At 43.7% G+C, this 1,153,433-nt stretch overlaps 1 protein-coding gene across 1 annotated transcript; it reads right to left on the bottom strand.

Moving 5' to 3' along the window:
• Nucleotides 1-212,916: 212,916 nt before the first annotated feature.
• On the bottom strand, nt 212,917-1,057,261 carry TRPC6 (transient receptor potential cation channel subfamily C member 6). Its single transcript, XM_086935285.1, has 12 exons — nt 1,057,043-1,057,261; nt 681,802-682,576; nt 563,450-563,638; nt 541,006-541,170; nt 485,039-485,255; nt 403,452-403,679; nt 382,468-382,732; nt 379,239-379,434; nt 369,310-369,513; nt 281,257-281,340; nt 222,087-222,162; nt 212,917-218,048 (listed from the first exon to the last, which is right to left on the bottom strand). The coding sequence occupies exons 1-12, from the start codon at nt 1,057,171-1,057,173 to the stop codon at nt 217,897-217,899; spliced, it is 2,682 nt and encodes an 893-aa protein (XP_086791411.1). The 5' UTR covers nt 1,057,174-1,057,261; the 3' UTR covers nt 212,917-217,896.
• Between the last annotated feature and the right edge of the window lie 96,172 nt (nt 1,057,262-1,153,433).

Here is a 1,153,433-nt window from a genome sequence, read left to right as displayed (position 1 = left end):
CGCATCGATTCAGGGAGCCGACCAAGCCTCTTCGCCTCTCTATACACTATCAATAACCTTGGTGCCAGGAGATCAGCGTAAGCTACATAAAATTCAACAGGAAGGCCGTCCAGGCCCGGAGTCTTATTCCTCGCCATCTTCTTAATGGCGCTGCGGATCTCCCCCAGTTCTATGTCGGACCCCAGGGCTTTCGCCACGTCAGGCTCCACTGTCGGGAGCTCCAGGGGTCGTAGATAATCATCGAGCAGGTCAGGGTCTCTGGCAGACCGACTGCGGTACAGACGTTCATAGTAGTGCAGATAACAGCTCAGAATCTCAGGCTGAGTGTATACTTCAGTCCCATCCGCCATGCGCATGGACGTCGTCAGTGAGGCCTGGCGCGTTGGGTTAGCTAGCCATGCCAGCAATGCGCTCGACCTATCCCCCTCTGCGAGGGACCGAACCGTATAGGCCTTGTAGTCAAAACAGCGAGCCGTTCGACCTCCGCCGCTACCGCCTCCTTCGCCTCTACCGTGCATTCCTGGAGTTCAGGGCGCCCGGGGCGGCGGAGTTCCATCTCACGGAGTTTCCGATCAGCTGTATCTAAGTCGTCAAGGATAACTCGCCTCATGCCCACCTTCTTGGAAATGCAGTAACCCCTCACCACCACCTTAAAAGCGTCCCATTCCAGCGCTCTCGAGCTCGCGGTGCCCCTGTTGGACGCAAAGTATTCTGAGATCTTATCTCCTAGGTCCGCTTTGAATACACCGTCCTCAAGGATCTCGGGACGTAACTTCCAGGTAGGCACCGCAGGCACCCCAGGAAACCAGCGAAGGTCCAGTAGGAGGGGATTATGATCTGAGATGGTCCTGGTCAAATATTCAGATCGGACCGCCGCGGAAACCAGTTCAGTCGAGCGAAGAAATCCGTCCAGTCTAACGTGCAACTCGTGTAGGCCCGAGAAGTAGGAATAGTCTCTAGTGTCGGGGTGTTGCGCCCTCCAAATATCCGTCAAGCCCCAGTGCGTCTGCCAGTCCCTACGGCCTTTAGCTACACGACGGACCGGAGAGTCAGGGAGAGGCGGGTGCGAGCGGTCAGTCTCCACATCCACTACCGAATTGAAATCCCCACCGAGCAGAAGGTGCCCGGAGAAAAAGTGGGCCAACGAGCCCGATAACCTGGAAAAGAAGGCAATCTGGTTCACATTGGGTGCGTAAACCAAGCAAACGTTTAGGTCCCTCCCCCCAAGAGTGCCCGAAACGGCCACATACCGCCCCTCCGGATCCACCACTGACTTCGTGACCTGGAAGGGAACCCCAGCTCTAATCCAAATTAGCGCCCCCCTGGCATACGCGGAGTACGAAGTGCAAAAGACCTGCCCTCTCCACCTACGCTGTAGCGCCGCCCCTTCCGCCTTGTTCAGATGGGTCTCTTGCAGCAGCGCCATTTGTACCCCTCTGCGCACTAAATAAGCGTGGACTTTGTGGCGCCTAGACATGGTGTGAAGCCCCCGCACGTTCCAAGTAATACATTTCACATTAGCAACATCAGCCATTGTCCCATATTGTTCGTACAATGTCTCCCCATCTGGGTCCCAACAAAGAAAGAGCAACAATCAACCCAGCACTGATGGCGGCCATTTTCCCCAACCAAAACTCAACAACCCCTATTCGAACCAATCCCCTGCCCACCCTCCCCAGAACAGGACCCAAATAGCACCATCTAGTTCCCATCCAAACCATACCCTCAAAAAAAACCCTGTCCCCGAATAATCCTGCGGTCGCCACCGTAGGAAGGCCTTAAGGGCCAGGTGCGGGCTGGGCGTTGGCAGTGGGCCCTCGATGCTCTGGCTACCAGGACTAAAGCAAGCCCAAAGCAGTACAGTAAACCCTCAGGGCTCGAGCGTGGCACCCCCCTCCCCACTTCCCCGGGAGTCATGATCAATCGTCGGCTCCCGCCACCCCCGCTTCGGGCCCCCACCCAAATTGATGCAGCTCACCCCGTCAACCCTGTCCATCCAGAAGGTCCTCAACCGATTTCGGTGTGATCACCGGCGTGTGGACGCTATCAGTCACCGATTCCTCCGAGTCCGTTGGCACCCCCTCGTCACCAGGGTCCGCTTCCTCGTCGATGGTACCGTCCCGTGAGCCAGACAGCGCATATAACACCTCCAGCACTCCCCTCCGCTCCGTCGATGTCTCCGCAGTTGAGGGTCCACCTGATCGGCCACGGCGACTCCGAATCCTGTTGGGCCGCCGTCGCAGTCCCGGCTCCACCTCTAGCTGAGATGAGGAGCTAAAGCCATTTTTTCCGGCTCTATAAAGTTCAAGCCAAGTACAGACATCCTCCGGGGTATCAAAGAATTGAGTCTTGTCATCGACAATTATGCGGAGCCTTGCAGGGAATAGGAGCGAGTAGTGGATGCCCTCGCTCCGGAGCTCGCGCTTGACCGCCAAGAATGAGAACCGCCTGCGTTGGGTCTCATAGGTGTAATCCGGGAAGATGTTCACCTGGCTGTTCGCCACCTTGAATGGGCCATTTTTCCTGGCGCATTGAGGATAAGGTCTCTGTCCCGAAAGTGCAATAACCGTGCTACCACCGGTCGCGGGGCACGGCCCTGTTGTGGAGGCCTCGCTGGGACTCTATGCGCTCGCTCCAGGGTGTAGAAGGAGGATAGACCCTCTGGGGCCACCGTGTCTCGGAGCCAGGCTTCCAAGTAGGCCACCATGTCGCCATCCTCAATCTTCTCCGGCAGGCCCACCACTCGAATGTTGTTGCGCCTGATACGGCCTTCCGCATCTTCCGCCCGCTGCTTCAGGGCAGTAATCCGGGAGAGGGCATCCTTCATTGTCGCGGCCAGGGTTCGCTGCACCGGCTCCAAGGTTTTCACCGAGCCCTCCATTTCCTTGACCCTGTCCGAAAGTTTGCCGTGATCCGCTCTAAGGAGGCCCAGGCTCGTCGCCACTTGGGCAATGTCCTGCTGGAGGGCCGAGCGTGTGGTCGCAATCGCCTCTAAGACCCGGTCAAATTGTTGTTGCAATGGCGCACCACCAGAACTCTCCTGGTCTCCTCGTTCCTCCTTGTCCGGGGCCTCCGAGTCTGAGGCGGCTGGGGTAGTCCCCTTGGCTCCCCTTGGTTTCCCCATGTCGCCGGAATCACACAGTGAGGACCCAGGCCGAGGCGCCACCGATTGCGGGCGTCGGCTATGTCTCTCTCGGTTGTTGGTCTTCGGGTCGAGGGCCGGCGATCCTCGCCTCCAGGGCCCGCTGGATCTCCACATCTTTGGTCCGCGCCACCACCACGTCGTCGGAGGGCACTGAGGCGGAGGCGGAGACAATCGGCGCCAGGTCGGGCAGGCCCGTTTGGCTGATGAGGACCCGGAGCGAGGGTCACCAACACCACCGGAGACTTTGTGGCGCCAAGGGGCTGTGCCTCCCATGGGAGTGGGTCGATCGGGGAGATGCAGCCAAGTGCGACCTAGGGGGTCGGCGGCACGTCCCGGGCCTCCAAGCGTCCGTGTGCCGAGATCCACTATAGTGAGGGCATCCGACCATCTAGGCGCGATCCCCGTTGCCAGAGTCCAATCGGATCGATACCCAGACCCTCATAACGAAGGGAGATGAAAAGGTGGAGGGTATGCTATAGCTAGCGCTGCACCGCCAGTCTAATGGTCCCGTCCAAGGGGACAATGAGGTCCGGGCGCCATGTTGGGTCACACTCCGCGGATCCACAAACTTCGATTTTCCGTCGGATCACCTCCTGTTCGGGTTGCGCCAGGTGCCCAGGCAGGTCCCAGCCGGTCCGATCAACAGTTTGCGGGGGTGAGGGTGCCCCACGGCCTCCGATTTACAGGATAATCCCGGGCGCAGTCCCGGAGCCGAGCTCTCAGGCGACCATCGCCATCGGCGCCCAAGCCACGCCCCTAGCTAATAAGGGTCATGTTTACATGTGCCATTTATTTGACAATATTTCTCTAAGTATACAGATACCAATTTTTCAAAATAGTATCTACAAAAGTTATCTGTAGTTGATTGCAGAGGAAGTTCTGTCAAAAATGCAAATTACAAGTACATAAGAGTACTACAAAAAGACTTTATTCCGGTAAAAACACTAGACAATTTTTAAAAAAAGTATTACGAACATTTAATGAAATACCTAAGCATGGGCGGAAAATCCGCTCCGCTCGCGGATTTTGCGGATTTTTAGTAAATTCGCAATCCACGAACTCTCGCGAATTTACCGAAAATCCGCAAATTCGCACGCAGCGGATTTTTTTGCTTGGTGATACAATATTGCGGCGTTCACTTACCGTCATTCCGCGTTTGCCGAGTTGTTTTTCTCGATATTTTGCGAGTGCTGCGCCATTTTGGATCTTGCTGCGGGATCCCGCAGGATTTTGGCGACGCATCGCGAGAGTTCGCAATTGCGAACATGTAGATGCGGCGGGCAGCAACAATCTCGCACTCGCGAAATTACAAAATTTGCAATTTTGCACAAGAAATCCACCAGCAAGCAGCATATACATTCTAAAAATGATGATTTTTATCAGAATAACTCCTCAGGTTGACATTTGCCTGCACTTTTTTGGATTTGAGGCCTTTTTTACTTTCTTTGGATCACTTTTGGATTAGAAATCAACTTTCACAAGTAAGTTTGTTTGGGGCATTACAGTTGCTGTTCTGCAGAAAAACAAGTTTTGCAAAACTGAAAGCACTCAGCAGATGCAAAAGTTCAAACTCATTATTAGTAACCATTCCCTGTAGTGCTTCCTGAGGGGCCCCTCCAGAGTTCAGTTGCCTACTTGCAACTATTCTATGACCCTGCTCTGACCCTCACAGCAGGCTCATAGAATAGCTACAAGTAGGCCACAAAGGTCCTGGGAAAAAATTGCACTACAACAGAAAGCAAATTACAGATAAGGAACCAGGTGCCAGACAGGAAGTTTAAATTCAGTGACACATTAATCAACCCCAAATTAATTCATGTCATTTGAAGCAGGGCAGGTGTGCTTGCTTTTCCCCCCATAATCTACAGTGATGAATCGGAGGGTGGCAGTGATGTACCAGAAGGTGGCATGGGTGAATCAGAGGGTGGCAGTGGTGAAACAGAGGGTGCTGTGAACCTGTGATGATGAACCAGACGTAGAAACAACAAAGTCGCGACCGTTGCGAGCCGACAAGTAAGTTCACAATTGCGAACTGGTACAAAACCCTCGCGAACTGGCAGAAACCCTTGCGAACACACAAAAAAAATTCACGAGAGTTCGCGGATTTTGCGGATTGCGAGTTCGCAAATACGCAAATTTGCGAACACCAGATTCGCAAAATTCGCCCATTCTTAAAAATAACATCACACAAACGAAAAATAATTTTTCAAGTAAGGAGAAGCAGACTTCGACTTCAAATTGCAAGAAAAAAATCATGATAAGTAAGAGTATTTGTTACCCATATACAAAAACTATTTCAAGAAATTCATCAAAGAATATTTTTGAAATATAGTGATTTAATAAAAAGATGCCAGAAATATAAAAAGAAACTGCTGCAATTGAAACAGAAACAGCATATTGAAAGCATAGTGGATACTGCTTTTAAGTTAAAACAAAAAATATTTATTTTGATTTTGAAGAGGATGAAAATGTTGGATAAAACAATGAAGATTCTAAAAAACAAAAGACTTGTGAACAGAAGCAACTTTTGTAAAATCTTCAGTGGAAAATGGAAACACACGTCTAATAGTGAACCTTTTTTTAATGAAGAGAGTTACTTTCAAGAAAATAGTTTACCATTTGCAGTTGATATTGGAGGTTGTTGCTACGAAGTTAAGAATGGTTGTCCTGTTCCATAAGAAGAAATGCCTAGTATTAGTGTAGAATAGTTAAGAGCTGAGAAAGTGCAAGGGAAATGCACAAAAGCTCCTGTGTATAAGTGGGATGGTAGCAGTATTTGTAGTATTCAACAGGAATCTATTGATATAATGCAAAATTTGTTACGAGAATATGCACAGAAAAGTGTTAAACAGAAGATTAGGTTGTTACAAGAACTAGATCCATGTAATGTAAGAAAATATACTGAGAAACATGGGCATTCTCTGGCTTGTCTTTCAAGAAAAGTGTATAAAAGGGTTTTTCATCACTTGAGGATGTTAGCAGTACACTGTGGAAGTTTTTAAGGAAAGTGTACTATGTAAAAAGTCCTGCATTATGTTTAAGTGAACTTTATACAGCTTTCACACAGTTCTTTATTAGATGTACAAAAAAAGTGTGATGATATTGAGTTGCGATATTTTGGTTCAGAAGAGCAGTGCATAGAAAGTGAAAATTTGAGAATTACAGATGAAAAAGATGGGAAAGTGAATAGAATAGATCAGTTTGAGGAAGACATTGGAAAGTTTAACAGTGTGCTCTGCAATTCCAAACTAGGGGGCTTATTAGGATTGCGGATTTTCCGCATCCTCTGGGCCGGCGGAAGCCACCGCCGGCCCGGAGGATGCGGAAAATCCGCAGCGGACCCACCAAAGACCCACCGCCACATTAGGATGGCTGGTGGGTCCTAGTTTCCGTCCGCAGCTTTTCCGCCGCGGCTGGCTTACAACCGCGGCGGAAAAGCACTAATATGGTGACGGTGTCTTTCAGACACCGTCAGCCAGATAAGGATGGCCTCAGATACATGCTTTTCTGCGGCGGCTTTTCCGCCGTGGAAAAGCATGTGTAACTTCACTGCGGGGCCCGTTGCGGGCCCCCTAGGTGAAGTGGGGGTGGGGGGTGCACAAGGGGGGTACCTATGGTACCCCCTTGCATTTGTATGCAGAAAGCGGCAGGCACCGCGCGGTGCCTGCCACTTTCCACATACAAATGCAATGCGTGCATTTTTAACATTGCTGCGGGTGCAGCTTGAAGCCGCACCCGCCGCATTGTTAAAAATAGAGGATGTGACCGCCAGGGTGGCGGTCACATCCTAATTGCCATGCAGAGTTTCCCTCCTACTCTGGGGTCGCGGACGGACGCAAGCCCGTCCGCGATCCTAATGGGCTCCTAGGTCTTGATTTGTATTTGAAATCTGAAAAGGAGAATAATGATAAATGGAAGGAATTTGCAACTTACATGTTAGTGGAGGGTCAATTTGAGTTAGGCAGTGATCAACATGTTTGTAAATATTGTTAGAACAAATTAGAAGAGAACAAAATGCCCGCTAGAGCAGTACATAATAAGTTAGAATTGGTAGTTATTCTCGAGGAACTGGCATATTTGAATACATATGAGTCCGGTCTAATTCAACTGTTCATCCATTTCAAACTATAATTAGCATGGAGTCTAAAACAGGTAAACTGCCACCAAAAGACTTACAAAGAGGGCTGAAATAAAGAGTGGTGTACTTACCTTTAGATTTCAACAAAAATATTTAAATTGTTGGTGGAGACAAAGAGGAAAATGAAGCAGTAGTCATTCTAGTAAATGGAGTACCAATCAAGAGTCGGAAAATATGACAAGAATTTGTGGATGTTAAAGAAGTTCAAAAGGCTAAGTTATATCTTGTCGAGAATAATATTTATTATAAAAGTGTAAATGTGGAAGAACAGGTAATAACTTTGGAAGATGAATATGAAATTTCAAGTGGTCAAATTGAGAAAGTGGACAAGTCAAGGTGTGAAGAGATTAATGATCATTACACAGTATGTCCTCTACATTCAAAAGAAGTAATAGGAAACAGCATTGAGTTGTTTCAAATGAAAAAATCAAAGGGAACTCAAATGAGTGCATGGGAGAAAAGCTTAGAAGCTTGTTGTTTTCCACAGCTGTTTCCAACTGGAGAAGGTGGACGATATGATTCCAGCTTCAGAATATCACTCAACTAGATTATATTCTGAAGATCCTAGATTTCAAGTGTATTCCATATATATTTCACCTTTTGTTTGAAAGTGATCTGTCTTCTCTGTCCCATGCAGTGAACCACATACTGAAAACTGGAGTTCATCAATCAGTTCTTTCAGCAAAAGAATTTGTGGAGAAAGTTCAACAAGCAGATGAAAATTTAGAGGACAGTTAATTAATTTGATGGCATGTCAAAGAGGAACAAATGAATATTGGTATTGTCGTCATGGAGAACTGAAGTGTATGTTACGGAACTTAGGTACAACAACAGGGTTTGTGACACTTAGCTGTCAGAGTATGCATGGGAAGATTTGCTTGAATTTCTACGAGAAGCAAATTCAAATCCAATATAAAAAATGTTGAAATAAAGATACCTGGAGTACTGTGTTCTTTGGATCCTGTAAATGTGTGCAGATATTTTAATCATAGGTTTCAAGCTATGATGTCTTTTATCTGCAATAAAAAGAATCCACCTCTTGGAGAAGTTAGATTTCTTTTGGAGAAAGCAGTACCAAGCGAGAGGTGCCAGGTTAAGTCAAGAGGTTTTTTTAATGTTAGTGTATGCCACTCCCATAAATGAATGTACTTTTGCATCAGAGAGCAAGAACACTCTTCTTTGGGGACCTCTTCAAGTCTGTCTCAGCTCTGGCAGTTGCCACTCAACTCCAAAAGCTGAAGCAGGGGAGGACTCAGGGGGTGTCACTGTTGGCCTTTTGTCTGGCATTACTGCGTGTGATGACTTTTGTGCACCTAACAGTAAGCAAACAAAAAAACAATTCAGTGACAAGTGGCATTTTCAGTTTGAATCCACAGACAATTTAATTTAGCGAGGTCATCACAAATAATTTACAATAGTGTATCTATTCCAAACCATGCATACATATAATCTTTCAATAACATACAGATTGAAAAGGGGTACTTTATGTGCCTTTAAGGCCTATAAGACCCCTATTGCAGGCAGGAGGTGCAGGGAAACATTTAATAATATCTTTAAGAAATGATAGCTGGTATTCACCTGTGAGACACCTATAACAGGCAGATGGTGCAGGGGAAAATTGAATACTCCTTAAAATAATGAATGCTGGTGTGTGCCCATAGCCTATGAGACAAGATACCTATTACAAGAGAAAACTGAATAATTCTTACAAAATTATTGCTGGAGTGTGCCTATGAGATTAGACCCCTATTGCAGGCAGGGTGTGCAGGGGAAAATGGAATAATCCTCAAAAAACTATTGCTGGGGTGCCCCTATGAGATGTCTATGACAGGCAGGGGAAAACGGAATAAAATTATTGCTGGTGTGCTCCTAAGGCCTATAAGACTAGACATCTATGGCAGTCAAGTAATGCAGGAAAAATGTAATCATCCTTAAAAACCTATTGCTGGTGTGCACCTATGGCCAATGAGACAACCTATGGCAGGCAGGGGGGTGCAGAGAACAATCATATAATTAAAAAATATATATTCCTGCTGTCTCTCTAGGGACTATGAGAACTTCTATGGGAGGCAAGGAGGTGCAGGGGAAAATGGAAATAAAAATACACAAAAAGCACTGTACTAAACTCATCCTAAACTCATATCAGGGAAAAAAGAAAAATGATACAAAAACAAAAAAGCATAGGCTCCTTCTATCACTGTCCCTAGAAAACAGCTTTAAAACGTGGGAGCAAGGATTTGCAATACACAATGGCTGAACAAAAATGTCTGCCAGCCACATGTTCAGAACAACAAGAAAGGCCTAGACAACAAAGAACACATGTAGCACTAAGGGAAAAGCAAAGCATACTGGCTACGTACACATTGTTAACTGCTCCTCCCTCAAATAAAAAGAATTGTATAGGACTCATTGCATGTGCCCAACTATGAAGGTCAATGACAATCACGTCTGGCGATCAACCTTCCTAAAGACATGCAGATGTGTAGATCTGTGTGCATTTTACACAGCAACCCAAAGTGAGTGAGAATGTCAGCAATCTCTCTCCACCAGACCCTTGCGTCAAACTTATCAGTGGGATTTTCAATGTGCAATTCCCAATAGGGAAAACATTATAATTATACGCTTCTTGTGAATACTTGGTCAGGGTGAATTTCTAGTGCAGCAACGGTTTACCAAGAGGTCCCCAGGATATGCATTAGCGTTTGGTGACCTCCATCTTTAGGTTAATCGAAGACGCTATAAGTTTAGAATCCTGCCATCCATTACCCTCCTTGCAGAATATGTTGCTTTTAGAGGGGAAAGCCTTCTTTTCAATTGAACTCTCTTAGGATGTAATTTATATCACAAAGAAAAACCATATATTATTTCAGGCTTTACTAAGTATTGCCTGGTAGGAATGTTTTAATAAGTAGAAATATACAAGCCAGGTCAGTCAGCTTCTTGGTTTGCTCCTACAAGCTTGTCATTAAATCGTGCAGCAGGCATGTTGTAGAAAATGATGCTTCATCTCTTCCCGCTGCTATTTAAATGAGTAACTAACAGCTGAGCTTTGTAGCAGTATTTTTGTGTGATTTATCTGTCCCTTCCAAGTTTTAGTTGACCCTGTTAGAAAGTGTTACACTGCATTCTGGATTTGCAGCTTCACTCTTCAGTTATGCAGTGAGCGTTTTTGGCAAAAATTCCAAGAATGAGGCCATGTGTGAACAATGGGCCAGATTCACAGAATGAACTTGAGACTCAAACCTAAACTTACAACTATTTTGGTATTCACAGAATGCACTTACCACTTTTGGCATTCACAGAATGAACTTACTACTTTTGGTATTCACAGAAGTTAGACAAGTAAGACAAACTTAAGACAGACTTAAGACAGACTTAATTTAGGATTTTGTCTTAAGTCTGCCTTAAGTTTGTCTAAAGGCAAACTTAAGACAAAATCCTAACTTCTGTGAATACCAACAGTAGTAAGTTCATTCTGTGAATGCCAAAAGTAGTAAGTGCATTCTGTGAATACCAAAATAGTAGTCGTTTAGGATTGAGTCTTAAGTTCATTCTGTGAATCAGGCCCAATATATATATATTTTTTAATACAACTCAACTTTTAAAGAGGTGCACATTATTTTACATCTATCTATCATTGCACAATCATTTCCCCATGCACCCACACCCAAACATTCACCGATCAAACTACAATTGCATCCATTCAGCTATGCACTCCCGTCCATCCATTAATCCATCTCCCCCATCCACATTACATACACTCATGTACTCATCTATACAGCCATCAATCCATCCTCCAGTAATCCAACATCTACATGTGACATAAGTGTGTTGTTTAGATGCATGTATGTCCGTATTTGTGGTTGTGTTGTGTGTGTACATGTAGCTCTTGCGGCTGTAATAAGTCATACCTATTTTCTTTGCCAGTGCTCTTTCTTTTCACCGTAACGCTTCAGCCAGTACTCTTGAAAACAAATATGCGATGCATTGCCCATCCCATCCTGAAAGGGGAATAGATCTTTGACCATTTCCACAGTGCTTAGGTGTCAGAAAGGAGTTTGGTAATGCTTTAAAATGCATATTCCCCACCCACTGGGTGGTATTTGCTGCTGCTGATTTCTCTGCATTTGTGGCAGAGAAATCTGCAGTAATAAATGCATTTATGTTCCCCAGGAATCACTTTGTGAATTCCTGGCAGGTGAAAATAAAGTATTGTCAGCAATAAATGTACGTTTACGGTTGAAAATACCTTTGTGAATTGGTCCTTCCATATGGAAATGCTCTAAATAATGTGTTCTGTTATTTTTAAAGAAAAATGCTATTTGTGTGGAAAAAAAATGCTACATAAAAATGTTGGTACCTTTTTCCTTTTCATGTATCCATTGACACACATGGGTTAGGGTAGGAGTGTGCATGTGAATAGCTGTCCCTCATTTGATGCAGGTTTCAGTAGTTCCTGCAAAGTAACTTAAAGGGGCCCTTGATTGAGAGACATATCTTGGTTGTTAGACCTGGCATCTTTGGCGTGATTACCCCCATCTTTTTGCCTCTACCTCCTGTATTTTTGATGCTGTGCTGGATTAAGTTTTTGCTGGTTTCGATGCTTTGGACACTCTGCCACTGCTGATCAGTGCCAGAGTGTAAGTGCTCCCTATGTAAAGTGTTATCATGATTGGATATACATGTTTGGCATATTTGTATCACCATAAAGTCCCTAGTAAAGTGCACTGGGTGTGCCAGGGCTGGTGATGACAAATGCTACTAGTGGGCCTGCAGCACTGATTGTGCCACCCACAGGAGTAGCTCTAAAATGGTGTCTCAGGCCTGCCACTGCAGTGCCTATGGGCAGTTTAGAAACTGCCATGTCCTCCTGGTCAGTGTCCCCACTGACCAGGCCTAACCCTTCCCTTTTTGTGCACATCAGTCACCCCTATGGAAGGCCCAAGGTACCCCCCTGGGCAGGGTGTAGTGTATGTGAAAGGTAGAGCATGTACTAGTGCAGGTGACATGCTCTGGTAGTGAATTACAGCCATTTTCGTTTTTCACTATTGTAAGGCTATCTTTCTCCATAGGTTAACATGGGGGATGCTGGCTACACTGGTTAACAGCATTTCTTCCCATAGGAACAAGATAGGACATAAGTATCTAGTATCCCTGAACTCAGAATTTAATAACACATCTTTTAGGAAAGGTGGTTTTTAAATCCCGTGTTTGAGAACAGAACTTTTAGAAAGTTACTGTTCTTTTGTCTGACCCTTCTGTGTGCCTGGGCTTGTTTGTGTATTGACTGTCTGGTTTGTGAGTGACAGGGGCTGGGGATTCCCCAGGAGGCTGGATGAGTCAGCACTAGGCTGAATGAATGCAATTGCAACCTGAGTGGTGGGAGTTAGCACCTGGGCCTGAATAGGGCTGTGCCTGCCTGCCACAATGCTGGCTCCACCTCCTGCTGGGCGGCTGAGGACCCTGCTCCTCACTCTGAAAGGAAAGATGCAGCCAGCAAAACAAAGTGCTCAGGATCCACCCAGAACTGGCTCAGACCGGGCTCAGGGCCCACATGCACAGAGAGAACAAAGACTTTAGGGGTATAAGTACAGGACCCCTGACAACAGAAAATTAGATCATCCTGGAATCAAGAAGGAACCTCTGCCAAGGAGAAAGCTGAAACTGAAGAAGGAAGACTGTCCTGCTGTTGCTCTGCTGGACTGACCTGCTGTTGCTTTGCTGCCAAGGAGAGGGGAAGGACATTGCTGTGTGCTGTGTCCCCTGTCTTGAAGGAATCTCCAAGGGCCTGAGAAGAGCTGGCTCCCTGTTCTGAAGTCCCAGGAACAAAAGGACTTCACCCCAACTTCCCTGAACTCTGCTGAGAGAGTTCTATCCTTCCTAGAGTGCTTGATCCAGTTGTGGGGCCTCTGGAAGTTGTACCTGTGCTGGGAAGCTTGAAACTAAGCTTGAGAGACTTTTGCAATTGAAAAGTGTTGCATCGCTCTCTTGCGGAGCACATCCCCGACAGTGCGAGAAGTTTCCCGCCGCTACGAAGGTCGAGATCGTCGCATGGCCTGACGCCGCTGCCAGAGCCGTCGCATCCTTCGTTTCCGGGACGCACTAGACCGGTGCGGGAAAGCCGAACATCGCTGCGAGTGTAGTCGCAGAGCCTGTCGTCGCTGGGTGAGATTGCTGCACCGCCTGCTTGCGGACCGCATCACGTCGCTGCGAGCATCGTCGCAGAACCATCGCATCGAGGAGCTGCGAGAGAGAGGATCACCGCTGGACCGCGCATCATCGCCCCGGAGATCGTCCCAGCACCTACGAGATTGTGCTATCGTGCCTTTGCGAGAACAAACTTCCTATGGAACCTACGCAACGGAATCCATACAAGTGGCCTTCCTCCCCATACAGACCGGATTAGTCGCAACACGCCCGCTGCTGCAGCGGGGCTGTCGCATCGCCTCCCCAGGGTCTCAGGAGCAACGCATCGCTTGTTTTCCACCGCACCAGCTTCTGCTTTTGGAACTTTGTTGCAACTAAAAGGTACTGTGAGTAAACGTGATGCAACTGTGAACTTTTCACGCATCTGTGGAATATTATATCGCAACTTAAAGAACTTTGATCACAACCTTAAGAACTCTTTTGAAACCATATCCTTGAACTGTGTATTTTGGATTTTTGTCGTTTTGGTCTTGTGTAGTTTAGAATAAATATCTTTATTTTCCTAAACTGTTGTGGAATCAGTTTGTGGTGTTTTCACTGTGTTACTGTGAGTGTTGGTACAAATACTTTACGCAATGCCTCTGGTTAGCCTAGACTGCTCAGGCCAAGCTACCTAGAGGGTGAGCAGGGGTTATCTCAGAGATTCATCTCCTTGCCCTGACTAGAAGCAAGGGTCCCTATTTGGACAGTGGTACCTACCTCTGCCAACTAGAGACCCCCAGTTCTAACATTGGTTATATGTTCATGGTTGTACATATCTTAATTCATTGAGTTTGGAAGACTCTACCTCTGCTGCTGTCCTTTTTCCTCCTACAGATGTTTTATTTTTCTGGTGCCTTGTATTGTAATCACCTATTTGGTGATGCTGTTTTGTTTTGGGTAAGTGGGTGAGGGCCTTACTACATAGGCCTGATATGGCAGCTTGCATTTAGGCAGCATGTTGTCGGTACGTCTATCAATTAAGTACCCTCTGGATTGGTAGGTTGGAACCCAGGTTGACAGATGGGCCATGGTCCACTTATGGCTCTTTAGGGGGTTCTTTATTTATACTCATAATATTAACACTGTGACGACAATGGATAATTAAGTGGTAATGCTCTAGTTACTTACTGGTACTCTTCAATAATACTATCAAAATATGACTGTACATGTGTATATCATTAGACCACATACCACCTCTGGACATTGGAGGAGGCTAGCATCTGATAACTGGCCATGACTCTAAATAAAATCGCAATGAACCAATGGCCCTCTTGAAGGCCAGAAGAGACCCCACGGTTGGAAACCGAGCGCAACAATTTTTTCTTCACGTTCACATTTGATACTGAAAGAAATGATCACAAACACTTTCCACACATTTACCAAATAATACAAAACTACTCTCATATGAGCAGGAATAGCTAATGTGTGCCAAATGTCTAAGAAAAAAATATTTTAATCACATTAAAAAAAGATGTATTTCACAACATAAATTACTTTGCATAAATATTAAAGAAAAAGAACATTTTTCTGAGATAAAACAATCTCTCTTTAGATAAATTTACCTCCCCTCTATATATCACTGAGTAGTCATGAAATGCATTACTCAGTGAGAATACAATCCTGGTACTCCTTGTATTGGGAAGAGAGATCATTCTTACTCAAAGGATTACTAAAGAGGGCTTGTTTTGGAGAAGAGGCTTTCTTGAAAGTTAGACCTGCATACAGCGTATAGCTATAGATATATTGTAAATGACTCAACAAACTCCAATCAACCACAGAGTTGTACCAGATGCGATTTTATCAATTTTGTAACCCCCAAAGAGGTATACAAGGCTGAAATCATGTCCGAATTTTGGCAAGCACCATTTGAAATTTCCATTTGACTAAGAATAGATGTTTCGTTTAAAAACAATTTTAACTAGTGAGAGAGAATACATTGTTTTTGTCCAGAGGAAGGCGGAAATGACGTCTTCGTCTCACCAAAATGCATGTCAATTTATTGTGTGACAGTCTCCCCACATTGGATATTGATGAATTTCATAAATGCACAATAATATATAGAGTGGAGGTACAATTGTCTAAAGAGAGCTTAATTAATAACGGCTGGAAGATTGGTACCACATGGCAATTCCCCATTCCTTGTTGCGGGATAGGAGAAGGAGTGACAGCCTCAATAGAGAGGGTAGATGCTGGGAACCTGAAGCAGTGTGAAGAGTAACCCAGAGAAACAGGAGTAACATAAGACGAACAATCTGTATGAAGGAATGCATAGCAGACAACATCGATTGCATAGTGACAAATGAAAACAGATGGAAACATGGTGAGCTTCTTCTGGGAGCCAGCACAGATTAGCAAGGTTGGGAGTGATTGGTGTTCAACAGTCAAAGCCAAGAATAAGCTGGGTGGCTGTATTTTGGACAACTAATGATCTGGAGATCAAGTAGCTGGGCAAGACTAAGGAAAAGGCATTGCCATAGTCCATGTGAGAGGAAAAAAATTAGATGCCCCTTTATCTTCCGCTCCATTCCTTTCCAACTTCATTAACTTGATGCTTTAGTGACAGCAAGTCATCAGTTCCGACAGTAAGGTTGAAAATTTTGGGTGCAAGCTCCAAGTGGATGATCATTCTGGGGGAGGGCTGCCCAAGACCAGTCCTATTGATGTTCAGCTTCAGAGTGTTACTGCACATCCCTATGGTCATTCAGTTACAAATGGAGCCTTGATGTCATTCAGGCTAGCACATTCTATGTTTCATTGAATATGAGTAAATTGAGTAACAGTAACAATGAATACCTGTGGGGCAAAGGTGCTACAGACATATTGCAAAGCTTGGGGCTTGTAGTGTAGTTCCTATATTCCCAATAGGCTCTGCCCATTGGAATAACATAAACAGCAGTGTAGACGTAGGACTGAGGTCTTCGAGGTCTCTACTGACTATGTTAGACTTAATTAGTTTTTGCCAGCTAGCTCAGAGGTCACTAGAAACGTTCTCAAATGAATAGGGAGGGGTTCACTTCCCTGATTTAGACAAGAAGGGATTAGCTTCTGACAACCATATAACATGACAACTTTGCTCCCCCAGAATAAGGAGTGTATCTCCAGAGTCGTGTGAAAACAATAGACAGCTATTTCACTCAGTCAATCGTGCATGCTTAGTTCCACCATAGTGCAGAGAATAAATAAAAGGTGTTATTTTATTGAGCAGTCTTCTTTCTCATGCAAGAGAAATGAATTGCCACAATTGCAATACTTATCATGAAGTAAAGTGCGTACAGTAAAAGGAGTATTATAAAATAATACTGTAAAAGCATTGATATGGTTTCTTAGCCATATGATACTTTAAAACAGATAAAAAATTTATATACATAAAAACATTGACTAACAAACTCAACTGGTGCTTCTAAGATACGCCTACCCCGGTGTACCTGACCTAAGCCTAATACGTGGGAAGGAGTAAGTAAGTTGCAGTTTTAAGTTAGGTTGGGTTTTTTGCCAAGAATCTGAATCAAGAATTCTCTCTAAGGTTTGAGTCAGCTCCGTACCTTGGTTATAGAATGAAGGAGGTCTTGTATCTCGTTTCTCAGCACTCGATCTCCCAGTAATCCGCAAGGATGACTGGAAACACCGGAGCTGGATTTCTCGGCGTGAGAAAAGGCAGCTTATCCAGTGTGTCAAAGGGGAGGGGCGGCTTCCTTCGGCTCTCGCATCAGCTGAGCTCCGGATAAGTAGATAGCTGCTCTGCTCCACACCACTGTGTGTTTGCTTAAGGCAAGTGTTGGTATATTTATACCGGGAAGGTGCCGTGTTTGACATAAGATTGGACATAAGACGTCATTAAAAGATGTCACTAAGAACTGACTGTTCCTTTAGTGCTCGCAGGAGTTAAATGACAAATCAAAACAAAGGCATGGGGAATTCCCAGGTTACTGAAGGTTTGGTGTGTCGAAAGAACTCGTTGTGCTCTCTAGGAATCTAAGGAAGTAGCCTTGCCGTATTTGGGCTGCTTGGGCTATGGCTGAATATGGGTAAGATTCATATGCCTTCATTAGGACATGATTTATCATAACCGCATAAGGGCATGAATCAGGAATATTTAATTAGGGTCCTAGATACATTCACAACACCCACTCCACGTATAATGTCCATCATTACTAAATACTAAGTGATATATAAACATATAGGTTTGCATGTGTTTTCCGACCTACCCCAAAATACAATGAAATGCATTTGAAATGGTATAGATACACGAAATGAGTATTATACTGTACGCGTTCAAGAAAGTTATCAGTCACGAAATGTAAAAATGAATATTGGCTGAATGAATTGAAAAAATTACATTTATGAAATGGCTCTGAATACAGAAAAAAAAGTAGAGACCATTTCATCACAAAGTTATATAAATTGTACATATGCTAGAGGCTGATTCAAAATATTGTCTATAGAGTCTCTAAAAATAGAACTTCTGTTCTCTAAGAATAGTTCTACTTTAAGCAGAGTACCATGTGCCCAAAAAAACTGTAAATATTTTGGAAATTTTAGGGGAAAATAATTTCGTTCTCGGGAAGGGAGAAAAAACAAAGTGTCACTGTCTTTTTAGAGTTCTGTTTATCAAAACTGAAGGCCGAATTCAGAGTTCAGGGAATGCTGTGAGCTCGCTCTTTCAAATATTATTCTCGTTGTTAGGGGAGAACATTACTTCTGATAGGCCGGTAAAAAATTTGTCTACCACAGTAGGAGAAAGTTGGGCCAACTCCGAAAAGGTGGAAATAGTGCAAATGTGCGATGCATTGCCATCATCAATATCAGGATCAGCAATGTTCCCAGAAGGTTGTACCTGTGTGGTGCCACTTTCATCTCGTACCTCACCGCCACTTAGTCGTAATGGTGAATTCTCAACGAATGCCAGCATCAGAATAGGTAGCCGCTGGGGACAACACGTTGCATGAGTCGTAACAGGACAAAGCAAAGCGTCGATATCCATTGGTACTGCTGATGGTAGTGTAAGACAGGCGTCCAACACGCATTCTTCTCCGCATAGCAGACATCAAAGCACAGGTAAGATGCAATTTTGCCAAATTGGTCTGAATGAAAGAAACCAGGTAGTATTCAGATCTCTTAGCCGGGCCAATCCGAGGACCTTAGTGATACGGTCTCGATATCGTATTGCTAGGATCGATTCTTCCATCGTTGCCAGAGGTTTGTCTGTGACTTGGCTTGCCATATCGGAGCAGGAGGAAAAAAAATAAAATTCCTGCTACAAGTCCCAAAATAAGAGGCAGGCCGCCGAAGAGCGAATGCACAAAATTCGGGAAGATGCCAAGAACTGCTTCGAAGGGTGTTAGCAGTCCCAAAAAAATTGTCTTAAATACATGTGCGATGCCACTGGTATCTGACATGTTTAAGATTTGGCTTAACATTTCTACGAAATGCACCGGACAATTTGTCGATAATAGGGTATGTATCTCTGCCGTTGTCCTTGAAACTTGCAGATCATATGTCTCTTTGGACGAGGTTAAATGCACGGTAGACTTCATTCTGCTTAAAGTATCAATTTGCATAGAAGAGATATGCACATAAGGCCATATTGCCGCCTCCATGTCTGGATTGCTGTTTGGATACAATACTTGCATACAGCAAATGACCCTGGCCGTCACAGTTACGAGATAGGCTTTCCATGGCACCATGCCACAGCAGCTGTGATCGCTTATTAAAACGTAGCTACCTTTGGAGAGCTGTCTGAAAAATGGCTCTATCTGTGTAGTAGGGGTGCCCTGAAGATGACATAAAAGGTTGTTTGAAGAACCTTCACAGGCCCGATGCAAGTTAATACCTTGACACAGGAGTGTACTGTTCAGTGATTTTTTACAATCATTACCACTAAGAAATACCTCTTTTTTCCCTTCACTGTAACATTTGTGTGTATAAGGTAAATTCCAGGTCGATTTGATGTATCCTTTACCCAACCTTTCATACAGGCCTGCTGGTATATATTTTTGGCAGTATTGAAACTGAAAAGTTGTGATCGGGATTGTAATGGTGCCATGTATTATCCATTCAATGACAGGTCTTTTCTGATATTGTCAATGGTAATCTCTCAAGTTTTTCAATGCTCAGTATCGTATAGTCTGCTCCTTTCTGTGCCAAAATGATTTGTTTATCAGTAAGATTAAAGATAGAAAACAATGACGTTGTGTTGATTAAACGCCATGGCACATGGTCTGAACGCAGGTTTTGTAACCTCCAACCTAGCTGTACAATAGAACGTAATTGGGACTGGCCATGTTGTAACATTGATTTACAAAAGGGGGTGGTGATGAACAGAGTGTCTGAATTGAGCAGACCACTCTTACCCAGTCCAAAGATCAGGGCTTGATCCATCACCGTTATTTATCTCACTGCCCCATCCCAGCTCAGAACCTGGCTATATGCAAATCAGTCTGTCCCTGGCCCAGTGCATCATGGGAACAGGGCAGACTAAACTACCAAGCCAATTCTTTACCAGAAAGGAGACAAGCTACCGGGGACCGGTTTCTGGCATTTCAGCCTCTTCGGCCCGGCTTGCTTGAATCCTGATGGAGCAGTGAGAAAGGGACTCATGTCTGAGTATACCCTGCCACACCTATAGTGGCCAAAATCGATTTACAAAAGGGGGTGGTGATGAACAGAGTGTCTGAATTGAGCAGACCACTCTTACCCAGTCCAAAGATCAGGGCTTGATCCATCACCGTTATTTATCTCACTGCCCCATCCCAGCTCAGAACCTGGCTATATGCAAATCAGTCTGTCCCTGGCCCAGTGCATCATGGGAACAGGGCAGACTAAACTACCAAGCCAATTCTTTACCAGAAAGGAGACAAGCTACCGGGGACCGGTTTCTGGCATTTCAGCCTCTTCGGCCCGGCTTGCTTGAATCCTGATGGAGCAGTGAGAAAGGGACTCATGTCTGAGTATACCCTGCCACACCTATAGTGGCCAAAATCGATTTACAAAAGGGGGTGGTGATGAACAGAGTGTCTGAATTGAGCAGACCACTCTTACCCAGTCCAAAGATCAGGGCTTGATCCATCACCGTTATTTATCTCACTGCCCCATCCCAGCTCAGAACCTGGCTATATGCAAATCAGTCTGTCCCTGGCCCAGTGCATCATGGGAACAGGGCAGACTAAACTACCAAGCCAATTCTTTACCAGAAAGGAGACAAGCTACCGGGGACCGGTTTCTGGCATTTCAGCCTCTTCGGCCCGGCTTGCTTGAATCCTGTCCTGCTCTATTATATCAATAGTAGATGATACGATGCTGTCCAGTGAATAGATTCTGGAGGACAGAGTTGTTAACCCATTGTCCACTACAGAAAGTGATTTCTCCAAATTGATACGGTCAATTTCCCGTATTTTTTCTGCAGTTTCAATTTGTTTCAATTTCCAAGCTTCGTTGTAAGCTGCGTATATACCAGCGTATATGAAAAGTTTTTGACGCTGTTTACGAGGTCCCATTATGAAATCTTGCAAGTCAGCACATTCTTTAAGTAAAGTTAAGCGTTGCTTTATTTCGGGAAGTGTGGATTTCTGTAGCCAGTCAAGGCATAGTTTTCCTACACTATATGTTGTTACTATCCCTGGATGTTGTCTCTGGGAGTATCTAGGGCCTGGCCTGTTCTGTTTGAACCCCTGTATTTTGTTCAGGAATCTATTTTGACAGTTATTTGTGTCTATGGGCCAGATCAACCATTTTTTCCAATCAGGATTTGTTCTGTTTTGTTTTAAAATATAGGACGCGTCTAACCCCTCATCTGTAGTGGTGTTTCTATCAGGCATAGGTTTTGGTATAGACGGGTTATTTAAATCTTTTATCTTAGCTAAGCCAAGACAGGTTGTTTGCTGAACTGTGTCATTCAGGAACAAAATTTGTTCTGGGATCATGCAGGCTCTGAATAATGCTTCTTGACCTTGTACCTGCCATTCTTTTGTTCCCCAGATTGTTTTTGTTTCAATGTTGTTTTTCCAAAACTCAAAACCAAATGCTGACATTTTGTCATAAAAATTTTCAGAATAAATCAATTTAGTATTTGTCAGCATGTTTTTCATTCCTGTCTTATTTAACATCTTGAAATAAAACATTTCTGGATCAGTGTGATTAAACCCTGAAAAGTATGGGAATTTTTCATAAAATGTTTTTGAACTGCCTATTGGCGGTGTTGGACAATGTTCCCACTGATTGTAAGTAAAAACATTACTAGGATTTGCAGATTTATGCAGATAATGATGACCATAGTGGTTATAACAGTACATCTCTTCATAATTCGATGAGCCCTGTAAATAATCATGTTCTGTAAATTTTGCTGACATTTTTAAATCTGACATCATATTATTAATGTTTTCAAAGTCCCAATCGTCAGAGAAAGAACTTGGTGTCACAAAGTCACTTAATGAAATCTTGAATTGATGTGGATACTTCAAGAGCTCTACCGGGCCATAGATTTCATAGTCAGTTCTGTCCCACGCTATACCACCAGGTGTAGGCTTTGCTGTGATGTTCACTGATGATAATTCTCTTTTCTCTATGTGAGAGGATCTGTGTGGTTTCAGGACCAAGTTGATGTTCTGACTTGCTGTGTCCATTGTACTGTAATGAATTTACCCAAAATTAAAACTAGGATTAGCCAAAGTAGAAGGATAAGTACACCTAAAACAATCCATAGTTCAATCCAAGGGGAAAGCAGATATGTTTCTTTGAGTTGATGAAAAAGTTCTTTAATTTTCATTTTGAAAGTTTTTGTTGTTGGCTTGTCTCCATGTTCAATCGGATCATCGGAAAAGTCATCAAATTTGATAAAATAGCCAGATACAGTTCTGTCAATTGGTGGGATTGCTTCCGGATTTCCATTGATCTTTGCATTCTCTTTTGTTACATTTGTATAGTCCGAGGCTACATCGTTGTAGACTGGTGTTTCTTGAACTGTTGCAATTTGGGTTTCAAGAGGCACAAGTTCCATGGCTTTGTTGCATAGTCCTTTTTTATTCACTGATGGTTTATCGAAAGTGATTAGTCTTTCAGTTTGAACCTCTTGTATTGTAGCAAGATTTGGTCTTCTGCTATTTCTTGGGAGTCCACTGGGCCTACTACTTATTATCGGCCACATGATTGTGGTTTCACCAGGTCGATGGAAACAACTCTGTTTTCCTTTTTACCAGCAAGTGGCGGTAGTACTACTGATCTTGTTCCGCTGACAGCTAAGAAAGGTACTGCTTTTCTGTAAGAAGGCCCAAATTCCTTCTTCACCGCGATCTTTTCTCTGGCCAGATCCCCAATCTTTGGAATCCAGACAGGTCTTGCTGGGACAGGTGGGTCTTCAGTGGTTGTTGGCTTAGACTTTATGTTACTTAGACTTTTTCTTGTTTCATTCAAGTCCTGTAAAACAGCCAAACGATCTTTGATATCAAAGGTTTTTTCTTCTACCACTGAAGCATGACTATCTAAGTCCTGGATTCTCATTCTAGTGCCGAACAATAGTTCGTACGGAGTGAAACCCTTTAGAGAATTTAGTGGCAGATTGTTAAGACTACGTTGGACACTTGTTAGATGTTTGACTCACCCATCACCCGAACCTAATACCCTCACCGTTATACATTGGTTTATGTCACAGTTTTTTCTTTCCACAACCGCATTTCCCTCAGGATGGAAGGGAGAAGAGTACCGCAATGTAATGCCCATGTTGCTCATTGCCTCTTTGTAAGCTCGAGAGCTAAAGGCAGGACCCTGATCAGAATGTAGCATGCCAATTGCGTATGTGCCAATAAAGCCTCGCAAATCTTTTATAACAGTTCTGGCGTCAGCCGAGCACTGGGGCCACATCTTTAGTGAATTTAGTCTTAATAATTATGGGACCGCATTTGTCCAATTGGACGTCTGCGCATAGATAGCCTGATACTGTCTAATAGTGGTGTCTGGGCTGGTGCCTGGTCCGGTTCACAACTGCGATCTCTGTTGCAGTCCTCACAATTCATTGCAAAATTGTAAATTTCTAACCTCATTCCCGTCCACCAGTATTATGATTGTAATTCTCTCAGAGATTTTGGTATCTCTTGGTGCCTCAGACCCAATCCCATGGGTGCTTCTTGTATCAAGAAGAGTCTCCGGTTCGTGTTTGGAATTACTCTATCCCCCACTCCAGGGATTCGAGCAAACAGAACGGAGTTAGCATCAATTATGTATGTATTATTGAGTGGATAGTTGAGAGGTAATGCCGCATAGTCGCCTTTTAATGAGGCTTTTACTGCCAGCATGGTTTCTCCATCTATTTGTTTTTCCGAACGCTTTTTAGTGGCTACGAAAGCCGGTTAACCAGCTACCGCTGTGGCTCTATCAGCCAATGAATTCCCTGCAAAGTGAACGCCATCACGTTGATGACTCAGTGTATGTATCACGTGAGTCTTTTGTAGTTCTTTCTGTAAAAGAACTACTTGTTCCCAAAGCTTTTTATGCTTTATTGTGGCACCTGTGTCATCTTTGTAATCGTTTTGAATCCAAGTCTGCAGGTTCTTATTGTAAGATTGGACGCAGTAATGAGAATCGCACACTATTAGTGTGGGGAATTCACGATCTGCATTTTCAAGCGCCATCTTTAGGGATCTTAATTCAGCTCGCTGAGCTGTACAGTTTCTGAATGATTCTGTTTTAGTGACCAGTGGTCGGAATTTATCTAAGCGCCAACGACCTTTAACAATCGCGCACGCGTTGTTGTAAATTTGCTTTTCTACAACAAAATGTTGTGCAAATCTGTCTGTGTAGATTACACAGGTGTATTGTTCTAGAAGCAGGATTTCGGTCGGCAGAGGACATTCATATTCGTATTCCATATTTTCTAATTTTTTCATTTTCGGATCAAAATAGTGTTTCACGTCTTCTGCAGCAAGAGAATTTTCCCATTGTATCCATTTCGGATCTAATGCCACAGTTTTTAGATTGCGTGGACTTTTCAATGCCTCAATGGCTGTTTCTGCTGTAAAAACAGCTATTCTCTTGCCTTGGGCTAGGGCTCTTTCTCTTGCTACAGCAGTTTGAACCGCTGTCAGATTTTTTTCTGTAGAACTGAATTTCATTTCAGCTTGTGTGTACAAATGTGATTTGTAAGCTATTGGTACTCTTTCTCCCTAATTAGAGGTCAGGTATGTGAATCCGCATCTTCCTGGGATGACTCGGATTACCAGATTGCGTTCGTTTGCGCATGTTTGCAGTTTTGTTTTAGTAAACATGTCTGTCTATAATGATCTCAAAATTTCTGTGTGTTCTTGACTTCAATTATTTGATTTGAAATCAGGTTTTATTAATTCGTAAAGAGGTTTAACCCTCTCTGCATAATTTAGAATGTATGTTCTTCCGAAATTCAGGAAACCTAGTATTGATAGTAAATTCTTCAGCGTTTTAGGTGCTTGGAGTACTGCACATTTCTCTAAGAAATTGTCTGCTAGGCTTTTGTCTTCACTTGATAATTCATATCCTAAAAAGAGGACAGTTAGATGGGCTATTCTTGACTTTTTAAAGATGAATTTGTAACCCTCGGATGCGAACCCAAGAATTATGGCGTTCACTCTTTTCAAGTGAGTCTCCAGGTCATCGTCTGTAAGATAGATGTCATCGACATAGGATAATGCCTCATCATCATACATTTGTAGTAATTCTGTTAGCCTTGCTGAGAATAATCCTAGGCTATTCTTAAATCCCTTTGGGAGTCGGCAAAATAGTTTTTGCGACCCCATTATTGAGAAAGCGGTCAAATACCTGCTTTCAGGTGCAATGTTTTGACAGAAGAATCCATTAGAGATATCTAATGTCGTTTTATATTTTTTGCGCACAATGGTATTCATTAGTGCTGCACTGTGTGAGTTTTGGACTGCAAATGTTTTACCACAGGAGTTAAGGTGTCTGTGGTCCAAAACTAGACGATATGAATCGTCTGGCTTGGAGACAGGAAACAAAGGATTGTTCATTTGTGAGGTGCATGTTTCAATCACCCCTTGATATTCAAGTTGATCTAAGATCTCCCTGACTTGCTTTTTACCTTCTTGTTTAACTGGGTACTGCCTTTGGGCAGTAGGTTGATTTTTTAATTGGATTTTGTGGTGAGGAGAATCCTCATCCCATCCTACATGATTTTTATATAAGGCAGGGGCTTGGGCCACCGCCCATTTTCTTGAAAATGTGTATTTTTTATGAATTGGGATATGATTTGAGAAGGCAGGCATAATCATTTCTTCGCCATGAGGGCACTCCCTGACAAACTCTGGTGGCCAGTCTTTTTCCAGCTAACAGGATATCATAGCCTTTAGAAAGATTCTCCCAAAAGAAAACTTTTATTTTCCTAGTTTTATCTCCCTCTATACGTAATGTTATTTCATATAGTTTATGGGGCATGCTAACTCGCGTGTCTGCAGTTTCCACCTGAATGTATTCATTCGTGTCCACTGTCTTCAGAAGATTCATCAGGATCTTGTGAGCTATGGTCACTTCTGCCCTGCTGTCTAGCATTGTCTGGGCCCACTCTCCATTTTTCAGTTGTGTCCTCAGGATTCTCGCATGTTTAATTTTAATACTTGCTACCTTCTTTCTGGGAAATTGAGATTTCTTACTTTGATGAGCAGGTTCTTTGTCTTTGGACTTGACGTGCTCTTCCTTGTGTTCTGACCGTCCTCTTCTTTCCGATTTCTGTGAGGAAGTCTGAAAAGATTGAGAGGGACGTGTATCAATATCTTGATATCTGTCAGGTTTTCTTAATTTATCCCTATCTCTAAGGTTATATCTTTTTTCAGAGGGCTCCCTTTGGGGAGACTTGTCCCCTCCACATGGAGACTTATTTCTCCGTTGGGGAGACCTTCCTCTGGACTGAAATTGTTTTTTTCTGGAAGTAGTTTGTTTATTACCCTCCCATTTCTTCTTTTGAGAATTGAAATTGTTTTTAATAAAGGTTTTTTCAGGCTTTTCAATTAGTTGGGGTTTTACTGGTTTACCACCCAAACTATCTCTGCCTAATTCTTCATAGCATTTTTCAATTATTTTAGCAAGCTCAAAAGGTTGGTTTGCTATATCTGTTTCCTTCAATTTTTGGCGGATTGCCACACATGCTGCTTCTCCTTTTATGTTGGCTAATAATATAGCCGAGACCTGCTTGAAGTCTTTCAGTAATTTCATACCCAGAGTTAAATCAGGTTCTGGACCGTATTCATTTTGAATCTGTCTTAGTACATCTGGTATAACCGCCATTGACGGAACACCATGTGTTTTTGTGTAGATAGAAGCAAAGACCGTGCCCCAAGTGTCACAGTCCTCCACATGTGGAGCGATCCCCATTGAGAGACAGATAGTCAGAATTCTGTGTTTTTCGTGAGGGGTAGTATCAGGAAATACTGCCTCTATCTGGGTGGTTTTTTGAGCTAACCAAAAGGGGATTTGTTCCCGTTTTGCTGGTGTTTTTCCAAGACATAATTGTATATTCTGTGGTGTAATTTTATTTGTATTCCCCTGATGAGGGGTGTTTTGAGGAATTTTAATTGCAGGTTGGTCTGTTGAAGTCCGCATGACATATTGGACCAATTGTCTATGAATTTTAATTAATTGTTTTAGTTGAACCAAAAGTTCTTCGTCTGACATTCTTTCAATGTCCGGGTGTGGTGTGTAGCTGGCTAGAACCGGCCACGTGGCTCCTGGTCTACCTAGTGGACCGAGCCTGGTTATGTGATTTTGATGTTTTAGGGCACCATTAAATAAGAGCAGGTGCTGTTGGTATGTTAGTGGAATTTCAATTTCCTCGAAAGGAGAGTATTCATCTGGAGATTCCGCTACTTTATAGTAGTGGAACTCACGTGTCACAGTATATGCTGCTGGAAAGGTTATCCAGGAATATAATACCTCTGTCTGCCGATACTCATGTGCCCCTACCACAAATACAACTGTACCACCTCTTGGTGTTACCCCATTTTCTATAAGTTTTATAGTTATGGTTTTTCTTATATTGGCCGGGATGATTACGGCATTATGGTCATCTTCATTAGACCCTGTAAGGTCTGCCCCCGGTTGATTCGCATTTACAACGGCTTCATCGGTTTCATTATTGTCGCCGTGGTTTGACATTGTTTAATGAGACTTTCTTGCAGAACAAGTTTTTGAGGAAACAAAGATTAGATGCACAATATCTTGGAACACTGTATCCTTCAACGTTGACTATACCGTAAACTCATACATAGGATTCTCATCCTACTAAGTTTCGGCGGATATTAACCTTTCACCCACTCCAGACGTCTATTGGAGTTTTTACGAGAGAAAGGGATCTGTGTGAAAAGCACGACTGAGTTACTCTAGTATCTTGCGTTAGATTATCGCCTTACCAAACGTTGGGCGCCATGTAGTGTAGTTCCTATATTCCCAATATACTCTGCGCATTGGAATAACATAAAAAGCAGTGTAGACGTAGGACTGAGGTCTTCTAGGTCTCTACTGACTATGTTAGACTTAATTAGTTTTTGCCAGCTAGCTCAGAGGTCACTAGAAACTTTCTCGAATGAATAGGGAGGGTTAACTTCCCTGATTTAGACAAGAAGGGATTAGCTTCTGACAACCATATACCATGACATCTTTGCTCCCCCAGAATAAGGAGTGTATCTCCAGAGTCGTGTGAAAACAATAGACAGCTATTTCACTCAGTCAATCGTGCATGCTTAGTTCCACCAGAGTGCAGAGAAATAGAAAGACGGGCGTTTTCAATAAAAGGTGTTATTTTATTGAGCAGTCTTCTTTCTCATGCAGGAGAAATGAATTGCCACAATTGCAATACTTATCATGAAGTAAAGTGCAAACAGAGATGGGTGGTAGTGTTCCCAAAAGGGAAACGTCCGCACACACTTTACAAAGCAAATATGTTATTCCTAAATTTAGTACACATCAAAAAGTAATCTTAATTCTTCCAAGAAAGTAATGGTCAATAGGGTGCTATAGAAACTCAGGGCACCTACCACCTAGAGGTGCCGTTAGAACACACAGAATTGTGTTACATAAATTTGAACAAAATTGAGAGACTTTTGACAGAACTCCTGTGAGTTAGTAATTATAACAAAGAGGGCGTAAGTTATGCACCCTCAGTAAATCAGACTCTACTAATTATAGAGTGAAAGAGAAACACATGACAAGGTAGTATGTCAATAAGAATTGTCCAAAAAAAGGTTCACGATATAGTCCACTTATTTTTAGTTTTCTTCAATCTTTATTCTTTTCATTCCAAAAAACAGATATTCCCAGCAGATATTAGCAATCACCAACACGTGTTTCGTCCTACACAAGGACTTTTTCAAGGCTGGAAAAGATTTCAAACAATACAATATAATTGCAAATCTAGAAAATATATATATACAATTACATAACAAATTTAAAAACATATATACAATATGCAATGCAAGAGGTATACACCACATTAACAATATAAAACAAAAGAATTCCCAGTACCAAAAAAAAGGGATATCTTTTGCAATGAAAGGAATCCCTGTGGGTCTGAGCACACAATCTATGATCCATACACACATTTAAAATATATATAGATGCACCCACCATAAACAGAATGAACTGAGATGTATGTTGGGCATCATATATAAGCGGAAATGGGCCGGAATTGTAGCAAAGAAGTTTAGTATCTGAGGAGATAAAGCACAACGGGAAATCCAAGTTAGGAAACTCAACTCTCTGTTGCATGTGTCCAAAGAACAACAAGAATCCTGAGTAGTCTACATTGCAATGAGGCAGCAGTCAAAAGTATACATTCAGGGTAGCATGATAACTAGATACGGGCTGTGTCTACAACATCAAAGTCAAAGAAACACACATCGTCAAGATGAGATGAGTAAGTCTGTGCTGAATCAGACTAACATAAGTCCTGAGTAGCCTGAATATCAGCGAGGCTGTAACCAAAAAAGTGAGTATAGCATGATAACTAGATAAAAACTACATCTGAACGGCCAGGAATAGGTGGAGAATATACCATAACATCGTGCCTGGGTAGCTATGTTTGGCCTATATGCGGCTGGCATAAGGACCGTGAAGGGGGGTAAGTGGAAACACCATCGCGTGTATTGCTAACACTGGGCATATCTGACAGATATGCTGCACCCAAATATCGAATGATAAAGTTGTCAAGTAACTCACCCAATGTAATGATAACACGGTGAGAAGTCAAAGTAAAGTTGTACAAATAAGAAAATCTTCTGGTCCAGGGTAACAATCTCAACGGTCAAATACGACCCCGCTCGTGCGCTAATAACGGAAGGGAGAGTGAAAAAATGGAAATGTCATACAATATACTGAAGTCATGACGTGCGCCTGTATACTGGTGCATCGTATAAGCGGGTAGTAAAGCTGGTTTACTAAAAAACATAGTTTAGTAGAGAATATGCCTAAGTTACTAAAAGGCATATTGGTAAGTCCCTCTAAAAGACAAAGCGAGAGTATTTAATATTTAAGCATAATATAATTGCAAAAAGTAAACGGTCAATGAGAATGAATAGAGAATTCGTTATTCAAAGACTGTCTAGATTGATAACGTGGATAAAGACATATAAGTCCTGATATGTTAACACACAAAAATTTGCGGTATCGACCTATGTATAATGGAAATAACCATAATTTACATTTAGAGAAGGACTCACCTAGCTACACAGTTATGTCTTTAGTAGAAGCGAATAGGTAAATGTCATGTTCTAATCAGCGAACACTCGAGAACAGACCGGTGTCTTGGCAAAAGTATCGTTGACAACCATGATAAGTTGATGAACTAAAAAAACAACAGCCTATACCTGTATTACAGCTAACCCCACATCCGAAGTTAATTCTTGTTTGGAGAAAATGTTAAAATATTGGCACAGCCAAGGGGTTCTGTCAGATGCAGAACTTAAATATCTCTATAACCCTAACCCCATGGCAGCATATATCTATATTCTTCCCAAAGTACATAAAAGCACGACTAAACCACCGGGAAGACCTATAATATCAGGAATTGGCTGTGCCACAGAACACATCTCTGAATATATAGGCATTACACTCCAACCCATTGTACGCAATTTACCTTCCTACATAGAGGATACTAAGGACCTCCTCAATAAACTAGAAAATCTGACATGGATGGATGATGCTTTACTGGTGACACTAGACGTCTGTGCTTTATATACCAGTATCCCAGTAGATAAAGGTATGGAAGCCCTTACATATTTTCTAGCCAAACGTGATGCCACCCTATACTACCATACTGAAATGATCTTGGAATTCACCCGTTTTGCCTTAAATAACAACTACTTCATCCACAACAAAAATTGGTTTCACCAACACTCAGGTGTAGCTATGGGGGCAACATTTTCGCCCTCATTTGCCAACATATATATGGGATTTTTTTTTTTTTGTGGAAAACCTTTATTTATAGTAAAAAGTACACCGCTATTCAGCCATACATCCCGGAGGCCAGGCAGCATCGATGCAGTCATCAAAATCGTGCACAAAACCGTACACAGGACCAATCAGGTTTAATTTTCAAAAGAAGCTTGAACAATAAATAAACCAAGTTCCAGAAAAAGTTCAAGGAGAGAAAAAAGAAGAAGAGAAAACGAGAGAAATGGAGAAAGAACCTAGGCTGAGGACAGGTAAAGTACCCTGGGCTGACATCACGGGGAGAGATCCGGGGTAGCACACCCTGTTGTACTAGCAATGCAATAAATAGCAGCGATACAAATGGGGGATTGCAGTACAGGATAGGAAGCATGGAACTATGGGAAGGGGGACACTATGGGGACAGACGTGCGTCCGGCGTCACTGCCTCTGGGGGTACACAAATATCACCTCGGTACGCATTCCACGCTCCCCACACAGACCTCCACATTCTAGGCTTGCCTCTGGCCATATACACAGTTTTTTCGCGGAGCATGCACCAGTCCATGTTAGTTTCCCACAAACCAATCGTGGGGGGTGCAGGCGCGCCCCACCTCTGCGCTATGTCCCTCTTAGCGATCATGTTGCCCAGAGTGACCCAGCGGGTCTGAGCGACATTGTAATCATTCGGGCCCCAAATATTGAGAAGGCAGCGCCGGGCTTCCGCAGGCAAGGCAACCCCAGTCACATCTCTCATCACCTCGTGCACCCGGTTCCAGAATCGAGCCACCTCAGGACATTCCCAAAGGATGTGCATGAAGGTAGCAAGCACTCCACACCCTCTCCGACACGTACCATCCTGCGAAAACCCCATGTGTACAAGCATAGAGCCCGTGACATAAACCCTGTGCAGAATCTTCAGCTGAACAAGACGAAGCCGTGCCGAGATGGCCACCTCTCTGGGGGAGGAGACCGCTGACTGCCACTCCTCGTCATCCACTTCAATTCCATCATTCACCCAAAGTTCTCTCAGTTTCACCAGCAAGTCAGACCTCACATTAACAAGCTTCTTATAATTCAGGGAGATGGCACTATCCGGCATGTGACCGTCCAAAACTCTATCTTCCAGCGGGGACGATTCAGGCACTACCTCCCCCACCGGTATACAGGACGAGAGAGCGTGACGAAGCTGCGCGTATCGGAAGTATTCCGTCGCGCCAAGTTGAAACTCGGCCTGTAATACAGCAAAGGATTTGATCGCCCCACCAGCCATCACGTCTCCCACCTTGGATATCCCAATGACATCCCATCTGTCGAACCCTTTAGTATTCCACAATTTCCCCAACAGGTCGGAGTCGTACAGTGGAGTGGCCATGGAGATCCTGCCCTGCCATCCCAAAGTCTTGGTAACCGCCCTCCACAACCGTACCACCGTCTTAGTGGGACCCGTCAGCTTCCGATCCAGAGACCTCGAATACAACGCCCTATAGTAGTTTCCATCATTCATAAGCCATCGGTCCATTGCATAGCCGGGACTAACTGCTGGGCCGTAGAGGCCGTGGTTAACGGCAGCCAGTTGGGACGCCCAGTAATATCGACGCATATCCGGTAGGGCATTGCCGCCATCATAGCAGGGTATAGTCAATTTCACCAAGGATATCCTTGGCCTACCGTCCCACAGCAAGGCGCGCTGCAAATTCTCAATCTCCCCAAAATACTTGGCGGGCACCGGGTCCTGAGTGTTCTGCAACACATAAAGGAACCGCGGCAAGGACATCATTTTAAACAATGCCGCCCTGCCCATTAAGGAAATCGGCAACTTTTTACAACCCTCCACATCTCGACGCAGCCTCGCCAAAGGAGGAAGCAAGTTGTGTGTGTATCGTGCCCGGGGATCCTTTGACACATAGATGCCCAGAAATTTAAAGCCCTGTTGGGCGATCTGTATTGCACAACCGCGGGGAAGGCGCGGAGTGTCACCACACAACGTGTAGAGAGAGGACTTGGACCAGTTAATGATCAGGCCCGAGTAGCCGCCGAAGGTGCCAAGCAATTCAAACACTACTATGAGGGAGTGGCAAGGGGAGGTGAGGTACAAGAGGATGTCGTCAGCGTAGAGCGATACTCGGTCCTCAAAGCCCGGAGACCACGTTATCCCCGCGACATCGGGATGAACCCGGATCCACGCCGCCAATGGTTCAAGCGCCAATGCGAACAGGAGAGGCGATAACGGGCATCCCTGTCTGGTGCCCCTGCGTAACGCAAAAGAGGCAGACACTCGGCCGTTAACAGTAACATTAGCCAATGGGGCAGAATACAGGAGCCGGACCCAGCCAATGTAAGCGGGTCCAAAACCCAGTTTGGCAAGCACGGCCCACAAGTAGTTCCACTCCAACGAATCAAATGCCATGGTGGCGTCGAGCGAAGCGAGAACCGTGGGTTCAGTAAGGAGGTGAGCCCGCGCCATGACCTCGTGGAGCCTACGAAGGTTGAGGGCCGTGTTGCGATGCGGTATAAATCCAGATTGATCTGGATGAACCAGGTCCGAAATCACCCCTACCAAGCGATTAGCCAGCAGCTTGGCCAGGATCTTGGGCTCGGCATTTAACAAGGAGATGGGCCTATAAGAGCGACACAGGTCACGTGGCTTCCCCTCCTTGTGTATTACCACTATAGTGGCAAGTCTTTGGTCACGCGGGAGCTCACCAGCCTCGCGGGCCTCAAGGAACATATCCCGGAGAGGCGCAGCCACTGTGTCGGCCTTGAGCTTGTACAGTTCAACGGGAATGCCATTGGGCCCCGGCGCTTTGCCGGAGCGCAGCGACCGGATCGCCAACGCCACCTCGTCGACCGCCAAATCACGGTCCATGTCCTCCCGCTCAATGTCCGAGAGGCATGGGAGCTCGATGTCCTCCAGAAAGGAGGCCGAGGCCGATTCCGGCAGGGAAGCCGCGGAGGTATAGACCGCCTCAAAGTATTCTGCGAACGACCCAACAATGGCGGCCGGGTCCGTCAAGACCAGACCATCCTCTCCCAGTAATTCTGGGACAACACGAGATGCAAGGTCCCTCCTATCCAGCCACGCCAAAAGCTTGCCGGCCTTGTCCCCAGAATCATAAATCCTGCCCTGCTGTTCGCTGCTCAGCGCCTTCGCAGCGTCGGTGGCGGTGTTCCTAAGTTCCGTTTGCTTCAGGGATAGGGCATGTAGCAGGTCCGGAGTCGGCCCCAAGGCCAGCTGGGAATTCAATTCAGAGATCTCAGACTCCAGCCTTGCCATGTCCTCATCCCGCCGCCTACGCACCTCCGCAATCAAGGAGAATGCCTCACCGCGGAGCACAGTTTTAAAGGCCTCCCATAGGGAGATGGCCGAGTCAACAGAACCGGAGTTTTCGGAAAAGTACCTCACTATAGATTTAGCCAGGAGGTCACGAGTCTTTGGATTTCGAAAATACCAAGGATTAATGGGGGCCACCCTCGACGTCGCGACAACTTGGAAGTCAAAGGACACCCAAACTGGGGAGTGGTCCGAGATGCCCCTGGCCATCAGGCGGGCGGTGGAAAGGAGTAAGAACATAGTCAATACGGGACAAACTACCATGTGCACCCGACAGGAACGTATACTGTCGCAAGGCGGGATGCAGCAGGCGCCAGCAGTCCACCAACCCCATAGAACCCAGGAAGTCCGGAAGCCAGGACTGTGACGCGCGTAGGTCTCTGGATGGAAAGCGATCCAGGTCTCCTGATACCACCAAATTAAGGTCCCCCCCCAGAATCAACAGGCCCTCAGGAAGATTCAAAATGGCGCTACCCAGATCTTGAAAGGTAGTCGCTTGCAGTCCCGGGGGGACGTAGACCGAAACCAAAACCAGGGTACGTCCCTCCCATTTACCCACCACCGCCACATACCGGCCCCTCTCGTCAACAAGTGTGGACTCCACCTCCAGTGGAAGAGACATGCGCACCATGATGCCCACGCCCCTGGAGCCTGTAGAGAACCCCGGGTGGGCCACCATCTTGAAACCCCTCCTGTTCAATGCCCTGCACATATTTCCCACAAGATGGGTTTCTTGTAGGAGCACAACATCTGGCGAGCAGCGTTTAAGCAGCTGCAGTACAACACTCCGTTTTATCCGATCCCCCAACCCATTCACGTTCCAACTCAACAAATTCAGAGATTTACCCCCCATCGTCTAGGACGCTGCACCCCATCAACCCCACCCGCAATAGTGCCCGCAGAACAAATATAACAGACCAATGAGACCCCAGCCTAAACAAAGAAAGAAGCAAAAAGGAACACAGAAAAAACACACCCCAACAACCCCCCACCCTGCACCCCTGCATTTGACTAATAGCCACCCCAACTAGCAGTGTGCCTGTCGCCCCTTAACTAAGCTACAAAAAGCCCCCTCAGAGGAGAAAGGAGGCATCCTATCCCCCCCGTCACCCTCCATATGAATATCAGAGATAATCAAAACTGAAGCAACAATGTCTGCAGTCGATGACACCCGCAGCTACCCCCCCCAGAAAGTCAAATATCTCGTTGTTCATTCCTGGGAACCTGCTCCTCCGGTGGTCTGCTCCGCCTGGTCCTCCGGGTCAGTCCGTTGTTGGGATAAAGTGTCCAGCCAGTCCCCTGCCGCATCCGGGAAGTCGAAAAACAAAGTTCGATGGTTGTGTTCAATGCGAAGCTTGGCAGGATAGAGCATGGAATAGCGCAGCCCTAACTCCCTAAGTCTCCTCTTCACCCCAGCAAAGCTCTGGCGACGTTTCTGTACTGCTTGGGTAAAATCGGGGAAGAAGTTAACATCTGAGTTCTGGAAACGCAATGGGCCGGCAGTTCTCGATGCCTGCAGAATGGCGTCTCGGTCCCTGTAGTTAAACAGCCTCGCAATGATGGGGCGAGGGGAAGCGCCCGACTTCGGTGGGCCGCCCGGTATCCTGTGCGCCCTTTCCACGGAGAAAAACTTGCTCAGACCCCCGGGGGCCAGATTCTTGACCACAAGTTCCTCAACGAAAAGTTCAGCTGAGTCCTCCTCGGCTTTTTCCGGTACTCCAGTGATGCGAACGTTCTGGCGTCGCGCCCGGCCTTTGAACTCATCCAGCCGGCGAGCCATCAGTCCGTTAGCCATCTTCAAGTTGCGGACCTCAGTCTGCATAGCAGACATGTCGTTGACCAGGCTCGATGTTTTAAGGTCCAGCGATTTCACCCGATCATTAGTTTTCCCAAGATCGGCCCTGATGAGATTGAGGTCGATCTTAAGGGTGTCCACCTTGCCGGACAGCGCCTCATGAAGGGTGTGCATCTCCGTCTTCACCCCAGCAATCGCGCCCATCACGTCCCTGAGTGTGATTTCAGAGTCTTCCGGGGACTCGTCCCGTATGGGATCTTTAGTTCAACCCGCCAGTCCCGGTGACCCCTTAGATTGCGAGAACCGCTCCGGAATGGTAGACTGGGACTGGTTTGGTTTTCTGCTGACTCTCGGAGGCTTGCCTCTGTCCGGGTCCCCTTTACCCGCCATGTTGGCACACCAGGGTAGGATAGTCCCAAGGGGATGAAGAAGACGTGATGATCGCCCACAGTCGGCCCGACAGGGTCTCGATGTCCACAAAGGGGAGTACTCAGCGCAGAGCTTAGAATCCTGGCACCCCAGCCGGGTCAAGGAGGCTGAAACAAAGTGTTCCGTGAAGGGTCGCCGCTCGCACCCCACGACGTCCGCCAGCGACGCAGGCGGGGCCACCAAAGTATCGACGAGCCAACTAAGTCCAGGAAAGTCGGATTTTCATTCTGAAAACGGGCGCCGCTTCAGCACCGAGTCAGCAATAGTTTCCCACTATCGTGGGACAGGATAGGTGGCAGGATATTTGCGGAGGATCGGGAGGTCTTCGGAGCTCCGAGCTTACGCGGCCATCTTGGTTGCCCGCGAAGCTCCTCCTCTCCTATATGGGATTTTTTGAAGAATTCCATATCTGGAAGAATGGTCCCCCTCAATTGTCGAATCACATCATTTTTTGGTGTCGATTTATTGACGATATCTTTCTAATATGGGGAGGGGATGAAATATCGCTCAATCAGTTTGTCATGTATATCAATGACAACATATACAACTTAAGCTTCACTTCTAACCACAGCAAGAGCAGTGTAGATTTCTTGGATATCACTCTATTTGTGAATAATGACAAATTGGAAAGTTAACTATATCGGAAAAGCACTGCTTGCAATGCAGTGTTGCATGCCAGTAGTGCTCATCCACTGTCCCAAATCATGGCAATTCCATTTGGTGAAATGACCAGATTGCGGCACAACTGTAGCCGTGAAACTGATTTTCAACATGAGATAAGTAACCTAAAAGAACGTTTTGTAGTGAGAGGATATGACAGGGCAATACTAAACAAAGCTCATGAACGTATCAACAAAGTGACTAGATCTGAAACCCTGAAACGGAAACCAAAGAAAAGGAAAAAGAATCTAACTCCAGAAAAAGTAGCCTTCATTACTCAGTTCAACTCTCACAGCAACCAGGTGTACAAGAAGATTAACAAACATTGGAGTATTCTCAGAATGGATCCAGATTTGGAATCCTATCTCACTAACAAACCTAGAATTGTGTATAGACGAGGACAAACTCTTAGGAACCAAATCAGTCCCTCCATAATCAAGGAAATAACACCCACAGGGAATACTAATATATGGTTTCCCAATAAACCTAAAGGTTTCTACAAATGCACCCAATGCTGTGTGTGTCAATTTGCTGAGGATAAAAAGAAAAGCTTCAAGTACAATTCCCCACTAAATTATCAGATTAATCAATTTATAAATTGCAACACCAAATTCACTGTATATTGTATAGTATGTCAGTGTGGCTTAATCTATGTTGGGAGTTCCACAAGACCCCTCAAAGAGAGAATTCAAGAACACATACGAGCCATTCGTAATTATAACAGAAGTTATCCTTTGGCAGTACACTACAATACGGCTCATGCTGGATCTGAAATAATTGCGATTAAATTTCATGGCATTATGGAGGTAAAAGCCAATCCGAGAGGAGGGGACAGAACCAGTGCCTTGAGAAAATGTGAATCTCAATGGCTCATTAAATTACGAGCGGTCGATATGGAACTCAACACTGACCGTGAGCTTCACGTATTTCTCAAAGATTAGATCACTTAATACTGTCGACTATCCTATACTACATACAGATGTTAACAAATCCTTGTTACGACCTAATAACGGTGCAATTCTCTGTGTATACTCTTATCTCATTGTGTTGCGTTATACATCTGAATAACTTTGAATTGTATTAATAATAACAGCCTGCTATTTCCTTTTCTTGATGTTGTACACCTACTAAGTTTTATTCTGCCTCTCCCTTGGGAGCGAACTGTATTTGCCTATTAGGATTTAAATTTCTCCCTATACTACTTTGCCCAACGTCTTAAAACATACAAATCCATTGGAGGCTTAGCATAGCTGATGCATGTGTCCAATAACTCTACTTATTGCCGAACTTCTACTTTTCCTGGCGAGGTTTACGTGTATTACTTCCCTGTTTTGACATTCAAACATGGATGCCATTTCCATTTAGGTAGTCTGCCTGGCTAAAGTTAGTCCTTTTTTGACTCCCACCTCCCACCGGTCCACGTGTGTGGCGGCGGTTTCACTTTAGCGGCGAGTGCATAAAATGCCGCTTGTAGAGCTACATCGTTTCGCGTTACTGGAATCGTACGGGTGAGGACATGTAATTGCTGGATTTATGGGAAGTGCATACTAGTGGCTAGCACATCACTGGCAGGTCAATACCGAATAGTTTGGTTATCTAACTGCTGCCCCATTTGTTCTGTTGTTTTTTTAGTTCATCAACTTATCATGGTTGTCAACGATACTTTTGCCAAGACACCGGTCTGTTCTCGAGTGTTCGCTGATTAGAACATGACATTTACCTATTCGCTTCTACTAAAGACATAACTGTGTAGCTAGGTGAGTCCTTCTCTAAATGTAAATTATGGTTATTTCCATTATACATAGGTCGATACCGCGAATTTTTGTGTGTTAACATATCAGGACTTATATGTCTTTATCCACGTTATCAATCTAGACAGTCTTTGAATAACGAATTCTCTATTCATTCTCATTGACCGTTTACTTTTTGCAATTATATTATGCTTAAATATTAAATACTCTCGCTTTGTCTTTTAGAGGGACTTACCAATATGCCTTTTAGTAACTTAGGCATATTCTCTACTAAACTATGTTTTTTAGTAAACCAGCTTTACTACCCGCTTATACGATGCACCAGTATACAGGCGCACGTCATGACTTCAGTATATTGTATGACATTTCCATTTTTTCACTCTCCCTTCCGTTATTAGCGCACGAGCGGGGTCGTATTTGACCGTTGAGATTGTTACCCTGGACCGGAAGATTTTCTTATTTGTACAACTTTACTTTGACTTCTCACGTGTTATCATTACATTGGGTGAGTTACTTGACAACTTTATCATTCGATATTTGGGTGCAGCATATCTGTCAGATATGCCCAGTGTTAGCAATACACGCGATGGTGTTTCCACTTAGCCCCCTTCACGGTCCTTATGCCAGCCGCATATAGGCCAAACATAGCTACCCAGGCACGATGTTATGGTATATTCTCCACCTATTCCTGGCCGTTCAGATGTAGTTTTTATCTAGTTATCATGCTATACTCACTTTTTTGGTTACAGACTCGCTGATATTCAGGCTACTCAGGACTTATGTTAGTCTGATTCAGCACAGACTTACTCATCTCATCTTGACGATGTATGTTTCTTTGACTTTGATGTTGTAGACACAGCCCGTATCTAGTTATCATGCTACCCTGAATGTATACTTTTGACTGCTGCCTCATTGCAATGTAGACTACTCAGGATTCTTGTTGTTCTTTGGACACATGCAACAGTGAGTTGAGTTTCCTAACTTGGATTTCCCGTTGTGCTTTATCTCCTCAGATACTAAACTTCTTTGCTACAATTCCGGCCCATTTCTGCTTATATATGATGCCCAACATACATCTCAGTTCGTTCTGTTTATGGTGGGTGCATCTATATATATTTTAAATGTGTGTATGGATCATAGATTGTGTGCTCAGACCCACAGGGATTCCTTTCATTGCAAAAGATATCCCTTTTTTTTGGTACTGGGAATTCTTTTGTTTTATATTGTTAATGTGGTGTATACCTCTTGCATTGCATATTGTATATATGTTTTTAAATTTGTTATGTAATTGTATATATATATTTTCTAGATTTGCAATTATATTGTATTGTTTGAAATCTTTTCCAGCCTTGAAAAAGTCCTTGTGTAGGACGAAACACGTGTTGGTGATTGCTAATATCTGCTGGGAATATCTGTTTTTTGGAATGAAAAGAATAAAGATTGAAGAAAACTAAAAATAAGTGGACTATATCGTGAACCTTCGTGAGTCTGATTTACTGAGGGTGCATAACTTACGCCCTCTTTGTTATAATTACTAACTCACAGGAGTGCTGTCAAAAGTCTCTCAATTTTATTCAAATGAAGTAAAGTGCGTACAGTAAAAGGAGTATTATAAAATAATACTGTAAAAGCATTGATATGGTTTCTTAGCCATATGATACTTTAAAACGAATAAAATATTTACATACATAAAAATATTTACTAACGAACTCAAGTGGTGCTTCTAAGATACGTCTACCCCGGTGTACCTGACCTAAGCCTAATATGTGGGAAGGAGTAAGTAAGTTGCAGTTTTAAGTTAAGTTGGGTTTTTTGCCAAGAATCTGAATCAAGAATTCTCTCTATGGTTTGAGTCAGCCTCTTACCTTGGTTATAGAACGAAGGAGGTCTTGTATCTCGTTTCTCAGGACTCGATCTCCCAGTAATCCGCAAGGATGACTGGAAACACCAGAGCTGGATTTCACGGCGTGAGAAAAGGCAGCTTCTCCAGTGTGTCAAAGGGGAGGGGCGGCTTCCTTCGGCTCTCGCATCAGCTGGGCTCCGGATAAGTAGATAGCCGCTCTGCTCCACACCACCGTGGGTTTGCTTAAGGCAAGTGTTGGTATATTTATACGGGAAGGTGCCGTGTTTGAAGTAAGGTTGGACATAAGACGTCAATAAAAGATGTCACTAAGAACTGACTGTTCCTTTAGTGCTCGGAGGAGTTCAATGACAAATCAAAACAAAGACATGGGGAATTCCCAGGTTACTGAAGGTTTGGTGTGTCGAAAGAACTTGTTGTGCTCTCTAGGAATCTAAGGAAGTAGCCTTGCCGTATTTGGGCTGCGTGGGCTATGGCTGAATATGGGTAAGATTCGTATGCCTTCATTAGGACATGATTTATCATAACCGCATAAGGGCATGAATCAGGAATATTTAATTAGGGTCCTAGATACATTCACAACAGGCTCATGGAGGAGCCCAGTGATTATCTCCAGTGAAGAGGATATGAAGACTAACGAAAAGGGTAAACATCCCGGGGAAATGTCTGTAATACTCAGTTTTGGCCTGTAAATAATCACCACATTTCAAAGCTGCCAACAACATAGGTGACAGTACATTACAGGTAGTGAAAACAAATGGCATTTGCCTCCCACCAAAGGTGTGGTATTGAATAAAAGACCAGCATAATACATATGATTCTTTATTAACCATGGTCTAATCAAGTATTCACTTAGATGGTCACACCATCACTCTTATTACAAACTGCTTAAATCCTTGGTATATTGTGTTGCTCTTTCACATGATAGGATGCTTGTAGACATGAAGAATATAAGTAGACTCTGTAGGACAAAATTAAGCACACCAAATATTACTTTTACAAAGATGCTAGCATCAGATGAATACAAGTCAGATTTATTAAATAATACTGTAGCTCAGAATTTGTGGAAACATGCAGATGAATTCTGTCTTTCCTATAATTAACTAAAGCATGGGGAAAACAAATATGTTGCCATCAATATCTATTTTTTCTAGACAAAGAGAGCAGAAGAAGTTAAGGCCAGATTTCATTTTCACAGTTTAAACTGCAGCTGTAGTTATGCTCTGTGCCCTCCTTTTCACCTTGGCTGCAGGCTCTGGCAGCAGGCATTATGAGGTAAAAAAACTCAACTTTAATAGGTTACTACAATTAAGAAGCTACACAATTTCTTTATTACGGATGACTAGAGATGTCACAATATGCCTATTGTATGGAAATTAGAGAAAGGCTTTATTATAGGAATTACAGGCTGCCATATTTTATTATTGAATATTAAGCTGAAGGGTGAGTTATACACATAAACCTTTATTTTTATTTAGTACCTATAACAGAAAAGTAAACGTTACAGGCAAAAAAAAAAATCATATGTATTGTCTCCTAGTACTTCCTGCATAAATTCTCCATTGATATAAATTCATGCACTGGGATCACTGACAGAACATCGACAGACAAAATATCGAGATGCCAAAATATCGAGGATAAAATATCGACTGACAGAATATCGACTTCCTATCTTCAAACAAGTAAGTACAAAAATATTGACTCCAAAATATCGAGTGTAAAAAATATAGAATGTCAAAATATCGAATTTTTAAAGTATGTTAAAAGTAACTTACAATTAATATAACAGTAAATTAAATTATTATATACATATTTAAAATACTTAACTAAACAAAAAATTAAGAAATAATTAATGTAACTTAAAAAAAATAATTATTAATACTTATATATATATCTACATATTATTAACAAAACATATACAATATTTTTACCGTAGGATAGCGAGAGGGTTGAATGTACTCTAACGACTCCTGCGAGTGCAACAGTAGGGAAAGTGTTGGATAGCGTAAGGGTAAAAATTACTATTCCAACTCTAATGAGTGTAACAGTAGGGTAAGCGTTGGATAGCGTAGGGGTAAAATTTACTATTCCAACTCCAGAGAGTGTAACAGTAGGGTAAGCGTTGGATAGCGTAGGGGTAAAATTTACTATTGCAACTCCAGAGAGTGTAACAGTAGGGAAAGCGTTGGATAGCGTAGGAGTTTAAATTACTATTCCTACTCCAGAAAGAGTGTAACAGTAGGGAAAGCGTTGGATAGCGTAGGGGTTAAAATTACTATTCCAACTCCAGTGAGTGCAACAGTAGGGAAAGTGTTGGATAGCGTACAGGTTAAAATTACTATTCCAACTCCAGAGAGTGTAACAGTAGGGAAAGCGTTGGATAGCGTAGGGGTTAAAATTACTATTCCAACTCCAGTGAGTGCAACAGTAGGGAAAGCGTTGGATAACGTAGGGGTTTAAATTACTATTCCAACTCCAGTGAGTGTAACAGTAGAGTAAGCGTTGGATAGCGTAGGGGTAAAATTTACTATTCGAACTCCAGAGAGTGTAACAATAGGGTAAGCGTTGGATAGCGTAGGGGTAAAAATTACTATTCCAACTCCAGAGAGTGTAACAATAGGGAAAGCGTTGGATAGCGAAGGGGGTTAAGTTTACTATTCCGACTCCAGTGAGTGCAACAGTAGGGAAAGTAAATATTTCTTATTTAAATATAAATAACATAAATAGTAAAATCTATTACAAAATATTTTAAATATTTTAGAATTGTGTACATTATAATATTTAATCTATTAAATTGTAAAATACAAATTATTTAATAATATAAATTACCTACTAATACTAATAATTTACCTATTAACAATCAATTAATTTAAATTTTAAAATTATTTTACAAAATGAACTCAATATATTTTTTAAAACAATGTAATTACTTACAATTAAATTAATTCCAAAACTATTCCTCTATAAACACACAACCCACTACAAAATTAAATTAATCAAATTAACATATTTATCAATTAATCATTTAAAAGTATTTACCTATTATATTGTAATTAATGACCAATTATTAATTATTGAACAATTATTTCTAAATAAATAACTTTTAATTAATTTACATATTTATTTAATTATATTTAAATTACTTCCCACCCTATTCCCCTATAAACGCACAACCCACTAAATTATCAATTAATCAATAAAAATTATTTACCAATTATATTTTAATTACTTACCAATTAATAATTAATTAACAAATAATTCTAAATAAATAACAATTATTTAAATAGCATATTTTATTAATTATAATTAAATTACTTCCCACCCTATTCCAATATAACACCAAAACCCGCAACAGAAAATAAATTACAAAAAATATAATATATATCACTTAATCAATTAAAATGAATTACCAATTATATTTTAATTAATTACCATTTAATAATTAATTAACAATTAATTCTAAATAAATACCCATTAATTAAGTAACATATTTAATTAATTATATTTAAATTACTTCCCACCCTATTCTCCTATAAACTCACAACCCGCTACAGAAAATAAATTACTAAAAATAATATATTTATCAAATAATCAATTAAAATGAATCATCAATTATATTTTAATTAATTACCAATAAATAAATAGTTAACAATTAATTTGAAATAAAAAACAATGATTTAATTAACATATTTAAAAAATATAATTAAATTACTTCCCACCCTATTCCCCTACAAACCCACAACCCGCTACAGAATTATATTACACAAAAATTAAAAATTAATATTAACTTACCTTAAATTCGAAGTTTTTTGTTGTCTATATTCTGTCTAGTCGATATTATGTCCATTCTATATTTTTGATTCGATGTTATTGCTATTCTACTCGATATTACATTTTTCTAGTCAATATTTTTGTAGTCTAAATTATGTCTTGTCGATATTATGTCTAGTCGAAATTAAAAACTCGATATAATGTCTAGTCAAAATAAAAAACTCGATATTATGTCTACTTACCCATGAACTCTCAGCTCAAAAATAAATCTTGGATATTCTTTCCAATCTGTTCATGGGGTGCATTCTGTTTGGGATCTTTCAGACGATCTCCAGTGTATTGCCTGAACCAGTCCGGCAAAGCTCAATAATAAATGTGGATTTGCCCAGAAAAAGAAAAGTGGCCCAGCCAATGCTCTTCTCCCTCTTCTCGTCAGTGTCGTTATCAGGACAAGTTTAGCCCACCTACATCCTAGTGCAACATGACATTTAATGCAAGCATCAGGTTGTCCTCCGTGGCTCTCTGAAAATGTAGTAAGCAGTGCTTCTGCTCTTTCAAAATCCCAAAATAGATGCCTCTTAAGCTTCTAGGTCACCCACTATCTGACGTAGAATATAATTCTATCCAGCTTGGTTGGGTATGATACTTCTAAATGGTTGATGAAAATTCTAAGACTCAGTGATTGCAATGACTATATTGAGCAATGATACAGACTGAAACAGCCTCGTGGTCATGGGAACCATAAAGAGAAGTGGAAGTCACCCTACTGGGAAAGACCTCGGACAATGATAATTCTTGAAGGACGCACAAAACACGGGGAGATGATCCATTTTTACCGAACTTGGCTCCTGTAGAATGAAAATGGGCAAGTAAAATATCATTAAGGAGAGTTTTATGCCCAAGGAATACAAGTAGGGGCTTTGACAGCCATCTGAGATGCAGATGAAGCTAGAACTGGCTTCTCCAATGAGTAGCTCAAAAGCTACTGGTATCTCTCCAGCTGCGCATGAGTAGCTCTCCTGTGTGCGTTTCAGCCTATGAAATTAGAAGCTTTTGCTTGGTTGAATTAATATGCATATACCAAAACTGAAAAGTGAGTATTCAAGATTAAAATGTGTGTATTTTCAAGCCCACAATTTTCAAAAAATACTTAAAACTGATAAATGATAACCATGCTGCATTGGGAGATTTATTACTAATATCATTACCTTGGTGTTATTACAGGAGCATTGTAGCTGTGGCTGTTATGTGTTACCCTTGTAGAGGCATTCCAAATTGACCAAGCTCTTTTCACATTATTGCTGGTGTCCTGCCCTGAGGCAATCACGGCTGGTAATCTTGCATAGGGTGACCACTAATATAATCTAATATTATAAGTAGTTCGGAATGATTTTTCTTGAATATATTGAGCTCTTACTACTGAAAAGGTTGGGGACCCCGGCGCTGGAACTAAGGCCAGAGGCGATGAACAAGAGCAACACCATTGAATGTTGCTTTCTTATCTCTAGACTGGCATCATTACCTTGATGGCTACAATGAAGAACATACAGCAGGCAGCACGCGATGCATGCACATTTATTTATAAATTGAAATTATTGCTTGGTTTTGATTATTAATGTAAGAGGTGAGCTGAATGCATGGTATGCACATCTGAAACTGGATTAATTATTTGCTTATCATAGGGAGTGGAGTAGTGTGGCTCACTGGTTAGAGGCGGCAGACCCAGAAGCAGATGTCGGCCCGGGACCAGGGTTCAATTCCCGTCGCGGCAGGGTGTTGGGCCAATGTCAGCGGGCTCGATACATCTCACCTCGGTGTCACTCTAACCCTGGGTTCCACTCAGCAACTCTGGGCAATAGCTTGCTTAATTCTCCACAAACGGCCCCAACAACGCCGGGGATGCCTGGCTTCACCTTGGGGCTGCCCAATAGGGACCATCTCACAGGGAAAGCCAGGACGGGTTCCCCAGCGTTATACAGCGCCAGGAAACCTACGGGTAGCAGTGCGCTTTACAAGCTCAAATACATTTACAAATACATAGGTCAGTTATACAGTAAGGAAGCATTAACTCCAGTTCCTGGATGGCAGGAATGTGGGCAGACCATCTAGAATTGACAGCACATATCTCATGCTAGCTGGCATTATGAGCTGAGTTTACTCTCAGGAATTAGGTAACTTGTAGATACCTTACTATCTGTCTGCATATCTTTTACCTGTTGTGGAAAAATACAAGCCGTCCATGTATTTAATGATTGATTCTAGTCACTAAGCACATCATTATGTAAATAGGCCACCGATGCTATTGTATCCCCCTTCATACGTGCGAACATTTGGAAAAACTAAAGGAAGAGATTTTGAGAAAAAATGTAGTGAACTGAATTTCCCCTTTAAATTGAATTGGAATACAAGACGTTTTAAGACCGAAAAATGTAAGATTACAGTTTTTAGCTTCAAAAACCGCTGAGTTTACTGCCTAAACCTTTTTATGTCGGCATGCATGCTCCCTTGATTTTCAATTTGGTTGGCACATAACTTAAAACATGGAACCTTCTATTTTGCTGTATTTGAATGTATGCACCACTTTGACCTAACATGGACTTTTGAAAATGTTTCTGAAAAGCAATGCGATCTTTTGGCGAATGCCCATGATTGATGTCTTAGAAGAGAATTCCCAGGCCTTCCCGGCAAGAAGTCAAATAGCCAAGTAGTACCCATTAATCTGAAAAACTGGCATGCTGCAATCACTATTGTTAGATATTTCAGAGGAACAGCAGGTCACAGACATAATTCGTAAAGATTAACACAGTTTCTGCAAATGCTTGCAAATATTTGTCCATTGTATCTCAGGTCGAAGTATCGAACCCTCAGACTACCCTCACATTGTCCATTCGAAATTCACTTTTTCACATTCACATTTCTAATAGCGCACACCCGACCCTGGGTCTTTAGAGCCTTTTACATAAGAACCAGATTACTAACACAGACTTTCTTAGGAACAGGGAGATTGAGGTGCAGATTATGACTTTGGTGGTGTGGGGCTGCACCCTCCCCCCCCCCCCCACTTCGCAATGCCAAAGTCGACCGCTGCCTGCCCATCAGATTAGGAGTTTTCCCCTGGTTTGGTGTGTGGTCCTTTGGCGTCCCACAGCGGTGCCTTTGAAAAAGGCACCACAATGAGAACGCCAAAGGAAGTTCCTGCTCAGCATGTTTAGTCCATACTGTGCAGAAACTGGGCGTGCATGCACAAGGGGGGCACACCATGTGCCCACCTGCATGCATCCCAGTGTTCAGGGGTAAGAGGGGGCCCTGTAGGGCCCCTTTGTTTCCCCACGGCCAGCCTTTTCATTATCACCAGTCTTTTCAGGATGGGCTCACTGCCATGAAAAGGCTGGTGGTGGGGAAACTAGAAATATGCTTGCCTGTGCCACAGCAGCACCTGCTGCCCCAGACCGCCGCACCACCTCCAGGGAACACGGTTCCCTGGCATTTGCGTTGGTGCCAAAATGGTCTGACCACCATATGGTGGTTGGGTTCGGACAGCGGGTGTGGCATTCCCCGACCGCCACTGTACCTCCACCACAGATTCGGCAGTCCATGCTTTGCCCAGGGTAACAGGATGTTGAGTCGAGGCTGGGACTGGAACCTGGTTCCCCAGTTCTAAAGTTGGCAGCTCCAGCCTTTAGATCACAACACTTTCACAGGTCAATTCCGGTTTACTACTGATCTCAATCTCAGCTACCACCTATTGCAGACTTTGGGGCTGAATGGAAAAGATTATGTGGTTGAGGGATCAATAGTAGCCCTGGATTGGAGGAATGACCGTTATGTACTGGAAAGAACGCCTGCCACCCAAGTGGGAGTAGGAGGGAGGTTATTCTTTCTTTCTGGACTCTGAGAGGTTTTAAAAATGAATACATGTCTAATGCCAGGGGCAGCACCTCCGCAATGGCAGAGGAGCGTCACCCCACTGGCACAGTGCCAGCAGGTGGAAACAAAAAGTGATTACCTATAATCGTTTTTTTTTATTTCCGAGTCTGAACCAGCTTGTGCAGGGCGAGGTGGGCCCAGGCATGGGAGGGGGAAGGAGGAGTGCTATGCGCACTACTAAGTGCACACGTGTGTTTGGCACATGTCTCAGGCCAGCCAAACACACATGCGCTCTGAGGTTTCTCCAGCCCGGCTGCATTGAACAGCCAGGCGGCAGAAACAACACGGACTCCCTGGTCTGAGCGGATCATCTTTTTAGCCCCCTCATGGCATGAGAGCAGCCCAGGCATTGCATGGGGAGTCTAATGCTGGCCCGGTGCCGGCTGGGAACAGGAAGGACAGGGCACGACGCAGGAGGCGGCTGTCAGCCCAAGGTAAGTGTTTTTTTTTATCATTATTAACCCCCATGCGCTCCTCCATCACTCGCCCACCACCTCGTCATTGTGTTGGCTGCCATTGTCTAATGTCGAAGCTCAAACAAATGGGGTCGTCAGTATTACTTCCCTAATAAATGGGTTAAAGAATGGCAACCAATCTGCATGACCATTTAAGCTATCACCACCTCATTTATGGACTCAGAGTTTATTAAGAATTGATTACATATTTGCAGTTCTCCCTTTTACTACTACTCAAATGTAAGTTTTTTGTGTACTATTTTACTTCATGCATGCTGTTGTATAACTTTTGAAGGTGACTAAAATGCACATTTGTTCTCTTTTTTGTACTTCAAAACAACCAATAATTGCAAGCATGATTTAGGTATTTGTTATGTAGCCAGCTCCAGTGTTTAAGTCTGGATGCATATGCTAGGCTGTGAGATAGTTCTCATGTCATCAACACAAAAAATAATAAGCAGAGAGGTGCTTTGGGTCAGCTCCCTTCAGTCTCTGGATAGTTGGGGCCACCCCATTTAACCTTTTCTTGAGCCAAGGGGCTTTCACATTTTGGATCAGGAAACATAGAATTTCTTTTTCACCATCATACCATAGGTTTTTAGTTGAATTAGTCGCCCACCAACGGGGACAGGTTAAAGAAGACCAACTAGCATGTCTAAGGCAGTCTACTCTTGGCCCACAAACCATTACATTTAATACGATCACTTGATCTATGACAATTCTGCACTTTCAGCTATTCACAGCACACCAAACTTTCCCACAAAAATGAACACATTCAGGAAACCCAAAGAACCAGCTACCCCATTTCCAGCTGATCAGACCTGCCAACTTTTCACACCACCACAATCATGTTCAAGATGATGTACCTGCATGCCCATGGGCTAAGTCTCAGGCCACGTACTAGAGCTTTCATGGTGTTCACCAGCGGTAGGTCCTCTACTATGATGGAGGGAAGCCCCCCCCCCCTCCCCCCGAAAAATGGCAGGAAAGGAGACATAAAGCAACTGTGTCACTACTAGGCAGGGACTGGTAGTGACAGGCGGGGCCCGATTCACAGAACTAACTTAAGACAAAATCCTAAACTTACTACCATATTGGTATTTACGGAAAGCACTTACTCATTTTGGTATTCACAGAGTGCACTTACTCATTTTGGTATTCACAGAAGGCACTTACTCATCAATAAGTAAGTGTCTTCTGTGAATACCAAAATGGTAGTAAGTTTAGGATTTTCTCTTAAGTTAGTTCTGTGAATCGGTGTGGGGAACGGTAGTGCACTCCCGTCACTGCACAAGATGGTTTGGCCAGCCATCTCAGGCTGGCCAAACTATAGTGCACAGTGAAAGCTCTCTATAACCCAGCAATGCAGCTGGGCTGGACAGAGCAGGCGCAGACTCACAATTTGTCTTGGAGCGCAAATCAAGGGCACTCAGGCCAATCCTGATGCTGCTCTCATGCATGAGATTAGCTTCAGGATTGACTGCAGGGCGTTCTTGGAACCGTGCCTTCCTGAAGAGGTGAAGATGAGAGGAACGCACTACACGGCCGGCTGAAGGTACGTTTTTTTTTATTCCCCCTTGTGACCCCTAGTACCTCTTTACCCTCACTCCCTGATGCCCGCCCCCCGCTCCTCCAGCATACCAGATGATGCTGGTTTTCACTTGTCTTGCCTCTACTCCATAACCTCAGTTATTCACACTCTACCAAGCTTTCCATTCTCCTGGAAAGGATTCAAGAACGACAACCAGAATTCAGCATTGCAATGCCTAAATCTTGCCCCCTAAACAAGTGGACTCATGGCGGTCAAGTGATACACTGGTGCTCCACTGCCCTAGTCAATCAGACCTGCCCAGCTGAATCAATACAAGGATGGTGTACGAGAAGGCCAACCTGCATGCTAAAGACATCTTTTCCTCCAAAAGACTTGTGACCTACTGCTACTTTTCAGTCCCTGCCAATCATGACCCGTCATCAGGAATAGGCTAATCAACATACACAAGGACTCAGCCCTGTCCTGCAATTCAGCAGCATGCTCACATTTACCCACTTGGCCATCAACAGAACCTCATACACTAATAGCTGCACCTATTGCTGTTGCCTGTGGTTAATTCAGCATCTCTGCCCACATATTCAGAAAAATGGGCAAAGTGTAGGGCATCCTCCTGCACTACATAGTTATGATTCTAAAGATGCAATTCCATGGTGATGCATATTCCTTTAATCTGCAATGAGATTTACTCAGTAAGTTCAGATCAGATATATACATACTCGCAATCTATTCTGATTGATTACTTTTTTGTCTATTGTTTAAATATGTTAATCATGAATAAAGAGGCAACCACAACTACCTGCATGAGGTGTGATGCTGATTGTTTTATTTATCAAACCACATATCTATGGCTGATTTGTTGGGAAATGTATTGTTACTTTTCATCCTTCCCCTTAGCTACTTGTTCCCTGCTGCTCAGCCAGCATGAACATGGTGTTTGTGGAATGTTGGAATGCTTGATGATGTAGTGGAATTCTGAAGTGCCTGGTGTGGTGGACAGAGAGACAGTTGGAGTGTATGGCCTGAGCAGCATGGATGCGGCTCCTGGTGGGACTATCTGTTACTATCTTAATAACAAATAAATAAGCTTAATAAACCTTCTACTTATAACCTACCCTATAGCTACCTTTGGACTTTCTTTTGGATTGCAACAATGGTGACGATTTGGAGAAAAAAACTATGTATTGTGGAAGATGACCTGTATTTGAACTTGCTGAAGATACCCGAAGTGAAGAAACCTGAAGTTTGAAGAAAAGAGACGCCCTGGTTAGCCTCACCGGTGTCCTTTACCATCTGGACAACCTCTAGTATGGGACGCATTTAACCTTCTTTGAAATGAGAACCAAAGACGACAAGAAAAAGGCTCAAGAGAACTGCTGTGAAATTCAGAAGAAGTTTACAAGGTATTGGAGCCTGCAGAGATCTACATTGCCCTTGTGTGGACGATTGTTTTCCTTATGTGGAAGATGCTAGCAGCATGCCGTTAATGGCAGAAGAGACTTGCAGAGGCATTAACTTTATTACTAATATCATTAACTGGCGGGGGGATGAGCAATGTATTGATCTATGATTCCACCGTCCCAGATTGGTGAGATGGCGTGGGGGAAACTGTCTGGTCTTAGGTGCGTGGCCATTTGTCATTATGAGATGCGGCATCTGAATGGACCAATAGACTGGGTTATCAGCGTTACAGGAACTCCTTACCATGTCCACTGGGTTGCGTGAAGCCCCAGCGTGGATATCGGGGGCATCTCAGCTGGTATCCTAGAACGTAAGCCGTGTGAGATCGTTTTGCAGAATGTATGTGCCTGGAGCCACCCGGAGCCGGTTTCACGTGCTGCCATTTTTGTTTGTCGCGGGAGAACACTAAGAAGCTTGGTGTGTCCCCATATTACAAAGGGTATTGTGTGTACATGCTTGGGAGAAAATGCATATGCACACGTGAAACGGAGGCACAGGTGGACGGGAACCAAACAACGGCGGAACCACAGCATTTTGCATCTGCTGTTGCATGACTCAATGAGTCAGACACCCTTTCAATTGACTGTGTTAAGGGTGAGATTTTTAATATTTGTTGCTTGACACTTGGAAGCGCTTCCTCTTCTTTACACCAGAAACACTTGAAATAAGTTGCAAGTTTTAATTTTACTGGAGTCAATGGGCATATCCATGTGGAGTGTTTTTTGTGGAGACTGCTAGTGTGATGCGCCGTAACTAGTGGTGGTTGTTTCTTTAGATTGCCTCAGTGTGTGCACGCAACGTCGCCAATGGAACACCTTAAGCTAGCAACATCGTAGCTATATAGCTGCCTGGAAAGTTGTATCAAGCAGATCAGATACTGAGGAGTTATTGAATTTTTGCTCAACACGTTACCGCTAGTATACTTCACTAACAGATATTTAACTATCTGTGGATGCTGGTAATACCACTTTGGTTATTCAGACTTCAACGGTTCGAGTTTTGCAGTTTTGTGGACTAGTGAGGTTACATTGAACTTCCTGTGAGAGTTCGCTCAGACATGATTTTGTTTTTAAGTTGTTATGTTTACTGCTATCTTGTGTAATCCCAACATTTCAGGTGTGTATGTGTCATGCTCTGCAGTGCGTTAGTGCACAATGTTTTCAATGTGGGGGGAATGAAATGTGGGTGAAGCCCGCCCATTCTTTGCTGTTTACACTAGATGCCCTTGTGTTACGGATGATGTGGGGAGCAGTTGTTGTGTGCAAGGAGAGATAGGGTGTGCAGAGTTACTTTTTTCATTTTGAGTATGTCGGCAAGTTTTTGTCGTGGGTCGTGTACCCTTGTGTTGCATTATAGGGTTGTGAACCCTAGTGCTGTATGGTAGGGCCTCAGCCCGCGGACCCTGTGCTGTTTTACCTGAGCCCTCCGTTCACCATCAGGTGTGACAGTTGTGTCTGTTGTTGGGTTGTGTACCCTGTGCTGATTAACCTGATACTTACAATCCTGTTAGGTGTGCTAGTTGTGTGTATTCCTGAACCTTACATTGTTTTACCTAAGACCTCCGTTCCCATCAGGTATGCTATATGTGGTGTGCGTTATGGGGTTGTGCAACCTAGGGTTGGATGTAGGATCTTTAGCCCTAAGTTGTGCACATTTTCCTGTTGTGGGCAGTGGGGGTGAGTGAGGGAAGTACACCTCAGCGTGATCCTCAATTCTCCCAGTCCTGCATAATATTACAATGGTGTAATTTCAATGTATTTATAGTCTTAGGACTGTATTGCTATTCTTCTATCCTGAGTCCTCTCAATGCGCAATTAGTTTGTTTTGAATTGAATATGTTTCTTTTGTGCTTATTATATCAAATGGTGCATATTTCCATTGTATTTTGTTGTAATATTATTATTATTAAATGTTATCCTTAAGGAAAGGAGATGTGTTGTGACTTTTATTGTTACTTTGCATCCTTTCCCTTAGCTACCTGTTCCCTGCTGCTCAGTCAGTATGATGTGATGTGTGAGGAATGTTGGAATGCTGGATGATGTTGTGGAATGCTGGAGTGCCTGGTGTGGTGGACAGAGAGACAGCTGGAGTGTGTGGGCTGAGTAGCAAGGATGCTGCTCCTGGTGGCGTTATCTGTTACTATTTGAATCACCTGTAAATAAGCTTAATAAAGCTTCTACTTATACCTTACCTTATGGCTACCTTAGGATTTTCTTTTGAATTGCAACAATAATGAAGAGAAATAACTAGGTCATACATGCCTTGACTTTTGCTAATTTTAACTTTACCGGAGTCAACAATGCTCCACTGCATGCAATCGCACAATTTCACTTCTGCAGTCAATGAAATTGAATTGAAACCTGCATTTTGAGGGTGAAAATTCTGCATATCTAGCATTTACCAGGAGACAATTGAAACAACAGGTTAAAAAGTCAATTTACATATATGTAAGAAATCCCTCTTTTTATATTGTCATCCCCTCTTTTGCTGCCCTGGGCTGCTGGTTTATCGACTCTGCACACTGAGACACTGCTAACCAGGCCCCAGTGCATGTGTCCTTACCTCAAAAACAAATTGAAAATGGCTATGCTCCTGATAGGCATATGTTTCTTTCTCATAAGTCCCTAGTATGTGGTACAAAAGTGTACCCAAGGGCCTGTACAATAAATGTCACTAGTGGACTGCAGCACATATTGTGCCACTACTAAAATGACAGAGCAGAGCATGTCTTGAAGTCTTCCCCTGCAACCTGTGTGGGCAGTTTTAAAACTTAGAATTTGACTTGGCCTAACTTCCTTCTTGCTCCTTGCAAGTCACCTCTAAAGTAGGCCCCATATGCCCAAAGGGCAGGGTGCATTGTATACAAACAATTGGATGTATATTTTACGTGTTCTGGCAGTGAAAAAACTCAAAAGTTGTTTTTCACTGTGGCAAGGCTTTCTCTCCTATGTAGGAACACTCTGGGTTTCATAATAACACCTTACAATGCTTAACTTGAGTTTGAGAGTAGCTAGAAAAATGAATCATGGACTTATTTTATTAGAAAGTAAAAGTACAATTTTATTGCCATGTTAGATTTGATATTACTGCTTTGAAATTTACAGATTAAAATGTTGTAATGTTTCTGCCTGAGTCAAATGTGCCTTTCTGCCTGTGTTCACTGTCACCCATCAGCTAAATGTCTCCTTGTTTAAGTGTCACCCACTTAAGGAGGCGTCTAAACCTTGCAAACCATGTGTGTGTAGTTTGAACTGCCATTTCAACCTGGCAAAATAAACTTTTTGCCAAGACCAAACCTTGGTTTTATATACATGAAAGTCACACTTAGGTTAGGCCCAGAGGGCAGGGTGCAATGTTTTTTTAAAAGCAGGACTTGTACTTTTAAGTTTGACATGTCCTTGTAGTGAATAACTCTTAAATTCGTCTTTCACTACTGCAAGGTCTTTATCTCCCATAGGATAACATTGGGATTACGTATTACATTTTAATAGTGTATTTACCAAATGGAAAGATATAACTGATTCAAGTTTTGGTTTACAGTTCTGAAAATACCACTTTTAGTAAGTTCTCTACCCAGGGGGGGGGGGCATCCTTTACAACGAAACCCTTACAACGCTGTACCATTACAACGCAGATTTAACAACGAAAGTCGTTACAACGACTTTTGCTCGGGGGGGGGGCGCTCTAGGATAGGGAATAGCTTAATTTACTATCCAACACCTTCCCTACTATCCACGGGGACTGGAGTTGGAATAGTAAATTAAACTATTCACTATCCAGCGCCCCCAACGCAAGTCGTTGTAACGACTTGCGTTCTAAAACCTGTGTTGTAACGGAACGCGGAACGGATGTATGCGTTGTACCGTCATACATCCACCCCTGGGATGGGCCCAAATAACTTCAGCAAGGCTGGGCTGCCTTAAATATATTCCCAATACAATTTGCAAGGACCAAAAAAGATTCTTCAACCACACTTATTATGCTGAGCACCCTATTTAATATGAGTGTTCAACGATTGATCATTTTTTTCTTTTTTAAGGTATCAGTTGAAAAATAATCCCATACAGAGACATAGTGAGGACAAACATGAATTTACAATGTATACAACATCCACTAACTCTAATACATAATCAACATCCATACACATCCGTTAATTACAAACCAACATATGAATACACTTTTTTTACATTACACTTTTTAATACAAAATAACAATTAGCACAGTTCTGCCTTTTCATGCCCAAAAAGGAAAATAATATGTCCTTTTCCTTCAATAGATTATGCAATTTCCTTCATGAATGAGCCGCACAGCCATGTAAAGCTATTAATCCTAGTCAACGTGTGACTTATTTCCTCAGTCTTTTTTTATTTTAACCCCACCGAACACTTCCTATTTTCATGCTTGCATGGTTGCGTTGTGACAACTACAGGTTAGGGATGATGTGCAGTTTTATTGTCCTTTGCATGACCTAATACTGTGGCTTGTCTGTTTTCATTGTCACTGCCTGAATCTCCATCCTGTGGTTTGGGGCTTTTGGTCATTTTTTTTAGGCTGAGCGTAGGCAGTGCGTATGTGCTGTCTGCAAGACCTGCTGTAATCAGTAGACAGAGTGTTGTTTGGCTTTGGTTTACTCACGCGTTGCTCTTCTTTCCTGGCTCCTTATTGCTTGATGCTCTCAATACTTCACTTCCTTTTTATGGCACAGAGCAGCGGCCAATTACAGGTTACTTATTCTATTGGTGTTTATATGCTAACACACAAATGCAGCTGTTGTTTAGGAACATGTACATTTGTCATATAGGTATTGCAAGGATAGGTAACAACACAATTTTAGAGGGATCTTTCCAGGGAAGAGATTGTAACAGCCCCTGAGATCTTCTGATATATAATCACTTAGCTTCTGTAGAAACGGAGGGGGGGTTACGATGCCCTGTCTTATATAACTACAGCTTCTTTTATGAATTATGGACTACTTACTATGCTGACCCTATTTGTGTTAGGAATTTCCTTAATAATTGTGGCACGTACACTGCATACTAGAGCACAATAGTTAAAATAAACATGTGAAACTGTTCTTGTGTCCCTGTCAGATCTTATTGTGGACCAGTATGGGGGAGAGCGGTGTGTCCAGTAACTGTTATTCCTGAGAGGGTCGGGATTGTTGTGTTCTAGGGTGTCTAATCGGATGTATGATGATACAACGCATGTTATTACAACGCATGCTTTTACAACGCATTTTTTACAACGCAAAATATATTACAACGCAATATTTTACAATGAATACTATTACAACGCAATATAGAGTTACTAATGAAAAAGTCCCAAAACAACGAAATCTATTAAAACGCATACCATTACAACGCATTTAAATTATATATATTTTTTTTGTAAAATTAAATCTGGCACGGGATGCAGGGAAATTAGGGGTTTTGGGTGGGGAAGTGTTTTAAAATATGGTGAAAAACTACACGGAAAAGCACTAATTTTCAAAAAAATAATTACATTTTTAACAGTTAATTTATTTATTTAATAAATTGAAGAAATAAATAATTATTAAAAAATAGCAAAATAAATACTGGGACGGGAAGCAGGGAAATTAGGGGTTTTGGGTGGGGAAGTGTATTAAAATGTGGTGAAAAACTACACGGAAAAGCACTGATTTTCTAAAAAAAAATTAATTAATAACAGTTAATTTATTTATTTAATAAATTAAATAAATAAATATTTTTTTTAAAATAGTGAAATAAATACTGGGATGGGATGCAGGAAAATTAGGGGTTTTGGGTGGGGAAGTGTATTAAAATGTAGTAAGAAACTGCACGGAAATACCGCAAAATCATAGAGATATTCAAATTAATACTCGAGTAATATAATAAATACTCGAGTAACAAAAAAAATACTCATATTTATGAAACTTGACATATTTCACCGAGATAACGATGAACTTTAAAAAAAACGTGAAAACGATTAATAAATAAATGAAAAATAAACTTTGAAGAGAAACAGAAAGATTTTACTTACAGAGAACCGCCATTTTAAACACAGTAGAATGAAATGAAGTCCATCTACCATTTCCATGACATAAAATATCAACAAGACTTTCAAAATGGATGCCAAAACGGAAAGAAACTGTCAAAACTTTACTTCAAAAGAAAACATTTTAAATTATACGTTTCCACATCAAATGACTGAAAATAAAATTATAAACGTAACGGTGTAATTTAGACCAATTACGATTGTAATTACGAAAAGGTATAAATACATGCAAGCCACCATTTTGAAGTCAGTTGATTATCAACTAGCAGAGTGACCAGACGTGAAAACCTGACCCTCTGACCTCTTGAACTTAATATCAACCAAAGCGAACTTTGAAGCATTTCTCAATCACATTGAAGTAAGTTAATAAAACGACGTTATGAAATGTTTAATTATAGAACTTCAGCAGCAATATGTTAAACAAATATATTTTTTAAGTAGAATAAATAATGGAATATTGACCATTAACTAAGGAAATATTTGAAAATATTAATAAACAACTGTAACGATTCTGAAAAATAAATAAACGTTAATAATATAAAAACGATGTAATTTTATTAAAAGAAAATATTCTATTCTGAGATATATTATATTTTTAATAAAACAACCCAAAATATTTATTTCATTTATAAACAGTTCTCCAACCAAGTGAGACGAAAAAAACAGATTTTCAAAATAAAGTTTATATTTTAAACAACGAAATTACTCAGCACAATAGAAAAAAAGGTAATTTTTTTACTAATGTTAAAAAAAAAACAGAAGTAAAGACCTTACATTCCAACCGATTAAATAATTCATTCCTTAAAATTATTTTTTTCTCACAGAAAAACGAAGTTGGTTTAAAAAAACGACATTCTTTTCTAAATACAATCGTCAAGATTTAAAGAAGGTAATTTTTACGAAATTTAATGAAAGTATAAATAAAACATGAAATAATGACATAACAAACAGATGTTTAAATTCTAGATAGTAATTGAAAATACAACAGTACAGAAAGTGTGAAATAATGTAGATTTTTAATTAATTTAAAACTTGTGAATTATTACTAGATCACAATCAATCGAAAACAGATTTCTTTTAAATGTTTAATATATTTTTTAGATAATCAAAAACATCTTCTGAAGCACTGCCAAGTAGAAAAAAAAACTGAGAATACCAATCGACAAAGCACGTCAAAGAAAAACATATCCAAAAAACTTGGACTATCAGTAAGGTAAGTGCTGGATAGTGTAAAAGTGCCTGTAACAATTCTTATTCAAGAAATGTGCATTAGTAGAGTAAGTGAATAAACATAAGCGAAAAACATGCCAGTTTAGCAAGCCTCCCCTCCCCCCCCACACCCTGAAAAAACAACCAATAAATATATAACTAAAGAAAGCAAGACAGAATGGTCACACAGTGGCCAGATTGGTTGTATCTAGACAGAAAACATTAGCGCTACCTTGCAGAGTTTATCAGTAAAACGTTTCATTTATTTTCATGTCCTTTGCTTCTGAAGCAAAACCACTCATTGATTTTATTTAAATGTTTAAAATATATTTTAGATACTCAAATTTATCTTCTGAAGCACTGCCAAGTACAAAAAAAACTGAGAATGCCAGTCGACAAAGCACGCTAAAGAAAAACATATCAAAAAACTAGGACTATCAGTAAGGTAAGTGCTGGATAGTGTAAAAGTGCCAGTAACAATTCGTATTCCAGTAAAGTGCATTAGTAGAGTAAGTGAAATAAGCATATGCGAAAAAACATGCCAGTTTAGTAAACCTCTCCCCCCCACACCCTGAAAAAACAACCAATGAATACATAACTAAATGAAGCAAGACAGAGTGGTTACACAGTGGCCTGAATGGTTTTATCTAGACTTAAAACATTAGCGCAACCTTACACAGTTTGCCAGTGAAACGTTTCATTACTTTTCATGTCCTTTGCTTTTAAAGAAAAACCACTCATTAAATGTTTAAAATATATTTTAGATACTCAAATTTATCTTCTGAAGCACTGCCAAGTAGAAAAAAAAATTGAGAATACCAGTCGACAAAGCACAACAAAGAAAAACATATCAGAAAACTAGGACTATCAGCAAGGTAAGTGTTGGATACTGTAAAAGTGCCACTAACAAATCTTCATTCAGAAAAGTGCATGAGTAGAATAAATGCTGGATAGTGAAGGGGTGCCACTTACTATTTTAACTCAATGAAAGTGCATGAGTAGGGTAAGTGCTGGATAGTGTAGATGTGCCATTTACTATTCTTACTCCAGAAAAGTGCATGAATAGAGTAAGTGCTGGATAGTGTAGAGGTGACACTTACAATTCTAACTCCAGGAAAGTGCATGAATAGGGTAAGTGTTGGATAGTAAAGAAGTGCCACTTACTATTGTAACTCCAGGAAAATGCATGAGTATGATAAGTGCTGGAAAGTGTAGGGGAACCACTTAATATTAAAACTCCTTTAAAGAACATGAGTAGGATAAGTGCTAAATAGTGTGGGATGCCATTTACTATTCTTAACCCAGGAAAGTGCATGAGTAGGGTAAGTGCTGTATAGTGAAAAACTGTCACTTACTATTCTAACTCTAGTAAAGTGCATGAGTAGGGTAAGTGCTGGATAGCATAGGAGTGCCATTTACTATTCTTACTCCAGGAAAGTACATGAGTAGGGTGAGTGCTGGATAGTGTAGGGGTGCTACTTACTATTCTAAATGCAGAAAAGTGCATGAGTAGGGTAAGTGCTGAATAAAGTTGGGGTGCTACTTACTATTCTAACTCCAGGAAATTACATGAGTATGGTAAGTGCTGGATAGTGTAGAAGTGCCACTTACTATTCTAACTCCAGGAAAGTGCATGAGTATGGTAAGTGCTGGATAATGTAGGGGTGCCACTTACTATTCTAACTCCAGAAAAGTTCATGTGTACGGAAAGTAATGAATAGTGTAAGGATGCCACTAAGTTTTGAAATTCCAGAAAGATGAATCAATTTAAAAAAAAATTAAACTGTGATTAAACAGTGTGTAAAATTAAATAAAAACACAATAATGTTGTGAATATGCACACCATGAAAAACTTCAAAAAAGAAAAACAAATGAAACATTTTAAAAACATATAACACATTCTCCAATCGTTTTTTTAGAGCCAAACGAGAAAAAGAAAAAACGAAAAAGGACCCGAAAAACAGCCCATACAAAAACAAGTTACAAGAGTAGGAAGAAAACAATTAAGCAAACTCCAAAACCCAAAGGTAATTTTTAAATATAAACACATCTCATCTGCAAAATAAATTGCAAATAATACTTTAAGAAAAAAGCTGAATAGTGTATAGATGCCACTTACTATTCTAATTCTTAAAAAGTGCATGAGTACGGTAAGTGCTGGATAGTGTATAAGTGCCACTTACTATTGTAACTCGCAAAGTGCATGTGTAGGGTAAGTGCTGTATAGTGTAGGGTGTCACTTACTATTCTAACTCCAGGAAAGTACATGTGTACAGAAAGTGCTGGATAGTGTAAGATTAACACTTAATATTAAAACTCCTTTAAAGTGAATGGGTAGGGAAAGTGCTGGATAGTGTACAGGTGACACTTACTATTCTAACTCCAGAAAAGTGCATGAGAAGGGAAAGTGCTGGATAGTGTAGAGGTGACACTTACTATTCTAAGTACAGGACAGTGCATGAGTAGGGTAAGTGCTGGATAGTGTAGGGGTGTCACTTACTATTCTAACTCCAGGAAAGTGCGTGAGTAGGGTAAGTGCTGGATAGTGTAGAGTAGCCACTTACTATTCTTACTCCAGGAAAGTGCATGAGTACGGTAAGTGCTGGATAGTGTAGGGGTGACACTTACTATTCTAAGTCCAGGAAAGTGCATGAGTAGGGAAAGTACTGGATAGTGTAGGGGTGCCATTTACTGTTCTAAGTCCAGAAAAGTGCATGAGTAGGGTAAGTGCTGGATAGTGTAGGGGTTGCCACTTACTATTCTAACTCCAGGAAAGTGCATGAGTAGGGAAAGTACTGGATAGTGTAAGGGTAACACTTACTATTCTAACTCCAGAAAAGTGCATGAGTAGAGAAAGTACTGGATAGTGTAGGGGTGCCACTTACTATTCGAACTGCAGGAAAGTGCATGAGTAGGATAAGTGCTGGATAGTGTAGGGGAGTAAATTACTATTGTAACTCCAGGAAAGTACATGAGTAGGGAAAGTGCTGGATACTGTACGGGTGCCACTTACTATTCTAACTCCAGGAAAGTGCATAAGTAGGGAAAGTGCTGGATAGTGTAGGGGTGCCACTTACTATTCTAACTCCAGGAAAGTGCATGAGTAGGGTAAGTGCTGGATAGTGTAGGGGTGCCACTTACTATTCTAACTCCAGGAAAGTGCATGAGTAGGGTAAGTGCTGGATAGTGTAGGGGTGACACTTACTATTCTAAGTACAGGAAAGTACATGAGTAGGGTAAGTGCTGGATAGTGTAGGGGTGACACTTACTATTCTAAGTCCAGGAAAGTGCATGAGTAGGGTAAGTGCAGGATAGTCTAGGGGTGCCACTTACTATTCTAACTCCAGGAAAGTGCATGAGTAGGGTAAGTGCTGGAAAGTGTAGAGTAGCCACTTACTATTCTAACTCCAGGAAAGTGCATGAGTAGGGTAAGTGCTGGATAGTTTAGGGGTGACACTTACTATTCTAAGTCCAGGAAAGTGCATGAGTAGGGAAATTACTGGATAGTGTAGGGGTGCCATTTACTATTCTTACTCCAGGAAAGTGCATGTTTAGGGTAAATGCTGGATAGTGAAGAAGTACCACTTACTATTCTAACTCCAGGAAAGTGCATGAGTAGGGAAAGTACTGGATAGTGTAGGGGTGACACTTACTATTCTAAGTACAGAAAAGTGCATGAGTAAGCTAAGTGCTGGATAGTGTAGGGGTACCACTTACTATTCAAACTCCAGGAAAGTGCATGAGTAGGGTAAGTGCTGGATAGTGTAGAGTTACCACTTACTATTCTAACTCCAGGAAAGTGCATGTGTACGGTAAGTGCTGAATAGTGTAGGAGTGCCACTTACTATTCTAAGTCCAGGAAAGTGCATGAATAAGGTAAATGCTAAATAGTATAGGGGTGCCACTTACTATTCTAACTCCAGGAAAGTGCATGAGTAGAGTAAGTGCTGGATAGTGTAAAGTTGCCACTTACTGTTCTAACTCCAGAAAAGTGCATGAGTAGGGTAAGTGCTGGATAGTGTAGAGTAGCCACTTACTATTTTACCTCCGGGAAAGTGCATGAGTAGGGTAAGTGCTGGATAGTGAAGAAGTGCCACTTACTAATCTAATTTCAGGAAAGTGCATGACTAAGCAAAGTGCTGGATAGTGTAGGGGTGACACATACTATTTTAAGTACATGAAAGTGCATGAGTAAGCAAAGTGCTGGATAGTGTAGGGGTGCCACTTACTATTCTAACACCAGAAAAGTGCATGAGTAGGGTAAGTGCTGGATAGTGTGGAGTTGCCACTTACTATTCTAACTCCAGGAAAGTGCAAGACTAAGGAAAGTGCTGGATACTGTATGGGTGCCACTTACTATTCTAACTCCAGACAAATGCATGAGTAGGGTAAGGGCTGGATAGTGTAGGGGTGCCACATACTATTCTAATTCCAGGAAAGTCCATGAGTAGGGTAAGTGCAGGATAGTGTAAGGGTGACATTTACTATTCTTACTCCAGGAAAGTGCATGAGTAGGGTAAGTGCTGGATAGTGTAGGGGTGACACTTACTATTCTAAGTCCAGGAAAGTGCATGAGTAGGGTAAGTGCAGGATAGTGTAGGGGTGCCACTTACTATTCTAACTCCAGGAAAGTGCATGAGTAGGGTAAGTGCTGGAAAGTGTAGAGTAGCCACTTACTATTCTAACTCCAGGAAAGTGCATGAGTAGGGTAAGTGCTGGATAGTGTAGGGGTGACACTTACTATTCTAAGTCCAGGAAAGTGCATGAGTAGAGAAATTACTGGATAGTGTAGGGGTGCCACTTACTATTCTAACTCCAAAAATTGAGAGAAAAAAAATAAACAGTTCAAACTTTTTTAACGAAAACATAGAAAAACATAGTAGTTTTTATTATCTCTTTTCATTTTTTCAACAGATAATGTCAAGCCAGGCCACAGCATCTTACACCAAATCAAGGAAAGGAAACAGACTTCTTAAACATTGTGGGTATATATATTGTAATGAAAGGATAAGTGAACCAAGGAGACATTGGAGGTGTGTGCAATATTATTCTTCCCGTTGCAGCGGCAGAGCGGTTACTGTTGGTGACAACGTAATCAAAACAACTGAACATAACCACTCTGCCTCTGCAATGGAGATAGAAATACGCGAAACAATAAACAAAATGAAAGATATTGCATCCACCACCAATGAAACTCCTGGTCAAATTTTAAGAGAGGTTGCACAACATGTCCCTGGACATGTTGCTTGCAATATGCCTACTATACCCAATTTGCGTGGAATTATTCAACATAAAAAGCAGGCAAGTAACACACACACAGTTACTCCTCAAACTTTTGCTGACATTATTATTCCTCATGATTTAACTCTTTCTTTCTCTAATGAACCTTTCTTACTCTATGACAACCAAAACCCTCTTAAACGAATTCTAATATTTAGCACTCCCCGTAACCTTTTTAAGTTAGAGAATACTGAAATTTGGATGATGGATGGGACGTTTAAATATACACCCCATCCTTTCACCCAAATGTACAGCATTCATGCACAGATTAACACAAATGTAGTTCCCTTAGTCTATAGTTTGCTACCAGATAAGCAATCTGCAACCTACACTGAATTTTTGTCAGTGATTAAAGAGAAAACATCCGGAAAAAGTCCTAGGAAAATCATTATAGATTTTGAATTGACTATGATCAATGTGATCAACAAATTGTACGTGGGTACCCAAATTCAGGGATGTTTTTTTCATTTTTCCCAGGCATATTGGCGTAAACTTCAAAAAACATCCCTGGTCTCAGATTACTGCTCAGATAGCAAACTACAGGTTGAATTAAAGAAATTAACAGCACTTTGTTTTGTACCTCCTGAAAGTGTAGATGAGTACTACACTGCAATTTCTGAATCCGAATATTTTGTCGAAAATGAAGAAAAATTGGCACCCTTGTTAAATTACTTCGAGGACACATGGATTGGGCGTCTAAGCAGATCGGGTCGCAGGAGGAAGCCACGTTTCTATGTGGAGTGGTGGAACTGCTACTTAACCTGCTTTGAAGGAGGAGCCAAAACAAACAATGCCATAGAGGGATGGCACAACTCCTTCAGTCATACAATTGGCAAAAATCATCCAAATTTCTACTCTTTTTTGAAAACTTTGAAGAAGGAGGAAAGTTTTCAAGAAATGAGACTTGCACAGGCATTAACAGGTAGCCTAAATCCACGACCTTCAAGACAAACAAAGGAGATGTCCGAAAGACTATTGGCTGTACTTTAACAATTTTCGTTGAGTGTGGCATTACACTACCTTGAAAATGTTGCTAACATATTACATTTCTAATCATTAATCACAAACTTACCTTCCTGCTTTGTCCTAAATTTGTTTTTTACACATTTAATTCAATTGCCATTTTTAAAAAACATTTTTAAAATTAATATTCGTCGGGTTCCCTTACCTTAAGAAGTCTTCTTTTTTTCTGCTGCACCATTTACAAATGGAGACAAATCCATTATGATTTTCTTTCCCAAAAAAATCCCTTACAATCAATTCAAAAGTCACTCTTCTCCTTCTTTTTTTTTATAAATAATTTTTATTCCATTAAATTTAAAATGGACTATATATACTTTTTGAAAACATTTTGAACGTTCCATTTAAAGTAACAACATTTTCCTCACCACTTAATTTTTCAAAAGTGATGCTGGCTTGAAATTAATTTGTTAAAAAAAACTCATTTTTTTAAAAAGTGTGGAATTATATATTTGACATATTTTCCCGAAAAGTTAAAAAAAGAACAATGCTCTAATCTGTTAAATTTTTACCTCCAAAAATGTCAAAAACTTATTTTTAAACAATTCTTTTTCATTTTGAAATTACAAAATCGTTACTTTAAAGCATTTTAAAAGTAAAGCATTCTTCTTTGCTTTTCAATACATTTTTTTTCCTTTTTTCTGTACTTTTTCAAACAGAAAAATTTCTATCTTTTAAACAAATCCATCTTCCTTTGCGAAATCCTTAGGCATTCTTCTTTTTTCTGAAAATCCTTTACTGCTAAATGTGACGTTCACAACCTGTAAATTAATTTTTCAAGGTTGAGTAACATCACAACCTAACTGGATTTTTTCTCGCTAACTACATTTTATTTTATCATATTCCAACAAAACCGTCTACGAAACACAAATACATTGGCATTCATCTTTTTTTGAAAAAATCCCTTAAAAAAAAAAATAGATGTTGACAACCTGTAAAATAATTTTCAAGGTTATGTAATATCACATCCTAACTTTTTTTTTTTCTCGCTGACTAAATCATTTTATATTTCAATCAATTAATTTCTTGAAAGCAACACGCCAAATAATTCCTTTAAATTCCTGGCCTATGAAATATGAAACCAAAGCAACCAATCAAACCACATTTACCAAAATATCAAAATTTTAATCTAAATGTATCTCTCTTCGATTTTCACACTAGCAATTCCAAAAACCAGTTTTCATTTTAACAAACCAAGCCAAAAGCAATCATTTTTAAAAAATCACATAACTATCCTATTACTCTTCTACAAACTTTCAATAGCAATACATGTCTATCTCTACACAAAACATTTAACGTTCAAAATGTTTTCAAATAATTTAACAATAACTTATTTTTCTATCTTTACCAATAACTTTAATCGTAACATAACCCGACGAAGGCATATACAAGTAAAATGTTCGGCAACATGTTGAATTTAAACACAATACAACTATTTTATAAAACTGCAACCTCTCCTTATCCTTTCATTACAATATATATACATTTTTATCTATGTTTTACTTTAAATAAAGTTATTTAAGTTTCCTACCTTGAGCGCAGATCAGCTTCCTGCTGCTTCCAGCAATCGATGCAATCCAAGATGGCCGCTTACGTCGACGTTAACGTAACGACGTGATAAAAATCTTGCAAGATAAAAAAAGGACTATTTATTTAACTTTTATTGTACTTATCTTTAAATGTATTAAAAATATTATTTGGAAAGTTAAAATGTAAAAAAAATATTGAAAATGTAAATATAAATATATATTTTTTTTATACATTTTTTTACAAAATAAAACAAAATAATTAAAAAAACTCATGGTCTTTCTACTTTTATTTTTATAAAATGTATCGTTTTAAATTATTGTATAAGTACTAAAAATTATGTTTATTATCACTTACCAATATGCTAGTCTTGTATCCATCTTCTCCATCCTGCTTCTGTTGATTTTCGACCTTACAATTCAGTTCCGCGGGTTACTATAGAGTAGTCATAGAAATAAATGAAGGACTAAACCCTTCATTGAAATCAATGTAAAACCGTGGGAAAATTTCTAAAAATACATCTTAAAATATTCCTTTCGATTTTTAAAAATGCAAAATATTATAAAACTTATATAAATAATAAAAATATTTTTTAATAACATTTTTTTCATTCTAAATAAATATTATTAAAATTTTTATTTTTTTAATTAAAAAAATGTCCAGAGTATTATTTAAAAAAATTAAAAATAAAAACTAATATATAAAGCTAATTATATTTTATTATAAATTATATTTCTTATATTAAACATTACATATAAAAAAAATTAAAATGTAATTTTAAAAAATAACTAGAAAAAAAAGATAGAATAAATAAATAAATTTTCTAAATAAATACCTGAGTATTAATACTTCTTTTAATATCAATTTTTCCAACGAATATAATATTATTATTTTTTTCAAACTTTAATATTTCCAAAAAAGATAACTGAATATATAAAAATCAAATGATATACATTTTACCAAAATTAATTCAAAATATTAAAATAAATATAATAAATATAAATACTTATTTTTTTTAACCATAATTTCCATCTGAAAATTAATAATAATTAGTTTTTTTTATCACTATTTCCAATATTAGAAATTACCAGAGTATTATTTAAAAAAATAATATATATTTTTTAAATAAAAATAAAATATTAATTATAATAAAAATAGTAAAACAAAATAATAATACAAAGTATTAATTCTAATAAATAAAACAATTTTACTTACATTTAAAAATCTCCCCAAAAAAATGTATTAATAAAAAAATTACGATATAAAAACATGCGTTGTAATAGCACTTGCGTTGTAACAGCATGCGTTGTAAAAACATGCGTTGTAATAGAACTTGCGTTGTAATACTTGCGTTGTAATAGCACTGCGTTGTAATACTTGCGTTGTAATGGTTGTTTCCCGTCTAATCACTTGTTTCTCTCTGAGTGAGTAGGAGGTCTAGTGAGACACTATTGCTAGTCGGTCCCGTGCACATGGGAACTAAGGTGGTAGATGATTCTTTCCCTGTCTACTAAGGTTCTATGGACCCAAACATAGGGGTCGATTAGGATCGCGGACGGACTTGAGTCCGTCCGCGACCCCAGAGTATGAGGGAACGTCCGCAGGGGCTGCGGCGTTCCCTCATGTGCGATTAGGATGTGACCGCCACCCTGGCGGTCACATCCTGGATATTTAACATTGCGGCGGGTGCTGCTTCAAGCAGCACCCGCCGCAATGTTAAAAGTGCATGTTTTACATTTACATGCACAAAGCGGCAGGCACCGCGCGGTGCCTGCCGCATTGTGCATGTAAATGCTGGGGGGTACCATAGGTACCCCCCATGTGCACCCCCCACCCGCCAACACCCTGGGGGCCCGCAACGGGCCCCCAAAATCAAAAGTGCACATGCTTTTCCACGGCGGAAAAACCGCCGCGGAAAAGCATGTTTACTAATGCTTCCTAATTTGGCTGGCGGTGTCTGATAGACACTGCCAGCCAAATGAGAGCTTTTCCGCCGCGGTTGTAATCCGACCGCGGCGGAAAAGCAGCGGACAGAAACCAAGACCCACCAGCCATCGTAATGCGGCGGTGGGTCTTTGGTGAGTCCGCAGAGGATTTTCCGCCTCCTCCGGGCCAGAGGTGGCTTCCGCCGGGCCGGAGGAGGCGGAAAATCCTCCATCCTGATCGGCCCCATAGTTCTGTGCCTAGCAGAATTGTGTAGCACAGTGCCTGCTTTCATAAATTTTTTTTAACATTGGCCGCCATGCGCAAAACTTTTATATGCACCAGTGCCGCGCTTTGTTTCAGCATGGTGCCCACTTTCATATTTACAGCACGGGCGCTGCGCTTTATGTTTATGCATTGGAACAGAAAATTTGTTTGGGTGTGCGTTTTAGATTAATGCATAAAAAAAACACTTTGACAACTAGAGTGATTTGGTGTCTTTATTACACCTTTTCTTTGTTCATTTACGTTTAGAACCTAAGCGGTCAACACTTAACTCATGTCATAGAGAAAAACAATCAGTATAAAAGTTCAACAAAACATCAATAATAACAATGCACACCCAAACACATTTTCCGTTCCAAATATTGTGGTGTCCTAGATTGGGTGTAAATACAGGCCCAACCCCATTGTTTATTATGTTTAAGCAAGGCACCCTCTATTATTTTTTTTAAACAAATAGCTCTAAATCTCGAGACCTATTGCATTGCAAATGCTTTTTGTTTTTCGCAAGGGATTCTGGAATTGTCAACAATTTCAGCGGTTTGCTTTAGGATGTCTCGCCGCAAGCAAGCTAAACCAAGATCACTACAAGTTAAGACAAATGACGGAGGGTTTCAGAGCGTTTCTTAAAATTGTTCAAGTAAGTAGAGAAACTCCAATCACCACCCCAGAGGTTAAAATAATGGTTGATAGGTGTCCAAGCACCCATCCGTGAGCTTCATGTCTGTGTGATGTGTGTTTGTCGCATGGCAACTACCTTCTTCCCTCAATGTGGGTTTACTTGCATTAGGAGCTGCCACTCGAATACACAGTTTCTCAAGTCTGCAAGCCAACCTCCCCTGCCACATCAAAACCCCCCAATTGGGCATCCATCAAAGGAGAGAAAAAAAGAACTTTCAGATCAGCTCATTTCGAGTTCTGCAAATCTCCCCAATGCTTTTCAGTTTTAATTAAGGTTGCGCAACTCAGATGCTAGTGTGCGCCCTCTGGTTTAAGGCAGTGAGCAGTGATAAAAGGACGTTTGCTCGTAGCCCACATAAGGTGCAGTTTGTAAAATACACTTACCTGGTCGCTTTGCGTGTCAGTAAGAAAGAACAGAAATACTGCAAACGGTGATGTTGAGGGTCAATTCATCTAATAACCTGTTAGTAGTGGGTCTCGACTCGGGGGAAGGAGAAACCTTCTGTTTGATTCAGGCTTTGCATTTTGTTGCAGTAGCTGAAAGAATTGCTTATGTTTAGACAAATAGAGACAAGCTGCCATTACATGTCATGACCAGGACACTGCAAAAGCAACTAATTATTGTCAGGGAATGCTTACAGCAATTACTTAGACTTGCTGCTTGAACATCCCTTACATTCCCAGAGCAAAGGCTCACAAACTCACAAGTTTGTTTCAGGTGGCGATTGGTGACATCTTTCTCTACTTGCAATGTACATAGCTTTTATACACTATTGGTAGTGACAGGCCATTTTGCTCACAGCATCAGTGAATTGATTTGAAGCGTGTCTGCAGATGTGTTAAGAATATACTATTGTCTCAGAATATGGACCCTATTTTATTTCCACATAGACACCGAACAGGTAAAACCCTTTGATGCATCTTGGCCATGTTGTGGCAATTGGTCTGTTTTAGAAGCTGATTTGTACTATACTAATGATGTTGATTCACAGAGCTTACGCCTAACTCTGCTTATATCCCTCATCTAACCCTAGTTTTCTCCCTTGACCTAGACCTAACACTTAACTTTCAGCTTAATCCTGCTCCTATTTCACTCCATAACTATAGCTTTCATCCTTAACCAAGACATTATGACTAAGCTTTCTTCTATAACCAATCAATCAATCAATCAATCAATCAAAGCATGTGTATAGCGCGCTACTCACCCAGAGGGTCTCAAGGCGCTTGGGGAGGGGGGTCCGCTACTGCTCGAACAGCCAGGTCTTGAGCTGCTTCCTGAAGGCGAGGTGGTCCTGGGTCAGGCGGAGGTGGGTCGGGAGGGAGTTCCAGGTCTTGGCGGCGAGGTAGGAGAAGGACCTTTCCCCTGTGGTAGCTCTTCGGATGCGGGGGATGTCGGCGAGGGCGTGGCCAGTCGATCGGAGTTGGCTTTTGGGAGCGTAGAAGTTGAGGCGGTTGTTGAGGTATCCTGGTCCTTGGTTGTGCAGGGCTTTGTGTGCGTGGGTGAGGAGACGGAAGGTGATTCTCTTGTTGACCGGGAGCCAGCGCAGGTCTCGCAGGTGTCCGGAGATGTGGTTGCGGCGGGGGATGTCCAGGATGAGTCTTGCTGAGGCGTTCTGGATCCGCTGGAGTCTCTTCTGGAGTTTGGCGGTGATTCCGGCGTAGAGGGAGTTGCCGTAGTCCAGTCGGCTGGTGACGAGGGCCTGGGTTACCGTCTTCCTGGTCTCGGTGGGGATCCACCGGAAGATCTTGCGTATCATGCGTAGGATGTTGAAGCACGATGAGGAGACGGCGTTGACTTGTCTGGTCATGGAGAGGGAGGAGTCCAGGATGAATCCCAGGTTGCGTGCGTGGTCTGTTGGTTTGGGTGCGCTGCCTAGGGCGGGGGCCACCAGGAGTCGTCCCAGGCAGAGGGTGAGGATCCCAGGATGAGGACTTCAGTCTTATCCAAGTTCAGTTTCAGGCGGCTGTTCTTCATCCATTCGGCTACTTCCTTCATCCCTTCGTGTAGGTTGGCTCTGGCGGTGGCGGGGTCGTTGGTGAGGGAGAGGATCAGCTGGGTGTCGTTGGCGTAGGAGATGATGTTGAGGTTGTGCTGTTGTGCGATGGCTACGAGGGGACTCATGTAGACGTTGAAGAGGGTCGGGCTGAGCGAGGAGCCTTGAGGAACGCCGCAGATGACTTCGGTGGCTTCTGATCTGAACGGGGGAGGCGGACTCTCTGTGTCCTTCCGGCAAAGAAGGAGATGGTCCACTCCAGTGCCTTCTCCTGGATTCCGACGTTGCTGAGGCGCTGTACTAGGGTACGTGGCAGACGGTGTCGAAGGCCGCAGAGAGGTCTAGGAGGATGAGGGCCGCTGTTTCTCCGTTGTCGAGCAGAGCTCGGATGTCATCGGTGGCTGCGATCAGGGCGGTCTCAGTACTGTGGTTGGCCCTGAAGCCAGACTGCGAGAGGTCGAGGGATCCGTTCGTCTCGAGGAAGGCGGCCAGCTGCTTGTTGACGGTCTTCTCGATGACTTTTGCAGGGAACGGGAGCAGCGAGATGGGTCGGTAGTTCTTGAGGTCGGAGGGGTCGGCTGATGGCTTCTTTAGTAGGGCGCTGAGTTCGGCGTGCTTCCAGTTCTCCGGGAAGGTGGCGGTGTTGAAGGAGGTGTTGATGATGTCCCGCAGGTGGGGTGCGATGACAGCGTCGGCCTTGTTGAAGACGTGGTGAGGGCAGGGGTCGGTCGAAGATCCGGAGTGGATGGAGTTTATTGTGCGGATGGTGTCTTCGGTGCTGATCGGGGTCCAGGCGTGGAGGGTAGTGGTGGGGGGCGGTGGTTCGGTCGTGGCGTGCGTCGGTTGGGTGCTGAAGCTGTTGTGTATGTCTGCGATCTTGTTGTGGAAGTACGAGGTGAGGGAGTTGCAGAGGTCTTGCGAAGGGGTGATGTCGTTGTTTCCGGCGTTGGGGTTGGAGAGCTCTTTAAAGATGTTGAAGAGTTCCTTGCTGTTGTGTGCGTTGTTGTCCAGTCATTCCTTGAACGCAGTTTTCTTGGTGGTGTGGATCAGTTGGTGGTGTATTTGGGTGGCGAGCTTGAGGGCAGTCATGTTGTCCGGTGTTGGGTCTCTGCGCCAGGCTTTCTCAAGGGCTCTGCAGTTCTTCTTCGAGTTCTTGAGTTTGTCGGTGAACCATGGGGCTTTCTTGCTGCCGGGTCTGCTAGGCAGGGTCCTCAGAGGGGCGAGGTCGTCTGCGCAGTCGCTGATCCACTTCGTGAGGTTGGTGGCCGCTTGGCTGGGGTTCGTTGCGCTGGTGGGTGGGTTCTCGCACAGGGAAGTTGCGAGCTGGTTGGCTGTGATCTTGTTCCAGCTTCTGCGTGCAACCTGTTGCTGGTGGTGGTGGATCGTGGTCCTTTTGAAGCTGAAGTGGACGCAGCTGTGGTCCGTCCAGTGGAGTCCGGTGGCGTAGCTGAAGGTGATGTCCTTGCTGGAGGAGAAGACGGGGTCAAGAGTGTGTCCGGCGTAGTGGGTAGGGGTGGTCACCAGTTGCTTGAGTCCGAGGTTGGCGAGGTTGTCCAGCAGGGTGGTGGTGTTGCGGTAGTTGTTGTTCTCCAGGTGGAAGTTGAGGTCCCCGAGGAGGATGTAGTCAGGGGAGGGGAGGGCATGCGGGCTGACGAAGTCGGCGATGTCCTCGTTGAATTGTGTGCGTGGTCCCGGGGGTCTTTAGATGAGGGTGCCTCTGAGGGTGGTCCTGGGGTTGATGTGGATCTGGAAGTGCAGGTGCTCGGCGGGTGCGAGGGTGTCGTCGGTGTTGGTCGTGATGCGGATGGAGTTCCTGTGGATGATGGCGATGCCTCCTCCTGTCTGATTGATGCGGTCCCTCCGGATGATCTTGTAGCCGTCCAGGATCGCTGAGGAGGCGTTCATCCAGGTTTCCGTGAGGAAGGCGCCGTCCGGTGATGTTGTGTCGAGCAGGTTCCAGAGCTCGACGGCGTGTCTGTGGACTGAGCGGGTGTTGAGCAGAATGCACTTCAGGTGGCTGCTGCTGATGCTCATTGAGGTCTTGGGCACTGCTGGAGTGGTGCAGGTCCCGATGCAGGTGAACTTGCAGGCGTTGCAGCAGAAGGGTCCGTGGGTGCGTCTCGGGGTGGCTCGGTAGCAGCCCGGGAGTCTGCCGGCGTTGAGTGCGTAGAGGTCGGTGGCGGCGTAGGTCCGGCGGGAGGGCTGGTGACTGCGGGAGCCAGGGGTCCTGGCACTGGGCGCGGTCCAGGCGTGGACGGGCGCGGACGGGCTTACCTTTGGTGCACCTTCGGCGCTCATTCGGTGCTCCCGCTGCGCGTGTCCGCTGCGCGGTCGCTCTGGGGGCGTCATAAGAAGGGAGCCGGTAGGGAGGGTCTGCGGGGAGGTGGGAGCGAGTTAGCCAATCGGCTGGTGGGGGGGGCGGGGCCGCGCGCTCGCAGCGGCGGGAAAATTGAGTGCGGGCTTGGCGGGCGGCCCTGCGGCGGCTGGGGCACTGGAGGAGGGAGGAGGGAGCAGGCGGCGTCGGCGGCTGCGGCGGCAGGCACAGGCAGCAGGTAGGCACAGGAGCAGGAGACAGGAGAGCGTGGGGGCGATCAGGCCAGTAGAGGCGCAGTGGTCACCCAGCTTTCATTCTCAAATCAAACGTATCACACACCCTAGCCCTAAATTTCACCCTCAAAAATGACCTGCACCAATGACTCACCTAATCCTAGTTTTCACCTTTAACCCAAACCTTACACCCACCCCAAATCCTGCCACTAACTCTATCCCACAACTCTAACACTACACAATTCCACCCCACACAAGCCCACGGCTAACACTTCCAATGCAACCCATATAATTTCACTCCACACCACATACATTCAGTACACTCGAAACAAAACACATAGGTAAAATACATTATAATTTACAATACCAATACCTCTAACTCTCCCAAATGTGAGACCTATTGCATTGTAAATGCTTGTCTTGTTTTTGAAACATAGCAGGTATTCTTAAAATGGTAGAAATAGCCTAGGAAAAACAAGCATAAAAGTATATCGAAAAAGGAGTTAACTTCCCTCGTTCACTTTATTATTACAGTTATTATTAACTACTACATGAAGGTTAAAGGCAGTTTATCTCTTAAGGAGTAGAAGGTCAAGTGAGCAAACATCACTGAAAAGATATGTAGAAATAGTGTGGAGCACACCAGGAAAAAAAGACATATTACAAGTTCTGGGATCTGTGGCAGTGGAGATGCTTAATCTCTATGAACAAAAACCCAAGATGAAAGTGGGTGCAATTTATGTGTGTCTAGTTATTTGGCATTTATTTAACGCTTGTCTCCCGTTGTTATGTTCTTGTTTTTGCTGTGGGTTGTTTACACAGGAATGTAGATTATCTACATAGCTGTACAAATCTGCTTCTTTCAATCTCAGTGACTGCTCTTGGCTCATTCATTGCACAGTGTTTGAATGTCTCAGTTTTTCCCAGTCCCATGTCAGTTTATTCCCGTCCTTATGTTGCTCTTTCCTGTTGAGATCTCAAATGGGGAAATTTGATTATTGCACACGTTATGGGATGTATTTTTGAAACAACTACTATTTGGAAGACAAATTGTAGAAAAAAATGGAATGCTAGATTGAGGATTAGATGGGCCATCCATTCCCATTCCATTCCAGTCCATTTCTTTTAAATAGCGTATAAACTAAGATGGTATGAAAGCACTTATAGGTTCCTTGCTCAAGTTACTGCTGTGTTAAATAGTTAAAATGTTCAGCCTTTTTTACTAGTATAAGGCGTATTTATGTTTTATTTCTATAGCAATGTTATTCTAGACTTGTGCCACTGCAACAGCTTGTGCCTTATGGTGGGAGCTACAATGTACATAGGGAATGTATGGGGGGGGTTAATAAGTGCCATTTCTTAAGCATCATAAAAATGGTTAATTTGAAGTTGTAGTAAAATCTTTTACGAGACTGCAGTGTCCTCTGGCGGGGTAGCGATGGAGTCTACCCGCGCACGGAGGCCTCATGCTAGCGCTGGGGCATGTCGTCATGCGCTGGCTATAAAATAAAGAGGCATGCCCTGCTCAGGCAGTCGGGCCACGGGGTTAACTGAACAAGCTGTGTCTCTTGTTTATTACGGCTGCAGCACTAATTACATGCATGCGCGTGGCGCATATCACACTGGTGACGAGGTGGTAACGAGCCCAATTACCGCAATTAGCGTGCTTTGATCTCTGTTCTTTGATCTAGCCCGTGCAACCATGTGGGAGCCAACTGCTCTGCGCAGGCCTACTCTGTGCCCCTGGAGTGTCTGCTACCTCCAGCGAGAGCCCTGCAGCCCCTGAGAGTGCCTGGAAAGAAGAGGGGCTATCTCGGCACCCTTGTCAGAGCCCACGCACGTGGGTGCCCCCAGCACCCTGGAAGAGGAGGACATCACAGTGAGGCCTAGCACCCACAGGCCACAGAGGAGGAACCTGACTGCGCCTCCGTCACCCTCGGCCAGGCGGCTACTACCTCGCCCAGGAGGTAGGCAGTGCACATGCTGCGAGGTGTGACTGCGTCTGCGACAAGATGGCGTCAATCCAAGCCATTGAGCCCTTTGTGGTGGATGGCGCCCCCTCATCCCTTGCCCCACGATAAAGGGACTGGACGGACATCTCTAAATTTACTTTGAAGGGGCAGGCATAGCCCTCGACAGGCACAGAGCTCTACTCCTCCATCTAGGAGGCAAAGATATCCACCGCATTTACAAAACCCTAGTGGAGGCCACATCCAAAACGTATGTGATGCTGCTCAACTCCCTGAATGAGAACTTCGAGCTGATGGCGAACAGGGACTATGAAAGATTCATCTTTCGCCATGCCAAGCAAGAAGCGGAGCAGTCGTTAGACTCATTTTACTGGCGTTTGAACGAACTGGCCAGCAAGTGCGGATTTCAAGATGAACAGAAAGAAATCCGAGGTCAGATAATACAAGGGTGCTACTCGTCCAAGCTCAGAGTGAACATCCTTCAGGAGTCAGGCAAGTTGCTAGCAGATATCCTCACCCTGGGCCGGTGAAAAGAACTGTTGCAAGCCAGAGCTTCCCACATGGAGGCTGCCCTCCACCAACCCATCAAGACAGAACAAGTCAACGCGGTGGAAAAGGCGAACATGGGGAGGCCCAAAGCGCGCCTAAACTCAGGGAAAAGACTGCAAGCCATGAAAAAGGAATGTGGCTACAGTGGAGGCACGCCCCATCACATGCAGGACTGACCAGCGAGAGGGAAGAAGTGCACTGCTTGCAGGTGGAATTACCATTTCGCGGCAGTATGCCGGTCTTCCAAATCACGGAAAGAAGCAGCACAGACAGTGGCTGAAGCGCACGACAGTGAAGACATGGACGATGACACAGGAGACTACCCTGTCCACTATGTAGATCAACCACGACGGAAGAGACGACGACTTCCAAGGTGTAGAATCAAGATCCACCACCAGGATGTGAGAGCCACCATAGACACTTGGGCATTGACCGAACTAATGTCTGTCCATGCCCGCCGTTACGTGAAGCCAGGATCAGGGTATTTGCATATGGACAGGAGACACCCATCCCGCTCCTGGGATGTTTAAGACGGACCTTAGGCACCAGGACCTCAAAATCCCCACCACAGTGGATGTGACCAAGGAAGGAAGTGGAATGCTAATAAGTGGACAATCCGTGGAAGAATTGAGGCGGATCTCAATCGCCATGGTGGTACAAGAGGAGGAACGGGAGGCCATCATGGAGGAGTTCAGAGACGTCTTCAAAGGCATTGGATGCCTGAAAGGGAAAGAAGTCTCTCTCCACATTGACCTGTCAGTCCATCCAGTGGCGCTGAGGCACAGGCGCATTGCGTTCCACGTGCAAAAGAAGGTTGAAGAAGTGGTAGAAGCACTGGAGAAGCAAGGGATTATAGAGAAGGTCAGTGGACCCACCCCATGGGTGTCCCCGATCGTAGTGGCACAGAAACCGAAACAGCCAGGGCAGGTCCGCATCTGCATCGACATGCACCTCCCAAATGCTGCAGTGAAAAGGGAACATCACCTAACCCCCACCATCGCTGACATCTTGGGAGAACTGAACGGCGCAAAGTGGTTTTTGAAGATGGACCTACGGTCCGGCTATCACCAACTACCATTACACCCGGACTCTCGATACATCACCACATTCTCTACACACGTCGGTCTCAGGAGCTACCGACGCCTCAATTTCGGGATCTCGAGCGCCGCGGAGGTGTTCCAAAACACCATCCGTGAAGTCCTCAGCGGGCTCCCGGGGGCCTTGAACATAAGTGACGACCTGCTAATATACGCATCGTCGATGGAAGATCACCACCATAGAATTTGCTGGGTTCTCCAGAGGATCAAAGAGTCCGGACTGACCCTACACAAAGAAAAGTGCCAGTTCTTAAAGAACAGGATCAGCTTCTTTGGCTACACGTTCTCTGACAAAGGAGTAGCCCCAGACCCCGACAAGGTGCGAAACGTCCAGGAAGCGCCAGCACCCTCCAACACCTTGAAAATAAGGAGATTCCTAGGGATGGTGAACTTCTGTGGGTGATTCGTCCCAGACTTACCCAACCTCACAAAGCCCCTCAGGGAACTGACGAAGTCCACCACCACAGTGGGGCCCGACCAGGAACAAGCCTTCAAGGACACCAAAGCAGCCCTGTCGGCAGACACTACCCTGTCATAGTTCGATCCGGTCCGATCCACCAACGTCGCTGTTGATGACAGCCCACATGGGCTAGGAGCCATGCTCACGCAGTTACAGGGCAATGGATAGTGGGCCAGATCACATACGCGAGCCACTCCATAGCAGATAGGCAGATAGAATGAGAAGTGATCGCTATCCACTGGGCCTGTCGGCACTTCCATATCTACGTGTACGGCCATCCATTCACAATATCCACCAATTATAAACATCTCATCCCTCTGTTTCAAGGGTCAGCATCCAAGCCTCCTTCGAGGATAGAAAAATGGATCCTTCAGCTGCAGGGGTATGACTATCAAGTAGAATAGAAGCCAGGCTCATCCGACCCGGCGGACTACCTTTCGAGACATCCTAGGGCCGCCACGAAAGCGGAAGAAGAGGATGCCGAAAACACTGAAGAGTATGTCTGGCTCGTATCGGACAGATCCCAACCACTCCTCATAAGTTTTGAAACCAATGTAGAAGCCACCCGGACCGATGAATATCTGCAACTGGCCATAACAGTGCTTCAAGCGAATGACTGGCGCCCCATTCAGTCCACGATGACCAGACGATGCCGCAAGCAAAGATCGTACTGGAGTCGATGGTGCGGGTCAAGTATGAACTTTCGGTCGACAGCAGGGGCTGCCTACTCAGAGGCCTGCGACTGGTGATCCCATCAAGCCTTGCTCAACAAGCGGTGGATCTCGCACACAGGAGACATCATGGCATGGTAAAAACAAAGAGTCGGCTGAGGGCCAATGTGTGATTCCCGGAGATTGACCCAATGGTTGAACAGACGGTCAGAGCGTGCACATGGTGCCAGGTATCAGGCCAATCAGATCGCCCTCACCCCATCATTACTGAAGAGAACCCCCAACGCGCATGGGAGTGTGTGAGTGTTGACTTTGGCCACCTCCCGGATGGATGCTATGCCCTGGTGATCATCGATGACTACACGTAGTACCCCGAAATCAAGATTGTAGGGAGTCATACAGCCACGGAAGTAATCACTAAGCTAGAGAAAAACCATTGCTACTCATGGAATATTCGAGGTGGTGAAAACAGACAACTGCCCACCTTTCCAGGGACAAAAATTTGCAGACTATCTCAAGGCCTAGGGCATTCAACACCGGAAAGTGACCCCGCGCTGGCCCCAAGCAAATGGGGAAGTAGAGAGGTTCATGCGCACTCTCAACAAGGTAATACGCATTGCGCACGCTGACGAAGCACCCATCGAGAGAGCCATATACAGCTTCCTGAGAGAATACCGGTTGTCGCCCCATCTAATGACTGAGGCGGCTCCGGGGCCAGAAAGCTTGGGCCGTGTAGCACGAGACACTATCCTGCATCACCCAAGTCGGACTCCATCTCCGATCGATGCCAAAAAAGTCCTAGACAACAGGACCAGTACCAATGACCATGCCAGCACCGACTGACGAGCCAGACTGTCAGCCATTTATGTAAGGGACAGAGTCAACGTCAAGGACAGGTACCCTGGGAGCACGTTCCAACTTCCATTTGAACATCAGCCATGGACAATCATCCGCCGAACCAGCACAATGATAACAGCCAGGAGAGGAACTGAGGAAATCACACGCAACATATCCTTCTTTAAAAAGGTACACGCCGAAACTTCGGACCAGCCGCTAACTGTCACCCTGGAGGCCAGCCAGGGGATGAAGGAACGGATGGTGACCAAGGGACAATCCCCGCAGAAGATCTGGACAGATCTGACCAAGGCACCCCTTTGCTGTTTGGAATGCCAGACAGAGCACTGCCAAGTTCCTCAGCGAGATCTCCCGAGGGTGTGGTCTCGCAGGAAATGACTCCATCATTGCCATCCTCCCAGAGAGAACACTCCAGAAATGGCCTGAGAAGCAATCCGGCTCCATCCTCCCACCTAGCAGGGTTCATGGTGTGATGAACCAAGGACTGGAATCTCACAGTGACTGGTAACAGATCTACCTATTCAATGTGTTGTTTGTTGTTGAATAAAGGTGGGAAGGAAAGTAGTGTCCTCTGGCGTGGTAGCAGTGCAGTCTACCCGTGCTCAAAGGCCTTACGCTAGCGCTAGCGCGTGTCATCATGCGCTGGCTATAAAATAAAGAGGCGTGGCCCGGCTCAGGCAGTTGGGACCACGCGGTTAACTAAACAAGCTGTGTCCCTTGTTCATTGCGGCCGCAGCGCTATTTACATGCACGCCCGCGGCGCATATCACAGGGACTACAATTCAAACAATATCACTCCAGCCCGAGTGGAAACTAGCAATGGCTCCTATGGGAGTGTCACACTCTTCTTTCCTCTATAAAAAAAGGGCATAACGTAGGAAGTTTTTTTTAAGTAGCAGATCACATCTTTTGCTTATTGCTTTGTTTGTCCATCCAAACTAAATTGATGGTGAAACGGAGCACCCCAATAGTCATTCAGAAATCCACAGTCGGTCTCCTAGCCTTCAGGAGTCGAGAAGCCTTGATTCCCCCGACTCGGCAGAGACCCTGCGCCCATATTAACAGTTCCTCTCCATGTTGGCAGAAGTATTTTCAGTAAAAATTTACCACCAACATAGGGGATCCCTTTTGACAAAAATGCATGTCAGACATGTTCCAGAAACACAAAAAATGTAAGGGCCTGATGCACAGGTGCTCTTTGATTGTCATGGCATTGATCTGCTGTGACTAGCATAGCAGACCCGAGCAGGAATATCTGCATTGAAAGGCCCGCCACGGACAGGATCTGCCTTCGAATGCTACCATGCTGGTGGTGGTTGCATTGTGAAAGGATGACTGCAGCTTAATGGTTTCCCATGTACATCCAGATGAAGCTCTTCCACCAGGCGCTAGGCAGTTCCCCCACCTGTAAATGTAGTTTAACCACTTGGCTGCTAAGGTACAATTACTCCTCTGCATTAATTTCCATTGAAATCAATGGAAAGTCCATGACGAGTTACCCTTGTCATTAGCGGCGAAGAGGTTATAAAGCCTTGAATCTCATGTCGAACCCATAATGAGCTCTGTGCGGTGTCATTTCAACTCCCACTAGTGGTCCGTATGCCATGTGAGGCAGCAATGGGTCTATCTTTTCAAGCAATAAAGTGAAATCCCACCCCATATTTGTCACCAGTAGTGCTCTGGCTGAAATGGTCAGAGCAGTTTCGGGAAACGTATGCTGCAGTGGCCTTAGGTTTGTTTCTGCAAAACAGAAAAGCTGTGGCCTTGGTGTGCGGAGAGTTGACATATTTTGACTTATTGAGCGTAGGTGCTAATAGATGGTGATTTTCCCTGCATGTGCCTCCCAGTCTTCCAATGACAGCAGCGCTGTGTTGGATAGGCTGCAGGCGAAAGGTTCAAATGAAAGAACGATGAGAGGCTTAGCCAGTGAAACCAGGCCCTGCTTCTACATGAAAGGTCTACATCTGGTGTTCCAATATCACCAACACGTAAATTAGCACCTCAGTGTTTAAAGTTTTCAAAATGCACGATTCCATGCAATGTGGATGAACAATGCCAAAAGTTAGGCCTGAATTTGTCGACAGTGTACTCATATCCTACTGGTAGCTCCTCAGTTTTCTCTGCTTTATGGTTAGCCACTTATATAACATCCAACTTTGTGCAACACCGATGTCACTCAAATTCTGCAAACCTTGCTCAATGTTATGATTAAGGCACATACCCACCTGGGTATCATCAGTATATGTATAAAATTTGCTACCACTTGATAAATTTCACCTAGATGCTAAAACAGAGCAGGAACAGCAATATCCAAGGGACCTACAAGACCACCAGCATAAGTGGGGCCAACATTTTGTGGCATTTTACTTGGAATATTCTACCCTTCAAAAAAAAGATGCAAACCAGTTCAAAAGTTTGAAGCTGGGCACCCTCTACATTAGTTATCCTATCAGGCAATGTTTTGTCATCTACGTTATTGAAGGTGGTGGGCAAACCAAATTGCACAAGTAAGGCTTCTTTTCCGTGGTCAGCCACCTTGAATAAACAGGTTCCTATATCCGGAAACGCTGTCAGCCCCCTGAGCGGAACAGAACCCACGTTGTACATTGTTTAGCAGATTGTGTGATTTCAAATGGTTTAAAGGTTTTGGGCCTGATTCACAAAGGTAAAGGAAGAATTTTGGTCTAAGTTTAGACCAAAAGTCTAACTTAACTAATGTTAGGTTTTCACAAAGTTACGTGTAGTATCTTTAAGTCTGCACTCTGGGTGGAATCTCTGCACTCCGGGCAGAACCTCCACACTCGGTGGCAGAAACTCCACCCTGAGTGCGGACCGAAAGATACTACTTTTAACTTACCTTTGTGAATACCGTAAATTGTAAACTTAGACTTTTGGTATTTGGGCCTTTGACTTTAACAGGACTCATACAATTGGTCAGACTGTAAGATAGTTTTCTCAAAAGGAAGAGACACATGATTGTTTGAGCCAATCAACACAGACGTTGGAAGAGGTGGTGATGGAGGGGATAGGAAGTTGATTGAGTAGTCTATTGGGGGAAAAGGGAAACAAAAATCTTGAGTAATCATAGTGCCAATCAGATTTCACTCTAGAAAAAAAATGCTACATACATTTCTGTAAGAGCACAGAATGTCAAGGGATTGCTTCACAATTAAAAGAAACGCGTAGGAAGGATATAATTACAATTGTAACTGTCATGACCAGAAAACTGGCAATCCTTACAATTTTAATGATGGAAATGTAAATTGGCATATTAAGTGCACCAGAAATTTCTGGAGGAGACTGGAATGTAGCCTTAGCAGCAATTGATAGGTCCACTGAATGAACTCAAAATTCCCATCCAAAATTGAAGGATACTGTTAATGTTTTAGTGTAATTTTTTGATTTGTATGATTTGTATAGAAAGTTAGCTCCTGAAACATCAGGATATACCTTTTATTTGGCATAATTTCCTTCTTTTCTTGGATTGATTACTTTATCAGATCTGCAGAACTTTCTAATAAGGTGACCATAACATAACTCATATCACAACATATTGATCCATAACATATCATTTAGCTCATCATGCTGGGTCACATGATGCATAAAAATGCCCCACTGCTGCTAAATTGACACCCTGAACATTCAATAGACCATTAATGAGTGATGCAGAAATGTTGTCTTTGTTATGAGACAACACATTGGAATATTTTAAATGGAATTTAGACACATCCGAATGCTCTTCTTATCACCTATCCCTCTTTTTAGCATTGAACCTAAAATCAAAAGGCTAGACTGCCAAATATCATTAAGGCAGACCACCAGGACTTTATTTAGTAAAACACAAGAGCACTACTACTTTGACTGGGTTCTGCCAATGCTACAACTAAACCAATGCTAGCTGTTTTACAGATGCAGAAAAAGTCATGCAAATACCCGTGGGTGGGTCTGGCATTATTTAAATTTCATTTTACATTTTTAGGAGCAATCCAGGCATTATGCCAGAGTACAAGAGAGTAGTATATTAAATATACGCCAAAATATCTTGTTTTATATTCTGGGATTTTAGACTTAGATGTGCACTATCCGCACTAATCTCCATTTTACATGAAACTTATGGCTGCTTCTTCATGGGGAAATCATTTGATATATGAATATCAGGCCTGGACGTAATTCGCAGAGTTTTGCTACGCGGAATTTTGCGAAGTTACAAAAAAACTCTGCGAAGTTCCGCAGTTGTCGGAGTGCAGTGCGAACTGCAGTTTGTACTGGTATTCCTGCTGCTCGGGTAGAAATTCTACCCGAGCGGCAGCTCGCGCTCGTGAACTTACCGTTCCCAATTGCGAACTTACCGTTCGCGAGCGGGGAAAAAACTCTGATGCCCATAACAAAGCGGAGTTTTCTGCACTCCGTGACCTTCGCGGAGTGCAGAAAACTTTGCAAACTCCGCCAACGGAGCGAAGTTCACCACCCAGGCCTAATGAATATATATTGGAGATGTCACAGTCGAAAGAAAAAAAATATGTTGATAACTTGTTAGTTGTAATATATATGATCCAGTGATTATAAGTTATGGAAACTCTTGCGGTGGTCAGAAGAATCTCTGGGTATAAAATCAATATAGAAAATTATGAAGCCTTGTTACAGACCCTTCCAGTTAAAGTATGTAATACAGTATTGTTAGAAATTGGGTTACTGGTTGGCAGAGGTATGCACCCTGTCTAAGCAGGAACCACAATCCTAGTCAGCGTAAGTCATTAACACACTTTAAATTAATCTGTGTTCACTCTTTGGCAGCTTGGCACAGCGCAGTCAGGCTTAACTTAAGAGGCAATGTGTAAAGTATTTGTACAACCCATCATACAGTAACACAGTGAAAACACCACAAGAAGACTCCACTAAAAGTATAGAGAATAATATTATAAATAAAACCAAAATAACAAAAATCAAATCAGAGACATGAATTTTAAAATATTACATCCAAAACCAGGACTTAGAAGCAGTAAGCGCTTAAAGAGTTAATTGGTCGCACTGGACTGGGACAAAGTCAAGAGTTCAGGCTGACCACAATGGATTGTGGGCTGGATACAGGACCCATGCAGGACCTGCTGAGCAAGAGTCCCTAAATCTTGGTCAGAAGCAACAAGATGCATCGGCCATCCCCACGCAGTTGGATGGATGTGCCGGATTTCTCCATACACCGGCAGTGATTGGTAGGGCCCATGAGCGATGCACTGGTTGTGAGGTGCACTGGGCTTCTTTACAATGTAGCGGTGATTCGTTGATCTTCTCCATGCAGTGGCGGCAATGCTTTAGTTCCTTTACGGCAGTTCCGGAGGCGATGAAGTGGTCCCAGGGACAATGCGTTGATCTGGTTACCACGACGTCGAGGATGCATCAGTTCCGATCGGTGCAAAGAAGTTGATGCATGGGTTCTGGCAGATAGAGCACTTTGAGCTCGCTTTGGAGGGCCCAGGACTGGATTTTCACCACATAACAGAGCACGACTCACAGCAGACCGAGTCCAGGTGCTGTTTGCGGGTTTTAGAGAAGTCTTTGATATCCCTAAGTCTTCAGAAACAGGAGACAAGCCAACAAACTATTGGAGGTTCTGGGATGTAGAGATGCAGGTCCAGTCCTTCTCACTTCCAGGTAAGAGGCAGCAGGCAGCAGGCCAGCACAACAAAGCAGTTCAGCAAAGTGCAGTCCCTCCTGCAGCATAGCAGTCTATCTTCCTGTTAGAATGTCCTCAGTTCCATAAATGCTCTGAGTTCATGGTTTCAGAGGTCCAGTACTCAAACCCAGTTTGACCTTTGAAGTGGGGGAGACTTCAAAGAGGCAACACGCTATTGGAGGTTCTGGGATGTAGAAATTCAGGTCCAGTCCTTCTCACTCTCAGGCAAGAAGCAGCAGGCATCAGATAAACACAACAAAGCAGTTCAGCGTAGTGGCAGTTTCTCTAGCAGCGTAGCAATCCGTCTTCCTGTTAGATTGTCCTCAGTTCCAGAAGTGTTCTGAGTTCATGGCGTCAGAGGTCCAGTACTCAAGCCCAGTTGGGCCTTTGAAGTGAGGGAGACTTCAAAGAGGTGCTTTGAAGTGCACAGAGTCCTTTTGTTCCCTGCCCTTGCTCCAGACTCCCTGCAGAGGGGTATGCAACCCTTTGTGTGGAGACAGGACACAGCCCTTTCAGGTGTAAGTGTCCTGCTCGAGTTGACCCATCAGCATACAGATGACCACTCAGTCAGACCTAGCTTCCTGTGTGTTTAGCTATCTAGAGGGAATGCTGGAAGCCAACTGTCACCCACCCCAGACGTGTATTCCAGAGACAGGCAGAAAGCAGCAAATGGTGTTACAGTAAGAGAATGCCAATTTTCTAAAACTGCAAAAAGTACAATTGAAGGACAGAATGCAGAACAATGTCATACATTCACCCAAGTACAGAGATCTGGCTCTAAATCCATCGTTTTTCTGCTCCCATGCCATTCCAGTTTGAATCCAGCAATATGCAAATCAGTCTTGACCCTGTGCCCGATGAGAACAGTCCAGCCCGATCTTCCAGGCCAGGTCCTCCCTGATGAGGGGTGTTACCCTGAAACCGGTCCCTGGATGCTTGTTTCCAGTCAAAGGAAGACCTGGTTTGGCAGTTCAGGCTGGACTGTTCCCATGAGGCACAGGGTCAAGACTGATTTGCATATATCTGGGTCTGAACTGCGGTGGTGAAGTAAGCTAAAGAGCGAAGATAGATTCAACCCAGATCTGTGACTGGGGGGTGTATGTCTGAAAAATGTCAGTGCTCCGTCCATCATCTCCTTGTGTTTGCTTTGCTTGGCCTAAGTTGGCAGGGTATGCCCAAATGTGGGTCTCTTGCTCACTTTGCCACTGTATTCAAGCTAGCCTGGCTGTTGAGGGGTGTTACCCCAAACACCGGTCCCAGGATGCTTGTTTCCGGTCCAGGGAAGAAATGGCTTGGCAGTTCGGGCTGGAGTGTTATAAGCCACAGGTTCAAGACTGATCTGCATATAGCTGGGTCTGAACTGGGGTGATGAAGTAAACTAAAGAACGATGATGGATTCAATGCAGATATGTGACTGGGGGTTAGTGTCTCGAAAGTTTGAGTGCTCCGTCCATCATCTCCTCGTGTTAGCTTTGTTCACTTTAAGTTGGCAGGGTATGCCCAGATGTGGGTCCCTTGTTTACTTTGCCTCTGGATTCAAGCTAGCCTGGCTGATGAGGGGTGTTACCACGAAACCGGACCCAGGATGCATGTTTCCGGTCCAGGGAAGACGTGGCTTGGCAGTTCGGGCAGGACTGTTCCTATGAGGTACAGTGTCAAGACTGATTTGCATATAGCTGGGTCTTGATCTGGGGTGGTGAAATGCGCTAAAGAAAGATGATTGATTTAACCCAGATCTGTGAATGAGGGTGAGTATCTGAAAAGTGTCAGTGCTCCGTCCATCATCTCCTTGTGTTAACTTTCTAAAAGTGACATTTTTAGAATTGCAATTTAAAAATCAACATGAGTTGTGTATTTAAATTGTGATTCCAGAGTTGCCAAATGTAGGGGTCATGTCTCTTCCAAATTAGAAATTACACTTATAAAATGTAATAAGGCAATCCCAATGTTATCCTATGGAAGAGATAGGCCTTGCAGGCGTGAAACACAAATGTAAGAGTATTTCACTACCAGGACTAGCAAAACATAGAAGTACTGGTCCAATCAAGGTCTGTCCAGGGCCTACCTTAGAGGCAGTGGCGGTGCATCCATTATGGCGCTGGGGCATTGACCAACTTGTAATTTACGGCCCCTATTATTACTACCTTCTTTCAGTCAGTAGTTCTTTTAACTGGCTTCAGTGGCTTTTTAATATTCCCGGGCCGCGCCCGACTTCAGCTCAACAGCTCTGTCTGAAGGGGGTGGGGCGGGGTAGGCAGGAGGTTGACTCCGGCGTCATCATGCTGACTGACAGGTCATTGTCAGCAGGGGGTGGTACGTCGATCCAAGCGCACAGCAGAACCAGTGCGCATGTTGTGTTTGGGTAAAGAGAATTTCTCCGACCCAAACCGAACATGCGCACCTGTAGTCTTTGCTCTGGCTGCCGGCTGCGCATTAGGAGAGCGAAGGTTGATCAATGCTGCAGCCTCGGTCTCCTAAAGAGCGGCGAGTATCCCTGCTAAACCAATCCTGCTGCTGGAGCATTGTCTGTATTGGCTGAGAGGGGTTGCCATACTGCGCCAGCAGCCTCTTATAGTCCGGAGCGTGTATGAGGTGTGGGGGGGGGGCGTAAGAGGCTCTAACGGAGTATGGCCAATCATTGTCATGATTTATTGTGAAGGCATGCAGTGATTGGCCATTTCTACTGTCGCTGCCTGGCCTGTTCAGCCAGCCCTGCTCTCTGTCCCTTCCCTCAGGGTGTGACGGTCCAGGGCAGAGACACCTGGGCTGGCCTCGTGCACGTGCTGTACAGTAGTCAAGTGACTGGCAGAGTTGCTGTCTGCAGTGCAGTGGTGAGTGACTGGAGAAACTAAGTAGGTAGGTGTGAACACTGTCACTCTGATCCTGGCTTCCATACACGGAAGCTTGTAGAGTGAAAGCGAATCTTAATTTTGTAACATCTGCCTGTCCGTCTTCATCCCACATCAGTTACAGATATTTTGAAGAAAGACGCAGATTCCCAGACAAAATATTAGAGAAGGAAATATGCTTTATTTCCAATCCTCTCAGCAATATCTTTATCATTTTAAACTTGCCAAGCTATGCAGTTTCAGCTTGCCATTTTTTGTCTGTTTTTTTCCTTTCCATACATTCTTCACTGGCTCCACCGCGCGACTGCAGGAGCTAGCATGGTGGCAGCAAAGGTAATAAAACATACGTCACCAAGCGAGCACTGTGAAAAAAACAAGTTATGTCATGGTGTTTAGTAAATCTAAGTTTTCCCCCTGATTGTAGACAGAACCTGTCCTCTGAGCATCTGCTGGAAAATATGACAATGTCTGCAGTTTTGAATGGGGTCCGCGCTCCGTGAATCTTCGCTTGATTCTCCCTGTTTACGCCTGTGTTGGATTGTTGTTAGGTAACTGACAAGAACGTGAGCGCTTAACACCTTAGCTGCGTGTAAACATTTCTCCCCAGTGCTGCGCTGTCCATTAGAACTAGTGCTGAATGGACGTTCAATGGTCGTGCGCAGCACTGGGGAGGTAGCGCTGCTGACGACCATTGGCCGTCAGCAGCACTTAAGGGGTTAAAATTCCTATTGAAAGCTGAATCCCCCTTCCAAATCCCTGGGACTACTGTACTAATTTATTTTTATTGGCGTCACCTCGCTGGTGGGGCTGGAGAGGCTTCCAAGCACCACACATATTAATCAACAGTAGCACGCAAGATATGCTGCAGTTTCAGCGTACCCCAATGTATCCGGGTCATTCTCCAGAGAGGAAGTTTGCATTGGCAATGCGTGGTGATTGTGAAGTTTTCCAATTAAGCATATATTCACCGTTAGCAAAGTAACTGTGCAAGGCCCACTTCGAGTCCAGAATTCATGTAGAGGGAAATGTAGGTTTTCATCAGCCTCGATGGACAGAAAATCTGTATTTTATTAAAGACATGGAGGCTAATTGTATGCAATCTTCTTTATTGCGCCACCCACAGCAGCATCCTCAAAGAACATAGAACAACAAAAGTTCTTTAGAACATTAACAAAGAGCCAGAATCTCCATGACTCGTCCTTCTTTTTGTGCTGCAGTAAAATAGTTAAAGTCTTTAAGAGTCCATATTAAAACCAGTAAACAAATAATCCGAAATAGAATAAACTCCTTCTTCCTTTTTCATTGCTGTCCACGAGCTGAAAAAGAACAAACAACTGTTGCCAACACGGGTAGGGAGAGGAGGGATAATATTAGCATCCGTGTCTTTAATACAATCCATATTTTCTGTCTATGAAGACTGATGAAAATCTACATTTTATGGCAAGACCGGAGGCTAATACTATGCAAGTTCAAAGCCCCTCTACCAACAGCGAACGTGCATTTATCACAGGCTTAAAATAGAACTTCCTGAAAACAGAATCATTTGACCAATCTGCACACCTCAAAATATCATGCAAAGCACCTCCAAGCATAAAAGCCTTCGATGCCGAAGCACCCCTCACAGAATGTGCACAAAACCTAGGGGGCATATTATCAAGACAGGCGATAAAATTATCGCAGTTTTAGCGGCAGAAAACTGCTGCTAAAACGGCGATAATGGGCTTGATAATATGCTCTATGGAATTCCAATTGAAGCCCATGTTAAATGTGAAAGACATCTAACATGGGCTTCAATTGTTAAATGTGAAGGTCATCTAACATGGGCTTCAATTGGAATTCCATAGAGCATATTATCAAGCCCATTACTGCCATTTTAGTGGCAGTTTCCTGCCGCTAAAACTGCGATAATTTTATCGCCTGTCTTGATAATATGCCCCCTACTCACATCCACACCAGCATTCTTCATCACTTCTTTCACCCATTTTGCTAAAGTAACAGGTTTGTGAGGTTTCCTATAAGAAATTAACAACTGATTCTCATTTGTAGGACGAATACCTACAGTTCTCATCTCATATTCCTTTTAACAACGTACAAGACACAATCGCTCATGTCCATCAAAATAAGGATAAAAGATGCTATCTGAGTTTGTCTTTGTTGTTCTACACTGATAAAAACAAACACCTTCTGGATTAAATATCCTAGCCCCCACATCCAAAGCTCTTACATCAGACACCCTTCCAAAAGTCAATAAACACAGTAATATAGTCAATTTTCCACTTAAAACTCTCATATCTAAAACACTGTTACTCCCCAAATTTTCTAAGTACTCAAGAGCTCTTGAAACATCCCAAACAGAAGAATACCTGCCCACAGGGGTTTGGAAACTCTTACACTTTACATCAACCTCCTTACCAAATGACTTTGCCCAACCAATACTCCATTAACCATCTCATGACCAGCAGCAAAAGCTGATGCATGCAAATTAAGGGTCCTATATGCTAAACCTGAAGCAAACAAAGATGCCAAATAATTTACCACATAGACTACATCCACTGAAACTGGATCGTACTCCCTCTCCACACACCAGCGTAACCATTTCTGCCATGCCAATCCATACATTTTCTTTGTTACTGGAGCCCACGATTCTCTAATAAGTTGAGAAGCCTCATTCGAAAGTCCTGGCACTTCCCAGACTCTCATGAAATTCTCCATGCCATCAGACTCAACTGACCTGAAGTTACCAACTCGTGAAACTCTCCTAAAGCTCCTCTCAGAATGCCTGGAAAAGTTGGAAGTAGGATTGGACAATCTCCTGCCATTTTTAAAAGGATGGGATACCAAACTTGAGATTTCCAAAGGGGAGTTATTAATACTACTGTCTCCTTCCACCTGCGTACTAGCAACGTCACCCTGGTTATCAACACAAAAGGAGGAAACGCATATGCTTGAAGACCCCTCCAATCCTATCTGAAAGCATCTATCCCAGCCGATTCTGGATCTGGACGCCAACTGAAAAACTTCTCCAACTGAGTGTTCCATCTGTTTGCAAACAGATCCACATGGCAAGGACCCCACAACTCCATTATCCTCCAAAACACTGACCTGTCTAGCATCCAATCGCTGGAATCTGTTTGATTCCTTGAATACCAATCCGCTTGAACATTTTTCTGACCTAGTATATACTCTGCCTTAACCAAGATGTTCTGGTCCAGACAATAATCCCAAAAAGCCCTCGCCAGATCCACTTAATCTCTTGATCTCGGACCCCCAACTTGTTCACATATCTCACCGCTGAAACATTGTCCATCCTCAGCAAAACATTTGGCCTTGTTTTTCCTATAATTCTTTATAGCAAAAGAACTTGCCAACAGCTCCAAACAATTTATGTGAATTTCACTTTCCTCTACAGTCCACATTCCTCCTGTCGTAATTGCACCACATCGTGCCCCCAACCAGTTAAATGTGCATCCGACTCTATTATCAATTCTGGATTTACTCCGAAAATTGCTTTCCCATTCCATGCCTCCATATTCTTTAGCCACCAGTTTAGTTCTAATCTTGCCTCTCCAGAAAGAGTAATCTCCTGAGAGTATTTCATATCATTCCTTAAATGACTGCCCTTCAATCGCTGAAGAACACGATAATTCAAAGGTCCTGGAAAAAGAGTTTGTTTTGTTGAAGATAAAAGACCTACAATTCGCACCAAAATACTCAAAAATATAACATTCATATCCTTCAAATTTCCTTCCTTATTTTCTTTATCTTGTCTAACGGTAACCTCAACTGACCTAGAATAGTGTCTCTCATGAAGCCTAAAAACTGTGTTACGTGACTCGGGGTTAAACATGACTTTTCTCTGTTCACAGTAAAACCTAGACTTTCCTATTGGAAGGCAACAGCTGCAGATAACAGCAGAGCCCTGGCATGAACCTGGGAATCGCCCACCCTGTTTAGAGTTGAGGATTCCTTGAGACAATTTCTGAAACAAATAGTACAAAGATTCCTTTTATTCAAGCAAAAAGGGCCTGCACCAGCAGTTTAGAGTGGCAGAAGTGGCGGTTTCCCTAGGAGAGTGGCAGGTGCCAGATCCAATACAGAATTAGACACATACCTGTGTTTTCCCAGGATGCCCTGGAACAGCGGGAGAGTCGAGAAGAAGCGCCTCGCAAGTGGGAGCTCGGTTTTGTATTAGAACACGAAGAGGTCCCATTTCTGGCTAGATCCAACCAACTCTTGGAACAACCCAGGTCTGTCGATTTAAGCTTTTGTTAACTCACCCTTGCAGCCTCCGACCCACCTGCCTTTCCAAGGGCCAGTCCAATATTTAGACTTTCTTGCCTGTATTACTTGATGTGCTACGCAAACAATGATGGACTGATTAAATCCATTGTTATTTTGCTCATCATGCCACCCCAGTTTGGACCCAGCCATATGCAAATCAGTGTTGACCCTGTGCCTCTTGTGAACAGTCCAGACCGAACTGCCAAGCCAGGTCCTCCTTGGACCAAAACAAGCATCCTGGGACCGGTTTCTGCGTTGCTCACAAGGAACAGGGTCAATACTGATTTGCATATGGCTGGGTCCAAACTGGGGTGGTGTGGTGAGCAAAAGAATGATGGATTTAACCCAGATGTTTGTGACTTGGGGTGAATGTTTGCATTGTCCAGCATTCCGCCCATCAACTGTTTCTTTTGCATAGGTATTACTTGCTGCTCCTTTTTGTAGTGCGTCTTTAGTGGAGTATGTAAACTGATTATATATGTATATATATATATATATATATTCAGGCCCCTGCCCTGAAGGGTTGGGGGCTCCTATGTTCGGAGGACATACGATGGATATATATTTAGTGGAGTATGTAAACTGATTATATGTATGTGTGCGTATATATATATATATATATATATATAAAATCACAAAGAGGTCTACATGTAGTATGACAACTGATGTATAAAACACACTGCAAATAGGATGTTATATACACAGAGTAATACGAATTGTATATAAACAAATAGGAACAGGGCTTATTAACTGTGGTACACACAAGCCAGTTTGTTGACTAACATACTTTAACAGTAAATTGCTACAAGTGCTCACCTCAAGGCGAATGTTTAAACCAGTAGTGAGAAGAAACGTTCAGACCATCCAAATGGAAAGGTTCAACGGGCTTATAACTGTCTCCTATCTTTCCAGAGGGCCTCCTGTTTGCAGTGCTTCATTCTGAAATTTTGAATGACTAACTCTTTAAACAGCTGTCATGAGCGAGATACAATCAGCCACAGCGCTGAACTGAGTGACAGCAATTGGGACTTAAAGGCTGAACACGAAACCCGCAGCAGACATGATAATCTGCTATTTTTGCCAGAATAACCAGGGCCTAAAGTGTAACATTCACATGTTTCTCCCTTGCCTGTCTCCTTAATCACTGTGTTGGCAACACGACTTTGTACAAGTCTTTGGAAAACCGCACACAAGTAGTCAGTTTCGGCAACATCTGTTCAACTGAGACCTAGTTATTGAACTTTGTGTCTGATGTTGATATGGTGTAAAATACACAAATTGTCTGAAAAAAAGCATCAAACAGCTGAAAGCAGCACTCTCTCACAGGCAGAGTGCCAGTACGTTGAAGTTGAAAATGATATAAATCAATATAAATCTTTGAGTTCAAATAGTTAGCAGCAGTTTGTAAAAAGAAGTCTGATTCTTCACAATCTGTCGATGAAAGCACTGAGAATGCTACCGGAAGAAACATACTTCAAAGGCCTTCCATTGCTTATTGTCTGACTGACCTTTAAGGTCATTCGGGGCGCTGCGTCATCTTCATCACCCCTAGTTCTAGCGCTCCTAATGCTTTGTATATGTCTGGTCTCGGTATGGAAGGTTAAAGTGGGCGAAAATCGATTAACTGGAATGCACCTGAATAATTAATTCAAGACTCCTCCCAGAGAGAGTCTTTTCTAACAACTGCGCAGGTACAATCATATGTGTATGTGCACATACAAGTTTCATAAAGCAAACTTTGTCGTGATATAACGCAGTAGCAGTGATGACAAGCCTTGGGATGTGACAGTCAGATTGGTACAACAGAGTTTTAATAATCAAATCAAAGTACTAAGTTAGGTCTCATTTCATAACCCACACCCTCCTTTATTTTCTTTTTACAGTTTAGAAATAGTTAACATATCTATGTTAAGTGTTCGCACATCTGCTAGTTAGGTGGTATATTTTGTGACAACTTTGTAGATTGCTCTGCAGATAGTGAAAGAGGTTAATACAGAGTGACGTCTCCTTAGCCTGGAAGTGCAGAAATAGAGGAGTCACCAGGCGGGCAACTAGAGCCAAATTTCGGGGGGGGGGCGGGGGGGTGCGGAAAATATTTCGGAGGGGGGCTAATTCTTCCAACCACGACAAAGTGGCTGTGGGAAGGGGTGACCACGAAATAAAAGCCTTATTTACAACTAAATGGTCTTTTACAGACCTGTTAAGTACTCGGGTGCGGCTGCAATTACATTGCCAGCCCGCGAAGACGTGTCAGCCCGGGCTGACAGGCACGCCTGGGAGTCACTAGTATTACCCTTACCTCCCCACCTCACCACCACCCGGGTACTTACTTATCGACCTCTGAAGGCTGACACTCTGATTTCCACCTTCCTTCCGAGGGACGGAGACGGTGAATCATAAGCTCTACACGGCCGCATTACCACACTGCGAGTGACTAAACGTGCAGCCTGTTCCAGGACTTTGTATGACTCAGTGCCCCCAGTATGGCATGATCAGAGGAGTGTGTAACCCAGAACCTGCGCGAGCTCCGAGGCGGGAAAAGGGGGGTGGGGGTATCGGTATGTGCTCGTCACCCACTCCATTGCACAGTAACCTCTCCGATCCTTCCACTGACTCCAACTTCTCCCTGAAAATGATACCATTATTACCCAATGTCTTTTCCCTCGAGAGGCAGCGCAAAGCTCGTTGCCCGCTTGTGCATTCTTCCAGAGTTCACGTAAACAGGCGCAGCAACAGTCAGCAGGGGCTGATCAATGGCGGAGAGCTCGGGGGTGTACGGACTTCCCGTTGCGAGGCGTGCGTGCTCAGGAAGTGAGTCACATGCTAGGGCGTTCAGATAGGCTGGCAGGTGGAGAGCCGCATGAGTGTAAATTTACCAAAAGTGCCAGGATGTTGGAAGGGGCATCAGCAGGGCACAGGTCCTATAACAAGCTGAGGATCGCCGGTGCGAAACAGCGTGGTGCGGGCGCACGAGACGCAGTGCCGTGAGCGTGCACATCAGCTGTAGCGACGCATGCTGAAAATCGCCGGAGAAGACACGCCGACCTCCGAGTCTGCCTGCTGCCGAGACTGACCTGTCACGGAGGGAGAGGGACACGTGGAAATAGCCCGTTAAGTGGGAAGGGGGGGCAGAGAGGGAGGGGATGTGTGCGTGTGTGCCTGTGTTGGTGTGTGCGTCTGTGTGTGAACAGCATGCCATCTCTTGTCTCACTGTAAGCAGTGAAACTGAATGCTTGTTTGCCTGTGGGACGGGAGATGTGCGCGTGTGCGCGTCCACGGTCCTGAATCGCGCTCGTCCCCCGGTCTGAGTCACTTGAGAGCCCATCTCGACAACAATAGGTCGATAGAGAGCTCGACCTAAAAAATTAGCAAAATGAATTTCGTTCAGCACACGCAGGTCCCCATCAACAAAATCAGCCCCCAGCTCAGCAGCATTCCAAAATGCCGGGTAGCCAGTGTGGCCCTGTCCCTTTTACAGCTTTATGAACAGGTGTAACAGGAGTACTGGGTCGTTTTTGTCTCGGGGTACCTTTGGGCAGATTAGTGTGTCTCCACCATGTCACACAGCTACACTGTTTGGGGTGACAGAAAAATCAAAGACGAGTTCCATACAATACACTCAAGCAAATTCACTTCAGGTTACCCATGCTTTATCTATAGGACGGGTAGACCTTAAAACCCCCCCTCGCTCAAGGCGCCTTTTCTCCAAATGACTGGGCGCCCTGCCGAATCTCCTAATGAATACATTTACTTCCACTGATTCCCGGTTACTCACCGGTAATATTCATCACTCAGAGTCCTGGTCTTCCCCTCCCATTCCTTAACAGTTGAGGAAATATAAATTTTATGGTCAAGTTGTGTTCCCTAGCGTGTACCCCACCGTCTCCATGTACCAGTTAAAGTGCATGTAACTTCCCTCCTGTACCAGCTATGAAGACGCAAATACATTTGCGTCCAACGTCAACATGTCCTCTTTCAGATCCACCCTGAATGGATTAAATAGTCCGTTCCTAAGTATGCCATGCCAACGTCTTTTTGTGGTGTACTTCTCCGTTTTTCAGCTCTAGCTGAGTAGGCCCTGAATTTCTGCCACCGAGCCTCTTTTCTGGCTTCTGACTCCAAGGGCCTCTGCCCAGGCTGCCTCTGTACCCGTGAACTCTGACTTACTTTCAGCGCGGCCCCTCGCGCTCAGCTCAGCCTGCTGCCTGCCAAGATTGACTATAACCTTCGAGTTATCTGTTCCGCTCCTCGAAAATACATTCCTGCCTGCTAGCTTCAGTAAACATCCTCCTCAGCTACAGGGCCAAAGGGCCGACCTGTCTCCATGCAAGTAATTCATAGCTTCTGTTACCATGTTTCCATGGAAGGCCCCGTGCCCCACGCTTCTCATGCAGACACTTAGGCGCTTATACACGCATTCGCAGTCAGTATAGAATAGCCTCTGCCCTAGAGACCTTTCTGCCCAGATAGCTCAGTTCCTAAACACCAGATATCAGATATGATAGAAGCACAAGTTGATCTGACATGCCAGACTTCTGTCTCTTTCCGTCAGTGCAAATGTCAAGCCCCCTGCACCCTCCAGTTTCACGTCCATCACACGTCATGCAGCTGCGCGCGCATCCAAGCTTCCGATTTCTGCTGACATTGCAACATTTCTGTTAGTGCCACCCCTTTTGTGACACCTACCTGTGACGTTTCTAGCACACACCTCCAGTTCACGCCTAGTCCACGCCTTCTGATTACGTACTAGTAACACGTGTATACTGTTATCTTGTCTTCTCTCATCTGTTACGCCTACTATAACTGTTTCCTATGACATGAATTAAGTATATAAGCTATGTAATGTAATAAAATGTAGCGCTCTATCCCTTCTGACACCCCTGTGGTGGTCAGAACATGATATCCTGGTCTTGACCATTCCTTTTCGAGGAATAAAACCCCTAAGAACTCTAACACCACGGACTCTGTTTCTTTCTTTCCGATTGAGTTATTATTGATTAAGTACTTACCTGCATAGAAATTAAGAGAGTAAATTAATTATTTACGTCATTTTGGCGCCCGAACAGGGACCCCTCCCCCACCTCACGCGCCGGTTGGTGCGTTGCAAGCTGTGTCCCTTGCCATCCGTTAGATGGAAACTACGCGTACCGGCAGGATTTCCTGCATCTCCCTCTGACCCACGGAGGTGACGAAGACTGCGATCAGTACCCAGACGAGGCGGTGAGGAGTGCGGAGGATCCCGACCAGAGCCTAGCCAAAAGAAGCAAGGTCCGAGGTGTCAAGAGGCCCACCAGGTTTCCGAAATTTTCCGAAGTTTTCCGAAGTTTTCCGAAGTGTCGAATCGAGTCCAGTCGAGTTTTCCGAGGCCTTCTGTTTCCATGCTTCCCGGTGAGTACCATTGCTGGGACGTATCTAGACGGGTTTGGGTACACAAGTCCGGTCTGCACTGTTTTTAGGCAGTGTATCTGTACTGTTTAGCAGTATATCTAGTATTCTGAATTTCTGAATTTCTGCACTGTTACACCAGTGTATCTGTACTGTTCAGCAGTACATCCAGTAAAGGGGGTAGTCATCTATGTCTCAAATGTCTTTTCATGTGAGTAATGTCGTGGTATGACTGTGACCGTTTTAATGTGCATTATTGTGTTTCTTGTATAATTAGCTGTACTCAGTATTAAGTAAAACTAAGGATTGAGCATTCAGTAATAAGTAAGCAAAATGCCGTTTTTCAACAAGTTGAAGCAGATAGGAACTAGGAAAGGGATACTAGAGGAAGAAATTCCTATCCCCCTTAGGGACACTCCAGGTAACTTTATGTACCATAAGCATGGCATAGACGCCATATTGTATCTAGACTTATGGGCCGACTATACTAAACACCTAGACGAAAGACACAGATGGCCCGTTACCGGAACATGGGATGCCGAATGCATCATGAAGGTAGAGGAAGCATTATGGAAAAAGAAAGCTAGACAATCTCAGAAAGACGCCATAGAATTTTGGCGTAAGGAAGCACATAAGCGTGCTGAGAGAGCATTACGTAGAGAAGATAGACTTAAAGAATCAGAGAAAGCCCAAGAAAACGAACTAGTTACCGAGGGGATCCGAGTAAAAACAGAACAAATAGACCGTGCAGGAAACAATCTCGTAAACGGTATGTATCTCGCGGCCGAGGGTATACCTGAGGCCCTATCAGAAATACCGAAAAACTTACCGCCACTATTAGTTCCAACTAAAGTAATGCATAAGACTACTAAAGACATATTCCTAAATTCTTATCTAGAGGATGTAGCACCGGCTTACACCAATCTGCCTGTTCGTGCCTTGCCTACTGACATGGACGGGGGTGGCACCCCGCCCCCAGATCATGTTCCGCCGGTACCGCGACAGACCTCCCCCGTTCCGCCAGCCCCGCCACTTCCCGCACCCAAAATTGACCTACCGAAACCACGTCTACCTGATCCTACTAAACGACAAATTCAAGTTCAGATACAGACTCCACAGGGAGATAATGCACAAGCCTCCGCTTCAGGAGGTGCGACCGCGGGTCTTCGGACCCCGCCATTAACACACAGATTCAATCTCAGGGATATGCAGAGTCCTCTCACGTTCAGGTCACCCCGCCTTGACGCATTAAAAGAAAACATTTCAGTTTGCAGATATGACCCAGTACCCGGAAAAGACGATCTAATGATATTGGCATCACTACGGTTAAGATCTGCTACTGATATCTTGCTATGCTATGTAGGAATGAAGGACCGTCTAGATAGAATATATGAGTTTGTTCAGACAGGGAAAGACCCTGACAGTGTTAAGGAGGCCATGGAGAAACAGAAAGTTGACATTCAAGCACAGATACTACGTTTTTTTATAAATTGCCTAATAAGAGAACGAGACAGGCCTGGAACAGATCAGAGTGAATTAGATGCACTGAACAAGTGGGGTCAAAATATAGCTGAAGGAAAACATGACAAGGGGACTTGCATAGCCAGTATGTGTAGAAAAATAAGAAAAGCAGTGATAGCAGTACACCAAAAAGAGAAAGAAAAGGCTTCCTCTGAGGGGGAAGAAGAATGTGAAGAACCAGAAGAAACTCTAGGCACTATAGCATATGTAGGTAAAGGAAATTACCTTAGGAAGGGTATCCGTCCGGAAAACAAGAGAGTTTTTCTCTCTGCTTTAACAAATCCGAATTCTTCTGAACATCAGTTTCAGGAGACTGATAAAAGGCTTCGAGATCGAGTAGGGTATCATGTACTCAACTCTATGGATGAACAAGAACTAGCCCGATCAGCCATATTATGGGCCGAAAATCCAGACATATATAATGATGATACCTTAGCACAGACGTTTCTGAACCTCTCCCCAGACGAGCAGAAATTAGCAGGTGTATACATGATTCAGCACCTCCTCACGAAATACAGAAACCAGCATTCTGATCCAGGTCCCTTACACGAAACATTAGAAGCACTACTTATGGATAGATGGAGAGGTTTCAGTACCAAGTTAATACAAATAATTCTAGAACAACGACATAAATATAACACTTTCGTAAGCTCTGAATATGTTCCCGCCCCGCCTCCAGAAAGGAAAATGTACCACATGCAATGCGGGAGTGGCATTGAAAGCCAGAATCCTTTACGAGAAGTACACCCAGTTATGGGTGAGGATCACCGTTTGAAACGCGTGTATGTTCACACTCCTCTGACTAAGTTAGAGCTGTTAGAAATGAAGAAACTAGTCCCATGTCATGATAAAGACCCTGCAGGTTTTCACAGAGAGCTTAAAGACATGTTACTAATGGGGGATTACACGTATGAGGATATCATGAAAATGTTGAAGGTACTGTTGCCCACGGGCATCTACGAGAAATTAAAAGAAAAAGACTGGGAGGTGGGAGACACAAAGATTGCATGGGCAGAAATAGAAGACGAAGAAAATAAACGTGTCCCAGGGGTAGGCCTTGGGGACAAAACTAAAGCATTACCCGGTTTGATAGTACAGGTTCTGCCCAGATTATTGACAACTAGAAAGGAAGATTGGGACGCGATCTCGTCCTGTAAACAGAAACATGATGAAGATACTAGTGACTTCTATTCAAGATTCGAGAAATGTTTCATTATTAATAGTGGCCTCAAACCAAGTAGCGAGTCATATCCGCATCTTTTTGTATCAAAACTAGTCGAGAATTCCCTACCATTAGTTAAAAACCGAGTGTACAAAGTTGAAAGTACTTGGCAGGCAAATACGCCATCCCAGATGTTACAGATGCTCCAATATCATCAGAACAGAATTAGAGAAGAACAAGATCAGGAACAAAAACGCATGAAAGACACGAAGATGAAAATGCTAGTAGCTCAGACGGACCCAGCCGACGGTCAGAGAAAGGGTGGGACCCAGACAAGTCACACTACAGCTCCCGTTAAAGGGACATGCAATTACTGTAAGCAGCCAGGTCATTACGTACATGAATGCCCAGTTCTGAAACATAACATAGCCACAGGTAAAACTAAAGAAAGACCGCATCCGCCTAGACAAGACCATAACCAGCATCAGTCTTCACAGAATACACAGAATACACAGCCTATGCATGCTTCTTCACCTCCAGCACAGACAGTAGCGGTATCACAGCCACAGCCCATTGCCGCGTCCCAGCAAGTTTCACAACAGATGTACCAGTATGCCCAGTCCGCTTACCCTGATTATCAACGATATACATGAAACAGCCTAGAGAGGGAATTTGGCTTGCCTCTTATTGAAATTCCTGTAGATCAAGAGGGTCCTTATGTACACAGTCAAGTATTGGGAAAAGACAGAAAGTTTTTAATTGACACAGGGGCAAGCCGCACCACAATAAGTCATAATGAAGTCCCAGGGGCACCCCTCTCAGGCTCACAGAATGTTTCCCTTGGCTTTTCAGGACAGCCCATTGTAAATGAAGTATCAGAACCAGTCCCCCTGGCTGTGGGTCCATTATCACGTGTTACAGACTTGTTACTTACAAAATCATGTCCAGAAAATCTGTTAGGAATTAAAACATTAAAGGCTCTAGGAGCTATAATCTGCTGTTCCCCGGAGGGAGTTAGACTCTTTCTACGGGATTTCAAGGGTCATTATGTTTTGCGAGAATTCGATGTCAGATTGAAAAATGTACCAGATCACTTGTGGGCAAAAGGCCCAACTGATGTAGGTTGTATGCATATCACACCATACCGTGTTACACTCAAAACAGGAGTTGTACTACCCCGAATCAGACAATACAAGTTACCACCCGATGCTGTAGTGGCTTTACTGGAAATCATTGAAGAGCTTATAGCACAAGGAGTGGTCGTAGAGACCGACTCCAATATCTGTAATTCACCCATTATTCCGATTCTTAAACGTACTGATCCCAATGCACCGCCAGTATATCGGCTGGTGATTGATCTTCGAGAACTGAATAAATGCATTGTTCCACAGTACCCTGTGGTTCCCGATATCTCATCCCTATTGACTGCTATTGATTCAGAAGCAACGTTCTTTACTGTAATTGACCTCAAGAACGCCTTCTTCGGCGTGCCTATTGATCCAGAGAGCCAATATCTCTTCGGATTCAGTTTAAATGGACGCAGTTTCAAATTTTCACGCGCACCTCAAGGATTCACAGAAAGCCCCAGCATCTACAGTCAAGCACTGAAAAGACAACTCGATTGTATCACAATGCCAGTTAACACCGCATTACTGCAATACGTCGATGATCTGTTGATCACCGCACGAAGTGAGCCCGAATGTGAACAAGCATCACTAACAGTTTTACATTTTCTGGCCGACAAGGGACACAAGGTGTCCCCTTCGAAGCTACAATTCTGTGTTCAGCAAGTTGTGTACTTGGGTCACTTGCTGTCCAAAGTGGGGAGACAGCTCACTCCCGATCGCATTCAGTTAATTGCAAATATGCCACAACCCCAGACACAAAAAGAAGTGCGGGCCTTCATAGGCCTCACCTCGTACTGCAGACAATGGATTCCTCAATATGCATTTCTAGCTAAACCACTCATTCAGTTAACAACGCAGGAGGCAGCAACCTCGACTGTCCTTCCTTGGACTCAGGAACATACACAAGCCTTTGAGGAATTAAAGAAAGCATTATGCCAAGCACCAGTTTTAGCGACACCATGTTACAGCAAACCGTTTACACTTTTTGTTACAGAACGTGATGGTACAGCGTTGTCTGTCCTCACCCAAGATCAAGCAGGTTCACATAAGCCTTGCGCTTATTTTTCAAGTACACTGGATTCAGTAGCCCAGGCACTCCCTGCATGCTTAAAGTCAGTAGCAGCAACAGCACTAGCAATCAGACAGAGCGATTCAATTGTTTTAGGACATCAGTTAACAGTACAAGTTCCACATTCTGTGGAAGTTCTTTTAAACAGAACCCAGACTCAACACTTGACTATAGCACGACTGACAGGTTACGAGTTAACGTTATTCCAGCCACACATAGAAATCAGGCGCTGCAGCATTCTGAACCCCGCAACACTGTTACCTACAATTATGACAGACTCTGCCCCGCATGATTGTATAGAAATCATTAATGCAGTAACAAAGCCACGACGAGACTTAACAGATGTCCCACTGACAAATCCAGACCTGACACTTTATGTGGACGGTTCATGCATGAAAACAAGTACAGGAGAATTAGTGGCCGCGTATGCAGTGACCACTGAAACTGAAGTCAAAGAAACACATCGTATTGACACACTGTCTGCTCAAGCAGCAGAGCTCATCGCTCTGACCCGAGCTTGTATACTAGCCAAGAACAGAAATGTTAACATATACACTGATTCCCGTTATGCGTTCGGAGTCGTACACGACTTCGGCATGTTATGGCAAGAACGAGGTTTCCTGACCTCTCATGGTGCCAAGATACAACACGGTCCCCTCATTCAAGCACTGTTAGAAGCAATACATCTGCCCTCAGGCATATCAGTCATGAAGTGTAAAGCACATACTAAAGTCACAGATTCTGTGTCCCAGGGTAATGACCTGGCAGATCAGACAGCGAAACATACAGCATTGACTCACACTCAGACAGCTGACATGACAAAGACAATAATACCAACAAAGTGTATGGCAGTCAAGGATCCCGCACTAGATGTTATCGATATTCAGACACATGCTACCCCAGAAGAAATAAAGAGATGGATTGAACTAGGAGGGATCCAGACAGATCAAGGTTGGATGACGAAGGGAAAATCTACATGGTTTCTCCCTGACTCTATGGTTCAAGTCATAATCAATACAGCACATAGCCCAGCACATCTAGGAGAGAAAGCAATGTTAGACAGTTTACAGAATCTCTGGAGCAATAAACACTTACGAGCAGCAGCAAAACAGAAAGTGCGCACTTGCATGATCTGTTGTCAGTTCAATCCAGGTAAAAGCGTCCCTGTAGAGCAAGGTGGATTTCATCCTCCCGATCACCCTTTTGAAGTCCTCCAGATGGATTATATCCAGATGAACAGTTGTCGAGGATTCAAGTATGTCCTTGTAGTTGTTTGTGCTCTGTCCCGCTGGACCGAAGCATACCCAGTCTCAGACTATACTGCTCCGACCACTGCCAAGCAGTTGGTTCGTGAATTCTTCCCACGATACGGTTTGCCTCGTGTCGTGTACTCAGATAACGGACAACCCTTCTCGTCCGAGCTAATGAAACAAGTTTCTTTACTGCTAGGATATCAGTGGAAATTTCACTGTGTCCGACATCCTGAAGCCGCAGGCCTTGTAGAAAGGCATAACCAGACACTAAAGATACGCCTTGCAAAAATATGTCAGGAGAAAGGGGTCGACTGGATAGTCGCCCTGCCAGTGGCACTGTTCTACATGAGGATGGTCGCCCACTCGAGATCAGGGCTATCCCCGTACGAAGTGGTTTTTGGCAGACCACCGAATATGTGGGGGACGCCCATTCCTAAAAAGATCACTGATGTTGATTGTAATATGTTGACAGATTACCTTGCCTCCTTGATGTCTGCACTCCAATCATGTCGTTCACAGGTTGCCGCAGCCTTCCCTGACAACACTGATGTAAAGCCGCACGATGTACGTCCTGGGGACCTAGTCTTGGTCTGAAATTTTGATAGGAAGAGTCCACTGGAGCCCCGCTGGAAATCCCCGAAGACCGTCCTTCTCACCACGAGGACCGCCGTGAAGATCGAAGGGAGAAAGGGGTGGGTCCATACGAGTCATGTGAAAAAATTCCATGAACTGAAACCAGACCGAGACTCGTCCACCCCCACCAAAGACTGTGTTGAGCCAAAAGACTTTACAGTTACCGAACGAGAAAAAACTCCCCAAGAGGAGTACCGGTCGAAACTCCGATCTAGCAAGTCAGACAGTTTAATTGTTTAAGTCCTCCCCTAGGTGAATCGGTTAAATAGTTTCTGACATGTATCCCCTAGATCGAGATAGAGAGAGAGAGAGACGATTCAAAAAACGTGCATATTGTAAATCACTTCGTAGTCACTGTATAGTGACACTATTAATCATGTTTATTCTGAGTATCTTAGTTATTGTTGCTAGCATTCTGCTACCTATCTACTGGCCTATTTTCAAGCGTGAACAATCTGTCTACAATGTTTCTGCTGAACACTCTTTTAGCAAGTTACCTCCACACGAACTCTCTTACAGACTTGCGCTGCGCAACAACACATTCATTAGTATGTTACATCATTCCCATCAGACTAACAATGCTACAGACTGCTGGATATGTGGCCGACTCCCTCCCTACCAGAATTACAAGGGAGCCCTTCCCCTCTTTCCGTACCCGTTCACTCACAATGGCTCCTGTGGGGCATGGTTTAAAATAATTAATTCCTTAGATCCTGATATTGCTGTTTTCGATGGGGGCTGGGTTTGGGGAAACTTGAACTTGGTCCTGCTCGACGTCTGTTACCCTGATAAGGAGGGACTCCCCACTCGAATAGGAACTGATCTAGAAAATGAAGTATATGGATTAGGTAATTACACAATTAGCCTTATGATCCTTACTGTTGAATCCGAGGCTGCACCAGTCCTGCCCCATATGCTAGTATTACCAGTCACTGGTGAATTATGTGTCCGAAAGAAAGGTTCAGTCCACTTAGGTCATAGTAAATGCACTACTGTGGTCGAATTCAGTGATCATGGTAAATCGTCCTTCAAAGCTATCAGTCACTCTTATTTTGTTTGCGGTCATACCGCATACATACGCTTGCCTCCAGATTGGGATGGTACCTGTTACATTGCATTCCTTCTGCCACCTGTTTTCCTAGCTCCTCCTGATTACCACAGAAATACAAATCTAGTAAAGAATAGACCCAGAAGAGATATCCCGCTTGTCGACTATACAGAAACGGCATGGGAACAGTACACTGATTTTAATAAAGGATTCTTTTTCTTTTTAGGACCTGTCCAAAACAGTAAATTAATACGTAGATTAACTAGAACACTTGAAGCTGTAGTACATGAAACTGCCTCCGCCTTAGGTAACTTAACAGAGGAGCAATCTGCTATGCGGGTTGTTGTCCTTCAAAATCGTCTTGTTATTGACGTCATCTTGGCAGATAGAGGTGGAGCTTGTAAGGTCATCGGGTCAAGTTGCTGTGTTTTCATCCCACAAAACGCGCCATCTGTATATCAAGCTATTACCCGTCTGCATAAAATTGCAAATCAGATACATCAGAATCCAGGCACCTGGACTTGGTCCGGTTGGTTCTGGACAACGTTAACTGCTTGGGGATGGAAGATCCTATCCTTCCTAGGTTTTGGCCTTGTCATAGTATTCAGCTGCTGCCTGTGCCTACAGTGTGGGCTGGCGATATGTGGACTGTGTGCCACATCGTGCATTGAACATTCCAGTTTTCTCTCAAATAGACAACGGAAGAGAGACGAACAAATTATGTTACAAGAACAAACTGACCAATTTATGATGATTGATATATCATGAAGGGTCCGTAGGGAACAAGGAGGGAATGAGGAAATATAAATTTTATGGTCAAGTTGTGTTCCCTAGCGTGTACCCCACCGTCTCCATGTACGAGTTAAAGTGCATGTAACTTCCCTCCTGTACCAGCTATGAAGACGGAAATACATTTGCGTCCAACGTCAACATGTCCTCTTTCAGATCCACCCTGAATGGATTAAATAGTCCGTTCCTAAGTATGCCATGCCAACGTCTTTTTGTGGTGTACTTCTCCGTTTTTCAGCTCTAGCTGAGTAGGCCCTGAATTTCTGCCACCGAGCCTCTTTTCTGGCTTCTGACTCCAAGGGCCTCTGCCCAGGCTGCCTCTGTACCCGTGAACTCTGACTTACTTTCAGCGCGGCCCCTCGCGCTCAGCTCAGCCTGCTGCCTGCCAAGATTGACTATAACCTTCGAGTTATCTGTTCCGCTCCTCGAAAATACATTCCTGCCTGCTAGCTTCAGTAAACATCCTCCTCAGCTACAGGGCCAAAGGGCCGACCTGTCTCCATGCAAGTAATTCATAGCTTCTGTTACCATGTTTCCATGGAAGGCCCCGTGCCCCACGCTTCTCATGCAGACACTTAGGCGCTTATACACGCATTCGCAGTCAGTATAGAATAGCCTCTGCCCTAGAGACCTTTCTGCCCAGATAGCTCAGTTCCTAAACACCAGATATCAGATATGATAGAAGCACAAGTTGATCTGACATGCCAGACTTCTGTCTCTTTCCGTCAGTGCAAATGTCAAGCCCCCTGCACCCTCCAGTTTCACGTCCATCACACGTCATGCAGCTGCGCGCGCATCCAAGCTTCCGATTTCTGCTGACATTGCAACATTTCTGTTAGTGCCACCCCTTTTGTGACACCTACCTGTGACGTTTCTAGCACACACCTCCAGTTCACGCCTAGTCCACGCCTTCTGATTACGTACTAGTAACACGTGTATACTGTTATCTTGTCTTCTCTCATCTGTTACGCCTACTATAACTGTTTCCTATGACATGAATTAAGTATATAAGCTATGTAATGTAATAAAATGTAGCGCTCTATCCCTTCTGACACCCCTGTGGTGGTCAGAACATGATATCCTGGTCTTGACCATTCCTTTTCGAGGAATAAAACCCCTAAGAACTCTAACACCACGGACTCTGTTTCTTTCTTTCCGATTGAGTTATTATTGATTAAGTACTTACCTGCATAGAAATTAAGAGAGTAAATTAATTATTTACGTCACAGTGATCAGCTAGTCTGCTCCCCAGAAACCTAAAACCTAGCAGAGGTTTTAGCACATCCCCCAATATGGCACCACCAATCCGGTAAGGATAAATGGGGAATTGCGCAACATCACATCCTGAGAATACCAAAGAAACCCAGAAACTAAACAACAATCACCACAAATAAACCCCAAGGAGGGTGGGAAGGGCTCAGGAATGGGACAGGAAGAAAAGGACTCGGAGTAATAAATATTACCGGTGAGTAACCGGGCATTACCTCCTTGTCCTGTCTTTCCGTCCCATTCCTTAACAGTGCGCCCATACCCAAGCACACAGAGATTGAAAAAAAAAAGAGAAAATGCTTCAAACTGGTCAATGCAACAAAAGAAAGCAGTACAAAACAGAAATCATGTACAGCAGACAAAACAAGAGCGCCAAAGGCACCCAAGACCGCCAACCCCAACAGAAGTTGACAATGGGAAACAAAGGAATGGGGAGAAGCCCACGTGGCAGCAGCACAAATGCCACACAAGGAGACACCCACGAACATGGCCCAGGAGCAGGAGACACCCCGGGAGGAACCACCCTGGACCGAAGAAGGGAGGGGACAATGTGTGGACCCGGAGGCCGAAACAACAGCACCCAGGACCCAACGAGGCAAGGTAGACAAGGAAGGACGAAGACCTACCCCAGAGAGGCCGTAGGAGATAAACAAGGAAACAACCTCCCGAAAACCACAGGACTGGTCCAAACAGATGCAGAGAGCCCACAGCACATCCAAAGAATGGAGAACCATCTCCCCTGGGGAGAATGGGACGAGAAAAAAGAACGAACACAAGGTCCACCGAGAGCAGACTTGCAAAAGGGGGCTCTGGCAAGGCCAGGAGAACCAGCGGAAGATCCCAGTCCTGCACATAAGAGTGAGAGACATGTTGCCGAATAAAAAAACTCTGCAAGAGGCGAGCCACTAAAAAGGGAGACAGAAAACACTGAGGAACCCCGAAAAGCCAGAATGGCAGCCCATCGTGCCTGAAGCGTTGCAAATTAAAAGAAAAGCGGCTGCTACAGCAGGCCGCCAACGAAAAGCACAAAATGCTGAGAAACAGTACTCACCCAACCAACAGCTCCGCTAGGCAAAAGAAAACTGACATGAGTCCGAAAATAAAAACAGGATGTGATGGTAGCGCCATATTGGGGGAAGTGCTGAAAGCTCTGCTAGGTTTTAGGTTTCTGGGGCGCAGACCACATTTCCGCACATGAGTGTTCAGCAGGGCCAAACAGACTCCTACCTCCAGTGCTAAGATGCGTGATGCGCATGAACAGAATATGCAAAATTTCAACTTGCATTCATTAAAATATTCAGTTTTATGTAGAACTAAAAATACAACTCAAAGCCAAATTTAGACTACTACACAGAGAACTGGAGAGGCCTTTTCATGCTTGCAGCCTCTATTCAAATCTCACAAGAGCAAACAATGCCTGTGGTCCAACTGTTTGCACATTTATATTGGTTTACCACCTAATGGAAAATAACAGGTGGGACCCACCGGCACTAACTTATGGGGACTGCCACTCAAAGTTGCTTTATGTGGAAAAAAGTTGCTTGGTCTTTAAAAGGTGCATGACCTATGTAATAATTAAAAAGGGGGTTGCCATGTGCACACCATGTTTCCTTCAATTCATCATTATTTTATCATGCTTTGTTTGAACATGTTTCATCCTTGAAGCGTGCAGCCTCAGTAACTTGGCCTGCCCAAGTGCCTCGTGTATGTAAACACATGAATAAAACTAGAGCAACATTCCACTCTGTCCGGACTCACAGCTTACTCCGTAATATATTCACCAAAGTACTCCGAAATTAATCCATGTTTACATTTTATTCCATATATTCCAATCGGTCAGTTATCTTCACCAAATTTTGTTCATGTCAAATATGGGGCAGTGTATGTATAAAAACGTTTCTTCTGCTAAAGATAGGCCTATCCAGGCCTTTTTCTAGAGCATGGTATATACATGAAACATTCTTGATAGTGGATCTTTTTAACCCAATGCATTTCGGGCTGTCAGTAGCCCTTCTTCAGGGGTTCACTGAAAACGTTAAAACATTGACATTTTTTTGTGTGTTCAGACCACTTTGTATAAATCAAACAATAGAGCAAACAACCCATAGCATGCTTAGCTGCCTGGCTGACGTTTTCCCTCTAAATGCGCAACTATATGCTAAACACAATGGGCCCAATTCACAGAACTATCTTAAGATAAAATCCTAAACTTACTACTTTTGGTATTCACAGAAGGCATTTAGTAGTAAAGTTACGATTTTGTCTAAAGTCTATCTTAAGTCAGTCTTAAGTCTGCCTTAAGTCTGTCCTAAGTTTGTCTTAAATCTGTCTAAAGACTGTCTTAAGTCTGTTTTAAGTCAAACTTAAGACAAAATCTTAACTTTACTACTACTGAATGCCTTCTGTGAATACCAAAAGTGGTAAGACAGACTTAAGACAGACTTAAGACAAACATAGGAGAGACTTAAGACAGACTTAAGACAAACTTAAGACAAACTTAAGACAGACTTAAGACAGACTTGAGACAAACTTGAGACAAACTTAGGACAGACTTAAGACAAAATCCTAACTTTACTACTACTAAATGCCTTCTGTGTATACCAAAAGTAGTAAGTTTAGGATTTTGTCTTAAATAAGTTTTGTGAATCCAGCCCATTGTGTCCAGTGAAGCCTTATTGGCCCTTCCTTGTTAAGGCTTTCCAGGTGTTACCAGTGCCCGTTATTTCATGATGACTCATCCTCATAAATCTACCCTATTAAAAAGTCAATCATACCTTCATAAAACAACTTCATGTTCTCCCTCCAAAACACGTCTGCTTCTCATGCACGCCAGTATGAAATATCTGGCGTGTGTGTAATATTTAACCATACATTTCTGTGGTTCCTATAGAGTGCCACCCAACAAACAGTATTTCGGTTTCTCTGAACGTTGTTATTGCATCCAAATATATAACACAACAACAGAAATACACCTAAAACAAGTGCCTTAATGCTCACATTGGTGGTGACAAGTGAAAGGGGCCCTTACGATTAGAAGCAGCATCAATAAATGCATTGTCCCCATTGTTGGGGTTGCAAAGCGTTCAGTGGCTAGTGCCTTCAAAGGGTAAGAAGAAGCTGTGTTTCCAGCATGTTGTACAATATTGTGTCCTTCTGGGCTTCATGGTGATGTAACTGTTATTTATTATTGATATTTCTTCTTCTTTGGACTCTCTGAGATGTAATTATGAGTGTGGCTTAAAACTGTTAAGCTACAAATATATACTGAGCAGAGTGTGTTGCCCCATTGGCATTGTGCTTCTTCTGTCATTGCCTCCAGATATATAATACGAGTGACATTAACCCTAAAACCAGCCAGGACTCTAGGCTTTGTCAATGGTTATAAGTTGCATAAGATGAAGAAGAACAAACTGCAGCACTTTCATTATTATATGCAATGAAAACATAGGTGGTTCAGAGATGTGTTACAGGTGGGAAACACTTAGAGAGCCTATTTTCGTTGGTTGTATGTGCTTGGCTTGGGGGTCATTTTGCAAACAGGCAAGTTTGAGAATTGGGCACATTTTTTATTTGATTTGAATGTTTTCTTCACAATTGTGCTTCAAAATGCTATATTTGGATATCTCTTTTTTCAACAATTTGCAGTAAATATGTGGCGTAAAACCCATTTCAATACATCTTCATCAAAATGTTTGTGGGGGGAGAACCCCCCACGCACCGTGCTTTAGCAGTTTTGGCTCGCTCACTTCGCTCGCTCGCTTATTACATTAGGGTGCAACATTTATTGCCCCACCACTTTCAAAATCCACCAGCCGTCACTGCTTAGGAGTGACCTATAGGTACTAAAAAGGAAGGTTTGGGCCTGGCAAAGTAGGTAACTTGCCAGGGCGACATGCCATTTTAAAACTGCACACAGGCTCTGCAGTGGTAGGCCTGAGACATGTTTAAAGGGTTACTTAAGTGGATGGCACAATCAGTACAGCAGGCCCTCTTAGCTTTTGATTTACAGACCCGGGGAACATGTAGTGCACTTTACTAGGGACTTATAAGCAAATTAAATATACCAATTGTGGATGAACCAATGTTACTATGTTTTAGGTAAAGAGCACATGCATGTTAGCAGTGGTTAGCAGTGGTAAAGTGCCCAGATTGCTAAACCCAGCAAAAACTAAGTTAGCAGAAACAAGGAAACCATGCCAAGAATGCCTGATCTAACAATTATCAACCATGAATCTCATTATGGAAAAAAGAAAGAATGCGAACATTCATTAGTTAACCCCTTCGATGCTACTGACGGAACTGTTCTGTCATGAGCGTCGGTTGGCCTGTGCTCATGACGGAACCATTCCGTCATGAGCCCGTTGGCTCATTAGAACGTTCAGCACAGCGCAGGAATCTCCGCCACGCTGAAGGTGTTAATTATAGAAAATCGATCAGTTGAGGTAAAGCAGATACTAAAACATAAACAAAATCTATTTCAATAATTGGGTGATATATGTCAATATGTTAATTGTGCAATGTTTATTGTCTTATTCTGACCAATATATAATACTGAGTCTTTTGTGAAGAAATTAGAATCATGCATCAATAGTTTTATTTGAGAGAATAAACTAACTAGAACTTTAGAATCTTTTGGAAAATATATATTGTGATATGGAAGAGACAGGTATGAGTCATCCAGAGTTCGGAAAATACTATTGGGCTGTCTGTATCCACAACATCCTATTCCTACTAGCACCTCATTTATATATTTTATTTATTTATAAAGTTTTATATAGCGCTAACATGATCCCGAAGGATATCAGAGCACTTTACAATTGCAGGGTAGGAAGTTAAAACTTGTAGTACAGGCATCACATAGGAATACCAACTAAAACACATATCAAATAGGCAAACCAAACAAAAAGGTTACAATTGAAAGGGGTCAATAAAGAATAAGAATAAGATAGTAACTGGTACATAGCGACTGGGAGGGGAGCAAATGATTGGTAAAGAAAAATCACACCCAGCGCAGGGCTTGAGGTGTAAGTCCAATGCAGTAGAGCAGGTGATCCAAAACCCTTTTAAGGTAAAAACGTGTTCATGAGGAATCTTTTTACTTCCAATTTGGAGGCAACCTTGGAGGAGATTCTGAGTATTTCCGGTGTGAGAGAGTTCCAGATCTTCAAAGCAGAGCCGGAGAAAGCTCAGTGACACATTCTTTTTTTGCACAAGATCTGTAGTTTCCGGAGGAGAGAGTTAGCACCCCTAGGACGTCTACCCCCTCCGGATAATTCTAGCTTTTGTGCTAGATAACTGGGGGTTTTGAAATGGAGGGTTTTGTGAGACAGGCAGGCAATATTTAGCTGTATTCTTGCTCCGTAGGGCAACCAATTTAGGGATTTTAGGACTGGGGAAATGTTCGCATTTCTTTTGGTATCCGTAACCAATCTGTCCGCAGCAGTCAATGAAGTCCTTAGTGGGGTCAAGGTATAGTTGGGGAGGCCACAGATCATAGCACTGCCATATTCTCATGGATGTGAGCATGTCATCCTTTTAATCAAACTCACCAAATAAATATATAACAACAATTAATAAACAAAACAAAAAAAATAAAGCTGAAAATAATTCAGGATTTAGCTCATCTCTAGTGTGACTTACTTACTATATAGCACACTGGGGTAACTGTGAATTCTCCTTTTTTGAGCTGCTGCTACGATTGAATATAAGATTTACTTTCTGTTGTGGATGAATTCCGAAGACTAAAATAGCTTGAGTAGTTGAGGGCAGAAACAAATAATGAAAATTATTTGATAATATGGTACAGTTAAAGGAAAATCTCTGCCTTAGGGACTGTCCCACAATGGGAGACCTGTACCTGGATGGTACATTGCTTACTTTTGGTCATGCAAGATAGATATTTCAGCTAGCGCAGGGGCAGTTTCTCCACTTTGTAAAACTCTCCAGAATAGGGGATATGGACTGACTTTCCTGCAGAGCCACTGGAGTTACTTACATTGGAATTGATACTTAGGCGGGGGTACAGCAGAATTATAATTCTGCATCTCTGTGTAGCTTTAAAAAAGAACAAAAATACACAAGCCATTTAAGGCATGCAACCTGTGAGACACCGATCTTTCGGAACGGCTAATGGAGTGTGAATGGACCACAGCATCTGCATGACCAGAAATGCCAGATTTAAACGGACTAATTTTTATTATCTACAAAGCACCTACCTCAAGCCTCGGTGAATGTATAGGATATTTCCCACCAATAGGGTTGCAGCTTGTATGAGATATGGTGTGGGTGAGGCAACTTTGAATCATATAAATTGTACATGAAGTAGGCTGCAGGGATACTGGACAGCAGTGGTGAAATGACTTAGGGAAATGACGGCCATAAAGATGTAGGTGAAGATTAAACACCGCCTTCTGAGCTTAGTACCAAGGCCAAAAAAAAGGATGCAATATCAGGAAAAGATTTGCACACCTGGGGTTACTGTTAGCTAACTGGCTCTCGCCGGTCCCCTAATCTTCACCTCTGTAGTGCTGGTATGCATGAATGGGAAATGGCAGAAGAGCACTGTTTAAGTCTAGTGTGAATGGCCAAAAATGCGGAACAAGATATCGGGCTTTGAGATCGGACGTTTGTCCGACTTATCGAGACTCTGAGCCTTATTACAAGTTTGACAGTCCGACCGGTGTATGACCATGTCCACCAGCAGCCCACAGAAATGGCGATCCAAAGACCGCTGTATTACAAGTCGCCCATAGGGCCGGTGGTGTGGAGGTGGGGATCTAGCCACAGTGGTGAGTACTATTGTCAAATATATTGATGCCTTTGTGTGCATTTCGACTGCATATGTGTTGGATGCACACATATAATGATATAAGTGGGACAATGCTATATTCCCATTACCAGGGTTTGGCCCATATGTGGGCAGTTCTGGCAATGGGCATATGATACGAAAAGGACTCATCTGTAGATTACCGCACACAGGTTCTTAATCCTCAAGGTGAAGATCCTGCTGTGAAGGAGGGACCTGCAGAAAGGATCCAGGTTGGAATCGGCCTGGGAGAAGAAGACAGGGGGGAAATGAACACCAAATCCTTCATCACCACCACCTTCAGCAGGCGGTCAGGCCACAGTGGTCCACTTGTGGAACAGGTAACTTGTAATACGCACAGAGGTGCAGCTCCCCTGTACTGCTCTATGGTGGCTGTCTTGCCCCGATTGCAAACTTGGCAGTCAGCAGTCTGCTGTGGATCCCGATACCCCCAAAACGTAATACAGTACTCAAACCACCAATCTCACTGCGTTCGGACCACCACCGCCGATATGTGGTCCACAGTATCTCCAAACTCGTAATAAGACCCTCTGTCTGTACTCCCGATGAAATAGTGGACATCTAGATTGACAGTTCCTCAAAAGGTGGCATGCCCAGACTTGCCTTTCTGCCACTCTAGTGTTTCCCGGGTGGGCTGAAGGATAGAGGGCTCTTACAGAGCAGTATGGGCTGCTATGACCCAACCATACCCCTATTGCCCATTCCAGTGGCCTTGGCAGTGTGATGCTGGTTTGAACAATTTAAGAGGGCTTATATTGGTTTCAAATCTGACCTTAGAGAGTGGGAGATCAAATTGAGAGGTTTGGAAGTGGACAAAGATGAAAACTCGAAGGGGGCTCCATGGAGGAGAGGAAGGATATGAATTGACTGTCGGCTGCGAAGGGCCCTGAAAAGTGTACAAATTCGAATTATATTGCCAACTGCCCTTGACCTTTACCTTAAAGGCCTATGTGGGATTCAAATCTTAAGTTTACAACTCTGCGTTAGAAAGGGATAGTAAAATGCCTCAACGTTATTTCGTGCTTAGGTAAAAAAACTGGCCTAATGGTGAAATCAAGTATTTTATATAGTTGAATCAGAAAAGAGAGTTTGTGAAAATGAACCTTAGGCTTCCTGAGACAGAAAATTATTAATGCCAATTCTGCCACCATAGGTATACAGTTGGTGGTCAGCAATAGGCAAAATGGTGCTCCAAGGTCTATCACAAATACAAATCAGTTATGGCAGGTAATCTGTTACTGCGCATAAGGTAGGGAAAACCTAAGCATGGGCGAAATTTGTGAATTTGCCTTCCGCGAATTCGTGGATTTCCCCACGAAATCGCAAAAAAAATCTGTGAATTTTCCCGCGAAATCACAGATTTTTTTGCAATTTGCCCTTGCGTACTTTCTACTGGCTAATCCAGTAAGTGCTCTCTCATTGGGTAAATGTACAGTGCTTTTACTACACTGTAGCTGCGTAAAGGGCCAGAAGATGTGTCTCCAGTGACCATGTGTGCCTGTAACACAGGCACTGGCACATATGGTCACTGGAGACATCTTCTGGCCCTTTACGCAGCTACAGTGTAGTAAAATCACTATGGGGCAGATTTTGCGCCTCTTTTATGCCGCAGTTGCGTCACTTTTGTGACGCAGCGGCAGCACAAAGGATGCGCCATGATGCTGGGTATTAACAATGTCACGCATCTGAGAGATGCTTCACGTTGTAAAGCCCTGCGTCATCAGGAGGCGTTCCGGCGCAGCGGAGGGCGTTCCTGCGCAGGAACGCCTCCTAAAAGTGGCTGAGTGAAATCTACAAGATTTCACTCTGTCACTTTTAGGCCAACGCAACGCAAGCAGACGCAAGGCTTGACGCAGCATTGGGTAGTTAGGGCCCCCCAGTGCATTGCTGGAGCTGCGTCGCGCTTGCGACGCAGCTCCAGCAATGCGCTGCTTTTACAGCACAGATGTGTGACGCATCTGTGCCATTTTTGCCACATGGTGCGCCACATTGTAAATGCGGCGCACCATGGGTGGCGGAGCTGCGGCGCACAATAACTGGTGCATCCCTGGGGATGCGCCAGTTATTGTAAATCCTCCCCTATACATTTAGCCAACGAGGGAGCACTTACTCATTAGACAGTAGAAAGTACTCCAGTTGAGTAGAGGTATTGTACAAAAAGGTGGCATCTCCGTGGACAAACACGCAGGGCGGGATTCATTCTGCCCCCTGTTAGACCCTTTTTTTGTGCCCTTCTGCCCTCTGTTAGACTCGTTTTTCCCTTGTTTTTCTGCCCTTCTGCCCTCTGTTAGACTAATTTTTCACTTGTTTTTGTGCCCTTCTGCCCTCTGTTAGACTCGTTTTTTGTGCCCTTCCGCCCTCTGTTATTCCCTTGTTTTTGTGCCCTTCTGCCCTCTGTTAGACTCGTTTTTTGTGCCCTTCTGCTCTCTGTTAGATTTGTTTTTGTGCCTTTCTGCCCCCTGTTACACTCGTTTTATGTGCCCTTCTGCCCTCTGTTAGACTCATTTTTCCCTTGTTTTTCTGCCCTTCTGTCCTCTGTTAGACTGTTTTTTGTGCCCTTCTGCCCTCTATTAGACTAGTTTTTCCCTTGTTTTTCTGCCCTTCTGCCCTTTGCTAGACTGCCTTTTGTGCCTTTCTGCCCTCTGCATCACCACATCATCACTCAGCGCTACTCCAGCATCACTCAGCACCACCACATTATCACTCAGCACCACCACATTATCACTCAGCACCACCACAGCACCAGCACAGCATCACTCAGCACCACAACAGCACCACTCAGCACCACCACAGCACCACTCATCACTACCACATCATCACTCAGCACCACCACAGCATCACTCTGCACCACCACAGCACCACTCAGCACCACCACAGCGCCACTCAGCGCCACCACAGCATCACTCAGCGCCACCACAGTATCACTCAGCGCCACCACATTATCACTCAGCACCACCACAGCACCACAACAGCATCACTCAGCACCACCACAGCATCACTCAGCACCTCCACAGCACCAATCAGCACCACCACAGCACCACTCAGCGCCACCACAGCATCACTCAGCACCACCACAGCACCACTCAGCACCACCACAGCATCACTCAGCACCACCACAGCACCACTCAGCACTACCCCAGCATCTCTCAGCACCATCCCAGTATCACTCAGCACCATAACAGCACCACTCAGCATCACCACAGCACCACTCAGCACCACCACAGCACCACCTAGTGCCACCCCAGCATTAATATGCGCAACCATTCAACAACAACTGGTACAAATATGTTCTCTCAATGTTTCAAGCTTTATTACAAATGTCACCAAAAGATGTTAATAGTTCACTTCTGTTCTTGGATTTTCGTCACAATAAAATACACTGAACATAATCTTCACAAAAGTTATTTACAAAAGTTTAAGCTATTGCCATTATAAATTAAAATCACTTTTATTTCAGTATTAAATATTTAAAAAAATTAAAAGCCATTGTAATTTGTAATATCAATACATCTAAGTCACGTAAATACAAAACATGTTGCATTACAAATGCTATAGGTGTCACATTTGCGAAAGTTATAACTATTGGCATTGTAAATGACAAAGCTATTAATTTGGCTATTTTCAAAATCAACACATAAATAAAAAAAATTGTGATTTACAATACCAATAGCTCAAACTTTCCTAATGCGAGACCTATTGCAGTGCAAATGCTTGTTTTTATATCTGTCAGTGCTTCCTGTTGAGATTTAATTTTCGTGACAGGCGCCTCATTGCCTACTTGTAACTATACTCTGACCCTGCTTCAAGGGTCAGAGCAGGGTCAGAGAATAGTGCAAGTAGGCAATGAGGCGCCAGGAAGCACTTACAGGCTTACAGCAGCAGGTGCCCAAGTTGAAGTTAATTTCTTTGTAACCCTTTTGTAAAAGGTTACAAAAAATTTGCTTCAACTTTTTGCACCTGCTGCTGTAACCCTGTAAGTGCTTGGCTGAAAATTCGTCCGCTCTGATTTGCGGATTTGACAGCGATTTCGCAAGATTCGCAGATCGCGAAATCGCCGAAAATCCGCAAATTCCGCAAGCGGAACGAATTTTCAGCCCATGCTTAGGAAAAACCATCAAATCCTCACGTGTGTGGCCAGCAGACCACTCTACTATATATACAAATACTCTGCACACGTTTAAAAGTAAATACATAAAGTTTCATAAAATATCACAATGATGCTTGCCTTTGTATTTTCAGATGTCTTTAATTCAAGATCTTAAGCCTTCTTAGCCAACACATGTTTTGTCGCTGTTACAGGGAATTACCTCACGACTTCTTCAAGACTGAGGTCAGTTTCAAGTAGTCTCTTAGTTCTGGCAATAATTCCAACCCGGAAGGGGTTCCTATAATTTCTGTGCCTGGAGGGGTAGACTATTTAGTCTTGTGTCCGAATATCTTACCGTGCTTCCAAGTTTAATGGAGTTTCTTTTAGAAGAACTGCCCCATCCAGCAGTGTTAGGGAGAACCCTTTGGATCTCCAAGTTGTGGCGTGTTCAGCGTGCAAATCAGCAGTCTGCAGAGGATTTGTGTAAACTGGAATATACACCATTGGCTTGGATATTTAACAGTGCTGGCTTAGATTCCTTGGGACCAGGAAAGGCCTATAGGTATTAAGTGGTGAGCATGTTACAGGCATTAGCCATCTGGGAGTGAACAGAAACAGTTGGCATAACAAACAGTTCCTTCGCACTGCCTCTTCTGATTTAGAGATGCCAGGGAAAGCTTCTCCTATTATTTCCAAGGACTCTCCTAAGGCCAATGGGTGTTAACTGCTGACCACCAAGCTGGGATTAGATATCTGAGAGTGGACAGGAACAATTGATAGAACAAAGGGCAGAGCTCTAACACTACCTTTTTGGCTGGGAGATGCCAATGTGGGCTTCTCCTTGAAGAACCGGGTTTTAGAACCCAGCAGCTCCAGGGAAAACACTCGAAGTCTTTGGATTCCCCTGCTGGACACTTCTCGATGACGTCAAAGACCAAATTTTATTGGCTGCAACCAGGAACAGAGATCTACGAAGCACAACACTGGTGGTTCGCTAGAGACTGCACAATTTCAATGAGCGGAACATGGTCTTTTAAGCCAAAAATCACATTCCAAAGTAGCATTGGTTACACACAAACTGACCAATGACAATGTGACATTTCAAAAGTAGCGCATTACGACAATCCCATTTTCCGTTGTCCAGCCCACCAGAAATGACCAAGCAAATTCCAACTTTCCTGTTCGATCAGGCCGGACAAACCCATCATAAAACCTTAAACAAAATCAGTGATTATGTGGTAAAGGAAGGAGCAGAAACAGATTGGAAGCAAGATAGAAGGGTGGGTGCATTGTACTGTAAATTCGGCAATGTCCTGCTCTTTGATCCTTATCTGACCAGCTTGCCTAACAAGGAAGTTGCTCAGCGAGGTCAGCCTCGGGCAAGGGAGTCAGTTCGGCCAGGTCATTCAGGAGTCAGCTAAGGTGTACGTGTCCCAAGGACTCGCTCGGCCGCAGTCATCAGCCTATGTGAGGGCAACCACACAAAATGGCTGCCGTCCACAAAATGGAACCCAAGCGTTCAAACGAAATCCCTGAATACGTAATGTTCTCATTGAGCGATTAATGCGAAAACACTCGTACACACCGCACTCGTGATTTGCTGACACCAAAATCGTCTATTTCCTACGACCTTTATTGAACGGGTTCGGAACCACCGAACCTCAGACCCTCAAACTACGGAACTACAGACCCTCCTTTTGCCCTTACATAGGCAATAAACCCAAACCCATGTCAATCTGAATCTGGATCTATATTCATCATATCATCGATATGTTGCTGTAGCATCATCCTAGTACTTAGTACCTCCCTCTGGACAGATGTCCTTGCACACGAAGTAGCACAAAGGCTACAAATAGCAGGAGCACACTGAACACAGAGACAGAACAGGAAAAAGATAGCTAAAACCATCCCAATGACCATCAGAATTTTCCATTCCCAAGTGGATATCAATCCCCAAAACCATCCCATCAACAACCAATCTCCTTTGTCTAAATGTACAGAATCGGAGATTTTATGTAGCTTGGAAATGGCCTGGAAGACTGACGGAGCGTTGTCTGGAATGAAAACGCAACAGCTTGATTGAATCAGCTTACATACTCCACCTCGGTCTGCAAGTATGACGTCAAGAGCAACTCTATTCTGAAGTGTCATAAGTCTATCTGACTGTGGCTCAGCAGTCAAGTTACTAAGGGCACCGACAGTTTCGACTATGGTGGACTCAACCACTCTCGTCAACTGGCGAATGTTCCTGCTGTTAGCCATCGGTCCCCAGAACGGCAGAAAACCCTTAAAGAAATCTCCCAACTCTTGCCCTGCGGTATCTTCCTGACTGAAGACACCTCTAGCAACTCTCATCTTATGGTAATCTGCCACAGCTGTAAAAGTGGGGGGCAACAGGAAAGAAACAAAACATGTGCCCGAAAAATCAGGGGGCAACCATGCATATGCTTTGTCATAACAAACAAAATAAGTACCCTTAGCGGCTAGAAATGCTGGGGAAGTCTGAGACGTAAATACATAGGTGTCAGTGCAGACACTCTTTCCTAGCTGAGCTCTCGGATTCTTGCCATTACCCTGCAGACAATAGCGGCCCTGATGGGGCACTATCCAAATCGGTGGAGAACTTTTCGCTCGCTGCTTAACACTCAGGCTAACTCCATATCCAGGAACGTCCCAACCACTATATGGTTGTTTCTCATCTTTCGGAATAGTCTCAACTGCACTATTCCCTTTAACCATGTCGACTATGCCTCTAGCTAAAGCACTATTCTTCGGATTGTCTTTCTATGAACGTAGGGGATAGACACTATGGGCATAGATGAACATCGTTCTATAAGCCCAAATAGAACCATTAAGGCTGAAAGGCAAAACTAAGTAAGGAATACCTTTACCGGTCGTGTGGGGCATTAGGCCAAAAATCCAACAATTCGTTGTGTTCATAACTAACTGGTGTTGATGCAAAAGTTGAATAAAGGAACTATTGGCAAAATCCAGTCTTCTAACTACTTCATGTTCAGGCAGAGGGTGAAAAGAATGAGAAGAAATAGTAGGTGGAGGTGTAGGTCGCACAGTGGGAATAAACGTTACTTTAAAAGAGAATGTCACATAACCAATTAAAAATATCATTAAATTCAGTAGCATAAATAAGCACAATATTAAAAATCTTTTTCGTGTTATCAGTTTGCGTATCTTATTCTTAAAACTCATTGTCTCTACAGGTCTCTCCAACTCGAAGAAATCCATCCTCACTAAATATGCTGCTCGCGGTGGTAGGGTGTTCTATGCTAAGGAATGCCTCTGTCAACCCAGGGCAACTCCCTTAGGCCAAACAGAACCGTCGACCTAGTGTCTCAGGCTTGCACTCCAAAGACTTGTCTACCGCGACCCTACAGCTGAACCCGGATGGCGGTTCAAAAAATAAAAATAAGTAGTTCCTCGGAGGAGAGTTAACCTGTAAACAGAAAAATCATAAAAACTTCATTTATTCTTTATTAGTCCCACGACTCTTGGTCGCAAATTATAACGATCTTTCCCAGGCAATGTCTTTTCCTTAAACAAGAGTTCAGGCTCAGTAGTGTTCAATCTATTCAAAGGAGGCACAGCTTCTTGCAAAAGATCGTCACTTTCTTTCTCAGTATTTGTTCCAATCAAACGGGCATCGCTGAATGGCAAAAAACGTGGCACAGTTTCAGTTTCAGAGTTTGGAAGTCCTTTCTGGATCCACCGGTCGTACGGCAAGGGCAACGGAGCCCATTTGCAGTGTATGCCCTGGATCCAGTTTTTCTTGCCTTGCACTCGAACTGCAGAACGTGTAGACAGAAGGACCAGGTGCAGTCCTGTCCAGCAGGGCTGCTCGTTCTTGCTCCGCTGAAAGTTCTTCACGAAAGTCCAATCACCGGGTTCAATGGTGTGACCTGGATCTTCAGAAGCCTGTGGCAGACTATTGTGAACCTGTTGGTGTAAGACACGCAGTTTAGCCGTCAGTTCGTACAAGTAATCAAGTAACACAGGGTATTTGAGCTCACTGAACTTTGTTGGTCTTGGAACGCCCCAAATATTCGCCGGGCGACCAAACACAACCTCATACAGACTCAAACCCATTCGTGAATGCACAGTCATTCTTGTGGACAAAAGTGCTAAAGGCAAAGCATCTGGCCATTGTAAACCAGAGCTCGCTTGAATTTTGGCCAATTTTAATTTTAAAGTGCCATTATAGCACTCGACTAAACGAGCTGATTGGGGGTGATTTGCAGCGTGGAACTTCTGCCGGATACCTAATCCCTCACATACTCTCTTCATCACTTGACCCACAAATTCACTCCCATTGTCACTCCAGATAATTCTCGGCAATCCGAATCTCTGGAAAAACTCTTTGATAAGAGCTTTCGCTGTGGACAAGGCAGTATTGTCCTTCAAAGGGTAAGCTTCCACCCATCTAGAAAAGGAGCAAACAACCACCAAAACATATTTCAGGTTGTTGCACCTCTCCATGTGTATGAAATCTAGCTGCAAAGCCTCGAACCGATACGTAGGAGGAGCAAAATGACCAGCTGGTGTTGGAGTACCCTACCAGGATTGTACATCAAACACACCATACAGTTCTTAACCAAATTCTCTGCACATTTGGGGATTCCCACATTCTGCCAAACCGGAGCCAACAACTTGCAAATCCCTTTTACGCTAATATGTGCCATCCCATGAGCCATCGTAAAAACTGGAAGCACATACGCGTCGGGCAACAACCATCTTTGATGCTCAGACAAATCAGTCCAACAACCATTCGAATCCAATCTACCCTTACTTTCTCTCCATTCATTCAACTCTTTCTCTGTAGCTTCAGCTTGGATGGATTTCACACTCTCAATCGTATCTTCACACATACTTTTCTCTGGAACCCATCTCGCCGGACCTGCAACATACATTCGGCTCATCACATTTCTCGCAGTTTCTTTCGCAACTTCGTCCGCAAGCGCATTTCCGCGACCAACATCATCCGTAACTTTCTTATGGGCACTGCATTTCACAATCGCTACTTGCAATGGCAAGGTAAGTAATTCAAGAAGTTCATTCACCAACTGTCCATGCTGTATTTTAGTTCCGTGCGAAGTCAGGAACCCACGCTCTCGCCACAAACGTCCAAAACTATGAGCAACACCAAACGCATACTGGCTGTCAGTGTACACATTCACTCGCTTTCCTTTCGCCAACACACATGCTCTCGTTAATGCAATCAACTCTGCTGCTTGCGCTGAATTGTGTGGGATAAGTGCAGCTTCAACAATCGTATGCAAAGTCGTAACAGCATATGCCGCAGTCGTTTCACCATTCGGCAGCTTAAAGCACGAACCATCAACCCACAAAGTACCATCACACTCTGGAAGAGGAGTATCCCTAAGGTCTATTCTCCCTTTCTTTCGTTTCTTCCTCAGTTCTAAGGAAACAATCATGCTGTTCTTCAACATTATCTGTCTCAGTTGAAATCGGCAACAACGTAGATGGATTCAACGTGTTGCATCTCTTAATGTGTACGTGACTCGCTAACAAGGTCAATTCGTAACCCAACAACCGAGCACTAGTTAAGTGCTGTGTCTTGGTACGATTTAACAAGGTATCCACTGCATGTGGAACCATCACAATCAGTGTATTGTCCATAACCAAACCAGCAGACTGTTGAATCAAAACAGCCGCTGCTGCTGTTGCTCTCAGACAACTCGGCTACGCTCTAGCTACCGGATCTAAAGTCGACGAAAAATACGCACATGGACGTTGCTTATCACCGAACTGTTGAGTCAACACTGACAATGCACATCCCTCTCTCTCATGGACATACAATGTGAAAGGTTTACTGTAGTCGGGGGTACCCAACACAGGAGCCAAACACAACTCATTGCGTAATTCTGAAAAGCTCTTTTGACATTCGTCAGTCCAAGGAATAGGATTTGGAGTACCCTTAACAGTAAGAGCTATCAAAGGCTTCGCGAGTAACGAAAAATTAGGGATCCACTGTCTACAGTACGACGTAATAGCCAAAAACGCACGTACTTCTCTCTGTGTAGTAGGAACATTCATTTTCGCAATAGCTTGAATTCTTTCTGGGGTCAGTTTCCTTCCCTCCTTCGATAAGAGGTGACCTAAGTAGGTTACTTCTTGTCGACAATATTGCAATTTGGAGAGAGAAACATTGTGATGAAAATCAGACAAGTGGCATAACAATGACAAGGTAGCTTCTCTACAAATCTCTTCATTGTCAGCAGCAACTAACAAGTCGTCAACATATTGAATAAGGGCAGCACCATCTGGTAAAACCAACAAATCAAGTTGCGTTTTCAAAGCTTGGATATAGATCGATGGACTCTCGCAATAGCCTTGAGGAGCGCACTTAAAGCGGAAACTTCGTCCTCCTAAAGAGAATCCAAAGATATCTCTAGTCTCCACTTCAATTGGGATGCTGAAGAAAGCATTCTTCAAGTCAATCACCGAAAACCACGTGGCTGTAGCCGGAATCAAAATCAAATAAGAGGTGATATCAGGTACAACAGGAAATTGCGGAACAACGATCTTGTTCACCTCGCGAAGATCGATCACAAACCTGTATACAGGAGGCTGTGAAGAATCAGTTCTCTTCAGAACAGGCAAAACGGGACTATTGCACACATTACCTCTCGTTTCCTCAATCACACCCTTTTTGATCAGATCCTAAATGATCTCCAAAAGTGCTCGCTCACCATCACTCGAGATACGGTACTGTGGAATACGCGTTAACTTAGCATTCACCTTCAGTGTCACAACATAAGGCGGAATCTCCAAGAGGCCTACATCATTCGGACCAGTAGCCCACAATGAATAGGGTAAAGAAGACAATTCCGGTGGAAGTCCATCTTTAGATATATACATCGGAGAGATCACTCTCTCACCCAACGTAAGATGTACTCCTGACGGAGAACAATACAGCGTCGCATACAATCTCTTCAACAAATCCAATCCCAACAAGTTCTCACCACAACCTGTAGTCAAAATGAGGGGTGCTTCAAATCTACGAGGTCCAACAGAAAGAGGCAACGGAGTAGAAATCGGATTCGTAACTGGGTCGCCAGAAAAACCTACAGAAACATTCGCAAAGCCAGACAAAGGTGCGCCAGGGAGTTCAGAGTGCATAATAGAACTCTTTGCAGCACCAGTATCCAACAGAAAAGGCTCTGACACACCTGATGCAATCACTTCAACATAGGGTCCACTCTGATCTACTGGAACTGAAACAACTCCCTCTCTTTGTCTATGGCTGTCCTAGCAATCATTACCATCCACTTCCTCACCTTCGACCTAGTAATCGTCCGTATAGTACTGAGCTGTCCTACCAGATGAACCATTCTGCTGATCAAAACTATTCATTGAGTTCTGTGAAGGCAAAGAACGCACATTCTGTCCACGACCTCTACCTCTAGGCACTTGTTGAGCACCTCGACCTCTCACACCAGAAGCACCATTCGTGCGCTGTAACAAAACCAGACAACTATTCTTAAAATGGCCCTCTTCTTTGCAATACGCACACTTATTAGGCCCATACGGAAAGCGTTGTTGAGAAGACTCGTTCCTTTGCGAGTTTCTCGAATATTGCTTATTCTGCTGATAATCGCGTTGAATATTAGTACGGGGTGGATAAGCTTGTTGTAGAAGAACTTTAGTCTTCAATTTCTTAGTGTTCTTATCAGCTTTCTCTACCTCATCTTTGTGCCTATTTTCATAGTACTGAGCTGTAGCCAAAATCTGCACTGACGTGGAAACAGCCCAAGCACTTTCAGAATCTTTCAACTTATTACACAATTTGGGGAGCAAATTATGTATGAATTTGCCAACGAAAAATCTCTGGCCACCCTCAGTAGCCATGTCCTGACCACTGTGGTCTACAAAGGTCGCTTCAAACCGCGAGAAAAAGTCAGACACCGTTTCTTCTTTTTTGTGCTTGCACGCAGACAACTTGTCCCAATTAACACGCACTTCAGGCATCAAAGTCTTCATATAAGTAATAATCTTACCAGGGAGTTCAGTAATCAAATCCTCAGGCTTAGCGCCACCTCCTTGTCTATTATCGGCATCCCTAAGATTAACCCAAGTATCACCTACTTCTTCTGCGTGATCCGTACGACGAATCTTACTCCAAATAGGCTGTGGAACAACATTCCCAAACAACATGTCTATGTCTGCCAGATTCATGATACATGAACCCACAGTCTGAGTGAGCTCTTTATAGTATCCTGCTGGATTTTTGCGCGGATCAGGCAAAGACTTCTTAATAGCTAAAACTTCAACACGCTTCTAAGGAACATGTACCCAAAAACGCTGAAAGTATGGTAGAATGGCTGGATTAGCAGCTGCATCGCCAGGTCTCCAGACTGGAGGAACCTCACGCATCGGATACTGACGCGCTGCTCTCCTAGCTGACGAATCAGACTCAAACAGTTGCTCAGAAGGAGTGTCACTACGAAATGACAATAAGGTCGTAACTGCTTTCTCAACCTCATGAGGACCCACAACGGTCCCTTTCGCAAATTCGGAACGTATACGGTACAACTCAGAAGGAGCTTTACCTACTTCGTCAACCCATTGTTCATGGAGAAACACAATTTACAAAAGGGGGTGGTGATGAACAGAGTGTCTGAATTGAGCAGACCACTCTTACCCAGTCCAAAGATCAGGGCTTGATCCATCACCGTTATTTATCTCACTGCCCCATCCCAGCTCAGAACCTGGCTATATGCAAATCAGTCTGTCCCTGGCCCAGTGCATCATGGGAACAGGGCAGACTAAACTACCAAGCCAATTCTTTACCAGAAAGGAGACAAGCTACCGGGGACCGGTTTCTGGCATTTCAGCCTCTTCGGCCCGGCTTGCTTGAATCCTGATGGAGCAGTGAGAAAGGGACTCATGTCTGAGTATACCCTGCCACACCTATAGTGGCCAAAATCGATTTACAAAAGGGGGTGGTGATGAACAGAGTGTCTGAATTGAGCAGACCACTCTTACCCAGTCCAAAGATCAGGGCTTGATCCATCACCGTTATTTATCTCACTGCCCCATCCCAGCTCAGAACCTGGCTATATGCAAATCAGTCTGTCCCTGGCCCAGTGCATCATGGGAACAGGGCAGACTAAACTACCAAGCCAATTCTTTACCAGAAAGGAGACAAGCTACCGGGGACCGGTTTCTGGCATTTCAGCCTCTTCGGCCCGGCTTGCTTGAATCCTGATGGAGCAGTGAGAAAGGGACTCATGTCTGAGTATACCCTGCCACACCTATAGTGGCCAAAATCGATTTACAAAAGGGGGTGGTGATGAACAGAGTGTCTGAATTGAGCAGACCACTCTTACCCAGTCCAAAGATCAGGGCTTGATCCATCACCGTTATTTATCTCACTGCCCCATCCCAGCTCAGAACCTGGCTATATGCAAATCAGTCTGTCCCTGGCCCAGTGCATCATGGGAACAGGGCAGACTAAACTACCAAGCCAATTCTTTACCAGAAAGGAGACAAGCTACCGGGGACCACCCCTTGTTGTAAATATTTTTGTCCACCCTTAGCGTGGAAGGGTATTCTCAGATGTGAGACCCTTGCTCATTGCACCATCAGGATTCAAGCAAACCGGGCCGAAGACGGCTGTAATGCCAGAAACCGGTCCCCGGGAGCTTGTTTCCTTCCCAGTGTAAGAATTGGCTTTTGTAGTTTGGTTTGCCCTGTTCCCATCATGCACTGGGACAGGAACATACTAATTTGCATACAGCCAGGTTCTGAAACTGGGATGGTGCAGTGAGCTAAAAAACGGTGTTGGATCTAGCCCTGATCTCTTGACTGGGTGAGAGCTTTCTGCTTAATTCAGAGACTCTGTCCCTCACCACCCCTTGTTGTAAATATTTTTGTCCACCCTTAGCGTGGAAGGGTATTCTCAGATGTGAGACCCTTGCTCATTGCACCATCAGGATTCAAGCAAACCGGGCCGAAGACGGCTGTAATGCCAGAAACCGGTCCCCGGGAGCTTGTTTCCTTCCCAGTGTAAGAATTGGCTTTTGTAGTTTGGTTTGCCCTGTTCCCATCATGCACTGGGACAGGAACATACTAATTTGCATACAGCCAGGTTCTGAAACTGGGATGGTGCAGTGAGCTAAAAAACGGTGTTGGATCTAGCCCTGATCTCTTGACTGGGTGAGAGCTTTCTGCTTAATTCAGAGACTCTGTCCCTCACCACCCCTTGTTGTAAATATTTTTGTCCACCCTTAGCGTGGAAGGGTATTCTCAGATGTGAGACCCTTGCTCATTGCACCATCAGGATTCAAGCAAACCGGGCCGAAGACGGCTGTAATGCCAGAAACCGGTCCCCGGGAGCTTGTTTCCTTCCCAGTGTAAGAATTGGCTTTTGTAGTTTGGTTTGCCCTGTTCCCATCATGCACTGGGACAGGAACATACTAATTTGCATACAGCCAGGTTCTGAAACTGGGATGGTGCAGTGAGCTAAAAAACGGTGTTGGATCTAGCCCTGATCTCTTGACTGGGTGAGAGCTTTCTGCTTAATTCAGAGACTCTGTCCCTCACCACCCCTTGTTGTAAATATTTTTGTCCACCCTTAGCGTGGAAGGGTATTCTCAGATGTGAGACCCTTGCTCATTGCACCATCAGGATTCAAGCAAACCGGGCCGAAGACGGCTGTAATGCCAGAAACCGGTCCCCGGGAGCTTGTTTCCTTCCCAGTGTAAGAATTGGCTTTTGTAGTTTGGTTTGCCCTGTTCCCATCATGCACTGGGACAGGAACATACTAATTTGCATACAGCCAGGTTCTGAAACTGGGATGGTGCAGTGAGCTAAAAAACGGTGTTGGATCTAGCCCTGATCTCTTGACTGGGTGAGAGCTTTCTGCTTAATTCAGAGACTCTGTCCCTCACCACCCCTTGTTGTAAATATTTTTGTCCACCCTTAGCGTGGAAGGGTATTCTCAGATGTGAGACCCTTGCTCATTGCACCATCAGGATTCAAGCAAACCGGGCCGAAGACGGCTGTAATGCCAGAAACCGGTCCCCGGGAGCTTGTTTCCTTCCCAGTGTAAGAATTGGCTTTTGTAGTCTGGTTTGCCCTGTTCCCATCATGCACTGGGACAGGAACATACTAATTTGCATACAGCCAGGTTCTGAAACTGGGATGGTGCAGTGAGCTAAAAAACGGTGTTGGATCTAGCCCTGATCTCTTGACTGGGTGAGAGCTTTCTGCTTAATTCAGAGACTCTGTCCCTCACCACCCCTTGTTGTAAATATTTTTGTCCACCCTTAGCGTGGAAGGGTATTCTCAGATGTGAGACCCTTGCTCATTGCACCATCAGGATTCAAGCAAACCGGGCCGAAGACGGCTGTAATGCCAGAAACCGGTCCCCGGGAGCTTGTTTCCTTCCCAGTGTAAGAATTGGCTTTTGTAGTCTGGTTTGCCCTGTTCCCATCATGCACTGGGACAGGAACATACTAATTTGCATACAGCCAGGTTCTGAAACTGGGATGGTGCAGTGAGCTAAAAAACGGTGTTGGATCTAGCCCTGATCTCTTGACTGGGTGAGAGCTTTCTGCTTAATTCAGAGACTCTGTCCCTCACCACCCCTTGTTGTAAATATTTTTGTCCACCCTTAGCGTGGAAGGGTATTCTCAGATGTGAGACCCTTGCTCATTGCACCATCAGGATTCAAGCAAACCGGGCCGAAGACGGCTGTAATGCCAGAAACCGGTCCCCGGGAGCTTGTTTCCTTCCCAGTGTAAGAATTGGCTTTTGTAGTTTGGTTTGCCCTGTTCCCATCATGCACTGGGACAGGAACATACTAATTTGCATACAGCCAGGTTCTGAAACTGGGATGGTGCAGTGAGCTAAAAAACGGTGTTGGATCTAGCCCTGATCTCTTGACTGGGTGAGAGCTTTCTGCTTAATTCAGAGACTCTGTCCCTCACCACCCCTTGTTGTAAATATTTTTGTCCACCCTTAGCGTGGAAGGGTATTCTCAGATGTGAGACCCTTGCTCATTGCACCATCAGGATTCAAGCAAACCGGGCCGAAGACGGCTGTAATGCCAGAAACCGGTCCCCGGGAGCTTGTTTCCTTCCCAGTGTAAGAATTGGCTTTTGTAGTTTGGTTTGCCCTGTTCCCATCATGCACTGGGACAGGAACATACTAATTTGCATACAGCCAGGTTCTGAAACTGGGATGGTGCAGTGAGCTAAAAAACGGTGTTGGATCTAGCCCTGATCTCTTGACTGGGTGAGAGCTTTCTGCTTAATTCAGAGACTCTGTCCCTCACCACCCCTTGTTGTAAATATTCATGGAGAAACACACACATCATCTCAAAGACGTACCGTTGCTTTGGTGCTTCCCATTGAAGGAAAACATCCACAATACCCTCAAGATCATACTGTGTAGCATACATAACCCATTTACGCGCCATGTGATCCAAAACTGTACGCTCATTAGCATCAGGCATTTGACTACGTGATTGTCTACGCTCGACAACAGGAGACATACCCAATGGTCCCAACAAAGGAGAAAAGAAGCTAGAAACTGCAGCAGTCATTCTCTGTCTAGTAGAAGGAGAAGGTGTCAGAATAAGAGAAGACGGAACAATGGTAGAAGAATCCATAGTCGGAATAGAAGGAGCATTATAGATAGGCGTAGGAGTAGCAGATGAAGGGGAGGCAAAGTTGGCGGCCCAACTATGGGCGCCAACTGAAGAACCGGGTTTTAGAACCCAGCAGCGCCAGGGAAAATGTTCGAAGTCTTCGGATTCCCCTGCCTCGGCAAACAGAGACACGGGAAACTTCTCGATGACTTCAAAGACCAAATTTTATTGGCTGCAGGAACGAAGCACAACACGGGTGGTGCGCTAGAGACTGCACAATTTCAATGAGCGGAGCATGGTCTTTTATGCCAAAAATCACATTCAAAAGTAGCATCGGTTACACACAAACTGAGCAATGACAATGTGACATTTCAAAAGTAGTAGGAATTAAACAAGGACCCCCTGGGTAGTAAGATACGCAGACTCCTAGGGCAGGGTAAGAACCAACATGAGAAAGAAACCTAGGCCGTCAGCAAGAAATAGTGTGCAGTTTGTCCAAACTATACAGAGAGAGGAACAATGACATGTGATTCTAGGTTAAAAATATATTTAATTTGTGTAGATAAAAATCATATAGTAACTACAACACGTTGAAACTATATGATGCAATAAAAATGACATAACACATAATAATCACCATAAATACACAACATATTTAAATCATAAACAATACAATCAAAGATAATTCATATACGGAATATAAAAGGTGACAATAGAACTCGACGCGCGTTTCGGCTGAAAAAAAAGCCTTCCTCAGGAGTCACTGGATGAAAACTCTGAAAATACATTTTTATAAGAAAGACATACATCAGTATTCTGGCGACCAAATAATGAGTTTACAAAAAACATACATTTTTTTGTACAAAATATTAAAAACAGCAGTTCTAAAAAATATAACAGTTTTATACTTCTTATTACTAAAGTCAAAGTTCTTATCAAGCTGACAGTTTTGGACTCATAAATCTGAACACTAAAGTCATATGATAGACAGATATTTTCTAGTCATTATTTTCTATGTGCTCAGGAAGATAACATTAAATATTTCTTGATGTAAAAAACATATACATGCTTTCTTCTTAATGATCATGTAATGTCTACCACAATAAAGATAACAGATTCATCAAAGCAAAGGTGGCTAATATAGATAAATCAAAAACCAACTTACAGCTAAAGAATTTTGTTCTTGCTTAGCATTTCAAAAAATGAAAGACCTCTTTTCGCAATTTCACAATCACAGAGGAGCCACTTGATAAAGGCTAATTCCTGCATAGTTAAAAAGACATCCAAATATATAAAGAATGAAGGTAGTAGATGGATCACTTTAAGCACACATGGTTGTATGGCGTACAGAACATCTAATTTAATAGGTTAATAATAAGTGTAGGATAGGGATTCCTTTTTCTAGGGTGGCGTAACTCCAGAATATGTTGACACAAAAAGAAAATGTGACAATGATTTTGTATATATTAAGGGGTACCTCATGGGCAAAACCTATCTTTGATACTAGTGGCGAGGTAAACGCAAGATAACTATTTCTTATAGAGTAAGCCGTTTGAGAGATGTTAAGAAGATTGGAGATCTCTATCTTAGAATTATAGTGGCATGTAGCTGTATATTGTATGCTCTATAAGTATCAGAGAATCAGACTATAACCAATTACCAAATATCCTGATCATACTCAGTTGCTATAGGCTACTTAGGTATGAGGAGGAAAAATAATACTGAATAACGATGGCATAGAGTAGGTATACAAATTACCTGATTTATAAATATGGTGATCCTACTAATAATCTTCTATACATAATTGTATGTGGAGGTTGTTGGATTACTCTATTATGTTCACATAGAGGATGTCCAGCTACACGTCTATCGTTTTTTAACAATTCGTCTCGAGTAATCCAACAACCTCCACATACAATTATGTATAGAAGATTATTAGTAGGATCACCATATTTATAAATCAGGTAATTTGTATACCTACTCTATGCCATCGTTATTCAGTATTATTTTTCCTCCTCATACCTAAGTAGCCTATAGCAACTGAGTATGATCAGGATATTTGGTAATTGGTTATAGTCTGATTCTCTGATACTTATAGAGCATACAATATACAGCTACAAGCCACTATAATTCTAAGATAGAGATCTCCAATCTTCTTAACATCTCTCAAACGGCTTACTCTATAAGAAATAGTTATCTTGCGTTTACCTCGCCACTAGTATCAAAGATAGGTTTTGCCCATGAGGTACCCCTTAATATATACAAAATCATTGTCACATTTTCTTTTTGTGTCAACATATTCTGGAGTTACGCCACCCTAGAAAAAGGAATCCCTATCCTACACTTATTATTAACCTATTAAATTAGATGTTCTGTACGCCATACAACCATGTGTGCTTAAAGTGATCTATCTACTACCTTCATTCTTTATATATTTGGATGTCTTTTTAACTATGCAGGAATTAGCCTTTATCAAGTGGCTCCTCTGTGATTGTGAAATTGCGAGAAGAGGTCTTTCATTTTTTGAAATGCTAAGCAAGAACAAAATTCTTTAGCTGTAAGTTGGTTTTTGATTTATCTATATTAGCCACCTTTGCTTTGATGAATCTGTTATCTTTATTGTGGTAGACATTACATGATCATTAAGAAGAAAGCATGTATATGTTTTTTACATCAAGAAATATTTAATGTTATCTTCCTGAGCACATAGAAAATAATGACTAGAAAATATCTGTCTATCATATGACTTTAGTGTTCAGATTTATGAGTCCAAAACTGTCAGCTTGATAAGAACTTTGACTTTAGTAATAAGAAGTATAAAACTGTTATATTTTTTAGAACTGCTGTTTTTAATATTTTGTACAAAAGAATTTATGTTTTTTGTAAACTCATTATTTGGTCGCCAGAATACTGATGTATGTCTTTCTTATAAAAATGTATTTTCAGAGTTTTCATCCAGTGACTCCTGAGGAAGGCGTTGTTTTCAGCCGAAACGCGCGTCGAGTTCTATTGTCACCTTTTATATTCCGTATATGAATTATCTTTGATTGTATTGTTTATGATTTAAATATGTTGTGTATTTATGGTGATTATTATGTGTTATGTCATTTTTATTGCATCATATAGTTTCAACGTGTTGTAGTTACTATATAATTTTTATCAACACAAATTAAATATATTTTTAACCTAGAATCACATGTCATTGTTCCTCTCTCTGTATAGTTTGGACAAACTGCACACTATTTCTTGCTGACGGCCTAGGTTTCTTTCTCATGTTACATTTCAAAAGTAGCGCATGGCGACAATCCCATTTTCCGTTGTCCAGCCCACCAGAAATGACCAAGCAAATTCCAACTTTCCTGTTCGATCAGGCCGGACAAACCCTTCATAAAACCTTAACCCAAATCAGTGATTATGTCATAAAGGAAGGAGCAGAAACTGATTGGAAGCAAGATAGAAGGGTGGGTGCAGTGTCGACTGCAATATAGTTGGATATATGTTTGGCAGCTGCAGTAGGCAGACTGATCACAGCAAAGCAATGGGCAAGCCTGTTATGTACATTGTCAGTGGCACGCTCATTTCTATGCTTATTTATGCCTGGCTTTCCTGTTCTGGAATGGATTTGGTGGAGAGACTAAATGGTGGCTGCTGCTGTTGCAATTGAGTTTCTGAGCTGAGTGGTCTGTCCAGGTTGTGCAATCCTTGAAGATAATAAATTACCTCTGCATTACCCTTTACTCTCCGGTGTTCCTCTCTCACATATTAGTGATGTGCGGAGGCCCACGCTTTTGTCCACCGACTTTACGACTCTGTGTTTCACTCCTTCAGCGATATTCCGGCTGCTGTTTCCTGCTGTTAGTGCATGCTGCTTTTTATTCGCTTTTGGCTGCTGGGACCATAGCTTCTGGTCTCTGATGTTGCCCCCTTTTGGCTTTGTGGATGTATGCATTTGCTCCGAGCTCGCCTGTGAGGCACGTGCCTGCTCGCTCTCCTCTCTTGTTAGATGTTGTGTGTCTCTTCAGCCTGTGTTTGTGAGCCTCACGTTCTTTTGTTATCATGTAAAGGCCATACTAGATTGGGCTCTATTGCACAGGCATCATCATCATGTCGGTGGCAATACAGGATTGAGATTTAAGGCAACTCTGCTGTTCAATTGCACATTGTTTTGTCATCACGTTGGTGGCCATTTTACTCTGTACTCATTTAGGAAATTACCTAGTTTCCGATATAAGTAATGGAAATTCTTGCTCCTAATTTTTGTTTTCCTATTTCAATTTCACTTCAAGTTGATGAAATGATTTCCTTTAGTGTGAGCATATGACTGTCTGTGTTGGTAGCACCAATGATTTCTCGAGCTGTAGGGGTGCTAGACTTTACAATGAAACTGATATACTCATCATCCACTTAAGACAGTGTACTGTGATGCTGTACCAGCACTTGTAAGAAGTGCTGGGCTTTGATCCTTCTCCAGCTTTTGCACAATAGTGTAATCATAGACTTGCTTTCGCAACTCCCACCTCTTGATGTGAAGGGGCATCTTGGCTTTCGGATTTCTGAAAATGGTGAGCAATGCCTTCTAGTCACTGAAAAGGCTGAAATGCTTTCCGTACAGAAACACACATGTTCACAAGCCTATACTACAGCCAAACTCTCTTTTTTTTCTGGCTGAGAATATGCATGTTCAGTCTGAGATAGACTTCTGCTGGCATAGGCCACAATGTGTTCTCTGAGCATTTCAATTTCCATTGTGTTGAGCAAGGATCATTCCCAACCCCACCGGGCCTTCGTCTTCTATGATCTCAGTACACACCTTTGGATCAAAATAAGTAATTTCAGTTGCATTTTCAATTGCGTGTTTGATTTTCATGAAACTTCGGTCATGTTCAGAGGACCACTGGAAGGGAGCATTCTTCTCTGTCAATTCTCTGAATGGGGCACTGTTGGAAAATGGCCTGCTCTGAAGGATCACCCCAAACGTTTTGCCTTCCTCCTCTTTAACTGACCTTCTTTTTGTTTTTGTTAGCTTTAGGACTCTGAACACTTTACCTCTTATAAACAGTGCTAAAGTGTATGCGCTTCTCTTCTAAACACTGTAACATTGGTTTATTTATACACAATTGACATATTTAGTTTACTGACAACTTCTTTGTAAAGTGGTATACCATACCTGCAGGGCCCATAATCTAAATGCTACTAGTGAGCCTGCAGCACTAGGTGTGCCAGCCACACAAGTAGCCTCTTGAACCAGTCTCTGCCTGCCATTGCAATGCCTGTGGGTGCAGTTTACTGCCACTTCGACTTGCCATTTAAAACTACTTGCCAAACCTTAAACTTCTATTACACCTAAGTCACACGTACAGGAAGGGTACTGTGTAAGTACAAGGTAGGACATGTACTTTTAAGTTTGGCATGTCCTGGAAATGACAAAAGCTAAATTTGTTTTTCCCTACTGTGAGGCCTACTCCTCTCATAGGCTAACATTTGGAATGCTTTAAGACACAACCTGTAATTTCTTATTAGAAAGGAGTAGCTGCATCATGTTTCATATCTTTGGAATGGTAATGATAAATCCTCTTTAACAGTAAAGCTTGATTTAACATTACTGTTTTAGAAATGCCACTTTTAGAAAGTGGACACTTCTCTGCTCTTACTATTCTGTGTAGCTTGTAGCCTGTCTTCAATACACGTCAAAGGTGGGTGACAGCTACACTTTGTGTATTCCCTTGAGACAGCCACAAACACAGGAGGGGTGGGTGTGACTGAAAACTCATCTGCATTCATCTACATTCTGATAGCTCTTGCTAGGCAGGAAGGGGGAAAGGGAGCTGACACATCTGAATAGGCAGTGTCCTGTGTAGCACAGAAAGGGCTGATTACCCCCCCACAGATAGCCTGGCAGACAAGGCTGAGATGAAAGGAGACCTGTGCACTTCACGGGCTTGCTTTGAAGTCACCCCATTTCAAAGGCATTTTTGGGTATAAGAACTAGGCCTCTGACCCTACCAAGACAGTGCAGTACTGGACCTGTGAAGAACTCTGCCAGGAGCAAAAACTGCTGTGTTACAAGGATTGTCGATGTGCTTGACTGAATGTTCTGAAGGAACTTCTTCTCTGCTTTGCTTAGCTGCCCTGCTCCCTGCTGATATCTGCCCTGCTGAGGACAAGGGCTGAATCCATTTCACTTGAACCAAGATTGATTCCAAGGGCCATCAAAGACATCCTACAATCCTGCTGCTAGACTCTGCCATCTGTGAGTGCTCCTTTGTCTGAGATGCCAATCCAGTCCTGGTCCTCAGAAGTGGGTCATGCAGCTGTTTTTGCTTCCAAATTGATGCAGTGATGATTTTGAGCCTATCAGAACTGATGCATTGACCTTCGAAGCAGATGCAGGAAAAGATCAACGACTTCACCTCGAAGGACTGCACGGCTCAACAACAACAGACAGTGCAGCTCAACAACAACACTGTCAGGGGAATCGATGCTGAAACCTTCATCAACAGCGTGTTCAGGCACTGAGGCTTTGCCTACTCAACTACTCGCATCGAGTTTTCAATGTCAATGCTTGCTCCAACCAAGGTACTTTTCAGCGGGACTGGTCTGAGTCCTATAGCTGGCCTGCTTTCTATTGCAGTGGTGCTGAACTTTGTATTTACTCTGGAGTAGCGCAACCTCAAGTAAACCCTGAGTGCTATTAACTTCTAAGAACTATTTTTGGTTTATTCTTTAAAAAGTCATGACTCCGGCACTTTATCACTTCTAACTTTCTGAATTTTACTCGATCTCGGTGTTTAAAGACTATGGTCTAAATAAACAGAGTTTCTCTCTTTCTCACTTGTGACTTGGGCTGTAGTGCATGCCACTCTCCTGTAAACATGATGACATTGGTGTATACCTGATTGGCATATTTTCTGTACTCGTACGTGCCTTGTAAAGTGGTATACCATATACCCAGGACCTGTACTTCAAATGCTACTAGTGGGCTGCAGCACTGATTGTGCTACACACAGAAGTAGCCCTTCAAACCTGTCACAGTGCATGTGTGTGCAGTTTATTGCCACTTTAAAACTGCCATTTAAAACTACTTGCCAAACTATGAACTCCCCTTTTATCACATATCCGTCACCACTAATGTAGTCCCTAAGTAACCTTAAGAGCAGGGTGCTATGTGAGTAAAAGGTAAGACATGTATCTTTATGGTCTGCATGTCCTGGTAGTGACAAATGGCTGATTTTGTTTGTTACTGCTGTGAGCCCTACCCCTATCATGGCCAGTATTGGGAATTCCTTAATATACTTTTAAGCTGTAATTCCTGATCAGAGAGGAGTAGTGTTAGAAATGAGGGTCTCTAGTTGGCAGTGGTGTACACCGTGTCCAAGTAGGGACCCTTCCTTCTAGTCAGGATAAGGGAGTTAAATACCCAAGATAACCCCTGCTCAGAGACAATGTGTGTATATAACAGACACAGTAACACAGTGGAAACTCCACAAATGGACATACCAGTTTAGAAAAATAAGCAATCTTTAGCTAAACAAAACAAATCGAAAACAACAAAAATCCAACATACATAACTCAAAATATCACTTTTTAAAAGGTTTAAGCAATTCTGTTCATAGAACTCTATGGATGCTGTGGTTTTACACAAAGTGCCTTGGATGCGTCAAAATCCAAAAAGAAAAACAGCCGCAGAGAAGGGAAGCATTGGAAAACTTAGTGTCCGTTCCTGAATTCCTGGGGAAGCGATGCGTCGAAATGTGAAGATGTTTGTGGTCTGCGGGTTTGCAGTAAAGAACTTGGCACACAGGTGCAATGTGTGGAAATTCAGACACACTGCATTGTGGGGTTGCAGGGCCAATACTTATACCCCTTTTGGCCTTTGAAGTGGGCATACTTTAAAGGAAAGTTTTTGTTTTCCACAAGATCCTGCCTTGCCCTGCCTTTGCTTCAGACATGTTATAAGGGGGTGGAGACAATCATCCAATCAATCAATCATTGCATTTATATAGCGCACTACTTACCCAGAGCTGGGGGGCGGGGGGATCTGCTACTGCTCGAAAACCCAGGTCTTGAGTTGCTTCCTGAAGGCGAGGTGGTCCTGGGTCAGGCGGAGGTGGGTGGGGAGGGAGTTCCATGTCTTGGCGGCGAGGTAGGAGAAGGACCGTCCCCCTGTGGTGGCTCTACGGATGCTGGGGATGGCGGCGAGGGCGTGGCTGGTCGATCGAAGCTGGAGTTTGGGAGCGTAGAAGTTGAGGCGGCTGTTGAAGTATCCTGGGCCTTGGCTGTGTAGGGCTTTGTGTGCATGGGTGAGGAGACGGAAGGTGATTCTCTTGTTGACCGGGAGCCAATGCAGATCTCTCAGGTGTCCGGAGATGTGGCTGCGACGGGGGATGTCCAGGATGAGTCGTGCTGAGGCGTTCTGGATCTGCTGGAGTCTCTTCTAGAGTTTGGCGGTGGTTCCGGCGTAGAGGGTGTTGCCGTAGTCCAGACGGCTGGTGACGAGGGCCTGGGTGACCGTCTTCCTGGTCTCGGTGGGGATCCACCGGAAGATCTTACGTAGCATGCCCAGGATGTTGAAGCACGACGAGGAGACGGCGTTGACTTGTCGGGTCATGGAGAGGGAGGAGTCCAGGATGAAGCCCAGGTTGCGTGCGTGGTCTGTTGGTTTGGGTGCGCTGCCTAGGGCGGGGGGCCACCAGGAGTCGTCCCAAGCGGCGGGTGAGGATCCCAGGATGAGGACTTCCATCTTATCTGAGTTCAGTTTCAGGCGGCTGTTCTTCATCCATTCGGCTACCTCTTTCATCCCTTCGTGAAGGTTGGCTCTGGCGGTGGCGGGGTCGTTGGTAAGGGAGAGGATCAGCTGGGTGTCGTCGGCGTAGGAGATGATGTTGAGGTTGTGCTGGCGTGCGATGTCTGCAAGGGGGATCATGTAGATGTTGAAGAGGGTTGGACTGAGCGAGGAGCCTTGAGGGATGCCGCAGATGACTTCGGTGGCTTCAGATCTGAACGGAGGGAGGCGGACTCTCTGTGTCCTTCCGGCGAGGAAGGAGATGATCCACTCCAGTGCCTTCTCCTGGACTCCGACGTTGCTGAAGCGTTGTACTAGGGTACGATGGCAGACAGTGTCGAAGGCCGCGGAGAGGTTGAGGAGGATGAGTGCCGCTGTTTCTCCGTTGTCGAGCAGCTCTCGGATGTCATCGGTGACTGCGATCAGGGCGGTCTCGGTGCTGTGGTTGGCCCGGAAGCCAGACTGTGAGGGGTCGAGGGATCCGTTTGTCTCGAGAAAGGCGGCCAGCTGCTTGTTGACGGTCTTCTCGATGACTTTTGCAGGAAACGGGAGCAGCGAGATGGGGCGGTAGTTTTTGACAGCATTGTGAGAGCCCAGAGGAGCCCTATTCAGATGTCAAAGACAACTTCTCCCACCACTCTAGCTCAACTCAGGAAGTCCCATCAGCCTGATGATGGCCCATCAGGATATGCATGGCACATCCTGGCTCCCTTTAAGAGACTGTCTATATTGAATGCAAAAACAACCCAGCTGTCAGTCTAAACCAGACATTGATGCCACAGGCAGGAAGAGGAACAGGATGGTAGATGCAATAAAATGCACACTTTCTAAAGTGACATTTTCAAACACACAACTTTAAAACCAAATTCACTAAAAGATGTATTTTTAAATTCTGAGCTCAGGAAGCCCAAACTCCAAATCTCTAGCTCTTCCCAATTGAAAGTTATTCTTGTAAAATGTAACAAGGCACCTCCAATGATAATCTAAAGGAAAGCTGGTTCTTGCAATGGTAAAACACGAAAATGGCAATATTTCACTATCAGGACCTGTAAAACACGCATGTACTAGTCCTACCATTCACATACAAATCAAATCAAATCAAATCAAACAAGCTTTATTCGGTATATAATATCTATACTACTATAATAAAGGAAGAACTTTCAGCCGTTGAGGCGGGTAAACTCGGGAACCACAGCGCCAATCCACACACCCGATACACCGTTGGAATTGTCAGGGTGTGTAGATGGTTATAGGCTATATAAATTTAAAAAAAAAGTTATTTAAAAAATTGACAGTAAAAAAAAAGTAGTCCCTCCGAAGTAGCGCTGGCCGTGACGTGCGTGCTCACGTCAGGAGCGCGACAAGGAGCGGCGGACATTGCGCGGGGAGGAGCGGTGACGTGAGGAGCAGCGGACAGTCCAGCGGCGGTGCGAGCAGCTGACAGGCGGGAGGAGCGGCGGCTCAGGTAAGGGGACCCATGTCGGGGCAGGCGGGGGTCGGGGCAGGCGAGGACGGGACGGGCGGGGGCCCGGGCTGCTGCACAATGTCGGGGCGGGCGGGGGTCGGGGAAGCTTGTTGTACCCGGACAAGGTTGGGACAGGCTGCTAGTATAACCATAAAAGCATTCTAAAAATTTCTAAGTTGTTAATCACAATAATTATGTAAACAAGATAAAACAATACAGTGCACAGTAATACTCATTCTAAGATATTTCTCAACTATTCATTACAGTAGTTATGTAAGCAAGACTCAATAATACAGTACAAAGTGCATAGTAAAACTTCATTCTAAAAGGTTATTCAATTATTAGTTGCAATAATTATGTAAACAAGGCTCAGAGATGTTGGGCTCAAAAGTACAGAGCAATAACTATATTCAGGCATTGTAGAGGTTTATAACATATGATTCAAATACAATTTTAAAATAGAAAAATCGAAATATTTTGTGGGTTAACGAATGTTTGAGTATCTAATTATTTTCATTTGTTAAGGCTTCCAAATGAGAATTGTCCTTTCTCTAATTGCCATTTGAATAAAAACAATAACTACATTGCAAACTTTTTCATTTTCCAGGCTACAGATATAATTTTTTTTTTTTTTTTTTTTGGGAGTTCAACACTGCTTTATTGCACAAGATAAAACACAGTACACAGCTTTGTGCGCTTACAACCCGGAGGCCGGCAGCGTATTGAGTTGATCATAACACAGCCTCGTGGCCGGCATCCCTGAGGCCCGGCGGCACAGCACATTTGTGAGCAAGGATAGTCATACAGCCGATGGTGTGGCGCATTGAAGGATGAGCAGCAGCAGAACAGTGTTTTTAAATTATTGTCCAATAGCATAACAGGTAAAAAGAACATCCCAACAGTGAAGAAACTAAGAGGCAATTCGTTCTCGCTCGGAAAGGAGAAGGTATCAAACTGGTACGGCAACCCAGACAGGCAGAGACTTGCATGTCGCAGTAGCTGCGATCCATTACTCCCAACAGCTCACCAGCAGTGCCATAAAAAGCAACGCGTGTGGTGTCATGGAATGTTATGTAGTAGGAAAAAAACGGGCATGTGTCGGGTGTGATGAAGGGGATCCCTTACTAGCCCAGGGGGGGAATTAGGCGACACCAGGAGGGAGGTCTCCGACGTTGGGCACCGTGTAATGCGTGTCAGACAGGCTGAAGGCTACATATATAATTAAAAGCATATTTACAAAAATTCAATTTATTTTCAATAAATAAGGGTCGTAGAACATGCTTCCTAATGTCTCGATATAAGTTGCAAAAAAGTATAAAGTGCAGTGTGGTCTGTAATGACTTTCCATCACAAGGGCTATTTGGAATTTTTTGGTCTACCACTTGCCCATTGTGGGAAATGTGATCTGGTAATATAGGGTACCCATCCTTAACCTTGTTAAATAAAATCTGTGTTTCAAATTTCTTCTCCAGATAAGGTATGGTTGAGCGAACGTTTGTAGATTTTTCTAACTGTCAATTCTAAACTTATTCCTGCATCTCTTGCAGATTCCCTTGAATTTGCTAACCTCGTTTTTGGATCCTCTTTGCTATAGTACTGAATAAGCTTTGGATCATAAAAATCAACATCCACCTTACAGTCTAATAAAAGTTTATAAATATACTACAGCAAACTAATGCTGTTTTTGCAGTAATCAAGTGCAAGGCAATCCATTACTATTTCCTTAGTAAATGTAGTCTCTCATCCTTAGTCAAAACACCATGCCAGAACATAAGGGCTGCTGTGTTGATGTAATCACTGATAGAGGTACAGACAGCTCTTAATGTCCTATATATGAGTGAGCTGAGTTAGGCACTGCTAAGAGCCTTCTTAAAAGCTTCTTTTCCCGTGTTTGCAGTAAGATAGTATTTGGCCACCACCATAGCGCCACTCCATAACATCTACCTGGGATGAACTTACTCCTATATAGTGACTGGATTGCCCGCACTGGCTAATTCCCAATTTTTTTCCAAAACTGTAAAAAAAACTCACTTGATTGTACAGATTTTAACTTACATAAATCAATGTGTGCACCCCAAGAACCATTCCCATTAAAAAGAAGTTATAAATATGAAAAAAATCTTATTCTTTCAATGTGTACGCCTATCACATGGTGGTCCCTGCTCTTTGTTTTACTTTTTCCACAGGTCTGATGAAGGTATTAGGTCTTTTTCAAACATAAATTGTGTGAAGTTTTCGATTAAACATTGGAGCCCGTTAGCAGTCCTTGATAACAGGACTGCATTGTCTGCATATAAAAGTACTGGCATTACACACACACAATCCGACTCTAGGGGCATCAGCCTTTAGGCTCTGCAAGGATATGTCAATTTTGCTAATATAAATAGAAAATAAAAGGGGTGCAATGACACAGCCTTGTCTAATGTCGCGGGTAACTTTAAAATGAGATGTGCATCACTATTGGGTCCGAATCAGAATCTTGAAGTTAGTAGAGCATAGATTTGTGATAGGTAAGTTATAATATCATGTGGGGCACCCATCCTTTGCAATGTTTGCCATAATTTTATGTGGTCAACTAGATTAAATGCACTTGTGAGATCTACAAAACAAAGATGTAGTTGACCTACTTTAGGAAGGGTATATTTCCCTATCAATAATTCAAGATTGACGCACTGCTCTACTGTTCCTATACCCCTTCTGAATCCATACTGGGTGTCAGTTAGGATATTATTCTCGGCAACATTCCAATCTTTCTAATAGGATCCTACCCATCAAGTTCGATGTTGAATCAAGTAGAGTTATATGGCGGTAGCATTTTGCATCACCTTGTCACCTTTTTTAAAGATAGGGACTATAATGCTTTCCGCCCAAGTTGCAGGTAAAACCCCTCCAATTGTTGCATTAAATACTCTTAATATGATTGGGGACCAAAAATCAATACTAGACTAAAAAATATCGAGGGGAAACCATCTGGTCCTGCAGCCTTACCATTTGCGCTTTAGTTTAAGGCGGATTTAATTTCATTTAGGGTGATAGGTGCCATCTTAACCATGTCTTATAAACTGAACCCTACCCATGAGGGTACCTTGGGCCTATCTTAGGGGTGCCTTATATGTAATAAAAGGGAAGGGTTGGGCCTGTCAAGTGGGTTCACTTGCCAGCACGACATGGCAGTTAAGAACTGCTCTCACAGACACTACAATGTCAGGACTAAGACAGGTTTACAGGGCTACTCATGTGAGAGGCACAACCTGTGCTGCAGTCCCACTAGTAGCATTTGATTTACAGGCCCTGGACGCACACAGTGCACATAACTAGGGACTTACCAGTAAATCCAATATGCCAATAATGGATATCCAAAAATTGCGCATTAGCACTGATCAGCAGTGATAAAGTGCCCAGAGTACACAACCCAATAAACAAAGTCCGTGATACGGTCAAAAAAAGCAAATGAAGCATTGCCAAGAATGTCAGGTCTAACAAGTAGCATTTTCATTTGTGATATGTTTAGAATGGTAAGGATAAATCCTCCTTACTGGTGAAATTGGATTTAACAAGAAAAGTGTTACCATCAAAATAATGATAACATCCCTGATCTTGGGCACACCTTTGTGTTCTTGAAAATCAAGACTCTTTGTTTATTTCATTAATGTAAGGTTTATTTTAAAGTTCATTGTAGATTTATCATCAATCCATAGAGTTATTTCCACTCATATCAAACTTATAGCTGCTCCATTGTGCTCCAATGCATTTCGGGCTTGAGAGCCCTTCATCTGGGAGCTCTAAAATGTAAAATATAACTGTAAACCTCATGGCTTTGCCATCATGATATACAATACGTGTGTCAGCTATTTAGTGAAACATTGCCTTAATACAGAAAACTTGTCTTAGTAAAGAAAAATGTTAAGACCATACGGTGAACCAAAAGTACATAGAACACCACTTAATGCGTGTTCTGAAAGAAAAAACGGAAAGCTGTCAATGCCCGCCATTGGTGTGGGCTCTAGAGAATATTGCGTAACAGTTCGAGCGGCAGAAACGATTAGTGACTTACCGAAAAAAGTGTGGCCAGCGGCATAATAGTTAGACGATCATGTTCCACGGTGTAAGTGAGCGGGTATTGTCGGCATTTAATAAAAGGCGCGTTCAACTCAGTAAACATAATGGACTAGTCCTTCCCATCGTAGTCGGCCATCTTAGACTGGTGTGTGACTAGTGTGTGAGCAACATTAAAGAAATTCCTTAGAAAAAAGTAATGTGACCTTGGAAATATCGGGTGCATAAGGGCGTGTGATAAAGATATTGAAAAAAATGAGTATCAGCATGCTGGGGCCAGTTTACTACGTGTGTTCGTATTGGCGCGGTATGCAACATATATGCCGTGATTGTTTTTTTTTTTTTTTGGGAGTTCAACACTGCTTTATTGCACAAGATAAAACACAGTACACAGCTTTGTGCGCTTACAACCCGGAGGCCGGCAGCGTATTGAGTTGATCATAACACAGCCTCGTGGCCGGCATCCCTGAGGCCCGGCGGCACATCACATTTGTGAGCAAGGATAGTCATACAGCCGATGGTGTGGCGCATTGAAGGATGAGCAGCAGCAGAACAGTGTTTTTAAATTATTGTCCAATAGCATAACAGGTAAAAAGAACATCCCAACAGTGAAGAAACTAAGAGGCAATTCGTTCTCGCTCGGAAAGGAGAAGGTATCAAACTGGTACGGCAACCCAGACAGGCAGAGACTTGCATGTCGCAGTAGCTGCGATCCATTACTCCCAACAGCTCACCAGCAGTGCCATAAATAGCAACGCGTGTGGTGTCATGGAATGTTATGTAGTAGGAAAAAAACGGGCATGTGTCGGGTGTGATGAAGGGGATCCCTTACTAGCCCAGGGGGGGGAATTAGGCGACACCAGGAGGGAGGTCTCCGACGTTGGGCACCGTGTAATGCGTGTCAGACAGGCTGAAGGCTACATATATAATTAAAAGCATATTTACAAAAATTCAATTTATTTTCAATAAATAAGGGTCGTAGAACATGCTTCCTAATGTCTCGATATAAGTTGCAAAAAAGTATAAAGTGCAGTGTGGTCTGTAATGACTTTCCATCACAAGGGCTATTTGGAATTTTTTGGTCTACCACTTGCCCATTGTGGGAAATGTGATCTGGTAATATAGGGTACCCATCCTTAACCTTGTTAAATAAAATCAGTGTTTCAAATTTCTTCTCCAGATAAGGTATGGTTGAGCGAACGTTTGTAGATTTTTCTAACTGTCAATTCTAAACTTATTCCTGCATCTCTTGCAGATTCCCTTGAATTTGCTAACCTCGTTTTTGGATCCTCTTTGCTATAGTACTGAATAAGCTTTGGATCATAAAAATCAACATCCACCTTACAGTCTAATAAAAGTTTATAAATATACTACAGCAAACTAATGCTGTTTTTGCAGTAATCAAGTGCAAGGCAATCCATTACTATTTCCTTAGTAAATGTAGTCTCTCATCCTTAGTCAAAACACCATGCCAGAACATAAGGGCTGCTGTGTTGATGTAATCACTGATAGAGGTACAGACAGCTCTTAATGTCCTATATATGAGTGAGCTGAGTTAGGCACTGCTAAGAGCCTTCTTAAAAGCTTCTTTTCCCGTGTTTGCAGTAAGATAGTATTTGGCCACCACCATAGCGCCACTCCATAACATCTACCTGGGATGAACTTACTCCTATATAGTGACTGGATTGCCCGCACTGGCTAATTCCCAATTTTTTTCCAAAACTGTAAAAAAAACTCACTTGATTGTACAGATTTTAACTTACATAAATCAATGTGTGCACCCCAAGAACCATTCCCATTAAAAAGAAGTTATAAATATGAAAAAAATCTTATTCTTTCAATGTGTACGCCTATCACATGGTGGTCCCTGCTCTTTGTTTTACTTTTTCCACAGGTCTGATGAAGGTATTAGGTCTTTTTCAAACATAAATTGTGTGAAGTTTTCGATTAAACATTGGAGCCCGTTAACAGTCCTTGATAACAGGACTGCATTGTCTGCATATAAAAGTACTGGCATTACACACACACAATCCGACTCTAGGGGCATCAGCCTTTAGGCTCTGCAAGGATATGTCAATGTTGCTAATATAAATAGAAAATAAAAGGGGTGCAATGACACAGCCTTGTCTAATGTCGCGGGTAACTTTAAAATGAGATGTGCATCACCATTGGGTCCGAATCAGAATCTTGAAGTTAGTAGAGCATAGATTTGTGATAGGTAAGTTATAATATCATGTGGGGCACCCATCCTTTGCAATGTTTGCCATAATTTTATGTGGTCAACTAGATTAAATGCACTTGTGAGATCTACAAAACAAAGATGTAGTTGACCTACTTTAGGAAGGGTATATTTCCCTATCAATAATTCAAGATTGACGCACTGCTCTACTGTTCCTATACCCCTTCTGAATCCATACTGGGAGTCAGTTAGGATATTATTCTCGGCAACATTCCAATCTTTCTAATAGGATCCTACCCATCAAGTTTGATGTTGAATCAAGTAGAGTTATATGGCGGTAGCATTTTGCATCACCTTGTCACCTTTTTTAAAGATAGGGACTATAATGCTTTCCGCCCAAGTTGCAGGTAAAACCCCTCCAATTGTTGCATTAAATACTCTTAATATGATTGGGGACCAAAAATCAATACTAGACTAAAAAATATCGAGGGGAAACCATCTGGTCCTGCAGCCTTACCATTTGCGCTTTAGTTTAAGGCGGATTTAATTTCATTTAGGGTGATGGGTGCCATCTTAACCATGTCTTATAAACTGAACCCTACCCATGAGGGTACCTTGGGCCTATCTTAGGGGTGCCTTATATGTAATAAAAGGGAAGGGTTGGGCCTGTCAAGTGGGTTCACTTGCCAGCACGACATGGCAGTTATGAACTGCTCTCACAGACACTACAATGTCAGGACTAAGACAGGTTTACAGGGCTACTCATGTGAGAGGCACAACCTGTGCTGCAGTCCCACTAGTAGCATTTGATTTACAGGCCCTGGACGCACACAGTGCACATAACTAGGGACTTACCAGTAAATCCAATATGCCAATAATGGATATCCAAAAATTGCGCATTAGCACTGATCAGCAGTGATAAAGTGCCCAGAGTACACAACCCAATAAACAAAGTCCGTGATACGGTCAAAAAAAGCAAATGAAGCATTGCCAAGAATGTCAGGTCTAACAAGTAGCATTTTCATTTGTGATATGTTTAGAATGGTAAGGATAACTCCTCCTTACTGGTGAAATTGGATTTAACAAGAAAAGTGTTACCATCAAAATAATGATAACATCCCTGATCTTGGGCACACCTTTGTGTTCTTGAAAATCAAGACTCTTTGTTTATTTCATCAATGTAAGGTTTATTTTAAAGTTCATTGTAGATTTATCATCAATCCATAGAGTTATTTCCACTCATATCAAACTTATAGCTGCTCCATTGTGCTCCAATGCATTTCGGGCTTGAGAGCCCTTCATCTGGGAGCTCTAAAATGTAAAATATAACTGTAAACCTCATGGCTTTGCCATCATGATATACAATACGTGTGTCAGCTATTTAGTGAAACATTGCCTTAATACAGAAAACTTGTCTTAGTAAAGAAAAATGTTTAGACCATACGGTGAACCAAAAGTACATAGAACACCACTTAATGCGTGTTCTGAAAGAAAAAACGGAAAGCTGTCAATGCCCGCCATTGGTGTGGGCTCTAGAGAATATTGTGTAACAGTTCGAGCGGCAGAAACGATTAGTGACTTACCGAAAAAAGTGTGGGCCAGCGGCATAATAGTTAGACGATCATGTTCCACGGTGTAAGTGAGCGGGTATTGTCGGCATTTAATAAAAGGCGCGTTCAACTCAGTAAACATAATGGACTAGTCCTTCCCATCGTAGTCGGCCATCTTAGACTGGTGTGTGACTAGTGTGTGAGCAACATTAAAGAAATTCCTTAGAAAAAAGTAATGTGACCTTGGAAATATCGGGTGCATAAGGGCGTGTGATAAAGATATTGAAAAAAATGAGTATCAGCATGCTGGGGCCAGTTTACTACGTGTGTTCGTATTGGCGCGGTATGCAACATATATGCCGTGATTGTTAAAAAGTGCTCAGCATGCGGAGTAGTGAAACGGGATTTTATTCGTCACCCAATAGGTTACTTAATCAGGGAAGGATCAGTATATCATAAATAAGGGGTATAAAGCTTACGATAAGTCGATCTTGTTTAAGCGTGTTCTGAAAGAAAACACGGAAAGCTGTCAATGCCCGCCATTGGTGTGGGCTTTAGAGAATATTGCGTAACAGTTCGAGCGGCAGAAACGATTAGTGACTTACCGAAAAAAGTGTGGGCCAGCGGCATGATAGTTAGACGATCATGTTCCACGGTGTAAGTGAGCGGGTATTGTCGGCATTTAATAAAAAGCGCGTTCAACTCAGTAAACATAGTGGGCGGACTAGTTCTTCCCATTGTAGTCGGCCATCCTAGACTGGTGTGTGACTAGTGTGTGAGCAACATTAAAGAAGGACAAGTATAACCCGATGTGTGACAGCCATATGTAAAGGGGGAAACTAAAACACTGAAAATCCTATATATGTGTGACTTGGTTGTACAGTAACATAAATAACATATAACATGTGCAGGTATTCAAAATCAAAACAGCTCTATAACAAGTTGTATATATCAGGCTGGATATGTATCAAATGCAAAACCATTGCAATGAAGGGACTTCGTATCAGACACCGTGTACCCCATAAGAGGTATCTTCAGATGAAGCATGCAAATTCAAGACGGTCATTTAATCCAAACGGCTTCATAGTTTGTAATTTGAAAATCCATGCCATTTCTCGCTGTAGTAGGTACTTATTGTTGCCCATGTTTTCTCGCTTTTTGACGGTTTCCAAAATCATGAATTTCAATTGTGAAATGTTATGACGTGCCTCATTGAAATGGTTCGCAATGTTGGATTTTGCGTTTTTGCTACGTATATTGGATTTATGTTCATTAATGCGAGTCTTAATCTTTCGCTCAGTCTTGCCGATGTAAGGCTTACCACATGGGCATTTTATGAGATACACCACATTTGAAGTATCACATGTGGCGTTTACTTGCAACTTGATGTTATAACCCTTTATTGGGTGAGTAACTGTATTACTACTGATGATGTTATGGCAATTATTACAGTTCAAGCAAGGTTTTGTGCCCTTTGTTTGTTCTGATTTTGGGGTCTTCTTGTTGAGTATTTCTTTGATATTAGCATTCCTAGTCTGTGCAAATATCGGTGGATTTTCGAACATAGTGCAAAATCAGGTTCTGTACTTAAAATCGGCCAGTATTTTAAAATGATTTTCTTGTACGTTGCACTCATGGTGGAGAATTTCGATACCAGGACCATCCTTTGTTCTTTAGATTTATGTGTTCTAGCAAGGAGTTGTTCTCTCTGGATCAAAGATGTTCGTGCTTTAGCTTGTTCAATTAGACAGCTTGGGTATCTTCTGTCTATGAATCTTTTACCCATTTCCTCTAGTCGATCCTGAGTTAGTGTGTCATTCGATACTATTCTTTTAACTCGCATCATTTGGGAAAATGGTAGGTGGTTTTTCAGTGATGATTGGTGGAAACTGGTGTAGTGCAGGGTATTATTCCTGTCTGTCTTTTTCCGGTATAGGTCAGTCTCAAAACCAGATGTGGTGAGAGTAATTTTAACATCAAGAAAAGTAATGGTGTTTTCATCAATTTCCCAGGTGAATTGTATGCGATCGTTAATCTCATTCAATGATTGGAGCGATTCTTGTCGTTTTTCTTTAGTGTTTGTCCAAATGATGAATACGTCATCAATATAACGTTCATATAGTTTCAAGTTGTTAATCCAATTCGGGTTGTCATAGATATTCATTTCCTCATATTGTCCCATAAATATATTAGCATACATAGGTGCGGCACAGTTCCCCATTGAAGTACCGGATAGTTGTAGGTAACTCGCATTGTCATATTCAAAATAACTTTGGTAAAGTGTGAAGATCATGAGTTCCATCAGGAATTTTTGCATTGCAGGTTCTATGTCACTCTCAATGATAGCCTTTTCCATTGCCTCAATCCCACCGTCATGGGGGATTGATGTATACAAGGATTTGACATCCGCAGTACATAATATCAGGTGTTCATCCTCCTCTATGGTGATTTGTGTAAGTTTAGATAAAAAGTCAGTAGTGTCTTTCACGCAGCTTTTCAAATTTTTGACTATTGGTTGCATGTATCTGTCTAGAAACTTGCCAATTGGTTCATGTATGGATCCTCTCGTCGACACAATCGGTCTAAACGGGGGGTCCTCCAAGCTCTTGTGGATCTTTGGTGTCATTTGAATAGTGGGGCTTTTTGGATGGTCTTTTAACAAGTATTTCCTAGTTCTCTCATCAATTGTTCCATCTTCATGGGCTTTTTTCACTATTGGATTTAACTCATCTGGGTTGGGGGACAGTTACACTTTGTGCATTCCCTCCAGACTGCCACAAACACAAGAAGATGAGGCTCGTCTCCATTCTGAGCATTCATCTGCATTCATTTACCTTCTTTTTTTTCATGAAACGTAAGGCTTAAACACTAGCTCCGCTTAGTTCAGGATTTGACTGATTGAGCCAATGAGAAAGAGGCTCCCAAATAACTAACCCTTTTTTTTTGCCAGGTTACCCTTTTTGGAGTATATTGCCTTTTCAAGAAATAAATAAATAGAACCGGGCTAACCAGTGCGTGAACAATGGGGGATTAGGGTCTATCCAGGCGGTCGCTATGCATACCCTGTAGATTGCCATGGCATCAAATATTTGGGTTCCCCAGTTCTTTCTGTCTATCGAGTCCAGAATTCTAAGCAAGATGGTGGTGGGAGTTAAAAGTACGTTTTTGAATAAAACCTGACCTAGGAAAGCTTGTATTTTATTTAGCAGTGGCCCCAACTTCACACAGGTAGCAAACGTGGATTGAATCAGCGGTGAATTCAGCAGAGCGTGGGCATTGTGAACCTTTACCAGTACCTAAGCATGGGCGGAAAATCCGTTTCGCTCGCGGATTTTGCGGATTTTCGGTAAATTCACAATCTGCGAGATTCGCGAATCTCCCGCAAAATCCGCAAATCCGCGAGCAGCGGATTTTATGGCTTGCTCGCACTGTTCGCGTGAGTTCGCGGCTTCCCAGTACGACTTCGCGCCCCGCGAATAAGCGCTTAATTGCAGAAATACGATCTTAGCAAAACTGAAACTACTTACCAGGTTCAAAAGTTCAGGCTCATCATTAGTAGCCATTTCCTGTAGTGCTTCCTGAGGGGCCCCTCCAGAGTTCAGTTGCCAGTTGCAACTATTATGTGACCCTGCTCTGAACCTCAGAATAGTTACACATATGCCACAAAGGTCCTGAATTACAGCTAAGGGAGACAAGCAGGAGCCAGGCTGGAAGTTCAAATCCATTAATCAGCCCCTAATTCATTATTGTCAGTTGGGGCAGGGCAGGTGTTGTAACTAATTTTGCAACAATGAAAGCACTTAGCAAGTGCAAAAGATCACTAATCAGGAAGCACTAAGGAAGCAGGTGCCAGCTAAAAAAATGTTCTGTGACACATTAATCAGCCCCAAATTAATTCAGGTCACTTGAGGCAGGGAAGGTGTGCTTTGCTTTGCCACAATAATGTACACTGACTGGACAACCAGAGGGTGCTGTGATGAAACAGAGGGTGGCATGGGTGGGCCAGAGGGTGGCATGAGTAGTCAGAGAGTGGCAGTGGTGACAGAGAGTGGCAAACACACAAAAAAAAAAATCCGCAAATTCGCGAGAATTCGCAGATTTTGCGGATTGCGAGTTCGCAAATCCGCAAAATTTGCGAACGCGAGATTCGCAAAATTCGCCCATGCTTACCAGTACCCCATTTTGCTATCCTAGAAGGTGTGAGATATAAAAAGAAGCAGGTTTTGTAGAACTATGCCTGAAGACTGGCAGATAACACATCCTTTTGGGCAGTTCTGATAGAGAGGCAGAAAACACAGTTATTTATAGTCAGTTTTTGTCGCCACTTAATTGAGATGTTAGTCAGATCATCAGAAATTAAACTATTAAAGAATGCATAGATTACAGCAATGCATGGGGGGGTAGTTGCGCAAAGTTTCCCAATAAGTTTACATTTAGCGAAGCCAGCAGGTCCCCCTGTCTTACGTAAGAAGAAGGACTTGATTACATGGTATTTAAAAGTGTCTCTATTGTTTAGGCTAAAAAGGGATTAGAGTTCCACAAAAGACAAAACTCCTTCAGATGAACAAATGTCCCCTAATTTCTTTACCCCCTTATCTGACCAGTTTTGAAAATAAGAGGGTTCAAAGACATCCAGGAGATTTGGATTCTTAATAGGAGTATCAAAATTCAATCTGCCAATTCCTAGATTTCTACGTACGGCAGAGAAAACCTTGTAAGCTCCTTAAAGGGACTTATATTTGACTCTTCTATAATATCCGAATTCCAGCTGAGGCCACAAACCGCCCCAGGCGTTGAAAGTTCGAAAGGTGAGGGCAGCCCTGAAGCAGGAGCTGGGGGTGAATCTTGCATCAGTATGGGACATGAATGCAGAATGGTGGCCCAATAATATATTTTTAGAGTCGGTAAAGCCCAACACCCTCTTTCCCGAGGTAAGGACATAAATTTGTATGCCCTCCTGGGTTGAGAGAATGCCCACACGAACTGAGAAAACAACCTGTCAATTCTTGAAAGCGTTGCCTTGTTAAACTCGAGAGGAATGCCTTTCAAAAAGTACAAAATTCTGGGGTAAAAATCATTTTAAACATGTTGCAACAGCCAACGATAGAACGGTGTAAATTATTAAGACGGCTCAAGGCTTTCTTTGTCTCTGACACAAGAGCATCCATATTCTGACCATTAATCTGGTCAGTATCAGCCGAGATGTCTACCCCAAGATATTTAGCTTTTGCCACAACTCTTTTCTCATTGTAGGTAACATTTTTTTAATTTCTATTTGAGTTTTTCATTTGTTCAGTTTATAGCCTGATATGACACCAAATAAATGACCCTCTGCCTCAATTGCAGGGATGGCTTTCTCAGGATCCGGTGTAACCAAAGCTAAGCCATCGGCATAGGCCATGATTTTAGTTACTAGACCAAACCTACTAATTGCCGGTATTGCCTGATTTCCTTCAAGTTTTTTGATGGACGGGTCATGGCAAAGAGTAGTAGAGAGTGGGTTCCCCGAGAAACCTTTATTTGCTCTGTCAATGACCTGTTGATAGACACCTAGTAATAGGAGTGAGGTATAATGCCTTAATGGCCTGGATGGCTTTAGGCCCGAAGTTCATTCTCTGGATGACGCTCCAAAGAAAATTCCAGGAGACCCGATCGAATGCTTTTTCGGCACCAAGTAGTATTACAGCCATTGGGTCCCCTGAAACCTGTGCAGCGTCAAGCAGAGTAATGACCCTCCAAATATGCTCGGTGGTACCCTTGGTGGGTATAAAACCGTGCTGCCACCTGGAGACAAGACTTTCAATTTTAGCCTAGAGTCGTGTGGCAAATATTTCTTTTGGCGATTTGTCTTTTTTAGGTGAAGACAATAATCTTAGCTATGGGCCATGATTGAGGGGGGTTGCACCAGTGAAGATTTGCGTCACTACAGCATTAAAAATATCATTGATTTGGCAGAGAAAAACCTTATAAAATTAAACTGAAATACAGTTGGACACAGCCGTTTTCCCGTCAGGTAGAGTATTCAAAGCCTTAGCAATTTCATCCCATGTGGGGGGATCCTCAAGTTGTTCCCACTCCTCTCTGCTGAGGAGTGACAACATAATATGTGTCCAAATAGTTATTAAGGGAAGATTGCCCATCTACTTGAGATGCAGCTTCTTCCTCAGAATGTAAGAACTGGAAGAATTCGCAGAAGTCTGTGCGAATGTCTTCCGGGTTGCTGGTTATGACCCTAGAGGAGGCTCTAATTTTGTGAATTCATTAATGGTGGTCTGTTGCCTGGTTCTAATTGCCAGCTGGTGGCCAATCTTTTCACTGCATTCATATGCTTTTTCACGAGCGGTAGCCCACTTGGAAGCAGCTTTCTCTGTCAAACTTGAACAAATCTTGGCCCTAGAGGCAGCCACTGCCAGTTGTGCTGGATCTATCTCCCCCTTGTACTCGACTACAGTGATAAGGTTTTCCTCAGCTTTTCCTATTTTTGTGTGTAGCTCCACTAGCTGAGCCTTCTACTGCCTATTTTTCTTCAACGAAAATTGTAAAGTTTCACCTCGAACATAGGCTTTTAAGGTGTCCCAGATTACCATCACGGGAGCTGAGCCAGGATTGATATCCAGAAAGGTCTGAATCCACTGTTTCATATTATTCTGATAGCCCTCGACCAACAGAAGTGCTCTCTCAAAGCTTCAGGATGAGATTTCCTTGCGAGTAATCAGACCCCAGATATTAAGGCTTAAGGGATTATGATCTGATAAGATGCAGGAAGCATATAAATTTAACTATTATGGATTAGAGAGGAAGAGACCAGAGAGAAGTCCAGGCATGCGAAATATTAATGGGGTGAAGAAAAAAATGTGTAGCCTGGCTGGATTTAAGTAAGACCAGGCATCCACAAGCCCATGTATATACACAAGATTGTTAATGGCTTGAAGCACCTTGGGTTTACGGGTTGCCAACCCTAATTGTGAATTTGACTCCCAGTTGCAGGGTAGATTGATGTTAAGGTCCCCGTATATAATGACGGGAAGGGGCCAATGTGCTAGTTTCGCAGAGACCCAGTCTATCATGCTCGGATCATCCAGGACACTCCCATATATAGAGCATAAGGTTAAAGAATAGGTGGAAGTTAGACAACACTCTGCAAGCACCCATCTTCCTTGGGGGGCAGATTTAACTTGGGTGGGTTGAAGAAGGTAATTATGACGTGCTAAGATGGCAACACCCCTCGTTCGCGTCCCTTGTGAAGTCCCCCCAATAACGTTATATCCCAGAGTATTTAAAAGATGTAATTTAGAGCCTTCTATGTGTGTCTCTTGAAGGCAGACAATGTTAGCCCCCATCAACTGTAAACTCTGAGCTACCTTCTGTCTTTTTCGATTATCATTGAGCCCGCAAATGTTCAGAGAAACAATTTTAAGATTTGTTGTACTCATCAAAGTTTTACAAGAAAAGAAACCCAACAATAAAACACTGTAGTTGATTGTGTGCAACATACATATAAAGTCCCTGATGTGTTCTCAAACCATTTAGGCAACAAAAAAGCAGCCATCCGTTATGGGCCAGAAACCCTGATCGCCTGAGTTAAGAATAAGATGCACTGAAAACTTCCCAGCATGATCAGTTGAATAGCCCAAATCAGACTGTGATGCATTCTAGATTAACTTTTAGCAGAGGTTCGCTCATTAAGATTAAACATTTGGCACATAAAGAAAACAAAAGCAATTATTTAAACTCAGCAGCCCCCCCACCTCCCTCCCCGTCCCCCACTAACCCCTGCCCTTGCCTCCAGAAACCCCCACCATCCTTCCCCACAAGTGAGCAATCAGGGAAACCCTGAATGATGGTGTAGTGTAGTTCCTATTTTCCCAATAGGCCCTGCGCATTGGAATAACATAAACAGTAGTATGGACGTAGAAGTGCGGATCTTCCAGGTCTCCACTGACTATGCTAAACTTAATTGGGTTTGTTACCAACTAGCTCAGAGGTCACTGGAAACTTACTTCTCTGAATAGGAAGTGATCAGCTTCCCTGGTACAGACAAGAAGGGATTCAGTTTTCCAACAACCGCATAAACATGACAACTTTGCTCCTTAGAATAAGAGTCAATCTCTAGAGTCGTGTGAAACAATAGACAGTTATTTTACTCAGTCAGTTTTGTGCAGATTACTTTCACCAATATGCAGAGAATAGAGAGACGGGCGTTTTCAATAAAAAGGTATTATTTATTGAACAGTCTTTCTTCTCGTACAAGAGAAATGAATTGCCACAATTGCAAGACTAGTTATTATAAAAAGTGCGTACCGTAAAATGAGGATTGCGAAATAATACTGTAAAAGCATTGATATGGTTTCTTAGCCATACAATGGTTTAAAATGAATAAAACATATATACATTCATATATACATTAGGCTAACTTACTCAACTGGTGCTTCTAACTACGCCTACCCCAGTGTACCTGACCTAAGCCTAATACTTGGGAGGGAGTAAGTAAGTAGCAGTTTTAGTTAAGTTGGTTTTGCCAAGGTTTGCTTCAAGAATTCTCTCTAAGGGTTTAGTCAACACCATACCTCTGAAATAGAATGTTTGAGGTCTTGTATCTCCTTCCAGGACTCGATATCCCAGTCTCTCGCAAGAGTAGGCTGGAAACGCCAGAGCTGTATTTTCTCGGCAAGAGAAAAGACAGCGTCTCTCTCAGCGCGTCGAGGAAGAGGAGGGGCAGCGTCCGTGGGCAGCTTGTATCTGCTGGGCTCTGCAGGGGACAGCTGTTCTGCTCCTATGTTCACCACACCATCGTTCGCTGATGTCGTTGAGGCAGCGACAGCATCAGTATCAGCGTGGCAGCAGCAGCGTTTGCTTAAGGCAACGTTGGTAATATTTATACCTGAAAGGTGCCTTGTTTGACGTACGTTTTTGGACATAAGACGTCAATAAAGATGCCACTAGGAAGTGATCGTCTCTCAGTGCTCATTAGAGTTCTATTACTAATCAAAACATAGCAAGCGAGGCTTTCCCAGGTTGCTGAGTTTTTATCTTGTTGAAGAACTCGGAGTGTAATCTAGGAATCTTAGATAGTAGCTTCTGCTGTGTCATTTGCTCTAATGAGCTGCAGAGGAAGCTGCAGAGGAAGTGATTCTGAAATGTGGCTCTCAACGTGTGAGGCCAGAGACGAGTTTCTGAATATTGCTCTTGATCGTTTATGCCAATCATAGGGGAATAAATGGATTATAGCCGTATATGGGCATAAGGTCACAGTATTGATCAGGATCCTAGATTAGAACGCGACAATGGTTGCCTATAATAACATCCCGCCACCCGTCCCCACCAAGTAGATTAAACCCATGTTCAAAATACGGCAGGCAGTAGCACATCGGACAATTAGGAACCCTTAATGAAGCAGGCCCATAGGAGGCCACTTAAGACCTGTAACCTAAAACCCCAAGAAAAAACATGTAGAGCCAGACAAAGAGGAAGAAAAAAATAAGAAAAAGAGCAAACAAGATAAAAAACAAAAAGAGGAGAAAATAAAATGGAGTGAAAGAAAGGTTCAGCACAGTCCCTATCCCGAATCTCTCGATCACATTACTATTGTATAATTCAGAAGTGACAGATGTCTATCCCCCAAAAATATTTTTCATTTTTTCCCCTCCTCTTTCCCCTTTCCCCCTCTTCCCCTTCCACTAACCCCCTCCCTCTTATGCCACCATCTTAAACTACCAAAAAATGAAGAAAAAGACTAAAATGAAACAACAAATGTGGTTACCATCAAACAACATATGGCGCTAATTTGGCTCTTTTCTGGCCCTAAATCCAGTGAGAAACTCTTGAGCCTTAATGTCTGAGGTGAAATTTCATGGTGAGCCGTTCATAATGACCTTTAACTTAGCAGGGTTCATAAGAAAGACTTGAGCTCCTAGTTGTTGAAATGGGGTAATTAATTGATGAATGTGCCATCCTTGCTCCACAGTGATATGACAAAAGTCTGGATTGATCGGAGAAGGACACCCCCTCAAAGCACTTCTGAGAATGTTGTCGCGCTTGTTCGAAGATCAACTGTCTTAATAAAAAGTTCCCAAAGAACAGCAGGAAGGCCCGGGGCTTCGCGGCTTTGTTAGTGTGGCCAGATTGGTTCTTTAATGTAAAGGGAAAACTGTGGGCTCTTTGGACTTCGTGTTCCCAATTCCACTCAGTTTGCTCTGGGAAGGCCCCTCTTAGGAGTTTTATGATGTAGCGCCAAGGATCTTCCCCCTCCACTCCTTCGGGAATCCCAAGGATGCAGAGGTTTTTTCGGCATTGCCTATTCTTCTGCTCTTCCAATTTCTACACGACGTCTGTCATGCGATCACCAAGGAAAGTACACTGGTTTTTGAGCAGGGAAACATCTGTTTCAAGGCTTTCAGTACGACCTTCCACCATAGTCATTCTTTCACAGATATCTGAGCATGGTTTGTTGACTTTTCTGAGACCCCCTTGCAATTTTTGGCAGCACCTTTAGCATGTTGGCTATCCACGTGGACTTTTTCCTGAAATTGTTTGATTGAGGCAATATGTCGGCCAGAGAGGGTTCTTCAGGCTGATCTTATAAAGTACTGGCAGTCTTGGCGGGTTCGCCACTGGGGGAAAAGGAGAGGTGAGACCCTGAATAATCCCATTTAAGCTGGTTTTTCTTTTCTGACCGCTTCCCCCTGCTTTTTGCCGCAATGGTCTTCTGTCTTTAAACTTTGCTCTTCCCTTTAGAGGCATTACTAAAATTGGATTCAGAGAATTCGCCTTCACTTGATAAAGAAGAGCTTTCCTCAGCTAGGGAATTCGATACGCCTGAGACTGAAAAAAAGTGCTCCCCCACTGGATCTGGAGATACTGGGTTTTGTGACCATTGTGTATTAGTACATCTCACGTCAATAGCAGAAGGGCCCCAGATTTCATTCTCCCGGAGGATGCTTACAACTGGGGTAAGGCTGGATCCATCACAAGTCAGTCTGTCTATCTCCTTAGGGGGAGCTAAGAATTCCATATTATTATTAGAGCCAGCTTTATCAGTTGTTAGGGACCCTTGTCCTCCAGCTTCCAAACCGGTCTCTAAACCAAGGATTCCAGGTAAAAATAGAGGAGGCGTAAATCTGTCTTCTCAACATTGAGCTGAACTGGGCTGGCTAAGGTTGCGCTTAGTGCGCCGTTTTCTCTATCATTGTCAGGACCACTTGCAGCTCGAGAGCTGCTACTAAGTCCAGAGCTTGACACCGTCCAAGCTAAGGCTGGGAACTGCCTCAATCCTTGGGGAATCTCCCTCTGGCAGATTTGTTTATTGTTTTTTTAAGGACCCCAGGCTCTTGCCTATTTTTAGGAATTACTTCAACATCGAGGGGGGTGCCGCATTAGGGGGACCAGAGCCAGCATTATGTGGTATTTTACCTTTGCGCCCCGGACCCCACGGGAAGCCATGCTCCGTTCACCCATGAAGGAAACAGCCAGCAGCCTTGTCGAATCCAGTAGGTTCCTCAAAGGAAGAAGCCGAACCACCAGAAGGAGCAGCCAAACAGAGAAAAGCCCAAAAGGGCTAACAGGCTTGCTCCAGCGTCCAGCGGGGAAAAGCAATATCGACGGGCTCTGATTGTCAAAGGAAAACTCTGTGCTTTGTGGTGTCTGGTTCACTTGCCGTCTCTCTGAGCCGTTAGTGTTCTCAGAGCTCTTAACAGAGGACAAGAGTGTCTACACCTGCATCTGTAGCAGCAAACCGGCACAGACTGATCCCAGCACAGCAGCGTCTCCAGGTCAGGCCACATAGCTGATGGCCGAGTGGACTTGTGGCACGGATGGCGGTGAGACAGGGAATCACACAGGTACCATCTTGCTCGCATTCATTTGCATTCTGTTAGGTCTTCGTGGGCAGGGAAGGAATGGGTGGGTCTGAAACTTAAACTTCAATAGGTAATGCCCTACCCAGACACATAACACTAATTACCCCCCCCCCCCCGCCCCCCAATGTTTAGCCTGGCAGACAGGACTGGGTTGCAAGGGATCCTTGTGCACTTCAGAGAGTTCCTTTGGCACTTCTGAGTATCAGTACTGAATTTCTGACACCCTGAAATCAGACACATCTGGATCTTGAACTGAACCTTTGTCAGAAGGACTCAACTGTACTGCTTTTCTGGAAGGACTGCTTTTCTGTGTGTTGCCCTGCTGCTTGCTGCTCCCTGACTCTGCTGGAAGGACTCAGCCTTCCCTATGAGTATTTTCCATGGGCTTTCTGGATTACCTTCTTTTTGTGAAGTCTGAGGGACACATAAAAGTCTACCTACAATTCTACTGGTGCTGTTGGACTCTGCCTTCTGTGATTCCTACCCTTGCCTGAGGACTTCTGGGCTTCAGAAGTGGGTTCTACAGCTGTTTTCATCAAAAAGCGATGCATTGCATGGACTACATGAGAAATTCTTCTGAATTACCCTTTAACGCTGATGCAGAGGCCTGCATATCTCAACACCGATGCTCTGTGCAGCTTGACAACAGTTCATTGAGTTCACTTCAACGGAGCTCGACAATGGTGCTGGACCTCCTTTGCACAGCGCAACACTGACGCAGTAGGCTCGCTACATCAAATCTGGCTCCAACCAAGGTATTTCTTCAGCATAGCCTGTCTGGGTGCTGTAGCTGGCCTCAACTTCCAATATGTACCTGTCCCTCGCGACATCAAGTAACCTTTTGACTGCTAGTGACTATTTTTGATTTAATATTAAAAAACGAATATCCTGACTTCTACTAATTGTAATGCATGTAGTTTCTTAACCCCTTGGTCAAAAAAGAATAATTCAGTAAATGACTGGTTTAAATTGGAACTCATATCACATCCATGAGACAGGCGCCACGGTTACACTAAAAATAAATGTATTTTCCCCATACAGATCAAGAGGTTAAACACGCTAATTTCTTTGTTCCCTCCTGATACTGGAGATCTGTTTATGCGATATCAGTCATTTACTGAATTATTCTTTGTTGACCAAGGGGTCAAGAAACTACATAGGAATTAAATTTGTCCTGAGGATGGTCTCAATGATTTGTTACCACGAAGACCGAAATGTTCATGGCTAATCCATTCTTCTCCTTAGCTACTGTTAAAACTAATCTATCTATGAGTGTTGGATCCTATGCATAGGACATACTCATTGTTTCACTGAAAGGAGATGGATATATGCATTGATAATTAAGATACCTTTTTGTATTCAACCTATATGTTTTATGTTGTCAATGCTAGCTGAGTTTTTTCATTGTATTCTTTGTACTCCTATATACATGTTTTATTAATTAACAGTAAGACAAAGTAAGACAAAGGGCAATAGGTGTTGGCAGGATGGGCTATTTCTGACTTGATGAGGGTGAGGAGCTGTCACCTAACACACTTGCACATCACAAAGGTTCCAACTGAGCACCGTTACAAAGTGTTTTACACTTGTCTTTTATGATCCCAGACATGCTAGGGCCAGGGTAGGGAGGCAGCCAATTCTAAGCACCACTTTATTCCGAAATCTCCAGAACCTTTTCCTATCTCAAAGCTGGCAACAGGTAAAAATAAGACAACTCTTCAGTACACCTCTGGACCTGTGAAAGACTCAGTAGGATGGCTGTGCTGCTCTGCAAGAAGGACTGCGTTGTGACTTGAATGAATTCTATCAAACATTTCCATAATGTTAGGAGATATGTTGTGACTTGATTGTTGCTATACACCCTTTCCTTAGTTACACCATCCTTACTGCTCAGCCATGATGAATGCTGGGGTGCTTCGAGATGTAGTGGAATGATGAATGCTTAGAGGTCCCATGGAATGCAGGCTGAGCAGTAGAGAGGCTGCTCCTGGTGGGGCTGAACTTCCGATCTTCTATATACTTACTTACCTGAAACTCACCATCTTTATAACTTGTCACTGAATCTTAATAAACCATCATCTACAATGTACTCTATGGCTACCAGTGACTACTTTTACATTATCACAGACTGATAATCTGTTGCCCTGCTACCCTGCCACCTCGCCCAATCCTACCTGAGTAAAAGGACTGGGTCTGTATCTTGAACCCAGAACCACCAGAGTGACTCCAAGGGCTAGTTGACAGGACTCCTGGTCAGAGACTCCGGGACAGAACAGGCTCCATATAGCCTGAGTCCAGCACTGAGTGAGTCACTGTAGTGAGTCCTACCTCTCAAGTGGTGTCACCCCAGTCCTGGACCTTCGGAAGTGGGCATTAATGTGCTTTGCCAACCCAGCAAACACGGCCGACATGAATCGCGGCTGGGGGGATGGAGAGCACATGGGGGGTTAATTACATTTTTTTTTTTAACAAAAAAACGTACCTCCGCCTCCGGTCCTGGTCTCCTGCGTCGCGTATCCTGCTCTCACTGCTAACAGGAAGCAGAAGAAGGCAGCCTCCCTCTCTTCCCCTAAGATAATAACAACGCTGCAATGGCAATGTATGTGATTTAGCCATGTTGACTACTATGTCCAATGATTTCATATGGGCCCCAAAGGAATCCAAAAGCCTCTGGAGCCCTACCACTGTACGGGCCATTAAACTGCGTCATCGGCGCATAGGAGCACTGGCATAGCCCTGTCCCCTACTCGCAGTATATCTAAACTGCCCGAGTATAAAGAAAATTCTAAATCATTTATATAAAGGGTAAAAAGCAATGGAGCTAAAATGCAGCTCTGAAGGATGCCTCTACCAGATTTAAAGTGCTTTGTGCATTTTCCTTCTTGGTTGACCCTCACTCTTGCGGAGAGATCCCGATGTAATTAAGCCGAGAAGTGAACTAAACCTGGGTCTATTCCCATGTCTAGCAGGATAAGCCAAAGCTTAGATATATTTACCAGGTCAAAAGCCGAGGAGAGGTCCATAAAGGCCAGATGTAATTACCCTCTTTTGGCTAGTGTGTATTTTCCTGCAATTAGATGTAAATTTAGACACTGGTCCAGAGTACCCCTTCCACGTCTAAAGCCATATTGGAAGCTGGTTAAAGCCTCATTTTCGTTCAGGTTTTCCATTAGCTTGGTTAAAATCACTCTCCCTAAGACCTTTACTGCAGAATCAATTAGGGATATCAGCCTATAACAGCGTGGGTCCCTTCTCAGGCCTTTTTCAAAAACTGGAATGATAATGGAGGACAATCATGATAACGGGAATACCTGATAGCTTGTCACACTGTAGACATTTGGAGAAGTGGAGAAGTGTGGCTCACTGGTTAGAGCAGCACACTCTGAAGCAGAGATCAGGCCCGGGACCAGGGTTCCAGTCCCGACGCAGCAGGGTCTTGGGCTCAATGTCCGCGGACTCGATAATTCTCGCCTCTGCGCCTACTCTAATCATGGGTCCCAGGCTGCAACTCTGGGCAATAGCTTGCTTAATCTCCACAACGGCCCCAACAATACTGGGGAACCTGGCTTCACCTTGGGGGTGCCCAGGAAGGGCATCTCACAGGGAGAGCCAGGAAGGGTTCCACAGCGTTATACAGCGCCGGGACGCCCCGTTGCTGGGGCAGCTGTGCGCTTTACAAGTATACTACATTACATTTGTCAGAATTTTGGCCAAGAAATTGGATTTTGTATATATAGATTGGCTGTGATGCCATCTGGGCCAGGGGCCTTATTGCTGGACATTTGCTTTATTGCCAGTTCCACCTCACCATTGTTAAAAACTATTTTGGGGGATTCCCTTCTGTTTTCTAGACTAACCGGTGCAGAGACCTCATATACGACTTCAAAATGAGAGCCATTGACCTTTTGTGATGTTACATTCTAGAGGGAAATTCTCTATTCCGGAAAAGAAAGGTTTATTTAGAATAACCCAGAATCTATAGCTGTCCTTTAGGACCTCCACTGCTAATAATTTGTTCCATACGTCCTCCTTAATTTCATTTTTACTGGGGGTTGGGGCAGACTTATACAGGTTTCTTAACGTGGCTATTTAATCCTTATCGCATGGGACCTCTCTCACTACTATGCTGGACTGTCAAAATTGACGACGATACAGTCGCCTTGAACCTGTTTGGGTCTATAACCAACCCATCCCACTTGTCTAACCATTATAATGTGCGAAGAGACATTAGCCCTGCTCCTAGAGTTTTGATCACACCAGTGTTGAGTTTTACATAGCAACTCTGTAGTGGATTTCAAACAATGCTCTCCAAATGGAGAAACCCCTATAGGAATTGCAACTAAGGGTCTGGCTTCTGCGGGCAAGTTGAGTCTGCAGCTATTTTTCACTTTATTGCCCGCCTGGTTATCATAAAACCTGCTCTGAACCGGGAGTTTGTGATGGGGCACAAAACTTGGAACTGTCTCAGTGTGGTTGCCCACTGTACCTCGACAAGATGATGCGGTTAGATTGATTGTGGGAATAGACCTGGACCTATTCTTTGTTAGGGTTTGATTGATATGAGTCCCTCTTCCCTTTTGTTAGCTATATGCTGCCATTGTACCTGGGTGTTGACTCAATTATTGGAAATATCACAGGCATTTTTTGTGGCCCCCTACCTGGGTTTCAAGTTAATGTTCAATGAGTCAATAATATAGCAATATTCAATAACAACTCCAGCCGTGAGTTAAAAATATTCTCCATAGCTTTCCGCACAGCTGATTGGACACACAAGTCCTAGTCTCCCGCATAATTAAAGGTCATGTCAGCAGTTAAATGTCCTGGTTTAATTAGTCTTTTATCCCCCTGGATAAATCAGGTGGGCCATCTGCAGGGATGCATCCGCTCTGGAAGTCTCTTCCTTGGTCTCTCCCTCTGCATTCCTTGATAGACTGTCGATATGTGGGGGAAACTCTCTCAATATTCCCTGGGTAATTATTGAGACTCTTGGCTCGATAGGGACAGGATTTTTAGAAGAGGTGACTGGTAAAATGGTACTCCCAGAATGATCAGAGCTCAGGACCAGTTCAACCTCCGCATTTTGAGTTTCCTTATTCAGCGCCCCCACTGCGGAGGTTAAGTAAGATGTAATGGAAGCTGAGTTCCTGGGCACCATCACTCTAAGACTTCCCTGATCCTGGCTACAGGGTTGTTTGTGCTTAACCATGGTTGTCGATGTTAAGGGGGAGGCCCAGCCCAGTCTCCTCCGAGCTCTGAGGGGAGCAGATGGGCCCGCCCTTGGCCAGACACGCCCGCGCGTTCCGCGCTGCAGGAGCCCTGGCCGGCTTAAAGTGCATCCTGGCGTGAAACAGGTTAGTCGGCTGCGTCCTTACCGCAAGGCTACCTGGGAGATGTAGTTCTTGCTCCCAGGCAATGCGTGAAAGCTGGCGGTTCCTGGTCCCTGGACAATGTGGAGTCGAAGGCGGGTTTAAGAGCACTATTGCTCCCCACAGTCTAGTGGCAACAGTGGCTGTAAGCAGGTATGGGCTCCCACACGAGCCCTGGCCGGCTTTGAAGCGCCTCCTTGCACGAAGCGGGTTCATCGGCGGCATACTTGCCGCAAGGGTACCTGGGAGCTGTAGTTCATGCTCCCAGATAATGCATGAAACTGGCAGTTCCTGGCCTCCGGCAACGTAGCGTCGTTGGCGAGTTTAAAAACGCTCTTGCTCCCCGCAGGCTAATAGCAACAATGGCTGTAATCTTCTATTGTCTCCCCCGAGTCAAGAAACACGGTCACCCACGCACTCGTCGCAAGCAGGCTGGACTACGGTAACACCCTCTATGCCGACATAAACAAGTCCCTTCTCCAAAAGCTCCAGACTATACAGAACACCGCCGCCAGACTCATCCTCGGCATCCCTCGTCACAAGCGCATAGCCAACACCTACCAAAGCTCCACTGGCTCACCATTGAGAAGAGTCACTTTCACCCATGCCTACAAATGCCTACACAACATCGGACCTAAATACCTCAACAACAGAATCACCTCCACATACCCAAAGGAAACTCCGATCCGCCAACCTCGTCCTCGCCAAAACCCCACGCATCCACAGAGCTAATGCTCCCATCGACATCAGATGCGCCCCCTCCATGACCAAGTTCAAGAAGACTCTCAAGACCTGGCTCTTCCGCTAAACAGAACTTCTGACCCCTCCACCCCAGCGCCTTGAGACCCTCACGGGTGATTTGTGCACTTACAATTCCTTTATTGATTGATTAATAGATGCAACACTCCGCAAACCAGGATTTAAGGTACTTTTTCAACTGACCTAACTTAGTCCCTATGTCCAGACCGCGCTACATAATTTTGGTCCTCAACTTTTGACTTTGCCCTGGTCCAGCGCAACCAGATAACCACAGTTGGCACTTTGTGCTTTTGACACTATTTTTACTTAAAAATGTAAAATTGCATATCTCCGGTTTTACTGATAGGATTTTTGTCGTTTTGGTGTCAAATCATTTATTAAAGTAATCTATTTTTCTATTGTGCTGTGTGATTTTTCCTGTGTTCTTCTTTTACTTCATTACTGTTTGATTTGCTGCATACATTATTTACAGATTGCCTCTAAGTTAAGCCTGACATCTTTCTGCCAAGCTACCAGAGTGTTAAACACAGGTTGATTGGGGTTTGCTTGTGTTTCATCCCGACAGAGATTGTAGTTGATGCCTGAGTAAAGTTTCACCTCCTTAACGAGTAACTCAATTGCCAACACCACGTTTCTGATAGTATCTCCTCATGCCAAACTCTAAAACAAGCCACCTGCATCTAAGATGAACAATCCTAATTTTAATATGGGTACTTGTTAATGTGTGCTTTGTTAATGAGGGAACCATTTTACTGAACCTCATTGGTACTTGCTTAATAAAGAGCACAGTTTACAGAATAATAGAGTTAGGGTGGCGCCTGGGGGTTCCAGATGGGATTGTGGATCTGAAGACTGGTGATATTTTTATTGGTTGAAGAAAGAGGACCAAATATGAATGGGCCATGCAAGTAAAGGGACCATATAATTAATTTGCCATGTGATTGCTCACTGGTTTAAAGTCCTCAATATGGATGGAAAACGTTACTAGGCCCAATTGAAAGCCACAGGCAGAAATGACAGAAAGAAATACATTCTCTAGTGTGGCCCAATATATTAGAAACACTTGTTTATAAAAATGCCTGAAAACAATTATCTCAGGTTTTGGCTGCTCTTGAACACTATTATGATGTTAGTGGAACTGCCCTATACCCCTTTTTATTATGGCATTATGAATATCATTTTCTGCTGTCGTCTCATATTCCTCTGACTTACTACAAGATACTAGTCATTTCATTACCAAGAGGCATGTTTATAGTGTGAACTTTGCTTGTAATCAATCATTCAATTCACTGGCATGATCTAGGCTTGCCTTGCTTCCTCCTGGACTTTGGCTAGGTTTCTTTGTCTTTTGCCATGCTGGAGATACACTTAATGGCTGTTGGCGATATATACCTGGTAAAACAGGGATTTCTGCAACTCTTTTGTAGTGTTCTTTGTTGGTGTTGTAGTACCGTTCTGGTTGATACTTCCTCAATTCGCAGATGGGATCAAATTATATGGGAAGCAGTATTATCATAACTCTCGAAGTTACATTCCGGAGATTGCTTGTTTGGCTGATGGTCAACCTAGGAGCCTACTACTCTTGGAGCGCCATATACACTTGTTTTTTTAAGTTGAGGTCCATTTGTTTCAATAAGTCTTCTTCCCATATTTTTACTGTGCTGTAACTTCTCAGCGGAAGGCTAAATCATATCATTAATTTGATAACTTTATTTCGGTCGTTGACCATAAAAGTGCAGATAAAATACATACAAGCACAGTAATAAAATCCATAAATACAAGCAGTTAAAAAGTTATTAAACAACAAGTTATCAAAAGTTATCAAAAGGGGGAGTAAAAGGAAAAAAGAATAATAAAGGGGGATTGCTCCAATTAGGTCCTTATCAGAAAGGTGGTCCTTCTACGCCACATACCATGTAGGAAGCGGGAAACAGCAAACACAATAGGAGGGGAGATATCATATGTTAAAATTCTCAAGCATGTGCACATTGTCTAAGTCCCAAGTTTCTGCACAGTGGAGCCAACCAGCATTTCCGTATTTTGCTATACGCCGGGCAGAAGAACAGGACATGCACAATATCTTCTGTGCTATTATTACAGGCTGGGGAGGTTCCCTCATTTGAGATAGTCCATTTAGAGGTCAGCACCCTAATGGGCAAGCAGCTATGCCTCAGTTGGATATATAGTTTTCTCGCAAGAGGAGGCTGCACTAGGTCTAGAAATTCCTCCCTCTTGGGTGCAATTTGCACCTGCAGGAATTCAGTTGTTAGCCTGCCCAGATTTGTCGAGCTGTGTAGTGTGTTAAGGCTATGGTTTCTCAAAATAGCCAACAGTTCTGACCTCTGGAACCTAGGACAGCTCTCCCCCGGGGACTCCCACAATTCATATCATCTGATGGTGTCCAGTGTACACACCCTCCCACCAGGACTAATTCTCAGAATACTAGGTACACTTCTCCATTTCGTCAGCTCTTGTAGAGAGGGCACTTCATTGAATCTCCGTATTATGCTGTTCTTTGTTGTTTCCTTTGAGAACCATGCAGTAAGGATGTAAAGGGATTCTCAAAGGCCCCACTACTCTCTTGCGGTGCATGGTTCTTGAATGTTAGATAGTCTTGCACATGGCAGATGCTGGAGCCAAGATATACCAAGATTCATATAATTTGTTGGGGTACGTTGTGCAAATGGTTAAAAATGGGCAGTGTTGTATTCACTTTGCTTCACGTACCAATTATGTTATTGCTCATGTTTGCAGGAAAATCGTTTAATTTGTGCAATGATAAACATGATTCTGCGTTGTGCTATAGTGCAAAGACTACAGAGTGGAGAGTTACATGACATTTGGACTTTAGGAATTCCCTCCAATACAAATCTTTATGCATAGGCAATCAACCAAGTGTACATTTTGTAAATCATGTGTTTTTCCTTTTGGCAATTGTAACTTTACCTTTTCATTTGGTGCAAGGATTCCACACACAGCCAAGATGTTCTACTCTGCACGACTTTTGTTGACCAAGCTTTGAGTGGAAGGGTGGAGAAGTGTGGCTCACTGGTTAGAGGATGCAGACCTGAAAGCAGAGGTCAGCCCGGGACCAGGGTTCAATTCCCGGCTCGGCGGGGTCTTGAGTCCTAAAATGTCCATGGACTCGACAAATCTCGCTCCGGTGCCTACTCGATTCATGGGTTCACACTCTGCGACTCTGGGCAATAGCTTGCTTAATCTCCACAACGGCCCCTTGCAGCTGGATGCCTGTCTTTCACCTTGTGGATATCCTGCCGGGGTTATCTCACAGGGGAATACCAGGACGGGTTCCCTAAGCAAGCGCTTAGAGACCGGTTGGTGATTTGCGCTATATAAATTCCTGTACATTTACATTTACATTTACAAGGGTAGTGGTGTTTGCCCTTGTGATGCCTCATTACGCATCCTGTGTATAACTTCTGAGGAGATCCATGCAATGAGATGCAATGGCAGTTGGCACTGCACTCCTCATCTATTGGTGCAAAATCCCATTTTATGTGTAAAAATCAGTTGGAGCTGGTTAGATCTGACATCCTTGATGTGGTTTTCCCCAAAACCTTTTGCCCTCATCCCTTCTGTTTTGCTGAGTTCGTTTTTTGTTTTTGGCTGTAGGACTGTGCACTTTAACACTGCTAACCAGTGCTAAAGTGCTTGAGCTTTCTCCCCAAAACATGGTAAAATTGGCATACACCTAATTGATATATTTAATTTACTTATAAATCACAAGTATACGTTCTTCATAGACCCAGGGCCTGTAAATGATACTTGTGGTCCTGCAGCACTCTTTGGGGGGGTTTAGCCTTAATTGCTTGCAAGCCTTTTAGCTGTACCCTTAACCCAGTGGTTTAGAGCATAGGTGTCTCCGTGGAGGCAGCATCTTTTGGGATTTGCGGTCTCTTGGTATATTGCCCTCCAAGCTCAAAAGCCAACTTTGCGGAGGTTTGGTGCCAGACCCTAGAACCAAACTTGACTGCCGCCCAAAGCACGATTTTAGGAGATTTCAATTTTCATTTCAATGATCCTCAAACCAAGGACTCTGCCCTCCTCCTGCAACTTATGACTCACTTTGACAGTAAATGGTCACAACTGCATTAAGAAGTACTTAATACTTGTATATACTGTCATGATGGTCTTTTTTCCCCTTTCCCAGAGTTATAGGTACAACTGACCCATAACACTTCAGCGTACTTCTTGACGCCCTAAGAAGAAAGGATAAGTGCAATTACTTACCTTCGCAGGACACACAATAGTGACCTGCCAATCCGGTCCTGAAGAAAGCCCTTCAAGACGACTGGGCAACCATAGAGCTGAAACATGTCGACCGCTCGACCACCTATTTTCTAACATAGGTGCTATAGATCAGTAGCCCTTCTATTTACGCACCGCAATTCTTTTTAATCTTGCCCTACCCCTTACTAAATAAATTTAAACCAGGGGCCAGGAGGTCATTTAAGCTCACTCCACTCTCACCCTCACTACTCCTGATCACCATCCCTGATCACTACTGCGAATAACCAGTTGGTCTCCCTCCTGGTGGAGGAAAGCACATATAAGACCCAATGCTGATGCTTTTCACGTAACAAACAAAAGCGGACAACCAAGATATACTGCTACTACGAGTAACACATGAATGAGGATTTTTTAGACCGTAAGAACCTGGTAAAAACAGGACAAGTGATCCATTCTCCCCTGATTACTTGACAACTTTGGCTTTGACCAGCTGGTGCGATCACTCACGCATACTGCAGGCCATATCTTAGATGGGATGTTCACAAACCATAATAACTTGGACATTGAGGAAGTCCAGTCCCTTAGTTGGATTGATCACTCACTGATCCTGTTTAACCTACTGCTTCCTTATTTCTCTACTGGTACTAGCCCGAACCTCTCTAGACATCTACGCCGTTGGAACTTTAGCACTAACCCTGGGCAAAGTACTACGCTACGCTCGCGTAGTTTGCGCTACTTCGCACTACGCAAATTGCACATAGCATAGTGCAAACACGCGTAGCGTAGCGGTAATTTTTTGCTTGCTCGCCGTCCTTAACGCCAAGTTGGCGACCGCGAGCCAGTAAAATGACATCCTGGCAAGACTTTTTCCTTGTTTGCAATTAGCGACTTCAAGTTGCCGATCACGAGCGTGGAAAATAAACCTCCCGGCTAGATTCTCAACACGGGGAGGTAAGGTTTCTCATTGCGAGTGGTCGCGTATGCCCGCGACCGCTCACGATGAGAAACTACCTGTCCGCGTTGGGAAAGCTGCTGCTCAAGTAGAAATCTACTTGAGCGGCAGAGAACGACCGCTTGCACTGTGCAAGATGCGGTTTACACTGATTGCACAGTGCAGACAAGCATCCAGCACTGTGCAATCAGTGTGAACAGCATTTTGCACAGTGCACTACACAGTTTGTGTTGCTCGCGTAGTGTGAAGTGTACTTTGCGTAGCTATGTGTAGCGCTACTACGCGAACTACGCCCAGGGTTATTTAGCACGATCACAGCAGAAGGATGGGAAGCAGCCCTGGAATTTTCATTAGGTCACCATCTGCGGAAGGCTTGCATGACTGGTTTAATGCTGTCCTGGACATTGCTGCTCCCTATAAAACCAGGGTTGCCAAAAGAAGTAAACCCTCTGCCCCTTGATATTCAACTGAACTCATGCTCCTTAGGCAGGAATGCCAAAGACTAGAGAGGAAGTGGAGATTTTTTTTTATTATGAAAGTTTTATTGCAAATAAAAAACAGCTCGATGATACAGAGATACGTATTTAATAACAGTCATAGATACAGTTGCTGTATGTGACTTGCATGCCGTTGTAAGTCCGAATAGACATGCTCCGAACTACATTGCCCATCTTAACAATAAAAAGCATATACAGTGCATACAAAGAACAATGTTAGGAGTCTGGAATACCTTCAGGGATCCCGGATTGCAGTGGGGCTAGGCGGGGACGTAGAAGATCGTCACTGCACAGGTCTTTTTATGGATGCCAATATAGGTTAAGTGCAGCTGATGTCTATATCTCACTGCTATGTGGGTATAGTAAATAGAAGCATCTCAGCACCCATCCAGCGGGGGGAACCTCCGGGCCTCGACCCCGTCCTGCACCCCTAGTATAGCAGTCAAATCATCAGCCGTTAAGAGGAGATAGGATGTGAGAGAAGCTCATATTTCCTGTGGCCTGGAAGGGGGCGGTAGCAGTTCAGCATAGGTAAGTGAGTGTTCCTGCCATGTTGTAAGATCGTGTATCCATTCTTTGAATTCATGGGCCCATACCCCATCTGCATGCCAACCTACGTTTAGCTAACAGGAGGCCTATGGCTAAGAACTTCTAAAACACAGTGTCAACATTCTGCGTGTAGCCTAGTAGAGTAATGTCCAGTGATGCTTGTAAAGGCATATCTATAATTTTTGGGATACCCGCAAACACTTGTATCCAGTACTGTTGGATGGCCGGGCATAGCCAGGGTAGGTGAAGAAAGTCCACTCCCTCACCCCTACACCTGGCACATCTATCATTCTCCCTGAGCTTGTATTTGTGGAGCTTAGCTGGGGTCTAGTATAGCCTATGTAGGAATTTATAATCAATAAGTCTCAACCGGTTATTGTCCGTTATTGGGAAGTGAAGAGTTAATGTGTGTTCCAGTGAAACGGAGAAACAGAAAGAACTTCTTCGGATTTATAAACAAGCCATAGTACAGGCCAAAGCACACTTTTTACAGAGAAGGTTAGATCCGCCAATAACTCCTCCAATATGGTGTTCAAAGTAATAGAGGAGTTATCAGAACCTCTGAGGCAACGGGTGCTTAACTCTTCCCAAGAGTTTTGAGACAAAGTTCCAGTTTATTTACAAGAAAAGGTTCTCATCATCATTCGCAAATTTGACCCGCCTGTGTTAGAGGATATCTCCTCTGATAAGCCTGTTTACTGTCCTACTGAAACTTTTCTTGATGCGTTCCCTCAGATTTCTATAGAGCAAACCAAGGATTTACTGCTGAATTTAAAACCTGAAGCCCCCTCATGACCCTTTACACCTTAGTACTCCCCTCTTGGCCGCCTCATTTCTTTGCTCAGCGAAAGTGCCTAAAACACCCATGGGTATTAGTGCTCTCTACATGTTTTATCCTATCCTATCCTGGGCAAACAGTGATCATGCATGTGCACCATGACATAGGCCTGTCCGGTCTTGTTGGAGAGGAAGGAGTGTTCTAAGCTCTACCTTCATTGTAGTGGAAGGCTACTGCCTTCACCAGAAGTTAAGGAGCACAAGTGTGGTGGTTGCAGCAAGCCTTGTAGTGGTCAGCCAGAGTGAACAAGTCCTTTCCAACATGTGCCACTGGAGTGAGGCCTGAAGGCTCACCCATTACTAAAGTTATGCTTCTGTGTGCTTAACTCACTTTTTGCCTATATTGGGTTGTTGCAAAGTGGTGCGCAGGGCAGAGGTTGTGTTTCTGAACTGAGTATATGTGTGACTAGGAAGTGTTAAATATGGGGATTATGCAGTACTGAGCAGTGTGCCCATGGTGTAAGCATGTGCTGGATTAATATTTGTCTATGAGTGGTACAATACCTGAAGGATGTAGTGCTGTGCAGTGAGTGCATGATAAATGCATGTGCTGAGTGTGTGTATACCTGTGAGTGGTAAACTACATGAAAGGTGTAGCGCATGCATAATAAATGCTAGGTATATGTGTATGTCTACCTGTGAGTGGTATAATACCTGAAGGGTGCAGTGCGTGCATCATAAATGTGTGTGCTGAGTGTATGTGCACCTATGAGTGGTACTACATGAAGAATACAGTGCTGGGAAGCACGTGCATGTTAAATTATTAAATGCAAGTGCTCGATATATATGTGCCTCTAAGTGGTACAGTACATGGGGGATACAGTACTTTGCAGTTTGAGCATGATGTATACATGCACTGGGTGTATGTGTGCCTGTTAATAGTTCAATACCTGGAAGACCATGGGTTCCATTTTGAGAGACCTAGGCATGCATAGTGCAACATGAGGAGGACGTAGAGAGATCCCCAGACAGATTTGTGTATTGCTGCATTCCTGTAAGCTGGGTGATACAAACACTGGGGAGTGCGAGGATTCCCCTGTACAATTCAAAGATTGCGCTTTATTCAGTGAAAGATCACCAAGAAGGTGTCTGGGCACACCTCAGGAAGAAAATGGCAGGGAAAGTTCCTCTGCGAAGGCAGAGGAGCGTCGCCCCACTGCTCTCAGAGCAGTGGAAAATGGAAAACATTTCGTAGCTAAATGGTGGGGTGGGGCTGGGGTCACACATGGGGGAGTGGTTCATGCACTTAAGTACGCATGCTGTTTTGGCCGCCATTCTTGTGCCATGCACACTTTGCATGTTCTCTACAGGCTTTAATACATAGCCTAGTTGGAGAACATGCACAGGATGCATGTCCCCTTCTGAGTGCCAAACCACTGTGCTCAGACCAATCACAACACTGCATTGCAGCATTGTGCTTGTCTTGGTGGAGACTGGGTGCTTCCTGGTTATGGGACTTAACCAGAAGAGAAGTAACGGCGGGGGCGGCAGCCGTGAAAAGTTAAATGGCGTTTTTTCACTGCCCCGCCAACCGCCTCCCCTGCCAGTTCCCAATGGAAAATGGGCCTAATAAGAGAATAACAATGAGTAGAGCTGAGTACCTTGGACTAACCTTTTGATGCACATATCACTGTGGCTGACATCCATAGGTGAACTGTTGTCACCCCCATTGCCTGTGTTGTGGGACTATAAGCTTTGGAGACACTCCTGCAGTGACCAACTGCTTTTCAAGCAGAAGAGGGAGCAGGGAGTGGGCACTTCAAAAGAAGCAGAACCCCAACATAAAACCTCAAAGACTCAGATCCTAAATCAAATTCTGTGTTTGGAAATGGACTATATATGGAAGGGGAGTTTGAGACCCCCCATATTGTCATCAGTCAAGCAGCTAGACAGGCTGCCTGAGGAGGGAAAGCTCTGCAAGACTTCTGCCTGTGACCAGGATTGAGGGCCTGCCTGCTGGGTGATGGGACATCACCAAGGGACTCCAACACAACCTGCCCTGGAGCCTGGAGAGCCATCCCCTGCGAACTTGCCAAAACCAGTGTGCCTATAAATAAGAGGAGAGCATTGGAGGGACAATGTTCAGTGGGGAGCCCTGTGGAGTGGGGTTCCTGTGCGAGGTGTGAGGAAACTGCTGCTGCAACAATTGGGTTGTTACCTTTGGCAGGACAAAGTCAGTGACCCTGTATGCCAGAAGAGGGGTCACTGTGAGCTGAACCATGTGTTACAATGCGTTGATCAGGCAGAGACTGTGTGTAGTGCTAGATCCGCAACCCTGTGTGCCAGGAGGGGCCCACCATTGAAAGACTGGAGAAAACAGCAGGTCTGGGAGCACACCGCTGACCTATCAAGCAAGGGTCGCCCCTGGCATTCTGGGTAATGCAGTCTCTGGTAGTTTGCCTCGCAGTAGTGTTATCGAGTGTTCCGCCAAGGTTGGCGCAAATGTGCTGATCTCTAGACACCGGTGTTTCAGGTTCATTAACCTTCGTCAGTAGAGATTACAGACTAGTTTTAGGGGTTTGCTGGATAGGTTGCCGAAATCATCTCAGGTCTGGTACCGCTCACTGGCGCGCAGGGCATCAACCACGAGCTCGTCAGCTCCATGACTCACGGGAGTCCATTTGAAGAAAACAGCAGGTCTGGGAGCACACCGCTGACCTATCAAGCAAGGGTCGCCCCTGGCGACCCTTGCTTGTCTGTAAGTCAACTGACGAAGGTTAATGAACCTGAAACACCGGTGTCTAGAGATCAGCACATTTGCGCCAACCTTGGCGGAACACTCGATAACACTACTACGAGGCAAACTACCAGAGACTGCATTACCCAGAATGCCAGGGGCGACCCTTGCTTGATAGGTCAGCGGTGTGCTCCCAGACCTGCTGTTTTCTTCAAATGGACTCCCGTGAGTCATGGAGCTGACGAGCTCGTGGTTGATGCCCTGCGCGCCAGTGAGCGGTACCAGACCTGCGATGATTTCGGCAACCTATCCAGCAAACCCCTAAAACTAGTCTGTAATCTCTACTGACGAAGGTTAATGAACCTGAAACACCGGTGTCTAGAGATCAGCACATTTGCGCCAACCTTGGCGGAACACTCGATAACACTACTACGAGGCAAACTACCAGAGACTGCATTACCCAGAATGCCAGGGGCGACCCTTGCTTGATAGGTCAGCGGTGTGCTCCCAGACCTGCTGTTTTCTTCAAATGGACTCCCGTGAGTCATGGAGCTGACGAGCTCGTGGTTGATGCCCTGCGCGCCAGTGAGCGGTACCAGACCTGAGATGATTTCGGCAACCTATCCAGCAAACCCCTAAAACTAGTCTGTAATCTCTCCTGACGAAGGTTAATGAACCTGAAACACCGGTGTCTAGAGATCAGCACATTTGCGCCAACCTTGGCGGAACACTCGATAACACTACTACGAGGCAAACTACCAGAGACTGCATTACCCAGAATGCCAGGGGCGACCCTTGCTTGATAGGTCAGCGGTGTGCTCCCAGACCTGCTGTTTTCTTCAAATGGACTCCCGTGAGTCATGGAGCTGACGAGCTCGTGGTTGATGCCCTGCGCGCCAGTGAGCGGTACCAGACCTGAGATGATTTCGGCAACCTATCCAGCAAACCCCTAAAACTAGTCTGTAATCTCTAATGACGAAGGTTAATGAACCTGAAACACCGGTGTCTAGAGATCAGCACATTTGCGCCAACCTTGGCGGAACACTCGATAACACTACTACGAGGCAAACTACCAGAGACTGCATTACCCAGAATGCCAGGGGCGACCCTTGCTTGATAGGTCAGCGGTGTGCTCCCAGACCTGCTGTTTTCTTCAAATGGACTCCCGTGAGTCATGGAGCTGACGAGCTCGTGGTTGATGCCCTGCGCGCCAGTGAGCGGTACCAGACCTGAGATGATTTCGGCAACCTATCCAGCAAACCCCTAAAACTAGTCTGTAATCTCTACTGACGAAGGTTAATGAACCTGAAACACCGGTGTCTAGAGATCAGCACATTTGCGCCAACCTTGGCGGAACACTCGATAACACTACTACGAGGCAAACTACCAGAGACTGCATTACCCAGAATGCCAGGGGCGACCCTTGCTTGATAGGTCAGCGGTGTGCTCCCAGACCTGCTGTTTTCTTCAAATGGACTCCCGTGAGTCATGGAGCTGACGAGCTCGTGGTTGATGCCCTGCGCGCCAGTGAGCGGTACCAGACCTGAGATGATTTCGGCAACCTATCCAGCAAACCCCTAAAACTAGTCTGTAATCTCTACTGACGAAGGTTAATGAACCTGAAACACCGGTGTCTAGAGATCAGCACATTTGCGCCAACCTTGGCGGAACACTCGATAACACTACTACGAGGCAAACTACCAGAGACTGCATTACCCAGAATGCCAGGGGCGACCCTTGCTTGATAGGTCAGCGGTGTGCTCCCAGACCTGCTGTTTTCTTCAAATGGACTCCCGTGAGTCATGGAGCTGACGAGCTCGTGGTTGATGCCCTGCGCGCCAGTGAGCGGTACCAGACCTGAGATGATTTCGGCAACCTATCCAGCAAACCCCTAAAACTAGTCTGTAATCTCTACTGACGAAGGTTAATGAACCTGAAACACCGGTGTCTAGAGATCAGCACATTTGCGCCAACCTTGGCGGAACACTCGATAACACTACTACGAGGCAAACTACCAGAGACTGCATTACCCAGAATGCCAGGGGCGACCCTTGCTTGATAGGTCAGCAGTGTGCTCCCAGACCTGCTGTTTTCTTCAAATGGACTCCCGTGAGTCATGGAGCTGACGAGCTCGTGGTTGATGCCCTGCGCGCCAGTGAGCGGTACCAGACCTGAGATGATTTCGGCAACCTATCCAGCAAACCCCTAAAACTAGTCTGTAATCTCTACTGACGAAGGTTAATGAACCTAAATCACCGGTGTCTAGAGATCAGCACATTTGCGCCAACCTTGGCGGAACACTCGATAACACTACTACGAGGCAAACTACCAGAGACTGCATTACCCAGAATGCCAGGGGCGACCCTTGCTTGATAGGTCAGCGGTGTGCTCCCAGACCTGCTGTTTTCTTCAAATGGACTCCCGTGAGTCATGGAGCTGACGAGCTCGTGGTTGATGCCCTGCGCGCCAGTGAGCGGTACCAGACCTGAGATGATTTCGGCAACCTATCCAGCAAACCCCTAAAACTAGTCTGTAATCTCTACTGACGAAGGTTAATGAACCTGAAACACCGGTGTCTAGAGATCAGCACATTTGCGCCAACCTTGGCGGAACACTCGATAACACTACTATGAGGCAAACTACCAGAGACTGCATTACCCAGAATGCCAGGGGCGACCCTTGCTTGATAGGTCAGCGGTGTGCTCCCAGACCTGCTGTTTTCCACCATTGAAAGACTGCCATGCGGAAAAGGCTTGTTTCTTGTGCGTTAATGAATAGATACCCTGTATGCCTGGAAGGGCGCCTGCAGAAAAGACTGCCTTGTGCTAAAGGCTTTAGCCTTTTGTGGTTGCCGTCAATGACCCCGTACACCTGGAGGGCCTGTTTGAAGAATTTCACTGTGCTGATCGGGCATGAGCTGGTGGACTGTGAGTTACAGTGACCCAGTATGTCGGTGGGGTCACTGGGAGCACAAATGACCCCTATTCTGTCCCCCAGGAGAAGTGAGTACACCATGGGAGCACCTACACATCATCACCCAAGTGAGGGACACCAGCCAGACAGGACATTGCAGCCACCCACCACTATTAGACAAACTGATCATTTACCCCACAGGATGAGCCAGAGAGAGCCTCCAGTCCCTTCAGTAGCCAGACCGCGAGTGAGATACTCAGCTCCTGCTGAGTACAGTCTACTGGGCCAGGTGTAGCCAACTCACCTGAAGTAAGCTGCACCCACTGCTTGTGCCCACGGACGAGGCACACTCAGGAACTCAGAAGGCTTTACACCTGCTGGTCCAGGCAAGACTGGATTTAGGCCTGTCAGCCCAGAGGGACTTGCTTCTAAATTAGCACGGTGGGCCTGGAACACAATTGACTTTATGTTGGAGTCATAGTGATGTCTTGCGACTCAGATTACTTGTCAGGCATACCCTGGATGTTACTAATAGTGAATTGGGAATAACCACGATTGCTAAATGAGAGGAGTGAGTGGGACAGGGAACTGTCAAAGGAAATCTGGAGCCCCGAACTCACAGTGGCACTGTTTAATTGTTTGTGAATGTTAGATTTTTTCTTCACGTTGCGAGCTGTAGAATTAAAACACTCCTCTTTTTTCATAAGAGTGAAGATTTGGCTGGATAATGATTTATTGCTGCTGCGGCGCACATTTTGAATTGTGAGCCTATGTTCACTTTCCTGTCTCTATCTTCTCCCAGAGGAAATCATGGACTGCTTGGACACAAGTCCTGACAGTCACTTGGGGAAGGACTACCATTACCATTACTTGGCTAAGTTGTTCATGAGCCATACTAGGTTGGGCCCCTGGACATCTGGAGTTAAAGGCCTCAACTCCCAGAGTTGGCCCAGTAGCCCCTGCATGCCATGTGGCCTTTTGAAAGGGGTTTGACAGTAACACTTTAAAACATGCCTCTGAGCTGCCATTGATGCAACTAGTGCAGTTTTGAAATAAACCTTTTGCCAGGCCTTCCTTTTTAATGCTTATAAGTCACCTCCACACCAAGTCCTAAAGGCTCATAGGCCTGGTACATGGTATTTAAAAAGTAGCCAAGGTGGCCAAGCCTTCCAATAAAAATCCCCTTCCCTCTGTCTGGCGTCGGCAATGGCATAAAGTCACCGCAGAGGAACTGCAAAAGGTATGGAAGCAGCCTACTTTCTCAGAGACAGACAGTACAGATACAGTTTTAACCAAACTTAACACGTCCCTCAAAGAAGCATTTGATCTAATAGCTCCTCAAAAATTACACAAACAATACCCTGCCACCAAACAGGAAATATGGTACACCGAGGAGCTTAGAACAGAAAAACAAAATTGTAGGAGGTTGGAAAAGAACTGGAGAAAAACTCGTTCCGAAGAAAATAAGAAAATACATCATGAGTCGCAAGCCAGATACTACAAAAATATCAGACTTGCTCAGAGGAATAGTCTTTCTCAACGTCTCGCAGAAGCGGGAAATCACTCTAAGGAATTATTTAAAATCCTTCAGGACTTTGTTAAACGAACAGCATGTAAAAGCCCTGATGATTTCTCCCAACAACTATGCAACGAAATCTCCCTGTTCTTTGATAATAAAATCAATTTGATTTACGATAACATTTTATCGGCCTCCAACCTAAATAGCAATAATTCACTCTCCCCTTCCACTCTGCCCACATGGAGTAAAACAACACTTACGGCATTCCCAGCAGTCAATGAATCCGATCTTACCTCCCTAATGAATCATATAAAATCTGGATCCCCAGATGATCTCTTATCAGCTAAAACCACTGTCTCTCTGCAGAATTTGCGTAAAACCCCATTATCTAACATTGATCAACCATTCTCTCAGGGATGGATCTGTGCCTAAAGAATGGAAAAAGCAGTGGTGAATCCAATCCGAAAGAACGCAGCAACTCCATGGACTGACCTCTCCAACCTTTGACCCATTTCCCTCCTACTCCTTCTCAGCAAGATGACCGAGAGACACGTCAAAGCTCATTTATCCAAATACATCGAGGCAGCGGAGGGCCTAGACCTCTTGCAATGTGGATTTAGGCCCAACCACAGCACAGAATCTGCCCTCCTTTCAGTGACCGATAACATCAAGATGTCATTGGATGGAGGAGACTTAGTGATTCTAGTGCTGTTGGACTTATCCGCTGCCTTCGACACTGTATCCCATGAGATACTTCTCGGTCGTCTGAAGGAGAGGGGAGTAGAAGGGGTGGCTCTCTCTTGGCTGGATAGTTTTCTTTCGGATCGCCAACAAGAAGTGAGATTGGGCTCCCACCATTCTATCTCAAGGGAGCTCACCAAGGGAGTACCACAGGGCTCCTGCTTAAGCCCCACACTTTTCATCGTGTATGTGGCTCCCTTGGCGGATATTGTAAGATCTTACGGGTTCACCCCTGTTTCGTACGCTGACGACACCCAGCTTTTGTTCCCCTTTAAAACCTTAACGCCCGCAATAAAAAAATCTTTTGCGGATGGAATGAGGGCAATATCTCACTGGATGGCCAGTAATCGCCTCCAGTGTAACGTAGGCAAGACTGAGGTAATGCTGTTTGGGGAGACCACAATTCTGTGGTCCCCGGATTGGTGGCCTCTGGACCTAGGACCAACTCCAAGCCCCAAAAAGACTGTCAAAAATCTTGGCATACGCTTAGACAGAGCACTGCTCTTCAAAGAACATACAAATCAAGTAGTAGGCTCCTGCTTTCAGGTCATAGGTCTGTTACGACGTGTCTTCCCATTCTTATCTGACTCTTACAGGAAGACTCTCTTCCAGGCCCTAGTTATAAGCAGGATGGACTACTGCAATGGCCTGTTGATCTCTGCAAATGAGGAACAACTGCAGAGATTGCAGGTGATTCAGAACATTGCCGCAAGATTAGTCCTCAACGCCCAACCAAGGTCTGCCCCACTCCCTTTGCTGTCAAAACTCCACTGGCTGCCAATTAGACAGCGTGTAAAATTTAAAATCTGCTGCACAATTCATAGATGCCTGTTTGGCAATGGACCTAAATATCTAAAAGAAATATTCAAACCCTACACTCCCAGTCGTACTCTGCGATCCAGTGGCCAGCAATTACTCCAGGTCTCTAGGATAAAAAAAGCCAGGCAGGGAGGACGTGCCCTATCTTATAAAGGCCCCATCCTTTGGAATTCTTTGCCTTGTGCTCTCAAAAGCACAGCCAATTTTCAATCTTTCAAGAAGTCACTGAAATTTTTTTTATTTGTCGCCTGCTAGTTATGTTTCCCCACATTTCTCAGTTTAACTACTAGTTTCTGGCTCCTTTGGTAATACTCAAGCGCGGAGATATACTTTTGAGGATTGACTTCCAGCGCTATATAAGAATACAAATAAATAGGACATGTGGGATTGTGTTTTACATGTCCTGCAACTGTAAGGGCTATTTCGCCAAATGGCTAAAACTGGAGTACCTTATTACACCTAATAAGTGCACACTTTGGATTGGGATCAGATAGAAGAATGCTGTTTAGTCTCAAATAAACTATATTTAAAATCCTCTGTAATAGTAAAGTCAGGTTTTTAACCTTTTAAGAACGGGTGTCACCAAGGAGATGCACTTATTAATCAGGCGAAGCCCTTGGACAGGTGGAATGCTATGTTAGATGCAAAACTGCTTTGAGAGGACTGGGGGTACTGCTGTGCACTTGCAAGCTGACTTACAGCTAATTGAATGGGGAACATCCTTTATGACGCAACTATTACCCGCACTACCATTACAACGTGGGGATTACAACGAAAGTTGTTACAACAACTTTCGCTGGAGGACGCTGTTGGATAGGGAATAGTTTAATTTTCTATCCAACACCTTCCGTACTATCCACGGGAACTGGAGTTGGAATAGAAAATGAAACTATTCCACTATCAAGCGCCCCCCAACGCAAGTCGTTTTAACGACTTGCGTTGTAATGGCATGCGGGGTAAAAGCATGCGTTGTACTGACATACAACCATTGTAATCTATGAATAATACATTTTAAGTACCTGCAACAGATATACTCCAATTGTATGAATTGGGTTTGCGTACTCACGCCCAATGTGTGTGATGTGGCACTTCTGATGCAGGTTTCATGCTCCTGACTTGGTCGTGTTAAAGAATATATTGATTTTGATACAAGTGATTCAGGCCTTATCTGACTTGGTAATGGAAAAAGTAGACTATCACCCAAACTGCATACTGTAAAGAACAACTAGATGCAGAGGAGTTAACGGTGGCATTCAGACCCAAAAATATATGGGCACCGTTTACAGCATATCTTTTGTCGGCATTCACCGAGGACTAAACTATAACTATATGAATGTTCTATGTTAGTACATCATGGTGATGTGTTTTATATTGTGGACAGCTGTAATATATGAGGACATATGTGACAGATTTACAATGCACTAGTGATACTGTGATTGCAATGTTTTATAACTCGTATGTAATTAAAATTAAATCAGCAATACCTGACACCCACACTACCTCCCCAGTGTGTGTGTTGATCGACACTTGGGAGGTCCTTTTTTTTCTTATATATGATTGCCCCGAAAGAGCTTCCGGTGCAGCCTATATTTGCAGGGCGAACTGACGTCACTGCAGTAAGTGAAAGTAAAATGAGCGAGGGGCATGTTTTGTTTTCTATGAATCAGTGCTCGAAGCATATCTCAGACCCCCGAACACTGATTCTCACTGGTAATCCCCATGCAGGGACCTACCCACTAGCCACCAGGGATAAGGGGAGCATCCCTTTGGACAAGGGCTTGTGCTCTCTTTTGCCAATTTTTGTATTGCAGTCTTTCTGCCCCCGGGCAAAAAGCCCACTAGATACCAGTGTTTTTAATTATATGGGAAATAGCATAAACAGTCTTTCTGCACGCCCATGGGCCCCTGAAGACTTAGGGGAATGCTGAATGGAAGGAGGTTTGCGGCTCTCCAAAGATTTCAGAACTTTCCATCACAGAAAAGCGAGGAAAATTTGTTTTTTTTGTCAAAGTTTGAGGTTTGCAAGTGAGTTTGGGTAAAACAACCAGGTGAGAGCCACACAGGCCATCCCACCCTGGAGTTCCCAGGTGTCTAGTTCTGAAAAATGTGGAAGTTTACTAGGTTTCCCCAGGTGCCCCCTGAGCTAGGGCTCAAAATCCACAGCTACCCACTTTGCAGAAAATGGGTCCGTATTTAGTGGAAAATGCGATGCATCCTTATTGTATTTTGGGCCGTTTTTCTAATTCGGGCACCAGTCCTACCCACACAAGTGAGGTACCATTTTTATCAGAAGACCTGTAGGAACATAGAATGACAGGATATTTGTTATTGCCAATTGGATTTCACTGCATTGATGCCTTACAAATCCTTACAAATCCTCTAACTCATATGCTCGTATGGGTCCCCAAAAATTCAGAGATGTACAAATAACCACTGCACCTAAAATTCATATCTTGTGCCCATTTCAGAAATACATAGGGTACCTTGATACCTATCACTCTACATATTTCACCACATGAATTTGTCTACTCAGTACACAATGAAAAGCCATTGTACAGTGAAGCTCGGTTGTTGGCTCTGGGTACCTTTGGTTCTTGGAGAACCTACAAACACTATATATCCCCACAACCAATTCCAGAAAATGTAAAGGTACATTGCTTTTGTAAACCAGCCATTGTGACAAATAGTTACAGATGAATACATTGCCACAAATGGCTGTTTTTTACTACTAATTTTCAATATTTCTTGATTTCATCAGTTCATTTCTTTGGAAAAACATTTACTGGTTTACACATATAACCCCTGGCTGATTTCAGAATGTTATCTACTTCTCAGAAATATATAGCTTACTTGGATTACACATGGGTTTCTAACTGGTCAACATCGCAGACTGGACGTAGGTTGAAAGCAGAAAAAGTAGGAAAAATAGGCTACCTCTGAAAAATTTCAAAACTGTGGTAGAACTGTGGTAAACAGTTAGGTTTTTCGATTCAGCTCTGCACATTCCTGGAAACTGCAAAGATGGTGACTTTAGCAAAGCAAACTGTTCGTTGATGCAATTTTTATTTTAAAAAAGCAGTCACTTTTATCCAGTGCACTTTGTCCAATTTTTCCCAAAAACTCAAAATCCACACACGCTGGGTACCATTAGAATCCTTATAAATACCTTATGTGGACAACACCTTATGGAGGCATAATCACAAACTACCCCAAATAGCCAAAAAAAGGGTGGGGGAGAGCGAGGGAGGCTTAGCAGTTAAGGGGTTGAGCTACAATTTTGAAAGTGCTTTTTTAAAAACAAGTTGATATTTTCTTGTCCTAAGCATTTGTGCCTTCTGCCAGTGTCCTGCCAGGGTCTTGCGTCAGATGACTATGAGTGGCTCTGTTGTAGGTGCTTGTATATTTCTTCAAGACATTGCCATAAAGGGGACAAGGTGTAGGCAGGAGCGTGTCATCATGCCAGGACGATTGGGCACATAGCTGTGCCCTTCCCCACTTACACTTCAAAAGGCTGGCCTCCAGAACACACAAATGAACTTGACAATAGTCTTTTGTCCACCCCAGACAGTTTGGAGCCTTAACAGTGGAACGTCCTTTGTTCCGCCAGACAGTTTGGAGCCATGACAAGAAAGGTAAGAAGTTTCTAGAACCTGAAGTGGGGGTAGGGCAGGCTATGCCCCACAGAAAAGGTTGGTAACATCTATAAATATTTGATCCCCAAAACCAATCTTCAATGCACTCCTGGACGTTTGAAAAACTCCATCTCCATCATACTCACTCCCACTAACAATTACTCACCAACAAACATACTCATACTGAGTGGTTAGACTCTCACTTACAAACAAACATATCCTTTCACACTCAAGGCCACACCTAGGAAGTCAAGTCTAACAAGCATCTAATGTTATCACTGCACACCATTTCCCCTACTTTTATTGTAACTTTAATTGCATTTATATAACCCTTGCTACCCTTGATGAGTTGTTGAAGCGCCTTTCGGGGACTAGCACGCTCATCCAAAACCCAAAAAGGATTCATGTTGAATTAGTATAGGGAAATATGAGATTATTTTGAGCATTGGACATGTTAGTCTGCTATTTGGATTGAAAAGGATAGTGTAGGGATAGAGGAGGAAAGGGTTTGCATTTATATAGTGCATACCCCTGATGAGGTGTTGAAGTGCTTTTCGGCAAGTAGCACACTACTCCAGAACCTAAACAACATTAGTGGGTAACTAGTATAGGGTAATATGAAGTTTGATTGCGTGGTGGACATGTTAGTCTGTTATTGAAAAGTAATAGTGGAGGGATAGAAGAAGGAAGGGTCTTGGAGTTCATAGCAGTAGGAGGAGGTTTGGGATGAGTAAAGGGGAGATGCAGGGGGGAAAAGTTTAGAAAGGCTTGTTTGGGAGATCTGAATAGTAAAAGAGGTATGAGATGATGCAAGGAGGAGTAGAGGAGGTAAGACTCTAGAAAGGGTTATTTTGGGGATCATATTAGTGGAATGGGGGTTGGGATGAGTGAGCGAGTAGAGGTAGAGCATATATTTAGAGAGGTATAAGCTGAGAAATAGGGTAGTGCATTGGAAAGAGTCGTAGAATGAGGTTTGAGATGAGTCAGAGAGTTGAGGTAGAGGATATATTGGGAGAGCAATGCAGGGTTGGAGTGCAGTATTATAAGGTTTGAAACTGTGTCTAGTTGTGTGTCTGGGAGGTAGAGGTCTGTAAAGAACATGAAGTTACAGGAGGAAGATGGTGTAGGGTTGTATCTGGTGAAGAGGACCTCACAACCTTGCATTGGAGAGAGTAGTAAAATGATGATCGAGATGAGTCAGAAGGGAGGTAGAGGATATATTGCGAGAGGTATGGGATTAGGTATAGGGTAGTGCATTGGAGATGCATAAGGACATGGAAGGTATGTATGTATAAGGAAAGTAATATATTTAGATGTAAGCTGTATTAAATAAACTCAGACTTCAAAGTGTTGCTGTACTTTAAGTTAATTTGTTTGTTTGTAGTTTATTTTTTACTTTTTCTTGTAATTCAATATTGAAGCAATTGTAGATAAATAGTTATGATAAAATATCTACTTATTTATGCAGTCACCTATATACATTTTAAACATAGAATAATATATTTATAAGTAATATATACCTTTGTTGATCAGAACTAATGAATATCTTTATATTTGATAAACATAATTATTATACACGCTTCTACAAAGCAATACACATATACAGATAAACATATATAGTCCAAATAAATGCTTATATACATTGGGATTACTGTAAATATATGTTTGAGTATGGTGGTTATGTGGGGAAGAGCCAACTCTAGAGTAGTCTTCTGAAGATAAGGTAGTTATCCGTGGATCTTATGTTTCGAGGCAAAGAGTTTCATAGTTTGGCTGAACAGAGAAGGATGTGCCACCTACGGTATTTTTCTTGTATGCTGGGATTTTGAGACAAGGTGCCAATCTAGAGTAGATATTCTTTTGTTGAATGTATTATGTGATTTTATTCCTGATGAAGAGCAGTCCTGTTCCATGTATCACTTGGTAGGTGGTACGAAGCAGTTTGAATGTGCTTCTTCTGGCAACGGTAACCAATGTAGGGCTTTCAAGGGAAGAGAGATGTGGTCTTTTGGCTTTATGTGTAAGAGTAATCAGACAGCAGAGTTCTGAATTTGTTGTAGTCTTTTCATAGTTGTTAAAGGTGAGCAATGGTAGAGGCTATTAGCATAACTGGGATTAGAAGAAACAAGAGAGATAGTAGCCTGGACCTTGTATGGAAATCCCAGGTGGGGAAAGATGCGTCACAGAGTTTTTATAGTACCGCAGCTTGATCTTGCTGGTTTGTCCACTTGGGCATTCATTGATAGCTTTGAGTCTATGGTAATTCTGAGATTTCTTACTTTCTTTGATACTTTAGGCGGTGTTCCTAGATCATCAGGCCAGGCAGTGAGTGGGTCATAATTTTTCCAATTGCCACATGTGAGTATTTCCGTGTTGGAAGCATTCAATTTGAGATGGCTCCATGTCATCCGTTGATCCATGACTCTGAGACATCTGAAAATTGGTGACTTTCCAATATCTTTGGGGCTTTACAGTTTAAGAAGCACTTGTGTGTCATCTGCATAGTTATAGCATGTGAGATCAAATTGATTGATCAGTGCCGGTAATTACTTCATGTAAATGTTTAAAAGCATGGGTGGGATGATAGAACGTTGAAGGACTCCTGCTTTGTTAAGTACGGTTTGGAAGAGAAAGGGAGTGTATGGATCATATAAGTTCTGTTGTGAAGGTAGTATATGATCCAGTCTAGAGCAGTCCTCTATGCCAACTTCGTAGAGTCTTTGTATTAGTGGTCAACTGTGTCAAAGACAGCTGAGAGGTCCAAGATAATGAGTGCAGCAAACCTGTTACAGTCAACTGTGTTCTTAAGGTCTTCCCAGATGGCAACAAGGGCACATTCTGTGCCTCTTCCTAAACAGAATCATGTTTGGAGGTCTGAAAATATGGAATTAATCCATTGTGACATCTGGGTTAATGCTGCTTTTTCTACCAGTTTGCCAAGGAAAGGTCGATTTATAATCGGTCTGTAGCTGAGTTAAGTGGGTCCAGGTTTGTTTTCTTTAGTAATGGGAGTATGACTTTTTTAGTTCTTCTGAAAATATTCCAGTAGTTAAGGAATTGTTGATGATTCTTCTTACTAGTGTGGCAGCAGAGGAAGTTTCTTGAAGATTTGAGGTGAAAATGGGTCAATAGGCTTGCCGGCAGGTCTGCTTACTTTGACCAGGTCCATAAATTTATTGTGTGAAATTTGTTGGATGGAATGAAGAGGCTGAGTTAGCATACTCTTGGATTGTTGCTTTGGAAAATGGTCAGTGCTGGTACGTGTTCTTTGTTTTACATAGGAGTCCAACATGTATGCTTTGGTCATGTAATGATTTGCCAGTCTGTCTGTGAAATCTTGAGTAATGGCATGAGCTCCTTCTATGCAATTTGGTTTACAAAATTCACTGAGAATGTGTAGACTTCTTTATTTGCACATTTAGCATTTGAAATTCTGCCTGAATAGTTTCTTTTTGTTTTTTAGCTTTTTAGCTTTTTTGATAGCTGACTTGTATAATATGTTAAGTTTCTGAAGGGTAGGTTTGTTTTGATTGGTGTTTGTTATGAGCCAGGTATGTTTCAGCTTTCAAATTTTCTGTTTTATTTCTTTTAGATCAGTATTTATCCAAGGTGGCTGTTTTCTTTTGTTTTGTTGTGTCGTTCTTAGTGGTGTTAGGATATCAAAAGCTTCCTATAGCCACTCATATAATTTCTGAACATGATCTATTGTGTCTAGACCTGTACTAGATGTTCGCTGTGTTTTTAAGTGTTACAAATTCAGTTTGTTCCACGGTCGATATGTAGATGCATGTAAGGGGGTTTTAGGTGTGTTGCTTTGTGTTGTTTTATGTTGGAAAGCAAGCAAATGGTCTCAAAATGACATATAGGATGTGTCCAGCGATGTGTGTGGGTTTGTGGATGATCTTATGTAGGTTCAGTGCATCTTGGTCAGTGATTATTGTTTTTGGATGGGGCATATTGGGTTTGTCAAACGAAATGTTTAGGTCACCCAGAATGCAATGTTGGAGTGTAGTGCTATAAGGTTTGAAACTGTGCCTAGATGTGTGTCTAGGAATTTTGCTAAGCTAGGTAGATGTCTGTAAGGAACAGGAAATTACAGGAGGAAGATGGTGTAGGGTTGCATCTGGTGAACAGGGCCTCACAACCTTGTATGGAGACATTTTCAGCTTTAGTGATATTTAATGTTTGCTTGCACACAACAGCTAGGCCACCTCCTATTTTGCCTATACAATTTTGTGTGATAGTTTGATATCCTAGAGGAATGGCTTTGTACAAGACTGTAGCCATATCATCTCCCAACCATGATTCAATTATGAAGAGTAAGTCTGGTTGTGCGTCAGTGAGAAGGTTGTAAATGTGATGCTTTTTTTAGAGTGATTGAGCATTTAATAGTAGGCAGTTTAGAGAATGTGCTTTGATGATAGTGTGACTTTGTTTTTTCGAAGAGTGAGCAGTATTTTGTGGGCTTGTAGCAGGTGTGTCCTTAGTGCTGGTATTAGCTGTGTGAGGATAGCAATTGTGTAGGTGTTCTGTATCATATTTCTCAACAAGCAGGGTAAGAAGGCCTTTTGATGGGACTGCATGTGTCGGTGGTGGAGATTGTGGTTGATGGTGATTTGGTGAGCTGTGTTGTTTTTGTAGAGTAGCCTTGTTGTGTAGTAGACATGGAGATGCAAATTTGTGTAGAGTCGCATGTTGCTTATTTTGTTTGCATTTGTTTAGGGTAGAAGGTGTATGAGTTCGGGGTGGTGGTGCAGCATGATCGTCATGTTGCAAGATTCTAAATTGTCCAATGGATTAAGCGGTTAAAAGTGAGTTGCTGTGTTGCTGTATTTTTAGTAGGTGTTGGGGAAGAGAGAAACCTTGGCATTGGTGTTTGTTTATGGTGTGTATTATTTGTATAGTCAGGAAGGTGGGAGTGGTTGTATGTTTCTAGTTTGTGACAGAAGTATTGTGAGGTGTGTGTTAGAGATTTTGTTTTGCTGGTGTGTGTGGTATGTTTTGTTTTTGAAGAGTAGTGAAAGGAGGTAATGATGTAGTTGTTTTCTGAGAAGGATTTGTATGTAAAGTATTGTAGGTGAGTGGAAGCTGCAAGGTAAAGGGGTGGGTATGTGCTTTGAAAAATAGTGTATGTGGTATGTGAGAGGGGATGAAGAAGAGTTATGTGTGTTTGTGTTAGATTTAAATGCTAAAAGAGGTCATATGTGTGGAGCATTGGAGTGTAAGTGATTTGTGGTTGTGCTATTGTGGTAAAAGGATGAGGAGGGTGTTAGTGGATGATAAGATAAAAGTCAGAGTATAGGTTTGTTGGTGACAAAAAGGGGTCTGTTAGGAGTAATTAGAGCAGGAAAGTGTGTGCCCGGATGGGATATAGTTACCTGTGGTGTGGATTTGGGTTCTGTTTGCGATGAGTGGATTGGTGGTGTAGGATAGAGTTGCGTTTTGTGTGTCAGTAAAGGTGTAAATGTGTGGTAGTCAGGGTAGAAGTGTGTAAAGGTGTGGTTTGTAGGGTTTTGTAGTGGGTGCTGACACACTGACATTTGTGTAGGATTAGTTTGTAGTAAATGAGTAGATTACATTTTTTGTGAGTGTTTTAATCTGGTAGTGGATTGGATGGGTTAGGGTTGGTGTTAGCAGCTATATAAGGTGTTTGTAACCTCAAGCAGGGCCGGACTGGGAACAAAAACCGGCCCTGGTAAAGTGCTAGGCCGCCCCCCCCTCCCCACTCAGGGGGTTAGAGGTGCAGCCGAGCGCTTTGCTAGGGCCAGTTTTCGGCCGTTTTGTTGCAGGGCCAATTATGCAGCTATGCTGCAAAAAGGGCCCTGTAACAAAATCGCCCCCCAGGGTCGCAAAACCGGCCCCCACCCTTGCGGCGCACCAGGGGATTGCATAGACTACAGGGAAGGGGGCTAGGAGCTAGTCCTCAATTCTGAATCTCCTTGGAGATAGACAGGATCAATCAACACTCTGGAGTTCGGCAGGTTCTGGAGTTTTGAACATAGGCCGTTGAAGCAGCATACACGTCGCATAAACTAAAACTTTAGATAACCGTACCAACAGGTACTTGTTTGAAAAGAAGAAAAAATGTACCTTAAGAAAATATTTAGCAATGGAGATCTCAGATGATGTAGTAGCGCAGTTACACATCCTTGCTTTGGAGTGCTAGCCATGGAAACGAGGGTCGACACATCAGAGGCAAGAGCAGACAAGCACATTAGTATAATCTGGTCATAGAAAATCACTGTATAGCACTCAACATGGCAATTTGCACATGTGTTATTAGCAAGCAAAGTGAGTTCACAAGTGTTTGCTCAAGAATGCATCCTTTTCCCGTAAGAGAGATAGGTGACTTCTATAGATGGAATTACTATTGGGTGAAACTCATTCAGCCCCATAGCTTATCATGCACACCATTCCAACTTGGGGACTGTTATGAAATAAACCAGTTTTGACATATAAACATATCGTCATTCTGTAAATCCCAAAGACATCATTATTACCATAAATTAAAATACTGTTGCAAGCCCTTAAATGTAGGTGATAACAGCGTTTTTTTTCTATACTGCAAAACTCCTGTTGAATCAGGTTTAGGACAAAATCTAACTCATCTCATATGTGGTGAAATGCTATATAACTGTACGCTACCAATATGCTAAGGCATCACTTTTAAAAGATAAGTTTAATTCTGTAAATCTGTGTTAGAAACCCATAGCCTTCACATTTTACATCCGGATACGATGCCTCTGTTAATTTCTCCGGCTCCTGGAGATCAAATGCAGCAGGCACAGGGAGCATAAAGAGGGAAGGAGGAGGAAGGAAAATAGGGATAAGACAGGAGAGTAGGAGAGAGAATGGACATCAGTGATATACAGCCAGGAAGCCATGAGGGGAAGAGTGTGGGTTAATTTGAACATTTTTGCCAGGACTGCTTTTGGTTCCCCAGTTGGGTCTAGGCACCCATCCAAGACATCACCAAGTACATCAGCTCTGGCTGGCACTAGAACATTCTCTGAATAGAAACACTCATAGTCTGAACTCTTATACAGAAACCAAACAGAATCATGATTTAAATACACTCCCAATTAATATATAGCAAATTACTGTACTGCAAACATACTTAGATTACTGATTTAAGATACATTTTCCTTTGCCATGATGAAGATATCTGCTGAGTGCCTTGCTCTTGTTCCTGAGTTCACAGCCACCTGTTTCATTTCATAATGCGAGACCCAAGCCTAGGAGTGAACGGCCTCTCTTCACGCTCCTTCTTCTTCCAATGTGGCTGCAAAATTAGGCTCTCACAGACCTGATTGTATCTCTGTGCTCCTCTGATTTCTTTAACATGTGATCCTGTCCAAGCAATGCCTTCACCTGCTTACACTGCCTGACCTTGATGCTCTCTTCACTTATTCTCTGCTTATCACTTTTCTGCATTGCAGCAACTTCATGCAAAGTTGTACCTTGGCCGATGTTTTGCTGTCATCTGTAGAACAAGCCTACATTGTGCCATTGCTGTATTTTATTTTAAGTAACTCCAATTAAAGCAGAATCTAGTTTGTTTGTGTTGCTAGATTTGGAAAAGCTCTGCAGAGAGCAAAATCGACACCAGGGAGTTTTTGCGTATTTGTCTGACCGTTGTGCCCCTGTATTTTTCAGACTTTTGTACTTCTTGGCCGCCTGCTCCTGCTGTTGTTCCGCCGTTCCCCGCTCTTTGCAGCTGCTTCCCCGTGGCCCCGCCCCCCTTTTTTCCTTTTGTACCCTCTCCCCCTTCTATTCGCCACCCCGCTCCCGCCTCCCAGCTGCTCCTCCCTCCCGCTGACAATTTAGGCGGTGAACACGCGACGGGGAGCTGTGACCTGACCTGACCTTGTTAGATCCGGTCGCTCCACCCGCCGCGTGGCTCCTCCTGAGTGCGCCGGTTCCCCCTGCTGCTGCCGCCTGTTCGCCGCTGCCCCCAGGGCGTAGGTGCCTCTTGGTTGTGTTTTTTCCTGCTTCTGTGCCTAATTTTTTGCTTATTTGTCTGTCCGTTGTGCCACTGTATTTTTCCGACTTTTGTGTTTCTCTGCCGCTGTTCCCGCTGTTGTTCCCCTGCTCCCCGCTCCCTGCCGCTGCGCCCCCGCGGCCCAGCCCCCCTTTTTTTTCTGTACCCTCTCCCCCTCCTATTCGCCACCCTGCTCCCGCCTCCCAGCTGCTCCTCCCTCCCACTATGCCACTTATGGCGGAGTCCACGCGTACGCGCAGCGGTCACGTGCAGCAGGCGCACCGATTGCGTGCCGAAGGCAAGCCCGTCTACGCCCATCCATGCCTGGACCGCGCGCCGAAGGGGCACCAAAGGCAATCTCGTCTACGCCCGTCCACGCCTGGACCGCGCCCTGCGCCAGGAACCCTGGTTCCCGACAATGCCAACGTACCCGACGAACCTACGACGCCGCCACCCTCCGCGCACTCAACACCAGCCGGAGTCCCACCTGCCACCTGGCCACCCCGAACCGCACCCACGGACCCTTCACCTGCCAAGATTGCAAATTCACCTGCATCCATCCCGGGCCAACACCCACCAAGCCTACCACCAGCAAGAATCACCTCAAGTGCATCCTGCTCAACACCCGCTCCGTTCACTGACAAGCAGTCGAACTCTGGAACTTCCTAGACACAACAGCACCGGACATCGATTTCCTCACGGAAACCTGGATGAACGCCTCCTCATCCCCCGGCATCGCCATAGCCATCCCGGACAGCTACAACATCACCCGGAAGGACCGCACCAACCAAACTGGAGGAGGCATCTCCATCATCCACAAAAAACACCATCTGCATCACGACCAACTCAGAAGACAACCTCACAGCTGCCGAACACCTGCACTTCCAGATACACACCGACCCCAGGACCACCCTCAGAGGCACCCTTATCTACAGACCCCCGGGACCACGCACTCAATTCAGCGAAACCATTGCAGACTTCGTAAGCCTGCACGCCCTCGCCTCCCCAGACTACATCCTCCTAGGAGATCTCAACTTCCAGCTGGAGAACAACAATGACAGCAACACCACCACCCTGCTGGACAACCTCACCAACCTCTGACTCAAGCAACTGGTGAACACCCCCTTACAACTGGTGAACACCCCCTTACAGCGCAGTCTCGTCTTTCATTGTCCGGTGCGATCTCTGCGGTCGAAATCTTTGTTTTTGGCCGTGGTACCGGGGGTCGCTCCTTTGGTTTAAGGGCCCCTCAGTTGTGGAACACCTTGCCTCCGGCCTTGCGGCGCACACCTAATCTGCTCCTGTTTAGGAAGAGCCTAAAGACCTGGCTTTTTAACCTTTAGGATGTCTTTCTTTTCCTTGTCTGTCTCTGTTTTATGGTGTTATGTTTTTTACACTGAGCTGCCTAATAAAGCTCCGGGACACTCTTTCTGAGTAGCCGTGCGCTATAGAAATACAATATAACATAACATAACATAACATAACTATGCCGGCCACACGCTTGACACCGTCTTCTCCTCCAGCAAACACATTTCCTTCAGCCACTCCACCGGACTCCACTGGACTGACCACAGCTGCGTCCACTTCTCCTTCAAGAAAACCACGACCCACCACCAGCCGCAACAGGCCCCCCGCAGAAGCTGGAGCTAGATCACCGCCGACCAGCTCACCACCTCCCTCAGCCAGAACCCTCCCACCACCACGACGGACCCCAACGAAGCAGCCCGCAACCTCGCACAATGGCTTGCCGACTGCGCAGACAAACTTGCACCACTGAAGAAACCACCCAGCGGACCCCACAACAAGAAAGCCCCTTGGTTCACGGATGACCTCATAAACTCAAAGAAACAGAGAACATGAACGCCACCCGCAAGCACCACCAACTGATCTGTACCACCAAGAGAACCACCTACAAACATAGCCTGGACAACAACACCCACAACAGCAAGGAACTCTTTAGCATCGTTAAAGAGCTCTCCAACCCCAGCGCCTGCGACAACGACATCACAAACTCGCAAGACCTCTGCGACTCACTCGTCTCATTCTTTCACCGCAAGATCGCCGTCATACACGACAGCTTCAGCGCACAGACCAACTACCCAACCAGCGAACCAGCGCACCCAACCGCCACCCTCCTCACCTGGAACCCAGTCAGCACCGATGACACCGCCCGCACAATGAACACCATCCACTCCGGCTCCCCCACCGACCCATGCCCACACCACATCTTCAACAAAGCCGACTCCATCATCGCACCCCAACTCCGCGACTTCATCAACAGCTCCTTCGCATCAGCCACCTTCCCGGAAAGCTGGAAGCATGCCGAACTCAGCGCCCTCCTGAAAAAACCCACCGCGGACCCCATGGACCTCAAGAACTTCCGACCCATCTCGCTCCGCCCGTTTCCCGCCAAAGTCATTGAGAAGACCGTGAACCAACAACTCTCCGCCTTCTTCGAGACTAACGGATCCCTCGACCCGTCACAGTCCAGTTTCCGAGCAAACCACAGCACCGAGACCGCCCTCATCACAGCTACCGACGACATCAGGTCGATGCTCGACAACGGGGAAACCACCACACTCATCCTCCTGGATCTCTCAGCAGCCTTCGACACGGTATGCCAGCACACCCTGATACGACGCCTCAGCAACACCGGTATCCAAGGCGCGGCCTTGGAATGGATCATCTCATTCCTCGTCGGCAGAACCCAGAGAGTCCGCCTCCCCCCGTTCCGGTCCACGGCTACCGAAGTCATCTGTGGCGTCCCAAAAGGATCCTCGCTCAGCCCCACCCTCTTCAACGTCTACATGAGCCCCCTTGCGGCCATTGCACGCAAACACAACCTTAACATCATCTCCTACGCCGACGACACACAGCTGATCCTCTCCCTCACCAACGACCCAGACACCCTCAGAGCCAGCCTCCAGGAAGGAATGAAGGACGTCGCGGAATGGATGAAGATCAGCTGTTTGAAACTGAACTCAGACAAGACGGAAGTCCTCATCCTGGGACCGTCCCCCTCGGCCTGGAACGACTCCTGGTGGCCACCTGCCCTGGGCACCGCCCCCAAACCCACAGACCACGCTCCCAACCTGGGATTCATCCTGGACTCCTCCCTCATGATGACCAAGCAAGTCAACGCCGTCTCTTCGTCCTGCTTCAACACCCTGCGCATGCTCCAAAAAATCTTCCGATGGCTCCCCACCGCAACCAGGAAGACGGTCACCCAGGCCCTCATCACCAGCCGCCTAGATTATGGAAACACCCTCTACGCCAGAACCACAGTCAAGCTCCAGAAACGACTACAGCGCATACAGAACGCCTCGACAAGACTCATCCTGGACATCCACCGCCACAGCCACATCTGCGCCCATCTGAAGAATCTGCACTGGCTCCCCGTCAGCAAGAGAATCACATTCCGACTCCTCACCCACAAGGCTCTCCACGACACGGGTCCCATGTACCTCAACAACCGCCTCGCCTTCCACACACCAACCCGCCAGCTCCGCTCTGCCAGCCTTGCCCTTGCCACTGTCCCACGCATCCGCAAAGCCACCGCCGGAGGAAGATCCTTCTCCTACCTGGCAGCCAAGACCTGGAACTCCCTCCCCACCCACCTCCGGCTGACACAGGACCATCTCGCCTTCAGGATACAACTCACGACCTGGCTGTTCGAGCAGTAGCAACCACCCCCAGCGCCTTGAGACCCTAACGGGTGAGTAGCGCTCTCTACAAATTCCTTGATTGATTTGTCGTAATTTGACAATGGCCGGGTTAGCGCTTAACTGTGCTACATGTGTTCTCGCTTAACTTGGCCGTACTTGGGAACGCCATCTTGTATGTTACGGCGGCCATCTTAGATCATGAGCGGCCTCGTGGCCAGTGTGCCCTTTTGTCCGTTGTCTGTGCCACTGACCACTCGAGTTTGCCCAGTAACAGGCTATTTTTAGTAACGGTCAAGCCTGTACATGCGCAGTCCCAACTGACCAGTCACCCCTCAGGAATGTGCCGCCAAACTGACCAGCGGGGTTGAAACCCCTCCAATGAGCTGGCAGTGTTCCAAAAATGACCATATATGTACATAACGCTCTGTAACTTTGTACTGCCTATCGTTTTATTACCTGAAAATTGTATAAAAGAGCGAGTCACACCGATGTTCGGTGTGATACTTCTTGCATTACCGAAGGGTGCTGTAGGAATGTACCACCACCCCATGGGGTCTTAATAAACTTGTTCTTTGAATTTTTCAGTTTCCGTGCCAACAGTTCTTTCAATGTAAGTGGGTTATCTTCGGAGCATGTAGGCCTTGGGAACCCGATACTACAAATTGGCGACCACGAAGGGACTCATCGGCGACTCGGATGCCCGAAGGAGAGGTCGTGATGAAGGTTTGGACACTCGCCATGGACGCGCGCTGCCACTGAGTGACCCGAGTCTTGGCACCCACGGTGTTTCTTCCCTTCCTTCCGATCTGACCTTCCAGGTGGCGCCGGTCTCCGACTGAGTTCTTGATCGTCTGCGTTGCTGGATAAATGCTGTTTGGCTGATTCGATTAAAGACCTTGGCAGTTGGAATCTGGACCTTTGAGATTTGGGTAAGAGTTGTGATCGGTAAGGTAGTCTGCGGACGCTTGCCGAAGTCCTATGAATTGTGTCTATGATTTGAGTTAGCTAACATTTGTGACTTTGTGACCTTTGTGATCTTTGAAACATATGTGTAGTGCACTTCACATAGGCAGGCATGTAGAAGAGATGTTTCTCTAATTTTGGTTTTTTTTCCTTTGAGCGGCACATTTGTGTGAAGTACTGTAAGTGCCAGTTTATGCGGTATCACGTTTTCGTGATACTTTTTGAACATGCCTGTTTTAAGCACACTCCGAGGGATGTGCTGTCTCGGAAATGGTACCACAATTAGGTTAGCGGAATCACAGCCGGCTCCCCCAGAAGGAACTCCGAATCGTGAAATGTATATCAAATTTGGCCTTCCCCCTATCATGTATAGCAAATTATGGCATAAATATACAAAAGCGGATCCTGAATTGCAATGGCCACTACATGGGTCGTTCGATTTACGAAAAGTTCAATTTGTGGAGCAGTGTTTGTTTCAACGTAGCTCTAGGCAGAATATGTTTGATTGTGTACGAATGTGGGAGAAAGCGGTGCGTGAACGTATGAAACGTGAAATTGCCTTGGCGGACAAGGGGCAGCGCAAGGCTGCTCGAGATAAGGCTTTACAGCTTGAGGAAAAGGAGGCGCAGGAGAAGAAAGAGAGGGAGGAACGGGAACGTAATTTGCAAATGGCTGGTCAATTCCCTATTCGTCGTCCGCTTTATCCTGTCCTTAATAATGAAATTGATGATTTTTCGTTACTAGATCGTTCTCCGCCTCCGTATGTTCATCCCACGGCTCCGTCTGAGGATTCTGGTGACGAAGGTCGGGAGAAGTCGGATGGAAAGGACAGATCGAGTGTCAGGTTATCTGCGGACAGAGCCGCGGAGTTGCGTGGTCTTGCTAGGAAATTAAATTTAAGCCATATCACTGTAGCAACGGTTTTAGCTGAAAAGAATTTGTGGTCCGAACGAGAATTAATGTGTTTTATAACTACTTTAGCGGAAGAGGTTGTTGCTCGTTTTCGCAAATATTCAGACACTTTAGAACCCAAAGATGTGTCAGTTTATTGTGAGAATTTGGATAAAGGTTTATTTGCTCTTGCAGATACTGATGACCTTTTCAAGCGACTACTTCATCTGCGGGATGACGCGACCAGACTGCGGGATGAAAAGAAAGATGCTACGGGGTCCGCGTCGGGGTCTACGGAGGAATCCAAAGAGTGTCCTCTTCGGGGTTCAGATAAGATTACCAAACTGCATGTTATGCCTATGCGTGAAGCTGCGCCTCTGTATGTTCCCCCGAAGGGAGAGGGTACAGATGACGATAAAATGTCGAAGGATGCGAAGGGGTACTTTATATATAATTGGGTATATACGCCTTGGAATAGATCGGATGTTATGGCATTAAAGAACTCCCTGCCCGATCTTCGTAAAAATCCAGCTGCGTTCTATGAAGGGGTTGAGGGGGCCATCTCTTCTTGTGTAATGACGCTTGTGGATATAGATCTCTTCTTTGGGTTAATTCTCCCCCCTGACATGTGGAGGTTGATTCGTAAAACTAATGATCAAACGACTTTTGGGGCTAATTGGAAGGACTTAGAACAGGCTGACTTGCAAAGGGAACCTGCATGTAAACCGTGTGCCTTGATTATAGATTTGCCGACGGCTATTTTGACTAAATTAAAAACTCTGATACCCCCTAAAAAGATCGATTGGACCATGTTGGCTTCATGCAAACAAAAGCCGGATGAATCGGTATCTGATTTCTTTACACGCGTCCAAGAAGCTTTTCATGATTACAGTGGTCAATCATTAACAGACGATACGGGTAGGCATCTGTTTGTCGATAAGTATGTGGCTAATCTCCTACCGGAGATTGCGAAACGATTGAAAATGAGTGAAAGTTCCTGGACCACGGCGACCCCTGCGTCTTTGTTAACTATGGCACAGTATTATGAGCGGCAGGAATTGGAGGCTAAAGAAAGTGTTGATAAAAAGGCGAAGGAATTGAAAACTAAGGTGATGTTGGCACAGGTTCGTGGAACACAGTCGAGAGGGAATGATAGAGGTAGACGAGGAGGGGGAAATGCGTCGTACGGGCGTACGGATATAGCGGAGGATCAATGTGCCTATTGTAAGGAGTTTGGGCATTGGGCTGATGATTGTCCGGTACTTTGTGAGCAGCGTAGTCAGCGTGGTCGAGGAGGTGGAAGGTCAAGGAACAGTTATTTGGGGGCGAGAGGCGGTGGAGGTGATCGTGGTAGGTTTGAAGAGAGGGGCCGTGGCCAGGATGAGCGTAATACATTTGATAGACGGAACCAGTATCAGATATCGGAGGGTGAGAATGCGGAGCATCAAGATTATGTGCATGCATAGGACTGCGTAGGATGGGGTACGGAATCAGTTGAAGTGCCAGTAGATCAGAGTGGTCCATATGTATCAGCGGGTATCTTGGGTTCTACTGATCAGTTTCTAGTTGACACAGGGGCTACTCGTAGCGCTTTGTCTAAAAACTTGGTTCCGAGGGCTCCCCTGTCTGGCGATATGATTACATGTATTGGGTTTGATGGCACACCCACTCCCAGCCCATTATCAAAGCCCCTTGCACTTTGTCTCGACAAATTTTTTAGTTTTGGTCAATTTTTGTTGTCACCTTATACCCCAGATAATATTCTGGGCATTGATTTGCTTAAATATTTTCGAGCAACAATACGTTGCTCTCCGGAGGGAGTGCAAGTTATTTTGAATGATAACTATCCAGATTCAGACAGATTTTTTACTATACAAGAATGTGAAGCATTAGCCTCTCTCCCTCATACGTTGTGGGCGACCTCGGATACGGATGTGGGACAGATGCTTATTCCACCCATTCGCATTACTGTAAAGGAGGGAGTACTTTTGCCACGTGTACCACAGTACAAGATCTCTAGGGAAGGAGAAATTGCCCTGACACACATTGTTCAAGATTTGATCATTGCAGGGGTAGTGGAGGAAGTCCCCTATAATGTTTGCAATAGTCCTATTCTTCCGATTCTTAAGAAAGATACTGACGACAAAGTCTATCGATTTATTATTGATTTGAGAGAAATTAACAAAATTGTCATTCCCCAATATCCGGTGGTGTCTGATATTACGACATTGCTCACATTGGTCCCCCCAACGGCGACGACCTTTAGTGTCATTGACCTGAAAAATGCGTTCTTTTCCATTCCTATCCATCCTGACAGCAGATACTTATTTGGCTTTACGTTAAATAATAAATCGTATAGATTTTGTCGTGTTCCTCAAGGTTACACTGAGAGTCCGAGTATCTACAGCCAGGCTTTAAAAAGACAGCTTGACTCTTTTCAATTGCAATCTGGAGTTGCCCTTATTCAGTATGTCGACGATCTTTTGTTGGCTGCTGATACTTATGCTCAATGTGAGGAGAGTACGATTGCTTTGCTCTCCTTTTTGGCTCAAAATAATCATAAAGTCTCGAAGAAAAAGCTACAATACTGTAGACCCAAGGTGACCTACCTCGGTCATCTTTTGTCTAAGGAGGGGCGTGTATTAACATCAGATCGAATCCAGGCAATTTTAGATACACCAGTCCCCCGCACACAGAGAGATGTACGTGCCTTCATGGGATTGACGTCCTTTTGTAGACAGTGGATCATGGGGTTTTCACACATTATCAAACCGTTGTTGGCGTTGCTGTCCAAAACTACACCTATGCCTCTTGAATGGACAGATGAATGTCAAAATGCCTTTGAACAATTGAGACAAGCCCTTTGTTCTGCACCCGTGTTAGGTACACCAGATTATACAAAGATTTTCACATTGTACGTACATGAGAAAGATGGGTGCGCGTTATCAGTGTTAGTGCAAGCACACGGGGACAAACAAAGGCCATGTGCATACTTCTCGGCGGTCCTTGATCCTGTAGCACGTGGGTTACCTGGGTGTTTTACGACAGAGTGAGGGAATAGTTTTATCGCACAAATTGTTGGTGTTAGTTCCTCATGTAGTCGATGCCCTGTTGAATCAGACGAATACCCAGTATCTCACGAGTGCACGGTTGACAGGATATGAGCTTACACTTCTGGCGCCACATATCACGCTGAAAAGATGTGCCACTCTGAACCCTGCCACTTTATTGCCCTATCCGGTTGAGGAGGGTCAGGAAGAAATACATCATGACTGTGTTTTCCTGACTGAGGAACAGACAAAGGGTCGTGTCGACTTGCAGGATATGCCACTTCCAGATGTGGATGGGGAACTGTGGGTTGATGGATCGTGTTTGAGGCTGCCAGATGGTACGACTTCCGCAGCATATGCGATCACGACTCTTAAGACAGTGGTAGAAACAGCACGAATACCACAAAAATCGGCTCAGGCAGCAGAGCTGATAGCTTTGACGAGAGCCTGCGAATTGAGTGCTGGCCTATGTGTGAACATCTACACAGACAGCCGGTACGCCTTCGGAGTAGCGCACGATTTCGGGCTACTCTGGAGAGAACGTGGGTTTTTGACTTCTCATGGAGTACACATTATGCACGGAGAACTGGTGCGTGATCTCCTAAATGCGTTGCTTTGCCCAAAGAAAGTAGCGATTATTAAATGCAGTGCACATAAAAAGATCACTGATAAAGTGGGTCAAGGAAATGCCTTTGCCGACAGCATAGCAAGGCAAACAGTTATGTCTCGAACTGACTCCCCTATGTATGTAACAAAATCACAAGCTGAGCGATGGTACGACGCTAGAGCGGAGATACTAGATATCCAAAAGTCAGCGACTGAAGCAGAACTTGCGGCATGGGCAGTAGATGGGGCGCTAGATGATGAGGGCTGTTGGAGAAGCAAAGACATGGAGAGATGGAAATTGCCTGCAGCTTACTTGCAAGCGATGGTTCAGATGACACACGGATTAGCACATGTGGGAGCTCTTGCGATCACTCGATTGTTATCACGAGTTTGGGAGCATCCCGAGATTGCCAATACAGCCAAGAGAGTAGTGCAGACCTGTCTGATATGTTTGCAGCACAATCCTGCAAAGGGGACCCATACTCCGAAAGGAGGGTTCGTTCCACCCTCTGCACCATTCGAGGTACTCCAAATGGATTACATCCAGCTTGAGCGTTGCAATAACCTTAAGTATGTCTTAGTGGTGGTGTGTGCTTTTAGCAAATGGGTTGAGGCCTTCCCCACGAAAGATAATACAGCTTTGACAACAGCTAAGGTTTTGCTCAAGGAGTACTTCCCTCGATTTGGAGTTTGCAAATTTTTGTGGAGCGATAATGGGCCTCATTTTGTCGGGAAAATTGTGGAGTATGTGCTGAAAGGCTTGGGGATTCAGCAGAAGTTTCATGCTGTGTTCCACCCTCAGTCGGCAGGTCTTGTTGAGCGGTATAATGCCACGTTGAAATTAAAACTGGCTAAGATTGTGGCGTCTACGACATTGAAGTGGCCGGATGCCTTACCGCTAGCATTGCTCTCTCTCAGATCAGTGCCCCACTCTCGAACAGGCCTAACACCATATGAAGTGGTGTTCGGAAGGCCTATGAATATTTGGGGAGTGCCTAAGCCGCGATTGATACATGATGTGCCTTGTATAATGATGAACGATTATTTGGCACGATTAACAAATGATATGCCTTCTATTCATCAACAGGTTCGAGAAGCGCTCCCTGACAACTCTACTGGAGAGGGCCACGATCTCCACCCTGGCGACTATGTGATGATTAAGTCGTTTGAGAGGGCGAGCAGCTTGGAACCGAGGTGGCGAGGCCCCGAGCAGGTCCTCCTGGCAACTCGGACAGCTGTATGAGTGACCAACAGGAAGCAGTGGATACACTCAAACACTGCCGTCGTGTTTCTCCTGATCTGGTGAATCCTGCTGTGTTGACTGACTACAAGGAGATCCTGGAGAAAGAAAAGAGCCCAGCTGTGACATCGGCCGAAGTTGAGGGAGCCTTCCCGGACCACACTGTTTCTGGACGAGGGCGCTATAATCTGCGGCCACGATAAGAAGATTTTTTTGGGGGTTTTCGAGACTGGTTGGTTACCGCTCTGGGGTTTGGGGAATCTCAAGGGGGGGGGATCAGTTCTGCCAAGAGTAGCGACACCCGTCTTGACCCCGGAGAAGAAAACAACGGCTACCTCGGAGCTCAGCACCGTATTTTTTCCTTTTTAGGTGTAATACACACACATGTACATTTGAGACTTTGTGAACTTTTCGAACTCCTTAAGACTTTGAGAACTCATTGAACTATGGCGTCTTCTGCATCACGAGACAAAAGAATACTTGGTGCCATCCTTTTTGTCTTGACAATTGTGGTAATAGCAGTGATAGCTTGGGTAGTTGAACTTGTGGTGCCTGCACGTGAACATTTGCTGCCGACTACCCCGGCTCCATCTGAACATTTTCACTTTACCTTGCCTCACCATGAAGAACGGCACCGACAGACTTATTTGAACAATAGCTTTATTCAGATCCTGCATCATACTCATAACATGACAAATACGTCTAATTGTTGGGTGTGTGGGATGCAGTTCTTTCAATGTAAGTGGGTTATCTTCGGAGCATGTAGGCCTTGGGAACCCGATACTACAGATTGATTGGAGTCATTTAGGGTTTGATTGACCAGGAGTACCCACGAAAATTGGCAGAGCTATCCCTACCACACCCAGGGGTCTCCCACCTAAAGTAGAGGCAAGAGAGCTGTCATTGATTTAAAGGCTGGAGCCTCAGCTAGCGCATCTGTCGGAACTCTTGACTAAGTGAACCATTCCAACAGGACCCAAGAGTCATGGTGGAGTTACAGCAAAACCGGGCATGTTCAGGTCTGTTGCTTCTGAAATGCTCTGCAACTCGACAAGGGACTTAGGAGGGTGTTTAGGTTTGGCCGAGTGGGAGACCTGCTGCATTCATCAGGGCTCTCACCCTGCCAAATTTGTGGCTCCCCCACCTCATTCAGAGGCAGGGGTGGTTCCTCCGTAATGGCAGAGGAGCGCCGCCCCACTGGTCAGAGTCCGTCACAGAAAAATAAAATGATATTAAAACAATGATGGCATTTAATTTTCTGTGTGCTGCTCTGGCTGGCATGCAGGGCCAGGCCATGATGAAGGAGTGGTGGCACTTAGAAGTGCAAATGTCTGTTTGGCCGGCCATCAAACATGCACACTTCAAACTCTCAAAGCCAGCTGTGTTCACATCCAGGTTGGAGGAAAGCAGCAGGCTCCCAGGCAGTGTCTGAGCAGCATACCAGTCTGCTCAGACCAATGATGGAGCTGCACTCATAACATAAGAGCAGCATCTGGTTTGGCTGGAGAGCCTGTGCCTTCCCGGAGACTGTCGGGAGTAAAGCATGGAGGCGGCCGTTGGCGTTGGGGCAGTGGGAGGTACGTTTTACAAACATATTACTTGTACCCTCAAATCCCCTCGTCCTTCCCCCTCCCACCCTCCCTGCCGCCCTACCCTCCCCCTTTGGATGTGCAGCAGCCGCCACTGTTCAGAGTTAGGGGTAGGGGAACTACCTCATTTTCAATGTTAGAGCCTCAACTAGTTCTGTCATCAGAACCCTTAACGCAGTGACCCACACAGACCGAACCTCAGGTCATAGCAGTGAATGCCTCACCAGGCGGGCGGGGACCTGCACATAGGGTGGACAGTTCTATAAAATGGTTGAAGCGAAGACTTCTGCTCACTGGAGGACATCTTTGACTCTCACCAGTGTTTAAATTAATGAATGCCTTTTGTTAATCTAGCCCTATGATGCATACAAAGTGAATCTAAACTTATTCTCTTAACAATATTACATTCGTAATTTCAAAAACGATTAGATCGTCTGTTTGATGCACTTAGCCCAGAACATAATCACTTACCAGAAAAACACATGATTGGTAAAATATTGGTTTTAATGAAAAGAAAACTATAATTCATATATTTACATACCCATTTTCATTAAATATAGACACTTTGGCTTAAAACTCAGAAGGAATATAGTCTATGGTGCACTGTATATATAAATCTTCTAGAACCAGTAAATCATGTATAACAGTTTGCTGGCAACTTAAAATTTAAATAAAATGGTAAAACAGTGTGTTTTTTTAAATTGAAGCCATAGTCTCTCCTAGTTGTTTACACAGCCACAATACTACTAAGAGATATAAAATGATCGATTGCATAAATTACCTCGTGTTATTCCGAAACTCGGATTTTCTTAACCTTCAGTTTTAATATGGTATATTATATTATGGCATTACTTACTGAGAAAAGACTTCCACTTAACAGAGATGTATGTATGAGGAATGTGACTCGACGGCCATTTTTCCCTAACTTTAACTTGTTCTGGCACAGATGCTTGTATTATATTTCTTCTCTATTGTTGCTCCAAAAATGATCCATCAAGAAGAAAAAACATAAAACGAGCAACAGAGAGAGATGGCAGGATATTACTGAAAAAAACCTAGCATATTCTTTTAGAATTGAAATCCTCAAAATGTTAAATGTTAGCCTAAACATAAATAGATATGTATATATTTTAACAGAAAGATGTATTTATTCGGAGACGCATTTTAGCTTTCTTTGTAGTATTGCTGCTTCAATCAAATATTTTTATGAAAAAATGACAGAATATAATCAGCGAATTATCTAAAATTGTTAAATATTTTTTGTTTTCACGAATGGCAATTTGTATACATTAATAAGACTTTATCTGTTATGAACATGTAATAGATTAACATTTCCTTTCAAAGGGTAGGGAATCAGAATGAAAATGTAGAGAACATTTTGTTCTAATCCGATCTAACAAGTTCTTCCTCAAGAGCAATTGGTATTTTTGGAAAGGGCATCCTTTGTAAACAACCGTTTGAAACATGTAGCATCAAGGTCACTAAACAGATGGTTGGAGAAAGAAGAGTGCTATCTTGCTACTCGGAAATCAATAATTGCTATCTCAGGTAATTACTATAATCTAATAATGTACAACTGACCATCTTTCATGTCAAAAACTAATAACAATATATAAACATGTCCAATATAAAATCATTTAATACTGCAGATTGCAAGGAAAGCATTTTGTTTGGTAAAAATTCAAATGCGTGTGAAAGTTCAAAATTCAACAGGTTAGTCAAATGATTACATTTTGTATTTTTACTATGTTTGCTTGTTTTTGGGAAAATACTTTTCATCTTACATTGGCAAATCAACACATTCTTTGATACAACTATAGAAGGGCACCTTTGTTAAAGTTCAGAAATATAAAGCATTTCTCAGACGCAAAGCAATCCCTATTTACTTCAAAATGAGTGAACAAAATAAATAACATATGATGCTTCTTTGTACGCTTACATGGTACATTAATGACTTTGTAAAGATGCAGAGACTATTTTGATGTATAAAGGGCACGATTTCTAATGACCACAATTACAACAACTATTTTTAGTGCATAATTTAAAACTTTGGATAACAGAAATGACAGTGGGGGCATATGTTAGTTAAAGATTTCGGTATGGCATAGAAAAGAATACCACCCTGACACGCTCTTCCTTGTGAAGTACCAGGTGTAGTGAAAAACTTGGAATACAGAAGGATTCGGCCAGGATTTATAAACACTAATCTGTTCTGTAGATATGAAAGAAAAGTGTTTAATGTAGAGAAGGTCATGTTGTTGCTAGCGGTCGTCCTTAATTTCAGTCCTGGGCATCACGGCAAAACGATAATGGAAAGTTGTAAAAATATTTGTATTCAGGTAAAACACATGGTAAAGTATTGAAAGATTAGGCAGATTTTTATGAATTTGACTCCTGGACTTGCCAAGTTCCCTCTTCCCCGGAAACATGCCATTTGGTTTTCTTTTCCCCCATTAGAAGGGTTTTAAATTGTGCATATTTTATTTATCTGAAATATTGATATTTTACTCATCTGACAAAGAGTGTGCTATTATCAATGCGCCAGTAAAGAGCCAAGGTGATGTTGGCCTCTCCTTATAAAATCATTAAACAAATGTGAAGTGGCCAAAAGATTTACATTCACGGTTTGTAAAAATAAGTCACAGTGTATTGGGTGCTGCAATAACAAAAACTTAATAACACCTTAATCAAATAAAATACCTCTCAATCAAAGATATGCCAACACACACTATAATGAACACCTCAAATGGCCTTGGAATTTTTAAAACCAAAAGGGTCGGACTCGCCTGTAAGACAACCAGGTATGAGGATGGTCTGACAGGTCAGTGTGTGGACTGGTTTCTGACTGTTTTTGGGTCTGTTTTATGGTCTGCTATTTTTACTGTTAATTTTCCTGATATTAAAGCAAACTTTGACTTCATAAACCTCAAATCAATGCAGTCTTTCATATCTTACAAAACACTTATGCAGAATGACTTTACAAGTTCAAAATAGCCCCAATTTGCAAACGTGGGCTACTTCTTCAGCAATCCAACTCAATAATGGGGGCCACTTATATTTTAGTGCCACAGTTTGACCCTGCACACCATCCCGGAAGTGAATATACTCTAGTTATTCTCCACTAGGTGGTTGCAACATATTTCTTTTATTCGTTATTAATGGACATCATCTTGTATATTCTAATAGGCAAGCATAAAGCTGCATAACATGGTCATACATAGCTTTATACAAATACTTTTGTGAAATGCACTTACACATGGAACTTGGAGGAAAGCCCACAAAAAGAGGCATTCCAAGGCATCTCCAATACAAGGTAATCATTGTATCTGAGGCCTTTCTTGAGTAGCCAGACATTGCGATGGTTACATTTAATCCATATTAAATGCTTGAGGACAATGCTATATTTTTTTAGTTTGCTCAGTATGAATAGGTCCCTATAATATTCAACTTCTTTGTGCATTGAACATGAGCACTGGGGGCTACTGCGAGGTTGCAGTGCTACTATGCACTGTCGGGGTGGATTACATAAGGATAATTCACGTGTGTGATATTATTAGGTTGTGGATGGCAGCAGAGAGCCAGGATCAAAGGATCATGTGTGTGGCTTCCTGACCTGGGCCCTCGTTATGAGTTTTGGCCATTGACCTCAAGTGATAATCTCACTTCTTGCAATTGTCGGAGAAGTCCGGACCTGATTATTCTGGCCCCGGAGACACCAGGGCAGTCTTTACTTCTATAAGGGAAGCATCATTATCACAGACTTGTCCCTGCCTGCACTTCACAACTATCCCAAGAAATCAGTCCCTGGCCCACCACTGGCCCTTTAGCTTACATCTGTGCTGCTCAAAGGAAAATCAGAAAACTGCTCAGAATAAGACCTAGTATAACCAGGTCCAAACAGTTATCCTCCATCCCAGGAAAAAAGTTGTAATCACCAGAATTTGATGTGCGGATCCCACCCAGAATAATAGTAGTATCTGTGCAGCTAATTCCTCGATAACTATAATGATAACCCATAACTACAAATACTTTAAATGAATAATAATACTTGAAGTTAAGAACTTGTTATGGCTCCGGTCTATATCTCTGTGTGGTAGAGATCTAAGGAAGTAGTTTAAAGTGACAGATGTGTCTGGAAATTCTGCGAGAAGTATTAATGATCTGGCAGCTTCAGACAAGGTGACAGTTTGTGTAAGAGACCTGTGTGAATTTCCCCTCTAGCGAGGGGCTCTGTCTGCATTCTTGTTAAAATCTATATTGTTTATCCTTCAAAAGAAAACATATTTATTTCTCCCACCCTTGGTTGTATTGTTTGTCCAAAAGTAGCAGACACTGAAGGTAAGCATGCCCACCTCAAGAACCACTTGCAACACAGTAAATGACAAATGAGGCCATTATTCAGTTTTAGAGGATTTTAGATCCACCTATTTTTAGTTCAAGTCTGGGCAGCGCATGCGCTACTCTGTGAGTCAGACTGACTTGAAGCACCTCCCATTTTTTTCATTCGTTCCTGTTCATGCCTTTCAAAAATGCTTGATTTTGTTTGGTCAGCATGCTTAAATAGTCCGGACTTTTGGTGTTTAGGACCCTCCCAGAATACTGTCCCTGCTACATATGGTCTTACACTGTTTTTAATTTATATTCCTTCGCACACATTATTTTTTCTATGGGTTCTGCCTCAGGCTTGTTCCAGCTCGTTAGCCATATAAAACCCACCTTCTTGGTTGCCGGCGTCTCTTCTTAATTCACTCAGAAACACCATCTTGGTACTTCTGGTCAGTCTATTCCCGACCTTGATTGCTTTTTTTATTTATGAGCAGGACTCGGTTCATTTTTCCTACAAGACCTGAATAGAGCTTATGCTTTTGGCAATCCGCTACCATCCTCTGACCTTCCATTTTTTGCCCATCTGTCCTTCCGCTCCGTGCTCCCACTTTATTTTGCCAGTGGTCACACCACAGGACTGCAGACTATGTCATTATTACTCAGACTCACGCAGCCCATTGGTTACTTTAGATGTTTACTGCTCTCTTCCCCTGCCCCTTCTGCTATGCTTAATTTTTTGTGTTCTGCCTACCAATTGGGATTAGTCACGGCCTCGAAGGCTCTTTATGTCTTTAACCCCACGCACACTCAGTGATTTTTCTTTACACAACCCACAGACCCAACATTGCACGGTTGTCTTACATGCCCTGCTTATGTGGGCTTATGATGTTTTTACCTCCTTACACAATTAATGCCTCTTTTTCACAGAATTCCATCTTTGGGTGGTCGTGTTTCACACCATGTTTACACAGGATTTCTCTAAATGACCCTATTCACCAGGGTTTCCCTGGTGTTTGTTTCACCTTTAGGGCATCTGAACTTCAGAGGGCAGGGTTTTGTTAGCATTTCCCAACCCAGTTACCGAAATCCCCCCATTGATTTAGGGCTTCCACTCATCCAGGTCATTTCTTCTTCCCACTCACATGGGCCTGTGCGTCTGCTCGATCCTCTCGATCCACCCCACGCTTCCACCCCACCCTCATAGGGGGCAGAGCCTTTTCCACCGTGATACCACAGCTCTGGAACAACTTACCCGAATCCCTGCGCAGGGAACCAGCCCTCCTTCCTTTTAGGAAAAAACTCAAGACCATCTTGTTTTTGGAGGCACTGACCATGAAATAACTCGCTTACATCAGCTCATATGCACTGTTTGTTGTAAAACTCCCCCCTAGAAGCTCGAAGAGACCTGATGGTGAACCAGCGCTATATAAAAATTACTTAACATAACATAACACAACATTTTCTTCTCCCATCTGCTGTTGCTGTTTAGGAAGGGACGACTTCTCTCCCTTACTGTTTTCGCCTGGCTGTTCATCATCACTGAAGCAAAGCACCCTTCCCTCTGTCTCCAAAGATGCTGAACAAGATTCAGGTGCTGTTTTTAAACTTTTACTGGCTGGGCAAACATTGATGCTGTTTGAGCACTATATTTTTTTCTCTTTTTTCTTGTGTAAACTAGACCCGGTGAAACGCAGTTGAGTATGCTGATGTGCCTCATTAGTGATATTCCCGCTAGCCGCTTAGATATATTGGCGAGTTAATAATCCTGCTGCTAATACGTGTAACTTGCATGTCAGGGCTTCTTACGCCATCAGAGTCACCTCAGCCTTTCTCTCTCTATTGACTATATAACTAAAGATATTGTTAGGCACACATTTAATTTAAAGCAGCTCGGATTAATTCTACAACTCCGGTACATATACATCTAAATCCGGTATTTGTGAAGCGCAAACTACTCACCCTTGCGGGTCTCAAGGTGCTGGCGGCCATTGTGGAAATTAAGTGAGCAATTGCTCAGAGTCACACGGCGCTGAGATGATCTGCCACCGAGCCGGGGAACAAATCGTGAACCCAGTGCTCCGAAGTCAGCTGCCCTGGCCGCTGCACCACACCCCTCCACCTAAAGGCATTCAGATATATTTTACTGCCACGCAGCAGCATCATTTCACTGCATATCCTAAAGGATGGCTAAACATTTGTAGGGGCCAAAGGACAATACCTATTGGCTATGCCAATGCTTGTTTATCCACGTCAGTGGCCACAAGACGCGAGCCAGCATGGCCATAGGGACCTCTACCCTTTGTTGTTTGTCCATGTGAGTGTCACTGTAATATATAGTAAAATAAATTTGATCGGTATATAAATTCCCACCTGCAGCCCATTATTTCACTGATTTATCTTGCTGGCTCTCCGTTTATCACAAGGTGGAGACAGATGCTGTTTTCCATGTTGAATTCCCGTACACGTGAGTTATCTCTGATAGCATCCTCACACTTCTACGACCACATCATGTGCCACACTCGAGGATCTCAGAGGTTTTCTCCTCGTCCAGGATGAAATCTAAAGTTCCCAGCCAGTGCATGCAAATTATATGCAGGGGGGTGTGGGTGGTGGGGCATCAAGGCGCAGTTTGGTATTACAATATGGCTTTATTTGGAATCACTGCATTTCTCAGTTCAAAGGTGCTCTTAAACACCTTTGTATTGGTATACAATGGCTCGCCGATGTATTGTTCCTGGATTAAATAACAATTCAATAATCACGGTTTTTGCTTGGTCCACAAGTTTTTTCCAGATCTATGAATGTGGTTCCTGTTATATTCCTCCCATGATTGCTGTACATTAGCTGTGTTTGCGACAGGTTAATTCTGCTGTGGGTGGCAGTGAAAAAAGGACCTGCGCTGTTCTCCTGACACATCAATTCTTACGGTAAATACAGGTAAACAGTCCACAATTTCTAGCCATGACTGACTCTGGAAAGAGTGTGCATTTTCCCTGTTCATCCTGTAGGAGCAAGCAGCATTGTGCATTTTCCCTGTTCTTCCTGTTGGTGCGAGCAGCATGCTATTGATGTTCTACTTATGTGTGCTCTGAGTACCAATCCTCTTGCTCCCACTGTTTCTACTCCTTCACCAGACTTGTATGTTTTACCTCCAGAGATTTCAACAGGACAGATAAATGTTGCCTTTTAAAAATTAAGAATGTTATGTCTGATTTCTTGCCCATCACAGAACGCTCCCACACCCTGTGACAGCAGATGGCCGTCTGTGTGTGACTACAGTGGCGCCCCCATTGAGGTGCTAACACCATTCTTGAAAAAGAGACAATATGCAATGACCATACATGAGGATGCACTAAGCATATGGAAATGTAACAAAGTATCAACAATAGGATAAACAATGTGGGGCCCTTCAAGGCCTCTGATATGTGATGGCTTCAGGCTCATCCTTTGGAAAGAAGCAAGGCATGGAACAGTGTGGCATCACAGAACAAGAAATGACACATGAAGATACGCCCATGAGGTGAGAAAAAATCAAACCACCTCCCCAAAAGTAGTCAAGTAAATCCTAGCTGACGTACAAAACCTCAAAGATACCAACACAAAGAACTGCTCAGCTACCAGAACACAACGCCACAAAATGTAAACTACAACCTCCATTACTTATTTCATTTCTCTTCCAACTGCACACCTCCATTCCCCGAAAACAATTCACTTTTATTGGATCCATCAGAAACCTAAGTGCACCTAACTGCTAATTTTGGGCAATTCTGACATATTAACTCAACAGTGAATTTATCAAGGATGAACAAATACATCCGTGACACTACAGACATATTCATGATATAGGTGAAAGTGTGTTGGTTCACAGTCATTGGTACAGCCCCAACAATATTGTTAATACTGTCTGCATATCCTGAAATATTACCTGGGGTCTGATTTCGAGTTCAGCGGACGAGTACTCCATCACAAACGTGAGGAATATCGTGTCCGTTGTGTAACAAGTGCATTATATCCAATGGTATCCGTCACGTTTGTGATGGGTAAATGTAAATGTAAACGTAAACGTAAATGTGTGTGTCTTGTAAAGCGCACTGCTACCCGGAGGCTTCCTGGCGCTATAGACCACTGGGGAACCCGTCCTGGCTTTCCCTGTGAGATGGTCCCTCCTGGGTAACTCCAAGGTGAAACCAGGCATCCCCGGCGTTTGTGGGGGGCCGTTGTGGAGATGAGGCAAGCTAATGCCCAGAGTTGCCGAGTGCGATCGTTGGTTAGAGTAGGCACCGAGGCGAGAATTATCGAGTCCGCTGACCCTTGTTCACGACCCTGCCGCGTCGGGGATTGAACCCTGGTCCTGGGCCGTCCTCTGCTTCCGGGTCTGCCGCCTCTAACCAGTGCGCCACACCACTCCACTAACCTGTCTGCTGAACTCTAATTCAGGCCCTTAAGAACTTATTAACACTTTACCCTGAATTATGCACGGAAAATAAAACCTTAAATGTGCACATATTTATATTTTCTATAAAAATTCTCTTCAGCAATACATTGTTCCTATGTGCTCCCCTTTTCAAATATCAATTAGATTTCATATGCTTATATAACACAACGAAGGAAATAATACATTGTTTAGCCCTCAATTAACTGTACTTCAATTGATTGTCAAATGACACAGTTGTTAAAAGTAGAAAAATGATTGCCATTTTGTTTTGCTTGCAAGATTGTCACATCCTGAAGTGATTCATTTTGATTAAGATTATTCAGTGCCTAATTTGAGCCGGTGGTTTTGATGAGGGGCCACAGCACCTATTTTTCTGCATCAGGCATTTGTAAGCAAAAGACACATGTGGGAAAGACGGAGGAAGAGAAATATGGAAAAGCGTCACAAGGGCAGAAAGCTGCAAGAGTGAGCTGCAAAGGCAAGGAGTGGCTGTAAATGGAATAAAGAAGTCTGAGACGAGTTTAGAATGATGCTGCCCCGGTATTCTGTGCTGGCATACTTAATTGCAGCACCCCCGTGTTTCAGAGGGGAGCTTTGGGCACCCGCACTTCTTTATTTACAAATTAAGCACTGACATACCATGGGTAACAGTTCCATATTGTGCAACGGGGTGGAAGGGGTGAGTGGGTTTCTTGTGCTGGTGTATAAAATATACATCTGGTGTTTTATATCAAATAGAATATCGTTTCAGACCACACTTAAATACAGAAGTACGCAGGTTTTAATGGTAAAACATTCATCATTAAAGGTCATGATGCATTGCAATGAAATGCACAAGCCAACTACTCCGGGTAATTAATATTGTCTAACTTTTACCATCTGCTTGGGAATTTATTTCAAACCCAAAGCCATATTGTAATTTAGCCATGATGAATCATAGAATGAGGGTCCATGAGACTAAGTCATTTTTATTTTCTGGTTGGCGTTTTAATTTTTTTTCAGAATTCCGTTATAATAGAACTATTGGCATCGGGTCTGAAACTGTTTCGTGGTCACAAACTTACAATCTCTCAGGCCTTGCAATATATTTAACACCCATTGTGATGTGGAAAAGTATTTTTCGACTCACAAGGTGTCTTTTGCGAGCAAGACAGACTCACAAAAGAAAGAGGGAATGTAATGTGCTTCGCCTATCTTTTGTGAGTCGGCATGCATTGTATCAACGACTCTAGACTGCAATTGTGGTTGCAAACAATTCAATTACAGAGACCCAAGAGGTGGTAGTAACAGATTCGAAAACATGTGAGTAGACATTCCAGACACTATCCACCAACAGTCACCAAGGCCAATCAAATTGAGGAAAACGCCCATGAGTGACTAAGTAAAGGTATCTTGCATAGTTTGGGGACTCGAACTTTCCAATGCATGCATTTCCATGTCAGCCTCTAATGACAATATGTGAGCAACCCCTCTATATCCATTGGTGCAAATGCCATGCAAAGACATATGCCTTCACAATACTGCCATCCTCTAAACCTTGTGCTTCGGTGTCAGCCTGGATGACAGTGAACCTTGAAGGGCAATCTTGATCGTTGCAGATCGGCGCCAACATGGTGGGTCAAATAAGGTGCATGGCTGACATGTCAACAGTTATGTTTTGATCTCATCTCACACCATCCTTGAGCAATAGTAAGTGAAATGTTGGGATTGAGGCATCATGGTAGACCGTTCATTGTGTGTGTGACTCAAGTAGCTTTATATATGTTACCCCCCCCCCCCATATAGCCCACTCAAAAATATACCCATATATTTCATAATTGTCAGGCTCAGGGAAATTATATGGTTATGCCAGATAATATAGACTGAACATTTGCAAATCTTTATAACAACTAGAGACAACTTTGATTTGGATGGTCGAACAAACACATGGATCTTCTGATGGTAAATGGAATGCAATATTAAGACTAAATACAGTACTTTTGCCTTGTACAGAAAAAAAATATATTAGTTTAGTTTTGAGTTGTACAGCAAGTAATGTATTTACATGCCACTGTGCGATAGATTGTATAATTGGAAAATGTCTGAAGTGGGATGAATATAAAATCTGCATCTGATATGTACAATATGCCTTCTATTGTAGGAGAGATTATGGCTTTAGATCATTAGATTTGGTTCAATATAATTAAATCTGGGTTATCTGTTGCTGTCTAGGTGTTCAGTTGTCATTTCAAGTTTCTCTCCCAGTTTTCTTATAAGTTCTGCAAGGTCTTCAGTATTGTGTGATTTTTCTTCCAGAAGTTCATAACGAAGACTCGATATATCTTGTTTGATTTCTTTCAGTTCACCTGAAAGGTATTAAGAAAATAGTCACAAAAACTTAAGAGGACAATTTCCCATCGACAGAAGAGGGATCAACATATGCTGCATTGAATGTAGACAACGCCAGTACCATTAAGATTTGAAATAAAAATAGCACCTCTTTTTACCAATGCACTATAAAGTTACTGCTAGGAAGTTAGAGGAGAGAAAAACTACCAAAGTTCCATGTGATATGGAAGCGCCACGCAGTGTTGCAATGTCTCAAGGTGTCCCAATGTACATCAAAAAGAAAAACCAACACAGTAGCCACTCCTTACCGGAGCACTCTGTAAACACAAAGCTAAGTAAAACATAGAGGACATTGTAATTGCAAATTCCTAATTCAGATGTTAGCTCTGGTTCACAAAATCTTGAGTTTGAAAATATGCCCGCGAAACTTCTTATCTGTTATATGTCACAACGTATTGTGTAATGTATTAATACCAATAAAAATAAAAAGTTAAAAAAAGAAATTTGACCCTGTGGAAATACTAGTTTACAGCATATTTCTGATTTTATTGTGGTTCACAAAGCGTAACAGGAATATTAAAAGGTGTGCGCATGTTTCCTATATGTCACTGGGTATGCAAAAAAGTAAATACATGCATACAGCTTTTATATGAAATGGAAACTTTTTTAAGAGTAATCTCTAGAGATTTACATCGGAGAATTATTCTTTAATATAGGGCCTACAGTATAAACAAGTGTAAGCATTTTAACGCTCAGTGCCTAGAAATGTAATTTGAAATAGTATCTGTTTAGTAGAAATAAAGTAGTATTTGAACAGCAATATAAATATTTGTGTAAACTATGAAACTCAAATATATTTTTTTCCCCTACAATTTACTGTAGTCCTTCTGTGATGCCAGAAGTACAGGTCCATTTCATAAAATGGGGAAATGCATGACAGTTTTCATAAGAAGCAACTGTGCAACATACAACAGAGATCGGTATTTCACTTTACATTGTATTAAGGGTAAATAACATATTGCAAATCTCCGAAATCTAACGAGCTAGCCTGTTTACTTGGAATATGGAATTTTCTTCAACAGTGAATGCTAAAAAAATCATTCTGTGTATCGGCACAACATTAGCCACCGTATTACAATGACGGCGTTTGGAGTTTAAACGGGCAGGAAATCCGACTCGGTTCCGATGGGCTCAAGGAGCCGATCGGCGAGTCGAAAAAACCTCATAATCCCTTAAAATCTGCGTTTCCGCCGCCGGGATTATGATGGCACAAGCTCCCATTGAAAAATGGAAGTTTGCGACCGCACCATGTGCACCCTATTTGTGATGTCGGAACTACTGACCTGAGGTCGGTCGTATCCCCATCCGCAGCTATGCTGGTCGGAGGAAACTCCGACCGACGTCGTAATCAGGGTCTTAAATTGTAGACATTTAATTTGCATAGTATACAATGCCATTTGTATGGCTACATCCAAACGTTTTGGTGTTGGAAATTCTACCTCTTATACTACTACAGACTACCTTCCATCTGGAAACAGACAGAAGTGGGCCCGTATTTTGGTCCATGGTTTGTGGCCCTACAGGTCACACTCACTCTCACTTAGTTTTGGAAATTCCTGCAGGCCCTGCACCGATCGCTTGCCTCTCAGCAGCCTTTCCCTCCCTGGCGGATTACGTGACTCAGGCAGCCTCGCCAGATAGAGCTGTAATATTCACCTGCCTTCCATGTGGGGGCCAAGGGGACACACAATTGCACTGTGGAAGGCAATTTCAGCACCTGGAGAGCAGCACAGCTCCTCTCAGACCCTCGGAGAGTCACGCAGATTGACCCCTCCCTTCTCGGGCCAGTCCCTTTGAAAATGATACGAAGTTTCGGGTCCAGGACGACGGATTTACAGCAGTGCTGCAGTGCTCAAAGAGAGTGTCTTCTTGGCTGTCTACTCCCAAACACCGTTAAACCACCAGCATAAGGGACACACTGGAACTGACACTTGTAAGTATGTATAGCAGCAGTACCTCAATTGCTGTTAATTTCTTTTGGCATTTGGCCTCGTGCAAAATGTACATGTAAGCAGAGCAGTTTTGATGTACTGATGCTTTGCGTTCCATGGCAGTATGTTATAGTAGCAGTGGGCTGCATCAATATCTGGTGTATTGTAATTTGGGATTACCGTTTCCACATTTCGGGCGGGAGCCAGCCAAAATAAAGCACTTTTTGGCTTTAAAAATCAGGAGTCTCCCTTCTTAATCGGGAGACGGAGACAGGGGGAGGGAGAGCTAGAGAGAGGGAAAGAGAGGGAGAGGGAAAGTGAGGGAGGGAAAGGGAGCGAGGGAGGGATGGTGAGGGAGGGAGGGAAAGGGAGGCAGACGGAGACAGAGGGAGGCAGGGAGACAGAGAGAGGGAGGGAGAGAGAGGGAGGGAGACAGAGAGAGGGAGGGAAAGAGAGGGAGAGGGAAAGTGAGGGAGGGAGAGCGAGGGAGAGCGAGAGGGAGGGGAAGGGATGGGGAGGGAGGGAGGGAGAGTGAGGGAGAGCGAGGGATGGAAAGCGAGGGAGGGAGGGAAAGGGAGGCAGACGGAGGGAGGGAGACAGAGGGAGGGAGGGAGACAGAGGGAGGGAGAGAGACAGTGGGAGGGAGGGAGACAGAGAGGGGGAGGGAGACAGAGAGAGGGAGACAGAGGGAGTGAGGGAGACAGAGGGAGTGAGGGAGACAGAGAGAGGAAGGGAGACAGAGAGGGAGGGAGAAAGTGAGAGAGTCAGAGTGAGTGAGATAGAGGGAGAGATGGAGAGAGATGGAAAGAGAGAGAGTCAGAGGGAGACAGAGTCAGAGGGAGACAGAGAGAGGGAGAGAGAAAGGGGGAGGGAGAGGGAGAGGGGGGAGAGTGAGAGGGAGAGAGAGGGAGGGAGACAGAGAGAGTGAGTAAGACTGAGTGAGAGAGTCAGAGTGAGTGAGACAGAGGGAGAGATGGAGAGAGAGAGAGATGGAGAGAGAGAGAGAGTCAGAGGGAGACAGAGAGTCAGAGAGAGGGAGAGGGCGAGGGAGAGGGAGGGAGAGAGGGTCAGAGAGGGAGAGAGAGGGTGAGAGAGGGAGAGAGAGGGGGAGAGAGGGAGAGGGAGAGAGATGTGTGTCTATGCCGGGCTTGGTGGCTCAGTGGACGAAGGAGCCCGCTGCAGGGACCTGTGATCAACATTATGGTCACAGTTTTTTTGTTGCTCTAGCCCCGCCCCTTTCCCACTGACCCCGCCCCCACCGGTGCGGCCCTCGGACACAAACCACACTGTAAATTTGGCCCCCGAGAGAAAGTTTGTGAGTACCCATGTCTTATAGCATGAAACAGGAAGCCACAACATGAGCTAACAAAAGAGGAGAGATAAAAGCAAATAACTTAATGCACTTTGCACTCTGGAAACTCAATACGGAATTCTTTCCTATTTCTATCAGAACTAATACCTTCTGAAGCCTCGCTCCAGTAACTTTCCCCTTCCCACAGTAATCCCCTGCTGCACACCTTTTTCCTCCCTCCCTTCCTCTTGTGCACCGCACTTTGTTACTCAGATGCTGGGTTTATTTTACATATGTAACATACATTTATTATCTGTTTTTTCTTTTGAAAGTGTTTTTAAAATATTAGGTACACCTAGGTTATTTCAACTTTCAAAATAACAAGTTGTCCAATCAACTGCTCAAACCTCAGCAATTTGAAGGGCAAAAATACCCTAACTATGTTATTTTGCATAGAAAAGGATTGATGCTTGTACATTTTTGGAGTAAACATAACTAATTTAAATCATGTACAAAACAGACAAAATGATTTCCTTATTTTATATTAAATGTAGACTTTGAGATAAAATTCGATTGGGATTTATATATTTGCATTATTGTGATAACTAAGAATATGTAGGATGGTTTGGATGGCAATCAGAAGTATAGCTTTCATCGATAATGATTAGTATATATCACATAGCTGCCGTACTTAAAGTACCAATATCAAAGCACTCCAGCTATACTAAAGCACTCCTACTATTCTGTCATTAGAACCAATATTCAAAACTTACCTTCGTTGACCTCATCACTTTCCTTATCAATTTGAGCTTTTAGCACATATCGTTTTATGAGTCTTTTCATGATTTTCTAAAGATAGAGAAAAAAGAAATAACATTTACTTTTCAGGTTGGTCTCAGTGACCCTGCTTCATAAAGATTCTGCTGTAGTTTACCAACAAATTGTGAAAAACATTAGTAGGCCAGGAGACTACAACAATAAGTCACATTTCTCATATACTAATCTTTGTTAGTCAGGTCAAATTCTTTTGCCTCATTTTCTGCACTCATTTCCAGTTCCACAATACTATATACATAGCCTAGCTGCTGCTTTTGAACAGGACATAAAGGAAAAAAAAACGCTCCAAAGCAGACATACCAGGGAGCAATTGGTACTTTTTCTTTAAGTAGCTCTATTATGACCAAAAAGAACAAAGTATAACAACACACATCGGACTGCTTACTAAAACTACCTTTATATAGGCGCAATTACACGAGACAATCTGAGTATGTTTGGAGAAATATATTTATTTTTTAATAATTTGCATCCAACACATACAACCCACCATCGGCGAGCAACCTCCTTTTTTATGGCCTATCTCACCAGACAAACATGTGATCATGACTAGAGAGGGACTTTGGCTTCACCCACGTGTTGGGAGCCGGGAGTTCATGTTTTGATTTGGGCATGAGGATGTATGAATCCACAAAAAAAGTGCTTGCACTCTTGCAATTGTGGCCATTTGCTTATTTATCCAGCTTCCTAAGCATGCTCTTTCAGGGGCACACATAACATTGGAATGCTATTAAAGGGTCTTACATATTTATATAATTGATGATGTTTTTCTCTGACAGCAGCACAGAAGGGAGAAGGACACTAATTAATCTAAGAAAACTTGACCACAGACAGTCATCCTGTTCACAGTGCTGACTACGAACCTGACGTTAGGCGGGTTTTCGGAGGAGAGGCACGGCGAGGCAGAGCGATGCTCTATTTTCCGCTCCCTGCTCCTCACAAGCTGCTCGCTGGTCACCCTCCGAAAATCTTCTTTGGCCCAGAGCTGGCGCCACCCCCCCCTTGCAGGATTGAGTGCAGTTCCACAGCACCTCACTGTGCGTGGCCTGAGGGGCCAATGCCTCACTGCAACACCCCACGGCAAGTGGCAAGTGCTGCCGCCATTAGTGGGTGGCCCCAGTAAGAGTGATGCGGCCCAACTAGGCTGGGTGCAGCCTGCGATCATGGCCTGTGTGCCCCGCTTGACCCCAACACCTGGTGCTCTTCCACCAGCTTCCACTCCTCTCTACCAGCTTCCACCCATCTGCAAAGCTATAACGGTTATTGGCAAGAGGGCGTTAGAGAGGAGCCAGAGGAGACAGCAGAGGCAGGGTATATACAAAAGACATGAGTTAGTGGTTCTCTGTATCCACCTGCCTGCCCCCGCTCCAGTGGGAGGTGGGAACTGAACGTACGGTGACCAAGATGCAGTGAGACTGTCTCCGGAGGACTGGCTTTTGGCTGCGCAGTAAGATGAAGGAGGTGAGCACGCCTTGCCCCAAGCTTAGAGCTGCGGCTTATCCCATCTTGGGTAGGTGGCTGGTGTCAGGCCTCTGTGCGCGCAACCCCCCACACTGTTTTTCATACTGCTTCCTTGCTCCTGCTGCCGACACCCACTAGTGGTGTCTTCTTCGCCCTGATTCCGGTGGCACTCAAACTTTGGCTGCTCCTCCTGGGGCTCTTCCGCCTGCCCTGGACTTGGTGGGTGCATGTCCGAAGGGGTGTGGAATGGGGCACAGAAGGCAGGGGTGAGGACCGTGGAACGGGGGCCTGAGGGCAGGGGAGCTGCCTCAGTTGTAATTGTCCATCTGCCCCAGGCCCGCCCCATTAAGCCTCTGCTGCATGAACCTCAGGACTAACATTTGGAAACCAGGCACTTCTCTAACCCTTCCTCTTTCCTTGAGTCCAATCATAGGTGCTTGGGTTCTTGGGAAAGGGCACCCTAACTTCAATGACTAAGAAAAGCATTCATCTGCCAAGGCCAAAGCAGAAATCAAAATTGCAGCAGGAGATACGCCTTTCAGCTGGGCAGCATTGGGGAGAACATCCATCCAGATAAATGCTGGCAAAACATATGACCTGGGTAGCTGGGCACTGCCCCAGAACCCCTCCTTTTTTAGAGAGCAGCCCTGATGGCACCTGCCAGGATGCCAAAAACCTCAAGAGTTCTGAAGCCTTCCCAGTTACAACTACAACTACAACTATGAACGAACTAAAGCTGCCATTGGGATAGGCAGCGAGGATGAGATAGGTCAAGTTTCCTCAATTATGGGGTCGGAGTCACCCTACCTATCCACCTCAACTACACTGCCCAGCTGCCCCATGGCCACAAGCCAGGCCTGGAGGAGGAAAAGGTCCCTATCTTGCCTCAACTTGGGAACCTTTCCAGTTCCAAACATCGAGCGCACATTAAATCAGGCAACAAACCTTCGAGAAGCCTCTCTTGCTGCTAATGTCTGGGATTCACTGGCTGACATCTCAAGGCTGCACAAAATTCCTAAAACTATTGCTGACAACCTGCTCACACCAAGAACAGACACAGACTCAAAGGTAGGGCCTCCAAGAGAGACATATATTCACAAAGGCAAGGAAGGATCATGTATCACCATAGACTCCTCCTCCGGGCCTGAGCTAAGCAATTCCCTTCACAGATCACCATTACTTCTGCCCCTTGAACTTTCATGCGCTCAGTATAACCTGCTAAGGTCAGTCAGCACTTCCATCTCAATAGTCATAAATGCTCTAACATGGCAATCAGAGAAGCTCTTAATACAAATGGAGACCCTCTAAGTCACGGCAACAACAATGGCCGAAATGGCCAAGAAAGTCGACAGGATGGCGGTAATTAGTAGCACTCCAGCTCTTCCAATTCCTCCCCTTGAATGTCAGTGCCCAGAGATAGTCGACAAACTGGCATTCCTCCCAACGGTTCTCTCCTCGCTGGTGGAGGAGCTAAAACCTAGTATCAAAACCTGCTCAGACCCCGTGAGCCTGGTGAAGGGGGTAAAGGATTTCACAGTGGTCAGCAAGGGCGTAGACCTCAAATTCATTCAACGTCTCCAGCTGAAAACAAGTAAAGCAATTTGGCCGCTACACCCCCCACTACCCGGAGACAACGATGGGAGACAGAACCTCAACAACCCGAAGGCCTCCTTATTTCGATACCAGTTTTAGGTTAAACATTCCTTCTCCAGGGGGAGGTCAGTCAGCAAAGATGAGCATGACACCGCTGTACGTTTCGAAAGGCAATATCGATACTCTCAACAGAACAAACATCCTGAAACTTCTCTAACACACCCAGTCGCTGTATCATATCACCAGCAGGGACATTGTCAGGGTACAATTGGTCTCTTCACCCTTGCAACCATGGAAGGAACAAACTATTATACCAAGGGGAAACTCCAGCACAGCAGTAAGTATGCACAATGAAAAATTAGCAGAATGGGGAATTGACATTCGGATGCTTGAAAATGAGAATAACCCATTCATCTTACAGGCACCCACAAGGAACTTGCCTGTGGCTTGTGTACTGAGAGGGACCAACCAAGGGGAATGCTCCATGGATGAAGCAAACATGAATATTCAGTGCCGAGTTGATGGCTTGCATGGGGGCAGACAGGTAATCTTTACCGCCAAAACCTTCGCCCCCCCGCCCCCATTGCCCACCCTCCCCTAACTCAACTCATTGGTGTTTGGTCGCCTCCAACCTGGCCGATTAAATTCTGGGGCCCACCTAGTAAGGGGCCTTGCCATCATAGCAGCACAGTAGGAAGCACCCAAACATAAAACATCATAGCATGGAACGTTGCTGGGATGCACAAAGTCTTGCAAAGCCCTTCGGCGACCACACTCCTCGAAGGGACTGATCTCATTTGTGTCCTAGAAAAGTGGACAACCGCAGAAGATTTTAAACCAGCAATCAAAATTAATATATATTTGGGAGACCCTCTGAGAGTATCTCCGTATATATCAAACATGCCCTAAAACTTAACTTTACAGAGATGAAGAACTCCTCTGACACAATCCTAACCGGTACTTTGAAAGGCCTCAAGTCTGCGGACGGTCCACTACCCTACTCCTAATCAATGTATAGTATAATCCCAATGGTTAGGGTCCCAAGGACAAGCTTACTCGGCTGATCGAACAGATTGAAACTCTGCTAACACAATTTGCATCCATGGAAATGATCAAGCTCTGGGATTTTAACACGCATAATATAGGGGAACAGGAGTCCAACGCCAATCCCTCAGGGAGCACAGGGAGATTCAATGCCCTCCTACGGACGTACAACTTGACAACAGCTCACTTCTCATCTAAAGTGTTCAAGCCAGGAATAATCCACACACCTACTTACAACAATCTTACAACTATAGACTACATCTTACTGAGTGAGTGGCTACAAAAATACATGTGAAGTTACGCAGTGCTTCTACGGAGAGAAAGCGATATCATGCTGCCTTGCTGTTTCACTTAACAACCACAGCGGAATTCCATTGTATTCTCTGCCCCATCAGAGAGATTAAGGGTGAAGAACAATACAGGCTCCTCAAGAGAATCAAATGGGGGCAGACGACCATCAATACATTTGATTTATGGAAATCCACATGGTGTGGCTGACAGATCGGGCTAAATAAGCGGGCAACCATAGGTGACTAGGAAAAACTTGCATACAAACTGGGCCTGTTTCTACAAGGAAACACCACTCACAGTACAAAAAGGAAATCAACACATACCTTGAGACCCTCACAGGTAAGTAGTGCACTTTACAAATGTTCTGATTGATTGATTGATTGATACCTTAGGCCAAGTTCCAGCGATCAAGCAATGCACAAATCAATTAAAAATAAACCAAGGGCATACAAAAAATTGGGATTGGAAGCCGCAAAAAAGCTGCTGAAATCAGCAACGAAGACCCACACTCTACTCGTCTGGAAATTGAAACGGGAAACCACAGAGGTGAAATTGCTAAAGATCTTTGAGCTGCTGGCACCATGCAAGTCCCAGGAATTCTGGCAATATTTAACCAACTTAATTCATGGGCCCCCAAGCAAAGAGAACTCGGTTGCAGCGGACACCTGGGTAGCTCACATGAAGTTTCTGTACACCGTCGACCAGAAAGCCATTTCCCTAAGTGGAACTACTCCCCCAAGGAAGGTGGACAACATCAGAGCCAATTCCCCGGGCTACCGGCGGATACAACTCTTCTAAGTGAGGCAATAGTTTGTACCATCATAGATGGAGGACATAGATTTCTGGATCATGGAGGACATAGATTTCTGGTCCTCAAATCTTTCATTGTTATATGCAAAATGCAGGCTTTTGGAGGACGCCCCAGACTCCTGGAGGAGCTCACTGTTGCAACCAATCTTCAAATAAAGGTCAAATACGGACCCCAAGAATTACCAGATGATTGGCTTGTTGGACACTGATGGTAAGGCATATGCGAGCACACTCTTGCAGGTATTAGCTGATTTGGTTCACATCAAAGGTCTGCTGCCATTCTACCAGACGGGGTTCAGACCAGGGGACTCAACTGTAGACAACATCACAGCCTTGTTATACTTAGCCAAACAAGCAGTAGCCCATCGCTCCCCTATGCTCTTCGCTTCCCTCATTGACTACTCTGCAGCCCTAAATGGGGTACTCTGCAGCATCTTCTGGCAGAAACTGGCACTGTGGAACATCTGCCTGAAATTACTATGAGCTATTAGATCTCTGTACCCTAGAACCTGGGTAAGGGTTAAACTCTCCAGGGAGTTCACCACAGAGAAAATTGCCACATCTCTGGGGATAAAACAGGTATGTGTCCTGGCACTGATGCTTTTTGATTTGTATACCACCGTTCTGGGCCTATCCTGCATGGAGCATCTCTAGGTACTCTTAGAATGACCTCGTTCTTTTGGTTCAATCAAAAATAGGCCTTCAAAAAGCTCTCACCACTTTCTATGAATGAAACGCCAAGAACGAGCTGATAGCAAATGGACGTAAGTCTCAAATTGTGATTCTTGGCTGCTACCTGAAGAAAAAACGTACTAAGGTGCGGCTGGTCCCCTGATTCTGGACTGTGAACAAAGTTGCAACTATCTTGGGGCCTGGCACAGCGAGACCGGCCGAAAGGGAGAAGGGTCACACACGCTCTCTGCAAATTATATGCCCAACAACTACGGCAATTCAAAGGGTATTGAGGGCCACATTACCAACGTCACTCAATTACGTGTAACAGGCATTTCCGGGAATGTTCGCACAGGACTTGGAGAAAATACACTGCACAGCATACAAAAAGATATTTCACTTACCAGCCTGTACAAGAAACACGTTGATCCACCTTGAATCCGATCTTAACCAAGGAAAATTAGAAGAGCTGGCCGCTTTGACAAAATACATTTAATTGACAACTGTGGCGTTTGAGAATTCTATGAAGCCCCTCATAAATTCCATCTTTTTAACACCAAGCAACCCCTGGTCTGCTAGTCTTACCATAGCCAAAGGTCCTCTTCAATTAGCAATTGAGAACTGGGATCCCAATTTAATCAACTACGCAAATATTAGACAAAAATAAAAAGGCAATGACGCTCTCACATTTTGGACATGGAATCCTTGGCAGCGAGAGACTTTCATGAAACTCTATGTCTCCCTCAAATTTTGCACACTCATAAGCCGCACCTTACACTGGCCGTGGGGGAGACAAGCATTACATCGGATTTTAGAAGCAAGATCACATCCACTCACTTTAAAAGAATCATATCCATCTTGGAAAGCACGAACAAAGTGTTGTCTCTGTAACTATAAAAGGGAGTCCCTGGCACACATTTTCTTATGGTGCTCAGCCTTGAGGGAAGTCTTCAGAAATCACCTCAGACCTATACTTCTTCAACTGGGCACACACACATCAAAGGAGGCTGTCCGTCAGCTCTATAGCTTGGACATTGCTAAACACATGGCCAACTTTGGCAAATTTGTACACCATATTTCTCACACTTTTGAAAGACAAGTCGGCACAAGCAGGTTCTGACAAACAGCCCAGGTGCTTCAAAATATCACATTACAAAAGGGGGTGGTGATGAACAGAGTGTCTGAATTGAGCAGACCACTCTTACCCAGTCCAAAGATCAGGGCTTGATCCATCACCGTTATTTATCTCACTGCCCCATCCCAGCTCAGAACCTGGCTATATGCAAATCAGTCTGTCCCTGGCCCAGTGCATCATGGGAACAGGGCAGACTAAACTACCAAGCCAATTCTTTACCAGAAAGGAGACAAGCTACCGGGGACCGGTTTCTGGCATTTCAGCCTCTTCGGCCCGGCTTGCTTGAATCCTGATGGAGCAGTGAGAAAGGGACTCATGTCTGAGTATACCCTGCCACACCTATAGTGGCCAAAATCGATTTACAAAAGGGGGTGGTGATGAACAGAGTGTCTGAATTGAGCAGACCACTCTTACCCAGTCCAAAGATCAGGGCTTGATCCATCACCGTTATTTATCTCACTGCCCCATCCCAGCTCAGAACCTGGCTATATGCAAATCAGTCTGTCCCTGGCCCAGTGCATCATGGGAACAGGGCAGACTAAACTACCAAGCCAATTCTTTACCAGAAAGGAGACAAGCTACCGGGGACCGGTTTCTGGCATTTCATATTTTTGTCCACCCTAAGCGTGGAAGGGTATTCTCAGATGTGAGACCCTTGCTCATTGCACCATCAGGATTCAAGCAAACCGGGCCGAAGACGGCTGTAATGCCAGAAACCGGTCCCCGGGAGCTTGTTTCCTTCCCAGTGTAAGAATTGGCTTCTGTAGTTTGGTTTGTCCTGTTCCCATCATGCACTGGGACAGGAACAGACTAATTTGCATACAGCCAGGTTCTGAAACTGGGATGGTGCAGTGAGCTAAAAAACGGTGTTGGATCTAGCCCTGATCTTTTGACGGGGTGAGAGCTTTCTGCTTAATTCAGAGACTCTGTCCCTCACCACCCCTTTTTGTAATTATTTTTGTCCACCCTAAGCGTGGAAGGGTATTCTCAGATGTGAGACCCTTGCTCATTGCACCATCAGGATTCAAGCAAACCGGGCCGAAGACGGCTGTAATGCCAGAAACCGGTCCCCGGGAGCTTGTTTCCTTCCCAGTGTAAGAATTGGCTTCTGTAGTTTGGTTTGTCCTGTTCCCATCATGCACTGGGACAGGAACAGACTAATTTGCATACAGCCAGGTTCTGAAACTGGGATGGTGCAGTGAGCTAAAAAACGGTGTTGGATCTAGCCCTGATCTTTTGACGGGGTGAGAGCTTTCTGCTTAATTCAGAGACTCTGTCCCTCACCACCCCTTTTTGTAAATATTTTTGTCCACCCTAAGCGTGGAAGGGTATTCTCAGATGTGAGACCCTTGCTCATTGCACCATCAGGATTCAAGCAAACCGGGCCGAAGACGGCTGTAATGCCAGAAACCGGTCCCCGGGAGCTTGTTTCCTTCCCAGTGTAAGAATTGGCTTCTGTAGTTTGGTTTGTCCTGTTCCCATCATGCACTGGGACAGGAACAGACTAATTTGCATACAGCCAGGTTCTGAAACTGGGATGGTGCAGTGAGCTAAAAAACGGTGTTGGATCTAGCCCTGATCTTTTGACGGGGTGAGAGCTTTCTGCTTAATTCAGAGACTCTGTCCCTCACCACCCCTTTTTGTAAATATCAAAATATCACAGCCACCCTCCCGGAGGTCAGCTCCACCCCTGAACAGTTGATTTCATCATGGGGGCCTTCAAGCTCTAACACTATACAGATGTTCTGTTTTTTAAGTCTATACTTAAATATCACATATCACTCTGGCAACTGGTATTAAATATTATGATCTTCTTTTTCACATAGATTTTTCATAATGACATACACTTTCCTTTAACTTTAACTTTCCTTTAAGTTTTTAACGTTGTATACTGTAATGGTGTTATGTAACCACACAATAAATTCATTCAGTCATTAACCTACATGGGCTTTTAGGTCTGGCTTGACAGTGCAACTGGCGCATAACTTTTTAACTGACACCAATATTATTCTATAGTTCTTTGTTTCTACACAAATACATTTCAATTCCCATATTATTTACTTGTAATGCTTCATGTCACCATACAACATTCCTTTTAAATCCAGACATATTAGAATTGCCCATGCTTGTTTATTTTTTGTGTTTGTACAAAGAGCCTTTTTCATGGTTTTTCACGTTAAACCTTTTTTAAACAATTCAGAATAAAAAAGAAAATTATCAACCATGAGATGACATTTTTCTTCATCTCCCCTAAACAAATGATCGTCCTGCAATGATTGCAGTATGTGGGGAACCTTTTCAATTTGGAGTCTTCTTCTACTGCTTTGAGGATTTCTGGCAGCAGGATTTCTTCCTCCCATTACTGCCTCTGCATCTCCGCTTTGGAATGTTCACTTGTGTACAATGGTTTGTGGTGTCTCATAATGTCATAGGTGTGGAACGACTGCATCACTAATGACACCTGAAGCTTCTTTCTCAAGTAAGAAAGAAAAACTGATGACTAGAAAAGGAACTCTGTAGTAAAGTGGGTTATTAGTTGTGAAGGATCTGAAATCTTCACAAGTAATAATTCATCAACCTTTCCTCTACTGGGAACCAAGTACCCGATTGAACTGGCTCACTGACACAATAGTGGTAAATAATATTGTTGACAAAAATATAGTTTACCACAATCCTATACTTATAATAGTAAGTATAAAAATATCAGAAAAAATATTGTTGATACTAATATCAGCCAAAAATAAACAAACATATTGACTTTTTAACTATAAATAGTGTTTACAATCCTAAAAGTTAAATATTGTAATTTATAAATGTATTATAATGTAAAATAAATACATTCCACTAATATTTAATACTATATGTAAATATATTCTAACAAAAACACACAAACACATTTATATGTGTGTTTGTGTTTTTATATAAATATATATATATAATATATAAAGTATATCAATAATTTAAATGTGTTACTAGCATAACACACACAAACACATGTATGTAAAATACATAGACAATAAAACCATAAAAATATAAACAATTCAATAACAAAAAATGTATTAATTAATTAGGCAATACATAAAATATGAAAGCTATAAAATCCCATAGAAACACACTAACTAAAAATACTATACACATAAAGAAATATAAGCAAATAGTATAAAGTATATTAAAAAACTATTAATGCTATAACATCTATTTAACCAACATTATGAAAACTATTGGCGCCAAAGAATATGCAACATTAGGGAAAGTATTACCTGTCAGAGGGATTAAAGTTACAATTCCTTCTCCAGTCACCGCAATAGGAGGAAAAGTGCTGCACTTCAGAGGGGTGAAATTATTCCAACTCCAGTCTAAATAACAGTTGGGAAAGAATTGGACTTCTGGGGGAATAAATGCAATATTCCCAGTCCAAACGACACAATAGAGGGAACGCATTGGATTTAGGTGAGGAAGAATGTACTATTTTAACTCTAGTCTGTACTACACACTCCAAAAAGCACAACAGTAGGGAAAGTGTTGGCCTTCGGATGAGTAAAACTTACTATTCTGACTCTATAGTTTGTACAACAGTTGGGAAAGCATTGGACTTCGGATGGGTTACATTTATCAATCCCACTCTAAACAATACAACAGTAGTGAAAGTGCTGGACTTTGCAGGGGTAAAATGTACTATTCCCTCTCCAGTCTGTTCAACAGTAGGTAAAGCTTTGGCCTTCAGATGGGTTAAATTTACAATTCCCACTCCAAACAACACAACAATAGGGAAAGTACTGGAATTCAGAGATGTTAAATTTACCATTCTTACTTGAAACAGGACAATAGTAGGAAAAGCATTGGATTTTGAGGGGTAAAATGTACTATTCCCTCTCCAATCTGTCAAACAGGGGGGAAAGCTTTGGATTTGAGAGGGGTGAAATATTTACTATTTCCACACTAAAAGCACAACAGTAGGGAAAGTGTTGAACTGCAAAGAGGTTAAATTTACTATTCCTATAGCAGTCTAAACAAGAGTAGAAAATGTACTTCACTTCAAAAGTATTACATATATCTGTAACACTATGAAAGTAGAAACATTTTTAAACTCTTTAAAAATAAATAATTAACATGAAAAATATACATGTATTAAAAGAACCAAAAACAATCAATTTACATAAATAGTATTCAATAAAATAATGCTTTATCAGTTCCTCTGCAACTCAAGCAGTTCACACCCAAAATATTAATAAAAAGTATTCCACAATTTACATATTTAAAATCAATCAATTAAAAAATGATTAGCAATTCATAATTAATTGTTCATTAATTACTGCATATTTAACTTTCCAGATTGGACCTCTAAAAACCTAGCAGCATGCAACTAAAATATAATTAAAATAAATAAGTATGCCATAATCTACATATTTAAAATTCAATTAAATAATTAATTTGCACACAGTAATTAATAGTTAATTATGAATGTATTTACTTCTCATCCTATATGGCTACAAACCTAGCATTCAACAACTTAAATATAAGTAAAATTAATCAGTATAACATATTTAACATAATTAAGACATCCATTAAATAATGAACAATTAATAATAATGTGCTAATGTATTATTACTCAATTGGGTGCCTTCCCTAGACCCCTACAAACTTAGAAGCCTGCAGCTACATTATAAGTCGAATTAAAAAGTATTCCGTAAATTACATAAGTTAAAATCAATGAATTAATGAATTAAAAATTACAAATTATTTGCTAATTATTATGTAACTAAACTCCTACCCTGTACCCCTACAAGCCTAACAGCCCTCAAATAACATATACAAAAATAATTCAGTATGACATAATTTACATAAAATATATCAATCATATAACTAAAAAGAACGTATTAAATAATTAACAAATAATTATTACATAATGAACTTCCCACCCTATTCCCATACAGGTCCAAGAACCCACTACAACACTATAAATTACTATCACAAATTAAATTGAAAACTCAAATCACTTAAAATTAGAAGCTCAAGTTTGAAAAAATTTGTAGCATTTATATCAACAACAGTAGCCCATAACATATATGAACTGAAACACGTGGAAATAATTAAAACATTACATTTTTGACAACTATATTATTGAAAATGAAATAAAAACAATATTATTTAAAACAATATTAATGACCTCAGAAAATGATATTCTTGTCAATGATATTTGTGCGTCATGATATTTGTGAGCCACAATAGTTTATTTCCGATATTTCTGTCTCCTGATATTTTTAACTCAATTTTTTGTTCAAACACAATTGTAGCACTTGTCCCTCTCAGGATTACGAAGCAGAACTGTCCACAGCCTACTCACAGAAGGTGGTTCACTAGTACGCAGCAAACAAAGCATAATAAATCTTTGTCCAGTCGGTCCTTTTTTTTACTTAAAGGAAAACTACTTTACTAAGCACACCGTACTAAATACTACTCATTAATGTACAACTATGTCAAATAGGTAAATGGAAATTCCTTTGGCACCATACCTAGAACAGTTCACAACCTCAACAAGTTCTGAACCCTATACCAAATATACGGTTCCCACTAGAAAAGATAGGGCTGCGTATTAGGACAACAGAAATTCAGAATGCTGGGATCATTAACACCATCAGAGACTGTCTGCCAAATGTCTAGCTATCCCACAGTGCCTCACCCAAATGCCTAACCTTCATAGGGTGGCAGGGAGTTTCGGCGACCTCGAACATGACGCTTTGAAGGGGATCGTGAAAACAGATCTTTCCCCTTTCGTTGTTTATGTATGCATGCTTGTGGTAAACGCAGGAAAGATACGAATAACATTTTCAATGCATTTATTGAAACAGCCGTACTCTTGAGTAGAAAGAATGAGCTGTGAGTATTAGGCAGAAAAAACAATGCAATGTAACCAGCATGATGAACACGGTGAAAAGAATAAACAGTCTAACCATGGCAGTCTGATTTCTACATATTTCTACCTATCTCTACTCTGAGAGCATAGTGGGTATACCCTCTGCCCGTTCTCTCAGGTTAGCCTGAGCCCCCATACCTGGATAGCTGGGCCAGGTAATCGGCCTGGAATACTATTGGCAATCCCTCTCTGCAGGATGGAAGATCAGCATCAGCAGAGCTACATGTCGAACAAAGGATTCATTCCAGGACAGTTGAGACCAGAGTGCTAGTCTCTGACCTCTGATGGGCATTATACCATTTATATAGTAAAAGCCACTGTGTTAGAGGTACAGCTCTGTTGCAGTGATATGTCTAGATGTTAGAAGTTATCTCCGAAGGGGCAACGGAAGCACTAAGATTTCTTGTTGTGTGATCCTAACCTTGAACAAAATGGTACAGATTACATGATGAGAAAGGCTTTCTAAAAACAAGCAACATGAACATAGTCTTCTCAGAATAATATTGTGCAAGCAAAACATGTAAAAATAACATTTCTAAAAAGATGTCTGCTAAAATGTATAAAATATAAAACTAAAGGGTAGAACTAAAGTTGGCCCAAGGAGACCTCACAGCATTTCCTATAACCTATAATCACAATCCTCCACCAACACTACCACCAATACTAGACAGAACATAAGGTATTGTTATTATCAAAAAAGAAGGTCTACTGGTATTGTCAGGGTGTCAGCACATTTAGAAAAAGGAAGAATGTATCGAATATTCTGATGCAGCACCATTGAAATCACTATGTCACCATCTTTCAATAATCATCATTACAACATATATATCATTGTAAATAAAAAGTATTATACAATTCAGTGAATGCTAGAGTTTTTCATTTACTCTGAACAAACTGCCCTTGCAGCTACAGGACCAACCAACAGGAGTCCAAAGTCTATGTGCAAAAACATAAGGGCCTGGAACACTTATAGCATGGTTACAGTTCTCACTGGGGCATTAATTTAACCCCCTAGGTAAATTAAGGCAACATTCTGGGCATAATCTCTGGGGGTGGGCCTCATTCCTCTTTGGCCCACAGATTAAAACTATGTAAATATTTGATTGCCCTCAATGCTTTCTGGGTGCTCATTTAGTCTGCTGTGTAAAAGATCAATGAGCTGCTTTGACACTGTGCTAGATATTTCTTTTAGTTTTTGGCAGGGTGCGCAAGACCACTGGTCAGGGAAACTGCTCTGCCCTCGCGCATCTCTGTCGTTGCATCTCTGTCCTCAGCACCTTCTGGTCTTCAGGTAAGTGGTTCGTGGCCCTCACCAGCTGCAGGCTCCTGCATGCTCCATATCCCTGTTGGTCCACTGGGAGAGCCTTGCTCTTCTGCTGGTCCACTATGCCACCCGTTCTGTTTGCTTTTGTCTGTCTGTGTCTTGTTGTCTGGCTGTGCCTTGTTGACTGTTTGTGCAGTTTGTGCCTTTCTGTCTATTTGTGCCTTTTGTCTCTTTGTGCCTTTTTGTCTGTTTTCACTGTTTGCCTTGTTTTCATTTTTCGCTTCCTTTCCTGCCGCTGCTGCCTCTGCAGCCCCTCTCCTGTGTGTTCTTGCTCCCACCTCCCTGCTGCTCTCCCTCCCTTGACTCCTACTTAATGGCGGCTGCTGCACGACAGTGTGAGCAAGACCTCTGCGTCTCTGCTCCCTGCACCTTCTGGTCTTAAGGTAAGGTGTTACAGGCCCTCCTCCACCCACAGGCTTCTGCCTGCACCTCATCCCTGATGGTCCAGTGGGAGAGCCTTGCTCTTCTGCTGGTTCGCTCTGCCACCCTTTCTGTTTGTTTTCCAGCTTTTGTCTGTCTGTGCCTTGTTGACTGTTTGTGCAGTTTGTGCCTTTCTGTCTCTTTGTGCCTTTTTGTCTATTTTCACTTTTTGCCTTGTTTTCAATTTTCGCTTCCTTTCCTGCCGCTGCTGCCTCTGCGGCCCCTCTCCTGTGTGTTCTTGCTCCCACCTCCCTGCTGCTCCCCCTCCCTTGACTCCTACTTAATGGCGGCTGATGCAAGACAGTGTGAGCAAGACCTCTGCGTCTCTGCTCCCTGCACCTTCTGGTCTTAAGGTAAGGTGTTACAGGCCCTCCTCCACCCACAGGCTTCTGCCTGCACCTCATCCCTGATGGTCCAGTGGGAGAGCCTTGCTCTTCTGGTGGTCCGCTCTGCCACCCTTTCTGTTTGTTTTCCAGCTTTTGTCTGTCTGTGCCTTGTTGACTGTTTGTGCAGTTTGTGCTTTTCTGTCTCTTTGTGTCTATTTGCCTCTTTGTGCCTTTTTGTCTGTTTTCACTGTTTTGCCTCCCTTTTCTGCCACTGCTGCCTCTTCAGCACCTCCCCTACTGCTTGTTCCCACTATCACCTCCAAGCTGCTCACCCTCACCCTGACCCCTACTTAATGGTGGACGCCTGGTGGCTGCGCACAGTATGAGCACGGCTGGCGCGTTGAAGGCAAGCCTGTCTTTGCCCGCCTGCGACCCGATCGCGACCTGCGCCAGGAACCCTGGTCCTCCGACCCCCCACCACAATGACAGAGCAACCATCCACGCATTCAACCTTGGAGGCAACAACAAAAGACAGCTTTCAGCGCCGAGCATCACGCAAGGACCATTCTCCTGCTGCTGCTGCTGCTGCCGCCACACCATCACCCAGCCCCAGAATGCAACAGCTACCGCCACTCCATCGGACTCCAGCACACCCAAACCCCTGAGCTGCATCCTCCTCAACGTACACTCGCTGCACAGACACTCAGTAGAAATCTGGGACCTCCTCAACACTCTCTTGCCCAACGTCACCTTCCTCATAGAGACCTTGATAAACATCAGCCACGCACCCAACATCTCAACTGCCATCCCTGACAGGTACAACATCCAGAGGAATGACCACCCCAACCACCCTGGAGGAGGCCTTGCTACCATCCACAAAAGAGCCCTCTGACTGACAACCTTTACCTCATAAGACTCCTCACACCCTATGGAACACATCCACTGCCAGATCCAGGTCAACCCCAGAACAACTCTATGCAGAACCCTCGCCTACAGACCTCCCATACCCCATAAACTGTTCACTAACACCATCACAGACTACATCCCGCCACACACCTTCTCCTCCAAAGACTACATACTTCTAAGAGAACTGAACTTCCAACTTGACAACCTTCAAAACCCCAACTCCATCGCCCTCCTAGATAACCTCGCCAATATCTGATTGCAGTAACTCGTCCCCACCCCCACCCACAAGGTGGGTCACACCCTCTATCCCATCTTCGCCGTAGGAATAAACATTTGCTTAAGCCACACCATGCAACCCCTCTGGATGGACCACCACTGCGTCCACTTCTCCTCCTAAAAACCCACTGCACACAAGCCAACACCACGCCCCAGCGCAGAAACTAGAGCAAGATCACAAAAGAGCACCTCGCCTCTGCCGCTCCCCTCCCCCCACCACGACTGATGCCAACTCTCCAGCCAACAAACTCAACAAATGGATCGCCAACTGCACCAACACGCTTGCACCCCTTCAGAACTCCGACAGACAACACACCACGGAAGCCACCTGGTTCACCACCGACCCCCGAGAATCCAAGGGCTCTTGCCAAAGACTTGAGAAAGCGTGGAGGAACATCAAAACCCCAGAGGCACGCACCGCCTGCAGGTCCACCAATGCAGCGCACCATCTTCTCATAAGATCTACGAAAAGGAACTTCATTCAGCACATAAACCTCTCCAAAGCCCGTGATGGAGCGAGGGTGAAAACCAACATTTTTGTATACCCCTCATGAAGTCATCTTCCCATAACCGTAATAGGTATTCATTTTGTGGTTTTAAAATGAACCAATGTAGAATAGAAAGCACATACACGAATACACGTGGGATACTAATTTGCTTGTCTTGCAAACCATAATACATTAATTGTGTGACACTGTTTTACTAATATAGTGCGCAAATGCTATAATCTAATGAAAGGCTATGCATGTATGCTTCTTAAAAGTATAATTATGGCAGAAATGACGGAGAATGGGAAGAAAACAATGCATATACGTAGGTTCTAAACTAGTTACTAACTAACAGGGTGAACCTAGAATGGGGGAGGTAAACAGAAGGGCTTTACTTCGAAATCTAAAGTTTAATTGTTTTTCCTTCTATAATAGTTCCTGTTATGGCCCATGCTGCCTATTAAAACATGGAGGGTATGTGAGACTCCAAGAGAATGTCTTTCTACGCATGCGCGACTGTGCTCGAGAGATGTGCAAGCAGTCTGTGCTTGTGCGGCTGGTGTCAAGGTCAGCGTGGCCTGAAGAGCAGAATGGTGCCAAGTTAAGATGTCCGTGTTGTGTACCTGGGAAAGTTCAGCAAAGTGACAAGTTAACGTACACGGGTGAAAGAAAGCAATAACAAACAAATCGGAACTTTATTGTGCTTAGAACTATGACTAGGCGGAAACATGGACAATGAGGAGAGAGGTTATCCTCATTCACCCCTTGAATGGACCAATGAGAATTAAGGGCCTCATTAGGATGGCGGACGGACCTGAGTCTGTCCGCCACCCCGAGGTGGAGGGACCATCCGCAGGGGCAGCGGCGGTACCTCTGTGCGAATTAGGATATGACCGCCACCCTGGCGGTCACATCCTGTATATTTAACATTGCGGCGGGTGCTGCTTGAAGCAGCACCTGCCGCTAGGTTAAATATGCATTTCTTCCATTTGCATGCACAAAACGGCAGGCACCGCGTGGTGCCTTCCGCCTTGTACATGCACATGCGGGGCGGTACCATAGGTACCCCCCATGTGCACCCCCGACACCCTGGGGGCCTGCAAGGGCCCCACAGAAGCTATTTCCCACATGCTTTTCCACGGCGGTGAATCCGCCGCGGAAAAGCATGTTTTCAAACACATTGTAATTTGGCTGGCGGTGCCTTGCAGACACCGCCACCAAATTGCGGCAAACACCCCGCGGATCAGCAGCGGACGGACCTGCCTTCCGCCACTGATCCCACCGCCATCCTAACCTGGCGGTGGGTGTTTTGAAGGCCTGCAGCGGTGACTCTGCATCCTCCAGGCCGGCGGTGGCTTCCGCCGACCCCTAAGGATGCGGAATCACCGCAAACCTAATCGGCCCCTAAGTGCGGACCCTAAAAGTTTCAAATGTTAGCTAGATAGTTAGGGAAAAAGGGTATAAAAGAGGTTGTTTGGAAGAGAGTAGAGAGCTTGCTTTTGAATTACTTTTCGCACCGCGACATGCTGCCGGACTGATTGATTTTCCTTGGTGGAAGGACTTTGACATTTTTCTTGACTTTAACTTTTGATGGGTCGGAGTCCTGATGGGTGGTGAACATCGAGAAAGAATAGATAGGCTGTTTTTATGAATTTTGCTGTTCTAATCCTGATTACCATTGCCGAGAAGATTGGTAATATGTCTTTGATTTATTTTTCGGAACTATTATGCTAATAAATTTGAACTGTTTGCAATTATTTTTCTCTTTCTTTAGATGATAAATAAAAGGTTTAATTTAATTAAAGCCAAAAAGTTTAATGAAGTAAGGTCATGCTAGGAGATCCAAAATTTTAAATAAAAATACAATAAATGGAGAATTAAGCTGGTCTTGTTGTCCATTAGTTAACTTTTACTAGCTGATCCGTTGATTAAAAAGTGGGATGTCTTAAATGTTTTTCTTGAGAATTAAAACCATGGTAAGATCTAATAAAATGCATATTTATATAATGTATAGAATTTAGATTAAATAGATGAAGTAGGACACTCCGCTATTTCCAGCAGTTAATCCTCTGGTTTTCACTGATCTTGGGAGCAGGGTGATTTGTGTGAATGAGTGACTCGGGTTATTATGGGCTCCACCGACGAGTAAAGTGTGATAGCTCCGGGGAGATATAGTGATGGTCTGGAGGTTTGTTTTAGAGCAGCGCTGGATCAGTTTTTCTTGGTAGCAGGAGTCTGGTTGCTATAGGTTAACTTGGACAGGCAATGTATAGATTTACTAAGGTAATGTATATAGAGTTTTGATGTGCAGAAATTATGACTAACATTATAAGTTGAGTCTGTATTACGTTATGTGTAGTCTGAATTATAAGGCTTCTGGGATGTAGGAAGCTGGTTACTTTGCCTCGGAAAAGGAAGGTGTGGCAAGTAAGTCGCACGTTACATAGTCTGCTTCAAATTAGTAACATCGTCATGTATTACAAGTTAGGGACATTTTACATGTAAAAGTGGTGAATGAATAGCGAAGGTAACCTATAAAATCTTGGGCTTATGCACAGGAATCAATTGCGTATTCTGATTAAAACTTATCCCTGAGAGAGTAATAGAGTTTTCACCTAAGCTTCAGAGAAGGGTAAGGTAGAGGGAAGTGCTACTTTATCAGCGAAACTAAAATTCTGTGGTAGAGAAGAGGTAAGCGCTGTCTACTGGAAATGCAGAATTGTTGTGAGTTTGAGGAAACTATCAATTTGGTCTTAGCGAAACAGATGAATGGAAATGTTTTATGTGGTTTTTGAAAGAGTAACTGAGATATGATTCTAATGCCCCATCAATGGAAACCGGACTTACTGGTGTTCCGAGACGAATTTTAGAGAATAAAAATAATGTTGAGAGAGAAGAATTAAGGTATTAATCAAATGTTCCGTCAATGGAACCTAAGTTACTGGTACTCCAAAACAATATTGTGAAAACTAGAGGCAGTATGGATAGAGCAGAAAGAAGATTTGAAGGAAACCCAAGTACGTCCGAATATGTGCAATCTACTAATGAATTGACTGAAAAGATACAGGAACTCACTAAAAATATAGAAGCTGTGACTGTCCCGGTAACAATTGGTCCTGTGATTCCAGTTTTTGAAAATCAGAAAATAAAAGAACCATTGTTAACTATTCTTTTGAATTCGAGTTTACAAAAAGTAAGAGAAAAGGTTCATCCACATTTATCTGAAGTTAGGCATACTAGTCATATAACACCGCCTGATTTGAACTTTAATCAGAGTCTCCCATATAAGTTCCCGATGGGTGCGGAATCAGATTCTGCAACTCCTGAAAGGAGTTTAGAGAAAATTGATTTAACGCAAACTCCTATAGGACTGACAGAAAGGGAATTAAGTGATTGGCACAAAACATTAAAATTAAAGGATCAAGAACCTAGGGCTAGATGTAGGTAATTTAAATTTACAGATTCGAAAATACAGAATTTTACTGATTCGGTATTTTCAAATTGGTAAATGCTATGTAGCTAAAAAATCGGCAAAAATTACCGAATCGTTAAGATTCGGTATTTACCGAATCGGTATTTACTGATTCGGTAATTGCCATTCATTCCTATAGGCCTGGAGGCCCATAGGAATGAATGAAAATTACCGAATCGGTAAATACCGATTCGGTAAAAGGAGGAAAACATTGAAGGGTGGTAGGGTGTCACTTTGACACCCTGTTGCACCCCTCAATTGTGTATGGGTGCACATGTTGCAGACGTATGTCTGCAACATGGCACTGAAGCAATTTGCTTAAAATGATTTCCCTAGGTTACGAGAAAAACCAGTGGAATAGTACCGACAAGTGGATCGATTTGTAAAGGTCTCAAAAGTGTTATGGGAAGATTTAGAAGGGTTATTTGGTATAGTAGTACCCGCATATTTAGGGTCTGAATGCAAGATTACTGTGGATTGGCCAAAAACAGAGTACAAAAGAGATTCAAAAACAGGTGCTCCGGGACCTGAAGTAATGTGGAAATATGAACTGATAATAACATTCTTGAAGAATAAAATTCCTCCAAAGGTAAAAATTGACAGAACATTGCAAGAACCCAAAGAATCAGTACATTCATATAATGAAAGATTGTTGTTAGTGTTTAAGCAGTATAGTGGATATGAGGAATTGAGCGAAAAGGACATGAGTCATTTCGTGTATCGATTTGTCTTTGGATTAAGACCAGAGATAGGGGATATGATCAAGCATAACTTGATGGCATGGCAGTCATGCTCTGTCGATGAAGTGTTGAGTCATGCAAAATATTGTAGTGATGAGATTGAAGTTAAGCAAAGAAAGCTTAAAGAGAAAGCCATTATGGCACAAGTGGAAGTGGCTGAATATCAAGTAGCTCAAGTCATGATTGAGGTCAAGCGATAATAAAAGGGAACCTAAACAAAGGAAAAGGAATGGGTAACTTAGAAGAGGTGAAGAAAAAGTTTCCATGTTACAATTGCGGCAGGTTAGGGCATTGGAAGAACAAGTGTAAGTTGCCACCAAGAGTTAATCCCGAAAATACATAATTGAATCCGCAGGTGTTGAATGAGGTAAATCAGCAGTCATTGCCACAGCAACATGTAGTTACCCAGCAGAGTCAGATGCCACAACCACCACTTCCACACAGTGTAAATCTACAGAAATACAGTGCAGAGACAGGAGCAGGTAACAAAATCACCTCAAGTGAATTTGAGTCCACAGTATTGGATGAAGGAAGATGGGAGTGAGTCAGATGAGAGTTATTGACGGTGCCTAGGAGAGGGAGAAGAGTGCGTACTTGGCGCAACCCTAGAGGTGGATCAATCTGGTCCTTTTGTGAATGGAAAGGTGAATGGTGTAAATTTAACTTTCCTAGTGGACATGGGTGCTACCCATTTTACTGTTAGGTCAGTAGAAGTTCAAAATATTCCTCTCTCAGGTGACTTTATCCAAGTAGTGGGTTTAGCGAATAGGCAGATTAAAACATCCCTTACTGAACCAGTTTAGGATGAAATTGGCAATTTCAAAGATTTGCATCGATTTGTAGAATGTGATAGTAGTCCTGTTAAACTTCTTGGTAGAGACATACTATTCAAGATGAACTGTGCCATTTATTGTTCACCAGATGGCATTGAACTCCAAACTCCAGATGAAGACAGATTGTATAGAATGACCATGTCAATGATAGATTCAGAGCAAAATAGTATGTTTCCTGTATTTGATAAAGAAAAGATATCTGGCGCATTAAAAAAGACAGTCAAGGAAGAGGTGTGGGATTTCACAGGAGAAGATATTGGATTAATGAAAGGTGTGGATCATGTAAAAGTAACTGTAAATGAAGGAGTGATCTACCCAAATATTCTTCAGTATAGATTGACAACAGAAATAATTGAAGGAATAACTCCTCTGATAAACGAAATGATTGAATAAGGAATTTTGAGAGAAATAATAAGCAGTCTATGTAATTCACCTATAATGGGATTGAAAAAGCCTAACGGAACATTTAGGATAGTACAGGATTCACGAAAAGTTAATAAAATTGTTGTCCCGTGCTGTCCTGTTGTGCCAAATCCAGCAGTGATCCTGTACCAAATTGCACATGATGCAGAATGGTATACAGTCATTGACCTACGCGTTCTTCACAGTTCCATTACACCCTGATAGTCAGCCAATATTTGCATTCCGGTTTGGAGACCGTATTTTGGCATGGTGCCGAATTCCTCAGGGGTATACTGAGAGTCCCCCATTTTTAATCAGCAATTTAAATAGTCAATGGAAAGTTTGAACATTCCTGGAAATTCAGTATTGGTTCCATATATTGATGACATATTGGTTGCATCAAGAACTAAAGATTCATGGGTTTCAGATACCATTGCATTACTGAACCATTTGGCAGAAGTAGGACATAAGGTGTCGCCATCCGAATTACAATTCTGTCAGAAAGAAGTTCAGTATCTAGGTCACAAGATTGCCCAAGGAATCAGACAAGTTACCATAGAAAGAACCAGAATTATACAGGTAATGAAACCTCCTAAAACTCAGAAACAGGTGAGAATGTTCCTTGGAATGGTAGGTTATTGTCGACAATGGATCAGTGGATTTTCCCTGATAGCAAAGCAATTGCAGAGACTGACAAGAGCAGATGTTAAAGACCCCATAGTGCTAAACAAGACAGAAATGGAGGCCTTTGAACAACTGAAAACCAATCTGTGTGAAGCACCAGCATTGGGTATGCCTGATTATGAGAAAGAGTTTGAACTGTATTGCAGTGAACGAGAGGGATGTGCATTATCAGTTTCTAATTCAGAGACATGGGAAATTGAGAAAGCCAATTGCATACTTCTCAGCTGTATTGGATCCAGTTGCCAAGGCATTGCCAGGATGTCTGAAAGAAGTAGCTGCTACAAGTGTGAGTTTGGAACAGAGCGAAGGCATAGTGATGGGATACCCGGTGAAGGTATACGTTCCTCATTCAGTGGAAATTCTCCTCGCTAGGACTACAGGAGGACAAAGTATGAAAAGGTAATTCTGGGTGCAGATAATTGTGACAATAGCACGATGTGTAAATGTGAATCCTTCTACATTGCTATCTGATGTCATGGATGTGGAGGTGAAAAAAGAAGTTGATCATAAATGTTTGGATGTACTTGAATATTGTACCAAACCAAGACCTGACATTAAGGATGAGCTATTACCTTAATCAGATTATGTAATGTTTGCAGATTGTTTATGCTTGAGAACAGATGAGGGTGCTCTGAGTGCTGCATATGCTGAATGTATAGTGGCAGATGTCCTGAAAGCATCTTGTCTGAAAGGAATTCGTTCTGCTCAAGTAACGGAGCTGATTGCTTTGATTCGAGCATGTGAACTGAGAGAAGAGATCTAAGTTACCATAGTGACTGACAGTCAGTATGGCTTTGGGGTTGTCCGTGACTATGGTCAACTGTGGTCCCAAAGAGGTTATTTAACTTCTGCAGGATCCCCATTCAGAAATGCTGAGTTTGTGAAAATGTTGATTAATGCAATCCAGTTACCTGAGAAAATTGCTGTTGTGAAATGTGCAGCTCACAAGAAAGGAGATGATTATGTCACCAGAGGCAAACACTTTGGTGACTCTATTGCTAAATACTGTGCTAAAAATCTTGCATCTATAAATCAGGACAGAAAAGAGGAACATGTTTCAAGTCCTTTAATGCTAACAACAGTGGTTGAGACTCGGCAGGAGGTAAGACAAATCAAAGAAAAAGCAAGTGAGGAAGAAAAAGACATTTGGCTAAAAGCAGGATGTAGACAAAGAGAGGAGGATGAAATTTGGGTTTACAAAGATGATAGACCAGTAATGCCTGTTAGCATGATCTCTAACATGGCCAGAATGCACCATGGTCAAGCTCATGTTGGGAGGGATGCGATGATAAGACTGTTTAGGCAAACCTGGTAAAATCCCAAATTCAGGATGATCGCTGAGAGCCTTTGTCAGCGATGTATTGTATGTCAGCAGAAAAACCCAGGAAGAAAAAAAGTTGTGAGTTTGGGAACCATAGGACGGGAGGGAGGTCCATTTACAAGAATGCAGGTGGACTTCATTGAATTACCACCCTGTAATAGGCTTTGATATGCGCTTGTGATCATTTGCCTGTTTTCTCGGTGGGAGGGGGCCTTCCCTACCAAACAAAATGATTCAGTGACTTTTGCAAAACTATTGTTAAGAGAGATCATTCCACGTTTTGGTTTCCCAATAACGATTGAGAGTGACCGAGGAACTCATTTTCAGAATGAGTTAATACAGATGATTTGTGAGGCACTGGACATACATCAAAAATTACATTGTGCTTACAGACCAGAGGCTTCTGGGGTAGTTGAACAGGTACATTGAACAATAAAGGACAGAATTGCAAAAATGTGTCTGGCCACTGGACTGAAATGGCCTGATGCTTTGCCACTTGTTCTGATGACCCCAAGGAGTATACCTGATTGAAAGACAGGATTGAGTCCTCATGAGATTTTTACGAGAAGAGGGATGAGACAAGCATTTGTGTCAGTTGATAAACTATTGTTTATTAATGGTGATATCATATTGGATTACTGCAAGAACCTGTCTGACGTGGTAAATTCTGTGTTCCATCAGGTGGGAACTGAGGCAAACTCAAAAAAGAAACACCCAGCTTATGATCTAGTCCCTGGAGATTGGGTTCGAATAAAAGTAAATAGGAGAAGAAACTGTCTAGTTCCTCATTGGCAGAAACCAAGACAAGTCATTCTGGTTAGCACCACTGCAGTTAAGTGTGCTGGAGTAAAGAGATGGGTACATGCAAGCCACACAATCCGTGTACCTGAGCCTGAGAATCCACAAGTAGAAGCAGAAAGCACAACTGACTTGGATTCTTAAGCTGAACCAGAGAGAAATCCGGATACTGACACTCAAAGTGTTCGTCGACATCTGGAAATATCAAGTCCTGCATCTGAAGGAGAAAGTGAAGTCATTGAAGTACCAGATTTTGAAGATCGACCTGAAGTCTAGATCTGGCAAGGTCTGATACCAGTGTGAACACTGATCAAAATAAAGATAAACCTGGTAGTCAGACAAGTGCTAAAGGACAGTTTGAAAGCTCTGAAAGAAGGAACGTAAATCTTGAAAGTGGTGAAAAGGAAACAATTCACGATAAGGATGAGTTTCTAAGTACCTGCTATGGAGAGGTTCCTAACAGAGTGAAAGAACTGACAAAAGAAAAAAACAGATTCAGTGAATGAAACAGACATTATAAAGTTCACCATAAAGGAAACTGATGAGAAATCTGAATCTGAGTTTGATGACAGTGAGGATGAAAGTCAGTTAAGGAGGAGCTCAAAAAAGAGACCTTGGAGAGTGGAACGTGGTACTGTCAAACCTGAAAATAAAAGACCACGTAAAGGAGATAATTGGCCTAAGGGAAATGTTGGACTGAAATTCAAACTGGTTAACAAAGCTAAGGTTCTAGAAGATCAAGTAAACGAAATAAGCCTTTCAATACACAAGGTTTTGCACTAGACTACCCTGAATTTACATACTATCCCCCTTGACTATTTAATATTCTCAATGTTAGCCAATCTCATTAATCTTTAGTCCCTCTTCCCTTCTAAATCTTCATGATCTATCTTTTTATTTAAGTTTTTCATACTTTATTCTTCCATGACCTTGATAATTCTGTGAAGGTAATCTACTCGTCATTTGTTATCATAAGATGTATGTTATTAAAGACAATGAACATGACAATGTATATGTTTATTGTATAGACTGATTACACATGTACTGGAATTTTGAAAAAAATTATGTTTTTTATACATTTTAGGAATACTGTGGCCTACATAAACACTTTCCTGACGAAGGCGTCTTCACGTGCCGAAACGCGCGTCAGCCACAATCTTTTTATTGGATCGACTATTTTCATATATGTTTTTCTGATGATTATTTTAATGCACTATATGATTTACACATTACTGTGATTCATGATCGATTTTTATATGTATTTTTTTATAAGATATTTATGTCAATAATTAGAATAAAAATATATTTTCCTGTACATGTTTTCGTTAGTTTGCAATTTTTCTATTATGCTATTGTTGATTGTAATGTATACTGTCTAGGATGATACCTACATACTGAACAAAATCAAACCTGAGAAAGTTTTTGGAGAATATTTTTGGGAAACACAAGAACTGACCTATGATTATGCGTTCAAACATAATTTGACTTGTAAAATGAGAAATGAAACAGGCATGTTCCCCAACGACTGGAAACGTGCAGAAGTCAAACCCCCCCCTCAAGAAGCCCTCCGCAGACCAAAGGGACCTCAAGAACTAGAGACCCATCTCCCTCCTCCTCTTCGCCGCCAAAGTCACAGTGAAGATCATCAACATCCAGCTAATGAACTTCATATAATCCAAAGAAAGTCTTGACACATCTCAATCCGGTTTCAGCAGCAACCTACACTGAGAGCACCCTCCTAGCCCACACGGATGAAATTCGCTCACTCCATGAAAAAGGCCTTACTGCAAACCTCATTCTACTAGACCTCTCAGCAGCCTTCGACACCGTCCCCCACCGCACACTTACTGCCAGACTCCACTACTCTGGCATACAGGGAAATGACCTAGACTGGATTCGCTCCTCCCTCACCAGCAGAACTCAAAGAATTAGACTCCCTCCCTTCCTCTCCAATCCCACAGGGATCAGATGCAGAGTTCCCCAAGGATCCTCCCTCAGCCCTTCGCTCTTCAACATCTACATGGCTCCCCTTGCAACTATCATCAGAAAACACGGACTCAGCATAGTATCCTATGCCAACAACACCCAGCTCATCCTCTCTCTCAATAAGGAATGCTGATATCGCTAGGCACAACTTCCAGGAAGGAATGTAGGACCTCAACCTGGATGAACAGCAGCTGCCTGAAGCTCAACTCTGATAAAACGGAAGCCCTTGTCCTCAGGTCCACCCCCTCCAGGAGGGACACCTGGTGGCCCCCTGCCTCGGCATCCCTCTCACTTCCACAGACCACGCCCACAAACTTGGCATCATACTCGACTCCTCCCTCACCACGAACCAAGAGATCAAAACCGTATCCTCCACTTGCTTCAACACCCTCTGCACACTCAGCAAGACCTTCAAGTGGATCCCCCCTGTAATCCAGAAAGACCATCACCCATGCACTTATCAGCAGCAGACTGGTCTATGGGAACGCCCCTATGGTGGAATCAATAAATCTGTACTCCACAAAATCCAGATTGCCCAGAACGCCACAGCAAGACTCATTCTCAGCATCTCAAGACAGGACCAAATCACCCAGCCCCCAGGTCCAGTGAGCTATCAACAGTCTCTTCCTTGCGCAGGGTTTTTTATGTGGGGGTGGAAAATTCTAGCAGGTAGGCACTATTGATGGAGCAAGTTTTCATATGTAACGAAATTTGCTCGAATTCAACCCTTTCGAATTAACATGTAACAAATAAACCAACATGTCTTGTAAGTACTAATAAGTGCACCACACACCATTTCAGTATCTAGAGGAAGCTTTCTTATGTGCTCTACTAACAAGTAAGCCGAGTGTATTAAAATAGCTACCGAAAACGCGGGATCTATTCAGCGCATGCATCTACTGCATCTACAAAGTATGACGTACTTTGCTTTTGGTGGGAAATCTTTGCAGCTGCGCAGTAGTGCCAGAAATGGCGTCTTTGAATCTCACATGCTAATGCATATGCTTCTGCTTAACCTAAACTATGTGTGTTTTGTTTAACTACTAAAGCAATAGATAAAATAAATAAATGGAAATAGAGTAGAAATAAGTGGTATACAGTGCATTCATTTATTTTCGTCTCTCTGACTTTATTGATTGCTCGTATTTGGACCTGACGAATAACTATATTCTCCAGCTTGGATCAGCAGTGCATGCGTACTGAAACTTTACAAGCCTTGAAATCACTGACATTGGACCCCCCGCCAAGTCCTGTCTTAGGAGAGATGCGCCTGGGAATCTAACCTTCTGTCCCGGAATATTGAAGAGAATAAAATATATTATTTTACATTGAATATGAAATAAAATGAAATAATGTGGGGTGGAATAAAAAGCTTGGGAAATAATATTATGCGTGGGAACTTAAAACTATTAAGTAATGCAAATGAGATCATACTGGTATGGTATGATGACCTCTCCCCGTCTTTCTGACCAATCAAATAAAGGAAATACACAAATTTGCAACATTCGGGGGTGGTACACACCCTGGAAATTGGTATAACTAAGGTAGGCTCAGATAGTTTTTTTGTCCGACTTGTCACAGACTTGTCAATGACCCAATGTATGCTGAAGGGGAATCGAGAGCAGAGTGCTGGTCGAGCACTTTGGCAGAAGAATCAGGAGTTTACTGCGGTAGAAGGATCGATCTACCCAGTCGGGGTTCGAGAGTAGCTGTAGAGAGAGGTGTAACGCTGGTGTTGTACTTAGCGGAGGTTACCTGTCCTGTCCTGTACCTGTCCTGATCGGTTGGCTCCTGATTAGTTGGGAGCCCTTTGCATTTCCAGCCTTTGGCCAGGGGTTGGTCCTCGCACCATTCTAGGTGAAAAGAAATTCTGTGTGGTATGTCCTTGTACTGTTTCCCTTTTCCACCCTTCCCAGGTACCAATGTCTAAAATTCTAATTAGGTCTCCAAAGATTTTCGCATTGATTCTTATTATTGAGAAACTGTGGAATTATCCATACTGGTACTTGACTCACAAAATATTGCATAGATAAAGTGTTTAAATCTGCCTGAGTCTGTGGTTATTTTATGATAAAGTAAATTGTCATACTACCTATTTATTATTCTAACTGCCATATTCATGTTCCTCAGTAAATTAAAATGAGTGACAAGGGATTTGTAAGTTATGGTGTTCAGGTATACTTTTAAAAAACTTCTGATGGGCAGAGAGAAAAGGAGATTACCTGTTTAGAGTGAGTGTGTTTACTGGGCCCAGGTGAATAAGCTGTTTAGAAATATCCTGAGCTGGTAATCTCACACCATCACTACTCCCTAATCATACGGTGACGCATCATCACTCCACCCAAACACCAACCCTCCTGCAGAGCATTAATTGGGTGACATTAAACCATGGTGGCTTGGAGTGGTCTATGGAATGACCTTACTTGGGAGCTTCAGCCCTATTCTCAACTGACACAGCTGCCATTCCTACCAAAAATTCTAAAGGAAGCCCATCCCGTGTTTCAGTCCAGGGGTATGGCCTTTCCCCATTCTTTCTGTGGGTTTGGGCTTGCTCAGTCTGATGTAGTGTGAAGAGTTACTAGAAAATGCAGATTTTCTCCCTACCCCTTCCTTTCCTGGCAATAGGGTTGATCACTGCTAAATGAATGCATTTTGTGGGGAGGCCTTTGATCTTCCTAATGGCCCGCTAAGTAATTAATGTGGCTCAGTAGGGGTGACTTATGTTTGGAATACAAGCTAAGTCAGGGTAATAGGACAATTCTTGTAGTTCCATAAGGAGTACAATCATCGGAAGAGTGAAGTAGGAGCTGCACTTTGAGTACATTTTTACCCTAGGATTGATACCTGACAGGTGTCGCAAGGGGTAAGTAGGGTGCAACTCTGCTGTGGTGCAAATTTCACCCATAATATGTAAATCAGTAAAGCAAACAGACTTTTCAGTAATCATTAGGGATGTAGGGTCCGATTCACAGAACTAACTTAAGACAAAAACAAAAACGTACTACCATTTTCGTATTCACAGAAGACACTTACTCATTTTGGTATTCACAGAAGACACTTACTCATTTCGGTATTCACAGAAGTTAGGAGTCCTAACTTTAGGACTCCTAAATTCCTTCTGTGAGACAGACTAATTTGCATACAGTCAGGTTCTGAAACTGGGATGGTGCAGTGAGCTAAAAAACGGTGTTGGATCTAGCCCTGATCTCTTGACTGGGTGAGAGCTTTCTGCTTAATTCAGAGACTCTGTCCCTCACCACCCCTTGTTGTAAATATTTTTGTCCACCCTAAGCGTGGAAGGGTATTCTCAGATGTGAGACCCTTGCTCATTGCACCATCAGGATTCAAGCAAACCGGGCCGAAGACGGCTGTAATGCCAGAAACCGGTCCCCGGGAGCTTGTTTCCTTCCCAGTGTAAGAATTGGCTTGTGTAGTTTGGTTTGCCCTGTTCCCATCATGCACTGGGACAGGAACAGACTAATTTGCATACAGTCAGGTTCTGAAACTGGGATGGTGCAGTGAGCTAAAAAACGGTGTTGGATCTAGCCCTGATCTCTTGACTGGGTGAGAGCTTTCTGCTTAATTCAGAGACTCTGTCCCTCACCACCCCTTGTTGTAAATATTTTTGCCCACCCTAAGCGTGGAAGGGTATTCTCAGATGTGAGACCCTTGCTCATTGCACCATCAGGATTCAAGCAAATCGGGCCGAAGACGGCTGTAATGCCAGAAACCGGTCCCCGGGAGCTTGTTTCCTTCCCAGTGTAAGAATTGGCTTTTGTAGTTTGGTTTGCCCTGTTCCCATCATGCACTGGGACAGGAACAGACTAATTTGCATACAGTCAGGTTCTGAAACTGGGATGGTGCAGTGAGCTAAAAAACGGTGTTGGATCTAGCCCTGATCTCTTGACTGGGTGAGAGCTTTCTGCTTAATTCAGAGACTCTGTCCCTCACCACCCCTTGTTGTAAATATTTTTGTCCACCCTAAGCGTGGAAGGGTATTCTCAGATGTGAGACCCTTGCTCATTGCACCATCAGGATTCAAGCAAACCGGGCCGAAGACGGCTGTAATGCCAGAAACCGGTCCCCGGGAGCTTGTTTCCTTCCCAGTGTAAGAATTGGCTTTTGTAGTTTGGTTTGCCCTGTTCCCATCATGCACTGGGACAGGAACAGACTAATTTGCATACAGTCAGGTTCTGAAACTGGGATGGTGCAGTGAGCTAAAAAACGGTGTTGGATCTAGCCCTGATCTCTTGACTGGGTGAGAGCTTTCTGCTTAATTCAGAGACTCTGTCCCTCACCACCCCTTGTTGTAAATACTTTGTAAACCTCTGCGCCATATTATACCTGCGCCAGGTATAATGTATGCAAGGGGGGCGTATTGACGCAAGGAAGGGTCGTAAAAGTGATGCAGTGAAATCTATGAGATTTGACTGCGTCACTTTTAGGACACTGTTGCGTCAAAATCTTGCGCCTGCCTCACACCAGGCGTAAGACTGACGCAGGCCCTTTCACATGGGGCTTGCCCCATGTGAAAGGACGCAATGCTGGAGTTGCGTCACTTTTGTGACACACTCCAGCAATGCGTCACTTTTGCGCTTACAGTTGTCAGAAATACTGACGTATCTGTAACTCCTTGCGATAAGATGCGTCATACATTAAATATGATGCATCAGGAATGTGGCAAGGAGTGCACACTGAGAAGTGACGCATCGCTGCTTTCACGCAGCGATGCGTTATTTCTCATAAATGAGGCCCACTGTTTGCTATAGTTGAGCGCTGCACAGGGGAGACCAGCTAAATGTTTTGCCATGTTTTGCTTTTTTGATAATGAAAACCTTTTGTACTTCAGCAATGATTTCTGGACCAGAAATGGGGAGTCCAGAGGAACATGCTCAGGAGAGCAATGAAGAAGAAGAAAATCTCCACATGGATGGTTGCAGAACATCACCTGAGTACTTTGTGTGGAAGTTCTTCACAGTCTCTCCATGCAAAATAGACCGTAATCCAAATATGTGACATGCACATTGTGCCAGAAAAAAGCTGAGCCAGATAAGTCATGGCAAGTTTAGCTTTGGGACATGTTTGATGCACAAGCATATTAATGCTTGCAATGAACACCAGATTAATATGGTGAAGTGGAAGAGAGACACAGAAGAGACATCTACATCTGCCTTTAGCATTACAGCGTACCATCCCTCCTGGCAAGCGATTGCCACAAGGAGTACTTCAGCAGAAGCAAGCCAGGTGTGTTGTGTGCTTTGCTATTGTTGATTTGCAGTGCTAGGTGTGCAGGATGCTCATTTCTTGTGGACAGCAGAGGGAGCAAGAACTAACAATCGGGTGCTTCTCCATCAGCAGTCCTGTAAGAAATGCCTTTTTTTATCAGAGTTACTATTCCACTTTTAAAATTGTATTTTTTAAACATGAAAACACAAGAAAAGGTTTTTATAAAAAAATATTGCAATTCAAAACCAACATTTTTTTGGTTTGTGTGTGAGTGCGTATCAGTGAAAGTCAGTGGAGTGACATAAGAGGGAAGAGTAAAAGTGTGCATGAGAGAGTCAGGGACAGATTTGGTGCAAGTAAGGAAGTGAATTAAAGAGACTGTACTGCAGAAGTTGATTGGAGGGACTAGCCTCTGCCCATGTCCTGCATCCTGATGTTCACGGGGTAACAACCCTCAGTGATTACGCTCTTTGGATGTTTACAGCAGGCGTTGTTCACTGGCACAGGAGTTTTCCTCAACCCAGGATCCACATTTCACCCACTGCCGGCTGACAACACCCGCTGTGCACAGCCTTTGAACATGTCCAAGGGTGGCTTGTCACAGGAAGAGGCCTGCGCCGGCTCCATCATGGCTTGATATGTTATGTCACTGTTCATCAATTAAAATTGCACATACAGATCAAGATTCCTGATCAAAAGCTGCACACCGGAGCAAAGCTTCAGTAGGCAATGTGTTCTTGAAGCTTGTCTTGGTTTGAATAATCAAAGTGGACTAGCCCACTGTATATGTGGAATATATTCTAATATTCTAGATCACTTGTATCTGAGGCCATAAGGCTGGACTGAGAATCCTTGCCTAGTAATTTATTCTTGGCGGCCCAGAGTGTAGGTTTAAAAACTAAGTGGTGCAACTACAAGTAGAAAAATTATGACTACGAGTTGACTATGTGTTGGTGTTTTTTTTTTTTACCACTCTGGGCCGCCAAGAATAAATTACTAGGCAAGGATTTGCAGAATTGTATTTTAATTTTTCACCTTCATTCACATCACACTATCGCACAACACCCGCTCCGCTGTAGTCAGGCGTAGAAGCACAACCAGGCGGCACTCAGCTGCCTGGTTGGACCCCAATGATGAAGCATGACACCAACCAGGTTGGTGTGTGAGGGGTTTATAAACAAGACCGAATGGGTCCAGCCTTATGGCCTCAGCTACAAGTGATCTAGAATATTAGAATATATTCCACATATACAGTGGGCTAGTCCACTTTGATTATTCATTACACATTTGGGGACAGAGCTCGCCCCTCTAAAAACCCTTGCTCTCCTATTTGTTTAGTTTGTCTTGGTTTACCAGTACCTGACCACATGCTTGGGCTATGGATCCACACACCCGAACTGGCAGGCGGACCGGCAGTACCATTGTTCTTCCCGACGTTACAGGTGCCATTTTATAAGAGGATAATGGTTCCAGAAACTAGAGCCAAAGATCTGCAACTCATTTATTTTCTTATAAATGTTTTTTCCTAAAGTGGCCCCCAGACTCCCTAAAGCCAATCACGATGCTGCTGCCATCAGCATGATAGCAGCGTTGTGAGTGGTCTCAGTAGCCTGTCTGGCTGCTCAGGCAGTGCCTGGGAGCCTGGGACAGTTCTCCACCCAGCAGTGTAACACAGCCAGGTGGAGAAATGCTGAGAGCGCGTGGCGGTTTGGCTGGGCCAAGACAGCCGGCCAAACTGTCATACTCACTTAGAGAGTGCCCATCACTCCTCCTCCTCCTCCCTGTGACAAGAGCCCAGACCCGCCTGCCATAACCTAACTCCATACAAAAAAAGTAATAATAAAATAACAGTCAGTTATTATCACTTTATTTTTTCTTTGCACTGCTCAGAGAGCAGTGTGGCGACTCTCCTCCTCTTTTTTTGTGCAGGATGATTGAAGCTTGCCCTACATCATGTAAAAGGCTGCTGCACTAAAATCTTTATCTTACAGCATGAAAGCATGAACCTTTGGAAGCATAGTTCTGAAATTTCTGAAATGGACAACAGAGGAAAAGGTTTCCTCATCCAATGGGTTTTCTTTATTTGTTTAGTTTCTAGAATTGTGGACTTCGCTCTGTCCTGTGTCACAAGCATGGGCCAGGTGCTTGCCAAGACTGCAGTACGAGAATACATGGCAAGTAAAAATGAGCATGGTAAACTCTATTGTCCAGCAGGCCACACTTAGGAAGAATGATTTCTTCACTATCTACACGATCTCCTAGATACTCTAGAAACTGTCCAAATCCAGGCTAGGAATAATTGCCTTATGTCTTAAATGTGAAGCCACTGATACTGATGATGGCAGGCATATGTTTGCAATTTCCCCTTCCTTGATGAACAATGGTGTGATGTGAGTAGACTTATTTTTTTTTAACCTTGGTCAAGATGTCAAGGTAAGCCCCACTTTAATTAATTTTGGCCTCTACAGAATAGTTATTGAATAGTGTAAGATAAGCAATTTCTACTGTCTATTGTATACTATTAGCAAGAATAAAAATGAAATATTTCACCTACAGGATTTGATTAGCTGAGAGCTGTCAAAACTTATATATAATGTATATGAATAGCCGATTAAGTATCAAAAGTTTAGAGTATGTTTGAGAAGTGGTTGGAAGAAGAGCATGCAATATGAAAATTGCATAGTACAACGAGTTATGCAGTTTTTTTTAGCAGACACTGCCGTAATGTTTTCTCTCAGTGCTGTGCAACATTGGGGTCCTCTAGAAAATCTAAGCCTTATTTCTGTTACAGGGGTTATGTGCTCTGATGTGTGCATCTGAAGTTTATATGATACCTTTCACGGATGCTGTTTCAGATGTTGGGGTTTTATTGCAAATTTTGTGAACATAGAAGAATGCCAGATTTGGTCCCATTGTTATGTCGAGCCTAAACAGCACATGCACATGCAATGTCTCTCGAGACATGCTGTATCTGCTCTGGGGGCTTTCAGCACACCCATTGCTTCTAATTGGTTCCTTCCTTTGCCTTTCAAAATTCCTTGTTTTTCAGTAGTGAATGCTTGCCATTTGTCCCTCCTTTTGCTCAGTTGTTTCCTCCCATGGCTACAGCCCCTCGTGGATGTATGACGTTACAACGCATACTTTTACCACGCATGCCTTTACAACGCGGTTTTTACAATGAAAACCTTTACAACGCATAGTGCTTTGGGGTACCGGATAGTGAATATTTTAATTTACTATTCCAACTCCAGTCCCCGTGGACACTAGGGAAGGTGTTGGATAGTAAATTAAACGTATTCCCTATCCTAGAGCGCCCCCAGCGCAATGCATTGTAATGGTTGTCATTGTAAATACCGCGTTGTCAAGGCACTGCGTTGTAAAAGTTGCGTCGTAAAGGATGTTTCCCACCAGGGTATGTACTTTCACGTGCTCTGTTCCTGTTTTCAATTGGCATTTAAATTGGTTTAAGCATTGTTTAAATTGGTTAGAATTTTTATTCAAGATGGTTACAATATTTTTTTTAGGCATCATGCATTTTTTTTTTTTTATTCCGCATCTGGTGCTTTGTTTAGGATTGGTATGTATCTGCCATAACACGGTTGTTCAAAATTTCATTACAATTATTATGCTATAGTTCTAGAGCGCAGCAAGCAGTGATTGATCACTAATTTTATTTTAAATCGTATTCGTATAATCCATTAATGGGGTGTGGGCACCTGCTTTTACCCGAGCAACTACTCAACATCAATGAACTACAAGACTGCAGTGGCGACCGCTTTTTAAACAACTCAGATATGGATCATACGAAGTCCTACCTCTATCTCCATGGCCTCCAACAAACCGGCGACTATTTGAACATACAGACGGAGATACACTGTGGGCGCGAGGTAAAATGGCTATGTACGGTGATTTTTGCACACATGTGTCAACACTTGAGGGTACTCGTGGAAAGTTGTATAAATGGGGTTAACATTGGATTGCGAAATGATGATTATTAACCAAAATCATTGCAGAACTCAAATCCCAGTGTGCTTTACAGGTGGGGTGGACACTTTTTAACTTGTTTCTAAACTCCAGGACTACTACTGGGGCAAATGTCTCAGCATGAATGTTACTGCTGTTGTGTCAAGTAAGTGACCTCGGTGAGAGTGCATGTGTGCAGGTAATATGTATCTGCTCTACTTTTTAAATTGAGTTCAAGTTCATGTGAGTGTTTGTTGTTCCACTTACTTACCCCTCCCACTCGCTCGCCATTCGATGTGCCTCTTTTCCCCTTCTACCCACCCCATCCATGTTGTTACATCTCACCAGCCATACTCAGTTTCTTCTTTAGTTCCCATGCCCTCCCCACCACCCCCTACTGAAATGCTGATAGCGATGAGCCCGTTTCAGCTGAGCCATCTTAAGTGCTGAATGCATTGTGTAGACAAGAACGTGATTGTCTGAAAGAATTACTTCTTCCAAATCCTTATACATAAACTTGTTCCCAGTGTTCACTCTTCCACTGATGAAGCCTAGCTGCTGCAGTGGCAGATGTTGAGAGATCTATAGCTTAATCTCTAGGACAACACCTGTAATGTTTTGAAATAGCAGAGAGAGGTGCTGACCGCCAGTGCACTGAATGCGATCTGCAGCTCCAGCAGGAGCCGATGTGGCTCAGATTCCAAGCCCTGAATTTATCCACCTCACTAGCATTACTGAGAGACAGCCATTTGCACACTTCAGGCTTCCTGGGAAAGAGGCGCAGGAGCACAGTAGATGCCATGCAGAAATAAGCTCTTAAATTGTATTTATTCTTTAGTTGTGCTATAGAGGAATTTGTCTACTAAGGCAATCCTTTGTTTCAGAGGGAATTAAAAGAAGCCCACTGATCTCTTACAATGATGCAGTGTAGGATTAGCCTTGGTGGCTTTAAACAGCTAGCAAAGAAGGCGCTGACATTCCACTCCAAACTGGCCACGTGCACTGATGGGGTATTCATCACAACCACTGCAGGCTCCACATCCTCTATTACAGGCCCAAAATATCACAAAGGACCCTCCATCAGTCAGTGGAGACTAAACAGCAATAACTGGAGCCCACATACACAGTACTGTTAGTCCAACACTGCAGTCCCCTATCATACAAACCATACACCTAAAACTGCAGGTACAACTGTAATCCTTGGAGCCACTACATTCGCAGATGCAAGCCAGCACCTCATGCTCCATATCCACCACTGTAAATTAACAATGCCAATGGGTCTTGGATTGCCTACTTCTTCCTGAAACACTTTGTGATCGATCCTACAATGATCTTCAATAAAAGGTATTATTGTATTATTATATAATTAGGTTATTATTCTAGTTGTCTTATACTGTTAATTGAACTTTGCACATATTTTCAGTGTATTAGACCTGGCCTTTTTTGCAGGTTTATTACCAAATATTTAGCCTTTTGCCTCCTATTTTTCTTACCCTGTTTTTGTTGGCTAAATGACTCTGGGTACTTGTAAATGCTCTCTGTGTAAATTGTGATTATGAATGGTTATCCATGACTGGCATATTTGGTTTACTGTTATGTCCCTAGTAAAGTGCATTGAGTGTGCCAGGCCCTGTAAATCAAATAATAATAGTCGGCTTGCAGCACCGGTTGTTTCATTGGAGGAGTAGCCCTGTAAATGTGTCTCAGACCCACCCCTGCAGTGTCTGCATGCGCAGTTGTAAACTGCAATGTCAACCTGCCAAGTGCACTGTAATAATGGAATTAGCACCCACGTAGGTGATAATGTCGAGTAGTTAAATTCTCAAAAGTCAGGAGAATCCAACCATCCCCAACCAGGCAAAGCCCATGATCACCAACTGCCCAATGGACCCTAGCCACACCAGAACCCAGGGCGACATCACAGAATGTTGTGAGGTCACTAAGGTCCTAGCCTAGTCAGGGCAAGATAAACCCAATATGACATGCACCCACTTGCCGGGCCCAAACGTTCTTTGTACATGTACGGCACCCCTCTGGTATTTCCAAGGTACGCCCATGGGCAGGGTGCAGTGTATGTGAAAGGTAGAACATGTACTGGTGCGTGTGACCTTCCTGATAGTGAAATACTGTGCATTTAGTTTTTCACTGTTGAAAGGCTGTCTGCACCATAAGTTGCCATCAGAGCTGCCTTGTAACTTTCGATGGGGACAAAATAGAGAACTGGAGTTTAGGCTCTCTGAACTCAGAATTTAATAACACATTTTGAAGGTGGTTTTAAATTGTGTGTTTGAAAATACCACTTTGAGAATGTGAGTGACCAAAGGACAAGGGAACGCTGTTATTCAGAAGGGACCAAGGGTAGCAGTGTGTTATTAGAGACAGTGGTCCCTATCAAGAAAAATATGCAGTCATAATCACGAAACTACAATCACAGTTTTGTATGTCAAAATCCACATGGAATTTTATTTATTTATTTACACATTCAATAAACACAAAAACGCATATAGTATAATGTAGTGAGCTGAAAGTGACGGGGTAACGGAAATCAACAGATTTCCAGACCCCAGGCATATATTTGCAGAGTGACTTTCTAGTGATACCTAATTTGCAGTTGTCACAAATAGAAAAACATCTTATGCTCCACATTAATCATAAAGATACAAAAGGGGGTGATGGGCGGAGCGCTTGAGCCAATCAAACACTCACCCCCAGTAAACCGATCTGGGTTTAATCCATCACCATTCTTTAGCTCACTCAGCCACCCCAGTTCAGACATGGCCATATGCAAATCAGTCTGACCCTGTGCCTCATAGGAACAGTCCAGCCCGAACTGCCAAGCCATGTCTTCCCTGGACCGGAAACAAGCATCCTGGGACCAGTTTCGGATTCATAATCCTCATCAGCCAGGCTATCTTGAATCCAGTGGCCAAGTGAGCAAGGGACTCATGTCTGAGCATACCCTGCCAACTTAGGGCGAACAAAGCAATACAAAAGAGGGTGATGGACGGAGCACTTGAGCCAATCAAACACTCACCCCCAGTCAACTGATCTGGATTTAATCCATCACCATTCTTTAGCTCACTCAGCCACCCGAGTTCAGACAAGGCCATATGCAAATCAGTCTGACCCTGTGCCTCATGGGAACAGTCCAGCCCGAACTGCCAAGCCATGTCTTCCCTGGACCGGAAACAAGCATCCCGGGACCGGTTTCGGATTCATAATCCTCATCAGCCAGGCTATCTTGAATCTAGTGGCCAAGTGAACAAGGGACTCACGTCATAGCATACCCTGCCAACTTAGGGCGAACAAAGCAATACAAAAGGTGGTGATGGACGAAGCACTTGAACCAATCAAACACTCACCCCCAGTCAACTGATCTGGGTTTAATCCATCACCATTCTTTAGCTCACTCAGCCACCCCAGGTCAGACATGGCCATATGCAAATCAGTCTGACCCTGTGCCTCATGGGAACAGTCCAGCCCGAACTGCCAAGCCATGTCTTCCCTGGACCGGAAACAAGCATCCTGGGACCGGTTTCGGATTCATAATCCCCATCAGCCAGGCTATCTTGAATCCAGTGGCCAAGTGAGCAAGGGACTCACGTCTGAGCATACCCTGCCAACTTCGGGCGAACAAAGCGATACAAAAGCGGGTGATGGACGGAGCGCTTGAGCCAATCAAACACTCACCCCCAGTCAACTGATCTGGGTTTAATCCATCACCATTCTTTAGCTCACTCAGCCACCCCAGTTCAGACATGGCCATATGCAAATCAGTCTGACTCTGTGCCTCATGGGAACAGTCCAGCTCGAACTGCCAAGCCGTGTCTTCCCTGGACTGGAAACAAGCATCCTGGGACCAGTTTCGGATTCATCAACCAGGCTATCTTGAATCCATTGGCCAAGTGAGCAAGGGACTCACGTCTGAGCATACCCTGCCAACTTAGGGCGAACAAAGCGATACAAAAGGGGGTGATAGACGGGGCGCTTGAGGTCCAGGGAAGGCATGGCTTGGCAGTTCGGGCTGGACTGTTCCCATGAGGCACAGGGTCAGACTGATTTGCATGTCTGAACTGGGGTGGCAGAGTGGGCTAAAGAACGGTGATGGATTAAACCCAGATCCGTTGACTGGGTGTGAGTGTTTGATTGGTTTAGATGCTCTGTCCATCACCACCCCCTTTTGTACCACTTTGTTCGCCATAAGTTGGCAGGGTATGCTCAGACGTGAGTCCCTTGCTCACTTTGCCACTGGATTCAAGCAAGCCGGGCTGAAGACGGCTGAAATACCAGAAACCGGTCCTCGGAAGCTTGTTTCCGGTCCAGGGAAGGCATGGCTTGGCAGTTCGGGCTGGACTGTTCCCATTAAGCACAGGGTCAGACTGATTTGCATATGGCCATGTCTGAACTGGGGTGGCAAAGTGGGCTAAAGAATGGTGATGGATTAATCCCAGATCTGTTGACTTTGTGCGAGTGTTTGATTGGTTCAGATGCTCTGTCCATCACCACCCCCTTTTGTACCACTTTGTTCGCCATAAGTTGGCAGGGTATGCTCAGACGTGAGTCCCTTGCTCACTTTGCCACTGGATGCAAGCAAGCCGGACTGAAGACGGCTGGAATGCCAGAAACCGGTCCTCAGAAGCTTGTTTCCGGTCCAGGGAAGGCATGGCTTGGCAGTTCGGGCTGGACTGTTCCCATGAGGCACAGGGTCAGACTGATTTGCATATGGCCATGTCTGAACTGGGGTGGCAGAGTGGGCTAAAGAACGGTGATGGATTAAACCCACATCTGTTGACTGGGTGTGATTGTTTTATGGGTTCAGATGCTCTGTCCATCACCACCCACTTTTGTACCACTTTGGTCAATATAAGTTGGCAGGGTATGCTCAGACGTGAGTCCCTTGCTCACTTTGCCACTGGACTCAAGCAAGCCGGGCTGAAGACGGCTGAAATGCCAGAAACCGGTCCTCGGAAGCTTCTTTCTGGTCCAGGGAAGGCTTTGCTTGGCAGTTCGGGCGGGACTGTTCCCATGAGGCACAGGGTCAGACTGATTTGCATATGGCAATGTCTGAACTGTAGTGGCAGAATGGGCTAAAGAACGGTGATGGATTAAACCCAGATCTGTTGACTGGGTGTGAGTGATTGATTGGTTCAGATGCTCTGTCCATCACCAACCCCTTTTGTATCTCTTTGTTCGCCATAAGTTGGCAGGGTATGCTCAGACGTGAGTCCCTTGCTTACTTTGCCACTGAATTCAAGCAAGCCGGGCTGAAGACGGCTGAAATGCCTGAAACCGGTCCTCGGAAGCTTTTTTTCTGGTCCAGGGAAGGCATGGCTTGGCAGTTCCGGCTGGACTGTTCCTATGAGGCACAGGGTCAGACTGATTTGCATATGGCCATGTCTGAACTGGGGTGGCAGAGTGGGCTAAAGAACGGTGATGGATTAAACACAGATCTGTTGACTGGGTGTGATTGTTTTATGGGTTCAGATGCTCTGTCCATCACCACCCCCTTTTGTACCACTTTGTTCGCCATAAGTTGGCAGGGTATGCTCAGACGTGAGTCCCTTGCTCACTTTGCCACTGGACTCAAGCAAGCCGGGCTGAAGACGGCTGAAATGCCAGAAACCGGTCCTCGGAAGCTTCTTTCTGGTCCAGGGAAGGCTTTGCTTGGCAGTTCGGGCGGGACTGTTCCCATGATGCACAGGGTCAGACTGATTTGCATATGGCAATGTCTGAACTGTAGTGGCAGAATGGGCTAAAGAACGGTGATGGATTAAACCCAGATCTGTTGACTGGGTGTGAGTGATTGATTGGTTCAGATGCTCTGTCCATCACCACCCCCTTTTGTATCTCTTTGTTCGCCATAAGTTGGCAGGGTATGCTCAGACGTGAGTCCCTTGCTTACTTTGCCACTGGATTCAAGCAAGCCGGGCTGAAGACGGCTGAAATGCCTGAAACCGGTCCTCGGAAGCTTTTTTTCCGGTCCAGGGAAGGCATGGCTTGGCAGTTCCCGCTGGACTGTTCCTATGAGGCACAGGGTCAGACTGATTTGCTTATGGCCATGTCTGAACTGGGGTGGCAGAGTGGGCTAAAGAACGGTGATGGATTAAACCCAGATCTGTTGACTGGGTGTGAGTGTTTGATTGGTTCAGATGCTCTGTCCATCACCACCCCCTTTTGTACCGCTTTGTTTGCCATAAGTTGGCAGGGTATGCTCCGACGTGAGTCCCTTGCTCACTTTGCCACTGGATTCAAGCAAGCCGGGCTGAAGACGGCTGAAATGTTAGAAACCGGTCCTCAGAAGTTTGTATCCGCTCCAGGGAAGGCATGGCTTGGCAGTTCGGGCTGGACTGTTCCCATGATGCACAGGGTCAGACTGATTTGCATATGGCCATGTCTGAACTGGGGTGGCAGAGTGGGCTAAAGAACGGTGATGGATTAAACCCAGATCTGTTGACTGGGTGCGAGTGTTTGATTGGTTCAGATGCTCTGTCCATCACCACCCCCTTTTGTAGCACTTTATTCGCCATAAGTTGGTAGGGTAAGCTCAGACGTGAGTCCCTTGCTCACTTTGCCACTGGATTCAAGCAAGCCGGGCTGAAGATGGCTGAAATGCCAGAAACCGGTCCTCAGAAGCTTGTTTCCGGTCCAGGGAAGGCATGGCTTGGCAGTTCGGACTGGACTGTTCCCATGAGGCACAGGGAAAGACTGATTTGCTTATGGCCATGTCTGAACTGGGGTGGCAGAGTGGGCTAAAGAATGGTGATGGATTAATGCCAGATCTGTTGACTGGGTGTGAGTGTTTGATTGGTTCAGATGCTCTGTCCATCACCACCCCCTTTTGTACCACCACATTAATCATAAGCAAATGGTTGGAGTCAAGATGTGGTTGTCGATGACGTTTCGATCCCCAACTGCAGTCATGGGATCTTCATCGGGACGGAAAGATCAGAATGCCTGAGAGGTTGCCGCTGGTCCAAGCTGAGGGCCCGAGGTAGGAGGTGTGTGAAGGAACAATGTCCTGCATGCAGAGTCACAGGAACATAGTCCGCGATGGGGACATTTAGTTGCCAAAGATGTCCAGGGTGAAGCAGGGTCGGAGGCTTGGGAGAACAATGTCTCACCCGTAGCGTCCTGCTGGCGTTGCTCAGAATCGAGCGGAAGGTTGGGGAATCCTTAGAGCTCTTGAGGTTTGTGATGATAGAATCAATGCTGTGGATCCGGGAATGAAGGGAAGTGGGCATTTTCTTGCTTTACACTTTTGTGTACCTCTTCCGGTTTGTGTATTAACCATCTGGTTTTGGAGTGACAGGAGCTGGGGATGTGCATTCACTATAGACAGTCACAAGGGCGGTTGAGGTGTGTCCTGACTTGCCTGGGTGAATTATCGCTGGGTTAAATAGACATGGTTTGCATTTAGAGTGGTGAGAGGAGTTTCACTAGCACCTGAATAGGCCGAGCCTCCTTTGCACAATGCTGCCTCTACCCCTTGTGGTTAACCTTGGGAGAACAGAACTGGTTTGTACTGAGCTCAGAGAATCTGAAACGAAAAGAACACTAAGAAAATGAGTTCAAGTATAAGACCTTAAACCCCAGGACTTTAGAATACGTCTGGAAACAAGAGGACCCTGCCAAAAAGAAGAGCTGAAGAGCTGTATGAGGAACACAGCCCTTTATTTGTGAGGTGTGGGTTGACCTACAGTCGCTGCTTCTATCTGTGGCAGAGGAAAAGGAAATACTCTTTTTGCTCTGCTGTGGTATCCTGCTTGTGAAGAATATCCAAGGGCTTGTGTGTGCTTGTCTCCTGTTTGTGCAAGATTCAGGGACATCAAAGTCTTCCTTGTGCTTCATTTACTGAAAACTTTCTTGACCAAATAGCAGGGCCAATTACCCCCAATTGCTGAGTGCAAAGTCTGAGGCACAGCCATGCAGTACCGTCTCGTGAGGCCTGTAGGTTTGGGAGAGATCTTTAAAAACCAAGGCGCTGCTGTTTGTGTGCTGAGCAAGTATGAAGCGGTCATCAAAGTTGCCGACAACAATGAATGTGACCTGAAGTCTCTCGCACTGCTTCGGCAACACCAAGAGAAGCCACTGAGGCCCCCGCAGCACCCGGAATGGAAACATTGCCAGCCACGGCCCTGCCCAGTACAAGCCCCAGCACCTCCATACAGAAGCAGCGCCTTGTTAGACGCTCGCGTGCCTGAGCCAGCAGTACACCAACGTCTAAGAAGGCTCCTCGTACCTCTCGGAGAAAGAGGAGGGCACCCCGTGTGGCATTTGTTGTTCCTGCTGGAGAACAAGAAATCTCTCTTTCTGCTCCTCTGTCTGGAGTTCATTCACCATTTTATGCACAAACTGCTTTTCCCACTCTCTTCCTTTCTATCTATTATGGGCAGCTCTCCCCCCTATCTATTCATCATGCCACATAATTCCATAACACAAATCTACTCCGCATTACACAATTCCACCCCACAAACTTCCACAACTAATAATTCCTTTCTTTTAATTTACACATCTTGTTTTGCATAGTTTGTCATTTAATCCCCCCACCCTCATACTCAGAAAGATGAAAACCATAACATCAATGATCATACATAGCTTAGGATCACATCCTATAAGCCACATATTTGAACTTTTTATGGCAGGACTGTATACAAAACCATTCCATTTTATCCCTACTAAATAAAAGAAAAAATGAGAAACAGTAGAAATAAAGACCATTCATACTACCAGAATGCAGATTTCATAGTATATATAAGGGGAGCCCAAATTAATTTCCCTTTTGCCCTGGCTTTCCTCCCCTTACAAGAGTATAACGATATTTCTAGATTCTAAATTGCCATGAGTCACGCAAACCATTGCTGGAAAGAGGGTTAGGATTGACAGAGCCAGGCAGATGCAATGCATAAAAGGTACACCGCCATACCATAGAAACAAACAAACTACTGGGCTGAGCTGGGGACCTCTTCCCTAAGAATACCCAAAACATTGGCATCTTGGATGCCTAGAACCTGTCTAACCCCCTAACCCCATTTATATATCCTCCTGGGGGTATAGTATAGCTCAAAATGGTTTTATAATGTTGAGCAGCTAAGTTGGCTGACAATATTGTTGAATGACCTAGTTCCAGTGATTCCGGAAACAAGCTTTCGGCAGCCCCCAGCTTTCCCTGCCATTTCAGAGATTGTTTCTCCACATCATCCTACGAGAGAGAATTAAAAACCTCGCCTGCCTAACCAGTAATATTGTCCCTCTCTTCACAGACACATGAATTCTCTTCTAGTGAACCCTTGGGGTCTCCCCTTTCTTGATTAAGAGATCTAAAACTTGCAGATATTTAAAGAAGTTCCTTTGACTCTGCTCAAACTTTGATCTTATTTCCCTGAAGGTGATAAAGCCCAAATCATTATAGAAGTCTCCTAGCCTGCATATACTTTTTCTACTCCATCCCAATATTTAAGAATTGAAGAAGATAGCCAGGAGACAGGGATTGTCATATACCAGAGTGTAAAGATTTTATTGGCCTAAACCAAGTTTCCTTCGCAATGCTGCCCAAATTCTACAGTCTCCCTGTACGATCTTGAACCTTGTTTTGTTAAAATAACTAGGTTCTATCTGCCGTAGTAGACATCCTCTCTCCTCTGCACCAAGAAGCAGTTCAAACACAGAGGGAATATCTTCCATTCCATAACCCATCCCCTCCCTATCTTAGATTAAGGTAACTAGAGATTGCAACGCCAAAGCCTAGAAATACATTTTGTAAATTAGGATGCCCCACCCCCCTCTTTCTTTGAGTAGAGTCAAAAACTTTAGGGCTCTCCTGGTTTTAGAGTAGGACCAGATAAATCTAGCTACCATTTCTTCAATCAATTTAAACTAGTGATTCTCAAATTCAAATGGTATAGGCCGGAAAAGAAATAACACTTTGGGATTGAAACTAAGCATGGGCGGAAAATCCGTTCCGCTCGCGGATTTTGCGGATTTTCCGCAAATCAGTTCCACAATCATTAACTTGGGGTGATTAATGATAGTATAACTTAATTTGACCTTCAACTCGAGCACCTGCTTTACTTTATCTTTTAGTGCTTCCTGTTGAAGCTGACTTTGTAGCTATTTTAGAATGGCGCTGGCAGCTTGCCGGCGCCATTCCAAGTGGGGCTGAGGGCAGAAGGGCACAAAGTGGGACAGACGGCAGAAGGGGACAAAAAAGACGTGGGGCAGAGGGCAGAAGGGCACAGAAACGAGTGGGGACGAGGGCAGAACAGGACAAATACGAGTGGGGCAGAGGGCAGAAGAGCACAAAAACGAGTGGGACAGAGGGCAGAAACGAGTGGGGCAGAGGGCAGTAGACCACAAAAACGAGTTGGGCAGAGGGCAGAAGAGCACAAAAACGAGTGGGGCAGAGGGCAGAAGACCACAAAACAAGTTGGGCAGAGGGCAGAAGAGCACAAAAACGAGTGGGGCAGAGGGCAGAAGAGCGCTAAAATGAGTGGGACAGAGGTCAGAAACGAGTGGGGCAGAGGGCAGCAGACCACAAAAACAAGTGGGGCAGAGGGCAGAAGACCACAAAAACGAGTTGGGAAGAGGGCATAAGAGCACAAAAACGAGTGGGGCAGAGGGAAAAAGGGCACAAACACAAGTGGGGCAGAGAAAATAAAAAAATCCGCAAATTCGCACAAATTCACGAATTTCGCGGATCGCGAATTCGCAAATCCGCAAATTCGCAAAATTCGCCCATGCTTAATTGAAACATCATCATGACAACATTACTCCTGCTGATTATAATCAAGTGCAGATTATCCATCTATGAGAAGTCTTTACTCATATTTTCACTCATAGCAGACAAGTTATTCTCCACTATTTGGTCAATTCAGCAGAGATACTAACCCGCAGGTACATTGCCTTTCCAACCACTTGTGTGTCACTGAACTGTACATTGCTGTTGATAACCAGCTGGGTTTTATCCCACTTAAACGAGCACCCTGAAAACTTCCCAAAGTTGCTAGCCTCTACCCATAGCTGTATCTGGAGTCACTATGGATATATCATCAGCATAAGTCAACGCTTTTGTGTCCCGCACCTGATACCACATTGGCCTGATACCAATATTATTCTCCAGTTTGCATATCATAGCATCTATACATAAGGCAAATAATAATGGAGAACATGGACACTCTTGCCTAGTACCGCGTTGAATCACTGTTTCAGAGTACCCTCCCATTAATGCTATCTTGGTTGTGGGATTGCAATATAACACTTTAAGGGCCAGATGTAGGTAGGCATTTACCGGTCGGTAACGGCCGAATTCGGCCGTTACCGACCGGTAAATGCAATTTGAGATGTAGGGCCCTGTATTTTACAGAATCGGTAAATTTACCGATCAGTAAATTTACCGATTCTGTAAAATACCGAATCGGTATTTTTTCCGATTCGGTAAAATTGATATGTAGGTGGGACTCTTCTGAGTCCCACAAGCATTACAGAATCAGTATTTTACCATCAAATACTATTTGATGGTAAAATACCGATTCTGATGTGCATGCACATGTGTGCATGCACACCTGTGCCATATGACAGGCAGACCTGCCCTTAGGGCAGGTATGCCTGCCACATGGCCCCCGAACCTTTTTTGGGGGTGCTAGAGGGTGTCAAAGTGACACCCCCTGCACCCTTGTCAGAATCGGTATTTACCGATTCGGTAAATACCGACCGGTAATGCCCCATTCATTCCTATGGGCTTCAAAGCCCATAGGAATGAATGGGGCATTACCGGTCGGTATTTACCGATTCGGTAAATACAGATATTTACCGATTCGGTAACAGGAACATCTGGATGTTCCTACATATCCACCCCTCAGATTTACCGATTTTTAATTACCGAATCGGTAAAATTCGGTAATTAAAAATCAGTAAATCTCATTTACCTACATCTGGCCCTTACTGCTTTAATGTACCTAGGCCCTATACCAAACCTGTTCATTACAACCCTCAATATTTCCAAGAGACAATGGGGCCGATTCTGATCTGGGCCGGAAAGCACTCTGACCGAGCCGGATCCGGGGGGTTTTCCGACCGATCCGGACTCCTGCAGTCTGACCGAGCGAGTACGATGCGGCCGTATGCTGTCGGACTCGGTTTGGTCGGACTACCGTAGAAGTCAATGGGAGCCAGTCATACGAAGCGTACATGGGCTCCCATTGACTGAATGGGTACGTCGCGGACAAGTGCACCCCTACAGTGGGTACGCATCAGTACCATCCGCACCGTACATGCCTTTGTTGGGGAGACCCAGGGGTGTCCCCCTGTGCCCTAGTCTTATGGCTTTGGTCGCCTGCCTATTCGGATGGCGTTATCTGCATTCTCAACTCCACAGCATTTTGCAATTGGGAAAATAGCAAAAAAGGCTGGCGACCAAAGCTGGAATAAACACTAGAAGTAAATCAATTGCTTTTGTCATAAGACATTCGCTAAGCCTTGATCTCCTGTGCTGAACTCTTATATATCAACGGTTGAACCTGAAAGCAAGACGAAATGAAAAAAAACAAATAACAATTGCTCGAGAATTTTCACAAACAAAGTGAGCTGATGAGTTTATTTATTCAGAACAACTTCTGATGGTGCTCTACAATCGATTCACTACAGAGATAATTCGACACAAATAGAAGCAGTAAAACAAGTCCAATGCTTAATTGTTATACTCAGCAGATGAAAAGGAAGCTCCCTAAAATTTCAGATTACACTGTTCAAGCATCGTACAATGACCAAATGCATTGTTACGTAGTCTGCTTAAATAAACAGCAGCGTATGAAACTGTTGGCAGGTTACCTTTGTTCATATAAACTTTTTTAGTTCAGAGCCAGCATCATCCAAGATTTCATACCGTGCAGCCATTGTTGTTTTTCTTTCCTTGGCCATTTCAGACAAAATCCTATTGTTTCCACAGGCACAATTGCTTTAAAGGCATCCCGGATTACACCAGGAGGGGCACTACCCACTGTCTTGAGGGGTTTTCAAAGATAAGGTGGTTATTGTGAATCTTATGTTGGAGATGAAGAGTGCCATAGTTTGGCTGCTTAAACACAGAAAGATGTGCCACACATGGTTTTTTTCTTGTATCCTGGGATTTTGAGACAAGGTGCCACTCCAGAGTGGAGGTTCCTTTGTTGAATGTGTTTGGTGAGTGTATTCCTGACGAAGAGCAGTCCTGTTCCATGTACCACTTTGTGGGTGATACAAAGCAGCATGAACGTGGGCTTTCAAGGCAGGGGAGATGTGGTCTTGTGGTTCTATACTTAAGAGTAGTCTGGTAGCCGAGTTCTGAATCCGTTGTAGTCTTTTCATGGTTGTTAAAGGTGATCCGTGGTAAAGGCCATTGGCGTAATCAAGTTTGGACAGAACAAGGGAGATGGTAGCCTGGGCCTTGTGTGGAAATCCCAAATTGGGGAAGATTAGTCACAGTGTTTTTATAGTAACAAAGCTTGATCTTGTAAGTTTATCCACTTGGGTATTCATCGATAGCTTAGAGTCCATGGTCATTTCAAGATTTCTTACTTCCTTCATTACTTTAGGCGGTGTTCCCAGATCATCAGGCCACGCGTGGCTATGTGAATCCTACCCATAACAAACTATCTGTAAAATGGACCAACAAAAAACCGAGCACTTCCCAGCCTTATTGATCTTCAATTTTTCTATTCTATGTTTCCATAGTTTTAACAACCTCGCCACAGTTATACCTCTCTCTCTGTGTTGTAGCTCACCCTCCACCAACACCTCTCCCTCTTTTCCAGGTCCCTCCCCAACCCCTCCCCCACCACCACCATGATGCAGGCAGACCACATATGGCCTGCATGATGGTTCATGAGGTTGACCTGCCGCTTCCCTCCCAGTTGGCCTACCGAGATATAAGGAGAATACATTTATAATTCTTAGATTTTTCCTTTCTTAACGAGTGCAATCACGTCATATACATCCTCATAATTACAGTGACAAAGAGAATCCTACAAGTCATTCCATGCTTTTCGTCATACTTTGAATCTTGGCATTTGATCCACTTATTCTCCCACCATAGAACCAGCACAGTGTCTTCCACAAAAAACTACTTTTTAAACATGTCCCTTCAAACAGCTTCCTTATGACACAGCGGATTCTGCCAAAGGCCCCGAAGACAGCTGGTGGCGTTACCGCTTGGCTTTTATTTCTGATGTAAATGTCTTTTCTCTGTCTATAATTTTAACCGGGCCGGATTCATCAAATGTACTTCGGAGCCAAGTAGTTGAAATGGTTTGATTAACTGTCTCAATCGCCATCTTCTTTTTACCATAGTTTTGCAAAAGTCTGTGTGAAAAAAAAATTACAACCATCAAGAGACCTTTTAGCATTTGGGCGAGCCTTTTCTCAATATCAAAATAGCTTTGGGTCTGTCAGACTCATGGTTTTTTAAGCATAAGTGGAAATGTACGGAAAAGCACCCTTTATCAAATTCAAAATTAAAGATCTTATATCACTCCTTTCTGTCACCCCCCTGGGGAGTCTCAGGTTCTTCCTCTGCTGCCTGTTTTCAAAGTCTTCCATTTTCCTCATTGTGACTCATGGGCTTCTCCCTGACCTTTCGCGGCTACAACCTCCCCCTCTAGTGCATTGACTCATTCTTTCACCGTAGCAATTCTATCCCCAATATCAGAGCATTTCTTACTCATCTTTCTTATTGTTCCCTGCAACTTCTTGTTGGTTAAACATGCATTACAGCTGTCCCTCCGAGTGTCCTCTTGTAGTTGTTTATAGATTGATAGATTCGACATAGCGAGGGTTCCTATCTCTCTTCTTTTCCCTCACCTTAAGACTGCAATTCTCTCTTGTGTTGTTTCCCATGATCATCACCCTCCTTAACAAAAACTTGCCGAGTGATCCCACTTTAAGGTATGTACTCCCTCCGAGGCTTCCTCCAAACCCCAATGCTTTTTGTAGCTTTTCTTTGCGATTCTTTTGCAGCCACGCTTTTTCTTGCACTTTGAAATATCTCATCCGGGGAGCTATAGGAACATTCTCCTGACCTCCAGGAACGGTGATCACTTTTAGAGTCCCTACCATTTGTATCTGAGGTGTTTGACTCATTAGTGAGAGAGAAGAATCTTTCTGCATAATCCATGGCTCCCACCACCATCTCTTTCCGCCCACTTTTTGTGTGTTTTGAGCCCACTTCTGGGTTAGTAGCCGTGTGCTTCAGAGTTACTCCTGAGGCCAGATACACAATATCCACAGTGCTGTCATTCCCAGTACCAATTTGTGTTGTTTTTGTGGGCCAACTCCCTCCAACCCCGAAACATTGGAGTCCGTGAAGGCTCTACAAATACATTCTCTTTTGTTTGTGCAGACCCCAGACTAACCTGCACCATTAAGGTTGCTTGTGCATCAACCATTGCTGGATGTATTTAGGGAAACTCCGATATCACGGTCTCCTGAGTCGTTTCAGTGCTGTCTGGTGAAAGCAGGGGAGAGGGCCTGTGAATGCCATAGAGCCATAACCTCCACTGTAACCATCATTTGGGAGCTCGGCCAGCTCCCTATGTTCACCGGCACAGTCCTTATTTCCTTCTACACTGAGTCAACTAGGTGCTTGTTTTGGGAAGGCAAAGAAATCCAATATTGAGGGTTGTGGCAGTTTTACTGACACACGCAGTCTCCCCCACGCATCACCACTATGGATTCCATCACTTGCTTCAGCATTTGACTCCAGAGCAGCCCCATCCTTTCCCAGCTCACTGCCTTGTCTTTTCCCGCCGCCAGTGAGCTTGGTGCGGCCATGCCCAGTAGATTGTGGGGTGAATCAGGTTAGAGATGTCCACTCATTCCCGCTGCTGTCTTGTTCCTTTTGGAGGCATGCTTTCCATCCTCCGCGTCCTTCACTAAATTACACCACTGATAGCTTCCACCGTCCAGCATAGAACCTGGGAGGAGACTGCTACTGCTGCAACAGATACCTGTATTTTAGGCGTTTGCGTGCTTATACATGTATACCAGCTTCTCTGACAGAAAATACTCCTCATGCCTTAAGTTACTCTGTTTACCCTGTTATTGTGGCCTGAAACATTGTATCTCTAACAGAAACGCTCAGCTGGGAGGGAGGGAGCCTGATGTTCTACTCAGTCGCCATCTTGTTATGTTATGTTATGTTATGTTATGTTATGTTATGTTAAAAATACTTATTCAGTGCACGGACACCAGACGGTTTCATGGCGCTAGAGACAACAGGGAGAAGAAGGGTGCGGAATTACACAAAGGCCTGCCGGAAGAGATGAGTTTTAAGTGAACATCTAAAAAGAGCGTAACTGGGAGAGGATCTAAGTTCGCTCAGAAGTGAATTCATAGTCAATGAGCCAAAAACGCAAATCGGAGGCCACCATGCTTTTTGCGTTTAACTGCTGGAATGGTGAGGAGGTTGTGATGGGAGGAGCGCAAATCACGGGAAGGAATGTACCGGCAGATTCTACAAGCAGCAAAAGCAGGACCTTGAGCATGTAGCTCCTTGAATATGGTGCAGCAGAGTTTAAAGATACACCGCTTGGCAACCAGCAGCCAGTGGACTTTCTTTAGTAGCGGGGAGATGTGTAGATGTTTTGGCTGACAGAGGATTAACCTGGCTGCCTGATTTGTGCGAGTTGCAAGCGGCGCAACTGGTAGGCCGGAATGCCAGCGTAAAGAGTGTTGGCGTAGTCAATGCGAGATGTAATCAAGGCTATGATGACCATTGTGAGAGCCTTCTAGACAGAAACCTACAGAATGTACAGATCCTGCGAAGATGGAAAAAGCAGGCTGAGGTGACAGTGCTAATCTGCAGTTTCATTGAGAGGTCTTTGCAAATGATAATGCCAAGACTCTTCTCAGAGTCAGCCGTGCCCAGAGAGGATGGCCAGAAACTGGCATTCCAGGGGTTAGTGAGTCCCCTGGTTAATACAAGTTCCGTTTTATCGGGATTTAACTTCAGCTGGCTCTGATACATCCACTCGCTAATGGAGAGCATGGTAGATTGAAAATTAGCGCGGGATGTGGAGGTGGATTCAAGATTAAAAACCAGCTGGAGGTCATCCGCTTAATTAGTGATGGTAACTGGGCTATTGCAGAGAGAGGCAATAAGGGGCTGCATATAGAGATTGAACAAGAGAGGCGATAAGGCAGAACCCTGGGGGACTCCGCAGGTCAGACTGGATCGAGGTGCTACAAAGGTAGACAGATGGACCGCCTGAGTGCGCCGATGTAAAAATGATCGGATCCAGTCAAGGGCCCGACCCTGTACACCGGCGTTGTTGACACAGTCGATCAACAGATCGTGATCGACCGTGTCAAAGGCCGCAGATAGATCCAATAGCACAAGTGCCTGGGAGATGTTAATATCATCACCCTTTCCATCACCGTCAGAATGACCGATTCGGTGCATTGGGCTGGCCTAAAGCCCGCCTTCTGAGGGTCAAGGAACTTAGAGTTCTCAATAAAAGAACTAAGACAGTTGGTGACGTGAGTCTCTAGGATCTTATCTAGGTAGTGAAGCAGGGAGATGGGGCGAAAATTGGCCAGGACCAGAGGATCAGCGTTAGGCTTTTTCAGGATAGGGACCACAGCTGCGTGTTTAAAGGAGTCAGGGACGATACCTGTAGCTAAGGATTCGTTAAGAAGTGTAAGTGGAGGGTCAGGGCAGGCAAAAAAGGCTGCTTTGAGAATCTGCGGAGGGCAGCAGTAATTTGGCGAGCCCGAGCTCACTTTGTTTAGTAGAGCCACAAAGTCACTTTTAGTGATAGGGGGAAAGGCAGCCAGTGAAAATGAGTTCTGAGAGGGAGGGGTCGGGGCAGAGGGAAAGGAAGGGCTAGGGATGTTATTTTTTATGGTGATAATTTTGTCAATAAAATATGAATTAAGGGAGTCACACAGTGATTGTGAGGGGACAGCTTGAAGAGTCACCCTATCGGGTTGTGTGAGCTCGTTCACAATGGAGAAAATATCTTTTACTTTGGATGCAGAGTTTAGGATTTTTTGGGAAAAGTATAACTTTTTTGCCTGAAGAATGGAGTTTTTATATAGTTTTAACAGCGCAAAGTATTCAGATTTTACTTCGGGTGAGTAGGTACGGCGCCAGCGGCGCTCAACTTGGCGGAGTGTCAGTTTATCCTTTTTTAGTTGGTCAGTGAACCAACGTTGGGCGTCGTGGGGACGTTTGGACTTAATCTTTTTCAGGGGGGCCACCTTGTCGCTGGCTGCTTTGAGCCAGGAGTCGAGGCGAGAGGGCTGGGCGGTTATAGAGGCCTGGTTGCAGGGGACGGAGGCAGCCAATAGCGAGTGAAAATCTTCTAGGTTAGCCTGTTTCAAATTACAGGCTATGATGTTAGTTGCGGGGGTTCGAGGAACAAAGGGAATGTAAGCCAATGCAAAAGAAATTAAAAAATGATCGGACCAGGAACAGGGGTAAATGGAAGGATGGGGGATATCGATATTGGAAGTCCAGACTTGGTCAAGAGTATGACCCTTTATATGTGTAGGAACATGAATATGCTGGGAGAAGTTCAGACCCAGCAAAAAATCGGAGAATTCTACAGAGAGATTACTCTCCCGGGTGTATGAGGGCCAATAGTTGAAATCCCCCATAATGACAACCCTGGCGTGATTAATTACCAGCTGAGAGATTAAGTCCCCGAATAACTGAGGAAAAAGGGGCATAGGTTCAGGTGGGTGATAAAACAGTGCACAGACAAGGGAGGATCTAGCAGAGGAGAGTTTCAGGAGGAGGCTGTCGACCCTGGGGAGAGAAACCTTTTCCAGGATCGTGAACTTGAGTCGATGGCGAATGAGGGCTGCAACACCTCCACCCGCTCTGCCTTGAGGCCGGTTTGTGTGCAATATGTACTAACCAGAGGGAATGGCGGCGAGAATATCAGGGCTGGACTCTTCAGACAACCAAGTTTCTGGTAAAAGGAGAATATCAATAGTATTTGTATTCAGGAGCTGATAGATCTCGAGTTGGTGCTTGACCAATGACCTAGTATTCAGGTAGGTCACCACAAGAGTGTCCGGATTTGAAGATGAAATTTCCGAGGTCAACTGAGGGAGCACTGTAGATTGCTTACACACAGCGTCAGGGCCAAGGGAGGCGTCACGGGGGAGTTAAATACGACAGGCAATAGCTGCCTTCTCAGCTTTAGGGCTCAAAGACCCACCGATTTGAAAGTTAAACAGGTCGGTGAAGGAATATGTGAGCAAACGGGCAATATCACTGGCCCCGGGTCCCGGCTGGGCGCGGACGGGGGCAGCCGGGCTTGCCTTAGGCCCGCCCGCTGCGCCTGCGCTTGGTCACCATATTAAATAGTGCAGGTGAAAGAAGAACAACTAGCACGCTAACCTGCGTGAAGAGTGTGGCAGGCAGGAAGTAGTGTGGGGCATGTTGCTCACAAGAAGACCCTCCGCTCGATCAGTACACAGCCGCGGCGGAACGGGGTGAGGAACAAGAGGAGCAGCAGGTAAGTTTAGGCAAGTTTTAAAAAGACATCAAATGAACACAGTGTCGTAAAATCACACAGAAAACAAATGATAAGAGTAGCACAGATGAGGCTTAGCGCTGTGCACACTTCAGGCAGCCTAATCGCCACAGTGCTTCCACAAACAACAATTCCAATACAACCCTCCAATTTCACTCTACATCACATACATCCACTACACTTCAAGCCAAAAAACATAGGTAAAATACATTGTCATTTACAATGCCAATAGCTCTAACTCTCCCAAATGTGAGACCTATTGCATTGCAAATGCTTGTTTAAATATTGTTCTTGGGTGAAGAGCATTTGCTTTCTCAGTCCCTAAATGGTGGATAGATACTTGACCATGTGGTCACGTCCCATTAACCATTCACATAATACTTGTCCCTCACACCACTGTAGGTCAAAGAAATGAGAACGAAATTCTAACAGGGAAACCAAGGGAATGTGTCAACGAGAGAGAATGAGGACAGCAATCGTGAAAGTAGAGTTACACTCATTCCACGCCCACTACTGATCTTTGTGTTGCCTCAGAGCGTCCTTGTAGTTTACATTTGATGCCACACTTCTTTGCTGGTGTCCTACTTACCATATGGACTGAGTGGGTGTGATATCACACAGTTATATATCTAATTCGAACAGGGCAATGCCCCTTTTGTGTGGAAGCCATTTAAGTGGTGTTGTGGGTAAAACTGTTGTTAGGTGTACTTTGGAGGCTTCCTACGTGAAAATTGAAGAATCACCTTTCTTGTGTGGGTGTAATTCGAACATCACAAAAATGATATTTTATTTTAGTTTACATCAGGCCTGTATCTAAGTAGGCCCAGCTTTTATTTATAGGATCTTTCTAAATGTATGTTTAGAATCTGTGATTTTTAATATGATAACACAATGAGGTAATACAATGCAACCTATTGAATTGAAACTCATCCTAATTTTATTGGAAGCAGTTTTGTATTTTTACATATCATCTGCTGTTTGATTTACTTGAGGGGTCAGCCAGTGTTTTTCCACCATGGCACAAGCCAGACTTCTGGACTTCTGGCTCGACTGGACTGTCCCTATAAATGTGGTGCTTCCCCAACTTTAGAGTACATGGGAAAACCGCGTTAAGAGCTTCCAACTACGTTCCAGGGGCCTCATTTATGAAAAGTGACGCATCGCTGCGTGAAAACAGCGATGCGTCACTTTTCATTGCGCCCTCCTTGCGACACCAATGATGCTTCATATTTACAGTATGACGCAGCATTGCGCAAGGAGTTACAGATACGTCAGTATTTCTGACGAATCTGTAAGCGCAAAAGTGACGCATTGCTGGAGTGTGTCACAAAAGTAACGCAACTCCAGCAATGCGTCCTTTCACATGGGGCAAGCCCCATGTGAAAGGGCCTGCGTCAGTCTTACGCCTGCTGTGAGGCAGGCGCAAGATTTTGACGCAACGACGTCCTAGAAGTGACGCAGTGAAATCTCATAGATTTTACTGCGTCACTTCTACGACCCTTTCTTGCGCCAATACGCCCCCCTTGCATACATTATACCTGGCGCAGGTATAATGTGGCGCAGGGGTTTACAAAGTGACGCATCTACTTAGATGCGTCACTTTGTAAATATGGCGCAACAAGGCGCATTTTTTACGCCACTGTTGCGTCACAAAAAGTGACGCACCGGCGGCGTAAAAGTGTCGCAAGGCCTCATAAATGAGGCCCCAGGTGTGACACCTTCAACCAGGCAGGACAGGCTGAACGTCTCACAGATAGGTCTTAAAGCCAGTGCCATCCTTTATAATGAGCTTTTTCAACCTATAACTATAAAATAATTAAAACTACTATTTCCAGAATACAAAGTGCTGCTAGCCATACATTCAGAACCGGTTGTTCAAAGTCATTGGCAATAGTACAAAAGTTGATGGTTTATTTTGAAAGTCTATATCAATTACAAATATTCAATATTTCATACTCGTCTACCTAGTGTTATCAAAGAAGTTGATATACAAACTTGGTGTCGTCAGAACGGCATAATCTTGTAACTTTCGTTTTGAAAAAACAAACAAAAACTACAGTAGTTTCTCAGAGGAACCACAAATGTTGTCTGCGCTCTGAGAAAAGTTAGGACGAGACAAACCACTCAGTGCCCAAGGACATGTGTGTGTAACAGGGTACACTCAAGCCTAGGACAAATTAAAATGCACAACCTGTTCCATAAACAAATGGAAAGTTTTATCTCAGACAATATATACGTAGAGAAGGATTAGCGTGAAAGCTGTTGTTGAATTGTGTCTGCTTTAGATATTTTCGTATATTGAGTCTAAAGTATTTCATAGATGAGATAGAATGGGGTGGAGGTTCTGTATTATGATGAAATTGCTGCAGCTCTCCAGGTTATTAAACACAGGGAAATGATTTTCTGTAAAACCTCAAGCCAGGGCCTTTCGAATGATGGTTCTTATGCACAAAAGCCTTTTGTAATATTTAAAACCTGTGCTGCAGATGAACCGGAAGGAAAAGCTAGCAATACAGGGCTGTTAACGAACACCTGAGTGGGAGGTGAATGCTCAAGACTATAAATAACCACTGCTAGCATTCAGGACACCAGAGAAGAAGTGCCTATTACATTAGCAATACATTTGATCTCTCTGTTCATATGGGATACATTTTTGTATAGTGCATTATATTTCGTTTGTATTCCTAAATTTATAAACATTGCGTGCTGAAATGTCTGTAGATTTTCCTGGAATCTGTCGTCAGTGCTTCTGGGTGGACAGCATGGGGTAGATTTACAATAAGTGGTGCATCCCTGCATATTAGCAGGGATGCGCCAGTTATTTTGCGTGACTCAAAAAAACCCATGCGCCACCATAGATGCGCCCCATTTACAATGAGGCGCACCGTGGCGCAAGGACACACATATGCGTGACGCACCTGTCGGCGTAAGGGTGATGCCGTGCTGGATTCGTGTCGCAAGCGCTCAGGGGTGCCCTATACATGCTTGAAGCAGGCGTAAGGATTTGGTGCAGCGGAGACGTAAAAGTGACTCAGTGAAATCTTGTAGATTTCACTGCGTCACTTTTGCGGGGCTTCCTTGCGACGGACGCCCACCCTGCATACATTATACCTGACGCAGGTATAATGTAGTGCAGGGCTTTACAACGTGACGCATCTTACTAGATGCGTCACGTTGTAACTATGTCACATAGTGGCGCATTGTTTGCGCCGCTGCTGCGTCACAAAAGTGATGCAACGGCGGCGTAAAAGTTTCACAAGGGGCTTGTAAATCTGCCCCCATGTACTCTTCAGCAGGGCGTCACCGATACAGAACCACGAGTCAGGAACTCACAAACCTCAGCCAACTCTTCCAACGTGGCTAACACTGCAAAGAGACACTTCTCGGACCAGACACACAGGAGTGCTCTGGGAAGTTAAAGGGCGGCGATGCCACACTCCTAGCAGCCGCATGCTACTAAATGCCACGATGCCACACACCTGCACAAATACATCCTGAAGTGTATTTTACCTGATATTTTGTTGGACTGTTGTTTATGCTGTTTAAATTTCCATCTTCGGAACTTCGAATACTTGAATGTTTACTGTGGCCGAGCTGAAAAAGTAAAGCATATATATCAACATAGAACATTAATGAGGAACATGTTTTATTAAGCATCTAAAAAAGTAGTTTTTAATTCATTGTATGTTGTAGGTTTATGATGCAACATTTCTTAGATGATCCGGTCGTTGAAAACGTCTTAAGCCATCGCATACTTCTGTAGTTTCAACAGTAGTTGTGATGCCATTTATTAAAAATAAGGATTTTAGGGATGTTCACCACCCACAGCATCAAATTAAAGGAACCTCGGAAAAAACACATAACGTAATGAAATACATTACATTACATACGGAAAGGCACAGATTTGGCATACCATTGGCACACTTTTTAGAACCTTGACAATGCAACATAAAACTAATCCAACGTCCTGGAAATAAACCAGGCGTGTTCGAAACGGGAACACCTACAAAGTTTAGAATCATAGATGGGTAACTGTCAATAATGGGTTGTTTTACCCTAAGAGGATCACGCAACATCAAACAGATGAGAGCTGTTATGTTCCTGGAGGTCCGCCCCCGGCGCCCCGGGCGTGGGGCGCGCTAGTCATGTGACTACTGATAATAAAAAGAGGTCTCGCACGCACGCAGGCGTTCAGAGGCGCGCAGACCAAGCAACAAAGTTATTCCCAGTGTCCGACTGAGTTTATTCTAGGGCCACGTGTTAGGCCTAGTCAGGATTAGATGCCCCGGAGTGTAGGCCCCAGATTGATACCCCTAGGGCGATCACTTCCCATCTACAGGACACAACAATTGGCGACGAGGGTGGTTGCCGACCCCTCGCTTCGGGCGTGTGTGTGCCCATTCTGGGGTGAGGCGGCTGCGAGCGCTCCCATTCGCTCGTGGTGCTCGTGCCTTGCTGCCACACACTCCCCCACTCAGCGCGCCTGGAGGGACGACGACTTCTACCCCTGGCTCTTTGGAGGTGAGAGGCGCTGCCCGACGCTATCCTGCTGCGCATCGAGGCACAACTGGTCGCGCGAGGCCATTCCCCCGCAAGATCTTCCTGCCCGGTGCCGCACCGTGCTCGGTGGCACGTGCGTGAATCGCACCTCGGCACGCCTGGCGAGGCGATCTGGACGGCGTCCGGTCCTGCCTAGCTGCTCGAGGGGACGTGGTGTCTGCCCGTCCCTAGGCGCTGCATTGCCGTCCGAATCCGGAGCGCCGGTCGCACGCGCTCCGCTGTGGTCGCTGAGGGACACACAGCGGTCATCGTCCGCACTGCCGGTGGGCATTGACACGTCCGTGCTGAACCCCAATCGTCGACGGCCTCATAGAAGTGCCTCTTCGGACCTCACCTCGGCCGGCCACGGGCCTGATCAAGCACGTCCTGGGCGATGGCTACCATTCCGCCCATTGAACCGTTTGTGGTGGAGGGTGCGCCCTCCACTCTCGCTCCGAAATGGAAGGAGTGGGTGGACAGGCTCCTAATATTCTTCGAGGCTACCAAGGTCCACAAGGAACAGAAGCGTGCCATGGTTCTCCACCTTGGTGGCAAAGACATTCATTCCATCGCTCGGACCCTCACAGAGGCGACCCCCAAGACTCACCATACCCTGATTAATGCTCTCAATGCACACTTTGAGCCAATGGCGAACCAGGACTACGAACGGTTCATCTTCCGACAAGCACGGCAACTGCCGGAAGAGTCGCTGGATGCATATCACACCAGGCTTAAGAAACTGGCACTAACGTGTGGGTTCCAGGACGTAACGGAGGAAATCAGGGGACAGATAATTCAAGGGTGCACTTCTGCAAAGTTGTGAGAGAGAATCCTGGAAGAATCGGGGAAGCCTCTACCCGACATCCTCACCCTTGGCCGCACAAAGGAGCTGTCCAAGGCCAGGGCGGCCCACATGGAGGCTGCATTACAAGCCAATGTGAAAGTGGAACCGATCAATAAGATACAGGTCCAGACGCCGTCCAAATGGCCCAAAAGAGCGACACCCCCTCAAGGTGGGGCATCAGGACAGTCATGCGGCTACTGCGGAGGCCCGAGACACCCAGCACCAGAGTGTCCAGCACGGGGCAAGAGATGCTCAGGATGTGGCAGGATGAACCACTTCGAAAAAGTATGCCGGTCGAAGAGGTTCCGCAAGCCACGCCAGACGGTACACACGGTCGCAGAAGGCGAGCCCAGCAACAGCGACATGGATGACGATGACGAGGAGGAGCGGTCCGTACACAAGGTGCACATGATCGGCACCGCCACTAGACGCACCAGGACACTGCCCCAATGCCCCATCCAGGTGGCTGATCAGGATATCATGGCGGTAGTAGACACCGGCGCATCTATAAACCTTATGAGTGCGTCTCTCTACAGCAACATGTCTACCCCTCCGAGACTCAGCCCCACCCCCATCACGGTGTATGCCTATGGTCAAGACATTCCGCTCCGGATCCGTGGGAAGTTCAAAGCGGCCGTCCGCCATGGGGACAAAGTCACGAGAGCCAACATCTTCGTGTCGGAAGAGGGTCAAGGCATGCTCTTGAGCTGTAGAACAGCCGAAGACCTGGGGGTGGTCACGTTTGCCTTTGGAGTACACGAAGAGTCGGTGCAACAGCTAATCATGGATTTTCCAGATCTATTCGAAGGAATTGGGTGTTTCAAGGGTCGTGAAATACATCTGCACGTGGACCCCACCGTGCAACCTGTGGCCCTGCGACACCGTCGCATTGCATTCCACCTTCGGCCACTAGTGGAAGAAGAACTGCAGAAGCTGGAAGCAGCCGGAATAATCGAGAAGGTATCAGGCCCCACCCCCTGGGTTTTGCCCATCGTGGTCACGCGGAAACCGAAACAGCCGGGAGCAGTCCGGATCTGCGTGGATATGCGCCTCCCAAATGCTGCCATCAAGAGGGAGCGCCATATCACCCCCACGATAGATGACTTAATTGGGGAACTGGCTGGAGCCTGCTGGTTTTCCAAACTTGATCTTCGTGCGGGGTATCACCAACTGGTGCTAGACAAAGAGTCACGAAATATCACAACCTTCTCCACCCACATTGGACTTCGCAGATACACCAGACTAAGTTTTGGGATCTCCAGTGCGGCTGAAGTTTTCCAAAATGTCATTCAGGAGCTGATTGCCGGCATACCTGGAGTGATAAATGTCAGCGATGACATCATGGTGCATGCCCGAACAATTCCAGAACACAATCACCGTTTGGCGCAAGTGTTCTGCAGGCTCCGCAGTGCGGGACTCACGCTACACCGAGACAAATGTGAATTCTTATGGACCAAACTGGGGTTCTTTGGGTATGTCTTCTCAGCTGATGGCGTCAACCCCGATCCTGACAAAGTCAAGGACATTAAGGATGCGCCACCACCCACGACAGTCACGGAAGTCAGGAGTTTTCTTGGCATGGTAAACTACTGTGGTCGTTTCATCAGGGACCTGGCCAACCTGACCCTCCCACTGCGTGAGCTCACCAAAGACTCCACTCCGTGGAGCTGGGGACCGGAACAGGAGAAGGCGTTCCAGGACATCAATAGCTCCCTCTCCAGCAACACCACGCTGGCGTTCTTTGACCCACGACACTCCACACTCATCGCGGTAGATGCTGGACCGGCGGGGTTGGGGGCCGTACTGATGCAAAGGCCAAGAGAGGAAATAGACTGGACACCAATTGCTTTCGCCAGCAGGTCCCTCACGGACACTGAACAAAGGTACTCACAGATTGAGAAAGAGGCCATTGCAATTCATTGGGGATGTCGCCACTTCCACCTGTACGTCTACGGTAAGCCATTCATGGTGGTGACCGACCAAAAGCCGCTGTTGGCTCTGTTCTCAGGGACTTCATCGAAACCACCCCCAAGAATAGAAAAATGGCTATTGCAACTGCAGGAATACAACTGCAATATTGAGTATCAACCAGGAGCGAAGAACCCGGCAGATTACTTATCGCGACATCCCAGGCCCGCGACCCCAGAAGAGATGGATGAGGCGGAAGAAACAGAGGCGTATGTGAAGTGGGTAGTGGCCAGGTCATGCCCGTGTCCCATATCACTGGAGGACGTTGTGAGCGCCACGGCTCAAGACGCCTGCATACAGCGGGCCAAGGACCTTCTCCGGACTGCCAACTGACAGAAAGCCAAGGAGAGCTGGAAGGCGCTCACCCCGGAGGCTCAGAAAATTATGGAAAGTTTGTACCATGTCAGGGCTGAACTCAATGAAGATACGGCAGGATGCTTACTGCGAGGACATCGCCTAGTAATACCAACGGCTCTCACAGGACAAGTGATACAACTGGCCCACATAGGTCACCAGGGGATGGTCAAGACCAAGGCCCGGCTGCGAACCAAGGTATGGTTCCCTCTCATGGACGACATGGTGGAGAGCGTGGTGAGGTCGTGCACGGCCTGCCAAGTCACGGGAGAAACCTCCCGGGAAGCCCCCATCAATGTGGAGCCCCGACCGCAAGGACCCTGGGAGCCGGTCAGTATGGATTTTGGCAGTCTCCCGGATGGAAGACACACTCTGGTGATGATAGATGACCATTCAAAGTACCCCGAAGTGGAAATCGTAGCAAGTACCAGTGCAGACTGTGTCATACCCAAGATGGAAAAGATTGTTGCCACTCATGGTGCCATGAAGGAACTTCGAACGGACAATGGACCGCCATTTCAAGGACAGGATTTGGCTACCTACTTGTCATCTCTTGGGACACGCCACAGGCGCATAACACCTCGGTGGCCTCAAGCCAATGGGGAAGCCGAGAGGTTTATGAGGACACTGAACAAAGTCATCCGTATTGCTCACGATAAGGGACAGTCCGTGGAAATGGCCATCTTTACGTTTCTTCAAAGCTATCGCCAGACCCCTCACTCCACAACGGGGTTGCCCCAGCCCATCTTCTCCTAGGAAGAGTGATAACGGACTCCATCCCTCATCATCCACAGTGGTTACCTGAAGTGGTAAATGAAGAGGTGGTTGCGAGGAGAAGAAACACCATGTTTGCCAAAATCAGCCAAAGACGACGGGCAGTGCCACCCCAGTTCAGACGAGGAGATGTGGTGCTGATTCGCAATCGCGCCACTAGTGGCAAGTTTAGACTCAATTATGAGAAAAGGCCGTGGAGAGTGATTGGGGTGAAAAGCACCCGTCTCACAGCAATCCGAGGACGAGAGAGGGTGACTCGCAATGTGTCTCACTTCAAACTGTTTCATTCCGCAGCCCCGGAGTCAGAACATCGGCAGGGTGGTGAACAAACCGAAACTGCAACTAATTCACCAAATGTTGAATCAACACCCAGTCACGAGGTCAGACAAAGTAACGATCCACAGGCCTCCAGTGAAGAAGCGGGAGGTGACGCGGAGGCCCTTGAGGAGGCCCCAGATCCGGAGGGGGCCGACAGAGAGGCGCCAAGTCACGAGTTGGAGGCTGGAGCGGAAACGCTGAGTCACAGGGGGTCGCAACGTCGATTAAGAGACAATCCCACCCCCTCCGGCTGGTTAAGAGACTACTTCACGTAAGACTGTTCCTATTTAAATATGCATGTAGCTGAGCACACCAGCCAGTACAGTGGTGCTGTGTTTGAAGGACGCTGAAGGTATCGGTCCTAATGTTTCCTGAGACAGGAGTTAAAATCTTTAAGTGTGGTTATGTTTTGTGTTTTGGTTTTTCCTTGTTTTAGGAGGAATGTTATGTTCCTGGAGGTCCGCCCCCGGCGCCCAGGGCGTGGGGCGCGCTAGTCATGTGACTCCTGATAATAAAAAGAGGTCTCGCACGCACGCAGGCATTCAGAGGCTCGCAGACCAAGCAACAAAGTTATTCCCAGTGTCCGACTGAGTTTATTCTAGGGCCACGTGTTAGGCCTAGTCAGGATTAGATGCCCCGGAGTGTAGGCCCCAGATTGATACCCCTAGGGCGAGCACTTCCCATCTACAGGACACAACAAGTGCGAAGCTCAGATTGTCTATGAAGTCTCTTGGAAATTGATGTGAAAAACTCTACAACTTTATGTTGTGTATTGACCCCATCAACACCCTTCTGTAGGATGAGCCAATGAAACAGCTGTACAGGGGAGTAGGGTCATGTGGGAGTCACACAAAAATACCCTTCCTCACCCCACTGCCCCCCTCCCCCAAGCTCCCTTCTCCTCAGCCTAGTCTGTTACACTCAACAAAGTTTCCTAGTGCAAAAAAAAACAGGAATACTGCCATGCTCCTGTACCTTCTCTAGCAACGTCCTCACCTTCCTGTCATAAATGTCAAAACAAAATTGTCATCCTGTCACCGCCTGCCATAACCCTTTGTACACGCTCACCCTGTCCAAGTATGTCAAAAAGCCCATTTAACAGCGTCCAGTTATCTACTGCCATAACTATCTTAAGGTTCCCTTCACTTCTCCTCTTGAAGGCAATGGCTCTCCCTCACGTAAAGCTGGTACTTTGCTGACAGCTCCTCTGACATGTTTCATCAGACATGAAAGGAAATCCGAAACTGCTTACACATAAAGCAAACAGACATAGTCTTGTTCCAAGAAACACACTTCACTACAACAGAAGCAGCCAAACTAAAAAGAAACTTGGTAGGCACAGTAACCAATAAAAGCTATACAGAGGAGGCATCAGTAAGCTCAGACAGTATGGGCCATGGCACTAGGAGATGTGGAGCGACAATCCTAAATAGATCCAGAAGGCCTCGTTTATGAAAAGTGACGCATCTCTGCGTGAAAACAGCGGTGCGTCACTTTTCATTGCGCCCTTCTCGCGACATGCTGGATGCGTCATATTTACAGTATGACACATCATGTCGCAAGGAGTTACTGACATGTCATTATTTTGACATATCTGTAGGCGCAAAAATGGCGCATTGCTGGAGTGTGTCACAAAAGTGACGCAACTCCATCAGTGAGTCATTTCACATGGGCAAGTCCCATTTCAAATGTGCCTGAGTTAGTCTTACGCCTGCTGTGATTCAGGCATAAGATATTGATGCATTTGCATCCTAGAAGATTTTACTGCGTGACTTCTACGAGGCTTACTTGCATCAGAACGCCCACCCTGCATACATTATTCCTGGCGAAGGTATAATGTGGAGCAGGGGTTTACAAATTGATGCATCTACCTAGATGCATCACTTTGTAAATATGACGCAACATGGTGCATTTTTTACACGGCTGGTGCGTCACAAAAAGTGACGCACCGGCTCATAAATAAGCTCCAGAGTATATTGTATCAGTGGATTGCTTCTGGAAGGCAGGTATTCCTTTGTAAATTTGAAAACCCTCAACACTATTCTAATCCTTGGCACAGTATATCCTCCCAACGCATGCAAGCAAGTCTTTTCCTCCAGTCTCCCAAGGCTCCTTACAGAGTTTTGTTGCACCCGAGATCTTGTTGATGGGGAACCTGAAATTTTACTTCCTTCTGTATAAGATGGGCCCGCCTGACAGACATTGTGATGTTGACAGGGCTGATGGACCACATTGTCCTTGACGTCTGGGACTGCTTCACCTGGCTGATCGTAACTACACATTCACCGCTGCTGTTCAGGGTACATCCTCTTGCTTGGCCTATTTTCTGGCTTGATCGTCACTCCGACCAGTCCTTCATGCAAGATCAATGCATGAGGCATTACCGACCACACCCTGGATAGTTGAAACTGGACCTGCACAACAGTTCGCCCCCTCCTCACTGTGGCATATGCCGATTAATAGATGTAAATGAACGGCAGACAAAAATACCTTAAAATGTAAATTGATACTGGTATAGCGCACTACTCACCCGCAAGGGTCTCAAGGCGCTTGTACGAATACCGCTGTGGAACCCATCCTGGGTTTCCCTGTGAGGTGTCCACTCCTGGGCACCCCCAAGGTGGAGGCCAGGCATCCATAGCGTTGTGGGGGCCGTTGTGGAGATTAAGCAAGCTATTGCCCAGAGATGCAGAGTGGGACTCCATGATTGGAATAGGCACCGAGGTGAGAATTATCAGGTCTGTGGAATTTTTGAGCCCAAGACCCGCCGAGGCAGGGAATTGAACCCTGGTCCCGGGCTAGACCTCTGCCTCAGGGTCTGCCGCTCTAACCATTGAGCCACACTTCTCCACTTAAGAGCCCATTCTGGTACAATAATCTGTTTCAATCTTTTCAGCTCAACTATAGTAGGCTGCCAGAAAAGCAACATGGTGAGGATCAATAAATTGTGATTTAGCAGTTGTTGACCATCGCGCCACGCATGAACAAATGAACATGGGATCATCCATTCAAGATTTCACAACTCAAAATAGCACATGCCAATAGCCAGAGCTACTTTGCACGATTGGGAAAGAAAAATACTGTCTGTAAATCATTTCAATGCATTAAATGGGACTAATGATTCCGGACATTTGAAAGGGCGGGACTGGAAAGTTCTTAATTTTCAAAGTTCACTGACTATACACAGACACAACAGCTCCTGTCAAACGCGGAGGTTTTTCCTTGAAACCATTTCCCATCCACTGCAGGCCAAGGCAAGGATGGAACCCCTATCAGCTGCACTATAAATACCAATGAGATCAAGGGAATTTCAACATCATGTGATCAGTTAAGTTCCTTTCATTATGCTGATGATATTTTATTAACAATTATCGATCCAGAATCCTTATTTTGCACTATGATATCAATCATCTAATCTTTCTCTGGGATAGCTGATTAAAAATATAACTGGGGAACCTGTAAGGCACTCTCCATGTCAATAGTCAGCACTGGGACCAGTTTGGCACACCTTAGTATAGGTTGGATCGCTGAAGACACTAAAATACCTCTGGATCAGAATAAACAGGGGACTAGTGAGGATTGGAAAAAAAGCCTAAACCCCTGATATCAAAGCCCCAAAATGATATATAATGTTGCCTCCAGCTTGTCTTATCAATTTTGGGCAGGGTAGAAGATTAACATTGCAACCTGAATAACTGCATCTTTGATATGCCACCCCTACTGATATGACATTTGATCCTGCATCAACAGTGACATACAATCATTAATTTGGAATAGCGCACATTGCAGACAAAAGCCATGCACATTTCATGCACAGACCTTGACTGGAGGACTATGCTTTCTGCACATACATACATATTATATGGTTCAGTTGTGTCGTAATTGATATACTTGCTACCCCGTACAGAACTGTTGCCAATGTGGGTACAACTGGAGCACGTCACATTCAATGGCAGGCAGTCATTTATGCTTATATATGCCCACTCCTGTGGCAGCCATCTCCCTATGGTAAAGTATAGGGAAAAGTAAAATTGTTTACTAAACTTAAATAAAATTGGTAAAAATATTTGGATGCTAAATATTAATGTAATTTAATTTTATATATTCATTTTAAATGTTGAAATGCAAACAGGGCTATCAACCTAATTTAAATTTTAAAGTACTTATTTTGATTATTTAAAAATTGTATTAAAATATTATTCTGAAATTTAAATCACAATAACAAACCGATCTAAGTAAAACTTTTTTTATTATGTACTATAAATTAGTAATACAAAATATTGTTACATCAATTTTTAAATTAAAATAAATGGTTATTAAAATATTCCAAAAGAAAATAATAAATATGTTTATCTGTAGATGTATTTATATTATAAGTTGTTTATTATATATAATATTATTATAAGCCCTTCCTTCCATTGGTGCTGGACTTGCGCCTTCTTCGAACTCGAGTACATTTTCTACTGTTTTGAAGATCTTTTTGGCTGTGCAGCTTGTGAATAGTAATGGACTTTATCTTCTGCAGTTGGTCTATACCTCTCACTAAACCCCTCCGTCACCCTGTCTAAACCCCTCCCTTTTTTCCCCTAACCATCTTCCGTTCAGTAGTATGTCCCTTTTTCCAGCCACTCCCCCTGGTCCCACCCACAATTACTATAAGTAGCAAACTTCCATGTGGGACGATTTCTCCATGGAAAAGATAGGAGTAGTGGAGGTGGAGATTACATTTGTATGTTTGTGAAAAGCATTTTGCAGTAAATACTTACTACTCCTGTAGTTAGTACAAAACACAGTTTGTAAATCCAATACATAGTTTGTATGCCTGCAATAAGATACCAAGACCTCATCTGGCCTTTGATTCTTGTCTCGTCCACCCTACGTCTACCATTGCACGCATGCATCTATGTTGGTGGATGAAAAAATGTTTTGTTACAAATTGAACTTGTAGTTGATATGTAAATAGGAACTAGGGAAATTCCTCATCGTGGTTCGAGTGAGAGTTGTGATGTTCTTGTTCCCTGACCTTTCCCTTCCCCCACAATGTCATTTTTCACAGTCTGTCTCAAGGAGTGTGTCCTCTGCTCCACTTGGCTACTTTTCCCCATTTGTTTACATCCTGTAAGGTTTTGCTGCATTGCTTACCTGAACAAGAATACAGATAGAATCTTACTCCATGGATGGAGAAGTCCAGTTTTCAGATCAGCAAAACTGATGGGAAAGTCTATATGCATTCCTGTGTTTCATTCTGGGTTTGTTCTACTCATTGAAATCTAGGCCTTGAGAAAGAACATCCAAAACATGTAGGTGTCTAGTCATTCATTCCATTAACCAACGGAGAGGTTTGTAATCTGTCTGGAGCACAAACCTGGTGCCAATCAAGTAAGGCTGGAACCTTCTCAAGGCATACTCTGTCACAAACAATATTTTTCAATATCAGCCCAGTTCTGCTCCATAGGAAGCAGTCTGCAAGTGATGAATGCCACTGGATGCTCTCTATCCCTGTCATCAAGTTCAGCATCCTTACCTGAGGAGTCAGTCTATGCAAATAAGGAATGACCATAGTCAGATACCTTCAACACAGGATCATTGTAATGCCATCAGGTCCTCAGAGGCCTTCTGAAACTTTGTAGTTAAAATCACTTTGCCAGGCTGCTTCTTGGATGTCAGGGCCACACTCCCATAGATGGCCACAAAGTTCCTGTAAAATTCAGCAAATTCTAAAAAGTTAGCCTACAGTTGGCAGCCATACCTGGTGTTTGGTTGCCTTGTAACACAGTTCTATACCCTTTATCTTGACGAATGCCTGTTCTGGGTGCCTCATGTGGTTCTCCCACAAATGTCTAAAGATTACAATGTCGTCAAGGCAGACCACACCTAGACTATTCCAGAGTTGGGAGAACATACACTCAAAATGGACAGGAGCATTATTGAGCTCAAAAGGCATGGCTCTAAACTCTAAAGAAAGCAGTCCTCTCTCTGACACAGAGAATGCAGTCTCCTCCATGGCACTTGGTGCTAGTGTGAACTACCAATAGTCATTGGTTAGACCAAAGGTACTCAAGAAGCAAGCAGCACCTTGCTGGTCCACAGGCTCATAAGCTCAGGGAATAAGGTGTGCATCCGTCTTGGTCTACTCATTGAGGGCCCGGTAGTCCAGTCAAAAACATAAGTCATTAGATCCTCGTATGGTCACCAACACTACTGGACTGGACCAAGGACTAATGGATTGCTCAATCACTCTTAAGCCTAACCTGTGTTTTAATGCACTGCTGTTAAATGTGCTCTTCACTGGGAAGCTTATCCCCTGTATCTATGTCATGCACATAAATAGGTGTCAACACTGTGGTCAGCAATAAGAGGTACAAAAATTGTAGCAATACCTCTCTACGCTCTATTTTGCTCTTAAGGAGCCATTTCTAGGTCATGTGAATCATCTAAAATACAATCCTTTTAGTCACTGTGTGTTAGACTTGGTATCTTTTGGCGTGTTTCCCCTGAGTTTTTGCTTTCTGATCTCCCGGTATTCTCACTGCTGTTTCCATGACTGGCCTATTCTGACTAATGTGTCAGTCCCTAGTAAAGTGCACTGCACGTGCCAGGGCCCATAAATCAAATTCTGTTGGTGGGCTGCAGCACTGGATTTTGCCACCCACGCAAACAGTCCGTAAAGTCTAACTTTGGCCTGCCATTGCAGAGCCTTTGTGCAGTCTAGGACTGTCATGTCAACTTGGAAAGTGCACCCACTTGCCAGTCCCTAAACCTTCCCTTTTCTACATGTTAGTCACTCCTAAGGTAGGCCCAAGGTACCTCTGTGGGCAGGGTGCATTGTATGTGAAAGGTAGGACATGCCCTGGTGTGTGTGGCATGTCCTGATAGTGAATTACAGCCAATTTTGTTTTTCACTATTGCAAGGCTACCTGTTCCCATAGACCAGAGTGGGCAATTTCATTATAACATCCTATAATCCTAACTGACCCAGGGAACATTGTAGAAAAATGAATTTAGTATGCCTGAACTCAGAATGATAAAATACATATTTTAGGGAAGTTGGTTTTAATATTCTCTGTTTGAAAATACCACTTTAAGAAAGAATATATTTTCTTGCCGAACCATCCAGCCTGCCTCGGCTAGGTTGTGTATTGCATGTCTGGTTTGTGAGTGACAGGGGCCGGGGTAGTTCGAGGAGGCAGGGTGAGTAAGCACTAGACTGAATAGACCTATTTGCATTGGGAGTGGCGGAAGGAGTAGCACCTGGACCTGGATAGGACTGTGCCTGCCTTCCACAATGCTGGCTCCACCTCCTGTGGTGCTTCTGATGACCCTGGCCCACACTGACAAAGGAAGAAGTTGTGACTGGCAGAATGCACACAGAACTGGTTTGGACTAGTTACAGACACTCTCTCCCTTCAGAGAACAAATGATTTGGTGGTATAAATATTGGGGCCCCAACCCCAGAACTTTAGAACTCTTTTGGATCAAGAAGACTGTCAAGAAGAATAGCTGGAGAAGCTATGAGGGGGAACTACCACTTTGCTGTGTTCTTTACTCGGTTGGCCACTGCTTGCACTGTGACCTGCCAGCACCGTGACGAGCATCGCCTTCATCTCGCACCGGTACCGTGGTCTCTCAGACGATGCCATCTGATGCTGCCTCCGAGCCGCTGCTCGCACCGCGACCTGAGGGCACTGCATGCCGAACCGTTGTACTTCGCACCACAACACCCAACACCTGCTGACGCCAGTGCTCCTGACTTCAGCATAGTTCGACCTGCAACCTGTGTGACTTCGAGAGCTCGATGACTCCTGCACCAACCTCCGGAACCAACGCCTGTGGACGCCGTGCTTTCAGAAGCTCAATGAGAGGTCGCAGATGCCTGGCATTTCTAAAAGGTACTGTTTGCGGGGCTTCCTGACACTATAGCTGGCCTGGGTCGCTGCGGTCAGCCAGAGCTGTTTGGATTTGTTTGCTCACGACGCTGTGATAGCCCCGGACAAAGCTATCAATATCAAGGAACTTTTTTTCAAGGTTATTTTGATAACTGAAGATGTTTTAGTACTGTATTGTGGATTTTTATTGTTTTTGGTCTTGTCTTAAGTATATAAAAATATTGGATATTTTTTTAAACTGGTGTGGTGTCCTTTTGTAGTGCTTCCACTGTATTACTGTTAGTTATGTGCAAATGCTTTAAACACTGACTCTAAGATAAGCCTGACTGCTCATGACAAGCTACCAAGGGGATGAGCAGTGGTTATTTCAGGAGTGTAACTCCCTTATCCTGACTAGGAAGAAGGGTCTCTATTTGGATGAAGATGCAAGCCCGTGCCAACCAGAGACTCCCATTTCTAACACTGTGCAATAGGTTAGGAAGTGTTTCATTATCCTCCAGAACCTCCTCTATTATTAACAGGATGTTCCCTTCAAAATATCTCCAGAGGTATGGCTTCTGCTAGTTCACATGGAACATGGCACATATGCTCATCAAGTAGCTCAGCTCAGAAATATTCTTCTCTATATTATATGGCCTGTACTTTTTTCCTCGATAGCTCTAAGACATGTTGGCTTCAGCACCAACTTCTGCTGCCCTCCTGCTTCCCTGTTAGCATCACTTTCTGGTCATACTATTTGTTTATCACCTCTTGGCTTGCCTGAAAACTTTTCTTTTGCTCACTCTTGTATTGTACCATCAACTTCTTGAGGCCAATCACATAGTCCATTACATTCTTCCAATGAAACTCTGATGGTCTTTCACAATCCCAATCTTCTCTGAGCAAGGTCAGAAGGCCCTCTACTTGGTGGCCAGACAGAAGGGACCGAACCCCACCCCTTTGTGTGGAATTAGTTTGGTGGCTAATAAGAGGCATGATCACACTTTCTCCTGAGGTACGCCAACAAAACTCCTGTCAACCTTGTAAAGGTATTGTTAAACCTTTCTACCTATCAATTGGTCTGTTGGTGGTATGGCATGCAGAAGTAATAGGTCACACTCAACCTTATGGGTGTTCCTTTGAAAAAACGCTGGTCATTCCTCCAGAGGTTATTCCTTCGAGTAGGACATACTAAGAGAACCTAAGTCCAATTTGTAACCCACCAGTGGCTATGGGTGGGAAGGGAGAAATACCATTTTCTTTATATAGCCCTCACTCACTCTGTAGTGACATGCTTCGTCATCAGGCTCACTCCTGCTCCTAAAGTCGGGAGGGCTCAACCATCTTTCAAGGAGCACTTATGAAAAGGTGTATGGGGCGTAACTTTAAAGATAAAATTCCTCACCCACTCCTAAAGTATCCTTTGTTTACGGAGTGGGAGGGAAGAATAAAAGCACTATAATTGGGTATCAGAATGTAATGGTCCTATGACCCTTGATAGGCACCAACATGTTTCAGCCCTCCATAATGGCTTAAATCAGGGTGGTATGTAAAGAGGTTACTTCCCCCAAAGACGTTAGTCCATTAATGTTATGCAATTTCCATAAGGCACATTTAGGTGATAAGTTGGAACAAGTCTGATACGTGCCTCTGGATTCAAATGAGGAATTACCTATAGAAAAACAGAGACAAGAAAACATAATACAACATTGTCGTTATGTACAGTTCAATGGCACTTTTGTCACCTATAGACCATCAGCACGTAGTCCCCACTGAAGACATTGCCTTGATGGTGTCAAGGGTTGTGTATGACCCCCCCCCAAAAAATTAGAGCATGCTTTAGCGGTGTGGTCACTCTTGGGTCTTGCTGCTCATGTCAACAACATACGCATTTCTTTGTCTTTCACAAGTGCTATGGGTTGTGCATACATGCATTACTTCTTTCACAATAAACATACATATTGTGTATCATTTCACCACATCATACATACTAGTTATTAGGTAACTTATAGAACCAATGGCACTCACCCCACGTAATCAGGGCTTCAATTCCCGAGGGAGCCTAGGAGGGAGGCCTTATAATCACGCATACAGATAATTGAATATTGGCCATATCGCATATGATGTTTGGTAGAAAATGCAGAAAAATTCAATTTAAATGTGCCGCGGCCTACCGCAGGCCCAACAATTGGCGCTTCGGTTAGATGGAACAAAGATCACTTACTTCTTCAAAGCTCCAATCCTGCCATAACCTACTAGCTGCTCTGCTCCCCGTCTTGTCCAAAGACGGCACGGTTAAATACCAATGTTCGCGGGCTATGCCGGTCAGTTCCAGAAAGTGGCTTGTCATGCCCTATTGTTACAGTTCACGCTAGGATTGGATTGCGGCTGGGACTTGGCTCACGTCGCAGTGGTTACATAGTGACAGGCTAGATGTCAGCCGATCTGCTTCTATCTCGCGGCTTGACAGGATGTGGGCAGCCGCACGTAGGCAAGGCACATGTAAACAGACTCCGGCCTCAAATTTTTAACATGGAGCTTTGTCTGGATCCTCATATATTTTAGTGTCTGTGCATCTGAGACTCTGCCCAAGTTAATTCACCACGTAAAAATAAACATAGACTGTTTTGTTTTCTCACAGTGCATTTAAAGAACCGGTCAGTATTGGTTTGACAACATTTAAAGGAAAATAGTAAGGAAAATTCCACCGAGTACACCAGCCTACTTTGCCTTATCTACTCAGGTTGTTGAGCTGGTTCAAGGGTATGTCATCATTAAGGCCTAGTATATGTGTCTTAAGAAGGTGTACTCATCTTTTTTAGGTCTCGCATAGGGCTGAGCATGCGCTGCCTCTACGAGGCATCAAGTAGTCAGTATTAGTGGTGAAACTCCATTGTGTTTATATTTATGTTTTAGCTTGCCATTGGTTAAATCTGGCATTGCTCTTTTTATGTAGCTCATTGACTGGCTGGTGGTCCGAAACGTCACTTCCGTTCTGCTTCCGTTTTGCAGGAAGCAGCACCAACTGACTACAGTTTAGTTCGGCAGCTGATTATTATCTATTCATTTAGGGACTATTTACTTTTTAATCCGCTTTCACTTTCAAATCAGGGACAATGGGGGCCGTTGTCATCACTATGCACTCGCGCTCTCGCCTACGGTGACTCCCCTTCTTCCTTCTGAAACTGCTTTGCTTCATGAGTAGCTTCTCCCCTTCACGCACCCAGCATGCAATGCCTGCTTTCACTTTCAAAGCGACAATGGTGGCCGTTGTCATCACTGTGCACCAGCCCTCAAACTCTCTCCTACGGTAACTCCCCTTCTTCTTTCTGAAACTGCTTCCTGCCCCATGCCGTACCTTTCATTTCCATTTCTTAACTGCACCACAGTAGCTTTAAAGGTTGCTTTTCGTCGTTGCTGCTTCCGCTCTCCTCCTACCCTGCCAGCTCAAACACAGCATTTGCCTTACTAAGACGGTAAATGAGCATGGCCGGAGGTAGCCTTGTTTTATGGTTGAGTCCTTTGTTGCAACTTATTAAAAGAAAATTCCTCCTTTTGCAGGTTCGTGCGCGCAGTTACTTTCCGTCGTTACTGCTTCCGCTCTCCCAGGTCAAAGGCAGCGTTTCCCTTGTGCATGTTTGTACGCTCCCTGAACACAGAACTTCTGTCATCACAAAACGTATTACAATAGCACTCTTAATATAAATGGTAAATAGCTGCTGTTAATGTACAGGTTGCGGAATCTCTTGTTACAACTTTTGAACAAAATGACTCCCTCATGCAGGTTTGTGCACGCAATGAACACTGAACTTGTGTCAAGTGAAAGCAGTTTTGGCATTAATCACTTGACATGCTATTGTCGGTTTAGTTTTGTTTTAACAAATTATCCTCTTTTTTCATTGACCCTGAAGCTAAATTTATTTCCGTTCAGACGTTCCGGTACATTTTAATGAAATCATGGCACACGCACTCCCCAGTATGACACACAAAATACACTGATTTTAACAGAGTGCCAACTGCCACGCAAGGAACCTGGGCGTCATCCTGGACTCCTCACTCTCTATGAACAGACAAGTCAACGCCGTTTCATCATCTTGCTTCAACATTCATCGCATGCTCAAAAAAACATTTCGCTGGATCCCCACCGAAACTAGAAAAACGGTCACCCACGCACTGGTCACGAGCCCCCTGGACTACGGAAACACCCTATACGCCGGTACCACCGCAAAACTCCAGAAAAAACTCCAACGCATCCAGAACGCTTCAGCCAGACTCATACTAGACATTTTGCTCAATCAGTCGGGGAACTTCTTTCCCAGCTTCTTATAAATCACTCCAGAATTCTTTTCCTAGGTGATTTCAATTACTGGCCTACCGATCCCCAAGAATGCCGACTTTCTAAGCTGTTTTCAGACACTCTTACTAGCTTGAACTGTCACCAATTGATCTCTGCTCCTACCCACTGTAAGGGTCATATACTTGACCAGGTCTGGACGGCTAACCTCGATCCTTCGCCTCCCGTGATCACCCCTTGTACCTGGTCAGACCACTATTTTGTCTCTCTTTCCATTGACCTTCCTAGCTTTCCTCGCCCCCCGCGCCCCCCTAGCATCATAGCTCGCAATTGGAAGAATGTCGATATGTCAACATTTCATTCCCTTCTAGCAGCCTCAGTTCCATCAGCCTCAGAATCTGTCTCTCTCCAAGCCTCCACTCTCGAGCACTGGCTGAAGGCAGCTGCCGACACTGTAGCCCCTCTAAAGCCCATTAAAGTTTCACACCCCCATGACGCTCAGCGTTGGTATACTGACCAGCTGAAACGAGACAAACTAGCTCTTCGCCAGGCCGAACGGCGCTGGCGTCATAAGTATGGCCCAGCACTTAAGACTGAATTTACAAACTTACTCAGCAAATATAAATCTTCCATCCTAGAGGCTAAGACCTCTTATTTTTCTTGTAAAATCCTGGAGTCGGCCTCAAAAGCCAAAGACATCTTCTCGATTGTCAATGAGCTTTCCCTTCCCGATCGTGTCACTCTCCCACCCGTTCCCACTCAGGCCCTGTGCGATGAGCTCAATGCCTTCTTTCAGGACAAGATCTCCATAATCAAAAACAACATCTCTCCACCTTCCCCTTCCAAATCATTTCCCCTCCCCCTTGAAAATCCTCAGAAATTCCTAACTTTCCCTCCCATCTCCATCACCGAATTCCACAGTCTTCTCCACAAAGTAAGCTCCGGGTCCCCGAAGGACTGCTGCCCCCCACATATTTTTTAAGAAATTTTCACGCACTGCCCTGACCCTGCTCTAGCCCTTCTCAACTCCTCTTTAACATCAGGTGTTGTCCCAGATGCCTTCAAGCAGGCGGTTGTGTTACCCATCTTGAAAAAGCCCAGCGCAGACCCCCTAGTGCTGAGCAATTATAGACCTATCTCTCTCCTCCCTTTTCTGGGAAAGATCTTAGAGACCTACGTCACTAAGTGCTTGAGCACTTTCATTGAGACTTCTCTTTTCCTTGATCCCCAGCAGGCGGGCTTTCGCCCCCTGCACTCTACAGAGATGGTGATTGCTGCTGTGATGGACACACTTAGAACTGGGGCCGATAACAACATCCCCCAAGCCCTCGTACTGCTAGACCTGTCGGCGGCTTTTGACACGGTCGATCATACTATCTTGATCGACCGTGTCAGCAACGCCAGCATTCGGGGCACTGCCCTTGACTGGGTTCGATCCTTCTTGCAAGGCCGCTTCCAGGCAGTCCACCTCTCCTCCTTCTCTGCTTCTGTTCTTCCCCTCACTTGCGGTGTCCCCCAGGGTTCTGCCCTCTCCCCCCTCCTTTTCAATCTATACATGCAACCACTCATGGCTTCCCTTCATCATTCCTCCGCCACAATATACAACTACGCCGATGATTTACAACTGATTTTCCCATTGGATACCACACTTTCCTCCCGCCTCAACTTCCAAACTACTATGTTACTCATCTCTGATTGGATGGCGCACAGCCAGCTCAAGTTGAACCCGTCTAAAACGGAACTTGTACTGGTGGGCGGTCCTACCAATCCTTGGGATGGTAACTACTGGCCCCCCTCTTTGGGTCTCCCCCCTAGCCCGGTCAGCTCTGTGAAAAGCCTAGGAGTGATCATCTCTGAGGATCTCTCTATGAAACCTCAGATCTCAGCAGTAACATCGTCCTGCTTTTTCCAGCTACGCAGAATCCGCAAGATCTGCAGATTTCTAACCAGAGAAGCACTCACACTAGTTATACTGGCTTTGGTCATCTCCAGGGTTGACTTTGCCAACATCTTGTATGTGGGGATCCCTGTCTATCAGCTCCATAAACTTCAACTGATCCAGAACCAGGCTGCCCGCCTGGTGTACCATCAACCCAAACACCAGCACGTTTCCCCGCTCCTGAAGAGCCTGCACTGGCTCCCAGTGGCTAAACGGTGCTCCTTCAAACTCGGCTGCACCCTATTCAAATCCTTGCACAACCAGGCTCCTGAGTTCATTTCCTCCAAGCTTAAGCGTTACCTTCCTACCCGTAATTTACGTTCCTCTGCTGACAATCTTCTTTGCACTCCATCATTTCGCCGTAAAAAACACGGTGGTTTATGCTTCTCTTTTCTAGGTCCCTCCTTTTGGAACTCCCTCCCTTCTTCCTTTCGCTTTTGTTCCTCATATGAGTTGTTCCGCAAAACTCTGAAAACTCACCTTTTCAAGGCGGCCTTTGAGTAACTCCTCTGCCCTGGATAGCTATGTTTGTTATGAGCGCCAAGAAACCGTCCCGGTGTACGTGCGCGGTATAAATTATTTAACATAACATAACATAACATCCCGCGTAAAGACCACATCTCTGGTCACCTGAAAAACCTCCACTGGCTCCCCATCAATAAGAGGATTACTTTCCGCCTCCTAACCCACGCACACAAAGCACTTTACGAACTTGGACCCGAATGCCTCAACACACGACTTTCCTTCTACACCCCCTCCCGCCAGCTACGATCCTCCAACCAAGCCCTTGCTACTGTACCTCGCATCAACAAAACCACCATGGGAGGCAGATCCTTCTCCTACCTGGCAGCTAAAACCTGGAACTCACTTCCCACTCACCTTCGCCTCACTCAGAACCACCTAGCATTCAGAAAGCAACTTAAAACTTGGATATTCGACAAGTAATTCCCCACCCTTCTTCAAGCACCTTGAGACCCTCTGGGTATGTAGCGCGCTATATAAATCATTTGACTTGACTTGACTTGACAATACGCTGCATCAGTTTGGATTCTGGAGTTTGCTTACAGTACATAACCCTCCCCCGGTCTTTGTCCTTGTTTAACGTAACTGGAACTCATGTAAAGGACTTCAAAACCTTCAGGTCGTGTTCGCGCTATATAAAACCGAAAAAAATACCAATATCACCCACCTATTCCCAGCGAATATCAACAGACACCACATAGCTCTGCCCCTTCCACGCATGCTTTTACAGTACTTAATATAATATCTTTCTTGATGTCAGTCTTATCTCCTCCCTAATCGTTTCCAAACTTAGCAATGCTGTGTGTGTAAGTAGACTGTTGCCCTGTGTTGACAAATGTCAGAGGGGAAGACAGTACTTTGCTTCTGTCACTGGAGTATATGGCACTTTCACGGAGTGGGTAGCTGGCTACTATACTGATAAGCTTTTAATCACAATAACCACAACTGTGAACTATGTAATACTGACCCCCTTCCCTCCTCATGGCGTGCCTTTTATTTGCATTTATTAACCGGGCTGCAGTGATTTTAGGCTTGAGGGCATCTGTGTCTGTGCTGCTTTAGTCCTGCCCTTCCATTTCCCATTTTGGCCAAACCCTCCCTTAGTCCGTCCCTGCCTCTGCAGCACACATGGCGCTGTATCTCCTCTGGTTGCACGCTCCCTTCCACCACAACCATCTCCGGCCTCAGCTCAGTTTGGTTGCGCCGACAGGGCAGAGATAAATGGCACCCCCCCTGTTGGTTTCTTGTCCATTTTTTGGGGGTGTTTGCTGAATATACTGACCTCAGTCACAATACCTTTTTAGCAGTGCTGCTGGTGTGTGGCAGTCACGGGGTGACCATGGCTCCGCTGTGAGGGGTGGTGGGTTGGGTTTGTATTAGATGGCCCTGCAGGCCAGGAGTCAGTGTGGAGTGCACAGTATACCGAACACTACCTAACTGCTGGGCGGGGAACTACTTCCTGAACCCTGCTCCCGGGCCTCCGATTCTGCTGCCTGGCTCAGGGTTCGGTGGCACAGCTGTGGAGCTGCAGTCCCTGCTGGCAGCAGCTGGTATATTATGTTTTTTTCTCGAAATTCTCAAAGAAGATGAGGCGCTCAAGTGGGGGGCGAGAAAAAAGGGGGGTCCCAAAACGTATTTTCCCCATGCAATTTTCCATAGGGACCTTTAGACATGGCTACAGCCCGAACTGCTGAACGGAAAAATATCAAATTTGGCAAAAAGGTAGAGTTTGGTTTGCAGATTACGCTTTTTGTTAAATGGTGTAAATCCGTTCAGTAGTTCCTGAGAAAATCAAAAGTAAATTCAAAGATATATCTATAGACGAAGTATGGTACGCGTACAGTACGCGTACCTTCCCGAGCATTAGCTTTATGCTAATTGGCTGTCAGCACTCCAAAACAGGAAGTGTTGGCAGCCATCTTGTGCCTTGGTAGAACCGAGGCACAAGAAAACAGAAAAAGAAACGCGAAAAACACGAAAAAGGAGCAGGAGTAGAAGCACCCTGACCCCTAGGCCTGCTTAGGGGGTCCCAAAGAAATAAAAAAAATTTAAAAAATCACGGGATGCCCGTATGGTACTCGTACCCCGCCGATAAAAAAAATTAAAAACATTTTTTTAGCCCCCTAATCCCTGGGGGCAATGGCATCTTTGTAAAGGGGGGCCCAGAGGGGCACCCCAGCCCAAGGGACCGCCACCCCCGGGGCTTTACTAAATTATGGGCGGGGGTCTCTGAGGTCCCTCAGCCCCAGGGACCGCCACCCCCCGGGGCTTATTTTAATAGGGTGGGGGGCTCTGAGGCCTCCCCAGCCCAGGGGACCAGCACCCCAGGGGCTTACAGAAAATGTATGCGGGGGCTCATGGCCCCCCCACAACCACGCAGCCCCCTGGCGCATACTGGAGGTACCAGGTGGGCTAGTTGGCCCACAAGGGACCTCAGGATTGAAGAGGAATTAATTCCTCAACTTAAAACACGCCACAGGGCGTGTTTGCACACATGTCACCTCAGGCCCGCCCCCCTTCCTTTACTATTGAGCAAAACATTCCTCTAAAATCAGCCGAACTACAATTTCCGATTTACTCACCTGTTATCACAAGAGACGTCAGTGCTCCATCTTTGACCCCAGTACGAACCCTGAAAAGTAAATCTAAGTGTACGTACCAGTAACTTGTATTTCCTTCCATAGGAATCTTTTGTGTGGCTTTCACCAGAAAAGTTTCTAAGTGTCTATTTTTGAAATGTACAAATATTCCTCTAAAATCAGCCGAACTACGAATTCCGATTTACTCACCTGATATATCAGGAGAGACCTCAGCGCTGCATCTTTCAGCCGACTACTGATACTGAAAATTAATTCTAACCATACTTACACTAACTTGAATGTTCTTCCATAGGCTAAGATTGACTGGTTTCACTTGACATTCTTCTAAGTGTGGAGTTTTGGAACTTTAAAAAATTCCTCTAAAATCAGCTGAACTACGAATTCCGATTTACTCACCTGTTATCAGGAGAGAACTCAGTGCTGCATCTTTCAGCCCAGTACTGATCCTGAAAAGTAATTTTAACTGTACTTACCAGTAACTTGAATTTCCTTCCATAGGATATCATTGCCTGCTATAAAAAATATATATAAATAAAAAAAAATAAAAAATATATATATATTACAATTTCAATATTTTTTTTCAATTTATATAAAAATATGTAATGTAATTTAAAAAATAAAATATCTAAAAATAACAAATAATACATTAAACAATTATCATTTACAAAACCTTTGAAATTCACTGAAAAAACCATAGGTTTCAGCCACGTTATAGTTAGGAATTAGCATTTAAAAAACCTTAGAAATTCACTGAAAAAACCATAGGTTTCACACATGTGATAGTTAGCTGGACATTTCACTCATACAAAACCATTGAAATTCCCCTGTTATAGTTAGTTCAGTTAACTATAACTCATGCGCCCGCAATGCACTGCTGATGACGTCACATATTACATCACTCATGACATGGTCAGTGACATCACTCATGTCATCACTGATGAGATCTCAAATGACATCACTGATGACATCATCCTTGTGAAAGAGTGGCAGACCTCCTCTCACCCTAATATAACCTTTAATACACCCATTCGAAAAGTAGAAACTACATTTTTCAAAAAATGGAGATACCAATACCAGTTACAACAACCTATTAGGTAATTCCAACATCTACATACACATCCACTCATTCACCAACAGTTCTATATAGTCACTCATACATGTACTCACTCATCATATGAACTCATACACCTATACATCCTGTTACACACTGATACTCATCCATAGAGTTACTCACAACATACTCACACATGCAAATAAACTATCAAACATCCATTTACTTGCATATACAGCTATACACACACCACTACACTAACTTCTACAGAAACGTACACATACTTACTCTCTTAAACAATCACTTATAGAAACACATACTTATTTATATAGGAAATCTTCAAATCTCTTACTCTCACATATACTCACTTATATACATCAATACTCACATATACTAGTTTAAAACATATGTAGTTACTCATAAAAATACTATTGAGACAGTCATTCACTCACTAACACACCCATACACACACCCATCCACCCATACAGTCCTGCACACATACAAACAGTGAGTCAGTCATTCATGCATCTGTATGCTAAGTAATACCCCTCACCAAACCATACAGACAGATTCTGATACTCAAAAACCCAACTAACAACCCATATAGACACTCATATAACTACTCACCAACCCATGCAGCCACTAATACACAAAGTGAGACACGGATAAGGATATTTATATATTTAAACATTACTCGCTAATACATGTATTCACTAAGATACACTTAATAAGTTAGTTATACAATCAATTTTACAAAAAAACATCAATTTAGGCACTTATTTACCCAATTATTTTTCCATCGACCTTTAGATATACATATACAAAAAAATATTTTTTCAGAAAGACACACATTCACTGGATGATGTCATCAGTGATGTCATGAATGATGTCATTTGAGATGTCATCAGTGATGTCATGAGTGATGTTACTGACCATGTCATGAGTGATGTAATATGTGACGTCATCAGCAGTGCATTGCGGGTGCGTGAGTTATAGTTAGCTGAACTAACTATAACGGGGCAATTTCAATGGTTTTGTATGAGTGAAATGTCCAGCTAACTATAACGCGTGAAACCTATGGTTTTTTCAGTGAACTTCTAATGTTTTTTAAATGCTAATTCCTAACTATAACGTGGCTGAAACCTATGGTTTTTTCAGTGAATATATATATTCTGGGGACAGAAGATCAATAAACCACCTTTAATTTGAAAATAAGCGCAGTTTTGTGGTCTGTACCTACGTCTGTGGAGTCGGTGTCCATTGCCGATGAGTAGGAGTTGGAACGGATATATATATATATATATATATATATATATATATATATATATATATACACACACATATTTATTTATGTCTTCAATATTAGTGCACAATAATTTTTTTTCAATATTTATATTTTAAGTATAGAAAAACAATATTTTTGTGCTCAATATTTTTGACACAATATTTATAATCCACAATTTATTTTAATTTAATTTAATTTTGGGAGTTTTTTATGGCACGAACAAGACCCAAAATAGGGTATCAGAGCGCTTCACAGTAATGAGTAAACAAATTCAAGAGTGTTTAGTAGGGTCCTAATAGATAGAGATCAGGCATATATGAAAAATAGATAAGCACAATTATAGGTATTTCAGTTTGGTGCATTAGGACAAGTTTAAGTACAGATAAATCATATTTGGCAGGTCAGTCCTCACAAGGTATCATAGAGATGAGTTTGGAATAGGGGAATAGGTAAGATGTAAGCAGGGATGTAATCGAAGGTAGAACTTCCTCAGGAAACAGATTTAGTGATCGAAGAAGTGAGAGATATTGAGAGGGGCAAATCGAAAGGATAACTGTTGAAGAATAATGAGCCAAGGTGGGTGAGGAATGCTGAGGATTTTAACAGAGAAATGTGCTCATCAGAAAGGTTTTAGCTTCCATTTTGAAAATTGTCGTTGGAGAGAGTCTTCTGAGTCTTGGGGGGAGAGAGTTCAGATTCTCGGTGCAGCTCTGGAGAATGATCTATCATAAGTTTTTTTCTTGGTAAAGCATGAAGGTTTTAGGAGCAGGTTGTCGGAGCTCCTTGTGAGTCTGTTTGCTCCTGATATCCTAAGTTCCTGTGCATGGTATTGGGATTTTTTGTAGTGTAGGGCTTCATGTGTGATGCAGGCCATCTTTAGATGAAATCTCGCTTCGTAGGGCAGCCAGTTGAGTGCCTTCAGGTGTGATGAGATGTGGTCACATTTTCTAGAACCTGTTAAGAGTCTTGCAGCTGTGTGTAGGCAAGGTTTTAAAGGAGCTGTTGAGTTCTTGGGAAGACCCGATAATGTTGTAAATCTGTATTCCAGCCTCAAGATGACTGATGCCTGACCTGCAGTTTTGAGGTTGGATTCTCAATGAATGGTTTCATTTTTCTGAGATAACTGTAGTAAAAGTGGGCATTTTTAGCTAGCATGTATATGTGTTTACATAGTTAGGTTCTTGTCCAGTGTGATTCCAAGTGATTTGGTGGAATCTACTAGGATCGAGGTACAGTTTAGAGCAATGATCATTTGATCCAATCCTTTATCACAGAACAGTTTTTTGGGGGGAAATTAGAAACAATTTTGGGTCATATAGCAAGGGCAATATCACCGCTTTAGCTGCACTTTCTCTAAAGTAGAGATATTTGTATCGCTCTATCAGCAAGCTGTCGCTGTCGCCCTATCATCAGCAAGCGGCCCCCATTTTGGGGGCCGCTTTCCATGTCAGCGATATTTATCGCTGATGACATGCAAAGTAGGTGTACCCGACTAAAGACCACGGAAACAGCTAACCGGGGTTATCGTAGGTATTTTTACACCTGCTAAAATCCTGACTTAGCCATTATTCTCAATGGGATGTGGATTCTAAGGCTGAATCCTCCCTTGCCTATTAGCAAGGTTTACGTTATCGACAAAAGTTTTATCGCTGTTTTACTTGTGTTTTGTGTGGATTTCACCACTATCGCTGTATCTTTTATCGCATTGGAGAAAAACGTTGGTAATAACGCGCAATCTCCGCGATAAGATCCAGCGATAGACAGCAAAAAAATATTATGCGCTAAGCGCGATTTGCGATATTTATCGCACGTCCTTGCTAATATGCCCCTCAGTATTTTGCGAGTTTAGATTAAGGTAGTTGGTGGTTAGCCAGTGGATGGTCTTTTCAATAGCTTGATTCATCAACTTGATCTCTTCAAGGGAGGTGACCTTGATGTACAACTGTGTATCATCTGCATACATATAGAAGGAGATATTCGCCTGCTGTAATAAATCAGTTAGGGGTTTTACATAGAGGTTGAATAGCGCAGGGGATAAAGTAGCGCCTTGTGGTACTCCTAATACATTAGGAGAAGGAGGAGATAGAGTTTTGTTCACTATAAACCTTTGCGTCCTGTTTTCCTAGAAGCATTTGAACCATTGAAGGACTGTGTCCGATAGCCCCATCTTGTTTTCTAGCCTCTCCAGTATTTTGCCGTGGATAACAGTATCAAAGGTGGACGAGAGGTTGAGCAGCACTAGCAGACAAGTTTCATTCTGGTCAAGAGAGAGTAGGGTATTGTCTACAATATGATATGTAGAATTTCCGTTTTGGGGCTGTGCCCAGGACTGAATCCTGATTGGCCGTCGTCCAGTAGGTTGAAATTTGTGATGTGTTGGTTTAATTGTTGTTGAACACATTTTTTTAAAACCTTGGTTTGCATGGGAATGTTGGTCATTGTTCAGAAGTTATTGGGGTCGGATGGGTGTTCAGAAGGTTTGTTTAAGATTGGGGTGACTTGACCAGTTTTTAGGAAATCCGGGATGGAGAGAGGTGAAGATGTGGTAGATAGGAGATAGGCATTTAGAGGAGGGAGGGTCATTGAAGTGGTTATGGGTTTGATGGTAGATAAGGTTTCGATAAGGGTTGGTAATATCATTAAAATCGTGAAGTTTGAAGGATGACCATAGGATGTTATTTTTGGGTGATGGCAGAGTAGGTTAGATTAGATCATCAGCTTCGGAATTCGTTGGTGTAGCTGAGTTATCTGTGTCCGTCAGAAGCTCATTCTGTAGTGAGTTGGCTTTGGCTGTGAAAAAGGAATAAAGTCTTCACTGTTTAGCTGCTATTTTAAAGGCAGGAATGCAGTTTTGGCCAGTTTGCGAGATTGTTGTTTTAACATTTCGAATAGTTCTTCGGTTGGTTTTCAGCATTGCCAAGTTCCGATCAAAAAAAGTCTATTTTTGGTTTTAGAATACATTTTCTATAGGAGTTTCTAGATTTTCTCAGCAGTTTGAGATAAAGGGAATAGGGATGTTGTCTCCCTATCTGTTCAGTTAGTCTCAGTTTGCGTCTTTCTTCGTTAAGGGCTTCATTGAACCACAGGTTTTTTTCTTTGTCCTGAATTCTTTTCAGTTTTGGTGGGGCTAGGTGGTTAATTAGTTTGGTCATCGTGGAGCTGTAATGATCTGTGAGTTCATTGACATCGGACAAGTTATTGGGAGGAAGGAGTTGTTTCTCACAGTAGGTAGCTAGATTTTCCCATTTCAGATTTTCAGTGTCTCTATCCCACTGTCATGTCTTAAGTTGCTGTGAGGAAGGTTTCGTTATTGTGGCGGATATTTGGAAGGTACTAATATGATGGTCTGACCAATCGCATTGGATGATCGAGATAGATTCAACCACTTTTTCTTTAGAAATTGTCCAGTCAAGAGTAGCAACTTTGGAATGAGTTGGTAATGAGCAGGCTTGGATCAGAGAATAGTCTGCTTGCAAGATTTTGATGGGATTGACCTGCTTATCAGAGGGGTCATCCCAGTGAAGATTGAAGTGCCCTAGGAATATGTAATTGGAGTGAGGAGTACTTTGTTTGTAATGATTTCTATTAGTTGGGCTATGAATAAGGCGTTTTTACCAGGGGGATGGTAAAATATATGTAGTTTGTAGGGATGGCTCTCTGAAGATTTTAAGAAGAGCCCAAGGTATTCACAAGATTCAAGGGGTTCGGAGTGAAACTTTTAGATAGGGATGTTGGATGGATGTATAACAGCGATAACTTCACCCATTTTATGTGGTCTGTTTTATAATGTTGTAGGTAGGGGGGACAAGGATGTCTAGGCTAGGAGAGGATGATTCCATAAGCCATGATTCCATTACGTTGGTTACATCCACTTTAAGGTTCGGGACGAGGTCTGCGATGTTAGAGGGGTATTTCATAGCTGAGCGGCAGTTGAGTAAGAGGCAGGAGATCCGATTCACTTTGTTTACCAGAGTAAGGTCATGAATATCATGGGTTAAGGTTATTCTTTGCAGGTTATTTGGGTTTATATTCAGCTGTTATATTCAGCTGTGAAGTTCTATTAGGATTGATGGGGACTGGGAGAACAGAGAATTCATCCTTATTAGTGAAGGGAGATGGAGTTGACTCGTAGGAGAGTAGTAAGGTTTGGATTTCAGAGTCAGTTGAGTAGGTATGGTGTTTGTGTATACAGTATTCCCGCTTTGACAGAGGCAGCGGGATGGCGTATGGTTTGCTGTTGGCTGAGGATAATGATTGTTGAAGACGGTCAATTTTCTGAGAGTAGTAGTATATTTTTAATTTCTAAGATAACATTTTGTGTCAAGTTCAAAATGGTTTGAGGGGAAGGAAGGAGTGGCATGCAAAGAAGGCTGGAGTTAGGAATGCTGGGAGGTTTGATGACTGTGTATGCAGTAAGGTGGAGGTCCTAGATGAGTAGGGAAGACAGAGGTGAGGGGGTTTATTATGATTCGCTACCAAGGCCTCATTGTTGAGTGCAATATTGGAGGTCAAAGAAAGGATGAGTGGGGAGCCGGTGCTAGCGATGGGGCTAGGAGCAAGGCAAAGGATTGATGAGGGTTGTGAGATCTGATGGAGGTGAGTTGCTGTAGCTTCTTTAGGGTGTTCTGGACAGGGGTGTGGGTTGCTGTGATTGTAGAGAGATAAAGGGATTTGACTGATCCAAAAGGACTATGGGTGGTGTGTTGGTGAGAGATGTATCCCCAATATGGAGTGAGTTATGAGGCTGTTGAAGATGCAAGCTTTTAGTGTGGAAATGTATTTGTCTAATTGTTCTCAGTCTTTATTGGCTGCTTGGATAATAACAGTGCCGTTTTTGTAGGAGGTTATGTTTAGATTGGCTATAAGGTTTTGTGAGGGTGCAGTTGTCATCTTGGTTCCATATAGAATATTTTTCTGATCCTGGATACATAGTAGCGTAGAAAAGGTAGTTCACCATTTCGCCATTTTTCGAGTGAAAAATATAAGGTCATTCATTATAATGCCTTTATTCAGGTTGAAGGAGGGGTCAAGGAACATCAGGAGTTTTTCTTAGAAAGTTGCGTTTGAAGGTTTTGGTAGCATTTGGGAGGGGAATAGTATAGAGTAGGACTTATTTCCTATACGTTTCATAGTTTCATAGATACGGTGAGGAGGTGAGTCTGTGAGCAGCTCTGACCTAAGGTACTTCAGGAGGCAAACTTTGGGAGGCAAGGCAAGGCACAATATTTCTGCTTTAGATGTGTTGTCAATAAACCTGGCCTAGCAGTATTCGCATCCCTCCTGTATGTGTGCACGTATTTAAGGAAGGACATATATGCTATTTTTATAGTGTACACCTAGCTAAAAGCCTGCAGAACAGTCAAAAAATGATTGGAGCACAAGTTGAGTTCTGAGAGTGGAGGTGGACTGTTACTTCATCATGATGCATCATTGTTCTTTATAGAGATGTTTCTTTATCTCTTTCCTAAATTGAAGCAGGTTTAAGGCTGTCCTCCTATTTCAATTCTTTATTGGCATAATTTTCCAGAAACCCTAAAATTAGTACAGAATATGATTCAGGCAGTAAATGTACTACAATACAATGCTTTTCAACAACAGATAGAAGAGCAAAGGGGCAAGGAGGGTAGAAAACATCCAATATATAAATGAAAGTAGAAACAATATGAAAGTCCTTAGATATTATTTCAGATCCCCAATTCCAAATCGTCTTTCCCATGCATCTAATTTGTTGTGCTAACTTGCAATAAGAGTTCAAAACTTTCTTGAAAATCATCCCAAACTGCACATCCCATTTGAGTAAAACTAATCAAAGAGGGGAATTGAGGTGTACGAGGGATCCATCTGTATTGGTTAAAGTCAGATACCTCAGGAAGAGTTGTCTATTCAAAGAATAAGCACCACACCTCTTAAAACTGTTGCATTTGATTCTTCAATTTGTAAATTACTTTTTCATAAGAGGCCATTGTATTATTACATATAAGCCATCCACTACAAAACGGTATTACCGCAAATTTTAGTGACAGCCCATCTTTGCCAATGCAGTCGGATATTGTTCCAAAGTCTTTTAGGAAAAATGCAGAAGGGCCGTTGAATTATTTTGTTTTTGCCTTTCTTTGTGTTCAGTCTGATGGATTCCTGGATGTGGGCATGCTGAGAACCACAGGAGGTGTTCAGTGTGTTCCCCTGATAGGCAGGGTTGATGGTTACAATGGTTTTGTAGCAGACACAGGCCCTTTTGAAGATGGTGTGAGCTCGCATGTGGAGTCAGTAGAGAGTACACACACACAACACATGCACACTCCCACACAGACACACACACACACGCACGGATGCACACGCACACACGTGTGTTTTCACCAATGGACTGTATATGAAAAGTATTAGCAATGTGTATTAAGTGCATAGTAAAACAAATGTTAGATTTCGAAAAGCAGTCAGTAAAATGTGAAACAGAATAATAAGAGAGATCATTTATTAATATTTGTGATCAGCACTTGGGCCTCCCGGTATTTTAGGCAACAATATAGCCCAGCGATCCTTTACATGTGGTCGAGAAACCCTGTGGCTCTGCGACACATACTCAGGTGGGCTGCGACTGCGTATAAAATAAAATAATATGAACAGATTAATAAACTGAATATAAATAAAGATGCTAAATATTCTAAATATCAAATTATATTTTTTTAAATGTTCTGTAAATGTGAAAAAATCAAAGTTAAAGGCAAAAAGTTGTTGACCGGATTCACAAAGGTAAACGTAGACTTTTGTGTATGTTTACTATTTTTTCGTTTTCACAAACTAACAGTCATTTGACACCTGTGGAGAGTCTGCAGTGGGGGCAGAATACTTCGAACAATAAAAAGATAGGCAATACCTATCTTTTTATATGCGGAGTCTCTGCAGTCGTAAAATTAGTATTTGTAAAATATAACTTGTAGTTTGCGCACACAAACAATAGCAAACTTACACAAAAGGGTAAATTTACCTTTGTGAATCAAGCCCTAAATTGGAAATCTCATATTGATTTGTGGGAGCAGTGAAATTGCATCAAACTAAATATAGTATACACAATGGGTGGCATCAATTGATTTTAGAAAAGCTCAAAACTTCAGATTATTATAAAAATGTGGACTTGTTTTATATTTTCTTGTGAATTATATAAAATATTTAATAATTTGTGTATTTAATTAATGCTTGTTTCCTTAAATTTGTAAATTGTTTTGTGGATCAAATCATCGAAACTGTTTAGACTCTGTTCCCCAGATTCATATAGTAACTCAGTGGCGTCCCTTGGATTCCAATAATGATTCGATGGCGGTCTCTGGATTATAGTAATAATTATGCGGGGTCCATAGAAGTCAAAATGTTAAAAACCATTGGTATAGTTATTTAAAAAAAAATAATGCTCTTCATGTTCCTTTTAATGCATAACCATCTAAAACCAGAGGATGGCAGCAAAAGCTTATTTTCTGCCCATAAAAAAAGTATTCACGAAATATACCAGCATTATTATTTTTCACTGCTCTTGCTATTGATTACTGAACATGGTTGGACTGTGATTCATGAAGGTGTGCAGTGGCTCTTCGAGAAATTACGTGCATAAATGATATATGAATGTATACACAAACTATCATTTTACATTTGAAAGATTTACGTGAGAGAAGACAGAAAAATGTGAACGGGAAACATGATGTAAATTAGTTGCAAGTGGATTCTGTTTTCTCTTGAGAGGGGATAAAGAAACATGAACTGTGGTATCTCATAAAGTAAGGATTACAATTGCTAATTTAAGACTGCTTTTGGCAAAGTCATCCTTTTTGCCCATATCACCCTAATTTTTTGATTGATACTGGTGGTAACTGTCTCTGATTGTGCCCTGGGCTATGCTAACCAGACCCAAGGCCAGAGCTCTGTGTAAAAGGTATATGGTAATTAGGTGTAATTACAATTGGAGTGACAACCTACATGTAAGCCGCTAGTACATGGTAGGGCATGCAGGTTTAGAGGCCCAGCATATTTAATGCACAGAAGTGTGCACTCCTGTGTTGCCCGCTGTCATTTCAAAGGCAGCCTGCAGTGCAGGCTGCTTTTAAAAGTAAATTATATGCTAATTCGACTTTGGAATTCAAGGTACTTCCAGACTCTTAAGCTATCTTTAGTTTTACAAATAAGTCACTCCTAATGTTTCCCCTAAATGCCCCAGGGGTAGGGTGCCTTGTACCTATGAGCAGGGCCATTATAAAATATGTTTTATATGCCCTGGTGAGGGGAAAACTGCCAACTTTGTTTTCCTCATTATAGCTCATTGGCGCCATAGGCTACCATGGGAATATTTTAATAAAGTATAACTATTGGTAGAAGCGAGCTAAAAATATACAATAAAGTATGACAATGACAGTTTGAATAAATCAAACAACTTTGCCAAGATTAAATTTATTATAACTATCACAGAAAATAAGTTAAAGAACTTTCTATTCTGAGGAACTAAAATCCAGCCTTTCAGCAGCGTCTCCTGATTGACCAGCCTTAAAGGATTGTAATTGGGACACTGAAATTATAAGGGCTCTTAGATTCCCTTTTATGCAGAAACGAAATTCAGGGGGTGGGGTGGAGAAACCCAGAGCAATCCTTATATGCCTGCATAAGTATTTACTCCGTGAAATTCCCTAAGACTTGGCCAGGCCGGTGCGCCCGAGGAAAGGCAATGGCTTTGATTTTTTTGTTCGCCCGGACTTTTTTCATGTGATGGTACAACAAAGAGGGCAAAGTGGAGAAGTGTGGCTCAATGGTTAAAGCGGGCAGACTTCGATGCAGAGCTCTGGTCAAGGACCAGAGTTCGATTCCTGCCCCGGCGGGTCTCGGGCTCATTAATTCCCCCTGACCGGATATTCTCGCCTCAGTGCCTATTCTGATCATGGGTCCCACGCTACAACTCTGGGCAATAGCTTGCTTAGTCTCCACAATGGCCCCCACAACGCGAGGGATGCCTGGTCTGCATCATGGGGGTGCCCAGGAGTGGACACTTCACAGGGAAAGCGCTGGTAAACCCACAGCGGGTAGCTGTGCGCTATACAAGTACAACAAAAAAAAATGGCGCTGAAGGCAAATGATATCACCTATTCAAACCAAAGGGGGGCAGGCTTTTTTATTAAACCCTGCCAAATTGAAAGTGATTTATAAGGGGAAAACGACATATTTTTTTTCAGAAATTAGGGCACAGGGGTTTGTAGAGATGATGTAATGCGAATTTTGTCATTAATTAAGTTTAGTCCTCTTGTGTTTAGTAGAAACTGTCATCAGTTTTACTCTTTAGGGCATGGCGGCACGGTAACGGAAAGAGATGTATATGAAGAGAGGTAGTTGTAACTTGGGTTGATGGGTTGTAGATTGAATATGGGAGACAGGACACGGGACACGGCGGGACTCATTCACCACGCGATCACTTACCATCACTGAGGACTTGGCCCTTAAGCCTCTATTGGGTGGGGTTACAGAGGGTGGCAGGTGGGGGGGAGGGAAAGCCGAAGAGGGAGGGGTAGGGGGAGGGGGTTGGTGTGCGGGGCAAGGAAAAACAGTAAAAGAATCCTGTGTGCAAACCAAAATCGAGATTGTGCCAATTTGTATTATTTGTCTATTGTAGTATCATGGCGGCTAGCAGTTCCTGTTATGTTTTTTATGCTACTTTCAGATTTGAAGATGGGTAGATTTATAACATGTTCATGGAATATTTGTGGGCCTTAATGACAAAAGGAAAAGGGGTATAATGGCTTATGTATTGAAAACTTTGAATATGGATGTATTGTGTATTCAAGAAACCCACATACCCTGGAAGAACCGAAACTGGCCTAAAGATTTGAACTAGTAGGCTGCACTCGACAGGGGACTACCACAAGAGGAGTTGCTATATTAAAAAGGTATGGGGTAGGGTTGAGTAAACGGGTTAAAGAAGATCCGCTAGGGCGATGGGTAATTATTGAACAACGGTTAGAGGCCACACTTTTGACTATATGCTCCATCTATGGCCCCAATTCCAATGATCCGGATATGTTGAATCAACTGAGTATTTTATTAGCACTGTGGCCATCACCTTTACTTTTATGCAGTGATTTTAACCTACATTTGGATGGGAAAGATGACATATCGAGTAATTACATTCATGGTGGTAGGAAGAAAAATGTGTTTAAGGCCACTAAAGGGATCATTGATGAATTCAGGCTGGTAGATGTAGGATTTCTAATGGGAGGAGGTACTCCTGGGAGCACTTTTTTATTCTGCTCCGAACCAGAAACATTTTCGTTTAGATTACTTTTTTGTTTCGGCTGGATTCATCAATACTGCCAAAAATCTCAGGTTTGAAATCGTGCCTAAATTAATCACCGACCACAACCCTATTATTCTCGATTTACATATTAACCTTAGACAACCCCCAAAGCCTTGGTCTTTTGAACGGAAGTTACTTTTTGATCCTCTTTATATTGAACATATGGGGAAGTGAATTCCCGAGTTTTTTAAATTTAATCAAGGCTCAGCGTCAATTGAGATTTTATGGGATGCTTTTAAATCAGAGTTTCGGGGAGAAACGTTAAGATGAACAGCGTAAAATTAGGAAGGCAGATGATATGGAAATGGCCAAATTGCGAGATATTGAAATTCAGCTGATGATGGCATGTAACAGAGAGACAAGTACTGAGCACATTTTAAAACAATTTACTGTACAGAAGGCCAGGATCAATCAGAGTTTTGCCACAAAATTGGCTCAACAAATTGCCACTTTTAGATCAGAGGTGTATGAGGTGGGGGAAAACTCAGGTAGGCTCTTAGCAAAAAGACTTCGACAGAAGGTGGTATCTGCAAATATTGATAAAATCATGGATAACTCAGGGCAGCTATATGATAATCCAGCGGATATATTGGGGGGTTTTCCCGAATTTTATTTCCACTTGTATACAGAACAGAATACTGGAGATATTGAAGAAAGAGTGGCAGATTTAATGGATTCCTTACCCAATATTACTTTATCATTAGAAGAGTCTGAACAATTGGATACCCCTATTACTTGGGAAGAAATAGAACTATTCCTAATGTCATTAGCTTCGGGTAAGGCTGTTGGCCCCGATGCTATACCCCTTGAGTTCTTCAGGATTTTCAGAAATATTCTTAAAAAAGAAATGACCATACTTTTTATAGAGGCCAAAGAGGTAAGGCTCCATCTTCCTGTCAAGGCTCAGTAATCACTGTCTTCCTCAAAAAAGACAAATCCCTATTACTCCCGTCTTCATTTCGCCCCATCTCATTGATCAATGCGGATAGCAAAGTTTACTCCAAGATCCTAGCCTCACGCATCTCTAGAATTATTACACACTTGTCTCAAAACTCCAACATGGGTTTATTCCCGCACGTGACACAGCCGATCACATTCGCCACGTGATTATATTCTTGGATTGGGCTCAGGCAACTGGTTCTTCTTTCGGTCTTACCCTGTTGGATCCTGAGAAAGCATTCAACAGGGTTGCCAGGGCCTATATGTGGGATATCTTAACTAAAAAGGGATTTGGTCCTGGTATTTTAACAGCTCTAAAAACTATGTATCACTGCCCGTTTGCCTCTATTTGCCTGAATGGTCAAATATCCACTCCCTTTTACAATTATTCGTGGCACGTGGCAAGGGTGTCCGTGCTCACCTTTACTCTTCTCTATTTACATCGATCCTTTTGTAAATGCTTAAATCTCGCTGAGATTATAAAACTAATTAATTTAGCCCATATAGATTATCGAGCCTTAGCCTACGCAGATGATATTGTGGTAGTCAAAACTGATATTGAAACTGTGCTTCCAGCTATTAACGATTTAGCATCACAGTTCCGGTCCTTTTCAGGATACAAGCTGAATCTATCCATCTATCTAAGCTAAATATAAATCCGACATTGGCAAAAGTCAATGCGGCACTAGAAAGATTAGATCATCTTCATTTGTCGTTATACGGCAGAGCGAACATATTAAAGATGCTGACCTTACCCAAATTTTTATATATGTTCTGTACAATACCCATTGAATTCCCGCTTGCTTGTTTTAAAAAATTAGAGAGGGTAACCTCCAGATTTTTGTGGGGCTAAAAACGGCAACGAAGAGCCTATAAAAATATGATTCTCCCTAAAGAGTATGGTGGGTGGAACATTCCGTATTTTCTATTCTACTATATTGCTGCATCTTTACAACCCATTAGCCCACTTATAATTGGTGATAAAGCCAGAATCCCGCTTTGCAATACTCCATCAATCTATGAGCTAGTTTTGGGAGAAGAGATGAAAGGATGTCTTGTGAAGGTAATTGAACCTAGCTATTTTAAGAAGACTAAATTTAAGATCTTAAAGTTGCCTTCGTAGTCTGGAAAGTAGTTAGGTGACATATGGGCATATCCAAATTAAATGTATATACACCTTTACTGCACCTGATTTATTACCCTATAAATTTGTTGTTTAGGGGATTTGTTTAAAGAGGGTCACTTAGTTGCGTTTAATGATTTACAAATTAACTTTGCTTTGTCAAAAAATGATTTCTTTAAATATCTGCAAATTCACAGTTTTTTACAGAGTGTTCTCCCATCCATAGAACATCAAATGAACAAAATTCCCCTTATTGAACTTATGGCGAAAAAGACACCTATTGGCCTATTCTACTCTTGTTTGATTCAGGAATTCCCGGATGATTTGGGAAATTGTCAATTAAAGTGGGTAAATAATCTTGGGATACCTGAAATCAATATTCGTGAATCTATCATGTTAGCCAACCGAGTGCTTATAATTGGGATGATGAAGTCACAATATTTTATGTCCATACATGATCTATATTATACCCCTAGGAAGGTATCCAAATGGAGTATTACAATAGGGACAAAATGTAATAGGTGTGGCCAATTTGCCGCCAATGCAGTTCATATGTTTTTTCAATGCCCTAAACTTTCTGAATTCTTTCTGCATATTGAACATTTTTTGGCCCTAAATTTAGGACGTACGATTTCTTTAACCGCTGAGATGGTATTGATTGGCTGTAGCTCGGGAACGGCGGATCAACCAAGACCAAAAGCTACAACATGTTTTCTTTTTATTTGTATGGCCATGGTACGAGCTTGTATCACAAGAGATTGGATTAATCCTGAGCCTCCTTCTTTTTTCAGCTGGCGCGAAAGAGTATTGTTAATATACATTTTTGAAACGGCCATTTATAACACTAAAGGGATAAAGAGCAGGGTTATGGGAGTAAAGATATGGGCACGGAATGGATTTAGGAGATTGCAATGTGTTCAACATGTATCTTTTACTATTGATTGTTGTTGATTAATTTATTTGATTATTTTGCACTATTTTGTACTACTTTGAAATATTTGATTTGTATTTGCTGTTTTTTTCCTTGCATAAATAAAAAAAGAGATGTGGGGATAAGGGGAGTATGTGCCTAAACGAGTGAAAGACTGCTAAAGAAAGTAGTATGAAAGGGAACAGAAGTGCTTGAGACTCTCTTAAGTCCATCTCTTGTGCCACAGATCCTTGCAATGTTCAATATCATCTCAAAGTTTCAGAACAGAAACATTTACAATTCTTAATATTCACAATAAATAACTTTGTTGTTAATCATTTATTTTATACTGCTAACAAACATTGGCAAAGCCAATAGGTCTATCTTGTTTTTTTTTAGGTATAGGTCTGTTGTGTTATATGTTTGGTTGCAATAACATATAACTCACAGAGAAGCAAATACTGACTGGACAGCATGCTTCGTAAAGCAGAGGGTTTTAGTTTTCATGTTTTAAGCCACACATCCTTAATTATGAAGGACCTACCTCTTTGAAAGTTTTCCTGGTTATATTTATTTGCCAATGCCTCATTTCGAGACTCCCCACATTTTTCATCCCACTTAAAGCCATGGTTTTCTGTGATGATGTCAACAGTGATTCGATCAACACATAGCATTGGAGCTCCACAACCTTCTTTAGGCTGATGTGTGATGTATGCACACTTGGGACAAAGTACTCGTATTTGTTCCATGCTGCAGTATTGGTTTCCTCTATCTGAATCCATCCCTGTATGTGAGAAGTATCACACAGAGGTATGGTTTGCTGTGTTTCATTGCGTGAAAGGTTGGTAAATCAGGCCCATAGCATCGGCATGCCCTGTTGGGTACTAACAAAATCCAGCTTTGTGTCGGTGTCAGCAGGTTCAAGCGGGGTCTTCCAAGCTCCCAGCGATGCACCACCCCCTTGCATTAGGCTCAGCCTGGACTGTCACTCATCTGTCTCAGCAGTGTGGCAGTGGACCATTGGGGCAATGTTTGTGGTGATCCCATATCTACTCTGAGAATAGCAAACAGACACACATTACTGACAATTCCCTAGCATCCCAATGATAAGTTCTTATAATGCTTCATGTTCTGTCATTTTGAAGCACTGTAAATAATAAAAGCTCAGTTCACAACTTATGACGGAAGGGCACACTCTAAGGGGCAAACCCCAATACAATACACAGGAAAATCTCACTTAATAGAGCACGATTCACAGGAACAGACCACCTACATAAGGCGCCTCAGACGCATACATTGAAAAATAAAACACCTCACGTGTAGTAGTTGTCAAAGAGAAGAACATTTCACTAAATTGATCCAGAGGACAGCAGGAGAGCGATGCAGCTGTCAGTAAGCAGTAAATAGGAGCACTGAAAGCATACTTACATTTCTTTTTTTTAAAACTGCTTAGCTTTAGCAATTCTCAGACCACAGGGAGCATTGTAAATATCAGCTTGATGTGGCGGCACACCCACATGTTCACTATAAAACAGGCCTTGATAGAGCATCGTTCGCCCAAAAGTGACATATATATGACCACAGGGACGCCTCTCTATGGATTGTTACAGGCTAAAGCAAACAGGTTGTTCATCAAGAAGCAGGTGGCAGTGTCAAAAGGATGAGGAAAATAAAAAGTGATGGATGTAATGCGTGAATTAATTTTCCGCCGGTAACTACTCTGGGCCACATTCCAATGCATTACATTTTGTTCATTGAGCATCTAGAGACAGGGCGCAGACATGTGAAAGACCGTCTTGGCCCGGTCCCAGCAGGACCAGTCCAAGCCGAGCTGCTGGATCCGGTTTTCACCTGGCGTATGGTCTGGTTCACCGCTGAAATGCGCGAGCAGTTGTACTGAGAATTTCAGGATGGAAGCATGGCTATTTCGCATGGTTCGTCTTTGTGATGGTACAGTGAGCAAAGGGAATGATTGAATGGAATGCTACCTGGAGCATTGACAGTTTCCATGACTAATTCAAAAATGCCTTCCATCACATTGTGTGAACTATGAGAGGCTCTTACTAAATGACAGCGAAGGTATTTCACGAAAAATCCCCCGGAGAAGGATCTAGGTACTTGCTGTTACATAGGGACTGAAGAATATGTCTCAGGACCAATACATCTACAATCATCCCTTGTAGAGAGAACATGGTGTAACAGTTCTAGGTGTATTACCCCTATGGAGAAGGATATAAGACTGATTAGTATATGGTTGGTGCCTCTCTATAATGACACATGCAGAAACTAGAATGATGGCATGGAATGTTACTTACTAGCAATACAAGTGTCTATGAATTCATTCAGGTCTATCACATGTGTTGCTGTTCTCAGTGACAAAAAGACCGCACAGATTATACGCAGAGCATATATCTTCAGCAGGAACATCGCTGGCAACATGTAGTACATTAGACCAAAGATCTTTAGTGACCACATAATCAGGCCATAACAGTATAACTTAAAGTTTAACGTATAGACTAGTATAGACTGAGTGCCAGATACTCAGCGGTAAACTGCAAGATGGCCCCCCGAGAAAGGAAGAAAGAGTTAAGGCACCATTAGAAGTCAATACATGGATGATGGCTCATGTTGGTTTAAGAGATATGACTGAGGTCACCCAGGCTGGCACACACCAAAGTACAACTTTGACATATGAGAAACACATAAATAGACTAATAGGCCTCATGGCCAGGGGCAAATTTCAGATATTGGTATTTGGGGTGCAGGAAGGACATTTCCTGCTAGCAGATACATTTCACCCGTCTAAAAATGGTGGTGGGGCAGGAAAGGCGAGTTAAGGATTTAGGGAATGCAGATATTTGAGTGAGTTTTAGGACTAGTAGTGGGAGGTGTGAGAAAGTGCTTTATAAGTCGGGGTGGATTGGTGTCCTCAAAAAGTAAAAAAGTCAGTATCCTGTTAGGTTCCGTCAGTGATTTTAGCACTTTAAACCTGATTTCAATCCTTGTTAGCTAGGGCACAGAGGTGACCGGCTTAACTTAGAGAAAATGTGTAAAGCATTTATAAACCCCACAAAAGATAAAAGGTCAAAAACACACAATAAAATTCCCACTCCATTTTATAAAAGTAGAGTACAAATTTCTGAGTACAATTAAATCAAAATAACAGGAACCAGAGACATGAATTTTTAAAACGTTTTAAGTGAAAATAGTGCGAAAAAGCGCAAAGAGCAGATTGGTGGTTCATGGACATGGTAGACCAGAATCTAAGCAGGATTTGACCCCAAACGTGATGGAGCATGGATCGAATACACAAAATAGATTGGCCCCACCAGTGCCTGAAAGTTTCAATCTGAAAAGAGACTTTGTTGTTTTTCTGAAGAAAACTTCACAGCGTGGGCTAAATCTGAAATTCAATCCAATGCCACAGAACTGCGAATCAACCCATTTTTGCAGTCAGTTCCAAACTTCTTTTGGTGCCCAAACAACCACATGAGTAGACTTCCAGGGCCCCTGGAACCTCTTGGGGGTGGGGGGCACTTAGAGACTTTCAGGATGTCAGACAGAGGACAACAGCAAAGTCTATTCTAGGTCCATTTGCCGCCGGTCAGCTGGAATTCTTCACAGGATTGTCCTCTTCAGCTTTTTCATCTTCCTGGAGCCACAGAGGAGATCAGACTTATGATCCTTGAAGATCTTAATGTCCTTGCATTACATTTTGAATGGGCTCCACCTCCTTAGGTCCTTCTCCACAGTCACAGATGCCAGGTGTAGCAGGTTCTGTGTACGGATGGGTGAGAGTATAGCTTTGTAAAGTTTGCCTGCCTTTGGGTTGTGGTCACCCTAAGACACTCCTAGTTCATCATGTCCTTTACCATTTGATTATGTCCTAGAGAACTTGCAGATCTACTCTTTCCTTCATGCCTAAATTTGTCTAATGCTGTGAATATATACAAAAGGTAAAGTATACCGTTAAAAGTACATAACCTAACAACTGAATGATATTCATGTGTAATCCTAACATAAAATAACCCAGAGGGTCAAAAACACTTACATGATGACCAAGTACCCACAACAAGTCAATCAGTTATCTAATAGAGCATAATATGATTCCAGACAGTGTTTTTTTTTTAAAAGAATTGTTACATTTAAAAAGGAGATTTTTCAAAAGGGCTAAGGTGGGTAGGTCTTGGAACAATCAAATGATGTTAATTCACTGTTTGGTTTTGGACTACAAAACAAATTCTAAGCTTATTTCTGAATCATCGAGGTCTTAGCAATACAGGCTTGTGCCACATGTAACTAATATCACTGTAGGTCATTAAAGAATAGTCTTTCCTGGATGAAAGATTACATAGGCAATCAAATTATTTCTGGAAAATACATCATCACTTAAGACAGATTTAAGACAAAATCCTAACTTAAGTCTGTCTTAAATCTGTCTTAAGTTTGTCTTAAGACAAACTTAAGACAAAATCCTAACTTCTGTGAATACCAAAAGTAGTAAGGTCATTCTGTGAATACCAAAATAGTAGTACGTTTAAGATTGAGTCTTAAGTTCATTCTGTGAATCGGGCCCTATATATTTAAAGAAGCCTTTGCAGTAAATCTTATGCTGGTATTTCAGCACTGTCTATCATTCTTTGTCAACCTCCTTTTTGGTTCCCATCTCTAATCAGCTGGTGAGTCACCCCAGTGTGTTGTTTGATGGACGTATATAGCCACATGATCAGTTTTCTTCCATGTTCCATGGTGAGAAGCCCAAAATTATACTCCAAACCAACGGATGAAAACAGCCTTCTGCATTTTAAAAGTGCACACCCTCAAGGCCTTGAGTGAGAAACTCCTAGTAGGTCAGTTCCTTTGATTTAGGAGAAACTGCTCGGAATTCAATCACTTCAAGAAGGAAGCAGAAAACCTCTCAGTAAAACTACTGGAACATGACTATCCTAAGAGGGCTAAGAAAGAAGCACAGGACAATCAGCGAGAGGCCCTATTGGAAGATAGCAATAAAAACACTTTCATCTTCGTCAGGACATTATAGAACAATTCCGCCAACCAAGTGAAGAAAATCATAAACAAACACTGGCGCATCCTGATATCCAACCAACTTTCTTTCGAAAAAAACTCTATTTTTTCATTCAAGAGCAATAGGAGCGTTAGAGACATCTTGGTCCATACCAGACCTTAAAGATGGAACTTGCCTAGACAAAACACTCTCTGGAATCTCCCTCTCATCACAAACCAATATACCTGTGGCCAATGTACAGCCTGTCCTCTTACTAATCACTCAAAGTCTTTTGGTCAATTAACACCCTGGGACAACGTACACAAACTAACTGTAACTCAAAAATGTTTGTATATCTGATTGAGTGTCCCTGTAAATTACAGAACATCTGAATGGCCATGAGAAAAGTTAAAATCAGAATCATGGAACACCACAGCACCATCAGATGCAAAAAGACATCAACTAGATTGATAGCAAATTAAATTGAAAAAGAACATAAAGACTGGGAAATGCATTGGACCATAATGGCAAAGGTGACACACAGTGATAACATGACTTGGACACTGTTAGAGAAAGAACAGCAATGGTCCTGTAGGTTTAAAACCCATAAAGAAGACAGAAAACAATGGTAACGGCTTAAAAGAGCGCACAGCACAGAGTCCAGGTATACGTAATTAAACAATATGTCAAAGTGGTGCTCAGGAAGAGGTGGGGGACTGGTTACCACAGTCTCCAAGACAAACCAATGGTCCAAACAATTACTGTGATCCTCCGAGCACTCGATCAAATATCAGAAAGTCTTTATATAGTTTTCACTATTTCTTTTAATGTCCAATCTTCCTTCAAATCCAAATCCAGTTTACATCAAACGATTACTCGCAGCCAACGCGTTTCGTCAAGTCCGTATAGGACAAAATTGACTTCTTCAGGGCTGCAACCCAAATACTTATAATCAGTCTTGATTTACACCAATTAAAAATTACAAAACAAAACAATTTATACATTACTCAACATAAAGATCACTTCAAAGTTACTTTTTCAACCTTAACTAAGGTCTAATATATGGTTACAAGTATTTACACACCGATTTCATAAAGAAGGAACATATGTGCCAAGAACGTGATCTCCACATTACTTAATGTAAACCATTTACATTTCAAAACATCACGAGCTCCAATTTCATACGAGTCATATGTAAAGAGTATAGGGTATAAGGTTTTGGTCCCCGATAACACCCATAGCCAACAGATTCTCCAAATTGTAATAACAAATCAATTGTCAGTAACTCACCTATTTTCAGATAAGTTACCACACTCTAATCGTCCATGTGTAGTATATTTAATAAATATCAGATATCGTCCTATATTTTGTGGTATCTTGTATGTGCCAACACCTATAAGTAAAATTAACAAATGGTGCTGTCAGTACTCTATACGCAATTCTAATTAGGTCAAGTAATAATCTGTACGGGTTAAGTCTAACCAGTTTAATTATTGATGGACCGATAGTTACACTCACCAACTCGTAAAGGAATTATTGTGTTTAAATTCAAATGTATATTAGTCCTCCTATAGTCTTCAGTTCCAAGTTAAATATCTTCCAAATATCAGAGGATCGATCGAGTAAATTCCTAAAGTAAATTAACATCGGTGTCAGTGCTCTTCGTTAGGCATGTGACGGTTTAAGCAGAGTATCAACAACCAGTTGCATATGTCAACTATGTATGTCTCACCTTTCACTTCAGTATCTGCGCGTACCCATAATGTTAAATCTTCTAATAACTTTTATATTCTTGAGTGTCCTCTACACGAGTCCGTGTCTAGTAAAGAAAAGAGGGTACACTTATGAGTTCCAAATCTACCCTAATAAGTAATCCTAAAGCTATAGTCAGTTCAACGTGCTCACCGTTTGTTAGTCCGAAGCTTTCGACTTTGGCGTTCAGCACGGGTGCCATCTTAGAGTGTCAATTTATAGTAATTCGTACGGGCGCCATCTTGTAATGTCTTAGTCCTAATACAACCCCGGCGAATATACTATAAAGTCATGGTCCCGTTATCTTTGAATGGGTACAATTGAGAGCTGTGAATATTAAATCAAGTTATTGTTATCCGTTGATACTATGTTGCCGTCAACTCCTGGTCAAATATCAACATCATGTGAATTAGTTATTTGCACATACTGATACATGATTAATTCGTACGGGCGCCATCTTATAGTGTCTTAGTACTAATACAAACCCGGCGGATATATTATAAAGTCACAGTCCCGCCATATTTGAATGGGTACAATTGAGAACTGTAAATATTAAATCAAGTTATTGTTATCTGTATGCTACTATGTCGCCGTCAACTCCTGGTCAGATATCGACATCATGTGCATTAAGTTTCTGCACATACTGATGTATAATTAATTTATCGGTCCTGTTGTTGTGTTTACCATTATTGTAATTAACTCCTAAAATATTAAGCATAATTACAATACATTGTTTGAGGTTGTACAAATACTTATATATTTATCGTAATCTATCTCACATGTGTAAGTGTATACTATGGAGTATCTCAATATTATATAAATAATTCCGGTGTCTATTTCTTGTTAGCTCTCTCTTGAACCTGCAAACCACAGGGGTCTTCAGGTATACCACAACCTTACCCTGTTATCAGCATTAACTATTATCCATCAAATTTACGTGTTCATAGCATAAAACAATACAGAGAGGTGGTAAGTTCAAAAAAGTTATATAGTCCAGTTGGTTTCCGACATCAGTAAAACAATACACAAGTATATACTCGCTTTGTAAGTCACTGTCCCTTCCTGTTCTATAGAGTTTTCAGTGTTGGGAGACGTTAGTATAAACTAAATGTAGAACAAAACAAATGGTACCAGCATTGTTTTCTATAGGTTTCACTCTACTGTTTTCCATATTCTCTCAGTTTCCTAGGTAGAACTCAAACTCATGGTCAACATTAAGGCCACATTCAACCGCTTTCAATCTGATCAGCCAAAGTACCTCCCTCTTTCTCAATGCTAGCAATCTGTTACCCCCTCGCGGGTCTGGTCTTATGTGGTCAATCCCATGGTAGGAAAAGACATGTTGGTCCTTATTTTCAAAGTTCTGAACTATATGTGACGCAATTGGGTAGCGTGTGTCTCCATTTTTTAATGCCCTAAAGTGTTCAGCGATTCTATCTCTGAGCCTTCTCTTGGTACTCCCTACATAGATTTTGCCACATGTACATGAGATCACATATACTGCATATGTTGTGTCACAATTTATGAACATGCCAATGGTATATTTACCAGAGTTATTGTATTCAAAACACAGGACCTTCTTCATTGCCCATCTACATGATATACATCTTCCACATTTGTAGAAGCCCTTAAAGCTATTCAACCAGTCAGTTTTATTCTGTTTGATCGGGTAACTAGGACTCAACATGTTCTTCAGAGTTGTGCCTCTTCTAAATGTCACACTAGGCCTATCATAAATGTACGGTTTCAGGTCGTTATCTATACAAAGTAGGTGCCAATGTTTGTCCAGGATAGTAAATAGTTTCGAGCTGTCCATCCCATAATTAGTTATTAGTCTGACCTTCTGATCAGTTGTTCTACCATCCTTACTCTCTCTTATCAATGTAGTTTCTCTTCTCACTTTCTTTACTCTTGTTACAGCTTTAGCAACCACATTTTGTTTGTATCCTCGATTAAGAAATCTAGATGACATGTCTGCTATATTATGCTCAAATTCTCTGTCTGATGAGCAATTGCGTCGAGCTCTAATTAGTTCTCCATAAGGTATGGCTCTTTTCTGATAACTGGGGTGACAGCTCCCGGCATGCAAGATTGAATTGCAACTTGTGGGTTTTCGATACATCCGACTGTGAATCTTTACTCCCTCCACATACAACTCCACATCCAAGAAAGTGATCCTCTGCCTATCATAAGAGGTTGTAAATTTCAAATTGTATGTATTTTCATTCAAATAGTCAAAAAAAAACTTTAAGTTTCTCTACTGTGCCTGTCCATATCATCAGGCAATCGTCAATGAATCGGCCCCAGTAGTGTATATATGGGGTCCATTCAGTTCCCTCAGGGCCCCAGATTCGCTCCGCCTCGAACCAGCCCATGAACAGGTTGGCAAAAGACGGAGCAAATCTAGAACCCATCGCCGTCCCAAGGCGTTGTCTGTACCACTGGCCATCAAATAAAAACACATTATTTTCCAGTACCAATTGAGTCATCCGTAATAGCATTTGAGTGTGGTCAAACATTTCAGCTGGTCTCGCGCTGAGAAAATGGTCCAAAGCACGTATACCCATATTGTGATCAATGATAGTATATAGGGATACCACGTCCAATGTAACTAGTAACATACCATCCTCCCATACAATGTCTTCAAGTAAATTCAGTATGTGCTTAGTGTCTTCAATAAAAGACGGTAAATTATACACATATTGTCTCAAAAAGCAATCAATAAACTCAGATAATTGCTCCGTTGGGCCACCAATGCCGGAGACAATAGGCCGTCCTGCCGGTTTGTCCCGGCATTTGTGGATTTTTGGAAGAGTGTATAAACACGGTGATCTTGGTGTGCTTAACATAAGGTAGAGGTATTCGTCATGATCTAGCAGTGTTTGTTCGTACTATTGCTTAATTTCACCATTAATTTTGACAATTAAGTCTGGAATAGGATTAGTAGTCAACTTCTCATAATACAAAGTTTCATTGAGTTGGGAGTAAATCTCATTATTGTAATCAATAGTATTTAACACAACTATATTCCCACCCTTGTCTGCACTATGTATCGTTATTGCTTTGTTGTTAATAAGCTCATGTAAGGCCTCTCTCTCTCCAAATGTAAGATTGTCACGAAGTACTTTAGTGCCTCTTAGTCTGGACATGTCAATTGCCTTGTCTATATCTGTGCAGACCATCTTAAAAAATGTATCTATGGTGTTCCCTGGTATAAGTTGTGGGGTCCATTTTGACTTCACTTTCAATCCACTCCCTTCCCTCTGAAATCTAGATATTTCGAGATCTTCAATAAGTGTCTGCATAGTTACTGGATCATCCTCCCTCTCAGTAAGTGATAGAAGCAGCTGAGTATCTTTCAATTCTTGTATCGTGATCTCACTCAGAACTTTATTGGACGATTGTTTGTCTTTCACTGGTACATTAGCAAAATGTTTCTTAATTTTGAGGTTTCTTACAAATTTAAAAAGATCTATTTAATCATACACCAATCCAAATTCGTTGCTGGACAAAAACCTAAACCTTTTTTTAGTACAGTTACCATATTGTCAGACAATTCACAAGAAGATAGATTGATCACTTCTATGTCACATGCAATGGATTCATCATTTGTCATCATTGTTTCCATGATCTCAGGCTCCTTATTCTTGCGCCTGGATCTCCTGCCCCCCCTACTGCCTCTCCTTGTCTTTTTGCTTGTGTATCTCGATTTCTCATCTCTAAGTCCCGATTCCCCTTCCTTAATTTCTGAACCTCTCCAAAAAAAGTAGTATTCTCAGTAGTCGGGACTAACTCTGGTGCATCTCCATTCTCACTACTGGATATCACTGAAGATGCATCAGTATCGCTCATTACAGGGGTGCTGCCACTTGTTGCGTTTAAAGGATCTTTTTTAACCTTTAGGAATTTACTCGATCGATCCTCAGATATTTGGAAGATATTTAACTTGGAACTGAAGACTATAGGAGGACTAATATACGTTTGAATTTAAACACAATAATTCCTTTACGAGTTGGTGAGTGTAACTATCGGTCCATCAATAATTAAACTGGTTAGACTTAACCCGTACAGATTATTACTTGACCTAATTAGAATTGCGTATAGAGTACTGACAGCACCATTTGTTAATTTTACTTATAGGTGTTGGCACATACAAGATACCACAAAATATAGGACGATATCTGATATTTATTAAATATACTACACATGGACGATTAGAGTGTGGTAACTTATCTGAAAATAGGTGAGTTACTGACAATTGATTTTTTATTACAATTTGGAGAATCTGTTGGCTATGGGTGTTATCGGGGACCACAACCTTATACCCTATACTCTTTACATATGACTCGTATGAAATTGGAGCTAGTTATGTTTTGAAATGTAAATGGTTTACATTAAGTAATGTGGAGATCACGTTCTTGGCACATATGTTCCTTCTTTATGAAATCGGTGTGTAAATACTTGTAACCATATATTAGACCTTAGTTAAGGTTGAAAAAGTAACTTTGAAGTGATCTTTATGTTGAGTAATGTATAAATTGTTTTGTTTTGTAATTTTTAATTGGTGTAAATCAAGACTGATTATAAGTATTTGGGTTGCAGCCCTGAAGAAGTCAATTTTGTCCTATACGGACTTGATGAAACGCGTTGGCTGCGAGTAATCGTTTGATGTAAACTGGATTTGGATTTGAAGGAAGATTGGACATTAAAAGAAATAGTGAAAACTATATAAAGACTTTCTGATATTTGATCGAGTGCTCGGAGGATCACAGTACCCATAAAGAAGACCTTAATGATGAGATTCTGTGAAATCAACTGAATTCCTTATATTAAACATCTGAGTGCTACTAGACACCAGAACCCAGTCAGAAGATATTTGTCCATTGTTAGCGAGACAAACAAGTAGTCCTGTATTTATACCTTATTATCCGACGTGGGCACCAGTGGTGCATTCATGTTATTTTGAGAGACATTGTTTCCTATATTTAATAGAAGAGCAACATAACTTTATAATATTAAACACATGCATACGTTATTCTGTCTAATACCAGAATCATGGGTGTCTAAAATAACCATGTTCGGACAGTATCATAAATTACAACGTTGCGCTTTGTTTGAGGCATCTTCTACATATCAATCAGTTTTCTTTACATAATTTTACGTGTGACCTGTCATAAGGGTTCTTTCAACCTATGCATTGTTTTATAAATCAGGACTTCGCCCCTTATGAGCCTTCTGGAGTACCTCAACTTGTGTTTTACATGGAATGGCTTGACACCTCACTAGGAATGGGCACAAGATATCATTTCCCATAATTGCTATCACACTCCGAACGTCATAACTTCATCACTTATGCTCCATGGCACGCCTAGAGATGCAGCCAGGTAGCCATTTATACTGGGTTTCTGTCACACATTTACCATAACCTGGTGGAGTTCGAGCTTTCAGAGTAGGTAAAAAACAGCATGCTACTCCTGGCGAAGTTAATGCAGCACCACTACATTTCGTGGATGGCTTTCTCTTGTTCTAAATTAATCCACGTCCTAATAACTGTTCTATTTTCTTTGTACTCTTCGTTACATGGGGCTTCCATGACGTCCTCCTACCGATGATGCAAAACCTTTATAGTGTTTGACTTCAGGGACATGCCCCCCGTCTTCTTATGTAGCTTTGTGAGACTGCAGAGTAGGGAAAGTCCCATTGAATGAGTGAAATCACACCGCAGTGCAACACTTGTAACACTGAGCAGATATGCTGTATGTTTTTAAGGCGTGAAACTAGTATAGCACACAGAGTGTGACTATATGTAGTTTTCACAGTCTGATATTTGCATGGATATTGCATTTTTGCATGACTGCATGAATAGAATGTGTAACAGAGAAATGAGACAGAGTGAGATTGCATGTTTGACCACCACCGAGGGTTGTTAGTCACAAACAAATAGGATTCTCTGCTTTCCTCCAAGATACCCTGTTGCTGACAATATAGCAGTTTTTTTACTATAGGAATCAAGATCTTGTACGGCGACTTCAAGGCGAGTAAAAAATCACCTTGTATGCAAGAGAGTAATGTATGCCTTTGTTCCGAGTAAATTGATTCTGTATCCGGGGCACTGTCTGTGATGTCCTGAAGAAAGCCCTGGACCCAAGTGGCCTTACTGTAGGGGCTGAAACCTGTCCACAATTTATTAGGGTAGAGGACCATAACATTCTTACCCCCACCCTTTGAGATTTCTTTAGCCATACCCAAATAACTATTAATAAAGGAAAAGCGGGGCTGATTTGAGGTACCTCGGCAATGAAAATATTCGAAGTGCTGCCTGAAATATGGTCAAGCCATCCTGGTTTTTAGGCACCAGGATGAGACCCGATAATGAAGCATGCCACTACTAGAGTGGGTGAGGGTCTAACAAAAAAAAAGGAATCTTATACTTTTCTCTGATACCAACAGGATACAGATTACAAGAATAGCCTTATATTCAGGCAAGTGATATCCATTTGTATTATTTTCTGGTTTAAGTAGCGAGAGTGTATTATTTGACCTGTTGTTTTGCTGCAGGGATTCTGCTCCGGAACAGAACTATGCTTGAAATCATAGAACATCAGAATGTAGGGACTGAGTCACCATACCACCGCTGTGTCAATGAGTCTGAGTCAGACTAGCTATAGTGCCTCACTTGCCCTCCTAACCACACCAGAGCTACAAGTAAATTGGCACCCCCAGAACACAACACTCTCAACTCAAGTCCTTTGAAATGCACTATGCTTGCTACACTCAAAATACTGTTAGCATGTTTAACAAATTGTATACCATGAAAAGCCCTGCTACTTTAGCTACATTTTTATATATGAAAGATCTCTGGGATTACTGGCATCCTCAGTACCTTAGCATACACAGATGGGCATTCTACATCTCAGCAGGCGCAGTCCTCTTATCCCTGAATTCTCATTCCTTGAGTGTGCTTTGGGCTGATGTGCTCATCTATATGACATGAATGCATATAAACAACAGCTACATTCTTGTGTTATGTCTAGGTGCTATTGCCTGGCTAGAAGGAATAATGGGACATTTTTGTTTGACCTTGTCTGTGGTGTTCAGAGTAAATCCCAGCAAAAGAACAAAGTGGAAAAACAAATGCAGGTTCCGTGTGAAAGTATATATGTGGCACAAAAGCAAGCATGTTTATATAGTAAATTGTGCAAAGGAAAAATAAGGCCTAAAACATGCACAGTTAGGCTAACATAGGAAAAACCACAATGGGCCATGCAGGAAACAGACAACAGTTTCAAGGTCTCTCTTCCCTTCCTGAGAATAATGCCCCGGCGGGGACCTTGGTTCAGGTCTGTTGGTACAGATGTATTCACCCATTCAGCCAGTTTCAATGATATGGTTGCTAGGAAGCAGGGCTGATCTATGGTAGGTGCATACCCATCTAGGTGTAGGTGACCCCTAACCAGCACTTACCCTTCATCTAGGTTGGGGAGTATCTCCTCTTCCCCAAGTGACAATCACAGTCACAGCCATATTGCTGCTCCTTTGGTGTATGCCGAGTATGTTTTTCAGAATAACTCCTTCTATGTTTCACTTTGCATCCCTCCCAGTTAGTCAAATGCGTTTTCTGGAGGCACACAATATGGGCTCCTCGTCTTTTAACTGGACTTGTGTCTTGTATAAGTTGACCCCAAATATTCCCTGTTATAAATATGTATCTACCCTGTGTCCCTGTGGTGTGTTTCAGTGTGCCTGCATTATATATGTGTTGGTTGTGTTACTTATTTTTGTGGAGGTTTGTCACCATTCATCCAGATATCTCAGCCAGACCTATCCTAGGTGGCATTACTCCTCCCTTATAATTGCTAGTAGGAAATTGAACTATCATCCAATTAGATAACTGCAACCAGGTTAACTTGGCATTGCAATTACATAACATATGCTATAGCTGGGGGAAGTAACAAGCCAGTTCCTAACCTCGTTTCGGTTGTGGGATAAGAACCCGGCTCATTTAGTAACTTATAAGATCTGATACATTGGTGGGGAAGCTTAATAGACTAACCATTTGGTGCTACCCATTAGTTTCATGGCAACTTCATTTAAAAGAAATGTGCTGCATTATGCCCAGTTCTTCTTACCAGTCATAGAATGTGATCTCTCTGCTTGTAGCAGAATCCCACCCTGGCCACATATGAAAGCCTAAACAGCCTTGTTTTTACCTGGCCCTATGTTTCACCTGTATTAGTGGAGCATTGTTGTGAAAATATGGAGTAACACTGCTCACACAGATCAAAGAAAGAGAAAGAGTTATTTGTGGGCCTTACACTATCTTTGCAATTTTAAAGATGGTCATTGGCTGTTTAACATGTCATTGAAAGCCAATTTGAACTGTTGCTTGAGCATGACCATGTAGTTTCTTCTTCAGTATCTCCATAGGATGGGTACCTGTTGACATCTTACATGGTGACTGCCATTTAAATGACTGCCTCACGGTACCTCTTGGGCCTATGATCAGGAGGAAGCATGGCATACAGTCTTGTATTTATCCTTTCTTGTTTAATGCTTGGGGTTTATTAATGCACTGCTCCATCACCAAACCAGATTCAGGCCCATGTTGAGCTCCGCTGACAACCTAGTAACAATCAGGATGATAGTGACAAAATAGATATGGAATAAACAAATCTTCTGTAGCTATTTTGTAGCTTACAGCAAGGCCTACGATCATGTTCAACGGTAACTCCTCTGGGCGAAACTCAAAAACTGGGATATCTCCGAACCGCTGCTCCGAGGCATCTAACTACTCTATTCTAAAACAAGGGCCAGAGTCAAACTCGACAATAACTTAACAGTCTCCAACAAGATCAGGATAGAGCAAGGAGTCAAACACAGGTGTGTTTTGGCCCCAGCCCTCTTTAACCTACTGATGAGCGTCTTGGTACCTGCCCTGGATGTGATCATCAGTGACGCTCCAAAACTGGGACATCGTCACATCACCTCCCTTCTTTACGCTGACGACGTTGTGCTACTGAGCCAAACGGCTAGGGGGTTGCACAGGCTGCTCGAAGTCTTATTTACATACAGCACCACAAATGGTATGACAGGGATTTTCGATAAGACAAATGTTGTGATATTCGGATGGAAAAAGAACAAACTTGTAACATGCTACTTCAACAAACACTGTCTGTCTAGAGCCTACAGATAGAAGTAACTTGGATGCGGGCTAAGCAATAGAGGGGGGCACTTAACCAGTGGGAATTCCCTTAAACGGAAGGCTGCATTGCTGCAATTTGCATTTCAAAACATCTTCAAACACACCAAGCAACCTATTTTAGAACCTCTGCTGAAGACAGTAAATGCCAAACTAATCCACATGTTGGCATAGGGCTCGGAAGCCTTCCCCGGGAAACTGGGCCATTTTCTGAACAAATCTCAGATCCTGGTGTTTAGATCATTATGTAAACTCCCAAACCATTCTGCAACCACTCAGATTGATTGGAATTCATGTTATGCTATCAATTTCTGGCACAAAAGGCCTGCAATCTTAAATATCCACACGCTACGCGTGCTGCCAAAATAGGAATGCTGAAAAATCTAATTTGGCAGGATGCAGCCATAATGAACAATCCAGTCCCTCAAAACCCTTGCACTGTTGCCTTTCATGATGCACTGAAACTCAAAATAGCCACTGCTCTCTGGAACCAAAACTACCCACACCAAACTTTTAAAAAGGAGTTAAACTGAGCAATTAAAAAATAATCATTTGAACAAGATCGCCGGACCTTCAGGGCCCGAAAGTGCACATGTTCTATGGAGAAGCTACAATAGAGAGATCCAAAAATATCTTACAGAAACTTGTTCTGTGCATTACAAAATCAAGTATTGCCCAATTAGGATGGGAAACTTCTCATCACTGGATCTTTATCCCACCCTATTCTCCTATATACAATTTTGAATATAGGATGTCAATATTTTTGACATCAATATTTTTGCATCGATATTTGCGTATGGGGAAATTTTGGTAATTGATATTCTATCAGTAAACCAAGCCGCCACACGCTGCACTACAGAAGAGGTTTTGCCGCTACTTTTGTGGTAAGTGTATGCACATCTCTGAAAATAGGATTAACCATATGTTTGGGGCCAATATCATTAGCGGAAGTAAAATACTATCAATCTATTTAAGAGATAAAAGTTTCAGTCTTCCAAAAATTCAGAAATGGTAATCCATATACCAAGGTATTTGTGAGGCAGAATGGGAATTTTGTTTACTAGTAGTGACACAGGGTAGGCGAGGTCCCTGCAGAGGGCTCTCGTGGAAATAAACAGGGTGTGTGCATCACTTGAGTGCATCTGAGAAAAGACTAGGCTCATTTTTAAACAAATTTTTATTGAGTTATAAAAACATAGGCACAGTAAATAACCCATATAGGGCTGCAAATGGACAAACTGCATTCCAAAATAGAAATTAGCAGGATACCAAATTTCCACATTAAGTCATCAGCATCTGGGAAAAGTCCCTCCTGACGGGGAATAAGGTGACCTGAAATGGGGCTAACCCCTCGTACGGCACCCTCCGTCCGGCAGTATGAATCAGTGAGATCTACTAGTTGGTACCTCTCTGGACACCATTCCTAACATGTAACTCTAACAAACCCCCCCAGCCTTAACTAACCCCTCCTCCCTCCCCTACCCCTAGGCATGCCGCTGGGTCAATACTGCTTCGCTGTTTGATCTGTGGGCAGGACAGTGATGCTCTGTGTCCTGTATTTCCTAGACCTCAAGTTTCGGTGTCAGAATAAAGAAGTTCCCCCAAGGTCATCCCGCTCTAGCCACGCTCTGCTCTCTAGTCTATCAGTGCCTCTCGAAGTCAGTCGTCCGCTGCAGGATCCCTCTGCTCTGGAGTGTCAACAGTGTTGACCGTTGGGTGTTTTACCAGCTCCACCAGTGCCGCCCATGGGCGTGCCATCTCCAGTGATTTGTCGTTCCCAGTTCGTCGGGCCATCCGCAATCTGCAATTCCCCTCCACCTCCACCCATTTCACTAACTCCCTGGACCATCGTGCTTAGTTGGGACCAATCATCGCCTGCCAATGGCTGGTAATCTCCCCCTGGGCCAAGAACAGCCCCAGTTCTATAAACTTTCTAGTAACTTTGGTCTTGGCAGTATGTGGAAACCAATGTAATAAACAATAGCCTGATGTTAGTGCTACCCCTCTATTATTTGCTGCTGCCAGCTCAGACGTCACCCCCTCCAGTACTCTCCCAGATGTGGACAGTTCCAAAGCATGTGGAGGAACCCCACCCCCTATAGATTACACCGTGGACACGCGGCCGAGACCCCGAAGTATTCAATCACCTTACCCGGGGTATGCAACACGTAAAAGTGGATTAGCTGAAACGTGCATTCCTAGAACACTTCCAGGCCATTTCTACCAACGCCCCCAAGGCTCAGTTACAGTGGTTCACCAAATGGGTGGCAAGACAAACCAGGCACCAGGAGTAACCTGATGGGCCAGACCCTTCATTGGCGCTGCTATCCTGGGTGCTGCAGGGATTGCCAATGGGGAATAGGATAGTCCCGCCTGACCTACAGGTCTGGCCCATCAGGTTACTCCCAGTGCCGGGTTTGTCTTGCTACCCATTTGGTAAACCACTGTAACTGCGCTGCGTGATAATAGCCCTCTAAGTCCGGTAAGGCAAAATCCCCCTCCGCTCTGGGCCGTTTTGAGCTAAGCGAATACCTTGGTTGGGATCCAGTTCGGGAGCATCCCAAATAAATACAGGAGTGTAAGTAGGTGGGCTTATCTTCACCAAGGCAACCTTGCCCACTAACGACAACAGGAGTATTTCCCAAAACTCAAAGCAGCTCTTGATCTTGCTCAGAGCTCGCCCTACATTGACCTCCAGCATGTCACCAGGGTGGTGGTATATCTGGGTTCCGAGGTAAGGCAAGCCTCCTAGTTTCCCAAGGTCCCCCTTCTGCCGGCTGCGACCCATCCCTGTTTGGATATGTCGGGGAGAGACAATATTTGGACCAGTTCATGCGAAGTCCCGCAACCTCTCCCAAAGAATTCAGCAGTCCATTAGCTCCCCGAAGGCCTCCCCCGAGTCAGCCAGAAACAAAAGGAGATCATCGGCATACAGCACTATGTGTTGTAAGTGTCCCTCCACCATCAGCCCCTGGTAGTGACGGCCCAATTTAGCATGAACAGCCATGGGTTCCATTGCCAGCGTGACGAATAGTGGCGACAGCGGGGAGCCCTGCCTTGTGCCCCTACCCACTTTGCAAGCAGCAGAAATCAACCCCCCCATTCTGACCCTGGCAATTGAGTTGTTGTACAAGATCATCGTCCATTCCACGAAGCGGTCTCCCAGGTCAAACGCCATCAGGACCACAAAAAGATATGATCACTCTAGGCTATCAAAGGCCTTTTTGTTGTCAACCGTAAAAATACAAGCCTCCTCCCTGCAATAGGTGCCCATCCTCAAGATCCGCAGTAGCCTCTGTACTTTCATCACTGTGTTCCTAGCCTGGTCCACGTGAACTAACGTCAGCATGTGAGCCAATAGCCGACTGGTACACAGACAAAATATCGATTTTTAAATATCGATATACAAAAATATCGAAGTTTAAATATCGATGGGGCAAAATATCGAAGGTAAGTAATATCGACAGTCTTAATATCGATATTGGTATGATATCAGTAATATCGAAGTTGTAAATATCGATGTCAATAATATCGAAATTAATAACTTCGATGTTACTAATATCAATTTTTAAATCAATTTAGTGTATATTATATTGTATTTATTATGTTTTATTATTTATTTTTAATGTAATTTAATTAAATATTGTCTTTTACTACTGTAGCGGGTTGTGGGTTTATAGGAGAATAGGGTGGGAAGTAATTTAATTATGTTAAATTAATTTTTAATTAGTAGGAATTATTAATTAATTAATTGAGAAATAATTTTTTATTCTTTTTAATTAATTGATTAATTGATAAATATGTTCTGTAGCGGGTTATGGGTTTATAGGGGAATAGGGTGGGAAGTAATTTAATAATAATTAATTAATTGATATATGTTTGTACATATTTTAATTAATAATTAATTGGTAATTAATTTCTATTAATTAGTTAAGTAATTAATATAATTTTGTACATATTTATAATTAATAATTAGTTGGTAAATAATTAATATCAATTATTTATTACATTAATTATAGTAATTTTTTATATATAATTTTTTGTTATTATTAATTAATTAATTGGGAAAAATAATATTAATTATTAAATTAAATTAATTACAGCAAATCTGCTAATATATTTACTTTATTGTTATTGTTAATTAATAATTAATTGGTAATTAAATAATATTAATTAATTTTGGGTAAAGGAGTATTTTTAGGGTTCAGGGTCAGTTTTCAGTTTTTGGGTAAAGGGGTATTTTTAGGGTTCTGGGTCAGTTTTCAGTTTTTGGGTAAAGTGGTATTTTTAGAGTTCAGGGTCAGTTTTCAGTTCATGGGTAAAGGAGTATTTTTAGGGTTCAGGGTCAGTTTTCAGTTTTTGGGTAAAGGGGTATTTTTAGGGTTCAGGGTCGGTTTTCAGTTTTTGGGTAAAGGGGTATTTTTAGGGTTCAGGGTCAGTTTTCAGTTTTTGGGTAAAGGGGTATTTTTAGGGATAAGGGTCAGTTTTCAGTTTATGGGTAAAGGGGTATTTTTAGGTTTCAGGGTCAGTTTTGGGTTTTTGGGGTACAGGGATATTTTTAGGGTTCAGGGTCAGTTCTGGGTTTTTGGGGTACAGGCGTACAGGGTAAAAACAAACAAATATTACATTAAATCAAATAAATTACATGATAAAAATTAAAATTACATTAAATTATTAAGTGTTTTATTTATTTTAAATGTATATGTATTAGTTTTAATTTTGTTTTAATATTTTTATTTAATATTTGTAAAATTATATGTATTTTAAAATTATTTTTACATTATTATTAATACATTTAAAAAAACGATATTTTTGATTCCGATATTTTTGTACTACGATATTATTTTTTCGATATTTTTGTACTTACCTTAATGAAGATAGGATTCCGACATTTTTGCTGTCGATATTTTTGCTCCGATATTTTTGCATTTCGATATTCTGTCTGTCGATATTATGTCAGACATTCTAGCCGACTAGCCAGGATCCGACTTAATATCTTATTGTCCAAATTGAGCAGGGCAAGTGGTCTGTGTGCAGCTTGGTTCGAGGCCCGCTTACCCAGTTTGAGGAGAGGTACGACGATTGCCCCCCTCTTGGAAACAGGAAGACAACCCTCCTGTCGCACCTTGGTATATAATACCACTAGCTGCGGGCCAGGATATCTACAAATTCAATTCAGAATAAAACTCTACCAGAAGGCCGTCCATACCCTCTGTCTTGTTCCTAGCCATATGCTTGATGGCGCTACACACTTCTCCCACCTCAACATCTTTACTAAGATCCTCTGCTGCCTCGTTATCAATCTGGGGGAGTTCTACCCCATCTAAAAAACCCATTTCATTGGCAGCCCCAGGGTCAAGTCCACTCTGATAAAGAGTGGTATAGTTGTTCAGGAATTGCGTGTTAATGTCTTGTTGAGTATGATACACCACCTCCCCTGACCTCGGAGTTCCGGGATTGGCATCCCTCTGCACGCCGGTTTCACCAGCCACGCCACCAGCGCCCCCAACTTGTCCCGTTCTGCTTGGGCCCGAGTATAGTAGGCCTTAAAATCAAAGCAGCACAGCCTTTCTACCTGTGTTGCCAACTCCTCACGCACTGCGAGTAGGTCCTCCTGCCTTTCCGGTCGTTCTGGTCTCTACCTTTCCAGTTCCTGGAGCCTATTCTCTGCCCCAGCATATCTTGTGTTAACACCTTACAGACTCCCACCACTTCCCCAATGCAACTCCCTCTGATTACAGTTTTGAATGCGTCCCATTCGATAAGTAGGCTCGATGCAGTCCCAGTATCATCTAGGAAGTAGTCGACAATCACAGATCCAATTGTGTTCTTGAACCCCGGATCTTCTAACGCCGCCGGCCTCAAATGCCAAGTAGGGATGGCGGGCCTAACCGGTATCCAATCCAGCGATACTAGCAGCAGGTTATGATCAGAAATCGTGTGTGTCAAATATTCACTATGGGTAACCCCTCTTTGGACATCTGGAGAACAAAGGATCGAGTCCAAACGAACATGCAACTTGTGCAACCCAGAGAAGTATGAGAAGTCCCTATCTCCCGGGTGGTGAGCCCTCAAAGATCTATCAGGCCCCACCAGCGCTGCCACGCCTGTCGAGTCACTGCAAGTATGTGTATGGGAGCATCTGGGAGAGGTGAATGAGAGCGATCCAGTTCAACGTTAGCAATGCAATTAAAGTCGCCCCCCCCATCAGCGCCTGTCAACAGGGGTGCTAACTTCCCGGAGAGGTGCGCAAAGAAACCAGCCTGGTCTACCTTGGGGGTATAGAGGCTCCCTAGTAATATATCCCTGCCGTCCAATCGCCCCACTATCACCACATATCTACCATCCGGGTCAATCAATTGCCTAGTGCCCTGAAGCAGAACCTCCACCCGTATCCAGACCAATGTGCCCCAGGCAAAGGCTGAGTATGAAGTCCAGAACAACTGCTCCCTCCATCTACGCTGCAGCGCCGCCCCTCATTCTGCGTTAAATGCGTTTCCTGCAGCAGAGCGATCTGTACTCCCTCCACCAAAAACGCATGTATTTTGTGTCAGCGTGTCATAGTATGCATTCCCTTGACATTCCATGATACACATTTAAGTCTTACGGTGGGTCTCGTATCTTAGACCACAATGATCCTCCTTCCTGCCCCTCCTAAGTGACATGCCTGACCCCATTAAAAACCCTCCAACCCCACAAAACTCTCCAACTCCCACTCCCCACGACAGGTACAAACCAACTAGCTCCCATCCAAACTAGTAAAGAGAACATCGATGCACAAACTGCGGTGAGTCGTTGACTGGTCCTGCAGGACCCAGAGCCACCCCGGCCATCCCCCAGTCCCATGTCTCTCAGGAAGACCCCCGCATCTCCTCGCTCAGGTGCCATCAGCTTGCCACCCCTTAATAGCACCCCCCTCAGCTAACGGCTCTCAGGATTATGAGAGTCTGTTCACAGGACAAACTGACATGCATGCCATGATACCATCTGCAGACTCGTCCAGAGAAGAAAATAGGCTGTATTGCATATAATTAATGAATGATGTTCAATAAAAAAGAACGATATAAAAAATTAACCTGATTATGTGCAGGTGTGAGGCAGAGTTAGTATGGTAACTCTGCCTCTGACTTGATGACTTTGATGCTGAGGAACCATGTTCGAGTCTGGCGGTAGGCTCAAACATCCTGTGATTCAGGGCAAATCAGTTAATCTCCCAGTGCCTAAAAAAAGGAAAAAGAAATTGAGGGGCGTATGTGCAAGCCTTGCTGCCACGGGAACGTATTTTTTTCCGAAGTTCCTGTGGTGTTAAGGGCTTTGCATTATTTACAAGGTAGCGTTAAGCTACTTAACGTGGCTTAGCGCTGCCTTGTAAAGAAGACCCCCTTTCAAGCTATGCTTAGCATGAAATGGGTGGGCAGTGGGTGTTGCGGTGGGTGTTCCTCCGCAACACCCATTGATTTTGATGCTGCCCCCTATTTACGAGGGTGGCATAAATAGAAGACAGCGCCAAAATTAACAACAGGAAAAACCTGGTCTTTACTTGTCGAAATGAAGAGTAATGCTTTCTTTCCCCTCGGTTTTCCTCTTTCCACGTGTGTTGCCTTGTGCAGCACACATGGAAAAAGCAAAACGCTTCAGATTGTTTATGTTTAGGAAGGTGACCCTTCCTGCACATAAACAATCTTTAAAAATAAAAGACATTTTGTAGCTTCCATGTGAGCTGCATTAAGCAGCACACATAGAAGTGACAAAATGGCATTTAAAGATTGTTTATATGCAGGAAGGGACATATTACTGCACATAAACAATCTTTCCCTGGACCCAGACATTGTTGCTAGGTTGTAAAGTATAGCACAGCACAGGGGGAAACGCAGGGCTGCACCATATTCTTGTAAATATGGTGCAGCCTTGTGTTTCTGAAGTGGCAGAGTGAGGTGTTAAGCCATGACGGCTAGCGCCTCACTCGGCCACTTCTTTGTACATATGCCCCCGAATGTGTTCCTCTGTAATGCAACTAGTGCTCATGTAAAGCGCTCTGATACCTTCGGTTGAGTTTGTGCTACATAAAACTGCAAAAAAACTAACAAGAAGGAGCTAGCACAGCCCCTATCTTTAAACAACTGAGCCATTATCAACAATGGAAAGTCATGCACAGAGAGCCTTTGGTAATGGCTGCTCCGGGCTCGTGGTCACTTGTAAGTACAGAGTATGCAATTTCCATAAACTACGGATGTCTCATGCCACAGAGACACTGTAAACTAAACATCAAAAGCCAGGGATGCTGAGAGAATTTATGCGTGGAATACAATCAGTAAACTAAAGGTACCTTCTACAGTCTTCTGGACTTAAAGATAAATTGACTTTGCCTTTTGATTTCGGAAAACAATGAAACAGGTACTCGCAGGTCACCCTAGGCAAGACCCTGTCTCTCTGCATTAGGGAAGAGCCTCTGACCTTGAAGATTAAGTAACAGCGGCTTGCCGAAAGGAGAAACGAAATCAATAGTGAAATAATGGTATTTCTCTCCGAGTGATACTGCCGAGAGAATCTCGGACTGAAATGAAGCTCCATTGGCGCCCCTCATGAATGCCACGTGGCACCGCGGAGCACAGGCGGAGATGAGCTCTCACAGAAGCGAGCGAGCGTGATGTGGGTAACATTCGGAAAGGATGCTGGGGAAAGATGCTGAGGTCAATAGCAGCGGCTTAAAGTCAAATGAAGGGGCCTTCTGCAGAACGAGAAGAGGGGCCCTTGGGTCTCCGATCGATATCCTACAGATATTCATTAGTCTTGGTCTGAATGGACCCCCCTGAAGGATTGGGGGTCCCCTGAAGGCTTGTTCCCCTTTCCTCCACCCCTTTAGCACCGCAGGCGCTGAAGGGACCTATGCTACTCCCCTGGCTAGGGCAGGTCTGTTCCTTGCATGCATAAATGATACATGAGCCCACGAACAAACACTCCATCATCATTGCTGACTCCCGAAACTGCTCATGCAGACGCTTCTGGACGTTTTTCTCTATTTTCTCCATATCGAGCCCCTTTTCCTTTATATGAAAATATTTGCGTTTATAAGTTCGAACTATTTAGCACGGAAAGTCTTCACCATCTTCTACAGTGAATTACAAAAACGTTGTTATGACCAATATTTTAGGCCCGCTCTCTATAAACAGAACCCTTGAAAGGTCAACAGGCTGTACACGTCCCACTATGTTACTTTCACTCTATGGGCGTTGGTGCATCAGGGTTTGTGACTGTCTTGGTTTGCACTGTCTAAATATGTAAGGCTCACCACCACAGCAGTGCTCGGACAGGGTCTGAAATCCAATTTCAAGACAACCACTGATGTCCATCAAAGCGCTTGACATAATGGACTTAAGGGAAACATGACCCTTGTTACTGAAGTTCCCATGTACAAATGATTGTTTTAGGTAATCGTTGTTTGCGATAAAATACTTCTTTGACTCCTAATTGCGTTAGCTGTAACATGTACTTAAATTGTTGGCAATAAAATCCTATTCAACTTTGCCCATTTCTTTTGTTGTTTAAGTACTGTTAATTATAATCATTAAAGATTGAATAATTTATTAATTAACCCAGGTTTAGGTCTGGGTTCAGATTTAGGCAAGGCTTATTCTTTCCAATGCGCAACATAAGATATACATAGGGCCTCATTTATGAAAAGTGTTGCATCGCTAAGTAAAAACAGTGACGCAACACTTTTCAGTGCGTCCTCCTTGCGACACCATGGATGCGCCGTATTTACTGTACGTTGCTCCATGTTGCAAGGATTGATTGATTCGTCTGCACAAATACAACGCATTGCTGCGGTTGTGTCGCAAGCATGATGCTACTCCAGCAATGCATGGGGGAGGCCTATAACTATTGCACTGCGTCACCCTTAAGCCTATTGTGAGACAGGTGTAAGGTTTTGACGCAGTGGCGTCCTAGAAATGGAGCTTGCACTTACCTGCTGGTGTTCTCCCACGAGGGGCAACTCTGTTTTTTGGATTTTAGTGGCTGGTCCGGCCACGGGAGCATGCCACTGCACATCCCAGCAGGTCTGCCGCAGCGCTTTGAACCTGCGAGAGCGGAGCAGGGAGAGCTCCATTCACTGGGAGCGCTACTGTAACGGACTGATATTTGCCACAAAAAACTGTTTTAATGGAAGTACCGATGGCAACCCACTCGGATGACATTTAGTACTACTAGTCCCAGAATGCCTTGGTCCTTTATTGACATGGGACCTATGGATGAAATGAAAGGGAAAATACCAGTGTGCCTTTGCCTGCAGTTCATTCCTGATTGTCAGTCCATGATTACGGGCGTTGGCCCTAAACGCGTTGGGCTGCTGACTGTGCAAGGAGGGATGCATGTCTGCGAGCAGCGCTCTTTAAGGAAGCTTGCACTTACTTGCTAGTGTGCTCCCACGAGGGGCAACTCTGTGTTTTGGATTTTAGTGGCTGGTCCGGCCACGGGAGCATGCCACTGCACATTCCAGCGGGTCTGCCCTGGCACATTGAACCGGAGTCAGAGTAAATTATGTGAAATATAGATGTAAGAAAAAATCATTTAGGTAATTCAATACCTGTAAAAATTGCTGTAACAGACCAAGTGGCATCTTCACTCAGACTGGCTCAACCTTTGCAAATTAGGCTTGTAATGTAGGTTTTGATGGGATCTAGCCGAGTCTAAAGATGTTTAGATTCGACAGTAGAGAAAAGATCATGTTTCATATTATTTGGCTATAAGCATGACATATTCATTCACCTTGTAATCTTGGGACTCTTTAAAATATATGTTCGCGATTATGAGAACAAACTCCATGTCAGTCTCCCAAACCTTGAGATGCATTGCAGTCGGTTGCTCTAAATGCAGAAGTGCATGTGGCATTTCCAAATATTACTGTATTTGACATTTTAGGTTGACCTTTCACTGTCTACGTCCCAACAAAGATTATTTTCTAAGTCCTCTGATACTTAAAAGCCTTAATGATCTTGTTGCAGCTAAAATGATTGTGTGATAAATATTCTCAGAGCCCCATGGTCATCAATTGCTGATTTAGCTTTCATCATGTTGCATTTCGTATGGGGAAAAGTGTATCTTGGCTCACGGCCCACTATTGTAGAATCAACGTCATCATGCCATTCAAATCTGTTTATCTGCTGTAAAGAACGATTGAAACATTTGGACATCCACTTCCCATTTTGAGGTCCTTCTTTATCATCGCTTCAGCAGCTGCCTCTTACGCTGCCAGATGTGGAAAATTGTGTTGGCTGTTCTATCGCTGCATAACTGATAAACGATGAGAAGGAAATCATTTGTGTTTATTAGTAATCGTGTTTCTTCCTCTTCCTGGCAATGTGGTTGCCAGCATACAGCCCCCCACCTGCGTCCGTTCACAGTGCCCATGCTACATTTAATGGAGAAATAAACCCATACAAGGGACCAATTGAAAACTAGCATTAGCAAAGCCGATAGGTCTGACTTTAATGTGACAATGCATACAAACCCAGAGATGCACAGACATATTTCCATGCAATAGCTCACAAAAGCCTGGACACTTTGACTTTGCTGGTAGTTGTGAAAATTGTGATATTGGTAGTGTGGTTAAGGTGGTATTGGTGGCGTGGTATGGGTTCTGTTGGTAGCATTATGGTGGTGTTATTGGTAACAGTGATGGTGTGGTAATAGTGGCAGGCCCGGCCCGTGCAGGGCGTTATACCGGGGCGGTGACGTCAGGCGGGGGAGGGGCAGGGTGGGAGGGTTTAAAATGCGGAATATGGACCATTACCAGTAAGTAACGGAAAAAAAAAAAAAACGAATTTCGTTGCCTACGCTGCATCGCCAAATGTGATGCAGCGTAGGCAACGAAATTCGTTTTTGTTTTTTTCGTTACTTACCTGTAATGGTCCATATTCCGCATTTTAAACCTCCCACCGGACCCCTCCCCCGCCTGACGTCACCGCCCCGGTATAACGCCCTGCACGGGCCGGGTCTGAATAGTGGTGGTTGTGGTATTCAAGGTGGTATCATTGTTGTTGGTGGTATTAGTGGTTATCAGGATTTAGGAAACTGATAGTGAAGTAGGTGAGAATCCAGATCTTTCTCTGGCATCTATTCTGGTAGGACAGAAGACTGCTACCAAAGACAGCCATAACACGCACACACACACACACACACGCATGCATGCACGCACTCACGCACACACGCACACACACTTTTGCAGGCTTTATTCAGGTTAACATAGCAGCATCTTTAGGCAAAGCAAGACTAAACCTGAGACAGATGCTGGTTGTTACACACTAGGAGAGTATGACAGATCACTACTGAGGGGGTCATTAGGATATCAGGCGGATCGCCACCGCCAGCCAGTTGTGGTGATCCGCCCACCAAATGTCCCTGGTTCACCCCCGCCATATTAGTATGGCGGGGGGCACCGCGGCGGACGGACAGGCCGTCTGCCGCTTTTCCGGCAGTCGGATTGCCGGCCGGGCGGGCAAAGGACACAATATGGTGGCGGTGCCTTGCAGGCACTGCCAACCATAATACTATGCCTGCGGTGGGATGACTTTCCATGGCGGAGACTCTGCCATGGAAAGGCATGTGGTGAAAACTTTGAGGGCCAGTTGCGGGCCTCCAGGGGGTAAGGGGGTGGGTGGCTGTACTTGGGGGGTACATATGGTACCCCCCTACATTGGCATGCAGAAGGTGGCAGGCACCACGCAGTGCTTGTCACATTGTGCATGGCAATGCACAACATGCATATTTGACATTGTGACGTACCATCCTAATGGGCACAGCTGGACTGCTGCACCTATCGTGGTTGGTCCTGTTTACCGTTACGGTGGCGGGCGGACTTTGTCCGACCGCCAATGTAATGGACCCCTAAATCTTAGACATTGTCAAAAACAGGTTACAGAAATCAAGCTTACTACTCTCCAAAGCAAGTACCACTCTGGTGAATAGCAGAACTAGCAGGAGCCTACCTGATTCCTCAGAATCTGCATGATGAGCAGCTGATCCAGAGAAGGAAAATCAAGTTTAGAAGCACTACCAAATAAAATAGGATGTAAACAGTGTCCAAGCCCTATACCAAAGGCCTGGCAAAAGGAAAAACAACAAATCTCTGGGGAACGAAAGATCAGGTACAAACTCAAATCTTCATCAAAAAAAGCCAAAGCTGCCATGTGATCCTAAGTATCAAATTGACAATTGACAATCTTTTGTGCTGAAGCTACTTGCGATTCACCCAAAAGTAGTTATGTGTAACCTTGAACGTCTTACTATTACTCCCGAGCAGCCACATCCGTTTCTGTTGGATTTCACCCAACTCGACCCACACCACGGAAGCGAGGATGGCCCCAATCCTCTGCCCCTATTCGGAACGCAACACGCCCATTATATATCACAGCGTGACAGCGGACTGAACAAAGGGAGAAGGTAGGAAAAAACAAAAAGAAAGAGAAACGCCAAGACTCTTTCTATGTTTCAGCTAGGCAGACCCTGTTCTTGTGGATATATATGTAGGTCTTCTAACCTGCAGCAGAATAAGAAAAGAAACAAAGAAAAAACAGAATGTCAATACAGTTCCCAGTGTCCTCTCACCTGAGTTCTCCTCAGTACCCACTTATCACTGCCCAACACAACCCAATTCCCCTCCTTACTTGTGTAACACAGAAGAATTCTCAGGAAAGAGACTTGTGGAGGAAAGTCCATTAGGTGAAAGTAGACAAGCTCTCTTTTTCCCAGCGTTTTATTTACAGGGGGGAAAAAAGTCATAAATCTGACAAAAAACCCCTTTGACAGCTATTAACAGCAAAACCGCTGTACTTGCATAGCGTTTAACCTACTTGTGGCCACAAACTAAAGCGCGTTCCTCGCAAAACGCCAGAAGCAACTTGCTTCGTGAAATCGTCCAAAGTTTCACATAACGATGTGAAACGGGTTACACAAAACCCGGAAATCGGCACCGCCGTATGTAGCACAGTCCCCACACGATCTAAACAAAAAGACGTCCACTGTCCCAAAAAAGAAAAAGAAATATCCAATCCTTTTTGGTGCACTTGCGGTCAAAAGCGCAACATCCAACTCTGAAGGAGAACAGCTGACTGGAAGGCGTCCGACGCGTCCCGACTCCAGGAAGCAGAACGAAGCCTCGTACTGCTCAGCGAAGCTTCCCAGCGTTTACTAGAATCCGAATGCGGTGGAACACACCCAGAGGGAGAAACGCTAACTCCCCAAAACACAACCTGGAACTTAAAAAAAAACAACCAGGCTAGAAACCAAGCCCCGAGTACTGGCGCTGGCTCCTAGATAAGGAAGGAGGAGGAAAAAGGGGCGGAGGCTACCGGAAAGGAGGAAACAGAGAGAGGACACCGAGGATACCATGCAGAAAGAGGCACAGAGAAAGGAAAGTCGGTAAACATCAGCTAATTCCCAACAGTACCTCCCCTCAAAGGCCTCCCAACAGGACGGGGTTTAGTCGGATGACGGAGGTGAAACAGTCTAATCAAACGAGGAGCATGCACCCCTGTAGCTGGTTCCCACGTGCGTTCCTCAGGAGGATACCCTTTCCAATTGATTAAGTACATCAACCTCCCCCGTCTCCTCCGCGAATCAAGGATAGCATTCACCTCAAATTCTTCCTCTCCATCAACCAACAATGAAGGAGGAGGGGGCAAGGTCTGATCGGTGTCTTTATAGGGCTTCAATAAAGAGGTGTGAAACACCGGATGAATGCGATTTTCATCAGGCAACTCCAGCCTCATGGCCACAGGATTTATCACTCGTGCTATAGGAAAAGGGCCCACGAAACGTGGTTGCAGTTTCCTAGAGCCTTCCATTCTCAAGTTCTTTGTTGACAACCAAACACGATCACCTACAACATAAGAGGGGGCTGGTACCCTGTGTCTGTCAGCCTGCCTTTTCATGTCTTCTTTCGCCTTGACCAAATGATCCTGAGCTATACCCCATATCCTGCCCAATGCTATTCCCAATGAGTCAACCGCTGGCACATGACCCTAGGGTTGAATAGGGATGGCCTTCGGATGAAACCCCATAGAACAGAAAAAGGGGGACATACCAACAGCGGAATGAATGCTGTTATTATATGCAAATTCCGCAAGAGGGAGGGCTAACACCCAATTACAAGTCAAGGAAGTCAATAAACACCGTAGATACTGTTCCATCGTTTGGTTGATCCTCTCAGTCTGACCATCGGACTGAGGATGATAGGCAGAAGACAGGCAGATTTTCATTTGTAACGCCTCACATAACTCAGTCCAGAAATGGGACACCAACTGAGCTCCCCTATCGGATACAATGGCAGATGGTAAACCGTGCAGTCGCACGATAGATGACACAAAGATTAAAGCCATTTCTTTAGCAGTTGACAGTTTAGATAAGGGGATAAAGTGGGCTATTTTTGTGAAGGAATCAACCACAACAAGGATCACCGTGCAACCAGACTCTAACGGTAAATCCGTAAGAAAGTCCATACTAATCGTGTGCCATGGCGCAGGAGGTACAGGTAAGGGTTATAACAGGCCAAACGGACTGGAATGAGATGGCTTACTCACAGCACATACTGGGCAAGACGCCACAAACTGTTGTACATCATGTGACAACGACTCCCACCAAAACCAATGCAAACAAAATTCTCTGATTTTATTTATTCCAGGATGACCGACTAATGCTGATGAATGACACCATTTCAACACGGTTTCCCTCAAAGCAGGAGGTATGAACAATTGAGTTTCATGATACAACAATACGTCTCTCACAGAAAAGAAAGGCTGGGATTCCCAAGGTGTCAGATCTATGCCTCTCAACTTGCCCTTCACTAAAGTCAAAAAGCCATCCATAGAAACACTGCCTACAATCTTCTCTGGTGAGATGAAAGACCCCATATCCTTGTCGGTCCCCCACTCGTTCTGTTTCACATGTATTCGGGACAAGGCATCTGATTTCAATTGCTGTGCAGCAGGCCTATAGGTAATTATGAAATCGTATTCATTGAAGAATGAAACCCACCTCATCTGTCTGGGGGTCAAGGCACGAGCGGACCTAAAGAATTCAAGATTCTTATGGTCCGTAAAGATGGTAATGGAATGGCGAGCCCCCCACAAATGATGTCTCCACTCCTCAAAAGATAGCTTGATTGCCAACAATTCACGTTCTGCTACCGTATAGTTTCTTTCAGCAGGTAACAGTGTTTTTGAAAAGAAAGCTATAGGATGCATAAACCCAGTTTCTACATCTCTCTGAGACAAGACTCCCCCCCACTACACCCAAAGAAGCATCCGCTTCAACAAAAAAGGGTAACGCAGGGTCAGGATGGACAAGAACAGGGGCCGAGGTGAACCGTTCAATCAATTGATCTAACGACATTTGCGCCAAATAGGACCACACAAAAGGAACTCCCTTTCTCAACAAAACAGTCATGGGGGCAACAATCTCCGAGAAATGGGAGATAAACCGCCGATAGAAATTAGCGAATCCAAGCAACACCTGCACCTCCTTTACACATTTGGGCGAGGGCCAAGAGGTTATAGCCTCGATCTTACGTGGATTCATTCTAATGCCCTCAGCAGAAACAAGGAAACCCAAAAACTCTACTCTGTCAGTATGGAAACTGCATTTCTCCAGCCTCACAAATAACTGATGGTCTTTCAAGGTCTGTAAGACTTGGCGAACGTGTGTTTCATGTTCAGCCACAGTGTTGGAGAATATTAAAATATCGTCTATATAGACGATCACGCTCAAATCCAAATATTCCCTTAGTACCTCGTTGATGAAGAACTGAAAAGCAGCCAGAGCATTACATAATCCGAAGGGCATAACACAATACTCATACAGACCGAACTTAGTCCGGAAGGCAGTTTTCCACTCATCGCCTTCACGGACTCGTATGAGATGGTATGCCCCTCGGAGATCCAATTTAGTAAAAACTGTTGCATGCCTCAGTTGATCGAGCAACACAGGTATCAAGGGAAGAGGATACTTGTTCTTAATAGTACCCTTATTGAGCGCCCTATAGTCTACACAGGCGCGGAGGCCGCCTTCCCGTTTGGGAATGAAAAAGATAGCAGAGGAAGCAGAAGAGGAGGAGGGACGAATAAACCCCTTAGCCAACATCTTGTCTATGTACTCCTTCAAATGCTGTTCTTCAGGTCCGGATAAGGCATAGATGCGACAACAGGGCAGTGTAGCCCCGGGGGCCAAATCAATTCTACAATCGAACGAACGATGTGGAGGCAAGTCCCTCGCTCTTCCTTTGTCGAACACCTCGGCAAACTCTACATATGATTCAGGTATCTTCTGCACTTCACTCCTTAACCCATCACCTACTGCACAAGTTAAAGGGGTAACCCAATCCGTGGCGACCTTATAACAACTTTGCAGACAATAGACTGAATCAAGAGTCACAGTTCGTCTAATCCAATCAATCCTGGGATTGTGTGATTGCAACCAAGGTACCCCCAACACAATACCTTTTTTTTTTTAAATCTTTTTATTCACAGAATTTTTTTGAATTATTTCCCCCCTCTGGAGCACAGAGGGGGCATGGAGCAAACAGTACAGAAAAAACCAATTGTGTATTCATATAGGGTTTACAACATATGTTTCAACAAAAGAGAAGATATATTTTCTTAATGTCGCCCCTACATATTGGGGTAAACTCCATCTAATTATCCATATACATTAACTTCAATTAAATACTATACACATTATTCATTGTAGCACCCTACCCTTTTTTTTTTTATATATACATTCACATTTTCCTATACAAACAAATACAGCTTCTATACAAATTATAAACATATACATTTCCTATACAGATCATTCTTCTTCCTTCCATTTCGTTATTATCCCCCATATTTCCAAACCTATTTTCCTCAACCTTTTCCCTCTTCTGGAGTAGATCGCTTTTTCTAAATTATATATCATCAACAGCCTGGCTAACCATTGTTGAAATGATGGAGCCATTTGATCTAACCATGCACTAGCAACACACAGTCTAAATACGGCCATTGCCACAAAGATGAAATATTCCCCTGTCTCCACACCATTATTCCCATCTACACCTAGTAAAATAATCACCGGTGTTAAGTTAACAGGTAATTTTAATGCCCTATATAGAAACAATTCTATATCTTTAAGGACTATAGCTAGACTTGGACATGTTGCAAACATATGGATTAAGTCTGCAGCTGTGCTTGTGCATCTAGGGCAATTTATGCCAGTTGTTGCTCCCCACTGTGCCAATTTAGCCGGGGTATAATAAAGCCAATACATAGTCTTGTAGTGTTGTGCTTGTAATGACGCAGAACATAAAATATTGACCCCTAACTCTAATGACGTATTAAAGCACTCTTGTTCTACACCCAACTTCATTGCCCAGGTTTCCCCCCATTTAGCCAGGTCGTCTGACCTTTTTTCATTTAACTCATGATAGAACCTTTTGATTGTACAATCTACTCCAGACCCTATTAACTCTAAAATGTTGTTTTTTTCAAATCCACATGCACCCCCTCTTTTACTTTGTAGACAACTTCTTACTTGCAAATATTTAAAAAAATGTTGTGTTGACAAATTATATTTTTTCTGTATTGTTGCAAATTGTTTCACCCCTTGTGTCCCCATTACATCCCCTATTTTTCTTATCCCTTTCCCATACCATTCTATAAAAACTGTGTCAGAGAATATCTCTCCAGAAAGTAACTTGTTCTTGTATAACCTTGTATATCTATTAAACTTACCTAAACCAAACTTTTTCATGAAAGCCTTCCATATTTTATGTGCACCCAGTAAAGTTTTAAAGCGTGTTCTTTTAAAGTATAATGTGTCAAAATTTTTCAAAAAGATATCTTTTATTTCTTCACCCATCAGTATACCATATACCGCTATTGACCCTAAATGATCTTCCCCTTCCGCTTCGGCTCCGCCTATTAACCCTGCCATATACTGCAGGGCCGCTGCCCAGTAATACAGCTTAATGTCCGGCAGCGCCCATCCTCCTCTTTCCCGCGGAAGTACCAAAAACCTTGCTGCTCTTCTAGTTTTGCCCTTGGACCATATAAATTTATTGATCAGATTTTCAATCCTTTTGAACCATAAATTATCAAACCATAAGGGGATTGTTCGGAAGAGGTATAAAAACTTCGGCATAATTAACATTTTTATAATATTCACTCTTCCAACCAGGGTAAGATGGAGATTGTTCAATCTGTCTAGATCCCCCCCAACCTTCCGTACAATAGGATCGATGTTTAATTCAACTAACTTATCTAATTCTGAAGTTATGTTTACTCCCAGATAGATTCCCGTCCGTACCACCCGATGGTCCTGACATAGAGCTTTACTATTTTTTATGATTTGCGTTTTTCCAGTATTCAAGGAATACCCGGAGATCTTCCCAAAATGCTTAGCCTCCTGCTCCACATGTCTTATAGCCTCTGTGGGTGATGGTGTTATAACCGCCACGTCATCGGCATAGGCCAGTATTTTACACTCCCCTCTAGGTGTAACAATTGGGGGGATATTCCGGTTTAACTCCAATCTTCTAATTAAAGGGTCTAGATATATTGCGAATAACAACGGGGAACATGGGCAACCCTGCCTTGTGCCCCTGTTAATTTTTACTTTGTTCGTTAGCCCTGCATTAATTCTAATAGCAGCCACGGGTTCTCTATACAATGTTTTTATCGCTTTTATAAAGCCAATCCCAAATCCAAATCTTTCCAAAACTTTCCACATATAGACCCATGACACCCGGTCAAAAGCTTTTTCAGCGTCTAGTAGTAAGACAGCAAATGGATCCCCGTCAGCCTCTGCTTTATCCATAAGTGTAATTAGTTTCCTTACATGTTGTGTTGTCCCCCGCCCCGGTATAAAACCATGCTGATTATTACTGACTAAAGGTGTTATTACACTTGCAAATCTTGTTGACAGCGTTTTTGAGTAGATCTTAGTGTCCGTGTTCATAAGAGTAATCGGTCTGTATGACCCTGGGTTAGTTGGCGTTTTCCCCTTCTTAAGGATAACCACAATTTCAGCCTCAGACCAAGTACCTGGTACTGAGATTCCCTCCTGTGCTTGTTTAAGGGTGTAGAGCATATCTCCACATACCTCCTCCCAGAACAGCTTGTAGAACTCTAACGGAATTTTATCCGGGCCAGCCGCCTTGCCTGATGGTAAGCTCCTCATGGCTGTTCTTACCTCCTCTAATTCTAGCACATTGTCCATCCTCTTCTTTTCTACTTCCTCCAGCTGTTTCCCCTCATGATAATTCAAGTACTCCGTTATATCTTCAGGGTCTCTTAAATCACTTTCAGCATATAAAGCCGTATAAAAATGCCTAAATACTTCCCTTATTTGTTGTACATCAGTTACAATCACCCCTGAGCTATCTTTGATTGCTTTTATCTCCCCAAAGGATACCTTCTGCCTAGTTCTAGCTGCTAACATTTTGCCCACCCTTTCGCTCATCTCGTAACAATTCTCCCTATTTACTGTATATTGTTTGGCTGCCCTTTCTGCTATCTGTTCTTCCTCCTCCATTCGTAGTTTTACAAGTGTAAGATATGCGGAGTCCGTTGGAGCTTCAGTTTGATCCATCCTATTATTCAATTCCTCCTCTGCCCGCATCAGTTCCCTCCTTACCCTCTCATTTCTTTCTCTCTCCTGTTTCCTTTTCCTTGCCCCATAGCTAATGGTCTCTCCCCTCACTCCGGCTTTAAAACAATCCCACACTATTCCTGCAGGTGCTGAATGTCTATTTAAATCCAAGAACTCGGTTATCCATCTCCTCATATGTTGGATATATTCATCCTCCACTAAAAAAGCCTTTTCAAAGGACCACTCCGAAACCTTCCTAACCGTTGTCATGTCTTTTAGAGTAATAATAAGGGGGTTATGGTCCGATAACAGCCTTGGCATTCTTTCAATATCTATCCTGTCAGTACCTTGGTTTTTGACTAAGAAATAATCTAGTCTGACACTTATCCTATGGGGTGCTGAATAATATGTAAAGCCATCTTGACCCGGATTAAGAGTATCCCAAACATCGATCAAGCCATTGTTTCTAGCTAGGTTAGAGACTGCTTTGTAAACTCTTTTCTTTCTTCCCTTATAGTTTATAGGGGGCCCCAACCCCAACCCCAAACCCCCTGCTCCGTTAATATTAAAATCCCCTCCTATTACTATAAATGGAGCCCATGTTGCCAGCTCTATATCGATGTCTTCAAAGATCTCAGGATCATCTCCTGTAGACCCATAAAGAGACCCCAGGGTAACCCATGTTTCTCCAATCAGGCACTCTATCAAGGCCCATCTACCCCAAATATCCTCACATTTTTTCCTGGTAATGACCCCTCTTTGTCTTGCCATAACCGCGACCCCCCTATTCCTACTTCCCTGTCTAGAGTATGCTAAAACAGTGAGACCCAACTGATCTAGCAAGCTAACTTCAGACAATTGTATATGGGTCTCTTGAAGTAGTAGGAAATCTATTTTTAAGCTTTTAATCAAGACAGCAGCCTTTTGCCTTTTAATCTTGTCATTAAGACCACACACGTTCCAAGTCATTATTCGTATACTCATCCTGGGTTTTTAACAAATACATTCACATAATTGACCACATAATGAAAGAAAAACAAATTATACATTGTAACCACAGTTTTACATAACACATCAAACATAAAGATTTCTTCTGTTTCATTATTCCCCTTATTCCATGATATTTCCTGTGTTATGCATTCCCTATATACTTTATGCTCCCTGCCCCCCCCATGTCCCTCACCCTTTCCCCCCACCCCGACTATCCCACCCCCCCTACGGGCAAATAGGTCCTTCGGACCTATATGTGACAGCTGTGTCTGTGTTGGGTCCCGCGCCTCCCCCCCCCCCCGCTCTTAATACTCTTCTTGTGCCACGAAACTCTCTATGGGAGAGAAAAAAGATGCTCATCTATTATTTTCTTCCCATTAATGTAATAATTCCCGTACTTCTATACAAAATTTCATCAGTCTTAACTTTTATTCCCGATTGCCTTTAGCTGGTAAGCCTACCACTAAATCCTGCGATTGTGCACTGCCCTGCGAGGTCCTTTCCTTTAGCCAGGTCAAAAATTCAGCTGCTCTGACCTCAGAGTGAAAGATCTTGAACTGGCCATCCTTAACCACTTTTAGCCTGCTAGGGAACATTAGGTATGCCTCACACCCGATCCTCTGAAACGGAGCTATTAGCTCCCTAAGCCTCCATCTACGTTCTACCGTTATGTGGCAGAAGTCAGGTCTAGCGAAGAACTCTATCTCCTGATACCTACATTTTGCTTGGGGTCTTGCCTTGGCCATTATCTCTTCTCTTAATAGAAAATTGCCTACATATATTAAAAATGCTCTCGGCTTTTTTAATCCATCCCCCTTTCTCTGTATAAAAGGAAATCTATGGGCACGCTGAATCTCAGCTTCCCAGTTCCAGCCTTTTATATCTGGTAAAGCACCCTTCAGGAATTCAATTATGTAGGCTCTTGCGTCCTGCCCCTCCCTCCCCTCCGGAATACCTAGGAGCCTGACATTATTCTTCCGTTGCCTATTCTCGAAATCTTCGAGCTTCCATAGTACATCATTATTCATTTTCTCTTGATCTTGTCTGAATTCCTTCCATCCCTTCATTTCATCCTCCAAGCCCCCTGTTCTTTCTTCCATCTCTGTAACTCTCCCTGCCAGCTCTGTACATGCTTTATCTACCTTTCGAAGAGCATTTTGTATTTTTTTACTTTCCTGTCTAGCTCTCTGACTCTCCACCCTTGCCTCCGTCTGTATTTGCTTGAGCATTGAAAACATCATTTCAAACCCCAAGGGTGATTTCTGAGAGTGAGACTGAGACTGCTCCTGGATTTGTATCTGTGACTCGGGTAAACCTTGCCTATTCCTCTCCTCACTCATCCGTAAAGATCCCAGGGAAACATCTACACACCCAGCCCCCTCTTTATACATCTGAGATGTAGCTGCATAATCCCAATCAAGTCTCTTTGCTACATTTATAGCTGCTGGACTTATAGTTCCTTTTGCTCTTCTCCTTTTCTTTGTCAAAACCTTAGATTTACGCTTTGTAGCTGTATCCTTTTCAGAAGGTTCTTCAGAGCTAGAGTTGGTTGTGGATACCGTCTCGGTTACAACCCCCGACAGTGTCTGATCACTACCCAAGTCGGCTAAAGAAGAATCCTCTGGCTCCCCCCCCCCAACTGCCCCCACCTCTTCACCTTCCTCCTCACCTTCATTAACAGAAAAAAAACATTCATCAGAAGGGGAACCAGTAAGAGAGATCACGGCCTTAAGATCACTGCCAATTGTTTTACTCAGATAATCTCTTCCATTACCATCACTAAGCCCCCCAGCAGCTATTCCCTTCTCCAGATGATTATTTATATTAACATCCTTGCTGCATCCCTCTATAATAACAGACGTACTAGAGGCATTAATATTGCTCTGCTCTTCCCTTACTACCTCTGTCAGTGCCTCCGTCAAATTCAACAAATTCGTGATATTATCTTCTCCTGAATTTGAAGGTGGAATACTCTCTTCAACACAATGTGGGACAGTAATATCTTCTAAAAGGCCGTGATAGATTGGGGCACTAGTTCCAGCATTCCCAGCACTCCCATTCTCAGTAACCACCCCCATGTTAGGAAAGGGTTGTTGTTTATTCTGTCCAACAAAAGTCTCTGTAACCTCCACAACCTCCGCGTTTTCCTCATTCTCCTCATTCTCCTGTGCTGAAGCAACTCTTAGCAGCTCGTCTTTCATGTGCACACTCTTGGCCAAATGAGCAGGATGTGTTAAAGAGCTAGCTAGAGGACTGGCTGGCGGCGGAAAATTATTGTCTAACTCCTTTACATTGGAGCCACTATCCTGTCCATTATCCATTCCATTATCCGGCTCTGAAGTTTCAACAAAAGCTATTTGAGGGGTAACTGAGCCCACTGCTGCCTGAGGGTTACCTGAGGTTAATGGAAAAAAAGCTTCTGAGACCAGTGGTTGCCTCAAATTTCCCTGCTCAGTTACTTTCCCCCTATTTCCTTTTGTTGCCGGTGCAGCCTTGGTTTTATCTTTCTCCTTTTTTTTCAGCCTCTCCCCCACGCTGCTGCCAACCTCCTTGCTCTGCTTCAAACTCCTTACTTGTTCGGGAGCTTGAGAGTCCGCGTTCTTCTCCTGTGTCCTCGTCAATTTCTTCGTGCGGAGGTTAGCTGCCGGAGCGTCCGACTCGCTCCAGGCAGCTTTCTCCTCCCTTATCATCTTTGAAATCTTTGGCGCCATGAAACGCCAAGCCGTGAATGAGGCTCCCGCTGTGTTCTGTGAATAATGCCGCTTTCGCTGCTGCTGCTGCCGGTACTGCTTTCTCCAGCCGCTCGCCTTCACCATCAGCTGACGAGCAGTATCCAATGCTCGAGTCAGCTGCAGTGCCTCCGCGAACGCCTTCACCGTAATCCACATCAATCACTCGCTCGCTCTGCAATCTCAAGCCTCGTAACTCCACTTAGCAAAAAAAAAAGAACCGCTGAACGGAGCCCCTCAAAGACAGTAAGACGCTTTCAATTTTCGCTTTTCGCTTCCCTTCCTCTCCTTTCTTTTGGCATTACTCCTTCCACTAGAGTCTTGAGCGGGGGAGCAGGTAGAGAGCGCGTCCTCACCCCGACAGACTGTCAGCGGCCATCTTGCCCTCCCCCCAACACAATACCAAAAGAAGGAGCATCAATCAAATCAAACCCAAGGTATTCGGAGTGTCCATTATCACATATCATACACAAGGGTTCTGTTTGTTTAGTGATAGTACCAGAAGACAACTCGGTTCCATCTATGGCTCTCACAGGTTCAGGTTGATCTTTCATGATCCATGGCACCTTTAATCATTCTGCCAACTTGATGTCCATAAAATTACCCGTGGCACCAGAATCCAATAATGCAGACACAGGAGCCCTATGGCTGTTAGATATAACCAAACACACGGTGATCATGAAATGTTTAAGGACTCTCTTGACTATACCAGAAATCTGATATGATGGATTATGTTTATCTTCCACTACCAAATCCTCGGGTGGCTGCACACATGCTACCACTTTTTAGAAGGAATCGAAGATGGTTTTACAGAACAATCTCTGGCATAATGACCTCCTTGCCCACAATAAAGACACAAATTCTGAGAACGTCTTCTACTCTTCTCTTCGGCAGACAGGGGACCCCTTACTCCACCTATCTCCATAGGTTCCGGAGTTGTTCGACCCTCTCCTGTACTCTTAGCTTCACTTCTAGCAGGAACCACTCGGGATACCTGAAAGCGATTTTTCTCACACCTCCTTTCCAGTAATCTGTGATTCAACTTCACTACTAGATCAATGAATTCTACACAGTCCTCAGGTGGGTTCACCACCTGTGAAACGACATCTTTCAAGTCTTCAGACAACCCTTGATAGAACAAGGAGGTTCTCTTATCAGCGGGCCAATGGGTTTCGGACACTAAACGACTAAACGTAGACACATAGGTCAGTAAATCCTGTTTCCCTTGTCTCAATTTTAATAACTCGGCATCACTGGCTTGCATAAAGGCATGTTTTGCGAAAAGACAACGCATCTGTTCTATAAATGCCCCATAGTTATACAAAACAGGGTCATCATTGTCCACCAACGGTACCGCCCAAGAAGCAGCGGTTCGAGCCAAATAGGAGATAACAAACGCCACTTTGGAGGAGTCGTTAGGAAACGAAGTGGGACGACATATAAAGTGAAGATGACACTGATTCATAAACACACTGTATTTACTGGAATCTCCTGTAAACCTTTCTGGGACTGCCAACGGTACAGGGGTCGGGGTAGTAACATTCACCGTTAAAGGGGGATTACTTGCACTTGTACTCCTGTCAAAATGGAAAGTAGCAGGCTGGACCAAAAGCGGTTTGCCCATCCCCCATACTGGATCCTTAGCCTTTCCTGCACTCATTTCCTGCCTTAGCCCTTGATTCTCTTGTTGTAACTCCTGTACTTTTATCTGTAGAGCATTAACCGCCCCCATCAGGTCCTGCATCGTAGGGGCCCTGTCCTCCAAAACATTCCCATCCTCATCCATTCTCGCTCGGGTGGTGTAAATTTTGTGGGCTTGGTTTTCTGTTGGATTTCACCCAACTCGACCCACACCACGGAAGCGAGGATGGCCCCAATCCTCTGCCCCTATTTGGAACGCAACACGCCCATTATATATCACAGCGTGACAGCGGACCGAACAAAGGGAGAAGGTAGGAAAAAACAAAAAGAAAGAGAAACGCCAAGACTCTTTCTATGTTTCAGCTAGGCAGACCCTGTTCTTGTGGATATATATGTAGGTCTTCTAACCTGCAGCAGAATAAGAAAAGAAACAAAGAAAAAACAGAATGTCAATACAGTTCCCAGTGTCCTCTCACCTGAGTTCTCCTCAGTACCCACTTATCACTGCCCAACACAACCCAATTCCCCTCCTTACTTGTGTAACACAGAAGAATTCTCAGGAAAGAGACTTGTGGAGGAAAGTCCATTAGGTGAAAGTAGACAAGCTCTCTTTTTCCCAGCGTTTCATTTACAGGGGGGAAAAAAGTCATAAATCTGACAAAAAACCCCTTTGACAGCTATTAACAGCAAAACCGCTGTACTTGCATAGCGTTTAACCTACTTGTGGCCACAAACTAAAGCGCGTTCCTCGCAAAACGCCAGAAGCAACTTGCTTCGTGAAATCGTCCAAAGTTTCACATAACGATGTGAAACCGGTTACACAAAACCCGGAAATCGGCACCGCCGTATGTAGCACAGTCCCCACACGATCTAAACAAAAAGACGTCCACTGTCCCAAAAAAGAAAAAGAAATATCCAATCCTTTTTGGTGCACTTGCGGTCAGAAGCACAACATCCAACTCCGAAGGAGAACAGCTGACTGGAAGGCGTCCGACGCGTCCCGACTCCAGGAAGCAGAACGAAGCCTCTTACTGCTCAGCGAAGCTTCCCAGCGTTTACTAGAATCCGAATGCGGTGGAACACACCCAGAGGGAGAAACGCTAACTCCCCAAAACACAACCTGGAACTTAAAAAAAAACCAACCAGGCTAGAAACCAAGCCCCGAGTACTGGCGCTGGCTCCTAGATGAGGAAGGAGGAGGAAAAAGGGGCGGAGGCTAGCGGAAAGGAGGAAACAGAGAGAGGACACCGAGGATACCATGCAGAAAGAGGCACAGAGAAAGGAAAGTCGGTAAACATCAGCTAATTCCCAACAGTTTCTAAAGCATTCAGCCAAGCCCTCTCTTTCCCGGACACCAATATCTCATCTGTTACCTCAGATGGATAAGCCAGATAGAAGTTATCCTTTTATGGGGAATCCTGGCTCATTCCGCACAGTGATATTGGGATTGGTGGTGGGGGTATTTGTATTATATTGGAGACATTTGCTCATGATATTAATATTGGTGGTGTGGTATTGCTGGCTCTGGCTTTTATGGCTGTGTGCTATTGGTGAATGAATGAATGAAGAACATTTAATATAGCGCAACAGCTACTCAAAAAGAGTGTACCATGTGGTACAGTGTTGGTAGTGGTGTATTATTGGTGGCTGTGAATATTTGGGTGTAAGATATTGCTGACATGGTAATGTGCAGCTTAAGATGGAAATGGTACTGTATCTGGTATGGATTTCGTAATGGTAGTGGTGATGCCAGTGGTGGCATGGATGATTTAATTGGCAGTATTGATAATGGTGGTATTGTGGCTTTGCTATTGATGGTGATAGTACTGATGGTTTGGGATATTTTTGTAATGGTGGTGGCATTTATGGTAGTGGTATAGATGTTGTTGTGAAATTGGTGGTATCTGAATTGGTGATATTAACATTGGTATTGCGTGGGATTTGTGGCTTCAATTTTGGTGATAGTGTGGTATTGGTGGTATGTTTTTGCGATGGCAGTATTGGTGGATGTGTAAAATTGGTGGTGTGTATGCTACTTGGTGTATTGATGTGGTATTTATGGTGGTGGTGATAATAGTTGGTACTAATGGTAGTAATATTTTTGGCGGTGATATTGTTGTTAATGGCATTTGTGGTGGTATTGGTGGTAGAAATGCTGGCGATGGTGTTGATTTTGATAATGTTGGTAATACTGATGGCATTGATATTGTCATGATGGTGGTATTGACGGTGGTGGGTTTAGTCGTGGTATTGTTGGTTCATGGATTGGTGATGATAGTGATACAGGTGGAGGCACAGATGGTTGTAGTATTTTTTATAAGTGTAATTTGTGATGGTAATATTTGTGGTGATATTGGTGGTGGTATTGCTGATGGTGGTATTGAAGGAGGTGGTATTGATAATATTCATGGAATCATTGGTTAGGGTGGTATTGGTGATGGTATTGGTGATATTTGAATTTGTGGTGGTTGAATTGGTGGTTCCAGTGGTGTTCATAGTAGTATTTTATGTACAAGATAACAAACTGAACATGAAAAAGTGTGATTGTAGTTTATTGTTTAATGGTGGTGGTATTGGTCATGGTGCTATTTATGATATTTCCATTTGGGGTGGTGTATTGGTGGTGGAACTAGAATGGGTGGTATATTGTGCTATATATAAGTGTGTACTATTGGTGGTTGTGTAGAATGGTGTTATGTTGCATTGGTGGTATTGCTGATGGTGCTGTATTGCAGGTAGTGGTATTGGTAAATAACATACCACAATCAATACTAGTCCACTACCAGTAGGTAGTAGACTAGTATTGAACTAGTATTGATTGTGGTATGTTATTGATGTTGGTATTTTTATTATTGGTGACTGTGGTTTTGATGGTGGTAGATGTATTATTGTCAGTGGTATTGGTGGCAGTGAGGTGGTGGTGTTAATGGTATTGGTATTTTGATATTGGTGTTCTTGGTGGTGGGACTGATAGTGTTGGTGGTAGTATTGTGATGTATTGATGATGTACTGATGATGGTGGTGGTATTGGTGCAGTCAATTTGGGTGATGGAATTGGTGATATATTTATTGGTAGTGTTATTGATGGTTTTGGTATCGGACTTGTTGTTATTTCTGGTGCCGTTGATGTTGATTTGTTGGCATTAGTGCTAATTTTGTTTTGCTGGCAGAATTGTTGGTAGGGGTATTAGTAGTGGTTGTGCTGTTAGTATTGCTGGTGGTGGTGTTGATATTGGGGATGAGGCATTGGTGTGTTGATAGGTTTGGTCATTGTATTGTTGGTGCTAGGATTAGGGATGGTGCTGATATGGGTAGTGGAACTGGTGGTGGTTTCTATTGATGTTGTTTTTATAGGTGTTATTTGTAGTGGTTATATTGGCAATAGATGTATTCATGATATTTGATTGTTTATTTTCAAGATAAATATTTTTTCCAAAAATATTCTCTATAATTTACTATAGGGAGACTGGAGATTCCTTATGTTATATTCGAGTTAAATACATTTTTTAAACTCTACTTATACTTCAAATTTTTTTAACTTCTTTAATTTTAATTCTCCCTACACTTTATGTTTTTTAATGTTACCTAAAATTGAATTTACCATAGCGAGACTTTATGGTAAAGCATAGGGAACATTAAGAAATGTATCTAACTTAAAAATAATTATTAAAAGCTTTTTTAATGTTAAATTTTAAAGTAAAGAAATGTTATATATTTAAAATTGTGCCAGCACTATTAAATTAATGTTGAATTAAAACATTATTTAGTGGAAATATATTAAATGAAATGTATTTTTCTTAAGTTTAAATTAAAAAATAAATTCCCACCTAAAGAAAAAAATATATATATTTTGATGTGCTTTAGAATTATTAAAAGGTCCACGACCAGGAAGCCCATGGGACTAGCAGTTTGGGGTGTCGGCCTTCGTGGTGACACAGCTACAGGAACAGCTCAAACCAAGGTCAATAGGAGCTCCTGCCAGGGGACTTCTATTGACCTTGATTTGACCCATTCCTGTCACGGGCACTAGGCAATGCCACACCAGCGGGTGGTATTTTTATCAGCATAAGTGGGTTAATGTTAGGTAACAGGAATTTTGTAGACTCTAGCGGATTCCGGAAGCTTCCATCACAGAAATGTAAGGAAAATGCTTTGTTTCCAAAAACATCTGAGGTTTGCAGAGCATTGTGGGTAAGAAAACCTACCCTGGACTCCCCTACTTGTTTAGTGTTAAAAAATGTCCGTCGTTCATAGATTTGCATTGATGGCACCACAACACGGCCCCAAATACAGCAGTTTCCCCTTTTCTTTATCTCTCAATGTAGAGCTTTAGGGCCTTTTGTGTTATGGTCATTCTTTTCCTACTCATTTTCAATATTTCCTTATTTCAACAGTCAGTGTTTTTGAGAAAACTTTAAGAGATCTACACAAATAACCCCTTGCAGAATTTAGAATTGTATGTGCTTTTCAGAAATGTATAGCTTTCCGTAATCACCCATAGGTTTCACACTAGTTTTCGTCACAAACTGGGAGTAGGTTGAGAGCGCAAACAATTGGACAAATGGGCTATCTCTTTGAAAAATGCCAAAACTGTGGTAAAAATCTGTTTTTCTTATTCAACTGTGCATGTTTCTGAAAGCTGGGAAGATGGTGACTTGAGTGCAGCAAATCATTCATTGATGCCATTTTTGGGAAAAAGACAGGCACTTTTATCCAGATCACTTTTTTCCCCAAAACTCAAACTTGTGGAATATTTGTCCTATTTTCATAGTACCCTCCACTGCATTCCAAATACCTATGTGTAAAAAAAGTTATGAAGCCCTAAGCATGAAGTACCTAAAGTAGCCAAAAAGGGCTCAGCACTGGGTTAAGGTCTGGTGGGATAGGCACAGCAGTGAAAGCGTTATTACCCGGCTACTGTTGAAGGATCCGGTATGTCATCAGGCTAAACACCTCTTTGAAAGCCCACAAGTGACCAAGCTCAAAGTTAATGAAGAGCAGAAGAGGAGTAAAGCAAACTCTTACTGATTTCCTATCACATAATTAGAAGGATGACCCAGTGGAGGGAGCTGGACAGCAGAAAGACTGTTGCCTGCTGCTGGGCTAGTTTTGCCAGTCTTTTCTCAATTAAACCAGGCATCAATAATTGATGCACCCACGACATAGACACAATATACAGCATGCTTAATAAAAGTATGACTTACAGCTGTCAGACAAGGTGAGTGCCAGCATCAAGGGAGATGGAAATATGATTTAATAAACTTCCCACCCTATTCCTCTAGAAACCTAACAAACTGCTAGTACTTTATGAATAAAAACTACATTTAAAATAAATTCCAAAAACACTTAAAATTGCAAAGTACAAATTTAAATAATTTATAACAATCACTCTAACAATATTATTACCTGCAATTTATATTTTAACTAAAACATAATACATTAATTAAAATACAATAAATGTTACACATATATTGAAGTAAACCCATCTAAAAGCAACAATATTCTTGAAAAAGACATGACCATCAAGTAACTGAAAACGGAAAATGATTCAGCAATTGATTTGTTACTGTAAAAACACCACACGGTGACGTATGAAATAGGGCAGCTGGTCATTTGCTAAATTTTGCACAGCACACCAAATAAATAAAAAATCCCCCAAGTGAAAATTTGCAAATAACCTTTCGCATATATCCATTTTTAAATGCATGTGCAACTCATCAGAAAAAAACATTTGGAAATTAGGATGAAGTGAAAGTAGATGGTAAACAGGAGTAGCAAAAGAGACATACAATGCAACAACAATATTCGTAACGGCAGTCCTCTATGCCATGGTGAGATGAATGCAAATGTTGGAGCCTATGAGAGAGGATGTGGGGGAAGGGAGAAACGAGGACGAAGTATGTGGCAGGTTCGGTATTGGCAGGCCACTCATATTATACCTCATTGAAGAACAACAGCCGACTCTGGGCAGACAAACACTACACAGCCATGAAATCCCGCACTTGGTCAGGTCACGTGTTCACTATATCAGCTAGCTTCTGGAATCGGTTAACCATGGTGCAACCTCCAACACAGATGGGTTACTCATGCTTGAGACCTCGTCACTTTCCACCACTGGCATAGCAACCTGGATTGCAGCAACGGGTACCTAGAGTGCTTCAAGTGCAGATGTAACCTGCACAGGGTCCCTCAAAACATTTCCACTGTAGTCCATGATTTTAGCCTGCATTTGTAAAGTGTATCCGCACAAGTTGAAGATAGTAGTGCCTAATATGTTGCCAATCGAACTCTGTAGGAAGCTGTCCGTATGGCATTGGTGATGCATCTTTGCCCTGCAGTCAGCCTGCACAGTGACACACAGTGCAAAGCAGTTTGACATATGGGTGTCATACTGCATGTGAGGATCTCAAAAGTATTGTTGATGTTGGTGTTCAGATCACCTATCTTCCTACCCAACACATGAAGTGCTTCCAGCAGTGTATCACCATTATCTTCAGGTGCCAATGACAGATATCTCCTCATCCACTTGCATAATATATGTGCTGCAATAATAAAATAAATAAAATGTAAATGTTGACCCTGAGTTCACTGGTTGATGACTGCTCCAAATGCCTTTGCATCGTGGTTTGTTCGGTGGCCTGACGGGGTGTAGGATACACAGCTCGTTGCTGGTAAGGATTGTGGGAGGGCATGTTCTTAGTCTAGTCTTGAGACTTTTACTGAGGATGATTGCATTGAATCCTACATTCCTGCAGTCACACTTGTCCTTGCTGTTTGGTGGTTCTCCTCTTCAGTATATAGTACACCAACATCTTCTTGGGCTTGTACACTGGTTGGATCTATAAGGAAGGAGACCAGGGGCATATCAGAGGGTGGGGTACTGTGCCATGCATGTTTACACTCTGAATATGTTCTGATGATACAGAGCTGCCCTACAGGACCTCATTTGTTGCTAAACAATGAATGTTTGTATGTGAAGTTACGGAACTATTACATGTGTGCACACAGAGGTCACACTGTGTGAAAATGGATGGGTTCATTGACACATAACTACTTTAAGCGAGGCCCTGTAACGTACTGTACAATGTGTGTGACTGATATGTATATATGAATGGGTTCACTGGTATCTGGTCAATGTAAGTGCCCTGTGTGGCATAACATTCAGTTGGGCATTTATCCTTGAAGTATAGTGTATGGTACTTATCTTTCCACATATATTTATTTGTTCTGTAAAAGGTTGCTTCACCTAGCACAGTGTGTTAAGAAGCAGATGTTTGGTTGATGATTGATCTTGTGTTGGAATGTGTTCTTTGTGAGTTCCTCCTTTGGGGGGAGGGGTGTGGCGGGTGAGTGCTTGCTCTTGGCTCGTGTCAGCTCATGCCTAGCCTCGCTCTTGTGCAGGACTGTTCATTGTACCACCTTACGTAAATCTCATTCACTGTATGGTTTGTCACTCCTTTAGCATTGATCCCCTTCTGCATTGATGACGATATTTGGCATGTTGTTGTTTCTGGGATTGGGAGCCATTACCACTCCGTTCTTTTTTTCCGGTCTGACATTCTTCCTCTAGTATCACTAGTTCAGGGTGGCTGAACATTCTTCTACTGCTTCTGTCTGCCTCGTCCTTGTCATGGTGCATTGGTTATTTTTTCATACCCAGACCTCCTCTCCTGTCCACTCCTGGATCGCTGATTGTGACTGCTGACACGCTTTGAAGTTCTGTGGTATCTTCAGCAACTGCTGATGCGATAGTTACTCTTTGAGGATTGTTCCAGGTTGTTGCTTCTGATTTCAATCAGCTCGTTCTGAACCTCTAAAGATTGCAGGCACATGCAGTTTTGCAATCCCTAACTAGCCAGATGTTTGAATTAAAAAAAATGTGAGTCAATTTTTCCTGCTTATACATACATTTCTCAATTCCATTTTGCTGAGTTTTACACTAACCTTTGCATCCAGTACAACCAATACAAAGTACAACGTACCTTGTTCATCTCTGAATCTTCCCGATATGCCTTTTTATGACAGGAGAGCAATCTGGAAAGGCCTTCTCGTATTCTCAGTAAAATACAAATTAATGATTTAGGGCTTGGTACAAGATTAAAGGGCACTGGAAGAGTCCTCCCTTCTTCAAAATAAGAAAACCACAATTTAGCTCTTGCAAATTTCCATTCCACATCAGAATCATCCTGCAAACACAAACAAAATCGTTGAAAATTGCAGATCATCATGAATCATTCAACATAGCAGTAACCAGCATATAGGTTCCAAATCTAAACATCTTTAAAGTTAAGTGAATGCCATATACACAAACACAGTAATATTCACCTTAACCTACAAAATATTATGTTTAAATGCAAATATATGAGGTGTATCATAGTTGTGCAGTGAATATATAGTTGTATACAGTGCTTCATTTCCAAATAAATTGGCCCAAAATTGTTCCTCAGAAGTCAGTGACCAGCGGTCTAGAAGGTTAGGGTGACAAATACCAAGACTGATAAGTCCGTCTTCCACCTCATGTCTCTTTAATGTACCTCCCACACCCCTGCCCCTTTACATCACTCTGCAGGTTCTCTCTGTCACAATTTTTCCGTCTTTCTCTTTCTCCTTCTTTCCCTCTTTTCTGTGCTTTCTCTCTCTTGCTCTGGATCGAACAATGTTGAGTAAAAATAAATGGCAGTCCCCAGAAAAGGAGTGCTGGGGGCGCCACCTGCAAAAACTGTCTCAAATTAAGCACTGGTCGCATAGTGTACATAAGTGGCTACAGAATCGAGGAACACCATACTTCCTCGTTTAGGGAACGATTTGCAGATACGGGAATGTAGTTCTCTTAATCCTCGCAAGACGATTTCCCCTTGAGTTTCAGTGTAATAAAACAAGTGCATATCCACTGGAGACTCATACTCCTAGGTCACTCATAGGAACATGGCACTCACAGGCTCTAAGAAATGGGAATGTGCTATACTATACAGGTTCTAGTCTGCTAAAATACATAATTATGTCATCTTTATTTTGGGATTTTATAACTCATCCTGTGTGAAAGACATAGAATGCAATAAAAGTGTAATACATTGCCATTGGTTGTCCTTTCAACGCTAACAATTTACTTGATAGTTTTGTATTGATAAGTATTCTTACATGAATAGTATTTGAACAATGCTATCAGGAAAAGTACACAGACAGACAATATTTAGGGCCCGAGTTATGTCAGAAACATAATGGATAGCCTGTCCGGCTTATCACAGGTGCATTATATTCTATGCTCCTTGTAATAAGGGGGACGGGATATCGTTCACTTTCGAAATGTGGTGACCTATCCATCAAATTCTAAATCAGACACTTAGGGGCTGAATATGAGTTTTGGCGGTGTAGGAGTTGGCGGCAGTCACCATCTCACTCCTACACCACCAAAGATCACTGACGCCTGCCAGGTTATGAGAAATAGAAGTCTGGTGGGGGGGCGGTGTGGTGGTCCTGCAGCGGTGCAGTTTTTGCTTTAATGTGAGCCTTAAACTGCACTGAAGCGGGGGCGCCAGTGCAAGTTCCTGCATGGCATGGACTGTGCAATCCAAGCAGTGTAGGAATGGAGTGCATGCAAAAATGGGGTAGAACATGTGCCCCCCTGCAAACACCCCAGTGTACAGGAGTAACAAGCGGCCCTGTAGGGCCCCTTTACTTTCTTCACTGCCAGCAGTTTCATGGAGTAAGAACCTCCACGAGACAGCTGACAGTGAGGAATGTCATAATCTGCTTAGCGGTGGCACAAAGCGGTACAAAAGGGTGGTGATGAATGGAGCATCTGAACCAATCAAACACTCACACCCATTCAACAGATCTGGGTTTAATCCTTCACCATTCTTTAGCCCACTCTGCCACCCCAGTTCAGACATGGCCATACGCAAATCAGTCTGACCCTGTGCCTCACGGGAACAATCCAGCCCGAACTGCCAAGCCATGCCTGCCCTGGACCGGAAACATGCTTCCTAGGACCGGTTTCTACATTTCAGCCATCTTTAGCCAGGCTTGCTTGAATCCAGTGGCAAAGTGAGCAAGGGACTCACGCCTGAGCATACCCTGCCAACTTATGGTGAACAAAGCGGTACAGCGGTACAGAAACTGGTCCTAGGAAGCTTCTTCCAGGAGGGTGTTCCAGGTTTGCTGGTTTTACACGAGACTGTGCTGGCAAAGAAAGGGGTGTAGAAACTCAACAATGGGCAAACAAAGAGGCAGGTTAAAGATGCTGTAGCGTTCCCTCGAGGCACAGCGTTGAAGGAATGTAGTAGTAGTTACTGGAGTCTGGGGGAACACAGTAGCTGTGGGAAACTTGCTGGAGGTCAGACTATGTTTTCCGCAATGTACTGGACCATTTAATTTTGTGGGATCTCTTGGCAGGCCTGTGATTCTTTGGTTTCGGGAACGTGTTTTACTTGCGGGCTGAAGGGGACTAGTGCCTCTACTCTAAGGGAGTTCTAGTGTTTCTTTTGGGTTTCAGACTGGTTCCTGTTTCCTTTGGAACTGATCTTTGGTCAGTGACTTGTTGCGTTTGTGCAGTTGTAGGGTGATTGCCACAAGTACAGGGTATCGCACCTTTGCTTAGTGCAAGTCAGGAAGTAGCAGACTCAGTCATCTTCTTTGTCCATCTTTGCAAGTTGATCAGATCTGAGGTTCTGGTGCCATGGGAGCCACTTAAATCCTAGAATTAGAGGTATTAGGGGTGTGGGTGCTGGTAGCTAATACGCTACTAGCTCCAGCAGCTAATCTGCCCCTGAGGTGACCACTTCTTGTATAGGGTGACATCTTTTCTCCCCATAAGCCTCCATTCTGAAATAGCAGAACCCTTCTCCAGCTGTACAGACTAGGTGACCCACCTTAGCAGTGAGACTAGCCTTCTGGGGGTGTACGCCTCCTGACTACCTCATTTTCCCACCTGCACAGGTTGCATATGTGCCTTGGGCATGGGATTGGCTTTTTTCACCTCTAAAAGGAAGCCTGGTTGAATATCAGAGGCAGAGAGAGCATTGAAGCTTGCTGGCTTAATGTGCCACTTCACTAGCCATCCTGCCAGGGAAGGAGGTGACACCTCCCACCCAGGTCGGCTATTGTTTATGCCTCCTGAGAGAGTTCACACCTCTTGGCAGGGGGTAAGACTCCTGTCTTGGTGGCAGAAGCTGCAGGCTGTCAGCCAGGGCACAGGAAATACTGAGGCAACCTGGTGGGCAACCTCTAAGGTAGCCACTTGGGCGCAAGTCACATTAAATCTGACTTTAGAAAGTGGTTGGGTTTGATGAGACAAGCTGTTTGATACCAAACACAAAACCTTTCAGATGGACCATAGTGGAGCTGCCAACTTGGGGGTGCCTGAGTTTGCGCCCATATTAACCTATGCCTGCCTGAAATCTTATAGTTGCCCTTAATGAAAGGAGGATATTATTGGGACATATAAACTTGCAATTATATGTGCACACCTATATTATAATGCACCTTGCCTCTTGGGCTCAGGAGGCCTACCTTAGGGGTGACTGGCATATCTTAAAAATAGTGCTGTGACCTTGCCACTCATGGTGATGGCAAAGTCAGCTCTGAGCAGTTTGCACTGCTCCTGCGGTCTGTAATGGCAGACCTGCTGTCATTTCTTTGTTTGGGTCACTCATGGTGGCACAATCAGTGCTGCAGGCCCTGGTGACCCCTTAAACCCTCATGCCCTGGGTACCACTGCTACCAATTACCTGGGACTTTATAGAGGGGTTAATGGCCTTGCCAAATGGGGTTACCAATTCACATTTATCACAGTTTAGGGAAAGTGCACTGGCAGTGGGGCATGGTTAGCAGGCTCCAGTGCACTTTCGGAGTCAAAAAACATAATCGGGAGGATCAAATGGGACCAAAAGTGGGGAGAGGAGTCTGTAAAATGCCTGTTTCCTTACAATAAATGTCAGCCCAGGGTAGGCGCTAAACATTGCATAGTTTAGGTGGATTTTATTTACATGTACCTTTAGGTTTTACATGTCCTAGTAGTAAAAAACTCTTACATTGGCTTTTCACTACTGCAAGGCCCACCTCGCTCATAGGATAACATTGTGTTACATTTTTACATTTAATAAATGATAACCATTGCTTGGGAACAGGAAGAAAAATTATGGTTGGTCTCTAAAGAATTGTAATTTTGAATCCACTTTATTGGTAAAGTCAGATTTTAAGTCACAATCCTGAAAATGTCACTTCTAGAAAGCTGGCATTTTCTTGCCCTAACCATTTGGAACCTGGTGCTTTATCCTGGGTCACATGACTAGGTGTAGTCGGCCTACGTGTATTCCTATCAGACATTAACACTAAAGGGTACTAAGTGGTGCCAGGATGGGCCATCCTGGCAGGATTGGGGGGGATTGTGGAGCGTGCACAGTGCAGCCCAACTTTCAATTCAAAGACTTTGCCTGTTATCACCCCAGACCCTGTGGAACCTGGGCAGGGAGGCAGGGCATTCCATAACCACCAAAGAGGGAAAACTTCCACTTCAAAGCTGGCACCTGTAAAAATAGAACCCTTAGACTGACTCTCCAGTACACTCCTGGACCTGTGGATACTACGGAAGAAGCACTGCCCTGCTGCCAGTGCCCTTTCTTGCAATCCTATTCCAGTACTTCAAAGGCAATGCATAGTGCTAAATGCCCATCAAGATAGTACTTACAGTGTTGATGAGTGAGCCTTGATGTGCAGGCTGCTCGGTAAAGACTTTCACACAAGTGTTTCATTCTTGTGAACTCATCAAAAAGGAAGGAGATTTTAGTTGGAGATTGAACATGACCTGCTGCTCAGTTCATGCGAAAAAGTGCCCTGTGCTAACTCCTAGACCAGGCAGCCAAGCACCACCTGTCCCAAGGGCATAGAGTAGGCATCTATGAGCTGATGGGCAGTGATCTTTACAGACAGAGCAGCAGAATATGTCCCCCCAACAAAAAATGTCTGCCTTTCTGGTGAGGTCACGAAAATAAGACACTGATGACAACAAACACTGTATGTAAGGACTACCTTGTACTGCTTAAGGACTAACTTGTACTGATTGTACAATAAGGCATTAACTGGGGAGGACTGGAACAGTTGTATGAATAGCATGCAACTCCACCTGCTGATATTATTTAGACAGAGAGAGAAAGGGAGAGGACTGGAACAGGTTTGTGAATAGAGTGTAACTCACCCTGCTGAGATTATTTAGACAAGGAGAGGAAGAGAGGAGGGGTTCTGAATTAAATGATGTCAGATTGTTATAGCAGATTATTACAGTTTATAAACTGAGACAAACAGTGAAAACTGCAGTTATGATTTATTTTGCAGTACAGTTAACATATCTGACCCCTTAAGCAGTAAAAAAGACTGCTTTGTCATAATTATAGTGCATTTCAAGAAGTATGTAATTCATATGATGACAGGTCGCTAGTGTCCATCTAGTGCTCTAACAATCAGGGCACATCTGCAGTAGCAAGGGCTATACATTAAAACATGTCAAGATTTGTATGGCAAGGCAGGTGTCAGTGCACAATAGAAGTCACAAATCAAGAATTCTTATGGAAAAATCAGTGAAAAATGCAAAATGTAGATGGAAATTCCTACACGTGGGCTGAGGTAAGAATATCCATCATCATAGTTTTGAGCAGGGGTCATAAAAAAAAGGTGATGGAGATAACAGTATAAACTCTAGGGACTTTAGAAAATGAAAGATTGGCAGTCCCCATTATTGCAATCTATTTATGGAGGACTAAATTACTCGATAAAATAGGCAACTGAATGACCACTACCTTCATTGTAATCTTCACAGCCGTGCATGGATAAAGAAACATTTTTTTCTAACAAATATAGTACGTTTCTATGTTTTCATGGAATATTGCCGGTGTCAAAAGCTATTCTATTGTTGCAAAATCCTGACCCTATTTGGTATTTCTAATTAGAACGACTCCCACAGGTATAAGAATGATTCAGATTATGTGAATGGACTAAAAAGGAACGCTTCTGACGTTTCATTTTTTTCACATAATTTAAGAAGTGTCAATCGCTCTAGAAACAAGAAAAACATCAATCTCTTTATTGGGAGATGGACAATTGCTGGTTTATGTAAGACTTGTTCACAAATTGAAACAATTAACCAGGAAGGAAGGAAACAAACAGAAAACAGACAACCAGTTTGAGGAGCAATACATTGAACAAAAGGTCTAAAAACAGATAGAGGCATTCTCAACGGAAGTAAAGTCGATAAATCGCAGAAGACAAGAACAAAGTCAACTCCATGAGAGCTCAAGGGAAGCCATGAACTACGGCTGCTGAGACACAGCTGAGACTGATCTGAGCCTCCATTTATTAGGTTGTGACTCTTATAATTAAAGTATGAGGCCGCATTCACCCAAACATTTGCCAGTGTAACTGGAGGAAAGAAGAGAACTCTTATAAAATAACACGTGTGTAAGAAATTGGAGTATTATTGAGAAAGGTGAGAGCCCATGTTAATTAATAATCACAGCCCTTGTCAAGGTGAACCACTAAAGTCACTGAAATAACCTTCCCCTGGCCCTCTGGTAGCTTGGCACAAAGCTTCAGGCTGACCTTGTAAAGTAGTAATGCAGTACTCAAACAGTGATAAGGAGAAAACAAAACATTAGACCAATCCTAAACCAATTCAGAAAAATGGAGGATGTTTTAATAAATAAAATGACATCACAGCTACAGAAATTTAATAAGTAGAACCTGAAATATTATTTTTTTAAAGATTTAATTGAAAATAGCAAAGAAACACCACAAAGTACCAACTGTATCTGGTTGAACTAGAACAGGTCAAAGTCGAGAGTTAAGCCTGACTGCGATGGAGTGTGGATCAGATACAGAAACCGGGTTCATCCTGGTGGAAAGTGTATTTACACACGTAGAAATGTTTTTGAAGAAAAAATGATCGCCAAAGAGTCGTCAGCGGGGCAGGCTGCAAGCTGGAACTGTCATGTAGTTCAATGACAGTGAGATCCCTGGACTGTCATCAATAAAAGTGTCAAAGCTCTGAGGGGGGTGAAGCTCGGAGTCTGTACACAGGAACGCTTTGACATCGACAGGTTGCTGTTCAGTATTGATCCCAATGAAGCCCTCTACATTCAGACTTAGAAACTTTTCTGGAAGTCATACCTACTTCAGCAGAGGACAACACCATGCTGAGTCTGACTGGCAATTTGACTTCAAAAGCTTTGGCTTTCATAGTGAACACAGTCTCTGCTCGGTTTCCAGACGGAAAGGTGGCAAAAGCCCAAGCTTTTGCAGTGCGGACAGGTGGAGTACACTCTAACACAAGCCAAGGATATCCAAGACCTGGAGGGTACCATTTGAGGCTTAGGACTCACTCCAACAGAGGCCAGCAGGAGAGTACAAGACAGGTACAGTTGGAATTGTCAGCTGATCAGATGCAGGGAGATAGTCCTCAAAAAGCTTGATTTGTACCTGTAGCTCAAACAGGAGGTCAGCCAAATGACCCTTGGAGTAACTTCAGGGTCTTGGGTTCAAGGCAAGCAGGTCCAACCTTCCTTCAAGTTCTTCAGACAGCAGGGCAGTCCTTCTGATTCTCCATAGGTCCAGGGGTTTTATGAGGAGAGGTTTGAGGGTCCACTTCTATGACCAGTGCCAGCCTGTTGGTGGAGGGCAGGCCTTTGTAAATCCCTGAAACTAGTTCTGGTCAATTCCTCTACACTCACTGGGTTCTGTACTGGACTGACTAGAGAGGCAAAAGGGAGGCAGGCATAGGTGGGAGTTGCATCAGCTAGTGGATAAAGCATCCTTTGTAGCTAAGGAAGGGACTGAGAACAGCTCTCCAGACCATCCTGTCAAGGGAAGAGTCCACCTCCCCACTCCCAGAGCCTTTGTCCACTGTTTGGGAGCCATATACATCGCACTACAGGGGAACCATCAGGGGTCAGGTGAAAACTGGACACTGGCAGGAAAGCCTTTTGGTATAGGCAAGGAAACAAGAACTTTCCAAAAGTGTCATTTCCAAAAATAGTTATATAAACTGACTTGACCATTACGTTGGGTTTTAAATTACTAATCAAACAAACCCTTTTACCATTTTCTACCTACTTTCAAATAGATCTTAGCACTTAATAAAGGTAGTAATATAAACCAGTGTTAACCTATGGAAGAGTCTAAATCAAAGACTGAAACACAACTTTCTCAGGTTTTCACTTCCAGGACATGTAAAACATAAATGATACATGTCCTACATTTTACCCATCAAGCACTCCGCCCTAATTCTGAGTGCATTATGGGCAATATATTTAACATTTTGCTAGTTGCATTAGGGTAAGCACATTGCCTGGTATCTTGCCAGTGTATTTCCAAGAAAATTCATCAGTAGGAAAGTCTGTGTGCTACTCCTTCCTGCAGAGTCCTCCTGGCACTATAGCAGGGAAACACAACCTTCCCTTCAGGAAAAATTGTTTTGAAGAGCACTGGCAGGAGCCTGCAAATGTAATTGACATAACGTAATTGGATTTAAGGTACTTACATTGGCATACCCCTGACAGTACATGACGGCACAAGAATGCAGTGTTCTGTATATTATTAATTTCGCAGAATAAGAAATTCTTGTTCTGTTGGAAATTTTGGCTGTATTCCACCTTTTTTTCAAGTCAGGGTAGGTGGAGGTGAAAACAGCAGAAAGAGGAGAATTATAGGCAGTTTTGTGTCCACTTCCTGCAGATTGAAAAAAAAGTATTTTGCCAACCACTAATGGTAGTTATGTACGGCATATAATGAAATTAAAATGTCTTTGTTGGCTAATGTGTCACCTGTCCCCCCAGCACACAACATAATAGCATATTTGTTTATAGTTTGCAGTCAGTAATACATACATGTCTTTGACGGTTCAGTGGACTAAAGCAGTTGTTCATAAACTCTTGAATTTAGTGTATCCCCACTTAATCATTACTAGAATCCGAGGGCACTGCACTGAATCAATATTGTAATTCAGTAAACCCCTCTGAGTCATTTTTGGAATCTGAGGACCCCTAAGCAATTTCAATGATTTGAACTGCAAAACAATACACAAAAATATAGAAACAAGCCTTCATCAAAAACGCAAATGATGAAATATTTTTTTAATTCACATATAATTATAAACAAAAAAGGCCACCCAATGCTCATTTTATATTCCGTTTGCTGCACTTGCCCTGCTCACAAGAATCCATCGGAGGATACACACTATGGGCCCGAATCACAAAGGTAAAATGAGACGAATGTTTAACTTTTACGATTTTCGGCATTCACAAAGGTATTTACGAGTAGTAAGTGTCCTTTGTGAATACCAAAAGTCGTAAAGTTAGACTTTTGTCTAACTACCTTTGTGAATGGGGCCCTACATTATTAGCCTCCAATTTTAAAATCTTCACAGTTACAGAACGTTTTACAATGTTACATTTTGCATTTGCTTCTTTATTTATATACACTTTATTAATCTGTCAATATTATTTAATTGTCTATTTAGTTGTGGACCCATGATTCAGTATTGCAGACCCCCAGGGGTCCCCGGACCACAGGGTAATTAATAGCAACTGAACTAAAGCATCTCACCGCCAGGGATCTGTATTTAATTCCATGGGTACAGGCTTCAATTAAAGCTGATACAGTCTGGCTTTCATCCTCAGGAGTTGAATAAATGACTAACATTGAGTTGGGCATATTAAAAATGAACATCTGTCCTATAGCACCAAGAAAGCCTTTGGGTTGAAAGTATACTTTACAAATTAGACTTATCTTATTCCTATAAATGGATGTATGAATGGGCAAAGTGGGTATTGAAAAGTGCATCTGTCGTGCTAACCTTATAAAATCTTCAAGCTATTGGCTAAAACACAAGTTATTAGTCTCAAGTTTATTTAAAAAGTATTTTTACCTCAATTTCCTGGAACGAGCTGTTGATCATTGCAATTAGCATGTTGAGAAGAACAATCACCATGGTCACGTTGTACACCCCATACAATACGTATCCGATGTTTTCAATAAACTTGTGCCCATAATTAATAATCACCGACTTCACTTCAGAAAGCCCGAATATTGCCCAAAAGAGGGTTTTAAAACTTTCTTCAACTCTAGAAGGAAACGCACGGCATTAAAAACAAACAGTGCTTTTCAATCATTACTATCATTGTACCTTCAAAAAAAGCACTATAAATAAAAGACACGGCAGGGCAATTAAGCTTTTTGTCAATAGAAGGCATTTTCACACACGTTTATATTCGCAATGCATAATAATGTATTTTTGTTTACTGTTAATTTCACAAGATACGGCCGTGTAATTTGAATATGACAAACCTTCATCCACCAGTCATGGTAATTGTAGACATTACTTTAGTTGAACCTATTAATTGTTGATACTCAAAGCTTGGTTGAAGGACACTTAGTGCCCTGAGCCTTGAAATAACACTTTTAAGTAGTGGATATAAGTGGTGGTGTGGGCACCATTAGTCATGCACATTTTCCTCAACCTGATCAAAATTGCAAATCCATTTTATCAATAAAGCCACAGGTTGCTTTTATTGCCTACCCTAACTGATGTATTGTCATAGCCGGTTTATTAATGGAATTGATGGAGCATTTATATACCATTTTGATACGGCAGAAGCACCATTAGGATAAGCCTGTATTTAAAATTGGCAGTGGGTATTCTAATTCCATTCATTACACTTCCAAATTACACATTGATGACTGCAAATTATGTTCTGAAAAATTAATATTATCTTAATAGCGACATTTTCTGTTTATGCTCATTCAGCTGTGACTAATTATAAGCCTGTATATTTAATGGAATATTAGATTTCACTGCTGCGCCTGGTCTTTTGATCATTTTAGAGGGGATGTGAAAAGTCGCTTTCAATATAACAAGTAATATTCCTGCAAGAGGCTCATGGTTTCAGGGGCCTTTGCAAATAGAAGGATTTGTCATTTTGTAGTGGTTAAATTGTTCACGGTTTGCAAATCCAATTCGGTTTTGCTGTAGAATGTACAGAGATATGCATTGCTCTGTATAACTACTGAGTAGTATAAGGATATCCTCGGTGTGTTATACACGTCAAAAATCCAGTTTCAAATCGAAACTTGAAAAGTAAAAAAACGTTGTCAGTCCTTCAGGCGATGTCAAAAATTGTGTACTTGAACAGACTAACACTATGAGGTAAATACTCAAGCTGAAAATATAATCGATGGTGAATCACTTAAATTAACCTTTCGCATGTTACAAACACACATTACATTAATCACCCAGGCACTGTTTTTGTTATTTGAGCAATCATGGAATCTTTGGTCTGATCCAGTTACAACATTTGGGGATAAAACAAAGCAGGGGATGAATAACGTGAACTGTGCCTGAAATGGGGCATGACCTGACCTAAATGTGCACCATTTTTTTAATTTCCCAAATAGGAAACTGGCACCATAGTCCAGGCTAAGACCAAAATACAGCCTAAGACTTCACCTTTACTTACACATGCTCTCTCTTTGTCTTTGGGATGGAGAAAACATGTGAAGGGATTTCTGTATTCTGTGGGAATATCGTAGAAATGTTGCTTTCTGATATACTGGAATGTAATCCCTATCAGCCTCAGGCTCTATATGGTGTTTTTTAAAATGGTTACAGTTCTCTCCAGCACACCCCAGTGGTACATGAGGGTAGGCTGATGGCAGGGGAGAAGTATTGCTAAAGCCCATTCAACAATTCCTGTAAGGGTAACTCTGCTTCGATGCTGTGTTGAATGAGTCCAAGTCTTGAATCAGCCCACGTGATTTTGCAGATGTTTCATTATTCCATTAGAGTTTTTATTGAGGGGGTTGGTGATGAGTGCTTGGTCGTGAGTCAGAAAACAGTTCCTCAGTGTGATTGCAACTGTTGATCGAGGACCTGATTTGCACATACAAGGTGTTTGACACACAGGGACATATTTATCTTTATGTCACGCAGAGCAGCGCAGCGCAGCGCAGCAAGTCACCTTACTGTGCTGTGCTACATGACAGGGAAAGGGCAGGAATACACTGTATTTAACACAATTTGCACTTGTCTACCTTTTCCCAGTGCTGGCGAACAATGTGCAGCTTAGCACCAATGCAGGCATTCTTGCACCATGGTGCAAGGATGCCTGCATTGTAAGCAGGATTGTTTTTGTGCAGGAAGGGACACTTTCCTGCACAAAAACAATCCTCTGAGGCATCTTCCTCTTTCTATGTGTGCCACAGAAAGCAGGACACCTAGAAAGAGTAAAAGAGGAGAAATACACATATTCATCCTCGTTATGCCTCACCTGGAGAGGTGTAGCAGTTTTGTCGCCTTTCCAGGTCGACCACTTATGGTAAATCTGGAAATTCATCACATTTCATGGATTTGGTGTGGGAACACTCACACATCACCCATGGAACGCCTCCGATGCGCAGAGTAATGCAACACAGCGGGTTGTGCTGTGTTGAGTTACTCTGGATTAATCAAGCCACTCAGGACCACGCGAGGTGGCCTTGGATGGCTTGATAAATTGCATCTAACTTTTGCATTGCGCATGTACCCTGTTTCTGGTGCAAAAGTGATGCAACCCTTTCATAAATATGGCCCACAGATACTTAGCATTGCATAAAGACATACAGATAACCATTAGGCATTGCACAGGTATACTCTTACTGACTCAGCAAGGCATTGGAAAAAAACAGCAGCAGTTATCATTGTACGGACTATACCCTCATGTAACTCGTTGGCCACGTGTGAACCTAATGATGCAATAATTTTCACGTGATAGTCCAACTCACATAGGAATTGGCATACTTGTTATATTTTTCATAGTGTTTGTTACTCAGAAATGCGTGATGGTTATCAGAAAAAAAAAGGAAACTTCCAACAACCACCACAGTCAATATTGAGTTAGAGAGACATTGATAAAGACTCAAAATGACAGTGGCTATAAACAATCATGAGGATTTTGCAAATTTCAAACATAAGATGATTTCGTCAACCGATTTAACAGACAAATGTGAAAAAATGTTAGTAGAATAAAGAAAAATATTAAATATTACTTGCATGTGTACTTGTCACTACTACATCGACAACGTGTATAGTACTATATATGGCTGTTAAAAACAATACTCACGTTGTAAAGGCGTCATTTTGTTTTGCTCCAAGGTAATGGGAGTAGAGATTGAACATTCCTATCATGAAAGCCACGAACACCATGATAAATATTACCATGAACTTGAAAATATCCTTCACAGTTCTGCCCAGTGATATTTGCAGTGGTCCAAAGCTTTCATTAGCCGGCAGGATGTAGGCAATTCGGGAGAAACTTAAAACCACAGCAATTGCATAGAGACCTTCCGAAATGATTTGAGGATCAGACGGCAACCATTTTATTCTGGCTAGAAAAAAACAGTTCAAGTTACTGAAAGCTAAATGCAAACTACTGTTTGTGTGCAAAATATAATGTATTTCAGCTTTTAAACTGTTTGCATTTTGTGATACAGCCTGACTCCCTATTTAAAATGTTACATTACATTAAACCAGTGCACATAAATAAGTTCACAATGCCACGTGCATACTTAAGCATGAAAAATGTCACCTACTGCCAGAAAAGGCGGTTCGCCTAATTTTCAGTCTATTTCAATTTAGAGAATAATAGTCTATAGATGGTTATGCTAATTGCTTTAATTCAATTAGAGTTCTCATCATGCTTTAAATAGCGGTCTCATTTTATTAGGTTAGAACTGGCAGTGTTAATTTACACAAAACACACAAAGGACTGTATTGTGGCATAAACAATATTAGAAGCATGAAATCATCTCTAGTATGTAAATCAAGCAGTACAATTTTAAGTATTAAAAGGCTTAATTTTTAACACAAAATATAAATAAATTAAATATGGTCGAGACGTTTTTCTGAGGCATATTACCCCCTAACTTCACCAGTTGCAGAACAAAAGCCCATTCATGACCACAGAAGAGACACTTTTAGTCAGTCTGCCATTAGTCAATGTGGTCTCTAGAACTTTGCAAACTGTGATCTCCTGAACATTTGACCCTAAAGAAGCAGGACACTCTTCTCTCTACAAACATGTTAATGGAATTACATTTACCCCAGTGGTTACCTCACTTGTTTGCTCTGGAAGAAAGATTGTTACCGCTTCTCTTCTCCCCAGGGAGTATATATCCATTTAAAATGTTTTCTTTCATTCTCTGTGCAGGTCCTGTTAAATTCCGACTTGCCTAACACTGTCAAGTCATTGGTTTGACAATGGAAGATGTCATCTATTACAATTTAGTACCATGTACACTGTTTCTGGAAAACTGGCTTAAGTTGTTATAGTGTATTACAAGTGAAATATGTCTCAAGTTGTCTTTGCCCATCACAGAGAAAGACAAATGTGCTAAAAAGTAGGGATAAAAAAGACAAATGGAAGAAGAGCGATCGAAAATGGAACGATATTATCACTGAAATTAGTGGAAAAATGTGTGCATTAAACCCAATAGACAATATAAATATGACTGGAAAACAACCTAATGTCTTTTGAGGCAGTAACCAAGATCTAGGCAACAGGAGAGACCAAGGTGCATGTGTGCAGGCTTGAGGTGAAGCAGGGGGTTGTCATTGTCACACCTTTTATGTTCACTCTTAAAGCAAATTATGGAATAAAAACACGCCCTGCTAAACACAGGTGAATGTCGTATTTTAAGAGGACTGCTTGGACTCACTTGTTCAAACTAAGGACCCTCATTGATTTCTGGATACCTGACAAATAAACGCAGAGCAGGATTTCAGATTTCAGATGGCTGACACCCAATTCTAAGAATGTCAGATGCAGGACCTGACATGATATTGAGACCACAAATATCGATTTACAGAATTATCGAAACCTAAATATCATTAACAAAAATGTTGAGACCCCATACTTAATCAAAATAGTGATATTTGTCAGAAACAAAATATTGACATCAAAAATATCTAATTTAACATATATATTAAAAACGAAATATCAGAAACAAAAATAGTGTGGATTATACCTACCAATCGACTGTAAGAAAATATTGAGATCAACAATATTGACTACAAAAAATCTCATTAAAACAAGTAATTAATTGCTGTAGAAAATAAAAAAAGAATTTCAGTAAACAAACAACAACAAATAAATCCCACAATAACTACACTTTTTGAATAAAATAATTATTTTACTTAACCAGAATAATACATTTAAAATATATCAACATAAAATACTCTAAATAAGAAATTACACATTTTACATCCCACTTACATATAACACATATTCATATTAGCAAACAATATACATCTTTAGTTAAAATAAATACATATAATATGAAATAAAATAAGTTATCTAGAATATTAGCATAAAAAACCCATTAATTGACATTTTACAAATATAGCCATAAGAGAAAATATAATTAAAAGGAAGCTAAAACAACCAATACTACAAAACTATTCAAAACAATAACGAATAAAATAGCTTAACCAATTAAACAAACAATATAAAAGACATAGTAGTTTAACTAAAATATAGCTCAAAAACACCGAAACACTTGAAGAGGAGGAAACTGCTGGATTTTCCTTGAAAAACAGAAGCCTTCAACATATACGACTGTGCATTCACTTCTCCAAGTAAATAACAATTATACTTAAAATAGGAAGTTAAATAACTTTTGCTCTAAAAACAATTCTTAATAAACAATTACTAACAGACTTTTTATCGTTTATCCTTTCCTACAGATTATTCAAGGTTCAAGCAAACTTCTTTGACAAGTACACAGACCACAAAAAAAGTAAGTATACCTAAAAAACGAGTTTAAGCATACTAAAACAGCAACAGTAAAAGATTAAATAACCTAAATGTCCTTAAACATCAAAAACATAAGTGCAAAAAATAAAACTACCTTTTCTCTTCCTACTGAAAAAAGCACCTGCTTCAAGAAGAAGTTTACCAAAGAAAAAGTTTCCAACTAGAGAAAACGTATCTATTTAACTGTATATTATTAAAAAACATTCACTAATAACTATTTTTCTATATTCATGTTACATCAAATAAAGACATAATGATCAAAGGTGCAAAATTTATAACAACACGGAAGGGGACATTTTTACTGTGTTACATGGGATACACGAACAGTCAGGAAAATGCTTCTGCTCAACATAATAATTGGGAATCCACTAAATATTATTCTAATGAATGTTATGGGAGAGCAACTACTAGAGAAATTGTAGCAATTAATGTAAAAGAGCATATCCACCCTCTCAATGTAACAGAAATAGACGTGAGAGAAGTATTAGAAAATATAAGAGAAGCAAGCATTAGTTCTAAAGAACCTAAAGCAAAAATACCTAAAGATCTACTACCCCACATACCAGAACATATAACGGGCCAGTTACCATCAATACCCACTCTAAAATGCATTGGAACTCAAACTAAAAGGGTCACCAGTGAAACTACATCTGCTCCTAAAACATTCAGAGATATAGACATCCCACCACAGATTGCAATGACCCACATGGAGAAGTAATTCCTATTGTATGACAATAAAATCCATGGCAAAAGTATACTTATATTTGCTACCTCTACAAACTTATTAAAACTAGAACAATGTCAAACATGGATGATGGATGGAACATTTTAAAATGTGTCCCAAACCATTCCATTAACTATAAACCATCCATGGTGAAGTTCAAAAATGGAACATAACTTTTGTCTATGCATTACTGCCAAACAAACAAAATAGTATCTACGTGGAACTGTTAAACCAGATCCAGCAACAGACAAACTACTATCCCCCCAAACATTTTTTTTACTTTGAGCAAGCTATGACACAATCTATACTAAAGGTATACCTCCACACAGCCATTCAGGAATGTTGCTATCATTTTAATAAAAGTAAATGGCGTCACCTACAGAAATCTGCATTTGGTGGAGTACGCCACCAGCAACCAAAAAATTATTACACTAGCCTACTTCCCTGCGAATGAAGTAGCTAATCAATACAACATCCTAATAAAAAGTCCCTACTACCAATATAATGAAGGCAAACTAGCTCCCCTAATGGACTACTTTGAGGAGCCATGGCTAGGCAGACTACTTAGGTCAGCACACAAACGCAGTAAGAATTCCACATACCATGGTGGAATATCTACGACAGCTTGGCACAGGAGGCAAAAACAAACACCTCAGTGGAAGAATGACATAATGCCTTCCAATCCAAAAGGACAGGACTACTGAGAAGTAATAGCCAAATCCATCCTTTAAACCACATATAAACTGTACAGGAATCTAAGAAATAATGCACCAAAATAATAGAAATATATTTTGTAAAACTAGTAATATATTATTATTATACCAGTGAAAAAAATTGTTTGATTTTGCATTACTCACTTAGAAAATAAAAATATTATTACTATTATTAAAAAGTATTTTTTATAATTTAATACAAAATACAAAGTAATAAACTACCTACACATAATTGTAAAAAAACATCACATAGTTTCAACAGAGCAACATACTAACTATATCAGCATAACATGACATTTCCATCCACAGTAAATTCATAAAATTAACTTATGATTTTATTGTTGTAGATCTCTGTCCAAATGTGCATAGTCCCAAAAAGTAACCCAACAAAAAGTTGTTTAAACGATAGTAAAGGCCAAAAACAAATGTAAAAATGTAGTTTAAAATAAACCAATGACTTGAAGCAAGTTTGTAGTTTCCATAAAAACAAGACAAATAGTAAAAAAATAACTTATTTAGGAAACATGTAACAAACAAGAAAATCTGTATTAAAAAAAATAGTTTATAATAAACGAATTCAGATTTCCTTAAAAACAACAAAAACGGGATGTCGGACTTCCCTTAGAACAGGCCAGGATAAATTAAACCTGCAAAAAATGTACAAAACACTCTCCCACACAAAACACTACATTAGCAAAAATATACACACATAATACCATACACACAACTAATCAGCAATACATACACTACACATAACTTACATTAAAAAACACTTTTGCCTCCTGTGCCAAGGAGCTGTCATATATATTCCACCATGGTATACCTACGCAATGGCAAATAGCATCCAAAAAACCCTATAAAACACACAATAAACTCACACATAACACTAGAAATATAATATACATAATTATATCACCTCCCCCACCTGAGAAATACCTTAACAATAGGTAAAAGTAAACCTATCTTTACTGACAAAGAGCAGCACCCAACGTGACTTCTTCTCTCCACGAACAACCCAACAATGACACCAATAGACTACCAAATCAAGTCAGCAGTAGAAAAAAAATGGCTGCTTAGTAAAAGTGTGAGAAAAAATAATATCTCCCCCATAGGAGTCAATTGGAAAAGTAGCACACATTTTATAACATGTATATTAAAATGTTTACAAATATTGAAAATATAAAACACATGTACAACAATCTTTTTAAAAATGAATACAAATATGTTAAAATATGTATTAAATAATATTATAACATATATACAAATATGTAATATAGATACACATATTTATGTAATATAATAGTATAAAAATGTATGTAAGATATGTTTGTGAAAAATATTAAAAACTGAACTATATTTTACAAAATACAAAAATGTATATTAGTCAAAAGATATTCAAATAACTTTTTTCTGTATTTGTTCAACATCTAATACATAATGTGTTATATATTAAATAATATTATACCAAATATAACTTTATTTAATATATATTACAAATATTTGTTACTTAACAGTAGAAAAATGTATATAAAATATATTTCAGAAAAATAATTTAAAAAGTAAAACGTTTAAAAGAATCAAAAAATATACACATATCTCAAAATATAAAAAAGTGCAATAACTGTTTTTTCTTCAAAATAAAAAAATACATGTGTAGTGTTTTCTTCTAATAATTATTCATGTTAAAATAATAATGAATTGCAAACATTATGCTTTTCTACCATACCAATGCAGACATTACACATACTACTCTGTCTTCACTACAAACAAACTAAACACTTATCTATAGCACCAAATACTTAAAATTATCTGTTAACACTGCAATACAACTTACTTCAAAGAAGCTTTCGGACACTAATAGCCAGCCACAGCCCGTGCAGGGCGTGCCACCGGGCGGTGACATGGAGCGGGGGAGGGAAAGGGTAGGGGGTTGTAAAATGCGGAAAACGGACGATTTCAGGTAAGTACCGGGAGAAAAAATGAATCTCATTGCGCGCGCTGCATCGCCAAATGTGATGCAGCGCGCAGCAATTATTATTATGATTTTTTTTTGGTACTTACCTGAAATCGACCCGTATTTACAACTTCCCACCCTGCCCCTCCCCCGCCCCATGTTTCCACCCAGTGGCACGCCCTACACGGGCCGTGGCTGCTAATAGGGGTAAATATATATCCCACTGAAACACTAAATAGGTCAGGGAAGGTGTCGGCTACTAAAGGGGCAACAATTCCAATTACCACTCAAATATAAATTAACACAGGGAAGGTGCTGGAGACTAAAGAGGCAAAAACAACAGGTGATGGACCGAATGTGGATCAATGTCAAACATGAACTAATCCTACTCAATAAAACTTATCCCAGGGAAGGTTTTGTACACTAAAAGGGGCAATATTTACTATTACCACTGCAATCTAACTTAACTCAGGGAAAGGTCTGGACACTAAAGGGGCAACATTTAGGGCCTAATTAGGATGTTGGTCGGAAAAGTCGGAGCTTTCCGACCGACATCCTTGATTTGACTACCAACCGCCGAATTACGATTACGGTGGATGGAAGTGATACCAGCCGGTCATTCCGGTTGACTTCCTATGGGCTCAAGGAGCAAGTCGGCCAGTCAGAAACTGCAACATAATCCCTTACGGACGGCGTTTTGCCATCGGGATTAAGATGTCAGTTTCAGACAGGCTTTCCATGTTAGGCTTTCCATTAGGGAAAGTCTGTCGGAATGTGACATATGGGGCAATGCAGGGATTCACAGAAACTCCCATTTCTCTAGGGAAGCTTGTGCTGCAGACGGTTTCCGACTGCAGCACAAGCTCCTATAGAGAAACTAAAGTCTGATAATGCACCATGTGTGGCCGCATTGTAATAGGAGGTGTGGAACCGCCTACCTATGGTCAGTCGGTTCTCACACCGAGATGTCTGCCTGACATCTTAATAGGCCCCTTACTATTCCCACTCCAATTTCGTTTAAGTCAGGGAAGTTGCTGGATACTAACAAGGCAACATTAACCTTTCGCACTGCAAGAAAACTTGCCTTAAAGAAGGTTTCGTACAATAAAATGGTTTAATATTCTACTCCCACTCCATAATAAAATAAGTCAACGAAGGACTTGGACACTATAGGGGCAACAATTACTATTCCCATCCAACTCCAATGTAATGCAACACAGGGAGTGCGCTGGGCATTTAAAAGGCAACATGAACCATTCCCACTGCAATAAAATGTATCTCAGGAAAGGTTTAAGACCTTTAAAGGGGCAACATTTACTACTACCCCTGCAATATAACTAAGCTCAGGGAATGGTCTGGACACTAAAGGGGCAACATGTCCTATTCCCACTTCAATATCACTTAACTCAGGTGCTGGACACAAAAAGCAACATTAACCATTCCCACTGCAATAAAACATCTCAAGGAAGGTTATGGACACTAAAAGGGTTAAATATACTATGCCTACTCCAAGATAAAATAAGTCACAGAAGGTGTTGGGCACTAGAGGGACAACAATTACTATTCCCATTCCAATGTATCTTAACACAGGTAAGGTGCTGGGCACTAAAGAGGCAACATGAACCATTCCCACAGCAATAAAACTTATCTCAGGGAAGATTTTGGACACTAAAAGGGGCACCATTTACTATTTTCACTGCAATCTAACTTCACTCAGGGAAGGGTCTGGACACTAAAGGGACAATGTTTACTATTCCAACTTCAATCTCACGTGACTCTTTGAAGGTGCTGAACACTAAAGAGACAACATTAACCATTTTCTGTGCAATAAAAGTTATCTCAAGGAAGGTTATGGACATAAAAAGGGTTAAATATATTATTCCCACTCCAAGATAAAATAAGTCAGGGAAGGTGTTGGACACTAAAGGGGCAACAATTATTTTTCCCACTCCAATGGAATGTAGCACAGGAACAGTGCTAGACACTAAAAAGGCAACTTGAGCGATTCCCACTGCAATGCAGCTTATCTCAGGGTAGGTTTGGACACTAAAAGGGGCTACAATAATTATTCCCCATGCAATATAACTTAACTCAGCAAAGGGTCTGGACACTAAAGAGGCAACATTTATTCCCACTCCAATTTCACTTAAGTCGGGGAAGGTGTTGTACACTAAAAACACAAAATTAAACATTCCTACTGCAATACAACTTATCTCAAAGAAGGTTTTGGACACTACAAAGGTTAAAAATACTATTCCTACTCCAAGAGAAAAAGGGTCAGGTCAGGTCAGGGTCATGACTGATTTGCATATGGCTGGGTTTAAACTCAGGTGGCAAGCTGGGCAAAAGAACAATGGGTTGGGATGCTACTCCAAGCGATCTCAGTGGCATGCTGAGCAAAAGAATAATGGGTTGGGATGCTAACACAAGTGATCGCCAGTAGTTAGACAAATTGTAAGCATTCCTCCAATCACCTTTTGTGTGTTTGTATGTAGCACCCTAAGTGGCATGGGTATGCCCAGACGTGGGTCCCTTGCTTGCAGTGCCACTGGATTCAAGCTAGCCTTGCTGATGAGGGGTCATAACCTGAAACTGGTCCCAGGAGACTTGTTTCCAGTCAAGGGAGGACCTGGCTTAGCAGTTCAGGCTGGACTGTTCCCATGAGTAGCAGGGTCAAGGCTGATTTGCATATGGCTGGGTCCAAACTGAGGTGACATGGTGAGCAAAATATTGAATGATTTTACCCAGATGACTCGAGGTGAGTGTTTGAAAAGTTTCAACACTATGTCCATCATTTTATTTTGTGATGTTGCTATGTGCACGCTAAGTTGCTAAGGGTATGCCCTGACACGGGTCCCGGGCTCGCTGTGTCACTGGATTCATGCTAACTTGGCTGATGAGGATTGATACCCCCAAACGGTACCAGGATCCTTGTTTCTGGTCCATGGGAGAATCTGGGTTGGCAATTCAGGCTGGGCTGTTCCCTTGAGGGGCAGGGTCAAGACTGATTTGCATATGGCTGGGTACAAACTGGATGATGTGGCGAGCAAAATAACAATGGATTAAACCCAGATCTGTGACTGGGGGTGAATGTTTTAAAAGTTTCAACACTCCTTCCATCAATTTATTTTTGTGATGTTTTTAAATAAACTATTCTCACTCCAAGAAAAAATAAGCCAGGGAAAGTTTTGGAAAAAGGAAGCAATTACTATTCACACTCCAATGTAACTTAACAAAGGGAAGGTGCTGGACACTAAAAAGGCAAAATGAACCATTCCCACTGCAATATAACTTTTCTCGGAAAAGGTTTTGGGCCCTAAACAGGGCAGAATTTACTATTCCTATGCCAATCTAACTTAACTTAGGGAAGGGGCTGGACACTAAAGGGGCAGTATTTACTATTTCCATGGCAATACGACTTAATTCAGGTAAGCTGCTTGACACTAAAGAGACAACATTAACAACTCCCACTGAAGTAAAACTTATCTCAAGGAAGTTTTGGACACTAAAGGGGAAACATTTACTATTCCCACTACAGTAAATCTTAACTCAGGGAAGGTTCTGGACAATACAGAGACAACATAAACCATTCCCACTGCAATAAAACTTGTCTCAAGGAAGGTTTTGACACTAAAAGGGTTACATTTACTATACCCACTACAATATAAATGAAGTCATGGAAGATCTTGGACACCAAAGGGGCAAAATTTACTATTCCCACTACAATTTCACTTGTGTTTTTCAATATTTGTTTCCGTTTTTACCAAAATTAAAAAATTGTATTACAATTTTATTAAATGTTCCTAACTTTTTGTAAATATTTGTTTTACAAAGGAATATTAATAATTTATTATCAGATATCACATGAAAATGTATCTGAAAATATATTGTTTCAATTGTATTTAGTAACCAAATAATCTATAAAAGATTTGATTTTTTTTAATAAAAGTGTAATTTTTTAAATAATCAATATAATTCCTTTACAAAATAAAATATTACTTGCCCTGGGGTAACTATAATTCTTGCCCCTCCCATGTACAGTTTTTTCATCAATAATTTCACTGCATATTGCAGTGATATTCAAATTGAAGTCTTAGAAGATGTCCTGATATAATATGTGGGGTAATTAGCAGTGCATGGCGAATACGTGAATTATAGTTACCTTAGGACACAAGTTATATTTACTTGAGATAACTATATCTACAACTGCTGAATTTCTATGGTTTTGTGTGTGTCAAATCTGAACCTAACTATAACGTATGTGTAACCTTCGTTTTTTCAGTGAATTTCTATGGCTTGAAAAAAAAATCCTACCTATAACGTCCATGTAACCTTTCTTTTTTTTAGTGAATGTCTATGGTTTTTTAATGCTATTTCCTACCTATAACGTCCCTTTAAACTGGGTATGTAAAAGGGCGTGTGAGTGCGTATGTGACTGGCTAGGTGGGTCTGTGAGTGGGTGTAGGAGTGACTATGTGGGTGTGTGAGTAGGTGTGTGAGTGGCTGTGTAGGTGTGTAAGTGGTTTTGCGGATGTGTGAAAGGTTGTGTGGGTGTGTAAGTGGGTGTGTGAGTGGTTGTGCGGATCTGGGGTCTGGATACCCGGATCCAACCGAAGAATCATGGTGCTGGAAATAAAAAGGTTTTTGGACAATTTCTTTCCCATGAGGGATCCCTCACACACCCCTCCATTAGTCCCATGGGGTCAGGGTACCTCTACCCTGACTCCTTTTATCACTTTTAATTTCAAATTTGTTTTATTGAGTTTAAGAACTACAGTAGACACTACAGTACAAAAGAAATGCATCAGGCATAGAATGCGGACGATACAGATAAGTATGTCTTCTCTACTGATCAAATAGCAGGCTAGGTTTAGTTGACTTAACAGAGGTGCAGTGCCAAGGCTGCAAATGGCATGTGTAGTGAGGTAACAAAATTGTAGGAATACAAACCAGAACTCCAGCCCCGATCCCTGCCTCCCCCACCCCTCCCTTCCCACCCAGTGTGCCGCACTAGTGGAACAATCATGGATGCATTTGTGGTGTAAGTATCGCAGTTATCCATGGGATCACGGAGGATCATGTGTGGTCTCCGTAAGTCGCAGTAAGCGAAGATACCTGGGGCAGGTGATCTTGTTAAATTCTTTGGATAAGAGGGAAAGTACCGGGAGCCAGACTTTCCGATAAGCAGTCGTGGAATGCGTGCAAGTGGCATGGATACGTTCCATCCCCAAGGTGAACCAGATTTTATGCAGCCATCCCGTGTGAGTGGGCCTGGTGGTCGAGTCCCAGAGTGACAGAAATTGTTGTTTTGCAGCTTGCATGGCAATCCCCATTTGGCGACCTCTGGGGGATATAAGGGGAAAGGTGAGTGCATTAGGTAGACCTAAAATGGTGTAAGCAGGGAGTCTAGGGATTTCAGTATCAAAGGTAGAGTCAATGTCATCCAGGACCACCTTCCAGTAGTCCTGGATTTCACAGCACTCCCAGAGGAGGTGAGTCAAGGTGCCCCTTTCTCCGCAGCCTCTCCAGCACAGCACGCTACGTGTCGGATTGCCCTTGTTGAGCCGGACCGGGGTGAGATGCCAGTACATGGCCAACTTCGTCGCTGTTTCCCTACCTGCGGTGTTGCGGGTGGTATGAGAGGCTCTATAATATACATAACTCCATTCCTTAGGTGACAGGGCCCTCCCCAATTCTGCCTCCCAGAATTTCTGGCCAGCCGACTTGTCCGAAGCGGCAGGGGGTGTAAGCATTTTGTAAAGGTGTGATATGAGATGCCTATCCGAGTCCTTCGTCACCAGCCACTTCTCAAAATCTGTCATAGGTCTACCAACCAAGGGGGCAATGTCTGGTTGTGTGAGCCAGTGTCGGAGTTGGAAGTATTGAAATAGGTGGGGTGAGATCACATCATAGCCCTGAATGATGTCTGCAAGAGGGAGAAAGTCCCGTAGGTCGAAAAGATGACAGGCAGAGAAGCAGCTAATATCACGCCACTGCGGAAATACATGAGGAGCAGTGCCTGGTGTAAACTCGGGGTTATCCAAGATAGGGGTAAGTGGGGAGGGGAAGGTAGTCAACCCTTTCTTTACAGCGACCGCGTTCCAGACTTGCATGACGGTGCGAGTGATGGGGGATCGCAAGAGATAGCGTGGCTGGTGTTGCCGGGGGAGGAATGGAACTTTCCAGAGGGATGTCTGGGCCATTGTCCTGTCCTGGAATAACCAACACTTCTCGGATTCCGGTCGGAACCACTCCACCAGATATTGGAGTTGTGAGGCCTGGAAGTACTGCAACAGATTGGGGATCCCAAGGCCCCCTTGATCCGTAGTTCTGTATGCTAGTTGTTTATGTAAGCGTGCACGCTTACCTTCCCAGATAAAATGATGGAGGGCATCTTGTAGGCGCGCGATTGTGCCAGCCGGAGGAAACACCGGAAGGGTCTGGAAAATGTATCGAATTTTGGGCAAGGCCGACTTTTCACTGCGGCTACCCGTCCTAGCAGGGAGAGGGGTTGCTTGGACCAAAGCGCCAGATCGGTTCGGATTTGGGTGGTGAGGGCTGCATAGTTAAGAACTATTGTTGACTCCGTAGACGAGGTGAGAGTGACACCCAAGTATGGGAGTTACACGGTCACCAATAGTCTTCCCCCATACGCAAGTATGCTTGCCCGCGGTTGGGCTTTTTTGCCCAGCGGCAGTAGGAGGGAATTCCCCCTGTTGATTTTGAAGCCGGAGACAGCTCTAAATGATTCCAATTCTGCAAGGAAGGCGGGAACGGAGCGGTCCGGTCGATCCAGAGCAGCTATGATATCATCGGAGTAAAGGCCGATTACATGAGGTTCCCGGCCGAAGGTAATGCCGTGAATAGCAGGGTTGTCGCAAATCCTTTGCACGAGGGGCTCTACATACAGGGCAAACAGGAGAGGCGAGAGGGGGCACCCCTGTCTCGCGCTGCGCTGGATCTCAAAAGGGCTCGAGTGTAGGGCGCCTAGGCAGACCCTAGCCTGAGGTCGGTGGTAGAAGCTCGCAATCCAGGCCTGGAAGCGGTCCGCCAACCGAAAGCGCCACAGCACCCGTTGAAGGTAGGTCCAGTCGACCCGGTTGAACGCCTTCTCAGCGTCCACAGCCAGCAGTGCAGAATCCGAGTTTTGGAAGTGGGCCTTGTCAATCAAATGGAGTATCCTCTTAGTGTTATCGCTGCATTGGTGATTCGGCACGAAGCCCGATTGGTCGGGCTCCAGGATTCCGGGCAAACATGGACTAAGATGTGCTGCAAGGACCCCCGTAAAGAGTTTTAGGTCCAGATTAGGTAAAGAGATAGGCCGGAACGCGGAGCAATGTGTGGGTTTCTTACCTGGTTTAGGCAGCACTACAATTTCGGCTGCAAGCATATCTGGGGGATGGAGCTTGGGCCTTCGAAGGAGTTGAACAGCTTGGTGAGGATAGGAGCTCGAAGTTGGCTGAAGGTCTTATAGAACCTGGCCGAAAAGCCGTCGGGCCCCGGAGATTTGAGAGGGCGAAGGCGCGAGATAGCAGCGAGTACCTCCTCCAGGTGGATAGGGGCATCTAGGGTAATCTGTGTTAGCTTGAGATAGCTCTGTGATCTTCGCCGATTCCAAATAGGCATCAACATCCTCCGGTGAGACAGAGTCGGCGCTATATAAAGTGGCGTAGAAGGTCCGGAACGCCTCCGCGACCTGGGTCTCCCCAGTGATATCCAAACCAGAGCCGTCCGTAAGACTAGTGATTTTGGAGCGTTGGGTTTTCGCCCTCAGAGCACTGGCAAGCAAGCAGCAGTTTTGTTCCCCCAACGTAATAAGTATGGCAGAGGCGAAGAGTGGCAAATTCAGCCCTGTCTGTATCTAGGCTGGCTAACTGGGATCTGGCGGACTTCAATTGTCTCCGGACATGCGGAGCACCGGTGCGGCTGTGAATCCTCTCCAGTTCGGAGACCCGAGCAGTGAGTTCAACCCGTTTCACCTTGCGGACCTTGGCCTCGGCCGCTGCGATTGCAATAAGTTTGCCGCGGGCCACCGACTTCAAAGCCCCCCATAGGGCCGACACCGATATCTCGGGGGTATCATTGATGGCCAGATAGTCAGTGAGGCACATATGAAGCTGCTTGGCGATGTCCGGCCATTGTAAGAGGGTTTCGCGCAGTTGCCACGACCCGGGGGGACGGGTGGATGCGGAGACCCGGAGTGTTAACTCAACCGCGTCATGATCCGATAATGCCGCTGGTAAAATGTCTACGTCTCTGAGGGTGGTGAGCAGTTCAGAGGAACCCAAGTAGTGATCTAACCTGGCATATGTGCGATGTACGTTGGAGTAAAATGTGAAATGTAGCATGTTGGGATGTATAGCCCTCCATAGATTCATCAGATCTCTCTCATGTAGCCAGTCCTTACCGGCGGTCGTAATGGCCCCAGTGTCCCCATAGCGGTGTCCCAACCTGTCCATATGTGTATCCATCACTAGGTTGAGGTCCGCCCCGATAAGCAAGAGGGAGGTAGGGGATTGAAGTGATTCGGAAATGGCGCCTTTTAAAAAGGCTTCTTGTCCCAAGTTTGGGGCATAAAGGGAAACTATTGTGAAGCTCTGGCCCCCCACTAAAAAGGTGTACGCTAATAACCTGCCTTTGATCTCCCCCATCTTGTCTCCCACACTGCCCCGGAAGCGCGCGGACACCAAGATAGCCACCCCTGCCTTTTTCGCTGGGAGAGATGAAAAGAACTGCTGGGGAAAGGCTCGTGAGCGCATCCTGTGCCAGTCTTTAGGTTGGAGATGGGTTTCCTGCAATAAACAGATGTCGGCCCCGGAGTTCTCCAGGTACGAGATCACATCCCTCCGCTTAATAGGGTTATTCAAGCCCTTCACATTAAGGGTTAATATCTTCAAACTGGAGTCCATCATGGGGGGTCAGACGGGCTTTGTGCTATGTAAGTGCGATCCCCTTGTCGGATCCGATGAAGATGCAATGAACATCCCAGCCCCACAGAACCCCCTGGCACACTGGGTCCCTCCCACAGTCCCACTCCCTACCCACCGCCCCAACATCGCCCCAACTGTCCCTCCCCACCTACCACCCTCCCCCCGAAACCCCAACTCCCAAGCCAACTTCGGCCCAACTGGCCGTCCCTTCCTCCCGTCTCCCTCCCGGAAGCCCCAATTCCACCCACGCTCCCATTCTCAACCCCCAAACTGTGTCAAGATAAAGTCCCAGTCCTGTCAGTCCAACACAGGGCTGTGGTGAAAAGTATCTAGTAGGGTGAAGTCCAGTAATGACCTGCACGGCCCCCCGACCCCCTCCCCACCCGGCTGCAGAACATGCTGAGACAGTCCCCCCTGGCAAGAAGAATCAATCAGAGGACGAAGTGTCCTTGGCCACCTCCAGAATGGCAGCAGCTTTTTCTTGAGAAATGATGTGGGCTTCGGGCTTGAAGCGCAGTTTAGGAGAGCGTCGACGACCTGCTGTCTGCCAGCCCCCTCTGGATTGGCTCTGGGAGGGCCCCAAGGGCGATGTGTCGTCCGGCAGGTCAATGTTCAACAAGGCACAAGTGTCTTTGAGGGATCGCATCTGATGTAGGGCGCCATTCCATCTGAATATCAGGCGAAACGGGTGACCCCAGGAATAAGGAACCTCCTGTTTCCGCAGAAAGTCCGTAGCCACCTTGAATGTTTTCTGCTTCTGGAGAGTGATAGCCGATAGATCCTGATATAAAGCAATGGGGTGTCCGCGGAAGCGGAGGGGTTGATTAGTCCGGGCCTCTCGAAGGATCCTTTCTTTGAACGTAAAGTCGGAGAGGATCGCCAGAATGTCCGGTGGCGGGGCGGACGAGCGTCTGGGAAGCTCTACTCTATGTGCTCTATCTATCCTAATGTCAAAATCGGAGGGTTCTCCCAGAATGTCCCGAAAGAGATCTTGCAGGTGGGCCGTAATGTCCGACTCCTCCGAGTTCTGAGGGGCCCCCCGACCCGTATGTTATTGTGACTGGACCGGTTTTCAAGGTCTTCAGCATGGGCCTGAAGATCTAGCTGTTGGTCTTGGAGCCGGAGGACTTCCTGCTAGAGTTGCTCGACTTCTTCACTCCTAGCGGTGTCTGCGGTCTCCACAGCACCCACACGTTCTCCGAGGCCCTCCACATCCCTCCTAAGTTCTCTCACTTCTCCGGCAATGTCCTGTTTCAGGGATTTGAAGTCCTCGTGGAGAGAGTTTAACAGCGATTCCAGGAAGGATTTAGTGATAGGTACTTGATCGTCAGATGATGTCGGCTGGGACTTGGCCGTTTCGGGGGAGAACGGCCCTTTTTCGGCCCGTGTCTGAGTTTTCGCCATAATTACCGGGAGTGTGCGTTCCCCCTTGTTCCTGAGACCCACCATTCAGGCACCCACGCCCAGCCCAGGTCTGGGTGCGAAACCTGGGGACGTTGAGAGGTATGGCGCGGAGGCGCAGACCCAAGCGTGGTCGTGACGACGTTGCTGTAGGCCACAGTGTCTCACTATCGGGCGGGTTCGGTGTTGTTAGCCCCTGGGGTAGGAGGCGGATTGCTCCGGCGGCGTGAAAGCTGGGTCACAGTCCGGCAGGCCGACAAGAGACAGGTGGGCCATGTGGTAATGTGGATATGGCCCCGCAGGCGCCAGAGCCAGACCCGTCGACAAGGGGCCGGCCAGCACCACGGGAGCAACCCCAGTCATGACACAATCAGTAGCCCCATAAAGGAGCTCTCTGGCTTCGCAACGTGGCTCCCTGTACGGCGAGTCGGCGTGCATATGCCAGGGCCCCCTCGCTCTTAATTCTCCGTAGCCCCTTCGGTCACTGTCTCTGCAGGCGGGATGCAACCCCGGGACTCTGCCGCTAGTGCCTCAAATGGTGCATAGGCCCGTCCGGGCCAAACGCCGGGAGCCCGATCATGCCCCCGAGCTTCTTGCTCCCCCTGACACCCAGGCAGGCTCCTCACTTTGCAGGGGGCCTCCGCGATCGCCGCGAGGGCCAAACTCGGCGACGCGCTGCGATGGGGGGAGTCTTCCGCTGCGTCCGACTAGGCCCAAGCCGGGACCTCGAGTAGTGTGTCCCCCGTCGCGGACCGGTACTCGCCCTCCGGAGCTTCAGATGATGAGCACCTCCACTCAACAGTGCCCGCTCCCTTCTGTGGCCAGAGAGCAGAGGGCGGGGGAAGCGTCCGCCGGCCCGCTGCAGGTTCAGGAGGCCGGCGTGCAGAGAGCAGAGCGGCGCGGCTAGAGGGTTGGTGCAGCTGCCATTACGGGCCGGCGCCGGACCGCTCGTGCCCCGCTACTCAAGTGGATCCAGGGGCGCTTCAGGTGGATCTCAGGCGAGTCGGAGCAAAGCAGGGAACTCCTGTCAGCCTCAGGGGTGCTAGGATGCCAGGGGGGGACTTAAGGGCGATGAAAATGGAGTTTAGCAGGGATAGAGAAGGGGAGCCACCAAAATCTCTGTCTGCTCAGGCCGCCATCTTGGCCATGCCCCCCCTTTTATCACTTTTGAACTTTATTTTGCCTTCTAGGAACCGAGTTGCGATGAACAAAATGGCGGCTATACCCACTACAACATGAATTAAGCTGATTGGCTCTCGGGTGTCTGTAAACATTCCAAACAGTCCGGTGCGGCCGCCATCTTGTGTCTCTGTAGGATCGAGACACAAGAGGTGGAAAAAACAAAGGGGGAAATCACCAAAAGGGGGCAGGGTTGACCCCCCCTGACCCCCTAGGTTTGATGTGGGGGCTATAAAAGGGCCCCGCAGGGCAAAAAATATATATATTTTTTCGATTTGCGCGGGGGAGCGCCCGGTACTCGCACCACGGAGCGTATCGGGGAGCGTACCCCGGAGAAAAAAGAATAACAGAGTTTTTTTTAAATGTAGGTTTTTTTTTATAAATTGGAGGTAGTTCTAAAAAGTACTGTTTTTTAATTCTTTTTGTTGTTTTATTTTTTATTTATTGTTTTTTTAACATTTTTTACTTTTCTGAACAGTTTTATATTTTTTTTGTATTTTTTATGGGGAGAAACAAAAAACAGGGAATTATAAATGGCTCAACTGGAGCAAAAAAAACAGGAAAAAAATTAGGGTTTCTTCGGGCACTTGTGGTTATAACCAGCAATGTTGATGAGGGTAATACTCTTCTCACCATAAGTAATTGTTTTGCCGCAATATATGCAAACGATTTTTATCACCAAACTTAGTCTGTAAATTTGGAACCATCTGACTTGCCTCTGCACCCGATGGAGTGGGTTCTTTGGTTGTTGAGGTGCTGGCAGACGATTGTGGAAGGTTTCTGGACAGTTCTCTCACCTCTGCTGCAGAATAGTTATTGGGGTGCAATCGTTGCATGTGCCGAATCATTGTGGGATTCCCAAATTAATATTTTTTGCAGGGTTCCCCCTGGATAGTACAGCGCCACAGATGAGACAAGTCACCTTTGCAGCGTTTACCTTCTTTGCACCCCTTGGGATTTCAAAAAACTCCCATATAAAGTGCTCCTTATGTTTACGTGGGGCATTGTCTTCAGGCAGGAAATGCCTTATCTGCCTTCTCTCCTCCTCCTCCTCCTCCTCTTCTTATTGACCACCAATGTGATGTTGTGGTGGTCCTTGTGGTGGTGGTGCAGATGCTCCAGCTGCTGCTGCTACTGTAGCCATTTCTCTAACAATAGAAGCAGGTCTTCCTCACTCAAACAACAAAGTGAGAATGAGGAAAAAATTGTGGGGGCTTTCACCATTTGGAAAACAAAACTGTTCTGAACCAATGAAAAGTGTTATTTTCAGGTTACATGACCTGGGCTTTCATCATTTGGAAACCAAAAGTGTTCTGAACCAATGAAAAGTGTTATTTTCAGGTCACATGACCTGACGCGCTTACGCTACGCGCCCGGGGGCGCGTAGCGTAAGGGCACGCCCTGGGGTGCTTACGTAGCGCGATCGTATGTGCTCCGGCGCTTCCGGGTGCGCTTACGCCGTGCGTCATAGCACGCATCACGCGGCTACGGGATACGTCACAATGATGTTTTCGTTGGCGGCAATAGTGCAAACGGGGCGCTCACCGGTACGCGAACCGGGGCGCGGCAAAACTTCGACATGTCATGAGTGATGTCACTGACCATGTCATGAGTGATGTAATAATTGATGTCATCAGCAGTGCATTGCACGCGCAAGTTATAGTGAGTCCGACTAACTATAACGTGGGAATTTCAATGGTATTCTGTCAGTAAAATTTCCAGCTAACTATAACTGGTGTGAAACCTATGGTTTTTTCAGTGAATTTAATAGGTTTTTTAAATGCTAATTCCTAACTATAACTGGTGTGAAACCTATGGTTTTTTCAGTGAATATATATATATATATATATGTATATATATATATATATATATTTATACACACAGTGGCACATTTCAACAGCAAGTCTTGCTCAATCTTAGCAATCTGAAGAGGGAAAGGGTACGTGTGATATATGAGATTCAGATTCACACAAATGCAACATGGACATCAAAATGAGACAGGTCGATCTCCTATAAATAATGGCATGTGTACTGAGCATGGTAACAGAGACTCTTCTGATTTTGCAAATGTAATAGACTTTCTCACTTATTTTATGATTGTAAAACGCACTGAGTGGAATATGTAAGGAATTGGCAAACACAACAATGATGAGAAAGTTGCGGCTAATGTAATAATATGATGTCATAATGAAATTTAAGCAGTGAGAGTAACTGTGAAAACAAAGAGTGAAAATGGTAGCTCAACTATGATGCAGAAGATTGCTTTCATGTGCATTTTTAATTTAATATTTCATTTTTTCAATGTAATCATAATGTTTTTTTGATAAGTGTCACAAACTACAGCTCCCACAATGCTACAGAGTGGCCAATGAGGGCTCCTATATAAAAGTTGTGATCGAAAAACAACTCACCTACTGTGAGCAAGACGTGTTGTGGAAATGCGTCGGTGTGTGGCCATGGACAAGACTGTTTGGCGAAATAAATTGCTGTGAAATATGTTATTACCTGGAGTGCAACGTTCTTCTTTATTTGGATACAGATCTCGGAGACGGGTCAATCTCCGATGTGTGCACCGGCCTGAGTGAAGGCGCTGCATTGGACCGCCTTTGCAGAAGTGTGTATCATATTAACAGAGGCACAAAGCATAATGAATGGATTGACTGAATTATTCTCATCCTCTGGTAATGATTCGGGGCAGGATTAGTCCAACATTTTTGATTGCCTACGCCATCATATGCAGGGACTAACAATATTTAGACCTGTCTTGGCCCTACCTGAAAATGGGTGACCAGCCCAAAATGCTAAACCTCCCTAGACATTAACACCAGCAATCACAATCTGATATTAGTCCCACCAGTAAGCTGCAGTTTCACACCTAACAGCACATATATATGTGGTATATGCATGATTTCCAGACCACATGCCATAACAGATGAGAAACTCCAGAGGTTAAAAAACCCGCGGGAAATATTTTGGTAGACTGAATTCCTCACACACAGGAAGATTACAGATTGTTAAACAGGGCTAGACTGCAGTAACACATGGCAGGCATGTGATGTTAGTCGCTCATTATAATTATTCCCGTTTTTAGGTAGAATGAGACCGGAAAATATAATATGTGACAAAGGAACAATGCTGAATGATTACAGATATATCTATAGCTGTGTTTTACATAACATTTGTTCATAATGAGTTCTATGAAACAAACTTTTTGAAAGAGGGTGCAAGGTTCACATCATTTTCATTTCATGAAAAATAAAAGAGGTGGTCTGCTGAAGTGAAGAGCAACTATTAACTATGATAAGAGCTATTTGTTTGAAAATCAATTAAAATCTACTTATATGAAAACAAAGTGAGCTGCTGCCAGATGCTTTCTCTGTGTACTAACTCACCAAAAGTGTAGTATTCTATTTCAGGAGGCAGGGTTGCATTGGCCAAGTCCTTGATGGTCGCATCAACATAGTTCTGAGCTCTGGAGGCATGCCAAAATGCCATGAACCTTGCAATGAACGATGCTGCAAAAATTGCTAACATTCCGAAATCAAGAATATTCCATAACTCAAACATATATTCCCGTGGGCCTTGAGACCAAATTTCCTTGCACTCTGACCAGATCATACCTGAGAAAAGACAGAAAAGGCAAAAATGAAAAATGTAAATATGATATTTTAACTTGAATGGTAAACTGTATTACAGGTATCTTTATTACTTTGAAATTGACTCCGTGATGTTGGACAAAAATAATCTCCAATGCCTAAACTCTCTCCACAAGCAGACAAAACGCAATCTTCTTTGAAGAGAGTTTATGAAAATATGGGAGTGTGCACAACATTGTATTTGGGCTACTTCACCTAATTGCCACTATGCTTTTATGTATAAAAACCCTGACAAAGATGTTTAATCCAGTGAAGAACTTTTGCTACCCCACACTTTTAAAGCTAAACTGGAAGCACTATCTACAGAAAAGACTGAAGTGTGTTTCAGACAAGGTCAGTCTGCTGTTACATCTTAAACCATATTCTGCTTACCAAATATTAGTTCCCTAATAATTTACCCCCACCCCTTGTAATCTCTATGAGTTTCTATGTCTTTAGTAGGTAATTCAATGCCGGTCTTTGTAGTGTGCTAGGCTGTACACTATTCAAACTGCTCAGCAAGTGTCTTGAAAGGATTGTACAAACCGTTGGTTAGGCGGTCATTGACAAAAGAACAATGTGGCCACAAAGACACTTGGGAGAAACAATCTTATATTCCACAGTCTGTCATTTCACAGCTTTGGTAACACAATTATATGGGCTATGCAGTCCCATTTATAACTGTTCGCCTAAGTCATGAGCACGTACGACCGAATGGTGAGTGGCCATATTTTATGCAACGTTGGTGCTTTGGGGACGGCATCGTGAATGCAGTAAGTGACACACTTTTATTTTAGAAACTTGCAGTATCCAATTTCATTACAACATTGAGTTCTTATCAAATATTTTGCATTAGAAGTAAAAGATTTACTCAGATCTGTGCTTTGCTTAAAAATAATCATGAATCTTATTCTCCAACATTGCACTATGTTAAGAATCAGCTCCCTGTTTCTTTAATTTCTTTGCAATCTGGAACAGGCACAAGGATAGAGGAAATGGATGCCACGTTACCACCACCACCTTTTCTTAAAGTCCCTACTGAACCACCAAGACCAACACAGAGTGGCACCATTCATTCAGTGTGTACTTGGGGCTCTAGATGGCCATCATTTTAGAGTCAGTAGAAAAAGATTCATTTTGGAGCACTGTTTGGGAATTGAAGGACAAAGAGTGTTCTGGGTGAGTATGAGGAGGTAGTGAAGTCACTTGATAAACAAATTGTAACCCAAAAAAGCCTTGGCTATAGGAGGTTTACAATTTTTTCCAGTGAATAATTTGCTGGAAAATATGTGGACTCATTCATAGCAAAATTGAGAGGAGTAGCAACAGAATGCGAGTTTAGGGAGCTAGAGGAACTTGTCCTCAGTGTGCAAATTGTTGAAAAATGTTGCTACAAGGTAATCCATGAAAGGCCATTTACAAACATGGACCTGTTACTTTAGGAAGCCATTGACATTGACAGTAGCATACAATATTGCCAAGTAGAAGCTAAGGAAATCAATCGCTGTGTCAACATGTCAGTGATGGCAATCACATCTTCACAATGAACAGAATTTAGGACTTGACACGACATGGAGGTTGTTAAACCATCTCTCTACAATACCAACACTTCCTTTAGATTGGATATGCAAAGCACATTACCAAGAGTAAACTATGTCATGCTATTTATAAGACATATGTCAAATGTGAAGAAATTGGACATTTTTCCAGAGCGCGTACAAATATGGGGGAGAAAGAGGATGTGTGCACAGTCGACGTGATTGTGAAACTTGAGAGTGTGAATTGGCTAGTTCTATCCTTGACTGTATTTCAAATCAAGAAGCCAAGTGTATTTTGGTCTGTGAAGGATATCATAGCAGATGTGGTGATTGATGGCATGCCTCTAAATCTAGTGGATGATTTGGGGGCTAAAATAATTATTATGTAAGAAGAAACAGGGAATGGAGCATAGGGTTACATCCCATGTAATTGCCACAGCATACACAAATCAACAGTTTGATCTGGATGCATACTTTTGGGCAGTCATTGAGTTTATGGACAAAGGAATCAGATGTAATGTGTTTGTGACGAACAACGGCCATGACAGTTTGGGCTTGATGCACTAGCGTATGTTAGATATGGTGCTGGGACAAAGTGAAGCGGTGTAAATCACAGTGGAGGTCCTTGAGGTAAATTGGAAAACTAAGGTCAGATCCATTGAGCGTCAGGCAGAGCTTGCCTCAATATTCAAAGAAAATGTATAAATGTGTATAGGGAAAGTTATAGAACCAGTTGAGGCATTACTGTGGAGTGCATCTTTCGTGATATGTCCTCATGAATTACACCAGAATGAGACTTTCAGTTCCACAGGGTGGGAGAGGGAGAGAAGCCCTGTGGATTCTGTGATAATTGCTTAGAATTAAGGGGAGAGGCGTGCTTCTTTGCAGTAGGGCAAGTGGAATATTTTAGTCATATATTGACATCAGATGGCATCAGACCAAATGGGAGTTTGTTAAGAGGGATAGCTTGTGTGCAGAAAGAAACCGGTAAGAAAGAAGTGATGTCATTTCTAGGTCTATGCAAGCTCTATGTGAAATGTGTAAGTCTGTAACCTTGCCATTAAGATTGAACCTTTAACAAGGCTGTTGAAAAAGACTGAAGTATCTCGATATGACAAGGAATCACAGTAGAAAGGAAACCTGCTGTGCAAAGGCTTATTTTTCCCGCAGCGAAACCATTTTTCCACGTGATGAAAGGCCTTCTCCCAAAACCCCACCAAATGTGGGCGTGATCCATTCACTTCCCATCCTGGAAACGTGTAACTCCAGCCTATGGCTGATGTCACTTCCTGAGGGTGTGAAGAGGTCAGATTGAAGTTTATGAAAGCCCACAAACATACCTGTTTGCGGGTGTTAATAACCTTTAGAATCTAAACCGTGTCTCACCTCTTTTCTAAGGTTTACTCCTGCTGAATTCTCTGCACTAAAGGCAGAGGAATCGTAAAAATAAATCTATTTACACCTGCCAGAATGCACTTTTTTTATTTCAATCATGTGTAAATAAGGTATATTTGTTCAAAATACCTTTGCGAATAGGGCCCAGAATGTTTTGAACCAGACAAAGGTTTTGCCTGAAGACTTGTGCAAGCTATTTCTAGGTTGGACTAGATTACCATTCTTTTTTCAAAAATGTATTCTGAAGGTAAAATCCTAGGACCTGGTGATAATAGTCCATGATAGTGCTACAGACTATGTAACTTACATTTGTGCCCTCCTTGCTACTAACAACTTGGTCTAAATGACTCTGATAGTGTTTCAAATCAAATTCTGCTAGGTGTTTCCTTGGCAACATTAGTGTCCCCACTGCGAGTGCCATAATATTATTATGAGTGTGACATTCATAGCATTTTGCATGTAAGTAGGCCACACCTCCTCCTGAAACTTGCACACAATGCGGGGATGGTTGGTATCATGCCCACCATTTTTATTATGAAATTGTAAGCCCAGTCATTTCAAAGATAAAGCATGTGCATTTGTTCAGAAGGTGTCCTCAGGGAACAAAAAGGGTTGCCCACCTAACACCTTTGGACTGGGTGACAATTTGGAACACAATTATGCTATTCAATAAATCAGATAAAGTATGTAACCTTTAAAGTCCTTACAAAGTTCCCCCAATTAGCACAAAGCACTTCCTCTGTAATGTTTCAGTAGATTCTAAGCCGGAACCTTTCACTCACCAAGGGTCAGATGCTAACTTGCCCACAAAATTAACATCAGTGCGCAAGGACCTATTTGAACAGGGATTACAGTTGTGAATGGTGCAATGTTTATCACATCCGATATTTCAGGGGTAAGGTAAAGTTTTCACCATCTGTGACATTTTGAGGGCCATTCCATGGTTTCCCTCATATGAGTATGGGCAGACCCCAGTTTGGAAAAACTGCATGTAGCATGCTTCCCGTGTACAGAACCACATGGATCAGGATGTCTGGACACAGTGCAGGAGGGGTATGTGATGTATGTCTTGGAGGGACAGATTGGAGCCTTTTTATCAATATAGACAGGTAAGACACATTTATGTACTGTACATATAGAAAAAGTTAACCTAAAGATTTGGCATGCATACCTCCCTCCAGGATGCCCTGTAATAAAACATGTTAATTTTAAACAACTGCTTTTAACAGTATTGAGGTCTATTGGAATGCTCTGCAATGGGAAGGCTTTCTATAAAAAATTTCTATCAAATACTCAGCCCAACTTTTTTTTGTATGCTCAATTTCCAGAGTGATGTTTCTCCTGAAAGAATATGGCTCTACACAAATTCAAATATTGTTTTAATTTATTTACCGCCTCGATCCACCTCCATTTGAGTTTTTTAGTACCTTTTTAATGTCGGGCTTGACAGTACAGCTGTCACAGGACAGGTAGAGAATTACTGGGAGAGTTGTTTTCATTCCGCCCATATGTTGGGAGATAGGAGTACATGTTTTTATTCAGAAGTTCTGTGCTTCAACAAAAGGTGATTCCCCCCATGCAGCTATGAACAATTTGTTTATTTTTTCAGCTACCTTAGATTGAACTCTCAGGGGCACATGAGTGACATTGCAATGCTGTTAAAGTGTCTTAGATATCTAGATATTGTATGTTCATTTTCTATGGCAGCCGCACCGATGTCTGGCTTGACAGTGCATCTATCACCTGACCTTTTAACTACCAGCAATATCATTTTACAGTTTGTTGCTTTCTCATACATACATATTAATGTCCATGCTATTTTAATATTTCCCATTACTATACTTGTTTGTATTGTATTACATTTCTTTATTTGTATAGTTAATAAAAACCATTACAAAAGATAAAATGCCATAATATTAAGAACAAGGAATAATAAAACTAAACTGGAGATACATACAAACTTAGAAGTTAAAATCAAGAATAAAAGGTAACATTTGAAGTTCAGGAGACAGAGGAAATAGTTACACAGGAATTGTAAGTTCAGGGTATGGATTGGATCTTTGCCAAAGTTCCTCTCTTTTCCTCAAGGATGGTGATGAATTTAATTGCTCTCCAGATCAACTGAGGGTCGCGGAGCACATGACTTGTATGATCGCGGAACGACAAGTGCGAATACCATATTGTATGAACTTCACTTTTAGCCTGTTCCTGCGTTCCTGGTCCGGTGCAGGACAAATGCAGATCAAGTGAATGAAATCTTGTTTTGCTGCACCACATGGGTTGCACTCCTTGATGACTGGGGTCCTCCATTTGGGTTGATCAGCATTGGTCGGGAGGTTCCCCAACCTTAGACAAAGGTATTTGTGTTTAATATCTGATGAGAATGCAAGTTCCAGGTAGGCTGCCGGCATGGACTTTTTATAAGATTGTATGGTCATCCAGGCATGTGAGCGATGGCTCAGGGATAATTTGTTATTGAGCAATGAGTGCCTTTTGCCTGCCTTCTTTACTTCCTGTTTGAACATTGGTACTGGAAGCTTGGTGTCCCAGAGCGCTACTAGTTCAGTGGTTTCGAGGGATTGTCGTAGGTATTTGGCATACTGGGAATTCGGGCTACTATGAATTGCTTCCCACATTGCACGGTAGACCTCATTGTCTTGGTTCATCCAGATTGAAGGACTGGGTTATTTAAGACCCAGCGGTGCCAGGGCACAACACCTGAAACCTTCGTGGGTAACCTGCTCCGGCGTACGAATCACAGAGACACGGGACACTTCCTTCGACGTCAAAGATTCAAGGTTTATTTACTGCAGGGAACACAGAAGTCACGACAAGTAACACACGTGCAACTTGGGGAGACTGCTTCAAATTGGTTCTGTGAGTCGCTCCTTTTATACACAATTTCCCCATTGAACACAAAAGTTTATGACCCGGTTCCCACAATCATCCCCCAGAGGGGTCGCTTTGGTCACTTTGAAACACACAAGGCCCGGAACATAAGTGCGGAAACATTTGGCGGTTCCCTACTGTAAAAACCCATCTTCCCAACATTAGTGCATTCCAATCGGTAATAAACAGATCGAAGTAGGAACAAGAACAGGTGTAGAGGAAGACGGAGACAGTGGGGAAATCGGAAAGGGTGTAGAAAGGGAGGCATCGAGAAACACGAGATACAGGCATCAAAGAGACGTGCCTAATGAGATGCACGGCTAAGACAATAAGCCCGTGCGGCAAGATGAGCCTCGAGCGGCACCATCTGCTTTACAGTAGCATCCCCCTCATCATAAAGACACTTACAAGGGACATGTGTCTTCCGCAAATATCTTGGGAGTCCCAGGGTCGCAAAGCGGACAACGTCCGTTCGCTGGCTACTTGAGGGCAAGAGACAAAATGGATGCCGTATCTAAGATGGAACCCATGGGTACAGATAGAAATACCCACGTAACAAGCGAACGGTTTAGGTTAGCACAACGAAACTGTGTACACCCACTAAACTCGTCATTTGCGGTTCATAGATACCAGACTCGACTATATTCGTGCGAGTCGAAAGCACCACTTACAATTGTCACGGAACCTCAGACGCTCCTTTTGCCCTCATGTAGGCAAGCACTAGTCGGAATCATACTCGATATTCATCAGACCATCTAGATGCTGTTGTAGCATAGCTCTGTCCAACCGAGTCCCATTGGTGACAGGCGGCTGTCTCATACACGTTGTAGCACAGAGGCCACATAAGGCAGGACCGCACTGCACACAAAGGCAACACGTGAACAGGAACGCCACGACAACTCCGAAGATCATCAGAATCTTCCAACCCCAAGTCAACATCAGGCCCCAAAACCACCCAAGTAGCGTCCAATCCCCTACATCCACGTGTATGGATTCAGAGATTTTATGCAACCTAGAGATGGCTTGATAGACGGTCGGAGCATTATCTGGAATGAAAATGCAGCAGCTCGAATGGATCACCTTACATACCCCACCTCGGTCTGCTAAGATGACATCTAAAACCATACGGTTTTGTAATGTCATAAGTCTATCCGCCTGAAGTTCTGTGGTGATATTACCAAGGGCACTGGCAGTAATATTAGCTGTCGATTCTACCACTCGAGTCAACTGTCTCAGGTTCCTACTATTAACCATAGGTCCCCAAAACGGGAGGAAACCCTTGAAAAAGTCTCCTACTTCTTGACCGGCAGTATCCTCTTTGCTAATTACGCCTCGCACAACTCTAGTCTTATGATAATCGGCATCTACAGTGAACGTCGGAGGCAACAGATTTGCAATGAAACATGAGCCCATGAAGTCAGCGGGCAACCATGCATATGCACGATCATGGCAGATAAAGTATGTACCCTTGGCAGCCAGAAACACAGGGGACGAGACCATCGGCAGCATATAATTTTCAGTGCAAGCACTCTCTCCAAGTCGGGCTTTCGATCTTCGGCCACGACCCATTAGACAAAAATTACCAATGTGGGGTATGACCCATATCGGAGGTGAGCTTTTAAGCTGCTTTTCACTCGTGAACACACTATACTCGCCTCTACTCAGGACCCTATAAGCTTGTACCTCTTCTTCGGGAATAAGCGAGGGATCATAGATATCGCTGTCTAAGTCCTCTATTGCTATCGACAAAGGTTTTTGATACGAGGTAGGACCAGAGTAGGGGGAACGTGGTTCTCGAATGGGGTGGAAACCCAGTGCGCTTCGAAACATTGTTTGAAATGCTCGAGCAGACCCTTGGGAGCTATATGGTAACACCAGATATGGAATTCCCTTATCCGTAGTATGTGGCATCAACCCACATACCCAACAATTAGTAGTGTTAACCACTAACTGATGCTGGTGAAGGAGCTGAATAAAGGAATTATTGCGGAATTCTGCACGTCTAGCCTGCTCGTGTTCGGGTAAGACATGAAAGGAATGGGGAGAAGCAACAGTAGTAAGTTTAGGATCAGGTGTAGGAGTAGGTAAAACAGGAGATAGAAAACCAGAGGTCATATAATACACCCCACCCGCCAAGAATGCAGAAACAGTCAAGAATAACATAAACACTTGAAATATGAAACATTTCGTACGACTAAGTTGTTGCAGCTTGAATCTTTGTATCTGAGCTTCTTCCAAGTCCATCAGCTTCGAAAATGCCATTCCCTACGACCGTCCGCAACGTTTCTTGATGCACTTCGTTCTGTGTAGCAGTAGTCAATCCCTAGGAGTTCCCAGGAACCGACGGTCTTTAACCTAGCGTCAAGACCTACTATCCAGAAGGAAGTACGCGTGCGGCCCTACGGCCTTTAATGCACAATATATATATATATGCAAAAACAATGTCTCTCGGCTGTGGAAGCAAAAAAGTATAAGGAATGAAGCTCAATGTATATACACAGGAATAATTACAATAATATGAACGTTCAAAACTGATCACGGAAAACGGGGTAATGCAGTTGTCAATACAGCAAAGCAGGATCTTTTATTAGTCTTTAGTGCTAGATCGCAAAAAGTATCGGGTTTTCCCAGGACGTGTCTGCTCGTCAAACAAAGGATCTGTTGAAGAGGCAGCGTCCTGCTGATCAGTTGAGTGTTCTGGTCCTGAGTCTTTTGATGACAATTGTTCAACAGAGTCTTTCTGCTGCGCTGAGGATTCTCCAACAAGCCGTGCGTCGCTGAAAGGTACAAACGCCGGCAATCCTTCTGTTTCAGTTGATGCAATGCCTCTCCTCACCCACGGGTCTGCCGGCAAAGGGATAGGGACCTTCTTGGTATGGGTGGCATGCACCCAATTCTTACGTCCCTCGAGACGAACAGCAGTCCTCGTGGCAAGGAGAACCTGGTAGGGTCCGGTAAACCTCGGGTCCAAGTTGTTTTTGCGCGAAAAATTCCGCGTCACCACCCAATCTCCGGGCTGGAGCTGGTGGCCTGGACCCTCCGTCTGCGTCGGCAATGCATCGTGAACCTGTTGGTGAATTAACCTCAGTTTAGCAGTCAAGTCATGAAGATAATCGATCAACATTGGATACTCAAGATCACAGAACATTCCTGGCCTAGGAACCCCCCAGACATTCGCAGGACGGCCGAACACTATTTCATAGGGACTAAGCCCTACTCGGGAGTGTACAGTCGCCCTAGTTGACAGTAATGCTAAAGGTAAAGCGTCAGGCCACGAAAGACCAGTCGTAGCCTGAATCTTTGCTAGTTTCAGTTTAAGGGTACCGTTATACCCCTCAACCAATCCAGCTGACTGGGGATGATTGGCGCTGTGGAATTTCTGAGTAATTCCAAGGCCCTTACACACACTCTTCATCACACTTCCCACAAACTCACTTCCGTTATCTGACCACACGACTCTAGGCATTCCATACCGAGGAAAATATTCCTTCAGTAGGATTTTCGCAGTAGACAAAGCAGTATTGTCTCTGAGGGGATAGGCCTCGATCCATCGGGAGAATGCGCAAACCACTACTAAAACGTATTTCAGGTTATTGCATCGCTCCATATGGATGAAGTCCAATTGAATCACCTCAAAGGGACATGAAGGGGGAGCAAAACTGCCAGGAGGAGTTGGGGTTCCTTTGCCAGGATTGTACATCATGCACACCATACAATTCTTCACCAGACGTTCAGCACATTTCGTAATACCATCATTCTTCCACACAGGGGACAGCAACTTACAAATACCTTTCGCACTAATATGTGCTAAACCATGCGCCATTGTCACAACGGCCAGCACATACGCATCGGGCAACAACCATCTTTTCTGATCCGACAAATCAATCCAACAACCATTCACATCCAACTTTCCCGTGCTTTCTTTCCACTTCGCCTTTTCAGTCTCGGTGGCCTCATTCTGAATTTCTTTCACACTTTCAATAGTGTCTTCACACATGCTCGACTCTGTAGGCCACCTAACCAAACTCGTCACATACATTCGAGTGCTAAGGTTCCGGGCAGTCTCCTTAGCAATCTCGTCCGCAAACGCATTACCACGACCCACATCGTCCGTCACCTTACGATGCGCACTACACTTAACAATCGCTACTTGTTTAGGCAACGTAAGTGCATCCAAAAGATCATTCACAAGCTGGCCATGCTGAATCTTCGTACCATGCGACGTCAAGAAACCTCTCTCTCTCCACAATCGTCCAAAACTATGTGCGACGCCAAATGCATATTGGCTGTCGGTAAACACATTCACACGTTTCCCTTTCGCTAACACGCACGCTCTAGTGAGAGCGATCAACTCTGCAGCCTGGGCAGAATTCTGATTCAACCTTGCAGTCTCAACAACAGTATTCAACGTTACAACAGCATACGCAGTAGTCACATCGCCATTCGGCAACTTAAAACATGACCCATCCACATACAGTGTACCATCTGGGTCTTCCAATGGAGTGTTTTTAAGGTCCACCCGACCTTTTGTTTCTTCTTCTGTCCTCAAGTAACAATCATGTTCTGCTACTTCATCTGACTCTGCGCTAATTGGTAACAAAGTTGCCGGGTTCAGAACATTGCAACGTTTTATCTGAATATGACTTGCCAGCAACGTCAGCTCGTACCCAGACAACCTCGCACTCGTCAAGTGCTGAGTTTTCGTACGATTCAAAAGAGTATCGACTGCATGCGGAACCATCACCGTAAGCATATTATCCATGACCAGTCCTGCTGATTGTCGGATGGAGACCGCAGCTGCCGCTGTTGCTCTCAAGCAACTCGGCAATGCTCTAGCTACTGGGTCCAAGGTCGAGGAAAAATATGCACATGGACGCTGTTTACCACCAAAAGGTTGCGTTAAGACACTCAAAGCACAACCTTCCCTCTCGTGAACATATAATGTAAACGGCTTGCTATAGTCGGGAGTACCCAACACAGGAGCCGAACACAATGAATCACGCAGTTCAGAAAAACTTTTCTGACATTCATCCGTCCATGGTAAAGGAGTTGAAACATCCTTGCACGTAAGAGCCACCAATGGTTTCGCTAGCAATGAAAAATTAGGAATCCATTGCCTGCAGTACGACGTGATACCTAGAAAGGCACGCACATCTCTTTGGGTTTTTGGCACAGCCATTCGCGCAATCGCTGCAATCCTCTCTGGGGTCAACCTCCTTCCCTCCTTTGACAATAAGTGACCTAGATAGGTTACTTCTTGACAACAATATTGGAGTTTAGAAGGGGACACCTTATGATTCAACTCACAGAGATGTTGCAGCAACGACACCGTAGCAATTTTGCAAATGTCCTGAGTATCAGCAGCCACCAATAAGTCATCGACGTATTGGATTAAGGCCGCACCGACCGGCAACCTAAACGCATCCAGTTGACCCTTCAAGGCTTGACTGTAAATCGACGGACTTTCACAGTAGCCCTGAGGAGCGCGCTTAAACCGGAAGCTGCGTCCACCGAGAGAGAAACCGAAAAGGTCTCTACTCTCCTCGGCAATCGGGATGCTGAAAAACGCATTTTTCAAGTCAATCACCGAAAACCACGATGCAGAAGCTGGAATCAGAGTCAGTAGCGCCGTGATGTCAGGCACAACAGGGAATTGAGGAACCACAATTTTATTCACCTCCCGTAAATCAATAACAAAACGATAAACAGGTGGTTTCGAAGGATCAGTACGTTTAAGAACGGGCAGTACAGGGCTGTTGCACACGTTTCCCCGAGTCTCTTCAATAACGTCTTTCTCGATCAAATCATAAATGATTGCTAACAATGCTCGCTCACCATCAAGAGAGATACGATACTGGGGAATACGTGGCAATCGCACATTAGATTTCAACTGAACAACATAAGGGGAGATATCAAGCAGGCCCACATCATTGGGACCTGTTGCCCACAAAGACGCAGGAAGAGAATTCAATTCCGGTGGAAGCTTATCGAGAGACAAATACATAGGAGAGACAACCCTCTCTCCTAACGTAAGCTTTACACCCGCAGGAGAACAATACAAAGTTGCATACAAACGTTTAAGCAAATCCAGGCCCAAAAGATTTTCACCACACCCAGTAGTCAAAATCAACGGAGCTTCTAGCTCACAATGCCCAATTTTAAGGGGCAAAGGGCGCGAAACTGGATTGCTAACGGGGGCGCCAGAGAATCCAACGGAAACATTTGTTAAGCCAGACAAAGGTGCGCCAGGGAGTTTCGAATGCTTAATGGAACTTTTCGCTGCACCAGTGTCCAACAGAAAAGGCTCAACGACGCCCGATGTAGCAACTGCGACGTAAGGCCCTCTCTGATCAACCGGAACTGATACCACTCCCTCTCCTTGTCTTTGGCTGTCCTAGTAATTACTGTCGTCAGTTCCCTGATCGACGTAATAATCGTCTACATTGTACTGCGCAGATCGTCCTTGCGAAGATCCACGTTGATCGAAACAATTATTAGAATTAGAGGAGTTATCTGAACGATCATTCTGAGCACCACGACCCCTACCGCGTGATACCTGATGCGAACCACCACGACCTCCTTTAGATGAATTACCACTATTGCGATCATTCAGAACAGGGCAATTGAATTTAATGTGTCCCTCCTGTCTACAATAAGCACATTGATTGTACCCTAACGATGATCTTTGGGAGGAGGAATCATTACGCGGCTGCGATCGATGCGATTGCGACTGCGATCTATTCTGTTGGGATGCATTCTGATTTGAACGCGGAGGATACGCTTGTTGAAGCAACACTTTAGTTTTAAGCTCTTTCGTCTTTTTATCAGCGCGGTCGTTCTCTTCTTTCTCTCTGTTCTCATAATATTGTGCCGTAGCCAATATCTGAGCTGAAGTAGAAACGGCCCACGCACTCTCTGAATTCTTTAATTTATTGCTCAAATCGGGCAATAAGTTAGAGACAAATTTGTCCATGAACAACCTTTGACCACCCTCAGTGCTCATATCCTGACCACTGTGATCAATAAAAGCCTCCTCAAACCTCGTAAAGAAGTCGGAGACACTCTCGTCCTTCTTCTGTTTACAAGCTGACAATTTGTCCCAATTTACCCTCATAGCTGGCATAAGAGTCAAAGTCAAAGTCAAAGTCAAAAGTTTATTATGATTTGGCTCTCAATGAGGGCCACATAAAATAACATACATGTAAACATACTTAAAAACACAAACTTAATACAACGACTAAACGACCACTTGTTATATGCAAAATTACACTCATTAACATCTCACCAGAATCACATTAATAGATATCTAAAAATTCTTTAAAATATTTAAAAATTCTAAAACAGAACATTTCATTAGGGGGGCAGAGGAGAGCATTAAAAAACATTTTTACATTCGTAATTCCCATTTGTATACAGATTGGTTTTATCCATTTTTTCCTCAATAAGTACAGGCCTGGGCAAATAAGCAGAACATGTTTAAAATCTTGAACGGCATTATTACAAAAATTACACACGGGGGACACTCCATACCATTTTGCAAGTAATGTATTTAGTGGAAGCAAATTGTGGCGAAGGAGGTACCATACCCTACGGACACCATGCGGAATGTTCCAAATTAGATATTGTTGGGCTTGTTTAGGTGTATAGGTTAAAACCAGGAGTTCCCTATCTTTATCTTTCTCTTTCTGTTGGGCAAGTATATCCAGTTTGTAGCAGTATTCCCAGGACATACTTTTTAACTTTAGCTTTAGTTCTAATGGAGAAAGTAAAAACAACGTACTTTCATCCAATTCCAGTATTGAAACAGCCAGTCGAAAGTTTTTTACTAGCTGCGAGAACTCATTAAAGTTGCCCAAGAGCTCCTTTTTTAAGCTTTCGCGTAAGGTTCCTGGTTTGCCTCGGGCCAAGCATGTTATCCATTTTACTAGAGCAGCTAACCCTTGAGCCCTACAACTTCGCAGTCCGAATTCCAGCCTGCAAGATGAAGTGGAGCAGGCAGAATTTAAAGAAGAAATTTTCCTTAATACCTTCCCCTCCATTTTTTGCATAAACTCCCATTGATATGGATCCACCAATTCCATTCCATACAAAAGGGTAGCAGGAATCTTTGCACGGAATACATCCAGGCAACATGAGAAGTGTCTCCTCCCAGTCGCTTTGTACAAGGAACATAATCCCCTCCCGTGGGCCATTGCTTTTCTAGAGTTATTTTCAATGTGGGGTTTCTCACTAAGGTTAGAACATATTATTTTGCCCAAAAACGTATAGGAGTTAACTACCTCTAGTTTTTCACCACTTAATGTCCAATTAAAACTCTTGGACCTGCATTTCTTTTTTCCAAAGATGCACATAACTTTACTTTTTTAACTATTAATTTTCATAAAGTGTGCATCGGCGAATTCATTCAATGTATGGAGACGATTAGAAAGGCCTTTCGGGGTCAGATCTAGAACAAGAATATCGTCTGCGTACATTAGAATGGGTATGGCAGTTCCTCCAATTTTTGGGGCTAATCCCTCACAGTCAGCAACAGCAGTTGGCAAATCAGCCATGTATAGGGAGAACAAAGTGGGTGCCAGTATGCATCCTTGCTTTAGGCCATTACGGGATGGGATGGCTTGGGAGAGACCCCTATCACCTCCTTGTAGCACCCGACACCATGTGTTCCAATGCAAGGACTTAACTAAGTCCAATAAATGCCCCGGCATACCCAATGCCGACAGCTTTCTCCACAGCGTTGGTCTGTCCACCCTATCGAACGCTGCAGAGAAATCTATAAATGCTGCATATACGCCTCCACCGCGCACACGAACATATTTATCTACAATTACCTGTAGCATGGTTAAATTGTCCAGAGTTCCGTGCTCTTTTCGGAAACCTGTCTGTTCCCTGGGTATAATTTTATTTTTATCTGCCCATTCGGTTATAGATATTAATAAAAGTTTAGCGAAAATTTTCCCTATAGCATCCAATAATGCAATTAGGCGGTAATTAGCGGGATTAGCCCGGTCTCCTTTTTTAAAAATTGGGATCAGAATGCTTCCCCGCCAGGAGTCCGGGACTGCTCTTGTTTTAAAACACACCTGAAACACTGGAAGAAGGATCCTACTCCAAGTAGTTACATCTTGCTTAATTGTGGACATAGGCACTTCATCTGGACCCATAGCCCCAGAAGAGCCCATACTCCTGATTGCACTGGCTATGGTGTGCTCAGTGGGGAGTTCCATTATAACGTCAGAATTGAAATCTGGAACCCAAACATCGGTCCCTACATGGTTGGACGCATATAGAGTAGTCACAAATTGGGTCCAGACATTTTCAGTGATTGCAATCGGAGTGGACGTTGTTACAGATCCACATCCTTGCCTTATTATGGACCAAAAATCTCTGACGTTTTTACACTTAGATGCCTCTTTTAGCTTAATCCATAAGATATCTTCTTTATCTCTTTTTAATTTGGCTCTCAATCTCACCCTCCTTCTTTTTAATAAAGCTAGTTTTAACCCAAGCTCTCCAGATCTATTTAGGTATTGCATCCTAACAACTTTATTAATTTCTTTATTCAACCTTAATAGAGGACTAGGAGAGAAACCTTTCTTTTTAAAATTTCCTGAAGTCCTAACTATTTCAGTAATTTTTTGGATAAGGGTTTCGAGGAACATAAATTCCCTTCCCTGCCAATAGTCAAGCTCAGTTAGAAATTGGGTAAGGATGTTTTGTACATCTTTGTTATAACTAGATCTCCAAAAACATCTATCTGAGTGACTATTAATGGTGAAACCTCTGTTCTTTAATGACCAGAGGTCAGCTTCAGGAGATGTTAAAGAAACAGTTAATTTAATGATTTTATGATCGCTCAAGGGGGTATAAGAGATTACCAAATCTTTGCAGAAAGAGAACATTTCAAAGTCTGTAATTACGTAATCCAAAATAGATTCTCCCTTGAATGAACCATGAGTGTAATTAGCTGGAGTATCAGAGGGCATTCTGCCGTTTATAATAATTCCCTCTATGGCATTGAGTTCCCCGAGGAGAATCTTGCCCCTTTTATTAGTTTTTATTTTATTGGGCAAAGAGGCTTGGGGGATATTATAAACCTCTTCCTTTGCTTTGTTTCGAAATAAGTCTAGAGAAGTGTTAGACACTTTACAGTTTAAGTCCCCCACTAATAATAGGTATGGAGGATCATCCACCTCTAATAGACGCTTTAGATAGGAAAACATACGTTTTAAAACTACCGTAAAATTATCTTCAGGTGGAATATAGGCGTTTACTATGATAAACGAGGTCCGTTGGACACCAGGATCCAGGTTAGAAATAGTTATAACTTGGAATAGATTACTCTCGTCCTTATAGTGTGCGAAATGCCATTGTAGTGCATTAGATAATAAACAGGCAATTCCGCCTTTAGCATGGCCCTTCTTTGATGGCGTTGCGGCAGCCTCCAGGACGAAGTAATCATTTCCAACATGTGGGAAAATATGACACCATGTTTCTTGGATACATAACACATCTGCATTTTGGGAGAAGAGATAATCAAATTTTTCAGGGCAATTAGTCAAGCCGGCAGCATTCCAAGAGACAATTTTTAAACAATGGTTAAAGATGTGAGGGTGACCGTGGGTTTCTCGAGGTGGTGTTTGAGAGAACTCCAGGTAGCCAGTTCCACATCGCAGAGTCTTCAGTAAATAGATTGTCTGTACTACTAGGTACAGGACAAACCTGGGAAACCATGCGTTTGCCTCTAGAGATCCAAATTTTTAGATCGTTATTACATAACGGAAGAACATCCTGTCCCATGTTTAGCTTTGTGTTCCTTTCATTAAGAGAAAGGCACAAATTTTTATTAACATAGGGTAGGACGTCAATACCTCTACATTGGAATGCATCGGCTTGTTGGAGAACTAAGTTAGTAATTATCTTCGAATAAAATTTTACCCTTATTCGTTGGCCATTTAATGATCTTATTGGGGTGACTAAATCTATATCATTTGATAGGACCAACTTTAAACTTTCAATCTCCTTAAAGCAGCTAAGTAGCAAAGATCTATTCATTTTTAGATCAGCGTCAAATAATGGAAGAAAATCTAGTACACAAGTATCCACGTATGAGATTGGACTTTTTACAGATTGTGGTATTGCCTTCCTAACTATCTCCTTCTGGGGCAGAAAAATAGGAGCAGTTGGATTATATACTCGTGTTACTATCGGGAAATATTTATCATCTGTACTTGTAAGTTGGGGAACAGGGGCATCAACTACTAAACCAGAGACCACCATATCCGTGTTTACTTCAACCGAGGGAAGTCCCTTGGAATCCTCTAAGATATTTTCCACTTCCACCTTCTCCGGACTAACAGGGGGAATACTATGCCCTCTTTCTATGGGAGCAGGTGTTACAGTTATTATATGTTAGCTGGCATAAGAGTCTTCATTAACGTTATTATTCTTTGAGGTAGATCAGCAATCAGCTGCTCGGGTTTAGTACCACCAATTTGTCGGGCATCCGCCGCTACTATGGCAGCCCAAGCACCACCTAATTCATTCGGATGGTTTTCCTGACGAATCTTGGCCCATACCGGTTGCGGTACAACATTGCCAAACAACATATCAATATCGGCAAGATTCATTATCGTAGCATCTACGAGCTGCGATAATTCCTTATAGTACCCTGCAGGATTTTTGCGAGGGTCAGGCAAAGACTGCTTCACCTGCAATACTTCGGAGCGTTTCCATGGGAGATGTATCGACACTCTCTGAAAGAATGGCGGAATCGGGGGGTTTGCCCCAGGATTACCAGGCATCCACACTGGTGGAACCTCCCGCATAGGAAACTGACCAGACTCATCTGGCTGTCTTTCAACATCCTCAACAAACAAGGCTTGAGGTATAGGAGTGGGACGGAAAGATAGCAACCGCTCAACAGCACATCGAACGTTGGTATCCACTATCAGTCCGTTCGAGAACTGAAGCTGAAGATCAGACAAAGCGGTCAGCACCTCGTCAGGTGCATCGGCCGATATCTGGTCGCGTAGGACCTTACACATTTCCTCGAACACAAACCTTTGGGTTGGTATATTGAATTGACAAAATGTGTCAAGTACAACACGTGGCGGATTTCGAAGAGGATGCATCATCCAACCCATCGCCATATTATATAGCGAAGCGCGTTCTCTGTTACCAGGAAGCTGACTACGTCTCTGTGGACCATCGGAACCAGCGGACCCAAGAACAGGTCCGAGCGAATGAAAGAAACTAGCCGCAAGAGGAGAATTACGAGAACGAGTAGAGGGAGAAGTATAGGACACAGGGCTAACAAGCGAAGGAGTAGAAACAGTAGCAACAGCGGGAGTTAACAAAACAGGAGCAGTAGCGGGAGCAGGAGTATGTGGAAGCGGAGGAGCAGTAGGGATAGCAGTAGGCAAAGGAGCAGAAACAGTCGGAAGAGCGGGTGCAGGTTGAGGAACAGGCACAGGAAGAATAGGCGGAGGAATAGGTACGGCAGGAACCACAGGAGCTGCGGTACCCTGTACGTACGGAGGTGGCGACTTCATAAGATAAGACATTAAAGGATCCTCAACTGACTCATCCTTCTTTTCCGACTCCGTAGGCAAAGCGGGATAACATTTATCCACGGTCATACGCTGTAGTCTATCAAACACTTCCTTATCCTTAACCTCCTTGTCGCGCTGAAATTGCTCTGCTTTCTTCACTATAGTAGCAACATTATCTCGCTGATTACGTTTAGTCTGTCTGATTTCTTTCTGTCGGGCTTCTTTACGCCACAACCGAAAGGCATCAAACATGGCCGGCCTTGACTTCCTTTCGAACAATTTAATCTCTAGATTATCTAAGATCGGGGCCTCGAAGCTACCATGGGGTGGCCAACGAAGGTCACCGTCCTTCTTCGTGTATTTGATCCAGTAATCATTAAAAGTAATTGGGCCTAGCCCATGTTTACTGTACAGTTCATAAGTGGGAGTTCCAACCGGAGGTATCGGACACGAGTCCTCCAGTCGGGAATCCGTACCACAAGGTCTGAAACAACTAAACAAAGTACTGCAACCAGGCATCTTGCACACTAGTCGAGTTTCACAAACTTCAAGGGTTACGGGATTTACCAAGTCCCAGCAAAGAACAAAACCCTCGGTTTTTGGCGGCTGCAGTCGTCAAACAACACGACAAAATACGCTAGCAAAGTGTCATCGACAAAAACACTCTCGCAGCGTCAAAAACAAAAACACTCGCTAAAGTGTCAACAACCAAGGACTCTGGGAGCGACCCACAAATACTTAACTCAAAGATCGATGGCGTCACCAGGAAGGCCCGTCAATTGTCTCGCTCTACCAAGGTCTACGCCAGGCGCCAAAAACAGGTCTACAGTCAGGGCAGCAGTCCGTCGCAGCCGTCAGGAGGCGGGAATCTTCGCGGGAAAAGTCTTCGGGCCACTTATTTCGACAACAGGATCGATGAAGCGGGGTGCACCTTCCCTCGGAGATTTCACACGAAGTTCCTCACGATCGTCGGGCTTGGACCGGTACCACTGATGCAGCCCCACGTTGGGCGCCAACTGAAGGACTGGGTTATTTAAGACCCAGCGGTGCCAGGGCACAACACCTGAAACCTTCGTGGGTAACCTGCTCCGGCGTACGAATCACAGAGACACGGGACACTTCCTTCGACGTCAAAGATTCAAGGTTTATTTACTGCAGGGAACACAGAAGTCACGACAAGTAACACACGTGCAACTTGGGGAGACTGCTTCAAATTGGTTCTGTGAGTCGCTCCTTTTATACACAATTTCCCCATTGAACACAAAAGTTTATGACCCGGTTCCCACAATCATCCCCCAGAGGGGTCGCTTTGGTCACTTTGAAACACACAAGGCCCGGAACATAAGTGCGGAAACATTTGGCGGTTCCCTACTGTAAAAACCCATCTTCCCAACATTAGTGCATTCCAATCGGTAATAAACAGATCGAAGTAGGAACAAGAACAGGTGTAGAGGAAGACGGAGACAGTGGGGAAATCGGAAAGGGTGTAGAAAGGGAGGCATCGAGAAACACGAGATACAGGCATCAAAGAGACGTGCCTAATGAGATGCACGGCTAAGACAATAAGCCTGTGCGGCAAGATGAGCCTCGAGCGGCACCATCTGCTTTACAGTAGCATCCCCCTCATCATAAAGACACTTACAAGGGACATGTGTCTTCCGCAAATATCTTGGGAGTCCCAGGGTCGCGAAGCGGACAACGTCCGTTCGCTGGCTACTTGAGGGCAAGAGACAAAATGGATGCCGTATCTAAGATGGAACCCGTGGGTACAGATAGAAATACCCACGTAACAAGCGAACGGTTTAGGTTAGCACAACGAAACTGCGTACACCCACTAAACTCGTCATTTGCGGTTCATAGATACCAGACTCGACTATATTCGTGCGAGTCGAAAGCACCACTTACAATTGTCACGGAACCTCAAGATGCCATACCAGAATTCATATTTTTTCAGCAGTACTTGAGACTGAAGGCCGAATTCGAGTCGCACTTGCGCGGGTGATGCGTTGTGTGGTAGGCCAAATACGCGCTTGTAGACTTTTGTTTGAATTTTGTCTATTAGCTGTGCGCTCTTTCCATGATGTAACACGCTTCCGTACGCTATGGTTGGAAGTAGCTTGGCTTTCATTGCGGTAAATAGAGGGTTAAATAGAGGGCCTTTAAGTTTGAAGGCTAAGGTACTAAAGGCGCGCAACAGGGCGGTACCCTTCTTTTCAATGGCATTGAGATGTGTAGAGAAATTGAAGCGCTTGTCCAGTGTGATCCCCAAATACTTATAGCTTTCCACTACTTTTAGTTTGTTGTTATCTATTTCCAGGATTGGTGGGGGCTTGTGGCGTCTTGTTATTACCATGATCTTCGTTTTCATGTTGTTAATTTCTATCAGGTTTTGTTTTGTGTATCCGGTCAATTCATGTAGGAGACGCTGTAGACCTATTTTCGTCTGGCTGAGTAGGACCACATCGTCTGCATAGGATAAGTGTGTTAAACGTAAGTTTCCTAGCTGCGGTGGGTGAGCATTGATCTTGTCTAGCCTTGATGTCATGTCGGCCATAAATAAATTGAAGAGATGTGGGACCAAAACGCAGCCTTGTTTGAGACCATCATAAGTGTCATCTTCCGAGTTAGCCGCTTTCCGTTGTCAATCTTTACCTGCATCCAGGTGTTGGTGTACAGATCCATTTGTGGGGTTAGGATTGAGTCCGGCATGCCCTGCTGCTTCAATGTGGTCCAGAGTAGTTGCCTACTGACCCGGTCGAACGCCTCCTTAAAGTCTATGAAGCAGGTGTAGAGTGCCTGATGATTTTGAAGGGTTTTTTCAGCTATTATGCTTAGCGCCATTGTATTTGCTGCGGTGCCCATGCCACGGTGAAACCCTGTCTGATTTATCTGAAGTTTATTGTTGTCTTCGGACCATTGTGCAAGATCAGCTAATACCAGGGATGCGTAATATTTTGCTTCCACGACGATAAGTGCTATAAGGCGGTAGTTGGCTGGATTCTTACGATCTCCGCCTTCATAGATTGGATTAATGATCGCCCCTCTCCAGCTTTCTGGGAGCCGACTAGTGTTGTTTATTGCCCTGAATAGGAGATTGAAGTTACAGGCCCAGTAGTGCGGATCCTCCTTGTAAATTGCCTGGGGTACGCCGTTTGGTCCTGGTGCACTGTCTTGTCTACTTTTCTTTATTATTTGTTGTATTTGGAATACATCATCCATCCACGGTGGTTGATCTGAATCCTCCTGTTGGATCCGCGGGACGTTTGACCAAACACAGGCAGTGCCCTTCACAGCCGCAATTGTTGATGCTCTAGGTGCCCTTGTAGCAGTTGTTGTCGGCGGCGACTGCATTTTTATCGAAAATGTGTTGACCAGGTTTACTATAGAACTTTCCTTTAAAGCCAGACCTATAGGCTTTGCTGATGGTAGCGTGAGAGATAAGGATGGTATTTGTACCACACAAATTCCAATCCCTATGTGCACTGGGATGGACCTTATCTAAAGCTGAGATTAAAGCCATAAATTCCGCACTATATGAATGACAGTGAACAACAAAGTAGAGTAATTTGGCAACAATGATGGTTTATTGCAAATTAATATACTTAGAATCTCGAATTGAATCAATTAAGCATAAGTCAATAGTCACTGAATACAGTATGCATGAATATAATCCAAGCAATTCAAATCAGGAAAGGCAAGTGCACGTTATTAAATACAATTCTATTTCTATAAAGGGTAACTCCCTAATGTTAAGCAAATGTGGAGAAGTGGGAACATTTTAAAGAAGCCGGTATCAGCAAATATAGTATTGAGAGTTGAACCAAATGAATGTGCCAATCAAGAAAAGAACTTGCTCTAGTAAGAAGGCCTATCAGCAAAAAAATAAGGATCTCTGGGATTTAAGAGAGGGAGGGAACGGGCATGGATGAGTGGGCAGGGCTAAGTGCTCTGACTAACCTACTCAGCTTTACACATTTACAACTTGAAATTAGGTGAAAGTGATCCATTGCATAGGTTCCCACATATGGAGAACCAAACAAAAATCAGTGTTCCTGATGTACTTGGTGTCGGCCTCTTTTTCACGGATAATACAAAGCCAAATGTCTTTCACAATGTCTCACAAAGGAGTATTCACCTCTTCTGACTCCCATCCTGTGCAGGTGCTGAGAATCATTGTCCAACTAACTAATTGCAACAAACATGATCTTCACACAGTAGACAAACAGAAAATACGGCATTTGATAAAAACGTGGAGACCCTGGTGCCTGAAACAAAAAGAGAGTTATGCACAGCAAGCAGGAATAAAATATTTATTTTTAAAATGGAGTCAGGGCCCTAAGGCCTGTGTCAACTCACGTCAATTTTACAATGCACATATTCTAACTATAGTTAATATAAAACACTTTCACTCGTTTCACCATATTAAACACACATAATTGATGGGTCCTTTTCATCACCACTAATGCATATTTGCGAAATCACACATTTATTCAGGCAACTGTGCGGTGGTCTAAGAATACTTTCAATCGTCGCAAGGGATTGTGAACACTGACTAACAAACTGCAGATCTTTTAAACCCATTTTATAGATCTGTAGGGGAGTTCGATAGGCAGCATTCATAGATGTTTAGTGTTTGCTGCTGCCTAGCTAATAATTGTTTCACAAGCTGCTTGATTTCCACTTGGCACGCTCCTCTCCGTACTTGTGTCTAATACCAGCCCCACGACTCATGGGTACTTTTAATTTTAGGATCTGGCCTGTAACAACTCAATTAAGAGTTTCCGATTGAGCAAGCCCAGAGCCAATTCCACTGTTAGATTCTAGAATTCTGCTTTGGTTTATTGAGCCATGTAGGTCTACTGTGCCAAGATTCTGTTTAATTTAAAATAATTTAATCTGTGTTACATCCTGTAAAATCGTGCGGGCTCTCAGTTTTTTTTCCCAGTTCACACATTGTCGTTTTGATGCTATTTATAAGCATATTTGAACTCCTCTATGGCATTGAAAAGTTGAACCAACGCACTCAATAGGTTTACATCCATGTCCCCTCAGTATAACTGCAGTGGCGCCATCGTCCAATCTGGAAGCATTATAACTACTATCCTTTTCTTGGATTGGTACAACTGGACAGATTTTTCATCTAATTCTAAGAGAGCCTGCCTCTGATAAATTAAACAATAGGAGTGAATGTGGCGTGTGCTTAAACTGATGAATTTTTAACTTTGGAGGCATCAGCATTAAAAAGGGAAACAATAGAGGTTAACTCTGAGATAGCTGCTTTTGACCAGCTAGCCATTCAAAGATTAGAAATATGAAGGGGTCAAAGTAGAGAGAGCTCAAACACTGAGATTGAGGTTCAGTTCCTTTGACCTCAAAGTTTCAACCCATTGAGTATGGGGGACCACAAATCGAATTTTCAGTGGATATCTCATCATTCAGGTCAATATTATATACTTCCACATACATATCGACTCCACAATATCAATAAACAAGATATCTTCAAGGCAAGCCTATGGAGGAAGTATACATGTGCTTTTCGAAACTTCACTGTTTGTGCAATGAAGTACAAGATGGCAGTAAAATTATAAAAATCTACTTCTTCATAAAGACCAGAGGAACATATGGCACAAGAGATAATTTAATAATTTGTAATCAGTGCCAGATGAAGACATTGTAACAAAAACATACTTGTGACCATTTCCATATAAAAGAATGCAACCTTTAGGGAGGAAACGCATTTTTTTCAGAGCAGTACTGACCAATGTAGAAAGAAGGAGACGAGATCAACTCCCCTGGTCTCTCTGGAGATATTGCAACATTATTTATTCATCCAGCTCTGAGCAGCGCTCCTGGCAATAGACGCATTGAGGTATCTAATATACACGTCAGATACCCAAACCACACTTCCTACCCTCCCAAAGACAAGGACAGCTATAGATTTTGATAAATTCATACATGTGCAGCAATAGAAACCATACTTATTAAAGAGGGCTATCGTGCGAGGGCCTAAGGATTATGATCTATCTGATGTAAAGAAATTGTTAAACTGTACACACTGAAACCTTGACGTCAAACCTTGGGACCCAAAGAAAAACCTTGATATTGAAAGGGAAATGGCTTTTAGGTTGTCAGAGAGCGGGCGCTCTGCCAGTATGGAAGCACTATAGGAAAACAAAGTAGAGTGTGGTGCAACTGGGTGAGTGGAAAACCATATAACCACCCAAAGGAGAAGCGAGCAAGCTCACTGCTCCACAATAACAAAAGACAACAAACCCTATGCACACACTTGACAAGTAAAAAAAACGGATTCAATGTCCAGATATGAGAATTCGATAGAGCAGAGAAACCAAAGTAATATTTGAATTGATATATAAAAAATGAGTAAGTATCAATGAAGAAGTCTTGGTCTCCTTGTTTTATTCCAACACAGCATGTGAACAACCAGCCGACACGTGTTTCATCGCATCTTGCGAATCTTCAGGGCTGGAAACAATACAGAAAACAAGGAGCTATACTTGGGGATATACATGTTTGTATGTGTGACCTTGAATAACACTTCAGGTCAGCCGTTGAGACAAACATCACATTGGAATATCTCATGCACATTTTTATATGCCCTTGAGATGGTTGTGGGAAAAAATCATTTGATGTGCTATGGTGCTCAAAATATGCTCGTGCATATCATGCAATTGGGGTGAGCCGTCGTGCACTAAGGCACCCTACTTGATAAAGTGAATTGTTATGATATGGTCTTCTCTGTTGGTCCACTCGCCAGTTCAAGTTACAGAGGAGAAAAAGGGTATATTCCTCCACTAAGCGCTATCCTCTATGCAATAGTCTGCAGCACAAAAAAGTAAATTAGATAATACCTATTTTCACCTTACATGTATGAGTACTCTTGAGATTTGAACTTTGTATTCGGGAGCATGTACCAATGGCCAGCCACTTCCACTCCCTCTCTGTGCACCCCTGACTGATATCATGTAAGACAGGGAACAGTGTGGACAGTAATCTGTTAACCCCAACCCATGCTGTTGGATTCATGTTTAGCAGGCACCTTCATCCCAGAAATCATTGTCCAAGTCCCAGTCTGCCCAGGAGGTAAGGTTATAAATGTAGGCGCAGTGGACAAAGTCAAGAGTCTTTTTCAGCAACTACCCACAGTATTGAAGGCACTGAACCAAGGCCAACACTGTATGGAACTGCCTAATGTTATGAAAAATGGAATGGCCAGGCATAAAGCTGGTTTGCTCTGCATAGATAGGAGATCCTATGATAAAGTTTCCTGGTTGTATGGTATTTATTTTTTAACTTTTGCGTCTGTATTTATCCATAAGTTTTTTAGGCCAATGTATTGGTATTTTTCCATATTCATTTTGCATTTTGAAAGTGAAGGAAGTCATAAGACTGTATATTTCCACATTTATTTAACTGATAAACATGCACTCATACTTTGATGGCTGTTGTTTTTTTAGAAAATTAAGCAGGCAAATATAACTAATAACTATGCTCACAAGTGAAATATTAGGTTTGTACAATAAATGTATGTTACAATGTGGAAATCCCATTCTGTTTGTTAACTCCCTAAGCTTTCAATCTGTTCAGTTGTTGGCCTGAAATTCATGAAAGACCAGATGGAGAGTCGCACACAAGATGCTGATTTCAGGCCAGAACATTGGAATGAGTAAGTGAGCACCCTAGTTGTTGACCATCTCCAAATGATGGTGGATAGAGGAGGGTCCGGACTGGCTGTACTCCTGGACCTAACTGCCGTATTTGATACAATATACCATGACTGATTGATACAACGTCTAGAACATCACTCTAAAAATGGCATCAACCTACAGAGGCTTAAGTCACTCATCTGAGTCAGAACCTAACACGTCCAGCTCAGCACCTTCACCTCATATGTAGTTCATTTTAGTTGGGAAGCACCTCAGGGCTCTGCTCTAACTCTTAGTTAATCACTACATTCAGTTTTCAGCATTATTACATAATTGTATTGTAATAACATATCTTTACACCAACAACACCCAGTTGATGTTTAATCTAAAAGATGGCCCATTATGGGTCTGACGTCCACCTTGATTAGGACTAGTAACTGTGCTGTGTGTTCCCTGCATGGCCCACTGTCATTTTCCAGATGTTAGCCTACATGTGCATGTTGTAGACTGCATTTTCTTTGCCCAGGTAACTACACAAACATGCTCACTTTTGTACCACATTGTATTTTCACACAAAAACTACATATTTTTCATTTTCTGTTCTTTCCTTGGGATTTAATCTGAACACTATAGACGAGGTCAAACAATAAAGCCCCTTGTTATTCTCTTTGGTCAGGCACCAGCACCTAGTCACAACACGAAAAGCAGCTGCTGTTTGTGAGCAAACATGTCTTGTCAGATAACTGAGGACAGAGGTTCTAAAACCACACACTAAGCTCAGGTTCTGTTGCAAGAGTACTGCATTAGCTGAGATGTAGAACATCCATCTATGTATGCTAAGGTACTGGGTCGGCCACTAATCCAAGAGATCATTAATAGATAATAATTTAGCTTCAGTAGGGAAGGGGTTTAGGCCAATCTATCTTATAACATGACAAGGCTTTTTATGGTATATGGTTTGTTAACCAGGCAGAGGATATTTTTGGTATGCATTATTTTCTAAATTTGGCACAAATACTGCATTTTAGAGCATGGTAGTTTAAATAAATATTACAAACTTCTTTTGTGTCTCTTGTTTATCTTATTGTGGACAAGTAAGAGTGAAAGAGTGAAAGGGGGTGTCCTGGTACTGCAATCCCTGAGAAGGTCAAAAGTGTTGTGTTCTGGCGTGCCAATTCACTTGTTTCTCTGGAACGGTTAGAAGGGTAAGTGAGGCACTATATCTAGTCAGATTCAGGTCCATAGATTCTGATGTGGTATGATGGCTCATTCCACACATGCTGATGTTTTATGTTACGAAGCAAAGTTCTGTTCCTTAGCTGTATCCCTGCAACAAGTGGGTGCAGCAGAATCAACTGAAATTGAAACTAGCCAAGTCAGACCTTCCGTCTGCAATCTTTCCATCTGAACTGCCTTCCTTAGGAGTTGGACCCCACTTGGTCTTCTCTGTTAGAGACATATATATGACTCTTGAATCTGAATTAAACTTAGAGGCACAACTCTTGGCAAGACATTAAAGCCTCTCTTTTTATGTTAGAGCTGTTAGACACATCTTTCCTTTTTATCAGTCTCCCCTAGACGTATGGCAGCAAATGCTTTTATTTAATCTGGTATTGACTATGTGAGCTATGTGCACCTAGCTCTGCCTAGGACAGGCATTCTTCATACAAAACACTATAGCAAGAAATGTGTTCAACTGTCTCAGATCATTTATGTGTTACCTTCAGTGGCATCCTGCAGAAAAAGTATTTTCTTTAAATGTGTATGTATCTTGTACAAAGTCGTTCACAATACAATAATACTGTTTCTCAGAGATAAGTGTAAGACATGTATTCCAAACACAACCTTTGGTCACAAAATAAGGCCAACGTCCCCAGACCAAGTACATCAAATGGGGGCTAGAACATTTAGAACTCAAAGTATAATACTTTGGAACAGCCTACCTTTCATAATTTATAGAGAACCTTTCCTGCTTAAATACTGAAAATCTCTAAAAACATGACTTATGGGAAAGTATGACATGATCAGTATCCCAAGGCTACCCGTGTAAATGATATTCTTTCATTGCCAAGAAACTCTTTTCCAGGTGTATTCTATGCTTCCCAAAATATAATAACGTACACAAATAAATGAAATAAATTACTAAAACTATCATCAGCAGAGCAACAACTAGACCTCGCAGCAGGTCGCAATGACTGTACGCAAAGTCACAGTAACCTGGCTCGCTGAATATAATGTAATTGCAATTCCTGACAGTATCTCTTAACTAGGTCAAGTAAGAGTAGCTCAAAGACTCCATAGAAGTTTTAATCGTGTGACTGATGTGGGAACATTTAGCTTCCAGCAAGTTCTGAGCCTTGAACAACAAAACCAAGGGGATGCATCAGGCAAGTGTGCCTTTTGTGGTAATTCTGTGTAGCTACGTCTTTACTCCTTGCACATGGTCAGACATAATCTGTGATTGGTTCTGTGGCTGCCAAACCCAGTAAATGGTACTACCAAGAACAGTGATTAATTTGTAAAAGAGAGAATGCTGGTGCCCCCTGCCCTTTTCTACTTTTGCAGGTTCCTGTTGTCTCCCTTTTCTGTCTTTCTCTTCCTCCTTCTTTCTACTTTGTGTGTTTTTCCTTCTTTTGCACTCAGGAAATATCTGATGTGGAAAAATAAGTGCATTCCCCAAAAAAAGTGCTGGTGCCCCTCACTGTTACCCGCTGGCTCAAATTAACCACTGTAAAGAAGAAAAGGGAGGTCCCCCTATTGGACCAATGTGGGACAGGGGAAATACATGAACCAAATAAATTTCCCTAACACAGACCCATAGGCTGGGGTTTTAAAAACACATTTGCTGGGGTTTTAAAAAACACAAAGTATGTATGCTGGTAGTCAAAAGAATTGCGGTACACAAGGAACAATTGTTGTTGCAATGTCAGTAAATAAACAAATCAAGAAATTAACAAATTAACAATAACAAATCATAATTAAAAAAGAACCACAATTTATTTCAATATATTTGTGTACATCATTGGATAAATACATTCATTTAAAAAATGCTGGGAAAAACAGTTGTCGACGCAGCGTTTTGGTATTCTAATAAACACCTTCTTCAGGACAGTTTTTCTAAATGATAAAAAACATGCAATTAAAATCTATATTAAAAACCTTTTTACAAAAAAGAGATTAAGCATAATGTTCACAACAATTGTTTTGTTTTGTTTGTTCCATTCTTGTTTATACATTTTGAATTCAATATTTTTATACAACCACCAGCATGAAACGCACATAATTCCCAATAAGATCAATCTGATCTTCATCGTTAGTATTGTCATTAAGCTATAGTACAGAGAATTATACATCCTAAAGTGAACCCGCCTACAAAAAGTACAAGTGATGATATCCAGCAATTAATCAACTACTTCTAGTGACCTGACATCATTATGCTAGATTCAAGAGACAACTACTTTGACTTCTAAGGAATTTCCACCTTTCGTAAAAAAGGAACAATGGTAGAAAAAGAGCTAAATATCTCTTGTTTTCCACCACTTTGCTTAATTGTTTATAAGATTGTCAAACGATCAGCCTACCTAAGTAGAACTAAAGTGATAATATCTTGCAATTATTCAATCACTTCTAGTAAAATCACATCGTGGAATTTTAAAACAGAGGAGGTAAATGATGGCCTTCTCAAGACTATCCTCCTTAGATAAGGAAAGAGATTTGAGACAAATATATCTATAAATTCGAAAATTTTGCAACTCCATCCACTTCAATTGGTCATGGATGGAGCGAGATCTCTAATCCTTTCAACTAGTTATAAACACAAGCAATACCTGCTAATGCAAGGTCTTTTCTATATCTCTGTATACTGGAGCCACTGTCAAGTTCTATGTTCAGTGTGCTAGAGGAAATGTTTATATATATATATGTATTACTAATTTTCTTAAAACAATAGTGAAACACCCAGAGGTTACATGTCAAGTTTCCCAGGACTTACCAAATATAATCATAAATGCAACCATCACTGCTGCCGCGATAAACTCATTAGGCTTTGGGCTGATGTGCCACTCTAGGGATACACCTGCACTTTTTATTCAATTTAAGTGGGTCGCCTCCTTTAGCTTTAGATTTGGCACCTATAAATAGAATATATTATGTATCAGTCATTTGTTCTAAATCAAAATAGGATATATCGGCCTAATTCGCCTGTATCTCTTATCCTATTCCAAACCACCCCTTTCTCCATTTGTTTCCGAGCGGGCTGGCACTGTCTATTTTGAAATTCATCTTGTTTCTCAAACGTGACTTCTACTACCTCGTAGGTGTAAATACCCATGTATATTTTGCTGCTTCATAAGTCGGGGTATATATACCAAAGTTATTATTTATCCCATATGCCTTACACTCCATCAAAAATACTTTCATATGCTTCCATATTGAGCACCACGGGGCCAGTTTCATAGTTTGCAACAAGCCACTCGTTGTGGAAAGACTTGCACTTAAAACACTGGAACAATGTGTTTATTTAACTATAACACCTGCTGACAAGGGGGGTAGTATAGTTGTTATGAAAATAGAAGACTACAATAACAGAATGTATGCCCTCCTATATATTAAAGAACACTACCAGAAGTCAAGCAGAGAAGAGTAGATAAGGTTAGCTAACAACAGTAAAAATATGCTTAGCTTAGCTAAAGATGATGAGATTCTTGGAAGGTCGTACGTTCCAGGTCTTTGAAGATGGCATGAGCTCCAAACCCCGGCCTCTCCAGTGCGGTGTCCCACAGGGTTTGCTGCTCAGACCGACGCTCTTTAAAGGGTATTGTGGCCCCTTTTGGGATCCAGATGGTTACCTACACCGATGACACCCAACTGTTTGTATCCCTAAACCAATCTTCCCCGCACTCCATGACCCTAAAAGCCTGTCTCACTGAAGTGGAATATTGGATGGGGTCCTCCCACCTGAAATTAAATGGAGGAAAGACCGAGATCTGACCCTGGGCAACTTTGATAATATGGCACTAAGAACCATCTGGCAAGTATGCATGGGTCCAGTCCCAATCCCTAAGCCAGAAATAAAGAGCCTGGGCATCTGTCTAGACAATAAACTGACCTTTCAAGTGCAAGCTAGCAATACAGTGGCAACCTGCTTCAGCCTCACCAGAACAGCAAGGAAAGTCCTTCCCATGCTCCCTCCCCAACCCAAGAAAACCATGGTCCAGTCCATCCTGCTCTCCAGACTAGACTATGGTAACGCGCTTTATTTGGGAGCCCCCACTTCCGTCATGAACCGATTTCAGGTCATCCAGAACTACGCAGCCAGACTGCTGACGGGAACCCCCAAACTGTCTTCTGCAAAACCCGCCCTGGGCCGCCTTCACTGGCTGCCTGTGAAAGAGAGAATCAGTTTCAAGTCACTCTGCATCGTCCATAAATCTCTTCAGGGTAAAGGTCCGCCCCTGCCCTCAGCCATAATTCAACCTTACAAAGCTAGGAGAAAACTGCGCTCGGATGAACTTCACCTCATCGCTACTCCTAGAATCAACCGATCCAGGAGCGGCGGCAGACTGTTTTCCCTGAATGCAGGCAGACTTTGGAACGCCCTTCCTCTCCATCTCCGAAACAAACCTAGTCACTGCGCCTTCAGGAAACAGCTTAAAACCCTTCTATTCCCGTAACATATCATCCTGCTCTGTCCACTAAATTAGTAGTTTTGCCTAGCGCTGGGAGGCCTCCAGGTAGCCACGCGCTCAACAAATGCCCCTCATTCATTCATTCATTCATTCATTCATTCATTCATTCATTCATTCATTCATTCATTCATTCATTATTTGTAATGAGGAATTCAATTTTCTACACAAAATGAACCCTACTATTCCGGCATTATATGGGCTTCCTAAAGTACATAAGAAATTAGATGACGCCCCCAATGAGATCGATAGTGTTGAGTATTAACTCATTGACAGAACCTGTAAGCAAATATGCAAATGTGTTTTTACACCCATTAGTTATGAAACAAAAAGCTTATCTTAGAGATTCAACTACAATCATCCAGAAAGTAGAACACCTTGATTTCAATGCAGATACCCAATTGTTAGTGACTCTCGATATCGAGGCACTTTACACAAACATCCCTCAAGATAATACAATCAGCATGGTTGAGTCTCTCTTTAGGACAGGCGAAGCAGAACTCACCTCTCATGAGACCTTTATAGTTGACTGTGTGACCATAGTGCTCAAGAACAATATATTTTTATTTAACAAAGAGTTTTCTAAACAGATAAAGGGGACTAGCATGGGAGCCACATGTGCTCCCAGTCTGGCCTGCCTGTATGTCTCTCAATTTGAAGAAACCCACATTTTTAACATAGCAGCCCCCTTTTATGAGAATATTTCACAATGGTCAAGATACATTGACAATGTGTTTTTTATCTGGACTGGAACATCAGAAACCATAGATGAGTTCATACAATGGCTTAACATGGGTGATGTGAATCTTAAGTTCACATCACATAATAGTAGTAAGGAATGTGAGTTTCTAGATGTCATCATCAAACATGTAGAAGGAACACTTAATGTTGAATTATTTAGTAAGCCGACCGATAGGAACACAATGCTTCACTACAGGAGCAATCATCCACCTTGCCAGAAGGATAATATCCCTTTCGGACAATTCTTAGGACTGAAAAGAAATTGGACAAACCCAAGAGATTTTAATAAACAACATGCAGACAAGTTGACGCACAAATTTCTTGATAGAGGCTATCCAAAACGTATGATCAGACGTGCTTATAAGAGACAAAAACAAACACACAAGAAATTGTATGTGGAGGGTCAAGGGGAAATATTTAATGACCTGTCTGCTCATACCCCGAAAGTCAAGACACAAAAACACGAAAGGGCAGACCAGGTCTATAAAATGGTGTGTCGCCAAGGCAGGAAAATGTGAACCAATGAGGTGCATGCGTGAGCGAATGCTGACAGAGACATAAGCTGGAACAAATCCCATCAGCCCACCAATTTGGTGGAGTTAAAGTCATGTGGGAATTGCCGATCAATCACTACCCCAACCGACCATATATTGACGGTGCGGGAGTGAATGTCAGTAATCTTAGCCATGTTGTCTGTGCTAAGATGAAATGAAAGTGCAGTGTTCATGTGAAAATTGAGAATAAAATAGACTACGTAGATTTTAAGAAACATTCAGAGAAAAAGTCTATGTGTCTAGGGTTAAAAACGCCGAGTAGTAAGACTACCCATTGGCGCTATACAGAACGGTCGACATGTTTCAGCCATTAGGGCATTGCCCCGGCTTTCTTCAGGACCTTAGATGTAGAAAAAACTACTGCAACTGGAGGTGATGTGTGAAGTGACAAAACCAATAATTGTACTTAAAAAAGTTACATATCTACCAGGAGTTTATCGCAATTCGATGCCCACTGGAAAGAATGAAGAATGTCTTCTTCCTAAAAAACAAGAATGTTTCACAGTAACACTCAGTAAAACACGCAGCCATAATGCTTCACAGAAACTGTCTAGACAGACACACCTGCATGAATGATTTGCATTCAGCATAATAACAGAAGCATATTAGCTTAATCAACTGGAGACATTATCTCACAGTGATACTCACGCAGCTTTGTGTGGGTGAAGACCTCACCTCACCCGGCAACCGCTCGGGAGTATGAGGCCCGCTCTGTCGTGTAGAAAAAGGACACTGTAAGTGCACAGCTCTGTAGTGCCCAATCTAATTAATCTACACATTACCCCAACAAACGTGTGTTAGAAACCCACTAACAAACCACAGACTGGCCCACATAAAGAACTACCGTTAAACAGTTTCAAAAGCACATTTGCTGCGTTGTTGGTACTTTTCAAGAACCCAGCGTTCACACTAGTATGTGCCATTAGGCAGGTTCTCTATAACTCAAGTAAATCTTATCCTAGACTTAGTCTATCAGCATAAGTAGAATGTGCCACAAGAATAGCTATCTGGGGCACCTATATACTAAATCTGAAAGAATAGTGATGCCGACAAAGCTTACTCTTCTCCTAGCTCCTCAGACTAGAAATTTGTTCTAGAGCAAGAGCTGACTAACTAGGAGATGAGGAGCCATGCCTCCATTTTACTCAGCTATCCGTCGGTACCTCCGGTATTACGCCAAGCGGAAGTGGAGGTGTGTGTGAAACCGACCTTGAACCTTCTTATAGTCACCTTCAATTGGATAATGAGGAATCTCGGGCGTGTAATCCGAGCAATTAGGATGACAAGATGGAGGCGCGGCGAGAAACGCCGCTCCTTCGCGCATGCGCGGTATTACCGAGCCGCCTTGGCATTGCGCATTGTTGTGACACACCGCGCCGTTTCTTAATAACATGAGAGGAGACCGATTAAAAATTATAATAAACGGTCCCGTGTTACTCATATACAGCGGTGTGCGCTGTATTTGGTCAAAATTCAGTAACGCAAAAGAGCACGCAAAGCGAGTGTAGTGTCTATATCGATCCGGTCTCCAAACGTGAAGCCCCGCGCGTGGTCAGTCAGAAGACACTGTTCCTATGACGTGCATACGGCGGGAAATACATAACATTAAGGGGTCTATTGAGAGATGTCCTGGGCACACTTATTCCGATGTCAAATCAACAGTATGTAATACAATGCAATGAAACTTAGAGCTTACTTACTGCACAATCATGAGATATATGAAGTGAATTGTGTAGTCATTTCCATATTAGGAGCGTACATGTTGAGTTACAAGGAACTTCATGCTCACTGTTCTATACATTGAAAAGTAAGTACTCTCACTTACTAGACTGCTTCTGATCTTGTAGGCTAGTGCAATATTCTTCATAAAGAAAACAGAAGAGTGAGAAGAGAAAAGAAAGAGGAGTATTGTTATTCACAAGTGTCCAAAATAGGGAGAGGCTTAATGTGGTAGGCAGAGGGGAAACATACACAATTAAGTTGGGTGAGCTATAGGAGTGCAACCAAAGATGTGGTGCACTTAATCAAATACCCGCAACTAAAAAGTGCTTATAAGAGAGCCAAATATTTGAACAGAGATCTGCTTTTTGAGAAGAAAAATGCGAAAGATAATGTAGCAACTCACCTTTAATATTTGATACTAATTACAGTAAGGTGAGTAATAAAATCAAAAAACACATCCTAAAGTGAACCCGCCTACAAACAGGATGTATAATTCTCTGTACTATAGCTTAATGACAATACTAACAATGAAGATCAGCTTGATCTTATTGGGAATTATGTGTGTTTCATGCTGGTGGTTGTATAAAAATATTGAATTCAAAATGTACAAACAAGAATGGAACAAACAAAACAAACGATTGTTGTGAACATTATGCTTGATGTCTTTTTTGTAAAATGGTTTTAAATATAGATTTTAATTGCATTTTTTTTATCATTTGGAAAAACTATCCTGAAGAAGGAATTTGTTAGAATACCGAAACGCTGCGTCGACAACTGTTTTTCTCCAAAAAATGTAAATGAATGTTTTTATCCAATGATGTACACAAATGTATTGAAATAAATTGTGGTTCTTTTTTAATGATGGTTTGTTATTGTTAATTTGTTAATTTCTTGAATTGTTTATTTACTGACATTGCAACAACAATTGTTCCTTGTGTTCCGCAATTCTTTTGACCACCAACATACATACTTTGTGTTTTTTAAGGCCCCAGCAAATGTGTTTTTAAAACCCCAACCTAAAGGTCTGTGTTAGGGACATTTTTTTGCTTCAAATTAACCAATGACCAAGAAGGTAAGACGGGACGTGGTGGGTGACTAAAACTACACAGGTGGCTAGGGCTCCAACGTTGTTGAACACAAAAATACATAAAGCTGGCCTTGTGTACTGTCAAAATGGTTTGGATTACAGCTGCGCATCAGCTGCCCTCCCTCTATAGCCACAAAAAAAGTGATAGTCTCAATGAAGGTGAAGGTAGGAACAAAAGAACAGATAGGCACCCTACATTGCAGGACCCTTGCAGCTTTTGACACAGAAAGGAAAGACACAATGTTTTAAGGGAGCACTTGGGATCTGTGATAAGCTAAGATGGCACAGTGCATCGGGCCCAAAGACAGCATGTGCGACAATAATTCAATTCAATTTTTTTTATTTAGACCTCGACTGAGATCAACAAATACAAGGTAAAACCATTATTAGTGAATGAAGCTATCATTTTAAAACTCTCTCTAAGATGACAAAATGACGATATGTTGTGGTCTGCTTATACAGCGTTTGATTGTATAAGTATATTAAAGTTATGCATTTTTCCTTTAAAACAGCTTTAAAAAACTTAAACGAGTTATAACATACAAATTCATCAATTGGAGAATTACACAGCAAGATTAATTCATTTTATAGAATAGCATTATACTTTAATTGAATTGGAGTTATATGACGTCAAGCCTCTACCATACTTGGATTAGGACAAATTAATAAAACGTGGAGCAAGTCTTGTCGTCCACCATGGCACAGTTCACATATGCCTTTAGGGTTATTTGTACTGTACCAACTAGCTAAGACAGTTGCTAACGGGAGTATGCCCATACGTAAGAGTAGGATACAGTGCCTTACCCCATGTTCTAATTGAAATCCTAGATTGGGAGCTTGGGCTTTAAATTCTATATTTTCTGCGAACAGTTTGTAATGTTTTAACTGGCTGCAATATTCCTTGTCCTTTACATAACTGGTTCTTGGGACAAGATGTTTTAAAAAGAGCTTCAGGTGTGCTTGTGACCACTCCTGTAACATTGATACTGTGCACTGTGAAATCACAAAAAGATTTTTCAAATTCATATTAAAAGTATACCCGAATGATTCCTCTCTAAATGTTTCCAATTTTAATAAGTGTCTTAATATATTTGGTTCTGCATGTAGGAAATTATACGCCCACTTTATGATATTAGAGTTTATACGGGCAAAAATTCCCGCTAAAGATAACTCAAGGTGGAGAGCTTGAACTGCGCCAAATGAGACACGTTTACCAGTTTTCAGAGTACAATACCCTCCTTTAGTTTTATGTCTTGCCATGTTTTAATTTGTATATATTCCATGGCTTATGATAGAATTAGTGGAATTTTCATGCCATGGACTTCCAGCATTGGTAAAAAATGTTTATTTCCCGTAGAGCGATATAGATATTTTAGAGCTCCGACATGGGAGTCTGCCTTCCGACTTAAGTGTTGGAGGTGGGCTGCATCTTGTAGATTATATGTGAATATGCGGCCCAGATAGACATACTCTTTTACTGACTCTATTGGTTTGCCTCCTAATGACCAAACATAAGACGAAGGTTTCCTTCAGCCACAAAAAGAAATAGCTTTAGTTTTAGAAATATTTGGCACCAGAACATTTCCAGTTACATATTGATTTAGTTCATTAAAGTTTCTTTGCAAGCCTATTGGGGGTTGATCAAATACCACAATATCATCAGCATACATTAGACAGTGTATGTCAGTTTGAAATAATTTTGGTGGATAGTTTGTAATTTGGGAGAAGCGCCTAGTAAATCACTAATATAAATGGAGAATAATAAAGGAGCTAACAGACATCCTTGTTTCAAGCCATTCTTCATGGGGAATGGATTTGTTAGACCCTTTTGAGCGACAATAAGAACTACAAGGCACAAGCAAGTTTGAGGCTCAAGTATATCAGCCTGCATGGCTAAGTCCAAATTTATAAACAAAGAATAAAGAATCATAGTTGGTCTTTCCAAGTGAACAAACAGGGCTGCAGAAGCAGCGCCTCTATGCAGCACATTCCAAGCACAGCAATCATGCCAAACAAAAAAAGCATTGGCAAGATCAATAGATCTGATGTTGGCTGTGCCAATGTTTGTTATGAGACGGTTTTTGCAAAACCTCATTGTTGGGGGAGCTCTCGAATTAGCATCAATATTAAAATTGAGTACATTGTTAAAAAGCAATAATATGTTTTGGTCTAAAAAGCCAACATTGCAGTAGTAATCTCTGGAGATGAAGATAACTGTTGTGTGTGTTTATGTTCTCGTGAAAAAGCAGACCATCATTATCCACTGTGTTAGCCAATGTCTGAAGTGGGCAGACCCAGTACCCCGTGCTAGATGCTGCAGTGGGCTAAAGAAACATATGAATGAACCAACAACAGACCAGTGAATGAATGGGGCAGGCTTAAAGCATGTTCAATTAAGTTAAAGTCCCTATAAGTAGGTATATTTATGTATATTTAATGAAAATTTAAAAAGTCTTGGCCATCACTGTATCTTAAAAGAAAGAGAACATTGCTAAATACAAAGCAGCATTCACTTTCTAGTGCAAGGCACCACCACTAGGAAACAAACATGAATTCTGGTGCAGGGTCATGCATTTATGTCCTTGAGTCAAGTTTGAGACTAACATTTTTTGTGAAATTTAAAAGGCTAGCAGGGTTTCTGTTTTCCTGTTATGACTAATGACTGACTGACTGCAATTCCGTAGCACGTATTATCCTATGATCTTTTAATCATCCCGTAACAATAAGGCTGTGATAAATAAATTAGACAAATTAGTAATAATGTTTCAAAAGAAAAGAAAAAGACATTAAAACATGTAGGTAATTAAGGGTTTACTGGAAACGATTTATAAAAAGCGTTTACTCCAACATACTGGATTGGTTGCATGACTTAACCCATGCAGTGGCTCAAAGAGATTTGAGAGCTGGTGTATGCACAGCTAGCCACTTTACAATATTTGCAAAATGTAAGCCCACAGCACCATACTAGGAGGAATGACTTGCTGAGCCTCTGCTGCTAACGTAACTCTTGTCACCATATTTGTCAACCTCAATAAAGTGGTGTCATAGTAAACGCACATGTTAGAGCCCACTAAACACTGTGTCACTGCTTAGTAAAGTGGAGCATTACAAACGGCAATGTAAGTTGCAATGTGTTGATCATATGCAACCCGGTTATTTGGAATACATCAGGTAAGGTAACGAAATATGCCGCCATTTGGTCTTAACGTGTAATGAAAAAGGTGAACAGTAATTAATTAAATCAGACTAGCTCCATAAACGTTTTTTGAGCGAGAAGTGTTTACATGTTGGAATTATTTATCAAAAATGTATTCCAAGATTTAAAACATTCAAGGAACCATTAGTTTATTTCCGGCCATCTTTCAGTCAAAATAGTAGTATAAAATCGCTCTACACTCTATTAATTTGCCCTGACTTCCAGGCGTGTATGAGGAGCTGCCTCTTTATTTTGTCACTAAGGTGACCATCCCCAAGGGGATCCGGTCCTGTGCCTGTCACCCGCACCACTGTCGATCCCTTCTGGGAAAGGTTTGGTCTCATCGCAGAGAATGAGACCCTGCCAATGACTGAATATCAAATCTGGATCCACAGAGAATCCCTGCCCCCTGATGAGCTTAAACGCTAAAATAAGGTCGACCAAACCATGGCTAGTTTTGGACGATATCCAGACTTGTGAAAACATTGTTTTTTTATGATCTGAAAAAGACTACCTTATACTGCAACAAATTAATACTTGACAATCATCGACTTGGCAGCACAAGGTAAAGTGAATGAAAAGCTGATGGCCAGACAACTATCTACCTTCCTGAAGAAGCCAAGGTGTTAGATTCCTGACACCTGGATAGAGACACTGAGTAGGGTTTGTTTCTTGCAATAGAATAAATCAGTACTTTCTCAGAGGATCGGGGCATGACTGAGCTAATTCCATTGGACTGTTGTAGCATTGAATATGGGTCACGTTACAACATTTACCTGAAATAGGATGGGGGTGTTGTCAAGAGTCTCTTTTAGTACTTTCTGGAATGGCAGTCACAGTACTTACTCCTCCATTCTTTTACATTTAAACAATCAACAACCTGTGGTATGGTCCCAGAGAGATTATTGGCTTCCACCATCCTGTTTATTTATTTATTCATGTTATTTATTTATTATGTTTTATAAAGCTCAAACATGACCATCATAGTATCAGAGCGCTGTACAAGAAGCCAGCTGAAGAGGGTTGCAATACATTAAAACACCTATCACATGTGATATTCCTCATGCAATTCTTGTGCCAAGTATAAAACCATAGGATACAAATATAAAATAAGGAATGCTGTACGTAGACTTCATAGTGCAAAGTATAGAACAATTGGATGCAGTATAAAATAGTACGGGTAACAGTTTCAAAATCGTACTCTAAAGCACACATTTATTTCTAGTAGTCCGGTTTATCTTCCTTCTTGAAAAGCCTGAGTGAGGTAATTGCTCTCGTTGAGGGTGCTAGGGAGATCCATATTTTTGGAGCAGATCCAGCAAATGTGCGTCTTTGTGTTTTCCTTTCTTTGAATCTGGGTGGTTCCAGTATTAGAGATTTTGCACATCTCAAACACCTTCAATCCTCCTGAAAGTTTGATCCTATTCATCATGTATTGAAGACTAAAGTTATGAAGAACTTTGTGTGTGATGCAAGCCACCTTCAGTTGGATCCAAGCTTCAATTGGGAGTCAGTTGAGGGTTCAGGGTTATATTGAGATGTGGTGATACAGATGTAAACCTGTTAATAATCTTGCTACTGAATCTAATGTTGCTTTTATTGGAGCTAGGCTGGCTTTCGGTGTACCTATGAGTGTGCTGTTCTCACACTCCAGTCTTGAGAGTAGCCCCTGTTTAGAGGTCACCTAGCAGTATGAAGGAGTTTCTTTTTTTCAGCAGGTGCAGATATAGGTTAGCACTTTTCATTGCCGCATATATGTGGGCTCGTATGTTTAAATTAGAGTCTATTGTGATACCTAGTGACTTTATGGATTTGCAGATGGTTGGGGTGAAGTTTAGTGATTAGAGATTAGAGATTAAGAGACCAAAGTTGCAGTTCAGGAATAATAGGGGAGGGGAGAAGAGAATAAATTCGTTTTTGTTAGGTTGAGTTTTAGATGGTTGTGTGCCAGCCAATCCTGTTTTTTCTTCATGGTAACATCCAATCTCCAGATATCCTCATGACAAGTGATTTTGATGTATAGCTGATTATCATAAGCATACATGTGGTATGAGATTTCTGATTGTTTAAAGCCTTTAATGAGTTGTTCCATGTATAAATTGAAGAGTTTTGGTGAGATTGTGGATGCTTGTGGAACGTCCCTGTCAATGTCTGCTACATCGGACAGTGTAGTGCTGATTTTGACTCTCTGTTGACGGTTCCGCAAGAAGCAGGGGAACCAATTAAGAAAGCTCTTGAAAATCCCAGGAGGGAATACTTGGCCCATCTTCAGCCATTCTGGAAAGGGATCCTTGTTGGAGAGATGTGTTTACTATATTAGGTCACAAGGGAGTGACTGATTGGTGTATCTCTATCAGTAAGTAGGAGGAAATGGGGATGTCGAATTGTGTTGTAGGATTCATTGACTGCATTTTTCTCTGGATTTCTTCCTCACATAGATATCTGAAGCTGTTCCAGAAGGCTCCATTTTTACCTAGGACTGTTGGCGGGTGCAGGACAGAATTCTTGTTGTGTGCTGGGAGAGTGGGGTTGATGGCTTTTCTAGGTTGGGTACTAGATTGGCTGTGGATAAGTTACTTATGGTTTTAATTTTTTTCTTTCAAGAAAGTTGAGAAGGCATTGCAGATGTCCGTTGAGTTTGGTCTCTTCAGGTTTTCCTGATTGTAATTTTATTATGTCAAAAAATGTTTTAGGCCTGTTCTTTGCTCTGTCTAGTTAAAATCTGATCGCTGATGTTTTGGCATTCAAGCTAGCCTTCTAGCATGCAGTTCTGTGCCTTCTCAACTGTTCAAGATTGGTGGTGTTTGGGCCCTTTCTCCAAAGTCTTTCCAAATGTCTTAATTTTCTTCTTTCATTGTTTATGTTTTGGTTGATCCATGGTACTGCTATTTTTTTATTTTGCCTTTTTAGACGTAACAGAGCAGCCTTCTGGACTATAACAGTCATACTACAGTTCATGAACTGATGTTTGGTCAGTCCTAGGTTCCAAAGAGGTTTGGCATAGTCCTACCAGTTCTGTTCTGTTTATACCCCTGTAGACCCCCATCCACATTTTCTCCCTTCTTGTTTGACCCTTGATTTTATATTCTTTTTTTTTAATTGTTTTTTTTTTGTCCTCATAATTGCCACCAGATAATGTCAACTCTAGATAGGCTTTCTCCAGGCCACTAGCACGAACCAGCTGTTTCCTCCCTGGGGTCTGTGGATAGCCAGTGGAGATCGCCCAGAGGTAGGTCGTTTCCTGATCCAACTCCTATTCACGATGTAACTTGCCACTTTGGGAGGGCAGGACCACTAACCTCTGGCATAATCATTGGACTCATTAAAGGTTATCGCTCAGCCCATGCATTTAAGGCAAACCAAATCTTATTGGCGCTTTCCCCACCGCACAACATATCTAAACGACTAACCGCCATGATGTTTCTTAGACAGTCTGCGAATCTGGGGGGGCTTACAGACTTCCACTCCCTACAGATCTCTCTCCTAGCAATAACAATAACATAGAAAATGAACAATTTCGAATATCATAATCTGGGGGGAGACCAAAAAGAATCAATCTAGGACTACGAGTAATTGGGGATAGTACAACCTCTTCTAAGAACTCACACACCTCACCCCAGTAGCTCCTAATATCCGGGAAATCGACAAACATATGTCTTTCATCCGCAGCTGGAAAAAGGGGACAGAAGTATACTTCAGCTGAAATCTTAGAAAGTTTCGCTGGAGTCCAATAAACCCTATATAGCGTAAACAGGTGGTTTCTTCTAAGATTGGAAGGTTTTATAATTTTTTGGGAGAGTGTAAATGAGTCCGTCCACACCTTCAGTACCTCCCCTGCGTTCAGACCTGGAAAATTATCCCATAACTTGATGGTTTCAGCTCCTAGATTGTCTTTAGCTCCCACAAATATATTGTACCAATGTGCAACCTCACCCTACCATCCCCTGCCCCTATCGATGAATTCCAAGAGGGGGATCTCCCCATCATTGGCCCAGCGCTGCCTCCCCCACCAGGAGGACAACTGATACAATTTAAACCTTGTGATAGAGCCCTCTGGTAAGTTTGAAAGGGATTCCCAGCTTAATAGTACCGAGTTGTTACATAGGTCCCCCCATTTTGTAATACCCGTCGCTCTTAATGGGAGAGCCAATCTATCTAATAGGCAGTCTGGTGTACCTGTGGAGTCCCATATTGGGGCTTGGGGATGGTAGTAGGGTATATCAAAAATTCTACATATTGATTGCCAGATGTTAAGTGCTGTTTTTAAGAGCTTCAGGCGAACCTTTTAAAAAAACTTCTGATCCCTAAATTTTTAGAGAAAAAACTCTAAACCATGTGGCAAGTCTAAAAGCATAGTCTGGAAAAGTCTACCATGAGATGAAGAGTCTAATTTGTTTGCTAGAATTCTAAAATTCTTGAACTGAAAGGCATAACAATAAAGAAGTAAATCAGGAAGAGCCAACCCGCCTAATTTCAATCCCCTTCTCAATTTCCTCCAGGAGACCTTGGGGACTTAGTCGCCCAGATGAAAGAGCCAATCCTTCCTTGGAGGTTCGCAATATCCTTTTTAATAAAATTAAGGGGGATGGAATTAAATAAAAACGTAATTTTCGGCAAAATGATCCTCTTGACTAGATTTACTCTACCATAGATGTTAAAGGGTAGAGTATTCCATCTAGTCAGTAGCTTCCTTACTTCCTTTACCACCATCTCCCAACTAACTTTCGGTACGTTCTCTAGGTTGTGGGTGAGGTGAATTCCCAGGTATCTGATTTTTAGTTTAGCTTCTGGTGTCTGAGTTAAGTTGTTTCAACTCATAATGTCTGTTTTGTCTCTATTGATTCTATACCCAGACACGGTACCAAAGTCCTCAGCCAAATCGAACAACCTGGGAATAGCCTCGGCCGGGTTAGACGTATAAAGGAGGAGGTCATCAGCATATAATGCCGTCTTAAGTGCCGGATCCCTCATTTTAAAAGGTAAAATTACTGGATCTGATCTTAAGGAACAGACAAAGGGCTCAATATAAATATCAAAGAGGAGGGGAGATAGGGGACAACCCTGCCTCGTTCCCCTTGAGATGTTAAACCATTCGGTAAGGCAACCGTTGACCAAGACTTTGGCCCGGGGACCCCTATATAATGTCACAACTCCTTCGATGAAAATATCTGGGTACCCAAACTTCGCCATCGTTTTCCATAGGAATAACCAATTAACTTGATTGAAGACTTTTGCTGCATCGATCGCAACAATGGCGAGTGGCAGTCCTCTGTCTGTTGCTACATCTATTGCTCCTACAACTTGGAACGTGAGTTCATTAAGTTGATGGCCTGGTATAAACCCCCTCTTGTCGGGGTTGATTATAGACTTAATTATTTTTGCCAACCTAGATACAAGTATGCCGGAATATATTTTAAGGTCAGAATTAAATAAGGAAATAGGTCTGTATGACTATTTTTTTGGGGTCTTTGTTGGGCTTTGCTATCAATGTAATGGTAGCTTCGGACCAAGAGGGTGGAGTTTGCTCCCCTTGCAAGAAGATTTTATTAAAGAGTGTCAATAAAGGTGTTAAAACTTCTTCCAAATTATCTTTATACACCTCAGTTGGCGATCCATCCGGACCAGCGGCCTTGTTCCTAGACATCTTTTTTAACTGGGTCCGTATCTCCCCTTCAGTAGTCTCTGTACCTAGAAAAGCTATATCAGATTCACTCAGCTGGGGTAGCTCTCTCAGAGCCCACCAATGTTCAAGCTCCTCCGACCCACAACTATTTTCCTCATGATATAACTCCTCCATGAACCCTCTAGCCTCTCTCCTAATTTCAGCATCCTCTGTTATGGGGAGCCCAGAATCTCTCTGAATTAGTGAGCTGATGTTGTTTCTGCTCCTCTCAGCCCTAGCCTTCCAGGCCAGGAGTGAGCCGCACTTCTCTCCATATTCAAAATTGCGGAGTTTACTTACTTCCCACTTATCCTTGTTTATCTTGTCAGCTCGTGCCTTAAAGCCTATCTGTAGCTGCAAAAGCTCTTTTTTAAGTGACGGGATCCTGTCTCTCTCTTCTGTAACGGCTAACTGCAACTGTTGTTCCTTCTTTTTGATTAAATCAAGATCCTTGGTATTTTCTTCTTTCCTAAGTTTTCTTTTAAGTACCATGTGTGAACCAAGAATACCCCTCAGGTAAGATTTAAGAGTGTCCCAAACTGTTTGTTCTGAGGCAGTGCCAACATTAAATGAGATAAACTCTGACAAACTAGCTCTGATTTTAGTTTTAATCTCATCGTCAAGAAGAATAGTTCTGTCTAGGGTCTACCTATACTCTGAGGGGCTAGCCTTAAAGTTCATTTTTAACTCGACAACAAAGTGATCAGACAATCCTGTGGGAATATATGAAGTTGAAATAGTATCAGGCAGAAAGGCTCGATCTAAAAGAAAGAAATCTATTCTAGAGTATTGTTTGTACATCTTACTATAGAAGGAGTACTCTCTGAGGTTACCATGCTTGACTCTCCAGGCATCTTGTAAGGTAAAGTCCTTCATGATATTCCTCAGGGCTAAAAGGGATTTGTTTGGGGAATTATATTTAGCGTTAGAGGTACGATCCAGTTGGGGGTCTAATAGAAGGTTGAAGTCACCTCCTAATATGACTGGAACTGAGTGCTGAATCATATACTCCTCTAACTTTCGGAGGAAGCCCGGGTTATCTTCATTAGGACCATAGTAAACAGCACACTGAAAAGTAAAACTACCAATAGAGACGACTGCCACCAGCAATCGACCAGATTGATCAGTTTCCCAATTCTGAACCCTTATTCTCTTACTTGCGGGCACTACTATAGCTACTCCTCTAGTGGAGCCCCTTTGCTTAGAGCAAAGGACTTCCTGTACCCAACTATGTTTTCCAAACACTTGGCTACACACCTCCGCTTCAAGATGAGTCTATTGTAAGAAGTATACAAGTGCCTCAGTATTTTTTTAAAATTCACATATTCTTTGTTGTTTCTTCAGGCTTCCTATACCAGTTAAATTCCAAGAGAGGAATTTATTGCTAGATACTGTACTAAGAGCCATCACATAATATAACCAAACTTACAGCTAATGGGGACCTCTGTTTGTATTCTGATTTGCAACATAAGGACTTATGGCATATGAGGACATTTTTATGTGTTTTTTTTCCCACTCCCCTGTGACCCCCCTAACCCTCCCCCCGAGGAACCCACCCCTTCTATCCGGCGTGAACACGCCTTAAGGGGCCCCACACCCTTGAAACACCATCAATATTAAAACAATTTTCCCCTTATTCAGTGCTGAAACTAACCCTTTATCTATATTTTTTTCCCATTTTTCTCATTCCCCCTTGTATGTTATTTTTTTTTATTTTTATTTATTTATTATTGTTCTTTTTTATTTATTTTATTGAGGGAGTAAGTCAGTCCCATTCTATTATCCAACCACTGGTAGTAGATATAATGTGCGTGTTAAATGTGCCTCACAGGAAGAGTCCAGCCCGAGCTACCAAGCCCTAGGCCGAAGTAACGTGCGTATGACCTATGTGTGCATGTTAACTTCCTATGAAATTACAAGAGGTTATAACCTTTTAATTAACACTCATTTACCCTAGTACCGGGAACTGATTAGGCCCAGAAAATAACTACTTTCTCATTTTTAAAAGCAGTTCATCTACTTCCTCTGGGTGGATCCAGTTAAACATTTTATTGTTCTACATTATCTTGAGTGAGGCAGGGAACTTCATTTGGACTTGAGCTCCCAAGGAACGAAGTTCTGGCATCCTGGAGCCCAACTCCCACTGCCTATGGGCCGTCTTCCCCCCTATATCTGATCTAATTTGATAGGGATTGGCACGAAAGTGGAGGGAGGGACATGCAAGACACCTATTAAGAATTAGCAAGGGGGGCAAGATGGCCGCCGAAGCGCTGTAGAGGAAAGCTGCATCACAACCCCTCTCCGACCCAAGACCAGTTCTAGGCGTCAGATGGCCCTAAAACAGTAGCATGCTGCTAATTTTACGCTGGGCAGAGGTTCAACAAGGAGGAGGCAGCAGGACATTGTGGAAGAGGTGCAACGGTGCGCTTTGCAGGGCTGTACGTATATGGGGAAAGGCGAAGCTACTGTCTGTTTCCCTGTTTAAAGCACTCTGCGCTAACGCATTGGATAAGGAGATGGCATATCGAGGAAAGGAAAAACAACAGCCGATGCCCAGCAGCCTGAATAAGGAGACGAGCCAGAAAGACGCAGGGAGATTGGGCACCATCCCGAAGGTTAAAATGCCGCCACCTGCCAAACGCTCTACACCGGCTATCTCAACAGCGACCAAAGCCCAGCAGCGTAAATTAGACAAAGCTATCGAGAAGGAGAAGGATAGCAAGCCGGCCAAGGACACTCAAAGCGAGGGGAATCAAGAAAAGTTGTCGCGGGACCTGTCAGAAAAGAAGAGGAGCGAGAAAGACCCTACCTTCAGGCAGCCGTCCGTTTCAGAAGTATTTGGGATGAAAGCAGCTGCGGGGGCATCAGGAGTATCCACGGCAAGCCTGCCGACTGGAGGAGCAAGCAGTAACGTCCTCGAGGACGCAAGCGGAAGCGCTGCTAGGCAACCGGAGCACACAGTCCTCACGCTTCCAGCGGTAATCTCGACAGCGAGGATGACGGACGGCTCCGAGCAGGAGCAGGAGCGGGGGAGCCGAGGAGAGCTGGAACACGCTGAAAGGAGGGTGAGAGAGGCCGTTGGTGGGGCGGAGGCCCATAGCACATCACAAATGCTAAACGCACTCAAAGAGGTGGAGGCAGAGATGCTCGAGGAGCAAGCTCAGTTGCGAGGAGATAAGGGAGCAAAGTGGGGAAGCCTAGTGAGTCTCGGGTCACAGAAGGGTCAGACAGAGGCGGAATTTACCGAGGGGGCCGAGGGAGACAGGTTCTTCTCGGTCCCTGAAGAGTCTGAATCAACAATAGCCAGCAGTGATGAGGAAAAAGACACTTCAGATCTGAGTTCTGAGGATAGTGGTGGCTCCAGGGGTAGAGGTACTCAGAAAAGGCGCAAGGTGGCATCAAGACGGGCAGGCTCTCCCCTGAGCATCCATAAGAAGCTATTATGGGACTATTCAGCTACTTCCAGTATGTATAGAGAGGATGGTCAAGACGGGCAAGGCGAAGGGGGGAAATTGGACATTATGTTTGCTACATTAAAACAGATTCAAGCAGAAGCCAGAGCCGAAAGCCGGAGAGCTAGGCATGACACAAGCCTCAATCAGGAAAGTAAACAAAAAATTTGAGGAGGTCGAGGAGAGAGTCGTAGGAGTGGAAGAGAGAACTGGAAGGCTGGAAGATGAGGTCACGGACTGGCAGGCATTTAGAGTGGAGCAGACAAAGACTGTGGAGGACCTACAATGGAAGGTTGAAGACTCCTCGGTCTTGAGGAAGGTGTGGAGGGTCAAGATCCTAGAGGTTTCGTCATTAAGCTGTTAAAGGGGGCCTTTCCAGAGGCGCCTTGGCAATGGGAGCTAGAAGTGCAGAGAGCCCATAGGTTTCCACTGTCAATAAAGAAAAGGCGGGATCGGGGCACAGATACACTCCCAAGGGCCATGCTGGTGTTCTTTGGAAACTTTCTAGCAAGACAAGAACTGATGGAGAAAGCCAGACCAGATTCTAGGAAATCTTTTGAAGGTGTAACATTTTTCGCTAGACCGGACTTTTGCCATGTAACAGTCGAGAGGCGCTGGAGACTTAGACAATTGATTGCTCCATTTCAGAGACAAGGGGCAGAGGCTTATCTAATGGTCCCGGCAAAGTTAAAAGTTATCTCTGCAGGTCGCACAAGAATGTTTTTTTCGGAGAGAAAGGCGGGGGAATTCTTGGCAGAATTAACAGAGCAAGGAGGAGCTAGAAACAAGTAAAAAGGGAATGTACAGGGGAAAAAGAGGAAGGCTGATAGGGGGGAAATGGCTGGATTTATGAGCCTGGATCTGGGAAGTAATGGTGGTGGATCAGTGTTGAGGGAAGGAGAGGGGGGGGCGACACTACAACTCTCAGTGGTCACGCATAGGTCAGTTGTGACCTATTTGCCTGTGGCAGGGGGGGTGGGGCAGCAGAGGGGGAGGGGGGTAGAGGGGTGGGAGCAAAGGGGGGGGTGGTGGGGTTGGTGTTGGTGCAGGTGATGGTGGTTGGAGATATACAGTACAGATTTCTAAAGTATATAGGGGAAAGAGACAGCGGCTGGAAAATTTCAAAGTGTCAATTGAAAAGATGGTAAAATTAAGCATGAATAAATGGCAGTTAGGATAGTTACGATTAACATTTGCGGGCTAAATAATGGAGAGAAAAGGCAAAAGCTAGCTGCGCTGCTTCGATTCTGGAGAATTGATATAATCTGTTTACAGGAGACGCATGTGGCCTGCAAAGATAAGTTTATGTTGGATCAAATGGGATTTGAGGTACTTGTCTATACAGGACAGGAAGGGAGAAATAAGGCGGTGGCGATTCTGGCCAGGAAAAGTGCCGCAAAAATTAAAAAGAAAAAGGAGGATCAAGATGGGAGATGGGTTGTGCTGGATATGGAAACCATGGCTGGAAGGTTTACACTCACTTCACTGTATGGGTCAACTGAAGATGAACCTGAGTTGATTGAATTTCTGGATGGGGAATTAGCATTGTGGCCAGAACCTGTAGTATGTTGTGGGGATTTTAATATTAATGGTCTGGATGGCCTAACTGACAGGGGTGGGGGTAGGAGCCGGCCCTGAGATACCGGGGGAGGAAGAGAAAGACATACAAAGCAGTACAGAACCTGATCCGACATAATGCTCCGGTGGATATGTGGGCAGAGAAAAACCCAACAGGCACAGGAAGTACTTATTATTCAGCTCCACATAAAACGATTGCCAGATTGGACTATTTCTTCATCTCTAGCTCACTAGTGTGCAGAGCCACAATAGAACGGCTTCCCAGGATAGTGTCGGATCACAATCCGTTGGTTTTAAGTATGACAGTGGCTAAAAAAAGGGACAGGTCGTTTAATGCATGGACATTCGAACGGGGGCTGTTAAAGGAGAAGGAATATGTTATAAGGATGCAAGAATGGATAACATAATTTTGGGACATGAACAGGTACTCGGCTTCAGCGGATATGGTATGGGACGCTTTTAAAGCTGGAGTTAGGGGAGAGACACTAAGCTATACTATGTTAAAAAGCAAGAAGGAAAAGGAGAGGATGGAAGAGAAGATTAGAAGCCTGGAGCGCTTCGAAGAGGGTCTAGTGGTAGCAATAAGTAGGCAAGAACCTATTGAACAGAGCCTGGAGGTACAGAAGGCAGAAGCGGGTGTTACTTTGGCGCAAAAAGCAGCAGGGAACTACCTAGCAAAAAAAGAAAAATGCTACGAATTCAATGAGAGGGTGGGCCATTTGCTGGCAATTAGGACTAGGCAAACACTAGCAGCAGGGGAAATAAAAGAAATTAAGGATAGCACAGGGATGATAGTCAATAAGGTGGAGGAGGTACAGGAAGTGTTCAGGAGGTTCTACGAAACATTATACGAGCAGGATACAAATAATGGAGAGACAGGGATTATAGAATATTTGTCTCAGGTACCACAGATAGGGTTAAGGATAGAGGAGAGGGATAAGCTAGACCTGCCGTTAACAATTCAGGAGGTAAGGGACGCAACATTCAGTCTCCCCTCTGGTAAAGCAACAGGTCAAGATTAGATACCAGCAGAATTTTATAAGACCTTTTGGGATGTGCTAGGTATGGACATGTGGGCAATTTGCTGCACGGCACAGGGGGGCAGAGTAGTCCCACAGTCCTGGGCCGGGGCAGATATAATAGTGATACTAAAAAAGGATAAACCTCCAATGGAACCAGGCTCATATAGGCCAATAACGCTGCTGAATGCAGATGCAAAAATATTTTCTAAATCACTGGCAAATAGGTTGAGTAAGGTTATCGAGGGGTGGTATCCCCCATACAGCATGGCTTTATCCCAGGTAAAGGGACCACCCAACATTCAAGACAGATGATCACCATCCTAGACGCAGCGGAGGTTGCAGGAGACCCTGTCGCGGCTATTTTTCTGGATGCCTAGAAGGCCTTTGACAGGGTCTCCTGGGACTATCTGTGGAAAGCCATGGAATGGGCTGGTATAGGCAACGGCTATATAAAAGCAATCCAGGCACTATATAAACATCCGTCAGCTAGGATAAGAATCAATAAATCCTATACAAAGGCAGTACAGATCAGACGAGGGACTAGGCAGGGTTGCCCAGCCTCGCCTTTGTTGTTTGCCATATACCTGGACCCGTTGTTAAGAAGGCTTACCCATAATATTAGGATCTCCCCAGTTAGGCTAAATGAGCATGAATATACATTATTTGCTTACGCGGACGATGTAGCCATTACAACACCAGCACAGGGGGGGGCACTGATCGAAATAGAACAAGAGGCAAGGAACTTTGGGGAGATTTCAGGGTATCTCGTAAACAGAGGAAAGGCACAGGTAGTGCAGAATAGGTTCACAACATTCCAGGATACGAGAGTAGTTTCAGAAGCAATATATTTGGGAATCAGGGGGACAGCGGATTTGGAGAACTTAATAGAGAATAATATGGAACCACTTCTAGGGAAGGTCAAAAGAAATATGGAGAGAATTAATAATTTACACTTGACACTAATGGGGCGTATTAATTTGATTAAAATGGTTACTTTTCCAAACTTTTTATATATTTTTAGAGCAATTCCCTTATACTTTGACGGCATATGTTTTAATAGAATAGAAGCAACAGTGAATAGACTAATATGGGCACAGGGGAAGATACGTAGAGCATATCGATTTTTGACACTATCAAGTGAGAAGGGAGGATGGGGGGCACCTGATTTTAGACTCTATTACTGGGCGGTAGCTCTCCAATATTCTCAAGGTTTATTAGGAGGCAGTAGCCAGCATGGCGAGAGATCGGGTCGAGTGAACGTCTTTGAAGCAGTTCTGGGCAAGGAGGCAGAGAATGCCTTAGTAAATACAGTGGATTGTGCCTATTTTAAACACACGAGGTTCAAGACACTGAGTGCTGTATATAAAATCTGGAGGGCCATTAGGAAAAAGCTAGGAATGGGGAGGTATAATAGATATCTGACCCTGTATACAAACAATGATCTTTCGGCAGAGATTTTCAGGGATGCAGTTATGAAGGATTGGGATGGCAAGGGGATTAAGAAATTAGGGGATTTGTTGGATGTAAAAGGGATGTTCCTACTGTTCCAGGATATTCAAAATAAATTTAAGATACCAGGAAACAATTTTTTAAAATACTTACAAGTGAGGAGTTACTTTCATAAGAAACAGGGTGGGACAGCAGGATTGACACATTGTAGGATAATGGACTACCTGGAGAGTAGCTTATATGGCACGATCAGACAACTGTATGCAGAACTACATGAATTAAAAACACATGATACAGAAAAATATGTTAATAAGTGGGTGGAACAAGTTGGGGCGCATCCCGAGGCTCTACAAGCCTCATTAGACCTAGGTCGATCTGTCTTGTGTTCAGCAACGCTACAAACTCAACACTATAAGACAGTCTTTTCGCTGTATCATACACCTGCTAGAATTGCCCAGTGCGGGGGGGAGCACGGGAACAACTTGCCCACGATGTAACTCAACTAGTGCCAATATTACACATATGTTTGCACAATGCCCACAGCTTTACACACTAAAATTGGCAATAGAAGAATTTCTGGAGGGATCTCTGGGGATGAAGACCAAATTAACGGATGAGTTGATAATGCTAGGGGTCATTATAAGAGATAACAATGAATATCCAGAATTTATGTTTATGGTTACGGCAGTTTTTAGGATTATTATTGCAAGGGCTTGGATTGATAAGTTGTCACCGACATTCCAGTCATGGATAGCAAGGCTCCTTTCCACATACAATTTGGAGAAAGCTATTTATGATAGGAAAGGCAGAAGGGCAAGGGCATTGGGGGGTAGGATTTGGTTAGCCATTGAGCAATGGAAGAATAGGGGGAAACAGAAGCAAAAAGATGTCCTTTTTGTTTTTTTTCAGTTTTTTTCTTTTGTAGACTCTTTCTTTTTGTTGTGATAACTGTCGAACTTTTGTGTATGCAATATCTGTACTGTAAAAATGCATCGGATTTATTGGAAAAATGTGAGGGGGGGGAAATCTTAATAAAAATATTTAAAAAAAAGAAAAGAATTAGCTCCTTAACACTATATGTTTGAAATTAGACTAAGATCTTTCTTGGAGCTTTACGATCCGGGTGCAACCTAAAAGGATCTCTGTGCACCCGCTGAATCTCGGCTTCTAGATCGATGTCTAGCCGATCCTTTAATATGTCTTCTCGTAATAACCTGCAGACAAACCCCTTGATATCCTCAACTTCTGCTCCTTCTGGTATTTTGAGGATTCTGAGATTGTTCCGCCGACTTGCAATTTCCAATCTCTCCATGTCCATAGTAAGAGTTCAATTTTGTGCCTTGAGAGCGTCAATGTCCTTGGAATTCCCTGTTGATACTTCTACCAGCGTATTGACTTTACTCTCCAGCATGCTACTTCGAGTTGCTAGTCCCTCCAGTTTGGCCTCTGGGACATCAAATCTATTGTGCAGCCCTTTTTGATTGTTCTCTGATATTTCAAATTTCTCGAGCAGGTCCCCTCTCAATGTGTGGAATAGAAGACCTAATCTATCCCCTACAATCTCCGCCTCAACAGGCGGACCACCAGTCTGCGGGACAAAGCTTTGTTTAACAGTGGTTGAGAGAGGAAAAGACTGGGATTGAAGTGCAGTGTGAACTGTTTCGGGGTGCAGAGAGATAGAATGAGACGCTGTGCTCAACAAATCCTGAGCCATAGGCAGTACAGAGGTTAAGCTCTCCAAGGCTGTAGAAGCATTTGAAACCGGAGACCTCTGTGTTCCTGATGATGGAAGGCTAAAAGTAGAGCTATATACTGTATCGGAATGTATTGAGGCCTCTAAACCCTCCTCATTGGGGGGCTCGAGCACTGCGTACCTATTCCTCAGAGGTACTGTTGGGGGGTAAGCGTGTTATCTGGCAGGGAGGTAGCCCCCACTTCTACTTCGACTGATCGACTGATACAGCCTCTCCCTCTATTTCTTTTGCCCGCCCCCTCCTTTTTTCGTAGCCCCTGAACTAGTAACTTCTACTCCCAGCACTGCACCTGATTTAGCACCAGAGCTTTGGATCAGTTAAGCGCTGTGGCGTTTTCCCGGTGTGGAGCTCCGCAGCAGCCGTCAGCCTGCCGCCGCCATGTTCCTCCCCCTACCTCAAGATTTTATATTCTTGTGTGTCTAGCAGATTTACTGATCCAGGTTTGGTGATAATAAGGTCAAGTGTGGCACCTTCATTGTGATTTGGTCTATTTCATGCTTGAATAATGTTGAGACCCTGGAGCAGGTTACTGAGTAAAGTCACTGTGGAGTCTTTGTCATTATTCCAATGCAGGTTGAAATCTCATAATAGTATTGTATTTGAGCCTGAGGTAGCATTGATAGTGATGATTTCCATCAGTTGCTCCAGAAAGACTGTGTTGTTCCCCGGTGGATGGCATAACAGGAGTGTTTTTGTTAGCAGTTTCTTTTTAAGCTTAATTTCAGCTCTCAGAATCTCAGACAATGATATATCTTCTAGGGAGAGTGAGTTTAGGGTTAGGGAGTTACTGTGAATTATAGCGAGACCTCCCCCCTGCTACAGTGTGCAGTCTAGACGTAAGATGGCAAAATCCGGGGAATGAGAATGTCTAGAACTGGGCTGATGTTGGGTTGAGCCATGTTTCTGTTAGGAATAGAACATCTATATCATGTGTTAAGATCACATCTGCCATATCCGTCATGTGTTTTGCAGCTGATCTGCAATTGTGCAGCATGCATTTCAGGTTTGTCACTGTTTTGTTGGGTACAGTGGAGGACATTGTGTTTGTTGTGATCGGGATCAGGTGTTGTTGAATCTCCGGTTTATGTAGTTGGTTGACTTGGCGATCGGGATGTTTGATGTTGTGTCTGGTGAGGCTTTCTGTGCATCTTGATAGTATATTAGAAAAGTGTTTATATCTTCTTCTGAGAGGTAATTGTTTGATCTTCTTGGCCTGTGTAGCTTATTATCTTGGAGAGTTGTGATTCTGTTGTTATAGATAGGTTTTCTGCTGGCTGGGTAGTCTGTGTGCATGGTAGTGGGCGTGTACATCTTCTCAAGGGTGAGTAGGGGTGTTGTGACTTTCTTCTTCACCCAATCTATGCCTTCCCTGAGTAAATGCATGTTGACGTTGATTTGGTTTAAAGGGCGTTTTTGTGTTGGGCACTGACAAACTACAATATAGAAGTACTCATACTTCACAGGACTATCTCTTCAGGCATTCCATAGTATTAGCCTTGAACAGTCTTGTTAATCAATCTTGGCTTGCAATCCAGTTCCACTTTTGATGCCAGTCTGCCCATAGTCCTTCATGCCATTGTGGACATTGTCAACCCAATAATCTAAAATATAATAATTTCCTCACTGGCTACAGCAGAAGTTCCTAGAGACTGAAAGCTTGCAGCAGTCAAACCAATTCAGAAAAAACAGGTTGTAGATCCTTCTACCTTCTCAAACCTCCGTCCTATCTGGCTACTAACTACCCTATGAGAAATTGTTGAAAAACTGGTTAATAAACAGCTAACAATCTTTTTAGAAGATGTCAAGATCCTGCATCCCGCCAATCGGGCTTCCGTTCTTAACACTCAACTGAATAAGAACTTGTAGAAATCACAGATACCTTAAAACATGTTCTTGACTCCAGGAAGAATGCAGTACTGATCCTGCTAGATTTATCAGCCGCTTGTGATACCATCTCTCATGACAGACTATTACAACATATAAAAAGTTGTGGCATATCCCTTGCTTGGCTGAAATCTTTCCTCTCTAACCATAGGCAAACAGTCACACTAGGACCTTACTTATCAACTGAATGGTCCATCACATCAGGCGTGCCGCAGGTATCTTCTCTTAGCCCTGTATTGGTAAACATCTACATGGCCCCTCTTATCACGCTGATAACTCATACACCGATGACAAACCACTGATTGTAGCCCAAACTCGGAGCATAACCTTAAGCTAACCCATACAGAAGTCAAACGGTGGCTGCAACTCAACCACCTCAAATATAACACAGATAAAACAGAGATCATGCCAGTAGGCATTGGCGGTTTCTGCATAAGAGCACTGTGGCTGCGCCGCCTGTCCTTTTTGTGCACTACCTTGTTCAAAAAATAATAATAATTCTGTAATTAAAGAAAAACTAAAAATACTGTCTGACGCTCGATCAATTAGAACCAGAATTTGGGTCACAGACACACTTGCTGTTGTTGAGGATCTGTTCCTTGGACTGTGAGTTCTGTTTGTAGAGAGGTCTGGCTAGGAACTCTGTGGGGTTGTGTAGCCTGTAGGGCTAAGATTGTCCTTGGGTGTGGTTCTCATGATGGAATTAGCCAGTTCACAGAAAAGGTTGGAGATGGAATATACAGCTGATAGCTAGTAAGATTTTCTGGGTCTACTACTTGACTTTGAAGGTCACGAAAAAGTGAGTTAAATGTTTGTAGGTCATTGTCCGCTGCTTAAATAAGGATGTTGCAATTTTTGTATATTGAGATAGTAGGCTTCACTTTGAATGCAAGGGGGGGGGGGGTGATATTATGAGTTTGAGATCCCAGAGGATGTTCTGTGTGGTGATCATTGCCTTGAGGGAGGAAAACGCATTTCTCCATTTTTCTGTGCATCTTGTGTGAAAGATAAGATCAGTCTTAATGGCTCCTTTTGATGAGCAAAAATAGCTGTCAGATATGAGCGTTTCAGGGCTGCTCTATGAATATTGTGTTTACATCTTTTGCTCCATTTTTTGATAAGTTTGGTGGGAGACTGGGTGGGATCTTCCCTTACTCAGGGCAGAATATTACATCCTTAGGCGAAATTATCAATCCAGAGACCCTCTAGAAAAGCATACAAATGCTACAACATCAGGCTACCATCTGCTGTGCATGCTCGGGAAGGCCTTTCCTCTCCTCCTGAAAGTGCATCACACCTCTGTTGTTGCTACATGTATTCACTTCATACCATACTATTACAACAAGCTTTACTATAGGCTACCCAACAGTGGGTCCAGAATGTTGCTGTCTCAATTAAAATAATTGTGAAATCCTATTGCATGTTAATGAAATGTCAAGTATACAAAAGTATGGTAACTCATGTTATATTAAGTCATATCAACTCATATTAACATATTAGAAATACGTCTGTGCTTGTGAGCTTAAAAGCAACATCATTGCTAAGTTGAAGGCAAGAGTCTGGATACAGGACTTGGCTTTTGTGTTTTTTCTGTAACTGCAGATATTATGAATTCCACAATAGTACAGCCAGTTGTAATAATCTAAGTGACAATTAAATGGTGGCAGATATGCGGAGCTGTGGAATTCTCCCTCATTTGATCTGAATCTTGACAAGATCATAGATACAAAATGCTGAGACATTTTTGCTGATAAGGTGATGGACTTTATAAAATATAACAAAACAAGATATGGATTGGCTAAGCCATTAAATCTAGATTCAATGTTTTATTTTCATTGTTATCAGCCAAGAAGGAGATAACTATGACAATCAAAAAAGTATTCACTGAACAATTAACAGACAAAGTGTGCTTTATGTTTGCAGTGCATTTATCTCATTAACAAATGTAATTTATAATGCCTGGATGTGCTTTTTAGAGAAATCATAGTTCATCACGGAAAGCAATGGAGTTGGGAAGGGGGGTACACATCCAACAGCGTGAGAGAGTACTATTGCTTTGGGGTGGAGCCAATGCTAACTCTATGTATATGTTCTGTATTGGTAACAATAGGTCTGGAAGACAGCTGCCATGTCAACTCAGACTTTAAAGTGTACTTTAGGAGCTGTGCGTGACTTGGATTTTATGCAGAGCACATTCCAGGTGAAATGCACTAAATCATACGTGACTTTGCACTTTGCTCCCTCAAATTCTTGCATACAGCCACATACCTTACGCTTATAATTAGTACTTATTATCCATACTGAGCCAAAACTTGAAATAGACATTCATGGTGTTGGTTGAAATAGCACACTCTTAAATCCACAAAATACTATTGCTCACAATCTGAGATGCGCAAATCAACTCCTCCTTTGTTTCTATCTAGAGCACTCATACGACTAGTATAGTCTAATCAAGATATTAGCTAGATAGCCAGCAACAGAGAAAACAGCAACAAGCATTGGGTAATGTCAAAAGGTCTGGCTTTAAAATAATTTTGTATGGCAATATGAAGCATTACAAGTAAATAGCATGGGAATGAATATGTATTTGTGTGGAAGCAAAGACCTGTAGAACTATAGTGGCATAGGTTGAAAGGCCAGATGACAGTCAACACTGCCAAGCCAGACCTAAAACTCCATGTAGGTTCATCAAATCCATAATCTCATCAGCTGCTGTCAGAGAAAAACTAAATAAATTCACGATTTATCTAAAACACTTTAACAGCATTCTAATGTCATATGTATGCCACTGAAAGTGAAGTTCTTTCAGCTGGATAAATAAACAAAATGTGCACAGCTGGTGGAGGACAAGCACTTTTTGTACATATACTACTGACTCCCAACATATGCGTGGGGTCAAAGTCCCTCTTTAGACCATAAAAACGATTTGAAGTTTGGGGATGTTGAATATGCAAAACAGAAAAGGGCACTGTATAGTTTTTTAGTGAGTCTTAGTTTAGGCAACAACACATTTTAACCACTAGAAATTTGGCTTACATGACATCCATGTCTATTTTTGGAAAATAAAAGAGACACATGAGCAGTATACGTTGGCCCATGATGTTGTGAAGGTAACTAAAGTTTCTGCAATTCATTTGAATCTTACAAGTCACAATATGCATTTTTTCATCATTATTAAGATATCCATTCTATAGTGGGTGGAACATCACATTACAGGGGACTACCTTTAGTTTCCACCTCTACCTCTCAGGTCAGTTCTTAGGTAAAAGGATCTGTGGAGTCGGGCAGCGGTCAGGGCCAGCAGGCCTGAGCGACATCAAGAACGTTTCTGCTATTAAACAGGACTCTGCTTTAATCCCACTATTTAAAAAAAATCACCATCTTCACATGCTGAAAAAGATTTTTTTGTGAAGTTTTATATAGTGCGAACTCGACCTGAAGATATTGGATCGCTTTACATGAACATTACATTCATATTTTTTCATGCACAGGGAGATTAAGAGGCAAATTTACTTATGTTTTCCGCAATGCTGTGTAGCAAGCAAATGTTGTGTGTTGCCTAGTGCCAGAGTAGGCACCCTTGCACCAAGCTGCAAGGGTACCTGTGTTACAGGCAGGGTTGAATTTTGCAGGAAGGCTGTCCTAGTCATGTTAATGGTCCAGGTGCAGGGTCGAAAAGTTGCACTGTGTGTCACCTAGGAACTGGCCACACAGTGTGAGGAGTGTAAATCCTGAATAGAGCCCTTTGGGGCCTGGGTCCCTGACCTCTCCAAAGTGTGGTGGGTCTGCCTGCTGTGAAAAGTGAAATGAGCATTAGAAATCATTAATCTGTCTTTCACTGTTGCTCAGTCCACAGTATAGGTTCCAACTCTGGAGGCTCATGTCTTTTCTCCAGAGAGTGTTTTTATTTACAGCAGATAGATCTCTTCTGCAGTAGGTGCAGTCAATGAGTATGTGCACTGGGGCAGCCTGGGACTGTGCACCTATTTTTGTAAAACTGTGTCAGAAAGCTTTTTGTTCGCAAAAACACTGTTTAAATGTCAAGTCTCTGGGCAAATTGTGTGGAAAATTGACCAAAGGTAAGTCATTAAAAGCATTTAATTTTTCTTCTCATACAAATATTGTGGTTTTTATCTTTGAAAATTCACACGATTGAAACACATTGTTAATATGAGGGATAATAAACAAGATAAGAAAGAGTATGTGAGACAGTGACAGTGACTGTATAGGATATGTATTCACGTTTCTTTGTACATGTTATCTGAGTAAGGAGAGATGGAAAAGAAGCATCTGTAATACTGTAAATACTGAACACGTTTAAGAAGTTTTATATATGTTTGGGGAGCGCTAGGTGGTGCTTGACCGTCATGGCCATGCTAGAGTAAAGCTCCAGCCGACCCTGGCGGTAATATCCACATCATCCTCATCCTGCCAATAAAAACAGCCCTAAACCAGCGCCACTGCACAGAGGAACACACACTGCTGCTGGCGACCCGTCGGAGAAGGCGGGGGCTGGGAAGAAACACAGCGACGAGCGGCGGTGCCGGTGTGCGGCACGGGGATGGCCTGGAGCCCCGTGGCGGCTGAAGAAACTACGCGAGGCCGGGAATGCATGGGCCCCGCCGCGACGCCGATTGCGCTACTAGCCATTGAGCCAAGGCTGCAGGAGCGGAGGTGCCACGCGCCAGCCTAATTGCTGCTGTTGACAATCGTGGCGACCGGAGAGATGGTGGTGCAGGGGATTTAGCGGTGAGCTGCGGGGAGTGGGTGTTGGCCTGCCCATGGCACATGTGAGCAGAGAGACAAGTGATTAGGAAACCAGCGCGGGCGATGAGCACAGGCCAGAGGGCAACAAGAACAATTGCATGGTCACTTCGGCCCTGGAGAGGGACAGAGGCACGGTCAGTTGGGCATAACAGCGCATCGTGCAGGTACACACCGCAGCTGCGCCGGCCGCAACGCAGCATGGGCCCCAGACCACCATTTTAGGTGGTGAAAGCCGGAGCATTATCAATAACTCTAGGCGGGACGTCTGAGGCACGGAAGGAGTTCTCCATGCCGACTTGACAGCCACAATCGCTAACTGGTCCCATCGGCTTGCTTGGGACCGTGTTGGGGCGAGAACTTACTGTTAGAGGGCCCTGGACCCCCCAGGTATTAACTTTGAGATACTGAGTGCCAGCTGGCTAATTTGTATAGCGCTAAATACCTGATTGGGGGCGCAGGAGGTGGACACGAGTTGAGGTGGAAAGACCGGTAAATTAAAGCATTTGGCAGTGTGGGACATTTTTTCTCAGCCCTGTGTGCAGTGAGCCGGAAAATAGAGGTTGGACAGTATGGGGAGGGCAAAGGCCAAGCAATCAAAGCTATCCTTCGATGCAAGGAAGGTGCAAGGCTCGACCCCCAAAACACGTGCGGACCCAGACCCACCAGAAGCGCGCGATGGGGACTGGAAGGCTCTGCTGTGGGGATGCAACAAAGTCTTAGCTCCATAGACTCCTAAATGAACGCCATGAATAGCAGAGTAGAGGCGGTAGTGGCCAAGATTGATCAACATGATGAGCGGAGTATCCGGACTGGAGGATATAGCGGCGGCGAACAAACAGCACATGCTACAAATGGATAAATTGCTAAAAATCATAGCGGGCAAAAACGAGGAGTTAGAGGCCCGTTCTCGGCGGAATAACGTGCGGATACTGGGCCTGGCGGAGTCGACGAACACTGGGAGGATGGAAGACTTCATGGAAAGATTGATGGTGGACCTATTTGGAAAAGAACCCTTCTCTGCCCACATGACCATCGAGCGACTCCATAGATCACTTGCGGCGTGCCCTCCTCCCGGAACTATCGGGACAGAGACACCGTTCTACGCTTGGCCCGCGAAAAAGGGGAAGTGCGATAAGAGAACACCTTCTTAGCCTTCTACCCCGATTTCACCCAGGAAGTGCAGGAAGCCCGTCGAAAATTCACTGCCATAAAGAAAAAACCTGCAGGCAAAAGAAATTACATATGCCATGCTTTACCCCGCCAGACTGAAGATCCAGCACCGGGGGAAACACCACCTCTTTAACTCCCCCCAACAGGTGGAGGAATACCTCAAGCAAGACCATAGGGCAGCATCTCAGGAAGAGACTTCCGGCCGGCGGTACTGGTCCCAGTCGCCGCTGTCGGACCCGGATTGATCCCACGTCCCGGCAATGGATGGCACACCGCGGAGTCAAGGCAATGAAATACCCTAAACGGTGCCGAGTGGGTGATATATCATTGAAAATTAAAGGTTGTTATGACACTTTCTACTGTCCGGATGCTCGCTTCCGCCCCGTTAATGCAGACCGCATAGTTTAGTGGGTTAGCTGATGGGTGAAATAAGGAGGCTGAGTGTACACGGTGGGAGCCCCTGGTGGCCCCCCCCTGAGGGCATTCCCCCTGTTCAACTTTACTGGTTCATATCAGTGGAAACAGATGTCTATTTTTGGACAGGATGCTGGGAGGGGAGGGAGATGAGCTGGGGAAGCCAGTGTGGGTTGGGATATAGGTTGTATTAACGATTACTCAACAGTTGGAGTGGAATTGATTGACTTTGCGGCTAGGGAGGGAGAGGGGGGAAGCACTCTGCATGTTGGGGGCGCCAGATTGGGTGGTGGAGGGAGGGATTGGGGAGCAAGGTTACGCTGTATGTTTGAGCACGACAAGTATGCCCACTACAGAAGTCAGAATGAAATAGATAGTAGCCATGGCTGAGGACGCAAGTAATAGGAATAATCTACACATTATTTCCTGGAATGTGAGGGGATTGAATGATCCAAGGAAACGGAGGCAGGTGCTAAAAAAAAAAAAGAAGTATGAATGTTTTAAAAAAACTAAGTAATTAAGTGCCAATCTCTAATAACAGTGAATTAACCCAATATTTCAAATCAGGAAAACCGTTATTTTGGGATAAGAGAGTACACGATAAAGTGAAGTTTATAACATTTTAATTTTCATCTTTCCTCACACTCTCTATTCTTTTATGTACATTGATGAGTACCTGGGACGCCACTAGGTTGCTAAGTATATGCTTGTTTGGCTGTTATCTAAAAAGAATGTTTATGATTTGATTATACTGAATTTGATCTTACATATCATTCGCCATCTCCCATTATTAATCTGTTTTACCATTACAATTTGTAAAAATGTTGGGTGCTGTAAGAAGGGTGTTGTCTTGAAAGTAGCACGTCTAAAAAAATAAAAACTTCTTAATTATAAATAAAAAATACTTTGAAGAAGAAGCACTTTGCAAGAAGTTTGTTTCCAAAATATACTAAAATAAAGACAGTCTGAAAGATGTGAGGTTGAAGGGTATAGAGCAATGAGTATATGGATAGGAGTTAAGAGTTTAGGGCATAGGTACTGTGGTACAGGGGTTGAAGGTTTGAGGAATAGATAGGAATGGTACAGGGTTTAAGGTATTTTTATTTGGGCTTAATAAATTAGGGTTTAAAGGTTAGGGATATAGGTTTAGAGATTAAGGGCCTGATTTAGAGTTTATAAGCAAGAGTACTCCATCACAACTGAAGGTAACCCCAACTCATTTAGAGTGGAGTTGAGTATGTCGACGAGGGAGACTACTTTGTCTTCGTGGCTGACATACACCACCGAGAGCACAAAAGAGTAACAGACATCAGAGGTTTTGACGTTTGCCCGTCCGCCCTATTTAAAGTGGGCTGTCAAATGGCAACCTTTCACTGTCACTGTCCTTTACCATCATATAAAACCTGGCAGTAAGGGACAGTGAAAACTGTAAAATTACCCCAAGGCCATGGAAGAAAACTCCCATGGTGAGGGGGTAATTTATCTTTTTATTTTTTCCTGCTTTGGGATTTTGTTTTTGAAAATGAAAAAAATTGAAAGTTCAACATAAGGCTCAGTTACGTTGAAGGAGCCCTCCATCAAACTTCAATGTGCCGTCTTGGTGATGTCCACTGGACTGCGGATATCTACAAATCTGGCAGACAGAGTGCCCTCATCATGGTGGTAGTAAAGTACTCCACTTGGCCATGGAACATACACCATCTACCAACCTATAAACCATGCCCATCGAGTTTTGGGTTAGGGCTTTGCAGCATAGGGTTAAATGTTTGTGGCACTAGGTTAAGCGTTACGGATTTAGGCAATATGCGTTAAAGGTGAGGGTTATAGTGTTAAGACTATAGAGATCAAGAGTAGGTGGTAGGGTCTAAGGGTTACAAATATACGATTAAGGGTTTAGGGAAAAGGTTCTTTATCTGTGGTCCATGGACCCTTCGGGGGTCAGTGAGGCCAACCTTGGGGGTCCGCAACTCTTTTACAAAATTTTAAAATGTAAAAATTAATACATTCAAATTAATAAAGTATATACAAATAAAAAAGCAAAAGTGAACATTTGAAAATATTTTATATATGCCATTGTTTAATATGCAAAATATTTCAATATTTGAGCATTTGTTTTATTTTTATGTATTGTTTTGAGGTTCAAATCATAGAAATTGCTTGGGCCGGGAGTGCACAGCTTCCAATATTGACTCATTGGGGTTCCCTAAATTCCAATAAAGCTTCAGTTGGTCAATGCAGTCAAAAGGTTAAGAAAAACTGGTTTAGCATATGAGATTAAGAGTTGGGATAAAGGATTAAGTGTTATTATTAATATTATTATTATTACATTTATTAGCATTATTAAATTAAATTTGTAATGCGCGCAGATACCCAAAAAGGGTTTCCCGGCGCCTAGCACAAAAGTTGCTAGAAAGCGAGTGGTTAAAAGCACATTCGAAAGTTCAGATAAGACGAGTCATTTTTCAAAGATTCAGGAAGAAAATTCCAGATTTTGGGGCAGAGACAAGAGAAGGAGCAACCTCCCATTCTTGTTAATTTGAATCTGGGAACAACAAAGTCCCCATGAGCTGTAGAGCGCAGGGGAAGAGAAGGAATGTAGGGATGGATGAACTCTTGAAGATACGGTGGTGCAACCCCTGGTTGATTTTAAAAATGTAACACAAAGTTTTAAATGTAATTCTTTGATCGATTCGTAGCCAGTGGAGGTCACAAAGATAAGGCGAGATGGAAGCCTGTCTGGGAACTTGGCAGAGAAGACTTGCTGCAGAGTTCTGCACTTTGGTGAACAGGTCCAGGATTAAGGCTATAGGGTTAACATAGAGGTTTGAAGGTACAGGAATACAGCCACAGGGTTGAAGGTTTGGGATACCAGGTTACGGGATAATGGTTTATATCGTTGGGGCATAAGGGCTGGAAGGTATAACTAGGTAAATGGATAGAGGTTAATGATTATGGCTTAGGAGGATAAGGGAAAAATGTTAATGGTTTACAAAGGGTTATTAGTGTAGGGGTCAAGACTATTAATGATATCATTAATAGGGTCCCCAGTTAATGATAGGTGTAAAATATTAAGGGCTTGGGAAATGGGATTAAACATTTGCGGTACACTTGTAAGGGTATTTAGCACCAATTCTTGAATTGAAAGGTAAATAGCATAGGGCTTACCCCTAAGATTAAATGTGTTTAGTGCTGCAGTTAAGGTGTGTTGATTAGTATTACTGTTATTTATAGTCAATCTATATGAGAAATACATAAAGTGTTGATTTTCACAACAGCACTGCACTTAGTTCATTTCAGTGGAAAACACTTCAATTTCAAATGGATGCAATTAGAAGTGTTAAAAACAAACTTCTGCTATTATTCAGTAACACATTCAAATTAAAAATGTACGACCATATGCAAAGGCTCAGTCATAGCAGTTGTTATGACTGCTAACCCTTGCTGACATATTTGCACCAAAGATTTCTTGCATTTTTGAATAATCTAGGGAAGGGAGACACACTGAAATTAATAAATTAATAGATCGATGATGTGGCATGTCTGACTCTGGTTCTATATTGTGCACAATTGTTTTTTTGTTTGTTTTTGTTTTTTTCCCCCTCCTTCGCCTCCAACCCCAGACAACTAGAAGGTTAGGAAGTCCCCACTGTTACTCAATTTTGAGACGTAGGTCCTCGAGGTATACACCCCCATCAGTCACCCGCCTACCAGAAGCAGACAAACCCCCTTCATGTTGCTGACCTCTCGTTGTCAAGGAGAGGGTGGTAGCGCTCTCTGCTGATTACTTGTAACCGATGACTATGGCTTAAGGCCCACCCAAATCGAAACTGGGAACCAGAAAGGTGAAGGCCCAGCACAGTCTGAGAGCTTCCCATGAGGCTTAATCATAGGATCAAAGAATATTTAACTGAACTCATTAAAGAGAGGAAAATAATTAGTGCTTAACCAGGAGACCAATTTATCAGACAATCCCATATGGCTTTCTTTCTACTACTTTTCAGTCTTGCCAAGTCGATCTTAGAGGTTTTATACAAAAAGGACAACCAGTATGTGGGGGGTGTGACCTCAACCCATCTCTTACATATTTCTCGTCTAGCCAGCAAGATAGAATACAACAAGAAGCCCCTGCTCAGGCCTAATATTTCACTTCATATACCAAAAATGATAAGACCGAGAGAAACGTGTACTGGGTGACCCAAGATATCTGTTAAGGTGTTCCCTACTTTCTCCCAGAATTCATGGATGGCTGGACAGTACCAGAACATGTGTATGTCAGAGGTGTTCACCATGCCACATTTTTTGCAACTGGCAGGGGGACCCTTAGCAATTTTAGAAAGTCTAGCCGGGGATAGGTAAGCCCTGTGTGTAGTAAAATAGTGGTTTCTCCTAAACCAGGCAGGCTTTACTACTGTAAATAAGGTGTTAAAAGAAGTTTGCCACAGATCTACCCAATCTATGCCTGGTATAGATGCTCCCCACAATTCCTTGGCTAGCCTAAACTCCCTTATCAATGGCCTCCTCGATGGACCAATAAAAGAAAGATACTTCTCTCTCCCCTGCCAGCCTCTGTACCAGTTGCTCTTCCAGCTTGTTCTCTATGCCTGTAGGTTTTTTAAGACTCTGGGACCAGCTCTTTAGTTGTAGATATTTGAATCTAGACATGCCCTCCTCCAGTTTGCCATTTAATAATGCCCCCAGCATGAGTGAATCCTCAACAGCCAAGTCGCCCCACACCAGGAACTCAGCTGTTTTAAGGGGGGTCTGCCAATTTATCCTTCAAACAGCCCGGGCCCCCCGGAGAATCCCATAGTGGAGCCAGACTTGAAAAGTAGCCTACACCTGTGCACTGTTCAAATCTGGCCCATGAACGAACGGTACTCAATAAGACTTTCAGCCTTATTTTCTTGAAAAATTTCTGGTCTCCATATTTAAAAAGAAAGCCCTCCTTAGATAGTCCCACTTGATCTAACATAGCCAAAAACATTACCCCCCCTCTCTGATGAATCTGGGGATTTCAACTACATTCTTTAATGTGTCAACTGGAAAGCCCATGCGTAGAACTGTAAATCTGGTAATGTGAGGCCCCCTTTTTTCCTCCTATGCCTTAGTTTTTTCCAGGATATCCTTGAGGCTTTATAGGCCCACATAAATGAATTAATGGATTGCTGAAGTTTATCAATTGCCTCTTTTTCAAAATATAAAGGGATGGTGTTGAAAAGAAAAGTGACTTTTGGGAGGATTACCATCTTTATTAAATTAATTCTACCCAAAATAGTCGAAGAAAGATGGGCCCAGGATTTCAAAAGTTTCTGACACTCTCTTGAAACATTCAAGAGATTGGTCTCCGAGATCTTGTCTATATTCTGGACAATCTTCACTCCCAGATATCTCATCTCGCTCTTAATTTGATGTCGACACCCCAGCAAATTCCATGACATACTCTCAGTTTTTCCTGCATTGACCTCGTATCCCGAGACTAGACCGAAATCCTGTGCTAAGCGAATGACGTGGGGCGAAGACACCTCCAGATCTGATGAAAAAATTAGTATGTCATCAGCATACAGAGCTACCTTCCTCTCCCATGCTCCACATTTGAATGGTGTAACACCCATCTCCTCTCTGAGACGTTAAGCAAAAGGCTCTATGTACATATCAAATAGGAGGGGAGAGGGGGCAACCCTGTCTGGTTCCTCTTTTAATCCAGAAGGGTTTGCTCAATTTTCCGTTGACCAATAGCTTCGCTGACGGGTCGCTATATATGAGATTTTGGCACAAAATTAAACTTCTCCAGCACAGCGGCTAGGTAGTTCAAGTTAACCCTATCAAATGCCTTGGTGGCGTCCAGAGTCATTGCTGCCTAAGGAAGTGAGAAAGTGGAGGCGAAATCAATGGCACCTATGAAATCATGGGTGAGATCGAAAAGAGTCCTACTTCTCAAAAAACCCTTTTGATATGCATGCAACAAACCAACAGTCACCGCACCCAAAATAGTCGGTGTTTAAAAGTGAAATAGGTCTACATGACCCACAATTAACTGGAGGCCTCCCAGGTTTTAAAATCAGTGTTATGGTGGCTCTTCCCCACGAGGTAGGCGGCCTAACTCCTTCGAGTAATTTTGTAATAAAGAGGGTTGTCATTATCGGAATTATCGTCTCTCCCAAGAATCTGTATAATTCTACAGGAAGGCCATCCGGTCCTACAGCCTCACCCGCCTTACAAGCAGAAATGGCCTTCCTGACCTCCTGTTGGGACATCTCTAGCTCTAGGTTTTCTCATTGAGTGGAGTTTCAGAAGGTGAGGTTGATCTGATTCAACCATTCCCGTGCACAGATGCTATCTACCTCATTCTCTTCATTGTACAGGTCTTGAAAAAAGTTGAAAAAGGCTTCTCTGATCTCTTCAATGCTAACTGCCGATGAATTAGTAAACTCATTATCAATTTGTTTTATAAGATTTCATACCCTGTCAGTTTTGGCCTTCCAAGCCAAAAGTTTACTAGCCCCCTCACCGTATTCAAAATGGGCAAGCTTAATGGCTTCCCATCGTTTTGAGATCCTGGTCTAAATAATATTTTCTAAGTGATCTTTCAAAGTTCTCAGTTTTGCAACATGTGCCTGGCATATTACTTGGTCGACCTCATTATTGATCTTCCTTTCAACCACCTTCATTTCACACTAAGTTTGTGCAACTTTCTCCCTATACTGCCTGTTCTTGTAAGAGGTCCTACTTGTTACTAACCCTCTCAGATAGAACTCCAGGGCATCCCACACCACAGGAATCTCTGCAGAACCTATGTTTTTATTTAGGAAAAACTCTGTCTCCTGAGATAGGTAACAAGCTTCTGATTCATCTAGAAGAAGTGTGTGATCAAATGTCCACACCCTTGATTGTTCTTTTTCTACTAAATTTATATCTATCCACACCGCCACATGTTCTGATAGGTGGGGAGTCAGATAACCTATGTCTTCAACTTTACCCCTCAAATCATTACTGATCAAGATGTAATCAATCCTGGATTTATGTCAGTATTCCTGATTATAAAATGAGACACCTAACTAAGCACCTATTGTTTCCCTCCAGATATCGGATAGGGCATTCTGCCTCATCATCAGCTGAAGATATGTCCTTGATTGGGACAGAAAATTTGCCCTGCTACTAGGAGATTTATCCAATTGAGGGTTCAAAACTATGTTCTAATCTCCGGCTATAGTGGCCCAATCAGGAAATTCCAGCACGTTGGCAAAAATAGTTTTCAAAGTGGAGGGGTCATCCTGGTTGGGACCATAATAGCCTACTACTGTTAAGAAAAAATCCTTAAAAAGTAACTTGACAATCACCCACCTGCCACTTGGGTCTGTCATAGTATTTAGAAGATGAGCTTTTGCTTGTTTTTTTACTAGAATGGCTACCCCCCTAATGTTAGCACTTTGACAGAAACTAACACAGTGCTCCACCCATCTGAGCTTTCCACAGATCCCACTTATTTCTTCTCTCAGGAGATGTGTTTCCTGAAAGATAATTTTCTGTGTGGGGGAGTCTTTAAGATATTGAAGAATTTTTCCCTCCTACTTTTAACCCGGAGACCATTAAGGTTCAAGGATAAACACTGTAGTGTTTTCATGGTGGATTATAAAGCAGAACCCTAAGTATGCCTGATTTCCCCAAGTGTCAACACCAAACCAAGAACAATAGCCAGTAGAAACCAATTAGGCCAAGAGGCGAATGAGGATTTTTAGAATAGTTTTTACCCCAATGCTCCCCCACCTGTGCTTCCCCTCCCCCTTGAATCCCTCCCTGGAGAACCCTTATCCCATTTACCTGGACTATAGGTCCAGATTCTACCTGCTGGGGCACCCTGCCCTGTCCCTGACTGTTACAAATTACTAAAGTCAGCAAACAGCTAAAAACTCTCACCATTACTGCCACCATTACTGGTGATGTTTCTAGTCTTGGGGTAATTTAGTATTATATTGTGTCATATTATGTTGTGTTGTGACCCCGTGACCCCCGTGTATTCTAATTTGACCTGATTCCTGACCCTAATTACCTCATGCATATCTTTACGCGAGGTGTGGATTTGTAGAAACGTTCTGTCATAATCATATATTCACACCCTCTAATAGATCGATTATGCTTTGTTGTTGTGCATAATTTTTAAGTGTGCCGGAAACTTTAGTTGGACAACAGCCCCCAATTTCCTAATGTCATCCACTTTTTTAACTTGCTCCCATTGTCGATCTAATGTGACTCGAGCTAATTCTGAACGGATTTCAAAAGCAAAGTCTCTGGGCTTCAGTGATTTCTGCTTTAGGGCAGCGTTTAATATCTTCTCTTTCAAGGAAAAGGTCAGGAAGTTTATTCAAATCTTTCTTGGCTTTTTTCAATTGATGTGCCTCCTGAAGGGGTCCCTGTGGATCCTTTGTATATCCCTCATCAAGTCCTCCTCAGACTCTTCAATCTGAACCGCTTCTTTTATGAGGGTTACAATGAAAACATTTAGGTCTTCTCCCTCTTTTCCCTTATGCCATGAGCCAGAGTTAGACATTAATAGAGAGTGAAGGGTTTTTTGGCCCTCTAAGGGGTGTTAAGGATCCCCATCGGTGGTGGTGGTTAGGGGATGTTCCGGTTTCCGACTGCTTACACCAGGGCATGGTGTCCTTGTTCCGTGGTAGCATGGTCCCGCTACCCAGAGTGGAGTGGGAGCTTGCGTTGTCTGCACTGTCCGGAGGAGGGTCTCGGACAGTCCTGCTGCACCACAAGAAGGAGATTCTGGTAATTAGATGGCCCTGTCTGTCCCTCACACTGACACTCGTTGTCAGTGTGTCCCCGCTTGTGAAAGTGCAGCCCCCATCAGGGGCAGTCTTACACGTGGATCCTGGCAACCTTCCCGGGGCCCTTCACGGAGAGCAGCATTAATGAGTACCGGACACTGAACAGGGCAGCCATCGAGCTCCACCCTTCCCATGCTTCCCTTATTTGCCACAGGGTGTTGTGTGGGGCTGTGCGGAACAGTCACACACCGGGTTGGGCTGTGTCCTGGTATACATACCACACACGTGTGTGTTGGTTAATATCACCCAACAAATTTGTAGCCCTTATTTAAATAAAGATGTTTCGGAGGCAAACAGTGATTGACTGGGCAAGGATGATGCAGTGTTTTCTTAGCATCCCCTTTGTTTGCCTTAGTCGTCAGTCCAAGGTTTGTGAAATTAGGTACATGAAGATTCCGCATGACCGGTAACATAACTTATATCTGGACAACTTCGGTTTCAAAAGTTAAGAAAGGGGTGGCCCCTCGGGACCCCCCACTGCCCCGTAAGTTCTACATTGTTTTATGGTGTTGATTCTTATACCTAGGCAGGGTATAGACAATATCCAACGAAGAAATCGTTCACCTTGGCTTTTCAGTATTTTAATTTTGCCTCTGTTTTTAACAGGTAAAGGTTTGTACTTCTCTCTCTAACAGCGCAACCCGGGATTATGCACGACCTCGTTTCTTGAGATCTTAGCCGCACGCGTTATGAAGGAAATGTATGACCCCACTTGATGCCAGTGTATCAGGTTCTGCACCTCGAGCATGCAAATGCTTGTTTGAAAGACAAGGTTGGTCATCTGGGCAAGGGAGAAAAGAATAAAATGGCGGGGTCTCATGCTGACCCGGATTGCCATCTAAAAATCACACAGGGATGGCATGCTTTTATGTGTGTTACCCTAGCCAGTGTTTGAAGAGTATGGCCAAGGTCATCCTTGGCTGGGCGCCATCACTCTGAAGAATGGGGTGCTTGAGAATGCCAGCGCGGAGCCAGACCGAGGCTGGCTAATGGTCTCAAGGGGGACAGGCTGTCTGCCAGAAGTTCAGTTTACCATATTTAATTGCCCTGGGTTGAGCATGGGAGATGCGTTTGAACGTACCGTAGAGCAAGCTCCTTGAGTTATTAACATGTCTATTTGACAAAATGGGATTGTCTAACCCCAGAGCTTCTCATTGACAGGGATGCCCGGACTAAGGTGTGTAGGGAAGCAAAACACGTAAGAAAGACCTCCCAGCGAGGTCACCCCGTGGTCTCTAGAATCGGTGCACGTAGCTGGGTGTTCACTTGGAAAAGCGAACCCGTAGACAGACCGCGATTCTTTGGCCTAGGTGAAGCACAATAATACCTCTGGGTTGAGTTACATCCACGATGCCCCAGATGGCATGGCACGGTCAGTGGAGGTTCCTCGGACCACTTTGCTAACTAGTATTCTCCATATGTCGAGGTGGATGTGAGCTTAGCAAACGGTATCAAGTTTCACTCCTGCAGCGGTGGGGAGTGGAGAGAGAGCACAGCACAGCGCAACTGTGCTGCTCTGAACCTGGGGCACATGCAGAGGATGCATTTCCATGGTTTGGGAACAGTTTATTCATGCCATCTACATTTCTGTCCAGCAGGGGCACATTTTGTCAGATGCTGCAAGATACGATTTATATCAATTTTATTCATATTAAAGGGGGCCTAACTAACAGTCAATAATGTGCACAATGCATTCAGCACTCTTGTACAAGGGTAGGATCAGTGTTGGAAAATGAACTGTTTAGACTGTGCTGTCAAAATTTCAAATGCATTTATGAGCGAATGAGGCCCCATCCACGGAGGGAAGGGTAGATGCACAGATAAGTCTAGCATATTTATAAAAACCCATGAAGGTACTACTCCCTTGGTACAGTCTGATCAGTTCAGAACAGTAGGAAATTTAATATTCTTAGAAGGTAGCCATAGTTGTTGCTGAATTACCTCATGCAGCTACCAAACAGTGGCAAAGTCAATAGTCCTGGCTGGCCATAGCTCCAAGGTTACAGGAGGAGTAACTACGTGAGTATAATGGCAGAAGACTTGACTGGTCCTCATTGTGAGGTACATGGAGGACTTTTTCATGAAGTTATCTTCAGATCAGTATAAGTGACATACAATTGGTTTTGTATTCGGAAGGGTGATGGACCCAAATATTTTCTACCCGGCCTAGATAGTCACAGGGGTACTCATTTTTAAGATTGGTACCTTGCTTAAATCCGCAATGTGAGACAGTCAACTCTGGACTTCCTAAGGTGCTGCAATGGCCCAGCATTGCTATTCATAGCATCAAGTTCACCTGTGCTAAATCTGACTAGGTGGTTTTCTGATGCGCAGCAACATCACCTAACTGTCACCACCGGCGCCTTCGACAGTCTGCCACTAGCTGGCACTGTCTGGCTTTTAGAGAGGACTACTGCAACAGGTACTGAGCATGTCAAGAGCAGGGTTTAATATTGCCTCCTACCCAAGCCATTATTTTAGCCTTGGGGGGCTGGTATAGCCTCATTTGTCACACTTGTCAGGTGTCATGGTTAGTAGTTGTGATGTTACTAGGATTGGCAGCAAGGCAGGAGCAATGTGTGGTGCAAACTTAGGTGGCTGCCTGTTTTGGTCCTGGCATTCAGTTGCACAAGTGTCAGGGTCTGTAGTTGTGATGTTAAGATGTGCAGATTCACTAGGGCTAACATGATTGACATCTGTTGGCTGCTGTGAATGGAAGGGTTAACCATTCTCGCAATAAACGTTAGCTTACCTGGGAAATATTTTGGTTTGTCATTTAGCCAGCTTCTAGCAGCAAGTTTGAAGGTCACAGATTGATGGGCCTTTACTCATGTCCTTTTGCCTTCTAAATAGAGAAAAATTCATTGGCAGGGCCCACAGCTGTAGTCAGCATGTGAATTAGAGGCAGGCCTAGTGAAAACAAAACACAACTTGGACTGGCAAATACAGCCCATCCGCTAGCCTGGCTGGAGGGGAAGGCGAGGGGTGGATTATATGCATGGAAGCAATGATTGAAGTGGATAACCTAAGCAGCATCAACTTCAAGGAGGGCTCAGCTTCTCAGGCGACCCTGCATGGGTTACAGAGTTCAGGTTGGCAGGTCGCTGTATCTGACATTTCAGGACACGCATGGCGTATGGGGGAGGCTGCACAAACACGGGCCTTGCAGGGGATTGGGTTATCCCCAGCAGGAGCTGGAAGCAACGCGGGGAGAATTAGACCATAGGTTTTACCTCCTGGTACCGTGGCTAGCCTCCCCTCCCTCCCCAATTGGCAGAGGGACGTACAGTTCCCCAATTTTGTCTAGGCCTATGAAAGATCTGATGGGACACCCTTCCAAGGCCCTATTTTAATTTCCCATGTGAGGCCGGCACATACGTTATGTCATCGAAATCCTTTTGTCTTGGGCAGCTCATCGCACCAAACTTTCTGTCCGGCGCAATATGTTTTCATGTATTGCCTCCTGGGTGTGTAGATCTCCTGCTTATTCACCCCTGGCTAGACGTAGGGACTGCATAGTGGGTTCGGGATTCGCATCTGGGTGCTGGTCACTGCCGGGCCCCAGGAAACGCTTGCAGTACACTTGTAACCAACAATTGATAGTGGCACTGTTATCAAGTTTCAGGGACCCCACTTTAAAGGATAAGCATCTGATTGGGGAAAGTGTTCTGGATGCTGTGTGTAAAGATATCGCCCTTTTGAGGGTATGCTTCTACCATTAATTGATGTATGCATGGTGTAGGCCAGGAGGTGTGGCAGCAGGACCTGATAGATCTTCAGTACAGCATGGTATGTGGCAGGCAGTATTGGTGCCAACCAGTAAAAGGAAAGACCACAGGGGGCCCCATAGTAGTCTGCACATTCAGATGGCAGTGAAGTTATTGACAGGTCATATAATAGGTCCCCTATTAATCTACAGGAAGTAATGGTCAAGGTCCTGTCTAAGGGGCAGACGCAGTAGGGGCCAGGCAGCGCTTAGCATTAGACTCGGCCAGCAGCACTACGTTCAGTTGGGGCTGATGTTTATTCACAGGCTTAACTACAAGGCACTTCAGATAGGGAGCTTATCAGCTACCCAGGGGATGTGTATCTCAAGAGAAAGTGGGATACATGACTGTTAGGCCTTTTACGTGTGTCATAGCTGTCCAGAGCTCTACACAGAGGGTATAGAATGGGATAAGCCCTTGCCGTTTTATTCTTCCTTTTATTCGCCCAGTATTGGGGCGGGCAATGTCATCCAAACTTGGCACCAGAAACAAAAAGGCTAAGAAATACCTGGGATTGTGCGAGGCGCACTAGGCAGTGAAGCTAGAAGTTTCAGAATAATCCTGGGATAACTGCAGCAGAAAATTTAGGGTTAGGGGCTACACAATAATGGGCACTTTCAGGCTGGGACGGAGTGTGTCTCTCCCAAGAGGGTGCTGTTGCCTCGATAGTGCTGAAATAGTGGGGTTGGACCAAATACGGACAACTACCAGAGCACATTTTGCATCCTTAGTATGGGGGCGCAGTTACATTGCCCATAGGTTTACTCCATGTCCTCAGACCCAGAAGCATTGCAGTTTGCACTTGTTTCTGCTCAGAAAATTCAATGGGAGTTGTCGGTCAACAAGGAAACCTCGTGCCAATTCTGGCACAGGAATTCCAGACCACCTTATGCTAGTGGAGCACAGTGGAAATGTGAGTTACCGTATGCAACCCTGTGAGGCATCAGGTGGCTTTTCCGCCACCAGGATAACTGGGTGGGGTACCCAGGTAGACGCTGGGACAGCTTACCAAATAAGCTGCAGCACAGACTAGAGGGGGGGGCTCCTAGCATCCTGGTCCCACACCTGGGAGGCTGTGATCTGACTCTCTGAGGGAAGAGGGATCTGTTGCAAGAATCGAAGTCCTCCAGGTGTAAGTTAGCACCCCTTCAGGGCATGTCAGTTAAGGGGTCACATACAACCACTCGTAGACTGTGGTGAGGCACTAGAGGTTTGAGGGGCTGCAGTTTGACTGCACAACTAGGTGCAAGCTGGAGTATTTGCAGAGAAAAGAGTCCTGGTGACTGGCAGCAGTTGTGGAGTGTATTTGACAGTTTGCAATGTTGGTAAGCTGTCAAGAAACGTTTTGCAACATCACATTTCCCTTATATGCCAGGAACAAAGGTCTGGGTGATTGGCCATTCTGGTGTCTCCAGATTGGCACGTTGGGCTGAAAGCAGGAAGTGGAGGCATGGCTTTTCCAACACCAAGATAGCTTGGCTGGGGTACCCAGGCATGAGATGGAATGGGTTGTTGGGCAAACTGCAACATAGACTAGGGGAGGCACCCTTCCTCCCAACGTCTTAGTTATAAATCTGGTGGTAACGACCTGACTGCCTTGGGGAAAAGGACATTGCTTCAAACATGAAAACCACAATGTGCAAATTGAGCAACCAGTTTGGGACATATGAACATTGGTGGTCAGAGATCAACCCATTGGCACCTGTGGCATCGAGCTCGGTCAGGGGAGGCAATGGAGGCTGCGCGCAGGAGGGTGAATGGTGCTATGCTTAAATATACTGAGCAGCGGGGATTTGGCTTCATTAGACATGTGTTGCTTCACGCCAAATCCACAGGGTGTTTTGCAGACAAAGGGGTACATCTGTCCAGAATAGGCATGGACCTGTTCTTGCTGGATCTGGGAGAAGCCCTAGAAATAGCAGGATGTAAGTAGGAATGCCGACCGTGGTGCGGGCCCTGGCTGCGACGGTCACCCCACCCAGGGCTGTGGCCGAGTTACAGGGCAATCCAGAGGCAGAAATGTACTTAGGGGTACCCTCTTCAGGAGCACAAAGGGTACTGAGGACTAATATCCCCAGGAGTCTTCGCAGTGGACCCTTAGGTGCAACGGCGCCCTGTCTGTCCTACGGGCGGTTGGAGACCAGGGGTCGCTTGAACACTCTGCCTCTCGTAGGGTGGGCGTGAGTAAGGGGGTGGACATACAGTTCACCAGAAGTGGGAGGGGATATCCCCTCACCACAACCGCTAAGCACCGATTGGCTAAGGCCACGATGCAAGTTGGCCCATCAGGTGGTAGGCCGCCAGGGGCGGCTTGCCATTTGGATCGCCTGTAAGATAACCCACAATGTTGGCATAGTTGGTACGCTGATAAACCTGCAGCAATTTTCTCCACTAAAAAGTTGTCTTGTCTGCTTATTTATGTTACCTGTATGTTGCTGCATGAGGGCTGGGGAGTGATGCCGATATTGGCACTAATAACAGCCTAGGCAATTGTAGAAACACAACGCATCGCCCCTAGAAAGCCTATCCAAAACTTTTTGGGTCTTTGCTCAAAAACATTATAAACTCTTTGGGTTTCATACAAGCAGGGGTGTAGCTTGGTCAGTACAATGGTGGGGGAGTGGAGGACGGCCTCAGATTTCCCAACAATAACGCTGGGATATCTTGTTAAAACACATATGAGAAGCAGGACCTGAGTGTGGCCTACAGGCCAGTAGAAAGCGAGAGAAAGGCGGATTGTTAGGGGCGTTTAAAAGACAACATTTCTTTAATGTTTAAGGCCTTCAGAACCGAGACAGAGAGTGTATGTGTATATTTTTGTCATTGTGAGCATTTAAAAATCCCAGGTGAATTCTGATAGACACTGATTGTGCCCAACTGAAAGCACTTGCACCCAACTATTTTCTATACAATCTTTTTTTAGGGGGGTGTAACACCCCAAACGCCCCCCCAGAGCAGCACATCCAGTAGCTATGGTGATGGTGCCGTAGGTGACTCATGGGGCAGCCACACAACACTGGTGTGCCAGTATTGATGTGCTCTGAATTTTGCTGCTCGTGGGGCAGGGGCGGACGGCGAGCCGCAGGCTGTTGCTCAAAAGGCACACACTGACGCGTCGTGCCAGCACTGGCTCTCTGAAGGCATCTGAGCTCTCTCAACGGCAGAACTGACTTGAATGTGCACAGGAGGAGGGGTTAAATGGAGGCTGGTGCCGAGCACCGGAATCTCTCTCACTGGTGCAGTTTAATGTTGCTAAGCGCTTGTGAACCTCTAACCACAGTCAGTCAACCTAACTGGATAGAGAGTAGTTCAAACTGCAGGGCACCAGCCGTGGGCTGGGCAGCACTAATAATGCTGTGCAGGGGTCAACTTTTAAGGGACATCAAATATGACCAGTGGTATGCAGCTGCTCCTGGTGCTGAGCTGAGGGGTGGAAAGCACTCCACAGAGTTCTATGTCCAGCAGTTTTCAGGAAACAATAAAAATGTCCAAGGAAGAATTAGGTAACTGTCCTAATTAATGTTCCTACTAGAGAGAGATCAAAGATTTAGTGGCAGTTTTGACTCATGATAAACTAGCGCAGACAGGTTCATTAAATGCCTACTGCAGATTACTATGCGGATAGAACTGTATTTTGTGTAGATAGCGCAGTGGGTTACTGAGTTTGTCACAGAGATCCTTTTGATGCTTGCAGTTCATAAGTTGCAATCAGCTATTATCACAGTGACCTATAAACTGTCATCAGATGCATGTAAACTGCATGGTATAGATTAGAATGTTATGTTTTTCCCCAGTCTTTCATTATTATAATGTTGCTAAAAGTGTTTTTTTGGGGGTAGAAATGCATTCCTATTTGCAAAGCCAATCCCAACTAACCGCTGTGGTTGGTATGAAATCCTGTGTTTGTGCTTCTCCAGTCAAACACTCCTAATACATGGCCTACTAGTATGCATGATATGATTCCCACATCTTGTAACCCTCGACTGATTTACACACAGATGATGCATGTGCCGGCCCTGAGTGAGGCAGTGTTGCCTGTCATTGTGACGTTTGAGATTGATAGCATACTAATATGTTGGTACTGTAACTTCTGAGTTGTGATAACAGTTGTTTATGTAGCAAAGTTTCAATGGCCTGGCAAATTTACACTGACTGTTCGGAGAAACGAATGAATGTTATAAGTTGTCCGTGGTACTGCGAGCAGCTCAGCTGTAGTGGTCAAAGGAGGTGTAAAATCATGTGCAATTATATGAGGAGGGTGTGCAATGGACTTCACTGCTTGATTTTCCTCATGTGAAAGTGTCACAGTAAGTGTCACACACTTGGTCGTTGAATGTCACTCATAAGTACACTGAAACCATGAAAATGTCACACATACAATCTCAAACCTTGGCAGCTCCGAGAATGGCTTTCTTCAATAAATCTTCATTAGAAAGCTGTTTCCCGTGAAAAGCTTTGTGCTTGCCCGCGACAGAAGAGTTTTGGGTTGTCAGTTGGAATGAGCAGCTGGATCAGTGGATTTAACAGGAAGACATCTGTACTACTGGCAGGGCGATCACTTCGTATATTTCCACACAGCTTTCTGTGGCTTGCGCTTGCATTGCTGCATTGCTAGTTTGAAAGTTAAAAACGATACCATGTAGCATGAAATTTACTGTTGCAGGTAAAATGTAAAGTACACTATAAAAAAAAAACAGGCAAAGGGTTTTTCACATTTGACAAAATGAACAGGAAACCCCCCCTTGCTCCTCCTAATGTAACCCTAAACAGGGAGAATAGAAATGAAATGTGCCCCGTTCGCTTAAATCGAATTCACATCAGATGGGGAAAGTAAACTTGAGAGAGTTTCCCTGGTAATTCCTATATATTCATTTCCCTCATAGGAGCTATTTTGCTCTCATCAGTGGATATCGGCCACGTTTTAAAAGAGTATAGCGACAACCACACTTTTAATACGCCCGCAGTCTTTAATGGTAATTAATCTTCCTAACGAGATAAATATGTCAGAAATTCAGTTTAGAAAGAGGGCCACACCATATCATGTATTGTTAAAGCACACATTTTACGCGTAGGCATCTTAGCTGCTGAATATCAGGGGGCAGATTTACAATTACTGGTGCATCCCTGCAAATTAGCAGGGATGTGCCAGTAATTGTGCGACGCAGCTCCGCAACCCATGGGGCCAAAACGGCACAGATGCGTCACGCATCTGTGCCGTAAAGGCAGCCCATTGGTGGAGTTGCGTCACAAGCGCGACGCAGCTCCAGCAATGCACTGGGGGGGCCTATTTTTTCAATGCTGCCTCAAGCCTTACGCCTGCTTCAAGCAGGCGCAGGGTTTTGACGCAGCATTGGCCTAAAAGTGACTGAGTGAAATCTTGTAGATTTCACTCAGCCACTTTTAGGAGGTGTTCCTTCTCAGGAACGCCCCTCCCTGCGCAGGAACGGTTCCTTATGGCGCAGGGCTTTACAACGTGACGCATCTCCCAGATGCATCACGTTGTTAATACCCCGCACCATGGCGCATCTTTTTTGCCGCCGCTGCGTCACAAAAGTGACGCAACAGAGGCGCAAGGGGTTTGTAAATCTGCCCCCAGATATTTATTGTTAACCAGAGGCCTAACAGCGGCAATTGCATGCATAAATTAAGCTCTGGTGGCCAGGCCAAAATTCAGCTTGCCATAGAACTGTGCCTGTGAATAAAGGACGGAGTTGGACAATGTGAGAAAGGAAATTGGGTGGTGGTCTGAGAGATTTGGATGTAAAATATGCCACAAACCAGTGGCGTCTTTTCGCAAGGGCACGCTGGGAATTTGCCCAGGGCCCCACGCTCATAGGGGTCCCATGCAGGCCAGAAGGCCCCACAAGCATAGGGGCCCCATGCAGACCAGAATTGAACGCTAATTTCCCGTTAAACATTTTTCTTCTTGTGAGTGGTTGTGTGGGCAGGGCCCATTGTATTGCTTTGCTCGGGGGCCTATAATGCTATGAAGACGGCCCTGCCACCAACTACCAAGCTTAAAATATGTCCTCTTCTGTGCTTAGTCCATTGCATGTACACAAACAACAAATTACTAAACCTATACAGCGAAAAAACACTAGCCTGAAACGTGCCCTTTCTCAGAAGCTTCTTCGAGAGACAGCCGCGTGTCACCTGCTGTAAACAGACGTGTTAAAAAAATGAAAGACAACAGGTGAGAAACCGCATGGTATTTTAAGACGTGTCTAATAAGTAACTATTTCTGTTTTAGTCAGATGCAATGTTGAGTCACTAATTGCCTGCAGCTGCAAACTGCTGCAAATTGCAAAAAAACAGAGCGCAGACGAGAATTATATATAACAAGAAGGCAATCTTCATCGTGTGAAAAGAATCTATTTTCATTCATTCATGCTAATTTCTTGTGTACTGTGGAGTCTGTGAAACAGCTATTTGATTATTTTCGATTTTCTAAATGTGCGGCGAACAAACACGTAAGACGTACCGGCGACTGCGTGCAGTCAGGCGTGCAAGAGGAGTGACAGTCATCACAAACAGCTGAGCAGCAACATGCGAGCAGGAGGCAACCTTTACCTATTACCCAGGAGATGATGAGCAGCTCCATCCACGAGAAGCTGGAGGTTTTCATCCTGAACAGCTGCCTGGAGTTGTCGGTGTTAGTTTCATTAGGCCGGAGTTTGGTGCCTTCGAATCTGTCAGCTGCGTTCATGACCAGCAAACCGAGGAAAATGGTGAAGGAGGCGGCGTGGGCCACGAACTTCATGAATGGGCCTCGCAAGATCTTTCCCAGCTGCAAGAAAAGGCCACAAAGCACAGGAAAATGTGAAGTAAGCAAGTTGCTAAATACAGACAAAAAAATCCTTCTGAATGTTTATACGACATGGGGCTCCCCACTAAAATGACACCTCAGAGTGTACTTAACATAAGAAGGTGCTTATCAATAAGGGTGTAGTGAAGCACCGGCCATACCAGCTTCAGCGAGGGTGTAAATGAAACGTTTTGAATGCTTTTTATGGATCTTCTTAACTTTAAATTGTGACTTCCGTGTGGCACTACAGAAACCAAAGCTAATAACGCTGCAAAATCAGATGACACATGTCACAGTTCTGTGGTGGGAGCCAATGGGTGGCAAAGGAGCCAAACATGGTTCCAGAGAGTCTTTTGAGCAGGAGGCGCTCTTCGTAAAGTGAAATGGGAGAAAAGGTCATTTGGTGCCAGTCAACCTATAGTTCATGCGTCAAAGTTTAACTTACATTGTAAATTGATACTTGTATAGCGCACTACTCACCCGCAAGGGTCTCAAGGTGCTTGTACGAATACCGCTGTGGAACCCATCCTGGCTTTTCCTGTGAGGCATCCACTCCTGGGCACCCCCAAGGTGGAGGCCTGGCATCCTTCGTATGGTCGGGGCCCTTGTGGAGATTAAGCAAGCTAATGCCCAGAGTTGCAGAGTGGGACTCCATGATTGGAATAGGCACCGAGGCGAGAATTATCAGGTCCGTGGAATTTTGAGCCCAAGACCCGCCGAGGCGGGGAATTGAACCCTGGTCCCGGGCTGAACCTCTGCATCAGGGTCTGCCGCTCTAATCATTGAGCCACACTTCTCCACATTCAAGTAAAGGATTCCCATTTAGATTCATGGCAAGGATGTTGTACATAAAGTTGTCAAGAAAGTTGTGATGATATTCAGGTCTATATTTAACAAGGTGAGAGAGTTAAGGGATTATATCCACTGCTGTGGATGGAAGGGTACTCCCAGTCCCCTAGGTAAGTAGCTATACAACAATATGAAGGAGTACCACCAAAAATAAGGCTGAAACAGCCAGTATTGGTGGGATGAGACACTAGTGTAAAAGAAGAAGTCCTCCTTTGTTTTTAAGGAACCCCTCACTCACCGACCTGGTCGGTGACATGCTTCATCATCGGGGCCACCTCGACAGCCGAGTGCCGCCAAGGTGTGCTACAACACCTGAATACAGTGGAGCGGGTATGTGGGTGATGAATGTAAAAAATAGTCAGTGAGTTAAAAATTGTCCTGGTATAACTTTTACCAAATATATTTTATTCTGAAGCTACTGGACAATATTAAAAACAGTGATGATACAATAAAGGCTTTAATCAGACCTAGTGTATCTTTGGTATGTGCTGGGTCTACATGTTTCAAACCATATGGGATTGCCGGTTTTTCATCAGGACCAAAAATGATGTAAAGGAATTGGGTGGTCAGGGTACACTAACACCCTGCCATACCTGCAACCCTTTCAGACCCAAAAATAGCGATTTGCTAAGTGGGTAAAAAATAGTAACCCAGAAGTGGTTACATACAAAGGAACAAACTCCTCAATGGAGGAAGGTTTGCCTCACGGGGATATGAGGGGAAATACAGAGTTCAAAACGTATTAGTTTCTCCGTTCCGAATGGGCCGATAACCTACTTTCCCTCCGTGCACCCGCTAGGAAAGTAGGTTATCGGCCCATTCGGAACGGAGAAACTAATACGTTTTGAACTCTGTATTTCCCCTCATATCCCCGTGAGGCAAACCTTCCTCCATTGAGGAGTTTGTTCCTTTGTATGTAACCACTTCTGGGTTACTATTTTTTACCCACTTAGCAAATCGCTATTTTTGGGTCTGAAAGGGTTGCAGGTATGGCAGGGTGTTAGTGTACCCTGACCACCCAATTCCTTTACATCATTTTTGGTCCTGATGAAAAACCGGCAATCCCATATGGTTTGAAACATGTAGACCCAGCACATACCAAAGATACACTAGGTCTGATTAAAGCCTTTATTGTATCATCACTGTTTTTAATATTGTCCAGTAGCTTCAGAATAAAATATATTTGGTAAAAGTTATACCAGGACAATTTTTAACTCACTGACTATTTTTTACATTCATCACCCACATACCCGCTCCACTGTATTCAGGTGTTGTAGCACACCTTGGCGGCACTCGGCTGTCGAGGTGGCCCCGATGATGAAGCATGTCACCGACCAGGTCGGTGAGTGAGGGGTTCCTTAAAAACAAAGGAGGACTTCTTCTTTTACACTAGTGTCTCATCCCACCAATACTGGCTGTTTCAGCCTTATTTTTGGTGGTACTCCTTCATATTGTTGTATAGCTAATGATATTCAGGTCACCAAAGAAGATCTTTGTTAGACCTGGCATCTTTGGCGTGGTTTCCCCCTATCTTTGTGCCTCTACCTCCTGTATTTTTGATGCTGTGCTGGATTTCGTTTTTTCTGGTTTAGATGCTTTGGGCACTCTGCCACTGCTGATCAGTGTCAGAGTGCAAGTGTTCTCTGTGTAAATTGTGATTGTAATTGGTTATCCATGATTGGCATATTTGTATCCAAAGAAGTCCCTAGTAAAGTGCACTGAGTGTGCCAGGGCTGGTGATACAAATGCTACTAGTGGGCCTGCAGCACTGATTGTGCCACCCACGAGTAGCCATAAAATAGTGTCTCAGGCCTACCACCGCAGTGCCTGTGTGCAGTCTATGAACTGCCATGTCCTCCTGCTCAGTGTCCCCACTCACCAGGCCTAACCCTTCCCTGTCTGTGCGCATTGGTCACCCTTATGGAAGGCCCAAGGTACCCCCTTGGGCAGGGTGCAGTATATGTGAAAGGTAGAGCATGTACTTGTGCAGGTGACATGCTCTGGTAGTGAATTACAGCCATTTTCGTTTTTCACTATTTTAAGGCTATCTTGCCCCATAGGCTATCATGAGGGATGCTGGCTACAGTGGCTACCAGCATATCTTCCCATAGGAGCAAGATAGGAAATAAAAGTCTGGTATCCCGGAACTCAGAATTTAATAATACAGCTTTTAGGAAAGGTTGTTTTTATTTTATTTTTTTAATTTTTAAAACCTTTATTTATAAAAGAGCACACAGCTATTCAGCCTAACATCCCGGAGGCAAGGCAGCATGGTGAATCAGGAGAATAATAGTGCAAGGGTATTCACATCAGAACATTGAAGGTTGTTTTTTATTTTTATAGAGAGAGAACTAAAAGCAAGGAAGAAACGCCTAGAGGCGCAGAAGAGTGGCAATGGAATCGAGAAAATTGTCAGGGTGTCGGTAGTGGGTAGCGGAGGGCATGCAGGAAAACAAGAAGCCAGGATAGGCAAACAGGATGGTAGAAGGAAGGAGGAAGTACAGGAGTAAACAGTACATGTGATATCAGTTGGTGTCATAGGCTATGGTGACATATGTTCATCCAGAGAAACAGGTTCTGGCGGCAAGCATACATCGTCCCTGTAGGCATTCCAGGCCCCCCACACTTTACTCCATGTCTGGGGCCTCCCCCTGGCCATATACACCGTCTTCTCCCGAAACATACACCAATCCATGTTGGCTTTCCACTGTACCACAAGGGGAGCTGAGGCAGCGCCCCACTTCTGAGCAATGTCCCGCTTGGCCACCATATTACCCAGGGTCACCCACCGAGTCTGCGCCGTGTTGTGATCAGATGGTTCCCAAACGTTAAGGAGGCACCTTCGGGCCTCTGCATTAGACACCACTCCAGTCACTTCACTCATAATGCGATGCACCCTTCTCCAGTAGGAGGCAATGGCGGGGCAGTCCCACAGAATGTGCATGAAAGTAGCGAGGGCTCCACAGCCCCGGCGGCAAAGACCGTCGGGCGAGTATCCCATACGCACTAGTCGGGGGCCGGTCACATATACCCTATGCAAGATCTTGAATTGCACCAGCCGAAGGCGAGATGATATGGCGACCTCTTTAGGAGAGGACACCGCACTCTGCCAATCCTCATCATCAAGTTCTAGGCCATCTGCTACCCAATGATCACGCAAGCCAAGGAGGAGGTCAGTTCGAACGTTTATCAGTTTTTTATATGACAGGGAGATAGCACTGTCAGGCATATGGCCATCCAAAATTCTGTCCTCCAAGGGAGAACTCTCCGGGATATCCCCCTCCGTTGGCTTGGCAGAGAGCAGCGCGTGTCGCAGCTGGGCATACCGGAAGAACTCCGAATCTCCTAACTGGTACTCAGTCTGTAATTGAGGGAAGGTCTTGACGTTACCCCTAGAGACCATGTCGTCCACCCTGGAGATGCCTATAAGGTCCCTCTTATCAAAGCCCTTGGTGTGCCATAGTCTACCCAAAATATCGGAGTCATACAGAGGGGTGAATCTGGTCAGTCTGCCCTGCCAGCCCTGCCAGCCCTGCGCCTTGGTGACCGCCCGCCAAATGTGGACCGCAGTCCTTGTCGGACCCGACATTCGCCGATCAAGGGACCTCGAGTACAGGGCCCGGTAATAATTGCCACCACCCAAGAGCCACCTGTCCATGGCGTACCCAGGATTATCCACGGGGCCATAAAATCCGTGATTAAGAGCGACGAGCTGGGAAGACCAGTAGTACCTACGCACATCCGGTAGGGCTATACCACCGTCGTACCATGGAAGTGTGAGCTTCTGGGTAGCGACGCGAGGCCGACCATCCCAAAGCAAGGCCCGTTGAAGACCCTCAATCTCACGGAAATAGCGGGCCGGAACTGGATCCTGGGTGTTTTGCAGGGCATATAAGAACCTGGGCAAAGACATCATTTTGAATAATGCCGCGCGGCCCAGGAGGGAAAGCGGGAGCTTACGCCAGCTATCCACATCGCGTTGCAGACGCTGGAGAGGAGGGAGCAGGTTGTGGTCGTAGCGCGCCTTCGAGCTTCCCGAAATGTAGATCCCCAGATACTTGAAGCCCTGACCGGCTAACTGGATATTGCAGCCTCTGGGAGGCGTGGTGTGTCCCCTTTTAAGACGTACAGGGAAGACTTGGCCCAGTTAATAATTAGGCCAGAGTACCGCCCGAAAAGTCGAAGCACGTCGCAGGCCACAATAAGTGACTTGCAGGGGGAGGTTAGATACAGCAGAATATCATCGGCATACAGGGAAACTCTGTCTTCAAAGCCGGGGGCCCAAGTTATGCCATGGAGGTCAGGGTGTGTACGCAGGTCCGGATGCACTAAGTCGCCAATAACTCCAACCAGTCGATTTGCGAGTACTTTGGCAAGGATCTTAGGCTCGACGTTTAAGAGAGAGATGGGACGATAGGAACGACACACGTCTCTCGGCTTCCCTTCCTTGTGGATGACCACAATGGTGGCCAACCTCTGGTCCAGGGGAAGAAGACCCGTGTCTAAGGCTTCCAAAAACATAGTACGCAGGTGCGGGGAAACCACGTCCGGTCTAATTTTATATAGCTCAACCGGGATTCCGTTAGGACCCGATGCCTTACCCGACTTCAGCGAACGGATCGCCAGGGCGATCTCGTCGGCGGATATGTTTCTATCCAAGTCGGCACGGTCCTCTTCGGAAAGACAGGGAAGGTCAACCGCTGAGAGGAATTCCGTCGAGTCAGTCTCGGAGCAGTCTGAGTTAGAAGTGTAGACACCCCGGAAGTAATCAGCAAAGGACTCGGCAATTGCACTCGGGTCCGTGACTGCTACCCCGTCGTTCCCCAAGATCTCAGACACGACGCGGCCAGCCATCTCCCTTCTGTCCAACCAAGCCAGCAGCTTCCCCGCCTTGTCACCAACATCGTAAACACGACCTTGCTGTTCTTTAGCCAGAGCCAGGGCAGCATTGGTGGCAAGATCATGGTACTCAGATTGTTTGAGGGAAAGGGCATGTAAAAGCGCGGGGTCAGGCTCCGGTCCCAACTGTGAGTCAAGGTACAAGACCTCCTCTTCGATGCATAGTAAATCGGCATCCCTGGCTCTACGGGCCTCAGCGATAAGTGCAAGAGCCTCACCCCGCAACACAGTCTTAAATGCCTCCCAAGGGATCATGGCCGAGCCAACCGAGCCCACGTTCTCAGAGAAATAAAGGTCGATGGCCTTGGCCAGGAGGCTGCGGGTTTTAAAATTCCGGAAATACCACGGGTTAACCGCCACCGGACGGTCCGAGAGGACGATATTAAAGTTAAATGAGACCCACAGCGGGGAATGATCGGAAATGCCCCGCGCCAAAAACCGGGCCTCAGACATGGCAGGCGCATGCGCCGCTAAGGTGAGAACGTAGTCTATACGGGAAAGACTACCGTGTGCACTCGAAAGGAAGGAGAAATGGCGGAGCGCGGGGTGTAGAAGCCGCCAACAATCTACCAAGCCCATGGACTCCAGAAAGGAGGGTAGCCACAATTGGGAATTCCTGAGGTCCCTGGGCGGATGACGGTCTAGGGAGCCAGAGCAGACTGAGTTGAAGTCACCCCCCATAATCAGTAAACCGGCAGGCAGAGACAAGATGGCGCCACCAAGGTCCTGAAAAGTACTAGACTGTAGGCCGGGGGAACGTAAACTGAAAGTAACGTCAGGGCACGCCCTTCCCATCGTCCCGCCACTGCGGCGAAGCGTCCCCTCTCATCAATCTTAATGACGTCTATCTCAAATGGGAGAGACGCACGCACAAGGATGCCCGCCCCCCGAGAACCCGAAGAGAACCCAGAGTGGGCCACCATCTTGTAGCCTTTACGGTTGAGAGCTTTGCACGAATTACCAACCAAATGTGTCTCCTGTAGGAGGACTACATCCGGCATATGCCGTTTAAGCAGTTGAATTACCACCCCTCTCTTGACACGGTCACCCAACCCATTAACATTCCAACTGACCATTTTTAGTTTCCTACCCCCCATCACCCCGTAGCCCGCCCCACCCAGCCCCGTCAATCCCCAACTGTAAGCGAGACATAATAGTATACATGATCCACTGCCTAAAAGAAAGAAGAAAGAAGGAACGTACAAACAAAGAAACTTGCCCAAACTCACCCACCACCCTGCACCCCTGCATCAGACTAAAAAGCCCCCCCAACCAACAGTGTGCCTGTCGCCCCATTAACTAGTCCACAAAAGTCCCCAGAGGAGTAAGGAACCTCTACGAACACCTCCCGCCACCCTCCATGTGAACAACAGGAGAGTTGATGGAGTCAATGGAAAACAGTACCGACAGTCACATGTAGCAGGGCCACCAAGCGCCGAAATTTTCCAAGGGAGCTAGGTCTCATTGATCCGAGCCCCCAGTCGCACCTCCTTCATGGCCTTCTTGATCTTCCCGACGTTGAGGCAGAGTGTCCAACCATTCACTCACATTCTCGGGAAAGTCAAAGAACATGGCACGGCCATCGTGCTCAATCCGGAGCTTGGCCGGGAACAACATTGAGTACTTGTAGCCCATGTCTCTCAACCGCCGTTTCACTCCCGCATAGCTCTGACGTTGCTGCTGTACAGTCCTAGTGAAATCAGGATAGAAATGCACTTCAGCATTGAGATATTTGAGCGGCCCATGTTGTCTGGACGCCTGCAGGACCGCGTCCCGATCTCGGAAGTTGAGAAGGCGCGCCACAATAGGTCTAGGCGCCATGCCCGATTTCGGCGGCCCGCCCGGTACCCGGTGGGCACGCTCCACCGAGAAAAAGTTGCTAAGACCAGAAGGCGCTAAGTGAGTCTGTATCAGGTCCTCAACAAAGAGGTCCATCGCCGCTTCCTCTGAGCCCTCCGGGACACCGATGATGCGGACATTCTGTCGCCTGGCACGGCCCTCAAAATCCTCCAGTCTCCTCGAAAAGTGATCAGTAGTCATCCGCAGGTTCCGGACCTCAGTCTGCAGGTCTGAGACGTCGGTGGTGAGGCTGGAGGTTTTAATGTCCAGTGTCTTCACTCGGTCATTGGTCTTACCCAAGTCGGCTCTGATGAGGGTCAAATCAACAGCCATAGTGTCCACCTTGTGGGTCAAGACCTCATGTTGCTTCTGCATGTCGGCTCGAAAGCTGGTAATGGCCCCCATAATGTCACTAAGGGTAGGCTCAGAGCCGTCTGGCGAACCCGTCGAAGGAAGGCCTTTAGTGGAGGTCCCCAAGGCAGGTGGCGTCCTCGGCTGAACATAGCGCTCAATCCTGTTCTGTTGCGTTTGTGACTTTCCGCGACCACCTTTGTTCGACGTCTTGTCAAGCTCACCTCTGCCCGCCATGATTGATCCGGTGAGAACAAAGGGGCACGTCGCCAAGCCGGTGCCAAGCAAGCGGAGGAAAGGAGTTGAATCCAGACAAACAGCCCAGGTCGATGGAAAGGAGCACTGTAGTCACAAGCACTCCGCCAGCAGGGACCTCAAGCAGCCACTACGCATTCCACTCGTGCGAAGCGGCGGAGATCGGGAAGACAATGGCACAGCCCTGGCACGGAATTCAACTCGACGTAGCTCAGCGCCGGAACCACGGATTCGGAGGCGGAAGGCAGCCCCCGCTTCAGTGAGCCGTCAGCAACAAGGATCCACCAACGTGGATCAGGATTTCGTTCAGGATAGTTGCAGAGGATCGGAGGGTCCGCGGAGCTCCGAGCTTACGCGGCCATCTTGGTTGCCCGCGAAGCTCCTCCTCCGAAAGGTTGTTTTTAAATCCTGTGTTTGAGAACAGCACTTTTTAGAAAGTAGCTGTTTTCTTGTCTGACCTTTCTGTGTGCCTTTGCCTGTTTATGAATTGACTGTGTGGTTGGAGTGTGACAGGGGCTAGGGAGCCCCCAGGAGGCTGGCTTGGTCAGCCCTAGGCTGAATGACTGCACCTGCATCTTGAGTGATGGAAGGGGATAGCACCTGGGCTTGAATAGGGCTGTGCCTGCCTTCCACAATGCTAGCTCCACCTCCTGCTGGGCGGCTGACGACCCTGCCCCTCACTCTGAAAGGAAAGGAGAAGCCAGGAAAACAAAGTGCTCAAGGAACACCCAGAACTGGTTCAGACTGGGCTCAGAGCCCTCCTGCACCAAGGGCACAAAGACTTTTAGGGGTATAAGTACAGGACCCCTGACTACAGAAAATTAGATCATCCTGGAACCAAGAAGGAACCTCTGCCAAGGAGAAAGCTGGAAGACTGAAGAAGGAAGACTGTCCTGCTGTGTGATGCTGGAATGACCTGAAGTTGCATTGCTGCCAAGGAGAGAGGAAGGACTTTGCTTTGTGCTGTGTCCCCTTGCTGGAGGGAGCTCGCGAGTTGTGCTTGAACGCCAGAACGCCATCTTCACTGAAGTAAGACGGACACGGAGACTGCTGCTCCCGTCCCCTGCAGCCGCACCCGTTAAGGAGTCTAAGGTGCACATAGAGAAGTGGGAGTTTTCGAGCAGCGGGAGAGGTGCAGGAGAGGAGGGTGCCGGAGCGGTCTGTTGGAGCAGGCTGAGAGCGCTGGCGGAGCGTCGGTGGGTTCAAAGCCGGCTTACCGCATCGCACCTCACCACACCGCAAAACTGAAGCCAGGTGAGAGCCGCGACCTGAGAGCGCTGGTGGAGCTCTAAAGCGCTGGAGCCGAGAGTGCTGGTGGTGCTCTAAGGCGCTCTAAAGCCCAGAGGCGTCTCGGTATTTTGGGAAGCCCCGAAGCGCCTGTTTCAACCTCGGAAGCCCATAGGATTCCAGTACAGCTCCGCGCCGCACCGCCCTGCAGAGTTTCAAGTAGAAGCAGGAGCAGGGTGCCGGGAGCAGGCTGAGAGCTGCTCCCAGGCTGAGTCGGTACTCGGAGCCTTGAAGGACTGCATCACACCATTACACCATTACACCAGTGCCAGACGCCAGCAGATTAGGCACTAATAACCTAGAAATGGCACCCAAAAGAGGGCAAAAATCACGTACAGTGGATGAACCAGGGAAGAGTAAATCAATGGAGGGCTCAATATCCCTGGAAGAGAGCCAGGAAAGCCATGTATCCTCTATGGACAATAGTAAGGGGAGACGCAAGAAAAGAAAAGTCAAAAGAGCAACGAAGAACGCCCAGCAGGCGAAAAGAGGGTGAAATCAAACAACCACGAAACAGAAAGAGAACACTGCAGTGTCAAAATCCATAAAGGAGTTTGTAGGGAAACACTACAAATCAATAGACCCAGTGATAACATCGGAACACGACGGAGATAGAGTGGAAAATGGTGGGGAGATTGGCAAAAAAATAAGGCACGACAGTAGCAAACCAGATATGGATAGATACGGGAGAACTCCAGGAAGAAGATCCCCTCGACATTGAGGAGGAAAGGGAGAACCCCAAAACGGTAAACCTGACGCTTCAGAGCCAAAATCACCACATATCAGTGCCTCGTCTATCATCCTCTCCAAAAATGTTCTCATTGCAATCATCAGGGAATGAAGGGCAAAGGGGAAACGAAGGTCAGAACCAGAGTTTCGTCTGGGGAGGTGCGCCAGATCAACTCCTGCAGCACCACAAAACGCAAAAATCCCCAATACAGCAAGATGGCATAAGTACTGGTCACCAGGTAAACCCAGACAGAAATAATACTCAGGATTTGGAGATCTCTGAAACACCCACACCATCTCTGATGGAACTAATATTGATGCTGCAGAAGGCATTACAAGGAATCCTTGAAGTAACACTTTCAAACAACGGAGGGATGAAAGCTCAGAAACAACATCTAAAAAAATCGAAGAAGAATTAGTGGAGATTGAGCCAAATGCCAAGTAGGGTTAGGCCATCAGCCACAGTACCACCCATCGAGGAAAGCGCCGAAATAGAACCAGAAGAGGAAGTCATGGTAACCCTTGATAGGACTCTTCACCCCACAGAGCAATCTATAAAGGATTCTCCCGAGGTCTTAGACAACGTTTACATTTCGAAAAGACCTATGCTATAAAAAGGCGTGGGGGGTATGGAGCGCCTCGGCCAGGAATAGGGCTGAAAAGACTAGACAAATAAAGCCATCAGGAAAGAGAAAAGGGAAGAAAACAACGGCGGGGAAGGTACAGTCAGGATTAAACGCCTCAGCACCGACCTATATACCAAATAGTCACGTGCAAGTAGAGGCTAAACCAACAAAGTCCCCGAGAGAGTTAAGGAAAAATCAGAGAAGTAAGGAGGTAACTGAGAAACCCTCTACAACCCGCATTACGAAGCAGAAAGTAAGGATAACATCTGAACGATCCAACGTACAAAGGACTGTAAGCCCTCATGTACAGGCACCATCCGGCATGAGAAACAAAGGGTGGCAGCCAGGGAAAACAAATGCTAGTCAACAGGTGCATGAAACAAACATGAAACTACAAGAGAGGGATAACAACAAATGGTTACTTTTTGAACAAGTACCAGCTGGGAATAAGGGAAAGTCGGTAAGAAAAATGAACCCTCTAAATAGGGCACAGATCTTAACGGCCTTCGCAAAATGCGGTAGTTTGAGGGGGATCGGTATAAACGACCTTCAGCAAGTCGGCTTTGTAGAGAACAGGAATGGAAAGGAAATAACAAAAATCACTCTTTATTCAGACCTGGTAAAAAGGGCAATCCTGAAAGCCTCCAATGAGATAAACCAACAGGGAATAAGGATAAATCCTGAGAGAGAAATGAAAACCCCTAAAGACAATACCTTTCTAAAACAGCACGCCGGGCTACAGAAGAGACAAGTGAATCTCTATAGAGAAACAGAAGGAGACCGGAGCTGCCTGAATGTTGTGATAGATAACACAGGAAATGAAACCTCATGGGGCAGCTGGTCCGTGCATAGTAGTCCCGCGGGAGATTCCAATGAAAGCAATACGGAGGATGAGGAAGAAGAAGAAGGTCTGAGCGATCTAGAATAGGATGGGGGGGCCGCAAGATCTAGGTCTCCTAACCTGGAATGTGAATGGGCTAGGCAATGAGCAAAAACGAGAATACATAAAGGAAATAATAAATAAAGTGGACATTGCCTGCCTTCAAGAGACCTGGACATGCGACGAAACCCCAACTATTGATGGATATCTACAGTTACATTACCCTGCCACGAAGAAAGCTTTGGCCGCCCCTCGGGGGGTCTGTTGACACTGGTTTCAACCAAAGTACTGAGAGAAGTAAAACTGTTGAAAACAAAATGTAAATGGGTTCAATCAAGTAGAATAGAACTTTTGACAGTGGAATCGAAACATAAAATGTTGACTTTAATGAATGTATATATGCAGTGGGGTAATAGAGATGAGTATGAAAAGGAGATGAGGTTTTTTAAAGAGGATGTTGACAGTACATTAGAAAATTATGCAGCAGATATAATAATAATAATGGGGGATTTTAACCATAAACTAAATCCTAAAAAGGCTGACCAATGGAATAGTGAACTGTTAGAGGTGTACGGAATAAACCCTGCTAGCTTTCCAACTGGGGAGATCTCGAAACAGGACTTAGAACTAGTATACGCCCTAAGAGGTAGGGGTCTCCATTGTTTAAATGGTAGAATAGAGACAGACTGCCCAGCAGGGAAGACTTTTAAACTAGGTCTTCAGAATTGCCCAATCGACTATATGTTTATGCAAGCCTGGAACTTTCCCCAGGTTAGGGGATTTAGGTTAGAACAAAAAGAGGTGAGTGATCATAAGCTTCTTCACCTAATAATATCTGGGGAATTTGCAGAGAGAAATAGCGATTACCCAGGAGGTCGAGTACCCCAAACGGGTGACGGCACGACTAACTGAAGAATACATGGAAAAACTGAAGGCCATGCAATTGAAAATGGAACCTGAAAATCTTAAGAAGAAAAATCTAGAATGGTTCATAGGAAAGCTAGAAGAAGTGGTCCAGTGCCTAAGAATAGAACTAAAAAGGGATAAATTCAATAGGGTAAAACTGTCAAACCGAGGTAAAGGGATTTCTGCGGAGTGCCAAACCAAAAAAAAGGAGATACGGGCAGCACAAAGAAGGCAAAAAAAGAACTTCACACAAGAGAGACAGGTACATATAAACAAGCTGAAAAAAGAATTCAAATTAACGGTAAATAACGCAAAAAGGGCATAGAGAGAGAAATGCTGGTTAGACCTGTTAGAAGCAATAGTGAGGCTGCATGGGAAGAGTACATAAGGGAACTGTACGGGGTATGAGCTCCAAGAGAGTATGCAGAGTCCAAAATATGGCAAAAAATATCAGAAGACTTAATATCCAAATTTAATGAAGAACAAGTAGAGCTCACAATAAGAGATCTTAAGCTAACCCAGGCGGCAGGCCCAGATAATCTCCCTGCAATAATACTGAAGTCGAAGGTAAAATGGTGGGCAAGATTTTTGGCCTAGATGTTCCATGTAATATTAAAAGAAGGCGAAATGCCACCTACTTGGAAGGGTGCCATAATTAGGCCAATCCACAAGAAAGGGAGCAAGGAGGCTCCACAAAACTACCAGCTGATCAACCTCCTCGACATAGGAGAGAAGGTATTCTCAAAAATTGTATTGAACCAATTGAACACATGGGTAAAAGAGTCACAAATAGTACCCACAGAACAGGGAGGATTTAGAGCAGGTCACTCTACAATAGATCATGGATTTGCTTTATGGGCTATGGCAAAGAAGTTGACGGAACAAAATGGCAAGTTATGCTGCTGTTTCGTCGACTTCCGAGCAGCCTTCGATTCAGTAGACCGGGCCTGCCTATGGGATATCTTACGAAGCTAAATATTCCCAAAGACCTCCTGATCATAATAAAGGAACTACACAGGGAAAATTGGGGGCAAGTCATTAAGGATACTGTGGGATCTTTGACCCCAAAAATACCCATTGCCAATGGACTAAGACAGGGCTGTGTGTTGGCCCCTCAGCTTTTCTCTATATTTCTGTCAGACCTTCCGGCACATCTAGAGGTTGAGGGTAGTGCCAGCCCCAAAATGGATGGAAATAAGGTGCCCTGCTTACTTTACACAGACGATCTGGTAATAGTAGACCAGACCGAGAGAGGCCTCCAAAGAAAGCTGAACCCCTTTAATACATACTGTGCTAGCAAATTTCTAACAATCAATCTAGATAAAACAAAAACCCTATGTTTTGGGAAAAAGATAAGCAGGTTCAGTTGGTATATAGGCGATCTCAAACTGGAGACAGTCAATGAGTATCGATACCTAGGCATATGGTTCAATAAGTCTTTAAATTGGAACGCCCATCTGGAAACACAAAAAGCAAAAGCACACTCTTCCATATGTGGTTTAAAAAGGTTCAATAGGGATTATGGAGAGATGTCACATCGACCAATGCTTAGAGCTTTTGAGGCAATGACCCCCCCCCCCAAGTCCTGTACGGAGCAGAGATCCTTTATTTGAGCGGTAAGGGATCCTGGGACGCGGTAGAGGGGAAATGCATAAAAAGTCTCCTATCTCTTCCACAATCTTCTATGATACAAGCCATAAGAACAGAAATAGGCACAAAGGCTTGGGAGATACAAACACAGATGGCTGTAATCAGATTCTGGAAAAGACTAAAAGATCCAGAAGGGCAAAAAGTAGCCCACTGGTGTCGGAAAGAATTACAGAAAAGTGAGCTAAAATGGGCAAAGGCCAGTAGGGAAAGATTGGTGCAAATCTGTAAAAGGTTAAAGATTGATGTGGACCAGGAAACGTATCAAGTTCTCGGTACCAAGTGTGAGCTGAAGCAAAATGGTAAGGAAGTATCTAGACTGATTGATATAGATTATTTAGCAAAGAAGAAATCAGTAGCACATATGCTAAACGCTTGGTCCAACGAAAACTGGTTCCCCTACTTAGACATCCTACCCAATCGCGGATACAGGCAAGAGATTCTGAGGCTGCGGATTGGGATTAACCCATGGTTAATAAATAGAGACCTTAAAACAAAAATGCTAGATCAGCATGGGCACTGCAGATGTAATCTGGGAACTAAAGGAGACCTGCTACATATACTGCTAGATTGTTTGAGACTATTAGAACAGCGCTCTGTATTCCTAAAACACGATATAAGAACTAGGGCGCAGGCGGCCAGCCTTCTAACAGAAATCCCCACTATTGATATTCGAATTGCCCTTGGGAAATTTATAAAAGTGGCCCTGAGTGCATTAAGAAATTAGGAATAACCAATAGTATTGTATGAAACCTAATCGAATGAAAATACATCCTGTGTTAAAGGAAAGGAATGGGCTTTTAAATGTAAACATAAGTTTTAAGGCAAATGTAATTTTACTGGTGTTTTGCATTTTTATAATGGTGCGTAAGAACTTTTTATCGGATTAATTTAAAAAAAAAGGTTTTATTGTATTTGATGTGAATATTTCACTTTGTGATACGATGATTTCATTTGTTTAAAGACTATGGTCATAATAAACATACATTTTGACTTGACTTGACTTTGCTTTGTGTTGTGTCCCCTTCCTTGAAGGAATCTCCAAGGGCCTGAGAAGAGCTGGCTCCCTGTTTTGAAGACCCAGGAACAAAAGGACTTCACCCCCAGCATCCCTGAGCTCTGCTGAGAGAGCTCTATCCTTCCTAGAGTGCTTGGGCCAGTTGTTGTGCCTCTGGAAGTTGTATCTGTGATGGGGGGCTGGAAATAACGCTTTTAAAGAACTTTCTGCAAGTTTTGTCGCAAACCCGGCAGGGCGAGAAAATTCCAACTGCTACGAAGACTGAGATCATCGCAGCGCCTGTCGCCACTGCCTGAAGACGTCGCACCCTTCATTAGCAGGAAGATTTCCGCCGCTGCGAACATCGTCGCAGAGCCTGTCGCCGCTGGGTGAGATCACCGCATCACGTCCCTGCGAGAATCGTCGCAGAGCCATCGCATCGAGGAGCTGCGAGAGGAAGATCGCCGCTGGACCGCACATTGTCGCCCCGGAGATCGTCGCAGCCCCTGAGAATCATCGCATCATGCCTTTGCGGGAGAAAACTTCTTAAGGAACCTACGCACCGGAATCCATACACGTCATCGCCTTCCTCCCCATACAGGCTGGATTCGTCGCAACACGTCCGCTGCTGCAGCGGAACTGTCGCTAACGCCTCCACAGGGTCTCTGGAGCAACGCAACACTTGTTTTCCACCGCTACAGCTTCTGTACTTGGAACTTTTTATCGCTAACAAAGGTACTGTGGCTAAACTCTTTTGCAACCATATTCTTGAACTGTGTATGTTGGATTTTTGTCGTTTTGGTCTTGTGTAGTTTAGATTAAATACCTTTTATTTTTCTAAACTGTTGTGGAGTCAGTTTGTGGTGTTTTCACTGTGTTACTGTGAGTTTTCGTACAGATACTTTACACATTGCCTTTGATAAGCCTTGACTGCTCGTGCCAAGTTACCAAGGGGGTGAGCAGGGGTTATCTCAGAGGGTTTCCTCCTTACCCTGACTAGAAGCAAGGGTCCCTATTTGGACAGTGGTACCTACATCTGCCTGTGAGCAGAAGAGGCTCAATGTTTGGTAACAACCATTCCAGTAGGGGCTTCACCAAGAAGAGTTACTAGAAAATCAAAGAGTGAGAGAATATGACTTGGAAGTCATGAGGATGAAAATGAAGCCATTGGAAGTAATGAGGGCATCGGAGGAGAGCAAAAATGCCTGTGTCCTGGAGGTAAAGAAATTGCTACTGGCTCACGAGTTGAGCATGAAAGAACTGGATCTGAAAGTCAAGGAGGTAGATTCCAGTTCAAATGGTGTCAGAGCACCGCCAGTGCAGAGGGGTAAAGTATATATTCCCAAGGTTCTGGCAAAGAATTACAATAGCAGTGGGGATATTTATGCCTGGTTTACTTCTTATGAAATTGCATTGAGAATGAACGGTGTGCCTGCGCAGCTTTGGGGGGCGGGCTTGTGGAAACATTTTGAGGCTTCTGGGAGGAGTGCTCTAGAGCCTTTAGAGTTGGCAGGTGCCATGACCTACCCCATAATGAAGGAGGCCTTATGTCTCAAGTATGGGCTTACTCCAGAGCAGTATATATTGCAGTTTAGAAACTCAAAAATAGAGAGTCTGAGACTTGGATGGAATGTGTGAATTTGTACTCACATGCACTGGAAGGTTGGATGAAGGGCAGTAAAGTAACTGATTTTAAGGGGTTGTTGCATTTAATCAGTTCGGAGCACTTGAGTAGTCTTTGTGTTCCAAAGCTGCACCAGCATCTTTTAGACAGCAAGCTGACAGACCCCATTGAGCTTGCTAAAGAGGCAGACCGCTGGACCAGTACAAGGGTACACGAAGGAATTGTGGGTACCACAGCCAAAGGTGGGCAGGGTCCCTAGCAGAAGAGGGGGGGGACAAGGGTAACCAAAGCGAGTTCTCTCAAGGGCCCCAAAATAGTTCCCAGGGAAAGGAGTCCCAACCCCCCTGACCTAGACAGCCATAGCCCCCTAGGGTCAGGCGGGACAATAGAGACACTAGGGGTCCCCCCACCTGCTATCACTGCAATGAGGTGAGCCACCTTGCTCCTAAATGTCCCAAGAAAAATCCAGCACCCACTGGTGCTCCAGCTCCAGGGTTAGCAAGTGTAGCTTTGGGCGGGGATTTGATTTCCAGAGGGGAGGAGGGACTAGCAGTTATGACCCTTGTCTCTTTAGGAGACCAAGAGATGGTCCAGGAAGCCTTGCTGCCCCCTAAACTAAGAAATACGGGCAGAAGGTGATCATCAATGGGAGGGAGATAGAGGCTCTGAGAGACACAGGAGTAAGCGTGACATCCGTGAGGTGTCAGTGGGTTTCTGAAGAGCAGGTCATTCCCGATGTACTCCGCCCTGTAGTGGCAGCTGATAGTTCAGTGCACCTCTGCAAAGTGGCGTGTGCTCCCTTTGAATGGGGAGGGGTCTCTGGTCTCTTGGAAGTTGTTGCCAGTGATGCCTTGCCTGTAGACTGTCTGCTAGGTAATGACTTGGAGAGTTCTCCATGAAAGGATGTAGAGCACAGAACTCATTTGGCGATGTTGGGTTTGCCTGCGTGGATCTGTGGGACCACGTGTGCTATGGCAGCCAGTAGGGGTGATTCAGAAGAACTGGAGCCTGAAACAGTGGCCCAGAGACCTGCCAGCAGAGGGAAGGGCAGGGGGCACGGAAAACCAGCCCCAACCATTCCCACGGTCCAGGAAGAAGCAGAACCTGAGGGGGATGACCTGGAACCTACAGAGGAACAGGTGGCCAAACTGTGCGACCTGCCTGAGCTGACTCATTGGCAGCAGGAAGGTGGGCCCTCTAGGGAGGAATTCTGTAAGGAACAGAAAGAACGCCCTTCTCTCATTGGTGTGCAGCAACAGGCTGCAGACCAGGAAGCAGGTGGAGCGTCCAGAGATCACTTCATCTACTGGGAAGATGAGTTGTTGTATAGTGAGCCTAAGTTTGCTGAGCCTGTGCAGCCCGTGTGCTGGTGGTACCCGCGCGCTTCAGGAACTTCCTAATGGGTCTGACTCATGACGTGCCTCTCGCAGGACATCTGGGGCAAGACAAGACCCACCACAGGCTTGTCACCCACTTCTCCTGGCCCCAGATGAAGAAGCATGTTGGTGCCTTTTGTAGATCTTGCCAAACCTGTGAGGCCAGTGGCAGGACTGGAGTAAAGTCCAAGGCACCCCTTCAACCCTTTCTTGTGGTGAGCACCCCTTTCGAGCGGGTGGGCATCAACATCATGGGGCCCGTGGACCCCAAGACAGTCTTAGGCAACAGGGTCATCCTGGTCTTGGTAGACCATGCCACCCGGTACCTCTCAGGACAATCACAGCACCCGTGGTGGGCCGTGCATTGATGGATATCTATTCTCGAGTAGGGTTCCCCAGAGAAGTGGTCTCCGACCGGGGTACCAACTTCATCTCTAGGTACATGAAGTCTCTGTGGGGGGTATGGGGTAACTTATAAGTTCACCACTCCTTACCAACCTCAAGGAAATGGGTTGGTTGAAAGATCCAACCGCACCCTGAAAGGTATGATCATGGGCTTAACGGAGCCCATGAGACGGAAGTGGGACGTCTTTCTACCATGCCTGTTTGCCTACAGGGAGGTGCCTCAGAAGTCCTTAGGGTTCAGTCCCTTTGAACTCCTTTATGGCTTCCCTGTTAGAGGACCTCTCACAATGGTGAATGAGGGGTGGAGGAAATCCGTGGGAAAACCCCCCAGGAAGTGTTCAGCTTTGTGCTGGCCATCTGCAACCAGACACAACATTTCAGGAAGCTCGCTCAGGAGACCCTGGAAGCTAGCCAGAAAGAAATGAAAAGATGGTACGACCAGAATACCACTCTGGTCGAATTTCAACCTGGGTAGAAGGTGGGGTGATGGCGCCAGTGGAGCCTTGCGCGCCCCAAGACAAGTGGACTGGGCCATTTGAGGTGGTGGAGCGCAAGAGCGAAGTAACCTACTTGGTTAACTTGAAGATCCCTAGGCAGCCCCTGAGAGTCTTGTATGTGAACCGCCTCAAACCCTACTTTGAGAGGTCTGAAGTGACAATGCTCATAGCTACAGATGCTGGAGGGGTAGAGTATAGTGACCCTCTCCCTGACCTCCTGGCAGCTAAGGAGCAAGACGGGTCAGTGGATGGTGTGGTCCTCTCACCCACCTTGACCCCAGAACAGCAGAGGGGCTGTCGCCAGGTGTTGGGTCAGTTTTCCTCCCTGTTCTCTCTGACCCCAGGTGTCACCAATTGGTGCGTCCATGATGTGGACACTGGAGATAGTCTACCTGTGAAACAGAAATTTTACAGGGTAGCTGACAAGGTCAGGGCCAGCATCAAGGAAGAGGTTTCCATGATGTTGACGCTAGGTGTAATTGAGCCCTCAAGCAGCCCCTGGGGTAGCCCAGTGATCTTAGTCCCAAAAGCTGCTGCGCCCGGGACCACTCCAGAACTCCGGTTCTGTGTGTACTACCGTGGGCTCAATGGGGTCACCAAGACTGACGCACACCCCATCCCCAGAGCTGATAAGCTCATGGTTCGGTTGGGAGCTGCCCGGATCCTCAGTAGGTTTGATTTAACTTTTGGGTACTGGCAGATTGCCTTAACTGATGGGGCCTAAGAGAGGTCTGCATTTTCAATGCCAGAGGGGCACTTCCAGTTACGAGTCATGCCCTTTGGGTTGAATTATGCCCCTGCCACCTTCCAGAGACTGGTCAACCAGGTACTGACCGGGCTAGAGGAATTCAGTGCCGCATACCTGGATGACATGCTGTGTTCAGCGCCACATGGGAGGAACACTTGCAACACCTCTGTGAAGTGTTGAAGGCTCTGCAAAGGGCAGGCCTCACTATCAAGGCCAGCAAGTGCCAGATAGGGCAGGGATCTGTGGTGTACTTGGGACACCAGGTAGGGAGCAGCCTGGTAGAGCCCCTACAGGCAAAGATTGATACCATTCATACAACCCCCAAGACCCAGACAGATGTGAGAGCCTTCATAGTATTACAGATGGTTTGTCAAGGGATATGGCACCATCGTTGCCCCCTTGACAGAGATGACTGCCATGTGCACAGAACCGGTGGTCAAGGCACCTGTCTTCTCCAGTGAGTTCATAGTGCAGACAGACACTTCATAGCATGGTAGGAGCAGTACTCTCACAGATCACTGATTTCATTAGCCAGAGGCTACTCCCCAGGGAACAGAGGTGGAGTGCAATTGAAAGGGAAGCTTTTGTTGTGGTCGGGGCTCTGAAGAAGCTGAGGCCCTACCTGTTTGGGACTCACTTCGGTGTTCAGACAGATCACAGGACCCTCAGTTGGCTGATGCAGATGAGGGGTGAGAACCCAAAACTGTTGAGGTGGTCCATCTCCCTGCAGGGAATGGATTTTACGGTGGAACACCGCCCTGGCACAGAACACGGCAATGCTGATGGTCTGTCTAGGTTTTTCCGCCTTAGTGAAGAGAACTCCCAAGAGGGTGGGTAGTTCTCCCCACTTTCAGCTGGAGGGGACACGTGTTAGACCTGGAATCTTTGGCATGGTTTCCCCCTATCTTTTTGCCTCTACCTCCTGTATTTTTGATGCTGTGCTAGATTTCGATTTTGTTGGTTTATACGCTTTGGGCACTCTGTCAATGCTGATCAGTGTCAGAGTGCAAGTGCTCTCTGTGTAAATTGTGATTGTAATTGGTTATCCATTATTGGCATATTTGCATCTCCAGAAGTCCCTAGTAAAGTGCACTGAGTGTGCCAGGGCTGGTGATACCAATGCTACTAGTAGGCCTGCAGCACTGATTGTGCCACCCACATGAGCATCCCTAAAATGGTGTCTCAGGCCTGCCACCGCAGTGCCTGTGTGCAGGCTGTGAACTGCCATGTCCTCCTGGTTAGTGTCCCCACTGACCAGGCCTAACCCTTCCCTCTCTGTGCACATTGGTCACCCCTATGGAAGGCCCAAGGTACCCCCTGGGGCAGGGTGCAGTGTATGTGAAAGGTAGAGCATGTACTTGTGCAGGTGACATGCACTGGAAGTGAATTACAGACATTTTCGTTTACTATTGTAAGGCTATCTTGCCCAATAGGCTATCATGGGGGATGTTGGCTACAGTGGCTACCAGCATATCTCCCCATAGGAGCAAGATAGGACATAAAAGTATGGTATCCCTGAACTCAGAATTTAATAACACATCTTTCAGGAAAGGTTGTTTTTAAATCCTGTGTTTGAGAACAGCACTTTTGGTTCTCTTGTCTGATCTTTCTGTGTGCCTTGGCTTGTTTGTGAATTGACTGTCTGGTTTGAGCGTGACAGGGGCTGGGGATCCCCCAGGAGGCTGGCTGGGTCAGCCCTAGGCTGAATGACTTCATCTGTATCTTGAGTGGTGGGAGAGAATAGCACCTGGGCCTGAATAGGGCTGTGCCTGCCTTCCACAATGCTGGCTCCACCTCTTGCTGGGTGGCTGACGACCCTGCCCCTCACTCTGAAAGGAAAGGAGAAGCCAGGACAACAAAGTGCTCAAGGAACACCCAGAACTGGTTCAGACCAGGCTCCGAGCCCTGCTGCACCAAAGGAACAAATACTTTTAGGGGTACAGGACCCCTAAACTACAAAAAATTAGATCATCCTGCAACCAAGAAGGAACCTCTGCCAAGGAGAAAGCTGGAACACTGAAGAAGGAAGACTGTCCTGCTGTGTAATGCTGGACTGACCTGCAGTTGCCTTGCTGGCAAGGAGAAGGGAAGGACTTTGCTTTGTGCTGTGTCCCCTTGCTTGAAGGAATCTCCAAGGGCCTGAGAAGAGCTGGCTCCCTGTTTTGAAGTCCCAGGAACAAAAGGACTTCACCCCCAGCTTCCCTGAGCTTGCCGAGAGAGATTGTCGTTCCTAGAGTGCTTGGGCCAGTTGTGGTGCCTCCGGAAATTGTGCCTGTGTTGGAGAGCTGGAAATCTCACTTTTAAAGAACTTTCTGCAAGTTTTGTCGCAAAACCGGCAGAGCGAGAAAATTCCCGCTGCTAGGAAGACTGAGATTGTCACAGCGCCTGTCGCCGCTGCCTGAAGACGTCGCACCCTTCGTTATTGGGAAGATTTCCGCAGCTGCGAACATCGTTGCAGAGCCTGTCACCACTGGGTGGGATCACCGCATCACGTTGCTGCGAGAATCATTGCAGAGCCATCTCATCGAGGAGCTGCGAGAGGAAGATCGCCGCTGGACCTCGCATCATCGCCTCGGAGATCGTCGCAGCCCCCGAGAATCATCGCATCGTGCCTTTGCGGGAGAAAACTTCCTACGGAATTAAGCACCAGAATCGATACAAGTCGTCGCCTTCCTCCCCATACAGACCAGATTAGTCGCAACACGTCCGCTTCTGCAGCGGGACTGTCGCTAATGCCTCCACATGGTCTCAGGAGCAACGCATCGCTTGTTTTCCACCGCTACAGCTTCTGTACTTGGAAATTTTTATCGCTAATAAAGGTACTGTGGCTAAACGTGACGCAACTGTGAACTTTTCACGCAACTGTGGATTATTTCAACGCTAACATTAAGAACTCTTTTGCAACCATATTCTTGAACTCTGTATGTTGGATTTTTGTCGTTTTGGTCTTGTGTAGTTTAGATTAAATACCTTTCTTTTTGCTAAACTGGTGTGGAGTCAGTTTGTGGTGTTTTCACTGTGTTACTGTGAGTTTTGGTACAAATACTTTAGACATTCCCTTTGATAAGCCTTGACTGCTCGTGCCAAGCTACCAAGGGGGTGAGCAGGGGTTATCTCAGAGGGTTTCCTCCTTACCCTGACTAGAAGCAAGGGTCCCTATTTGGACAGTGGTATCTACCTCTGCCAACTACAGACCTCCAGTTCTAACAATCTTTCACACAAACCAATCAACAACCAACAACATGGTGAGTATCTGGCTGTGTCATGTTTTTACTCGGAGTGCTGGAGTCGGGTAATGTCCTACAATACCAATATGCTAGGGTTCTTTATATTTATGTATTTCATATCCGTAACTAGAATAATCTGCCAAGTTGTATGGGTCACCAATTTATGCAGGCAAAAACTATGGTAGCGCTTGTGCTGGAAGCAAGTAATGGCATTCGCACTAGGGGCGTAGTAGTCATACGGCGCCCTTTTCCTGATTGTGCAACAGCACACCATTCAAAAGGTGCGCCGAGCACAAACAGGGACAGTGCGCCCTATAACAGAGAATGTGCAGTACCCAGGATAGCCGCTAGCTCGCGCTGCCCTCAGGTCAGTGCATTTAAGTGAAATATGGAGAGACTGCTTCAAAGTAACTCCATGTTTTTACAGTGATGCCATGCCACCTGCACTTTGAAGGGGCAATGTTAGAAATGACATTCCTGGTTGGCTGAGGTATGCACCCAGAACAGACAAGAACCACCTCTCCAGTTAGCTAGATACATAATAAGATAACCTGTACTCACTTTCTGGTAGCTTGACACAGAGTAGTCAGGCTTATCTACAAAGGCAATGTGTAAAGTATTTGTGCATCACACGTACACAGTAACAGAATGAATACACCACAAAAAGACCCCACATAGGTTTAAAACTAGAGATTATAATTTTTTGAATTAAACAAGACCAAAACACAACAAAAATCCCATAAGTAGAACCAGAGTTATGGATCTTGAAAGAATTATCCAGAAACAGTGGTTAGTAGTCAATAGTGCCAAAAGGTTACTTTAGGTTGCACTATACCAGGGTAAATCCAAAGTTCAGGCCAACTGCGATAGTGTGCAGGTTAGCTATCCTCCGAGCAAACGGCACAGTCCCAGTGCGAACAAGCCTGTTTGAGGTTGCGAATAGCCAAAAAGCTTGATTTCAGGGGCCCAGGAGCGTCGTTGATGAAAGCAGCTGCAGAACCCATTTCTGAGGACGAGAGCTCAAAGGGGGCACCTCAGGCAAGTGAAGGACTTGCAGAAGGCAGAGTCCAGAAGCACCGGCAGAATTGAAGGAAGTCTTTTGTGTCCCTGAAAGCTCAGAAAAAAGTGCCTGTGATGTAGGGGGGTGACTTTATAGGAACTCTCTGAAGTGCGCAAGGATCACTTTCAACCCAATTCTGTCTGCCAGGCTAACCCGTTGGGGTAAATCAGTGCTTTGTGTGAGGACAGGAGACAGCCTATTCAGATGTAAGTATGGGCCACCTATCCCCTTTCCTGCCCAGGAAGGATATCAGAATGCAGGTGAATGCATCATATGTTTGTGGCTGTTTAGGGCTATGCTTAATGTGTAGCTGTCACCCAACCCAGAGGTGTATTGGAGACAGGCTGTCAGGCACAAAGATCAGTAAGTGAAGATACATATCCACGTTCTAAAAGTTAAACAGGTAAAGCTGCCTACGAGGGATTCAATCAAAAGGTGTTTCTTAAAACATTCAGTATATCTTCTATAAGGGGACATATGACACCACAAAAAACATCTTGTGGCGGCCAGATGCTGGTAGGTGCTGTACGGATTGGATACTTGACTGAAGTTTCCCTCAATCGCTAAATCAGAGATCATCTTGGCCAGTTACGGCTGAGGCAAATTAATCCCTCAAAAGAGGTGCCTTTTATTCCATAAGGTATACTTTTTAACTTCTTTCATTCATCACTCAATCTGACTACTCTTTGAGTCCAGACTTTAGGGGACGGGACTTTCCTTTTGAGTGTAACCTAGTCAAAGCCATCTCCTATGAGTAGTAGATGTAATTTAGGTCCTGATGAAATGCCTCGGTCTGTTTGGACAGTATAGGGCATTAAACATGTCGACCCTCCACACATCTTACACATTCCTTTAGACGGAAGCGGGTATAATTTCCCCCTTCAGTCCACGACTCACCAGTCTATATTTTAATGCATAGCACAAGAACCCAGTGAAGAAAACCTTTGGAGACTCTTGTAGCTATTTTTATATCACACCCACTTCTATCCACTACACATAAGCCCTCTCATAACACCCTCAAGCTTCACAATGGCAATCAAAAAAGAACTCCGGCAAAGAGCCCCCTTGTGAGGCCTGTTGGGCATTGCCGCAACGGCCCAACGAGGAGCTGCCCTATGATGAAGCCTTATTGGAGTTATCCCAGTGCTAAGAGACACTCTTTTCTTCTAGCCCATGGTTGACAATACTCACCCATCCCCGCCTCTTCTCATTTTTCTTCTCCCTCATAGGAACAGCATACTCCTTTGTTTTTGCATATTTGATTGGAGCCTGTATGCTGGACCTTCTAAGCCCCCGTCCCCATTGTGATATTCACCACAAAATAATTACATTGAAACTTACATGATTCATTCAGTAAATAAATTACAGTAACCATGTGTATCAAAAATAATTTGATTTATATTAAAAATGCCAAAAAACAGGGTTTCGAAAGCAAACCATTTTTGCATGCATTGATAACAGAAATCAGAGATGAATCAAAGATGGAAATATACTAGTCATAGATTTATAAATACCCATCTCCATGCTATCAGAAATTGAGTCAATCCTAGAGAAAGGATTCAAGACTCAAAGTAATTTAATTTGACAATAACTAACAGGAAAAATGAGTTATACGCCAACGTTTTAGTCTCCTTGGCAATGTATCAATGTAGCAATGAGACCATCTTCAGGACATAGATGTATCTTGTGAGATTCCTCTACCCCTTGGTCGTTAATTTTAAAGTCGACACAGTATATATGGAAAGGATCTCTTCTATGATACACAGAGGTAGACTTAAATTCGAGATTAGATGACCTCACGCAAAAAGATTGAACTTTAGTATATTACATGTTCTTTGTGAAGATTTTTTTAAAAAGTGGATTTAGCATGGCATGCTCCATGATGCAGCACTTCACCTCTATCAAAAGACTAATTAATTACATTCGCCAGGACCGGACAGATTGCCTTTCCACATTTCAGAAGAATATTCGGGGATGCAGAGTTTAAAGGGGACCCTGATTTAATTGATCTCACTAAACCTTCAATTTCTCCTGTATTAATATTTAGGAAGGTAGTTAAATGCATCAGCCCTTTTTCCATCTGGGAAGGTGGGTTATCATTGGGAATTTGAGATGCTGTTCCTGGCAGAGTTGCAGACAGTGTATTAACTTACTTCAAGAAAAAACTGGGAAACATATTGCATTTAACATCCAATGGTGTTGGGCCTACTGATGAAATAGGAAGCTTCATGAGTGACTGACATTTTGAAGAGTTCTTTAGCTGAATTGGCAGAATTTTTTATCTTAATATTTATAAAACCTATCCTGGCTTTCCTAAAAGCATACTCACCTATAGTGTGACAGAACAATAGAAACCCCAGAGATGTTCATTCCATGTCTTGTGTGTACAGAAAATATTCATAGGTTCAGGAATGTAGCTCATCGATCAATACGAAAATCATATTTTATACTCCTCAAGCCAGTGATATAGCCAACAAAATAGATCTCTAGAGCCCTATCCTCTTTTTCAGGCGTGTGTGAGGGGAATTCATCCCCAAGGACCCTCAGGAACACTGTTAGTTATGTTTGGGAATATTTTAAAAAGCTACAATGTGGGGGTGATCCAATCCCCTTTACACCCAATTCCTTTCCAACCATTTCCAGGGTGAGAAGATATCAGATTGGAGATTCTGTGCAACAATTAACAATGTTTGTGGACATTCACACACATGTGACAAAGAAATACATGGGGTTAAATTTGTTTACTTTAGGCATTTACTTTACTTCTGGATATTCCTGTCAGGCGCAATTGATATATTATTGGCCATAAAATATGTTTATAGCCCAAAACACCATTGTGTGACTAGGCCTCAAAATGTGCTTATTGTATTCACAAGAGTGTTGTAAAATGCACACTAATGATTTATCATCATCACTTTATTTGGATCACAAAAGATCATAAAAGAACACAGCACATACATTGTAGAATAAAAGCGAGTCGAAGAGGTAAACATAGATAAGCTCATTCCTTATAAAAGTTTGTATAAAAACACATCAAATTAATAGGAGCTTTCATCATTAGGTGCTTACTGTGCACTTGATCTACAGTAGTACATATCGATTTTTGGATAGGTCGAGGCCCATCATAAAGTGCATTCAGTTTGTTTTATCCACAGTGCATGCCAATATCTGGACAAACCAAAGACCACAACTCTACATGTATCCGTACTCAAGAATCTTGACACCTCTTGATAGTGGCCGGGTCCCACTAATTTACAAAGTGGTAATAGCAAATGTACGAGGGATTCAGGGCTTGCGTTACAAGCATGACAGAGATCATCAATGAAAACATCCTTGCTCCATTTTTAACGAAAAAGTTTCGTAGGCATAGTCTTGTACCGAAACTGAAAAAATAGTTTCCTTGCCAAAGGAGGGACAATTTCATCCACTGTCCTCAAAACAGGGGACACATTTAAAATTAAGAAATTTGGTAGTCAAGTGGCCCTCTGCTTTTGTCAGAACTTGCAATGATATTGCTTCCCAAAACATTTCCTTCAGCATCAATCTAGATACAGTTGCCAGGCTATCTGGGTCAGACTAGAACCCATCCATCCCAAGCCTCCCCAGTAGCTCTTTTAGTACTCTAGACCACGGAATCGAGGTGATCGACAAAGCCTTTAATAGCTCAGAGAGGGGCTCTTGGTAAGGCAAGAGTGCATCCACTGTCCACAACCTGTGCCAATACATCAGGAGTTTATAGCTTACTTTATGTACCAGCTGCCTTTGCGCAAGATCCAAGTATAGAGGCACCTGCTGGGTGCTAACAGGTAGATCTACCAGGGATCTAAGTGATTGTCAATTGTGGACAAACAATGTGTCAAGCCTGTGCCCCACAGTTCAGCCCCATAGAGGACACCACCTAATACTTTTGTGTTATAAATTTCCAGAGGGGGTGCAAGCTGGCTTGAAAATATTTTGCAGTTTATTTTGGTAATATTAGTGGTCTGATGTATAAGTTGCATCTTCACCTTTTCAAAATGTGCCACCCAATTTATTGTTGGAGTCAGGCGGATGCCCAAATAATCGAAAGCATTGACACACTCCAGATTACTAATACCAACTAACACAGGTCTTTTGTTGAGCTTAACCACTCCCTTTCTAAAAATCATATATTTTGTTTTTTGATTCATTTAACACCAACCCCTCGCTCATTACAAAACTTGATAAAATCGTTAAAAAGCAGCTGCAATCCCTGCTGCGATTTTGAGATTAAAAGGGTATCAGCCTGCTTGCCTGGCTGGACAAGAAAGAACTGGCAGATCGGCTGGTTCCTGCATTTATAGACATAGGGGACATACAGGGAGTGAGGTACAAGCAATCTCCCAGACGTTTGTAGACTAATACAGCTCCTTGTACAACTCGACTTCCCCTTTCTCCACCACAGACTCTGAACAGCTCCTAGAGACATTCAGATGCCGACCCTCACCACTGATGAAAGGGATACGCTTGATAGTGCCCTTACGGACGATGAACTTGCACAAGTGATCCAGGGCCTCCGCCTTGGCAAGGCTACAGGCCCCAATGGTATGCTGATCGAGCTCTACAAACTGAACCCCAACTCTATTGCTCCATACCTGCGTGTTCTGTTTAATGAGAGCCGAAAGAAGGGGCTTCTACTATATGACCACCGCCTAGCCACACTGGTAACGATCCATATGGAAGAAAAACTCCGGAATCAATGCTTCTCCTATAGGTCTATCTCCCTGTTAAATTCCGAACCTAAAATTCAAGTCAAGGTACTGGCAAACCGCCTTGTATGGGTGATTTGTAAACTGATACACCATGACCATTCGGGTTTTATGCCCCACCACAATATGCCAATGAACCTGCGGCACCTACATGGTGTCTTGGGAAGACTCAACACAATCCAAGAAGCAGCGGTAGTGGTCTCGTTGGATGCCTCAATGGCATTCAACACAATAGAGTGGTCGCTGTCCTAACGAAATTGGGTTTCGGGCCTGGTTTCATCGGCTGAATGCGGCTCCTGTACTCCGAACCCCTGGGGCAGGTGGTAGTTAACAATAAAAAAATCGTTGGTCTTTGGTCTGGGTCAGGGGACCCCCCAGGGATGTCCTCTCTCGCCTCTTCTTTTTTACCCTATCCCTGGAACCCCTAGCGTATAGATCAGTTGGAGTCCTTCGATCTGAGGACTTAAATGGACAGCGGGATGGGAGGACCGCATTTCGCTTTACCCGGATGATATCCCCCTATTTCTGGCCTCCCCCATCTTCCCTGCGAGTCATACTTGATATTTTCACCATTTTCTGGAGATATTGCGGGTACAAGATTAACTGGGGTAAGTCCCTTCTATACGTTCTTAGTGGCGATCCCCCCCTGAACGTGACTGTCCCATGCAAATAGCAAAGGAGGGTTTCCGCTACCTGGGCATCTTTATCGCAGCAGACCCCAGTCTCTGATATGGGCGAAATCTACTCCCTCCGCTCAATACCCTCAAACGTGATGTCGTTACTTGGAAGACTCTTCCACTCTCGCTATTAGGAAGAGCGACATTATTCAAAATTAGGTCACTGCCGCTTTTCTTATACGCTCTGCAAAACTCCCTCAACTTAGTTCCAGCTAGATACTTTGGCGAGATAGAGAACATGCAGAGAGAGCTGTTGTGGGATGGACGGCCTTGTATAGCGCTGCAGAAACTGGTCCTGGGTTGGTATGATGGGGGTATCAGTCTACCTGACATAAAACGATACGACTGGGCCGCACACCTGGCGGCAATAAATCATTGTTTGTATAGACTCAAAGACAACCTTGCATATAGGATGGACAAATAGTTGTTGCCGGGGGGTACATGTTACAGAGCTCTCTACACTAGGCCTCAAAGATATCACCTTACGGGACCAACAACACATTCAGTGGCAATTTGGCACATGGCCAGTAAGAGTCTGGGGTTTGACAAGAAATTCTCTCTGGCTATCCCCTATGAGATTCCGGACGACTGGTTCCAATGGGTACCACAAAAGGGTTTGACAAGTGGGATCTGATTGAACTCTCTACCATCGGGGAACTATGGAAAAACGGTGAAATGATTCTATTCACTGCTCTGCAACAGAGCCACAAACTTGCATACTTCAGGTATTTCCAAATCAGACATGCCCTGCAGGCGAGTCTGCCCAAAGACACCTCCCTACCCGATGCTTTGCCACTAGAGGACAGACTCTAAGATGGATATTTGCCAGACGGAGTTATATCTTTGACATACAAAAAGCTGATAAATAACACCCCAGATCCTCTGATTCTCCTGCGACAACACTGGGAGGGTGACGGGCAGGAGATAGGTGATAAGGAGTAGCAAGAGGCTTCCAAAAAGAGGTTGCAATCAAATCCGGACTGCGTCTGGCCCAGTTAAAAATCCTCCACAGGATATATGTTTCCGGGCCCATCCTGGTTAAAATGGTAAAGATGGATGCGAGCAGCTGCAGGCGCGGATGTCGGTGACTTGGTACATTTATGCACATAATATGGGAGTGCCCCCTTATCCTGTTCTATTGGTCACGAGTGTAGGAATGTATGAGTCATGTGTTGGGAGTAATCATACGGGCCGAGGCTAAGAGATGTCTCTTGAACATTTGGGAGCCCACTGACTTCAATAGCAAAGATAAGCTCTGGGCTACACCAGGCCAAATTGTAGCCACACCGAACATTGCACAGCTTTGGGGAGGGAAGGATCCACCCAGGGTGGACTCCTGGAAAAAGAACATGGGCTGGTGCATGTTCAGGGAAAAACGGTTTATGTCTCCGGTGGGTGTCCCAGGAAATGGTCCTCTATATAGGGCAAAATGAACAGTTAACGCAGTAGTATATGTATTTCCCCCCTTTATTCTGTTTCAGATGACCAACTGACACCATAGTCATTGCTGTCAGATGGAACTATCAGTATGCTTGTACCTATGTATGCTCCAGACTCAAAATATGTATGCATTTTCAATGCCCTGTAATGTCAACTTTGTTGGTTAATAAAAAGAAACTTAAAACAAGGAACAAACACCAATGTATCTTCTGAAATTCCATGACTAAAGGGAGACAAGATTTTTCACTTGAATTGTAGTATTCCATTTTTTATTTAATGTTTGTATTAAGTATAATCTGTAGATAATTAAAACTGTATTTACATGATCTTTGAAAACACAAAAAAAAAAAAAAAAAAAAAAGTGTATCATCGGCAAAAAGGAGGGCGGGCACTCTTTTTCCGCCGATTTTAGGGACATCGCACCCATCTCTATCTAAAAAGTTAACAACATTGTTGATAAAAAGAATAAAAAGTGTGGGGCCAAGGACACAGCCCTGCCTTTCTCCACACTGGACCGGAAATGGATCTGTAACTTGGTTACTCTTCCCCCACCTCACCTGTCCTGTGTTTGATGAATGTTATCTAATTAAAACATCTATAAGGTTCTTTTGTGTGCTTTGCTTCTTTAGGACCTTCCAGAGGTTTGCACGTGGGACTAGGTCAAAGGCAGACCGTAGATCTACGAAGGCCACATAGAACTTTCCTCCCTTAACTTGTACTTCCTTCCAGTAAATGCACAGCAAACTGAAGGTTTGGTCCATGGTGCTAATTTTGGCTCGAAAACCTGTTTGAAGGATATTTGACTTTGTAATCCAGTCCTGTATCGGGGCCAAGATTTGCTTGCAAAAGATCTTCTGCAGAGAGTCGATAAGGCTAATTGGCCTATAGCTGGAGGCCCACACTCTGTCTCTCTTTTTATAGATTGGGACGACCTCAGCATTTTTCCACGAGGGAGGGATAGGGGTACGTGTGAGAATTCAGTTACTTAGTAGGTTTATATAGGATCCCCAGAGTGCTACATCTCCTTGTAGAGATCATTGGGGATTCTATCTGGTCTGGGGGCACGGGCCAAAATTGAAGAGCAAAATGCTACTTGCGTTTCTTCTATAGACAAAGAGAGGCCTTCATAAAGGCACACTAATGATTTATACTATGCACTGTCAAAGGCATTATTAGCAATGTTTCTTCTCTGCTCAAGAAAACACAGGTTTTTGCCTTAAAATTGGAAAAAGGTCTCCCACTATAACTTCCTGGATAGTGATCATGATTTTAATATAGGATTTAGAAGAATACAATTTGGAGGTAGTTCATATTTCCCTAAATAAAAAGAAAGAATTGGCTTGATTACATCACTTGCTGCCAAAATCACTTGAATAAATACGTTCATAACTTTTGGATTAGCCAGAAATATTTGTGGCCATAAATGTTTTAGCCTTTCTTCATGTTTAAAATGAAAAGTCAAACCCAATGTTGATCTTGTTAGAACACACACATTACTTTTTAAAAATTTTATATTTTGTTTATTGGTTCCGGTCAGCACTGAGCATGTCCCACATACCTTAATATTACATGTTGAAACAAAAAAGCAAGAGATCAAATAAAAAATCAAATAATTTACATAACAGTACATATATTCATAATGACAAATATCCTTTTCCTGATGTAATTAGGAGCACTGGTTACATAGCATGCGTTTCTCTCAGGTCTTTTATCTGTCTTGTCCGCGGCATGTCGAAGTGTGTACTTATTGCGTTACAATATTTAAAAAAATCAGAGGAATAAAAACAGTGCTTATATATATTCTCATTCTATCCCTTCACACAGTTCTAAGCGCCTAGGCGGTATAGAAATATAGATGTTATTTATTTAAATTGTCTCATCAGGTCCCTCATCACTCTCCTCCCCCTGCACATGCTGTAAATAGTGTACCAAAGGTTCCCAGTTGTCCCTGGGCCTGGATCACCGCGCCAGTTCCTCCGCATAATCTTCCAGGGTGTCTCTACAGTATGACATGTTCTTTAGCCAGTCTTGAAATCTGGGGGACATCTGCTACCCCATCTCATAGCGACACGGCGCTTAGCCAGTAAAAGCGCTACAGCCTGAAATGTCCTCCTTTTTACAGGTGTTATTCTATAGATCCCTAATAGGCATACTAATGTGCATTAGGAATCATCTCCGAGAGCATTATTGTGAGTGCTCCTATAATATCTTCCCAGTATGCATGGAGCTGCCGGCAGGCCCACACTATATGTAGGAAGTCTTCATGTAAAGCCTCGCATCTATAGCACTTGTTGTCTTGTCGCAGCCCATACCTGAGTAACTGAGTCAGTGTGTAGTAAAATTGATTCAAGAATATGAAGTGTATTATACGCAGGTTGCAATTTGGCGTCATCAATTGTAATTGTGTACAACTATATTCCCAGTCCTGCACATTCACCGTGTCCCCAAGTAGTTTCTCCCATTTATTAAGCGATCTATTCTCAGTGCCACTGTGCTCCCCTTGCGCCACAGAGTATAGGCGTGTAAACAATTTGCGACGACTTGGTGCAACTAACATTGTCTGTAGGGTGTGTAAGTGAGATGGTTCTTCCGGATATGAGTCATTATAGTTCCTTAATCGTCGTCTGCAACCTCATATGAGCAAACATCTTCATGGGGGTGTTGTGTATACTTAGTGATGGGTCATCTCTCCTAATAAATCTCCATGCAGGAATATGTCCGCCATGGTGGTCAATTGCATTTCGCCAAACAGGCGAAGCATACCTTTTTCTTGCGTAACTGATAGTCTCGGCTGATGTGCGATAGGTAGTGCTGGCGCATAATCGGGAAGTTTGTTCACACGTTGAACTAGCCTCTACCAAGCTCTAGATGTGCAATGCACAGTCTGAATCCTGTCATGATGGGTAAAGGATCTCCGGTCTGCCACATAGGTCGTCAGCGGAGTCGGGTCCACACTGTTGCTTTCCACCGCCACATGAGAAATGAACGCGTGCGGTTGTAGCCAGTAATGAGCGTATTGTGCCTGTGCGCAACAGTAATATAGTTGAAGGTCCGGTGCACCAAACCCTCCCTTGTGATATGGTTCCTTCAGTATATCCCACTGCACCCTGGCCTGTTTCCCCGCCCATGTCAACTTCTGCATTGCAGTACGTAGGGTTGAGAACATTGCCTGCGTTAACTAGATAGGAATCTTACTAAATAAATATAAACATTTAGGTAGAACAATCATCTTTTAAAGAACTATCCGATCTGCCAATAAAAGGGGCATCTTTATCCATCTATCTATTTGCTCGTTCAGTTTGGTTATAGCCCTGCCGTAGTTGTCCCTTACTACCTGTTCTGGATCCCTATGAATCCATATGCCCAAGTATTTTACCGGGTCCGTTTGCCATTTTAGGGGGTATTCCAAACTTGGTTGTGTTGTGACCAGTGTCACTGGTATGACCACCGACTTGTCCCAGTTTATATGCAGTCCTGAATATTGTTCAAATCGTACATGTTCCCTGATGAGTGTGTTTAAATGCATATCAGGGTCTCGAGTGAAAAGCACCATATCGTCAGCATCGAGAGTTATGCTAAGAGGGCGAAGCTTAAACTGCAGAGCTGTCTCTGAGTGCCGTTGTCTGATCATACAGGCCAGAGGTTCTATGACCAGTGTAAACATGATAGGAAAGAGCGGGCAGCCTCATCTCCTGCCTCTTTGTATATCTATGGGATCCAACGTGTGTCCTTTTATTCAAACTCTAGCAGTGGGACCATTATATAATAATACTATCCATTTCAGGAACGGCTACGGGAAGCCCATTCTACGTAGCACTGTAAACATATACCCCCACTCAATCTAATCAAAGGCTTTCTCCGCCTCTAATAATGCCACAGCTGCTGGCATTTCTGGGTCTAAATGATGGTATATTGCAAATATTGTACGGAGATTATGAGACGTGGATCTATTCGGTACAAATCCTGCCTGGTTAGGCTGCACCAGCTTCTCCTGTAGGAGCTGTATCCTAGTTGCGATGATTTTTGCTAAGATCATAACATCGATATTGATTAAGAATAGTGGCCGATAGGAGTCACATTTTGTTAGGTCTTTACCCGATAGGGAAGGGCCACCAATAGGGCTTCCCTTAATGAAGTGGGTGGTTTACCTTCCTCATACGCTTCTTCGAACATCTCGGCTAAGTACGAAATTAGCAAATTCTGGTATACTTTATAAAATTCACCGGGAAGCCCATCCAGGCCAGATGCTTTGTTGTTTGGGAGGGAGTTTATGTTGTCTATAATTTCATCTTTAGTAATATGATGACTCAGGAATTTCCCATGTGTATCCGACAACCAGGCTATACCAACATCCTGCAAGTACTGATTTATTTCTACTGGGGTAACCGTCGTGTTTGTGTAATAAAGATGGCAGAAATAGTTTTGAAACAGTCCAAAATAGATTAAGTGTCATATAAGACGCGGTTGTGTTCGTCCACTATGTGTGTAATGAACTACGTCAATGGAGCCGGTTTTATTTTGCTTGATGAAGCCACCCAGGTCTACAACCCTCACCGTAGGTGCACGCTGTACATCTGCATGATTTGTATTTTTCTTTGTCTGCGGCTCGTGATTGATAATCGTCCATTTTCCCCCGTATTTGTGTTAGTAGTGCAGGGTCGTGCGTCCGTGTGTACTCTTCCTCAAGTTGCTGAGTTTCTATCAAATTCAGTTGTTGCTGAATGTCCTTCAGTATGCTGGCGTGCTTATTAATGCAGTGCCCTCTTATCGTGACCTTAAACGCTTCCCACAATACTCCTGCAGTATCCACTGTTCCTGAATTAAATAAAAAAAAGGCTGTTATGGCTTGATGCAGTTCACTATTAAACACAGGGTCTAATAAAGCGTCCCCATGTAACCTCCAAGTAAACTGTCTAGGCACGTTGGTAGGGATTTCTAATTGGAGACGAACTGGTGAATGATCAGATAGTGTTTTAGGTAGGTGTTCAATGTTCTTCGTCCATGTGCATGCATCCTGTGTAAGCAGCCTGTAGTCTATTCTAGACCATGTATTGTGTGTTGTCGACGTGCAGGTTCCTTCTCCACGTCTACCATGTCTTAGCCTCCAAACATCTGTCATATCTCATGTGTCCATGCCCTCCCTTAATGCCTTAGCAGTGCATTTTCAATAACGTTCATTTCCTGTCGACCTGTCCACAACTGGGTCTAGGCATATGTTGAAGTCACCTCCCCATATAACTGCTGCCCTGGGCATGTCTCTAAGTTTGGACCATATTGCTTCATAGAAATTGGGGTCATCAGTGTTCGGGCCATAGGACGTGATTATGGTCAATATCATTCCCCCAAAGTTCCCATGTACCATTACATATCTGCCCATATCATCTTTAACAGTAGCTATAAGTTGAAAGGGAGTGCCGCGTCTAATCAACAACATGACTCCAATTGCATACGTTGAGAATGAGGACGCTATTCCATATGTCGCACACCGCATGCCCACTCTATCCTCCATGTAAGATGTAATATGTGTTTCCTGGACACAGGCGACATCTATGCCATGTCTATCCAAGTATGCCAACACTCTGCGTATCTTCTGGGGATTTTGAAGTCCTCCAAAATTCCATGACAGGAATACCAATTTTTGGGGAATTCACGTTTGTGTCAGTCATTTCTATTTCTGCTCCTAACTCTAACCTCTCTCACTGTGATGTCCTTGTATTGGTAAGAAAGAGAAAAAACATATGTAACTCTGCTCAACGCCAACCGGAATTTTCCATACATTACCGATCCCCACCCACCACCCACTCCGCCCCTTCACATGCAGCGGAGACATTCCAGAAAAACACTGTTCAGCCCTACCCTCAAGTACTCCCCCGCCCACTCAAAAAGCAAAAAAGCAAAAATAAAGGAAAAAACAATGAAGAACAGTTGTGATTCACACTGAAGGGTAAGAGCTGCCAACCCTTTTCTTGTGGAAAAACCACATGGGTAAACGCCTCGTCAACTAGAATATTAGACAGTCGCCATTTATAATACTTCCGAATCCAACGAGCAGTGAGATAGAGAACAAAATCAAACTTCAGTTCCCTAATCCGGAGCCCCCCCCCCCCGAGAACATTAAAAATGTACATAAGCATTTGAGTCAATTTAAAAGCTTTGTCAAATCATTCGACTTATCTGGTCATTCATGTCTCCTGGACACAGCTATCAAGCCTCCTGCGATCAGATTAGTTCACGCCGGCATGGAGCAGCCTCTGCCCGCAACTCGTGGGGCAGTCTTTTGGCCCGGCGTCAGTCAGCCCGCAAGCCAGTGTAACCAGCAAAAAAAGCATCAAGCATTGCTGCCTGGACAGTTCTTTGGCAGTTCACCACTGTGCGTCCGTGTCAGTAGGCCCGCATGGGTGAAGACGTCCTGAACCCTTCACTATACGTCCGATGTGGTAGATTGGTCTTCCGGGTCTCCTTGTGGCGATCTCCTCCTGTGGTCTTCTGAATTTTCTGTTGGAGTAACTTTAACACTTCCAGAGGGTCATTGAAGATCCTAGACTTCCCCTTATCAGTAACCCTAAGTCTGGCGGGGTACAACATAGCATATGGTATGTTCAAGTCTCTTATTGTAACGAAGCTATGAAGTCAGGGTATAGGGGAATATCCATACCCTCGTGGTTCAGTTTGCCCATTTCTCTTGCCTTCCTGAGTGCTTGCTTCCTGTCCCTGTAATTCAAGAGCCGCGCAATAATCGGTCTTGGTCCAGCTGGCGGTTTCGGTGCCAACGACCTGTGCACTCTCTCTACAATGAAAATATCAGAGAATGTTTCACAGGGTAGTAGGGATATTGTTCAACAAATGTTTCCATGGGACCTGTATTCGTCTTCTCCGATACACCCGTGAGGCAAATGTTTTTTCTTTGGGACCAGGGCTCTAAATCTTCCACCTTCGCAGCCATGGCCGCAAGCTGCCTGTCCATCTGGATCTGTTTTGTGTTCATCTGAGCTTGATTGTCTTCAGCCTTGGAGATTCTGCACCCTGCCATATCTATCCTCTCTGTGTGTTTGTCTTTGCGCTCCAACATCCTATCGACTCTATACGTCAGTGAATCTATCTTTCCGTCTATATTGGACAGCCCAGTCTGAATCGTGGCAAACATGGCTTGGACCTCATCGTTCAACATGCCACTGTTGTGCGGCGTTTTAGGATCCGAATGAATTTTCCCGATTCATGCCCTTATATAGGTACAATTCACATTGCCCTAATATGGCCATAGAAATCAAGCCCTTATTTAGACATAGCCCATGCAGACCAAATACAGGCATGGCTACTTCTACCCGTACCAAATGTCACAACGATTTCTTGGAAAATCGGCTTAAGCAGTTCGGGAACTTCCCCTTGCTTGAATCTTGATTTGTCCAAGAACTCATGTACTTTGCAAAGAACGACTATTCCCTAGGGGTTCTTTCCTGACGTTATTATGCCTGACTTTACATCAAACTATGGAATTCCTAGACCGCTTTAAGGTATAAATATACCTTCACTTGCTCTTGCAAGCCACGGTGGTTCGGAGCAGTTCAACTATCAACTTGTTCGACGCAGCTCGCTACAGCAAGTGCTGAAGGAAGCCGACCCTCCAGCTGACGCACTGATCAAGAGGCTGCCTTTCTCTTGCCGAGAACCCAGCTCCAGTGTTTCCCAGCTTCCCTTGTGAGGTGTTGGGAAATCGAGTCCCAAGACAGAGATACCTGACCTCCTTCATTCTAACTAAGGTATGGAGCTGATTAGAACCTAGAGAAATCTTGGATAGATTCTTGGCAAAGAAAACTAAACCTATGCTACACAATACTTACTTCTTCCCGTGTACTAGACTTAGGTTAGGTACATTGGGGTAGGCGTATTTTAGAAGCACCAGTTGAGTACTTTTAGTCATTGTTATTTATGTATCTATTTTTATATCGCTTAGAAACCATACAATGCTCTGACAGTATTATTTTATAATATTGTTCTCGCTGTATGCAAATTCAAATTTCAAAGCTTTATTCGACATCAGTCATAAAGGCGTTTGCACCCTATCACTATACAATAAATACTAATCTACATACAAAAGAATTAAAACAAGAATTAAACATTTATAAGTCGAATACAATATGCTTTTGAACATTATTAAGGTCAACATTGATCTTTACTCACAAATAAAAACTCTATTAAAAATAGTCATCAATACAATACATCACGGCATTTTTCCTAGTAAAGTGCGTGTTCGGATCACCCAAGCCCAGGACAAGAACTTTGCAACAGCAATTACGAACAATGGAGAACAATCAGTCTCCAGAATTCTAAGTGCCGTCGCTTGGTTACGTGTCCCCATATTGAGGCAGACAGGTCTTATCCATTTATGCCGTGGGTTTGCATATAAAGGACAACAAAACAATATATGGGAGACATGCTCAACTTTATCTTTGCAGTGGTAACAATGCTCATCCCAGGATGTAGACCATTTCTTTTTAAACACGTTAACTGGGAGAGATCCAACTCTAAACTGAAAGTACAGTTTTCTGTCATGGGGCTTCTCAATCAAGTCCCAATATGCTTCACATAGAGGAGACATTTTTAAGTCCAAAAAACGTCTCGACATCGAACAGCTAGTACCTTTGGCAAAAGTTCTAAAATTCACCATCTCCCAATACATCTGTTTTAGCTCGGTCTTTGAGGGAAAACAAGACACATCTTGGTTACCCCACAGATGGTCTAGTTTTAGCTCTGTCAATAACCCTCGTAGTTCTTTCAACCAGGCTATTTTATGAAACTGGTCAAAATAATCTACATCTGTCAACGCTGTGGCATAGTGGGCTAGCTCCGGGGTCACCATTAACCGCCTCCAATATAACAGTGGACGCAACCTTGCTAGGTCCGCAATATTTTTCCTACCAAGATCCAGTTTTAAGGGAATAGTAGGCGTACTTTGCGGCACCCCTACCAAACCCCTAAGAAACTTATTTTCTGCTGTAGTCAGGTTTACTAGGTTACTAAATCCCCATAACTCTGAACCGTATAAACTGGCACTTATTGCTTTCATTTGATAGATCTCAAGCACACAATTTACCGGTTTAGTTAGAGAAGCTCTGTGTTTTAATAGTAATGCTCCTACTATTTGACTAAACTTTAGTACTGCAGTATCAGTGTGAGTCTTCCATTTCATGTTCCCCTGAATAGTTATTCCAAGGTAGGTAAAAGCATCTACTTGCTCAAGGGGTGTGCCTTTATAGGTAATTGTACCCTTAAATAGTGTTCGGCAGTTCATGCACATAAACTTTGTCTTGCTAGTGTTTAATTCTAAACCTCGCAAGTCACAGAACTCCCCAAATGCATTTACCACCTTTTGAAGACCGCTTGGTGTGCGTGATAAAATAAGCGTGTCGACCGCAAACATAACGACGGGAACACGCGAGCCAGCTATTGTTGGGGCATCAGAGGGGGACATTCTCAGAAAGTCTACTATGCCATTTATGTATATCGAGAACAGTGTGGGCGCTAGTACGCAACCTTGCCTCACCCCGCGCTCTACCGGGAAGGGCTCAGTTACTTCTCCCTGCGACCCCATCTAATTTTGACATAGTTGTTTTCATGCAATCGAATAATGAGTGTGAGGAGTTCCTGGCTAATCCCTGCGTCGGCTAAGACTTTCCAAAGCTTGTCCCTAGGGACCAAGTCAAAAGCTGACTTTAGGTCCACAAAGACTGCATACAAAGGACCATTTTTTAGGGTGACATTCCTCCAATACAAAGCAATAAAGTAAAAAACCTTGTCTATAGAGCTTGTCAAAGGACGGAACCCTGCTTGGTATGGAGACAGAATATTATTTTCATCAATCCATACTTGGAGCTTGTTCTGAACCATACGACCCATCAGTTTCTGGGCAGAATCTATAAGACTGATAGGTCTATAGTTACAGGGAAGGGATTTATCCCCTTTTTTAAAAACAGGTATAATTTCCGCTCCTTTCCAGGACAGGGGAACTTCACCACCTATTGCCAAAGCATTGGCAAGCCAAGAAAAGTATTTACACCATGCATTTCTATCATTTAAGTAAACATCTGCCGGTATACCATCCATGCCAGGCGCTCTTCCCCCCGTTACACAGTCAAGGGCAAGACTTACATCCTCTTCATTAAATACATTGTACTTGAAATAAACAGTTGGTGGCAGAGCTTCACAAGCTAGCGATTGATTACGAGCATATTGTGGTTTAAATAATTCTAACCAATCATCGACGGCAACATGGTTTTGGGGAGAGGCAGCCGACCCTCCCCTACCCCACTTTACCTTAGACCAAAATACCTTTGAGTCTTTGGCCGCACATGCAAGTTTAAGCTCGCACCATAATTCCTCGTCTTACCGCTTCTTTGCTTGCTTTTGTGTACATCTGTAGACGTCCCTAGCTTCTCTTACAGCAGCAGCATTCCCCAATTTGAGTGCTCTACTAAGTTTGTGCCGTGCCTGTCTACAGCTTTTGTCATACCACCCCTGACAACTTTGGTGTTTTTTACCCTTGTTACTACTTGCTGGTTTTAAAAAGAATGTTTGAAGTGTAAGAAAAAGTTTGTTGTGGGCCTCCATCACAATGTCTCGGAAGTTGGTGTTACGTGAGAGTGAGTTTAGGTGGTTTACTTCCTCTCCTACTACTTTCTTAAGTTCGTCTAGCTTCCCCTCATCCTCTACTAGCTTTCCCCATTTTAGATGGCGCTGATTATTTGAACTTACTAGATCCAGGGACACCCTTTCATCTTCTGGACTTCCCCCCCTTTCCTCTATGTAGGGCTTGAAGACCATGCACAGCGGATTATGATCGCTTTCCATTCTTTTCACTACGGACATGTCTATCAGTTTATTCCAAGCCCTGATATCTATCAGGAAATAATCAATTCTACTGCATGCCCGCCCATTATCAAACGTGTTGTTTCCAGCACGATCAGAGAGTGTGCGACCATTTGCGGCTCTGAGCCCTCTGGCTAGACAGAGGCTCTTCACTTGAATAGCCACCGTACTCCATCTTTTGACTGCAGCAATCTCAAGCTGGGGGATGCCCCATTTACTGTCCTCTTCCTCAGCGAGAAATTTATCCTCCTGTCCCAGGGGTTCGAAAGTAGTGTTTAGATCCCCCCCAATGATAATAAACTGTTCTATGGGCAGGGATTCCAGCTCCTGTTCAAGGACCTTTATTACTTCTGAGGTCTTTCCCCCTTTAACCCCCCCTAGCGTATATATTAAAAAGGGCTAGGCCTTCACCATTGTTCCATCTAATAATGACTGACAGAATATCCCCAGTAGGAAGCATTTTTTGTTTAATCGTACAATTCAATGATTGACGAATCCAGATCAGCATACCACCTGAAGGTCTACCTTTACCATTTGCCACTGCAGGGATGAAAAAATTGAGGTACCCCACCCGGTGCACAGAACTTAGTGACCATGTTTCTTGGAGTAATATAATATCATACAGGTCAGTGAAGGCACACCAATCAGGTGATGTATGCATTATACTTTGCAGTCTGCATTACGATTGTAGCACTTCACTTTTTTTGCATGAGAAAGAAGACTGTTCAATAAACTTTCTATTGAAAACGCCCGTCTCTCTATTTCTCTGCAACTCTGTAGAAACGAAGCATGAACGATTGACTAAGTGAAATACTTATCTATTATTTCCGCGACTCTAGAGATACATTTCTTATTCTTGAGAAACAAAGTTGTCATGTTTATGCGGTTGTCAGAAACTAATTCCTTCTTGTGAATTTGAGAAAGTTTCTAGTGACCTCTGAGCTAGCTGGCACTCACTATTAAGTTTATTATATTCGATAGAGAACTAGTCGACCTCAGTCCTACATCTAATCTATAGGATATGTTAGTCCAATGCGCAGAGCCTATTGGGAATATAGGAACTACACTACACCACCAGTTGCTCCTGCCGTGGATTTCGTCGACGGTTGGCTCTCTGACCCTTGGTCAGACTGTTTTTTAGTTTGGTCAAAGGTTAGTTTGGGCTGTGTGCAGTCGAGTTTTCCCATAATGCCAGCGTCTTCGGTCCACCTCTATGATGGGTTAAAATGTAGTGGTATATAGCTTGCGAGTAGGTGGTGACCTCTGTATTTTATTGTCTAACTTTTATGTTTTTCAGCAATCTGTTTCCAATGCGGATCCCTGATATGGTTCTCAACTATTCTCCGGTCTGGGACTGCACAGAGGGTGACCCTATATCCTGCGCCCTATTTGTGCGCACCTTCCCGAAAGAGAACCAGGTTACGCTCCAAGTATCCGCCTGTCTGCGTCCCTCTGCACGCTTGCCTGTGCTCTTTCAGACCACTTTCTCAAGAATGGAGGCGCCTCTTTGTGCACGTGGTTTGCAATTTCAAGAGAGCACCTATAGTTCTACTCTGGGCACCACCGCACTCTACACAGGAGAAGGGGCTGTGCAGAGATGAAGCCCAGGTCCCAATAATGCACCATGTGGGTCTTAGCACACCAGTCCTTGTGCTATCCGGGAGGTAGCATTCACTACAGCCATTGAGGTCGGGCAGTTCAGTTAGTCCAGGCCCCCACGGTGTGCCTCACCACGAATTCAATATGTGCGTGTAGGGGAGGGGGGTGCGGTAAAGGCAGCCCTGGAGAGCAGCACAGTAAAATCAGCCTGCAACCTCCATTTGATTCCGCCAGTCCCGCTGCCTCACCTCTCACGCTGCTGTTTCTTCAGCCAAACGGCCTACTACCACAAAGAGAAATGCCCCCCGCAGACAGAGTCCCTTGTTGAGTGTCTCCACTAATTTCAATGGTGGCCAGCGTCTTCTCGCACTATATCTGGTTCACACGCCTCAGGAACTACACATGCCCCTAGTGTCATACTATGCAGAGTGGCGCTCCTGCTCAGGACATCATTCTGGCCACTCACCGGCTGTACTTTCTGGGCCACGTATCTCTCCCTGAGCGGCCCGAGCACTGCCCCAACGCCGCGTTACGTGCTGTGCATCTCGGACTGCTTGCCACTGCAGTCCAAGGCTGTAGTTTCGTTTTTACACGCCAAGGCCTTTCCATGTCGGATCTCTCTCCCCAAGAGTTTTGATTTCGCGGGGGCAGTATTTCAGTTCTCAAAGGTGCCGATGCTCGCCTCACACTCCACTCATTGTATTTTGCTATCGGGTGTCATGAATACAGGATTCCTGAAGGATATTGTCGGAGTCTGGAGAGGAGCCCATTCAAAACGCGACCATCGCTCTCCGTGGCTAGCTCGGCCCCCCCAGGACACACACATTACTTACTCGCTAAATGGAAACAACATTTTTTATAGGCATGTACATTTGCGCAAAATCTGTATCTGAAGGTTATAATAGAAGGAAAAATGCATTTGTTTTTAATATTAGTAGACTCTGGGAGAACTGTGTAAGACTATAGCATCTATAAAAAAGGCTCAACTGCATAAGGCTAATTCACAAGGGAATGTTAATAAAGAGTTTTATAAAGGCATCTTGAACAGTGTTTTGAATAGCATTAATCTTCTGGGATCTTGCAATGTTCCTGGGTGGTCATGTTTGGAGTCCAGTTCTAAACTGAATGTCTGATGTTGCAGCCTGAAGAGAAGTACTCACTGTAGGAAAATCCCTCTTTTTTCAAGCTTGCCCTCATTGTTTTGGACTGATGCTACTAGTTTTTTGTCTCGGTGCACTGGGGCTCTGCTACCAAGGCCCAAGTGCATATGCTCTGACCCCTAAAACATGTTGATAATAGATAGAATCCAAAATGGTATTTTAACTTACCTGTACGTCCCTAGCATATGGTACAAAGTGTACCCAGGGCCTGTAGGTTAAATGCCACTAGTGGACTGCAGCACACATTGTGCCACCACGAGAATGACAGAGCAAAACATGACTGCAGGCCTACAGCTCTATCCAGTCTGTGCAGTTCTAAAACTGCAATTTCAACCTGCAAGATTAACTCCTGTTAGCATGCCTAAACCTTCCTTTTAAATATTAATCAGTCACCCCTAAGTAGACAGGCAATTTCAATAAGGCAGGTGCATGGCATTTTAAAGTAGGACATGAAAAGGCTAAATGTAAAAGATTTCCTTACAGTGACAATACCCCCAAATACTATAGAAGGTTGAGATGTTCCCTAGGAAAGCATTGAGATATAGTATTAACATTAACTAATGTTATCTCCACTTATGAAGTTTGTTCTTGGTCTTTAAAAAAATATTTATCCCAAGCCCAATTCATTGTTCGGATTTGTACTAAATATTTTGCAAAAGGTACTTTAAAGAGCAACCTTATACCTGCCATTTGCCTCTACAAGCCCATATGCATGAGTGTTCAACTGTCACCCTGGTGCTGAATATCGCATTGATGAGGTGTGAACTTGCTCGCAGAGCTGAGAGAAAGGCCTTGGGTGTGGGGAAGTGGTCTATTCCTCCGACAGGATGGCCATCTGGGCTGTCTCCAGGAACTTAACTTCAAAGAAGCCGAAGGTGTCAGAGGCAGATGTAGATAACACCTGGGCTTGTCCCTTTCTTTGTGTCCTAGTCAGCCCCGTACCAATCCCAGTGGGGAGGATCTACCCCTAGAACCGGTTTTGGGTGACCACAGATTAGGGACCATTTATTTCCCTGGCCATATCTCAAGGGTAGGCACAGGAGCTATGCACAGGGGAAGGAAGTTTCTGCCATGTTGGAATTAGGTGGAGAGGGACACTGTGGGATTGTTTACCGTAGGGCAAAAAGTCACTACTGCAAAAGTGGGTAGGGATACCACTAGAATCATTTTCTCTATTGGCTAGGGAAAGGCCAGGAATCACCCCCACCCACATGCTAGTGCCAGGCAACCTTCCAGAAAACCCTACTGGACCTGTGAAAGACAGATGAAGTACTGCCCCTGCTGTTGAGACCTTTGAGGAGGCTGAAAGACTGGTTCTGCTCCCACATGTCACCAGGACAAAGAAATTGACTCCAGGGGTCAGTTGGCTGACTTCCTAATAATTTACAGGGACACCAAAGCTCCAAGAGCTCTGGACAATGATGATGGCTTCTGTTGGAGTGAATCCTGCCTAACCCTAAAACTTAGGACTTAGAAACATTCTACAAGCTTTTTATCTGGAGAAGCATTGGGAGACCAGGTCCCGGGAGAACTGGCCCGGGTTACCCAAGAGTGTGCATCACCACTAGCCTTACATTGCCATAGCTCCTGCTACATTCTTCTCTCGATGCCAGAACCTGTTGACGCAGAGCCCTTCTCCAGTGCACTTTCATCAATGCCCCCATTAAAGGATATTCAATTGATGCCAAAAACCTCTAGGGTGCGAAAACGTGAACCCCTTCTGCCAGGTGTTTCCACGCCTAAACCACAAGTTTCGTCTAGATGCAGGAATCCATTGACATTGAGCTCCTTCTCTTAAACACAACACACTGCCTGCTTTCACTGAGGGCTGTTAACATCAGGATGTGACTTTCCATTGGGATAAATATGGTCCTTTTAGCTGCCCCATACTCCATCTTGGTCATATAATGAGCTTACCATTGACCCAGTGTTATTTTGTGCATTAAAGTATTCTCTATTTCTATATATTGGAGTAGGATTTTATTTTGTTCAGTTTCAACTTTTTAACAAATGTTTTGGTACTTGTAAATGCTTTACACAATTTCTTAGGTGAAGCCTGTCTGCTCTGTGCCTTAGCTACCAGGGGTTGAGATCAGGTTTGAATTTCTGAACCCTTTACTGGACCTAACGAATAGTGCCAATATTACTTGTGGTGGGATACCATCCACCACAACTAATAATCCACTTTTTTCGCTCTCACTACTGAAGAACATGTTGATAAAAGCTCTATTATACCTTATATTAATGCAACTGTCTTGCCCTACATTATTTTAAGCCTTAGCAGGAGCCCAGCCATGCTAATCTAAGAGTATCAGACCAGAAGGAAGATCACAATTTTACTGGCCCCCTCACTCGGTCACTCTTAGCAACTGACTCTTCTTTGCTGCTGTCAAAAGACCATGGGCTCTTCATCTCATTCTTAGCACTTCCTTCCAACATCTGCTCATCAAGCTCTTACTCTGATGACCAAAGAACCTTAAGAATCATCAAACTCCTCACAAGATCATTGTCTTTCTCAAGGTGACCCCAACACAACAGGTCCCTGCCACATATCTGTCTCCCAAGTTCTGCACACCCAGCTCAAGTTATCTCAGTAGATCATTATAGTTGTCATGAAACAACCAACACAGTTTTCCTACAATATCCGTCACCCAGGTTCCACATCTGAGACACCCTTGGGTTCTTTGACCACAGGTTCAGACTCCCTGAAGAAGTCAACTATGAGTTCTCGTCTTTAAACATTTTATACCAGGCTTCTACTATAACACAAGTTCAAGATATTCCTTTCCAAATTCAGTTGACATGTTTTCTGGTAATGTTGAGGTGTAGTGCTAGTTTCAATTATCTAGCAGACACAGGTACAAAAATAAGTTCTGTCAATGGAGGGATTTGTGTCAACTTTTCCTCTGATTCATAAATGTAACCTAATGCACACAGGTTTGGAGACTCACACAGCTTTGGGGACCCAAGCTTTACAAGATGTCTTAAAGGTATGGGCAGTGCTATTGACACATGGTCTGATATTTGAAGGTATATATTGAACGATTTGTCATATGCACTCACCCACTTATTGATTGGGTAGGCATAATTCATTTTTCTTAACAAGACTATGGCAAACCAGGGAAAGGGCCCTTTCTCCATGCCGTAAGGGACGAGAGGAAATCTCACGAGGGAGTACACCCTCACATGTGTAAAACACTAAATTACGATAAGTAAATGTAAATGTGTAAATGTAAATGTGTTTGTATTTATATATCGCCTTCTACCCAGAGGTCTCGTAGCGCTGTATTCATACCGCTGTGGAACCCTTCCTGGCTTTCCAGTGAGATGTCTCTCCTTGGATGCGTGGGTGAAGATCACGTTTCCTCTAGAATAGACCCTGTTAAGGTGCGAATGGGAAGTTCAACTGTGAAGAGACCCACTGGGAAGTGGGAAAGGAAACAATTCAATTTGTTTTAATTACCCTCACACACCCTAGTGGTGTCATGCTTCATCATTGGGTCACCCTGACGCCTAAAAGTCAGGGTGGGCTCGACCGTGTTTCAAGGAGCTCTTGGTAATAATGTGACCACAGGGAATTAAAGATTTAAAAAACGCAGGCCGATCCCGGTATCCCTTTATTCTTGAATCTGCTAGGGATATTAAAAACGTGAAAAATGAGGGGTCAATAGGAGTATTGATGGTCCTATGATCCTAATGCCAACATGTTTCAGTCCTGCATGGGCCTTAATAGGTCCTGGACTTTCTTCAGGGCAACAAAACACCCTCCCTGGAGAATGCTGAATGAGATTACCTATACTACTATTTGTATAAGGGCAGGTAGCTGCTCCGTATTTCTTTACAAAAAGATCATTTATCTTTTTAAATTCCTCTTCCCACTCCATTTGTGGATACAAACAAAAACAAGAAAGGAAATCATAGTGTATCATTCACTGAATACATTTAGATGCTTCCCAAGTGTGGTGTGCTTGCTGATGCACCTGTGCTGTCAACACGGTGTAAAAAATACATCCTCCATCATTCTTATTTGGTATGTGGTTTTAACACTTGTTTAATTTTACCACACTCACATAGGTGGCAAAATATGGTGTTGGGGCGATCATTGTCGCATACTGTCATTATCCACATTTTTGTGCGTGTACAATCAAAGTGAATTCAGCCCGTGTCACTCAAACTCATCAGCACAATGCTGCTATCAGTCGCAGTGTTTAGCCATTCGTACTTCTCATTCACACTACCCCTTACCCCGCTGCAGGGCACCTCACAGCTTCAAGGGTTAGCCCTGTAGTCACACACTGCGTGGTGATAACAGATGACCAACAGAAAAAAAAATAAAAAAAAATGCGAGAGTTTTAAAAACAGCAATGCACATGTCAAGGTGGACGCGCACATACCTGTGTTACAGTGAGTCATGACCAATGGCCACTGTTAGTTACAACATCAAGGGTCCTGCCCACTCTGTAACCTACTTGGTGTGGGTCCCCGGGCTTTTGCATGTAACAAACGGAGGAAGAAGTTTAAATGTACCTTCCCAGCAAGGGGAGGCTGATCGCTCCGCTTACTGGGTGCGGTCAAACTCGTGCGTCATGTAAATGACACATGCAAATCACGTCATACATTTCCAATGGATGCTGGGAACTGTAGTTATTACCATCAGCTCTCGTCCCAATCATGAGTGCCACAAATATTAAAAGTACATGTGAAGTTAAAATACCAGGATCGGCCTGCGTTTTTTTAATCTTTAATTCCCCCTGGCCACATTATTACCAAGAGATCCCTGTAACACGGTCGAGGCCACCCTGACTTTTAGGCGTCAGGGTGACCCAATGATGAAGCATGACACCACTAGGGGGTAATTAAAACAAAATAATTGTTTCCTTCCCCACTCCCTAGTGGGTCTCTTCACAGTAGGACTACCCATTGGCACCTTATCAGGGTCTGTTATTGAAGAAACGTGGTCTTCACCCACGCATCCAAGGAGTACTTATCATGATTTAATAATTTATTTCTCACCCATTTAGCTGTACTTAGAATCCTGCTGCACACTCTCTGATTTGAATTTGTGCAATTTCTTTTTCGAATGAAACTCAGTCTTCTTTAGGGCAACAATTTATTGATTTTTTTGTCTTTTTTCAGGTATGGTGCTGACATTTTTATTGAGACTGTGAGAATATGGATTAATAATTAGGGTGTTTGTTAGATCTCCCCAAATAAAATGAAACTGTATTAGGTCTAGTTAGGTTACTTTAATTTAAACCTTAGCTCTGTCCTGGGTAGGTAAGGAACAGAGCAGTAAGGCTTAGCTTAGAGAAACAATTGTAAAGCATTTAGCCATACCAGCACAGTTAGTAAGTTGAAAAGACAAAACAATTAAAAATCTGCTCTAAATTATAATTTTTTATTGAGATTTACTGAGCAAATAGACAACCAAACAACAAAAATTGGATTCAGGAACTGGAGATATGATTTGTAGCAGTTTTAGGGATTTCTAATGCCAAAAAGTGCAAAGCATCAACCTTGAGTATCTGGTTGTGCTATGCCGGGTCACAGTCAAAAGTTAAGGCTGACCATTGATAATTATTCTGCTGAATTTACTTTTATTTCAGTGGGACTGGCAGGGCAGGCTGATTTCCACAGAAGTGATGTGCTGCTTGGCATTGGCCCTGGTGAAATCCTCCACTTTGGGACTTATAAACTTGTCTGGAAAGCACTCAGCTTTCTCCAGTGAAAACCAGCCATCCGAGTCCAACTGGGGATGTGTTGTGGGAATCTGCAGTTTGGCAGCAGTCCATTGGTAGACTCTGGTTCTTTTGTGAAAAAGTTCAGAAAAATGCAATGTGTCCAGTTTTACAATCTTGAGGGGGAAAGAGTACACTCTAACACCAGCCAAGGGTTTGGGATATTTTGGTCGCCATCTGGTAAGTTAGGACTCAATCTCCCAGAAACCACCTGCAAGTTCCGGGGCAAAACCAGTTATAACTGTTCAGCTGGGCTCTTCTTTGTTATGTCACTTCCTGGAGATGTAACACTGAACAATTCCACAGGCTACCTCTCCATCCAACACCCATCAGAGTGTCTAGAGAAATAAGGAACTGTCCCTGTATAACCAGATCTGGGACAAGGCTTCCCCTCACAGCACTGGTTGTGCTCTGGCTACTTAGACAATGACAGGGACAGGCCTGGGTGTGAATTATATCTGCCTGTGACAGGGACTGCCCCTTTGAAGATGGTGCATTTGCTGGCCACATCGCCCAAGCCATCCTGTCACGAGTACGTCACACCTCCTCCCAGCCAAGAGCCTTTTGATTAGGCCTGGAAGGAGCTCGCAGAGTTTCACACTGTGGAATTCTGTGGGTTATGGAAAATCTCAGCCAGATTCCACAGTGTTCCGTGAGCAGCTGAGTATATTGCTGGGCTGACGGCCACCCAAAGAATAGAGCCCTTTATAAAGAAAAGAGGCATTTTTATTAGCAAGTATATCTTCTGCCATAAGATGGCAGAATATACCAGTGTATGATAAATACTACCCATTTAACAAATTTGCTATTTATTTATACAGAAACTGAAAATGAAATAATTTACAGTTTTTTTTCCAAGCTTGAACAGGGTATTGATTCCTTTTCCTCCTCAGTTTGCAATCCCAATGAGACAGAGGAAGTACAAGAAGAGGTGGGCAGTGGCAGGCAGTTCATCGCGATCTCGCCCCATGAAACATTATGTCCCCTCCCGTTGGGCTGATGATCTTCGGATGAGAGCCACTGCCGAACTCCACATTCCCCATCACCTGCAATACCCAAGTGCCTCTAAGTGCTACCGTTCACTGCAGGATGGTAAGATATAGATAATATGCGGGAGCTCTATTGGCCATCATGTACCCTTCATCCCCTCTGGGTGGGTACCCATACCTCACATAAGGGGTTTTGCCAGCTCCTTGTCCCTTTGGGCTTGCAGGATGGGAAGACAAAGCAAGATGAGCATCTAAGCGGCCCTTCCAGCCACTACAAAGAAACTTGGAAACTGCCAGTATCAGCCCAACGGGTAGTGGAAGAACCCTCTGGGAACAGCACCCTAGCCCCCTACCCTAGCAGACGCCACTACCATAGGGGGCACACCAGCCACCCTCCTTCTCCGGCAGAAGCAAGGAAATGATGGCCTTACCCCGTAATGCAGCAGAGGCAGTGGCACCTAGCCTCTTCACAACAATAACAGTTGTTTTGTCTTGTACTACCCTAGCCACATTTTTAGAGGGTGGAGGATGTTTTCCTGACACCTTTGTGATTGGCCAACAACACAAACCACCTGCACGGCCCTCAGGTGCCCCTGCACCCTGGATCAGGAGATGTGGGCAGGGACATGAGGACATGGGGAGGTACAGAGTGAGTGGATTGAGACAGTGTCTGGAGTCAGGGACAGTGAAAGGGAGGGGTAGGTAGCAACAGGCAGAAAGTGTCACCACTCCCCATGCCCTGAAATAGAACATTCCACCCCCAATACCTCACAGGCCCTGAACGCTTAGGAATAACTAGTTTCTTCTTTGGATAGTGTTGTGGGATGGAACAAGAACAAGACGACATCAGTTAGACTTTAAGCCTACACAAGATATAGTAAATCCGGGGACCAGCCATTGAGTGTGAGTATAGAGCAGGCATGCATCGCTAAGCATCAAAGAACGCGCAGTGCTTACCTACCATCGAATCCAGTAGTTCTATGTATTTCTAAACATCGCCATCAACCTTCATGTTATGTTTCATAAGGTACCCCAATATAGGCGTGGGTAGTCCCCTAGCCCTTCACCTACATTTGCCATACCATTACACTACATAACGTGTTTTGGTATTGACCTTTTACCTAGTTAAGCGCTGCATAAATGTCACGTGGTTTTCCCCGAAAACTAGCCCCATTAATTATGCATAAGGAGTCACAAAATCACAGCAGGAATATCATTTTCTGCGTAAGAACTATGTATAAGGGTCATCCAATGCCAACATGACACAGCAAGGTAGAAGCCCCTGAGGGTACCTTTTGGGTATATATACACCATATTTTTGCCAGGGCAGGCAAAGGAGAAAGACTTCCATGCGGACACGAGACGCTGAGGTTCCTGCACAAATACACTCCAGCTCGCAGTGGTCTGACATCCCTCATGGAGTGTCCATCTCAAGACCAAGGTGGGGCCTCTCAATCCAAGAAATGGGGTTGGCTTCAGACTAGGGGATGCTTGGCTCTACACCTACATACATGCTAGGTACACGTAGGTACATCTAGTTAGGGTTGCATTGTAGGAGTATGCATTATTATTGTCATGTATTTATATGCTTGTATATATTCATTGTTTTAGTACTATGGTGGAAATCACCATCCATTTACTCTGTTGTTGCTGAATATCGTTTATATCTGTATCCGTCTTATAGTTGCTTCAGCACACCTATTTTGCACTAGAATGACGGTGGTTCAATAAATGTTTATTGAAAACATCCCCACCGTTTATTCTGTCTATCTCTGAGACAAAAAGTGAGCATGAGTGACTGAGAGAAAAGTACTGTACTGTTTCCACGATCCCCGATGGGACAGAGTTTTCATGTCTGATAGTTGCCAGGAACTATTCTTTCCTTGGTAAGAGGAGTTTACAGTGGCACTGTAAGCCAGCTCGGTATACAAGGGAAGATACCGGGTGGAGGTGTCTAGGATCAGTCTGGACACCAATTCCACAGTGTATATGATCTAAATGTTCAGATCCTATATAGGTACATAGGAACTACACATCATTAGTTTATCTGCCCGACGTCCCCCTCCATAACTCATGAGGTGAGGAAACTGAAACCTCCCCCTCGCCACACCTCTTGGCAGAATTAAAGGAAGTCAGATCAGATCACGTCTCTCTCTGAAAAATTTAATAAAGTGCCGGTGATCTGTAACCCTCACATGTTGGGGCGGGGAGTGGAGCGTTTTGGTTGTAGGAGCAGGGAAGCCTAGGTGATGCTGATCAGAAAGTAGAAGAAGGGGGAGGGAATATGAATGACGTTTCTCTCTCTCTCTCAGAAGCAGGCTGTCTTCTAGGCAGTTTGGAACAGCTAAGCAGCTAGTAAGGGGTAGAATCAGGCGATGCCTCCTCACCTCCAAGAAGCTGGCTGTCAGGCAAACACCAGCTCTGGTTGCACAACAGTCTTCTGAGTCCTCTGCAGAGCTCTCCCTTACATGGTCGTAGAGCAATTGGAACTGTAATAACACAAGGGTCAGTGGTTTCTACTTTTTTTAGTTGAAAGCAGACTGTTTGTACTTGCCTAACTGGTTCGAGTGATTCTTCTTTTTAGTGTCAACTGCAGGCTCTTCTCCAGGAAAGGCCCTTGTGTAGATCGATGTTTCTCAAAGCAGGGTATTTTCCCTCCTGGAGTACTGACAACAGAGGCACAAAGTGTAATCAGGGAATGACTGTAGGCTGGTCTCACCTAAGAGGTACCTTCGCCTTGCACACAATGTTTGTAGTCCTACTATTCTCATCCACCATCATGCAAATTACTCAAAGGGAGCCTTGTTTCCTCTTCCCTTATTTCAGAGTCTAGTTCTCCTTCCTCCAACTTCAGGAATGTTAGCACTACACTTCAGCTGTCTGAGAGAACAACTCCACCTTCATCTTGTGCAAAGGCCAGGCTAGATGATTCGAAAATGGATCCTGCATGTCCTCATTACTCTGGCTCTCTCATACACTCCATGCATGTGCCACCCAGACCACGCACACAAATATCCACAACATACACTTGAGATGTTAGCATTAGGATGTGGGTAAACAATAGACTGTAAACTGTACACAAGTTGTCCAGAAGGCTTACACTCCCATGACACAGCTGAAAAGGTCTGCGCATAGCTACATATTAACAAATTACACTGTGCTGCCAACACTGCTCTATGTGCAAAACCCATCGCAGGGGCAGTAGTCCATTGTCTATTCAAGAAATTGACATTTGTGACAAGGGACAGACCTAGGCCTCTGCTCACATAATAAATTATAAGAGATCTAGGCCCCCCACCAATAAAAGGATACCCTATGCACATGGGTGGACACTTAGGGCAGGGGAAAACAGCTGTGCACCAAGCAGGGGGCAGTCCAGTGTTTAATTTGTGCTGGTGGTTTCCGGTACTCGGCACCAGCACTCAATTGTCGGCACCTGCTCTAGTGACTGTCCACCACATAGTGGCGCTGTCTTATGCATTTTGAGAGGAGCACAACAACTGTGTTTATTAAGTCACTATACATTCAACATTAATAATATCAGCCTCCCATGCCATTATTATAGCTTTGCGTGCACTGAAATACTCTGAATTCTCACAGTGTGATGGTTAGGTATGATGTTGGTACTGACCTTGGCAGCGCTGGCAGGGTATGGTTGGGGTAAGCTTCAGTGAGCTTCCGAGAAGGGCCCTGGCACTTCATTTTCTTTTACAAATTAAGCACTGGCCAACAATTAGCATCGCTCACATTTTGGAGGGCGCTCTGCATCCCCCAAACTCTAAATGCCACACTATATCTGAATTGTCAGCTGTATGACGCTGTTCACATCTAGGTTTCTGAAATTACCCCGGGCATGACTTTAACACAGAAGTAGTACAGTGACATTTACTGTCGTCTTGATTATTCCAGCAGCCAACAATTGTCTGCTCGATGTGGGAGAAAGGTCAGGGTGAAGCGGAACCTGGAGGTTGCACAGACTGTAAGCACGCTTGTTGTATAAAGTACTTAAGGTTAATGAGAATCGAACCAAATGCTCCAGATTGTAGAAACTCCTACCGCAAAGCCAAACTACAAGAACTGACAGTAGAACAGAATAAACAACAGAAATCCTGGCAGGGTGTCGGTAAACTGTTCATTTTATTCCATTAATGAAATCTAATGTTGTCGGTAGTGATAATTGCAGAGTAATTACGCATAAACAGATGAGCTGCTCAACCTTTCAGAAGTGAGTCACTACCTCCTGACTGGTAAACAAAAACATGACTTCTTTTTTGATGCTGGAAAGGAACATGCAGAACAGCACATCCGAAGGGCAGATAGTATCACTGTAAACTGACCTTGCTGCACGGCGCCACCCAGTACACCACGGAGAGAAAGGGCAGCCCCACAGCCACGGCCAGCACGACGAGGCATTTCACTGCAATGGTCTGCTGGCGGAGGCCCGAGATGTTCTCGTACCAAATAGAAAGGAGCTGCTGCTGACAGTTCGGATGCGCTACAAACTGCAAGTGAGAAATGAAAGACGACTAATTACACGACCAGGAATCATTTGTAAAACAGTAGTGCATGACATAAAATGAAAACAGCATTTCTAAAAGAACATCATAAGAACTTTATTCATGCAACGTTCCACCTGCACGTCACCTCCAGATATTTTGGGCAACATGCATCAACCTATTTAGGAAGTGCAAACGGTGCGAATCGGTAAATTCGGCCGTTTGCGATTCCTAAATAGGTTTTTGGAATGCATGAAATATTTTTGGTAAAATCGCTATTTTTAGCGAATTCCAAAAATGCGATTGCTTTTACGGAATCGCAAAATTGCGATTCCTTAAAAGCAATGCATGATTAGTTTTAAAATTGCGAATTCGCAATTAGGCGGTGCAAATCACCACGAGGGTGAACCTCGTGGTAATTTGCGAAAAAGTATTAAAATGCTCAAATTAGCATTTTAAACACTGTCATGTTACTGACACACATGTCCTTAGGACATGTGTGTGTGAAACAAGCACTTTAAAATACATTTCACCCCCCTGCACCCATGGAATGCATTAACATTTTGCGAATCGCTAATTGAAATTCGCAAAATGTCAATGCCTTCCCATTGATTCCTATGGGCCTTTTGGCCCATAGAAATCAATGGGAATTGTGAATTCGCAAATTAGAATTCGCATAATATTTGCGAATCGGTAAAAATAGCGATTTTTACCTGATCGCAAAAATTATGCGAATTAATTGATGCATCTCGTTTTGCGATTCCTTATTTGCGATTCCCTAAATTTCGCAAACGAGGAATCGCAAAACCGGACTTTGGTGCATGTGGCTCTTTGTCCTTGATATTTGGATGGACAATGTTTCTGTAGTCTATTTCGACATATCACCCATTAATGCACATGCACACTCTGTAGAGTGAAAAATGCAACACACATATAATATGAATAACATATCTTCAATTTAAAAACATCTAATGTAGGTTAAAGTAGCCATTTATATTTTGGACAGCTGCTTCCATTTTCGCACTATGAGCCACAGGGTGACATTTTTTCAGTAAGAGACGGAGCTGGCAGAGATCAGCATTGAGTCAGATGGGCAGAAGTGCTGTCTACAATCCAGGGACTGAGTTTTCTGTTGTTGCTGTAATAGAGTGCAAGTAATTAATCACACTGGTGTGCGCATTCTTCTACAGAAATGCACTTTTATGGATTTATGTATGGTGTGCATATGTACGTTTTACATTGTAATGCTTTTACTGAAAAGCTTCCTACTTCAAGTTGTTGAATTTGAATTTAGATGGATGGACACATTTCATTTGATGCTAAGTACATACCTCGTGCAGTTCCTACCTCATAGGGTTTTATGTGGTAGAGGTGTTGGGTAACATTCTGATAATGTATCTCAAATGAAGAGGACTGTGGGTGATCACCGAGGGGACAATAATTCAACTTGTCTCTGTTGATCTTGAAAAAGATGGGACTATCAGGTACATGCATCAATCTCGGCATTTGCGATTCCTTAATTGCGATTTTTAAGGAATCGCAATTAAGGAATTGCAAATGCCTATGCATTAAGAAATCGCTAAATAAATTGCGATTTCTTAAAATTCCTTAATTGCGATTAGCATTTTGCGAATCGCAATTAAGGAATCCCTTCCCATTCATTCCTATGGGCCTAGAGGCCCATAGGAATGAATGGGAAGACAATCTCAATTTGCGATTCGCAATTAGCTAATCGCAAATTGAGATTGCGATTTCAAGGGTGCAGGGGTGTCCAAAGGACACCCTGTTGCACCCCTGAAATCAAACAATGCACATATGTTGTGTACACACATGCCCTAAGGGCATGTGTGTGCACAACATGAAAGTTAGAAAAAATGCACAAAATTGCATATTTCTAACATTTCTCAAAATTACCATGAGGTCCAACCTCATGGTAATTTTTTCTCTCTAATTGCGAAATCGCAATTTTTTTCAGTTTCATGCATTGCTTTTAAGGAATCGCAAAATTGCGATTCCTTAAAAGCAATCGCACTTTAAAAAAGCGCAAAAATAGCCATTTCTTCACTTTTAGGATAATGCATCCCAAATAGCGATTTGGGAATCGCAAACGGCCGAATTTTGCGATTCGCACCGTTTGCGATTCCTAAATCGCTTGATGCATGTGCCTGTATGTTTTTTCTGATTTGCTAGAAGTTGGATCTTGCTCAGATGAAGGGTTGAAGGCAATCCCGTATGTTGGGTCCAGGTATGGCACATTCCAGTCCTCCAGTGGTTGCATTAGAGTATCATTATATTTCCATCAGATATTCTGACGCAGACCATAGATTATAAAATGAGGTGTTAAAGCATGCTCTACTGCTGAAAGATCTAGGGCGAAACGTCGCATAGGCTTTGCGGCTCATTACTGCTATTTTGAATTATCATATATTTCCTCTTTTTTGTTTCCAAGTTTTTAAATTATATATGTTCATTTCTTTAAGTGTATGATCCAAGTTTAAATGCACATTTATTAATATTGTTATTCATTCCAATGTAATAATTAATTCTGCTTGAATATCTATATTCAAGCTTGATTATGTACGGTTTTGAATTGCCTTTGCAGTGATTGTTATTGAATAACAAACAATTCTTCATGGAAACAGATGGCCTGACTTCTCATTTATTGTTTTTAAACAATAAACAATATTTTGCAGAAAGTAAGTGAGGGTTACTACTAATTGTTTATTTTTAAAACATTCAACAAGGTTCAGACAGAATAGATATACTAGAGCAGGGTGGTATGAGAAAGAGAGAAACTTCATACTAGAAATGCAAAACTGTGAGTCATACAAAGCTGTACTAGCCTTTCCTTGCTGATATGATGGGGAAGACACATCTAGCTTTCGCTCGGCTTATCTGCAGACTTTCAGCTGCAGATGCAGCTTTTCCTGTTCCTTTCTGAATATTTATTCTATTTGTAGGATGTGGCACCTTTTGGCTAAAGTTCCCTAAACATTTGCTTTCTCCTTAGACCTTTTTCCTGACATGGTGTCACCAACTTAGATGCTTTGGGCACTTTGCTAGTGCTGATCAGTGTCAAAGTGCAAGTGCTCCCTGTTTAAAGTATAATGGTAACTGATTGTCCATGATTAGTATGTTTGCCTTACTAGTAAAGTCCCTAGTAAAGTGCACTATGTGTGCCAGGGCTAATGATGCAAATGCTACTAGTGTGCCTTCAGCACTAATTGTGCCACCCACACAAGTAGCCCTTAAAGAGAGAAACTCAGGCCTGCCACTGCAGTGCCTATGCTCAGTTTGGTAAACTGCCATGTTGTTCTGACAAGTGCACCCACTTGCCAGACCTCTTCCCTTTCTATGCACATCAGACACCCATATGGTAGGTCCAAGGTACCCCCTGGGCAGGGTGCAGTGTATGTGAAAGGTAGGAAATGTAGTAAGGTGTGTACCATGTCCTGATAGTGAAATACTCTCCATTTCGTTTTTCACAGTTGAAAGGCCATCTTGCCCATAGGACAGAATGGGGAGGTTGTGTAATATGTTTTCCAGCCTATCTTCCAAAGACTTAAGATGGAGTGGTTTTAAGAACGGAGTGCTAGGGTTAACTCTATTTGCTTCTTCATGAAAAATTAATGAGTTTATTTATTTTATTTATTTATTTGCAGGTTTGTACCGCGCTGGCTTCGACTCCCGGAGGAGTATCTCTGCGCCTTTGGTCTCTACAACATAAGTTTTAGGGGAAGGACTAGTTTAGCAGCCATTCTAGTGTTGGAATAGGAAGGTCTTCAGCATTATTCTAAAAGGGAAGTGTTCTGCACATAGCCTGAGAGATTTTGGGAGACTATTCCAAAGGGAGGGTCCTGCTACAGATAGCGCTTTGGTTCCATGTCTGGCCTTCTTTGCTCTAGGTACACAAAGAAGGCCTTGCTCGCTCGACCTAAGTGTCCGGGAGGGTATGTAGGGGACAAATTTGGTGGTCAGGTATGCAGGACCCATCCCGTTAAGGCTTTTATGTATGTTGCAGCATACTTTGAACTTGGCTCTCTGTTTAACAGATAACCAATGTAGTTTTGTCAGCAGAGGTTTGGAAGGCGTACTAGGAGGGGCGTTCAGAACCAAGCGAGCAGCCGTGTTCTGGCCACCTGAAGTCTTGTCGTGACTCCCTCGTTAGCGGACAGGAGTAGGCCATTGCAATAGTCTATTCGACTCAGGACTAGGGCTTGTACCAGCGTCCTCCTAGTTGCATCTGGTAGTAGGGGTAAGACTTTACGCAGCATGCCAATCACATGGAAGCAGGCTCCCACCACCTGGTTGCCATGTTGTTTGAGAGTGAGTTCCTGATCTAATCAGACTCCCAGATTCTTGACAATTTGTTTGGGCTTGGGTACTGGTCCCAGATCTTGTGGCCACCAGTCCGGAGTCCAAAGTAGTTTTGCTTCACCAAACAACATGACTTCTGTCTTTCCAACGTTGCATTGCAAGTAGTTGGAAGACATCCAGTGTGCCACTGCTTTCATGCCCTGAGAGAAGGAGTTCTTAACCTCGGGGGAAAAGGTCTTAAAGGGAAAGAGGAGTTGCGTATCCTCCGCGTAAGATATCGGGATGAATCCGTACGTTCTCATGATGTTAGGCAGGGGTGCCACATATATGTTAAAAAGCGTGGGGCTCAGGCATGAGCCCTGTGGCACCCCCTTGGAGATTTCAACTTCCTCTGACCAATACGCACACATTGTTACTTGCTGGGTACGGTTTGTTAGGAAACTCCTCAGCCATGCCAGAGCTTCGTGCTTCAGGCTGATGTTAGCTAGCCTGGCAGTCAGGATGGAATGAGACACGGTGTCAAATGCCGCAGACAGATCCAACTAAGTACACAGATTGCCAGCCACACACTTACTTAAATCCTCTATTTTTGAGGAAACAAACCATAAGAGACTTCCTGGTTCGTACGGGTATATCACTCTAACCCTTTTATTATTTATTTATTTTTTGTCTTTTTTAGTATCGATGTGTGAAAGGGACACCTTATCGTTTTGTACACCTTATATACAATTATTTACAATTCGCGATTATTTACAACACAAACACATACACATAACTAGTTGTATTATACAAAGTGAATTGCTCTGATATATATACACTCAAATATTCATACTACGAAGAAAAAATCATCCGTAATTCCATAAAGACCAGAGTCAAAAGTATAAACTTGATGACAATCATAAATCAATGAACTACAGTTAAATGTAGGCAGTTCGAAAAATAGACTTCAAATTAATTCATTCAGTCCATTCGACCAATAAATGGCTAATCTTTTTACGCCAACGCGATTCGAATCCGGTATGTCAACTCTACGGATTCTCATCAGGGCTCTGTCTTAATACGGGATATCTGCAAGTGTATAAAATAAAACTTGTTTTAGCTACATTTCTGACAGTTGTTTAGCTTCCAACTACATTTAACTCGTATTCCTCTTATTACCTGTTGAACCAGCAGCTGCCGGTCAAGGGTAGAGTATTAGTTCTGACTGAGTTTCTTTTCTTTTCGGGATCTAAAAACAAATACAGGTATCATGACCTGTTCTTGCTCACTTTCTAAGAACAGAATGGGGCACATGTGTTATCAACATACCTTACTGGATCATTCTCGTGATCCTACGTTTCCACCAAACGGGAGTTAATTTTCAGTCTTGTATTACAGCCTGAAAATAATGAGAATAACGTTTTACGCGCTTTTTATGCACAGACGGAGAGAGTATGGCACTCGTTGCTCTACTCGGCATACCTGCTCTGAGGGATTCCTCGCTTGGGCTGTTCGTGTTCTAATCGGTTGCAGCGGTAAACGCTTTCTAACCATGCAGGCACCGCTTTCCTCAGTCCTTTTTACTCGCGCTCGCTTTCCCTAGAGGAAATAACAGCGTTTTATTAGGTTTCTGGGGCTACTGCATTATTGGTAGCAAATCAAACCCATGTTAGCTCTAGACTTACTTGAACAAGCTGTGACTCGGCATCTAGCTCTCATTCACTTAGTTTGGCAGCCATGTTGTAACATGGTTTTGGACCTACTTAAAGCTACTTTCTTGGCGGCCATCTTAGAGTGGGGTCGCTAGTTTGGCAGCCATGTTGTAACATGGTTTTGGACCTACTTAAAGCTACTTGCTTGGCGGCCATCTTAGAGTGGGGTCGCTAGAGAAGGCTATCATTTAGATGTGAAAAAAGGTGAATTTAAACCACATATGAAAACATATGCGCAATTACCATCGACCCTTTCTTTTGGAGGCACTGTACTAGATATAGCTCATACTCTAGATATTTCAGATAGCGAGTTGAGCCCGCTGAGTGCGCTATTAAACTTAAGTATAAGGTAGGCCTCTTTTTTTAGTAGAAGTTTATCATGGTCAATGGGTCTAGACTGTTGCAGAACATATAGAATTGACCACTTCAAGTCATTCTCAGTGTGTTTATTTTCAATGAAATGCTCCACCATGGGTGCTGTAAGCACTTTATTCTTGATTCTAAATTTATGTTGCGTTATGTGCATATTCACTTGTTGTGTTGTCAACGACCCCGCCGCCGCCAGAGCCAACCTGCACGAAGGGATGAAAGATGTAGCCGAGTGGATGACGACCAGCCGTCTGAAACTGAACTCAGACAAGACGGAGGTCCTCATCCTGGGCTCCTCGCCCTCCGCCTGGGACGACTCCTGGTGGCCCCCCGCCCTGGGCACCGCACCCAAACCGACGAACCACGCACGCAACCTGGGCTTCATCCTGGACTCCTCCCTCTCTATGACCAGACAAGTCAACGCCGTCTCCTCGTCGTGCTTCAACATCCTTCGCATGCTACGGAAGATCTTCTGGTGGATCCCCACGGAGACCAGGAAGACCGTCACCCAGGCCCTCGTCACCAGCCGACTGGACTACGGCAACGCCCTCTACGCCGGAACCACCGCCAAGCTCCAGAAGAGACTCCAGCGGATCCAGAACACCTCAGCCAGGATCATCCTCGACATCCCACGTAACAGCCACATCTCCAGACACCTGAGAGACCTGCAGTGGCTCCTCGTCAACAAAAGAATCACCTTCCGTCTCCTCACCCACGCACACAAAGCCCTACACGATCAAGGCCCGAGCTACCTCAACAACCGAATCAACTTCTACGCTCCCAAACGCCACCTCCGATCAGCCAGCCACGCCCTCGCCGCCGTCCCACGCATCCGTAGAGCGACACCAGGAGGAGGGTCCTTCTCCTACCTGGCCGCCAAGACCTGGAACTCCCTCCCGGCCGACCTGCGCCTGACCCAAGACCACCTCTCCTTCAGGAAGAAGCTCAAGACCTGGCTGTTCGAGCGGTAACGGCACCCCCCCCCTAAGCGCCTTGAGACCCTACGGGTAAGTAGTACGCTCTATAAATGTCTTTGATTGATTGATTGATTGATCTTGCCTATGTAAATCTTATTGCATGGGCAGATGACTACATACACAACATTTCGTGTTTTACAATTTGAGAAACTTAAGTGTTTCCACTTAATATTCCCATGTTGGAATTCCTTCCCTTCCACAGTAGTCCCACAGGCCACGCATGTCCCACATTTATGATGTCCCTCAATGGGTTTCATTCCCCATTGAGACAATAGGTCACTCTTAGGTTTGGGTAATGCTATCTCGGCTCGGACAAGATGTTGTCCGATGCTCCTGTTCTTACGATACGCGAAAAGAGGACGGGGAAATGGACAGTCCAGGTTTTCTAGTAAGTGCCAATTTTTTAACACAGTTTGTCTGAATTTGTTTGTGTCAGGCCCAAATGTGGTGACACAGACCATCCGGTCTAGTTCAGCCTTTGATTTTGTTTGTAGCAAACATTCGCGTGGTGTACATCGTGCCCGCTTGAATGAGTTTTTTAACAGTTTTTTGGGATAACCACAGCTTTCCATTTCGTGACAGAATGTGTCAGCGTGTCTTTCATACTCTGACAACTCCGTGCAGTTTCTCCTGATACGGAGCAGTTGGCCATAGGGCAAATTAGCCTTCAAGTTCCTGGGGTGGTCACTTTGGTGGTGCAGTATTGTGTTTTTATCAGTCTGCTTCTTGTACAAAGAGGAGTCCAACTTCCCGTTTGAACATGTGATTTCCACATCCAGGAACGTCATTCTTGTGTCACTGAACTCTATAGAAAATTTAATGTCTGGATGTTTGGAATTAAGCCATCCATGAAATTTCATCAACTCCGTGTGGCTCCCCTGCCACAGGAGCCACACGTCGTCGATATATCGTAGCCATTGCTTAATGTGACTGCAATATGGGTTATCCTTTTCAATAAATTTCTTCTCATATTCTGCCATATACCATATGGCCATCTCAGGAGCATAGGGGCATCCCATAGCAGTCCCTTTGGTCTGCATAAAGAACTGCTCATTGAATCTGAAGTAATTTTTGCGCAACGCTATTTCTGCCAATTTGAGAATAAAGCTGGTAGGGACTCGATGTGGTCTTGCACGAGCTTCTAAATAAAGCTCATTTACTTCCAATGCCTCTCCCTGGGGTATTTGAGTATAAAGGGACGTGACGTCCATTGTCACAAGCAATTGTGATGCAGGATTAAAATCAGTCCCTTCTACTTTGACGAGGAAATCCATTGTGTCTTTAAGTAGGTCCAAAACCATGTTACAACATGGCTGCCAAACTAGCGACCCCACTCTAAGATGGCCACCAAGCAAGTAGCTTTAAGTAGGTCCAAAACCATGTTACAACATGGCTGCCAAACTAAGTGAATGAGAGCTAGATGCTGAGTCACAGCTTGTTCAAGTAAGTCTAGAGCTAACATGGGTTTGATTTGCTACCAATAATGCCGTAGCCCCAGAAACCTAATAAAACGCTGTTATTTCCTCTAGGGAAAGCGAGCGCGAGTAAAAAGGACTGAGGAAAGCGGTGCCTGCATGGTTAGAAAGCGTTTACCGCTGCAACCGATTAGAACACGAACAGCCCAAGCGAGGAATCCCTCAGAGCAGGTATGCCGAGTAGAGCAACGAGTGCCATACTCTCTCCGTCTGTGCATAAAAAGAGTGTAAAACGTTATTCTCATTATTTTCAGGCTGTAATACAAGACTGAAAATTAACTCCCATTTGGTGGAAACGTTGGATCATGAGAATGATCCAGTAAGGTATGTTGATAACACATGTGCCCCATTCTGTTCTTAGAAAGTGAGCAAGAACAGGTCATGATACCTGTATTTGTTTTTAGATCCCGAAAAGAAAAGAAACTCAGTCAGAACTAATACTCTACCCTTGACCGACGGCTGCTGGTTCAACAGGTAATAAGAGGAATACGAGTTAAATGTAGTTGGAAGCTAAACAACTGTCAGAAATGTAGCTAAAACAAGTTTTATTTTATACACTTGCAGATATCCCGTATTAAGACAGAGCCCTGATGAGAATCCGTAGAGTTGACATACCGGATTCGAAACGCGTTGGCGTAAAAAGATTAGCCATTTATTGGTCGAATGGACTGAATGAATTAATTTGAAGTCTATTTTTCCTTTTTTGAACTGCCTACATTTCACTGTAGTTCATTGATTTATGATTGTCATCAAGTTTATACTTTTGACTCTGGTCTTTATGGAATTACGGATGATTTTTTCTTCGTAGTATGAATATTTGAGTGTATATATATCAGAGCAATTCACTTTGTATAATACAACTAGTTATGTTTATGTGTTTGTGTTGTAAATAATCGCGAATTGTAAATAATTGTATATAAGGTGTACAAAACGATAAGTTGTCCCTTTCATACATCGATACTAAAAAAGACAAAAAATAAATACATAATAAAAGGGTTAGAGTGATATAGCCGTATGAACCAGGAAGTCTCTTATGGTTTGTTTCCTCAAAAATAGAGGATTTAAGTAAGTGTGTGGCTGGCAATCTGTGTACTTAGTTATATTAATGGTCCAGCTAGCCCCACGTCCCAGGACCTGACTCCCCCATTCTTCAAGCAGACAGATCCAACAGCACCAGGATAACGGAGTAGCCCCCATCCTGGTATATGTGTAGATCGTCTGCGACTGACATCAGGGCAGTCTCGGTACTGTGTTTAGGCCTGAAGCCCGATTGTGAGTGGTCCAACACTCCTGCGGATTCAATGTATTTAGACAAATTTCTGTTAACAATTTTTTCAATAACTTTGCCCAAAAAAGGGAGCAGGGATATAGGCCTGAGGTTGGCTAGCTCACTCCAGGGAGTCGCAGTGTTTTTCCTGAGCGGCTTAACCAGTGCCTTTTTCCATCCTTGCTGAACCTGTCCTGTGCTTAGCGAGAGGTTAATCAGCCTCTGGATAGCAGGTCCCAGTTCCATTGCCAGTGTGGGCATAACACGCGCAGGGATAATGTCCAACCACTCTTTATCTGGGATATGAGTACTAATACTTCCTCAATCGAGATAGAGGGAAATACAGAGAGGGAGTGCATGACAGGAGGTTGTATTTCGGTATTTAAAATTGGGTCATTATCATTTCTACTGGCTTGATTCTAAAGTATGATTTTGTCATAAATTGCATCAATTTTTTGAGTGAAGAACTGAAAGGTATTATCGCATAATTGCTGTGAGGCCACTTCCGGGCTTTCGCAAGCTGTTGGTGTTGTAAAGGTCTGTAATATCTGATATAGTGCTTTGTGGTTGTTACCAGCCGCCGATAGCTGTGATGCAATATGTTTTTTTCGTGCAACGCGAATGGCTTTATGGTATGCTGTCAAGGAGCTCCTATACAGTTGTTTGTCTTTGTCTTGACGGGAAGCCCTCCATTTTTTCTCTAGTTTTCTGTTAGCTTGTTTGAGCGATCTGAGGTGCTCCGAAAACCATATTTCCTGTTTATGTGCAGGTCTGGGTTTAAAGGTTTTTAGTGGAATGATCCCATCTATAGTTTTGAGTATCATCTCTTCGTATTTGTTTAAGGCATTTTCAATGCTCTCATTGGCGCTTGATGTCGGCGCTACAAATATTTTATTAAAGGCTTGCTGGGTCAGTTTATGCCAAGGTCTTCTTTTGCTTGGTAGGGCAGTGTGTCCCATATCATGCAGAATAGGAGTTGGGGTATAAAATTCTATAATGAAATGGTCTGTCCATTCTACCTGATAGGGGGGTATACACTCGACCTGTAGGTAATTGGTTAAAACTAGGTCTAACGTGTGTTCGGCCTGATGAGTAGGCCCGGTATTAACCTGCCTTAGACCCAGTGAGTTGAGGTCTGCCATTAATGTTTGCACCTCAGTACTATTGTCTAACTCACTGTGGACATTAAAATCACCTAGGACTAGGAAGTCGGAATTGTCATGTATATGGGGTGCCAATGCCTCCATCAATACTACAGATAGATTGGAGCATGGGCCAGGGGGGCGGTAAATTAGTGCTCCCTTTCTACTCTTTTTAGGTGAGATATGAATTTTAAAAATCATAAGTTCTAATTCGGGGGTGCACATCTCATCCAGCACAGTGACATTAATTTCTTATTTGTGGACAATCGCTATTCCACCACCAACTTTAGTAGGACGATCCAGCCTAACGATTTTGTAGCCCACTGGGATTCCCAAGGTTATGGCATGGACTGAGTGAGGTTTAAGCCATGTTTCCGTCAGGACGCACAGGTCTGGTTCTTCTGAAGAAATCAGATCCCATACTTCTATGGCGTGTTTTGGCAATAATCTGATGTTACATAACAGGTTTTTATATTTCAGTGGAAAACTGGTAACCTTTTTGTTTATCGGGGTGGGGTTGTAGACCAGTATAACATTTTTGGGTAAGCATAGTTCAGGGAGGATATCAGAGGTGTATCTATCCCCTGCGACTGTCTCAAATTGAGTTTTGCAATGGCGGCATGTAAATGGACCCTCTAAACTGCCCTCCTCCTTGTTAGGACACTCCATAGGTAGATGGTTTTGAATATTTAGTAATACCTGTGAAGTGTAGGTTAATCGAGGATCTGAGGGTATCGCCATAGCCCCCGGCCCCTGGCCCCGTCCTGTCGCGGACGGGCGCAGACGGGCTGGTCTTTGGCTTGTCGTCGGCGCTGGCTAAGGCGCCCCACTGCGCGCAACAGCTGCACGCTAGGGCCGACCAGGGCTAAATAGCCCTGTGAAGTGGAGAGCTGGAGCGCTAACCGCTCGCCTTCCTGGGCGTGTCTTGCTATTGCCTGCCAGTTTGGCTGCTCAAATGGTAATTGATATTGGGAAATCGAACGTTTTACAGAAACCTTACTGAGCTGAATTTTCTGACAAAGATTTAGAAAACATGAATGTGTCAGAACGTAAAGTACAGATCAAGGAATTACTATCATTGTTGCAGAAATGGGGTGATTTAGACAAATGGAAAGCCAGATGGGCAAAGAAAAGGGAGGAAGCCCAAGCTAAAAATACTGCAAATTAATATTTATTAAAAGAACCAGAAAAGGTGGAAAGGTTGTACCCGATAAGAGAAGTGCCAGGAGGAGGTTATGTACATGTCCCATGGTCCCGACAGGATATTTGGTCATTTACAAACTATTTCCCAAAACTCAGAGAGAAACCTGTAGAGTGGTACAGGCAGGTTAAAAGATTTGTAAAAGTCTCAAAAGTGCTGCTGAAAGATTTAGATGTATTATTTGACATTGTGGTTCCTGTGGATCTTTAGACAGAATGTAAGATAGCGGTTGATTTGCCTAATGATGAGTACCCTAGAGACCCGAAGACAGGAGCCCCGTCAGAGGAAGTCATGAAAAAATATAATCAAGTAATACTGTACTTGAAAGGAAAGGTCCCCCCAAATGAAACTGACTGGACAAGAATAGACAGAACTACTCAAAATTAAGATGAATCAGTACATGCATATTATGAGCACCTTTTACAGGTATTCAAGCAGTACAGTTGTTTGGAAAGCATTGACACGAAAGACATGACACATTTTATTTATCGATTTGTGTCAGGGCTAAAACCAGAAATTTTGCAAATGATTAAAGATCATAAAATCTGTTGGCATGCCAAGCCGATAGATGAGATACTTAAGTATGCAAAATATTGTGGGGATGAAATTGACAATAAATTAAATAATTTAGAAGAAAAGGTAATGTGGGCACAAGTAAAATTAGCAGAGCAACAGAAACTTCAGTTAAATCAATTGAAAAATATTCAGAACCAAGGAGATGGAAATGGGGGTAAACCAAGAGGTAGAATGAACAGAGAGGAGGCCAAAAAGAAATTTTCTTGTCATGGGTGCGGACAAATGGGGCATTGGAGGAACGAGTGTAAAGCTGTATTGACTAACCATGTACAAAATGATAATTTGAATCCACCGACGCAGAATAGGGTGTCAAGGAAGCCGCAGCAACAGGTAATACAGAACCAGTTAGCACTTGCACCTATGCCAGATTCTGGGAGCCAAGCAAATTACAAGGTGGATACCACAAATTGGGAGGGAAATGGAAGGAGAGACATCACAATTTCCTTTGATTGACACATTTTTTGAGGAAGATAGTTACTGACGGTGCCTGAGAGGGGAGGACGAGGAGTGCGCACTTGGCACATCCTTGCCGGTAGATCAGTCAGGTCCATACATTGAGGGAAAAGTTGAGGGAAATAATGTTACCTTTTTGTTGGATACTGGCGCTACCCATTCTACTGTGAGAACAACAGACATTCCAAGCCTACCCCTCTTGGGAGAAGCAATCCAAGTAGTGGGGGTTTCTAATAAACAAATTAGTACCCCCGTTACAGAACCCATGGAAATCAGAATAGGTAGTTTCAAAGAAATGCACAAGTTTGTAGTGTTCAACTCCAGTCCAGTAAACCTATTAGGTAGGGACTTGCTGTGCAAAATGAATTGCACAATCTTATGCACCCCAGGTGGTGTTGAAATTCAAACCCCAGATGAAGATGGAGTTTATAAATTAATGTTGGCCAAACAAGAACCAGAAATTAAAAAGATGCTAGTGGAAGATTTCCCAAAAGAATTGCAGCATAAGGTGAATCCTGAAGTGTGGAATTTCACTGGGAAAGATGTAGGATTAATGGCAAATGTTGACCCAGTAAAAGTGACAGTGAAAGAAGGTGCAGTTTACTCGAATATTCGACCATATAAAAGGAGCCCAGAAATAAAAGCAGGTGTTGCAGCAGAAATAAAGCGTCTGGTTGAACAAGGCATTTTACAAGAAATAATGAGCAGTCCATGTAATTCACCGATAATTGGCATAAAGAAACTGAGCGGGAAATATAGGGTCGTACAAGATCTTCGCAAAATTAATAAAATTGTCGTCCCATGTTGTCCAGTTCTGCCAAATCTTGCAGTGATTCTGTATCAGATACAGTGGGGAGCCGGATGGTTCATGGTAATACATCTGTGCCATGCATTTTTCTCCATACCATTACATCCAGATAGCAAATATCTTTTCTCGTTCAAATTCGACAACCATGTCTACGTTTGGAACCGTGTCCCTCGGGGGTACACAGAAAGTCCATCGATTTTCAATCAGATATTGAAAAAATGTCTTGAATGTCTGGTCTTGCCCGGACAGTCTGTCCTGGTGCAATATATAGGCGACCTGTTGGTGGCGTCTAAGACTCGAAATGACTATGTTGTTGATACCATTGCATTCCTGAATCATTTGGCAGAAGGAGGGCATAAGGCGTCACCTAAGAAGTTGCAATTCTGCACCACATCGGTAAAGTATCTGGGGCACCAGATAGAAAGAGGCGTTAAAAGAGTTACCTCTGAAAGAATCAAAATAATCAGAAAAATGAATCTACATCAGACACAGAAAGAAATCAGATGTTTCTTGGAGTTGCAGGTTAATGCAGGCAGTGGATTGTGGGATTTGCAGTCCTAGCTAAACCTCTGATATAGATGACAACGAAAAGAGTAATGGACCCAGTAGAGTGGGATGACGAAGGTATGACTGCTTTCTTGAAGCTGCAAGACTGTCTCTACTCTGCTCCGACCTCACAGAATACAGTACAAAGCCTGACCAGACATAAGAGAAGAGCCATTGTTGACATTTGAATATGAGCTGTTTGTAGATGGCTCATGCATGAGACATGAGGAAAGAGGATTTAGTACTGCTTATGCTGTGTGTACTTTGTGGGGTCCAGTGGAAGCATCCTATTTACCTGGAGTCAAGTCTGCACAAGTAGCCAAATTAGTTGCATTAACAAGAGCCTGCAAATTTGGGAAGAATTTGAAAGTAACCATATACACTGACAGTCAGTATGGTTATGGAGTTGCGCATGACTATGACCAATTATGGATGCAAAGGGAGTTTCTGGCTTCTTCAGGTACTCCTATTAAAAATGGACATTATGTAAAAGACTAAAGAGATGCAATTCAATTCCCAAAAGAAGTGGCTGTGGTCAAGTGTGCTGCTCACCAATCTGGAAATGACCGAGTGACAGCAGGTAACTGATATGATTACCAACTAGCCCAGCATTTTGCCAAACATAAGATGGCAATAAACAAGAAAATCGATGCATGTGGAAACAGCTGCCAACTTATGTTTCTTGAAAGAGTGATAACATGGGAAGAAGTGGGAGATTTGCAAAATGAGGCAGAAATGAAGGAAAAGGAAGAGTGGGAGAAAATAGGATGGCCGAGAAGGGCTGAGGATGGTGTTATTGTTTACCTTGATGGGAGACCTGTGTTACCAGATTGTATGCTTGCTCATATGGCTAGGATGTATCATGGGAGCTCTCACATAGGTAGAGACAGGATTTTTAGACAGTTCAGACAGAGTTGGTTCAATGCGAGATTCAGAAATGTAGCAGAGAGTCTTTGCCGGAGGTGTATAACATGCCAAAGAATGAATCCTGGTAAGAGAACTGTAGTATTGCCAGGAAAGATTGGAAAGGCTGAAGGTCCCTTCATACAACTCCAGATTGATGTCATCCAATTACCCCCTTGCCGAGGACTGAAGTGCGTCCTTGTCATTGACTGCCTATTTTCAAAATGGGTAGAAGCCTACCCTACTCCCAGAAATGATAGCATCACTGTAGCTAAGTTACTACCGAGGGAACTCATACTACATTTCGGTTTTCTAGTAACAATTGAATCAGACCGAGGGTCTCATTTTAATAATTAAATAATTAATCTGATCTGTGAAGCATTCCAAATTGAGCAAAAGCTGCACTGTGCACACCGCCCAGAGGCTTCTGGAGTGGTAGAACAACTGAATGGCACAATCAAGTCACGATTGGGAAAGATGCTACCCGATTGGAGTGGCCTGATGCTTTACCTCTTGTTCCGATGGGACTCTGAAGCATTCTATACAGAAACACAGACTTGAGTCCACATGAGTTGCTCATGGGAAGAGCAACGAGGCAGGCATGGGTACCAGGACACAAGCTGATAAATATATCTGATGATTTAGTGCTCAAGTACTTCAAAGAACTGGCTGACCAAGTGCGCTCTATCTCTCACCAGGTTGGGGAAGACACTGTCGCCAGACAATCAACTCAAGCACATGAATCTAGGTGACTGGGTAGTGAAAAAAGAACATACTCGAGAATCTTGCCTAGCACTAAGGTGGGGAGAGCCACATCAAGTGATATTGGTTACTACCATAGCTGTAAAATGCAGGTGAATTCCAAACTGGATCTAAGCGAGTAACACCAAAAGGGTGACTCAACCTGATGACGTAGGAGCGGAAGGTTGTGCAGCTGAGGGATCTCAAGAAGTTGATCTCGAAGTAGTTGATGAGGAACAACCCAGCACCAGTCAGGATGAATGGATTCCAGTAGTTGACATACCTGCAGACTTTGTGAGAACCAAAAGTCAAACCTACTTAGATAGACAGAGTGATAGTGAGGATGAGACAGGAATAGAAGAAGGTACTCAGATCATAGAGTGAGTCTGAGGAGGATCAGATAAGGAAAAATTGATGTACTCAGACATTTGAAACTCCAGCCAGAACTCCAGAGTCTGGGGAGGGAAAGATAGGTATTAGGACGAAAGCTCAAGCAGAAGACAATCAAGAAATCCAAAGACCTGAACAGGACCAGATAAGGGTAGAAAAACATGTACAGGAAGAAGAAGGCAAACAAAGTCAAAGTCGAGTACAGCAAACTCCTAAACAAGGCCAGATTAGTTTCCAGGCAGAAGAAATAAAAATAAAACCCGGACCAAGTCAGATAGAGAGGAATTCAGAAGTTGACAGAGAACAAGTAGTGCCACAACTGAACGAAAATAAAAGAGCATGGGAAGAAAGTCAAAGCACCGTGCCAGCTAAAAGACTCAGAATAGGAGATAAGTGGCCCAGGTTTGTGAACAGACTGAAATTTTGCCTTAAAACAATAAGTGAATAACCATAGCAAATGAATGAATTATCAAGCCAAGCTGGACCGTCCACAGAGAAACCCAGAAGGAGAAGTCCACGTTTGAATAACTGAATAACAAGTTCAAAGGACCTGAGTGGACCTACGTCATACTTGAAGATTTCGAAAATTTAGAACTGAGTGATGATGAACTGATTGTTGATCAGACTGACGAAGAAGCTAGACCAACTTGAGAAAAGAATCACAGGTTAAAGTCTGTGAAAAGTTACAAAGAGGGGATAAATTCTCCTTAGTCAGAAATGGCTGGTTATAATGTTAACGGAAGCCCTAAAAGAAATTGTTTAAAGACATGCTGTAGAATATGTACATGTAGAATCGTAATGTTAGTTATAGTATGGTTTGGATTGACATTGGCTATACCTTACCTTATGAGGAAAGAAATGCATAATAACACTAACATACCTGAGCAAGTAGGTTCACCTAAGATAATAGATACATATACACATGAGAAAGCCGTTAGCCTTAAGCAACCTGAAGTAGATTTAGAAGCACCAGATGAGGGAGACTTACATTATAGAAGAGCTAGAAATAGATTTAATTTAAATGTATTTGCTAATTTGTTAGTACATTAAGTAGAAGCTATGGAAATCAGTGACTGCTACGTGCATGAAGTTGCCCACGTCAGTAGCTGAAGGGGTCACTTACCATCACTTACCTCTATGGTATTTCATGTAGCATTTTAGCTAATTTGTTTAATAGAACTTGAAAATAGCAGTATTATTATTCTAATTTTGATGTAATCTTTTCTGAAGTTCCTTTACGTAGAAATGTAAATCGTATTTCTAGTACTAGAGACTCTACACACTTTATGGGAGATTATTTTCTAACAGTAGGATCAATAGATGTAGCTAAGGCTCACAAATACAATCTAACATGTGTATTACAAGAGAAAGAAAAGATGTTTTTAGATTTAGTCGAGAAAAGGAGACAGGATTTCCATAGAAAAGCGGTTGACCATAAACGAAAGATTCCTTAAAGGGCTGAAAATAAAGAGTATACCTCTAATGGCAAGACTCAAGCTGCTATGTTACTGGATTTTGAAATGGAAACTCTGTCTGCATAGAGAGAAAACAGAATATTATAACAATATATTCATTGGTTCCAGTGAATGTGAACACAATTTCAAAGTTATTGGAGGTTGGGTTTTCAAAGATGGAACCAAACCAGTTTATCCTGGAATTTATTACATTTGTGGGAACAAAGTCTAATTTAAATTGCCTGATCATTGGTAGGGGAGTGGCTATTTTGGAATAGTATTCCCAAAATTGTACCACGTAGAGAAAATCACTGGAAGCAATGAAGAAACTAATGGACAACCCGTAGTAAAAGAGCATCATTTGCTGAAATATTAGGTGACATATTTAGTGCAATAATACCTTCAGTGGGAGTGGTTCTGAACACTCAAAGAATCTGCAAATTGTCGACAGTGATCGCTTATCGACTGACACTGCTAGTGAATTTTTGATGATCAATACCGAATTGGTTGCGGTAAGATCAAAGGTTTTACAAAATCGACTTGCTCTTGACATATTATTGGCAAAAGAAGGCGGAGTCTGTAGAATGCTGAAGACGCAACATTGTTGCACTTACATTGCAGACAAAAGCGTAAAAATTAAAAGGTACGCGAGAAATATTACCAATTTGAGAAAAGAATTGAAACCACTGGAGGTTGACAGTGCATGGAAGAGACTAATTAGTGGTCTCTCCTCAATAGGTAGTTGCTTCACTAACGTAGGAAAGAGTTTTGTAGGTAAAATACTGATGCCAATGGTGGGAGTAGCACTACTGGTTTTGGGGATAATCATTTGTTGCAAATGTCGCAAACATAACAAAAAACATATAAAGTGAATCAGAGAGGAAAGAAAAGAAACCTGTGAAATTGAGCCTGAATAATTAGATGGGGATTTGTACAATAAAATGAAAAACTTCCACATGAATAATGGGGAAAAGCCTAAAAGAGTGTTTGAAGAAATAGAAATGAGTAAATGTTGAAAAGTTAGCATCCGTTTCTGTAGTTTGTGATGATATAAAATATCATCAAAGAGGGGATTGATAGAGCAAGGTTTCACACGTAAAGCGCCTTGCTTGGACTCAACCCTCTCAAAATAATGAGTACTGTATTGACCAACATGTTTCGTATTAGTAACAATGCAAAACACAACATTTCTAGTATCTAGGGGAAGCTTTTCTATGTGCTTTTACTAACCGTAACTCAAAAGCATTAAAATGGCTGCCACAACGCGGGATCTTTTCTGCGCATGTGTCTGTCACACTCACGTTACATGACATATTCTCTCTGCTTGGTGGGAAATTCTTGTTTCTGCGCACTAAAACTAAGATGGCTACTCTGTGTGTTAACGTGCTTGCTGCTTTTACTAAGTTGTTCGTTCTGCATAATCCCTAATGCTTTAGTTAAAATAAAATATTGGGAATAGAGTAGAGATAAGTGGTTTACCGTGCATTCATTTATTCTATGTTCTAAAATTGTTTTCTTTGAATTTGTTATTAGCTCGTGTTTGTCCAATCAAAATACATTGTTGCACCATTTTGGGTCCCGCAACTGCGCATGCTCTACATTTCCAAGAGTCCACAAGCCATGGCATTGAATGAGTGCCAGTGACAGCCTGACAGGAAGATTCGCCTGAGATAATGAACTTTTACCCTCAGAGGAAGACAACTTACCAATATTTGTTATTGAAGCAACCATTTGGGGTGGAAAAAAAGTGCATGGGAAAATAAAATCATGGGAGGGAACATCAATTTGAATAATTTAACGAAATGACCTCATAACTGGTATGGTGTGATGACCTCTCCTCATCTTTTGACCAATCAAATTAAGGGAATACACACATTTGTAACATTGGGGGGTGGTACACTGCCCTGGAAAACGGTATAACTAGGGTAGGCTTAGCTAGTTAGATTGTCCGACTTGTCCGAATAGTTGAACTGCCACTGACCCAATGCACTTAATAGGCGATCGAGAGCAGAGGTGCTGGCGGAGCACTCTGTCAGAAGATTCGATAACCCAATCAGGGTTCTGGGAAGTAGTTCGATAACCCAATCAGGGTTCCTGAGAGAGAAGATTTGTTAACCCAATCGGGGTCCGACTTTTAGCTGCAAAGAGGGGTGTGACGCTGGCTTGGCACTTTAGCTGTGGGAGCTGGTCCTGATCTGTGGTGGTCTTGTCCTGATCCAATTTGGTCTGTACTTATCCTAATTCTGGTCTGCACCTGTTCTATCCTGTTGGCATCTGCACTTTCGGGGTCCTGTCCTTTATCCCAGCCCGTGGCCAGGGTTGGTCTTCACACCATTCAAGGTAAATATAAAGCTGAGCCGGATATGTCATTGTGCTGTTTCCCTCTTCTTACCCTTCCTATGTTTTAAGGCTTAACGAAAGTCTCACAACATTTCTGCATCGTTTTACTATGATTCTATTCTCTCTAATTGATCAAGTTCTGACCGATTTAATATGGACTCTGACATTTAAGAATTTACATAGATAAAGGGTTTAAATCTTTCCAGAGTCTGTGGGTATTTTAGGAGTGCAAATGTTTATTTACTACCTTTTTTCTTGCCAACTCCCTTGTTCCCTTAGGACTCTAGGTACCGGTGACTAGGATTGGTAAGTCAAGGTATAGGTCCTAAAAAGGTTAATTAAATCACTGGTTTAGCGTAGGTTTACCTGTTTCGAAGTGTGTATATTTTTATGGGCCCAGGTGAGTATGGTAAAAAATCTTGAGCAGGTGAACCCGGCTCTAACACATCTTAAGCACACCTAGTGTGGGTAACAGTTCAATAAGGCACGTGTAAAGGCAGTTATCACAAACAAAATTATCCTCCATCCAGTTAAGCTTTAGATAAGTACACAGTGGTTGCTTATCTGCCTCAGTAAAAAGGAAGGGCATTTCCTTTGTAAATCGCAAAATTCGGCAAGGTTTTCTTGTACAGAGCACTGTCAGGCCACAGACGGGCGCAGACGGGCTTGCCTTTGGGCGCCTTCTGCATGAACACACTCTGCAATCAAGGCCGACATGGGGCATTGCCAATTGTCTAGCATGAGTCAGCGCTTGGAGTTTAAAACAATTAGGCAAAATAAAGGAGCAAACTAGAGTCCAGCGACTCCCGAAGCCTGGTCAGGCTCTCCTGAACCAGGTGAATACTGTGAATAGGATGATAAACTAAATAAACAGGCAAAAGAAAATCATATAATTAAAATAAGCGGGGGAAGCCTGTTTTCAGAGGTGTTTTTTTGGAGCCAGGCACCTACTAAAAATGACACTCTGGTGTCTTACAAGAAAACAAATTGTGGCCAGAACAGCAGATTGACTTAAAAAACGGATCTATACCTCTTTACTGGTGACGTAGAAGTAAATTAAATATGCCAATCAGGTGTAAGCCAATTCTCCATGTTTCATGGAGTGAGCACAAGCACTTTTGCACTGGCAGCTCAAAAAACGAATTTAGAAAAATAGAAGGGGTGAAGGCAATACGCTTGGGCTGTCCCTGCAGAGAGGGACAAGTCCAAAAGCACCTCACTGATGAAGCTAAAAAAGGTGGAATCTAATCTGAGATTCCTTTTGGTCTATTCATTGGGGATGACGCTCCAGCTGAAATGTTCCTATTGGAGCAGGACCAGGTTTGATTTGCATAAGGTTAGGTAATATCTGTAGTGGCACAGTAAACAAAACAGTGATAGGCAGGAAAGTGACCCAGATTATTTACCGGTGAGTAAGATTAAGTCAAACATTTTACTTATAATTTCTTTACAAACGTAACACACGCTTTTTCTGAAGCATATTTTAAAGCTCACCACCTATATTTTTATAGGTGGTAATTTTCTTCTGGACTCAAGCACAAGTAACATTTTGTTTTCTTGGAATTATCATTCAAATTCAAAGGAACATTTTTAAATCATTATGCTACCTTTCATTTTTATAATGAATACAATTACCTTTTTAACTTCATACTTAATGGCAAGTTTTAAGCGACTTAGGCTTGGCCGTCCCCCCGGTTCAATGTTAGTGCGGTTGGATTCCACATCTCCATTCAAAATGGCTTCCACTTCTTCTGTGTTCCTGCACAGGTCGAGGAGCCCAACAACAAAGTCTTTACATTGCATAGACAATTTTTTGTAGTCGTTCTGAAAAAAGTAAAATATACTTGTCAGTTCAACAATACAACTTTTGACATCAGTTTTCTTACATACCTCAAATAAATAAGAGATGGTCCAGACGAATTAACCTCTCCACCCACAACACTTTATTTTTTGTACCAGTGATTTGTCACTATTGTACAGCTGAAAATTGGAATAGGCAAATAACTATCAATTATATAGTTTACGAATATATAACATTTTGTAGATCTCAAACAGTTACCCTAAGAAGAGTAGCTTAACCTTTCAAGTTGAGCATTACCAATATACATCCGTCTCATACAGTTAGTTGCCAGCCCGGTTTCTTGAGGAGGAAAAGAGTGCCAGCTGTCAAACTTTACTCTAAAACATCCTAGTAGTCCACCATTTCAAAGAAAATGTCTTCCTTTCACTAAATACTGTTGCCACTGCTAATGGGAACTCAGAGGATTCAGCATGCAACATACATGTGTGAGCACGGACACACACATTTTCACCAATAACCTGAATAATTAAATAAATAAATAACATTGTAACATATATATATTTAATAACTAATTTTTATAACATGATATAATTATGAAATTGAGAAGAATGTCGAATTCAATATTGAAATGTACTGCACAATGAATTGAATTAGACAAAAATTCTTAACACTTATGTGATATAATAACAAATGTTTCACAGCGGACACCTCAAATGGGTTGGAAAATGATAAGTGATTGATGAATGTATCTTAAAATGCACATAGGGAAGGAACATAAGAACAGAATGAAATGGCCGAATGTCGTTTTAAATTGTACAATTTGAGAAAAAATAACGTTATCCCGCACTAGCACTTTTTTCTTGACATAAGAATGTCCTTTACAATTATTGTCAAAATGGCGATTGAATTGAACCATGTTTGTTAACTGAGGCTAGCACTTCAACACCTCATCAGGGGTAGCAAGCGCTATATAAATACTAACCTTTTCCCTCTCCTATCCCTCCACTATACTTCTCAATCCAAATACCAGACTAACATGTCCACCACTCAAATTAATTTCATATTTCCCTAGACTAATTCACCACTAATCCTTTTTTGCTTCCGAAGTAGCGTGCTACTCACCAAAAAGCCCTTCAATCACTAGGGGTAGTATGCGCTATATAAATGCAACTACAATACATACAATAATGCACATGTTCTTCGAATAAAAGAAATGGAAATAATTAAAGCAGCACATTTGATAATTTAGTGAATCTTTCAAATTTATTGCAGCCATACTTTTGCAAGGGTATTATATTTGGTTACATACTTGATTGGTACACACAAGATACGTTTTAAGACCATATAGTCTCTATTGCTTAATAGCATATAGTCTGCCAGATTTGCATCGAACTAAACAGGAGAAGATTGCAGACATTATTTTATGATGCATTACAACATAGCTTTAGAAAATAAAGTTAATGTAAACGTCATCGATTTTTTAAAAATTATCCAGACAAGCCAACTTGATATTTCCAATATACATAAAGTGGGCTTTTGATTGAGCATCTTTGTTGTCTATCTCAGTTGTCTTCTCTTGGTTCAAAGGCTTTCCTTCCTATATGTGTGTTTGTCCGCCCAGGAGCATTTCAATCTCAATGTCTTCTGATTAGTTGACTTGTGTCATTCCCCTGTTGACGTTGCTTCCACTGAGGAAACTACTTATTGTCTTTGAGAACTTCGTGGGAGTGCATGTGTTTTCTTGCTCCGTTCCCCCAATGCTACTTCCCCCATTCTGCTTGCTCTCCAATTGCTCTCTTTGTTGTATCCCACTGCCTTCCGCCCAGTTCGTTTGTTGAATCCCCACCTCACCCTGTCTTGTTTTATTTGCTTTTTATTGTTTTGTATTTTTACTTCTCTGAAGCTGCTATGTTGCTCCGGTGCCCTCACTTCCTTTTGCTTCCACCTGAAACATCTAAGACACCCACTTCTATGGTCCTTAACATTTCCAACTTTTTGTTTTATTTTTAGAGGGTGCTGTAGTTCCAATTTGCACTTGGGAAGCATCGTACCGTATACGTGTTCATGCCGCAACCATGCACTAAATAGCATGAGTGAACCCACAGGACACTCACCAGGAGTCGGCTGCTGTTTGGGGACTCCATCCCCACATGCCCAGGAGGAGGGCCTCCAATCTGCAATCAAACGCTAAATAGTGCGAGTGGACCCGCGAGCATGGGATGAGCACCAGGACTCGGCTGCTGTTTGGGGACTATATCCCCCACAATCCCTCTGACAGGAGGATGGGCTCCCACCTTAAAACAAGCACAAAATAGCTTGAGTGGACCTGCGGGCCCGTGCTTGGGCATAGATTGGGCCAATAGTAGGGACATCTGCGCCAGTTAGATCCTAGAGGAGGTTGGGCTGGGCCACCGCCTTCACATCTACTCACGTTTCTTCATCTGATTGCACGAATGGTGAGTCTACTTTCTTTTGTTAATTTGTTTGGCACTACAACAATATCTTGGTGAGTGTACAGACATAATGGGCAAGCGCAAAGCCACTGAGAATTTGGCAGGAAAGTGTGCTCAAAGTTCTAAGCTAATACCTATAGACTCAGTTGGCAAACCCCACACAAGTACGATGCTCGAGGACATTGAAACATTAATTGAGGAGGTTGAAACTGTTTATGTGGGTGATAAAGCCAAAAGCTAGAAACAAAGAAAATTGTTTAGCAAGGTTGCACCCATATTTGGCAAAAATGAAAACGTTCAATTTCAAGAACCAACCTGAAATCAGCCTGCCTGGACGATCTTACTCTCAACGCACCCATAAAAGCTATAGCTGAAAACTCTGCTATTACTAATTTGCAGAATGCACTCCAGTACCCTTAAAGCCGGTAATTATATGTACAAATAGATGTTCAGCTCTCTTGGATGTCCAACCGTGCAGTGGCCCGTAAGTGAAATTACTTACTTAGGACCCTCCATGTGGAATAAACTCCCTATCAGTATGAGACAAAATGCCAATCTTCTATCATTCCGGAAAACACTCAAGACATATCTCTTCTGTAAGACATAGCTCCCCATTTACACCTTCTAAAGGCACCAAATTTGGCACCATCAGCGTATCTGGCAACATCAGCGAATCACACGCGGAGATACCCCTTAGGGGGTCGAGTCCAGCGCTATATAAGCAAATAAATAAATAAATAAAATAAAATAAGGGGAGTGATGGATATTGCTCTATGTTTATATATATGTACACACATTAGGTTCTAATGTGTAATTAGAACCTTTGATAGTAGGTGAATTGAGTTCCAATCACACCCCAACCAAATTGTTAGTTGAAACTTATTGATTCACACAAGATTGATTTACTTTGATACTTATTACCTTTGATTGTGCAGTAATTTCCCAATTATGGACCACTACTACCTTACCTTAACTAATCTAATAATAGGCGTACTTTGAAATGGGCAAACGTTTCGGAAATAGTAGACTTGGACAAGGGCAAGAGGATAAAATGGAGAACCAACTTACAGGCATCCCTGTTACAACTGGGCGTAGATGAATATTGAGGAAGTGAGGCCCAACAGAAACCCCTAACTAGAGAGTGTGTAAATGATGCATGCTGGGCCCATAACTGGGGATTGGAAGTAAGCAGTAAGAACGTATGAACCCTCCCTTCAGATTCTTAAAAATTACTGTTTGATCCAAGATTTTCTTGATTTTATTAAGAAAATTATTACGGCTATCAAACGTGTCCAACAGCTCGACAATTGTATATCAAGTTTCGGTGTGGTATTCTTCATGCCATTGTTTTCACACCAAATGGAAAGATACTTCCGTCCTTAACAATGTGTTCCCAGCATCCTACAGGCAGATGAAGCAGTACTACACTATTTATTTTTTTGGCAGGTCATGAGTGTCAGAGGAAGCAAAAACCAAAGACTCAATTGCCTGTGACGTTGCCAAATTATTACATTGGAGTTTGTCTATAACAGCAAATTCAATTAGCTTATTCTAATGGGATGTCTTTTTTGTTTGTTTTAATCCTCTCATGTCACCTGGTAGAGAGCCTTTTGATGTGCTGCTTGCTATTCAGAGAAGGGTTATTCTGCTTTTTAGAATAAATCTTTTGCACGTTATGACTATTTTCGTTTGTACACTGCTATACATGATTAAATGTTTTTTAGCACTCGCTGTCTCAGTACGCTATTGTGATAATTCCATTAAGTCAGAATGTTGGACTGATTGAGTAGTCACGATATCCTGTCTTTGCTCTTTTACTAGCTGCTAATTTTTAAATGCTTTTATGTTTTTTTTATACGCTTTTATGTTTTTGTGAACTGAAATAAAGTTTATATTCTGATTGTTGCTTGGGTTTTAATTCCTTAGTATAAACAGAAGGTCTGAGGCATTTGTCAAAACAGAAACAGTTTTGTTTAATTAAACAATTCGGCCGGGAACACAGTTACAGACACAAGGTCTGAGGATGTCTCAATTTACATTGGGTTCGCGTTAGTCTTTTATACATTTTTACATCAAGCCATGAATGTATCCAGATTTCCATATATGGTGAGGAATGTTGATTGCTGCCTTGGAGTCATAAATGAATGGTCAAACATTACTACAGGTGGATCTTAACCTTGCATGGACACACTGTGGCCTGTGGTGAATGTGTACAGATGTCTGGCATTGGGAGTGCATGATCACTACTTGTGCTGGGTCCTGATTAGTTATGTGTTTCTAACTCATGTAGCATCTGACTTTATGGTTTTTTTCAAAGCGCGTGTACCTCATCAGGACATATATGCTTTATTGGGGGCAATCTCCACTGACCATTGTGATATCGCTGTGTGTATCCGTGGGATTGATCAAGACTTTCCTGCCTACATGTTTGCCTGCCAGCTATGCACCCTTCCACCTGTGGCCCATCAATCAGTAATACCGGGCTTAGGCCACAGGGCATGCCTGACTATATACTTGCGTGTCGAGGCAGACATGGAGTTTTGGAAAGGGGATTCTATTAATAAGAACAATAGTTCATTTTGTCGATAAAGGTATCAATATTCATATTAACATAATAATGGTAAATATGCATGTGTCATGAGGCATGAACAACTTTGTGTTATTACTATTTTTTGACAATGCTGAACAACATTGACAAAAGATTTGACAAAGCAAGTAGGTCAGTGTTGGCAGACAAAAGGGAAGACCTATTTCCTCTGCTAATGCTTGCCATGAATGGCAAAATCCATAGTTATTTCATCTAGTTAATTCTTCTAGTTAGTTTGTTAATTCAGATTAAATTATAGAGTACAACAGCAATTAACTTTTCTAGACAAAAAAAGTAAAATCTGCTCTTTTCTTCATATCTTGACCCAGTTCTGCTGGTTATGACACACAAACTATTCTCAACAGAGAAACATGTGACATTTAAACAGGCGGATTTCTTGGATTCACTTCTTTCACCTGCCACATGCAATTTCCAACTGGACAATATTATACACTGCAACCCCATTTACAATGACAGTTTTAGTTTTAGAATATGGCACTTTTTTATCGGTTCACATTTAATAGCCTTAGTTTGCTTACGCATCCATTTATATTGTCCAAAAGTAAGCATGGGATCTTAAAGTTGCCCTCTTTGGGATTTTAAAGCAGTCCTTTTTTTGCAGCCAATGGCAATGTCAGCCTGCTCTCGCTGGAACAGTTTAGGATTAATCTGTTCCGAGGCAAGGCCAACTTGTTATTATCAGAAGTACTCTTTCCGGTAATCTAAGGCGTTATCACTTTATTGTGACCCTGAGCAATTTATTGTTAACTTTTGCAGTGTTATGGCAACCTAGGGTGGAAGAAGTGGGCTTGTAGTAAGGGGAGTTAAGGAAGGCTTTGCAAGAGTATAAGAGATTACCAGAAATAAACCACGCTCTTTTTTGTGCCACAAATAGAGAAAATATATCTGGAGGCACCCTCTACAAAGGTTTCACGTGTTAGCAAAACCGAGTTTGTAATTTTCTGAATAAAGGACAAATCTTAATCCAATCAATGCCAATGTTATGTGAATTGTAGATACATTGGTGTTACACAGTTTACATTGATAGAAATGACTTTTTTATTCATTATTCAGTGAGAAATAATTTTAACATAGGTGTTCTAACTACATAACTCCAGTTGAAATATAGTTTGCATACCTCGCATTGCATAATAGGGTTACTTTTTAGAAAAATATATGTCTTATCACAACACTCCTAAAAGGATTTCATTTAAGAATCCATTCTTGTTCCATAAAGCCTGTGGTAACAAGCATTTGCAATGCAATAGGTCTCGCAGTTGTTAGAGTTTGAGCCATTGGCATTGTAAATGGTACTGCCTTTTATTTAAGTTTTGGTTTTTAAAACGTAAATAAAAGGCATTGTCAATTACAATGCCAATAGGTTATATGGCCGGGATGCCTGTCACCCCCTCCCAACACAATCCCCAAGGATGGGAAGACGGACGCAGTCCTGAACTTTTGGAAGGCGGGAGGGAGTTACCCTCCCGGCCATATTTATTAAAATATGAAACAAAATTAAAACATTAAAATAACAGTTTCATATCATGTACAATTTTTCATTTATTACATTTACGATGCAGACACGTTCATTGGCTAACCTTAACAAATCTCTAATACAAAGGTTTTCCTAGCCGAGTCTAAACATCCTGCAAATGCATACTTTCTAAATAAAAATTTTACATCCTAGCATTACGGGCCAACAGCAAGGTCGCAACCGGTGTCAGATCCCTACTACCAGAACTCCCCCCTCATGGTGTGAGGGGCAGGCGCACAGAGGACTGTACCTCTGTGCCAACTCCAATAGAGGCCCTGAATTTCGCTACTTTGTCCCTTGGCAAACGGAAGCATCCCTCCACCGAATCGAGCTGAATTCCAAGAAACTCGAGTGAAGTAAATGGCCCCACCGTCTTCCCCGGTGCCAATGGCACGCCGAACCGCTTCATGAGAGTGCAAAATTCCAGTAACGCCTGCGCACATTCCGTGTCACCGGCTGCCCCCAAGAACAAAAAATCATCTAGGTAGTGCATAACCTGGGTATAGCCCGTAGCTTTGGTGAACGCCCATTGCAGAAAACAACTGAATTTCTCAAAATAAGCACAAGAGATGGAGCAACCCATTGGCATACATCTATCCATGTAGTAGCGTCCTTGAAACACAAAACCCAACAGACGCTGATCCCGTGGGTGTACCGGGAGCAACCGGAACGCTGACTCGATATCTGATTTCGCCATCAGCGCTCCGGGCCCCAGGCGATTCAACATGGCGACGGCCTCATCGAAGGATGCGTACCGCACCGAACAAACTCCTGGGTCAATCGCATCGTTCACCGAAAGACCCCTAGGGGCCGACAAGTTATGAATCAACCTAAACTCACCTCGGTCCTTCTTGGGGACTACTCCCAACGGGGAACAAATGAAATTAGTGACTGGCGGGTGCCTATAAGGGCCAGTGACCCGGCCACGGGCAACCTCCTTTGCAATCTTTCTTTCTACCACCGCCGGATTCTGCGGAACCGACAGTTGGTTTTTACACAGTGATTCCCCCCGAAAATCCCCCGCCAGGATGTGGAAACCATACGAGAAGCCGTCCCGCAACACCCCAGCGGAGACATGATCAGGGTATTCATTTAGCCAGGGGATCATTGCCATGATATCTACGGGGGTAGGTAGCGGTACCCCATGGTCGACATTAGACCTGTTTGGCCCCTCCTCTACCCCCTGTATCACCATTCTTGGCTCTGCACGAACTCTAAGGGTGTGAAGAATGTCCGCACCCTGCACAGTCATGCCTGAACTTACATGTCCCTTGTGGCCTCGTGCACTTGCCTCTGTTAAAGTTCCAGCAGACCCCTTTTCTACCCCCGTTCCCACCACTCCTCGGTTGGTGGTCACCAGCGGGGCCTGCTCAAAAGGGCGCCGCCGATTGATGGTGGGAGGGCGCCGATCCATTCCCGCCCAGCGAAGATGACTTCGTCGCGCCCGGCAGGAGCTGCTTCTGCCAAGAGATGGAGTCGAGACAATCCCACGTTAGAGATGAATCGTGCTCCTTGGCGTTACGAAACTTACTATCATAACCCATCCATTCATCGCCCTCATACGTTTCATAGAAATCCATTATACATGCCTGATAGCAGGCCAATTCGGTCAAAACCTCAGGCTTACGTTCCCCAATGATTGCAGTAAACATCGCAAAGGCCTTGGCCCAATTTGAGATCGTCTCATCAACCCTGAACCCCGCCATTTTGGCACGCCACACACTCGGGTGCCACAAATCCTTCTGAGTTTTTACATACTCCATCTCGTGATGGTCAGTCAGGAGAGAAAACATATTCACATACATATCAGCCCAAATCAATTCTTTCGTGGCCAGCGGAATATGTTGGACCACCTTTTCCCTTCTTGAGGGTAAAGACCCCTCCCTTGCCATTGGCAATGGCTGCTTACCCGATTCCATAGCTGGTCCCGCTGTTTTTCCAACGCCAGCCGCTGGTCCTTCCGAGGGAACCTGTGGGGGGACAAGAGGGAGATTCGCCTTCGCGGCATCTCGCGATTGCCGCAACTGCTTTATTAGTAACTTGGCCTCTTCGGCCGTGTCTCCTGGTGCCGTAGCACCCCCTGTATTTTTGCCGAGCCATGCGGCCAACTGGGGGGCCAACTCCGGAGGCATATCCTCCTCGTTGGTGGGCGTAACTACAACCGGAATCGGTTGGCCCGCGTCCGGGTTCGGTACTGGGGCCTCAACTGGACTAACCGGGCTTGCCGGGGGTGACTCGGGGACTGGGACCTCCCCCCCTGCCGCCCTATTCCTGACCCTTTTACGTCTCCCAGCGGGGACGACTCCCGGCAATGCTGGTCCTATGACTTTCTTCGGTCTGCCCGTATTGTTCATTGCCGCCATCTGTTTTTTCATGCTCGCCATATCCTTTATCAGCATGCGGAGCATCTGGTCAGTCCCTGTCTTCTTTCCGGCCTTCTTGCCAGGCATCGTTGTCGGATGTTCGACCCTTGCTGCTCAACGCGGTCCTGGATCCGACGGTTCGGAGTCGCTGAAAGAGAAACACAAAATTACAAGTTCTCAAAAATTGCTCCTTGTTCCGTCGAGGGCTCACGTGCAACGAGAGGGTGCAGTTTCCAAGCACCGGAACAAGAGGATGCTTCTTCGGATTGCTGCTCCTTTTATTCCTCTTCGGGAGGGCGTGTACCCTCCTCCGGTACGCCTCCGGGGCGTGGCCAACGGTGTAGGTGTCTAGGACAACCCTTCTTGGGCGGGAAAAGGCGCGCCCCGGCTACGCCGCTTCTGGCATACCAGCCGAGACACGCCCCCGGCCCAAAATGGCTTCCCGGGGGGATCCGGGCCCCCTACCATACGTTCGGGGGGACCGAGTGGTCGCCCCTTTCCAAACTCTCGCAAATGCGAGACATTGCAAATAACAATGCCTTTTATTTATGTTTTCGTTTTTAAAACATAAATAAAAGGCAGTCATTTACAATGCCAATAGCTTAAACTCGCGTAAATGCGAGACCTATTGCATAGCAAATGCTTGTTTGTTGTTCTTTTTAAGTTATGTATGCTTGCAATAAAAATAAAAGATTTTTTAAAAATCACACCAGTTTCCAGGGCCAGACCGATTGGCGTTGTCACTGCTTGATTTAAAATGTAATTGATCTTCAAATCACCTTGAATTTTAAGAACATTGTTTGAAATGTAATAGGAGAAAATAATATTTAATTAAATAATGGAAACATAATACATAACATGAAGATATCAAGCGCTAACAGAATCAACTGCCTGATCTCCTAAGGAAAAAAAATGACAGCATGTATAATTTAATAATTTTAATTTGCAAGCTGTTTCCTTCGTCTTCTTAAATTGTTTTGTGGCTTTATAAGTAAAATATCTGCATTAGAGAGTGCTTATCAGTTTTCATTCCTTCCAAATTACACAGTATATAAATTAGACTACAAAGAATATGGCAATTGACCTTCAAAAGCAGGTTTATGGAGATAAAATGTACCGCGCTAGTGATATGGCTATGTCTCTATAACGAGATGAAAGAAGCATTGGCGGCCAAGCCGCTATATCTTGACTTTGGGACTTCTTGGATTGTGAATGGTTTTGGCCATGCTGTGCAGCATGGCAAAAAAAAAGAAATACAAAATAGCCTATGATGCAACTGCAACGTTGTTTTGTAGGCATGTGCATCACACACGCTTAGTCCTATAAATTATGCCGGCACCTTTTGTCTTATTTCGCATTCCAAGTTGGATAGGTAAATAAAAAAAGCTGGTTTTAAACTTGTGAGAGAATCTTTAAGAGTTAGAGCGGAAGGCGAATCAAAGGTCTGGTGAACATCTGACTGTGAGGGGCTACACTCCAGAGAAACCTCGCATTAATTCTGTCACACACGTCCCCTGGATGGACTACAGTAAGCAGCTCAGCTTTGTGAGCGGCCCTACCTCATTGTTGTGTTGGTAAAGTGCAATGTTGGCCCCAAGGTTTATGGAAATAACCCTCAACCGCGTTAGACGTATAGGTTACCCAACCACAATACCCAGAGGGGAAATAAATGTGATTTTATTGCACATAATATATTTCCCTATATTTGGTCCAAAAAGCACACTGGCAAGTTCTGTAGAATCAATATTACACCGACAAAGCATGTATAACCGCAACACAGATGTACACACATCAGGTACACATCTCCTTGTAAAATCAGAACGTGTATATGGGCTATTAGATCTCCACAGATGGCTTCAGAGCACCCAATCTATATTACACAATAGGATCAGCACGCCACATAGACGCACAAAGTAGAATTCCCTTGCAAAGCTAAGAATAGATAAAATATACAACTGTTCATTGGCATGAAACCTCTGCATATATCACACCAAGCGGTCACTACAATAATGTCTAAATTATAAAGTAGCATAAAAACACTGAAAACCCCTTATAAGGAAAGAAGGGATACCCTGTTACTAATGCATACAATAAAAGTGTCTCATTACACAACTGTCTGCTGCATACATTACATGGGTCTAGCTGGCCCCAATATGTTATTCTGTGACTGGCAGGTTCTGTATTACGCAACATAGTCTCTACGCGCCCCCGGATATTTAAAACCATTCTGCCAAGTTAAGGCATAAGTCCAATATTACAACAGCTAATGGTGCATGTATTAAATGTCTCTATATCGAGTACCAACACGTTGTGTACGTTCTGCAAGCTGTATATTACACAACAGAACAGCAAATGCTCTCCAACAGACTAAATAGAGTATGATAATGTGATGCTACGTAGTCCAACTAAACTATATATGTATATACTCCTCTCCAGCTAGCTTTACATGCTGCCGAGCTTTGCATAGCGCTGTATTGTGCCAATTGGGCCTCGCAGCGCTGTTCAGGATCACACTGCAGCTGATGCCTCCTGTACACACAGCTTGAAATTAACGTGATGCAACAGGCGTCTGGTGCATATATCAAACATGCGCGCATATCGTGAACTATAGAGACACTTCAGGTGTAAAATAAAATTTTAAAAATACCGTGCTCAGGCCCCAGTCGACCCTTTATAAATCAAAGCATCGCAAATAATAACAAGGCAGCTGCAACTACAAACAAGCAATAATTCACTGTTGCGGCCCAGGGGTAAAAGCATGAAGTCAGGCATCCTTGCCCATGACATGGGCGGGGCCTGTGATGTGGCCAGAAAAGGTTGGTCGTGCTCGTTCACGCGGGGCTCCCATGAGGAAGGGAAAGCCCTGCTGTAGCGGTGAAAGTCTTCAGAAGTACAAGAGGTGGGGTGTGTTTCTGCAGAGCTCCCGTATGCTGAGGGAGCCCTTCAGAGCGTCGCATTGGAACCCCGAGCAGGCCGCCTAGAACAGTCTCTGCACAGCAGCCCGATGAGTGGGGCTGCATGCTGGCAGATGTGAACCGCGTTAGAGGCGCGTGTAAGATGCGCCACACTGGGTGAGTATGCACGCTTCCTCTGGGCGGGTGGGCGTGGTCGTGCCAGAGAGACAGTTTTAGGAGGCGCGTGTATGGTGCGCGTTGACGGGGCACGTTTCCTCTGGGGGGGGCTTGGTCGTGCCAGGGAGCCAGTTTTAGGAGGCGCTACAGAGGCTTGCAAGGGAGACAGGAAATGGGCGCAGCACGTGAGTGTTCGTGGTGAACGCACGTGTTCACTGATCCGATCTGCAGTCTGCGCGTGCCCATCTCCTGTCCCCCTTGCAAGCCCTTGAAAGCAGACTCGACAACTATAGGTCTCGCATTGCGACACCGCTTCGCGCTGCGTCGCAGGTGCGAGACTTAAAAACCAGACAAGGCATTAACTGAATTGGCCGAAAAAATTAATAGAAAGAGAATACTCTCAGGAAGCAATAGAGGGACCAGGCCAAGAAATCCTGTTCAAAAGCATAGCAGGGGGAGGCGTGGTGGGCCGTTTTAAGTGTGCATGTCTGTTTGGCCGGTTGTTTTAGGCCGGCCTAACAGACATGGGCACTTAAGTTTCTCCAACCTGGCTGTGTTGCACAGCCGGGTTGGAAGAACACCCTAGGCTCCAATGCACAGTCTGAGCGGCAAACGAAGCTGCTCAGACCAACCCCAGTGCTTCTCTCATGATGGAAATTGTATTCCCAGCATGAGAGAAGTGCTGGGATTTTAATCTAGGAACCCGCGCAGTCGGAGTCCAGGATCGGAGGAGCAAAGCAAGCCGGCGGCTGTCGGAGCGGTAGGTAAGTGTAATTTTAATTATTTCTAAATGTCTGTTTAGTTTTGGTTGTATTTCCCCCACCTCCCCCCGCCCACGACTAAGCAATAATAGCAGCCACTACTGAGTACAATAGTCTTCTCCTAGAGTTTGCCAGAGGCAGTAACCAACATCAAAGTCCTTCCCAACCAAGGTAATGTATGACACTTCATGTAACAAAATACATATCTGTCGGCTTTATGAGAAATAACAATATATCCTTGCATGTCTGGTGACTTTAACATATGCTTTTCACCATCAATATGTCAGGCTTACTGCATTTATCATAACTTTTCATAATAAATAGATCAGACCAATGACATCAGAAATATATTTTCTTAATGAACCAACCAACTGTTATCACAGGCTTGTAGCCGTAAAAAACTGAAGCCTCCCGTTCTGAGCACAGTCTTTCCCACAAGACAACTATCATGCATACAGTCATAATCTAACATAGCATATAAAATGTCAGTGGGAGAACAAATGCTATCTTTCCTAACAGGGCTTACCAATGGCAGTGCAAATCTTCTATGCCATTGGTTTGTCTGTGAGGGTACCCAGCAGCAAAACCCTTGCCTGTTACGGTAATCTGTGACATTTCAAGACAAAATTGCCTATTGGTATGTTTTATTTCAGAGTAATAGCAATCCACCCGAACATGCCTATGTCATGTGTGCACTCCTGAAAGTTCAAGCTCAGGTAGCCATGCTGCTGCTATCTTAGGTGGCCGAATAGATGAACAAAATAATCACAGCGGCGTGGAGGGGAAGCACTTTTTTTCCTGTGGAAGCACAAAACTGAAGCCCAATCACTACCAACATGTGGGTGCAGCCAAAGCCCCTCTTTGTAGTACTCCAGAAAGCTCTTTTGCAGGGTGATCACATTACATCTGGCGACTACTGCGCTTTCAGGCCAGCCCGGAAAATGTATTGCAGTGAAATATAGGCTACTGCAAAACGGGGCTAAAGATAGTGTTTAAAGGCTAAAAGTGCTTTCAAAAGATATACTTTTAGTAATATGCAATCAGCCTGTACCAACTGCACATCTTTTAGGTGTCCACTAAAAGGCAGCATTTCAGAACTGGTAACACCTTTATAATACCTCTCAGAAAGAATAACTGTGTTTGTATTTCTTTCATGTAGGAGAGAGCCCTGTGGAGAAGGCTTGTTTGTTCTCTGCCTATCTGACCCTTCTCTGGGTTCACAGTACAGGAGGCCAGCGCCATTAATGGGATTTTTAAACATACAAAAAGTATAGGACTGTTCTGACGAAATGAGACCGTCGTTCCCTGAAGATAAATCCTGCTCCGACCTGTGGTCTACAGACTCCTGCAGCTTCGGGACTCTGTTGGCTGCTATCACACCCATGCACGCGTGCGTGTTGTTGTGGATCAAAGTTGGCGAGGGTTTATTAATAGCCCAGCCTGGTAGTGTGTGTGTGTTTAACGGATGGGGACGGGTTGGGAGCTGTTCTCTGGTGCTCGCCGATTAACTCTATTCAGTACATCAAAGGCTAGAAGGGCAACCTGTCGACACGTCTGCCTTTACTGATAACAGGGCCCTCGGCACCTGCTGGGATGATACACAACTGTCTGCCACTCGAGAAGCAAAGCATGAAAGTGAGGGGAATCTTCCCAAACACACCCTGTACCTCTGTAACACCGGGACATGGCGGAGTGGAAATGAACGAGTCACCCCCACCCGCCCCATATCAACAATGGTCACAGGAGACCGAGCTGTAAACCCGGGTCTAGACTTCCCATTTACTAAACACTGTTAGTCATACTGTGGTGAGATTAAATCAGTAGACATGGCGCAAGGCTACAACTCACAGAATGTTTTAGGTTACTAGTTTATTAACTGAATGCCCAAGTCTAGACATGTAGCGTCTCCAGAATTGTGGGCCGTAAAGTCAGCATACCACTCGTTTTATGACCACAAAGTGTATTTATAATATAGCTGGCTGCATCCAGGCACGCTCTCCTCGCAGCCCCCAGGATCTAGAGGGGCATGCGGGTGGGTGGGCATGTGTCCCTCGTCCTGGTGCTGCCAACTCGCTGAACACGATCTGCAAGAACGTTAAATTGCTCCTTACTCAGTTGGGCAGTGCCAGCCTCTGAACATGGGGCACAACAGTGCCAGCTTGGCACACTGCACCACAGCAAGATTATTATGTAACACATGTAATCCTTAGTCCTTATGTTTTGCAACAGGTTCTTATGTAAAGCGCTACGACACCTTTGGGTTCGCGCTATATAAAGTCGCATTAAATAAAAATAAAAAATAAATTACACTGCGGACCTCCAATGCCAGCTTCGACTAAAAGCACTTGTGTGCATCAGAGAACATGGATGAATACCAGTCCAACACCTCAACCCGAACACAGCTGGGCGGCCAGTGGGCAGGGGTCTGGCTCTCACTGCCGGACGGGCAGAGTCTGCCTGTCATATATAATGCTGTGCCTCTGAAAGCCCGATGGGGATGGGACAAAGTTATATATATATATATGCTGGCCTCCGTCTCACTTGCGGCTGACGACCCTGCCCTCTCCCCTCAGGTAACGGCCTCGTATGAAATCCCCGCATAGAGCCACACGTGTGTGACTGGTTTGGTCTCGACCCTGAAGGCATGTCAGGGGCATCAGTCTCTTGCAATCTGAATTTGAAGCCTGTCACGTGAGAGAGACCACCAGTATGCGTTAATCCCCCGAGGAATCTATGCATAACCCTCGCTGAGTGAGCCCGGCTCTGCTAGGGACGGAGAAAAACACCCACCAACCTGCACGTACTCCCGTACACCACCACTTAAGACAGCTACTGACGACCACCTTCCTTGGCAATAGGTACTCACCGTCGCCGGGGTCGTCTTCCTCCCTAGTTCCTATGTGCACCAGGATGAAGAAGATAAGCAGAGATGCAGCAAGCGCCGCGGAGCCTTCAAGGAGCATCGCATGGCTATGGGCAGCGCCCCTTCCTTCAGGGATTGTCACCGGGTACGTTTCATGTTCACAGCAATCCTAGGACGACAGAAAAGAGAGGGCAACCACATGGTGAACAGGGCCCTGCCAGGCTCCTCTGTGGCGCATCGAGTGGCACAACAGAACTTGGTCCGGCTGTTTCGCTTGAGCCGCTCCCTTCCCAGAGCGGGTGAGTGCACTACAAAAGAACGCCACACGGGGGCAGAGTTGCCTCATCACAAAGGAGCACGCCTATGGAAACTCGGCTACAGGGGCGATAACAACGCAGGGAGCATGGGCTGTTTGAAGTCAGCCTGCTGCCTCAGTGCCAGACTCACCTCCTTCCACAGGTGACCTTCAACATTTAGAACATGAGCAGCACCGCGGCTAGGATTGCACAGCACCAGTTGCGCGTGCATTGCCACTGCCTCATTTGTATGAGTCCTGTGAAGGGAAAGCTTGCACGGCTGCAGTCTACCTCCATCTGTCCTCTAAGTAAGGGAAGCTTGCACTGTTAGCCCAGGGTGTGCTTGTTCTACGAGGAAGTGGGCATTTACACGACTGGGAAAAGGTGTTTCCACTGCTTATAAAGACAAGCGAAGGATAACGTCGTGAGCGTGCGAGCATGCCCCTCAGCTGTACGGGCGCACACTCAAAGTCACGCTGAGCGCGTTCCCATGTGCCGTGAGCGTGCACATCGGGCGTCTAGGGGAAACTCATCATCGTGAAGCCAGCCGGAAGATTTGCTGTGTGTAAGCTAGCGGGGCTCCCGTGCTCATGGAGAGCCCCGCATGCTGCAGACCCTGAGCCGCTGACCCTACACACCTGAGGAGGAAAGCACCTGAGGAGAGCAGCGGGGGATTCCTGAATCAGCCCGGTGAGTAGGGGGGAGTGTAAACACTGTTTTTTGGTGCATCAGGCTAGCGAGACAGGAGATGGGCACTTCGAGTGTGTGGATGTGCGTGTGTGACTGTGTGTGTGTGCGCGTGAGTAAGTTGGGGGGTGTGTGTGTATGCAGTGTGTGTGTATCTGCGTATGTGTGTGTGCACGCGACAGAGAGGCATGGCTGACTTGGAGATGTGCACAGCTGGGGGGGCTGGGCATGCGCGTCCACGATCTGCAATCGGCGCTCGTGCACCAGTCTTTCTCCCTTGAGGAGCAACTCGGTGACAATAGGTCGAGAGAGCTCGACCTAAAAAGGGACTTAGACAAAGCTGCCCTATTAGATAAAAATGCATTTAGTATAAACTACCCAATGTTTCCCAAAAAGATGAAAAGGATTAGGGGCTCTTCTTGAAAGAACTCGAGTTTTCCTAGTCACAAAGCAATTCCAGAAGTACGCCTGAACAGGTGTGAAAGGTGCAGGTGTCCAAGCGCACTTCTTGGGATGCCATGTGACTTTTGGCTCCCATTCACCCAGTGTTAAGTTCTCCAAAGAAGCAGAAGTGCACTCAGGGGAAAGGGAGCCTTCTGTATAAATTCACATTGTTTTTTCTCAGCAAGGAAAAATGTTTCACTGTTGAGAAATCCATTGCTCTATCTACATTCACAGAAAGTCGGCGGTGGGGGGTGTTCTGTTCTCCTTTTAATCTTGGAAGGCGAATTACTAGCCCTTGGCTGTAGTAAGTAGTACATCTCCGAAAATATGTCAGAGAGGAGTTTGGGAATAACAATAAATGTGCATGTTTGTGGGCGTTCCTAAACTTCCAACGCAAACCACAACTTGCAGCATCTTGCATTCCCCCTCCCCCTCTTTGCAGGTAAGATCGTTGGGACAGTGGGGCTGAGTGGAGGGTGGAGGGGGGGATTTCGACAGACGATGTCAAGGGAAAATTATTTATTTATTTAATTTTCCCTCGGGGGTCATCTGGTGAATACCCAACCCGGCCTCACCGCCCCACTGTTCTTATCTGCACGGGACGCTCCTGCCCTTGAGTAGGGTTTTTCTGCTGCAAATTTCTCGTTGCTCGAGGTGGAGAAATCTGCACTTGTATGCCTGCTGGGATTCTTTTGTGGAGTTCTGCAAGGTGAAATAAAATATAATTTTCACTCTAAATTTATATTCACGACGAAAATCATCTTTGTGAATAGAACCCATTCAGAGTTAAACTCGAACAAGTGCCCCAGGTATGCTGGCAGGTATGCCTAATATGGGCAAACCTGTCGATGCACTGAACAGTGAACTTGAATTTGGCTCTCTCAATAGCCACAATAAGCATGAATGAAAAAGATTACAAAAACATAATGGGTTCCTGTAGATATTATAGGGTGGCATGCACAACAGGACTCATTTACTCTTTAAAGGACGAATTAATCGTGCCCTATCCCTAACATTGTCCATTTGATTCCACTGCTGATATACTGTTGCCTAGGATGTTCCTACCTTTTTTTTACACCTTGCATACCTTTAGTAAAGTATTAATACTGGGAGTTGTGCTGCAGGAAGTTTGGTAAAGGGCACAAATGGGTATATATCAAGGGTAGTGTAGGAAGGGCGAATTTAAGGGATACATTCCTGTAAATGAAAAGCCAATCAAAATAAAAAAAATTATCTTACAAATATAAACTCTATACACGTGCATTGCACAGAAAGTGTAGAGTCCTCTGAGGTAGTGTTAGAGAAACAGCCATAGTTAAAATGAAATTAAAAGTGAAAAAATAGATATTTTACACTTTATGAATCCTACCACATTTAAGTGCCTTTCTACTAAGTCATTGCTTGTCTGGAAACAATATATATTAGATATTTCACCTGCTTCTTGAATGCAGTATAAATTATTCAGCTCGAACGTCAGTGGAGAAGCATTTTCACACATGACTACCAGTTGCACGTAGTTGCAAAGCATGACAACTGGCAACATATTTTCTTTTTCAAATAGCTTGTTAAGAGCAACCTTCAGAAATTTAAAAATGAAAATCTGAGAAAAGATATCCTGTGCTTGCAGGGCCGGAAGCAGCGAATGCTTACCTAATTAGGTTGAGCATTCGAGACCTCTTGTATATACTTTAGTATATACTTATTATATACTTATATGTGTATGTACTTTGTGGGCTCTGGAGATCAGCCCTAGGATTTGTCTGCTCCGCTTAGGGACTTTTTTTTCTGTACAACTGCCTCTATTTAACTGTCTTGATAGAAAACGACCAGCTGAGGTCAATAAAATACAAGAATTGCTTTCTGTTGAGAGACTTTCTTTTTCTTGCATCTGCCTTTATATAACGTTCTTGATAGAAAACAACTAGCAGAGGTCAGTAAAATACTATAACCACTTGAGCATATGGCTGAGATACCCGCCACCCCCTCTCAACACAATCCCCAAGGATGGGAAGACGGAAACGGTTCTGAACTTTTGGAAGGCGGGAGGGAGTTACCCTCCCGGCCGTATTTATTAAAATATGAAACAAAATTAAAACATTAAAATAACAGTTTCATATCATGTACAATTTCATTTACACATTACGATGTTCTTGGCTGACCTTAAGACATCTCTAATACAAAGGTTCTCCCAGCCGATACTAAACATCCTGCAAATGCATTTCTCAAAATTGAAATTGTACATCCTAACATTACGGGCCAACGGCAAGGTCGTAACCGGTGTCAGATCCCCAATACCAGAACTCCCCCCTCACTTGTGAGGGGCGGTCGCACAGAGGACTGTACCTCTGTGCCTACTTCCAATTTCCCTTGTCTTAGCGGGGGCCCCCTGTTAACTCGACGCCATCTTAGTGGTTGTCTGAGGACTCGTGTGAGGTGTCTAGAAGGTAGCGTAGACCCCCCTCCCACCCCACACAACTTACCACATCTGCCGTCGCAGATGTCCTGGCCCCGGGAAATTCCCAGGAGGGGCCCGTAGCCCCTACTCCCCAGGGAGGGGCCTATGGCCGCCTTCCCTTTCGGCGTCCCCATCCTTAGAGGGGACCGCCTCCCCGTTTGAGGGGCCAATGGCCGCCTCCCCCGGGCGCTCCCATCCATAATGGGTGACGCCCCCACCTCTAGGGATCTTTCAATTACTGCTCACCGATCATGACCTTACCGCCCGACCAAAAAATAAATACGACAATCTAAGCTAAAGAGGAGAAAAGACAATTACACTTAAGCAATTCAAAGTATAATCTCTACTGAGCATCACTGTTCAATCCTGTTGCAACTACTTTGCTGAATAAAACATGCTGAAAAAGAAAAAATTATCAACTTTATTACATACCAAATTACCAACTTTTATTCAGAACAACCTGTAGGAGAAACAATATCACGTCACTCGACTTTATTCAAACAAATCGCTGTCATCAGGGGCTGGTGGGTGGGTCAAAATTGACTCTTCGTTCCGTCTTGAGCTCACGTGCAACGGGGAGGTGCAGCTTCAGAGCACAGGAACAAGAGGACGCTTCCTTGGCTTGTCGCTCCTTTTATCCTTCTTCGGGCGGGCGTGGACCCACCTCCAATCCGCCTCCGGGGCGTGGCTAGCGGTGTCGGTGTCTAGGACAACCCTCTCTTGGGCGGGAAAAGGCGCGCCCCAGCTACGCCGCTTCGGGCATACCAGCCGAGAATCGCCTCCCGCCCAAAAATGGCTTCCCGGGGGGATCGGGGTACTCCACCATACGTTCGGGGGGACCGAGTGGTCGCCCCTTTCCATATGGCTGAGATACCCGCCACCCCCTCTCAACACAATCCCAAAGGATGGGAAGACGGAAACGGTTCTGAACTTTTGGAAGGCGGGAGGGAGTTACCCTCCCGGCCGTATTTATTAAAATATGAAACAAAATTAAAACATTAAAATAACAGTTTCATATCATGTACAATTTCATTTACACATTACGATGTTCTTGGCTGACCTTAACACATCTCTAATACAAAGGTTCTCCTAGCCGATACTAAACATCCTGCAAATGCATTTCTCAAAATTGAAATTGTACATCCTAACATTTCGGGCCAACGGCAAGGTCGTAACCGGTGTCAGATCCCCAATACCAGAACTCCCCCCTCACTTGTGAGGGGCGGTCGCACAGAGGACTGTACCTCTGTGCCTACTTCCAATTTCCCTTGTCTTAGCGGGGGCCCCCTGTTAACTCGACGCCATCTTAGTGGTCGTCCGAGGACTCGTGTGAGGTGTCTAGAAGGTAGCGTAGACCCCCCTCCCACCCCACACAACTTACCACATCTGCCGTCGCAGATGTCCTGGCCCCGGGAAATTCCCAGGAGGGGCCCGTAGCCCCTCCTCCCCAGGGAGGGGCCTATGGCCGCCTTCCCTTTCGGCGTCCCCATCCTTAGAGGGGACCGCCTCCCCGTTTGAGGGGCCAATGGCCGCCTCCCTCCGGGCGCTCCCATCCATAATGGGTGACGCCCCCACCTCTAGGGATCTTCCAATTACTGCTCACCGATCATGACCTTACCGCCACAGGCCAGATAGTTGACCGGCTATCCGGACCCCCCACAAAAACTCCTACTTAAAGGTCATGGCTGCAAACTCCTTAACCAAGCTACGAGGTCTCCTATGAGTAAAGTATTCCCCACCCGGGACAAATGGACCCCATCCTCTAGATACATCTGGTCCCCCCTGATACATCCATGAGGAATAGAATGCAATGTACTTGTACGGAACAATCTACCAAGTTTGTTATTCACTTTCTTCACCGAATGATTTATAGCAGACACAGAATTAGCCCCCCGCCACACCTTCCGTGGAATCATATGGGACCATGCAATCGTGCACCCCGGAACCCTTCTCGCCAACCAACTTACTGTGGATAGTATCAACTCGAGAAGTACTCGTCGACCAGTGGTCACCAAATCATTGCCCCCAAGATGCGCTATGATTACAGATGGCGGTGACCTTGTCCGCCCTAACAAACCCTCCATAAACGTTTGGAACTGGTCAATACAGAGCCCGCCCCTTCCGTAGAAGGTCACCCTGTACCCGTATTCCCCAGCCATGTGAATCATGTCACCTGCTTTGAATACGTCTGCGGCACGCCTCACGTATGAGTGGCCCACGACCCACACCACTCTTTCCTCAGCGGGTAATCTTTGACCGCTGGTTCCCAGGTGTCGGGTCGACTGCACAGTCCGCCCCGCCTCGTAAGCTTGCGAAACTGTAAACCAAACAAAAACAAGAAGCGTGAGTGCATGACATTAGCTTCACAACATGTGCAACCGCACATACCTTTTATAACAATTCGAGGACCAACGCCCCAACTGTTTCACTTTTTCCACACTCAGACCCCTGGCTGTAGCCTCTGTAGCAGCCCCTATCCGGAAGGAATGTGTCCCGAACTCGCACGGGTTCAAGCCCGCAGCTGCGATTGCCATTGTTAGCACCCGCTGGAACTCAAACCTCGTCAGTGGGGTGGCGTCGGCGTGCCTCAGCAAGCTTCCCCCCCATGATGCCGCCCTCTGCGCCAAATACTCCTCAACGCATGCTACCGGGCACATGGGAGATCCCGGAATCCGCTGGACTACTACGCTGTCCCCGATCGCTCTCTGATCGGTCTTGGACCTGGCAAATGAGACTACCATTGTCTCCCCCTTTATTTGAACGTGCTCTCGGCACAGACCTCCCCCCGTATCCTGCTTGTTCCTTGCTACCAGTTCGCTTACCCGCATAGCCCCATGGAATGCTAATGAAAAAGCGGCCCGGAATAGCACTGTCTCTGATTGAGATGAACATGTCGCAGGGAGTACGGACAGTAACAGGGCTAACCTTTCCAGACCTATCGGGTGCCTCTCATCAACTCTGCTACCCTCAAGGCGTTGCCACCCACGCAGCGCCTTCTGTACCAGAAAAGACGCTGTGGGGTCCTGGATGCCATGAGCCCGTGCCATAAAAGAAATGGCGGCCCGGTGCCTATTGGCCGTAGCCACTGATTTGCCTGCCTGATGTAATGATAACAAAAATTTCAGGACATACTCCTCTTGGCCCCAAAGCTCCCCCCTAGCTGAACCCAAAAAGGACCAATAGGAACGGAACGGAACGCCCCTTCATATGCCTTCCTTGTCCTGGGTGCTAGACTCTCTCCCACGAGGTCTTGTAGTCCGGGGCACCGAGAGACCAGAGAGCTTCGGGAAATGGTGCCGCCACCGGGTCCGCTGAGGGCAGAAAACCCCAGAAGGCCTGCATACGGGAACGAGAAAGCGCATCAGCTGCCTGATTTAACACCCCTGGCACATGTCTTGCCCTAAAGTGGACGTTCAGTCTCATACACAGCAGGACAATTTCTTTCAGCAATCTCAAGATCCATTTGCAGCGGGCTGCCTGACTATTGATACACTCAACCACGGTCATATTATCAGACCAGAACACCACAGAGCGATCACGAAACCCCTCAGGCCATGTTTTTAAGGTCACCAGAATAGGGAACAGTTCGAGAAACCCAATGTTACCTGTGAGCCCGCTCTCGTGCCACCATGCCGGCCAGGTTCGTGCTGACCAATGATTACCAAAGATGGCGCCAAAACCCACACTCCCTGCCGAGTCAGTCCACAACCCCAGCTCCTCGGAGGAAACCGCTGGTTTGTTCCACACGACCCGACCGTTGAAATCCGCCAGGAATGCCAACCATATGCGCATGTCCTGGCGAACCTCTGCCGAGAGCCTTGTGCGGTGGTGCCCTTCCTTAAGGCCCACCATGGCTTGAGCAATAGAGCGGGAAAAGGGGCAAGCCATCGGTATCACTCTAAGGGCAAAATTCAGCTGACCCACAGCCTGCTGCAACTGAGGCAAATTTACTTTCGTCTCGCTAATACATGTTTTAAGCGATGCCTAAATTTCGTTACCTTTTCCTTAGGCAAACGGAAGCACCCCTCTTCGGAATCAAGCTCTATTCCAAGAAACTCGAGCGAAGTAGACGGCCCCACTGTCTTACCTGGTGCCAATGGCGTCTCATGAGATCACAAAATTCATTCAAAGCCTGTGCACATTCTATGTCCCCGGCTGCCCCCAGGAATAGAAAATCGTCAAGATAATGCATAACATGTGTAAACCCCGTTGTTCTTGTGAACGCCCATTGCAAAAAAACAACTGAATCTCTCAAAATACGCACAAGAGATGGAGCAACCCATTGGCATACATTTATCCATGTAATATCGTCCCTGAAACATGAAACCAAGGAGACGCTGATCATCTGGGTGTACCGGGAGCAACCGGAACACCGACTCGATGTCTGATTTAGCCATCAGCGCTCCGGGCCCCAGGCGATTCAATATGGCGACGGCCTCATCAAAAGATGCGTACCGCACCGAACAAACTCCCGGGTCAATCGCATTGTTCACCGAAAGACCCCTTGGAGCTGACAAATTATGTATCAACCTGAATTCCCCTGGATCCTTTTTGGGGACCACACCCAGAGGTGAACAAACAAAATTAGCAACTGGCGGCTTGTCATATGGTCCAGCAACCTGACCTCGGGCCACCTCTTTCCCAATCTTTGCTTGTACCACCGCCGTATTCTGCTGAACCGATAGTTGGTTCCTACATTGTGCTTTACCCTGAAAATCCCCCGCCGGGATGCGGAAACCATACGAAAAACCATCTCGCAACACCCCAGCGGAGATATGATCCGGGTATTCGTTCAGCCAAGGGATCAGTGCCATGATATCAACCGGGGTAGGTAGAGGCGCCCCTCGGACTATTTCAGACCTGTTTGGCGCCTCCTCTACTTCCCGTATCACCAGTCTTGGCTCTGCACATAGTCTCGGGGTGCGAGGACTGCCCACACCCTGCACATTCATGCCTGAACCTGCAAGATCCCTGTGGCCTAGTACATTTGCCTCTGTTAAAGCTCCAGCAGACCCCTTTTTTACCTGAGTTGCCATTATTCCTTGAGTTCCGATCATTGCTTGATCCCGCCCGAAAGGGCGCCCCTGACGAATGGCGGGAATACTCGACCACGTCTCCCCCCAAAGATGGCGACTTCGCCGTGCCTGGCTTCTCCATTTTTTGCCAGGAAATGGAGTCGAAACAATCCCACGTCAGGGATGAGTCGTGCTCCTTGGACTTACGAAATATGCTATCATAACAAAACCATTGACTACCCCCATATGTTTCATAAAATTCCATGATACGTGTCTGGTATACGGCTAATTCCACCAACAATTCGGGCCTACGTTCCCCCATAATTGCAGTGAACATGCCCCAATTGCCTATCGATTCTTCAACTCTGAAACCGGCCATCTTGGCGCGCCATACACTAGGATGCAAAAACTCTTTTTGATTTTTTACATGCTCAATCTCATAGTGATCGGTCAACAAGGAAAACATGTTCACATATTTATCTGCCCATATCCTTTCTTTCACCTCAATCGGGATATGCTGAACAACTTTTTCCCTCCTTGAAGGTACCGATCCCTCCCCCGCCATCGGCAATGGCTGCTTACCTGAACCGGTAGCTGTGACCGTAGTCCCTGCCGAACCAACGCCCGATACTGGTTGTTCCACGGGAGCCTGCGGGGAAACAAAAGGACACGGTGCCTTCGCAGCATCTTTCGATTGCCGCAACTGCTTCATTATCGACCTGGCTTCTTCAGCCGTGGCCCCCTCGTTCTCTTTGCCCAACCATGCCGCCAACTGGGCAGCCAGCTCAGGAGGCATATCCTCCCCGTTCACAGGAGTGACCACCACATGGATTGGTTGCCCCGCGTTCGGGACCGGAGTCGGGGCCTCGATCGGGGTGACCGGGTGCGTTGGAGGTGCTTCGGGAACCGGGGCCTCCCCACCCAACGCTCCCCTCTTGGCCCTTCTACCTCTCCCGTTATGGACCACTCCCGGCAATGCTGGTCCGGCGACTCTCTTTGGTCCCCCCGCCCCATTCATTGCCGCCATCTGTCTCTTCATGTCCGCCATGTCCTTCACCAGCATACGAAGCATCTGATCGGTCCCGACCCTCTTTCCGACCTTCTTGCTAGGCATCGTCCCTGTATACTCCTCAAGGTCCTAGGTCAGGAAGCTCCGGACTCGCTGAAAGAAGAAACACAAAAATTAAATTCTCAAAATTGGCTCTTCGTTCCGTCTCGAGCTCACGTGCAACGGGGAGGTGCAGCTTCAGAGCACAGGAACAAGAGGATGCTTCCTTGGCTTGTCGCTCCTTTTATCCTTCTTCGGGCGGGCGTGGACCCACCTCCAATCCGCCTCCGGGGCGTGGCTAGCAGTGTCGGTGTCTAGGACAACCCTCTCTTGGGCGGGAAAAGGCGCGCCCCAGCTACGCCGCTTCGGGCATACCAGCCGAGACTCGCCTCCCGCCCAAAAATGGCTTCCCGGGGGGATCGGGGTACTCCACCATACGTTCGGGGGGACCGAGTGGTCGCCCCTTTCCATTCTCTAGATTCCAGTCCCTAGAAATTGTCTTCCACGAGCAACCAAAGACAAAAATATTTTTTTCAAATCTTGTATTTTCAGTGACATGTACACCGAAGGCCCTGATTTTATATTAAAAACAGAGATTTGGACCATAGCATTTCCTGCTGAAAGGAAATATTTCTCCCCATGTGTTCTCATACCTGGCGGGTCACACAGTTTGGTGCTTACTTTCACTCCATGTTAAAGAACAGTAGATGTTTCAGCACCCAGGCTAATGTGCTGCATAGCTAAATGCATATAAAGTCCCAAAGGCGAGACCGATTGCTTTGCAAATGCTTGTTTTTGCAGCATCCACACTCTTTTGCCTTTCCGATTCCCAAAACATCTAGGATGGGTCATCCAAGTGCGTGGAATGGATATGGTATGGCTGGCAGGCTGTTATTGGGCTACCCATCAGCCAATAAGGTGATACTAAGGTTGGAAAAATACCAGTTGCTTCAAATGCTGCCTTTATTTGAAGGTATAATGGGCCATAGAAAATGGGTGAATTTATCTACACTGGCTACAGAGAAATTGTAAGTGAATCCACCCACTGACAAAGGTGTAATTAAAAATGTATCCAACATCTAGCCTTAAATGGTGGTCAATCAAAATGGAAGCTGAACTCTTAAGTTAATTTCACCAGACGATCTAAAAAATTCGTACAGCTACCCTTCATTGTCAAATAACTTGGTTCTGTAATTTTTGCTGGTATATAAAGTTAATGCACAGATATATACAATTAATTTGGGGCATCACAGGAATACAGCTTCTTTCACAAAGTCACATTTTTAGGCCATCCATTGCTCTATGATAGCAAAGTAAAGATAGAATCATCGATCATTATAGTCTTACTTTATCTTGTCTTATTGTATTGCTATATGTGCTTCCTTCTTTTACAGTGTTTTTATATTGAGCATAGTCAATCCAAATTACTAGCCTTGAAAACACCCCAGGCCAGCTAACCTATTGAGGGTGAAAACCGTGTTGACTGTGCCTGTAATGAGTTAAAACTATTTTACTGTGCTACTGTTTCTGGAAACAAACTCTACAAAAACCCTACATATGAATATATGACGAGAAACAATAAGTTAGATATTTCCCAACATTGACGAAATACATAACTGGGCAACTAATCATCAATCTAAGATTATTGAGACACGTTTTCCCTTCCTTGTAACAACTGCATTGTCTCACTCTCTCTTTGCCAGAATTCGATTCAAGGTACATTCTCTCTTCTATATAGCACCAACAGTAGCTTGTCTCTAAAAGCCAGGTATCCACCATCGCCACGCTGTCAGGAGTACCACCCTGCAGCTCTGCCAAGTTTCTCAGGATCTTGCATGCCTAGCTTAACCAGTCAGGTTTTTCTTTGAACTCTGGTACTTACTGGGGTGTTATTCAATTATAAAACAAGGACTCCAAGTCCCAGGATATAAAGAAAAACCTCAACTGGACAAGCTACCAGCTACGGTTCCTGGTTAGTCCTGAAATCCAAATGACTTTAAGAAAATCAGCGCTTTTTCTGCAGAGGGCACATACTCTGGAGCCGCCAGCAAGATTTGAAAACTGGCCCCTATATAATTTTCCTACCATCCTAGAAAGTAGCCTTTTCCACATCCTTTTTCCACTGTAATGCTATGATTTTTTAGAAAATCAACACACTCTTCCTGCAGAGGGCAAATACTCTGGAGCAACCACGTGCTGCCACTAAGAATAAGGCCCTCATTATTGTTGGACCGGCTTCCGTGGTCCTGTCGTAGGCGATCAGACCGCTGCGGTCTCATCAATATCGGTCGACTACCAGATTAGAATACATGCATTGTGTACTCCGACCGACCGCTGACAGACCAGTCGACTCCAACAGCGTTTCTCGGACCACAGAGATGGCGGTCCGAAAATAGCAGCAGCCATAGAGCTGTACAGGGTGTTCCGACCGCCGTCTGACACTGACGCTTGAACTGGTCTAGTTTGTGCTTAATAAAAACTACAAGATATATCCAAGAAGATGTGTTTGGAGAAGCACAGCTGATGTTCCTGTTCAGAAATATCGAGGTCAGTTAATAATGGAAGCATGTCTTGGCTTTGGTGCATCATTTTTCTAATATGTGTTTATAATGCTTGAAGCCTTTCATCACTTTCCAAGGGGTAGAAGGTTCTTAGTAAACACAATGTCCCTCATTATGCAATGGGTGTTAAGATGTCAGTCAGCGAGTAAAGAAATATCGCTGCCTCCCACTGGAACCTCATTAACAGCGGGTTGAATTATGCCCAATAAATAGACGTGGGGTAGAACTATCCCCAAAGGGCACAAATTCAAATGGAAAAATGAAGGACAGTACATACCCAGTGAGAACAGTAGAGCAAATTGAAACAAAGTACTACAATAAATCAGGGAACTGAAACAGAGTAACCGATCGGCGAAATGACATGTGTTCCTGATAATATGGTAATAAACCAATAAGAAGACAAAATAAAGACTGAGAGCAAATTGTAGTCCAAATAATCAGGAAGAGGAAAATCCTCAAAATGGATAACACCTGTTAATTATCTACAAAAGTGTAGTCTGTCTGGAAAGGAGTCTGTCGAGAGTGACAACATACTTATGCTCAGGGACAGCATTTGTGGGATGTTAAAGGAGTATGCCCGCATCAAGTATAGGTTCCCATCTGCAATCATCTTGATCACAGTGTGAGAAGCAGCAGAGGAGATAATACCACGACAGAGGGGCAAAACAGTATTAACAAATCTAAACCACAACACAGGGCAAAACAATAGCAACACAGATCCTGGAACTAGTCTAGGCTTTTCACTGCAAATCTTAGCAGATATGGATGTGGAACTCGGTCTTTCTCATATTATATCTTAGCTGCATGACTAAATAATGAACTTCATTAGAACTGCTGAATGCAGCACACATGGTAAATGCATCTACCACAGATTTGGGCAAGGATGAGTCCAGATTCTGTTCTACTTTAATGTACACAACATCTCATTGCATTAATACTGACAAGTCTGTATTTGGCACTGGCACATCCCTACTCCTTTTTGAAGCAGACCCAGTCCTTATTTCTATACAACCTTGTGATCAGTATTGATTGGTGACATTTCTGGTTTCTTATAATGACTGTAGATAACTTTCTGTCATGTAACATAGCAGAATAAAAATTAATATTTTTCTGGGGCCAAACACACTACAATTAAGATCATGTGGTGTAAATTTCATGGTTTGGTAAAATGTGTTCGCTTTTACCTCAGGTAAATGACATATAAATATTATTACAATGTCACCTTCACTTTGATATGTACCTCCCACATCTATACAATTTCCTTGTCACTAGTGGTACCTAACACCAATTAAATTTACCTCTTAACTAGCAGGGTATCTGCACACTCCTGTTCTAGACACCTTCTCCAATGTTTGACCTTTTACAAACATTGTATGGGCCTCTCCCTTGACATCTGTGCCTTATGCTCATGACATATATATAGACGTAATAATGACCTCTTATGTAATACATGCATTAATAGGGCCGTCAAGGGGTTAAGGTAAGGTAAAACGTTCAGTAAAAGGGCAAGTTCAAAGATAAAGGATAAGTTCAGAGCAAGGATAAAGGTAAGATAGGGCAAATGAAAGGTTTATGGTCACAAATAACTTTGGCACTGGTTGACGAATCTTCGCAAAATTTTAAAAACTAGTGGGGCGCTCCGGTCCGCACCTACTTTGAAAGTTTTGGGGTGATTCGGCAAGCGGGGGCCGAGAAAAAAGGCGGGTCCCAAAACATGTTTTCTTAATGTTAATTCCAATTGGGAACTTTAGACACGGCTACAGCCCGAACTGCGGAACAGAATTACACCAAATTTGGCAAAAAGGTAGCCCTTGGTTCAGAAAGAGCTCTTTTTCTTAAATAGTGTAAATCCGTTCAGTAGTTCCTGAGAAATAAAAAAAAAAGAGGTCAAAAAATGCATTTCTCATAGGAAACTTTAGACAGGGCTACAGCTCGAACTGCTGAACAGATTTACACCAAATTTGGCACAAAGGTAGCCCTTGTTTCATAAAGAACTCTTTTTATTAAATAGTGTACATCCATTAAGTAGTTGCTGGGAAAATAAAAAAAAAAGTTTCGATATATAGAGGCGCAGTGGATCCGCGCACCCTCCCGACCACAAGCTGCATTCTAATTGGCTGTCAACACTCCAAACCAGGAAGTGCTGACAGCCATCTTTTGGCTTGGTAGAATCGAGGCACAGGAAAACAGGGAACTAAGCTGAAAAGAAAGAAAAGGGGACAGGGTAGAAACACCCAGTCCCCCTTGGCCCAAAAAATCATTAAAAAAAAACAGCGGAATGCGCGCTGGGTGGCGGATCCAAATGAAAAATGGGCCATGTCCCGGGGGCATGTAAACATGTTATAGCGTGAGCCCAGGGAGGCACCCGCAGCCCTGGGGACCACCACACCTGGGGTTTTCCATAAATATTTCTGGGGGCTCATAGCCCCCCCGAAGCCCCGGGAACCACCACCCCCGGGGCTTTGTATTTTTTATGTGTAGTTGGCCCACGGGGCTTTAATTAAACATTTTGCGGGGGCGTCCCCCGCTGCCCCAGGGAAACGCCACCCTTGGGGCTTTTATTTTGAAAATAACATCTGTTGGGGGGCTCAAGCCCCCCCACATGCCCAGGGGACCGCCACCTCCCTTGGGCACTCAAATTCAAATTCAGGGGTCCGTAGTGGACACCCGGCTCCAGGGACTACCACCTCCCTGGGGCTTTGAAATTCTTGGGAGGGGGCCATGGGGCCCCCCACCTGAAACCTTTGATGGCCCAGGGGTACCGCCACCCCCCTGGGCCGGCTCCTGCTGTGTCTCGAGGTGCCCACCCCAGGGACACTGCTGTTTGCTACGGTAGGGCGGGAGCACGTCTCCTGCCCTACCGTAGCAAACTCTGGTTTGGATTTTAGCAGAGAGAGCAGGGAAACCTGCTCTCGATTCCAAAATCCAGAGCAGAATTGCTTTTCCACATGGAGAGCTGCATGCTAGCAGCTCCCCATGTGGAAAAGCAATGCCAGCTCTTGCAGGACACAGGGAGCCGGTGGAACCGTGGGGGCATTGGGGCTCCCCCCACGGTCCCCAATGAAGTGGATAAGCCCCGGAGGATGGGGACCCCAGGGCAAATAGAAATTAGTGGTAGGAGGAGTTTTTTTTTTATGAAAGATTTGGAGTAGTGACCCTAGCACGATGCTCAGCGTGGCCCCCTGGTGTGAACACGCTGGGTACGTGACTCCCAGCGTGACCCCTGTTGTGAACGTGTGGGTGCTCGACTCACAGCGCGGCCCCCTGGTGTTAACGCGAGGGGTGCGTGACTCTTAGTCGCGCTGGGTGTGCGACTCCCAATAAAAAAATGGTAAAGTGTTTTTATCATAAATCTAGGTTATATGTTTGGATCTTGGGTGGCTCTAAAAAGAGAGCGTGTGTTTATTGGGAGATTTTGGTACCTACATGTAAGTGCCTATGCAGAGGCTAATGTTTTTGAGAAAGACTCTGTTTCCCTTATCTGTGAAATGTACACCATCTCTCCCGTAGATGCCATCCATATTAAAACGCAGATTGTTTTTGTATATGGACCCCATACTATAATCTCTGAGATACGCAGAAACAGCTTTATTGACATTTTTCCTAGCTTTCTTAATCCGTGGACAAAATTGATTGGACCAGTTCCATTTCTGTCTTTGACATGTGTTAGAGTAGACAAAGGCAGTTTGGGGGAAAAGTAACATCAATTCTGCAAAGGTGTCCTTCATTAGCATTTCAAGACCTACCCCAGTCAATGTGCCTTGGTCATTGCCACAACAGTGCACAATTATGAGGTCAGGGTGTTGGAGATGCAAAAAGGATTTAACCAATGGCATCAATTGATGCCACTTTAATCCTCTCTGTCCAATCCATTTAATGTCTACATTTTACAAAGCTAGGTGTTTGTCAATACCTCTGCTTTCAGAATACCTTTTGCATCAGAAAATATAGCTGTGTCCCACAATCAACACTCTAAGCATCTTGAAGGGAAGCATGGATGCACTCAAAAAGATGTCTACAGGGGAAGTAGGCAGTTGGTAAAAGAAGAGGTCTCTAAAATGGTTGAACATTATATAGTGAATAAAGGGTGCATGTTTCTGTGTTTAAAAAGCCTGTTTCTTATTGGTTAGTAAAAACTGTTTGGAAGGTACATTAGATAGGATAAGCTGATATTTTGAAAGGTCAAGCACACTTGCTGTTTGAATTTGCAACATTGTGTGCTGAACTTGTGACCTGTGTGTTCAGTTGAGTGTTCCATGAACTGTTACTATGAAAACAGGCATTAAGCAGAATGGGGTAAGATTGGAAGTTATGTGTGGCATAAAAATTTGTATTTCTTTTAAATATTCAAGTGATATGTAATTGCAGTGAGATGTCCCAAGTCACTGGTATGGTTAGAAGTAGTGTGTTATGAAATAAAAACGGTAACATTATTTGTAATATATGTTTGAAGTCTCATCTAGATCGCAGAAGCAATTTTGGTTCAGTTAGAGGTCAGTTGGCAAGGGTTGATATGTGTAACCAATAGAAATGTGTCTTTGAATTTGAATCAATCTGGGAAGCAATGTGATTTGATATTTACATGTATATGTGTGCAGAATGAGAGGGAAACCTTGCCATTTTTGGTTTTGCTAAGAGCAGTGCACTATATTCATTGTGTGCATAAGAAAATCTGTTGTGTGATTCAGATACTTCACAATCTACAAACCAATTTGAAAGGTGAGTTATTAATTTGTGACATGTACTATGTGGTGTCTTTGTTTTTAAACATGAGATATAATTTATAAAATTTGAAGTTAGTCATATATTTTGTATCAGGGAATTATTTATTGCACTTTTTTGTAATGTGCTAAAATGTTGTTTAATATACACTTTGCATAGTGTTATGTGTGTTTTGAAATAGGGATTGCTGATTATGACTGATTGTTTTAATGTGTGGATATGTACATTAGTAGTATGATGCATATTTTAGGTGTTGATTTCAAATTGGAAATGTATATGTCAAGTTAAGGTATTAGCGATGAGAGTAGTTTTTTTAAGTGTGTAAAGAGGTGTAGTTAAAATATGCAACATAATTTTTGGTGTTTGGTTTCAATTTGAAGCTTGTATTGTGAATTTAGTGGAGTGGATAGTGTTCTGTAGACATTGTGAGACCTATAGTAGAGAAATGTGAATGGTTTCTGTTTTGTATTTGGCTACGTGTAATATTAAAAGTAGTTGTAGAAAGGTAATTTAGCAGTAGAGATTTATGCAGTAGTTTTATCCTGTAAAGAGTTTGCTTGCTGAGCAAGTATTGCCTTGTTAGTAATGAGACACGCCTCCAACCACCCATTGAGCACCATACACTTATTCATTCAGTGTAGTAATACCTAAGTACTTATAAATTCTCTATGCACTGTGTTTGGTATAGTCAAATGTGTACAATGTATGCAGTCCCCTAACCCCCTGCAAAATTCCAGGTAATAGTCATGCTTGTCTGGAACCACACTGTGAGTCTGTGTCTACTCCTACAATAATCCTAAGAGAAGCATGTCCTTATGTAATCACTCTGCTGAAACATAAGCTCTTATAAATATATCCTGTTGTCAACTACTAGCACTCTAGTTACCTAGTCACTGTCTATGTACTTGCAGAATGACTCAGGCATTGAGACAAGCAGTGGTACAATCAAATGTATACATTGTATGCAGTCCCCTAACCCTTTGCAGACTACTGAGTCAGTCCTGAAAAAAACAGGTACGAGTCATGTTTGTCTAGAATCACATAGTGAGTCTGTGTGCACTCCTACAATCACCCTGAGAGAAGTATGTCCTTATCTAATCACTCTGCTGAAACATAAACGCTTATAAACGTATCCTGCTGTCAACTACTAGCACTCTATGTACCAGTCACTGTCTATGTACTTGCAGAATGACTCAGGCATTGAGACAAGCAGTTGGACAATCAATTGGACAATCAATTGTGCACAATGTATGCGGTCCCTAACCCTTTGCAGACTACTGAGTCAGACCTGCAAAAATCCAGGTAAAATCCATGCTTGTCTGGAATCACACTGTGTGTTTTAATAGTCATGCTTGTCTGGAATCACACTGTGAATCTGTGTCCACTCCTACGATCATCCTCAGAGAAGCATGCCCTTATAAAAGTGCTTATAAACTTATCCTGCTCTCAACTACCAGCACTTTAGGTACCCAATCACTTTCTATGCACTTGCAGAATGACTCAGGCATTAAGATAAGCAATGGTACAATTAAATGTGCACAATATATGTGGTCCCCAAACCCTTTGCAGACTGCTGAGTCAAGCCTGCAAAAAGCCAGGTAATAGTCATGCTTGTCTGGAATCACACTGTGAGTCTGTGTCCACTCCTACATTCATCCTTATCTAATCACTCTGCTGAAACATAAGCGCTTATAAACTCACTTTGCTGTTAACTACTAGCACTCTAGAGACCCAGTCACAGTCTACGCATTTGCACAATTACTCAGGCATTGAGATAAGCAGTGGTATAGTCAAATGTGCCCAATATATGCAGTCCCCTAAGTCTATGCAGACTACTGATTCACTCCTGCAATAATCCAGGTAATAGTTATGAAAGTCAGGAATCACACTGGGAGTCTGTGTCCACTCCTACAATCATCCTGACAGAAGCATGTCCTTATCTAATCACTCTGCTGAAACATAAGCACTTAAAAAGTCACCTTGCTGTGCCGTCTAGGTACTCATTAACTGTCTATGCATTTGTATAACCCTTATTCATTCCAACAATTATTCAATTAATACCTATGTACTTCAGCAAATTAATTGTGATTTCAAAAGGAAGTATTTAAATGGTTTTTATGTAGAATGTGTTTGTTCAGTAATAGAAAAGTATATTTTATAGATTTATTAAAATAATATTATATATATTTATTTTTTACAGATATTGTTTATCATGGCTAGAAAAACAGAAAAGAAGAAACAACAGAAAAAAGACTATTATTTGAAGAACACTCAACAGCAATAATTAGAGGAACAACAACATGTGGGGAAAAAGAAAACGTTTTGCGGTAAGAGAACAAAATAATTTATTAGAAACATTTCAAAGCCTATGAACAGTGTGCACATTGTGGAAAGAACAATGAAAGAATGCCTCAACAATAAAAAAATAAGAAGAAAAGAAAGATAAATAATGAGAAATCACATTAAAAGAACACAATGTATGGTAAAGGGCTGAAGAGTCAGTATGAAGAAATTTGAAAGAAAATGTTTTACAATAGAGTTGTCTTTAATTAGTTGAAAGAAGTGATGAAATGCAAAAGAAGAACAGCATATTAAAAAAAGAAGAAAGAAATTGAAACTATTGTTGAGAAGGCTTTTGAATCCAAAAAGGAAATTATTCATTTTATTTTTAAATGGAATTCGATCACTAGATAAGCCAATTCATTTTATGAAGGCCAAAAGTATGAAGAAAACACTAATTAACAGAAGTAACTTTTGTGATTTTTTTTGGGTGAATGGAAACACAGTTCAAGTTCAGACCCATTTTTTAATGAAGAGAGTTATTTTCAAACCAATACATTATTGCTTGCAGTTGATACCAGTGGTCAAGCTTATGAGGTTAAAAATGATTGTCCGATTGAGAAAGAGAAGATGGTTCCTAGAAATGTAGAAGAACTGATAGGGAGCCGTCCTAAAGCCCCAGTGTATACCTGGGATTATAGTAGTATTTGTAGTATACAACAGGAATCTATTGATATTTTACACATTTTTTAATAAAAGTATAGTTAAAAAAAAGGTGTTAAACAAAAGATTAAGAGGTTGCAAGGACCAGATCCTTGCAAAGTGAGAAAAACTACTGGTTTGCAAGGTCATTCTCTGGCTTGTCTTTCTAGAAAAGTATGTCAAAGTGTTTTTTATCATTTTAGAATGTTAGCAGTACATCATTCTCAAATGCAGAAGTTAGTCAGAAGATTGTATTACGCAAAAAGTCCAGCAATAATTGTAAAATAAGTTAAAAAGTGCTATTTTGCGTGGGTCAGTTTCAGATGTAAAAAAAGTTTTTGATGAAATAGAGTTTTGTTGATTTGGTCCTGAAAAAGAAAGTGGAGAAAGTTAGACATTAATAGAAGTAGATGTTGAAGAAAATGTGGAACATACTACTACAGAAAAGTTTGAAGAACAAATTACAAAGTTTAAGGTGATTTCATGTGAAAGGGCAAATTATTCTTGTATTTGTTGCTGACAAACTCACTATAGAAATCCGACTAGGGCTGTTGATCTATATTTAAAAAGTGAAAGAGAAAATAATGATAAGTGGAAGGAATTTTAAACGTATTTGTTGGTTGAGGATTGCTTTGAGTTGGGTTCTGATCAGCGTATTTGTAAATATTGTTATAACAAATTAGACAATAATAAAATGCCAGCTAGAGCTGTCCATAATAATCTAGCATTGGTAACTATTCCTCTAGAACTGATATATTTAAACACTTATGAGTCAATTCTGATTCAATGTGTGCATCCATTCCAAGCTATTGTTCATATGGAGCCTAAAGTAGGGAAATTGCCTCCTACAGATTTACAGAGAGGATTAAAAGGAAGAGTTGCATATTTACCTCTAGATTTAAAGAAAAATATTGAAACAATTGGTGTAGAGAGTGAACCACTAGTTATTCTAGGCAATGGTGTTCCAACTAAGAGTAAGAAAATCTGGCAGGAATTAGTGCATGTCCAGAAAGTGCAAAAGGCAACATTATATCTTATAAAATACAATGATTACTACAAAAATGTATTTTTTGAAGAAGAAGAAATACTTTTAGGAGATGATAGTGAAACTTCAAGTGGTCAAATTGAAAAAGTGGACATGTCCAAAAGTGAAGAAATTTATGAACATTATAGTGTACATCAACTTCATTCGAAAAAAGTGATGGGGAATACTATTGAATTATTCCAAATGAAGAAAGCGAAGGGGACTCCCATGAGTGTATGGGAAAAAAGTTTGGAAGCTTGTTGATTTCCACAGCTGTTCTAAACTGGAAAAGGGGGTCGATATGACAAACGATCAGTGCAGATTCCTGCATCAGAATATCCGACAACAAGATTGTATGCAGAAGATCCAAGATTTCAACAATGTATCCCATATATAGTTCATATTTTGTTTGAGAGTGATTTGTCTGGACTTTCATATGCAGTCAACCATATATTATAAACAGGAGTACATCTTCAAAATGTTTCTGCAAAGGAATTTATGGATAAAGTACATCAGAGAGACGATCATTTAGAATCTCAACTGATTAATTTGATGGCATATCAGCATGGTACTAATGAGTATTGGTATCGTTGTCATTGAGAACTTAAATGCATGCTAAGAAACTTAGGAACTGCTACATGGTTTGTTACCCTAAGCTGTGCTGAATACTCTTGGGATGATTTACTTGAATTTCTTCGAGAAGCAAATTCAAATATAAAAAATATTGAATACAAGACACCTGGAGAATTGTGCTCTTTGGATCCTGTAAATGTATGCAGACATTTCAATCATAGATTTGAAGCTATGATGTCTTTTATCTGCAATAAAAAGAATCCTTCTCTTGGAGAAGTTATTGATTTCTTTTGGAGAAAGGAGTATCAGGCTAGCGGTGCTCCTCATATACATATGCTGTTATAGATCAAGGATGAACCCACATTTGGAACTGATTCAGATGAAACTGTTTTATCTTTTATTGAAGATTATGTTACATGTGCTATACCAAAAAGAACAGATGAAAACACCTTAAGGCAACAAGTGTTAGGATTCCAAAGTCATCGATGTGGCAAATACTGCTGATGGACATATAAGTCCAAGGAAAAGTTTTATACCAAATGTCGTTTTGGATTTGCGCGTCCAGTAATATCCAAAGGAAAAGTAAACAGTTTTATGTCAGCTGTGAAACATACCATCACTAGAAAATTTCCAAACAATACATACAATTTGAGAGGAAGTGAAGAATCAAAGTATATCAATGATTACAATCCAGTTATTCTCTCAATGTGGCATGCTAATATGGATATCCAATATGTTGTGGATAATTCCATTGCTGTTGCTCGATATGTGACATCTTACATACCAAAATCAGAAAAGACTGAGTTGAAAGAAATATTGAAAGCAATTTCCCACGAGAAGAGTCTTAGTAAGAAATTGTACAGTTTCAGTGTGAAGATATTATCCCATCGAGAGATTGGAGTGTACAAATGCTCGGATCGTTTGTCATCTGCAAGTTTATACTCAAAGTCTAGAGGAATCATTTGGGTGAGTTTAGGTCTTGCTGCAACGCAACATCAAGTACTTAAATTTATACAAGAAATTGAATATTTAGCTGTAAATGAACCGGAAAGTACAGATACATCCAAATAGAAGTCGTCATCTTGAAAACATATGTCTTTATGAAGTGATGCAATATTACAGTTTTAAGAGAAATACTACAGAAAACATAAATGAACGAAAATATGCAGATATTGGTTCAGATGGATGTTTGGTGAAACAAAGTAAAGGAAATCTGATTAATCATAGAAGACTGAGTTGTGATGCTGCTTATAGAATAGAATTTTACTATTTAGCACTTTTGCAATTCTTCAAGTCTTGGTGTACAGAATTTGAATTACTTGGAGATTTTCAGTGGCATGAAGATTCTTTCAATGCTTGTAAAGATATCATTGAATGCACAGTTTTTGCAAATTATCTCAAAACGTTGAATGACGAAATTGATCAAGAAGCTACTATTGCAGCTGAGATTGCTAGAGACAGTTCTCAAGACAGTCAAAGTTCTGCTCCACTAAGTTAAGACAACATATTCTTGAAAATGAAGGAGCAATCACCATGAGTGAAGTGGAAACAGCAATGCATCGAGCTCAAGAAGATATTATGGACTTAGGAAACTTGGAAGAACAACTAAAAGTTGAACAGAATTTTTTTTATCAGCAAGTGGGACAACAAATCGAGCATGGTTTTCTTCATGAAAAGAAAGAATGCACGTGCACATCATTTCAACCTATCCGAATGTATGTCAGTGGTCAAGCTGGTACAAGAAAAGTTTTTTAATTAATGTTTTAACCAGTTATCTACCAAAAACAACTGACTCACATTTGTCTTGTGTTGTAACTGCTCCAACTGGATTGGCAGCACACAACGTTAAAGGAATTACATTACATCATTTACTAATGTTAGCTGTAGAGCATGAAAACAAATTGGAATATCACAAGCTATCTGGAGAAGCTTGTTATGAAGTTTCAAGAGTGCTAAAGAAAATTTAACTTCTGATTATTGATGAGGTGAGCATGGTCTCAAACTTAATGCTTGCCTTTGTGCATTTAAGAATGCAGCAAATTCTTAAAACAGAATACGATGTCTCATTTGGAGGAAAACATGTGATAGTTTTTGGTGATCTACAGCAACTCACTCCCGTAAAATGGCAACCAGTATTTAAAATGCTTGTGCATGAAGACACCAGAAAGTCTTTGGGAAGTGTTGGAAACGTTAAAATTTGGTCATATTTTGAATACACTCATCCAAAATATGCGACAGGCAAATGATGTTGATTATGTAACTATTCTTCAAGAAATAAGAATTGGAGTATTGACAGAAATGTCAATCAAGCTTGCAAAGTCGACTACTTACAAACTTGTTTCTAAATGAAAATATAGTTCCTGAAAAAATATACCAAACAATTGCAGAAAATAAATCTATATTCTGCTTAATGCCAACACTGAGCAAGTGTTCTACATTCAATGAAGAACTTTTAAAGCTGGAAAACGAACAAATAATAAAAATGGAATCCATTGATAAAATAGAGCATGAAGGAATCACTATTATTTTGACGGAAAAATGTAAAACAAAATTGGATTCTTCAGAAAAATCTATTTCTAAAACTGCTGGTTTAGAAAATAATGTATATCTATGTGTAAACTGTAGGGTCATTTAACGGCAGCATTTGGAGGTGGAAAAGGGTTTAGTTAATGGAGCAATGGGTAAAGTTGTTGATTTTGTTAATTATCAAAATAGAGATGGAATTGAATTTTTGAAAATCAAATTCGAAATAAATTGAAGAAGTAAAACAAATTAGTTGTTGTTTGGTTCGTTTTTTGCTAGTTGAATACTTGTATGTTCGTAGAAAACAGTTTCCTCCTTCTCTGGCATATGCAGTGACTGTTCCTAAATCTCAAGGTTTAAGTGTAGACAGTGCTTTGGTAAACATTTGAAGTACAGTATTTAAAGAAGGTATGGCATATGTTGCTTTGTCCAGAGTCAGAACCTTATCTGGATGTAAATTGTGTAAGAGAGTCTAATCAATTAGGAAGATTGTATGCTCCCAATTTAGGTGAATATCCTGTATATAAAAAGCGTGTAGTAGGTTGAAAAAGAAGATATGACAATATCTGTAGTAAAGTTAAAGAGAAGAAAAAAATCAAGATAATGTTGAGATTGCAAGTAAAAAGAAAAAGGACACTATTGAGATTTTCGGATATCAGTTAGAAAATAGTTCAGGTATCAACTGCTATGCTAATGTAGTGGAAACATTTTCTATTTTTTCTAGAAAGTCTGCAACAGCAAATATATGAGAATCGAGAAAAAAGATTTAGTTCTTTGTTGCATTGTATATATGAAAAATTGAGAACTGATAAAAGTAAAATACAAAGTTTTTCGGATATTCGCAATCTTCTGGATATATGTTCTTGTTCTACGCAGTTTACACAGAATGTCCAACGAGATTCTCAGGAATTTCTAATGTTTATGCTTGCAGTATTGCAAGATGAAGGAATACAAATTGAAAATCTGTTTGGACTTGGTTATAAATGGAAACATGAATGTGAAAATTGTACATTTAATTCTACCACTAACGTAGACACTGAAAGATTCATATATTTGACAATACCAGACTGTAAAACAGTGTCTTTCAACAAATTAGTTAAACCAGCAAATCAAAACATGGAGTGCAGCCAGTGCAAATCAGAAATGTTATCAACTCTATTTATAGAAACATTTGGACAATATATCATTTTAATGATACAACGTTGTACAGCTGATGGAAGAAAATTGGAAACTTTAGTTAAAAGTTTTGTAGCAAGTCAACTACCAATATCTTAGCAGTAGCAATTATTTTCCACGATGGTCCTACAACATCTGGACATTACACTGTCTATTTAAAATGTAATAAAGGATGGACATATCGTAATCATAGTGATTTGTTTTTGTAAATATCATTTGCCTAATGAATTACCAATTTCATACATAATATTTTTAAAGCAAAAGTTCTAAGAGCATAATTCGGCCTATTTGGAATATGTTAATACGTATTAATACAAATACTTTGGACAATTTCAGTATGAAGGATTTCTGGAATATCATTTGGCCTAGAGTAAAGATATTTACATCAATTAAGCAGTTTTTCTGGAATATTCTGACAGCAAAAATTCAAAGGACATAATTTAGAGAATAGGTAAATTATAAAGAATTGTTGATTGAATTATTGTTTCTGTTCTTTCATATTGTAGTGACAAAATTCTCTTAGAAAGAAGCATTTTATATATGTGTGGTTTGTATTATATGGTATGTTATTGAGGATGTTGTTTTTATGGAATATGCAGAGATAGTTGACTATGTTGAAAATATTTTTGACACAGATTTGTTTTTTTTAAACAATCTTATTGATAGTTTTTTTTTGCCCGCTGTTATGTGATGAGTAACATTGAAATCACTATTTATAGTGAAATTCAATATATTCTGGGAACAGCAAAAAAGGCAAACTAAATATTTTATATTATGCTTAAATTATGTTGTGTTTATAAAATCATAATATTATACATTATAACTGTATTTTCTCTTCTCTTTTACAGATCATAATTCTAAAGTTCGAAATTTAAAAAAATTGAAATTATAACAAACAACTGCAAAAAATGTTTAGAATATTTTGATATAAACTACTGCAAAGGTAATATTAAGTAATCCAAACACTATCCATGTACTACTACATTCAGCTGTGCAGTATGTATATAAACCTTTAACCAGCTACTAACTAAGTTACTATCCATGCAGCCTAGTAATCCTCCAGTCTGTCCCATGTACTTTTCCAATCACCCATCAAGCACTATCTACTTATCCTATTACTCATCCAATACCTAAGCACCTATAAAATCACCTTGCAGTCTGCAGCACTGTAATCTTCCTAATTACTAGAGATGTACCTATGGAATGTCCTAGCTACTAAGAGAAATATACATGCACCATTCTACACACTATGCATGCAGACCTCTAACCACATACATACTATTGGTACAGTCTAGTAAATACTAAGGTACTACCCATGCTGCCTAGGAATTCTCTTGTCAGTCCCATGTACTTCTCTAATCACCCATCCAGCACTATGTACTTATATAATCACTTTGTCAATATCTATCCACTTACAAATTCACAAGACATCCTGTTTGTAGCACTGTAATCATTCAACGTATTAGTCATGTACTTATGGAACGTCCTAGCTACTAAGACAACTATACCTACAATATTCTGTGGGAAATTTATGTAGACGTCTAACTACAAATATACTATTTCTACACTGCACTAAATAGCCAAGTAGTATGCATGCACCCTAGGAATATTCCTGTCAATCTTATAAACTTCTCCAATCACCCATCCAGGACTATCTACTTATGTTATGATTCCACCAATACCTATCCACTTATAAATTGAGCATAAACTCTGTTTGCAGCACTGTAATCATTCTAGTTACCAGTCATGTACTTAAGGAAAGACCTAGCCAGTAACACTAGTACTGCTACATTATTCTGTGCACTATGCATGCAGACTTATAACCAGCTACATACTATTCATACTCTCTTGTAAGTACCCAGTTAGTACCTATGCAGTATAGAAATCTTCCTGTCAGTCCCATGCACTTTTTAATCCAGTCATTCAGCACTATCTACTTATCCTCTCACTTGACCAATACCTAAGCACTTATAAAATCACCATACACTCTGTTTGCAGTACTGTAATTATTCTAGTTACTAGTCATGAACTTGTGGAATGGCCTAGCTACTAACACAAGTACAGCTACAATATGTTGTGCACAATCCATGCAGACCTCTAACTAGCTACATACTATTGATACACTCTTCTAAATACCCAGTTAGTACCCAGTCTGTCCCATGCACTTCTTTAATCAGTTATCTACCACTATCTACTTATTTTATGGCTCTGCACCTATAAATTAACTGTGCACTCTGTTTACAGCACTGTCATCAATTCAATTACTAGTGATGTTCTTATAGAATGACCTAGGCACCAACACAAGTACACATACAATTTTCAATGCACAATCCCTACAAAACTTTAAGCACATACATACTATTGGTACACTCCACTAAATACTGAAGTAGTATCCATGCAGCCTAGGATACCTCCTGTGAGTCTCATGCACTTCGTCAATCACTCATCCAGAACTATGCTCTTATTGTATCCCTCCGCCAATACCTAAGCACTTATGGGGCAGATTTAGAAGCCCCCTGCGCCACCAGTACGTTGCTTTCTGTGACGTAGTGATGGCGCCGGGAACTCCTCCATATTTACAAGAAGAGGAAGAGCCACCCTGCGTGGCTTTCCTCTCCTTAAAAATACGGCCCATTCATTTTATTTTATTTATTTTATTTTAGGAGTTTTATATAGCGCTAGCTGGACCCGAGAGTGTCAGAGCGCTTTACAACATGTACATTAAGAGCAAAAAGTGGTACAGATAATTGAAATAACATGAGGGTTGTGGCTGGGTAACGAATGCACATAGAAGGGAAGCAGAAGAGGGAAGGGTGGAGGGGGTAGAACAAATCGAACAAGTTAGGGTTGCAATCCCATAGTCAATTCTAGAGAGTACTAGAGCTTGGGTGGCTTGTTGAAGGTCCTTGGAGGGGAAGGAAGGGTTTGATTTTGTAAAGTAGTTTTAGGTTGGGAATGGCACTTTTGGCCGATCTTGAAATATGATGTTTCATGTCCAGTTTCGGGCCTAGGGTGATGGCAAGAAATTTTATTGAATCCGCCAGGGTGAGGTTGCCATTGAGGGCGTCAATGGCTTTGAGCCATTCTTTAATTTGGGGGTTGTTGTTTTTGTCGGAGTTGAGGAGCACTTCCCTTTTCTCTTGGTTGAGTTTCAGGTGATTGTTTGTGAGCCAAAGTTGCACCTCCTTGAGCGTATTGTTGAGTCTTTGGATGTCATCAATGGAAGTGGTTTCCAGATAAAGTTGCGTGTCGTCAGCATATAAGTGAAAAGGGATGTTGGATTTCCTGAGTAGAGAGGTAAGGGGTTCCATGTAAATGTTGAAAAGCTGCAGGGAAAGTACAGATCCTTGGGGAACACCTCTGATGGCGGGGAGGAAGTCGGACTCAAAGTTTTTAATTTTGATTTTCTGTGAACAGTTGTGGAGAAAGGAAGAAAACCAATGTAGGACCGTCTCCTGAAGGCCAGCCCTTTCTTGCAGAGCCTTGATGAGCAATTTGTGATCAACTGTATCGAACGCGGACGATAGGTCTAGAAGGATGAGAAGACAGCAGTGATCCGAGTCCAGTGATTTGAGGATGTCATCTATGACATTGAGGATTGCGGTTTTGGTGCTACAGCCTTTTCTGAAGCCTGATTGATGAGGGTCAAGGAGATTGATATTGTTGAGGTGTTGGGTCAGCTGAGAGAATACACATCTTTCCAGGATTTTGTAAAGGAGGGGTAGATTCGAGACAGGCCTGAAGTTGTTCAGGTCCTGAGTGTCTAGCCCCTGCTTTTTCAACAGAGGAGTGACTTGGCCTACTTTGAGGGAGTCTGAAACGCTTCCAGAGCTGAGAGAGCTGTAAATGATCTTGCACCATACTGGGGCTAGGACAAGCTTCTGGTATTTGTGCGTGGGAAGCTGATCGAGGGTGTGTGATGAGGATTTAGCATTGGAGATTGATTTAACTATCTCTGCTTCCTGGATGTGGATGAAGGAGGACCAGTATTTTGTGGACATCAAGGCATCACTCTCCTGGTTATTAGACACTAAGTTCACGATGGAGGGGGAGAGCTTTGAGCCAAGCGAGAGATCTATCGTGGCAAGTTTCTCATTGAAAAAGTTGTCGAAGTTGTCGCAACGTTCTTTGGATGCTAGTGTTGAGGATGTCAAAGGTTTTGAGGTTTGGTTCCTGATGATATTGAAAAGCTCTTTGGGTCGATTTTTCGCATTGTCTAGAGATGAGCAGAAGAAAGCTGTCTTTTTATTTTTAATGTGTTTTTTTGTAAGAAATGCGGGCTTCTAGGAGTTGATAACGATGGAGGGTGGAGGAATTGTACCTCCAGGTTCTTTCTGCAGTTCTTAGAAGTCTTCTTTCTTCATTGATGTCGGAAGTGAACCAAGATCTGGAAGGAGTAACCCTGTTTTTTTTAGTTTCAATGGGGCAAGCTGGTCCAGGGTGAGTGACAGATTGGAGTGATACAGAGAGGTGACTTCAGTGGTTGAGAGGTGATCGGTGGAGATATGGAGGAGTGAGCTGATATGTTCTTCAAGGTCAGCTCGGGGAATCTGGGCTATGTTTCTGATCCATTTGGGGGAGTCAAGCTTGGGGTGTTGAGTTTGACCCACTTGGTTAATATGAAATAGAACTAGGTGGTGATCGGACCAGTCTATGGGGAGGATGTATTCGACGGAGATTGCATTGCTTTTGCCGATAATTGCATTGAGAATTGCTCCCTTATGGTGAATTTCTTCTAGGCAATGTTGGGTCAGATTGTTTTCTGTTAGTAGGTTGTTTAGGGATTGTATGAGCGGGTTTTGTGTTTTGTTCCATCTAAGATTGAGGTCACCCAGGATTATGTTGCTCGAGTTTCCTAGAGCGCAATGGGCAAATAAGTTGGAAAGGTGCATGCCAAATTCCCAGGAGTTGCCTGGGGGGTGATACAGAAGTTGAGCCATGGTGGGCCTGGCATCAAGGATTTTAATGATGACTGAGAGACATTCAAAGGAGCTGTAAGAGCATGAGGTAGTTTCCGCCTTAGTGATGTTGCCCTGTTCCCTAGTCTGTCTTTATCGATCAATGAAAATCCAGGAGGCACCAGCAGGTCGAAACTGGGGTCAGAGAGATTGTTGAGCCAGGTCTCTGTGATGAAGGCAATTTCAATATCATGAGAGAGGAAGGTTTCTGCAAGTTCAGCTGCATGTTTGATGGCAGATCTGCAGTTAAGCAGCATGCAGTTGATGGGGGGCCCGTCTATGTTCCTGTTCTCCGTGGGATGTGCTCTCGGAAAGCTGGCTAGGTGAGCTGGGGGTCTGGGTATTCTCGGGGAGGGTGGTTATTTCTAAAGCCTGTGATTACTTCTATCTTGTATTTGGGGGAGCAGAATGTGACTAAGTGTGTCACTTCCTGAGCGGAAAGTGGGGATGTTGTTCTTCTGGGTCTTTCGGAATGCTTGTTGATCACCTTCGTGTCGAAGGTGAATGGTGCCTATTTGTGATTGGAATGTGGGGGGAGGGGAATTGCGCGGTGGGGGTCAGGAAGGGCTTTTGCGTCCAGGCCAGGATGGATAAGGTTTTGTTCAGGCCTCGGATCAGGGTTTCAAGCTGCGTAACTAGGTGGAAGAGGCTTTGTGATGTGTTGTCCAGGGAGGGTGGGATAGTATCTGGGGCAGCATTGCCCTTGGGGGAGGGGGAAAGTCCAAGAGTGGAGGGAGGGAATTAGGGGCAGCGTTGCTCTTGCAGGATGGGGGTGGGGCTTGGGTAGCGTTGCCCATGGGGATTGGGGGGTTTCCAGTCATGACCATTGTTGAGGGAGAAGAGGGTGACCCAGTCCTGATGTTTAATGTGGGAAGGGCTGTCTGTAATGAGAGTGGGAGGGCTCCTGGGCCAGCGCAGTGACTGCTCCAGTTGGGCAATGTCTCTCATGTGGTGGGGGAGGGTGCCTGGTTGGGTGGAGGCTGTGCTTGCGGGAAGTGTCCTGACCCGGTATTCAGGGAGGGAGTGTCTAGGAAGGCTCATTGGGGGAGTGGTGGTGTTGCTCCAGTTAGCGGGAGCTCATTGGGGTTTTTTTACGGTAGAGGAAGAGGGAGTCGAAGACCTCAAGGTTAACGCTCTTGGCCTGAATCAAGACAGTGCCATTGGCATAGATGGTTATGGAGATGTTACTGCTCCTCATCACTAGGTTCGAGAGAGAGGTCGTCAATTTGTGACTATCTTAGTTTTGAAGATGGAGAGATGTGTGTTTAGGATGCTGTACCAGTTATCAGGTCTATCAGTGTGGAAGATGAGGTCAATTTCTATCTGTCCTCTAGAGGAACAGTGGTAAGTGTCTACGAAGAGTGTCTCCTGGTGTTGTCTAATCAATCTGTGTTTAAAGTTTTTCTTCGCTTTACTTGAGAGGTAAGGTGGGAAAGCGATTGCGTAGGATTTGGTCAATGGGGTGTCATGTAGTTAGTTGTTTGTGGGGCGGTAATTAGTTGCGTGACCGGTGTCATTATGTCACTGGGTGAGCAGGAGGTGGGTACTCTCCGAAGAGTAGTAGGGAGGGGTGTCGTGCGGTGGCGAGAGTGTTGTCAGGTCAGGAGGGAGGGTGATGGGGAGAGAGGGAAGCTGACTCTGAGATGGAAAGGGAGGGAGCCGTGAGAGGGGGGTATGCGGGGCGAGTTCCTTAGGGCTAGGGTATTGGGGTAGATGCAGTACTGATCTCTTTGACCTGGGGTCAGTATCGTTTAATCACCTGATGCCGGGGCCTCTAACTTTGGGGAGGTCATTTTGTGTGGCAGGGAATCCTCTGGCTGGGTATGTGGATCGGAGAGTTAGTTCTCAGGTGTTGAGAGGGCACGCCTCAAGGACGCGAAGAAGGGGTAGTGACTCAAGCCTACCTTTTTACTGACTCTGCCTCTGCTGATGGGATCCAGTAGGGATCGAAGAGATCCAGAAAGCCACGCCCTATGCACTCTTATTTTCGGCGGCCATTATTGGGACAAGCAGCAGGGGCTGACCTTGCTGCTTCTACTCCCAGGGTCCTATTGTCGGTCTCTGGGTTACTGGGGGCTATTACAAGATGAGGATGTTATGATCTGTGGCAATGAGGTGGGTCAACAGAAAGCAAGAGTCAGAGAGTAGACCCTTTCGGCCTCTGAATAATGTGCTCCTTATTAAAGGGAGCTGCTTTCGGTCTCGTTTAGGGCGGCCATTTTGGGTTGGGCAATGGGGGCAGCACTCGAAATGTCTGTTAATTCATGAAGGTTCTGGGCATCAGACTTGGGCTCAGCATGGAGGTGCTAGTTGTCCCTCGTTGCTGTGGTGTATATTCCTTATCTTGACAAGTGTGGAATACGCAGAGTGCTGACCTGTGCAGGAGTCTCTGACGTTTTCCTCTTCTGGATCCCGGCGGCCATCGCAGGGTCAGGCATCAGGGATCTCCTGTCTGGAAGACTCGCGGGGCTTCTCCCTCAACATGGGTCATTTGTCTCGTACCCCGGGTTGGCCTGGCTCTATTATGAATCCATGGGGAGTAACCAGGAGAATATAAGGACTCATTTAGGTCCTAGAGCTGTCTAGGACCCTTTGTATGTCCGAGACTGGCGGTCATTATCCAGTCAGGCGACGTCTCAAACTCAGCACTTTGTGTTGAAGGGGCGTTCCATGGGTGTTGCTGTATATGTTCCCACACAACACCCATGGAACAAGTCACATCTCAAGATTCACAAGAAATCGTAAATCTGGAGATACATGTGAATGCTGCGCCACCCTAGAGGTGGTGTAGTGAGGCGCAATGAGGAGAAATGTTTTAATTTCTCCTCGTTTTTCCTCTTTCAATTCGTGCTGCTTTCCACAGCACACATTGAAAGAGGAAAATGCCTTTAGTGATTGTTTTTTGCAGGAAGGTGTCCCTTCCTGCACAAAAACAATCTCCCCACAACACAGACAAACTTGCATCATGGTGCAAGGGTGCCTGCGTCAGTGCATGGCTGCACTTTGTGCACCAGTGCAGAGGGACACACAGAGTTGCAACATATTCATGTAAATATGTCATATACCTGTGCTTTGGAAGTGCTGCAGCTCGCTGCAGCTATAGGGCTTGCAGTGTCACACTGCAGCACTTCCTCATAGGTCTGCCCCTATAAATGCACCATACACTAATAACGCATTCTTTCAGTCAATCATGCTCTACACATATATTCAACCAAACTTACCACCTTACCATGCAATTATAGTTCTTTTTTTTAACCAGATATGGTAGTTCTGATAAGAAGTTTTGTATTTTTTGGTATTTTTTTTTAATTTTGAATTTTTTTGGTGCTTCTGCCAAAACTGAACAAAAAAAAGGAACAAATTAAACAGGAAACGTTTGGAATTACTTATCATTCCAAAAAGAATAAACAAAAATGAACAGTGGTGGTTGCGTGGGCACCACAAACTGCATCCACCGACTGCTCCCCATAGCATATTATTTTTTTGCACTTTACACAGTGCTGTTCTAAAAACACAAATTCTGCCTTTATGTCCATAGGAGGTGTTGGTTGCGATGCTCCTGAGGGGTTACCTACTGCCTGTGTTGGATTTTCCGCAGCTCGCCTCATTTCCTCCTGAGCAAGATTCTTTAGGTGTTTGGTGCGCAAATGCTTATACATACTTGCTGTTCCACAGGAGTATTTCTTCTCGGTGCCTAGTGACAGCCCCGTGCTGCACATCAAGCATGTATCCTTTGTCGCATTCACCTTTCTTTGTCCTGAAGGAAAAGTGAAGAACTTCCAGACTACAGACTCTGGTCTTTTTTTGGGTGGGTCTTCCTCCAACACTTCTTCTTCTGAAAGTAGTTGCACCTGCTGCTCCTCTTCAGAGGCCATTTTTCTTCAGAGTTGAAAAAAAGCACCAAAAAAAACTAAACAGGTTCAAGTTGGAGAAGAGATCTTTCTCTGAAGATGGTCCAAGAAGAATGAATTAAATTGGTGGGGTCCTTCAATAGTTACAGTGGGAAATGTTACAAACCAATCAAATCCTTTTTTTTAGGTCACATGGGATCCGCGCACTGTGCGCTCACGAATAGCGGAGCCGACGCGAAAATATATTTGAAAATAATATAAGTTTATTACAAGTAGAAATATATTATTTTTATGAATACCTTAGATAATCTCTTGCCCTAATATGTACATTAAAGACACATACATATCATTTTATAATACAAAAACTTTCATGGGAGTCGCACACCCAGCGTGCCCCAGCACATATATGTAGTCACGCGGGGCCCGCCACCGCGCAAGCGTCACGTACCGTAATGTGCATGTTTTGCGAATAAGCGGGAGCAGGAGTCGCGTACCGGTCGTATACAAAATGCGCACAGCACGTAATATTACAGGTATATGACGTAACTGGAAAACACGCACCCGTCGCACACCGTACGCGGATCCTTCGCGAGTACTCCAAAATGGCAACTTGGGGACGGGCACCAGCTGTGTTAGTTATGCTTTTGGTGCGCGACTACAAAAATTATAATTTAAAAAAAAAGAAAATAAGAAAAATATTTTAAATAAAAAAATAAAACTAAATAATTATACTATATTTTACTTCTTAATTTTTTTAATAAAAAAAATGGCAAATTTTGGAAAAGTATATAATATTGTTTAATAAATAATATATTTACAAGTATCCAGTTAAAAAACTCCAGACATTCAGTACTTTATTCATGACTCCAACAGCTCTGTGCTAAGCAGCAAAATTTAATGACATATACCAACTGTCATGAAAACAGTTCAGGCCCTTTGCCTACATGATAATTCTCCCTATCAACACCCACATAATGCAAAGAATAAGTCATAAAAACTCAACACTATAAAGTCATGGTATAGGTTACAAAGTCACAGGCCAGCTATTGTTCATGTAGAACTATGCATATTATTAATTAGTGGTAGGTGCCGAAGAAGCCATGACACATAACCAGGCATATCAGGACAACCAGTACTCCTTAAACAAGGCAGTACACTTAATGATATAGTACCATAATACAAAATACTTTCAACACCTTACCTGTTAACACTTATAAAGATGGCCGATACCAAAAAAACACACAGTGATGCTTGTAAATGTCACACCAGTAACTGTATTATCCTGTCTACTGCAGCGTATGCACATGGGTGAACTTGCCATTCCAACATTTCCTGCTGTAATATCAGTTAGTAAATGTGTGTAGGTACCTTCTGGCCCAGTCACCACTCCCATGCCATTACAAATGTCAGGGTTAATCCCAGCAGCACCAGCTCAAAACTGATCCAAAGTGCAGCAGTAACAAGCAAGGTACAAAGGAATGTTACCCTTACACATCTGGACTGAGAATATCAATAACTATAAATAAACCACAACACCTGCAGCAGTAACAACCATTGAAAGTGCTACCATCTTATCAATTTTTTACTCAGGTGTAATGATCAAACTGCAATGTTCAATGGCGTCAACTTCACATAATGGTTCAGGTGATGTCCCTCTCCAGCGTGCTTACTCTACCCGCAAACACTATGACATGCAATCAATGTCAGAAGGCATACTGTTTTTTGGTGCCTGTGGTAGGCGGGGTCAGATGCACAGATGAGGTGGCTTAACATAGTTCACAACAATGCCTTTATTGTCAGTTGTGATGTTGTGTTTTGGAATAAGTGTTGGTGGGCCTGACCCACCGCTACCAGCCCCTGACATCTGGAAAAGACGTTGACTATAGAGTCGCGGGGTGCCTCGACCATATGAGGGACATCCGCTGGTGACTGTGTGATTGAATATCAGTGGCATACGTGGGGATGAGCTCAACTTTGAAACAAGGAAAGAGTGGCTTCCAACTCAAAACGGCAAGATAACTGGCAAATATAATATGAGCTAGAGTTGTTATCAACTTGAATGATGCAAATAGAACTGAGATTAATGGTGAATTATTGGACATGGAGGCCTGCTTACCAGTCATTCATGCCGAAGCGGGATGTGCCTTTTCTGCTTGGCTGTGGCCCCAACAACGGAGTGTATATAATAAAAGGACTTAAAGCTGAGCGGATTTTGAAATGGTTTTAAATACTGAAGATGGTATCAACCGAAATGCATCTGCATATTAAACCATTCTACAGATCCCAGAGAGTGCTCCGCTTTGTGGGAGTTGTTGTGAAACAGGACGAGTCCACCTACCTTCTTGGGTTATTTATATGTATATATATATATATACTGAATTACTGCTTGTAAATATGGCGATAGATAAAGGTCTTTTGCCTTTTTGTAAGAAGATATTTTAATTGACATGAACTATAACTATATTTATTTTTTATAAGTTCTGTGGCCTATTTTAACAAATGAAATCCAAGTTACAGATTACTTGTATAAATGTGTTAAATATGTCAAAAGTAATACGCCTTTCTACTAGCGGTAACATAGATATAAAAGAAGAAAGCTACAATATACAGTATTTTTTCTATGTTTTTACACATGTGGTCTGTGATGCAAACAGTGGGAGGGGCGCTTTTTGCACTTTAAATTAAAATCATGGTGTATGCAACTTTGTGACACGTGATCAAGGGCTTACGGGCTTGAAACGCGTTGTGTTGGGTCACTGAATAAAATACTGCCCACTTGAAAAACTCCGGAGGTCTGCGTCTCTTTCCTCGCCTGACTGCCGCTGGGAGAACTCAGGAAGTGGTTTGAGGGTTTCCAGATATATATATATATATATATATATATATATATATATATATATATATATATATATATATATATATATATATATATATGAATGCTCCACGAACCACCAGCCTGCTGCACACTCGAGCGGGTGCTCTTCCAAGTGGGGGTGTACCCGCTAAACAAATGACTGCTCCCACACTTTCTCCACGTTCAATACGAACAAGGAAACATCAACTCACAGTGGGGGGGGGTTATCGATGCCAAAGTTTTTTTATTAGCAACCCAGCGCAGACAAGACGCGTTTCGGCGCTTAGCCTTTGTCAATAGCGGGGAGACTGGTGGAAGCTCTTTAATAGATGTAAGGCATAATGCATTTTGGACTGAAAACGGCCTTCCTCAGAGGCCATCAGGTGTTTCAGGAGACAAATTTACCCGTTTGTCAATTGGCCGGCCACTGTCCCATTGGATGGAACTCGCCACACCCCGTCATTGGGTGTCTGCTCACTGCTTGCTGTTCATGGGAACAGCAAGTCCCAGAATTCAATGCCCAGGTAAGTGCTGCATGGGGTGTGTCCATGTGGAATTGCGGAGTGCAGGAGAGAAACAGCGTAAAAGTCAATAGCCAGTGAATACAATCTTAGTGCTCCCTCCAGTCCCCAGACTTTCAAGCCCCCCAGAAAACAAGTGTCTACCGAGCAGGGGTCGAGAAGACAATGCAAGTCGATCCTCCATGAAGTCACGGACCGCACTGCAGCCGCCCTGGTTTCCATTGTGTTGAGAGGCGGGCACTGGGTTGTTCCAACACCTTGGACGTGAAGAAAAGACTGCCGGAGCAGAAACCAGATGAGCCCGGGCCAACTTTGAAGAATGGGGTCTCTGTAGTGCGTCTCTGGATGACGTACAAAATATCACAGCAAATCCTCCAGCAACGAAGAAGCATATATATATATATGCACACACACACACACACACACACACACACACACTCTGTACTCTGTATATATATATATATATATATATATATATACATATACAGAGTACAGAGGACTACTGGGTGTTATATTGATGTTCTTTTCTTCTTACTTTTCTTTCCTCTAGGGTACTCTAATGGTCTGGAGTAGAGCCGGTCCACTGGATCTCGGTTAGAAGAGAGAAAAAGGTGTGAGTGTATTGTTTGAACTAGTACTAGGTAAAAGTCCTGTCACAAGCCCTCAGTTTTGTTAAAATAAAAATAAATATTTATCACAAGAAAGTCGATCTATGGTTATAGTTAGTACTGCTACATACTTTCTCTTGCAGAGGTATGGATAATGAAGGCCTACACCAGAGAGGCCCTTTTTTTCAGTATGGTCAAACAACAAAAGAATAATTAAGTAATGGCTGAAGGAGAAAGATGAGGAAAAAATAAATAAAAGTAAAATGTTTTATTTTAAGGGTATCTGTCTCCATTACAGGTTCAAGATTACCTCCTGGGCACAGGGTTTTCTGGGTTGTAGTAAGATGGACAAGAAATATGTTTTTGTGAATCCCGTCACCAACATCGTTGCTGTATCGTGCCACCACCCTGTACCAGCCCAAATCACACAAAGCCCAAAACAAAAATTAAAAGATGAAGTGCCCCCAAAAGAATGTTTTTGACTATTTATTCTGGGTAACTCATCCCGCTATGTCACAACTCTCCTGAGTAGCGGCAGCTGACTGGCATCCTCCCAAGCCATCCACCAGATGTTGTGGTCCGGTTCGTCAGGTTCTTGCTCGGCTCCTGGTCCTTCTGCTTCAATGGAAGCGAGAGCGGCTTCTCCCAGATAATGGACGATTCCATCCTTCGGAAACTGTTGATCCTTTGGGCTGTCAACGCTTTTCCTCTCTTCCATGTCTTTTTTTTCTCCGGCTTCGGCATCTTCATGTTCTTCTGTTTTCCTCTTCTGTCCTGATTGAACGAAATCTCCATCCTGTTTGAATAAACATTTTCCTTTTTTTCACTGTAAGCTGAGGTGTGTGTACTCTTAATTTCTTCCTTTTTTCCTTTCCCGGTTTTGGAATGCTGACGGAGGTGTGCATGACTGGTATGTGTCCTATGTCAGGGTTCCTATACCTCACATTTCTCCCCCTAATTTTCTTGTTATGAAGAAACTCATCCTTGGGGTATTGGGACAAATAGCCTGCATTGGCCTGATGACTACCTTCTCTAAGGAGAGTACAGAAGTTGGAAGGTTGTAAGGCTAGGAACCATCTCATAATGCGGTCATTATTATCCCCGTTTCGGGCCATCCACTCTGTAGCTTGCGTGTGAGGTTTTTGTTTATTCCGGCGTAGAGTGCGTTGCCGTAGTTGACTCTGTTAGTGACCAGGGCGTGAGTGACGGTCTTTCTGTGTTTGAGCAGGATCCATTGCGTAGGAGGCGGAGGGTGTGGAAGCAGGAGGATGAGACCGCGTTGTTCTGGCGGTCCATTTTGAGTCCAGGATTATTCCCAGGTTGTGTGCATGGTCAGTGGGTGTGGGTGAACTTCCGGGGGTGGGGGGCCACCAGGTGTTGTTCCAGGCATCGGGGTGTGGGCCCATGATGAGTACTTATGTTTTGTTGGTGTTTAGTTGAAGACAGGTGTTTATCATCCATTTGGAGATGGCTTCCGTGCCTTCTCGAAAATTGTATCTGGCGCTGTTGGGTTAGTTGGATAGGAAGTGGATGAGTTGGATGTCGTCTGCGTATGACACAATGTTGAGTCTGTAGGTTCTGATGATAGGGGCAAATGGAGCCATGTAGACGTTGAAGCACGTAGGGCTGAGGGATGACCCCTCGGGGACTCCGCAGGTGGTTGGTGTAGGGTCCGAGAGGAAAGGGGGGAGTCTGACCCGCTGCGTTCTGCCAGAGAGGAAGGAGGGATTTCAGTTTAGAGCCTTGTCTTGAATCCCTGCATTGTGGAGTCTTTATATAAGGGTGGAGTGAGAGACTGTGTCGAACGACGCTGAGAGGTTGAGGAGGATGAGGGCTGCTGTTTCTCCTTTGTCCAGTAGGGTGCGGATGTCGTCTGTTGCAGTGAGGAGGGCAGTTTCTGTGCTGTTTTTTTTCTGAAGCTGGATTGGGAGGAGTCGAGGATGTTGTGCTCTTTGATGAATGTGGCAAGTTGGCTGTTGATGGCTTTCTCGATGACTTTCACTTGGAAGGGGAGCAGGGAGATGGGTCTGTAGTTTTTGAGGTTGATGAGGTCCACCGAGGGTTTCTTGAGGAGGGGGTTGATCTCAGTGTGTTTCCAGTCATCGGGGAGCAATGCGGTTGCCAGGGAGCGGTTGATGGTGTGGCGGAGCATGGGTGCGATGGTGTTGGCGGCTCTGTTGAAAATGTGGTGGGGGCAGGGGTCAGTGGGGGTCCCGGAGTGGATTGAGTTCATCGTCTTCAGTCTGTCTTCGGTGGTGAGGGCTGTCCAATTGTCGATTGTTGGCTTCATGGTGTCGGGGTGGTTGGTGAGGGTTCAGTGTGTTGGTTGTCTTCATTGAAGTTGTCATAGATGCTCTTGATTTTGTGGTGGATAAAGGTGCTGAGATTGTCGCAGAGGTCTTGTGAGGGTGGGATGTCGATGGACTCGCTGGTAGTTTGGGTGAACTCCTTGATGATGTTGAAGAGTTCTTTGCTGTTGGGTGCATGGGTGGAGGTTCTGTCTTCAATCACTTTTTTCCTTGTTTCTCTGATGAGTTGGTGGTGGACTTTGGTGGTACTCTGTTGTAGGCTTCTGTGAATTTGGTGTTCCTCTAGACCTTTTCGAGGCAGCAACAGGTGCATCTGGACACTCACAGTTCAATGGTAAACCATCTAGCTTTCTTGGCGAAGGTGTTGTTGTTTTTCTTGAGGGGGGCTAACTTTTGGCGCTGTCGGTGATCCCTCTGTGCACGGTTTGGGCTGCGGCGTTAAGGTCGTCGTTTTCCGTGACGGTAGGGATGGAATTGCTAAGTGATGAGGTTAGCTGGTCATTGGTGATTCTGGTCCAATTTCTTTGTGGAAGCAGGTGCTAGTGTCTGTGGATGGTAGGTGAAGGTGAAGTGGACGCATCGATGGTCGGTCCATGGGAGTTCAGTGGTGTGGCTGAAGGTGATGTGAAGAGGGGGTCAAGGGTGTGTCCTGCTGAGTGCGTGCATTCAGTCACGATATGGCAGAGTCCAATATTGTGGAGGTTGTCCAAGAGGGATGTGATGCTAGGGTCCACTTGGTTGTCGAGGTGGAAGTTGAGGTCTCCCAGCAGGGTGTAGTTGCTGGATGCGATGGCCTGCGGGGAGATGATGTCTGTGATGGATTAGGCAAAAGGTCCACGGGGTCCAGGGAGTTGGTAGATGAGGTTCCTCTGAGGGTGATGGTGGGGCTGGCCAGTATCTTGAAGTAAAGGTGTTTCATGAGGTCTGTGCGCTTGTCTCATTGTGTACTCAGACGGAGGATGGATTTGTGGATGATGGCGATTCCTCCTCCCGGGCAGTTGGGGTGGTCCTTCTTGGAGATCTTGTATCCTTGGGGGATGCGATGGTGACGTCCGGTCCCAAGAAGGTGTTGGTCCATGTTTCGGTGAGGAACGCTACGTCCCGGGTGGTGCTGTCGAGGAGGTCCCAGATCTTGGTGGCGTGTTTTTGGAGGTATCGGACGTTTAGGAGGATGCATTGCAGGGTCTTCAGTTTGGGTGTGTTCTTGGCGGTGCTGCAGATCTGCCGGCAGCAATGACAGCTGAAGGGTCCGTGGGTGTCGGCTGGTGACGCTAGCTTGCAGTTGTTGTTGCTGCCTGAGTTGAGGGCATTGAGTGCCACCGGGTCGTAGCATTGGCGGAGCGAACATCCAGGGTTCCTGGCGCTGGTCGCGGTCAGGTCGCGGACGGACGCAGACGGTCTTGCCTTTGGCGGGAAGTACTCTGCGCTGCCGCGCAGGGGCCACCATTAAGTAGAGTTTGGAAGGGCTGGTTAGCTGGGAGGTGGGAACGCTGGTCATGCTGGTAGGGAGGGGCCACGGGGGCAGCAGCGGAAAGGAGGAATAAGGGGGGAAAAAGGAGAAAAAGAGTGAAATAAGGCAGAAAGCAGAAAAAGAACAGAAAGCAGAAAAGTGCAGAAAAGATCTGAAAATGGGTGAAAAACTAGTGAAAAACAGAGTGGACAGCGCAGCGAGACAAAGGAGACCAGAGGTCCACTGGACCACCAGGGAGGCTAAGGGTAATAAGGGAAAATAAAAAAATGATAAAAGGCAGAAAAAGTGCAGAACAGAAAAAGACAGAGGGAGAAGCAAAAAAACAAGTGAAAATAAACAGAGAGAACATCGGAGCGAGGCAGTGGAGAACAGGGGTCCACTAGTCCACCAGGGATGAGGCTCAGGTGATCCTGCGGGTGAAGGAGGGCCTTGAACACCAGCACACGAGAGTGCAAGCCAGGGGCAGGCCTCACTTAATGGTGGAGCTGCGAGGGAGGGGGAGCAATTTCACTGACAATCAGTCAGTGATCTTGCTCGCCTGTCACCATAGCGGCCGCCATTAAGTTGCTCACCATGCCATTCCAGTTTGGAACCAACCATATGCAAATAGCTCTTGACCATTGGAAGCAGTCCCGCCCGATCTACCAAGCTAGGGCGGGAACCAAACATTCTGGGACTGGTTTCAGGGTATCATCCCTCATACGCCAGTTTAGAACTGTACACACAGGCTCTGCAATGGCAGGCCTGAGACATGTTTAAAGGGCTACTGAAGCGGGTGGCACAATTAGTGCTGCAGGCTCACTGGTAGCATTTAACTTACTGGCTCTGGGCACATGCAATGTGCTTTACTAGGGACAAATAAGCAAATTAAATGAGCCAACTGTGGAAAAGCTGATGTTACCATATTTAAAGCAGAGAGCACATGCACTTTAGCACTGATTAAGTTCCTTGAGTCTTAAAGCCAGCAAAAAACGAAGTCAGCAAAAATAGGAGGTCTGAAGGCAAAAACTCAGGGGAACCATGCCAAGGATGCTAGGTCTAACATAATATAGTTATTCATAATTTTCGATTTAAACATGCATATAACATAATATAATTTTTTGGTTTGTTTTAAATAATGGTTTTATGTAAAAAGTGCTTTTTTATATATAATGTGATTATTTTGGTGATTTTATTGTAGTCAATAGTGTATGAATTCATATTTGTAATATCTTATATGTTTATTTAAAGGTAACAATATTTTTGTTTCTGATATTGGGGGTTTTCAATATAAGTAAAAATGTATATTTTTAACAAGGAAATGTGTGTCCTTGATATTTGTGGTTTTATAAGTTAAGTATAGGAAGGAGTTATTATAGTTAACAATACTCATTTTACGGTATTTTTGTGTTTCGATACTTACCTTTTACGGGAACACAATATGGGTGTCATACCTTACAATAACTTTGATCAGCTTTGGCTTTCTACTCTATCACTTTCAATTTAAACACATTTCATGATATTTATCCTCCACCAGTGAATGATTTACTTCTAGTCCATTTTGTCTGATTCCTGATGTTGGCGCTTATTTTCAGTAAATTATGTTTTTGTCACATCAGATGACCCTTTATTTGATTTGCTTAATTTTCCTCACTGTTTTTTAGCATTTTAATTAAACCTAGTAGGAACATTGTATGCTATTATTTCTGATTGTACAGTTATATTGTTAATATACTTTGCGAACTGCAGAAATTACCTTTTACTTAGCCTTGTTGCTCAAGCTAAGCACCGAAAGATACACACCATTTACCATCAATAACACCTGCATATGTCTGTGGAAGTGTCAATGGGTCATTAACCAACAGACTAGTTTCACAATGTGTCTATTTTACCAAGTCAGAGGTGTAAGAAATTGGATTATTGTATGAGGGAGGTGGAAGCCCCACTCAGACAGCCTACACAATCCATGTCAGAGTGAACCACAAATGTCACTAAATTAATGTATCTTCACCCTCTAGTAGCATGGCATAAAAGCAGTCAGGCTTTACTTAGAGGCAATGTATAAAGTATTTATGCAGCATAAAAATGGTAATAAAGTGAAAGAACAACACAAAAACATTCTAAATCAATTTGGAAAAATAGAATACATTTTAATAAATGAAATGTTACCAGAATGACAAATATACAATCGTAGAAATGGAGGTATTTAGTTTTATAGTTTTAAGTGAAAATAGCACCTAAAACATAAAGCGAAACTCACTAGCATCTGGTTGCGTTGGACCGGGGAAAAGTTACAGGTTCTGGCCAACCATGAGGAAGTGTAGATCCGATACAGGGACCAGGTTAGTCTTGTTGAAGAGTTACCTTCAAAGTCTGGCGTGAAGACTTCCCTTTAAGTTAGAGGAGGCAGTGAAGAGGAGGCTGAGCCTCATAGATGGTTATCACTGTAATACAAAGAGCAGGTCTGGCACAGTGGATGGTCATCACTGTAATGTAAAGTTTTGATCAAGTGTCATGGGCGGTTATTGCTGTATCTTCTTGTTGGCAGTCATCATGGACTGTTGTTGCTGTAGCAGGAAGTGCAGGTCATGCGTTGCTGGTTGTCGTTTGCAGTCGCTGTTGGCGTGAAGGACAGGTCTCAACGGAACTTCATATTGCCGGTCATCACAGGTGGCAGAGTCTTGGCACAAACAGGCATATTTGCTGTCAAGAGGAATCCAAACTTCAGTATTTCATTTTTTCCTAAGGAGGAGTATACTCTGAAGCCAGCCAAGGACTCAGGACCTAGGGAGGCACCTCTAGGGGATCTGGGACTCATTGCAGCCGAGTGCAGTAGGGCTCATGTAGGTCCAGTTACAGATCCAAGCAGGTCTAGTTGCAGCAGTTGCAGGAAGGTCTCTGAAGCTTGTTGTGCCTCTGTAGGTCACATAGCAGGTCAGCTACCTGATCATTGAAGTAATTCTGTTTACCCTGGGATGAAGGCAACCAGGTCCAGTCTTCCTTCACATACAGTAAGGTAGTCCTTCAAGCAGCAGGGCAGTGCTCTGACAGCAAGACTTTAGTAACTTCCACAAGTCCAGGAGTGTGCTGAAGAGTGACTGGAGGTGCAATATTTATATCTGGTGCCAGCCTCTATGTGAGGACTCCCTGTCCTACCACCACACTGGTTCTGGAAAGTTCTTCACTTCCCCTGTCAAGGGTCTAAACTATCTGGGGGTGACAAAAGGCATGGCAGACTTGGTGTCAGATTCCTTGATGTGGGTAGGAGGCAGACCCATATGAAGTGTAAGCAGGGCTAGGTACAGCCCCTTCCTAGTCATCAAGCCAGGATGACCCTTCCTGTTCACACCTAAGCCCTCTTTGTATCACTGGCTGGAAGTAATACTCCCACCCCAATAACAAAGCCATTCACAGTCATGTGACCCAAGAGACCGGCAGAAAGCATAATTGGATGGGACAAAAAAGTCCCGACTTTCTAAAAGTGGCATTTTCTTAATTGTAACTTAAAGTCTGACTTCACAAATAAAGTGTCAACAGTATACTCCTGTGTGCTCCCTATCCAAAGTTGGTACTTATTAAGTCTAATACAGTAACACAATGTTAGTAAATAGGAGATATAGGCCTTACAATAATGGAAAATGACTTTAGGAGTTTCTCTTTGTCAGAACATGTAAAACTTAAACACACATATCCTACGTTTTAAATTCTATACACCTTTGCTATGAGCCTTCAGGGACGACTTTAGGGGTGACACTGTGACATAAGGATGAAGATGGCAGGTTTAAGCCTGACATGGCCAAGGTGTTAGATATAGTTCACCACCAGTACAAAGGTTCAGCAGGAAATCTCTCAGGTCTGATAAACATGAACCTAAAGCATGAACACACAAATAACTTCTTTAGAGAAAAGGCACCCTGCATAAGGAAGAAGTTACTAAATATAGCGAATGTTCTGTTGCCACACAGCCTTGACTCCCCTAACCATCTCCATCATGCTGACCTTAAACACCCCAGCTAACTACTTCTCTGCCAATGTCTGCAGAACAAGTATTTCCGACAAGAGCGGTTTATAGTCAATTAGCTATCACTTCTCACTGGTGTGATTGGCTACTGCTTAAGGGGATAGGGAATTACTCGTGTCTCGGCCTAACATATCCACTGCCGTTTTTCGAAGTGTTCTGCAGTGCAGCAGCAGCAGGATCTGGATACATCAGAAGTTGAAATGTTCAATCAATCAATCAATCAGGAGTTTGTAAAGCGCAGCTACTCACCCATGAGGGTCTCAGGGCGCTGGGAGGGAGCCGTTCTGGAGAGCCTTGGAGTGGGAGGCTGTAATCTGCTGTAGCACCTGCCTTGCACTCATATGCATGACTCACTTATGATCAACTTCAATCTGGGATCACTTACTCTTATAATATGTTTTCTGTGGTGAACACCACCAGGAAGTCAAATAATACTGGAAGGGATGAGGCAATGCTCCACCAATTTGCTGCTGTACATTTATGCCTATGGTAAACTGACTTATTGCATTTCCAGTGAGCATTCTTTTGTGCCAGCATAAATGATGCATTTCCATAGCCTTTTGCCAACAACTAACACCAGCGGTAACAGCACGTTATTGGCTTTCTCTAGAAATGAGACTTCTGCCACTGAATAGCACCAGATTGGAGAGCTTAATGTTAGAATCGTTTTCTACTGAATTGAATTTGCCCGTTATGAAGTCACAGAAATATTTCAATAACTGAAGAGTTGAATAAATGCTAACTTATTTTGGCAACTTCCACATAAAACCTTCAAGCTTTTAGCACTTCATCTAAATCAAGGAACTGCCTGTCACATATTCTCTCGTCAGTTTGATTAAAGACACCTTTCCTTATTAACTAAATGTGTTGAATTATTCCAACATTATATAATTTCTGCTCAATATGTTTGGCTTTATTGATATATAAAGGGAAGAGGAAACATAATTGTCACACACACTTTGGTAGTAAAAGAATAAAGTAAATCATATAACAAAGGGGGAAATATAATGAACACTTTTCTCATGGAATAGAGACGTGATGTGCACCTAAATCAGAGATTGTATACTGTCTATATCTTTACTTTGATCAGCATTTCTCTTTGAATTGCAAAGCCTGTGACTTTTTCTTTGGAATTTATTTAACATTGCAAAGTGTAGTGATAACATCTAAACACTTCATTAACTGTTTTCACCTTGCTGAATCCTGCATATATTATAAGGGCGCAGAGTCCATGAACCTCGTTGTCTTTGCTCATATATCCGGGTGGTGATTAAGTAGCTGTTGCAGAATGCATTATGACTGACTTCTCGAGATACAGATCGGAAGCAGTTACGCTGCCTTTTCTGACTAAACTGATGGTCTTGAACTCATGTATTTCATTTGGAGGGAGGGCGAGGGGGGGTTAACGCAGAACAAGAAACATTTGAATGTGGAAAAGGCTGCTTTATTAGGAACAGGTGCGTATCACAGATTAAATAAACCTTGGCAAAAGCCTTCTGAAACTAAGCCTCACTAAATAATTAAATAACCCTGACCCCGCCCCCACCCCCTCCCCTAAAATTTCATAGCCCCTCCCCCACCCATACAATACAACATTTCAAACATTACAACAACATTATAAAACATTACATCATCATTATAAAACATTACGTCATCATATCAACCCCAATAACTTATAAATACCAGGCCCTCCATTAACCAATCACATGCCTGCCCCTTCACCTCTGTCAAACCCCCAAAACGTATAAACAGTCAACCAATGACCAACTTATCTTTTCCCTGTCGATAACACAAACCTGACCATTAATCACCAAAATCTGACACAAACTGCCCGAAACAACTAGACCCCGCACTGCACCTGCTCCAAGCGACAAATTACAACTGAAAATCCCCTGCACCCCTGCAAACAAAAACTGCCAGATGTAAAAAGGGGGAAACAAAAATAGAAAAAGAGGGGGAAAAAAATTAGACGTACCACACAAATACGAAAAACCAAGATAAACTAAAGGAAAAAATAGGGGGGGGGGGCGGGACAAAAAATTGCTAGCTAACCTCCCAGCCACCAGGTCACCAAACCTAAAATGGTGGCTGGGAGGCGGGGACAAGGATCTTTATAGGATGGGCTCCAAAAACCTACTAGGATGCAGCCCAACCCTAATTCTGGAATGTTCTGCCTATGACACCCCAACCCCCCCCCCCACAGCCCTCCCAACTCGCCTGGGGAGGGACCTCCCTGCGGTCGGCTGCCCCCCCCAAGCCCACCTTGGGAGGGAGGGCGAGGGGGGGGGTTAACGCACACCAAGAAAAATTTGAATGTGGAAAAGGCCGCTTTATTAGGAACAAGTGCGCATCACAGATTAAATAAACCTTGGCAAAAGCCTTCCAAAACAAAACCTCACTAAATAATTAAATAACCCTGAGCCCGCCCCCCACCCCTCCGCTAAAATTTCATAGCCCCTCCCCCACCCATACAATACAACATTTCAAACATTACAACAACATTATAAAACATTACATCATCATTATAAAACATTACATCATCATATCAACCCCAATAACTTATAAATACCAGGCCCTTCATTAACAAATCTCATGCCTGCCCCTTCACCTCTGTCAAACCCCCCAAAACGTATAAATGGTCAACCAATGACCAACTTATCCTTTCCCTGTCGATAACACAACCTGACCATTAATCACCAAAATCTGACACAAACTGCCCCGAAGCAACTAGACCCCGCCACCCAGGAAGGTGGGGGGGAGCAACACTAAACCCTCCCTTTCTGCCCCCCCAGTAGGAAAAAAGGATGGGACCCGAATATCACTCACCGCTGCACGGTCCAAGACCTAGCCAAAACTTCTCTCAACTCCAACAAATACCGGTCCATTCCTACTCTAGATAAGTGAACTCCATCGTCCCTCAAAACTTAACTCTTTATGAGACACTCTTCCAAAACTCAGCTGATGGCAGGATCTGGAAACCTCAGCGTTCACCTTCTACGCGGAACCAATTCTGTCCAAAAAACATGGCAACCAGCCCAGCGCTCCTTAATAACAGCTAAGTCCCTCTTAATTGCCGGCAACAAGACCACTCCCTTAGTTGCACCAAGGTCATTTTCACCCAAGTGGATGACTAAAATATCCGGAGAGCAACCCCCAACCACTCCTGTGTTAAGACATGGAACCAGTTCCCTCCAAAGCATCCCCCCTTTTCCTTTCCAAACAATGTTGAACATTTTATCATTGAAACCTAACATCTCTCCAAAATAACTTTGAGCCGCCTGAACCCGTGCCCATTTGACGAACGAATGCCCCACTATCCAAATTGTCACCACTTCAGAACGGGGCCCAGCAACTGAACCTGTAAAAGAAAAAACAATGAATACTCAAGAAAAGGAGGATGATGCATGCGCCTCCCCCGCGTTGCCCCGCACATATCGCTGAAAGCAGTTAGACGACCAGCGCCCCAACCTCATGATGTCCCCTTGAGACCAACCCCTATTAAACGCTTCCGTCGCAGCACCGATCCTAAAAGAGTGTGTTCCGCATTGGTCCCCATCCAAACGAATCTGCTGCAAAGCTTTACGCAAAACCATGCGCAACTGATACGCTGTCACAGGCGCCTTATTAATGTGCTGAAAAACAGGATCACAATCGCAACCCCCCGAGAGCGTGCGCCAACAGCGAGCCAGCAGCAATGGACATGTAATTCTTGGTGAACGCGCCTCCAACCACACCCCTTTACCCAACTTCCTTTGATCAGTCTTCGAGCTAGAAAGCCACACATGCACACCCTCCTCTGAACAGAAAACATCTTGCCAACAAATTCCTTCCTTAGATTTAGAACCCAACAATTCTGAAACCCGAAAAGCCCAAAAGAACATGAAAGCCATCAGCATGGCGAACAAACAAACTTCCAAATCGTCTCTACAAACTGAGGGCAGAATCGCTAATAGACGAGCCAGTGTCTGCCAAGATAAAGGAGCCCTAGACATTCTTCTACCTCCCTGCTCCCTGGCCCAACTCTCAAGCATTCTCTTGCCAATCTCAACAGCCGAAGGAGAATAGCCCCAAAAAAGCTTACCCATGAAGGATATCCCTGCCAACTTTCCTGCAATGGTAACTATAGAGAGACCCTTGTCCATGAGGTCCAGGATGAACTGAATCACATTCTCGGAACGACGCCAAACCTCTTCACGGCTGCACGCGCCTGATTCCAGAAACTCCTTCCATGCCAAAGAATATGCTGAACGTGTGGACATAGACAAAGAACCGACCACCAGTTGTAATACCCGACGTTGCCTACGTGCCACAGATGTCTCAGCATTGGGGTCGGTGACCTGTCCGCCTCCTTGGCCAGTCCACGGAATCTCCCCCACTGCGAACGAGACAAAACATCCGCTATGTCATTGTCCACACCGGGAATGTGCAAGGCTCGAAAAGTGATGTCATGCTTCAAGCAACCCAACACAAAGACTCTCATCAGTTTCAATACCTGCTCATCTCTGGCCGACAGCCGATTAACAATCTCAACCACCGCCATGTTTTCAACATGGAAAAGGACTTTTTTGTGTGCCAGATCCTCCGCCCAAAGTGTCAATGCCACCAGTAAAGGAAAAAACTTAAGAAATTAGATACTCCTTCCACCATTCAACCAATCTTCAGGCCATTGCTCCGCACACCATCTCCCATTCCAATACAGGCCAAAACCTTCACTGCCCGCAGCATCTGAAAACATCTGCACATCCCATTGAAAATCCACATCCCTGACCAATGGCACACCATTAAAGGAAGTGAGGAAAAATGCCCACATCCGCAGGTCTTCTTTGACACCTGCTGACAGTCGTACACAATGGTGAGTCAAATGCTGCCCAAACAGAGCCCTGCCCAATCTTCGACAAAAAGTTCTTCCTGCTCTCACCACCCTGCACGCAAAGTTAAGGTGCCCCGGTAAAACCTGAATTTCTTTCACCTTCACTTTCTGTGACAACATACCACTCAACAAATCCAGCATCTTCACTTTCTTGTCCTCCGGCAAGCGAGCCCGCATTGCCCCTGAATCAATTTCAATGCCCAAGAATGACAATACTGTGGCAGGACCCATTGTTTTCCCAGGAGTTAAAGGCACACCCAAATCCTCCATGAGCCCATTGAAAGTGTCCAGAACTGCCTGGCACTCCGCGGAGCCCGGGGAACCAACAAAAAAGAAATCATCTAAATAGTGCGTTACCAGTAAATGACCAGAGTGGTGGGTGAAATGCCACTGCAAAAAAGTGCTGAAACATTCAAATAGAGCACATGAAATGGAGCAACCCATCGGCAATGCTTTGTCCACGTACCATTTCCCTTCAAAATGGATACCCAGAAGACTCCAATCATCTGGATGGACTGAAAGCAGCCGAAATGCAGACTTAATGTCACACTTAGCCATCTCTGCAGTTGTGCCCGCGGTCACAACAAGTGACATGGCCACGTCAACTGAGGAATATGATACCGAAGCAGCCTCCTCATCAATTAAATCATTTACAGAAGACCCCTCCGGCCACGACAAATGTTGAATAAGTCTGAACTGCCCTTTCTCTTTTTTAGGTACCACTCCAATGGGTGAAATTATCAAATCATGGATCGGCCATTCATGAAAAGGGCTTGCCATCCGTCCTTCACACACTTCTTTACTCAATTTCTCCCTCACCACCGCACTATGTTCAGATGTGGACTTCAGGTTGTCCGCCCAACGCCTCTGCCTTGGCCCCAAGTAGCCCAAATAACAACCAAATTGAAATCCCTCCAAAAGCTTCCGTTTCACACCCTCATCCTCATAATCCTGGAGGGCTGGTTGTAATTACGGCAGCTTAACTGGTGTATGAGCCCTTTGGCCCAGAGCCTTGCGCTCCTCTACCTCCCCGACCCCCCTGAAACTGCTGAGCTGATCCTGAAACACCTGTACCTGTCTGACTCCCTTGTTGTCCACCTGGCGGTTTGAGCCCCCAACATTTAAACAGAGAGTGTCACGTACCGCAGCTTGAGCATTCATGCCTATATCTACAGTATTCCCTAACGCACGACCCCTTATTAAAGTCCCATCAAGCGCCATTTCCTGACTATGCACTTGAACTACTTCCCACCCCGCCCCGGGTGGGCTTAGCCTGAAAGGGCCAATAAATTAAAGGCAGACCGCTAGCTGTAAAAATGGTTCTGCCCCCCGAGGATGCCCCCAACGTATGCTGCCAGAGATCAGTATCCAACTCCCCCCACTTTGCCTCTGGATCCCATGCCATCCGAGCCCTAAATTCTTCATCATATTGGGCCCAGGCATACCCCCCTCCAGTAAGCTGCGCCTTCCTGATCACATCCATATATTTGAATATAGAAACGCTGCATTCTGGAAATTTCTCACAGTAAACGCTTGCATAAATTAGAAAAGCTGCCGTCCAATTCTCAATAGTCAATGGAACTTTTGGGCGGTTTGCCAACTCATATTCCTCCTCCTTAGAACCTTCCTTGGACCTGACCTCGCGGTGGAGGAGCTTCAGTATCTCCACATACTCACCCTTCCAAATGCGCTCATTTGATGCCAACATCAAATGAGCGCCCAAAGGTTTAGTAACTATAGGGCAGCTTTTGAATCTTCAACTCTTTGCTGGCAAGTGGCTCTTTAACCTCCCCTGCAGCATCAGTGTTTGTACCACTTTCCACTTTACCCCCCGCCGACCCAATACTGTCATCCGTTCCCACACCTGTGTCTTTCACGTACCTTCCTTTCATCAATCTCCCCTCCTCAACCCCCTCAACCCCTTCCACCGCTATCCCCACAGACACCATTTTAGGTTTGGCCCGTGAAACTGCCTTCTCACCTGACTCTAAAGACACTGCCCTTGCAGACTCCGCCCGTGGCGCCGACAAATCCAACATGGTCCGTCCTCGAGGAGCCCTGACTGATGGGCTGCACTCTCGTCTCTCCCTTGACGGCCGTGCCACTGTCGGAACCTGAAAAACACTATGAGACACATGAGAGGGCTCCCCCCTTCCACCTCTCGCAATTCCCGTTCCTCCGGACTATCCTCGTCACAGTCCAACTCCACAGGCTCCATCTCTGGAAGCCCCACATTTCCAAAAGCCACACATTGGGTCTTACGCAAGCCGTCATTAGCAACATTACGCTCAAATTGATTAGAATGTCCTCCTGGAGGGGGAGCAGATTGTACCCGCCTGTACCCTCCCGTGCGCTGACTCTGAAGCTTCATAGCCGACGATAAGGTAGACCACCTAGACCTGCTATTCGTTGGGGCCAGCGAGGTCATGCCAGACCTTCGTGCGATGACTGCGACGTGCTCCCTCTGTGGAACAGAGAGGGCCACGCTAGGCTCTCTCCTCACTTCAGCAAAACTGGGCTAGACCACGCCCTACTGAGTCCGGATCGCCGAACCGATCCCCCACCTGAAAAGAAAAAGTTTGGACTGGTGTGCTGGGACCTCAAATAAAAACACCTGCCCCTGGCCGCTGCAAAACCACTGAACCAACCGACCTTCCTCGCAACCTATCCAATGACAAAACCCTGCCTGTATCACTCAGAGGTGCACCCCTCACAGGTGAGTCACCCACCACATCCTCATCATCACTCCAATCCAACCTTGCTGCTGCCACTTCAGAAGAAATCCCCTTGCCCAAAACCCCTTCCGCAAAACCCCGCTCTTCCCCCTCCCCCTGCACCTAAGCGTGGGCGGAAAATCCGTTCCGCTCGCGGATTTTGCGGATTTTCGGGAAATCCGCAATCCGCGAGATTTGCGGATTTCCCGCAAAATCCGCAAATTCGCACGCAGCGGATTTTTTTGGCGGCGCGCGGCGTTGGTGATACAATTTTTGCGGCGCGCGGCGTTTATCATCGTTTGCCGAGTTGTTTTTTTCGATAGTTTGCGAGTGCTGCGCCATTTTGGATCTTGCTGTGTGATCCCGCGGGAATTGGCGAGCGCGATTACGTCATCGCGGCTTGCCAGCGAGAGTTTGTCAACGCGAGTACGGCGAGATCACGTCTCGCGGTACTTCGCAAATTGCGAGATTTGAGATGCGGCGCGCGAAAATATAAATTTGCAATTCTGCACAAGAAATCCACCAGCAAGCAGCATAAACCTTCTAGAAATGATGATTTTTATGTGAATAACTCCTTAGTTTGACATTTGCCTGCACTTTTTTAGCGAGGAGTCCATTTTGGGGAGGGGGGCAGGGGGGTGGGAGGAAGGAAGTGCCCCATAGTCTTCAACTTCCTGTTCCTGTTCAGCAGGCTCCTCCCAGTGCTTTGTCCATCTCCTGGTCACTTTTCATTCGGATGTGGACCTGGAAGGATTACCTTTTGTGGATGCTGCTGGATCTTTGGATTTGAGGCCTTTTTGACTTTCTTTGGATCACTGTTGGATTAGAAATTTTACAAGTAAGTTTGTTTGGGGCATTACAGTTGCTGCAACTAAAATTTTGGGATTTTCGATTTTTTTGCTGTTTTGGGGCCTTTTCCCAGGGGTACTCAGTGGTGGGTGGACTGATTCTTTCTGTGGGTTGTCTTGAATTTAAACATCATGGAGGCCATAGATGAATTGGGATTGTGCTGATTTTTCTGTGTTTTTCGATTTTTTTTTTTTGTAAAATTTTGTGTTTTTCGATTTTTGACCTGTTGTTGGGGCCTTGACCAGGGGTAGTGAGTGGTGCATGGGGCCTAGTCTTTCTGTGGGCTGTCTTGAATTTAAACATCATGGATGGAATGGGATTGTGCTGATTTTGCAGTGTTTTTCGATTTTTGGGGGTGTTCATGGGGAGGGACATGCCATGTGGCTGGTGGCCATTTTGAGTGCAGCTACAGGCACTGGCCATGTGCTGGCAGGCAAGTGGCCATTTTGAATGCAGGCTTTGTTGTTAGGCCTCCAACCATTTTGCCTACTTTTCAACCTTTATTTATGCCAGGGGTAGTGAGTCTTGCATGGGCCTAGTATTTCTGTGGGTTGTCTTGAATTTAAACATCATGGAGGCCATGGATGGAATGGGATTGTGCTGATTTTGCAGTGTTTTTCGATTTTTGGGGGTGTTCATGGGGAGGGACATGCCATGTGGCTGGTGGCCATTTTGAGTGCAGCTACAGGCACTTGCCATGTGCTGGCAGGCAAGTGGCCATTTTGAATGCAGGCTTTGTTGTTAGGCCTCCAACCATTTTGCCTACTTTTCAACCTTTATTTATGCCAGGGGTAGTGAGTCTTGCATGGGCCTAGTATTTCTGTGGGTTGTCTTGAATTTAAACATCATGGAGGCCATAGATGAATTGGGATTGTGCTGATTTTTCTGTGTTTTTCGAATTTTTTTTTTTGTAAAATTTTGTGTTTTTCGATTTTTGACCTGTTGTTGGGGCCTTGACCAGGGGTAGTGAGTGGTGCATGGGGCCTAGTCTTTCTGTGGGCTGTCTTGAATTTAAACATCATGGATGGAATGGGATTGTGCTGATTTTGCAGTGTTTTTCGATTTTTGGGGGTGTTCATGGGGAGGGACATGCCATGTGGCTGGTGGCCATTTTGAGTGCAGCTACAGGCACTGGCCATGTGCTGGCAGGCAAGTGGCCATTTTGAATGCAGGCTTTGTTGTTAGGCCTCCAACCATTTTGCCTACTTTTCAACCTTTATTTATGCCAGGGGTAGTGAGTCTTGCATGGGCCTAGTATTTCTGTGGGTTGTCTTGAATTTAAACATCATGGAGGCCATGGATGGAATGGGATTGTGCTGATTTTGCAGTGTTTTTCGATTTTTGGGGGTGTTCATGGGGAGGGACATGCCATGTGGCTGGTGGCCATTTTGAGTGCAGCTACAGGCACTTGCCATGTGCTGGCAGGCAAGTGGCCATTTTGAATGCAGGCTTTGTTGTTAGGCCTCCAACCATTTTGCCTACTTTTCAACCTTTATTTATGCCAGGGGTAGTGAGTCTTGCATGGGCCTAGTATTTCTGTGGGTTGTCTTGAATTTAAACATCATGGAGGCCATAGATGAATTGGGATTGTGCTGATTTTTCTGTGTTTTTCGATTTTTTTTTTTTGTAAAATTTTGTGTTTTTCGATTTTTGACCTGTTGTTGGGGCCTTGACCAGGGGTAGTGAGTGGTGCATGGGGCCTAGTCTTTCTGTGGGCTGTCTTGAATTTAAACATCATGGATGGAATGGGATTGTGCAGATTTTGCAGTGTTTTTCGATTTTTGGGGGTGTTCATGGGGAGGGACATGCCATGTGGCTGGTGGCCATTTTGAGTGCAGCTACAGGCACTGGCCATGTGCTGGCAGGCAAGTGGCCATTTTGAATGCAGGCTTTGTTGTTAGGCCTCCAACCATTTTGCCTACTTTTCAACCTTTATTTATGCCAGGGGTAGTGAGTCTTGCATGGGCCTAGTATTTCTGTGGGTTGTCTTGAATTTAAACATCATGGAGGCCATAGATGAATTGGGATTGTGCTGATTTTTCTGTGTTTTTCGATTTTTTTTTTTTGTAAAATTTTGTGTTTTTCGATTTTTGACCTGTTGTTGGGGCCTTGACCAGGGGTAGTGAGTGGTGCATGGGGCCTAGTCTTTCTGTGGGCTGTCTTGAATTTAAACATCATGGATGGAATGGGATAGTGCTGATTTTGCAGTGTTTTTCGATTTTTGGGGGTGTTCATGGGGAGGGACATGCCATGTGGCTGGTGGCCATTTTGAGTGCAGCTACAGGCACTGGCCATGTGCTTGGCAGGCAAGTGGCCATTTTGAATGCAGGCTTTGTTGTTAGGCCTCCAACCATTTTGCCTACTTTTCAACCTTTATTTATGCCCAGGGGTAGTGAGTCTTGCATGGGCCTAGTCTTTCTGTGGGTTGTCTTGAATTTAAACATTATGGAGGGCATGGATGGATTGGGATTGTGCTGATTTTGCAGTGTTTTTCGATTTTTTTGTGCTCTATAACTGAACTGATGTTCCTCTGTCTTCCATTTTTTTTAGGTGCACAAGACTCAAGAGAACCACCAGTGCCAGGAAGAAGTCCTGCAGCGGTGTGTGTGTGCAGCATAACGTCACGCGACGTCACGTCTGGCCTCAGACAACTCTACAATTCGTGCAACTGCGGCCTGCTGTCTGACCTGCTCTGAAGAAGATGGCCCCAAAGAAACTTCTCCGTAGCTCCTCTAGCAAGAAAGTTGCTAGTAAGGAGCAGAAGAAGCAAGTTACCAAGGAGGCTGGTGTGCCACCCACCACTTTTTTTGGGAGCAAAAAAAAAAGTACGCCTGCAGCAGCAGGATCTGCTGGGGACCAACCTGAGAGCAGCACCCCTGCTCCATTGGGTTCAGTGCCTCCACCACCACGCCAACTTAAGTCAAAGCCCTTGAGTGCTTCAGAGGCAGTCAGTGTACTTCTCCAATCACCATCGACCAGTGATGTTGGCTCATCGCAAGAAAGTAGCAGCAATGTCCCTGAATCAACACAGGTTGTTGTAACTCATCTGACAAGTGTTGAACAACCACAGCCGCAACAACAACACCATGTGCAAGTACACGCCCAAGTACATGTGGAAGGAGAGGCAGCAAAAGGAGATGCGCAAGCAAAGGTGCATGGACGTTCACAAGTGCCCACAATAGTTGTTCCTCCCGAAGTAGGGGCACATTTGGAAATCGACAATGAAGCTGAGGTATCATTGGAAGCCACTCCTCCTGATGATCATTCATTGTCTTCCACATCCCTAGCAAGGAAAAGATCAAGGGGGGTGTCTACATCTTCTTCAAGCCCACCTCGTTCTGGTGCAAGTGATCTGTCTTGGGAACCACGACAACTGCGGTCTGACAGTGAGGCAGAGGCACACCATGATCTGCCACCGGTACCTAAGCGTAAAAGGAAGGTCGTCCAAAAACTCAAACCTATGGAGTGTGATGAGGCTCAACAAGAAGTGACAGATACTGCTGGTGATGAAGCCTCTCACGATGACGACGAGGCAGTCATCACAAAGGTCACTGCAGCCCCACCGGGCATGCAGCAAAGAGACATTTTGACCCTATCCCGAGAAGCTGCTGAGCGTGATGATGATGTCGGCGAGGAGGCAATGGAAATGGAATCATTAGATTTGGAGTTAAGTAGTACACCAAAACCTACCGCTTCCATATTTCTTCCTCGCAAGAAGGTACCCACCTCGTCCTCGACCTCAATTCGTGGTGGTGAAAGTGCAAAACGTACTGAAGTTCGGCAATCCACATCCTCCACTTCATCTGTCATTAGCAGCAGGACCACCACCACCAGTATCGACGCCTCCTCCGGCGGCGGCCCCCGAAGACATTTCAAGTCTCCAGTTTGGGACTTCTTTAGTGTTTGCCCAAAAAAGGAAAACGTAGCCATTTGTAGCCTTTGTAAGCTTCGATATAGTCGTGGTAAGCTTGGTTCTAACTATGGTACCGGAGGCCAGAGAGGTCATCTTGAGAGAAGGCACCCTGTCGAATGGTTTCCGCACCTAGAGGCGGTCAAGAAAGCCGGAATTGCACGTAATGAAAACGTTGATTTGTCATCTGCTGATGACGAGGAGGTAGAAGAAGACGATCCAAACACTTCACTTACACCCAGTTCCCATGTCAGCAGCACACCCCATGGGAGCCACACTAAGAGTGTGGGAGAGAGTGAGACATCAATGCGGAAAAGTTCATCAGCGAGCGTAACTGGGTCGAAGAGATCATCATCCCGTAAATCATTGGTCCAGGGCAACATTAAAAAGATGTTGTTTACAGAAGCGCAATATGAACGCAACCACCCAATGACCCGTCTGTATAACACTAAGCTGGCTAAAATGCTAGCTCTGGACCTTCTCCCTTTTTCTTTTGTCGAAGGGGTTGGTTTTCTAGAATTAGTGGCAGTGCTCTGCCCTAAATGGAAGGTTCCTAGCCGGTTCTATTTTGCCCGAGTTGCGGTTCCAGCACTACATGAAGATGTTCTGAAGGCGATTGGGGCAGCTTTGCAGAAGAGTGCTGTTCACACTATACATCTGACAACAGACATGTGGACCAGTGGCGCAGGCGCTGATTACATGTGCATCACTGCACACTGGGTCTCTTTTTCAGGGGCTAAAGCAAAGCTAAACTCAGGTGTTGACACTAACATTGTTTTTAAAGGTGCTCGGAAACATGCAACACTAGCCATGTTTGGTTTGGAGAAACGTCACACAGCAGAAAACATTTTGGATGTCTTTAACACAAAGGTCCTTAACTGTCTGTCCCCACTAAAACGCAAGGTTGGTTATGTTTCCACGGACAATGGCTCCAATATAGTTAAGGCCATGAGGGACGGTTACTATTTCAGAGTGCCGTGTTTGGCGCACTGTATAAACCTGGTTGTCCAAAAATTCTTGGGTAATAAACTCAGTGCAGCGTACAGTGTATTGGAGAACTGCCGAAAAATTTGCAAGCATTTCAGGCATTCTTTTAAGGCCCGCAAGCAGCTGAGGAGCATGCTATATCAATGTCAAATGCCAGTGAAAGCACTCATCCAGGAGGTGGTAACACGTTGGAACTCAACCTTCTACATGCTTGAGCGTCTGTATGAGCAGTATACGCAACTCGATCAATATTTCTTGAAAGAGGGTATAGAGGAGCTGAGGATGGGTGGGCCGCAATGGAACATAGTTGAAAGCCTAACACGCATGCTTCGTCCTTTTGAGGTCTTCACGCGTGCAGTCAGCAAGGAGGACTCTAATTTGGGAAAAGCTATCCCATTGTTGTACATGCTGGAGGACCAACTGAAGGAGGTGTGTTCTGTGTTTCGAAAAGATGACAAAAAGAAAGGCTCTTCTTTGCTTCTGGCTGAGCAATTATTAGAGCTCCTACAAGGTGATGAACGTCTTCAAAAGATCCACTCAGAACAGCATTACATTTGTGCTACTATTCTGGATCCACGCTACAAAAAGGCGCTGGCAGGCAGAGCATTCTTTGCTTTTGCTGATGAAGATGTTACAAAGTACAAACGTTGGCTAGCCTTGTCAGCCAAGAAGTTTGAAACAGAACGGCTGGAAATTGAAGGAAATGGCAGTACATCAGCAGGCCATCCCCAGTCAAAACAATCCACTTCTGCACCTGTGGCTGTGGCACAAGTGACCTCTCAGCCGTTAAAGACACCGGCAACCGCATCATCTGCACGAAAGACAGCAGAAACATTGGAGGCTGAAGAGGATTGGCTAGCTCTGCGTGGGTTTGGTTCTCAAAAGGCCAGAGGCACAGCAAGAGCTACGCAAAGTGGAGGAACCTTGGAGGAGGACCTTGAGTCGATGGTGAAGGACTATCTGAATGACTCCACAGAGGTCTATGTTAATTCTGACCCATTGGCGTATTGGCATGGGAAAAAAGAATTGTGGCCACAGCTCACCAACCTGGCTTTAAACTACTTGTCTTGCCCACTCGCAAGTGTGTCTTCTGAACGGGTTTTCAGTGCGGCTGGTGGGATTGTAACTCCCAAACGGAGCCGCCTCTCGCCCAAAAATGTGGAGAGGTTAACAATGATCAAGATGAATCAGCACCTCATACCACCAGATATAAGAGTACGAGAGAGCGTGCCGGATGAAGAGGAGGTGGCCAGCACCATAGATGAGGGAATTTCTACTCTGTCAGGTGGCACTGACCTCACCCGGGCTGAATTCGCAGAGTATGATGACGAAGCCTTATTCTTATTCCTGGACCGTGATTCCGACTTCGAGCCCTGAAAATGAGACAACGAATCAATAACTTTCTTTTTCATCCTTATTCACTTTTATTCCTGTGTGTCTGTCTTTCTTTGTTGTGCACAGTTAATATAATTCAAACTTTAATCAGATTATCACAAAGACAAGCCCATCAGCAGAACTGTCTTCACTTGTTTGCTAATTTATTTGAAGGTGCCGCAGTCTGCATTCCTCAGGTTCACAAGTTCAGAAGAACATGCTCCTCTATCCTCCTCCTCCAGACTCCTATTTCCATCAAAGCAGAGGGCTGGTTTACGCCCAATGAAGAAAGACTCAGCACTTGTGGGGGTGTTGTTCTACCTCTTTGCAGGTGAGTTGACGGGTCTGGGGCCATTGCTGGGAAGCACTAAAAGTGGTTTGTGCCAAATCCGAGGCGGAAATTTTTTTGTGTTTTTGATGACTTGCTTGCCTTTGAGGTGCTCTTAGGGGGGGTTCCGTCTGTTTGTGGGTGAGTTTCATGGTCTGAGAGCATTGCTGGGACACTCTAATCTTGATTGCATTTGCTTTTCAGGAAATCCGTCGTGCCAACCCCGACTTATGGCCTAGCTACGCAGCGCGTTTGGACCGAAGGCCCAGAAATATTGCAAGTATGAGATTTTGCTTTTGGCCTGTTTGGGGGTGTTATGCTTCTTGGCGGGTGGGTTGCCGGGTCTTGGGGCATTCCTGGGAAGGTCTAATACCGGGTAGAAGTGGTTGGGACAAAATCCAGGCCGATTTTTTTTGGGCTATTTCAGACATTTTGCTCTATGTAGCGTTTTCGGGGGCCTGTTTGGGGGGCTTCCTGGTGTTTGCGGGTGAGTTTCGTGGTCTGGGAGCACTGCTGGGACACTCTAATCTTGATTGCATTTGCTTTTCAGGAAATCCGTCGTGCCAACCCCGACTTATGGCCTAGCTACGCAGCGCGTTTGGACCGAAGGCCCAGAAATATTGCAAGTATGAGATTTTGCTTTTGGCCTGTTTGGGGGTGTTATGCTTCTTGGCGGGTGGGTTGCCGGGTCTTGGGGCATTCCTGGGAAGGTCTAATACCGGGTAGAAGTGGTTGGGACAAAATCCAGGCCGATTTTTTTTTGGGCTATTTCAGACATTTTGCTCTATGTAGCGTTTTCGGGGGCCTGTTTGGGGGGCTTGCTGGTGTTTGCGGGTGAGTTTCGTGGTCTGGGAGCACTGCTGGGACACTCTAATCTTGATTGCATTTGCTTTTCAGGAAATCCGTCGTGCCAACCCCGACTTATGGCCTAGCTACGCAGCGCGTTTGGACCGAAGGCCCAGAAATATTGCAAGTATGAGATTTTGCTTTTGGCCTGTTTGGGGGTGTTATGCTTCTTGGCGGGTGGGTTGCCGGGTCTTGGGGCATTCCTGGGAAGGTCTAATACCGGGTAGAAGTGGTTGGGACAAAATCCAGGCCGATTTTTTTTGGGGCTATTTCTGACATTTTGCTCTATGTAGCGTTTTCGGGGGCCTGTTTGGGGGGCTTCCTGGTGTTTGCGGGTGAGTTTCGTGGTGTGGGAGCACTGCTGGCTATATATACTTTACTTTGCAAGAGGTTTGAAGCAAATCCATGGTGGCTGAGGGGACTTAGGGCCTAGCTGCAGAGCGCGCGCGGAGTGATTTGGGAAATTTGTGAAAAAGTGACTAAGTCCCCATTTTTGTACTTTTGCTCTTTGGCTGTTTGGGGGTCTTCTACTCGTTTTCTCCTGGGTTGACGGCTCTGGGGCCATTGCTGGGAAGCTCTAATACCGGATAAAAGTGTTTTGGACCAAATCCCAGGCGGAATTTTTTTTGTGTTTTTGATGACTTGCTTGCCTTTGAGGTGCTCTTAGGGGGGGTTCCGTCTGTTTGCGGGTGAGTTTCGTGGTCTGGGAGCACTGCTGGGACACTCTAATCTTGATTGCATTTGCTTTTCAGGAAATCCGTCGTGCCAACCCCGACTTATGGCCTAGCTACGCAGCGCGTTTGGACCGAAGGCCCAGAAATATTGCAAGTATGAGATTTTGCTTTTGGCCTGTTTGGGGGTGTTATGCTTCTTGGCGGGTGGGTTGCCGGGTCTTGGGGCATTCCTGGGAAGGTCTAATACCGGGTAGAAGTGGTTGGGACAAAATCCGCGCGGAAAAGCCTTTAGTTTTGGCACTTTTTGTAACTTAGGGTTCGTTAGGGTTAGCCCTAGCAGCAGGATTGCATGTGTATCGGGGTGTTCTAGATTTTTCAAACTGAGTTCTGGGGTCTTAGAGCACTCGTGAGAATGTGTAATTTTGGTTGCAAGTCATTTGAAGAAAATCCATGGTGGGAAAGGGGGGATTTGGCATAGTTAAAGAAAGCCTTTGCCACTATTCTTAACTTAGGGTTCGTTAGGGTTAGCAGTATTTCTATTGCATGTGTTTGAGTGGGGGGGATTTCGAGTCTTGGAGCGATGCTGGCTATGGCTACTTTTGCTTGGTTGCTTGCAAGTGGTTTGAATACAATCCACGGGGGGTAATGGGTAATTAGGGTACTTCGGCCTACTTTTACTTTCAAAGTAAGTTTTGTCTCCAGTTTTCTGCTAGGCCTCGTTTTTTGGGTGGGAGCACTGCTAGGAAGATCTATTTTTGTTCTAAAACACAGTTTACAGTACACCTAGCTTGAGGGGCAAGATCCGCTACATTAATTTGCCCATACTTACTTATCCTTCAAAAGGTGACTCAGAGTACGCACTTTCAAAAACATTGTACTGTCTGTCTACTAGGAAAAACAAATTGTGACTTTTTGCACTCCACAGCCTACATACCTTATATTTATTTATCAGTGGTGTTGTAATATTATATCACTTCCTGTTTTTCGTTGAATAATTACAGGCCGGGTTTCAGTCTCTGCAATGGGGAAAAAAGGATGGAGTCAGGCTTCACAGTAGCGAGCCACAATTCAGCATCAGGCAGGCAGTGGACAGGGTGTCTTCTGGTGACCAACATCGGTGGACGAAGCGTCGGCTGCAATGGAGGAGTGCCGCTAATAGGAGGATTTTTTTTCTGCGGGCAACTTACTTACCACTTCCAACAGGACCACTACAACCACATAGATACAGTATCCCTTGCCTTTTTCTCTGACTGTGACTGCATTTCTTTGCTCTCTCTCGGCTTCTACATTGATCCCTTAACACATCACTTAGTCCACTCCACTATCTGCACCACACATAGTCATTTGTAAGTGCTCCTACGTAATTCGCAAGTCGCAGCACGCCCCAGGCCGTAGAGGACTGGGATGGCCCCAATGATGAAGCATGTCACCAAGGGGCAACCCTGGTGAGTGAGGGGACACCTAGAAAAAAAGCAATTTCTCCTTTTCTATCTACTATACCTTCTGTCAGGTTACGCAGCCCCTAAGCGCCTACCGTACTATGAAACTACATTTCCCATGAGTAGGCGGGAGACTTGCAGACTATTTAGTGAGACTATATGAGAGTACCCTTGTATGTTAGGACATCACTTCACTGATGCCTGTCTTGTCTTCTCTTACAGGTATCCTTTCCCTGCTGACCCTACCTTTACCCATCCCACATTTTTTATTTTAGTTTGTTATTTTTCTCCCTCGCCTAATGCCTCGAACACCCTGTGTTTACACTTCTGGGTGTTGGTGACATTTGGAGGTGGAACCATATTTGCATCGACTGGATCACGGGGAGTAAACGTGACACCTTCCAGACCAACCCCATTGAGTGTTGTTGTGAATGGATTTATAGTGACCAGCAAGGCTCTCGGGTATCTGGCTACAGAGACCTTATGTTGAATATAGTTATCAATAATTCCACACAGGCCCTGTACTGTCGCATTCTTTCTTTCCACAGTTGTCGATGATATATTCTTACTCTGCTTGACAAAGAACCATTGCTAATGTGAAAGAACTTCAACCGAATTAGTAGTTATACTTTACCATTTGTTAGGCTACAATGTGGCACTGCTCTACTGTACTTCTGTCACCTGCTATATTCTCAGTTGTACCGTTGAATTGCTCAGGAGGACAAACCAGATTTCATTTTCTTTTTTTTCATAGGCATGCAACTGCCACTGTGTCACACCACTACTACCACCGCTATGAGGAAATTTTATCCGACCAAGATTGCCAACGTTATTCGGTGTTTCCCGTGGAGCCAGCCCTGGGCCTAGCCCTACTTTCAAACACAAATTACAGGTAAGATAAGCGTTTGGTGGTTTGGGGGTATAATGGAGTATTAGTACGAGAGACGAGAGCCTGAAGGTAGTACTACTAAAGTCCTAGGACTCTTGGATTCACTTCACTTAGTCTGTGAGAGGCACTTAGTGTTGAAAACATTTGGGCATTTACACTTAAAGGAAGAAAATGGAACTAAACTTTCAGGAAAACAGTCAACGTTAAACCCCCACCCACCAGGCAAGCAGTAAAAAACAGGTATGCTCAGATAAAGTTTGAAAAAGTATATTTATATCCCTAACAAAATAATCTCCCGCAAGACCCTCCCTAACCCCAACGATTGTCCTTCAAAAGTCCCCAAAAACCCAACTCCCAATTCCCACCCCCCAAAAGTCTCTAAAAAAGGGGCAAGGGACACTATGGGTGGATGCTGTTCACTTTTTGGGCCAGGGCATCATGCTCCTCGCGGAGCAAGGCGAGCTCCTGCTGAAGGCGGGACACCATCAGGGTGGTGCGGCGCAGGCGTGCCTTCACTGCCTTGCAGGTGCAAGGCCTGTGAGAAGCAGCTGTTGGCCTTGCTGCTCGGCGGTGGCGTTTGCCTTTGGCAGCCCGGCTCAGTCTCGGTGGACCACTGTGCTGGGTCACGGTGGCAGCCGGTGAGGCCACGGAGGACGACGTTGTCGTTGTTGTCGACCGCACACTTTCCACGTCCTCCAGGGCCACCAGCCGCCGATATTCCGCAACAGTGGCCTCGATTCTCCGTTGCCGGGCCGCTCTAGCCAGCTCCTTCCTCCTTGTTCGTTTGGAAGGAGAACCTATATGAAGAAAGAAAGACATAGTCTGTAACCAATGCTCTTTAAGATTAACTCAATCATTCAGCAGAAATGTGTGCTGCAGTACAACTAGCAACTTGCAAGCGCATTACATAACTATTGAGGCCAGTATCTATCTAACCTCACACTTCTTCATCCTTGCTCTAACATTAGTGGGAGTTTAAGGAACAAATTCTATGAGCACTGTGGACTTCCATTGGAGTCGACTATGAAAGTACACCAGTCTTATTCTTCTTCTTGTCTCTTGTTTTGGAAAATTGGTACGTTATTTTCTGCAAGCCGGCATAATGCCAGCGCGGTAAACTTGCACCCGAGAAAAAGAGACGCACGCCATGAGGAGTGACCTAGACTTGCGTTGCCGTTGCGTTACTGTACCCGTCCAGTACATGCAGGTGGTGAATCTCTTACTTTTCTATTACGGGTGGCACTGAGAATACTCTGTTACAACTCAAGGGCTACTGCTTAATTAATTTAACTTTCACCCTACAGTGGAAATGAGTACTAGAAATGGAAAATTGAAGAAGATAAATAATCTGATTATCTATCACTTCACATGGGATGTTTTTGCTTATATATGGGATGACTTTAGGTGCTTTGCTTTTTATTGAGTGACAGGCAGTGATACATCCACACATGAATGACTGAGTACTACTAAACTTATTAAGAGAGGTAGGGAGTGGCCACCATAATAACCGGATCTATGCAGTGCTTGCAATACAAACTACTGCTACTATTTATGGTAGTATTTGGACAAAATTAAAAGTTCTTTTCCTTGCCTTTCCTACACTGGAACGGACGTGCGGGTGCAGTGTTAGTGTTACATGCTCTTCAAAGTTACACTTAGTTCATCCACTGACCGTCTACTCTCTCTAGATCATGGGTACTCACAAACTTTCTCTCAGGGGCTACATTTACAGTGTAGTTTGGGGCCGAGGGCCGCACTGGTGGGGGCGGAGTCAGAGGGGGCGGGGCTAAAGCAAAACGATAACTTGTGACCATGAGGTTGCACACAGGTCCCTGCAGCAGATGCCCTCATCCACTGAGCCACCAGACCCAGCATTTACATACATCTCTCTCCCTCCTGCTGTCCCTTCTGCCCTCCCTCCATCTCTCTCTCCCTCCTGCCCTCCCTCTCCCTCTGTCATCTCACTGTGTGTGTGTCTATCTGTGTCAGCCTTCAGCCCGGGTTGAGACCGCTTCCTCAACGCGCACACACAGACAACAACACCAAAGTACTTAACAGGTCTTTAAAAGACCATTAACATATTATTGAGGCTTTGTTTGTTTTAGCGCCCCTGCTTCTCCACCCTGACAATCACTGCTTGCCCGGCCCCACAGAGCAGAGGCTTAGTTCTATTTCACCTCTTTGTGGCCTTGCATCTCCACTCTGCTCTGTGGGGGCCGGGGGAGCAGTGATTGTCAGAGTGGAGATGCAGGGGCGCTAACAGGTGAAATACAAAAAAGCCTCTGCTCTGTGGGGGCCGGGGGAGCAGTGATTGTCTGCAAGGTCAGCGCACCGCCAACGAAGGCTTGCCGGGCCACCACCGGCCCGCGGGCCGTACTAGGAGTACCCCTGCTCTAGATACACATATGCTATCTAAGAGTCAGATAGTAGCATGATCCAGGTATATGGACACATACAGTTTCTGTGTCACCCACCCAGGCTGTTGTCCTTCCACCCATCATTGCTTCATCATTCACCCAGCCATGCATCTCATATTCTTGCCTTCCCAGCTAGTCTTCAATCTCAATAAGTAAGGAATATATAAGAGCTTACCTCTGGCCGCCACCACCACCGTCTCAACTCTCACAGCTGCCGCCGCCGCCTCCTCCCCTGAAGCATCGCCCGATTCGCCCTCCGCCTCGGTGTCGAGCACCACCACCTCCACACTGGCCCCGCCACCAGATGTTCCACCTACAAAGTACATTTAAGAATGTTAGAATAAAGCAGTCACTAGTATTTGGTCTAGGAATGAAGACATGTGAAAACAATGTAATTTGTGACTGTCGTTAAAGTTAAAAAAAAATGTCCCTTTTTCCAGGGAAGGTTGTCTTGCTGCACTTTTTGGCACAACTGATGAAGGCTGTTTTTTTAACACGCACCATTTTTCTCCACACAGACAGAAGTTGGACTTCTAACAACAAGATCAAGTTGAAACCAGGTGAGAGCTCGGCTCGACCACAAGAAATGTCTTCAATTAATCGTCAGCACTAACCACTTTTCCATTATCAGTTAAACGTTTAGTTTTATTATGACTTCATTTTAATAAATGTGTTTACTTTTAATAAAGCTTTTAAACTTAAATACAATCTGTGTTTTTTGGTCCAGACTAGAGTGACTGAGCGAAAGGTTTTGCAATTTTTGCAAGCATGAGTCCAGATAGAACACTTCAAAAGACATTATGGACAATCCCAGAGGACTGCACTAAGTTGATAGAGCTATTGCTGACTAGAATCATGGGAGTTTCGCCAACCGTGCAATCTTAGTTAGCTACACAGACAGACTAATAAGAATAATCTAGTAATACCACAGGGAGTCATAGTAGAGGCAGGATAAGAATTTAGATACAGTCTACAAGAAGAGCAAAGACAATTTTGAAAAAAGTCAAATGAGGAACGCTAGGAAAAATAGGTACTAGTCTAAAATGAAAACTTACTGGGGCCAGCAGAGGAGCCCTCGCCTGCCCGATCCTGGCCCTGTTGATGAACAGCATCCGCCGCCTGCTGCTCCTGTGTCCTCCTCTCGCCCCTGGGGGGAGCTGACGTACAACATGAAAGAAAGAACAGAAAACATGGATGATTGTTGCTTGTCAATGTCAACCAAATCAAACATTTCAAAAGAACAATAACAAAATATTTCTGCGAAATTATATTGATTATGGTTACTTTTCATTTATATGCGGACCTGTGACTTCGAAAGTCACGTAACTCACTAAACAAAGTACTGAAACGTTCACCTAGGACTGGCAGGCAGCAGTCCGCAGGCAAGACGCAAAGTGACAGACAAACTCCATTGTGATTTCAGTCAGATCAGTGACAACACTAACAGTTGCCTGCTACATTACCAGTCATTTAAATAGTCAAACTATCAATCCACCGCCACTATTTTTCTTATTGTCAGGGTTACAAAGGAAGGGGCAGATTTAAGCCCTTGCGGCTCTTTTGCGCCGTTCTTGCGTGACTTTTGTGACGCAGCAGCTAAACAAAAAAGGGCGCCATGGTGCGGCGTATAATATTATAACAACGTGACGCATTTGGGAGATGCATCCCGTTATAAAGCCCTGCGCCATCAGGGGGCGTTCCGGCGCAAGGGAGGGCATTCCTGCGCTGGAACACATCCTAATAGTGGCTGAGGGAAATCTACAAAATATCAATCAGTCACCTTTAGGACAATGATGCGTCACACAAACCCTGCACCTGCTTGAAGCAGACGTACGGCTTGACCCAGCATTGGGGAGATAGGGTACCCCAGAGCATTGATGGAGCTGCGCCATCGTTGCGACGCAACTCCAGCAGTAAAGCTTCGGTGACGTTTTGGGCCCATGGGGCGCCGCATTGCAAATACGGCGCACCATGTTTGGTGGTGGTAGCGGGCCGCACAATTAATGGCGCATCCCTGCTACTTTGCAGGGATGCGACGGTAATTGCAATTCTGCCCCTTAGGGGCATACTTACTTACGCGTTCTGGCGCATCTCCAGAGATGCGCCAGATCAAATGCGTCACGCAAAACTACCCTTGCGACACGGCAGATGTGCCTCATTTACAATGCGGCGCGCCCTGGCGCAAGGGTAGGCACTTGCGTGACGCATCTCGTCACGTAAGAGCGGCGCATCGCTGGAGTCACGTCGCCAACGCAATGCAACTCCAGTAATGCTCAGGGCCACCCAATACTTTACATGCTGTGTCAGTCCTTTCGCCTGCTTCGAGCAGACATAAGGAATTGAATTGACGTAGCAGCGTCGCAGAAGTGCCTGCGTTAAATCTTGTAGATTTCACGCAGGCAATTTTGCGAGGCGCACAGCCGCTGGACCGCCCACCCTGCGTACTAGGAACGCACCCATTGTGGTGCAGGCCCATGGCTTTATAACGTGACGCATCTCCCTAGATGCGTCATGCTGTAAATGACTTGCAGGGATGCGGCACGTTTACGCCGCTGTTGCGTCACGCAAGGCAACGTAAACGTGGCGCAAGGGGCTTGTAAATGTAATCTGCCCCCTAGTGTCTAGCATTACGCAGTTCTGTTAAGTACACTCATACATAATAGTTACTCAGGCCAATGAGACCACGAAATAGAAAACAAATAAGCATAGTAGCAACCCCACTGAGAAGGAGAGCAGTGCACCTGAAATGCACAGAAGATTTTGAAATATAATTTAACTACAATGTAATCGTCATCAGCGGCATTATTGGCTTGCTCCATGTAAAAAACAAATATTTGCAATACAACAACACAGAGCAGGAGAAAACATCATAGTAGTGAGTGATTAAATGCCAATGGCTACTACTACTCACCAAGGCCGGGGATCTCCAAGCCGAGCTGGTCCAGCAGGTCGCGCTCGCGGTCCAGGAGGTCCGTCCAGCGATGGGTGACCTGGCTGTAGGTGCGCTGGACCCCGTAGAGGTGGGATATGGCCCAGCACACCTTCTCCCACCGCTTCCGGCGCTCCCGCATGTTATAGCCGCCGGCCGCGATCCTGCCGCCTCCCGCGATGGTCCTGGGCAGGCGGCGCTGGACGAAGTAGACCAGCGCGCCCACTTCCTCCGGGCTGAATATCTCCCGGCGCGTCACCTGCTCCCCCCTCGATCTCACGCCTGCTGTCCTGCCACTGGGTCCAGCACTACTCCCCGCCGCCGCTGCGGCCCTCAAGTGCCTGGGCAGCTTCACGGCGCCTGGCTTGACCATGGTCTGGGCAGGTAAGGTAGGAAGAAGTAGAAAATTAAGAAAGAATAGGATAGGGAAGAAGAAAAGAAAAGAGTTTACAAAAGTAGTTTAAAAGTAAAGAAAAATAGCAGAAAAGACAAAAATATACAGCTAGGAAAAGAGAGGGATAGATAAGAAGCAAAATCGTAAAAAAAAAACTGAAAACAAGCAAAGGATGGGAAAGATATCAAGAGGATTAAACACCATGCCCAGACACAGGAAATGAATGAAAAACAAGATGGCCGGCGCCCGTTTCCGAGCGCGAAAGTCAGTTCGCACGAGATTTTCCTCGTGATCTCGTGCGAACCTCTAGATTTCCCGCGCGATCTCGTGCGAACCTCTACTCGCAATGCGCTTACTGCGCGAGATTATACATAGCGGGCGGAAACGGAAATACGTCACGCAAACAAAATGGCCGCGCCCGTACTCGACCTTGGGGTAAATTCGCGTGTTGCGCTGCAAGCGGCTCGCGAATACTGCAAAAAAACTCGCGAAACAACAAGCCGCAAAAAAATAAAATGCTCATTCGCACGAATTGGCGGCTTCCGCGGTCGGTTTCGCACGACGCCGCGCCCCGCGATTAGCGCGAAAAAAACCGCAAAACGATTTCAGCAAAAGCAAAAGCAATGAGCAGGTGCAAAAGGTCAACCTCATGATTTGTAACGATTCTTTGTATTGCTTCCTGAGGGGGCCCTCCAGAATTCGGTTGCCTGCTTGCAACTATTGTGTGACCCTGCTCTGACCTTAACTGTATGCCACAAAGGTCCTGATTTACAGCTAAAGGAGCAGACAAGCAGGTGCCAGGCTGGAACTTTAAATTCTTTCAGTGACACATTAATTAGCCCCTAATTCATTATTGTCAGTTGGGGCAGGGCAGGTGTTGTAACTAATTTTGCAACAATGAAAGCACTTAGCAAGTGCAAAAGATCACTAATCAGGGCGCACTAAGGAAGCAGGTGCCAGCTAAAAAAAAATTCTGTGACACATTAATCAGCCCCAAATTAATTCAGGTCACTTGAGGCAGGGAAGGTGTGCTTTGCTTTGCCGAAAATAATGTACACTGGACAACCAGAGGGTGTGGTGATGAAACAGAGGGTGGCATGGGTGGGCCAGAGGGTGGCATGAGTAGTCAGAGAGTGGCAGTGGTGACAGAGAGTGGCAGTGATGAAGAAGAGTGTCCCAAACAGGCTGGACACGTAGAAACAACAAGTTCGCAAAACTTGCGACCCGACAGGTAAGTTCGCAAATTGCGAAATTGTAAAAACCCTCGCGAACTGGCAGAAACACGGGCGAACACAAAAAAAAAAAAAATCCGCAAATTCGCGGGAATTCGCGGATTTTGCGGATTGCGAATCCGCAAATCCGCAAAATTCGCGAACGCGAGATCCGCAAAATTCGCCCATGCTTACCTGCACCTCACTTCTATCCATACAAACGCTCCCAAAGCGCTCCTAACCAGACAACCAGTCCCCACCAATGAAACACCACCTACATGTTCCAAATCCCTACCAAAATGTGGAAACACACCGGGAACAAAATTTCTTAAACCACCCACAGTTGCCTTAGACCAGATCTCAGCTGACAGCCCTAACACTGACCCCCTAGCCCCTGTCGGAGTGTCGGTGCCTCACCCACCTCACCTTTGCTTGTACCCCCTTCCCCCATCTGAGCCCATTCCCCCTCCCCCCTTGAACTACCCAACACAGACAACACTTCCTCATGTTCCGAAGGTTCCCTAGTAAAACAATAAGGGACTACCAACAAAGCCTTCACCTTCATGAGCACCCCCCACCATTTCAACCTCATTATCTGCCTGTGCATATTGCCCAACCAACAATTCAGGCACACAAAATTATCCTGCATCTGAAATGCCCCCTACAGACACACCCCCAAACGGACGCTGAAAGATTTCTTGCTCCGGCGCTTCAGGACCAAAGGGAAGAACTTCCCCACCCGCTACCCAGCTGCCACTCCCCTCTCCCAAAGCAATGGAACCCCTGCGAGGCACACGCGGAGACGCGCCGGCACCTGACCCCTCCCGCCGCTCAAGCTCCGTAAGGGAAACGGAGCACCTCTTGTTCGTCTTTTTACCTCCGTGACCTACAGCGGCCGCAGGGGCACCCTCAGAAACACCCGGATCTTCAACTACAAGAGCGCCTTTAGACACGTGCCCGGCCGGAGAAAACACCACCGAGGGCCCCCCCCCACGGCAGACGGAGAAACGCGCAAAAGACCAGAAGCGTCACTAACCCCCACACGTGCTTTTTTAGGCGGGACTTCCTTCCTCGTACGTGAGCGTCCCCGTTCACTTACCCCTGCGCTCGCCGCTTCTTAGGGGAGGAACACGCAGCCACAGCCGCAGGAACGCAAGCAACAGCCTGGTGCGGAGGGCGCGCCGCCCCCCCCCATCACCAGATCCATCCTGCCAACTTCTGACAACAGACGCAGAGCCTCCAGCACATGGTGATCTTCCATAGCCGCAGTGAGTAAACAGTAGAATACACTGGCCCTAAAATATTAACGCTAAATGTACAATCACTATCTCACAAAACTCCTACAAAAAATTACTAGCTAACCTCCCAGCCACCAGGTCACCAAACCTAAAATGGTGGCTGGGAGGCAGGGACAAGGAACTTTATAGGTTGGGCTGCAAAAACCTACTAGGATGCAGCCCAACCCGAATTCTGGAATTTCTGCCTATGACACCCCAACCCCCCCCGCAGCCCTCCCAAATCGCCCGGGGGGGGACCTCCCTGCGGTCGGCTGCCCCCCACCAAGCCCCCCTTCTCACTTCATACCAATGTATCTAAGTGGCGCAGAAATGGGATAAAAACATTACAAACTAAACTCTTTTTCTAGATATGGTATATTTTGCTGGACTTCACTTTGTTGCTTTGCATTATTAACAAACATTTGTAATGCAATATGTCTCGCATTTGCGAGAGCTTCAGCTATTGGCATTGTAAATGACCGTGCGTTTTATTTAAATGTTTGTTTTAAAGCATAAATAAAAGGAATTGCCATTTACAATGCCAATAGCTTAAACTCTCGCAAATTATTGCATTTTTTTACCACACGAGTTTAAGCTATTGGTATTGTAAATGACAAAACCTTTTATTTATGTTTTAAAAACCAAAACATAAATAAAAGGCATTGTTATTTTCAATGCCAATAGGTCAAACTCGAGTTCTTGTGAGACCTATTGCATTGCAAATGCTTGTTTCATATGGCATGTAGAGAAACTGACAGTCTGAATATGTATTTACTTAGAGAGCACGTGGGCGCTGAGAATTAACAGTAACAAAACTATTACAATAAAGTGGAAGAAGCATGCAAGAGATGAGAAGCTTGCAGGGGAATGCAGCTGGCGCCAGGCGAGTGAGAGAGCGCTGGAGCAAGAAAGAGCCGCAGCCAGCGAGAGAGGGCCGGAGCCAGCGAGAGGGAGTCAGAGCAACAGAGACAGGGTCAGGGAAACCGAGAGAGGGTCGGAGATTGCGAGAGAGGGTCAGAGGAAATAGGGGAGGAATAGGAGAATAGGGGAGGAATAGGATAAACTGGGAAGGTGACGGAGGAGGGAGGCAGAGGTAAAACGTGGAGTGAGAATGGGGAGAAGAGGAGAAGGGGGCAGAGGTAAAATGTGGAGTGAGAATGGGGAGATGAGGAACGGGGGGGCAAAGGGGAAGTGGTGGAATGGAGAGGAGCTTGCATTAGGAAGGTACAATTAGGAAGTAGGGGGAGAGGGAATGTAAGTACACATGAACCAGAATAGGGTAGAAAGAGAACAGGGGAGGTATAGAGACATAGGAGTTACTTTACATCAGACCTGTAGAGTTACTCGTCCAGCCAAAATAACAATATTTTGTGTGGGATTAAGAGAAACTGAGGGTCTGAACATGTCTTTATTTGGAGAGCAAATGAGTGCTGAGAGTTATAGAGGTGCTTTACATGGTAAGAGTGACTAGTGACAAAACTCTTCCAATAAACTGGAAGAAGCACGCAAGAGATGAGATGCTTGCAGGAGAGTGCAGCTAGCACCTGGCGAGTGATAGAGCGCTGGAGCAAGAAAGAACAAGTGATAGAGGGTCAGAGTAAGCGAGAGAGGACCGGAGCAAGATAGGGCAGGAGTAAGCGAGAGAGATTCAGAGAAATCGAGAGAGATTCGGAGAAACCGAGAGAGGCCCGGTGCAAGCGAGACAGGGTTGGAGACAGCAAGAAAGGCCTGGAAAAAGTGAGAGAGTGTTTGAGAAACCGAGAGAGGCCCGGAGGAAATGAAGGAGCAAGAGTGATTAGGGCATAGAGGCTGGTGGAGCAAGAGTTGGGGAGCAGGAGAGAAGGCGGATGGTAGGAAGCACAGAGCAAGGGTGTGGGAGGGCAGAAGTAATTAGGGGCAAAATAGGACAAACTGGGAGGATAAAAGACGAAGAGGATAAGACTAGAAGAAGAAGAGATGAAGGCAGTAGAACTAGGATAGAAAAACAATGAAAAAAAGAGGAGAGACATAGAAGTAGAATGTGGAGGGAGGGGGCAGAGTTAACATGTGGAGAGAGACGGGAGGCGAAGAGGAGGGGAGCAGAGGTAAAATGTACAGAAAGACGGGAAGCCGAGATAAAACGTGGAGTGAGACAGGAGGCGAGAAGGAGGGATGCTTCATGCCGCACACAGCAGTTTGCAGACGCTGGGGTGCACGTACGGGAGCAGCCAACAGCGAACACACAGAAGGAGGGTTACAGGCTACAAAAAACATGACGGTGGCAGGAAGCATCGGGGACAGCCCTATTTAGAGAGGGAGCTGTACAACAGTGATGTGTGTTAATCTGTTTGAAATCGCCATGGCCGCTTCAAGCGCTGCTGGAAAGGGGGAGGCAAACTGGGCGCTGCGGCGCAGTGCTGATCTACAAACAGATTAGCTGTCGAGGTCTAAAGTTCACATACCTGTGAGCCATCGAAGCATAACCATCTCGGGCAGCAGGCCCAATGCAGGCAACCTTGCAAGAGATTCCAAAGTGAAGGTTTAACTCTATAGATTAAGTGATTTACCACAAACGTGCGTTCAACGTACGGGATACTTTGGCGCATGCGTATAATGTAAGGTCACGCATGCATGTTAATGTGCACTATTTAAAAAAAATAAAACAATTGCGCTGTGTAAGCGTAACAAGACTGAAGTTAGGCAGTGCTGCTTCCGGAATGAACAGAAGTTATGTATCGGATGAAGAGCAAATAATAAGCCTGCCAACAAAAAAATGCAAAAGTTAACCAATGGCAAGCGGCGAGAAATTACCCAGCAATAGGCGGAGTTTCACCACACATATAGATTACTAGATGTCTCGGAGAGCTAGCGCACACGTCCTGCCTCGGCGAGACCTAAAAAGAGCTCCATCATTCTCAATATACCACAGGGATCTCAAGAAAGGAAAAAGATCAATAAAATAACCATGGCTTAACTGGATCCATGAGATATTAAACTATTACCAAAACTAAATGCAGCATTTTATATTTTTCTCAGTTGCCTCATTATGTAATTTGCATTTTATAAATATATTGTCCCTTAACATCAAATACTAAAAACTCTATTCACAGCTACAGTAGTTGCAATTACCATTTTCAACATTACTACCAATAAAAAAAGGTTTTAGGAACCACTGCTGGACCTCACAACGATGGTGTGTGCTTTCATCATAGAAACGGTAGCGGCACTATGAGGGAATGGAATACAATTACACTTCTGAAATTGGAAAAATCAAGAGAAATGGTGAATGAAAACAGCCTCCATTTAAAAAAGTGACAAACAAGTACTAATGTTGTGAAACAGATATTTCAAATGAATAATAAGTGAATGAACAGCCACAATGTCATGTTTTCTATTCAAGCAGCATAATTGACAAATATTTTGGAGAAACAGAAAAGGTTTTATGAAGCAAAGTGAATAATACAACGCAAAACAGCACAATCTTTTTTTATTAAACGTAATAACAAGTGGCTGTACATTTGGGAATATGCCATTTCAACTTACTAATATTTTCAAGAATTGTAGTAATGGTAAACAAATTTAAAACATCACAAGCTGATCCCCACAGTGCTTAATTTTTAAAATAATAAGTGCCGGGCCCTGACCAGATGGTCACTGCAGCTTGCACCACCCATTGCACCGTCATGACTGCCAATGACGGTACCAAAACAAATACCAACCATCTCTCTCGCCTGCAAGTGCAACAGCTCAGATTATTCACGGTCCCCAAAGCTAAAGAAATGCTGGGAAGGCAGGTATTAGTATTTTATTTATGTACATAGTATTTATAAACAACTGTTGGTCTGCTCATCTCTAAATGAGATGAGCACTGCCACCATGTTGCAGAGTGCCAAGGTGTGGTGATGACAATTAAGTGACGGTGCCCAGCACCGCAAACGAGAGGCGGAAACCACTGGCTTAAATGAAGTGCAAGTGGTAAGTATTGAGTCTGATAGAACCAATCAGGAAAATAATCAGTTAGATGGTTCATTCACCAGGGTGAGGATAGATTGGGTCAAGTGCTTGATAGGAGCCTCTCACAAATTAGCACATTGCCCATCTGTCAAATCCTGCTGTCACTGATAATTGCTATAGCGTGTAGCAATGTAGTTCCTTGTAGTACTTGGGCCACATGTATGACCATTTTTAGTGGTTTCAAACAGCAAATCAGGCTGTTTGCAGCTGCTAAAATGGCCTGTAGCATGTATCGACCCTATTTTTCGAATTAGTAACCTGTTACCAACTTGCAAAATAGGGTTTGTGAGTCACTATTAGGAAGGGAAGTGCCAAGGGGATGCGGTTGCAAAACAATCACATTTTACCGCCTACTTCAAGTAGGTGGTAAGCCAGTTGCAAACAGGAAGGGGTCCACAGGGGACCTCTTCCCCTTTATAGGCAACAGTGGCAGCTCCTTCGCTATGGCAGAGGAACATTGCCTCATTGCTTTAAAGCAGTGCAAAGAAGTACCATAAAATAATAATAACTTTGAGTTATCATCATTTTAGGCTTTGTGCTGCTTTGTTCAGTGCTGCTCTGCTCTCAGAGCAGGGCAATGGAGGAATGGTTTGCCCACTCATAAGTGCCCTCTCGAGCCACCTAAAACAGTCATGTGCACTTTTCCTGTTCTCCATGCAGGCTGCATTACAGCTTGCTTGGACAACATGCCCAGACCCCCATTCCCTGGCTGAGCATCCAACAGGTATGCTCAGACCAATAACAACACTGCAATGCAGCACTGTGATTGGTCAGTGGAGCCTGGGTGCTTACCAATCACAACGCTTTTTAAAAAAATGTTCTTTTTTTTACATGCGCAACCTCCCCCACCCCTTTTCACCACCCGTGAGCCATGCCTGCACCACTGGCAGGCAATGGTCCTACAGACCACTGCCTGCTCAAAAAGTTAATCAAAAACTTTTCATTTTTCGGTTTTAAATGGATCACATTTTCCTATAAGGAAAATGGCCTGCTTTAAAAAAAAAAAAAGAAAAAGCTTTATTGAAAAAGGAGTCACATACATGGTGGTCTGATGACCCCAGCAGGCCATCATCCCTGTGAGTGGCAGCCATTCCCAATGGATCACAAATTGTGACCTGCCTCATGAATCTTAATGATGCATGTCCCTTGCAACCCATTTGGCAATCGCAAACAGTGTCTGAGACATAGCTGTACGTTGTATTTTGCGACTCGCAAAAAATGCCATTTGCGAGTCACAATATTATATGGTTGTACATGTGGCCCCTTGTCTACAGACAACCTTAGCTATCAGCTTCACTTTTGTATAAACAAAGGATACATAAAAATAATGCACAGAGGACCTCCGGTTCAGCCCCCTTCATCGTTTGCTCTGTAGGGCTCCGTACCATTCACATTTGTCACAGATGACAAACGCAGAATGGCCAATGGGGCAGTTACCTGCAGTCACTGACTTATGTCGCCAATTTCTTATATATTCTGAGCTAGGTCACAGGACAGCTGCTGATTGTCAAGCAGTAAGAGTGATGGTATTTCTCCTGTTTGGACCTCCTGAGTGTTCATCAGGGAGTGGTGAATGCCATTACTCTAGAGAGTCTGGACCTGGTGTGTTGCAAGTGGTGAGGCTGAAGACAGCAGCAAGCCTTCCAACTTGTAGTGGAAGTCTAACACATCTGGTGTGTTTCTGGAGTAGCATCGGAAGTGTTTTCAAGACAGAATGGCACCAGACTGTAACTGCATTACTGCCTGCCTCTAAAACTTTGAGGAAATGTATGATTGATCTAGACCAGTGGCTTTTAACTTGTGGTTCGAGGACACCTGGAGGTCTGCAAGGCCTACTCAAGGTGGATCACAACTGTTTTGCAGAATTAAACAATATTTCAATAATAAATTAAAATTAATTGAGTATATACAAAAAAGGAGCAAAATTGGTAATGGGAAAACATATTCTTTATTTGATTGAAAATTAAACAAAATATTTCCAAATTTGAGCAATTGTTTGGTGTATACTTGTTTTTATATTTTTGTTTATTATTCTGAGGTTCAGATCATAAACAATTCGTAGGCCGGGGATCCCTGTCTTTCCATAATGACTCAGTAGAGGTCCCTGGATTCCAGTAATGATTCAGTGGGGGTCAACAGAAGTCAAAAGGTTAAGAACCACTGAGCTAGACAAATGCAATTTAGGGGTCCCGAGATTGACTGAGCATATGTAGTCTGCAAAGAAGCCCAGTAAAGTCAGCAACCCCTCTCCTTTCGACTCACCTAAACGTCTACTCAAGGAGAGTACAACCCAAGGCTTTGCAGCACTCTTTGACCAACAGGCGTATGGTATTATTTGCATCACTTATATCATTTTAGCCTTTTAGTGGGGTGGTTAGGGGTTAGTTCTGAGGCAGTTGTACTCTCTGTTATGTTAGGGCTAGCTGAGCTACCACTATTGGCAAAACCATTGCTACGCCTTTTAGGAATAACAAATACCTACTTCAGTGAATGCAGTGGGAAGGTAAGATCAGTCCGTTACTTCTTTTTTTGGGATTTGCCCATCTTCCCAGTGTTCACGGGCCCTGTCATGGTACTTGAAATTTTGACAATATAAGTTTGCAGTGCGGAGCACCCTTGGTTACCCAGTGCAATACCAGAACCCACTGTGGCATTTTTTCCCTTGGTGAAGTCTCAACATCTACCACATTATGAGTACCTTCCACTTATTGGCCCCTACTTTCAATATTAAAGGCAGATGGGTTAAGTATGTCTTGGCAGGCTTGGTAGATGTCAACCATTGTATTATGCTGGCAGGCAGAGGATGAATTCTGCACTGATAAACTTCCTGGATCATTTTGATTATCCGTCTGAGATGCTGCATCTTAGTTTCTGCCTTCAGGGACTAAGGCATAGAGTATTGAGGTCAGTAGTGATCCTATGTGACCGGACCCACCTAGTGTCTTCTCTAGAAGTGAGAATATTGAGAACAGGACCCTGCTGAGTGCGTTCATGGCTTCTTAGATTATAAAAAAGAGATTTCCTTGCAGTGTGACGATAACTGTGGACCACCAGGTTCGTAGTGATTGAAAAAGCATCTAGTGCAAGCACCAGAAAACACTACATTTGTTGATAAGAAAGCTGCTGTTTGCTGCCTGGAGTTTATTGATCTCTTCCCAGATTTTGACCCTGCAAAGCCCCTAAACAGGACAAGACTCTTAGACCTTTTCTATGGAATTCCTGAGCTAAGAGTGGTTTCTTCAGGTGATATGAAGATAGTGAGACTGATTACCCAGCTATATGGGCTAAGCTGAAGAAGGGACAATGTTCAATCATCCAAGGTTGAATTTACATTGCCTGGCATCACGAGACTGGTGCTCAGTCATATAGACAACTTTCATATTATGGGGGTCGATGCTTTGCCATGCCCAGGTTCTGGCCAAGAAGAAGCTGTTTTATCAGGACAGCATTGGCCCTACAAAGTGCCTTCCAGATCTGAGCACCTCTCAATGCTTAGATCATCTGTAGGGGTGTTGAAGTGTGACCTATCGATCATCAATGGAGTGGCCTCAGTGGCCACTCCATTGATCACAGTGTGTAGCGAATAGTACGATAAATTAAGCTCCCAAACCCTGTGGTCAAAGAGTAAGACTGCAAAGATTGGTCATGGATAGCATTGGCTTCCTGCCCTAGAGAGTCCACCAGAGGAGAGTCCAAATAAGTATGGAAGTACCTGCCGCCTGCGCTTGTAGACAAAACTTTGTAGTAACTGACTCCAGGTAGACGTGATGTATTTCAGGTAGATTTATTGAGTTAGTTACATGTAGATGTGTTGTAGAGATGCAGCCCCACCAGGAGCAGTCTGCCAGCGGCTCAGCCCATACACCAACTGTCACACTTAAGCATCCAGGCGCCCAAACATTCCATTCACGACTCTCACACCAACAGTCCATGCATCACATTTACACTGGCTGAGCAGCTAAGGAGTAAGTCACCAGATAAATACAACACAGGATACAACATACTTCAATGGGGGTACACATGGCCAGTGTTGTGGACAGGACTAGTAATGATTATTTGTACTTTTTATGCTGGACTATTTCGGGGTTGGTCAAAAAAACTGATGATGAGGATTGGCTGAAGTTCATAGAGCAATATGCTATATGTTGCTTCAAAAAAACATGGCACTCAAGGGAATCCGTGTAAATAGGTTTCTTGATATTAGTACTCGGGCCGCCACCCCATGTAGGAGAACCCAGCGGGAGAGCTGACTGTCTTGTAAATTGAACTGCAGGATAGAGCAACTGGAGGTAGTAAATCTGTCATCCAATGTACATCGTGGGAGGATTTGATTTATGGGTCCCAAAGGAGGTGTCATCGATATCCTGAATGTATATATTCCACGGGGGTGGTCCCCAGAGGTCCAGCTAATATGGGCAAACTTTTTCTCTTATATTGACAGTGTCAGGGAGGATGTGGCGTACTGTAACTCATTTGAAAAGAGTAATGGGGGGAAGTACCTGCTATTGATTTGCAGAGATTTCAATACACAGCCATCTGAGGCTATCAATAACAGCGAGGTCCTACTAGAAAATCGTTGCCTAGGTATACCCGAAACAGTCATGAGTAGTTTTAAATAAACCAAAAAGGTGATGCATTCTTTGACCTTCTGATAAACTACCATCTGTGCTTTATTAATGGCCACACACCCCTCAGATAGTATTACTATGGTACCTTTTACAAATGGAAGAAGCCAGTCACTAATTGACTATATTACAGTCTACACAGAGGGGTGAGAATGGTCCACGACATGACCGTTGTTAAAAGAGTGGAGTGCGATCATGACCCTGTGGCACTGTGTATGACGCTGTGCTCAAAGTGGTGGATCAATGTACAAAATCCAAGGGAGGAGGTGTATGAGCACATGATCACCCCAACTAATAGCAGGAGGAGAATAAGGTGGAGGAGCAAGAAGTACTTACCTGAACTCCCCCCACTAGAATGCATAATGGCAAAGTATGGAGCCATAATCCTGAACCCACTGTCTGATGATGGGGAAATCTTAGCAGTTTATGATGGTGTGGTGAAAGAGTTGAAGGTTCTGTAGTCTAAGTTCACTGGTCCCAAAACCATCAGCTCTGATGGAGGAACATGGAGTGCTGGGTCATGTGGTATAAAGAAGAATGTTCTAGAATGAGGAGAGCTGTCTTATTCGCCATAGTGTGCCGACACTGTAGCCGCCAGAGCGAACAATTATACCAAGAGCGCTGGGGCGAGTATAAATGCCTTCTAAACTCTAATAGTCACTTCATAAATTAGCGACATGGGCAGAACTGAAGGAGGCCTCGCACTGCAAAAATACCAGAAGATTCTGGGAACTGGCAACACGGGTGGAAAAGGTGACAGTTAATATTGGCACACCTATGTGGATCAGTCACTTTAGTGCCCTATACAGAGTTAACCCTATAGGCCCATATAGCAACCAAACGGAGCAAGAAGATCTTTGTACGGGGTCGTGTGCAATTGACATCTTAGTACCAGAGGTGGAAAGGGCAATGAACGCAATGAAGAAACACAGGGCACCAGACCCAGACTTTTTGCCTGTAGATATTTACTGCAAGGAGCTACACTTACGGGTCAGCATTCTTTCTAAAGTGTTTAATTTGACACTTGCTGGCAACGCCATAACCCACTTATGGCACCCTGCCATTATAGTACCAATCCACAAGAATGGTGATCGGGTAGCCCCTCCAATTATTGCCCAATCCCCCTCTTGGACGGGGCCGGTATAGTTCGGAGGAGAGTTCTGCTCAACCTTCTCCTGGGTTGGGTGTACACACATAGCATTAAGGCAGAAGTGCGCCCAACATCAGGGCATGAATAGGGACTCTCAGCTTGTATATGATGTCATATAAATTTAAAGTTGATAGAAAGTAATCGCTCTATGTAATATTTGTTGACCTTAAAGCATCTTTTGATTTAGTTGACAAAGAGAAGCTGTGAAGATCCCTGGTTGATTTAGGAGTTGATATTACCCTGGCAATGGGTATAAATGCCCTTTACGCTAGTAATATGGCTAGAGTTATGGCCCTGGTGGGGAGTGAACAGATAATTTCTCAGTTGAAAAGTCTGTTTGGCAAGGGTGCGTGCTGGCACCTTTTATTTTTAGACTTTTTTTTAAAATCAAGTATCAGAATACTTGGTCAAAGATTCCTTAGATATTCTCATCACAGCTATAAATAGGGTGCTGATATTATTATATGCGGATGTTGCAGTGTTAATGCTGTGGACAGAAAATGCCACTCATAGGTTGCTAAAGCACTTTGAGGAATACTGCACAAAGAATTTATTGACCATCAACAGTAGAAAAATGAAAAGCATGGTCCTGAGGCAGTCCTCAATTTTAAGTGGAAGCCCACGATCTAAGGTATACCCCAAGAATCTGTTAAACATTTTGATTCCCTGGGTATTCGATTCCTAGAGAACCTACATTGGGATAGTCACATACTGAAGGCAACCATCGTTTTGAAACAACTGGCTGGGGAGTTCTGAAGGTTAGACATAGGACTGATGCTAAAAGCTTTAGTGTTACCCTGCAATATACAAGCAAATGGCAGTGGTGGCCAAACTCTATGGGGTGGAGCTCTGGGGGTATGCAAAGGTACGATCTCTCCAAGTGGCAGAGAATAACTTCCTAAGCCCTCTATGCGGAGATCAATATTACCCCCGTATCGGACATAGCTAACCTCAGCCAGTCCTTTATTGGATTAGGCTGATAAAAAAACTTAAAGCAGCAAAACATTTGAAAACCTTTGAATATGTCGCCCTTAGTGGTAAATGTGGGGGGCGAATGTGGGGGGAATTCATGGTCATGTCATGTACAGCATATTCTCTATAAACTGCAAATGGAGACCTTGTGAGCAGATCTCAGTAGATTAAGGGAGGACACAGCAGATCGGATTAAAGATCAGTATTCTGAAAATGTGCAGACAAGAAAGCACTAGGCCAGGATCCATCATGTGTAACTATTTCAGCACCGCCTATGTGTTGCCGTGTTCCGGGTATCTGGTTGCGATCTATCCGGAACTCAAGCAAACACTGTATATAAAATATAGGCTGGGTGTCTTGCAGACGACAGGTTACTTAATTCATATTCAAAGATTTGCTGCTGGTACTCACTACTGCGATTGCAGTCTTATTTTATTTATTTATTTATAGGTTCTGTATAGCTCTAGCTAGACCTGTAGGTGTCCGAGCGCTTTGCATGGTCATGATAGCAAACAGTAATGCAGACATGCAATGAACATATGAGACAGTAGTTCAATAGACAAATGGTCCCCATCAAAGGAGCAAGTTGAGTGACCAAAAAGGAAGAGAGAACCGCTGCTTCAGATAGAGGGTCTAGGTCTGATCAAGCGATACGTAGACTAGGAGTTAAAGTATTTGTTGAGGAGTAGGAGTTTCAGGTCTTGGAGGGTTACACAACTTAACCCATTTCCTTTGGCTCTGTAAAAAATATGACTCCGCACGGTGGCGATTGCTCCTTCCTCTTTTAAAATTCAGGGGGTTAGATGTGTCAAATTAGCAATGGCGCTTTTTATCAGGTCGGATGATATGTTTGTCGTTAGTTCAGTAGCATCACTTTATATGGGTCATGTTGGACCTGGATTACCCAAGCCTACATATGGTAGCTTGGCACAGTAGTGGTCTACAGCTAACTCAAGGCGTTGGCTAAGTACTTACAAGTCTCACTCACAGTAACTCAGTGATGAACCACTAAAATAAAAGACACAACACCAATCTTTGGAAAAATACCGTTACCTTTTATAAAAATAATATGACTCTTTGGATTCAAATTATACAGATTACCACATCAGTTTCGCTCAGAAATAATCATTACACTTTTGTCTTGGGAAAATACATGACGCTCTTCTTGCTGTGGAAAAAAATTACAGTGAAACACATTCTATTGACAATGGATACGGTGATGAATGAATAACACTCTTCTGGGGTTAGAAATATTCCAAGAGAATTACACTATGCAATATCACTTTACATTAACAATCAATGTCATCAACATTTCATGACTTGAACCGGCCCAAATCCCTGGTTACTTCATTACCAAAGGGTTAAGAACTCCCTCCCCTTCTCTGTACCTTCACACAGAGCTAGGATGCACACTTAAAGTCACCTACAGGGCTATAAATGCCTGAAGATAGTTCCCCAATGGGCAAGTACTGTCAGCGCTCTATTGACAGTAGTTTATATGTCAAACAACCTATAAAACTGAGGTGGGGGTTATAGAGTTATTATCCCCTCAGCTACTATGGCACAATTTAGAGTTTAATCAGACAACACGTCAGGGCACCTTGTTATAAGCAAGATCTGGTAGTTTTGTTTAACATTAGCCCCCAGGGCACAGCACCTTCCTTTCTCTCCCCCACTCTCCTTACTGTCACAGTGGCCGATCCGCCACAGTCCTCCTCTCTTGCCTGACAACCGCCCTCAAAGGGTTTTGCCCAGCTTCCCTGATTAACTCCTCAGCTTGAGCTGGCGCTGGGGCTGTTGGTGTCACACTGAAGGGCTTGCCGTGGGGTCTCTCCCTTTCCTGCTGCTCGGGGCGCTGTTCCTGTGGTGCGCTGTGGCAGGGACAAGGCGGGGCACTTAAGGCGAGGAAGCGCCAAGCGGGCTCCCCCGACGATCGTCTCCCTCGGCGTCTGGGCGTCTCCTGCGCGCTCCGGCTCGTTTGCGCAGCTGCGGGAAGGTAGTGCTCCGGCGGGAAGTCGGCGCTGGTCACCTGACGCGAACGCGTCTCTTCACGGAGGCTGCTCACAGCTCAGACACGCCTCCCGTAGGCCTCGCCTCCCCCGATCCGCCTCCTCACGGCCAAGGGTAGGACAGCGCGGGCGCGAGGGATTAGTATTCCCGCCCGGCGCTGCACTTTCGCCGCTTTTCCTGCACAGTCTCTCCCCTCACCTGGCTCCACGGGGATCACGCTTTGAAGCGGCGACTCGCTCCTCCAGGCTGCCAAAGTTCTCCTGACACGCGCCTTCTTCTCAGCGCGACCAAGGACACTGGTCACAACGTGGGGCCCACAGCTCCTCCTACAGACTGGAAGGTGAGCGTTGGCAAGGGGGAAATCAAGAATGATCTTCAATAGAAGTGTCCTGACAGCTTCCACTGGAGTGCAGATTAAGAAGGGTCTCCCTTCACATTCAGTTAGCTGTTCTTCTCCGCAATTGATGTATGGGGAGGGATTGGTCAGAGGCTGAAGGGGGAACAACCCTCTGAAGAAACTGTCAGCCTCAGAGACAAACTAGCTGCTCTCAGTGTGTCCACCTCCTCTCACCACTGCCTCACTCCTCCACTCTTGGGTCAGCACAAAATGGCTGCTGGTCACTGGCCTTATATAGGGTGGCCTGAGACCTGCAGAATTCTCTAGTGTATTCTAGAAAGTTCCCTAATGTTAACCTATGGACCTGTCCTCCAGTAGTGTCCGTTATGGCAGTTGGTGGACACCATTTTAGGTCTCTGGAGATCCCTAGATTTTCAAGGGAGCTGACTAGGCCTCACAGGTTATGAGGGAAAAATGGCGTCATCGCCAAGGAACACCTAGCCCCCTGACAGCATTAAAAATATTCCTGATGGACATATGTAAAAATAAAAATAGAAACTCTGGGAGGCTAAGGGGGACAAAAATAAATCATGGTGGTTAGAGTCTTCCCAGAAGCAGACAGGTCTAACAGGTCATATGACTCTGATTGAGAGAACTGCCCACCCCACTATACTACGCTGGGTAATAACACATTCATACAACCCACGGGGGATTGAGCATACTCCACTGTGCTGCCATTGTAGCTCAAACAGCCAGCCCCCAAATGTTTTCCTGCATCCCACCCCAATATTTGATTAATTAACTGATTGTTCCTACTGGAATGAAATTTAGTGCGCAACGGTATTATGCCACTTAGTTGATAGTACTGTATATGCTTTTTAGGAAGCAAGTCTCTGAATTAAATATATAAAACTTAAAAATTCCTTTGCACTTGCACTTACATATATATTTGATTAATTTGTAGATTGTTTGTACTGGAACTGAATATGATGTCAAATGCTACTGTATCAGCAACTTGTCTCAATAAAGTTTCCTCCAGAAGTTCCCCGCTGTGGCCTCTGATCTCTTGAACTGAGCGGTCTATTTGTAATAAATTAAACGCGCCTGTCGGCAGCGCGTATGGGACCCCATTCCTAAGTGTGCTGCGGTTTTGCTGACTCAAGTGGCAACGCTTTTCTTCAATTCTCCGAGATATCATACACCGCAGGACAGCCTTGGACACCAGCCTGGCCTAAGTGGCTACTGCCGGGAGCAGCCCGTGACTTCATGTGAGGGTGGGATCACTATATCCGCACTCTATGACCCTGCCTGACATTGGTGCACCACGGTTGAATGTTGGGGACCCGAGGAGGAACTTGACTGTAATTACAAGCGCTGCCTAAAAGCATCATATCTCCCCTTTGCCAGGTATTTCAGCGGGCATCAAGTCGGAATCCCACCACTGCACTTACCTGTTTGTTGCATGATGGGAGCTGTGGTTTGCAACATTCCAACTAAAGCTGCTGGCGATTTGGTGGGGTCAGCTGACTTTCCTTTTCGAGGGAGGACCGGAGAAGTTCAAAAGGAGGGGCTTGGTGGTGTCCTAAGTTTGCTACAGTGTCTGATGAAGGCACATTCGCCGAAATGTTTTACGCCTCGCAACTTGTCTCAATAAAGTTTCCTCCAGAAGTTCCCCGCTGTGGCCTCTGATCTCTTGAACTGAGCGGTCTATTTGTAATATATATATATATATATATATATATATATATATATATATATATATATATATATATATATATATATATATATATATATATATATATATATATATATGTGCCCTGCACCTGCACTTTATACACCAGATAAATTGTTTCTACCAGAATAGTACCAACTATTATCATGCCACCCAGTTGATCGCACTGTATATGCTATTATAGATTTTAATTATTCTAAGGCTGAAAGCTGAAACAATAAATAAATAAATAAACTGAAACTGACAAATGCAATTTGAAATCGATAAACTTTAGACAGCATATCAAAGAAACCGCAAGTGAGATTCGGCAGATAATAAACTCCCTACCCGAGCAGGAGTCTGGTGGTATAAACTACAGTCTGTTTTGTACATGTGGCAGTTTTCGGAAACACTCCTAATGTTCAAATGCATGCACTAAATATGGAGCATTTGTCAAAGCTTCTATTCTCTCAATACCTCACAGCCCATGGTGTGCATAGAAACACATTGCATGCACGTTTTCGCTCTCCCCACTTGCAAAGGATGACAATGCTCCTGAAAATGTTTCCCCTCAATATTCAAGGACTAGAATAGGCACAGTATATTATACTATCCTCAAATGTGTGGGCTGTATTCTATATGTCATCTCCAATTTTGAGGTTAAGCACAGATGTACTGCAGTTTCTCAGAGACTTTGAGAGATGGCGGAATTTCAGTGATTGGAATACCAGAGACACACAAGGTTAGGTGGGCTCTTCTGCAGTAAATCAGTGTTTTGTAATTTTGTTACAAACAAGTTAGTTCTGCTGAGCCAAGTGAAAAATATACGTGGGAAAGTTAGAGGGGTTTATTTCAAATATAAATATAAATTCAACAGGTTACCATGAATTAAAATCAATGGAGAACTTTGTGGTTAATGAAATGCAGAACAAATGATTATTGGTATGCAGATGTCTTGCTTAGCTATCACTTATATTGCAAGGAATCTATAAGGGTAATACTGTGTAAAGGCTGCTGTTCAAATGACAGCCAACAGTGGACATCATTTGTTATTGTTTGTGCTTGCCTCTAGTCGGACATTGTCAAAGCAAAGCAGAGGCAGTAGAAACTGCCTTGCTTGTTGAAATGGGAAGCTGTTAGACTTGGCCCTCTCTGCAGGGTCACCTCAAACGATTTGCTTTCACCCCTCCTGTTTCTGAACTCGTTTTTGTTGGCTTTTAGGACTCGCTGCACTTCATCACTGCTACCCAGTGCTAAAGTGCTTATGCTCGCTCCTTTAGACATGGTGACATTAGCTTACACCCAATCGGCACATTTAATTTGCTCATAAGTCCCCTATTAAAGTGGTACTACAGTTACCCAGGACCTGTAAATTACATGCTACTAGTGGGCCTGCAGCACTTATTGTGCCACCCACTTAAACATGCCCGGGCCTGCCACTGCTGCCTGTGTGAGCAGTTTTAAACTCCATTTCATCAAGTTAAAATATACCTTTTGCCAAGCCTAAACCTTCTTTTCTAATACACATGTCACCCCTAGGTAAAGCTTTACACAGTCATAGGGCAGGCTCCTTTACATTTAAAACATTGGATATGTACATTTAAGTTTCACAAGTCCTAGTAAAGATATCTTTATTGCCATTTTATGTAAATCATCACACCGCATAAAAAAAAGAAAAGGAGGCCAAAATATCAAAAAAGGTCCAGGTTATGCAGTAAAGAAATACAGACAAATATTCACTGGCACTCCCAGCGATCATAATTACTTTTGGCACAATAATACTGGTATGCTACAGAGGCGTAAAACAGGCCCCGCAGCCCCCGCGCTGCGGGGTACCTCCAGGCTCCAGCCGGCCCTCTCAGCACAGCACTTCAGCTGAATAGCTTCTGATAGAGTCTGGAGGGGGCCCCTCCACATACCTTGCAGGGGCCCCTCTTACGTTTCGTTACTCCACTGGTTACGCTAATGACCTAGATGTAGGGTGCCATTTACCTGCCGGTAACGGCCGATTTCCGCCGTTACCAACCGGTAAATGGGTTTTTGGGATGTGGGGGGCCAATTTTACCGAATCGGTATTTTTACTGATTCGGTAACTTCTAGATGTGGGTGGGACTCTTCTGAGTCCCAAAGGCCTTTCAGATTCGGTATTTTACCACCCAATCCAATTGGGTGGTAAAATACCAAATCCAGGTGTGCATGCACATCTGTGCATTTACACATATGCCATGTGACAGACAGACATGCCCTTAGGGCATGCCTGTGTGCCACATGGCACACATGCCTGTATTTGGGGTGCTAGATGGTGTCAAAGTGACACCCCCTGCACCCTTGCTGGAATCGGTATTTACCGAATCGGTAAATACCGATTCGGTAATGCCCATTGCTTCCTATGGGCTTTAATGCCCATAGGAATCAATGGGCATTACCGAATTGGTATTTACAGAATCAGTAAATACCGAATCTTAACGACTCAGTATTTACCAATTCTGTAATACCTACATCCCCCCCCCTCTATTTTACCACTTCTTAAATACCGAATCGGTAAAATTCGGTATTTAAGAAGTGGTAAAATAAAATTACCTACATCTAGGCCTTAGTTCCCAACTCAGCAACCAGTACGCCATTCACAACAGTCTGAGAGATGATTTACATCATCGAATAATGGTTATATTCACCAGTGCTTGCTCAACCATTACAATTATATTACATCTATTATGAGGGAAGTTTTACATGTCCTAGTAGTGGAAAATTCACAAATTATTTTTCACTATTGGGAGGTTGACCTCTTCCAAGGATACCTTATTACATTTAATAAGTGATAACTTTGGATGAGGGACTAATAAGAAAGTCATGTTTAGTGTCTAATGAATTGTAATTTTTAATCCTCGTTAATGGTGAAGTGAGATTTTAAGTCACAATTCTCAAAAATGCCACTTTTAGAAAGTTGTAATAAGAACAATTTATGGACATTTATTATTATTATTTAAATTTATAATGCTCAGCAGCTACCCAAAAAGGGTTTCCCGGCGCAACCACAGATCTGAGGTGTGGATGGAGGAGTCTTAGTAGCCGGTTAATTGTTGAAAAGCCATGTCTTCAAGGATTTGCAAAATTGAATATAGTCAGTCTCATTGCGTAGTGCTGTAGGCAATGCATTCCACAGTGAGGGGCCCATATAGGAAAACGACCTTCCGCCGATCCAGGAGAGTTTGATTTTGGGAATGATTAATTTTCCTTGTGTGGCGGAATGGAGGTTACGAGAGGGGAAATAGGGACAGACCAAGGATTGAAGATATTGTGGGGTGTTACCTGCTTTGATTTTATGCATAAAGCTCAGGGCTTTGAATTTGACTCGGTTTTCTACCCTGAGCCAATGCAAGTTTCGTAGATGTGGAGAAATGGATGTGGCTCTTGGGACCCTGCACAGCAGCATGGCTGCAGGATTCTGTACCATCTGCAGCCTGCGTGTTATGACTTTGTTTGAGCCCAAGTAGAGCACATTTCTGTAGTCCAGCCTTGACGTAATCAGGGCATTGACCACAGTTTTCTGATTGGACTCTGGTAACACCCAGCAGATTTATTTTAGCCATTTGAGAATGGCGAAACACTTAGCTGTTACTTTTACCGCTTGAGAGTGAATGCAAAGCGAGTCATCGATGATGATGCCCAGGTTGCGAGCTTGGGGGAGAACGCCCGTTTCACCCGGCCAGTGTTGAGGACCCCACAGATCTTTGTTTTTCCCATATTTTAGCACCTCGTTTTTTCTCCATTTAATTTAAGATAGTTTTGTTGCATCCATGATGCTATTTTGACTAGACCCATTTGTAGGTGGGAAGAGTCCTTAGTGTTCTTTGAGGAAAGAGAAAAAATTATTTGGGAATCATCGGCATATGAATATAAGGACAGCCCCGATTCCTCTTCCACTTCAGCTAGGGGTCTTACATACAAATTAAAAAGTAGGGGACTAAGTATGGAGCCCTGTTGCACCCCATGGGTGAAAGAATGGGTTTCTGTGCAGGCTGTACTGGAAAGAACGTGAAAGGTGTGATTAGTTAGGAATGAGGTGAGCCAGTTGAGAGCTGAGCCACGGATGCCCAAAGAACTAAGAGTGTTGATTAAAACAATATGAGACACCATATCAAATGCGGTGCTTAAATCCAATAGGATAAGAGCCACGGTGTCTCCAGTATCCAGGTGGCAGTGTATGTTTTCCGTAACTCCTAACAAAGTGGTTTCTGTGGAGAAACTTGTTCTAAAGCCAGACTGGGTGGGATGCAAAAGGTTTTGGGTGGTAACGAACTGAGCAATATGCGAATGAACATGCTTCTCTAAAATTTTTGAGAAAACCGGCAGCAGAGAATGGGTCGATAGTTCGCGGGTTGGTCAGGGTCAGCACCTGCTTTTTTCAGGAGTGAGTGTATCATGGCATGTTTCCAATCGGGTGGGACAGTAGCTTCCTAAAGGGAAGCATTTAGGAGATCTGTGATTACAAGCAGTGAAGAAGGATCCAGTTGCTTAAGTACAGAGATAGGCAAAGGATCTTTGGGAGATCCAGATTTAATGTTATTAAGGAATTTCATTAGCATGTCTATATTTAGCCGGGGCCAGGAATCAAGTAGGCAGTCAGGAGTGCCTGGAGACTCCATTTGGTTGCAACAGGTATTGTCAGAGAAGAGTGGTACAGGTGATTCAGACGAGGAAAGGAGATCCTTATCTTGCGCAAGCACGATGACTTTTTGTATACAAAAGGTGGCCAGTGTCTCACATTTCTGTTTATTTAGTGCCGGGGGAATTGCTATCATTTTTTAGCCCGCAAGAGTGTTGAACAATGTCAAATATTCACCCAGTACAGAGAGCTGGGCCCAAATCCATCATTTTGTTGCTCCCCGTGCCATTCCAGTTTAAACCCAGCCATATGGAAGTCAATCTTGACCTTGCTCCCCAAGAGAATAGTCCAGCCCGAACTGGCAGGCCAGTCCTCCCTGGACCGGAAACATGCACCTGGGACAGGTTTCGGGGTTTCACCTCTCATAATCAGGCTATCTTGACTCCACTGGCATGGAGAGCGCAGGACCCACGTCTAGAAAGTTGTCATTTTTTTGTCCTGAGGCCTCTAGATTGTCCCTGTGTTACATGACTAGGTGTAGTTGACCTTTTCCTATTCCTTCCAGACAGTATCGCAAAGGAGGGTCTGGGCACTGGCAGGAGGAACTCTCTCTGACTTGATGGGGAGGCTGTCACCTATTACACTTTCACTTCAAAGGCCTTGACTCAGTTCACACAAAAAGGACTTCACACTAGCCTAATTTCCCTTGAAAGACAGTGACAAGGGCAGGAAGGCAGCAAATTCTAGACGCCCCTGTAGGGAGAAACTTCAGAAGCTTCTCTCACTTTGTAGTGGGCACCAGGTATAAGAAATGACCCTCAGACCCACTCATCAGTAAACTTTTGTGCCTGTGGATACTATTGCAGGACACCCTTCTGCCCTACTGCTTAAGGCCTGTCCTACTTGCTGTGAAGGAAGACTGGACTAAGCATGAGCGGGAAATCCGTTACGCTCGCGGATTTTGCGGATTTTTGGGAAATCCACAATCCGCGAATTTTGCGGATTTCCCGCAAAATCCGCAAAAAAAAATCAGCGAGCGTAACGGGTTCAAAAGTTGAACCCCCACTCATGCAACTATTTTACAATGGCGCCAGCAAGCTGCCAGCGCCGTTGTAAAATAGTTACAAAGTTAGCTTGCACAGGAACCACTAGATAAAACGAAGCAGGTGCTTCCTGTGCAAGCTAACTTTGTAACTATTTTACAACGGCGCTGGCAGCTTGCTGGCGCCATTGTAAAATAGTTACAGCCTTACACAGGTCACTCAAGGGACCCCTGCGCCCTTCAGGGCGATTGCATAGTAACACACACATGGTCACTCGAACTAGTTGATGCTCAAATTCAGTGACTCATTCATTAGCCCAAAAACAATCATGAGCGTCTTCGAGGCTGGACAGGTGTGCCTCTTCCCAAATCTACCGTGGAAAATCAGCTGTGATGCTGGGTAGAGGGCGGCCTTTGCATGGTCGCTCGAACTAGTTGATGCTCAAAATCAGTGACTCATTCATTAGCCCAAAAACAATCATGAGCGTCTTCGAGGCTGGACAGGTGTGCCTCTTCCCAAATCTACTGTGGAAAATCAGCTGTGATGCTGGGTAGAGGCCTTTGCATCCTTGACTTTCATGAGCGCAATCCCCGTGCTGTTCCTGTGACCAGGAGCTTCTTTCTCTTCATATAATTGTGTTCGCACGGGTTGCTGCAAGTTCGCACGCGTTTTGTACAATTTCGCAATTTGCGAAATTGTACAAAACCCTCGCGAACTTGCAGAAACCCGTGCGAACATAAAAAAAGAAAAAAATCAGCGCGGATTCGCGGATTTTGCAGATTTTGGCAATCCGCAAATTCGCAAATCCGCAAATTCGCGGATTGCCAATCCGCTCATGCCTAGACTGGACCTGTGCACTTCATCCCAGGATAAAGTGACTCCACGGGTGTAGGAAAGTACCTCATTTGAATATGGTTAGCCCCTACTTTTTGCCTGGAAAATGATGTAGTTTGGACTGGAGGTGCACGGGGTCCCTGCTAACCAGGTTCCCTGTGCCAGATCTCCTTCCCTAAAATTGTACCTTTTGGTTCTATATCTGGCACCCCTTTACCTCACATGTGAGCCTTAGTAAAATGTACCATGGTACCAAGAGATTTGTGGTTAAAGAGGGTCCCAAAGGGCTACAGCACAATTTGTGCCACCCTAAGGGAAATACCCTTGTATATTCCTGTATATTGTAAGTGAGCAGGGAAGCCATAGTAAGAAAATGGGCTGGGCAATCGTCATTACAAGTTCCCCAGCTCCATGATGGCTTCACTAAAATATGGGAGGTACCAATCATCTTGGCATAAGAAACCTGCACTGATTCCAGTGTCAAACTTATTAGACAGTGCACACCGAGGACCCTTTAGAGTGGTCCCCTGAAACCTACTAATCCTTAGTGTGGCCACCGACTGGCCCGATCCAGCCTGCTACCACCAACAGTGTTCTGACCTCATAGGGAGAGTGCCTGCACACTCTAAGGCCGAGTACAATGCCTTTCCTGGGTGGAGGCATTCACACCTCCCCCTGATCAGGAAGAGACATCCATGGTAGGAAACCTCAAAGGCCTTGCCACCAAATTAATATGACCCTGGCCTATCCTGTTAGAGGGAGCAGGCCTGTTCTTGTCCCCACCCTCTTTTTGGCAGGAGGACAGGTGGGAAAACTTAGAAAGAATAGGAGCTGTGCCCCCCACTGCCAACTCCAACCCTCAGGTGCTGGAGGCGAGGTGAAGTACTCTTTTCAGTGCCCACCATCTTGAAGATGGTGGGACTCCTCAATCAGGATCAGGGATATGCCAATCCCCTATGTGGAGTGAGCATTTTGAGGGTTAAATCACCCTTAAGGTAAGTAGGCCATTGGCTACTACCTGACACTCCCTTAAGCACCCCTAAATATAACATTTAGGTAGCCACACTGAGCCTGAACTTCAGTTCCTGATGACCTAAGAAGAACCAGACACAAGAGAGCTGCAACAGCAGAGAAGACTGCAGAGACCAAGTACTTGCCCCAGCCCTACTGGTCCGTCTGTAGCCCTTGGCGATCCTGCAGCAAAAGATGACTCGTTCTGCATTCCAGTGCCCTCCAGCACCCTCGGAGGATGACTTCCTTCAATAAAGATCAAGACTCCAGAGAACAGGAGACCTGATTACCAAGCAACCATCTTTAAAGTAAGGACCCTGTGACCTGAAGAACCGCAAAGCCTGCCACAGTTCCACCCCTGCACCGAGTGGTTCTGGCAAGGTTCCCCAGCACTCTAGTGCCATATTCCACCATGAGCTGACCTCCCTTGGACTCCTCAAAGTTGTCTGAAGCCTCTGCAAGAGACCCCTCCCCCAAACACGACATGCTTGGGGAAGCCGTTTCGGACACCAATAGGCACCCCTGGACCCGTTGCCCTGGACATTGCTGAAGAGCAATAAAGGTGTCCCTTCGACCCTAGAATCAAAACTTATCTCCTCAGCTGTTGGTTTCCTTTGACCAGCCGCCTAGCCTGAGCCTCCAGACCTTGTTCGATTTGGCCGTTCTTCATTACCTTGAGTACCTGATGCTGTGTTGGCACCCTGCACCTGGCTGCAACTGTGCCCCTGGTAGTGTAGTGTTCTTGCTGCTTTGGGCCCCATCCAGGGCTTGCTTAAACCCCCAAAGACTGGTCCCCAGACTGCTGCTAGCTACCTGTAAGCGGCCTCTGTCCAAATTCACCCAATCTCCATAAAATTGCACCGGGCTCCTGACCTCAAATTTGCACCTAGCCTCTGGCTGCCCTGGTGCCACTGGTAGCGCACTGTTGGTGCAGAACTGAACCTTGCCCAATACTGACTTTAACTTCCGAAGACTGGTCTTGTAAGTCAATGTTATCCCTATGTATGCTGAATGTTTTCTTCATCTAATAGGTTAACATTGCAAATTGCACTGTGTCCATTTATTTATATTGAAAAACGTATTTACCTCTGACAAAATTCTGTGGTACTGCAAAATAAATATAACCAAGTATTATTTTTATAAATTGGTCTTGGATTCATTAATTGAGTATGTGACTCATTTATTACCACTGTATGTACAACAAATGCTTAACACTGCCCTCTGATAGGCCTAACTACTTGCCCACACTACCACACACGAGAGCATTTGTATTATCTACTTTAGCCTTTGTAAAGCCTCTGGGGATCCACAGGACTCTCTGCACACTATCCTCATTTTGGTATAGTCTACAGAAAGCCAGCTGCCTACAACGGTTCGGCTGACTGACCCCCTGTTTTGATCAACATGGACACTACAAGCTCCAGAGGACTCCCTGAAAATTCCCAGCTGACCTGCTGCTCTGGATCTGTCTGGACCTGCAACTGGACCTGCCTGAACCCCGCTGGCTTCTGCCGGAGTCAGTTCCTGATCCCAAAAGGTGCCCCTCAGGTCTTAGAGCTTTTCTGTGGTATCTGTTGAGCTCTTGCCTGAAGAAAATCCTGAAGTTTTCAGGTCTTGGCGACCTCAAATGGGCCAGTTCATGCCAAAATCTTGCCGCCTATGCTGGCCACTAGCGTGAAGCTCCGGTGAGCCAGACTCTTTAGAGACCCCAGTTAATTATTACTAAAAGGCAGGGACTGGATGATTTGAACTGAAAAACACACAAAAATGCAGAAACAAGCATTCATCAAACAAATACAAAAAACAATTAAATATTTTATGTAATTCTCAAAATATATATAGAAAATCTAAATTTTAACAATGATGGGAAGGTTGGAGCTTTTTTAAAGTTGAATTGAGGCCACTTATCGTCCATGCTACATTCTGTTTGATACATTTGATCTCAACCCGCAAATCAATCTGAAGATACTTACTTAATTTTTGTCTTCAATTTCAAATTACTTCACATTTACAGAAAGTATTACATTTTTTAATTGTATGTTTTTTTCTTTATTTATATACATTCCATTAATATTTCAACACTATTTAATTTTCTAAGCAGTTCCAGACACCCAGAGAAGGCTTTTGGGACCCCCAGATCACAGGTTAAGAACCACTGCTCTAAACCAAGATGTATTGTCATTGCCAGTGTTTGGTTAATTCTTGTGGTTGCATGTGAATTATTCTGATACCGTAGACCATTTGATAACAAGAGTATGCAGAAGACGGTAATACTTTTAGAACATGAAATGTGCAATTCAAGGAAGGCACAGATAAATGAAATGTAGAAAGAAAGCACATATATATAACAAGCAGTGTTTTTGAAGAATATTTTATGTTTTCAATACCTAACTATTCCAAATTAAATAAGGAAGAAGAAAGATAAAGCTTTCTAGAAATTGGGATATGCAACCTTTCTTCCAAGAGGATATTATATATCCTAAATTTTATATCATCTCAATTGAGCTGATGGGGGCAGTTCTCATTCAGAATCGACTGTTGGGCACATAGCTACCCACTTCCTCTTGGTAGATAGGAAATATAAATTGAAACACATATACACAAAATAGCAGCAAATCAGTGCCCACACCCATGGTTCATGCAGCGTAGCACTATGAACTAAACACCTGCAACTTGCACTGGACTTAGGTTTGATCATGACCTGTAGCCCACTTGGCGCATTAAACATGTAATATCACATTTAATGCATCTTTTATTGTCTAAGAAAAAGATTCACATTAAAAGAAGGTGATAGATTGGAATTATGGGCCTGATTCATATAATAGCAGGTGGCCTGTTTCTCTCGTCGGGACGATGAAGTAAATTACTCACCCACCCTGACGGAGGTGCCGCCTACCCATCACGGTGGTTCCGGTCTATGCTGTTTAGCAGTTTTCATTGCCCCTTAATGCTAGGGTTTTCACAGAGGTGATGGGCAGTGAAAACTGACCTCTAATTCCACCCATCTAAATAGGGTAGCTGGAATTGGATGTTTGCTTCCAGCAGGCCTTACTCCACCGGTTTATCAGAGGGATTTCATCACATTGGAGATGAAGTAGGTAAACCATTCTCATGGTGGTATGTATACTCCAGTGCCATTGAGATGGAGTATACATACTGCCAAAATATAAATTAAGCCCTATTTTCTAGTCTAATGCTGTCTGTAGTCCACTATTATTGAACTCTGCTAGCTTTTGAGGGTTTGTCGAGGTACTTCATTTACTTCCTAAGGGCCTTTGCAATCAGAAGCATCCATTTTGGAGACATCTTGAAAGGCCCAAATCTCTGTCCTCCTAGTCAGTCTGGCACCAACCTGGGGGGGGTTAGGAGGGGAGAAGCTGTCCCAGAACTGGTTTGAAGTGACCAAGGAGGAAGGGGTTGCTCATTAACCTAGCCATACTTTTGGAGGGCTCACAAACTTTACACAAGACGAGAAGGGTTTCTCCATCTTAGAGTTTGAGAATATGAGGCACAGTGAGAAACAGGAACGGTTGCATAAATGAGGAGGGTTAAATGTGGGAACATTTACCTTATTTGTTATGGAGGGACCAGGAGTCACCCCACCTACCCACCCACTAGCTACTGCCAGGCAATAATGTGGCATCCCTGGCACTCTCATCGGACACAGCCATAGCCTAGACCTGCTGACAGAGGTGCCGCCTGCCTAATTATGAGATGACCAACAAGCTGGCGGTCATTTCTCAAGCACCTGCAAGAACTGCCATCATAGCCGTTCCTGTCAATGCTGTTTTCAGTTTGATGCAGGGCTCTGTCAATATGATGAAACCTTGCACCTAATTGGTTTCTTACTTATAAGTAGAATTTTGATTTTGAAAAGAAAATGTTCCCTTTGCCATGGAAGTCCTCTTCCAAAGTGATAGGAGCATTTAGTTCCTATGCTCCTTACTGCCAGGGTTTTCCCAGTGGTGACAAGCAGTGAAAGCTGACCTCTAATTCCATCTCAACTAAATTAGGTGGGCGGAATTAGAGGTCTGCCTCTGATGGCCCTTCATCAAGATGGTGACAGAGTAGTCTCTGCCGTGATTAAATCTAAAATCAACTTGATTTTAACTCCTTTGTCGCTTTGAACGTTCTGCGCCAGTGCTGAACGTTCGAAGAAACGGGTGCGGTCGCGTTGGCCAACGGACGTGCGCAGCACTGGCAAGGTAATGCTTGCGACGACCGTTGGCTGACGGCAGCACTAAAGGGGTTAAATTTGGTTGTGAGACCATTATTTTGGTGATGCGTATACTCCATCAGGGTTGCGACATAGAATACATACAACCAAGCTATACATCTCTTAAGTCTAAAAGTAAAAATTGTGTCTGGGCAAAGGTGCCAAAAGTATTCATCCAGTAAGGGGACTACCCTGGAAATTCACATTTTTTCGACTCAGAGCTTTTCCCATCAAAGTCAGTGGCTTCAGCAGGACCTCGTCAAAAGCCAATCCTACTTTGTGAAGACTTCTTCGGATACAGGATGTAGCCGTGCCCTACTGAAGGATTGTGCCTTCTATTTCAGAGGTAAAGGTAAAACTTTCAACTTGATTGATCCTGGATTGTGTAACTGATTTGTGCGTTCTCATGGTCGCTGTGAAATAGCCCTAGGTCCCCGTCTATCACGACCACAGAGCTTTGTGCATTTTAGTGCTATTTTCACTTAAATCTTCTAAAATTCATATTTCCAATCCCCCATATTGGGTTTTTCTCAGTTTGAAGTAATTTTGTTTCTTAAAATATACCCTATTTTTCTAGATTGGATTGGGACTTTTATTGAGTTGTGTTTTTGACTTTTCAACTGCTTTGTTATTATTAAATGCTTCACCCATTTTTTATAAGTTAAGTCTATATGCTCTCTACTACCAGGGGTTGAGCTCAGGTTTAAATTACTGAAACACTTAACTCGGCCAAAGCAGATAGAAACGTGGGGGCATATTACCAACGTTTAGCGATATTTATCGCTAACGATGCTTAGCAACTAATTTGTTTACGCTAAGCATCGCTGGAAATTATCGCAGAGATAACTTGCTATTAGCAAGGTTTATCTCAGAAGTGATAAAAATCCTCGCGCTAACTGCCAATTGAGAGATTATCGCTGGAAAACCAATGATAATCTCTCGAAGTTTGGCGTTAGCTTGATGATAGGGGCTTACAAACTTAGCCATGATATCCACCTTCCATAGGATATCATGGCTAAGTCATGAAAATACCAGGTGTAAAAAAAGCAGTGCTAACCGCGGTTAGCGCTGCTTTTTTTTTATCACTAACAGGGTTAGCGAAATCCTTGATAATAACAACATTTCTCATATTATTTTTCTCTGGAACGCCCCTTTGCATCTCATTAGAGATGCAAGGGAAGGGTAGAGAAAAAGAGTGCTAACATGCGAATTTGCATGTTAGCACCCTGTTGCTAGTAGGGAGATAATTTTATCTCCGCTTTCTTGGCTTTCAAAGCCAAAAAAGCGGAGATAAATCCCTTGATAATATGCCCCGTTATTACCTGTGGTGGACCTCAATCCATTTCAACTAATAATCCCCTTTCTCACATAGCCAATAGGTCTGCCTTATTTGATTTTAATTCCAAGCCAGACACTTATATGTGAAACCAAGACCTCTGCACAGACATCCTGTGTGCATGGTGAGTGTATGTGTAAGGTATAGATGGTAGCAAATTTGATATAGCACACGTTGGAAGATGAGATACAGTTCCTGAGACAGAGAGTTTGTATAGCCTGCATTGCTGGAGCTGAAGGCAGGAGCCACAGGCACTGCAATGTGGAAGGACAGAGATAGGGCTACGCTTAATTTCTAAGTGATATAGTTTTGTGTCTATGTGTGTTGGGTCGAAGTAGTTGCCCTACTCCCATTGAGCCAGAATAGTTATAGAATACATTACACATTTTGAGATTTATCTAAAGGTGAGCTACACTCCATTTCTGTACAAGGTCAAAAGAGCACATTCCTGCAATTGTGAGTTCCTCTTAAATAACCCAATGAACAAAAATTAACAACTTAGCATGCTGGTTAATAAGTTATATACATTTTAAAGAAACAATTATATTATGAAGCTCTGAATTCAATTAATGTGTGATAAAAGTTGCTCTGCCTACCTAAACCCCAGATTGCAAGTACACACACACAACTCAATTTAAGGGTGATATCCTGTTGTGAACCTGAAGATCTATGAGGTCTAAAGAATAAAATACTGATCTGTCGGCCCTCAGTCTAAACTTTGATAGGTAAATTTTAGAAAGGTGATGTGTTTTTAGGGTATTTGGAAAGAACAGCAGCATATCCACTCAGTTCAAATCCATAGTGAACATTTAAATCTCAAAATTCCTAGAAATGTTGGCTATATTAGGCTTGAATGCAGCTAGGTTGTGGTACTGAAAAATGTCTAAAACTTCACGAAAGACCAAAAGATTGGATTTTCCAGCACTAGTACTAAATGTATGTCCCTCCACTGGACTCAATCATGAGCGAGCCACAAACGTTTAGCCTGTTCAGAAGTTAACCATGTGCTTACATGTACTTCTTGCTGCAACACTTTGCAAGTATGAATTACCATTTCAGATCTGTTGCATTTCTGAACAAACCCTGCTCCAGAATATATTTAAATGTCTTACCATGTGCACACATTCATGCTCATACATGCGTTCTCACTGGATACAAAGTCAATCATCCATTAAATTGTAAGCAGATGTTAAGGGACTGTGTTCACATTTTTTATAGTCTATCATATGTGCTGGCCATGCAGGTTATCCTTCCACTTTCCATTACACTGACGTCTCCAGAATTGATAGAAATTGCAGAACAGCCCCACATATAAACATGAAAAGATGCCAAGACAATTCCATGTCTGTACATGATACATGACTGTTTTAGGTCCGGCTAGCTGTATTTATTTAATTGGTGTTTCATTCATTTTATCACAGCTCTAACACTTATACAACACAGTGAAGGCCAAGAGGCATGATTGAGCAGACATCACATACAAGGTGAAGACATGCTAAAAGCATGTGCTGAAAAGGCACCTACCTTAAATTCTTTTTCAATGTTCGCCAGCACAGCCAGCTCATTGCTGAGTTCTAAGGCAGTCATTACGGGGTCTTCACTGGACAAGGAGAGGTAGGCGGGGCTTGCTAGTCCTTTGTAAGCATTGATTCTGGATCTGGAATGACTGAAAGAGTCATGTTTCTGTTTCTCACTGCATTCATTGCACTTGCAGAAATAGTCATGGGGTCTTTCTATGCGAGCTCCTTTCCGCAAAAGGGTGTGCACTATTTCATATTCCTGGCAGTGAGCAGCCAGGATGATTGGTGTAACATCATGCGAGAACCTTGTTCCATCCTCATCATATGCATAGAAATCATCGTGCTGGAGTTCTGATTGGCTGGGGCTTGTTGTAAGTCTCTTGGCTTCAGCGAAAGAAGGATGGCCCAGGATTGCTTCCACTATTCGGACATAACCCTTACTTATTGCCAGGAGCAGTGCATCCCCGACTCGTGCCAGATTCTCTTTCTTCAGGAGAAGTTCTGTAATTTCAAGATGTTCATTGGCAACAGCTAACTGCAAAGCGTTCTGCCCCATATAGTCAACACAGTTAACATTCAGTGAGAGGCATTCTTCAATCATTTTTCTCACTACAGGAATATTTCCATATTCTGCTGCATCCAAGAAACGTTCTTCATCTAAGGAAAGACTAGTCGATCGGTCACTGAACATGTACGCTGGGCCTCGATTTGCTTGCCTTCTTCCCTTCTCCCGGTGTATTGTCTGCCGGCAGTTTGTTAGTCTATTCTCAGGACTTCGCCTGTATTGGAATATAGCCAACATTAATATACAATACCCAACATCATGTACATCACTAAATTAGATAGATGCATCCTCTAACTATCAAGTTTGTTTTTGAGGCACAGTCAGAACTACTTGCTAGACTTAAGGAAGCTTATTTTTATTTGGTTAGCACAAACTCTCCAAAGTTCTGCAGGTAAAGTATGCATTTCTCTTACACCTTGTGCAACAAAAATAGGGCAGTCTATATTTTTTGTCATTCAGTGCTGCCCACTAATCTCATTCAGTCTTTTGGACAACATTTACTTTAGCACTAGACAGGTTTCAGGAAAATAGAAATTAAATGTTCCTAATGAAAACAATAGTGAGGTTTATACAAGTAACAAAGCAAATGGTAATTTATGTTCTACAAACAGACTACATTCTTTTAACTGAAAAATTACAACCATTTTAGGGTCTGAAAAACGTAATTTCTATACGTTTTACATAGATGGACTATATTCCCATCTTCGGGAAATCAATTTTTCAATTGTTTGCTTTTGGCTTGCCTTGCAAAAACTGATCATATGGAAATAACATTTGATTGTAGATAGGGAGGGTAATTTGTCTTGTGGTGTTGTGCTATCCCTGTATTGGCAATTTGAAAGGCTGTGTGATTCTGAAGAAATCACGTGACCTTGCAATGTATCAATTGCCTATGGGAGGAAGACATAGACTACAGGTTCCATATAAGTAGCTAATACAAATTTGAAACTCGTAATTGAAAAGTTGGAAAAATTTTAATTAGCATCATGACATACAAAGTAGTACCAGAACAGTTTAACTAAGAAAAAATTATCTGAATATATTATTGATTTGGACACTAAAATACTGCATGGGTGAAATACAGAGTAGGAACTTAAAGTACACATCTGAGAGTAATTGCTTTGTGCTCTGCTTTGGTCATGTTCAAAATGGTGTAAATAATATTTTGAACCTCGTTTTGATGGTTAATTGTTTTATGTTCTTTTTTTCAGGAGGGGATCTCAAATGAGATTTGGTGTTTCCTGGCTGGGTGGGTGCCCCCTATCCTTTACTCCTTCTTCAGATTCTTCCCTGTAGTTTGGGGAGGGAAACTACTGTATCCCGGAGGTGGGCTCCCTGGGACACAGTAAGTGAGCCAGCCCAGGAGGGATAGGTTCCAGAGGGCCATTAAAGACTTCAGGAGGGGGACAGCATAAACGTTTGGCTTCAAGGAGGTCCCTCTCTGTCTCCTCCATGGGGCATAGTGGGCTAGGGTATACCTACCCTGCCCCTTAATATCATTTTTTGTATGTTCAGGGCAGGGAACTAAGTCCCTGAGTCCTGTAATCGCTGCCAGAAATATTTTTCTCATGTTGCATTGGCAGTCAATCAGAGAGCGCATTCTGTCTCCAAAGGGAGCGAGATGGTCCAAGGTAAAAAGAAAAGCTCCCTGGATCAATAAGAACGCTCTATTATTAATTGGCACTCCAGCAAAACTCTTGAGATTCTTTTGTGGACCTAACAGTCCAGAAATGCAAATATTTTCAAACCTTAATTTACCAAAATGACTGCACGTATTTACACCAAATCACCCCTAAAAAAATCTGTGGACAAGATGTAGTTCGCTAACAAATTTGGTATGATTCCATTCAATAGTTTTTGGGGTCGCAATTCTTAGAGAAGTCTATGGAAAATGCATGCGCATTTTATGTTTCGAGATTCCCATTATTGTTGGCCCCCTGCTTTAATGTTCACTCTGAACTTTCCATGCATAAACTAGGCAAAAAGAGCACTTTTTTGGAAAGTTTGTGGAAATTCGTCAAATGGTGTCAAGTCATTAGCAGCACAATATATATATATATATATATATATATACACACACACACACTCGCAACAATAGCACCTGTGAAGTTATAGATATGCCTGAGAGCCCATAGTAAAGGCATATTTTGTTTCCTTCATAGCTTTGGCATTGTTTTATGAATCTAAACTAAACCTTCCAAAGGAAATGTTCATCCATTTTGGGTCATTCACAGTAAGTTTCACACAGGGCCTTCAAGCAGGGTCCAAGGAAAAGGCTGAGTCTCAAAAGTATGATTCGCACATTTTTTTCCCCCGCCCACAGACAGAGAAAGAAACAACTGAACTGAATGAAACCAAATTTGACACAAAGCTAGAACTTTACTTAGAAAGTGTGCTTTTTTATTTGCTGTAAATCCATTTAGTAAATTTTGAGAATTGGCATTTAAAAAGATGCTCGGAGCGGGCATAAAGGTAACCCTCCCAAAAAGTTAGCAGTAGCGGAACCCACCCGTCGAGTTCAATGGTACTACTGTGGTCCCACCAGAACTAGCTTGCCTGCCATGGTGCTACTGTCCCATGCAAGCTTCCCTTTCATGGTGCTGGATCACCTGTATGGGTCCTTGTACTACTGATACAGCACCGGTGAAGGAAGCTTGCACAGTTTTGCTCATCATGATAGGGAAGCTTGCTCCTGGAACCCCAAAAAAGAACCGTAGGCTTCTGGATTTGGCTGAGTGCAGCATGTTTTAGTCACCCATAAATGATTGGCAGCCCATGGGGGAACCTCTGCAGCAGAAGAGGTTGGCCTCCCACAGAGTGTTGGGTGTCCATGGAGGGCTGGCTGACCGTGGAGGGTTGAATATCTGACCTCTCCACACCCCAGGCTGTATACAATTAATGACCGCTACGAATGGCTGCAGGTAGTGCAAATTGGGGGTTGGCTGCACACAGATGGTTGGGCACAGGGCCTGGCTGTAAGCCAGGCCTTGTGGACAAACCCTACTAAGCTCAGCCAAAGGCTGTTTGCATCTGGGGGTGGTCACATACAGAGGTTTGTGTGAAGGGTCTGGCCAGAGACCAGATCCCAGAAGCAACCTTCAATGCATACAACTGAAGTTTGCATGAAGGGGATGTTGGCTACCTGAGGAGTGGCTAGTCACCTGCAGAGTGATGGGTGAAGGTTCTGGATGGACATCAACAAAAAACAGCAGTTAGGTCCAAAGAAAGTACAATTTAGATTGTATAGCCAGATATCTGGTTATTAAATTTGGAGAGAAGGGTTCTCCTACCACCTCAATGTCAAACATTCAACCCAGTACAGAGATCTGGGCCTAAATCTATCACAAAAAATGAGGCCCAGATCTCTGTACTGGGGTGAATGTATGACATTGTTCAGCATTCTGTCCATCAGTTGTTTTTTTTGCATTTGTCACCCTGAGTGGGATGGGTATGCCCAGATGTGGGTCCTGTGCTCTCCATGCAATTGGAGTCAAGCTAGCCTGGCTGATGAGGAGTGAAACCACAATACCAGCCTACTATGCTTGTTTCCAGTCCAGGGAAGACCTGGCTTGGCAGTGCAGGCTGGATGTTTCCCATTGGGAACAGGTTCAAGACTGATTTGTATATGGCTGCGTTTAAACTGGAATGGCATTGGGAGAAACATAACGATGGATTTAGGCCCAGATCTCTGTACTGGGGTGAATGTATGAAATTGTTCAGCATTCTCTCCATCAATTGTTCTTTTTCCAAGTTTTACCGTAGGACATTTTTGGGAGTCAAAATCCTCCTGGAAGGTGAGGGTGGAAGCCATCGCTGAAAAGCCTCTGTGAGGCTGGATAGCTTTGTCAGAAGACATTGCTGAACCAATGTGGAATGTGACAAAAAGCTTCAAGCTGGATAATCTTGATCTTCTTATCTGCCTTGTGTGCAACCTCCCTAGGCACACTTTAGCACCTAGTCCTAGTCCTCTGGAGATGGAAGATTTGACTATGGCTCCACTTTTTTAAAGATCTGAGAATGGCATTCATCATCAGTTCTGCAGCCCCCTGGGAGATCCACAAGGTCTCTCTATAGCCAGAGCCAGGTCTTTTGCAGGGTCCTTGAAGCCAACTGCTTGACTCTTGAGAATAGTCTCAGTCCCTGGGCTCCTGCAGAAGTTAGGTGGCAATGAGTCCTTATACAAGTCTTCAATTTGGGGTCAAGAGTAGGGTTCAGGATTCTTCTTTTAGCAGTAACTACTTCTTTAGATGAGCCTAGACATGTTCAGAAATCTACTGAGGAAGTGGTGGTAGAGGTGCAGTGTCAGATTTATCTTGTGCATTCAACAGTGACTGGAGAAATTCTACTAACCTATCCTAGCTATTTTCTTGCAGCTCCTCTAGCTCCTTTTACATCACTTCCTCCTTGCTTTACTATAAAATTGCATTGTTTCAAGGTTGTGAATTCCAGCTGCAATCAGGTAGCCCATAAGTCATTCCTTAATTCAGATTAGCTCTCCTCTCACCTCACAGTCAAAAGGGTCCTAGAAGAAATGAATAGGAGAAGTGCTCCATGCTTTCTCCAAGTCAAAAGTAATACTGCTACACTTCAGTGTGTTCTGCCAACTATCCCTACACAGCCAAAGATAGCTAATCACTACTAAGTAATCAAAATGTTCGGAAGCATGACATTGTCCTTTATCCAGGGTTGTCAACTCTTCTTACATGTATTCTAGCCCTGGCAGTGTGATGAGTGGAAGAACGGTTTGGAATACCATTAGGTTAGTTGTAGACAAGGAACGAACCCTTGATGAATGTGTGACTACTGGGGATGGTCACCTTCTTTCTATCAAAATAGTTACTGCCCATTATGAAAGGGCAAAATACCGGATACCATTCCATGCAAGAATATTATCACATGTGCTAATTGTGTCATGCCCCCATCTAAATTGAGATTTAGATAGGGCTTTTAAGCTAGGGATGACTATCTATTTGCTTTTTGTTTCCTGATGAAAAATATAGACCCTGAGTGGTTTTGATGTGTGGCTGAAACATGTCAACACTAAAAATCAATACCATATGGATGTAGGAAAAGTAACATCCCAGAACATCTGCTATTCAATTTTAATTTTGTCAGAGCCACCCCAAATAAATTAGGTGTTGAGGAGGACAATAGATAATTATAGGTGTGAGTGCCAGAGTATATGTAATTCCAATGTAAGATTTTTTCCCACCAATAATTGTTCAGGACACCATAAATTGTCTTTTGATGAAGCAACAGGTGGACTGCTCCCATTGGATACCGGTCCAAGACCGATTTAAATGTAGCTGGGTCCAAACTGAGAGGGCATGTTGTGCAAAATAACAATAGATTGAGATGTGGCCCGAGTAATTACCAGTGGCTGAGATTAATTCAAGAATTCCATCATTCACTTTTTTGTATACTTCGTCATTGCACAAAATGTGGGCGATATTCTTCATCTTAAAAGAAAATGGACCCAGTGAGAGGCTCTTGAAGCTTTCCTTTTTTGTATACTTTAGTGAGGCACCCTATGTGGGATCTGTATGGGCAGACGTGGGTTCCATGTACACTGTGAAACTAGAAACAAGCTAGACCTGGCTGCTGATCCCTAAGTATGGTGAAACCGGTCCTGTGTTGCTTGTGATCTGCTTCAGGGGAAGACTGGAGTTGGCAGCTTAGGCTGGACAGCTCTCATTGGAGCAAAGCTAAGACTGATTTGCATATAGCTGGGTCCAAACTGAGGGAGCATGATGTGCATAGTAACAATGGATTGGGATGCAGAGCGAGAAAACTACCAATGGCTGAAAAATAATTTAATAATTTCATCCATCATTTGTTTTGTATACTTTAGTGTGTCACCCTATGTGGGATGGGTATGCCCAGACGTGGGTCCCATGTACACTGTGTTACTTGAACCAAGCTATGCCTGGCTGATGCGTCCTACCTGGGGGGAGACCGGTGCTGGGTTGCTTTTATAACTGTTCAGAGAGTACCTTGCTTGGCAATTCAGGCGGAACTGTTCCCATTGGAGCACGGGCAAGACTGATTTGCATAAAGTTGGGTCTGAATTTAGGTGGCATGGTTTGCAAAATAACAATGGATTGGGATGTGGGCCTGAGAAATTACCAGTCACTGAGATTAATTTAAGCATTCCATCCATCACGTTTTTATATAATTTAGTGATGCACAAAAGATTTTTCATCCAAAAAGAAAAGGAATCAACTTAGAGGCTTGTGAAGCTTCCCTTAGGAACCTTTCTTGCCACGCAAATTAAACTATCCATCATTTTTCTCTGTTTTAATTCTGTTGCTTATTTGTGTTTGTGTATTATGGTAGGAAGGATGAACCAGTGATAGACCTCTCGCTCCCTTATGGTGAAAAAAAACTCGTTTTAGGTTAGTTCTGGTTCAGGCAGCCTAAAGTACATTTTTCAATTATATTTATTTGCTTAAGTTATGAAAGATCTGATTTCACTATAAACAGATATTGAACACAAAACAAGCAATAACTTTGGAATGATTTTAAAGACTTTACCTAAGTGGTGACAGGAAATTAAGGGGCTCATTTATGAGTCCTTGCGTCACTTTTGCACCGCTGGTTCGTCACTTTTTGTGACACACCAGCGGTGTAAAAAATGCGCCATGTTGCGTCATATTTACAAAGTGACGCATCTAGGTAGATGCGTCACTTTGTAAACCCCTGTGCCACATTATACCTGTGCCAGGTATAATGTGCAGGGTGGGCGTTCTGACGCAAGTATGCCACATAGAAGTGACGCAGTGAAATCTATGAGATTTTACTGCGCCACTTCTAGGAAGCAAATGCGTCAATATCTTACCCCTGCCTCACAGCAGGCGCAAGACTTATGCAGGGACATTGAAATGGGACTTGCCCATGTTAAATGACCCATTGCTGAAGTTGCGTCACTTTTGTGACACACTCCAGCAATGCGTCAATTTTGAGCGTACAGATATGTCAGATATACTGATATATCTGTAACTCCTTGTGACATGATGCATCATATTATAAATATGACAAATCCAGCATGTTGCAAGGAGGGTGCAATGAAAAGTGATGCATCGCTGTTTTCATTCAGTGATGCAGCAGTTTTCATAGATGAGGCCCTAAGATTTTAATCCCTTCTAAACTTATTTATAGGAAATCGACGAGGTCTACACAGTAAAATCACTTTTGGCTTTCATCTCACTGTGAAGGCACACTAACCACAATATGCTGTGTGGCCTGCGGGCTTACAAGCCATGCTTTAGGGTTGCTTTATCAATATATATGAATATGCTTTTTCTACATAGAAAGGTTTTACTACCTGTCATGTGCCACTGCTCTGCATTTAAAAAGCAGCTCAACCAGAGCACAGGGGTGCTCCTGCCAGACGCACACTTTTGTCATATTTATGGATGTATTAACAACACACTTCAGCCGACATATTATATTTAACTTCCCATTACATAGGTGCACTTTAGGCACTATTTGCAATGGGGTTATAGAGAAGTTTAATTAGCCATATAGAGAGTTCCAAAGCACAGCACATGGGTTAGAGGGTTAGCAACATCACTATATTATTGATTAATAGTGGTGAATATCACAGAGTTCTAAAGCTATCGAATCCTGACAAGCAACATTTCAATCTCTCCTGTAAAGGAAGCACTGAAAGCCATTCCAGTGTGTACAGATGTGTGGCTCTTTAATCCAACACCAGGAGACTAACACATATGTGTTTGACTTCAAAGAAGAGTCTTAATCACATGCCAAAAGCTATAGAAATCTGACTTTTAAACAATCACAACGAAAATAGACTTACATGTGAAATACCCTCAAGTGATTGATACCAAAGTAGAGTGGTTTCTCAATTTCGTGCATAAATGCATTGTGATTGAAAATGAAAATCTCTCTTATATCAAGAGTCAAGAAGATACTTAATAACATAATTTGGGGTAGTTGTACAGTATTCAATTGAGTCTTACAATCAAAATGATCCCTTATGATGTGCACAATTCCCTATGCATAATGCAAGTCTTTCGTTATACATAGTAAAACAGACAGTCAATCTATGCTAGCATACATATATGACTATTACAGCAATTAAAGCATATGTCATAATAAGAATCCACAAACTATAGCTGTGTATGGTATATTCAAATACATTGACTATGCATGACTATAATGTGTAGCACTGTATGCCGGTTTAGACCTACAATTCGCATATCCTCATGAAAAGTCAATATATTTGAATATATTGTAAAAACTATATTTTGTTTCTTGCTCTTTGAGGCTCAAACACCCAACTCCTTTTGATGCCCTTAGTTTTGAGCTTTAGATTGCAAATTGTTTTAACCGCATCGCTGCAGCGGTAATTTTTACGCTACGCTGCTTTTTTCTAAAAGCTGCGTTAGATGACGAGCTCAGCTCGTCATCCGCACACGCCCCCCGTGGCTGATGACGAGCTGAGCTCGTCATCAGCATCGAAGGGGTTAAGATGCTTTTTTTGTCAAATTAATCACGGTGCAGTTAATATGATAGGAAGTCGTGGGTTCCGATGTACTTTACAACTCACTTTATGCTAGAAGACACCTAGGATTGTATTCTTGATTTCCTTTCTCAAAACAGTATGAAAACTCTACTCTGATTTAATTGTAGTGTGAAAACAACCCTCAAATTGTTTTGTTGTCGAGCTGATCTACTTTCTCTTAGGTCTATGCCCACTTACACCATTACTGCTTATGTTACAACAACAATTGTTGTTTCACTTTAGGAAGCCATTTAACCAAGAATCATCATTTGAACACTTATTGGAACATATCAATAACATCCATGAGTTGTGTATACATTTTGAATAAACAATCATTTAAATAATATATTCAAGAAGAGCATTCATTACATTTTGATTCCTAGAATTTATAAACACCTCACTTTCATATATTTTTAAGATAACTTTTACTTGGATATAACTACACATGTTTGCAGAGACCCAATAAAAGTAAACAAAGAGTGAATTGTTCAGGGTGGCCGCTCCATTAGGTCAGAGGAGCGCCGCCACCAGCAGAAAACGAAACAATTATAAAATGAGTTTTAAACCCATTTTATTATTGTTTAATTTTAATCCCCTGGACCCAGCCCCTTGACTCTGATGAGTCTTGGGGTTGGGTCCAGGGGATGACACTGTTGGTGATGGAGTGATGGGTACTCCCTCCACTGCGCATAAGGGGTTTGGCCGGCCATCTCAAGCTGGCTAAACCCCTCATGCGCAGTGAAGCTCTCTCCAGCCTCAGCTGCATTGCTGGGGCTGGAGAGAGCAGGTGCAGACTACCAGTCCGCCTGGGAGTGCAAGTTGCTGGTGCCACAGCCAATCCTGAAGCTGCTCTTATTCGAGCGCAGCGTCAGGATTGGCCGCAGGGCAGGCTTGGAGCCTGTACTGAGGGCCAAAAGAGGGATGAGGCGATGCATGCGAGGCGGAGGCAAGGTAAGTTTACTTTATTTTTAATTTTGTTGCCCTCCAAACCCTCCCCACCTCCACCTCCCTCCTTTGGCCCGGCCGGCCACTGCCTCCCCACATTTTGACAGGGCATGGGGCGCTACTGGAATGGTTTAACTTCAAATAAATTCCAAGGCGTTTATTTTGTGTATCAAATTGTTCCCAATGCAACGTAAAAAAAGCTAAAGCTACAAACATTTGTCAAAGTATTACCCAAACTGAGGCCTGTTTTATTTTTTTATAAATCCGAAACATTGCTACTTTAGTTGCCTTGTATTATAAAACATAATATCAAAGAGCGTGTGGACTTCCACAATGCAAACTTTAAGTCTTTTTTCATCTTTGTACTTTATTTTTCAGGACTGTGCCCCTGTCGGGATATATATATATATATTTTTTTTATTGTTGTTGTTTCTAACCACCATTGCTCCTGAAAGGTTTGTTAATGTAGTCAAAATGTATTCATTGAAATAAAATAAAATATATACAAATGTTGCTTCTGAGTCTTCCTCTCCACCTCACGTGAAGCCTATACCCTGATAATATAGTTTTTTATTGAAAACTCTTGTGGTTCTCTCCCATTGCTGTCACATTCACCACCTGAATGGTACTCCTCTCCAGTGAATCCCACATGCAGCATTTGGGTAGTGAATCTCTGGACAACCCAAATCTGTACAGTTTATATAATATACAACGTTCAACATTGGGCACAGACTGAAATCACATTCAACTCTACTTGTCTTTATTGTTATAATAAAATAAACCAGCTGTGAGAGAACTGTAGATGTGATGATTGAGCAAAGAGACTCAGTGCCTTTAACTAAATGAACAACAAAATCATAGAACCACCAGATGTTTGCAAGGGTCAAAAGGATATGCATCTCTGTGTCATCATGCTTATGTTTTGGATTGGCTAAAAAGGCGCTTGTGGACAACAAGACTCACTCGGCCAGTAATGCAGAGGGTGCGTGCGTGTGTGTGACCTATGTGACGCATTTCAAGCTGCAGAGCAATGTAGTGCTGTCCACAATGCTGGACACAATGAGGGCTTTCACCCTAAGGAGTGTAGAGAAACAGAGGCAATGTGAAATCATGAATAGAGTAAATCATGCAGTGGTTCAAAATGGAGTGTCTTATAAGGAGGGCAATAGCTGTAGCTGTCAGATCTGAGGTTGGGCAGTGTAAGAGGTGGTGCCTTAAAGGGGTTGGAGGTGGACATTCCTTGCATCTGTAATTTATTTTTGCTTGAAGTAATTGTTTTTGTGGTTTAGTGTAGAGCCTGGCGGATGAAGTTGTTGAGATTGTTAAAATATGTAAACAACATATGTAAACAATACAGAAAAAACGGGAGATTTTGCGGACTATCCATTTTTTGATCATCAGAACTCAGTGGCTTTACATTCTATTTTTCAACAGATGTCAGGTAAGGATTAGAGATGACATCAGCCCATAACAACGGTATTGCACACACACTGCAGTGACTGAAAACACCAGACAGTCCCGAAGAAAGTAAGGGGGATATTCTCAAGAACGTGTGATAATCATCGGCAAAATCAGTTATTGCAATGTTTCAATTCGCCGTCTATCGCAGGAAAATAACTCTGTGTTAACATCCTATTCACAACACGGAGATAACATGCGATATATTCCCGCTAACGTGTCAAATGTCCACGATAAAAATCACCGGGAAGGCGACAAAAATGCAAACCCCAACGTGCAAAAAGTTGCGATGGCCCAACTGCGAAAAAAAATCTGCGATAATCTTCACCAGGCCTGCAAGTCACACATGTCAGGCGGGAAAAATCACTATAAAAGTAGAAAAATTAATAAACAAACAAAAGCAAAACAACAGTAAAGCACAATGGAGGTAGCCGGAGCAAGTACAGAGGACAACCAGAACCCCACAAGCCACCCCGGAGGCCCAGCATGGTACCTCGGGTCAGGGAAGGGCAAGGACAAGAAGAAGAGGAAGACGCGGTTCAGTCTGCAGGAAAACAGGATCCTGATAACGGAGGTAGTAGAACACCCTCAACTACTGTTTGTCACCTCCACTGTGTTATTGGGAAAAAAATGGAATATGGCAGTCCATCGTGGACACGGTGACTGCAGTCGGAGTGCTGAAGAGGACAATGGAAGAGGTCAACAGGCGCTGGAATGATGTGAAGTGCAAAACTAAGCAGAAAGTTGCCAACAATCGGAAGGCAGCAATGCAGACTGGAGGTGGGATTCCAGCGCCACAGGAGGAGCTGGACGAGATGGAGGAAATGGTGTCCACAGTCATCAGTGGGGAGACGGTGGCAGGAGTTGGGGGACCGGACACTGCTCCAGGGTGAGTAACGACCAGGGACTAGGGGGACGGGGGAGATGGGCACAATGGCACACATGCACAATTAAGTATAGCACATCTGCAGACAAACCATGTCCCAGACCCCCAACTCCCACCAAGAGAACAATGTACCCATGTATGCAACATCTCAGCACTGTATAAGCACAGAAGTGAAAGGCACACCGAAAGGGATAAAGGGCAGAAAAATCAGAGCTGCAGGAGCGACTCTCCCAAAATGCAGAACACACACATAACATGCAGCGCACATCAACATTGACAACAGTGTGGTACAAACTGAAACACATCCACAACAGAATAGAGGACACAACTGGTGCCGCTTGTGTGTAGAAACTGGCCAACACATTTGGCATTGTAGGGAAATGTGAGTTGACAATGTACAAGTACAAACACACATCCATGATGTTGTCAAAATGTTCACTGTCCCGCATCAAATGGACAGCTCCTTCCTAACAGTCACAATGTACACTGTCATGCAGTCTGCATGTAAACATGTACAATGCGTCAACATACATGTGAACACAATGTTAAACTGCATCTCCCCTTCACATTGCAGAGGGAAAACCAACACCTCCTGGAGAGCAGGCCAAACCTCTCTTCTCTTTCCACTCTCTATCTGGGTGTATCCCTGTGGTTATTATTAATGCATGAGGGCCTAGGTCCCTACCACATCACATTCCCCAGTGCCGGAGGTGGCATGATGGCGTCCGCACCACGAGATTCACTCATAAAGGGTCCGTGACTTGCGGTGCACTGACTTGGTGGGACTGGATACACTGTGGCCGGCAAAGGCACACCGCCATGGGACGGTGACTTTCAGTGCACTGAGGTAGGGCCACCTAAAGAGCTGAGCAGGTGTACAGCCTGTGATGATGCCCCGTCCTGGCGGTAAGGATTTGTGTGAGCCCTGCTGGACCGCAGTGTAGGCCTGAGCCAGTGAGCAGTGTGGGCCTACCGCCACATGGCGTTGCCTCGCAGGTCACAGAGTTAGTGGCACCTCAAGAGGTAAGCGGGTGTGCAGCCTGCGATGATGCTGTGTGCACTGATATGATCTCTGCCATTGCGAAATCAAAACCCAGATTCAAGTGTGTTACCTGGTGGCCTGTGGTGCAGGGCTGCATGATGTAGAGGCTGCCATGGTCACGGGCCCCGGGATTGGCACTTGCACCGGCACGTGGTGTGCCCTCTTGGAGACATGCCTGTGCCGGAAGGTGAGCAGTGAGGCCTGGGTGCGCATGGGCGGGCAATCACCGCTGGGTGGCGGGACAGGCTGGGGTGCAGCAACCTGTGTGCGCAGGGGTGGGCAAGCGATAATGGCGCATGCCACTGTATGACTCTGTTTCAGATAAGGAACTTGGTGGACTGCAGTGTATACAGGAATGTGGATGGAGACACACCAGTAGCAGCAGGTGAGCAGTATGACCTGGGTCTGCAATGTCAGCACTCTCTCTCTCTCTCTCTCTCTCTCTCTCCCTCTCTTTCTCTCCTTCTCTCTCCCTTTCTCTCTCTCTCCCTCTCTCTCTCTCTCTCTCTCTCTTTAGCTCTGTCTCTCCGACCTTTGATGAGTGCATGACACACCTTCTTGTCTAGAATTTTGTCTTGCAGGCTATGACTTACAGATTGTCCTGAGAAGATCCACCATGACTCTTCAAAATTGTTGTTTTGGGTTTATTCTGAATAAAAGGATTTGTTTGGAAATTCGAAGATGAATGTATGATTCTCCTTTTTCTGACCACACATGTATGTTAAGCTTTGTAATTTTGTGACATCAGGCGAATTATTTTGTTCATGATTTCGTTAAGTTGATGTAACATATCTTTGTCCGAGGGCGGGGGGGTCTTGGGGGTGGTGGCTGTGGATGTTGTGGCCTTCTTGGGTGTCCGCGCTGCATGATCAGTGTCTCCATGGCATCTGTTGTTCTTCAGGTGTGGCTCTTGGCTGGGATCCCTTTTTTGGTGCAGGTTGTCGTCCGACTTTACACCAGGTAAGAGCAGGTGTTATATCCCTGCTGCTAACGCGCCTTATCGCCTGTTTTGTGATCTTATCAGCGATCTGGCTGGTCGTTGAGAATTTTGCGAAGTGGTGTTTTTGCAGCTTTTTGCATGGGAACGCCTACTCTGCATATCATTAGCGCTAATTACCGGTGTCATCTGTGGCTGTTTTTTGCGGCTGCTATCGCGGGGAAACTGGTGATATTGGATGTTAGCACCAGCTTGTGAATGGGGCAATACATTTATTGCGGCTTTGGCTGTGATAAAGTGCCTCTAACTTGTTGATAAGTCCTTGAGAATATGGCCCTAAGAATAAAAAGGTCTGCTTCATTCTTGTTGAATTCTGTTTTATGCTTCCTGACTGTGGCACTAAAATGAAAGACGTCTTGAGTGTCTCATTTTTTACCTTTGATGCTTTTTTGTATCATTACTACATTGTGCTCACAGTGTTTTTTGGCTGCTCGAGAGGTATTTCAATAGGGGCAAAAAAAAAAACCATGTGAAGCAGATTTTACAGTTCAAATAAGTTCTTACTGTATCACTGACAGTAAAGGTCGATGTTCAGCTCTTTACACAAAGTCTTCTTCATCTTTTTGAGACACCGGAGCAGGTTCCCGGGGCATTAGACGTATCAGTGTAGGCTCATTTCTCCAAATCATACGTCTTGCACTGAGAGAAGTGATATTCTGTTGAAGGAGTCTGAGGGTAGGTATCATTTCAGCATCCCAGTGCAGCGTCAAGAGTGACGAACGTAGCTGAATACGTCACTGTTTGAGGCAGAGGGTTTGGGAATTTATCATATTCATAACTGTGATCTAGCGCAGGAACATGAGAGTGGTTTTCAGCTGGATACTTACACTCAAGTTGTGAATAAGATGTACGACGTTGTTTTGATGCTGTTGGAACCTGAGTTTTAATTTTACTGGCAGAGTGCAGTAAATGCTTAGTCAATGTGACAAGCATCTGCAGTTAGGAAAAAAGTATTTTGAGGCAAGTGCCATAGAGGGAGGATCCCAAGAAGGATGCATTTGCGCTAGGACGTGATTTTGGTGACGTTCCTAATGTCTTAATTACTTACTGTTAATTGCATTACTCTGAGTCCTATTTCCTCACTTTCAACCATTATATGCGAGGCCTCCCCCCTCCCCAGACACCAATCCCACTAATTCCAATTGATTAAAAGGCCCTCCCCACCACCACATCTCCTGTTTGTAACAAGCACCAGCCAACAAGTGTCAATTGTATCGCAGGGCTGGTGGGGCTGTGGCTGCAAACAAAGGGATAGGATTAAGAGTAATGCAATTACCCGTAAGCAGTGAAGATATTACTTCTGAGTGTATTCCCTCACTTGCAGCTATTGCATGTGAGAAGTAGCATGCCATAAAATCAGAACTCACAGTGCCTGCTGAACACCCATATTTATTAAGACACTACATCAGTGAGACATTGTACATCAGCAAGTCTATAATGCTTAGCAAATTTGGAAAAATCAGCCCAGGTCACCGCTTGGCAAATTTGCACAATAGATGCACCCTGCATCTCTGCCACAGTCGAAGCTATACTCTGGGTAGACCTACCCTGAATCGAAAAAGGAGGCACTTGACCCTGAACCTGATAAGCCTTAGTGTCCAACAACCTGACCCATCTGCTCACTGTAGCTGTCGCAGATTTCTCCCCTTTCCTGGCTGAGCCAAAGATCACAAACAATGACTCCACCATACGCAAGGGCTGACCCCTCTGGAAATCGACCAGAACCAACCAACTTCTCCTCCTCCAGTGAACCAGGAGAAGGGAAAAGTTCAGGAAAAATCACTTCCTGCTGGAAGTGAAAAGAAGAGTTAACCTTTGGGGTAAGCCCTGGCACTGGCAGCAACACCACTCTGCCACAAAGGTTTCTAGTTAAGAGAAAAAACAGAGCACATCTAGGTGCTGATTGAATTACCCTATATATTTCACATGATAATCTGGGTGTCAGGAGTGCTACAATAAAGAGAGTTCTGGTAGTTTCCAACAATATTTGTCCCTGTTTTGATGTATTTTAGACCTTTAAAGTAGAGCTGACCTGGATCTCAGAAATAGTGAATTTATAGAGAACAATTCATTGTTTCTCTGGGATCTCAAAGATTAGGTGATCTTCACAGAGGTATACTGAGTATGAATTACAGTGGGAATAACATTAGAAAGTTAAGGATGTGATGAGGGGAGGCGGAACCACTTGGAGGGCTTGAAAAAAGGTAGCAACACAAGTATTTTTCTTAGATTGCCTTTCTAAAGTGGTTTGTTTCACTGTCCAGAGTGGGGAGCACTATGAACAAAGTGGGGTGATGTAGAAGCAACAAAGGTACTAGTTTGTATTCATTTCTTTTGTTGGGGTATCTGAGAGGTGAAGAATGTGGCTGTAATCCACTAATCAACCTATCTGTGTACAGATACATATGAAACATAGCACAGGATTCAACATGCTAGTAGAATAAAGTTTATTGCATGATGCTACTCATATATCTAATGTGAGAATGTGGGTTGCTGGCTGAGGGGAGTGTGATCCCTTCTTAAGAAGCAGCCACAATCCCTGTCTAGATGAACACCAAAAATTCACAAACAGAACAGTCAGGCTTAACTAAGAGGCAATGTGTAAAGTATTTTTTGAGCACACAAACAGCAATAAAGTGACACCACAAGAAAAAATCCCACACCAATTTAGAAAAATACAGCAAAATGTAATACATTATTTGAGGCAAAAACAATAAAATTCCAATTCGTAGAACTGAAGATTTGCAATTTTATAGATTTACTGTAAGTATAGCATCTAAAAGCACAAAGCACCACTTGCGTTTATCTGGTTATGCGAGGCGAAGTGAAAGTCACAAGTTCAGGCTGAATGTGATGGAGTGCCAGATACAGGGACCAGGTTATTCCTGCTGGAAAAGTTACCTTCGAAAGTCCAAGGTGCACAGTTGGACAGTTGCAGAGAGGCTTCTTGAACTTGTTTTGTCCCTGTAGCTCAGAACAGGAGGCCCACAGCTGAACGTTAGCCTGAGATGTAGGGTGCAGGTCCAGTCTTCTTTTTTAGACAATAGGGCAGGCCTCAAGAATCCGTGCAGTTCCCTGGCAGCAGGGCAGTCCTTCTTCTGCTGTATCCACAGGCGCAGGAGAGTACTGAAGAGTGGGTCTGAGGGTCTCATTTGTATACCTGGTGCTAACCTAGAGAAGGGTAAAACCTTTGAGGATTCCCCCTCAGAGGTGTTTAGAATTTCCTGCCTCCCTAAACTGCTCCCACTCTGTCTATAGGCACAATAGGCTAGTGCAAAGTACATTGTGTATGAGCTGAGGCAGTGTCTTTGAAGTGCAAGTTAGGCTGTGCACAGCACTGCCCCCCTATCCTGCCTTGTATGGCCCATCCAACCAACATACAGGCCCTCCAGTGTGTGATTGCCTGGGAGGAATACACAAGGCCAACTGCCAGCTATACCTAGTCATGTAATCCAGGAAACAGGCTGCAGGTACCAGATGGTTAGGACAAAATAATTACAAGTTTCTAAAAGTGCCATTTTTTTTAATTTGTGGTTTAAAATCGGACTTAATCATTTTAAACATAGTGCAATCTGCACTAAGGGCTGTTAAGTGCATACCCTAGGGTTGACTTATTTGTATTAGAAAAGAGACTTGGGCTTGGCACAAGGTTTATTTTGCCAAGTGGAACTGCACACACAATGGCAAGCCTAAGACAGGTTTTAAAGGGCTACTTGGGTGGCACAATAAGTACTGCAGGCCCACTAAACGTTTTTAATGTATAAGCCAGAGGTACATATAGAACCACTTTACTATGGAAGTACAAGTAAGTTAAATGTGCCAACTGGGTGTAAGCCAATGTCACCATGTTTAAAGGAGAGAGCAAAGACACTTGAGCACTGGTGAGTAGTGGTAAGGTACACAGAGTTCTAAGGGCTAACAAAAGCACATTTGGAAAAACAGGGCACCTGCAGAGAGGGCCAACACACTACTCATACATCCAATACACAGCAGCACACTGGCAGCAAGATGAACAGAATCACAAAGGGAATCGTTACCCATGTTAAATGATATTAAAAAAGCTATAGAATTAAAAATAATAATGCATTAAAACAAAATATACAGTCATTCATCGATCTTAAATTAAACCATCATCTGAACTACTTACACAGTGGATCAACTATTGGGACCTACATTTGATTTTCCTGATATCTATGTATCCCATTCTGTATATATGATGCCTACAACAATAAATATATGTGTTAACTCTTTGCAACGCTTCAGGCAAAATCTAAGTTTTTCCCCTTCCCCATGCTGAATAGTTTGTAAAGTCAGTAATGGAAATTAACTAAAAACGAAGCCATCTCATATTTTATCTCATTCCTTGGCTTTAATTCCTTACCAAGTATCCTTGTCTTATAGTGACTTCAAAAAAGGGACTAAGACAAGGGGCGTTCTATGTAGCCCACTGATCTAGAGAAAACAATAGCAGATAGCCTGAGAAAAGCTCATAGCTTTAGGTATGTCAATGATTTTCCCACAGAGGTTCCACTGTCCTATATCCAGTTATGTATCTAACCTTCCATAAAAGCTACGAGCCCATATGTGAATGAAAGGTGAAATATAGCTTGTCAATTAAAAATGGAGGTCACAGTGGGACTCACAAGTTTCATATTTATTGATTTAAAGCATAGGTCACTGGGGAGCTTCCTGTTTTTAGCTTTGCTGAATGGTAGCAAGAGGTCATGAGGTCTGTGATCCATGTTGTTTGGACCACCTCATGGTTGATGAACCAGTTCTGTGCCCCATTGTTTGATTTTTTAAAAATAAAATGAGAAATTTTGTATTATTGCAATTTAGGACTAATTTGATAGCTCTGTTGTAAGCATGAAGGGAGTCGTGTCATCTTTTGCGGTTGATAGGTGTGCGGCCGGGTCCTGCAGTGTCATCCACACACTGCATTTGATGTAGGTGATGATATTTTCTTATCAAAAATGCCTGGCCTCAGCAAAAAGTATGCCCATATTTTCTGGTAACAAACAGAAAAGATACAGTCTCTTCGGTAAGCTCTTATTGGTCAACATGTGATCTGAAAATCTGCTTTCCTTCCCACACTTTATTTGACCCATGTATCACTATAAAAAACCTAAACTCCTCTAAGCATCATTTTACTAATATCCTGGGCCAACAGTTTGGGCCACAATAATCCTCTATTTACTGCATCAAAAGCCACTCTTTTGTTGATAAAAGAGGCATACAGCTTGGTTTTACTGAAGTGGGCAAGGTGGTGGGCAAGAACATATACACTCAATAACCTGTTTATAGTGCAACACATAGAGCAAAACTGAGTCTGGTGCAGCGGGAGAAGATTTATTCTGAGAGCCTCTATTCCTGGTCGTTCAATAGCAGTTTGGCATAAGTCTTAGCTTCAGCATTTGCAGGAGCAATGGGTTGATAGTTTCCAGGGTCCTTAGTATTCAATTTTTTAAAGACTGGATGTAAGATGGAGCCCCTCCGACTGTATGGAATAGCTGCAGACTGAAGGACTATTTTGTATGAAGGACAAAATGGTAAAAGGCAGGCACCTGAGTTACTTTTAAACTGTGAAATTACTTGTAGTCTGTTTGGACGAGGTGCCTGGTAGTGACTTAACTAAGGGTCTCCAACCCTTTCAGTAATAATAGCTACATATGTTGAATTAACAGAATCCAGAGCTGCTAAGTTGTAATGGTGAGCACATCAGAGAACATTGCATGAGTAGCTCCAATTCTTATATAGCAGTTCCCAAAAGCAGGATCTGTAGACAGGGACGGCTCCTCCACAATGGTGGAGGAGCTTCGCCCCACTGGCACAGCCAGCAGCTAAAAAATAAAACAATATTTGATTATGCGGGGAGTGAGAGGGGGTGCAAATGTGTGTTTGGCTGGCCATCTCAGGCGCACTTATGTTTCTCCAGCCAGGTTGCATTGAGCAGCCGGGCTGGAGTACCCCCAGAGACTCCTTGGTCTGAGCAGGGCGTCTTTCTAGCCTGCTCCGGCCAATCCCTGCGCTGGATTGGACAAGGAGTCTAATGTAGCCACAGTGTATGCTGGGACACAGAAGAAGCACTTGCTGTGATGCGTGATGAGGCCGTCAACTTAAGGTAAGTTGTTTTCTTTTCTTTTAATTCTTCCCCCGCCTCCGGTACCCACCCTCCACCGCCCCACTACTTTTTGTATGTGGCGCCCACCACTATCTGCAGATAATTCAGGCTCACAACCATTCATTAGTACTACAGACAAAACACTAATGCTTTCTTATTTTTAATACATCCATAAATCTAACTCTGCAAAAGTAAGGATTTTTTCAATGCTCAGAAACGTTAACCTCCCATATTTTATAAACGCTTTGGGAATGAGTTGTTCTATAGGGAAAATATTTCCATTTATTTCTGTTGGAGAAACACAGTGGTTGCAAATGCACACATCCACTGAACATACTTCTGCTGATTATATGCTGTTAAGAGGAACTCCAGGTCTAAATTCATTGGCCAGAATTAGGCATGGACATATGTGATTTGCGAAGACGTATTTGGGATTTTGCAATCCCCAAAAAGTTGAAGTTCTGATAAAATAATAGGCAATCATCTTTGGTGCCTTTATTTTTTACTTTTAACAAAGGGTTTGTGATTCGGGTCCCCATCACAGATTTTTCTGCGGTTTGTGGAACACAGTATCTGGGGTTTCTCAGCTGACAGACATGTGCTGTGTTTGCGTTGCTGTGCATGTCTGAGGGATGAGTAAAAAGAAGCAAGGTAGAAACAGCTCTCCATGAATCCACCATGATGGAAAGTAATGTTATTCAAATAAACAAACTCAAGTTGAAGAGGTCTTGTGATCCTGCTTGACATTTTCTTTGGCAGGCTAAGGCTTCAATATGCAGATCCGTCTGAACACGCGAAGACAGAGTACAGTCACACGACCAGACTGATTCCACACCCAGACATCTCCTGGGCACTGTCTGCTGATGTCACTGGCTGTGACAAATGGACGTTACTCATGCAAGTGTGTTATCTTCAGAAATTTCAGTATTTCTTATGGGTAATAGTGGCTATTGACATGAATAAAAGCAAGCATTTGAGCTTGAGTATATGTATATTTAATCAAATATAAATAGTTATGAATTCCCATTTTAAAACTTTATCTTTTTTTCTCCAGAGGGAAACTTGTTTTTTCCTTGAAGACACCAGTTTCACTCCAACCATTGTGGAGGGTGTACCGCCCCATATCAATCTGCATACTGATTAAGTCTTGCCCTTGGCAGGAGTAAACACCATCTGTATACATGGTGGGAATTTATCCTGCAATATTTTTGGAATAGTCAAAAACTTGAAGGTTTCTGGGTGCCTGTTTACTTGAAGTGAGGAGATTTACTAATATCACAACCATATTTTGAATGTGGTTCTGATAATAAACCCTATCTTTGCAGGTACATTTCCATATCCCATGTCTGATCCAACGGGTCCACTGTGGGTGACCAACATCTAGGAGTAAGAGCGATGAAGCAAAGAACAAAATTACTTGGGTTGAAGGGAGTCAGATGACAGGCTGAATTGACAACATGTGATAGAGGAGGGAGAACAGATGAAATCCCAGGGGTACGAGGCCCAATGGTGACCTGATTGTGGAAGGCATGCCGATGGGCACTTGATGCTGCCACAATTGTTGTTCACCTGTGGCAGCTGGCCCAATGAACCTGTTAGCAGTAAGTTCTAAACATGGTGTCCTATCTGTGGTATGTATGTGTGGCAGAGGCAGCTTCTTCTTCCACATGGCACCAGAATGTGGTGGACTAATATCGCTTGATAAAAATATTGTGTCCAAAATATCGTCTATAAAAATATCACACCCCAACTGAGTTAATATAAAATATATGCCCAATGGGTCAATATTTTTGTATATGGTATTTTTGAGTTGATATCATTTGGTATTATCGTCAAAAATATAGTGACATACAATGCCTCTGTCATACTAAGGCCCTATTAAAGATTGGGCACACTATTCCTGTATGAGCCATGGCACACCTTTAAGCAGGTACACTGGGTGTACACAGGAGAAGTGCACCCTATCATGTAGAATGTGATGTCCTTGGGGCAGCACGTTCAAGAGAAATACAGAGCAGATGTTTAAAAGTTGTTCCATTTTCTCTGTGCGGGTGGCAACCTGTCTGCACTTTAAAGAGGGATTTGAGATCCCCTTGCAGACAAGTGGGGGTGAGTTACTGCACCTGCCTTCAAGGGAATGGCTGGGGGGTGGGGCATTATGACCCCTTTACCCACTCAAGAGGGCTGCAATCAGAGGGCCCACTGACAGTGCGCTGTCTTTTCGGTGGTGCACTGTCAGTGCACCTCCTGACCGCGTCTTTACCTCTAGCCTGTGTCTATAATACAGCACAGGTGCAGAGGCACAGGGATTCCCTCATTTGCAAAGGGCCATAACCCATGCTAATGGAAGATTGCCCTCTTGTGAAAGCCCGATCGCTCTAATGTGTGCCAGCACCTTCAGTATTACAGCAAGTACAGCACATGCGTGTTCAGATCCTCCTGTAATACCAACATGGCCTGGTGGCGCGTTAAGCGGTTGCACATGCCCATTGTGTCCCTGGGGCTTGTTCTGTAATACAGACCCTGGAGTTTTGATAAATACTGAACTACAAATATGGCCCTTTTTCTTGCCATCATATTTGGATGTTAGCAATTAGCAGTTTTAAAGAATGCTGCTCTGCCAAGAAAAAAGATGTTGGTGTACTTTACATAGGTGGAAATACATGAGATGCAAGCATTACTTTCATAATACCAACACAAATCACAATGCATTAAAAAGAGCTCTACGCCAAATGGCAGTACACAGCTCAAAAAAGTCCAATAGGCCAATATAGAGCGAATAGTAACTTCTTTATTTGAAAATATTTATTTTTTTTAAAAACATTAACTTGAGACATTCCAGCTAACGTGTTTCATTCCCAGATAGGGAACTTCCTCAGGGCTGTAAAAGTATAACAAAGGTACATATAAATAACATATAAACTAAAACAGGACAACAAACGGCACAAGACTACAGTTACATAACAAGGTTTGTCACTGAAAGACACACACAAGAACAAGCTATTTTAATATAAATATACTGAGAGAGACAAACAGTTAAAATAACTTGACTACAAGGTCCTAACAAGCACAAGTTAAGGAAATGTCATGTAGTAAAACAAAACTAACAAACAATTCACTATATTGAATATCACAAAGAGTTAGTGATATTTTCACACAAACCAGCACCATACTAGCAGTGCTGGTCTGAAGCAAGAGCACAAATGAAAAGAGAAAAAAGAAGAAAGAAAAGAAAAGAGAAGAGAGAGAAGAAGAGGGAGGAAGAAGGGAGCGGGGAAAAAGAAAAAGAAAGAGAGCGAAGGGGCAGAACATTTCGAAGCGAGAGGAGCAGAGCAAAAAAAGCAAAAAACAGGACGTACCAAACAAAATAATAAGTGTAGAGTAAAAATTCCCAGAAAAAGTGCAGCTTGTAGTTCAAGGTAAATGGCCGTTCCCATAGAATGATATGTCCCTACTAGGTCCTAGAAAGCAATAGGAGATAGAACATGGGTGTTGCACACCATTCAAAACAAGAGTAAAGACCAACAGTGAAAAGGAGGCATAAGTATCAAAGGCAGAACAACACCATTCCGCCAGTTTGCGTAGCACTAGAGAGAGGCACACACCTGTTAAATAACGTAACAGGTTCAAAACAATTGCTCAGGCAAAGTGAAGTGATCCAACCATAGTAAGTTGATCGTAAAAATTAGCAGTTACTGATCATGAAGTAACTGTAAAACCACAAAATATAAGAAGGAGAACTGGTTAATCTTTAAAAAATTGTTTCAAAGACATATAGGAATCGCAGTCATATCAGATGGAAACACTAAAGGGAAATGATCCCATATAGACAAACCTGTAGTGATCACCCAGTTCAGTTCAGGGTGGGAGGACATATTGGCTCAATGGCACAACTCCACAAGAACAGGTGGAAATCTGCGGGACCATGTAACATGAGGAATAGTTAGTAAGACGGCCAATGGTGCCTAGAACCGACCACAAATCATCAGACAATATTGAGAGTCATAGGCATTATAATCAAGCACAATCTAAATGTTCCATGGAAACTGTTCCCAAAATAACAAACCTGTAGTAATCCCCCAGGCCACGCCAGGTCTGGCCAAGTGTAGTGGGGTTGCTAAGTAGTCAATAAAGCCCAGCTCAAAATTGTAAAATGTCTGCAGTATGGGGAAAGAACCAGAAAAATATTAATAAAAACAGGGCTGCATCCAATGGTAAAAACATGGGTTCTAATAAAATAGGACTGGCCCTATTCACCCCTGCCCTAACTAGGAGTCTCCTGATTAAATGATAGACCAGTCCACCCCTGCCCAGACATCTGCCAACGTGTGCTATCCAAAGGAAAACACTTAAAAACCGGAGGGGGGTGGGTAAACATTGAGCACATAAATTGCTGCTTAGTGTCACAACCGGTGTTGAACAATTCCAATCAATAATTACTTGCAGTCCCACAAGCACGATTCAAGCAAGCATCCTCTCGTACCTCTTAATTATTCTAATTGTCCTCCATGTATTGTCCCACACTGGGGGTCGCGTAACTAGGAACATTTCTTTAAACGCAATGAGTGTAATCATGGTCCCAAAATATTAAAGGGCTAAATATGCCGAACTCCGGTCAAACTAAAAGGAAAAAGACAAAATATATACTTGAGCAAATCTTATAAGGCATTCATGTTTCCCTAATTCCACGTAAAAGTTCCACATTATTAAACCTGCTGAAAACTACATGTCCCTGGAATCACTTGCGACCGGAAGAATTTTGCCGTGTACTGAGTTACACATTGGATAACTCAACCCCTCCCTGGATCGCAAACATAAATACGGTAATTGCGGTTGCACGTTAAATGCTTCAGACCCTCTCCCAACCACAACTTAATATAAATTGCCCTTCCCTTTGGTACTTGTAGGCAAAACGGGTGATATTGTGTCCTCAATGGAACAAGGTAAAGTTATCAAACGAAAAATACTGGGTCAGTACTAGTGGGCATTAAGCAAAAAAGCATCACCAAATCAGTAGGGGGAGGACCTACAGTTCTTCCTCACACCGTCAAGGCTACGGGCAGAATGCAAGCATTGCATCATTTAAAAGCAAAAACCCATATCTCCTTACCTTCACATCTGAAATGCTATCCTCAGTCTTCCTCCTGTCCAACCTGGAAGGCACACAGCGTGAGTTTAAATGTATGGGACCACGCCCGTAATCTTCGAGAAATAACCAATTCCAAAAGGCTGTAGGGCCAAAAGCCAGAAGTCTCTAAGAACTATAGTCGCCATCTTTGAAAGGCACCCGACTGATCTGAATACGACAAAAATACGTGGCAAATCGGAAATATCAGAGCGGTAAAACTTCCCAGGCCACTTTAGTCAATCACAAAACATAAATCCTACCTAGCAAAATAAATAGAACATAGTTTGAGCCATTTTACAGAATATGGCGAAAAAGTCACCTAGAACAAGTCTGATGATGGAACGCTAATTACGCAAATGAAGGGCAATACACCAGTCAGGTGCATATATGCTCCTTGCATATAAGTCCATAATACTTCAGTTTGGAATCAATTGGAAAAAACATTATCAACGCAGTGAATAGGAACCGCCATGTTAACTTAAAAGGCGATTTGCGGTACAATATGGACACCAACTGCAGCGTGAAGATCAGGAGTTGGCAAATGGGACGCTAACGCAAAATGATATGCCTATATGCATGTATGGGTATCGAATAATCAAAACCAACCTCAATTAAAGAAATTAACCACAGTAAAACAGCCAAGGAATTAAAACCCGCTGACAGAGCCATAAGAAGATAAATGGAAACAAGCCCCCAAGTAGTGAATGTTATAATCAAAAACTGATCTGTCCCATGAAAACACACACGAGAAATAGGAAAAAATCTCTTACATCAGTAATAAATCACAACTTGCCAAAATCCCAAGTGGAAGAGTAACACAGGGATCCACACAATTTTCGTCACAGGTCCTTTAGTCATATATGTGTGGAGTGAAATGTCAATCAAAAGTCAATGACAAGACAATAAAGAAAAAGGGGGGGAGACAACCAGCGTTCAATGACCCCCATAAGTGTGAAGGTCCACATATGGCTATCAGAGCGGAAGGTATGGAGAAAACGTTTCAGAAAGAAGTCAAGATATGGAAAGTTAAAAAAGCAAATCACAATGTACATCACAGTGCACAGTACACCAAAAAGGAGTACACATAATAACCAATATACCACGTGGTATGTTCATGAGGCTTGCAGAGATAAACAAATCCATATGAGTTCCTATCTGCCATTATCCATTTTACATTACAGAAGATACCTATCATTCGAGCAATGTGCCAAGCCCCCACCTTCTGTCCAACATTAGTAACATTCATCATGTTATGTTGAGACTGCCCTGAGCTGGAAGTGTATCTACATTAGCAACTGATGTTTACTTACCTATGGGACATAATGAGTGGGCACTGTCAGCTCAAGTATCCATCAGAAAGTAATGCAATTCATGATCGGTATTTAAACCGTGGGTGATGATACGAAGTTTACAAATCCATTTTGATTGGCATTGTCTTAAGAGCAGATCACGATGAATGAAGGCGGTTTTGTAACGCGCAAACTTAGCCTCGAAGGGCGTCAAGGGGCGGAGACAAACAAACAGAAAGTCCAGGCTACCAACTGCATAAACCATAGAGCACTGGGAACGTAATCACTAATATGCCTGAGAGAAAAGCCAAGTCTTCAGGTGTTTTCTAAAAACCGCCAAAGAAGATTGCCTTGAGAGCTCCAAAGGGAGGGAATTCCAAAGTTTTGAAGCTAGGGTGGAAAAAGCTCCCCTTACCACCCCTTACTGCCACTTCCACATTGCCCAGGGCATGGAACCAAAATTCAGGTTTGCCGTCATGTACTTTTAACAAGTGATCCGTGAGGGGGTATCCAAGGTCACCCTTAAGCAAAGCTCTTCTATGCCCCTGTATCAGTATTTTCAACCTGCGTTTGGTACTTCCCTCGTAGATTAGTCCGCCCTGGCAGCCAATCGCATAGACCTTAAAGGTGGTGTTATAATTATTGAACTTCCAGATATTGAAGTTCATTGACCTATTGTAAGAAAAGCTCTGTTTTTATCCACACCCACGTCACAAATATTGCATGTATTGCATCTGTAACAGCCGCAGCGTTTGCCCGGCAGCCAGGTAATGCTCTTTTTTGTGTCTGTTACTACATAACTTGGACAGAGATCATTCCTCAGTGTTCTACCTCTCCTGTACGTAACTGTGGAGTTGTGCGTGATTGTCTTATGGAGGTTTGGTATTTCCTCCAGAAGATGCCAGTTTATTTTCAGAACTTTGAAAATTGTATTACTGCGTCTAGTGTATTGTGTCGTAAACCTCACACCCGAATCATTACAAGGCATTCTGGCCTTAACACTTTTAGCCAGTGTTGATTCCCTAGATAGTGTTTGTGGCCTTATCTCAGCAGAGCTGAGCACCTTACGGCTGTATCCCCTTGCTAGGAATCTCTTTTTTATCCACTGGATGTTGGTATTGAAGTTGTTATCCTTGCTGCAATCTATCTCATATTGCTTTCTTGGACCTAGTAGGAACATATAGTTCAATGGGAATGGCCATTTGCCTTGAACTACAAGCTGCACTGTTTCTGGGAATTTTTACTCTTCAACTTGTACTTCTACACTTGATATTTTGTTTGGTAAGCCCTGTTTTTTACTTTTTTTGCTCTGCTCCTCTCGCTTTGAAATGTTCTGCCCCTTCGTTTTCTTTCTTTTTCTTTTTCCCCACTCCCTTCTTCCTCTCTCTTCTTCTCTCTCTTCTCTTTTCTTTCTTCTTTTTTCTTTTTTCTCTTTTCACTTGTGCTCTTGCTTCAGCCCAGCACTGCTTGTATGGTGCTGGTTGTGTGAATATATCACTAACTCTTTGTGATATTCAATATAGTGAATTGTTTGTTTGTTTGTTTTGTTTGAATATATGACATTTCCTTAACTTGTGCTTGTAAGGACCTTGTAGTCAAGTTATTTTAACTGTTTGTCTCTCTAAGTATATTTATATTAAAATAGCTTCTTCTTGTGTGTGTCTTTTAGTGACAAACCTTGTTATGTAACTGTAGTCTTGTGCCATTTGTTGTCCTGTTTTAGTTTATATGTTATTTATATGTACCTTTGTCATATTTTTACAGCCAGGAGGAAGTTCGCTATCTGGGAATGAAACACGTTGGCTGGAATGTCTCAAGTTAATGTTTTTAAAAAAAATTAATATTTTCAAATAAAGAAGTTATTATTCGCTCTATATTGGCCTATTGGACTTTTTTTGAGCTGTGCATCCCCATTTGGCTTACTTATCTTTGATCTGGAACACAGTAACGCCATTCAACGGCTGGTGCAGGGGTTACGTGCACAGCGTTTACATTTATAGGCTCTGGCATGAGGAGCAGGCACAGAAGGTCCGCCGTAGTTGTTGTTCTGGTACCTGCTCTTTACTGGGCCAGCAAGCCCTCATTGCCATCCTCTGTGACATAATGCCATGTTTTGACGATAAACAAGAAGAAATGGCACAAGACCGTTTTGGAAAAAATGTGAATACACCACAACCGGGACAAGCAGGACAAAATCCTTCGGGTCTACGTGCTCTTTTTATGAAACTTGAACGTTTGAAAAAACAAGAACTGTCTAGGTGGTGGGATGGCGTAACCCTCCAACAATATATTGACAACAAGAAGGTCCCTAGAGGGTTACGCATCCTAATCTTTCCCACCTTTGAGGACTTAAGTGATGAGCTTCTCAAGGAGTGGGAGGTAAATCTGGAGGGTGCATCTCTTATTATGATGCACATTTTAATAAGACATGCAATTGAGAGGAGGGCCAAACTTCTGCCTGATATTGAGTCCTTAGAAAAAGAGATTGAGTCCTCTGAATACAAGGACCAGATGGATAAGAATTTTGATATCCTTAAAAATGTAATAGAGGGCCATCAGAACTATCTAAGGGAGAAAAAGCTATGTAAGATTAAACGCGGTGACAAGGATTATAGGGAGCAACGTATTTATACTTTTTCAAAGAGGTTTGATAACATCACTGGGTCTGAAGATAATAAGAAGAGACCAAGAGAAGATAGTGAGGAAGTAAGAACAGCCAGTAGTACCTCTTTATCCTCCCTGGACAGTGTAGCCTCTAACACTACCACTGGTGAACACCCTTTAGGAGAAGACTCACTTTTCAGAAAGATATTACCTGGCTCAGAATACATGGCAGCCAGGCCAAAAAGGGGCAGCAGCAAAGAAGACAAGGAGAGGGGGCCTCAACAAGGGTGCAACAGGAGACACAGCTGAGGAACATCTAAGGAGGTCAGAAAGAGCGAAAAACAAGCCGAAACAATAGATGAGGTAGAGAGGGCGGAGGATTTCGAAGGTGACTTGGATGATGTTGAATTGAGGGTTGTCAACTTGTAAATAGAGCATTGGATTCAGATGAAACAAGCCTACCTTGTAAGGATTTGGGCTTTTGCCCTACCCAGGAGGGTGATTTTGCCAATGTACATGTGGACCTTTATAAATTCTCTAGATTACTGAATTCAAAAGATTATTTTAATGATAATATGCCTAACAATGTGGTTCCTGGGCGGGCTATGGGCAATGTGATCATGACCATAGCCGAAGTCAAGAATTTACAATGTCTTGTGTCTCTTGGCGATGAAGGTGAGGTTGGAGTACAAACGATTCTAGAGGAACTAAATATAAAGGAAAACACTATGACTGATAGTGGATTATGCACAAACTCCAAATTCACACTGAGTACGTACCATCGTAATATTGACTTGTTTACTGACCGTGTCAGTGATGGCCTTTACAAACTAGAAAAACACAGCAGAGGTAATCGTAACTTGCAATACAATCTCACGTTAGGAGAAAGAGAGGCCCTGAAAATACTTAAGAATGACAAGTAGATCGTCATAAGGGAGGCAGACAAGGGCGGGAACGTTGTTGTTATGAACATCATGGACTATAAGGGGGAGATTGAACGCCAGTTGGGTGATTAGGAATGCTATGAGAGAATGGGCCATAACCCCACCAAAGAGCTAACCATTGAGATTAATTCTAAGCTTATCGAGTGGAGAGATGTGGGACCACTAGGTGACCTTGAATACAGATATCTTAAGATTGAAAACCCGAGGTACCCTTGTATTTACATGCTCCCTAAAATTCACAAACAAGGCGCCTTTCCGCTAGGAAGACCAATTATTTCGGGGGTGGGCTCTGCAACAGAAGGCCTTTCTGAATTTATTGATCTAAAACTTAATAGACACGTCTTGGATTTACCTTCGTATATCCAAGACAGTAAAGATATCCTGCCTAAATTCCGGTATTTTGAATGGTCAGAAGAGCTGTTTTTTGTGACATTGGACATAACAAGCCTTTACACGTGTATTCAACATGAATTTGGGCTTATAGCTATCGAATTTTATTTGGACAAGGATGGAGCAGATCTCAAAGATCAAAACCGCATGGTACTTGAAATGATCAAATTGGTCCTCACTAGAAATGATTTTCTACGTGATGGTACTTGGTACCATCAGAAGAGGAGCACAGCAATGGGATCCAAATGTGCCTCCTCGTACGCCTGCCTCTTTATGGTCGGTAGACAAAGTCAAAAAAGTTTTACTTCAAATTAAATCTAATGGAGCCCCTGGCCCCAATGGAATTTCCAATGCTATTTCTAAAGCTAGAGTCAAGCATTGGCCAGAGCTTTTAATTCTCCTTTTTAATGATATTCTTAAGTTAGGTTGTATCCCGGATTTATGGCGGGGAAGTATTATACAGCCGATTTACAAAAGTGGGCCCCAGGAGAATCCTTCAAACTATCGATTAATCCCCCTCACAGACGTTGATGCGAAAATATTTGCAAGTTGTCTGTTAGAGGAGTTGGAAACTTGGGCGGAAAGAGAAGAACTGATCCCAATCTTTCAAACAGGTTTTAGGAAGGGAGAATCGACTCTTACTAACCTAATTTTATTGCCATTACTAGGAGAGAGAGCAATACATAGGAAACAAAAATTGTACATCTGTTTTATTGACTTAAAAGCCGCGTTTGATTCGGTACCCAGAAATATTCTTTGGACTAAGTTAATGAATTGGGGTATATCAGAAAGTCTTTTAAAAATGATTAAATTATTGTACTCCAATACCTGAGTGCAGGTCAAAATTGGCTTTGGTAGACATACTACCCGCTGCCTTGAAACAAATGTAGGCCTAAAACAAGGACGTGTGCTCGTTCCTTGTCTTTTTAATCTATTTATGTCTGATCTCCCATCCCATTTTATTGATGTAAACTTGCATTCGCCTGTGGTAAAGGGTAAAGAAATTTAATACCTACAGTATGCCGATTATACCATTTTGCTTAGCCAAACCATGATAGGATTAAAAAGATTAATACATTTATTCAATATATATGTAACTCAAAATGGATTAACAATTAATACAAAAAAAACAAAAATAATGTTAATAGGGAAAGGTAAATTAGGGGTAAAGGACTTGAATATCAATGGTTTGTCTATAGAATGTGTAAAGGCTTATAAATAGTTGGGCATTACATTTGATGACGGATTGTCATTTAGCCGGCATTTCAGTAACTTAGAAGCTAAAGGTTCCTCACTTCCCTTCGCTTTTTGATAACTGAGGGATAAGTTATTATGCCCGAATTACGACCACCTGCTTAAAGTTATGAAAGCAAAACGTATTCCCTCCCTGGACTATGGGTCCATAATTTTTAAGGGTAAAGATGCGAAAGTGCCTGAGGGTATAGTGTCAAGGACATATGAATCAGTTTTTAGGATTCCTAGACAGATTCCACGTGCCAATTTAAGATTGGAATTCGGCTCAAGGAATCAGTTTTTGGTGCGTCAAGCAACTTTTAAAAATGATTATTGGCATTATCTCGATCTGATGAGGGCACGTTGGCCCACATGTGCTGGCGCGAGATCTCGAATGGCGAATATTCTAGAAGCTGGCAGGATTATTTAGATTAATGCCTCTGAAAATTTGAATGCCCTAATTTGGAAGATGAAATAAGGAATAAAATGGTTTATAAAAAATTAATTAATTCAACCGTTGCTTTATTGTCAGAAGTGTTGGATAAAGATGAGTTGAGAAAAAAAAACACTTTTGGTCTATAGCCAATTCTTTTGACAAAACGTTGGCTCAACCTTATCTACTCTTTCATCAAAAACCCCTAATTAAAAAGAAATTTTTGTTATTAAGGTTTGGAATTTATCCAACAAAAGATGGAACCCCTAAATGGGAGTCCAAATGGGCATCAAATATTTGTAGGCTTTGTGGGCAGTATGATAAAACCTTGCTGCATATGGTAACATTATGCCCAAAAATGTTGCAGGAATGGAAAACAATTTTAAAACCTATTTTTAAAGAAATGGGACTTTGAAATTGTAGATCGGCACTAATATTTTGCCTGAGCGGTGTCAACGTTCATATTATTCAGCAATTTGTTCAATTCATTTTTAGAGTGGAAAAGAAATTATGCAAAGTTGACAACCAAAGTAAATGTTAAATTTTGGTATGCCTTTGAAATGAGATGCTTGCTGTTTTTAAGGGGTTGATGGATTATTTTTATGGCACTTTTTATCCATGTTATAATAGCTGTTTTTAGAGTATTTTTTATAGAATGTTCTGCTTATTATGTTTACTGCATTTATTGAATGGCATAAATGCACTTTATCCCCATTTTAGTATTGATTCTGTCTTACAAGTGTACTTTAGTCGGTTTTAGTTTTAGATATTTGGGATACTGTTTTTTTGCTTTGTCTCAAATTTTTATTGAATATTTGCTGCTAGTCTATCGTACTTAATGCACTGAAATTTTTGACAATTGAACACTTGCTGCTAACTAATTGCACTTAATGCACTGTTCACTTTATGATGATAGCATAAGTCACTTTAGCATTGTTTTTGCAATATGACAGTAATAGATATTCAGTAAAAATGTCACTGATCATTTTTGGCTAGTACACTGTATTTTATTCTCTGCTCTGTAAGCACATTGCACTTTATCTCCTGTAGATTGCTACCTAATCTGTGAAAATATTGGTAGCACTATAATCCCTAACTGGAAATGGCTAAACAACTATGGTCAATTTTTATGTTTGCACTGTATTCCCGTTTGGCCAATTAGTTATTGTGTTTGGTTTGTATTTGATGCTTTCTTTTTGTAACGGTTTTAATTAATCAACAATTAAATATTACTCGCCTGCCTCTTTATGGGGTGGTACGAGAAGGGACATGCATGGAACAGATGTGCCTCCCCTGGACAGACTACATTGTGTTCTCGGGGAGGTACATCGACAGCATCATCTGCCTGTGGTCAGGAACTGAGGTACAACTTTTGGAGTATTACGAATACCTGAACAATAAGTCACTCAATGTCAAATTGACCATGGAATACAGCAAGGAAAGTATTACCTTCCTGGACCTTCACTTTTATGTGAAGGATGGTCAAATTCATCGTATGTTATACTGCAAAGAGACTGCATGCAATGTGTTATTACATGCTGGGAGCGCGCATGCTAGTTCGACCATTAGAAATATCCCCTATGGTGCAATGGTCCGTATGAGGCGCAATTGCAGCGAGGATAATAACTTCAATAACAACATCCAGCGGGTTAAAAAGAGATTCCTAGCAAGGAAATACAGCAGTAAGGTGCTCAGCTCAGCTGAGATAAGGGCACAAACACTATCTAGGGAATCGACAATGGCTAAAAGTGTTAAGGCCAGAATGCCTGGTATTGATTTGGGCGTGAGGTTTACCACACAATAATGCACACAGTAATGAAATTTTCAAAGTTCTGAAAAAAACCTGGCATCTTCTGGAGGAAATACCAAACCTCCATAAGACGATCAGTCACAACCCCTCAGTTATGTACAGGAGAGGTAGAACTCTGAGGAATGATCTCTGTCCATGTTACGTAGTAACAGACACTCACAAAAAGAGCATCACCTGGCTGCGGGGCAAACCCAGCGGCTTTTACAAATGAAATTTATGCAGTATTTGTGACCTAGGTGTGGATAAAATCAAGAGTTTTTTTTACAATGGGTCAATGAACTTCAATATCTGGAAGTTCATTCATTTTAACACCACTTTTGTGGTCTATGTGATTGGCTGCCAGTGCGGACTAATCTACGTGGGCAGTATCAAACGTAACTTGAAAATACGGATACAGGAGCATAGAAGAGCTTTGCTTAAGGGTGACTCAAGGATCACTTCTTAAAAATACATGACGGCAAACCTGAATTTTGGTTCCATGCCCTGGAACATGTGGAAGTGGCAGTAAGGGGTGGTAATTGTGAGCTGCACTTAAAAAAATGCGAATCAAAATGGATCTGTAAACTACGCAGCATCACCCACGGTTTCAATACTGATCAAGTATCCATCACTTTCTGATGGATACTTGAGCTGACAGTGCCCACCCATTATGTCCCATAGGTATGGAAACATTAGACCCTAATGTAGATACACATCCAGCTCTGGGCGGTCTCAACATAACATAATGAATGTTACTAATGTTGCTCAAAAGGTGGGGGCTTAGCACACTGCTCGAATGATACGTATCGTCTGTAATGTACAACGGATAATGGCAGATGGGAAATCATATGAATTTGTTTATCTCTGCAAGCCTTGTGAACATTCTGCGTGGTACATTGGTTAGTGTACTCCTTTTTGGTGTACTGTGCACTGTGATGTACATTGTGAATTGCTTTTTTACCTTTCCATACCTTGACTACCTTCTAAAACTTTTTCTTCTTACCTTCCCCTCTAATAGCAATATTTCGCCCCGCACACTTATGGAGGTTATTGAACGTTGGTTGTCTTCCCCCCTTTTTCTTTATTGTCTTGACTATTGATTGACAATTCACTCCATACCTATATGACTAAGGGACCTGTGACGATATTTGTGTGGATCCCTGTGTTACTCTTCCACTTGGGATTTTGGCAACTTATGATTTATCACTGATGTGAGGGATGTTTTCCTATTCCTCGTGTGTGTTTTCATTGGACAGATCAGTTTGTGATTATAACTATAACTACTTGAGGGGCTCGTTTCAATTTATCTTCTTATGGGTCGGTCAGCGGATTTTAATTCCTTTTTTGTTTTACTGTGGTTAATTTCTTTAATTGAGATTGGTTTTTCAATATTTGATACCCATACATGCACATAGGCGTATCATTTTGCATTAGTGTCCCATTTACCAACTCTTAATCTTCACGCTGCAGTTGGTGTCCATATTGTACTTAGAATCCCCTTTTAAGTCAACATGGCGGTTCCTATTCACCGCATTGATAATGTTTTTTCCAATTGATTCCAAACTGAAGTATTATGACCTTAAGTGCAAGGAGCATATGTGCCCCTGCCTGGTGTATTGCCCTTCATTTGCTTAATTAGCGTCCCATCATTAGGCTTCTTCTAGGTGACTTTTTTGCCATATTTTGTAAAACGGCTCAAATGACATTCTATTTATTTTGCTAGGTAGGATTTATGTTTTGTAATTGACTAACGTGGCCTGGGGAGTTTTACTGCTCTGATATTTCCGATTTGTCACGTATTGCTATTGTATTCAGATCAGTCAGGTGCCTTTCAAAGATCGCGACTCTGGTTCTTAGGGACTTCTGGCTTTTGGCCCTACAGTCTTTCGGAATTGGTTATTTCTCGAAGAGTATGGGCATGGTCCCATACATTTAAACTCACGCTTGGGTGCCTTCCAGGTTGGACAGGAGGATAGCATTTCAGATGTAAAGGTAAGGAAATATGGGGTTTCGCTTTTAAATGACGCAATGCTTGCATTCTACCCGTAGCCTTGACTACTGTAGCCCCCCCCCCCCACTGAGTTGGTGATGCTTTTTTGCTTAATGCCCACTAGTACTGACCCAGTACTTTTCGTTTGACAACTTTACAGTGTTCCATTGCGGACACAATATTACTCGTTTTGCCTACAAGTACCATAGGGAAGGGCAATTTATATTAATTTGTGGTTGGGAGAGGGGCTGAACCATTTAACGTGCAACTGAAATTGCAGTTTTTATGTTTGTGATCCAGGGAGGGGTTGTGTTATCCAATGTGTAACTCAGTACACCGCAAAATTCTTCGGGTCGCAAGTGATTTCTGGGACATGTAATTTTCAGCGGGTTTAATATTGTGGAAGTTTTACGTGGAATTAGGGAGATATAAATGCCTTATAAGAATTGCTCATGTATATATTTTGACTTTTTCCTTTTACTTTGAACGGAGTTCGGCATATTTAACCCTTTAATATTTTGGGACCATGATGACATTCATTGGGTTTTAAGAAATATTCCTAGTTACGTGACCCCCGCGTGGGACAATACATGGAGGACAATTAGAATAATTAAGAGGTACGAGAGGATGCTTGCTTGAATCGCGCTAGTGGGACTGCATATAATTATTGATTGGATTTGTTCAACACCGGTTGTGACACTAAGCAGCAACTTATGTGCTGAGGGTTCACTCCCCCCACAGTTTTAAGTGTTTTCCTTTGGATTGCACACCGTTGGCAGATGTCTGGGCAAGGGTGGACTGTTCTATCATTTATTTAGGAGAATCCTAGTTATGGCAGGGGCGAATAGGGCCAGTCCTTTTTTATGTGAACCCATGTTTTTTACTATTGGATGTAGCCCTGTTTTGATTGACATTTCTCTGTTTCTTTCCCCACACTGCAGACATTTTACAATTTCGAGCTGGGCTTTATTGACCACTTAGCGACCCCATACACTTGACCAGACCTGGCGTGGCCTGGGGATTACTACAGGTTTGTTCATTTGGGAACAGTTTCCATGGAACGTTTAGATCGGGCTTGATTATAATGCCTATGACTCTCACTATTGTCTGATGATTTGTGGTCCGTTCTAGGCACCATTGGCCGTCTTAGTAACTATTCCTCATTTTACATGGTTCCGCAGATTTCCACCTGTTCTTGTGGAGTTTTACCATTGAGCCAATACGTTCTCCCACCCTGAACTGAACTGGGTGAATACTACAGGTTTGTCTACATGGGATTGTTTCCCTTTAGTGTTTCCCTCTGATATGACTGCGATTCCTATATGTCTTTGAAACAATTTTTTGAAGATTAACCAGTTCTCCTTCTTATATGTTGTGGTTTTACAGTTACCTCATGATCAGTGACTGCAATTCGTATGATCAACTTACTATGGTTGGATCCCTTCACTTTGCCGGAGCAATCGTTTTGAACCTGTTAAGTTTTTTAACAGGCATGTGCCTCTCTCTAGTGCTACGCAAACTTGCAGAATGGTGTTGTTATGCCTTTGATACTTATGCCTCCTTTTCACTTTTGGTCTTTATTCTTGTTTTGAATGGTGTGCAACGCCCATGTTCTATCATATATTGCTATCTATTACCTAGTAGGAACATATCGTTCTAAGGGAACGGCCATTTGCCTTAAACTACAAGCTGCACTGTTTCTGGGAATGTTTACTCTTCAACTTGTACTTCCACACTTGGGGCCTCATTTATGAAAAGTGACGCATCGCTGCGTGAAAACAGCGATGCTTCACTTTTCTCTGCGCACTACTTGCGACACCAATGATGCGTCATATTTAATGCATGACGCATCATGTCGCAAGGACTTACAGATACGTCAGTATTTCTGACGTATCTGTAAGCGCAAAAGTGACGCATTGCTGGAGTGTGTCACAAAAGTGACGCAACTCCAGCAATGCGTCCTTTCACATGGGGAAAGCCCCATGTGAAAGGGCTTGCGTCAGTCTTATGCCTGCTGTGAGGCAGGCGCAAAATTTTGACGCAACAACATCCTAAAAGTGACGCAGTGAAATCTCATAGATTTCACTGCGTCACTATTACAAGGCTTTTTGCGGGGGAACGCCCCCTCTGCATACATTATACCTGACGCAGGTATAATGTGGCGCAGGGGTTTAAAAAGTGACGCATCTACCTAGATGCGTCACCTTTTAAATATGGCGCAACAAGGCGCATATTTTACGCCGCTGGTGCGTCACAAAAAGTGACGCACCGGCGGCGCAAAACTGACGCAAGGCCTCATAACTAAGGGCCTTGATATTTTGTTTGGTAAGTCCTCTTTTTTGCTTTTATTGCTCTGCTCCTCTCGCTTCGAAATGTTCTGCCCCTTCGTTCTCTTTCTTTTTCTTTTTCTTCTTCCTCCCTCTTCCTCTCTCTCTTCTCTTTTCTTTTCTTTCTTCTTTTTTCTTTTTACTCTTTTCACTTGTGCTCTTGCTTCAGACCAGCACTGCTAGTATGGTGCTGGTTGTGTGAAAATATCACTAACTTGTTGTGATATTCAATATCGTGAATTGTTTGTTTGTTTTGTTTTAATAAATGAAATGTCCTTAACTTGTGGTTGTTAGGACCTTGTAGTTAAGTTATTTTAACTGTTTGTCTCTCGCAGTACAGTTATATTAAAATAGCCTGTTCTTGTGTGTGTCTTTCAGTGACAAACCTTGTTATGTAACTGTAGTCTTGTGCTGTTTGTTGTCCTGTTTTAGTTTATATGTTATTTATATGTACCTTTGTTATATTTTTACAGCCCTGAGGCAGTTCCCTATACAGGAATGAAACGCGTTGGCTGCAATATCTCAAGTTAATGTTTTTAAAAAAAAGAAATATTTTCAAATAAAGAAGTTACAATTCACTCTATATTGGCCTATTGGACTTTTTTTGAGCTGTGCTCCCCCATTTGGCTTATAAATCTTTGATCTGGAACACAGTAACGCCATTCAACGGCTGGCGTAGGGGTTACGTGCACAGCATTTAAATTTATAGGAACTGTCACGAGGTCCTGCAGAGAAGGTCCACCATTGTTGTTGTTCTGGTGTCTGCACTAAAAAGAGCTATAAACATTTGTCATGTACTTTACCCTACTTATTAAATAATGATTCAAGCATGCAAAGGAAACATGAAGTGTACATTTGGAAGGTGACCCAATATGAATTTCTCCACAATATTATGAAGATGAGATGAATTTACATGGCTGAGAGGAGGAGGGAGATGCTGATAGATGGTGGTGAAAACATCTAGGGATGAGGTACAGAAAGCAATTATGTGGTGGATCATGATGAAGAAAGGTGATCAAGTAAAGGGGAGTGGACGCCCCGACAGACCCAGGCTTGGTAACAAAAAAATTTAAGCAGAAAGTTGTTAGAAGTTCATAAGGTTAGATGTGGAATGGAAACTACCCCAGAAAATGCAGAGACATTTGTAAAAGGAAAACATTAACAATGAGTGGGTTGAGGTTTACAACCCTGGAACTATTTCACAAAATGTTTTGACTGTTGCATGCACTTTTGGGGAAAGGTGATCATGGACAGCGAATCACCAAAGTGCCTGCACTAGTGAAAATAACCACACATGCCCCTTAATCTATTGGTGACATGCCAGGTAGTGACATCACAGGATCGTTGACCCAATTATGTCATAGGAAATTACATACCCTCTGCCTTGCTGTCAGTGTGTAGTATCACTGTATTCTAGAGTAGTTCATTTTAATGCAAATATGGCCATTTATAAAGTAGGGATGGTACAACGTGTCATGTGCATGACATGCTTGCTTTCAAGTTATCCTTATTTGGGTGTCTGACTCTCATTTTGCAAAACAATTCCACTACTGTAACATCAGTAAAGCCTACACAACTGCTAAGCATTAGGGGGCTGTTGTTTAGAGTTTACAAGCCATTGTTTATAAACTATAAAACACTTTCCGTCCCACCATGATGAACTACACCCATCTCTCCAGGTGGAGCAGCTCTTTGTCCTTGTGAAATGCCTAGTAGAGGACATAAACCAACCAGTGGTGTAGCAGTGGTGTGATAGGCCAAAAAGCGAGTAAAGAAAATAAACCCCGGAACAGCACTAATCAGGGTTCAGTGAGCCTCTGTCACTCTGGGACCCAGTGCTACTGCACCTGTTGCACCATTGATAGCTACGCCTCTGAAATGTAAGGAGCTTGTCTGTCCAGCCATGTCATTTCCTTCTGGCGATGGAGAAAAAACTACTTTCCTCACCTCTTTGGCTTTTTGCCTGAATTGCTGAGAATCAACTGGAGAAAGTATCCTGCCTCTAAGAGAGTAACTAGTAAAATTTCAACCATTTTTTGGAAGCAAATCAAGCATCCAATATGTATAAGAATAACTAAGGAATGATCCACTCAAATCATTTGTTACCCTGGCATTGCCCTTGAGATCTCTAATGCAGGAGTCGCAACAGTAGTGCCAGTGGTTGGAAATGGAAAGCCAGACCTTGCAGTTGCAACCTCTGGTGACCATTAAATGACATCCATGAAGGTGAAGATCACAGGTCCACGGAATTCAAACATTTAAGAACCGCTGTTCTACAGGAAGGCAGTTGAGATTATTTTGAATAGGACTATGCATTAAGTCTGGCTTATGAATGTTAGTTCATTTTGTGCCACTGATTGGTTTAGGCACTCAATAAGTCATCTAAATAAATTCTGTCACGCATCTTTGCACTCGTGCATCCATTGATCATCCACTGAGTCAATCTTGCATTCACCCTCTGACACAACCACAGTAAAAAACACACAAACTCAAGCAATATATGCAAGATAAATTGAAAGGAGAAACAAGCATTGGCAAAGTCAATAGGTCTGGTGTCATTTGCCAGCCATTTGAGAATTCTTGTTTTGTTTTGCCATGGCTTTTGCAAAACATTGTTTGGGAAACTACCTGGAGTTTGTCAATCTAAAAATACCATTAACTACAGGCAAAAAAAAAGTTCGGTCTCAAAGAAGCATACATTACCATGGTATTCCCTGGCACCGAAGGGAACTATTTTGTGTGAGGATGTTCTTTTTGTGACAGGTCAGCGTGCTGAAACTCATAGTGAAGTTATCCAATGGCTGAAGAAGGGTGATACATTACCCCTTGATGCATGCTTGAGTCGGTTACAGAAAAATGTGAATGACATAACTACTTGCAAATGGATGGTGTGGCTGAAACCCCTTTAGCTAAGACATAAACACCTAAAAAAGCCAATAATTGTGTCATTGACTGACAACCTCTTGCCTTGGAGAGAGAAAGAAAGAAAGAAAGAAAGAAAGAAAGAAAGAAAGAAAGAAAGAAAGAAAGAAAGAAAGAAAGAAAGAAAGAAAGAAAGAAAGAAAGAACAGTGATGAGAAGGAAAGAAAAAGCAAGATAGGAGGAATGGAATCAGGAAAGAAAAACAGAAAGAAAGGGAACGAAGGGGAGAAAGAGAAAGAACGAAAGAAAGAAAGAGAGAGAGAGAAAATAAAGAAAGAGAGAACTAAGAAAAAGAAAGAGAAAAAACAACACAGAAAGAAAGAAAGAAAGAAAGAAAGAAAGAAACAAACAAACAAACAAACAAACAAAGTCAAGGGAGACGGATAGAAAGAAGGGTCGACAGAAAGAGAAAACTAAAGGTGATAAAGAAGGGAAGAATGAATAAAATAAAGAATAAGTTAAGAAGGAATAAAGGTAAGAAGTAATAAAAGATGGAATGGGAAAAGGAAAGAAGGAGAAAGAAAGAAAGAAAGAAAGAAAGAAAGAAAGAAAGAAAGAAAGAAAGAAAGAAAGAAAGAAAGAAAGAAAGAAAGAAAGAAAGAAAGAAAGAAAGAAAGAAGAAAGGAAAGCAGGAAAGGAGGAAATAAGGTATGAAAGAATAAAAAAAAAACAGAAAGCAAGAAAGAAGGAAATGATGGATGAATGACAGAAAATGGCAAGCTAGGAAGAAGGCATGAAAGAAAAAGGAAAACAGAAAGGAATGAAAGAATGGAAGGAAAAAGGAAAGAAAGAATGATAGAAAAAGAAAGGAAGGAATAAAGAAGGATTGAAAGAAGGAAAGAAAGAATGAAAGATAAAAGGAAAACAAAAAAGGAACAAAGGAATGAAAGAAAAAAGGAAAGCAAGATTGAAGGAAAAGGGGCATGGAAAAAGAAAAGCAAGAAAGAAGGACTGGAAGACAAAAGGAAAACAGAATGTAGGAATGGAAGAATGAAAGAAAAAAAGGAAAGAAAGATTGAATGAAAGATAAAGGAAAGAGGAATATAGAAATGAAAAAGAAAGCAGGAAAGAAGAAATGAAGGAAGAAGGAAAGTAAGAAGAAAGGAAGTAAGGCAATAAAAAAGTGTTATAAGTGCTGCAAATTAAATGTGAAGAAGGCTGGTTTTGTTCCTGAGTACATTTTATTATTGAACCAATGGTGAAATTGAGTCTGGAATACATTTTTCTTTTGAAGAATTGTCCATTTATGAATTCACATGTGAAATATTGAAGCTTTTGATAACTTAACACAGATTAGTTTCCAGTGGCAGCACTTGTGCTGCATGGCACCAGCATTCAAACAGTAAACAAAGGACACTCCAGAATAAATTTACAACAGCATTGGCAGGAGACAGGAACTGATAAAGTATGGTGTTGGAACCATCACTTTCTGTTTGGCTGAAGGGATGCCCTCCAGCCAGACAGAACCTACCGCTCCCGTCAAGGGTGGTTGACTACACGCGCTGTGTAAGCTGTGCTCACCCTTGGGTAACTTGGCACTGAGCAGTCAGGCTTAATCCCGAGGCAATGTGCAAAGCAAAGGCACAGCAGGCACTTGTGATAAATACACTAAGCGTCACAAAAGAAACTTCACACAGTATGTATGTATAAATGTTTGTATTAAATACACATAGCCAATCTTTATCATATGAACTGCATCTACTTTTGGGCATTAAACACATTTAGAATTATTACTAGCAATACTAGGCCCACTCGTATGATTATGACGTCAATAGTATGTACATAGGGACAATTCCTAAAATAACCTCCCCCACAGAGGGAGCACCCTTATGCAGTGCAACACTTTGTCTACCCAGGCACACCCTGGAAATCCTAATAATACAGACCCTCACAGTTATATGGTACACCCTGGGTCACAATGCTATCAACAATATACACATACATGAAACAAGAACTCTTTTTAGAAGCACCACGGACCGGAGCAACGCAGGTAAACCCAATGCCAGAAGCATTGTACTTTTGGCATGGAATCAACATATAATGCTGCACCACCGCCCAGTGACATAAATCACATGTGTGTCTGCACACTTTCACCTTCTTGCACAATGAGGCACTTAGCACCCTAATGCGGTGCCACTCGTATGCAGCAGGTCAATGGATTGCACACTCTGCAGAAGCCATAGACCCAGCTTCCCTTTATCTTCTAGTTCACCCGATTGTCCTATACCCCTGGATGGCAAATAACCAACCTCGCCTGACAGACACGAGACAGCACGTGACCGAAGTCCCTTAGTCTGGGTGCTCGGGAAGAAGATGGGAATATGTAGCAGGTTAGGAGGTAGAAGTATACAAGGGGAGTTAAGCAGCCACTTAGGAAGTTCACCTACAGATCTTAAAACACAATGGAGTCACGCAGTCTCTTGACCCACTTCCGTACTGTCTGGGAAGTGTTCCTTCAACCGGGTCAATCTGTCTTCAGGAGGGGCCAGGTGTGGAGAGGGCTTTTGATGCAACGCGATGAGGGCCAGAAAGGGAACAACCAGTGAACGGGGAGCAACACAAGGGGATCTTCTAGATAGGATGAGGCACCCCAACATGTATACAATGATCAGAGTTGTGCCCAGGCAATCCGAGCACAGTGTCTGTAGCGCGTTGGTATGAGTCACACCAGACACTTCAGATCTCAAAACACGATGATTTGCAAATTCCGTACCTCCCTGGAAATGAGGCACTATGATCGGTGTACTTGATATGGGTCGCACCAGGCAATTCCAGTCACACACAATGAAGAGTTGCAAATTATGTACCTCCATGGACAGGAGGCACCACATGCAGTTCAGGATGCTGAGGTTGCCACAGACCAGTTTGGTCACACACAGGTTAAAGTTCAGCACAGCCACATGAGGTAGAATGTGGCCCTACGATGGGTACACCCCCATCTTCGAGGGTTGCACCCTCTGAATCAGACACCCCACACAACGAGCATGCTGTAGAGTGCAGCACGAGAGAGACCACTGCAATGTGCAATGCAAGTGAGATGGTATTATAGAAGGGTGGAGCTCAAGTGATCAAAATAGTCTAAGGGAGAACAAGGAAAGCTTTCATTTGGTGCCCCCTTGACACAGTAAAACAGTGGGGCTATCTGTTGCAATGATGTATTGAAATAGCTAAAAGGTCAACATGTTTCATGCTTAGGTGCCAGGAGGGTCAGTGGAATTTCTTCAGGACCATGTCACAGTACCTACCCTACTACGGATTGGAACCAAGAGATACTTGCAGGTAACCTATCCAGAACAGTTTACCTGCACCTGCTGCATTACAGGAAGGAGGATCCAATCTGTGAAGAGGGAGAGAAGGTGCGACCATAAGACACACGCAGAAAGCAGCAGACCTTAAAAAATAAGGTTCAAAAGATTAAGCACCACACTATCCATAGCTGCCGAAAGTGCCTAAAGTGGCTACACAGTGTACAAGGATGTAAAACACACCCATCCAGATAAAACATTCATCTTTGGTATATGACACACATGAAACAGTGTTCAAAACATTTGAAAAGCAGTATTGTGCATTGAACATACCAAAATTGCAGTTGTGTAAACACCCTGTACAATGTTACATGATCATTGACTTATTGCCATAACCAACTTAGTCCTGCTATATCAAATGAAAACTTTAACACAAGTGAAAAAGTACATCAGAAGCTGTCTTTTTAGTGGAAGCCCAAAAATTCATCCTAAACTAATCTTGTAGTTGGAGAACCAACATGGTGGCACCTAAGCCCTTCTCTCAGTAGAACTCTGAAAGCTCTTTTTTGTTGATCACATAAGGTCTGCAACAGTTGCACTGTCTAGCCAGACCTAAAAATCCCTGTCGATCAGTATAGCCCTGGGCTCTCAAACATAAAACTGCAATCTGAAGTCTAAAGGTAATGTCTGTCCTTCTCCTAGCAGAGAAAAGCAAACACATTAAATTACCTAGTTATCTAACACTTTAATAGTATTATAATGTTATGAAATTGCAAGCCCAGGCAGCTGGCTAAATAAGCAAAATGATCACAGCTGTATGAAGCGCAAGCACTATTTTTGTGGAATCACACAACCTCTGCCCTATCAAAGCATCTGATCCTGCACTACCAACATGCAGGTGGAGCCAAAGCACCTCTCCTGGAACTGCTGCTTAAAGCAATTTTTTTAGGTTGATCACATAATGTTTGACAACATCTGTGCTGTCAAAGTAGACCTACAAAGTGATCTCACATAGAAACAAAACCTGCAGCGAGTTAAAAAATGACTTTTAGTTCACATAAAAATATTGCCCAAAACAATAATGAAGTTCAAATTAAAACGTGCCTGCTTTCTTTTTAGTTCGAGCCTGGGCAGCGCATGTGCTGCTCTGCAGCATGCTGTATTGGAGATTGGAATAGAAGCCCCGTCCACTCTCTGCCCTTATTTGTTGTTGGCTTGTGTCATTGTCCTTCGTAAATGCTGGCTTCTAATTTGTTAATAGGCTTGATAGTCCCTCCTTAGTAACCCTTATTTTCATTTATAACCTCCCATGAGGATTGGCCCTTTTACTTTGTTGTTACACAGTATGTCTTGTAAGCACTATTTTCTTTAATGAGTTTCTCCTACTGCAGGCACAACATGCTTTCTGCAAAATTCAGAGCGCCATGTGTGCTTTCACTTTCTGAGAAGCCGGGACAGTGTCGGCCACTTCTTTAAATAGGTTTCGCATTTACAAGAGTTTGAGCTATTGGCATTGTAAATGACAATGTTTTTTATTTATGTGTTTATTAGCAAAACAGATAAATTAAAAGCATTAAAATTGAAACATTGTAATTTACAATGCCAATAGCTTAAACTCTCGCAAAATGCGAGACCTATTGCATTGCAAATGCTTGTTTCATTGATATTCTGACCTTGTCTAAATTTAGACAATACAGCTCATTTGTTTTCCATGAAGATTTGATTGAAAGCTAAGAAGACTGCACCTTCTTTTCTCTGTCCCCATGACATATTCTCTGTGCAGTGTTTAGGTTACAGGACCTCAGCAGCCACGGCTGGTCTTGTAGTACCTGCCGGGCGGTGATGTGGGGAGGGGGAGGAGCAGGGTGGGGTGTAGTAATGTATGGATTACGGACCTTAACAGGTAAGTAAACATATAAATAAATAAAACGAATTTGGTTGCGCGCACTGCATCCCATTTGGTGATGCGTACTCCCATACCGGCCGCGGCTGGACTTCAGCCCAGTAGGTCAAGGTATCCTGTTCCTGGTAATCTGTATAATTTCTGTTACTGGAGCATTTACTTTTTCCCCCTATTCCTGGCCCACACACAGTTATTGGAGTTCCCCACATCTCCTGCGTCTATGCACTAGTGCAATTTGTCATCACAGACTGGCTAACTTCCTCTCTGCGTGACAATATTTTCCGTTTAAGCGCTAGTTAGCAATGAACATAATGAAAATAGATGTGCAATATTTTTGCCATTTCAATATTTCACCTTGGCTCTTAATCTCGATGGATGTTAATCTTTTCTTTGCGTGCAGTAACTTAAAAGAGCCAATAAAGTCTTGATTCTAAGGTGAAAGTACACATGCAGAAATTTTGAGAACTACAGGTAGTTAAAGTAGTTTCTGTCAAAACTGCAGGACGTTTGCGAGAAACCACTTTCAAGTTTGTGCGACCTACCCGATGTCTATGTTAGAGGGATTCACTATCAAACTTATGCCCTCATTAGGATTGCGGTTTTCCAGCATCCTCCGGGCCGGCGGAAATGTCTGCCGGCCCGGAGGATGCGGAAAAACCGCTGCGGACACTTCAAAGACCCCCCGCCAGATTAGGATGGCTGGGGGGGTCAGGAAGATCATCCGCAGCTTTTCCGCCGCGGTCGCCTTACGACCGCAGCGGTAAAGCTCTAATATGGAGGCGGTGTCTAACAGACACCGCCAGCCATATTAGGAAGGGGGAAAACTGATGCCTTTCCGCGGCGGCTTCTCTGCCGTGGAAAGGCATACGGAGATGTCTTCGGGGGCCTGTTGCGGGCCCCAAGGGTGACGGGGGTGGGGGTGCACATGGGGGGTACCTACGGTACCCCCCTGCATTTGCGTGCACGAAGCAGCGGGCACCGCGCAATGCCTGCCGCTTTGTGCATGCAAATGCGATGCATGCATATTTAACCTTGCAGCGGGTGTTGCTTTAAGCAGCACCCGCCGCAATGTTAAATATTAAGGATGTGACCGCCAGAGTGGCGGACACATCCTAATCTGCACGGAGGGACCGCCGCTGCCCCTGCGGACGGTCCCTCCTACTCGGGTGGCGGATTGACGCAGGTCAGTCCGCCATCCTAATGAGCACTAAGTACCAATTGGACGGTTGGCGTAAATGTCAAGGTCCATAATTAACATATTTCTCAGAAAGAAGCATGAAAACCATAAGTTCCTCTTAACCTTAGTGGAACAAATAGCTATCTATCATTAACCGGCGCCGTCTCTTGGCAGCAGCATTCCTAAACTCCACCAATCAATTACTTTCCAATGCTAAATGTTTTCATTTTTTACAAACGAATTTGTGTTATTAAATAAAACTGCAATTATAATCGTACCTAAAAGAAGCTAATAACATCCCGAGGAACGTGAAGGTTGCCATTAATTTCAGCTAGGCACATGTCTCTAGTTCTCATCTCGAGACTATATCAGGCCACTCCACCTTGCTTCCCACTCCCTTCAGAACCACTTTCAATCATCTCTGCTTTTTTTTTTCTTTTTGTTTCTCCATTTCACTCTCACACAAGTTTGCATTTAACTTTGTGCTGCATCTGAACATGCCCAGGTAGTTTGTGTTTGAGAAAATATAGAGAAGATGATTGATTCAAGTGTATAAGTATTTAACAATCGCTTGCTTAATGTAGCACTTTATACCACACTTCTGCCATTTCTATGCGATGTAAATAGTATATGTTCTAATTACCAAATCTAATGGTACTCATTATACCAACCTCAACAGAACGGAAGACTGAACTAAACTTGGAAGGATTCAAATTGGTGATCTGCATGTTGCACTGGCATCTCGCTGAGTTATCATGGACGATTGTTTACCATAGATAAAATGGATGCCCAGGCGACTGAAAGGGTAATTTGACAGCACCAGTAACAGTTAACCACCAGCGAGACAAGGGTCTGATGCATGGTCTAGCCCTATCTAGCTCACAATTGGAAGAAAGTGTGCACATGTAAAGCACACACATAGCTACCTGGCACTTTGAAAAATGCTGTTTTGTGTATTTTTCAAAGTTTGCACATGGTTACTATCAACTTAAAGTTGATGGTAATTAGCAGTTCCTAAATGCACAGTTCGCATTTAGAAAAGGCTTCTTTCATGTGCATTAGGGATTTGCAAATTGAGATTCCCTATTTGCATTCGCAACTTAGGTAATTGTAAAAAATTGTGATGACCTAAATTGCGAATACAAAGTCTTTCATGCATAAGGAAAAACAATTTTGCAGTCGCAAATGGCCGAATTTTGCAATTCGCTCCATTTGCGAATGCAAAATAGTTTCATATATCTGGCCCTAAATCTCTACTGAAGTACTGGGCTTGATCTCGATCATTCTGGGGACTCGGTGTCATTCAACAGAATTTAGACTCAATTCAATTGCTCTCATGGTGTTGAGCAGTTTTATTTCAAATGTATTCCTTCAATCCATCATTTTCTGACGCTTCCGGTTGGGATCGTCATATTCTTTGTTACAGGGTGCCAATCCTACATGGATGGTGCAGCGGGAATAACATCTGTTTGTAAAGGAAGTGCCTGGAAATAGTGGAAAATGGTAAGAGAGAATTTACTATGTGCGGTTTTCGGCAAACAGCAGCCTATCATTCAAACGTCATCTAAGCTCCAATGCTAAATCAGATTTAATGTAGGACTAAGGCAAAGAGTTATTTTTTCCCTGTGCTTGAGGAACATTAACTAGCTCCTGTTCTATGGGGGCTAGGTTTTTATCTTGAATTCATATGGAACTTTGCCCTTACATTTTTTATAGCAGTACTTTAAATCTGTAATAGTGATCAATAGGAAAAAAACTAGTAGGATGCAAATTGCCATTGAGTGCAATCCAACCTCAATTTACTTGCAGTTCTAAAGCACTCCATCTTAATCTTTGCAGATGATTGAATAATATTTAATTCAAGTATAATTCAAGTAATACTGGATCATGATCGAACTCTCCCCTTTTCTGCAGAAGGCAGTTTAGTGCCTATAGAGGGTTATATATGTGGTAGCATTCCTTACAAACATTCTTATTAAGTCACAATAACCCATCACACTGTTTTAATAATAGAAAGCAGATAACAGGCCTGATTACAACTTTTGCGGTCCTACAGCGTGGGTACAACGCGCTGCCTGTTGTAGGACCACCAAAGCTGTGATCTGACCTCCCGCCAGATTAGGTGTTAAATCTTGGTCTGGCGGGTAGTTCTGCGGTGGTCTGATGGTGGCTGTTGTTAGGCTCATGGAAGAGCTTAATATGCCGACCGCTGCAATCAGAGCACCGACTGCACCTTCCTGCATGGTGTGGCATACATGCATACATGCCACACTCTGTAGGAGCTGGGAGTGCAAATCCAGGGGGGCACCACATCTGCTCCCCTACTAGCCCCCCCAGGCCAAGTAGCGGCATTTGTCTCTCTGCTATCCTTTTCATGGTGGGCACACCACCATAAAAGGGGCGGTGAAAAGCCAACTCATAATATGCTTGGCGGTGTCACAGAGGCACCGCCTGCACATTGCTGTCACTGTCAGTACCACCACTACCACACGAGAGCCGGTAGTCTACTGGTGATCCGACTGCCACACTCAAAATTCTGCAGATAGACCCACAGCGTGGCGATGATCGGAACACCACCATGAGTACGGCGTAATCAGGCCCATAATCTTTTCAGCCAATAAAACTTAATCAAACACATTATCGATCATCCTACCTCTTTTACAGAGTGAAGTCTCAAAAGAGATTCACTTATCTGCAGATTCTCCTCTTACTTCTCCAACCAACACCAGTTGATTCAAAGACCTCCTTCAGATCCAAGGATACCTGCAGAGTCTGACAAAGATCCATTTTCCCCCTACAATCTCCAATATCTGTACGGAGGGCCATGGAAGCACTGCTTACTTATAACTGCATTAAAAAGCCATCAAAATATCAGAACAGAAATCTCTACATAAAAAGCCTTCTGCTCTAGATAAACACAAAAAGCATGGCTTGCACCTCATCCAGACCTGGCAATTTGACACCTACCTGAAAAAGAAACACCCCAAAACTGAATTCCTCCTTTTTGCAAACAACCACAAGAACAACTTGCCAAAACCTGACCAGGGGATGTTCCCTTGATAGATTTGAACTCTAGCTCTCGACAAATGCCATGTTATTTAATTTTACTATTGACACTGACCATACCGTCAAGGAACACATCCTCAAGAAAACTAAGATGTATTGGTGCTGCTTGACTCTACTAAAGAAAGTGAAATAATTAATCCATGATCGCAACTTCAGAACTGCCTTTCAAGTCCCCATATTTTCACCTCTGGAAGTTGGCATCACCCTGCTCTGTGGCCTCGCAGATTTGGCACATCCCCCATAAGGGCATCATTCACACCACTGCACACCTCATGAAGGGCCTAAGAAATATGAGCACATGACCCCCACCTTAATGAAAGTCAAACCTCACGTAGTTTGCAGAACACCTGCAGCCACTGTTCCATGAGAGTGGAGAAAAAGATGCACCAGAAGTAAAATAACTAGGTGGTATGGTTCAACATCTATGCACCGAGGACAGGATCAGCACTGCCTCACCCTTCTTCAATTCAGGTAAGAGAAGAAGAGACACCTCTATAAAAAGTAGACATCACTACTGCACTAGAATTATTATCTGCCTAGACCCTGTTACAGGCTTTGCTGCCTTTTGCTGCTAATTTCACCTTACACAAATACCTCACACGTACATAGGGAGTGAGAAGACGGAATTGACTACCTTGGTTTCTCAGCCTTCACATGGGACTACTTAATATGTTGAAAATAAGCTGAATTAACTTTGACTGTATAGCAGCCTACTATTGCCACTTCTTTGGACGTGGACCTCAGGCTATGGATTATACACTGCCATTAACCTCTTGGAACTCTTCTGCAATTAAAGGGAGCCTAGTCATTACCTGAAGGCAGACCGGAATGCCCCCAGCATTTTTTCCAAATCTGGGATCAGGAAAAAGCAGGAACAAGATGGATTTGTATCCCAACGTGCTCAATGAAGAAGATTATACAACAGCCATGTCAACAGCCATGTCACAGGTCTTTAACAAGCTTACAAACCCAGTGATATGGTTTGTAGTCCCCTGCCTTCAGTCCAAATACAAGGAGAGATACCCTTAAAAGTCAAAAGGGACAGGGTAGTATACAACTCAAACAGTAAAATTCCCTTTTGTGCAGCCTTTATATATGAAACCCTATATCCGCTCTAGTGAAGCAAATGGGCAAGCACTGTCTGTTTTAAGAAAGCATGTATAAATAATCTCCGTCAAAACATTTATTCATTTAAAAATGATATTTAATTTTATTAGTATCCATAATATTAATAAGTGCTCTACATAGTGTAGAATCACACAACAGAACTATTCCATGTTAAACATTTCGATTGTTTTAAAATACATTTTATTTCAAATAAGTCCTATTACACAGCAATACATAGTGAATTAAAATTAAAAATACATAAACGAACTTGCAACATTAAGTAAAGATTTTTTTTTTAAATACTTATCAAAAAACTGTTGACACTACGTTTAGGTGGAACACCACCTTCCTAAGGATGCAAAATATTAATGGAATATTATTTCTATAAAAAGCAGAGAAATGCACATCACTATACAGTAAAGATCAATCTTTTTACATTGCAATACAGAATCCTTTAAAGTTAAACCCCAGTGCAATCCATTTGTCTTCAAAATCGCTCCCTGCAATTCCATTCTAGAGAACCCCCACACTATATGACTCAGCGTGTCGAAGGGTCAGAAACCCCATTAAAGGATTTGGGTGAAAATTGAAGGGATTCGGAGAGGCACCCTAAGCACCCAATTTTTATAAGCCACACATTGAAACCTACACCAGTTAAACTTTCAAAAAAGGTTTTGTGAATTCTTTTTTTGAATACTGGCATATACACATGCATATTCTTGCATATAAACAACTACACACTTGATAACTTTTGCGTAATAGAGTTTGCTTAGTCTGTGTACAGGAACGTCTACCAATGCACCTCAACTATTTTTGTGGGATGTTCTAGCCCTTTTACAGAAACAAATGTGTGAGAATTTCAGGGTAAAATCCGTTATGTAAACTTGGATACTTAATTTCTGGATCTTCCAGGCCATTCCCATACTAGAAAACCCATTATATAAGGTAGACATGTCTATGTTTTTTAAAATCCTTTCACAAGTGCAAAACTAAGATTTCTGATTTTATAAAGTCTTACTTTACTAATCTTCTTTATAATATAAAGTTAATACAGTAAGATGGTAATCAATTACAAATGTAGGTGAATTATTGAAAAATCTAAAGAGTAAAAATCAGTAATCATTGAACAGTAATACTTCTTAAATACAAAACTGTATAAACTAGAAATCCATTTAAACTATAAATAAATATATCCTTTGCTACGTAGAAATACATCCAAAAGTAAAACAAGGGAAAGAAGAAGTAAAGAAAGCTCAGGAAGAAAGCAAAAGAAAAGGAAAAAAGCTAAATGGCATACATTCCTCAAAATACTAAAAAGTTAAAAACTGCAAATTATATATGATTTAGAAAATTATGAGTTATAGTACTACAGTGCAGAAAGTAAAATAGCTAGATTACATTTTGTGGATTCAAAATATAATTTTGACCAAAGAGAAGATTGAAACCCTGCTGAACAAATTCAAGGAGTAGGTTGATAAGCAGAGACAATTAAATGTGTGCAGCTGATGTCAGGAAAAGTCTGTAAGGATAATTGAAGCTGTTATGTAAGGGGAAGATATTGATGATGCTGTTGTTAAAATGTCAATGAAAATGATGGGTTAGGCATGCCTAATCTGTAGAAGTATCAGGAATGTTCCTTTTACAGCAAGCATGTAGAATGTTTACAAGGGAAGATCTGGAGACCTTTTTATGGGTGGTGTCAGAGAGACATCTAAAGCGTAATATTCTTCTTGAATCATTCTTCTAAGATTGAATAACTATTGCTACCAAATAGGAAAACCTGAAGATAGCTAGACATGTTTTTACTTGACTGACTTCATAGATTGGGGTATTTTGAAGGAGGGCACCAATTTGTAACAATCCAGAGCTTCCTTTTCTTTTTTTACATAATTATGATCCTCCCCCACGATCAGGGAATAAATAGCATCAGAGAAATCGTACAGAATATTATCATCACAATATAAACGAGATACTGGGTTAAAAACCATCGGTAATAAAGAGGCAGATATAGACATCAGACTGTTATTTAAAGTGAATCGTGCAGAGAAAGGAAAAAGGTGAAGCAAAAAGTGCAACAATATTGGCAACGCTTCCTATCTTTACATATACCATCACAAGGTAGTAATACGGATTTTAGGAGACAGCGCTAAAAACCACTTGTAATAGACTTCTTATAGGAAATCATTTTTATGTTAAATTAATCAAGATAAAAACACAGCTGTAATCATCAGGCCATTATTTAAAATGCAAAGTGAAGAAATAAGAAAAGAAGACATTTAAGATAAATAAATATTAGCAAGCCATCCTGTCTTTACAGATACCATCACTATACCAATCTCGATAACGGTGCCCTTATTATCTGTCCTTTTTTCCTTGCTTTAACACCTTTTCTACGATAAATCCCTTTCTCCAAATTGGAGATGGCTAGTAGACGGGCAAGCCAGTGTTGAAATTGAGGAGGCTGCGGGTCAAGCCACGCTGTAATAATTAAAAGTCTGAAAACCGTCATTGCAACAGCAAGAAAGTAAACCATATACAGTTGAATGTTCCTCAAAAAACCCTAATAGGATTAATTATGGGCTCATAAACACTTTTATATCTAATTTGGTAGTATTTTTGTATGTATTATATTCTTGAAGGAATTTAAAGGTGGACATGTTGCAAACATATGAACTATGTCAACACAATCGGTGGAACAGCGCGGACACTTGGTTCCCTGCCATGAGTTCCACTTTGCTATTCTTGCTGGTGTATAATAAAGCATAAAACAAGTTTTGAAAAACTGCACTTGTAAATTAGCTGACATTAAGACAGTTTGGAATAAGCTAAGATCCTCAGCAAATTCATTTTCAGTAATCTTCAACTTATTCTGCCACTTAACACACTGTTTATCCAGATCATCTTTCATTTCGTTGTTCAGCATCTGATAAATCGTCCCAATGCGGATGGATTTCTGCGTTATTAAACTCTCAACCAAAACAATCTTGTCAAAGCCACTGGGGCCTCCCACTTTCCGCTGAAGGTAGTCTCTAACTTGCAGGTACTTAAAAATTTCCTTATTGCCAATACCATACTTTAACTTTAGCTCGTTGAATGAAACAAGGCCAGTTGAGGAAAAAAAGTACCCAGTTTCTCTATACCTGCTGAATACCATACTTCCATATAGTAGTCATTAGATATTCCAGGTAGGTTTGGATTATTCAAAAATGGAGTATAAAAATCGATTTTCCCCAGACCCAGCAATTTTCGTATATCAACCCAAGCCTTACACGCACCCTCAGGACACTTAAACCATACCCTTTTGTAATAATCATATTCGACTTGCCTCAGCAGACACCCCAAGCCTCTTTCCCTAGCAATATTTCGAATATAGAAGGTGTAGAATATAGGGTAATCAATTGTGTGGGTTCATTTAGTAAAATCCAGCTATATTGCAACAATGAAGCCGAATAATACAATTTAAGATTTGGGAGAGCCCACCCTTAGGGCCTCATTACAATGTCGCATCGTAGAGGGATGGAGACTGGCTGACAAGTAGTCAGCAGCTCCACCCGCCACATTAAGATGTGACCGCCGTTCAGGCAGTCGGAAACATGCCTTTTACTATTGCAGCTTGTGCTATAGCCCACGGGAAGGGGGCTTTTGAAAGGGGCATATTTAGGACATCTGTTTCAAATGCTGAATTTCAGGGTCATGTTTTAATGTTTTGCAACCAGAATCTGATCGCAAATCAATAATGTTTTACAAGCCACTGAAATGTAGTGGTAAGGCATTCGCAATAGGAAAGAGGTCACCAAGGAACCCCTCCCCCTTTGTGAATGTTGAAAAATATATATTTTTAGAAGTCTTTAAAATGTTAGTTCAACTTTTCAGTTTTATAAAATGCATCCTGTTTCCTTTTACGTAAATGATTGCTTTATTTAAAAGCATTCATAGACTTAGTGGTCTGCTGACTTCAGCAGGCAACCATTCCTGTGATGGTAGTGATTCACAGTGGGTAGCAATTTGCGACCCACCTGATTAATATTCAGGGGGGTCAGTCAAATTGTGACCTACTAAGATTCCGGTATTTGAAAGCTGACCTATAAGTGCATAGGTCAGTTCCCAAAAACAGAATGGCTTTGTTAAACCTCAGTGCTCAACACTGACTCTAGTTTTTTGTACATCTGGTCCCACATTCCTTGTGTATTCAAAGATCATTACCAATTAAAAAGTTTGGAACTGTAGATATTAGTATTGTTGCTGCATTTTAACAGGATTTATTAAAGTTATTTTACAATTTTTGGTGGATTAGCAAATGTGCGATTAACTCTGGATATTTAAGCAAATATTAAGGATGAACTTTTCAGATTACCTCTTACTTATTTTATTTTCAAAATGTTTTGCATAATAATATAATTAATGGTAAGATTGATATTGTTTTTATTATGTTTTTTAAGCAGTTCATTTGAATGTGCTTTCAAATTCTCTTAATCTGCTTTTAATATATGTGTTCCATTATTATACAATATAAACAGAAATATTCTCACTTTGCAGACTTCACTTTAGTCAGCTGAAGTCAGCTGAAGGTCAAGTACACATCATGGGCCCGATTCACAGAATGAACTTAAGACTCAATCCTAAACTTACTACTATTTTGGTATTCACAGAATCCACTTACTACTTTTGGCATTCACAGAATGAACTTACTACTTTTGGTATTCACAGAAGTTAGGATTTTGTCTTAAGTTTGTCTTAAGTCTGTCTGAAGTTTGTCTAAAGTTTGTCTTAAGACAAATTTAAGACAAAATCCTAAATTCTGTGAATACCAAAAGTAGTAAGTTCATTCTGTGAATGCCAAAAGTAGTAAGTGCATTCTGTGAATACCAAAATAGTAGTAAGTTTAGGATTGAGTCTTAAGTTCATTGTGTGAATCGGGCCCGTGATGTATATTATATAATGTTGTTGGAAGTTATTATGAACATCAAATAGTAGTTGTATTAAAAAGGAATTCCTGATTGATTCAAATAGACATTTTCCACCCACCTAAGCTAAATGTACTCACTCCAGAGTGAGTTCATCATTCATTTTCCATTTTCCACAGAGACAGTACCCTATTAAAAATGATGCAAAAAGACAGGTCAAACAAATCTTAGACCAACTCGAATACCAAGGTGTAATTGAGACTTGCACCTCTCTGATGAATAATCCTTTGTTTCCAGTAATAAAATCTGACAATTCATATCGCCTAGTTTTAGATTACCGACATTTATACACATGCACATGAACATTTGCCGTTCAAAAAGCACACAGTGCCGCATTAATGAATAACATTGTGCGGAAGAAATACAAAACAACATTGTATATCTCGAATGGATTTTTCTGCCAAAATATTTTTCCACAAAGCAGAAATTTGACAGCATTGTCTGCCCTCAGCACTGAGTGAAATTTTTGTCCTTTGCCCCAGGGGCATAAGAACAGCCCAGGGTTATTCTCTGTATGAATGTCAGAATTATTACAAACATGCGACGAGGAGGCTGTGTCTTATGTAGATGATATATATCTGATAGACGATTAATTACTTGAACACTTGTGGATAGTGGAGGAGTAAATAATGGTATTTCCACTTTGGTGAGTGCAACAGTAGTGAAGTTTCTGGATAGCGGAGAGGTAAAAATTACTATTTGAACTCCAGTAAGTGCAACATTAGGCAACGTGTTGGTTAGTGGAGAGACAAAAATTACTATTCACACTCAAACAGTTATAACAAAAATAAAAAATATTAAATTTTTTAAAAAATCATGAAAATTAATAAACAGTATTTGAAAAATGAAAAAATCAAATATACAAAAAATAAAACATACTATAATATTAAATATATAACACATACCTACATATAATCTATAAAATAAAAATTAAATACATTTATAATAAGTAATTCTTTTAAACTCGAAAATATTTACAAACAAATAAATGAATACATACATATATGTATATTATTTCCTACCCTATAACACCACACCAATAACAAAACACTTCAATTTGTTTTATTAAATGTACTTCTATAATTAACATAATTAATAATCAATTAAACAATATTATTAATAAATAAAACTAATAAACATTAATTGACTACACACACTTTAATACTATAATATCCACAACACACACCTAAATTTACCAATAAAATAATAAAACACAATTAAAACGTATTGTTAAATTATTAACATTTACTATTCATCTAATAATAAAGTAATAAAATATATTTAATACCCACCCTTTACCCATTTAAAAGTAAAAACACACACAAAAATAAACAATTACCCAAAATAAATATCAAATAATTACCATTAATTAACAGTTATATATTAATTAATTAAATACAAATTACTTCCCACCTGTTACTCCAACACACACCTAAAATAAATGACACAATGACCATATTTATTACAAATTAATTCTTCAAAATTAATTAACAACCAATTAATAATTCATAATTTTAAATAAATTACTTTCCACCCTTTACACCAATACATAGCACAACACACACCTAGAATTAATTACAGAATTGCCATAATGAATTACTAATTAATTAATACAAAATTAATTAACAACCAATTATTAATTAATTAATAATAAATCCCTTTAAACATTTAACACTATAACATCTTGGTTAACCAAATATTAAAAAATATTCAATACATTTAATATAATTAAATTACCTCCCACCCTATTCCTCTATAAACCCACAACGGAACTAAAAATGCAAAGTTCAAATAATTAAAAAAAAAAATAACTACTAAAAATGTAACACATATATTAAAAATACAAACAATTCTTGTACAAAAAAAATACATCACATACATATAAAATATATACTAAAATTCATAACATTAATTAAAAGAAACAATATTTTTAACAACTATGGGCCCAATTCACAGAATGAACTTAAGACTCAAACCTAAACTTACTACTATTTTGGTATTCACAGAATGCACTTACTACTTTTGGCATTCACAGAATGAACTTACTACTTTTGGTATTCACAGAAGTTAGGATTTTGTCTTAAGTCTGTCTTAAGTCTGTCTTAAGTTTGTCTTAAGACAAACTTAAGACAAAATCCTAACTTCTGTGAATATCAAAAGTAGTAAGCTCATTCTGTGAATGCCAAAAGTAGTAAGTGCATTCTGTGAATACCAAAATAGTAGTAAGTTTAGGATTGAGTCTTAACTTCATTCTGTGAATCGGGCCCTATATTTTTGCAAACAATATTAAACACTTCAATATTTTTTAAATCATTATTACTTACCTTAAGTTGGAATTCTTGACCATGATATTCATGCTGTCGATATTTGTGAACCATGATATTAATGACTCGATATTTGTGCAACTCGATATTTTTTACTAAATATTCCGTCTCTGGGCCCTTCAAGATATGCATATATGCAACTTTGATCATTAAGAGCTGGATGAAACTATAACCATTTCATTTTGCTTTCTATCACACTTCTTCCAAAACAATAATGAATCTGTTTCTACAGTCTGGCTTTTTTCTGGTCATTTAAATGCTTGTATGTAGAGAACATTTGCATAAAGGTGGTGCCTAGAAAACTCTAATGTGCCCGACTTGCTTGCCCAGGTCTGAAAACTGGAAAGTTTTAAACAAAAGAAACAAATACGCATTTTTAATTACTTGTATCTTGTAAAATATTTATGTCACACTTAAGTATGTCCTATGTGTTTAGGTACTTTGCAGTGCTGTAAAATAAAACAATGCATACGTGTCATTTTGTGTGAAAATAAAATCAAAGGATGACAGGCAATGTTGACTGGCAGTTACCCGAATGTACATCTACTGCTGTCAGTAAAAGATTCTACTTGATTTTGCCTATAGTTTTGCTTTTCATGGTCCGGCTTGACAGCGCAGCTGTCGCCATACAATAATGTGAGCATGACTAGAAAAGGGCTTTTGCTCCGCCCACATTTTGGGAGCTAGGTATCCATGTTTTGGTTGGGCAGAAGCTGTGTGCTTTCACCAAAAAAGTGCCTGCCCTCCAAGTAGCTGTAATCATTCTGTTTATTGTTCCAGTTGCGGGAGGTTGAACTTTCAGGGGCACATATTATAATTATTTTAAAGTGTCTTAGATAACTAGATAATTTCTTTTTCTTTCCAGTAAAGATAGGAGGAGGGTACTTATTGATCTACATGGGATTTTAGGTATGGATTGACACCGCAACTGTCTACTGACAGCAATATAATTCTACAGTTCTTTGCTTCCACACAAACACATATATATTTCCATGCTATTTACTTCTAATGTTTTACATTACCATAGAACGTATATTTAAAGCCAGACCAATTGGCATTGTCAATGCTTATTTTTGTATTTTAGTTTGACATTGTTTGAGCGCACTTTTCGTCTTCTCTAATTCCTTCCCAGAAAAAACATGTCAACATGGTATTATCCTTCTGCTTGTGGTTAAGCCAAGGTCAGACTAATCTAACTGCAATGAATGAAAATTAAATGCAAAATTTTTTTAATGCAGTGGCATACCATAGCAAGAATCTTAATATTTGTATTTGTTTCAATTCCTTCTTTGTGTTGTAGAACAAAAGTGCAGATAGGAAACGCCATGGTTTGTCAGGGACATCACTCTCTGCCATTTTTATATTGCGGTAAAAAAAAATGAAGAATCTGAATGTCAACATTTCCAAGAAAACAAGCAAGCTTTTGTATTCACATTCTTTGGTGCACTCAACTTGGAAAATAAAGCACACTTAGGAGAATCTACTTTTGTGTATAGATGGGCCACAGAGATATTCATTTCTATAAAAGTTTAATGCACACTGACATTCTGTCTGAGTCAGACAACGAACATACCAACAGATTTAAAATTCACAAACAAAAATACATATATACAAATAAGCAGAGAACTACAAAAATATGATGAAAGTGTAATGAATAAAATTGGAAGGTGAAATGAATGACGAATATTTGTTCCCTGTCTAAATGTTTTATGGGAAAGCGTATCATTATTTGTTTAACATGAGAAAAGTGAACATTGGGGGCCTATTTATAAAAGTACATTTACAAATGAGTAAACCTACATTTGTACATTTATTGTTGACCCTTGTAGTAAATGAACTGCTTTTGACTATTAACTTTTTCCAAGTGTGAATCTACTACAAATTGTAGACTTGCATGTCTCCAACCTCTGAAGCAGGAGGTAGGGCCAGCTTTACGAGCAGGGCCGGACTTAGAACCAACCCCCCCTCCCCCACGGGTGGTTAGGGGTACTAGCGAGCTGTTTACCAGGGCCGGTTTATGGCCGATTTTGTTACAGGGCCGATTTGCAGCTATGTTGCAAAAATGGCCTTGTAAAAAAAACGCCCCCAGGGCACCCTAAACCGGCCCCCACCCGTGCGGCGCACCGGGGGATTGCCCGGTGCCCGCTACGGCCAGTACTGGCCTGTGTACGAGTGTAAAGTTACTATTGTTAAAAACGATTCAAAACAGAAGTAAAGACACTCCAGCTCAGATCTGTAGTACGTCCAGCACCATACATGGCCAACCACTGGTACTGCAACACCCCCTCGGAAAATAATGGAAGCAGGGACTTAAAACCTGATATGTAATAATTAAGGCTCCCAGTTTTCCAATTTTACCAGGCAGAGCTGGCAGAGTGCAACTACGCGGAGGTCATGGAGTTGGGGAAGAACTCAGTGGAACTCCGCTCAGCCAGCCACCTCCACCCCCATAATATAAAGTACTTACAAGTTTATTTAAAAGAAATACATTCACTTACCTGTATTGTGGCATCCCCGGGTGCCCTTCTCCTCGGCGTACATCTTGCGAGAACTGCACATGTGCATGCGCAGTTCTCGCAAGATGTACGCCGAGGGGGATGAGGGCAGCCCGGGGACGCCACAATACATAAAAAATAATAATATCTATTTTATGATTTTAAAATAAATGTAACTTTACTTTTTTATTGGAAAATAACTTAAATTTAGTCAATGCATAACTTTTTATAATTTTTAACAGAGTGTGGACATACACAAAGAGCGTAGCTTTCCCCAATTTGTGAACTATATCAATGTGAATCTGGTGGGGGGGTGGGTGCTGACTGAAAGGAGCACATGCTGTGAGTGCATTAAATCAATGGGGTGTCACCCATAAAATCAAAGGACCTGGGTAAGAATCAGTTGAAGAAAAAAACAGTGGTCCTTGACTATCAATCAGGAAACAAACATTACATGAAAAACATTTTTGATTCTGAAAATGCAAATTAAATCAGCATACTTTGACTCAAGCTGGATAAGGGAGATATATGTCTTGTCTCAATTGGTTCTATATACATTAAATGAAAAAGAAATAGTACCCTAGCATATCAACAAAATCAATACATTGTCACCACACTCTGAAAATGTACTTCTAGAGAATTTACATATTTATTTACAGTTTTTATAAAACAATAGTTATCAAAAAACGGTGCAAGGCAAGGACTATTAAGTATAGTCAGTGAGAAGGTAAAGGGTGCTCAAGTGTTTAGAAAAAGAAAGGAAAGAAATTAGGTATACTGTTCTGGTATTTACAATAGAACAAAGCGGGCAACCTTCCGCTGTTGGTGTGTGCCTGTCCGCACAATTTGTTTTAGGGGCTAAGAACAGGATGGGGACGTTATGGGTACAGGCACATTGGTAATAAAAGCGTCGACGTTTCGACCCTAATGCTCATGGGATGTTTGGGGCCTCGGCGGCGGGTCTTCCTCAGGACAGGGGAGGGAAGTGGGGAGGGGTAGAAATCTGGCTTGGCCGTTGTCCACTGAATGGTCTGCATCGGGCACCTGAAGTGTAAAAGGGGAGGTCGCTATTAGGATGATCATTGATTGATATTTACAAGGGTGTGATCTAAGTACATGCTGAGGGGTACATTACCAATAATGCTGGTCAGCTGGGAATTCAATTCAAGCTTCCAGGGTATGAGTCACCTGTAGAGTATAGAAGATATTGGAACATTATCAGTTCCCATCTCCCAAGGGCAACTGACATCCAGTATCATGTCTATGGAGAAGCTAGACTCACCTACTATCTTGGGGAATGATTCGCCGAGTAGGTCAATCTGTTCTTTATGATAATACCTATGGGGGAGGAGCACATGTACAAACCCCAACCTTTTCTCTGCACTGTTAAAAAATCGAGAAGCAGAGTGCGAACTTACCAATTGATAGAAGTGATAGAGCAATCCTACCGGTGCCCCCACGGGCAATCCGGGGCTTGGAAGGAATTTCGCCTCTGTATCTGGCTGGGAATATTTGGGTCACCTGGTATATGAGAAATGATAGAGAAGTATGTTACGACCTTCATCTATCATTAGGCGCCGAATAGCGTTCTCGCTAGTTTGCACCCGGTTCGTGCGCTGACCGGAGGTTAACCCTCCCTTGAAGCTAAAGGTAACCTGCTTACCTCAATATAGATAATTTGTACCCCGGTGACCGCGAGCAGCATCTAGCGCGAACAGCGTCTAGCGTGGGGAGCAGTAGCTTTAGATCGGCGGAGAATAGCGGTCAGACTCGGCTGTTGCTTCCGCGTTAGTGACTCGTGTCACATGTACTCGTTCCAACCAATCGGAACGGGTTAGGCATAAAGGAAGGACCAAGGACTGTCAGGTCCGGTCTAGAGGTAAACGAAGGACTGGTGGATTTATTATGTCTCCGTGAAGAGTGCTTAGGTCGATTATTAATCGGTGAACATTAGTAGAAAGCCTCAAAACGGGAGTTGTTTAACCAGATGCAAATTCAAACAGTAACACGTAAAAAATCCATTAAATCAAAACAGAATCATTCCACAAAATGCATTAGTACAACAATGTTGGATGCTTCCATCTTAATTAGGGATATTTTGCTTAGTATGATTGCCACAATGTGTACAATAATTCAGTGGTATAATACACAATACATAAAACACAGATTATACAGTATAATAATCTTTACAGAGAATATACAAGACATGTGATAATTGATAATATACTGAGACAGCATGGTACATAACTATGGGGATTGGTTCTCAAGCAAGCATTCAGCCATTTCTGATTGACACCATTTGTCTCAGTACTTCTTCACGGTCATTCAGACCACGGTTGACAGTATCGAAGATGTGCATCCAAAGACATTCGCGAGTGCTCAATAGTTTGGCATAATTACCACCTCGGGGGTTTTCATTGACCTTCTCTATTATCCACCATGTGAAACTTTCCGGATGAAGGTTAAACCTTAGAAAGTGATCCACTAGTGGGGCCCCTTGTACCTTGCAGCGTATTTTGCTGCAATGCTGCAGGATGCGAGTCTTTGTTTTCTGGGTAGTCTGACCTATGTACATGAAGCCACATGGGCACATTATAGCATAGATGACTCCCATGGTGTTGCAGTTGATGTGATGTTGCATTGTGTGAGTGTGATTATTGTACGTGCAAGTTTTTAATTCAGATGTCATTTTACAGGCTTTACAACTGCCACATTTAAAATGTCCCAAGACAGGGGGTATATTCCACAGTGATGTTTGACTTTCTGTCCTTTGCACATTGGCACCTTGTAGCAGAAGAAATAGGTATAACTGAACCCCCGATGCATGCATTCCGTAAAGGTAGAAGTGTCAAAGGTTTTGTAGTACACTCCATGTTCAACCAGAAAAGGACAGAAAGTCAAACATCACTGTGGAATATACCCCCTGTCTTGGGACATTTTAAATGTGGCAGTTGTAAAGCCTGTAAAATGACATCTGAATTAAAAACTTGCACGTACAATAATCACACTCACACAATGCAACATCACACCAACTGCAACACCATGGGAGTCATCTATGCTATAATGTGCCCATGTGGCTTCATGTACATAGGTCAGACTACCCAGAAAACAAAGACTCGCATCCTGCAGCATTGCAGCAAAATACGCTGCAAGGTACAAGGGGCACCACTAGTGGATCACTTTCTAAGGTTTAACCTTCATCCGGAAAGTTTCACATGGTGGATAATAGAGAAGGTCAATAAGAACCCCGAGGTGGTAATTATGCCAAACTATTGAGCACTCGCGAATGTCTTTGGATGCACATCTTCGATACTGTCAACCGTGGTCTGAATGACCGTGAAGAAGTACTGAGACAAATGGTGTCAATCAGAAATGGCTGAATGCTTGCTTGAGAACCAATCCCCATAGTTATGTACCATGCTGTCTCAGTATATTATCCATTATCACATGTCTTGTATATTCTCTGTAAAGATTACTATACTGTATAATCTGTGTTTTATGTATTGTGTATTATACCACTGAATTATTGTACACATTGTGGCAATCATACTAAGCAAAATATCCCTAATTAAGATGGAAGCACCCAACATCGTTGTACTAATGCATTTTGTGGAATGATTCTGTTTTGATTAAATGGATTTTTTACGTGTTACTGTTTGAATTTGCATCTGGTTAAACAACTCCAGTTTTGATGCTTTCTACTAATGTTCACCGATTAATAATCGACCTAAGCACTCTTCACGGAGACATAATAAATCCACCAGTCCTTCGTTTACCTCTAGACCGGACCTGACAGTCCTTGGTCCTTCCTTTATGCCTAGCCCGTTCCGATTGGTTGGAACGAGTACATGTGACACGAGTCACTAACGCGGAAGCAACAGCCGAGTCTGACCGCTGTTCTCCGCCGATCTAAAGCTACTGCTCCCCACGCTAGACGCTGTTCGCGCTAGATGCTGCTCGCGGTCACCGGGGCACAAATTATCTATATTGAGGTAAGCAGGTTACCTTTAGCTTCAAGGGAGGGTTAACCTCCGGTCAGCGCACGAACCGGGTGCAAACTAGCGAGAACGCTATTCGGCGCCTAATGATAGATGAAGGTCGTAACATACTTCTCTATCATTTCTCATATACCAGGTGACCCAAATATTTCCAGCCAGATACAGAGGCGAAATTCCTTCCAAGCCACCGGATTGCCCGTGGGGGCACCGGTAGGATTGCCCTATCACTTCTATCAATTGGTAAGTTCTCACTCTGCTTCTCGATTTTTTAACAGTGCAGAGAAAAGGTTGGGGTTTGAACATGTGCTCCTCCCCCATAGGTATTATCATAACGAACAGATTGACCTACTCGGCGAATCAATTCCCAAGATAGTAGGTGAGTCTAGCTTCTCCATAGACATGATACTGGATGTCAGTTGCCCTTGGGAGATGGGAACTGATAATGTTCCAATATCTTCTATACTCTACAGGTGACTCATACCCTGGAAGCTTGAACTGAATTCCCAGCTGACCAGCCTTATTGGTAATGTACCCCTCAGCATGTACTTAGATCACACCCTTGTAAATATCAATCAATGATCATCCTAATAGCGACCTCCCCTTTTACACTTCAGGTGCCCGATCCAGACCATTCAGTGGACAACGGCCAAGCCAGCTTTCTACCCCTCCCCACTTCCCTCCCCCGTCCTGAGGAAGACCCGCCGCCGAGGCCCCAAACATCCCAAGCATTAGGGTCGAAACGTCGACGCTTTTATTACCAATGTGCCTGTACCCATAACGTCCCCATCCTGTTCTTAGCCCCTAAAACAAATTGTGCGGACAGGCACACACCAACAGCGGAAGGTTGCCCGCTTTGTTCTATTGTAAATACCAGAACAGTATACCTAATTTCTTTCCTTTCTTTTTCTAAACACTTGAGCACTTTACCTTCTCACTGACTATACTTAATAGTCCTTGCGCCGTTTTTTGATAACTATTGTTTTATAAAAATTGTAAATAAATATGTAAATTCTCTAGAAGTACATTTTCAGAGTGTGGTGACAATTTATTGATTTTGTTGATATGCTAGGGCACTATTTCTTTTTCATTTAATGTATATAGAACCAATTGAGACAAGACATATATTTCCCTTATCCAGCTTGAGTCAAAGTATGCTGATTTAATTTGCATTTTCAGAATCAAAAATGTTTTTCATGTAATGTTTGTTTCCTGATTGATAGTCAAGGACCACTGTTTTTTTCTTCACATGCTGTGAGTGGCTATTTAATGCCCTTTAAAATGAAGGTCTTGAATACTGCCGTAGGGACTATGGACCTGATTACGAATTTGGCACTCCACCAAACTTGTGTGCGCACTGCGTGCCTGGACTTTTTTTGTGGACCCAAGGCAGTGCCTCTGAAAATGTGCACTGCAATCAAACACCAAAAACAGTTCCTGCGCGGCATGGACTTTAAAGTCTGTGCCATGAAGGAACTGGGGTGCATGCACACAGGGTGGGTACATGTTGTGCCACCTTGAATGTATCCCCATGCACATGGGCAACAGGGGGCCCTTTAGGGTCCCCTTTGTTTCAGGACCACCAGCTTTTTCAGTAAAGTCATTGATGACACTGCTGGTGGTCCTGAAACTCATAATATGCATGGTGGTGTTCCGCAGCAGCACCACCAATGTATTGCTGAGCCCCTTACTACTGCACCCCCACCAGGGTGGTTGAGATAGTGCTATGGTGGTATGACCGCCCAAGTTGTATTTGGGCGGTCGGACTGCTGGTGTGCCTCGCGAGTCTTGTGGACTTCGGGCCGCCAGACTCGTAATTAGGACCTAACTCTGTATACCAGCAAGGGGGAATCTTTAGCAAGGACCACTGTGAGTGCCTGGAACATTGCCTGATGGAAAGGTGTTGCACTTGTGAATCCGGCATTATGAAATTATTTCTATAATTCGTCAATCAATCGGTATTTGTAAAGTGCGGCTTACCACTTGGCAGGGTATGGAGGTGTATGATGAGATTGTGAATGAATGGACAAAAACACACCATAAACTACAGTGGAACCACGTCCACTAGTCCTTAGAGTTCTAAACTCTCCTTTTGAAGTGGAAAAACTGAGACTGCCCTCTACTGGAAAAAACAGGATTTGCAACTTCGTACTGGGTCAGGGAGCGGCTACCCGTGTTACCTATATTGATAGATTAAGAAGTGTGAGTTGAGATGGCACCTTCAGCTAATAAGTATAAATCTCTCTTTTCTCTGCCAAGTTTACCTAATTTTTGTAAAGTAAATACACTTTTAATTGTATTCAATTTTTGTTTCATGTTGATGACAAAACACATACAAAACCACAATCACATTGCTCTTACTGTACTCAAGGCATTTGCACATCACATACTCTATACAGCATAATATATTGTTCATACAGATGAAGAAGGAAGAGCCGAAAAAGTCAACCATCTGAGAGGTTAGCAGGCGAATTTTCACATTGTTTGTCAGCAGGTATACAGTGAAGGGGGCCCAAATGTTTTTAGGTCATGACGGTACTTCAAGTTCCTACGCATATTGGGTCAACTGAGCTCTACAATATGTAATATCCCTTAACTGTTGTTGCAATTTTGGGGCACTTCTACCAACCCAGTTTTAGGCAACTTTCCTTTTTTCTAACTGGAGTGAAATCACCACTAATTTCCGATTCTGTGGTTTTAAGTGTCTATTAAGTCCCAACAGACACAATTAGGGAGTACAAACCACAGTTTTCATCACCATATTAGATAGCCGCTGGATGACTGATATCAAAAATTATTGCACTCCTGCACAGTTCCACACCAGATGTGTAAAGTCAGCATCTTGCATTTTACATCGCTAACAGTTAGCCGACTTTCACAGACCATATGTATGCAACTGCTTCTGCATGTAGTACAGCTTTTGTATATATTTAAAATGAATGATGCGCAACTTGCAGTTAGCTGTTAGAAATCTTGGTAAAGCACAGCAGTATTCCCAATCCTTCCCTGTGATTGGAATGGCTAGTACATCATTCCACCTCTCCAAACCTCTGCTATGTTGGGTGGCAGTGTCTGACTGCATTGCATTATATAATCAGTTCACCAGTTTTGTGTGGGATGAGTTGGCGAGCATGGCCTGTAGTGGTGTCAGTGGCGATGGTGCAACTGGGTGTAGTGAGTTTAAGGTTTTGAAGGCCTCCTTCAATCTATGATATGTGAATACCATGAGAGGGGTACTAGTCTTTCGAGCCTATAGCCTCCAAGGTGATGAACGTACCTTACGGGTATGCATCCCCGATTGTGACAATTCCTATATCTGCTGAAATAGAGAGCACTTTAGGTTTTTGTGAAATGAATATGTGGGGGTGGTGTGCTAGTGGTAGTGCAGGAGCATACAGTGGTAATTTCCACGCCTGAACCACTAGCATCCGCCAGGCTTTAACAGTACAATTGATCGTGCTAATTTCCAGCCTGGGACTTAAAGATTGCATCCGTGGTAACAGAGTAGTAAGTGGTGCCGGATGCGCACAGTCTGCTTATGCTGCTACAAGGGGAAGGAAAGGTGGTGGATAGTACCCAATAGTGTGTGAAGTACACTTGTGCACATAGGTAATACATGTATAAGTCAGGAAACCCAAATCCCCCCTGTGCGTATGGCCTGGTAAGTACCTCTCATCGACACCTAGGTTGTTTCCCCGCCCAAGCCAATCTAATTTGAGTGGAGCGTAGAGTTGACAAAAATGCTTGGGTCAGGCTGAGGGGATGTTAGTGAGAAAATAATGCACAGGCATAGTTTTCTTTGAGAACAATCTCAGGGTCTTTATGAAACCATACCCCCAAGTACTTGACTGGCTTAACGCTCCTTTTGAGCAGGAAATCCAGTTCTAGATCCAGATCTTGTTGTCAGTGGGAAAATGCTTGATTCATGCCAGTTTACAATAAGACCAGAGAGCCGTTTATATATAATATATTCCTTTATCAAGAGGTTTAGCGGCTCTTCTGGATTACGAACATAAAGCACCATATTGTCAGCATGCAACAATATAGTGAGAGGCCACTGCCTAAATCTTAGCGCAGCATACGTTTGCTTCTGGTGCACCCTACATGCTAAGGGTTCCAACTGCGAACAGCAATGGGGATATTGGACCTGTCACATTTTTCTGTATATCGGGATCAGTGAGGAGTGACTGTTGTTGTCATGTACTCTGGCTACCGGAACTGTATACAATATTCTTATCCATTGTGTAAATGATTGCGGCATCCCCATGCAAAGCAGCATGTAAACCTCCATGGTATAGAATCAAATGACTTGGCTGCTTCTAGTAACACAGCTGCAGCTCTAACATTCGGGTTGAGTTAATGCAGCATGGCAAAGTGCGTTCGCAAATTGTGTGTGGTAGAACGGGCTGGGATAAATTCGGATTGATCCGTATGTACCAGTGAAGGCCACAGTGGACTCCCCCACAACGCTATAATTTGTGCTATGATTTTCATATCTATATTCAGAAGTGACAGCGGTCAATACGATTCGCAACTCGCTGGATGTTTGCCTGGTTTCAGTAGAGTTATCACAAGTGCTTCATGCAGTGTTGAGGGGGAGCAGTTTTTTCTCACACGCTTCTACATACATTTTATGTAAGTGCAGTGTCAGCAAATCTGAGTAGGTTTTCTAAAATTCACTAGGTATCCCATCACTGCCTGACACCTTAATGCCAGGCAACGTTTGAATGTCCTCCTTCACCTACTCAACCGTAATTGGTTGCACTAAAAACTCTTGTTCCCTGGGGACAGCCAAGCGAGCACTAGCTCCTCCAAATAGGCATGTGTCTCATCCCCAGTGGCTGCCTCTCGAGGTCCATATAATGCTGAATAATAGTCTACAAATTGGTATAGTATTTCAGAAATTCTATAGCATTTTTTCCCATCCTGAAGTTCTGGCTCTGAAATGAGCTCTTGAGCGTGCGGTGTCCTGATTGCGGAGGCCAGACTACAGCCAGGTCTCCCAACCTCTCTATAGGCTCTAGCCACCCAACGCCTGGACAGACGTTTTATTTTTTGATCTGCAGTCTCATTATATTCAGTAATCAGCTCCCTAATTTCTGCCTGGTTTTCCAAGCTGTGGTTCACATCATATTGTCTTTCCAACCCCCATAGTGTCTTTTCAATTGTGTGCATCCTGGAACGTAAATCTTTCATTACACCTGCCTGCAATCCTATGCATACCTTGTTACTGTGTATTACTTTAAATGCCTTACAGAGTATGTGCACCGCGTTCAAGGATCTCTAATTTTCCATAAAATATTGAATAATAGCCTCCCGCGCCCCCTCTCTGAAAATTGGATCCAGCAGTGATGTTGCCTGGAGCCTCCACTGGAAAGGTTGGGCCAAGTGTGTTGAGACGATCCGGTCTAATACCACAGGAGAGTGATCTAATAGGGTTCGTGGAGAGTGTGCGACCTCTCTCACCCAGTTGCTACCTCAGATATCAACCAGTATCCAGTATAGACCATATTTTATGTATTGAGGAGACATGAGTACCCTCCCGTTCCAGGGGATGTCGCGCTCTCCAGATATCGACTAGCTTATGAGTGTTCATAATTTCATGCATAACTCGGGCTACTCCTTTTCTTTTCCAGATCTATGCTCGGATCTAAGCAGGTGTTTAGGTCCCCCCTGCAATATTATTGTGGGTTATAGAGCATAGAGTTTACTCTCTAATCGTCGATAAAAATCAGGGTCATCAACATTTGGCCCATATGTCCTGAAAATAGTAATTAGTGTTCCGCAGAGATTGCCATGGACATGGGTAAAGCGGCCTATGTCAACCAACTCTGTGTGCGTATGCGTAAAGAGTATACCCTTTTTTACTAATATAATCACCCCCCTGCCATGATAGGAGTATGAGGATGCCGCCCTTAACACCGCCCATTTGGACCCCACCCACTTCTCTCCTATTCTCTTGAGATGGGTCTCCTGCAGAAGTGCCAGTTAGACATGGTGCTTATCTAAGTAGGCAAACACCTGTCTAATTTTTTGGGGGTTATTCAAGCATTCTAAGCCATAAGTCTAACCCATTCTACCATTTAACTTTCCTAAACTGATGAAGCATTTGCCTCCTTTTTTGAAGTTCAACTATCCTTATGTGTGTGACAGATGTACTTTGCATAAAACAAACAACAGAAACAACAAACAATCCCCAGTCCCCCTTCCCACTTTAGCATCCCAATCATGCCAAAGACATTGCCAATATAGCATAACATTGAATAACAATAGAATCATCCAGGTGTCACTGAGATTCCCCATTTTCATAAACCCTATTTATAACAACTATGGGGTATACCCTCACAGGGACAGCCAGAGGCCTAAAGTCCCACCTGTAGAGCAGGGATGGTTCGAAAGAGTTATAGTGGGTAAGTATCGACATGTTGTATAGCGTATGCTCTTTACTAGTGAGGGGACAAAGAGAACGAAACCCCAGTGGCACAGCCTTAAATAGCCTGCTAAGTTTCATTTCTTCTAGGTTTCATTTCTCAGACCTCCCAATGACATCCCCCCAGTCAGCCAACCCCCCTCCTTGGCCAGGGCCCCAGGAGGAGGCTCAGCCCCGTGGAACAACTAAGGTCGCCCCTCCCCTAGGCGTCTGTCAGTCGCAACAATCAAACTTATGACTATAAATACCCCCCGAATATCCTATGTACCTTAAAGCTGCTAGGCTTGCATGGGGTACCATGCTTTTCCCCACTGCAACCTTAATCGTTTTACCTTCGGAACATCCCACACTTTGGAGTCCACCTTATTTACCATAACTCCAGACAAAGACAGTCTGAGGTATGCAATTAATTGACCAGTTCCATCTGCGAGGGCTGGGCTGTGGCTACCCGAACCGGAGCCAATGACATCAAGTATCAACAGTCTTTGCAGGGTGCTTGTCCGGCCCCTGTTTTGCTGACTTGCCAGCACAATAGCTATTCCGACTGCATGGGAGAGGATGAGCGTGGCAGGCTTTACTGTTTTAGCTACACATGATTCAGGAATTCTGTAGCCGCTCCTGGCGTAGTGAAGAACTTCATTTTCCCCTCATGTGTGATCCAAAGTCAAGCAGGATACATCATCACATAGGGGATATTCACAGAGCGAAGTTTGTTCTTGACTGCTGCAAACTCTCTGCAAGCCACCTGGACAGTAACAGTGAAATCTGGGAAAAAAGCTATCTTGTTCCCGAGATAGCTAATATTCTGTTTTTCCTGTGCCAGATGCAGAACAGTGTTGTGATGGCAGTAATTTAAAAGCCTGTCAATGATAAGCCTCGGGGGACCCCTGCTGGCAGTCTGGAGGCAAGTGATCTGTGCTCTCTCTCAATGATCAGGACCTGGAAAAAATGCTCTATGCCAAAGGTTTCTTTTAGCATCGCATGAATGTAGTCCTCCAGGTTGGAGCTTTCTGGGACCCCCGTGTTCAGAGGTTGTTGCACCAAGAGCGTGCCTCAAAATCTTTGTTTTTGGCTCCAATAACTTCCAGAAGCTTTTCCATGTCTTGGCATCTGCCCGCCGTCTCATGAGACTCATCCTCCACCAAGGATATTCGCTGCTCTGCTGGGGTGAGATGCCCCGCCTGTTTATCCATCTTGGCAGCCATGTTTCCATTCGCAATGTTAGTGTATCTACCTTGCCATCTACGACCTGAAGAATCTACTGCATAATCAGCAATGTGGTCTCTAATAGGGGCATATCTGGCTGTCTGGCCTTCATTTCCGTGTCTGAATACGCTGTTGAGGGGCGCGCCGACTGGCGAGACACAAACGGTAACCTTGACTGTTGCTTATCAGTCTTGACCATGTTTGGAGTCCGCACAGCTCTAGATGCATGGTGGTATTCTGTTTAACAACTGCCAAGATACATCGTCCTGTGTTTACCCCACTATGAACAAGCAAACATGCTGGTTAAGGCGGCACCTCCCTCGAGGCACTCAGCAATCCCCTACTCCTCCAAGCGCTCACTCGCCCCTTTCGTCACTGTGGCAATGCTCAGAGTACCCAGGACCACCTTGATACTTGCTCGTATCGGCGACCTCTCTCTGCCAGTGTCGCAGTACACTCACCACAAGTTCCACCAAGCACTGAACGCCTACCTGATATGGGTGGGGGAGACCTCCATGTAACCTAGGCCTCGCCTCGGGCTCAGTGAGGCCCCTACATAGTTGTGTACCCCCTACACCACCGTCACCTGATGTGGGGCACCTCTGTGCCGATTCCCCTTGGGCCACTTAGGAAGCACGCAGTCTACAACAATTATTTCATATGCCACATATAGAGCAGTTTGCAACCCCCAGATTGAATTTTCCAGCTGCCCTAGGCCCAACGTAAGGCCTTACCAGCTCCCGCAGCTCCGTATCTAGTCACCCGCACATCTCCTCCAGGCAGGTCACTTCACTGATCCGATCGTTTACTCGTCACTTGCGCTGGAATTATGGGGGGAACAGCAACACCCACTTCACCACCTTTCCTCACCGTGTCACCACACCCCGTACTGGTACTACAATTAGGAAGGCCACTGCTCAGTTGCTCCTCTCTCAATGCTCGCCCATCCGATGATTGCACATGTCAGCTTCTCCAGTCGCACGCGTGCACTCCACACCAATGCCACACTTTTCCTACCTTGCAATATTTGAGATCCCTCTTAAAGCCAATGCTTTGATACTGTGCAGTGCTTGTTCCCAAGGTGTTGAAGCCAGGTTATCAAGCCTGAAGGACGCAACCGCTCAGTCTCCGCCGATGCAGCTCGGTGCCGCCGTCGTACTTCATCTGTGAGTTACTGCTTAGCAGTCAGCCCCGTGATTCTCCGTTGTCTCACGCTTTTAGAACCACGTTTTGAACTGCCCTTCCTCTTCTCTGCCACACTTCTAGGTACCCTGATCTAATACCACTGATTAGTACCATATTGCGGACTCCTGACGGATTCCGGCCAGCAGAGCTGCACTAAAGTGCGGCCATCTTGCCATGGGCCCTCTAGCGCCCCCTCCCTAAAGTAAATAATTTGGCAATGGTTCGAAGAAGGGTTAAGAGAGCATGCTGCCATCTGCTGATAAGCTTGAGGCCACATTAATGTCAAACAGCCTAACAGTGGAAATATTGACATTTACCGGTTGCCCTGATGGAACAAATGTAACTAACTGAGTTCTAAGACAGGGATGGTGATAGCAAGATGAGGAGTGATGTTGGAATGAAGAGTGGTATGCATGGAACCAATGCATGTTCTAAAAAGTATGAAATTACCTTTCCGAGCCACCCTTTCTAAATGATCCTTTTTCAGGCATGTCTACTTGAGTGTAACGAAATCTGCATTACTTGCTATTTTACACAATGGATATGCATGTTGGGACATGGGAAAGTGCCCTTGGAGTACATCAGGCCCTTTTAATAAAACATACTTGTACTGAGTGAATAAAGCAGTGCACGCCAAGGTGCGCATAGCAAATTTTTACCAAGATTTCATAAAAACCTGGCAGCACAATGCTGCAAGAAAATAAACAGTTGATTGTGCGAATGAGAGAAAAGGTTTCGGGACTGCAGTTTCTAAGATTAACTCACTAATAATGTGCTAAAGGCTCATACCACAGCGCAAAGGCAAGCAAGTTCGATTTGTATTCGAGGCACACCCTAAAATACACATTTCTTTGTGCAAACAATCACCAACGTGTTTGCTATGTAAAATGTGTAATCATGATGTAATATCACGACTTTCAGCGTGCCCACTGTATGCACCTAGTTTCATTTGACAATAGAATTTCATGAAAAGCAAGGTTGCACTGATGTAGGAGATATGGATGTGCTTGGAATTAAGAGGGGGATTGAGCATTTCCTGTCCTGTTACTCCCACATACAACACTGGCATGTGCACTATTTTGCATTAGGAAGCACTACTTTTCATCACAGGAACACCCATGCTGAAGTTCAGTAAATCTGTAACTTTGACTGATAGCTTCATTTGGCTCTTAATTGTTTTGTTAATTGTTTTAACTCTTATACTGCATTGTTTTATGTTGAGCCATGCCACCAAATCCATTAGTGAAGAGGACCTTTGAAAGCTGTGAATAATTTTCTTTACAATCCTTATTTGTAGGAGAATTTACAAGCAGGAAAGTGTTCAGCATAAACAACAATTATGAGACAACTAAATGCCCTTCACATGCAAATCTGCAACAAAGGATATTAGAAAAATGGAGACAGTGATAGCATGAAGAAAAAACAATAACACCGAAGCATATCACTCAGTAATGGGGCAAGGTTTCGTTCTTATAAGCAAAATAATTAGCAATCCGATTTGGAATTCAGAAACAAATGCGACGATCTAATATAAATAATTTCAATTAAAATGTAATGAATAATTGCTTCAGCGGATATTCCACTGTGACACCTTTTAACCCCTTCGATGCTGATGACGAGCTCAGCTCGTCATCACCCACGGGGGTCGTGTGCTGATGACGAGCTGAGCTCGTCATGGTGCCACTAAAATGGCATTTTCCAGCACTGGGGGGGAAAACGCCTAGCATCCAAGTGGTTAAAAGACACTGTGAAAAGTCAAATGATTGAGAGTTGTTCTAAAGATTTAAAAGACCCTTATCCATGTGGGTCTATGATTAATGTCTCTAGTGGACACATTAAAATGTTAGTTCTTATTGTGTGGTCACATAGACATTGGGAGGAGAACACCATCAGTTTTACATGATTACGTTAAAAGTCTACATCTTTCTTAAACGATGACTCTTGACACACATTTGCTGCGCACTCATATGGGATTATATTCTTTTTAAATGGATTTGCTTATATTAACACTTCTTTGAAGGCATATTATCAGGGCCTTGAACATTCGGTTCCAGGACTTAGCTCACTGCGCAAAATGTTAATATTTGTTGTTGTCCGCTCAGCTACAGCTACAGCTCTGCAAAGGTAGAATCAATAATGACTGCCTTGCTGGAGCTCCGGCTTGGTAACATGGGTGAAGTTATATTACGTAAGATACATTGATCCTTTGTTTTGACGAACAGAGGAGCATTTCGCTGGCACTGTTGAGGGTGCCCCATGCCAGAATTCCAGCCCAGCTGAATACTGTTACCATCCTGAGAAGGCCAGTGGCCTGCTCTACACCAATGATGGGGTTCCAGATGACACACACCCTCAGGAAAATTGGTGAGTTAGGAAGGAATTCAGTCAAATCTGCACACCCTATGCATATTAGGACAGGAAACGGTAGGTAGGAGTGTATATATAACTAGCAGCCCGCCCCAGCGATGCCTGGGGCAGAAAGGGGCTGGGGGCAGTACACCCGCTCCCGCCCCGACCCCCTCCTGCATCGACTCCCTCCCACCCCGACTCACTCGCACCCCCCTCCCGCCCCCGACTCACTCGCGCCCCCCTCCCGCCCAGACTCACTCGCGCCCCCCTCCCGCCATGACATTTTCATTTACTGCTGCCTCCTTCTTTCCTCCCCCTGCATCACAGTCTCACTTTCCCTCTCCTTACCTGTGCCGCCGCTCCTCACTGCACAGCCGCTCGTCACTGCACCGTCCTCCTCCTTCGTCATCACGCACATCACGTCGCGGCCAGGGCTAGGTCCCGGCCGGCGCAACTTTCAGGGGACTACTTTGTTTACAAACGTATTTTTTTTTATTTACTTTTTTAAAAAATTTATATAGCCTATGTCCATCTACACACCCCGACATTTTCATAGATGTATCAGGTGTGTAGATTGGCGCTGTGGTTCCCGAGTTTACCTGGCCAAAAGGTGCAAGTTCTTTCTTTATAATAGTAGTATAGATTATATGTATTTATATAATAAATGTAACAGTACAATGGTTAAACTGTTTATTTTCTTTACCATTCTCGGAATGCTAATTACTCTGTTTTGTTTCCTTCTATTAATCATTGTAGTGCACGTATTTTACACAAGAAACCTATTGCTTTCATAAATATTTGAAATGCCAATTTGAATATTTCTTGTGTTTCCCTCTGGCCATGCCTGACGTACTAACAAAAGGGTTAGATCTGTTCCCCCAACTTCCTTGGGGATTCAAGGCTGTCATGTTCTGAGGTTGCACATGCCATCCAATATCTTGTAGGGTTTATGGGTCTAGATTGGGCACTATGAGCTAACCAGAACTAAGGTGAACAATATCCTGATTGGGTGCTCGGAAGTTTATGTTGTCCAAACGCACAGTCTCACTGACATAGTATGAACCGTAAGACACTCCATTAAAGTCAAGGATTTGTAAACAATGTCTAGAGTGTCACATACTCTGAAACTAATAGTGGGAGTACGACTGCTAGCAGTATCAATACTGCCAGTACCAGTGTTACTAATTTATCCATTATGAATATTGCAGTATTGTTAGAAATGGGGGTCTCTAGTTGGCAGAGGCTTGCATCTTTGTCCAAGTAGGGACCCTTCTTCCTAGTCAGGGTAAGGGGGATACACTTTTAAAATAACCCCTGCTCACCCCCTTGGTAGCTTGACATGAGCAGGCAGGCTTATCTCATAGCTAGTGTGTAAAGCCTTTGTGTATGCATGCTGGAACACAGTGAAAACACTACAAATGGACATCACACCAGTTTAGAAAAATAAATAATTTTTATCTAAACCAACAAGACCAAAAATGACAAAAATAAAAACATACGATATTCTTAAAAATAGTTACTGTACAAAACGGGAAAATACAGTTCCTTCGACTCGACAGCTCTGTCTGGGTCCACCGCGTTACTGAATACGACAGAGTCTAACAATTTCAGCCAACCGCATTGATATGGGCATCGCCAGACTCGGAGACAGTAACTTTTATCGTTACCACAATGGTACGAGCTGGTCCGGGGCAACCGTCGCCGTTAGGATGTGAGATGGAAGCACTGCAGCATGCAATGTCCTCACGGCTCCGTGCAGGCAGCAGTTCGTTGAAGGAGTTGATGAGACCAAGACTTGCGTTGTAGAGTGAGACGGTGCTCGATGCGGTGCTGGTAGGTCGCAATGTGGCAACGGAGCCGGTCGAAGTTTGAGTCAGGCTGCGACAAGTTGATGACATCATTGCAGTGTGTAGTGAAGCGGTGCGGAGTGCGATGCCCACAGGACGCAATACTAGCAGTGGCTCGTTGATGGAGTCAGTAAGACCAGGGTGGCATTGCAAAACGAGGTGGTGTTTTCTACGGTGCCTTCAGGACACGGACTCCTGTGACAGACTCAGTGACATAGTCAGTTACCCTTTTCTTTTCTGATGGCATTGAAACCAGCGGTTCCAGAGATGGTGCCCAGAGGCTTGGTGAGGTCTTGGTGTTCCTGAGACCTCGTGAATAGGGGGCAAGCTACACTTCAAGCCCTTGGAGATCTTCCTCAATCAGGAGACACAGCATCCAGCAAAGTCCTTCTCCTTTCCTTGGCAGAAACAGCCACTGTAGGCCAACCCCAGACAGCGCACAGGGTCAGTATTCCTCCAGTTTCTACAGCTCTTCTCCTTGGCAAAGGTTCCTCTTGATTTCCCAGAAGTGGTCTAAAATGGTGGGGTCTGGTCCCTAATATTTAAACAGCAAAATCCTTTGCTCTCTGGTGGCAGAGAAGCCCTGTGCTCAGTCAAAACCAGTTCTGTCCTCTCTTATGCTGCTTCCTGGCAGGAGATAGAGACAGCATTGTGTCAGGTAGACCAGGCCCATTCAGGTGAAAGGAAATCTCCTCCCCCATTCTATTTGCAGCCCAGGTCTATTCAGTCCAGCCCTGACTCACCCAGACTCTCTGGAGACACTGCTCATTCCCCGCCCCTGTCACTTCCAAAGCCAGACAGTCAATACACATCCTAGCAGAGGCACACTGGATGGCTAAGCAAAAAAATACACACTTTCTAAAAGTGGTATTTTCAAACACAGAATGTAAAAATTACCTTCACTGAAAGATGCCTTTTACAAACATTCTGAGTTCCAGCATACTAAGCTTTATTTTCCTATCTTATTCCCAGGGGTAGTTGGGTTTATAAGGTGTTATAAGTAAATGCCCAATTCTGGCAGTATTTCGCTATCAGGACATACCACACACACCAGGGCATGTCCTACTTTTTACATACACTGCACCCTTCCCACAGGGGTACTGTGGGCTCACCTTAGGGGTGACTACCATGCAAGAAAAGGAAAGGGTGGGGCCTGGCAAGAGGGGGCACCTGCCAAGTCGACATGGCAGTATTAGACTGCACACAGATATTGCAGTGGTAGATCTGAGTCACAATTACAGGCTGCTGATGTGGGTGGCACAATAAGTTCTGCAGGCCCACTTAGCAGCATTTGATATACAGGCCATGGGCACACACAGTGCACTGTACGAGGGGCTGACTAGTAAATCAAATATGCCAATCATGGAATCACTAATCCTAATAATGATTTACAAAGGGAGCACTTGCACTTTGGCACTGAACAGCAGTGGGAAAGTGCCCAAAGCATCTAGACCAGCAAAAGCAAAGTACAACACACAGCAAAAACACAGGAGGCAAAGGCAAAAATACAGGGCAACCCACGACAATGGTGCCAGGTCTAACAAGTAACAATTAAACAATGCCAAAAAGAATGTAACAGCAACAACAACAATGTATGTATGTATGTATGTGTCTTGTAAAGCGCACTGCTGCCCTGAGGCGTCGTGGCGCTGTAGACCGCTGGGGAATCCGTCCTGGCTATCCCTGTGAGATGGTCCCTACTGGGTATCTCCAAGGTGAAACCAGGCATCCCCGGCGAATGAGGGGGGCCGTGGTAGAGATGAGGCAAGCTAATGCCCAGAGTTGCCGAGTGTGATCCCTGGTTAGAGTAGGCACCGAGGCGAGAATTATCGAGCCCGCTAACCCTGGTCCACGACCCTGCCGCGTCAGGAATTGAACCCTGGTCCGGGGCCGTTCTCTGCTTCCGGGTCTGCCCTCTCTAACCAGTGAGCCACTCCACTCAACAATAATAATAATAAAAATAATAATATTTAATAATAATAATAATAATAATAATAATAATAATAATAATAATAATAATGATAATAATGATGATGATGATGATGATGATGATGATGATGATAATAATAATATAATTATTAATATATGTGTCTGTTTCTAAATTTGCACATCTGGCATTCTAACTTTTTAGCAAGAAGTCAGAGAAATCATAAACAGGGCTTATCCTTATTTGTGTTGCTAAAACAATGTTCATCACTCATCCTAGCAAAGCTCCTGCTGGACTGTCATGCCTGCTTGCCAGGCCTACACTAATATGAGTGAATAATAAAATTTTCAAAACTATCCCATCCTAACATAGGGCCCTATTATGATGGCGGACGGACTTGCGTCCGTCCGCCACCCCTGAGTAAGAGGGACCGTCCGCATGGGTGGCGGCGGTCCCTCCATGGCAAATAGGATTTGACTGCCACCCTGGCGGTCATATCCTGCATTTTTTACATTGCAGTGGGTGATGCTTGAAGCAGCACCTGCTGCAATGTAAAAAATGAAAGCAGTGCATTTGCATGCACAAAGCGACAGGCACTGTGTGGTGCCTGCCGCTTCGTGCACGCAAAGGCAGGAGGGTACCATAGGTACCCCCATATGCACCCCCCCTTCACCCAGGGGGCCCGCAATGAGCCCCCGAAATGAATGTCGATATGCTTTTCCAAGGCGGAAAAGCCGCTGCGGAAAAGCATGTGATTCCCTCCATCCTAATATGGCTGGCGGTGTCTGATAGACACCGCCAGCCATGTTAGTGCTTTTACGCCGCGGTCGGAAGGCGACCGGGCGGAATAGCTGCGGACGGAATTCAACACCCACCAGTCATCCTAATTTGGCGTTGGGTCTTTGGAGGCTCCGCAGCGGTTTTCACGCATCCTCCGGGCCGGCGGTGGCTTCCGCCGGCCCGGAGGATGCGGGAAATTCACGATCATAATCGGCCCCATAGAAGTAAAAGTTCCAGCCTCTCAGCCTGCCAAATCTGCAAAAGTTATTTAAAAGGGGAACAGACAACTTTCCTAACAGTTCAAGAATGTCATGCAGCTTATGATGCGATGAAAAATATAAATATATTTTTGTTTTGGATCTTAGAAAATAACTCTATTGTTATTAAAATCAAACTGTATAGACAAGTTGGCCATATAAGATTAAAAGCAATCACATCTGTTAATTAATACAGAGATATGGGAAATTGTGCAGCTGAGAACGCTAAAGTGAACAATTGAGATGTTGGCACTTGTTAATAAAGGGCTTCAATCTATCCACACGTTTAAATCACCCATAAAGACAAAGTAGGTATGAAGCCTACTTTAACAGAATGATTGGGAACTACAGTAATGTATTTAGAGATAACATCAATGATCAGTGCTGTAACGGTGTACCACAATTAATATAGTTCAGGCAAAGTAAAAGGAGAATGGAAAGGGGCGACCAACTCGGTCCCCCCGAACGTATGGCAGAGTGCCTCGATCCCCCCGGGAAGCCATTTTTGGGCGGGAGGCGCGTCTCGGCTGGTATGCCCGAAGCGGCGTAGCTGGGGCGCGCCCGTTCCCGCCCTAGAGTGGGCTGGCCTAGACACTGACGCAGCCAGCCACGCCCTCGGGGCAGGCAGGGGCGGGTATACGCCCGCCCTGAAGACGGATAAAAAGGAACGCAAGACCAGAAGACATCCTCTTGTTCTTGTGCTCTGAAGCTGCACCTCCTCGCTGCACGTGAGCTCGGGACAGAACGAAGAGCCAATTTTGAGCGTTTTGATCTTTCTTTTTGTCTTCCAGATACTTTGTCGGAGAGATGCCCAAGAAAGGCTCAAAGAGAATGACTACTGACCAGATGGTTCGGGTCCTCGTAAAGGAGATGTCCGAAATAAAGAAGCGGTTGGCGGAGCGAGACGGGGAGGAGGGATCGGGGCGTCCATCGGCTGGGGCAGTTCCTGGAGGGAAGCCCAAGAGGCCAAAAAGGGGACCAGCCGGGGGAGACGTCCCGGTTCCCAGTGCCCCGCTCGAGGCGCCAGCCCCGGTACCGGGGGAGGGGAATCCGATTCCGACATCCGCCGAGGATATGCCTCCCGAGTTGGCGGCACAGCTAGCAGCGTGGTTGGGCGACAGTAGCGAGGGCGCCACGGCTGCCGAGGCACAAGCGCTGATGAAACAGTTACGTGAGAAACGAGATGCAGCCAAGGTGCCCGCGCCGGCTGGGGGGATAGACAAGCCACGAGTGGCGGAAGCAGCGTCCGGTGCAGGTAAGCGGCCATTGCCGATCGCGAGGGATGAGTCAGCACCCTCCCGTAGAGAAAAATTGGGGCAACATGTTCCTTTGACAATAAAGGAAAAGATTTGGGCGGGGGAATATGTGAATATTTTCTCCCTGCTTGTCGATCATTATGAGGTGGAAACTGTTAAGGGTCAAAAGGATCTAATGCATCCGAGTGTTTGGCGCGCAAAAATGGCCGCCTTTAAAGTGAATGAGAATATTGGCAACTGGGGCAATGCATGGGGAATTTTTACGTCGATTTTGGGGGAACGTAGGCCTGAATTGCTTCCCGAGTTTCCAGTTTATCAGTCACGAATTATGGGGTACTCGACATCACACCAAGGTAACCAGTGGTTCTGTTATGATAACCTTTTCAGGAAGGCGATGGAGCATAACAAAAGTTTAACGTGGGACTGTTATGATTCTTTAACATGGGATAAGATGAAAGAATCAGGAATGTTGAAAATACCGTTAGTGGGGGGTAATGTTGGCGAGTCCTCCCGCCATTATGCAGGGACGCCCTTTCGGTCAGGGGCGGGTACCGATGATTACTCGAGACCTGCCGGCAATACAGGGAAAAGGGGTTTCTGTTTCAATTTTAACAAAGGTAAATGTACTAGGCCTCAGGGATCGTGCAAGTTCAAGCATGAATGTAGTGGTTGCGGGTCGCCCCATCCTGAGTCCTCGTGCAGAGCCAGAACGGGTGAGAATGGGGGTAGAGGAGGCGCCAAACAGGTCTAATGTAGTCCGAGGGGTGCCTTTACCAACCCCGATTGATACCTTGGCGATGATTCCCTGGCTCAGTGAATACCCGGATCGTACTTCTGCTGGGGTGCTGCGGAACGGTTTTTCATATGGTTTCCGCATCCCGGTGGGGGACTTTCAGGGTGTCGGGACGTGCAAAAATCAACTTTCCGTCTTGCAGCATACGACTGTAGTGCAAGATAAGATCCAGAAAGAGGTGGCCCGAGGTCGGGTCGCCGGCCCGTTTAGTGTACCCCCGGTACAGAATTTTGTCTGTTCTCCTTTAGGGGTGGTCCCCAAGAAGGACCCAGGTGAGTTTCGATTGATTCATAATTTATCAGCTCCTCATGGTCTTTCTGTAAACGATGCAATTGATCCAGAGCTATGTTCGGTGCGGTACGCATCAATCGATGAGGCCGTAGCCATTTTGAATCGCCTGGGGCCCGGGACGCTGATGGCGAAATCAGATATCGAGTCAGCGTTCCGATTGCTCCCGGTACATCCAGACGACCAGTGTCTTCTGGGATTCATGTTTCAAGGTTCATATTACATGGATAAGTGTATGCCGATGGGGTGCTCTATATCGTGTGCATATTTCGAGACTTTCAGTAGTTTTCTGCAATGGGTCTTCACGAAGAAAACGGGTTTCAGGCATGTAATGCATTACCTTGATGACTTTTTGTTCCTTGGGGCCGCCGGGGATGACGAATGCGGCCAGGCCTTGGCTGACTTTTGTATGTTGATGGGTCAATTTGGAGTGCCATTGGCACCAGGTAAAACTGTGGGTCCCACGACTTGCCTCGAGTTTCTGGGGATTGAGTTGGACTCTAGTGAGGGTTGTTTTCGTTTACCAGCTGCCAAAGTGTTGAAATTCAGGGCAGCCCTGCAAGTATGTATAAATGCATCTAAAGTTACGCTGCATCAATTGCAGCAACTGGTGGGGAAGTTGAATTTTGCCCTGAGGGTGATCCCAATGGCCCGCCCCTTTTCCCGTTCAATTGCTCAAGCGATGGTCGGCCTTAAGGAGGGTCATCATCGCACGAGACTATCGGCTGAGGTCCGCCAGGACATGCGTATTTGGCTAGCATTTCTGGCGGACTTCAATGGTCGAGTCGTCTGGAACAAACCAGCCGTGTCCTCTGATGAGCTTGGTCTATGGACAGATTCAGCAGGAAGCATGGGCTTTGGCGCCATTTTCGGCACAAAATGGTCGGCACAAAGATGGCCGACATGGTGGCATGAAGAGGGGCTGACGAGTAATATTGCTTTCCTTGAACTGTTTCCCATTTTGGTGGCCCTCAGAACCTGGCCCGAAGGGTTCAAAGATCATTCTGTCATATTTTGGTCAGACAATATGACCGTTGTAGAATGCATCAACAGTCAGGCAGCACGTTGTAAAATGATGTTAAGGCTGCTCAAAGAAATTGTCTTACTGTGTATGCAACTGAACGTGATATTCAGAGCAAAACATGTCCCAGGGGTGTTGAATCAGGCAGCTGATGCACTGTCTCGTTTTCAAATGCAGGCTTTCTCGGGTTTCCTTCCCTCAGCGGACCCAGAACCGGCACCTTTTCCCGAAGCTCTTTGGTCTCTCGGTGCCCCGAACTTCGTCACCTCGTGGGAGAAAGTCTAGCACCAAGAACGAGGAAGGCATATGAAGGGGCGTTTAGGGCTTATTTAGCCTTTTTAGGGACTGAGCGAGAGGGGCTTTGGGGCTATGAGGAATGGGTAGTACATTTTCTGATGTTCTTGCGTAGGGCTGGGAAGTCAGTGGCTACGGCCCAGAGGCATCGTGCTGCCATTTCCTTTGTTGCCAGGGCACACAATATCCAGGACCCGACAGCGTCTTTCGTGGTACAAAAAGCGCTGCGTGGGTGGCAACGCCTTGAGGGTCGCAGAGTAGATGAGAGGCGCCCGATAGGTCTGGATAGGTTGTCCCAGTTGCTGGACGCACTCCCTGCCACATGCTCGTCTCAGTTTGAGACGTTTTTGTTCCGAGCTGCTTTTACGCTTGCATTTCACGGGGCAATGAGGATAAGTGAATTAGTAGCGAGGAACAAACAGGATGTGGTGGGGGGGTTGTGTCAAGAACACGTTCAGATCAGGGGCGAGACAATGACTGTCTCCTTTGTCAGGTCCAAGACCGATCAAGATGGGATGGGTGACTGCATAATCATTCGCAGGATTCCTGGGTCCTCCATGTGTCCGGTAAAGTGTTTAGAAGATTACCTAGCATGAAGGGTGGCATCATGGGCGGGGACTTTGTTGAGACACGCGGACGCCACCCCACTGACGAAGTTTCAGTTTCAGCGGGTGCTTGCGATGTCAATTACCGCAGCGGGCTTGGACCCGGGCGAGTTCGGGACCCATTCCTTTCGGATAGGGGCTGCCACTGAAGCTACAGCCAGGGGTCTTAATGTTGAGCAAGTAAAACGAGTGGGGCGTTGGTCCTCCAATTGCTATAAGAGGTATGTACGGTTGCACATGTTGTAAAGCTGTAACGATGTACTCACGCCTCTTGTTTTTTTTGTTTGGTTTTCAGTTGCGCAAGCCTACGAGGCAGGGCGGACTATGTAGTCGACCCAACACCGGGCCAGCGGTCAGACATCACCGGCTGTGAAAAAGGAGGTGTGGGTCGTGGGCCACTCATACGTGAGGCGTGCCGCAGACGTATTCGAAGCAGGTGACATGATTCACGTAGCCTGGGAATACGGGTACAGGGTGTCCTTCTACGGAAGGGGCGGTCTCTGTATTGACCAGTTTCAAGCATTCTTTGAGGGTTTGTTAGCGCGGACGAGGTCACCGCCGTCTATAGTCATAGTACATTTGGGGGGCAATGATTTGGTCACCACCGGTAGACGACTTCTCCTAGAGGCAATGCTTTCCACTGTAAGTTGGTTGGCGAGGAAAGTTCCGGGGTGCATAATCGCGTGGTCTCATATGATCCCACGAAAAGTGTGGCGGGGGGCTATCTCGATTCCTGCTTTGAACCATTCTGTTAGAAAACTTAATAACAAAGTGAGTAGGTTGTTCCGTTCCAAGACATTGCATTCTATCTCGCATGGTTGTATCAATGATGACAGTATGTATTTGGGGGATGGTGTGCATTTGTCTCGGGTGGGAAATGAGTTACTCATAGGAGACTTCTTAGCATGGTTAAAAAACGTTGAAGCATGACCTTTAGGTAGGACTTTTGTGGGGGGCCCGGATAGCCGGTCAACTATCCGGGCCTGTGGCGGTAAGGTCATGATCGGTGAGCACTAATTAGTAGATCCCTATGAGTGGGCGTCACCCAACACGGATGGGAGCGCTCGGGAGAGGTGGCCATTGGCCCCTCAATGGGGAGGCGGTCCCTTCTAAGGATGGGTCGCCGGAAGTAAAGGAAAGGCGGTCAAGGCCCCTTCCTTTGTAGGAGGGGTTACAGCCCCCTCCTGGGGAATTTCCCGGGGCCAGTGACATCTGCGACGGCAGATGCGGTAAGTTGTGTGGGGTTGGGATAAGGTCTACGATACCTTCTAGATACCTCACACGAGTATTCGAACGACCTTTAACTGGCGTCGAGTCTTTAGGTGCCCCCGTCAAGTCAAGGGAAATTGGTAGTAGTTGCACTTGAGGTACGCCTCCGTGCTGTCGCCCATCCCAAGTGGGAGGGGTAAGTCTGGTTAGGGATCTTGACACCGGTTATGACCTTGCCGTTGGCCCTTAAACGTTAGGATGTACAATTTCAATATGTCAAGAAATGTTTTGTAGGATGCTAGTTCGGCTAGGAGAACCTCTGTATTAGAGAATCTGTTAAGGTTAGCCAAACATCGCAATATGGTAATGAAATTGTACATAACATGAAACGTTTAATGTTTTAATTTTGTTTTAATAAATACGGCCGGGATGGTCACTCCATCCCACTTCCAAAAACTTCAAGAACTGTTTCCGGTTTCCCTCCTTTTGGGGATTGTGTTGAGAGGGGTGGCGGGTATCTCGGCCATATGGAAAGGGGCGACCAACTCGGTCCCCCCGAACGTATGGCAGAGTGCCTCGATCCCCCCGGGAAGCCATTTTTGGGCGGGAGGCGCGTCTCGGCTGGTATGCCCGAAGCGGCGTAGCTGGGGCGCGCCCGTTCCCGCCCTAGAGTGGGCTGGCCTAGACACTGACGCAGCCAGCCACGCCCTCGGGGCAGGCAGGGGCGGGTATACGCCCGCCCTGAAGACGGATAAAAAGGAACGCAAGACCAGAAGACATCCTCTTGTTCTTGTGCTCTGAAGCTGCACCTCCTCGCTGCACGTGAGCTCGGGACAGAACGAAGAGCCAATTTTGACCCACCCACCAGCCCCTGAAGACAGCCAGTTGTTTGTAATAAAGTTGATTAATTTTGCTTCTGTTTTCGTTTACAGGTTGTAGTGTCACGTTGATGTTGAGTTTAATAAAGAATGGTCGGTTTGAGTACGTTTTGCCATTAAAGAGATTCAGATTTAGTGTTGAATTTTATGCATGCTCTTTCGGTCATAGTGGCCAATGTATTCTTAGGTTTAGTTAGCACTGTCGTATTTATTTTGGTAGGCGGTAAGGTCATGATCGGTGAGCACTAATTAGTAGATCCCTATGAGTGGGCGTCACCCAACACGGATGGGAGCGCTCGGGAGAGGTGGCCATTGGCCCCTCAATGGGGAGGCGGTCCCTTCTAAGGATGGGTCGCCGGAAGTAAAGGAAAGGCGGTCAAGGCCCCTTCCTTTGTAGGAGGGGTTACAGCCCCCTCCTGGGGAATTTCCCGGGGCCAGTGACATCTGCGACGGCAGATGCGGTAAGTTGTGTGGGGTTGGGATAAGGTCTACGATACCTTCTAGATACCTCACACGAGTATTCGAACGACCTTTAACTGGCGTCGAGTCTTTAGGTGCCCCCGTCAAGTCAAGGGAAATTGGTAGTAGTTGCACTTGAGGTACGCCTCCGTGCTGTCGCCCATCCCAAGTGGGAGGGGTAAGTCTGGTTAGGGATCTTGACACCGGTTATGACCTTGCCGTTGGCCCTTAAACGTTAGGATGTACAATTTCAATATGTCAAGAAATGTTTTGTAGGATGCTAGTTCGGCTAGGAGAACCTCTGTATTAGAGAATCTGTTAAGGTTAGCCAAACATCGCAATATGGTAATGAAATTGTACATAACATGAAACGTTTAATGTTTTAATTTTGTTTTAATAAATACGGCCGGGATGGTCACTCCATCCCACTTCCAAAAACTTCAAGAACTGTTTCCGGTTTCCCTCCTTTTGGGGATTGTGTTGAGAGGGGTGGCGGGTATCTTGGCCATATTGTAAAATAATGATTGAATCATGTTGGATGCCTGCTTCACGATCAACCTCACACTCAGGTACTGTCCAAAGTGTTTGCAAAACACCTAAATCTTAAAAACAATCACACCTGACTTCTTGCATGCATGTTTTAGTACTTAAGACAATGTATGGCTACAGGCTGAAACATTGTCACTTTGGTTTTCTATATCACAATATGCTGACTCTGTGATACCTTACTGCCAGTATGTCAACTGTCCCGACAAACAAGAAAGAAGCATATTGTCAATACATAATACATTGAAAACATTTGCTATACGTGAAGTTAAGACTATGCAAATGCACAATTTAAAAAACAACATATGTATGAACTCCGATCAACAACTTCTCAATGGTTAGAACACACCGTAAACAAAAAAAGTGAACCTCGAAACATAGAAGGTAGATTAGTGCTCAATATGTCACTACAGAAAGATGTAATCATCTAAGCTCAATCATTCACTGCCCAAAGTATGGAGTACTGGTGCCAGAAGTGCATTGATTTTCAAATTTCATAAGGGTTCTGTATGATGACCTACAAAGTTTCGGCAATGCAGACATTCCTGATCAACCCTATAATGGCTCCAAGCTTTCCAGTGTGTAATCCAACAAAACTAAACAACTAGCTTCAAATGACAAACATCAAAACGTATCTTAGACCGTTGATCAACTAAACCAATGACCCAAGCAATGATTCTACCAAAAATTGACCCAATTAAGAGTCCTCAAAACTTAATTCTCTTTCCAATTCTCTTTGAAAGGATGGCCTTAAATCCGAGAACAACTCTTTAGAATATAGTCACGTGGTCATCAATGGACAATTTTGATAAAGAATGATTACCATTTGACAATGACTGAGCCCAAAGAAAGGTAAGGTCTATGAATAGTTGAAATGCACGTAAAATCGGAGTGACAAAAATCGCATAATTTTAGTTTTTATATCACACCACTTCCTCTTTTGCATTCATGCTATCTTAAAGCATATAAATACAGGTTATAAAGACCTGATAAGAATACAATATTGGCATTTAATACAATATTATTAGACTTTTAAAAATGGTACCTCTAGCTTGACGAATCATCTCAAAATATATTATTACTCTTTGGCTGACTTAAAATAAATAACCACGACGTATTATATACAACACTAATTCATCATACAGCTTGTTTAATACTTAAGTAAATTAATAATTACCTGTCTAACACAGTCTGGGGCAGTCTCACACTCATGACTCCTGAAAATAATCTTCGGATGCCAAATCCAGTTTGAATGTCATAATTGTTGTAAATGAAAATAAGACAGTGTGGCAAAAATGATTTCCTCTCCAGGGCGGATGAGGTTCCATGAACCAGATTGCTGCTGGTTTATTCTCGTTTTTAGTGTTAACATAGTCCGTTTCCCACTTTCGCACATAAAATGAGACAGATTCAGAAATTAAAAAAAAATAAGTTGCCTTCGCCGGATGAAAAAGGTGAGGGTGCTGTGTATTTCAAAGTTACTCTCCCATACAAAAAAATAAATGCATGTAATAGTGGTGCTCTTGAATATTATACTTTTAACAACAAACCACAAACCCAACGTAACCTTTACGGCAGTGTTTAGGAGCGGTCTTTATTGCTGGCAGGGGAAAAGCAAAGGTAAAACATAAATCTCGGATTTAGGAATCGGCTTCAAGCTAAGTTTTACACTGAACAAGCAACAAACTACATGCATTTACATAGGTGTATGCATGTTTATGCCAAATGCTTTGCCTACAGCTGTTTTACAAGTAAATAAATTAATAAACTATACACATGTACATATCCAGCTAAGGTAAGCCCTGCAGCTAAAATATTTAGGCTTAAACCACTAAAATAGAACAGACTTCTTAAAGCACTTTTAAAAACTTAAACTCAAGAACATGCCTGGGTCCATTAACAAATAAGTGTTAAAATCCCTGTTATTTTACTTCCAAAAGTACCTGCTCATAACCAAGCTTCATAAATTACAGATGACAATATAACCACAATCCGATTTGTATTTTTAGGCAAGCAAGAATACACTTGGCTATCTGGCAACGTTAGGTGGCCTTCGCCTGCTTTCTACAAACTCAAGAATGGCAAAAACATTTCCTTTTTTATTATGTTCAACCCCCCATGCAGAGGGAGAAAAGGGAAGCCGCATTATCCCAGCTGACTCATCTGCATCCCATTAAAAAAGAATTAACACAAAAATTGGATCTAGAACCAAACAATCCTCCTCCCTGTAACCTCTCCCAACCCCAACAACCTAGTGTTCAGGCCTTTAGAATTCCCAGCCTTTCCTTGTCCGGCATGCCTGGTCCAGTAGCTCCCCTGCCAGGCTCGTTCCCTCACCCTCTCGCTCCCATTAAACACACAACAGAGAATGAGGAATGTAATAGGACTTGCATTTACGCATGACCTATTGCATTGAAAACGGGAGGGATGGGGAGAGAGTCACAGACAATGGGAGTGCAGGTGGGGGAGAAGGGGAGAAGGCACAAACAACGGGAGTGCGGGCATGGACAAAGGCATTGTGGGCAGGGAGGGGGGAGAAGGCTTGGACAATGGGAGGGGGGCAATGGAGGGGGTAAGGGGGAGAAGGGTGCGAGAAGGCACGGACAACGGGAGGGAGGGGGAGTAGAGAAGGCAGTAGGAGAACCTCATGAAAGAAAATAGTGCTCACAGTCTATATAACACAGACCATGTAACACTCAACGTAAAGGGGCCAGTAGCCATGGGAGGATACAAATGACAACAAGGCCGTCATATGGAATTACTTACAAGCGTATAAACCACTTCAAAGGCAGCATTTATGAAGGACAAAGACACAAACCAATGTAAAATATGAGTGGGGGAGTGGGCGGGGCTTCCCTCACATACTGAACTACAGCAGACCTTCACCAGAGCAGTGCTTTCTCGCTGACTCTAGGCTCGGCCTAAAAATGATTGCAGTTGAACTGGATCTGTCTGTGATTTCAGGCCTGCCAGGTACTTTGTGTCACTCCAGTCAAAGGATTTACCTTTGGATTACTGTTTTTTCTGAAGGGCCCTAGCGCAAGCAGGACAATGAAGCAGGTGAGGGCCCTTGGGGATCAGATGAGACTGAGTCTGGGTAGTTATATGTTTAGGTACCACATGCTTATCTTTTCTGGGTCCTAAAGTAATCTCAAAGTTAACATTCAAAGCCTCAACTCTGGGTAAACTAACATTTCAGTGCTTCAGAGGTTTCGTTTCTCAGTTAGCCTCAACATCTTGCACAGTTCTCTAGAGGTTAAAATGACAAACTCCTACTTTCTTGTAGGTATTAGGAAAGTTACTCCTGGTTTGTCCACAAGCTTCCAAGCTTGAAGGAAGGATCTATGACAGCCTCCTCTGCTATTCACTGCAGGGCAGCTGGTTTCCCCACACATGGTGAATCATTCTTCAGCCTTTTGTGTCCAATAAGGCAACACAGAGGGTCAGTCAACTGATCCTTGGAGATCACTTCCAGTCTCTTATTGAAAGTAGACAGCAGGATATCTCTCATACTTTTTCACAGTCTTTGTCAGATCCAGTTGTTTTCTGATGAGATGGTGTAGATTGTCTTTTTCTAAGCTAGGCACTAGACAGTGACTGCGGAATTCCCATAGTCCAGCCATCCTACATTTGCAGCAGTTCCTGTTTCCCTGTCTGTATATCTTTGAGTGAGTGAATGAGTGAGTGAATGACTACTAGGTGCAGGCATGGCTCCTATCGCTGACTTAGGAACAGGGACTTAGGCTTCTCCTGAATGATGAAGCCCAAAAAGGAAAGCTCACCTGGAGCTCAGTTAAGAATGATTTGCATATACTTGGTCGCTGCCTGTAACTGTGCAGTGAGTGAAAAAGATGTGAAATGATGCAGAGAAGAATACTAAGAGGTTAAGATAAACTTAAGAATTCAATCCATCCTCTCTTAGTGTAACCAAGAATATAGATGGAGCACAATAGACAGACATAGCCTCCAATGGGAACTATTAGTTGAGCACAGGCACACATTCATATATAGCAGTCCCAGAGTTTTCATTATCATGATCATTATCATCATCCATATTTATGTAGATCATCAGCTTGTAATTTGTGGGTATTACCGTTGCAATCTACTGAAATAAGCATCATGTAATATCACATGTTGGCTTGGCTATATCTTGCTGTGTGCACAAACAATCAAACAATGTGGGATTGTTCTTTAGTGATCTAAAGTGACTCACTCCCAAACCTGTTCCTGTGATTCTAAAACACTCACCAGCATAGTTTGTGACATATATAGATGTGCATAGCAAAACATATGTTCTGGTACATAACAAACATCCATGTCCTACTTCCTTTTATGCGTGCTGTTGATAGCTGAGTATTATAAGTCAGGAAAGTAAGTAGCTTGCTGTTTTGGAGATAATGGTATTTTATCTTCAGTACAAGCAATACATTGAGGTTCCACCAAAGACCTGTTTAACAGTAGGGAAAGTGTTGGACTTTGGAGGGTCTACATTTACAACATTTTTTTCACTCTTCATTTATTGATTTTAAGCAATATGTAATCACTACATAACAGCCACGGCTGGTATGGGAGTACCTGCCGGGCGGTGACATTGGGGGGTGGGGAGGGGGGGGGGAGGCAGGGCGGGCGGTAGTAATGTATGGATTACGGACCTTAACAGGTAAGTAAACATATAAATAAATAACACGAATTTCGTTGCACGCACTGCATTGTATTTGGTGATGCAGTGCATGCAACAAAATTCGTTTTATTTATTTATATGTTTACTTACCTGTTAAGGTCCGTAATCCATACATCACTACCCCCCACCCTGCCCCTCTCCCTCCCCACGTCACCGCCCGGCAGATACTCCCATACCGGCCGCGGCTGTTACATCATGTTCAGGCATATACAGACAGTTCATTGTGTAGCATCAGATATTAGTCAATACATTCAAAGGAATTGTAAGTAGAAAAAAAATAATAATAAATAAAACAAGAAAAAGAAGGTCCTACTCATCATGTTGTTGTTACCGGGCACCCTTAATGATACATTTACTATTTCCACTCCAGTCTAAGCAACAGTAGGGAAAATACTTGACTTAAAACACATTACATATTTGAATAACCCTATTAATTTAGAACAAATATAAAACTCAATATGAACATAATTAATTAACTGCAAAAATATATATATAAAAAATAAATAAACAAGTACACAATTTACATAAATATTAAACAATGTAATAATTACTTATCAATTTTAAAACGTTATTTATTTATCATTAAATTTATTTCCCACACTATACCGCTACAAACATAGCAGCCCAAACTGGAATATAGCAAAAATAAATAAGTCTGGCATAATTTACATAATGGATGATCAATTAACTAATTAATTAACAATGAATAATTATTTGTAAATTAAGTGTTACTTAATTAACATCGAAGCCTATACCCCTATGAACCTGTCAATCCACGCTAACAGGCATCCGTTTAAGTTAGCGGTAAGGCTGTGGTGCCAATGTTCAAACTTTCCCCTGTGAAAACCACCACTGAAATATCAGTTTCTTGACTTACCACAACCACACAAAAAACACATTACGGGTGTATGTTAAGCAGCAACGTCGCAGCAGATGCCACATTGTCCTGTATGGAGATCTCCAGTATCGTGCAAAAATTTATACTTCTGTCACGTAAGAAACAAACCCTCACCAGTTGTTGGTAAAGCACCATAGCACTGCAGGGAACCCCCAGGCACCAATAACACTACTGTAAAGTGGGTCCACTTCACACAGATTTGTATTACCTCACTGACATGCCAGAAAGCAATTAGCCAGGTATGCAAGGTCCCAGGTCCATGCATGCACCAGTATCAACATAATAATCAGCCCAACTCGAATTCCCTCTTTAACCCCGGTCTATCCTCCTGTTGCCACTGGCTGAGCACCAGCAGCGGCCATGGTGGGCTGCAAGCGCTTGGAACTGCAGGTAAGGTTCCCTTGTCACTTTCCAGAATGCCGGTGCTCTGAAGACTGTTGCAGGGGTTTCTGTATTTAACCTTTCTTTGTTAGTTTGCCAATAGGTTCTAAATATAACAAACCCCTATGGAAGTAGATCAGACACCAAACGTCTATGGCTAAACAGGTGGTACCAGTGTCATAATCTGATATTGCTCCTCAGTATTTAGGTAGATTATTTGGCAGTGTGTACCATGATTACACCGTTCGGAAACATAAACATTCTCATAGGCATGCACCCTACTAATCTGTACCTGTGCAATGCTACCGTCAAACCTCCGAAGTGTACTGAGAGAAAAAAAGAGTCAACAAAGAAATGAAGAATGACTGACAATCCCAATTCTGCCATGGCTCTATTATAAGACGAAAGCAAGCCCTATATCGTGTCTCAGCTGCAGGGAATTAAAAACAAAGCATTAGGAGTGAAGATACTGCCCATGCGGGCCACTGTGTCAGAGAGAATTAAATCTCCTTTCATTCTTCCTTTATGGTTATTGCATGGTGCTTAGACCCTTATGGTTCACTCACCCATGGTGAAGCCTTCTACAGACCCTTTCAGTACTGTTTTGCAGTCACTTGCTTTTCTCGCCAGGAAAAACATATCAGTAAAAGGCTGGTTTAGAAGACTGCTGATACTGGCAGGGGCTGCGGTTACAATGGGGCATGGGCTAGTTAAGAAAAAGTCACAACAGCACACCAAGCTCTGAAAGCAACCCCGAACCAGAATCCCACTGGCTAATGGGGAATACCCTCATGATAACGCTGGACCTACTCTGAATACCATTTTTCACATCAGCTAGTCCTTGCTTACCTTAGTTACCCGAAAGCTAAGGTCCATTTAACCTTGTGTAATGTAAAAATATAGATTTTACATAATACCTAATCACAACAATTCTATCAGACGTTGTAGGAAAACTGTCAAAATGTTTAGAGAACCTCTATCATTAAACAAGGGGAGACTACACATTTTCTCACCGGATGTTGTAGCAGAGACACTTCACTACAATTAGCAAAGCGTGGGATTGATTGGCCCATCCAAAACATGGCAGACACGTTAGCCTTAAACTGAAACAAGTTTGACAGTATCAGAGCTAGTCTTTGGTCCCTTCACTGGCTACTAGTTGCCAAACGAAGCATACTCAAACTGGCATGTTTGGTGTTTAAATGCCAAAGAGAAATTTCACAGTTTATCAGTAGAATAAATTAGCATAAACCTGAACCTGACTAACACACTCATTGAGGCTGGGTGGTCAGATGAGGTGTATGACGGAACAATGCATGCCGTTGCATTGCATGCTTTAACAACGCGGTCTTTACCCTGACCTTATGTTTACCATGCATGCCTTTACAACGTATGCCTTTACAATGAATTTTGCTGTAATGGCATGATTGGTAAAGGCATACGCATGGTAAAGGTATCATCTCAGACCACTGTCCTGAGCCCTAAAACCCAGCCCCCTACCTTTATAACGTCCACAGCCCTCCACTGAGCCCTAAAACCGGCCACAGCCTAAAAAACCACCCCAACCCCAGCCCTAAGAACAATCCAGCCTCCTGTCCTGAGCCCTAAAACCAACCCCCTGCCCGAAAACTACCCCAGCCCCTTCCTTGAGCCCTAAAACCTGGCCTCAAGCCCTAAAAACTATCCAGCAGCAGGACCTGAGCTCTAAAAGCGTCCCCAGCCCTAAAAGCTAACTCAGCTCTAAAAACATCCCAGAACCCTGCTTTGATCCCCTTCCCCTGGAAACTACCCCTCCCCTAATAACAGAAAACTACTCACCGAGTCGCGCCCTATCCTTCCTGTCACTCCCAATCTCATCCGGGCAGGAAGTGCCTCTCCAACACCTTCCACTATCCGCCCACTCCTCTTTCCTCTAGAAAGCTGACTGCCTTTACCATGTATATGTCTTTCCGATTGAAATCAATGTAAAGGCATGCATAGTAAAGGAATACTTGTGGTAAAGGCATATTCATGGTAGAAGCAATCGTGGTAACGCTTGCGTTGTAGCGGCGTGTGTGGTTCTGATTGCAGTGTTGATGCCATTTCCTGTCAGGTGACCCTTGGAATAACATGAACTAAACTTTATTAAAAGTAAGACACTAGTTACCTGTTTTGGGTATACAAATATGGAATTGTCTGCCAGAAGAAAGTAAACTTTACCTACTTTATAGATGCAGAAAAGCATTTTTAAACTGTGATGTTCAGTGTTTAAGGCTTTGCTCAGCTTAGTTCAGTAGCTATGAGACACTGTAATTTGATAGAATCATTGTTTAATTTTAAATGTGGTTAAGTGCCTACGAACATTTCATTTTGTAATTTGTGCTAAAATAAATAAATAGTGTACCAGGCACCCATTCATGGCTATGCATTGCAAAATGCCACTGTACTTCATTGTAGCCAGGTAGTTCTGCTTCCGGTTTAGTTTCAGAAATTGACAATCACACTGGGAAGAACCCTTTGTAGGCGCCTCGTTGGCTAAGTCCTTTCTGGACAGGTCAACTTGTAGTTTGAAGGAAAATATTCTCTTTACAAAGGACCATGACTAAGAGCTTGGCCACTGTTAATACATTAGAAAGAATTATACATTTGATGCCATCCCTTGCTCTGTGGTTATCCATGGAAAAAAATGAATTAAGTCCGGCATCAAGCATCTTTGACTGCCTGTGCATAATTATTGACCCATTGTTATATTATTGTATTAATGATATCAACATGGAAGCAAAACTCTGAGAACATTAGCTGACTTTTGTTACCAAGAGACCAGAATGATTTATGAGAAAGATGCACTTTAACCTGATCAACTGATCAACAAGAATGCAAATGCTGAAGCACTTTTAATGGACTGCTCGAGTCCCTCTAACTCCCCTCGATGGGCTGCACAATGACTAGGAGCCAAAAAAGAATGTTCACCGTGCTCTCTTACATATTCTTTGAACACCCCACAAGTCAGTCAAAGCAGTGAAAAAAAAGCGTGCATGAGTGCGAAAGTCCTTTGTGAATTGGGCCCTCTCTTTTCCCTATTGAGGAACTGACATGTTAGATTTCAAGCTCATTTTTTCCATGAGATACTGATATGTTGTGTTTATACGAGCCCGGCTACGAAACTGTTTGTTTCTGAATTGAACACATTTGTAGTAACATCTCATGATCGAGTTTTACTGTTTGTTTTATGTTCCCTAACTTATTTTTGTCCTTTGCTGAGTAAAACTGCATGTTTTCTCAATAGCAATCTGTCAGATTATATGTACTCAGAAAGGGACGTGTGCAATCCAGACCCTGGATATTATCAAGGTATTTGCATTGGCAATTCACCTGCTACGGTCCTCATGTCTGCTTTTCCAAAATAACTGCAGTGAACTAACGTCAATGCATGCAACGAGCCATCTTCTTTGGCATCTATTTCACTATGTCAATGGCCGATATGTGAGCACATTCATCTTAAAAAGAATGATTTTCAATTGAAAAGATCACACCCAAGTGATGCTTTCATTATTTGATTATTTGAGCCCAACTAGAAAATACATATTGTTTAGATGCATAATGAACAATTTCTGACAAAAATATGATGCTTCAAAATATATATATTTTTTTTAAATAGACCTGCTTATGAACAATTTCCATAAATATTCCTGCAGATTCCATCTAATAAAATGTTGAAACAGTAGTTTAAACTGTAGAGAATTAAGTACATGTATTTAAATTTAATAATCTTTGATTATCCGGCTGGGCGCCTATTGCTCATTACTGTAGCCCAGCAAGGGCTCCATGGATTCTCATGCAGGCAGGAAACTGGCCCGTAGGCCCCTAAAGTAGATAGTGCAAGCGAGCCATATTTGGGGTAGAGAGGTCTCGCTGCACTTGTAAGCCTGGTGCAACTGTGCCTCCTGGCGAGATAATTCTGAACAGTGTTCATTGGACAATAATCATCAATTGTTGCTACAGTAGCGATATAGAAAACCACCCTCTGCTTTTTATTGTGAAAAAGAATACAGAAACACATGGTGCTAGTTTTTCAGCTTTGTTTTTTGCTACGTGTTAGGTAGTCTAGTAACGCACATATTAGCTAAGACTGTGGCATGCAAACTAAAGGTTGCATACGCAAAATGAATGCATTCTGTGTGGATCATTGTAAGGATTACGTTCTGTTTAATATGTTGAGTGCAATGTCTCTGAAAGTAAAAGTAGGGTAAATCCTGATTAATCTATATAAGAATTTTACATTATGGATAATACTTATAAGATTGACAGTTCAATTTGAAAATAAACAAAAGTAGAGTGAAATATTAATGAACATGGCTGTATTAATAGGAAGTGTATTATAGGTAGACTGACTGCATGCCAGGCTTCCTGATACAGCGAACACTGCAATGCTTTTTCAATGGCTGGCGAAGCCAATAATGGGGGATTAACAACGATTACAGGACCTTAAATTACTACACAATGAATAATAATATTTCAATTGGATAAAGAAGCCCACCCAAATTGTTCTTTTTTAAATAGCTTCATTTTCTTATGAAAAGTACCTTGCAAACAACATATGTTACAATACACTGAAAATAATGTCACTCAAAAATGCCTGTTTTGGAGGAGATGGCAGCGCGCGAGGGTCAAGATGGGTGTTGCATAATAACTGTCATCACATACCTGCTGCGGACGACTAATTCTGCCAAACAGGGACATATTGCAGCTTTATTGTCCCAGCTATATCCTCTTTATAGCAAGTGGTCTTTAGGGTGAGGTTTCTTGAAGCGGGTGGTGTGGAGCGCCCTCCTCTGCAGGTTGTCCTTATTGAGGCTTGTTTAAGCCTGTCTGCCTGAGAGGTAGTGGTGAGGAGGCGGGCATTTTCATTGTAACCACCTCCCTTTCTCCAGCTTCCTTCCTGCCCCGTTAAAGGGATTTCTGGTTCTCTGCTTTTGACTGGAATCTTTCTATTCTCAAATTTAAAGGGGTTTTCTGCTTTCTGTCAGACCTTGGCTCAGCAGCCTTCAATTATTGCAGCTATAACTGTACTTCATGCATCTGTTCCACATCTTGTGGCAAAAAAGCCTACACACATGTGGACAATATTTTACATCCTATTTTAGCACTAGTTTAAGCTTTCATATTTAGAATTGGTAGCTTTTTACAAGCTGCAAATGGAATCAAAAACAGCATCAGCTCACCTAAACAAATAGAAGCAAGCTGCCTCACCGCCACCCATAACACCTAAGGTCATAGACTCTCAAAATGTCCCACTAAATAGGATTTTGCAAGAAATCCAGACTATTCATATGAACACAGTTGATGACATCTCCTCGGATATTAAAAATATTCAGCAAGACATTGCCTCTCTTCCAATGAAGGTAGCCAACAATGAGATTAAAATATGCAACAATGCCAAAGCCATTGCAACTAGGACTCCATTTGTTCATCAGGTCGCTCTTTTTCAGGCTGCCTTACTTGATTTAGAAAACAGAAATAGACAATACAATCTACACATCTGTAATGTTCCAGAGAATATTGAGGGTCGAAGTTGTCATCTCTTCTTGGAATCTACATTACAAAAGCTCCTAAATATTATATTTCCAGAACAATTCAAAATTGACAAGGCTCAACGTATTGTCTCTCATCATAAACCTCATCAAACTTAACCACATCAATTGATCTTTAAAGTCTTGGGCACCACCATCATCTTCTCATTAGAAAGGCTGCACAGAAATCCCAAATCTTCTGATTGAGGGAAATAATGTCCATGTTCACCAGGGGGTTTGCAGAAGAGGCAGTGAAAATTTGTCACCAATTCTCAGACTTGCGACCTAGACTACGAGATGCTGGATATAAGTATGACCTCTTAGACCCTTATTTAATGTGCATATGGAAAAATGCTGTTTCTAAGCCCTTCTCCTGATCTTCAGACTTGATACAATTCTTAGACCAGCATGATTCTCTTGTCATGGAGTCCCAAACTTTAGTATCCACTGGCTAAAGCTTACTCCTCGTCACATCTGACGTTATATTACTATCATAGCAGGTATATGCAGTGTGTCTAGTTTTGTTTTGTTCCTCCATCTCTTCTGTTCTAGTCAGTACCAGGTCTTGGTTGATGATCTCCAAATATGTTGTTTGGCTATTCCCCCCTAAAGCGATTGGTGACCTGCCTATGCTTAGCGCTATACAAAAATCAAATACGATTACAATTATCTCCTTGATATTTGTTACTTCCCTCTACTGTCCTTTTTCTTTGTCAGGTTTTTTTGATATGGCTCAGCAACAAAAGCTAATTGTTGATTCTTTGAATGTTAAGGGTTTAAGGCATTCTGTCAAGTGTCGAAACATTTTGGAATACTTGAAAAAATGTAATGTATATTTTTTACAAGAACCTCATGTAGATGATAAAACTCTGCATTCACTCTCCAAGTGATAGGCAGATGATACAGTTTCCTCTCCTGCTACAAAATGTAAAAATGGTGTAGCTTTACTTTTCTAATGCAAAGCTCATACACAAATACTAACTCCCCAATATGATTCAGGAGGTAGATACATTTATGCATGAGTTAAAGTGTATAAGCACATTTTAAATATTTTTAACATCTATGCTTGCACTTTAGATGATGCTTCTTTTTGGGAAAATATTACAACTGAAATAATAAAATCAGACAATGGGCCCCTTGTTATGGGAGGTGATTACATATGTTATGGGATTCTCTTTTGGATGGTTCCTCTGCCTTCAAATTACGGCTTATTTATTTTTCTTTGCTACTAAATTAAAAGATTTTTGGAGATTAGGACATCCTATGGACAAAGAATTAGGCTTCTTTTCAAACACGAACTCCACTCTCTCTAGGATTGACTACCTCCTGGCCTCATGTAAATTATGCCACATGATTATTGATTACATAATACAGCCTATTAAATTGTCTGATCACACTTTAATCTCCTTTTCACTATCCCTATCAGATTTGGGATCGACCAATAAGAGAATGAGAATGAACTCCAACATAGTTCTTAGCCCAAATAAGACCACAAAATTGGCATCTGCCATAAATGATTATTTTCTTAATAATAACCCTGAAGATACTGTCAAAGTTATTAATTGGGATGCATTTAAAGCAGTTATTTGAGTAGCCACAATCTTTACGATGGCTCAGGAAAAAAAACTTTCATGATCATCTTTCCATATTACAAAAACAAATAGCGGATCTTGAAAGGCTTTTTATTTCGTCATGCGATCCTCTATACAAATCTCAGCTTCAATCAATCAATCACAGAATTTGTAGAGCACACTACTTACACGCGTGGGTCTCAAGGCGCTGGGGGAAAAAAGGGGGGGGGTGCCGCTACTGGTCGAAGAGCCAGGTCTTGAGTAGCCTCCTGAAGGTCAGCAGGTCTCGAGTCTGTCATAGGCTGAGTGGATCGGTGTTCTAGGTCTTGACGGCGAGGTGGGAGAAGGATCTGCCGCCGGTGGTTGTTCTTCTGATGCGCGGGGCTGTGGCGAGGGAGAGGTCGGCGGAGCGGAGCTGGCGGTTAGGGACATAGAAGAAAAATCATCTGTTGAGGTAGGCTGGGCCGGTCTTGTGGAGTGCCTTGTGTGCGTGGATGAGGAGTTTGAAGGAGATTCTCCTGTCGATGGGGAGCCAGTGCAGGTTTCTCAGGTGGGGGGTGATGTGGCTGTGGCATGGAACGTCGAGGATCAGGCATGCAGAGGCATTTTGAATATGTTGCAGTGGTTTGGTGAGCTTGGCTGGGGCTCCCACGTAGAGGGCATTTCCACAGTTGAGTCTGCTGCTGACGAGGGCCTGGGTGCCTGTTTTTCTTGTATCTGTCGGGATCCATCTGTAGATCTTGCGGAGCATGCAGAGGGTGTTAAAGCAGGAGGAGGAGACTGCGTTGAATTACTTGGCCATGGAGAGCGTTGAGTCGAGGATGATTCTCAGGTTGCGTGCGTGGTCGGTGGGTGTCAGGACTGCCCTCAGTGTCATTGGCCACCAGGAGTCGTCCCAGGCTGAAGTGTTAAAGCCAAGGATGAGGACCTCCATCTTGTCCGTGTTCAGCTTTAGTCAGCTGCTCTTCATCCAGTCGGTGACGGCCTTCATTCCTTTGTGGAGGTTGGGTTTGGCGGTGAGGGGGTCCTTGGTGAGGGAGAGGATCAGTTGAATGTCATTGGCGTAGGAGATTATGTTGATGATCTCGGATGATCTCGGAGGCTTCAGATCGGAATGGGGGGAGGCGGACTCTCTGGGTTCTGCCGGAGAGGAAGGAGGTGATTAATTCCAGGGCCTTGTCTCATATCCCTGCGTCATGGAGGCGTGCGTGTACAGTGCGGTGGCAGACAGTGTTGACGGCGGTGGAGAGGTCCAGCAGGCTGAGGGCTGCAGTCTCACTGTTGTCCAGCAGGGTCCTGATATCGTCGGTGGCGGCGAAGAGGGCCCTGTCGGTGCTGTGGTTGCTGCAAGACCCTGACTGGGATGGGTCCAGGCTGATGTTTTCTTCGAGGTATCGGGTTAATTGTCTGTTGACGTTCTTCCCAATGACCTTGGCTGGGAACGGAAGCAGGGAGATGGGCCGGAAGTTCTTGAGGTCTCTCGGGTCCGCCTTAGGTTTTGTGAGTAGGGCACTGATCTCGGCGTGTTTCCTGCTCTCTGGGAAGGTCGCGGTCTGGAAGGAGAGATTGATGACATTGCGCAGGTGGGTTGCGATGGAGCTGCTGGCTTTGTTGAAGATGTGGTGCGGGAAAGGGTCTGATGGGAGCTGGAGTGGATTGTGCTCATGGTCTTGATGATGTCATTGATGTTCACGTTGACCCAGGCCGGCAAGGGGTCGTGGTTGATGGTGTGCGGCGAGTCTGGTGTGTCGGTGTCTGTTGTGGATGTCTGGGTGTTGAAACGGTCGTGGATGTTGGCGATCTTGCGGTGGAAGAAGGTGGCGAGGGAATCGTACAGGGCTTGCGACGGCGGGATGTTGTTGGTGTTGGAGCTGGGTTTGGAGAGTTCCTTCACGATGTTAAAGATCTCCTTGCTGTTGTGTGTGTTGTTGTCAAGGCGGCCTTTGAAGGAGATCCTCTTGGCAGACCTAATGCGGTGATGGTGGTTGCGGATGACATCTTTGTGGGCTGCGTGGCAGTCCGGTGTCTTTTTACTGTGCCGTTTATTCTCTAGTTTCCGGCAGGTACGCTTGGGTACTAGGAGTTCCGGGGTGAACCAGCTGGCTCTCTTGCTAGTGTCTCTGTAGGTGTTTTTTTTTAGCGGGCGAGGGTGTTGGCTCAGTCGTCTATCCATCGTCTGAGGTTGTGGGCAGCGTCATCGGTGTTGGAGGGGTCGGTGGGTGGGCTGAGACCGAGGTTTGCCTGTAGTTGGTCTTCGGTGACTTTATTCCAGCAGCAGCGTGGGATCTGTTGGGTGCAGTGGTGTGTGGTGGGTTTCTGGAAGGTGCAGTGGGTGCAGTTGTGGTAGGTCCAGAGGAGTTTGGTGGTGTGGCTGAAGGAGATGTGGGAGCTTGAGGAGAAGATGGGGTCTAGCGTGTGGCCGGGGGAATGGAACGGCGTTGTGACGAGCTGTCTCAGTCGAGGTTGTCGATCCGGATGGTGGAGTTGCTGTCGTTGTTTTTCTCCATGTGAAAGTTCAGGTCTCCGAGGAGGATGTAGTCGGTGGAGGTCAGGGCGTATGTGCTGATGTAGTCAGCAATGGAGTATGAACTGGGGTCGGGGTCCCGGGGGGTCTGTAGACGAGGGTGCCTCTAAGGGTGGTGTTGGGGTCAGTGTGGATCTGGAAGTGCATGTGTTCGGCGGTGCAGAGAGTGTCGTCGGTGCCGGTCGAGACCCTGACGGTGTTCTTGTGGACGATGACGATTCCTCCTCCTGTTGCGGTCTCTGCGGGTGATCTTATAGCCGTCTGGGATGGCTATGGCGATGTCGGGTGAGGAGGAGTCGTTCATCCAGGTCTCTGTCAGGAAGGCGATGTCCTGTGATGATGTGTCGAGCAGGTCACAGAGCTCGACGGCATGTTTGCGTGTAGAGCGGGTGTTCAGTAGGATGCATCGGAGGTGGTTGAGGTCCTTCTTGGCGGGCGCTTAGGCAGCTCTGAGGCTGGTGTAGCTGCAGTTCCGGCAGGTGAAGGGATCATCAGGGCATTTCGGGGCAGCCTTGAAGCAGTGTGTGTCTGTCTGGGGTTAAGAGTGTGGAGTGTGCTGGCATCATAGCGGCGGTGGTCATCGTGGTGGGCGCTGGGCCCGAGGACCAGGGGTTCTGGCGCGAGAAACAGGGGTTCTGGTTCTGGTGCTGGGCGCGGTCCAGCTTCAGGAACATAGATATGAATATAACAACATGCTAAGTGAAAAGGGCAGGGTTACTTATCTCTAAAGAAAAATCCAACTTCCACTTTAACTCAAAAAAATCTGGTTGACTTTTAGTGAACAATCTGTGCATTAAAGAAGAAATAACTCAGATACCTGCCATTAAAATGAATGATGGTACCTTGCTTAAAAATACACAGGAGATATTGTTAGAGTTTTTATCTTTGTATATCTCTTTGTATCCTCAGCCTACAGTCCTTCAAAACAATATCATTAATAGATTCCTTAAACCTGCCAGTAGTCTCAAATTGTAGGTAACCTGCTCTAGAAAAAAATCCTATTGATATTCAAGAAATCAACACAATCATCACAGCATTAAAGTCCAACAAATAAAGTGGACCAGATGGTATCCCAGCTCAATTTAAGAAATGTTTTCAAACTCAACTATCTCCCATTCTACTTTCATTATTTACGGAATTTCAAAGCCACCATCATTGTTCTCCCCAAAACTTTACTAATTAATTAATGACAGATTGACAGATGGTGGTATTGGTGGCGGTGGTTGTATTTGTGGTGGTGGTGGTATTGGTGATAGTGGTATTGGTGGTGGTGGTATTGGTGGAGGTTTTGGTGGTGGTGGTAGTATTGGTGATGGAGGTATTGATGGTGGTGGTATTGATTTTGGCCGTGGTATTGGTGGTGGTGGTTTTGATGGTGGTTGTATTGGTGGTGGTATTGTTGGTTGTGGTAGTGGTGGTATTGGCGGTGGTGATATTGATGGTGGTGGTGGTATTGGTATTGATGGTATTAGTTGTGGTTTTGGTGGTGTTGGTATTGATGGTGTTATTGGCGGCGGCAGTATTGGTGGTGGTGGTATTGGTGGTACTGGTGGTGGTGGTACTGGTGGAATTGGTGGTGGTGGTAAAGGTGGTGGTGGTATTGGTGGTGGTAATGGTAATCAACCAATCATGTGGCTTTAGTGCAGATGACATGTAACACAGATGTGCGGTTGTCAGCTTCAGCCCATTAGCACCGGATTATGTGCTACCTGGAATGCAGATGACTTAATTCGCTAATCATCTTTTTAAAATCCATTTTATTTGGGAGGGGGTGGAAACGGATACGAGTTAATGCTGGGTTAAATTGATTGAAAGCAGGCGCCCTTGTTATGGGGTGGCGTGCTGCTTAAACAAACACAAGCGGTTTCAGCTGAAGCAGCGCATGTCTGTCCTTTAGTAAGAGAAACTCAATAAAGTAAATACTGCTTATAGACTAAATAACAGGTCTTGTGTAACAACTGAAGTAAAAGGGCCAGTAGCCATGGATGGGTACAAATGAAGACGAGCTCCTACTAAGGAGGGACTAACAAGCCTATTAACTAATCCAAAGGAAGTATTTATGAAAGGCAATGACACAAGGCAATGAAACATATGGGCGGTGAGTGGACGCAGCTTCTCTCCCATACTCTACTAGTGCAGTCCCGCAGAGCGAGCAGGGCATGCACACTGCCTCAAGGCGCAACCTAAAAAAAGGTGCTTCATGTGTGCTTTCTTCACTGCTTTTTTTGAAATAATTGTACAGTTCATTTACAGGTGTATGTTAGAAAAAATTACATCCGCCAGCCTTTCTCCTCACAACCCTAGACAGATTGTCAGATGGGTCACTTTAGAAACTCTTCTAACTCCTCAGTCACAGAAAGAACGGTAAACACCAATCCTAACATTTAACCCCTATCTTTCAACTATGCAAATGTGGCAAGATAAAAACAAAATGTAAATGTTTCTTTATTGCTCATTCACCTACTCATCTCTGGCACGTTTATTAAGGGGAAGTTAACACTCCCCTCCACCCCTGCTTTCAGTGCCTATGCTTCTCTTAGCACTGACTCATTATCAGGCCACAACATACTGGCTCTGGAATTGAAGATGCACCCTACCTCAAAATAACCTCAAAAGAGCACATATCTTGCAATGACTTTCAATCAATCAATCAATCAAATATTTGTAGAGGGCGCTAATCCCCCGGGTGCTGAGGGGGTGGGGGTGCAACTACTGCTCGAACAGCCATGTCTTCAGAAGTCTCCTGAACGTCAGCAGATCCTGGGTCTGTCGCAGCTGCGTGGGGAGGGTGTTCCACGTCTTGGCCACGAGGTAGGAGAAGGACCTGCTGCCAGTGGAGGACCTGTGGATGTGTGGGACGGCGGCTAGGGCGAGGCCAGTGGAACTCAGCTGGCTATTCGGTGTGTAGAAGGTGAGACACTTGTTGAGGTATGCTGGTCCAGTGTTGTGAAGTGCTTTGTAAGCCTGGGTGAGGAGCTTGAAGGTGATCCTCTTGTTGATGGGGAGCCAGTGCAGGTCTCTCAGTCGGGCAGTGATGTGGCTGTGGTGGTGTATGTCGAGAATGAGGCATGCGGAGGCGTTCTGTATGCGTTGGAGTCTCTTCTGGAGTTTGGCCTTGGTTCCTGCATAGAGGCCGTTGCCATAGACCAGCCTGCTGCTGGCCAGGGCATGGGTGACCGTCCTCCTGGTCTCGGTGGGGATCCATCTGTAGATCTTGCAGCGCATGCAAAGGGTGTTGGAGCAGGAGGAGGAGACGGCATTGACTTGCAGGGTCATTGAGAGCGATGAGTCCAGGTTGCATGCGTGCATGGACGCTGGGTCCCAGTGCAGCTGGCCACCATGAGTCGTTCCAAGCAGAGGGGGCGGATCCAAGGATGAGGACTTCTGTCTTGTTCGAGTTACGTTTCAGGTGGTTGGTCTGCATCCAAGTGTCGACCGTCTTCATTCCTTCATGGAGGTTAGTTATTGGTGAGAGAGCTGAGTTTAGTCAGCATAGGAGATGATGTTGAGGCTGTGCGAGCGGATGATGTTGGCGAGTGGAGCCATGTAGACATTGAAAAGGGTGGGTCTGTGGGATGATCCGTGGGGTACGTCGCATATGATCTTGGTGGCTTGGGAGTGGAAGGGCAGGAGGCGGACCCTCTGGGTTCTCTTGGTGAGGAAGGAGAACATCCAGTCCAGGTTTTGTTGTGTAGTCCAGCATCGCGTAGGCGTGTGCATAGGGTGTGGTGGCAAATGGTGTTGAGCGCAGCCGAGAGGTACAAGAGGGTGAGGGCCGCAGTTTTGTCGTTGTCCAGTATGGTCCTAATGTCATCTGTGGCAGTGATGAGGGTAGTTTCGGTGCTGTGGTTGCTGCAGAAGCCGTATTGGGACTGGTCAAGGATGTTGTTCTCCTTGAGGAAGTGGGTCAGTTGCTTGTTGACGATCTTTTCGATGACTTTTGCCGGGAACAGGAGGAGGGAGATTGGCTGGTAGTTCTTGAGGTCCTTTATGTCTGCTGTGGATTTCTTGAGTAGGGCATTAATCTCGGCGTGCTTCCAGCTTTCAGGGAAGGTGGCGGTCTCAAAGGACCTGTTGATGATGTTCCGAAGTTGGGGGGCGATGATGCTGCTAGCTTTGTTAAAGATGTGATGAAGGCAGTGGATGGTGCTCATGATCTTGATGGTATCATTATCGTTGACATGGGTCCAGGAGAGCAGGTCGTTGTTAGGGCTGGGGGGGGCATTCATTCTGCAGTATTGGTGGCTGTTGGGGGGGGGTCTGGGTGTTGAAGCTGTTGTGGATGTCTGCGATCTTGCGGTGAAAGTAGGTGGCTAGGGAGTCGCAGAGGTCTTGCGACGGGGGGATGTCCTTGGAGTTGGAGCTGGGGTTAGAGAGCTCCTTCACAATGTTGTGGAGCTCTTTGCTATTGTGTGCGTTGTTGTTGGTGCGTTCCTTGAAGGCAGTCTTTTTGGTTGTTCGGATGAGTTGGTGGTGCTTGCGGATGGCGTGCTTAAGGGCTGTGTGGTTTTCTGGTGTCTTTTCATGCTGCCATCTTTTCCCAAGTCTTCGGCAGGTGTGCTTAGTTTCGCGGAGGTTGGTGTAGAACCAGCCAGCTTTTTTGTCGGTGCGCCTGTTGGAGGGTTTTTTGAGCGGGCGAGAGTGTTGGCGCAGTCATCGACCCGTTGCCTGAGGTTGCTGGCGGCTGTATCTGTGTCGACGTTGTTTGTCGGTGGGTCCCAAGCGAGGGTGGTGATGAGCTGGTCTTCCGTGACCTTGTTCCAGCTGCAGTAGGGATCCTTGGCGGGTGGTGATGCGCGGCGGGTTTCTTGAATGTGAAGTGGATGCAGTGGTGGTCGCTCCAGTTGAGTTCGGTGGTGTGGCTGAAGGTGGTGTGCTCTCTGGCAGAGAGGATGGGGTCGAGGGCTGAAGGTGATGTGGTTGCTGGCAGAGAGGATGGGTGTTGATGGGGGTGAGAAAGTCCTGCATGAGCAGGGTTTCACTTACTCCAAGGCTGGTACATGATAGCTTTGAGCATAATATGTCAGTAGTACTACCATAGTTGATGCTGAAGTAAATTATGTGAATTTCATTTGTCTCATTCATTTGTGGGGGTGTTTTTGTATTTGCAAGTCCCTTCCTAAACCCTTACTTGAATTTCCTTAAATCCGTTCCTTCTGAGGTAATTATTGCCCACATTCCAACCACCCCATTACCCCTCCCTCATATATAATTAAGACTACTAACACCGAGACTTTCATGAGCAGAGATTTCCCCATTCATCCAGAGATCTCTGTATGCTGTGTCGCATAAGTGAAGGGGAGATTTCCCGCCGAAGATTTGTTGATATAATTTATGAGTATGGTAATTACTATTACTGGAGTACTAATTTGCATACTCATTAATGGCATATGTAAATAGGCTCCATTGTCTCTATATATTAGCATGTAAAAAATTCCAAATTCACTATATTATTCTCACAGGTTCTCCTGTATATTCTTCTGAATCACCCAGTAGCAAAATGTACTTCTCTGATTACCTTTATGTTAACATTATTTTTCTGTTCACTTTTCTAAATCAATGCAATATAAAGAATAGGCTTTTGCAAGGATTATACCAAGGTTGAAAATGCTGTGCTTTAGTGTGTTTTAAATTGTTCCCTTTTCATAATGTGATTTTAGTCAAATGAAGCTAAGAAAGAACTCTAGTTTATGAAATTATGATTCCAGAAGAGTCCTGGAGGAGATGTTTAATAAAGTGGATGGATGAAAATGTGTTGAATCAAAAAAGCTGTTGAACAATATTGTCACATTTCGCACACACTCAAGGGCCTTTTTTTGCATAAATTGTACAGTAGATCAAAAAGGTTTTGTAAAATAGATTCTTATTGAAAGTTTTCAAAAGCAGAATGGCAATAACAAATATTAGTAACAAACATGCAGAGATATTAGCGTTATGGTGACAAATGTCAGATACGTTCTCACATTATGATGACTTCATTTTGTAGAACATGTTCACCTCGTGCTTGATGGTTCCATAATTTTGAATACTAGAATAATATTTTACTTTATTATTGCGTTGTATGTCTACATTCTACGTTCCAAACGTATGTTTATGTACTACTTTTTAATTATGAGAATGCATGCACCCGGTATAGATAAGGAAAGCATAGACGGGTTTAAGCTTGCGCATAGCAATGCAAAGTATTGTATTATTTTTACTCGGGAAAGCGAGACAGGTTTACAAACAAGGGATTTTTTTTTAAGAAGGGGTTATTTAGGGCTTAGATCTGGTTGGAGCATTTACGTTTGTCTATTACCCTATCCCCATGCTAGATTTTTTGCCTTTAATAATGTTCGTATGCGGCAGCATTTATTACATTTCTGCAATTCTTCTCGGTATATCATCAGAACATTTGCATATATCTGCGTGTATTTACCGGATGGAAGCATATTGTTTTCACTCCTCAACAACTTGCAAACAATGTCTACACTAGTCCATATTGTACTGTATGGATTATTCAGAGGCACACTAGATGGCATCCAAATTACACTATGCAGAAATGTCAATTTTGTTATTGGTAAAATTGTAGTCAAAGTTAGAATAAAATACAGTTTTATGAAAAAAAAGTCCCAAATATTCAGGCTAGTATTTAAAAAATCAAAGCAAATGGCGATTTGAGCTGGTTTGTAACCAAAATTAATCGAACTTGAAGCTCTGTGCTGCGTTGCGTTACTTTGCGTCAAGGGTGTGTTCTATGAGTGGTCCAGTGTATGCACCTATGCATTTTGATGCAAATCCATATCTACATAGAATGTAGATATGAACTTTGGCAAAAATCCTGCACCTCCCTGAGGCTGGTGTAACAAAGAGAAATAATATTATTTCTCCTTGTTTTTTCTACTTTGCACACAAAGATAAAATTGCCTCACAGCATAGTTTTTGTAAAGAAAGAGGCTTCTTTCTGCACAAAACTATGCTGATCATTACATACACACCTTTGCACTATGGTGTTTGGGGGCCTGTGGTGGCGCAATGCTGCTAAAAGTGAGATAGCCCATGGTGAGTGCAGAACTGGGCCATCTCTCTTTCTCTTCCCCGTCTGCATTTCTTTCCCATGCCTTTCTACATAGTTCACCTTACCTCTTCTATCTCACCCCTCTTGCTTTACGTTTCTGTCTCACCATCTCAATGTCTCTGTCTCATCTCTATCGCCACTCTCAGCAGCCACGGTCAGTGCAGGTAACAGCGGTGGGGCGGTGGGGACGGTTAAGGGGGGATTTCGAGGGGCAATGCCGAGGGAAAATTAATTATTTAATTTTCCCTCAGCATCGTCCGTTGAAATCCCCCGTTACCCGGCCCCACCACTCTACCTCTGTTATTTGCATGGAACACGACTGACTCTCAGTACCACTCCACTTCTTTTTTCTATATCCTTGTACTTTTTACCCAATCTCCCTCCACCTTCCTGTCTGCCTTACACCTCTGTTTCCCCGGCATGTCTTTTTATACCACACTTCTCATATTGCCCCCCCTTGAGCAGCATTCTCAACCTTGCATCTCGCATGTCTTTTCTTTCTTGCCTCTCTCTACACCAAACCCCCCTGCATATCCAACTCCTCTCTTTAAATGTCTTTCTTCATATCTCTCTCTACCCTTGCTGAGGGCTAAAAAGCACATAGGATACAAAAAATTGCGGAGTTATGTAATCGTTCTTCCCAGCACTCCACATAGTAAGCGCTACCTTTGCATATAGCCATCTAAATTGCCACTTTTTATACGTACCTTTAGCTCTTGTGTCAGTGACTTAACTTTTGCTAAATTGCAGCAGTGAGCCTCAGCTAGGTGAAATCATTTGTCAAGAATCAGAGAAAGGAGAGAGCTGGGCTTGAATGCCCATTTTTTCATCCAAGTCAACACCTTACCCTTCTACTGAAGTGAGTAAGAGCTGCTAGTATTTGACCCAGGTGGCACACGTATCGGGATGCAAGCTACCTCACCAGTGACAATGGTATTCATACATAGCACAGACAGCCTTTAAAGATCTACGCCAAGAAGCTTTTCATACCTAATCCTAACAAGAAGTGGATCCGTGGAGGATGTCTGTGGAAGGTAGGGCAGCAGAATGCAACATTCCTATTAGTGAGCTGTTCTGCAGAAGAGCCCAGGCACTTCATGGCAGATATACTAACACTTTGCACTGGCAAAGCCTCCATAAGTGACATTAAACTGGGGCAAAGTGTTGATTTCTGGGGCAAAATGTTTAGTGTTCCGGAAAGTTGACTAAATGAATGCAAAGTAGTGCTTTGCACTCCATTGGTTCACTTTATAATAATAATAAAGGAATCTTGTCGTGCGCAGACTTAGCCCAATGGGCGTCAAGGCGCCTAATTCAAGAACCAGCTCATAACAAAAACCCTGCAGTTCAACCTATGTAGGCTCTTGAAAAGCACCACGTTTTTAAGGCCTTTTTGAACAGATCCAGGGAGGGTAGAGTTTTGATCTCCACAGGCACGATGTTCCAGAGCTGGGGGGCAGCGACAGAGAAGGCCCTGGCTCCCCATCTGGTGAGCTTGAAACGAGGGACAGCAAGCTGGAAGTGTCCCGAAGAGCGGAGACACCTTGTGGGATGGTAGCGAGTAAGCAGGGAGCTGATGGCGCCTTTAGGTCCATCCTCGAGGGCTCTATAGGTCAGGCAGAGAATTTTAAAGTAAATTCTGTGCTGGATAGGCAGCCAGTGGAGGTCTTTCCTCGCAGTAGTAGCAGAAGATGCCCTAGGAAGATCTAGGACGAAACGTGCAGCAGCATTCTGCACGATTTGCAGCCGATGTATGAGGCCCTTGTTGGACTCCATATAGAGAGAGTTGCAGTAATCTAACCTGGAACCAACAAGGGCGACTGCAATCTGCTTACGTGCTTGAAGGGACAGATAGCTGCAAATTCTATTGAGAGTTCTGATTACACCCCAACAGGTTGCAACCGTCCGATTCACCTGCAGGGACATCGAGAGTGACGTATCAAACACCACACCCAAATTTCTGGCAGATTGAGAGGGGGTGGGGCAGGCTCCAAGAGAGGGAGGCCACCACTCACTTGACCAGACATCTTGGTCCTTCCCAAAGACCAGCACCTCAGTCTTGTCGCCATTTAGCTTCAGGGAGTTGATGACCATCCAGTCTGTAACATGTTGCATACAGGACCTGAAGCTAGAGGCAGATGTTATGACAGAGGACTGGGTGAAAGACACCATAATCTGGGTGTCATCGGCGTATGATACCACCTCCATCCCCTGCGATCTTACAAGCCTGGCGAGGGGGGCCACGTAGATGTTGAACAGGGTCGGACTTAATGCCGACCCCTGTGGCACCCCACATTGCAGAGACTTAGCTCGGGAGAGGTGGTTTCCGAGCATCACTCTCTGTTCCCTATCAAGGAGAAAGGAGTTGAGGAGGCTCAGGGCCGACCCAGTGACACCTGCCTCCCTAAGCCGAGATGTTAAGATGGCAGGGGACAAGGTGTTGAATGCGGCCGTGAGGTCCAATAGCACTAGAACAGTAGTTTGTCCAGCATCAACTTTGCGTCGGATGTTGTCGACTACAAAGGTGAGAGCAGATTCTGTGCTATGATGTTTTCGAAATCCATGTTGGGTGATGTCAAGATACTCAGAGGCCTCAAGAAAGGAAGATAAATGGCGATTCAGATGTGCTTCTAGAATTTTCGCAGGTGCAGGGAGCAGGGAAATGGGCCTAAAATTTTTAAGGAGGCCAGGGTCCAGTGAAGGTTTCTTGAGAAGCGGCTTCACGATAGCCTTCTTCCATACCGATGGAAAAGAGCCTTGGGCAATCGCCTTATTCATCACCTCCAGCAAGGAGGGAAGAAGACTGCTCCTACACTCTTTCAGCTTTTTAAGAGGTAGTGGGTCCAACGGAGAGGAGGATTTCGTTCTGTCGAGTAGAAGATTCAATCCTTCCAGAGACAGAGATGGAAAATCCGAAAGAAGACTAGAAGGGGCTCTATCCAGTGACTCCAGAGAGCTTATGCCAGAAGGAATATTCTCATCCAGAGCGAGACATTGTACTTCTAGTGAAGTGTGGATATCAAAGATTTTTTTATGAAAAAAGTCTGCAATGTCATCGCAGAGACGTTGAGAACTGACTACGGGGTCTGGGAGTTGAAGGGAGCATAGCAAGTCCGCAATTTTGAAAAGTTCCCTAGAGGAAGTGAGTGAGCTAGTAAGGTTGGAAAAGTATTCCTGCTTCTCCATAATCACTTTTTGCTTATACTCCCGTAGAGCAGACTTATGAGCTTCCCGGTCCATAGGATCCCAAGATTTCCTCCACCTCCTCTCACTGCTTCTGCAGCCCTGTCTTAGTAATCTAAGATGGTCCGAAAACCATGGTGCTGATGGTTTACGTCGGGCTACATATCGAAGGGATGCTGGGGCAAGTTTTTCTACTGCATTGGTGATGGAATCCTTCAGATCTTGGGCTGCCTCATCCACATCTTTTGGGAAGAGAGCCTCAGGGGAAGGAACAAGAGAGGCAAGGGCCTCGTCCGTGAGGTTTCTAAAATTTCTTCTAAGAACAAAAGGGGTAGTCACCTTCTTAGTGGAATAGGAGGTGGAGAAGGCTAGATGAAGAGGTACAGCAAAATAATTGGTCCAGACCATCGGCAGAGGTGAGCCACTGGAAAGTCTAAGATCATTAGAGAATACCCCGTCGAGGATGTGACCTGCCTTATGAGTGGAACTGGTAACAAGCTGAACAAGATCACATGCTCTGAGAGATTCGACCAATGATAAGGTGTCCTTAGAATCGACCTCGTCGAGATGGAAATTGAGGTCACCCAAGATGGTGAAATAGGGCTTTCCAAAATATGGTTCGAGAATTCTCAGTATGTCCGAGGCAAAATTGTCTCTGTGGCCCGGTGGCCTGTAGATCAACATCCCCGTAAAAGAGACCGATGGAGCACAAGTAATACAAAAGTATAAGGCTTCAAAACGATCTTGAGGCGAGGAAAGAGGTTTGACCGTACATGTAAAGGAGGATTTAAAAAGAATGGCAATGCCTCCTCCTCTGCGTATAGGTCTGTCGAGCCTATGTAGGGAATAGCCCTCTGGGATGGCTAAAAGAAGGTCATGACCAGAGGAGTCAGTAGCCCAGGTCTCCGTAATGAAGACCCAGTCCGGCTGTCTTTCATCCACAAAGTCATGGAAGGCAAGGTTATGTTTAATGAGCAAACGCACATTTAAAAGAAACCCAGTTCTAAGAGAAATGGTGGACATAGGGGTGGAGGGACAGGGACTAACAGGGCAGGAGACGAGAGGATGGAAGGAAGATGAACAGGCCATACAGCGGCGAGACTGTAGTATCCCTAGAGGTGTAAAACGATGTAAAGAAGGGCATACAGGAGGTCTGAGAGCCCGGAGCGCAGATGGAGCATAGCGCCTAAATGCCTTACCAGATAGAGGAGGTGTAGAGACCAGGTCCAGCCCGGCCTGCATCCCGTCCTCAGCGCAGACGGGCGCAGACGGGCTGAACTCTGGCGTAAATCCGGCGGAAGACCGGCGATCCCGCTGCGCGATGACGCTGCGCGTATGCATGACTGGAATTTATGTAGGTGAGGACTAGACCGTGAAATGGATCCCTCCTCACGTAAGATGGCCGCCACCGTGACAAGGGCGAGGGACCCGCGAAAATGCGGTGAAATAATCCAATTATCGTGCAAGTTGAGAGGACAGCAGTGCGGGTAAGCGAGGCCAAATACTTAAAAACAGGGGAAAGTGTTAAAATTAAAACGAACCAAAAAGACAAAAAGGGAGTGTCCCGTGGGTGGTACATGGCGACCTCATACTATCACTCGTGGTTTTTGATGAAAATCCATGTCAACTAGCAATGCTGCACAGTGCTTTGCACCCAGAAATGACTCCTCCTTGAGAAAGGTAGAAGGTAGATTTGCGTTTTTTTCTTCAAGGTTTCAAACTTTGCAATTGAACTGTACAGCATAGCTTTATTGGAAGAATACCCTTCCTGTCCAACAATACAATGCTTAGAACATTTTCTTTAACATGCCACACATTTGATGTGTATTCTACAGTGTACCAGACATGCAATGTTATGCCTCCCGCAATGAAATGTTGTTATTTTATTTTATACGAAGAAAGTCTGACTATCTTTGAAATCTGGCTTGGGGTAGAAACCGCGGGTGCTAGTGTTGGAATGCCAAAGTGCTACTTATTGAACTACCCTTTGATTGAGTGGAGCACTCAGCATACTATTGGCACCACAAAAAGGACAACCTTGCCGTGCAAAAAACGTTTTGCACTGAAAAGCAAATCAAGATTGTGCACCAATTTATGTCAGTTTGTATGACATGCGGCAGCTTAAAGCCTTGAAAAGTCTGCCCGTCTGTGTTATGCCCCTCCTGTGCCCCTTCAATAAAGTCAGGCGAGAGGAATTGTGATATATTTTAGTTCTGAAATACAATTAATTAGTTAGAAAAATTGGCCACTCTGAGTACCGCTTCATCAAATGAGGTGCTTGCATTTCAATTGTAAACTACAAGCAAATATTCTGATCATATTTAGCAGCAGGCAAGAGGTGTCACAGGAACACAAGTGCAATCCAGGGGATCCACAACCCCTGCTACGTCCCATTTAGCTCTACCATTGGTCCATGTGCTTGTCTAGTTAACATTCTTTCAAGGCTCCCGTACCCTGAAGATTCCTTCAGGCCCTTAACGTTTACTACTACTGACATCTCCCTAGGCACGGAGGAAGACCCTACTTTGAGACACGTGGTCTCAGCCACAATTCTGGCTAGGCTGGACTACGGGAATTCCCTATATTTAGGTTTGCCCCAGCGGCTGCTGGACAAACTACAGGGAGTTATGAATGATGCAGCGAGGCTGATATTTAAAAAACCCAGGACTGCTCATGCCTCTCCCCTGATGCAGGAGCTGCACTGGCTCCCAGTTCGTCAGAGAATTGTCTTCAAAGGACTGTGTATCGCTCACAAGGCTCTGTATGGCAAAGCACCAAAATACCTGAAATCCCGACTATCCCCCTACACACCGGGTAGGACTTTGCGTTCGTCGGACGCCACTCTTCTGTCCCAATCCCGCTTCAAATTGACCACGGTGGGGGGCCGTGCGTTTTCCAACACGCTCCCAGCTTTATGGAACAAATTGGATCCAGAGCTCAGGAAGGAAAGTAACTTACTTTTCTTCAGAAAAAAACTAAAAACTGTATTGTTTAAACAAGCATGGAGCAGATCTTAGGTGCACAGTTGGTTTCAAGTGAATGTAACATCTTATCACGTAAATCTGGACAGACAGCGCTTAGAAACCCCTGTGGTTATAACACGCCATATAAATTAAATAAATAAATAAATAAATAAATAGTTACTGATGCCAGATAGACCTTTTTTTCCTTCTACTTCTCACTCCCCTCAAAGTGTGAGGTCACACCACCATTAACTCTAACCTGCCTTATGGACTGCCTGTTCCAGGGAACCCCTCTCCCCAGTCTAGGGCCAGGTGAGGGCTTCACAGCCCTCTCTTCAGATGAGTTTTTGTATCACTACTAATGCCATGCTGTCTTTTGTCTGCCCTTCACACATAGGTTGCCGTGGCATATATGTCCCTTATGAACAACCTCTAACATTTGCCTTTACAGAGAGTAACTGTTAAACGTTTCTTAACTTTATGACATCCAGCCCCAATTTCCAGGAATTTGATAGCAACATCTAGAACAGGAGTAATATTGTCTGTTGCAGGCGGATCAACTGGTGCACTTGGCTATTATTGTATCTCAGCATCTGCCACAAGTACAGTGATTAGCGTTACTGTGTCTCAACTGACCCGATAAAAAAATCCTGGGGCATATTACCAAGCAAAAGCGATAATTATCGCTACTGCTTGGTTAGACACAAAAATTTACCGCTGAGCTTTCGGCGATTTTTACCGCAAATAAACCTTGGTATTACCAAGGTTTATCGCAAATGCGATAAAAATCGCCGCAATGCATGAAGATCGCTGAAAAGTCAGCGATATTCATGCATTACCGAGCTAATGCTCTTAGCCATGTCCAAAAGTTGGTAATATGAGATAGCGATGTTAGCGACTGTTTTCAGTCGCTAACATCTTGGCTCGCCCACTTTGCATGTCATTAGTGATAAATATCACTGATATGCAAAGTGGGGCCCAAGATGGTCGCTATCTCCTACTAGCTGTCGCTAACTGGTGTTAGCGACAGCTAGGTAATAGGGAGATCATTTTATCTCTGCTTTCTTGGCTTTTAAAGCCAAAAAAGCGGAGATAAACCCCCTTGATAATATGCTCCCCTGTTATCAAATAGTGCTGTGCAGCCTTTATTTTGACATCTGCAGTATGGCTTAAGAGTGGACTGAGGGGCATATTATCAATTTGGGTTTATCTCCACTTTTTTGGCTTTAAAAGCCAAGAAAGCGGAGATAAAATTATCTCCCTATTACCTAGCTGTCGCTAACACCAGTTAGCGACAGCTAGTAGGAGATAGCGACCATCTTGGGCCCCGCTTTGCATGTCAGTGATATTTATCACTAATGACATGCAAAGTGGGCGTGCCAAGATGTTAGCGACTGGAAACAGTCGCTAACATCACTGGTGTACAGACAAAATATCGACTCCAAAATATCGACTGGACATAATATCGAGTTTTAAATATAGACTGGACAAAATATCGACTGGACATAATATCGACTACAAAAATATCGTTTTTCAGGTAAGTGAAGTAATATCGACTGTATAAAATATAGATAGCAAAAATATCGAATTTTTAATAATATATAATATTTTATAGTGTATTTTTATGTAATAATATGTGTGAAAAGTGTGTCTTAATGTTATAAAATATTTTATTAAATGAATTTTGTTTTTATAATAATTGCGTAATGTAATTCTGTAGCGGGTTGTGGGTTTATAGGGGAATAGGGTGGGAAGTAATTTAATAATAATTAATTAATTAATATATGTTTGTTAATATTTTTAATTAATAATTAATTGATCATTAATTAATATTAATTAGTTAATTAATTAATATAATTTTGAACATATTTTGTATTAGTAATTAATTGGTAATTAATTAATTGTAATTAGTTAATTACATTAATTAGAGTAAATTTTTAATATATATAATTTTGTGTTATTTTTAAGTAATTAATTGGGAAAAAATAATATTAATTATTAAATTAATTACAGCTAATGTGCTAATATATTTACTTTATTGTTACTGTTAATTAATAATTAATTGGTAATTAAATAATATTGATACATTTTGGCTAAAGGAGCATTTTTAGGGTTCAGGGTCAGTTTTCAGTTTTAGGGTAAAGGGGTATTTTTGGGGTTCAGGGTCAGTTTTCAGTTTTTGGGTAAAGGGGCATTTTTAGGGTTCAGGGTCAGTTTTCAGTTTTAGGGTAAAGGGGTATTTTTAGGGTTCAGGGTCAGTTTTCAGTTCATGGGTAAAGGGGTATTTTTAGGGTTCAGGGTCAGTTTTCAGTTCATGGGTAAAGGGCTATTTTTAGGGTTCAGGGTCAGTTTTCAGTTCTTGGGTAAAGGGGTATTTTTAGGGTTCAGGGTCAGTTTTCAGTTTTTGGGTAAAGGGGCATTTTTAGGGTTCAGGGTCAGTTTTCAGTTTTTGGGTAAAGGGGTATTTTTAGGGTTCAGGGTCAGTTTTGGGTTTTTGGGTAAAGGGGTATTTTTAGGGTTCAGGGTCAACAAATAAGATTGTAAAAAATTATTTTTATTATTTTCATTTATTATTTCATTATTATAATTTAATTTAGGTATTTTTAAGTATATTTTAGTAATTAAAATTTAATATTAATTTAATTTAACACTGTTTTTAATAAAGTCGATATTTTTTACATCTATATTATTGTTAACGATATTTTGTACTCGATATTTTTGTACTTACCTGTTTGTAGATACAAACTCGATATTTTGACTGTCGATATTTTGTCCACGATATTTTGGCAAGTCGATATTTTGTCCCTCGATATTATTTCAGTGATCCAACATCACTATCTCCTATTACCAACTTTTGGAGATATTCGCGCTAAGCGCGAATATCTCCTAAAGCTAACACCTGCCCCTGAGCAGTTCTTAGCCATGTTATCCAATGGTAGGTGGATAACATGGCTAAGAGCATTAGCTCTGTAATGCATGAATATCGCTGACTTTTCAGCGATATTCATGCATTTCGACCGATTTTTATTGCTTAGGAGATATACCTTGATAATGGCAAGGTTCCTAAGCAATAAAAATCGCTGCTAAACCAACATAGCGATAATTATCGCTAGTTGTTGGTAATATGCCCCTGAGTTCCTGCTCATAGTCTGCAACTATGTCAAGGATTACATCAGATGAGAAGCAGTGATTGCTTTCATGGATGTGCCAAAGATATTGGTCCTCTGCCTGTAAATCCATTCTATCCTCCTTAAATGATTAGTGCACACAATCAGTGGCAAGGTAACAAAGATATTCACTAACAAGGTACTTTTCTTGTTATGTGGGCACTCTGTGTGTGAGTGGTAGATGTTATTCAACTGGTGATGGATGTGAAAGAGTCCTGACTTTTCAATTCCACCGCCTCTTGAAGTAGCTGAGGTTATGCATGTTTTTGAAGCTGTGTTGGGATGTCTGTTCTATATAAATTGAAACTAAAATTAATAGTGTTTTTATTTTTGTAAATAAAAAACAAAAAGATGTTTTAGTCATTGTAAAATCACTTTCTTTTTATTTGACAATGTTTCCCGTTCTTCACACATACATACCATGACATGACATAACATTAAGAGGCTGTTGCTAGACAGTTCCCTGAAGGAATGATACAGTCCAGACACTATCAACATTACACATTCTGATAATACCAAACGTGGTCTAAGGTAGCTTACAAAGTGTTACGTCATTGCCATGAGACCAGAACAATTCCCTGGAAAGTTTGCCTGGAGTGCACCATTGCGTAGATCTAGAATGGCCTCTCTGGCATATATATCAAGAGATAACCTAATAGCCTTTGATTAGTTTACTTCAGGTTCTCCACACAGACGCTAAGAGTTCCCCATATACATTCACAAAATAGAGGCTGTGCATTGATTACCATGCTTGCATGCAGGGCGGGGCAGACATAGAATGGTGAGCCTGTATGTCTGCCAACCCCTACAATTATTCAATACCATACAATGACCATTTACATGCCAATAACACAGATAATTTGGTGCACCCAACTCACTTATTGTGGCTTTTGGTGTTCATCTAAAAAAGTTTGGTCCTTTATTATTGTTCTATTTATTCTAAGGATTACCGCATATTTGTCATACTACTCACCTATTGGCTAATACACATAGCTCATAGCTGTGTACTGATGCAGTGCAAGAACAATGACTTTCAGCATGGCCTGGTTGTTTAGTAAATAGCACTAACCGTGCTGGGACTTTTAGGCATACATAAAGGAATTTTGAAGTTCCAAATGTCTGGTGATGTTGACTGAAAACCAGAAATCACTGAATGTTTTACACCTGGAGCCAGTTTTACACGTATGTATTTATTAATATGTTGGTACTGTGGGTGCACTTAGGTAATGGCGGATTTCAGTGAACGTCAGTTAAAAATTGCATTTCACACTTTTAGATGTCAAAAGTCTTTCACAACATGACATACTGATGCAGATGTATGTATTTATTTATTTTGAACGTTTTAAATAGCGCTAACATGACCACCGAGGGTATCAGAGGGATTTACAGTTTATACATCATGCAGAATACAAGCAATCAAAACTGCATCAACAAAAACGGCAGATTAACATTCCAAAAATTGGCTGAACATTCTCGTGGCCCAGAAGCTGGGCCACAAATCTACGTTTCTGCCCCGACAGAGGCAATTTTTTTTTCATCAGGAGCCATTTGACCTCTTTTTGTAAAAGGACCATGGATGAATTTACCCTTCGGGGGAAGGGAGTTCCAGATCCTCTGTGCCATACCTAAGAAGGCTTGATTGTATGCCTTTTTTTTCTTACATTTTTGTGTTTTGAGTAAAAGGGTGCTGGCGCTTCTGGAGGCTCTGTAACCACATGAGAGCTCCAGTTTCTGAGCGAGGTACAGTGGGGTCTTGAAGTGTATTGCTTTGTGTGCCATGCATGCAATTTTTTGCCGTATCCACACTTCATAGGGAAGCCAGTGCAGGGCCAGTAAGTCCGGATAAACATGGTTGAATCTGTAAGTGCCAGTTATGAGCCTAGCAGCAGAATTGAGGGCAAACCTAAGAGGAGCTGCCTTTACTCTAGGCAATCCGCATAGCGTTGCGCAACCATAGTCCAACTTGGAGATCACTAGTGCTTGCACAGCCACCTTTAGGTCCTGAGCCAGTAGATAGGGTTGAGTTTCCTCAAGATACTTATGCTTATTTATGAGCCCTTGCATCACTTTTGCACCGCCGGTGCGTCACTTTCTGTGACGCACCAGAGGCTAAAAAAATGCAAACAAAATACACCATGTTGCTTCATATTTACAAAGTGACGCCAGTCAGTCAGTCAAAATACTTTATTTCGATAAATCAATATCATGAAAAGACAATAGCACTATACAAAATTTATATGTTCTAAAATACATAATTTATACAAGATAAAATCACAATTGATTTACACAGTCAAAGTATTTACAAAAGTATTTAAAAATGTTAGCCTTTAAAAATACATTTTAAAGTACATTAAAAAAGAGGTCAGTTAAATAGGAATACAAAGTAACATACATTATAAATTCCCACATGTCATTCTCGATCAGTAAACATTCCCGTAATGTAAACATAGTGCTTGCTTTCATCCACTATAAAACGACATTATAGGGGTTATTGGTCATCTTCCTATTCTTAATCCTGACAGCTCCCACTAGGAAACTGGCAACATGAAACATAATCCTAGGGGTCTGCAGTAGCTGTAAAAACAGAAGTGCTGGCTTTACTTGAATAAACCCTGCCTCCTTTAGAATAGGGATCAGATATTTCGCCCTTATGGCCGTGTAGTGACCACAGAACATCAGAAAATGCATTGTATTCTGGGTGGAAAAATTGTCACAAGAACACGGCATTGCGTTTTCAGGGGTGCTCCAACTTGGAAAATGACCAAGGTTCAAGTGGATCAAGTTAAAACGAAATCGAGTTAAAAGGAACTGGTGATATGGACGATTCACAATAGTTAAATACAATTCAGGGTCTGCTTGTGTACTCATAATGATGTTAGCCCTCACCGTAGGTTTTTTTAATTCCATTTGTTCCCTCTCCAGGCTTAGCATTTCTCCCATTGTACCCTTAATCAAAGCAATGTCTTTTGTTGTTATAGACTCCGGGGAGGAAAAAAGCTCTGGTCTCCCTAACTTAGAAAAACTGTCTTTAATGTATGCTAGCCACAACATTTTGTTAGATCTATCTAGCTGTAAGCAGTCTTTTAGAATGATATGATTAAGGGGAATTTCTTGGTTCAACCAGATCTTCAGCCATGCTAATAGAGGGGCCATTTTTAACATGTCTGTAATAAAACCTACTCCAAGTTCAGTGTGGATTGTATATGATGGAGTAGACTGTGGCACAGAGAGGACAGCTCTTAAAAATTTATTCTCTGTAGTCTGTAAACTATCCGGGGAACAGTATCCCCAAATTGAACTACCATATGTGGCCACCGCAAGGAATTTTGCTTTATAGATTTTCATTAAAGTGGCTATTGGCCTTGCCCCCAATTTTTTTGAGAAGCCCTGTAGGGCGGAAGATGTTCTAGCAAGGGAGATGTTTCTGTTTTTTAACTGTGGTCCCCAGTTCCCTTTCTCATCAAAAGTGATCCCCAAATATGGGAAAGTGGCTCCTCTCCAAAGTTCTTCTTTGCCACAGGTAAAAGTTTTTAGGTTCTTATTCTTTATACTCCTACCCATTATCATGATTTGAGACTTCTTAACGTTTACCTTGAGGTCCAAGGAACCCATAAAGTCTTCAAATACATCCAGAAGACGTTGTAGACCAACTCCGGTCCGCGAAAGCAAGACGGCGTCATCCGCGTATAGGAGAACTGGAATTCCAAGTTCTCCTATACGCGGAATGTCAAGGGATGCCTCTTTTAACGCTGGTTCCAGGGCATTTATGTAAATGGTAAATAGGAGGGGTGCCAGGATACACCCCTGCCTAACACCCCTTTCGGAGTTAAAGTGACTAGTGCAGCGACCGTCCGAGGTAACCCTGACGGAGGCTAGAAGGCCAGAGTGTAAATCCGCCAGAAGATTTAATAAAGCCCTTTCCAGACCCATGTCAAGTAGGATTTGCCACAATTTTGATCGGTTAACAAGGTCAAAGGCTGACAAGAGGTCCATGAACCCCAGGTACATGGAACCCTCCTTGGCCCTGGTATATTTATCCACTAATAAGTGCAAATTGAGACCTTGGTCTAACGTGCTCCTCTTTGGTCTAAATCCATACTGGACATTTGATAGGACCCCTTTCTCATTCACCCATTCATTCAATTTAGATAAAATAACCCGACCCAGTATTTTCACAGATGAATCTATCAGTGAGATGGGTCTATAACAGGAGGGGTCTTGCCTGTTACCCTTTTTATAGACCGGAATGATGATAGATTTTTTCCACGAGGCCGGGATGTTGTCATGGGTTAGAGCATTGAAAACATTACATAAGATTTTAGACCAGAATTTTGGGGCACATTTAAAAACATCCGCCGGAACCCCATCAGGGCCTGGCGCCTTGTTTTTCAGGGTCAGATCTATTGCCCTTTCCACTTCTGCAGCCTCAAAGGTTACAGCAGTGCCCTCGACGTTATGAATATTGACCTCAATTTGCAGATCATTGCTAGTTTCTGAATATATTTTACTGAAATGTTGGATCCAACCCTCGTCTGGGATGTTTGCCTCAAGAGGGGAATTCTCCTCACCCGAAAATAATAGCTGATTTATAATTTTCCAAAATAAACCACTATTTTTTAGGGTTTCTGGGTCGAGTAGTTGGGCCCAAGCTACGTCTTTAAGCTCCTTTTTTCTCTCTAGGATAGCTTTTTTATATATGCCCCTTAAACTAGCTATATGTACACGTTTTTTTGGCTTAGCTTTCAGGGCTTTAAGTAAGTCTCCATGAGCTTTGGAGCATTTTCTGTCAAACCACCTTTTACCTTGAAGCGGCTTCTGACTTGAACCAGCCTGTAGGCTATGATTAATTTCTAAACAAATGTTATCAAACGCAGGAATAACATCTTTATTTTGGGTCCGATTTGCTAGGCATATTGCCACTTCATCCTTTACCTTAGTCAATACCTCTTGCAGGAATGTTTCAGGGACTATTTTTGTCCATTTTAACCTTCGCCTCTGATCTTTAACGGACACATTTAGTCCCCCTCTATGTGTCACCGTTTTTAGTGAGAGTAGATCTCAATACTTTGATTCCAATAAAACAGGGTTATGATCACTAAAAACCGAAACCTCTGTGTTGTAGGTTAAAACCTTGCACAACAAAAAAGAAGACATAAAAATATAATCAATAATAGTGCCATCATCTTTACCCTTAATTGTAGGGGACCTACTTTTACCATTCCCCGCAACCTGACTCATATAGATTCCATCTGGCGAGGAAGTTTTCTAAATACTCCCCCACCTAGTGTGTTCCAGATGGATAAATGAGGAGAGGGGCGGATCATCACGGCTAGTACATAGTAGGGTGCAGGGGTGGATGTTAAAATCCCCCAAAAATACTATTTCAAAAGTATTTGCATTTACACTGTAGCCTCACAAGAATTTGTCCAGTACATTCAAATTATGACCGGTACACTCATTTGCATTTGAATTATAAAAATTTACAAATAGAATCTTGGCCTTATCCTGAGTAGAAAGTTCGACAATTAGACAATTATCACAAACTGAGTTACACTGTGTTATTTTGCCTTTTACATCGAGTTTAAATAAAGTTAGTAATCCGCCCTTGGTTCTGCCTGCAGCACTACTAGTTGCAGGAATGCAAAAGTGACTGTAGCCGTCCAAAGAGAAGCTATTGGCTTGGTCCCATGTCTCTTGTAAAGCAATAATATCAAAAGTTTTTAATGTATTAAGCCACTCAACATTTCCAGCTTTGGTCTTAATACGAGCAATGTTCCAGGTTACAATTTTGAAGGAGGGTCTGGGGAGCTGAGCTGTACTCCTAGGTTCAATAGGGAATCAATCACTTTCCTCCAGTGAGGATAAAGGGGTGTAGCGGTTAAATAGTGGTAGGGCGTGATCAAATTGGTTATACGTACTAGCCAGCTGGTAACAATAGGGATCCCCATTATTTTGATGTTGATAAACATTTGAGACACAACCGGCAACACCCCTTCTATACCCGTTAACTGGATGCTTATGCTTATGAGGTGGTGGACGTTGGGTGTTATCCAGATGGTTGTAGAAAAACCCAAGAGGCCTAGCACATACGGAATTATCCACTATGGGTAAGGAGGCTGCTCTAAGGAGGACTGTTGCAACATGTTGGGGTGCTTAAAATTTACAATAATGCAGTCCCCTCTAGTGTTCTTTCTAGCATTGCCAATCCAGTTGACTCTTCGGTGGAAATTATGTCATTTGAAAAAGCAAACTGAAAACTACAATTCCTATTTAGCCATGCTAGTGTTTTGTTTTTTAAAGCGGCATGGGATTCTAGACTGGAATCAGAAAGACAAGAATCAACCTCAGGGACATTCATTAATACCACTGTGTATGGGACACACTCCGGTGGGAGGTTAACTGTATTTCTTCTCTTAGGCATACTTCTCCCTCCCTTGTCCCCCCCCCCAGCTGTAGTATTCTGGCTACCAATGTTTGGTGGGGATGGATGTACTACTGGGGCTGGCAATGATGGTAAGTTGGGGGATGGGGCCTTCTGTGGTAGAGTGACTGGTGGGTTTTGCACGGTGACCATTGGCCCATTTCCCCCTATACTAGCAGTACCCGCAACCCCTATTGCATTGTTGCCAGTAGGGGGACTCGCATGTGTGTTAGTCCGGGTTATGTGTGAATCTAGAAGGCCCCCTAGTCTAGAAACCTCTTGGGTAACCTGGTCTAACTTTACCACAAGGGGTCTAATCATGAGTTCTAATTTTGACTCGATGATACTTGCCAAGAGCTCAATGTGGGCAGGGAGCAAATTATTCAACTCAGCATTATTTGTGGATTCTGATGCACTTCCAGAACTAGTTGATGTAGTCCCTGTCTTTTTTGACTTCCGGCCCACCACCCACTTGACAGGAGCCTTCCTACATGCCCGCACAACTCTTTGAACAGGCGATTGTACTGGTGAAGGCATTGGAGAGGGCGTCGGGGTCAGACTCAGGGTAGGGTCGGTTATGTCTTCCCGCTCTTCCTGTGTCACTGCAATGGTTGCGTCATTAATGTCAATAACAATAGGGTCTTCCGAGCAGCTATCCGCCTGAACTGTAGGAGTTGAGGGAGAACTCTGCCTTTTAGGTGAAGCTATTGGGCTTACCCTATTTAGTGAGAGTCGCCTTTCTTTGTTAATCTTACTGACCACCTTCACAAGATAATTATCCATGGTCCTTGTATCGTTCACTGTCGATGGTTTTGCGGATCTAAGTTTCAACATTTTAGAGGAACCTCAGGTAATAGGCACAAGTACTCTAGAACAATAATGTCTCACCCAGGAGGGTATTATAGTTCGATATCGATGATAAGGACCAAGAAACAAAAAACAATTATTTAAGTGCGAGTTATATTATCTTACAGTTTTTGTAGAATCCGGGAGAGAAGGGCCAAAGTCCGTGGCCCATCCCAGCCTCTTCCGGCCTCTGACGGCCGCAGACGGCCCGCCCTTGTCCTGGGCTTCTCCCGCGGGACGCAGAACCGAGGGAGCCTTTATGCGCCTCCAGACGCTTCCTGTTCGCGTCAGCGGCGTCCTTGCCACGATGAGGCTGCTGGGAATTGTGGTGCAACGAGGCCTGGCGGAGCCAAGCCCGGCCAGACCACGAGCGGAGCTATGCCCGGCCCACAAGCACCACACCGAGGAACAGGGGATCAGCGGAGCCAAGCCCGGCCAGGGAAACACAGCGGAGCCAAGCCCGCCCGTCAGCAACACTTCAGGTCAGTGAGAAACGGCTCCCCTAGGTAGATGCATCACTTTGTTAATCCCTGCACCACATTATACCTGCACCAGGTATGATGAATGGAGGGTGGGCGTTCTGACGCAAGTAAGTCTCATAGAAGTGACACAGTGAAATCTATCATATTTCACTGAGTTACCTCTGGGACGCAAATGCTTCAATATCTTACGCCTGCCTCACAGCAGGCATAGGACACTCCAGCAAAGTGTCCTTTTGCGCCTACAGATACATCAGAAATACTCACATATCTGTAATTCCTTGTGACATGATGCGTCATACTGTAATTATGATGCATCCAGCATGTCACAAGGAGGGCACAATGAACAGTGATGTGTTACTGTTTTCACACAGCGATGCGTCACTTTTCATAAATGAGGCCTGGAGTTGGAAGTTAGCTCTTTTTGTAGAGGAGCTGATGTGCTTCTGCATGTTCAGGCTCTAGTCTGATACCCAGAGAAGATGCTGAATCAAAGAGGAGAGGTCTGCAGTTTAGAACCGTAAGTTGATTCAACCATTGTTCCAGGAATGCTAGTGTGATTAGGAGTAATTCCGTTTTTAAAGCATTTAGCTTCAGGTGGCTACGTGACAGCCAGCTTTGTGTTTCCAGCAGGATTGAATTGAGGAATTGAATGTCCTTAGGGGAGGCAATCTTCAGGTATAGTTGGGTATCATCCACGTACATGCGATAGTGAATGCTGGATAATTTCAGAATTTTTGTCAGAGGCTCCATGAATAGGTTGAAGAGCGTGGGAGACGTGCTGAACCTTGGGGGACCCCCAGCGTGACTGGTGCAGGATGGGAAAAGGACTGGTTCACCTTGAAGCTTTGTGATCTATTCTGAAGTAACGAAGAGAACCAGTTAAGTACAGGCTTAGACAGTTCCATCCTGTGTTTCAGGAGGTCAATTAGGTTATCGTGTTTGACTGTATCGAATGCTGATGAGAGGTCAAGAAGGATCAGTAGGCACGACTCATTATGGTCCAATATTCTTAGCGCATCATCAATGATGTGCGTTAATGCGGACTCTGTACTATGGCCTGGGCAGAAACCAGATTGATATTGGTCTAGAAGTTGGAAATGTTCAATATGGGAACAGAGTGGGGCAAGCACACATTTCTCCAGTAGCTTTGCTAAGGTGGGGATGCTAGACATTGGGCAAATGTTATGAAGGTCAGTGGGATCCGAGGATGATATCTTTAAAATCAGGGTCACTTGACCTGATTTAAGGCAATCAGGAATTGCACCTTGCTGAAGTGAAGCATTGATGATCGTAGTCCAGAGTGTTAGTAAGGAGGCTCTAACCTCCAGGAAAAGGTTCGCTGGCAAAGGGTAATTTTTGTGATTGGAAGGTTTCAATGTCCCCAGTATTTTGCGAAAAGTGCCTTTATCCAACGGTCGGAACAAGCTCCATGATGCATTGTTTTTGGGCAGGTAGGGCTGCGCCAAGTTAGTGAAATCCAGGCCTGGGGGATGGAGGGTGATCTAAGGACTGATCGAAAGGTGATCAAGGGCAGATAGTCTTATCCGTGAAGAAGACCACAAATCCTTCACAGTTCGGCAGAGACCCTTGACCCGGTGACTAGAGATCAGGATGGCTGTTATCTTGGGACTTGATGAGTTCAAACAGTTCTTTTGAACGTTTTTTTGCTTGGTTTATTTGAATTCTTAAAAAGATGGCCTTCGAGCCTCTGATGCATTTATTGTATAGGATTCGCAGGGATCTCAAATGGTAGAGATGTTCAAGGGAGGGGTTGGATCGCCATGACCTGTCTGCAAGCTTTATGTTTCTTCTATCGGAATTAAGACTCTCATTGAACCATGGTTTGGTGACTTTAGAGGACATTCTCTTAAGCTGTAGTGGAGCACCCGAGTCTAGTACATTGAGCATTGAGTGGTTATAGTGGGTCGTGAGGTCGTGGACGTCCGACATGTGCAAGGGAGGGGGAGGATGATATCGCAGTCAGACTTTGCGAGTTAATGTTCCGTGTACATCTTTTCAGCTGTTTTGGGTTTTTAGGCTGGGATCTATTTACTCTAACCCAATTCAAGATGAGGAAGGTGATGCAATAGTGGTCTGTCCAACCACATGGGAGTATCAACTCAAGGGGGATGGAGTTGGGCTTACCAATGACAAGATCTAAGGTAGCTCCTTTGATATGAGTCGGGCTGTCACAAATTTTGGTTAGGTTGTGGTCAAGTAGGACGTATTTAAGGCTATTAACCACCATATCATTTGCATCATTCCAGTGGACGTTGAAATCACCCAAGAAGATCTGAGTACCATGGAAGTCAGCGTTAGCAGAGATAATGTCAATGACCTGTTCTGTGAAGGAAACGTTTTCACATTGGGGGTGGTAGAATGTGTGCAGTTGCTATTAAATATGTGCTTCCTGACAACAATGACATATTTCCTATTTACCACTCAAGTTGTTGAATGCAAATAGAAGTGTACACCCAGAAATAACACAACCTTTGCATGACAGGGATAATTCATAAATGCTCATCGCGACAAAGAGCATAAAAATGTTGACCTAACAAGCACATGTTTTTTGGAACAGAGGTCTACGTGCAGGAAGATTAGCTGTTTCACTATGGCATTGCTTTATTGTTTCCTCTGTTTGAAGGTAACGCCTACATTTTACTACTCTTTGGCAGTGGCCTTCGGCTACAACTTGAATTAACGTCTTCACCTTTGTGAACAATGTTTTCTTCTCCTTTGCAGAACTGTTTGGGCTTCCTGTTTATATCCTTATTAGAACCTCTTAATTGTCTACAGTCAAATACAGCAAAAGTCATCTAGAAGCGTATTGTGTGTATATCTGGATTTCCTGGGCATGCGGGTATAGTGGGTCGTGAGGTCGTGGACGTCCGACATGTGCAAGGGAGGGGGAGGATGATATCGCAGTCAGACTTTGCGAGTTAATGTTCCGTGTACATCTTTTCAGCTGTTTTGGGTTTTTAGGCTGGGATCTATTTACTCTAACCCAATTCAAGATGAGGAAGGTGATGCAATAGTGGTCTGTCCAACCACATGGGAGTATCAACTCAAGGGGGATGGAGTTGGGCTTACCAATGACAAGATCTAAGGTAGCTCCTTTGATATGAGTCGGGCTGTCACAAATTTTGGTTAGGTTGTGGTCAAGTAGGACGTATTTAAGGCTATTAACCACCATATCATTTGCATCATTCCAGTGGACGTTGAAATCACCCAAGAAGATCTGAGTACCATGGAAGTCAGCGTTAGCAGAGATAATGTCAATGACCTGTTCTGTGAAGGAAACGTTTTCACATTGGGGGTGGTAGAATGTGAGAAGTTGGCCCGATATGCAACGTTCGCTATTCTAGCGACCGCTATGTATCGTTCCAACGACCCTTATGGTGTTTGGTTGTAAGTCAACCTATAGACCAGCTATCCTAGTAGCATGGATACGAGCAGTCTAAGGCTAAAGACTCGAGAGGGCGCGTTAAGCCAGCTGTTTACCACACATGTACCCCTTGAACACCCAGTGAAAGGACACCACACAAGTGTTATGAAAATAAACAGTATATTTATTAAGAATCACAACAGCCCTGTACTCTTTATGAGGACAGGGTACTAAGCACAAACCAAATCTCTTTAGCAAATACTTCAAGTGCACAGTTTAAAGACAAGTGTCCTAGGACACGGAAAGGTTAAGGCAAGTCGGAAGCGAGGGACTCGGGACCCTAGAGTAAGGAGGCTATGCAGGCACCGAAATGCCGAGTTACCTAGCCACGAGGGCTGCGGCTGCACAAGTCTTACAGGCGTCGGGGTCTTCGCTGACGAGCCAGGAGCCGGAAGAAAAAGGAGTTGCTGGCCGGTGACCAGTGCTGAATAGTTCGTAGAGATCCAAGCCTGGATCGGAGATTGATGAAACCTGAAAGCAGAGGGGACCAAGTTCGTACTACTAGCCAGTAGTCAGAGGGTACCAGGAAGGCACCGGTTGGCCGTCACCTCGACCAGGTGAGTGGGCGACGCTAGGCTCTGCAGTCTCTCGGACCAGGAGGCGTTGTCGGCGACCACGGTGGAGGTGCGAGCTGTCCCACGACGGATGTCGCTGTCGGCGTCTTGGGTGGACCAGGAGGGTCCGGGATGCCTCTCAAAAGATGGAAGCAGGGGCCAGTCTGGAGCAACCAGACCGGCAGTGTTGATTCTTGGTCGTCGTCACAGAAGGGCACGAGTCAGCGGCAAGTGACCAGACAACGTGCTGAGCAGCGAGCAGAAGGGCCCCACGCAGATCGTGGAGATGCTGGGGGACTGCACTTCGGTGCTGGAGCGGCTCAGGGTCGGGGCTTCTCGGACCCCAGAGCACTCACCAGAGAGTTACCTCGATGGTCGTGCTGGTTTTTTAAGAGCGTGCAGGTTCTGATGATGGCCGGTCCCTCGAGGTCTCGTCGCACCCACAGATCACAGCTGAGCTGATGACGTGGGTAGAGGTCAGAGGTGCCAGGGAAGCCGGTTCTCGTCGAGCTGGGCCGTCGGATTCCTTGAGGAAGGACTTGCAGCAAACCGCAGAGTTCTTAGATGGTGCCCGCTGATGCAGGGTGACTACTCCTTAGCCACAAGGGAGAAATCTTGAGAAGAGTCTTGAAGTCCTTTCGTAGAAAGTATTCTTGATTCAAAGATGATCTAATTTGGAAGGGTCCCCGCTCCGGCCTTTATCCTAAAGAAAGGGGTGGGTACATGACTAGGTCCTGCCCTAAGGGTGGGACCAGGAAGGGGGGTAGTTACGCCCCTCTCCCCTGCCGGACTTTCCCCAGGCCAGGGCTGTCGCCCCTGGAACTGGTTCTAACCGGCAGATGCGTAGTGAGCACCGGGGTGCCACTCCGCAGTCACCTTCTCGCCAAAGCCCTACCTACCCAGAATACACAAACCCTGTCTGGGACGGTGCGAACAGCGCCCTCGACAGGAAACCCTTTGTCCAAGTGCTCCTCGCTGGAAGGACTCCCAGCAGCAGGAGGTCAGACTTGTGTCTGTGGTGGCAGCATCCATTTTGTGGAGCTGAGGCTTTAGTTAACTTTAACCGGGGTTCACAGTTACGTACATGTCGTGTCCCTCTAGAAGGGCGGAATGCTAACCTCGTCGCCAGGGTTGGTGAGAGGGCAGCATCCCGATTCGTATGACACCTTACTCGACATGCCTTGATAACGCGATACCGGAGTTACCGATATGGTACGCGTTATCATGGAGCAGCTATTGGGGCTTGATCCCGCAAGCTGCAGCCGGGCTCGGCTCGGGCCTGAACCTAGCTCACACGAGCCCACGCACTCTGCCTTCAGGATTGTCAAGGCCTGCCATAGGAGTGACTGATAGGGACTCGGGTGTCCATTGTAGGGTTAGATATAGGGCTACTATATCTAAAGCAAAGGGTGATTACACGACTTTGCCCCAGCTGTCATGCAGCCAGTTGTGTCAAATTTAGGAGGCCAGCCAGGGGTGGCATAATACATGCTGCAGCCCCTGGCGGCCCTGGGTACACCTACGCCCTGAGTTACAGGGTCTGATAAGGTGGCCCAGTACCAATTGGTATATGCACCTAGGGTACATCTCGTAATTTAGAAAGAGAACAGCCAGGCTGTGGGTCTGATTGGCAGGCCCACAGCCAGAGAAAGTCGTAAACCAGTGAAACAAAAGCAAAAAATCTGGGTGATCATAGGATTGCAGACCCTACTCTCCTACATGACCCCCCCCCAAACGTCGGAACAACTAACTAACCTTGACCAGGTAAGTCTTCTTGTTCTAAGTGGAAATATCTGGAGAGCCCATCGGCATTGCCATGATCAGTACCAGGTCTATGTTCCACTGTGAAGTCCATCCCCTGTAGGGAAATGGACCACCTAAGCAGTTTGGGGTTTTCACCCTTCATCTGATTTAGCCACAAGAGGGGCTTATGGTCGGTCTGAATCTTGAAGTGAGTGCCAAACAAGTATGGCCTCAGCTTCTTCAGGGCCCAAACCACAGCAAAGGCCTCCCTCTCAATAGCTGACCAATTCTTCTCTCTAGGGGTCAGCCGTCTACTTATAAAAGCAATGGGCTGGTCTTGACCATCAAAATTCAGTTGAGAAAGAACAGCTCCCACACCCAACTCAGAAGCATCTGTTTGGACAATGAATGGTTTGGAGTAGTCCGGACTCTTGAGGATAGGCGCCGTGCACATGGCCTGCTTTAGGTCATCGAATGCTTTTTGACAGCTCGCTGTCCACTGAACCTTTTTTGGCATTTTCTTACTTGTCAGTTCATTTAACGGTGTCACGATGGACCCATAGTTCCTGACAAACTTCCTGTAGTATCCAGTCAGGCCCAAGAAAGCTCGAACCTGAGTCTGGGTGGTTGGAGGAGCCCAGTCCCTGATTGACTGTATCTTGCTCTCCAGTGGCTGAACCTGACCTCCACCGACAAGGTGGCCCAGGTATACAACCTGTGTGTGCCCTTTCTGGCACTTGGTGGCCTTGATAGTGAGACCTGCTGCTTGCAGTGCCTCTAACGTCTTCCGCAGGTGGACCAGGTGATCCTCCCAGGTGGAGCTAAAGACAGCAATATCGTCAAGATATGCCGCACAGAAGTCATCCAGCCCAGTAAGGACATGATTCACCAACCGTTGGAAGGTGGCAGGTGCATTTTTCAGACCAAAGGGCATCACCACGAACTGATAATGCCCACCAGGGGTTGAAAATGCTGTCTTAGGCTTGGCGTCCTCAGCTAACCTGATTTGCCAATACCCAGCTGTCAGGTCAAACGTACTTAAGTAGTTGGCCGAAGCCAGCCTATCAATAAGCTCGTCTGCCCTTGGTATTGGGTGGGCATCAGTCTTAGTGACTGCATTGAGACCCCTGTAGTCTACGCAGAACCTCATCTCTCTCTTACCACCCTGGGTGTGAGGTTTCGGCACTAGAACTACGGGACTAGCCCAAGGGCTATCCGAGGGTTCAATGACTCCCAGCTCCAACATTTTCTGCACTTCACTTTTGATGCAGTCTCTGACGTGATCGGGCTGCCTGTAGATTTTACTCTTTACGGGCAGGCTGTCACCAGTGTCGACCTCATGGGTGCACCAATCGGTCTGACTGGGTGTCAGAGAAAACAGATGTCGGAACGACTGAAGAACCTGTTTACAGTCGCTCTGTTGATGGTCGGAGAGGCTGCCGCAAAAGACAACGCCATCTACCGAGCCATCGTCAGGATTCTGAGAGAGCAGGTCGGGGAGAGGATCACTCTCCTCCTCCTGTCCCTCATCTATGGCCATGAGCAAACTCATGTCCTTCCTGTCGACATATGCTTTTAGCCTGTTGACATGAAGCACCCTGTGGGGGCTCCGGGGAGTTCCCAGGTCGACCAGGTAGGTGACCTCTCCCTTTTTCTCCAGGATGGTGTGGGGCCCGGACCATTTGTCCTTGAGTGCTGCTGGGGCCACTGGCTCCAACACCCACACCTTCTGTCCGGGCTGATAAACAGTCAAGACAGCCTTTTGGTCATGCCAAGCTTTCTGGAGTTCTTGGCTGGCCTTAAGGTTTTCAGATGCCTTTTCCATGTACTCAGCCATCCGCGAGCGGAGGCCGAGCACATAGTCCACTATGTTGGCTGCAGGCTTTTTGAGAGGTCTCTCCCATCCTTCCTTCACCAAACACAGGGGTCCTCTTACAGGATGCCCGTACAAAAGTTCAAAAGGGCTGTAGCCAACCCCCTTCTGTGGGACTTCTCTGTAGGCGAACAAGAGGCAGGGGATCAGGACGTCCCATCTACGCCGAAGCTTTTCCGGTAGTCCATGAATAATCCCTTTTAGGGTCCTGTTGAATCTCTCAACAAGCCCATTGCATTGTGGATGATAGGGGGTAGTGAACTTGTAGTTAACACCACATTCCTTCCACATAGCAGTTAAGTAGCTCGACATAAAGTTTGCACCTCTGTCGGAGACGACCTCCTTAGGGAAGCCCACTCTGGAGAATACTCCAACTAGGGCTCTTGCCACAACAGGTGCTGTAGTGGTCCTAAGGGGAATAGCTTCAGGATACCTGGTGGCATGATCCACTACCACCAGTATAAACTTGTGCCCTGATGCTGTCGGTGGTTCCATGGGACCGACGATGTCGATCCCCACCCGTTCAAAGGGCACCCCCACCACAGGCATTGGTATAAGGGGGGCCTTTGTCGTGCCACCTGACTTACCACTGGCTTGGCAAGTGACACAGGAGCGGCAAAACTCCTTGGTATCCTCGTTCATGTGAGGCCAGTGAAAGTGCGAGACAAGCCTGTCCCACGTTTTCGTCTGGCCTAAGTGACCTGCTAAGGGAATCTCATGGGCCAAGGTAAGTAGGAAACCACGCTGAGACAAGGGGACGACCAGCCTCCTGGTCATGCCAGGCTTGGGGTCTCTTGCCTCAGTGTACAGGAGTCCATCTTCCCAGTATACCTTGTGGGTACCTGTGGCGTTCCCAGCAGCCTCAGCAGCAGCCTGCTGTCTGAGGGGTTCAAGAGAAGGGCAGTCTAATTGGTCCTTCCCCAGATCTTCCCTTGAGGGTCCCCCTGAACCCAAGAATTCAACTTGATCAAGTTCGAACTCTCTCGGCTCAGTTTCCCTCAATTCCTGTAGGTCAGCCTCCTCTGAGACTTGATCCTCGACCTGGGGCAAGGGGGAAGGCGCAGCCTTAACCCTACTGCTCTTTTTCTTGGGAGGTGTCTGGTCCGTTGTTCCAGGATCCAGCACCTGTTCAGTGGGGCATTTCCTGACCTGCGACCTAGTCACAGCGAACACATGTGCTGGCAAACCTAACATTTCCATGTGAGTCCGGTGCTCCACTTCTGACCATTGTGACGACTCCAAATCATTGCCCAACAAACAATCCACTGGGAGGTCTGGACTAACTACAACCTTCTTTGGGCCAGTTACCCCTCCCCAGGAGAAAGCTACAATTGCCATACTGTGATTGGTAGTGACATTGCTTGCATTGGTCACCAGGAATTCTGTACCTGGCATGATCTGTCCAGGGTCCACGAAGTTAGGCGTCACCATGGTGACGCTGGCACAAGTGTCCCTATAGGCCTGAGCCATCTTTCCATTTATGAAAGGCGTCTGTCGGTATTTGCCCAAAGTATTGGGGCTTACGTCAGGGGATACGTCCGCGTCCCCTGTACTGACAAGGACAGCCTGAGTGAGTGTGCCAACTAAGTTGTCACGCCCCTCAGAACCCAGGGTTAACCCTACTAAACCCTTGGGAGGCGCACTACCACTGCTGACTGTACTAGGGGGCACAGGTGCCTTAGGGGCTGCAGTGGCAGGAGTCTGCCCTCCTCCTTTCTTGGTGCACTCACTAAACCAGTGAGACTTACTTTTACAGTACTGGCACCAACGTTTGGATTGGCCTTCTTTCTTCTTTTGGGGAGCCTGACCCCCACCCTCTTTGGGTTGTTGGGGACCTGTCGAAGACTTCTGGTCATTTTGTTCCCCCTTAGAATCTTTACCCTTCTGGTCTGCTTTCTTCTGACCACCTTGATTCTGGCCCTGGTTCTGTTTAACTCTCGTACGAACCCATTTGTCCGCCTTCTGCCCCAATTCTTGAGGAGAGGTCAGATCTGAGTCGACAAGATGCTGATGCAACAACTGGTTCTGACAATTGTTTAAAATTTGTTCTCTCATCATCAAATTATACAATCCTTTGTAATCAGTAACCTTACTGCCCAGCAACCAGCCCTCAAAAGCCTTAGTGGCACAATCGACAAAATCAGACCAGTCTTGAGACTGCGTTTTCTGGGTATCCCTGAACAGCACCCTGTACTGCTCAGTGGTTAGGCCGAACCCTTCAACGAGTGTATTCTTCAAGACTTGGTAATTGTTAGCGTCCTCTACCCTTGTGGTGAGGAGCTTGTCTCTTCCTTTACCTTCAAAGGAGAGCCACAAGATAGCTGCCCACTGACTCTGGGGAACGCCTTGCACAGTGCAGGCCCTCTCCAAAGCAGTAATCCATTTGTGGATGTCGTCCCCTTGCTTAAAGGGGGGCACTATCTTCCCAAGGTGTTTCGTATCGAAACTCTTTTCCCTATTACTAGGTACATTGCTGCCACCAGTGGGGACTGCCCCACTTAACTGTTGCTCTCTAGCGAAAGCAAGCTTTTCTTTGGCCAGGGCAAGTTCTTCCCTTTCGATCCGCAGATTAGCTGCCCTTTCCTTCGCTTCGTACACTCTCCTCTGAGGGGACGTCATCCCTCTTTGAGAAGAGTTGTGAGAGCCGTTGGTATGAAGGGATCTGCCAGAGCCTCTTGATAGAGATCTGGCTCGTCCATTCCCCATGTTAAGCTGACCTGATAGTGGCCCCAGGGGTCCCCCAGTACCGCTATCATGTCTGCTTAAGTTGGACCTGCTTAGTCTGACGACTTCTACCTGTCCCTTATCTGCCTCGTCCCCAGAGAGATCCTCATCCTCATCCTCCTCCACATCCTCGTTCTCGGTTGCGAGATGAATGAGGTCAGGATCGTCTCGGGTTCCCTCGAGGGGAGGCATGTCTCCTTCTGGATTAGAAGAGCTACGAAGTTTCTCAGCTCTCCTGGCATCATAAGTCTCCAAGAGACCAATCAGAAAGGACGTTGTGGGGTTAGACCCCTGCTGAATCTTCCGGGAGTGACACAATCGTCTTAACTCCTTGAAGCTCAGCACAGTATATCCTGAAGGGATGACCTGTGGAGGGTCAACTGACACAAGGGGAGACTCAGAGTTTCCTCCTTGGCCCGACATACTGTTTCTAGTGTGGTGTAAGTGATGCACCTACCTACACTATGTGTTTTCCTACTTTTCCCTTGCTAAGAGCTGTAGCCAAGGTGTGCTAAGCCTTGAGGAGCTACAACAGCTGGTTCAGTAGAACTCAGAGTATTCTAAGCTTTAGTTATATGTACTAACAGTACTTGTGCGATCTTTCAACAAGATATTCTTAGGATACGTGTGGTAAAACAACAGCAAGCTCAAATCCCACCGCTGCCACCAATGTGAGAAGTTGGCCCGATATGCAACGTTCGCTATTCTAGCGACCGCTATGTATCGTTCCAACGACCCTTATGGTGTTTGGTTGTAAGTCAACCTATAGACCAGCTATCCTAGTAGCATGGATACGAGCAGTCTAAGGCTAAAGACTCGAGAGGGCGCGTTAAGCCAGCTGTTTACCACACATGTACCCCTTGAACACCCAGTGAAAGGACACCACACAAGTGTTATGAAAATAAACAGTATATTTATTAAGAATCACAACAGCCCTGTACTCTTTATGAGGACAGGGTACTAAGCACAAACCAAATCTCTTTAGCAAATACTTCAAGTGCACAGTTTAAAGACAAGTGTCCTAGGACACGGAAAGGTTAAGGCAAGTCGGAAGCGAGGGACTCGGGACCCTAGAGTAAGGAGGCTATGCAGGCACCGAAATGCCGAGTTACCTAGCCACGAGGGCTGCGGCTGCACAAGTCTTACAGGCGTCGGGGTCTTCGCTGACGAGCCAGGAGCCGGAAGAAAAAGGAGTTGCTGGCCGGTGACCAGTGCTGAATAGTTCGTAGAGATCCAAGCCTGGATCGGAGATTGATGAAACCTGAAAGCAGAGGGGACCAAGTTCGTACTACTAGCCAGTAGTCAGAGGGTACCAGGAAGGCACCGGTTGGCCGTCACCTCGACCAGGTGAGTGGGCGACGCTAGGCTCTGCAGTCTCTCGGACCAGGAGGCGTTGTCGGCGACCACGGTGGAGGTGCGAGCTGTCCCACGACGGATGTCGCTGTCGGCGTCTTGGGTGGACCAGGAGGGTCCGGGATGCCTCTCAAAAGATGGAAGCAGGGGCCAGTCTGGAGCAACCAGACCGGCAGTGTTGATTCTTGGTCGTCGTCACAGAAGGGCACGAGTCAGCGGCAAGTGACCAGACAACGTGCTGAGCAGCGAGCAGAAGGGCCCCACGCAGATCGTGGAGATGCTGGGGGACTGCACTTCGGTGCTGGAGCGGCTCAGGGTCGGGGCTTCTCGGACCCCAGAGCACTCACCAGAGAGTTACCTCGATGGTCGTGCTGGTTTTTTAAGAGCGTGCAGGTTCTGATGATGGCCGGTCCCTCGAGGTCTCGTCGCACCCACAGATCACAGCTGAGCTGATGACGTGGGTAGAGGTCAGAGGTGCCAGGGAAGCCGGTTCTCGTCGAGCTGGGCCGTCGGATTCCTTGAGGAAGGACTTGCAGCAAACCGCAGAGTTCTTAGATGGTGCCCGCTGATGCAGGGTGACTACTCCTTAGCCACAAGGGAGAAATCTTGAGAAGAGTCTTGAAGTCCTTTCGTAGAAAGTATTCTTGATTCAAAGATGATCTAATTTGGAAGGGTCCCCGCTCCGGCCTTTATCCTAAAGAAAGGGGTGGGTACATGACTAGGTCCTGCCCTAAGGGTGGGACCAGGAAGGGGGGTAGTTACGCCCCTCTCCCCTGCCGGACTTTCCCCAGGCCAGGGCTGTCGCCCCTGGAACTGGTTCTAACCGGCAGATGCGTAGTGAGCACCGGGGTGCCACTCCGCAGTCACCTTCTCGCCAAAGCCCTACCTACCCAGAATACACAAACCCTGTCTGGGACGGTGCGAACAGCGCCCTCGACAGGAAACCCTTTGTCCAAGTGCTCCTCGCTGGAAGGACTCCCAGCAGCAGGAGGTCAGACTTGTGTCTGTGGTGGCAGCATCCATTTTGTGGAGCTGAGGCTTTAGTTAACTTTAACCGGGGTTCACAGTTACGTACATGTCGTGTCCCTCTAGAAGGGCGGAATGCTAACCTCGTCGCCAGGGTTGGTGAGAGGGCAGCATCCCGATTCGTATGACACCTTACTCGACATGCCTTGATAACGCGATACCGGAGTTACCGATATGGTACGCGTTATCATGGAGCAGCTATTGGGGCTTGATCCCGCAAGCTGCAGCCGGGCTCGGCTCGGGCCTGAACCTAGCTCACACGAGCCCACGCACTCTGCCTTCAGGATTGTCAAGGCCTGCCATAGGAGTGACTGATAGGGACTCGGGTGTCCATTGTAGGGTTAGATATAGGGCTACTATATCTAAAGCAAAGGGTGATTACACGACTTTGCCCCAGCTGTCATGCAGCCAGTTGTGTCAAATTTAGGAGGCCAGCCAGGGGTGGCATAATACATGCTGCAGCCCCTGGCGGCCCTGGGTACACCTACGCCCTGAGTTACAGGGTCTGATAAGGTGGCCCAGTACCAATTGGTATATGCACCTAGGGTACATCTCGTAATTTAGAAAGAGAACAGCCAGGCTGTGGGTCTGATTGGCAGGCCCACAGCCAGAGAAAGTCGTAACCCAGTGAAACAAAAGCAAGAAATCTGGGTGATCATAGGATTGCAGACCCTACTCTCCTACAGTGAGGTCGTGGACGTCCGACATGTGCAAGGGAGGGGGAGGATGATATCGCAGTCAGACTTTGCGAGTTAATGTTCCGTGTACATCTTTTCAGCTGTTTTGGGTTTTTAGGCTGGGATCTATTTACTCTAACCCAATTCAAGATGAGGAAGGTGATGCAATAGTGGTCTGTCCAACCACATGGGAGTATCAACTCAAGGGGGATGGAGTTGGGCTTACCAATGACAAGATCTAAGGTAGCTCCTTTGATATGAGTCGGGCTGTCACAAATTTTGGTTAGGTTGTGGTCAAGTAGGACGTATTTAAGGCTATTAACCACCATATCATTTGCATCATTCCAGTGGACGTTGAAATCACCCAAGAAGATCTGAGTACCATGGAAGTCAGCGTTAGCAGAGATAATGTCAATGACCTGTTCTGTGAAGGAAACGTTTTCACATTGGGGGTGGTAGAATGTGTGCAGTTGCTATTAAATATGTGCTTCCTGACAACAATGACATATTTCCTATTTACCACTCAAGTTGTTGAATGCAAATAGAAGTGTACACCCAGAAATAACACAACCTTTGCATGACAGGGATAATTCATAAATGCTCATCGCGACAAAGAGCATAAAAATGTTGACCTAACAAGCACATGTTTTTTGGAACAGAGGTCTACGTGCAGGAAGATTAGCTGTTTCACTATGGCATTGCTTTATTGTTTCCTCTGTTTGAAGGTAACGCCTACATTTTACTACTCTTTGGCAGTGGCCTTCGGCTACAACTTGAATTAACGTCTTCACCTTTGTGAACAATGTTTTCTTCTCCTTTGCAGAACTGTTTGGGCTTCCTGTTTATATCCTTATTAGAACCTCTTAATTGTCTACAGTCAAATACAGCAAAAGTCATCTAGAAGCGTATTGTGTGTATATCTGGATTTCCTGGGCATGCGGGTATTACAAATCGGGTGACAAACATTGTGCAACCCTTCTATAATACCAATTGCAAGTGCGGGACAAAGTGGGTGTAACGCCTTTTCTTGGGTGTTGGACCTGGCCTTTTGTGCAGGGTTATCCCCTTTTTGCTGTCTTCCTCCTATTTTTCTGACCTTTTTTATTGGTTTTCGAGCTCTGGCCTCTTTACCACTGCTAACCAGTGCTATAGTGCCTATGCTTTCTAAGTAAATTGGTTTTGTGATTGGTATATCCATGATTGGCATATTTGACATACTGGTAAGTCCCTCATAAAGTGCACCAGGTGTTCCCAGTGCCTGTAAATCAAATGCTACTAGTGTGCCTGCCGTTAGGTGCCAGAAGTTATTTTCCTTTTTATGAAGGCCTCACACCAGTGCAACAACTAAACTGAGTTCCAAGTCGATCAAGATGACGCAGGAGCAAATCTGGAGCCAGGTCAGGGAAAGGCAGGGTCTTGTGGACGGCAAAGACTTTCCTTTGAAATGTGCCCACCTCAAAGGAAGAAATTGGTATTGGAGCTGTGACACCATAACTTCAGAACACTTCTGGACTAAGAGGTGTTTCTGCAAAGAAGAAGAGCTGAATGCTATAAGAGGGGAACCACCACTCTGTGTGTTGCTTTACTGTGCTGGCCTACAGCTTGCTGCTTCTTGAGCAATGAAAGGACAGGTCTTTGCTCTCTACATCCTGCTTGCCAAGGTTCTCTAAGGGCTTGTGTGTGCCTGCCTCCTGTTAGTAAGTCTCAGGGCAATCAAATACTTCATCTGCAGCCCCATTAATTCTATTGTGGGAGTTCTGACCGACCAAGTGGTGCCAATTCATGCATTGACTTTCAGCACCTGTTATTCCCAATTGCTGTGTGGTTGACAAACCAACGCCTAACTGTGGTATGGCCGAAGAATCGGCACTGTGCCTGCTGTGTGGTAGAAAGATTGCCACAGCCCAAGTTTTGAGACCTGTGTCATTGACGTCCGTGGCACCCGCTCCAACTCCGATGCATGCTCTGCAGTGCAGCTGAAGAAATTGATGCATCTACTACTTCGTGACTGGAAAATAGGTGCAGAGCTTATTTACAACCATTGTATTAACCCAGCACATCCGGATTTTTGATGCCTCACACCTATGTGGCAAGTTCTTCATCGACATTGCCCAGCAGTAACGAACCAAGGCAGCGAGTCCAGAGATCGACCCACCACCTCCCCTGACATTAAGTAACCAACACATCACCTCCCCTGTGCTGCGTTAATGAACTGACACATCACCTCCCTGCAATGATGTATAAATGACATTGAACAATGTTAATATTGAACAATGTTAATCTATTTATTTATTTTAATTGTTTCACTTATTTTAGGGGGAGGGGGGAGAATGTAATGATGTATAAATGACATCATAATGTGAGATGTAAAAGAATGTCAAGAATAAAGAATGTTGAGGGAACATTCATGGGACATACCAGGACAGATATGGAAGCTGATTTACAAGCTCCATTAAAGATATATTAATTAATTATATTTATTGTGTCTAATGGATTTCTTTACACTCCCCAGGCAATAATTAACCAACACGTCACCTCCACTGGGCTGTGGAAAGGAACTCATGCATCACTTCCCCTGGTAAACCGATGCACAACCTCTCCTGGGATTAAGGAACCAACGCATCTCTTTGCTTTTCCAGCACCCCACCTCCATTGCACCTGTCTTTGATTTTGACTTATCCCGGGTGCTTGTGTTAAAAAGTGACGCATCCATAGTTTCATATGGACTACACCATTTTGAAAAGTGATATCTTTAGCTGTAAATGTTGGATTTTTGTGTTTTTATTTTTCTTGCTTGATTCAGATAAATATTAGTTATTTTTTGAAACTGGTGTGGTGTCATTTTGTGGTGTTTTCACTGTGTTACTATGTGTGTTTGTACACATGCTTTACACATTGCCTCTGAGATAAGCCTCACTGTTCACGCCCAGCTACAAAGCGAGTAAGCAGGGGTTATCTTAGTTGTGTAATCTCCTTACCCTAGAATAAGGGTCCCTACTTTAACAGGGTACAAGCCACTGTGAACTAGAGACACCCATTTATAACATTGGGGAACTGAGGCTAATGGGTAGTATCTTGTGAGAGTCTTGTCATCTATAGTGATATGATAGGGACACCAATATGGTTTAGCCTCAATAAACTCCTTTTAGCCAATTAACTTTCCCAAGCAGTGAAAATGAGCAGTGAAATCATACTACAGAAGGTGGCCAGTGTCAGAAACTCAGATACTGTGTGAAAAACTGCATAAAAGTCAATTAAGTCAATATCAGGTGAGTACTACATTTCTGAAGAACAAAAGGGCAGAAATAAAGAGACATCAGAAATGTATCACACATTCCATGCTTGCTGTCTATCCAGTTTATAAAAAATGTGAAGAGCATGCTTAGGAAGTCATTTAGAGTTTAGTGGCACTGTGTCTGCCTGTTGGATGATTTTGCCTTCCCCCACACTAGTGGTTGCCACCAACCTATTTACAAGTGGCAAACTGGAGGACTAGATCTAGAAAAGCCTCGGTCTCTCCCTGGAATGTTAGGCCAGAGTAATGATTGAGGCATCAATTTATGAAAGGGCAACCATGACTTGTTTGTTTGCCAAGACCGCTATGCAGGAAGAAAGCTCTCACTATAGGAGTTAGTTCTTACAGAAAAGGAAAATACTTTGGAGCTGGCACATCAAAACTGGCTCCTACTTGGCCAAGGATCAGTGCCTTCAGTGGAACCAAAGGAGGGGTAAGCCCACTGAGGTCACTGGGATCTCTGTTGGTCAGTTGGGATCTCTACATGGGGCAGGGATCCTCTGCAGGGCAGCTGAGATCATAGTCTTTATTAACCTGGAAGGCTGAGGACACTGGCCTGGCTCTAATGGGATCCTGCATCTCTTGCTGATGCATAGTGTTCTATTTTTCACCAACGGTTGCTCACTTCTAGCACCAGTCTTTTGTGATTGTTATCATTGCTATCTATATCAATTGTCTTTAACATTACTTATCCATATTCATCTGGGTTTATTCTATCTTTTTACGTGTCATTTGCCTGTGCATTAGTCAAGGAAGGGGCTGTTGATCTACACTTGTTTTAAACCACTTAAACTCGCCTAAAATATAAGTATGTACTAGCAAAGCGATCTCAAGGTACTCGGTCCAGACTCTGGAAATATATGATGTAGGTGTATACACATTACAAGGGCCCTGTTTCTGCGGGTGGGTGCTGGTGAGTCACACCATCACTTATGTTAAGCACCAGGACTCTTTCTGTTACTACCATGGTTGGTGAGCCCTCTAGTCCATCAGAAGCAACGCTGTTGAAAATGGAAATGGAAATGGAAATGGAAGGTTGCGTGCAGTTAAAGCCCCATGACCTGGGGCTTTTAGAACATAGGAGCTTGTCACCAGGTGGTGTATTTGGCGTGTGTGTGTGTGGGTTTGTGTGTGCATTTCAGCTCTTTGTGTGGGGGAAAGTTGAACTACTGCTTACTGGGATGTTACTGCCTGGGTGTAGCTTAAAGACTGCTGGAGTATCATATTTATTATCAAATTTTAATTGATTAGAACGTACCTTCCCCCTGTGTTTGAATATCCTTTCACAGAATATTCTTGTAGTTTATTCTTGTTTGAATTTATGAAGTACAAAAATATCTTCACATAAACTAGCCCAGTCATTGGTGCCTGTCATTGGTTCAATTTAGATTTGTTTGTCAATTAATGTATCAAACATTTTTAGGTTTCGTCTGCACAGTCTATTATATTTGAAAAAAATCTTTAAAAAGGGCTTAAATCCTGCCCCTTGCTTTTCTTACTTTTCATTGGTTCATGTGCTTACCACTTAATTGTTCTCTGTTTCTGTTGGCTGTTGCATACTGTTTCCTGTTGTTCCTCTTGTTTTCCTCATGTGCTTCTCGTATTAGCTTCCAGGGACCAAGTACTGTTTCCATGCGCTTATGTCTAACCCTGGGCGAAGCACTACGCTACGCTCGCGGAGTTTGCGAAGTTTGCGCAACTTCGCACTACGCGAGCTCCACGTAGCGCAGTGCGAACACGCGTAGTGCAGTGTAGCGTAGTGCAGCGCTCGTTTTTTGCTTGTTCGCGGTCCTGAGCGTCATGTTCGCGACCGCGAGCAAGCAAAATGACATCCCGGCGAGATTCTCAATGCGGGGAGGTAAGGTTTCTCATTGTGAGTGGTTGCGCATGCTCGCGACCGCTCACAATGAGAAACTACCAGTTCGCGCTGAGAAAGCTGCAGCTCGAGAAATAATCTCCTCTAGCTGCAGAAAACTACAGCTCGCACTGTGCAAGATGCCGTTTTCAATGATTGCACAGTGCCGGTTGCTTGTCCGCACTGTGCAATCATTGAAAACGCATCTTGCACAGTGCGAACATGCTACTACGCAGCTCGCGTAGTGCTACGTGAAGTTCGCGTAGTGCGAAGTGCACTTCGCGTAGCTTCGCGTAGCACTACTTCACGAACTACACCCACCCCTACGTTATGTCAAGCTATTTGTTTAAGGTTTTGCATGCACAGCGCATGTTTTGGGTTCTTCTCCTTTACGGCTCATCAACTCCCACTGTTGTTACTTTGCTTATTTTTCCTGGTGTGACGAAGAAAACACCAAAATCAGTAGTCTATGACTTAGCTCATTGCTTTTACCTCCTTCACTGAGGGCAATGCTTTGACAGAAGGCAGTGCTTGAAGCCAGTGTTCAGCTGCATGAAAATCCCTAATTGCTCGTCCGTGTGAGGAGTGATGTAATTAGTCCCATGTTTATCAAAACCTGTCTCTTCCTAGGGACATCGAGGAGAACTAATGATTGGCATGTGTCAATCAATGGCACAATTAAGGATTAGGGAAATTGCTAAAGGATTCATATATTGCAGACGCCACTCAGATCTCATGCTGGCATGGTCCATTTACTACTGTATAGAACACACAGCACCATTCTTTCTATTCAAAATTCACAAAAAAGGTGACGTTTACTAACTGAATAAAAACGCGTCAAAGTCTTTAAAACAGCAATTCCTACAATCGCTAGGACTGCGTCACTATATTGTTTCTCCAAGTTTCCCTCCCTTGCGCTGTCACTAATATTATACCACGGTACCTGTCCACATATCAAGGCACTTTTACATTCATCTTATCGCACTTTTGATTAGGGTTTCCACGTAGTCTCGGTGTTTCGGATCCACCTCTCTCCGCATTCGTGTATTTTCTGACCGTTTTCACATTATTTTACTCATTGTTTTGTATCTTCCCCAGCCCTGAAGAAGTCACAGGTAGTTCCCTCAGGTGACGAAACACGTGTTGGCTGGTTGTTTTTCGTTTTTTCATCATTAAATTCATTTGAATAACACTCTGTTGTCGATCATATAGATTAGTACAATATGAGACTTTTCAACCATTCTTTTATCCTACATTGCGTGTGCCCGGGACAGTGGTCTCATTATTAGTGTGGGTTCATTGACTCACAGATTTACGGGGGTTACAGGGTATTTCCCCCAACCTGGCAGCACAATACATACATTAGCATTATAGACACAACGCGAACCAGCTTGAAGGCCAATCTTCCTGTCCTTACTAAAAACCCTACACCTAGATAGCAATTCCTACAATAACTAAATCAATCAGGTACCATGAGCCTGAGGTCCTACAGCTAAAAAGAACTATAAAGGGACCAGGCAGGATACCTACAAGTGTTAAGAAACCTACATGTGCTCTGATATATTTTTAAGAGAACCTTTTGATAACAAGAAATTGTAGAACATATGATTTACCAATGTACTGTGTCAGAGCGTTGCAGATTGTAACCATGAAATCCAATCTGAAGGCCATGTGCTGTGCCTGAAGCTTCCTTTAATTCCAAGGATAAACATATATCACACACTGATTTAAACGTGAAACTGCTGCTTCTAAGCAAGAGCACACGAATCTAGAAATGTCTCCAGTCACCGTGAATATTAAACGATAAGTTATATTCATGAGACGAGAATATTTTACTTCCATGTCATTTACTGGCATATTTAGGTACTATTTAGGTGCATTCCAAAAAGAAAGTGAGAGCTGTAACAATGCGTTTCCAATTGTGATGGACTTCTATTATGGACAGAGCAGAGCAAATTCACCAGATGTTCTGGGTTGATTTGATGAAGCTATGCAAATATGAAGGTAATTTGAAACGTTTCTCAACATTTGCATTGCATAACTCTTCTGGGTTGTATTGATACAGTAAATACATGCTTAATCTCTTAAGCACTGTTGTTCAAAAACTGTAACAGCTGTAAATCATGATGTCATTTTTGGTATTTATTCTGTACTAATAAACCCTGCAGAGGTGTTTTATTTCGCCTGCATATGCTCTTCTAACTATATGCCTGCTTTTCAGGGCGAAAGCAAATATAATAATTTGTTGTTCATCTTCTTTGGACTTTTTTCTTCAGAGGGTAGTGACTTCTAACAGTCATGGGTTACACTTGGAGGGTAGTGTGTGGCACAGTGCATGTCTCATCAGGTACATATGTCACACACGTGAAATATAATGTTCAAGCAGGGTTCTTCTTATTTTGATCAAATACTTGAGGCTATCCGTGTGTTAAGAAGCAATTGTTAGTAGCTTCAGAAGACTTTGGGTGTAAATCACTAATGTGGTCTGTCATGCACATGGCCCTTCATGATCCCTCTCTCAGCATCTCTTTTTAGGGATACGTGAACATGCTGAGGCCTATTGGCTTTCACACTCTATCTGCACTCATTTGTAGGGGAAACAGTTGGGGCAGCCTGCACAGAAAAACAATGACTCTCATGGCTTCTCATTGCTGATCACTGTATTTCATGGCCAGAGTGAGCACTGTGTTGAGTGTGAGAACATGGGCGTGCCTCGCCTGACCTAATATTAGATACTGATCCAGGGTAAGACTCCGGGAGCTTTCCCTAAACGGACAGGATATGTCTCCAATCTTCTCTTTACAGTGCATTATGTTGTGTGCAGTGCAACAGCAGGATCTTTCACAAAACTCTTCTGCTATGTGTGTGTTTATATATATATATATATATATATATATATATATATATATATATATATATATATATATATATATATATATATATATATATATATATATATATATATATTCAATGAAAAAACCATAGGTTTAAGGGACGTTATAGTTAGTTGGACATTTCACTCGTACAAAACCGTAGAAATTCCCCCTTTGTGGTTAGTTCAGCTAACTATAACTTGCGCCCCGCAATGCACTGCTGATGACATCACATATTACATCGTTCATGACATGGTCAGTGACATCGCTGATGACATCACTGATGACATCTCAAATGACATCACTGATGACATCACTGATGACATAATCCAGGCTCTGTTTATGCACGAGGGTGCTGGTGAGTCACACCATCATTTATGTTAAGCAACAGGACTCTTTCTGTTACTGCCATGGTTGGTGATCCCTCTACTCCATCAGAAGCAACGCTGTTGAAAATGTAAATGGGTGGTTGCATGCAGTTAAAGCCCCATTACTTGGGGCCTTTAGAACATAGAAGCTTGTCACCAGGTGGTGTCTATGGTGGAAGCTCCTTGTATACTCTAAGGGTGATCTGATTAGTGTGTGCTACTCATCTGCTCCTAATGGCTCCTTGATTGTACCCCACCAACAACACTTTCCCTGCATCTGTTCATTGTGTGTCTTACAGTGTCTTGCACTGTAGCTGCCTGCCCACCCGCAATCCCACTTTATATGTTCATGGAAAGCTTGCTCTGCAGATGCCGATGTGATTATGTGTGTGTGTATATGTGTTCTTGCATGTATTTGGCTTGTGTGTGTGGGTTTGTGTGCATTTCAGCTCTTTGTATGGGGGGAATTGAACTGTGCGGCCTGCACAGAAACACAATGACTCTCACAGCTTCTCAGTGCTGATCACTATATTTCATGGTCAGAGTGAGCAATGTGTGTTTATAGAATGTGTGAGAACATGGGCGTGCCCTTGCCTGACCTAATATTAGATACTGATCCATGGTAAGACTCTGGGATCTGTCTCTAAACGGACAGTATATGTCTCCACTCTTCTCTTTACAGTGCATTATGTTGTGTGCAGTGTAACAGCAGGATCTTTCCCAAAACTCTTCTGCTACATGTGTTTATATACATATATTCACTGAAAAACGCCATAGGTTTCACGGACGTTATAGTTAGTTGGACATTTCACTAGTACAATACCATAGAAATGTCCCTGTTATAGTTATTTACGCTAACTATAACTCGTGCCCCCGTAATGCACTGCTGATGACGTCACATATTGCATAATTCATGACATGGTCAGTGACATCACTGATGACATCACTGATGAAATCTCAAATGACATCACTGATGACTTCATCCAGTGTCTGTGTGTTTCTATAAAGTTTACATATGTATATATATATGCCAAGGTGTATTGAAGAATGAGTGGGTATATAATTGGAGGATTTAGTAGGTGCGTCAATGACTGTTTAAGTGAGTTATTACATGTGTCTTATTGAGTGCATGGGTTAGTGACTAAACTGTGTGAATGTCTGTATCAGTCTGTCTGCTGTTGTATAAGCTGCCCCATGGGTTGGTTAGTAGCTACATGAGTGTCTATGTGGGTTATTGATTGGTTGCCAGAGAATTTGTATGGGTCCTGAGTGTGTGCGTGGGTGCGTGGGAGGTGTGTGACTCTGTGTATACTTGTTTGAGTGATTGATTCACTGGCTGTATGGGTGCAATAGTGCATGTGGAAACAACTGTATGGGTGGGTCAGTGTGTGTATGGGTGTGTTACTGAGTGAATGGATGTCTCAGTGGTACATTTCCAAGTAATTACATATGTAAAAGGCATTGTATGTGAGAGTTGGAGTATATAATGACTATATGTGAGAGTCAGTGATTGTGAGAGTGGCTGTATAGATGAGTGTTTACTTGTATCAGTGATTGTATAAGAGAGCAATTATGTTTTTGTTTCTGTTTGAATATGTGATCTGTTGTGTGTATAACTCTATAGATCAGTAAATGGAAGTGTGATTAATTCTTTGCATGACTGACTAGGTGTGTAAGTAACTCCAAGAATGATTAGCACTGTGTGAGTGTCTGTGTAGGTGTATAAGTGCATATAATAGTGTTGTATTGATAAGTGACTGTATGTATGAGTGATTGTATGGGTGAATGAGTGGATGTGTGTGTAAACCTAGATATCAGTGAGTGCATATGTAGTAACTGGTATTGGTGTGTTGATGGTTTCGAAAATGATAGTCTGTATTTTACAGTGGGTATATCAAAGGTTATATTAGAGTGTGTGGAGGTGCATCAGATGTTCACATGGATGATGTAATCAATGATGTCTTTTGAGATGTCATCAGTGATGTCATCAGTGATGTCACTGACCATGTCATGAATGATGTAATATGTGACGTAGTCAGCAGTGCATTGCGGGGGCATGAGTTATAGTTACCTACGTTCAGTAAGTGCCACAGAGCTTCGTTGCAGAGTGGCCTTGGATCACCTCTCTGCAATGCAGCTCCCTGGCATTTACTGAAGGTACCTGGTGGTCTAGTTGGCCCCCAAAAACCCTCAGGATTTAAGGGGACTTAACCCTCCACCTTAAAACGCACCACGTGCCCCCTGGAGTATTGTAAAACGGGGGATTACATCCCCTTGAATCCTGAGGGTCCCTGGGGGCCAACTAGCTCACCAGCTACCGCCAGTAAATGCCACAGAGCTGCGTTGCAGAGAGGTGTAAAAAGTGGCATACTGGAGGGACATGGTGGGCTAGTTTGCCCCCAGGATGAAAGGGGACTTAATCCCCCAATTTACAATGTGCCTCGCTTCTACCTAGCAACAAGATGGCTGACAGCACTTCCTGGTTTGGAGTGTTGACAGCCAATCACAGTGAAGCTCATGTACGGAACTTAGTCTCTGCCCAGATACTAAAACTTTTATTTTTCTAATTTCTCAGCAACTACTGAACGGATTTACACCATTTAAAAGAAAGGTCGCTTTCTGATCCAAGCTCTACCTTTCTGCCAAATTTGGGGTAATTCAGTTCAGCAGTTCGGGCTGTAGATTGTCGCATAATTTCCTATGGAAATTAACATGGGGAAAACAAGTTTGGGGACCCCCTTTTTTCTCAGCTCACGCTTGACGAATCACCCCCAAAACTTTAGGATAGGAGCTGACCTGGATAGACTTATTTTTTGGAGAATTTTGCAAAGATTCATCAAGCGACACCAAAGTTATCAGCAAATCAAAAAATGCTTTTCCTATGGAAACTAGGTTGTAACTATAACTACCTACTGGTGACTGCCAGAAAAATATATCTCATCTAAAAGTTGCCCAAATATTTAAGATGCACACAGCGGCAAGCAAACTAAGCTGTCAATAGCAAAGTTCTTTACTCAGCCAACAGCAATGCTTCCGGATATTTTATGCGCCATTCCCCTGGAAAGGGGAGATCTCTCGGTCACCCCGAACGTATGGCTTGGTGCCCCGACCGCCCGGGAAACCTTTGCAGGCACGGGGCGTGTCCCCGGCCGGTATGCCCAAAGTGGCGTGGTTGGAGCACGCCCCCGCCGCCTAAGAAGGAGGTCCTCACACCCGCCCGGAAGTCCGTGCACTTCCGGGCGGGAGGGGGATGCCGCCCCGCCTTCCGCTGCAAGTTAAAAGGCGCGGGGGTCCAGGCAGGCGTCCTCTTGTTCCCGCGCTCTGAAGGCTGCACCACTCGTCGCTCGTGAGCCCTCAAGGGAACAAGCAGCAGTTTTTTGACCCACCCACCAGCCCCTGTTGCAGAAGTTTGGGAGTAAATAAAGTTGTGGTTTGCAATTGATTGTGATGCATAAACGTCTTGTCTAGGCCTTTTTTCCCATTGTAGATTGATACTAAAGATTGTGTATGCAATAGAATACTTGTCTCTAGGCCTTTTTTCCTTTGTAGAATGGTGATAAACTGTATGCAATAAAATGGTTTCTCTGTTATAGGACCTTTTTCTCCTTTGTAGCAATGTTGATAGTATGTTGGGTACTATTCTGGGACATCCGCTCTACAAGGGCGGGAGTAGCAGTGAGGGATATTTCTAGCAATGGTATGAATTATGCGTAGGCTTTTTCCCACTAGTAGGTCATTAACTGTCGTATTTATTTAGTCTTCGGTCGGGCGGTAAGGTCATGATCGGTGAGCAGTGATTTCAAGGTCCCTAGTGGGGGCGCCACCCATTATGGATGGGAGTGCCCAGGGGGAGGCGGCCATTGGCCCCTCCCACGGGGGGCGGCACCCATTACGGATGGGATCGCCCAGGGGGAGACAGCCATAGGCCCCTCCCAGGGGAGACGGCCATAGGCCCCTCCCACGAATTTCCCGGGTGCCGGATATCCGCTGCGGCGGAAGGTAGTGCGGGGAAAGGGGGGGGAGTACACGCTGTCCTTCTTACGGTTACCCCGCATGGGAACTCGGACAACCTTAAGATGGCGCCGTGTGGAAGGGGGCCCCCATGACAAGGGAAGTTACGGATGGCTACGAGGGTAAAGTCCTCTGCGCATGCGCCACTCATACGAGAGGACGGAAATTGGTTGATAGGGATCTGACAGCGGTTAAGACCTTGCCGTTGGCCTCTAACAATAGGATGTACAAAACTCGTATGCAATGCATGAGGTTAGACTCGGTTAGGAAAATCTTTGTATTAGAGATTTGTTAAGGTTAGCCTGGATACCTGTCTACATCAAGTGTAATGGAAAGTTGAATTTTGTGCATGGTAAATGAAACGTTAATTTAAAGTTTTAAATTTTGTTTCATGTTTTTAATAAATACGGCCATGGGGGTCGCGAGGCCCCCCTGCCTTCCAAAAAGTTCAAAAATGTGTCTGTCTCCTACCATTGGGATTGGTGGTGGAAGGGGTGGCGGGCATCCCGGACCATATAAGAGTTTCAGAGCTATTTGCTCCTTGATCACAGGTCGGCTTGATTCTTGACAGATGTGCATAAGGTGAGTTCCGTAATAGACTGCTGTATGGCCCTCAATGGGCTCCTACAATCAATGGCCATGGAGGGCTTGACAGCAATTGTTTCCAAACAGAACCTATTGGGGGTAGTATTTTAGCGCTAAGGGCTACAAGTCCCAGAAGGCCATTGATTGTAGGAGCCCATTGAAGGCCATAAAGCAGACTATGGGGCAATGATATCCCCTGATAGTGCTTACTAATAGTGCTTACCCACGAGGGCTGAAATGTGTTAATTTATAGCAGGGTGTAGGGGAACTTTATCCTCTTGACTGCCTACCTCCACAATGTTATAACTATACTGAATGCACTTGGTATAATGGGATACTGGCTTTGTCTTCAAGTATTTTTATTCTTACCCATAGACCCCATCAGATAAATATCATAAGATCTCCCTGGAATTGGTTGAGCCCATCATGGTTTACAAGAGCAGGATGAACCCCAGCAATGATGACACTAAAAGAGTCTGTGACTCAAATTTCCTGTACAGAAAAACATAATGATAATGAGAAAACAAGGTACAGAATGAGACAAGTACAGTGCATGAGGGTCTTCCAACCCTAAAACCATTGAAATATTGCAACTTTTGACTCGGCCAACCTAGTATATGTTGAAAAGAAAGAGTCTGCATGAATGTGTAGGGTTGGGCTCCTTAACCCTTCAAATAGAAAAATGTGGTATGACCAACAATATTAAAATAATCCACACTTAGGTTCATTTTATCCGTTTTTTTGCTCACATATCCTTCAAGGATAGCTGGAATCCTGGCATTTTTTATGTTTGGCTTGTAGATAGATTTAGCTTTATTGGCAACCTTATGTAGCCAACAAAAAATCATAACTAAAATATCCATTAATATATACAGACACAGAGGGGCTTTGGGTCAGCCTTTTTCATCCATTAGTCAGTTCAACTCTTATTCACTTTTTGCCCACAGCAGCATAAATCATGGAGTGACAGCATTTTACTTGATCATACATTCCACGCCACCTAAAACACTTTGTACTTCAGCTTGGCATTGGTGGGCCAATGCCAATACTAGCTGTAGTGGGCCAATGCCAGCATAACCTTTTCTTTTTGCCAACATGAATTATGTTTTCCTTTTATTTGCAATTACCCCAGCCTTCTAGGAATCACACTAGGGCATATCAGAGGCCTATGTGGTGCAGAAAGCCCCCCAACCTTTTAGGGGGCACCCATTTAGCCAAGGACTGATGGATATCTGTGAGATATGGGAGACTCAGTGGCTACTCATCATGGTCTGCTAGAGGGACCATCATTTTGAGTTACACTATTGGAAACACCCATATTGTTCTATTTGAATGATATGTGGTCTTTTTTAGTTTTACAGAAAAGCATACAGCAGCCACGTTCATGGGGTGGAACCACTCCAGTTTAACAAGGCAAGGCCTATTGGTTTTGCTTCTTTAGTATTCGTTGAGCTAAAATGAAGTGTGATTTTAAGACACACAATACAAATAGTAACCTTTGTAGGGCTTGCTTATGTTTATCAGGCACAAATCATTGTAGAAGCTCAGGAACTAAAATATATATCTGTGCTTTTATATTTAGTAAGGGTGTATTAATTTGTTCTTACATCAGAAAAAATTTCACACTTACTTTGTCTGTGGCTGGGACACTAAGAAGAACCCACTCTGACAGTCAAGGTTCAATGCGTTTTTCTAATATTTTTCTACGTTTGCCAAAATACAAACATTTCTTTTTATTTCAGAAATCATAAACATACTGCATACCATTAAAGCGCTACAAGAACACAGTGCATTGTACAAATAACAATGGCCCTGCACAACCTGCACTTGTTTCCAGTTTGTAAAGAAACCTTTTAAGGGAGGTCCTTCTCTCACTGAAAAACCTGTTTGAGTGCTACAGCCTGGAGAGAGTGATCAGATAGGTTCATGCTGACCTCACTCGTCTCAGTTTAAGAGCCACTGGGAGGAAATGATCAAACGACCTCATGCTTGCCGCGTAAAAGACTGATTTTTTACAGCTTGCAAGGAGAGTACCTAGTCCTTCAGCTGAGCCGCCCATCTTCCCTGTCAACTGGGCTAAAGCAAAGTTCTAAACAACCTGCCTCTCCTGAGTAATTCTCACCACAACATCCCACCCCCAAACACTTCTGTTCTGCACACAACATTAGAAATGTCATAAGTCCTTGTGGTCCTCACACCGTAAATCACATAAACCAATTTGTGATCCTCGGACCAGAATCCACATTAACTACCTTGTGGTCCTCACACCGGAACCCACAATAACCATCTTGTCAAACTTGCCCACTCATTAGACCCTCGTTCTTGCCCCAAATGTGCGCTCCAATGTTTTTTCCTTGTTCTTACCCCATTTTTCTCAAAATTAGTTGAACACTTTGCCCACCTCCACTGCTACAAAACCCATCTACCAATGTGTCCTTTCTGTCCCCCCAACCAACTCAGAGCTTCTTGCAGTCATTCATCCAACCTTCAAAGAATTTGGCAACTCATCAAAATATAGATATTGCCCTGTTCGGGCAAATGCACATTATCATACACGTTATCTCAAACAGAATGCTCTGGGGCGCTATCATCCACACCCCTCTCATCTGGCAAAAAACAGTAATCCCCTATTTACCTTCTTCCTTGCTCTGTTTTTTACACCTCCACATCCTCCTAGGCAACTGTCTGCTCCAGAACACATCCGTGGAACCCCAGCTGACCTTCAGCATTTCTAGGTCCCGCTTAATGGACTTCAGTAATTCCAACCTAGTGGATTTCACCAAGGTATTCTCCCCCAAGTGAATCACAAACACATCGGTTTTGCCCCTTGTTGCCTTGTACTCTTGTGAGGCCTGCGCCAGTTGACCCCAAAGCATACCACCAAGGCCAAACTCATTGACCTTGGCACTATCTATTTCCAGCCCTAATGGTTTTCTCCAAATTTCCAGTGCCTGTAGATCCAAATATCCCACTAGTAAGACTCCATATAAGGAGCACCTGTCAATAAATCATTAGTTCAGGTCTTGCTGAACATATCTCCATAAACAATTGGTCCCCCATCACCTCAAACCCTTCAGTCCGTCCTCCCCCATCCACAGCTAGAAGTCCTCCATCGCTGTCAGTATCTGAAACGAGTCCATGCCAGATTCCCATGCTGGCAAGTCTGAAGCCTGTAAGCATTGTCTCAGCACTCCCAGCACTTGCCCTGAGCTTACTGCAGTGCAGTGCCTGTGCAGGAAAATGGAGAAATCCCAGTCCCTTAACTCCCTTCTGAGCAGTCTTGGACCTCCTCAAATGTATGCCCAAACCATTTGCCTTCCACAGCAGGGTGGCCAGCAGTATCCCCGCACTGCTTGTCTCACCTACCAACTCTGAAATGCTGAGCGCCCGAAGAGCATCAGACAGAATATCAATCTGAAGAGCTGTGTCTCTTAGATGAAAACTCAGGTGCCTGCTCCACTTTCGCTATCAGGACCTTAATCGAAAATTAGCACCTTACATGAGATACCTTACCATGTGGTCAGGGTCAGCCGTCTAACATTCTCTGACCCAGCTCTCGATCACATAGTGGGTCATACCCCCATTGTGTCTTCCCATAGAATGCAATACCTGCCGGCTGGACTCTTACAGTAATCACAGGTACCTATTCTCTATTTGTGCCAATAGGAGTTCCAGCATGTACCCTGCTCTCATCCATAACCCCATCCTACTGTTGTCGCAGCATCTGGCCTCCAATGCTATGAATTTCTTCAAATCTTCCTCTAACCTTGCCGGCATGTCCTCCTCGTTGACTTCGCTAGTGAATATGCAACTAGCATGTACTCTTTCAGAGCTCGATGTCACACACACAGAACCCGAAGGCTTTCCTTTACCGCATACGAGGCCAAACCATGGAACCTCTCTCACTTTGAACAACAAAGTGCATCAGTGATTCCATTATCCAGACTCACGATATGTCTACCTCGAAACAAGATGTTCATCTCCAAGCATGGCAGAATCAATTCTCTCAGAATCTTCAACACCCAAGCATCAGAAGCACTACCTGTACCACTGCTGCATTAACAGACATAAACTTCAACCTTCTCTTTCTATAAAGGCAATATGTGGCCCTTTGTCTCACCAAGATTGAAGTCAGTTCAGGACACCCCTCCCAGAACACCCCAAATTCCTTCAATCCTAAGGCATCTGTAAAATCTCCACCTTCCATTTCATTAGGCCCTTTTCCATCCACATCTTCACTCAGTTATACCCCCCTCAGAACTGCACTCAGACCAACAATTTAACCCTCACTTGGATGTATAAACAAATCTTTTCACAAATGCAATAGTCTTTCAAAAGGCGCACCCATGGGCCACTACCCTACATGAAAAATGCAAATGGCCCAAAAACTTTTGTGCCAGATGCAGCTCACACTTCCTTCACCACATCTGATCATAAATCAGCACATTCAACTTGCCAATTGGCAGTCACAGCAACATTCACCACTGCATACCCCCACTCACCTCACTAGCAAGAAGTCATCTGAGTAATGAAGAACCTGCTCTAATGTCGCAGTTGTGCAAAACACCCATTTCAAGGGAGGTGAACAGTTTCTCAAATACTACATATACAACCAAACAACCCATAGCATGTACTTATCCACAAAGAAGCACCCACAAACTGCATTCCCAGCATGTGGAATTCATCCAGGAGCACCGGCAGTATGCAAAAGGCCAAAATGATATCTGCCTAGCTCATTTCTACACCAGCCCCATGCCTTTACACTAACTGAATGGTTGCGTCTAGGCTAGCATATGACATTGACCACCCCACCTTGTCAATGAAGTTCTATACAGATCCCCATTCTGTCCCTGACAGACGTGTATCAGCCTAAATGCTCCAAGGACATTCTTTGTTACCACCGCTAGTGGGGACATCATAAAATTCTCAATGCTAGGAATGGGAATGGACTTGTGATCCTCCCTTGACTCACTTTGTTTCCCAGCTTCTCCTGAGCAGATCCTCCATGTCTTTGCAGGACTTCTAGTTGTCTACATGTGAACCCGCCCATGGACCCGTATACGGTATGCAAAAACCAAAATGAAAGTCTTACCAGAAGTATGAAAGTCGCTCCAGCACCATCCACCATGGTAGCATTACCCCCTGTCCAACTGGAGTATCTGCCCTTTATTCCCACTCTTCGTAGTTTTCCCAACCGTGTCCTGCAGCAATGCATCAGGGAGTGCCTGCCGCCTCACCTGGAACAGTCATGGCGAAACTTGTAGGGGCACCTATAACTGGTTCTGTTGTTAAAATTTCAGCAGGTCTCCACAGAGGACAGCTTGCCCTTCCCCCACTCTGATCTGGATGGGGCAACTCGGAAAGGGCTGCTGATGTATTGGCAATCCATTTGCCAAATGTGCCATTTGCAGTGGTCTCGTAGGTGACATGTATCATGGCAAAAGCTCCTTGTCAATGTCCCCAACTATTTTGTCAGTATGGTGCACTTCTGCACATCATATAATCACGCAAATCCCCTGAATTTAATACTTGCTGTCCTAATGACTTCAATATACTTCCATAAGGCCACACTGTGCTCTGGGAGTTGTGACAGATGATGCTGGTGAATAAACTGAATTCCACCATCCAGGTATCCAAGTTAATGGGCACCTTAGGCCTCCTATCCAGCTCCTCTTCTTCTGCTTTAGAGCCTGCTTTGATTACTGTTTCCCTATGCAGCAATTTAAACAAATCAATACACTCATTGGTCCATAGCTTATTCTTGGTTGCCTGCATGAAATGACCCCCTGAGGGGTATCCAATAACCACATATGACAGCACCACATCACTCGACTTTACCGTTGAGGCAGCCCACCTGGCACTAGTTTTAGGGCATCCTTCATGTCCCTATGCCCCCTGCTGCACCAACCGCTATTGAATGAGCCACATTTGAATCCTGTCCCTGCCCCACATCACCCAATGATCCGATCCCTACACTCATACCATGGTTCCCCACTTCCCCTTTTCACTATGCCACCAGAACCCACTCCCATGATTTCCACTATGCCTTCTAAATCCTCTCGAAGTCCCTTCACGAGGAAGATCCTCAGGCCTGTGCAAACCCAGACACCCTGTTCTACCTCCCTTGCCCCCCCATGAGTCTGCCCAGTCCTGATCGTATTCATCTCCTGGCCCTTCTCTGCTGGCCATTTCTTGAATGATGATCCACTTCATGCCATTCCTGTGCATTCCTTATGCCCTGATATCCACTTCTCCTGCTTAGGATACTCTCCCTACTGTCAAAGGACTTGTTCGCCACCTGTCCCCCTAGAGTATAGCCACCTCTGTCTTGAGCATGTTCTGGGCCAGTATTCTACACCTCTCCTTCTGAAAAGTGGACCCAACAAGTCAGCATCATCCACAGCAGAGAGATACCCATCCATAGTATAAAACATCCTGTGGCCCTTTGCCACACCCCTGCCACGCTCCTCTTTGGGCACTGCATGATCCTTACCACGACTGATCTGGGAATTGCCCTGTTCTTCACCCCCTGTACATACTTATTTGCCTCCCCACTCCTCACCTGTGATCCTTGCAGTTACTGTTCAGGAGCCCAAGACACCCCACATGGGGAGTGAGCTGGTGACAGGGTGGCATCCCTAAATATAGTATTTCCTTGGTAACCGGGGGACCCCATCCTAATGTCGACCCACGTAGGCGGGTGTTAGTCCCTGAACGTTGCATCTCTCACTTACCAAGGACTGTCCTGAAGAAGTGGTGCTGCAAAGTCTCTAGCTCCCGCCCCTCCACCCCCCCCCCCCACAGCCCCAGCACTTCCCATGGGGATATGCAGTGGTACCAGCAGTATTAGAAACTCTCTCGTCCACCAGGGAGAAAAACCATGATGACCTAGACTTTTGCCCTGCCCCCTAACTGGCATGCTCATCTCTCTAGGCTCTAGATTTAGTGTGTGATGCCACTGAAGGAGTGCCCCAGCAATGACCCACACAGGGGACAGCTAGCTCTGCTCTTTTCCTTCCTTTTTACTCAGCCCTGGATCATTCAGAACCCCTCCTCTAATATCTGTTTGCCCGCGGACTGGCGTTTCTGTCCTTATGCAGAGCAACAGAGGTGGGGAGTTGCAGTAGACCTTGCCACCTTTGACTCCGGGTCAACTGGGCTTTTCCCATGGCTGGGGGTCGCACAATAGGCCAAAGTCACTTCATAAACCCATGTGGAGGCAGAGCAATGTGTACGGCTGTGAGCGGTTAGACCCCCTCCAAGTGATCGATGCAAGAGGGAAGCTGCCCCACCGCTTCCGGAAATCATGAAGGTGCGCTGAATTTTGAGTTCTGAGGGGCTGATGGTAGACATCTAATTGACCAAAGTGCCAAAAATCAATGCCAACTTGGCAGAATAATCGGTGTTGCAGCCAAAAGTGTGAAACTTCTGCCACCTGCATCCCAATTTAGGACTTCTGATAATTGCATCACAAAAGTGGGAGCTCAAGGGATTGCTTACACTCAGTGGTGGGTACACAGGAAGTGTGTTTGCCGCCATACGTACTGATGCTAAGTGTGCGCTCCTATGGCCACCACATGACCACGTGATTCTGCCCCATCCTCCCAACCCCCCCCCCCCAAGTATGAAGAGCACTGTGCTGCCTGCGCTGTTGTCCCAGATTGGTGGCAGAGAAGGTTCTGTTCGAAAAGTTCATGTTCAAGTAAATAACTAAATAAATAAACAGAATTTCAACAAGTAAGAAAGTACATTTTATTGTGCGGTTCATGAAAAAGAATTGCAAAGATATCAGACTAATATTCTAATAATTATCATAGTCTAAACGGTGCTCTAAGCAATAATGCCTACAAGACAAAATTAGTTCTGCCAATTACATTAGAGATATATAAAGAAATCTTAAAGTTTCTAACAAATTCATCTGATTATAGAATACTCTGGCAATGTTGCTTTTAAATTAATGCTAAAACTTCCGATGTGTGGTGCAGATATGGGGAATAGTCTTCCAATACACTTCAGACTTGATAGAGCGTCATGTTATTCTGAAATTTGTAGGGGTTCATCATAATCGTGGTTAGTACACACCTACATATTTACTATATATATTAATGTGTGATTTGTAATAATGTAGCAGTAACATGAATTATATTTGAGTGTGTTGACATTAATAGCATGTTATTTGTAGTGATTGATAGGATGTATAGGTAAAATAGTATATTAATGTTGGTCAATTTATATTAGTTCATATATAATGTGATGTATTAGATTTTAATGTGCACCTTATTATAGCCTGCACATGTAGGTTTGCTTATTCATTTAAGAAAATGTAATGCATTAAATGTTTATGATGTAATGCTACTAATGTGTGATTTAAATGTATGAAGGCCTAATCGTATATACGTTCAAGAGAAAATTTGTTTCGTATATTGTAGGCTGAAATATATTTTCCCTTGAGAAGGCTTTCAGTAGTAGAGTTAGCGGATTTCTGAAATGGAAAGTTTTCTCGTTAACATGCTTTAGTTGCAGGTGCAAGGATACACATTTTGTAAGACAGAATAACCCTTTGTTTTAGGATTTAGAATGGTAGGAGAAGCCTCCATGGGAGTGTACAGGAATGCAGATATGATACTTTCAGCTGAGAAGGTGCCTGGGACCCACGGACACACCAACAGTGTCTGGATGAAGTCAGAGTTTCAATGGAAAAGTACAGAAAAGAAGACATGTCCGCAGAGGTGTGTAAAAGGCGTGTTTTACTATTTTGTGATTTTGTTTCAGGGATAGTGCCACAGAGGGTGGAGCAGTTGAGGACTAGAGGGGAAGCTAAAAGGAGCATCTTAGAACGAGCTCGGTAGCTTTGGCTACTTACCTATGCAAAGTGCGAGTACTTCTAAGGAAGTCTACACTACTGACACCTTTTTCTCTCTTGCCTGGGGATGATGCTAAGTAGGGATGTCATCTCAGCGACAGATTAATTGCTTTTTTTTCTAGGCTAATGAAAACTAAAATATAGATTTGGAGCAGTCATTGCATGCCTGATGCTTTTAAAATTAACTATTCTTCTTATTCTGAATTGCATGAGACTCCTGCATAGGATTATGTTTGTATTAGTGCCCATGTATTTTCTTAACCTCTTGCTGAGGTGTTTGTATGTTCAGTCATTTTTGGCTTTGTAATAAACACCTCCAAATTTATTTCGGAGTCAGTGGTCCTTTAGAGTTACAACATTGATTTTGCTTGATTATGTGGTAAAATTGGATATTCTCCCCTTTACACTATTTAGCAGATATAAAGATCCTGGCAACCTGAGAGGATTCTTGATGATGGTAAGAGAATATAAGAATCCAGCTTAATCAGACTCAAGACTAACCTGCTTTACTTTTGTAAATATCTAGAATCCTTGCTATCTAATTAGCACACTCTTTTGAGATGCCTGCTGACAGTGAGGATGCTTGGAAGCCTTTCTGGTTGGAGTGGGAGCTTGGTGGTCCTCCTGTCGGCTCGCCAAGCCACTAGTGAGCCTGCCCACTGGATTACGAGTGTAATCCATGGGGATGGGCTGTTGTGGTGTCAAAGTGGTGGGTTGTTAGGCTCATAGGAGAGACTTTACAGCAGACCGCCACTGTGGCTGCACCTGCAGCACGTTCCTGCATGGTGTGGCATGCATGCCACACCGTGCAGGAATGGGACTAGCAATTCCTGAGTGGTACAACATGTGACCCCTGCATGCACTCCCTGGCCTAGAAGCTGCACTTCCATGTCTGCCACCCTTTTCATGGCGGGCTCCCTGCCATGAAAAGGGCAGTGGAAATAAAAGTCGGAATATGCTCAGCGTTGCCGCAGTGACACCACCAGTATATTTCTGGCCATTTTCAGACCATTGGCTCAGCTGCATTCTTGATCCAGGTGAAGCCAGCGGTCTTGTGATGGTCCGACCGCCACAGTGTGGCAGTGGGCTGACCGCCACCACGAGTACTGCTGTCCTTAGACATAAATACAGAAGATGTAGCTGAACAAAAATGTGAAAATATTATACTACAAACCTATTTAAAATACGGAGATAAACAAAGAGTAAAAGGAAAATAAAGAGAAGAAGCGAGGCGAGGTGAAGAGTTGAGGAACGTTTTTTAATCGATCGGCATCACACTAAATTAATATGCAATTAGTGGGGGTATGCAGTTATTCTTATTTGGGCGAGAAAAGATTAGTCTGCAAGCATGGATTATTCAAATAATTTCAAAGATATAAATATTGTGTTTTAGATCTGTACCACAATTTTCTGAAAAAATATAGCATTTAACCACCACTATGACGTATAATGGTTTTTAAAGCAGACAGAAGTTGCCACAGTACTATCCAGTTTCTGATTTGGATGACAAAAACACTTATATATTTATAGAGCGGTAACATGACTCAAAGAGGGTATCAGAGTGCTTTACAAGAGGTTAAGAAGGAAGAAACAGTAAAACAGATAACAAAATCTGGAGAGAATCAAGATAGGAGCGACTCAAAATGAGGCAGGAGACCATCATAAAGCCCATGCAACCTGCTAAATATTCACATAGTTCAATTCCTTTACATTAGATGATAGGGAGTGGTTCCCTTGTCTTACTTTTTGACAAAAATGTACATCCATATACAATTCAGCATTTTTTGCTAATTTGTGATGGTTTAATTGAGGGAGGAGAACAAAAAAATGGATTGTTGCCTCAGAAGTAGTGGCAACATTATTATATACTGTATTTGGATTACCATAGCACTCCATGTTGGTTGGGCACCATCATTTAGTGCCAGAATGTAATTTACCATTGCAATACATTCTGGGAGCTATAAACACAGTACTCTGCAATTGGCCCAGCTGAAGGATAACATCTGAAAGCAATGTTTTGCGAAAGGAAAGCTCAAACTGGAATAAAAGCAACTTGCCGATTCAGAGCACTTTAGCAAAACATTTGCCAGAATCACACTGACCGTCTTGGCAGAGTGCAGGATGATGCAGAGTTTTTCATCTTTAGGACATAGAAATTTGTTATTATTACTGCAGAGACAGGTTGTGTTTTGAAATGTCATGCCTTCTCTTTCAATACCCCCACCATCTAATGGAATATATTGCCCAGTAATGCAGCCCCCTTGTTTGTGTGTGCCATCGCCTGGTGGATATCTATGGTGGGTGGTTGTCATTGTAAAGTGGTGGGATGCCCAGGCACGGCACTCTAGGCATGGAGTATCATGACTCACAATGGCCCACAATAGAATTAAAAAACAGAAGGTAAAGAAGATGGAACTGAATCAGAGAACAAAAGTAAATGACCTGTGAGTACTGAAGACCAGGTCCAGATCCAGGGCATGCAGTTTTCGTTCATAGAAACACACCAAGAGACAACCCAGACCAGACTATGTTTTGGGTTATGGATTTTTTAATGGTCGATGTGATCAGAACTTTCTCCCACTTTACTGCTGCAGGTTAATCAGTAGGATGGATTACTGCCTCAGGGGGTCGATTTGTTACTGTAATAATTGATGTTATGGCATTTCTCGTTCTATACCCTCCAGGTACCGCATTTATGTGTTTACATTTTTAATTTGTTTAATTTTTATTCTTATTTCACAAGATTCATGAAATCCATCAATTGTCAATACTGACACAATATGGAAGCAATTTTTTACAGGACTACTTACATTGCTCAACATATTCAAATGCTACAACACATCACAGCTCAATAATCTTCATTTCAGTCAAGCATCGAAACACACATCACCCCACTTTACCATATCCATCAACATCATGTTGGAAGGAAGAACCCAATCCATGCCTTGAACCTGTGTTCATCAGCCACTTTCTGCATGACGACTAGTCAACCTCATTTCACCATGAGGCATCCACTGTCAATCTAAGTAATGTATGCATGCGCTTGAGAGTCTTCAACCAGCAGTTACACCATATATCTACACCCTCTCTATCAAATCAAACTGAACGCCTAACTCTGCTTTTATTGTGTAGTGTATGTTTCTAAAAAGTAGTGTCTAAGAGGCTCTTAGATATATTTAAGGTGAGTGGTACTTGGCTCAGTGATTCATCTAAATAGTTGATGTCCTCATAATGTATCATGTCCAGGAACCACTTTTTTTTTGTAGGTGGAAGCCCTGATCCATTTGCTACCCTCTTGGGGAACAAACGTGACGTTGTAACAAAACCGACTAGCCCAGGGCACAAATTCTTTGATGGTTCCCAGTAAGGTCAGTAGAGGTGATGGGCTCAGTGGAGTAGCCATCATGTTACTGAATGTTTCGAAGATGTTAATGATGGTAGCACAGTTCCACGAGCGATGCCAAAAAAGCCAGATGACTGGTGATGGCTTCACATGCAACACTGCCCTGATACCATTTGATATCTGTTTAAATGCATTAGTGTATAATACACCCTAAGAAGGGATTTGAATTGAAGCAGACAGTACTCACTATTTTGCAAGACTCCTCACCTCCAAGAGCAGCAATATCACCAGGTACTCATCTATTGATTGGAGTTTTATATTTCGCTCCCAACTATATCCGGTTTTATTCGTGGGAGGAGTTATAGTGGTAGATGTTGTAGTATAGAGAATGCAGATGTTGCACCTGGATTGATGGGTTAACAATCAGACAGGTAAGGATTCCTGTGCACTCTGGTTCATCTGATGGACAGAGCTCTGTGTCTGTAATGTGTTTCAGCCTATACTGCAAGAAAACATCTAGACTAGAAATAATACCAAGTTCCTGAAAGTACAGCATCTGAGGAAACTTGCCTTCAGGATACAATTGTTTCATTTCCGTTAAACTTAACCCGGTCAATTTGAAGCATGCATTTGTTTCCCTGGTCACCAGGTTACAAAGTTGTTCGTAAGCAGCATTTCAGGAGAGTGTAAAAGTATTTTTTAAGAGTATCTGATTTTTCCTTATCAAACCCACAGTAGTCACGCCACAGTATTTGTCTTTATGGTGGGATGCGCCAACTGTTGTGGGCAATCACAGTTATTTATCTGCCATTTTAGTTGAGACACAAGGAACCTTAAAGTGCTGAACACTGCCTGAGTCAGTGATATTGGAAAATTAATGAACAAAAAGTGATTGATGAAGTTTAATCATCTTTATCAGGGGAATATTCCCTGTCTGAACTTTGTTGGTGGTGGTCACTCTAAGTTGCAGCTCTACACAGAAGGACCACTTTTACGTTGGTGTTAAAAAGCCCAATATTAAATGAAGACAGCTCTTGCATTGAAATTAGCGTCAGTGTCGCCCTGCTTGACACTGTCCTGGCAGGTTAGGGTGTCAACCTCTTCCAGGGCATCACCTGCAATAGTGACTGCAGTTGTGCTGGCTGTGTTATCCTTTAGGATCCCGGTTTTCCCCCAGTGGATGTTGAGGCCAAGTTTTGCTGATGTGGTTGCCACTTTGTTGGTCTTCTCTTGCATCTGCTGATGGGCATAGGTTTGCAGGACAAACAGTGTAAAATGATTTATCTCTTGGACTTATTCTAACAGCCAATCATTCAACCTTACACACTGCTTTGCCCATCCTGTATCCTAGAGAAATATCTCCCTTAGCCACACATAGAACCCCATTGCAAATGTGACTCCAAACATATATTATGAAAATATCAAAAATGTATTACTTCATTAATGAAGATCATATAAAAACATCATAATCAATAATACATTACACGAAAAATCTATAACAAATTAAAAACATATTCCACAGAAAGAGACAAATTCAAGTGAATCAGTATGAAATCATCAAGTTTCATTAATCCGTTAGAATCTTGAGCACCACGTCAAGCCAATACTAGCAAATGACATTACATAAATTCCTTGGATTTAATAAAAAACAACTGCGTCAACGCGTTTCGGTGTGTTACTTGTTTTTGCACTACCTTTCTCAAGACAGAAACTTTCTCTTTTCGTGTGCAGTATTAAAAAATCAAATACAATCCTATTCAGGTTATCCCCTGGGATTTTGCTGCAAACCACTTGCTGGATAAAATTAATTAATCCCGTGGTAATCAAAGTTAGTTCCTTTTATATTGCAGAGGGTGCCGTGAGTTATAAAAATCACCAAACTGCTCCAAACTCGAGTCAGTCGAATCGCCCCAGTCTGCCACCACCTTCATGGGTGAAAAAATTCCAGCTACGGAAATTCTTTTTGTTTTGGCCGAGAGCTTCTCTCACGGGACCCTCGTTCAGCGTATGGCTTCACCGTTGGCCAGGTCTTCTGCAAAGTCCATTTTGTCCAGCCGTGTCCCAGATATTTATTGGATTCCATTTCTACTCCTTTCTATGGCTGTCTTCATGATCCAGACTATGACCAGTAGGAAAAGAAAAAGTGTGAGTAAACAACCCTGGTGGACTTCGATCCTCAGTTTCAAGGCTTCTGTGAATTATCTTTCATGGATTATCTTGCATGTCATTCCCTCATGAAAGTTCCTGAGGATTCTTACGAGTTTATCTGGCACTCCGTGGTAGAGGAGGAATTTCCAAAGGGTCTCTCTGTCCATGCTGTAAAATGCCTTCTCATAGTTAATGAAGTTGACATAGAAGGGGGAGTTCCAGCCCATTTACTGCTTAATGATGATACACAATTTTGTAATCTGGACTGTGCAGGCTCTGACTTTGCAAAAGCTTGCTGGTCTCACAACTGCCCGCGACTTGTTCCTTCATTCTGTTCAGAATGTGTCTATTGAACACTTTGCCTGGGGTTGATAGAAGAGTTATCCCTATGTAGCTTGGGCAGTTACTCAAGTCACCTTTTTTGGGGATCTTGAGCAGATATCCCTACTTCCAGTCTGATGAAACATTTCACTCTTCCCACATCCATACAAATATGGGGTAGTGCATGTCTACTCATGTTTGCAATGTTTGTCTTCAGTGCCCCTGCAGGAATGTTTTTAAGTCCTGCGGCCTTCCCATTTCTCAGATGTTTGGTAGCTTGCCATATTTCTTCCTTGGTTTGTCTACTGCAGTCAATTGTGTCACGGGCTGGTAATGTTATATTGTTATGATACATACATTTGGTATAGTGCACGGCTCATCCCTGAAGGAGTGCCTCTGCGCTTTGCTGTTCATGACAAGGGTTGACCTATTAGAATATCTACATGTTAAACAGCTTCTGGAACATTGCGAAATCGGAACAGGTACATATGTGGAGAGGAAGTTTGTTCCAGTGGGATTGGGAAAAGTAAGGGAAGTAGCTGCCATCATACCTGGAGGTGCGAATGTGTGGAATTTTAGAAAGAACTTAATTTGTGGACCTGAGCAGTTTGGTGGACTGATAGTGATGAAGTCAAGAGTGCAGCTAGTTGGGAAGTGCCTTATTTAGTGCCTTATGGGTCAGGCAGCATTGCTTAACCCTTTCGCTGCTGATGACGAGCTCAGCTCGTCATCACCCACGGGTGTCGTGTGCTGATGACGAGCTGAGCTCGTCATATCTGCAGCGGAATAGCAATTTGCAGCACAGCGCAAAAATCCCCGCAGCAGCCATGTGGTTAAAGAATACGTGTTTCCTGTTGGGAAGCCAGTACAAGGCAACTGAGGAGTGGGAGGGCAAGTTATTATTAGCCTGTACTCTGCACAATTTGCAATTTGGACAGCAAGGAGTAATTTGCGGCCACTAACAATGCATTTCCAAAGTGCAGGCGTCTGGTGATTAGTGCCTGGAGTGAGGTCTTTCTAGATTTGCATGGAAGCCACAGAAAGACTTTCTTTAAGGACTGCATTGTGGCAAAGCAGGAGCCACATGTGGTATTAACTTGGTCTTTCATAGATAAAGTTTGGTCAATCTTAATAACAACATTTTCACCATCAGTTTAGGAGAGGAGGCAGAACCAAATTTTGTCGGCCATGAGTTGGCCAGCCAGAGCTCCTGTGCTTAACCAAATACTATTATCTCAGTTTTCTCACTGTTTAGTTGGAGACAGTTGTTGATCATCTAGTCGGTTATTGCCCTCATGCATCTTGTAAACTGAGATCTTACGGTTCTGGATCTGACCCAAAAGAAATAAGAAGTTGGGTATTGTCACTATATGTGGTAGAGGTGCTACCGGGATGTTGAAGAGTGTTGGGCTCACGCAGGAACCCTTTCATTGATAGGCATAGTGCTTGATTTGAAGGAATCCAAGCAGATAGTTTGGGTTTGACTGTCAATGCACGCACTGCTGTATATTCCTGCCTCATATAGTCTGTGGATGAGGATTGAGTGGGAGACCATATAAAAGGGGCGGGATAGGTCCAGTAGTACCAACAGGACCGGCGAATCTGCATCTTGTGATAGTCTAATGATTTGAGTGGCTGCCACTTGTGCTGTCTCTGTGATGTGTAAAACTCTGAAACCTGACTGGGAGAGGTCTAAGATCTTCTGTCCTATTGGAAAGGATGCCTGTTGTTTATTGAAGTTACTTTCTAAAGGTTTTGCTAGTAGAGAAATTGGTCGATAGTTGGAAAGGATCTCCAGGGTGGCAGAGGGCTTCCTAACAATCGGAGATACTAGGGTGCACTTCCATTCAGTCAGGAGTTTCACTGAGGTTATGGAAAGATTATAGAGTACTGTTATAGATGGTGCAATGGAATTAGCTACCCAGGAGGTTGTCCTGGGGGGACAAAGATCCACAGGGGTGCCAGATTTGGCTGAAGAGAACATCTTCTGCACCTGCTCGAAAGAGTATGATCCAAAATTCCCCAGAACATTAGCAGTGTTTGGAAGGGTTGGTTTACATCGAGTTCCTTCTCAGGCAGGTTCCTGGCTGATGGAAAATTCCTATAGATTATAGTCATTTTATCATCAAAAAATCTGTCAAAGAGCCACATAGTTTTTGAGAGGCAAGGACAGTGCGAGCACATGCTCAGGACTTTGCAAAGTTACTCAGGGCTTTGTAAAGTTCTGTTGGGGAGTTCCCAGATTGATCAATTGTAGTTGTTATGTTGTATTTATGAGCTACTTTGAGCTGATTGTAAAAATTGTTCAGCAGTGATCTATAAAAGCTTCTGTATCAGTAGGAGTTTTGTGGAACACAATCTTTGTTTGAGGCATTTACACTTTGGTTTTTCCAAGCGCAATTTATCTGCATACCAGAGGGATTGATGTCTAGAGAAGGTAGCTGAGGATTTTTCTAAAGGGACAATTTGGTCGAACGTCAGCATAAGAGAATTGTGGTAAGTGACCAAAGTCGTATTGATGTCAGTTTGTAGAGTGATGAATATAATCATGTAGATTTAGGTCAAAGAGGCAGAAAAGACCCTCTTTCAAGAGCGTCTTGATCTACTTGCCTCTTTGCTGGGCTTGGTGGATGCTCTAATATGGGGAATGTGAAATGTAATCATATAATGGTCTAACCATGTAATAGGCAAAGTGGATTCATTTGCTACTTCCACAACATTAGTTAAAATAAGGTCAAGGGTATGTCCTGCCATATGTGGAGGTCCTGCCACTTTGTGTTTGAGCCCCAACATTTCCATGTCTGCTAAGAATCGACTCACTTCTAAATCTTCAGTGTTTTCTCCATGAAAATGAACGTCCCCTAGAAGTAAGAATTTTCTGAGGTGCGATATAGTCGGTTAATGACTGGCTAAAGATTTTCTTCACACCAGGACGGCGATAAACCAACTCTCCCACCAACATTCGGTGGCGGAGAGTGAAATAAAAAATGCACATCTCAACGTAATTGGGGAGTAAAATGTCTACCTGTTTTACTTGAAGAAAGTTGTGGAAGTAGATGGCCACACCTCCTCCAGGCCTCCCCTAGCTGTCAAGTTTAACCAAAGAAAAGTATTTTTCAGTATGGTGAATGAATGTAAGGGAGTGCTGTGGTGTTCAGCAAGGTCTAAGTGAAAAAGTATATCTTAGGGGAGATCCCATATTTCTACTGAGTGTTTGGCCATGGACCTGATATTGCAGTATAGTTCCTCTATCTCAAGGGAGAGATGGTTTGCAAAGGAGGAAGAGGAGCTAGCATCCTGGTTGGAAACCTCCAAATGAGTTGCCTTAGCTAAAGTGGTGGAGATGGGAAGGTCTTTATAGTCCCAGCTGACAATAGAGTGACAGAACAGGAAAATCTCCACTTATTACAAGAGGTCGGACCGTCTAAAGGGGGGAAGCACTGACTACAGTACAAAGAAGGGCTGCTGATATTAGTGAGGTTGGCACGTATTTGACGTAACTCAAAGGAAGTCTTCAGTGCAGTGAGGAGTGCAATGATGCTGAGATACCGAGCTTTAACAGGAACTGTAAGTAGAAAACTGAAAAAAGCAGAGGTCCTAGCATCAGGCATCATCCAGGCGTGGACAGGCACAGACTGGCTTACCTGTGGTGCACCCGCGGTGTCCATCTGTGCATTGCCTTGGTTTAAGTATTTTCCTGGTGAAGGCACATCACATCTAGAACACCGACCTGTCAAAATGGTGCATGTTTGGTGGCATCCCACAGGAAGTTCATCAACTTCCTGGTTCAGCAGTTCTTCAAAGTGCTTCACCCAACTTCGTTGTTGGTCTTTGTTCCCAATGATTGTCTTCCCAGCTTTGCAATTAACATGTCATTCTGGCTTGCTGTAATGGCCCAAGAGTTTCCTGGAAAGGGGCGACCATTCGGTCCCCCCGAACGTATGGTGGAGTACCTCGATCCCCCCGGGAAGCCATCTTGGGCGGGAGGCGAGTCTCGGCTGGTATGCCCGAAGCGGCGTAGCCGGGGCGCGCCTTTTTTCCCGCCCTAGAGTGGGCTGGCCTAGACACCGACGCGGCCGGCCACGCCCTCGGAGGCAGGCGGGGGCGGGTTCACGCCCACCCTGAAGACGGATAAAAGGAGCGGAAGCCAAGAAAGCATCCTCTTGTTCCTATGCTCTGAAGCTGCACCTCCCCGCTGCACGTGAGCTCGAGACGGAACGAAGAGCCAATTTTGAGCGTTGTAATCTTTCTTTTGTCTTACAGATATCCCGTCTGAGAATGCCCAAGAAAGTCGGAAAGCGGGTCGGTACCGAGCAGATGCTACGAATGCTCATGAAGGAGATAGCCGATCTGAAGAAAAAGGTGGAGGCTAAGGACGGGGAGGGAGGACCGAAACGGCCTTTGCAGGGAACAGTCCCCGGTGGAAAAAGCAAGAGGCCCAGAAGGGGAGCACTTGGGGGGGACACCCCGGTTCCCGAAACCCCACGTGTGGAGCCAATCCCGGTGCCAAAAGAGGGGAATCCAATCCCTGTGGTGGTCACCCCCGTGAACAGGGAGGATATGCCTTCCGAGTTAGCGGCACAATTGGCAGCGTGGTTGGGAAACGATAGCGAGGGCGCCACGGCTGACGACGCCCGGGCAGTAATGAGGCAACTGCGAGAATCTAGGGAGGCTGCGAAGGCAACATCTTCTGTTCCCCCACAGGTTCCCGTGGCTGGAAGTACAGCAGGCCCAATTTCGGCGACAAGCGCGGGGTCTACTTCAGGTAAGCGGCCATTGCCGATTGCGGGGGAGGGGTCTGTACCTTCTCGAAGGGAGAAGATTGCCCAGCACGTCCCACATGAAATTAAGGAATTGATTTGGGCGGATAAGTATGTAAACATGTTTTCATTGCTTACCGACCATTACGAGATAGAGCATGTGAAGAGTCAGAAGGAGCTCATGCAGCCGAGTGTTTGGCGCGCGAAAATGGCCGCCTTTAAGGTCGACGAGACCATTGGTACTTGGGGCAGAGCATGGGGCATTTTTACCTCCATCATGGGCGAGCGCAGGCCCGAGTTGCTGACCGAGTTACCCATTTATCAGTCGCGTATTATGGAGTATTCTGTGGCATATGGGGGCAATCAGTGGTTCTGCTATGACAATCTGTTTAGAAAAGCTAAAGAACATAATCCATTGTTGACTTGGGATTGTTACGACTCTGTGTCATGGCAAAAAATGGAGAGTACAGGAATGTTGAAAGTACCATTGGTAGGGAGTAACGGGGGGGAATCTTCCCGCCAAAATTCTGGGACACCCTTTCGGACGGGTGCAGGTAACGAGTACCACTCGAAACCGAGTGGCAACACAGGTAAAAGGGGGATCTGTTGGAATTTTAACAGAGGGAAATGTACGAGGCCCCAGGGGTCATGCAAATTCAGACATGAGTGTGGAGGGTGTGGGCAGCCATCCCATCCTGAGTCCATGTGCAGAGCCAAAACGGGTGATAACGGTGGTAAGGGAGGCGCCAAACAGGTCTAATACAGTCCGAGGGGCGCCTTTGCCTACCCCGATTGATACCATGGCAATGATTCCTTGGCTCAGCGAATACCCGGATCATGCTTCCGCTGGGGTGTTGCGAAACGGGTTTTCACATGGTTTCCGCATCCCAGTGGGGGATTTTCAGGGTGTACCGAACTGTAAGAACCAACTGTCGGTCTTGCAGCACACGGCGGTGGTGCAGGTAAAGATTGGGAAAGAGGTGACTCGAGGTCGTGTCGCCGGTCCATTCGATTTGCCACCGGTTGCTAACTTTGTTTGTTCTCCGCTAGGGGTGGTCCCCAAGAAGGACCCGGGTGAGTTTCGGCTGATACATAATTTGTCAGCCCCACGTGGTCTTTCCGTGAATGATGCGATAGACCCGGAAGTGTGTTCGGTACGGTACGCATCTTTCGATGAGGCCGTTGCCATGTTGAATCGATTGGGGCCCGGGACGCTGATGGCAAAATCGGACATCGAGTCAGCGTTCCGGTTGCTCCCGGTACACCCAGACGATCAGCGTCTCCTTGGTTTTCAGTTTCAGGGTCGCTATTACATGGATAGATGTATGCCAATGGAATGCTCGATTTCATGTGCCTATTTCGAGAAGTTCAGTTGTTTTCTGCAGTGGGTATTCACAAGGAAGACAGGTTTTCAACATGTTATGCACTATCTCGATGACTTTCTGTTTTTGGGGGCAGCCGGGGATCCTGAGTGTGGACAGGCTTTACATGAATTTTGTGTCTTAATGAATCAATTCGGTGTGCCATTGGCGCCAGGTAAGACTGTGGGTCCCTCGACCTTGATCGAGTTTCTGGGGATCGAGCTCGACTCGGTGAAAGGGTGTTTTCGATTACCCAAGGAAAAAGTGTTAAAATTCAGGTTATCCCTTGAGACATGTATTCGTGCAACGAAAGTAAACCTGCATCAATTGCAACAGGTGGTGGGTCAGTTGAATTTTGCCCTAAGAGTGATACCGATGGCGCGCCCCTTTTCCCGCTCGATTGCACAATCCATGGTCGGCTTGAAAGAAGGACATCACCGCACGAGACTCTCGGCAGAGGTTCGCCAGGACATGCGCATTTGGATTGCATTTCTGGCGGATTTCAATGGTCGGATTGTCTGGAACAAACCAGCGGTGTCTTCCGAGGAGTTGGGGCTTTGGACAGATTCGGCGGGGAGTATAGGTTTTGGCGCCATATTGGGTACACAATGGTCGGCTCAAAAATGGCCGTCATGGTGGCATGAGTGTGGGTTGACGAGTAACATTGCTTTTCTCGAACTGTTCCCTATTCTGGTGGCTTTGAAAACATGGCCTGAAGGGTTTAGGGATCACTCTGTGGTGTTCTGGTCTGATAACATGACCGTGGTTGAGTGTGTCAATAGTCAGGCAGCACAATGCAAATTGATTCTGAGACTGCTCAAGGAAATTGTGTTGTTATGCATGCAACTGAATGTACTGTTTAGGGCGCGACACGTGCCGGGGGTGATGAACCAAGCGGCTGATGCGCTTTCTCGTTTCCGTATGCAGGCCTTCTGGGGTTTTCTGCCCACAGCGGACCCGGTGGCGGCACCCTTTCCCGAAGCTCTCTGGTCTCTCGGTGCCCCGAACTACAAAACCTCGTGGGAGAGAGTTTAGCACCCAGGACAAGGAAGGCATACGAAGGGGCGTTCCGTGCCTATTGGGCCTTTTTGGGTACTGCCGGGGGGGAGCTTTGGGGTCAGGAAGAGTTTGTCGTGAAATTCCTGCTCTCTTTACATCAGGCAGGCAAATCAGTAGCTACGGCCCAGAAGCATCGGGCCGCCATTTCCTTTATGGCAAAGGCTCATGGGATCCAGGACCCGACAGCGTCTTTCGTTGTGCAGAAAGCGCTACGTGGGTGGCAACGCCTTGAGGGTCGCAGAGTAGACGATAGGCGCCCGATAGGTCTGGATAGGTTGACCCTGTTATTGTCTGTACTACCGGCAACGTGTTCATCCCAGTACGAAGCAGTGTTGTTCCGAGCCGCATTTGCACTGGCATTCCATAGGGCTATGCGGGTAAGCGAATTAGTGGCAAAGAACAAGCAAGATACGATGGGGGGACTGTGCCGGGAACACGTTCAGGTCAGGGAGGAGACGATGACGGTCTCGTTTGTCAGGTCCAAATCCGATCAGGGTGCAATCGGGGACTGCGTAATCATTCAGAGGATCCCCGGGTCTTCCATGTGCCCTGGTGTGTGCGTAGAGGAATATTTAGCGCAGAGGGTGGCAGCATGGGGGGGGACCTTGTTGAGACACGCTGACGCCACCCCACTGACGAGGTTTCAGTTCCGGAGGGTGCTTGCGATGTCTATTTCGGCCGCGGGCTTGAACCCCGGCGAGTTCGGGACCCATTCCTTTCGGATAGGGGCTGCTACTGAGGCGACAGCCAGGGGTCTGAGTGTGGAGCAAGTAAAACGTGTGGGGCGTTGGTCCTCTAACTGTTATAAAAGGTATGTGCGGTTGCACATGTTGTGAAGCTGTAATGATATACTCACGCTTCTTGTCTCTGTTTGATTTTCAGTTACGCAAGCTTACGAAGCGGGGCGGACTGTACAGTCGACCCAACACCTGGGAACCAGCGGTCAGACATCACCGGCTGTGAAAAAGGAGGTGTGGGTCGTGGGCCACTCATATGTGAGGCGTGCCGCGGACGCATTCAAAGCAGGTGATATGAGTCACGTGGCTGGGGAATACGGGTACATGGTGGCCTTCTACGGAAAGGGCGGGCTCTGTATTGACCAGTTTCAATTCTTTTTTGAGGGTTTGTTAGAGCGGACGAGGTCACCGCCGTCTATAATCATAGTCCATCTTGGGGGTAACGATCTGGTGGCCACTGGTAGACGACTTCTTCTTGAGGCAATGCTTTCCACAGTAGGTTGGTTGGCAAGAAGAGTTCCAGGGTGCACAATTGCATGGTCCCATATGATCCCACGGAAAGTGTGGCGGGGGGCTATTTCGGTTTCTGCACTGAATCATTCAGTTAGGAAGATAAATAACAAAGTGAGTAGATTGTTTCGTTCAAATACACTGCATTCTGTTTCGCATGGTTGTATCAAGGGGGACAGTATGTATTTGGGGGACGGGGTTCATTTGTCCCGGGTGGGGAACGAGTTACTCATAGGAGACTTCATAGCCTGGTTAAAGGGTTTACAGCATGACCTTTAGGTAGGAGTGTTTTGTGGGGGGTCCGGATAGCCGGTCAACTATCCGGCCTGTGGCGGTAAGGTCATGATCGGTGAGCAGTAATTCGAAGATCCCTATGAGGGGGCGTCACCCATTACGGATGGGAGCGCGCGGGGGAGGTGGCCAATTGGCCCCTCAACGGGGAGGCGGTCCTGTCTAAGGAGAGGCCGCCGGAAGGAAAGGAAAGGTGGCCAAGGCCCCTTCCTGGATAGGAGGGGCTACGGCCCCTCCTGGGGAATTTCCCGGGGCCAGGACATCTGCGACGGCAGATGGGTAAGTTGTGTGGGGTGCAGGAGGGGGTTTACGCTACCTTTTAGACACCTCACACGAGTCCTCGAACGACCGTTAAATGGCGTCGAGTTTATTGGGGCCCCCGTCAAGTACAAAGGGAAATTGGTAGATGCACTTGAGGTACGCCTCTGTGCGGTCACTCCTCTCACAAGTGAGGGGGGTATTTCTGGTTTAGGGATCTGACACCGGTTACGACCTTGCCGTTGGCCCTTAACGTTAGGATGTACAATTTCAAGTCAAATGTTTTGTAGGATGTTAGTTCGGCTAGGAGAACCTTTGTATTAGAGATCTGTTAAGGTTAGCCAAACATCGTAATGTGGAAATGAAATTGTACATAATATGAAACTGTTATTTTAATGTTTTATTTTTGTTTCATATTTTAATAAATACGGCCGGGAAGGGTGACTCCCTTCCCGCCTTCCAAAAGTTCAAGAACGGTTTCCGGTTTCCCAATTCTTGGGGATTGTGTTGAGAGGGGGTGGCGGGTATCTCAGCCATATTGTTATATCATAGAGTTCTTTCAAGTTTCTCTGGCTTGCTGCTTCCTGGGATTCGGTGGCAAATCCTTCAATGAATCTTCACTTGTCTGCTCTTAAGCTTCTCTCTGCTTCCTTGTTGGGTGTATTCTTCTTGACAGTTTTCTTTTTCTGCTCTTGGTCAGCTGTTGTTGACTGCATCGTTCTTTTCCTTTCTCGCTTGGATTTTTCACCAAGTTCAGTGGAAAATACAATCTATATGCTGGGGATTCTTGGGACCGAGTACCTCCTGGCAGGTTGATGCCACTGTTTTTTTAATCTTCTCCTACTGGCTTTCTATTGTGTCTCAGTCATCCTATAGTTCTTGCAGGCTTTGTAACTTGCTACTGAGGGTGCCTGAGTTTTCACTCTATTTCTGTGCATCTTTGAGGAAGTTGGATATCGCTGGCGTTGCTTTGTCGGTCCTATCCATACTTCCTTCAGATTTAGCTTAGCCAGGCTATGACAAGGTGATGGTCTGACACTTCATCCACTCCTCTCATCACTCTCACACCCTACAAGGACCTCTGGAACTTCTTATCAATGCAGACATGGTCGATTTCATTCTCTGTTGTCATAGACTGTTCAGGGTACAGAGATCTGTGAACCTTTCATCATTCTCACTCATGTCGTCAAGGCCATAGTCGCCCATGACCTCTTTGCACCCAGTGTTGTCGCTTCCAATCTTGGCATTGAGTTCCCCCATCAGTATGGTGATGTCTCTTTCAAAGCATTTCTCGCGGATGGACTGGTGTCTGTGGTAAAACACTTTTTTTTCCTCTTCTTTGCTGTCATTTGTAGGCATACAGCCCTCAATAACATTCATGTTGATCTTCTTTTTCTTTGTGAAGAATGTCGCTGTGATGATTCTAGCACCATGGACTTCCCATCCAATCAGAGCTCTATTGGCTGCTGATGATAGCATCAGTGCTACTTCCTGAGTTTTGGGGCATTCTCATGTCTAGAATACAGCAGCATTCCTCCGGAAGCCAGTATTTTCTGTCCGGACACGTGCCCATCTGGTTTTGCTGATGCCAAGTAGTGCAAGCTTCTATTTTTCCCTCTCATCTGCTTGCCTCATAAATGGTTCTCACATTCCATGTCCTGATGGTGATGGTCTATGGTTGAAAGCAGGTGAATCTTCTTTCTCACTTCCAAGGATCTCTGATTTTCACCACAAGGTATGATGGCTGTCTGTGAAGGAGAATCCTCTCTCCCCAAGGCCGAGATATCTTTTGGTCATTTCTTTGCATTTCGGACCGTAGGATTGTTTACATGGTGGAGAAGCTGGCCCCACACTAACCCTCCTCCTTTCACAGCTGAGTTTGGGACTAGACAGATGGATTTAACAGGAAAACAAGCAACTCCAATAAGCTTAAATCCAGTCTTATATTGGCCATTAGTGATTCTGCAGATGCAGGTAGAACAAACTAAAGTTACTAATGTCATTTATTTGTGCTCTTTGAAACCATATTTTATTGCACCATCTCCGTAAACAACAGGCAGCCTGTTCCCATCCACTGTATTGGAGCATTTTCTGCTACAGCTCTTGTACTGAGTTTCACCTTTTGAGATTGTTTTGCTCTTGCATAATGTTAGAGCGTTATTACTTTAGTACGTTTTCAGTTCAATCTATTTTATCAGATGTTACAGTTCAGTACGTTATACGTCTTTCATCTCTCATTGATTTGATACAGCTTTTATCAAATCATTTTTTCCAAGACCAAAATAAATGGAATACGGTTTAGCTTGTTAGTATGTTAGGATGAACTGTCAGAGGAGTTCATCTCTTATTGTAGCTTTAAACTACAGAAGCTTCTTTCATTTGCGCTTTCCCATTTTTATTTTAGTTGATGTTCATTTTAATCTTTTGTACATTAACTTGGACCATATTTAGATTGTGTTCCAAGTCTTCTTTCCGTGCTTCATGTGCACTTGTGTACGAAATCTTATAACTGAAATCTACAGTACAAAAATATTCAATTTTCCATTTTAATCAACATTAAATATACATAAACTATCAACAACACTTTACACGTATTATGTATCAGCTGCGTTGTCGAGACAGAGAAATCTTAAAATTAGCTTAATGTATAAACGTTGGATTACAATGAAGCGCCTTGAGACCTTTCTGGTGAATCGTGCGCTATACAAGAACTTATGACTATGACTATGACAATTACCACCTACTAGTCATCTCTCTATAGAGCCTGCAGTGTGGATGAAAAAGTGTTACTGACCATCCAAGCACTACTACTCTGTGCTAAGTGAGTAGCACCATGCTAAATTTCAGCATTCACAAAGGCAGTGCAAGGCACTGTGCATGTTTGCCAATCCAGTGTACGAGTACAATGCGACCAAAGCCCCCAAGAGGCCTAGTCCCTCGAGTATGCATTGCAGGGCATGCTTTAGTGATGCCTGCCTATGCCTACCTAGACTCACCTCCTGTTCTGAACTTTCGGGTGCGAAATAACACTGCCACATACTTCAGTAGCTGTTTAAGTCTTCACCGCTAGCTGACTGGGACCTGGACCCTCCAGCATACTTGCAGAGTTTCCTGAAGGAGAAAGCAGTTTTGCAACCCAATCCCGGCTGTCTGCCTATTGCCTAAGTAACTCCACTACACTCTAACTTGCATTGTGTCAAGCAAGTTGGCCTGTTTGGGACTGTGACCTACCGGGTCCTTTTTGGCGGCATTCCAGAGTAGGGTATGCAGGGCAAAATCATGCACAATTACTTTCAGGCATGTTTGCACACATTGAAGGACATATTTATGAGTGAGGATGCGTCGCACTTGCACCATGCAATGTGGTGCATGTGCACGCAAGCCAAAAATGCTAGTTATGAAGCCACGCAAAGCCAACTTGCATGCTCTTAGTGGTTTCATAATTCCAGAGTTATGAAACGCAGTGCAAATCTCTGCGTTGCGTAAGTCTGCACCTGGGAGATGTTCCATGGGTGTTGTATAGGTGTTCCCACGTAACATCCATGCATTTCAACACATTCCCAGATTTACAAAAAGTTTCAGATGTGGGAATACGCCAAAGTGTTATGCCTTACTAGGTGAGGCTTAATGAGGAGCAGAATCTTTATTGTGCCTTGTTACATCCTCTTTCGATGTGTGCTCCATTTTGCAGTACATATAGAAAGAAAAAAATGCTTCAGGGGATTGTTTTTTGTGCAGGAAGGATACCTTCCTGCACAAAAACAATACTCCCTACAAGGGTGTCTAAAGGAACACAGGCAGGAATGTGCTGTATTCTTTTAAATATGCCCACATTCCTGCCTTTACCCTGTCACACATTGCAGCAAGGTGACTTGCTGCACTGCGTTGCATGACTTTGCCATAAATATAGCCCTTAGTTTTAATGAGAGCGGGGCCTAAATAGCCACCCACCATGTGATTCGTAGAAATATGGAATCAATGACTAATCAACAAGGGGGCCGAGATGCAATCATCCCTGAACTGAGACTAGTGTCGGCACACAGTTCAAAAACATGTCAATACAAGCTATGTAAAAGTGCGCAAATAATGATATCCTGGTAGGGGCATTCATCAGGGAGATAAATACAGCCTATCAAAAATTGAGCTCAGAAGAATAAGCCATACCAATATCCTCATATTCTGGTGCTTAGTGGGTCTCTTCGCCTCTGGTAAATATTGAGAGCTTTGAACTACAGAAATGTATTTAAGAGAAAATACAAAGTGATGCTCATTATTAGTCCAGGGCCCAAAAATGTATAACTCTGGAGTAATAGAAGTAATTGCCCACATTCCAAGTTATGTTTTGAGGAGGCATTACTGATAATTATGCAGTTACTCTTGCTAACATAACTAAGAGTAATGTGAGGAAAAAAGTCCTACTGCAAGAGCACTTTTAGCGAGTGTGAGTGGGTGCTCGTGCTCGCGATTCATGTTCTTCTGCATTTAGCACTGTTTCTTAGCGCAAAATGCATCCTTGTGTGCATTTTGGACATAAGGCCACATTTTACGGTAAAAAATCATGCTAAACTCTAGTAGTAAATTGGTGGAAAATCTTACCCCAAGAGCACAGTTAGGGGCTGCTTGCTATTTGTGTTCTGTTGCATTTACTGAAATTTTCTTCGTGCAAAATGCATCCTCGCATTCATTTTTGACGCAAGTGGGCATTTTTGTGTAATGAAATATAGCCTAAAGAATAATTACTCATCTCACATAATTCAAGTGTTATCTTGTGGAATTCTTCAGTAAATAAACTTGATTTGCTACATGAAATTACATGAGTTACTTCCACCCATAGTCATTATCACTCCTTGTAAATATTGGGAGTGAAAAACGTTGGACCAATAACTTTCCTGAACTGTGAGCTGGTTATACATAACGTGGCTATCAAGCAGTACGTGTTTCACGTCTCTTTTGAACTTTCCATGTGAACGGTTGGTAGGAAACCCAGATAACTCATGCATTAAATCATGCAGGGCAGTCTGTAGAAAATGTGATGTAACATAATGAAGATTTGAAGGAGTAGGGATCATGTGTCCAATAAAAGTAGGCAGTATATTTTCCGAGTGCTTGGTCTTGTGAAGCACAAACTCAGGGTTTTTAAGGGAGCAAAGTGGTTGTGGTTGGCTCTACCAATAAGAAGTGATTTCAACCCAAATTAACCTATACCATGCAGTTTGATGAAAGTGGATTGCTCACTGTGTTATTTCAGGATTGGAACGAATGAACTGCAAGTAACAAAAAACCATTGTGATAACAGCAGATACCAACTGAAATACATTAAATGAACTTGAGTGAACTGCATGGTAAAGATGGTTTGCAGTAGGCATATTTACCCTCTGTGCTGCTATATGATGAGTCAAAACTAAGCATGGGCAGAGTTTGCGGAGCTCCGCAAAGTGACCAAAAAACACTGCTACGCGGAGTTCAGCAACAAGCAGAGTGCATTGGGTCATGCTGTTCATGCTGATTTTTAGTGCTGAGTGTTTGTTCTGCATTGGAAAATCAGCATGAACGCCACCATGCACAGTGCAAGATGGCGCTGTTTCTTTCTGCCGCTCTAATAGATTTTCTACTCGAGTGGCAGCTTCCTCAACGCAAACAGAAGGTTTCTCAATGCGAGCAGTAGCGCCTATCCAGACCACCCACGTTGAGAAATCTTGCCAGGAGGTGGTCTGAAGTAAGATTTTTTTTTCTTGCGCTCAGCAACTTAATATTGCCGAGGGTAAATGAGGAAAAAACGAGCAGAGCAAAAGTTTACACCCACGCCTAGTCAAAACTTCCACTAAACAAAACTTCCATCTCTCTCCAGCAGAAACTTTGCAGAAGGGGCTTCTGAATCAATATTATGGGGGTCATTAGGATGGCGGGAGGGCTTTGCCCGCCCCCCACCCTTGTGGTAAACGGGACGGTCCTCACAGTGGCGGGCGCATCCCTCATATTTAACATTGTGGCCGGCGGTGCTCACTGCACCGCCCACCACAATCTTAAAAATGAATGCACGCATTTGCATACACGAAGCGGCAGGCACCGCGCGGTGCCTGCTGCTTGGTGTATGCAAATGCAAATGCTGGGGGGTACCACAGGTACCCCCCCTTTGCACCCACCACCTCGGCCTTCACCAGGCGGGCCCACAGGGGGCCCCAAAGCAAAGACCGCCTGCCTTTCCGAGGCGGCATCGCCGCCGCGGAAAGGCACCTATGCCCACACATCATAATATGGCTGGCGGTGTCCATTGGACACCGCCACCATATTAAGCCCTTTCCGCCGCGGTCGCAAGGGACCGGGGCGGAAAAGCGGCGGACGGTCTATCCGGGATACGGTGTCGGGCGGATTGCCTACGCCAGGCCGGCGGTGGCCACCGCCAGCCTCGCAGAGGCAATCTGCCCAACATCGTAATGGGCCCCTATATGTGAAAACTTGGCGACCCCGAGGTCAGCACCCGGCGCGGTGGCACCAATTGCACAGCCCTAAAACAGGCCCTCATTAAATGACATCTTACCTTTGACCCCCTACACTGATAGAGCATCAGGGAAACAGGCAACAACGTACAGAATCCTGCATCTGATGTAACCTTACAGTTACCCATAAACACAGACCAAAAGATGTATTGCTATATTGTTTACATGTTATTGCATTATGCCGCTGAATGGGCATCTCAAAGAGCAACATGTGACACGAGTGTAAAGACGGATTCAGAGAGATAATGTGGAAGGAGCCTTGTGAAAGGGATGATCTTCCCCGAAACAAAGTGGTAGAGGGAATACATCCTTAAACATCTTGGTGTCAAGAAGATGGCAAACGAGACTGCAGGATATAAAAGGAGGGTAAAAGGGAGCAGTAAAGGGCACGAGAAACGAATCAAAGTGGAATAGACATTGTGAGAAAGCGTGTTAGAGATGGTGGACTGTTAGTTGGCAAGGGGAGCCAGGGAGATCCACATATCCACGCCTGCAAACTAATACACAGAGGAGGACAAAGGCAGTACCCATGCAGTTTCACACTACATAGATATGTTGTAACTCCAGAGAAGCAGACACATATTGTAGGATACAGGGAAGGACCCACAGAAAGAAGGCTGGATGGATGTATAAATGACATGCCCACATAATGATCAGATATTTTGTTGATGGACTTGTATTTGAGGAAGCGAGATAGCAGAAAGGTTGGTATCAATTCCTAGTCAGTCCATGTTATTAAAATGTTGATCACAAAAATATTGCCTGACAAAAATATTGAATTCAAATTATAATTTTCAATAATATTGTCCTACTGGGGTTACCAGAAAATGTAAACCATATGTAGTGATATCTTTGTACGTAATATTTATGCCACATATTTATCTCAAACCTTATTTATGTTGTCAATATTCTGACTTACAACCTTCTCTCATGCAAATCCATACCTTATCTCAATCAAATTAAAGATTATGGGCCCGATTTACAGAACTAACTTAAGACAAAATCCTAAACTTACTATTTTTGGTATTCACAGAAGTTAGCATTTTGTCTTAAGTTTGTCTTAAGACAGACTTAAGTTAGGATTTTGTCTTAAGTCTGTCTTAAGTCTGTCTTAAGACAAACTTAAGACAAAATCCTAACTTCTGTGAATACCAAAAGTAGTACGTTTAGGATTTTGTCTTAAGTTAGTTCTGTAACTCAGGCCCATAGAGAGGAATGTACTTTATAGTTTCAGCGAGTAATCAATAGGAAAATCCTGCTAAACATTTCATCACTATGCAAAAGTAGAAGGGGGACATTTCCTCCACTGCCTTTCTATCTTTCTAGTTTGGAACTGTGAGAGTCAGCAGATCAGAACTGGCTGTACCAGTCCGGTTCTTTTTAGGGACCAGAAAACCTGTGATACCTCCTGATCTTCTCAAGAACAAAGGAATAAGATCCTAACATGATGTGTTTTCACTATGTTATAGGACAAATGATATTGCCATTGTTTGCTCTGTTGCATCTTATATATGGTCCGCTTGGCTTATCCTGGGAAAAGAGCCAGAGTGAGTCCTTAACCTGAATTTCTATTGCACAAACATGCTCCTCTCGATTTGTTGTTTATATCTGTAGCCTGTGTTGTTTATTCTGAGGAAAAAGGCAGAACACTTAATTGTCCTTTGCAAGTATTGGAACATCATTAGTTACTTAAATTCTCTTCTTTCTTATTCGTTTCAAAGCTCATTCTGAAATTCATGATATGGAATTAAATTTATGTATATGTTTTCATTATTACCTGGCAGTCTCCTATTGATTTGTACTGAACATTTATTTTGAAAACTGTTTCAATTTTAATTTTTGTGTGTGTGTTATTTTTATTACTTTAGGGCTATAGGCTGAAACATTACTAAAAATCATAAATCAATCAAACTAAATGTGAATGAAGCAAAGAATATATCACCAAATAACTATTTTCACCTTTACCTGGTACCCTTATTTAGCTAGGGAGGTGCACATTAAATATCTCTCTATGTTAAGCTTTCTCCTACATTGTGAATTCCGTAAAGTACTACGGATTTACAGAGAAGTGCTACAGACTCAAACAATAGCCAAAATAGGAAATGTATTTTTTAATGGCCAATTGCATTTTAAAGCCTACAAAGGCCATAAACAATGTATTAAAAGTCCACTCTGTGTCAGGTTACCTGTGAACAGATACCAGGATTAGTTAGTCACCCAGCCTTTACACTTGTGCACATGAGCATGCATGTGTAATCACATGCATCCAGCCCAGAGGCTCTTACCCCAATTGCATAGCATCAGACCTTATTTTAAAAAGCGACATTGATGGTTAGCACTTAAAATAATGTTACCAGAGATAGCAGTGAATGACACTAAGGGGTCCATTAGGATGGCGGGCCAACTTTGCCTGCCCGCCATCCCCATACAAAACAGGACCGCCCGCCATCGGAGCGGTGGTCCTGCCTTGGCCATTAGGATGCGCCCGCCACACTGGCGGGCGCATCCTGTATTTTTAGCATTTTTAACATTGGCCCTCACAAATGGGCCCTCTACCCATTCCATCTCAAACAGCACGCAACCTCAGCGTCATTTTTGATGACCAGTTATCTATGAAGAACCACGTGGTTAAAAGTTCCTCCACTTGTATTACCATCATTAAGTGGTTGCGTAAGATCATCTGGATGCTCCCCCAGGATACTCAGAAAACCGTGGTCCAGGCCTTAATCACCTCTAGACTGGACTACGGGAACATTCTTCTCCTGGGAGCCTGCAAAGTGGTGATTCGTAAATTACAGACAATCCAGAATATGGCGGCGCGACTGCTCTGTAATCTCCCCAATACATCCTCTACCTCCAATTCTCTACGCACTCTGCACTGGCTCCGCATTGAAAGCCGCACAAAATTTAAGGCTCTTTGCTTCATGCACAGAATAAATGCTGGCCTGGCTCCACCCTATCTTAACTCTTTGGTTCAGCACTATTGTCCCCCCCGCACTCTTCGATCATCTAATCAGCATTTGTTTTCGGTTCCTAGAATCAAAAGATCCAGAACGGGTGGCCGCTCCTTCACCTGGCTGGCCCCCTCACTTTGGAATTCCCTTCCCCTTTTGTTGCGTACTGAACCCTGCTACCTTAAGTTTTGCAGACAGGTAAAAACTTGGTTATTTAACCTGTAACAGCCTTCCTTTCTGACTCTCCCCCTCTCATTTGGTTTTAGCGCCGGGAAACCTACGGGTAGCTCCGCGCTTTATAAACTTAAATATAATATTAATAGCATTGTAATGGTAAAAATGCATGTTGTGCATTTCAAAGAACAACATGACAGGCACCGCGCGGTGCCTGCCATGTTGCACTTTGAAATGCAGGGGGGTACCATAAGTAGCCCCCATGTGCACCCCCACAGGTCCCCGCAGGGAGTCTCTGCATGCCTTTCCGTGGTGGGAAAGGCATTCCCCAAAGTCCATCATATTATGGCTGGCGGTGTCTACTAGACACCGCCACCATATTAAACATTTTCGCCGGGGCGGAAAAGCGGCAGACGGTCTTTCCGTCCGCCGTAGTCCCTCCGTCATACTAATATTGTGGGGGGAAATGGTTGGCGGGCGGCAAAGGATGTCCGGCGGATCGCCACCGCCCGCATGGCGGTGGCGATCCGCCCAACATCCTATTGGGCCTCTAAGTTAGTAAGACCCACTCACAGCAATCCAAAAACTGAAATGTCTAAAAGCAAAACATCTCGGAGTGGAGCTTGAGAGGCAGTGCTTAATTTGTAAAGAAACATAAGTGCCAGGGCCCTCGTCAGGAGGCCACTGCAGCTTGCATCAACCATTGCCACCATAAGCACTGACAATGGCAGTACCTACACAACTTCTAACCATTACACTACTACTGTTTGAGGCCCCTAAAGCTATAAGAATGACTTAGGCGGGCAGTATTAGTTGTTTTTAATGTAAGTTGAATTAAACAATTATTGTTCTGCTCATCTCTAAATTACACAATCAATGCCATCTTGTGGCAGCTGTCATAGGTGCTGGTGTTGACAATTAAGTGCCGGTGCTGAGCAGTGGAAACCACTGGCTCAAACTAAGCCATGTTAATGGGCCAAAATCCTATTCTTCAGACTTCTACTAATATTCATCTTCAATCAAGCATTATACGAGTATAAGGAGAATACTTTCTACTTTTTTGTGATTTTTCCCCCTAACTGACCCTCTTATGTGGACACTTGTCATCTTTTCTGTATACTGCTCTCTTTGAAAGGACCTGACCATGGCTAATGGGAGGAGTCCCCCTTTCCTCTGGTGATCAAAAGGGGTCTCAACAAACCATTTTACCTTTTCAGACAGACAGAGAAGCACTTGGACAAGAAGACACAATAAGCATAAATCATTGGCAACCGAAAACACAGACTCTATGGGCCTAATTCAGAAACAGCATTTTGCAATATGTAAAGAAGTAGTACTACTTACAACATAATGCAATTTACTATCCTGCAAGTGTAAATCTCCACCTCCACGCCTATCTTTTCTATGGGGAGATCCTCACATATGTAAGTTTACTTCATCATAGTAAATGTGCAAGGGACCAGGGGAGTGGCTAGAAAAAGGGTCATACTTACTGCTAAATAGGAGAGGTTTATGACGAAGTAAGGAGGGTTTCAAAAAGGTTTAGTGAGGACAACAGATTAAGCCAATTGCTATTCGCAAGGTGCACTTCTAAAGCATCTACAACTAAAAGAGATCCAAAACAGTTGTTACTGTACTCTAGGTTATAGCTGAATAAGTCCAGCACCACACATGGCAAACCACTGGTACGGTACGGTACGGTAACCCCTCCCTTTAGGAAGTAAGGACTTAAAATAAAACCCCCATAGGAAATAATGCTAAATTAAATTATTTTATTTAAACTAGTTGCAATAAAAATAAATTTAATTTATTGTTAAAAAGTATCTAATTAATTTATTTTGAAATATTTTATTAGCCTTTTTAACTTTAAAAAAAATACAACATAAATTTGTATCATAATATAATTAAATTACTTTAAAATAATTCTGTACATCACTTTAGATATTTTCTTGCATGATAAAAAAAATCATTTATTTGCTTCTCACGGGAATTACATTTTATATCACTCTTCAGAAAAATAATTCTAACTTAAATTAATATTTTTTTAAATAATTGCTTTTTAAATAATTAAAATGAACTTAATAGTGCTGTAGAAATTTTCTTTTTACTACATTTAAAATATATATAGAAAAAATATTTACAGTAATATGTACCATACGAATATTTTTACTATTTTTCTCCACCATCATGGTAGAGCTCCCCATAAGTATAGCAAAAAGTAACAAAGTTGAAAAAGTTTATTAAACTTGAAAAACGCAATAAAAATATAGTACCATAATAGTTTACAGATTTATTTTCAAAAATCGTACCAAAATTGAACTGTTTATATTTTGTTTATTATATATAAATAATTACTAAAAGTCAGGAATATAATTAATTTAAAATATTTATATTGCTATAAAAAAAGTTACATTTATTTTTAAATTAGAAATGTTATTAAAATATTGCATCACAAAAAATATTCATGCATTAAGCAAGTTTAGATTGTTTAAACCTAAAGTATTATACAATATATGAAATTAATTATTTCTATATAATAACCATGTGGTGTACGTGTGGAAATCATTCCTCATAAAAGTTCTGTCAATCGACCTGTGAGGCAGCACTGTTTCTAACAGTGATAAACCGTTCAGTATACATGTATTTTCTCCATGTGAGTCACATTTTGCCCCAGTGGGCAGTTGTCTATTCCAGCAAATCAATGCGCTCCTGGCACCACTACTGACCTATGTTTACCTCATGTCCATACCACAACCCATTGGAACCATTTCTCATCTAATACATATCAATCTGTTTGTAACTCAGCTCTATTCCTAAATATAGTAAACACCCAAGTGTATGATGTAAATGTACCCACACGCATAAGTCACAATAGTACACATAATATGGTAAACATTGTTTACCACAAAGTTTTCACAACGCAGTACCTTTAGCACGCATCCCTTACAACGCAAGTCGTTACCACGACTTGAGCTGGAGGGCGCTAAAGGATTAAAAATAGTACATTTACTATCCCAACACCTTCCCTAGGGTCCACGGGGACTGGTGTTAGAATAGTAAATTATACTATTCGAAATCCGCACCCCCAACGCAAGTCGTGGTAACGACTTGCGTTGTAAGGGATGCGTGCTAAAGGGATGCGTTGTGACGGTACGCGTTGTACCGTCATACATCCACATAATATAATTGGATGGTTGTACTAGATAACAGCCCACTGAGCAATACTTCATACAGATGCTGATAAGTATATGAATTACGTAACTAGCTCTACCAGAATGCGCAAATTATATACATTGGTCGGCTCAGTAACAGCGTACAGTCCCACTAAGTCTCCTTATACACTTTTAATAGTTTTATTAATTAGGTTTATTTGACGTGGAAAATATTTTTTCACCTCAAATGGGTATCCATGTGTATTATGGGAACGTACAACTGTATGACACCAAGTGTAAATATCAGTTTCTTTTTTGCCTTTGTTTATTAAGGATGTCATGACGTTAATGACAATTAAAAGCTACCCTCTATTGAGTGATGTTAAAAAGAAAAGTAATTGTAATTGAATTATTGCATGTAGATTAATTAATTGAATTGCCATAATACATTCGTGCAATGGTGTCATTTTGATATATTCTCATGGCTACCGATGTTGTACAGACAACAAATTGCAATGCTTAAGTAACCTTTACTGTTATCCATGAATTATACTTATTTAGAACACATTTCGGATTACATTCTCCGTGTTTTACTTTTGTTTTGTCACACGAAATCACACCATGTGTTTTCCCTTCTGGAAAGTTGTTGAAGAAGTCATGTGTTTATGTTTAGTTTGAGAAACATGAAGCAGATGGATAAACGGGAAACTGGTCGAATTTAAAAATAGATAAAATCAATGTATTTAAGATCATTGGATATACACACATTATATGTGACATGCATTAGATGAAAAGGAATGTATGTGATAGAGAGAAGATACAATTTTAATGTGTTTAGTTGAGAATTGTAACCTTAGTTTGACTAAGGCTGGTGGAAGCCGAAACGCGTTACTTTTGGATCGTAGATGGTAGTTATGGACAGGTGCTAGGTGGTGAAAGTGACAACTATTGCAGAACTACTTTGGATTTAGCACAGTAAAATCCACACATAAAGATGACTAAAAAACAACTTACAAGGGTGGAAGCAATTCAAGCTCTGAAGCCTTAGTAAATCTTAATGGGAAAAGACTCCAAGCTGGGGGTGGCATTGAATGTACTCATATTTGACAATGAGGCTGCAATCTTGCACCTCACACCCTTTCCACTGTACCCGCTCCACTCAAATAAACCTACAACCTGTTGCATTGAGCCTGGAAATCATTTATTAAATTGGAATATGATCATACAGTACCAAAGAAATACTATGTATCTGTACCTATCTGAGAAAGAATGTGCGCAAATCCATAATTACTATGTAGAGGCCTTTAAATAAAGTTCCACGCCCAGTTGAGCAGCACTTTAAAGACAGACGTTTTTTTGTCTGAGGTCATCACAATAAGATAAGGTACTGTCAGCATCTGTTATGGTGAGGGGTATCATGGAAAAGGATTTTAGGGACATTTAGAGCTCTCCAATGAACTGGAGGTAATTACAAAATGTTCCTAGGGATGCTAGCTTCCAAGGCCAGAGTCCTATCATATGACATACCAGTAAAAGATTGCATTATATTATTTTCTGCAGAGAAATCTAATAGTGAAGTGTTTTTAATAAATATATTCTCATCCGACGCTAGGCTATTCTTGTCAGTATATTTTTTAGAATAACTAGGACATGTTGTCCTTAGTTTCTGTGCAGTCTGATAAAGCAATGTTCAAATAACATATCAATTAACTAGTCTCGTCAGAAACAGGATTTCAATCATTCCATTATCAAAATGTGAATTATGGAATGAAAATAAAAAAGTTATCTTTGTGAAAACAGCAGCAGTTTGTTGGAGAACATGAAAATAATTTAAAATCTAATGGATTTTCAAGCTGTCTGGTGAATCAAAAATGACTATTTAGCTTTTGAACAGCTGCCATTGGACAAATACTGAGCATGAATACGAAAAAGAAGGAAATTGTCAAAATCCATTGTACTCAATAACCTATCTCTGTAGAAAGAGAGTTCCTATTTAACGGTGCAGGGAAATGCTGAAGACTGCTTGCTGATAGAGGAAACAGCTTTTACAACGCAGCCTTTAGCATACGTGCCGTTTCCCCGCAAGCTAAACAACGCTTGCCTTAACCATGCATATGCCTTAACCACGCGTACGCGTAACCAAGGCAGTCTGTGTTCTAGCTATCAAGCGTGCAGGGAGAAGAACCGGGAGGATCGCTTTAGGAAGGACCAGGATGTGGTTTGGTCTAGGGCTGGGGTAGGTGTTATGGCAGAGGGCAGAGTTTTAGGGCTCAGGCAGAGCAGGGGGGAAGGGGCAATTTTCAGTGCAAGACCATTTTTTAGGTCTCTGGGACGGGCTAGTTTTTTGGGATGGGGACAGAGTTCTACGGCTCAGGGTAGGGGGTCACAGAAGCTAATAGTGCCAGGGCAGGTTATAGGCAGGAGGGCCTGATTTTAGGGCTCAGGGCAGGATGGCTGGGATGGGATCTTTTCCACGCCTATACCTGTACCAAACGTGCCTGTACAAAGAAATTTGTTGTAAAGGCATGCATGGTAAAGGCATGCTTGGTAAAAGTGCTTAATTTGTGCCAGGGCTTTCCGGTGCTTAGCACCGGCACTTATTTCTCAGGGCTGAGTCTATGTCTCCGGGACACTGGTTGTGACTGCCAATGCTTGTTGGCCGCCGCGTTACATTATTTTATGGTCCATTTTCTGTTTCTTACATTGCACTATATTGACTCTGCCTTGGAAGTTGAGTTAGCTTGCAGTTGAACCAAGGTGAGAAGAGAAATGTTACTGCTTGGACACTGCTTGAAGTTGTTCGGGACAAGTTTACTTGAGACGGAGTCAAGAAACGATTGCTCCGTTTCATTGGTATGTTTTGAATGCTGGACAGAATGTCCTATTACTTACCGGTAATCTTCATTACTCCGGGTCCCGTAGTCCTCGACACCTTCATACTTACAAGTGGAGATAACCATCTCCCGACAGAAAAAAAGAGCAAAGGCATGCTGGGACCCTAATACTGCCCCTCCCACCGGGAGTACATAAGCAGTACTTACCCAGCAGACCTCCTGTACAAACAAGCCCAGACAGGAAGGCCGGCCGCCCGGGAGGGAGGGAGGGGCGTATGAAGGTCTCAAGGACTACGGGACCCGGAGTAATGAAGATTACCGGTAAGTAATAGGACATTACCCCCAGGACCCTCCTTCCTCGACACCTTCATACTTACAAGTGGAGAATACCAAAGCAGAAAACCCAGCCTTCCGCCCCCACAAGCACACCCAGGAAACCACAACAAAAGCAGCAACCAAGGGAGCACCGAGAAGGAGAAAAAGGGAACCGCAGGAAACAACTGGTCCACAACCCCGAACAGGACAGCAGGAGCAAAACAAGGACCGGAGACAACCCAAAAACAGAAGGCCAGAACCACCAACAAGGAGGCCGCCAACCAGAGAAACCCGGAGACAGAGCAACCGGAACCAAGACGCGAAGGACGCTGCCAAGCAACCCACCAGACAAGGCCGCCCAGCCCCGAACCAAGGCGAAGGCCAACAGGACACGCTCGCCACAAAGGCACGGATCAAAAAAGGACGAGGAAGGACAGGCCAGAAACCGGCACGCCCCACCAAACCGAACGACGCAGCACCAGAGAGACCAGCAAGAGCCGAGCAGGAGCAAAACCCCAACCAAACAGGAAGACAGGGAAGGGGAAAACACCCAAAAGCCCAGGAGGGCAAAATTCCCACAGGGGGTAGGCCCCCAAACAAACCAGCAGGTGAAGGGAAGGCCAATCCAAAGACCACAGGCCAGAGACGCCCCCAGAAGCACCAGCCGAAAGCCGACCAACAAAGGAGAGGCCAACAAGACAGGAAAAACGAACAAGTCCAACAAGGGCGGGGACAGAGCCACCGGTCACAGCCCACAGAAACCCCCAACCCCAAAAGGAAGGGAAACAAACAGGACCGGAGGCCAGAGCAACCGGGAAACACCCAGGAACCCCCACACCAGGCACAGAGGGCAGAAAAAAGCAGGAGCCAACACGGCAGAGGTCCGCACAGGCACCCCACACCTAGGCCAAGCAGTGAGCACGGGCAGGAGCAGCCGAAAAACAGCCACAGGGCGCACCGCACCTAGACCAAAAGCCCTCAAGACCCGACACCATCAATGCCGGGGAGAGGCCCAGAAAACGCCTCAGGAACAAGGAAGCAAGGACCAGAGCCAAGCAATCGGACCATGCAGGCGGACCCGCAGGCCCAACAAAACCCCGGAAGGAGCCCAAGCAAAGCCCAGGCCACAGCAAAAAGGGCACGGAAGAACAGGGAACCCCCAGCTCACCACCGCCCGACCACACAGAAGGCCGGAACGAAACATAGACAACCGCCAAAGCGGAAGCCGGAAGAAGGAGAGAAGCAGAGGGCCAGGCAGCAGGAGACCCCAGACAACCCGCAGCCAGGAGGGAGGACTCCACCTAGGCAAGAACACCACGGAGACCAGCAACCACAGAGCCAGGGACATGAAGAAACCAGCCCCCCAGCAAGCCCGGCAGGCCAGGAGGCAGGACCGCAGACACCCCGACCACACAGCGAGGCAGCCGGACGGGGCGGAGCAGCAATGGCACCAGAGGCGAACCAGGACACCAAAACCAGGAAACGCACCCGAAAACACTCCACCGAGCAGGCAAAAACAGCCAGGAAGACCAGGAGACACAGCCCGAGGACAACCAGAACAAGCAGGAAGCCGGCAGACCACCGGGGCCATAGCACCCCACAAAGGCCCCAACCCAGGCGAAAGAAGACCGGGAAGAGAACCGCCGGCAGGAAAAGGCCACGAAGGACCCACCAGGACGTGGCCACAACAGCAGAGGGCCCCGCCAGGACACAAAAGAGAGCCCAAAAAGAAGACCAACACGCAGGAGCAGAAAACCCCAGCAGACACCAAGCCAGTGCAGAGCGGGAGCACAGCCACAGGCCACCAACCGGGAGAACCGGAGACCAAAAGAGGGGAAAACAGGTGCCCCGCCAAGGACAAGGCAACCAGCAAAGACAGCCAGGCCCAAACAGCAGAGGCACGAACCAAAGGGCCGAAAAGGCAAACCACCACCAGGAAAACAACCCGGCGGGAGGGAAGCACCACGGACAGGAAAGCCAGGCGCCCAACAACAGCAGCCCGAGAAGCCGCACCAGGCACCCACAGGAGTCCCCAACCGGGAACAAACCAGGCAGGAACACAGGCCGTATCAGGAAGGGCAGGCAGGAAACACCCAAAGCAAGCCAAAGGCAGGCAGAGGGAGAGCCAGGGCACGAGCAAGGAAGAACAGAAGCAGCCAACCCCCAGAAGCAACCAAGCACAAAGAAGGCCCAGGAACAGCACCCGAAGCTCCAGGCCGGAGCAAAGGAGAACAGAAAAGCCACATCCAAGGCAGGACGAACCACCGAGGCGCAGGCAGAGTGCCCTAGAGAGCACCAGGAAGGACACCAGGAGGCCGAACAAGGACCAGGCGCCTCCCAACGGACGGGAGAAACAAAGGCACGAACCAGGATACCCCGCGCCCCACACCCCGGCGAACGTAGCCAAAGCCAGGAAGCGGAGGGGCAGAGCCAGCAAGCAAGTGGAGCACAGGCCACAAAACAACAGCCACCCCGCAGCGGAGGCAAGGCAGAAAAAAAGCAAAACAAAAAACAAAACGCGGACGCAGCACCACCAAGGCGAGGAAACGACACCCACACCGGGGAAACCCTGAGAAGGAGGCCCGCAGAGGGACACAAATAAAAGCGGTAAAAACCCGCGGCAGGCAAAGAAGAAACCAGGGAACCCAACAGGATCCACCCCCACGCAGCCCCCCAACCGACCCACCAGCAGCCGGGACAGGGAGCCGCAGAGGAACTGGAAGAAGGGGAAACAGAAGCGCAACCCCAACAAACCGCCGCCGAGGAAGCGAAAGGCGACACCGAAACACGAGCCGCAGAGGGCAAGGCGGAAGCAAGCAGCAGGAGAGACCCCAACACCGGGAACCCCAAGAGCAAGCACACACAGGGCCAGGAAAAAAGGGAAACAGCCACCGCAGAGGCGACAGGAACCCACGCCAAATCGGGGAGGCCACCAAACGGAAAGAGTGAAGGCCAACAACACAGAGAAGTAGCCAACGCCCGCCAGGGAGAGGATAACCCCCACCCCCAAAAGCGCCTGAAAAATAACACAGGAGCACGAGCGGCCAGGAGCAGAGACGCCACCAGAAGGCAGTGAACCAAAGGGAGAAGCCCAGCAACAGAAACATCCACCACCCAGACCAAGGGAGAGGAGCACAGAAAGGAGGCCCCGCAGAAGGGAAACAAAACCCTCAAACCCAGGCCAAGAAAGCCAGCGCCAAAGCCAAAGGCAACCGAGGAGCAGGGAAGGCCAAAGAGCACCGCACCCGGAATCAGGCCAGTACCCCGAACCAGAGGCCAGCCGCGAGAAGGAAGGAGCACAGGCGGGCAGCAGCAGAGCAGAACCAGGCACCCCCAGGAGACCCAGCAGAAGGCACAGCCATCAACGCACCCCAACTCCGGGAGAGCGACGCAGCAGGCAGCCCAGACAGGAAAACCCAGAGCAAACACAGCCCTCAACCCGCAAGGACATGGGCACCACACAAAATGCAGAGAAAGCGAGTCCACCCCAACAGACCCCAGGTCAGACAACCCAGCACCGAAGGCGGGGGCAAGTGCCGAGAGCCCCAGGAGGGAGAGCACCAAGTCCGCAGCAGGCAACCAGAGAGGAGGAGAGGAGCCCCCACAGGAAGCCCCCTCCCGGGAAGCCAACACGAAGTGAGACCCAAACCACGACCAGGACAAGGAATCCCAGGAGCAGCGAGGGGAGCCCACCGGGTCAGCACCAGGACACGTAGGTGTGGACACAAGCGCAGAAGCAGCCAAGCAGCAGAGCGCAGGCAACGCAAGCAAGAGGCCCCAGGGACAAACCCCTGCAACCCCAGGAGCCTCTGGCGTGCAGCAGGGCAAAACAAAAACAGCCACAGCAACAACAGGGCTTCCACACAGAAGAGCACAGGGAACACGAAACGGACCCAAAGCACCACTGCACACCCCAGAGCATGACAGATGTGAGGGAGCAGAAGTGCAATCGGAACTGATGCAGGAACCAACCCAAATCCAGCCCAACGCACACCAAACAGAGCCATATCAGCCAGGCACACTCTCCCAAACAGCGGAAAGAGAGAAAAGCCCAGACAGCTACGGAGGCCTCTCCAGAAGCACAGGAAGCCGAGGACCCCCGGGCCATGCAGGAACACGAACAGCCGGCAAATGACCCAGCAGCGCAGAGGAGCAGCCCCCAGCACCAACAACGGCAGCCCACAGCACACAATGCAAAGTAGCAAAGAAGGATAGAAAGGGAAATCGCTACGCTTAACTTACCCGGGAGAGAGGCTGCAACACAAACAAGGGTCCCTCTCCCAACCAGCCCAAGGAGCACCACCAGAACCACGCCAGGGCTGGGCAGGCAGCCGGAGGCAAACGCAGCGCGACTCCTCTGCATCCAGGAACCAGGAAGACGCGCCCCCTGACCTGGAAGAGACCCGGAGGCCGGCGCACCAGCCGCAAAGGGCCGGCCCGCATCCAGAAAGCCAGGGACAGGAAGAAACCAGCCCCCCAGCAAGCCCGGGAGGCCAGAAGGCAGGACAGCAGACAGCCCGACCGCACAGCCAGGCAGCCGGACGGGGTGATCCAAAGAAGGTAAGCCACCCAAGCCCAGCAGGAGCAGCACCAGCAACCAAAGCAAACTTCTGTCGACAGACAGAAAAAAAGAACAGGAGGTCTGCTGGGTTAGTACTGCTTATGTACTCCCGGTGGGAGGGGCAGTATTAGGGTCCCAGCATGCCTCTGCTCTTTTTTTGTGTCGGGAGATGGTTATCTCCACTTGTAAGTATGAAGGTGTCGAGGACGGAGGGACCTGGGGTTAATGATTGAGGCAGGTGTGATTTTTACCGCCTACTTCCACCGTGAGTTCTCGGCAAACGGCGAGATTTGTTTCGAGGGTGATGCTCTGTTATGTGATACTTAAATGAAGTGCGTCATAAGTGAATGTAGGAAATTAACGAGCAACTAGGTGTCATTTTCTCATTAACAGGCGTCCTAGGGCTACAGTGTATACCTTGGAGGTTAATGTCTTCCACTTACTATTGTTAATGCATATAATCATTTGGTAAGCATTTAAGCCCCTGCATTGTTTTCCACTTGTGTGTAGGTGTCCACTGTGCTGTCTCTCGGCCACAGCACAGTTTCAGACCAGCATTCTCTGAAGTTAATTGTTTACACCTGCTTTGTATGTGTGCTGTACTGACAACATTATGAATTTGTCTCCAGTGAGTTGAGCTGTACAGTAATGAGGAGTAAGAATGATATTTCTTTGCTGTGGAGTTATAATTTAAAAGCAAATATATACCAAGGTTTGTACAGGTGTGCGAGGTTTTGGACAATAAATAGGATTTTTAATGTCGGTCATTGTGCTGTCGTCCTCACAGCTCCAAGCAAGGTAGCTAACTAAGGAAAAGAGTTGGGCTGCAGTTTGAATAAAGTTATATGTGTATATAAATTCAGGGGTATTTGAAAAGCAATAAAGTTAAATGCACAGTTTCGCAGTAGCTCTTAAATCTTGCTGCAAGGCTGTATGGAAATTGGGGGTACCTCTTGGACCTGCCTTGCAGGTGTGGGTGTACAGCGCAAACTAATTATGAGAGGCCTGCAGGCTCGAGGCGGCCAATGAATCGAATTGTGTTGTTCATTTCAGTTTTAACGCTGTTCTCGCTGGAGGCTTCCTTTCTGTGTGCATTTGTTTTATGGAGGTTTTCTGGCCCCAGCCTCCGTGTGTGGATCTTACTCGGTGTGCCCTGGTTACTTTCAGCGGAAGGACACTGAGCAAGTGTTAAAGTATAAGGTGCAGCTGCAAAGCGATGAATAAGTTCCTTCATTTTGTTTTGTGTAGTTTCCATCATAGGCACTTTCACGGTAATGAGATAACGCTGATACATTTGACCTTAACTGGTCTTCCCCCATCTCGCCTGAGCAAAGGGTTTTGGAACGGAGACCTGGGTTCTGATCTGGGCCGGCTTTTGGCCTGGCGAGCCAGGCCTGAGCTGCCAATCTTAAAACGAGCACACGTAGCTGTCTCAGTAGATTCTCTAGTGTTGTGCATGCAATAATGACAGACACTACTTGATATTCAAGGAGCTTTATTAATACACTCCTTCCTCGTCCCTGTCCCTACTCTAACTGCCCCTTTCCTGTTCGTGCCCCGCCTCTTCCTCCACCCCATGACTCCGCCCACGCCCAGCTACTAGACTGCTCAAAACATAACAGAGTCCTGCAAACAATAACGTCCCTCTTGATTCCAATGATTCAGATTAAGCTGCTTTAAATCAGTTTCTTTACTTACCCCAATAAACCCCCTCCCATCTCCCTCTTACTCTGCTGTTGCGCACCACCACTGATCTGGTTCAAATCCTCTCATTCACAACACATTCTGCAATTATAAGCAAATCACTTTATTCTCCATCATTGCGATACTACTCTGATTACAGCCTGGTTCCATTTCTATAAGTTCTACTGCCCCACATACATTTGTATTTATTCCTTGTGTCTGAGAAGCTAAAACTACTCGGTATTCTCTGTGCAGAATTTCACTGCTCTTTGAAATTAGATGTCTTTTAGTATCAAGCAAAACAGAATAAACACTAACAAAACCAATTGATTAGACTTTTGAAAAGTGGAAGCACAAATGCATTCAAACACACAATATCGATGAGCATATTAACACAAATCTGCCTAGTCTGCAAGTGTGGCACCCCCATGAATGGCAGCGAAGTTCCTCTGAAGTGTAATATCAGAGCAGGGTATGACCAGAAGGTGCTTATATGAAGACCCAGGTCTCAAGAAGTGAGGAGCTGGCTGTGATGTGTTGGGGCTTGTGGGTTTGGGCGGAGCCAATACAGGAAGTGGGTGGGGCCAGTGGATGAAGTGAGCATGACCTCCTTTGAAAATCATCAGCACCTGCACTTAATATTAGACAAATTAGGCACTGGAAAGACGCGGTCACAGTAAAGACTGCGTGGTTAAGGCATGCGTGGTTGTGTCATAGAAGCGCTGACGGACATTAAAACAAAAGTGCATTATGTTTTTAAACAGCTTGGATATGTGATTTGCAACTTGCACTTGAACACAGAAGACTGGCTAAATGTGGGAGATCATCAATGGTCTCTCGATCATTCTCAAATTTAATTATATCTCTTTGCTTGAATATCACCTTAAATATTCCCCCAAAAATTTGCAACTGAGAACCGACACGATAGAGCAAGTAGTGGCAATGCCAATAGGTCTGGCCTATGTAGCCTGCAATTTTTGTATTTATTTATTTATTTGTGTTATATTTATTTATTTAACTGCCAATGTATACAATAGGCATTATTGGGCTTTTTCAAAAAGGTAAGTATATACACGTATATTTAGTCACATGTCGGATCTATTCTCAAAGGTAAATATATACATGCAAATTTACTCATGTAAATATCTGCTATTACACCTAGGTGTAACCACATTTTTTTTAGTCACCACTTCCGAGTTTTGATTTACACCTAGCTGTAGACTTACATGTCACCACAACCTATTAAAAAAAAAAAAGGAGTGAAGCCTCCTAAAAAAAGATTTACAAGTGTGAAACTACTACTACTATATTTTCCAAATTAGGAAGAGATGCCTGCCACATGGCAAAAATCTTGAGAAGGGGAAGTATAGGAAAAATGTAAATAAATAAAATTAATAAAATGCATTATTCTCAAAAAAAAGACATGAAACATATTCTAATGTATAAAAGTTAATTTGAAGTAATTTAAAATATTTATAATTACCCAAAAACTGCTAAAATAAGATGTTACAGCTCGCCAATTCATCAAATCAAATATTTAAAAAATAATTTCACATTAAATGTTTAGAAATTAATGAATCAGTTTAAATACATTACTTTACATCAAATATTAAAAAAATAATTTCACATCAAATGTTTAGAAACAAATTAATCAGTTTAAATACATTACTTTAATTGGCCTCTGTTTCAGTAGTTGTGACTGGCCATCCATGGTGCTTATTACTCAAAGACTGTGCAGGAGTATATATGAACTTATTTTGTCACCTTTTGGGTGTGATAACTTTAGAAGTGTAGTTTGTCAATTGCAACAATCTTATTCTTTTGTTGGTGTGTGTTGGACCCAGCCCTTTTTGCAAGATGTGTGCCTTGCATATCCTGATGGGGCATCACCAGGCAGATGGGTCTTCCTGAGTTAGAGTGGTGGGAGGAGTTGTCACTGACACCTGGTTAGAGCTGTGCCTGTTCTCACACAAAGCTGTCACCACCCTCCTGTAGAGTGTCTGGAGTCAGGTCAGGGAAAGGCAGGGTCTTGTGCACTACAGAGACTTTTCATTAACGTTTGCCTACTTCAAAGACAGATACTGATATAAGTACTGGAGCTGTGACACCATAACTCTAGAACACTTCTGGACTAAAGAAAATTCTGCCAAGAAGAAGAGCTGGATGCTGTAGAAGGGACAAACCACTTTGCTGCTTGCTTTGTTGTGCTGGCCTGCTGCTTGCTGCTTCTGTCTTTGGCAGTGAAAGATCTGGACTTTGCTTTCTGTATCCCACTTCCAAGGTTTTCGAAGGGCTCATGTGTGCTTGCCTCCTGTTACAAAGTCTCAGGGCCATCAAACAATTCACCTACCAGTTCCTGGCTCTGTGAAAGTGGAATCTGGTAAAACTGAGAAGAAAGTCCAAGCATCGACTCCCAGCAGCTGTTTTTCAGATGCAGCACCGATGCATTGCTGCAGTGCGGCCAAAGAATCGATGAAGCGCCTGCTGTGAGGCTGAAAGAGCACTGCAGTCAAAAGTCCCAAGCAACATGTCACCTACGTCTTTGGGGCATGCTCCGACTCCTGCTGTGCGGCTGAAGAAATTGATACATGACCTGCTTTGTGGCTATGAAATTGATGAAGCACCTGTTCCACCATCACTGCATCAACACATCACACCTGGATTTTCAACGCATCATCCCTGGGTGCCAAGTTCTTCATCAAAGTTGCCCTGCAGTAAGGAACTGAGGCTGCATGTCCAGATATCAATGCATTACTTCCCCTCACAGTAAGGAACCAATGCATCACCTCCCCGCACAGTAAGAAACCACCACATCATCTCCTCTGCACTGCAGCAAGGAACCAGGTCATAAGCTACCCTGGCAGTATGGAGCTGACACATCACCTCCCCTAGGAGTAAAGAGCTGACTCATCGCTTTGCTTTTCTGGCATCTAACCTCCCCTGTGCCTGTTTTCATCTTTGGTTTTGATGCATCCCAGACACTTTGTGCTAACAGTGATGCATCCATGGATTTTTATGAACTGAACAGTTTTTAACCTATTTAAAACAGATATCTTTACTTGGGTATGTTGACGTTTTGTCGTTTTGGTCAGATAAATATTGGCTATTTTTCTAAACTGGTATGGTCTCCATTTGTAGTGTTTTCACTGTGATACTGTGTGTGTGTTTGTACAAATGTTTTACACATTGCCTCAGAAATAAACCTGACTCCTTGTGCCAAGCTACCAAGTCCCTTACCCTGACTAGAATAAGGCTGTCTACTTGGACAGGGTGCAAACCTCAGCCAATTAGAGACCCACATTTCTATCAGCATTTGTATGTATTAGCATGGCCTTTCCTAAATGCCTCCTTACACTTTCTTAAACACTTCCCACTTAATAGTATGTATTCCCTATTTTCCAGACACTCCTCTTTTGTCCCTCCCACACTCACTGCACAAACATATACCTAACTGTGTGGAGATCTCCTTGACCTGGACCGTTGATTTTCTGAACAGCATTTTATAGAATATAAGTTGTACTACTTTACATACTACCGAAGGCAGCTTCTGAACAGGGACCTAATATTTTGAAAGTAATAAAAATAAAAATATTGCCTTATAAGGGTTGTGTGCACATGCTTGCATAGAAAATTGGTTTAAAATGGGCCACGGCAAAAATAAATAAAACATTTAATGAAAGCTGAGATTCACCCACCAGCCATGACACAAAGTGAACTACAATTTAGGCCTTTGTGGACATGTACACAAGCAAAATACCATCCTTCACAGTGAAGAGAGGCAATGGCTGAAGTAGGCTGGCCCACTGCCCATGCATTATGCAGTGGCAGGCAGAAGTAAAATGTGACTGACACTTGAACATTCCAATGAACGTTGATGGAAAGCTGTTGTATGTATATGAAATTATTTTGTAAATGGTGCTAATGAAAAACAAAGAGTGCAAAAGCAGCAAAAAAACTAAAGAAACAAGATTGTACATCAAAGAATTGTCTTTAATCCTTGCCACTTTCTAAAAAACCCTTGCAGTATCAGTCTCAGTATGACAAATCTGTGTTTGACCGTATCTACTGATCTTCAACCTGCCGGGTTCCTGAAGTAAAACCTGGGCTCCCATCGCTCTCAATGGGTCAATCATCAGGCTAAGCTTCCATTGTTGGTCCACCTTTACCTTTGAAAAAGTCCTATCGTCCAAAGAGAGACAATGAGTCAACCGAGTTCAGTTCAGTGCTGAAGGACGAATCTTAAGATAGATCTGCTATCATATTTCACAATAGGCTGGGGGTGAGTCCTGTCAGTTTTAGAAGTACTACCATAGAGCAGGAGTCTGTAAGCAAGTTGATTTGACATTCCAAATTCCAATCCGACAGTTCTGGGAAAATCCTCAAAAAACTGTTGGATGATAAATTGTGGGGGATCATCACTTCCTTTCCCTCAGGGATCCCAAAAACCCTGAGGTTGTTGTGATGTTGGCGATAGTCCAAATCTTGGATCTTAAAATGGACCAGAGTGTGCTGACCCTCATGCTCTCTGATTGTCTTTGAGGAAGCCATACCAATTTCTTCTGAATAAGCCATTCGCTGCTGCAGCCCTAAGACCTGTGAGGTCAGTGCTGAGACTTTCTCTGCTATTTCAGTTAAAGACTGCTGCATCTGCATATTTTCTGTTCTAAACTAAGAGTACTGTTGAAGTGCCTCGAAATGGCGAACCTGCATAAATTGAATGATGGTAGTCAATGAGGGCTCAGAGATTGCAGTGTCCATATTGTCCATATTTGCAACTGTTAACCACACAGTCGCACCCACTACTAAACCAGTACAAAATTGAAGGAGCTCTGAGTTACTTTTTAACTCATTGGCTGCCAATGCCCTGATCCCTTTAAACAGCGGGGGTTGCCAAATGATCTGCTTGTGGGTCAGAGATGTTGCTGAATTTTGCCAAATCATTTCTATTTAATTTAATTTAATTTGCAGGTTTCTAACGTGCTAGAATTGACTCCAGAGGGAGTATCTCTGCGCAATAGACCGCTGGGGAACCCGTCCTGGCTTTCCCTGTGAGATGGTCCCTACTGGGTATCTCCAAGGTGAAACCAGGCATCCCCGGCATATGTGGGGGGCCGTTGTGGAGATGAGGGAAGCTAATGCCCAGAGTTGCCGAGTGTGATCTCTGGTTAGAGTAGGCACCGAGGTGAGAATTATTGAGTCCGCTGACCCTGGTCCACGACCCTGCCGCGTCGGAATTGAACCCAGGTCCCGGGCCGTCCTCTGCTCCCGGGTCTGCCGCCTCTAACCAGTGAGCCACACCACTCCACTCCAGTGAGCCACACCACTCCACTATCGCTATCAGAGAGCGTCTCATGCCCTTTCAGACTGGTGCCAAGAACCTGCAACTGGCTGTGCTAACCACCACCCCGATTGCCAACAGCAGCCTGTGAGCCAGAAGCTTTCTTTTTTTGGAGGCAACCCACTGCTGCAGAGTGCTAGCCTTAAGTTGAACCATGGTTCATTAAAACCAGCATTCTTCTGTAGGTGCCGGGCCACGACCACTTTATTGTGAGAACTGTTCACGTTTCCCTCCTAAGCAGAGATCAGCTGGTTGTGGGAACCCACCAGGGTTTTTTTGCAAGTGTCATTCATTCGGCTTATTGGAGAGGCTACGTGAACGTTTTCGTTTAAAATCTTCTCACTGGGACTTTTTTACCATTACTTGCACTATTCACACCATCAGCCTCAGACTGCGTTGCTAAATCCAGGTGAGAAGTGGCCATCAGAGCTCTACACTCAGCTCCTTCCGTTCTCTCAGAGTTGAGCAGGGCAGAGCAGCAAGTCACCTTGCCGCAGAGCCCTGCTTCACATAGAAAGGGGAAGGAGTGAACCATCTTTATACTTCATGAAGCATTCCTGTCCTTTTTCCTTGCGCTGTTTTCGTTGCCTAGCACCAACTCAACTACCCTTGCACCATAGTGCAAGTGTGCCTATGTTGTATGCAAGATTCTTTTTGTGCATGAAGGAGTACCTTCCTTCACAAAAACAATCCTGAGAGGATTTTTCTTCTTTCTATGTGTGCTACAGGAGCCGTTTATTTTTGGCGTATTCCCAGGTTTACAAGGTCTTGTAAACCTGAGAATGCACCAGAAACCATGGGCGATGCATGGGAACAACCACAGAATGCCCATGGAATGCCAACCCAGGGCGGAGTAACTCAAGGCAGTGATTTGCGCTGAGCTACTCCATATTTCTGGAGCCACTCAAAGCCATGCAAAGTTGCTTAGTGTGGCTTAAAAAATATGCCTTACCATTTGTGTAGCTGTTGCACCACAACACAAGACAGGTCATAAATATGGCCCTAAGTCTCTTAGGACCTCCAAGAACCAGCATAGCGCCTGTAATCATGACATCCAAAAAAGAGCAGTGACACCCTTTTCTAGGCAGAACTACAGAGATTGCAGGGTTAGTGATCAGTAGTTGAAGTAGTGGGCTTTGCTATACAACAGTTGTTGAGTCATGTAGTGTGACCCATCACCAGAAGCCCCATGGCAATGTGAAATCTGTATTTAGCCCTATGCAATTATCCCATTCAAATTGTTTACCTACTAACCTACATCCCTTTTTGGCAGCAGTAAATAGTAGTGTTGCATCCAAATCATTCAGCCTTTTCAGTGACATTGTTCTACATGATTCTCTGCTTAAATCATTTTATTATATCACAAGGCTGTCCTGCAAATCTTTATGTGAAAAGACTCATACTGAAGATCTTGTGGAAAAACACTAGGGCTTATTACAAGCTCCTTGCGTCCCAGATGCATCACTTTTTATGATGCCCCAGCAGCGCAGAGTGAAGCCCCATATCTATGAGGGTAAAGCTCTTTCACTTTGCATCTGTGACCCCGCATGCTGTCACAACGTGGTCGTTACAACTACCACGTTGTAACAACGCATACCATTACTCCGCAAGTCATTACAATGACTTGCGGAGGGGGGAGGAGGTATTGGATTTCAAATCCAACACCTTCCCTAGTGTCCGCACAGATTGGAGTTGTAATAGTAAATTTTACTATTCCAACATCCAGCGCCCCCCCCCCCCTCCCTCACAAGTCATTGTAACAACTTGGGGAGTAATGGTATGCATTGTCACAACCCGGTCGTTGTTACGACCGCGTTGTGACAGCATGCGGAATAATGACTTGCGGAGAGAAGAGGCATATTCCTCTATGAGACCATGCAAAGTCAAATTACATGGCTTTTCATGGCCCCATAGATATAGTGGAAGGCAACACATCGTAAGTCACTGAGCTGCCTTACACTCCATCAGGGAGGCATTCCATGGGCACTGGGGTGGGAATTCCCATCCAGCACCCATGGTTTTTGACAAATTCACAGATTTACTAGGGCCTGTAAATGCTTCAAAACTGTATGCCTCCCTAGGAGAGGGTTAACGAGGAGCAATATCTTTATTTCTCCACGTTTGCCTCTTTCTTGCATCACGTTATAGACAGCATGGCATTCAATGAGTACCAAAATCCATTTCATGTACTTTAAAGATCAGAGGTAGTGGTACTGAACTGTGGGTTTGAAAAGAATCGATAAAGTTAATTATAGAGCTTCCAGCCCCTGCAGGTTCCTTCAGCTACTGCAGCAGCAGCATGTCATAATAAGTCCTATCTACCTGGCGCCTAAGACCTAGATGGTCCTCTCTAGGACCTGTGGCACTGTCACCCATATTCCCCCTGAGGAACAGTTGGGGGATCGGACCTGCTGAGAGATCCTGAATGGTTCCCGTGGGCTGGCCCTTCACTCCGTAGACAGCTGGAGAACTTGGAATTGAGGGTGTTCTGCTTGCTGGTTGTGGTGGGTCTGTGGAAGATGCTCCCCAAGCAGGAGAGTGGACAAGGAACCCTAGCAGACGACGAGTCTGGAGGAGGAAGCAAGAAAATCACTTTCCTAGCAACAGTACTCTTGAGAGGCCGTGAAGACTGAAGAAAATGCCCCTATCACTAGGGCTCACTACCCACAGCAAAGTGGCTCAAGAACAGCAAAATCAGCCCTACATGCTGGGAGAAATCACCACTTGGCCCCTCGGGGTGCAAAAAGTGCGAAACAGAGCAGGAAGTGCTCCACTGCTGATCTACATTTTACCGTTGACCAAGGTCCAGGGGTCGAAGCATCTTCAATGTATTTAATTTTTTGGGAAGGGGATTTCATGGGGCCCCATCCCTGAACTATTGTGCTGCCCTGGGAACCCCATCCTCCTAGTTTAGATACCAAAAAGGAACTGTCTAAGGGGACCCCTTCTCCGCAGTACCGCAAACATGAGCTGAGCGCAACTGTGCTCCAAAATATTTGCAGTACTGTTTCCCAGTCCCCGTGCCTGTGACTTGAGGGAGCAAAAGTTTGCCTGTTAGGACGGAGGCAGGAGAAAGAATATATGCTACTGTGCTGGTATTAGATGGTCAACCACACTATAGGGCAACCCCTAAAGTCCCCAGAGAGTGGGTATGAAAATATAAGTATACAAGAGGAGGGTGAAGGTGTAAATTTAAAGAGTATATATTGGAATATAGCTAATTGGTTGGTGTCAAACAAATCCAACATAAAATTAGGTAATGTTAGACTTGGCCCTTTTTGCAGGGTCCTCCCTGAACTTTTTGCCTTCCTCCTGGTATTTTTTTGACCTGGTGTTGGTGGTTTTAGGACCCTGGGCACTTATCACTGCTGTCCAGTGTTAAAGTGTATGTGCTCTCTATGGTAAAAGTGGTAAGATTGGTCTACACCAGTTTGACATATTTAATTTACCAATCAGTGCCTTGCAAAGTGGTATCTCATATACCCAGGGCCAGTAAATTAAATGCTACTGGTGGGCTTGTAGCACTGGTTGCGCCGCCCACAATAATAACATCTATTGCAGTGGAAAAGCATGGCTCAATGGTTAGAGCGGCAGACCCTGATGCAGAGGTCTGGCCCGGAACCAGGGTTCAATTCCCGCCTCGGCAACTCTTGGACTCAATCTCCCCAGACCTGATAATTCTTGCCTCGGTGCCTAGTCTAATCATGGGTCCCACTCTGTGACTCTGGGCAATAGCTTGCTTAATCTCCACAATAGCCCCAGCAGCGCTTGGATGTCTGGCTTCATCTTGGGGGTGCCCAGGAGTGGTCATCTCACAGGAAAGCCAGGAAGGGTTCCACAGCGGTATGAATACAGCGTTACGAGACATCAGGGTAGAAGTGCACTATATAAATACAAACACATTTTCATTTACAATGGATCTGTGATAAAATACACTCACAGTTGCAGAATAGGCCCACATGCAAAAGTTGGTGAACACCCACACACTATAACTTTAAAGGCAGTTTCACAACTTAAAAATGGTCAGACATGTACTCTGTTGTTCAAGTACAAGACTACATTGGATTTGAGTGTTGAATGCGTAGGAAACCCCAGAATTATTTTTGGTGTAGGGGGGGAAGAAATTTTTCCTTGGAGAGAGACAAACAAGTTACATAGTGTAAATGTATTTTATAGTGACCTGTTTCATGCAACAAGGTACACATAAACATTTCTTTACGAGTAAATGTTCTACTTTTTCATACTCGTGGAAAGCTTGCAGTTCTACACTTATTCAGAAAAGCTTCCAGAAATTTTTCTAAATTTCAGGAACGTTCGAAATGAAGGCGTAGACCTCTGTATCTACATTTGTGAGTGTTTTTCCTTTTGTAATTAGAATCATACTGAAAAGAGCAAAAAATATAATGTTAGACATTAAACACACAAATTACACTTTTGGGGCTGAAATGATCTGTTGATATATCATGTAATACACTGGATGTCTAAAAAGAGATGAAAGTAAAACATCAAAGACAAATGTCAAGTTGTTTTGGCTCAACAAAGTATCCTGCAGACAAATTATTCTGCATCTAGGCTTCAAAAGAAAAAGTCACTTGACCAATAAGTCAAAGTTTTCCACCTTGCTAGTGTTAAGAGTATTAATCAGAATCTCATATGTGCTAAGTAATTCTCTAAATTGAAGCTTTTAATACAGGATATACAGATATTTAAATGAAAAAATAAAAGGGGGTTATTTTGGACATTTGTAGGAAAACATGTCGGTTAATTTCCATCAGCCGTTGTAGTCGGTGAGACCTTCTGCCATACAGGAGCAGAAAAATGTACCACAACTAAGGCAACTCTTCATCAAAGTGACTGTGTCCACAATGGGTGGGGCCAATTTTGATGGGGGGCAACTCCAATGGAAATTCTGCAAATGCTTGTAACTGATTGTGGAATATCTGCAGAGCACAATGGAAGTGGAACAAATTGAGGGAACATTATTAAATTAACTACAAAAACCAACTACAAAAGGGCACTAAGGGAATACCACATTAAAATACGTACCACTAAGGCCATGCACTACAAAGCCCGTATTGGGGAAGCAGAAAACTCCTCTAGGGAGCTATTTAAAATCTTTAAGGAAATCTCAGTGATAGCGAATGACAATACCTCTCAAAATGACTCAGTGGAAACATGTAACAAAATAGCTAACTACTTTTCTGGAAAGATAAGAGATATTTATGCCACCTTTCCTGGAAATAAAACATCCGGACATGACTTTGTAGAAAGAAAATGGAAAGGGGCGACCACTCGGTTCCCCCAAACGTATGGTTGGGGGCCCGGATCCTCCCGGGAAACCATTTTGGGCGGGGGGCGTGTCACGGCTGGTATGCCCGAAGCGGCGTAGCCGGGGCGCGCCTTTTTCCCGCCCAAGAGGGGTTGTCCTAGACACCTACACCGATGGCCACGCCCAGTAGGCGTACCGGCGGAGGGTTCACGCCCTCCCGAAGAAGAATAAAGAGAGCGGGAATCCGAAGTAGCTTCATCTTGTTCCTGTGCTTGGAAGCTGCACCCACTCGTTGCACGTGAGCCCTCGACGGAACAAGGAGCAATTTTGAGAACTTGTAATTCTTGTGTTTCTCTTTCAGCGACTTCGAAGCTAAAGATCCAGGACCGTGTTGATCAACTTGGATCGAATATTCGAAAACGATGTCTGGCAAGAAGGCAGGAAAGAAGTCCGGGAATGACCAGATGCTTCGCATGCTGGTAAGCAGAATGGCGAAGATCGAACGAAACGTCGTTATGGTCCCGGCGCTTGGCCGAGATATGGCAAACATGAAGAAGCAGATGGCTGCAATGAACAATACGGGTAAACCAAAGAAGGTAATAGGCCCGGCATTGCTGGGAGTTGTCCCCGCAGGTAGGGGTAAACGGGTCAGGAATAGGGCGGCGGGGGGGAGGTCCCGGTCCCCGAAGTACCCCCGGCAAGCCCGGCCATTCCAGTCGAGGCCCCGGTACCAATCCCGGACGCGGGTCAGCCGATTCCGGTTGTTGTTACGCCCAACGAGGAGGACATGCCTCCGGAATTAGCCGCCCAGTTGGCCGCATGGCTCGGCAGAAAAACAGGGGGTGCTACGGCACCTGGAGACACGGCCGAAGAGGCCAAGTTACTAATACAGCAGTTGCGGCAGTCACGAGATGCCGCAAAGGCGAATCTCCCTTTTGTCCCACCACAGGTGACCCCGGAAGGACCGGCAGCTGGCGTGGAAAAAACGGCGGGAACATCAACGGAGCTGGGTAAGCAGGCATTGCCGATTGTGGGGGGGGGGCTCTTTGCCCTCAAGACGGGAGAAAGTGGTTCAACATATCCCGTTGGCCACGAAAGAATTGATATGGGCTGACAAATATGTAAATATGTTTTCTCTGCTGACTGACCATCGCGAGATGGAGTATGCTAAGGCGCAGAAGGATTTGTGGCACCCGAGTGTCTGGCGAGCCAAGATGGCGGGATTCAGGGTTGATGAGACAATCACAAATTGGGCCAAGGCCTTTGCGATGTTTACTGCAATTATGGGGGAACGTAAGCCCGAGGTTTTGCCTGAATTGTCTTGCTATCAGGCCCGAATAATGGATTTTTATGAAACATATGAAGGCAATGAGTGGATGGGTTATGATATGAAGTTTCGTAAGGCCAAGGAGTACGATTCATCTCTGACGTGGGATTGTCTCGACACGGTTTCTTGGCAGAAACAGCTCCTTCCGGGCGCGACGAAGACGTCCTCGCCAGGCGGGAATGGGTCGGGGTTTTCCCGCCAACAGCCCGCGGTGCCCTTTCGAGCGGGCCCCGGTGGTGACCACCAAGCAAGGACTGGTGGTAATGGGGGAAAGAGAGGGGTCTGTTGGAGCTTTAACAGGGGCAACTGCACCAGACCACAAGGGACTTGTAAGTTCAGACATGCGTGTGCAGGTTGCGGGAATTCCTCGGACCCCGAGAGTTCGTGCAGATCCAAGAATGGTGAGTCGGGAGGTAGAGGGGGGTCCAAACAGGACTGAGGGTGACTACTGTGTACCATTACCTACCCCCGTCGATATCATGGCAATGATCCCCTGGCTAAACGAATACCCTGATCATGTCTCTGCTGGGGTGTTGAGGAATGGATTCTTATATGGTTTCTGAAATGACTAGGAGTACAGTGGTTGATGGTAGAAAAAGTAGTTTATTCAGTTAACAACCCCAGGAGCATTCAAGGACCAACTTCACTGGAAACTCTGCATCTCTGGTCTGCTCCCTGGATTCCACACTCTGGAATCCAGTGAGCACATTGGTCATGAGACAGTGACATCATTGCTAGGATACAACATAGCTCCCTTTCTATAAAATAACAAAATTAACAACTAAAACAAGAACAAAAATAAAACTAAAAGAGAACAGATATAAATTGATACAAAGTGGATTTCATAATGATACTCATAAGAAATACCCAATCAAGGACAGATGTAATCCTTCATCCAAACTGGTTTACACTTAGGCCTAGTAGATAAAGACACAGAAATGGGTACATCATCTCTTCTCTCAACAGATGTTTTTGGAGAATTGTCTACCGGACCATTCATTTGTTTGCATTCTAGATCATTACATCTTGTGATACTTCTCACATTCCATTGTTTACCATCATCTAATTTCACTATATTACCAGTTACAAGAATAATTTGTTTAGGTTTAGACCATTTAGAGGAACCAGGTTTCCGATTACCCATTAATTGTGATCGAACCCAGTCACCAACCTTAAATGCTTTAGCATTATAATTGATCTTAGAATTGTGATTTTGAACATATTTGTTCTGATATTGTCGAACTTTAAGTGCTAGGTTCTTATCATCAGTCACTTTAGAAACATTTCTAGACATCCACACAGGTTTGACCTTAGATCCAGCCACACGCCCTTTTAATAAGGAAAACGGAGATATTCCCGTAGCTGTGTGAGGAGTATTTCTATAACACCACAACATCTCCTTGACATCATCCTTACAGTCATCATTATTGTTGCTGGCAAGTTGGATGCATTCCTTCAACACTCGGTTGAATCGTTCTATCAAACCATTTTCTCTTGGATTGTATACAGAGGTGGTAAAGTGTTTTACTCCAACCTTATTATGATAAGCGGAAAATTCCTCAGCTATAAATTGCGGGCCATTGTCTGATAAGATAGCACTTGGATACCCTTCTCTACGGAAAATACCTTCGCAAAATTCAACAATATTGGAGGCCTTAATATCCCTTACAAAAGCTACTTCAGGCCATTTAGAGTGAAAATCCATCAAAACAATAGCAAACTTATTTTCAATCCCTTTGACATGAAACGGACCACAAATGTCAATAGCAACTTTATCCCAAGGCCTTTCAGGAAAAGGAGTTGCTGAAATGGTAGTTTCTTGGGATTTTTGTGAGATTTGTCACTAGACATGCATGCTAAGCAATTTCTAACACACCTGTCTATATCTTTGTCCATTCCAGCCCACCAAAAATCATTCCTAGCTCTCTTCTTCATGCTAGTCATTCCACTGTGTCCTTCATGTAATAAATTCAATAATTTGTTACGCAAAACTGCAGGTACGACTAATCTATCACCCCTCCTAAGAATGCCATCATAAAAAGATAATTCCGGCCAAACCATCTTATAATCGGCCAAAATAGACTTGTCCAAGGATGACAAATCTACACCAACATGCAAGTTGTTAATGATTTGTTGTAGTAAAGTGTCATCAGTCACAGCTTGAACCCATTCTTGTTCACTGATTGCACAATTACAAGATTCCTCGATACTGGCAACTAACCACTCATCATTATCCTCAGATGTATCATCCTTGTCACACGGCAAAGGAAGACGTGATAAACAGTCTGCATTTATATTTTTATGACCGGGAACATAATTTATTTGAAAATTATATCCCTGTAATCTATATAGCCATTTTGCTATTCTAGGAGTGGCTCTTGACGCACCTTTTGTTGTGAATATGTCAATAAGAGGTCGGTGATCTGTTCTTAATTCAAAAGAAGTTCCCCAAATAAAAGTTTTGAAATGGTCTACACCCCACCAACATGCTAAAGCCTCCTTTTCAATTACGGAATATGAAGGTTCAGCACCCTTAAGTGTGCGAGACGCAAATGCTATAATTCGTTCAGCTCCACTGTGCTTTTGCATAAGAACAGCACCTAAACCATAAGCACTGTAGTCCACCACAATTATAGAGAAATGATCAGGATCATAAGGTTTAAGAGCTACAGCTTTTGTGATATCTTTTTTGATGTTTTCAAAAGCCTGTTGACACAAGGTTGACCATGCAAAAGAAGTGCCTTTTTTCATTAGCAATCTTAAATTATACACTTTGTCAGCAAAGTTTGGGACACATTTAGAGTAGTACTCTGCAAGTCCCAAAAATGATCGTAACTGATCTTTATTAATGGGATGAGGTGTATTTTCAATGGCTTCCAATAGTTTCATTTTAGGTTTAACCCCTTCATTAGAAATGGTATGACCAAGATAATCAATTTCTTTCACTCCAAACTTGCATTTTTCACCACATACAGTTAGACCAGCATCTTGTAATTTCTGCAGTACACTGTGTACTGCTTGGTCGTGAGAAAGTATGTCTTTCCCCCAAATAAGAACATCGTCTTGAAAAATTCTCACATTCAATTCACCCTTCAAAATGCTGCACATGACTCTCTGGAACACTGAGGATGCAGATGCCAAACCAAATGGCATTCTGAGATATTGAAAAGCACCCTCAGGTGTAATGAACGATGTTAGATGCCTAGAGTCAGAATGTAATTTGATTTGGTGGTATGCATTCGACAAATCAATCGACGAGAAATACATAGCATCTTTAATGCTTGAAATCATTTCATTGATGTGTGGCAGAGGATACCTATCAACCCAAATGTTTTTATTCAAATCCCTCAGGTCCACACACATCCTAATTTTTCCATTGGGTTTGCGAGCCAAAACGATGGGACTAAGCCAATTAGAAGCTTCAATAGGTTCTATTACCTTGGCATCACTCAGTCTATTTAATTCTTCCTTTAAAGGATTCCGTAGGGCAAATGGTACGTTCCTCACCTTATGAACAGATGGAATATTGTCTGCTTTTAAAATGATCTTGTGTTCAAACTTGATTAAACATCCTAACTCATTGCTAAATAATTTAGGAAAAACAGATTCCCATTTTGAAGATGAGTCTCCATTAGTTAACAATACATGTTCAAGATAATCATTAGCCAAAACCACCTGGTCAGGATGATTAGGATTTAATACTAACCCCATTTTCTTAAGATCTTTCCAACTTAATAAAGCACGTCCCTGTTCGACAACATAAACTTTAGTTGAACACGATCTACCTTTAAAAGTTACTTTGGCATTAAAATAACCTACAACAGGTAATCTAACGCCACAATAACCCTTAGGTCGTGCATCAGAGGTTATTAAGGTGCATTTGTTGCCATTTTCCCACATATTTCTATCAATGATAGTGTACGGCGAACATGAATCCGCCCAAAGCATCATGTACACATCATTTATTAGCACTTCACATTTAGGCGGACAATAATCCTCAGAAATATCATTAATAAAATCATCCTGCAACATCATCACTTCAATATCATTGTCATTGCCATTAAATTCTTCTTCATCACTATCAGCATGAGATTCCACAAGATTTACAGAACGTTTCCAATTACTGTAATCACCGGTTCTACACCATTTGGCAAAATGACCAATCTTTTTGCATTTCATGCACGTAACTTTGCTGGCAGGACATTTATTGAAGTCTGCAGTATGTTTTTGACTACCACATCTATAACATACTCTTTTGGTAAAACTAGATTTATTTCTAGAAACATTTTGCTTAACTTCTTTGTTATCACTTTTGTAATCAGATTTTTTATAACCAGTAGATACAGCATTAACATTACCAGATTCATCTTTAGAACCTAACTCTTTAACATAATGGGAAGTATTCTCCATTTTCCTAGCAGTGTCAAGAGTTTTCTGTAGAGATGGATTTTTGAGTTCAAGTAAACGCTCTTGAATTTTGATGTTTTTAATTCTATTTATAAATTGATCTCTTATTATCTCTTCGTGTAAATCTTTGAACTTACACGTAATGGCTAAGGTTCTTAAACATGCCACATATTGTTGCACATTTTCACCAGCTAATTGTGCTCTAGAGAAAAATGTGTGTCTTTCAACCACAATACTCGTTTTTTTCCCATAATTTTCTTCTAATGCTTTTAAAGCATCAGAATATACATCAATAGCTGTGTCATTAGAACTGGTTTCACTAGTTTCACTTGTTTCATCATTGTCATTAACTGTTGAAACAACACGATTTGTTACAGGTAAAGTTTTTAAAACTTTTCTGCCTTCGACACCTAAATTGTGTTTAAGTAATGCTAATTTTCTAGAAGGTAAAAATACATCACCGCCTATGGCTTCTAAATAGGTCTCAAAAGATTCTGACCAATCTTCCCAATTCATAGAAGGCGGACCTGGAGACTGCAAGAACTTGGGAGGAGCAACTACAGAAGATGAAACATCCATAATGACTAAATAGAATTATAAATATTAGAATAACACTTTGTAAATGCAATAAAAATAATGAAATAAAATAATTGATGTAGTCACCGTTGTCAGAATAGCCTGTAAATAAATAAACTAAAATAATTAATGTAGTCACCGTTGTCAATAGTTGATGTTTGGTAGTTTATAAATAAATAAACTAAAATAATTAATGTAGTCACCGTTGTCAATAGTTGAGTTTGCTTGTAAAATTGGTTTAAAGTTTATTTCATAAAGTATACACCTGTTGCTTAAAATTTATTTCATGGTGATGTGTATACATAAAATGATCCAAGACATATGTTTAGAAATACGCGTTAATTCCATGCTGTGAGGTGGTTTCAATAATATCCATTTATCATTTGCGCGTTAATTTTACGCTGTAAGATGGTTCTAGTAGTATCAAATTGTCACTTGCGGTGTTTATTGAATATCCGACACTAATTTCAGTGTTTGCAAATGAAACAGCAAGTTTCAATAATACTTGCCGTGTTTACGAACATCCGACGAGTAAAATAGCATCGGTTGCTATGGATATCCAAGATGGCCGTCACTATGCGTGTTTAACGTGAAAAACGTCAAACGTGATGATGCATATGCAGTGACGCGGTAAAGCGTTGAACGTGATGATTTGTAAACAGTGACGCGGTGGCAGGAAAGAAACAGCAATGCACGCGAAGGCGATGGCGATCAGAGTAGCATCTTTTAAAACATCAACGATGTAAGTCCAAATGATGGCATTTTTTAAACATAATGCGCTGAAAGTTCATTAGGATCCAAAAATGACAAAAATGAAGCAAATGTTTTTGTGATTAAGGTGGATTTAAAATCACAACATAGCGCGATGTATTAATATGCTAGAATAGTTCATAAAAATTAGCTTAAGAGGAAATTGTTAAGTAGATTCCAAATTAAGCGCAAAAAAAAATCTATATTTTTTTTAAAGAAATAAAAAGAACAACGTATAACAGATGATTATCAGGTACCTTGAAACTTTTATGAAATGTTCAGGCTTCCTGGGGTTGTGAAAAATCTTCAAATTGTAGAAATATCTTCAGTCCAAGTCAGATTTTCTTCATTTCTTCTTCAAATGGATCCCATCCTCGTGGCCACTGAAATGACTAGGAGTACAGTGGTTGATGGTAGAAAAAGTAGTTTATTCAGTTAACAACCCAAGGAGCATTCAAGGACCAACTTCACTGGAAACTCTGCATCTCTGGTCTGCTCCCTGGATTCCACACTCTGGAATCCAGTGAGCACAGTGGTCATGAGACAGTGACATCATTGCTAGGATACAACAGTTTCCGCATCCCGGCGGGGAATTTTCGTGGGGAAGCACTATGTAGAAACCAACTATCGGTTCAGCATAACCCAGGGGTTGTAGAGAGGAAGATTGCGAAAGAAGTTGCCCTGGGTCGGGTTGCGGGCCCATATGGGCACCCGCCAGTATCAAATTTTATCTGTTCCCCGTTAGGAGTGATCCCGAAGAAAGACCCCGGGGAATTTAGGCTGATACATAACTTGTCGGCTCCGAAGGGTCTCTCGGTAAACGATGCGATTGACCCGGGAGTCTGTTCGGTGCGGTACGCATCCTTCGATGAAGCCGTCGCCATGTTGAATCGCCTGGGGCCCGGAGCGCTGATGGCGAACTCAGATATCGAGTCGGCGTTCCGGTTGCTCCCGGTACACCCACAGGATCAGTATCTATTAGGCTTTGTGTTCCAGGGACGTTACTACATGGATAGATGTATGCCAATGGGTTGCTCCATTTCTTATGCTTACTTTGAGAAATTCAGCTGTTTTTTGGAATGGGCATTCACCAAAGCCACTGGACATAGTCATGTTATGCATTACTTAGATGATTTTCTGTTCTTGGGGGCAGCCGGCGACACAAAATGTGCGCAGGCCTTACAGGAATTTTGCATCCTCATGAAGGAATTCGGAGTGCCATTGGCACCAGGTAAGACGGTTGGACCAGCTACTTCACTGGAGTTTCTGGGAATTGAACTAGATTCTGTGGAGGGATGTTTCCGTTTGCCAGTAGGGAAGGTAGCGAAATTCAGGGCTTCCCTGGAACTGTGCCTTAGTAAGGAGAAGGTGACCCTGCATCAGTTACAACAAGCAGTGGGTCAGCTTAACTTCGCCCTGAGAGTAATACCAATGGCCCGCCCCTTTTCCCGCTCTATTGCACAAGCTATGGTGGGTCTCAAGGAAGGACACCACCGCACGAGACTGTCTGCAGAGGTTCGCCAGGACATGCGCATCTGGTTGGCATTTCTGGCCGACTTCAACGGTCGAGTGGTATGGAGCAAGCCACCAGCATCTTCAGACGAGCTAGGGTTGTGGACAGACTCGGCGGGGAGCGTGGGTTTTGGCGCCATCTTGGGTAATCGATGGTCGGCACAAACATGGCCGACGTGGTGGCACACCAGCGGTCTCACAAATAACATTGGGTTCCTCGAATTATTCCCTGTTTTTGGGGCTCTGATGGCATGGCCGGACGAGTTCAGAGATCGCTCTGTGGTATTTTGGTCCGACAATATGACCATTGTTGAATGTATAAATAATCAGGCAGCACACTGCAAGTAGATATTGAGATTGTTGAAGGAAATTGTACTACTTTGCATGAGACTGAATGTGCAGTTCAGGGCGAAACACGTGCCGGGTGTACTGAATCATGCGGCTGATGCACTCTCTCGTTCACATATGCAGGCGTTCAGTGGTTATCTACCTACAGCGGACCTAGTGGCGGCACCATTCCCCGAAGTACTCTGGCTACTCGGTGCCCCGGATTACAAGACCTCGTGGCAGCAAGCTTAGCCCCCAGGACAAGGAAGGTATACGAAGGAGCGTTTCGTTCCTATTGTGCATTTTTGGGTCCGGCAGGGGAGCAGAAATGGGATCAGGAGGATTCCTTCCTAAAGTTTCTGGTAGCATTACAAAGGGAAGGCCGATCAGTGGCAACGGCCAATAGGCACCGGGCGGCCATTGCATTCATGGCGCAGGTGCATGGCATCAAGGACCAGACAACTTCCTTTTTGGTAAAGAAAGCCCTTCGCGGCTGGCAACGCCTCGAGGGTCGTAGAGTAGACGAGAGGCGCCCGATTGGGTTAGAAAGGTTGTCCCAGCTTATGTCGATACTACCCACGACATGCTCCTCCCATTTCGAGGCAGTCTTGTTCCGGGCCGCTTTCGCATTAGCGTTCCACGGGGCTATGCGGGTGAGCGAACTGGTTGCAAAGAATAAGAAGGATGTGGAGGTAGGTCTGTGTCGGGATCACATCATGATCAGGGGTGATTCCATGGTAATCACAATAGCTAAGTCCAAGACTGATCAGAGAGCTATGGGAGACAGTGTTGTTGTCCAGCGCATGCGAGGGTCCCCCATGTGCCCGATAATGTGCATCGAGGAATATTTGGCGCTGAGGGCAGATACATGGGGTGGGAGTTTGCTGAGACACATCGATGCCACCCCACTGACGAGGTTTCAGTTTCTGAGGGTGTTAACAATGGCAATCGCAGCGGCGGGTTTGGACCCGAGAGATTTTGGGACCCACTCCTTTAGGATAGGGGCTGCTACTGAGGCTACAGCCAGGGGTCGGAGTACTGAAGAGGTGAAACTGTTAGGACGATGGTCCTCGAACTGTTTTAAAAGGTATGTGCGGTTGCACATGTTGTGAAGTCAAGTTACATGCACTCACGCTTCTTGTCTTCTGTTTAATTTACAGTTTCGCGAGCATGTTATGCGGGGCGGAATTTGCAGTCGACCCAGCACCAGGGGACCAGCGGTCAGAGATCCCCGGCTGAGGAGAGAGAGGTGTGGGTCGTGGGCCACTCATACATGAGGCGGGCCGGGGACGTATTCAAAGCAGGTGACGCGACTCACGCAGCTGGGGAATACGGGTACAGAGTGACCTTCCATGGAAGGGGCGGGCTCTGTATTGACCAGTGCGAATCTTTTGTCGAGGGACTCTTAGGGCGGCAGAGGTCACCGCCATCTGTAATCATAGTCCACCTGGGGGGCAATGACATGGTGACACTCGGTAGGAGAGTATTACTCGAACGAGTTTTGTCCACCGTTAGCTGGCTGGCGAAGAGAATCCCCGGGTGCACGATTGCATGGTCCCACATGATTCCCAGGAAGGTCTGGCGAGGGGGCCTTTCGGTATCGGTATTGAACCATTCAGTGAAGAAGGTCAACAACAAGATTGGTAGGTTGTTTCGCTCGGCGCAGTTGCACAGTATTCCGCATGGGTGTATTCGGGGTGACCACATGTATCTAGAGGATGGGGTTCACTTGTCCCGGGAAGGGAATGTCTTACTCATAGGAGACTTCATAGCTTGGCTAAGGGGTTTGAGGAAGCATGACCTTTAGGAGGAGTTGTAGGGGGGGCCGGATAGCCGGTCAACTATCCGGCCTGTGGCGGTAAGGTCATGATCGGTGAGCAGTAATTTCAAGGTCCCTAGAGGGGGGCGCCACCCACTATGGATGGGAGCGCCCGGGGGGAGGCGGCCATTGGCCCCTCCCACGGGGAGGCGGCACCCACTAACTATGGGTCGCCTAGGGGAGGACGGCCATAGGCCCCTTCCAGGGGAGGAGGCGGCTATATGCCCCTCCTACGAATTTCCCGGGGCCCGGATATCCGCGACGGCGGATGTGATAGACAGTGTGGGGTGGGGGGGGAGTCCACGCTGCCTTCTTACAGACACCTCACACGGGTCCTCGGACGACCTTTAAGATGGCGTCGAGTTTAAATGGGGGGCCCCCAACAAGACAAGGGAAATTGGAGTTGGCACAGAGGGTACAGTCCTCTGCGCGGCCGCCACTCACACCGTGAGGGCGAGAGTTTTGGTAGTAGGGATCTGACACCGGTTGCGACCTTGCCGTTGGCCCGTAATGCTAGGGTGTACAATTTTAATTTAGAGAGTATGATTTGCAGGATGCTAGACTCGGCTAGGAAAACCTTTGTATTAGAGATTTGTTAAGGTTAGCCAATGGACATGTCTGCATCGAAATGTAATAAATGAAAATTGTACATGATATGAAACTTTTATTTTAATGTTTTAATTTTGTTTCATATTTTAATAAACACGGTCGGGAGGGTAACTCCCTCCCGCCTTCCAAAAGTTCAGAACTGCGTCTGTCTTCCCATCCTTGGAGATTGTGTTGGGAGGGGGTGACAGGCATCCCGGCCATAGGAGTTAGCGCGGTGGAGGTCTGCCTAAAATGTTTCACGGTACCCCCTCCAGAGATCCTAAATAGCATCTGTAAAAGTATTAAATCGGGCTCCCCTCGTGACCCTGCCCCTCCTAGGGTGCTGGGTGAGAGCCTCACGGTATTGGAGCCACTCTTTAGACATATGCTTCAGGTCTCCTTTACCTCTGCCAAACTCCCGGAGGTTTGGAAAAAAGCTATCGTCCTCCCTATTAAAAAGAAACCAAATGTTAGCCACAAAACTCTTGAAAATTTAAGACCTATCTCCCTGTTACCTTACTTAGCTAAGGTGGCTGAGAAAGTGGCAAACATCCAGTTAATGTCTCATCTGGAAAAGAACAACCTCCTTCATGCCTCTCAGTCAGGCTTCCGGTCTGGATACTCCACGGAGACCGCCCTTCTGAGAGCGACTGAAACTTTGAGACAAGGAGCAGATGCGGGACACACCATGGCTCTGATCATGCTAGACCTCAGCGCTGCGTTTGACACTGTAGCACATTCCATCTTGCTACAGTGCCTAAACAAAGCGGGCGTTACTGATCTGCGCTGGGCTGGCTGAAAGCGTTCCTTACAGACCGTAGCTTCCAGGTACAGCGGGGATCTTTCGCATCAGACAGCATAGCTCTAGAACAGGGGGTGCCTCAGGGCTCTGCCCTGAGCCCCACCCTGTTCAATTTATACATGGCTCCGCTGGCAGATCTGGTTCAATCGTACGGTGTAGAATTAGTTTCATACGCAGACGATACCCAACTGCTGATCTCTCTGTCCCAAGATCCAACCAATGCAGCTGCTAACTTCAAAGCCTGCATGCAGGACCTAGCAGGGTGGATGAATTTACACTGTCTGATGCTCAACGGCTCCAAGACAGAGGTATTGGTAATTGAAGGGACCACTCGAGCTGGACGATGGACTGGTGGCCAACCTGTCTTGGTCCGATGCCAACCCCCTGCAAAGAGGCAAAGAATTTGGGCATTTGGATTGATCCCAAATTATCCTATGATGGACATGTTCATAGATTAGTGGGAAAATGCTTCGGGGTACTTAAAACTCTCAATCGTACCCTGGACCTACTCCCCTTGGAGGCCAGACAGACCATGACCCAAGCTCTGGTAACCTCCCGAATAGATTATGGCAATGTGCTATTCCTGGGAACCTCCGAAAAAAACTTGAGACGGTTACAGGTACTTCAAAATACTGCAGCACGTTTGGTCCTGAGACTCCCCAAAAGAGCAGCATCTAAACCTACTCTTGCTGCTCTTCATTGGCTCCCTATTAAAAAAGGATCCTGTTCAAAGCTCTCTTAATGTGCCACAGGATCATCTGGCACAAAGCTCCACAATATCTTAAAGATCTTGTCCATACCTACGAGCCTAATAGAGTACTCGCTCTAAAGGAACAGGCCTACTTAAAATTCCCCGCACAAAAAAAGTCAAACTGGGAGGCCGCTCATTCAGAGTGCTAGCTGCCAATAAGTGGAACCAACTTCCCATGACTCTCAGACTAGCTGAAACAGAAGCCAAATTCAGAAAGCTGTTAAAAACTCATCTATATAACCTATAGATTTAGTTTACTTGTCCGAATCTGTCTCTTCTCCACACCGCGGGGACACGCCGAGATGGAGTCACCATGCGCTTTACAAACCTACTTATTATTATTATTATTATCAGTGCCAATGTCATGCATCCCTAACACGCTAGAAGTGATTCCCAAAATGCTAGTGGCACGTTACACATGTTTTTGTGAAAGTTTGGCACCCTTTCCACTGATACTGAGAAAGTTGAACATTTTTGACAAAACTAACCTTACATTAATGAAAAAATGTGACCTGACAGAGAGAATGCATAACAAAGTGAATTGCAGAAAAATTATGCTTTCTTAAACGTGCTAATAATTACCGTGCAGAATATACATTTTCAGAAAAGCTCATATTTCTACCGACTTCTCACAGCTAGACCTCTTTTTCTTTCGTAATGTCTTCCCTTTCCCCTTTAAATACAATGAACGCACGGGAAAATGCTTATGTAATACTAGTATTTGACTGCAGAACTTCACAATGTTGTGAAATGTGCTGTACTAAAGAAAATGTATTTCTTTCTTTCTCACACTATATGATTTAATCTTTTTAAGACAAATGCATTTAAAATGTGCTTATAATGCTCAAGATTTAACCAGGAAGTTACAGATAGAAAATGTTTTATTTATTAGACTAGTCCATTGAACGAACCCTCAACAGCACACAGAGTAGGTTTGCAAAGGTTCTTGAGAGAACCTTCTCTAATGTAGCAGCTGTATAAACTACAGACAACACCATGTCGACTCAAGCGTTTACCGTGGGAATCGAGAGGAGAGACGACAGACCATCGGCAGATCCTTCTCCATTGGCCCAATGTGATCTAACACCCGGAGTTTGTAGCATATGTTTTCATGTCTCTATATGGTATGTGTTCCTAGCTAGAGAAGGGATGGGCATTCTATGTACCTTTTTCCTTCCAGACCCTCTAGCACTTGACTGTGTTATTCTTGCCCGAACAGCTGTAAGCTACTGCTAACAGTGATGTTCTATTTCTTGATAATTTTATTAGGAGACTCTCTTCCTTTGCTGATCATTGATACAGCTGTGAATATTTCCTTTTTTCCTGATTTAACTGTTGCTACTGAAGCTGCTGGGGAACTTGGCTGAGTTTCCAGAACTGCTGTTTATGGGTACCTCGATCTTTTATAGCTTTTAGCTTATTGCTACAAAGAATCTTGCTCTTTTCAAGAAATAACTCTGTATGTGCTCTTGTGAGGTAGGTTTAGGTGTTTTAGAATAAGAGAGGGACTCATTCATTTTTGGAACACACATGGTTTTTCTTGCCTTATCTTTAATAAAAATGTTTCTTGATATTTATGTAAACAGACTTATCTAAACTGAATAAAAGAAACAAAAACAATTACTAATCTCTTAAATTAGAAATAAAGCTTGAATAATTTCACTGAACATCTTATCATTGACATAACTTTAAAATATTGTAAGTTAATGTTTTTTAGTTGTGCTCCATTCTATCATGGAGGTAAAGATCTGTAGACTGGGCCACAGAGTTGGCGTGGAGTAGGAGACCATTGTTGCAGGTTAAAAGTTGAATTGTGTATACATGTCTCATAATTTCCATGCTATCAAGACCTTTTAGGGTACTAACTTTTTAAAATATGCTGGTGGATCCGGCACTATAGATGAGAGCAGCAGGACTGCCAACATCTATGACAGAGTTAGAAGAGCCCCTGCTTCAGCCACTGATGAAGACAAATGTGCCTCCAGTGGCTGAACTTTCAGTATGTGCAAAGCTCTAATTTGGCCGAGTAGAGAGCCAAAGAAGCAGAAGGAGAATCCCTCATTTTTGAGGATTTTTGCTTTTGCCCTTCAGTAAATTATTCCATTGTGATTTTGACACAAGAATGGTTTCATTTACAGTGTTTGTAAATTATCTCTGACAAAACTGTTAATTCATGTTATTTAGCAGGTGAGCAGGTGCTTCTAAGAACAAACAATTGATGGTGTCAGTAATCTCATGCAAAAAAATAAATGAATGTCTAATGATATTAATTTTGTTTAGGTTATCCTGGGACTTTGCCAAATGCAGACTGGTCTGGAAACAGGCAGCCAAACTCTCCTAAGCTTCCTAGAAACTGTTTGTCCACAGTTTTGCATTGCATAATTATCAAGTTACATTTTCACAACAACATAGAGTGTGTTTTTACTTATGTAAGTCAGCGGTGGAATTTGGTGGTTTTCGACAAGAGATACCTGCTTCTTGGTTTGTACACTTCTGCTATGAGCAGATGAACTTGGTACCATGGACAAAATGTAGACATCACCTACACTTCTTTCTTTCCAACAGAGGTGTAGCTTGGTAAATAAGACTTGTGAGCTTTAGATTTTCCGACAATCACGCTGGCATATCATGTTCATCATTGAGGGCCAGATGTAGGAAGGCAAATACCGGTCGGTAACGGCCGATTTCGGCCGTTACCGACCGGTATTTGGAGCTTGGGATGTAGGGGCATGTCAAGATACAGATTCGGTAATTTTACCGAAACGGTAATTTTATCGATTCGGTAAAATACCGATTCTGTAAAAGTACCGAATCTGTATCTTGACATGTAGGTAGCACTGTATTCAGTGTTACAGGGGTTTAAGAATTCGTATTTACCACCAACTAGAAGTTGGTGGTAAATAATGAAAACCCTTTAAAAAGCATATTTTTTGCTTTTAAAACAGTGCCATGTTGCAGACATACATGCCCTAAGGGCATGTATGTCTGCAACATGTGCACCCATGCACAATTGAGGGGTGCAACAGGGTGTCAAAGTGACACCCTGCCACCCTTCTATGTTTCCCCCAATTACCAAATCGGTATTTACTGATTCGGTAATTACCGATTCATACCGATTCGGTAATTAAATCGGTAAAATTACCTACATCCCGTTTGCCAGTTCTTAAATACCGAATCGGTATGATTTGGTATTTAAAAATCGGTAATCTGGGATTACCTACATCGGGCCCTAAATGACAAGCAGTGTATGAGGGGGGCTTAAGGGCCAGTGGAAAGAGAAAGAGTGCTGATTGTGAGGGGGGCTTAAAACAGTTTTTTGTAAAATAACCATGTTTTAAGACCTTCAAAACAGAGACAAGAGTGCATGTGTGTGTGTGTTTGTCTGAGAGCATTGAAAAATCCCAGACAAAATTTGACAGACAACTTATTATACCAGACTGAAAAAGTTCCTGTACCCAACTATGTATTAACCCCTTAAGTGCTGCCGTCGGCCAACGGTCGTCGCGAGCACTACCTTGCCAGTGCTGCGCACGACCGTTGGCCAACGGGCCAGCATTCGTTCTTCGAACGTTCAGCACTGGGCACTGAACGTTCGACGCTCCTATGAGGTTAAATAATGCATTTATTGGGGGGCACCCCAAACACCTCCCTTATGCTAACAATGCTGCTTTCCAAGTCCAGTCACCAAATGACCAAGACAAAAAGATAATGTAAGTCCTTCGTTCTTACCGTCCATAATGAGATTACAGGAATTATGATAGGAACAGTCAACCTCCCCTAGCTTTTCAGGCATGTCAGACAGCTGTCGACGGGTCATCTTGAATCTAAAGGCACCAGTTTACCTTCAGGGTTTTGATGGATTTGTGTCTCTTTACTGCAGGCAGTTCTGGCTGGCTCTGTGCAATGGCGGGAGGCTACATGTAGAAGCATAAAGACAAAAACGGGGTGCTTATATTCTTTGAGCTATCTTATAGCCATTGCAAAGATTGTGGACTTTGCCATGATCATAGAGAAAACACCTGTCTGGGTGTGGTTCTCCGTGCTGTCTGTCAAATTTGAAGACATGCACATGCTAACTTTAGTAACCATAGAGATGTTGCTCGGTCTTTGTTGTAATGGTTGTACATCGTGGTATGAGCAAGTGAGTTTGCCTCTTCATTTACACTAAAACCAAGCACTATTGTGAAAGCCAGTATGTATATTGTGGATGATGAATATTGTTATTATATTTACAACAGATTGTGAATGTCTTGGAACAAACCTCAAAACACTGGCCTGGATAAGCAACTCACACATGAATCCGAAATTACTCTGTTTGCTCAAATCATTTAGAAGGCCAAGCCAAGGAATTAAATTATTTTAAAGATAGTATGTAGAAAACAGGAATTTCTTGGTAGTAATAAGCTGAACAACCATAATGATTTGAAAAATATAGCTAGTCTCTCATAAAGGAGTCACCCATTAAAACTTTTCTGCTCTCTTTTCTTCTTACATCCTTTTTCCGAAAGAAGTAGACCCCCCTCGGGATCACTGATATAGGGCAAGCAATGTTTGCAAATGTCTCAACCTGGTCATTTAATTTCTCTCACTGACCTACACTCTACTAATCTTTATATCCTCTAAAATGTGTGAATACTTTGGGCCTTATTTAAGAGGCACATATACCGCCATTTCATCACTTTTTGTGACCCTGTGGCAGCGTAAAGAAATGCACTACATTGCTCCATATTTACTAAATGATGTATCTAGGCAGATGCGTCACTTTGTAAACCCCTGTACTACATTATATCTACATCAGGTATAAAGTATGCAGGGTGGGTGTTCCGTCACAGCAAAGCCACATAGAAGTGACACAGCTAAATTTATGAGTTTACACTGCAACACTACTAGGGCGTCACTGTGTCAAATCCTTACACCTGCTTGCAGCAGGCATAAGGAGTGACGTGGGGCTTTTCACATGGGGGTGCCCCATATGAAATGATTAATCGCTGGAGTTGCGTCTGTTCCTAGACACACTCCAGCAATGCTCCAATTTTGTACCTACAGATACATCAGGAATACTGACATATCTGCAAATCCTTGCAACATGGAGTGATGTACAGTAAACATGGTGCATACATGGTGTCGCAAGGATCGCGCTACGATGCAACACTTTTCATAAATGAGGCCCTTACTTTCTGAGATGTTAAATGGAAATCTTACTGTAATAGTTTTACTACTTGTCCTTCCAATACATTTGTTATTGTATTTTTTATTATTGAAAGCCTGATAAAAAAAATTAAAAAAAGAACTGGGAGTAGCTAGCCACTCTGGCATGCAATGCCATCAAATAATAGTTTGCCAAAAACAGTCAATGAAATTAGCACTTCTCAACATTTGCATCCAATAACCACATCAATATGAACCTCTCTATGAAAATTCATTGCGCTCAAATAACAGCAATTTGCTGGACTTACTTTTGCAGTCCTGCTTAATTCCATGAGTAGGGCAGGATAGTCCTGGTTTACTCTTGAAATTCACTAGTAAACCCGGGGCATATTTACAACTGAATGGAGAAGTGTGGCATTAAGCATACATTGCCAACGCCACGCTTCTCCATTCTGAAAATGCAGGGATGCACCGTATTCACATGAATGTGTTTCACCCCTGCCTTTCTTCTATTGCTTTGTTGAGCTACCTAGCCCCAATGCAGGCACCCTTGCACCATAGTGAAAGCGTGTCTGCGTTGAGGGAAGTGATTGTTTATGTCCATGAAGGTTTTCCTTCCTGCACATAAACAATCTTTTAAATGGTGTTTTGTTACTTCTATTTGTGCTGCTTAATGCTGCACATGTAGAAGTTGCAAAATAGATTTTTTTGGGGGGGTTGTTTCAATGGCTATTTGCTGTTCTATGTGTGCTGCACAAGACAGCACACAGGGAAACAGCAAAAACGTGGAGAAATAAAGTATTTTTCCTTGTTTCACCTGGGTAAGACCAGGTTTTCCCTGGTCTTTAATTTTGGTGCTGCCTCCTATTTATGCCACTCTTGCAGCATCAGAATCAATGGGTGTTGCGGTGGAACGCCCACCGCAACACCCAATGCCCACCCCGTTTATGCTAAGTACAGTGTGAAAGGGTACCTTATTTACGAGGCAGCGTTAAGCCACATTAAGTGGCTTACGCTGCCTTGTAAATAAGGTGAAGCCCCTATCGCCACCACAGCGTCACTAAAAGTGACGATGTGGTGGCGATATTCCCCCCTGGAGTACTGCAGAGTAAAATGCACATAATCCTACTGCAGTCTATGTGAACAGATTGAATTTAGTATTCTGTTGATGCATTGTTAGCAAATGTAATTAGCACAGTGTAACAGTTCCATTTTCTTTTCAAAAACAGGCTGGTGGTGCTGCATAATATATTTTTCGAATTAAATAAACCAATTTCACAAAATACCCTGCAAGAAGTAAAAAGGGAAAATATTTATGTTGCTGCAAAACATGCTTCTCAATGAAATACATTAACGTTTAAGGGGTATGCTATGTCACTTACCTGCTTACCTTACTTAGCTGTGGCAAGCTGCCCCTCTGTTTGGAAGACCCAATGCACATCATGCCCGACAGCAGTTGCTGAACCAATGTTCGGGATTACATTTCCAAAATGTGTTTTCTTCAACAGAGGAAATGTGGCTCCAGTGCTATTGCTAATCCTATCCATGCCAGAACCCAGAGGTGAGTAGTATGCCTCTGTTCCATTGCTTTAATGTTAGAGCAGTACACACAAAAGGTAATACAAACAAACTTGGCGGCGCAGTGGGCTTGCCCATATTTACTAAGCCTAGTAAAGTCACCCTGCGTGACTTTTCATGGCCTTCCAAATATGGACTTGTTTCATGGATTTGGGGTATTTCATGGGTGTTGCTGTTGGTGTTCCCACGCAACATCCATGGAACCTGACAAATTCCCAGATTGACAACGTTTTGTGAAGCAGGGAATGCATCAGAATCCTACGCCTCCCCGGGGGTGCAACAGGGAAAAATACTTTTGTTTAATAATTTAATATTTAATAATTTTTCCTATTTTATGCATACTGCATCCTGCATAATGCATTGAAAGATGATTGTTTTTGTGCAGGAAGGTTTTCTTTAATTCACAAAACAATCCTCCCCAAAACACAGGCACCCTTGAAATATGATACAAGGTTGCCTGCGATGGAGAATGACAGCCAGTTGTGGGCCAGCGCAGGGGAAAGCTCTTGGATGTCTTGTTGTTAATACAATGCATTCCTGTGCTTTTAAAATGACCCAACTCGGTGGCAGCAAAATGGCTTGCTACGTCGTTTTGCAGTTAATGAGGCCCTTACGCCGTAAGCACTACAGCATACACCTTGGAACGTGTACAGCTAACATTTCAATGCAGGGCTCCAATCTGTCAATTCCAGCGTGGTGAGGGTTGGGCTCACAGTCCTCTTTCTGTAACAGGAGCGCAGCTGCCATTTTAGATATTATATTTACAACAAGGGGTGGTGAGGGACAGAGTCTCTGAATTAAGCAGAAAGCTCTCACCCAGTCAAGAGATCAGGGCTGGATCCAACACCGTTTTTTAGCTCACTGCACCATCCCAGTTTCAGAACCTGGCTGTATGCAAATTAGTCTGTTCCTGTCCCAGTGCATGATGGGAACAGGGCAAACCAAACTACAAAAGCCAATTCTTACACTGGGAAGGAAACAAGCTCCCGGGGACCGGTTTCTGGCATTACAGCCGTCTTCGGCCCGGTTTGCTTGAATCCTGATGGTGCAATGAGCAAGGGTCTCACATCTGAGAATACCCTTCCACGCTTAGGGTGGACAAAAATATTTACAACAAGGGGTGGTGAGGGACAGAGTCTCTGAATTAAGCAGAAAGCTCTCACCCAGTCAAGAGATCAGGGCTAGATCCAACACCGTTTTTTAGCTCACTGCACCATCCCAGTTTCAGAACCTGGCTGTATGCAAATTAGTCTGTTCCTGTCCCAGTGCATGATGGGAACAGGGCAAACCAAACTACAAAAGCCAATTCTTACACTGGGAAGGAAACAAGCTCCCGGGGACCGGTTTCTGGCATTACAGCCGTCTTCGGCCCGGTTTGCTTGAATCCTGATGGTGCAATGAGCAAGGGTCTCACATCTGAGAATACCCTTCCACGCTTAGGGTGGACAAAAATATTTACAACAAGGGGTGGTGAGGGACAGAGTCTCTGAATTAAGCAGAAAGCTCTCACCCAGTCAAGAGATCAGGGCTGGATCCAACACCGTTTTTTAGCTCACTGCACCATCCCAGTTTCAGAACCTGGCTGTATGCAAATTAGTCTGTTCCTGTCCCAGTGCATGATGGGAACAGGGCAAACCAAACTACAAAAGCCAATTCTTACACTGGGAAGGAAACAAGCTCCCGGGGACCGGTTTCTGGCATTACAGCCGTCTTCGGCCCGGTTTGCTTGAATCCTGATGGTGCAATGAGCAAGGGTCTCACATCACCACCCCCTTTTTGTAAATCGTTTTTGGCCACTATAGGTGTGGCAGGATATACTCAGACATGAGTCCCTTTCTCACTGCTCCATCAGGATTCAAGCAAGCCGGGCCGAAGAAGGCTGAAATGCCAGAAACCGGTCCCCGGTAGCTTGTCTCCTTTCTGGTGAAGAATTGGCTTGGTAGTTTAGTCTGCCCTGTTCCCATGATGCACTGGGCCAGGGACAGACTGATTTGCATATAGCCAGGTTCTGAGCTGGGATGGGGCAGTGAGATAAATAACGGTGATGGATCAAGCCCTGATCTTTGGACTGGGTAAGAGTGGTCTGTTTAACTCAGACACTCTGTTCATCACCACCCCCTTTTTGTAAATCGTTTTTGGCCACTATAGGTGTGGCAGGGTATACTCAGACATGAGTCCCTTTCTCACTGCTCCATCAGGATTCAAGCAAGCCGGGCCGAAGAAGGCTGAAATGCCAGAAACCGGTCCCCGGTAGCTTGTCTCCTTTCTGGTGAAGAATTGGCTTGGTAGTTTAGTCTGCCCTGTTCCCATGATGCACTGGGCCAGGGACAGACTGATTTGCATATAGCCAGGTTCTGAGCTGGGATGGGGCAGTGAGATAAATAACGGTGATGGATCAAGCCCTGATCTTTGGACTGGGTAAGAGTGGTCTGTTTAACTCAGACACTCTGTTCATCACCACCCCCTTTTTCTAAATCGTTTTTGGCCACTATAGGTGTGGCAGGGTATACTCAGACATGAGTCCCTTTCTCACTGCTCCATCAGGATTCAAGCAAGCCGGGCCGAAGAAGGCTGAAATGCCAGAAACCGGTCCCCGGTAGCTTGTCTCCTTTCTGGTGAAGAATTGGCTTGGTAGTTTAGTCTGCCCTGTTCCCATGATGCACTGGGCCAGGGACAGACTGATTTGCATATAGCCAGGTTCTGAGCTGGGATGGGGCAGTGAGATAAATAACGGTGATGGATCAAGCCCTGATCTTTGGACTGGGTAAGAGTGGTCTGTTTAACTCAGACACTCTGTTCATCACCACCCCCTTTTTGTAAATCGTTTTTGGCCACTATAGGTGTGGCAGGGTATACTCATACATGAGTCCCTTTCTCACTGCTCCATCAGGATTCAAGCAAGCCGGGCCGAAGAAGGCTGAAATGCCAGAAACCGGTCCCCGGTAGCTTGTCTCCTTTCTGGTGAAGAATTGGCTTGGTAGTTTAGTCTGCCCTGTTCCCATGATGCACTGGGCCAGGGACAGACTGATTTGCATATAGCCAGGTTCTGAGCTGGGATGGGGCAGTGAGATAAATAACGGTGATGGATCAAGCCCTGATCTTTGGACTGGGTAAGAGTGGTCTGTTTAACTCAGACACTCTGTTCATCACCACCCCCTTTTTGTAAATCATTTTAGATATTATGGCATTGTGCGCCATAAGAAGCATGTACAGTTCACAAGACTTGTCCCTTCCATTTGATCTTGTGTGCCTGTGAATCATGCCCCTAACAAAGTTCTGAGTAACCAGAAAGGGGTAGTAATAACGCGTCTGTCAGCTCTGCAAGTCAGGATAACAATTGGTAGACTATCTACATATTTTACTTCAGGAAGGTTCCTCCTAACACGGCAGAGAAATATGTGGCCACTATTACGCTGGGAGAAAATATTTACCCAATGATTGGCAAAATTGTTCATGACACCGTAGAAAATACCATGGCGTTGAAGATCCAACCAATTCCTTAAAAATTTGACAAACTCATCAAAATGCCACTGATTGACCCCAAGGGTTCCAACCAGAAAAAAAGAAGGTTCCGTAAATCACACCAAATCCACTAGAAAGAATGCTTTTTGAGAAAGAAGAACATATAAAGCTATTTTGCGGAATCAGAGAACTCTGAGACAAATAGAAAGATTGTTAGGACTCATGCTGAATTTCATTTGGGTGATTTTCTCTTCACTTCAGGGCCCTCTAGAAATTAAAGATAGCCCATCTACAGAAGGGCTGACCTATTCAAAGATGATTCCCCCATCAGGAGAAGCACGGTTGGTGCTTCAGTGGTGGAATCCTGGAACAGCAGGGCCATCTTTATGGCCATCAAAAATGCCCATTTCAGTCAATCATAGGCATTTTCAGCATCAAGGAGGGCCACTGCTGCTGGCAACTCATAAGAAATCTGAGTTATCATCGCAAAGAGGGAACATAGACGAAGAGCAGTGGACCTGTGTTGAAAAAAGCCAGTTTGTATTGGCAATATGATTTGATTCATCGGCAGGGCGGGTAGCGATAACCTTAGCCAGGGTTTTGTTGTCATGGTTTAGAATGGACAACGACTGGTACGATCCACACAAATTAGATGATTTATTAGGTTTCACTAGCAATGTAATGACAGCCTCCGTAAGCATGGAGGGGGAGGGACCCCACCTACAGTGAATTGGCATATACTTCCAAAAGGTGAAAGGCAAGTAAATGTTTATAAGCCTTATAAAAACTACCTGTAAGGCTGTTGAGTCCAGGGCCTTGGAAACATCCAGGGCATTAATGGCCTGGATAATTTCCTCGCTAGCGATGAGCTCACTAAAGAACTGCTGCTGCCCACCAGTATGCCACACCATCCCCACCTCTGCCAGATATTCCAACTGTCTCAGCATCAGCATCAGCCAGCCATGCAGTGTATAACTGCTCATAGTGCGCACCAGCTCCTTCAGTATACTGTCATTGTAAAGCAGTGGACGCCTCCTGCATTCAGGATCTCTGGGATATACCCACTCTGTTTATTAGGGCACAGGAGCCAAGCTAGTGTACTGCTAGGTCTCCCCCTCCCCATATCGCCTAGCCTGCGCATATTTACTGAGGAAATCCACCTCCCTCTCTGCACGCTCAAAGAACTCGACTATCAGGACAGCTCAGCAGTGCTGTGAGTCGATTGTAAGGAGTTTATTCTCAATCCGACAAAGATGGATACGGATGTCCTGCAGAACCCCTGCATGTTTTGAAATGATAACTCCCTACATTAGGCCTTGAAGGCCTCCCACAGTGTGGCCTGGTTATCCATGGAGCCAGCATTAAGAGCGAAGTGATCTAACATTTAATCGAGGAGCTCCAAATGGAAAACCTGGTCAAACACAGCGTCATGCCGTGGTATTCATTTGTCGCTGACAACCGCATAACTAATCTCAACGGTGGTTGGAAAGAGTGCACATCCTAGATCCACTGAGCAACTCTGGTGGAGAGAAACTAGAAATCTATCCAGGTCGAAACATTGTGGGGTGCAGATTAGAAAGTATAAGCACCAACCGAGGTAGAGCGCATGCACCAGGTGCAAGAGAGCCCGAACATTTCTAGGATATAGTGGAAGACTAGCAGGATGTGCAGCTTGCCACCCACCTGGGACCCCATTGTGTTTACCAAGCGTTTGAGCACCATATTAAGATCCCCCACAGTATCAAATCTGTCTCTGCTTGGCCCCTCAGGGCAGAAACCTGATGATAAAAGTTGTATGCGTCAACATTAGTTCCATAAACGTTAACCAGCATTATGTTTCGAATGGCCAACACCCCCACCAATATCACATATCTGCCACCATTATCTATAAATCTGAACTTATGCACAAACTAAACACTCTTATGAATAAGTGTGGATACCCCTTTGAATAAGAGCTGTAGTAAGAGAAATATCAATGGTCCCCCCAAGTCGAGGCAAAGCAACAAGTGTCCTGTGGTGAAAGGTGAGTCTCCTAAAGAAACGCAATTTAACACCTTGGCACGTTAAGTAAAAGAGGACTTGTTTCCACTTGCAAGGATTATTGAGGCTGCAAATAGCCAGGACACGCCTACCAGGTTGGTCGCCTCTGCCTACCTATCAGATGTTGCTATGACTTAGTAGCAAAGCGTGGCAACTGGGTGGTGCACCTGCAAGGAGGGTGCAAGAGCCATACAACTTGTAAACAAACATAAAACGGGAAAAAGGAGACAAAACGTACCAGCCCCCACCCAAACTAGAAAGTAAGAAATCCAGTGAATTCCTGAATAACAGAAACAGGTACCCAAAGTCAATCATTTTGGTGTACACCGTTAGGGGTAGCAACGCCTTTGGTAGACCATGCCCCAGTTAGTACAAATCTCAAATAAGCATGTCAGTGTCCGGGGTAGTAATGTGACAGTAATTATGCTTGCAAAAGCCCATTGCCTATGTAGGTGTGGTGAAGGTCCTGACCCTGACATCCATCTGTTTTTTGAGCCGAGCTGGGCAGAAGATGCTGTACTTGAGCCCCTGCTTGAGACAAGTGTTCTTCACCTCTGCAAATCTGCAATGCGCCTCCTGCACTGCCAATGTGAAGTTGGGAGAAAATGGTGATGGCAGAGCCCTAGTGTGACAGTCAGCCCCAGTTCCAGGCAAGGCGCAAAGCCACATAGCAACTGTGGAAAGCGCGTGTCAGAGCACCGGGGGGAGGGTTCAGGGACCCAGCGATGTGTGTGCTCGCTCCACCACAAAGTTATCTGTGAAACTCGATCTGCCTCAGTGTTCTAACAGCAGGCACTCAACAAAGATGCGAGGACGTCCAATATCCATGGATTCCACCACGCACAGAATATGGAGATTGTTCGGACAGGAGCGTGCTTCAAGATCTTCATTTTTATCAACCGCTGCCTTTAGCAAATTTTTTACATTTTCCAGTCTTTCGTGGCCAGTGTTGGCTGGTTTTTATATCTGAGAAATGCTTTTTAGATTCCTTCAAGCCATTTGGTGTTTGGATCCAGGCAACCACATGGTAGGTGAGGGCATCAAGCCCACAAAGATCAGCTGCGGAGTACCTCAGGGGTCATCCTTGAGCCCCACGCTCTTCAACATCTACATGACCCTGCTTGAAGCAATCATTAAAAGCCAGGGTCTCAACATTGTTTCCTACGCCTAAGACACCCAGCTTATTCTCTACCTCACAGATGAACCCACAACCACCAAAAGTAACTTCCACAATGGGATGAAGGCAGTCACCACCTGGATGAAAGACAGGTGCCTCAAGCTTAACTCAGACAAGACTAAAGTCCTCATACTAGGCTCCTCCCCCCTCTGCCTGGTATGACTCTTGGTGGCCCAGAGCACTCGGAATCCCCCCACAGACCAGGCACAAAACCTCTGCGCCGTCCTAGACTTTTCACTCTTCATGAACCACCCAATTAATGCTGTTTCATCCTCCTGCTTCCACATGCTCTGCCTTCTTCTTAAGATCTACACGTGGACCATCACCGAGTCCAGGAAAATTGGCACCCATGCTCTTGTCAGCAGCAGACTCGACTATGGCAATGCACTCCATACGGGCACCACCTAGAAACTACAAATGAAACCGCAGTCTTTCCAGAATGCTCCGTTAGACTCATCCTGAACATCCCATGCCACAACCACATCACCAGCTACCTGCTAGACCTTTACTGGCTGCCTTTAAACAAAATAATAATTTTCAAGCTTCTCACACACTGTTACAAAGCCCTCCAAAATGTTGGACCTGCAGACCTCAACCACCGCCTCTCCTTCTACACTCCTACCAGACATCTCTGCTCTGGCCAACTGGTCATTTTCTTGCTGAGATGCCCCTGCGGACTAGCCTATATAGGTGAAAGAGACACAGAACTCAGGATCAGATTATTAGAACACAGATCGGCCATCAGAACGAATTAACAGAATGCCCCATCAGTGGCCTATTTTCTGGAACGTGGCCACAAAGAGATTCAATTTAATTGGTTTATTTTGGAAAAAGTAGCACTTAATAGGAGAGGGGGGAACATGGAGAGCAAAAGAAAAGAGAGCAATGGTATATTTCTATTTTAAACACAATTAGACAGGGACTGAACTCAAGAGAAGAATGGGAAAATTTGGTAAACTACGAATATTCTTAAAAGTGGATAGAAGTACCTTAAGGACCTTAAGGAGACAGCCTTGTTATAGATAACACAGGTAGTAAATAGTTTCCCTTCAGTGGAGTTGTCATCTAATACATCTATAGTGCATTGTTTGACCATCCTTATGATAAATTCATGAATCCTTTTACTCGACACTCGAGTTCATGTGTAAAAAAGTAGAACAGAGGCCACATTAACATATTCTAATTGGAAGAATTGTGGTGTGTATACACATGAATATTTGTATTGAAAAACAAGGCACTTGGTCTTTGTCTTGCGGTTAAATTAAGAAGAGAGGAAGGTCCTTGCGCACCTTTGGAGCGGATTTGGCATCCGTTAATAAAGGGTGGACAGCTTTTATACCTTTATTGTCCATCAATAAATCTGTTGTAAAGTGCGTCAGTCACTGTACGAAGGGATTGGCAGACCAGTATCAGATTTCCCGGTCCTATTTTAATTAACCCTGGGCGGAGTTCGCGGAGTGGGGCTTCGCGGAGCTACGCGAAGTGGGCGAGAAACTACGCCCACCTCCGCACTCCGCGTAGCCCCACTCCGCAAACACCACTGGCCGCCAGCCCCGCCACCCGCCTCCCTCCCGCCCTCCCTAAATACTTTAAAATACAATAATCAAATAATTTAAAAGCACTTACCTTGCCGCCGCTGCCCGCCGCGTCCCCGGGGCTCGCGATCTTCCGTCTTCCGTACTAATGCGCATGCGCGGGCGGCCGCGCATGCGCATTTTCTCGTGAAAATGCGCATGCGCGGCCGCCCGCGCATGCGCATTAGTGCGGAAGACGGAAGACGGAAGTAAGTGAGCCCCGGGGACGCGGCGGGCAGCGGCGGCAAGGTAAGTGCTTTTTAAATTATTTGATTATTGTATTTTAAAGTATTTAGGGAGGGCGGGAGGGAGGCGGGTGGCGGCCAGCTACGCTCCGTCTGCGGAGTGCTGCCTGGCTCCGCAAGCTCCGCAAAATGCGGAGTAGGCGGCACTACGCACACTCCGCAGACGGAGCGTAGCTGGCCGCCCACCCCTAATTTTAATATCGAACTAAGAAACCATTCCAAGTTGGCGGTGGCAGGATTCCATTCGGCTTCCCATCTCTAGCTCTATGTTCATCAAGGGAGGGCCCTATTTATAGTGAGGTCTGGGCCCAGCGGTGTTGATTGCTCGGCTAAAGAATGTCAGAAGGGTGTGTATTGGAGACTTTTCAGTACCGGTAAGTCCTGATTTTGGAACAAGGTTGAGCAGTATATGTTTACACGGACGTTGCATGGCCGTGGCAACCTCAACGTTTTGTTAATATATTGAACGGCCGGGAGGTTTTTTGCACGATCGGTTGAGGAGGTCCATGCACTCAGGTGGGGTCCATTTTTCCGTGACTGGGATAGTAGAGAGGGTTAAATGACAGCTATCCTGCCAAATGGGCATAGCATTAACAATAGGAGTTTGTCATATATATATATATATATATATGACCAGAGTTTACAAAAGTTACCCTTGCTTGGCGCAATTAAAGGGTAGGATATCTGAATTCAGACCTAGGATTTTGTGATACAGCTGTTATCTAGTTGCCTTTCATAATTGGGGCTGATAAAACAACAGGAAAATATTTTTCAACATCCTAGTACATGTTAAATTATAAGATGATCCGCAAATACCACATCGAACAAAATAAATAAATGAAGACTTGAAAATTAGTCAAATGAAAGCAGATAGGTATGCTGTAACTGAAATTATAATATGGGCTCATTTTCGTTTTTTAGTATAATATGCAACTTGTTTTTAAGAAGATTGGTGCAGCAAAGAAATTTGAGATTTTGGAGACTAGCCTGTCCCACAAGCACAGACAATTTGAATTGTAGATATGATATATCTCTCCTGCATCATTTGTCTACAGGTAATCATTATTATAAGCAACACTCAAAAGATGTATTTAACTGAGGTAACAATAACTTGTAAGACAATAAACTAGCGTGTATATATATCTATTCCATCTAGGCTCCATGAGAGTTCAGTTTATCACAACTAAGGGACGTTGTATCTATGGTCCGTCCATTCTGAGGAGTCAGATCTTTAAGTGAACTGATTTTAACCACATGACCAATTTTGGTGGGTACCTCTCATAGCTGTTTTTACAGCATGAAGAAATGTTAAATAAATGAGTATTTCATAAGCATCCATAACTTAGGTGTTTTGAGATTTAAAGGTTGGATGTGTATGCCTGCGAGTGTGTTTTTATTATTCACCAGAGTTTCTAAAATTGTTTACATTTTCACTTATATTTTCTCCAATATCGAATAAATGAAAAAATAAATGTTATGGGTTTTATCTAACATTTTAAATTTGAGCAATTTGTAATATTATCTGTACGATGTGTTGTTTTTAAGTGAATGACACAGTTTTGTTTAGAATCATGAATTCTTATATTTGGTTCTATGATGTTTTTACAACAGATGAGATAATTCGGAGATACCAAGTATTTTTGCCTGAAGAAGGTGGTAGAAACAACAGTAACCACCGAAACGCATCGCGCTGCTACAAAAAAAGCACTATATCTAATTAATCGTGGGCAAAGGAAAAATTGTGTATAAATATGGTTTGATCATGAAATGTCAACTGGAGTATTGCATTTAATGACAGATTTTAAATGTCTGTGTCATTCTCCCTTACATTTGTAGTTAATTGATGGTGTAATATTGGATCTGTTTTTTAATGTAATTTGTAAAAAAAAAACAATTTTGTAGAACCAAATTGAATAAAACAATTACATATTATCTTGGGAGACTTTGTGAAACACTCTCTGGTTATATAAGTGTGTTTGGCATGTATGTGGTATGAGGTAAAAAGAGTGTGTGCTTAAACAACCCAAAGGGAAATTGTTATTTTGACTTATTGTCGTTGTGGTGTCCTTTCCCTTTGGTAAAGGGGGACCACTCTGACATTCTTTTGTGATCAACTGGCCCTGGCCACCATCCCACGGATCCGCAAGACCACGGCTGGACAAAGATCTTTCTCCTACCTCGCTGTGAAGACCAGGAACTCCCTGCCTCTGCACCTCAGGCAATCCCCATCGCTGCCACAATTCAGGAAGGACCTCAAGACTTGGCTCTTTGACTGAACCACAGACCTCCCCACCCCCACTCAGCACCTTAAGACTCTCACAGGTGAGTAGTTGGGCTTTAAAAAATACTGATTGATTGATTGATTGACTGATTGATTGAAAATAGGTATTGATTGATAGCCAGCACTGAACTCTGCATGCTTGATGCAGTAACCTCCAGAGCTTCATCAGGGCCCACCATAAATGGGCCATCCTCTGAGTTTGATACAGAAGAGGCGGACGGAGGGTTTATAGTTGTCAAACTGGCGCTTCCAATGTTTTGGGTCGCCATGGCCCATTATTGGCACAGGAATGAAGAAGAAGCACAGTATCCCGTAATCTGTTCTACCAGTTCTGTAAACATGGGTCTCTTTGTTTGCTGTAGCCCTGAAATTTCTCGTGTTTCCTCTTGTACTGCATTTAAAAGGATTGGTCTCCATTCCTTTGCTGCAACTATCTTTCACATGTCCCCAGACACATCTCCATGGCCCCATTTCAGAGTAGCCCATGTTTGCATTTTCAAACTGAACTCCTGATCATATTGCAAACAAATGTCCCCCATATATTCTTTATGCCTCGTGTATCTGTAAACAAAATCCTAAATGCTATGTTGGGCAAAAAAAAATGATAGACTGGAATGCCGTTCTGAGTAATTTTCAGTGGCTAGGATTAGTTCAAGCATTCCATCCATCATGTTTTTGTTAACTTCAGTGTAATGCCCAAGGTGTTGACAGGTATGCCCAGATGTAGGTTCCAGGCGAACTGTGCCATTGCGACCAAGCTGCATCCGACTGAACAGCCCCAGCAAGGACACAACCAACCTTTGGTTGCTTCTGTTCTGGTTAAGAGAGGACCTGTCCTAGAAGTTTGAGCTGGACGACTCCTCAAGGAGGACAACCAAGGCTGATTTGCATATGGCTGGGTCTAATCTGAGTTGGCGGGGTGGGCACAAAAGAGGATTGACTGATGCAGTTCAAGTAATTACTATTGGCTGAGATGTATTAAATCATTCCATTCATCTTTTTGTTTCATACTGCAGTGCGATGCCCCAGGATTGTTGGGTTGTGTCCAGACGTGGGTCTCATGCTCATTTTGTCTCTGGAGTCAAGCTGTCCCCAACTAACGAGCCCCAGTAAGGGCAAAACCAGTCCTGGGTCACTTGTGTTCCATATCCAGGGAGGACTGGCCTCCTGGCAGTTCAGGTTGGGCGGTTTCTACTGGGGCAGCGTCAAAATGAATTTGCATATTGATGGTTGCAAACTGAGTGGCATGGTGTGAAGAATTACGGAATGGGACGCCGCGCTGAGTAATTACCAGCGGATAAAATTAAAAGTATTTCACCCATCACGTTTTCTGTACTTCAGACAGAACCTAGGCCTCTCACCTCACACCTCAAAGGAGTCAAAAACCGGGGTAGAAAAAAAGGTAAGTGGTTGCTGATTGACCAAAGACAGTTGGGATTACATAACCTAATGTAAGGATGTAAGGCGTAAGGATGAAGTAATCTGTGTCCACTGTCTAGGTTTTAACATATGGTCCTGGAGTCTTATCTGATTTGACTAATCCTAATTTATCAGATGCTGAATATAAAAAACGTAATGCCATCCAGAGCATGCTGCAACTAAATATGGTCAAAACAGAATGCATTCTCCAAGGCCCCCTTACACAATCATTATACATTTAAAATGATCCACCTGTTCCCAGTACTCTTCCAAGCTACTCAATCAGTTCCTATTCACATTAAACACAGGCAGTCTGGATGTGTAATTTACTAGCCCGCTTCGAAGACTATCGGATAATTTATGCAAGAATTGTGCAGTGTATCAAAATGATTTCACAGCTTTAACGATTTTTTTATTGAGTGAGATGTTGAGGTTGGAATGAAAATAAAACATAATTGACGATTACTATGTGCAAAGCACATAGTCCTTGTTTGCCTAACTATTAACAATCATATCTAAAAGAGGCCGAGCGGCTGCTGTGTCGTGCAATTGCATTTTCAAGTATATGTACACGACTATGGTCATTCTATTATTTTGCTATGTTCCTTTTTTCTAGGGAAAAGAAGCTCAAATACTCCAATTCCCCATCTCAAAATAAACGTCTGAGACACTTGAGATGATTCGCAAGGCAGGGATGTCTCTTGTGGGCCTGAGACATGTAATGAATTGGAAGGTGCAATCACATACTGCTGCTGGCTAGGAGACAAACACTGCACAATGAATGCGCTAGATTGATATTTAACGAGACACGGAACGCATTTCTGAATAAATTGCATTTCTTTTTTTAACTATGCTTTTGAATCATTAAAACAATGAGTCGGTGCCTCCTATTGTCACCCATATCGTAAAAAATCCTTTAAATATTTAACACTTACATACCGATTCAATTAAACGACATAAAAAAAGTTGAAATCTGTCCATGCTATATTCTAAGAGGATTTTGTCACATACATCGTACGGAATTATATTACAAGCCCCATGATCTACAGTCCACTTTTTAATGTTTTTTTTTAAATTGTCTAACATTCTTGGCCTCTTGTAAAGCGCCCTAACACCCTCTTTGGGTCATCTTCGCGCAATAATAAACTTTATAAATAAATAAATACATTGTTGTAAACATGCTTACGATTGGCCTGTGGAACCTATTGGATACCCATTAGCCTTTTACCGTAACTAGAAAAAAGAAGTGGGGCTAGTAATAATTCTATCGCTTGCCATATGCAGTGCTTAATTTTAGCCGTAGTTGCCCTTTGGGCCCAGGTATGGCGCATAGTTTAGTCAAGAAGACATTGCCTGTGCCAGGCATTATCAAGTGGTGTCCTGCTTAGTAGACACATTTTTGGATTAATTAATGTGCCCTTATTGTAACCACAGCTTCAGTTCACTGATGAGGTCTTGTTATTGCTGAAAACAAAACAACAAGGGTTACTCGGGAATGCACATGCAATATGGATTTCTTTAGATTGGTGCTTGAAAATGAGTACCTAGTATAAAGTTTAGCTAATTTTATTGGTGCACCATTTTACAGAACTTCATGTTGAGACTGTAGCTATGCCATTTTCAGGCACAACTGTAATTGCTTGGATTGAGAAAAACAGACATGCCTGACTAGAATATGGCCACTATGGGAGAACATTTGGAGCATATGCAAACGTACTGGCATTTCTGTTTCCCTACAATGATTCCTGAGTGATCGATATGCTTGGTGGAGATGGATGAGACTGGTAATAGGCCTGCGACAGTGGCAGGTTATCAATGGCGGTGTCAGAGCCTGATGAGAGGTATCAAATGCCCATATTATAAAATTGCAGTTCGACAAGGGCACACTGATGACAATATGAGCATGCTGCTCTCTAGCCTATTCATTAGGTTGGATATATAGTGTTAATACTGCTTGTAGTGAAGTATGTTGCCTTAGGGAATCTTGGAAGCTTGAGAGCTGGTTCATTAAAGGAGATTCAAAAAGGATATATTTGAGAACAAAAAAGGCATAGAAAATGTGACTCAGTGAGTCAGTCAAATAATCATTATCTGGCTAAAAATAGCCATAAGAGCGTGAAACAGCTCGTAAAAAGTTTCGCAAGTAAAAATAAATACAATAACCAATGCGAGGATTTAAAATTACATTACAGTATCAGGGCGCCTTAATGAATAAAATACATTTATGATGAATAGAAAATCATCTATCTGAAAGCTCTAGAAGAACATCTGAGTGTCCTCAAATGCTCCATGTTTCTTAGTACAGGCAGGTACTTCAGTGGGTGAGACCTGGGGAGCACATCCGACTCAGAAGCTATCAATCGACAATGAATACCTAGAAAAGAACATTTCAGGTATAAAATCAGTGCCATAACAAAACAGCATAAAGTGGGAAGTGCTTTGAAACAGGTCATTATTGCACCTCAACAAAATTACGCAGGGAAAAATACACTCAGGCAAGAATAAATTGAAAACAGGCAATCAAACATCTGACAACCTGGGGGCATATTTACAAGGGAAGTTGCAGAGAGAGGCGTTAGTCTTCCTGGTTTAATTGCGCCTGACTCTGTCACTTCAGAAACGCAAGGCCGCTCCATATTTACAAGAATATGGTGCAGCCCTGCGTTTGCCCCTGCGCTGGCGCTACACTTAGCTACCTAGTGCCAACGGAGGCACCCTTGCACCGTAGTGCAAGGGTGTCTGCGTGCAGGGGAGGATTGTTTATGTGCAGGAAGATCCCCTTTTGCACATAAACAATCTTTAAATGCAGTTTTGTAACTTCTATGTGTGCTGCTTAATGCAGCACACATAGAAGTTGCAAAACAGCATGTAAGTAAAATGATTGTTTATGTGCAGGCAGGGGGACCATCCTGCACAGAAACAATCATTGGCCATTTGCTGTTTCTATGTGTGCTGCACAACGTAGCACACACGAAAACAGTGAAAAGAGGAAAAATTAAACATTTCTCCTCGTTGCGCCAGGGAAAGACAAGGTTTACTCTTGTCCTAATTCTGGTGCTGCCTCCCATTTATGCTTCCCATGTAAATAGGGGCAGCCTCAGAATCGGTGGGTGTTGCCATGGGACACTGACAGCAACACCCTTTACCAGGATTTCAAACCTTGCTCTAGGAAAAATTTCACTCATGAAAAACACATTGCATATTGAAGTGCAATGGGAAAAACATTTACTCCTGCACCTTAACTAAATTTTTTAGAATTTTGCATATCTTTGAGCACAATTGACTTTCCTAAGTGGCAGGTATAGTAACTTTAAAATAGAAATGGTTGTCTTTTCTAACAGAACACATGTTGTTGTGGCCTAATTAACAGGTCTCAGATAATATAAAGGTCAAAAACACTAGGGCCAAAATATCTACAAATGTGATGAAAACCCAACGCAAAATCGTGTTTCTGATTTACAAACCATGGCAGATCTTCACTGGTTTTTAACAAAACGTAACCATCTTTGAGGCAGGGAGGCTTTCCATGGGTAGTGCATGGGCAGTCCCGTGCATCCATCCATGGAGTTTGTAAATCTATTGCTACAAGACTTGTAGACATGGATATATGACAAAATCCTGTGCCTACCTAAGGCTGGTGTAACAATGAGAAATATTTGCATTTCTCCTTGTATTACCTCTTTCCATGTGTGCTGAATTCTGCGCAACACGTACAAAGAGGAAATAGCCTTAAAGCATAGTTTTTGTGCAGGAAGGGACCCCTATGCAGACCACAACACTGACACCCTTGCATCTTAGTGCAAGGGCGCTTGCATTGGGGTGCAGTTGCACAAAGTACGCCAGGAACATTTTTACTGTTTGCTCTACAGTGCATCTTTAAACAGTTGCGCCAGCTGCAAATATGGAAATGCACCCTATCCTGATGAATGCTCTGTCCTCGGATAGCCACAGATTTGTGCTGCCCTGGGGTAAGCGCATTCAAGTGAATACGAAGTAGATGTTCAAAGGCTGCTCTTGCAGACCTGTCTGCACTTTAATGAGAGATTAGAGATCCTCTTGTAGGTGGGTTGAGTGAGTAACTCTCCCTGCATGCTGGGAGATGTCTGGGGGGGTCAATGGTTGGCCATTAGCCCTTCAATAGGGCTTCCAATAGCGGGTGCACTGACATAGTATTACCCCTTCTGTGGCGCACTTTCAGTGTGCCCCTAAGGGCATGCTTCCCTCTGCGCCTGTGTTGGTAATGCAGCGTGGACGCAGAGCCAAATCGATTCCTTCATTTGCATGGGGACACGCCCCAGCAAAAGAGAGAATGCTCACTTATGATAGCGCTGCGGCCCCTTCTGTAATACCAAAATGCCCCGGGGGTGCTGGTAGCAAAACTGAGGCATTTTCTGTAATATGGCCCCAGAATCCACCGCTTCTTGTGGGTATGGCACAGTCATGCTCTCTCCAGTTCACACAATGCAGTGAAGCCACTTTGTTTGCTACCCTTCGATGCATGAACTCTTAATAAACCTGGGCCCTGATATTCACTCATGCCGTAGAGATTGCCTCGCATTTTCATGAAGAAGAGGCAGAAAATCATTTAAGTAAGGAAACTTTTTTATGTTTGAATGAAAAAAATTTATTCACAATAATATAATTCTAAAATACGTGTTTAATGAATGAAGCATGCAAGCATTATTCATGATATTATCTGAAGTAAGTAAGTAATCTGAGTTTGTAATGTAATTTGAAGTGAAGGTTGAATAGATAATTGCACTAAAGTACTGATTAATGCGAGTCAGTATAAAGAAAGGATAATGTATGCACATTGAATTCGAGCTTCCAAATGGTATTTCTATTAATTCTGTGTTCTGAGACAGAAAGAGTGAAGTCAGGAATAGTTTCTCATCACCCATTGAATCGGGAATGATTTATATAATCGCTGGTACTCAAGTGATGAAACAGTGTTTGTGTTCATGAAAGAACACAAGCTATGCAGGACTATTGCCTGTTGATTTGTGATGATGATGCCTTCAGGTGTAAATAGCATAATTACATTTGTGCTATGTATTTAAGATGTCAGAAAATATACATGTTTGATAAAGCTGTGTTTGCTTTTTTTCAAGTGATTCAGAAATAGAGATGGAAGGCAAACTGTTGTATTGAAGCTAACCGGTTATCAAGGCCTAATCACAATATCATCTGCATACATAAGACATGGGAAAGATCACCCCCCCATACTAAGAGATACCCACTTACTTACCTCAAAACTTTCCAGGAGGTCAGCCAAAAAGAAGGGGCCAATGGACAGTCCTATTTCAGACCATTTTTAGTTGGAATTATGGAAGGAAGGTCCCTATCGCCATGCAGTAATGAAGACCAATGACTAATGTAAGGAGGATATCAGGCATACCATGAGGCATATTCTCAAGAATATGTGATAACTATCATAAAAGTAACTTGACGCAACTTCCAACATCGCAGTCCATCGCAGGAAAATGACACGGCGGTACCATGCGATAGTCTCCAGAAAATGAGTCAAATGTCCGTGTTAAAATCAACGCGAACGCAAACAATCTTGCGAAGAGGCCAATCGCGGTACAAAAAGCACTGAAAACCAGCGACTGGCCAGCAAATCCCATGCGTCCGGCGGGAAAATGCACCATAAAAGCAGAGTAAAGAAACGGTGAGATGACAACGTGCGAGCACAACCCAACAGCTGTGACGCAGAACAAATGACCATGTCCAAATCAGATAGGCATTTCCCACAAACAGCCACAATGTACATTGACATGCATTCAGTATGTAACCTGCGCCAAAGCAGAAACAAACATGGTACACACTGTGAAACCGCAACTCCCCCTCACATTGCAGAAGGACAAACAACAACCCCTGCACACCAACATGCCATGTCCATGATGAAACAAGCATGAAAGCAAGGAGTAATGTAGGGGCAGTGACTCCCCCTTACGTACATGTTGCCCATGTCGTGGGGCTTGAGTCACAGGGTGCATCCCTGCATCATGGCGGCACATATCAGAGCACAAAATAATCCCTGTTGTCACTAGTAGGCCACAAATGACAGCAAAAATAGAATGAATTGGGACACATGTGAAACGCCAAAGAGTGAGATACTGTAACAACTGTGACACACAGAATGGGCAGTTCGAATATGTGACACCATAAACAGCCTCACTGCACAGAGGTGACAAACCCACCTCAAATAACAAATGCCACAATTGACAGCACAACATGTCGCACCCACACTTGTCTGAGTGAATTGCCTGTACAGATGATTGACATGCATGTAGGGAATGTGTATCAAAATGTTTTTATAAGCACATGCAGTGCCTGTGGTCAGTACTGTGCCATTACTGCTAATGAACCACACAATGTGAAGTCAACCAGAGAAGAAATTGTCAATGATGTATTCCATTGCAAGGACAGGGCTGACACAGATGTAGAGCACTTGCCTGGCTGAACTCGACATGCAGTTGAGGGTACATCTTTGGCTCATGCTGTGCTAATAGCGACACACACAACAGTTGGCATGTGTGATTCCTGATTGGACATGCCCTACCCCGTGTACCCCTTCGGGGGTCCACGCACAATCGGGACATGCCACATAGCAAAATTGTTGATTGTGTGACGGGTAGAACAGACACTAGAACAGAGACACAAGCATCAGCCACATCCTTGGCAAGGTCCACACTGAACCACACCCAGATCCACGTGGGGAGGAGCCACACCCCTACGCAATACTGTTGTACGGCTGTACACCCTGTTTATGCTCACATGAAGATATTACACGGTTACATGTCCGAGGTCTACACTCCTGCCTGTGGTGACATGGTTGCGCACGCTGTACACAGCACAATGTAATGTGGAATGGCCCCGGTCCCACATGCATACATAATGACAACAAGGACACACTGAGTGAGTTTGTGGGACTGGCACCAGGCACCAGGCATGTGTGCCCGGACCCTTTTAATGCCAGGGTCACGTCTCCAGTGAAGCCTGTGATGAATGGGTGTTGGGTAGTGTAAGCCACCACTCAGGGGTTGGTTGGTGCTGGCAAAAACCACAACAGTGAGCAGACAATCAGCAGTAAAAGGTACGGACATCATGGGTCCCTGACTTGAGCAGCACAGAGTTGGTGGCCCCGGACGCACAGCGGCCGGCACAGGCACACTGCCACGGGACAGTGATTTGCGGTACACTGAGGTAGGGTCACATGACCTGAGCGTGTACTCGGTTGTGGGGGACAGTGGAAGGTGTCCATCCAGGGCATGATGCAGAGGGCAGAAGCAAGCAGGAACAGGGAAATTGCGGAGTTGAATGCCACAGACTCCACTTTTCCACCTTGTCAGTATCAGCTGCATGTAGAGGAAGACAACCTCCAGCCCATGGGCCCAGATGCCACCGAAGTACGAACAGAGATAGATCATGACTTTCAGGGCAATAGAGCTGGAAGGGGATGCAGTCTGTGACGAGGCTTGTACAATGACATGGACTCTGCCATGTAGATGGCAAGATTCAGTTCAAAATGTGTGACCTACTCCACCGCAGTGTGTACCGGAGCCAGCTGTCATCACGGGCCCACAGCCATGTGTGGTAGGCATGCACTGCACAGAGTAAAAAATGCGACCTAGTTAGCTGCAGGCTGCGTTCAGCGTGGGTTAACCGATGTCCAGCCATCTCCTCCTGGATCTCTAACACACAACTTTGGAATAGCATTTGTATTAAATTTGTGGGTGACATAGGTAGTGGCACCAGAGCTGAGCGGGTGTTTAGCCAGCGACGATGCCGTGTCCTGCCTGTGACAGACTGCATTGAATTGGAGTGAGGCCTGCAGGACCGCAGTGTAGGTCAAAGGCCGCAGTCCAAAGACACTTTTGGTGTGAGTCCTATGCACAGCCTTGGTGGCACCACATTGAAGGAAGTATAGTCACAAAACCACAGCCTTAAATAATGAACTCTGCCATGGTGTAATCAAGACTCAGTTCCAAATGTGTGACCTACTAATCCGCTGTGTATGCCGGTGGAGTACGGCAAGGAGAATGGAGTTAAACTGGCGTGTCGTGTACCGCAGAGGCCGTGATAATCCAAGGAGGCTTCCAAGATCATGGGCCTCAGGCCTGGAGCTTGCACCGGCATGTGGTGGGCCCTCTTCGACACACGTCGGTGTCGGCAGTTGGCCATTGAAGCCTGGGTGTGCATGGGCGGGTAAGACTGGTTTGGGGACCAGTGGCCCAGGGTGCATCAGGCGCACTGGATTGCAGGCAACACCGCCCACGGCAACGGCGTCGACCTTGTGGCGGGGTAGAGGCGCCGCCCTGGCAGAGACTTTGGACATTCAGGAAGAGGACCACGCTTAGAGTTACGTGCCTTCTATTCAAACTCCTACGCTGTCCTGGAGTACAACGGGCCAGCCCACCTTGCTCATGCTTATGGGGGGGTGACATGACCAGCTACATTTCCTTGATCTCACCCACTGGCTGGGGTGACATGGTTGCATCTACTGTCCACTATACTCCAGACACCAGCGGTGTGTGTCAAGATAGAAATGTGTGTGGTCTGCATACCACAGTCTGTCCAGCACATCCATGCCACACTTGGCATTGTGTACATGCTTATTCATGGGTCACTTGCCTCCTTCGCACATGCCTAGTTCCCACCTCGCCCGCAAACTGCTATTGTGTGGCTGAGGTGCCATGCAGTTGATGGCTTGTGTACATGGCTAGCCCAGGTTCCCACAGTAAGTTGGGCTGTCATGTCTGATAGGTGGGCATGTTGTTGGGCATATTGTATGTGTGTTTGTAACGTGTGCTATTTCCTGTGTTGTGGGTTGTATGGTTGTGAAGTTGAGGTGTGTGCTGTGTTCATTTGGTATTTACTAATGAGCAGAGCATTTCCATAGGTGCCATCCTGGAAGCGCCGGTTGATGATGGACTGTCTGAAGATGAAGGAATCATGCACACTGCCTAGGTAGTTGGCAACAACATTGGTGAAGAGTCTGAGCAACACTTGCAAAAATAAGTGTACATATCAATAAAAAACTCTCTTCAGTGGTATTGAGTTTCTTTTCTTCTCTTTATTTTTCCATTTCCATGGTATCTTCTGAGTTAACAGTTCTTATCTGGATATACTCCAACCACAGGGTAACCAAAATAATTCTTGCCACAGTTCTTGATTTGAAAATTCCTCAGCCACAGGATAGCCAAAAGGTCTTGCCAACACGTGTTTTGTCTGGCTTTTATGCCAAAAGACTTCATTAGGGCTAAAACAAATATGGGATAGCCTTAATGACGCATCAAAAACACTGCATTTCACATTACAAATCGCATGACTAAGTCAGGTTTATATTACACAATCAAGAACTCACAGGAGATAAAGAACCAAATCCATCAGTAAAAGATAAAGAGTGAATAAAAAGCAGGCGCTCTCACACAAAAGCCCATAGTGCTCTGAAAAAGAAAGTGCATAAACAAACAACACAGGAAGACCAAAGAAAATGTGAGGAATATATAGGTATAGACCCCTATCAGCCCCCAATGTACCAGCACTTCATAACCACCAAACCAAAAATTTATAACAAAAAACTTACCAAAGATATATATATATTTAATAATGAAAGAACAGTACGATGGTCAATCCATGAGCCATACGCCTAGACTAAATCAAACTTGGCTGCGATAAAGTGCCGTTAACTTGGCAATACCGCCTTGAGAATATGCCCCCTAATTTCTTTAATTTACTCCATAAGGTTGGGTAATCTACCTTATCAAAAGCAGCAGTAAAATCAATAAATGCAGCATAGACCTTAGACCTACAAATACATACATACTTTTTCACAATTATTTTGAGCGTGAAGATATTATCTAGCGTGCAATGTTTCTCCTTAAAACCAGCTTGCTTTACAGGCAGAAACCTTTCCTCTTCTACCCATGTTGAAAGGTGGTCAAAAATACTCTTAGCAAATATTTTTCCTATTGTGTCAAGTAAGGAAATTTGTTGGTAAATGAAAGGAAGATTCCTGAGACCCGTTTTATGTAGGGGAACTAAAATACTCCCTGACCAAAAAGGAGGAATTGATCTATATCCACAGGACTTTGCATCACAGACCCAGAGCTTCCTCAGAACCACCACTGCTTGGCGTATCTTCAGCGCAGGACCTCAAAATGCTTCGCAAATCAGGATTCAAGGTATTTTGTTCAGCAGTCCCTGTATCCTGACCGCACTCCATCGTGGTCAGCCTGAGCTTGTGACTTTGTCCCGGTCTGTCACAGCCAGGTGACCACAGTTGGCTATTTGTGTTTTTAGGCACTATTTTTACTTAACATTTGGAAATTCCATATCTCTGGTTCTACTAATTGGATTTTTGTTGGATTGGTCTCAAATAATTCATTACATTTACTGTATTTTTCTGAATTAGTGTGAGATTTTATTTTTGTTGTGTTTTCACTTTATTACTGTTTGAAGTGCTGCAGAAATACTTTACACATTGCAACTAAGATAAGCCTGGCTGATTTTGTGCCAAGCTACCAGATGGTTGAGCACAGGTTATTTTGGGGTTTGCTTGTGTCTCACTCTGACTGAGATTGTGTTTGCTGCTTGAGTAGGTTTTCACACCGCTTAACCGGTAACCTATTTCCTACATGCCTAAGATGCTTACTTCTTCTGACATTTTCATTCATAGTCCCCTAAAATAATTTCAGCCACAAAGTCTACGTTTTGCCGATCATACAGGTCTCTGTCTCAAAGGGAGTCCTCTAAATTAGTTGATTAACTGAAAGCATCACATTTCATTAGCTACAAAACACTTATATTTGCTTTATAGCTTTATTAAATTTAAAGCAGGCATTTAGGATCTATACGCATAACTTGATAATATGCAGTGTTTAATACATAAAGCTGAACATCCCACATTGGTTGGTAGATTAAGGGAGCTTCATGCAGAATATGGAGAAAGCTGGTCATATCCTTAGCTACTGCATCTATGCACAGAGTGCTTAATCTTACTAAGAAGAGACAGTGGGGCATATTTACAGCAAATGTGGTGGAGCTTGGCCTTAACCCCTTCACTGCGGCGGCTATTCCGTCGCAGTGCTAAGGGGGCGGGGGGCCGCGCGGCGGGCGCATGCTGGTGACGGAACCGCTCCGTCATAGGTTGTGCTGTGCTCATGATGGAGCGGTTCCGTCACAGCCCCGCCCGCTCAATGGAACACTCAGCGCAGGCGCGGAATCCGCGACGCGCAGGCTTTCCGGATGGGCCTGAAAAAAGATTGACAGCACAGCAAAACCCACAATGTCAGTGTCTACCCATGTTGGATTGTGGATTCTGTCCTCCGTAGGACACCCAGAAGGTCATTACAAGGATGGATGAAGTATGCAACCCACTGACCATCACAGGTCAAGGACCACTCATAAGGAGAAAAACAGGTGATGTGTCTGTGCTGCTCTCTCTCCCGAGCAAGTGCCTACCTTCCTAGTCAGTGCATGCTCTGTGGAGAGAGTTTTTCTTGCAAGTTGGATACATGACAACAGTCTACACCTGATGCATCCACTGAAGGCTAAAACAGCGGAATGTACATTTTGGTTATCGTGCAACATCTAACATATGCATGTATTTATGTTGTGACACATAGAAGTGGATCTTACAGTTTACGATAAAGGAGCTGTTTTTAAAATGAGAATATTGTTTCATGAAAGTTGAAATTTTACGATTTTCATTTTTATTAATGTAGTGTTAATATAATGTGTTTGAAACTTTGCTTCGAGAGGTGTGTTTAATTTGCATTTATTAGCACTGCAAGGAACACTTTCTGTAGTTGATGTTTTACTGCCTTTAAAGTAACTTTACAATATATGATTGAGTATTTCTGTGGTATATTATTATCAAGGTTCGGCAACACAGTTTCAATTACATATTCAGGACTAAATTAAGTGCCTAGACACAACTTACAAAAGTGAACAGTAAAGTCTGGGTAGTGTTTTTACTTTTAAAACTTGATCTCATATCTTGGTATGGCTTGACCATGGACAGTAATTCCTGGATCATAGATACTATATTGTTACACTTTAGGGTCCAAACGCTATAGTATAAGCTTTGGTACTCCCCTCTTTGTCCAATACTATTGGATTTAAAGGGCCATGTAGTCCATGGCAGGAAGGGAGATGGCCTGCCAGGTGAATGAAGGCCCTGGTCTCTTCTCCCAAGTCAAGAACAACCTCCCCAATGTAGCGATTCTCACCTCATCTCCAAGCCTTCATTGTAGTCACGTTCCCATGCAGGCTTATTGAAATATAGAGTATTTTCTATGTTGTTTTCTTCTTACTTGGCATTGTTTACACAAACAAACTCACAAAGCCGGAGTTTTTTTTAATTTACTTTATTTAACATTTTTTCATCTACAGGGTACCACATTGCGAATTGTGTCTCCATTGTCATCACACATTATCAGAACAAGTTGTCAATCGGACATTATAGTCCGGTACCATTTAAAAAAATCAAATGAGATACAAGCATAGTAGCGATGCCATCCAATGCTGAATTGCCCAATTGTCTTCCAAGAGGCCTATCCATGGCCTCCCATTGTGAGAGACTGTAGAGTAGAACAGGATCAGCTCACCCCGGACGGGACAATCCCTGGAGGAGGCTGGGTTGAAACCGCGGACCCCAATTCCTGCAGGTAATCCTTCAAGGGGCTCCAGATGCCTCTGGGCCTTGACATTGCTGGAAGCGTAGATGCAAACAATTCCCCATTAGTGGTACAATAAACAAGACTATTCAACCATACTTTGGTGGTGGGTGTAAATCTATCTCCCCAATGCAGCGCAATCTCTCGCTTCGCAAGTAGCAACGCAATAGAGGTGTAGCAGTGTAATGCTTTGGGAATATTCTGGACATAGCCTAATAGGGCAACTTACGTAGTTGGGAGAAGGTCCAAATATGTCATCTTAGAGAGGAATATATATACTGATCTCCAGAACCCCTTAATTTTCTCACAGTTCCAGGTCATGTGAACAAAGTCAGTGTGATGTGCTCCGCATTTGGGGCAACTATATGACCTAGATGGGTCAATCGGGCTGAGTTTGCCGGGGGGCATATAGGCTCTCCACAAGAACTAAAAATAAATCAATTAATGGTGAATATTCAGGGAGGCTTCCTTTGTTTGAATACAGCAGAAGGACCAAAAGAAATCTTCTATGGGATGCCCTAAATCACATTCCCAGGTTTCGCAGATTTTGACATTCCTAGTGGGTAGCAGTGTCATGCAGGACATATAGAGCTTGGAAATTAAATGTCCCCCCTGCACAAGTAATTACCAGAGACAAAGGTGCAAAAGATTCTGGTTCAAGAGGGAACTCTGATACTAAGGACCGAAGTAAACTGCGGTGTCTGCTGAGAGTGAAACAGTCCATAAACGAGGCTTCACCAAATCTGGCATCTTCTGAGGTGTGAAAAATGTGCCCATTTGTGAATAACTCACCACAAGTATCTAGTGAGTACTTAACCAGAGTGTGTTGTACTAACTTGTCTTTAGTGGAGGGTAGCCAAGGGTTATTGAGCAAAGGGAGTACCGAAGAATATAATTTGCGGCAACCAGTGATTAGTGCAAGGTTCCTCCATGCACAACAAGTAATGGATACTGTTTGAATGTCACTAGGGTCTCTAGGGTAGGATTATCTTTAATGAGGCCGGGAACAGGTCTACCCCTAACTTTAAATATGGGATTTGTGCGGCAGGGTAATACCATGAGTGTGCGTAGCTGCATTGCTCACCAAAGTAATACATCTAAAAATCTGGAACTCCGAGTCCACCCCTGTCATATGGCGGTGTCACAGTGTCCCAACTAACTCTGGCTCTCTTCTACCCCCCAGACCAACCTGAGAGGATGAGTGTGGAGTGTGCTGAAAAAAATACTGAGTAAGGGGATGGGGAAGTTTTGAAACAAATATAAAAATTTAGGGAGAACTACCATTTTTATAATACCCACCCATCCCGCTAATGAGAGAGAGCTTAATCCAACGCTCCACCTGCTCTTCCAGGGAATGCATAGCCTGGCCATAATTAAGCAACACCACCTGGACAGCCTCAATATGTATTTGAATCCCCAAATATCTGGTTGTGTCTATACACCACTTCAGCGGGTATTCGCAATTAGAGCTGACAGTGCCGACAGTTAGTGGAAAGATTTCTGATTTGCCCCAAATTAAAACTAGTCCTGAGACTCCGCCAAACTGGAAGATTTCTCCAAATAACAGGTGCCGATTTTCTTGGTAATGTTGGACATACAATATAATGTCATCAGCACATGGGGAAACTAAAAGAGGACCAGTCTTGAACTGAATGCCTCTGTCAAAGTGTTGCTCCTGATATTGTCAACTAATGGGTCCATGGTAATAATAAATAACAGTGGGGAAAGCGGACATCCCTGTCTACTACCACGCAACAGTTTAAATTGAGGGATACGTCTCAATCTGGCCGTGGGTGAAGTGTACAGCAAAGAATTAAGCTCGACAAACCCCTTCGGCATCCCCATCTTCCTCATTCCCGCTAGGAAAATAGGCTACTTAAGGGAATCAAAGTCCTTTTGAGGGGTCAAGAAATACAGCAGTGGCAGGGAGGTTGGATCCCATTCTATTAATGGTGTCAAAGAGGGAACTGGTATTGAGAGCGGTAGACCTACGAGGCACAAAGCCTGACTGCGCAGGAGATATAATGTGGCCCATCAACACTGCGAGGCGCCTCGCTATAATTTTAGCTAGGATTTTGTAATCCAAGTTTAGCAAGTACAATGGCCTATATGATCCACATAAGAGCGGGTCCTTGCCTGGCTTAGGAAGAAGAACTATCACCACCTCTTGCAGGGTGGAGGGAAGTTATTGCCTTTCAAGCACCTCATTATACACTTCTATGAGGTGATGTGCTAAAACATCCTTATAGGTTTTGTAGAAGCAGCCCTTAAATCCGTCTAAACCCGGAGCAAGCGAGCTATCCATAGCGTCAATGGCGCTGATTATTTCATCCGAGGAAAACGGTTCCGCCAGAAATTGATGCAAGGCTTTTCCAGCCAAACAAGCGCTACCTCCTCTAGGTAAGCATTGTGGTCAGCCTCTGTATGGGCCACATGTGTAGCATATAATTGTGTGTAAGAATCAAGAACCTCTTTTTGAATATCAGGAGTGCCTGTCAGGAGTTGCCCTTGTGACGATTGCAAGCTAGCTATGCAAGAGTTACCAGCCGGAGGTCCCAATAACCGTGCCAACATGCGGCCCGGTCTGTCTCCCTCTCCATACCTGCGAGCGATGGTATATTTGCTTAGGAAGCATGCCTTACATTCCGCCGATTGAACTCATGCAATAGTGTCAAGCGGTGGACTTGATGGGGCGAGTTGGTGCCTGCCTGGTGCTCCTGATCCGAGTCAGTCAGTTTCTTCTCGACATCAGACAACATACGCCTCAAGTTATGTAACGCCCCTGCGTGCTTAGAGATTCAGATCCCACGCGTGTATGCTTTAAAATCCTCCCAGAGGGTAGCCCAGGATTGTACTGAGCCTTTGTTAATTTCAAAATATTCTATAATGGCATCCTGAAGTACAGAACGAAAAAGTTTGTCTTGCAATGCTTGGCTAGGGAATCGCCATTGCCGTTCGCAGCCCTCCGACCTAGGGACCTTAAGTGAAAGTGTAACGGGGGAATGATCAGAGAGGGTTCAAGAGAGATTGAGGGATTAATAGTACCAAGCAGCCAGGTTTGGGGTCGCCAACTAGAAATCCAGCCTCGTCCAGGTACCAGATTGGGCGGAATAGTGTGTATAGGCATATTCCCCGAGTAAACAGCCACGCCACACATCAATGAGACCAAACGTTACGCACAGTTTAACAAAGGCGCCACACGCTCAGGGCTTTATGTCTGGAGATGTAGAGGTGTTGTCCCATGTGCGATCTTACAGAAGGTTTAAATCACCCCCATGCAAATATAGTCTGCATAAAGTTGTACAACTTGGGAATGTAGCGTGTGAAAAGAATCCGGGTCATCTAAGTTTGGAGCATAGAGGCAGACTAATGCCATCCGGCGCTCCATGAGTTGCCCCACTACCATGGTGTATCTACTCTCTACGTTGGTGCGAACCGCAGCGAGACAAAAGAGCAATCGATTATGTATAAGTATTGATGTACCTCGTGCGTAAGTGCTGTAATTGGCAAAGTACCTGTGGGGACCCTAGGAGGATTCAGAACGAATTGTTGTGGATTAGGGCAGGTTAATTTCCTGAAGGAATGCTAGATCAATATGACGTCTCAGTGAATAATTCAAGACCTGTGTACCTTTTTTCGCATTATTGAGGCCCCTGACATTCCAAATAAGCAGCGTGACATTAGAAAACTTTGACAGTTGACCACTCACCGCCATGATCTAAGGTGGAAACCAATCTATATCCTGTGACGGAAGAGCAACACAACAGTGAAATTGAGGGACCATATATTAAACTATCCCAACAAGCAGACCCCCCACTACCCTGCAACCAACCCTGCTACTCCAACCACAGGGAGATACCCCGATGAGCAATAGACGGAATGCAATAGAAAATACACCTAACCATGGGACATAGAGAAAAACAACATAGATTCTGAGCAATATACCAATATACTGTGATGCACACTTGAGGGGAGTCAACGCCTCGCCATCTACTCAAAGTTGCAATACTTACCATTCAAACTACCAAACCTCAAGTAAAATAGTGAATGCCAATCGTTACTGGCAATCCACGGTACTGTAGTGAACTCAAGTTACTCGGTTGAAAGGAGTTCCACACTAGCCACCGAGCCACTGTGAGGCAAAGCTGGAGAATGTTTATGTTATACAAATTACTCAATGGCCCTGACATGTACTGTGTTTCATGTCTATCTGCAGAGCTGATTGATGGATTTATCTGTCCAGACATCATCATTGCCCTGCCACAAACAGGGAGATTTGACCACTGCAATGCTCTGTTGATTAAGTAGTGGGCGAGTCACCAGGTCAAGGTTTTCCAACAGCAGAGTGAACTGAGGCTCCGACGGTGGAAACCCTTGGTCCATCTCAAAATAAAATGGACCAAACTTGAGGTTATGGGGGTGATTGCCCTGCCAAATGATAGTGAGCTTCCCAATCTTTCAATATCTAAAAGACCCCTTATAGACCATAACTCCACAGTGGTGTCCAAGAAGGCAGATACTTTAAGTTGTCTGGTTTAATTCATATAGAGAAGTAACAAAGGTGTACTATACTTACTATAGCCCACATTCCTTTTGCTGATGCAGCTGATGTATCATCAGGATGTGACAGGGTGAATCAACCTCCTAAAGTGATTCAAAACACACTAACAATCTTCCAACTTCTTTAGACCCTCTAATATTTTTAAAGAATGGATACCGATCTACATCCTGGTAATATTGATGACAACACAACTTTACTCTGTGGAATCTTCTTTCGGAAATTCCTTCCATGATCTATTTGGATTTTTATAGGTACCTTTGATTCAGAAGCCTTTATTCCATCATTTTATTCCAGGAATAAAATGAAGTAGTTATTTTTCAGATTTAAAAATGTTTTTCTTGATTACTATTTCAGCAAGACAAGGTGAAAATAATAGGCTGCTAGTAGTGAGACCAGATATAGTGGGTGTCTTCAGAACAATTTTTGGCAATTTTCATAGCAGTCTCCAGACCTTGGTGTGACGACGTGAGAAGAGAGCTTATTTATTTTATTTCTAAAGTTTTATATATCGCGAACAAGATCCCGAAGGATATCAGAGCTCTTTACATTGGGATGGAAGGAAGGACATAAATGCAAAATCGGCATCAAGTAGGAGTAAAAAAAAACAGGATTGATTGCAGATTCCATGACAATTGTACCATAGAGGGTAATACAATAAACAGGTATAAGCAGGCACTAAAGGAGGTCACAGTATGCGGTAAAGAGGAGCAGTAACAAATGAAGGTTTAATGGAAATAGGAAACAATGTCTTCGAGCAGATGAGCCTAGCCCAACTAGGGTAAGAATTTATTCATAAGTTATCTTTTAGCTTCCAATTTGAACGCCGTCGTTGAGGAGATTCTGCATACTTCCGGTGGAAGAGTTCCATATCTTTGGGGCAGCACCGTAGAAGGCTGTTATAAGTTCTCTTTTTGCTAAGGATGAGTGGTTTCAAGAGAAAAGTATTGGCTCTTCTTGAGGCTTTTACTCTAAAAGAAAGCTCATGTTATTGCGCAAGGTACCTGGGAGTATTGAAGTGAAGGGTTTTGTGCGCTAGAACGGCAAACTTTAGCTGAATTTGTGCTTTGTTGGGCAACCATTTAAGAGATTTTAGGACTAGGGATATGTGCTCATTTCTTTTGGTGCTTGTAACCAGTCTAGCTGGTGTGTTCAGTGAAGTCTTTATTGGAGGCAGGGTGTATTTGGGGAGGCCTCAGAGGGTAACGTTGCCGTAGTTAAGCCTCTGCAAGACAAGCGCTTGGACAACCTGCTTGAAATAATTCCTCATCAAGTGGGTTGCTCCCTTACACACCTTGCTAATATGATTTTCATATTCTGGTACTTGTCCATGGTGGCTCCGAGCGATTTGGCTGAGTCTATGATGAGAGGAGTGCAGTTTAAGGCAGTGAGGTGACTGAGCCACAGGTCTAGCTTGGGGATGTGATTCGGAGGGGAGATGAGCAGGAATTCTGTTTTGGAGGTGTACAGCAGGAGATGTTTCTCAGTTAACCAGTTTTTAGTAGACATTAGGGTAGTGTTGAGTGAGATGATGTTTTCTGGGGAAGAGATTTTCAAATAGAGTTGCATGTCAATCGCATACATATGGAAGAGAATGTTAGTGGAGTTTAATGAGTTAGCTGGTGGTTCCAATAACAGGTTGAAGAGGATAGGAGATAGAGCGGACCCTTGGGGAACCCCTATGAGAACAGGAGAGGGCTGGGAGAGAGAGTAGTTTGCCATGACTCTTTTAGTTCTGTGGTGAAGAAAGGACGAGAACCATTGTAGCACCTGCCCAGAAAAACCCATACTGTTTTTTTTAGAATGGCAAGGAGGTTGTCATGATTAACCTTGTTGCATGCGGAGGAAAGGTCAAGGAGGATCAGGAGGCAGGATTTGTTTTGGTCAAGCATTTTCAAAATTACGTCCATAGCATTAGAGAGCAGCGATTCCGTACTGTGCCCCTTCCGAAAGCCCGATTGATACTGGTGAAAGAGTTGGTAATTCTCTATGTGAGCACAGAGTTGGGATTGTACGCATTTTTCTATGAGTTTTGCTAGGGTGGGGATGTTGGAGATAGGGCGGAGGTTATTGAGATCAGCTTTGTCTGTGTTGTTTTTTTTTAGTATAGTGATACCTGGGCTACTTTTAGACAATCAAGGATCATACCTTGTGAAAGAGAAGCATTTACAATCCTTGTCCAGGTGGGGATGCCGCTGGCCGCGCGACGCGAAGGGGAGATAACGCGAGACAGCGTCTTAGTGCCACATGCCGCTCGAGCTGAACAATGGCGCGCCGGCCTGGGAGCCGCCCCCTTTTCAAACGGCTAATGAGTGGCGAGACTGAGCGAGCGGGAGGCGGACCCACGGGACCTATAACCAGCAGAGCTACAGAAGGGGGAAGTGACAAGGGGCAGGTTACAAGAGAAACCAAGCTCAATTGGAGGCGGCATACCGTTCAGGGACAATGTATGCGAAGAACCAGAAAGCGTATTCCTGAGTGTTAAATTTCGAACAGGGGTAATCATAAATGCTTAGAACCCTGGAGTTGACAGTGCCCCTATGAAGTTGGGCAGGCGAAGGGAGCTCGGGTTATGAGCCACCCTAACACGCAAGGGGGATAGGTGGAATGCTTATTTGGACTGGGGGTGAACATATCCCTCCTGGATGTACAGGTGGTACGAAACAGCGAGGCAAAGTAGCTAGGTGGGTGGGGGGGCTCTGTCATCGACGGGGGCCTCCTCCAGAGCTGTGGCGGAGTACAGGGCGATCTGGAAGCAGATGGACAGTAAGGGTACCTCTGCGGCAGAAGGATACAGTCAATACCTCTGCCTGGCACAGTAGGGGTGCCTGAGCCAAGAACCTGGAGCCGAGGGGGTTCCAGGAAACAGCGTCGGCGCCCCGTTAGTCCTTCGGGCGGTCGGGGGGCCTGAACCGACCGGGGGTGTGCCTCATCCCTCCGCCCTGACAGGGGGGGCGGGAGTAGAACGAAATAAAGTATTAACGTATTGCACCGTCAAGAGCATCGACTTACCGTGCAAGATGGCTAATTAGGCATGCGGGTCAGCGAGGGGCTGCCGCATTGGATCGCCTGTAAGATGACCCACTTTATCTGCTACTTGTTATGCAAAATAAACCTGCACCACCGTTTTCCCCATCTATGTCTCATGAGTCTCCTTGGTATGAAAGTGGTATGGGGCGCAAGGTGGAGTGAGCGCTGGCGGTGTGGGCACTATGCCGCTGGCCGCGCGACGCAAAGGGGAGATAACGCGAGACAGCGTCTTAGTGCCACATGCCGCGCGAGCTGAACAATGGCGCGCCGGCCTGGGAGCCGCCCCCTTTTCAAACGGCCAATGAGTGGCGAGACTGAGCGAGCGGGAGGCGGACCCACGGGACCTATAACCAGCAGAGCTAGCATTGCTCTGTCTTTTCCTGCCGCGTTCCTGGGCTGCTCTGCGCTGTTCCCACCCTGGCCCTGACCCAGCAGCAGAGCGGCAGGCGAATTGTGAACAACTAATGGTCTGTTTTGTGTTGCAGGCGGAGTACAGGGCGATCTGGAAGCAGATGGACAGTAAGGGTACCTCTGCGGCAGAAGGATACAGTCAATACCTCTGCCTGGCACAGTAGGGGTGCCTGAGCCAAGAACCTGGAGCCGAGGGGGTTCCAGGAAACAGCGTCGGCGCCCCGTTAGTCCTTCGGGCGGTCGGGGGGCCTGAACCGCCCGGAGGGTGTGCCTCATCGCTCCGCCCTGACAGGGGGGGCGGGAGTAGAACGAAATAAAGTATTAACGTATTGCACCGTCAAGAGCATCGACTTACCGTGCAAGATGGCTAATTAGGCATGCGGGTCAGCGAGGGGCTGCCGCATTGGATCGCCTGTAAGATGACCCACTTTATCTGCTACTTGTTATGCAAAATAAACCTGCACCACCGTTTTCCCCATCTATGTCTCATGAGTCTCCTTGGTATGAAAGTGGTATGGGGCGCAAGGTGGAGTGAGCGCTGGCGGTGTGGGCACTATGAGTATATTCTTGATTTTTTTTAAGATGGCAGGGGTCAATGGGTCACTGAAGTTGTTGAAGGGTTGATATTCTGAAGGATCATGTAGATGTCTTTTTCACTGAATGGGGTAAACGTGCCAGATGAAGCATTGTTCTTGGTGATCAGGCTGGTAGATCCCTGCTTTTCTAAGATGTCAGGGTGATACAGCCCTGGGGGAAGGTATTAAAGCCTTCTTATAGGCGAGGTCAATGGAGATGAGTCTTGCTTTCTCAGTGAAGAAAGCAGCAAGATCGTCGCAAGAGGTTGGGCTGCCACCAGGGTCAGAGTGGTTTGGACCTCCAACTGATTGCTGTTTGACCAGTTCAAAACATTTCTTGGGGTGGTTTGCAGCTTGATCCAGTTGGTGTCTGAAGTAGTCAGCATTAGCAATCTTAATTTGTTTGTTGTAGAGGCTCCTAGCATCTCTAAGGAGTTTTAGTTGGTCCAAGGAGGGATTGGATCACCAGGAACATTCAACTGCCCTATGGTTGCGGCGTTCCGTATTTAAGTTGTCATTATACCAGGGTTTGGTTATTTTTGTTGAGGCATTTTTTTGTTGGATATGAGCAATGTCATCCATGATGCTGGAGATGGTCGAATTGTAGGAGTTGGTGAGTGACTGCACCTCAACCAAGTCAGCTTGGGAAGAGAGGACCGATTTACAGTGGGTAGCTAGTTCATCAGAGTTTATTGATCTGAGGTCCCTTTTCCATATCTTTGATTTCTTTGGTTACAACTTCCTCATCAACACCTACCTGTTAATATAAAAGTGGATGCAATGGTGGTCAGACCAGTCACACGGGGTAATGGAGTCCAAGGTGATGGTCTGCTCTTTTGAGATAATGAGATCTAGAGTTTCTCCTTTAATATGAGTTGGTTGGTCACAGAGTTGAGTCAGTTCCTGATCATTTAAATATGATTTAAGGCAAGATACAGTGAAGTTGTTGTGATTAAACCAGTGAAGGTTGAGATCCTAAGGAAGATTTGGGACACGGTTGAATCAACATTGACAGAGATGATTTAAATGAGTTGCTCGATGAAGGGGAGATTGTCTCACAGTGGTTGGTAGAAGGTGTGAAGTTAACAAACCGGTAGGTTCATACTTGAGATGCTGAGATAAAGGTATTCACAGGAGGAAGGCTTAGAGGACTCCAACTGAGAGATTGAGAGTTTGTTTCTATGAATACAGGCTAGGTTACCAACCAAATTCAGAGCTCTGTCTAGCCTAATTATGTCGTGAGTGGGAAGTACCAGGGTCTAAGCTCGGAGTGGAAGAGGGATTTAGCCAAGTTTCAGTGAGTATGATAATGTCTAAGTCATTGTGTTGGATGAGGTCAAAGATGTCGGAGGCATGTTTACTGGCTGATCTGCAATTAGGTAATCCACATTTAAGTCATAACGGATTTGGGGAGGAAGGAGTCTGGGTGACTGTCACATGAGTGAGGTTGTCATTATTGCTGCATCTAAGATAGCGAGTGGGTTCTCTGTACGGGTTTGAATGGATGGATTGCATTTGTCTCGGCTGGATCATGTTGGGGTTGGACCAGGTAGAATAAGAGTTGTGAAGGCCATGGAGATCAATGGATGCCGGGTGGGTCTCACATCTTCTGGGGCGGGAGGCTGCGTTAGGTAGTGGAATGGATTTCGGGATGGAGGGGGCTAAAGGCTGACCCGCGCGATCACTATCACTAGTGGAAGCTCTGGGTAAAATCGCAGAGGTGAGGAGAGAGCTGATCACCGGAAAAGATCATTATAGAGGGCTTTCAGGTCATGCAGCTCAGAAGTGAGAAGGTGTAACTGGAAAGATATATCAACCAGGAGCACAGACAAGTCTGAGTGTGGGACGAGGGGTGGAGGGAGTGTAGGGAAAGCGAGTGGAGAAGGGGGTTCTCAGTGTAAACCCGTGGGGTCTGCGGTGGAGATAGTAGTATGGTAGTATAGTAGTATAGCAGATCTCTGAACCATTCAGCTTTATCTACTGTCTGTGTTATTTGCAGAGAGACATTGACATCAAAATCTCCCTATTTATATTTATAGGAAATTTTAATATTTATGTTCGATCCCACATAACAGATTAATAAAGTTAATTTCAGTCCTCTGAAGGGTGCACAGCCTTAGTTCTACTTTAGGCCTAGTTTGAGCACACTCTATAGTGAATGTAGGTAAATGGCTTCAGGCTTTCACTATACTTAACTTCCATAGTCAAAGAACAAAAAGGCTGGATACAATGCAATTGGTGGAAGAGTCTGGTAGGTAAATGAACAGGGATATGTCTTGGAAAGAGGATGGATTGCTGTCAAATGCCACATTGGAACATGGGCAGTGCGTGGGTTATGAAAAGATTCTTAAACTCCCAAAATACCTCCTGAGAGCAGGCGGGAACTCGGACTGGTCAAACAAGCACTAACCTTGATGCCGACTTCCCCACATATTACATTTGAATTCTGAAAGCTCTGTAAAAATCTTAGAATAGCTGCCTTAGAGACATATTTTAAAAAACAGAACCTCTGTGGAATATTTAGGTTACAAAAGCTGTTGCCACCACAGAAATAAACGAAGCAGCGCTAACCCTGCCTAGTATCACATACACAATCTGGAAAAAGTCCATCAATAAACAAAAGCAATTAGCCTCATTACAGCAAAACCAGGCAACTCTAAAAACATCTCCTTTTCTTGCCTCACTAAACGCCTCACATCCGGTATCCAAACCCCAGCCTTACCTTTCAGCTTCTCTCAATCCAAACACCAGAAGAGAGATTATCTAAATGCGATTGCTGGCACTGCAGATAGTGGATTTTAGCCGGGCCTGGGCAACACAAAAAAATGGATGAGCATGCAGATTATGCGACTACAAACAAGAATCATGGCTGCACCTTTTGTGCTGTTGCCCGACCATAATAAACAAAAGGAGAATTCTTCTCAGGGTAGTATACCTGAGGGAAGAAGTAAGTACTTGTCTAGAGGCCTCTGCAATATATTTCTCACAAAAGAAGCCCTCAACTCTGGCACGATGCAGAATATTTATACAAACAATCAGGGGTGCCCTTCAGCCCAGTTTCGATCCTCCACTGTGCCTACACAGAATCCAAAAACTGATTCTGGATGACTTCAAACAGATCCCAGTAGATGCAACATTTGCTGACGAGAAATAATACCCAAGAGCCATGCCTATATCCTCCGAAAGACAGGCGCGCAGACGGAATACACAACTCTCCAGCGGAACCCAGATGCCGCTCAAGAAAGGCTGGAGAATCCCAACAATATTATCTAACTAAGGACTGTTTTTAAACCTCACACAGCTGTAAAGCAAAAGCACTTTACTAGAGGATCAGGATCAAGGGCAGTACACATGGCGCTAAAGGGCAAGTAAAGAATGGATGATCCAGTAAACAGCTGAGTCAGGCGGGGGCCCACTTACGACAGGCGCCGGTCCTCCAGGAATGCGCAACTTGATACATGAAATTTAAATCCTGGTCTACATTAAGGCACATAGTACCTGCACCTTTCTAGAGAGTTAGAGAGTTGGTGCCCTTAAGCAAAGCTCCGGCTGCTAATGGTGTAACGGATAACATAATTGGAGACCTAGCCTATGGGGCAAGGTCCAACGAACAATGAGTAGCACCCGCACTTAATCAGAAGTAATTTAGCTACTTTTTAAACCTTGATATAAGGGCTAACTAAGCGCAGATACTGTGGTGCTTTTAAATGGTCTTTTATTGTAATGCAATGGATGGTTTTAATTAACTTATGCAAATGAACTTCAATTTCAATTTCAAATGCTACAACAGCAGACAGTGAAACTGATTAAAAATAAACGGCACTAATATTTCCTAAACGGTAATCATCTGATTCACTTGTGCCTAGCTATTATGCAGCTACAGCAGTACTTTAAATGGGAAGGTACTATTAAGTCCTAAGTACCTGATTTTTTTCTATTTGGAAGGGATATTACTGGGACTTCTCAGACTTGCTTTAATGTTTTTAATTGGCAGTGCCAGTATTTTTCAACTCTGGGAATAGGAGTAGATTCACTTCTATATTCCCATTGCAAATATTGAGCCGCAGTTATTCCTTGGATAATGAGTACATTGAAATTCCTTTCGATTTCTATTTTAGTTATGTCTAATATTAGTTATATAGTGCTTAAATCATGTAATCCAAACATTACTTAGAAATTGTGGGCTAATATAACTCAAGTGATATCTCCAGCAATTTCCCAGATATCTAGTGAGATATTCAGCAATAATATTGGCAGGAAGAGATTTGCAGGTTTGCAATCGGAGGATACATTTTTACATTGCTGTTGCCCATATACCACTTTTTAGGTCTGGCTTTTCAGTCAGCTTTAGCTATCTTGCCAGGCACTGTGTTTTTAAAATTAGTAATATACATACTAAGGAGTGGGCATTTGGTCAGTTGGCTACATCCATTGGTTTGTTAAATTGCCATTCACATTTTGGTTCCACCGACTGGGGGCACTAGGTCAGCCAACTTTACCCATTAATTTCCTTCACTTTGAGCAACTGCACAGAGCCTGTGCCATTGTTAAAATCCACCTAAATATGCTTCCTTTCTCTTCAGTGACAACACTGGTTTAAAGTGTGCTTTGTTTTATTTATTTCCTCATATTAGCTTTATATTTCAAATATGTATTTTGACTGCGTTATGGGTGTTCAATTAGACATGGTATCATTGTAGCTGCCAGCAATTTGGGTGCTTCGTGTGTTGGCGATTTGTTCTTGTCCTAAGAAAATAGTAATAATACAACCAATGGCACAACTGACATGTTCGATAATTAACTACATCACAATTAAAGTGTATATGTCAGGGAATGTTCAATAATTTAAAAATCTGTGTTGTAAGACTGTGGCAGCCACATATCTAAGCTGCACGTTTTTAAACTTTATTTTGTGATGTATGGTTGTCTTAAAAAAAACAACCATCAAATTGATGAACAAATGGGCTTTGCCAACGCCTGTTAAGCTTGCTTTGGGAACACGTCACAGGCCTCCTCTCACTTTAAATGCGCTCAATTACACTTTATTACTTCATTTCCCTTTTGGTTCTTTGTGTTACTAACCATTTGAATATGGTGTGAAGCGATGCATGCACAGGCATGGTGGCCATGATTTAATGGCTTTTCTTATGCTTTAGGAAAATCAATTCAAAGATGGCCACTGAGGATGTGCATGTGCATGCACTCACAGTTACCATCTTTGAACCAATTTTCTTTACCATTGCCTCATATATGTCGGACATTTTTGAATGGTTAACTTCAAGCAAAAAAATTAATTCAAAGATGGTCATTACAAATGTTCATGCATGCACAGCGACCGTCTAGGAAAAAGAATTGGCAGAGACAAAAGGGTTCACATCAGGGGTAGCAAGAGCTGTATGAATACAAACCTCTTTCTCTCTTCTATCCCTCCACCTACCCTTCTCTATCCAAATAACTGAATAACATATCCACCACTCAAATTACTTCATATTTCATTATACATATATTCAACACTAATCCTTTATGGGTTCCGGAGTAGCGTGCTACTCACCAGAAAAGCGATTTAACACCCATCAGGGCTAAAAGGTGCTATATGAATGCAAACCTTTCTTCCTCTTCCATTCCTCCACTATCCTTCTCACTCCAAATAACTGACTAATACCCACCACTCAAACTACTTTCATATGTCACCATACTAATTCACCACTGATCCTTTATGGGTTTCTGGAGTAGCGTGCTACTTGCCAAATAAAGGCCTTAAACACCCCATCAGGTGTAACAAGTGCTATATAAATACAAACCTTTTTTCCTCCTCTATCCTTCTGCTATCCTTCCACATCCAAATAACTGCCTAACCTATCCACCACTTAAATTAATTTCATACTTCACTATACTAATTCAACACTAATTCCTTTATGGGTCCTGGAGTAGCGTGCTACTGGACGAAAAAGCTCTATGACGCTTCGTCAGGGGTAGTAAGCGCTATATAAATGCAATTACAATACAATACAATACAATGTGAGACCTATAGTTTTGGGAAATTTCTGGGTTTCCGCAGTTTCCTGATTTTTTTAAAAACTTTGTTGAAAATATAATACAGCCATGAATAAAAACAGGGTTATAAATGTTGATAATAATTGCATTTTCGAAATTATGTATACTACAACACACCTGCTAAGGGCAAATTGAATGGTTTTTCACAAGGTAATTGAAAATAAATGCTGAGTCCAGTCTTAACTCTTTCCTGACCGTTTTATAACATACATAGTCAATCAATCATAGCATTTGTAAAGCGCACTACTTACCCGTGAGGGTCTCAAGGTGCAGGGAGGGGGAATGCTGCTATTGCTCAAGAAGCCATGTCTTGAGGAGTCTTCTGAAGGTCAGCAGGTCTTGGGTCTGCCGTAGGTGGATGGGGTGGGTGTTCCAGGTCTTGGCAGTGAGGTGGGAGAACGATCTGCCGCCGGAGGTCGCTCTACGGATGCACGGGCCTGTGGGAAGGGCGAGGTCAGCGGAGTGAAGCTGGCAGGTGGGGTGTAGAAGCTGAGTCGTCTGTTGAGGTACCCTGGTCTGGTTTTGTGGAGTGCCTTGTGTGTGTGGGTGAGGAGCTTTAAGGTTATCCTCTTGTTGACTGGGAGCCAGTGCAGGTCTCTCAGGTGGGGTGTGATGTGGCTGTGGCGAGGAGTGTAGAGGATCAGGTGCACAGAGGTGTTCTGGATGCATTGAAGTCGTTTCAGGAGTTTGGCCGAGGCTCCTGCATAGATGGCGTTTCCATAGTCCAACCTGCTGCTGTTGAGGTCGTGCAGTTAGCAGGTGACAGACGTGCTGGTGTACCCTTTTCACACAGTATAAAACAAAAGTGTTGCACCTTCAAGCCAGAAATTCAGAGAGTATAGAATATTTTCCAACTTCACCTTGCTCTACATTGCAAAGTTATTTTAAAACGTTGCAACTTCTCAATGTGCTCTTGGAGTCTCTCTTTGCTTTTCACACCCAGACTACACACTAATGCCAGCTCCTATAAGCTTTAAGTATAGGTTTCAGGGTCTGACTGGGACAGGAAATAGGCCCAGACACTACAATAAAAATGGCACCGTTCGCGAATTAAATAGCTAAAAAAGTGGCCTTTGTTTGCAAATTTGGTCCAGTTTTGAAGTTCTGAAGACTTGCTCCGTAGGTGTTTTGCAAGGAATAGAAGGCTGCATGGGTTAGAGCTTGCTGCAGGCAATGTGTATTTTATTATCAGTGAAACCAATATTAAAGCATGCCCTGCAGACCAGAAATCACACCTACAAACAGACAAAAAAGTGGTCCGCACACTGACCTGTCAGACAAGCCAATAGGTCTCACTGCACGACTGGATTTCTGGTTCATCCTAAAGCATGTCTCTTGGACTCTTAAGTTGCATCTTTGTAGGTATTTATGTCTTACCCATCCCCCAGGAACACCCATGGCCTAGTTACAATTTAAACTTAACACTGTAACAAACAGGTTGTTTATGGTGGCTTTTTAGTTACAGGAAATCCCATCTGTAGGCAAACATACCACCAGGTTCTAACTATATGAATGAGAGTCTGCTCAAATTGAACTGCAGAGTAGAAAATATTGTTACATAGATCCCAGATCACCAGTAAAATAAATTTCAGTTGATATTTTGAGGACAGCTGTATTGTAATAGTCATCCAGTCGGTTTTACTTTCCCATTCTCCAGCATTAAAAGCGACAGAAGGAAATTGTTTAACCCATGGGTACTATCAAAATGACCTACATTGTAGAGTTATATTCCTTTCAAAAGAGATTATGAGGCAGCTTGTGTTAGCTCTGCTGTAGAGATCTGAACACTAACACAAAAAACTGAAATTCTGTCTGGCAGAAGAAAGCTGCTGATTTGATGGAAGGCTCAGGAGGCTGTAACCTCTGGCACGCGACAAAGCAAGTGATGGAATCCAAATCTCAGCAGATTTACCTAGTTATTTCAGAGCTTCAGAGAGAGCTCGGTGTTTCTGACTGATCTTCAGAGCATCCATTCAAGCTAAGACCGTACACACACTGGTCTTGTGTGTTAGTCCTAAAATGAATGAGCCTGGGACTGAAGACATGGATGAATGCTGGTATTCAACCTGAAAAAAAGAACTTTGTGTGTTAGAAAATGTTTATTCCACTAAGGGGAAGTGATGGATATGTTAACTCACCCTCACATAAGATACATATAAGTGAATTTATTGAAACAGCAGTAGGCATTGCATTGTTGAAAGGTACAAGGCTAAACCAAAAAGCCTTCTGCTGTGGTGTGGACCATAGTCTGTTCACTGTGTCCATGGTAAACAGTCTGTTTATTATTTACACTGCGAAGATGCTTCTCCTGGAGTCTGGCACAAAACAGACACGCCTCCTTTCCATGCCTGCCTTCCACACAGATGTTGAAACATTGGCAAAGCCAATAGGTCTGGTGTTTTCTGCCAGCCTTCTGGCAATTCTTGTTTTGTTTTGTCATGGTTTTTTAAAATCTATATTGTTTGGAAATATGCCAGTCCCTCATCAGACTATATATAAAAATAATTGTCTACAGGCAAAACTATTTTGGGGGTCTAAAAATAATCACATATTATCATGGCACTCCCTGGTCCTTGGCACTGAAGGTAACTACTTTATATGAGAAAGAAAGAAAGAAAGAAAGAAAGAAAGAAAGAAAGAAAGAAAGAAAGAAAGAAAGAAAGAAAGAAAGAAAGAAAGAAAGAATAACTTGATGAGAACAGTTTCAAAAGGACACAATCTGGTATGCTATGAAATAGCAACAGTCAGAAAAGCAAAACACTACAATAGGAATTTACACCAGCAAAGGCAGGAGATGGGCTCTGAGAGAGATGGAATGTGCAGCAGAAGTGCCATGCTTTCACATCAGGCTCTAAACACAAAAGCAACACTGAAGTAATTATAAAGTCAAAATAAAAACACTGCCACTGAAAAGAACGAGCTTGTGTTTTGACATGCTCCTTGTGAGAGAGCAAAATTCAGTCACTCAAAGTGAAATTATCCAGTGGCTTAAGTAGGCTGGGTCATCAGTGATGTCATGAGTGATGTCACTGACCATGACATAAGTGATATAGTATGTGACGTCATCAGCAGTGCATTGAGGGCGCGCGAGTTATAGTTAGCTGAACTAACAATAACGGGGAAATTTCAATGGTTTTGTGTGAGTGAAATGTCCAGCCAACTATAACATGTGTGAAACCTTTGTTTTTTTCAGTAAATTTCTAAGGTTTTTTAAATGCTAATTCCTAACTATAACGTGGCTGAAACCTATGGTTTTTTCAGTGAATTTCAAAGGTTTTGTAAATGATAATTTTTAAATGTATAAATTATTATATTTCTTTCATATTCTTAATGTAAAATATTAACAAATCTAAATCCCAATTTTTTTTATAAATTATTTTTCTTCCAATGTTTTACGCTGCTGCGTGACGTCATGTACGGTGCCCCGTAAGTGTACAGCGCAAAAGTTTCTAATTGTTCGAAAACATATATTTCTGTACTTAATGTACATATTAAAGGAAGACATTACCTAGGACAATCATGAAAATATTTTTTTTTTACTTTTAATAAGCGATTATTACTTTTAAAAGCAACTAAGCAAACCACAGAGGTACATCGTACGTACTCGCATCTTAAGATCACTGTAAGAGCATCGAAAGAGCACTGTAAGCATACGCAAAGTCATGTGACCATAAAAGGAGAGTTTTGATTGTTTCATAATACTTCCTATTCCAACTGTTGAAAGACACCTCTCATTTTGATCATCCTACTTGGACTTTCCCAGGAGAAACATCTGTTCTGTGGAGCTGTAGTCTTTTAGAACTCAGAAAAAAGAGAAAAGAAGCTTTCATTTGGAAGTTTTTTCATATCCGGAGAGACAGAAAAAGGTGAATGCGCCGAAAGCAACGTTCAAGATCTGTGAGGTTACACTTTCCAGGGGTGACCCCACTAAAAAGTACTCTTTCGGGACAGCCTCAATGGTTCGCAATGTCAAAAATTTGCATCCAAATAATTATGCAAGTATGGCAACACAAAGGTTCTAGGAGAACCCTCAACCTGCAGTTCCTTCTACCTCAACTGCACCACCACCTCCTTCGAGCAGTCTGCATCCTATTATTGTGCCTCAGTTTGCGGATCTTACAATTCCTTGTAAATTTTCAGAGAACTCCTTTGTTACGGTGAGCAGTCTATTCACCTCATTGTGAAGAGGAAAGAAGCTCTGTCCTGGCAGGATGGCCCAACTTGTCCACAAGGACCTAGCCAGGCAGACCCTACCACTCCTGTCAGGTGTGGGTGATTACAGTCACTGTATAACCTGAGCTTACCCTTAGGTAGCTTGGCACTGATTAGTCAGGCTTATCCCGGAGACAATGTGTAACCCATTAAAATAGCATTCACTCACAATAAATACACTCTGCATAACAAAGGAGACTTCACACGTGATGCAATGTAAATAACGTTTATATTCAACACACACAGTAATTAACACAACATAAACATCATGCACTTCTGGGCATAAGTCACACTTGGAAATATTACTAGCAGTACTAGGTCCAGCCAACCGTATTGAGAGGACACCAGTATTATTCACATTTGGGGAAGATCATAGTCAAACACCCCTTCTCCCAGCACCGTTTTGCGGTGCAACACGTTGTCAAACCTAGCCCTGCCTGGCAATTTTTATAACTCATTACCACAAAGTTATGGAGTGCACCCTAGGTCACAATGATATCAGGAATATTTACATCCAAAGAATTGTACCACTTTTTAGCAGCACCATGGGCCGAGGCCACAAGGGTAAAACCTGTGTCAAATGTAGTGTTCTTCTAGCAAGAAAACAAGGCAACACCACCGGCCGGTGTTGTTACTCACAGGCGTTCTGCAGATGGTCACTCACACACACACACTCAGCACTGATACACGGTGCAATGGATATCAGTCAGGTCTGTACGGAAAACCCTCTCCCACACACACGCACAGCACCTTAATGCAGTGCAACTGATACCCAGCAGGTCAACTGATAACACACTGCAAACACTGTGGCCCAAGCCTCCCTCTACCTTCAATCTCACCTGCCTACCCTATGCCTACATACTGGAGCTAACTAAGCCTCCCCCCAGAAACTGGTCCGCTCATGGCCCATGTCAGACTTATTCAGTGTCCCAGGGAAACAGGTGGGGGTAGGTAGCGTGACTAATTAGGAGGCAGTCGTTAAACAGGGTTCGGCCACCACCCTGGAAGTTCACTCACAGGATGCAGAGCAGAAGCGGATGAGGGCAATAGTCAGTCACTCAAAAGGGTTCCACAAAGGCCTTCCAGCACCAGCCCAGTTCTGTGAAGCACGGGGGTCACACAGTCTCTTAACCCACTTCTGATTGCTCTCAGAAGCATCCCTTCTTCCTTCAGCCAAGTCACTCAGTCTCACTACCCAGGCCCGAGCCGGGCAAAACTACATGGCAACACAATGTTGTCCGGTCGGGTGAGGAGAGGGCAGTTTGTCCGCCATACTGATGGCCAAAAAGGCACCCTGACCTATCGGTGTTTAGGGCCTTCTTTATGGGTGCCCTATGTCTATTAAAAGGTAAGGTTTAAGCCTGGCAAAAGGTTTATTTTGCTAGGACTAACTGACAGTTTAAAACTGCACTACAAGCTGCAGTGGCAGCCCTGAGGCAGGTTTTAAAGTGCTACTTTAGTGGGTGGCACAATGAGTGCTGGAGGTCCACTATTAGCATGTTCTTTATAGGCCCTGGGTTCCATGTAGAACCATATACTACAATTGGGATTTATAAGTAAATTAATGTGCCAATTAGGAGTTGTCCCATTTTACCATATTTTAGGAAGAGAGCACAAACATGTTAGCACTGGTCAGTGGTGCTAAAGTGCACAGAGTGCTGATGCCAGCAGAAACTAATTCAGAAAGCAGGAGGGGGAGGCAAAAACTTTGGGGTAAGACCACATAAAGGATGTCAGGTCTAGCATTGTTACTGTTGAGGTGAGAAGGACGCGACAAATAATCCTGCAGGTGCAAGAAATTTACAAGTGGTTTACTTCTGTATACCTTATGCAAATATTACAGTTACATTTCGGTGAGGCTTGAGGGTTGATCAGCCTGTGGAGCAGTTGGAATTTAACTTTTATGGAGTTCTTATAAATTTGGTGGAGAGTAGAAGAAGATTTTGCAGATCTTTGTGAAGTGCCATATAAATAAACACTGACCTTTTACGTCTAGTCAAAGATTTCAATAATTTAAACCTGAGCTCAAACCCTTATAACTATAGCACAGAGCAGATAAGCCTAACTTAGAGAAATTGTGAAGAACATTTAGAAATAAACACAATAAACATCCTAGTCTTATTTTAAAAAGTGAAACAAATTTTAATTGAAACAAAATTACAAAATTGTAATAGGGGGAGCCAGGGATATGTAGAAAAGAACCAAGAAAAATAAAAAGACCAATGCAAGTGAATGGTTACTGTGGACTGAGACCAAGGTGCAATTTCGGGTGAACCGTGTTTAAGCCCAGGTTGGTAACACAATGTGGATTGGTATCAATTAAAGTCTTGAAATCAAAAAGTAAAAAAATATTTTAAGACCCACTTCAGAAAAGAACTTTCTTCTAAGTTCCAATGCAGAATTAGACTTTGTCAGATTTGGTGGAGAAATATCCTCTCATCGTGGACGCCTGTGGGCCCGGACTACTGTGACTATTGACCTTCATTGGGTGCTTTTTGGAGCTTTTTCCACTTAAATCTTTAAAAATGTAATATCTCTGCTTCCTCCTCTTGTTTTTTTGTTGTTTTCCTTCCATTTTGCTTATTAACTTTTATCACTTTTTATTAATTGGAGTGGGGTGTTTAATTGTGTTAAGTTTGTCTTTTTAACTGTTTTGGAACTTTTAAATGCTTTAGACATTTTCTTGAAGTTAAGCCTGTCTCTGAAAACTTTAGACATTTTATCTAAGGTAAGCCTGCCTAGTAGGTGCCACTGCTACCAGTGATTATGCTCAGGTTTAAATTATTGAAACCTTTGACTCGACCTAACAGATTAGTGACTTTATTACTTGTGGTGGTCTTCCATCCACCCCAATGAATAATTCACTTTCTTACACCTAGGAAAATCGAAGCTACTATGTTTTCTGAGAACATTATGGAGTAAAATGATTTTGACACAGATATATCCTTCATTGAATTTCTGAAATATGGATAACGATGTATTTTGTAAATTTCCCATTATGTAAGAAGTACTTCGTGTTTTCTATTCAGATCTTGAAAAGCTCAATTATGGGTAAAGTTTTCTTTTGTTTCTTTTTCTAAAGAAGCAAAAATCGTGTGAAATGTGTTTGGTCCATTTTGTAGATTATGGCCTAGACTTTGGGGATAATACAGGGTTTGGCAAAGAGAAACCACCATACTCCCACCAAACCCATTGTTCCTCTGCCCCATTTAGAGATGAGAGAAGCACTAGAACCACCAGCATTACAGTGGCTGAGACTCATCTGGCTTCACCATGCAAGCTTTTGACTCAATGATTCATCCATTGCTGCTGGGATAATGTGGTTGCACTTCCTCCTGCAAATATTGAGGCAGCCATTACTAGATTTCCCTGCCTGTCCCCGCAATGCAATGCGTCATTTAATGCCTCCGAAGCCTAGGGCGAAAACACCTTGTGTGTTAGAGCCATTACGTTTTCTTTTCTAACAACAACCTCCCACTTTGAAGGTTTGGTTCTGGAAAACAAAATACTTTGCCCAGAAAACCCAACAAGCATGATACACAATCAGCACAATTAACACCAATAATGGAAAGGGGCGACCATTCGGTCCCCCCGAACGTATGGTGGAGTACCTCGATCCCCCCGGGAAGCCATCTTGGGCGGGAGGCGAGTCTCGGCTGGTATGCCCGAAGCGGCGTAGCCGGGGCGCGCCTTTTTCCCGCCCTAGAGTGGGCTGGCCTAGACACCGACGCGGCCGGCCACGCCCTCGGAGGCAGGCGGGGGCGGGTTCACGCCCACCCTGAAGACGGATAAAAGGAGCGGAAGCCCAAGAAAGCATCCTCTTGTTCCTGTGCTCTGAAGCTGCACCTCCCCGCTGCACGTGAGCTCGAGACGGAACGAAGAGCCGATTTTGAGAATCTTTCTTTTGTCTTACAGATATCCCGTCTAAGAATGCCCAAGAAAGTCGGAAAGCGGGTCGGTACCGAGGAGATGCTCCGCATGCTCATGAAGGAGATAGCCGATCTGAAGAAAAAGGTTGAGGCTAAGGACGGGGAGGGAGGATCGAAGCGGCCTTTGCAGGGAACAGTCCCCGGTGGAAAAAGCAAAAGGCCCAGAAGGGGAGCACTTGGGGGAGAGACCCCGGTTCCTGAAACTCTACGAGAGGAGCCAACCCCGGTGCCGAAAGAGGGGAATCCAATCCCTGTGGTGGTCACCCCCGTGAACAAGGAGGATATGCCCCCCGAGTTAGCGGCACAATTGGCAGCGTGGTTGGGAAACGATAGCGAGGGCGCCACGGCTGACGACGCCCGGGCAGTAATGAGGCAACTGCGTGAATCTAGGGAGGCTGCGAAGGCGCCATCTTCTATTACCCCACAGGTCCCGGCGGCCGGAAGTATACCAGGCCCAAGTTCGGCGACAAGCGCGGGGTCTAATTCAGGTAAGAGGCCATTGCCAATTGCGGGGGAGGGGTCTGTACCTTCTCGAAAGGAGAAGATTGCCCAGCATGTCCCGCAAGAAATCAAGGAATTGATCTGGGCGGATAAATATGTAAACATGTTTTCATTGCTTACCGATCATTACGAGATCGAGCATGTGAAGAGTCAGAAGGAGCTCATGCATCCGAGTGTTTGGCGCGCAAAAATGGCCGCCTTTAAGGTCGACGAGACCATTGGTACTTGGGGCAGAGCGTGGGGTATTTTTACTTCCATCATGGGTGAGCGCAGGCCCGAGTTGTTGACCGAGTTACCCATTTATCAGTCACGTATTATGGAGTATTCTGTGGCATATGGGGGCAACCAATGGTTCTGCTATGACAATCTGTTTAGAAAAGCTAAAGAGCACAACCCATTGTTGTCTTGGGATTGTTACGACTCCGTGTCTTGGCAGAAAATGGAGAGTACAGGGATGTTGAAGGTTCCATTGGTAGGGAGTAACGGGGGGGAATCCTCCCACCAAAACTCTGGGACACCCTTTCGGACGGGTGCAGGTAACGAGTACCACTCGAAGCCGAGTGGCTGCACAGGTAAAAGGGGGATCTGTTGGAATTTTAACAGAGGCAAATGTACTAGGCCCCAGGGGTCATGCAAATTCAGACATGAGTGTGGGGGGTGCGGGCAGCCATCCCATCCTGAGTCCATGTGCAGAGCCAAAACGGGTGATAACGGTGGTAAGGGAGGCGCCAAACAGGTCTAATATAGTCCGAGGGGCGCCTTTACCGACCCCGATTGATACCATGGCAATGATTCCTTGGCTCAGCGAATACCCGGATCATGCTTCCGCTGGGGTGTTACGGAACGGGTTTTCATATGGTTTCCGCATCCCAGTGGGGGATTTTCAGGGGGTACCAAACTGTAAGAATCAAATGTCGGTCTTACAGCACACGGCGGTGGTGCAGGTAAAGATTGAGAAAGAGGTGACTCGAGGTCGTGTCGCCGGTCCATTCGATTTGCCACCGGTTGCTAACTTTGTGTGTTCTCCTCTAGGGGTGGTCCCCAAGAAGGACCCGGGTGAGTTTCGGCTGATACATAATTTGTCAGCCCCACGTGGTCTTTCCGTGAATGACGCGATAGACCCGGAAGTATGTTCGGTGCGGTACGCATCTTTCGATGAGGCCGTTGCCATGTTGAATCGCCTGGGGCCCGGGACGCTGATGGCCAAATCGGACATCGAGTCAGCGTTCCGGTTGCTCCCGGTACACCCAGACGATCAGCGGCTCCTTGGTTTTCAGTTTCAGGGCCGTTTTTACATGGACAGATGTATGCCAATGGGATGCTCGATTTCATGTGCCTATTTCGAGAAGTTCAGTTGTTTTCTACAGTGGGTATTCACGAGGAAGACAGGTTTTCAACATGTTATGCATTATCTCGATGACTTTCTATTTTTGGGGGCTGCCGGGGATTCTGAGTGTGGACAGGCTTTACATGAATTTTGTGTCCTAATTAATCAATTCGGTGTGCCATTGGCGCCAGGTAAGACTGTGGGTCCCTCGACCTTGATCGAGTTCCTGGGGATCGAGCTCGACTCGGTGGAAGGTTGTTTTCGATTACCCAAGGAAAAAGTGTTAAAATTCAGGTTTTCCCTTGAGAAATGTATTCGTTCAACGAAAGTCAACCTGCATCAATTGCAACAGGTGGTGGGTCAGTTGAATTTTGCCCTAAGAATAATGCCGATGGCGCGCCCTTTTTCCCGCTCGATTGCACAATCCATGGTCGGCTTGAGGGAAGGACATCATCGCACGAGACTCTCGGCAGAGGTTCGCCAGGACATGCGCATTTGGATTGCATTCCTGGCGGATTTCAATGGTCGAATTGTCTGGAACAAACCAGCGGTGTCTTCCGAGGAGTTGGGGCTTTGGACAGACTCGGCGGGGAGTATGGGTTTTGGCGCCATATTGGGTACACAATGGTCGGCTCAAAAATGGCCGTCATGGTGGCATGAGTGCGGGTTGACGAGCAACATTGCTTTTCTCGAACTGTTCCCTATTCTGGTGGCTTTGAAAACATGGCCAGAAGGGTTTAGGGATCACTCTGTGGTGTTCTGGTCTGATAACATGACCGTGGTTGAGTGTATCAATAGTCAGGCAGCACGATGCAAATTGATTCTGAGATTGCTCAAAGAAATTGTGTTGTTATGCATGCAACTGAATGTACTGTTTAGGGCGCGACACGTGCCGGGGGTGATGAACCAAGCGGCTGATGCGCTTTCTCGTTTCCGTATGCAGGCCTTCTGGGGTTTTCTGCCCACAGCGGACCCGGTGGCGGCGCCCTTTCCCGAAGCTCTCTGGTCTCTCGGTGCCCCGAACTACAAAACCTCGTGGGAGAGAGTTTAGCACCCAGGACGAGGAAGGCATATGAAGGGGCGTTCCGTTCCTATTGGGCCTTTTTGGGTACTGCTGGGGGGGGAGCTTTGGGGTCAGGAAGAGTTTGTAGTGAGTTTCCTGCTCTCTTTACATCAGGCAGGCAAGTCAGTAGCTACGGCCCAGAGGCATCGGGCCGCCATTTCCTTTATGGCAAGGGCTCATGGGATCCAGGACCCGACAGCGTCTTTCGTTGTGCAGAAAGCGCTACGTGGGTGGCAACGCCTTGAGGGTCGCAGAGTAGACGATAGGCACCCGATAGGTCTGGATAGGTTGTCCCTGTTATTATCCGTGCTACCGGTAACATGTTCATCCCAGTACGAAGCAGTGTTGTTCCGAGCCGCGTTCGCATTGGCATTCCATGGGGCTATGCGGGTAAGCGAATTAGTGGCAAAGAACAAGCGGGATACGATGGGGGGACTGTGCCGGGAACACATTCAGGTCAGAAAGGAGACGATGACGGTCTCGTTTGTCAGGTCCAAATCCGATCAGGGTGCAATCGGGGACTGTACAATCATTCAGAGGATCCCCGGGTCTTTCATGTGCCCTGTTGTGTGCGTAGAGGAATATTTAGCACAGAGGGTGGCAGCATGGGGGGGACCTTGTTGAGACACGCTGACGCCACCCCACTGACGAGGTTTCAGTTTCAGCGGGTGCTTGCGATGTCGATTTCGGCCGCAGGCTTGAACCCCGGCGACTTTGGGACCCATTCCTTTCGGATAGGGGCTGCTACAGAGGCTACAGCCAGGGGTCTGAATGTTGAACAAGTAAAACGTGTGGGGCGTTGGTCCTCGAACTGTTATAAGAGGTATGTGCGGTTGCACATGTTGTGAAGCTGTAATGATGTACTCACGCTTCTTGTTTTTGTTTGGTTTTCAGTTGCGCAAGCCTACGAGGCGGGGCGGACTGGGCAGTCGACCCGACACCGGGGGGCCAGCGGTCAGACATCACCGGCTGTGAAAAAAGAGGTGTGGGTCGTGGGCCACTCATACGTGAGACGTGCCGCGGACGTATTCAAAGCAGGTGACATGATTCACGTGGCTGGGGAATACGGGTACAGTGTGTCCTTCTACGGAAAGGGCGGGCTCTGTATTGACCAGTTTCAATCATTTATTGAGGGTTTGTTAGGGCGGATGAGGTCACGCCGTCTGTAGTCATAGTACATCTTGGGGGCAATGATTTGGTGACCACTGGTAGACGACTTTTTCTTGAGGCGATGCTTTCCACGGTAAGTTGGTTGGCGAGAAGAGTTCCAGGGTGCACAATTGCATGGTCCCATATGATCCCACGGAAAGTGTGGCGGGGGGCTATTTCTGTTTCTGCTCTGAATCATTCAGTAAGGAAGATTAATAATAAAGTGAGTAGATTGTTCCGTTCAAGTACACTGCATTCTATTTCGCATGGTTGTATTAAAGGGGACAGTATGTATTTGGGGGATGGTGTTCATTTGTCCCGGATGGGGAACGAGTTACTCATAGGAGACCTGATAGCCTGGCTAAAGACTTTATGACATGACCTTTAGGCAGGAGTGTTGTGGGGGGGTCCGGATAGCCGGTCAACTATCCGGCCTGTGGCGGTAAGGTCATGATCGGTGAGCAGTAATTCGAAGATCCCTATGAGGGGGCGTCACCCATTACGGATGGGAGCGCGCGGGGGAGGTGGCCAATTGGCCCCTCAACGGGGAGGCGGTCCTGTCTAAGGAGAGGCCGCCGGAAGGAAAGGAAAGGTGGTCAAGGCCCCTTCCTGGATAGGAAGGGCTACGGCCCCTCCTGGGGAATTTCCCGGGGCCAGGACATCTGCGACGGCAGATGGGTAAGTTGTGTGGGGTGCGGGAGGGGGTTTACGCTACCTTTTAGACACCTCACACGAGTCCTCGAACGACCATTAAAATGGCGTCGAGTTTATTGGGGCCCCCGTCAAGTACAAAGGGAAATTGGTAGATGCACTTGAGGTACGCCTCTGTGCGGTCACTCCTCTCACAAGTGAGGGGGGTATTTCTGGTTTAGGGATCTGACACCGGTTACGACCTTGCCGTTGGCCCTTAACGTTAGGATGTACAATTTCAAGTCAAATGTTTTGTAGGATGTTAGTTCGGCTAGGAGAACCTTTGTATTAGAGATCTGTTAAGGTTAGCCAAACATCGTAATGTGGAAATGAAATTGTACATAATATGAAACTGTTATTTTAATGTTTTAATTTTGTTTCATATTTTAATAAATACGGCCGGGAAGGGTGACTCCCTTCCCGCCTTCCAAAAGTTCAAGAACGGTTTCCGGTTTCCCAATTCTTGGGGATTGTGTTGAGAGGGGGTGGCGGGTATCTCAGCCATATGGAAAGGGGCGACCATTCGGTCCCCCCGAACGTATGGTGGAGTACCTCGATCCCCCCGGGAAGCCATCTTGGGCGGGAGGCGAGTCTCGGCTGGTATGCCCGAAGCGGCGTAGCCGGGGCGCGCCTTTTTCCCGCCCTAGAGTGGGCTGGCCTAGACACCGACGCGGCCGGCCACGCCCTCGGAGGCAGGCGGGGGCGGGTTCACGCCCACCCTGAAGACGGATAAAAGGAGCAGAAGCCCAAGAAAGCATCCTCTTGTTCCTGTGCTCTGAAGCTGCACCTCCCCGCTGCACGTGAGCTCGAGACGGAACGAAGAGCCGATTTTGACCCACCCACCAGCCCCTGAGGACAGCGATTCGTTGTGAATACAGTTGATATAGTATTGTGTTTGTTTTTTCTGTTTTCTTACAGGTGGTGATGATATCGTGAAATTTCTTAAATGCAATAAAGATCGGTTAATTTTAGTATGTTTTGCAAATAAAGTTTGGAACAAGGATTGAACAGTATTCACGCTTGGTAATAAGTGATGTTTTCTTTATAATCTTAGTAACTTAGTTAGTCTTGTCGTATTTATTTTGGTCGGGCGGTAAGATCATGATCGGTGAGCAGTAATTCGAAGATCCCTATGAGGGGGCGTCACCCATTACGGATGGGAGCGCGCGGGGGAGGTGGCCAATTGGCCCCTCAACGGGGAGGTGGTCCTGTCTAAGGAGAGGCCGCCGGAAGGAAAGGAAAGGTGGTCAAGGCCCCTTCCTGGATAGGAGGGGCTACGGCCCCTCCTGGGGAATTTCCCGGGGCCAGGACATCTGCGACGGCAGATGGGTAAGTTGTGTGGGGTGCGGGAGGGGGTTTACGCTACCTTTTAGACACCTCACACGAGTCCTCGAACGACCGTTAAAATGGCGTCGAGTTTATTTGGGCCCCCGTCAAGTACAAAGGGAAATTGGTAGATGCACTTGAGGTACGCCTCTGTGCGGTCACTCCTCTCACAAGTGAGGGGGGTATTTCTGGTTTAGGGATCTGACACCGGTTACGACCTTGCCGTTGGCCCTTAACGTTAGGATGTACAATTTCAAGTCAAATGTTTTGTAGGATGTTAGTTCGGCTAGGAGAACCTTTGTATTAGAGATCTGTTAAGGTTAGACAAACATCGTAATGTGGAAATGAAATTGTACATAATATGAAACTGTTATTTTAATGTTTTAATTTTGTTTCATATTTTAATAAATACGGCCGGGAAGGGTGACTCCCTTCCCGCCTTCCAAAAGTTCAAGAACGGTTTCCGGTTTCCCAATTCTTGGGGATTGTGTTGAGAGGGGGTGGCGGGTATCTCAGCCATATTGCCACCACTGCACTTTGGTTTGCAGTGAAGATTTTAGTGAACCCTGGCAGGCTAGTGGGGATCTCTAAATATGATGTGCAGCCTTCTGCGAATGGTGCAGAATCCATGTCCTCCACTGACTCGGCTGACTTGTGGGCCTCCAGCCAGGTTCTAAATGAGCCTGCATGTCTGATTTGAAACTTATGTGTTGGCTTCCACAGGCGCTTCTCCTGTTGCTTATCATTACTAGACCGCAATGTAAAGGCAGCCATACCGACAGCTTTTCCATGATGCCCACTATTGCACCTGACAAGCTTTTCTGTGACATTTGTTTGACATCACACAACCATCTGCTTTGAGCACATGTGGATCCCTGACTGCCAGGAGAAAATATACAGGCGCAATGAAGCAAAAGTACCTCCAGTATATTTCAACCTATAGACGCTATGTACAGTGGACCACCATGATGTGAAGGCGTTTCTAATTCCATTAGTTCCATTTTAAAGGAACCACCATGGAATGTAAGACCACTTTATGTGTTAGAACCTACATCTAAAGTAAGGAGACCACTCTATTAGGAAACATGTCTACATAAACAAGCCTTGAAAAAGTCCCAGGTGTGAGCGCCAAGTGGAGGGCAAAACATGCATTGGCTGAAAACGAAGGAACAGCAAGAAAATACAGTTATTTGCTGACATGGCGTTTTCATGGATTAACCCACATATATTAGAGGAATTTCCTAAAGTTTATGTCACTTGAAAGACTGCCTTGACCTGATCTCATTGATGGTGCTTTATTTATTCTTTTTTCAGATCAGGCTTGACAGTGCAGATGTCTTCTGAGCCTATTAAGGCGGTTAGACCTGTTGTCTCAACACCCCAAAACGACTGGTATATAATGGAGTTACAGATACAAAATGTTCAAACAATTGGCTACGGTCAGAGTGCCCCCCCTCCCTCCGGCCAGCCACAGGAGCAGCAAAAACTTGAACAATAAAACAATAATAAAACTTGTTTATATTAGTTCTATTTTTCTCCTGCAGTGGAGTCTAGGGTGCACAATCACTGAGGGTGACAGGCACGAGAGGGAGTGGTAATTGCACTGTTGTCAGTGCACATAACCGTTTGGCATACCTTCATGTGCTCTGAAGCTGTTCCCAACCCGAACTGCATTGCTGGGTTGGAGACAGCAGACACATGCTCCCAGTCTACCTGGAAGCACAAATAGAGGGCGTTCAGGTCAATCAGGATGTTGCACTCATGCTGTGAGTGCAGCGTCAGGATTTGCCGCAAGGCATTCTGGGAACCTGTGCCTGCAGTGGAGCCAGAAGAGGGGCGATGCTGTGGGATTGAGGTATGTTTTTTTAATTGTTTTTTGTTTTGTCCTCCCTTCCCCCATAACGCCACTTTGCCCCAACACCAGTTGCAATTGAAAGCATGTTCAAAAATAAGGAGAATGCACATCAGTGATTAGTGCCACCTTACCACTATTTTACTTACATGGGCAGAAGTTTACTGAAAGACGGAGAAACAAGCATTGCCAAAGCCAACAGATCTGGATACAGAGAGAACACAAACTAGCTCAAAGCACACAGACTGCATGTATATACGCGTGAATAAAGATGGCTTTAAAAGAGATACTGCTGGCAGGAGACAAGCATACACAATTATGAAATGCCTTTTTATGTTTTATGTATTTTAGTCAGACAAACGAGAAGAGAGAAACGTTTTGACAGAAGCGGGTATATTTAAATAATATTTGACTATTCCAATTAAGATGCATTGCAGTTCAGCAACACCTTTCACAGTGACTTTGAAATGTCTTCATAAGTGGAATACATTTCCAGTGGCTTGCTTGTGTGATATTCCCACACGCCTCAGAGCCTCATTAGTTTGCTAACAATTTCGCTCATATTTCTTTTCCTCCTGGTCCCTGATTATGTACAGTAACTATGCATTCAGAACCTGATATATTTTCCCAGCTTCTGGATTTCGTAATTTTCAAAAGGTTCACACGGCATAGTACGATGCAAAACATGATTCACTGGATGGCTAGGCAGACTGCGAAATAATGTGTTTGTTTTGCGTGGACACAGTAATCATGTGTTTGAAAAGCGCGAAGCCTTCATGTAGATACATACAAAACCAATACGAATAATTCTGGTATAAAAAGTTCCGTGAGAAAAATTTATTTTTACGTCTGACTTACAAAGGGCAACTTTCTGCAGGAGCTATTGTTACTAATTCTTTAAAACACGAATAGAGAGTGCTTTCCCTCCTTGCAGAGGAGTATGACATTCTCACCCAAGCTGCTGGCTAGTTTGTGTACCATCCCACCTTCCAGGGAATGCTACCTTTGGAATGTATGAGGGGCTATTTTACACATTTGAAAAGTACACTCAATTATCAGACTGTTTGTCAAATTTTACATTCTTTGTCTTCAAAATCCATTCTATGTAGAAAACAATCCTTTTCCTACGTTTCCCCAAGCATTGACAAAGCCAATGCAGATCAGGCTTTAATGCCATCAGTAATATTTGTGCAAGCAAAAAAAGTAAACAACATTTTTGAATGTTTGTCCTCATATGTGATTTTTCATAAATCACCCAACTGCTTATGCTATCCATCCCTGGTGCTGAGCCTCTTTTTAGAAGTTTTGGGTCAGTCTGCACGTAAACATTTATAACCTTTTCCTATGAAAAAGCCAAATTAGTGTTCTTTATTACCACATCTTGGGGATTCTAAAGGTATCCATAATTTTTGGATTTCTATGGAGACAACGGAGACACTAGCCAAAATATAGCCATATGAGGGGGCTTTTGTGGACAAAAAGGAAAACGTACTGTGCACTGAAGCATTTTTTTTCTGAAAATTACATTAACTAAAGGTTTGAAGTGATAACATCACCTTCTTTCCAGCTTTCAGGAACAAGCAAAGCTGAAAAATAACATTTTCTTCCTACAGTTTTTACATTTTTGTAATTGGTATTCGATTCTTTCTGTTTTTGTAGTTTCTATCTACATGCAGTCTGTGAAAAAAACAGATGTAAAACCCATGGGTGAGCCTGGAAAGCTATGCAATTCTGAATACTGGACAACATTTAGAATTTAACAATATGTCATTTGTGCAGTGCCTTAGTTAGCCCTGTGTATGGGTGTCCCAAATAAACTAACTCTTGAAATAAAAAAAAATGAAAATTAGAAAGAAAAGGTGGCAGTGTTTTCATCTGTTAATTTTTGGCCCTATGGCTGATTTACAAAAGTGACAAATCATTATGCCCATCAGAGATATATAGTGTTTTTGGTTGTCCAAAAACATGCAATACCCACAGGCAACAACTGAGCTGCAGCCAATAATTATCTTTCATTGTGTACCACCCATTCATCTGTAAAGTATAATGAACTAAAAATGGATATGGTGGGAACCTGTGCGTTTGTGAAATGTGCACGAGACACTGAGTTTAGGCACCCGGCTCTTCCTATTCCTCTGAAATTCGGTGTTACCCATACAATCATGTCATTCAGAGGGCATTTTGAAATATGAGATCTTTTTTGCGCATTAGATAATATTTGGATGCCAGAATGGAAATTAATACAATAGGTAATAAGAAATCTTCTAATATTCTGTGCTTCTACATGTCTCACAGTAAAATTGTATCCCAATTGTGTATTATAGCATAGGTCCTGCAACAGAAAAGGACTTACAAGTTTTTGTGGGGACATCAAATTTTCTCCATCAAATGCAACTCTTTTGGCAATGTGAGTGGCTGTAGAATTTTGGCCCGGGATCGGCAGCCACCCGGGTAAACCTAAAACACCCAGACATTTTGGAAAACTAGACACCCAGGAAAGTCCACTGTGGTCTGAATTGCATTGATTGGACTATTTTTTTTTTCATAGTGCCTTGCAAATCTTAAGTGGCAGCTAAAAACACACATTTTCCTCACACTTCTGTGAGGAAATACTCTGGAATCTTTGGAGATCCTCAAAATTTCTACTACCGAATGTTCCCACACTTCTCCTTGTAAAATGGTACCCACTTGTGCGGGTCGAACTAGCGCTTGTGACTGGAAAAGTTCCAAAACCCAACATGGGCCTGTGCTCCTCCATCACCCAAGAAAACCTATCAAACCCTGACATTTAAAAAAACTAGAGACTTGGTGGAGTCCAGGGTGGACCCGACTTTGAGTATCCTGCTACCATTTCTTACCCATAATGCCCTGCTATCCTTATTTCATTGTCTAAAAACATATTTTTGCAATATATCTGTAGGCGAAAGTTCCAGAGAGGATCCACACAATTCCTTCCACCCAGCATTACCAGACTTCTCCCAATAAAAACAGGACCCCAATTGTGTGGAAGGATTTGGTACAAGCTACAGGAAAGGCCCCAAAAGGCAACATGGAAAGACCACATTTTTCAGATCATAATCAACCCTTTTTGAGTGATATGGAAAGCTATGGATGTTGTGCCTGTGCTTGGGCACAAGTAAGAGAAACCGGCCAGACCCAGACATTTCTGAAAACTAGACACGCATGGAAGTCAATGGTGGTCCGGCTTTCAGGGAACCCACTTCTGTTTCCTACCCACATTGCCTTGCAATCCTCAAACATTTGATGAAACATACATTTTCCTCACATTGCTAGAATCTATGTGAGTCCACAAAACTCCTGTCATCCAGTATTCTCACATTTCTCAGGTGGTACACACTTGTTTGGATCAGTCTAGTGCCTGCATCAGGACAGTCCCTGAAATGTAATGTGGAAAGATCTAATTTTCTCAATCAAAATTAGGCCCTTGCAGTGCTTTGCAATGGTCAATCTTTGGGTAAAATTTATATTTTGCTCACATTTCAGTGAGGGGAAAGTTCAGGTCTCTATAGGGATCCAAACAAATCCTGCCCCCCAGGATTTCCACACTCTCCTGATAACAATGGATACCCACTTGTGTGGATGGGTCTTGCACTCGCGAAGTGAAAGTCCCCAAATTGCAATATGGAGGAACCAGATTTTCCAAATCAAATGAAGCCCTTTTTTGTGATATCAGTTGATATCGATTTCAGACCTAAGGTAAACCACCACCCAAAGAAAACTACCGAGCCCAGACATTCCTGAAAACGAGACTCCAGAGGTGTTCAGGGGAGTCTGCTGTTGTGAATCCTACTACCTTTTCTTACACTCCTGCCCTGAAAACCTCAAGCTTCGGTAATAAGCATGCATTTTCCGCACATTTCTCAGAGAGAAATTTCTGGACAATATCCCATTTATCGTGGTTGGCAAATAGAGAACCATAATGTGGGTGGTAGTAAGGTTTGTTATTTACAAAAACATCATGAGTGCTCTATAAAGTGCTATATAATATATCTTGTTTTCTGTGTTTTTTGGGATGTATGTTTTCCCAAATGGGTGGTGATTTACCCTTTACTGTATGTTTCTAGGTTTTGGGGAGGTGTTTCCCCTAATTTTCTTTGTATTTTCCTTTGGGAAGGAGGTGGGGTGAGGATGGATTGCCTCCGTTGTTGTGTCTGTAAAGTCTAAATATTCTAGTCCTTGTCTTTATTTAAATGTGTTTGGTGTGTTAGAAGATTTTGTTCTTAGATGTCAAATCGTTGTGTTATTTGGCTCTTTGTTTCTTAATTTTCTTAACACTCTCTTTGTGCTTTTACATCTTTGCACTCTTACTTTCTTGTGATTTGTTTTGCATGTTTGCTTATTTTACATTTGTTGATTTTGATAAAAGGGGGATGTGTTGTAATGTACATGTCTTATACATCCTCCCTGTGTTTTCCCCCTGCTGTCCTGCTTGGCCCTTGATGATGTAATTGGAATGTTGGGTGGTTGTTGAGTAAGCATATGTCAGTTGGCTTGAAGGGCTGAGCAGTGGAATCTCTAATAAATCTCTAATAAACTTATGATCCTAATATACCTTCAGACCATGGATCCTCTTTCATTGTAACAAATAGCTAATGTCTTATGAAGTTAACATCAATTGCAGTCTTTTGAGCTTTACCTAGACTTGCCATAAATATGACTTTGCATGTAATATTTCAGCTCCAGTGACATCAGTTTGGGTTGTTGATCCAGTTCTAGGTAACGTAATTCAAATTCTAAATAGTCATAGCCAATTTTAAATGTATCAAGATTATGTAAATGCCACTGATCTTCTGTAATCAAACACAATGACAATACACCACAATTACCTGTTCAGTGAGAACCAGCAGCACTTGCATAGACATTCTGGTTTATGAAAGCAGTATGAAACACTACCAATGGTGATGACATAACATGGCATTACATGGTATTGTGTTCAAAACATGCCCTTATTCGTTTATGTAACAGCTTTCTTTCCCATTTCAAGTATATGTAAACTTACTTTAGTCTCTCTTATTGTATGGCATGCAACAGTCACTGTGCTACTAGTAGTCACTGTACTCTACTCCCCAAACAGAAACATAGGATACTTCCTTTATGGCCTACTGCACAATTAAAGGTATGGATGAATCTACTTGGTAATTGGAAAGCATGCACCTGACCAAAAGGCAGCATAGTGCTGTGCAGGATCAAATGCTAAAATACAGTCAATAAATGACTTGAAACATACATAGGGCCCGATTCACAGAACTATCTTAAGACAAAATCCTGAACGTACTACTTTTGGTATTCACAGAATGCACTTACTACTTTTGGTGTTCACAGAATGCACTTACTACTTTTGGTATTCACAGAATGAATTTACGACTACTAACTTTACATCTGCACTCGGGCCGGAAATTCCGGCCCGGAGGCGGAGCTTGCGGCCCGGAGGTGGAGCTTCCGGCTTGGAGGCAGAGCTTGTGGCCCGGAAGTGGACCTACCGGCCCAGAGGTAGAGATTTCAGCCATGGCTAAATCCCATACCTCTGAGCCGCAAGCTCCGCCTCCGGGCCGGATGCTCCGCCTCCAAGCCGGATGCTCTGCCTCTGGGCCAGAAGCTCCGCCTCCAGGCCGGAATTCCATCCCGAGTGCGGATGTAAAGTTAGTCGTCGTAAATCCATTCTATGAATACGAAAAGTAGTAAGTGCATTCTGTGAATACCAAAAGTAGTAAGTGCATTCTGTGAATACCAAAAGTAGTATGTTTAGGATTTTGTCTTAAGTTAATTCTGTGAATCGGGCCCATAATCATCAAGTAACAAGTTGCTGTTCAAGGAATACACCAGAGCCATCTCCGAATACATATTTATTCCAACAACTCCAGCTAACAATTAATCAACCAATCAGTGATTTTAAAAGCTGTACCTCATAATTCGATGTCAGTAATGGGGTTAAGATGTGCAGTGCTCCATACAGCATGGCAGATGAGAGGTTTTAGCAACTCTGAAGGGGCTGTAAAGTAACATGTTAATACTTAACAAAACACCTATCTATGTAAAAGTAGATATTCATGTGCCTGTCTGTTAAATTATGGATGGAAATGTGGGATAATATGAAACTTCCAAAGAAAATACAATTGTTGACCTCAGAGCAAACACTTATTGCACAGTTGAAAAAACATAACGCTTTAATATATAAAACACCACCTGATTCAGTCAAAATCTTACACTATTTTAGGCAGGATGACTTGTCTCAAGTCAAGTTAAAGTCAAGTTTGAATTTATATAGCGCACTACTCACCCAGAGGGTCTCAAGGCGCTTGAGGGAGGGGGGGAGCTTTACTTGTCAAATATCCAAGTTTTAAGTTGTTTTCTGAAGGAGAGGTGATTCTGTGTGAGGCGGAAGTGGGTGGGGAGGGAATTCCAGGTCTTGGCCGCTAAGTAGGAGAAGGATCTTCCTCCCGTGGTGGATCTTTGGATGCGTGGAATTACGGCGAGGGCTTGATTGGATGATCGAAGTTGGTGGGTGGGGGAGTAGAAGGACAAGCGCGTGTTGAGGTATTCGGGTCCTAGGTCGTAGAGGGCTTTGTGTGCATGGGTGAGGAGGCAAAACGTTATTCTCTTGTTGACGGGGAGCCAGTCGAGGTCTCTCAGGTGACCGGAAATGTGAGCTTGGCGGGGGATGTCTAGGATGAGTCTGGCTGAGGCGTTTTGGATGCGTTGGAGTTTTTTCTGTAGTTTGGCTGTGGTTCCGGCGTAAAGGGTGTTTCCGTAGACTAGTCGGCTTGTAACCAGTGCATGGGTGACCGTCTTTCTTGTTTCAGTGGGGATCCAGCGGAAGATTTTGTTGAGCATTCGTAGGATGTTGAAGCATGATGATGAGACGGCGTTGACTTGTCTGGTCATCGAGAGGGGGGAGTCTAGGATGAAGCCCAGGTTACGTTCGTGGTCTGTTGGTATGGGTGCGGTTCCCAGGGCCGGTGGCCACCATGAGTCGTCCCAGGCGGAGGGGGATGATCCTAAGATGAGGACTTTCGTTTTGTCTGAGTTAAGTTTTAGACGGCTGTTCTTCATCCCCTCGGCTACTTCTTTCATCCCTTCGTGTAGGTTGGTTTTGGCGGTGTTTTGGTCTTTGGTGAGGGATAGGATCAGCTGAGTGTCATCTGCGTAGGAGATAATGTTGAGGTTATGTTGGCGCGCGATGGATGCAAGGGGACTCATGTATACGTTGAAGAGGGTGGGACTGAGTGAGGATCCTTGGGGTACGCCGCAGATGACTTCGGTGGCCTCTGATCTGAAAGGGGGGAGGCAGACTCTCTGGGTTCTTCTGGCGAGGAACGAGATTATCCAGTCTAATGCTTTTCCTTGTATTCCGACGTTGCTGAGGCGCTGTATGAGGGTGCTATGACAGACCGTGTCGAAGGCTGCGGAGAGGTCGAGTAGGATGAGGGTAGCAGTTTCTCCGTCGTCCAGTAGAGTTCGAATGTCATCTGTTGCTGCGATTAGGGCGGTCTCAGTGCTGTGTTTGGCTCGGAAGCCGGACTGTGAAGGGTCGAGGGATTTGTTGGATTTGAGGAAGGCGGCGAGTTGACTGTTGGCGGCTTTCTCAATGACTTTGGCAGGGAAAGGGAGGAGCGAAATGGGGCGGTAGTTTTTAAGTTCGGTGGGGTCAGCTGTAGGTTTCTTCAAGAGGGCGCTGAGTTCGGCATGTTTCCAGCTTTCCGGGAAGGTGGCAGATTTAAGGGAGCAGTTGATGACGTCTCGGAGATGGGGTGCGATAATGGAGTCTGCGTTGTTGAAAATGGGGTGGGGACATGGGTCGGTTGGCGATCCTGAGTGAATGGTGTTCATCAGGCGGATGGTGTATTCCGTGGTGATTGGGTTCCAGGCGTAAAGGTTGTTGGAGGGGGGTTTTGGTTTGGAGGTTGGTGGGGTGGGATGAGTTCACTACTGGTAGTACATATGACACCATAGGCTATCCCATTCCTAGAAATAAGACCATCAAAAGTGCTAGGTTTAACTACTGAGATTAGCTGGTATATCATGCCTTACAGGGAGTCTAAGGGCCATATTATCAAGCAAAGGCGATACATTACCGCCGCTTTTATCAGCAGCAAACTGCCGCTAAAGCGGCGATAATGGGCTTGATAATAGGCCCTTGTGAATTCCCATAGAAGCCCAGGTTCTGGTGTTAACCTGGGCTTCTATGGGAATTCACAAGGGCCTATTATCAAGCTCATTATTGCCGCTTTAGTTTCCTGCCGATAAAAGCGGCGATAATGTTTCGCCCTTGCTTGATAATATGGCCCTAAGTTCTTGTTGGTAGACAACGTACAAGGGTGTTACGTTTAAGCAGCTTGAGGTGGGGTCTGGTCCACCATCTCTTTTCCCCAACTGTTACTCAGTTTGTAACGGACATAGAGGATCTTTGTCCCATTTACAAATTATCCATGCAAAAAGGAATGCATTTCCTTTTTAGAAGTTTTAGGAAGAACCCCTCCCCACGGTCTCCATTGTACAATTGTTAACAGAGAGCCAAATCGGGCACTTTCGCTCAGCTTTTGTTGCTCTTCTCTCACTCCATATTCCCTTGATCAGCTTACCAGTGTGTCGCCTCTTGGCAATAGAAAGCATATTATTGTACTATATTGATTACATTAATATGTTTGCAAAGTCTTTAAGTCTGGGATGGTTAACTTGTATTTGTTTTTTTCTTGGCACAAATTCTGTAAGGTCCTATATATTTATTCATACTCCATTAAAACTAGGCCACACTAACTTTCTAACTGTCTTTGCTTTTAATGTTCCATTCAGTGTACAAGTTGTATAATTTTTTTATCTTGAGGTTTTATGGATTATGAGAAACTAAAATAAACATTTAAATGATAATGACAAATATGGCTTTTTGCACATCTACATTCTGTGTCTCTTTGATCATTTTGAAATGTTTTGGAAGTCACTGTTCTCTGATTGTCAAAGCAAAATGTATTGTCTTCAGAACTTTTATTATGTTGTTATATTTATAAACTTTAATTTCCTACTCTGGACAATTTGTTCAGATTTGCATTATGATCACGTTTAATACTCAGTTTTGACATTAGTTTAAACCAGCTGTTATAATCCCATGTAGCAACGATGCACATTTTCTTACATTGTCCTCTTTCGGCACAATAACATTATTGCTATGACATTTTGAACATATTTACGTGTGTGAGAATATTGGATTAGTTTCTCTGAAACTGCTTTACTTATACATCTGGCTTTGCACAACATTAACATGATGCCTCGAACACTGAGTGCAAGAGCTTTTACGCAAGGAATATATGACGTAACTCCGCTAACATTCCCTCCGCATACCATCACCACAAAATTTTTACCACGCAAATACAATCCCTCCGCAATTTATGACAATTAAAACTTTTACCATGACTATACTTTTACCACGCATGCCATTACAACACAAAGGCATGCGTGGTAAAGGTACACTCCTAGTAAAAGTTGTTAAAGGTAAGTAAGAGTTCCCTGCAAATAACACTAACCTACACTACACAAACACTACCCTACACCACACCAACATGACAACACTACCCACTCCCCTACACTACCTTACAATAAACTAACACTACCCTACACTACACTGACACTACCCTAAAACCTACCTACACTACACAAACACTACCCTACACTACACAAACACTACCCTAAACCCTAAAACATTACCCTACACTACACAAACATTACCCTACACAAACACTACCCTACACTACAGCACTACCCTAAAACACTACCCTACACTACACAAACACTACCCTAAACCCTAAAACACTACCCTACACTTCACAAACATTATCCTACACAAACACTACCCTAAACCCTAAAACACTACCCTACACTACACAAACACTGCCCTACACTACACCCACACCACAATACTACCCTAACCCCTAAAACACTACTCTACACGACACAAACATTACTCTACACTATGCAAACACTACTCACACTACACAAACACTACCCTAACCCCTTAAAAATTAACGCCCACCCCAGGCCCATTCCCCCTTACCTCTCTCTCCTCATGGTTTCTCTCTCCTTCTGCTTCCTGCATCACGTCCTCTTTCTGTCAGGGACGGTGCACATCGAGTGAGGAAAGGGGAAAAGCCGGATTCCTCACAACGACGTGGATTGCCCAAATTCTTTATTTTTTACATCGTATGTGCATTTAACATACATACCTTTACAACGATTTTCGTTGTAAAGGCATGCGTGATAAATGCACAGGCGGTGTAAAAATATGCGGAGTAATGGTATGCGGGGTAGGAGGACAATGCGGAGAAAAGGTATGTGGAGTAAAAGTCCGCGTTATAAAAAATTTGTTAAAAATTATATTTACCTTTTATGCACGATGTACAAATGTTGTTCTAGCTTCATCCACGGGGCGACAGTGCTAGCTTCATATCCATAATAATCCTAATCTGTTTCTACATTGCAAGGATGCTTTTTATTATAAATAAAGAAGCATTTTGGGCGGTTAGCAGAGCAGACACTTAGGCTGGCATCGAAACCTCGTGCATGCTGAAGCTTCCCCTAACAGCTGCCTACGGTCTCAGTGAAGGGTTTCCAATTTGTGACCAAGACAGGGTCCTACATTCTTTCCCACCAGGCAATGGTGTTGGATCATCCTGTGGAGTGATTCTTGGCTCTATACCTACACACACTCTAGACATGCACAGCATAGGGATTGCATAATAGGTGTACGCCTGATTACTACCTTATAATATATACCTTCAGAAACACACTGTCTTAGCACCATGCTGGAACTGTATGTGCTATTTATTCTTTAGGTGATTGTAATCGCTTTCATTTGCTTCTGCTTACACATTATCACAGTATATGCTTTCTATGCAACAAAAATGTTGCCTCAATAAATATATTGGTAACGTCCCACTCTGTATTCTCTGTATATTTCTCTGAGAGCAAGAGTGCACAGTTGACTGAGCAAAAAGGTTATGATCAGTTGCCATGATCCCTGAGGGTTCTGGGTTGTCATGGTCGGTGGTAGACATAGACCATTCGCTCCCTGTACGGGTTAGGGGGCTTATGGTGGCACTGGGAGCCAACTAAGCATGGGCGAATTTTGCGAATTGGCGTTCGCGAATTTGCGTTATTGTGAACTCGCAATCCACAAAATCTGCGAATTCTCACGAATTTGCGGATTTTTTTTGTGTGTTCGCAAGGGTTTCTGCCAGTTCGCGAGGGTTTTGTACCAGTTCGCAATTGCGAACTTACTTGTCGGCTCGCAACGGTCGCGACTATGTTGTTTCTACATCTGGTTCATTCATCACAGGGTCACATCACCCTCTGATTCACCACTGCCACCCTGTTTTACCCATGCCACCCTCTGGTACATCAATGCCACCCTCTGGTTCATCACTGTAGATTATGGGGGGAAAAGCAAGCACACCTGCCCTGCTTCAACTGACATGAATTAATTTGGGGTTGATTTATTAATGTGTCACTGTTTTAAAATTCCAGTCTGGCACCTGCTTCCTTATCTGTTATTTGCTTTCTGTTGCAGTGCAATTTTTTTTCCAGGACCTTTGTGGCCTACTTGTAGCTATTCTATGAGCCTGCTGTGAGGGTCAGAGCAGGGTCATAGAATTGTTGCAACTAGCAACTGAACTCTGGGGGGGGGCCCAGTCAGGAAGCACTACAGGGACCCACAGGCCCACTCTGCAGCTCACTTTCTGGAACTCAGAAGGACTTTCAAAGGACTGCCTGCTGCTGTAGCTTGTTGTGTACTCTACAAGACTGCTTTGCCGCACCTGGAAAGACGGCATTGCTGCCAGGAGCATGACTTAAATCATCAGAGGCCTGCCCTGCTACTTGACCCCTGCTTCTTTATTTGAACCCTACTACCATAGTGACTTCAAGGACTAATTTTCTGGACTCCTAAACAGAGTATCAGGAACATAAAAGGCTCCTACCATCTTGAACCTGCACCTGGACCCAGCCTTCAAGACCATTGAACTCTCACGTGGTGCCCCTCCAGTCCTGGACCCTTTGTTGTGGTGCCCAGATAGGCAAAGTCCAAAACTTGGGACATTTGTGGCAAAAAAGTGCCCTGAGAACTGAGATAATACCTCAACTAAATTGCTCATCTATCTGCCCAAGGTGCATCACCGGTTGGCCTGACTTTGCTGCAGCTCCTGCTACGTTGTTCTCCACAGCAGCAAATTATGTTCAGCGGCCCCTCAGTGAAGGGGTATTTGGCCTCTTGGAACTCTAATTGGCTACAGCTTCCAGCTTCGACCAACTAAAGATTTTCGACCTCCCAAAATGTTAATAAGTATGAACGTAGAAATCTGTGTGACTTCATCCAGCAGTTCCCAGACAATGACGCTCCCTCCTCGGACACCGCCTGCAGCTTTGCCCCGCTGAACTTTACCATCTGAGAACATTTTCTACAACATTTCTAAGGTCAGAGTTGATTGGGCCCAACCACTCTTTGTATTCAGCTTGTGCTCCATTGGCCAATTTTTTTACTTTTACCCAGTCTCGTGCTCCTAGTTCGGTTTGCGCTTTTAAGAGCTAGATTTTACTAAAAGCTTACAAAATTCATAACTCTGGTTCTACTGATTAGATTTTTTTCATTTTGGTGTCAAATTAGTTATTACATGTTATTTTATGTTTCTAAAATGGTGTGGGATTTATTTGCATAATGTGTTTACTTTGTTACTATTTGTGTGCTGCATTAATACTTTACACATTGCCTTTAAGTTAAGCTTTACTGTTTTTGTGCCAAGCTACCAGAGGGTTAAGCACAGGTTCATTTAGTACTTTTTGAAGGTCACCCTGATATGAACTGTAGCTGTTGCCTCGCCAACCAACTACCCAATTTCTGCCATACACGCTTTGAATTTGCTGGGAATAAGGGTCCTTCCATGAAGAAATGCACACATACAACTATCATAGACTTCTAGGGCCACATGTACAGACCTTATTGCTGCAGAATCGGCCATTTGTGAACACAAAAAGGCTTTTTGGCAAGTACAAAAGCCTAAATAGCAATTCGGTAAAAAGAAATTGGGTTTTGCGATTCAGTATTAGGAAGAGAAATGTAAAGGGTGTCCCTTCCTTTTAGCGATTTGCCGTTCCATGTACAAATGTTTTGTAATGCAAACGTGATTGCAAACTATTTGCATTATGCCACCTCCTCCAAGTGGGTGGTAACCCAGTCGCAAACACGAGGGGGTCCCCAGACGACCCCTTCTCCTTTGTGAATGGTTGCAAAAATGATGTTTAAGAGCAGGTAGTGGTCCAATGGACCATTGCCTGCACTTTTAAAAAATAAAATGTTTGATTTTTCATTTTGAAATGCATTCAGTTTTCTTTTAAAGAAAACAGACTGCATTTAAAAAAAACTTTATTTAAAAGCAAACAGAGACATGGTTTTCTGCTGTCCCCAGCAGGCCAAAATCCTTGTGTTTTTAGCGATTCCCAATGGGTCACAAATTGCAACCTACCTCGTGAATATTAATGAGGTGGGCCAATTTGCTACCCTCTTGGAATCGCAAGTTAAACTCAATAGAGTTTTATACATTTGAAATTGCGATTTCGTAATTGCAATTTGCATGGAATCGCAATTAGGAACTCACAATTTCTCACATACATACATGGGGCCCCTAGTGTCTAAAATAAATTAAGGCTAACAAATTGAGTGGGAATTTGGGGTCACTCATACTTGTACCCATCAATGTTAGTTAGTCCAGGTCTTTTGTCTTACATGGGGATAATTGTCCACATGTGAAAAACTTTCAGGTGAAAATATGATTTAAAATGGGTTGAATCAGAGCTTTTCCTTGGCCACTTTACTGTTTTTTCTTGTTGTGCTCATCTGCCGACCTTTATTAAAGCTATCAACTAATGTTCTCCTAAGATTGGCTCTTGGCATTTAAGCTGCTTACTTTTTGTGAAAGATCCATTGCTTTTAGATGTATAGCCTGTTGGCATTCAGAGCAAAAATTCAGCCATAGAGACTTAGGACCCCATTAGGATGGTGGGCAGTTTGCCCCAGCCGGGCCGGCGGTAGACACCGTGGCCCGGCGGGATCGAACCGCCTGCCATCCGTGCAGAAATGACTCCCCGCCATATTACAATGGCTGGGGGGTCCGCAATTGTGGGAATGCAGGATGTGCCCGCCACTGTGGCAGGCACATCCTAATGGCAGCCACGAGACCCCGCCCTTATGGCGGGCGGTCCCTTTGTACGACGGGATGACAGGCGGACAAAGTCCGCCCGCCATCCTAATGTGCCCCTAATATGCACTTAATCAGCTCATGATAAATGTTTGAAAAATAAAAGTAATGATTTGTGGTAAAAGATGATTCAATTCAATTCAATATAACTTTATTCGGTCTAAAAACAATAGGCCATAAAAGTACATAAAAGTATTGCACATAACTGTAATCATACATAAAAGTTTCAAAAAGATTGTACATTTAAAACAGTTAAAAAACAAGTACAGGAAGGACTTTACGGTTCAACAACACAACAAATATTTCAGCAAAAAAAACATACATTAAGTGAGCAGAAAAGTGCAAGTCGAAGTCAGATATCAGTTCTCCATTACAGTAATAAATGCAGTGGCTACAGTTGAGAGAGCATGAAGATGAGATAGAGGGAGAACAAAAACCTCAAATAGGGTCCACTATGCACTCCTACTATCCCCCAAAAGTAAACCCAACATCTCTGCCAACTCTATACTGAGCCATGGTGCATGTAAAGTTCTGACAGACTAGCCCATCATGGTGTATCTAGCCCTAAGTGCTGCTTTCAGGAAGGCACAGACAATGAAAACGATTTCAGGTGAACACAGGGCTGTAAGTGAAGGAGAGCTAGCCTACAACGATGGAGGCCTAGCCTTCGTAACAAGCGTCTCAGAAAGTGTTTTTGTACTGGGCTGCACAATTTTCAGAAGAACGTAAAGTGCAATTGTGATTGAGCGGAATGATTATCACAGGGTCAAAGAGCAGACTCATGTTTTAGCCTAGTATTTGCATGGTGGTCCTTAAATAATATTTTCCCCTCCATTTTGGCATTTTTGGGAATGCGGCTAGGATCGGTAAACCACCAGGATATACTGAGGAAACCAAGAGTATCCCATATATAACTCAGCAAGGGTATGTAGCGTGCTTTATCCAGTGTCAGGCAATCAGATATAATGTCCTTGCAGAGTTTAGCGGTGGGGTTCAACCAATTATTAACCCATAATAAAAGTGACACCAACTGAAACTTATCCTCAATAAAACCCTGGTTTATCTTAAAATGGGTAATGTAATTAGGATTGGACGGCGGTGTACCGTCGCAAAAAGTGGTTTTCCTCCGCCTGAAGAAAACAACATTTACTGAAACCTCATAGTCCCGCTCGATAGGTGGCTACACTGATGCGATGCAAATTGTAAACTTTCAGCGGTGGAAACACAGTTCTCCTAATATGCAATCTAATGAGGTTGCAGACTGTGCCCGAGGTTTTAATTAATTTAACTCGAGCCTGAGCAGGATGATGATTCCATGACTCTGTTGAAATGAAAGTTAATCCCAAATAACAAAAGTTTTCAACAGTCGTCAAAGCATGTCCATTGGTATTAATTTTATTTAGCCGTGGTTTACCCCGGCCACAGGATATGATGTGCGACTTATAATAATTAGTGTTTAGATTCAGATTGTGCATGAATGAAGCAAAACAGTCCACCTGATGTCTCAGTGCTTTTGGAGTGAGGTCCAACAATACTGTGTCATCAGTGTACAGTAAAGCGGGGATAGGGGAGCCTGCATTTCTGGGTACAACTGTGTGAGAAGTAGATAAATGGGCGGTTAATCCGTTAAAAGATTATCAATATTAGCTGGTGGCCGAAGAAGCAAGATTGAAGGTAGCAAAGTTCTTAATTTTGGGCGTGAATTCTAACTTTGTGACATAGAGTAAACATTTGTGTCTAATTGAACCTTTTAGCATATCACAGGGATTGCTTCATCTTAATGCTCCCTATGGTGGTATTTCATTTCTAACTCAACTCTAGGAAAAAATCTTTATTTCATTCTTTATGGTAGTGAGTTACTAGTTCTCAGTGGTTCCAAGTAGCTTGGAAGAGGCAGAGAAGCATGTATTGACCTTTGTATTGATATGCCAAAATGCTGTATGATATAATCAGTTCGCCTTGAATTAAGCCTTTGTTCTTGGGAACTATTAGCACAAAGAACTGTGAATCTTTTACTACATATTCATGGGTGACAAAAATATTATTTGTCGAAGTTTACACTGAAGCCTACTCCTATGAAAATGAATGCTTTTTCTTTACCGGTAAGTTATAGTGGTTCCTTAAAGGGGCGGGGGTGGGGGGGTACTAGCTCTTTGATAGTACGTATGACAGCATAAAGATTATGTCTCTTAATGCTTCTAAAAAGACTGACCAATGACTGTGTTGATGGGAAATCGTCCACAATGTTGTTTTGGGACTGTTTAGGCTCGGCAGAAGTTTATTCTTATTTGTCTTTGTTTCCTTATATATGCTGGAGGTCAATTTCATTTATTACTCACATTAAAATTAGAATGTATAACAAATAATTGCACTTGCCCAATACATTATAAGTTTATACAATTATATATTTCTCTAAATTGGTTTTAGTTTTTATCAGCTTACTTTTAAATTACTGTTTATGACGTGTAGGATTCGTAATACGAATTTACCACCAGGGGCGGCCTAAGGCATGTGCAATCTGTGCACCTGCACAGGGCCGCCAAAGCCCAGAGGCCCCCATGCCAATATATATCCTTAATATAATAATCCTCTGAGGATGGATACATATTTGCGTGGTGGCCCCTGGCAGGGATTTGGCGGCCTCCCGCTCTGTTCCACCTCCAAACACCCTGACCCCCCCTCTTTCGGGGCCCCGCCCGGACCCCCTCTTCCGGGGCCCCCCACGTATGCTCCCTGCCCAGGGCCACAATGAGCCTAGGGCCGCCCCTGTTACAAACATCTCAAATACGCGTTTGGTTGATAGCTTGGGCAGCTCATCTCCTTTTCTTTTGGGACATTCAAGGGATTTAGCAGATGTGCATAAAAATCAGTGTCCAACAAAATGTAATTCTCCGCAGCCAGCCTCCATCTCATGATGATGGGTACAGCAGGCTCTCTGTAATGGGCTCCCTGCCACAGAGTGAAGGATTCATCAGTGGGCAATAGCAGCAACAGAACAGGCAAGCAATGATTGATCTAGGCTTGATCACAGCTACAAGTAAGTGGCTAACACTCTGCGTTTATTTACTAATATTTAGTGCCATGTTAACATCTCTCAAGTGATGCAAATTGCGGCGAAATCCTTTTATCCAATTTACTTTCCAGCACAAAAGTAATTTTTACGTGGAAATTCATCTGAAAGTAGCGGAAAGCAGCATCTAGCGCTGCATTTATCAGTTCCAATGGGGCATACCATGGGTGGTGCTTAGATGTTCCCATGCCACCACTCATGGTTTGTGACGTAAAACCCTATAGACTAAGAACAAATAGACAGGGTTTTACATAATGATAAATGCTTTCATTTATCTTTCTTTTTTCCAGCTTTGTAAGTGTGCTGCACTGTACATCACACATACATAGTAGAAAACGTTTTACCATTAGTCTAAGCATAGTATTTTGTACTGGAAAGCTACCCTTACAGTACAAAATCTATACTACACGTCTGCAGACACCTTTGCACTATGGTGCAAAGGTGTGAATATGGTGCACTGCAGCCTAATTGTGCACCGGTGCTAGGGAATTCTATCAAAAAGCAGGGCAGCATTTTTCGCTGCTCTGCATTGCATGAGAATTTAGGGGCATATTATCAAGGGGGTTTATCTCTGCTTTTTTGGCTTTAAAAGCCAAGAAAGCGGAGATAAAATTATCTCCCTATTACCAAGCTGCCGCTAACACCAGTTAGCAACAGCTAGTAGGAGATAGCGACCATCTTGTGCCCCGCTTTGCATGTCAGTGATATTTATCACTAATGAGATGCAAAGTGGGCGTGCCAAGATGTTAGCGACTGAAAACAGTCACTAACATCGCTATCTCCTATTACCAACTTTTGGAGATATTCGCGCTAAGCGGAAATATCTCCAAAAGCTAACACCTGCCCTGAGCAGTTCTTAGCCATGTTATCCAATGGAAGGTGGATAACATGGCTAAGAGCATTAGCTCGCTAATGCATGAATATCGCTGACTTTTCAGCGATATTCATGCTTTGCTGTGATTTTACCGCATTTGCGTTAAACCTTGGTAATACCAAGGTTTATATGCGGTAAAAATCGCCGCAGCGCTGCGGTAAATTTTTGTCTCTAACCAAGCAATAGCGATAATTATCGCTATTGCTTGGTAATATGCCCCTAAGAAATTAGACCCCCTCAGTCTTTACACTTTGGATAGGGTTTAGCAACAATTGACCATGCAGGTCCAATTCCAGGAAGAGTTCTGATAGCTGCAGGGCGGTTTCCAGTTATAGTCACAAAGTTTGAGCTGGAGCACATTGCGGGGTTCAAGTGAACCCAAGGGGCTTCTCTGGTAACAAAGCTTGCATATTCCTCTAGATGATTTGAAATACAGAGAACAGAAGGGAAAAGCAGGAATAAAATTTGGTAGTTGGTGTTATCCTCTGCAGGTGGCACTTGTCTTCTTGTCATTCATACATTATGACAAAACATTCGTGAATTTTTATGGGTGACCCTGTTATAGGTATATGTGTAGCATTCATGATCTTCAATCATAATTCAAGGACATTAAATATCATGAAGGGTCATATATGTCACAACTGAAAATAATGTTGACAAGAGTTATATTTAGTAAAAATAATATATTCACCGGACTTCAATTTACACTAAGGGCTAATAGGCAGCTCCTGTGGGTGCACCTGCTCACCTCAAAAATTACACTTTAAATGACATTGCCAGGGCTTGGTGAAAGGCGTACAGGGGAGTTATCCCAACAGGGCAAATGTTGTGGAGACCAATTGGCCTCTCCCCGTTTAGGGCTCACCAAAATTAGTACATATGGCACTGTTGGTTGCACAGGACTGCGGAATGAAATTCTTGTGCCTAGGAGTAGGGGCATCCGATACCTTTAAGTGTAAGCAGCTGCAGCCCCCTCCATTAGAGCGGAGGAATGCAACCCCCCCCCCCCCCCGGACACCACCCTCAAATAAAACGATAATAAAATGGGTTTTAAACCTGATTTATTATCATTTAATTTTAATCCCCCTGGACCTGCCCTCAGGACTCTGACGAGTCTTGGGGGTGGGTCCAGGAATATGACACTGTGGTGGGGGAGTGGTAGTCACTCCCTTCACCGCACGTGACGGTTTGGCTGGCTGTCCCTAATACGCAGTAGAGTTCTCTCCAGCCCCGTTTCTGGGGCTGGAGAGAGCAGACACAGGCTCCCAGTCTTCCTTGGAGCACAAAGTCCCAGCCCTTAGCCCAATTCTAACGCTGCTTTCATGCAGTGTCAGGTTTGGCTGCAGTTCATTCTGGGAGCCTGTGCCCAGAACAAGCCTGGAGGAGCGTGATGCAGTGGGTGGCAGCGGCGGCGCTGATCAGGCAAGTTTTTAAAAAATTGTATTATTAGTGTTTTTTCCCCGGACCACCCCAGCCTACCCCTCCCCAGCACCCTCCTCCATCCTGCCCAGCCACTTTGGCAGGGGACAGGCTGCTACTGGGTGTAAGGTGTGTTTCTGAAAGTTGTGAACATGTCCTTAGCAAAGTCAAAAGGACAAAGAAACAATAAGTGCCTCTATCCTCCTGCCCTAGATTTAAGCAGAGCCTGGTCAGCTCTAAGACTGGACTGCACAACAGCTGCTACAAGCCAAAGCTCATTAAGGGCGCCCATTGGGGATACCCATTTAGGGTAAAGTCTGAGGGAGTGAAGGGAGTAATGAAGTCTCACATCGCCAGGTTCACCAAAGGCATGACTAATTCATGTATTCTGAAGTTTGGGGTCCCTAAAGATTATGGGCTGCTCAGAATATAAGAAGTAAAACTATGACATTTTAGCAGGTGGAAAAACCCTAAGTTGTAGGGTAGAAAAAGGCACTCTTCAGTGGCATATTAAAACTTGAAGGGCCCCCTGCAAAAAACATTGAGGGGGGCCCCAACGCTCTTACCCAGCCAGGAGCACTCAGGCTAGGGTGATACCGCTCGTACACAGTACCAGAGGGGTCATCTGGAACTCGGGGCCCGCACTGCCATGGCGGCGGGGGCTATTGTTTCGCCACTGGCACTCTTACACCTTTTTGTATTAACTGAAGTCTTGAAGCTAGGCTTTTGATGAATGTGAAAGGAGCTGAAATTAACACGTAGATATGAACAAGGTGATTTTTGGGGGATTGTTTGAAAAACATGAGTAATGTCTGCCACTTAAAAATGGCGCTCTGTACCTTCAGAGCAAAGCTTGAGAAGGAGTGGGTTTTAGTGCAGACGCTTTTAGCACCATTGAGTGTATTTATGAGACAATCAACAATTTTCATTGACTCAAAGCTTTTGCAGTATGCAATCCATAAAAAAAATTGAATGATATATTCACAGATTTCAATTCATCTTGTTACTTGTGAATACATTAATTTATCCCAAGCCTTAGCCCCTAACCTCTCCCATCTTATCGCTGTATTCTCTACATTGTCAAAATTATCATTATTGACATCTGGTTATGGAGTGGGTATGTGTCAGCCGCACAAACGTTAGCAGTGAGTAGGTTTCGTGGCAGCCTCACTTAGGGGCATATCATCAAGGGGGGGGCGATAAGCAATTTTCGCCGCTTTAGCAGCCGTTTTTGGCCGCTAAGCGGCAATAATACTATCGCCCTATTAGCAAGCTGTCGCTAACAGCAGTTAGCGACAGCTTTTAGGCGATAGCAAGCAGTTGGGGACCGCTTTGTAAGTCAGCGATGTTTATCACTAATGACATGCAAAGTGGGCGTACCCAACCTGTTAGCGACTGTAAGCAGACGCTAACATCGCTATCGCCTATTAGCAACACAGGCGTAGCGATTGAAAAAACTAACACCTGCTCAGACCAGTTCTTAGCCATTAAATCCAATGGTAGGTGGATATAATGGCTAGGACCATGTTAGCAATAATGCATGAATATCGTTGTATTCTCAGCGATTTTCACGGATATTGCCGCTATCGCCGGGAATTTTATCGCTTTTGAGATAAACATTGCTAATAGCACGTTATCTCAGCGATAATATCCCGTGATGCGTGGCGATAAGAAATTTGCTGCTAACCCTACTTAGCGATAAATATCGCTATTTGTTGATAATATGCCCCCAAGTCCTTCCTCTTGGGAGTAAAGAAGACACACCGAGTCACCTCTCCTCCACATGCAGGGGCTAGATATTTGAAAGATCAGAGGAATGAATGCAAGTGATGTGATCTGGAGCGCCTCAGCGCTGTATTGATGTTTTGAAGACAGTACTTTGTAATCATATATTGTGCATATGTGGTACTGAGTCCAACAAAGTACGGCCTTTTGAGTTCAAGAGCCTGTCTATTGCAAACTCTCAGAGGGCTGTGCAGTCAACTGTCTAGACGTAGTATGAACACAAATTAATTGAACTATCTGACTCGGTGTTTGCATTACTTAGGTTACCAGAGGGAAGTGCTTTGTAGATTTCTCTATGTCTGGTATAGAAATAAGCTTCAAAGAAACAAGACTCATTTACGTGTCTGAGGAGGTGTAACAGATTTGAAAGATACCTTTTCTTGATTGAAATGTTTTGCAGAGACAAATAACAGTTTTGACAGTATCATCCAATTTGAGATGGTATATCTAAGGCTCTAGCTTTTAATTTTCATGATTAAACACAGGTATTTATAGATAAAAAGTTGAATTTCTTTCTGTATTTGATTTTAACAAGCCCTGAAAAAACGAATATCTCCCTATTTAAAAATAAAAACAATGCCATTCACATTTTCGTGCCCTTCAAGAGGTGTATTTAGAACTTTCCCAATAAAGGCTGTATTGTACCTTAGGCCATAACTAGATGTCCCTTGTGTTAGAATTAGGTGTTTTCTGTATTTATTTTTTATTTATTTACAGTTTTATATAGCGCGAACTTGACCCGTATCGGGTATCAGAGCGCTTTACATAGCACCAGTTGCGTTACATGAGACACATTCATTTTTTGTTAGGAACGGGGAGATTAAGTGATTTGCCCAGAATCACAGGATGTGTAGCTGTAGCTGGCTGCAGTGCCTTAAGCCCTTAATGAAGGTCATATAGGCACAAGTCGCCTCTTCTTCACAAAACCAGTGTTTACCTGGCAGTGATGGGCAGTAAAAACTCACCTGTACGTCCTTAGATCTAAATTAGGAGAGCATACAAACAGGTCAACCTGCGACGGTCCTTACTTCAATGGGCTGTTGGAGGTGTGTCTAACCACGGCAGCGGCAGAGTAGTCGCCAACAGCATTACACCAAAGGTCTTCCTGCATTTAAATCGGACGGGTGGACCATTATGTTGCTGGAAAGGGTACTCCATCACCATTGCGATGGAGAACCCTTTCCACCAACATATAAATTGGCCTCTAGGACAGAACTCAAGAGGGAGTAGGATACATGCAGGACTTAAAAGGGAGTAGGATAATTGTAGGGCTCTGGGAATTTATGATACAGTGTTAATTGTCTCAAAAAAAATATGCTGCCCTGCCAAATGAACTCCATTAATGATGCATATTATTAATACATTTAGTCAAATTGTGCAGCATAAGTTTAATGTGCCATATTTTCCAATTCCAATATACATTTATATTTTGCAGTCTAGTCATTTTCTAATAATACATTAAGCGTGCAGTAAAAGCAACTGTCACCCCTTGAATTAATTTGAACTTTTTATACATTTTAGAAAATAATCTGTTTTGGATTAGGGCTGTGGTCATGGATTCATTCATACCAAATAGTGCATTATGGGAATTATGCATGTGAGAAACAGTCCTTGTGATAAAGAATCACATAAAAAATCCCTGTGACCCTATACAACCATCAGTGTTACCGTCTGACTAATGGTCTTATTATGAGTTTATATGAGAAAACCGAGCACGGTCCTTGCGCTGTTTTACTGGTGCACTGCGCTGAGTGGGAACAACTCCCTCCAATGAATCATGTTCCTCCAGGTAAACCACAATAATCTTTTTAATCAATGTAATTCTCTCTCTGCTTGTTGCTCTTAATTCTTAACATTCTTCACCACAACGGAGACAGTAAGATACAATCTGCAGCCTTTATTAGACATTCCAAATACATACTGTATGGCATTTTAAGCTTCGTTCAGCAGTACGCATAAATTGATCTCTATGTAAAATGTGGACTATAGAAACAGCAAGCACAAGGATGTAACTTTTCCACAGAGAGGAGAGAAAACAGATTCTCCTGACAGAGAGCCCATTGGGCTTGAAATGCATTCAGACAATATATGTCGTGCTTATTTTACATTGAGATCAATTTGTGCGTACTGCTGTACGAAGCTTTTAGGGGCTAATGGTGATGCCTCCCATGGTGTCACGGCCCTTTTTAGGTGTCGCCCATCATTGCAGCGTGCATGTGCTGCTCGCTCTGGTGTTAGCCACGCAAATATGAAATGACATATGTGTTCCTGACCCCTACTAACATATGAAAATATGACGCAAATGTTCTGAGTCTTGTTAGAAACCTCCTTTTATCCGGGGTCAAACTTTACCCTAATTAACTCCTCATGCTCTTTGTCAGGACTGCCCGTCTCCACATGCTGCATGTAATAATATGTTTAGTATATCCGCTGCGTCCACCAATTCGTGCTGCAACAGAGCACTTAATGCATGGTTAAAATATAAGCGCTATGCCCGACAGGAGAGGAAGGTTCGAGATGGTTTACGAGAGGAAGGCGTGGACCCTAAACTACCTAATACTGCAGTTTTAGCTCGAGGGACACTGATATATTTATAGGCTATTTATAGCATAGAATCCTTCAGGGAACTGCGTTTGCAAAAAATTAAGCTATTACTATTGTAAATAACAATGCCTTTTAATTACAGAGTTTATATAGCGCGAACTAGACCCGAACCGAATCAGGTATCAGAGCGCTTTACATATCACTAGTTACGTTGCATGCTATAACAACCCGGTAACCTTTGTTTTTTTAAGTGGATTTCTAAGGTTTTTCAAAATCCAGGCCTTGTGGCACCCCTCCTGTCTTCTAATTAGCCCCAGGGTGGTGGTGGTCACCAGGGCTGCAGGGGGTGTGTGGCCACCTGCACTCAATGTAAGAAAATCACCAGGGAGATAGCCATCCCCCGGGCAGGAGAAGGTCCATGCAGCCCCCCATATTATTTGTAATTAAAGCATTGGTAAGGTAGTGGCCCCTGGAGCTGCAGTGTGGTCTGTGCAGCCCCTGCAATATTTTCACACTAAGCCCGGGGAGGTGGCAGTTCCTGGGGCTTGGGGGGTCCCAGAGGAAACCCCATCTAAAAACAAATAAGCCCTGGGGAGGTGGTGGTCTCTGGGGAAGCGGGGGAGGCTGTACTCGATTGAACCGAGTCACAAGATGACTGTCAACAATTCCTGGTTTGAAGTGTTGGCAGCCAATCAGATCTCAGCACTAGATTGGGAGGGGCCACAGATCCTCTGCATTCCCAGATATACAACTGGAAATGTCTTCACATTTCTCCACAACTACTGAATAGATGTACACTAAATTACAAAAAGGTACTTCCCTGAACCAACATCAACCTTCATGCCAAATTTAGTGCAATTCAGTTTAGCCTTTTGGGCTGTAATCATGTCTAAAGTTCCTAAGGACATTAACATAGGGAAAAAGTGTTTTGGGATCCCTGTTTTTCTCAGCCCTACTAGACGGGTCACCTTGAAAGTTTCAAGACAGCAGCTTAAGTGAACATCAAACGAGTTTTGAAACTTTCGCGAGGATTCGTCAAACAACACGAAAGTTAATCCTCTGGAAACTACATTCTAACTTACGGGTGACTACGCGCTTTACAAAACCCAATAATAATAATAACTACCTACTGGCGATTGGCAGTAACTTTTATATATATATTATATATATATATATATATATTATATATATATATATATATAAAACCTACTGGCGGTCGCCAGTAGGTATATATAGTTAGGATTTTTTTGAATAGGGATTTCTGAAAAGTCTATGTTGAATAACTTTGGCGTTGATGGACGGAATTGGCTGAAATTGTCAGGAAAATGGCACATTGTGTATCTGAGCGTCCCCTGAAAGTTTGGGGGGGTTTCGTCAAGCAGGGGCCGAGAAAAAAGGGGGTCCCAAAACATGTTTTTAACATTGAGTTTTCCATAGGGCGGTTGGACTCACTTTTAGCTCGAACGGCTAAATGGATTCTATGAAACTTGGCAAATTTGTAGAGACTGTTTGCCCGATGTGCCTTTGCTAGGTCTCAAGATATGTGCTCCAGTGGGTTTTGAGAAATTAACTTTCACAAAAATATATATATCTGTGACAGCGTCCCGGTTAGCGCCCCGGTTCGCGTACCAGACGCGTAACGGAAATTCGCGAGGAGAAGCGGATTGGCTCTCCGGTGACTCTCAACATTCTAAACAGTCCGGAGCAGTCGCCATCTTGTCTCTCGGTAGGATCGAGAGACAAGAGGTGGAAATAAACGAAGGGGGAAATGAATGAAAGGGGCAAGGTAGACCCCTCCTGACCCCCTAGGATTGATGTGGGAGCTATTAAAGAAATAAAAGAATTTTTTTTTGATTTCTCGCAGTGGAAGCGCTACCCGGTACGCGAACCGGGTAGCTCACCGGTAGCGTAACGGGAGTCCGCCATCTTGTGTTTCGGACGAATTTAGTCACAAGATGGAGGATAAACAATGTTGGGAATGGGTATAAGGGGGCACGGGAGACATATCCTGACCCCCTAGGTTTTCTGAGGGTGGCTGAGGAGGCCCATATATGTAAAAAAACAACAACTTTTTTTCAAATTTTCGCACGGTTAGCGCCCGGTCCGCGCACCAGGTAGCGTTCTGGAAGGATGTATGACTGTACCACGCGTACTTTTACAACGCGTACCGTTACCACGCTACTTTTACCACACAAGTCGTTACAGCGACTTGCGTGGAGGGGCGCTGGATAGTAAATTATTTAATTTACTATTCCAACTCCAGTCCCCGTGGACTCTAGGGAAAGGAGTTGGATAGTAAATTAAAGTATTTACTATCCTGGAGCGTCCCCAGCGCATTTCGTTGTAACGACCTGCGTGGTAAAAGTAGCGTGCTAACGGTACAGCGTTGTAAAAAATGCGTGGTAACCGTTGCATACCGTTCCGGAAAGCGTTACAAGGGGAAAACCAAGGGAAATAGTAAAATAATATTTTAGAGTGCTTTGAGGTAGGGTAGCTCTGAATAGAGCTGTTGTGTTGTGTGGGTGATGTAAGTACCAACATGTAGGTACCAATGAAGAGTCTAAAATTCAATGTACACCGTCTCCTCTGTAGATATTTTGTATGTTCTAATATGGGTTATTTAAATGTAAATGTGTGGACAAGCACTTCATGCTTTAAAGCAATTGTATTTTTGAACTGATTGTTCTTTCCTCTTAGTCCTCCTCTTTGGTTTTTTTTCCCCACACTCTTCTTCAGCATGATAGTTGATAAATTCGTTCCCTCAAAAAATGTATATACATAACAAATTATATTAAATGCATATAAAATATATTTTTCCTTTAAAAAGAAGAATACATTTTACAGCTTTTGATATTTGCTATTAAAAAACCATTGAAATGCATTGAAAAAACCATAGGTTATAGACCATATATAGTTAGGAATTAGCATTTACAAAACCTTGAAAATTCACTGAAAAAACCATAGGTTATAGACCATATATAGTTAGGAATTAGCATTTACAAAACCTTATTTTACTCACACAAAACCATTGAAATTCGCATATATAGTTAGTTGCACTAACTATATATCGCGCACCCGCAATCCACTGCTGATCATGCCACATATTACATCATTCATGACATGGTCAGTGACATCACTGATGACATCACTGATGACAACATCCAGTGACTGTATGTTTCTGTAAAGTTAAAATATGTCTTACATATTGAAGAATGAATGGATGTATAAGTGTCTGGATGAAGGATTTAGTAGGTGCATGACTGACTGTATGAGTGAGTGATTAAATGTGTCTCACTGAGTGCATGGGTTAGTGACTAAACTGTCTTAATTTGTGCATCATTATGTCTGTTGTTCTGTAAACTGCTGCATGTGTTGTGTAACTATATGGGTTATTGATTGGTTGCCCAAGTATTTGTATGGGAGACTGAGTGTGTGTGTGGGTGGCTGGGAGGTGTATGACTCTGTGCATAGATGTGTGAGCAGTTGATTCACTAGATGTATGGGTTCAAAAGTGCATGTGGAAACAGCTGTATGGGCGGTTGACTGTGTGCATGAGTGTATTGGTGAGTGAATGGATATCTCAGTGCTACATGTCAAAGTAAGTACATATGTAAAACACAGTACATGTGAGAGTTGACATATATAAATAACTGTGCATAAGAGCCAGTGAATGTGTGAGTGGCTGTATGGATCATTGTGAACTTGTATCAGGGATTGTATAAGAGAGTACATATGTGTTAGTATATGTTTGAATAAGCAAGGTGTGTATAACTGCATAGTTGAGGAAATGGAGGTGTGATTGATTCTTTGCATGACTGACTAGGTGTGTGAGTAACTCCATGGATGAGTGACAGTCTGTGAGTGTCTGTTTACACTGAGTGTATCTAAGGTTATATTAGAGTCTGAAGAGGTTCATCGTATTATCACATGAATGATGTCATCAGTGATGTGATCAGTAATGTCAAATGAGATGTCATCAGTGATGTCATCAGTGATGTCATTTGAGATGTCATCAGTGATGTCATCAGTGATGTCATTTGAGATGTCATCAGTGATGTCATCAGTGATGTCATTTGAGATGTCATCAGTGATGTCGTCAGTGATGTCACTGACCATGTCATGAATGATGTAATATGTGACATGAGCAGCAGTGGATTGCGGGTGCGCGATATATAGTTAGTGCAACTAACTATATATGTGAATTTCAATGGTTTTGTGAGAGTAAAATAAGGTTTTGTAAATGCTAATTCCTAACTATATATGGTCTATAACCTATGTTTTTTTCAGTGAATTTTCAAGGTTTTGTAAATGCTAATTCCTAACTATATATGGTCTATAACCTATGGTTTTTTCAATGAATATATATATGTTATACAGCACTCCTGGTCTACTTTTCCTTTGCTCGAAAAAAACCAGAGTCGAGGCCCCAATATAGTTAACAGTGCTTCAGGTTTATTTGGCACAAGAAAAACCCTACGCGTTTCGAGGTCAGCCGACCTCTTGCTCACGGGTGGAGCTTTGGTGTACCGCCATTCTTTTTAAAGTGAAAGTTACTGTGTTCCAAACTCACACGTGATCACTAGACATAGACAAGTTATTTTTGTTGCTACAATGTCCTCAAATTCATAAATGAACCTTATAAAGTTTAAATTGTTCGAATTAATTCCATCGCATTATTTTCATGCATTTAAGTGTTATTGGAACAGGATATAAGTCCTTATTAGGATACATAGAAAAACAGTGTACATTTAGCCCCAGTGGGCTCAAGGCTAATGATAGTTCACGCCGGCAGTCAAATGTTTGCATCTTGTACTATTTCTTAATTTGCACATTATCTTGAAAGTCCAAGTGTTGCCCATGTGGGCAATTGTCCTTTTATCTCAAAAGATGATTCACACATTGCCGTATGATTGAATGCCAATGTCATGCCGCAGTGGGCAAATCGATGTATCCATTATTATTGGTTATCCTTCCAGTTCCTGTAATCAAGAAAGACATTGCTACTTTAGCACAATTACCTATGTCAGATCCCATGCTTCCTAAGTTAAAATCATGTTAAAAACACAGGAATACAGTTACAGAGCAAGCAGCAGCTACTTTACACACCTTTACATTAAATGACAATTTCAATTCTGTAGATGAATAGCTAATTCCTCCCCCAGGTTGTGTCCAATGGGTTGCATTGTGTTGTACTTAATGATATATTTTGAGGGAACGTAGTAGTTTGGCCGCTTGACATGTATTTAAAGGAAGGTCTCAGACAGTTGGCAGATGAAGGCAATTATGTAAGAACAACCAAATATGAGTATAATGAAATGAAACAAAGATACTTGAATAAATTGAGTGACTGGAAGGCAAGGGGGACGATAGAGGATGAGGAATATAATTACCTGCTCTGCAAATGTCCGCAAATACCTGCACTTTATTTATTGCCAAAATTACACAAAGATCTCCATACAACCCGCCAGGCAGGCAGATTGTCTCTTCTGTGGGTAGTCTCTATGAGAACACCTCCAGATACATAGACTACTTTTTACAACCCTTTGTCCAGAATCTCCCCTCGTATGTGAGGGATACGTCAGACTTCTTGAGAATTATCAATGACATCACCTGGAGCCCAGAATATTGGCTGGTGAGCTTTGACGTCACCAGCTTGTACACCAGTATCCCTCAAGATTTAGGGGTAGATGCCTGTAAACACTACTTAAAAGAGAGATCTATCTTTCATTTAACACATACCAATATGCTCCTAGATATGATGTGGGAATGTCTTACCAACGACTACTTCATTTTTAATAAACAGTTGTATAAACAGACGAGGGGGACGGCGATGGGTACTTGCTTCGCCCCCAGTTTCGCAGGTCTTTACCTGGGCTGGTGGGATGAGCAAGTGGTGAATAAGATCTCCCACTTCAGTACCCACGTCGTCCTCTGGAGGAGATACATAGACGATATCTTCTGCATTTGGAAGGGCACACTTGATCAGGTGAAGGAATTTGAAACCATCTTGAATGAGAATTCCCTTAATCTACAATTTACCAGTATTATAGACAAAAAACAACTGGATTTCTTGGATGTAAGACTAGAGGTGAGGGAGGGAACATTAAATAGTTCCCTATTTCGGAAATCCACTGCAGGGAATAGTCTCTTGCATGCGGATAGCTGCCACCCTCCCAGCCTGATACGCAGCATACCCCTGGGGGAACTAATCAGAGCCAAACGGAATTGTAGTTCTGTTGAAAGTTTCACTGAGGAGAAAAAAACAATGTTGAACAGATTTTTGAAAAGGGGCTATAGCCAAAAAGTCATCAAACAGGCTGTAGAAAGAGTGGACCAAATGGTCAGAAACGACCTGTTGGTCCCTAAAGAACGCAAAAAAGATGACAAAATACGGTTTATCATGAACTATGACTGCCAGGCTTGGAAGCTGAACCAAGGTCTAGGAAAGTACTGGGACATATTAAGGCTAGACAAAGACTTGAGGGAATCCATTCATGAAACCCCCTCATTGACCTTTAGAAAGGCTAAATCCTTAAAGGATGCACTAAGTACTACACTAATCAAGGAACACCAAAAGTTCAACACAATACAGGGATTTTTTCCTTGCCGCAAGTGCAAAGCATGCAAATATAGCCATAATTGCAAAACATTGAAATTATCAAAAGAACGAAGTGCACATAAAATAATCAAACATATTAGCTGCAACACGGAATATGCTATTTATGCACTGCAATGCCTGTGCAATCTATTTTATATTGGGTGTACCACAAAGCAGGCTAAATTGAGAATCCTGGAAAACCAAAGGGCAATTAAGAATGTAAATCAGCAGTATCCAGTTGCTAGAGACTTTGCGGAGGAACACAATAAAAATAAAAATCTAATGAAATTCTATGTACTGGATTGTGTGGAGAACAGGGAGAGAGGTGGTAATAGATGGCTGGAATTAAGAAAGCTGGAATCAAAATATATCATTAAGTACAACACAAAGCAACCCATTGGACACAACCTGGGGGAGGAATTAGCTATTCACCTACAGAATTGAAATTGTCATTTAATGTAAAGGTGTGTAAAGTAGCTGCTGCTTGCTCTGTAACTGTATTCTTGTCAATCAATCAATCAATTAATCAAGGCAATTGTATAGCGCGCTACTCACCCGGAGGGTCTCAAGGCGCTTGGGGGAGGGGGGTCCTCTACTGCTCGAACAGCCAGGTCTTGAGTTGCTTTCTGAAGGCGAGGTGGTCTTGGGTCAGGCGGAGGTGGATAGGGAGGGAGTTCCACGTCTTGGCAGCCAGGTAGGAGAAGGATCTTCCTCCCGTTGTGGCTCTTCGGATGCGGGGGATGGCGGCGAGGGCGTGGTTGGTCGATCGAAGCTGGCGGGAGGGAGTGTAGAAGGTCAGGCGGTCGTTGAGGTATCTTGGGCCTTGGTTGTGGAGGGCTTTGTGTGCGTGGGTGAGGAGTCGGAATGTGATGCTCTTGCTGACGGGGAGCCGGTGTAGGTTTCTCAGGTGTGCGGAGATGTGGCTGTGTCGGGGGATGTCCAGGATGAGTCGTGCTGAGGCGTTCTGAATGCACTGGAGTCTTTTCTGGAGTTTTGCAGTGGTTCCGGCGTAGAGGGAGTTGCTGTAGTCCAGTCGGCTGGTGACGAGGGCCTGGGTGACCGTCTTCCTGGTTTCGGTGGGGATCCACCGGAAGATCTTACGTAGCATGCAAAGGATGTTGAAGCATGACGAGGAGACGGCGTTGACTTGTTTGGTTATGGAGAGGGAGGAGTCCAGGATGAAGCCTAGGTTGCGTACGTGGTCTGTCGGTTTGGGTGCGCTGCCCAGGGCAGGGGGCCACCAGGAGTCGTTCCAGGCGGAGGGCGATGACCCCAGGATGAGGACTTCCGTCTTATCTGAGTTCAGTTTCAGGCGGCTGTTCATCATCCACTTGGCTACGTCTTTCATCCCTTCGTGTAGGTTGGTTCTGGCGGTGGCGGGGCCGTTGATGAGGGAGAGGATCTGCTGGGTGTCGTCGGCGTAGGAGATGATGTTGAGGCTGGGTTGGCGTGCGATGGCTGCGAGGGGGCTCATGTAGATGTTGAACAGTGTGGGGCTGAGTGAAGATCCTTGTGGTACTCCGCAGATGACTTCGGTGGCTTCTGATCTGAACGGGGGGAGGCGGACTCTCTGTGTTCTTCCGGTGAGGAAGAAGATGATACATTCCAGGGCCTTCTCCTGGATTCCGATGTTGTTAAGGCGCTGCACAAGGGTGCGGTGGCAGACCGTGTCGAACGCCGTGGAGAGGTCCAGGAGGATGAGGGCCACTGTTTCCCCGTTGTCGAGCAGGGTGCGGATGTTGTCGGTGGCTGCGATGAGGGCGGTCTCGGTGCAGTGGTTGGCCCGGAAGCCGAACTGTGAGCGGTCGAAGGATCCATTCGTCTCGAGGAAGGCGGCCAGCTGTCAGTTGACGTTCTTCTCGATGACTTTGGCAGGAAAAGGAAGGAGCGAGATGGGGCGGTAGTTTTTGAGGTCGGTGGGATCTGCTGATGGTTTCTTCAGTAGGGCACTGAGTTCGGCGTGCTTCCAGCTCTCTGGGAAGGTGGCGGTGTTGAAGGAGGCATTGTGCGGGCAGGGGTCAGTTGGTGATCCGGAGTGGATAGAGCTCATCGTGCGGATGGTGTCTTCGGTGTTGATCGGGGTCCAGGCGCGGAGGGTGGTGGTGGGAGGCGTTGGTGCAGTCTTGGGGTGCATTGGCTGTGAGCTGAAGCTGTTGTGTATGTCTGCGATCTTGCTGTGAAAGAACGAGGCGAGCGAGTTGCAGAGGTCTTGCGATGGGGTGATGTCGTTGTTTCCGGCGCTGGGGTTGGAGAGCTCTTTGACAATGTTGAAGAGTTCCTTGCTGTTGTGGGCGTTGTTGTCCAGTCGTTCCTTGAATGCGGTTTTCTTGGTGGCGTAGAGCAGTCTGTGGTGTTTTCGGGTTGCGAGCTTGAGGGTGGTCATGTTATCTGTAGTAGGGTCTCTGCGCCAGGCTTTCTCGAGGGCCCGGCAGTTCTTCTTGGAGCTCTTGAGTTCGTCAGTGAACCAGGAGCCTTTCTTGGTGCCGGGTCTGGCAGGGGGGTGTTTCAGTGGAGCGAGGTCGTCTGCGCAGTTGCTGATCCACCTCGTGAGGTTGTTGGCGGCTTGGTTGGGGTTCGCTGAGCTGGCGGGAGGGTTCTGGCACAGGGATGTGGCGAGCTGGTCGGCTGTGATCTTGTTCCAGCTTCTGCGGGATACCTGTTGCTGGTGGCGGTGGAGCGTGGTCTTTCTGAAGCTGAAGTGGACGCAGCTGTGGTCTGTCCAGTGGAGTCCGGTGATGTGGCTGAAGTCGATCTCCTTGCTGGAGGAGAAGACGGGGTCAAGCGTGTGGCCGGCGTAGTGGGTGGGGGTGGTCACCAGTTGCACGGTGAAGTAGTGTGGCTCACTGGTTAGAGGCGGCAGACCCGAGAGCAGAGGACGGCCCGGGACCAGGGTTCGATTCCCGGCGCGGCAGGTTTCTGGACCAGGGTCAGCGGACTCGATAATTCTCTCGCGTCGGTGCCCACTCTGATCAGCGATCACACTCGGCAACTCTGGGCATTAGCTTGCCTCACCTTCACTAACGGCCCCACCAGACCGCCGGGGATGCCTGGTCTCACCCTGGAGATACCCATTAAGGGACCATCTCTCAGGGAAGCCAGGAAGGGTTGCGCAGCGGTCGAAGCGCCTTGGGACCCTACGGGTAAGTAGTGCGCTATATAAATGCCTATACATTTACAGTTGCTTGAGTCAGAGGTTGGCGAGGTTGTCCAGCAGGGTGGTGGTGTTGCGGTCGTTGTTGTTCTCCAGATAGAAATTGAGGTCCCAGAGGAGGATGTAGTCGGCGGAGGGGAGGGCGTGAGGGCTGATGAAGTCGGCGATGTCTTCGTTGAATTGTGTGCGTGGTCCCGGGGGTCTGTAGATGAGGGTTCCTCTGAGGGTGGTCTTGGGGTCGGTGTGCATCTGGAAGTGCAGGTGTTCGGCGGCTGGGAGGGTGTCGTCGGAGCTGGTCGTGATGCGGATGGTGTTCTTGTGGACGATGGCGATGCCTCCTCCAGTCTGGTTGACGCGGTCCCTCCGGGTGATCTTGTATCCGTCTGGGATGGTGATGGCGATGTCGGGCGCTGAGGAGGCGTTGATCCATGTTTCCGTGAGGAAGGCGACGTCTGGCGCTGTGGTGTCGAGCAGGTTCCAGAGTTCCATGGCGTGTCTGTGGACGGAGCGATTGTTGAGCAGGATGCACTTCAGGTTGTTACTGCTGGTGCTCGTCTTGGCGGGTGCGATGCAGGTCCGGGTGCAGGAGAACTTGCAGTGTTGGCAGGTGAAGGGTCCGTGGGTGTGTCCTGGTGTGGCTCGGTGGCAGCCAGGGGTCCGGCCGGTGTTGAGAGCGTTGAGGGTGGCGGTGTCGTACGTTCGGCGGGCGGACTGGCATCTTCGGGGGCCCGGGGTTCTGGCGCTGGGCGCGGTCCAAGCGCGGACGGGCGCGGACGGGCGCGGACGGGCGCAGACGGGCTTGCCTTTGGCGCGCCTTCGGCGCACAATCGGCGCACCCGCTGCACGTCAACGCTGCGCGGACGCATGCACTCTGCCATAAATGGAGAGTGGGGAGGGGAAGGGCGAGGGAGGAGCAGCTGGGACAGGAGGGCAGGCAGGGTCCGGAGGAAGGGGCCGAGCTCAGGGCAGCAGGAGGAGGTCGGGCACACTCAGGGCGGGCCACGCGGCGGGAGGAGGGAGCGACCGGGTCTGATCAGGTTAGATCAGGTCACAACTCCTCTCACGTGAGCCGCGCCTTATCAACCCTGGTGGGAGGGAGGAGCAGCTGGGAGGCGGGAGCGGGGTGGCGGGAGGGGGGCAGCGGTGCGGAGGTGCTGGAGGGAGTGTGGGTGGGCCCGCGGGGGAGCAGCGGCAGGGAGCGGGGTGGGGCAGGAGACGAGCGAAGACACGGGGCACAATTGGCGACAAAAAGGGTTACAGTACTAAACAGCCAACTCATGTACAGAACAAACTTCACAATAAAAGCAACACTTCAAAATAAATGCTAAAACTTACAGGGCACAAGGACGGCGGAACGAGTAAGCAAAAGCGGCAACAAAAGGGCGGCGATACAAGTACTTAGCACGAGCAGGCACAGAGGGTAGGCAGGTGTTTTTAACAGGATTTTAACTTAGGAAGCATGGGATCTGACATAGGTAATTGTGCTAAAGTAGCAATGTCTTTCTTGATTACAGGAACTGGAAGGATAACCAATATTAATGGATACATTGATTTGCCCACTGGGGCATGACATTGGCATTCAATCATACGGCAATGTGTGAAGTATCTTTTGAGATAAAAGGACAATTGCCCACATGGGCTACACTTGGACTTTCAAGATAATGTGCAAATTAAGAAATTGTACAAGATGCAAACATTTGACTGCCGGCATGAACTATCATTAGCCTTGAGCCCACTGGGGCTAAATGTACACTGTTTTTCTATGTATCCGAATGAGGACTTATATCCTGTTCCAATAACACTTAAATGCATGAAAATAATGCGATGGAATTAATTCGAACAATTTAAACTTTATATGGTTCATTTATGAATTTGAGGACATTTTAGCAACGAAAATAACTTGTCTATGTCTATTGATCACTTGTGAGTTTGGAACACGGTAAGTTTCACTTTAAAAAGAATGGCGGTACACCAAAGCTCCACCCGTGAGCAAGAGATCGGCTGACCTCGAAACGCGTAGGGTTTTTCTTGTGCCAAATAAACCTGAAGCACTGTTAATTATATTGGGGCCTCGACTCTGGGTTTTTTCGAGCAAAGGAAAAGTGGACCAGGAGTGCTGTATAATATTTAGGGGCTGGCGAACCCCGTCGAGTGCCCGCCGTGGAAAGCGGCAGAACCACACCATCCATGTGTGTTTATATATATATATATATATATATATATATATATATATATATATATATATATATATATATATATATATATATATATATATATATATATATATATATATATATATATATATATATATATATATATATTCACTGAAAAAGTCAAAGGTAACAAGGACGTTATAGTTAGGAAATGGCAATAAAAAACCTCAGAGATTCATTAAAAAAACAAAGGTTACAGGGACATTAATGTTAGGCTTCGTTTTCAATCATACAAAACCAGTGAAATTCAGTAGATATAGGGGCCGATTATGATTGCGGATAATCCGCATCCTCCGGACCGGCGGAAGCCACCGCCGGCCCAGAGGATGCGCATTATCCACTGCGGACTGGAAAAAGACCCCCCGCCAGATTAGGATGGCTGGGGGATCTATTTTCCGTCTGCTGCTTTTCCACCTAACAAGGCTGGCGGTGCAGACACCGCCAGCCATATTAGGATAGCTGCGGTCATATGCCTTTCCACTGCGGCATTTCCGCCGTGGAAAAGCATACGGTGTTGGGTGGGGGTGGGGGGTGCACATGAGGGGTACCTATGGTACCCCCTGCCTTTGCGTGCACGAAGCGGCAGGCACCACGTGGTGCCTGCAGCTTCGTGCATGCAAAGTTACACATGCATTTTTTTAACATTGCGGCGTGTGCTGCTTCAAGCAGCACCCGCTGCAAAGTTAAAAATACAGTTCAGTTCAATTCAGTGAAAATACAGGATGTGACCGCCAGGGTGGCGGTCACATCCTAATTAGCAAGGAGGGGCCGCTGCAGCCCCTGCGGACAGTCCCTCCTCCTCTGGAGTGTCCGTCCGCCATCCTAATAGGCCCCATAGTTAGCTGAACAAGCTATAACTTGATGCCCCCGTAATGCACTGCTTCTGACCTCACATATTACATCACTCATGACATGGTCAGTGACGTCACTGATGACATCACTCATGACATCTCAAATGAAATCACTTTTAGTGATTTTGAGTCTTTTTAAAAGTTTTATCAGTGTTAAATATATATAGCAAGGTGTATTGGTGAACCAATGGGTGTCTGAGTGTCTGTATGTATGATTCAGTGGCTATGCGACTGACTGCTTAGGTGAGTAATTAGGTGTATGAGTGAATTTATGGGTGAGTGACTTTGTTGTGTGAATGTCTGTTTCAGTCAGTCAGTTGGTGTCTAAGTGGCTGTATGGGTGTGTGAGTGGGTACATGAGTGGCTGTATTGGTGAGTGATTGGCTGTCAGAGTACCTGTATGGTTGTCTGAGTGTCTGTGTGAGTGGATGAGGGGGGTTGTGACTGCTTGTATGGATGAGTGTGTGGGTGAGTCAGTGGATGTATGGGTTAGGGAGTATGTGTGAGTGGGGCTATATGTGTCAGTGAGTATGTGTATGGCTATGTGGGTGAGTAAGCTGATGTGTCAGTGGTATATGGGTGAGTAACTGTGCATGTGAAAGGCAGTATAGGTGAGTGATGGAGTATATGAGTGACTGTATGGGTGAGTGTGTGCTTGTGTCAGTGACTGTATTGAAAAGTGAGTATGTGTAGGTATCTGTATGAGTAAGTGAGTGGGTGTGTGTGTGTCTGTATGTGTGAGTAATTGGTTGTGTGATTGACTGCATGGGCGAGTGAGCATGTGTGTGGGGAGCTCTATGGTTGACTGACTCAGTGTGTGAAGGTCTGTATGGGTGTATGAGTGAATATTCCAATGGCTGTTTTAGTGACTGAGTGGCTGTATGGTTGAGTGAGTGTATGTGTATGTAGATCTATGAATCAGTGGGGGAGTGGGTAAGTGCTGGTATGTGTCTGTGAATGATGGGTTTGTGAATGGTTGTGGGAGAGAGTGTATGAAAAGTTCTATGGGGTGGAGTGGGTGCATAAGTTATTCTGTGGATGAGGATATCAACAGTGATGTCATTTGAAATGTCAACAGTGATATCATCAGTGATGTCACTGACCATGTCATTGTACAGGCGAAATCTGAGCCTAACTATAACGTCCCTGTAACCTCAGTTTTTTTCAGTGAATTTCTAAGGTTTTTTGAATGCTAATTCCTAACTATAACGTCCCAGTAACCTTTGTTTTTTTCAGTGAATTTGTATCTTTTTTTAAGTAGTAGTCATGTTGGCAGAGTGGTGGAGAGAGAAGGCGGGCCTCCAACGAGCTCTCAGGAATCCTGCTGTGGTGCACTACCCTTTTCCCATCACAAGTAAATCTGCTGTCAGAAAAGAAAGCTAAATAAACTTAAAGAAATTCCCCAACCCCAAAAGCCCAAGACAACGTCAATTACCCACGAAAATACCTATGCAAGTTGCTGAAATAAAGTAAAAATGGTGGGCAAGCACATGTGGAAGAAGGTAGCTGAGAACAAAAGAACATGTCTGGCCTGGTTCCAGGAGTCACGCCAACCCAACCCAACCCACCAACAAGCACATGCAGACAAAAATAAACCTCCTTTTGACCTTAATACAGCCCATCCACAAGCCTCTAAAATGGTTCGAAAACGTACCACAGCAGCAGTGAAAATGTGAAAAATACAACCAAGGCCTACTGCTGGGCAGACAATGCCACAAACAGTAAAACAACACAGTAAATTAATGAATAAAGCTGCACAAAATTCACAAACAAACGCAGGGAAATGGAGAACTAATGTATTCCCAAGCCTCTACCATCCCTGAAATGTGTAAATATTATCCCTTTAAACACCTTAATTCGCAAAGGTACCCTACTCCTAACTTCAGACCACCCAACACTAAACAAACAAAATTTAAAAGAAGGAACAAAAATAATGGTGCCTGTCCTTCCTCAAACAAATGTCTTGCCAAGTAATGCATTGAATTTGCATGATTCTTCCTAAAAAGTCAAACTTGCAAGGGTGTGTATGCAGCAAACATTTCAGACAAGAAGAATGATGCTTTTAAAATCTTAATCCAAAATTACCAATGGCTGAACAAAGCAGTGAGAGGAATTTTCAGGACAGGGATAGGTGGCTACAAATGTATGGACAGAAATCTCTCAGTCTCTATTCCTATTTTTTTGTGTTTAGTGCTCAAAGAATTACCCAAACTGTCCATTCATGTAACAATTCAACTCAAAAATGTATTTTCAAGTTATGTTAAAAGAACTTATGCTCACATTCGGAATTCAGTAATTATGTGTACATTTTATTACACAAAATTACCCAAATTACACCAGTTATGCCAGAGTAATTACATTTCATGCAGTCCTAGGGGCAGATTTACAATGAAAGTGACTCAGTGCATTCCGCAAGCCGTTTGGAAGCGCCACACTGAGTCACTTTCAAAGCACAGGGAAGCGACATATTTACAACAATATGTGTATCTCTGTGCTTCCCTCTGCGCTGGTGCACAGAGAGGCATCCTTGTACCATGGTGCAAGGATGCCTGCATCGTGGGAGATTGTTTTTGTGTAGGAAGGGGCACCTTCTGTACAAACCCAATCACTAGAGGCATTTTCCTCTTTCAATGCGTGCTGTAGAATGCAGCACGCATTGAAAGAGGAAAAAACAAGGAGAAATTAAAACATTTCTCCTCGATGCGCCTCCCCTGGGGATGCGTAGCATTCAAACATATTTCCATATTTACGATTTCTCGTAAATCTGGAAATGTGTCTTGTTCCATGGTTATTGCATGGAAACACTCACAGCAACACCCATGAAACGCCCCTTTCATGCAAAGTGCTGCATGTAAAGGGGCGATATTTACAAGGACAGGAAAGCCACTCAGGGTCCTTGTAAATATGGAGCAGTATGATACGCCACCAGTACGTCACAAAAAGTAACGTATTGGTGGCGCAGGAGGCTTGTAAATCTGCTCCACAGTCTCACTTTCAAGCTACACATCATGTTGCATCTATAATTTAACAAAAAGGACTGCTTGATTCTTTTACCAAAAGATAATGAGAACGAAAATCAGAAAACACAACAATTCTCAAAATACCGTGGCCTGAAGAACATCCAATGAAAAACACATGAAAAGCAATAGATAGACTACTGACTCAAAGCTTACTCTCTATACTTCTCTATGATGTATTAATGACAAGACCTCTCACAACAGACAGCTACAATTGCCTGTAGTGAGACCTAACAAGTAACAAAACTGGAAAAAAAGTGAAACTATGCAGACATTATATTCACAGCAACCCTCCTAGTAAGCACAGTGAAGTCCAAAAAACTACAGTGGAAACCACTAAATATAGGCATATTAGTTGTAGCTTCAGATTTTCGTGGAATAAACGTGTTTAAATACAAAAAAGGAGTACAAGGGGAGCTTGGCCCTAGTGGACAAGTGGGGAGGCTGGGCCTAGTAAATACAATCAGAAAAAAGAGTGCCTCTCCACAACTCAGTAACACCCCTATTCATGGGCCATTGAAAGCGTTTTCAATGGCCCATGAATAGGGGTGTTACTGAGTTGTGGAGAGGCACTCTTTTTTCTGATTGTAAATACAAAAAAGAGCAAAACATAAATATTTATAAATATGCAGAGTAATGTTATATAAGGCCCAATACAACCGGATGCCCAATCTCTCAACACTGAATTGCCTTTACAGTAACATGTTTATTGAAGAAAAGCTACACAACACCTAAAGGAGAAGCATGTATTGCACAGTCCTTCTTGAAAAGTAGGCTCTTTGTGATCCACTGCGTGTTATTGGATAATCAATGTTTCTCGGTGGTTACAAGAGTGTGTTTGCAGAAGTCCTGTGTACGTAGACCTCTGCGCCAGACTGTGGAAATCATTTGTCTGTCTCTCGTTTCTGTCTCCAATCCAGGCCCTTTACCACATACTTCCAGAGGCTGGCTCTGTGCAGTGGAGGGACCTTCATCGATTTAATTTCATACCTGGCCAAATTCATAAGAAAGGAAGCAAAATAGAAGTGTTTGCTTCTTCTTGATATTTCTGCCCCAAATGCCGATGAAATATTGTACAGGCTTTCTGTGTCTTGTTGTTGTCCTGAACTTTAACTTGCTCACTTATACCGTGCCACCTTAACTGATTTTGTTTGGGAAAATGGTCCTGCACAGATATCCAAGCAGATATGTCTCCAAGGTAAGCTGTACCTCCAAACCTAAAGTCATCCTTATAGTGTATTTCTGTTTAGCAATAATCATATGAAATATTGCATATTTTCAAATTGTTAAATATGTTTCAAAGAATTCAAAATTCTTAAATCATCTAAATACACATTCTGAACATGCTACATACATTGTAGTTGAAATGTGGTAACTGAATAAGTATTATGATTGAAACAGCGAGGTAAAACTTATATTAACAAAGGAGAACAGCCTGGTTCCTACAGTGGCTTTTACACACAATTTAACCGTTCATCCCTCCAAACAACTTTCACAACCGTGTCCTTGCCTTATTGTGTGGCATATGGATGCCAATAATGCCTTACTCATCATCTTGCCTAGTCAGCTTGTCTCATCATTAACCAATAAAAGTCACCATACAACCTCCACCGTAAAAAAACAGAGGGGCATATTATCAAGGGGGTTTATCTCCGCTTTTTTGGCTTTAAAAGCCAAGAAAGCGGAGATAAAATGATCTCCCTATTACCTAGTTGTCGCAAACACCAGTTAGCGACAGCTAGTCGGAGATAGCGACCATCTTGGGCCCCACTTTGCATGTCAGTGATATTTATCACTAATGACATGCAAAGTGGGCGTGCCAAGATGTTAGCGACTGGAAACAGTCGCTAACATCGCTATCTCCTATTACCAACTTTTGGAGATATTCGCGCTAAGTGCGAATATCTCCAAAAGCTAACACCTGCCCTGAGCAGTTCTTAGCCATGTTATCCAATGGGAGGTGGATAACATGGCTAAGAGCATTAGCTCGGTAATGCATGAATATCGCTGACTTTTCAGTGATATTCATGGATTGCGGACGATTTTTATCGCATTTGCGATAAACCTTGGTGATACCAAGGTTTATCTGCGATAAAAATCGCCGCAGCTCTGCGGTAAATTTTTGTCTCTAACCAAGCAATAGCGATAATTATCGCTATTGCTTGGTAATATGCCCCAGAGTTGGTTACTCTTCTCCACAGAAATTACATTCAGAATTTAGTCTGTGAATTATAGTGATTTGGACAATGAAAATAAATGTATCTTACTGACTAAACAGATATATCCTCCACGCTCTCCACCGCCGGCAGCTTCGCCTGCAGCTCCGCCTTTGTAAGACAGGGTATTCAGAAGACACATATAGGAAAAGTATAAACTATGTTTAACCCCTTGCGCGTTTGCGGTTTTCCCGCTGTGTGCTGGGTTTTTCGAAAACCCGCGTTACATGACGAGCTCAGCTCGTCATCAGCATACAAGCGCCGTAGCTGATGACGAGCTGAGCTCGTCATCAGCATCGAAGGGGTTAATAGTATTAATGTTGTTTGTATATGGAGTTAAATATCACCATTCTGATATTTCTAAGTGCTGTAAACAACAAGTATCAAATACCCAGGTCAATGATTCTCAAGCTACCAACTCTGGAAGGATGTAAGGCTGAGTTGGCATTCTTGGAATTTCAACATTTGGCCTGTGGATCACAACTAACTCACAGAGGCATCTTCTTTTCTACCTTCCTGTCCAGCTATCCCTTGGATTCAGCTTCCCCTGCATCTCAGACCCCCACTCACGTTAGAATAATTGATGATGGTTCAAAAACACAGATCTGTTCTACATCACTGCATCTGACCCTTGGCATGCTATCACCTGGCAAGACAGCCCTCCACTAGCCTAAACCACGGCTTCTTCCACTCCTGCATATCTATCACATGACATATGGTTATCAGGTCCCTCCAAGTCACTCTTTCCAGTCTTCAAATTGTGTCTGATCACCTAATGCATTTTGACTGTTGTAGTCTTGTTTGACTTTCATTGAACTCAGTAAACCAACATAACTATTTTTTAGGTGGAAAATTCTTGACTAGAGACAGTGTTCCTGATGATCTGTGGAATGGTGCTCACCCTCAGTGCACCATCCACAAAAGATACTGCAATTGTGAGAAAATCCCTCTTTTTGTATGATGACCTCCATTTGTTTGCTGATTTCTTAAACTCTTTACACTGTGTTACTGCTGTCAAGTCCCCAATGACATCTGTGGACTGCAGCACCTATTGTTCCATTTACTAGGCTGACAAGGAATAACATGGTTTCAGACATGCATGTGTAGCCTGATTACAACAGCTTTTAAGCCTGCAGATGAACATGTCAAAATAACCCTTTTAACAGGAACCAACCCTACTTTTAAATATTAAATGTCACGCCAACATTGGCTTTGTATGCCCACAAGGTAGGGAGAATAGTATTTAAAATTGGAACATGTAACAGTTTTATGTTGTCATGTTCCTACAGTGACTAGCCCACGCAAGCCATTTTCACATTAAAGGGATGCATCTGATCCCATGAGAAAAAGCCAAATTTAATAAAAGTGCTAATTTTATAGCCGTTGCTTGGGATAATATTCAGAAGTGATGCAACCACTGTTGTAATATTCATTAAAAATACAATTCAATGGTGAAGTTGGATCTTGGATAAATATTCTGGAAAAGAGACCTTTAAAAAGTTAGTCATTATGGAGCAGATTTACTAAGGGCTTGCGTTGCACTTGTCTTACACATGCCAACGCAATGCAACATGAGCCCTTAACTGTAATTTAGTAAAGCTCGCAAAGCCACCTTGAGTGTTTCTGCATGGGTTAGTATATACAAGGTAAAGCAAGGCAGTTAATTTCACTGTCTTGCGTTAACTTGCGGCAGGGAGGCTGTCCATAGGTTGAGTGTGGGCGTTCCCACGCACCCACCAATGGATTTTAGCACATTTCCAGATTTACAAAGAGTTGCAAACCGGGTAATGCATCACAATGGTAGGCCTTCCAGACCCAGGTATAACAGTGAGAAATATCTTCATTTCTTTTTGTTACCTTCTTTATCTATGTGTGATGCATGCCGCATCACATATAGAAAAAATAAAATGCCTAAAAGTATTGTTTTGTGCAGAAAAGTGTACCTTCCTGCACATAAGTGAAGTGAGTGAAGTAGTGTGGCTCACTGGTTAGAGGCGGCAGACCCAAGAGCAGAGGACGGCCTGGGACCAGGGTTCGATTCCCGACGCGGCAGGTTTCTGGACCAGGGTCAGCGGACTCGATAATTCTCTCGCCTCGGTGCCCACTCTGATCAGCGATCACACTCGGCAACTCTGGGCACTAGCTTGCCTCATCTTCACTAACGGCCCCATCAGACCGCCGGGGATGCCTGGTCTCACCCTGGAGATACCCATTAAGGGACCATCTCTCAGGGAAGCCAGGAAGGGTTTCGCAGCGGTCGAAGCGCGGGGACACGCCGGTGCGCGTAATAACCCAGCGCTATATAAATGCCCCTATTACTATAAACAATCCTGCTTGTAACACAGACACCATTGCACTATGGTGCAAGGGTGCATGCGTTGGCGCTAGGCAACACACAGTGCACCAGCACAAGGAAACACCAGAAATGTGTCATATCTTTGTAAATATGGCTTATTTCCATTGACTCCCTTTCACACAGTGGAGAGCATCAAGTTAGTTTGCTGGGCTGCGTTGCGTTAAATCAGGGCTGACTTTTGGGCAGTGCGACCAGTGCAGCTGCACCTGGAGTTGGCTTTGGTGGGTGGTTCTGTGTTTAAAAATAACTTATGGATTTAAAAGCATGAGAACCTCCTTGTGCGCCCAGCAGTTTTCAGGCAACAATAAAAATGTCAAGAAAACTCTGGTGATTAAACTTACTGCTCGTGAGAGATCGGAATTTTGTCTTGTGGCAGTTCTGACTCTTCACAACTTATTGCAGATGGATAATGTGCCTGCTGCAAAGAATGTGTACCATGCATATCATAGAACTGATGCCTAGATGCATCAAACTGAATTGCATTCGCAAACGGTGCGAATCGCATTTTTCGGCCGTTTGCGAATGCAATTCACTAATATGGAATGCATCATGCATTTCGCAATTTTAGGAATGGCAACCATGTTGCGATTTCTAAAATTGCGATTGCATTTAAGAAATCGCAATTTGAGATTTCTTAAATGCTATGCATGATTATTTTAAAATTGCGAATTCGCAATTTGGAATGGGTAAAATAGCATGAAGTTGAACTTCATGCTAAATTACTGAAAACTTTCAAATATGCACAAATTGCATTTTTGAAAGTTTAAATTTACACACACACATGCCCCAAGGGCATGTGTGTGTGTAAATGGATCTTAAAGTTAAGTTTCAGGGGTGCAGGGAGGGGTACTTTGGACCCCCCCCCTGCACTCTTGAAATTGCATTCACATTTTGCGATTCGCAAAATGGAATTCGCAAACTGTGATTGCCTTCCCATTCATTCCTATGGGCCTTTTGGCCCATAGGAATCAATTGGAAGGGTTTCCTTAATTGCGATTCGCAAATTGTGAATCGCAATTAAGGAAAAATACCGAATCGCAAAAAAATTGCGAAATTTTCATGCATTGCCATTTGCGATTTCTAAATTGCGATTCCTTAATTTTCGCAATTTAGAAATCGCAAATGGAAACAATGATGCATCTACCCCTGAGTGTGAGTTCATTATGAGTAGTGCTTTAAAAAGAAAATCATGTCAGAGAGGAGCAATGGAGAGATGAGGAGCACTGTTGCAGAGTGGTAGTGAGGGAGTTTGTGGAGGAGGTGGTTATGGGGCGGCTCCAAAAAAGACTGTTGCACTGGCTGCCACCAGTGCTTAAGTCGGCCCTGCATGAAATGTTAGTAAATCCATCCCTACTTGCCTGATGCTCCTGTAGGCTAACTCCTATAAGCTCGCTAGAAGCTGCTCCTGTTAGTGCTTTCCTCTTAATGAGGTGTTAAATTCACTACCTCTCTAGAAGCAACCTGGGAGTGAGGTATAACACTCCTCTCAGCTCGGGTATGGGGGGGGGGGGAAGTTGAGGAACTTCAGTAACTTGAAAGGGACAAGTTTGAGGCCTCTCTTTTCACAATTAAGTGTAAAGGAGAACCTGGGGAAGAGAAGCCCTTTGATCCCATGGTAAAGTGTTACCAGCCTAGTAGGAGGGGGAGATGGTCCCAGAACCAGTTTGGTGTGGTTGGGAGGGTACAGCTCAATTATTCAGACATACCCCTTTTTTTCAGAGGCCATTCACCTTCAAGGACAGAGTGGCTCCACCATATTGGATTTAAATCAGAATACCGCACTGTGGAATAGGTTGAAGTAGGACAAATTGGTTAGTGAGTGCCTAGGAATCATTCAGGCCCTGAGGACTAAGAAGTGGACTCAAGAGGTAGTTGGCAAACCTCTTGTGTGCCAACAGGGACACAGCAAACTGCAAGAGGCACTTTTTCCTGTAGTGATCAGCTGATCTGTTGCAGTTTTTAATTTTCCCTGTGGGAGTTTTTCCATCGAAAACCAATGACTTCAGCAGGACCTCATTAAATGGTTATCCGACTTCAAGACAACTTTGCTGCATACACCTTCAACCTTGCCCCGCTAGAGGATTTTTACCTTGAGTTCAGAGACTAAGCCAAATGTCTTTACCGGGACAGCCCGAACAGCAGTCAGCCTGAAATAGTGCGTAGGTCTTGGTCAACAAAGAACAGTGATGTCTGATTGCCACTTTAAGTTTTTTCTGACACGTTTTGCCCTAAAATGTTATAAATTCATATCTCTGGTTGGGTAGACAGTCAAAATATCGAGTTGTTAATGTCGATGTGACATAATATCGAGTCCAAAATATCGATGGTACGAAATTTCGAAAACAAAAATATCGTCGTTGAAAATATCGATTTATGTGTGTGTCAAAAATATCGAAGACATGAATTTCGAAATCAGTAATATCGATGCTGAAAATATCGATTGTCAAAAATATCGATATGTAAAAGTGATGTTTTAAAGTATGTTAAGTAATTATTTATTTAAATGTTGTTTATATATAAGATAATTTTTATATTAAATTTTATTATTTGTAGTTAGAAGTCTAGGAGCGGGATGTATAGTTTATAGGGGATAAGGGTGGGTAGTGTATTAAAAAAGTATAGTGCAAATATGGAATAATACATTTCGCATTTGAAGTAAATTTATAAATTTGCGAAATTTTAATCCAAAAATTTATAAATGCGAAATTTTATATAAAATTATTGATTATTGTTAAATGATTAGTTCTTTGATTTTGGATAATTATTATTAAATTGTGTCAATATATCAAAATAATAATATTTTAAATAAATTATTGTATATTAATGTTAGGAGCGGGATGTAGAGTTTATAGGGGATAAGGGTGGGTAGTGTTTTAAAAAAGTATATTGAAATTCTAAAATTTTACATTTCGCATTTCCTTCAGATTTCAAAATTTCGAAATTTAAAATTTTTTTTAGGGAGTAGTCGAAATTAGATTGAAATTTAGGGAGTACATTAAACATTAAGATTACATTTGTTGTATGTACAAAAAAATATTATAAATATTAAAATATTAAATTAAATTTTTATAATATTTGTACTATAAATTTAGGAGCGTGATGTAGAGTTTATAGGGGATAAGGGTGGGTAGTGTTTCAAAATTATATAGGGTAATTATAAAAATTAAATTTTCGCAATCTAATAAAAATTTGCGAAATTTATAAAATTAAAATTAATATTTCGATGTTAGCGATATTATATCGATTTATTCGAATATAGTACTTATTTTTTAAGTTTGCAGTTGTTAATGTACTAAAATATATTTGAAATTATACTATTTTCATATCATTTCAAAACATCTTTGACTATTTATGATATGAGTGGGATGTATATTTTCAAGGGGATAAGGGTGGGTAGTGTATAAACAAAGTATACTCTAATCATACAAGTACAAATTTCGCCTTTTATTTCATTTAATTTTTTAACCCAAATATTTGATAAATATTATTAAAATACCAAATTATGAACAATATTAGGTTGTTGTTATACATTGAGGTATTTTGTGTATGTAGTAAAATGATTCACAAATATATAATGTAGTAGATATTAAATAAAATAATGTATCATATTTGTAGGAGTGGGATGTAGAGTTTATAGTAGATCAGGGTGGGTAGTTTTATCAAAGGTACATTTTGTGCGTTCAGGGTCAGTTTTTCGTTTGTGGGTAAAGGTGTTTTGTGATTTTTTAGAGTCAGTTTTCAGTTTGTGGGTAAAGGGGTATTTGTAGGTTTCTGGGTCAGTTTTTAGTTTGTGGGTAAAGGAGTTTTGTGAGGTTTCAGAGTCAGTTTTCAGTTTGAGAGTAAAGGGGTATTTTTAGGTTTCAGGGTCAGTTTTTAGTTTGTGGGTAAAGGTGTTTTGTTAGGTTTCAGGGTCAGTTTTTAGTTTGTAGGTAAAGGGGTATTTTTAGGTTTCAGGGTCAGTTTTTAGTTTGTGGGTAAAGGTGTTTTGTAAGGTTGCAGGGTCAGTTTTTAGTTTGGGGTAAAGGGGTATTTTTAGGTTTCTGGGTCAGTTTTTAGTTTGTTGGTGAAGGGGTTTTGTCAGGTTTCAGGGTCAGTTTTTAGTTTGTGGGTAAAGGAGTTTTGTGAGGTTTCAGAGTCAGTTTTCAGTTTGTGGGTAAAGGGGTATTTGTAGGTTCCTGGGTCAGTTTTTAGTTTGTGGGTAAAGGAGTTTTGTCAGGTTTCAGAGTCAGTTTTCAGTTTGTGAGTAAAGGGGTATTTTTAGGTTTCTGGGTCAGTTTTTAGTTTGTTGGTGAAGGGGTTTTGTCAGGTTTCAGGGTCAGTTTTTTGTTTGTTGGTGAAGGGGTTTTGTCAGGTTTCAGGGTCAGTTTTTAGTTTGTAGGTAAAGGTGTTTTGTTAGGTTTCAGGGTCAGTTTTTTGTTTGTCGGTAAAGGGGTATTTTTAGGTTTCAGGGTCAGTTTTTAGTTTGTCGGTAAAGGTGTTTTGTTAGGTTTCAGGGTCAGTTTTTAGTTTGTCGGTAAAGGGGTATTTTTAGGTTTCAGGGTCAGTTTTTAGTTTGTGGGTAAAGGTGTTTTGTAAGGTTTCAGGGTCAGTTTTTAGTTTGTGGGTAAAGGGGTATTTTTAGGTTTCTGGGTCAGTTTTTAGTTTGTTGGTGAAGGGGTTTTGTCAGGTTTCAGGGTCAGTTTTTAGTTTGTGGGTAAAGGAGTTTTGTGAGGTTTCAGAGTCAGTTTTCAGTTTGTGGGTTAAGGGGTATTTTTAGGTTTCAGGGTTAGTTTTTTATTATAGGGGTACAGGGAAAACATAAATTAAGATTCTATTTACATTACAATTATTATAATAAATTAAATTTAATGATATTACATTATTCATTTTTTGACATTTGAGTTTTTATAGTAATTTATTATTATTTTAGGTCCTGCAGTTATTTAAATTAATTGTTAATTGGAGTTGGAAGAGTAAATTTAATATGTTCTGTGTACTGCACTTACTCTAATTAAATGGTGATTGCATTTCGAATTGTACATTAATCACGGTTTTTGAGAAGCAATTACCTAAAGTAAATGGTTATTGGCGTCGGAATATTTAAAAAATTCTTTATGTGTTTTTCTAATATTGATATTATATGTATATGGGTGTATGAATAATAATTTTTATCACTTCAGTCTATAGTATGTTATTTATTTACATGTGGTATATAGAAATAGATAGAACATTACAGTTATAATACACTTGCAAAAATACATTAACATGATTTTGTTATAGGTAATACAAAATAATCACACCAGTTTTATTTCATGTTAATTTTTTTATTCAACACTTGAAATATACGAACAGATATACATTTTATTACGCTATCTTTGGTATACATATAAACACAAATGGAGGATAATGTCCTTTTTATAATCACATTTTACAAGAAATTTCGTGACAAGTACTTTTAATTTGTAGAGAAAAAATGGTTAGTTCACATAATGCAATGTATGATATTATACATACATTATACTATTATTGTTTCTTAATAAAACATCAAAATGTGTAATGAAAAACATAATTCACAAATTTTTAATACATATAGTGATATACTGATGATGATATTAACATATGAACACTTTTAAAATTATAATATAATATAAATATCCTAATTAGAACATGTACGTCATCATCAATGATTCTTTTAACATTACAATATTGTTATGTATGATGATTATTATTAATAAATATGTTTTAATAATAACAATTTTCACATATTAGTCATATTGTAAACAATTAAATCTGATAAACAAATACAATATTACACATTTTGTTATATAATAATTTTAATAAATATTACATTAAATATTTTTATATTTTCATACTTAATGTAATAAATATTAAAAGTATGTAATATATAATTAATATACAGGCAAAAACAATTTCTATTCACAATATTATATACAATGTTTGTAACATTACACATAATTTCGAGCCATATATATAACAATAATCGACATTTATAGTAGTACTTTTCACAGTTACATATAATTTGGATCGTTAATTTTGTAACCACTCTTTGTCTTTTTGCGTTATTTTGGTAAAGGGAAAGTCGCGGTTGGAAGCAGATTCACTTTTGAGTAGGTACCAATCTACTTTTATATTGTTAAAGTATTGTAAATTATAATTAAAGGTTATATTTTGTTATTTTGGGGTTGGAAATTAAAGTATGACTATTTACATATAATGGAGTAGAATTAATACGTTTTTTCGGTCACGAATTTTTGAGCCATTTTAAATCATTGGAGTTAATGAGTATGTGATATAATGTAATTACATTATAAATAAATAGGAATGTTATGTTTATATATTCTGGAATACTCGTTAGTGTTATGTCGGTGGGATTGTTTAGCTGTTTTTTTTTCTCGTATTTTGAAACAGCGATTTCCGTTTCCGATATTTTTTTTTTAAGGGAAAGGAAGTATGTTTCAGTTGTTAGAACGGAGATGATTTACATTCTTCCTTTAAATTTTGAGTTCTGTGAAATATTTATCACACTTTAAGATAACAGTCGTTATTTTAAATGGCATTTACATAGTCGTTTACTTTGGATGATGGATAGTGTTTGCAGAGTTAAAGAAAACATAATTAATGATTTGTTGGATTAAGTCTTTGATATTTACATATTGTATTGTCGGTAAAGGATTATTTTTATGATGTTCTATTTAAAGGTAAGTTAGAAATTTTATAATTTTATTTGGATGGAAGCAGTTTTTAAAAACAAATATTGTGATATAATAATATATTTATTTAGTCTTTTTAAAATAGTGTTAAAAAATAAATTAGACTAAATAAATATTTTTTTATTATATTAAAATATGTGTTTTTTTACATTAAGGATATTGTTTGATCTCTATCAATTAATTTAGTTATAGCAATTAGTTCAATGTTTTGGCTATCATTTTTAAATATTCCAGTCCTCTTGTTGTAGGATATAGTTGGACTTGCTGTTGAAGATATATATACATTTGAGCAGTTTGTCTAGAGAGTTTTGGTTTCAGTTGTATGACTGATTGCTGCATACGTAGTTCCTGAAAGCTTTGCTCTTTTTGTATAGCTGAGACTAGCTTGTGTAATGTGGGTGTTGTACGTCCAGTAGAAGAGAGGAAGGCATTGTGCCAACCTTCAACAGCATTGTTCGTTTTTGCTTCTTGGTTGAGTGTTGGTAGATAGACATTCCACCAGGGAATTGCAAATTTTGGCTGGCGTCTGTGGCCTGACCTATGTAGTCTTCCTACCCAGTTGTCCTCAAAGTAATCTAAAAGTGGGGCGAGTCTTTGCTCATTTTGGGTGTAGAAAGGACTTTCAATTAACAAATTGTAATGTTCGGCCACATCAGTTACTGGTACATATGCCAGAGCAATGAGATGTTTTATTTGGTATGCAAAAGTTATATTTGTTGCATACTCAACACTAAGGGCAGATTTTTGTAAATGTCTCCAGAGACATTGATTGAAATGAAAATAACATCCTTGAATGGATGTGTGTGGGTAAGTTTTCAAAATAGAATTAATCATAGCTTGCTCGAAGTCTATGATGATTTTCATTGGGAAGTAGTCAGAACTTTGTTCCTTTATTTTTTGTAAGATTTCTGAGTAAGTAGTGGCTTGTTTGTTTGGTAATAAACAATATATGAAGGGGATACAGGTATTATGATATTGCCCATGAATTGTGTATAACTGGTAGAAAGGTTTTGGGCATATAGAAAAAGTACCATCCATCATCCAAGTAGTACTTTCTGTTAATTTTTTAATATTGTTATTAGTTGCAAACATTATTATTCTTTTGTCCTTGCTATGATTATCATAAAATATAAATGGCTCGTCATTATGAGTAATTACAAGCTCTGGCGGTATTATGACTTCTTCAAAAGTTTTAGGCGTTGGTATATTGGGTCTACTTGCTTTTTTTGTTCTTGCTATTGTTCTTTTAATGGTAGCAATAGATGGTAGCTGACCTCTTGCTTCTTTGGGAACTTTAGGTAGTAATTCTTTCAGAATTACGTTGGTAGGTAGTTCTGATCTGGTACTTAATTCCTTGATATTTTCAAGAGTGGATCTCACTTCTATTTCCGAGATGTTTGGTGGGTGATTATGTTCAGTGGTATTTATAACACTAGTTTCCCTTGTTGTAGCACGGCCATAGCATTTATTGGAGTAATATTTTGTACACTTCCAATTCACTTTAAGGTCTTTTTGTTTCTCCTGAGTATAAATGTAGCCCATATAGCATAACAAAAATTTGCCTTTCTGAGATGTAATAAATCTTGCATTATCAGTCATTCTTGATTTCTGGTATCTAGAAAAGTTAATATACAAATATTAATATAATCTGACATGTATAAAAGATTTTAAATAAAGCTAGTATTCTTCTAGTAATTTACTTACCACTACTAATGTTCTATTTATCGAAAGTAGATGCTTGTTCAGTTAGATGTTGTTCTTCTATTGCCACGGTCTGTTGAGAAATAATTAAGTATGTTATAGGAAAAGTTACAATTTTTTTCTTGGTAACTTTTGTTTTACGTTATAACGTCTCTAAAAATTGTTTTGTTTATTTGATTTTAAAAAGAGACATTTCCAATATTATACTAACAGATGCATAAAAAGAGTCATTTTCATTTCTAGTACATTCTATAGAGTTTATAAAGACTAGTTATGTTTTATTTATGATCTTACCAAGAGTATTATAGTAGTAGCATAATGTGTGTTCTTTGATGTGAATTATCTGTTTTCTGTACCTTTGAGTTCTGTGTAGAGAGAAAGTTGATGAAAATTACTAATGCGTTTATATGTAATGTAAATAATACACATTTGTTATAAAGCATTGTTACTTAATTGCTAAAAAGAACCGGGGATGATACATGTATTATGAGTAAAAGCACTAAAAAACATATTTGAGAACAGGAAGATTATAGTAACAGATGCATAACAAGAGGCATTTTATTTTTATTACTTTTCATAGAGGTTATAAAGGCTAGTTATGTTTTATTTATGATCTTACCAAGAGAATTATAGTAGTAGCAGAATGTTTGTTCTTTGATGTGAATTATGTCTTTTCTGTACCTTTGAGTTCTGTTTAGAGAGAAAGTTGATGAAAATTACTAATGCGTTTATATGTTATATAAAAAAATACATTTCTTATACAGCATTGTTACTTAATTGCTAAAAAGAACCGAGGATGACACATGTATTATGAGTAAAAGCACATTAAAACATATTTAAGAACAGGAAGAATATATTTTTTACAGAGCATTGTAACGTTTATTCCTTAAAAGAATTTAGGCTTCACACTATGTATTAAGATTTACAGGCTAAGAAAGAAAGTATAGAGTTTTAAATTAGGCCAATAATTGGCAAAGAACGTTAAGTAAATGTTAAACATATGTAGATACCTTTTTTAAATTTAAAGTGTCCTGTATCTTGAAGTTGAAGTATAACTTGATTTGTTTGTAGAGTCTGTTTAAAGGTAAAGTACATAAAGAAACAACAAATTAGGTTATAAATCTTCGTCTATAATTAATAGACAAAAAAATTAGAGTTTATTAACAGGGCTATATGATTACTTACTTGTAGTTTTAGGACGAATTTTCTTGAAGAGAAGAATATAGATGGTGCTCCCAAAATTGGCAGTATGTGGTCACGAAGAATATTTCCTGCAACTTGTATGGCTGTTTGTGATTGGTTTATATAGTCTATGTGTAATTAAGTTTGCCATCTGATTGGTCAGATATGTAAAGACGAGTTACAATTGGTTAGTTTGAATTTTTTTTAAGTAAAACATTGAAGATATATCTTCTTAAATAGTTTATGTTGAGGAATTGAAATGATATATTTATGTAAAATAAAAGTCTTGTAATAAATAAAGATTATGTAAAATGAGTACTAAGTACTAAATAAGTATGTTTACAAAGAGTTTATATACAAATTTCGTTAGTTTGCGAAAACACAATATTGTACACTAAATGTGACTTAATAATTTCTAAAAACATTAGTGAAGTAATTAGAAATGTGTGTATTACTTAGACAATAGATTTATTGGTGTTATATATAAAAAAAAGAGTATAATTTAGCTATCGATATTTTGATATTGACGAAAATAGTGCTATCGAAATTTTTGTATTCGATATTATTGTAGTGTGGTATATGTAGTATTGAGTGTCGATATTATGGTATTCGAAAATAATGCTAATGATATTTCTGTAGACGATATTTTTGTGCATCGATATAGATTGCTCGATATTATTGTAGTTTTCATGTTAAGTATAGGGTGTCGATATTAGTGCTATCGATATTAGAGACTCGATGTTATAGTAGGTCGATTTTTTAGAAATCGATAATCTGTCAGTGATTCCTCTGGTTGCCTTAAATAATCCAGCTAACTGTGTGTCATTTTGCTAATTACATTTTTTAGAAATGTGAGTCAAATTTCAATTGTGTTGTGTTTTGACTTCTTGTTTTGGTTCTGCTCAATACTTTACACACTTTTTCCTGAGTTAAGCCTGTCTGTGCTTTGCCATAGCTACCAGAAAATTAGCCCAGGGGTGTGTACTGAACTTGGTTGTTGGGCCATACACAGTTTTGGATTAATTACTTGGGAAGGATCCCCATCCTCTGCAACTAATAACCCGTTTTCTTAGAGCAATCATTTAAGCCCTACTTTGTTCAATGCATACATGACTCCACTTGAAAGAGTGGTAGCCCCTTCGGGGCTGAAGATCATCAGCTATGCTGATGATACTCAGCTGGTGGTGGGCCTCACTCAGCTGGCGGAACAACCCAACGTGTTACATGACTGCCTGGCCAATGTCTACCAATGGATGTCCAACTCGGCTCTAAAGCTTAATGGAGGAAAAACTGAGCTGATGCTCTTGGGCAACTCCAGTCCCTCCATTATTGCCAGCTGTTGGCCCCGGTCTCTTGGCGATCCACCATCCCCCAAGAAGGAGATCAAGTCCTTGGGAGTTTGGTTGGAGGAAGATCTGTCCTTTAGGACTCACGCCAGGAAGACTGCGGGGATTTGTTTTGGTCTACTGAAGTCAGCCCGAAAGGTGCTACCACTGCTTCCGGATCCAGCTAAGAAGCTTTTGATGCGTGGTTTAATCTGTCGAGGCTCGACTATGGAAATTCCCTGTTTCTTGGCGCCCCTGAAGCGACCTTTAAAACCCTCCAACAGGTGCAAAACGCAGCTGCCAGAGTCTTGATGGAGATCCCTAGAAGGCAGTCTGCTGCCCCGGCCCTCAAAGCGCTTCACTGGCTCCCTGTTAAGGAGCGGGTGAAATTCAAGGCGCTGTGTACGGCCCATAAAATTCTACATGGCAAAGGCCCCCCCATCCTTTTTAATATGGCCCGTCCTTATAAACCTCCACGCCTTCTGCGATCGGACCAGCAACATCTTTTGCAATCTGCGAGAGTTAAGAGAGCTCAGACTGGGGGCAGGCGTTTCTCGGTACAGGTGGCATCTCTGTGGAACTCTCTGCCCCTTAAGATTCGCGCAGAGCCCAAGACCCTACTATTCAGAAAACTCCTTAAAACCTACTTGTTTCCACAGTAGTGAGTAATCGAGTTTCTCCTTCTTTGGTCTGTCGCGCCGGGATGCCCCCGGGTAAGCTGAGCGTGTTACAAGTTTCATATAAGTACAGACCTATGTAAATAACCTCTTATGCACTCTGTAAAAAGTCATACCTGGTACATCATTGCTGAGTGAACATATGCCATAGAACGCTTTCAGCCAGCAGCACTTCGTACTCTGGAATTTATATTAGTTCTAGTTTAAACATTGTGGGTGCTCTTCACAAAATAAAAGTAAAAGATTGAAATCTCTACTTGAGCAAACCATACTGTTGTATAGCGTTTTAGGACCCAAGTGAAATTTACCCATTCATGCCCTTATATAGGTATAATTCACATTACCCTCATATAGGCATAAGAATCATAACCATATTTAGACATAGCCCATGTAGTCCAAATACAGGCATGGATACTTCACTAGTTCCATAAAGCCAGAACGATTTATTGGAAAACTCAGCTTCAGCAGTCAGGGACATCCCCTTGCTTGAATATTGATTTGTCCTAGAAATCATGGAGTTTTCATGGAGTTTTCAAAGAACTACCATTCCCTCGGGGTTCTTTGATGACATTATTATATCCGACTTTACGTCAAACCAGGCACCTTCAAGGTATAAATATGCCTACACTTGCCCTAGCAAACACACAGTGGTTCGGAGCAGCTCGACTATGTACTTGCCCGACGCAGATCGCTACAGCAAGTGCCGAAGGAAGCCGACCCTCCAGCTGACGCACTGACAGAGAAGCTGTCCTTTCTCTCGCTGAGAATCTAGCTCCAGTGTTTCCAAGCTTACCTTGCGGGCTGTTGGGAAATCGAGTCCGAGACTAAAACCAAGGTACGGAGCTGATTAGACCGTAGGAGAAATCTTGGATAGATTCTTGGCAAAGAAACTAAAGCTATGCTACACGATACTTACTTCTTCCTTCGTACTAGACTTAGGTTAGGTACATTGGGGTAGGCGTATTTTAGAGGCACCAATTGAGTACTTTTAGTCATTGTTATTTATGTATGTATTTTATGGCTGAGAAACCATACCATGCTTTTACAGTATTATTTCATAAAACTCTTCTTACTGTACGCATTATACTTTGCAACCAGTATTACGATTGTAGCAGTTCATTTCTTTTGCATGAGAAAGATGTTCAATAAATCCTTTTTATTGAAAACGCCCGTCTCTCTATTTTCTCTGCACCTCTGATGAAACGAAGCATGCACGATTGACTGAGTGAAATATCTATCTATTGTTTCCCGAATCTGAAGATACGTTTTATCTAGGGGAAACAAAGTTGTCATGTTTATGCGGTTGTCGGAAACTAATCCCTTCTTGTTTATTCAAGAAATTTTTAGTGACCTCTGAGCTAGCTGGCACTCACAATTAAGTCTAATATATTCGATAGAGACCTAGTCGACCTCAGTCCTATGTCAATTCTATAGGATATATTATTCCAATGCGCAGAGCCTATTGGGAATATAGGAACTACACTTTAATACATTTTTTTTATTCGAGTCCATTCCCATAAGAATGCATCAAAAGCTGCCCCAGAGATAGATTTCCAGGAATACCCCTTGGAATGCCATGCAACATATTATGTAGGGTACTGTTCGTGTGTGCAGAATTATACATAGTACAAAATCAGCAGAAGGGGGATGAGGTCCCCTGTGCATATATACATGTAGTGGTGATCTGTTCCCCTTCTCATTCTGGAAGAGAAGTTCATTTAGCCCTGGGCTGTCCTTTGGAGGGTGACATGTCCACTCACACATACATGCTTGTGGGTGTTCCATGCTTTGGCACAACCAATTCCAGGCCCTAGAGGGACACCTAATGATTTTTCTGTAGTCGTTAAGGATAAATCTGCTGTAGAAAATGTGTTTAAATGCCTGCCAACAATCCTTTTCTAGATTTCTTTTAGAAGTAAATTGAATTATTTTTTACAGTAACCCTACAATTCCACCTGAAAATTCCTTTGTAACTAGAGCCTTTTCTATAGAGGCTCAATACCAAGCATATAGTGTGAATTTGCTACGTTACATTAATTTAAGTGTGCTGTATATAGTACTGTATTGTATTAATATAACCTTCAAGCACTGTTGAATTCTGGTATCTTCACAGCCTCACTGGTGCGGTTAACCTAGTGTGTATATTTGTGGTTGTTAAGAGCTCTATTGGTTAGTGTCGGTAAGTTTATAGATCTTTGCAGGTTTTTGAATGTACCGTCTGGAGTATTTTATGCACATTTCACACCTGGTATTATATTTAGTAGGTAACTGAGCATTTTGTTACTTTCCACGGTATTCCATTAAATTAGTCCACAGTATTCCTTAAATTAGTCTATCAGTAAGATATTGGGTGACACCAAGTCAGCCTGAAAGTGTGGCACGAGACATGAGGCGACTTTGCAGCCACAGTGGTACTATTCCTCTGTAAAACATTTGATTGTCCCGTAGGGCCAGGTTCCTTCCTTCTGATTAAGCACTCCTTGGTAAATTCAATGATGCATTCAAAATGTTAATAGATTTTTTTGTATGTTGATTCTTTAATTTTCTGTTGTTACTTTGTGTCTGAAATTGATTTGCTGCACAGGGTCAGAGCTCATGCCTAGAGCCATATAGCCTGCAGATTCACATGTCAGCGAAACCGACTCCGCCTATCATCCTTCCCAGGATAATATAGTGAGTATTGATGGTGTCTATTATGCAGTCCATAAAAGGAATTGAGCTTTTAGTTTTCACCATGTCACTTAAGAGTAAAGTGGACTACTGGTCCACATTCAAATGTGAAAAATCCAATTGCTCTTAGGGTAAAATATTTAAGTAAATATTCTCAAGAAATAAGAATTTCGGAAACTGAGCAGCAGATTGTTTTCTGAATGCTTTGACAAATGATAAACACAAATGACAAAACCTTGCCTTTAAGTAGGAGAATATTTGAGAAGCCCCAAAGCACTGTCCCAAGTCATAATATGGACAAAGGACCATGACCCTGTAATAAATCTCAGGAAGCCATAAATCTAACAGCAATGGCTGCATGAAAATGTTCACATATAAAATGCACTTGAGTGCATAATAACCCCACCATTGAAATCATGTACTGCATCTCATTATGATGCAATTACATCCCTTCTCTGACTGCAATTATATGTTGAAACAGATGGCGGAAGCTGTTTAATGTAAATGGCTCACTATGGAAACTGTCATTTTCATTTTTTTGGGTGAGGACTGAATTGTTCATGAACATGGTTGATTCGTCAAGGTTTTCTATTTTCATAGTATACAACAATTCACAGCCACCTCTAACCAGTTTTTTAAGGTCGTATTACAAAATGCAAGTTAGTTCATAAGCTATTACCACTTTCTATTGCTTTAAGCATTTGAAAAATTAAAAATACTCCGTTTTTCATTTACTTAAATATTTTTCCAATTTGAAGCATGCTCAAGGCAATACAACACAGATTAAATACAACGAAGGAATAACCAGCTTTAGTAGGAATTGTTAGAAATTGGGTACGAGTTGACTGGAGTGGAAGCCTTGGTCAAACAGTAACCACAATCCTAGTCAGGGTAGGTCACAAACACAACCTTAATTGACCTGTGCTCACTCTCTGGTCGCCAGGCACAGAGCAGTCAGGCTTAATTTAGGCAATGTATAAAGTATTTGTACAACATCTCAAACACCACACACAAAGCTTTGACACCAAGTTAGAAAGATAACTCTTAATTTAATACACAAAACAAAAACAAAAAGATACAAATCCAATAAGTAGAACTTTAAATACGAATTTTGAAAGAATAAACAGTAAAATAGCGCTTCAAAGCGAGAAGCACTTATTTGGGATATCTGGTCATTCTAGACCAGGACAAAGTCAAATGTTCAGGCTGACCATGATGGAACGTGGGCCACATAAAGGGACCCAGCAAGCCTGCTCAACAAAAGTACCTTCATCCTGGTTGTGTTGATGAATATACAGGGTGCAATTTAGCTATGCCTCGTTTTCGATCCTTCAGCAGAGGTAATGCCTCGCTTTTCCCCACTCAGTTGAGGTGATGCTACTACCCACAAATTATGCAAACTTTAGAAGCATGACTTTATAAAAGTGCTACTAGTAAACAATATGACAAAATATAACAAATGTTTCATGAAGTCCGTTTGAAAAGCCACACGTGGCTAACAAACATGAATGCTCATATTTAAAATCTCCGGCATTGTAGGTACACAGGCTTGGTTGAGGGAGGCTTACGGCAAAAACATTTCAGAGCACGAACCACAACTAGGGGTTTCAGCATTTCTGTATTGAGTTGGGCTGCCGATTAGGAAGTATTGGCTCAGTCACATGCACGCTCACGTTTTATGATTGATATGCTTTGGTGATTCTTACATAGTATGCGCACAACGTGACATTCCCTCCTCCCCAAAATACAGCACCTTACCCCCACTACGCCAAAGAACTCTCAGAATCAAGATATGTTGTCCACTGCGTAGCTTTTTATTCTCATCAATCCAAGGAATAAACCACAGACCATTACCAAGGAATGTATCCTTCTTGGATATATAATAATTATTAACAGCATCACACTTTAGCTGCATATACATGTTAACGGCAGTAAGGAAATTAGGTACAACATTACAATTTAACTTTACTTTGGCCATACACTAGAACAACTTGGCCGTACATTTGAACTTTACAATTTAACTTTTTAACTCGGCCGTACACTTGAACTTGGCCGTACATTTGAAATTGCCCGTCTCGGCCATCAATGTCCCACTCTGCTGCGCACATTGGGCCGGCAGGCCCCAACGCGCTACAGCCAACAGTTGCACTATTTGGCATCCAGGGCACCGCATAACGCACTGGCCCACCGGGGTACCTGCACACAGGCAGCCTCCCCAATATTCTTCTCAGTCCATACATTGTGGGTTAGGGCAGTAGAGTCCAGGACTACCGGCAGGTCAGTCCCTCCTCCCCGCCGATCCACGGCACACATGGAATCTAACCCCTCCTGGGGTCCATGGAATGGCTGCACCTCCATTGTTGTGCATACGTCTTTGTTGTTAACTGTCAGCGCTCCGCAACGCTTGCTCTTCTGCCAGGTGGGTGGTCGCCGACGTTCCTGTAATCCAGGCTGTAGTCAGAGGGGACAAAGAGAATGAAACCCCCGTGGCACAGCCTTAAATAGCCTGCTAAGTTTCATTTCTTCTAGGTTTCATTTCTCAGACCTCCCAATGACATCACCCCAGTCAGCCAACCCCCTTCCTTGGCCAGGGCCCCAGGAGGAGGCTCAGCCCCGTGTCGCAGCTAAGGTCGCCCCTCCCCTAGGTGCGGGGGGCGCCTGTCATTATTTTAAGCATGGCACTTGCATTGGGCTTGCATGCACGTTAAACGTAGAAGAATAACCAGTTTATTTAACCCTGTAGTTTACATGATCACTTATAGGATTACTGGTATGTTGCTAAAAATAGTTTATTTGATTTGATGGGTTTATTCTTACATTTTAGTTATCCCTGAGGAAGGGCTCAAATAGTCCGATATGCATTGGGTGAACATCCCTGATGTATTATATATTTCCATCGTGCTAATAGGCAGAGCTCAGATGAGTGTGCACATTGGCATTTGAACCTTGGACATACATTGTCTCTGTAACAAATTTAGATCATTCTAAAAGAGGTACAATTAAAATGGATTAAACATGGTTTACTTGGATGAGTTTGTAGAGTGATTTGCTGATCCGCATTACTAGCATTGCAACTTTAAGGGTGCAGGACGATGCACTGGTTATTTTCATCTTGAAATATGTGCTTTTGGGACGGAGCACATCAAGCTTGCACACAACATTAGGGCCTGGAGCAACTTAAACTGAGAAACAATTGTTGAAAGACTGGAGTGCATCCCAGTATTCATTCTGAATATTGTTATTAAACTCTCTAAAAATGACATTTATAAAATAATAATTTAAAATCCGATCTTACCATTAAATAAGAGTCTAAATTACAATTCAAATGAGTAGAAAAAGTATTTCTCTAGCTGCCTGTAGTGTACAACTGAAGTCACATATAACCAGCCCAGTGCCATATACACTAGCTGCGGAGTGTATGACGCTAGTACGCCATCCATTACCCCGCAGTAGGTTACAACGCGGACGTTATATTGTCCACGTTGTTACCACGCATGGCTTTACCTCGCAAGTCGTTGCTACGACTTTTACTAGATGGCGCGCTGGATTTAGGAATAGTATAAATTACTATTCCTACTCCAGTTAGCGCAACAGCAGGGAATGTGTTGGATTTAAAATCCAACACATTCCCTGGTGTTGTGCGTCATCTAGTGCAAGTCGTAGAAATGACTTGCGATGTAATGCCATCCGTGGTAACAACGTGGACGGTGTAACTTCTGCATTGTAACCTACCCGCGTGGTATTACCAGCGTTGTAAACGCTGTTCCCACCCCTACCTGCGTCTCAGCAGCCTCATCTTAAAAGTCAGACTTGAGCAGTAAAAATGCAATGTTAAATATACTACGAAATTTCTGGAAGTGAGACTCAGGTAGGGAGACTCATCCACACTAAGGGTTCAAAAACTGATAGTTCCAATGCAAAGAATCCCGGTATAGGGAATGAGACGAACCCATTTAAAACATCCAACCCTGCAAGATTCCATCTTATAATTCCTAGAAGAGTGTTGATTCTTTAATCAATCTCCAAATGGTTTGATGGCTCTTGTGATAAGCTATACAAGTAATCAGTACAAGCATGTATAAAGTTCAATTAACATTTTTAACCAGATAAATGAACTGAAAGTCTTTCCAAATGGGAATGCTTATTATGTGCGTTTTTATTGCATTTATCATCACTGTTTCCAATAGTCATTCTGTGGAACTATTGACTATTCTATTTGCAATTGTCATTGGCCATCCATTCTTAGATCACATTTCTGTCTGTATCCTTCACTCACAAATTAGTGCCCGTTGATTGCTTTCCCTTCAGCCATCAAAATAGCACTGAGTCCAAAGTTAATGTGCTAATCAAGTTGCGAATAATGATTTTAGTCAGTCCCTGATAGGCATGTATCAATAACGCTCAAAGAACTCAAGCAAATCAAGGAACGCGCGAATCCATAATTAAAACGTCCATATGGGATGCTTTTCTTTGACAAGCCATCACAGGTCTGATTGGTTCTGCCACCACTAAGCTATCCCTTTCAGATCACACAAAGATTTAAAGGATTTCTATCAGCCACCACTAAGAGAACAACGCAAGATCAAAATAGCAGCTATGTGTCTGCCTTGATAGCAACTGTCACATTTAGATGTAAGTGTGGGCATCTCTTAGAAGCAGACCTGATCATTTTTGTGAAATCGCACTGAAAAAGAGGGCTAGAAGATACCTTTCCTCGACATAGTAAGATGTTTCAGATAATGCCCGATTTAAATGATATTTTATGAATAACTTTTCAGATAGATTCCATCGGCAATATGAATACTACATATAAAGTGTTTTAATACCGCTCAGCTGAAAGATAATTTACTCTTTCATGCTATTAGAAATTTGACAGTAAATAGGACATAACAGTTATATCATTAATTCCTTGCCAACTAAATTCATTCCATTTTATTATATGAAACATCTGGTTACCTAATAAAAAAAATTACACTTTTCCTCAGCAGTTATGTACATTGAAGTTGATGCCCACCTCTTGGTTCACCTGGCTCGATTATTCTCCTAAATGTCCTGGCTTGCCCACCTCTGCATTACACTCTACCTTACCAATTTGAGAAGCAGTGGCATGGTTCTTTTCTGATTCCTCTGCTTTCTTCCAAATGAATACCTAAATGTCACAGACTTCTACCTTTTACCTTAAGTAGGCCCCCGGGTCATAACCTACAGATTAATCACTGGCATTTCTGCTGTGAGGGTGAGGTGGACTCCTGCACTAATAGAAAGATGGTGCCTAAGGATGTTTAAGTGTGATGCCATCTCTACACTGAAATCCTGTTTTTATTCTTTGAACGCCAGAGCATTCAACAAAGCCCTATTCTTGCTTTTGAAATAGGCATCACTCTTAATTTCCCTAGTTCCACTGAACACTTGGGAGTTGATTTACTAAGATTTGGCGCCATGTTTGCATCGCAAATCGGCGCAAAATCTTTTTTTTCCCTGTTTACTTTCCGGCGCTCAACTTGTTTAGCGCTGGAAATAATGGAAAGCACTGCTTGGCATTACTTTGTGCCATGGTGGGGTACCAAGGGTGAAGCATGGGCATTTCCATGCAACCACCCAAGGTTTCTCCCGCTAAACTCAATTTATTTAATAAAGTAGATTGGGTTCTGCGTGAGAAAACTACACCCTTTTCAAGTAGGCACACATAAGGAAAAATGCTTTAATTTCTCCTTCCTTTTCCGACTTTGCATGCATGCTGCACTGAGCAGCACGCACACAAAGTGGGAAAAACTTTGCATGAGTCTGGGCATCGTATTTTATACAGGAAGGGTACCCTTCCTGTACAAAACTTATGCTATACTAATGCACACACCCTAGCACTATGGCACTAAGGTATGTGCGTGGCACACAGCAGCTGTAATCAGCGCCGGTGCAAGGGAAAGGGGAGGAGAGAGCCATATCTTTGAAGGTATGGTGCTCTCCTGCTCCGTCCCTGTCACGCAATGCAGCGCAGCCTTGCGGGGGGCTGCGCTATGTGAATGTTTTGTAAATCTCCCACCCAGACTTCATATTGACTCACAATATAGGCTTCAGGGTACAAATTGCAAGTGACTTTGTCCGGGGCTCGCTGGACTATGGTAATGAAATTCACCTGTCAGCTCTGGAAAAATGACTATGCAAGCTCCAACTGATACAAAATGAGGCAGCTCATCTGATATAATGTTAATGTTAATCCAACACAATTTACCCCATTCTACCTGCCTGCTTCTGGTACACATTAGCATTTTTTTTAACTCTATTGTCAATGCTCTTTGAACTGGCTATGTGAAAGAGTAACATTTCCTAGAATCTAAGTTCAGCTGGATCAGCTCAGGCAAACATTACATTCTTACCAAAATGCACTACTGTATTTTCCATTAACCATGAACAGTCAATTTAAGAGACTGTGCTTTCTCTATGGCTGCAGCGCAAGCACAAAATTCCTTATCTTTCCACCCCTGAAGGTATACCATATATTTAAATGTAGAGAGAAAATAATAGCATGGCTATCAGATGAAAAATGGTTCTACATGTGGGAGGGTAAGCAATGTGATATGGACTGGCGATGAAGCACGAGTATCTGACCAGTCTTAGTTAACAGTGGGTGCATTTTGATATGCTTATCTGGGGTTAGCCATTCTTCAACTCAGCTATTTCCTGGCTTTGAATTTCGCTGACCAATTGTGGCACAATAACAACATCAACCTGCTTGTCCAATGCAGCAAGGAGTTCCTGCTTGTCTTGTCCCCTAACTGTTGCCTCTTCTACCTTCCTCGTTTGGCCAACTTCTGTTAGGTGTGGCTCTTCATGGCTTGACAATTCTTTTCTTTTCTTTTGATTTTGTCCCAGTGTGTTTGAAAGGTACAAATGTAAATGACACAAAGGGTTTATCTTGGCTTCTGCTTACCTCATTGACGAGGTTTCCATGTTATGTCGCTCTTCCTGCTGTTACCTGGGGCCCTGTGTGCTACTGGTTGCCTGATGAAGCCATCTTGGGAGGTTCTGCTCTCTCATCTAGCACTCTCCAACTCTGCAGTTACTTTCCTCTGCCTTTATAAGTGTTTTTGCACAGAGCACCCTCATGCACAATGTTGTGCTGTGCTGCCCCAGGAAACACAGGACTCAATGGCTGGTTGTAAGTCGTCTTTATTTACTTCTCGCTTAGCATGCATGATCCCTGACCTCTTGCCCGAGGTCCTTCCCCTGAATGTCCCCTGTCCCTTCCTGTTCCCTCCCCTAACCGGAAGCGGTGTCCGGTGTCCCCTGCACTCTGCCCTTTGCCTCAGGGTCCTAGTGCCCCTGGCCTGGACACGACATCTCCCCCCTAAGAGTAAGAAAGAAAGAGAGAGAGAGAGAGAGAGAGAGAGAGAGAAAGAGATAGATAGTGAGAAAAGTCTTCACAGGCCTCCGTCTCTTTACATCTCCTCAATCAGTCTTTTTGTCTTCTTGCACTCTCTTCTTGGTCATTGTTCTCTGGTGTTTGCTGGTGCTTCCTCCTCCTGTGTGCCCTCCTTTAGCGCAGGTGTCGGCTGCTCTTCTTCTTTTGTTTTCAGTTCTCTGAAGTGCAAGCTATTTCTGGTGATGTGACCACGGTGTCCCCTTCTTTTATTTTAGTGTTTGTAGCGTGCCTCCTCTGATCAGCCCACGCCTTCATTTTTGTTTTCGCTTCTTTGTCTCTAGCAGCTATGTCTCTTTGCTCCACGCTTTCCACCTCTTTCACTTGTGGCAACCTCGTTCTGCTCGAGCGCCCCAACACCAGTTCAGCGGGGCACCTTTCTGTGGAGCTATGAGGAGTGTTCGAGATCTGCGTTAGCTTAGCTCTCTGTATTGCCTTTTTAATTGTCCCCATGAACTGTTCGGCCATTCCGTTTGCTTGTGGCCACAGAGGAGTTATTCGTCGATGGTGAATCCCGAGGTATTCCATAAACCTTTTGAATTCCTCACCAGAAAATGGTGGGCCATTGTCTGTCTTTAGTGTCTGTGGTGAGCCCCATGCTGCGAATATGTCATCCAGGACTGGCAGCGTTGCATTTGCCGGCTGGGAGTATGCTTTTTCTATGTCTGATAGGCTTTTGCTTCCATTCACTACCACGGCTTCTTGGGGAGTCTTTTCCTGGTTGGTGTTGTGCCAGTATCGCCCCTAATCCCACTAGGCTGGCATCTACAATCAATTCAGTGCACAGCCTCGGATCAAAATACGCTAGGTGATCTACTGCCGTCACAGCGTGTCTGATCTCTTCAAAGGCTTTGCTGCATTCTTCAGTCCATGTGAAACTCTTACCCTGTCTTGTCAATTCTCTCAAAGGTATTTAGTAATCAAAGAGGTAGGGAGGAGGAATGGATGTCCATTTGCTTTCCCTGGGTAAGTATGGAGGTAATCAGGTGCAAAAAATGGACACTTGTAACAATTCTAAACTTTTGGATAGACTGATTATGGTATCCTCAAAAACACAATGTATTATCGGTATTGCGGTATATATCTGTAATACGCCCCTACATTGTAGTTGTGGCAGTTATCATTGAATACCATAAAACGTGCTGGGTGCCTGCCTCATCCAGAGGCTCCTCTGGTCTAGATTTGCAGTGTCCAGAGATAAAAAATGAACAAGTGAAAAAGTGGAAAAGTGCCCCCAGAAAGACTGAAGGAATGGATTTTAAAAAATAGGTCAACACCAGAGGATTTTATTAGATGGTGTAAGATCTATAAAGTAAAATAATTGGTACTTGTACTAGATCGTGTAACTGAATCTAGAAGTATAGCATTGAAAATAGCGTCGACATGTTTCAGCCCCCTATGGCTCAACAGAGTCTACAGGGCTTTCGTCAGGACTAAACAGACATACAAAACATAGAATGGTTACTTACACCTTTTGTGTAGTATACTCGGGTGGCTTATTAGTTAAGTAAACAGTGGCCAGTCATGCTCTTTTAATCTAATGTTTTAGTATCAAGAGGCTTCGTCAGGGGACGCCGACTATAATAAAGCCTCAGAGCCGCGTGAGAGAAACTTCCACCGCTTGTGCTGACTCTGCCCCTGCACCTGATTACCTCCAATTCTCTCAAAGGTGCGCTTACAGTGGCAAAGTCTTGAATGTATGTTGCACAATAACTGGCAAGGCCACGGAACGACCTCACTTCTGCCACGTCACTTGGTTGTTTTGCTCTTTCTAGTGTGTTCACTTTGCTGTGATCTGGCCTCATTCCTTTCTTGGAGAAGATGTGGCCAAAGAAGACTAGTTTGTCCCGCTCCAGTTCACATTTTGCTTCATTCAATGTCAAACCCGCCTGCTCTAGGTGAGAGCATACCTCTCTCAATGCCTTGTCGTGCTCCTCGTTCGACTTGCCAAATACCAAAATGTCATCGCTGTAGTTTAAGCTATTTTTCACTGGCCGTATTACCTGGCATATTGTCTCCTGAAATATCTCAGCGGCAGACGATATTCCAAAGCTCAAACATTTATACCTGAAGAGACCTAGGTGTGTGGAAAACGTTGTGATGTATCGAGACTGAGGATCGAGCTCTAACTGGTGATATCCCTTATACAATTCTAGTTTAGATAAACGTCTTGTGCCTGTTAGGCAGCTGATCATATCATCAAGATAAGGTCCGGGGTGTCTCTCACGTTCGATTGCTTTATTTGGTATTCTCATGTTGACACGGATTCTTATTTTTGACATGTCTTTCTTTGGTACTGCCACTATCGGTGACACCCAAGGCGTTAGTCCTTCTGCTAGTTCTATTATGTCTTGCTTGAGCAGCGATTCAAGCTCCTCCTCTACTTGCGGCTGCAGGTGTATTGGCACTCTCCGATGATGTTGTGCTATTGGCCTCACTGTTTCATCAATGTGTAGCGTTATTTGCCATCCTTTTAACTTCCCTAGTCCTTGCAGGACATTGGGGTATTCCTTCAGGATGCTTCTTTTCTCTGACATATTGTATCTCATTTCAAGGAGACCCATCATCTGGGCCGTGATATTGCTCAGTAGGCATGGTGCTGGAATGTCACCCTTCAGCACGTGAATTTCTTCTTTTGCCTTTTGATCTTTGTATGTTTGTTCCTCTGTAAATTTTCCCATGTTTGTTACTGGTGTCCGGGACCCCCAGGTAAATACTTCAACTTGGGACGGTCTCAATGTTTAGTTTTGTTTTCATCTTCTCGTATTCCGACACACACATGATGTTGCATGTTGCGCTGTCTAGGACAAACTTTGCTTTGTGTGATCCTACGCTTATGGTCACAGTCTCTGTCTTTTTCATTTTGTTTTTGTCTACAATACAGATCCTTTCTTGTTTTTCACCCTCATCTGAGGATACGGCAGTAGCGTCCGACATAAGGTAGAGTCGTTCTGTCTTTTCTTCTTCTTCTTCTTCACCTGACTCTATTGAGGAGTTCCTTGTTCCTGTTTCGACATGTCTGACATGCCTGCTTGTCGTCATTCGTGGTCTCCCCGCTCTTCCTGTCATTCCTGAAATGCAGTCCCTGACATACACTGGCAAAGTGGTTGCTTTGGTTGCATTTCATCCATGTCTGGCCAAATGCCAGGCACGTGCCTCTATGTGGAAATTCAAGTCCGCACCTGTAGCATGTTACTTCCTGTTGGCTCTTTGGTATCTGTTCATTTCTTTCTTCCTTCCAGCCGCTTGTGCGGTTGTTGTTTGTTATGCGGTGTGCTTGTTCCACTCGTCGTTCTTTTCCTCGCTCCATCTCCTTTGCGTGTGCTGTCGCTCTTTCCTCAGCTCTTGCTAGTGACAAGATGTTTTCTAGTGAGGTTGGTTCTTTTAGAATTCTTGCACGGAAATCCGTGTCACGGCAACCCTCAATAATACGCTGTCTAATTGCTTGTTCATTATCAAATTTGTCGAATTCACAGTGAGTTACGAGCTTTCTCAGTCTCGTTGCAAATTCATCCAGCGTTTCGTCCAGCCGTTGAAAAGCAATCGTGAAAGTGTATCGCTCAAAGTCGACGTTCCTCTGCGGGTCAAATTTGTCTGTTAGGCACTTTATTAGTTTGTCATAGGTGGAGGTCTCCTCTTTTGGTGGTGTCACTAGTAGATCTTCAACCTCATCACCTACTAAGTTTAGGAATAAACCCAGTTGTTTAACTTCAATCACATCGGTGGCTTCCATGTATCTCTCAAATCGCCTGACCCATTTCTCCCATCGTATGCCCACTTGTGCACTTTGTCTTTCAACTTTTGGGTCTGCCATCCTTTTCCTTTACTGGTGCCGATTTGTTGTTTGGTGCTCTTTCTGGCACTCTTCTGTTGTAGAAATTTTGTGTGTTTGTTTTGCCTTGTGCTTGTTTATTTTCTTGGTGCTCTCCCTGGCACTCTTTTGTTGTTTTTTCTTTATTTGTCTTTGCTTGTGTTTGTTTGTAATTTGGTGCTCCTTCTGGCACTTTTTTGCTATGTTCGTTTGTTTCCTGACTTCAACATGGCTGTCGCGCTGTTCTTTCTTCCTATTGGTCGATTTGCCTGACTTCAAAATGGCCACCGGTAGTCTCCCAAGACTTCGCGGCCAATCGGAGCGCTGCCTGACTTCAAAATGGCCACCCGATTTTCCTTCCCTTGCTGCCTGACTTCAAAACGGCCGCCACGATTCTCGCGAGATCTCGCGCTTGAATCTGCTCAGTTTGCGCGCTCACTCCGCTTTTCAATCTGCTTACCGAAGTGTTGCAGACACTTCTTTTCCCTCTTCAGCGACGGTCGGGGTGGGCTCCCGCGCCGTTTCCTTCACGCGCACACGAGACACGGTGGGCTCCTGTTCTCGATTATGTCGTCGCTCGTCCCTCGACGCGGCACACAGCGGCTCCTCTTCACTTCTGCAATCCTGCTGGGCACTCGATGCACCACCCTCGTTGCCAGTTGTCGTGTTGTGCTGCCCCAGGAAACACAGGACTCAATGGCTGGTTGTAAGTCATCTTTATTTACTTCTCGCTTAGCATGCATGATCCCTGACCTCTTGCCCGAGGTCCTTCTCCTGAATGTCCCCTGTCCTCTGCCCTTTGCCTCAGGGTCCTACTGCCCCTGGCCTGGGCATGACACACACCAATCTACTGTTTTCATGATGCATACTATGGACAGCACAGCTTTCTTAGAATTGCGTGGGAGAGGTCCACAGTGCTGTTCAACAGAAAGTGAATGTATCCCTGTGCAAAATAAGTGCTTTTTTCTGTAGTGTTCTGTTGCATAACATTTAGTACATCTGGGCCAGTGTGTTTTTTATTATTTCTTTAATTATTTTGCCAACTGTAGAGCAGCTTTTGAGAGGTTTCTTCCTGCACTGCAAAATAGTATTTAATGTGTTTTTTCTCATTATGACACCTTAATTGTTTTATAGCATACTAGCAGCCCGTCCCGACCTTGTCCGGGAGCAACAGGCTTCCCTGACCCCCGCCCTTCCCGACATTGTCCAGCAGCCCGGGCCCCCGCCAGGCCCGTCCCCTGCCTGCCCCGACCCCCGCCTGCCCTGACCCCCGCCTGCCCCGACATGGGTCCCCTTACCTCAGCCGCCGCTCCTCCCGCCTGTCCGCTGCTCGCACCACCGCTGGCCTGTCCGCTGCTCCTCACGTCACCGCTCCTCCCCGCGCCATGTCTGCCGCTCCTCGTCGCGCTCCTGGATGCCGCTCCTCCCCGCGCTCCTGACGTGCGCACGCACGTCGCGGCCGGCGCTTCTTCGGAGGGACTACTTTTTTTTTACTGTAAATTTTTTAAATAACGTTTTTTTTTAATTTATATAGCCTATAACCATCTACACACCCTGACGATTCCAACGGTGTATCGGGTGTGTGAATTGGCGCTGTGGTTCCCGAGTTTACCCGCCTCAAAGGCTGAAAGTTCTTCCTTTATTATAGTAGTATAGATTTTTGCTTGCCTGGTGTTCACACCTTTATCACCATCGCCGTTGATAGTATCTTTCTCCTGTGCTGGGCCCTAATGTAAATGGGTGTGGTCATGACAAGCTCAGCTCGTCATGAGCAGACGAGAGGTATACCTCATGACGAGCTGAGCTCGTCATGAGCATCGAAGGGGTTAAAATGTATTCCTGTAGTTCAGTGCCTATTACCGTCATTACACAAAGTTATATTTACGAATGCAATATTCCTGAAGTTTCATGATAGTCAGCACTCGAAAATAATATTTTCATGTATCCACAAATAACTGACAAGGTAAGTGAGCAATGAAAATGTTCTCCTTAATGGTACAGACACCATTGTTAGGGAGTAACTATTGTGAGAGCATGCAAGTTAACAGTGGTAGAATATAATAATTTTCGAAAATGCTCAAACTTTTCAGTGAGGCAAACCTGTTTTATGATGTTAACGACAAGAACAATAAAGTACATTAGCACCCTGTATTGATTGTTGAGTTTAGCTTCACCACTTACACCCTTGGAATTTTGGCCGTAACTTTTGTTGATTTCCATCATTCTAACTTCATTGAAAGTGAGACGCAGTGACATAAAGCTGACAGAGAGAGTTGGCCTGGTTTGGGGAGATCAGGCGAGGAGTGTTAATAGCCTTATTGTCCACATGATTTTAGGTAGTATGCCCAACTCAATTTCTTTACTTTGATTATGTACCCTCGGCTTCAATTGTGCAGCAGGAAACACGAATTAGGAACTTTTAAAGAGGGCATTAACATATAGCCTGCCGCAGATAGAGAGGGAAATGGGAGAGGTGGAATGAGAAGGGAAAGGACGAGGGGGAAGACGGAAAAGAGAAAAAGGGAAAGTCACCCCAAAGACCAAGTGGGTAGGAGACGGCCAGGGAGGGAATCCAAAGCCAGTCTCCTCTATAGCTCTCTTGGAGGCTCCAACGGGCATCGGTCCGAAAGCTGGAAAGAAAGACGACAAGGAGAAAGCAGATCGCCAGAAATACGATGAGGGGGGGTGGACAAGACAGGGAGAAGGGGAGAAACTGTGGCCAAGGTTCGGCTGGGCAGGTGATGGTCAGGGGATGAACCAAGGCAGATCTCCTCATTAGCTGAACAGAGCAGCTCCACCGGGTATTGGACAAAATGCTCTGACTCTGCTGTCAGGGTAGAGATCATGTGTACTCTGGGCGAGACAAGTAGAGAGGGAACAAGGAGAGGGGGGGTGAGAAGGGAGTGGACGAGGGTGAAGATGGAATAAGAGATAAAGGGAAAGTCTGCCCAAAGACCGGAAGGGTAGGTGATGGCCAGGGAGGAATCCAAAGCCAGTCTTCCCTGGAGCTATCTAGGAAGCTCCGACGGGCATCGGTCAGAAAGATGGATAGAAAGGAGTCAAGGGAAATGCAAAACAGCAGAAATACACAGAGGGGGGAGGGTGAGACAGGGCGAAGGGGAGAAACTGTGTCCAATGTTCGGCTGGGCAGGTGACGGTCAGGGGATGAACCAGGGCCAATCTCCTCAACTAGCTGAACAGAGCAGCTCCACCGGGCGACGGACAAAATGCTCAAACTCCTCTGTCCGGGTAAGGGTCAGGTGTACTCCGGGGAATGTCAGTATAGTGCTGGGTGGAGGGGCGGGAGCCATGGTCCGAGAGAATTCCAGACGTCCTCTTGAGGTCAGGCACATTCCTGCCAAGGTTTTGTAAGTAAAAGTAAAAGATCAGCAAGGGGGGAAAAAAGTCACCACTGTTGGTCATGTTGAGGTCGGGCATCCTGGGACCCTTTTCCACACCGTGAGTGTGCCTAGAATGACAGAGGTTAACAGGGAAGGAAGGTCCCAACTCCCAATAGTTCTTAAAAAGGACACAAGATCAGTGGTCACAGCGCATTTTCCCACATCGTAATAACATACACTGGTAGCTGGTATCTTCTGATGTTAATATTTATAGCATTTTGATAGGTATTGTGGCCAGAAATGCTCCTGTTGGTCAGGATTTCTGTTTCCGGCCGACTGAACAGCGCTAGGGTGCAGCTGTTCTGTAGAGCGCCTGCAAACTGGTGTCATTCGCTTGTCGAGTTCCTGGGTTTGGGATTCTGTGTCCATCAGTCTCGTACCGATGGAGTGCACGTCTTGCTGTAGAGAGGTCATTTTTTCTGAGAGATCGGTTTTCAATTGATCCATGGAGGCCTGCAGGTCTCCTTTAAGTTCAGTGCGGAGTTCTGCTTTAAAGTCCTTCAAAGAGCTGAGCAGGTCTTCCTTGGTCAGGGCCATGACAGGATCAGGGGTTTCTTTCTCCTGGGCTTGCCTCTTCTCCGCAGGCGTAAAGTAGCTAGAAACCTTAGAGGTCACCTTCTTAGGTAGCATAGATGCAGTCTCTATTAAGAACCGGGGCTGTCTCAGACTTCTCCTTAATGCTCCCCTATTTCCACTGTAAGCACTCTCTAAAAGGCCCCTGTGGCCCCATAAACAATTCCGGCTCCAACAGCCGCAAAAGGGGAGAGAATGCTTAGGGACATCTTAGGGTCAGGCACTCCCTATTTATCGCTGGTGCACAGTTGGAGGCGAGCTACTCCCTGATCTTCAGTATCTTTATGCTTCTGTGCTTGCGCTTGGTGCCCAGTGTTGTGCGCTTGAAAACACAGCTTTGTGGGCCTGAGTACGCCATTTTGGAGTCAGGCAGTATTAAAGTGGGCTCCCCACTACCTTGCTGCTGCTTACCGCCCCCCCCCCCCCATGTCCTCCCGCTGACTCCCACGGGTGATTTGGACCGGTTAGTTGAAGTAGGAACCCTTGCCTACCTCCAGTGAATCAGGAGCCTCTCATTAGCACCGGATCAATGCCAGACGCTCCGCCGCTGCTTTTAGTGCCAAGCCTCCTGTCGGTAAGTGGAGACGCGGGCGTCTACTTATCCGCTTCCTCTCCGCAGATTGAGGCGGAGGCACAAGGAGTCGGGCAGCAAAGCTGTGCTCGCGACGCTGTCCTCACTTCAGGTCCGCAGCTCTGGATCAGTATATGAGGCTGTGCGACATTCTTCAAAGAAAAAAAGCGGAGCATGTACACAACATTACTCACTTTTTCCTATCCCTGGTTGAACATTTTGCTCCTGCTCCGCCGTGTAAACTCAGAGGTCAAAACGCAGCCTGGACTGTAACCGGACCGAGGGTGGAGTGTAAATATCACCGCTGCCCAGGCCGCCTCGATCCTCTCGGTAAATACTCCAGTACGGAAGAGAAGTCAAAGTTCAGTACATGGCTCCTCCCTGAATAACGGGAAACAAGTCCGAGCACCAAAGAGCCTACATGTAAACAGCGCCCAGAAACTGACCGACTGTGCGCACAGTCTGCAAACCTTAAATGTTCTCCAGTATGCTCTCTTATGTGTCTGGGCTTATATTAACCCTATAATTCATACAACACGGAACATCAGAATGGACTGTTGTTATTATGATAACTTATCCTACAAATTAGGTTTTTTTCAAAAAGCCTGCATCTTTATCCTACTTATTCACCAGCAGAACATAATACTGAGGCTCAGACCCAAAGGACTTGGACTTCTAGTTTGCTCTGACGCCTTGTTACCCATCCCACCTTAACTGGTGCTCACAAACGACACACCTTTCAGAAAGAGTCTATAGAAGATCCAAGCAGAAATCACAAATGAGTGTACCATTAGATGTGAGTATATTATTGTTGTGATTTTTACGAAATGTACAGTGCATTCAAAATGCTTCTGAAAGCTCACAGTGAAATAAATAAATACTTATGAGATTTGTGTGCAAGTCCCAGGTTGCAGGCAAGGTCCACCTATCACTCCTCTGAGGGTAACATAATGAATAACAATGAATTGAGAATACAAGTGCTGAGTAAAAACAGAGCCTGACCAAGAACTACTGTCACTACACCGCACCCTCCCTAATGCACTTTTTGCAGCACAAAAACTGTTAAACGTTGCAGCAGCTCAACGGATATTTAAATTCTAAAATGGCGATGTTCTATTTCAACTAAAACTAGAATATGTAAATGAATGTCTGTTCTTGTCTGCTGCACTTTGCTCGTGTCTCACGAGGAACTGTAGCCGGAGAGCACCATCTGTGGAATCTCCGTCGCTACTTTTGTTTTTTATTTTACTAATTGCCATCATCGAGGCACTGAAATATGTCTGTTTTTCCTAAGTTAAAAGAAGCTAGTGAAGCAAACACAAAAATAAAATGTCCTGGTTTCTTTGACGTTTAAAGTAGCAATGCTTGGAAAAATGTTATGTGTATATGTATAGTGTCAGCGATTTACTGTAATATGAATTTATTGACCATCGTGCATAAATTTAAATCATGAACGAGCTGATTAGCTTAAAGCTGAGTGCTCTCTTCTAGTAGATCGAAGAAGTCATTCATTTGCAGGCTGAATTGTATAAAGGGTTACTTGGGACTCTAGGCTCAAATCCCAGATTCCCCACTTAGACAAATTGAGACATCCTTGGCAAATCGTTTGAGAACAACTTGAAGCAATTCAGGTATCTTGAAATAATTCAGGTAATGTATTTAGGACAAAAGCGTCACTCCTATATGGTTCGATAGGTGTAATGGGTGAAAATGTTTATTAACACAATAAGATATCGAGATGAGCTGTGTAGGCTGCATACACACTGCACCTAAAAAACTGATATTTTTATTGGGTCACATGACAACATTTTTAGGGTTTCTAAGTTCAAGTTTAGAGACAATTTCATTTAAATTAATGGCAAACCTTGAAGTCATATAATCTACTCTAGTTCATTGAAATACTTACAAATATTGGAGAAATGATTTTTTTCAGAGTCTTTAACCTATGACGTATGTTGCTTGATTCAGATGCCAAATGTTTCGAAGACTTACGCCATGCTTTGGCTCTTTGGTGGTGGGCCAGACCTCCAGTTCGGCTCTGGGTTGGCTCTCTATGACTTTGCTGGCTTGCCCACCTCTCATTGGGATGGCAATAAACCTGTTATCTGCAGTGCTTTAAACCTGCTTGTCTGTAACAGTAGGTGATAAATAAATATTATATCACATTAGTTACTATTTCCAGCCTACACCCAGCACTATTCTTGCTAAAAACAATTTTAGACTAGACCTTTAATGCATATTGACTTAAAACGAATCCCCCAAAACCAAATGGGAGCTATCAACCATTATAGGCATTATGTAAATTTGGAGGATGCGGGAAATGCAACCAAAAGTGGTGGATGACCTATTCGGTCTATTTAGAGTTCATGGAGGGCCTACACACCTTGAATTGAATATTTGCCTTTTTTGACGGATATCCGCATTCTCCAACCTTTCAAAAATAATACCCTAAATGTTTAAAGGGGCCATCCAGTGATTCATGTCACAAATCTGAAAGCCCAAGCTGACATAATCAAACAAAGCAACATTCTAGAAGGACCACTGCAGGTGATTGAAGTGATACAAGGCTGGATAAAGAGAACTGTTTTTTCTATTCTGGATGGAACCTTTAAAAACACCTTAGAGGTGCACAGGAATTAGTTCAGCAACTCACCCAAAACTGTCAGTAACGTAGTATTGGGTGCCCATAGTAATCTCAAAGAAAGCACACAATCTAACCAGATTACTAAACCTCACAAGAATATCCTTACCAGTTATGAATAATGTTTAACAATAATGCTGAAAGCGTGAATAAGCATCTAATAATTTCATGACCTGCATTTGCTATTTGTGAAAAAGTGGATTATCGGTTGAGGGGGTGAATTTCTTCTCAAGCAATAACCACAATCCTTCTCAGGGTGAAACACAAACAAACCACTAAATTAGCCTGTGCTTAACCCTCAGGTAGTTTGGAACAAAAGCAGTCAGTCTTAACTTAGAGGCAATGTGTAAAGTATTTATGCAGCACACAAACAGAAAGTGAAAACACAACACAAGAAAAATCCCACACCAATCTAGAAAAACACAGTAACTTATAATAAACAAATGATATCAGAACAACAAAAATCCAATCAGAAGGAGAGATATAGAATGTTAAAGGTTTAAGTGAAGTTAGCTCACTAATTTGGGTTAACTGGTTGTGCTGGATCGGGACAAAGTCACGAGTTGAGGCCACCCACAATAGAGAGCAGGTCAGGCACAGGACCAAGCTTGGCCCACTGAGTATGGTACTTTATGTCTTTGGTGCGATGTCTGCGTGGTGCTGCTTTGCGAGACTTCAAGTAGTCTGGTGCCCATTCCAAGGAGGCTTGCAGCTGTGTGGTGAGGTTTTGCAGTGCTTTGCGTCACTCAGCATTGTTTCTAATGAAGCTGAAAGCTATGCGGAGAGGCTTTGTGGTGCTTTTCGTCACCTGCTGTCAGTTCTGATGAAGTGTGCAGCTTTGCAATAAGAATTTGTGAGGCTTTGTGCCGCCTTGCTTTAGTTCCAATGATGCTTTTAGCTGTGCAGTAAGGCTTTGCAGGGGCTTTGCGTCACTCCATTTTGATTCTGAGGAAGCTTTCAATAGTGCAGGGAGGCGTTCCACTGAATTTTTTGAAACATGAAGTTAGGCAAGGAGGAGTTTTCTATGATGCCAGCCAAGGGTTTAGGACCTGGGGTGGCACCTCCTGTGGATCAGAGACTCACTCTAGCAGAGACCAGCAGGACTCAGACAGGTCTACTTGCAGGTTCAGGCAGGCACAGTGCAGCCGGACAGCAGGTGAGTTGCACAGAGGCCTCTGGAGCATGTTATTTCCCTATACCTCAGAAAAGGAGGCCAATCTAGCTAGCACTTGGACACACTATGATGGGTGGTTCCGGGTTCAAGAAACATCTCAGGGCTTCCTTCCTTAGACAACAGGGCTATCTTTCCAGCAGCAAGGCAGCAGAGCCTTCTGAGTCTTTTACAGGTCCAGAAACGAAATGATGAGGAGTGACTTAAGAGGTCCAATATTTACATCTGATGCGAGCCTTTGAAGTGGTGTGTCTCCGTACACTACCCCTCACTGGTCCCTGAAAGTTCTTCTTTTCCCTTACAAGTCTCAAAGTAGTCTAGGGTGACAAAAGACTGTTGTCAAGTTCATTTGTGTGTATGGTGGAAGCAGTCCTTTGAAAGGTAATTGCAGCAGGGAACAACTCCACCTCAATCAACCTGACAGGAGGGCCCATCTTGCCAACACCTGGTCCCCCTTTGCCTCTGTCTGAGAGGAATACACAAAGGCCAACAGATATGCAAATCACAGCCATCTGACTCCTGATCCTGGCAAAGGGAAAAAATGGTTAGGCGAAGACAATTTCAACTTTCCAAACGGGGCGTTTTAAGAACTGTGACTTAAAATCCAATTGCGCTTTTAAAAGGGTTTTAAATTACAATTCATTTGAATTTAAACATAATATTCTTATCTGCTCCCAAACTTAAATGATCACTTATTACGTCTAATAAGGAAACCCAGTGCTCTCCTACTGGAGAGATGGGCCTTGCAGTAGGGATAAAAGATTTTACCAGGACATATCAAACGGAAACCTACATGTCCTACATGTTAAATAAAATGCACCCTGTCCTATGAGCCTTAAGAGCTTACCTTTAGGGTTAAATATATGTATAAAAAATGTTTAGACCTGGTAAAAGGTTTATTTTGCCAGGTCGAACTGGCAGTTTAAAACTACACTAGTCTGCAGTGGCAGACCTGAGACATGTCTTAAAAAGCTTCTTTGGTTGGAGGCACAATGAGTGTTGCGGGCCACTAGTAGCATTTGATTTATAGGCCCTGGGTACATGGATTACCATTTACCAGGGACTTACAAGTAAATTAAATATGCCAATTAGGTGTAGGCCAAGTGTACCATGTTTTAGGGAGAGAGCACAAGCACGTTAGCACTGGTGAAGGACCCAGAGCCCTAAAGCCAACAAAACCAAATTCAGCAAAACCGAAAGGTAAAAGCAAAACAGTTTGGGGTTTACCACCCAAGGGTGCCAGGTCTAACAGTAATGTAACATTTTGTGCATCAAGTCGTTCCTTAGACACTGCTAACATGAATATTATCACATACATTTCGATATGTTTACATTTCTCTATGTCATTTCTTACTGTTCAGATGTCTGAGGTTTAAATGCCCAAGGCATATCGTATAACACACAGAATCTACCTTCTTTGACTTATAACTGGTATATGCATTTCCCCTTCAACATGCATCACCCTACCGCCTCCGTGACAGGTACAGATGTGTCAGAACATAAACCTATCTGGCTGTAACAATATAACGTGCCATTGTAAGTGGGAATGGATCCTGGTTGGGGGAGGGGGCAAGAGAGAGAGCTCTTGAACTAAATGCATGTGTTGTAATTCTCTTGGGAACTGACAATGGAGGCAGAACTCATTCTCACCGTTGTGCATCACTTTCTGTCTCAGACCAGTATGTTTATTCCCATAAATTGGTTAAACACTCAACCAGCGGTGTGTGCCATTCATTTTAATGCTGGTTTGTAAGTATAAAAGCACAATTTCTTTCCAAAACCCACCCTGGGGCAGTCACCAGTGTCTGCTGAGCCCAAGGGCAGGCATCTTGAGTTGAGATTTTCACAATGCCTTTTGTTAACACCGCGCAGTGTTACTTTGAAAAAAACAGTGTCAAATCTTTATCAAAGAAAAGCGTTCCTCTTTTGACAAGCAACTTGTTAAAACTTTTATTTCTCCATGGTAACCGTGAGTCACTTCTCTGCTACACTGCGGAACAGCAGCCACACTACCTTTGTATATTCTGGATTAACCATCAGTCGACCATGGTAGAAGATGAGTGAGCATTTGGCTGTAAAGCAGTGATTGCTACTAATGGTGAGTGGCATTTTCAATAGGCAATATCAGAAAGCCAGGGCTCCCTTCACAAGGAAATCTGCATGTATAGATTAAGAAAATGCCCTTTTGTGCTGTTCCCCCACACTTTTTGATGGATCTTACTGCAGATGCATGGACTCTGAGCACTGGAGTGCTGCTGTCCAGCGCCCAGTATATGTCCTTTGACCCTTGAACCCTGAATGGATTGGTTAAAACGCTGATTGGCACATTTAACTTACCTATAAGTCACTAGTATATGGTACCCAGTGTATACAGGGCATGTAAGTTAAATGTCACTAGTGAAGAGAAGCACCTATTGGGCCACCACCAAAGTAACAATTCAAATCTTGTCTTCCAGCCTGCCCATTGTGCTGCCGGTGGGTCACTTTTTTATCACACCGGCAGCGCAATGGGCTTGCCCATATTTACAAGTCCATGTAAACACACCTTGCATCACTTTATATGGCCTTGTAAATATAGGCCTCTTCCACGCATCTCACTGCGTGAAAGTGGCGATCCGTGGATGTTGATGTGGGTGTTCCCACGCAATATTAAAGAAACCTGACACATTCCAAGATTTACAATGTTTTGTGAAGCTGGGAATGCGTCGGAATCCCATGCCTCCCCTGGGGAGGTGCAGGAGTGGTGCAAAGAGGAGAAGTACTTCAATTTCTCTTCTTTTTTTTCTTAGCATGCTGCATAGAAAGAGGATAACACCATCAATGATTGTTTTTGTGCAGGAAGTTGTCCCTTCCTACACCAAAGCAATCATCCCCGCAACTTAGGGACCCTTGCAACATGACGCAAGGGTGCCTGCACTGGCGCATGGCCTCCAATTCTGCGGCAGTGTAGAGGAAAACACAAGGATGCATCGTATTGTTGTTAATATGATGGATCCATGTGCTTTTAAAATGACGCTGCTTGGCGCAGCAAAATGGCATCCGGCGCTATGCTGTGTCATTTTGTAGTACATGATGCCCTGAGTGTGAAGTGTTAAAACTGCAAATTTGACCTGGCAAAACAAACCAATTGACAAGACTAAACCTTCCTTCATAATACTTGTCAGCCACCCCTAAATTATGCCCTAAATGCCCATAGGGCAGGGTGCATAGTATTTTAAAAGTAGGATATGTACAGTTACGTTTTACATGTTCTGACAATGAAAAATCTCCAAAGTCGGTTTTCTCTGCAGCAAGGCTGGCTCTCACATAGAAAAGCACTGGGCTACATTATAACATCTAATGCATAACTTAATTTTGGGATAAGCTAGTAAACTGATTCAAGGACTCAAAATCTTAGTAATTTAAAATCAAATCTAATGATCAAGTTGGTTTTTAAATGACTGTTTTGGAAATGCCACTTTTAGACAGTACCCTTTTTCCTGCCTAAGATAAGTGTGTCTTTCTGACAGTATTCACTGTAACCTAACAGCCTGCTGACCCCCTACAAGGAGGTATAAAAGGCTCTAAGGAAGGTGAAATAAAGGGCCTTGGCTGTGAGGAAAGGTGACCTCCTCCTGACAGGATGGCATAGGGATATGCCTATCAACTGTACAAGCTTGAAAGGGGCATCCCCTGCTGCAGGCTGATGCACCTCACACCTAGGCCTACCCGAGCAATTCTCCAAGTAGCCAGATTAGCATGAAATCCCAGTAGGGGAAACCCCCATTTCAGACCTGATTTGCTGGGGGATTTCTCTCATTTCCCTAGACACGGCGTTGAGGTGTGCCCAGAGTTCTAACCAAGGGACAAAAAGTTCTGCTATATTGTTTTCGTGTAAAGAAGGGCACTGCAGGATAGTATACAGTAAAACACATAAAAAGTGCTGAAAAAGTGGGTAGGGGAGCACCTGGGAACTTTTACTCCATTGGTTAATGAGTACCCACAAGCTTCCCCCACCCACAGGCTGCCACTGGGCATAAAAGTGGCATACTCAATGCCCTCTTCAAAACACTTCTGGGCCTGTGGAGGACAGAAGACGGATTGCACCTACTGTTTAACATATGGAGAGAAACCCCAACAGCTAGACCTGCTCCCCACTTCTACCAGAGACTGAAGAGTAGACTCGAAAGGCTACTTGGCTAGCCTCCTGCTCAGCTCGAGGAACATTAAAGTTGCAAGAAACCCACATCCCTCCTGAGCCCAGATGACCAGATCCACTTGGATTTGTCCTGGACCCTGCTAGTGGTTTCTGTGAGATTGAGTCCTTATACCAAAGTAGTGCACAAAAGGTCCAGGACCCTTGGATGGTGTTAAGAGTGTAATTCTCCCTCCTTCAAAATTTGCAAGAAAGGACAGTTAGAAACTTTTTTGAACATTCTGCAAAAGGAACCAGAGGCTATTATCAGACCACCATTGAGCTGCTGTGGCTGATATCAAAACTGCTGGTTGCACTGAACTTGTTGGTTTGCCCCATTGGAAAGGTCCTGACTTCCAGAAATGTTTCTAAGTCAGAACACTGAGGATTACACCAGGTCTTTGAAAAGTCTTATCTCTGGTTCATCAGATTTTGTCATTTTGGTGTCTATATGTGCATTAAAATGTTCCCTATTTTTATAAATTGAAGTGGGATTTTTTTGTGTTGTCTTTTATATTTATTAACTGTTTTGGTTCTGGTAAATACGTAATACATGTATCCGAAATTAAGCCTGTCTGCTCTGTGCTAGACCTACCAAGGGCTGAACTCAGGTTTAAATTATTGAGACCAAACTGGATCTTGTACCAAATTGCGACATTATAACTTGGTGAGGACTCGTATCTCCAACTAATATTCTAATTTCTCAAAAACATGTTTACTACCTTGCATGTCTGCAGGTTTATTAATGGGTAAGAATATTCTTTGAGTTTAAAGCATTCCTGGGGACGGAACGGAATTGACTGAAAATTCACCACTATATGCCAATGTCATTTCCATCATCCTAGTACCACGTCACCTTGTGTTTGATGGTTTAAATGCTAACAAAAATAATAATTAAAAAAAAGAATATTCTTGGCAGCAGATTGCAGGAATAGGTGTAATTATGTCTCTGAGTAGGTGGTTCCCAAGGAGTAATAGTACACAGTGTACAACTACATTTATAGAAATTGTTTCGTGGATATTCAATTGTACTTTTTTCCTTCTTTTTTTCTAAAAAGAAAGTAATTTTAAACTCTATAAACCTCTCACAGCACACACCCACAACCTACATAGAAGTTCCTGACCAATTACCAACATAGAGAGTAATTTTATCCTGCCCCTGATACTAGCACATTTCCAAATATTTCCAGGTATGTTTCTAGGGAATCTCATTTGAGGACATCCACTCTGCTTTCCTTAAGTAGGCTATACTCATGCAAAACATTATACCAACACACAGTAAAAGTAACATGGTAAAATGTATCTACAATCGTTAGTTGGTCGTTTCTGAATTGTTTACACTTATACGTCAAGCTTGTTGCACCATTCAGTTAAAGACACATGCACACATGACTTTGTGAATTGTCCCAAGTATTGAAACTTGTCATTAACTGCTCTGATGTGGGAGCAGTGAAAAATAGCTTCATTTTCTGCTATTCCTAAGTCACAGCAGTGACAAAAATGCGTTCTAAAGGTGGTGCTTGGGTGGATAGTTCCGTGCCTCCTTCCCATAGAATCCTATGAGCCAACGTAGGCAGTGAAATTGTGGATGAAGGCTGGATGTTTGCCCATTCCCACACCTTGCCCACCCCCTGGGGTCTCTCCTCACCTATGGGAGGTGCAGAGTGCAGATAATGCACGAAGTTACCCAACTCAGGATTCCAACTGACATCATATCTGATAAAAAGAATGCATCGTCACATTACTTCAGTTGAGTTTTAATGTCAGATTTCCTGGCACTAGAGTTGGTCTTAAAAGGTGAAAGGCAGAACAGGGAGCAGAGTTTTTCAAATGTCTCTAAGGATATTAAATCAAAAATTACTTTTTTGCTCCTTGCTGGTGAAATGGAAAGAAATTCTCAGGAAATGGCAAACAAGAAGCCATTCATGGTTACATTCTGTGAGTGCAGAGAGAAAGCAGCATTCTCGCTGCATATTACTTATAGGACATCCCTGTTTTAAAGTTCCTCACATTAACAAATACTAAGCACACCTTTGCTTCAAAGGTTTTTCGGTCATTATATTACAGATGTTTATTGTTACCCCACTCATTACAGTTGGGGCCGGCAATAATCTCAGGTGGGGTCGCGTGGGGAGGGTGGTGGGGGTAAAATTAATCATTAATAATAACAAAAAAACACATACCTGTCCGCAGTCTGGCCGGGTCCTGCGTTTTCTGGGCTCCTGCTCTCTTCCAAGCCAATCACAATGCTGCAACAGCAACATTGTGATTGGTGGGGATGTTGCCCAGCCAGGCGTCTATGGAGAGACCATTTTCTCCATGTAGGCTGCATTGCAACCTACATGGAGAAAGGGCAGAATGCGCATGACTGGTTTGGGTGACCCCAGATGGCCGAGCAAACCAGTCATGCTCACTCAGGAGTGGGCACACCTCTCCTCCCCTACCCAGCCCTGCTCGTAGAGCAGCCCTGCCCACCAGGCTCCAACCAAACACTCCTGCTTTCTGGCAGTGCGAGAAGCAGAAACATAAAATGGTAGTTTACCGTTTTATGTTTCTCCTTCTCGTCCTGCGGGAAAGCAGTGGGGCGACGCTCCTCCGCCCTAGTGGAGGAGCCTTCCTAACTCATTACCTCCTTGTCTGTCTTCCTGGATGCAGTCCTTACGTATCAGATACTTATGGAAGACCAGGACTCGGAGTAATGAAGATTACCAGTAATTAACCGGGGCATTCCTGCTCATGGTGTTGATCTCTGGAGGAGAAAAGGCTAAGTAGACCTGCGGGGATTCGTACCTGTAACCACGAATCAATTACAGGCCCTATGATGGATGCATTACCCACTGGGCCATCAAACCCAGCTTTAATCGTTATATTGACACATGCAGGAAAAGGTGGAGGCAAACGGATGGTGTGACACATATATTATAAGGAATAAAATATCTCCGACCTATCCTGGGTTTTAAGAAACGATAGTGCAAGTCACCTCGGAGCCTGTAACATGAACTCTCCCTTCCTCCTAATGCTCGATGCATGCAAAGAAACTACAAACAACCTGTAATATCTTTACCCCAGCAAGCTGGCTCGGTTAGTTAAACATCTGCTAATGACATCTAGCTTGATCTGCACGTCAAAGACTTGAATATCAACAATCATTTTTCCAAGGGTGGTATATTGCTTACGATTGCATAGGGTAAGCCGAACAATTGTTTTTGCCGCGTTTAAGATGTGCATTTTTTACATCGCTTAGAAATAATAGAAGGATGGTCTGAAGCGCTAGATAAAAGCAGCTTATTGTTATTACATAGTAGCCTCACAATATCTCTTCAGTTTTCCGTGCACTGACGATGACTTCCCTCTATCACAAACCAATTGTAAGATAATGTATGTGCTTTACGAGCACGGCATCTATGACGCCATGGTATTAATTATATCAAGGAAAAGTCTGATAAAAATGTGTACATTTAACATAGTGATCATTTCAGGAGCATTCCCATCTATGAAATCAGGTGACGTCTCCACTCGCCCCCTGCATGCTTAATCCACATTACAGCTCTGCGCCACTGCCCAGCGGGTGCACTCTCACACACGAACAGCTAAGTTCCCAGCTCAACTTTAAAGCTGTCATAATCTCACGAGATGACTTCAATGCGCGCGGAATTCACAAGCATCTGACGCACAGCATTATTTTAGCCTTATATGGTGCATCTGTCTTTGAAGCTCGGGGGAGTCCGGAAAACATTGCTTCCGCGGCCGGGAGAGTGACATCTGCTGGGGATGCTACCAAACCCACGGGAAATTCATAACACCGCACGAGCTCGTGTGGACAAATACTCTCCAGCGAGACGTGCTCTGCAGTGCATCATATTTACAATGCACGTCGCGCCCCTGATTTCATTAAGTGGCCAGCTGTTGGCTCCTAATGGCCTTTTACTGCCACAATAAATCAATTAACATTAAGGAAATATTCATGGCAGCCAATCTTGGAAAACAAGAGTCTGATTTTACAAACACGCACCACTTAAAAACAAATGTGTTGTTTAATCTCACTAGAAGAGATATGTTTCTCGAATACTTCAAGAGAAATCACTTCAGAAAGCAACAAGTGTGGTTTAATCAACGAGCCATAATGCGTGTTTGAGATGTGTGATATAAGATGAGACCAAAGTCTATCGAGGCCATGAATATCGTGGAAAAAATACAAAACACCAAAATATCGAAAGGTAAGAGCTTGGAGAAGCAGAATAGATTTACCATTTCAAACTCTGCATCTACATACCTTTAAGATATATATGTAGTAAAGACACATATATCTGTAGTTAGGTGTAGGAAATCTTTACGTACATACTTTTCGATCCTTTGGACATCTCTCTCTCTCTCTCTCTCTCTCTCTCTCTCTCTCTCTCTCTCTCTCTCTATATATATATATATATATATATATATATATATATATATATATATATATATATATATATATATATATATATATATACAAATATATATGCCATATATCATGATCCTCTGTGTGACATCAACCACCAACTGTAAACCGGCTATACTTCTAAAAAGACATCAGTTCACAAAGAGTTCGTATTAGAAACAGTTGTCGCGGCTCTGGGGTGTTCCGTGCATCCAACCCAGTATATGCTTCATATTCAGTTTACAAGTTCAAAGTAGAGTCCCCGAGTATCGGACACCTTTATACAACTGCTCAGCTTGCCTCGTCAATATAATAGAACAGAGCTCGAAAGCAGCAGGGTCACTGGAAATATGTGGCAATGCCGCATGTGCGTTTTCCACAAAATAATGAGTTTGCCGAATGTACCACATAATCCATTATTTGCTACATCATTTTCAAATTGTTTCTAGCAAAGCTGATCAAAATGTCTTAAAACGCGGCTATAGAATGTTGCGGCGCAGTGGAAGGGCCTTTGCAAAGTTGGGCTGGTTACCTTTCAGTTGCTTGCAGTAATTTTGGGGTTTCAAACTGATACTAATGCTTTGCCCAGACAGTGATAACATTGTAAAAATTAAAACGATGAAGTTATACTATCACAAAACGTGTTGTATTACTCTGCATAGGTTGTCCTCTCTTGCCACATAATTTAGTCAACCATGCCGCATAATTTGTCTCTCCTCAGTCATATCATTTCCCCGGCTCTAAAGAGCCAGTTTCAATGATTACAGGAGCAGAGAAACGAGCAGGTCATGAAGGACAGAGCAACACCTAGAACATGCAGTTATGATTCACAGGTTATATTGTGACCAGGTAAAGAGCAAAAAGATGTCCAAGTCCTTTCTAAACCATCTGTTCGTGTAATGTTTTGTTACTAAGTTGACCAATTGTCCTCCTGTTATTCAATTCGTGTGATAGATTTTCACACGTATATCCATATTTGAATTGTCACCAAACCACATATCCTGAGAATGCACACATTTCAAGCGTGATATAAGTGAAAGTGGTTTGTAATATAAAAGTACTACTTCGAACATTGTGCTCTAATGGTGATGTAGTTCCCTCACACCTACATCAGACTTGTACTTGTGGGGGAGCTAAGTGGGTGGAACTGTCATAACTGAGATTGCAGCTTTTTACTCAGCAGTGCACATCTCTGAAAAGCGTGTGAATGGCAGGGCCTTGTTTTGACGTAGCTCCCACTGTTCCAATCTGCTTTTGTTGTACTGCTAACATATTGCACTACCCTGAAAAGCAAATCTATGTCCATTGAAACATGCTCTAATCATGTGTTCAGCATCAGCTCAAACAGTGAAATAGCACTGCATGAACTGAGAGTCAGCACTCACCGCCACAAATCACTCACCTACAACGGTGGCACCAACACAAATGCAATTTACGTGCAGCTGTTTTAGCAATCTAAGTGTACCTGTTGCTGAAATCGGATTAATCCATTTTGATTAAAATTGAACCAATAAACACACAATAGGCATCTGTGCATTTTCTCCCAGAGCATCATTACAAATTGACACTGGAATGGTACTCACGACGGGTAGTATCCGTATGGATGGAGAGAGTTGTCCACCGCAGCCTCCAGCAGGAAGTCCTGGCTCTCATGTCTAACGACACTCAGGGGGCAGCTATTATTCCGAGCCCCATAGGGCTGCGTTTGATTCATGCTGGCGCGGCTCCTCGGCGCTGCTGCTGCTCCCAGGGAAGAGTCCAAGGCTGGGAGTCTGTCAGCAGGCAGCTCGCGGAAAGGCACCAGGAATATTTCCTTGCAGAACAACTCAAGCTGTAAACCACTTTCACCCAGGCGGCTGCCTATTGGTCACGGGAGGATGCGCTCTGATTGGCCAACTTTAATTCCCCCTACCCACGTTGTTTTTCCCTCACTGACAGTGAGCGCGCGGTCTGCTGAAGGAATACAGATCACATCTGGAATCGGCGCATGCAAAACCTCAAGAATCACGTTAGAAAATACTAACTGCGAAAAAGTACCTAACTCAAGAGCGAAGATAGTTAAAAAAATATTTTCTACATATACCTCGGAAATGTTGTCCTAAATAATTAAATACTATAGTGGACTCTTGCAGCATGTCTATGGTGTCTGTTACGTTCAAATACTAATGGCGCATGACTTCTAGGTCGACACGTATGATATTAAATGGTTACATGGAAACTTCACAGCGCAGCCAGCACTTTTTCCTGATCAGTGCATTCCCCCCAGTTACTTTCGGAAAGGGGCTTTCTTTAAACAGAGCACATGCCCTGTTGTCGGATTTCCTCCTTCATATCCATGAATAAGAAGCAGGGGCATGACGTAGCATTCTATCACAGAAAGTGACGTAGCCTCCTGTTACAGAGAGTGACGCGGCAATAGATCACAAAAAAGTCACGCAGCATTCCATTACAGGAAGTGACGCCGCATTCCATTGAATACACTCTATACCAAAACACTTATCCGAAACCCGTTCTTGCTCAAACACACAGATATCGTAATGGTGAACCTCATCTATGCTGCACATTTCTATTGCTGCGAGTTATTGCATAGGGGTTGGAGAAACTTTCGCTACCTGGGAAAACAGAGGAGGCAGAATTGTTTCTTCAGATATAGTTGTTGTGCTAGAAAAACTATTCGAACGAGGAAGCTGTTGTTGACTATCACCACGCTAAACTCATAGGGACTGTGAAAGTCCAGGTGCTGCTTGAAAGAAGGAAGCACACCCATTCAGAAGAGGGATTATAAGGAAGAAATCTGGGACGGGCGTAATTAGTACATTATTACAACAAAACACTAACGGTGGTGTTGAGGGTATTGCCACCTATATAGAGCTAAACCACCACAGAAATCACCCATTTGCGCAAATAAATCAAAAGAAAAAAACACTGAACCACAGTTTTATTAGAGGAAACCAAGGTCACAATTGATTTCCACAACGTGCAATGGTCTGATTTGAAGGCCATCTTGAGACTCTGGTTTCTCAAAAAGGATTGTAACGGTGTGAGCTAACTGTAATTTCCCCTCCCATAAGGGAAATCAAATTTGTGGAAATTTTCAGGAAGGAACTGATAACTCTTCTATCCAGAGTCCAATTCTCAAATGCCTCCTAACCACCCCCCCCCCCTCTACATTATGTTGCTCAGGCCACAAGTCCTAAATAAAGAAGTAGGGGGACGCTCAGAGACAGAAGTGACGTCACGACAGGAAGTGACGTCACGGAAGGTAAAAAACCTAGAAGTGGGGGGACGCACAAATACGTGAAGTGACGGCATGACCAGAAGTGACGTCACAAAAGGTAAAAAAACTAGAAGTGGGGGGACGCTCATGCGTGGAGGGGGCTATCTTTTGTGTGAAGGGGGCTTGCGGCCTCGCTGGCGTGTCGCATTCCGCCTGTGCAAACCCCAACCAGTTCAAAATTCAGTTAAAAAAGAAATAATAATTTACAAAACGGCAACGAGTACCTAATATTGCAGAAACCTTTCATATATCATTCTACAGAGCTCATCTGAAAGTGACGCAATGACCTACTAAGAATGTCCGTAATCGAGAATAGTCTTACTTAGTAGACAAAGTTTGCAACAGTCCAATTTTTGCCCAATGCACTCGGGTAAAACTAGATGGCAGAAAAGTGAAAAAAAAAAACCATGAGCCTTGCAAGGCATACACTGATGTCTAATGCAGTTGCTTTTACCCACTGAGCTAGCTAACCAGACAGTTTACCCCGAAGAGGAGGAGCGCGAGAGAGGCAGGGCGAGGCTCGGAATCGCACTCGAGGAGCTTTTGGAGGGGCTGTTTGTGCTTTTGTAACCTGACTCCAGCCATGACGTATCACTGAATGGGCTTGCCGGGGGGTGCCTGTGTCGGTAATGGCTCACTTGCTGGAGTGGAGGCGCCCTGCCTGGGGCCTTAATTATACTGTCTTTGGGAACTGTCGGCTCAGCACATGAACCGGAGCCGTAGACAGCGCTAGTGCAGCACACCTTTGGCACAGGGGGGACGGCGTCCACCTGGTAAGACCCCTTAAAATAAGGGGGGGGGACGCCGTCCATCCGCATGGTACCCTGATTCGAGCCCTTATGTTGCTCCTGCATAAAACATAGATTTTCATATATATACGCCATCTCTCCAGCACATCTCAAATGTTCCTTTCCTCTGACTACAAAGTATAGCAGAAGTAGCAAAAATGAGAGGAGGGGGGTCACTTGCAGAATCCTTCGCGGGACGTGTAAGAGTTCCAAGTTCTGAAATGAGAACACTTCTAGTATTGCCCTCAAGAAATCAGTTAATGCTGCACATTTTCCAACACTAACTAAGGTCATTTAACATTCTCTGTAGCTCCGAAACTTGAATTCTAATTAAAAACTTTTTGTATCCACTTTGTATAATTTCAGAAGTTGTTTCATTCTGAAACAATCAGAAAGAGCAGAAATAGTGTTTACTCCAACTATGATGCCAAATAAAGCAGCGGCTATGAAGAAGTGACCCTGTAAAATAAAAAGTACAAGGCCTATTTCCCACATACATGCTACCATCATACATGCTATGGATCTATAAGTAATTACACACAGGGCTGCTCTGAAATGAAAGCATAGCAGTCAATAATATACCTTCAATCTGTGCTTCTCAGAATATTGGTCCAAGGAAGAACATCAAACTATTGTGCCAGAGGCCAGTTTCAAGGCAGCAGCGTTTAATGACCTAAAGTCATGAATGCTCTCTAGTGAGAGGGCTTTAACACTTCATGGTGACACGGCGAGAGGGGGAGTGCCAAATATGTCATCTTGTGAAAAGGATATTGAGTGGAGGCAAGCAGCAGCCTCTGGGTTTGCCACCTGCTTCATTTCCTACAATGCGATATAAAGTTTTCAGTTCTTTACCTTTGCAAACAATTTGTACGATTGTTTTGATTAGTGAAGAAAACAGAATGCAGTTATTTTTAGATGAAAGCCAACGACTCAACATATAGTTGTCTGTCTATATTCGCAACCCTAACATTTCCAAATATGTGCAAAGCAGTAGCTGCTCAGAGGCACTGAAAGGACATTGCCTATGCTAAGCAGTACAACTGCCTAATTGCCCCGACTGCCATTTAATCATAGTTGGTACCTGAAAATGTTGGGGTGAGTATATTGTCCGTGCATGCCACTTAATCTAAGTGTAATAGCAACTAGGTTTGGGACATCAGATTGGTTTGCAATTGTGTACATATGTGGACTACCTGCAAAACGGACCCAGTGCATACAAAAAACGACATAGGCCATTAGTGCTATTCAAAAAATATATGATGAAAGACTGTATAAATTCCTGTAATAGCTAAACATTTTCTGTATGTCTGAATGTGATGAATCATGTAATAGTTGAATTTGTGTGAATGTGTGAGAGGTAGACACCATTTTCTAACAAAAAATAAATTGCAAACAAAAACCAGATCTGCAGCTATCTTGAGTAGTTTTTATCATAACATTTTGAAGTCACAGGCACAGTTTTGTTTGTATTCCAATATTAATTAAGAAACTGTTGTTGATTACTCAGGACTGAGTAATCTATCACTTGTGGGCCGCTGCTCTTTTTGTGTATATTAGTTTACCCAACGCTTAAAGAGATACTTTCACCCCTGTTGTTGCATATAGTATAAGATTTAACTTTTGTAAAGGTAGTCGTTAGCCAATCACATAAGGCTTTTTCATTACTATGTACTGTGGTACATCCATGAAATACTGTGAACATTCATGAAAGTACTGCAACAACAGATATCAATAAGTTAAAAAGCCTTTTAACTTAAAACATACCTGTAGTACCTTACAGTATCATCTTCACACCATAATGCATAATTGTGACAAATTTGATGAAAATGTGACTAGGCATTTGGCCACCACACATGAGTACACAAAGTCTATGTAAACATTAATTGGTACCCAAATGCGTTTTAAGACCTCCCTTTTATCTTTGCTCCACCTTGGCCAATCACCGCAAAACTTTAGTTCTCCCGCCAATGTAGAAAAAAGCAGTGTGTCTGGAAAGTTTATTGAAATTCGCCAAATGGGCACAAAGTTATTAATCGGGGAAAATCTGCCAAATTCCTCTCTGGTTAGCCTAACTATGAATACAGAGTGGCTACCCCCACTCTGTAATAAATACTTATTTATTTATATGCTTTTATATAGTGCGTACTTTACACAGAGGTGTCAGAGCTCTTTACAATAGAGCAAAGTGAATTACATAAGGAACAAGAGAGACATGGTAGTAGGTAACTCTACTAATATGTCCAACAGTTGCTTATGATGAGAGTTTAAGATTAATTGGTTACAAATTCACTCAAGGTTACATATTAAGAAAAGGTGGAGTGATTAGGGTTACACAAATATGTAATATACATTTACAATTTTGAGCCAGAGTTTCATAGTAGCTCTTGTTCTTCACTCAAGGTTACGTATTAAAAAAAGTGAAGCGATTAGGGTTACCCAAATATATACTACATATTTACAAAATTAAGACAGAGTGTTGAAGTAGCTCTCGTGAGTGTCATGTACAAACAGGGACAGGACCTGGGATGAGGGGGCATGCGCCTGGTGGGGAGCTTGGCAAGGAGAGTTATTGATCAAAGTGCCTTTGGAGGAGAAGAGTTTTAAGATCTATTTTGAAAGAGGTGGTGGTGCGAAGGTTTGGAGGTAGCGTGTTCCAAATTCTAGTCACAGTACCTAAAGTCTTGCACCATAAGTGTATATATATATATATATATATATATATATATATATATATATATATATATATATATATATATATATATGTGAACAAGGGCTCTAGTAGCCCGAAACGCGTTATGCACTCTCTCACGAACTTGAGCAAATAAAAAAGAAACCTGACATCTGGTCCTGTGGTCTGTCTCCTGGGTTTTCGTTTTTGGTTACAGAGGAGTTTCTCGTGGTTATATATATATATATATATATATATATATATCTGCTCCTGTATTTACAGATAATCGGGGATGACATTAATCCAAATCTTTTATTGGGAAATGTGCAGCAAATGGGTTTTCGCCTTTCTCAATCTTAACAAGCGCGCCGGTAGCATATATATGTCATCACATACGTTGTTTCCTTAGAAATCAACGACGGCATGGACTACAATACTTGATTCCCTGTGTGACGACAAGCGCCATCTTTGAATGTATTACCTATGTATTAACAAGTGTAATCATATATATTATTTGGCAACAATTCATGATTTTCATATATTCAACATCAATTCCATAAAGTTGAAAGGGCTAAGTGCAGTATCACGCCATGTATGGGTTTACATTCATTGTATAAAGTCTATATTTGATTACTTTATAAATTACCCTCATGCGTTCTAGTACTCACACGCTAATATAGTCACAGCGCATAATTAAATACCGCTCTGTATGTGCAAAGTAGACAAAATATTGTCTTACATAGATTGCTGCATAGACAGCTCATTGCCCCACCATATGTGCTACATTGATGCTGTCAACTACAATCCTTGTACAGGTATGTCAATTTTTATACATAATGAAATGCAACTTGTCTGAGACTCTTAATGCAACTGAGTTCTATCTTGCACACCTTAAGGGTACATCAAACATTCAATTCCACCACTATTAACATGATTATTTAAAAAATGAATGCAAAAATTAATATTGAGTCATCACATACCTAAAATAAATAATTCCCATAATCATAAGGTCATTTCAAAAGATCTTGCATATCATATAAATATTAAAGGAGTAACTTACTGGCTTAAGATATCATCAGGTCTAAAGCACAATCAGTACCAAATACATTTCTATACAGATCACAATCATAAATGTCAATTTCTGTCTTCATATTTTAAATAATGTTAATAGTGGCGGGACTGAATGTTAAACATACCCTTAAGGTGTGATAGATAGAACTCAGTTGCATTTCGAGTTTCAGGCAAGTTGCATTGCAATATGTATGAAAATTTTAGGCCTGGGCGGGGAACTTTGGTCAGTTCGGGGAGTTTTATGCACTCGGCACGCCACGCGAGTGCAGAAAACTCAGCTTCGCAATGTGCAGCAGAGTTTTTTCCCCTTTCGCGAACGGTAAGTTCACGATCTCAAACAGTGAGTTGCAGAGCGCCACTCATAGAACTTCGCGGAATTTATTTGCAACTTCGTGGAGTTCCGTGTAGCGAAACTCCGCAAACTACACCCAGGCCTGGAAAATATGCATATCTGAAAAAGGATTGTCATACACACCATTTCTATTTTTGTTTTTAAAAGGGAGTGGGGATGCACAACCCCTCTCCCCAGGCCGATTATGGTCCCGGGGAACCTATCCCCCAGGGCCCGGCTATTTCTTTTTTTCTTTTTTAAAAGGGAGGGGGGCGCAGCCCCCCCTCCCAGGCTCTTTTTCGGCCCGAGGACCCTATCCCCCAGGGCCCGGCTATTTCCTTTTTTCTTTTTAAAAGGGAGGGGGGTGCAGCCCCCCCTCCCAGGCTATTTTTCGGCCCCGGGGACCCCATCCCCCAAGCCTGGCGTGTTTGTGAATAGAAGGGGGCTCCCAGCCCCCTCCCTGGGCTGCTTTTGGATGGAGTCCCCAGTGCCCGCATATTTTTTAAAGGAAGTACATTTTCATTTCTACTGCGTTACTTTAGCCTTTGTTTTTTCAGTGAATGTATTTTATATATATATATATATATATATATATATATATATATATATATATATATATATATATATATATATATATATATATATATATATATATATATATATATATATATATATGTCACTGTTTACTAAATCAAACTATCAATAGGAGTGAAGCTGAGCAATTTAAAAAGAAATGATCTGTGCATGCAAGTTGTACTTTGATTGAGAGGCATTAAGAAAGTCGCACTGCTGAAACTTGTTTGCTTTTTAAAAGGATTCAACTTCATACTCTGTGAGTTCTCGTATTTCTTTTCTGAGCGCAATTAATTCGTGAGTTCCGCCCTCATGCTACACTAGCACCCGCTGTGAGTTTGGTGCCGACGGGGGAAGTTCGATTAGAGTATGTTATATCAGGTGTCAGAACCGCTGCATAAAAAGGACTCCTGTGCCCATAGCTGTGTTATTGAACCTAAGGACACTTAGTTATACAAACTGGTTCCTGCAAGTTTAATTTTGTAGATTGCAGCAAGCGAGGGCTATGTGACATGCCACTCGAAGTGGCAGGACTGAGACACTGAAGAAATGTGAATGCGATTAAAATCGACATGCCCGGAGTATTTTGTTGCCCATAAAGGAGCGAAGATTATGGAGGCATTTAAATTTACATTTGGAATCGTGAAAGGAGAAATAGGAAAGGCTACCACTTGGAATGAGACAACACAGCCATGTGTCATCATGGGAACTACATTGAAGGACATTCTAAGTGACAATGCTCACTCCTGTCAGTGCTCCGTATTTCATACTCCGTGAGTGCCCTGTATTTCTTTTCTGAGCAGCAATTAATACGTTGGAGCAGAGTTTGTTATATCAGGTACCAGAACCTCTGTATAAAAAGGACTCCTGTGCCCATGGCTGAGCTATTGAACATAAGGATATTTAGTTACACAAACTATATACATTCACTGAAACAAACACAGTTTTAAGTAACATTATAGTTAATTGAAATGTTCAGTAACAACGTAATGTTTTAATCTTAACAAAGCGCAGAAATTCACAAGGTATAGTTATCTCAAGTAATTACAACTCATGCCTTAAGGTAACAATGGCTTCCGCCACTGCCATGCACAATTTTTGCATTAATAATTTAATTGCAAATGTTGTAGGGATGTAATCAATGACGTCATAAAAGATCTCATGTGTGTCGTAATATTTGGGTTAACTAGCAGTGCATGGCGAGGGCGTAAGTTACATTTACCATAGGGCATGGCTAACCCTCTGTCTAACCCTCTGCAGGCAGCCAAATTCACGCTGCAAGATTGGCTACAGGACCTGCCTTGCGGCCAGACCCTGTGGCCAGGCTTTGTGACCAACCCCTCTACACAGTCAGTCAATACCACATTGGGCACGGCCAAAGGTTGTGCACTGCAGGATGTTGGCCACAGGGCCTGACTGTGGTCAGCCAACCCCACACTGCGGACACACTTTTTTCTATTTTGTAATTTTATATAGCACAGAATTGAACTAAAGTTATTGGGGTGCTTTACAACAGTTACATTAGACAAAGACACATACATTTTTTGTAGGCACAAGGGGCCCGATTCACAGAACTAACTTAAGACAAAATCCTAAACTTACTACCATTTTGGTATTCACAGAAGGCACTTACTCATTTTGGTATTCACAGAAGTCATTTAGGAGTCCTAAAGTTAGGAGTCCTAACTTTACTACTCCTAAACTGAGAAAAATCCTAACTTTAAGACTTTCGGTATTCACAGAAGACATTTAGGAGTCCTAAAGTTAGGAGCCCTAACTTTACGACTCCTAAACTGAGAAAAATCCTAACTTTAAGACTTTCGGTATCCACAGACGGCATTTAGGAGTCCTAAAGTTAGGAGCCCTAACTTTACTACTCCTAAACTGAGAAAAATCTTAACTTTAAGACTTTCGGTATTCACAGAAGGCATTTAGGAGTCCTTAAGTTAGGAGTCCTGAATTGTAATTGGGTGGTCGGACCACCGGTGCAGCAGTGGCTGGACCGCCACCATGTGTACCCGCAAGTTTTGTGGTCAGAGGACTCATGATTAGGTCCTTAGTGTTTCCTTCTGTTGGGCTGAAGATTTAAAATTACTCACGCCAGAATTGCTAATTGTTGTTCAATTTTGACCCCAAAAGGGTTCCTCTGTGTCCAACACAAATGGTATAGGGGAATAGGTTATCCCTACTCTTCCCCTTTATATATTTTGTTATACATCACTGCAGGACAGTGGACTGTCTCCTGCAGAAGAGAATTGGCCCAAGGGAAAAGAAACTCCCAGGGCCCATCAGAACACTATATTTTTTAAAATTAGGTTGAGGGACTCTTGTGAAAGTCCGTTGGACCCAACCATCCAGATATACAATTATTTTGTAACCTTAATTTCTCAAAAACTACTGAACGTATTTACACCAAATTTCAAAAAGTACAATCTGCAGACTAAGAGCTAGCTTCTTGTAGTAAAGTTATTTGATTATATTAAAATGGGTGGAGCGGTGCCTTCTGAATTAAAAAAAACGAGAGTAGTCAGCTTCGTGTAGAAAGGTAAACCCTCTAATAATTTGAATTCTTATCGTCCAATCAGTTTATTGAACACTGATTATAAGATCTTTATGAAGATTTGGGCACTGCGTTTGACTTCTGCAGGTAAGGAAGTGATTCATGGGTATCAAACGGGATTTATCGTGGGTCGAATGATGTCAACTAATACCCGCTTTTTGATTCAAGCTCTAGATTTTTTTAATATGAATAAAACTCCTGCTTGCATCATGATGGTAGACGCAGAAAAGGCCTTTGATTTAGTTAATTGGGATTCATTATTTTATGCACTTTTTAGGTTTGGTTTTCCACCATTCATAATAACTATGATTAAAAATATTTATCAGGGGCACAGGCTCAGATTATAATTAGCGGGGATCAAGCAGGGCTAATAATGATACATCTTGGAACTAGGCAAGGCTGCCCCTTTTGGCCTCTTTTGTTTACTTTTTTATTGAACCCCTTGCTATCAGAACACGTACCAACAGGAATATTAGAGCCCCGATTGAAGGGATGGCAAAACTAAAATTTTTTGCGGATGACGTTATTTTATATTTAGATCCAGAACAATTTAATTTACAGTGAACATTGGTGGAATTCCGGAAATTAAAAACAAATAGGGGATTACAAAATAAATCCTTCTAAAACAGAAATTTTAATGTTAAATTCTGGGGTGGTATGTCTTCCAGAAGAATTAAAACTACAAGCAAGAAAAATGGATCCTATTTGATATTGGGGGATATTTGTTACAGCTCATTATGGGGAATTGTTCAAGAATAATTATGAAGTTATCAGTATGAAGATTCAAAGTCTCCTGAATAAATGTTCTAATCTTCCTTTGACTTTGATAGGACGAGTGGCATTAATTAAAATGTCTATTTTACCTCTTTTAATTTTTGAGTTTACAAATATCCCGGTAAAGGTCAACGTTAGTTTTTTTTAAGGGAATTGTTATTATGATAAGATCGTTTGTGTGGAATAAAAGAATTGGTAGAGTGAAGCTCCCAATTCTGCAATTAGATACCCAGTTGGGTGGGTTGACACTCCTGAATATTCGTTTATATTATGAAGCATCACTATTTGATTATGCTGCATGCTTATTGTCTAAACCTTATCAAGCTGATAATTTTTTCATCAGCAAGATGATCCAAGAGGCCGTAACTCAACTCCCTACTTTTTTAAAGACTTCGAAACTTTCAAAAAGAACTTGTTATAAAACATTAGTAGATTGCTCAAATCGTTTGCATATGGTTTTTAAACAAAAGGATTTTTCGGGTTTCTTTTCGTTAAAATTAATCAAGCGTCAAGACTTAGGTTTATATATTCATTCTGCTCAACTGAAAAAATGGAATGACTCCGGTTTAGGGGTTCTGAATCAATTAGGTATTCAGGGCAGGTTGATTACCTGGGAGGAAGTTCAGGCTAGAAGCTTGGGTCCTAATCAACCTTCTTTTTTTTAATTCATTCAAATGATACATTTTTTTAAAAGTGTAATTTTACTTTTAACATCCTCCCTGGTGAAATTGCTTCCGCACTATATGTTGTGAGATTGTCTGGAGAGGGCAATTGGTACCTTTTATTGAATTATCAGGATGAATTTATCTTGGTACTAAAGATGTTGGAGAAAGTCGAAGTTCATACACATTGCGTTTTCTCTTATCGGGGAATGGCAAAGTATCTCATTTTTAGAAAACAAGGTTTTGAGAGCCGCTAATTATAAAAGAATGACATTTTTTGCAATTGGATGCTATATTGCACTCCGGAAGCATTAAATAACATTTATCCAGAAGTGCTTAATAGTTGCTTTCGCTGTGGTACTTTAGCAGCAGGAGGATGGCTACATATTTTTTTCTCCTGCCCTAAGTTAAAAGTTTTCTGGGAACAAATATTTGCATATTTTAGTGGTGCAATTAGGAAATTTGATAAACCTTCAGCAGAAGCTGCTATGTTTGGTATAGGTATTAAGGAGTTGATACTTTCCGAATTTCAGGGACGCTTTCTGGCTGTCGCTGTTAGTTGCCGGATCATTAATCTTACAAAATTGGAGATCAGTGACAATACCTGTGTTTGAGAAATGGATGAGTAAAATAAAACATACAAAATGTTTTGAAGAAGCTTATGCTAAGTGGGTGGGGGCAATTAAGAAATTTTCGAGGGTTTGGGATCATTTTGCTTACTGTTAATTTTTGTCTATTTTATGTGTTTAATCAGGATGGGATCTGCTTACAGTGCAAAATTGTATTTTTTTTTCTTATCATGTGTAAATAATGGATGTTTCCTTCTGGCTCTGCTCAATTAAAAAAAAAAAAGATCTAGTTTCCTGACAAATTTGGTGTATTTTTTGCAAAAACTCTTCTGACAAAAGTCATTGGAAAATGTGTGATGATTTTGCATTTCTTTTATCTGCCTGCACTTGATGGGGCACCCTAAAACTTTCTATGTACAAACTAGACAACAAAAAGCACTTTTTTTAGAATGTTTCATAAAGAGTCATAAAATGGTGCAAAAGTTAGAAGCTAAATAAAAAGGCATTTCCTATAGAAATGCTTACCTAACTATTGAGAGCCACAGGATAAAGTGTGTACATATATAGGCCTAACATATATTTCCTCCCTAATGTACACGAAGATGCAAAACATTCACCGGGAAGGTATATTGTGTCCTACATCAGTTCTCTATTTGAAACAAAACTCACAACTTTTGGATGTATTTCTGGCACATACGATCCAACAACTAAACTTGTATCCAGAAACACCAGCCAGGGGTTTAGAAGCTCCGGTTTACCTCCTGTGATCTGGGACTACAACTATCAAAATGAACATGGCCATTCCAAGTAAAATCCATGTGAAGCTTGTCAGCTGGAATTGTCCTTCTTGTTGATGTTGCAGGTAGCCCTTCCTGCACTTGTATACCTGCTACTGACCAGGGACTCCACTCCTTATCATTTAAGACAGACAACATCCTTTTGTTGGGAAGCTTTGAGAGTGCATCAGGTGTAGTCCTTATTAGGGTGGACCTCTCTTTTGAAGTTCTAGGGTCCAACAGGGAAGTATGTCTTCTCCAGATGTTTATTTTGGGTCTTTGAGGGTACACAGCACCAGCCAAGGGTCTAGAATCTCTGATATGGCTCTTGGAGGTTTGGGACTAAAATTCCCACAGTGCACCTGGTCAAATCCTGTGAAGCTCAGGTGAAGCTGGCCAGTAGGGTGACTTCTTGAAGCTCTCTTGTACCTTTTGCTTTCAGGGAGTCCACTCCTTAATCCTTTTGAAGACAGGCAAAGTCCTCTTTTATGAAGCCCAAGGTGTCCAGCAGGTGCAGTCCGTATGACTGCAGTCCTCTTGTGATGCAGAGCTCAATTGTAGCTGATCTTAGGGTGATGTGCAGAAAGAGGGGTTACAAGTCCCAACCAACACTCGGAAGGCAGAGCTGGTGAAGTATTCCCTTGAGGCCTGGGCAGTGCTAGTGGAAACAGAGGAAGCTCCTGAGATAGAAGGGGTGGGGGAAGATGGGCCCTCCAGCCTCAAAGAGGAAGATGATCCCTCCAACCTCCAGAGGGGAAGAAGACCCCTTAGACCTTAGTGAAGATGAAGCAGAACCCCTGTCCACTCACACAATAACCAGAACCCTGCCTAGAGGATTTTGGGGGAGAGGATCCATCACAGGAGATGTAGGTCTGTCCTTCGGGGAATGACAGCTTGACGCCCAGTAAACCTACTTAGCTTTAGAGGCAGATATTTTGGCCCTGGGTAAATAGAAGTGGGGAGGGGAATAAAAGAGAGATGGTGGCAACACAACAGAGTTTGAGTTGTCAAGGGGTGGTGAGTTTGACCCAAGGCTGCCCAAAGGGGGTTGTCCCTAAGTACCAAGAGGGTGTTGACATTGATAACTGTCTGACAGTTTTTGAGAGGGCTCTCAAAATGAGGAGGGTTAGCTCTCAACACTGGGATTCACTCCTGTGAGTGTTGATCCAGTAGCTTGGAGTGATAGGTTCAGGATCCTAGAGGGGGAAGGAACAGAATCTTACTCCCACATGGAACAGTGTCAGATTAGAAAGTTGATCTCGCCTCAGAGCAGTACAGGACATCCAATCCAGACAGCATCCAATATTGATTGGACTTTGTTGACAATCTCTGTAAAGGCACTAGAGGGCTGGATACAGAGTAACAAGGTAAGAACCTATGAGGGGCTCTATATCTGTTCATGAAGGAGCACATTTTGATTAATTGTTCCTCAGACAAGTTACAAAGCATGTAGTTGACTCTAAGCTGTCTGGTCCAGGGAACTGGGGGACACAGTACTAGAAGTCCCAGGAGGATGAATCTAAGAAGCAGTGGCTAAGTCCACACAAACCAAAGGAGGGAGGTGGTAAGCCCAGCAAGGAGACTCCCTCAGTACCCCAGAACCCTAAAAAGAAGGAGAGCAAATCCCACCCCAACTCTGACAAGCAGAGGCAGGGGACTCAGGTCTAAAAAGATACTTGGTTATATGGTTTGTTTTGACTGTCAGCAGTCAGGTCACTACAAGGGTGATCCAACTTGTTCCTAGGGGAAGGCTCATCAGATGAGGAGGCCCTCTTAGCATTTTGCTGGGAGACAGGTCCCAATGGTAAGCTGGTGATCCCTAAGGGTGGGAGTAGGCACTTCCACCTCATTCAGGTGAATGAGATGCTTGCCATTGGCATGAGAGACACATGCACCACTCATACCATAGTGAGTGACTGGTTGGTGTCCCCAGACCTGTATGTGCCAGAAGATACAAGGAGAGTATGGGTAGCCCCAAGTGAGGTTACAGCCACACCTGTAGCCATAGTGCCCCATGAAAGGAAGGGTACCCTTGGCTGGTATAAGGTGGTTGTTAGACCTTTGGCGTGGTTTCCCCTGTCTTTTTGGCCTCTACCTCCTGTATTTTTGATGCTGTGTTGGCTTTTGTTTTTGGTGGTTTAGATGCTTTGGACAATCTGACACTGCTGATCAGTGCCAGAGTGTAAGTGCTACCTGTGTAAATTGTTATTATGATTGGATGTACATGATTGGCATATTTGTATCACCATGAAGTCCCTAGTAAAGTGCACTGGGTGTGCCAGGGCTGGTGATGACAAATGCTACTAGTGGGCCTGCAGCAATGATTGTGCCACCCACATGAGTAGCCCTAAAATGGTGTCTCAGGCCTGCCACCGCAGTGCCTGTGTGCAGTCTGTGAACTGCCATGTCCTCCTGGTCAGTGTCCCCACTGACCAGGCCTAACCCTTCCGTTTTTGTGCACATTGGTCACCCCTATGGAAGGCCCAAGGTACCCCCCTGGGCAGGGTGCAGTGTATGTGAAAGGTAGAACATGCACTGGTGCAGGTGACATGCTCTGGCAGTTAATTACGACCATTTTCATTTTTCACTATTGTAAGGCTATCTTGCTCCATAGTTTAACATGGGGGATGCTGGCTACAGTGGCTACCAGCATTTCTTCCCAAAGGAACAAGATAGGACATAAGAGTCTAGTATCCCTGAACCCAGAATTTAATAACACATCTTTTAGGAAAGGTTGTTTTTGAATCCTGTGTTTGGGAAAAGCACTTTTAGAAAGTTGCTGTTCTCTTGTCTGACCTTACTGTGTGCCTTGGCCTGTTTGTGTATTGACTGTCTGGTTTGAGAGTGACAGGGGCTGGGGATTCCCCAGGAGGCTGGCTGAGTCAACCCTAGGCTATCTTGCATTTGCAACTTGAGTGGTGGGAAGAGATAGTCCCTGGGCCTGAATAGGGCTGTGCCTGCCTTCCACAATGCGAGTTCCACCTCCTGCTGGGAGGCTGACGACCCTGCCCCTCACTCAGAAAAAAAAGGAGAAGCCAAGTGCTCAAGAAACACCCAGAACTGGTTTAGACCGGGCTCAGGGCCCACTTGCACAAAGAGAACAAATACTTTTAGGGGTATAAGTACAGGACACCTGACAACAGAAAATTAGAACATCCTGGAATCAAGAAGGAACCTCTGCCAAGGAGAAAGCTTAAACTGAAGAAGGAAGAAAAGCAACAGCAGGGCAATCTGCTGGATTGCCCTGCTGTTGCTTTTCTGCCAAGGAGAGGGGAAGGACTTTGCTGTGCTGTGTCCCCTTGCTTGAAGTAATCTCCAAGGGCCTGAGAAGAGCTGGCTCCCTGTTCTGAAGTCCCAGGAACAAAAGGACTTCACCCCCAGCTTCCCCTGAGATCTACTGAGAGAGTTCTGTCCTCCTGGAGTGCGTGGCCCATGTGTGGTGCCTCTGGAAGTTGTACCTGTTCTGGGAAGCTGGAAACTAAAATTTGAGAGACTTTGCTACAGAAAAGTTATCCCATCGCTCGCTGCGGAGCGCATCCCCGACAGTGCGAGGAACTTCCCGCCGCTACGAAGGTCGAGATCGTCGCAGTGCCTGTTACCGCTGTCAGAGCCATCGCATCCTTCGTTTGAGGGACACACCCGATCGGTGTGGGAAGTCTAACATCGCTGCGAGTGTCGTCGCAGAGCCTGTTGTCGCTGGGTGAGATCGCCACACCGCCTGCTTGCGGACCGTATCACGTTGCTGCGAAAGTCATCGCCGAAGCCATCGCATCGAGGAGCTGCGAAAGAGAGATCGCCGCTGGATAGCCCATCGTCGCCCCGCAGATCGCGCAGCCCCTACGAGATCGACGCATCGTGCCTTTGCAAGAACAAACTTCCTACGGAACCTACGCTCCGGAATCCAAACAAGTGTCCTTCCTCCCCAAACAGACCGGATTCGTTGCAACACACCCGCTGCTGCAGCGGGCCTGTCGCAAACGCCTCCCCAGGGTCTCAGGAGCAACGCATCGCTTGTTTTCCACCGCACCAGCTTCTGCTTTTGGAACTTTGTCGCAACTAAAGGTAGTGTGTCTGAAACGTGACGCCACTGTGAACTTTTCACGCAACTGTGGATTATTTTATCACAACCTAAAGAACTTTTTTTTGCAACCTTAAGAACTCTTTTGAAACTATATTCTTGAACTGTGTATGTTGGATTTTTGTCGTTTAGGTCTTGTGTAGTTTAGATTAAATACCTTTATTTTTCTAAACTATTGTGGAGTCAGTTTGTGGTGTTTTCACTGTGTTACTGTGAGTGTTGGTACAAATACTTTACACATTGCCTTCTGATTAGCCTTGATGGCTCGTGCCAAGCTACCTGGAGGGTGAGCAGGGGTTATCTCATAGGGTTTCCTCCTTGCCCTGACTTGAAGCAAGGGTCCCTATTTGGACAGTGGTACCTACCTCTGTAACTAGAGACCCCCAGTTCTAACATTGTTGGTCAGTGGTGGGGATTTGAACTTGTATTTGTACGATTGGTGTACATCAATATTGAGTGCAGACCACTACGCCACCGCATACTACTGGTTTTTGATTTTTGGCTCTATTTTTGAGTAACTCTTCAAAGCATCATGTCTGCGAAAGGAAAGGCACTCATTGAGGGTGAGGTTACGTGGTTTTCGACTTTGCTTCGTATCAAGCCGCCATTTTGTATTTAACCGCCATTTTGTGTTGCCTCACTCAGGCAGCACAGCGGACGTGATGAACGCGATGTTTTTGCTTTTTCAGCTGCTACGTGTCCTTCTCGTTAAAGAGTAACTTCTGCCTATGTTTCTGAAACCGATGTCAGGGTCTCCTGAGTTTTGTAAATCCATGTCTAGACTGATTAATCCATGTCTTACTCCACTGTTTGGGTCCCACCATTCTTCTTGACTTGTTTAACTGACCTTCGCTATTCTCTTCGTGTGTTCTCCTGTTACATAGACTGTCCTTTGAAGCATTCAACATGTTCTACCACCTGCAAATCGAATTACGGGAACTAGTGTTGATTAACCTGAAGGGAGGAGAGCACACAGGGTCTTAAAGGAGGGTGTGTTTTAGACATTCAATAGCTTGTTTTTAATCTATTCCTATTTGTCAGTTTTGTGTGTTTTGGGAGTTGGCAATGTAAACTTGTACACTATAATAGTCTGTGCGCCATGGAATGAAGTGGCAGTCTCCAAATAACCTACCCTCTAGTGTACTTACAGGACCACTGTGCTTAGCTGCAGCTAATAAATCTGCTTTTCTACGCCTAACAGAGTGTCACGTGTGTCTGTCTGCCAAAGCAGATGAACCCGGAGATCTTAGGTGTGCCCTGCGCCGCCTGGTCCGTAAGGTCAGGTTCTCCAATTGGCGGCCCAACGTGTGGGCGACTTCAGCTGTATTAGTTTTGCCCGAAGGTCGTGAGAACCTTCGCAAAAAAATCTCGGAGGATTTCGCGAGCCACGTGAGCGACCCCTCTATGTCGAAGTGGACCGAAGGTCTTTTGAGGCGCGCCTACTCCTTCCCGACGGCTGATGATGACTGCTGCCCTGACTGTCGCCCGGCTTTGGGCCCTGGTGATGACTAGTATCGCGAGACGTTAAACGGACATCTGTTGGCGTGAGAAAACATTTAGTTAAGTATTCGTGGGTAGCGTCCACCTTTTTGTTTTTGTTTTTTTTATTCGATTAGTGCACTAACCGAAGCCAAGGGGTAAGTACGTTTGTGCTGTGACTATATTGTCTAAAATCCCTTGACGTTTGTAAGTAGTCCAGTTCGTGACGAAATGCCTGGATTTAGTAAGTTTAGGAAATTTTGTTGTTTTGGTGTACTATGGATTCCCAGCTAGAGGATTCTTGTCTGATTTCTTCGGTTGGAACTCCCACTTATGAGCTCTATTCAAAACATGGTTTAGGTCCTATTATTTTTAATGAAACATGGATTCGAATCACTAAAAAAGATGGTGTTTTGCGGTGGCCACAAAATGGTACCTTTGAGCCTGCTTTATTAGACAATTTGGAAACAATTCTATTTAAGAGAAAAGCCCAGCCGGCAATGTTTGACTCTTTCCGCCTCTGGCGCAAAGAATCCAAACAGAAAGAAATTAAGCAAATGAAGAAAGATAAGAAAGAGCAGGATACGACGATTTTACAGGCTGCCCAACAGTTTAAAAATGACGAAGCTGATCAGATGGTTGAGGTTTCGGAGAGGCAGCATCCTATGGCAATAGACAGATGTTATCCTGTGTTACCTACTGTCTCAAAAAGTAAGGGTTCTGTCGAAGATCCTTTTGTGTCCCATCTCTTGACGTTACCTCCACCTTATGTGTTAGGCGCTAATGCACCTCCATTACAACCTGTTGTTGATCCAGCTGTTCTGGTTCCTGCACAGTTGCCTCTTCCTGTGATTCCACCTCCACCCCCTTTGCCACCGACTTCTGTACCTCAAGCTCCTGTGCCTCAGTTTCCTTTACCTTCTGTTGCTACTGGTTCTTCTCCTGCTTTACAGAATGCATTGGCTCCTGTTTTATTGTCAGATTCTCCGACAGCAAGACATCGTTTAGTCGAAATTGTTTCTGGTCTTTTGTCACCTTTTCTTGGATCTCTTTTCATTTCTCCTGCTTCATCTCAAAGACAGACTTGTAGTCAGATCCCAGATTTGGAAGAACGGACTAAGTTAGATTCTCTTGCTCGTAATTGGATTACGAGTAGTTTACAGTATAGTGTGCGTGATATTTTAGACACCTTTCTGCAATGGAATGCGCCTACGCAGAGGTATGTCTGTAATATTATGTGCAACACTTTTATCAAAGAGTGGGAAGATATGGATTTGGATTGATCTCCTCAGGGTTTATTTGAGATACGGGATCAATTTGATAAGGGACTTATTGAAGGTCCTGATGTAGAGTCTGCTGTTCAGAAGCTTGTTACTTTCCGATCTTCCTTCTTTTCTCAAAGTTCTCTTGAGCCTGATCCTGCGGTCGTCGTAAAATGGCACAATATCCCATGCGAGAGGTTCCTCCAATATGGAGAGAGGCAGTTCCTCAAGCAGGTGCTAATCCAGCTGTCCCCGCTCATTTTCAGCGCATATGGGTACATGATCCATGGAAAAGATCAGAAGTGTTGGCACTTAAGCAGTCCTTACCGGACCCTCATAAGAATCCTGCGGGGTATTATAAAGAATTGTCTCAGACTGTTAATGCATGCATTATGAATTTGGCAGATATTGATTTACTTATGGGAAATGTAGTCCCACAAGCTTTATGGGCTAAAATTCATAGACAAAACCATGATCAAGCTTTAGGTGGCAATTGGGCTGCTAATGAGGCCGCAGATGCAGCGCAAGTAGGTGGTGCCAAACCTGATGATCTGATTATGGAGTTGCCCGGTAGAAGAATAATAGCTCTTATGAAAATGATGATGCCTGCTGTACGCGTTAACTGGGATAAGTTAGCAGCGTGCAAACAAAAGATTGATGAAAGTGTCTCCGATTTCTTTACTTGTTTTGAAGAGACTTTCATCGACCATAGTGGTCAAGATATGAGTACTGAAGGTGGACAGCGATTATTTGTAGATAAATTTGTTTTTAATTTACTTCCAGAACTATCGCATAAATTGAAACAATCTGAGAGTGCATGGGCTGTTTCTTCAACTGCCCAGATATTAGCTACTGCTCAATATTATGAGAAAAGGGATAAGGAAGATAAGGAAAAAGCGGAGAAGAAAACTAAAGAAATAAAAAGAAGGTTCTTCTGCAACAGGCTTATCCTCCTCGTTCTGCTCAGCCCCAATTTCAACAGCCCCCACAGTTTCAGAAGCGGTTGCAAAAACCTGAATCTCCAGCTCTGCGATTACCGTTAGGTCCTAATCAATGTGCCTACTGTAAAGAGGAAGGTCATTTTAAGATTAGTTGTCCGATTCTGTTGCAGCGTTATGGAGGATCACAGCCACGAGGTCGTGGAGATTGTCGGTCAGTGTCCAGAGGTAGAGGGCGTGGTGCATCGTTTCAGGAACAACGTCCCTCTCCTCCTCAGGACTCTGCAAATTATTTTGACCAGCGGATTTCTCAGTCTGCACAGTATTACAATGACGATTATTGCGCAGATGGTGAGAATGCTGATTTCCTCACTTGCTAGGACAGCCATAGACAGAGTAAGGGAGTCGTATCAGTTCTAGTGGATCAGGATGGACCTTATGTTAATGTTGTAACATTGGGTGTTACAGAACCATTTCTTATGGATACTGGTGCAAGTATCTATTATGCATTCTAAACTCCCTGAGGCACCTTTGTCTGGCTTAACAAATGTTTCTGTGGGATTCTCTGGCGCCCCAGTTTGCAACCCTGTTTCTTGTCCTTTGCCTATTTCCCTTGGTCCGTACGATTTAGAAGCTCCACTTCTTTTGACGACAGGTTGCGGAGAGAATTTATTGGGTTGGGACTCAGTGAAAAGTCTGCATGCCACATTGTATTGCTCACCATCTGATGTACATCTTACTTTAGGTGCTAGGTTGACTTCTCCGATGTATGTATCTAAAAACCAACTGCCACTCGAACTGCGTTCGCTTCCTGCTACGCTTTGGGCCACGGGTCCGAATGATGTTGGTTTGCTTCAAATTCTACCTTATGTGATTACTGTGAAGCCTGATGTTAAGTTACCACGCATTCCACAATATAAAATCTCTAACGATGGTGAGAGAGCTCTGTTGGCTATTGTTCATGACTTGGTTCAGAAGGGTGTGGTCGAGGAGACCAGAGGAAATGTTTGTAACAGTCCGGTTCTGCCTGTTCTAAAGCGTACTGATCCTTCTCAGCCACCTGTGTATCGTTTTGTGATAGATCTCCGAGAGGTCAACAAAATTGTTGTTCCTCAGTTTCCTGTTGTTCCAGATATTACTGCTTTGCTTACTATGATTCCTGCTTCGGCAGCTTGGTTTTCGGTTATTGATCTCAAAAATGCTTTCTTTAGCATTCCCATTGCTGAGGAGAGTAGGGATCTCTTTGGTTTCTCTCTTGGAGGCCGAAGTTTTCGATTTAAGCGTGCACCTCAAGGCTATTGTGAGAGTCCCTCCATCTTAGTCAAACCTTGAAGTCTCAGCTTGACAATTTTTCTTTGCCTTCAGGTGCTACTCGTATCCAATATGTGGATGATTTGTTAGTGGCTGCCGATTCGGAAGATGTCTGTAAAAATGCGACTGTGTCACTTTTGCAACATTTGTCTGATCTGATGAGTACAGGCCTTAGCCAGGCCCGCGAATGCAAAGGGTTCGCCCTTCTGTGCACGGAGTCCTCAGACTACACAAAGAAATTGGCACGGAAACTGGAAATGCAAAGACATAGTTTAATAAACCTTTAAAGGCGGTACTACAGCCCACACAACACTCTACAGCATTGTACAAGGTAGCACCAAGAACTCAGACTTGCGGTCCCCTTTTATACACAAAGAAGGGGCTCATAAGTAGGCGGTTACAACTCAAAACATGATTTACAACCATATATGGACATTTCTTGAACATGATCGATACATGATGGGTGGAGTTAACGGTTCTTGAGACCTGCCGAAATGCACATTCCAATCTATGCTAATTAAAGACAGATGTGACTCCTACTGAGAATGCGCTAGACGCACAAGGAACTATTTATAGCTTGTTGCTGGGCAAACCTCAGGGGTGACAATCAGTGAGATAGGACTCGCCTCGTGGCGAGCACATGGCAATTTATAACACACAAGATGGACGCCAGAAAACAAAATGGAGTCTGGCCGTATTTCAAGTATGAGCTGGGAAAACTAGAACAAAGACACAATAGCATGTCTTCAGTGAATGCTTAATATTATTGCTGTTTTATTTACAACAGATCTACACCACAAAGTATCGCTTTCTAAGTTACAATATTGCCGGCAAGAGGTTACCAATTTAGGTCATCTCTTGTCGAAGGAAGGAAGGCGATTGACCCAGAACGTATTCAAGCAATTGAGCAAATGTCTGTACCATCCACACAAAGAGAGGTGCGTGCTTTCTTAGGCATTACCTCTTATTGTAGACAGTGGATTCCGAACTTTTCTTTACTAGCTAAACCCTTGTTGGCACTCTCTCTGAAAGATAAGCCCCAACCTTTTCCTTGGGCTGATGAAAGTCAAGAGTTTTTCTGATTTACGTACTGCTTTGTGTTCGGCTCCTTTGTTGGGTACTCCAGATTACAGTAAACCTTTTACACTTTATGTTCATGAAAGAGAAGGATGTGCATTATCAGTCCTGACACAACAATTTGGAGGGAAACAAAGGCCATGTGCCTATTTCTCGGCTACATTAGACCCATTTGCTAAAGCATTACCCAGTTGTCTTAGAGCAACAGCGGCAGCAGCGATTTCTATTCGTCAATCTGCTGGATTGGTGTTGGATCATACTCTTAATGTTATGGTGCCACACGCAGTAGATACTCTCTTGAACAGGACAAAAACTCAGCACTTAAAGAGTGCTCGTTTGTCTGGATATGAGTTGACGCTTATAGCATGTCAAATACATATCAGGAGATGTAATGTTCTGAATCCAACAACATTGTTGCCTATCTTGGATGAGAAAAGTGTACAAGATCAGCATGATTGTTTTCTTCGTACGGAAGAAGAAACTAAAGGTCCAGTTGATTTGAAAGATACACCACTTACGGATCCGGACGGGATCCTGTGGGTAGATGGGTCTTGCTTCAAGCTTCCTAATGGCGAGATGATAGCAGCTTATGCTGTTACAACTCTACATACGATAGTGGAAACTGTACTCATTTCACAGAATTCAGCGCAAGCTGCGGAGTTGATTGCGTTGACGAGAGCATGTGTGTTGGCGAAAGGAAAAAGAGTGACTGTTTACACAGATAGTCAATATGCATTTAGCGTTGCCCACAGCTTCGGCCGTTTGTGGAGAGAAAGAGGATTCTTTACCTCCCACGGCACTAAAATACAGCATGGTCAGTTGGTGACAGACCTTCTTGAATCACTTGCCTTGCCTACTCAAATAGCGATTGTGAAGTGTAGTGCGCATAAAAAGATTACGGATGACGTGGGTCGAGGAAATGCATTTGCGGATGAGATAGCGAGGGAAACAGCACAGAATGTTGAGAGTCGAATGTACGTTGCAGGACCGGCAAGTTGGGTCCCAGATGCTGGTATGTGTGAAGACACAGTAGAAAGCGTGAAAATGATTCAGAAGTAGGCAACTGAGAAAGACTGAGTGAGTGGAAAGAAAGTATGGGAATGTTGGATACGATGGTATATTGGACGGAATTGTCAGAGCATCAGCGATGGTTGTTACCAGATGCGTATGTATTACCTGTGGTCACTATGGCTCATGGACCAGCCCATACTAATGCAAGGGGTATATGTAAACTCCTAGCTCCAGTATGGCAGAACGAAAATATTCCTAAATGTGCAGAAAATGTAGTGAAGCATTGCATTGTTTGCTTGATGCATAATCCAGGAAAGGGAACTTCAACTCCAGCAGGTCACTTTGCTCACCCTACTTATCCTTTTGAGGTACTGCAAATATATTACATCCATATGGAACGTTTCAATAATCTTAAGTATGTCCTGGTGGTGGTTTGCACCTTTTCCAGATGGATAGAGGCCTACCCCCTAAAGGACAATACTGCTTTGTCTACTGCCAAAGTCCTTCTGAAGGATTTTTTTCCCAAGGTTTGGTTTGCCGCGCATTGTCTGGAGTGACAATGGGAGTGAATTTGTAGGTCAGATTATGCAGAATGTGTGTGTGGGTTTTGGAATTAGGCAGAAATTTCATGCAGCAAACCATCCTCAGTCAGCAGGTTTGGTAGAGTGTTATAATGGCACTCTCAAACTTAAGTTAGCAAAGATCCAGACCAGTACAGGCCTTTCCTGGCCTGATGCCCTGCCTTTGGCACTTCTCTCAACAAGAATGACTGTCCATTCTCGTATGGGGCTTAGCCCATATGAGATTGTTTTTGGGCGCCCTGCTAATGTTTGGGGAGTCCCTCGCCCCAAAAAGTACTCAGACATTCCGTATCCATTGTTGGTTGATTATTTGCACGACCTCACCACTAAATTGCGTGTTATTCGTCAACAGGTCCAAAAGCGCTTTGCCGGAGGCCTCCTCAGATCCAGTACACTCCATCCAACCAGGTGACTGGGTGTGTCTGAAAAACTTCCAGAGGAAATAGAATCTGGAACCTCGTTGTGGGCCGCCGAGAGTCCTACTCACTACCTGTACAGCAGTGAAGGTCGTTGGTAAAAGAAACTGGATTCACGGCGTGCATTGCAAGCGGGTACTATTGCCTTTACCTTACGACCAGTGGGTCCAAGAAGGCATTGGTGGCAGTGAATGTGAAAAGGTACCTAGGTTCATACCATTCAGCAGTGCACGTCTGGATTGGACTAGTTCTGAGAAAGAAGACGACGATGTTTTGCAGGAAGCTGTACCTCCACACCTATGACTAAACACATCGGATCCAGAGACTTTATTCTAGGACCAGATGATACCTGGCAAGACACGATACAACCTGAGAGAAAGGTTGCCTAAAAACAATTAAACTCTGTGCTTTATAATTTTGTCTTGTGTTAAAAAGTGAAAGATTCCTTTTCCACTATCCATCAAGTTGCTGGGTCACGGTAGGAGTCTTAGGCTGTGACCTGAATAGTGACTAGGTCAACAGAACTTGCAGTGTCATAGGACGGCTAACAACCACAGCTAAGTGATTAAGGAAGATTATCGTGAGCAACGCCTTTAGAGTAATGGATAGCGCTGGAAAAGAGAATGATGTTAAAATTATGAAAATAAATCATTATAAGAAATTATTATTCAGTCGTTGTGGCGTAGCATTATGTATTTCAGTATGTTTATGCAGTTTATTAGCATGTGTAGGATGGATCGTACACAGTATGCAGCCAACACCTGTTCCTACTTCTACTTCTTTGATTTCCTCTACTACTATTTCTCCGCATAAATTTTACGCACTCCCAGACCATGAGCAGATGAGAAGAATGGAGTATTTTAACAATTCATTTATCCAACTGTTACATCAACATCAATTGGTAGTGAATACTACTGATTGTTGGGTTTGTGGGCTCATACCACACAACACAGAGAGAGGGATGCCGTATTTAGTCCTTCCATTTACGTATGAAGGTTCTGCCTGGGCTTATCTGGCTATGCTTTCCAGAAACTACTCCGATATCCTCCTGGTGGGTCCTATAATAGTGGAGTGGATTTCAGTCATAGCTCTTTGATAAAGGGAATAGTGACCATGGCAAAAATTTCTGATATTATTAAGATTCCCAAAGATGAAAAGAGAGCATACGATGGATGGAACGTGACTCGGTATGTCACTAGTCTCACTGACAAGATTAAACAGAAGAAATTTGCACCAATTTGGGTTTTACCCCAGAGAGGTAATCTGTGTTTACAAATAAATGGCCAGAATACCAAAATTAAGCAAGAAAGGAGTAATTTTTCTCACATATATGTCTATACACCCTTGACTCCTTCACCGTTAGTTCCATCTCAAGGTACATACTTTATCTGTCATGATAAAGCTTATACATGGCTTCCCACACATTTCACGGGGACATGTTATATAGCTTTTCTTCTTCCTCCGACATATACTGCTCCTGCAGATCACCATAGAAATAGATTTGGTAGAGGGGTTATTGATGCGGAAGTCACAGCTGGACAAGAGGGAGGAGATTTCCTGAAAGGAATTCTTCCTTTTTGGGGTCCAATGACAAATAGTAGAAACATCAGACGCCTAGTTCGTGTGGTCGCTGCTACCATAAATATAACTTCTGGAGCATTGAATAATCTGACAGCTGAACTTCAGGCGGATCGCCTTATGACTTTGCAGAACCGAATGGCTCTAGACATTGTCCTTGCAGATAGAGGCGGAGTCTGTAAACTGATTGGGTCCAGTTGCTGCCTTTATGTTCCAGATAATGCCCCTACAGTATACCAAGCCATCTCTAAGCTACATGTCATCTCCGAGTCCATTCATCAGGACACTGGAGACTGGTCTGTGATGGGATGGTTTTGGGGACTACTGTCCACATGGGGATGGAAAGTGTTAACTTTCCTAGGAGCAAATCTAGCAATCATCTTTTCTTGTTGTCTTTGTTTACAGTGCGGTCCAGCTATATGCAGACTTTGTGCCACTGTGTGTGTTTCTAAGCCAGTAACACAGGAAACAGAGAACATCAGAATGATATTGCAGCAACACCTCAATGACCTCATGACCATTGATATCGATTCAGACTAACATGAGTCTTTTGTGCTTTGCCTGAGTATGGCAAAAGGAGGGTCTGAGGTTACATGGTTTTCGACTTCGCTTCGTATCTAGCCGCCATTTTGTATTTAACTGCCATTTTGTGTTGCCTCACTCAGGCAGCACGGCGAACGTGATGAACGCGATGTTTTTGCTTTTTCAGCTGCTACGTGTCCTTCCCGTTAAAGAGTAACTTCTGCCTATGTTTTTGAAACCGATGTCAGGGTCTCCTGAGTTTCGTAAATCCATGTCTAGACTGATTAATCCATGTCTTACTCCACTGTTTGGGTCCCACCATTCTTCTTGACTTTATCTTGTTTAACTGACCTTCGCTATTCTCTTTGTGTGTTCTCCTGTTACATAGACTGTCCTTTGAAGCATTCAACATGTTCTACCACCTGCAAATTGAATTACGGGCACTAGTGTTGATTAACCTGAAGGGAGGAGAGCACACAGGGTCTGAAAGGAGGGTGTGTTTTAGACATTCTATAGCTTGTTTTCAAACTATTCCTATTTGTCAGATTTATATGTTTTGGGAGTTGGCATTGTAAACTTGTGTACTGTAATAGTCTGTGCGCCACGGAATGAAGTGGCAGTCTCCTGATAACCTACCCGCTGGTGTACTTACAGGACCACTGTGCTTAGCTGTAGCTAATAAATCAGCTTTTCTACGCCTAACAGAGTGTCACGTGTCTCTGTCTGCCAAAGCAGGTGAACCCGGAGATCTTAGGCATGTCCTGCGCCGCATGGCCCGTAAGGTCAGGTTCTCCAAGGGGGCAGGAGTAGAATTAGAGTTTGTCATTGGAGACTTGTATTCCTACAAAGTTGAGGAAATAAGGAAATTCTGCCGCGAGTTTGAGTGCCCCATAAAGAACAGCTACAGGAGGGATGAGCTGCGAGACATCTTGAAGGCCCATTGGGAAGACCAAGAGGGAAATGATGATGTGGATGCAGGGAATGGTTTTCAAGTCACAGATCTGCCAGTGGGCAGAGTAGGCTCAGGAGCTGGCAGCAACCATTCCGGTAGGGGCCTCACCCCAGAAGAGTTACAAGAAAATCAGAGAGTAAGAGAATATGACTTGGAAGTCATGAAAATGAAAATGAAGCAATTGGAAATGGATAAAGAGAGAGAAAAGGCGGCGGAGGAGAGCAAAAGTGGAAGAAAAGAAATTGCTTTTGGCTCATGAGTTGAGCATGAGAGACCTGGATCTTAAAGCCAAGGAGGTGGATGCCAGTTCTAATGGTGGCAGCGCGCAGCCAGTGCATGGGGGTAAAGTATATATTCCCAAGGATCTGGTACAGAATAACAATTGGAGTAAGGATATTTATGCCTGGTTTACTTCCTATGACATTGCATTGAGAATGAATGGTGTGTCTGAACAGCATTGGGGGGCGGACCTGTGGAAACATTTTGAGGCTTCTGGGAGGAGTGCTCTAGAGCCCTTAGAATTAGCAGGTACCATGACCTACCCCAATATGAAGGAGGCCTTATGTCTCAGTTATGGACTTAATCCAGAGCAGTACAGACTGCAGTTTAGAAATTCTAAGAAGAAAGAGACTTGGATGGAGTGTGTGAATTTGTACTCGCGTGCACTGGAAAGATTGGACGAAGGGCAGCAAAGTAACTGATTTTAAGGGGTTGTTGCATTTAATCAGTTGGGAGCACTTGAGTAGTCTTTGTGTTCCAGAGCTGCGCCAGCATCTTTTATACAGCAAGCTGACCGACCCCATTGAGCTTGCTAAGGAGGCGGACCGCTGGACCAGTACCAGGGTCCACAGAGGAATTGTGGGTACCACAGCCAAAGGTGGGCAGGGTCCCCAGCAGAAGAGTGGAGGGGACAAGGGCAATAAAAAGGAGTCCACACCAGGGCCCCAAAATAGTTCCCAGGAGAAGGAATCCCAACCCCCCAAAACTAGACAGCCATGGCCCATTAGGGGCAGGCGGGACTACAGGGATCCCAGGGACAATAGAGGTCCCCCTACCTGCTTTCACTGCAACGCTGTGGGACATGTTATCAGCCGGTGCCCCAAGCAACCCCCAGTACCCAATGGTGCTCCAGCCCCAGGGTTAGCAAGTGTAGCTTTGGGGGGGATTTGGTTTCTAGTGGGGAGGTGGGGCTAGCATTTATGTCCCTTGTCTCTTTAGGAGACCAAGAGATTGTCCAGGAAACCTTACTGCCCATGAACACTAAGAAATATGGGCAGAAGGTGACCATCAATGGGAGGGAGATAGAGGCTCTGAGAGACACTGGGGCCAGTGTGATATCCGTGAGGTGTCAGTGGGTGTCTGAAGAGCATTGTATCCCTAATGTACTCTGCCCTATAGTAGCAGCTGACAGTTCAGTGCGCCTCTGCAAAGTGGCACGTGTTCCCTTTGAGTGGGGGGGGAGTCTCTGGTCTTTTGGAAGTTGTTGTCAGTGATGCCTTGCCTGTAGACTGTCTGCTAGGTAACGACCTGTAGAGTTCTCCATGGAAGGATGTAGAACAACAAACTCATTTGTAGATGTTGGGATTGCCTGCATGGATCTGTGTGACCACGCATGCTATGGCAGCCAGTAGGGGTGATTCAGCAGAGCTAGAGCCTGAAACAGTGGCCCAGAGACCTGCCAGGAGAGGACAGGGCAAAGGGCACAGGAAACCAGCTCCAGCTGTTCCCACGGTCCAGGAGGAAGTAGACCCTGAGGGGGATGCCCTGGAACCTACAGGGGAACAGGTAGCCAAACTGGGCAACCTACCTAAGTTTACCCATTGGCAGCAAGAAGGTGGGCCCTCCAGGGAAGAATTCTGTCAGGAGCAGAAAGAGTGCCCGTCCCTCGTGGGTCTGCGGCAGCAGGCTGCAGACCAGGCAGCAGGTGGAGCAGCCTGAGATCCCTTCATCTACTGGGAAGATGACTTATTATATAGCGAGCCTAAGTTTGCTGAGCCCGGTGCAGCCCGTGTGCTGGTGGTACCTGCGCGCTTCAGAGACTTCCTACTGGGTCTTGCTCATGACGTGCCTCTCGCAGGACATCTGGGGCAAGACAAGACCCTAAACAGGCTTGTCACCCACTTTCACTGGCCCCAGATGAGTAAGCACGTTTGTTACTTTTGTAGGTCTTGCCGAACATGTCAGGCCAGTGGGAAGACTGGAGTAAAGTGCAAGGCACCCCTCCAACCCTTCCCTGTGGTGAGCCCCCCTTTCGAGCGGGTGGACATCGACATCGTGGGGCCCCTGGACCCCAAGACAGCCTTAGGCAACAGGGTCATCCTAGTCTTGGTGGACCATTCCACCCAGTACCCAGAAGCAGTACCTCTCAGGACAATCACAGCACCCGTGGTGGGCCGTGCATTGATGGGGATCTTTTCCCATGTGAGGTTCCCCAGAGAGGTGGTTTCCGACCGGGGTACCAACTTCATCTCTAGGTACATGAAGTCTCTGTGGGAGGAGTGTGGGGCAACTTATAAGTTCACCACTCCTTACCACCCTCAAGGAAATGGGTTGTTTGAAAGGTTCAGCCGCACCCTGAAGGGTATGATTATGGCCCTAGAAGAGCCCATGAGACGGAAGTGGGACGTCTTGTTACCATGCCTGTTGTTTGCCTCAGAAGTCCTTAGGGTTCAGTGCCTTTGAACTTCTGTATGGCTACCCTGTTAGAGGACCTCTCACACTGGTGAAGGAGGGGTGGGAGAAATCCCGTGGGAAGACCCCCAGGATGTGCTCAGCTATGTGGTGGCCATTCGCAACCAGACACAGCGCTTCAGGAAGCTCGCACAGGAGAATCTGGAGGCTAGCCAGGAAGAAATTAAAAGATGGTATGACCAGAATACCACTCTGGTCGAATTTCAACCTGGGCAGAAGTGTGGGTGATGGCGCCAGTGGAGCCTTGCGCGCTGTGCTGGATCTCGATTTTGCTGGTTTAGATGCTTTGAACACTCTGCCACTGCTGATCAGTGCCAAAGTGTAAGCGCTCCCTGTGTAAATTGTTATTATGATTGGATGTGCATGATTAGCATATTTGTATCACCATGAAGTCCCTAGTAAAGTGCACTGGGTGTGCCAGGGCTGGTGATGACAAATGCTACTAGTGGGCCTGCAGCACTGATTGTGCCACCCACATGAGTAGCCCTAAAATAGTGTCTCAGGCCTGCCACCGCAGTACCTGTGTGCACTCTGTGAACTGCCATGTTCTCCTGGTCGGTGTCCCCACTGACCAGGCCTAATCCTTCCATTTTTGTGCACATTGGTCACCCCTATGGAAGGCCCAAGTTACCACCTGGGCAGGGTGCAGTGTATGTGAAAGGTAGAGCATGTACTGGTGCAGGTGACATGCTCTGATAGTGAATTACAGCCATTTTCATTTTCACTTTTGTAAGGCTATCTTGCTTCATAGGTTAACATGGGGGATGCTGGCTACAGTGGCTACCAGCATTTCTTCCCATAGGAACAAGATAGGACATAAGAGTGTAGTATCCCTGAACTCAGAATTTAATAACACATCTTTTAGGAAAGGTTGTTTTTGAATCCTGTGTTTGAGAACAGCACTTTTAGAAAGTTGTTGTTCTCTTGTCTGACCTTCCTGTGTGCTTTGGCCTGTTTGTGTATTGACTGTTTGAGAGTGACAGGGGCTGGGGATTCCCCAGGAGGCTGGCTGAGTCAGCCCTAGGCTGAATGACTGCATTTGCAACTTGAGTGGTGGGAGGAGATAGCACCTGGGCCTGAATAGGGCTGCGCCTGCCTTCCACAATGCGGGTTCCACCTCCTGCTGGGCGGCTGACGACCCTGCCCCTCACTCTGAAAGGAAAGGAGAAGCCAGGAAAAGAAAGTGCTCAAGAAACACCCAGAACTGGTTCAGACCGGGCTCAGGGCCCACTTGCACAAAGACATTTAGGGGTATATGTACAGGACCCCTGACAACAGAAGATTAGATCATCCTGGAATCAAGAAGGAACCTCTGCTAAGGAGAAAGCTGAAACTGAAGAAGGAAGATTGTCCAGCTGTTGCTCTGCTGGATTGCCCTGCTGTTGCTTTGCTGCCAAGGAGAGGGGAAGGACTTTGCTGTGCTGTGTCCCCTTGCTTGAAGGAATCTCCAAGGGCCTGAGAAGAGCTGGCTCCTTGTTCTGAAGTCCCAGGAACAAAAGGACTTCAACCCAGCTTCCCTTGAGCTCTACTGAGAGAGTTCTGTCCTTCCTGGAGTGTGTGGCCCATGTGTGGTGCCTCTAGAAGTTGTACCTGTGGATGCTGGAAACCAAGATTTGAGAGACTTTGCTACAGAAAAGTTATGGCATCACTCGCTGCGGAGCCCATCCCCGACAGTGCAAGGAAATTTCCGCCGCTACAAAGGTCGGGATCATCGCAGCGCCTGTTGCCGCTGTCAGAGCCGTTGCATCCTTCGTTTGTGGGACGCACCCGATCGGTGCGGGAAGTCTAACATCGCTGCGAGTGTCGTCGCAAAGCCTGTCGTCGCTGTGTGAGATCGCCGCACCGCCGGCTTGCGGACCGGATCACTTCACTGCGAGAGTCATTGCCGAAGCCATCGCATCGAGGAGCTGCGAGAGAGAGATCGACGATGGATCGCGCATTGTCGCCCCGGAGATCGTCGCAGCCCCTACGAGATCGACGCATTGTGCCTTTGCGAGAACAAACTTCCTACGGAACCTACGCACCGGAATCCAGACAAGTGGCCTTCCTCCCCATACAGACCAGATTCGTTGTAACACACCCGCTGATGCAGCGGGGCTGTCGCAAACGCCTCCCCAGAGAGTCAGGAGCAAGGCATCGCTTGTTTTCCACCGCACCAGCTTCTGCTTTTGGAACTTTGTCGCAACTAAAGGTACTGTGTCTGAAATGTGACGCCAATGTGAACTTTTCATGCAACTGTGAATTATTTTATCGCAACCTAAAGAACTTTTTATTGCAACCTTGAGAACTCTTTTGAAACCATATTCTTGAACTGTGTATGTTGGATTTTTGTCGTTTTGGTCTTGTGTAGTTTACATGAAATACCTTTATTTTTCTAAACTGTTGTGAAGTCAGTTTGTGGTGTTTTCACTGTGTTACTGTGAGTGTTGGTACAAATACTTTACACATTGCCTTCTGATTAGCCTTGACTGCTCATGCCAAGCTACCTATAGGGTGAGCAGGGGTTATCTCAGAGGGTTTCCTCCTTGCCCTGACTAGAAGCAAGGGTCCCTATTTGGACAGTGGTACCTACCACTGCCAACTGAAGACCCCCAGTTCTAACAGTGGTAGTCAGTGCAGACCTCCCCTTAGATTGTATCCTAGGCAATGACCTCCCATTTGTTGATCTGATCCCAGATGGGGCAGTCGCAAACCCAAAGATCTTGGGGAGCCAGTCCCTGCAGTTAGGAGACTGGGGTTCCAAACGAATGGGAAAAAAGAAATGGAAAGGAAAGCAACTCTTAAATAGAGCCAAGGGCCTTAGGTTTGACCCAGTAAGTGGAAAGCCAGAGTTGGCACTGATAAGGCTTTACCGCACCACAAGGAAGTCCTGAGCAGTCAGGCAGCTGTCAAGAAGCAGAGTCCCCCCATGACAGAAGGGAGAGTGAATGAAGGGTGTCTGCCTCAGGATATGGAAGCCCTGCACTCTAAATAGCCATAAGAGGTTCCAAGAACCCACAGTTGCCCCTAAAGCAGGTCATCTACCTGTCCGTGGAGAGTTTAGGGTGTGGTTGTGGATTCTGACAGCTGTCAGTAGCCTCTGCTGGGTGCAGGCCTTGCTGGCAGCACTCTACTTGGCATGGGAGGCAGACCCCTTAGCGAAAAGCAAGTTAGGCCCCTGGCCCTGTTGGTCGTGTTGGAGTTGCTCAAATGTTGAGTTACCTTCGTGTGTAAGCTAGGTGTTGCCTTAACAACGTTATGGATAGAAGGGGCAGTGAATAAGTCTCGGACCCTGTTTAAAATCGTTAAGGACTTCTCTCATCCTGCCTGTGCCACTAATAACATCCCAGTCTCTCAGTCCTTATGTTACTCCTTGGCAATGGCCTTTGAGGATAAGATTGCCACTATTTTGAGCAGTCTTTGTGATCCAGCTACTCCTCGCTCTCAGCCTCTGTCTGACTCGGCACCTTTATCTATTACTGGGGCCTACTAGGAAGCCGAGAGGCAGGTACGGCTGGATAGTTTTCCTCCCCCTTCCTATGAGGATTTCTGCCTCTTGGCTAAAGGCGTGTCCTCGCGATCTCCCATGGACCCGTTGCCTCATAGACTTTGGAAGGAGTTCCATGAGGAACTTCTTCCCCCTCTCTATGCTATCTGCTGCCAGTCCCTTAGCACCGCCACGGTTCCCGAATGCTGGACATTGGCTGTGGTCTCTCCTCTTCTGAAGAAGGCAACGCTGGACCCTACATGTTCGGCAAATTATCGGCCAATTTCACTGCTTCCCTTTCCCATTAAGCTCCTGGAGAAATTGGTTACCAAACATCTGTCCAGCTTCCTGGAAACCAATATCTGTCTGGACGTGGCCCAGTTTGGCTTCAGGCCAGCTCATGGCACTGAGTCCGCACTAGTGGTCGTCCTGGATGATCTTCGCTCGCGAGTCGACTCTTTTTAGTGCTGCTCGATATGTCGGCCGCGTTTGATACGGTCAGTCACGCTATCCTCTTTAGTAGACTGGAGGAAATTGGGGTGGCCGGCAAGGCTCGGGACTGGCTGGTTTCCTATCTTTATGATAGACACTAGGTAGTGGCCTTGCCGCCTTATAGATCTGGTATAAAAAAAGTGGGGCAAGGGGTGCCTCAGGGGTCGGCTATTAGCCCTATTTTATTTAATCTTTATCTCTGCCCTCTGGTCAGGCTGATCAAATCTTTTGGTATCTCGGTTATCAATTACGCTGACGACACACGCAGCTAATTTTTTCCTTTGAAGGTAGTGATGTCGTGTCTCAGGAGACTTTCCATCGCTGCATGACAGCCACTGCGGACTGGCTGCGTCGAAACTCGCTTCAGTTTAACCGCTCTAAAACCAAGGTGCTGCATTGTTCCATGGATCGTACCCCCCGTCCTCTGCCGGCGGACTTTTGGCCCACTTCCTCCCAGGGTACAGTTGCGGCGGCAGAGTCCGCCCGTAACCTAGGTGTTATGGTTGGACCAAATTTACAGCTGGACGCGCTCGTAAATAAAACAGTCGCCACATGCATGATGCTGCTTCGCACGCTGCGCAAGATCCTTCCCATGCTTCCGGTCCAAGCCAGACCAGAGGTAGTGCGCAGTATCATTTTAACTGGCTTTTATGACAGTTCAAATCAAAATATATCACAAAATATAGAACACAATCTCCTCATGGACACAATCGAGATGAGAAATTTCATGTACACTTATGAAGAACTCATATACTGTTTGTTTCTTGTAAGATCAAATGCAAAACCTTAAGTAGGGCCTTATTGTGGGAAGATGTGTATGTAGATTAAGGACAAAAGAGGGTAATATTAAATTAGGAAAGAACTCACCTTCAAATGAAGGAGAAAAATCAGTTTGCAGCAGTGTGCATAAGATGATTGTTAGCATACATATTTTTTACAAAAATGTTTTTGAGGGTTTTTAAATTTGAAACTATGTTGAATATGAATACATCCAATAAAATATTGCTTGAAGTAAGGCCCATTAGAGGGCAGCAGGTTCTCTGGCAAACCCATGTGTGATATATATATTTAAAAGTTGATAACATTATATGCACAGGGTAATTCCAGGCACTATGGATGAGAAAAGAATTTATGACCAGTGGGGAATTAGAATGACTTGTCATACATTTAATTTAGATTTATCATTAATGTTAAGATTTCATTCCAAAGATGAGCCACAGTTATCAGAATGCTTTGTGGGGTAATTGAAAACTATGGAAGGTCAATATAAATAGTGACCAAAGATGGTGGCCACTTTAAGTGATCAAGACTTTAGTCAAAACACATCAACTGGCTTTAGTGTGGATGGCAAATAAATAACAGAAAGCCATAAGCCTTTCAGGAGTGCCTCTCATGCTTGTTTGGACATAAATATATACATTTTAAACGTATTTGAGAGTTTGAAAGTTATCAGAGGTCCTCTAGATTAATGACTGCACCCCAACAAATGTTTTGTAACCATTCACAAAGAGGAAGGGGTCCTCCTTTTTGCAAGGATTCAGTGACTTTCCACTGTTTGCCGCTGTATTTCGGTCACAAAACATTGATACATATCATAACAAATCGCTATTTGCAAAGGAGACCCAAACACGCCTCATCCAAAGAGCAATTTGTTATGCCCATCCAAACCCATTTAGCGATTTGGTAAACTGGTATTGAATCACAAAATGGGTTAGTACGTTAAAAAAAGCCATTTTGTGGTCACAATCTCTGTGAATTTGCAAATAGCAGACTTTGTGACCGTAAAATGTCTTTTAATATCTGGCCCATGATTATCAAGAATTCATTTTTTTCTAAATGGTTTTCATTGATGTTTCCACATACAACAATCATACAATATTCATCAATGGTTTACGCCAATTGCGGAGCTTATGATTGACATTTCTTAACAAACATCTGAACATTTAACAACAGGCCAGTGCTTAAATCAAGTTTGATGAACAGTTAAGCAGTACTCTACAGCAGAGTGACAATATCCTATTACATTAACATAGTCCTAATTCATATTCAGCCTATGAACCTACATCTACTGAGAGGGCCACCCCTATGTGTCCATGGGAGTGTCCTGGAGGAGCAGTTTCACCTGTATCGCTATTTTTGGGGGGGCTAAGTCCATTGGTGTCAACCTCTCCCTTGTTGCAGAACCAGGCTAACACTGGCTCCCAAATATCTTTTGGTCTGGAAGTAATAGGCATTCATTTTCAAAATAGCGATAGTTGGGTATAACAAAAGGTGATATTCTGTAGCCAGCTTTTGGCTGACGGGACAGTTGCTGTCCCCCATTGCATGGCTACTCTACGTTTTGCCAGCAATAGTAGCATGGCAAGTAGGCAGCCGGTTTCGACTGATGTCTCCAGGATGTCCCCAATGGTATTACAAATGGCAACCCAATATTTTGCTATGTGTGGGCAAGACCAGGCCAGGTGTAAGAAGGTGGCAGGTGAGGTCCTTATCTCCAACAGCTTGTGTCGGATATAAACCCCACCTGGTGCAACTAGTTGGGTGTACGAGAGAATCGGTGTAAAAATTTGAAGTGTATCAACCTTAACTTGTAGTTGGGGGACACCATGCATAATTGACCACAACAGTACTTCCATTGCTCCTCCGTTAGTGGAGGACTAAGCTTTTCGTTCCAGTCTGATAGCGCTTTGGGTGTTATCACCGGATGTGTATTTTGCATGGTATTATATAGATGTGTGATGAGCTTACGGGGTGAAGGGCAGGTTAGCATATGTTCAAGAGCGAGTAATGTAGGAGGAGGTTCTGGGAAGGACACATACCTCTGCTTGCACACCGCTTGTAAGCGATAATACAAGAATAGTTCCGCAAATTTGGGTTTCGTTCCCTCCTCCTCGGTCGGTGGAGATCTAAAGTTTCCTGCTAGGTAGAGATCGGCAAATGTGTTAAGGCCTAACTGCTTTGCTAAAGCCACACCACCCTTGTTTCCTAGGGGAGGGAGGTGTGGGTGAAAGACCAACTGCATGGATGGTGAATAGAGATTCTCCAACTTGTCTCTGTTTCTTAAACCCTCCCAGCTTCATCGTAATGCCTCAACTGTGTCAACCTCCTTCCGTGGTCGTTTATAAGGTTGATATATTCCTCAGAGAGTGGGGTTGGTGCCACTCTGTTTATATACACTGCCACATGAGGCTGGAACGGCACAGGGTGGATCCAATGGTGCAGAAATTGGGTTTGTGCACAGTAGGCAAAGACTTGGAGCTCTGAGGCTCCCAGTCCACCCTGGGCCAGCAGAAGAGTTAGTAATTCCAACGATATTCTAGCTCGTTTACCTCCCCACACTAGGGACACCAATAGAGAACGTAAGGTTTTAAAGAAGGCTTGTGTTAGAAGGAGGGGTAGATTTACAAAGAAGTATAGAAATGTTGGTAATACCACCATCTTAGCTATCACTACACACCCAGCTAAAGAAAGTGGCAATCAAGCCCAAGACTGCACCTTGCTTTCCAGCCAGGTAACTGCCTTACCATAGTTCGCTCCCCATAATTTTTGTAAGTCTCTGGAAAGCCAAATACCTAGGTAGTGGACAGGGCCTTCAGTCCATCTGAGAGGAAACTCTAGCGAGAAAGGCAAAGTGTCATTGGTTAGTGGGAACAGGACTGATTTGACCCAGTTGATTTGTATACCAGACAACCCACCAAACTGGGTTAAGATTATCTGCTGGGTTGATGATGAATAGAGTTATGTCGTCTGCGTATAAAGATAATATAAGCCCCCTAGAGGTGAAGCCCAGCCCCCTTGCGGCATGATGCTGCCTAAGACGCGCAGTCAATGGCTCCATGGCTTTGGCAAACAATAATGGAGACAGGGGACAGCCCAGTCTCATGCAGTGGGTAATTGCCAGCAGTGATGAGATTAGGCTGTTTAACCTGAGTCTGGAAGTCGGGAGAGTGTATAACAATTTTATCTGGTTTAGAAATAATGGGCTGAACCCGAGTCTAGTGAGGATAGTAAATAAAAAGGCCCATTACAGCAATTCAAAAGCCTTGGTTGCATCTAAGAAAAGGCCGCCAGGACCTTACAGCGGGGGTCAAGATAGTGTAAAATTGCAGAGAGGGTGCAGAGGTTATAGGCTGTGGACCCCCCCGGTATGAATCCAAATTGGTCAGGGCGTGCAATCAGGGGCAGCAATGGCTGTACCCTAGTTGCCAAGAGCTTTGTGTGTATTTTTGTGTTGGTGTTAATCAGTAAAAGTGGTCGGTAGGAGTAAATTTCGTTTGAGGTCTTGCCTGGTTTAAGTAGGGTTAGAATAATGGCTTTTCCCATTGTGGGGGGCAGGATACCTGTATCTTGTGCCTCTTCGTATACTATTAGCAGTTGGGGCGCTAGCTGTACGGCGTAACATTTATAAAATGCCACGTTAGACCATCAGAGCCAGGAGCTTTGCCCAAGGGTAGGCTATTAATTACTTGAATAATATCCTAAGGGCTCTTCTAAAAAAGCCCTGTGCGCTCTGACCAACCAAAGCAGTTTATGGGAGTCCAGATAAGCCTGAAGCTCATACGAGGTTGTGCCCGAGGTAGAGTGTACAGTGAAGCATAGACATTTGTGAAATGCTCCATGATTCCCTGAGGTCCTCGTATCAATTCTTGGTTTGCACCAAGTATTTCTGTGATGTATGTGTCCTTTCTAGGTGTGTGGAGCAGGTTGGCTAATGTCTTAGCTGGTCTATCAACTTCCCTGTACTTCCTGGCCTGTGTAAATATTTCTCTAAGAATTTCACTTCTCTCTGCGCCTCCTCTTTGTACTCTGAGATCTTGGCTCTAATGTCCCCCAATAGGCTGGGTTCCTCTATTCCAAAGTACTGCAGCTCGAGTGTTCTGAAGTCTGTCTCGAGTTTCCCCAGAGATCCTCCTATAGTTTTTAACACTCCAGTTTGTCTGAGTCGTGACTGATCCTGTGTTAGTGTCAAAATAGTCAACTATGTCCCCCCTAATTTCCTTGTGGAACACTGTGGCAGTGAGGGCATGTGCAGGAAGCCGCCAGCTAGACATACGTCTAGGATAGTCCGGCAGGCATATCTGGAGTTGTACCGGTGCATGATCCAATAGCATTCTGGGTAGGAGTTTTACATCTGTAGTCCAGGCCACAATGACCTGAGACACTAGCCAAAAATCCAAACGCGACCAGGCATTATGTTTAGCTCCTATGCAGGTACCCTCTGGTCTGTCTGGGTGCCATTTCCTTCAGATATCTATGAGATTGTCAATGGTGTTAAGCGCTGCACCAGCTCTGGGGTGTAATCTACGGGTGCCCCCCTTACGATCTCGGTCAACATCCATTAGTGCATTGAAGTCCCTGCCCCATATCAAGGTTTCATTGCCCACAGTTGTGATCTTGGCCCATACGGTGCAAAATAAATCAGGGTTGTCTACATTCGGCCCATACACTGCCACTAGAGTGATGTTCACCGTGCCCAACCTGCCTGCCAGAATGATATACCTGCCCTTTGGGTCCACATGCAACTCACTAGTAGTCCACCCCAACCCTTTTCTAATGAGTACCGACACCCCTCTGGCATAATTTGAATAGATAGAGGAGTAAATTGGGTCACATCTTTTGTTGTGCAATTTAACATGTGAAGTGGTGTTTAAGTGAGTCTCTTGAAGGAAACAGATATCGGTGCTGTGTCAGGCAAAATAAGAATGTAAAAGTCTGGTCTTGTGATAATTATTCAGCCCCCTTATGTTCCAGGTTAGTATATTATAAGAGGTCATATTGTACCATTGTGTTGTTTGGGTCTTCGAATGACTGGATGAGAGTCAATAGGGCACCTGGGGAAAGTGACTTACTAATGCGCACATGCCACTGAGGTCTTTGTAACCTAATGCTCCAAGTCAAAGTACAGACTATGTGAAAAATGCTAACTGCTGATACTGACTTACATGTCTCAACACTGACCTTTTCAACAAATTGAACAATCCTTTCCCTCCCCCCTCCCTCACCAACCCCCAGTCAGGTTGTGCATAAGTCCCACCCCCCCTTAACTACCACAAAAGTACACCCACAACTTTTACGGGGAGACAGGAACAGGGAGCTCTCCCTGGGAACATGACTTTCCCAGCATGCAACCCTGCCACGCGACAGTGTGTTCGCTTCTGGGTGAGTGAGCCAAGAGACTTATTGTTCATCTGCAGGACATTAGGCGAAACATCGGCGTTGCTACTCAAAACAGTTTACAACTGCATTTTCAGTTAGGGCCTAGAGTGCCCAGGTAGCTTACATTAAGAGTATATGATTACACAACAGTGATATTTAGTGCTTGGCCGGTTATATTATTCTATATCACTCAGGCTGGTGTCCGAGGGGGTTTCTGCAGACCCCAGCACCAATTTTTTCCTCTTACCCCCAATATGTTTTGCGAATTTCATAGCTGACTTGGCATCTGTAAAATAGTGTGGCGAGCCTTCAAACGACACCTTCAGCTTGGCTGGATATAATAAAGCATATGGACTTTCCGATTTTCTGAGAATTCTGTTGACTGGCACAAACTCAAGCCTGGCTGCCTGGACCATGGGGGTAAAATCCGGGAACATGGAGATGTTGTTTCCCTTGAAGCTAATGCTTCACCTCTCTCTGGCGAGCCACAGAATAGTGTCCCGGTCTCAGTAGTTTAGTATGCGTGCAAGTATGGGTCTCAGCGTTGTTCCCACAGGAGGCCTAGGGCCCAGCGGGCGATGAGCTCTTTCAACAATAAACATTGTTGACAGGTCGGAACCAACTACTCAACGAAAGTTTAAATTTTGTCAATGGCTGTGGTTTCAGGAATACCTGTGATTCAGATGTTATTCCTTCGCGACCGGGCTTCTAAGTCATCATTCTTGGCCCTTATAATGTTCAGCACCGTATCGATTTGAGTAACTGCTCTTTAGTCTCTACTTGGAATTCATGCATTTCAGTAGAACAGTTGTTGAGTTGGTCTAGCCGGGACTCATGGGTATCCGCTTGCTTTTTCACTAGATTAAGTTGGGAGGTTAGAATGTCTAGTTTAGTGGCTATAGTTTTTAGGCTAGACGTCATGTCTTGGAGCATTGCACGAAGGTCATCACCACCTTCCACCGTTCCATCTCATGTACCAGATTCTGAATCCATGTTTTCCTCATTTTCTGTGTGTCTGGTTTGCCCATCTGGACCCTGTACACAGCAAAAGGCACGGCTGGGTACCAGTGGTCTCCTGATATATTTCGCAAGCAGATACCCACACTAGTCCTGAATTAGTGTTTTACAGCGACCTTACAGCTCACCGCCTGGACTGCACCAGGGGGCGAGTCGCCTGTCCCAGGGAAGGCTCTGGCGCAAGAAAGTAGACTGATATCACACGGACACACCACGCGTAAACTGTCAGCCCATGTACTCTTCTTTTCTGCAAAACAGGTAGCCACTGCTCTTCACCGGGCTCCAGGTACACTCTTGGGGCTCTCAGAGCAAACACGCCATTTTTCAGCATGCAGGCATTTGGGTCTCACTGACACAACGGTGCAATCTGGGCCCTATTTACATGCCACAGGCCATGAGACGATGAGGGGTGCTCACTACAATGCACAGGGTGCCCACTGGTTCTTGTTTCGCCACAGCACCCCACCGCAGTCAGCTGCTATTAACACTCCCAGTTAGAGCCACATCCAGTCTGCAGACGTCAAACCACTTCATTTGGGTGCCTATCCTCTGTACTGTTGTGCCCGCCTGCAGAGCCCACCGCTGCGACAGCTCACAGTACTTAAAATGGCGGACATACGTTTTTTGCGGGCCGACCTGACTGGGCGTGACTCACCTCCAACACAGCAGGTCCAGTTGCTCCTCACTTGCAGTTGCTTTTGCTTGGGCACAAAGCTGTATTCGCTTCAGCTGCCTCTCTGCCTCCGCACTGTACCCAGCGGGCCGCGTTACACCCTTGGGCCCAGTTCCACAACTGGACTTGACTGTCGCTGCAACCTCTAGGGGCAGACAGGGAATCAGAGGAGCCCCCACAGCAGGCAGGCAGGAGTGACAGCCCCAGAACAGGGATTCGGCATCACCGCCTAGAGGCCCACCTGTGTCAGACAGGTCCACTCCACATGCACCCTAATCTTCCCTGCTGCGTCCGATGCCGAGCGCAGGCCTTACCTTCTTCATCAAGGCGCCCGTTCCAAATGGACAGCTGTGTGTTCTCCGCAAGCACGTCAGCCACAATCACGAGGACCGCTATATGCTTGTTGTTTGGGGGTCAATGCAAGCTCAGCACTCCGCCAACACCGCGCAACTACTGCAGTCCTTAACACCTTCTCTAGCCAGGGGATGGAGTTCAGCCCGCCGTGCCCAGGGGCAAAGCTCAACAGCCCACCGGCCCACGGTAAGTGACTTCGCACTGTTTCACTCTTCCTTTCCACAGTGTTCTTTTTATTAAAAGCTGCAGGGCACGCAAACAGAGGCAGTGTTCACAGTAGCTAGGGGCATGCCTCGGAGCCATGTTTTGGGACCGCAATTGCGGTTGCAAAACACTTGCAATTGCCACCTACTTCAAGTTGGTGGTAATGCATTCGCAAATGGGGGGTGGGTCCCAGGGGACCACTTCCCCTTTGCAAATGCATGCAAATTTTTTTTTGAAAGGCAGGCAGTGGTCCCAGGGACCACTGCCTGCCCTTAAAAAAACTACATGAAAACGTACATTTTTTCTTTTAACTGCATTCTGTTTTCCTTTAAGGAAAACGGGCTGCATTTAAAAAAAATAACTCCTTTATTTAAAAGCAGTCCCAGACATGGTGGTCTGCTGAGACCAGCAGGCCACCAATCAGCTCGCAAATTGCGAGAGTCTCATTCATATTAATGAGCCTCGCAATTTGCGACCCCATTGGGAATCGCAAACAGTATTAAACACACTGTTGTACATTTCATTTAGCGCCTCGCATTTTGTGACACCATTGGGAATCGCAAACAGTGTTAAATATACTGTTGTACATTTCATTTAGTGCCTCGCAATTTGTCGCAAATTGTCAGTTGCTAAATGAAATGGTCGTATATCTGGCCCAGAATCTCAAAGAAAAGAAAAAACAGAATATCAAAGGTTCATGAGTAACAGCATATCTGACACAATGAAATCTCCAAGTTCACATAGTTAAACAAAACACAGTGGTACTCCCACAGAGTAAAGTGATAGATAGTTATATCAAATCGAGATAGCAGAAGGGTCTTTAAATAATTTATTCTGGGCCTCCCCACTTTCTCTTCAAATAAAAACATGGATTTTTACACTCTCACACCTTAAAAGTATGCTTTAGCAAATGTGTAGCTCTGCATTTCCCACCGATACTTTTCTAGTAGAGATAGCATAAGATTGAGTGCTGTTATGCAGTTTAACCTTATCCATGAAGCAGTGAAAGTGCGCCAAGAGGTAGTACTGCTACACTCATAGCTTCATTCAAAATTTGCAGGTACTTCTGAAGTTGCTAGTATTTCAGAAGTCCTTGCCCCTGGAGTACTTACTATCTATGCCACTGGCGTCAGTAACTCCAGGGCTTGATGCAAGGGTATCCATAATGACGATCTAAGTGTGCTGAAATCGTTATATATAGGCTTGGGTGAAACCACTCATAATTTTGCCCATTTCACTTGTTTCAGAGCCTCTAGCCACAGATTAAAAAATAGGAAACAACCTCTATTCCTTGTTCCTCGCAGCACGCAATGTAAAGCATCTGTATATATCCCACTGCGATGAACAGCCAACACATATGCAATCTAGCACTGTCAAGAGCCAGGCAATGTAATTACTTTCATAGTAATTGTATTAATTTAATTCCACTGCCCAGTCCCATGACTGGTTGAAAGGAACATCCCCATTAGGGGCGCCTGTGTGGGTAGCCTGTCTGCTAGCGTGCCAGGATGACCCTGTAGGCAGATGTCTCATACATATTTCTCTGCTGGGGAAGTTGCTTGCAAGATCACTATGACTGGGCAATGAAATTACCTTAATACAGTTAAGGCAATTACCAATAACCTAGCTATGTGGGAGCTCTTGTCTGATTACAACCATATGTGTATATTAATATGAGCCATTGCCATTAAAACAAAAGAACTGTGATGTTTAGAAATGCATTTTGCTGACGTTAAGTAGGCTTCATCTCCAGCTTCAAAAATATATCTGCTGCTGTCTAATAATAATCATCATATTTTTATATTTTATTATTTGACCCCACACTCAGCAAAATGTGCACTGTTTGATTTGTAATGACATGCAGTTCTCAAGAAACGGTGGCTCAGCAAGATTCTTCTTGTTTGCCTGCTGTAGACAGAGCATCTAAGAGTATTTCCATTTTTATTGTATTACATTTGTTGAGTTACCTCTGATGATATTAGGACAGAAGGGGCCAATCTATTTCATATAGTTGGTTAGTTGTAACATAGTGGGTTTATGTGAATGTTAGACCTGTCAGATTTAGGGTGCCCTTCCTCCAAATCTATTGCCTTCCTCCTCCTTTTTTGTTGATCTAATTTTTGCTGGCCTTAGGACTGTGCGCACTTTACCACTGCTGACACATGCTAAAGTGCATGTTCTCACTCCTTGAAACTTGTTAACATCCCCAATTGGCATATTTAATTTACTTGTAGGTCTCTACCAAAGTAGCACTACATGTGCCCAGGGCCCGTAAATTGAATGCTACTAATGGGCCTGCAAAACTGATTGGGTCACCCACTCAAGTTGTAGTGTGGGCTAGGCCCAGTTTGCACACATGTCATGTTAGCATGGCTTATTAGAAATTTAAACGCCATGTTACCTTTTGCTGCTTTTGCACACAACACTGCATTTAGCTATTTTTGTAAGTTAGGCTGCGCGAATGTCTTCACATGGGAAAGGCTTGTTTTCGACATCCCTAGACTTACATTGTGACCCTAGTCTGCACGGTGAGTGCTGAAGCCATCAAGGTTATCATAACATGGTAGCTGTTGTTCGAACTGATCGGCTAACTTTTTTTAGACACAACAAATGGCAGCTGCGTGACAACTGAAATCCTGGCGCCTTTATTATTACACTGCAGCCATGATTTCACATACTTGGAAGATTTTCCATTTCCAGGGATGCAGAGAGCTTTTGCTGACCTTGATGTGATTTACTCTTGCTGAGCTGAGAGGTAATGGGGTCCCCGGTACAAGCCTAAAAGACCTTCTATAGTTTATAAACATAGTTCATAGATAGGGAGGGTGTTATAACTAGGCGCTATTAGACCTGTTTTCACCATCATTGTAATATGATTTCTCCCTTTGTGTTTTATGGAATTGTAACAATGCTGGCCATATTATTTCTAATCATATGTCTACTTATGTTGGCAAAGATACTGCACCTGAGAGCACGTTGTTAAAATAAATATTTTTAACCTAGCCTGTGTCTCTTATTTACTCCTGTTGTGGACTGGTATGAGAGTATATTGAAAGAGTGTTCTAACTTCCCACCATTCCTGAGTTGGTCCTAAGTCGCATGTTCTTGGTTGTCTAATCATTGCTTTCTTTGCTATAGGACGAAGAGCTAATGTGACACTGATGCTAGCTGGTTGGGGTTTTCTAGGTACTGAAGTGAGTTTCTGGTACACCACAATTCACTGATGTCCTGGGTCTCTGGGCACAATTATTTTTAGGAGCAGGATCCTTGCAACAAAGTAGCTCTGTGTTATGTGCTCTGTGGTGTAAAAAGCCCCTGCTCGCAAACGAAAACCTTCAAGTATAAATGTGCTGCATTTAAATTATTGGAATTTTAAATCGATAAATGCATGAATACATACAATACATATTTGTAAGCAAGGTGTGCTGATGACAATGCAACCTCTTTGTTGGGACGGAAAAGTCCACTGCATGGTAAGGGGCATGTACCCCTGTCCTAAGTGCTCAACTGTACGGTTCTTAATGCTGACTTTTTGCCATAGGCGAATATGGATCATGTGTGTGCACCATGACATTGGCTTGTCTCACTGTTTGCAGTTTTGTTGGATCAGGAGGGGCGCCCAAAGAACTACCCTCATAGTGATGGAAAGCTACTACCTTCACCAGCACAAGCATGGCGAAGGCAGTATACAGTGTAGTGAACAGTACGAGTGAAAAATACCTTACTACCCTATGTAATTGGGATGAGGCCTACAATCTCACTCACCTTTTTAAATGTCCTGCTGCTATGTGCTTAGCTAACCCTTTCCTTAGATCAGGTATGCATGTGGTATTGCATAGCACAAGGTTAATGACTCTATGCTTGATGTATGTGTGCCTAGGAAGGGTACTGTAGAGGGATAGAGCAGTACAGTGTAGTGCATGTGTGGATAGTACATTTCCTGAGTGTATGTAAGCTTGAGAGGACTACATTACGTGAGAGATGTAGTGCTGTTGTACAGTACATGAAGGGTGAAGAGTTGTGCAGCATGAACATAGTGGGTATGTGTGCTGGCAGTGCGAGTGTTTTGAAATACACACCCTGGTTAAAGTCAGAAAAGCTTCAGGGCTGAGCCGTGAGCGCAAATTGAGTAGTTGTGCTGAATGCATGTGTACATGTAAAGTACAATGTATCAAGGTATTGGTGTTGAATAGAATGTACTATGAATATATACTGAGTGAGTCTGCCTGCAATGGTGCAGTACATCGAGGGCACTGGGTTCCATTTTGAGAAACCCAGGCCTGCCTGACGAAGACATGAACAGTAGACGAATCTCCCAGACAGATGTGTGTATTGCTGCATTCCTATGAGCTGGGTGAGGTCATATTAGAGAAAAGGAATATACTCCATTTAAAACTCAAAAGACTGCTCTTTGATTCAGTGACAGGTCCCTAGGAGGGGTCTTGACACATCTCAGGAAAGGAGTTGGGGCTGGTAAGAGAATCATAAGAGTAGGATTGAGCATCTCGGATTAACCCTTTGATACATATGTCACTGTGGCTGACATCCAGGTGTAAACTCTGGCCACTCCCATTAATTGTGTTGTGGACAATCAGCTTCAGAGTCATGCCTGCTTTGACATACCTCTTTCATGAGGGAAGATCAAAAGGATAAGTCTATCTTCAAAATAAGCAGATACCCCAACATAAAACCTCAAAAACCCAGACCCTAACTTACATTTGTTGTCTGGAAAAGGACTATAAGAAGCGAAGGTCAAGTCCTCAAAGATGTGTCATCTGACAAGCAGCCTGACAGGCTGTGTCAGGAGGGGAACTTCCGCCAAATGCCTGCTTCTGTCCAAGGCTAGGGGTCAAGGCCTGCTGGCCTCCCTGCTGGGTGAAAGGACATCACCTAGGGACAACAAGGCTACCTGTCTTGGAGCCTGGAGCACCATTACCTACCTGCTTGCCAAGACCAGTGCACTCTATGAGGAAGATGAGGGCGTTGAAGAGAGTGAGGTCCAGTGAGGAGCCTTTCAGAGAGGCATCCCTTATCGAGGTTTGAGGAGCGTGGCTGTGCACTGATCAATTTATTGCTAGTGGGCATGAACAGTCCAGTGACTCCCAAATGCCAGGTGAGGGCCACCGTGATCTCAGCCAAGTGAAGTGTCTGGTGAGAGAAGCCGCATGCCCACACCATTGTCCTGCAGTGACTCCATAAGCCAACAGGGACCACTGGTGAACTTAATTACGCTCAAGTGTGAGACTTTTTTGGGTGGCCGGCCCAAAGACTTTGAAAGTATACCACACAGCAACCCCCGTAGGCCAGAAGGGACTGTTGGTATTGCTGTGACCAATTGTTTGGGCTATGTCCCGGGCCAAAGGATTAGTGCTCCAACATGCGGGCCTATCATGCTAACTACACCAGACTATTTCTAAGAGGATTGCAGGTCACCACTGAGTACATCGCACCTTCGCTGGAGCTCCAGTCGGGAGCCAAAGAACTAACTCTCCCACCCTTTTGCTATGGGAAGCACAGCTTACGTTTTGCTTTGATGAGCCGGAGCAGCTCCAATTGCTGGAAACCAAACAGCAGTACAGCTTGACAGAAAGAGCCTTCACCACCAGGTGCTGCAGCATCCATAGTGAGCAGCCCAACTTCACCGTACAGGATCCAAACTTGGAAGCACCTGAGGTGAGGTCAATAGCTGCACCACTGAACACTGTCACACAGCCAGAGCGGGTAAGACCTACTCCAAGCTTTTGGGGCCCTGGGGATTCACTGCTGAAGGTGCTGTGACACCATAAACACTTTTGACTAAAAGCCTAAAGAGTTAAAATGCAACTCTGAGAATGGGAGAATAATTAGTATTCCAGTTGCAACCACCAGTGAATGGATGTTAATTGTGAACATGTTACGCGAAGGAGTGTGGGACAGAAATTAGCCTGTCAACTTCTAGAGCCCAGACCCTCAGGGGGTTGTGCTATTGCATTTGAATGTGGCATCTCTTCGCATGTATAGAATTAGAAATAAAATACTACTTTTTCTTATGAAGTCAAGTATTTGGCTGGGCATTGATTTATTGTTTGCACTGACTGCACTTTGAGTTCTGAGTCGTGTTCACTGGCCTGTATCTACATCCCCCGAAAGGACCCAATACTACTCGAACACAGCTACCACTAAGAGTCAAGTGCAGAAGAGGTACTTGGCCCAGTTGAGCAGGATCCTTAGATCTGTCATCCTTAGAGTGTTCGTCTCCCAAACTTTTTGCCTTCTTACCTCCTCTTTTTGTTGGCCTTTGGACTCTGAGCACTTTACCACTGCTGACCAGTGCTAAAATGCAGGTACTTTCCCTGCAAACATGTAACATTAGTGTATACGCAATTGCATATTTAATTTACTTGTACGTCTTTCATAAAGTGCTATACCATATACCCAGGGCCTGTAATTAAATGCTACCAGTGGTCCGGCAGCAGTGAATGTGCCACCTACCAAAGTAGCTCTATAAACATGTCTCGTCTCAGGACTGCCACTGCAGAACATGTGACTGTAGTTGAACTGCCACTTTGAATTAGCATTTAAAACAATTTGCCAAACTTGAAACGCCCCTTTTATTACACATATGTCACCCCTAAGGTAGGCCCTAGGTAGCCTATAAGACAGGGTGCTGTGTAGGTATATAGGACAGGTAAGTTTAAAGTTTTGCATGTCCTGGTAGTGAAAAACACCTAAATTCATGGCAATTCCTAAGTTCACTTTTAAGCTGTAATTTCTGATTAGATAGGAGTATTAGTGTCATGTTTTTTTAAAATCTTTGGAATGGTAATGACATAGCCTCTTTACTGGGAACGTTAGATTTGACATTACTATTTTATAAATGCTACTTTTAGAATGTGGACATTTCACTGCTCTAACAGCTCTTGTGCCTGCATCCTTTCTCCAATACTTATGGGGTGGGTGATGGCTGCACTTTGTACATTCCTTCTAGACAGCTGCAAACACAGGAGGGTTGGATGTGTCTGATTACTCATATGCATTCTGATGGCTCTTCCTGGGCAAGAAGTAGGAGCTAGCTGACACTTACATCTGAACAGACAGTGTCTTGACCCCACACAAGGGGCTGATTACCCCCAACTGCTAGTCTGGGGCCAGGAAGAATGGGCTTCTGTGCACTTCAAATATCCTTCTTTGAAGTCACCTCCACTTCAAAGGAACAGTTGGGTATACAAACTGTCTCAAACACCACCAAATCAGACATTCTGGCCCAGAAACTAAACTAAACTCCGTCAGAAGAACCGCTGTGCTTCATCAAGGATTGACACTCTGCTCTACTGCTGATATAGAAGACCTGCTTTTCTGCTGTGCCCTGCTGCCTGTGGCTCTCTGAGTCTACTGAGGAAGAGCTGGCCTTGCAACCAAAGTGATCTCCAAGGACTTGTTGACTTGCCTCCTGTTGCTTGAGACTCAGTACAATCAAAGTCACCTGTTCCTGTGCCTGGTCCACTGAAAGTTGACCCAGATACTTTTACCAAACAAATTGATGCATCTCCAGTCTGCGTGTAGGAGAACTAGTGCATCAACCCTGTTGTGAGAGTGAAATTGGTGCATCGCTCTCGCAACCAACCCATAGACTTGAAAGCCCAAGGCATCAGAACCGTGCATCGCCACTGCAGCAGTGCTGAGAGATCTACGCATCCCCACAACTGCGTGGAGAAACCCAGCACATCGCACTTCAGAACCAATGCACCTCGGCTCTCTGCTTCATCTTCTTACTTGAAGCAACGCCACTCCTACATGGAGAAAATCGATGCATCACTTCGACTGTGGGATCAACATTGATACACCTCTCGTCTGCACCCTACGTCTCACTCTTCAGACCAGGATCAAGGTACTCAATTCACCAGGCCCGCATGGCTCATGTCCCCACCATACCCTCAACCGCTGCCGGCCTGAAATGTTGACTTTGCCCCAGTCCAGCGCGACCACATAACCCCCATTGGCGCCTATTGCTTCTAAGTGCTAGAACTCTTTATTCTTCACAAATTCATATCTCCAATCTTACTTATTGGATTTTTACTGTTTTGGCCTGGATTTATTTATTTATTAATCAAAGTATTGTCTAGTTTTCTAAACCAGTGTGGAGTCTTTTCATGGTGTTTTCATTGTGTTACTGTGTTTTGTGTTGCACAGATACTTTACACATTGCCCCTTTACATAAGCCTGACTGCTCTGACCCAAGCTACCAGTGGGTGAGCACAGGCTATCTTTCAGTGTGTATCTGACTTACCCTGACTGGGATTGGAATTCCGGCTTGGACAGGGTGCATATCTCTGCCAACCAGAAACCTAATTTCTATCAATGATCCTTAGTAGGTTGGGCCCTGAGACATATGGAGTAAAAGGCCTCAACCACCATGGCTGGGCCCATTAGCTCTTGCGTGTACATGGCCCGCTGAAGAGGGTTCTGACATCCTTCCCTAAAATACACTTTGAAGAGTTGTACTTTTTAATGCAAGTAGTCACACAGCATTTAGTAGGAAACTGGAACAAAATGTAGCATCAAAGTCTATCTACTAGTTCTGGCTTTAAATTGCGGTATCCGTTCTCCTCACAAAAATTTAAACAAGTATTGGCAAAGTCAAAAGGTCTGGTTTCAATGGGTTTACATATGGAAACACAGGCTTGCATGAGGGCAAATTTATGCATAGATATTTTTGCGAGTGTTAACATATTAACAGCCCGGCTGGTATGGGAGTACCTGCCGGGTGGTGACGTGGGGAGGGGCAGGGTGGGGGGTAGTAACGTATGGATTACAGACCTTAACAGGTAAGTAAACATATAAATAAATAAAAAGAATTTCGTTGCGCACACTGCATCGCATTTGGTGATGCAGTGCATGCAACGAAATTCTTTTTATTTATTTATATGTTTACTTTCCTGTTAAGGTCCATAATCCATACACTACTACCCACCACCCTGCCCCTCCCCACGTCACCGCCCTGCAGGCACTCCAATACCGGCCGCGGCTGCATATTAAACCTAATTCTACTGGTTTTGCCATTGGTTGGTTAAAATTGGGAATCAACTGATATTGCAACTTTGCATAACTCAATGGTACACAATCACTATTCTCAACATGCCACTTTTAAAAAGTTGCAAAAAACACAGTTGATGGACAGAATGTAGAACAATGTCATAAATTCACCCCAGTACAAGTATCTGGGCCTAAATCCATCGTTTTTTGCACTACACACCACCCTGGGTTAGACACTGGCTATATGCAAATCAGCCCTGACCCTGTGCCTCATGGGAACAGTCCAGCCCGAACTACCAAGCCATGTCTTTCCCAGACCGGAATCAAGCATCCAAGGACCGGTTTCTGGCTATCAGCCTTCATCAGCCTGGATAGCTTGACTCCAGTGGTGTGGAGAGCCTGGGACTCACGTCTGAGTATACCCAGCACACTCGGGGTGAAAATTGCAAAAAACACAGTTGATGGACAGAATGTAGAATAATGTCATACATTCACCCCAGTACAAGGATCTGGGCCTAAATCCATCGTTTTTTTGCACTCCACACCACCCAGGGTTAGACACTGGCTATATGCAAATCAGCTCTGACCCTGTGCCTCATTTATTTATTTATTTTTATTTATTTTGCGGGTTTGTAGAGCGCTTGAATAGACTCCCGAGGGAGTATCTCCGCGCTATTTGACTGCTGAACCTGCAGGAGATCGAATTCCAAGGCTCCAATCTAGTTCCTAAACTGTGTGGTTAGACCTGGAACAAAAACGTCTTCAGCTTTTTTCTAAAGGCCAGATGATTTTCAAGCTGCCTAAGCTGGAGAGGGAGACCAATCCATATCCTTGGTCCCTTCACAGACAGGGCCTTACCCCCTTGCCTCACCCGCTTGATCCTAGGAATCGAGAGAACCATTTGGTCACTGGACCGTAGAGCACGAGAAGGAATGTACGGCACAAACTTGTCTGCCAGATAGGAGGGACCCAAACCATGAAGTCCTTTGTGGACCGTACAACAGATCTTAAAAACAACTCTCTGATGGATGGAAAGCCAATGAAGCCTGGCAAGAAGAGGTTTTGAAGGTGTTCTCGGGGGAGCATTTAGAACCAGTCTGGCTGCGGTGTTCTGCACAACCTGTAACCTATCCAGGTCCTCCTCATTAGCGGACAACAGGAGACCATTACAATAGTCAAGGCGACTAATAACCAACGCCTGGACCAGGGTCTTTCTAATGGTGTCTGGAAGCAATTGAAAAACTCTACGCAGCAATCAGATGGTCCGGAAACAAGATCCAACAATGTTGGTGACATGCTGCTTCAAGCTAAGTTCTTGTTCCAGACGGACCCCTAGGTTCTAGACTGTCTGCTTAGGCTCGGGGACTGGGCCTAGATCTGAAGGCCACCAGTCAGGAGCCCAGCAGATCTTAGCCTCACCGAAAAGCATAACCTCTGTCTTTGAAACATTGCACTGCAACATATTCGAAGACATCCACTGGGAAACTGCTCTCATCCCCTCAGAGAAAGAATGTAATACCTCTGGAGTAAGATGATCAAAGGGAAAGAGCAGCTGGGTATCGTCAGCGTATGACACTGGGCAAAAACCAAAGGTTCTCAGGATATTAGCCAGGGGGGCCACATAGATGTTGAATAATGTAGGGCTCAAACAGGAGCCCTGTGGCACCCCCTTAGTAATCCTGGTCTCCTCGGATCGGAAATCGCCCATGGTGACACATTGGGTCCGATCCGAAAGAAAACTCTTTAGCCAAGCCAGTGCCATGCCCCCTAGTCCACTCCCAGTCAGACGCTCGACCAAAATCTCATGAGAGATGGTATCAAAAGCTGCCGATAAATCTAGCAGCACTAGGACAGCTGATGGGAACAGTCCAGTCCGAACTACCAAGCCATGTCTTTCCCAGACCGGAATCAAGCATCCAAGTACCGGTTTCTGGCTATCAGCATTCATCAGCCTGGATAGCTTGACTCCAGTGGTGTGGAGAACCTGGGACTCACGTCTGAGTATACCCAGCACACTCGGGGTGAAAATTGCAAAAAACACAGTTGATGGACAGAATGTAGAACAATGTCATACATTCACCCCAGTACAAGGATCTGGGCCTAAATCCATCATTTTTTCGCACTCCACACCACCCTGGGTTAGACACTGGCTATATGCAAATCAGCTCTGACCCTGTGCCTCATGGGAACAGTCCAGTCCGAACTACCAAGTCATGTCTTTCCCAGACCGGAATCAAGCATCCATGGACTGGTTTCTGGCTATCAGCCTTCATCAGCCTGGATAGCTTGACTCCAGTGGTGTGGAGAGCCTGGGACTCACGTCTGAGTATACCCAGCACACTTGGGGTGAAAATTGCAAAAAACACAGTTGATGGACAGAATGTAGAACAATGTCATACATTCACCCCAGTACAAGGATCTGGGCCTAAATACATCGTTTTTTTGCACTCCACACCACCCTGGGTTAGACACTGGCTATATGCAAATCAGCTCTGACCCTGTGCCTCATGGGAACAGTCCAGTCCGAACTACCAAGCCATGTCTTTCCCAGACCGGAATCAAGCATCCAAGGACCGGTTTCTGGCTATCAGCCTTCATCAGCCTGGATAGCTTGACTCCAGTGGTGTGGAGAGCCTGGGACTCACGTCTGAGTATACCCAGCACACCTGGGGTGAAAATTGCAAAAAACACAGTTGATGGACAGAATGTAGAACAATGTCATACATTCACCCCAGTACAAGGATCTGGGCCTAAATACATTGTTTTTTTGCACTCCACACCACCCTGGGTTAGACACTGGCTATATTCAAATCAGCTCTGACCCTGTGCCCCATGGGAACAGTCCAGTCCGAACTTTCCCATGAGGCACAGGGTCAAGGCTGATTTGCACATAGCCAGTGTCTGACCTAGGGTGGTGTGGAGTGCAAAAAAACGATGGATTTAGGCCCAGATCCTTGTATGGGGGTGAATGTATGACATTGTTCTACATTCTGTCCATCAACTGTGTTTTTTGCACTTTTAAAAAGTTGGCATTTTCTTGTTCTACCTTTTTGGTGCCTGCAGCCTGTGTCTTGGATCACATGAATTTAAATAGTTGTTGGTTGGCTGTCTCCCAGACAGTGAGACAAAGGGGCATTAGCAGGATGGGTCATTCTGCCAACAATGGAAGGGGTGCAGCTTGAGCTTGCTTTGTACCTTAGTGGACAGCACTGCTGCAATCAAAGGACTGCACGGCTGATTGAAGCTTGACTCGTATCCTCAGAGGACTACCCTGCTGCTTGAGACCTGCTTTGCTGCTTGATCCCAGGACTACCAGAGTGACTCCAAGGGCTAGTTGGTTGGCCTCTTGTGCGATCTACAGGGGCATAATTAGCTCCATATTCCTTGAACCATCCCAAGTGGTGCCAAACCGATCCTGGACCCTTAGAAGTTGTGCTAAAAGTGCTCCCAGAGCCAAAACCAGAAACATTTTAATTAAAAAGTGACCTGAGAACCAATAGGAGATTGGAACCTACCTGCTCAGCGATCTGCTTGATGTGCATCAGAGGTCGGCCTGATTTTGCTGTATCTTCTTCTATGTTCGTCTACACAGCAGCAAATCTTTTCAGCTGGACCGTCTAGCGACGGTATTGTGGAACCCTCATCAGCTACTGCTTGCAGCTTCGTCCCACTGGAACTTTTTGACTCCTCCTCGTACACTTCTGGATGCCTTTCCCAACTGAACTTCACCTTCTCAGGAACTTTTCCTCTAAATGTCATCAAAGTCAGAGGTAGGCCAAGACTGGGCTCAAGCCACCTCGTGTAGCCGAACTGCACTCCATCTTGGTTATCCTTACTTTTTACATTGCCCCGGTCTCGCAAGACCAGTTACCAGCAGTAGGAGCTTTGATCTTTTAGGAGCTATTTCTCATTTAAAACTTTAAAAGTTCATAACTGAAGTTTTACTGATTGGAATTAATTGGTTTTAGTGTCATATTACTCATTGAATTGTTCTCTATCTGTCCAAATTGGTGTGGGATATTTTCTTATGTTGTGTTTTTACTTTACCATTGTTTGTGTGCTGCATACATACTTAACACAGAGCCTCTAAGTTAAGCCTGACTGTGTTTGTTCCAAGCTGTCATAGGGTTAAGCGCAGGTTAATTTAGTGAATTGTGTGGTTCACCCTGTCAGGGATTGTGGTTGTTACTTGTTTTTACAGCCCTCAATCAAACTGAATTTTCTACAGACAGAAAAGTAAAAATAGCTGATTTTATTGCTCCTATGATGATATGGCTGTGTCTACATCGTAGCCTTAGCTGCTTGAAGGCTCTTCTTGACATTAGTTCTAATGTCTAATAGATGTTGCAGAAATTCAGAACTGGCACATTCCTACTACTGAGATTTCTTGAGGACTCTTAGACGGCTGAAATCCTGCAGACAGAAAAGGGTTATTATTGGTAGCATAGTGTATGGTGATGGGATAGGGAAACTTTACATAAGACAAGAAAGAAAATCAATTGCTATAAGATGTGCAACAGAAACCGTTCCAGAGTTTGATTGGTTTGTTTAGCTTAACCATTCGTTTTTGAGATGAAATTCTGAGAATAATATTCTAAATTGTTTTAAGGCTGGACAAATAGTTTTCCAGAAATGGGAGACATATTCTGAGCCTCTGTCAGATAACATAATTTATGGAAGCCTTGCAGACTAAATATATAATTAATGAAACATTGAACCATTTCTTTTCTGAGAAATGGGCCATTTTAGAAAATATATCTAAGTGACCATGATAGTAATACAACCTTCAGAGGGTGTTGTTAATTAAACAATAACGTCAGATGGCATGCACAAGCATGGGTGCAATGGGTAAAGGTTGTAGTAAGCGTTCAGATTTGCATTGGAACAGATTGAAAACAAAGCTGCATATTGATCCATATCTAAACTAAGCTTGACCACCATAAAGATCGAATGACAATATCCAAGGTTTTAATTTTGCATCCTTGACCTGCACTCAGAGAAATATGAAATAACTTCAAAATAGTCTTTTGTATAGCTGAAGATTAAATCTGCTTTCAGGAAATAGAAATTCTCCTTTTTTCCAAGTTCATAGTTCATAAACATTTTTTTCCTGATTTCTTCTAAAAAGGAAGGTTTTGGAGTGAAAATATTTTAAGATTCTATAACTGCCTTCTGAATGTCAATAAGATAAGGCATTAACCAAAATATTGTTTGAGCCAGGAATGTAAATAACCATGAACTTGTATTAAGTGGCGAAGTATGTCTTATGGGATTGATGGCTGTTTTTTTATTGGCGATATCTGAAGATTTGTATGGTTTATTCTGATTTGAAGGACATTGAGACCCTATTAACAAGTTTCTCTACTTAAAAGACGCCTTTTTCATGGCAAATGTTGTTCAGCAACCACAAAAGTATTTTTTTCTGATGAGGATGGATTTTTAGAATGGGAAAAGATCAGGTGTTTTCATCTTTTTTTCATTTGCAGCAAGGCTGCTACTACAGCATTGCATGAGGGATTGGTCAGCAGCTTGAATTACCTTGGGTGTCTATGTACGTGAAATTTGGAGCAGAGATAATGAACCAAAGCAGTGCTGCCGTATTCACCTTAAGGTTCATAGACAAGCCTCTAGGAGTTTTAATAAATCTCATATATTCCAAGTATGTCTTTTCAAAAAGACACTTTCCTGGTGTGTAGACACAGGGCCTTATTGTAAGTATTTGTGGTGATGGACTGACCACCACAACACTACAGGCCCGCCCTCAGTATTAACTGTGGGGCAGTTGGACCGCTACAGGAACGCTGAGTCCAGTGGGGATCCCGGATCATGCAGCAGTCACGCAGCGGTCAGGAACAGGAATATGCTGGCGGTGCCGCTGCAACACTGCAGAGCATATTCTGAGTTTCCTTTGCACTGCCATGTAATGATGGGAGCACATACTGAAGGGCACTAGGACCGGCCTAAGGGAAGGACGAAGGCGGGCAGAAAGGGAGGAGCCAGGGATGGGGACGACGGTTAGCGGATGCATAGGAGTAGGGACAGACGTGCAATAAAAGTGGTCCAACAGTTTTCCCTGTGTCCGAGTATCTGTGGCTGCCAAGACATTACATCTCGCGACGAGGGTGGCCACGGAACCTGCGGTGCGTGGAGAATGGCTAACCCTGTCAGTGCACATTCCTGGAAGCCCAGCATTCAAGGCGGCGTCCAGTGTGGTGGGCCAGTGACCATGTTGCAGCCGGAGAATTATCGTCTGATCACCCTGCAAGATACGGACGCCAAGTTATTCGCAGGTCTCTTATTATCAATTTTGACAGATTGGGTCAAGGAAAAGTCAATACTACCCCCAAACCAAACCGGCTTAGTTAAGGGCTTAGGCACCACAACCAACTTGTTAATTTTATCAGTTTTAATGGATAAGACACTTTTTTCTAAACAGTCACTTTACTTTTGTTTTGTCGATTTCAGATCGGCCTTTGATTTAGTAAATAGGTCCCTCCTATGGAAAAAACTCGAGGGCTACGGAATCCCAGGCTCACTACTGACCCTTATTAAGCTATTATACTCTGATAATTGGGTCAAGGTGAGGATAGGTGACGGCCGAGCTTTGACCAATAAAATACTGGTGACTCGTGGTCTTAAGCAGGGATGCGTGATCGCACCTTTACTTTTCAATTTATTTGTGGCCGATCTTACCAACTCATTAAACGAGGTAAACTCACATCCACCTAGGTTAGCCGGAAAACAAATGTCTAACTTATTATATGCAGATGACGTGGTGTTGCTGAGCCACACAAAAGTGGGCCTGCAAAGACTGATTGATCGTACACTTAAATATGCAAAGGATAACCAAATGACAATAAATGAGACAAAAACAAAAATAATGGTTGTCACAGGAAGAAAAAGACAAAAGATGAAATGGTTGCTGGGACAAACACAACTAGAGCAAGTGGAGAGTTATCGATATCTCGGTGTCCTTTTCAATGAGACCGGAAGTTTTGTACCACAAAGGGAAGATATTGTAAGGAAGGCGAATAGCTTGACTGCGGCATTTAGAACCCTACAAAAGAATCTATCTGCACTGTCATACGGGCCTCTGTTAAAAATCATAGCTGCCAAACTATTACCATCATTAACATACCGTGCTGAAGTGCTAAACGGAAAGGATGCTGTGCTTATCAACAATGCTGTGGCAAAAACCTAAAAAATATTATTCACCCTACCATGTAATGCCTCACAAGCGCAAATAAGGATGGAATTCGGTATGAACAATCAGCTATATGCCCGGCAAGGCCAAATATTAAAAGTTTGGAATAGAGTAAAAAATTATCAGGACAATCAATTGTCTATAGCTTTGTGGAGAGAGGTTAAAGATAACCAGAAACTGCAAGCGTGGAAATAGGGGCTGTAATCCCAGAAATATGGAAGGGAGCAATAATTATACCCATCTATAAGAAGGGTGATTGGTCACTCCCGGCCAATTACAGGCCAATAAGTTTGATTACCACTGTCCAAAAAGTGGTGGGGAAGATGGTGGTAGATGGTGGTAAACAAACTGATGGAGTGGGTAGAGGAGAATAATGCTCTTTCACTTACCAGGCAGGTTTTAGGCGGGCAACCAGTACGGTAGATCAAATATTCCGTTTTACCATGTTGCGGTGGGGGATGGTGCTCCTTGACGAGGGCAGCCTATATGTCGCTTTTGTCCACTTGCGGGGCTGCCTCCGACCTGGTCCCAAGGAGCAAGCTCTGGGCAGTTTTGAATGAGATGGGGGTCCCGCCTGAGTTGCTTACTTTGATAATGAGACTCCATGAGTGTAATTTTGCCAAAGTCCAATGGGGGTTGAACGGGGAATCCACTGTTGACTTTCCGGTCGAGCGGGGAGTCCGACAGGGATGTGCAATGGCACCCCTGCTCTTCTCCCTATTCATTAATGGAATTGTGGGTAGAATGTTGGACGCAAGTGTGGATGCACCTTCGCTAGCGGGCATCAGGGTCCCGATCCTGATGTTCGCTGACGATACCCTAATTGTGTCCAAAACCCCGGCAGGACTGCAGCGTGCCCTAAATATATTTGAAGCCTTCTGTGGGGAGCGTGGCCTCGAAGTTAATGTTGGCAAAACCAAGCTGATGGTTTATTCCCAAAGGCGTAGACCCCAACCAAGGTTATCTCTGAACAACATTGAGCTCGAGGTAGTAAATGTTTTTACCTATCTTGGGGTTGAGATATCTAGTAAGTCAGGTTGGTCTCACCATATAGAAAAGGCGGTACTGAGACATCAGCAGATTGCAGGGGCGCTTCGGGTAGAGCAAGTAAAATCAAAAACTAAACCTATAAAACCGGTCCTTTTAGTCTATGATGCCAAAGCTATAGGGTCAGCCCTGTATGGAGCAGAAGTGTGGGGTTTTGAGAGGTTCCCTACTCTACAAACATCAGAGAATAGGTTTCTTAGGGGAATTACGGGTCTCCCCCAGAGCGCGCCATTAATCCCGCTCGGTCTTGATCTAGGGAGGAGATCTGTTAGTGACCGAGCTCGATTAAGGCCTATTCTCTACTGGAGACGGCTTTGGACAACCCCAGAGATTCGACACTATGCCGACGGGTTCTTAGCCTTAATTAAATTAGATATTTTTCATAAAATACCATGGTTGAAGAAACTCAGGGTTGCTCTGGGAGAGCTTGGCCTTCCTAATCTTTGGGATAATCCATCTGGGGAAGTATTCCCAAGTAAAAACACCATTAAGACCATTTATTGGGATTACATAGAAGAAAGACTCTGGAGGAGTACAAAAACCGAAACAATGGGGGGAAGATTTTTGGAAATTAAAATGAGAACTGCATTAGAAAAATATTGGGACAGTATAACTGTCCCAATGGACAGGAAGTTATTCTTCCAGCTAAGGTCGGGTTCCCTTACCTTGAGATCCTTGACGGGTAGGTGGCGGAGTTCGAATACCTCATGCTGCCCGGTGTGCGGTGCAATTAACGAAAGCATAGGCCACTTTCTATTTCTATGTGAGGCCTATGCTATCCCAAGGAGAGTATATAACCTTGGGGTATCTAGTGGTGTTGAGGGGTTAAGAATCATTTGTACCTCCACTGATATGCCCATTGTGCTTGGAACAGCAAAGTACTTGGGGTGGGCATGGTCCATTAGGCGGAGGGCTTTATCTCCCAATATGAATTGATATTTTTTATAGCAGTTTTTATTATTTTCTCTTGTTAAAGCTTGCACAACTGTTTTAAATGTATTTATATGTATGAAATATGGATTGCAATTAACATGTATTTTTAAATGTATGTGCTTTTATGAGTATATATCTCGAATAAAGCTTTACGATACGATACGGAAATACCTAAACAATGCAAAAGAAGAATTTGGAATATCAGCAATCTGGGAAAACACAATAACGCAGGAAAGCTTTAAAAAAACAATCAATAAGCTGGTTACTCACCTATTGCTGTTAAAAGGCAAAGCTCTATTAGTAAAACGTAAGCACTCATGGCCAATCATAAACGGCTACAAAAAAAAACAAGTCCAAGCTTACCTTCATACTGCATGGTTAGTCCAAAGTAAGCGAACATTTATAGAAGCATGCTTTGGTCTATGGCCAGGTTTGTGTCATCTTCCACCCTGGAACTCAAACGAGGGCCATACGTTATGTAGACTTTGCAAAGGGGGAAAAGAAGACATTGTGCACTTGGTATGTCTGTGCCCTGCCATAGACTCAGAAAGGAGACTAATCCTCAGGAGGTTGTTTAATGCACGAGATATAAGAACCTGTAGACAAGCAATAATGGCGTGCTTAAGCCCGAATGACTTACCAATGAATGTTGCTTTTGTAAACATTTTAAATGTGATTGCCAAAGGTCTTAAGCAAAATTTTACCTAGTTTAATTTTTTTTTTCTTTTAATGACATTTACTATTAGCACAATGTTTTAAATGTGTATTGATGCTGATATTTTCTCTAAAGGTCACATTTTTGTAAGATTTTAATTAATCAAACAAATAAACTTAAACTTGAAACTTGAAACATGTTGCAGCCGGGTCGCTGCGCGAGTGTCCTCACGTGCTGGGAGCCCACCCCAGCTGTCCGGAGGTGTGTGCACTTGCCCAGAGCTCACCCCGCTGCACTGCATGTGTGTGTAGCGTGTCCAGGGGTTGGAGCGCTGATATCTGCCTGCCCGCCGGGTACCCACCCCGGCGTTACAATAATCGTGAGGCTGCGTGTTGTGCCTCCCTCACCTGGTGCTCCTGCGACGACACCTCTATGAGAGGGTGAGGGCTTGCTGACACCGGCGATCATGGCTGGGGAGGTGTGCTGAAGTTATCGTTCCCCCGGTTGAAAAAGGCCAAATCTCGGCTTGCACCAGATCCTCGCGACGGCCATCTTGGAATCAGGCATCATTGTCCAGTGATCATCTGTGGCCATTTTGGGGTCAGGCAGAGAGCCCGAAAAGCCATCAAGCACTGGTAAATGCACAGTGACTAAAAGAAACAAGTATTGGCGAGTGTAATGCTCCGTAAAGTAACAAGCATTGGCAAGTGCAAAGAGAAAAAGAATAACAAGCATTGGCGAGTGTAAGGAATCAAAAAGAAACAAGCATTGGCGAGTGTAAAGAGGAAAAGAATACCAAGCATTGCGAGTGTAAGGAATCAAAACGAAACAAGCATTGGCAAGTGTAAAGAAAATAATACAAGCATTGGCGAGTTCAAGGGAACAATTAACAAGCATTGGCGATTGTAAGTGATGAAGTAAACGAGCATTGGCAAGTCCAAGCAAGGGAACCAACAGAAGAGAGTCGTCCTTGCGTGACTGAATTATTGCATCCCACGATGTTTGGGTCTCATCAGGAAAATGCTGAACCCAGTCCCATGGGTGTGTTGGGAGTGCCGTTCTTGCGCCCTCCGCAGCCCCTCACTCTTGAATGTGGTGGAGGTATGGGTCTTCGGTGGCAAGAATGGCTAGAAGATTTCACGGACTTCATGAAGGGGTCCCATGTGACAGATGCTGGACAGCAACTGATCGCTCTCAGGGACCTAGTGGGAAAGGAAGTCAGGCAGATCATTAAAGAGTTGCCTGCTGATGTCAGTGAAGTGCTCAACTGCCCTGATGGAAGCCAACCTCACGCTCAATCAGGACAAATGCGAATTTCATAAACCAACGCTGAGATTCTACAGCCACGTCTTCTCTGGAAAAGGCATGAAACCTGATCCTGATAAAGTAGCCGCACTCAATGATACCCCGAGCCCATGTGACGTTGGAGATGTGCGTTCGTTCTTGGGCATGGCTAGTTACTGCTCCAGGTACATAAAAGACTATGCCACAATAAGTTACCCCCTAAGAATTCTCATTAAACAGGGGTAGCCATTTCAGTGGTCCACACAATGTGAACGTGCCTTCAGAGACATTAAGAAAGCAGTGGAGTCCGCTGAAAACATGGCCTACTTCAATCCTAAAAAGAAGACAGAAATAACGGTGGATGCAAGTCCTGTGGGGTTAGGAGTTATTCTTGCGCAATATGACAGAGACGACGACCTACGTCACATCGTGGCATACGCCAGTCGGAGTCTAACAGACACGGAGAGGGCATACTCACAGCCAGAAAAGGAAAGTGTAGCTGTAGTCTGGCCCTGCGAACACTTCCATATCTTAATCTTTGGGAAGCACTTCACCTTGGTCACTGACCATCAAGCGTTGATCACTATTTTTGGAAATCCTCAAGCCAAGATGCCACCCCGAATAGAGAGATGGAGCCTTAGGCTGCAAGAATACACGTACACCATAGTACATAAGCCGGGGAAGGCTGCAAACCCCACCGACTACATGTCCAGACACCCAAACCTGACCAGCAAATCCAAAAGATCGATTGCGGACGAGTACATACATTTCGTAGTGGATAAGGCCAGACCGCTTGTGGTTCCACTGGAAGCAATTCGTGAGACCACACAGTCAGATGTCACCCTGCAGGACGTCAAACGCCGCATACAGACTAATAGCTGGCGACACTCAGAAGCCAAGGGACAAGGCGATCAGAGCGATGACCAAGAGATGTCAGCGTTCAAACATGTCCATGACGAATAGCGGCAAATGGGCTCATCCTAAGAGACACTCAAATTTAATTCCAAAACATTTAAGACAGTGGGTCATCAACCTAGCTCATGAAGGTCACCGGGGCATAGTAGCCACGAAAAGAGCACTGCGAGAGCGGGTTTGGTTTCCGACGCTGGATCTCATGGTCGAAACAACGTTAAAAGACTGCCCTCAATGTTAGCTAGAGAGCCGTACAGATCCTCCTGCACCACTGAAAATGTCTCCACTGCCGGACAGCGTCTGGCAACATGTTGCAGTTGACTTCTTTGGGCCATTCAAGTCAGGGCAATACGTCCTTGTCATCATGGACGAATATTCTAGATTCCCCTTTGCACAACTCTGCACATTCACCAAAGCATCCAGCTCCATACCAATTCTGGATGAAGTCTTCACCGCATGGGTAATTCCCCAAGTGGTAAAATCTGACAATGGGCCCCCATTCAATAGCCAAGACTTTGCTGACTTTGCCCACCACTTAAACTTCAAGCATCGGAAAATTACACCACTCTGGCCGCAGGCAAATGGGATGGTTGAACGCTTCATGGCCATGGTCAAGAAAGCCATTCAGCAGGCAGAGCTCACTCGCAGGAACATACAAACAGTGCTCAATGAAGTGCTAAGCGCATACAGAAACTCGCCTCACTCCACCACAGGCAAGTGTCCAGCCACCCTCATGCTAGGCAGGCCAGTGCGCACCAGACTGCCCATGATGAACCTTCCTGCCAGTACGGTGTATCCTGATTCTGAGCACGAAGAAATTGCAGCAGTGGACAAGTTAAAGAAGGAGAAGATGAAAGGATATGCGGACGAACGTCGAAAAGCCTCTCATGCGGAAATTCGTGAAGGAGACTGGGTGCTGGTACGACAGGAGCAGCAGAGAAATACTGATTGCAAGTATCATGAGACCCCGCTGAAGGTTCTGAAACAGAAAGGAACCATGATTACTGCGGGAACGGATGGAAGAAGAGCCACCAATAATGTGACATCCTTTAAGAAGTGCAGTCCTAGTGTAAAAGAAGTACTGACTGGACCAATCTCTGAGGACAATTATTCTGAGACACCGGTCACCAGCAGTCAGGTAGTGATGCTGACTCCAGCCAAATCACTATATAAGTCAGCCCTAAACAAATTTCAAAAGCTAAAGCGGTCCACAATGAGAGGTTACTTCTCACAGCTAATTAAAAAAGCTGAGAATTCCACCAAAACTCTCTTCAAGATTGTGAAGGATTTTGTTAATCCTCCTGCTCTGAAGGCTCTGGACTCTTCTAGTCAGACCCTTTGCAATGGACTCTCTGATTTTTTTCAAGATAAAATCATCAAACTATCCTCTTCATTTCAACCCACCCTAACCACCTTAACCTCCCTGTTGAACCCTGAGCCTGACACTCTGAAATGTTCATTGAATTCCTTTGATGAAATTATGCCCGATATAGCTGCCAAATTACTCCACCAGGTAACCTCGGGATCTCCATTAGATCCAGTCCCTGCTAAAGTGATGGGCAATCTTGCTCCGATCCTAACCAACCCTCTCCTCTCTATTTGGAACGCCTCTTTAATTAGAGGGCAGTTCCCCACATTGTGGAAACAGGCCATGCTGGTCCCCATTTTAAAAAAGACGGATGCAGATCCCTCACAATTTTCTAACTACCGACCAATATCTCTCCTTCCCAAACCGGCTAAAGTTCTGGAAAAGGTAGTTCTGAGGCAACTGTCTCACTACTTAGAAATAAATCAGCTGCTGCATGACTCCCAGTCCGGCTTTAGAACCGGCTTTAGCACAGAAACTGCCTTGCTAGAGGTATCGGAGACAATTCGAGAGTGTGTGGACAGGGGAGAGGAGGCTATGCTGGTCCTCCTCGACCTGTCCGCCGCTTTCGATACGGTGTCTCATAATATACTACTGGATCGCCTGCAGCAGCTAGGTATTGGAGGCACTGTATTGACCTGGATCAGTTCATTCCTTACTGGGAGGACACAGAGAGTTCTTCTACGGCCATTTGTATCAGAAGATAAACCTCTCCTGTGTGGTGTGCCTCAGGGCTCGGCCTTGAGCCCTCTGTTGTTTAATGTTTATTTAGGCCCTCTTGCCAGAGTGGTTGAGTCGTGGGGGGTCAGGGTGGTCTCTTATGCTGATGATACGCAGCTTATTTTTTCTTTTAGAGACCACTCTGACCACCACTTCTCTAACTTCCGCAACTGCCTGGGCAATATTTGCTCCTGGATGGCTGCAAACCATCTGGTACTAAATGCTGATAAAACGGAGGTCTTATTTTTCAACCAAAAATCTGCCCCCCCCCCCTCCACCCTATGGTGGCCTGCTGTTCTTGATCCGCCTCCTACACCAGTTCAGTCTGCCCGCAATCTGGGCTTCCTTTTTGACAATACTTTGTCCTGTAAAGCCCAGATCAACAAGGTGACATCCGCCTGCTTTGGTAAACTGCGTATGATCAGGAAGATTTTACCTTTCCTCCCTCTAGACGCTCGCAAGACGGTTGTACATGCCCTGATCACGTCGCATTTAGACTATTCTAATAGTCTCTATGCAGGCGCCCCTCTCTACCTTGTTGAAAGGTTACAAGTGATCCAAAATGCAGCCGCCAGATTAATTGGTAATATCCCCTACCGCCATTCTGTTGCGGCCTATCGGAAAGAGCTGCACTGGCTTCCCATCTCCAGACGCATCCAGTTTAAAATCCTGATTCTAGCCTTTCGTGCCATCAATGGCTCTGGCCCTGCCTACCTGAGGACAAGACTTAAACTTTCTCGCTCTGTCCGAACTTTAGGATCTAACAGCCTACGTCTCCTGGTGGTGCCCAGATTTCGACGCGCCAGGTGTGGCGGCAGATCGTTTGGAGTGGCTGCTGCCAAATATTGGAACGGTCTCCCATTGGACCTCAGGTTTATCGACTCAGAGCAAGTGTTCCGTTGTAGACTTAAGACCTGGCTGTTCACTCTCCCTTAATTCTCTCCCCTTCCTTCCTGCTTTGGTCCTTCCCCCTCTGATTGACAAGTACTCTGTAGCGCCGGGACACCCCCTATGGGGGTAGCTGTGCACTTTACAAGCTTCTTAATAATAATAATAATAATAATGATCCTGAGCGAGGTACTCCTGATTTTCAGTTGCGCCCGAGACGGACCATTAGAAAGCCGTCTCGCCTCACTGAAGAACTGTAAGTGGCGATCTTCAGCGACGTGAATGTCGAGATGTTGATGCATTGTTATTTCATTGCATTGTTTTTCTTTACAGAGGGGGGAGATGTAATGATGTGAGCACACGCTGAAGGGCACTGGGACCGGCCCAAGGGAAGGATGAAGGCGGGCGGAAAGGGAGGAGCAAGGGATGGGGACGGCAGTTAGCCGATGCACAGGAGAAGGAACAGACGTGCAATAAAAGTGGTCCGACAGTTTGCCCTATGTCCGAGTATCTCTGGCTGCCAAGACATTACATGCCACTTTCATGGTGGTGAGCCCTCCATGAAAAGGATGATGGAGAGGCAACTAAGGGGACCCTAACAAACCACTGTGCAGCTTGTGTGCCTGGGGGAGCTTGCAGGTGGGCACATGTTGCATCCCCTTGGAATTGCACCCCTGTTTCTGCAATAACATGCTGCAGGTGCTGTCTTGGTGGCACGCTCCATGTTAGGCTCTCCTACGAACCTAACAGCCCATAACTGTGAGACTGGTGCAGTACCTCCCACACAATCAGGATTACATTCCTAATCCGGCAGGGAGTGCACCACAGAGTGGTGATGGCTCCCCTGGAGGACTGACAAAGTCATAATAAAGTCTTAACTGGTTATCTCCCAGACATAACAAAACCCCAAGGACAGGTTGGTGGTGTTTGCTGAAGGATTTGATACATATCAATGTCTAAATAAACCAGTACATGACAATTCATGAGAGAAGAAGGTATATATAAATCTTTGGCATACAGAGGGAGCATTGGTCAAACCAAATGGCATTACCCCATATTCATAGTGATCTAAGAGTGTGTCTTCCACTCATCTTCAGCATTTATTCGAAGCAGGTGGTAGCTCCTTAGAGAGCAATCTGAGCCCCTGCAACTGACTCAAATATGACCTCGATTTAAGACAGAGGATATTGATGGTTATTTTGCTCAATCTGCTATAATGAATGCAAAGTTTCAAAGTATTAGATTTCTTTGGAATGAAAAATAAAAAGGTTCATGCAGGAGGAATGAAGGATGAGTAGCTTTTCATCCAAGTAGTGTATGCGTACCTTTTTTCAGTCCTAAAGAGTATGTATTCTACCATACAGAATTTCCCTTCTGTGAGCTAAATTTAAGCACAATCGCAAGGGGTATGTGGCAGAAGCATATTGGCCATGGTCTTTTCACATAGATCCGCATAAGCAAGATATTGTTCTGGTGCAAAATTGAGAAAAGCTACTGGAGGTTCCAACTTACACAATTTAATAATTTGTACCCTAGGCTTCCTTTCACAAGGTGTCAGACTGAGGGGCACATGCACGACCGTTTTTAGTGGTCACAAATGGAGATTCGGCCCCGTTTGTTACTGCTAAAATTACTTTTGCCATGTATTAACCATATTTTGTGGATCAGTAACCTATTACTGACTCACAAAATAGGGTTTGCGAGTTGCTATTAGGAAGGGGCATGCCAAGGGTGTCCCTTACTAATAGGGAGTCATATGGAAATGTAAGATTTTATAAGACAATCGCAGTTTACTACCTACTTCCCCTTTGCAAATGCAGAGGAAAATATTTTTTGAGGGCAGGAAGTCGTCCCAGGGACCCTTAACAAATTAAACGAAAACATTTAATTTCTTTTTATTTAATAGCATCCTGTTTTCCTTTAAGGAAATGAAGCTGCATTTAAAAATAAGAGTGCTTTATTTAAAAGCAGTCCCAGACATGGATGTCTTCTGAAACCAGCAGGCCACCATACCTGGGAGGGCCAGCAATTTCCAATGGGGTCACAAATTGCGAGTGCCTCATGAATATTGATGAGGCATGTAATTTGTGACCCCATTGGGAATTGCAACAGTGTCTCTGACACTGTTGTACATGGCATTTAGCAATTCGCAAATTGAGACTCGCAATTGAGTGCAATTACAAGTCGCTAAATGCCCCGGTTGTACATCTGGCCCTATATGTATTAATAATTTACACTTAATCTCCTTTTCTAGACCTCGACAAAATAATGTTAGGAGAGTTTGTACATCCATGTGGTTCATGCACCAACATTCTTAAACCAAATGACTTAAGTCAGTACATCCCCCAACCCTGCTGAAATTCACAGAAGGTTTATTTAGCAGAACACTCCAAAGAAGGTTGCAACGTTTAATGGAATAACACTGAAGAAAGGTTGTGTACTCATTAAAATTTGGATGCACTTAAAAGTTGAAAGTTGCAAAGAGTGTGAGGAGGATAACCAGCATTAGTTGAAGAATCCACCAGGACGACTAAAAAGAGGCAAAAAATAAAGTAAGGGGTTAAGAACACACTGTGCTCTGTACAAAAAAATACCCAGAAGTATTGCTTTACCCATGTATTGTCTACCCATGCCCCGGAAATTAAACTATGTGTCATGAAAGTGGAGGAATCCATATTGGATTAGGCAGATTACATAGAATAATATGGGAGAGCATCAAAATAGACTAGGCCCTGTAAACAGGATGTCCCACCCCAAAAATGGTTCCTCACCATTCTAAACAACAACTGTATCCATGGGTCTATAAGCCTGAAATAAAGGCTTCTCAAGCTACTGGCACAAGAAGAAAGGGAAAAGAAACCTGGTGGTGTAATCAATGAAAGTCCTCTTTAAAAGAACGGAATCCCATCACTCACCATGGCGACATGCTTCATCGTCTGGGATCTCCTCTTAGTTGCAACATAGTGCAACTAAGAGCTACAACCCCCTTACTGAGAGGAAGGAGCTCAGGGATATTTTTTTATATATAAAAGTTAGGATTTGCTACAATCCAACAGATGTGAAGATTTTTTTTTTTATTCTGAGAGTGGTGGGCGTAGTGCAGAAAGTGTGAATAGTGATGTTTGTGAATTGTTGTTGTTTATAGTTATATTTGGGGAATATATCCATGCGTCTGTCTTTAAACGTTCCCTCAGACCCTCAATCTCATGTTTTGTTGTTGTTGCATCACCATTCTACGCATATGTTGACAAGCTGCCCTGCATCTGTCTCTGTCTACTCACCCTACTACCCATCAACTTGCAAGGAAACCCCTGAGCCCCAGACACTGTTGCTAAAGTGCCACTCCACCAGCACACTGATAGAAGCCCATGCCAGCCTCCATGTTCAGCTCCTTCTTGGCCGCCTTGAAGTAAGTGCATAGTGTAGCATGACAGGAGTCCAGGGGATACACTAACTGCTAGATTTCCCATTTACCTCTTTGCCATGTGTCGCTCAGCTCGAAGGACACATCACACTAGATTCAAAAGGCAGAGGGGGTAAATTACAGTGCATTGAGATAGGTAGTGAAAACATGCCATCTGCTAGTTTGTAGAAACATTTTATTTTACCTTCAGTAATAGCGGACAGAGCTTACGAAACAAAGAAAAAAGGATCACCTAATTTGAGGTTAGGGTTCCACCAATTTATAGATTTGAATATCGCTACTCGTATACACTTTAGAGCTAGAAATACAAGTCATCACCGGCACAACATAATCTACACTTTGCACTTCAATGTCCAGAGAACCTGCATTGTCAAATTTCAATGTGAATAGGGGTCTGTGTCGAAACCTGGGCCAGGAGACGTGCCTATGGGGGCCGGGGCAAACACTGCCCAGAGGCTGACAGCCACGCCGCATCGTGGAAGCTCGCGAAAGAGGGGCAATCATGATTGGTTTCCCTAATGTAGCCGCTGGCCTCCCAATCATGGGGCGAGGCGGCAAGTAGCTAGGGGTGTTTGAAGGGGCCCAGGGATAACACTCAACCCCCCCCCCCCCAAGTAAGATGAGAGCAGAATCGGACCTTGCCTCAACGCCTGAAACACCTCATCGGAAGAAGAAAATTCATGTTTGGATGTTACCACCTCCGGTGATGCCTGCAAATGCAAAAAGAACAATTGATGAACTGAATGCAGATCAATGTCATACATTCACCCCAGTACAGAGGTATGGGCCTAAAGCCCTTGCTTTTTTTGCTAACCATGCCATTCCAGTTTGGACTTAGCCATATGCAAATCAGTCTTGAGCCAGCGCCCAATAGTACCTGGCCCGAACTGCTGGGCCAGGTCCTCCCTGGACTGGAAACAAGCATCCTAGGACCAGTTTCAGGCTTTCAGCCCTCATCAGCCAGGATAGCTTGACTCCAGTGGCATGGAGAGCATGGGACCCATGTCTGGGCATACCCGTCCCACTCGGAGTAACAAATGCAAAAAGAAAAATTGATGGACAGAATGCTGAACAATGTCATACATTCATCCCAGTAAAGACATCTGGGCCTAAAGCCATCAGCACAGAAGAACAGAATAACAATCACCCTGGAGATGATAAATAAGGGGCAGAAGGGCCGGCGTGCGATGCAGCGAGTCTTGGTCAAACGTGGCACCCTATGGAGAAACTTTATCGGTTGCGAGGCGGCACCTAACAAAGAATCAGGACCATGCATGTCTGGTCTTACCAGCACCTGCAACTATTACAGTGGTGTCTGGGGCGAAGACGTTGGCAGGCTTTCCAGGGGTAGCTCCAGCCAACTCAGCGGTACTCAGGGGGGCATTCCAGCCAGGATGCAGGCGAAGCTGACCAGGAGCACCGGCCTTGAGGCATGAGGGCCAGCCGGGCTGGGTTGCGAACCGCTTGATGGGTCAGCAGCAGACGATTGTGCTTGCGAGACGATGGACAATCAAGTAGCAGCGGTAAGCCTGACTCTGAATCCGTAAGTCGGCAGTAAGCAAAGGTGGACAAGGTGGTGGAGGTGCAACGTTGCCTTCAGGTTAGGGCCGCATCATATAGAACATAGTTAGGCTGGCACTGGTAAGATCTTTTGCAACACAAGACTTCAGCAGGAGGCTCCTAGGTTTCCCAACTTTTGCAGCAAAACTGTCATGGCACTGTTGAGGCTTCAATGCGACCTAGAGTGGTTCCCATGGCTCCACTGCCTGGGGCTCTCGGCTCAGGGGACTGATGCATCCACTTTAGAAACATGTCTTTGAGCTCATGGTGACTGGTTCAGATCCTAGAGTCTGCACTAAAAGGTTCATCCTTCCGAAGTCGTTAAAATAAGCACAATTGTTTAACTATGCTTGCTTGCCACCGACAGAATCCTTACCCTTCTTAAGAACATCGTGCTCTCCGAAGCGTGGAGAAAAGTTTCGGGGAGTGTTGCACTCTCCAGTACAAGGCAGATAAGGTCAGTGGGTTGTGATCAGGTGTCGGTGCACGCTCCCATGCTGGCACACAGGCTGCGGTTTTACCCTCTCATGGGACAGTGAAGGTCCGTCTTACATCCTCCAAAGGTAAGATATTTTGCTGTATAAAGCAATGCACCGGCACTGAGGGAGCTAAATGGCAGCACACAGCCACAGGCAGAGTAGATGAGATGCTCGCACAGGGTCCTTGGGATGCTGCAAGGCAGGGGCCCTGAGGAGCAGGCGAGTGGCCAACAAAGGATCCAGGGAAATCCGAACGGCAATTGAAGCCTGAGCAGGTCCTGGCGGACGCCCACCAACATCGGTAACATGGGGAAGCCTGGAACCGCAAACACAGATGCCAGACAGAAGGGGCAACTCGCAAAACTGTACTGTCTGGGAGCAAACAATGACAAGTAATGCACAAGGACGTGGATGTTTATGAATGACCAAATAAAAATGCGAAATGTACAACCATGTTATGTTTGAATAAACTGCGACCTTTCAAGGCACCAAATCACGTTGTCACTGGAATAATTAAAGAAGAAAGGGACGCAGTATATGGGGATGAGGGGAGGAAGGCTCGCCCCTGTAATGATCTGATTGATTAGAAATGACATTATGATGTCATCTGTTTTGCAAAGGAATGTTGGGGGGCTTTAAAAGAATGTACGGGGTATTCGGTTGGAGGGTTTAGACAAGTTTGGATGCTGATATACGAGCTCTAATAAAACAAGAATATTAAAACGCTTACCGCCTCAGAAGATCCTTTCACAATGGCAACAAAGGGAAAGGAACACGCATGAAGAGTGAAGACTTTGTGAAGACTTCCTTGGGTGTGACGACGGGCCCGTCATAAGAAAATTGGCCATCTAAAAGGCTCCAGAGATGTCGATATCGAAGGGGTGTGATCGTAGCTATCGATAACTTAATTGGAGGTCAGTGAACATGATTAATTGTGGATTTATAAGATTTGCACGAGTGCCGCATCAAAAGATAGTAGTTGCGTGTGCATGCAGGCGGGAGAAAAACTAACTAAGCGAAGCAGCGCGCGCACATCACTGAAAGAAATTAACTGTGTCCGTGCGCAGGAGGAAATTGTAGAAGTGCGAGCCCCGCGCCTCACTGAAAGAGATCAGCTGTGTGCACGTGCAGGCGTGAGGGAGATAATTGAAGCAGCGCGAGCCCAACATCAAAGGAAATCAGTTGTATGTGTGCGCAAGCATGAAGGAAAAAATCAAACAAGTAAAATAGCGCGAGTGCTATATTAAAGGAAAACAGCTGAAAATATACACGTGTGAAAAAATAATGAGGGGGATGATACAGAAAGCATTTCAAGTACAATTTTTAGAAGACTGTTACCTCTCAGTTTATCTGAGCAAGAAAATATTGCACAAAGATTGGAAAAATGGACAAGGAGATTTAAACATTTTTTAAAAGCAACATGTAAAAAACACTCTGATGAACAAGCAAAAGACCTATTACTCAACCTTGTAGGTGATGATGTTGAAGATCTGATAGTTACATTCCCAGAACATGATAGAAATACTTATGAAGGGATTATGAAATGTCGAAATGTAAAATTCGACCCTCAAAGAAAGTTAGACTTTGAAAGATATCATTTCAATATAGCATGTCAACAAGAAAATGAAACAATGGATAAATATGGTACTAGACTTAAAAAGTTAGTTACATTTTGTGAATTTGATAAATTGAACGATGAAGAAGCTATTGAACTAAGAGTAATACAAGGATGTAACTCAATAAAATTCAGAAAAAAGTCTTAGAAAAGACATACGATTTACAAGAAATAATTTGCATTGCAAAATCGGAAACACAAGCACAGAAACATGCTACAATTATGGAAGAAGAGGGAATTAAAGCAATTGAACAAATTAGAGAAATGTTAAAAAAAATATAGAAAAAAATGAAACACAACGGGTGTGGATTCCAGTTTCCATATCAAAGAACATGCCTAGCAAAGGGACAACAATGTAAAGAATGTAGAGGATACAATTATTTTGCAAGTGTATATGAATTTAAAAAACAAAATAAAGAAAGTTGGAAACAGTTAATCCGATAAAAAAATTTGGAAACACAAAATATGAAAGCCATATGGAAGAAATTGAAGGAGAGTCTGATGAAGAGTTTAGACAGTCAGAAAACTCTATATGATGCAAGAAAGTAATATGATGCAAGAAAGTAACATGATGCAAGAAAGCTGCATTTGCAAGAAAATTAAACACATCTGTAGATTTATTGGTTGGATCACAGAAAGTTCCCTTTGTTTTAGACAGTGGAGTGACATGCAACATACATAATGTGCATAACTGAATATATGAAAATGAAAGAACACCCTGTGTTGACTCCATCAAATGTTAGTGTTTTTTTAGTGGGGTGCCAAATGTCCAGTTCTATGCGTAGGAAAATTTGAAGAGACTTTACAATATGGAAAAAGTAAAGAAGATGTGCATGTGTTAAAAGGTGAAGTTCCAGGCCCCTGCTTATTAAGCAATGTGACTGCACAATTCATGGGTTTATTGGCGTTGAATTGCAATATTTCAACAGGTCACCCAATTCTAAAGAAATATCCTAAGCTATTTGGAGGACTAGGTAAATTTAAAGAAAAAAAATTACTCTACAAATAAATGAGACAATAAAACCAGTGGCACAAACGCATAGAAGAGTGCCAATTCACATGCAAGGAAAAGTTGAAAAAGAAATTAAACTATTACTTGAACAAGATATAATTGAAGGAGTAACAGGTCCAACATCGTGGGCAAGTCCCATTGTCATCGTCCCAAAGAAAGACACTGATACGATCAGGATATGTGTGGACATGAGGATTCCCAATACTGCAATTGAAAGAGAACGTTACCCAGGCCCTCATTTGAATGACATGATAAGTACTATAAATGGGGCCACAGTATTTTCAAAACGTGATTTATGTAAAGGATATCATCAATTAGAAATTGACAGTCAATCAATTTTATCACAACATTTTCAACACATTTTGGATTATTTAGATACAAATGGTTAAACTTTGGAATCTGTTCTGCGGCAGAGATTTTTCAAGAGGTTATAAAGAATGTTATAAGGCCAGTACAAAACTATATGAATTACAGAGATGATATTTGGTTTTTGGAAAGACACAAGAATAACATGATCAAGTTTTGGACAGAGTGTGTCAACAACTTCAAGAAACTGGATTAACATTGAATAAAAAAAATGTGAAATGAATAAGAATGAATTAACATTTTTTGGATGTACATTTTCAGAAAAAGGGATGAGACCGGACCCTATTAAAATAACAGCTTTAAATGCAATGCAGAAACCGAAAGATACAGCAGAACTGAGATCTTTTCTTGGAATGGCAAGTTATTGTGCAAGATATATAAAGAATTTTGCAACTGTAAGTTCACCACTAAGAGAACTGACAAAGAAAGGACAACATTTTCAGTGGAGTAATGGTTGTGAATAAGCTTTTGAAGAAATAAAGATGGAAATAAATGCGGCAAATTTAAAATATTTTGACCCACATTTATGTACAGAACTAATAGTAGATGCTAGTCCTGTAGGTTTAGGTGACATATTAGTACAGCATAAGCCTGGAAGAGAAACCACAAGATACGTAGTTTCACATGCTAGCAAAAGTTTATCTGAAGTTGAACAGACATATTCTCAGCCAGAAAAAAAAGTTTAGCTGTTGTTTGGTCATGTGAACATTTTCATGATTTTATTTATGGAAACTCAGTTGTGATCATCACTGACCATCAGGCTCTAGTTTCCATTTTTGGAAATCCAAAAACAAAAATGCCACCAAGAATTGAAGCATGGGGAATGAGATTTATGGATTATGATTTTAAAATCATTCATAAACCAGGAAAAGAATATAATCCAGCAGATTATATATCCAGTCATCCATCCAAAACATTGGTTGAGCAACAGTTAGAGGTGGAGAAATACATACATTTTATAGTAAGATCAGCAGTTCCAGGAAAAATTAAAGAAAATGAACTAATTGAAGAAACACAGTAAGATAATACACTGTAAGAAGTAAAATAAATTTTACATGAAAACAAGTGGCGATTAATGACTAATGGGAGTCGATTTCAATTGAATGTCAAGAAAAATTATATACTGGTATTCAAGAACATAAGTTTAGAATTATCTGTAACTTCCTCAGGAACATTACTTAGAGGAAGTAAAATATTAATTCCAGAAAGTCTTCAACGTTGTGTAATTGATCTGGCTCATAAAAGTCATCGAGGTGTTTCTGCAACAAAACCATTTTTAAAAATTGTGGTTTCCAAGACTGGATTCACACGTAGAGGAACTATTAAATCTTGTTATGTCTGCCAAGGCACTGTAAAAGAGAAAGGAATTGAAGAATTACACATGTCTGAGTTACAAGATGCTGTATGGTCAAATGTTGCAGCAGATTTTTATGGACCATTAGATTCTGGGCATTATTTGCTAGCAATAATAGATCAATATTCTCGTTATCCTATTGTAAAGGTAATATCTTCTACATCTTCTTCAACAGGACTTCCTCTGTTCGATGAAATATTCTCAAAATGGGGAATCCCTAATATATTAAAGACAGATAAGGGACCACCATTTAATGGAGATGAATTTGGAAAATGTATGAACTATTTAGGAATAGTACATAAAAAGGTAACTCCAATGTGGCCCAGAGCAAACGTAATGTTAGAAAGACTGATGGCAACAATCAAAAAAGCTGTACAAGGAGCACAACTGTCGCAAATTTCAATAAATCAAGCATTGTGTCAAGTTTTAAGAGATTATAGAAACACTCCACATGTGTCACCTGGAAAATGGCCTTCAGATCTAATGTTTAGACAGTCAAGACGAACTTGTTTACCGCAGCTGGAGAAAAAGATAAAGAAGCAAAAGAAAAGATTAAATATTACACTGAAAAAGGAAAAAAGCATCAAAGTCAAAATTATCAAATTGGTGATCTTGTATTAGTTCGGCAACAACAAGTGAGGACATTTCAAACTAGGTTTCATCCTATACCTCTAGAAATAACAAAATTCAAGGCACAGAATTGCCTGCAGGAAATGATAATAGAATGATAGCAAGAAACAAGTCATTTTTCAGAAAAGTCACATCAAATGTTGAACTAAAATTTAAAAACTCAATTGACCAACAGGATGAATGGATACACAGAAAATCTGAAAGACTTTCAAGAAGACCTAAAAGACTAATTGAACAGGGTTGATTTATTTGCACTATTTATTTAATGATTGATTTTTTTTAAATCCATTTATTTTAGGGGGGTAAAATGTAATGATGTGAATGATGTGTAATGACATTATGAGGTCATTTGTTCTGCAAAGGAATGTTGGGAGGCTTTGAAAAAATATATACGGGTATTTGGTTGGGGGCTTTAGAAAAGTTTGACTGCTGATTTATGAGCTCCAATAAAACAGGAATATTAAACCGCTTACCGCCTCCAGAAGATCCTTTCAAAGCCCCTGGGAGGGTTTGCTGCACATGAAAAACATTGATTTAACTTTGTTCGAAGGTGTGCCCCATTCTCAGGCAACCATGGATAGAAAAGTGGATTTGATGTATTGGGTTTTGAATTGGGCCAGCTGCTCTGAACCACATTTACACTTAGCTAAAACCTTTGAAATTAGGAGAGGATTGTCTATGACTGTGCAAATATGGCCAAAACAACCTACAACTAAGTTGATGCATTGCACCATCATGGAAGTGCGGTACTCGGCGATGCCTGCTGGATTCTAACAAGACCCCTTCTGCCATGCACATTCCCCTGCGCCTGGTCAGCTAGGCCAAGATGTGCACATCTGTGAAGCCATCCCCACCCAACGCGTAGTACAATCACAGGACCACCTCCCATGCTGCTTGTGTCTGTGCAGTAAGTTTCCAACACGCAAAATGTCTCTGAAAGAATATATTGTATTGTTTTTTCGCCATTTTTTGTTCGAGCAGTATACATGCAGGCAAGAAAATCTTATACTTATCAGTGGTACAGTGTTTCAAAACAATTAACAACTTTGGGAATTCCTAAAAAGAAACTCTGCTTATCCATAGGTACCAAAGTGTGCCAGAAGTCAAGTCAAGTCAAGTCAAGTCAGAGAATTTATATAGCGCACTACATACCCAGAGGGTTTCAAGGCGCTTAGGAAGGGGAGGAGGATTACTTGTCAAATATCCACATTTTAAGTTGCTTTCTGAATGCTAGGTGGTTCTGGGTAAGGCGAAGGTAAGCGGGGAGTGAGTTCCATGTTTTAGCAGCCAGGTATGAGAAGGATCTGCCTCCCATGGTGGTCTTGTTGATGCGAGGTACAGTGGCGAGGGCTTGGCTGGAAGAACGTAGTTGGCGGGAGGGGGTGTAGAAGGACAGTCGTGAGTTGAGGCATTCTGGTCCGATGTCGTAGAGTGATTTGTGTGCGTGGGTAAGCAGTCGGAAAGTGATCCTCTTATTGACGGGTAGCCAGTGGAGGTCTTTAAGGTGACCAGAGATGTGTTCGTTGCGTGGGATGTCTAATATGATCCTGGCTGAGGCGTTTTGGATTCGTTGGAGTTTCTTCTGGAGTTTAGCGGTAGTGCCTGCGTAGAGGGTGTTTCCGTAGTCCAGTCGGCTCGTGACCAGAGCGTGGGTGACTGTTTTCCTTGTTTCGGAGGGGATCCAGCGAAATGTTTTTTTGAGCATGCGAAGAATGTTGAAGCAGGAAGAGGATACGGCGCTGACTTGTCTGTTCATAGTGAGTGAAGAATCCAGGATGACGCCTAGGTTCCGTGCGTGGTCTGTCGGGATGGGTGCTTTTCCGAGGGCTTCCGGCCACCAGGAGTCGTCCCATGCAGAGGGGGATGTACCTAAGATGAGGACTTCTGTTTTGTCTGAGTTCAGTTTCAGACGGCTTTGTTTCATCCATTCGGCAACTTCTTTCATTCCTTCGTGTAGGTTAGTTTTGGCGGTGCTGGGGTCATTGATGAGAGAAAGGATTAGTTGAGTGTCATCCGCGTAGGAGATGATGTTGAGGTTGTGTTGGCGGGCGATGGCCGCGAGGGGGCTCATGTATACGTTGAAGAGGGTGGGGCTGAGTGAGGATCCTTGTGGTACGCCACAGATGACTTCGGTGGCCTCGGACTTGAATGGTGGGAGGCGGACTCTCTGGATTCTTCCGGTGAGGAACGAGGTGATCCATTCCAGTGCTTTTCCTTGGATTCCGATGTTATTGAGGCGTTGTAAAAGGGTGCTGTGGCAGACTGTGTCGAATGCTGCAGAGAGGTCAGTGCATTCCTCTAAACGCCTGGTATAAAATGTTTCCTTGTTCCGCTATTCGGTAGTGCCTTACTATAGAAAGAGATACCTTTCTTATTGTGTTATTGGCATTCAACTAGAGGGAAGGGAGACACAGTCTGGCTCGCATATTATAGCCCGTGCATGAGCCGAGCCCAGAAAATATTGCTAACTAAATCATACAACGGACATCATGTTTCATATGATAAAGTCTTTTTAAAATTTAAAAAAGTGTATTTCTTTAACATGTTGATGCATTGACCTTAATGGAGCACATTATAGTACAACACTGAGAAGTACTGATTAAAAGTGACAGGGTCTTATTTACAAGTCCAGTGAGCCGCTGGACTGACACTTTTTATAATGTTCCGGCAGCGCAAATATCTTAACCATATTTACTAAGCCACATAAAGCCACCCTGTGTGGCTTTTCATGGCATCATATATATAGTGTAAGGCAATGCAGTGCAAGTTGCTGCCTTGCCTCACACTGCATGTGGAGGTGTGTCAAGGGTGTTACAGTGGGTGTTTCCATATAACAACCATGGCATTTGACACATTCCCAAATTTACAACATGTAAATATGGGCATGTGCTAAAAGCCTTTACCTCCCCAGGGGTGATGTAACAGTTTTTTTGTGTGGGAAGATGTCTTTTTCACAACACAAAAACAATCTAATTTCAATATAGACACCCTTGCACCATCATGCAAGGGTGCCTGTGTTGGCGCAGGACAGCCATATGTGCATTATACTCTGAAAGAGGACAGGAATGTGTCCTATATCTCATAGATACAGTGCATTCCAGCCCTTTTTGTTTTGATGTAGGGCAGCATGGCAGGAAGGTTTGCCCTACACCAAAATATTGCAAATGTGGGTCTCATTAGTGAACCCCTTCCTTGCTCATGATGAAATGGTTCCATCATGAGCACCAGTGTGCTTGAGCTCATGACGGAACCATTCCGTCATGTGCAAATGAGCACTAAATCCCTCTGCTGCAAAGAGCACAGGGATTTCCTTTTTTTTTGGCCTCGGGAGGTGGGGAAGAGCTTCCCCAAACTCCCAAGGATTAAAAAAAATTCCAATGTAATGAAGATTGCATGCATGGCGCGCTGACGTCATTACATTGAAAATAAAACTGAAACTTAGTTTCACTGTTTCAGTGCTCGTGGGGCTATTTCACCCCACGAGCACCGAAACTCAGGGAGAATCTCCCCTTTCCAATGATACCCCTGTAGGCACCAGGGATTTTGTTTCCAAATTCCCACACCCCCTAACCAATTAGCCACAGTCTCTCTGCCTCCCCTGGGGAGGCAGATGGGAACAATAGCTTGTGATCTGAGAGCCCACTAGGTTCCAGGGAGTATGCTGGATTTTTAATACATAGTAGCGATAGTCTTTCTGAACCCTTGGGGGCATAATGGGGCAATAGCTGCAGATCTGTGAACCAGGGCGGCAAATATTCCACCTGGCACTGACCTTTTTTGCAATCTACCTAGCTGTGGATTTTGGGTCCAGGCGCAGCTGGCACCCAGGGAAACCTAGCAAACCTGTAAATGTTTTTGAACACAACACCCAGGAGAAACTAGGAAGGACTTACTTGTGTTCCTCAGAATCCCTTGCAAACCTCAAACTTTGTCAATAAAAAACAGATTTCCATCAAATTTCTGTGATGGAAATGTCTGGAATCTGCTGGGAGCCACAAACTTCCACCCACCCAGCATTCCCCAAGTCTCCCGATAAAAACTGTACCTTACATGTGTGGGCAGGCCTAGTGCCAACGACAGGAAACGTTCCAAAATGCAACATGGACACATCACATTTCTCCACTGAAAACAGACCCTTTTTTTCACAATGTGCCTAACTGTGGATTTTGGACCCTAGCTCGGCCGTCACCTAGGGAAACCTAGTAAACCTGTACATTTTTGCAAACTAGACAACTAGGGTAAGCCAAGATGGAGTGCCTTGTGTGGCTCTCACCAGGTTCTGTTACCCAGAATCCCTTGCAAACCTCAATCTTTGTAAAGAGTAATACATGTTCCTTATATTTTTGTGATGGAAAGTTCTGGAATCTTCATGGAGCCACAAACTTCCACCCACTCAGCATTCCCCCAAGTCTCCCGATAAAAATGGTACCTCGCTTGTGTGAGTAGGCCTAGTGTCTGCAACAGGAAACAATCATTCCCTCAACGCAAGCACCTTTGCACTATGCAAAGGCAGCTATGCTAGGCTAGGCAGCATTGGTGCTTGGCAGCTGAATTTAGCACCAGCGCTAGGGAAAACACAGGTGTACGCCTAATCATTGTAAATATGGCTCATCCCTGCATATTCAGTGTGGTGTTAGCAATTTTATCTTAATGCCGCATTCCGCCATTCTATTGTAAATATGCCTTAAGAGGTCTTTGTACAACTGGCATTCTGAACTCACATATTTGAATGTGCTTTCATTTACCATAATGAAGAAAAAAGAGTTGTAGTCAAATAAAATATTTGCCTATAATAATACAATTTCTGCAGGGAAGCCGTGATTTATCCAGGTTTTCTGTTTTTACTTTTAACAAATCAGGCTGCACATGAGTATCTGTCTTCCCTTATGTAAAGGCTTTTTTTTATACCTCTCCGTGCATTCTTCTGCAGGTTTTAAAAAACATCGCAGACTCTAACTAAATGTATTGGAGTGCTTTAAATGAGCATCAGTTACCTGCATGTTTTAAAGGCATGGGGAGATTGAGTCATTTGCCCAGAAGCACAGGATGTTGATACCATGCAGAGACTTTAACCTGGTTCCCTGTTCTACAGCCTGAATCTCTGGCCATAACACCAGATCCTGGTTTGCAGGAGGGAGGCTGGAAGAAACCACATAAAGTTTGACTTGTTATGCGCTGAATGTTCCAACTAGAACTTGAGCTAAGACAGAGCCAGGATTCAGGATGGAGTCTGGTTCGAGCTTTCAGTGGCTCGCCCACCTCTACATTAAACGTAACACAGATAAAATTGTACTTAAGTTCTAATCCATTTGAGTTTACAAATAGGGCTGTGGTACCTGATGAACAAAGAAAATATTTAACTCTGCACACTTGTAGTCAATAATGTGTGCATGTTTACTTCCACTGAAGCATAATGGCATTGCCTGGAGAAATATTGTATTGAATTGCACTGTTTTGTAGCATTTATATAGGGTTTAATATCTCATGCGGCCCTACTGAACTCTTTACCTACATGGGTAGTAGCTTTTATGATCCTCTATGTGAAGTGTTGTCTTGTTGTGCATGACGAAGATCGAGCTATCATGTAATGGGACACAGCGCTTAACAGTATGGTGTATTGTTACATGTTGTAATATTTATAAAGTGCACAAATTCTTATTTAGGTGCCCTGTCGGTACCAGAGTCAATGAATAAATTACAGGAGCAAATAAAAAAGTAAATTAGCTCCTGAAAAGCTAGGTCTTCAAGACTTTCCTATAATGCAGCTGCAGAGGGATCTTTGGAGAAGTGATGGGAAGATCAATCCAGAGTTCGGCTGCCATTACTGAAAAAGGCTTACCTGTAAGCATGGGCGAATTTTGCGAATCTGGCTTTCGCGAATTTGTGTATTTGCGAACTGGCAATCCGCAAAATCCACGAATTCTTGCGAATTTGCAGATTTTGTTTTGTGTTCGCAAGAGTTTCTGCCAGTTTGCAAGGGTTTTGTACCAGTTTGCAATTGCGAACTTACTTGTCGGCTCGCAACGGTCGCGACTACGTTGTTTCTATGTCTGGTTCATCATCACAGGTTCACAGCACCCTCTGTTTCACCACTGCCACCCTGTTTCACCCATGCCACCCGCTGGTACATCAATGCCACCCTCTGGTTCATCACTGTAGATTATGGGGGGGGGAAGCAAGCACACCTGCCCTGCTTCAACTGACATGAATTAATTTGGGGTTGATTTATTAAAGTGTCACTGTTTTAAAATTCCAGTCTGGCACCTGCTTCCTTATCTGTAATTTGCTTTCTGTTGCAGTGCAATTTTTTTTTCCAGGACCTTTGTGGCCTACTTGTAGCTATTCTATGAGCCTGCTGTGAGGGTCAGAGCAGGGTCATAGAATTGTTGCAACTAGCAACTGAACTATGGAGGGGCCCCAGTCAGGAAGCACTACAGGGAATGGTTACTAATGATGAGTTTGAACTTTTGCACCTGCTGAGTGCTTTCAGTTTTGCAAAACTCGTTTTTCTGCAGAACAGCAACTGTAATGCCCCAAACAAACATAGGCAACTGAACTCTGGAGGGGCCCCTCAGGAAGTACTACAGGGAATGGTTACTAATGATGAGTGAACTTTTGCACCTGCTGAGTGCTTTCAGTTTTGCAAAACGTACTTGTGAAAGTTGATTTCTAAACCAAAAGTGATCCAAAGAAAGTCAAAAGGCCTCAAATCCAAAAAGTGCAGGCAAATGTCAACCTGAGGAGTTATTCTGATAAAAATCATCATTTTCAGAAGGTCTATGCTGCTTGCTAGTGGATTTCTTATGCAGAATTGCAAATTTTGAAATTTCGCGAGTGCGATATTGTTGCTGCCCGCCGCACCTACATGTTCGCAATTGCGAACTCTCGCGATGCGTCGCCAAACTCCCGCGGGATCCCGCAGCAAGATCCAAAATGCAAAATATTGAGAAAAACAACTCGGCAAACGCTGAATGACGGTAAGTGAACGCCGCACGCCGCAATATTGTATCACCAAGAAAAAAAATCGGCTGCGTGCGAATTTGCGGATTTTCTGTAAATTCGCGAGAGTTCGCGGATTGCGAATTTACCGAAAATCTGCAAAATCCGCGAGCGGAACAGATTTTCCGCCCATGCTTACTTACCTGCTGGATGTTAGCACGTGAATTTCTAGCTGGTGAGTAAACGATACTCCTTAGATTGGAGAGAGTGTGCTCAAACATAGTTGATACATTTCTTGCTCAGATAATGGGGACCAATTTGATGTACCGCTTTGAAGAGATAACAATTTAAAGACAATTCTTTTCTATTATTATTATTATTAAAACCATTTATTAAGCGCCTGGTCACCCAAAAACAGTGAATACTGCACAAAAAAGCTAAAGGTGAGACAGAGGTAAAACATTTAAGTACTGATAGTGGCACCAGGATTAATCCTGGGGGAAAGGAAAGGTTTTGAGTTTTCTTCAGAACATGCTCTCGGAAGGCTCCATCCGAAGATCGAGCGGGAGATTGTCCCAACATTTAGCCGCTAAAAATCTGAACGAGCGTCCGCCCATCCTGGCTCTGGTGATTTTAGGAAGTTTGAACATCATCCTGCCGGCTGATCTCAAGTCTCTGGTGGGGCGGTGTATCATCAGAAGGTTAAGGAGATAGCCCGGGCCTTTGCCCTGAGCTATACGATGAGCGAAACAAATGGACTTAAATTTAATCCGCTCTCTTATAGGTAACCAGTGGAGTTTGGATAGAGCTGATTTACACCAGGTTCTAGTGAGGAGAGTTCAGTGCAGCAGAGGTGGATGAAAAACTCAGGATCCCAGGGCCTTTTGGGCAACAGCATTTGGAACATTTTGAAATTCAAGAAGAATATACACCCAGGAAAAGAAATTCATTTAGTGGAACCTTAATTCATACAAGGAACCTTAATTTCCTCAATATTATATAAAGTTTAACATGGAACATCTTAAGACTTTCAGAAACTTTGTGGCAATTGAATTATTGTTCTTTATGCAAGAACACAAAAAGAAGAAAAGCTGCAAATATATTGCCTATTATCCCTAAGGCAAAATCGATTGTCAGTGAAACATAAAAAGCAATCAATATGTTTGGCACCTCCTGGAGTTTACAACCGTTATTGAGATCTATAATTCTTGCAATTACAAGGACGTAAAGAGAGCGGCCGCAAACTCTGTGCTGACAGTTTCTTTCGCGGATTGTCAACAGGCTATATTGACGAACCTCAGAGAGAATACATTTTTGTTACTGCCTTATAGATTATAAAGACATTCTGTCACTGCCTTATCACTGTACGTACTGTGGCCATATCTCAAGGGTATTTAAACAGCCCAAGTGTGTAATGCTCAGCTGTACAAAACTATATATTTTTATTAATAACTTTCTAAACACCGTATGTTTCGGTGCATGGTCCTTCACATAGTACGAGATAGTGAACAAATCTGTGCAGTAAAATATAACTGCGTATTAGATAGTAATAGTATTGAGCCCGTACCCTTTTTGAACATCAAGGATGGAGACGAACTTACTTTAAAGCTCGTCCAAATGACTTCATAATTGGCAACCCTGCACGGCGTCATCTATAAGCAGTGAAGGAAATGATACTGATATATATCTGACTGTCTTTAAGACAAAACTGTGGCGGACGTCTTGTAAACGGTTATTTTTACTTGTTTAATACAGTAAATGTGAATAGCTAAACAATATGAAAAAATAAACATTCACTATTATTAATGGCTCACGATGGGTCCACAACTTTTACTAGTTACAGGATGCACACCTTGTTTCCAATATATCCAGTGAGGCCCTCCTTACTGGCAAATAAGAGCCAAGACATATTCATATTACCATCTGCTCAGATGGTGACAAACCAAAACGACGTCCACCAAATCTCAGACTTTACCGAGCTGGAAGAGTAATGAAATGATAAAGCGGCAGTGTCAATTATCTTGTAAATAGAAAATATTAAAGTATCCCTTTCTTATAGAAATGTACAGAGAAAAAGTTAAAAGAGATTGTTATTAGTGTATAAACACTTGTCAACTTAATAAGAGTGTGATTACAGGGAGAAAAAAAGGAATCCAAGATGGCAATGTCATGCATTTGTCTCTGTATATCATATTTTATCAAAATATGTGTTGAATCTCAATCACCTTTGGTCATAACTGCTTTCATTACAGTTTTGTTATGTGTTATCTGCAAACTCTGTATTGAAGATTTCATAGCAGTAATTATTATAGGAGTGACTAATAATATTATCATGCATGTTCTGGTAATCCATTGCAATCCATTACCATATCATGGACCGGTTGTATTTCAGGACACTGCTAAATGCATAAAACTACATTATAGTGATCAGTATACTAGTGACCGTAATGTTGCCATGCATATTATGTTGCAGGTTAATAATATCATTGTATATATTACAGTGTAATCAATTCTTACATCAAAGACAAGATAAATTCAGAAAATTGAGAACAGAGATTGACATTCTACTACCACATTTAACTCCCTCCTGACATTGCAGTTTCTCCCTAAATCCTGGAATCCCTTAAGGAGGTTCCAATGTTTGCCTTTTGTCTTTTTTATTAAGTTGGACAGAGTACCAAAAGTGGTTACATGCCAAGCATGATTCAGTTAGTCGACTTCGGACTTTAAAAAGGGATTCTCTATCATTATATCATGGTCTTTTCATGGATTTTCTTAAAGTCTTGAAGGATATCCTCAAGCCTTTAATTTATCCTCAAGTTTTTGTGCTTCAAGGAACTAATCTTCCCTTCTGGCACAATGTCTTCGTAACCGAAGAAATTGTCCAAAAGGCAGGCCATCCTTGAACACCTGTGGATGGTGGCTTTTATAGTTAAGGAGTGTGTTCCTTGATGTAGGTTTGATAAACAGTGTTGTGTTTATTTGGTTGTTTTCCACCTTCACTATAATGTCAATAAAATTAATTTCATATGCGTTATATTCCATCGTGAATTTTAAATTTGGATTAAGTGTGTTCATCCATTCATTGAAGGCAAGAAGACTTTCAGAATTACTTTTCCATAACAACAAAATTTCATCTATGTACATCATCCACTTGATAATTTGTGGTTGGATGGATTATTAATACATTCAATTGATTTTTTTCAAAATATGACACATAGATATTTGCAATGTCTAGTGAATAAAGCACAGAATTGCTAAACTGTTCAGCTGTTTATGTAATTGATTTTCAAATGATAGTTCCATGAATTCTTAAAAGGAACATCGTTGGTACATTATGCGGTTGTGGTCTATTGTCTAGGAGTTCCTCTGGTACTTTTACTAGTTCTTGTTGGGGAATGTTGGTATAGAGCCTTTTTATATCCATACTAACAAGCAGTTCTTCATAAATCCAACGGTCCCACTGATATACATTTTGCTAACAATCCATGAGAACGTTAACACCCCACCGGGATGACCTGTTGTTACGGGTTATAATTCCATTCTGAAACCCCTTGCACAATATGCTGACTTCTTTATAAGACTGTTTGCTATTAATAATCTTGCATTCATCAGGGATACTACAGCAGTGATTAATGTAATTAAAAACAATTCATTTAATTGTGAAGAACTGCTTCTAAGTATGGATATTGAAAGAATATATACCAACATTCTCCAGCAAGAATTACTAAAAGTGTAAGGTGGAACATGCCCCTTTGGTTGACCACTATATACAGCAGAAACCCTCATAAGAAGACATAATTTGGAGGGTTCATGTTTTGACAATCAAAGAAAATCGTTGGATTTGTAAAACTGACAATGTCACCAAGGGTTTAAATCTGGCCGTAGAATGTCAATCCCTGATCTCAGTGTTCTGAATTTATCCTGACATTGATGTAAGAATTGATTACATTGTAATATATGCAATGATAATATTAACAGGCAACATAATAAACATGTAATTATCAAAAAAGGACTAGCTAGGTTGTGTTTACAAAGGGAGACTCAGTACGTATGATGGCAAACCATTTGGTTTGGTTGTTAAGCCCTCACCCACCGACCTAGTCGGTGGCATGCTTCATCATCGGGCCCACCACAGTGACGCCGAATGCGTCCCGGGTGTGCTTCGACTCCAGATTACTGAGGAGCTGGTATACTTCTCTGAGTGTGCTGTGAGGGGGTGTATAAGAAAGTGATTTAAAAGCTATGCTGTAGGTCCCAGTGCCCGAGAGTATATAGAACTTTAATAGCTGGGCCCACGCTAGCGTATAAAAAGGCAAGCGGACGCGGTGGAGTGAATTATGAACTCCCGCGTCCTATGTGGTCGACATGTTTCAGCCAGGCCTTTTCTTGTTATAAAACTGGCTTTCCTCAGGACCAATGAGAGTGTGGGTGAAAAAATAATATTAAGTGAAGTGATTATTAAAATGTGTCGCACACGCTAAGGTGCTATACGTGTGTGGAGGGGGGTTCCCTCCGCTTTAACATGCTATTTACTGTTAAAGCCTCAAAGGTCACCAGGCAGGGAAGAGCGGACCGAGATTACCGGCCTCCGTGCTCCATGAACCTGTAGTCCTGCTGCGGTGTCCCGAGTGACACCTTAGCGTGTGCGACACATTTTAATAATCACTTCACTTAATATTATTTTTTCACCCACACTCTCATTGGTCCTGAGGAAAGCCAGTTTTATAACAAGAAAAGGCCTGGCTGAAACATGTCGACCACATAGGACGCGGGAGTTCATAATTCACTCCACCGCGTCCGTTTGCCTTTTTATACGCTAGCGTGGGCCCAGCTATTAAAGTTCTATATACTCTCGGGCACTGGGACCTACAGCATAGCTTTTAAATCACTTTCTTATACACCCCCTCACAGCACACTCAGAGAAGTATACTAGCTCCTCAGTAATCTGGAGTCGAAGCACACCCGGGACGCATTCGGCGTCACTGTGGTGGGCCCGATGATGAAGCATGCCACCGACTAGGTCGGTGGGTGAGGGCTTAACAACCAAACCAAATGGTTTGCCATCATACGTACTGAGTCTCCCTTTGTAAACACAACCTAGCTAGTCCTTTTTTGATAATTACATATTAATTTGGGGATTCGGCTGGCTTATCTAGTCCTCTCTCTCCGTTTTGATTTGCTCCTAACATAATAAACATGACAACATTATATGTTACTAATATACTTATCACTGTAATGAATTTTATGCATTTAGCAGTGCTTCAAAATACATCCTGTCCATGATGTTGTAATGAATTGTACTTCACTGGATATATTGGAGACAAGGTGTGCACTCTGTAACTAGTAAAAGTTGTGGACTTGTCATGAACCATCAATGATAGCGAATGATTTTTTTTAATAGAATTCAGCTATTCACTTTTAATGTACTAAACAAGTAAATATAACCCTTCACAAGATGGCTGCCACAGTTTTACCTTATTAATAATCCGATATATAACAGTATCACTTCCTACAAAGCGTTCGATCTTCACTGTTGATAGAAAACGCTATGCAGGGTTGCCGATAATGACGGTATTTGGACAAGTTTTTAAGTAAGTTTGTTTTCATCCTTGATGTTCAAAAAGTGTAAAGGCTCAATAAAGTTACTATTTAATACCCGTTGTTCACATTTTACTGCACAGATTTATTCACTATATCGTACCATGTGAAGGGCCACGCGCCGAAACATATGGCATTTACAAAAGCTAATAATAAAAAAAAGTAGGTTTGTGTAGCTGGGCCGGGTTTTGGCTGTTTTAGGCCTTTTTTATGGTCTGCTGGGCCGGTTCTTACTACTGATTTTTCCTGATAACAAAAAACAAACATCACCTGCAACATGTTTAATTCCAAGCAGTCTTGCACACCTATCAAACACCTATGCAGCGTGCCTTTACAAGTTCAAAACTGCCTTAATTTGCAAACATGGGGCCACTTTTATTTTGGTATCTGGGCCCATTTTCTGCCCCAGCACGACCCTGTTTATGATGCTGGAATAAACAATACACAAAATTATTTGGTGGCTACCCCTTAGTTTATTAAAGTTGTATGTTATGTCCAATACCAATGAGAAAATACAAGTCCCAGAATTCATTGTGTTATTTGCTTCAAAGGCAGGCATGCTGAAAGTGCGGTAAACATAAGCTGCAGGTGTCAAAGGTTGCAAAATCAGTTCGAAAATAAAAAGAGCGTATTTCTTGCCTGAATGCCCATGTTTCTGCTAGAAGTTGTTCTCCCTAGTTACTCACGGCAACGTTTAAAAAATAGTGCAAAATGTAACATTAACTAAAGTTCTACTTAATGAAAGTTGACAAGGTTCTGAAATCTAGTGCAAAAACACAACAAATATAGAGCACTCACTACAGTCTGGCAGACTTTGTGGTAAGAATTCATGACTTGACCTGTAAGAGTTCATAATCAATATCATTTTTCATATCTCCCACCCACTGAAACATACATGGTTAGTGTCATGCATTGTAGTAGTAAGACATTTACTAGAGGGCATTTTCAACCCAGAAATGATTAGAGAGTTATTTACCTATCCAAAATGACATTTCTGTAACAATTCCAAACACTTCCTAAACCATACAATCAATTTTCTAGAAAAATATATTAATTGTGCCAACATCTTTGGCCAAAAGCTGGTACAACCTGCTTCGAAAAATGATTCTGGATGTTAGTGCAGCATCTTTAAGTCATGACAAGGTGAACAAGGTGTTGTTTGTCATAGCTGTGAAGTGATCTCATTATGTGGCATTATCAGCCAGAATTGTCTTTTTAACTAATATATTGTTGCATTCAGGTTGACAGAGATTTTCTTATCAACATTGCAAGGATGGTGGGTTGGTTAAAAGGCCTCAACTGGCTGAAGGTGTCACACTTTGACAGCTGCTTGTACTTTACATAATTAGGGGGCACATGCATCAAGCATTTTACCGGTCACAAACATGCAGAGTCGCCTTTTCCGATGGATGTACCTTTTTGCATTCACAATATAGGTAATCACAATTTTTTGCAATTACCTAAATTGCAAAAGCATTTAGGGAATTGCAAATTGTGATTCCCTATTTGAGATGCATTTAGAATTTCCTAAATGCGATTTTGAATTTAGGAAATGCTAATTACCATCAACTTGATGGTATTTTGTGTATGCATTGAAAAATGCATTTTTCATTGCGCTGTGTAGTGCACACAAGCCTTTAGGGAATGTGTGTGCTACATGTGCATACTTACCTTTTTTAGGGGCCTTAGGAGGACCCTAGGCCCCCAAGTACCCTTGGATTTGCTTTCGCTAATTGCGATTACCAATTTAGTAATCGCAAATTGCGAATGCATTCTCATTCATTCCTGTGGGCCTGTAGGCCCATAAGAATGAATGGGAATGAATTCCCTAAGTTGCTAATCGCTATTTGGGAATGTTAAGTATTCACAATATTATTTGTGAATCCTTCATGCATAGGCATTTGCGATTACCAAATAGCGAATCCTTAAAATTCGCTATTTGGTAATCGCAAATGATTACCTTGATGCATGTACCCCTAGGTTACTTAATATAGGCGTAGGGGTAGGGTGCTGTTGGAGGTGGCTCCGTTAAGGAACAAACTTCTCTTAACATTCAACAATGCGAATTAAAGTTGACTTGTGACTTTTGTGATCATTTGAGCTAATTTGTGCACTGACAAACAACTTTTGTTTTTAACAGATGAGATTGTGGAGAGTATTGCAGTCCTGGACTGAGATTGATATGGCAGGCAAGGAAGGGTGATGAATTCTTATGACGCCTCACACTAAACTCAGCTATGGTGTGCCTGTGCAGCATTTGTTGCCAGTGTCCCACTTTCCTCTAAATGCCTCAGTTTGTTCCCTATCCAGACTATTCATTGACACTCACCACTAATGAATGAGGCAATCATTTTTGCCAAAAATAAAACAATATCATGTATTACTTAGCACACCACCATATCACTGGCCCTGAATTAATTAATTTTCTCTGGCATTTAAACTTGCCTAAACATGATTCTCTGCATGTCGAGGCTCATAGCTGTCAGACACTAACTTCCCAACCAGACCTTTGCAGGATGACAGTAGTCACTTTGAAAGCTAGACTTTCACTTCAAAGAACCAGACTTGCATGATGCCCTTTATGTCAAATTTATTAGAATTTTCTTTGAGATTGAAACAGAAAGCATTAAATATGCAACCTTGGTCAAAACAAATCAGCCCAGATTACAGCTCTCACATTTAGGTTACAGCTTCTTCACGAGGTCTGTGGCAAATAAACTTTTAAAAATCAGCACAAACATAACATGTTGCAATCAGTCCATCACTTACGAGGGTCAGTATACCCTCCCAAGAGCGTAACCTGAAAAGGAAACTTATACAAATCTAAAAAACTAACAAAACAATGATGTCATGGGTGCCCTTTGCACTGCGCAGTGCCCCCATAAATGCGGTGTGATTAGATATGAAATAGGTTGAAGGCCCTAAGCTGTGGGGCGCAGGCCATCAAAGAAAGCCTCTTAAAAGGTAGCTTATCAGCGGAGACCAAATATAGTCGAAGCCTTTTCTGGCGTCGTCCACAATGTTGGCCATGCGCTCCAATGCCAATGCCCTCCACAATCTCGCATGCCATTGGCCTAAGGATGGTGCTTCTGTTTTTTCCACGTAGCAGCAACTGCCATTTTGGCTGCCCCCAGACAAAGCCACATAACAGACCTATCACTCTGTGTTTAGCATTTCAAGGTAGGTTCTTGTGGAGAAGTGTGGCTCAGGGGTTAGAGGCGGCAGACCCGGAAGCTGAGATCGGCCCTGGACCAGGGTTCAATTCCCCGCCTCGGCGGGTCTTGGGCTCAAAAAATTCCACGGACTCGTTAATTCTCGCTCCGGTGCCTTCTCAACTCACGGGTTCACACTCTGCGACTCTGGGCAATAGCTTGCTTAATCTCCACAACAGCCCCTCGCGGCGGGATGCCTGACTTTCACCTTGTGGATACCCTGCCGGGGTTATCTCACAGGGGAATATCAGGAAGGGTTCCCTAAGCAAGCGCCGGGAAACCCGCTGCGGATAGCTGTGCGCTATATAAGCTCAAATACATTTACCCCCAGCAACGAATGTTCCAGAGTAGGGAATAGGATAGCCTAGGATAATTATAATTTGGGACAGAATTTCTTTCCAGAAAGGTTGTATGAAGGGACAGTCTCACCAGATGTTTCAGAAGTCACCTAACAGACCACAAACCCACCAGCACCTGTCCGACATGGTGTGGAAACTCTTGTGAAGTTTCTGAAGGTATAGGTACCAATCATATACAATCTTACAATGCACCTCCCTTAGGAACATGGGGCGATTGTATTTCACTATATCCCTACTTACATGTTCCCATTGCTTGTCCTCTAAGGGGGTATCCAAAAGTGTGTCCCAGAAGCGTTTAAATTTTGGGGTCGATCTGGGGCTCAGAGCTTGTTTAAGAGGATATAAGTAGGAGATGCAGCCCTTGGAGGTGGAGCCACACTAGGCAAACCTCTCAATGGGGAGCAGATCCCTGGTGGCAGCCAGCCACATCAGGGGTCACTGTTCCCTATGCTTCAGCTGCAAGTAGTGGAATTCTTCTTTGGCAGTCAGTGCAAATCGTGTCTTCGCATTCTTGAAAGGTGAGGAACTCACTGTTGTCAAATAGATGAGAAATCATGTGACATCCTCCCTCCCTGCCTCAAAGGGTCCCTCCTGTAGTGCCGGGGGGAATGCAGCATTAAAATGTATTGGTGTATAGGGGGAAGGGAAGGTCGTAAGGTGTAACCTCTAAGTGAGGACATCCTAAACCCTCAAGGTGGAAGATGTGGGCTTGCAAGCGTTGTGTGGTCTGTCCTGTTCTGGCTTCCATAAAAGATCCCAGGCGGTGCGCCCCGTTATCTGTCTGTCTATGTGAAGCCAATGCTTCTCCGAGGCACGCAGCGACCATTCTGTGATTACCCGCAATTGAGCAAATCGGTAATATGCTTGCAAGTCCGGTAACACCAGGCCACCCTCTTTACGCGGTCGCGTGAGTAGGCTGTAGGGCAGGCGTGCCCTCTTCCCCTGCCAGATAAATTTGGTAGTACAAAAGGGGGTGGTGATGGACGGAGCATCTGAGTCAATCAAACACTCACACCCAGTCAAAAGATCTGGGTTTAATCCATCACCGTTCTTTAGCCCACTCTGCCACCCCAGTTCAGGCATGGCTATATGCAAATCAGTCTGACCCTGTGCCTCATGGGAACAGTCCATCCCGAACTGCGGAGCCATGTTTTCCCTGGACCGGAATCTGTCTGTTTATGTGAAGCCAATGCTTCTCCCAGGCACACAGCGACCATTCTGTGATTACCCACAATTGAGCAAATCGGTAATTTGCTTGAAAGTCCGGTAACACCAGGCCACCCTCTTTATGCGGTCGCGTGAGTAGGCTGTATGGCAGGCGTGCCCTCTTCCCCTGACAGATAAATTTGGTAAGCATGTGTCGCAGCTCTCCAAAGAGACCACCCTTCAGCTGTATAGTCAACCCCTGAAAGAGGTAAAGCAACCAAGGAGGGACATTATTCTTGATGGCATCAATCCTGCCCAGCCACCTGATGTATGCCACGCTCCATTTACCCAGATCAGTTTTCAGTTGGCTGAGAAGGGAGGGGGGGTGAGTTAGCTTTATAGAGATCCCGTATTCAGGGGTTGAACTTACCTCCCAAAGAGGTGATCTCCTTAGTGGTGCAGCAAAAAGGTGATGCACCTTCCACCAACCGCCACTCTTCTTTGGGTAGGGTTAAAGTGCTTCAGTAAGAAGTACTTAGTCAGATTAATCTTAAATCCCGCAGCCCGCTCGAACATCATAAGCTCTTGTTAAGTAGCCGGTAGGGAGATTAGAGGGTCTCAGACTTAAAGAAGCACGTCGTGGGCAAAAAGCGAAATTTTATGATCGTCTGTGCCGAAATGTATCCCCGTATGTCCGGGATTCCCCTGATCCTGTGGGCTAGAGGTTCTATGCTCAAGGTGAAAAGAAGGGGGGATAATGGGCAACCCTGTCTCGTCCCGCGGGCCAGGTCAAAAGGAAGGGACACAACTCCATTGACCAGGACGAGGGAGCTAGGAGAGTGATAATTGGTGTGAATCATCCCTATAAAGGTTTAGTTGAAGCCAAAGTGCTGAGGCACCCTAAACAAAAAAGTCCATTCCACGCCATCAAACGCTTTTTCCGCATCTAGAAAGAGAAGCACTGCTGGAATGTGTTCCTTTTGGGCCTTTTCAATTAAATGGACGCAAATTATCATGGGTTTGTTGACCCTTAACAAATCCCAATTGGTTTGGGTCTATAAGACAGGGAAGTATTGATTTGAGACAGGTGGCCAGGATTTTGGAGTACATTTTTGCATCTAGGTTCAGAAGAGCTATTGGGCGATAAGAAGAGGAGGCCGTGGGGTCCTTACCAGGCTGAGGAATCATTGCCACAATCGCCTTACCCTTGGAGAGGGTGTTTTGTTGCGTAGAGGTAATGACGTTAAATAGAAGAGTTAAGAAGGGGACTAGCTCCGGCGCAAAGGTGAGAAAGAAATGAGCTGAATAGCCGTCATGCCCTGGCGCTTTCTGGAGTTTAAGGGAGTCAAATCACCTTCTGCACTTCCTCAATGGTTATGGGTTTCACCAAGTCTTCATTGGAACTAGCCGCAACTTGAGGGAGCTCCAATGGATCTAAATACCCTGTTTGGTCGTGCATACTTGAGATTTCAGAGATGTAAAGAGTTCAGTCAAATTTCTCAAAGGCCTGCGCCTTCCCCTCCTCTGTCTTATGGGCAATGCCCTCCTTATATAGAATGAGTTTGATATATTCCCTTTCATGTTTGGCCCTTAATTGATGAGCTAGTAAGGATCCCATTTTGTTCCCCCCCTTGTACCTTCTAGTCTGTAGGTGTAAGATGTTTTTTCTATTCCATTGGTATAAATAGCCTGAATTTTCCCCTTCAGGGACGTGACTTCCGGCATTGTCTGGACCGAGGGGCTGGCCTTATGGGCCTGCTCTGCGACACTAAGGCCCATTCAAACTTGATGCGTTCCTTGCATTGCTTTGATCACAAGCTAGTGGCCAACTCAATGCATTTACCTTGGACTATTGCTTTGAGGATGTCTCAGGTGATTGCATGGGAAGTAGCCTCCGGGTCATTCTGTTCGAGGAATTTATAAATAGTTTTCCTGAGATCATCACAGAG

The sequence above is a fragment of the Lissotriton vulgaris genome, chromosome 8, assembly GCF_964263255.1.
Source record: "Lissotriton vulgaris chromosome 8, aLisVul1.2, whole genome shotgun sequence".
NCBI classification, from domain to species: Eukaryota; Metazoa; Chordata; class Amphibia; order Caudata; family Salamandridae; genus Lissotriton; species Lissotriton vulgaris.
The sequence above is the reverse complement of the archived record's forward strand: the minus strand, read 5'-3'. Positions and strand labels throughout refer to the sequence as shown.

What these genes read in the sequence shown, in the direction of transcription:
- TRPC6 (XM_086935285.1), bottom strand. Translation starts at nt 1,057,173, where the DNA reads ATGAATCAAACGCAGCCCTATGGGGCTCGGAATAATAGCTGCCCCCTG. An exon ending in CCATACGGATACTACCCGTC is followed by an intron (nt 682,577 to 1,057,042) that starts GTGAGTACCATT and finishes ATTCCAATACAG; the next exon opens with GCGAAGTCCTGAGAATAGAC. An exon ending in GCTCGTTCCAGGAAATTGAG is followed by an intron (nt 369,514 to 379,238) that starts GTAAAAATACTT and finishes TTGTGTTTGCAG; the next exon opens with GATGATTCTGATGTGGAATG.